Source organism: Capra hircus, chromosome 12 (genome assembly GCF_001704415.2).
Source record: "Capra hircus breed San Clemente chromosome 12, ASM170441v1, whole genome shotgun sequence".
NCBI lineage: Eukaryota > Metazoa > Chordata > Mammalia > Artiodactyla > Bovidae > Capra > Capra hircus.
In genome coordinates, this window is record NC_030819.1 from 7,496,524 (window position 1) to 8,403,100 (window position 906,577).

General features: G+C 41.4%; 2 protein-coding genes and 1 pseudogene across 4 annotated transcripts; 2 read left to right on the forward strand and 1 right to left on the reverse strand.

Moving 5' to 3' along the window:
* On the forward strand, positions 24,186–671,585 carry FGF14 (fibroblast growth factor 14). Of its 2 annotated transcripts, none has more exons than XM_005687730.3 (5): positions 24,186–24,811; positions 552,323–552,433; positions 559,306–559,409; positions 667,801–667,999; positions 669,507–671,585. In XM_005687730.3, exons 1-5 carry the CDS (start codon positions 24,604–24,606, stop codon positions 669,641–669,643), a joined length of 759 nt encoding a protein of 252 aa, XP_005687787.1. In that variant the 5' UTR covers positions 24,186–24,603; the 3' UTR covers positions 669,644–671,585. The 2 variants fall into 2 exon arrangements, with proteins under 2 accessions (XP_005687787.1, XP_017911872.1); XM_018056383.1 differs by lacking the exon at positions 24,186–24,811 and adding an exon at positions 506,508–506,948.
* ITGBL1 (integrin subunit beta like 1) lies at positions 671,160–902,570 on the reverse strand. Its single transcript, XM_018056382.1, has 11 exons — positions 902,222–902,570; positions 901,038–901,258; positions 806,728–806,874; positions 800,222–800,344; positions 795,089–795,229; positions 792,396–792,536; positions 784,015–784,161; positions 709,313–709,429; positions 683,807–683,953; positions 677,744–677,857; positions 671,160–676,735 (listed from the first exon to the last, which is right to left on the reverse strand). Exons 1-11 carry the CDS (start codon positions 902,320–902,322, stop codon positions 676,644–676,646), a joined length of 1,491 nt encoding a protein of 496 aa, XP_017911871.1. The 5' UTR covers positions 902,323–902,570; the 3' UTR covers positions 671,160–676,643.
* Positions 716,935–718,685, forward strand: LOC106502722 (annotated as a pseudogene). Its single transcript, XR_001918924.1, has one exon. The product of XR_001918924.1 is annotated as an elongation factor 1-alpha 1 pseudogene (transcript).

Consider the following 906,577-nt stretch of genomic DNA (forward strand, 5'->3'; position numbering starts at 1 on the left):
TGTGCCTTCGTGGGGGTCAGTGTAACCACTCCCCTCGCTGGTTGCTAAAGACTCGGCACGTTTAGGGTGCTGTATGAGAGGAACCATCGTACAATGTTTAGACCCCAAGCAGTAAAGGGCTCCTCCCATCATAGGAGCTCTAAGATCTTTAACACCCTCACAGCATGGAGAATATCTCTGCTGGACCAAAAGAGGGCAGAAAAGAGATCCCTGTTTTAAACCTTGAGTGTTCAGATACATGGGATATGTGCAATCCTGTCACAGGTGACACTCACGGAGGCAAAAAACCCCCAACAGAACAGATATCCTGGGGCAAGTCAACCTGGGAACAAGGAATGAACCAAGGAGGATACAGACTCGTTCAGCCCAGAGCTTGCTACCTCCATGTGTCATTATTAATTCAGAGTGAGTAATTAATATGCAGAGTACATGACATGCCATTCTTGACAGATCCTTGTGGCTTCTTAGCGAAATTCCTCCCTCCCATCAAAATGAGGGAGACCAGTCCCATCCCATCACCCGACCGTCAGGAGCTGACTGCCTGTGAGACTTCCTCTCCTGGATTACGCCCTCTCTCTTTCTGAGTCTTCAGCCTTTGCTCTATCTTAATCCCTTTCCCATCAGCCTTGAAACAGATCCCAGTCCCTTCCATCTTAAAAAAGCTTTCTATGACTCGCCCCCTAATCTCTGCATTCGGAGAGCAGCGCCCCTTATCTGTAGCTAGACACTGACCACTGCCTGCAGGAAAGGCTTTGCCCTGTCTCCTGCTTAAAACAACAACAAACCCTGCTATGACCTGAGTGGCTAACTGCAGTCAGTGAGGTGTGCATGCGCGCACAGTGGTGTCCAGTCCTTTGTGACCCCAGGGACTGTAGCCCGCCAGGCTCCTCTGTTCATGGGATTCTCCAGGCGAGAATGCTGGGGGGGTTGCCATTTCCTTCTGCAGGGGATCGCCTGGCCCAGGGATCTTCACCTGTGTCTTCTGCACTGGCAGGTGGGTTCCTTACCACTGAGCCACCAGGGAAGCCCCCCCATAACCTCATCTAAACCTGTCTATTTCCCAAAGGCTATGCCTCCATGCACCATCAGATTGGGGGTTAGGACTTCAACCTGAATTTTGGAAGGACACAAACATTTAACCCATAACATTCTGCTCCTGGCCCCCCAAATTCACATTCTCCTCTCATGTGAAATATATGAATTCCTTCCCAATAGCGCCAAAGTCTTAATCCCTTCCAGCACCAATTCTAAAGTCTAAAGCCCCAAGTCTAAATATGATCTCAGTCCGAAATGGGTGAGACTCGAAGAATGATTCATTCAGAGGAAAATTCCTCTCCAGCTGTGAACCTGTGAACCCAGGTAATTCATGTATTTCCTGGTGGGACAGGCATGGGACAGGCATGGGACGGATGTTCCCAATCGAAACAGGAGAAATAGGGCTGAGAAAAAAGGTGATGTGTCCCCAGCAAATACCATTTGCCAAATACCGTTAGCTCTTAAGGTTCAAGGAGAATCCGCTCTGGCTCAGTGTTCTGTTTTTCAGGCCCCCTGAGGCGGAGGTCCTGCCTCTGCTGCTCCGCAGGGCGAGCGTCATGTTCCCAAGGCCCCAGGTGACCGCCATCTTGGCTGTTGAAACCGAGATGATGGCCTCACTCTTTGAAGCAGAAGAGACAGCCCTGCTGACCTCTGAACTGCCTTCTGGGTCATTCTTGCCTTGTCTTGAAGAACAGGGTACACCTGCCCCTCAACAGATCGATACAAGATGGAAGAAGTGTGACGTCTTCCTTTCTTTGTCCCATCTTCCCCTCCATCCTCAAATGCTCTGGGTATTTTTATTTTTATTTTTGCCATTCTTCCCACTTGTGGCCTCTAACAGATGTCTGGCAGGTTTTTGAGGACATTGTTCCCGATTGGAGGCATTGTTTTTCTCTCTCTCACGCACCACAAGGTTCCAAGACACTTGGTGGGGTAGGCGTCCTCCTTAATTCTCATCACCCCTTCTGGATTATCAGCCTTTTTCGGTCTTTTCCACCTTCCCTCCCAGCCTCCCTCTTTCCTCCCCTTCTCTTCCCTCCTTCCTTCCTTCATTTTAAACTTCATGCTCACACCATTGGATCCTATCGTGGTATCAGAGATTCAGCAAGGAAACAGATGGCACCTCAGAGTAGGAAAATTCAAATAGGATCTTAAAAAAGGGAGCCTCTACAAAGATACAAATAGGGTGTAGAGAAACCACATGGAATAGCGCAGGAATGGGGCAGACACCGGGAGCTAGTAACCTTGGTTGCCTCAAGGGAGGCAGGAGGGAATTGTTATCAAAACCCAGGACAAGAGACTCACCTAGGGTTGGCTGCCTTGAGCTACCTTCAGCTGAGTGACCTTGAGTGACCTTCAGCTGAGGGGCACAGTCAGCCTGGTGCCCCCTGGGGGAGAAGTACTCAGGCCTCCCTGCCGCCAGTCTCCTGAGAGGGCTCTCCAATGGCGGAACCAGAAACCAGAGGGCAAGGGGGTCCTGGAAGGTTTTCCACACCGGAGTCTCAGGGTTACAAAGATGGCAGCTGCGTAGTCACTCTTTTCTCTCCCTCACTGCTTCATCCACTTCATCCACAGCCTCTGGGTTTCATTCCCCAAATCCTTCTGGCTCCAGCCTTCCCCTTCTCCCTGACTCACACCGTCCTTCCCAGGGATTTCACCATTCCGGGGCATGTCCCATCTGGGATGCCAGCCTCTCGGTTCCTTGGCCACTATTTCCACAACCATCCTCTCCTCCGCCCCCCCACCCCCTCAGCCTTCCACTCTCACAGTCCAACCTGAAACTTGTCATGTGGATAAACTGTACCATCTTTGAAATCTTCAATTTACCCCGGTTCTTTGACCATCCCCTTTCCTCTCATCAGTGACTTCTCTCCAGTTAACCTACCCCAGCACTTTCTCACCATCTCACACCCTTGCCCCCCAGACATACACACCTGTCCTCACTTTCTTCCTCGGGAAATGCAGAGTCCTTCTCATTATTTCATCATTGCCACTCTCCTGCCAGCTCCTTTACCTTCTCTTCTCTTCTGTCAGTTTTGCCGGGTCAAACCCCGGTCTGTGATGACTCAACCACCCGACCATGACTTCTGTGCTTACACACAGACAGATGAATGTTTCAGGAGGAGAGAAATGCAGACAGGCAACCTAACTTTCCTTTAAATAAATCACCTCAAACTCCAAGAGGGCACCCAGCCCTGCCTGACAACTCGATCGGATTTGTCTTATAAGTTTCTCACTCTCTATTTTTTGTCCCATTTCCGTTCTCCACAAACTACTCCATCCCCCTACTTTCATCCCTACTCCTAACTCTGAGTCTTCTTTCACTTAAACATTGAAGTCATCAGCTAAGAATTTCATCTGTTCACTTCCAAGTCTAGAAACCTACCAGCATCAAAACCCACGTATTCCTTCCCTCCAGAGGGAGGGAGAGCGTTTTCTAAAAATTCAACGTGTCCCAAACTTCATTAAGGTTCTGCATCATCTCTCTCTTTTTTTTAAAATTAATTTTTATTGGTGTACAGTTGCTTTACAATGTTGCATTAGTTTCTGCCGTAGAGCGCAGTAAATCAGTCATACACAAATATCCCCTCATTTTTCAGATTTCCTCCCCAGTTAGGTCACCACAGAGCACTCAATAGGATTCCCTGAGCATTCTCCTTAGTTGTCTGTTTTATGTGCATAGTAAGTTGTGTCCAACTCTTTGTGACCCTATGGACTGCAAACCACCAGGCTCCTTTGTCTGTGGGATTCTCCAGGCAAGAATACTGGAGTGGATCTCCATGCCCTCCTCCAGGGGATCTTCCAGACCCAGGGACTGAACCCGCCTTGCTTCCGTCTCCTGTGTTGGCAGGCAGGTTCTTTATCCCTAGTGCCACCTGGGAAGCGTAGTGTGTGTGTGTTAATCTTAATCTCTCGATGTATCCCACCACCTTCCTTTCTCCTCTTGGTGTCCATATGTTTGTTCACTGTCTGTGTCTCTACGTCTGTTTTGCAAATAAGCCCATCTATACCATTTTTCTAGATGTCACACTAATATACGGTTAATTATGGTTAATATACAGTTGACTCTTTTAGCTTTCTCACACTCTGTGCTGAATTCTCCACGCTCAGACTGTGCCCTCTCTCTTTTTCATCTGGACCTTTCCCCCAGGAACATGACCACTCAGCAGCGCCTCCCACGAGAGGGGACTGGAGTCACTCTTCTCCTTCCCTTCCTTCCACTGTCCCTTGCTTTCTCTATGAGCTTCTTTTGTCCTGTCTTGTTACACTCTGCCCGGTGACTTCCTTCTCCCTACTGGGCAGCTTTTCCTCCGGCCCCTCTCCTGCAACCTCCTCCAGCAAGCGAGTGCCTTAAAGGGCAGGAGAGCTGTTGCTTGTGGAGGGAGACAGCTGGGGCTGGGACTGGACATACTGGGAGCCACTCTGGGGCTGGTTTGCTTCTTTTCCTGGATCTGTGAGGTGGATGCAATATTGTGTACCTCATAATAATTCACAAAGCTGCATCAATCAAGTAAGTAGCATTAAAAACATATACAAAGTTGCTCATAATTTCCTCTTTCTCCCCTTTAAACACCTGCACCATCCATAGGGATAGCCCCTTTCTTCATGCCTAACAGACTGGTTCCAAATAGGAAAAGGAGTACGTCAAGGCTGTCTATTGTCACCCTGCTTATTTAACTTCTATGCAGAGTACATCATGAGAAACGCTGGACTGGAAGAAACACAAGCTGGAATCAAGATTACTGGGAGAAATATCAAGAACCTCAGATATGCAGATGACACCACCCTTATGGCAGAAAGTGAAGAAGAACTAAAAAGCCTCTTGATGAAAGTGAAAGAGGAGAGTGAAAAAGTTGACTTAAAGCTCAACATTCAGGAAACAAAGATCATGGCATCCGGTCCCAACACTTCATGGAAAAGAGATGGGGAAACAGTGGAAACAGTGTCAGACTTTTTTTTGCGGGGGCTCCAAAATCACTGCAGATGGTGATTGCAGCCATGAAATTAAAAGACGCTTACTCCTTGGAAGAAAAGTTATGACCAACCTAGATAGCATATTCAAAAGCAGAGACATTACTTTGCCGACTAAGGTCCGTCTAGTCAAGGCTATAGTTTTTCTAGCAGTCATGTATGGATGTGAGAGTTGGACTGTGAAGAAGGCTGAGCGCCCAAGAATTGATGCTTTTGAACTGTGGTGTTGGAGAAGACTCTTGAGAGTCCCTTGGACTGCAAGGAGATCCAACCAGTCCATTCTGAAGGAGATCAGCCCTGGGTGCTCTTTAGAAGGAATGATGCTGAAGCTGAAACTCCAGTACTTTGGCCACCTCATGTGAAGAGTTGACTCACTGGAAAAGACTCTGATGCTGGGAGGGATTGGGGGCAGGAGGAGAAGGGGATGACAGAGGATGAGATGGCTGGATGGCATCACGGACTCGATAGACGTGAGTCTGAGTGAACTCCGGGAGTTGGTGATAGACAGGGAGGCCTGGCGTGCTGTAATTCATGGGGTCACAAAGAGTCGGACAGGACTGAGCGACTGAACTGAACTGAACGTGTGTGTGAGTGTGTGTGTGTGTGTGTGTGAGTGTGTATGTGTGAGTGTATGTGTGAGAGTGTGAGTGTGAGTGTGTGTGTGAGTGTGTGTGAGAGAGTGTGTGAGTGTGTGTGTGAGTGTGTGTGTGAGTGTGTGAGTGTGTGTGTGAGTGTGTGAGTGTGAGTGTGTGTGTGAGAGTGTGAGTGTATATGTCAGTGTGTGTGTGTGCAAGTATGTGTGTGTGCTTTCCTCATATATTTTTTGGGGGAGGCAACTGCTATCAGTTTTGCAAGTTTTTCAAGGCTTTGTTGATCTTATTTTAATATTCATTTTTCCGATTTCATTTCTTTTTTTCCTTCCAATTATTTGGGCAATTTGCTGTTCTTTCACTAAATTTTTGTGGTTGACTCTTTGCTCAATAAAATTTCAGCCTTCCTTGTTTTCCAAGATAAATGTTATATCTAGTCTTCAATTACTATTAGCTGAAGTAAATTTTATTCCTTATATTTCTACTTTCTCATGGAGACACTCACTATGTTTTCCAGGTACTGACCACATTTGTTTTCTTGATGATCTGATTCTTATTTACTGTGATAAAATATTTCTAATTCATGTTTTGCTTTTTCCCAAGCTCCCCGAAAACTCAAATTCGAAACATAGGCACATTGATCAGATTGATCCTTGGTTGATTTTATACTTATTTTATAGTTCTATATTCTCGCAAGTATCTTGTAATAGGTTGATTTTGTTCCATACAATGGACAAAGAGACACAAATAACTCTCAAAAAACACAGGGCACACACAGAAATGGAGAGTCTATTTTATCACGGGGAGCAGGCTTCCAGATCACACAAATGAGTGGGGCATGTAAAATACAGCTCAGAAAATTTCACTGGTCCTTGATCATGTTACACATATTACTCAGTATCTTGTTTATTTGAATAACTCCCCAACTGCACCTGTTTCCTCATCATTTTTTAAGAGAAAATAAGAAAGTTTCTGATGATGCTTTCTTCGTCTTTATATTACCTAAAGAAATGACTCAGTAGTTTAAACAATTATTGCCCAACACTTCTATAATTCATTGTCTTATTTTATCCCTAAAGTTAGTTCAGTGCCAGCCTCTGTGTCCTCAGCTCTTTCCTTGGTTCCAATTGCTTTGTAAATGTCTAATTGCCTCTGTTGTTGTTCAATCGCTAAGTCACCTCTGACTCTTTACGACCCTGTGGACTGTAGCCCCACCAGGCTCCTCTATCCATGGGATTTCCCAGGCAAGAATACTGGAGTGGGTTGCCATTTCCTTCTCCACTAATTGCTTCTATTACATCCTTAATGTAATATACAGTGGTGTCTCCTTCCTGAATCAAACACTAACTGTGGCAATCTTTGTCTCCCGAGAGTTCAAACATACTCTTTACTTTTATGTTTATTTAAAAGCCATAATGGAAGTCTATTGTCTTCTCTGCCATGATCAGCACCATCCTATTTTATCCACGTTGTTTGAGTGGAGTGCTACCATGTTATTATACCCTCTGCATCCACGATCACTTTCAATTTGCCCAGAGGTGATCAACTGACTCAAGCTGCATTAATCAGAACATTTCCCTGGAATTTCTAAACATGGGTCTGGAGGACAAATTTCAAACCTTCACTGCTCCAGAAGGCTTGGGACTTCAGAATCATTTTTTTTTCCCTGAACTGGTAGAGGAAGCCCCTCTGATAGAATGAATCTTACCTGCTGAGAGAACAGAGACAACAGATGGAAAACTCATTTTCCTTTCAGCCTTGAGAATCAGTGAAATTTTTGCTCTTCTTTAACCTAATGGTATCAATAGTTAATGTTGTGTTCTTTCCCTTGCAACCAAAAAAGTCTTTAAAAAAATATTTCAGACCATGTGAAACTGCTCAGTTGTGATGGCTAGTCTGTAATCAGCCAATATTGATGCTAGGGTGTTAGGGAAAGTTTATAAAGTCATAGATTGCCAAAAATGGCCAGTAGAGAAGTAAGAACTATTATTTTCCATAGTAATCAGAAAAAAAAAGATTCAAACTCCTTAGTGCTTCCTCCATGTAATCTTTGTTGATAACCACTTATGATTAAAGTCAGTAATATTTAGATAGTTAATATATAAAAAAAGGTGAAAGCATTGATCAGTCATGTCCAGCTCTTTGTGACCCCATGGCCTTGTAGCCCACCAGGCTCCTCTGTTTATGGGATTCTCCAGGCAGGAATATTGGAGTGAGTTGTCATTCTGGTCTCCAGGGAATCTTCCCAGCCCAGAAAACGAACCTGTGTCTCCTGCACTGCAGGCAGATTCTTTACCGTCCGAAGTAAATTCACATTGTAAGTTACTCTTTCTGCTCCAATCACATGACAATGATGAATATGCTACAAAAACCAGAAGCCAAAGTTACATATCTGGGGTCAAAAATCAAGATTGCTATTTTCAAGAACCAGAACTTGAATAAAAATCTGAGGGTTTGGTTCTTGAGGGGTAATGGGATCTGGAGGCCAGGAGCTGGAATGGAACTCCCTGTCTTGTAAAGGACTCAAACATCATTGTTCTCGCTATTCCCCAGGGACGTGGGAAGTTATGAGCTTAGAGAAATAGATGATAAAGTTCAGGTGGCATGGTCAAGCACTCCCTTGGGAGCTGGATGCAGTGTCCTGAATACCGCTGGAGCTTGTGAACACCAGCAATGCCATCAATCCTGGTATGAACTGTGATCCTGAGAAGCGCAGGATGGAGGCAGCATTAGTGCAGAGTGAAGGGGAACAGGAAGGAGGAGAAAAAGAATATAGACAGAAATCTTCCTGCTCACCACCTGAAAGCCAAAATGCCAACACACATTTGAGTCATGTGCTAAGGGATGCCACTAAGAATATGAACCATTGGAATGCAAATTCGATCCATATTACATCTACTTTCTAGAACCATCGGACAGAGACTTTAATGCATGCTTAAGATGCTTGAGCAGAGAAATAAAAACACAACACATGTCAACCATGAGCCAGAAATCATGAACCCAAGACACGAAGGAACAGGAATCGATATTTCTGTGTTAGAATTCTTAGGAAAAGAGAAATGGAGAGGATGGCAAGGAATAAATATCTGAAGAGGTGATGATTGAGAATTTTGGACTCGAAGAGTCTCCACCATATAGAATGCAGGCTCAGGAAAAATAAATCCACTCATAAGCACACCATGGGAAAACTGCAGATCACCAAAGAGAAAGAGGAAAATCTCAAGAATTACCCAAGAATAAAAATTTACCATGTGTCAGGCCCTATGGAAGGCTCAACACACCATATTCTGAAAATACAACACTTCTAAATGAGAATAATTATAAAAAGAAAAGAATACAAGAATAAAAGAAGAGCAATTTAAAAGATAGAAATTACTGTAGATGTATAATTAAAAGACAGAACTTGTAAGTTAGTGTGAAGAATAGCTTAAAACGAAAATACACATTACGATTTCACAAATCAGTCCAATTTTAACTACACAAGTATTATATTGGGGAGTGAGAAGGGTTAAGGAAGTCTTCTGTTCATGGCTTGCTGGTTAACCTGCTCACTTTCCATAATTCCAGTGTGGATGGGGATGGTGGAGAGAAGGTAAGAGGAGGTGTTGGCCTTGGAAAAGTGATATAATGGCAAAATCCCATAGGATTTTACTCAGCCCAGTTTTATAGAAGTGGTCCAAACCTGGACCACGTGTTCAGGTCCCTAAAGCCAGTGTTTTTAAAGAAACACCCGCAAAAGCTCCCTTTGCAGGTAGCACCATATTTCTCTATTCTTTTTTAAACATGACAAAAATGAATGGTCAATTTAGGAAAAGTTAAGCTCACAGAGTTGTGTCTATGTGTGTGTTCATGCAAGTTTCATATTAGAGAGAGAGAGGGATAGGAGAGGGCAGAGAGAGACGGAGAGAGAAAATTAATGCTGATGGTCTGAACTTTCAAATTTTCAATGGCTGGTCTCACAGAGACAAAGCTGAAATTTTCTAGAGACTTAGACTTTTGAACACTCCTAGAACCTGGCCAAATTTCTCATGAATTGGCTGGCTAAATGCCAGCGTTAAAAATCAGTAAGCATGCATGGTATAGATTTGCAAATATTTTTTAAATAAATAGAACTAGTAATCCTCAAATACATTAGATTCAGGCCAGCAGTCCACTCTGCTTTTGGTTGAATACCTTTCTGACTTTTGTATGTTTGAGATAAATATTCATCAGCTGCAGAAATTGACATTTAATACGTTGGAGAAATGTGGTAGGGCTTCCCAGGTGGCATGGTGGTAAAGAATTTGCTTGCCAATGCAGGAGACACAAGGGATGCGAATTCCATCCCTGGGCTGGGAAGATTCCCATGGAGAAGGAAATGCAACCCACTCCAGTGTTCTTGCCTGAAAAATCCCACAGACAGAGGAGCCTCATGGGCTACAGTCCATGGGGTCACAAAACAGCTGGACATGATGGAACCACTATCACAGCAGGAGCAGAGAAGTGGTGAGAATGGACTCTGGTACAAAGATATTTGTTCAGTGCTCAGGTTTCAAGGAATGACAAATAATTTGTTTAGAATATCACCAGGCACATTATTCTCTGGGCACACCAATTAGAAAAAGGTAGAAAATAAGGCATAGTTTATCTGAATTTCATACTTTGGATTGAATTCAAAACTTACCATTTCTTCTGAATCTAAGTCTGTCTTCTTTGATTAGTTTTATGCGTCTATACCCTCCCTTCTCTAGAGGTGGGTCCCCCTGGTGTCATGGGTACTTAACAAGTGTCTCCTTGGTCTGGACGTTTGCAAGGAAGGCCAGGCTTTCTGAGATCTGTGCAAGTCAGAAAAAAAAAAAAGCCCCTTCTGTATGGACCAATCAGAAAAAAGGCACCCTTTAGGTTGACCAGTCAGAAAAAGAATACCCTCTGGCCTGACCAATTAGAAAAAGGCATCACCTTTGGAGGACAAATGAGAAAAAGGCAGCCTCTCAGAGTAAACCAATCAGAAGATGTCCTTGGCTGATGCCTTGAGTCCTGACTTGACAAATGGAACCCAGCTTGCCTTTTAGTCCTGACTCACAACTGCCTTGGTTAGCTGCCTTTGAGTTTCCAGTGTTCAAAAATTAAATGACAATGTTTTGCTGCAAGCAGTGGTCTTTTCCTCTGTGTTGTAGGAAATGAAATGAAAACATGATAGGATTTTTGTTGTTGTTGTTTTTTCTCCCAGATTTGACTTGAGATTTTGCTTCTTGACTTGAGATTTTGAACATTGTTGCTAATGTTCACACTGTTATAAAGATGTTATGACTATTATCAGAAAAACACATTCAGTAACTTGAAGTTTACTATAACACTATTTCATATGGCTCTGCATTCAATATCATACTTCCTGCCTTCTATTACCTAAGCATATTTGAAAATCCTACTTAAAAGTGTTGCCTTAATGGAATAATATCAGATTCAATTTACTAATGGAAATTTACACACTTCCAAACACTTGGGAATGCCTATTTAAAATGTAAATTAATTTAAAAAGTTAAAAACAAATGAACAAGAATATGCTAATGTGTAGCAGAGCTTGAGAAATATCTGCTAAGAGAAAGTGGTTGATATTGAAATTGCAATATGATTTGTGTATATTTTTATTCTGATTTTATCCTAATTGTAAATTCCTTAAATATAATCTGAAATACTGGCCATGATGTGCTTGACTAATTACTTACATACTGTTCATTACAATGTTTATTTAAAAAAACAAAGTCAATGTTAAGCAGTAATTATCTTGAGCCTTTATACACGTGTGTGCATTCTATTATTTATCTCATTCAAACAAGTAATAAAGTAAAATGCATTGTTGTCCAGAGACCAACAATACCTTAAATCATGTCAGTGTTCAAACACAGTATTTTAAACATTTTTCACACCTTCTTGGGCAGGAATTCAATTATGTGCACTTAAATTTACAATATTGTAAATGTTCATGAGGCTGTTGGTTGACATGAACAAAGAAATGGGACTTTTTCCCCCATAATCTTTAGAATCTAAGTTTACGTGGAAATTCAGGACACAAACTATTAGCTAGACACACATTAAAGATTATTAGGGTACCATATTAAGTGAGTTAAATAGCCTTAAGTTTTAACTTATGGAAATTTATGATCAAATAGACTTGTGCCATTTATTTTTTGGAATGTAAATTCTCTCTGAGTTGGCATTTTTCTTCATTGACTTTGTAACCAAAATGTTAGAATATATGACAAAATTTTTTTTTTTGGAATTGCATGAATGACACATGTTAATTTAATGACAGGAAATTTTTGTTTGTGGGCAAAATAATTCCATACACATAAGAAAATTCACATTTTCTTATATGAGCATCAGATTTAATTTTTTAAACCACTTTTTTGAGGAAATATGAGAGATAAGCCCAACCAAGTCATTTTCAAATATTCAATTCAGAGTAAAATGTGCTACAGAGTCAACTTGATTTTCTCTAAAAAGTAGCCTGTTGGGTTGGGTGCTCAGCAAACATTTATGGGAGGAAATATGTTTACATGTTTACGAGTGTGTAATAAAACACGTATATATTGGGTTGAAGGTTGTATTATAACACTGGATTTGGGGGTATTATTGTTTACCATCACAAGGTCTAAGGGAATTCTTTATCAATAAAGTACCAAGTTTCTGGAATCTATGGGCTTCCCTGGTGGCTCAGCGGTAAAGAATCTGTCTGCCAATGCAGGAGACTAGGGTTCAGTCCCTGGGTCAGGAAGATTCCTCTGGAGAAGGGAATGGCAACCCGCTCCAGTATTTTTGCTTGGGAAATCCCATGGACAGAAGAGCCTAGAGGTCTACAGTTCAACAAAATTTAGCAAGGAAAACTAAGCAAGAATAGCAACAACTGGAATCTAGGCAGAGAGAACAATGTGTCCATCTGAAGTCAGTCAGGAAAACTGAAGCCATCTGATGTATTCCACTTACAAAGTGTTTTCATGTGGGAACTGGGAACTTTAATGGAAAAGCTGAGAATGAGGCACTATCCTCTTCTCTTCAGGCTCATGTTCAATACTGTTAACCTTGTTCTGCAATTATTCTCACTTTATAAAGTGAACTATGGTAGAGGGCAAATAATATTCTAAATTTTGAAATATTACAGATCTCTGCCCAAATTGAGAAAGTTTAGTGGATAAATTTCTCCTACTAGTGTAAAATGATATCTTCAAAGTGGTCTTATTCAATGGTGATAGCGAGTAAGGGCCAGCTTCCAGGTGCAAGAAAGGTAGTTCCCCCTTGCATGCATGCTAAGTCACTCCAGCCATGTCAGACTCTTTGCAATCCTCAGTTCAGTCAGTCAGTTCAGTCGCTCAGTCGTGTCCGACTCTTTGTGACCCCATGAATCGCAGCACACCAGGCCTCCCTGTCTATCACCAACTCCCGGAGTTCACTCAGACTCACGTCCTTTTAGTCGCTGATGCCATCCAGCCATCTCATCCTCTGTCGTCCCCTTCTCCCTCCCTCCCAGCATCAGAGTCTTTTCCAATAAGTCAACTCTTCGCATGAGGTGGCCAAAGTACTGTAGTTTCAGCTTCAGCATTATTCCCTCCAAAGAAATCCCAGGGTTGATCTCCTTCAGAATGGACTGGTTGGATCTCCTTGCAGTCCAAGGGACTCTCAAGAGTCTTCTCCAACACCACAGTTCAAAAGCATCAATTCTTCGGCGCTCAGGCTTCTTCACAGTCCAACTCTCACATCCATACATGACTACTGGAAAAACTATAGCCTTGACTAGACAGACCTTTGTGGGCAAAGTAATATCTCTGCTTTTCAATATGCTATCTAGGTTGCTCATAACTTTTCTTCCAAGGAGTAAGTGTCTTTTAATTTCATGGCTGCAGCCACCATCTGCAGTGATTTTGGAGCCCAAAAAAATAAAGTCTGACACTGCTTTCACTGTTTCCCCATCTATTTGCCATGAAGTGATGGGACCAGATGCCATGATCTTCGTTTTCTGAATGTTGAGCTTTAAGCCAACTTTTTCACTCCCCACTTTCACTTTCATCAAGAGGCTTTTGAGTTCCTCTTCACTTTCTGCCATAAGGGTGGTGTCATCTGCATATCTGAGGTTATTGATATTTCTCCTGGCAATCTTGATTCCAGCTTGTGTTTCTTCCAGTCCAGCGTTTCTCATGATGTACTCTGCATAGAAGTTAAATAAGCAGGGTGACAATAGACAGACTTGACGGACTCCTTTTCCTATTTGGAGCCAGTCTGTTGTTCCATGTCCGGTTCCAACTGTTGCTTCCTGACCTCCATATAGGCTTTTCAAGAGACAATCCTCAGAACACCTCAAATCATGGATGACAATATCTTTCAACCGAGGCCATACTTTCACAGTATAAGGTGCAACAAAACTCGGGATTAATGGGAGAAAGTAGAGTGCTGTTTGAAATAGTTGTATAGTTACCATTGGTTTGATATAGTTTTAGTAATGATATTTAATTCACATTGAATTTAAATCACACTGTTGTTGTTAAGTGGCTAAGTCTTGTCTGTCTTTCCGACCCCATGGACTGCAGCACAGCAGGCTTCCCTGTCCTTCACTGTCTCCTGGAGTTTGCTCAAACTTATGTCCATTGAATCATCCAACCATCCAATCAACCAATCATCATGTCCGTTGATGCCATCCAACTGCCTCATCCTCTGTCACCCCCTTCTCCTCCTGGCCTCAATCTTTCCCAGTATCAGGGTCTTTTCCAATGAGTCAGTTCTTCACATCAGGTGACCAAATTATTGGAGCTTCAGCTTCAGCATCAGTCCTTCCAATGAATATTCAGGACCGATTTCCTTTAGGATTGACGGGTGTGAGTCCCTTGCAGTCCAAGGGACTCTCAAGAGTCTTCTCCAAACCATAGTTTGAAAGCATCAGTTCCTCAGCACTCAGACTTCTTTATGGCCCAACTCTCACATTAATACATGACTACAGGAAAAAACCATAGCTTTGACTATATGAACCTTGGTTGGCAAAGTGATGTCTCTGCTTTTTAACATATTGTCTAGCTTTGTCATTGGAGAAGGAAATGGCAACCCACTCCAGTATTCTTGCTTGGAAAATCCCATGGATGGAGGAGCCTGTAGGCTACAGTCCATGGGGCCGCAGAGTTGGACACGACTGAGTGACTTCACTTCACTTTTGTCATAAATCACATTAAAGAAGGTTTAACATGTGTATCGATGGAAAGCATGAGTTATGAATGTCCAGAGATCTTGATACAATGGGCCATGCTGTGCAGGTTCTCAGATTGTTTAGGGTCAATCCCACTTGTATAAGGTTAATTCCTATCTGCCTCAGAGGATGGGAAGAAGGGCCCTCTGGACTCTTCCTAAGCTGTACAGGACACTAGGGGTTTACTGTCGTGCATATCCCTGGTGGCTCAGATGGTAAAGAATCTGCCTGCAATGCAAGAGTCCTGGATTTGACCCCTGGGTCAGGAAGATACCCTTGAGAAGGGAATGGCAACCTACTCCAGTATCCTTGCATGGAGAATTCCAAGGACAGAGGCTACAGTCTATGGGTTTGCAGAGTCAGACAAGGCTGAGCGACTAACACACACACAACAACATATCTGTATGGTGGATATGAATTTGGGCAAACTCAGGGAGATAGAGGAGAACAGAGGAGCCTGGCGTGCTGCAGTCTACAGAGTCTCAAAGAGTTGGACACGACTTAGTGACTGAACAACAAATATATATATATATAGGCTGAGATAAAGTTCCTTTAGGTAAGAAATGAATCCTCATGGCATTTTGCCAAGAGAAGATTGCATTACTGAGGACTCAGAGGGTTTCACCTGCTTTGGCCTGTATCTCTTGGCAAGTTCTTCACTGTTTTATTATTAAAGTTGCCAACATAATAGGAATAAAGAGAAGGATTCTTTTTCTTGCATTATTTTCTAGTATGGAGGGCATCTTAAGACATGATAATTAATTCTTCCCTTCTCTCCACTTCAAAGTTCAGATTCAATATAGAAATATGGCCACATGAGTTAGAAAGATGGCTTTAGACATATTAGTTTTGATTGCTGATAAACATTTCATGCAAAGATAGGCTCGAAAAATGACAGAAATGGTATGGACCTAACAGAAGCAGAAGATATTAAGAAGAGGTGGCAAGAATACACGGAAGAACTGTACAAAAAAGATCTTCAAGACCAACATAATCACGATGGTGTGATCACTAATCTAGAGCCAGACATCCTGGAATGTGAAATCAAGTGGGCATTAGGAAGCATCAGTATGAACAAAGCTAGTGGAGGTGATGGAATTCCAGTTGAGCTATTTCAAATCCTGAAAGATGATGCTGTGAAAGTGCTGCACTCAATATGCCAGCAAATTTGGAGAACTCAGCAGTGGCCACAGGACTGGAAAAGGGCAGTTTTCATTCCAATTTCAAAGAAAGGCAATGCCAAAGAATGCTCAAAATACTGCACAATTCCACTCATCTCACATGCTAGTAAAGTAATACTCAAAATTCTCCAAGCCAGGCTTCAGCAATACGTGAACCGTGAACTTCCTGATGTTCAAGCTGGTTTTAGAAAAGGCAGAGGAACCAGAGATCAAATTGCCAACATCCGCTGGATCATGGAAAAAGCAAGAGAGTTCCAGAGAAACATCTATTTCTGCTTTATTGACTATGCCAAAGCCTTTGACTGTGTGGATCACAATAAACTGTGGAAAATTCTGAAAGAGATGGGAATACCAGACCACCTGACCTGCCTCTTGAGAAATCTGTATGCAGGTCAGGAAGCAACAGTTAGAACTGGACATGGAACCACAGACTGGTTCCAAATAGGAAAAGGAGTACGTCAAGGCTGTCTATTGTCACCCTGCTTATTTAACTTCTATGCAGAGTACATCATGAGAAACGCTGGACTGGAAGAAACACAAGCTGGAATCAAGATTGCCGGGAGAAATATCCATCACCTCAGATATGCAGATGACACCACCCTTATGGCAGAAAGTGAAGAGGAACTCAAAAGCCTCTTGATGAAAGTGAAAGTGGGGAGTGAAAAAGTTGGCTTAAAGCTCAACATTCAGAAAACGAAGATCATGGCATCTGGTCCCATCACTTCATGGCAAATAGATGAGGAAACAGTGGAAACAGTGTCAGACTTTATTTTTTTGGGCTCCAAAATCACTGTAGATGGTGACTGCAGGCATGAAATTAAAAGATGCTTACTCCCTGGAAGAAAAGTTACGAACAACCTAGATAGCATATTGAAAAGCAGAGATACTGCTTTGCCCACAAAGGTCTGTCTAGTCAAGGCTATAGTTTTTCCAGTAGTCATGTATGGATGTGAGAGTTGGACTGTGAAGAAGGCTGAGCACCAAAGAATTGATGCTTTTGAACTGTGGTGTTGGAGAAGACTCTTGAGAGTCCCTTGGACTGCAAGGAGATCCAACCAGTCCATTCTGAAGGAGATCAACCCTGGGATTTCTTTGGAGGGAATGATGCTAAAGCTGAAACTCCAGTACTTTGGCCACCTCATGCGAAGAGTTGACTCATTGGAAAAGACTGTGATGCTGGGAGGGATTGGGGGCAGGAGAAGAAGGGGACGACAGAGGATGAGATGGCTGGATGGCATCACTGACTCGATGGACGTGAGTCTGAGTGAACTCCGGGAGTTGGTGATGGACAGGGAGGCCTGGTGTGCTGCGATTCATGGGGTCACAAAGAGTCGGACACGACTGAATGACTGAACTGAACTGAACTGAAGGTTTGTGTTGGGGAATTGCATTTAACCTGGGGACAAGAGTTGGTTTCTCTAACTGCTTCCCCCACATCTGAGTGTTGCAGTGACCGCTCAAGGCAGAGTTTGGATCTGGAGAGTAGACACTTTCCCCCAGAAACCACGCCTTCCCTCTGCAAGCCTGTCATGGTTTGAGTTTCCACAGAGAATGAAGCTTCTAGTACAAGTAGTTTCTTTAGGTTACGAACGTATCAGATGAGGGACCGGTGGATCATGGCTCCATGGGGAAGGGGAGAAGGCCAATCGTCTGTTAAGCCAGGTATCCTGGTGGCAGACTGCGCCTTCCTCCCACAGGAAAACTCTGGGAAGGAAGCAAAAGCACATGCTTTATCATTATCCCTCCCAAGGGGTCAGGGAGCTGGGTGTTGAGTCGTGGAGAAACTCTCCTAGGGTATGCTACTTCTGTAATTGCCTAGGCAGAGGGGACTTCTGTGGTTTGGACAAAATTCCTTACGTTTAGAGATGGAGATGCTGGCAAATGAGAGCCATCTGGAGCACACTGATGTAGAAGGGTGAAAGGAGCCTGCTCCAAGTCCCCTTAAAGAGTTCAGAGAGAGATTGGTCTCCAGGCCCGCTTTTAGAAGATGGACTATGGGCTTCCAGACTGGTCCAGTGCTTCCTGAGTAGAGAAAGTGAAGCAGAGGGGTCTGAAAGCTTTCTGAAGGCCAGCAGATCCAAAGAGAGAGAGAGCAAGAGATGGGGACAGAGAACCCTGGGCTGCTCAAGTCACTCCATCTTCACTGAGAAGCTGGGAGGTGGCAGGGAGAGGGACTGCAGTTCCTTTTCCAGACTGTTTGCTCCAGGAGAGATGACCAGAGGTATCTATGCTATGAGTCGATGGAGGAACCTGGGGAAAAGAAGAAAGAGTTACTATGGAGTAGTTAGCTCAGTGATGTGAAGAAGAGAATTATTCCTTAAAAAGTGATAATAATTGTAAGAGAAAGAATGATTGAGAAATAATTTATAAGAGAAAGAATGAGTGTGCAAATCACAAAATGCATCACCCTTTCCAAAAAAAGGTTTGCAAAGTAAATATAGACACCAAGGACCTTGGCTACACACAGGTCTTCTTTTTCTGACCAACTCTTCTTCCAATCGCTTTGCTCTCTGTCTTTCTTCCCCTTTACTCTCATGGTCATAAGGTCTTAACTGTCATAGGTTGCATCTGATGGGCAGGGAGCAGGGCAGAGGAGGCAAGGGGAAGCAAGATCTGACAATAAGACGTTTGCACTGGTGGTGAGGGTAAGCAAGAGCGGCTTATAAGAAACAGCCAAGAGATATATGGGTGCTACAGTGATTGTAAAGAAGCGAGGCAGCCTGAATCAATCCATAGGTTATATGTGATGTACTTGTGCTCTTTGTCTTAAAAAAAATTTTGCTCCTGGGCTGTGCCATATGGCACGCAGAATCCTAGTTCCCTGACCAGGGATCAAACCCGGGTGCCTCCTGCATTGGAAGTAGCCAGGGAAGTCCCTATCCTTTTAATATAAGTTCAGTTCAGTCGCTCTGTCGTGTCCGACTCTTTGCGACCCCACAGACTGTAGCATGCCAGGCCTCCCTGTCCATCACCAACTCCCAGAGTTTACTCAAAGTCATGCCCATTGAGTTGGTGATGCCATCCAACCATCTCATCCTCTGTTGTCCCCTCCTCCTCCTGCCTTCTATCTTTCCCAGAATCAGGGTCTTTTCAAATGAGTCAGCTCTTCGCATCAGGTGGCCAAAGTATTGGAGTTTCAGCTTCAGCATCAGTCCTTCCAATGAATATTCGGGACTGATTTCCTTTAGGATGGACTGGTTGGATCTCCTTGCAGTCCAAGGGACTCTCGAGAGTCTTCTCCAACACCACAGTTCAAAAGCATCAATTCTTGGTGCTGAGCTTTAATATAAGTAAATAACCCAAATAGATAGGTGTATTGCTATTCATATCAGGCCAGCCCATAAGGAAATAGAGAGGATAAGCTGCTGGAACAAAGTCACACAAAAATACAGTGGCTCAAAAATAAAGGTTTCTTTTTCTGTCACTGATCCGAACAGGGGCAGGAGGGTAATTCTGGCAAAGTGTGGCTGCTCTATCCAAGGTCCTTCTATATTGTTATTTCATTCCTGGTGTGTGTTCCTGTCTGTGTTCTCAAAGATGCTCACACCATTGCTTTCTGCTCACAGGAAAGAAAAGAGAGACGTGGAAGACAAGCAACTTCCTTTGGTGAATGTGACTAGGAAGTTGAATGTGGCACTTTTGCTCACATCTCATTGGTCAGAATCTGGTCATATGACCTTGCCTAACTGCAACGGAGCTGGGAATTATATTCTCTATTTGAATACCCATGTGCCCTCCCCAAAGTGTGGTGGGGTTGGGGTTTTATAGCTAAAAGGAAGAATGAAGTAGAAGAGTAACTGGAACAATTAGAAAACGATAGTTACAGAGATTTTCGATAACTAATCTCATGAAAGTTTATAGAATCTATATTAAGATTAAAATATATATTTTATTGTGTTCTAGTCATTACACTTACTTTTAGGTTTGCTTACTATAATATGCTGAATGTGAAATTAATTCTTGAGTGAGCTTGATTATAAGAACTGGGTTTATTTTACTCGAGCCTTGTGATAACACAGTCTCTTTTTTTTTTTCTACTTGTATATACTACAGGTTTTCCTGCCAGTTTTACAGTTACCATGAAATTTTCCTTATTTTCTTTAGCTCTAAAGCTTACATTTACTTTCTAATAGCTATTATTTTTGTCATCTAATATTGATTTGACTGTAGCATGGCAAAGGGTAAGTAAATATTTTGATGTCTTCCAAAACAAAACTTAAATAAAGGTCTGAACTCAGGTGGGTGTGAGTATCTTTGGATCATCTCTAAGCTGGAGGCAAACCGCCCTTGGTTTTCTTTACTGCATAACTGGAAATCTGGTTTAGTTTCATGAATTAGCATGCACCATGGAGTCTTGAAAACAAAGAGGAACTAAAGAGCCTCTTGATTAAAGTGAAAGAGGAGAGCGAAAAAGCTAGCTTAAAACTCAGCATTCAAAAAACTAAGTCATGGCATCTGGTCCTACCATTTCATGGCAAATAGATGGGGAAACAATGGAAACAGTGACAGACTTTATTTTCTTGGGCTCCAAAACCACTGCAGATGGTGACTGCAGCCATGAAATTAAAAGATGCTTGCTTCTTGGAAGAAATGCTATGACCAACCAAGACAGCATATTAAAAAGCAGAGACATTACTTCACTGACAAAGGTCTGTATAGTCAAAGCTATGGTTTTTCTAGTAGTCATGTATGGATGTGAGAGTTGGACCATAAAGAAGGCTGAGTGCTGAAGAATTGATGCTTTAGAAATGTGGTGTTGGAGAAGACTCTTGAGAGTCCCTTGGACTGCAAGGAGATCCAACCAGTCCATCCTAAAGGAAATCAGTCCCGAATATTCATTGGAAGGATTGATGCTGAAGCTGAAGCTCCAATACTTTGGCCACCTGCTGCGAAGAACTGACTCATTTGAAAAGACCCTGATGCTGGGAAAGATTGAGGGCAGGAGGAGAAGGGGTTGACAGACGATGAGAGAGTTGGATGGCATCACCAACTTGATGGACATGAGTTTGAGCACGCTCTGGGAGTTGGTGATGGATAGGGAAGCCTGGCGTGCTGCAGTCCACGGGGCTGCAAAGAGTTGGACACGACTGAGTGACTGAACTGAACTGATGGATTCTTCTACAGTTACTTTCACAGTGTAAATGCTCAATAAATATTAGTTGACTAATTATATTGGGTTCCTCAAAGCTTGTTAGAAATTGCAACTCCCTTTGACCAAAGGCGACCTGAATTAGTGTTATGACATCTTTTTCAGGCAAAAGTAGGTGGTATTTTTTGGTTGTTAAATAATGAGATTGCATGTGTGTGTGCTCAGTTGTTTAAATCGTGTCAGACTCTCTATGACCCTGTGGCCCACAGCCCGCCAGGCTCCTCTGTCCATGGGATTCTCCAGGCAAGAATACTGGCGTGGGTTGCCATTTCCTTCTCCAGGGGATCCTTCTGACCCAGGGATCAAACCCGAGTCTCATGTGTCCTGCATTGGCAGGTGGGTTTCTTATGACTAGCGCCCTCTGGGAAGCCCTAATAATGTGATTAATAGCCTATACAATGTAAATGAATAATGTGTTGGTAAATACAGAAAAAAAAACTATAGACATTTCATTCAGTGTAAGAAAAGATTTCTCCTTGCTTTAAACAGCAAAATAAAAGAGAAGCAACCAACACAGTGCCTGGCATAATAGATTCTCAGTAAATAGTAGTCACAATTAATCACCTTTTATGTTGCTCCTTCGGTCACGGGACAAAGAATTACTACGTTTTCTACCAGTACAAAACAAACCATAACTTTCTGGCGGTCATTCAATCATTCTCTGTGTTAATAGGGATCAAGTTCTCTGTTACAATGCGTAGAAGAGATTCTGATTTGGAGAGGCAAGAAGAGCTGCTTTGAGAAACACTCTCTCTACACAAATAGCAAATGAAAAGATGCAAACACGTCCCCAGATTTTACTCTAGTTGTGAGATACCCCAGGGAACTCGGCAAGCTTTTACAGAAACTTTGAGCTGTGTGAGTTCAGAAGACCTTGATGAGGACTGTTTTTTATCCAGCTGTGCACCTTGGCCTATGTCCAGTGGTAATATATTGGGTTATTCTGGAACCCCTGACAGGACACATTATAAAAGCAGCATGTGCTGTGTGACCCTGATTGATTGATACCAAAAATTCTGTCCTAATTATTTGGCCATGCTGTCTCGTTTTCCCTCTTTCAAAAAAAAAAAAAAAAAAAAGAACTCCACTATTCAGGTTTTTTTCAGGCTGCTTATCAGTCATTTGGCATTATATTCATAGACTTTTATATATTCTCTCTTCCCTTGCTTTTTCCAACTTTATTTAAGCAATTTCTTTAAACTGTATGACATGATTCCTTAAGTATGTTGAGGACATCAGCATTTAACTTTCAAGCTTCTTAACTTAAATAAAATTGGCTGGAATTAAATTCCTCTTCTACCATGTTTAAAAATCAACTGACATTTTCCGAAAGGGTTAAGGATATTGGATACAAATTTGACACCTCAAAACTCTTCTTGCATATTAGAAAACACTAGCATGGAAAGTTGTTTATTATATTTTCATAGTTTAGTAACTGAAAAGTAAGCAGTTAAATTTCTTTAAAATCAGTTTCTATCAGTCTCCAACAACATAAATCTACATCTATTTGTTTATAAGATAGCTTGGTATCCCATGCAGAAGAGGTAGTAGTTTTAATCTTTTGAAATTAAGACAGAGCTTAATAAGCTGGCATAACTTTAAGTCCTTTGCCTAACAACAGTGGAAGTGGTGAATTTTACTTTTTTGAAAATGCTCAGCACACAAATATGAAATTTTAACATTTATTAATTCTGATTAGGAAGTACACTGGAATTTGTTATATGATTCTTAGTAACAGTTTGTATTATCTTGTATATATTTCCTCAAATGAGATAAAATAAATTAAAAAACACTGCCCTAAATCTTTTCATTTTTCTGGGAAATTAGGAAACTGGGTTACATCTTGATAAAAGAAAAAAATTTGCCCGTTTTGTTCAGTTAAATGGTGGTGGCAGGTGACAAGTTTGTAGACAAGCGTAGATAACAGAATAAGGATGAATTTAATGTTAGTTCAATTAATGAGTGCAGAAAAAGGCAATGAATTAGTGTGCGAATCAAGCAGAGTGCTTTCTGTACCAAAAAGAAGTATTTGAAGATCATGGGTTGTCTAGAAAAGGCAGAAATATTCCCATTTACATATGACTCTCCTCAACAAAGTATAGCTTGTCACCCTGATCTTAGTGATTGCTCTTTTAACAGGCAGTACCTGCAAGTACATACTTATCATATGCCTAGTTTATATTTTTCCAGCAGCTCTTCAAGTAGCATTCAAGTAAGAACTAAAGGAACTTGAGTTTTCCTTAAGGTTTTAGATGCTTTCCAGGCTGTTTTTGGAAAGTGTTAGGTGTAACTAATGTTGGCGGAGGAGTGGTCCTCAACTGCTGTTTCCGCTTAAACCCCTGCCTCCGGTCCATCCCATGTATTTTTGAAGGTTTGCTAATTATCATCAATTCTCCTTTTCAGAATTCACTTTGAAAGAGAAGGCTGTGTTAGCTGGCTTCGGAGGGCAAGCAGCAAGCCTCATCAGGCCGGGGAGAGGAGGGAGGGGGTCGAATGGTGGGTTGGGGCTGAGTGCTGGTGGTGCGGGGCGGGGGATACTTCGAGAGGGGAACCGGCGGGGAGACTGCAGTGATACTGCCCTCCCCGGGCGGGTGCAAGCATCTCACTGGTGACGGGTCTGAAAGCACGTGGCTACGTCATGGAAAGCCAGTCTTTTCAATGCAAACTTCAACTCCTCCTCCCTTTAATGCCTGTAACTCACATCCGAGGCTGGGCGAGGAATCCGGAGGGGAGATTTTCCCCATGCTCACCGTTGTTGGAAACTGGCGGAGCGCGAGCCAGGAGCCAGGGGGTCCGTGGCGCTGTCTACCTACTACGACCAGCCTGCCCAGGCACCTCAATTTGCATCTTTTCTTCGTGGTGATTGAGAACTGCAGGTTCTATCCGATCCCACTGAGCACCGGCGATTGATTATTTGAAAAAAAAAAAAAAAAAAAAAAACCGACACAGAGAAGGGAGGCTGTGTCTTCGGCTGTCAGACTCGGAGGTGGTATCGGGGTGTGTGTGTGCTGGTGGTGGTTTTTTCTTTTCAGTTTCCTTTCCTTTTTCTTTTTTTCTTTTTTCTTTCTTTCTTTCCTTTTTCCTTTTTTTTTTTTTTTAAATCTTCTCTCCTAGGGACAACACAATGGCAGTCTTCTCTCAGTGAGACGAATCCTGCTTAGCCTCCTGCAGACTCACTCATCCTCATAGCGATCAAGTAAAAAGGCTATGGTTTGCTCTTCGGGGATCTTTTGTGCATTCCTGCTCTCCTTGATTAACTCTGCTCTCAGTTGGGATTTCTTTGCTTTTTTGTTTGTCTTCACGCTGAAAAAGGATTTTTTGGCCAACCCTTTGGTAATAATCCAGTGGTGATCAAGGGGGATAAAATCGTTCACCCTGGCCGAAAAAAAACAATCACTGAGAAGTCTCAAAGAAATACACCACGTGAGGGGAAAAAACTGGGAGAAGATCCGGAATATCATCGTTTTTCCTATGGTAAAACCGGTGCCCCTCTTCAGGAGAACTGATTTCAAATTATTATTATGCAACCACAAGGATCTCTTCTTTCTCAGGGTGTCTAAGCTGCTGGATTGCTTTTCGCCCAAATCAATGTGGTTTCTTTGGAACATTTTCAGCAAAGGAACGCATATGCTGCAGTGTCTTTGTGGCAAGAGTCTTAAGAAAAACAAGAACCCAACTGGTAAGCAAAACATGCATCATGTTATGTTTTTCCTCCTAATAACCTGTCTGTTGCTCACTGAGCTAGATCTGCAGTTCTGCTATGCAGGAAGGCAGGGGAGACAGCAAAGGACCAGGACAGTATAGTGTATAGAGCTATTGCATGGATAAACAAGGAACAGCTGGATCCGCGTCTCTGAGCCCCCAAACCCGTGTCAGCATCCCTTGGCTGTGACACAATCCATCACTCGGAGGGAGGAGGAAACTTTTTTTTTCTTTTAAATTAATGTATCTGGTTGCCGATGTTTGGTGAAGTATTAAAGGGTTTATAGCTTAAGGTTTGGCCCGAGGCAGCCGAAGCTTCGCTCGTTGCCAGGAAAAAGAAGCCGAGAGCTCCGCCGACTTGTGCTGCAGGCTTCGGGGAGACCTAGCTCGGCTCCGAGAACCTGCTCGAGACTTTCTGATTAGCTTGCACAGTGTCCGCCACCCCATCACCTTTACCGAAGTAGAAGGGGCTCCCCTTCCCGCGCGGCCCCCGCCTCCCGCCCCCGTCTAGCTCGCCGCGCCGGAGTTTTAACTCCTTCTCCGGTTTTCTGCCTCCGACACCTCCTGTCACTGGGGACACCTGAGCGGGGCTCCTGTCGGGAGGGAACCCCACACCGAGCCGACGAGCCCGGTCTCTCCCTTTAATAAAGCAGTGTCCTCGCCCCGCATCTGGGTCCCCAGGGTGGGATGCGCCTGGCTCCGGGTCCCTGCTTCAGCCTCGCGGCGATCGTGCGCCCCCTTTCCAAAATGCTCCAACCGGGACGCTTGCAGTACGTTATATAAGAAATGCAAATGCAGGTGATTCGGGGGAGTCGGGTCCCCGGGGCTCACTTCCCGGGATTTCAGTCTGAGGCGTTTGGGGGCGGCCGCGGAGCTGTGGGCGAGTCGCCCTGGGGAGGCCATGCCGGAGGACTGCGTGGTGGTGGCGGCGGCTCGCGGGCGCGGCGGGTCCGAGAGCGCGAGCGCTGGAGGCGGTGGGGCGGGGGGGGCGGTGCGGTGTGCGGTGTCCCCCGGTTCGGCCCAGGCCGGGGAGGGACCCGGGGGCGGGAGGCCGGTGTTTGTGTCTGGGGGCGGTGTTGGGGGACGGGGGCGGGGCCCTGGCCGTCCTGCCGCGGCAGCCCGGGGCGCCCGGGGCTCCTGACGCCGGCACTGCGGTGTAGTAGATCATGGCTTCCCGCGGGCACCCTGACACTGCGAGCTCCGCCGGGGGCGCGCTGGCACCCGGAGCCCCGCCGGCCGGGCGGCAAGTGGCGGCCGCCTCCCTGCCTCCGGAGCTGGCTGATGCAGCGTAGCTGGGCGGCGCGAGAAGAGGGGGAGGGGGAGGAGGGGGGGAGGAGGGAGGGGAGGAGGGGTGGGGAGGGGGGAGGAAGGCTGGGTGGGCGGGGATGGAGGGGTGGATGCGGAGGCTGGGTCCCCCTTGTGGCCCCCTGTGCTGCTGGTCCAGAGGGCAGGTGCTTGGACGCAGGGAGGACGCCTGGCAGCTGCCTTCTGCCGGGACCTTTGGGTGGCAGTTGAGGGAAGCTCTGGGCGGCGGGGTGCTGCAGTGGCCCCCTGCTTCCGACCTGGAGTTCTCAGCTCCATGCTCGGTTTAGCTTGACCGGCTTTCTCTCCGTCCCCCTCTCCTCTTTGTCCACCACCCGCTCCATGCCCTGTCCTTCCACCCTCGTCTCTCTTAACTCCTCCGTATTTAGCAACTCTGAGATGGTACCACCACCCTGAGCATCACCCAAGGAGAAAGCAGTGTGGTCACCTCCCCAGCCGCATTTCCAATTGGGCGGTGAGCTGTGGGTACCCGGACCAAGCCGGCATCAGGCCCAACACTTGCTGATGGCCTGGTCATACCCAGATCTGCAACACTACCCTCTCCCAAGTTCACGCCAAGACCCCTGAGACAAGGGTTACTCCCTCACACAGTCAAATCAGTGGTCTAGTGAAGCCTTGTGTCCAGTGAAAAGATTTATCTCCCTCTGAGAAAGGAATACTGTAAAAGCATTTCTTTGGACTTGGCCGTTTGTTTTAGAGATCTAGAATCTCTCCCTCCATAGTGCTGAAAGTGGGCAGTAATTCAGCAGGGAACAGTAAGTTTCCTTACTGCCTTTTATAAATTTTTATTTTTGTTTTTGGTAAACAGTTTTACTGGAAACACTAATTTTCACCCATACACGATTCAAGGTCTTATTATTACACCTCCCCCATCCCACCCACTTTCATCTTTCTGGAATAAAGTAGATTTTTTTTTTTTTTTTTTTTGCTTCAGAGGCGTTTTGGAAGGTGTCAAACAAATGATGAGTTATTTTTAGAGCAATTTAATTTGCAGCTTATGAATGCTAAAGTACTTGGGTGTGAATTGATGGGTTAACTCAAACTGCGTCTAACAATGCCTCAACTACTTGAATAGGATGGTTTAAGTCTTAGAATGCCAGGGGTGAGAGTGCCAACCTGGGAGTTGCAGAATTTTGTAAATCGTTTTAAAAATGGGACTTTGATGTGTCACACTATTTGTCTCACCTTCTAAAGTTTTGCCTGCGACACTGAATCAAACCCATGCCTAGCCATCCACTTTCAGGACTGTAGCTGGTAAATTCTCTTCTCCTTCTGCTATTAACATGAGGCCTAAAATAATTCTGATCCCAAGATAGCAGTATAACTAAGAAGTTAATTGGGTAATTAAAATAAAACAAAGACTAAAATCTTCTTAACTGTTAAAACCAAAAAGAACAGATTGACTACTACCTATTATATTATCTTACATCTCAAATGAGGACAATTAACTGGTTTCAAACTAAGAAGCTTGGCAGAATACCTCCAAGTACCAGTACTAGGATCATGAATTTGCTGTAAAGACTTGTTATTAGAGGAATCTTTTTCTTTCTAATTTTTCCAAGTTATAAAATAATTTACTGCTTATTCCCAGTGTTTTATCAACAAATACAGAGTTTGCTCTGGGGTTCCTGAGAGAAATGTCAGAGTACTGCTATATAACTAGGTTGGTGTGGAAATAAGCAAATAATAGAGTCATAAACTTAAGGGCATTTTATTCACCTACCCCAAAGTCACTGATTAGTGTTTAAATAAGAAGTGATAATTAAATACGTTTTTATTGGTGGTTGTTTTTTTGTATAAAACTTAAATGGAAAAGAGCATGAAGAATGCATTTGTACAATATATGCTTTTTAAATTAAATTGTAATCGCTTAGAAATCTTGGATAGAAAGTAAATTTACTGTCTTCATAAAGATGTCCAATATCTCACAATACAGCTATTATCAGACACACACAGTCACACACACGTGGGTGCGCATGCCTCTGCTTAAATGTCCTACTTTCTCCTATCTTCCTAGTAGAGCAATAGCTATATGTTTAGAATAGATGTTACCTGCTTCAGCTTTCACTGCATGAGTCATGCAAAGTGACTGTATTTTAGGCAGATCATTAAGTAGGGAATACTGAGTCCAAGGCACTTATTTTGCCTGGAGGAGGGCTTAATCTGTTTGTTTAAACTCATACTGATAGTTTGGACTGACCAATGTGTATCCCAGGCCAGTTTCAGAAATAATCTAGGTCACTAAACTTTGACCGATGGCTGCTAAGGAAATAAATACAGTTGGAAAAAAGAAGTCTGCAATAAAGATAAATAGGAAGGTCATGTCATGGATGTCTATTCAGATACATACTGTCCACCAGGCAAAGGAAGCCACAGATGCGCAAATATAGTAAATCCCCTACATACGAATGACTTCCAAGAATTTGTTTGTAAGTCCAATTTGTTCGTAAGTCTGACGAGGTTAGCCTAGGTACTCCACAACACAATCAGCTATACAGTATTGTCCTGTAATAGGTTTATAGTACTTTTCACAGAAATAACATAAAAAACAAACACAAAGTACAGTACAACAGCTGGCATACAGGAGCTGGCATTGTGTGAACGAACAGGTAACAAGAGTCACTGATAAGAGAAGGGAGAGGAGGCGGGAGATGGTGGAACTGAAGGATTTTCAGCAATAGGAGACAGAGTGTACAGTGTGCGCATGTACGCTCAGTTGCTGAGTCGTTTCCAACTCTTTGCGACCCCAGAGAGGAGATGGAGGGCGAGCTGCGACTGCACAAACACTCGACAGGTTCTGGTTACTTGCTGGATTCAATTCTGCCTACCCTCTTAGAAAAATGATCCAGTGATGTCTGGGTACAACCCCGGCTTGAAATAAAAATACTGTACTATTGTACTCTGTACAGTACTGTATAGTAAAGTACACAAAATGCAAACAATTGTAGAGGGTGCGTGCACATGACTGTCTCCACCAGACACACGAACAAAAGTGACTGGACATGGGAATGCATCTTAGAAAGTTTGCAACATGAAGGGGACTTATGTATAGCTACACCCACACACAAATTTCCATGGCTTGATGGATTTTGGAAAGCACAGATTTTAAGAATTTGTAACCAGAGGTAATTTTATCAGGGACCAGTGCTAGCAGCAAGGAGGGTGTGAAGCAGGTGCCCTAGATTTAGTTCTGCAAAGCACATTTAGAAAATTGACAAACTTGTGGCCTTGAGTTTCTTCTTCAAAACTCACTCTCTCTCTGCTATGTAACTTTGAGATGAAACAAGCAGGGCTTGGTAGAAGTCATTGTCACTTTCTATTTCCTCCTTTTGAAAGGTGTCTTCCAGCTTTGCTTTTGCCATTTACTAAGCTGTTTTAGGTGCCAAAAACATCTGGTGTGCCACTGGTACTCATGTAAATATATGTTAGTCTTTTAAAGCTAATTGCTTTACATCTGGGGAGGTCATGCCTTTGGGAAGTGACAAAATAGAAAGAGGGAGAAGAAAAAAAGAGTAAGCATTTTTCACTTCTCCTCCGCCTGCCGACTCATCCTAGGTTCCTGTAGAGCTATTGCCCACTGATGGGCCATAACCTTTGCATTTCTAAGCACAGAGCAGATATAATATGGAGACAGCAGATTCAGACTGCATGGCTGGAACACCAAACAGATGTCAGACCCTTCTTCTTCTCATATGCTTGCCTTCAAAGTGGGATTCCATGGATTCAGTTGCCCAAAAATTTCATTCGTTTTTTTTTTTTTTTGTAGGATCTTATAGAAAAACTTCAAACTTTTTGGCCAACCCAATAACACCAGTTGACCTTGGACTCCATCCAGGAAGCTTTAGTTACTGAAGTAGCAAAATGAGTTTTGCAGGCAGTGGCACCTCATGAACCAACAATTCAATGTTTGTTAGGCTTCCAAGTATTGACCTGGGAGTGTCATGTTTTTGCTTTACGTTTGCTTTAATTTCTATCCAAGTTAACAAGTATGAAACCAAACACATGATCATCTGTACCTGGTTTTAACAATGGAGCTCACTTTAGCTGTACCCATGTCCAGCCTGTTCTCAACACAGGCAGCATCCATAACCAAGCACATTCGCTCAAAGGATGCACTGCTTTCAGAAGGTGCGAAAGCTGATTCTATATTTCACATTTCCCACGCGGAACCACTCCTTTAAAAATGTTCAAACCCAGTCTTCCATATTTTAGCAACACAAACATTGAGGACTTTTGTGAAGCATTTTTATAAATGTGGTAACAAGGACAATCACTGAAGTTTTTGCTCCTTTGTACATTCTGGCATCATAACTCACTCAATTGACTCATAAGCTTTCTATAAATATGTAGATGTCTCAAAATGGAAGCATTTATTCAAAATAGTTTCTTATGCCTTAAGGGGAAACAGTTGGGATGTTTAAACAGTATATTTGAAGCTTTATTAAGTTTTAAATGAGACATTGCATTGTGTCTATATTCTTAAAACCTTTGAACCCAACTTAGTACTACCTCCAGGAGGGACAGTGGGTCAGGGAAATACCTACTGACATGTCTAGCTGCCTAATGCCATAGTCTGTGCAGTGTTTCTTGGGGTTTTAGACTGTGTACCATGTGCTAGATTTAGTTATAAGAGTTGAATCTGAGGACAGAAAGCCAGGGAATTGCCTCAAGATTTCTCAGTTCCTTTGTATGCCTCCAGAGAGGCACTAACTTTTTTGCTATTCTGCTTTTGAAGACCAGGTATGTCTTGATGTTTTCCTTGTTTATTTCTGTAGTTGGTACAAACTCATTATTTTTTTTTCTTTTTTTTGCTTTGGCCAGAAGTGAAAGGAAGAATGATGAAGGGTAGAGAAGTTTAACAGAGGAATTCTTAGGGCCTTCCTAAACATGTAAGCAAAAAGGAGCTATACTGCAGACAAGTTTTACAGGGAATCTTGAAGTTTTTATCTAACCTACTAATACCATCTAAGAAAGTCACCTAACAACTGTCAAGCACTACTGCCTTTATCATTGTTCCCTGACAAAAACTCTGGTTGTGACAGATCACAGGTTTTCAATACATTTTAATTAAATGAATAGTGAAGAACAGGGTTCCTTGAGAAAAGTGAACTGTGGGACTGTAACTGCCAGTATCATACGATTTACTTGGTTAAGATCACTTGATGCTTACTCCTTTCCAACAGTGTCAACCAAGAATTTGGCCTCTAAATGATAACACAAAGAAGGAAAAAGCTATTAGCGGCTTTCTGACCCTTCATCCCAGGGCATCCTGAAACACGATCTGCAATATTCCCCAGTGCCCACATTTTCTCATGCCCTTATGCTAAATCTCAAAACTTCAGACCTTCCTTAAGCACATAAGCCCAAGAGCTAAGTCCTGAACATTCACTGGAAGGACTGATGCTGAAGCTGAAACTCCAATACTTTGGCCACCTGATGTGAAGAACTGACTCATCGGAAAAGACCCTGATGCTGGGAAAGATTGAGGGCAGGAGGAGAAGGGGACGACAGAGGATGGATGGTTGGATGGCATCACGGACTCAATGGACATGAGTTTGAGTAGACACCGGGAGCTGGTGATGGACAGGGTGGCCTGGCGTGCTGCAGTCCATGGGGTCGCAAAGAGTTGGACACGAACTGAACTGAACTGAGCCACTGAACTGAACTGACTGGCATACACCGGTTCTGGCCCGCTCAGCCTTTAAATAACAAGTGTTAGGGCACCCTTTGGTTCCTTCTGCAGAAGCCTGCTTCGTTTTCTTTTCTGAGCTTTAATATGCTCCTTAAAAAGCAAGCATTTGGCAAAACAGTTGAGTGAATTTGAATCATTTCATTTCTGAGCTTCCTCTGAAGACGGCACTCTCCCATGCGACACGTTTTTGTTCTTGAGGGGACAGCCCCTAAACCAGCAGCCTCGAGTTTCACTTGCTGGGAAAGGAGGCGCCCCTACCTGGTTTGCTCTTTCCCGTTTTTTAAGCGGTCATCTGCAAACTCCTGTTTTCCCCACAACCACACTCAGCTACTCGTCTTCCGCCCTCCGGAGCCACCATCAAAGGCACGACTGGGCCGAGCTCCCGCCTCCAGAGCAACGAGTGGACCCCAAGAGTTCTCTGCCACCGTCAACCCGGCCACCTCAGCCGTTCGGATCTGCCTCTAGGAGACGAGCCCCTCGGGTATCTGGCCGGACCGGAGCTCGGAGTCGGCCTCATGGAACCCTGGAGAGAGTGGGGGCGGCAGGCAGGCGACGCGCGGCCTTCATCCACCGCGACCCGCGGCCAGAACCCTGGAGGCCGGCCACAGCGCGCTCGCTTCCTCAGAGCGCCGGGGTCTCGGCTACGCAATGCGGTGAAAGCGGCCCGTTCGAGCCGCCGTACCGCCAGACGTTTCCGTTGCCACAGAGATGACCTCCGACCCTGGGGCGTCTCTGGGGGGAGGAGGGCTTGGCGGCCGGCGCAGCCGTTGCTATGGAAACCACGTGTCCGGAAGCGGCGGTGCGGGCGGTACTGGACTCGCGGGCCAGACCGGCCGCCTAACGCCGGCGCGTGTCTTTGCGGTGCATCCCGGGGCCGGCTAGGACGCGCGCGTCCCTGTGCGCCCCCGGAGCCGGAGGACGGCGGAGGCGTGTGGTCCCGGCGCACAGATGGCAGCCTTCACCCGAGGCGCCCGGGCGTTCAGAGGAAAAGTGGCTAGGCGGCAGGCAGGAGCTAACTTGCTGGCTGAGGCGCCCGAGTTCAGGACTGGGAGAGGATGAGCCCAGTCCCCACTCGACACGGGCAGACCCGCTGGCTCCTTTAGTTCTCCCGTCCTCAGTTTCCTCACCTGCAGTGTATGCTGTTGTTGAGTCGCTCAGTCGGGTCGACTCTTTGCGACCCCATGGACTGCAGCACATCAGGCTTCCCTGTCCTTCCTTCACCATCTCCCAGACTTTGCTGAAACTCTTGTCCATTGAGTCAGTGATGCTATCCAGCCATCTCATCCTCTGTCACGCCCCAACCTCCTCCTGCCTCTAATCTTTCCCAGCATCAGATCTTTTCCAGTGAGTTGGCTCTTCGCATCAGGTGGGCAAAGGATTGGTGCTTCAGGGTCAGTGCTTTCAATGAATATCCAATGAATATTGCCCCTGCAACCCATGGGCACTGATTAAAATAGTCTCAGGTCAGTTGCAGCTCTCACATGCCAAGCCTCTTGTCATTTTTCCACCCAGTCCGGATTCTGAATGAACTTTCCCCTCTTCCTCCTGTCTCTCCTGGTCTATGTTGAGTTTATTTTAAGCTGTAGTTTAAATTTGAGATCAGAGATGGAAGGCCACCTTCAGGCTCATGATTGACCTTTTAGAGGTGTGGCAGGTCCCTCATGGTGCAGAAGTGACTGTTGGAAGAGCCGGTTTTGCGTTGTAGAGATAGTACGTCTCCCAGCTTTGATCTTTGGAAGAAGAAAAACTTTGTATTTCACTGGTGACACCACCAAGAGCTCTTCATGCATCTTACAGCGTTGTGTGGTTGGTGCTCAAACAGATGGCATTCGTCTATATCTATTGTATTCCCCAGGTGTCTTTTCCTTCAGTCTCTAAACATTTTTTGGAGAGGACCTGGCCTACGTTGTCTTGTTTTTCCTTCTGTTATTCTGAACTATTGGGGAAAATCGCAAGGATTTTCAAATCTTAAAACACACACACACACACACACACACACACACACACACACAAAACTTCACTCTAAATTTAAAAGTTGAAAAAGACTATTTTGAGGGTATGATAAGGCAGGCTCCCTGCTTTATAAAAGAATGCTAGACCCAAATTATGTTTCTGGCAGATGGAGTAGGTTAAGGTTCCCTGCTCAGATGGCTTTACACTTTTAAAAGACATTTGTTGGCCTAGTTTCCAGTCTTTTAACCTTTTTTCTCCCATCTTATGATAATATCCTCCTTGAAGTTTGCTTTTCAAAGAATTGGTCATCAGTTCCTCAAGAAAACTGGTTAGACTATTTATATTTCAAGACACAGGGAAAGAATGTAAGATCCTTCAAGAAGGACTTTTGTTTCCTAAATCCAGGATTTTGTAATACCTACCAGTGTAGGGGAGACGTGGGGATAGCTAAAATGGATAGGTGGACTTTGAATTGCTTCATGGGCTGCATTTCTATTCCTTTAAGAACTCAATTTCTGAAACAAGGAATAGTTTTGAATTCCTCAAAGAATTGTGTTACAACTTTTATGACATCAAAGAGCTGATCACCCATCGGACTACGTTATCTTCTGTTTGCTACTTTGGAGGGGGGAGAAGCTCTTCAGCTAGCATGGAAATTAAAAGATTTCTGTGTACTAGACTTACAGCTGTCTGTTTCAGAAGATCTTTCTTTCCTTCTGGGTTCATAGTTTCACTTAGCTTAGGGGTAGTGGTAGTAGTAGCAGTAGTGTGTGTGTGTGCACGCGCGTGTGCATGCCCATGCTCAGTTATGTCCGACTTGGTGACTCCATGGACTGTAGCCCACCTGCCAGGCTCCTCTGTCCATGGAATCTTCCAGGCACAAATACTGGAGTGGGTTGCCATTTCCTCCTCCAAGTGATCTTCTGGACCCAGGGATCAAACCCACATCTCCTGAGTCTCCTGCATTGGCAGGCAGATTCTTTACCACTGAGCCACCTGGGAAGCCTAACTTGGGGGAGGAGTCCTTAAAAAAGTTCTTATTAGGCTCTGAATGTCAGATTTCAGTCTGGCCCACTTCTAACACTGTAGAGCTATTTTAAATTAAAAAAAGATTTTTTCTAATATCTTGTCAGGTTTCAGTTGAGACAAATGGTAAATATTCCTGGCAGTAATGAAAAACTTGTTGGATTCTAAGAAGTGTCCCCAAAGAATGTGCAAAAGCTCCCACCCTCCCAAGATCCAGAGCCACATCCAGAGACAACCAAAGAAAGGCTCAGCCAATCAGGACATTAACTGCACCTGGAGTGCAACCTACATTTCTGACCGGCCATGTTTTGAGGACCCTCAGTCTGATGGTTTCCAGGCCGAGTTCTCAGAACCTGAAATGAGACAAGAAGTCAGTAGCTGTTGCTGGAAGAGAAAGGATCAATAACCAGTGGGGCTTGGAAGGGAAGAAACTGTGAGATTTCCTCTTTCTTTCTCAACTGGGTGCTGAGATCCAGGAGAACTGAGTCTGGTAAGAATTCTTCGGCCGTCTTAACCAGTTTTGTCAGACTCCAGAGCAAGTGGGGTTTAAAGCAGAGTGTAAGGCTGCTATCTACGAATTTGTCGAGGTTGTTCATTAATGTTAACTTGAGTTTCCCACAGGCTGCTCAAGGGAATAACTAGTAGCGGTTTACTGGTTGCCTGGAGAATCCCTTGGAGTCCTGTTAGTTCTGAGAGGGGCCCATTTGGGGGCCATCCTTCAAGGGTATGTTTGGGGCATCTGTAAGGTCACTGATTTGTTTTGTTTATGTTTTTGTCGTTTCTTCAGAGTGGAGAGGCAATCAGATAGAGGATGGGTAGACGGTGAGGACTGCGGTGGAGGACAGAGGGGAGTAGAGGGTCTTACAGTCTTCTGTTTAAGGTACCTCTTGTGTCCTTAGTTTTTCATTAGCCATTTGCAGTGAATCTTTCAATTAAGCTATTTTGGACTCTTGATAATTTTGGAAATAGTGTGGAAAAATCTTTGTGTGGAGCTGGTTGAAGGTAAGAACTGCCAGACAGGAAGTGGTGAAGTCAAAAATAAGGCAGATACAGGGGCTGGCGAGGAAGTGGAGTCCATGTATCTCAGTGGCCAGTTTGAATTTGGGAAGGGAAAGGAGGGAGACATCTAGGATGTTCTGACCAAGATTTGAACGATTTGGACGATTCCTTTTGATTCTGAGCTACTGACCATTTGCCAATAAAACACCCCTGTCTCCTTGAAACACAGAGCAAAACTTGCCTCTCTCTAGACTGTTTACATTCAAGAGGCTGTGGTAACTTAATAGCAAGTAGGAAACTTTGACAAGTTTCCCCTTCTAGATCATAGTTTGAATAGGCAGTTCTTGGGAGAGTTGCTCTGGGTTAGAGAGTTCATTTTCTTGACTCCGAAGTCCATAGAGATGAAAAAAAAAAAAAAAGCCTTACAATAAAGGTAAGTCAAAGGTGTTTTTGTTTTTTCAAAGATGATATACAGTTCTTTGTTGATAGTAGATGCTTTTGTGCACAATACCATTTGGGGAGTCAAATAATAGTTAAAAGCCAATTTCCCAGAGTATTCAGGTCTGGCAAGAAAAAGGAAGTGTGAACTTTATTGAATATACATACGTAGGTTTGTGCACCTGCTTCTTGGATAGAAATGAATGTAGTTGTAATTAAAATGTCTTTTTTTTTTTTTTACCTCATAACATTTTGTTGTCTGCACAGAGTGGATCACTGAAGTGTGTGGTAGCCTCTACTGAAATGCTGCCTCTTTCTTAGATAAAGTGTAGTTTGAGAGGGATTGAAATCTCTGATTTTCCCACTTCCTGTGTGGAGCATGTGACAGACTTTAAAAAAAGAAGAAATGTGAGTGGATTCTTTACCCGCTGGGCCATCAGGGCAGCCCCGAAAATAAGGCTCCAAGGCTAAAACAATTGTAGGGTTTTTGTTTTTTTCTTAAATAGCCACTCATTTGAAAGTCTGAAACTCATCTTCCATGGTTGTGTTTCTGTTGTAATCCAGGTGTTACCATTTGAAAGCAAAGAAAGGGCTTTGTTTGCCCGAGGCCTGAGTCACTTTCTAAATTAAACACAGTAGTTACCTGGGGGCCGGGGGTGGGGGGGCTGGGGGGGCTGGGGGGGGCAGTGAAAACTGTGACCCAGTCTGCTCTTTCCTCCTTTATTATCCAATGACTTGTTTCCTAGGAATTCACTTTTTTCATCATCTTAATTATTTTTTTCTTTTACATTCAAACTTCCCACCCAAATGCCAGTTAAGTGACGCAAAATTCCTCATACATCACACGTGTAATAATAAATATAAAATATTGGAAATACTTAATAGAATGGCTTCTAAATGTTAGAAATACCTTCATGATAAAGCAACACATTCAAAAATAAAATTTAAAACAGAAATTTGCGGGATCATGATTGTTTACTTATTTTACCTTTCCTAATTATATTTCTTTTAAATTTTTATTTCTTTTTTATATTTGTTGATGCTGTTTATCAGTTTTTAGTTGGAATTATATTTCCTTCAAAAGTCTTGGGAATAATCTTGAACCACAGCGTGCAGAGGTGTTTCTGGCCCCCCGTGGCGCACGGCCGTTTGCCTGGGAATGGGAACCAGTGGGGATGTGCTGAAGGTGCTAACCGCGCTCTCCTCTGCAGGGCCGCGGCGCCCAGGCCACTCTGTCCCGGTCGCTTCAGTCAACTGCTTTTCCATCACCAAGGATCCTGCCCGTTTTCCCGGCATCTGTACTCTCATACCTGAGATTTTGTCCTCACATCTTTCCTTTAGTTGTGTCTTTCAAAAGGTTGGTCATCAATTTAACTCCTTAGGCAAGGTTGGGATTAGTATATTATACAACTGGCTTTTCAACTTTTATGTATGTTACCGTAAGGGGGAAAAAGGGCAAAAAATGCCAACAGTACAGTTGTCAGACGGTAAATGAGATACATCAGCCTGAACTCAAGATATTTATCCAAAGTAGCACTTGTTTGTGGAGAAGGCAATGGCACCCCACTCCACTACTCTTGCCTGGAAAATCCCATGGACGGAGGAGCCTGGTGGGCTGCAGTCTATGGGGTCGCTACCAGTCGGACATGACTGAGTGACTTCACTTTCACTTTTCACTTTCATGCATTGGAGAAGGAAATGGCAACCCACTCCAGTGTTCTTGCCTGGAGAATCCCAGGGACGGGGGAGCCTGGTGGGCTGCCGTCTATGGGATTGCACAGAGTTGGACACGATTGAAGCGACTTAGCAGCAGCAGCAGCAGCAGTACTCAGCTTGCAGTTGAAACCCAAGCAGTCTTTCTCCAGAGGCGTTGTCTTAAATCCCTATATTGCAGCTACCTATTAAAGGCAGGTTCAAAGGGTATACATGAGAATGGCCGGTATTGCCTCTGTGAATCATTCTATCCTGACACTAAAGGGGAATGCAACATATTCAGTGTTTGGATATTTAGAATTTGTAGTGCTTTTTTTTTTAATTGAGCATAATTTACATACATTAAAATGCACAGCTCTTTACAGTAGAGTTTGATGTCTTTGACTATTGTGTGCATTTTTGTGCCAACCACCCCACTGAAGATCTAGAGCGTTCTCATCACCCCAGAAACCTCATTCTCAGTTCCCACCCGTGCCTCCTGTGAGAGGCAGCCCCGATCTACTCTCTCTGACTTTACCTTAGCCTAGAGCCTCAGATGGCTTCCCTCGGTGGCTCAGTGGGTAAAGAACCTGCCTGCCGATGCAGGAGATATAAGAGATACGAGTTTGATCTCTGGGTTGGGAAGATTCCCTGGAGAAGGAAATGGCAACCCACTCCAGTATTCTTGCCTGGAAAATTCTATGGACAGAGGAGCCTGGTGGGCTACAGTCCATGGGGTCCCAAAGACTTGGAAACGATTGAGTGGGCATGCACACACACACACACACACATACACACACAGCCTCAGATGATCAAATCCTGAAATCCTCGTGCCCTTGAGTGTGTGCTTTTCACTTGTTGATTTTGAGATTTGCCTGTACCATCGCATGTGAGATGTGTAGACCTTGATGTGGTAACTTCTGTTTTCTTTTGTAAACTAAAAACTCCTAACTGAACACACTCACTTTGAGTTAACATCCAGAAGTTGTCCGAAACTACGAAGGGTTCTCGAGCTGACCCCACATGCAGGCTAACAAGCCCGTCCTCCTCTCCTGTTACAGGGATGCTGGTTGAGGACGGAGGCTCCTGGGTCAGAGATGAAGGACTGGATTACTCAGGACATGGGCTTCCCAGCTGGCTCAGTGGCAAAGGATCTGCCTGCCAATGCAGGAGATGTGGGTTCCATCCCTGAGTCAGGAAAATCCCCTGGAGAAGGAAATGGCAACCCACTCCAGTATCCTTGCCTGGAAAGTCCCACGGACAGAGGAGCCTGGTGGGCTACAGTCCATGGGGTCACAAAGCGTCAGACATGACTGAGCGACTAAACAACAGCAACAGCTTAGGGTCAGCAGCTTCAGGTCCTCATATCTGCCAGGGGCCAGTGCTGAGTGGCCAAGGCGGGCACCTGCACACAGTGGGTTAGTGTCAGAGCTGAGGACCTCTGAGTTTAGGAAATCTGCCTTCTTTTAAGGAGCTTCTTGAAAAAATGCCCAGTCTTTGCCCATCAGGGAACCATGGTTTTTATTATCCTGGGTGGAAAACAAAGCTGCCCTCTAGCCTGGAAGCTGAGCACCAAAGAATTGATGGTTTTGAACTGTGGTGCTGGAGAAGTCTCTTGAGAGTCCCTTGGACTGCAAATAGATCAAGCCAGTCAATCCTAAAGTAAATCAACCCTGAATGTTCACTGGAAGGACTGATGCTGAAGCTGAAGCTCCATTGCTTTGACAACCTGATGTGAAGAGCCAACTCATTGGAAAAGACCCTGATGATGAGAAACATTGAGGACAGAAGGGGAGGGGGTGACAGAGGATGAGATGGTTGGATGGCACCATGGAATCAGTGGACATGAGTTTGAGCAAACTCTGGGAGACAGTGAAGGGTGTGGAAGCGTGGCATGCTGAGGTCCATGGGGTCACAAAGAGCTGGACACAACTGAGCGACTGAACAGCAGCAACCTGGAAGCAGTCTTTAGATTCCAAGGTTGCTCTGCAATGCAAACATCCTCCTGAAGACAATCTAAGTCAAAAGCTCTCTTGGAGACAGGGCAGAAATCCCCTGGGTAAGTTGTCCTTTAAATCTGTTTCTACACAGCAACGTTGTCTTTCCTCTCTGGTGTCTTCAGGGCTGTCGTTCCGAAGATGCACTTAATGTAGAGAAACATCTTATTTGGAAATTATCGAAAAGATGATCCTGAGGTTTTGAGAAGACAGATACTATACAATCTATCTGGGTAAACCTATCAGCATTTATTTATTTAGTTTTTAAAAGTGACATTTGTTGCTGTAAAAAGTAATTTATGCCATTATTTATTTTGTATCCAAGAGACCTTTAGTTGCCATGGAGCAGAAATTTTTTAGCATCTTATTGAGCTATAATTTATATACAAAAAACCTTGAATGTCTAATGTGTATGATTTGATGAGTTTGGACATATGAATACACTTTGGTGTTCTCACCACAAAGATGAGATATTTATTACCTATCCATCACCTCCAGAATTTTCCTTGAGTCCCTGTCTCCCTTTCGGCATTTATACAATAACTGTATGGGGTAAGTTCCATGTTAGTTACTGGGAGAGATTTAAAACATTCTGTAAAGATTTGGTCTTTGGCCCCAAAGTACTGAAGCTCAACATATAGAGAACACTGGTAATGAGGTATGAAAGGCCTGCGGGAAGGCTGTAGGAGACCCATGGAAGGATGAGCCGGGAAGAAAGGGAAATCTCGTTGAGAAGTGTGACCCGAGCTGACTTTTAAATGCGTGTGTCTTTTGCCAGGAGAGACAAGTATATTCTTGGCAAGGCGAGTATAATGTGAGTGCAAGTCAGAGGCTGAGCAAAAGGTTCATGTTTGGGGACTTTGGGTAATGTTAAGGGACTCTTTTTACTTTGGAGGATGAGAAGAATCATAATTCGGATTCCAGAAGCCTGGCAGAGGAGCTAAAGTGGATGTGGTAACAGTTAGTGAACTAGAGAATGTTTCTGGGATGGGAAGACTGAACAACTTGGTTTGTAGTGCTTGAGGTCCATGGGGCAGCAGTGAACTTGCCAGCATGGTGATGTTTACCAGACTGAAAATGTCACAGGCTATTGAGCTACAGGGAACTTTTCAGCAACGTGAGCCACAACTTCTTGTACAAGAATCCTGATACACTGCTCTGGTTATGTGTTTGAGTAACCCCTGGTGACTGTTGCTTAGTGGAGAGATGCATTAAGGAAACAGTTTGCTAAAAGCACAAGTCTTGGAAATGTATTTTGTTTTTCTTCTCCCTTCTGTTATAAAATTTGAATTGTGTTTGGGGAGGGGGTCAATATCTATTTCTTGGTTATCTTAATGCTTCAGAATGTCACAAAATAAATATTTTAAGGGTGATCACTTGTTAAAACAAGAGCACAAATTTAGTTATTAATGACCATTTAAACTTTACAAATACATACCTAGTAATGCCTTATAAGAAGCAATTTCAATTTCTTTGATTTAGAACTAGCATCCTTCTTAGAGATCCTAGGTTATAAGTTTATAAAATGGATATTTACAGGTCCACAGCATAATTCATGTAAGAAGGGGAAGGGGTTCATTTTAAAAAGGTGGTGATAACAGTTGTAGACACATTGTGGTGGGAGCAAATTGGCAGCAAAAACCTGAATTCTGTCACTTCCGTGGGAAGTGAGTGAGCAAATGATTAAACTTTTGTGTTTTTTTGGTGCCAATTAGGGTAAAGGCAATAGACTGCTGTACAATGCAAAAAAAGGTCTGACTGGTGCAGAGTTAGGAAGGCTCTGAATGCTGTTGTATTAACATAGTATTGAGTAAAAAAATAAACTGCCGTATAAAGATGGCACAGTCCAGGTCACGTCCTAAGTAATGGCACAGTTATACTTGCACTTTCTTACCCAGTGTCTTTGCTGCCCATTACCATGTCTGTGAAAGTCTCGAGGGAAGGAAATGAGGGTCATCAGCTCTTTTTGTGAATCATAGTCTTGCTCTCTTACTTTCATTACCCAGAGCAGAAGCAGTTACCTCTGTGAATCTTAGTAACAGTTTTTGCTTGACTATGCTTTTCTTTCACTGTTACAGGTTTTTTTTTTTTCCAATTAAAAAAAAATTTATTGAGCATCTGCTATGGGCCAGGGTCTGTGTTAGCAGCTGAGGACACAGGTGAGCAAATGCCTGTCTCCCAGAACTGATAAGTCTGTGTGTGTGTTTGTCGCTCAGTTGTGTCTGAGTCTTTGCGACCCCATGGAATGTAGCCCTCCAGGCTCCTCTATCCATGGAACTCTCCAGGCAAGAATACTGGAGTGGGTTGCCATTTCCTCCTCCAGGGGATCTTCCTGACCCAGGGATCGAACCCAGGTCTCCTGCATTGCAGGCTCATTCTTTACCATCCTAGCCATCGAGGAAGCTTCCACTGTTACTACAGTTTTAACAGAAGATGGAACTTTGACCTTTTCTTTCTTGTATTCTATAAAATTTATAATTGGTAGAAATACTTTTAAATATTATTGTATGTTTTATGAGGAGCTCTTCTTTCTCTCTTCACTTTAGAATTACTAGAAAATTAAGGAAAATTATAGATGTTGGTGCTGCTAACAAGTATGGCAATACAGGTGCAGAGTACTTCAAACATTGCCCAAAAGTAATTTCAGGTAATATACATTATATTTATTTCCTAACTGTCATATTATTACATCTTGGCAAAATATCCATATTTTAAGCTGCTGAATAGTGAAATACTCTTTCAGCAAAATTTTGGTTTGGATTTTTCTAACTTGAGGGACAAACACTAAGCATGTTAAATGTATTTATGGACTTGGAAGTATGTTAGACATTTAGCTTATGACTAAATTCTGGATGCTTGTGGGCTCACCTAATCTATAGATGAACAGAATCTTTCATCTAAGACACCCACTGGGCAAGGGTTTGTGTTAACAGCAATTTGAAGACAAAAATGAGTAGCTTGGAGGTGGGATCAATGCAAAAATAATGAATAAGTTACATATTTGGGGTTTTTAAACTTGTGATTTTGAAATTAAAAACCAGAATATTTTATACCTACACCAGTCCATTTTATGGCTTTCAAATAGTTTTTGTTGAGATCATTTTTACTTAAAATTAGATGCCAATTGAAATTAGATTGCCAAAAGAATCTTGAGAAGAACAGCACAGTTGGAGGCAACATGCTTCCTGATTTCAAGCTATATTACAAAGCTGTAGCAATTAAAGCAGTATGGTATTGGCATAAATGTGTACATATAGGTCAATGGAACAGAATACAGGGCCCAGAAATGAACCCATGCCATATGGTCAATTAATTTATATCAAAGGAGCCAAGCATATGCAATGGGGAAAGGACAGTCTCTTCAATAAATGGGAAAATTGGACAGGCACATGCAAAAGAATGAAGCTGGACCGCTGTATTCTATCACACACTAGAAGTTAACTACAAATGGATTAAAGACTGGAATGTGAGACCTGAAACCTTTAAGCTCTTAGAAGAAAACACAGACAGTAAGCTTCCTGACATAGGTCTCAGTGATGATGTTTTGAGTCTGACACCAAAAGCAAAAGCAGTAAAAGCAAAAATAAACAAGTGTGAACACATCAAACTGAAAAGCTTCTGCTCAGCAATGTCTACTGAGTGGAAGAAAATCTTTGCAAATCATATATTTGATAAGGACTAATTCCCAAAGTATATAAAGAACGCATGCAACTCAGTAACATAAAACAAATGATCTGATTAAAAAATGAGCAGAGGATGTGAATATACCTATTCTCACATACCTATTGTCCGTAGGTATCTTGACATATCTTGACATACAGATGGACAATAGGTATGTGAGAAGATACTCAAAGTTACTAATTGTCAGAGAAATGTAAATCAGAATTGCAATAGGTTATCACCTCACACCTTTTATAATGTCTGTTATCAAAAAGATAAGAAATAACAAGCAGTAGGGACGATGTGGAGAAAAGGGAAACCTTGAGCCCTGTTGGTGGCATGTAAATTGGTGCAGCCACTCTGGAAATCAGTGGAGGTTCCTCAAAAAATTTAAACTAGAACTACCATCTGATCCAGCACTTCCATTTCTGGGTATCTATCTGAAGAAAGGAGAAGGCAATGGCACCCCACTCCAGTCCTCTTGCCTGGAAAATCCCATGGATGGAGGAGCCTGGTGGGCTGCAGTCCATGGGGTCGCTAAGAGTCGGACACGACTGAGCGACTTCCCTTTCACTTTTCACTTTCACGCATTGGAGAAGGAAATGGCAACCCACTCCAGTGTTCTTGCCTGGAGAATCCCAGGGATGGGGGAGCCTGCTGGGCTGCCGTCTGTGGGGTCACATAGAGTCGGACACGACTGAAGCGACTTAGTAGTAGTAGTATCTGAAGAAAATGCTAACTAGAGAAGACATTGCACCCTCATAATTATTGCAGCACTAGCCGAGATATGGGGCAGCCTAAATATCCATCAATAGTTGGATGGAGAAGGAAGATGTGGTATGTGCACATATACATAGGGAGTGGGAGAACTCAGTGAATTGTCTCTTTTTTATTACTTAGTAAAGTTAAAAGATTCTCTTTGGCACTACTGAGTGCTCAAGCTACTGTAGTCAAAGAACCCATAGACCTTCAGCTCATAGCTCAGCTGTCTCCATTTCACATCTGGTTTCTTGATGTATTACCCACTACCATCCAGGACTATCTGCTTTTCTTCTTCATTCATGCCAACATCCACCTGCTGTTCTGTTCCCCTGAAACTTCAGTCATTTTCCAGTCACTTGAACCGAAAGATATCCTACACGCATAAGGTCCATGTGTGTAGGTTATCACCATCACCACCAAAATAAGGAAATAACAGTAAATTAGAATGAGGACATCTACCACCAGTACATCCTTATTTTAAAGGTCCTGGCTCAATCCCACTGCAGGCTCATGAGCTGTGATGACCACTAAAAAACGATACGTTTCAACGTGTCTGCGATGGCGTCTACGTCTGAGCATCTACTTTGGAACAGTGCTCCACCTACCTGACCACACCAACCAGTGTTAAGTTTAACTAGCAGCATTCTTATTACAGTTCAGCTGAGACATGAAGAAACGGATACAAGGCAAAGTCCTTCAGGGTGGCTGGTTCATGGATCAAGAAATAATCCTGGGTACACATACAGATCCTATTGCTGTCTCTCCGGTCACAGCAGGGGCCTAGAAACTGTCCAAGGAAAGAAGTCTCTTCCTCTCTGTTAAGCACTGAGCCCCACGGGATCTACCAGGGAAACATTTCTGCTATGCTGGTTCCTCTTATCAAGTGATGTAAAACTTGGAAACTAGTCTCATTAAATGCCTTTAGAAGCAAGAAAACAAAGAGAAGTAAAATTAGGTGCTTAGGTGTGCAGCTTAGGATGGATAGGTTCAACAGGACATTGTAAAGTGTGTCTGCTTCCTGTATCAGGCTTATTAGGCAGGCAGGCACCTTGGCATTGGTAATTATGGACTGGTACAGTCTAGCTATGGGCCAGTGCAGGAGACGCGGGTTTGATCCCTGGATTGGGAAGATCCACTGGAGAAGGAAAGGGCAACTCACTCCAGTATTCTTGTCTGGAAGATCCCATGGACAGAGGAACCTGGCGGGCTGTAGTCCACAGGGTTGCAAGACTCAGACAGGACTAACTAAATGACCACCACCACAATCTAACTAGCACTTTAAACTTCCCTCAAATAAGTAGGTCACATTGGTAACTTAAAAGTTCATATTGTTACCTCCAAATTTCTGGTATCTTAGTCTTTATACAGGGAGAGGAGAAAACTGGAAGGGCAGATAAAGATGGAAGAGTTGCTGGGGATGGTCTGTCCTGAAGCTAAAGAAGCAATATTGACAGAGATGTCAACCCTATCATAAACTCATGCGTCTTCCTTCCCCTTTGCTCTCCCACTTCTTTTTCCCTTTACCACTGCCACTTAGGTCACGAGATTCTGCTTGTTGGACCAAATGAAGGATGGACTCGGATTGGAGTATTCCAAGCAGAATGGAGAGTCCACAGCTGTCCTTAGATAGCATTTCATGATACATTTGGTACATGTTCAAGTTGAAAAATGCAGTGAGAGTAGCAATAACTGTAAAATAGGTTATGACTGGAAACTGGTTTATTGCTCCACAAAACCGACTGGCAATGCCCTTGGGGTCTTTGTGCATTTTTTTTTTTTTTTTTGTACTTTTAAGTTTGTTTACTTGGCTATCATGGGCATGCTTATCTAATGCCTACCTTTACTGTAGTTTAGCTTATAAGCACTTAAAAAAATTAATACCCTTCTAAAACTTACAAGGACCTTAAGGAAATGAATACCATTGTGAAAATAAAACAGACTATTCATAGGTATATGGAAAGAGCAATTTTTATATATTTATCTCTGATTAAAATAGAGATCTTCTTATCTATGTTTATCTAAAATGTTCAAAGCATGGTCATTTCATTAATATACTGACAATAATAAAACTGTATTTATATTTACTTTGTCTACTTAGCTTTAATGTTAATGCCATGAGGCTCAGAATTCACTGAGATATAAATTATACTTTTGTTTAAATTTATTCTGATTTGCTTCTTAAATAATCTCAGTTCAGTTCAGTCATTCAGTCGTGTCTGACTCTTTTCGACCCCATGTACTGCAGCATGCCAGGCCTCCCTATCTATCACCAGCTCCTGGAGTTTACCCAAACTCATGTCCATTGAGTAGGTGATGCCATCCAACCATCTCATCCTCTGTTGTTTCCTTCTCCTCTTGCCCTCAATGTTTCCCAGCATCAGGATCTTTTCAAATGAGTCAGCTCTTCGTATCAGGTGGCCAAAGTATTGGAGTTTCAGCTTCAACATCAGAGTCAGCTCTTCGCATCAGGTGGCCAAAGTATTGGAGTTTCAGCTTCAACATCAGTCCTTCCAATGAACACCCAGGACTGATCTCCTTTAGGATGGACTGGTTGGATCTCCTTGCAGTTCAAGGGACTCTCAAGAGTCTTCTCCAACACCACAGTCCAAAAGCATCAATTCTTCAGCACTCAGCTTTCTTTACAGTCCACTTCTCATATCCTTACATGACTACTGGAAAAACCATAGTCTTGACTAGATGGAACTTTGTTGGCAAAGTAATATCTCTGCTTTTTAATATGCTGTCTAGATTGGTCATAGCTTTTCTTCCAAGGAGTAAGTGCCTTTTAATTTCATGGCTGGAGTCACCATCTGCAGTGATTTTGGAGCCCCCCAAAAAAGTCAGCCACTGTTTCCACTGTTTCCCCGTCTATTTGCCATGAAGTGATGGAAGTAGATGCCATGATCTTAGTTTTCTGAATGTTGAGCTTTAAGCCAACTTTTTCACTCTCCTCTTTCACTTTCATCAAGAGGCTCTTTAGTTCTTCACTTTCTGCCATAAGGGTGGTGTCATCTGCATATCTGAGGTTACTGGTATTTTTCCCAGCAAACTTGATTTCAGCCTGTGATTCATCCAGCCCAGTGTTTCTCATGATTTAACTCTACATATAAGTTAAATAAGCAGGGTGACAATATACAGCCTTGACGTACTCCTTTTCCTATTTGGAACCAGTCTGTTGTTCCACATCCAGTTCTAACTGTTGCTTCCTGACCTGCACACAGATTTTTCAAGAAATATCTCATGTAAAACTTAAATATTCCGTGAGAGGAATGTCATCTGAAGTTGTAAGAGAACAACCCCTCCTGTTATACCTTAATATATATTAAGGTATATTAAGCTTTGTTTAAAAAAAATCACCCTATTTTCCAGTTGGGTAAAGGTAATAAAGAATCTGCCTGCAATGCAGGAGACCTGGATTCGATCCCTGGGTTGGGAAGATCCCCTGGAGGAGGAAATGGCAACCCACTCCAGTATTCTTGCCTGCATAATCCCATGAACAGAGAAACCTGGAGAGCTAGAGTTCATGGGGCTGAAAAGAGACACGACTGAGGTACTAACACTTTCACTTTTCAAAGCCCTGTCACTATAAATGTGCAGAGGCTTTCCTAAAGCAGGTGGACAGTGTCAGGGCTAGTCATCTGTGGATGAGTTCAGACATGAACCTGAGCCCTGAGAGTGGGAGTTAACTACCTAGGAAAAGAAACATCATGCTCTCCCAACTTCTCCTGGGTTTGAGTATTAGGTTGCTAGATGTTAGAAGGTATTTTGGCAGGTTGGAGGCTGAGTAGGGAGCCATCCATGTACTGAACTGTAAGCTGAAAACAGCTAAACTCTATGCTAGACCGCCCAGTTCCATGACATTCTGTGTTGATTTCTTTGTGTTCTTTCCAAATATTGAATTCCCTTATACTTAAGTATTGCAGCCTTCCCTTGGCTGTGCACTGGGGAATTAAGAGAAGGCTTGAACCAGAGGAGTAAATTCAGAGCAGTGCCGCTATTCTCTGTCTTGCAGGCGTCACTAGTGGGACATGCACAGGGGAGGTGCATCCCAGGATACACAACCAAAGCTCCAAAAGGCCTGGGTTGAAAACTTTGAAAGATCATGGTTTTTATTTGCTTAAAAATAAAAGCTTTTTTTGTTTGTTTGTTTTTATGACATCAAAGATATTTTATTTGTAATTACATCGTCAGGGAAGAGTGCAGTTATGAGGTGATTTTTACTTCCCTTTTCTAACTTGTTTACTTGGGCCTCCAAGCCTTAAGAACCAGGTGTACATATATCCCCTCCCTTTTGGGCCTCCCTCCCATCTCCCTCCCCACCCGGGATATATGCACACCTATGGCTGATTCATGTTGAGGTTTGACAGAAAGCAGCAAAAGTCTGTAAAGCAATTATCCTTCAATTAAAAAATAATTAAAAAAAAAAAAAGAACAAGGTGGAGGGAGTTCCCTGGTGGTCTAGTAGTTCAGAATCTGCCTTATAATGCAGGGGATGTGGGTTCGATCACTGGGTTGGTCGGGGAACTAAGATCCCACATGCTGAGGGGCAGGTAAGCCCTCTCGCTGCAACTTGCGGAGCCCATTCTCTGCAACTAGAGAGTCTGTGTGCTGCAATGAAAGATCCTGCACGCCACAACTCAGACCCAGCACAGCCAAGTAAAATGCTGAAGGAAGGGAACAAGGTGGAATTACTAACAGCATGCTGGCATTCTTTTGCCTTAATCTGTGTGCACATTTAACATCCGGAAACATACAGTAAAGGCTTATCCATTGAATTCTGTACATATATGTATGTGTGCATATATATGTGTGTGTATCTAGCTCCACATTCCCTCAGTATACATGCGATACATGTGATATATACAAATGAATCAAACATAGGACTACATCTTGGCTATTTCCCTATGTCCAGTGAGAAACTTACTCCTTCCTGATGCCTGGTGGCTTTGCTGAATGAATGTGTTCAGAATAGGTTTGATTTACTTGAAAATAATATTTTTCTTAATGTTTTTAATTTTAGATATCTCCAATTTAAAACTGGGGAATCGAACTCTGAGTACAAATAACCACTTTCACAGAGGTTTTTGATGATATTCTTATCATGTTAAAAAATGAAACGTTTAAAAATCTGAATTTTGATTTGCGTATTTCCCTAAGTCCCTGGTGGCTCGGATGGTAAAGCGTCTGCCTGCAATGCGGGAGACCCGTGTTCAATCCCTGGGTCGGGAATATCCCCTGGAGAAGGAAATGGCAACCCACTCCAGTACTCTTGCTTGGAAAATCCCATGGACGGAAGAGCTTGGTGGGCTACAGTCCATGGGTCACAAAGAGTTGGACATGACTGAGCGAATTCACTTCACTTAATAGGAAGCATAGAAAACTGTCCATCTTTAATTTCCTCCTCCACATGAAGGATCTTCTCTATCTTCTTTTGATTGAGATGGCCAGTTCTATGACCCCTGTCTAAAGGCCACACAGAGCCTCTGTGTCCTTATTGTCTTCTTTGAAAACTGCTACTAATAGTTGTATATCTAAAAATCAATTTTGGTTGCTGTTATTTTATTTTATTTTTTTGCTGTGTGAACTTTGGGAGTTAAAGATTGGAATCCTACCTGTAATTCCTCTCTAGCTCAGAGTTGTTTCTGTTTATTGGGCGTATTTTGCTTTTGGTAGTAGAGAGAGCATACTTCCCTTGAATGTCTGTAGTGACTGAAGGAGAACATGGAAGTAAAGTGCCTGAGGAAACACCCAGCATGTGGACATTTATTTATCAGTCCCTTCCTTCACATTTCTTTTCCAGAAACAACTTTAGTTTTCTGACATTTTCTAGTGGGTGATCTATGCTAAAATTATTATTATCAATTGATATAATTTTAAAGCTTTACCTATAGTTAATACTTTCATTGTTGTTTAGTTGCTCAGTTGTGTCTGACTCTTTATGACCTCATGGACTGTAGCCTGCCAGGCTTCTCTGTCCATAGGATTCCCCAGGCAAGAACACTGGAGTGGGTAGCTGTTCCCTTCTCCAGCGGATCTTCCCAACCCAGGGATCGAACTGCGTCTCTCATGTCTTCTGCGTTGGCAGGTGGATTCTTTACTGCTGAGCCACCCGCAAAACCTTAAGAATGTACTTGTGTATCCTATAGCTGCTGCTGCTGCTGCTGAGTCGCCTCAGTTGTGACCGACTCTGTGCGACCCCATAGACGGCAGCCCACCAGGCTCCGCCATCCCTGGGATTCTCCAGGCAAGAACACTGGAGTGGGGTGCCATTTCCTTCTCCAATGCATGAAAGTGAAAAGGGAAAGTGAAGTCGCTCAGTCGTGCCTGACTCTTAGCGACCCCATGGACTGCAGCCCACCAGGCTCCTCCATCCATGGGATTTTCCAGGCAAGAGTACTGGAGTGGGGTGCCATTGCCTTCTCCGTGTGTATCCTATAGTATTAACTAAAATGCCCCAGTAAAAGCTGAATGGAGTCAGATTGAGAGGCCTGGTATTGGGTTGGACAAAAGGTTTTTTTGGGTTTTTCCATAAGATGTTACAGAAAAACCTAAAGGAACTTCTTGGCCAACCCCAATAGAAGCCATGTATTCCCTGAGTCTCCTGTTGTACTTTATGGGCCTAACCAGTTCTTTACTCACAAGCCTTCAGGGCCGAAGGAGACTGGAACATTTTGTGTTTTGCTTGAAGTGGGACTGGCTGCAAAGAGACAGTTTTGAAGTTCATATATTGTTTTGAAGCTAAAGAACATTGTCACACATACCTGCTAGAATGTTACAATATTATCTGCTTTTGCTGTATATCTTGTTGAGTTGAGCCTTCAGTTCAGTTCCGTTCAGTCACTTAGTCGTGTCCGACTCTTTGCGACCTCATGAATTGCAGCACGCCAGGCCTCTCTGTCCATCACCAACTCCCGGAGTTCGCTTAAACTCATGTCCATTGAGTCGGTGATGCCATCCAGCCATCTCATCCTCTGTTGTCCCCTTCTCCTCCTGCCCCCAATCCCTCCCAGCGTCAGAGTCTTTTCCAATGAGTCAACTCTTCACATGAGGTGGCCAAAGTACTGGAGTTTCAGCTTTAGCATCATTCCTTCCAAAGAAATCCCAGGGCTGATCTCCCTTAGAATGGACTGGTTGGATCTCCTTGCAGTCCAAGGGACTCTCAAGAGTCTTCTCCAACACCACAGTTCAGAAGCATCAATTCTTCAGCGCTCAGCTTTCTTCACAGTCCAACTTCCACATCCATACATGACCACTGGAAAAACCATAGCCTTGACTAGATGGACCTTTGTTGGCAAAGTAATGTCTCTGCTTTTGAGTATGCTATCTAGGTTGGTCATAACTTTCCTTCCAAGGAGTAAGCATCTTTTAATTTTATGGCTGCCGTCACCATCCGCAGTGATTTTGGAGCCCAAAAAAATAAAGTCTGACACCGTTTCCAGTGTTTCCCCATCTATTGAGCTTTAGTCATCTACATATGCCAAAGTGAATATTAAAAATATTTTATAGGATTTTCTGATTAGTATATTTTATGTTATTTTTATTATTATCTTCCTTGATTGCTAATATCTAATAATAATTACCTCACAATTTTGAGGTAAACTTTATAGGTTATTCTCACTGAGGATTTTTACCTTAGTTATAAATGAAGTTATAAACCAGTCAATCTTAAAGGAAATCAACCCTGAATATTCATTAGAAGGACTGATGATGAAGCTGAAGCTCCAATACTTTGGCCACCTGATGCAAAGAACTGACTCGATGGAAAAGACCCCGATGCTGGGAAAGATTGAAGGCAAAAGTAGAAAGCGGTGGCAGAGGGAGAGATGGCTATATAGCATCACTGACTCAAGAGACGTGAATGTGAGCCACTCTGGGAAATGGTGAAGGACAGGGAAGCCTGAAGTGCTGCAGTCCTTGGGGCTGCAGTGTCAGACACAATGTGCCAATTAAACAACAAGAACTTAAATGAAGAAAGCACATTTTAAAGCAAACTTTTGCTCATTCTTTGCCCAAATTATTATCTTTTTTTACTTCTTTGAATTTAAAAATCTCATTTGCAACTTTGAACTCTATTTTGCTCCTGGGCTTTTATTTCTTTTCCTTCCTTTCCAAACCCCATCTCCCCCCTCACACTGTGTATTTAAATCTGAGTTTTGCTACTGGCCTTGCTGCTTACACCCTGAAAACTCTAAATAGCTTATCCTGCCAATTTTGTATTATCTGTGAAAACTGTAGCCCATTTCTTTTTTTTCTACCTGGCTACTTCAGGCTCCATCATTCGTTTATTTTCTTCAGGAAAAAAAAGAACCTGATATTTAAAGTCTAGCTTGGATTTGCCTCTTTCAAGAGCCTTGTAGGACCTGCTAGGCTTATAAATGAGAATCTGGATTTTTTGGGAGGGAGCTTGGACCCCAAGAGCACACTTCCCACCCCAGGACCCAGGTGACTGGGGCTGTTTCTAACACCAGGCACCACTGGACTTGCGGTGATTACTTATTATCAATATGTGGGAGTGACCCTGAATAACTGACTCTCTTTTTCTTGACAGTACCACTGGACAACACATAATCTTCATGTGCTAGGAAAATATAGCTTAGGGAACCTAGCAAGCGACCCACTCCAGTATTCTTACCTGGAGTATCCCGTGGACAGAGGAGCCTAGTGGGCTACAGTGACTCTTTGGGACCCCACAGACTATAGCCCACCAGGCTCCTCTGTCCACAGGATTCTCCAGGCAAGAATACTGGAGTGGGTTGCCGTGCCCTCTTCCAGGGGCTCTTCCTGACCCCATGGAGTGAACCTGCATTGCCTGCAGTTCCTGAATTGCAGGCAAATTCTTTACTGCTGAGCCATCAGGGAAGCCCAGGTGAAGTTGACCTGATTCAAAATGTCAATCAACCAATCATTAAATTGATTTCCTACTGTATATTTAATATGACACCAGAAGCAATGAGGTTTCACTAAAAGTTACTTGATGTGTCATTTGATATATACTTTATTTAAATTATGTGGTAGTGGAAGTTCTTTCTGGAAGAGGCTGTGCAGGAGGAACATATATCTTTAAGAGCACTGTAGACTGTAGTTCCTCTGCCTCCTGGGGCAGAAAGACATGCTGGCACCATCAGTATGTGGCCAGTAAATGAAAACTTAGGAATGAATGAAGGACAGAGGAGAGAAGGCATGGAAGGAGAAGACAGCCTAGGACAGGGTCCTCATAGACTCCAATGCTTAATAAAATAATAAGTCAGCCAGGCATCTTTATTGAAAGCAGAATTAGCTGACTTACTCCTTAGAATCCGAAAATCAATGTAATAAATGGACTCTAGAATCTACAGCTTCTGAATTAATAGGTTTCTTTTTTCCTTTCAGTTAGCTTTGAACTCAATAAAGAAGGAAGATACATTAGGACACACTGTTCTTTTGGTTATGATGTTCTGTTTTATGTATACAGTTTTTTTATCTGTTGTTGATCTTTTTTAAGAAGTGGGATTGAAAAATTATATAAAAAAAGGAGGCAGAGGACTTTTATTGACACTTTATCTGCTGAGTTGAGGTTGGGTTTTCTTAAACTAAGCAGTGGTTTTCTTGTCTGGAAAGGAATTCAGGTGAGTGTTTTTCGTTTCTGAAATCTGGAGGACACAGTCTTAAGGTAGAAACTATAGTTCATGCTTCCAAATATAGCTTCTCATGTAAATAGTCTTAACATCCGAAGGTCAGGTCTTTATTTTATTTACAAGGTAGATTTTATATGATATGCTTGATTTTTAAAAAAACAATAGCTTAAACTTTACTAAGTCTTCTATATTGTTATGAAAGAATTATAATTTGTGCCAAAGAGCTGAGTTTCTAGTCATTAGTTTATTCCCAAGTCTTATCTCTTCAGCTAAAGCATTTTATTATCTGGATTGCACTGTCTGAGGGCTCGGATTCGAGCACAGCAGGGACTGCATACCCGGGGCTGAATCAGAGATACGGAACAAAGCTTCCTCCTGGCGACTGCCAGGCTCCTGCCTCTAGCTCGATCCTGCGCCTAGTGGTGAAGATTAACAAGACCACACATGAACGTGGATTTCGTTTTCGGGGTCTGACTGTGGCAGTGGGGGTGTTACTTTTTATTAGAGCAAGTGACCTTTCCTAACATCCTCTGCAGTTCCAGTTCTGTTAGTTGTAGTCAGCCAGAGACGACTGGCTAGTTTTTATGATAGATAGGGCTTCCCTGGTGGCTCAGATGGAGAGTTCACCTACAAGGCAGGAGCCCCAGGTTTGACCCCTGGGTCAGGAAGATCCCTTGGAGAAGGGAATGGCAACCCACTCCATTATTCTTGCCTGAAGAATCCCACGGACAGAGGAGCCTGGTGGGCTATAATCCACGGGGTCGCATAGAGTTGGACATGACAGAGCAACTAAGACACACACATGATAGATTTAGTCCACGTCTTGCTTTGACTCCAGCTCTGCCCAGCTTAATTCTTGTTTGTGGAAGTTTAGTGTTCTGAAATAGAATCCAGCGAATGTCGGCTAGCTGATGTTCTCTCATATCTGTTCTTTATGTCTCCGATAAGTCTGATTGTGGATATGATCCATGCTACAACATGGTATTAGATCATAGCATGGATCATATCCACAATCAGACTTTTTTTTTCCCTTGAATATTTATTTCATTTATTTATTTGGCTGCACCAGGTCTTGGTTGTGGCATCTAGTTCCGCGACCAGGGATTGAACCTGGGCCCCTGCATTGGGCGTACAGAGTCTTAGCCACTGGACCACCAGGGAAGTCCCTCAAGTATCCTTTCTTTTTTAAAATTTAATTTAATTTATCTACTTCTTTTTGGCTCTGCCGGGCCTTCTCTAGTTGTGGCGCACAGGCTTCTCACCATAGGGGCTTCTCTTGTCGCAGAGCATGGGCTCTCGGTGCTCAGGCTTCAGTAGTGACAGCACGTAGGTTCAGCAGTTGTGGCTCCTGGGTTCTAAGCACAGGCTCAGTAGTTGTGGCGCATGGGCTTGGTTGCTCCCCAGCATGTGGGGTTTTCCTGGATCAGGGATTGAACCTGTGTCTCTTGCATTGGCAGGTGGATTCTTTACACTGAGCCCCCAAGGAAGCCCTCAAGTATTCTTCATCCTGTGGGATCAGCATGGTTCACTAGCAAGGTGGCTGTTTTTAGGCAATTGTTTCAAGTTATTGGGAATTTGGTTAAATTGCATAAACCAACAATATATCTGTGTCACTCTAGAAAATTTCACTTTAGCCCTTGGTTGAAAAAAAAAATCTCTAGAAGGTTTTGCTTAATAAAATTTCTTCTGGTAGATGTTTAGGGAGGTATATGTGTGTGTTGGTATACCTAAAGGCTGATCTACAACTTTTACATTTTCCTTTGATGTATATTCTCCTTCAATAAAACATATAAGGTATGGATTTTGCACCATAGCTTAAGAAAATAAGATAACATACTTCTGCCTGCATCAGTCTTTTCTTCACCAGCTGGGTGTACTCTCTTAAATGAACTATCATGCACTTAAACTTCAAACTTATCACCTTAGTTTTGTATTGCAGCCATTCATGCCTGTTAAATTGTCACTCCTGTGAGATCTGAGATTCCAGTGAGACCAATAACTTGTTATTGAATGTTCAGTGCCCAGAGGAGTGTTTTGCAGATAGTCGATAGTAGATATTTCCTGATTGAATTGATTGAATTATTCACTTTTAGTATCTCTTCAATTGGTGATCTGCAGAAGATAGGATACTACAAGGAGGTGTAGGTAATAGTAGCAGCCTCTTTGTACTTGGAAGCTACACCCAGGAAACAATATCACTTCAACAATTTATTCTGAACTTACACATCCAGAGAAACTTAAGGTCTAATCTAGTATCATGTTGTAGCATGGATCATATCCACAATCAGACTTATCAGAGACATAAAGAACAGACTTTTGGACACAGTATGGGAAGGAAACGGTGGGATGATTTGAGAGAGAAGCATTTGAGACATATGCATTCAGTTCAGTTCAGTTCAGTTCAGTTCAGTCACTCAGTCGTGTCCGACTCTTTGTGACCCCATGAATCGCAGCACGCCAGGCCTCCCTGTCCATCATCAACTCCCGGAGTTCACCCAGATTCACGTCCATCGAGTCAGTGATGCCATCCAGCCATCTCATCCTCTGTCATCCCCTTCTCCTCCTGCCCCCAATCCCTCCCAGTATCACAGTCTTTTCCAATGAGTCAACTCTTTGCATGAGGTGGCCAAAGTACTGGAGTTTCAGCCTCAGCATCATTCCTTCCAAAGAAATCGCAGGGCTGATCTCCTTCAGAATGGACTGGTTGGATCTCCTTGCAGTCCAAGGGACTCTCAAGAGTCTTCTCCAACACCACAGTTCAAAAGCATCAATTCTTTGGCGCTCAGCCTTCTTCACAGTCCAACTCTCACATCCATATATGACTACTGGAAAAACCATAGCCTTGACTAGACGGACCTTAGTCAGCAAAGTAATGTCTCTGCTTTTGAATATGCTGTCTAGGTTGGTCATAACTTTCCTTCCAAGGAGTAAGCGTCTTTTAATTTCATGGCTGCAGTCACCATCTGCAGTGATTTTGGAGCCCCCCAAAATAAGGTCTGACACTGTTTCCACTGTTTCTGCATCTGTTTCCCATGAAGTGATGGGACCGGATGCCATGATCTTTGTTTTCTGAATGTTGAGCTTTAAGCCAACTTTTTTACTCTCCTCTTTCACTTTCATCAAGAGGCTTTTTAGTTCCTCTTCACTTTCTGCCATAAGGATGGTGTCATCTGCATATCTGAGGTTATTGATATTTCTCCCGGCAATCTTGATTCCAGCTTGTGTTTCTTCCAGTCCAGCATTTCTCATGATGTACTCTGCATAGAAGTTAAATAAGCAGGGTGACAATAGACAGCCTTGACGTACTCCTTTTCCTATTTGGAACCAGTCTGTTGTTCCATGTCCAGTTCTAACTGTCGCTTCCTGACCTGCATACAGGTTTCTCCAGACGCAGGTGAGATGGTCTGGTATTCCCATCTCTTTCAGAATTTTCCACAGTTTATTGTGATCCACACAGTCAAAGGCTTTGGCATAGTCAGTAAAGCAGAAGTAGATGTTTTTCTGGAACTCTCTTGCTTTTTCGATGATCCAGTGGACGTTGGCAATTTGATCTCTGGTTCTTCTGCCTTTTCTAAAACCAGTTTGAACATCAGGAAGTTCATGGTTCACGTATTGCTGAAGCCTGGCTTGGAGAATTTTGAGCATTACTTTACTAGCATGTGAGATGAGTGCAATTGTGCGGTAGTTGGAGCATTCTTTGGCATTGCCTTTCTTTGCAATTGGAATGAAAGCTGACCTTTTCCAGTCCTGTGGCCACTGCTGAGTTTTCCAAAATTGCTGGCATATTGAGTGCAGCGCTTTCACAGCATCATCTTTCAGGATTTGAAATAGCTCAACTAGAATTCCATCACCTCCACTAGCTTTGTTCATAGTGATGCTTTCTAAGGCCCACTTGACTTCACATTCCAAGATGTCTGGCTCTAGATTAGTGATCACACTATCATGATTATGTTGGTCTTGAAGATCTTTTTTGTACAGTTCTTCTGTGTATTCTTACCACCTCTTCTTAATATCTTCGGCTTCTGTTAGGTCCATACCATTTCTGTCCTTTATTGAGCCCATCTTTGCATGAAATGTTCCCTTGGTATCTCTAATTTTCTTGAAGAGATCTCTAGTCTTTCCCATTCTGTTGTTTTCCTCTATTTCTTTGCATTGATCACTGAAGAGGCTTTCTTATCTCTTCTTGCTGTTCTTTGGAACTCTGCATTCAGATGCTTATATCTTTCCTTTTCTCCTTTGCTTTTTGCTTCTCTTCTTTTCACAGCTATTTGTAAGGCCTCCCCAGACAGCCATTTTGCTTTTTTGCATTTCTTTCCATGGGGATGGTCTTGATCCCTGTCTCCTGTACAGTGTCATGAACCTCATTCCATAGTTCATCAGGCACTCTATCTATCAGAGCTAGGCCCTTAAATCTATTTCTCACTTCCACTGTACAATCAAAAGGGATTTGATTTAGGTCATACCTGAATGGTCTAGTGGTTTTCCCTACTTTCTTCAATTTGAGTCTGAATTTGGTAATAAGGAGTTCATGATCTGAGCCACAGTCAGCTCCTGGTCTTGTTTTTGTTGACTGTATAGAGCTTCTTCATCTTTGGCTGCAAAGAATATAATGTCTGATTTTGGTGTTGACCATCTGGTGATGTCCATGTGTAGATAGCCAGTGAGAATTTGCTGACTGATGCAGGGAGCTTAAACCCAGTGTTCTGTGACAACCTAGAGGGGTGGGATGCGAGTGGGAGGTGGAAGGGAGGTTCAAGAGGGAGGGAACCTACATATATATATACCTGTGGCTGATTTATGACAGAAACCAACACAACATTGTAATTATCCTCCAATTAAATAAAAAACAATTGGACTCTCAGGGTTGGAAGGGTCCTGAAATGGCACCTGTTTAAACCTTCCATCCAGTGCTCGAGTTCCTTCTGTGGCAGTGGTGTCCACCTTGGCCATCAATTTGAATGACTTGAGCTTCAAAAGCCCTGTAGTAAAAAAAACAAACCCGTTTTCATGCTTCATCTCACTCCAGCTTTATAAACATCTCTGTGGGTGGGACCTGGGCCTCCATCCTGGAAAAAACTCCTTGGGTGGTTGCAGTGTGCATTCTGGGTTCAGAACCAGGGTTCTAGAAACTCAGTATCTTCCCCATCTGATCGAACTCCTCTGGTGATGAGCGCCTCACTATCCAACTTAATCTTGTGTTTATTCCATTTACCCCAATAGTGACTTAATTATGAATGTTTAAATTATATACTATTTAAATTACATAACATAAATCAAGCGTCCCAATTTAATACTCAGCTGTTGATAAACAACACTGAAGAGAGAGTGAGATTTAAATTCAAGTTATCCTCTTTGAAGAGGTACTGCTGCACTTTTGAATGACTTCCAAAAGGCTGATCATAAAGAACCACTTTACTCATTTTCAAATTCTGTTTTAGCGGTAATCAAGTTACTTGGTGTGACTCAGATGAACAGTCTACTCTTAGAGTATTAGGATCATTTCACTTTCTTGTACCTGGAAAAACAGAGAAGAAACGGGCAGATTGCTTTTGTATTCACCTGCCTGCACCCGTTAAGGAGACCCTTTTGGAAATGTGCTGGTTTCTTAGGACTGCAACGTACCATCTAGGAAACTTGAGGTATACCGGAAGGGGAGCTTTTGTACAGCTCTTTGACTTGAGAGGAGAATTTTTAGAGAAAGCTGTATGTGACCACACTGAGACTGCTTATCTATATGTCAACTCACTTGAATACTTTTGCATTCCCTTTGAACCTTTAAAAGAATCTAGGTGCTAAAAGTCAGTATGTAACATCATTACTAAGTACTTATATAGCTTTGGAGTCAGACAAACCTGGATTTGAGCCTTATCTCCATGTCTCCTCATTGTTATTCTTATTCCATCGCTAAGTCATGTCTGATGCTTTGCCATGGACAGCAGCAAGTCAGAATTCCCTGTCCTTCACTCTCTCCTGGAGTTTGCTCCAACTCATGTTCATTGAGTTGGCAATACCATCCAACCATCTCATCCTCTGTCACCCTCTTCTCCTTTTGCCTTCAATCTGCCCCAGCATCAGGGTCTTTTCCAATGAGTCAGGTCTTCGCATCAGGTGGTCAAAGTATTGGAGCTTCAGCATCAGTCTTTCCAATGAATGTTCAAGGTTGATTTCCTTTAGGATTGGTTTGATCTCCTTGCAGTCCAAGGGACTCTGAAGAGTCTTCTCCAACACCACAGTTCAGAAGTATCCTAGGGCAAAAATTATCATTGTATCTCAGTCTCATATCTCTGTTTGTAAAGTAGAGATAATGACACATATCTTATAGGGGTGTGGTGAGGACTGATAGTAATAATGCATATAAAGTCTCACCTTAGCCCCTGGGTTTTAGGGGCTATTAACTTAAAATAGTTAAGTAGTTTGCACTGAAACCGGGGTTTTCAAGGATGAATAAAAGTTTGTTGGAAAAGAGGAGAGTTAAGGCCATTTTAAGGAGAGAGAGAAAAGAGAAAACCCTCCAACACACCAGCCTGTGGATCACCTGGCAGAACTATTTGTAAGAAGACACGGTGTGGGGAGTGCTCTGGACGCAGTGAACCCTGTGGAGCTGGTGATCAGGTTTAAGGACAGGCAAGAGCTGCAGTCCATGGGGTTGCAAAGAGTCGGACACAACTGAACGACTGAACTGAACTGAACTGAAGATGGGTCCATGGTGAGTGTTTTATATCTGGTTATGAGTTTTGATTTTATAAAGTTTTGAGTCAGTGAGACCCACTTGTGTTTTAGGAATGTACCTGGAATATAGAAATCCAGGTGGCCAGTTGTTGCAAGTTTATGTCCAGTAACTCAATGACATAGGAATAGAGTAATTATAGCAGGAGTTAAGAGATTTGAATGAGTTTTCTGGCTGGTTTTGCTTTTTGTATGAGGGAAGAGTTTTGAACATAAAAGACAGGGTTAAGGTGTGTGTGTGTGTGTGTGTGTGTGTGTGTGTGTGTGTGTGTGTGTGTGTGTGTGTATGATTTCCCCAGGGCCTAAAGGTCATTAGAGGCAGGGACCCACTTCTAACACTTGTTTGGTACCCACAGTGCATCAAACCATACTCAATAAATACTTAACTACATTTGAGTAAAAAACATAAAATTATAAGATCTGGGGTATTTGTATATGTATACTTTATTATTTTGATAAATCTATGGGATATTACAAGAATAATCCTGGATGCATAGTGGAAAATTCACTCTTCACCACCTTTGGTTAAATAAAATAATCCAGGTATCTGATAACATAGCGATCTCATTAAAATTAATCTTTGTATTTAATAATGTGTTCTCTCTTCTGATTATTACCATTTCCTTTAAAATTGTCTATAATCCTTTTAATTTTGGGTGTGTCAATAGAATTGTTCTTCCCATTTTGCAGTTGAAGAATTCTGCTAGGGCAGTTTGAGACAGACCAAATCCTGAACTTGGAATTCTCAGTGGTAATTCTGTAGCTCAAAGCTTCAGTCATAAATCCTGAGACCGGGAAACAACAAGCATTGACGCTATTAGAAAGGCTTTCATGTTCCAAGAAGTGTATTACTTTATACACAAAATAGTCAATGCATTATCTAAATATTATTACATGGGAATTTTTTATTTTCCTGGGTGACTTCCCCCCCCCCCTTTTTGAGGCTATCTAATGCTGTTGGATTGTAAACGTAGGTTCACGTGGGTGCATTCGGGGACACACACCAGTTGAGGAGGTCCTGAGCGAGGTTCTCACACACGCAGACTGTAGGGTGGCAACGCTTAACCTCGAACAGGTAAAGAGCCACTTCCGACTCCCATGGAGTCGGGAGAGAGTGTGACCTTATGATTCCCATTCGTAAGGTCTGCAGGAAGACCCTGTATCACCAGGACTCAGCACTACTCACCGATCAATTCTGCAGCCAGGGGAAGACACCGAGGAGGACAGCTGACCCGTCAGATGGCGGTTCGCGTGAGACACGGCACCTGCCTCCCCGTCAGCGCGTCTCAGGCCCTGTACCTCTGACGACGGAAGAAAGCAGGATGCTCCTGGGCGGTTTCCGGTCTGGCTTCCGCTGACGGGAGGGCGGGCAGCCGCTGCGTGCTGGGCTCCTTTCTCTGTGCTGCGGCACTGTGGTGGCCACCGCAGGGGCCTTCCAGGGAAAGACAGTGACAGAAGAAGACCGACGTGGCCGGAGCCTCCGTGAGGCTGAAAAACCACATTCTACTGACCCTGAGCTCCAGGGTCTGGCTGGGTGACCCGGATGTGTGACACGTGGGCCAGTGGTCCCAGGACTTAGGTCACAGAGACACGCGTGGTCGTTCCGTCAGCGAGGTGACTGATGAGTTGACCAGTCTGTTGACTGGGAGCTCACGGTACATCCTGATAAACTCTCTCGGGGACAAATCCTCTGAAATGGCGTCATGTCTGTGGTGATGACTGGATTCTCGTAAAGAAAAGCCTTCTCCTTATTGACTCTTCCTCCTATTCATTTAGGGGTCTTCCTCGGTGCCTCGGTAGTGAAGAATACGCCTGCAATACAGGAGTTGCAGGTTCATTCCCTGGGTGGGAAGATCCCCTGGAGGAGGGCGTGGCAACCCACTCCAGTATTCTTGCCTGGAGAATCTCACAGACACAGGAGCCTGGAGGGCTACAAACTATGGGTTCACAAAGAGTGGGACATGACTGAAGTGACTTGTCATGCACGCATACCGATTCATTTAGGTCCAGAGGATCCAATTATACCTTAGTTTTTTATGTTACCGAGTCAAAGGATGAGGCAGGTCTAGTTACTTCTTACATAGTTCTCTTGTTGGGACAAAGGCCCTGAAAGATGGCATCTGTGGGCCTTTAATATCAACATTAAACAGCAGGTAAATTGTATTTTCTTTACATGTAAGGAAATAATGACTTCTGTAGAGTAACTCTGAAATGCAGCCATTGCATTATTGTCAGGACTGATACATCTCTTAAACTGTTATCAATTCTGTCATGTACTTTATGTTTTAAGATGCTCCTAGATAGTTCTTGTCCCACAGAAACTGTGAGATGGTAAATATTTGCTGCTGTTTCAAGTTGATGTTGTGGGGTGATTTATTATGCAACAATAGAAGATAGCAATACATGGGAATTCTGTATTTTCCTGGATGGTGTTTTTCTTTCCCTTTGAGGCCATCTAATGCTATTGGATTACTTCCTTACTTTGTGTTTTTCCTTCAACTCTAGAATTCTTCTTGCTTATGATAGTGAGTTTTAAAACTAACAATTGTAAGGTGGTACTTTTCATAGTGATTGTCACACAATAGTGCGTAAGGAAATTGTAGTCACATCTAGTAGTTCTAAGCAAATTTGGTATAAAGGTCTGTACTAAAAAATGATATACTGTGCTTGTGCGGAAGAGAATTTTTGTAACCTATTTTCCAACAAATGTGTATTTTTCCTCTTTAAGATATTACCTGTTTGAGATTATTTTATGTTTTAAATCACATTGTGAAGTTCGGAGAAAGAACAAGCTTGGACATTTTTTATGAAGAGTTTATTGTAGGGAGGAAGACAGAATATAGAAGTAACTGCTGGCTTCTTGGCAGGGAGGGGTATTTTCAGTGTTTTAATCAGTGCTGTACTGCCCAGGCAAAATGTGGGCAGAGTTTATAAAAGGCAGAATCCTGCAGTGGAGGGCACACATGTGAGGCTTGTGTGACTGGCACCACCCATGAGCCAGAATGCTCACCAAATCCACACGTGGATCACAGATTCCATCACGTCCCTAATGACATGACTCATCACTTTCATGTGATAGTATGTCGTTGATACTTAGACTATTAATCAAGGAGCACATGATATTTATAAATCTAATTATTTTCAGAAATATGATAATCCAGAACACCAGTATGACATGGATTAATATCTAGTACCTTTATGTTTTTTAATCACTCATATTTTACTCTTGAAAGTTGTACAGTCTTTCAGAAATGGGCCTGTTAACTGGGGATCCTGGTGTTTCCTAGGGTTCCAGGGGAGGGAAGGTTAAGATGAGTCAGCTCTTACCAGAGACTGTGAAGACCCATAAGCCAACAGGATGCTATACTTCTGCATCACATCTTCCTAATATCTGTTTCAAAATCTTTGTTCTGTTGAATGAGAAGAAACGTTCTCAATGAAAGCTGATTCATTACCTATTTGTGCCCATTTCTCCCCACCTCCCCATCAGCAAATTATCTCTCTTTCTCTCTATGCTCTAAATTCTCTATCTTGGCTAACTTTGTGCCAGTGCAGAAATGATTAGTAAGAATATCATTTAGATCAAACAATAATTCATTTTGGAAACATGACTGTCTTATAGCAACAAAGCAAAGGCAGAGAGATAAATGAATACATATTGCATTCACATATAAAATTTTGTATGTTTACATACACAAATGTAGATATAGACGTTATATGTGTGTGTGTGTGTGTGTGTGTGCATGTGTGTGCATGCACGCGTGCATGCTTAATCAATCAGTGGTGTCTGACTCTTTGTGACCCCATGGACTGTAGCCCAGTAGGCTCCTCTCTCCATGGGATTCTCCAGGCAAGAATACTGGAGTGGGTTGCCATTTCTTTCTCCAGTTATATATGTATACTTATGTTTACTTACTCATATGTAACAATGCATATGTATAACAACTGGGAAGCAGAGACTGGGGTTCAGGCATAAGGACCTGACCAAGGTGAGTGAGTAGATGAGAGACAAAAACAAAGACTCAAAGATGCCTCCAAGGGTTCTAATTAAAAGACCTACTTTAACCTCATGCTGCTGCTGCTGCTAAGTTGCTTCAGTCGTGTCTGACTCTGTGCGACCCCACAGACGGCAGCCCACCAGGCTCCACCATCCCTGGGATTCTCCAGGCAAGAACACTGGAGTGGGTTGCCATAGAGATATATAATTACAAAACTTTGATTTTTATTGATAGAACCCAGAGGTGTGGTGATGGCAGGAATTACTATCCTGTGAATGAGAAAATAGAGACTTGAAGAATTTTAATTGACTTGCTTAAAGTCTTATAGTCAATAAGGAACAAAACTGAAAGTTGAACTGGGGGTTCTGTCTTCAGATCTGCTTAGAACTTTCCATTCCCAGAGATTCCTCAGTCCAGTCCTTGGATGGTTCTCTGGGTTTCTGTAAGGTGATAAAATGTATGCTTATGTGTAGTCTGAATTTCCTCACCAGGGGACTCAGACTTGGAGATTTGCAAAGGGGTCACGTCTCAAAAGAACTTAAGAACTTGGTTTCTCCTTGGTTACTGTCTGGCCCATGTGACTGAAAGGATGATGAAGTAGGAGGGGCAGCCCTGCCTAGTAACTGGATTGTGGAAAAGCCCTCTCCCAGAAGGGAGGTGCCTCATGGTGAGAAGACTCCTGCATGTGGGATCAACCTGGAGCCTGTTATACAGAATATGGAGTAAGTCAGGAAGAGGAAAATGAATACTGTATACTAACATGAAATCTAGAAAGATGGTATTGAGGAATCTATTTGCAGGGCAGGAATAGAAGCACAGACACAGAGAAAAGACTGTGGACACAGCGGGGGAAGGAGAGGGCGGGGCGAGTGGAGAGAGTAGCGTGGAAACGTGTGCATCACCATGCGTGAAGTAGACAGCCAGTGGGAATCTGCTATATGACACGGAGTAACCCAGCATTCTGGGGCAACCCAGAGGCATGCGAGGGAGGGGCAGTATGTATACCTACGGCTGATTCATGTTGATGCATGGCAGAAGCGAACGCAATACTGTAAAGCATTTATCTTCCAATTAAAAAGGGAGAGAAAAAAGCAAGACTGTGGAATTCAGTGGATTTTTAAAGGGAATTTTTTACCTGGGAAGGAGCTGGCTCTGGATCCCAGTTGGGGAAACAGGTTGGACTCAAGAGCTTAGGTCTCATAGATTTCGTGACTCTGTGAAGGGGTTAGAGCTCACCCGTATATGTGTGGGGTTTCTGGTCCCTCTGGCCTTCCTCCCACAGACAGTAGGTTCTTCACTCTGCTGTCGGCTGATGACCAACCGCAGAGGAACTGGGAGACTATGGTTTCTAACCACCATCAGCGGGGTGCTGTGGACAGTTCCAGTGAGGGTGGTGTGGGTGCCTTTTGGTGAAAACAAGCTTAAATTTTGTTATCAAGAGCCATTCTCTGCCATTTTATAATCTAACCTCCAATAGGTCTGTTGAAAAGGGGATGACAGAGGATGAGATGGCTGGATGGCATCACCGACTCAAAGGACGTGAGTCTGAGTGAACTCCAGGAGTTGGTGATGGACAGGGAGGCCTGGCATGCTGCGATTCATGGGGTCGCCAACAGTCGGACATGACTGAGCGACTGAACTGAACTGAACTGATACTCTGTGAGTGGAATACTTGTTAGTATCTACTTAATACTAGTTAAGTGGAAGTGGCTTTATATGAAAATGTCTATGGAGAAGTTCTCTAAATGCCACAGTTCTTTCCCCCTCACCCTCAGCAGTAGTAAACAGGAAACATTCTTTAGCAGAAAACAGGGAAGAACTAAAGTAGTGAGGCTGGAGTCTGAGACTGCGTGGACGAACATAGCCTGCAGACGAAGACCTTGGTAGGAGTTACTGTGGACACGCTAGCGACTTTCTGAAGTTGAACTGTGTCCGCTGTGAGGTTTTGGCTTTTATAAAAACTTGGAGACCATCAGAACAAATTGACATGAAAGTCGTGTCAGAGTAAAGCATTGCTGATGGCTCACAACCTCAAGCGTGGCCCCCGAAGCGTTTTGCAACACAACAGTTCTTGATCCTTTGAGTGTTTACCGAGGAGATCAATGTTGGCGTATCCGTATGAATGTGCACACTTGTGCTGTTGGCAACTGGTTTAAAAAGCTTAGAGCAAAGTCCTGTGGCACTCACAGCATCTTCTCTCTAGTAAAAAGGTACCAATAACAATTACCTTCAGACTCACCGCCATGAACCAGGGTATCCAAATGATCTTCAATGGTTTGGCTCATCCTCTTTCTCAGGTAGAGACCAGAAAGTTGAAAGTGTGTTTTGAGGCTAAGATATTTTTCAAGTGCAGTTAAATCACAGTTAAGACTTTTCTTCCAGACAAGATCGTATGAAAAATTCAAATGTCTCCCTGTTTAATGTTAAATATGAGGGTAAAGAATCTTGGCTATAAATTGGCAGGGATGGATAGAGGGAAACTCATTCAAGCTACTCAAAATGGCAATAAGACAAAGGGCTTCCCACAGCTGTCATAAAACAGTTGATAGAGACATCATTTTTAAAAAATAAAATGTTATTTATTTTCTTCAGTTCGAGGAAATGCCTTTTGTTTTTCCTTTCAGAATAACAATAAACATTCATCTTTATGGCAGTTTCATGCCCTGGGAAAAGGAGTCTTTTGTCACAGAATTTACTTGAAGTCTCTATGAGCACAGAGTGTTCTAATCCAGCTTGTACAGAACGTACATTTTTATAGTTCTTTACAGTTCACAAAGCTCTTTGAACATTTATTATCTCACTGAATAGGCTGGAGTCCTATTTCTGATTTCCCAGCTGATCTACCATGTGAAAAGCAGAAACTGCGAAACCTCTCCCAGATTCACTTTTTTTTTTTTTTTAAATGAGGAAATTAGTGCCATCCTAAATGACTGGGCTTTTTTTTCAAATAGATTAATAAGAGTGTGTTTTCTCTATAAATAAGCTAGCAACCACAATACCTGAAGATCACAATCAACTGATCTAAATGTTAAGTTGAATTAACTATTTAATTTGAGTTTTGGAGTGCATTAATTTTATAAATTAATGATTAGAAGAGCTTGGTGCAGAATTATACATCAGTATTACTGGTATTTCAATGTTTTTCTTTCATGTGTATACATCTCTTAAAATAATCAAGTTTTATTGTATTTCATGTGATAACTCACTCTTTAGTAGAATCAAAAGCTTATGCCTAAATGGTTTCAATTTGGTTCAGTCACTCAGTTGTGTCTGACTCTTTGCAATCCCATGAACTGCAGCACGCCAGGCCTCCCTGTCCATCACCAACTCCCGGAGTTCACCCAAACCCATGTCCATCGGGTCGGTGATGCCATCCAGCCATCTCATCCTCTGTCATACCCTTTTCCTCCTTCCCTCAATCTTTCCCAGCATCAGGGTCTTTTCCAATGAGTCAGCTCTTCGCATCAGGTGGCCAAAGTATTGGAGTTTCAGCTTCAACATCCGTCCTTCCAATGAACACCCAGGACTGATCTCCTTTAGGATGGATTGGTTGGATCTCCTTGCAGTCCAAGGGACTCTCAAGAGTCTTCTCCAACACCACAGTGCAAAAGCATCAATTCTTTGGCGCTCAACTTTCTTTATAGTCCAACTCTCACATCCATACATGACCACTGGAAAAACCATAGCCTTGACTAGATGGAACTTTGTTGGCAAAGTAATGTCTCTGCTTTTGAATATGCTGTCTAGGTTGGTCATAACTTTCCTTCCAAGGAGTAAGCGTCTTTTAGTTTCATGGCTGCAGTCACCATCTGCAGTGATTTGGGAGCCCCCAAAAATGAAATCTGACACTGTTTCTGCTGTTTCTTCATCTATTTGCCATGAAATGATGGGATCAGATGCCGTGATCTTAGTTTTCTGAATGTTGAGCTTTAAGCCAACTTTTTCACTCTCCTCTTTCACGTTCATCAAGAGGCTCTTTAGTTCTTCTTCACTTTCTGCCATAAGGGTGGTGTCATCTGCATATCTGAGGCTATTGGTATTTCTCCTGGCAATCTTGATTCCAGCTTGTGCTTCCTCCAGCCCAGCATTTCTCATGACGTACTCTGCATAGAAGTTAAATAAGCAGGGTGACAACATACAGCCTCGACGTACTCCTTTTCCTATTTGGAACCAGTCTGTGGTTCCATGTCCAGCTCTAACTGTTGCTTCCTGAGCTGCATAGGCTTTAATTATTTTTTTCCCACGGAAGGTAAATCTTTTTCCTTTTCAGTACCTCAAAAAGTAATCTTTTCCATTTGGATTTAGTTAGCATGTCTTTTTTATTCTTCATAATATGACTAAAGATAACTCAGTATTGTTTTAGTCAGGTTTTAAAATTTTTATGCTGCAATATGGTTATTTAAAGCTTGAATTCTTTTTCCTGTACTTGTATGGACTTCATAAATAAGTGTCAAAATGAAATCCTTCTTATTTGTTTTGGCAGTAAATGAAATAGTGGTATGGGTAGTGTTGGGGATGGGGAAATCTCCCCACCCACTCCTCTTGAGTTCTTATGCCTGAAATGGATGCAAGACAGATTAACAGAGGGAAAAGAAACAAGTTTAGGACCAAAAGGAAGCTAATGCAAGCAATTTTTATATTTTTTAGACAAAGAAACAATAAATTTGAGAGGAACTGACAGGACAAAGAAACTTAGGTTGGGTGCTTAATTATTAAGGAGTTTAGGCAAAGTTTGGGTAGTAATTTAATAAAGAAGTAGCAAGTTTTATTTACAGGCTTCTCAGGCCTGGAACTCTCTTTCTCCTTCTACCTTCACGTGCAGGGAGTGGTCCCTTCCCATGGGAGATTTATTTCCTGCTTTCAGAGAGACAAAGGAGGGTCAAAGTTTACCTCTTGAATTGGCTGTTTCTTAAGTAACCTTAATTCAAAATAATCAATATTCTATTGAAGCATATCTTGGAGTGGCCTCCCCTGGGCCCCCTTCCCCACAAACTCATAATTTGGCAGGGAAGAAAGATAAAAGTATATTTATTGACCATACAAGTACTAAATTAAGAAAGTAGTATTGTACATAGCTGTAGATCCTTTGATTTTGTCTGGAGGCGAGATTAAGTGCCCCCATAGCAGTCTGATCATACTATCATCCTGTTGATAATGTTTTATTCTAATGAGTAAAGTTTCCATTTCATCTGCTGAATATTTAACCACTTTGGGCAGAATCACTCATTTATGTCACTATCTCTAGTCCTTTACCTTGCTTTATGCTCATTAAATATTTATTGAGTTCATTTTGGTGGGCAGAAGAGCCCAGAAAGGAGATAGCACTTAGCGAATGAGATCACATGCAACGTGGGCCTTGAAGAGAGATGAGGCTGAGAAAGGACAGAGTAGAGGTGAGAAGGGGAGTTCCAGCCCAGCAAAAACCAGGAAGGAACAAGAGTTTGTGCAGTGTTTGGAAGATGGCAACAGAGTGTGAAGGCCTGGCTGGAAGTGCAGACGGAATGGTAAACCCAGGCCATGATTTGAAGGGCCTTGACTCCCATGGTAGTAAATTTAGAATCTTCTTGAGAACACTCAGATCCCATTGGTTTATGGGAATAATGAGGAAGCTGCCCAGAACCAATGACACTAGAAGGCCATGACGGCAGTCTAAGGAAGAGAAGATGGCGTCTTGAGCTAAGATGGCGGCCTTGAGAGTGGAGCGGAGGATGTGAATTCAAGAGACAAGCCTGTGGAGCCTTGGTTCCTGACGCCATGATACTGCTGTAAAGCCCTGGATTGGACTGCTACTTAAGAAATTAAAAAAATTCTGTCCTGGTTGAGCTAATGCTTCTCTCGGGCCATAGATAACTACGGGACGACAGCTGGGCATTTGAAGCGCTGTTGATGAGGATGTTTACGTTTTACTGTGAGACTGCTCTGACTTGACTGTCTTGAAATGAGGTGCTCTGAAAAGAGCGTATCAGTTAACACTGCACTATTTTACAGTTCACTCCTTAAATTTATTATCAAGACACTGAGATATTATTTGTTCCGGAATTTTGATGTGGAGGTCTTAACCCACCGCCTCCTTGTCTCCATTATAAATTCTGTGAATCAGAAAGTGATATCATCTGACTAGGAGATGTTGTAGAATTACCTTCAAACGAGGCAGCCATCTGCTGTCTTCTCTGCTTTGTAGTTTCTGCCCTGGGTGCGGAGACCCTACGTCCTGGCGTTCATGGCCTGTATTCTGCATCACTTATTCCACAGATAGGCTCTGCGCACCCTCAGAATGAGTGTATCTGCTGCTGATGCAGTTGTGTGTGTGTGTGGGTATTTTGCAACATTTAGGTTGAATGTACAGTGGTAACTGGCTTGGCTAAGGCAGGAGAACGTGAAGAATAGTGTTTCAAAGGAGAGCAAAGTCCACCTAAGGCAACTTGAGACAGGTGTGAATGATTAGCTAGGGGGAGTGGTCATTTTCCTCCCTGACATTGACTTCCAAAGATGATTGCCCTCTTATCTGCAATTTTTCTCAACTTACCATGGAGATACTACCTATGATTTACATAAACTTGAAGTGAGAACTTTTATTTTCATCTTGCATTACCTCTTGAGGTTTTAAGTTGATTAAATAACCAGCACTGTGTGGAATACCATTTTATCTTAAAATAATGTACCTAATTTTAAAGGATGAAGAAAAGCTCCATCGTTCCTTTTTAGCCTGTTCCATCTCGTTCATGACATTCAACATTTTCAATCAAGATATTTCCATCTAGGCTAAAATGCTTGGGCTTATTTGCCCCCAGAGAAGTGCAAGTCGTGTACATTTTGGGGCAAGTAGTTTAATTATTTTAATAGGTTAGTTTTCAAAACTGGAGGATTTCCTAATAAAGTCTTCTTATAATTGTATCCACATGTGGTTCATGAATTTGAAATCAAGAATATGATGTGCCATGGTTTTAAAAATCACCATAGACTGACAAAAGACATAATCTGGATCCACCTTCAAAGCAGGTTTCTATACCCAGGGCACGTTGGGTGTATGTTAAGATACTGCTTTTTGTGGTATTAATTATTGCCAAGTAAAAGCAAAGTTAGAATGGCTGAAGGTGAAAATGGATAATCAATTCATTCTTCAAAGGTTTTATAGTGGTTTCTAATCTTTATAGCTTTTCAGCTTTGTTTTAAAATCATCCTCATACTTTGGGTTGAAATAACATTTTTATTGAAAATCCAGTCTACTCACTCTATGTATATTCTGTATGCTATAACATTTTCTTTCATTGTATTTTAGGTACCAGAAAAAGTTGTAAATGTGGAAAAGTAAATCTTTCTCCCTGAGGATTGCTTGTTTTTTAACATAAAGTTAAAATTTTGTTAATTTCTTCTCTAAACCAGTATAGTAGTTTCCCAATGGAATTCTATTTAGAATTTCACAAAGTTAACACATAAAGGATGTGAGTATTTTTTTAACTTTATCTAATTCAAAAGTTTATTGTACAAGGAGAATTTTGCTGAGATATGAAGGGCTAAAAATGAAACTTTATTTGGAACAGCAGCTTGTACCTTTGCTTAAACCATTGTACATTTTCAGATGCACTAACTTCAAAATTCCTTGTATCCATTTTTCTTTAGGGAATTTGAGTGATAGAAGAGCTGCCTTTTAGTTAGTATTAGGCGAAAAGAGAAAACTAGCAAGCTGTATAGAATGCAGGAGTCCATGCTATTTGGATTAAATCATCAAAATGTGGAAAGACCTTTATATCTTAAAAGTGATGAGAATATGGAGAGGAATATTAAGGTGCAATAATAGTGGTTTTTTTTTTTTGCTCTTCTGCTGTATGTGAAAGCATGTTTTTGTATTATGCCTGGCATTTATTAGGTGGTTATAAATTTTATCTGAATTGATGAATGAAAATTTTTCCAGGGTTTAACTGGTATTCATTGTAGAATTGTATCTCAGATAAGCATTTACAACATTTGAAAAAGGAAAATTTGTCACCTGAGTCCTTCTTTTCCATGCCTTCATTGTGGAGCTCTAATTTATGTTAAGAAATGTATTTTTGTGGTGATGAAAGGAACGGATTTGTATCATGGAGGTAAAAACAGACATGAACCAAACATACCTCTCATGCTTTCAAGTAAAGAACACACATGAGCAAGCATGCACACACACAGATACCATGTTAACATGTAAATGCTCAAGGCATAAGCTGCACTAGGCTCTGACAACTCATGTGCTCTCTTGACTGCACCCCTGGAGCTTCTGATAGCATCAGACAATCAGGCCTCCTAACAAAACAGTATATGGTTAAAAGCCTGTCTGTAAGGAAATCCCATATATTCACTAGGATACCAACTTGATATTAGAAAATCCTTCTAGTTTTGGTGATGTCAGTGTCTACTGAGTATCAAAAAATGAATTTAAAACAAATCTCCATGAAGACCATAGACAATCATGATGGGAGGAATTCTTTGTTTCATATAATTGATGTATTACTGAACATGTATCAGTTGGATGTATTTTTGTTATTGATTCATATTTCAACTGTTTTTTAGAAAATCACTATTTAGAAGGAACCAAATGTTTTAAAAATTAAATGATCATTTTTCAAAGGCAAACAACTCTTATTGTATGAAGTTCAAGTTTTGCCCATTAGAAATAGGATTTTCCTGATGTGAGGTCTTCTATCAAAATGGAAATAATAGCGTTGCAGTTGGTGAAAATCTTTCCATTCTAATGTCCCTGCTTATACAATACTTTGGCTTGTAATCACTGAACTATTTATTTATGCCTGAAGATATGTACATCTAGCTCTAGAGAATAGTAAGTCAAATCTTGAGGGCTTATGCCTGATTCTGTCTGAACTTGACTAGTTGGAGACATTTATAAGGTGGGTACAATGAGTGAGCCCCATTTTTAATACCTTCTCTGCCACCTCCTTCTCCCACCATCACCCCTCCTTCTGACCACTTGTTAGTGTAGACACAACAAGAACACTATCTCCAAGTGACATCCATTGAATACATATTACGTTCATCTGAGGCACTGTTCTAAGCACTTTTTCTGCACTTAGTCACTTAAACATCATAATATCCCTATTAATACCCCTAATTTACAGATTGTGGAATAAGGCACAGAAAAGCAGTTTTCTGAGTTCCCCAGCTAATGACAGATGGGTTCAGGATTCAGTTTTAAGCAGTGTGTAGAGCAGGCTGTTTTAACTGCTACCTTGAGTTGCCTTCTTTAAAGGGAGGATAAACATTCCAGAATTCAACAGTGTACTCTTTTCTTTCTGGACCTTGACTTTGCTATCAGTGGCCTTCTCTGTATCATGTTGGCAGCTCCCTCATGCAGGCGATGGCCCTCTCGGCAACCTCTACACCCCCCACTTCAGAAAGGGCAGGGAGTGTGTGTGCAGGTGCCTTTCCACCCTTTGTGGAGGAGGTCTTCCAAGTACGCTGTGAACGACATGTCCACAGACACGACGCACATGGTGTGCTGTGGGCTGGAGGCCTTCATGGTGTGTGAGGAATCGACCCCGATGGAGGGCCGGGACACATTTAAAAATCTTTCTAGTGAGGTATAGTCGATTTACAAAATTGTGTTCATTTCAGGTGTACAGCAAAGTGACTCAGTTATGCACATATATCCACTCCTTTTAAGATTCTTTTCCATGTAGGTCATTACAGAGTATTGAGTAGAGTTTTCCATGCCATGTACTAGTTCCTTATTAGTTTTCTATTTTAAGGACACTTCTTTTTAAGAAAACATTATAATGAAAGTAGTCTATGTTGAAAAATATCCAAGCTTGTTAAAATGAAACAGCTCAGGTTTTATGATGTCAAAATGAATGTTGATTCTTGCTTTTTTTTGTCTTTCTTTTCTTTTCTTTTTTTACCATTTCAGAGGTAGTACCTTTTAACAATTTGAAATGAAACTTTCCAGATATTTAATAAGTACCCATAGAAATGAATCTACTTCTTTTTATGTATAGTTTATAATGAACATATACATATTTGCATTTTATAGAATAAAATTATAGTTTACATACATATTGTTCTGACTTTTTCTTTTTTTACTTAATAAATTCTTTCAATTTCAGAAATCCAAGTCAGCATATTGAGAATTGGCTTATCTTAAAAAATATTTGCTGAATGTCCCATTATATGGATCTATTTAGCACAAATAAAATGAATAGCATTAGTAAAATTATTTGTGTAACTAATGGAAATTGAGTTCTGTCCCAGCTGTGTGATTCAGTGAATCAGTTGACAGGGGGACATGGGTCATGAGGGTGAAGTGACCTGATCTTGCCTTCCTTTGTTGAGTATAGTGTGTTTCTTGCCTCTTGGATATTTATCCATCTAGCAGATTTACAAGGTTTCTCAATAATAATGACAGATTTTATGTGACACACAGCCCTGTGGAAGCTTAAGGAACTCTCCGTGTTTGACTGACTCATTAAGGCTCAGTGTCCTTTTGTCAGGCAAGACATAGGTATTAGCTTTCTGAATATTGTGTTTTTAAAGATCAGGCAAATATGAGGGTTTCAAACCTAAAGTTCTAGGTTTCTATCCAACTGCTTCTGTTATTCTTGTCCTGGAAGGAACTCCATTTCACTGAAAGCTGCAGGGTTGGGTCTAAAAAGGCTCCACTTGTAGTAAGGAGCAGAGTTGTATTAAGGAAGAGGTGTATTTCTGAGTCTGGTTTTACCTTCACCTGAGATGGAGGAGGTGTTTCAGTGGCTTCCCAGGAGGACTCCTTCAGAGTCTTCTTCCTCTGTTGAAATATTATTACTTTCTTCTCCCATTCTCTACTTAAAAATCTATTATGACCTCACTTCAGGCAGTAAGACTGTTTTGTGAAAAGTTCCAAAAATAGTTATCCTGAGCAAGTGATTTCTAACTGGCAATAAAGTTGATGTCCATGAGGGATGGGAACACTGCGCTAACTCAGCTGTTGCCTGTTCTCTCTGCAAAGTGGAATGAAATGGAATGAAAATCTTATGACTAAATTAGTCTTAGGACAATTTATTATTGTATTTGTTGAATTAGTATGAGAATTTTCTGTAATTTTTATAAAAATTAATTATAATGAAGAGTTATAAATATATTCACATCCATTTTATTTGAAATGTACTGCATAAGAATTTCAGATGCTGAAGGTGTAAATTACAATAGAGAATATACTGTCAATAAATAATTTTGTGACATTAGAGAGTAGAACTACTTAAAATTCTATTCCTTCTATATCACATGCAGGTTTGTCTAAATTTGGGAGGATGTGGAAATTGTGTTAATTCAGGTCCTAGGATTTCACACATTCACACTTTCTGTCTAACACAAGAGGGGCTCTTTAAATTTGCTTTAAGCAGATATTCCCACTGTATCAAAATTCTCAGTTTCAGCCAGTGGTGTATACAGTTGACCCTAGAACAACATGGGCTTGAACTGTGCAGGTCACTAACAGTTGGATTTTTTTCAACAGTAAATACTGAAGTAGGGCAGGTTCTGTGGTTGGTTGATTCTTAGGTTGGAGGTTCACTACTGGGAGTGATCCTGATATTTAGCTGGTTTTTGAGGCCATAGAAGTTGACAAGTCTACCAGGGAAAACACTTTAGAAGAGACGAAAAGGAATCTTAAGTAACACATTTATATATAAGTAACACATTTATATATATAAATGTGTAGCAAAAGCCACACATTTTCCTTAAGTAATCTTATTGAACACCTGGATAGGGAAGGAGCCAGCAAAGATCTTTAGAAAGAATACATGGAAAGACACAGAAAAAGCAGTAGTTTATTAGCAATGTAAATGTATTATTGCTCATGCTTTCGTGGGCTATGTCTGATATTTTTTCGCATGAGTTAAATATGCCTTCCTACTAGGTATACTGGTTTTATTTTTATTTGTTTTTTGGTTTCATGGCACAGCTTTTGGTATCTTAGTTCCCCAACTAGGGTTTGAACCTGCACCTGTGGCAATGAAAGCACTGAATCTTAGCCACTGGACCTCCGGGAAATTCTGCTTTTATTTTTAGATATTGTAGTTTTTGATTCCTTGTGAACTAGACATGGAACTACAATTATTTCCGACAGTACACTTTAGGATTTGGACCATCCTTTCATGCGGAGGAGGGCAAAAGTAAATCTAAACTCTTCTGGTCCAGCACACCTTTCTTCCAGGACAGGAGAGAGAGAAAAAGGCAGTGCGAATGAGATGGGAATTAGAGCAATCAAGTATAAGAGAGAATATTTTGAGAGGGAAACGTTTATCTCCTAAAAACACCATGTTCTTTTTCATAACTGTATCTTAAAAGATGACCTAGATTATGTGATCACTGATAGTTAACAATGGACTTGTCCTAATGTATGAGTAAATGTAGATCATTTTTATGAGCTATTAAAACAACTTGTTTCCTTAGTAGTTAAAATTGTCCCCATATTCTCATCTGTGAGTCATCCGTTATTTTCTATAGAACCCTATTGGTGTGCCATAGTTATTCTAATTGTCAAGTTAAATTATTGGACTAAAGTGTTGGAGATGTATGTGTATCCAATTTGACCCTTGAACAGCACAGGGATTGGGGTGCCAACTCTCCCTGCAATTGAAAATCAGAGTACAATTTATAGTCAGCCCTCTGTACCCCAGCTTCCACCATATTCTGGGCTCTTCATCCACACATTCAACCAACCACAGTGCCATTGAATTTACTGTTGAAAAAAATACCCACTGTTGTGGACCTGTGCAGTTCATACCTGTGTTATTCAAGGGTCAGCTGTATATAGATGTAGATAATCTGATTGCTTGAGTATTTTATATTGGCAAAAGCTATGAACTTGTAGCTTTCAACAAATTTGTCTCAATAACACATTGTAGTATTTGGCAACATCCTTAGCCATATTCACACATCATGGGGTGTGTCCTCCTTAGAGAAATCTCTGTTTTAAACGTAGGCTTGCATGTAGATTACAGCATGAGTTTTCCTCATGGAAATAACACTCTGAGTGGGCCTTGGTTTCAAGCCTTGCCCATTCAAGTACTTTGAAATGTGTCCAGAAATTCTTTGAAACTTCCTTGCAAATGTTGGAACCTAACCCCTCTCCCTTCAATGTGATCTGGTTTTAATGACTTACTCCTAAGGCACAGGAAAAAAAAATGGAAGTGACTGAGTGTTACTTCAGAGCCCAGGTTAGAAAAGGTAGCCTGATTTCTTTTTTTTTTCCTGGATTACTTGCTCTGAGGGAACCCAGTTGCCTTTAAATACCCAGGCAGCCTCTGCAAAGGCCCACATGGTGGGTCATTCCTCCACATGGTGAGGAATGGAGGCTTCCTGCTGATAGCCTCTGAGTGCGCCATCTTGGAAGTGGACCTCCCAGTTCCCATCAAGTCTTGAGAAGACAGAAGTCCTCCTTGTGGATAACCTGAGTGAAACTGAGAGGCCCTGAGCCGGGACCTCCTAGCTGAGCGGCTCCTGGACTCCTGACTCACAGAAACCGTCAGATAATGTTTGTTGTTTTTGGCCACTGAATTTTCTAATAATTTGTTACATATAACTAATAGACTCATCAAAATCTTTTTTTTTTAATAAGCTGAAATACTCTGAAGGTTTCCTGTGATACTTTATTTAAAAATATGATTTTTAAGCAAAGTAGACATTGCAGAATTGTATTAAGAATATAATTTGAATGACTTTGGTGGGGAGAAGCAAATCTAATTAGAGAAAAATGAGGAAAGAGTTGGGACATTTTTGCTTTAAGATTCTGAGGGGGAATTTTGGGGACTTCCAGCAGCTCTTTAAGAGTTTTAAATTGCATATAATTTTATTTTACTTAAGGGCTTCCCTCATGGCTCAGACAGTGAAGAATCTGCCTGCAATGCAGGAGACCTGGGTTTGATCCCTGGGTTGGAAAGATATCCTAGAGAAGAGAATGGCTACCCACTCTGGTATTATTGCCTGGAGAATTCTATGGATAGAGGAGCCTGGCAGGCTGCAGTCCATGGGTTTGCAAAGAGTTGGACATGACTGAGAAACTGCCACTTGTACTTACAGCTGTACTTTCCCAGAATTTTACTAATATCATGGGGTGTTTTGGACTTGCATAGTGAAGAATTATAATGAGAGGTTGAGAAGTGAGAGAAGAATGGTGTTCCTTGGGCAAGAGTTCGAAGAGGGGTGTTGAAGAGAACAATGAGAAAGAAGTGGGAGTCACATGGCAGAGAGTGAGAAGTGGAAGAATGGGAAACACAGGGAACATAAGTGTATTTGAACAAGAACAAGGTGATCCTGCTGCAGATGTACATGTGTGCTGAGTTGCTCAGTCATGTCCAACTCTTTGCGACCCCATGGAATGTGGCCTGCCAGACTCCTCTGTCCATGGGATTCTCCAGGCAGGGATACTAGAGTGGGTTGCCATGCCCTCCCCCAGGGCATCTTCCCAACCCAGGGATCAAACCCAGGTCTCCCGCATTGCAGGCAAATTCTTTACCATCTGAGCCGCCAAGAAAACCCAAGAATACTGGAGTGGATAGCCCATCCATCATCCAGGGGAACTTCCCGACCCAGGGATCTGAACCGGGGTCTCCTGCATTGCAGGCGGATTCTTTACCAGCTGAGCCACCAGGGAAGCATCGCTTCTGCAGTTACTTCCCCTCTAATACGAGGGGAACTTGCTGCTCCCTGAGACAAATTAAGCTGGACTGACCCTGAGTTTAAGGTGATGAGAGGGAGGCAGTGGCCACTGACCATTCGTATACAGAAACCTTGCTTATGAAATCTGGTGAATCTCCACCCCTCTGACTTCCATGCAAACTTCCTCATTCCCACCCGACTTCCTGTGAATTCCCATGTCATTGCTTTATACCTGAATACCTGGATTGTTGTCAGTGAATTCTTGTCAATTGGCTGACTCTCTGCTTGTGTCCTGTAGAAAGGCCAGCATGACTTTCGCCACATACAAGAGAGGCCTTTCTTTCCCAGTAAGTTCTGCAGTTTGCCAAGGCAGATGTGGAACTATGTGATACAGGAAATAGAACTTACTCAAAACGAGAGATGTCAGAATTTCTTCCCCAGGCTGGAAATGTGGAGAGAAGAATCTGTCTTGCTCCAAGTGAGGTCAAAGGATAATTTCTGTCATGCCCGTAGCTTCTTTCTTGAAGCCCTTTGGAGAAGTGCATTTTTTGTAGATGCTTCAAGTGGCATTTGGGGGCAGTCTCTGTGCCCAGATGGAAATAACTACTGGCAAGTTAATTTTCCTTCCACATGCTATCACACAGGGCTTTGGTACATACATATTAACTCATTGCTGATGAATATTTTTACAAGCATGAGTTTGTAACAGATCACCCATAGTCCATATTCATTCTGTTCCCTTTTCAGATTTGTGCTGGAAAACAGTGTGTCAGAGTTCAGAACACACATATCTCCCCAGAATTGCTTAGTAGTCACTCTGAAGGAGAAAACAGTCCATCACTTCTATGGACCTGATGATTAGTGGAAGCACTGTTTTTAAAATATTTTATAGGTTTACTACACTGAGATTTCTGATGGAGTACTCAGAATTTATCCTAATTTAACCTAAACCCATGGGTTCATAACACATTATATGGCAACCCACTCCAGTATTCCTGCCCGGGAAATCCCGTAGATAGAGGAGACTGGAGGGCTACTGTCCATGGGGTTGCAAAGAGTCGGACATGACTTAGCAACTGAACAACAACAAACAAGGAACCAAACATGTGCAGGGTTTTTAACTTTATGCCTAGAAAAAACATCAACTCTCAGCTTCTTGGCTTTGAAATTTCTGTTGATAAAAAGAAGAAAAAATGAAAACTGTTTCTGTAGATAGACGTTTTGTATTATCTTTGTGGAATGAAAATTCACAGATTTGTACGGCTCCCCACCAAGTGGCATCATGATGGAAACTATCTTTCTGTATTTATACAACATGTTCAAGTCAGGAAAGATGAAGTGCTGGAAACACAACTTCAATTCTCTGAGGATTTTTGAATGGTCGATTGAACATTGACATGGAGGGTGTAGCTGAGAGGGTTGTGTTACCTGAGAAAAGTCATATATGATTAAGATGAGGGAATGGAAGGCAGATCATGGAAAGGCTTGTGTCTAAAGGGAAAATTAACTATCAGCGGAACCATGATTTCACAAGTTGTCAGTTCAGTTCAGTCACTCAGTCATGTCCGACTCTATGCAATCCCATGGACTGCAGCACGCCAGGCTTCCCTGTCCATCACCAACTCCCAGAGCTTACTCAAACTCATGTTCATTGCATTGGTGATGCCATCCAACCATCTCATCCTCTCTCATCCCCTTCTCCTCCGGCCTTCAGTCTTTCCCAGCATCAGGGTCTTTTCCAATGAGGCTGTTCTAGTGGAACTAATTTGGGTTGAAGGAATGTAAGGGCCAATAGATGATGTTTGGTGTGAATTTAGTTCCCAGGGCAACTGATCAGCATCAGAGTTTCTCAACAGCAGCTCTAAGGACAATTATTTGCCAAGGGGAGCTGTTTTCTGTGTTGTAATGTGTTGAGCAGCACCCCTGGCCTTTGCCCAATAGATGATGGTAGTACCATTCCACTTCCCCAGTTTTGACAACCAAAATTGCCCCTCGCATTGCCATATATTCTCTGAGAAGCAACATGGCCCAAGTGGAGGACCACCGGTCTAGATAAACCCTGTGGGAAGATTTGAGTTAGGATAGCAACCTGTGTTCAAGGCATCAGTAAGAGGAGTTTGTTGAGGAAGGAGTACCTTTTCACTAAAGCGATGTCAAATGCCCTTTGACCAAAGAAGCCACCTGTAAACCCAGCTTCCCAGGTAACTCCCTGGTAACTATAGTACCTTCATAGCTATTAGCTTTCAGAGTAGTGGTTCCCGGATTTGAGTGTGCATGAGAATCACCTAGAGAATTTATTAAATCTCATATTTTTGGGCCCCTGGAGTTGCTAATTCAATAGATCCAAGGGCCCGAGAGAGATTTTACATTTCTAACGAGTTCCCAGATAACAGTATTGTATCACAGAGACCACATTTTGAGAACCAATTTCCTGTAATACACTACTGTGCCATTGTCTGGCGTTAGCTCTTTCTTGATTACCTTTATGATTTCCTTCATGCTCAGGCTTGCTACCTGCAGATTCTCTTGTTCACCATTTGCTCTTTCTAGTCTTTGCATTGTTTACTTCCCACGGTTCTTAATTCTGTCTTCCTTGATTCACATTCTGCACTGAAGGATGAAGGGAAAATGTCTCCTCTTTACTTCTCTCACTGGTCATGTTTTTCTCTTTGCTTCAAATCTGAACAAGACTCAGTTTCCCTTATGCTACCTCCTGTACCATCCCCAAGGTTGCCCATCTTTTGGGACATCTGTGCTGTAAGAATGTGTTACAAAGATACACCACAGTTGTCAAAAATCTGCAGTCACTCAGGATTTGATACGCTATTTCTACTGTAGTAACACATTTTAAGGAAATATCTGACTTTTAGATCCTTTTCTAAGCTGTAAGTGATTTCTTGGAACTCATCTTTCTACAAGGGACATTTGAATTATTTTGCATAAATGTATAATTTTACACCTACCCACATCAAAGCTCATCTGTGAATTCCCTGCCCACTCACACAGCCTCTTGAGATATCCCTATCAGATTGCATTTTATTACCCAGGAAAGATTACTTAGGGTCATATGCATTCTCAGAGATACCACCACATCCTGTCCTTCCTTAATCGTTAGAATGCTTTGTATGTTTTAATAGGTATAGATTGGCCCTCGGAAGCCCATCATTGTTTATATTTTGACAAATGCCTTCCCTTTCCTGCATGTTGATATCAAACTCACTGACCATGGGAAATAGCATCACACGATTCTGTAAGAGAGATTATAGAATGTCCCTCTTCCCTTCTGTGTGCTTACCTGAGACCCCTGTCATAAAAGAAACCAACAAGAGAACAACAAGCGATTGTATTTGCGTGTTATGCGTGAGATACCCAGGGAGAATGAATAACTCCCAGAAGTGGATCAGAATCCAGACTTAAAAACCATCTGAATAGGCAAAGGGGAGAAGGGATGTAGGCCTTTGAGGAGAGATTAAATGATTTATAAAGACAAGTGGGTCCTAGGAAGAATCTAGAGGAGCAAATGGCTGACAGTTTGGTTGAGTGTAGTGTTGACCTCTAGTCTTTGGTGGGAAGGGCCAGTCCGCTCTGGTTGGTGTAACTCTGGGGGGAGTTCCAAGCTCCTTTGGAAAAGTCTGTCTTGAAGCTGACTCAGATAAGGGGAGTTCAGAGAAAACGTCTCTGCGTTTGCTGCCTGTGAGTTGAAAATAGTCACCGAAGGCGGCATGTTCTGGGATGGCACATTCTGCTACTTTCACTCTTACTCCAGGCTGGGGTCAAGGTAGACTGTCTCCTCTAGCACCGCCTGCTGCCCTGGGCCTGGTTCTGCTTACTAGCTGGCCCCGGTGAGTCACCGTGAATGGATAGTCCCGTCTCTCTGGATCTTCCAGCGTGCTCGTTTTAGGTGAGCTTCATGGCAGGGGGCGCTCCTGAAGCGGCTCTGTGCGAAAGACTCTGCCCGCCCATGCAGGAGATGTAGGAGCTGGGGGTTCGATCCCTGGGTCGGGAAGATCCCCTGAAGTAGGCAATGGCAACCCACTGCAATATTCTCCCCTGGAAATCCCATGGACAGAGGAGCCTGGCGGGCTACAGTCCATGGGTTTGCAAAGAGTCGGACACGACTGAGCGTGACTGCACAAGCCTTTTCTGTACTACAGATTCTTTGCACACTCAGAACCTGACATACAGTGAGTGCTCAAACATTGTTCAAGCGGACTAAACTGACAGATTCTCTGTACCAAATAGGATATGAGAATAAATCCAAATCAATTTGTTAACAAATGCCCTTGGTCTATATTCTATTTAGAAAGAAATTTAGTTTGATTTCTGAAAATTCAGTTTTCAAATGATTACTCTATTAATAGCCACTATTTGTATTGTTACACATCAAATTAGTGTTTTGCCCAAGTGGACAAACCATGAGTACTTTTTATCCAGAAGCAGCATGTTATGTATCAATAGTTAATGGATTTAGTAAGGTTCTTTAAGGAAGCAGTTCTATTTTCATTTAGGTTCCCTAAGTGGTTGGAGAAATCTTTACCAAAAATTGCAGCATTTTGACAATATCTATCTTTTTAAAACATCCTGATATCCAAGTGATTTGATTAATTTACTTTTTAATAGGTATGAGGGAATTTTAAAATATTATAACCGCAGAATAATTTATTCATGGAGGATCATTTTGTATGTGATGAATCTCATTCCCCCTTTTCTGGCAGAAGTAGAAAAAGTGGATTGCAGCTGCTAACTTAATAATTTTCCTGATAACTAAGAATGAAACAGATCCCACTGTAAATTATATAATCAGCTTAAAAAGCACTCCATATTCATTCTGTGACAGAGTATGAAACACACAAGGCAGAGAATATGGTTATTGGAATTTCTTCCCTGCAAACTTAATGATGTTACGTTCAAGAGTACAGTCAGAGGAAGATCGGGTTAGAGTGCTCAGCCGCTCAAGGAATGTACCTTAATGTCAGCCTTAAGTAGCTTTTCTTTTTCCAGCTATGGAAATCTAACAGGATATTAAAAGTGTGTTTAGATTCTGCCCTGCTTCTTCAAGAGGCAATATGAGAAGATGAGAGCTATGTTTAGTAGAAGGTTTGACCCATAGAATTTGCAGAAAGGGGTCACTTAAATTTAGTTTGAAAGCCAACACTCTGGCATGTGACTCTGTCTAATATCACACCCCGCCAATCCATTCTTCACGCAGTTATCTTTCTAAAGGCACATCTTATTATGCTATTCGTCTGTTGCAAACCCTTTAGTGGGAAAATTTTTACACATTAGGTTGGCCAACTAGGTCCTCCGTAAGCGGGTCTCGAAAATAACTGCCCTTGAAATCCGTGCCTGAACTCTAAGAAGCAACTCCCAGTGTGCAGAATGCCTTAGACATTGACTACTTTTTTGTTTTTGATTATGCTACAGTCTCTGTCAGCCTGGAATGGACACTCTCTGTCCATTCCCCCAGGGGAATTGATCACCCCTATCTCTGCACCCTGGGCTTCCCAGGTGGTGCTAGTGGTAACTAGCCTGCCAACAGAGGAGACATGAAGAGACGCGGGTTTGATCCGGGGTTGGGAGGATCCCCTGGAGGAGGGCATGGCAACGCACTCCAGTATTCTTGCCTGGAGAATCCCATGGACAGAGGAGCCTGGCAGGAGTGGGGCCACAGTCTGTGGGTCACACAGAGTTGGACACGACTGAAGCGACTTAGCAGGCATGTGCACACTTTCGCACCCGTAAGTTACCTCCACACCCCTCTCCTTTCACCACTCTTAACATTCTGTGTATGCAATTACCCTTCTGTCTTAGACTCTAAGTTTTTATTATCTCTGCGTGGCCCTTGGTTGACTATATTTATGAATGGATTCACCCATACCTGAGCGTGCTTGCTCTCTCTTGAAAACAATATCCTTCGTGGGAGCTTTGCCAACAGTTTCAAAATAAATGGTCTCCAGCTTGGGGTGTTTTCCTGAGCTCTTATTATTATACTCACTGATTTTGTTTTCATGTTGTAGCTTAAAACATTGGAGATCAGTCGCTTTGGTTTATAATTTTGAATTATGTACTCAAATACCTAGACTCCTACAAGAAGAAATGCTTTAAGCTACGAAAACAAGAGTCAGCAAAATGCTCAATTTTGACCTTTTTTTTCCCCCAAGAAATGTATCTTCCAAAATCTGCCCATTGATCCATTTTGCCCTCCACTGGTGTTCCTGGATGGGTTTAGGATATTCTGGAGAGCAAACATGGGAAAGGCATCACCATTTTTAGCTAGATTCCTAAACATTTAGTGTGATTTCTATGTTATTTTGTTCCTTGAGCTGTCAGTAATCCTGGCTGCTGGATTGCTGTTATGTCTGAGTTATTTTAATTCTATAAAGTCAGAGATGATCATGTCGGGTATTATACACAGTTCTAGAATTAGTCGCTGCTGTTGTCTGCAGGCTTAAAAGTAAATTCTGAAGAAGACAACATCACTGTGTAGAGTAACAGAGCGTTGGGTTGATTTCGTTGGTCTTCTTTTATTTTTAAAGTGGAGAAGACTGAAGTCTAGAATCTGAAGTGATTATCTAGGATTTCATGGCAAATTCAGAGAAGCAATAAGCCCTATGCAAAGTATTTCCGAAATGCCTCCCCTGCGTATGGATCTGAACATCATCTCAGTGGCAGTGTCGGATAGAGAATACAGGAGGTAGCAGGGGTGCAGCTGGGAGTCACTCTGTAGCTTGCTTTCCAGTGATTTTTTTCACTGTCCCCTTGGAGAAGACTGCAACGTGAATAATTAGTCCTCAACATGTGGAGCACAAAGCTGCTTTGTCAGTACTGGCCTTATCAAAGTGGCTATGTACTTTTAGGTGATAACCTGCATGCTAAGTCACTTCAGTGTTGACTCTGTGACCCCATGGACTGTAGCCCGCCAGGCTTCTCTGTCCATCGGGTTCTCCAGGCAAGAATACTGGAGCAGATTGCCATGCCCTCTTCCAGGGGATCTTCCTGACCCAGGGATCGAACCCACATCTCCTGCATGGCAGGTGGATTCTTCACCACTGAGCTACTGAGGAAGTATCCAAAATGCTGATTTCCAAAATGTAGAACTTCCTTGGTGGTCTAGTGGTTAAGACTTTGCCCTTCAAATATAGGGGGCACAGGTTCAATCCCTGGTCATGGAACTAAGACACCATATGCTGCATGGTGCAGTCAAAAGAAAAAAGCTGATTTTCTACTTGAATTAGTCAACTGTGGTGACTGAAGATCTCAAATTATAGTTACTCCTCCTAACCACTGTACTTGTCACTTCCCTATGGCTTGCGAGACTCCATGTTGAGCAGGGTCAGTTCGGGCAGCTTCGTGAAGCTACAGGGAAGCTAATAAGAGAGGTGAGGAAGGGAGAACAGCCCCAGAGGAAAATGCATGCAGTCTGGGGAGTCCTTTATAAATACATCTCCACACCCTTCCCTGCCTGGCACCTGACCGGCATTCTTCCTTAATAGGTCAACTATTGTGGCTAGGTGGCTTTAATCATTTTGCAATTTCAAGTTAAAAACGAAAAGTAATGCCAGAGCGTTGTGTCAGCTTTCTGCCTTTTATTCATAGTAAGAGAACATAAAAAGTTCTTGACAAAATGCCCTGTCTTGGAAACCTTGCAGGAAGGTAGCCCTTTCAGTCATAAAAATATTTCAAATAGCAGCTTTGTCAGCCTTCTTGCTTTGAGCTGATAACAGGGACAGTGGGTGGGTTGGGGGAGGGGAAAGAACAGCCTTTAATTAAACATCAGGAACGCTTTAAAGGAAGGAACTCCATGTTGTCTGGTATCCTTTAAAGCCCACAGTTGTGCTAAACACACAGTCTGTACCTTAAGGAGGTCGCTGAAGAAGTAAATGGGTGTATTGGATGGATGATGGATGGGTAGATGGATACGGATATTTTACATCCACTTTGTGTCATTTTGAATGACATAGGAGCTCTAAAATATTAATAAATTTGTCTCCTCACAATGCAATACTTTTTCTTCCTGTTTAAATAAAAGAACCATCCTCTTATTTTCCTCTAGTCTCATATGGAAAAAAAGAGCCTTCTTTGTAAAGCTGTCCACTTTTGGGGGGATTATTTCCCATCTTACTTCCTTGGGGCCCAACCCCTTAATCATCTCTCTTGCTTTCCTAATGTCTGTACATTTGGAAGGCCTCAACTCCGCCACACCATTTCCTCTTGTCTAACACTCAGCTCTTTAAAGGGATGGTGGGTACCTGCTGCTTTCCCTCTCAGTTACTTCTTAATTCCTGTGTGTCTGAGTGCTAAGTCGCTCAGCTGTGACTCCACGGACAGTAGCCTGCCAGGCTCCTCTGTCCGTGAGATTCTCCAGGCAAGAACACTGGAGTGGGTTGCCCTGCTCTCCTCCAGGGGATCTTCCTGACCCAGGGATCGAACCTGAGTCTCTTATGTCTCAGGCATTGGCAGGGGTGTTCTTTAATACTGAGCCACCTGGGAAGCCCCTTAATTCCTGCAAGTGGGCTCAAACTCTTTGAGGATGAATATCCCCACATAGGCTTTCCAGCTTGCTCAGTGGTAAAGAATCTGCCTGCCAATGTAAGAGGCACAGGAGATGCAGGAGATGTGGGTTCTAGCCCTGCGTAGGGAAGATCCCCCTGAAGAAGGAACTAGCAATGCATTCCAGTATTCTTGCCCAGAAAATGCCCTGGACAAAGGAGCCTGGTGGGCTACAGTTCATGAGTTTACAAAAGAGTGGGACATGACTGAGTGACTGAGCGTGCACACACACATCCATCCCCACATATAAGACGGAAGCTGTAATGCTCCCTGACAAGGTGGTTTTTAATATTCGCTTACTGTGTGCTTGCTCATAATTGAGAAGTGGTTTCTCTAAGTATGATGGTTTGGGTGGACAATTCTCCCAAACAAAAGTCTTCTTTAGTCCCCGACTTGGAGAGGCTTTCTTCTCCTCTGTCCTTTTTTTCTTAATTTTTCCTCCAGGTTGGGAAGATCCCCTGGAGGAGGGCATGGCAACTCACTCCAGTATTTTTGCCTGGAGAATCCCCATGGATAGAGGAGCCTGGCGGGCTACAGCCCGTGGGGCCGCAGAGTCTGACATGACTGAGTGACTAAGCACAGCTCCAGCTGCACCTCCTCTGTCAAGCTTCTCATTGGTTATTCAACTTTACTCCTGTTTCTACTTGATGTTTATTTGCTTGTTTAGTTTTCTTACAACAATCACATAAGGCAAAGTAGTAGCTCATATTTTACTTAAAAAAAAAATCTCAATATCTAATTCAGTGCCAAGCACATATTAGGTAACTAATACACACTTGGAAATTGACTAAGTGATTACAGAAATATGAGGGAGCCGCTCTTTTGAGTAAATCTGGTTGCTAATTTATTAAGGACTCTAAATATCTACAAAAGTACATTCATCACAGTAATTTAATTGATTACCTTTTCCTCTTGCAGAAGCTTTAGCTATTATGGTAAGAATTTTCCTTGCATCTTTATTACTGTCTTCTAGATCCATATATTGATTTCAAGGTTGGTTTCTTGGATGCTTTACCGTATTTCTTTTCAACATAGTTGTGAGTTATTATTTCAGAATTAGGAGAGCATGATTGATAGACAAAAGGAATGACGAGATACCGGAGAATCTCTGATTGTAAACTAAAAGGACATCTTGGGATGCACAACAAAGAATTCATGGTAAAAGTCTTATCTATGTTGTGGACCATCTAGAACTGATTTACACTCTTCTTTGGAATGTGTGTGTGTTTTGCACCAGGGGCCTTCCCTGGTGGCTCAGTGGTAAAGAATCTGCCCGCAATTCAGGAGACATGGGTTTGATCCCTGGGTTGGGAAGATCCCCTGGAGAAGGGAATGGCAACCCATTCCAGTATTCTTGCCTGGAGAATCCCATGGACAGAGGAGCCTGGTGGGCTACATTCCATGGGGTCGCAAAGAGTCAGACATGACTGAGCTATTAACACTTACTTACTAAGGATGAGAGGGAAAGAACTGATAACAGTCCTAGATGTTAACTAGAAAGAGAATCAATGTTTTAACTTCTTGTTATTATTATGCTTCTTTCTTTTAGTTCTCTCAAAGAAAAGTACTTTTTGATGTGAAATACAATTGCTTCCAATTCCAAACTACATGATTCCCCTCTAAGAGATTTGCAAAATGGGGGAAAAAAAAAGGCAGAGGAAGGGGCAATTTTAATGTAAAAACAATACAACTGAAAAGAAATTCAGGGTCACACTTCATTGGGCAGAATTGCAATTGAACTGAATTTGGTTGATTTTTTTTGTAAGTCTGCCAAAAATATGAAGATATTAAGCATACTTTATTATTTTTTTAAGTTACTGAATTTATCAAAGTGCCTTTGAAAATCTATTAACCTTTTATCCAAACCCAAGTAGACAACTTCCTTATTCAGTGTGTTGTTAACCTCCACTCTCACCTCTGGTTCCTTCTACCAAACTAGGTAAAAATGAAAAATGACTTATGACAGATGCCCAGCACTTCATATGACGTATTCCTTCTTTATTCTTGTTTACTATGAGCTGTGTAGTTCATGCTATCATTTTGGAAATTTCTTTAACCTCTTTATGTGTGGGGCCTTCTCTCTCTCAAATCTCATATCGCTCCTGACTATGGTGATTCCTTGAGAAAGGAGGAACACGTGACCTGGCATGTTTATTAAAGACTTGTCTAAAAATGTTTTTATTTTATCCTCATGCCGAAGTGGTCGTTTTGCCAGGTTTAGACTTTTAGATGAAAATTACTTTTCATTAGAATTTTGAAGGCATTGTTCTCTTGTTTTCTAGATTCTAGTGTTAATAATGGGAATCTGATAACCACTTTTCCCTAATTCTCAGTATGTGACCTTCTCTCTCACTTCATTCCCTAGAATTTCTAATTATATGGGGTGGACCTTTATTGATTGGGCTAGACATTCTCAAGGACTTTTCCATTTGGACACCCACATCAGTCAGTTCTGAGAAATGCTCTTTTCTTTTTTTATAATTTCTCTATAGACTGATCTTTCCTGCTGAGATTTCTATCAGTTAGATTTTGGACCATGTGGATTTTCTAAACTAGTCCTTTTGTTGTTGTTTATTTCCCCTTCTTTGACATTTTGTTCCCCTTTGGGACTTAATTCCTTGCTTTCATCTTCCTATTCTTTTATTGGATTTAAAATTTTTTTACTTTCATACTTTTAATTTCAGAAAACTCTTTTTTTGGTATTTTTAATTATCTTTTGTATTACATTTTGTTCTTAATTCATGGATGCAGTGTCTTTTATCTATGATGCTATCCTGGTCAATTATTTGAAATTTTCATTTTTTCCCCCCTGTTTCATTCTCTATCTTACAGTTGGAGGCTTTTCTCAAAGATTTGGTAATTCTTGCTTTTCTACCCATCTTTATGCTGAAACACCAATGAGAAGCTTTGTGAGAAAGTTGGGTTCGTTCACTCTTCACTCTTCTGTGACCAGCCAGATCATTCTTGCCTTAGAATCCCTAGAAGTCAGTATAAATACACTTTTTTCCCCCATTTCTCTAGAGCAAGATCCTCCAGTCTCCTCTGAAGGAAGCATAAGCCTGGATGTTGATACCCTAGAGCTGGGTGGAAAAGAGAGATGGGTGTCTTGGTGTCTCCCCTCTCCCCACTCTCCATGATGTCCTTGAGTCTTGATATTATCAGGCTCAATTTCTCTGTAGAATACTTCTCAACACTCCTATGGGAATGAGGGATGATTAATCTCAAAATAAGTGCATTGGAGATGGGGATCCTGGAAAATTAGTAGTCTTTCTAGGCTTTCAAAATAGTCTCTTATTAATATTTTCAAGCTTCTTAGTCCAATATACTCCTCCCTTACATTCTACCTACTCCAACTCCTAAGCATCCTCAGATTCTGAAGGGTAAACTGAAGTGCATCTCACTGGTATCCTCCTTTGATAGCGCACCTTCCTATTTCTCCTAACGTTTTCGGCTCTATCTCATTTCTTGGTGGGAACTGGGTTTGGTGTATGTCTGCTAAAATTACTAAATCATAAAAAAAGGTTGGCCTTTTTGAGAGGACTTACATTATGCATGGAATAGATTGCTATATAGATATAGAGATGACTTAACGAAAAGTAATTTAGAAAGTCCGCAAGGTCCAAAATCTAATCAGCACAAATTTCAGCAGGAAGCATCCAACAAAGTAAGAATTGGGTGCTACCGTTGTGGTACCATAGTGTGTCTGTGATGATGCTCTCGGTCCTCCCTGCAGTTACTTCCTAGAGTGGGCTGTGTAAAACAGGCAGCCTAACTGGAAGTGCAGGTATATAAATTGAGAGAACTGAAATACTGATATGTGGTCATGAGTTATTTTCCTGTACTGAGATACGGGAAGGCCCCTGAAGGAATGGGTTGTGGATAAGCGTTGATGGAAAAGTAGGTTTAGAGGTGGAAGGGCCTGCAGAGGAGAAAAAGGACGCAGGTCTAACATTGTGGCTACTAGTCAGACAGGTAGCCTTGATGTCAGTATGAGCTGAAAACAGGGGCTTTCTTGGGCACAGAGGTGTCACCAACACAATTGCCAAAATGGCCCTAGATTCCAGAATTTTCCTTGTTAGCATAGTGGATTCATTTGGAAAATCCAGGGCAGCCTTCACATGACTACCTCAATGAGAACTGAAATGCATAGCACCTTTTAGAGTACAAAGAGCAAAATTCAAAATGTCTCAGGAAGCTAAATTATTTCCAATATGGTTTATAACATGTGAAACGTGGTTAGAATTCTAATCACGGAAACCTTATACTAATGCATTCTTTTCTCCCAACCGCATCTGTGTTGATTGGCGATTCTTCATAATAGATCATGAATCTTGGCGCAACAGGGCTGGGTTGAAGCGAGAGAGGACATCTCATTTGGTTTTATTTCACTGAGTGGAGCTACATGACTCTGCTGTTTCTGAAGAGTGGCCATCATCTGTATGCTTTGCTGCAGACAGCCTTTCTGGCTGCAGTCACCTAGGGGCATCTGAGAGCCGAGTTTGAAGGCGCAGTAACGCACCGTCAGGCAGACACTGAGGAGGATGCCCTCTGAGGCGGGTTTCATTTTGTAGGTTGTGTGCAGCACGCGTTTCTATCGATTCACTGGGTCTACCTGCCTACGTGTCTGGAAGATAGGACCGAGCCAGGGATGTTCAAATCAACTTAACATTCATTTAGGCCAATCGACTTAGAAACAACTGTATCAGCCCAAGTCCAGCAGAGTGGGTGGGCGGCTCCGACTGGGTCTTCTGGTTTACCTCGCGGTCCTCCAGAGCAGGGTGGGAGCGCACCCCTTTAGACATCCTCTTTCTGTGCGTGTTTGGAGAGGCTGGGACCTGAACAGATGGCCTCGATCTGGGCTCCCATGACTACCAGGCATGCCAAGCAGGCAGATGAGTGATCTGGCTTGTTCCTTCTCTCTTAAATCGCTGTCAGCCAGAGAGAAGTGGTGAAAATAAATCAATGGCTTCCTCCTCCAGACCCGGCATGTACCTTTCAGTCATCAAAAATGAGAAACATCCTGTGGTGGCTGTTGGGTGAATTTCTCTGATAGAAAGAGCCCTTCACACACTGGAGATGAACAAAACGAATGGCCAACTTGTGCCTCTGAAGGGAGTTTTTTTTTTTTTTTTTTTTTTTTGGTCAGAACCGAAAGTTGGCACCAAATGGGCAGCAGCAGGTTTGGAAGGAGCATTGTTTATTCACTCCCAGACGCTGTGCGTCCTTTGTGACCAGTATTTTTGGTAACTGGTTGGTAACTGTTTACATCTCCCATCCTCAGAACACAGGAAATCACAAACAGGAATCCTGCTGAATATCTCTGGCAGAGCCTTTGTGTTCCCAGTGTACTGAAGGCTGAGGGGCCTCATCTTGGGTCACATGTATATTTCTGACACCTCGCTGAGTCCCAAGGACAGTGTCTGGCAAGAGAGTCAGTTTAAGTAAGACCAGCGCCACGAGCTTTAACTCTAGTTTAGTCTTCACGCAAGTGGACCCTGAGCCAGCCAACATTTTGGAGTCATCTGTCACAGAAAAATTTGGCCCTGGATCAGGAGAGTGTAGAATCTTTATTTTTTAAGATTTAAAGTATGATTAAATTGCTAGTCATTAGTATATTAACAAGTTGACCTTGTATTAGACTGTGTTATGACCCAGTTTCCCTTTATTCGGAAAAGATACGCCCCCTCCCCCACCTTGCTTGTAAACCTATGAATCATATTCTCCCAAATGCAAACTGATTTTCTAGTTGTAAATCATGGACGTGGATGTGTTTTCAAACAATAAACATTTCACATATGCACATATGTGAGAGCTATGTTGGCTTAAGGTAGAAGGGAAGTTTTACTTTTGGGAATGAATCATACACATATATATGTGTGTATATATATATACACATATATATGAGGCTTTTCAATTTTGAAAGCTTCATCTGGCCTGTGGGTGGCATGTTGGATATCCCGACTTACTTAGTGTGGTATGATAATCTTGTTCCCAAGTTTTACATAGCTTGACACATAGAACTGGTAATGTTTCTAGAAATACCATAAATAGAAATAGCTTCATAAGGCCTTTACTTTGTGATCTGCTCTAAGTTGTGTCACTAGTTAGCTAGAGGCATTATGAGACAGGTCAGAGCATTAAAAGTAGGACTTCTGGTCTTCTTTCTGATTTCTTGAAAAATAGCACTTATCATGTCTCATCACTGATGCTTAAAATATATATATGCAAAATAAAGCTGTCCAACTTGCAAGGCTTTGGAGGGGGTTCCTTATAAATGTGAAGACAGATGTAAAAATTATTAATGACCGAAATACTTATAACTGTCAGGAAGGATGGCAACGTTTCAACCAGCCCTCTAGAGGAGACAGGTCTGCTGCGAGTTAGTCATCCTCTGTGGATGATGTATTTCAGGACAGGATGCAAAGCAGTTGAATTTTTTAAAAAAGATGTTGGTAAAGCTCTCTCTGGAGAAATCATGGATTGCAGCCTTAAATTCTGGGAAAATGGAATCTTCCCTCAGCTTTACAAATGTGGCAGAAGGGATCCTCATTATTTTGCATTTTTGGATTCTCTTTAATGTTTCACACACATGTAGAGTCAATAAAATCTGTGATAATTAAAAATTATATATTAAAGATATATTTCAAAATATTAACATATAACGGCATCTTATAATAATGACTGTTTTACTTCAATATGCATTTTCTCCAGGGAAGTGGGCAGTCAGCTATTGATTGGTTCATTCTTACCCTTGTGTTCAAATGTATAAAATAGAATGTTACCTTCAGGCCCCTGTGTTTCAGGGAAGCACCATGAGTCTTAGCACAAAAGCACTTCAAACTTAAATGCTTCTCTTCTTTTCCCTACCCTTCCCACTTACAGTCAACCACCTAACAAGCCCTTAGATTAGTGGAAACTATTGACTGTGATGTGAGTATGAAGTTGAGAAAAATGAGACCAAAGAGGTGAAGTAATTCATCTCTCTCGTAATTCAGAGCTTGCACAAAGATGTCTGGTGCTGGGTGCTGTGCTGGTTGCTATTTCTGTGCCCTTTCTCTTCTATGATGCTGCCTGCCTGTCTCTGCTCTGGGGGATTTGCTCAAGGGACATTCATTTTCTTTTCACAAGAAGCATTTTCTTACTGCCCATTCTGGTGCAGGACTGTCCAATTCCAAAGCCTTACTGTTAATCACTATGCTACGGTTCTCCCCAAACCACTCAATCATTGACCACTTTTTTTTTTTTTAATTGGCATATTACTCTTTTGGATGCCAGGAGAATGGAAAATAAAATAGACAATCCTGATCTCATGCAAATGTCATTCTTACAGGCAAGAAGGTAGGTGAAGAAATGGGTAAAATGTATAGGATGTCATACAGCAATGGCAGCTCTAGAGAACAATAAAGCAGAGAAAGGAGTAGGGAAACTTGAGCAAGGGTGCTGGGCTTGCAGCTTTGAGTAAGGTGGTCAGGGAGGCCTTTCTGAGAAGGTCACACTGGAACAAAGTCATGAGCAAAATGCATAATTGCAGTGAGATTGGAACATATCGGAAAGGGCTCAAGAGAAACTGGGAAGAGAGACAGGAGCTCGAGAGAGAAAGAATAAAGACAACTCTGAAGTCATGTTATCAAAAACTGGTCCTGGATCAGAGAGTATGGGATCTTTTAGTTTTTAAGGGTTTAAGGTTTCATTGCATGGTTATGTGCTAAATACTAAGGGTCCAGTGGAGAAGGAAAATTGATCGATGATGCATGAAAGAGACTTGAGAGTTGTACCAGAACATTCCAGAGCAGGTGAGATGGAGGTGACCCAGTGCAGGAGTGGAGGACTGGATCTTCTGGGCATGGAACCTGGTTAATAAAGGTAGAAGAGACGGCAGAGGAAGGTGAACAGTGCTGGGGGGTGAGGAGATGAACTTGTGGGAGTTGAGGGCGTCCTCTTCAGATTGCTCCTATTTTCTCATTGATAAAGCAAAATCAGATCTCAGACTGAAGGAACAGATGAAGGGAGGCTGTGTTGGAAATTGAGGAAGGAACAGCGCAGAATTTTCCACTGGAAGAGTAACAGAATGGCTGGAACATATCTGCACAGTTTCATGGTCTGCCAGCATTAAGGGTCCACTTGGGGTTAGTGGCCATGTGTTCAAACTGAGAATCCTCGATGTGACTGTGGGTTCTGTTTCTGAGGAGCGAGCATGCTTCCCAAACCAGGTCAGGATGTGCAGGGGAGGTGGAAAGGGTTTACAGAAGAGTGTGATGAGGAAATAATAACTGAAATTTAAACTGGGAAGGTAGGAAGTGAGGCCTTGGAGGTCGAGGAACATGGACACATGATCACGTGATGAGATCCATGGATATGAGCCCTGGAAGGGCCCAGGAGCAAGGGACTGAGGTGGAAACAGGGCCACAGGTCTGACAGTGCAGTGCTTGGTAATGAGCTCCTCTTGGTGGATGAAGTCTTCTTGGTTACAACCACAGGTCTGAGCAGCTGAGGAGGGGTGGAGGACTAGACCTTCAGAAGGAAGGGGCGGTACCTGAAAGATCACGGTTAACTGGAAAGGGAAACCACCAAGCATTGTTTCAGGGCTCTTCTAGAGATGGGTGATGAGCTGAAATGAACAAGCTCTGGCAGGGGAGCGGTCACGGCCAGAGGTCAGCAGTGGCTGCAGGAAGGAGGAGGTCATGGGTGGGTTTGAAGGGAGGAGAGCCTGATCAGAGTGAGCACTGCTTGCCAGTGGGACGGAGGGGCCGTGGGTCTTTCGGGAGCAGCACGGGCAGGGGGGATCTCCTGGCGAGGAGAAGGAGGACACCAACCTCGCATCACCCTGGTAGTGTGGAAGAGAAGGCAGCTTCCTCTCACAGGGCTGAGAAGCAGCTGATTCTCGGGGGAGAACCGTGTCTCAGCAAGAAGCTGGAGGAAGGAGTCAGAGGGGATGGGGCAAGGCAGACCTGCGCTGGTGATGCTGAGCTGCGGTGGACACGGTAAGAACTCGAAGCGTTGGGCACAGGGCACGGGGCCAGCAAAGAGGATGTCGGGAGCTGGACTGGACGGCAGACAGAGAGAGAAGGAATGAACCAGAATGTCTGGGCTACTTAAAAGGGCAAAATCACCTGAGCCCCGCTGGTAGCTGGGCAGAGAGTGGTGCTGAGACTGGAGAAGAGAAAGGGAGGTTGATCAAGAGCATACAGGAGGTCTTGGGATCCTCCTCTTCCTGCAAATGATGGTGTAGAGGGTAAGTTTCACGTTGAGCACCAGGATGTCTGGAAGGCTCTTCTGATTCTTAGAACGCGAGCAGTGTTAGGTACAGGCTTGTTTCCTACTAGACGTTTATGCTGAGGAACTCATTTTCTTCTTCATCTCTGAGAACACTCAGCCGTGGAACCGCAGATTTTCCCCCTTTAGCCATCTATGCCACTGCTCCTCCTGCATCCTGTTTCCAGAATGTGCCAGACACGGCTGTTTGTGCTTCAGGTGCGCGGGGAGGTGGGAGGTCCATGGATGGAGAGAGCCCTTTCTTTGAGGAGTTTGGACAAGTGTACTGACAGGTAGCAAGAGAAAACTAACATATATACGGGGAGACGGAGGAGATAGGGACATGTTTAAACGTCAGTTATCCTAGAAATGGGGACGACAGACCTTCTGTCTAGAGGACACATTTCACCCATTTTCATCAGATTATTAACCGAATTTTACAGTCCCCCTGCCAAGAACTTGATTTCTGGGAAGTTATGTAGTTCTTAAAGCACAATGTTTATGTATAGTATGTGCTCAAATATCTTTGATCAATAATTGAATGGGTAGATGGATAAATAATACATGCACTAATGGAGGACTTTAGCCTTCCAGATGATTGACTTGAATTAGTTGTAAGCATTGCTTGTTTATGTTAAAACTCAAGGACAAAGTGAAGCAGTTGGACTTCATTGCCTTGAAGCTCAGACAGGAGAATGGCGGCGAGGAGACCATCTGTGCTCTCACTGGAGACAATAGAAAAGCAAAAGCTCATGAAATGCAGCCCCCTCTCTTCCTATTTTCCCCAGGAAGGAGAAGAGGAGTCCTCCTGGGCCACAGATTCTCAGGCCACATTCTAGTATTTGCTCAAAGTCTTTTTTGTTGATCTTTCCATTTCCCTTAATGCTGTCTTTTGCTTATGAAGTTTTTTATTTCTTTTCTAAAAATGAGTCCAATCTGTATCTCTTCTGTTTTGAGGCTATTTATCTGTCTTCTGTCAGATAAAAGAGATTTACAGAAGTGATTTGGCCACCTGAACATATTTATTTGAATGAAAAGAATTATCTGGAGTTGTAGGCACCTTTCAGTCATTTAATGGCTACTTTGCTCTGCATCATAGATTGAGACAAGAGCTCATATGAGATAACCATAATTATCACTGGTGATTTTTAAGTGATTTCCTGTTGTTCTGTGCTGGTTCCCCTCCTCCCCTCCTGCTCCTCCCAAGTTGTCTGAACCTTTGGATCCTAACAGATGTATCACAGGGCAGCCAAACGTGAGGGACTGCATGTATGAATTTTTTAAAGTTATCATTAATGGTACTGAAAGCAAAGAAATAGGTATTGATGTAGTTCGTGCAATTTTGGAGGATCAGAGAGCCATTCCTAGGTGGATGTGATAACCTGACATTCTTCCACTTTATTTAGATGAAGAACCTGGAGATATAAGGGCAGTTGCTGGAAGCTAATAATTCATTTAACTTTTTTTTTTTTTTTTCAATTTGAGCCTCTGGATTTTTGCTGGGTTTCTCCTGTACTAGATTGAACTGTTATTCCGGTCTAACACATGAGCTGGACAGAGCCTTCTCTGTAAGTCTGCCTTCTGCAGAGGAATAACTGGGACTATTGCCTTGACTTTTTGTTCTGTTCATTTTCAGTCATTTATCTATTTTGGTCTTTTATGGACTTTCTTTTTCAGCCACGAGCTTCGGGACACTGAGATTCATTTCCTCACATGCCTTTTTGGGAGTCCTTTTGTCCCCCTTTTAAATTTATTTTAAAATGTAGGATTTAAGATATCAGATTACAAAAGGCTTTATAATCATTTTGAGCTGTCTTCTTGTATGCCCGCTCCTCCTGTCACCCCACCCTATTTCCTAAGCGACGTGATAATAGATGAGTACTTCTTTCTCCTGTGTGTTTTAAGGAAATGGTGCTAAATATGCTGTCCTTTGTCTGTTTACTAGGTATTAATTTGTCTCAAGAAAATAATTCACAAGGCTAAGGAAACTGTAAGAAGGGAATCAGCATTCTTCTTCTGGTTTTGATTTATTTAAATTGAACTTAGATTATAGGATAATTCTCTACTAAGTTTGGCCTGATTATTTCACCAGTTTGATTTGGCATTGTGCTGTTTGTGCCTTTTAGCATATTAAGCAACATTTTTGAAAAAAGAAATTGGCTGCCATGTCTTCAGCAGAGAAATTTATTTTCTCTAGTCATTTGCATTTGATATTTAGTGGTTGTAGGCTTTGGGGGCTTATTCTTTACATTTTGCGATTAGTTTGTTATTTGAGGTTATGATTTAAAACTTGAATTAACATCAGAATGATTGTGATTCATCTATCTGACATTTCAACTCCATAAATAATAGGGAGTATAAGTTTTCCTTTTCTCTCAAGAACACTCAGTCACATGCACAGGGCCTGATTTGTTTGTTTTATGGCAGCCCACTCCAGTGTTCTTTCCTAGAAAATCCCACGGACAGAGGAGCCTGGTGGGCTGCAGTCCATGGGGTCGCGAAGAGTCGGACATGACTGAGTGACTTCACTTTCACTTTTCACTTTCATGCACTGGAGAAGGAAATGGCAACCCGCTCCAGTGTTCTTGCCTGGAGAATCCCAGGGACGGGGGAGCCTGGTGGGCTGCCGTCTATGGGGTCGCACAGAGTTGGACACAACTGAGGCAACTTAGCAGCAGCAGCAGCATCAAAAACAAGCTGTGTCTATTGGATGGGCTTCCCAGGTGGCGCTAGTGGTAAAGAACCTGCCTGGCCATGCAGGAGATGCAAGAGACACGTGTTCGATCCCTGGGTGGGGAAGATCCCCTGGAGAAGGGCATCCAGTACTCTTGCCTGCAGAATCCCCATGAACAGAGGAGCCCCACGGGCTATAGTCCATGGGGTCTCAAAGAGTCGGACACGACTGAAACAACTTATTAGCATGCATGTATCCATCTGAACAAGTGTGAAAAAATATCACATTTTAAGTTTATTGAACAAATGCTTTTTCTTTGTTTATATTAGGCACTGTTTGTATACACTCAGGGTATATCAGTGAAAAGATGGATAAAAACAAAACAAAATCTGTGCCTTCACTGAGCTTATATATTCCATTGAAGAGGTAGAGGGTGACCAAGGGACTAGACAAAATAAAAAGCAAACATGGTGGTATATCGGGCAATAGAGAATGGTAGCATTATGAAAAAATGCTATCAGGTAGGTAGGATTAGGAATGCTGGGGTGGGGGTGAGGTTGCAAATTTGAATTTTAAATAGCAAGGTAAGGGCAGGTCTCTTCAAGGAGATGAGGGCGTTAACCATGATACTATCTGGAAAAACAGAGTTCCAGGAGGAGGGAAAAACCCGGGAATGTCTACTGCACGTTGACATCATACCAAGGTGGCCGGAAGGGCTGGGCGATGGGAACCTGATGGGATGTGAGGGAGACAAGACCGGAGGGAGGTACTCATCAGAGGGGACGGTCCTTCTGGGATGGCCCACAGTGCTGTCGGAAGGACCGTGGCTATTCTTTCTAGTAAACAAAAGAGAAAGATAATCTCATGGTAGCATTTTTCTAAAAGCTTCCTTTTCCTTTTGTTGATAGCCTTAATCTGATTGAATACTCTGCACTCCTTTTTAAAATTCTTTGGGAAAGAGAGTAATGCCGGGTCTAATTAAAAGACCAGTCCAATCTTTTCATCTTTCCTTTGCATCCTTTCTTCTTTGTTTCTGTAGGGTGATATTTGAGAGCTGTTTGTGGAAATCTTGCCCCATCTCTTTGGGCTCCTTTCATTTCCTTTGAGCATTTTCTCTTTGATGTACTATGATTTCAAAAATACCTTCCTTTTTAAAAAAAATATCTTATGACTGCACTGTGTGTGTTTATGATGTTGAATTAAGAATCACAGTAAAGTTTAAAAAAATTTGCCTTTAATGTTTCTAGAATTATTAGCAGAAATAACAGCAGATACCAGTTAATGGTTAGCAGAGAATGTGGGAAAAAAACTGTGAGTTTTAATGAACTACTTAAATGTGTTAATATTTGTAATGTGGCTTAGAACACAGAATTTCTCATATGAAAGTGTAATGTCTGTCTTTAATACAGGAAAGAAAGAACTGTAAATGGGCAAGAGACTTCACCTCATTTAACATCAGTATCCTCACAAGTAAAACAGGGTTCATAAGTGGTTTTTTTTTTGCAGTTGATTACATAACCATCAGTGCCTCACATGATATCTGGTGCCCAGTAATAACAAAAACCCTGTTATCCAACATTCAGTGTGGGTCGCTCTGTTGCGGTCTGAATGTAAAGGCTTTGCAGCCAGAGTCTTTGCACCCAGGCTGTGCACTTCCACAAGGGAAGACACCTCATCTGTATGGTTTGGCGTTTGTTGTAAATGGTGGAGCCGGACTTTGGCCCTGGGCCGAGCCCAAGCTCTCATGGACACCAGCAGGCTCTTGTAAGTGTGTGTATTGGGCAAGAGAGAGCTCACCTCTCCCTCCATTCTATTGAGTCTGCAGCCCCTCCTTTCCACTTTGATCATAGAATAGGATCACGTAATAGGCACACTGAGTTTCATAGCTGCGATTATTGTCCTTGGGTACAAAATTACTGTCATGTCTCGATGTCTTTCTGTCTTTCCTCCTATAACTTCAGCCAAGGTGAATATGGTAATGCCTCCAAACACATGCCTGTGCTCACAAACAGCTGCGCAGGCTCAGAACATACACACGTATGCTGCACACCGAGACCCTTGGAGCAGTCCTAGGCTTCATAACTCTTAAATTTCCTTGAGCATTACTTTAGCTGCAGTGAAATAATCACTGATCTGGACTAAATTTGTTTCCTTAATCGTTGTATGTAACAAACTGGAGAGCAGCAAATGAAACTCAGAACCTGGATTTAAATCCCCCGCCCTCCCCCCGCCCCGCCCACCCAGATAATATGATGCAGGGAAAGATTGAGGGCAAGAGGAGAAGGGGAAGACAGAGGCTGAGATGGTTGGATGGCATCACTGACTCAATGGACATGAGTTTGAGCAAACTCTGGGAGATAGGGGAGGACAGGGAAGCCTGGTGTGCTGCAGTCCATGGGGTTGCAAAAAGTCAGACATGACTTAGCAACCAAACAACAACGTCAACAGGTAATATATTTTATTGCTACTAGGAAGTTAATTTTACTCCAATCTTTTTTCCCTCGATGATTGATTATTGGTTATTGTAGGTCACATATCTTTTAAAATTGTCCAAGGACGAAGAGAATCGAGGGGAGTGTGGTAAGACTTTATAGCTTATATTCACAAAGGAGCCAGTAAAGGTTTTTAAAAGAAAACATTTTTGCTAAATTTAATCTGGATTGCTATATAAATAATGTGATTTCAATCTGACTCAGAGATAGGGTTTTGTTCTTACCAATGTCATAGCAATACCTTTTGAATATCATCAGGTTTTTGTGTATTTTTGTTAGATAGCTCAAAAGAAAATTATGAATCAGACTCTTTAATGGTACTCAGTTAGCTTGCTTCATTGATGATAAAGACAGGAAACAAAATAAAAAGGAGTAGGTTAATGAGCTACAGAAAAGGTGGTCTTATAAATCCATAGGTACATGTAATCCTGCCTTTGAAGACTCAGAATTCCAAGTATTCTTAGAGAAATTTGTGCCTAATGCAGCTTAAAAGTTCTCAAACTAACATGTAGCAATTTTTTCTCAGTATTTCTTATATACTGAAGTGTGTCAAATGCTGATGCAGTATTAATTACAATTACAATAACTCATAAATTGACATTGTGGGGACTTTTTTTAATCTTACACTTGGGCAGAAGAAGGAAAAAAAAATCATTGGAATCAATGCTAACCAAATTTATGTTATAAGCAGAAACCACAGACCTTCTATTTCTCCTTTGTGCTATTTGCCAGTTAAGAAATGCCGGCATAAGGATCAATTTTTGAGAAAAGCAAGGGCTGGAGAGGTCAAAATAGAACATTTCTCTAGTTTTTATTTTGTTGTTTTTAGTATCACATAGTAAATTTTATTTCCTTTCCTTCTTTTCTTTCTTTCTCTTTTTTTTTTGATTTGAAGATAAGCTGGGAAGAGGTAGAGATTAGACATAAAGGGAACAAATGTATATTTCTTAAAAGATGGGTGAGACTAGAACACGTTACATTATCTGTTTTAGGAATGATTTATACACATTTTAATATGAAACAATAAACAGAATGATCTTTTGAAATTTTAAAAATCCTATGTGGGCTTTTGTGTCACGTTATTTTGCAAAGCTAATAACTATGATTTGGGGAATTCCCTGGCGGTCCAGTGGCTAGGCCTCTGCACTCGGACTGCTGCGGGCCAGGTTCAATCCCTGGTCTGAGAACTAAGATCCCATAAGCTGTGTGCCACAGCTAAAAAAAAAAAAAAAAAAAAAAAAAGATAATTTTACCACAGGGAAACCATGTAGTAGGCAGGGAAGGAAATGTTGAACCAAATCTTTATTTATCAATATGGGAAGACTTAACATTCTAAGCAGAGTTGGGGATAATTTTTTTAAGAGTGTGTGCACTGCTCTAGAGAATCCAGTGGGTAGTTCTTGAAGTTCTCCATGTTCATCAGGGCCCACGACTCACCACCATTAAGTCAGGACAGTTATGGGATTCCCGAAGCCGCCGGGACCCATTGTGTATCGGCATCATGACAGACAGGCCTAATCGGTCTTCCCCACTTGTAATAAATATGTCCCTGTTCTCCACACCAGGGGATGTTTTATTGATTTCCTCCATTACCACGGTGAGGTCTCTGTCTTGGTGGTAAAGCTCGTTTCAGGAAATTGCAGTTTAAAGTTGCTAAGCTGCAAGCATTAAGCCATTCAGTTAACCACTCAAGGTGTTCACGGCAGGACTCTGTGCATCTGGCGAGATGTTTAGAAGCAATATGTAGGTGTGTTTAGGAAAGTAATGCTTCCTCTCTCCCTAGAAGGCATCTCTCCAGCCCATTAGCTTTTCATTCCCATGGACGCTGGAGGGGAAAGCGCTCGGTGAGCCCACCTGTGTCCAGAGCTCTGTCCTCTGTCTGGCCCTTGTGTTCCTGGGCTCAGTCTCACCTGAGCCAGGCTGTGTCTGAGTCAGACTACTCTTGGCCTGGGTCTGCCTGAGGGAATCTGGTCTGTTCTGATGTGGTCTGGGCTGAAAAGAGTTTTAGAAATTAAAGATCATTTTGAACTTCTGGGTTTGAAGACAGTTGAAATGTAAGGTGGGGAGAGGGGTGCAAATTAATCCAAATCAATTACTAAGGGGGAGCCATGATTTGCTTTATTAGTTATAGAATCAAAAGCTACTGGAATGTTACTGGTTATAAACCAGATGTGGGATCTAATTTTGTTGTATTTAGTGTGCCCTGTTCAAATTTAGAAAACATGCTGAGGCCCAAGCAAAATTAATGAAATACAAGCACATTTTGGCAGTAGTCCAAATGTTCAGTTGTCTTCACCTATAAAAATCTCACACACGCATATACTTGTAAAAATAAAGTATGGAAAAGTCTAATAACAAGAACTGACCAAAAATTTCCATTAATGAGCACGTCAACATTTACTACTAAATGAAAATGTGTGTTTATAATGACTCTGAGAGGTATTACATTTCAAATTCATTTAAAAATTATATTCTGTGTAGTTGTTAAATGCATTTTTTTTTTACACTATGGTTCCTTGAAAATTGAGAATTAATTATATGGCAACTCCTTGTTAACCAAAATATCATACCATGCATACCATCTCATTTATCTATATTATGGAAATTAAAATAATCACTATAATTTGATTTCTAGCTATATATATATATATATATATATACACACACATATATATATATATATATATATACACACAGACACACACACAGACTTCCCTGGTGGCTTGGTGGTAAAGAATCCACCTGCTAATGCAGGAGATACAGGTTCAATTCCTGGGTCAGGAAGATCCTCTGGAGACGGCAAAGTTGAAGGGGGCAGAAGAGGATGAGGTGGTTAGATAGCATCATCGACATGAGTTTGAGCAAACTGCAGGAGATAGTGAAGGACAGGGGAGCTTGGTGTGCTGCAGTCCATGGGGTCTCAAAGAGTTGGACACACACACACACACACACACACACACACACACACACACACACAGTCATTTTGCTGATGAGAAAATGCAATCCATAGGAACGAAGGAGTTTTTCCAAAACCATATAGTCATTTTGCTGATGAGAAAATGCAATCCATAGGAACGAAGGAGTTTTTCCAAAACCATGCAGCTGCTTGGCAGCCAAGGAGAGCTTGTAGTCTGATCATGTAACTTACAGATTGGTGTTTCTGCCTCTGCAGAATGTCAAGCAGACATTAGACAATTCAATGCTCTGTGAACAGCCTGACGTTTTTTCTGTTTGAACTGCACCAACCACCTAGGTTGGTTACAAGTTGAGCCTGTGTTCTCATTTCCGAGAACAGCCATACTGGCTCCACAGGGAGTCTTGTTTATATGTCGAGATGGCCAAGAGTTTAGTGGGGGGGAGCAAAGGGCACAGGAAATGAGGCCTCATTCCCCAAGGGGTTCATCATAAACACACACCACTGCCTCCTTGTATCTCATGTGGCCGTTTTCAAGGTTTCAGACCCATTCGAGAGGCCATGGTTCCGCAGGTGTGAGACACGTGGGTGACAAGATAGATGTGGTTGGCATGCTTCTTTGTGTTTCCAGCCTTGTCCTCACCCATCCCCTTTCAAAGAGCACCTGCTCCAAGTGGGGGCACCTCCTTGATTCAGCCTTTTGTTACAAATGAGCAGACCCTATTCTTTCCTTCTCAGATTGCATGAGGGGATTAGTCTCCAAAAGGAGGGAATGGGCATGGAAACACTAAGGATAAACATGGAGAGAAACGGCACAGTCACCATTGCCCCTGGATAACCCCAGTCCCACAGCAAAGGTCCAGGAGGAGATTACATGGCAGCTCTAGGCCAGCATCGACTGAATCCACGTGGGGAAGGGCCCCCCACATCTCCATCTAGACCGCAAGGTCGCCCAAAACTATCCCCACATGCTTCCTCCCTTCCCTTCCTCAACCTGCGAGGCTCGAGTGTTGTCCTTTTCGTGGTTCATAAGCCGCTTTCACATCAGCTCTTTCATTTCGTGCCCACAGATTGGTCAGTATAAATCGTTATTGCCCCTTTTCACCAGTGTCAAGACTGGAACCTAAGTTCTGGATTCCCGAATAACTCCCAAACTATTACTTTTTGCAGTACCTACAGCTGCTTTGGGAGGATACACACAGACACACACAGAGGCATATGTATGCATTTTGCATTAGAAACCATACAGATGTGTATCTGTCCACAATACACTTTTGTAGGTAGTCTCAGGAAAAGCAGCTACAATTCGCTTGGTAAACATGGAAGCTATTTGGGGATATTAGCAAAGTGGCTTTCATCAGTGTCTCTCTCTGTACACACACGCATGTACACACACACACACACACACACAGTGCTTAGCACATGTATATTTATATCTATATATCAATCACCATACTTAGCTGACATCTCCTGTTTCCATAGCACAGCAGCCATGGGCACCAGCCTGTAGAACCCACTGCTTCAGAGCTGATGGGAGGATACAGGCAATGTGTCACTCTGGCCTGAGTGTCTGGAAAGCTCCCGTGAACTCAGAAAGACTTTCCTGACAAGGCTCGCATTTAAGTAGCACATGCAGGTGATCTCTGACACCATCTTGGACTTCGGTCCCCGCCCTCCCCAGAACCCTGCCCTGGGGCACGTCCCAGAGACTGACGACACCGTGTATCCAGAGGTGGGAAGCTGGGCCCTCCAGGACCAGGTTCCCAGGTTTCCATTTCAGCATCCAGAGCCTGAATGGTCCTGTGAGGGGCATCCAAGCACCGGAGTGGAGAGTGGGACACTCTCCTGGGTCCGTGCTCATGATTTCCCACCTTCCGCAGCTGTTGATTAGACACATCATTGTGAATCTATATGTAGCCCACCATTTGTACATATAATTAATTAAACTATAGTTAGTTCTCCCTGGTCTCCTTTTCTTAAAAATCAAATCACTCAAAAACTCTTATCTGACACTAAAATCTTTTTTTAATATAAGTACCTATGATATTTGGAAGGCTAAGACTGCCTGCTATTTATAGCACTCCAACTTCAGAGCCTTGTATTGTGATCAGACAGCTCAGAGTGCCTCACTTTTTCAGGCAACAGTCTCAGAAACTTTTTCACAGCAGCAGCTTCTCTCCAGAGTGTACAGAGTTCAATAGGATCAGGAAAACCACATCACCCCAGACCAGATGAGTGACCCTCAGCAAGGGTTGTACACACACCCGTTCATTTATTTAGTCCTCGTGTTGAATGTGGACCTGCTGTGGCCCAGGTGCTGTGTCAGCTGATCCACAGATAGTGATCAATACCACCCCTGGGGTCACAGGTAGCACTGTATTCCCTTCAAATTCACAATGTTGATGCTTAATCCCACCCCGAGAACCCCAGGATGAGAAATTATGTGGAAACAGGGTCACTACAGCTGTAATTAGCTAAGATGAGGTCACACTGCAGTAGGGTGGGCCTTTAATCTACCAGGACTGGCGTCCTCATACAGAGGGGGACATTTGGACACAGACATGCCCACAGGCAGATGCCACATGAAAATGAAGGCATATATCAGAACGGGGTGATGCTACTAAAGCCAGGGAATGCCAAAGATGGCCAGTCACCCCCAGAAGCAAGAGGAGAAGCATGGAATAGAGTCTTCATAACCCACAGAAGGAACCAACCCTGCATCAGACACCTTGATCTTGGACTCTGGCCTCCAGACTGTGAGACAATACATTCCTGTTGGTGAAGCCCCCCTTCCCCCCAACCCCCCAGTTTATGATACATTTTTATGGCAGCCCCAGGAGCCTAATACAGCTGTGAACCCAGGTGGGGTTAGATAGGACATTCTGGGGCTTCCAAGGTGGCGCTAGTGGTAAAGAGCATGCCTGGCAATGCAGGAGATGCCAGAGGCTAAGGTTCAATCCCTGGCCTGGGCAGATCTCCTAGAGGGCATGGCAACCCACTCCAGGATTCTTCCCTGGAGAATCCCATGGACAGAGGAGCCTGGCGGGTCCATAATGTCGCAAAGAGTTGTACATGACTGAAGTGACTTAGCACTCAGGCAGGACATTCTGAGGTTTGGTCAGCTCCCACAGCATCTAGGGAGCTCCTTCTGTGTACAGAGTCTCAACTGAATCTTCCAGCAGTTAACATCTTCCTCACCTCTGTGCCTTGAATGTCCTATGGCCATGCTGACCTGTTTATCCTCTCAGTCTTCAAGGGGACTGGAGGGACCCAAGGTGGCTGGAGCCTCCAGTCACTCCGAGTTATGGAAAATGCCAAATGCTCTTATCAATTTTTATGTGTGGCACGAGGGGAAAATAATGGGTAAACCCTAACCTAAGCAACCCCGAAGAAGAAATAAAGTATGGCATTGGCATCAGTTTTGATTTCCAAGGATGTAGAGTGAAGGCCAATGTCCATACCAGCTTCAAGTTTTTGTAGGGGGCTAGATTGGGGCAGGGGAGGGTTTATCTGGGTTGAGCAAATATACTATAAATAGGACAATTTATTGGAGGGAGAAGGCAATGGCACCCCACTTCAGTGCTCTTGCCTGCAAAATCCCATGGACGGAGGAGCCTGGTAGGCTGCAGTCCATGGGGTTGCTAAGAGTCGGACACGACTGAGCTACTTCACTTTCACTTTTCACTTTCATGCATTGGAGAAGGAAATGGCACCCCACTCCAGTGTTCTTGCCTGGAGAATCCCAGGGACAGCGGAACCTGGTGGGCTGCCGTCTATGGGGTGGTACAGAGTCGGACACGACTGAAGCGACTTAGCAGCAAGAACTAAGCAAGGGTTTCCTCTTGATCAAACTGGTTTCCTCTTGATCAAACTCCACCAGCTGCCCCTCAGGCAGAGTGTGAGAGCCTGAGAGTGGGTCAGAGATCTGGGGCGGGCAGAGGGCCAGACAGACAGGTCCTGGTGTTCTGGGCTGGTCAGATGGGGCCAGATGCTTCCTCCCCAGTGGGGGGCGAGGAGGGAGGTCAAGCGAGGCTCTCATGCCTCCTGTGCTTGCTCCAGCTTCTGAGCACCCCGAGAATGTGGTCCTACATTTGGGGAAGTGTGTAAAACAAACGAGGTTTTGAAACCAGCACATCTCTAATCCAGAGAGCAATAAAGAGTCTCATTCCTATTGAGTAAAATACATCCTTACCACGGGTAGATAAACTGACCGTGGTGTCCTCTTTATACCACATGTTCAAAGATTTAAATGACTGCCTGAACTGAATGAATGAACGTGGTGCGACCCACAAAAGCAACAGAAAGCAGCCATACTGTTGTAGCTGCTGCTGCTGCTAAGTTGCTTCAGTCGTGTTCGACTCTGTGCGACTCCATAGATGGCAGTCCACCAGTCTCCCCCATCCCTGGGATTCTCCAGGCAAGAATACTGGAGTGGGTTGCCATTTCCTTCTCCAATGCATGAAAGTGAAAAGTGAAAGTGAAGTCTCTCAGTCATGTCCAACTCTTAGCGACCCCATGGACTGCAGCCTACCAGGCTCCTCTGTCCATGGGATTTTCCAGGCAGGAGTACTGGACTGGGGTGCCATTGCCTTCTCGGATACTGTTGCAGAGAAGAAGCCAATTCTGACACCCTGTTGTAACTGTTTCTTCAACTTGCATTTTGTTACTTTTGTTATTATAATCTACAGAATGGCCCACAGCAGAGAACCTTGTCCCTCTGCCTGATTTAAAGTAAAAGTGCCTTTGTTCAGAACCCTGTCCACCTGCTAATGGCAGGAAGGAAGTAATTTACACACCCCCTGCCTGAGGCTTGCCATTCTAGGAGATATCTGCAAGATTAATGGCCTTTTTACTTTGCTTCCTCAACTCCCCTTCTCCCCCTAATCCCTTATCTATAAAAGAGTCTGGTATCCAGACTCCAATAAGTGGTTATTTTATTTTAAGGCGCTAGCCTGCCATCTTCTCCGTCAGCCGGCTTCCCAAACCCTCATCTCTCGGATTTATTGGCCTGTCATGTGGCAAGCAGAATGAGCTTGGACTCAGTAACAGTACAACCTAAGGAAGTGTGATTCTGTGACCCACTGTGGGCAGCCACATGCCTGCCACACCTCAGCCATCCCCGAGGAAGTCGATGTCTAATGGTGATGATCACAAGGGATACTCTGAGTGAGGATTATATTATTTTTACTGTAATCTTTCATATGTCTCAGAGGTTTTAGGATCATCTTTATAAAAAAGCACTTAAAATTCTGATTCTTAAAGTGGTCTACTTGAGATATCTGAACAAAAAAAATCAAGTTCCATAATATGGCTGAGAAACAACAAGGTGTCAACTTTTGTAACATTTTATATGAAAACATACACATAGAGTTCAAGAGTGCTAGTTCATGCAATCTGTAAATACAGTTTAGATTTTCCTTAGTTCAGTTCAGTCACTCAGTTGTGTCCGACTGTTTGTGATCCCATGGACTGCAGCACACAATGCTTCCCTGTCCATCTCCGACTCCCAGAGCTTGCTCAAACTCATGTCCATCGAGTCAGTGATGCCCTACAACCATCTCATCCTCAGCCTTCCTCCGAGTGTTGTGTTCAACTTGCATGGCACACAGCCCTTTCTTTTGAATGTTCAGTCCTTGACGTGCTTGTGGATGTCTATTCCTCTCTCTCACACTCAAGAAAACCTACTGGGCATGCAGGTGACAGTAATGATGTTGGAGAGCTAATTCTGAGTCTGCTTTAATTTATTGAAAATGTGTTATTTTAAAATATAATATTTTAGCTATTACAGGTAGGATTACTTCTGACAGACCCACAACTGATTGTAACATAATAGATGTCATTGCAACTTGGTTGACTACTGTAGCTGAAAAGTCAGCAATTTAGGATTTAAGAATGTTACATTTTCTCCAGGCACAAAGCGCAACCTGCTTTCAATTTCTGGTGTATTGCACCCGCCCTGGGATTAATATAAGACTCCGTACAGTCTTCTGGTTTAGACCTTTGTGTCCTGGCAGGGCATACTTCCGCTTAATTAGATTGCACTGGCCAAATGCCTTATTCTTCCCTGAACAATGCAGCTATGGGACTACACAGTATGCGCTTACTATGCATCAAAGTAGCTATGTCCTACTTTCTACTCGTTCACAGTGCTGTTATATTCATGAAAGAGTGTAATGTAATATACAATTTTTTTTTAATATCCTGGGATATTGTAAAGGGGAGTAATTGGCTATAAAGGTAAGAAGAAGGAATTAAGGCTTTAATAAATCTGTGTTAGACTCAGTGCCTTGCTGTGTTTGAGGTCTTACCTAGTTTATTTCAGGCCTGGGTTTCTCCCTAAGGTACACAGGACTCAAGCTAATATATTTTAGAGGCATGCTATTTGGGACAGAAATTTCCAACTCTGATTTTTTGATATGATAGGGGATCCTCAGCGATTTCAGGGAGGATGACAAAATATCTCAAAAGGAAATGCATTTGGTATTTACTTTAGCAAACTGACATATGCCTTTGAGTCCACTTTCTTGAAGCTGTGGGGTCTGACCCGGACTGTGCTGAGTACCTGGTGTTTAAAGAAGAAAGGGTCACAGTGCCAGCCCTTAAGGAGCTTAGTCAAGTAGAACAGCCCTGCAAAGGAGGCGGTGACACGCTCCTGGTGCGGCTTGCAGGAGAGAGTGCATGGAGTCACCGTCCTTGAACAAGACTTTGGTTCTGGTCTTCTCTGCCCGGTCAGGATGGAGTCTGTGAGGCACCTTGGCAGTGGGCCTCACCTGTATGGAAGTGTGGCTGACTTTTAGAGCAATGTGTGTTTCTTTATGAAAAGGTAATGACATTTTGTAAAAGGAGAGAATAGCAGGCTTCATAATACTTTCTCTTTACCACTGATTTCTTTGACCTATTTATTAGGGAAAGCATGTGGGTATATGTATGTGTGTGTGTATATATATATATTTGTATGTTTATAAAAACACATATTATTTGGATATTATGTTATATTAACATAAGTATTATATATATATGGATAATTTTGAAGCTAAAGCAGATAGAAATGAGATAAATAACACATTCTACCTGGTTCCTAATAGAATGAACCCTCCTGACAGGTATGGTTAGGCGCTTGGTTTGGAGCTTAGTGGGAAATATCTAACAGTCAAAATACAGGAGAGGATTTCCTTTCTGAGAGAAGAAATGAACTTTCAGATTAAATGCTGCCACTCTTGTCTTGAACATTTTTGAAATCAATTCAGTTCAGTTGCTCAGTCATGTATGACTCTTTGTGACCCCATGAATCGCAGCATGCCAGGCCTCCCTGTCCATCACCATCTCCCGGAGTTCACTCAGACTCACGTCCATTGAGTCTGTGATGCCATCCAGCCATCTCATCCTCTGTCGTCCCCTTCTCCTCCTGCCCCCAATCCCTCCCAGCATCAGAGTCTTTTCCAATGAGTCAACTCTTTGCATGAAGTGGCCAAAGTACTGGAGTTTCAGCTTTAGCATCATTGCTTCCAAAGAAATCCCAGGGCTGATCTCCTTCAGAATGGACTTGTTGGATCTCCTTGCAGTCCAAGGGACTCTCAAGAGTCTTCTCCAACACCACAGTTCAAAAGCATCAATTCTTCGGCACTCAGCCTTCTTCACAGTCCAACTCTCACATCCATACATGACCACTGGAAAAACCATAGGCTTGACTAGACGGACCTTAGTCGGCAAAGTAATGTCTCTGCTTTTGAATATACTATCTAGGTTGGTCATAACTTTCCTTCCAAGGAGTAAGCGTCTCTTAATTTCATGGCTGCAGTCACCATCTGCAGTGATTTTGGAGCCCAGAAAAAATAGTCTTACACTGTTTCTACTGTTTCCCCATCTATTTCCCATGAAGTGATGGGACCAGATGCCATGATCTTCGTTTTCTGAATGTTGAGCTTTAAGCCAACTTTTTCACTCTCCTCTTTCACTTTTATCAAGAGGCTTTTTAGCTCCTCTTCACTTTCTGCCATAAGGGTGGTGTCATCTGCATATCTGAGGTTATTGATATTTCTCCCGGCAATCTTGATTCCAGCTTGTGTTTCTTCCAGTCCAGCATTTCTCATGATGTACTCTGCATAGAAGTTAAATAATCAGGGTGACAATAGACAGCCTTGACGTACTCCTTTTCCTATTTGGAACCAGTCTGTGGTTCCATGTCCAGTTCTAACTGTTGCTTCCTGACCTTCATACAGATTTCTCAAGAGGCAGGTTAGGTGGTCTGGTATTCCCATCTTTTTCAGAATTTTCCATTGTTTATTGTGATCCACACAGTCAAAGGCTTTGGCATAGTCAATAAAGCAGAAATAGATGTTTTTCTGGCACTCTCTTGCTTTTTCCATAATCCAGCAGATGTTGGCAATTTGATCTCTGGTTCCTCTGCCTTTTCTAAAACCAGCTTGAACATCAGGGAGTTCACAGTTCACATATTACTGAAGCCTGGCTTGGAGAATTTTGAGCATTACTTTACTAGCATGTGAGATGAGTGCAATTGTGCGGTAGTTGGAGCATTCTTTTGCATTTCCTTTCTTTGGGATTGGAATGAAAACTGACCTTTTCCAGTCCTGTGGCCACTGCTGAGTTTTCCAAATTAGCTGGCATATTGAGTGCAGCACTTTCACAGCATCATCTTTCAGGATTTGAAACAGCTCAACTGGAATTCCATCACCTCCACTAGCTTTGTTCGTAGTGATGCTTTCTAAGGCCCACTTGACTTCACATTCCAGGATGTCTGGGTCTAGATGAGTGATCACACCATCATGATTACCTGGGTGGTGAAGATCTTTTTTGTACAGTTCTTCTGTGTATTCTTGCCACCTCTTCTTAATATCTTCTGCTTCTGTTAGGTCCATACCATTTCTGTCCTTTATCGAGCCCATCTTTGCATGAAATGTTCCCTTGGTATCTCTAATTTTCTTGAAGAGATCTCTAGTCTTTCCCATTCTGTTGTTTTCCTCTATTTCTTTGCATTGATCACTGAAGAAGGCTTTCTTATCTCTTCTTGCTGTTCTTTGGAACTCTGTATTCAGATGCTTATATCTTTCCTTTTCTCCTTTGCTTTTCATGTCTCTTCTTTCCACAGCTATTTGTTAAGGCCTCCCCAGACAGCGATTTTGCTTTTTTGCATTTCTTTTCCATGGGGATGGTCTTGATCCCTGTCTCCTGTACAATGTCACGAACCTCATTCCATAGTTCATCAGGCACTCTATCTATCAGATCTAGGCCCTTAAATCTATTTCTCACTTCCACTGTATAATCATAAGGGATTTGATTTAGGTCATACCTGAATGGTCTAGCAGTTTTCCCTAATTTCTTCAATTTGAGTCTGAATTTGGTAATAAGGAGTTCATGATCTGAGCCACAGTCAGCTCCTGGTCTTGTTTTTGTTGACTGTATAGAGCTTCTCCATCTTTGGCTGCAAAGAATATAATCCATCTGAAATCGGTGTTGACCATCTGGTGATGTCCATGTGTAGAGTCTTCTCTTGTGTTGTTGGAAGAGGGTGTTTGCTATGACCAGTGCATTTTCTTGGCAAAACTCTATTAGTCTTTGCCCTTCTTCATCCCGCATTCCAAGGCCAAACACCTGTTACTCCAGGTGTTTCTTGACTTCCTACTTTTGCATTCCAGTCCCCTATAATGAAAAGGACATCTTTTTGGGGTGTTAGTTCTAAAAGTTCTTGTGGGTCTTCATAAAACTGTTCAACTTCAGCTTCTTCAGCATTACTCGTTGGGGCATAGACTTGGATTACTGTGATATTGAGTGGTTTGCCTTGGAAATGAACAGAGATCATTCTGTTGTTTTTGAGACTGCATCCAAGTACTGCATTTTGGACTCTTTTGTTGACCATGATGGCTACTCCATTTCTCCTGAGGGGATTCCTGCCCGCAGTAGTAGATATAATGGTCATCTGAGTTAAGTTCATCCATTCCAGTCCATTTTAGTTTGCTGATTCCTAGAATGTCGATGTTCACCCTTGCCATCTCTTGTTTGACCACTTCCAATTTGCCTTGATTCATGGACCTGACATTCCAGGTTCCTATGCAATATTGCTCTTTACAGCATCGGATCTTGCTTCTATCACCAGTCACATCCACAACTTGGTATTGTTTTTGCTTTGGCTCCATCCCTTCATTCTCTCTGGAGTTATTTCTCCACTGATCTCCAGTAGCATATTCAGAACCTAATGACCTGGGGAGTTCCTCTTTTGGTATCCTATCATTTTGCCTTTTCATACTGTTCATACTGTTTTTGAAATAGCAGTTGGCATTTCTTTACTTTCCTATCCACCTGTTTATTCGCCCCGTATTTCATGAATGCTTAGTTTGAATACTTGTTTTGTGAGTTACTGTGATGGTGAGATGAGACTGCCAACTCTCATGGGGGCGGGAATGCTTTCTTAGTAGTTGTTGAATCCTTGTACCTAGTACAATACCTGGAAAACTCAAGACATGCTTGGTTGGTTGAAGTGACCTGTACGAGAAAACTTATGGACTTGGCCCCTTCACTTCAGGAAGTGGATGTGGCACTTGAGGATCTAGTCATCAGAAACTAGTATGTTGTTGTTCAATTGTTCAGTTGTGTCCAACTCTTTGTGACACCGTGGACTGCAGCATGCCAGGCTTCCCTGTCCTTCATTATCTCCCAGGGAGTTTGCTCGAATTCAAGTCCATTGAGTCAGTGATGCCATCCAACTGTCTTATCCTCTGTTGCCCCCATCTCTTCCTTCCTTCTATCTTTCCCAGAATCAGGGTCTTTTCCAATGAGTTGGCTCATTGCAACAGGTGGCCAAAGTATTGGAGCTTCAGCATCAGTCCTTCCAATTAATATTTAGGTTGATTTCCTTTGGGATTGTTGGCTTAACCTCCTTGCCATCCAAGGGATTCTCAAGAGTCTTCTCCAACACCACTATTCAAAAACATCAGTTCTTCAGCACTCAGCCTTCTTTATGGTCCAACTGTCACATTCTAACATGACTACTGGAAAAACCATAGCTTTGACTACATGGACCCTTGTCAGTAAAAGTGATGTCTCTGCTTTTTAATATGCTGTCTAGGTTTACCATAGCTTTTCTTCCAAGGAGCAAGTGTCTTTTAATTTCATGACTGCAGTAACTGTCTGCAGTGATTTTGGAGCCCAATAAAATAAAATCTGTCAGTGTTTCCACTTTTCCCTCATCTATTTGCCATAAAGGGATGGGACTTCAGTAAAGGGTAAGTGCATATGAGAGCTGCTTTGGAAAATCTGTGGAAAGAACAATCATTCCATTTGAGTAAGACATGATGGTACCTACACTGGGATGTTGGTAACTTTATTGATAACTTCATTTTGTATGATCACCCTGTCAGGGAAACCACAATGCTGCTAATTGCTTTGGCACAAGATAGATTTTCTATTTTAACAAGCAGCAGAAAGAAATCTCACTCTTCCCCCACCCCCTCTGACATCTCAGCTTATGAGCCACCATTTCTTTTCAATATGTAATACCTCGTGACTGTGGCTTGTGTGGCACAAGGAGCATTTTCTTAACTACAGGGAACATCTTGGTGTGTGCGTATTGGCTGTGTCTTTCTGCCTCAAGCTGGCAGAGCTCTTACCTCATTGCTGCACTTCCTGTGATGATGAAAAACAGGTGTGGTGGTTTCAAAGTAGAGAATTGCTATTCAACAAGTCCTTGTTGTTTAATTATGGACTTTTAAAACTTTATTTCTTTGTCTTAAACAGCCATGCGTTATTTTGTGGAGGGATTTGTTATTTTGTTTTTGGGTCATATTATTACTCTCGAATTTCGACTGTTGAAATCATAAGGACTAATGATTAGAGGCAATTTTCCATAGAATTTAAGGTTGTGGTGAATATCTTCTTTAACTAAAAGAAAAAAAAATGTCTCGTTGGGTTGAGCTTTTCTGGTGGTTCAGATGGTAAAGAATCTGCCTGCAATGCAGGAGACCTGGGTTCGATCCCTGGGTTAGGAAGATCCCCTGGAGAAGGGAACGGCTACCCACTCCAGTGTTCTGGCCTGGAGAGTCCCATGAGCAGAGGAGCCTTCTGGGTCATGGGGTCGGAAAGAGTTGGACATGACTGAGTGACTTTCTTTTTTTTTTTTTTTTTTCTGAGTGACTTTCAGTTTCACTTGGGTTGAAGGTGGAAATATACCTTTCAAATATAATTATTTTATTAATCTAAAAATAAATTAGGACTTGGTCATCCAGCCCTGGTCGTCCAGTGTTTAAGACTCTATGCTTCCACTGCAGTGGACTTGGGTTCAATCTCTGATAGGGGAACTAAGACCCTCAAAAGGTTACTGTGTGGTGTGTCCAAAAAAAATAACGCCAAGAAATAAAAGTGTTTTGACTCCTCCTTCCCTCTGCCTTTTTGAGATAACTCCCAAAGAATCTCTTGTTTGGTCCACCGACAACAAAGCCCACACTAAACTTCCCACTATTTCCAGTAAAATCTAGGCTCTTCCCTGTGAGTGGCATACCCTTCCTGCAGCTCTGATGATAAACTCTTATTCCTCTTTCATGATTAAGCTCAAATGCTACCATCTATAATGTTCTGACACTCAGTCAATCCCATGGAGCCTAGCCCACCAGGCTCCTCTGTCCATGGGATTTCCTAGGCAATAATACTGGAGCAGGTTGCCATTTCCTTCTGCAGGGATCTTCCCAACCCAGGGATAGAACCTTCATCTCAGGCATTGCAGGCAGATTCTTTACCAGCTGAGCCTGCCCTATTACCTTCTAGCTCTCAGACAATTTGAGTTCTCTGATTCTGCTGCAATTTATAAAAAAGAACCAAGCACTTAGGTGAAATTTGACTATTTATACACCAGCCTTCACTGCCTGTGAGTTCTTTCAAATTCAAGACAGTCTTATGCTGAGTTGTACCTTCGAGGCAAAATACTCTGTTTACAGTTCAGGTTTCAGTTCAGTTCAGTTCAGTCTCTCAGTCTTGTCCGACTCTTTGAGACCCCATGAATCGCAGCACGCCAGGCCTCCCTGTCCATCACCAACTCCCGGAGTTCACTCAGACTCATGTCCATTGAGTCAGTAATGCCATCCAGCCATCTCATCCTCGGTCGTCCCCTTCTCCTCCTGCCCCCAATCCCTCCAAGCATCAGAGTCTTTTCCAATGAGTCAACCCTTCGCATGAGGTGGCCAAAGCACTGGAGTTTCAGCTTTAGCATCATTCCTTCCAAAGAAATCGCAGGGCTGATCTCCTTCAGAATGGACTGGTTGGATCTCCTTGCAGTCCAAGGGACTCTCAAGAGTCTTCTCCAACACCACAGTTCAAAAGCATCAATTCTTCGGTGTTCAGCCTTCTTCACAGTCCAACTCTCACATCCATACATGACCACAGGAAAAACCATAGGCCCTTGACTAGATGGACCTTAGTCGGCAAAGTAATGTCTCTGCTTTTGAATATGCTATCTAGGTTGGTCATAACTTTTCTTCCAAGGAGTAAGCGTCTTTTAATTTCATGGCTGCAGTCACCATCTGCAGTGGTTTTGGAGCCCCCCAAAATAAAGTCTGACACTGTTTCTACTGTTTCCCCATCTATTTCCCATGAAGTGATGGGACCGGATGCCATGATCTTTGTTTAATACGTCCTTAAACTTCCTGTTGCTTAGATCAGTAGGAACCTTGCTTAGGAACCTTGCTATGGAGCCTTGCTTGGAGCTTCCTGTACCCCTACAGCACTGTAACGCTCTCAATGTTCTAAGGGGGCTCCAGTGTCCTTGAACTAAATGTAAACTTGCTCCAGGGGCTATGGCCCAAGGAGAGGCAGGCGGGTGTGTGTGACATCATACAGAGTACACGTGCTCACGTCACACGGGCCTGCATCCCATGGAGGAGGACAGGGGAACTCCACCGTCCTTCTTGGGTTTGGTCTCCTCTCCCCACCTACTTCCTTCTCACACAGCCCCGGGGGAGCCGTGGCCGGAGGGTTGGTTCCTTTATTTTTCCCTCTCTCTGTGTCTGAGGACAGTGTTGGGACCAAAATAATCGGCAGTAGCTTTCTGCTGTAGGCAGCTTTCCGACTTGTGCCCTAAAAAAGGATAATACACCTCCTTCAAGTATAAACAGCCGCCGTGAGAGTGCTCCTCGGGCTGGCGCTGAGTGTCTTTATCAGTTCAAGGTTTCCAGGAAGTGGTTGGAACACCAAAACAGTACTGGGATGAAGAGGGAGATGACATGATCGTGGCAGCAAGTGTCTGTGCGAAACACGCCTTTTGGTGGATTTGATTGTGATGGAATATACAGACATTTCCAACCTTCTGGCCCAAATTCCATGTCATGCACGTCTTATGGACATAAGTAAGGTGTTTTTCACTGTCCTGGGATAACCCTTAAATTTCCCCATCCAATTCACCCATGAATGTGAGCTTCCAGGGTCTGTTGTGAGACTTGAATGAGACTATGTCCACGGAGCCCTTTTGGAAACAAAACAGCAGTCGTGTCCAGGTGTAGGTGCTACTGTCAGTTCTCTCCCACTTCAGACCTTTTGTTCCTCACTTTCATCAAAAGGAGCAAGTCAGACTTACCCTTCTCCTAGGCTTTGAACGTTGTTCATCATGTCACACGATGGAAATGCGAGGAGTGTTGATACGAAAAGGGACAATGGTAGTTCTCAAAGAGAATGGAGCCCTTTATTTAGCAGAGGAGGAACTGAAACTCAGAGTTTGTCAGGAAAAGCCAAACAGTCCTTGGCAGCACAGCTAAACTGAAACTCAGATCCCTTTGTTCTTAAATTCAAATTTACTGACCCATAAGTATGAAGTGTAGTACAGTGTAGTCAATCTCCCTCTCTCCTTTTTTTTTTTTTTCCCATGAAAGGTCCCCACCATGAGCTATAGTAAACAAGTGTTGGAAAATATGAGTCCCTAGTAATATTCAAATACTCGTTTCTGTCTGGTCTGGATATGAAAGAAACGTGCATCAGCACGTTTTCTACTTACATTCTTATGTTTTATTTGGTGGATACTGTAATACGTCTTCTGTGTTTCCAAGAAGTAGGAAGAGAAGGGGGCAACGTGATCTGTTCTCAAATGTGATCACAGATATCAGAGGTTGAAGAATAGCCTCTGCAGCTGTGCTTTAGAATAGCTCAGTTCTCTGTTCATTTTAAGTAGCCTGTGTTATACACCTTTACAAAAAATACTTTGCTTCATGCATGTGTGCTGAGTAGCATCAGTCACATCTGACTCTTTGTTACCCTGTTGACTGTAGTGTGCCAGACTACTCTGTCCATGGGATTCTCCAGGCAAGAATGCTGGAGTGGGTTTCCATGCCCTCCTCCAGGGGATCTTCCTGACCCAGGGATGGAACCCGTGTCTCTTGTGTCTCCTGCACTGGCAGGTGGGTTCTTTACTGCTGCACCACCTGGCGCTGACCCTTAATCTCCTCAACTTCCCCCTTCCCCCTCCTTGCTCCTTTCTCAGCTTTCTTTTTGGTTATTGTTAACATGACAGTACTTCTGAGTAGTGATGATAGTGTTTTTCCATACCTGCATCCTGTCCCCAATTCACAAGGTGACTTTTAAATCAGCCCAGTTCAGCTATGGGAAAGTCTGGATGCTTGCCAGCAGGAGCATTGGAGCTCAAATTAAAGACAGTCATCTTTTCTGGGGAAAATCATTGATAAAACTTAGTTTGCTTTGAAAGCTTCACATAGAAAACGATGTTTCTTCAGCACTGATCTGATAATTGTACCTGGTAGATCATAAAGCTCAACCCTCCAGGGCCCAGAAACCAGGGCAAGAGAGACTCCTAATGCAATGTGATCTGTTCATGACCTTCTTAGGAAAGAACAGCTCAGTTCTCCCTGAGGAACGCACTTTGAAATGCATCTCTCCTCACACCCTTCAGAAATAACCTCTTCCCCTGGACCACGCCGGGTGTAATGAATGGAAGGACACTGAATGTAGATGCAGTCAGAGCCTCGAGCCTATTTAAATGGCTGACCAGACCTTTCCGAAGTGTGTGTGTGTGTGTGTGTGTGTGTGAGTGTGTGTGTGTAAATGAACGGACGTGGGCCATATGGGACACAGCTGGAAATATCAGCAGAGGTAATGTTGGCACAGTAGAAGGACACGAGCTTGAATTAGGTCACGCCCTGGATGCAGTTCTGAGCTCCTGAAGATGAGACCCTGGCCGTCACTTCCCACCCCCAAGGGAGAACAATCTGGCCTGGCACCTGGCCCCAAATGATGGGTTAACTCTGGAGAGAAGGAAACTCAGAGCTGGCGGAGGCCAGGCTTCCCTCCCCTAGCGCTCAGGGCTTGTCACTCCACAGACACAGGAACAGGGCGTTGTACGGCAGCTGGAAAAAAAAAGAAATCAGAGAGGAGGTTTTGTTCCTTGCTTTCCTCTGTCCCCTATAGGCATGAATCCTGAGGACAGACACAACAGAGATACACATTCAACACATTCAAGAGAAAGGGCTCCATTCTCTTAATAGTTTAAAAAATTAACTCTCTTTTAATATTTATCAACTTCATTCATTCCATATACTCTTCAAGGTCATTTCTATTTTTTAAATTTTAGGATTCTGTCTGCCAGGATTCCTCACTTTAAGTAGTTAATAATGAAATAAAGAGTAGGGAAAAAAATCCCCCAAAGACTCTCAAGTAATAAAAGTGGGGAAGGGGCAGGATGTATGAGAGAGACAGACACAGAGAGTGTGTGTGTTTCACCTTAACAAGATTAAAGGGGGCAAGAATAAAGGGGCATTTCCCCTTCTCTCCATCATTTGGACTTGTTAAAGCCCTTCCAAGGTTTTCCCAATAAAAGCTGATGTCAGAATCATGGAGCTAGAAAAAAAGTCCTTATTTTTGAGGAAAACAAAATGAGCCCTAAATTAAATCATTTTCTAATTGGCAGTGAAGGGATGACTTAGGGTCACGTCGTGGGCAGTGAGCACCTTGACTATCTTTTAAGTGATACGCGTGGGTGGAAAATGAAAGGTCATGGAGACCTTATCAGTTGGTTTCCACCAACTATTAAAATCAAATTTAACTGGTTCAAGAGTAACCGAGATTCGCAGACTAAACCAACTGCATGATGACGACTGGAGAGGACCTGGCATCTTACCCGCAGCAGAGCAGGGAATTAAAAGGTTACCATTTAATTCTGTAGAATTTTTGTTCGCATCCCTTTAATGGATGACCATGGAGCATTTTTTGCAGTTTTGCGACAGACAACAGCCGTTTTGGCCTCCTATCTGCTGAACACTTCAGCGCCCTCCCTATTTCTGCCATTTACTCTTGAATTTACTTTGCTATGTTCGGTGCCCAAACTGGAAGATCCTTCCGAGCAAGAAAAGGCGCTCGCAGGCACCAAAAAGCAACTTTCTTCATCCTTTGATTCGTTCCCGGCAGCATCCGGGCAGAATATCCTTTCCTCCCCGGTACTGCAGAGTCGGGTGTAAAGCTGCCTTAACCAGGAAGCCAGAGTTCAGGCTTCTAGTCCTTTCCACTGGTTCAACGAGCGCCTTCACCTCGCCAGTACAAGCGTCCTAGTCTGGAAGAGATCCCGGACCTCCTTTGTGCTCGCAGGAAAGCGTGCGGCGTGCGCAGGCGCACTGCGCGTTCCGTGCCTTTGGTGCAGTGCAGCGAGGCTGGGTGAGAGCTCCGTGTTGACGCCTGCGCAGGCTCCGTGCTCCAGTGAGTGAGTGGGAAGCCTCCCTCACTGTGCGAGGGATTGAGTGTGCGTGTGCAGTATATGCATGTATGCATTTGTGTGGGCGCATGTTTACTTTTCTTTAGATCCCATTAACCAAGTGTCAAGTACATCTGCCATTACTTACTTAGCAAGGTTACTATTTCTGGTGTCCCAGTTTTATTCAAGTCTTGGAAAATTCAGTACATTTTTGCTGATACTTTGGAATGCTCTTTTCCCTGGGTCTTTATATATATATATATATATGTGTGTATGCATATATATATGCAATGTGTCACATGCGTGCTCAGGCATGTCCAATTCCTTTGCAACCCTATGGACAGTAACCCGCAAGTCCCCTACGTCCATGGGATTTTCTAGGCAAGAATAGCGGAGTTGGTTGCCATTTCCTCCTCCAGGGGATCTTCCTCATCCAGGAATGGAACCCACAGTTCCAGCGGCTCCTGAATTGGCAGGTGAATTCTTTACCACTGAGCCACCCAGGAAGCCATATATATATATAAAGTCTTCTTAATTCATGTATGAATGGCTCTGGGGTTTGGATATTTACCATCTTCTGTCCCTGATACCCCTCCATGTACCAAGCCCCACCTCAGTCCTGCTGTTTTGCACGTTGTCTGAATCTAAACATTCTAATTGTGCAAGGACAGATTTGCTGGTTTGTAGACCAATCTTTTTGTTTTAAAAATGAAGACATGGAAGTGGACAAATGAAATGACTTGTTCAAAGTCATTCGGGTAAGTCTGCTGACCTTTAGTCTAATTTATTTTTTCTGACATAGTGGTATTGAATTTTTCTAGATGATACAGAGGTTGAATTTCCCCCTCTGTGTCCTGTAACTTTCTTTAGTGCCATGGCTGTTATTCCACAGATCACTGAAGCTCTTTAAACTTCTCTTGAGAGTTATAAGTTCTAAATCAATATACTCAGGTAAATTATATGTAACTGGATGTTCCTTAATGATCATCATACTGATTTGCACATAGTTATTGTTCAGTTGCTCAGTCGTGTCTGACTCTTTGCCAACACATGGACTGCAACAACGCCAGGCTTCCCTGTCCTTCACTATCTCCCAGAGTTTGTTCAAGCTCATGTCCATTGAGTTGATGATGCCATCCAACCATCTCATCTTCTGTTGCCCCCTTCTCCTCCTGCCCTCCATCTTTCCCAGCATCAGAATCTTTTTCAGTGAGTCGGCTTGTCACATCAGATGGCCAAAGTATTGAAGCTTCAGCATCAGTCCTTCCAATGAATGTTCAGGACTGGTTTCCTTTAGGATTGACTGGTTTGATCTCCTTGAAGTCCAAGGGGCTCTCAAGAGTCTTCTCCAACACCACAATCAATTCTTTGGCGCTCAACCTTCTTTATGGTCCAACTCTCACATCCATACATGAATACTGGAAAAACCATAGCTTTGATTATATGGACCTTTGTTGGTATTCAGTAAATGTTGAATCAGTTTTGTAATCAGGATGAGATGATAAATGGGAAGGTGTCTAAAGCTTATTGTTGTTGTTGTTAAATACAAATATTACCAGTTGTTGACTTGGCATTGGTAAAATCCACCCTCTGCCAACAGAGAAGATCTCCAGTGTCCTTTGGGAGAGAGCTGGCATGATTCAAGCATTTGGAAAGCTTTTAACTAAAATGCTCCTCTGGCAACTGTCCAGGAGAAGACCTCCTCAAGTAGCTGTACATTTATGCTGCTGGCCCAGCCCAACTGGGCTTCTCTAGAACAGCTGAATGGGTAAGAGGGTCTGTTCTGGGGTCAGTTCCAACCTGAGCTGTGTGTTTGTTGTAAGACACTGAGTGAATTTCCAAGATCCCTTATATGTGAAATAGGTGCCCTGGGGCTGTTGTGTGCAAAAGCATGGAAGAGCTTGGCCTTGAACCTGGAACACTGTATGCTCCTAAGAAGTGCTTGTGTCTGTCAGAGTGCTGCTGTGGGGATTAAGTGGTTACTATCTGTGTGACCTTAGTACATTCCTTACATTCTTTGTATCTCAGTTACCTCATCTGTAAAATGGGGACAATACTGGAATTCCAGTCATAAAGTAGTTGTGAAGGTTAAATGAATCAACATGTGTAAAGTGCTCTGGACAATGCCTCTCACTGACTAACTTAAGGAAAAATCAGCAATTACTATTGCTATTATGTACAGCCATTGGGCTTCCCTGGTGGCTTAGAGGTTAAAGCATCTGCCTGCAATGTGGGAGACCTGGGTTCGATCCCTGGGTCGGGGGAAGATCCCCTGGAGAAGGAAATGGCAACCCACTCCAGTACTCTTGCCTGGAGAATCCCATGGACGGAGGAGCCTGGTGGGCTACAGTCCACGGGGTCGCAAAGAGTCGGACACGACTGAGCAACTTGACTTGACTTCACTTCACTTCATGTACAGCCATTAATGCAAAAACTATTCAGTGATGTTTACTCATTAAATAGTAGCCTTTCTTATTATTTACTCTTTCCTCCCTTTTAGAAGAAATGGTCCATAAAAATAAGTGGTATCACTCTGACAGCTTTTCTGGATCTTAAACAGTGGTCTTTTTCTTTTTGGCCAAGACATGCAGCATGTGGGATCTTAGTTCCCCAACCAGAGATGAAACCTGTGTGAGTCTGTGTGTCTGTGTGTGTGTGTGTACACTTAGTCACTCAGTCGTGTCTGACTCTTTGTGACATGATGGACTATAGCCCACCAAGCTCCTCTCTGTCCATGGAATTTCCCAGGCCAGAATACTGGAGTAGGTAACCATTTCCTTCTCCAGGGGATCTTCTCAACCCAGGGATCAAACCCTTGTCTCCTGCATTGGCAGGGGGATTTTATACCACTAGCACCACCTGGGAGGGGCTGCCCAGTGGTAAAGTGGGAAAGAACCTACCTGCCAGCACAGGAGATGCAAGAGATTTGGGTTCGATCCCTGGGTCAGGAAGATCTCCTTAAGGCGGGTATGGCAACCCACTCTAGTATCCTTGCCTAGAAGTCCCATGGACAGAGGAGGCTGGCAGGCTACAGTCCAGCGGGTCACAAAGAGTCAGATATGACTGAGCAACTAAATGCACACATAAACACAATCAAAACTTTAAGTTTTACAAAAAGATGCCCCTTATTTCATCTCTCATATTCCTCATGTATTTTGAATGTTGAGTTATATTTATATGCAATTCTTCTTGTTACAGGGCTCATGGCATTCTAGGTTTACTTTCCTTATAAATGGATTTTGAATGCACGTTTTCTTAGCCATCTTTGGCTGCATAACAAATTGCCCTAAATCTCAGTGGCTTCAAAGAAGAAGAAACATTTTATCTCTCATCCAGTTTGTCAAGGAGAGGAGTTGAGGGGTAGTTCTAGCTCAGGGTCTTTCACAGAGTTGCATTTAACATGTTGGCTGAGACTCAGTCATCTGAAGGCCGGCCAGCGTGGAGAATCCTCTTAGTTGGCTCACGTATGTGGATAGCAACTTGGTGCTGGCTGTTGGCTGGAGGCCTCAGTTCTGTCCTGCCTGTACTTCTTCCTGGGGCTGCTATAGTGTCCTCGAGGCACAATAGCTGACTTCCTCCTGAGCGAATGGGCCAAGAGTGCAAGGAAAACCCCACAAGACCTAGCCATATAGATCTTTCCTGTTCCATGTCGGAGGGGGCTATAAAAACTGTGAATGCCAGGAGGTGAGAAGCATCGGAGTCCTCGTGACAGCAGGCGATCACACACCTGTTCCTCTTTCTTTTTCCTTAAGCCTGTCTGGCTGTGTAACTGCTGATTCTGCATAATTAGAAAATATGATTTAAATTTACTTAAGCTTGACTGGGGCTTCCCAGGTGGCTCAGTAGGAGCCACAGGAGACTGTGTTCAATCCCTGGGTTGGGAAGATCTCCTGGAGGAGGGCATGGCAACCCACTCCAGTATTCTTGCCTGGAGAACGCCATGGACAGAGGAACCTGGGGGGCTCCAGTCCATGGAGTCTCAGAGTTGAACTCGACTGGAGTGACTGAACACGTGTGTATGCAGGCACAGGCTTGACTAGAGAACCCGTGTCTGGTAAGCCTCAGGAGCTAGAACATAAGGTAACAGTGTTGGAAATGGGAGGGCTGGATTCAGAATCAGTAGCCACAGGATTCTGGGTCAGGAAGACAGGTGCAGAGAAGAGAAGATGTCTAACCAAGCACATTTCAGGGCGGCTACCTCCGTTGATCGGGAGGATTTGTGGGGTTATGTAGGAAGACAGGACTCTGGAGAGTGGGTCCTAGAGAGCTGGACCAGAGGCACCCCTAGCTGTTTATCCTCAGAGAGGATGTTTCATCGAATGGGTTTTTCCGATTTGTGCCTGTGAGCATGCTGAGTTGGGTTCAGCAGCACCCTGGCAAGTAATCAAGTCTTGACAACCTGAACCTCAGCATCCACAGAGAGCAGGTAGCTTTGGGGAACAAAAGCTGAAGATATGAAAATTCCACACTTACAGTGGTAGTATCCATTTAGCAAGACAGTGACATTACACTGGATCTCTGCTGGAAAATGTTGCATCTAGAAATCTACATGGCTTTAACAAAAATTTGCCATTGTGGTTTATTACAGGATATTGAATATATTTCCCTGTGCTCCACGGTAGATTCTTGTTGTTTGTCTATTTTATAAACAGTACTTTGTATCTACTAGTCTCATCCTCCTAATTTAACCCTCCCACACCCCTTCCCCCTTTGGTTACCATGAATTTGTTTTTATGTAGCTTTGTGAATCTGTTAAGTTACCGTTTAGTATTGTACCTACTGTGTGTGGAGTTTAATTTTTTAATCACTAGCTGCTGACGTGTACTGAGTGCTCACTGCACACTAAGGTTACTCTCAAGGTTCATCCCAGCGACACAGCTGAGAGATGTGTGGAGTTGGCAGGAAAACAATGGACCGTGGAGAGAAGCAGCTAGCAGTATCAGCCTCAAGCCCACCGCCCGGTGGCCCTGGGAGGTGGGTGGGTTATCTGACTTCCCCCAGCTATAATTTCTTCATCTGTACAATTAGGGGTCAGCAAGAGCTCACCTCAGAGTCTGTTGTGAAGGTTTAGAAAGATAAAACGTGCAGAGCACTCAGTGCGCCTGATAGGGAGCACTCAGTAAATGTTATCTGAGTATTCATAGAAACGTCCCTTCTCCAATTGCAGTTAATTCCTTTATTCAACGATTACTGTCTGATTTCTTTTTATCTGCCAGGCATATTTTTGGGTTTTGGGAAACAGACTTGAATAAAGTGTCCAGGATCACTGTCCTCATGGTGTGGTATTGATAGTGATAAAGAAAGCCACGGAGCATAAAATGTGTAAGATGATGGTACGTAAAAACACGGAACAGAGAAGGATGAGAGCAAGTGCTGAGTTTTGGAGGGAGATGCTGTTTTATAGAGGATCATCAAGGAAATCCTCGAAGACATATGTGCAGGGAACTGGAAGAAGTGAAGGAAAGAGTCACAAAGGTACCTGGGAAGACGTTCTGGGCAAAGGGAACAGCAGGTGCAAAGGTCTTGAGGGGTGGCATGAGACCTTGTGAACTGTCCAAGGCTCCTCTGTCCATGGGGCTTCTCAGGCTATAAATACTGGAGTGGGCTGCCAGTTCCTCCTCCAGGGGATCTTCCCGACCCAGGGATCACACCCAGGTCTCCTGTGTTGGCAGCTGGATTCTTTACCACTGAGCCACCTGAGCAGCCTTGATGGCATACTTGGCATGCTGATAAATGCCAAGGAGTCCGCTTCAGGTGGAGCAGAGCGGGGAGGCAGTGGGTGTTCAGCTCATTTAGGGTTCTGAAGGTCATAGTGAAGAGTTTGCCTTTAACTACTAGAGAGGATAGAGAGGCACTGGAGAATTTCAAACAAAGGAGTAACATGATGTGACTTACATTTTATAGGGACCACTCTAGCTACTGTGTTGGAATTGACTGCTGGGGCAAGAGTTAAAAGAAACCCTGTTGAAACGATTCAGGAACAAAAGAGTGGCTGCTCAAACCTGGCAGACTTTGGTGGAGGGAAGAGGTCAGACTCTGGACAGACTCCAAATCAAAAGGAGACTTGACAGGAGTCAAGGAGAACTCCAGGATTTGGGGGCTGAGCACGTGGACAGATGGGGTTGCTTGTGGGGATGGGGAAGTTTGTGGGAGGATGTCTGGGAGCTGGGATCAGGAGTCTGGGTTCAGATGCGCTAAGTTTCAGAAGTTTCTTAGAGACACTTCAGTGGTGATGGTCAACAGAATTGGATCTCTAAGTCTGGAATTCCGGGGTTAGGGTGGGGACTGCAGACTTCCATTTGGCAGTTGTGGGTAATTGATTGAATCCACAGCTGAGGAAGCAGTGTAGATGGGGAAGAGGAGTGGTGTGATGATGGACTGAAGTCTGAAGAACACACAGGAACCCCTGATACGAAGGAGGGCTAGGAAAGCAGGCTTCCTGATACCATGTGAAAGAAAGAGAGATCAGTTATATTCATTGCTGCTGATACAGCAAATGAGATGAGGAAGAAGATTAACCAACAACATGGTGAACTAGGCGTTCCATTTGACCTTCCAGAGAAAACAGTGAAAAAAGCTGGATATTGTATTTTAAAACTTTTTTTTCGAATTCTCCACGAGCTGGCAAGGAAGCAAAGAATCCTTAGGGAGAGAACCTCTTGCCATGGCAGTGCTCTTAGACAGGCAGTGTGAGGAGGGTCTGCTCCCCAGGTGGAGGGGCTTTATATCAGAATCCAGACGTGTCAAGAAAAGCCGCAGGAAGGGACACAGCCTGCCTGGGGGCATGTGCAGGCGGTTGGAGGATCGTGAGGGGAACGTGTGGAAGCAGGGGAGAGTGCTGGAGTTTAGAAGAAAAAGGAAATATCGAATAATTTCCACAGGATATTGTAGGCTTGCCTTCCATTACAAACCACTCTGTAGAGATTAGCAGTCATGATTTCTTTAAAAAATATTTTTGGTTATTCATTTTTGGCTGTGCTGGGTCTTCATTGCTGTTCATGCTTTCTCTAGTTGTGGTGAACAGCGCTGCCCCCTAGTTGTGGTGTGTGGGGTGCTCCCTAGTTGTGTGAGGGGTGCTCCCTAGTTGTGGTGTGTGGGTGCTCCCTAGTTGTGTGAGGGGTGCTCCCTAGTTGTGGTGTGGAGGTGCTCCCTAGTTGTGATGTGGAGGGTGCTCCCTAGTTGTGGTGTGGGGGTGCTCCCTAGTTGTGATGTGGGGGGGTGCTCCCTAGTTGTGGTGTGGAGGTGCTCCCTAGTTGTGATGTGGGGGGGTGCTCCCTAGTTGTGGTGTGGAGGTGCTCCCTAGTTGTGGTGTGGGGGTGCTCCCTAGTTGTGGTGTGTAGGTGCTCCCTAGTTGTGGTGTGGGGGTGCTCCCTAGTTGTGGTGTGGAGATGCTCCCTAGTTGTGGTGTGGGGGTGCTCCCTAGTTGTGGTGTGGGGGGGTGCTCCCTAGTTGTGGCGTGGGGACCTCTCATCACAGGGCTTCTCTTCTTGCAGAGCCTGGGCTCCACGGCGCAGAGGCCTCAGTAGCCGTGACACGGGAGCTCAGTATTTGTGGCCGCCTAGGCTCCAGAGCGCAGGCTCTTAGCTATGGTGCAGGGGCTCAGCTGCTCGGCTGCGTGTGGGATCCTCCCAGATCAGGAATCGGACCCGGGTCTCCCGCACTGGCAGGCAGGTTCTTCCTCACTGAGCCACCAGGGAAGCCTAGCAGTTGTGACTCTAAGGAGAGTGCCAGGGAAGCTGGGTGGTTTTCTCCAGTCCTGTTCAGCTGCTTGGCGCAGTGTGGACCAGGGTTTGACTGGAAGGTCAAAGTGAGGAGGGTGGGGTGTGGGTGGTAGTTATGATGATGCCCTGTGGAATCCACATGGGTAAGGCAAGATGAGAGGGCAGAGGAGGGCGAGGGAAGCGTAGCAATCAGAGCCATCTGTATTTCCAGCTTGTCATTGATTATCAATAATTTGTCTCTATGTTCTCAGTTGCTTATAAGCCCGTGTCTCACTCTTTGATGTTCCCAACATGCTCTGTGGCAGTTTTTTTTTTCTCCCAGGTAGGAAATCCATAACTGTCACTTGGATTGTGCTTTCATATTTTTCTTAGTCATTATACATCAGTCGCATTATGTGAAATTTTATTGAAAACACTTTAAAAAAGTCAGCTCCAAGAAAAAGTCTTATAAATATGTATAAAGAACTATTCTGCTCCAAAATGCTACTTTTGATTATAGATGTATCAGAACAGATGAGGTAGACTGAGCTTTTGACGATATGGTCAATTTTGACAATTAAGTAGATGGAGAAAAAGAAATATTTCAGTAAAGTATTTGGCTTGAACTATTTGAATTGACCTGTGTACATTTAATCAAATTGACCTAAACTCTTGCCAATTTTCCATTTTATTTTGAGGAAAGTCTAGAAGATTAAAAAAAAAAGGCAACCATCTTTTTTTTTCTTTTGAAAATAATATTTTTGTAATGATTATCAATTTGAAATTTTATTAAAGCTAGGTAGAAGAGCTAGCCGTACCTAGCTTTAATAAAATTTTTTTTTTCATTAAGCCACATTGTGTGTGTGTGTGTGTGTGTGTGGGTGTTGATAGGGGGTTGATGGGGCCAGGAAGAGAACATGGAATAAAAAAAGTTAGGTCAGAGGTCAATGATTGGCAAAGGGTTTCTAAAAGTAATCCTCTTGTGTGTGCCTGCCTTATATTAAAGATGAGCAGCCACGAGTATAGTTTTGAGGTCTAGCAATGTATGACTTTCATCAACAAGTATGTTTTCTGTATCTTCTTGTGTGTGGTGCTGTGCTAGGTGTCGGGGCCACGGTAATTAAAACAGATAACCAGCAAGATAAGATTCTCACTATCATGAGGTTCAAAATCCCATGGGGCTATAAATTAGAATCCTTGTGGAGACAGAGTGGGAAAATTTGGATAACTGATGAAATGTGGGGGGGTTAGGAAGAGAGGGCTGTAGCCGATCACACGGAAGTTTGATCCTGAGCAGATGGTGGTGTAACTTATGTCGAGAAGACTGTAGTGTCTGGGAATGATGCTGACTCTGATGATGCAAGGTTAGCTAGAAGGTCCACACAGACTTGTGGATGGAAATGTCTGGTGGGAATTACATGAGAAGGCAGAACACACGCAAATGGGACTGCTGCGGTTTCTGGGTGGAGGGAAGGGAGGATATGAGAGATGGTGCAAGTGGTGAGTTCTGAGCCAGGCTGTGAAGAGAAGAATGCTGATAGTTCCTACCTCCATTAACGCAATCAGTGCTGGTATACTGTGTGTAATCTTACTTTTTGAATGTGAGGTTTGTATTTTTTCCACACAGTAGACTTGAAATCACATGGGAGTGTACCAGGAAATAGCAGTAGGTTCTAAAGGTAGAAGAGCTAGCCCTAATAATGTCAGTTAAGTCAAATTCCATTTTAAACACTGGAAAGATGAAATATATATACAAACAGAAGTTTGCCCAGGACTAAGATGAGCAAGCTTTCAAAGGGTCACTGCATTTCTGTATTTGGTTTATGTATTTGCTTTTCTCCCTGTCGTCCCTAAAATAGTACTGGGGGATACTCGCGTTTTGTTTGCCAAGTTGATGTACTCTCCAAATCTGACCTTGCTCAGACCTAGGGAATGTGTGCTGTGCAGCTCAGACCATCCTGTTTGCCTCTTTCCTTTTCATGTGGCGCTTTTCATGTCAAGGTTAATTCTTGTGGAAAGCATGCATGCGTGCCAAGTTGCTTCAGTCCTGTCCGACTCTTTGTGATCCTGTGGGCTGTAGCCCGCCAGGCTCCTCTGTCCACGAGATTCTCCAGGAGAGAATACTGGAGTGGGTTGCCGTGCCCTCCTCCAGGGGATCTTCCTGAACCAGGGATTGAACCCTTATCTCTCACGAATCCTGCATTGGCAGGCGGGTTCTTTACCACTAGCACCACCTGGGAAGCCTGTGGGAAGCATGGGAGGGGGAAAAAAGAGGAAGCTTTTCCTTCCGGAGACTGGTCCTGGACATCCCTATCTTCACTCACTCCCCACCTCTCTTTCTTTCTCACCTCCCACCCTCCATCGTCTCCTCCCCTGAGCTGGGGGAGATGGGGGTGTGTCTGAGGGATGCAGGTCATGGGTAGAAGCCCGCAGCCCCAACCATTCTCTCCCTGTTTGATTTTCCTCTTGGTCTCCTGCCTACTCACCAGCCAGTATTTCTGGTAATAGTTTGCTCATAATGGAACCGTCGTTAAGTCCATCCAAGCCTAAGTGCACGCTGCAAAGCCTCACCTTTAAACTTTCATCTTGCTTAATCCGAGGAAGCATGATTCTGGATCCTCTGTACTGCTTTATGTTCCCGACGGGTAGCTGATATCCATTTCAGCTCTCTCTGTTTGTCTCCCAAGTGTGTTTTTAATAAATGCCCTATTTAAAAAATTATTCCTCCAAAGCATATCCCAGACAAAAACCACACTAATTTTTCAAGGACTTTTTTTTTTTTTTTTGAGGGTGAACAGCTGAATTTGTAAATAACCATTTAATTCCATTTGTTGTATCCTTAGGGCATTTTGCTGTTCACTTTGCTTAGAAAATTCTAACTGTTACGGTTCAGCTTTGATCAGAGTGAGTTTCCTAGCAATGGAGAAAGAAATAGCTTTGTCACCATCACCAAGAAAGAGAGATTCTCTTGGGAAGGGTAAAGTATGTCTTCGTGATCTTGCTTGCATTGCGATTGAAGAAACAAATTCATATCCAGTGTCATTGTGGTGCAGAAGCACTGTGCATATATTCAGTTTCATCCTTTCTCCTACTTGCTGCTAAGACGCTTCATTCATGTCTGACTCTGTGCAACCCCATAGACGGCAGCCCACCAGGCTTCCCCATCCCTGGGATTCTCCAGGTAATAACGCTGGAGTGGGTTGCCATTTCCTTCTCCAATGCATGAAAGTGAAAAGTGAAAGTGAAGTCGCTCAGTCGTGTCTGACTCTTCGCGACCCCATGGACTGCAGCCTACCAGGCTCCTCCATCCATGGGATTTTCCAGGCAAGAGTACTGGAGTGGGGTGCCATTGCCTTCTCCTTCTCCTACTTAGAGTTCTTCAAAAAGAGACTCACTTCATTTTGAGGAAATGGTATTGTTTCCCCAGACACTGAATCTAAAACAGATAGACAAACATTTTTGAGTTCCTTTGTTCTGAGGGATTTCTCCTCCCCCTCTCACGGGATGCTTTACGTTGTTCATCTAAGAAGGAACCTTTTGCTCCTTAAGAATTTGAAAAGACGCGTTTATTTCTTATGAGCAGCACAGAACAATTAGGCAATCACTCTTGTATCTAGAGTCCACTGGTGGGAAAAGGTGACAGAATTGCATGGGGCACTCATTATAAAACAGTACAGAATAAAAACATGAATTTACCAGTAAAATGAAAAGCAGCCAAAAATGGACTATAAATTATTGCATGAAAAATGAAAATTAAAACCATCTTCAATAGATAGAATGCCTTGGTTAGTCATTTGTGATCAGTGGTAATTGGTTCATTGAAAAGATCAGTTAATGAAAAAGCAGTAAAGCAGGGATATTATTAAAAAGGATACACGTGTCTAAAACAGTTTATTTTATATTAAATATATAAATGCTCACTCAACAGTCCTTTGAGATAGCACCATGGTGTTTTCTTTGATTGTGGTTGAAATGACTTGGATTCCCGCAGAAATAACACTCACAATCTATGATTTCTAATTTTGGTGTCTTTAAGTAGAGCAAAATTTGAAGAATGTGAACAATCTGAGTACAGAACTCTTCCTGACTTTCATGACATTTTCTCCCAATCTTTTATGGTACAAAAACATACATCTTCAAAGGAGTATTTTTAGCTATTTGCCTTTATCAAGTTTTTTTTTCAAACCATTTAGTCTTTTTTTTCATAGAAATAACGACTCTTTTGCAATTATACTTGTGATTTCAAACTAATTAAGTTACATAATTAAAATAACATGTACGTCTGGTATAAACAAGATTGGGGGCATGTGTTAGTAGGAACAGAGCCCCACTGCAAGGATGGTCTATGAGGGCAGCCCAGCCATGTGGTCAGATTCCCGTGGGATCCATCATGTTCCTCTTCTGTAAAACGAAGAAATAAACAATGGTTGGTTAATTCAGTTATTTAGATCCATTGTTGTTGTTGTTGCTAAGTCATGTCAAACTCTTTGTGATCCCATGGATTGCAGCACGCCAGGCTTCCCAGTCCTTCACCATCTCCTGGAATTTGCTCACACTCAAGTCCATTGAGTTGGTGATACCATCCAACCATTTCATCCTCTGTTGTCCCCTTCTCCTCCTGCCCTCAATCTTGCCCAGCTTCAGGGTCTTTTCCAGTGAATTGGCTCTTTGCATCAGGTGGCCAAACTATTAGAGCTTCAGCTTTAGTGTCAGTTTTTCCAATGAATATTCAGGATTGATTTTCTTTAGGATTGACTGGTTTGATCTCCTTGCTGTTCAAAGGACTCTCAAGAGTCTTCTCCAACACCACAGTTCGAAAGCATCAATTCTTTGGCTCTCAGCCTTCTCTGTGGTCCAACTCTTACATCACACATGACTATTGGAAGAAGTATAGCTTTGACCGTACAAGCCTTTGAGGGCAAAGTGATGTCTCTGCTGTCTTTGGATCCATAGATATCAGTAAAATAAAAGGAATGAATTTTAAAAATGTAGTTTTAAAAATATATTGGCCTATTTTTTTTTATTTATTTTTATTTTATTTTTTACCTTCTGGCCTCACGGCATGTAGGATCTTAGTTCCTCGACCAGGAATCAGATCCACACCCTCTGCAGTGGAACCATGGACTGCCAGGGAAGTCTCAAATTTTTTTTTTATCTTTTATTTTTAAATAAAAACTTTTGTTTCAGAAGTTTTAGGTTTGCAGAAGAGTTTCAAAGATAGTAGTACATAGAGTTCTCATGTACCCTACACCCACTTTTCTCCTACTTAGCATCTTAGTGTGATACATTTGTTACAATTAATGAACTAATATTGATGCATTGTTATTAATGCAGATTTTCCAGGTGGCATTAGTGGTAAAGAACCACCTGCCAATGCAGGAGACAGAGGAGACAGTATTCGATCCATTAGTTGGGAAGATCCCCTGGAGGAGGTCATGGCAACCCAGTCCAGTCTTCTTGCCCTGAGAATCCCATGGACAGAGGAGCCTGGTGGGCTATAGTCCATAGGGTCGCAAAAATGCTGGACATGACTGAAGTGACTTGGCACTCATACGCAAGATTTCATTCAGTTCAGTTCAGTTGCTCAGGCGTGTCCGACTCTTTGCGACCCCATGAATCGCAGCACACCAGGCCTCCCTGTCCATCACCAACTCCCAGAGTTCACTCAGACTCACGTCCATCGAGTCAGTGATGCCATCCAGCCATCTCATCCTCTGTCGTCCCCTTCTCCTCCTGCCCCCAATCCCTCCCAGCATCAGAGCCTTTTCCAATGAGTCAGCTCTTCACATGAGGTGGCCAAAGTACTGGAGTTTCAGCCTCAGCATCATTCCTTCCAAAGAAATCCCAGGGTTGATCTCCTTCAGAATGGACTGGTTGGATCTCCTTGCAGTCCAAGGGACTCTCAAGAGTCTTCTCCAACACCACAGTTCAAAAGCATCAATTCTTCGGTGCTCAGCCTTCTTCACAGTCCAAGTTTCACATCCATACATGACCACAGGAAAAACCATAGCCTTGACTAGATGGACCTTAGTCGGCAAAGTAATGTCTCTGCTTTTGAATATGCTATCTAGGTTGGTCATAACTTTTCTTTCAAGGAGTAAGCGTCTTTTAATTTCATGGCTGCAGTCACCATCTGCAGTGATTTTGGAGCCCAAAAGAATAAAGTCTGACACTGTTTCCACTGTTTTCCCATCTATTTCCCATGAAGTGATGGGGCTTTTTACTTAATGTTGTTTTTCTGCCCGGGGTTTCGTTCAGGACACCTCATGACACTGAGTAGTCGTGTCTCCTTAGGCTTCCCTGGATGGTGACTGTTTCGCAAACTTTCCCTGTTTCTGATGGCCTTGACACCTTTGGGGAGCAGTGGTCAAGTGTTTTGTTCTTCAGTTTGGATTTGCCTGACCTTTTCCTCACATGTAGCTTGGGCTTACGGGTTTTTGTGGGGAGGATCCCAGAGGTGAAGTGCCCAGTCTCATCACTTCGTACACAGGGGGCACTTCTCAATACAATCAATCTGACTTATCACTGTTGACGCCGACCTTGATCCCCTGGCTCAGGTTGTGTCGTCAAGTATCTCCTTGGCTGCATTTGTGTGATTTTGATTCTCGCAAATTTTGATTTTGATTTTGTGTGATTTTGATTTTCGGTTTGCTACAGAGCCGTGGGAGGTGGTAAGTTCTTTCAACAGTGTTGTCTTCATGGCAGAATTAGATCGTGTGGCCTCTTTGCGAGGGTTTTGTGAATAGCTGAAAGAAATGCACTAAATGTCATCTTAGCCCTCTTACTGAACTCCAGTTTTGCTGTCTTGGCTCATGTTTCTTGAGCTCTAGTATCTGACTGAAGGAAACACAGTCTCCAGAGATTTTTTGGGGGGCAATGATTTGGAAAGGAAAGAGAACACTAAGGCTGTTCAGTTGTGCTTCTGCACTATGGTTCAGAGTTTCAAGAACCAGCGTGGCACTGTGAACACAGCTTTGGGAGGGAAATCCTGAGACCTGGGTTTTACAGTTTCCTCTGACTCTTCTAATTCTAGGATTTAAAAATCTTAACCTTTGACTCCGCGTTGCCTGGGAGAATTTGAGGGGACAGTTATAATTGCCTTCCTTATCTTTAGGAAGGTGGTTTTAGGGATTCCGTGCATGCTATTGTGCAAATACATTATAAACCACACAGTGCTGAAAAGTCACGGGGAAAGAAAGAATGGGACTCTGCTAAAGGGCAAGGGAAAGCCTACAGGAGCCCTTTCTGCCTACACCGCTGTTAGGAATCGCAGAGCAGGGTGTGGTGAAGATCCCTGCTGTTAAAAAAAAAAAAAAAAAGTGGACCCGAGGGACAGAGAAGATAGTGAATTTATCCACAGTGCTGAGAACATCTCCAGGCGTAAAGCTTGGATGACAACTATTCTTCAGCGGCATCAGAACTGTGAGACGTGCAGTTCGTTGTTGAACGAAAGTCTGATAATAATAATCATGGTGATTGAGAATCCACTACAGAAATGGAAGCTGGGCAACAGAGCTTGAAAGGGTTTTCTTGTTTGAAAATCCCATTGATGATGTGGCTGGATCTAGAGTCTGTCATACAGTGTGAAGTAAGACAGAAAGAGAAAAACAAATATCCTATATTAACACATATGTATGGAATTTAGAAAGATGGTGCAGATGAGGCTGTTTACAGGGCAGGGCTAGAGACGCAGACGTAGGGAACCAACTTGTGGACACAGAGCGGGAAGGGGAGGCAGGGAAGGACTGAATGTATACACGGCCACGTGTGCAACAGAGAGCTAGTGGGAACCTGCTGTGCAGCCCAGGGTGCTCAGCTCAGTGCTCTGTGATGGCGAAGGCGTGGACTGGGGAGTGTGGCAGGGAGTTTCCAAAGGGAGGGGATCTATGTCTACATATCGCTGGTTCACTTTGCTGTGCAACAGAAACTAACACAACATTGTAAAGCAGTTATACTAAGAAAAAAAGAAAGCATGGATGGCCAACTTGCAATAATCAAGCCAATGACTTGAGTTGGAGTAATCCATAGACCAATGGAGAAAACAAATAAAAATGAGTATTTTAAAATATTGTGAGTAATAGGCATTGTGAGTAAATAGCATCAGCTTTCAAGAGGAGCACATTCACAGAGAGCTCACTGTGTGCCAGGTATTGTTCCCATCACCACCCTCTCATTAGTGCTCCTGGCAACCTGATGAGATAGATGGGGAAAGAAGGCACGGAGAGAAGGGATGATCTGATGGAGGTCGTGTAGCTGGTTTTGGGGAGCCAGGACTTATACAGGGGCCACTGAACTACAAATACTAAAACTGAAATTGGAAAGCTGTCACTAATAGATTCAGGGGACAAAATAGTTCTTTTGGCAAATGGGAAAAGAAATTTAAAAAGGAAGAGGGGCTAACAAATTCAGAACCAGTATCTTCTCAAATGTTCAAAGACAAATGACAGTGTACAAGACAAGAGAATGCCTCAGTATGAAAGGAAACATCATGGAAATGAATGTTTGGAATGTATTTGCTTTGAAAGTTAATCTTAGATAATTGATGGCTAATATTGAAACATTTTTTAGATAAGGCCATTCTAAAGTTATCCTAATCACATTCAGGATATATATATATATATTTTTTTAGTCTGACTCTGAAGGACCAATGGGATACAAAGGTTAAATAGTGGAGGAAAGGGCTATTCTCTTAAGAAAATTAATTTTTAAATATTAATAGGAAAAGCATGTGATCATATTGGGTAAATAAACTTTCTCATTGGCTTTAGTACTTTAGTTGGACCAGATCATTCATAAATTTATCCTATAAGGTTTTGAATAATGAAACCAGTCATGTTACAACAACATAAGAATCATGTGTTCCGTTTGTCAGTAATGTTTTTTCCTGGTATGATAGGTGTTGTTCATTTGTTTATTTCGTACTTCAGGTTTCTACTTCTGCCTTTCCCTCCCTGAATGCTCACGAAAAACTACCACACCCGTGACAGGTTGTGTGATTATTCCCCCCCCACCCTGTGTGTGTTCAATTTGTGTATTATTGTATCATATGACATCTTGAATCAAGCACCGCTAGTACCAAGCTGTTATCAGCAGCTGATGCCAAAAATATTGATTTATAACACTTCTCAGCATGCAAGTGAGAGCCCTTCAAATCACAGCCGCCCAATTTCCAGTCATTGTTCTTTTTCTTCTTTGCATATTATACGGCAAAAAGAATGCAAAACCAGGGGAGATTTATTAGAAAATAATGCCTTGGGAAAATGTTGTAAAACATTCGAGTCCTTGTTCGTGAAGGTCGTGAGACTCTTGCTGCTTTAGAGACACTGTCTTGGAGGCCTGTTCTCCTTCCTTTCTTTTTCCCCCAACGGTTTTCAAGTGGCGTGTTTTTTTTTTTTTTTTTTGCAGTCTTTGATTACATTAAAGTGCAAACCATTTACATGTCTAGAAGTAAGCAAACACCCTCAGCAGAGAACCAGGAAGTGAGGTGTGGAGCCAGCCTTTGCCCGGGATGTGGCCCCTGTGTGTTAACACGTGGGGCAGGACCATCAGGGGGAACCAAGGCAATGGAGGAATCAGAAGGCTTTCTTCTCTAAAGAAGGGCCATTCAAAAACAAAATCGATAAATAAGGTTTGTCACTTCCTTGTATGGGGAGTGCTGAGCCTGCAGCTCTCAGCAAATTTCTTATATATGAATTCATTTTGCAAAGTGAATGCTGAGACTTGGTGGCCAAATGACAAGACGCCAGAGGCTGCCATGGTAGAGAAGAGAGGGCCTTCAGTGGCTTTCTGGACACCTGACCTCTGTCTGTCACCGTCTTCTGGAGGAAGCACCTCGGAGCCTACTGACTGGTAGGTGAAGGGGAGGTGGTTACCAGAGGTGGAAACGTGGGCTTGGCGAGGGGACAGCAATCTGTGGATGCTGTCTTCCTACTGCCTGAAAAACTGAGGGTTCATCACTTTCCCTCCCGTCTTCACTGACTCCAGAGAGACTGAGCAGAGGGCTGTGGAGGAGGATGAGGGGAGTTTTCATGTCATCTGGATGAATACATATCAAGTGCTCCCCAAATCCCTTTTTCCTGCAGTCTCCAGCAGAGCAGGCCCAGAGCCACCCCTGCCAGTGGAAGGAATCCAGGCCTGTTGCTGGGGTCTCCTGTGTTCAGAAGAGATGGCCAAACTGCCTCTTGGCTCTCACTGCTGTCTTCTGCTTTCCCTTCTCTGCTCTTCTTTCCATAGGTTGACTCCATACTTTTATTTTATTTTATTTTATTTATCTGGCTTCCCAGGGCTTTGCCGCAGCAAGCTGAATCTAATTCTCTGACCAGGGATCGAAGCTGGGAGCCTTAGCCACCGGACCACCTGGGAAGCTCCCTGACTCCGTATTTTTAAAAACATATTCATATAGAGATGCTTCATATTTTGTTGCATCTCAAGCTCAGTGTTTTCGGTGAAGTGATTTCTTCTGTCTGGTTTTGTTAACTTTTGGCTTGGAAATTACCAAGGCTTACCAAAGCCTTAAAGAAAAAGCTAAGAATTCATGTTTGCTGAGCATTTAGTAAGTGTCTGATAGAATAAATATTTTACATGTGAAAGCCCAGAACAAGCTGATGTGCTGTCTTAAAAAAAATAATAATAATAATCTCTTATCTGTGGAAACAGGTAAGAGGACTTCCCTGGTGGCTCAGATGGTAAAGAATCTGCCTGTAATGCAGGAGACCCAGGTTCAGTCCCTGAGTCTGGAAGATCCCCTGGAAAAGGGAATGGCAACCCACTCCAGTATTCTTGCGGATGATTCCATGGACAGAGGAGCCTGGCGGGCTACAGTCCCTGGGGTCGCAGAAAGTCGGACACAACTGAGCGACTAACACTTAACATCTGTGGAAACGGTGTAGGATACTGATTTCACGTTTTCCTATTGCATTTGAAATTCTGGCGGATAATAACGTGAAAGACTTACCCTCAAGAAGTGATACACTTGAATCTCCCACTTTGAAAATGCTCAGAAATTTCCATATTTATTTGCTCTGCAGTGTGTATATTATGAAATATTTGGCAGATAAGACTTGACTTCTGGTAAACCCTATGAGTTTTTGCCACTTCATTTAAATTTGTAAAAGCAGTCCTTTTATTAATAACTGTAACAAAGCCCCACAAAAGTTAGGCTTTCGTCAGTGGAATATGATCAAGCCATTTTCAAAAAACTCTCGGCACTCTTCAAGTTGTGACGGCAGACTTCCAAATGGGAAGGCTAGTTCAGGGTTGACCGCTGATTCACGTTAGAGGATTAAGTGCATGCCAGGGAAGGGATTTGCACCGGCTCTGGTTAGCTGGCCCTCCTGCAGCTGTTGCGATTGGGCCAAAGCGGACCCGGGGTCACCAGCCAGGCTGGCGCTAACTCAGGCAAGTGGAGAGTCAGCATCGGGGTGCTGACTCATTGCAGCGATGGGAGCCTTGCTCTCCTCTTGTGGGCACTTCCACATTGTGTGCGGAGAGAAGGCTGGATGGGCATCATATGGGCAAGCGAGAGGGGTGGCTTGGGGTCTTCCAGTCGTGTTTCTGGTGGTCAGAACCAGAGCAGGGGAGGCCACCTGTTGAATCCATCAAGGTGCACCGTGGCTGCTGGTTTCTGAGCTCTGTCTTCTTTGCTAGCCTCATTCTTAGGACCCCGCCTTATTCAGATTAAGTCCTTGACATTCTTGCTCAGTTTCTTGCCCAGGAGAAATTTCTGACATTCTTGCCCAAGAGTGCTTGAGTGCATGGGGGACCCTTTGCTCGATGGATAATTACTTGGTTCTAAAACGCTTGATTCCTCCATCTATTACATGTTTGTGAATTTATTTCCTTTGATGAATAGTTAAAAAATTCTTGATACAGGGAAGAAGTGAGCTCTGCCAGGCTTCTGTTAGTACCACCATGAAATCTTCCCCACTGTTTTTCCCTCCCAAGCCTTCTGAGCACACCAGCAAGTTCTCCTCTCTATGTTCCACTGAGGTCTCTAAATATAATTTCTCTGCTCTAAAGGTAAGGATCAAGTCCAATGTATAAGATGTCCAGGGTGGTATTTGAAATTTGTCAGTTTCAAAAGAAGAAAATGCTTAATTTTAACATTTAAATGATCATTTACATAGGAATGAAGATAATTCATAATGTTATTTTGCATTATTTGATAATTAAATTAAATTAGTCTTTTTAGCAAAAGCATCTTTTTAATGGGCTTCCCTGGTGGTTCAGATGGTAAAGAATCCACCTGCAATGCAGGAGGCTCAAGAGACACGGGTTCGATCCTTGACTTGGGAAGATCCCCTGGAGAAGGGCAATGGCAACTCACTCCAGTATTCTTGCCCGAAGAATCCCCATGGACAGAGGATCCTGGCGGGCTGCAGCCCATGGGGCTGCAGAGAGTTAGACGTGACTGAATGACTAAGCATGCATGCATGTTTTTAATACTTTCAGAGTCATGTACAGTAAAACATGCTGCTTACTAAAAAAATTACAATTGCTCAATATTAATGCGCTCTTTATTTTGATTATTACCTTTCTATGTGAAAGTGATACAAAGCAGAAAAGAATAATGTTATTTTTCAAAATGTGAGTGGTTATATAACTTTGATTTCTGCAACAATCTATGTTCTTCTGAGGGAAACTAATACACTTTATAGGTTTGCATGGGTGTGTAGAGCAGGTTTCACTATGATGAGGTGGTTCTCTGCTGCTGATTCGTCATCTCTAGGGCTCAGTGGCTCCAGCAAAGACTGGTGTTGACTGCGTAGGATGAAAACTATGTGATTTAAAGGTAGGGTGTGGAGGGACAAGGCAGACCGCCAGGCAAGGGAGACAGCGGCCTTAGACCCACTTAGGATTGTCCCCTATCGCTCACTCTAGAGAGGTGTTCAAGGCTACAGCCCAGTCTTGTGTGTGCAGAGAGACCCGATGCCACGCTGAGGCTGGGCTCAGGCACAGTACTGGAATTTAATGGAGAAATTGGTAGTTAGCACCAGCATGAAGTAGATTAAGTCCAAGAGCCTAAGAGAGGCGATTCCTCGGAACCTTGGGGGTTGGTGATTACTGCGTCAAGAGGGTGGCCTGGACGGGGAGCGGTTGTGACAGTTAGTAATGTTCTGGGTGGCTAATCACCGTTCCACTTACTTAGCCAAGCTTTATTTTGACAACTCAGTCAGTCCCTTTCTAAATATCTTCAACTTAATGGAAATTGATGCTTTCAAACTGTGGTGCTGGAGAAGACTCTTGAGAGTCCCTTGGACGGCAAGGAGATCAAAACAGTCCATCCTAAAGGAAATCAGTCCTGAATATTCACTGGAATATTGGAATATACTAGAGTATATTGGAATATACTAAAGCTGAAGCTCCAGTATTTTGGCCATCTGATGCAAAGAGCCAACTTGTTGGAAAAGACACTGATGCTGGGCAGGGTGACAAGGGGGGTGACAGAGGATGAGATGATTGGATGGCATCATAGAATCAATGGACATGAATTTGAGCAAACTCCAGGAGATAATAGAGGACAGGGAAGCCTTGCATGCTGCAGTCTATGGGGTCACAAAGAGTCAGACACGGCTTAGTGACTGAACAACAACAATGGAAATGACTTACCCTTGTAAGGTTCCCATATTTTGGCCTCACTAGAGTCTTCAGAGAGAGAGGGTAAAAAATGTTCCAACACATTCTCTCATCATAAATAAGTTAATCATTGTGTTGTGAGAACCATAAATTATTCAGCATTTAATAAGCATGTATTGAGTACCTACAACATCCAGAGAACTATGCAAGGCTTGAAGCTGTGTCTGCAAATAAAAGGGGTGCAGAATCGGTTCTTGTGGATCCTGTGGTCAAAGGCAGGGGTCAGCAAACTGTGAGCCATCCCTGACTGCTTTTGTAGGGAGAACAAGTTAAGACAAAAGAAAAATCGAAAGAAGCCTAATATTTTGTGCTCCACAAAACATTATATGAAATTTCAAATGTGGGGGTACAGATACAGCAATATTGTTCTATTGGAACATAGTCACACTCCTTCATTTTTGTTTTGCCAAATTATGTTGTCAGATTATGATGGCCAGCCTGAGCAATTAGAGAGCTTTTGGTCCATGAAGCCTAAGATATTTAGTATCTGACTCTTTGACAAAAAAACTTATTGTTGGGTTTTCTAGTGGGATAGACATTCATCAGATTATCACACCATCAAAATATGCATGGGGTCAGTGCTGGACAGGAAAGGTGTATAAACCTATGAACTTGTATAATGGACCTAGAGATGTAACCATAGTAAAGCAGACAAGCAGTGGCCTTAATACCTTCATTGTGTTTAATTCTTTGCAGGGCTCACAAGGGACCACACTCAAGGAGTGATAAACAAATTGTAATTGGTAAGATAATTCGAGTGATACTAAGCGTTTAGGGATTTCTGACTGAATCCCTTCCAATCTGGTACTGATGGTTTATAAGGCAAAAGGGCCAGAAATAAGGTTAATGTGTGTGCTCAGTTGCTTAGTCATGTCTGACTCTTTGCGGCCCCATGGACTGACTGTAGCCTGCCAGGCTCCTCTAACCATGGGATTTCCCAGGCAAGAATATATTGGAGTGGGTTGCCATTTCCTACTTCAAGGGAATCTTTGGACCCAGAGATTAAGCCTAAGTCTCTTGCATCTCCTGCATTGACAGCTGGATTCTTTACCGCTAGTGCCACCTGGGAAGCCCAATAAGTTTAATAACGGCCTCTAATTCTTAGGCCTTCATTTGTTACCTTGGCACTTACCAGTACTGCACCTGGAAAAGGAAACTGATAAATTCACAGTAGATTGAGAAAAATGAGGAAAGACAGACACTTATAAAAATGGGAAAAGACAGCACCTCTTCAGGTACATGAAACGGTAGAAATATATTGTTCTCTATAAATGAATGAAAGGTGCTTATCTTTGTGTTGCTGCTGGTTTAGTCGCTAAATTGTCCTGGACTCTTATAACTCCATGGACTTTAGCCCACCAGGCTCCCCTGTCCGTGGGATTTCCCAGGCAAGAATCCTGGAGTGGGCTAGCATTTCTTTTTCTAGTGGATCTTTCCAACCCAGGGATCGAACTCACGTCTCCTGCATTGCAGGTAGATTCTTTACTGACTGAGTGGGGTGACTATTTAAAGTTTATGAGAATAATGCTTTTCTTCTGAAGGATTCAAAGTACTTTTGTTTTAATTCCCTTAATAGTATTATGGAAGGCTAAACAACACAAACCTAAATAAATATCCCAGTCTGCATTTAGAATGAATACAAAGTGGAATCAATTTTAATTCAGTGTTGAACTTTGAATCAGTTTTCCTGTTATTTACTGAGAATTTGGGAACGTGTGAGAGTAAGGCGTTTCCTCCAATTTTGGCAGATGGTTTTCATGAGTCTGCAATAGGATTTGGTTTGCAGGCATCTTTGAACACAAACCACCTCATCAGTCTTTTCTGATCACAACGGAGAGAAATAAAGACTTGATAAAGTAAACTCATTGTTTCAAAGTGGTATTGATATAAAAAGAAATTGCCAGGGTAATGTAGAAAAGGTTTTGAATTATTAGATTCTTAGATTCAACTTCAAAGATTACTTTATTCTCTGAAGCAATTTTTTGTCATCCGTCTTCAAAAGATTTTATTTCATCTGTGTGGCTTTGAGAGATTCTCATTTATTCTTTAATCAAACAATTATCAAGTGCCCGCAGCATGCCAGGCATTGTGCCTGAAGTGCATGAAATAGCAGGGTGACTAAAGCAAGTTCAAAGGCTGCTCACATGGGGCAAAGACAAAGGTAAGAAGTGGAACTCCAGTGGCTGAGGGTTAATCCACCCAAAGATAAATTTTTGTAATGGGTGGGCTTCCCCAGTGGCTCAGTGGGTAAAGAATCCTTTGCAATCCTCCTGAAGTGAAGGAGACACAGTTTCGATCCCTGATTTGGGAAGATCCACTGGGGAAAGAAATGACAACCTGCTCCAGAATTCTTACCTGGACAAATCCATGGACAGAGGAGCCTGGTGAGCTACAGTCCATGGGGTCACAAAAAGTTGGACATGGCTGAGCAGCTAAGCACAAAGCATAGCACACAAGTGGTTTACTGGGGGAAGTGAAACGAATAATATTTTGCATACTAATAATTTTATGTCTATTATTTTAAAAATTCCATTGGATGTTGTTTCGTATGTCTTCTGGGCCATTTATGTTCAGTTCAGTTCAGTCACTCAGTCGTGTCCGACTCTTTGTGACCCCATGAATTGCAGCACTCCAGGCCTCCCTGTCCATCAGCAGCTCCCAGAGTTTACCTGAACTCATGTCCATCGAGTCAGTGATGCCATCCAGCCATCTCATCCTCTGTCGTCCCCTTCTCCTCCTGCCCCCAATCCCTCCCAGTATCAGCGTCTTTTCCAATGAGTCAACTCTTCGCATGAGGTGGCCAAAGTACTGGAGTTTCAGCTTTAGCATCATTCCCTCCAAAGAAATCCCAGGGCTGATCTTCAGAATGGACTGGTTGGATCTCCTTGCAGTCCAAGGGACTCTCAAGAGTCTTCTCCAACACCACAGTTCAAAAGCATCAATTCTTCGGTGCTCAGCCTTCTTCACAATCCAACTCTCACATCCATACATGACCACTGGAAAAACCATAGCCTTGAGTAGATGGACCTTTGTTGGCAAAGTAATGTCTCTGCTTTTGAATATGCTATCTAGGTTGGTCATAACTTTTTTTCCAAGGAGTAAGCGTCTTTAAATTTCATGGCTGCAGTCACCATCTGCAGTGATTTTGGAGCCCCCCAAAATAAGTCTGACACTGTTTCCACTGTTTCTCCATCTATTTCCCATGAAGTGATGGGACCGGATGCCATGATCTTCGTTTTCTGAATGTTGAGCTTTAAGCCAACTTTTTCACTCTCCTCTTTTACTTACATCAAGAGGCTCTTTAATTCTTCTTCACTTTCTGCCATAAGGGTGGTGTCATCTGCATATCTGAGGTTATTGATATTTCTCCTGGCAATCTTGATTCCAGCTTGTGTTTCTTCCAGTCCAGCGTTTCTCATGATGTACTCTGCGTAGAAGTTAAATAATCAGGGTGACAATATACAGCCTTGACGTAGTCCTTTTCCTATTTGGAACCAGTCTGTTGTTCCATGTCCAGTTCTAACTGTTGCTTCCTGACCTGCATACAGGTTTCTCAAGAGGCATGTCAAGTGGTCTGGGATTCCCATTTCTCTCAGAATTTTCCACAGTTTATTGTGATCCACACAGTCAAAGGCTTTGGCATAGTCAATAAAGCAGAAATAGATGTTTTTCTGGAACTCTCTTGCTTTTTCAATGATCCAGCGGATGTTGGCAATTTGATCTCTGGTTCCTCTGCCTTTTCTAAAACCAGCTTGAACATCAGGAGTTCACGGTTCACGTATTGCTGAAGCCTGGCTTGGAGAATTTTGAGCATTACTTTACTAGCATGTGAGATGAGTGCAATTGTGCGGTAGTTGGAGCATTCTTTGGCATTGCCTTTCTTTGCAATTGGAATGAAAACTGACCTTTTCCAGTCCTGTGGCCACTGCTGAGTTTTCCAAATTTGCTGGCATATTGAGTGCAGCGCTTTCACAGCATCATCTTTCAGGATTTGAAATAGCTCAACTGGAATTCCATCACCTCCACTAGCTTTGTTCGTAGTGATGCTTTCTAAGGCCCACTTGACTTCACGTTCCAGATATCTGGCTCTAGATGAGTGATCACACCATCGTGATTATCTTGGTCATGAAGCTCTTTTTTGTACAGTTCTTCTGTGTATTCTTGCCACCTCTTCTTAATATCTTCTGCTTCTGTTAGGTCCATACCATTTCTGTCCTTTATCGAGCCCATCTTTGCATGAAATATTCCATTGGTATCTCTAATTTTCTTGAAGAGATCTCTAGTCTTTCCCATTCTGTTGTTTTCCTCTATATTTGCATTGATGGCTAAGAGCCAGAAAATTTTAACAAACATTCAGTATTAGAAATTTAGTCAACTGAAATATTTTCTTGTTACAGAGGTAAAAGTTATATGATCTGCTCTACAGTTCTGGTCTGAAATTTAAATAAATACTAGTAGGAAACAATTGTGAGGGTGGGGCCATATATACATAAAAAAATTTCCACAAAAATTACTATAAAAGACTTGCATGTCTAACTTTTAAAATAGGCTTCCCTCTTGGCTTAGATGGTAAAGAATCTGCTTGCAATGCGGGAAACCTGGGTTCGATCCCTGGGTTGGGAAGATCCCCTGGAGGAGGGCATGGCAGCCCACTTCAGTATTCCTGCCTGGGAAATTCCATGGACAGAGGAGCCTGGTAGGCTACAGTCCATGGGGTCCCAAAGAGTCAGACACGACTGAGCGACTAAACACACACACCTTTTAAAATAGAGATGTTAATGGTTATTATGTCCCAGGTAATGTTGTAAACCAAGGATCCATCATATTTAACTTCACACTCTTAGCCTAACCCAGAGCACATACCCACGAGCTGTGTGCATATGCAACATTTTCACAAAGGCCCGAGCAAAAGCGAAATATATTTATGAGAGGAACTTGGTAGCCTTGAGTCAGAAGCCTTCTTCTTGATTGCTATCACTGTGAGAGCTCAAATTTCTCAACTGTGTTTCGAAAAGAAGGAGAACCCCTCAGGTCCAGAAGGTATGCCACGCATCCTCACTTGAAGGAAGGAAGAAAAGTGTGTGCCTTCTCTCGAAATGAATCCCAGAGGTTGTGTTCATAGTGTGGCTTTTATGGAATTACAGAAAGTACCTTAGGCACATATTATTAAATACCATTTATTTAAAAACAACTACTAGATTGTGTTCATAATCATTTTTTCATAACACTGCAAACGATTTCTGACTCAGTAGAGAAGTAATTAATCAATAAAGATTTATTGCGCACTTTTTATGGTCCACAAATGGGTGGCCTAGTGGAAGAAGTAGGCTAACACATAAATTATGATATTCATTAGCATCTTCATTGAACGAATGTCCATTAGGCATTTTGTACAAACAAATCACACCAAGGAGCATTATAAGTGATGAGAGAGAATTGATGCTACACCCCATGCTCTTTGGCTGCAGAGGTTAAGATGTTAGACAGAAAACCAAAATGTTTCGATGAATGGATGACTGATGACAGATACTGTGGCTCGTTAAGCCTTTAAAAGGAAAAGGCCGGGAAGAGGGGAAGCTTGACCAGCTCCCGTGTGATGGGGAAGCTTTGAGAGGCAGAACATTTCTTTCAAGAAAAGGCAGATGAGTAGTGGTAGGCAGAATGGCCTGAGCAAAGATGGTGCCAGGGAATCAGTGCTGATAATGACTTCAGGCGAGAGGATGTAGGCAAACCTGGTAAAGCGTCAGTGATTGCCTTGGATTCTGGGTCCCTTACATAAAACATCTACCGATTAGGTTACTTAACTCCATCTGTTAGGTCGGACCTGCCTTACACAATGAGACCAATTTTGCCCTCAGTGAGAGCGTGTTCTGAGAACCAAGGATTCAGGTCGCTTTTCCTTCCTTCTGCAGCTGTGTTGCTGTGAACCCTATCCCGGGATGAATATGCTCTCCCTGGTCCTTGTTACCGACCCCTGCCTTGTATCATAGTTCTGCTGCGGCTTGTCTGTTTGTCTTGAAGTGTCCGCATTGGCTTCATGCTATGTGCAACTGGCTGTCGTGACCCTGGGCAAACTGCTCACCCTTTCTTTTCCTCCATTTTATCATTTGTAAACTGGGATAAAAATAGTTGCTACCTCATTGGAACTTCTGCACTGAGAACATTTAGAACAGTGCCTGGAACTTACTAAGCACTCTAAAAGTACAGAAAACTATCCAAGTGTTACTTTGGCTTGTTTACAAAGATCTGGCTTGTCCATTCCCCGGCTAAATAGCCATCTAAAAGGGTGGAGGGTTTGTGAAGGAAGTCACCAGCAATGCTGGAATGTGGTGTACTCTCAAAGCATCTAGGAAGAAAACAGAGAAAGATTCAGGGCCAAGATCAGGTGGTGTTAATTCTTGGTGTACCTTCCAGGTTATTAGGAACCGGGTTTCTTTTTGATGTGATAAAAGTGTCGGCTAGCATTTGTCCCACCCATCCTTTGTTCATCCTCTTTCTAGAAATGTATGTAAATACATTTCTAGGTTACTCCAAGGAGGTTACTTTTCTAGACGTTTTGTCTTTAGAAAAGAGCTACCATGCATATATTTCATATAACACACAGAAACGCAGTGTGAAAGTTCTTAATGAAGCAGTGACACGCAGCCCCTGAAGCCGTGTTCATGACCAAAAGCGTAGTTTTAATCTGCGTGCCAAGGACATTTGTCAGGTCACCAGAGGGGTTATTATGGAGTTGTGAATCTTCTCCTTTGCTCTATGAAAAATTTCATCTGCCATCAGGAAGGTACAAGTCTGCAGTAATTTTTAAGTGAATAAAAAATGTTTAATTTTATGGTCCTGCAAGATTTCTTTTTTCTTTCTTTTATGCCTTTGGTGACTCTCATTGCCTTTTTGCAAAATATGTGATTTATACAGTTCAGACAGAGTGGTCACACACACATACATGCAGATAGCTAAAGACCTATAAACATTATTTGCGATAGAAACTATGGTTCTGTTAATTATTTAGGGTCTTCCACACTCAGCAGTTAGTAAGAAATATCGTTCAAAATTTTAAGTAGAATTGTTTGCATTTAAACTGTGAATAAGCACCTGGGTTTGAAATCTCGATCGAAAAGGCTCTAGCTTTGTGTTTCTGTTATTTTATAGTAGAATCACAAGCTCACACAGGGTCCTACACTTGTCATCAGTGCACAGATATGCATTTAATCTTAAAAACATCCACATTAAAATTAACATAGAAACTTAACTTCTTAGAATTTCAAAGCAGTCAAATACTTTTCAGTGCCTCTAGTCTAATTCCATTTTTAAAATAAGAAATTGTAGTGAGAGCTGGCTGCACTGTTTATTCCGATTGTTCATATTATAAAAGGTAAGAAGTTAGCCAAAGTATAGAATTGCTAAAGAGTTTTTTTCCCCCTTAGGATTTTGCCATATTTATCCTTAGTAAGTTCTTCCTTTATCTAGCAAACTTCAATCATTTCCTTAGACCACAAATTTTATGGAGAATTTGCATTCTATAGACTCCTTCAGGGAGGTGATGAGTAGATCAAAACGGTCTTAGAAAGTTTTGTGAGTGTTCTTTGTAAAAGAGTTAAGACTTGGTGGGCTACCAGAAATATACTTGTGTGTGCTCAAGAGCTATTACCTAGAGTTTGAGATGCTATAGGGGATCAGCTTGTGTCCAGGTACTGCTCTCTCACTGGGAAAGGAAAAAGCACAAATTGTCTACAGTGTTTCCTGAAGTGCCCATGCCAGGAATATTTCTGCAACACCTCTTTACCCTTCACAGTTTTTTGGTCATAGAAACAGAATATTAAAGATCATCTTGTTACACCCATTTTTAGCATGTAAAACTGTTCTGGTGTTCTATCTGCATTATTATTCTATGTAAACCATTTAAACAATACTGCAGTGTGCATTTATTATCTTCAATTTACAGTGGAAAAAAACTGAAACTTGAAAATGTTTACTGACCCACCCAAGGTGACACTGTCAGTGAGTGACAGTTTTGAAATTAAGGATTAGGTAATAAAAGTGATGACTTAATGTCACTTAATGTCTCCCTATGAACTTGCATATTAGAGAAAAATAATTCTGTTACATCTTTTCATTGTAGAATGGTTGAACTGAACAATGAGTTCTGAAAAATATTTCAATGTACATCTTTGAAAAATCTTTTATTTTATAAGAATGGCTAGAATATGGAAAAATAAGCTTATGGCAAGCTGCCGTTTTTCAGTGTGAACTTTTGGATAATGCCAGTAAACGTTTCCTTCTAGTTTGCTTAATATGTGTCCCCTGTAATTTCATTCATAGTCGTCAAGTCTCTCGTTCACATTGAGGAGAGTCTCTCGTCCCCACGTGGGTTTTATGGATGTTGTAGCAGAGATGACTAGTTCTTCTCGTCTCTCCACGCTCCTCCTCTTTTACAGCAATAGACATTCTAGCTAAGCACTTGGTCACATCTTTAAAGACTATCTCCGAGCCTCCCTTGCAGGTACTTGTGCTCATGTGATCAAGTCATTCCCAACAGGATAGGAGTGAAAATAGCGTGAACAATTTCCAGGGAATTTGCTTAAAATAGAAGATGTAGTGTGTTCACCTTTCTTTTCTCCATTAAATGGAATATGAATGTGAGAGCAGGAACTGGTGGAGTCATCTTAGGATGTGAAGCAGTGCCTGTTGAAGACCCCTGGGCAGCATTGTAGAAGGAGCCTGGCCCCTCTCATCTTGGAACCGCCAGATCTGCTTTGCACTGACTGCTTCTCTGGCTCAGAGAAAGAGACCAACTTCTATCTTGTTGCAGCCACTGTACATGTTTATATTGACAAATTGTCCCCTGACTTTTTCAGATATTATTAAGTATGACTTGAAAGAAATGTATCCAAAAACAAAAATTTACCCAAAGCTAGAAAGTGTTTTTCAGTTGTAGGACTTTTCAGAGCTCTTATTGGCTGAGTGTTAGGGGTGAATCTCTAAGAGGGGATAGGCGTCATTTCTAATTATGAAGATCATTTTTGAGTGGGGAATCCTATGGGCTTATGTATGTGGACTGCGTCTTGAGACCTGCAACTTTAGAAAGCTCTTAGTAGCTGAGCTTAAGATAAACATTGAAGGTGGTACGTTGAGAGTAGAAATAGGCGCAAGGAAGTTTTGGCTTGGGGAGCCATTCAGTTCAGCATACCACTAGGGAACATTAATTGTTGTGGAGAAAGAAACATTCTTTTAGAAAGAAAAAGAAGTAAGTTATTATAAGCACTCAGATAACTATGATGTTAAGACAGAATGAAATAATGTCTAAATAAGATGTGGCTGGTGTTGCTTATGTGATACCTATAAGGAGATAGGCTTATGAGCAGGAGCAAGACTGATATCCCTGATGTCCTCTGAATTTATATATGTGGAACTTATTGGCCATTATATGGCTAGGAAGAGTGCAGTGCTCACAGTGCAAATGCATGTTTCTGTGTAGTTGGGAGAGGTACCTGGTGGACAGAGGGTAAATCCTGGCAAGTAATCCCTTGTGGCCTCCACTTGTTGGGGCATACAGACAGTGAGATGCTTGGGGAGATATCTGGGTGGATGTGTGTGGCATGCTTTCAGGAGTAGAGGTTTAAGGCTGGAGATGAGAAGTCTTGGAGAAGTTGATTTGGGAGTCGTTTTCAGTGACAGTCGAAGCACAGAATGTATGTGGAATTAAAAGACAAAACCCAGGAGAGGATTTGGGAAACAGACCATTTAAGGCACTGGTGGAGGCAGGAGAGCAGTAGGATGACCGAGGAATTTGGATCAAAATAATAACGGGACAGTGTGCTAAAAAGCAGAGACATCACCTTGCAAACAAAGGTCTGTAAAGTCAAAACTGTGGCTTTTCCAGTAGTCATGATGAATGTGAGAGTTGGACCATAAAGAAAGCTGAGTGCCAAAGAATTGATGCTTTCCAATACGGTGCTGGAGAAGACTCTTGAGAGTCCCTTGCACTTCAAGGAGATCAAACCAGTCCACGCTAAAGGAAATCAATCCTGAATATTCATTGGAAGGACTAATGCTGAAGTTCCAATACTTTGGCCACCTGATGCAACAGCCAACTCACTGGAAAAGACCCTGATGCTGGTAAAGATTGAAGGCAGGAAGAGAAGGGGGAGGCAGGGGATGAGATGGTTTGACAGCATCACCGACTCAAAGAACATGAATCTGAGCAGACTCTGGGAGATCATGAGGGACAGGGGAGCCTGGTGCGCTGCACTGCATGGGCCACAGTCAGATAAGACTTAGCGACTGAACAACAATAATGGGCTGAATAGGAAAAACAGAACCAGGGATTCCAACGAGGGCAGATTGTTAGTCTGGATCATCAGGAGGTTGTCAGTGACCGTGGTAGGTTTGTTCTGGTGGGAGGGGTGGGGATTTGGTTGCTCTGCTTTGAGAAAAGAATGGCTGTGAGAGGAAGAGGAAGGGAGGCCAGAACGTGCTACAAGGTAGACAGGACACATGTTACTTTGCTGGTCTGCTGAACAGATTTTTCATTGCTTCCTCTTCACTGGACATTCTAGGTTCATAAAAGCTTCAAGGAACAGCGGCAGTACAGGCCATTGGGTGGCCTTCTTGTCTTCTGAGCACACTCAGAGCCTGCATCCAGGTAACTCGGTCCTGATGCCACTCGATAACCTGTAAAAGGAATGGCTTTTCATCAAAACAATGACTTGATTTCATTTAGAATGCATTTAAAATTATTTTTACTTACCTTTGTGAAAATATCACTCTTCACAGAGCTCAAGCGTTTGGAAAACAAATAGAAATCCGAAGCAGAAGCGGATGAAATCTGAACTCACTTCCCCAAGCACCTGGGAAAGCACTCGGGATTCTGTTCCTTTTGTGCCTGTTGACCAGAGGTTGCTTCTCTTCACAAATGGTACCCTGGTGTTAGGTTCCTTTGAAATTTAGAAAGGGTTGATTCAAACTCCCAAGTCCACTTTCTGCAGGAAGCTCAACAACCTCCTGACAATTTCTGTTATTTCCCTGGGGCTCACGTTCTTGTTTCCACCCCAGAGCTGTTTCTGTATTTCTGCTGACTCTAAATCTCACTTTTATCTCAGCTCCTGGAGCCACTCGTATTTCTCTGTCCACGTATTCTCAAAAGTGAAGCCAAACCCACCATTCAAGGAAGGGATTGGTGCGTAATGGCTTTACGGAAAGTTTGCAGTAATGAAGGCGGTTTACCTCAAAGAACCAGACTCTGACTTGGTTAACAACTCAATGCCTTGACTTCCCTGCCATTCGGAATTTTTTTAACCGACCTCCTTTTTTGCCTGATCAGATCTTCTGTTAAGTTACTGTCTCTTACCCTATTCATGGCTCAGCAGGTAAAAAAAAAATCTGCCTGCAGTGCGGGAGACACAGGAGACTAGGGTTTGACCCCTGGGTCAAGAAGATGCTCTGGAGAAGGGAATGGCTACCTACTCCAGTATTCTTGACTGAAAAATCCCATGGACAGAGGAGCCTGGCGGGCTACAGTCCCTGGGGTTGCAAAGAGTCGGACACGACTGAGCGACTAACACACACACACACACGCACGCACGCACGCACACATACACACACACACGCACACACACACGCACACACACACACACACACACACACACACACACACACATGCCCCCTTCACTCTCATTGATGACTGGTCTTGCCTCTCTAGATGTCTCCTCCACCCTCCAAATTCTGTTAACATTTCATGGAGCAGTCAGGCTATCACTTGCTTTTGCTGTTTTCACATAAAGCATTCCCCTTGGGTCACACTTGCCTGCTTAAAGCAGTCTGTCTAGGTATTTTTCCTAAGCAAAGACAGTTCCTTCCTTTAGGAGAACTCTGGTGCCAGCTGTTAAAATGACATTTTTTTTTAACCTGCTACATAATTTTAAAAAGATAAATATGTTATTTATTCTTCAGTGGCTGTGTCTGGATACCACTGAAATAATTGCCTATTTTCTCTGCAGCATGTCGTCTACGTAGGGACTGTTATTTGAATAGAGTGAATGAAAGTAATAATAATAATAATTTAATATGTACAGACCTGCATCCACAATATACTCAAATGATGCTGGTAATTGTTATTTGCCATCTGGAGAGCTTCCTCCCTGATATATTAAATCATTACTCTGGAGGCCTGGTCCCTGGGCTCTGTGTCTCCAAGTCACTCTGTTTCCAGTAAGATATAAACTCTGGAGATAGAAACTCCAGCAATCGGCATAAACTCAGGAGCAGACTCTGAAGGCACTCTATGCATTTAGTGGGAGAAAGGATGGCTGGATATTTTCCAGGGAAGAGTCTAAAGGATTTCCAACGGAGTTCCTAAAGGATCTTTATTCCGAAGAAGATGTTAATAGTTATATTATAAAAGCTTAGACTTTTAAGCTATGTTGTTTCCGAGAAGAGTTGTATTTTTATTTATGTGCTTTTTTAAAAAAACAAATGTAATTTATTTATTTTAATTGGAGGCTAATCACTTCACAGTATTGTGGTGGCTTTTGCCATAATGTCGCCATGAATTTTTTGAGGGAAGCCAGGCAGGGGAGAGAAAACAATGACATAATGCGTTCGCCTCGCCAGTGGCTGTGTGACGGTATTTGATTTCATCTTCACAGTAACTCTGCAAGAGAGGGTGTTAACATCCCTATTTTCAGATGAGAAAGGGGGCACTTAGGGAGGTGAGTACCTCTCCTATGGCTGCGTCTAGAAGGAAAGAGTGGGCTTAGGATTTGACTCAGGGCCAACTCACCACCATAGTTCGGTACATGGAAATCACAGTTCTCCACTTTTCACCTCTTGAACTCATGACTTTGTATTCCTATTCTTTCTCTCAAAAAATTATGAGCATGACACTGTGTAATTCTACAAGAGGAGGAGTGAGACACATGTCATCTGTGGGGAGGGTAGAGCTGTTTCAGCAAAGGAGTTGAGTCACTGGGTCCGCTTTCCTTTGTATGTTTTTTTTTTTTTTTCCTAAAACTGTTCCTTATCCAAATACATTAACATTCCTGTTTGAAAGTGCTGTTTTAAAAAATGGGGAAGATATGAAAATAACATGCTTAATAAACCCACGAACTTGTTCTTTAGGGAGGTAGTGTAACTGATACGATTCAGAGCCAGGCTCAAGAATTCTGGCTTTGAACGCTTGATCCACTCTGTGTCAGCCCTGTGGCCTTAGAGAGAAATTAGAGCATTTTCTCTGTGGCTTAGTTTCCTTTCCTCCTTAAAGATGATAAAATGTAAGAATGATCTTATAGTGCTGGTAAAGTTTAAGATGTGCAAATATATAGAAAGTCCTTAAAAGAGTGTTTGGTATATAGTAAGGGATCAGTAAGTTTGTTAGCACTGTAAGTTGATGAGGAATGATAAAGACATTCATGAGGGGCTTCCTAGGTGGGGCTTGTGGTAAAGAATCTGCCTGCCAATGCAGGAGACACCTTGGGAAGATCCCCTGGAGTCCGAACTGGCACCCCACTCCAGTATTCTTGCCTGGAGAATCCCACGGGCAGAGGAACCTGGAGGCCTCAGTCTGAAGGGCTTCAGAGAGTTGGACAGGACTGAGCGGCTGAGCACATGTGAAGTGAAGTGAAAGTCGCCCAGTCTTGTCTGATGCTTTGTGACCCCATGGATTTCTCCATGGGATTCTCCAGGCCAGAAGACTGAAGTGGGTAGCCTTTCCCTTCTCCAGGGGATCTTCTCAACCCAGGGATCGAACCCAGGTCTCCTGCATTGCAGGTGGATTCTTTACCAGCTGAGCCACACTGGAAGCCCTACGTAGCTCACAGTTATTAAGAAGAAAACTCTAACAACTGAATTCATTAAATATAACATGTACATTTTAAAATGTATTTATTTTTAATTGGAGGATAATTGCTTCACAATTTTGTGCTGGCCTCTGCCATATGTCAGCATGAGCCGGTCAAGAGTTTGCATGTGTCCCTTGCTCTTGAATCTCCCTCCCCTCCCCCACCTCTTCCTCTCTCCCAGGTGGTCACAGAGCCCCGGTTTGAGTTCCCTGCGTCATGCAGCAAGTTCCCATTGGTTGTCTGCTTTACATATGGTAGTGTCCATGCTTCCATATAACATGTACACTTTGTTAAGCTACTGCTAGTTGTACCGTTCTTTTAATAGCCCAAAGGTAGAAATAACCTGAACCTCCAACAATAGAGAAATAGTTAAACATATAAACTTATATATAATAAAGAAAGAAAGATAATGTAAGTTGTGCCCGACTTTGGCGCTCTATGGACTGTAGCCTGCCAGGCTCCTGTCCATGGGATCTTTCCAAGCAAGAATACTGGAGTGGGTTGCCATTTCCTTCTCCCAGGGACCTTCCCAACCCAGGAATTGAACCCAGGTCTCCAGCATTGCAGACAGGTTCTTTACCGACTGAGCTATGTGGGAATACAACAGTGGCAGCTACCAAAATATCATGCTTTCCACATAAATGTATTACATGGACAAAGGATTAAGACACTGTATTTAATTAATCTGCATCTATTTATCTGTCTGTCTACATACACATGTAAAGGACTGGGAGGAAATACAACGGTATGTGAGAAACAGTAATCTTTCAATAAGTGATTATAGGTGATTTCCCCTCTCCATTTCCTTCCACAAGTTCCCAATACTTTTGTAGTCATACAGTGCCACTGAAATAGAATAAAATAAAAATGAACCTAGGTGGTATATAAGCCACAAAATATATACTCTATATAAAGTATCATCAGAAAGCATCATCTTTCTTTCCTAGACACTTTGTCAAATCCCCTGAAGGAGGGTCTTCAGACCTGCCCTGTGTTTATCTGTGGCCTCGCAGTGGGCACTGTCATTATACCTGGAGCAGATGGGGCCAGACTGTCTGTGTTTGGTTAAACGTGATTGCCCCTTTCACAGTCATTCTCTTTCAGTCATTCAGCTTAAAAGTAAATGAATGAACATCATGAGAGCAGCGGGGAAGAATTTTGCAGAGTGGTTCCTACCTTGGAGCTTAATGAAAAATGTTTTTTGTACCCAAAATATATGTAGAGTGAAGCTTTTAGGGGTTCAGTTCAGTTCAGTCGCTCAGTCGTGTCTGACTCTTTGCGACCCCATGAATCGTAGCACGCCAGGCCTCCCTGTCCATCACCATCTCCCGGAGTTCACTCAGACTCTCGTCCATCGAGTCTGTGATGCCATCCAGCCATCTCATCCTCTGTTGTCCCCTTCTCCTTCTGCCCCCGATCCCTCCCAGCATGAGAGTCTTTTCCAATGAGTCAACTCTTCACATGAGGTGGCCAAAGTACTGGAGTTTCAGCTTTAGCATCATTCCCTCCAAAGAAATCCCAGGGTTGATCTCCTTCAGAATGGACTGGTTGGATCTCCTTGTAGTCCAAGGGACTCTCAAGAGTCTTCTCCAACACCAGTTCAAAAGCATCGATTCTTGGGTGCTCAGCCTTCTTCACAGTCCAACTCTCACATCCATACATGACCACTGGAAAAACCATAGCCTTGACTAGATGGACCTTAGTCAGCAAAGTAATGTCTCTGCTTTTGGATATACTATCTGGGTTGGTCATAACTTTTCTTCCAAGGAGTAAGCGTCTTTTAATTTCATGGCTGCAGTCACCATCTGCAGTGATTTTGGAGCCCCCCAAAATAAAGTCTGACACTGTTTCTACTGTTTCCCCATCTATTTCCCATGAAGTGATGGGACCAGATGCCATGATCTTCATCTTCTGAATGTTGAGCTTAAAGCCAACTTTTCCACTCTCCTCTTTCACTTTCAAGAGGCTTTTTAGTTCCTCTTCACTTTCTGCCATAAGGGTGGTGTCATCTGCATATCTGAGGTTATTGATATTTTTCCCGGCAATCTTGATTCCAGCTTGTGTTTCTTCCAGTCCAGTGTTTCCCATGATATACTCTGTATAGAAGTTAAATAAGCAGGGTGACAATATACAGCCTTGACATACTCCTTTTCCTATTTGGAATGAGTCTGTTGTTCCATGTCCAGTTCTAACTGTTGCTTCCTGACCTGCATACAGATTTCTCAAGAGGCAGGTTAGGTGGTCTGGTATTCCCATCTCTCTCAGAATTTTCTACAGTTTATTGTGATCCACACAGTCAAAGGCTTTGGCATAGTCAATAAAGCAGAAATAGATGTTTTTCTGGAGCTCTCTTGCTTTTTCCATGATCCAGCAGATGTTAGCAATTTGATCTCTGGTTCCTCTGCCTTTTCTAAAACCAGCTTGAACATCAGGGAGTTCACGGTTCACATATTGCTGAAGCCTGGCTTGGAGAATTTTGAGCATTACTTTACTAGCATGTGAGATGAGTGCAATTTAGGGGTTACGTGTCTAAAATCCTGCATTTGAGAGTATCTTGATTTCGTTTTCCAAAGAGTGATACATTTTGAACCTATGCTCAGCCACCCCGTTTCACCTACCTAGTCTGCTGATTAAATGCATTAGTTTATAAAAGAATGACTTTAGGAATGGCTCAGAGCTGATGTCAAAATATATTGCTATTTTGTTCACTCTTGTCTTAGAAGCTACCCTTCTAGAAATTTAAGTGTATCCACTGCTCATTCTCCAATGGGCACACTTTTGAGCCTCAGGAGATAGCTATAGTCAGCGCCATCTTTCTTTTCCAACCATCTCACCCTCCAAGACTCTGTTTCTTCATCTGTGAAAAAAGGGACTCTTTAGGGCTTCCGTGGTGGCTCAGAGGTTAAAGCGTCTGCCTGCAGCGTGGGAGACCTGGCTTCAATCCCTGGGTCGGGAAGATCCCCTGGAGAAGGAAATGGCAACCCACTCCAGTATTGTTGCCTAGAGAATCCCTTGGACGGAGGAGCCTGGTGGGCTACAGTCCACGGGGTCGCAGAGAGCTGGACACAATTGAGCGACTTCACTTTCACTTTCACTTTAGACCCTTAGCCTGTGACCAGGGAGCCTCTTTTAATGGGCTCAGATGTTAGTAGAATATCAAAGAGACTTAAGCAGCATTCGTGTTATTTCTCAGATGGGTGGGTTCCCACCTTGACTACAATTCTTAAAGAGGCTCTTCAAAAACCGAATACCCACCAGCAGTGGGAAAAGGGTGTTCAGCATTCGGCTCTCTCCCCCTTCCCCTTGGTGAGATCCAGTCTACACTGAGGATTTGCTCCTGCCCTGCATGCGATGAGGATAATGGAAGGAGACAGAGCCGAGCCTGGGGCTGGTCTCTGCCTGGACCGCTTCCCGCTCCTTCTCCCTGGGAGTGGAAGAGGAAGTCCACAGCTACAAGAGGACTGATGAGTTAGTTACCTTTACAAGGAATCTTCTAAATCATCCCAGTTTGCATGACAGGGAACCAACACAAAGAGTGTGTACTGGCTGGAGGGTCTCAAGGCCACAAGGCATTCTGCATAGGATGGGAACAGATTGATAGCGAAAGTTGATGCTGGGGCCATCTCTCCTAGAAGCCCGTGAGTGCGGCTTTTCTAAGTTCTGAAAATCAGCGTGAGCACAACTTGGGAATTAAACAGGAATGCATACATTTAAGGCAAAGAGACACCGCCGTTGTTTAAAATAGGAATATAAAGTCAATGATTTCTAAAATAGATTTTCTTGACAGTCATTCTAAAATAGAACTTCATCAACCACAAACCCTGTTGTCTAGCATCTGTTTAGAAATAAGGTTGATAAAATTGGCCATATTCTGGTAATGCGGCAGTTGATAAAATTAAAAGCTACAGAAATACCTGAACAGATAGTTATTAAAGTGAAGAAAAGAAAGTCAGGCAAAGTGTTAGCCCTTGCATCATATTTCTAGGTTGACATGCTTTAGCAAGCATCATGGCTTCATTATCTGTGCTTCTTGGCCTCCACTATTTGAAAAGGACGCTCACCAGCACAGCTACCCGAAACACGCTACCAAATTAGTCAAAGTCACGTTCTTCTATTATTAATGGCAGCTCTAAGACCTTGCCACCTCGAATTCTTTGCATCATTTACTGTCAACTTTAAAATGTCATGCTCACAACTAAGCACATCATTCGTGTGTTTACAGCTGCTTATGTAAGATACTGCCTGAATAAAAAAAATGTTCTCTAAAAACATTAAAGGTCAGACGCATACATCCCTTTGTAGTGTTTCGGAAAGAAGACTATGCTATGACAGTTCTGTGTTTTTTAGGCAACTTGAATACTGCACCCTAGGCCTTACAACTCTCCTTAAAAAGATGAAGAATTCTTTGAACTGGCGGTGAACAGTCTTTTCAGAGCTGCACAATTTTTGCTTCACGGCATGCAGCAAATATAATAAACTGTAAGAAAGACTCCATCATCTAAACATGCCTGTAGTTTGGAGAAGATTCTAAGTGATCTTTGCCTATGTGCTTCTGATATAGCGATGAAAAAATAATTATATATGGGATTATGTATGTATATGTTTCTAAACTGTGGTTTGCTTAGTTGCTCAGTCATGTCTGACTCTGTGACCCCATGGAGTGCAGCCCTCTGGGCTCCTCTGTCCATGGGATTCCACAGGCAAGAAGACTGGAGCCCAACCCAGGGCTCGAACCTAGGTCTTCTGTGTTGCAGGCGGATTCTATATCATCTGAGGCAGACAGAAATTTCCAGAAAACCCTAATTAGTCTAACTCAGTAGTTAAAGCTAAAAGCACGATTACTGAGACCTCAACCATGCAACGGTGTTAACTTCTATCATCCCATGCAGTCCTCCTCAGGACAATGTGTTACTAGTGAAAATCTCAGATTGAGTAATTTGCAGAAAACTGTTCCATCAGTGCCAAAACTCATGGTCATTTCATATCCCACAGTGCTTCTTAATAATAGTATGTGCATTCCACGTTCATATTGGTAAGTCATATGAATAGTAGTGATATTTGCACAGTAGTAAGATGCTCGCCCAAAAAATGTGTGATTCGTTTTGTTCATTTTACTGCTTATTGCTCTTAAATCCAGCTTGAGAAGGTGTTGCTTTCATGTGTGACCAATCAACCATCAGCCATCTCATCTGTCAACCTTCCTATCCCAGTCGAGGTCATTAATATCTGTGTTAGATTGCGATGGATACACACCAGGGATCCTGTCTGTCCAGTTCATTTTGCATAGTGAATTTTTGTCACTTGAAAGTTAATATGCAAAAATCACTTTAAACAATTGTTCCGTTTTTGTTAGTCTTGGGAAGATTTTAGAAGGTGTTGTGTCGGATGCAGAAGAGTTTATTGGGCTAATTAGGCAGAGGTGGACATTGGGGAGAGAAATCACCTTTGAGGGTCTGGAATTTGGACTCACGTCATGGGACAGGACTTCGGAAGTATCATATCTGTCCTGACTCTAGGAGTTCATCGGTCACAGAAGTCTGAGACCCGAATTCTAGGTTTGCTGTCTGCCGTTCTTTGCTAGGAGCCCTGTGAGGCACTGGGATGATGGCCTAGTTGTTTCCCAGGGGAGTGCCTGTCCATCTGAGAGCTCAGCTCATTAGTCTCAAATTCATTTTTACCTCCTTTACTTTCTGAACATTCCCAATGTTATTTTTAATCTGGGGATTAGTAGAGGGATCTCTCCAGTTTTAATGCAAAATTTTCACAGATTGTAAAACATGAGACAGTAATAACTCCTAGTCCAAACATTGTGATTTCAATTCTTCATTGGACAGTGTGCTTTTAATCTATTAAAAATACCATAGACAAATCGTTTGTAATTTTAGAGTGAAAAAAAGAGAGAGATGTCAAGGGCCAGAGGAGCTACTTGTGCGTGTGTTATAGAGAAGCCACATCACAGAGAAAGCAGTCAACCTCTGTCATTTAACGTGAAGGCAGAAGAACGTGCCTGCAAGCGCTTGGGAGAAAACGCTTCAAATATATGCTAAGATTCTCTTACAGGCAACATAAAATCTTGTTCACATAAAATCAGCATACATTTACTTCTTGTGGATTTCGCACATATTTATGAGTTGAATGCTGTCATTACCATTATGTGAATAATTTATTAAATAATGATGAGTGAAAATAAAATGTCTGCATTGGGCATAAAATATATAAGCATGTTTCCCGCACTCCATAGCTGAGGATCAAAGATTAGATACACCAAATCAGACAGAACCAGGATATGGTTTAAAGCAGTGGTTTCCCACATTTCCTCCACCTACAGCTCCTTTTCGTATGTGAGTGTGTGTGTGTGTGTGTGCATGTTGAAAAGGGTATTAAAGCTTGACTTGTACAAAAAGAAAGTTGAATATTTTTAAGATGAGTAAAGCATTTCCCATGAACTAGGAATATGGATTGACTGTATGCGAGCATTAAAAAATCACTATTTTTTGTGCATTAAATTTCAGGTGTTTTAAATCAGTACACGCAAAATATCTGTTACTAAAATGAAGAGATTAAGAATGAAGAATGTAACTTTTTTTTGTTACCCCATTCTTCTTATATCACAAAATTTACTTCTAGGCCAATGCAATGTTTCATTTCATCATGTGGTATAAATGACCAAATGCCTTCCATCATTCTGGTGGTTCAGTTCAGTTCAGTCGCTCAGTCGTGTCCAACTCTTTGTGACCCAAAGAATCGCAGCACGCCAGGCCTCCCTGTCCATCACCGTCTCCCGGAGTTCACTCAGACTCATGTCCATTGAGTCAGTGATGCCATCCAGCCATCTCATCCTCTGTTGTCCCCTTCTCCTCCTGCCCCCGGTCCCTCCCAGCATCAGAGTCTTTTCCCATGAGTCAACTCTTCGCATGAGGTGGCCAAAGTACTGGAGTTTCAGCTTTAGCATCATTCCTTCCAAAGAACACCCAGGGCTGATCTCCTTCAGAATGGACTGGTTGGATCTCCTTGCAGTCCAAGGGACTCTCGAGTCTTCTCCAACACCACAGTTCAAAAGCATCAATTCTTTGGCGCTCAGCTTTCTTCACAGTCCAACTCTCACATCCCTACAGGACTACTGGAAAAACCAGAGCCTTGACTAGATGGACATTTGTTGGCAAAGTAATGTCTCTGCTTTTGAGTATGCTATCTAAGTTGGTTATAACTTTTCTTCCAAGGAGTAAGCGTCTTTTAGTTTCATGGCTGCAGTCACCATCTGCAGTGATTCTGGTGGTAGGTCACTCTAAATCTCATGAAAGACACAGCTGAACAGGTGGTACATCTTCGGATTTCCTCTTGGTGAGGGCTGTGCACAGAGAAGGAAATTACCTGTTGTGGATTAATTCTGTCTCATGCTGCTATTTCTTTTTATCATGAATTCTATTTCCTAGGAACACCATTAGCTGATGGATCAGTGGTTTGCTATTATTAACCAGGTTAGGTGTATCTTTTAGTGTCCCTGTCCAAAAGTGCCTCAGCAGGGTTTGAACCACACCATATGTCCAGTGTTGCTGCTTTTTTGTCAAGAGAATTCAGTGCAGCTGGGACCCGTGTATTGCCCTCAGCTAAAGAGAGAGAAAATCTTTGCCTTTTTCTAAGGGTAGGCGTTGGGTTTAGCTCTCCTCTCACTGCTTTTTATTTATCTCCTGACAAGTCTTAACATACGATTTCAATCTGCTTTATTTTTAAAAGTGTTCTTCTTTCAACTCATCAGATATGGTTTTTAACTAATTCAAAATAGATTTAAAAAGGGGAGATAAAAATCTTTCTGACGATTTTGCCATCATTAGAACCTTGGGATTCTAGATAGGCACTGTTGTTGTTGTTCAGTTATTAAGTCATGTCTAACTCTTTGCAACCTCACGGGTTGCAGTGAGCCAGGCTTCCCTGTCCTTCACCATCTCCTGGAGTTTACTCAAACTCATGGCCATTGAGTCAGTGATGCCATCCAACCATCTCATCCTCTGTGGCCCCCTTCTCCTAGGTGGCAAAGTATAAAAAGGGCTTCCCTGGTGGCTCAGTTGGTAAAGAGTCTGCCTGCAGTGCGGGAGACCTGGGTTCAATCTCTGGGTCAGGAAGATCCCCTGCAGAAGGAAATGGCACCCACTCCAGTATTCTTGCCTGGAGAATCCCATGGACAGAGGAGCCTGGTGGGCTACAGTCCTTGGGGTTGCAAAGTGTAGGACACGACTGAGTGACTAGCACTTTCACTCTCTTTCAAGGTATAAAAGTCTAAACCTTATCTAACTGACATCTCTATCTTCTTGGTGACCTGTTGAACCCATCTTGTTATAGAAGCAATTAAACTGGATATGGTGTGTTTTTCCCTGTATATTTTAGTGACCTAACGGTTAATGCTAGAAATTTCCAGATGGCCTTGGTAATTTTTATTTCTTTTTAATCTAAATGGTTTAAATTATAAAATTAGCATGTTCATTATAAAAGGTTGATACAATGGGTCAGAAATGAAGACTGAATTTCTTCTCCTTTTTCCATTTTTCACCGCATTAAAACTTCTATTGAGATTTCACATACAGTTGTATTTATAATTTTAGGCATTTTTCTGTATAAATAACATTACATGCGTATATGATGTAGTATTACTTATCTTCCTTTTTTTTAAGACTTTTAATTTTTTGAACACTTATAGGCACAGCAAAATTAAGCTGCAGGTAGCGAGATTTCGCATATACTCCCTGCCCCTAGAAATGCATAACCTCCGCCATTATCAACATCCTCCACCGCAGTGGTACATATGTTATAATTGATGAGCCCACACTGACACCTCATAATCACTCAAAGTGCATAATTCACATTCTGCTTCCACTTGGTGTTGTACATTCTGTGGGTTTGGACAAGCTTGTGATGACATGGGTCCACCATTATATTATCCAATGGAATCATTGGCAGTGAAACTATATTACTTTTATTTATAATATCTACCTATCTTGTTTTCAGACAAATGAGATCTTTATTCTGTAGTGTTCTCGTTTCACTTAATCATGCAAATCTTCCCATTTGCCATTTTTCAATCTTCTTTTTTTTTTTTTTTTACTGTTTTTCACAGTTGCACATTATACCGTTGCATGGGTTGCTGTGAATTACTCCACCAGCCCTTGAGGAATGAGTCGTTAGTGTTGGCTCCTGCAGTGCCCTGACCTACATTGGCTGATGGGGCTTCAGTAAACAGCACAGACCAGACTTCTGTCCTCAGGGTGCACAGAGTTTGTGCTCATAGCGTGGACACTTACATCACTTTCAATTTTTCTTTATTGCAACATTTTTCTCCCTTTTCATTTAGTTAAATGGGAGGATATTGTTTTACAATGTTGTGTAGGTTTCTGCAATGTTTTTCTCTTTTAAAAATTGATTTTGTTCCATTTACATTTATTGTTTTCATGAGTTCCCTTCTGATCTATTTTCAGTTGACTGTATTCTTTTTCGTCCTTTTGGGTGAGTAAAAAATTCCAGTTGAACTAACTCCAGTCTCCTCTCAACTTTTCCCCATCCCACCCAGAAGGCTGATCTTGACCTTTGACCAATGGGGAGCATTAGCAAGCAACTAGCAGGAAGTGAGGTTGGGGACTTCTTCCTCATACTGTCATCTGAAGGGTCACTATGGGCTGGCTGTGTCTCTTGACCAAAGTTCACAGCTCCTGTGAGGGGGGTTTCTCTGGCTCCCAGGCTTGAATAATCACTTGCTGCTTACCCCTTTGGCTCAGGTGTGGTTGGAACCCCCTGACCCGCATCTTCAGTTCAGGGTCCTTTTGCTATCCCTTGCAGTTTCTATATGCCCTGCCCAGTCTCTTACATACAATTCCTCTATAAACCCACTTCTGAAACTATCCAGTTGAAGCCTTCTTCTTTCTGCTGAAAGCCTGAATGGTGCCATGGGAGCCCCTTGGACTCACTTGGCATATATAAGTATTTTTATAGTCTCTGGAATTCCCCTAGAACAAACACAGATGGCCTGGTGGCCATACAGCTCAATCGGCTGAAATGGGGAGGACATTTATTTTTGGCCAACTTTCATGCTTTAAATGGAAACCTACATAATATTACTTCACCAAGTTAGAGAACAGCAAGTATGCCTCAGTGTCATTAGTAGATACTAATTTTAGGGAAAGAGGGGAAAGGATGCAAACTGGGTTTTTTTGTTATTTTTTTAAATTTATTTTTAAATTGGAGGATAATTTCTTTACAGTGTTGTGTTGGTTTCTGCCGTAAATCAACATGAATCAGCCATAGGTATGCATATGTCTCACCCCTCTTGAACTTCCCCTCCACCTCCCACTCCATCCCACCCCTCTAGGTTATCACAGAGCACCGTGTGGAGCTCCCTGGTCATTTAACAAATTCCCACTGGCTATCTGTTTTACATATGGTAATGTATATGTTTCAATGCTACTTTCTCTTTTCTTCTCTTCCTCTCCCTCCCCTACTGTGTCCACAGGTCTCTTCTCTGTGTCTGCATCTCTATTGCTGCCCTGCAAATAAGTTCATCAGTACCATTTTTCTAGATTCCATACTTCACTCTATGTAACAGGCTCTCGGTTCATCTACCTCACTAGAACTGAAGCAAATTTATTGTTTCTTATGGCTGAGTACAAACCATTTTTGATCATGGATTTTTTTTTTTTTAAAGAGAAGATAGGCAGTCCTATCTTTATTTAATACAGATATATTCATTAAGTAAATAAATTTTCCTCTTTAAAAAAAAAGCCTTAGGTTATGAGCATGATGTGATATACTTCCACATCTATCAGAGGATAGTCCACTGAGCAGAAACACTATAACCACTTCCCTTTAATTTTTTTTTACAAATCATTGTTGTTGGAGTATAGTTGATTAACAATGTTGTTGTGTTAGTTTCAGATATACAGCAAAGTGAGTCAGTAATACGTATACATATGTCCACTCTGTGTTAGACCCTTTTCCCGTATATGTCATTACAGAGTATAGAGATGTTTCCTGTCCTCTGTAGTAGGTCCTCATTAGTTACCTATTCTCTATACAGTAGTGTGTGTATATCAGTCCCAATCTCCCAATGTATCCACCCCCCCACCCCAGGATGGATTTTGTGTTGGTGTCACTGCTCAACATCTCATTATCCTACGTAATCCAAGTAAGACTCTCCAAAGAAAGGTATCTTTTCCTCCCCTTTATAGATGAGTGTCATGAGGGTTCAGTTCAGTTCAGTTGCTCAGTTTTGTCTGACTCTTTGCGACCCCCTGAACTACAGCACGCCAGGTCTCCCTGTCCATCACCAACTCCCAGAGTTTACTCAAACTCATGTCCATTTAGTTGGTGATGCCACCCAACCATCTCATCCTCTGTCATCCCCTTCTCCTCCTGCCTTTAATCTTTCCCAGCATCAGGGTCTTTTCCAGTGAGTCATTTCTTCACATCAGGTGGCCAAAGTTTTGGAGTTTCAGCTTCAACATCAGTCCTTCCAAAGAATATTCAGGACTGATTTCCTTTAAGATGGACTGGTTGGATCTCCTTGCAGTCCAAGGGACTCTCAAGAGTCTTCTCCAACACCACAGTTCAAAAGCATCCATTCTTTGGTGCTGAGCTTTCTTTGCAGTCCAACTCTCACATCCGTATATGACCACTGGAAAAACAATAGCTTTGACTAGATGAACTTTTGTTGGCAAAGTAATATCTCTGCTTTTTAATATGCTGTCTAGGTTGCTCATAACTTTTCCTCCAAGGAGTAAGCGTCTTTTAATTTCATGGCTTCAGTCACCATCTTCAGTGATTTTGGAGCCCCCCAAAAATAAAGTCTGTCACTGTTTCCACTGTTTCCACTGTTTCCCCATCTATTTGCCATGAAGTGATGGGACCAGATGCCATGATCTTAGGTTTCTGAAAGATGAGTTTTAAGCCAGCTTTTTGACTCTCCTCTTTCACCTTCATCAAGAGGCTCTTTAGTTCTTCTTTGCTTTCTGCCAAAAGGGTGGTGTCATCTGCATATCTGAAGTTATTGATATTTTTTCCTGCAATCTTGATTCCAGCTTGTGCTTCATCCAGCCCAGCATTTCACATGATGTACTCTGCATATAAGTTAAATAAGCAGGGTGACAATATACAGCCTTGATGTACTCCTTTCCTGATTTAGAACCAGTCTGTTGTTCCATGTCCAGTTCTGACTGTTGCTTTGTGACCTGCATACAGATTTCTCAAGAGGCAGGTCAGGTGGTCTGGTATTCCCATCTCTTTAAGAATTTTCCACAGTTTGTTGTGAGCCACACAGTCAAAGGCTTTGGTATAGTCAATGAAGCAGAAGTAGATATTTTTTTGGAACTCTTTTTCTTTTTTGATGAGTCAACAGATGTTGGCAGTTTGATCTCTGAAGGTTAGACTGTCATGAAAGTTAGACTGTCTTAAATTGTCCAGTGTCCCAAGAATGGTAAATGGTAGAGCTATGATACAAACTCTATCTTACTCCATCAAACTTGTGTCCCCAAACCAGCTATACCTCAGAAGTACATAGGGAGCTCTTAAAAAAAAAATCCAGATTGCTGGGACTACCCCAGAGTAGCTGAAAAAATGTCTCTGTAGAAGGATGCCACCTGCAGATATCTTTTTATTAGCCCTGCCCATCCCCACCTAGTGATTCTGATCATGTCAGATTTGGAAATGCTGAGTTTAGGCTTCTGATGGGTTCTGGTCTTAATGGGCTTCCCAGGTGGTGGTAGTGGTAAAAAGTCCTTCTGCCAATGCAGGAGACCTGGGTTCGGATGCTGGGTAGGGAAGATCCCCTGGAGGAGGAAATGGCAACCCACCCCAGTATTTGTGCCTGGGAAATCCTGTGGACAAGAGGAACTCTTAATTGACCAAATTACCTTTTCTGATTCTTGGACTTTCTGCTATTACCTAAAACAGAGCCTTGTGCCAGAGTTTAAGTCATTACACTGTGTAAGAGTGTTTATTCTGACTTTCCTTCTAGGCTGCTTTTTTAAAAAATAAGATCTGAATTTTAATAATAGTTCATGAATTAAAGGCAACTTTATGTCCTGAAGTGCTGTGCTAGAAATATTTTTATATTTACTAATACTTAGTATCTAAAAACAGAATATTATTCCAGGGTCCATGAAAACATATTGGATCTAAACTATCAATACTGATAAAGTACAAAACAAGCTGTTAGGTATGTGATTTAATAAAAGTTGGCATAAAATGAGAGTATTGGCATTTATTAATCTCATAAACTCTAATATTCATGCACAACAGATATTATCTCCACTGTGAGTATTTCTGATGTTTTTTGAAGAGTGAAGAATACATGATAGTATATAAACCCTTAATACTTGGGATGGAATTTTTGTTATATTCTGAAATCCTAATACCATGTAATTTTTCACTGCCTATGTTACATTTCCTTATCTTTAAAATGAAAGGTCTTCCTTCCTTAACACCAAAAAAACATTTATCAAACCTCTTTTTTAAAAAATGAAGGATATGTAATGAAAATGTCAATTAAATACAGGTAAAAATGAACTATTTTGGAGGGGCCCCTAGAAAGTCTGAATACCATGTGAAAATGTGTTGCTTCTGTGTCTTCACTGCCTACCGTATGCCTACCTCTAAGTAAGTGCTAGGTTTTGGCTATGATTTGCTAAACTTTGGCTGTGATTGGCTATGTGTGCAACTCTATGGACTATAGTCCTTCAGGATCCTCTGTCCACGGGATTATCCCGGCAAGAACACTGGAGTGGGTCGCCATTTCCTTCTCCAATGCATGAAAGTGAAGTCGCTCAGTTGTGTCCGACTCTTAGCGACCCCATGGACTGCAGCCTACTAGGCTCCTCTGTCCATGGGATTTTCCACGCAAGAGTACTGGGGTAGGGTGCCATTGCCTTCTATGTTTATATAAAAAAATGGCCCAAGTACGCTTTGCTAGGAATTTTAGAAAGACCACCTTAAATAAACAACTGCCTATTTAGGAATAAGTAATGCTGAAAGAATCTCAGCAATGGGGATTGATTGTAGCACCATTTCCCCTAATTATAGCTCCTCACGGGGACAGAATGAACCTGGAATACAAAGTAAAACTTTTTGCCCTTCATTACTTGCAAGGGAGATTCAAGCAATAATTGGTAGAAAATAGCCATTTTGAAGTTTTGTTTCCACTTTAGATGGTAAGTTACTGCTTCTGAAAAGTTTTAGATCATTTAGCCTAAGTATTTCATTTAAAATGTTTATTTCTGATGTATGAACCTTAAAGTGTTTTGAGCATTTAAAGTATTAAAAACAGTGCAGGTTATTTATTGCACTATCCATGAAGGGCAGTTCTCCCCAACTACGTCATACTGAAGATCAGCCTCTGCTTTGTAATATTCAAATCCCTTTGTCCAGTGAAATTTACCCAGTCCTCAGCTGATAGTTGGAGAAGGCGATGGCACCCCACTCCAGTACTCTTGCCTGGAAAATCCCATGGATGGAGGAGCCTGGTAGGCTGCAGTCCATGGGGTCGCTCAGAGTCGGGCATGACTGAGCGACTTCACTTGCACTTTTCACTTTCATGCATTGGAGAAGGAAATGGCAACCCACTCCAGTGTGCTTGTCTGGAGAATCCCAGGGACGGCGGAGCCTGGTGGGCTGCCATCTAAGGGGTGGCACAGAGTCGGACATGACTGAAGCGACTTAGCAGCAGCAGCAACAGCTGGTACTGTGCTGATACTGCAGTACTGATCCTGGGCTTCCCAGGTGGTGCTAGTGGTAAAGAGTCTACCTGCCAATGCAGGAGAAGTAAGAGACATGTTTTTGATCCCTGGGTTGGGAATATTCCCTGGAGGAGGGCATGGCGGCTCACTTCAGTATTCTTGCCTGGAGAATCCCATGGACAGAGTTCATGTCATCTGTGAGTCATCTTGGATGATGAGATCTCAGAGACTATGAGCAGAAAGATTCCTCCATCTACCCAGCCCAGCCCAACCTGTTGGTTAGCCTCCATTTGTATGGTAATAATCTTCCCTTTATTTGAAATTCAAGCAAAGAAAATCATTTTATCTCTAAAGTGTTATGAAAATCCCTGAAATAGACTAAGGGTAATTCAAATTCTAGGAATACACTTTCAGATTTCTTTCTGCATGGTGTATTTATGGAAAATTTTGGACTTCCAAAGCTGATAGCCACCCTTGTTAGTTGGGAACCATTTAGTCATTATTTTCGACGCCTGCTGTCATCTTTACTTTCCCAGTTTGGAAGAAAGGGGGTAGGGTAACAGGTTATTTTGGAATATGCAAGACATACTCTGATGAGCTATAATTACATAGTGACATCTTGGGAACTGCTATTCGATTGCTGGTTCCAGCTAATTTATTATTCTCTAAAGATGCTACATTCATATTGGTTTTCATTTACTTTTGTTTTTTTCTCATTTCTTTATAACTGAGAGCACAGTGATTGGTTTACATATTGCAAAGATTTTTCTCTACAACCTGCAGCCAAGGCTGATTTAAAACTTGTTATACCAGCCAAGAAGCTAAGGGTAATGCTCCTTAAATGTTACTCAAAATCCTGTAATTGCCTCTTATAGAACTTCCGCTTTGTTCTTGGTGCTTAGTTGAAGTAGGACAGCCCTGACGGATCTTACCAGGTACCCTCAGCCCTTTCCGTTTTCCCTAGATGCTGGTCTAAGGGAGAGACTACTGGAGGGCGTAGCCATTTCTTTCTCCAGGGGATCTCCCTGACCCAGGAATCGAACCCTGGTCTCCTGAATTGCAGACACATTATTTATGGTCTGAGTCATCAGGGAAGCCCACACTAAAATTACATGCATTTTATTTCTAAAGCAGTCTAAATTATCCATTCCCCCGCCCCGCTCCAGATACTTTAAGTGTCTCCTATGAATGCTTCAGGGCAGTGTACTGGAGAGAGACAGGGAAACTTACAGGGAGCCCCAGGAGGGGCTGCTCTCTTCTCTGCAGGAGTTAGGAAGGGCTTCCTGGGGAAGTAACTTCTTTGCTGAGCCACGAGGTGAGAGAAGTGGCATTCAGACATGGGGCACAGGGCAGGGAACCCCGGAAGCAGAGGGGTCCCATGTCTAACCCCAGGAGATGAGAAAGGACAGGCTGGCCTTGGGACACTGCAAGGGGCTGTGTAGGATCCGACCTCTTTACAGAATGGCTGAGAAGATGGCCAGCTGTTTTCCTGTCAAGCCTGGCATCCATTCTATTTCTTGGCACTTTTGGGGCAATGGACACCCGTTCTGTGATGGAGGGGAAAACATGGTTATCTTCAGTATGTTGTGGTGAATTGGAGAAGAGAAGCGTCTGCAGGCTTGCAGAGGAAATGAATACAGAGCAGTACTCGGATCCTCCCCTTGGAGCTGTCCAGAAAGCAAATGCGCAGTAGCTCCAGACAGCCTGCAGACTGGCACGCGGCCACCACCGCACCCGCAGGGTATCGCTTTGCTCTTCGCTGGCTCAGGCTTCATTGGGTGTGAAAACAAACTTCCTGGTTTCCAGAAAGTGTGCTAGGGCTACCACAGTCATGGGGGACCCAGTGTATTTGAACTTGAGATTGAGTTTTTACTGACGATATAAACAGCTGAGGAGTTGAGTATCATTTACGTATACACAAGGTAATTAGGCTTCAACTGGTGTCTTTAAAAATTTTTGCTTAAAATTATTCTCACCTCCCCGTTCCTCTCCTCTCCTGATTCCTCCTCTGCCCTCCTCTCTTGTTCACTTCTTTCTGCTTCATCCGCCTTCTCTTTCTCCTCCCTTTTCTCTTTTTCCGCCTTCCCTCCCTCCCTCCCTTCTCGCTCTCTGCATTAAACGCGAAGGGCTTCTCTGGTGATGCCCTCCGTCTTACCAAATCTGCCAGTTACAGAGCCCTTGAAAAGCTTTCGGGCAGAGTTAACCTTGTGGGAAAGGTGGCGGGCAGCTCGCGCCACTCAGAACCACTATGAAGGCACCAGTTAGACTTCATACTTTGCAGAGAAAAAAGTGTTCCTGATGCTTTTTTGTTTGTTTGTTTCAGGGCAGACATAAAGCACTGGGGCGTGTGAGAAATACCACTGGCATCAGAAGGAGGCTCTTAGTCCTGGCCCCTGTCACAAACCAGCCGTCTGGAATCAGGCATTAACTGCTTTAGCTATAAAGTATACTACTCGCCTGCAGAAGATGTTCAGTGCTTTTCCTCTAGCCTTCTATCATCCAGGTTTCTTCCCTTCATCTGTTCATTCATAGAGCAAACATTTGTGGGAGAAGCTAGAAGGTCTGGGGAGCTGTTTTAGGGCTGAGGGTTATGAAGGCAGAAGAGTTTTACCTGCAAAGAGCTGTGTGGGGGGAGGGCTTCCCTGAGAGTGATGAACCTAGTGATGAACCCAGGGCTTCCCTGAGAGTGATGAACCCAAAGCAAATATACATTGATAAGGGGAGGGTATATATGCCGTGAGAGAGGTGTCTTTAAGTTGCAAAAAAAAAAAAGATGATTTTAGCTGATGGAGACTGGAGCTCTGGGGCTGTGGTCAGGGACATTTTTTTTTTAATAAAGGATCGGATGCTAGATTAGCCTGTGACTGCGTCTAGGTAGAGGTGGGAGATCTTGCTGACAAAGAGGAGGTCAGTGCCCTCAGGGGCTGCGGGCACTGTCTGCAGTGGCTGTGTGCGTTGATCAGGGCTGGGCTGAATCTGGACAGGCAGGTGAGACCAGACACTCATGTACTGGCTTTTTTTTTTTCTTGTGTGGCAGAAGTTTTAATACAGTGCAAAGGAACAGAGAAAGCTTCTGACAGAGACATCAGAAGGGGGTGGAGAGTGCCCACTCCCTAGTCTTTGGCAAGGAAATGATATACCTTTTAAGTTAGTTAGTTATTACAATACATCAAAAGAAGGTCTCAAGTTTGTGAAAATTTTACCAGACCCACACCTACAATTTACATTTTAGGATAACAGGATTAGAACTTAACAACAGAAGGATCCTACCAGACCCACTCCCATAATTTGCACTCTAAAATATCAGGATTAGTTAGAAGGTTTTCAGGAAGGAGAAACTGTCCTCAAGCAGGATACATTGTTGTTACATAATCCCTAGTGAAGTGACGTGAAGTCGTTCAGTCGTGTCCAACTCTTTGCAAACCTGTGGCCTGTAGCCCACCAAGCTCCTCCGTCCATGGGATTCTCCAGGCAAGAATACTGGAGTGGGTTGCCATTTCCTTCTCCAGGGGATCTTCCCAACCCAGGGATCGAACCCAGGTCTCCCACATTGCAGGCAGATGCTTTAACCTCTGAGCCACCAACTGAGTTGTTTATTGTGTGATCATCAGTTCCGGATTTAAAGAAAAAAACCATTTTATGTGACTAAGACTAGGGAGCGTAGAGAGAAAAAAAAGTGTCGGCTTTGGGTCTGTCATGCTTTCCATCTTACTTGGAGAGTGGTGGGTGGGGGAGGGGGCGCTAGAATGTTCTCAAGAATTCAGGATGATCTCTTTGTGCCTTGGAAGCAACATTTATAAAAGGAGCGGCTGAATGAAGAGACTGGTTTCTAACTTTTTCAGATCACGTTCTGTTTGGAGAACATTAAAATTGCCTGCAGAACAATGCATCCCCAGGTAGGTCTACATCTCTATAGTTACAGCAGGCACAGAGATCCCCCCTGAAGAACAACCGGGAGCAGAGTGGATAGCACTCTAACACTGTGTATTTGTTCTTATTAGCTTTACATCCTCGCGATTTGTCCCAAAGCTGTTTAACTAATCCTGAAATTTTCATGTCATCCTACATTCAGTTAACGAAACCAAGAGTACATCTCTCCCGTGTTCGAGTGGGGTCTCTCTGACGTGATCCGTGGCATCCGCTAGGCGGAATAAATAATTCACGGAGACAGCTGTCACTCAGAGCTTCCTGGAGTCATCAGAGTGCCACCATGCCCTGTCACATTCTCCGCATATGCTCCCAGTCCTCAGACTGAAGATATAGGAGGGCAGGAGATGGCCATTGAAACAGGGATTTGGCAAGTGATGGGCAAGCTGTTAGGGTCCGAAGTGGGCAGGCCAGTATTTAGACCTAAGAAGGGAGCAAAGTAACTGAGCTGTGTGAGGGCATGAAGAAAAAAGTCAGCAGACCAGGCAATCGGGTGGGGAGAAGCAAGTGGGATCCATGTCTGCCCTACTTCCGGCTGCCCCCCTGGGGCGGGTCCAGGAGCGATGGATTAGCACCCCTGCCCTGTGCAGGGGCCGAGGTCCCGGCTGCACCCCCAGCAGTAGGCAAAACTCTCTGAGGAGCTAGAGCAGGACTGTGCTGTGCCCTGGGCTTAGTCGTGTCTGACTCTTCAACCCCATGGAGTGTAGCCCGCCAGGCTCCTCTGTCTATGGGAGTTCTCCCAGCAAGAATACTGGAGTGGGTTGCTGTGCTCTTCTCCAGGGGATCTTCCCAACCCAGGGATTGAACTCAGGTCTCCTGCATTGCAGGTGGATTCTTTACTGACTGAGCCCCCAGGAAAGCCCAAGAATACCTGGGGTGGGTAACCTATCCCTCCTCCAGGGGATCTTCCCGACTGAGAAATCAAACGAGGGTCTCCTGCATTGCAGGTGGATTCTTTACCAGCTAAACTGTCGGGAAAGCCCAGGACAGGCCTCCTGTTAACTCAGCTTGAAGAGCTGGGCAGAAGGGAAGGAAGGAGACCAAAGTTGGTCTCCACAGAAACACTGTACACCGGCAACCTTGTCAGCATCCTTTATTTCTTGCTGCAGCTCGGGGGCTGGTGGAAGCAATTGTGAAAACTGAAAGTAGAGATGGAAAGAATACACATTTGTCACAAGATAAGTAGTCGTGGACTTTATTCATTAGAAATGTACATGTACATGAAAAGGAAGCAGAAAAAACCAGGATGCCATCCAAACCATCAGTAGACTGTAGAAATCAATCATCTGTGTCTAATAACTATCGAAAGAATCTACTTCCAGAAAAATATTATTCTGAAGGCTTATCCTTGGGTGTAATGAGTTTTCTTCTGGAGGTGGGTTTCTTTTTCTAATAAGTAAATTGTATATATTCACCACTATTTACTCTGATGCCACTGTCATCAGAAGAATGTCAGTTTAAGCCAGCCAACACTTAATTTTGCAATAATCTTACTGTTTCTATTATGCCAATTACTATGCAAGCCAGCCCTCCCTTTTCCTTATATACCAGGAAATGAATTTGAAACAAACCCACTCAGTTTAGGTAGAAAGATGTTCAGTTCAGTTCAGTCGCTCAGTTGTGTCCGACTCTTTGCGACCCCATGAATCGCAGCACGCCAAGCCTCCCTGTCCATCACCAGCTCCCGGAGTTCACTGAGACTCACATCCATTGAGCCAGTGATGCCATCCAGCCATCTCATCCTCGGTCGTCCCCTTCTCCTCCTGCTCCCAATCCCTCCCAGCATCAGAGTCTTTTCCAATGAGTCAGCTCTTCGCATGAGGTGGCCAAAGTACTGGAGCTTCAGCTTTAGCATCATTCCTTTTAATCCCATTTAAAAAGTGAAGACAAATGAATGTCTTCAGGGGAAATGTCACAGGGGAAAATACCATTTTTCTTTTCAACAAATTTTTGGTTCATTTTTACTGTTTTATTCCAAGCTACTGAAATTTAATTTATAGCACAAATTTAAAGTTAAACAATGTTCTGTGTAAACTGATTTTATTGTATTTTCAGCAGTGTCTTAATTTTAAATCAAGAAATGCCACCCACTTGGTAAGCTTACCCTATGCTTTAGCATGAGCAATTGTTAGTAGGTGATATATTAATTTAGACTACATCTTACGGAGAAAGTAAGTTTTGCTTAAGGTATGGAAAATTCTAGAAGATGTATTAACTCTTTAGAGTAATTCAATAGTTTCCAAGAAAAGTTTTGGAAACATTCCAACAAAATTTGATGAGTTTCTGGGTGCCCTGTCTCGTTTTTCCTGCTTTTACTCCTCAAAGACCTTGTGGATGTCTGTGATCATCTGGGTTCTCAATCTTCTCTTCATTTTTTTCCCCCTCTCTTATATCTACTATACTTTCCTTTTATATTCTCAGATTAAAATACCGCTCAGTAATAATTTGGAGTTTGGTTGGGTGCTGCACCCAAACTGAGTTCCCAGGTGGCAATCAAATGGTCTCAGAGTCTGATCCAATCGGCAGAAGTATTTTATTAACATTGTCAGCTTCAAATTTCATCTCCTAAAACCTACGTTCTCTACCAGAGTCTGTCCCACATCAAGTATGCCTTGTAGATGTCCTGACGTGGGAAAGCTTAGAGGAAGCTTGCGCTGATGTACTAAGAGCTAGATGAGTTTACGTAGTCACAAGATTAGCCCTTCAGAAGCTAGGTGGTAACAGTTGTTTTTCTCTCTGCAGACTTGTAGTTTTAACCCAAGTGGACACATTCTACAGCAAGCTGGTAATAGCCTTTGATATCCCAGTAGAAGTTTCTGAGACAGGAAAGGCTCTGTTTCTTTTTTTTCCCCTTTAATTGCCCACCAGAAGCAGAATTCCTTGATGAGATAATTACTTACTTACACCTTATCCAGGAAATTACATTACTTTGTAATCTTGCCTCATTTACAAGCCAGGGTAAATCTTCCATCACAGGCCTTTCTGATGATGGCTCTGTTGTGCCTGACAGTCTGTTTTCTTACCTGTTGTAGAATTCCAGTTTACTTCGTTAAATGGATTACCTTCTTTCCAACCCTGCTTTATTTCCTGTTCTTTCTTATGTGTGTGTACCTGTGTTGTGTTTAATTGACTGAATATAGCTCAGTAAAATTTCCCTATCACTGTATTTAATACCCCAAAATTGTTGTGCTATGCTTAGCTGCTCAGTCGTGTCCAATTCTTTGTGGCCACCAGGCTCCTCTGTCCATGGGGATTCTCCAGGCAAGAATACTGGAGTGGGTTGCCATGCCCTCCTCCAGGGGATCTTCTTAACCCGGGTATCGAACCCAGGTCTCCCACGTTGCAGGCAGATTCACTGTCTGAGCCGCCAAAGGTGGTTGAACATTCATATTTGCTCTCGGTCCTGGGTTTTTCATTCAGTCCCTTTAAAGCTCCAGTTTTGCTCAACTTTGATCAGAATAAATGGCCAGAGGAGTTACAGATTATAGGAGAATCATTTGCCTTCTCAGGAAGGCAGCAATGAAAGAGGAATTCTGAGGCGGCCTCCACTGTCTTTCTGATTGATGAGGAAAATGTGGTTCAGTTTTAATTGAGAGAAACAGCCCTGAGAACAAGGAACAGAACAAAAGGGGTTAGAATTTGAATTTTTCTTCCAAAGCAAGAACCATCGGGTAGATTTACATGGAACTATCTCAAATGATCAATGATTTTAGAGGTATCACCCAGTTATTTGCTGAAATAGTTAATCATGGATTGTAAAAGAAAGCAAGTTGGACAGTAGTGAGCAGTCTCTACTATATTTTCTCTGGGACTTCAGCTGCACCAGTGGTTCTCAGCTAGGAGTCATTTTGGTCTGCAGGGCACATTTGACAACGTTTGAGGCATTTTCAGTTGTCGTAATTGAGGGTGAGCGCTCCAGGCATCTATCTAGTGGGTAGCGGTCAGGGCGCTGATCCTGCTGTGCACAGGGAAGCGCCCCTGCCCCCGAGAATCATCTGGCCCCAGTATCAATAGTGCTGCATTGAGAAACCCTGAGCTTTGCCAACAGAACTATGAAGCAGATTAGATGCTTAGGTAAAGCCATGCTTACCAGACTTGAAGGAAACTGGTATGTGTTGACTGTACAATTCATTCCCCAAATTGAGACATTTTGAGAGTGAAATGAAGGTGGTTATTAAGTATTCCAGGACAGCAAACAAAAAATGGGAAGTATATATCACCCTCTGATGCTGAAGCTGAAGCCGATGGTTAGATAGCATCAGTGACTCAATGGACATGAGTTTGCTCAAACTCCAGGAGATGTGAAGGATAGGGGGGACTGGCATGCTGCAGTCCATGGGGTCGAAAAGAGTCGGACACGACTTAGCCACGGAACAACAACGACCATGGCTGGGTTGTTCTGGTGAGCAGTCGACAGCCAAGAGCCATCCGGGAGCCCGGCCAGAGTTGCCACATTAAAATAAAAGATGCTCCTGGTGCCTTTATCATTTGGAGCGTACAAGGCTTTTAGGAGCTCTGTGCAAAGAACTGGGGGCAGAGACCAACACATCTATTTTCTGTTATCTCCTGCCTGCTCTCACGCTCCTCAGTGCCACCTACCTGTGGCAAATGGCTGATTTATTTTTTTCTATTTGATTTTATATGTGCATAACACTTTCCCTGGTTCCCGTCTTTCCTTCCCAACACGATCCAGACAGATTGGATTAGCTTCATAGATATATATTTTGGGATATTTAGGGGTCTGGGGTCAGTAATGAGTGATGACTGGGCCAGTGCAGTATTAGGTTGACTTAGTTTTATCCATTTGTGGGTCTCAGCTTGTGTAGGCTGAGAGCAGAGGAACAAGGGGAATGAGTTTTGTGGGTGGGTATGTTTCAGTTCTAATTTATCAGTGATATTTCGAAAATGGTGCACCGTTACCAATAAAGGAAATCTTGTTTGGTGATTAAAAGAGGCTTGGCAGAAGGACAGAATTGGGCGGATTATTTGAAGGATGCTGGAAGAGAAAGCTCAAACGCCTGAAGGCGAGTGGCACCTCATGCAGGCTGAAGCACCAGGGCTGTGGGGGTGACCAGCCCTGCAGCCTATAGTGCCCCTGCCTGCAGGGTGCTCCTGGGCACTTTAGTCAAGGTACCTGCTCTGGTAGGGCAGGCCTGGGGGTGCATAGCTTGGCCGGCAAAGTCCCGCAGGCTCATAACTGCATGCCTGGCCCCCCCACTAGATTTTAGCCACGCTCACCCTTGGTCCTGTTTGCTTTGCACAAGTTGCTCACTGTAGGCAGCAGCCCTGAGGACTAAGGAAATACTGTTTCATCATGAAATCCCACCTCCTGACATTTTAAAAGATTGAATCCGGAAAAGAATAAAATAAAATCAACACTTCAACTGGTAAGGTTCTTGGGGGACCCGAAAAGAAAAGCTTTTTACAAAGGCCAGGCTCTTAGAGCTCTCACTCAGAGCCTGCCAACTATGACTGACAGCTGACAATGCATTGTAAGAGAGGCAACAGAAGGCAATTTACAACAGGCACCCAAGCCATCAAAAGTCACCATCCCGGGGGGAACCTGGTGCCCCCACCCATACAGTCTCCAAGGACCTAGACCCTCTACCCAATGAGTAATGACTCTATGTAACTTTCCTGTTTATAACAGCCACCCCGAGTAATAAGATGGCTAAATTGTTTTCGGAGGTTTTATTTTTAATAGCTTGACATTTTAAATGTTAAAATGTATAGGACTGAGCTCCAATTATCATGAAAATTCACTTATATAGGGTGATTAATTTCTCGATGAGGTTAGTTAGAGAACTGTGAAGTAAAGTACTGTAACAATTAGGTTGTCACGACGATTTGTAAATAAAGGAATAACATTGTACAGCTCATTCTTTAGAATGAGCCATTAAACAATGAGATATTCCAAAAAGATTTTGGAGGTAGAGATTCTGTAATATGCTAAATGTCTAGAATGATAATTTTAAAACTCTGTTCAATGAAATATTAGATTATGGGGATGTTAATCTGACTTCTCTGAAAAAAATACCCCTTGGATAAATACATTTGGGAAACATGAGGATTAATGAAGTAAACACACTTCTTCATTGCAGCATTTTTCAGGAGTTTCAACATGGTAAAGCACATTACTATAATATGCAACCTGCGTCACGCTTATGCATAAACTCATGACTAAAACTTACCTCCACTCTGCCTGCTGTTGGTTACACGTGGCGGGGGTGGGGTGGTCTCCTTGCCTGAGATGTGGATGATGTCATGATGTTTGATCGCTCTCAGGTGATAACGTTCCTTTTGCTATGAAAACAGACCATTTAAAAAGCATACACACAACATACTGGGGTAATTATGGCTCTAAACAGTTGCATTAGCTCACTGTTGGACTTCTCCCAGGTCAGGTGTGGTTCAGTTGGACGCTTGTGTCCCAGGAAGTGGTGACTGACACCTCCTTGCTTGGCTCCTCCCCTTGGCAGCTGCCACTTAAGTCCCTGGGCTTTCCTGGTGGCTCAGTAGTCGAGAATCCACCTGCCAAGCCAGAGGTGCGGGTTCTATCCCTGGGTCAGGAAGATGCCCTGGAGGAGGGTGTGGCAACCCACTCCAGGACTCTTGCCTGGAGAATCCCACGGACAGAGGAGCCTAGCGGGCTACCAGTCCATTGGGTCACACAGAGCTGGACATCACTGAGCAACAACTACTTAGTTCCCTGGCAGCGTGGAAATTCAGGGAAGGGGGTGCAGCAGGTGTGGCCCATCTCTGCCGGTTCTCCCTGGTCTCCTCCCTGGGTCACGCTCATCCTTCTCTCCAGGTGATGCTTTCGTAGGCTTCCCCTCCTGCAGTTACACTGGCACGGAGCACATGCCTCTTCCTGCCTGGAGGTGGTCTCCTCCCAGGCCCTGGACCACAATGGTCCCCACTTTGTTCTGCCGGAGTCTCCTCTTCTGCCAGGAGGCTTACAGGAACAGGCCAAGGCTGATTCTCCATCCTGCTTGGCGCCTACCTGGTCTGGAGCACTCACACATCCCTGCCTGGAGGCGCCTGGGAGCTCCAGTCACCCTGGGTCTGCCCTCAATGGCGAGGACAGCCAGTCCTTCTCCTAGCTCGTCCAGAGTCATGGGTCCTGGGATCCAATTCAGGTTTCTCACGAGGAAGAGCGGGGAGGTGTGCCACGGCGCTCCAACGCTGAAGAAATCCTCTTTGGATCTCTGTCTCTCCAAGGAGTTCAAGAGACACGGAAGAGCTTCCTCAACCATTCTCTTCCAAAATCCTGCTAAAGAACTGGGGGCCAGGGTGGGGGGCTCTCTCATTCTCTTCCTCCCTTGGCTGTGTGAACACCTCCAGCTTGGCAACTCGCTTAAAATGGACTCAGAGGAAGTCCTGTATAACACCTGATGTCATTCTTTTTTCAACCATGGAAGATACCCCTTAACACACACACACACACACACAGACACACAGATACACACACACAGACATAGACACACACACACACAGACACACACAGACAGACACACACAGATACACACACACAGACATAGACACACACACAGACACACACACACACTGTTCTCAGTACTGTTCTGTGCCTTTCTGAGTACTTGGTGATATTTCCCACTTGGCCTCCATTCTTTGCTCTCTGTCTTATGCTTGATCTTCAGCTCTTGTCACCATCATCCTGCAGAAATGCCATCTGCAAGATCACCACTTCGTTTCCGGCTGGGCAATCCATTTGTCTTGCTCCAGGTCCCATGCTCTTTGACTGGCTCAGAATTTTCTCATCCCATGAAGGAAATGGCAACTCACTCCGGTATTTTTGCCTAGAAAACCCCATGGACAAAAGAGCCTGATAGGCAACAGTGCATGGGGTTGCAAAGAGTGGGACACGACTGAGCGACTTCACTTTCTTTCTTTCTTTTATGCTAAATCGCAGTCTACTGTCCGGGTCCTCTTTACCTTTGTAAACACTTCTCCCCCACTGTCTCTTTTTCCCTTGCTCCCAAGGAAGGGATAACATGAGGACAAACTCTCAGTCCACTGCTGGTTCTTCCCCTTCTTGGAGATCTTACTTAGAGCATGCTCAGTCACTTCATCATATCCAACCCCGTGGGACCCCATGGACTGTAGCTGGTCAGGCTCCTCCGTCTATGGGATTCTCTAGGCAAGAATACTACAGTGGGTTGGTAGGCCCTCCTCCAGGGGATCTTCCCGACCCAGGGATCACACTCACTTCTCTTACGTCTCCTGCATTGGCAGGTGGGTTCTTTACCAGCAGCACCACCCGGGAAACCCACACACTCTAATCGATGCTCTAAAGTCTCCAGCTTCAGGCCTCCGTCTCCATGGCTCCAGCCCTCCATGTCCAGTGCAGAGGTGTGCTGGTCCTTGAGCTCTTCACCAGCGCTCAGCTCTTTCTCTCGGGATGCTCCCTCCTGGGATCCCTCGGGCTGTCCCTGTTGCAGCAATGTCACTGTTTCCTCTGCACCATCCAGGCTTCAAAGTTTGCTGTTTAGACGCCACCTGCTCCTTTGTTTTCTTTGTGATCAGCCACCAATCTCAACAGGTCTTTCCTTTAATGCTGCTTCCTCTTTTTTCCCCACTCCTCATCTTGTTTGGTCATTTTTTTTTTTTTTTGAATATCACGAGACACTGTTCTGCACATTTTTCTTCTAATTTTTATTTTTATTGGCAGGTAATTGCTTTACACTGCTGTGGCGGGCTCTGCCATACGTCAGTGAGAATCAGTCATGATTATATGTATGTCCCTTCCTTCTTTGACTTCTCTCCCCCCACCACTCCCACCCTCTACGTTGTTACAGAGCGGCAGACGGAGGTGCCTGTGCTACACAGCAGCTTCACGCTAGTAACCTATTTTACACGTGATAGTGTGTATATATCCGTCAATGCTACTTTCTCAGTATGTCCCACTCTCTCCTTCCCTCGCTACGTCCGCAAGTCCACTCTCTCTCTGGAAATAGATTCATCAGTACTATTTTTCTAGATTCCATACATATGCATTAATATATGACATTTGCTCTTCTCTTTCTGACTGACTTCACTCTGTGCTACAGGCTGTAGGTTCATCCCCCTTACTAAAACTGACTCAGATTCTTTCCTTCTTATGGCTGCGTAATATTCCATTGGGTATCTGTATCACAGCTTCTTTATCCATTCATCTGTCAATGGACATGTAGCTGCACAGTTTTCTCTGCTTCTGTTGTTTTTGCACACAATATGTTTTGCACGTTTCACCTGAAACCACTCTGAAACACAGCTTTGATTATATTAATTCTTGGTTCAAACTAAGCTCACAGTTTCCTGACAAATTAAGTTCAAATCTAATCTGGGATCCAAAGCTTTGTGTAGTCTGGCCTCAACCTTTCTCTGCCAATCTAGCCTCCACTTACTCCTCTACATAAGCCCTGGGTGTGAGTCACATTGGCCTGTATGTTTATTTACTTATTTAACTGAAGGTTAATTGCTTTACAGAGAAGGAAATGGCAGCCCACTCCAGTACTCTTGCCTGGAAAATCCCATGGACTGAGAAGCCTGGTAGGCTGCAGTCCATGGGGTCGCAAAGAGTAGGACATGACTGAGCGACTTCACTTTCACTTTCACTAATTGCTTTACAGAATTTTGTTGTTTTCTGGGAAACCGCAACATGCGTGATTTTATACTGAATTTATTGTCTGTTTCCCAACCCTCTCCTCTTGTTTGAGCCTTACAAAGAGTATATATGTTCCATAAACCTCTGTAACAACACGTATCTATGTTTTCTCATTTTTATCCGTTCCCTGATTTTACTTGAGTTGGTAAAGAAGTACATGTTAATAATTTCTAAGTGTCTAAAAGGCAGAGACTTCTACTTCTTTATAGATCCCATAATGCTGAAGCTCTAGTACTTTGGCTACTTGAGGTGAAGAGCTGACTCACTGGAAAAGACCCTGATGCTGGGAAAGATTGAGGGCAAGAGGAGAAGCGGGCGACAGAGGATGAGATGGTTGGGTGGCATCACTGACGCAGTGGACATGAGTTTGAACAAATTCCAGGAGATAGTGAAGGACAGGGAAGCCTGGAGTGCTGCAGTCCGTGGGGTCACAAAGAGTCAGACACAGCTGAGCGACTGAAAAACAGCAACCACAGTGCCAAATACAGTGTACCTGCAAAGGGAGTACGCAGAACTGAACACTGACTGATTGAAATGTAGGAGTGTCGGTCATAAATCGTCTAACAAACTTGCAAGTAACGGTTCCTCACTTTCCCCTAACTATAGCTGCGGTTTGTCTTTTTCTGTGTCCAGATTTGCTTCGGCTTCTCTGCCAGTGCCCACGCCGTCTCTTTCAAGTACCTTTGCACAGTGTGGATTAACATGTTTGCCAACTCATCCTGATTTTAAAAAGTTGACACAGTTACATTTGTGAGAGCATTGTTTGCTTTCCTTTGTTAGCTCAACATTTGAGGACTAATTGATGTTTGAAAATCTTAACAACGCTGCCGTGACTGCAGGCTAGTGTAACAGTTTTAACGTGGATGGTTCTTTGCCTTTTTCAAGGCTCACTTTTACTGTGATCATCATTAACTTTTTTTTGAGATGCCATGTAGCAAAAGTAGTAGTTTAGAGATTAAGGAGAGATGAATTCTGAAAATAAATCTCTCTTTAGCCTACTGGATATCTTGGCCAAGCTACCTCACCTTTCTGTGCTTCAATTCTTTTCTAAGACAAACAAAAGCGATACTGTCCATCTGTTACATAATTTGTTTTGAAAGAGAAAGGAATAAAACAAAATATTTATGTTTTACACACTATGTTCAATTGCATGTGAAATTTTTCAAGAAGTAGGAAAGATGATGACATACTGTTTCAATCGACTGTAAGCTGCTAAATTAATGTTTTCCTTCCTACACTTTTAAACTTTATACAGTAGATCTCTTGCACACATAGGTTTGTCCCTGAATATTAAACAGAAACCAAATTTGGACATCAAGTGACACTTTAAATCCATATCTCAAATCTCATATTTCTTCTCTGAGAATGAAAGAGGTCCCTAATCCTAACGCTAACACATGCATTTATATTTATTAAATGGGATAATGCTGTTAGGTGTTCGTATAGTCTAGTGAATAGGTTTTCAATAGGTTGTCAATAAACCTTAGCTATTACAATCATTTTATACAAATCAGTTTTCATGAGGGCCTTGCAGCAGTAGAAGCTGGAAAAATCTATATCAAAATATATATGTTAATGATAGTTGAGTTATGGGAATTTTTTTTCTAATTCTGTGATATTATTACTTACTTAATTCAGTTCTTCGTTTAGTAACCATTCTACTGAATGCCTACTATATGCCAGGCATTTTGCTGAATCCTTGCCATCCAATTATTGCTCAAACTGACATGATCCCTGCCCTGGTGAAACGAAGTCTACATTTTGTAAAGAATCACCTGAAATACGTTAAAGAAAGTTCCAATAATTGTTCTCTATGTTTTCTAACTGATTCTTTTTCAGATTTTTATTTTGTTGTGCCCTGAACATTAAACACATGATCTCCCCTCTTAATATATTTTTAAGTATAAAATACTTATTGTTGACTATGAGGACCGTGTTGTAGAGCAGATCTCTAGAGCTTATTCTTCTTGCTAATTAACAGGCATACAATGTCATGGAAGCAAGATGACTGTGTTCTAACGGATTATAAGAGAAGTGTCTACATTTACATATTGCTGTAAGGTTGACAAGACATACCTACTTGAGTCTTTTTGGAGCAATTCTTAGAGTAACCTTTAAGAGAGGCAGTTCAGGTAGCATTGTGTCTACTTTTAGACATGTGATTTAATAACTCCCCCAAGCTTAGGCAGCCAGTAGAAGGCATTAGTGATCATTTAGAGAAGAGATACACACACACACACGCACGCACGCACGCACGCACGCACGCACACACACGCGCGCGCGCGCATGCAAGGCTGATTTCTCTACTGGTTGGAATTTCCGCAGGGAAGATGAAATAAATATCTCTGCTGCCATTCACTAAGCAGGGGGCAACAGCTTTTCTTTTCTTTCCTTGACACTGATTAGAGACATTTGGTAGTTTCTACATTTTATATAATAGGAGCAGATTGGTGGGTCTTCTTCCACAATTTTGAAGGGCTATCATTGTGAAATTGTTTCATTGCCTGGTTCAGATACATTGAATCTTTTTTGCCTTGTGTACTTAAGTGTGTTCACAGAAACATATGAGTTTCTTCCTTGAAAAGAGTCCAGGGATATTCACAATAAGGGAATGGTACACTTGGAGAATAGACCCCTTCTCTGAGGCACATTTCATTGTTATTTTCAGTGCTCTTTATTTGAGAAGAAAATATATTTGCCTCACAGACCAGCTGAACCCAAGCAATCAATGCGTAATCACATGACACCCTAATCTGTAGCTGGTTTAAAGGATTCAGAGTGTTGCATGCCACAGCTTGAACAGCCTAAAGGACTCAGGATAATTCATATGGATTCATCTGATAGTTTTACACTCAGCCATCTCATCTGTAGTTTAGCATAAGGGTTCGATAATGTAATTTTATTGAAGGCTCAATTTTAAAGCTCACTAATGTAATTTTAAAGGAGAATTTTTGTTTCATTTGAAGTCCTATATTTGGGTTTCTCTCTTCTGTTTTTTAAGCCCACCCTATGGTGCATGTGAATTGGTCAAAGAGCAGAATTCTGAGAAACCAGAGAGGATGCAGGTGCTGCCTATAGAGAGCCATTGCCTCCCTCTTCCTGTGCGTTGGAAAGAAGGAAGTCACCTCACACCCATCCTGCAAGTCATGCTTTTTCAGTTAAAGAACAACTCAAGACCAAGTACAGAACCCAAAATGCAGACAAATTCTGAGCCAGTGCAGATCCGCAACGCTACACAAATTACATGGAAATTTTGTCTCCGCGTAATAAGTACCAGCTTAGATTTTACAGAATACATGAAGGATGCAAGCCTCCTTAGCAGTGCTCCTGTTAAACACTTAGAATTTAAAGAAAACTTTGCAGCACTTGTAGATAAAGGATTACCACCTCCTAAATGTAATGGTGTGGGGCTTCTAGAAGTAAGAAAATTTCTCAGTGCAGACAGTATGGGATGAGATCCAGGAGAGGCACTCCAGGGCATCAGCTGCGTCTAGACAATCCCAAAAGAGGAAAGAGAATGGATTTGAAAAAGGGCTAATCAGCATGGTTGTTGAAGAATTTTATTATTTCAGTGAGATGCACTGTTCTTTACAGCTTTGTATGTAAATATGCATGTTGATGCAAGGACTGCTGGTAGTAGCTACACTCTTGCTGCAGCTTACTATTTGCCATTTCCTGACTAGACATTGTAACATCACTTGCTGGATTGTCTTATCCCCATGTTACATGTATTTCATTACATTACATTACACTGAGACTCAGAGAAATTAACTAAGAGGCCTAGTATTTGTGGAGTCTTGTATTGAAACAATGGTCTGCCTGCTTTCTTTCCATTTGTCCACACTGGTACCCCCAACTTATGTCACAGAAATAATTAGAAGTTGGCCCTTTTCCCTCCTTAATTCCATGGACAGAGGAGTCTGGTGGGCTATAGTCACTAGGGTTGCAAAGAGTTGGACATGACTAAGCACAAACACACACACAACCTCCTTAATTAGTTTTAGTTAAATAATTCAATTAGTTGTTGTTATAACTGTCAGTCCCAGACAATTATTCTTCACCAGTGACTTGGGTTTATAAAACTTAGATCATGTACTTTGGACTTTAAAACTTTTTTGACTTGCTGGAAGTCCATACCAAAATGTAGTTACTGATGGAAAAAGTTAATGCAGAATTTGGTTGAACAATTGGTTTCTTTTTCATTTATTAAGGTAATGATTAAGCTGCTATGAAAAATAGCCCCCCCTTTTTTTTCTGTCAGTTAAAGAAGATAGATATTTATTTTTTCTTATGTAATAGCCTAACAAGTTCAATTTGATAGCTTAGCTTTGCTTTGAGCGGTCATTCAGAGACCCAGGTTCTTTCCACATTGTTGCTCTGTGTCCTCTGGGCTTTGTCCTCATCTTCGTGGCTGTAGCTGAGTCACTGTTAAATATATCCCTGTTCTAGCTTGTAAGAAATGGGAGAAAGAATGGTAGAGAGTATGACCAACTTCGATGACCAAGAATCCCTTCTGCAGACAGGAACTTAGTCACAACATGTCAAAGAGTGAAGGAGGCTGGGAAATATAGTCTCTAGCTGTATAACCCTCTACTCCAGGGCAAGAGTGAAAGTGAAAGTGAAGATCACTCAGTCGTGTCCAACTCTTTGCGACCCCATGGACTATACAGTCCATGGAATTCTCCAGGACAGAATACTGGAGTAGGTAGCCTTTCTCTTCTCCAGGGGATCTTCCCAAGCCAGGGATCAAACCCACGTCTCCCACATTGCAGACAGATTCTTTACCAGCTGAGCCACAGGGGAAGCCCAAGAATATTGGAGTGGGTAGCCTATCCCTTCTCCAGTGGATCTTCCCGACCTAGGAATCAAACTGGGGTCTCCTGTATTGCAGGCAGATTCTTTACCAACTGAGAAGTAATTTGGAGGGAAAGCCAACAGTCTGCCACACACTGGATGGAATTGTACTCTAAAGAGATAGGATTCGTTGAACGAATAGTTTCCAAGAAAATACTGAGAGAAGGACAAAGGTTAAATAGGCAGAGTGGATATTTACACCTCCCTGTCACTTCATGGTATGTCCAGGGCTTGGCTCTGCCTCCCCTCACCCCCGCCCAAATTATAGATTTACATATATTTAAATATTTAATACATTTTCCAGTAGTCATGTATGGATGTGAAAGTTGGACCATAGAGAAGGCTGAGTGCTGAATAATTGATGCTTTTGAACTGTGATGTTGAAGAAGACTCTTAAGAGCCCCTTGGATAGCAAGGAGATCTAACCAGTCCATCCTAAAGGAAATCAATCCTGAGTATTCATTGGAAGGACTGATGCTGAAGCTGAAGTTCCAATAACTTTAGCTGCCTGATGCAAAGGGCCGTCTCATTAGAAAAAACCCTGATGCTGGGAAAGATTGAAGGCAGAAGGAGAAGGGGATGACAGAGGATGAGATGGTTGGATGGCATCACTGACTCAAAGGACATGAGTTTAAGCAAACTCCAGGAGATTGTGAAGGACAGGGAAGCCTGGCATGCTGCAGTCCATGGGGTTGCAAAGAGCCAGACACTACTGAGAGACTGAACAGATTTAAATATAAAATTTAAGTATTTAACTTCCATGTAATTTTTTTTTTTCTATTTCCTGAGGAATACTAGAGAAAGAAGAGGTAGAGGGAGGACTGGTTAGGACCTCTGTGGGCTCAAAACTTATTTCTGCAGTTTACAAATCTGTGGGCTTATTTTATTTCAGTCTCCCAAACTAGGTTATTCTGATCATACCCATTGTACAAATGCTTTAGATTTGAGATTCAGGCCAGTCAATGGAAGGAGCAGGGGTTTGGTTTCCTGTCATCAGAAGCCAGCATATCTCTCATTTCCCCACTCTGGGGTCTTAGAACCTGAAGAGAGCATTTAGTTTATTTTCCATTTTCAGGCTGCCAGGAGCAAAGATTCTTTAAATCTTATATACAAAGCAAGCAAAACTTGCAGGGCTTGTAGAAAATCATTTCCTAACTAAAAATAAGACTTCCTGGCAGGAGCTGTTTGTTGGATCAGAGCTTTAGGGCTTCTCATTGGCAGAACCTTGTCTCCCGTGGTTCATCTAGCCTCATTGTGCTCTAAACAAATACTTTCCCTCTTCATTAAGTGGATTGTTCTGTAGGTAATGGGAGGACAGGTTGGCTGCTACTCATGGAAAGGATTTTTTTAATAATGGAAAAAATAGACTATCTCTATATTGAATTTCTCGAGCTGAAATTAGCAAAAGCAGGTGGACAAATGATATTTTCTCCATCATGTAACTCCAGCAGGAGTCTGAGCTGCCTTTGTTAGTTGTCCCAGTTCCTTTTGACGGATCCTCAACAAGGAAATCTGCATCTTTTGACTCGATTGTTGTTTCTTCTGAAGAGTCTTTTTTCATGGCGGAGAAAGAATCTGGCTGCCATGTTTGGCTGCATGGATGATATAGGGTGTGCTTCTCATGTGGCACTAGAATCTACCTGCCAATGCAGGAGATGCAAGAGACGCAGGTTCAATCCCTGGGTTGGGAAGATCCCCTGGAGTAGTAAATGGCAACCAGCTCCAGTACTCTTGCCTGGAAAATTCCATGGACAGAGGAGCCTGGCGGGCTATATTCCATGGGGTTACAAAGAGTTGGACACGACTGTGTGACTGAGCATGCACGCGTGGATGGTATAGGGTACAATCCCAGGAGAGCTCTGGGAGAGTGAGGAAGCACTGTATTACCTGAGAGATAGAGTCTTCCAGAAGGATGTGTAAGAGCATCCCTTCCTCTGCAACCCTCCAATCGCAGCCGTCCAACCACAGCTCTCCAACCACAGCGTTCCGACCACAGCCCTCCAATCAGAGCCCTCCAACCACAGCCCCCAACCACAGGCTATTACACAATCTGATGGGAAGCAGAGAATCCAATTATTTTAATTTATATTCTCCTGATGACTGGTGAGATTGAAAATCTTTCCTCATGTTCACTGGAACTTTGCATTTCCTTTTTCCCCTGGGAACAATCTTTTCAGAACCTGTGTCCGTTTTTATTGAAGAAGGAAATGGCAACTCACTCCAGTATTCTTTCCTGGAGAATCCCATGGACAGAGGAGCCTGGTGGGCTACGTTTCAGGAGGTCTTAGAGAGTCGGTCGCGACGTAACAACTGAGCACACATGTCTATTTTTATATGTTGCTCACCTTTCTGTTGATGATTTGTGGAAACGCTTTTCCTGTTATACACCTTGGCCATTTCACTGCTATGTATTTTGAGAAAATTTCCCCAGGAAAAGGGTAAAAGTCATTCTCGTGTGTGGTTTCTCCCAATGTTACTTTTTTTTTTTTTCCCATTGATGTTTGATTCTTCAGTCTTTCTGGAATTTACAGACATTATTCTGGGGTAGAGTTTACCTTCCTTCTTCTTCTGCTTCCTCCATAGCAACGCTCCAGAATGGTCCCTGCAGCAACACTTAAGAAGTGGTCCCTAGATGGGGAGAACTGGGGCTGCGGCTGCAGACTCGACCGTTGTGCGTTTTCCATGATGCCGCTCAGTGCAGGAAGGCGATAAGGGCAAAACACAGAAAATTGGCCTGTTATTTTTAAAAGAGGCAAATATCCACCCTCAACTTTGCTGAAAAAAACTGATTTTAGTTGCACACTGTGACAGGGAAGGTAGGAAGGGAGAGCGTGCTTTTCAAGTGAAGACAAGTCCTTCAAGTTATGTAACCTGTGAGCTGAGGAAGCATGATTTCATGGAGCAGGGAGAAGCAGAGATACCAGAATGCCTGCATTTGGTTGGCCATATGCTTTCTCTTCTGTCTTGGATTAAGATAGCTATACATAGAAATATTTTATCTGTTACCTCCGAGAGCTGGTTCGTAATCTTGCTGAGAGTTAGGCATGTTATCTGTAAGAGGGATTTTCTTCCTCACAATGCTGATAAAAAAAAAATAATAATAATGCAGGAGCAAGGGGACAACCAGCGTTTCTGGTAACATCCCTGAGACAGGCTGTGATGTGAAGTGAGAAATGGATGGTGTTAAAGTTCCACTGTGAAACAGCACAACTGGGAAGGGTTCTTTGGGTGGAAAGAGGCTTTGCCTGGAGTGAGATACTAATATGCCTTTTGCATTTTCCTGATAAAATTAAATTCTAGAGTTTTCAATCCTAATGCCGTGCTTTTGGAAGATTTTCTTGCTTCCACTGACATTTTAGGAGGCGTATTTTCTTATTTATTGGATTATTGTTGATTTACAAGAGTGTTAGTTTCAGGAATACAGCACAGTGACTGTTATAAGTCTATCTCTATTCTTTGTCAGATTCTTTCCCCTTAAAGTTTATTACAAAATGTCGCGTGTAGTTCCTGTTCTATACAGTAGGTTAAAGGTGTGTTGCCTTCAACTTTATGTTGGAGGAGAGGGGTTTCTTTTCCTCCAAGATAGCCTATTCTAAGTGGATGAAGAATCAAAACTAATTAAGAAAATGCTAAAGGGACTGCAATAAAGAAAAGTAAATCCTAAATTACAGAACATAGTAAAACTGTCTCCAGATTTTCTCGGTCACTGGGGCTCCCTTGGTTTGGAGGTGTTCCAGAAACCATAGAAACCCCTTTTCGATAAGAACCTTGTTTCATATCTTTACCTTTGTTTTCTTTTCAGCGGGTGGATGATCACTGTGTCTGATGGACAGCTAATGCTCTAAGTGTAAACACCCAATTTAGCAGTTCAGTCAACCTCATTCAAGCCCCAAAGCAGAAAACTGATCATAGCCTTCCCCGAGCCTTGCTGTTCTGTGTGGTCCTTGGACCAACAGCAGCAGCAGCACCCCGGAGCTTGCTAGGAGGGCCCCCACCCAGACCTTGTGAATCAGGACCTGCATTTTTTTAAAAAGGATATTAACGTTTGAGAATCACTGTTCTTTAGCACTGATCAACCAAGCATCACTTGGATCTTATTATCTTTAACTCTTTTGAAAAAATAGTACATCAGATATTTCTTTGAACAGAAGAAATAGCCCAGCTTGGCCAGAGTATGATGAGAAGGAAAAAAATCTACTGTAAAACGGGAAATGGAAATTTATTCAGTGCAATAGCTCCCTTAGGACTTTGCAGTCTGGCAGACCGGGGCTGGAATCCTGGTTTTGTGATTTACCAGTTTCCTTACCAGAAAATCATTTCACAATTTCTCTACTCTCAGCTGAAACGAAGCGTGCTGACCCTCAGTTCCACTGTACTTCGTGCTGTGGTTTCCACTATGTCAGGCTGATAAGCAAAATAGTTCAGGGGCCACATAATTATATTCAGCTAGGCCATTCTTTTCAGTGACTTAATTTCATTCTTTATGCCTCTCTAAAGGCAGAAACATAAACCATACACATAGACATATAAATGAATTAGAGGTAAGGGGACATCTGTATTTAAGTACTATTAGGTTCTTTTAATAGTTTAATTTACATTATTAAGTTTCCAATTAAATATTCTCCCAGTTTTCTATAAAAACGAATCAATGACCCTGACTGTCTCATCCTTGTCTCTTTCTAACCTGACTTCCTGGCTGTAACAATATGAGGAAATTTCTAATGAAGATATGATGCTCTGACTCACTGACAAATTTACACGTTTTACATTCGTAGGAGCTATGGCCATAAATATATCTTAAAGGCAAAGGGAGTTTCAGCTTCTCTCTGAAATACTGTCTAACTTAGATATGAGATATGGAAATGAATTTTCACTGAAAAAGATAGTGCCAGGCATGCTGATGGAATGTGTATCTTTTGTAATTTAGAAAAGTATGATAGAAAGAAAGTATCTCTATGACTTAAGTGGAGGTAAAAAGACAGGATATACAAGACAGTACTTCAGACGGAAAAGTTCATTATATTCTATACGTTTTTAATGGTCTCTAGAAAACCGCCTGCAACGTATTTTATCTTGCATTGTGGCATCCAATGAATCTTTGTCTCATTCTCTTAAACTGTCACCTTTTATTTTCTTGTTAAATAGTCTTTTCAGTATATTTCAGAATATTTTGACTTGGTGCAGTTTTCACAACACAAATATCTTATGTCCCAATTATTTCATTTAGTAAACATGTCAATTTAGTCAAGAGACAAATTTAATGATGAAAAAGAAAATTGCTCATTATGTGCAAGTTGAGCACATAAATGGTAATTAATGAGATTTGGGGGGGGGGGGTACAAAGAGCTGCATAATTAAAATTTAAGAAGATTTTAAAAACATAATTTTTCAGGTATATGTGTCCCTAATATCAGTTCAAAGTGGATGCCAACCTTGATTTCCCTAGATATCAAAACTCTGCATATGAATCTCCTATTATAAATTAACAACCAACAAAGGTCTGTCTAGTTAAACAAAGCTATGATTTTTCCAGTAGTGATGTATGGATGTGAGTTAGACTTAAAGAAAGCTGAGCACTGAAAAATTGATGCTTTTGAAATGTGGTGTTGGAGAAGACTCTTGAGAGTCCCTTGGACTGCAAGGAGATCCAACCAGTCCATCCTAAAGGAGATCAGTCCTGGGTGTTCATTGGAAGGACTGATGTTGAAACTGAAACTCCAGTACTTTGACCACCTGATGCGAAGAACTGACTCATTTTAAAAGACCCTGATGCTGGGGAAGATGGAAGGCGGGAGGAGAAGGGGACGACAGAGGATGAGATGGTTGGATGACATCACCAACTAGATGAACATGAGTTTGAGTAAGCTATGGGAGCTGGTGATGGACAGGGAGGCCCAGCGTGCTGCAGTCCATGGGGTCGCAAAGAGTTGGGCACGACTGAGTGACTGAACTGAACTGAACTGATTGTAAATCAAATCACTGTTATTGAATTCAACATTTTACCTTTGAGACATTTGTTATTTTAGATTTGTAATTATTGTTTGTTAATTTGCAGATTAGAGTTTTGTTAGTTCTTCCCTGTGAAATTTTTACTGTGAAAGCTTGAAGATAATGTTCAGATATATTTAATTTATGACTTAGGTGACTTGAACATTATTTATAATATTAAAAAAATATTTGTTTTGCTTGATTGGCATTGAGTTTAGAGTGCTTTCTTTCTATGGGGGAAAAGGTTCCCAGGTGGTTTAGAAGCCAAACACTGGTTCTGCTGAAATACAGTTTGTGCCAGCTTGTTGTCCCTCCCTTTTAAGTATTCGTCGTGACATTTACCAGTTCTTAGAGGTCGACGGAGCAGGGTGTCTGCTATAATAGCTGAGGACGGGTCACTATTCCCCTGACTGCTTCTCTTGCATGTCTCTCCAGGGCTTTTCCAGAGCTGGAGAAAGGCACGCGGGGTCTAAGCCCCTTGCAGGAACCTAGGCCTGCCTGTGTCGGGAGTTCATCCCATGTTTTTTTTTTTTTTTTCTTTTTTTCTGATGTGAACAGATAAAGAACAGAGTGAGTCTCTAGGGTTGCCGATTGTGGGGGAACAAGTGTGGAAAGGTCTCAGGGGAGCAAATGAGCATGGGATGAAGCTGGCAGAAAAGTTTCCATGTTCGTAATGGACAGAGCCCACGGCAGGAAGGGAGCAGCGGCAGCCCCCCTTTCTCCAGCCCTAGACTGGGAGGAGGTCTGCAGGCCAGGTCAGAAAGGAGATGCCCAGTCATGGAGCAAACCCAGGAGCCCGATTCCAGGCCCCAGGTCCCCGCTCCTGGCTCTACGGTACTCCCGGCCCTGTGTCCCGGTGCCCCTCCCCTGGCCCCGCATCCTTCCAGCGGTGGGACCCTCTGAGCGCTCGGCTCCCACCCACCAGCCCAGTCTCCTCTTGGTCTCTCTGATGGATTCGGGTCAGCAGAGAGGAGGGGGTCTCCATGGGCAGCTCCAGAGGGGAGCTGCACACACAGGCTCTGCAGCCTGTGGGTTTAGCTTCACTGACTTAATGGATGTGAGTTTGAGCAAACTCTGGGAGATAGTGAGGGCTTCCCCGATAGCTTAGTTGTTAAAGAATCCCCCTGCAATGCAGGAGACCTGGATTCCATTCCTGGGTCAAGAAGATCCCCTGGAGAAGGGATAGGCTACCCACTCCAGTATTCTTGGGCTTCCCTTGTGGCTCAGCTGGTAAAAAATCCACCTGCAATCCAGGAGACCTGGGTTTGATCCCTGGGTTGGGAATATCCCCTGGAGAAGGGAAAGGTTACCCATTCTAGTATTCTGGCCTGGAGAATTCCATAGTTGGGGTCTCAAAGAGTCGGATGTGCCTAGCAGCTCAACAACATTGATAGCTGAACAAGAAAATGCTCATAGCTTTTGTCTTTCCAATTTTTTGCTGAGCATACAACCTCTGAACCCAGGCACATTTTAAACTCTTATTCACAGCCTTTCTTGCTTAGAGGGTGAACAGCCCTGGGCTAAGGCCAGTGACATGGTTGTGGGGTACATGCTGATGGAGTGGGGTAGGCACTGTCCAGAAAAGAGGCTATTCTTTCCACCTCCTGGGATAGCTTTAAAGTTCTTTTACAAAAAATATTAATAAATTTATTTATTGTTAATTGGAGGGTAATTACTTTACAATATTGTGTTGGTTTTTGTCATACATTGACATGAATCAGCCACAGCTATACATATATGCCCTCCCTCTGGAAATTCCCTCCCCACTCCCTCTCTACCCCACCCCTCTAGGTTGTCACAGAGCACCAGGTTCGAGCTCCCCGAGTCATACAGCAAATTCCCATGATAGCTTTAAAGTTCTGAGCGTACTGGTAACATCCCAGGACCATGTACTTTGTTGTATTTTTGCCACAAATTGTTACTCTTTTTAACTAATAGGGTCAGGCTTTTATACACTCAATACAAGGATGGGCGAAGACATTGTTTACTGGGAGAGTTCTCGGTCTAACTGTTTGTTTGGTGAGCCAGCACCCGTGGGTTATTTACTGTGTGCAGAATTCTTTCCTGAGGCACTTGAAGATTTTCCTTTCTGGAGAAGCCTGTAATTTTCAGACTTCTATGACCTGGTGATCCCAAAGATTGAAGACAGGGATCCTCTATCAATATATCTCCCAAAGAGACACACTTTTCTCTAGAAAGTGTGTTTCACCAGCTAAGAACTAAGGGCTCAGGAGATCAGAAAAATAAATGAATGTTCTTCCTTGATTCAGATCCCTGATGATCCTAAATTTGGAAAGGAGACCAGTTGAAAAAAATTACTATATATCTTTATAGCTGTCCTTCTTAAAGGGCACACAAATCTTGAGTCATTTATATTAAACAAGGTTTGGGGGGAGGTTCTTAGATTCTTCACATCTGAGAATTTCTCCTGTGGATGCTGTTGGCCTATGGACCAAACTTTGGGTGACAATGACATGGAGAGTTTACAGTGAATAATTTTATTGGGTTATATTGCTAGCTCAGTGGAGATTAGATTTTTGAATTATTCATGGCTTTTAATTTATTCATTTGTAAAACTTTAATGACATGCTGGAATTCTAATGTAGTCTACATAATTAATAAATCTTATTATTTGGCATGATTAAACATTGCAGAAAAATATAAATAAATCCTCAAATATAATTTTCAAAGGAATAAATTCTGCCAAACGATTTTTTGTTTTTGGATTTCTGTTTCAGAAATTCACTGGAAATATATGCCATAGAATCGGTCAGTAAAGCAAATTTATGAATCAGATGATTATCAAAAGATAACACTGCCTTGACCAGATGAAAGAGCCTGCTCTCTGAAGACCTTTCAGTATGTATGTGGACGGTGTCTGCTATGAGTAATCTTAGCCAGAGATACACAGTAAACAGAATTCATGCTCCTCTGAGAAGCAAAAGTTTTGACTTCCCCCACTCAGTGTTTTAAAGCTTTCCTAACTGTTAGAGTCTTTTCTGCATACTGTTTGACTATAGTAAATGTAATTCCAAATCCCACTGTACACCACTGGGAAGATGTCAAACCTTTAACTTCTGTAAGCTCAGATACATTGTTTTTATTCAGTCCCTACGTCGTGTCTGACTCTTTGAGACCCCATGGACTGCAGCACGCTGGTCCTCCCTGTCCCTCACCATCTCCCAGAGTTTGCTCAAGTTCATGTCCATCGAGTCAGTGATGCCATCCAACCATCTCATCCTCTGTCGTCCCCTTCTCCTCCTGCCCTCAATCTTTCCCAGCATCAGGGTCTCTTCCAATGAGTGGGCTCTGCACATCAGATGGCCAAAGTATTGGAACTTCAGCTTTTGCATCAGATATAATTTATGAATAATATGCATTTATAATGTGTCTGACATACATATGTGTGTATATAGCAATAAAATATTTGTATATCTTCAGAGAATAATTGTGAACCTTTGAAGGTGATTAATATATGTAGCCATTTCAGAAGAAACAGTTGAATATCACCTAGTAATGTCTTCCTTTAATTCTTAGATTTTTAGTTGTGTTGAGCTACCCATAGCAAAAAATGTGCCGTCTGAGCCATTTCTATGTGTGGTGTCCCAGGATTAACCTCAGTCACACTGTGTGCATCCATCAATACCGCTATCCACTATCCATTTCCAGAACGCTTTCCATCTTGCAGACAGAAGCTCTGTCCTCATTAAACAAGCCCCCATTTCCCCTCCTGCTGGCCCCTGGTCACTGCTGTTCTACCTTCTGTCTCTGTGAATTTGATTCTTCCTGGTACCTAGCATAAGTGGAAAATTATCTACTATTTTCTAGTCAAATATGGAAGTACATAGTCTAATGGTTGCAGATGTTTAAAAACATAAACCAGGAAACCAGTCAGAAGCACATTGAAGTCAGAATGATGCAAAGGCAAGATTGAAAGAGCCCAGTTTCTCAAGGACTTCCTTCTTTTGTGTGGCTACACCATTGAGCATGAGTTTCTTAGGTGGTACTACTGGTAAAGAATCTGCCTGTAATGCAGGAGACCCGGGTTCAACCCCTGGATTGGGAGGATCCCTTGGAAAAGGGAATGGTAACCCACTCCAGTCTTCTTGCCTGGAGAATTCCATGAACGGAGGAGCCAGGTGGGCTGCTGTCTATGGGGTCACACAGAGTTGGATACGACTGAGCGACTTCACTTTCACTTTTCACTTTCCTGCATTGGAGAAGAAAATGGCAACCCACTCCAGTGTTCTTGCCTGGAGAATCCCAGGGACGGGGGAGCCTGGTGGGCTGCCGTCTATGGGGTAGCACAGAGTCGGACACGACTGAAGCGACTTAGCAGCAGACTTTCTACTAAATCATGGAAGCAGAATGAGATCAGAGAAGACTCTCACGTCTGACTGTCCTTTCAACTAAGAGGAACTCGGATATATTTCATCAACAGTCTTGGGGGCCTGAACCAGGGATGATCTTCCAAGTTCATCCTTTGTTCAGGAGTCTGAGCTCTTTCTTTGGCTGGCTTCTGTTGTAGTACTGTGAGTACAGCTGCAGAAAGAGGGTTCCTGCCTTGTGGAGCTTTCACTTGATCGGGGGAAACTAGACAAAAAAGTAAGCTCAATATGAAAATGATATTACATATTCAGCAGGGAGGAATGCTTTGTTAAAATATGAGGCAGGAAAGGAGATGGGAGGGTGTAAGGTAGGACCAGGGAAGGTAGAACTCAGAGGGAGGGAGACATGGGCTGTGTGTGTCTCCCACAGATGGGAAACCCAGTGTGGGAGTTGCCTGGTATGATTGAGGAACAGAAAGGATGGGGGTGCAGGCAGAGTTGGGAGTGAGGGGGAGACCGGGATGTGATGAGGCTGGAGAGCCAGCAGAAGACCAGAGCAGAGGAGAGCTTGTAGTCAATGATATGGACTTCGGTTATTGCTTGGAACGAGATGGGGGCCTCTAAAGGGCCTTAGCTGGAGCAGTGACTTGATATGACGTGTTTTAGAAGAGGCACTCTGACTGTGACGGGGTTGTGCGCAGAAGTAAAAGTGATGGTCAAGACAGCGTTGTGCAAATGCCGTTGATTTTTACTGAGCAGCTTGGACCAAGATGGTAGCAATCGAGGTGGTCAGCCATGGTCTGAAGGTGGAGACAACAGGATTTGCCTAAAGATGAGAAGGCTGAGTTTGCAGTGTTTGACCTGAGCACCTGGAAGGGTGGAGCTGTCACACTCTCAGGTGAGAAGCTTCGGGAGCGCTGACACAACAGGGGATTTGCAGAGTTTGTTTGAAATGGATGACCTCTTAGATGTCCAGGTAGAGATGAGGGGCTGGGAGTTGGTCCCGAGAATGAGTGTGGTGTCTTCAGGAGAGGAACCACTGTCATACTTACTGTTTGCAGATGGGTAAACAGAGCTAGGTGCTGCTTAGGTAATTTACCCAGCGACTTACAGCCAGAAGGAAATGGAGATCAGAATATGAATTCTATCTGTCCTCTTACCCTCCCTGGATGGAGGGTATCTCACTCTTCGCTTATTCTTTAATAGGTTCTCTTGAGTATGAAATAGCCATTGGACAGATCCTAGAGGGGGGAGAAGGAGCTTTCTTTGCTGGATTTTCAGTTAGTGAATACTTAAGAGACAGCATAACTCTAAAGCAGCATAATTAGGGTATCCAGCTTGTAAATTTTCAACATTGCATCTTACAGTTCTTTACCTCTGTCTATGGTGTTGCCTCCCCTACCAACCCCAACTCTGCCTTCTGCTCCGGCTTTAAATTCTTTCCTCTCATTTCTAAATATTTCTAGCTCATCCTTGTAACCAGCTCACCTCTTGACACTGCTGTTCGTGAAGGATATTTTTCTAGGTTCACGGTGGGCCAGAAAGGCAGGGAAGATTACTTTCAAAAGAAATAAACATAAAAATGCAAAGTAGGGTACTTACTTTATGTGCCCTTGATAAGCTGTTGATTTGCAATCTGCCACTTTCCCCCCATTGATTTACAATGGAAGACTTTTAAAGAATGACTCATATATTCCACAACATATTAAACTGGTTTCTGAGAGAGGGAGAAAAAAAAGTGCATTTGGTGGCAACTTGGTTCACCAGGTTGACAGACATCAAAATACACTATTTCAAAAAAAAAAGAAGGAGAATAATTTAGGGGAAAGAATATATTTTAGGTTAATATACTCAAGGTCAGATTCTAACCACTTAATTCCTCTAAGACCTTGAATAAGTCACTTTAACTCTTAAAGTCTCTTTCTTCACCAGGTAAAGAGGGATACCTTTTCACCCCCATGGGATTGGAATATTAGTGAGATATTTGTAAAGTTTGGCTTTATTCTGGCCATTAGCAACCACACATGTAGGTGTGGGAAGGGTAGGGTCTATTCTAATATACTGTGACCACATCTGAGAAGCCCTGAGTTTGGATAAACAGAGAGATTCCAGAAAAGGAGCCTGAGAAGGAACCGTTGGAGATAGAGGAGGAAAACTGGAGGAGTGGAGTCTTCCAAGCCGAGAGGGCACGGTGTTTGCAGGAAAAGAGAGTCGCAGTTCAGCAGATGGTGACTAATCGCAACTGGGCCATCTTTTGCATCCACCATTACCAGTAGCAAGAGGTAATGAGAGGAAAGCGTAGCAGGCATGAATACAAAGTACCACTTCTTGGCCTCTTTGCATCATCACTGGGCTCACTTCACCTGTGAAGTGGGGATGGGGTCCTCCCTAAGCCATTAGCTTATCCTGGGGATGAAGTTGTAAAAGTCAGGTGGGCTTCCCTTGTGGCTCAGCTGGTAAAGAATCCACCTGCAATGTGGGAGACCTGGGTTCCATCCCTGGGTTGAGAAGATTCCGCTGGAGAAGGGAAAGGCTCCCCACTCCAGTATTCTGGCCTGGAGAATTGCATGGACTGTGTAGTCCATGGGGTCGCAAAGAGTCAGACACGACTTTCACTTCGGACTTCCCTGCATGGAGCCCTGTGAATTGTCAGTGCTGAAGAAGCACTAGTTGCTAATACTGTTGGTGGTGGTGTGATCCACATGAAATTAGCAAAATATGACTAGATATCACTGTGTAAGGGTTTTTGTCTCTAGCAAAGAACCCCCCGGAAGTGAGAACATCCAAGAAGCACCTGCTCCTCAATCTTCCAGGCTGCAGGACTGGTCAGACTGGGCCAGCTCTCCCCTGGGCTGAACAACCATTCAAGGTGACCAAGAGGAGTCAGGGTGGGAAACAGGGGCTCGAGAAGGGAGTCAGCGAAGGAGAGATGTTCAAAGCCAGTAGTCTTGAGAGTATTATTTTAAAATCAACCCAAAATGTATGTTCTTAAAAAGACACTTAATGACCGAGGGGGCGGTTTTATATTTTAATATTCAGCTTGCAGACGACAGAGGTGTGCTATGTTTAGAAGGCAGCAAGTCGAGCTGTTAAGAGCACACTTTTGGAGTCAGTAAAACCCACGATAAGAATCCCAGCACTAGGACGTATTTACTGTGTGAGTGTTCTTTACTTGTCTAAACATCAGTTTTCTTATCTGTCAAATGGGAGACATAAGAGCTAACTCCCTGGGTTATTTAAGGATGAAATTGTATAATATTAGAAAAAAACTTTGCAGAGGGCCTGGGGCATGGGAAAGGATCAATAGGAAAAATAGCCAGATGTTGTAGGATGATAGAATGTGATAGATGGATAGATTAATAGATAGATAGACCCTGTTTTCAATCCTAGGAAAAATGGATATTAAGTATTAATTAGATATTAAGTATTAATTCTAATCTTAACATTCCTTAATCACATGAATTATTCAGTTAATACTCTGAGAAAGCTAAACCACCATTGATGTCAGAAAGGAAGATGTTGAGACTTTGAGTGGCTTAGAATTCTATTTATTTCATCTTCACCATTTCTTAAGTGGCATGCCCGCCACATGTTAATGAATCTTAATTTTTAGGCTCACCTACATTTGTGTTGGTAAAGAAGTAGAACTGCCCAACATTCCTGAGAATACATGTAATAGGATATAGGTAATGTCATTTTCGATGAAAAAAAATCTTGGGAATAGGAAACTCTGCCATGAGGAAGCAGCAAAGAAAGTATGTTTCCATTTAGTCATTTTACAGTTAATAAACATGAAGGAGAATGTTGGTCAACATCAGTTCTCAACAAGGAAAGCTGGCTCTTACTTAGTCAGCAATGGAGGGTGTCATATGTGAGCTTCCCTTTGTGAGCGTATTTCAAATAAATCTGGAAGTGTCTGTGAGTCAAAGATGTGGTGCGTGCATTATATGATGTAAAACAAAGACACGTGGTCTACGTAGCTCTGCAGACAAGTTGCCAGATGGTGTGTATGCTTGATTGAAAGGCACCCAAGACCAGGAAGCACCCACCTGTTACTCTCAGCACACCATGGGAATGAAGAGCCCTCGACTTTCACAGCCCTCTTATTGACGACTCCTTTTTTTTTCTTTTGATACTTAATGTCTCTCTGTTACTTGTATCTGTTATTCTAGGTGGTAGTAAGTCTTTCTGGGAAGGAAAAATCTAAATAATATAATTTAGTAAATAAACAAAGCTTAGTAAAACTTTTGAGTTAGAAGCAGATCTATGCCTGATATCAGATAGTTTTTATAAATAAATATATTTGAAAAGGTTTGAATTCTAACTAGTCAAACAAATGAAAGTGCTTAGTTGCTCAGTCGTGTCCGACTCTTTGCGACCCCATGGACTGTGGCCCACCAGACTGTTCATGGGATTGTCCAGGCAAAAATGCTGGTATGGGTTGCCATGCCCTCCTCCAGGGAATCTTCCTGACTCAGGGATCAAACCCAGGTCTCCCAGAGTGTAGACCAGTTCTTCACCATCTGAGCCACCAGGGAAGCCAATGAATGGCAGGATGTTATTTTCAAGGAAAACACTATTTACCTATTACATAAACATGAATTTCTTTAATGTGCCTCCAATAAGCAGTCTGGTTTGCAAAACAGCAAGAAAAAAACAAAGGAAAGATAGATTTTGCTGATCGGAAAGTAAAAACAAAAAATTATAAGCTTTTTGAATATTGTCCTTTAGTCTGTAATTTGCTCTTAGTATGGCCTCAGAGAGACTAAGATCATCTATTAGAGGTGATTGGAAAAGTGTCGAGTGAAAGGCAAGTCTAAATTAGTCAACAGTTGCACAGGTTTAGTAGGAGAAATAAAGCTCATATTTTGAACTGAAAGAGAAGTATGCAGTTTGCATTAATAGAAAACTGTCTCCTTTGGAGACTGTAAAATCAGTTCAGTCAGTTCAGTCACTCAGTCGTGTCCGACTCTTTGCAACCCCATGAATCGCAGCACGCCAGGCCTCCCTGTCCATCACCAGCTCCCGGAGTTCACTCAGACTCATGTCCGTCGAGTCTGTGATGCCATCCAGCCATCTCATCCTCTGTCGTCCCCTTCTCCTCCTGCCCCCAATCCTTCCCAGCATCACAGTCTTTTCCAATGAGTCAACTCTTCCCATGAGGTGGCCAAAGTACTGGAGCTTCAGCTTTAGCATCATTCCTTCCAAAGAAATCCCAGGGCTAATCTCCTTCAGAATGGACTTGTTGGATCTCCTTGCAGTCCAAGGGACTCTCAAGAGTCTTCTCCAACACCACAGTTCAAAAGCATCAATTCTTTGGCGCTCAGCTTTCTTCACAGTCCAACTCTCACATCCATACATGACCACAGGAAAAACCATAGCCTTGACTAGACGGACCTTAGTTGGCAAAGTAATGTCTCTGCTTTTGAATATGCTATCTAGGTTGGTCATAACTTTTCTTCCAAGGAGTAAGTGTCTTTTAATTTCATGGCTGCAGTCACCATCTGCAGTGATTTTGGAGCCCAAAAAAATAAAGTCTGACACTGTTTCCACTGTTTCCCCATCTATTTCCCATGAAGTGATGGGACCGAATGCCGTAATCTTTGTTTTCTGAATGTTGAGCTTTAAGCCAACTTTTTCAGTCTCCTCTTTCACTTTCAGCAAGAGGCTTTTTAGCTCCTCTTCACTTTCTGCCATAAGGGTGTAAAATAAAGGGCTGGACATTATGGGCTGGTCCAGCATGCCTGCACATCTGGTGTGGCCCAGGATGGAGGCATTAGTTACTAAGCTTAAGATTGTAACACTGAAGAGATGTATACTGTAGTCTTGGAACATCCAAGGAAGCCAGGGTTGCAGGAAGATGCTCTGGGATGGAGGGGCTTGTTCATGGGTTGAGGCAGGCTTTCGGAGTCAAGAAGGAAGGCAGGTTGAGAGAGTGCTAAGTGTGCTACCACTTTGGGAATTGGTTGGGGGGGTACTTTGGACTTGGGAGCTGGAAGAGATTTGGAACATTACTGTGCAGAGAGGAATCAATCAGAGTGAAATGTTTTTTATTGTTCAGCATGAAGTGCCAAGTTGCAGTTCTGAAGCACCAATGTCAACGAGAACGTGTTGAAATTTCTTTTTTCCTTTTCTTTGTGGACGCTGGGAGAAGAGAAAGCAATGGAAGCTATAAATGATTGATTATCAGTCACTGAAGACACAGAACTGCATTAAAATAGTCACTAGGAAATGGAGGACGTGCCAAAATTGAGCTAAAACCTTTCCTCTTCAAAGCATCATTTAGGATTGCGATAATCATTGATCATTAAGATTGTCCTTACTCAAAGGGATAAAACTTACGTTTGTGTCTGTGTAAGTTGAATCATGTCTTGTATTTGATAGATATGTTGCATATGTGTGTTTGTATGTTAGATGCTCAGTCATGTCTCACTCTTTGTGACCCCATGGACTATAGCCTGCTAGACTCCTCTGTCCATGGAGTTCTTTGGCCAAGAATACTGGAATGGGTAGCCATTCTCTTCTCCAGGCTAATAATTCTGGTCCCTCTCTGGATCTCCAGTAGCCATAAAAATTGTCACTCTGGCATTGATGGTCCCCTATCCCCATGCATTGCCCTCTGCCCTCAGCCGTATACCCACATCTGTATCTGGTCACTGATGTCTATGCTGAGTCACCAACCACACGTTCTAACAAAGGGTCTTGCCTGCACCCTTATTCGCCCTCATAGCGGATTTTGGTAAATGTGTGAATGTGTGTGGCTTTACCATTTTTCTAGGCTGATTTTTCTCTAGATAATTTGAAACCTATATTTGGAACTGTAGGAAATGAGGTTTTAAAGTGAACACTAGCATATTCTAGGATAGTTTAACTGACCCAGATAGGATTCCAATAGATGATGAAAGATGGCTAATGAAAGCTGAGTGCTAAGTAGCCCCCTCAAATATCCTTTAAATCTATTCCCTCCATTTTCTCCTGTGTAGGGTTTTAGGCTGCCTTAATGGAGAAATTGTGCCTAAATTGTGGTATTCAGTCGGTACCCCTAAGAGGGCTGTGTTCCTTTCCGATCTGTATTTCCAGAAGGGCATAGATTTGAGGGGTATTTGGGACAATGACCAAGATGTTCTTTGATGCAGAGATCACATACCGCAAGGACTACTCAAGGAAAATGGGACCCTTAACTTGACAAAGAAATGTCCTGAATGAAACAAACTTACTGACCTGTATTTCAAACGAACATCCTCTAGGCATAATAGAGCAAGCTATTCAGTCTTTCTCTCCATGAAGGGTTATAACCGTTAGGCAGGGGCCACACGGAGAGCGATTTCAGTTCAGATGAGAATTCTCTGACAACCAGGGCCGTTCCTCTCTGTAACAGCCAGAGTTGTCTCAGGCAGTCATGGCTACTAAAGGAATGCAGGCTGGGGCTAGCAAACCACTGGTCAGAATTTCTTGGCTGGGTGTGTGCGTGCTAAGTTGCTTCAGTCGTGTCTGATTCTGTGGGACCCTGTGGACTGTAACCTACCAGGCTCAAATCTCCAGGCAGGAATACTAGAATGGGTTGCCATGCCCTTCCCCAGGGGATCTTCCCTACCCAGCAATCGAACCTTCATCTCTTATCACGCCTGCATTGTCAGCTCTTGGAGGACAAGGATCTAGCCTTTTTCTTTGGGTTCTTCAGTGCTCAGAGCAGTGATAGGCAATAGGTTGAGAGTTCAGTCAGTCAGTCATTTAAGTTGCTCAGTCGTGTCTGACTCTTCGCTACCCCGTGGACTGCAGCACACCAGGCCTCCCTGTCCATCACCAACTCCCGGAGCCTGCTCATATTCATGTCCACTGAGTCGGTGATGCCATCCAACCATCTCATCCTCTGTCCTCCCCTTCTCCTCCTGCCTTCAGTCTTTCCCAGCATCAGGGTCTTTTCCAACGAGTCAGTTCTTCTCATCAGGTTTAGGGTTAGCGTCTTAAACTTCCTTGTTCTTTCACTCAGTTGCCTTGAGAGAGAGCTACATTTCCACGAGTTTAACATCCTTCCTTTACTTGTGGGTTTGGGTTCATTAGGGGATTGGCAGTTCTGATTTATTTCATAAAATTTCCATCTGATAAAAATCATTTTATCTCCAGATCTAATTCTCTTCTGATAATAATTGCCTCCATAACACAGTTTGATTAGAATCACATGCACACATTTGTAAAAACTCTGTTCTTTAATTTTTTGCAGTATTGGGGTATCTAGAGTTCATTGGACATGTTAGACATGAAAAAGGACTCAGGAAAAATTCTTTCTAGAAACCACTGTGCGTTTGTCCTCCCAGCATGGCGAATGTCGCTGTGGTCATAAGGCATTTACAGAGTGAACTGTCTTCACATTTACAGCTGTTAGCTCATCATGCATGCACAGCGCACTTCCTTATCTTTCAGAGAAAGAGAAGAACATTGGGGAGTTTAAGTGTTTGTCCATATGGCTTGAAGGAGGGCTGAGCTGAGATCAGCGCGCAAACTTCACCTCGGGGCTCTCTCTTCTTCCTTGCATAAACCATGCCGTTAACATGTATTGATAATCCTTATGCTGTGGAGTGTCCACATAGCGTGAATTCAGTAGGGAAACCCATTAGTCAAGGGTAGCTGTGAACATTGTGTGAAGTGCCTTTTAGTGCCAAGTCACAGCAACCTACGAAATGTGCTTTTGAAAAATGTATATTGTACCTTGAAAAATTCTGCTGTGTTTCAGAACAAGAAAAGGACCCAATGTTTTACTCTAGCGCATTAGGCAAGGATGGGTATATAGCAAAATATGAATCATCCCAAGCAGCCTGCGTTGTATCTTCCAAATATCATGAGGAAAAATTCATTTAACATCTTGAAACTTCTAGATATTTAGCTCTCTTCCTTAAATTTCTGCATTTGTTTTTAGTAATGACTAAAAAAAAAATCACATTTTGGATTTTATATGTAGATTAAAAGTTTTTCCTGCTGACAACCAAAGGTGAGATATATTCAGAGGTTTTTGTCCCTTTTATCCAATCAATCCAGTCAATCTGGATTCTGAATTGTTTGTGTAGCACTTTTATTTATCTTCTTAAATGACAAACATAGCCACATATTTTTGTAAGGAGAATTAATACTATTACTCCTTGGGTAAAAACATCTTTATGCAGTGCTGAGTCATTCAATCTTAGAAGTGTAGAACTCAAAAAGACCAAATGGAAAGAAGCTTTAGAAATTTGATTCTCATCCAAGTTTTACATTTTATACAATTAAAAAATTTTTAAATGCCAGAAATGTAAAGTCACTTGCCCAGAGCCATACATTTATAGTTTTCATATGATTATATTAGTTAACAACATTAAATTAAACTATATCCAAGCTATAAAGTATTAGTAGTGCCCTAGGCTTAGGTTTGGTGAATAAATATTTCTTGAGAAGCTCTGAACATGGCTCAAATTTAACTAAAAGGAAACCTTTTGCTTTTTAATTGCTATATTGACTCTTGTGCTAGAGACATTTCACAGGATCCAGAGCTGTAAGATGTGAGTTGGGGCTTGAGATACATAAATTGAGAGCATTTTAATACCAGTTTCAACAGCTCAACCCCATCCATCAAAATGTTAATCTAGCCTTCCAATTCTAGGAGGAAGTAAACATTATAAATTCTTCCCTGACGTATATTCCCTTTTTTTTTTTTGTAATGATTGAGAACACCCTGTTACACAAGTTCTAAACCAAACTTCACAATAAGTTCAGAAGGTTCAACTCTACAAGCAATTTTGACAAGGATTGAAATGGCGCATTCTCACTTGACAGTATAAACCCTGGAGGGCACAGTTTAATCAGGTCCTGCTGCGATTCATGGGGTCGCAAAGAGTCAGACATGACTGAGCAACTGAACTGAACTGAAGAATTCCTTTCTCTGCCTCTGGGGTGCCCACTGCACGGGGGAGTGGCCCTGGGGAGTTACCATGAGTGAGACTGCCTCCGTGTAAATTACAACGGGAACAGCCTAGAGGTGCTGGGGATAGGCAGGGTATACAGCATCACTTTACAACAAGTGCCGTAGAGAAAAATGGTCTTTGATCTAACCAGTCTAGCTCCTTCGAAGCAGGGAAGAATTTGAAAAAGAAGAGCAATGGGAATATTATGCAGACGTAACACATAATAAGTGAATCATCTGACTTTGCTCCTAATTGAAACGATCAGTTTATAATCTCAAGTTTGTAAAAGAAAAAATTCTGCGTGTCTGTATTTTACATACTCATGTACATACGTGCTGTGCTTAGTCATTCTGTCATGTCTGACTCCTTGCGACCCCGTGGACTGTAGCCCAGCAGGCTCCTCTGTTCACAGGGACTCTCCAGGCAAGAACACTGGAGTGGGTTGCCAGACCCTCCTCCAATGCATACTCATATACCTTAGCATATTGTCTTATCAGCAAGTATAAAAGTGTGGATGAAAACACACCAAGATACTCATTTGGGGTGTAACGAGGGGAGATTGTGGGAGGTGTGAGTCCAGAGGAAAGAGGAAGAGCCAGAGCCATTAGCGCTCTAGCTTAACTGCATGCCTTTTAACACAAAATGAACCTAAATTCTGAGGGATTTGATTTTTTTTCCCCCTTAATGTATAATATTTCCTTCACTTTAAAAATATTTTTTTGCACTTCCTAGAAGATTCTGAGCTCCTTATAATTCAGCTGGAGATTCTAGTTGTTCTAGTTGCAATTTCCAACTCAGAAAGTCCATGCTCGCTTCTGATCCCCATTTCCACTGCCAGATATTGCCTACCAAGCACTGCAGGTCAGGCTTAGGCCTGATGTCTCTCTTCTCACCTTGGTCAAGGGCCATCCAGATTTGATCAGGAATCTAAGCTCTCAGTCCTGTCTGCTGAACAAATAATGTGGAAAGAAAGTCTTGCTTTGCGGGCCATGCTTTTTATTCAGATAGAGCTCTGGCATTGAGGAGAAAAATGGGGATTTGATGAAAGCTCTTCAGGCTGGGCCTCTGGAAATCAATACTGCGTTTCCAGAGTTAGGCAAAGCTGGAGTTGACGAGGGTCCAAAGGCAGACTGTGCTCCTGAAACTGGAACACGTGAACAGTAGAGAGGACTCTCTTCTTGAAACAGGAGTAGAATTATGCCTCTGCAGAAAATTTTCCTAAGCCATTTTAAGTGCTAATGTGTTTTGTTTTCCTGCAACGTTGACCTGCTCTTGCAGTGGTGGTTGAGTTGAGCTGGGCCTAATCACCGTCTCCAGTCGTCCTGGCTTTCATTGCTGCCTCTGATGAGCTTGGCTCTCCATCCGTCCCCCACAGGCTCCACCAGTGCCCTTCATTTTTGGCTGTCCAAGCCTGCATGGCTCTGCCAGTAGGATGCTGAATTGGCTGCATGCTGCTTTTTCAGAGTAAGACAGGCTGGGAGGGGGGTGACTTTTGACTGATTGATGAATTACCTTTATTTTTCTGGGTCAATATTTTTGTTGCCCTGAATTTCACGGCTGCCACTGTTCTGGGAACTTAAATTATAATAACATACAGAGTGGGCTTTGATTTGATACCTGTTGATAAAATGAAATACTATTTCCTAAACATGAAATGTCTTACTTTTCTCACTTTTAGCAAATGACTTCTTAAGTCATACAAATTTATTTTAGGGAGCTAGTAATACATTCGGAGAAGGCAATGGCACTCCACTCCAGTACTCTTGTCTGGAAAATCCCATGGACGGAGGAGCCTGGTGGGCTGCAGTCCATGGGGTCGCTAGGAGTCGGACATGACTGAGCGACTTCACTTTCCCTTTTCACTTTCATGCACTGGAGAAGGAAATGGCAACCCACTCCAGTGTTCTTGCCTGGAGAATCCCAGGGATGGGGGAGCCTGGTGGGCTGCCATCTATGGGGTTGCACAGAGTTGGACACGACTGAAGCAACTTAGCAGTAATACATTGAGGAATTCTCTGCACAGTGGATGGTAACACTGATGTCGGACTGGAAATTTCTGTAAAAGATTCCTGTTTCCTTCAGAACAGAAATGTCTTGTGATGAAGGTTTTAAGAATGCCTTGTTTTTTGCTCTCCTGGAAGGAAATAGCAGGAAAGCAGGTTTTTTTTTTTTTTTTTTTCCCTCCTCCCAGTTTTATGTGTAGTTTCTGTGCTTTAAAGTCTCCCAAGAAAATCCGATGCTTTCTTCCCTGGAATTAGTGGTTAGCTGATGAAGTTTTAAGCGGAATAAGCATGCCTATAGTCCAGTTTTGCTTTTGCTGTTACTCATATGTTTTGTCTCCAGAAATTAGAGAACTGGGTGATGTTATGAGAAAGCGCTCACACAGCATTGGCCAATGTACCCGATTCATTGCGCGCATCACCTCAACCCTGATTTGCCATCGTGATGGTCTCCATCTTGAAGATGAGGACATGGAGTTTGGGGAGTTTTAAGTTACTTGTCTGAGGTCATCCGGCCAGCAGGGGGTGCAACCATTGACATCTGTTCTGTCTGGTCTGTTGGCTGCCGTTTTCCTCAGCTTTCTCCTGCCTTCCCTCCAAGCCGCACTGAGTCTAGGCTGAAGCGCACGATAGATCTGGGCTCCATACTGAGAGATCTTGGGGATCTCCATGCCGTGTGATCACTCCTGTTTCTCTTGCCCAACTTGCGTTGGTTTTTATGGTTTCTCTCCTTCCTAACACATTTCTTCACTCCTTTTGGTCTCTTGGCTCCTCTCTGTAAATGTTCCTCTGCTCAGCTCATCTGCTCTTGCCTTCAGTTCACATGTATGTCTCTATCTGGAACCTCAACCTTCGCCTCTGACTTTTACTTTTCTCTTTCCGACTGCTCTAAGAGCTTGAACAGTACAACATCAACTCAGACTCAACCATGAATAAGAACAGTGCTTTCAGAAGAGGAGGCATATGGTTAAAATAATGCACATAGCATCCCGACTCCCTTTCCACTCAGAAATAAAAATGATCAACTAACATGTGCTGAGTATTGTATATATAACCCTGTGCTGGAAAAAGCAGTTTGAGATGATTCAGAGACTCACAGTTTGCTTTTGAAAAGTTCATCATCTCAAGAAGGATGCAGAATGTTCTAATGGGAGCTGTATAAATAGCCTGAATATACAGACACACAAAGGGTAGCAGGAAGGTTCCTGGTCACAGAGAAGGGACTCAGGATGAAGATAAATGTGCGGTCGTTTAACCTGACCCTTGGGGCCAAAAATTGTGTCACTAGAAAGGCCTGGGACCTGGAGATGATTTTTATTTGAGAGCGCTGGCTGTCTAGGAGAGTTCTTTTTTACCTTGCCGGAGTTCTGAGCCAATGTGCCTGAAACATATGTTACATTTATATCTTATTTTTAAGAAGTACAAGGGGAAAAAAAATAATAAAGGAGTAAAAGCAGTGCCAATTTCTTCTTAAAAGGCTATTTTAAAAAGCTGGCATCGAACCAGCGAATGTTAAGTACATCTTGTATTAGCTGTCACTTTAATTCAACACTCAAAGGGTGCTGATGCACCCAGCTTCACGGAGCAGGCTGACCCTCTCGGATGCCTTTTTCCTGCTCTGTGATTCCTCCGCCTCAGCTCAGTGCAGTTGGACCAGAGGAGTGGGAGCAATTAACCTGTCAGCATCTCCCATTTTTAGAGCCTTGTAATTTGCATGTGAAGTGAAAAGAAGTAAATTGTGAACATTTCAACTTAATTTTCCTAGAAGAGTGAATAGTGATCTGCCTCTCCTTCACAGAATGTGGGTGGTGACATTCAGTTCCCACCAAAAAAGTATAGCTGTTTTTCCCCTCCTTTATTTATAGGTGAGTCATCGTTTCAGGGTTTATGGGAGTTCTTCAGGCTGAGGAGTAAAAAGAGGCTTTCCGTACCAAATATGCCTCGTGGCATACCAACAAGGCATGCAAGAGAGAGTATCTGGACCAGGCTTTTTCAGCCTTGACACTACAGACATTTGGGGCTTGATAATTCTTTGAGGCTGTTCTGGGCACTGTAAGATGTTGAGCAAGGTTCCTGGCCTTTACCTGCTGGAAGATGGTAGCTGTCCCCAAGTTGTGACAATTAGAGAGTCTCCAGCAGCAGCCAAATATGCCCTGGGGAACAGAGGGCAGAGACACTCCTAGTTGAGAACTCCCGATCTAGAATTATAGGGCTTCCCTGGTTTTGCAGTGGTAAAGAATCTGCCTACCAGGGCAGGAGACCCAGGTTCGATCCCTGGGTTGAGAACCCCTGGAGAGGGAGATGGCAACCCACTCCAGTATTCTTGCCTGGGGAATTCCATGGACAGAGGAGCCTGGTGGGCTACAGTCCATGGGGTCGCAAAGAGTCGGACACGACTTAGCAACTGAGTACGCACGCATGACTGGTCTAGAATTATACGTGACAAATGATGACCTGCGTAACGACTTAGTGGGAGCAGATTTTTCCAGATGCTTCCCAGACTTCTGTGAGGAGTGCTGAGGGTTCAGAGTGATATTCAGAGAGTGTGAATGGTGAACTGAGCACATTGTGAGTTTTAGTCATGTTTACAGGGTGATGACCAATGTGCTTTCCTAATTTCACTGAAGAATGTGGACCCACCTTGGAGCTATCCAAGATCCCTTGGAAAGAAAACCTCTCTCTCTCTTTAAAAAAAGTTTCTGCATCTTAAATTGTGGGCCAGATACTCATATTAAGAATAAAAGAGACAATGAAAGGACTCTCAGTCATGGCTTCAAAACAAACAGGACCTTTTCATGATTTGGTTGTAAATTATTGTTCAGTCACTCAGTCATGTCCACCTCTTTTCAAGCTCATGGACTGCAGCACACCAATTTTCCCTGTCCTTCCCCACCTCCTGGAGTTTGCTCAAACTCATGTCCATTGAATTGGTGATGTCATCCAACCATCTCATCCTCTGTCACCTCCTTCTCCTCCTGCCCTCAATCTTTCCCAGCATCAGAGTCTTTTCCAGTAAATCGGCTCTTCACATCAGGTGGCCAAAGTATTGGAGCTTCAGCTTCAGCATCAGTCCTTCCAGTGAACATTGGTTGTAAACAATGGCAAAAGAAAGGAATCAATGAGCAAGTGGAGAAAGTAGGAGGGTCTTCCCCAGGAGACCACGATGGGCAGTATTGTTAATCCTGCACAGTACAACTAAGTCAACATCCAGAAGTTAGACCGTGCAACTCGAGACTGGGAAGTCAAAGGTTAGGTCAGGGCTAAGGCATTCCAGTGTTAGACTCCCAGCTTGTTTCCTAGTTTGCCAATCATTTCAGGAGAGGGGCATCTTGTCTACAGGACCTGACTCTTGAATAATGATCCGAATTCTCACCTTCAGGCTATCTCAGATGAAAGGCAGCATGTCTTTCCTCTTTCCCGATGCTGGAGCATTCTAAACAAAGACTACTGGGACCTTACGAAGTACAGTAATGCCTTCTATTTACTGGAAACGGGTAGACTATGAGTCTGTCTTCATTAGCACCATCTAGAGAAGCTGGGCTACCTGCTCATTTATTTGGTGCCTGGAGCACAGAGGAGCATTCTCGAAGTCAGACTGGCCATCTGGCAGGCAGAAGCAGATACTGTTGAGGGTGCTTGTTGGGGAAAGGGAATAAAGAATAATTCTTTAGTTAAGTCTATTTCTTCTTACTCTTCAGTGCCACCCTTCTGATTTATTGTTTTTTTTTAATTAACTGTGACAGCAACAATAATGATTTAATATGTACAATAGGTCAAGGTTTCCAGAAAATTTCTTTTGGTTCTTGATTTATTGACAGTTACTCCAACAGATTCTTGACTTTAGTCACTTGATGAATCTGTTCATGGACCCCTAAAGATCAGCTTGACATATTTACTCCAGGATGTTTCTTTCACCTACCATTGGAAAAATATTCTGATCCTATGCCTAGCCCTGACACTAGCTGAAGTACAGTGAGATCCACAAGTGAAAGGAACATTCCAGGAGGATGTGGTTATTCTCTAAGCAAAGATTTCTAAACCCTTTCATTTGCATTTCCCCCCTAGTGTGAGTTACTGTATTAACATATAGTATTCTTTAATGGAAGAGAAGTAAAGCTCTGTTAATGTTTCTGATGTTTGTAAAAAAAAAAAAAAAAAAAAAGGTAATGATTGAATTCCCCGAGCACTGCATTTTCATTCAATGTACACTGATCCTTAAATCGCAAAGCAGGCTGGGAGAACCCTGGCTGCGGACATGGATTGCCTGCTTAGCGGGCTCTAAAGCTCTTTTCTAAGAAATCTCCATCTTTGTCACTCTTTTTTTCAAGGTGTTGAATAATTTTAAAAGTGGCGGTTGCAACAATATGTTACAAAAGCCGACAGCTGGCCCCATTCAGTATACTTTTCTGTCCTTTTAGTCGAAAGCTTGGAGTGTTTTGCCCCATTGAGGGGGATGTGGAACTGGAGTTTATTTGGATTTAATGGAAGCATGCTGCCTGGTTAGAAAGAAGACTCCTGCCTGAGCAAACCTTTCCACGAAGCTTGGATGCCAGGCCATCTTGCTTCCACTACACCAATATATCTTTGCTGTTCATTTTGAAGATGAAGATATTAGTAGTTTTTTCCTCCCCTTAATGGTCAGTCCTGGGTGTTCTTTGGAAGGAATGATGCTAAAGCTGAAACTCCGGTACTTTGGCCACCTCATGCAAAGAGTTGACTCATTGGAAAAGACTCTGATGCTGGGAGGGATTGGGGGCAGGAGGAGAAGGGGATGACAGAGGATGAGATGGCTGGATGGCATCACTGACTCGACGGTTCATGAGTTTGAGTGAACTCTGGGAGTTGGTGATGGACAGGGAGGCCTGGCGTGCTGCGATTCATGGGGTTACAAAGAGTCGGACATGACTGAGCAACTGAACTGAGTTGAACTGAATGGTCAGTATTGTAAGTAGTTCCTGTTAATTTGATAATAAAGTCAGAATCATAATTCCCTGTTTAATTCATTCAATGCATATTCTCATTGCTGTGCCTAGAATGAATCATTTGTAAATGGCAACCCACTCCAGTATTCTTGCCTGGAAAATCCCATGGACAGAGGAGACTGGCAGACTACAGTCCATGGGCTTGCAAGAGTCAGACACGACTGAAGCCACTAAGCAACCTATAAAGTAGTTGGAAATCAGTCCTGACTATTCATTGGAAGGACTGATGCTGACGCTTAAACTCCAATAATTTGGCCACCTGATGCAAAGAACTGACTCATTTGAAAAGACCCTGATGCTGGGAAAGATTGAAAGCAAGAGGAGAAGGGGATGACAGAGGATGAGACGGTTGGATGGCATGACCAACTTGATGGACATGAGTTTGAGTAAGCTCCAGGACTTGGTGATGGACAAGGAGACTTGGCATGCTGCAGTCCTTGGGGTCACAAAGAGTTGGACATGACTGAGCAACTGAACTGAAAGTAGTCAAGAGAAAGAGAAAAATGGAATAGTCTATGACCTCAAGAGGCTTAAAGGTCTGGTGGTAGAAGGCGGCATGTGATGGATTAACCCCAACGTGGATCAGATGGGGAGCACTGCTGAGTAAAGGTAGCGCCATGAGGGTTCTGAGCAGGGTCCAGGGGATTCAGGAGCAGTGGTGCTTTGAGCTCCTTTGGCAAGTTCTGGGCTATTACACTTAGACTTGACCATTCAAGGAATCTGTGTGTTGGTCTAGAGATGCTTTACAACTCTAATAGTCCAACTTTCTAGTCCAACTCTCAACTCTAGTCCGACTCTCTCACATCCATACATGACTACTGGAAAGACCATAGCTTTGACTATACAGATCTTTGTCGGCAAAGTGATGTCTCTGCTTTTTAATACGCTGTCTAGGTTTGTCATAGGACCATAAAGAAGGCTGAAAACCGAAGAATTGATGCTTTCAAATTGTGGTGCTTGAGAAGGCTCTTGAGAGTCCCTTGGACAGCAAGGAGATCAAGCCAATTAATCCTAAAGGAAATCAACCTTGAATACTCATTGGAAGGACTGATGATGAAGCTGAAGCGCCAATACTTTGGCCACCTGATGCAAAGAAATGACACATTGGAAAAGACCTTGAAGTTGGGAAAGAGAGAAAGCAAAAGGAGAAGAGGGCAGCAGAGGATGAGATGATTGGATACATCACCGATTCAGTGGACATAAACTGGGGCTGAGTGAAGGACCGGGAAGAGCCTGGCGTGCTGCAGTCCATGGGGTCTCAGGGAGTTGGACATGACTTAGCAACTGGACAACAACTAGAGACTCTCCCTCTCTTTGCTTCTGGCTTGGGAGACAGGTTGAACTGCCTTAGTGGTTTAAGAAAAATGCACGATATTAAATAAACAGCAACAACAAGAGTTTTGGGGGAACCCTGAAACTGCTGAGAAGAGAGTCAGCAGGAGCTGGTGTGGGCTCACAGCACAGAGGCTGCCTCTGGGGAGGCGCGTTGTGGAGCCAGTTAGGGGACTGGAATTGCGGCCATCTGATCACTTCCTGCTTGATTCTACTAAGAGAAACCCTGTCAATGAAGGGGCCCTAACTATTCTCTCAGAAAACATCCACACAATTGTGAAAGGAAAATTAAAGTGAAATCAGAGTGTTTGGTTGAACGGGAATTGAGGACTGAAATGGAAAAGCTAGGGCAAAATTACATGCTCATCAAAATGAACATGAAGCACTCATGACAAAAATAAGTCTCAAAATGGAAGCCCTTTTTAAGAAAATCAGTCCAAAATGCACCCTTGGCTGCCTGAGATACTTCCTTCCAGCCTCTGGGCTCTGCTGGGTAAACTGAACAAGAGTCCTGTGTAACATCACCAATCTTATAATTCTTGGTATTGGAGTTTAAAGGAGCAACCAAATTTCGCTGAAAAACTATTAAACAAAATTTCAATTTTAAAGGAGACTTGCAAAGGCAAGTCTGCAATTTATAACTGATGATGATCCAGTGGTTAAAACTTCGCTTTCCAATGCAGGGGGTTCTGGTTTGATCCCTGGTCAGGGAACTGAGGTCCCACGTGCCTCTTGGTCAAAACACCAAAATGTAAAACAGAAGCAATAATGTAAGGAATGCAGTAGGACTTTAAAAATGACCCACTTTTAAGAAAAGTCTGTAAAAAATAATCTAAAAAGTAGACTTGCAAGCCGTGCTTCCTCTGAGCCTAGCACGTACCTAGCACACGGGTCCAGCGTAGATTTATTGCATTTAAGTAGCAAAAGAGATGCTAAGCTTACATGTGTGTCTTTGTGTTTTTCTATTTCCACCTTCAAAAATTTTTGCAAGTGATGGAACCAAAAGTCTGATTAGTTTCAAGCGAAAATGGCAGACACCAAAATAACCTTGAAAGGTAATTCAGAGTGTGTTGTTTATTTACTCTTTTTTCGTATAAAGCTGTGTTGGCCCTTCTGTCTTTCATCTTGGCCAAATAATGAATAGTTTTTATGTTGCTTGTTTTTTCATTATAATCATAAACTTTCCTTTTTTTTTTTTTGCTGATATAGAAGTCTTGAGAGACAGAGAGAGAGGCAGAGAGAGGAAGGGAGGAAGAGAAGGAGGCAAAGCAGGAGGAGATGGAAGAAGAAGGAAAAGATGAAGGGAGTAAAGACAGTAAGAAAAAATAATCAAAGGCAGTGCTGAGGTGGCTGCATTTCCTCCTGGTGATATCACTTAGGGGTCTGGCCTCTGTCCCAAGACATTCTCCCCTTCCCAAGGCATGAGTTACCTATTGAAAAAAAAAAAATCGAACTAGGTTTCCAGTCTGTTTGACTCAATACAGGGTACCAATTTGGCCCTCAATTTCCCTCAGTTGAATTTTTCTCTCCCATGCAAAGCCTCATTATCCAGTGACAATCTCTCCTAGGTTGGTTTGGATGTGGTCACCTTTGCTGTGCTGAATAGGAAACTCTTAAAATGCTTCCTTGAAATTTAATGAAACATGTTTCTGTTGGTGGTTCTAAGGTGCTACAAGAGCAATAGTTTCAGCTCACAGTTTATAATTATGAGTAGTTAAGTGTTGGGAGAGACTTTCAAATATAGGCTCCTTAAACTCTCTTGCCTGCTTATTCTCACCCCTAGATAGCTTAGAAACTATCTGTTCCTTGTACATTTCATGATGAAGCCTAAATTTTACATCATTGTTGCAAAGTATGTGATTTTTAGTGTATTTTCAGTATTTTAAAAATCAAAGTATAACATCTCTCTTTCGAGTCACAGTCACATCTGGAAAGTACAATCATTTGTTAATCAGCGTTTTCCATTTTAGATTTTAATTTTTTAAGTTTCTCTTTTTAAAATATTCATTTATTTACTATTTGTCTGTGGTCGGATCTTTGTTGGATCATAGGGGATCTTTTTATTGTGGTGCCTGGGCTCAATAGTTGTGGCACTCAGGCTTAGTTGCCCCAAGACATGTGGGATCTTAGTTCCCTGACCAGGGATCACTGCATTGCAAGGTGGAGTCTTAACCACTGGTCCACCAGGAAAGTCCCTGCATTTTCCATTTTGAAAGTACATAAGCAAGCTCTTCTTTGATGTTTGGAAAAGTTCCATCATTTCCTTTCCTCCATGAACTTGTATTTTCACTTAAACTTCCCTTGCAGAACTTAAAGTAATAGGTTTATTCCTCACAACCGTTTGTTCATCATTCTTTCATATCTCTGTAATAAAAATATTTATATGACTTAAAAATATTATTTTCTAAGTTGAATTTTTATTAGGATCATTGTTCAAAGCAATGTAATTTATAATTTTATGCTTAATAAACATGAAAACTAAAATTATGTTAGAATGCATGCCACTGAGGTTTTCCCAGGTGGCACTAGTGGTAAAGAACCCGCCTGCCAATGCAGGAGACGTAAGAGACGTGGGTTCAGCCCCTGTGTTGGAAGATCCCCTGGAGGAGGGCACAGCATCACTGCAGTATTCTTGCCTGGAGAATCCCATGGATAGAGGAGACTGGAGTGCTACAGTCCGTAGGATCGTAAAGAGTCGAACATGACTGAAGTGACTTAGCATGCATGCATGCCAATGAAACGGAGGAAGCTTTAAAACAAATCTGCCAGATCTTGTATCTGGGGTGAGTATTATTTATTACTAGAATGAGAAAAGCTCCAGAGTCAACACTATTTTAATTTTTATAGCTTTAAGTGCTGAGAATACTTGTTCATATGAATAAGCTGGTAGAAAGATTTCTTCATCCTTCTCTTCCCCGTGCTGAATTTTTTGAAAGTTTTAATTCTTTCTTGTTTAGTAGATGCTTCTTTTTCATTGCCTAGGCACCCTTCCTGAGTATCTGAGGTCTTAAAAGTCCAAATCAAGGTTTCTATGGTTTGAAATCTGACTTGGAGGTGCTTCCTACAATGAAAAATCCCTTTTGAAGGCAATACTGTACTGTTCGTCCCAGATCCTTCAAATCAGAAGTGCCATTGGCAACATGGACCATCATGGCTTATGGTTCATGGGGAATTGCAGCTGCCAGGAACTGCCTGCCAAGCTACCACCAGTGACTGGCTGGTGCGGAGAGTGAACGTCAAAGTGTTAGTCGCTAGTTGTCTGACTCTTTGCCACTCATGGACTGGAGCCAGCCAGGCTCCTCTGTCTGTGGAATTCTTCAGGCAAGAATACTGGAGTGGGTAGCCCTTCCCTTCTCCAGGGAATCTTCCTGACCCAGAGATCAAACCCAGGTCTCCTGCACTGAAGGCAGATCCTTTACCACTGTGCCATCAGTGATACAGAGATACAGAGTCTGCTTTCAGCTGGGGACAGATCTTCAGGGTCATCCCAGCCCAGAGCCTCCTGAGGTTCCGAGGGCTCACTTTTTGTTCTGCTTGATCCTGCCTTTCTCGCATCGTTGGAGGTATATTCCTGGGAGCACCTCTCAAGCACCACTTGACTCTCGAGACTGTTCTCAGGAAACTCACTGTGAAACACCTATTCATTAACTTGCACTTCAAGAGTTTGGTTCTGTAGAAGACAGCTTAAAAATCACTCTGTTTTGGGTGGAAAGGATAGAGTGGGCTTATCCCACTTGTTGTGGTTATTTTTGATGCTATCTCTTTTTGGTGTTTCTCATACGAAATATTTGTATTCAACACGAGGACCTTTGCTGAAAATATGTTGTTGTGGTTGCTAAGTCTGTGCACGACTAAGACGGTGCTAGGTGGTGCACGACTTAGTTGCTAAATCGTGTCTGACTCTTGGCGGCTCCACGGACGGTAGCCCGCCAGGCTCCTCTGTCCATGGGGTTCTCCAGGGAAGAATGCTGGAGTGGGTTGCCATTTCCTCCTCCGGGGGATCTTCCCGACCCAGGGATTGAACCCAGGTCTCTCGTATTGCAGGTGGTCTCCTTCAGGCACATATGGTCCAGCCTTAATAAATACTCCCCTTGATGTTTTCCTAATGAGCCCCAGATATTTTGTCTTTCGGATTAGCTGTTTTCATTCTGGTTTGAGAGGTAGGATAAACTTGAGTGTGCAGGATACTCAAATTTAAGAATTTGATAACCCCCCAATTAAAATGCTTCCGTTAAGAACTATGTTGTTGTTAAAGACTTGGTTTCTAACAGAGCACATATAAATATGTACACATAGTCCTCAGTAGCATGGAGCCTGGGGAAAAGCTAACCACATAGCTTATGAATAATGCAAAGTTTTGTTGTTTATGCCATTTCCATCTGTTGTGTGCACGATATTTATGATAGTCACAAGATAAACTGATAGGAGTGTGTATGCTGCTAATATGTATATATTTAAAGAAGTCTTTACTTACTGTTTTTATGGAAGAATGGTGCCATGTACTCTAACTCCAAGGAGATGAGGATTGGGAAATAACGTTTCAACAACACAAACAACACAAACCACACAGACCCTTTGGAACATCCAGACATTTGTTTCCATGAGTGACATTTGATCTGCGTCTTATCACATTCCTGGGTCTCCTAGCACTGCCGGCACTGCTTCTGGTTGTGCCTTAGAGGCTCCAAAGGAGAATGGGTGTGAGCGCCACGATTCCGTCTTTTCCCTGCTGACTTGCCACTGGCACCGCTTCTCCATGGTTGCCTGTTGACTCAGCTGCACCAGGAGGGATGACTTTTGTGTGTTTTGAATGCTGTCTTAACCTCGAAACGTATCTTGGGTATGAATGTTTTAATGAAGCAAGAGTTCCTAGGGAAAGTAGCAGAAAAGCACATTTTCTTCTCCGTAAACCAAACGGCACAATCCCACCAAGGAAAGTTTTGTTAACTCTATAATCTGTGGATTTTTTGAGTTACTGCAGTTAGGTGGAAAGTCATCCTGGCAGAAGAACCAGCTCCTATCACTGGGTAAGAACAATGGCCAATTGACTGGGTGGCTACAGGCAGGCCAGTCAACCTCTCTGAACTTCACCATGGTGATTAGAAAAAGGCATGGTTTGGGCTACATGATTTCACACATTCTTTCAGCACAAACATTTTTACAAGTCTTTTATCAACTTGATTCTCACTGTCAAAATATTCATTATGGGTTCTAAGACCATAAACACTATTTAAGGTTTATAAAAATGGATTCTCCTTTCTTTCTTAACATATACAAAAATTGTTTAAATGCTTTGCTATTTTTCCCATCTAAATGCTTCTCAGACGTTTTGATTTCCCCCTCCCTTTCTCTCTGTTCCTCTCTCTCTTTTGTTGGAGGAGTTGTTAAAACAATTTGGAGCCTGCTTTCCACCATTTGGTGGATAATCCTGTTAGTCTGGAAAGAGGTCAGTCACTTACTTTCAAATATGGCTTTCTTTTATGACTGTCTTCTGACAGTTTTCCTGAGCTAGAGACTTAGAGGCATCAGAGGGCTTCTTAGAAGCATTCACGTTAACTGAATTGAGAAAATGTGAAATCTAAAGTGTTGGGGGAAGAGCTATGCCTGAGCGTTCTATCAGATACAGCTTGTCATGAATCTCTGACAGGTAGGTAGCCATGTGATTTAAGATAAGACAGTGGCCCAAATATTTCTTCCATATTTACCCAAATTATAGCAAATACTAACAACTCTTTAGACCTAGCAACATCCTTTTTGAAAAATGAAGCACCCTCTGTTCATGTGTAGGAGTGTGTGGGTGTTGACATTTTTCTGGGGTGAATTAGTTAAATGCTTTAGAGTTTCATTCCAACACCAAATATTTACACTGTGACCCTTATAGCAGCCACTGGTAGGTTCTCAGTTGCTTTCTGGTGGAAGCAAAGTCCAAGAGCAAGGTCCTTGTATGTCCAGTGGGACAGTTGGGTGGGTGATAATCCTCACTGCCTTGAACCTGAGTGTACTAGTCACTGCTGGCTGTGGACCCACTCCTCACTTCCCATCTCAGATGTTCTCCTTCAGCCTTTTGAAGATCCACTGAATTACAATAGAAATTTAGGCAGTTTCTTCCAGAAGGTTTCCCTTGGTCTCTCAACCCTGACTTGGGAGATGGTGATATGTTGCTATGTGTCTCTCCCTTTCTGGACATTTTGTACCCTTTCTAATTCAGGTCCCCAACTCTGGGGGACTCTTTCTTATGAAGCCCAGGGCACCAGTTTCTTCCTGTGCCAAAAATTTCTTCCCCTCTGACTTTGGAAGGCATCCTGAGATCAGAGGTCATGCAGTATCACCGAAAGTACAATGTGCTTTACATACACAATGTCTAAAGTCTGTGTGCCAAACGTCTAGTACTCTTCACTAACAACAGTGATAGTTACTATGGAGGGTTTTTATTTTTTGTGCCTTGCTTTCTATTAAGCATGTCACAGGCATCACCTCATTTATTCCTTCCATCAGTCCTGTAAGGTCACCCTGAGAAATCATCCCCATTCTACAGATGGAAACACCAAGGCTCATAGAGATTAAATAACTCACTTGAGTTAACGCACATGCATGTGTGTGCACACACATACACAAACACCAACGCCCCACGACAGAGCCCTTCTTCCCTCAGTTTCTGCTGCTTCATAAGCAGAAGGGAAGGAAGCCATCCTGTTACCATCTTCAGGATGGGGTTGGTGTGTCTGTCTGTGGAGAAGGCAATCTGATTTGCATCAGTCTTTTTCCCCAAAGGGCAAAATCAACCTACTCTATTCCTATGCTTTCCTGACCCGTGAAGTGAGGTGTGGTCCAGGGAGGTGGTAAGAGGGGAGAGTGTTCGCTTCATCCAGGCCAAATCTTACCTGAGATGTCCGAGAGGAGAGCGGAGGCACGAGGTGAGGGTGCGTGCCTCCTAGGGAGATGCAGCTAAGTGGGTTAAGAAAAAGCTGTTTGGGACAACCTTAAAGTCGTGAGATAAGCTGGGCAGAAGCAAGTCAGACTACCCGCCTCCCAACCTTTCCTAGCCCGATGCAACGTGATGGAATGTCTGACTCTTTTGGTTATTGTTGCTGCGGAATCAGTTTGCCCTGTTCTAACTGAAAGTTGTAATTGGAGCCACGGTGAAGTCCGTGTTCTGCCCGAGTGGAGACCTTACCCATTGACGGGACCTGGTTGCTAGTCTTTTCCACTGAGCGTAGTCAAGCTAGTTGTTCCAACAGTAGCCACTTTTCTAACAAAGTGAGAAGTGCACGGTAGGTAGGTAACAATTAAGCTTTAATTAGCAGTTGTTTCCAGTTGTACAGTCAACCTTTAATGGGAGAAGGGGCAAATGGGCTCATCGAGCTAAATTGTGTTTGTCCTCATGCAAATTGGTGTCAATACTTGTGTTAATTGGGGAGGAAAAATAAGGCATTGCAACCCAGTTCCACAAGAAAAAATTAGACGCCATGAAATATACTCAAAAGCAAAGCAGAAAAGTGTTTAAAATGAACTGTTCAATAGATTTTATTAAATTAATAAAATATCATAGTTTTGAGATTTTTAGATTTCAATTATAATACATTTGATTTAATTCCACTCCTGTCCTCTCATTGGTCTCATTTTTTATTAAAATCGGTGAATTATCTCATCTATTTTCAAAGAGATAATAGATACATACTGTTGATACTAAACTGTAAAAAGCATGTGGGAAGAGAGAGCCATCCAATGCTTCTCTCCAGAGGCAATGACCTAACTGCTTTATTTTCCTAGAGTTATTCAAGCCGAGTTTGCCCTCTCCAAGTTTTATTCTGAAAATTATGCCCCCAATTTGCACGTGCATCATCCGATTTGAGATTTGCAAACATGACTTTAAGAAGCAGATTCTCTTTCATCACCACCCTGTGCTTCTGGGGAGCTGCCTTATCTCATTAGTTGCTGATCCATACAACAATCATTTCGGGAAATGCAAACTGATTTGTGGTGGTATTTGTTTAAGCAGAACGTAACTCCATAAGCAAATATAGTGCTATCAGAACAAAGGGAAAACACAAGGCCTTTCACAATGTCAAAGTGAAGTAGGATTCGCCCCAGGCTCTGGATCACTTTGGTTGCAGGTCGTCATAACCATCTTGAAATGGGGCTCCGGCTCAGTCTTGCACACCTTTAAGGAGATGCTTAAGTTGTTAGTTATCCAGAGTGAGACTGAAGAGATTTCAGTGGGGGCCTGCCAAAATGTTTGGGTCAGTACTGCTCCCAAAGGTCTGATAAAGAGGCCCATTAACCCCTTTCCGCAGTCTCCACCTCTCAGAGGATTTGGGAAAGAGCTTGAAATAAAATGATCAGCTTTGCGGTATCCTGACTCTGAGCCCTTTTACGGCTTGTGGTCAGAGAAAAGCCACATGTTTAGAAATGCAAATTTGGCCAAACTGTCTACTGCTTAAGGCTCGCACTTCTCTGCAAATGTTTTGGAAGGTCTGTAATTACAAGTGGAAAACAATAACTCTAAAACACCACGGTCAGACCTTTTCTAAGCCGAGTTTGCCCTCTCCAAGAAGCCTGCAGCCGTACTGCTTGGATGAGAAAGTTTAATTCTGGGAAGGAGCTAAAAAGGACTTTTTCCCAACGCGGTAGAATATCGCCTGGTGTAAACGGTGGTTTTCAGGTCATATTGACTACAGACCAGTGGGTGCACGAACGCTTGCGATTTCTCCGTCTGCCTCCTGGTCGCCTCTCCCACTCATCACGTTCCCAGACTCTTCGGTGAAGCATCATAACCTAGCCTCTTGCGAATGAGACTCCTTTCCTTGTAGGTGAATGGAAACACATGCTATCAACTTCCTTCCCCTGCTGGTCAGTGTCGGCACGCTGACAGACTCTTTGGACCAGCTGTGTGTTATAGGGACCATGGTAACTTTTCCGGGTGCTTTGGCTTGGAGGAGCACAGCTGGTCATATTATGTGTCATCAGTGACGGACACAGCAAAGTGTTCCTCTCCAGTGACTCAAACCCCTTCTGCACTTTCTGTCTCTCACCATTCTCTACCGCTTCAGGATCACAACTGTGCCAGGTTAATATTTGTTCAAACACTTTCCCCACTGTCTTCTCCACTTTATTATAAGAATCCTGCTCAGTTGCTTATCACTGGAGCTCTGGACTATCCAAGATTGAGATTATCCGAGACTGAAGCTATCTGAGACGATCCGAGATTGGGAGTATCCAAACTATTGGAGACTATCCGAGATTGGACTATCCAAGATTGAGACTATCTGAGACTATCCGAGATTGAGAGTATCTAAACTCTTGCTAAAGAATCAGATGCGTGTGTTCAAGACCCTTCAATATCTGCCCTAGAAAGGATGTTCAGTGATACAAAAGAAAGAATGTAAGTGCCTGGTCTTACACCTCAGAGACTGTTTTGCATCTAAACCCTATTCTTAAGGAATAGGCTAAACCTTTTGAAGGGATATAAATCTTTTTGGGGGGATATGAAGAAGATGGTGGCTGCTCTGTGCGTGTCTGTGAGTATATTCCATTAGTCGTCGTCTCTTCTTTTCCTGTGAACTGTATATACTCACTAATACAGCTTCTTCGTCCATTAGGTATGTTTATTTATTCTCTCCCAGCCGTCTCCATATCCTCTATGCTTGTCCAGCTAGGGGATCTTCAAGTGAAGATGGATTCTAGGGTACCTGGTGAGTGGTACCATAGTAAAGGTACCATTTACTATGATGGAGAGATTACCTACTAGGTCAAAAGTTTTAGCATTTGCATTTTCAACTTTTCTGAGGAGACTTGTGATAAAGATGGCATTAGTCCTTTTTTTTTTTTCTTTTAACGTGCGGTCCTCTCGATGCTCTTGTTTGTATCTTCCCACATCTTCAAGTTGTCAGCAATGTTTGGAGTTGCAGTGACACCCTCCAAATGTAGCTGACACTCCACCCACTTGGTGCTATCTACAAACAGTGAGTACACTCTCTGGATGTCATTAGGAAAAATGAAGTCCAATTCATCAAGGAAAAAGCTGACAGAGCAGCTTGGTTGATAAAAGTCTCAAGTGAGAACCTGGAGATCTGCATTTATCCTGGAATAGTTGCCTGGCCACTGATATACCTCCCTAGTCTGCATGTTTTTCCAGGGGATAATATGGGAACAATGATTTTTCCCTAGTGGTCTTGAAAAATTCGTATTCAGGTGTTTTTGAGCATTATTTATTGTGTGTATCATTATGCTAGAACCTGAGAAGGATATCAACAAAAAAGATTGCTACCCTCTAGGAATCTAGTGTCTATCTTTATCTGTGTCTCTATGTCTATATCGATCCTTCTATTTACCAGTTAAGACACTGTAATGATTTTTTACCTCTTTAGAGCATTTTATAGTTTTCCAATCTATTATATTTGTGTACTAGATTTTATACATATAAATATATGTATAAAGTAAAAGTGTTAGTTGCTCAGCTCTGTGTCCAGCTCTTTGTGACCCCATGGACTGTAGTCTGCCAGGCTCCTCTGTCCACGAAATTCTCCAGGCAAGAATATTGGGGTGGGTAGCCATTCCCTTCCTCAGGGGATCTTCTTGACCTGGGTCTCCCATATTGCAGGCAGATTCTTTACCATCTGAGCCATCAGAGAAGGCATGTGTATATGTATACTCATGAAATATACGTCATGAAATTTTATTTATGTAGACAAATAGGCCTTCCCTGGTGGCTCAGACTATAAAGAATCACTTGAAATGCAGGAGACCTGGGCTTGGTTCCTGGGTGGGGATGGTCCCTTGGAGAAGGAAATGGCTATCCACTCCAGTATTCTGGCTTGGAGAATTCTGCAGACAGGGAAGCCTGGTGGGCTACATATATTTGTTTGTATTTCTACATACTTGTGTATGCATTTATAATTTCATTTCCTCCTTATAGCATTGTTAATGACTCCACATCATGAATGAAAACCCTAAGGCCACACGATATTAAGTAACCTTGTAAGTAAAACTTGAATTTCAGTATGGGCCTCTGGATTCTAAACCCTGTGGTGTTTCTACTGAAGCATAAATTCTTAAACTAGTGTAAGAACGAGTCCCCAGTGCATAATATAACTGGGAAAAGCTGCAGAAGGCTTGCTCGGAGAAAACAGAGCTGGAGGAGAGCCTTGGACCTGCAGAAGAAAAGGACGGGGAGAGTTTGGAATGTGACATATTGAGGGAGAAGGAGAAAGAACCTCAGTGTTTTTAAATGGAAATAGTTGGATCTCTTGTTCTGGTACTTGGGGTCTGAATGTGGAGGAGGTGTGAGATTGAATTTTTTTCTGAAGAGTTGGAGTGAACGCAGCACAGTGCAGGATGGAAAGCACTTACGGAAGTTTGAGGGGAGCTCTGCGTGGACTAGGTTACAGCCTGGAATCAGAGACATGAGTCAGAGGAATTCGGCAGCAATGGTGAAAGGCAAAAAATAAATAAGGTTGGATAGTAAGAACCCCTTTGAAGGATCTGGTAATCAGCTATGTGTGCGTGCTCCATCATGAAGTCTCAGTCATGTCTGACTCTTTGTGACCCCATGGACCTTAGCCCGCCAGGCTCCTCTGTCCCTGGAATTCTCCAGGCAAGAATACTGGGGTGGGTTGCCATTTCATCCTCCAGGGGATCTTCCCGACCCAGGGATCGAAACTGTGTCTCTGGCGTCTCCTGCCGTGGCCGGTGGATTTTTTTTTTACCACTGCACCCAGGAAGCCCAATGTATCAGCTAGTTTAGTGTTAAGGACTGGGATTCTAGCTTAACTGCTAACTGGCTTTGTGACCCAGACAAATGATAACAGCTCCTGCTTCATCTGGTGGTTTTGAGGATAGATGAACCAATCCACGTCAAGTTAATCCTAACCCAGTACCCAGCTTTTAGAACACACTATTTAAACATACATGAGATTTGTAGTTTAAACTATTATTGGAGGTAAAGTTGCAAGAGCTGAGATTTAAAAGGATGGCATATTATCCCAAGAATTTTAATTCCTGGAAGGAATAAAGCTCTATTAAACCAAGACACTGGAGCTTTCAAGAATCTGCCTGCCAGTCAGGAGATGTGGGTTCGATCCCTGGGTCGGGAAGCTCCCCTGGAGGAGGAATTGGCAACCCACTCCAGTATTCTTGCCTGGGAAATCCCATTGACAGAGGAGCCTGGTGGGCTACAGTCCATGGGGTCACAAAAGTCAGACACGACTAAGCGAATAAACAACAGCGACAAGAAATCAAGGCACTAGACCATTTTCACTAATAAGCAATCCATGCTTGCCTTCTCTGTGGACAAGATTTATTTTAATTTGGATGAAAAGTTTCTAGCTGATGCAATCTTAGTGACTCGACAAAGATGGTAAGAGAATCACCTACACGTCTCACAAATCTTAACAGGTATGAAGTTGTGGAATAATGACGTTTCATGTTACTGAGCCAGTTCCTGATATATTTCAGGACCTCTGTTGCGGTTGGGACATTTAGACGTAGGAGAGTAATTTAGGGGCTTCACTGAGGAGATGTGGCAAAGAGTGGGAACTAATGCCTCCCATTGCTCAGTGAGCTTAAACCTGAAGCGCTGGGGAGAGCCTCTGGAAGTCTGCTAGCTGTGTCAGAGGCTGCAAGGGGAAGGCGTCCAGAGAGGGCGGGCCAGCTCCTCTCATCCCCCAGAGCCAGTATTTTAGTGGTTCTTTGAAGCATTTGAATAATCGAATCACTTTGGCAGATTTTCCTCTCCATATTTAAGTAGCAGTCAATTTCGGGAACACTATTTTAAAAGTCCTAAAGGATATGGAATTTGTCAGGCAGAGCAGAAATCTTTTCTCTGGTCTTCAGAAGAAGGAACTAGAATGATCACATCCCCATTTCCCCACTCAGAAGGAGGCTGTGTTCAATTTCAGCATGAATTTCCTGGCTACGCTTTGCAGTTCTTTCTCCTATGGCTTCTTCCTAGAGGCGATTTGAGGAATCAGTTTGGTTCAGTTGCTCAGTCGTGTACAAATCTCTGCAACCCCATGGACTGCAGCACGCCAGGCTTCCCTGTCCATCACCGACTCCGGAGCTTGCTCAAACTCATGTCCATCAAGTTGGTGACACCATCCAACCATCTCATCCTCTGTCATCCCTTCTCCTCCTGCCTTCAATCTTTCCCACCATCAGGGTCTTTTCCAATGAGTCAGTTCTTCACATCAGCTGACCAAAGTATTGGAGTTTCAGTCTCAGCATCCATCCTTCCAATGAACATTCAGGACTAATTTCCTTTAGGATTGATTGGTTTGATCTCCTTGCAGTCTAAGGGACTCTCAAGAGTTTTCTCCAGCACCGCAGTTCAAAAGCATCAGTTCTTTGGTGCTCAACTGTCTTTATAGTCCAACTCTCACATCCATACATGACTACATGATTTGATGAATGGGCTCCTGCCAGTAGAATATAATGTTGGTGAAAGCAGAAAGGCCCATGTGCCTGAAATATCCACTCTTGGAATCACTAACAATGGCTGGACCATCTTCTCTAGAAGAAATTCATGTATTATACTTTATGCTGGTATGAATGGGTCCATCCTGGGGTTTTGTGCTTGGAAGACACCACTGTGGTCTAACTACCTCTTCCAGCCCTTCCTTAGCCTTGGAAGATGGTCTTCATCACTCTGACGCTTGCCTCTCACCGAGCCTTGCTTCTTGTTGGTGCCTAAAGAAAGCCCTGCGGTTTGCTGCCGCCGTTGCCATGGTCTACCTTGAATGGGCGAGTTTCAGAAAAACCTCACTGGAAGGGGGTGTGATTGAAAAGAAGATGCCAATTGTGAGTCAGGGTGTGTGGGTGGAGGAGAAAGCTGGGAGGAGCTGGTGCCGGTGAGGAGAGGACCACAGCGAGGAAGAGGAGCAATAAAAGTTGTTGACTTCGCTGTGAAGTCCGAGTGTCGGAGGCCCTTTCTCCCAACACAAAAGCTTCAGGGTGTAGGCTTCTAGCCGTTTAGAGGTTTCCCACTTATAAGGACCATCCTCGCTCAGGAGCGGGCTACTGTGAGCCCTGAGGCTTTTCTGTCTTCTGATTCTGAGACCTAAACTAATCTTATACTGACCTGAAAATACTTTGGAAGGGATGTCTGGAGACTGAAGATGCGCTTACTGTAATATCTGTTGGTTATGGAGTATAAATCTGTGTGTGCAGTACGCTATATAGGTATGCATGAATGCTAAGTCGCTTCAGTTGTATCTGACTCTTCTCTGTCCCTGGGATTTCCCAGGCAAGAATACTGGAGTGGATTGCCATGTCTTCCTCTAGGGGATCTTCCGGACCCAGGGATGGAACCCATATTTCTTATATCCCCTACGTTGGCAGGTGGGTTCTTTACCAGGAGCGCCACCTGGGAAGCCTGCTCTATATGTGTGATTACATATGGATGGAGATTATTTATTTTATTATATATAGACACATAATACATATTATTTTATTACCTATAAAATATGTTTATCGATAAATATATATTTACATATTATATATTCACTTATTTTAAAGGATGTGGGGCATTCACTGCATATGGGATGGGCACCTAAAATCACAGAATTTTAAAGGTACAAGTTTACTTTCGTCTTTTTACAGATAAAGAAACTGGGGGTTTGAGAGTAGAGTGACTTGGCCCAGGTCATAGGAAAAGACAGAACTATACCTAAAACTCACGTCACTCTTTCCAAACTGGGATGCCCATCCACACGCCCCTGAGTCTAGAGCAGGGGTTCCTGGTGCTGGTGGAGGGAGGGGCTGGGGGTCTTGGCTGTGTCCCCTAAGGGCTATTCTGAGATGTTCCTACTCTAACTCTGACTTGATATCCACTGAAGAAGGACCAAATTGAGACATGTTAAGAAGTAACTGGCCAGGCTTCCCTGGTGGCTCAGCAAGAAAGAATCTGCCTGCGTTGCAGGAAACACAGGAGTCATGGGTTCAATCCGTGGGTTGGGAAGACCTCCTGGAGAAGAGAAGAACAACCTATTCCAGTATTCTTGCCTGGGGAATCCCGTGGACAGAGGAGCCTTGTGGGCTACAGTCCATGGGGTCGAAAAGAGTCAGACACGACTGAGTATGTAGCTCACATACAACTGGCCTAGAGGGCATAAATAAAACTTCAATAGGAAAACTACACAAGGTTAATTTGCCTTCAAATACAAATGAAGGCATGGTCCTACATCACGGTGCTCCTGAGAAATCAGCCTAGAGGGCCCCACTCACAGGAGAAGGAGGGTCTCTCCCTTCTACTTTCTTTCCTGTTCATTGAGACCACTAGTTCCTGCCTGGGGCTTCCTTGGTGGCTCAGATGGTCAAGAAATCTGCCTGCAATGTGAGACCTGGGTTTGATCCCTGGCTGGGGAAGATCCCCTGGAGGAGGGCATGGCAACCTGCTCCAGTATTCTTGCCTGGAGAATCCCATGGACAGGGGAGCCTGGTAGGCTACAGTCCATGGGGTTGCCAAGAATTGGACATGACTGAGCGACTTGCATTTTCAGCCCCTGTTTGCTTTAAGCCTTGCTTCAAGGTTATGCTTGTAAGGGCAGGACAAACAGAGTCGATGCTCAGCTGTAGACTATTTTCAAAGATAAAGCCCTCGCTTTACCTAAGGCAGTTTATGGGATGTCTCCCACTGCCAGGCAATCTGAGGACCCTGCTGTTCGGATAACGTCGCTGTGCAAGAAGGATCTTTTTCCTTCCCTGAGTCTTTTTGCTTGAATCCAAATTGCTTCACTATTGACTCATTTCTTTCTCCCGCCCCTGCCCACTCCTGTTATCTGTTCTGGGAAAAACAGCAAATGAGTTTAACATTTGCAGCCAGTGGCTGGAGGCCACAAGACCAGGACACTTAATATAATGCAGTTAGCTTTGTTTCAAATTAAAACTGGAACCAGTAATGTCTTAATTCTCTTGTCTAGACAATTGTTACGGCTGTAAATTACCATCATAATGGCCACTGAATGGCTTATAAATGACCTTACCGAAACATTATTTGCCAATCCTATAAACTTTCTGAACATGCTGTTTAGTTTAGCCTAATTAATCTATTAGGAGATGGCGTATACATCCTGCTTGCTCTCTCCACAGTGACATTTGTGGATTCACTTCCTTTCTCTTGCTGATGCTACTCCATAAACTCACTACTGATCTAATTCTGCCTTCTGTCTGTCTGCAACAAATTTAATCAGAAAAATCATTATCCAGATGTGATGTTGTTCCTTCCATGTTTAAAACAGTGACTCCTCTGTAGATGCCTGGTCCAGTTCCTTCGTGATTAACAGCTGCTTACGTATATTTTGTTCAGAGTAGGGTTCGTAGTTCGTTGAATAGGTTACTAATAACAGCATACAAAAATTAGTTTAAATGAACTCCCTTCAAAGAAGAACCCATAAAAGTTCAAAATACTCAGGAGGTAGGTCTCTGTACCTAAAGGTTTGTCTGCAAGGAATATAAGCACAGCCTTCAAAACAATGTGAGAAACCAATACGCCTTAGAAGGTGTGGGTCAGCCAACTGTGTAGTTAGAAGCTCAGTTCATATCTAAATGGTGGCTTCCCTGGTGGCTCAGTGGAAAAGAATCTGCCTGCCAATGCAGGAGACACAGGTTCGATCTTTGGGTCAGGAAGATCCCCTGGAGAAGGAAATGGCAATCCACTCCAGTGGCAACCCACCCGCGGTAGCCTTGGAAATCCCTTGAACAACAAAAAAATTGACTTGAACAGAGAAGCCCGGCAGGCTACAGTCAGTGGGGTCGCAAAAGAGTTGGACAAGACTAAATTTCACTCTCAAATGTGTGTAGAGGGTACACAGGAAGTAAGGAGAGAGACGCTACAAGGCATCAAGAAAATGTCTAAAATCATGGTTGCAGGTTTTCCGTTACTCTAGTTATCTACAAAGGATATTCTTGTCCTTTTTTCCTGGGGAACATGGGGTCATCTTTTGTGTTGCTTCCCTTTCGACCAAAGCACTTGGCACACAGCTCTTTGTTACTAACTTCTTTTACTTGATGACTATTATTTCTCTACTTGTCTTTTTCTATAAGTAAAATGTGATCTCAAGAGCAGGGACATTATCACTGCCAGTGTCTAAAAGAATTAAAGGACCTGATTTTGAATTCTATTTTTGCCACTTTTTCTTTCTGTGTAACTTATAGCCTGTTTCCTTGTCTCCTTAAACTTGATTTTCTTCATCTGAAAATGGGATAAAACTAATACCTGTTTCATAGAATTTTTGTAAAAGTTAATAATCTTAGCTATCATCATCATTGTCATATTCATAGCCCTATTGTCATTATAAAGCACACAGTTTTTCAATATTTTTCAATTAAATAAAATTAATGTTTCTCTTCTTCTCAGCCTTTCATTTCTTCCCAATGTCTTTTTTTAAACTAAGTATAATTTATTACCATAAAATTCACCCTTTCAAAAGTGTATAGTTCAGTGGCAATTACTATATTCACAAAGTTGTGCAAACATCCTAATTGCAGAAAATTTTTATCATCCCCCCTTCAAAAAAAGCTTTCCCCATTAGCAGTCATTATTCCCTCATTCATTTCCCAGCCCCTGGCAACCGTGGATCAACTTTATTTCTGGATTTGCCTACAGTGGACGTTGCATAGAATGAAATCATGCAACATGTTATCTTTTTTGTGTGACTTCTTTCACTGAACATAATGTTTTCAAGGTTCATCCCTGTTGTAGCCTGTATAACCATTTCATTCTTTTTTATGGGTGAATAGTATTCCACCTGATGGGTATTCATTCATCAGTTGATGGACATTTGAGTTTCTTTTTATCGATTATGAATAATGCTGCTGTGAACAATTATTTATACATTTTTGTGAAGATGTGTTTTTAATCATCTTGGGTATAAATTTGGATTGTGATTGCTGAGTCATAGAGTCATAAACTCTATGTTAAAATTTTAGAGGAACTGCTAAACTGCTTTCTAAAGTAGCTGCCCCTTTTAATTTTCCCACTAGCAGTGTATGGGGATTTCTATTTTTCCACATCCTCACTAATAGTTGTTACTATCTGTGTTTTGATTATAGATATCCTAGTGGTATAAGTTTTTGTGTTTTTTTTTTTGTTTGTCATCCCCTAATGCCTAATGATTTGATTGTCTTTTCATGTGCTTGTTGATCATTTCTCTATATCTTCCTTGGGGAAATGTCTATTTAAATCACTTGCTGATTTTTTTTGTTTTTGGTACTTAGGTCATTTGTCTTTTTATTGTGAGTTGTAAGAGTTCTTCACATATTCTTGATATGAGATTATTAGATATGAAATTTACAAATATTTTCTCCTGTTCCATGGAAGAAATGTCATTTCACTTTTATTATTGTGTTCTTTGAAGCACAAAGATAGCTCTTAAACTTTAATGAAGTTCAGCTTATCAGTTTTTCCCTTGTTGCTAGTGCTTTGCTGTCATACTAAGAAACTATTGCCCAGTCTAAGGTCAAGAAGAATTGCCTCTGTATTTTCTTTTAATAGATTTATATTTTTAGCTCTGGCGTTTAGGTTTTTTCATGCATTGAATTACTTTTGTATGTGGTCTGAGGCAGAGGTCTAACTTCATCATTTTGCAGGTGGAAGTCAGTTGGCCAAGGAACATGTAATTGAAAAGAGTTCTTTTTCTCATGTATTGAAAATTCATCCTTTGTCTTGGTATGCTTGTCCAAAGTAATGGATTGTAAATGTTAGGATTTATTTGTACACTTTCAGTTCTGCTCCACTGGTCTTTATGTCTTTCCTTATGCCAGTAACACTCTGTCATGGTTATTTTAGCTTTGTCGTAAATTTTGAAATCTAGAAAGGTGAGTCTTCCTATTGTTTTCACCCTTTTCAAGATTGTTTTGACAATTTTGGGTCCTTTGCATTTCCATATGAATTTTAGGATCAGATTGTCAAACTCTACAAGGAAACCAAGGTGGAATTTTGATAGGGATTGTGTCAAGTCTGTAGATCAGTTTGGGAAATGTTGCAATCTTGATAATAATAGGTCTTCTGACTCTTGAAACTGAATGTCTTTCCTATATTTATGTCTTCTTTAATTTCAGCAATGATGCTTTATGAATTTTACTGAACATGTCTTTTCGTTAATTGTATTCATATAGTATTTCATTCTTTTTGTGCTATTGTAAATGAAATTCTATTGTTAAATTCCGTTTTTGTAATGTTCCTTGCTAGTGCATAGAAATGGATCTGACTTTTAATTTGTATTTTGTATCCTGTAACCTTGATGAACTTGTTTATCCATTTTGATAGATTATTTTAGTGGATTCCTTGAATACAGGATCATGTCATATCTGAATGTAAATCGTTTTACTTCTTCCTCTGCGACCTTTTTTCTTGCCTAATTGCACTCTCTGGAGCCTCCAGTACAGCGTTGAGTACCAGTGGTGAGAGTGGTTATACTTCTTGTCTTCCTTGTCTTACAGGAGGACTTTCCAGTGTTTCACCTAAACTATGATGTTGGTTGTGGGTTTTCATATTTTTTATTAGGTTGAGAAAGTTTCATTTATTTTATAATTTACCTTATAATGCATAAGGTATATGGTTGCAAATTTTTGAATGAGGAGGTCTTTCTTTGTTTTGTTATCAGTAACACTTGTCGTAAAGGATGAATGGGACATATTCTGTTCTAGTCTTCTTTTTTTTTTTTTTTAAATTTTGTGTGAAGGATTCATGTTCTTCTTAAAGATATGATGGAATTCACTGGGGAAACCATTTGAGCCTGGGATTCTCTGTGGAATTTTTTTGATTACTAGCACACTCTCCTTATTTGTTACAGGTCTATTGAGATTTTCTATGTCTTCTTGAGTCAGTTTCATTAGTTTGTATTTTTCGAGGATTTGCCTATTTCATCTGGATTAGCGTAATTTGTCAGCATACAATTGTTCAGAATGTTTCCTTATAATGTTTTTTATTTCTGTAAGGTCAGTAGTATTGCCCATTTTTTCACTAATGATTTTAATAATGCGGTCTTCTTTCTTCTTGGTCAGTCTAATGGTTTCTCAAAGAACCAACCTGATTTTTCTTGATTTTCTCTCTTTTTTTTCTGCTCTCTGTTTTATTTATTTCAAGCCTGACATTTATTTTTTCTGCATGGTTTAGATTTAGTTTGTTCTTCTTTTTCTAGATTCTAAGGTGGGAGGTTATGTTTTTTGATCTGCGAACTTTCTTCTTTTTAATGTAGGCATTTACAGGCATAAATTTCAATCTAAGCATTCATTTAGCTAACTCTCATAAGTTTTGGTATGTTTTGTTTTCATTTTCATTGTCTTAAATTATTTTCTAATGTCCCTTAAACTTTCTTAGATCCATTGGTTATTTAGTAATATGTTTTAAAATTTCTATATATTTGTGAATTTTTCATATTCCTGCTGTTATTAATTTCTAACTTCATTTCGTGTGGTCAGATAACACACTTCAGATGATTTTCATCTTTTTAAATTTATCAAGACTATTTTACCCTGGGGAATATTCCAGTGGTATTTTTTTTTTTTAAATTGCAGTCTGAGACACCTCCCTATGAATGACTCATTCACCAGATATTTCCCTTAAGTTTTTGGTCAGCTTCTTGTTTGCCCCAACTCTCTGAGGTAGCTCTGATGCTAAACAATTATCCCTGATTGATTTGGACAAAGGCCTTGAGGGAAGATTGTTTAAAATGAATGATCTCTGAGTCAGGCCAAATAAAGGCAACCCCTGGTTGCGGAGGTTTCCAGGAAGCTAGACAAGTAATATAATAACATCTACTAATGGTGCTTTGGGCAGAGCTCTGATCCTTTTCTGCTCTCTCCAGTGGTGGGTAGGTTGCTGGTTTTCACATTTGTTGTGAGTGCAAAGCTATTGTTTTTCAAGGCTACTGTGGAGCCAGGGAAAAGGAATGGGAATAGGGCAAGTTAAATAGGGCACTGTTCTTGTTGAGATTCAGCTGATCTTTTAAAAATAAACATTCCTTGGATTCCTCTGTTGGCTAATTTCCAGAGCTATCAAAAAGTTGATTTTGACATTATAGTTAGTTTCTTTGTTTTCTTATGAAAGAAAATACCTTTGGAGATCTTTACTACATTTCTGCAGTGTTCCCCCACCCAGTTAATTTTTAATGAGTATATTGTCAACTGAGAAAAAAAAATACACAGCCTTAAAGTTGAGAATTATTTATTTATTTTTGCTGTACCACATTGCTTGTGGGATCTTAGTTCCCAGACCAGAGGTTGAACCCTGGCCACAATAGTCAAAGCGCTGAGTCCCGACCACTGGACAGCCAGGGAATGCCTGAGAATTATGTTTTATTCAGCAGACTTGCTGAGCAGGTAAGCCCAGGAGGCAGCCTCTCAGATAGCTCTAAGGGACTATGTTAAAAAGGCAGGGAGGAACATAGTGAAGTTTTTGCATCAAAAACCAAACAGTGGAGCATCGAAAGATTGCTATCAATTGAAGAAAACCAGACATTTCAAGTTAATGAGGTTAGCACTTCCCTATGTAAGGGAACACGTAAGTCTGGGTTCCTTTAAATCATTCTTTTGATAGGCACCTTATCCATCGAGGTCCAGCATCCTGTTTTTCTCCATCCTGAATCCCCTCAGCATGCAGTCAGGGACAGTTGCCTTGCTGATGACTTGCCGGACGTAGCATCATTTGTTTACTGACACCAGGCAACATTTTCCTCCACATATGAATTAAATGTACTTTGCAGTTGTCTTTCTAACATTGATTTTACATTTCTCTGTGAATGTGAAATTGGTTTTGGAGCTAGTCCCACCCTCAGATTCAGAGGTAATCCCTGATGGTTCTAATCCAGTATTCTTGGCCTTGACATTGTTGACATTTTAGGCTCAATAATTGAGTTGTAGGGGGCTGTGCTATGCTTTGTAGGATATTTAACAACATCCCTTTATTCTACCCACTAGATGCCAGTAACACCCTTCCAGCTGTGACAACCACAAAATTGTCCAGACATTGCCAAATGTCTCCTGCAGGGAGAAATTGCCTCTGGTTGAGAACACTGTCCTAACCATATTAATAGAGTTTCATGCTATTAGGCACAAAAGTCAATTCAGGCGAACAAGGCTTAAAGTCCTAAAACACATGGAAATTCCATGATCACAGTGAGTGCTTCAAGAATGAAGGCGTAACCAATTCAAGAAAAGGGGATATGAGGGAAGGTTGCCAGAAACAACTGGAGGAAAAGTTTCCTTCTTTCTCCTTGGTTGGGCCTTGTGTGAGACTATAAAATCCACTAGGTATTCAGCTTTAACATGAAGCTAAAATGGTCTTATACACAATGGGGCCCTTGTACGTAATAGATATTTAGACTCTTAAGATACAAATTTGGCCCCATGGCATTTGCTTTCCTCATGAGAACTACTGAAGCTAAGATTCCTGAACTTAAAGATGTTGCAGAAAGTTTTAAGGGATGGTACCCACCATAGTCTCTCTCTCAAATCCAATCCCTCCTTTTCGTACCACTTCAACTCTTGAGTTTCCATGTTGTCTCTTAAATCTCAATTGATTAATTGAAACACTGTTCAAGAAATATCCTCTCTCTTCTTATGTTACCCCTTTCAGCTCATCCTATCATCCTTGGTTATCTTTTCAAAGCACACCTCTGATTTTATCGCCACCCGCTGTCCTGAGGTTTCCTTACTGTCTCCATGTTAAACCCAATATCTCAGCCTGTTTTTCAGCTTGACTAGACCAACTGTTCAAACCTATCAGCTTTCACTTTTCTTCTGAGATCTAAACTAATCAAATCAGAATGCTCACCACTCCCAGAGCTGGTTCTATATTCTCTGTCTTTGTGAAGACTCTTATGCTATGTTTGACGCTAGAATATTAAAAGTAATCGCTGATGAAAAATGACTGAAAAATGATTGAAAAAATGATGAAAATATGTAGCCTTTATTGACTCAGTTGAGCACTAACCCTGTGCCAGATACTGTATTTTATTACATTTAATTCTCCAAAACAAAACAGAAATGAAACAATCTATGACTGTTTCTATTTAAAGTCTTCTGACAAGTAAAAGGAAATTATAGCTTGGAGAGGTTAAATAATTTCCCAAGTTCACAAAGATATTAATTGAAAAAATTGCACCTTAAACTTGGATCTTTTCAAATTGGCCATATTCGTGTTCTTTACCACAAAACTATATTGTTTTATCTTTGACCCTTTTCATTATCCCTCTCCTTTCTCTAAGTTGCAGTTCTGATGTTTTCTAGTCTAAATTTATATGCCAGTTCATGCATAACACATGTTCCATTCTTTCAATTGAAAAACAATCTTTCCCCTCTCTAACCTCTTACTGAACCCAACACAATGCCTAGTACATCACCATAGATGGCCAATAGATATTCTGCAAAAAGGAGATGGATAAATAAAACCTGGAACATAAGTATCTTGGTCTTTTATTTTGTTATTGATGTAAAGAGAAAAATCAAAAGTGTGCAGTATTTTTCAGATAATAGACACAATAACTATTTGTTAAATAGAATGAATTCCTGAAAATTGAATATATCAGCTTTTGGGGGGTCTATTACTCTTTGTGCTTCCTTTATGCAGACTGTAGCTTTGTATATAAGAGCAAGTGCTTAAGGCATCTACCTCATATATGTGGACTGTCCATTAACTTCTACGTTTTTGTGCAGGTAACTAGGCCTGGAAATCTATTTGTTTTGCATTAACAAAGGGCTTCTGTGGTGGCTCAGATGGTAAAGAATCTGCCTGCAGTGCAGGAGACCCGGGTTTGATCCCTGAGTCAGGGAGATCCCCTGAAGGAGGGCATGGCAACCCACTCCAGTATTCTTGCCTGGGAAATCCCACGGACAGAGGAGCCTGGTGGGCTACAGTCCACGGGGTCGCAGAGGGTTAGACATGACTTGGTGACAAAACTACCAACAACAAAGGAAAAGGCCTCAGTCTTAAATATTTGCCAGGAGTTTGGAATTTCTAGCCCTGTAAACAACTGTAAGTGAGGCTTTCCTTCCGCAGAGAAGCTGTTTTATGGGTTTTCGAGATGAAAGCAAATCTGTTTCACTGGTATGTCTGTCTTACCTGTCCCCAGTAAGGGTGGTATTAAGAAGATCAAGGACAGGGCATGAAGGTGGAAAAGAGGAGAAAAGAAGGTAGGAAAGAGAAGAGGATAATGGATGAGAATGGAGACTAGACTAAATCAGACGCCAGAACGCCCAGCCCAGGAGAGTTGTTGCTGATGTTGTTGGCCTGAGTCAGCAACAAAATCAATTTGTCATATCTGGCTGGACCTGGCCCCCTGACAGTTCTATTCAAATCAGGAATTCTAGAATTCTATTTCATAAAAAAACTTTACAAAGTATTTAGACTTAATTCATGGTGGCTCAGACGATGAAGAATCCGCCTGCATGGTGGGAGACTTGAGTTCGATCCCTGGGTTGGGACGATCCCCTGAAGGAGGGCATGGCAACCCACTCCAGTATTCTGGCCTGGAGTATCCCATGGACAGAGGTGTGGCAGGCTACAGCCCATGGGGTCACAGAGAGTCGGACAGGACTGAGCAGCTAAGGACATGATGTAGATGCCAGAGTTTCTCAGACGGGGTTGTGTAAACCTTTTCCCAGTGTCTGTGTGTTCCTCAAGAAAATGATCAGTTTTGCAATTCTATTTTCATTGTTGCTGTTCAGTTGCTCAGTAATGTCTGACTCTTTGTGAGCCCATGGACTACAGCACGCCAGGCTTCCTTGTCCATCACCAACTCCTAGAGCTTGCTCAGACTCATGTCTGTTGGTCTAGAGAAAATAAGATAAGCGTGTTCCAGATTTTCTGGGGCTCCTTATGGTCCTACAGTTTCTGTCCCTATACTTTCTATTGGATTGATCATGATTAGCATGAGGGGTGCTGTTTATGTGTCCAAGATTTAATGGGAAAGACTCAAGTTGTCCTCCACACGCAGCCAGGCTTGTATCTGCGTGTGTTCCGTGTATACTGCATATATGACTGCAGTGTGTGCTGCATGTGATCTGTGTGCACACACACACAGACTGTTTCTGCCTGTGTGTGCACCACATGTATAACTTAGGCGTGCACCATACCAGTGTGGATTTCACAGAATTTTGAATAGAGAAAAACATTAAAAAAATTATGTTTCTGAACATGTCAGACTTCGCGCATGGGTACCATCACATTCATGCTGAGAGCTGTTGTTTCAGTGAACGATGTAGTCCTTCACATTCATCTTCCTATTTTTCATACTATTTTGGTTGTTTTCTTTGCTTGTAACTTATAATTAATTTTAGCTTCACAGTTGTAAACAAGCCATTAGGATACAGCAGGGAGATTATACATAGTTTTATATATTAAGACAATTTGCTAACATTTTACAGTTAATGAGAGGATCTTTAAAGAGGTTATTTACTTTACTTACAAGGCTTCCCTGGTAGTTCAGATGGGAAAGAATACACCTGCAGTACAAGAGACCTGGGTTCAGCCCCTGGGTCGGGAAGATCCTCTGGAGAAGGAAATGGCTACCCACTTCAGTATTCTTGCCTGGAGAATCCCACGGACAGAGGAGCCTGTTGGGCTAAATCCACAGGGTTGCAAAGAGCTGGACATGACTGAGCAGCTAACATACACTTTATACTTAAGTCTGCAAAACACTGTACCATTCTGTACTGAAGTGCATAGATGTCCTAACCTGTTGTCCCCAGTGAGTTGTTTAGGCAAAATAATGTTTATGTTACTCAGGGATATTTTAAGCTTATTAATGGCAATGTCCCATTTACTGTTATAGTAGCTGTGGTCTCTCTGTTTTGTAAACTATCAGCTGTACTTCCTGAATCACATTTTCTTTTACCTAGAAAAGAATTGCATGCTCAGTCGTGTACAGCTCTCTGCAACCCCGTGGACTGTAGCCTGCCAGGTTACTCTCTCCTCTATCCAAAGAATTTCCCAGGCAAGAATAGTGGAGTAGGTTGCCATTTCCTTCTTCAGGGGATCTTCTTGACCCAGGGATCAAACCTGCACCTCTGGCATCTTTTGCATGGTAGGTGGATTCTTTTCCACTGTGTCACCTCATGTTAAAACTGGTAAATTCTTGAGGCTGTATTCAACGTAATGTGTCCAGGCTAAGAGCTTTTCCAGAGTGGGTCAACCAAGTTTACTTTTAATCTTTTCTTCATTTGAAAAAATACAGCATGTTTATTGAGTGCAGAAACCCTGCTAAAGTTTTCCCCCTCCTTTATTGTGAAGGAATTAAAATAATAGCTTCACAACCTATATTCACTTCTATGTATATTGTCTCATATTGTCAGGATAAGATGCGGGACCATATCATTTTCATGCAAGAGCTGACAGGAGTGGAGTGACCTGTTCCTTTTATGAACATGGGGGATCCAGCTCTGATTGCAAGTGCTCTGCTTTCAGACCCCAAGTGCCTTTCACTAAATAAAATTTAGACTCATTTCTGGATAAAAATTGAATTATCTAGGAAAGATATTAATATATTAACTCATAAGGAAATCTTTAAATTTCTTACTCTACATGGATATGGTTTTTCATTATCAAAATCATTCTTATTATTGCTACATATACCTTTTTACTGAGATGTAATTGACATGACATTATATTAGATTCTGGTATATAACATTATGTTTATATATGAACATATTGTGAAATATTACAATACATCTAGCTAAATCATTATTATTGCTCCGGTTACTGGACTGTTATTATTTCATTTAAAAATATATATAATGTTATGGAATACTATTTAGCCATGAAAAAGAATGAAATAATGCCATTTGCAGTAACATGGTTGGACCTAGAGATTATCATACTAAGTAAAGTCAGAAAAAGATAAATATCACATGATGTCACTTATATGTAAAGTCTAAAAAATGATACAGATGAACGTATTTACAAAACATAAATAGACTCACAAACATAGAAAATATTTGATTACCAAAGGGGATAGCGGCAGAGGGAGGATAAATTAGAAAATTGGAGTTGACATATACACTCTGCTATATGTAAAATAGGTAAATAGCAAAGACCTACTGTATAGCGCAGGGGATGATATTCAAAATCTTGTCATAACCTATAATGGAAAGGAATCTGAACAAGTATATACACAGGGGAAGGACTGATGCTGAAGCACCTGATGCGAAGAGCCAACTCACTGGAAAAGACCCTGATGTTGGGAAAAATTGAGGGCAAGAGAAGAAGGGGGCGACAGAGGGTGAGATGTTAGATAGCATCACAGACTCAATGGACATGAACTTGAGCAAACTCCAGGAGGTAGTGAAGGACAGGGAGGCCTGGCATGCTGCAGTTCATGGGGTTGCAAAGAGACACGACTTAGCGACTGAAAAACAGCAATATATAACTGAATCTCTATATATGCCTGACATACATATCTATTAATACATATATAACTGAATATATATATTCCTGCTGACTACCAGAGAGGATTCAGATAAAACACAGTACTATTTACAATGGATCCTTTAACTCATGTTAAAATACAAAATTCAAGTAATAGAGAAAGAAGATAAGGAGAAAAAATTTTTGAAAAGTCTCTGCTGAAAATGTTAAAGGACCACAGTATAAAATTTTGTTCTTAACTTCTTGGAAGTTGAGAACAAACTTTTTATAGTCAAATGCAATGAAACTCCAAAGACTTTTATGGAGAGAAAATCTTTTCTGTCCCTAACTTCTAAAAAAATTTATTACAGGTGGAATGAGTTTAAGAAGCATCTTGAAAGTAAGCATAGCCTGGATGTATTCTAAAGCTTTAGTTCTGTTAAGTAACTATTCAGTTAAAATAGGCCTGCAAAATGAAAATGAAAAATGCCGCATTAAGAAGCATAGAGTTTGAAGAGAGGTTTAGAAAGTTTTCTTCTCCTAGAAATAGCTCCATCTTCAAGAAGTTGTTGCTACCTCTTAAATTCTCTCCTCACCATCTCATGACCTTTCTGAAATCAATTAATAAAATTACTTTTCCACTGAACATTTCAGAGGCATAAGGTCTCAGAATCATGAAAAGAAACAGAGGACCACTGTTCCCTTTTATGCTTTGTTTTCCTTATTATGGTAATTACTAGCTTTATGTCCTTTCTGAGCTTAAAGATAATGGGTGTGCACTTAGAAAATTTGGAAAAATAGAAGAATCAGGAAATGTGCATTTATAATTCCAGCAATAGTAATCTCAGTGTATTTTTTCTTAATAAAATCTTAGCTTTTGTGAGAACATATGCTTTCTTTAGCTGACATTTTTAATGTTATTAAATTTCCCCATGTTATTGAAAACCCTTCATTTTTAATGGCTGCAAAGTATTCCACCATATGGATATACCCTGTCTTTTTAAAACATCCTGTTAATGTTGAACAGTTGGGGGGCTTCCAATTTCTCACTATATTACTACACTTCTGTCCATCACTTTTTTTGTGGGCCTTTTGGCGTATCGTCTTTTATTAATAATTAACTACCTTATGAGAGTTTCTAAAGAGGGTTAATAAGTCAAAGATAGGTGCAGTCTAATTTTATAAATATCACCAAACGGCTTTTCAAACTCTTATCCCAATGTATGCTTCCGTCAGCGATACCTGAATGTGTCTCTTCACTGTGTCTTTAACTGCACCGAGAGTCTCCTTTTTAAGCCTCTGTTCCTTTGATAGGCAAACATTGCATCATATTGATTTAATTTGTGCTATTAACAGACGATGGGCCATTTGTTTTGCTCATATTTACTAGCCATTTATCATCTACTTTTGAAAACTGTCTAAAGCATCTTCTTACCTCGTTTATCATCTATCACCACTCTACCTCAAAAAAAACAAACCCAGAATCGTTTCGATCTTAGAGATTTAGAGCTGCGACCAGCATGGCCCAGCTGCTCCCTGCATGTGAGTCTAGATGGCTTGATGACAAGCTCTGGATAATTAGTGACACCTGTCTCTGTGCCCCCTGCCTGTCTTTATTGCCCCCTCTCCCTTTCACTTTTTCTCTTCTCTTCCACACCTTTTCTCACCATTTTATTCACCCCTCGATTTAAAGTTGTTGACATCTTGTACTAAACCGGGATTAGTAAGCTCTGTGGGCTTCTCTGGTGACTCAGCGGTAAAGAATTCACCTGCCAATATGAGAGGCTCCAGGTCAACCGCTGAGTTGGGAAGATCCCCTGGAGGAGGAAATGGCCGCCTGCTCCGGTGTATTCTTGTCTGGGAAATCCCATGGCCAGAGGAGCCTGGCGGGCCACAGTCCTCGGGGTCACAAAGAATGAGACGCGACTGAGCGACTGAACAACAGCCACGCCTTCGCCTTTGCCCCAGGTTGCCCGATGTCTCATGGTGTCCTCTTGCACGTCTCCATCATCCTGGGACAGTTCCCCCATGTGCATCTTCATGATGCCTACACGTGCAACTCGAGCTCCTTTACTGAGCTGCCTTTGGACAGAAGCCTCGCTGGTGAACAGGAGCCCTACAGAACTGTGCAAAGAACTGCTAAGCATTTGTGTGCCTTCTCAGCCCTCCCAGCAGCCCCCGAAGGGCAGCTGTGCTCGTGGTCTGGGATCTGAGCTCTAGAGAACAGGGACTATCTGTCATGCTATTTTCCCACCATCATGTAGCTACTGAGGGGAGTGGATTTGAACCTTCATCTGACGGATTCTGAAGGCCAAGCGTAACTTCTCTGCTCTGTTTCTTGGTCTCTCTGGTGGTGGGTGAGGGCACCCCTGCTTGTGCCAGCTCTCTGCTCAAGGGCACACACGCCAGCTCTTGTGGGGCGAGACTGAGTGGGGTGGGGTGCGGTGAGGAGGGAGGAAGAAAAAGTCAAAGCCACCTCCTATTCTGATGGCAAACCACTGAGCTCATTGAGGAGCAGGGGTAAGTCTGGGTTTTCTGTTCCCAGCACCTGGGAGACACTCAACACCTACTGGTGATTCTTGAATGAAAGATGCTTTTAAGTGACCATCTTCCCACAAATAAAAGCAGGGTTAACCAGTCTGTAGAGCAGGCACAACCTGCTAATGCTTACCCCCTTTCTTCCTGACTCAGCCCGTCTTCAGCAATCCATTTACATCTTCTTAACCATCAGCTCCTCAAAATGAGGCTACCAAGCTCCGAATGGTGTTAAGTTGGGTAAGTTTTGGTCTCTTTGAACAAATGACTAGCAAAGAAGAAGAGTGTTTTATTTAACTTTATTGGTGACCTAATTTGGAATTTCTGAATTCTGAAGAAATTCATAGAGGGATGGACTCTAAACATATTAATAGGTGAGTGTCATGTTTCAAATAGGAATATACTTGGACATTCCAGTCTTGGACATGCCCAGCAAACACGTGACATTGACTAAAGGCTACAACCCACCTGCTGGTAGGAATGGTGTGTTATCCATCTCTCTGGGACCAGAGGGCTTGCATATGCTTCTGGAAGTGGTCAGGACGTGCTTTTGTGGCAGGTTCTCTAACATCTCCTTCTGACTCTTGACTCACATGTTTGCTGTCCCAGACGCTCTATGGTGTCACATCCCCAAACTGCCCAAATGAATTTTAAAGTTGAGCAAATATAGTCATAGAGGGACTATTTTAAAATTCCTTTTGAGAGCTACAACTAGACAATAAATCTGCTTCTCTAATTTGAACCTCAATTAACTGTTTAATTAAGGTTCCAAACCTCAATAAACTATTCAACAAGAAATACTGAGAAATGAGAGATGTGCATTTTAAGTATAGACCTTTCTCAACTCACAGTGGAATTATGTCCTGATCAGCCTATCCTAAGTTGGAAATATTCTAGGTCAGAGATGCATCTGATACATCTAATGTGCTGACCATCATAGCTGGGCCTCTTAGGCATGCTCAGAACACCTACCTCAGCCCACAGTTAGACGAATCATCTAACTTAAAGCCTACTTTATAGGAAAGCATTCAATGTTTTGTGCGCTTGATTGGTCTGTTTGCTGAAAGAGAAAACCAGAATGGTTGTCTGTGTTCAGAATGACTAGAAGTGTATCAGTTCTGAGGCTAGTGATCATGTGAGTGCTGGGAACCCGGGGCTCACTGGCTCTGGTCCGCATCATGAGAGAGGATCCTACTGCCTGTCACTCACCCAGAGAAAGATCAAAATTCAAAATCAGAAATAGTTTCTATTGAATGTATATTGCTTTCATACCATCGCGAAGTCAAAAACTTGTAAGTCAAACCATCGTAAATCAGGACTGTCTGTATTTTCTTTTTGACAACCTTGAAACTTGCTAAAGCAAAACAAGGTATCAGTAAACTTTCTGAAGCTCCAGGCAGAGAACATTTAGGCTTTGTGATCCGAGATAAAAAAAAATCAGAGATATTATGTAGGTACAAGAGAAAAATAAGCAATTTTCATAAAATTTGGTGACATTTATATGATAACAATAATAATTATAACTGAGTACAACTTTATAGGTCTAGTATATTACTTTTCTATTGTGATTGTAGCAAATTATCATGAAGTTGGTGGCTTAAGCAATGTAAATTTTTTATCCTACTATTTTGGAGTTCAGAGATACATTACAGATCTCACTGGGCTAAAACCAAGGTGTGCCTTCTAGAGGCTCCACTGAAAAAGGAGCATCCCTTGTCTTTTCCAGTATAGAGGTTGCCTGTCTTCCTTGGGTTATGTCTACCTTCCTCTGTCTTCAAGGCCAGTAAATGACTTCTTTCTCATCCTGCTTCCAGCCTCACATTTTTTTTTTCTCTCATCACAACCCAGAGAGGCTGTTCACTTTGAAGGTTCCTTGTGTTTCTCTCTGGACCATTTGTATAATTCAGGATGACCTTTCATCTCAATGTCCATGAGTTAATTTCCTAGAGCTATGATAATGAATTATTGCAAGTGGGTGGCTTAACACAGCCAAAATTTATACTCTCACAGTTCTAGAGGCTCGAAGTCCCAAATCAGTGTGTCAGCAGGCCCATGTTCCCTCTGAGAGTCAAGGAAGAATCCTTCCTTGTCTCCCTCTGGCTTCTGGTGGTAGCCATCAACCCTTGGGGGGCTTCCCTGGTGGCTCAGTGGTAAAAAACTCACCTACCAGTGCAGGAGACAAGGGTTTGGTTCCTGGGTTGGGAAGATCCCCTGGAGAGAGAACGGCAACCCACTCCAGTATTCTTGTCTGGCCTAGCGGGCTACAGTCCATGGGATCACAAGGAGTTGGACTCGACTGAGCAACTAACACACACACACACACACACACACACACACACACACTATCACACACATACCTTTCTGGAGACATGATTCAAACAGTTCATAACCTTAATAACATCTGCCAAATCCCTTCTACCAAGTAAGGAAACATTTTCACAGGTTCTGGGAATGAGGGTGTGAACATCTTTGGGAACCATTATTCTGTCAACTACACTTACTAATAAGAACATTACATTTTTTGAGATAACATTTGGTTTAATTGGAATTCAAAATTAGCATTCCCTGTCATCAAGTTGATTGCAAATCTGGAAAAATCCCTCTGAGTGTGAGTCACACAGAAGCAGGTAGAGAGTTGGGTTTGGCCTACAGGCTGCACTTTGCTGACTCTTCCTTTAAACAAAATAGCATTTAAGTTAAAGGCTACTAGAGTGTTACTAAAGTACCATTTCAGTTCAGTTCAGTCACTCAGTCATGTCTGACTCTTTACAACCCCATGGACTGCAGCAAGCCAGGCTTCCCTGTCCATCATCAGCTCCTGGAGCTTGCTCAGACTCATGTCCATCGAGTTGGTGATGCCATCCAACCATCTCATTCTCTGTTGTCCCCTCCTCCTCTGCCTTCAATTTTTCTAGCATCAGAGTCTTTTCTAATGAGTCAGTTCTTCACAGTGTATTGGAGCTTCAACTTCAGCATCAGCATGGTACAAAACGTACCATTTAGTGTAATGATAAATATGATTTGAAAAATACATTTGAAATTATAGTCCTAGACAGTATGGAATATATATATATGGGAGTGACTCACATGATAAATGGACCTTTTGGGGTAGTTTGAACAAAGTTTTCAGGTTTAAGCTGCTTAATATTTATCACTGATTTATTTCAAAGGAATGCTAGTATCCTACTGCCTGTTCATATTTTTTTAGGCTACTAGATAGATAGATAGATATGGACCTATATCCCAGCAATGAATTTCATATACTACATGAATTCTTCTTGGACAGTTACTAATAAGCAGGATAATATGATCAGGCTTCTAATTTAGGAAAACACTAAACAATAAAGCATATTTCTTCTATAAAATGACTCATCTTAATTGTTATCAACAAGCTTCCATATTTGAGCAGAGATACAGCATGGAAATGATAGGAAATAGTCATAATGATTGACGTACATACTGTCAACAGAAAAGCATCATCAATTTCAAATGATTTATCTTTCAGATAAGGAAATTACATCTGTTGGCATTTGACTTGCTACCCCATGGTCCTGCCTTGGAGATCAATGCTAAATAACCTTTCTCTCAAAAGATTTCCATGAAAGTTTATAACTTTTTGCCAGAAACACACTTTTTTTTTTTTTTTTTTTGGTATCAGTAGTGAAATGTGAAGTTAAGGAGGTAATTTGGATGGGAAATGTTAAGTAGGGGGAGGAGTGATCATATTTATAAATCCAGTCAAGTTTCACTGACAGATCTATTTTAGAATTCATATGCTATTAAGAAATACACCAAGCATAAAGGTATTTTGAAAGGGGATATATGATCAATGGTCCATGCAAAGGGCTTTCTTAAGGAAAGAATTATATTGTTCACAATTTTAGTTATTTATTTGGACTCATTATTAAGTTTCACTCTTGAGAATTATCATAGAATAGAGATAAATAACATGGTCTCTGGAACCAGACAGTGTGGGTTTAAATTTCAGATGTACTCTGCCAAGTTGGTCACTTAACGTCTTTAAATTTTGATTTACTTCTCCATGAAATGGGTATAAAGCCGGTACCTAAGTATAACATGTTCAGGGGAGTTTCTGGCAAGAAATGAACATTATATTAGTGCTGTTTGTTTATTATTATTATCAATAGTGGTAGTAGTGTTGATGGTGGTGGTAGCAATAAGATTCCATGTACTAGTGAACATATCTGTTAAGCAATGTGGAAGCTGAGGACTAGTAGAAGATGCTGTCGTCCCCAAACCATTAAGCATAAACTTAGGTAGCTGAGAAATACTGGCTTACCCTGGAAACACTTGAAACAGGACTGAAGGAATCTACTGGTGAAGGAGATCAGACCCTCACTGCAGGGATCAACCCAGGGACCAGGAGCACGTGGGTAATAGAGACAGAGACGGGCCATTCTCTGCAGCTACTGGGATGGTGCTGATTCTTGGGGCAAACTGGGTATTTCTCAGTGCAGTGAGTGCTCAGTTGCTTCAGTCGTGTCCAGCTCTTTGCGACCCCATGGACTGTAGCCCCCCAGGCTCTTCTGTCCATGGGCATTCTTTGGGCAAGAATACTGGAGTGGGCTACCATGCTCTCCTCCAGGGAATCTTCCCGACCCAGGGATTGAACCTGAGTCTCTTATATCTCCTGCATTGGCAGGTGGGTTCTTACCACTAGTGCCAGCTCTGAGCTCCTTGCCCAGTAGACTTCCTTCAGTTCTGGTTCACATGTTTTGAGGATAAGCCAGGGTTTCTCAGCTACTTAATTTTATGCTTAATGGTATTTCTCAATAGTATTCCTATTTCTTTATCATTTGCCGCACAAAGTCCAAGAGAGAGTGGGGCCTTTATGTCACAAACCCACTTCCGTGCTGTGTGATCTGTGGTTACGCTATTGCTGCACACAGGTTATGTTACCAACTCCCATTCTGCAGGCTATGTTTGAGATTTCTTCTAACCTTCATTCTCTCTTTTTTTTAATGTCCTTTCCTAACATGGTTCCCTCTGTATCTCTTCCCCATGACTGCTTAGTGTCTCCACAATATCAAATTCCCGAGGGATACATATAGCTCCTTGAGTACAAAAGGTGAGACAGATAAAGTCTTTGCGTTTGGGTTTAAATTATAATGGTAGATACAACCTTAAAATTAAAGTTAAAATAGCTCATGGGTGAGTATGAAGTAGTTGTATTGGAAAGCTGGGGGAGTTGGAGTGAAATTGGTGGATTACATCCCCAAAGTTGGTTTTCAGTGGCCTTGGGAGCAATGGTTTACACAATGGGAGGATTATGACTCTGTTTTCAGAGTTTTGGTTTTCCAAGCTTCTATAATCCGCATTGGCAGGAGTTTTCCTTTCCTCAGGCCTCACTTTACTCCTGTCAAGCTACTGAAGGGCACTCACTGGGCTTTGGGCATTCTCAAAGTCAACACTCTGGACTTCCTAAGCAGATGGATCAGTCAAGATACCGGTGAAGCCAGGGAAGCTGATCATGGCAGCTTTGGCCCTGTACTTATGTGATGCAGGAGGATTGCATCCATGTGAGTTGTGATGAGTGCTGTGATCAGGGGAGGCCTAGGGCATGAGCTGGGTACTGAAAGTGATGGATCAGTATCACGGATGGTGATACTTTCATATATGCTTGTTGGGATGTGATTAAATGTTGTCTATTTTCTTTAATAACAGATGTAAAGGAGTATAGTGATATCAACTTTTATGTAAAAATTATGAAATGAAGGGCCTTTTTTTTTTTTTTTTGACATGGGATCTTTTTTCTTTATCATTTCCTCTGTGCTTGAATAGCTCTTGGGAATAGACTCCTCTTTGAGTGAAGGCAGGGTTTCAGTGAGCCATCAGATCCCCGAGAAAACACCCAAGCAGACCGAAGGTTTGGCTTTTTACTATGTGAAGAACTTGCTGATGAATCAGTTTAGGATATATTTGGCGCACAGACATTGGAAGATGCTGGATCAGAGAGGCCACACAGAAAAGAAGTGGCATCTCTGAAAAGCAGTAGTCACCGGGAACACATTAATTGAAAAAGTTAGTGATTTTCCTTGAGAAAAGCAAAAGATCACTACATATTGCTTCCCCTAAAATGAGGAGCCTGCAATTTAGAGAATGACCCACGTACCAAGAACCAGTAGAACAGACACTAAGACTGAAAACACTGACTTTATTTGAGTTTAGCTTGGTTCCTGTAAGACATGACATGACTTCCTGAGGGATCTACAATCTAGACTCAAGGTTTTCTCTGCTTTATGAATTAATGGAAAAAAACATATACTTTCTAGAAAATTTGAATCTTTCAAAGTGGCTAAATATTGAAATCGAAGCTCTGTAAAGACGAATTTCCCACTGGACCAATCTTTGGTACGAATCACTGGGTATGCTTTGGATTTGAGCTAAATCGATCCCATGCACACTTCACCGTGTGGGCATTAATTCATCAACTCATCATCCATTGCTGTTGTTATGAAGCAGAACGTGCTTTGCTCACAGGTCGCTTTTCTTGTCATAAGACTGGCAAAGAAACAACTGGAAAGCACTAAAAATGAGGGGACAATTAATATAAACATGTGCAAATATTCTAAAAGAGTCACGTACACACTCCTTCAAATAACATATGTTTTTATTCCCAGTTTTTGCTTATGTCTAAGCTCCCAAATGCTTTGGATTTGGTAGATCCAAGTACATAAATCATTGTCTAATGCTGGGATACGGCTGATATGCCCCGCTTTGACCGTCCTGGTATTTCACAGCCAGCAGAAGATCTGGCGGGTTTCCATGTCTCCTTGTTATTAAACATCATCTCCCATGCTTGGTTAACTAACTGACAAAAAGCTAAGAAATTACCTAATGATACTTCCAGATTACGTGCTAGGTTACCCGAATATTCCCTTGGGTTTCAGAGCCTCATAAATTTTGCCCCATATCACAAGATGACCTCTAGTTCTCGAGTGTATTGAAGAAGGAAGTGTCTATCTTGTGTTAACTGATGCACTTCATTTGTGGCTTAAACACATGGGAGAGAGGTATACAGAGAAGCTGAGCTGAGGGTGTTCTTAAGACAGGAGATAATTCAAGGGGAGAGTGTGTTCCAGGGACTAAGCAAAGAGATACTAGGAGGCTTCGGAACATATTTCCAGAAAGGCTGACCAGAGTTCTCTAGCTGATTCATGTTCAGGAGCCAGGGATTGTATGTGTATATCACCATATTATTGAACTGGATTCTAGGTCTCAAGCCTCCTGCCTTTCTCCATCAAAACACTCCAATTCTCTCTCTTAAATCCTGTCTCTTTGTTCTTGTGCCTACCCACTTCCCCTCCAACAACCTTCTGAGAATTTGTAATCCTAGAAACTCTGAAAAAACAGTTTCGAGGGAAGACCACTCCAAGCTACACTGGGGAGAGGCTGGGTTATCTGAGTAGAATAGATTTGTTTTAAACCATTGGTAAGAATTGATTTCATATTTACATTCTTTTCTTCCTGAAATTTGATGCAAGTATTTTATGGTAATATCTTAGAAACACAAATGTTTTCAGTTTAGAAAGTAAATAGTTCATGCTTTTTTTTTTTTTGCAAAATTTATTTTGAAATCTCTTTTAAAAATATATAGCGCAGGGAAAAGACAGAAAACTGCAAGATTTTGTGTTTTCATTTACTGAAGAATTGTTGGAGGTGGGCAGTGTCCACTCATCCAAATGTGGCAGTATCTTGTGGTGCTTCTTAAGAAAATAGCCACTCTTATAAAAACTGGCATTAAACATGTTTTCCTGACTGGCAACAAAAATCTTTTCCAGTGTGGATAGATTAAATTCAACAACACACATAATTATTTTTAGCAGACATGAAAGAACTTTCATTTGAAAAACTGCTTGTTGCTTACAATAATTTAAATCATTTTTTGCATAAATAATGATTTTCCAGCAAAATTAAGATGAGGAATAAAAGACATGAAGGTTTTTCGTTTTTATTTTCTTATGTTTATTCATATGCTAAAAATTAAGGTTAGGCTTTTAGCCTCTGGAAAGAGTTTCTAAAGTAAAACCTTAATTTGAAAGAAGAAACTTCCTTCCTGGCTATAAACCCAGATGAAGAGTCTGTTGTTAGAAGCTCCCTTATCACTTGTCAAGGACTTCTGATGAATCTAAGTGCTTCATTGTGTGAATTTCATGAAGAGACTGCTAGCAAAGCTCTTTCTTGAATGCTTCATTGTACAATCATTCATTCATCAGCTTGCTCACTGTTCCATCGGTGTTCTGGAAACTAGTGAGTGTCTTGCTCACAACTGATTCTTTCCTTGTAAAAACTGACACAGGAACAGCGCAGGTAGACACTCATCTGAAAATGAGGAGTCAGTTAATGCATAACAACTTTGTGCAAGGTTATTCAAAGTGTCCCTGTCCACATTATCTCAAATATTTTATATTTATATCCTGATGTGCTCAATTGCTCAGTCGTGGCCGACTCTTTGCAACCCCATGGACTGTAGTCCACCAGCCTCTTCTGTTGATCAAATTTTTCAGACAGGAACACTGGAGTGGATTGCCATTTCCTACTCCAATTTATATCTTCAGTTTATGCTTATTTTCAAGCTATAGCATGCTTTCAATTGCTATCATCCTGTAGTTTCATTTTTATTAAAATAACTTTAACAAAACTGATCACATTTAAAATTCTTGTTTGCATTTGAAAAAGTGCCATTGTTAATGATTTTAAAACAATGTGGTTTCTTTTTTTTTTTTTAATTCACAATGCTTTGTGAGTTATTCACATAAAGACTTTTGCAAGAAAAGGGGTTAAAATGAAGATGAAAGATTCCAGAAGTTATACCAAACAGGGACTAGCTCTGAAGAGCATAGTAGGAAAACAGTCCTCACTTCCTGATGGTACAAGGCTTACGTTGGGTTTGCAAGGTCTGGAAGAATATAATCCCAGGTAGCTAAATTTCACAGAAGGGTTTTTGTTTTGTTTTTTAAAATGATTGCTGAAGACCATCTTGGCCGGCCTATCATTTTAGGATAACGAAAGATGCCCTGTGTTCTTGGTTGCTGTAAATCTTTCCCTGAACTGCAGTGCTGATCTGATGATAAGATAAATGCTTTTATGATGGGGGATGTGTTTAGAAATATCACCCTGGCTGCCACTCCTGCATAAATGGCTTTCTCTGTCTGGTAGGCCAGGACAGCCATCTGCTTGGGTGCAAGACAGAGTGGTAACCTTGCTGGAAAAGGAGGAGGAGCAGAGAGAGGGGTGGGAGAAGGAGGAGAAAGAAGAGAAGGAAGGGAAGAAAGAAAAGAAGAGGGGAAAGACAACAGCAGGGAGAAGAAGAGGAAGAGAAAGAGAGCTGATATTTTCTACGTAGGATTTCTGTGTCTTCATCGACGTAATAGACATGAAAGCCGTAATTTATTAAAAGAGAAAATTACGATCTTAACACCCTTCCCTTCTCCTTTAACTGGGAGCTGACAGTCGACGGAGGAGGAGAAGCCAGAGAAGGAATGGGGAGCCCTCACCACCTACTTGCGGCCCAACCTCTATTCTAAGATGAATGTGGACACGGACCCCCTACCCTCCCATGACATGATGTCAGTCACATGCTCAAAGGGGCAGTTGTGTTCTATAGTTGAGGACTAGTGGGTTCTGAGTTAGCCGGTGATGTTTCCCTTTGGCAGCCACTAACCATATGTGGCTATACACATTTACATTTTAAACTAATTTTAAACATTCAGCTCTTCAGTCTCACTGGCCACCCTTCAAGTGCTCCATGGCCATGTGGGGCTGGTGGTCACCCTGTTGGACTGCGTGGCTCTGGAACATTCCTGCCATCACAGAAGATTCTACTGGACAGTACTGCTCTTCCTACGGGGAAGCTAGTTTCCTGAAAGAACTTCCTCCCATGGGCTGAGATAAAGTTTACCAGTTAGATGATTTTTGACTGGGGCTTTTAAGCAGAATTCGATCACCATAAAGAAAGCTGAGCACTGAAGAATCGATGCTTTCCAATTGCAGTGCTGGAGAAAACTCTTAAGAGTCCCTTGGACTACAAGGAGATCAAACCAGTCAATCTTAAAGGAAATCAGCACTGAATATTCATTGGAAGGACTGATGCTGAAACTGAAGCTCCAATACTTTGACCACCTGATACAAAGAGTTGACTCATTAAGAGCCCCTGATGCTGGGAAAGATTGAGGGCAGGAAGAGAAGGGAGAGAGAGAGGATGAGATGGTTGGATGGCATCACTGACTCAGTGGATGTGAGTTTGAGCAAACTCCGGGAGATAGTGACGGACAGGGAAGTCTGGTGTGCTGCAGTCCTTGGGGTCTCAAAGAGCTGGACACGGTTTAGTGACTGAACAATGAACAACAATAAATCAGTTTTTTAAAGGACACAAAAATATTATTTTTTATTTGAGCCTCTTGAGCAGCAGTGTGAATCTGCAAATTTGATCATATGACTCGAAAGAGTTGAACTGTTTCTTTTCTTGGCAGTGGGCTCCTGTTGTCAGTTTTGCTTTCTGGAATGTCTTATGGGCTGTTGCTTAGTGAGGGCTGAGTGCTCTCCTTTTGTAACTTTTCATTTGGGGTTTATGATTTCTGTTGCGCTTGGTACAGTTAAGTGTTAGTCTCTCAGCTGTGTCTGACCCTTTGCAATCCCACGGTCTGTAGCCAGCCAGGCTCCTCTGTCCATAGGATTCTCCAGGTGGAATGGGTTGCCATTCCCTTCTCCAGGGGATCTTTCTGACTCAGGGATCAAACCTGGTTCTCCTATGTTGCAGGTGGATCGTTTACGATCTGAGCAAAGAAACATGAACAATTTGATCTCATGGTCTGGTCCCAGTCCTGTACCTTGGGGGCTTGCAAGAAGCTGGCTGCCAAACCAAGGACAGGTGTCTCAGGGAGGCTTGGAGGGGTGACCAGGTGTTGGGTGGGAGGGGTGAGTGGGAGGCTGGAAACAGAGTAGGAAGTGAGAGCTCTTAGACTGAGGATGTCAGGGAAACGTGGGAAGCAAAACGGAGGGCAGAACAGTTCCACAGGAGAGGATGTGAAAGAGCCCAGGCTATGAATGGGAGCAGGCTCCCTGGCTTAAAGGCATAGACCCTTCCATGTCCTCAGGTTGTCTAAAGATGACGGATGATGCATGTGTAGTCACTTTAATCATGTCTGATCTTTGTGACCCTATGGACTGTAGCTCCCCAGGCTCCTCTGGCCTGGAATTCTCCAGGCAAGATTGCTGGAGTGGGTGGCCGTTTCGTCCTCCAGTGCACCTTCCCAACCCAGGGATCGAACCCCTGTCTCTTGCATCTCCTGCACTGGCAGGCGGGTTCTTAACCACCAGCACCGCCTACTCCTTCCTTGCATCCAGAGATAGGATCTGGGATGAACGGCACTGGAAACTGTGAGCGCGGAGTTTTCCTTCCCTCTCTCTGTGTTGTTGCAGATACAGCGTCACGTCTAACTGTCTTTAATGCTCCACCTGACTCTCGCAACTATATTCTAGTATCTTCAGCTCCAGAATCAGCAGCAGCTCACACTGTCATGGATCTTCCCTGGCACAGGGTCAGTCTTCAGCGTGTGTTTGTTGACAAACAGTTCAGGAAGGGAGCAGACCTTTGTCTGTCCCAGGAATCGCCTCGTGTCTTTCCCAAGGCTCTCGGCAGCCTGTTCAAGGGGCTTCACTGGTCTCTCTGTTCATGTAGAAGCCCGCTCTGCTGGCACAGCTGTGAGGAGCAACTGCCTTCAGCATGTTATGTGATCTTGCTGATGCCCTCGGCCTTTGTCAGAAGTCAAGAGAGGGTAAACAGAATCACAGGCTCAAGAGAAAAGGAGCTTACGATTTCCATCCTCTTCTCTGGGTTCTTTTATTTTAAAAATTGCTAGACTGACTCTCCTTCTGAGGAACATTGCTATGGTCTGGGAAAAATAGAGGATGATAAGATCCTGCCTCTGTGAATTTTAAGGCAGATTTTCCCAGCCATAAAATACTAATTTGTTTTTAAAGAAATGGTGTTTGTGCACCATTTATAAGGTAGATAAGGAGGTCACAGTAAAAAGTCCAGCTCTTATCATGCTGTGTGCATCGCATTGAAATAAGGCTTTCTCAAGGGCTTCCCACGTGGCTCAGTGGTAAAGAATCTGCCTGCCAATGCAGCTTCGATCCCTGGGTTGGAAAGATCCCCTGGAGAAGGAAATGGCAGCCCACTCCTCCAGTATTCCTGCCTAGGAAATCCCATGGACAGAGGGGCCTGGTGGGCTACAGTCCATGTGGTCATTAAAGGGTTGACATGACTTGGCGACTAAACAAGGCTTTCTCAAAGTAGATTTCAGTTCCTACAGGCTGTTTCACCACAGTGAGCAAGGGCAGCTCTAAAGCTCACTGTTTAACCTCCATCCCTGTCCTGATGTGGCCCCGAGAGAAGGATTCATTGCACTCATGCCATGCTTCCCCCCACACTTTGGAGGGCTGATCAAACATGTGCTCATTGCTTCTAAAAATAATGAAATGAAAGCAGTTTCTGGCTCCCTTTTACACAGTTTTCCTTCCCCCCGACCCCTTTTTGCTTTCGTTCTTTCTTTTATTTTAGCATGATAAAGAAGGCAGCTGCTTTTTTTTTTCCATGAAAGCAAATATATCTCGTGTTCCTTTCTCTCTGTCACTCATCCGGCCTGTCTTAGTTCAGCAGTAGGATGACAACCGTTTATTATTCAGGCTGATTTTCAGTTATGAGTGTTTCTGCAGCCAGAGGAAACAGTCAGATTCTCAGGATTTATTTTGTGCAAGTTCCCCTGGGTGCAGAGTCCTTCTTTGGCAGCCGTATTCCCCTGGGAGAAAACAATATTGACCATGAGGGTTGAAGCCTTTAATTCAACATTTAAAGGCACAGTTTCCACAAAAGGAAAAATCGTGTGCGGTAGCAAATTGGGTCACATTAAAAAAAGGAAAGAAACCGTATCTGTTCACAGCACATCCAAATTGTGTTCAAATTAGCAGTAATGTCAAAGGTAAGGACACTTGAATGGCAGTTTCCTGAGAACCAGGAATGAGGGGGAAGACAACCCCATAACCGTTGTCGTCAATGTGAGTGGCTGAGTTAGAGGTCAGTATTATTTTTATCGTAAATTACCAGATTCTATGCACTGGAAATGTGGCTTACATCGTGAACATCAGACCACTCCCAGAACAAGGGATGGGTAATTTTTCTTTTAAGTGTGATATAGAGAAGGCCCTTGGCATCTGAGGAATTGAATTTGTGACTACCATGCATTTTGATCGTGACCTCCAAATTCCAGGGCTTCCCTGGTGGTTCTGATGGTAAAGAATCTGCCTGCAAAGCAGGAGACCCAGGTTCAATCCCTGGGTCAGGAAAATCTGGAGAAGGGAATGGCTACCCACTCCAGTATTCCTGCCTGGAGGATCCCATGGACAGAGGAGCTTGGCAAGCTACAGTCCATGGGGTCACAAAGAGTCAGACGTGACTGAGTGACTAACATGTTCAACACTTCTCTAAGTTCCAGGATATACGGTGATCTGGGTCCTTGTTGAGACCTAAATTTGAATCTTGAGTCCTCCCAGCTTGGCACAGAGAAACAAGTCTCTTAGCTCTAAGTGATTACCATGTATCATCCTTTCAATTGGGCTTTACTGGTTCACTACACTAGATTGCTCAAGCCTCCCCAGAAATTAAAGACCACATTTTCTTTTCAGGGGAAAAAAAGGCAAGCTTCAGCTAGGAAACCTATTCTTGGATTCCAGAGATGGAAGCTACATTCAGAAAGTCAGGGCATTTTTGATAGTGGAGGTTCTACAAAATTCCCAGGAAACAGCTATTATAAATACGAATGTCCTCACACCTTCTTAAAGACCTGTACACATGCAAGCCCTGCTTTTAGAACTTTAAGTCTGATCATAAGAGGCGTGTGCTATCTTTCTGTGCCTTTCTGTTTATGCCCAGAGCTTAGGTGAGAGTGGCGGACCTTCAGCTTTAGAAAAGGCCTCATTCCTTGGTTCAGTGACCCGTTCACTCATCCAACAACTGTTTCCCTGAATGAGCACCTGCTGTGTGCAGACCCTGTGCTAGGTACCCAGAAGGCAGTGGTGGGCAAATAGCTCCCCGGACAGTCCACTAGGGAGAGAGTTGATAATTTAAAAGGTGCGCGACTATAGAATTTCATAGGGATCCCTTGATCCCAGGAAGGTGATCCCAGGGAGCTATGGGTGATCCCAGGGAGCTACGGATGACATGGTAATAGTCAACATGTGCTGGGTCAACATGGTGCTGGGTTTGGACACTGATATTGAAGAATGAGTACAACTTGATGAGACACTGGAGGTTTGAAATCTTCACCCCATGTCCCCCAAATGTACATGTTCTTCTTCATTCTCCAAAAATTGTTTAGATTGTTCTTGCTAAGTCCAGTCACTATGTCCAGTCTGACTCTTTGTGATCCCATGAACTGCAGCATGCCAGGCTTCCCTGTCCTTCACCATCTCCCAGAGTTTGCTCAAATTCATGTCCATTGAGTTGATGGTGCCATCCAACCATCTCATCCTCTGTTGCCTCCTTCTCTTCCTGCCACAATCTTTCCCAGTATCAGAGTCTTGTTTACATTGTAGGAGTGAATATTTTCTATCAATACTAGGATCAGCAACACTTCGCAAACATTATCTGTAATGTTTAATAACAAACAGTGGGGTTTTAAGGATAGACTCTTGGTGATTGGCTTCATATTTTAACTCATGGTCTCCTTGAAACAATTAAAAATTTTGGTTCAAGGTTTTTGAAGCTGCAACTTTATTGAAAGGAATTCAGTGGATACCTGCAGAAAATACGCTCAGTTGCTAAGTCCTGTCTGACTCTCTGCAACCCCATGGACCCCAGGCTCCTCTGTCCATGGGATTTCCCAGGCAAGAATACTGGAGTGGGTGCCATTTCCTCTTCCAGGGGATCTTCCCAACCCAAGGATCGAACCCACGTCTTCTGTGTCTCCTGCATTGTCAGGCAGATTCTTTATCACTGAGCCAGCAAGGAAGCTCACATATACTAAAAAACCACAACAAAAAGGCAAAATGGTTAAATAACAGATTTTGGAGGGGTACATAATAACCTGGCCCTTTTATTTTTTTAATTTTATTGATCTTTCATCTGAAGGATTACAATTCATGACCTTTTATTCTCTTGCAAATTGATTCCTCCCTGAAATATGTTCAGCATCCTCCAAACCATATTTTGAAAAAACAAAAACAAAAAAGATCTGGCATTTCAGTTTCTAACATTTTAATGAGGAACTCTAACAGATTTTTCAAAGTTCATGGCTTTTTCAACCAAAGTCTCACATGCACTTAGTTGTTAAATCAGTGGGCTCAATGTATCACTTATTTTTCAGACTTCCTATTTACTTTTTATTCAGATTGAGAAATAGGATAGAAACTAATCCAGGCTGACTGATTCACATAAAGACATAGAAATTAAAACTCCCAGATCCAGTGTTGTTATTTTTTTCTTCTTCTTCTTTTTCAGTTAAAAGGTAAATTATGAAAGGTATTGCGTGGATTTTCAATAATAGTAGATTAAAAAAAAAATCTGAGTATGCATGCTAAAAAATCCTTCCATTATGGATGGCTTCTTCTCAGTGATCCTGGTGGTGGTCCTTTAGCAGCTAAGTCATGTTTGACCCTTGCGACCCCATGGACTGTAGCCCTCCAGGCTCCTCTGTGCACAGGAGTCTCCAGGCAAGAATCCTGGAGTGGGTTGCCATTTCCTTCTCCAGGGGATCTTCCCAACCCAGGGATCAAATCTGGGCCTCCTGCATTGCAGGCAGATTCTTTACTGACTGAGTATGAGGGAAGCCCAAGCAAACCCTATATTTTAATTAAAGGAAACTTCTGGATTGGGGTGTGGTGCGCATTGTTTCAACAGGTACAGCCCGAAGCATCGTTAATGGGATCTGCTGCCTCTGTCATGTCTGCTTTGCAAGGCCTCCTCCCCACGGTTGCCTCTGCACAGGCACCGCAGCGATGTGCTGTCTCACTGCTTCCAACACTGCCTTAGGGAATCCTGTGCCATTGTGCCTAGGATGCAGGGCTAGGTTCCTGTGAGCCTCTGCTCACACCATTTGGACCAACTGATCAATTCAGAGCTTTGTTTTCTGTGCATTTCTGATTAGAGACATTATTTAATATGTACTCCTTAAAATTGCACTCCCAGGTGGCTCAGTGCTAAAGAATAAGCCTGCTAATCCAGGAGACACAGGTTCGATCCCTGGGTCAGGAAGACCCCCTGGAAGCAGGCATGGCCAACCACTCCAGTAGTCTTGTCTGGAAAAGTCCACGGGTGGCGGAGACTGGCGGGCTACAGTCCATAGCGTCACAAAGAGCTGGACACGACTGAGCACGCACGTTACTGCAACTCCCAGCTACCAGCACTCAACTCACGCCTGAGCAGGGCTTATCTCTCGGGCATATCGCAGCCCTCTTGCGCTTAGAGAAACCAGATAGCACTTCAACTGTACATCAGGAGGCCACTTAAATTCACCAACAAAAAGCACAAACACGTGGAAGACGTGGCACTCAGCAGACTGCAAAAAGGACCCTTACAGCATCAGCTGGAACCTCGGATGAGAGCCGGCACAGCCATCGGTGACTTAAATTTTTCTCCACTCGGCACAGCACATGTCTGTGAATGACTGTGAAGGCACAGACAATATTCATTTGAGGGGCTACGGGTATATTTTAGTGAGTGGGTGAACTTGCAAACACAGACTCTGCAAATGCTGAGAGTCCACTGTATTCCTATTTTCCCGTTTCTGCCATCACCACTCTGATCTAGGTCAGTGAATTCTGGGTGGCTACAAAACCCCTCAGTATTATTTTTCCCCAAGCCTTGTCTTTTTTCTTCTTTCTTGATTGATCTTTTCAATTTCTTTGTTATTGTTAACACCTTTCTCAAATTTTTAACTTTTCAAATGAAATAAAATATTGTCCGGGCATTCAAGGACTTTCTCACTTTATATATATTTTTTCATTTTCTATCTCACTTCTCCTAGACCAATATTGTCCAATACGATGTTCTTCAGTGATGAAAATGTTCTGTTGGGTCAGTTCAGTTCAGATCTGTCGCTCAGTCATGTCCGATTCTTTGCGACCCTATATCTGCACCAAATTTGCACCTGAGACCGCTGAGTGCTCAAAACACAGCTAACGTGACTGAGGAACTGCTAACGCATTCTTGCTAGTCGGACTCAGGCTCCAACCAATGTACTGGACAACACAGACAGCAGCTGCTTATTAAGAGTGGTCAGCTCGCTAGGTCCCAAAGGTGATTTACAGATTTCCTCTTTCTTGCTTTTGCCTGTATAACTTTTCCCTCTTCTTGTTTCCCAACCTGGTCTTTATCTCCTACCCTCTTCAGCTTTCCCTTTTCATCTTCCACCCTGATCCAGCCAGAGGGAAGAAGGGATTTCTGTGCTGTTTAACTTGCTAAAGATACTGTTTCATTTAATGTTATCTCTTCCAAGAACTTAACTACAAAGTCTCTGTGGGTGAAAGTTCAGTTCAGTTCAGTCGCTCAGTTGTGTCCGACTCTTTGCGACCCCATGGACTGCAGCACACCAGGCTTCCCTGTCCATCACCAAGTCTTGGACAGGTGGGTGAAAACTGGTTCATGAAAACAGAGTGTCTGTCATTCAAGCAGATGTCCCATAAATACCTATGGATCAATCATCAGCAGGGTTTGCCGCATAAGACAACAGAGACATAAAATGTATACTATTAGGACATTGTAGAAGTTAGGCTTCCACAAGGTTAGGCTTGAAACAAAAAGATGCCCAGATGTCTTTAGCCTATAGAGACAGAGGTGTGTTTCTCGCTTACATCCCATGTCCCTTGCAACTATGGCTCTATCCAGGGTCTCTTCTAACTGATCAGAATCTTAAAACTTCTGCTAGTTAGTAACCTGCGACATTCTATTGGCCAAAGCAAATCGCCTGGCTGCTGCTGGGGTCAATGGGAGGGCATGCATGACCCTTTAGCATGGAGGACATCAAGACAGTTGGTGAAAAGTCATGTCATCTACAACAGGGATCACATGTCTCAGTTAGGTTTCTGCCACTTGCCCTCTGTTTTTGGAATGGCTTTACCAACCTACTTCCTTCCATCTCTCCCTGCTGCAGACACTCCTTTAAGGAGCATCCACAATGTTTTCCAAGGTTGCAGATGTCATTTCATCACCCTGCGCAACAGCCTTCGAAGGCTTCTCATTTTGTTTATGAAAGTCCCCAGTGCCTACGCATGGTATTTGTGAATCTTCACAGTCTAGCCTCCTCTTGGTCACATTCTCATTATCTACCCTATGCTGTCGTGCCCCTGAATTGTTGTTCTTTGTAAGCAGCCAGATCACCTACTAGAAGATGTATCCCTGATGACCATCCTGTGGAGACCCAGCCCAAAACGACTTCTGAGAATCATCACCGGCAACCCTGCTGAGAGATTCACACCCTCACTGGTGTTTCTGTGAGACACAGGACACACCTCTGGTTAGACAGTATTTCCTAAACTGAAACGTCATGGGTTTACCAGTTGACCTCCCACTTGCACCAGAAGTCCCTTAATCATAGAGTCTTGATACTGCTTTACTCATATGTATAAACTTGATGCCTGGTATAGTGTCTGTCTATCACATTTATACAAGCAGGTGCTTAGTATAAATATCCTTCCTGTATGAGAACAAAAAAGTGAAAGTGTTAGTTGCTCAATTGTGTCCGACTCTTTTCAACCCCATGAACTGTAGCCTGCCAGGCTCCTCTGTCCATGGGATTCTCCAGACCAGAATACTGGAGTGGGTTGCCATGCCCTCCTCCAGCAGATCTTCCCAACCTAGGGATCGAACCCAGGTCTTCTGCATTACAAGCAGAGTCTTTACCATCTAAGCCAGAGACAGAGAACAAAATGCCTTATCTGGTTAAACATGGCATATTACGCAAGGTTCTGTACTTGATGTGAATATCTCCTTGCTAGAGGGTAATTTACGCAATTAAAGTAGAATGAGTTTAATACCCATAAACTACCCAGATGCTCTGATTTATCATCAAAGATAGAATTTATCTATGAGAAGTCATTTTGTGGAATTGGGCAGAGAACATTTCAAAGGATTTACATTTACTGCGAGTTGTGACTGTGTGTTTGGCACTTGATGAGCTTTTTATAAAAAGAAAAATGTTTCATATATGGGAGGAAATTTTATGAATCCATCCATATGAAATAGGTGGATGTATGTTGACAGCACAGATATTTATTTAGAAGCATTTTCAAAGTAGATATGTTCCTCATCCTTTATTTTATCCTTGTTGCCTTTACCACTAGCTTACATCTAAATGAGAGACACTGCCAATCATTCCCACTGACCAGAGGGAAATATTTATCCAGGCTTATACCATCCTCCCAAAAAAGTACCAACTGAGCATACAATAGCGAGAAGCTGGGCAGCTTCTTACACACAAGGCTGGAGCATGAACAGAGGTCATGCAAGGGCACGTTGTTAACGTGTTTTCTACCTACAAGGGAAACCTAGGAATCATAGCTGTGGCTCCCCAGGTAATTTAATGTCTCTATTAGCTCCATTTTTCAATCCAAGTTCACTCTCAGTTAACAGAGTTCCATGTTACATTGGGAGATGCTAGAAACTTTATGGATTATGTTCAAAGATCAGATCTTCTGCAGTATTACTAATACCACAAACTTGATCAACTCTTCTGGTTTAAGCCTTTGTGCTGATTTCAGTGATGCAAAGTGCTCGTTTGTAAGACAAGATGTTAATCTCCATCTCCTGGCATTTGATGTAAAGAGTTGATTTTAATGTGATGCTGGTTGATAATAATTGCTTTGGAAATTTGCTCTCTGGTTTCATAATGCCAAAGACCAGAATAGCTCAATGGCTGCTTTCGCCAAAAATCTGTTTTTCTAAAAGCTTTCTCTTCAATTGCTTTCCAGTAAATGTATTCCTGTGATCCATTCTTATAATTTATCACAATATGCCTAGAATAGCACGCTTTGTTTAACCCCTGACCAAGAGATTCTGCGTTTGCTGAAACTTCAGTTGCCATTTAAAACAGCACTTGTTGAAAAAGCTGAAATGTGCCAGCAACTAGCTTTCACATAGCTCCAGTCCAGGACACCTGCAACTGACTCTAGTTCCTTTTCTTAGTATTTCTTAAACACCAAGATATAGGGACTTTCCTGGTGGTCTAGTGGTTAAGACTTTGCCTTCCAATGCAGGGGATGCAGGTTCAATCCTTGGTCAGAGAGCTAAGATCCCACCTGTCTCATGGCCAAAAAGCCAAAATGTAAAACAGAAGAAATATTGTAACAAATTTAATAAAGACTTTAGAAATGGTCCATATAAAAAAAAATCTTAAAAAAAACTCCCAAACCAAGAGATAACATATCTAAAAATACTTGAAACTAAGATGTCTTACATGGTTCAGATTTTCATTGTTCTATTAGCTTTTACATTTAGATCCTAAGTTATAGCATCATATTAATAGGTCAGAAATTATTCCTATAGATTCTTAAACCACACTCCGCCATATGTTACCTTTAAGATATAGGACAAAGGCAATATTACTACTTTTCTTGATAAGGAGATGAAAATCAGTGTCCAGAATGAGCAATAACATTCATTCTTTCATTCATTCTCAAAACATTTTTAAATTATCTCCTAAGAGCACTATGCTGGGAATATAGTGATTAAAGGCCTCACAGAGCTTAGAGTCTGACTGAGGAGTTCTTTCTTTTCATATTGATTGATTTCTACAAATGACTTTTTAACAGCCTCAATGAGATATAATTCACATATGATAGAGTTCACTCACTTATAGTATAGAATTCAAAGAATTTTAGCATATTCATGCCGTTGTACAAACCAACGTACATTTTCGTCACCCTCAAAAGAAACTGCATCCATTAGTAGTCATTTCCAATTTCCCTTCAGCCTTGATTGAGGAATTCTTAAGTTTCTATTATCTGTATTATTTTTTCTTGGGATAATACGATTAGCAGACAGTTGGTGGCATTGAATATTGATATTTACAAGGAAAATATTATGAAATAAAAAGAGTTCCTAAGAAGCTGCCCTCAACTATTTCACTCCGTTTGCAAAGACAAGGTTATATCAACTGTTTAACTGTTGTCTGTCTTGAGTAAGCTTTGCTCCCCGGAAGGGTATACCTGCTGCTTTCCTGTCTCTTTAGCCAAATGGGCACCAAACCACAGTGGTGACGAGAAAGGCAGCATTACGTGAGCGGCGGTGGAGCAGCAGGCTTGATTTCCCATCGAGAATGGCAGGACTCCCTTGTTCAGAATAGGGAAACCACCGCAAGACGTAAACGTGGAGTTCTGGTTGCTGCCCTTCCTTTTCTCCTTTCTTCCTTCTTCATTTAGTTTTCTTTTACTCATTCATCCATTCCTTCAAAACATTTATGGAATGCCTAATAAGCCGTAGGAGACATTTGGACCTAGTTCTCCATTTGGGTTTCAGAGGAAGAGTTTTTCTTCTCCCTTCCTTCACCCTCTTCTTTCTCTTAGGAGCTACCCTCTGATGATTTCCCCCTCTTATTTTGCTCTATGTTGATCTTAACTACAGTATCTCTTTTCATATCTTCCAAGCAGAAACGCATACATGACTTGACATGGTTTTGCAGACTGTCCAACTGAAGCACTGATGTTTAGTTTTAAGTGTCTCTGCTGAGTTGTGATTCAGTGCCCTTTGGTTGGAAGAGGATCTTTACCTTATGGCCACTTTTCCCACTCAGTGTAGATTGCAATGCAGTGTTCACACACCCCAGATCACATCCTTGCCTACCCAGTGGTGAACATTTCAGGAATCTACCCTGCCTTTCAGCATCTAGGCTTCTTTTCCATCTAGGCTGTGTGTGTGTGCATGTGTGCACGCGCTCAGTAGCTCTGTCGAATCCAACTCTTTGTGACCCCCTGGACCGTAGCCCGCCAGGCTCCTGTGTGCATGGGATTTCCCAGGCAAGAATACTGGAGTGCATTGCCTTTTCCTACTCCAAGGGATCTTCCTGACCCAGGTATTGAACCCATGTCACCTGCATTGGCAGGAGAATTCTTTACCACTGAGCCACTAGGGAAGCTCCAGACTAAGTTTTAATGACCAGATATTCCGCCTAGCAGGAAAAGAGGATTTGAGGTAGCATATTAGTCATATTCGTTAGGAAAATATAAAACTGTTTCAAGGGTTTATCCACTGAGATGAGACACTTCAATAAACCGGTTTTAAGTAAATAGGTTCTAATTTTCTTAGTACCTGACAGAGAAAACTTTTAGTTGTAAAATCTGAAAGGAGAAATAAAGCCTTAATGGAAATTCAGTCAATATTGACTGGATGTTGCAACTGGTACTTAATCAAATGTGTGTTAAGCTGTACTGTGGTTCAGGCACCAGGCAGAGTGTTTGATGTACAGAGATAAAAAAGGGAGGATCTCATGGAGCAATAAGCGCATAATTCTGCTACAATTTGATGAGCTCTGTAACAGAGAAGTGAACAGTTAGCCACATCTCTGATTTCATTATTGATATGGCTTCTGAAGCTCTAAGATGTCGTTGTAGGCATGTTTTTCTGAAAATCCATTTGGTTTAATGGAGACTAAGGGAGAAGAGTTGTAATTTTCCTCTAGGAACTATTTAAGCTACAATTAGTGAAGAATTATACCATCCGTCCCTCAGTTCTTTACTGTCTACTGATGTCATATTCTTTCTGCTACCCCACTCTCCTCGTTTGAAGAAAGCCCACTTCTCTGAGGCCAGGCTAAAATGCCAAAATCGTGAAGCCTGCCTTGATGGTGTCAGATGCAATTCATCCCTGTGTTTTTCCTTTGCAGTATTTGCATCACTAGTTACTCCATTTGCCATAATCTATTATGGCTAGTCCTGCCTCTGTGCGTAAGAAACCATATTTGCAACTCCTTATATTTTGCTAATGGGAAACACTACCATTTTGATTGATATTCAGTGGCTTTCAGTGGTTTCCCCAGGCTAATGACTCTGACTCACGGTGTACAAGTTCTGAATCAATTTGGAAATCCCCAAATTCAACTGGGAATCCTTAAAGCAGAGTCAGTGTTTAATCTCAAAGGTTTAGCTATGTTTACATTCTTGTTGTTTCATGCATGCCATGTATCACAGGACCCAGAGCAGAGATGCTGAGGTTGTATGGATCCTGCCCTGCCTGTTACCTCTTTAGATATTCGTCTCATTTCCTCAGAACTAGAAGAGCGAGAAGAACAATGCCTACCTCAAAGGATTGTTGGGAGGACTGGGCAAGGCAGAGCTTATACCTTCTTAAAACAGTGCTGGGACATTGTAAGAGGTTATTAAGTAGTTGGTGTTGTTCAGTTGCTAAACCATGTCTGACTCCTTTGCAACCCCATGGACTGCAGCGCACCACTATCTTCCAGAGTTTGCTCAAACTCGGGTTCATTGAGTTGGTGATGCTATCTAACCATCTCCTCCTCTGTCATCCCCTTTTCCTTTTGCCTTCCATCTTTCCCAGCATCAGGATAGTAGTTTTTATAATTCCTTTTAATACTATATGATTCCTCCCCCTCTCTCAAACTCTGAGATTAGAAAGATTTCCAACTAAAGAACTAGATTCACGGGTGTGGAAACTTGTGTTCCTGCTCTTCCCCCTACATCCCCAGTGCCCTTGACGGAGAAGGAAAATGGAAGCCACTAGGGGGTTGCAAACCCTAACCTACAGAGAGATAACTGTGTTCCTTAAAGAACACTGACCACTCCTGGCATTCTATTCTGAAAACACGAGCTTCGTCAAATTTTAGCCTATACTGGGAGCTGGGCTAATACTTGAAATCTACCTGTATATGTTTAACACCTTAAGACCATTTATCTTCAAGAAAATGAGTAGAAAGCTGTAGAATATGCATTTGCCTTTTCCAGAAATACATAACGAACCAAAATTCTTCGTCAAAGGCTGACAGTTTACATTACCGTGTCTCATGCTGTGCTTCATTTGACCCATAGGAAACCTGTAAAACAGGCAGGGTTGAGATTGTTAACCACCGGTTGTACAGGAAAGGTCAACCTCCAAAAGATGGCAATTTGCCCAAAAGCATGCAAGAAACAAATGGAAGATTGGGGAATATAATCCGGACTTTATAACCCAAGGATCTACCTATGAAATTCTAGTTCTTTTTCATTCTCCACCCACAGGCCTGCCCTGGGCAGTTCCTGTCTCTCTGAGGCTCTTTTCCCCATTTCCAGCCTCTCTCAAAGTTTGAGAAAATGTCAGGTATGTTTAAAAAGGCTTTGTCTTATTTGAGATGATTCTAAATTCAGTTAATCACTTATTGTTTAGGAGAACCTCAGATTAATGGACCTGGAGACAAGGCCAGTAGGGACCTCTCTGCTCAGAGCAGCTCCTGCTGAAGCTGTGGACCACCTGATGTTGGCAGGGACCTGGGGCCGCCGCGGGGGAGGAAGGTGAATCATCTGGAATATCAAAAAGCGGTTTCCCCAGCAGCCCTAAACAGACCTCTTGAACAACCCCCTCACATCTTTTAAAATTAAATGTTCAGCAGAACTTGAAATATTAGTAGATTAACGTGTCAATACATTTTCCACATCACTGCACAAAGCTAAGCTCTAAGAATAAAATGCACTCTTTAGGTATATTTTAACAGGTGAAAAAAATTATAGGTGAAAGCAGAACCTCATAACTCTGAAAAGATCTATTTTGGAATTGAGTTTTAGCTTTTCATGGAACTCAGATCTGCGCTCTAAAACATTTCCTGACATCAGGGTTTGGGGCTGAGTTGCGTTGGCCCCAGTTCATATGTTGAGTTCCTAAATTCCAGTGTCTTAGAATACAATTGTATTTGGAGGAAATCTCCTTAGAAAGGAAATGAAGTTAAAATGAGGCCCTTAGGGTGGGCCCAGATTCAGTGCAAATGTTGTCTTTATTGAGCTCTCCAGGTTGCCTAAGCGGTAAAAATCCCACCTGCCAGTGCAGGAGAGGTAAGAGACCTGGGTTCGATCCCTGGATCAGGAAGATCCCCTGGAGGAGGGCATGGCAACCCACTCTGGTATTCTTGCCTGGAGAATCCCAAGGACAGAGGAGCCTGGTGGGCTACAGTCCATGGCATCGCCAAGAGTCGGACACAACTGAAGCGACTTAGTACCTGCATGCACGTTGTCATTATTAAGAGGAAGAGATGAAAGCAACACCCGGAGGGGAAAGAGTGTGAAGACAGAGGGAGAAGGTGGCCACCTACAAGCCAGGAGAGAGGCTCAGAGGAAAGCATCCCTGCTGACACCTTGATCTTGGCTTCCAGCCTCTTATTGGAAGAAAATAAACTTCTGTCTTTTAAGCCCATGGTCCTTCATATGGCAGTCCTAGCAAACTAAGATAACTAGTGAAAAGGGCTTAGGAGTTAGGCCACATCTTAAATTTTCAGTGAAGCGAAAGGCTATCAGCAGTAGCGCTAACCTCGCTTGGGTGAAGAAAACCACCCTTTTTATTTTTACGGGTAGAAATCCAGCATTTGTGTCCTGAAATGTGGAGTATCAGAGTGTATTGCAGTGGCTTCTCTCTCACGCTTTGTGTTGGGCGGCGTGAGAAAGAAGCCGCTGGGGAATCTGAATTTGCTTAAAGACCCCGTGAGCTGTGTGGACTTCCTGGATGTTTTCTCATTAGTAAAATGGGCTGATTAATGTGTCGTAAGATTGTTGTGAGAAATAAGTTAGCTAATGGCTGTGAAACTCTGCACCATGTAAAGGATAAGAGTTATATAAATGAAACTGTTACATAATAATGTGAGTCATTATTTCACATGGACCCTTGAGTTGAATGAAGAAGCTCAGTTCCTCTTCAGCATGTGATTAATCATTAGTATGGCTACTAAATTCCCTAATCTTTTCTTTGATTTTTTTTTTTTCTTAATGAGGTTTAAGAAGATGATGGAGGGAATTCCCAGGTGGGCCAGTGGTTAAGAATCTGCCTTCCAATGCAGGGGATCCAGGTTTGATCCCTGGTCGGGGGAGTAAGATCCTACATGCTGCGGGGCAACTAAGACCACGCACATTCCACACCTACTGAGCCTATATGCTGCAACTAAGACATGATGTAGCCAAATAAAAATAAATAGATAAATATGAAAATAAGATGATGAAAGGGTCCCCGCAAAGGTGAGATAAATGGGCTTTACAGCCTCACTCTGGATGAGCTGGGATCCCAGCATCAGCACGGCCTGCAGCGGTCACTTCTATTTGCATTCAGAGATTGATATATGAGTTTATAGCTCATTCCAGTGGCAAAGACTCAAAGAGCCTGGCAGTAGGCCTCATAGTGACCTGTCTGTTTGTGTTCTATCAAAATGAAGCCTCAAAAGTTACGGAGTTCTTCAATAGTGCTCCCTTCTCTTCCTCACCGCATGGTAGGGAAACATTTTAAAATAAGTTTATCAAAAAATATTTTAAAATGCAAAAGGACTCTACTTATACAAAAGTATGATCCCTGCAATTCCGTTACTTACCCTTTTAAGGTACCCTTGCCCTTAAATTCTTTAGCCCAAGAGTCTTTCTTGGGCTAAACTGAAAACTTCAGCTGGGCAGTTTCCCGCTCTCCGCACTCCTGATGTTTGGGGCTATACACTTGATTTGTTGGTGGCAGGGGGGCTGTCCCGTGCTTTGCAGGAGGTTTAGCAGTATCCCTAGCCTCTACCTACCAGGTGCCAACCGTGGCAAGTCCCCGCCCCGATGTGTGACAGCCAAAAATGTCTTCAGACATCACCAAATGTTCAGGGGAAAACAGTGCCTGTACCTGAGGACCTTTGGTCTAGATCAGGGGAATGATGCTGGCGGGGTCTCAGAGAAGAATGTGAGAAGGAGATGCACAGGCTGGGGCCAAGATGAGAGCCGAGTCCATCTGCCCTTCAGTCCCCCACCCTCAGTCACTGCTGTCAGTGTTCTTTATTGCCTTACTCCTGGACTCATCACATTAAGGAGGCAAGAAAAATGTGAAGCATGGATGACTATAGCATGGAGGGAGAGGGCCAACTTGGAAGAATTCTATGAGAATGGGGGCCCCCGTGGGGAAGCCCAGTGTCTTAGAGATGTAAGGGAACGATTTCCACCATGTTGTTAGTCTTTACATGAAATCCTTGGAGCACTTCTTCCAGGTGGGTATTAACCTTCCCCACTTCATAGCACAATATTTACTGCTGCTCTTTGAAAGGCAATCAAACCAAACATGCTCTGGAGAGCACAGACTATTGCTGTTGTTCAGTTGCTCAGTCGTGTCTGACTCTTTGTGACCCCATGCACTGCAGCACACCAGGCTTCCCTGTCCTTGACCATCTCCCAGAGCTTGCTCAGACTCATGTCCATTGAGTCGATGATGCAAGCCAAGCATCTCATCCTCTGTCGTCCCCTTCTCCTCCTGCCTTCAATCTTTCCCAGAATCAGGGTCTTTTTCTAATGAGCCAGCTCTTTGCATCAGGTGGCCAAAGTGTCAGAGCTTTAGCTTCAGCATCGGTGCTTCCAGTAAATATTCAGGGTTGATTTCCTTTAGGATCCGCTGGTTTGATCTTTCTGTCCAAGGGATTCTCAAGAGTCTTCTCCAACACCACAGTTTGAAAGCATAGACTATTCAGTTCTGTTCAGTTCAGTCGCTCAGTCGTGTCCGACTCTTTGCTACCCCATGAATCGTGGCACGCCAGGCCTCCCTGTCCATCACCAACTCCCGGTGTTCACTCAGACTCATGTCCATGTAGACTATTAGGACATCCTAAGACTATAGACCATCCAGCCACTTGCCTGCATTCACCAACAAGCCCTAGGAGGGTCTATGGGACTTGTTTCCAGGCACCCAGATGATTGAACTGGGACCAGAACAAATCTCTCCCTTCCCTGGTCAGTGCTCTTTCCAACATCATTTTCCCTCCAATTCAGAATACTGGGAGATACTCTAGTGCATACATCTTAATGAGGCTGCTTCTCTGTCATGTCTGCATATGAAGATTTTTGTATCTGATTTGGTTTTAAACTTCTCAGTGAAAAGTCCTACACTTGTATCAGGACTAAGTCGAGGCTGTAGGACAGGGGCGTGTGATTTTCTGTTATGCTCAGTGAAGGAAAGAAGACCAGGCTTATCAGACTGGGGCTCCCCTTGTTGTCCCATTGCTTGATGTGGCTGACAAGGTCTTCCCAGGTCTGACCGGGTCTGTTTTGCCATCTTGTCTCCATCTATCTTGGGCCTTTGTCCTTTTCATCCCCTCCAACTCCTTACCCCCTTCCCTCCATCAATCAAAGGAAAGACTCCTTTCAAACACATTTCATATCGAATCTGCCCCTGGAGTATGTCCTTCCCACCTGATACCGACATATTATTATATTTTGAGTTTCTGTATTCGCATTTCCCCAAGTGTGCTCTGTGGAACACCAGGTCAGAGAGACGCTCTCTGATGTAGTGTGTGCCTTGACGTGAGTGTGCATGTCTGTCTGCAGTCCCGCTCTCTCACAGAGTTCTATACGTGGTTGTGTAAATAAGGCTTTAAGCAGAGTTATGGCACAGAGATGACTTTGATTGCTTTAGCTTATCCTCTCTTAAACTTAAGTGCCATCCCTACTAGTCAGCGTTCTCCAGAGGAACAGAATCATTAGGGCATTATAGATGTATAAGAGGAGACATTATGGGAGTTGAATTAGGTGGATATGGTGGCTGAGAAATTCCACCATGTGTCGTCTGCAAGTCAGGGAACCAGGAAGTCTGGTGGTATCACTCAACATGAGTCTAAAGATCTAAGAACTAGGGGAGCCAACGGTGTGGGCCAAGGAGGGTAGGTGGGGTGGCTCCAGGTCTAAGTCCTGGAGTCTGAAGGTCTGAGAACCAAGAACTCATGTCTAGGAGAAGAAGGATGCCCCAACTCAATAAGAGAGAGAGAACTTTCCCTCGCTCTACCCTTTAGTTCTCTTCAAGGCCTCCAGTGGATTGGACAAGGCCCACGTTGGTCAGGAGGAAAGCAACACTTAGTCTATTGACTCCAATGCTAATCTTCCAGAAACATCCTGGCACATCCACCCAGCAATAAAGGTTTACCGGCTATCTGAGCATCTCCTAACCTAGTCCAGTTGACACATAATACTAACCAGCGCAAGATTTTTAAAACAATATAATACCTATTAGCATTGGAAAAAAAACTAGTGTTTCTTAAAATCTCCATGGGAAACATCATTTTATATCAATCAGTTCAGTTCAGTCACTCAGGCGTGTCTGACTCTTTGCGACTCCATGGACTGCAGCACACCAGGCCTCCCTGTCCATCACCAACTCCTGCAGTTTACTCAAACTGACTGAGTGGGTGATGCCATCCAACCATCTCATCCTCTGTCATCCCCTTCCCCTCCCGCCTTCAATCTTTCCCAGCATCAGGATCTCTTCTAATGAGTCAGTTCTTCCCATCAGGTGGCCGAAGTATTGGAATTTCAGCTTCAACATCAGTCCTTCCAATGAATATTCAGGACCGATTGCCTTTAGGATGAACTGGTTGGATCTCCTGGCAGTCCAAGGGACTCTCAAGAGTCTTCTCCAACACCACAGTTCAAAACACGAAGAATTGATTTTATATCAATACATGTTGTGAATACTTATTTGGGAATCACTTATTTTAATTAATGACATGCTGCTGTAGACATTTCTATTTTGACTAAATTGCATTCTTTTAAGTGGTAAGATAGTCCAAGTAAAGCCCTGAGCACATAGCCTGGCACATAATAGGTTCTCAATAAACGTGAGCTATTATTAGTTTTAAAAAAAAACACACCCACAGTTTTCTGTATCTCTATAATCCATTTTCTGCATCCTAAAATACATAAAACAGCATGAAGAGGGGACTGCCCTGCAGGACACCTGAGTATGGGACTTTAGAAAGCACCTGGGCAGAACAAAAATGAATATTTTACAGATAGTAAAACTTTAATTTTCCATGCAAGGACTGTTGACACATTATATATTAGAGCCTTGGAGGCACTATGCTTGGAAAACATTTTAATTCAAATTTATTTAATAAAAGTTTTGCTAAAAATTACATACCTCCTAGGTATGGGAGAATTGCTGCATTTTGGGCATTTGCCAAATTTTGAAGAGCACTTATTATTTACACTGTGTGTGTGCAGCAGTTCCCGAAAAACATGGCCTAGCATACAGGATGGACTAAAATGGCACATGTTTGTTCCTGAAAATTAACAAGAAAATCATTTTTGACTGGTGAAAGCTTCTCAGTGGAGCAAACACCAGATTGGTAACAGAAATGGAAATTAAGGGACGTTTGACTTGACTCCTTTCAGCCTCTTTCTATCCCCTCCCCTTTCAGAGAACCAGGCAGACCAGCCATCCTGGGCCCTAAGGACACTGGGTTTCTGTGCTGAAATATTTGCATTTTCAAAAGCTTAGATAGACAGACCAATGATTAGTATGAAAGAATGACGTTTTTGATGATGATATTTTTGACGTGTACAGGAGTGTGTGTGTTAGTCGCTCAGTCATGTCTGACTCTTCGCAACCCCCTGGATTATAGCCCTCCAGGTTCCTCTGTCCCTGGAATTCTCCAGACAAAAATACTAGACTGGGTAGCCATTCCCTTCTCCAGGGGATCTTCCTGACCCAGGGATTGAACCCAGGCTTCCTGCATTGTAGGCAGAGTCTTTACCATCTGAGCCACCAGGAGAGGCGGTATTTAAAAGATGCCCTTTGGGTAAGCTTGGAAAGCACTCCACTGCAGTGGTATTGACCACATATTGATGACTTGTCTGTGTACAGATGTGTCTCCCTTTGGGTCACGTAAGCTCTTTGAAAGTAGGCCCTGCCGATTCATCTTGATGTCATACCCCCTAACCAGTGTCTGGCACACAGAGATGCTGAATACCTGACTTGCAGTATAAACATATACACCGTGTATTCATAAGGCCTGACCCGCCATCCCAACAAAGCCGTGAATCTTAGCTGGTCAAACACAGGGCAGAAGAAAATGTGACCTAAAGTTCAGAAGACCCAGATTTGAATCCTATCAGTTATTTCCTGGCTCATTTTGGGTCAGTTGCTTCACTTTGAATCTCATTTTTCTCACCGGGCTAATACAGTGTCTTGCCTAGATATGAACAAGGTACTTTTCGATACATATGTATCTAAGTATTTTCAATAAATATTCGTCTGAGTGTGATCTAAAATAATTCAGCAACATACTTTATAGCCACTGAATCATACCATCATTCATTCATTTTAGGGGTTTGCTGGTGGGTACTATTTATTTATCAACTCAGATTTGGTCAGTGCTCATCACTGGTTAACTCTTTGTGTTGGAGTATATTTATTTAAACTTTTTATTGAAATATAGTTGATTTACAATGTGTTAGCTTCTGTTGTACAGAAAAGTGATTCAGTTATACATACATATATATCTTCCTTTAAAAATTCTTTTATTGAAGTATAGTTGATTTATAATGCGCTAATTTCTGCTGTATAGCAAAGTGATTTGGTTATATATATATACATATATATATATAGTTGTTTGTCTATTTTTATTCGTATCTGCCAGTCTCAAGCTCCTAACTTATCCCTGCCCCATGGTGTCAGAGTTTAAACCACAGCCTGCTGGCAGAAGCTGAAATGGAACCAAGGATTGGTCATTAAGTTCCCATCAGTTCTTTGAACTTTGTTCTTTTCTCCCTGGCTACTGTTACTTGATGTGATAGTCCCCCTTGCCTTTTAGACAATTCATTTTCATTATATTGAATGAAGAATATTTCATATTCTTCATAAGTGAGTCAGAAAATTAAGACTGGTTTGAAAGAATGTTTTATTCTCTGTATCTGAAGCTCATGCTTTTGCTTGGTGAAGTTGAACATAGGCAGTCATTTGGAGGATTATTATTGTCGTCCAGACAGCATGCTATGGCTCACGGAGCAGTGGCCTGGGAGGTAAGGCATTTAGAATTAAGTTACGATGCCGTCACTAAATAGATACACTGATGTAAATTGCATGACCTTATTGGGCCTCCATCTTTTCACTTATAAAGATCTTGGAAAAGAGTGTTTTCTACTGACAACACTTATTCCTCAATAATTGTGTCACAGAGGCAGTGTCTGGAGTAGCTGATGAATGAATTAGGGAGTTAATGAAATATTGCTGAATCTGGGTTCTCTAGCAAACCTCAAACATAGAAAAAGGGCCATCTTTCTTAATGTGCCAATGTGAAAATACTGTTATACCATGCTTATGGTTATGTTAGAGGTCATATGACTTTGGTGTTCATCTCATAAAATGCTTTTGCTAAGTCGCTTCAGTCGTATCCAACTCTGTGCGACCCCGTAGATGGCAGCCCACCAGGCTCCCCCGTCCCTGGGATTCTCCAGGCAAGAACACTGGAGTGGGTTGCCATTTCCTTCTCCAATGCATGAAAGTGAAAAGTGAAAAAGAAGTCGCTCAGTCATGTCTGACTTTTAGCGACCCCATGGACTGCAGCCCACCAGGCTCCTCCATCCATGGGATTTTCCAGGCAAGACTACTGGAGTGGGGTGCCATTGCCTTCTCCGATAAAATGCCTTAGGAACCACAAAAATCAACCCTCACTTTCATTATTCAGTTAATTCTTTAAGGCCCTACCCACAGCTACTAGAATCAATCTAAACCACCATGGTTTTAATGCATATATATTGAGCATTACACTGTAAAGGACTTCCCTGGTGGCTCAGACAGTAAAAGCATCTGTCTACAATGCGGGAGACCCGGGTTCAAGCCCTGGGTTGGGAAGATCCCCTGGAGAAGGAAATGGTAATCCACTCCAGTACTATTGCCTGGAAAATCCCATGGACAGAGGAGCCTGGTAGGCTATAGTCTACGGGATTGCAAAGAGTTGGTCATGACTGAGCGACTTCAATTACACTGTAAATGGTGAAAACATGAACAGGACAACACTCTTTTCCCCATTGGCATTGATGGTCAATATGAAGTAACTTTGGACAAGCAACCAGGAAGAGTTTTATGACTCACAGGAACAAGACTTGCAGGATAAAAAAAAGTCTTGAGTCATTGAATTCAGTAATGTGCTTTGCTTATCAGAGTGCTGGATTAGACTTGCTGTTTTATGCCATGCTCACCATTTTTTCCTTTGGCGTCTAAGTAGAACATTATTGAAAAATAAATAGGAGTTATTTTGTGCGGGTGTTTTCTGGTTTGTTTCTTTCACTATAAATGGATTTCATTTCTCTTGTACTCAAATAAAATAATGTTAATATACTTCTCTAAACACTCTCCATTTTGGCAGGATTTCCTGTTTGAAAAATGCATTAGGGCAACCAAGAATTTGATTAATGCACCAATAATTCCTGGGGTGGTTTGGGGGCTCTATGTAGCTCTATGGAGAAGGGTTATTACTTCAACTGTTCAAGAGTGTCTTGAACAGTCAGATTTTGGAGCATAAAGACATTCACAGCTATAACTGATCCACTGAAGGAAATTTCATATGTAGAAATTTGGGTCATAGGATTTAACATACTTTCAAAAGGAAACATTAGAATACCCAACTAAAATTGGCTTAAATGCAATTAAGAAGGCTGAAGGCAGGGAAGTTCTAGAGCTGGTTAATCCAGAAGTTTAATGACATTCATTTGGGATCCAGATTTTCATCCTTTCACCCTGCCACCATGGGTGGATTGACCTCTACCCCCATGACTGCAAGATGAGGGGCAGAGATTCAGAAGACGCCTGACAATGTCCGAAGCACACCCATCCCCAGCAGAACTTTGCACAGAGCTCCCCGGCCAGCACTGGGTCTCATGTTCATTCGTAGGTGAGTCACTGACAAGCAATGGTCCTGATTGCCTTCACTTAATCGGTATTCACATAGTAGCACTCGCGAGGGCTTCATCTCCTTCAGCAGCACGATTCATACTCCTACTCACAATACCTTGAGCAAAATTGAGGTTCTTTTAGAACTGCAAAAAAGGAGATAATGGCTGTTGACAACAAGATCATCTGTCATGCTTGTCAAATAACCGAACGAAATCCGGGAATGTTTATTTTTTGGAATTTTTGTGTCATACATTACTGGGAAATTACTTGGTTGTCATATGTTTTCTTGACTTAGATAGAGAGGCTCATTGTTAAAATGATTTAACTTTTCTGATTTAGATCGTATTTTTAGAATTCTTTTTCCTTTTGTGTTTGTGTGATGTTTGTTCAGATGAAAACTGAAGCACGTGTACTTTTGATGTTTGTTACCTGAGCATTGAGCTGCGTAATATCAAGAACAGAGAACAAAATGTGCTGGGTTGAGAATCTCACTCACTTACTGATGAATATGCCGAACTTCGGAATACACGTGCCTTAGCTAGGGTGCTTCGGCGGACAGAGTAGTGGAAATGGAAATTGGTCTCATTCAGTGTTGACTGTCCAGTGACCGTAAAAAGCAGTATTTATAATAATCTCACCTAGATGTTTTCCATGTGTGCTTCAAGAAATAATACAATTCTGAGGAGAGGCTTCTGAGATTCTGCTAACACTGTTTTTGAACTTAATTTCAAAGCGTATCTTTAAAATTCATTGAAAACTACGGTAATTATCACACAAATGTGTCATATGTACAGTTTTAATATGTTAAAGACCATCAACTTGTGCTGTCAGTTAAGTTATTTCAGGGGAAAAATCTTTTAGTAGAAGACTTCAAGCATAACAACACATAGTTGACTTTATTATAAGCTCTTATTAATGACAACAGTTGTAACTCTACACTAGCTCATTCTTTCTAATTTAGGCTTGCATATGTGCATAAAATGGCGCAATTGCTGCTACCATCTATGTTGTTGTTTTAGCCACTAAGTAGTGTCTTACCCTTTTGTGACCTCATGGACGTAGCCTGCCAGGCTCCTCTGTCCATGGGATTTTCCAGGCAAGAATACTGGAGTGGGGTGCCATTTCCTTCTCCAGGGGATCTTCCTGACCCAGGGATCGAACCTGTGTCTCCTGCATTGGCAGGGGAGTTCTTTACTACTGAGCCACCACAGTGCATGGAAGTCTGGCTTAACTGAATGCCAGCAAAGGCCTAGGCAGTGTGTGGCATAGCCTGTCCATGTGCCATTAAATTATTATAACGTAGGACTGGGGGCAGGGGGAGGAGGGGGTGACAAGGGATGAGATGGCTGGATGGCATCACGGACTCGATGGACTTGAGTCTGAGTGAACTCCGGGAGTCGGTGATGGACAGGGAGGCCTGGCGTGCTGCGATTCATGGGGTCGCAAAGAGTCGGACACTACTGAGCGACTGAACTGAACTGAACTGAGAGGGCTATGAGCATATTAAAGGTTTTGGGTATTTATCTTCTGGGTTTATGATGATGCATTTGCTTGCTAGGGCTTCTGTAAGAAAATAACATAGATATAATTGTGGCATACACGGGCTTCCCTGGTGGCCCTGTGGTAAAAAAAAAACCTGCCTGTGATGCAAGGAAGACCCAAGTTTGATTCCTGGGTCTGGAAGATCCCCTGGAGAAGGGAATGGCAGCCCACTCCAGTATTCTTGCTGGAGAATCCCATGGACAGAGGAACCTGGCGGGCTACAGTGGCTGGGATTGCAGAGAGTTGGACATGACTGACCGACTAACACACACTTAATGACGCAACTGAAAGAGGCTGTGTAGGGGGGCAGCAGTCCTTCTATGGGAGCAGCTGTGCCCCCCGCCCCATACCTCCAAAAACCATGACACGAAATCCCACAGGACAAAGCATCCAAAAGCATTTGGTGGAGGAAACCATCTTGGGGCTCAGATCTGGAGACAAGCTGCTTCAAAAAAAAAAAAAAAAAAAAAAAAGGATACTTACTCAGTGCTCCATGGACACCCATCAATGGAAGGATAAATGTGGGTGGTGTTGTAATTGCCATTTCCTGTGGACCCGTCCAGGTTATGGGGATGAACCATAGTGGAACCAGGAGGAAAGGAACAAAATCTGAAGCAAGACAGGAAACAGAAATTGAATACAAAAAACATTTTTGGAAGGTATCAGATTTGTAAAAATAGGCTTTTTTTTCAAGGAGCAGCATTAGAAAGGGCTAAGCTGAGCAATTCTGTGAAACTCTAGAACTCCTTGTTTATAACTTTTAAAATTTGTGTCGCAAGGAAATTTCAACAAAATGAAAGCAACCTGTATTTTAATACATTCTTGATGCTACCTGCAAAGTAGTGACTTGAAACATATGGGAGGAAAGATTAAGATATAAAAGGCATATCCAGTTCACAATGGTGCTTTCACTCATCACAAAATCAAATCAGTATGCCAACACCACCTGACTACTTTTCTTTACCTTCACAGCATAGCAGCAAACTTTGTTCTTGTTTTTATTTCTGGTATAAGCACTGATTCTAGAAAAGCCCTCTCCCTTATTAACAAACAAACCTGAAAACAAATCAAGGGAGACATCACACCTTGCCATAGTTAGCGGTACTTGTCAAGCATCCACAGTGACAAGATTAAGGAGTGTTTGCTTTTTCTGGAGAAGTTGGGTTATTTTTTTCTTTCTTTTTTCTTTAAGAGTAAAACAGCTGTTGAAGATGGAGAGATTCTGCAGGCATGACTCAAGCACATGCTTGTGTGAAGATAGCAACCAAATCATATCCTATTTTTACCCCAGTGCCTCATTAGCTAAGAAGAGATGCAATGTATATCTGATACTTGCAAGATTTAGGAGCGATGCAATGTATATCTGATAGTTACAAGATTTAGAATCAGTTTTAGGAACTGTATTGTGCCTGATGATTTCAGGAGAGAATTACTTCAAACATCCTAAATGTGGCTTGAAAGTGACCCCATGGACTATACAATCCGTGGAATTCTCCAGGCCAGAATACTGGAGTGGGTAACCTTTCCCTTCTCCAGGGGATCTTCCCAACCAGGGATCGAACCCAGGTTTCCCACATTGCAGGCGAATTCTTTACTGTCTGAGCCACTAGGGAAACTCAGGCGACTATGAATAATAGTTTTGCCAACTTGTGACGTTTTTACCATGTTGCTGTAGCAGTGTTTTTATGTTACCCTATTCTTTGATAGTCATTTAACTTCAATAGTTTTGCATATGTCTAAATTTTTATGAATCATTGATAGTTTGTATATTCCTTATAAATTCTTTTTTTTTTTTTTTTTTTGGAGAGAAAAAGATAGGGAGAAAACATAACAAAATGGTCCATGGCAAAATGTGAGTATGTTTTGATTTTTCTTCCTAGATTTAAGGAAAACATGCAATATCTACATATCTTAATTCAGTCTGATTCCAAATGTGCTGTTTTGTCATTTTCAAGACCTTTTTCTCCCCCTCAGAAAGTCTTATTTGTGCCCTCTAGTGGTAGATGCACACAGGTTTTTTTTGCAATAAGTCAGGGAAAACTGACTTATTTTTCTTTCTGTGTATAATGATTCAGCATCTGCATAACTAAGTAATAGCGATGATCCACACACAGAGAAAAATCTCATGTGACTGAGTTTGATATATTTTCAAAATACATCAAAGTTATATATGGGAAAAATAAATCCACCGTTTATCTAGCTAGAGAAAGTTCTTAGATCACAAAAGTCTATTTCCTCATGATTTTTATGGTCCATTTGTTCAGCAAATGCCGCGATTCTTGGAGAAGTAAGCACATTTTCCACAAATGCATTTTCTCTTTTTAGAATCCACTTTATGAAAACTCTTCTAAAATGCTGCATTAATCCATAACTGTTTCTTCTTCTTCTTTTATTTTATTGATGAGTATCCTTAAAGAGCTGCACAAAAAAGGAAACTGTCTTGTTTAATGTGGCAAGAATTAACCCTGTTAGAAAATACCCACCAAGAGCTAGATCCTGGCCTGATTAGCTCTATTGGACTTCTACTGGACGGATGCCTAGTTTTTCTTCCTCTTCCTGAAACTCCAATGCCTCCATTTGAAACATCCATTTTCTTATATGACCAAAGTTGATTGGTCCAGGAATGGACTCTTTACGCAAACCTAGCTGACTAGAATTTCCTCTCCTGGGTTTTTTGGCACCAGAACTTGAGAAAGAGGCTAAGTCTGTTTCTAGTATAGAAGGGCCTACCACATAGGGAAAATGTTGGTGACTGTGTTTATTGCTAGATTTCAGTACAGAAGATGAGTCAAAGACAGGAAAAAAAAAAGTCTTGCTGACATTTCTGCTCCTAGTTTCTACTTGTACTGAGATCCAGCCATCTGCCTTCCCCATAACTCTGCATGTTGTTGTATTGTTCTGTTTTTTTTTTTATGTTGTTTAATCCATCCTTGGATTTTTGTAATACAATCAACTCTTATTTCACTTAGGTAAATCTGATTTTAAGTTTAGTTTCTATCACTTTTCACCAGAGTAATACGATAATGCTATAGGGTATACTGTCAATTTTTGTGTTCAGATTTTCTTATAACCCAATTTATACAGGGGGCATTGAAAAGGAAATTGAGTTTCTGTGAAAGTGGCAGAAAATTGTGACCTTTTGCTTATTCACTATGGGGGTTTATCAAGTCTAGTTTCTACTCCATCACCCTTAATTAGAGGCAGGCTATCTCTTTTTAAAACACATACTTTATTCCTACTTTTTCACTCTCCCTTACCAAGACTACATAATGCTAAATTACAGGCAGACTAGAGTCTGTTCATAGCAAAGTGTTACCTCTTCCAGGTAATTTTTTAGCCTTTTATTTCTTAGATAAAGGAAAGATAAAGTTTGAAGTAATTTTTGAAAACACATTATGTAAAGTATGGAAACTCATTAGTGAGCTGAGGCCATACTGCTTGATTTTGAAATGACCCAACACCCAACTTTGTGTCTAGTACAGAGAAGAGCACTGATAAGTTTTGGTGAACTATAGAGCAGTATTTATTGAGTATCACTTGCCAGATGCTGGGCAATCATTTTATTTGTATTAAGCTTTAATTTTTACAGTAATATTTCCAGGTCTCCATTAATACCTCCACTATAAATGAGCAATGTTGGAGAGTTTTCCCAGCTCTGGTTCCAGATATTTCTACCCTGTTTTCCTCCAAAGCACCAAGTGTGGCTGAGTGATCAGTTTAGACGGGTCTTGGGGAGTTTGACCTAAAGCTGTCACAATAAAGTTGATGTTGCTTTAAGACAGGTATATAATAAGATTTCTGTGAAAATTTCACTCCACTAAGTTAAAATGAGACAGTTACAATAGAGTGAAACCATTATGTGAATTAGATATTCTTGAAAGATAAGCCATGCTTACCAGATTTGAAGGATACTGATATGTGATGACTGTACTATTCTGAAATCAAGACATTTTCAGAGTGAAATGAGGCTATTATTAACTATTCCAGGACAGTAAACAAAAAATGGGATGTATACAGAAGTGAAGTGTAAGTTGCTCAGTCGCGTCCAACTCTTTGCGACCCCATGGACTATAGAGTCCATGGAATTCTCCAGGCCAGGATACTGGAGTGGGTAGCCTTTCTCTTCTCCAGGGGATCTTCCCAACCCAGGGATGGAACCCAGGTCTCCCGCATTGCAGGTGGATTCTTTACTAGCTGAGCCACACATCACCCTACAAATTTGGGATGTTGACAGTCCATTACAAGTGGGGTTCACCAAACCTAAGTCCATTCATTCCCCCAAACTCATTTACTATTTAAAAATATTGGAGTCCAGTCTTATCCAGACACATCAAGCATATGTACATCAACTTTGGTAGCCTATTATTTTTTATGATGAAGCAATCCGCTATCTAGACAACTATATGGTATCTCCAGATTTTCTTGCTCAAATAATTTTTTTTGTTTATACAGAATATGTCTCTAGAGGATAAGACTGCAGATAATTCACAAAAGCAGAAAACACTATTTGGTCATTACTTTTGGAATTGGGCTTTCACTGGTGGCTCAGACAGTAAAGAATCTGCCTGCAATGCAGAAGACCCAAGTTCGATCCCTGAGTCTGGAAGATCCCCTGGAGAAGGAAATGGCAACCCACTCCAATATTCTTGCCTGGAGAATCCCATGGACAGAGGAGCCTGGCAGGCCACAGCCCATGGGGTTGCAAAGAGTTGGACATGACTGAGTGACTAATATTTTCATTTTTGGATTTTAGCCTTTGTCAATTGTCTTGATTTAATTGACAAGAGAGATAGATGCCTGAGAAGAAGCTGCTTCAACATAAATGCATGGTGTATGCTGGAAAAATCAAGTTTATTGAAGAGCCCCAGATAGAGAGCAGGTGTCCGAGGAATGATTGTGTAGCTGGGTAAGTGCACAGTGAACCAGGGACACCACAAGACCGCCCCAAACTTTGCAAGGTTTGGAACTGACCTCATTGCCATTTCTAAAATATAATGGGCAGAGTAGCCATTTATAACAGGCAGAGTGGCCTAGTTTCAGACTCTTATCCTTGTGGCAAATTTTCTGGCTGTTTGCCTGAGAAATCTTAACCTCTCAGCTTTTATCCTCACCTCGATCAAGTGTCTAGGGCTGGTCCCTTAGTCAAGTATGGGAGGCAAGAAGAGAGTGGTTTGGAAGCATTAATTTACTTTTATATGGAATAAGCCAAATGCAAATGAGTTAATTAACAACCATGGAGAAGGACATGTTACTCTTTTATTTTTTTTTACCCAGATTTTTCTATTTTGGCTAATAGGACAGAGCAAGTTTTCTTATTCGTATCGGTCATTGTTACCTTGGATTGTTTCATGTGGTCAAGCCTGTGGACTCACTTTGTCAGTCTGAGCTCTTTTTTTCTCAAACTTTATTTATTTCATCTGTGGGCTGCTTTATAGCTAGGCTTGCTGCCTATGTTGATCCTAGGAAAACTAATTCTTCCAGCAGGACCATTCTGGTTGCTATAGTGCTTTTTGCAATTAAAGCTTTTTGAATAAGACGACCCATTTTCAAAGCAAGGCTGTGGGTGTATTGGAGCTGATTATTTTCTACAGATTTTGTTGTTGTTAATATGGGTGGCAGATTAGTACAACAGCCACGAGCTCAAACTTGTAATGAAACTACCTGAGTTCAGCCTTCAGCTCTCAGTGTGACCTTGGACCTGTTATTTGAACTTTCTGTGCCTCAATTTTCTCATCTGTAAAGTAGGGCTAATAATGATAATAACTGGAGTGGGAAATGGCAACCCACGCCACTATTCTTGCATGGAAAATTCCATGGACAGAGGAACCTGGTGGGCTACAGTCCACAGAATTGTAAAGAGCTGGACATGACTGAGCGACTGAGCACAATAATGATAATAATAGTATCTACTTCCTAGGGTTGCTGGGAGCATTGCAGCTAAACCTAAAGCACATACAGTGATTAATATAGTATTTGAAGTCTGAGAAATACCAGTTACTAACATTTGCATTCCAGATATGAATAATATTTTTATTAGGATGCAAAATACTATAAAGTGTTTAAGTTTAAAACTATCTTTGGATAAAAAGTTCTGGGTCATATTATGATATATTTCACTTTTGAGATCTTGGTTCTTTTGGAGAACACAATTCTGCAAAGCAAATGCATTGTGAAATAAGAGAAAAGAATTACAGCCAAAGTCTTATTTAAAGACCCCCTGGAATTGAGGTTTGAAACCCACATGTAGGAAAGTACTATTTACAGGCAGTTTTCCAAATATCATAGACTCTGTTATAGAGCTGCCCTCCAGAATCCTAGTATTTTATTCATTTTTAAGTCTTTCATGGTACTTGTAATAAGAACAGCCAGTTAAAGGAATTCTAAAGAAAATTCAGAATATAGCTCAGAAAAAAGTTTCCATGTCATTGCTTTCTTGCAATGCAGTATTTGTCCATATAGCATGTGGAACAAAATGCTGTTGAGCTTTTTCACTGTGCAAGTGGACCTCATTTTATTTTACTTTTAAAACTTTTATTTATTTTTTCACCGCATCTTGAAGCATGCAGGATCTTAGTTCCCTGACCAGGGATTGAACACGTGCGCCTTGCAGTGAAAGCACAGTCTTAACCCCGGGGCTGCCAGGGAAGTCCCTGGACTTCCTGTTAGATATAACTTGACAGGAAATCTCAGTTGGGTCAGATGAAAGCAAAGATTCTAAGAAGAGACAACTGTCACATTTTTCTAGTGTGCATGGAAACAGTTTCTAGGAATTTTCTTCCGTGATTTTTGCATTCAGAGACACTTGACCTGAGGGTACACTGAAGAGGTTTGAGTTGAATTTAATATGTCCAGGAGACATTCGTGCCAACAGAAATTTTTTTCTTTCATTTAACGTTAAAATTCTTGACTCAAGCAACTTTGTAAAAAGATAGTACAAAGCATTAATTTTGAGTCCCTCCATCTCAGATGCCATTTCCATCATTAGGAAGGAGCATTCATGACTTCATGTTGCCGGGTTTCAGCATGGCGCCTCCAACAGCCACTATCGATTAGTCCAACTTGTCATCGGAGAGGAATCTTCTTTTCCGGGTTATGCTGTGACTGGGTTTCCACAACTGCTACACAAGTGATGAAGACTAGTAACTCTGACGTGTGCGAAGGCATAAGTCCTAAGACAGGTTAGATAATACTTGAGGCCCATAATTACTTTAATTATGGAGTTCCATGGGAGTATATTGGAGAAGGAAATGGCAACCCACTCCAGTATTCTTGCCAGGAGAATCCCAGGGACAGAGGAGCCTAGTGGGCTGCCGTCTCTGGGGTCGCACAGAGTCGGACATGACTGAAGTGACTTAGCAGTAGCATGGGAGTATATTGGAGAAGGAAATGGCAACCCACTCAGGTACTCTTGCCTGGAGAATCCCATGGACAGAGGAGCCCGGCGGGCTACAGTCTATGGGGTTGCAAAAAGTCGGACACGACTGAGCCATATACCCGTGCCAATGCGTGTGCGCTTAATCGCTCAGTCATGTCCAACTGTTTGTGACCCCCTGGACTGTACTCCGGCCAGGCTCTCCTGTCCGTGGGATTTTCCTAGCAAGAATACGTGAGTGGGTTGCCATTTCCTCCTCCAGAGCCTGTGCCTGTGAGATTTGCATCCACTGGACCTGATGACCGGAGGTGGCAGACACATGCTGTCACTCTCTGGGCATGCTCAGGAAAAGCTCGCAGCAGGACTTCTCGATAATGCAAAGCACCTGCAGTTTTTGGATGAGCTGTTTGTCTTCCTGCAGACTCTGCTGTGTTTTACTTGACTGTGTTTGATACTCAAGGTCTAGCCCGGTGCCTTGTTCAGGATCTACAGACAATACATGTGCTTAAATGTAATAAACACCACATCAGGAGAGGAAAGATGACAACATAAATGGAATTTTTGTTCAAACCAAAATTTTTGGTTTTGTTTTTTGACGCTTCAGACATTTGCTTACTACGTGTGTGTTTCAGAAAGAGATCAAGGAAAGCAGAGTGTATGTTTTCCCATAGTAGATAGTAAGGAAACATGTAAACAGTCCATTCCCCTGTATGTGGGCAAGGCTGGCTTATGCTCGTGATGTGGGTATGAACCTCCTCCTGCTGAAACCAGAGGCCGATGCTGCTATATGACAGAAGTTAAAAACATGCTTCTAATGAGTCCAAATGAGACTGTTAACTAATTAATCCTGCTGCGTTTATGTCAATTGTCAGCTAATAATTAGTAGATTAAAGATGGTGGGACTGTTTTAACTAGATTCTCAATCTAGAGAATCATGATATATAGATTAGCATGAATGTTCTTCTCCTTCTTTGCGAAATTCTATTTTCTCAATTCCTGTTTATATATAACTTTCTTGAGTGAGTGAAGTCGCTCAGTCGTGTCCGACTCTTAGTTTATATATTATTCTCTACGCTAGTCTTTTATTATATATTTAATCTTCTAGAGTATATGTGAGTACATATATATTCCCATAATATATATATTTCTATGAAACATGCACACAAGGATACATATATACAAATATTATAGAAATTTGATTGGCACGATCTAAATTATAGTCCCTTTAATAAGACTTTCATAAAAGTGATTATTATGCCTTAAAGTATAAACAACAATATATATGTACATATGCACACACATACATGTATATATTTCTATACAAATTTGTTTCATTAGGAGAAGCAATCCCAAACTGGTCATATTCTTCTAAATCTTGTATAGTAGCTATGAATAAGGAACTATTTGGAATGGTTTGTCAGATTAAAATCACTATAGACATAGAAGCAGAAATAAAACTAATTATTTTAAAATCACACTTCCATTGAAATATTATAGTGCTGCACTAGTGGGGAATTGTTGATGAAAAATAACTGTGTCGAGGGTATAAAATAATGGTTGGTGATTCATTTCAATGTAATTGTAGGAGATGGGATAGAAAGGCCTTCTGTGTTGATGGTTTTGACAGCAGATGCTTCAGAGCTCCCTGCTGGCTGTGTTTTCAGGGATAAATGCAGCTGCTCAAATGGAAATGTATTTAGGTCAACACCTGAAAGCCTTTTTAACAGTTCTCCCAAATGCTTCATTGGTCACTTTTAGATTTAAATAAAGGGTAAGTAATGTGATCTGTAGCCCAAAATAAACCTTCTTAGACAGGAAATTACTTATGACTTTTAAATAATGAACTCCTAGCATCTGTGCATTGACATCTGTCTGTCTGTCATCTGCCTCTTTAACTGGGACCTCGGATTGAAATAATCACGCCTTGACTTTTACATCCGTATGTGAAAAAACTGTCTTAGCAGGGTCCTTCCTCTGTCCATTTCTCTATCTATCTAATGTATCATCATCTATCACATGCATCTGTGTATCACCTGTCCAGTTTATCTAATCTGCTTACTGTTATTTTTCTCCTAGTATATACACTGCTAAGTCACTTCAGTCCTGTCCGACTCTGTGCGACCCCATAAAATGTCCTTAAACACACCAGTATGTAGTGTTTTGTGTGTTTATGTTTTAAATTACCAGAATAGTTATTGTCCGATAGATTTTTGGTTTTTGCGTGTTATGTGGTTTATGTCTTGCCATGTTGTGTCTCTCTTCTGAGTACTATTCTAAAAGGGACTTCCGGTATATTCTACTATTCAGCCCCTACTATTGTAATGATTTTGAGAATAGGACCCTGGGGGCGAATTCCAACTCCTCATTGTCAGATAAAAGGTCAGGGAAAGCATATTCATCTGTGTCCCTGATGGGATTTTTGAGAATATCTCTGGGATATATATTTAGGAGGGAGCTTGCTGTGTCTTAAGGCAAACAAATTCTTATTTCCACAAATCCTGCCAGTCTGAATCCTGAATGGCTACACCATGTTATGTCCACACATACATACGAGTTCTTGACTTCTGATAGCTTTACTAACAGTTGATAATATCAGTGTTTCCAAATTCGATCATTTTGATGGATCTCATGTGTTGTTTCATTATTTTCCATTGCTGTAAATTGTGTTTCTGTGATTATTAGTGAGCTTGTGAGTCTTCCCTGGTGGCTCAGATGGTAAAGTGTCTGCCTGCAATGAGGGAGACCCAGGTTCAGTCCCTGGGTTGGGAAGATCTCCTGGAGAAGGAAGCAGCAACCCACTCCAGAACTCTTGCCTGGAGAATCCCACGGGCAGAGGAGCCTGGTAGGCTACAGTCCATGGGGTCGCAAAGAGTCGGACATGACTGAGCGACTTCACTTCTCTTCACTGAGCATTTGTGGCTCAGACAATAAAGCGTCTGTCTACAATGCTGGAGACCCGGGTTTGAGCCCTGGGTTGGGAAGATCCCCTGGAGAAGGAAATGGCAATCCATTCCAGTACTGTTGCCTGGAAAATCCCATGGACAGAGGAGCCTGGTTGGCTACAGTCTATGGGGTCGCAAAGAGTCGGACACGACTGAGCGACTTCACTTTCACTCAGTACTGGGAGAAATACAAGATGTGGGATGTAATTTAACTGAGCTTACAAGATGTTTGAAGATCATAAACACAATGTAATAACAAAGTAGCGATTTATGGCCTTAAATACTATAGGACTTTGGAGAATGAGATTAATCTGTGTTGTAATGTTTGAGGCTAGATAGTGGGATCTAGAAAGTGGGATCTAGATATTGCAGTGGTTTTGAGATTACAGGCCAGGTGAGTGAGATCAAGTGGATGAAAGTGAGTTGAACATAAGTCTGGGAAGGTGAGGGAACCAGACCGGAACAGTGAAAATGAAACATCTCTTGCATTCCACTGAAATGCCTTCTTCTGATTAGTCAGGGGATTGCGATCCTGGCTAATAATGAAAGTTGGATAGAAATGTCCTAATTTTATTTATTAAACGCTTTGTGGGTGAAAAGACTCAGAGGAACAAAATCTCAGTCCATTCTCAAGGAGCTTCGGTCTTGGGAGGAGATGGTCTGGCAGACAGTAGTGGGGACAAGGCAGGCCGGAGGGGTCAGACCAGCCTTCCCAGAGGAAGGGTTGCCTAAATGCCTCGAGGAGGACAGCGAATTAGCAAAGTAAAGAGGACAGGGGGAGACAGGGTGTGACAAAAGAAAATGCTTGAGGCAGAAGTAACAGCAGAAACAAGAGCCTCCAATTCAGGGACTGACACTCGCGATGTAGCTAGAGCAGAAAGTTCAAGGTTTGTTCATTTAGCTTAGTTGCACCTTGTGTTCGACTCTTGCAACGCCATGGACTATAGCCTTCCAGGCTCCTCTGTCCATGGGATTTCCAAACCAAGAATACTGCAGTGAGTTGCCATTTCCTTCTCCAGAGGATCTACCCGAAGCAGGGATGGAATGCAGGTGCATTCTTTACCATCAGACCCACCTGGGAAGCCCAAAGTACAAGGTTCAGTCCTGTTCGACTCTTTGCTACCCCATGAATCACAGCACGCCAGGCCTCCCTGTTCATCACCATCTCCCAGAGTTCACTCAGACTCATGTCCATCGAGTCCGCGATGCCATCCAGCCATCTCATCCTCTGTCATCCCCTTCTCCTCCTGCCCCATTCCCTCCCAGCATCAGAGTTTTTTCCAATGAGTCAACTCTTTGCATGAGGTGGCCAAAGTACTGGAGTTTCAGCTTTAGCATCATTCCCTCCAAAGAAATCCCAGGGCTGATCTTCAGAATGGACTGGTTGGATCTCCTTGCAGTCCAAGGGACTCTCAAGAGTCTTCTCCAACACCACAGTTCAAAAGCATCAATTCTTCAGCGCTCAGCCTTCTTCACAGTCCAACTCTCACATCCATACATGACCACAGGAAAAACCATAGCCTTGACTGGATGGACCTTAGTCGACAAAGTAATGTCTCTGCTTTTGAATATGCTATCTAGGTTGGTCATAACTTTTCTTCCAAGGAGTAAGCGTCTTTTAATTTCATGGCTGCAGTCACCATCTGCAGTGATTCTGGAGCCCAGAAAAATAAAGTCTGACACTGTTTTCACTGTTTCCCCATTTATTTCCCCTGAAGTGATGGGACTGGAAGCCATGATCTTTGTTTTCTGAATGTTGAGCTTTAGGTCAACTTTTTCGCTCTCCTCTTTCACTTTCATCAAGAGGCTTTTTAGTTCCTCTTCACTTTCTGCCACAAGGGTGGTGTCATCTGCATATCTGAGGTTATTGATATTTCTCCTGGCAATCTTGATTCCAGCTTGTGTTTCTTCCAGTCCAGCGTTTCTCATGATGTACTCTGCATAGAAGTTAAATAAGCAGGGTGACAATATACAGCCTTGACGTACTCCTTTTCCTATTTGGAACCAGTCTGTTGTTCCATGTCCAATTCTAACTGTTGCTTCTTGACCTGCATACAGATTTCTCAATCTCTTTCTGAATTTTCCACAGTTTATTGTGATCCACACAGTCAAAGGCTTTGGCATAGTCAATAAAGCAGAAATAGATGTTTTTCTGGAACTCTCTTGCTTTTTTGATGATCCAGCAGATGTTGGCAATTTGATCTCTGGTTCCTCTGCCTTTTCTAAAACCAGCTTGAATGTCAGGGAGTTCAGGGTTCATGTATTGCTGAAGCCTGGCTTGGAGAATTTTGAGCATTACTTTACTAGCATGTGAGATGAGTGCAATTGTGCAGTAGTTTGAGCATTCTTTGGCATTGCCTTTCTTTGAAATTGGAATGAAAATTGCCCTTTTCCAGTCCTGTGGCCACTGCTGAGTTTTCCAAATTTGCTGACATATTGAGTGCAGCACTTTCACAGCATCATCTTTCAGGATTTGAAACAGCTCAACTGGAATTCCATCACCTCCACTAGCTTTGTTCATAGTGATGCTTTCTAAGGTCCACTTGACTTCACATTCCAAGATGTCTGGTTCTAGATTAGTGACCACATCATCATGACTATCTGGGTCGTGAAGATCTTTTTTGTATAGTTCTTCCATGTTTTCTTGATACCTCTTCTTAATATCTTCTGCTTCTGTTAGGTCCATACCATTTCTGTCCTTTTTCGAGCCCATCTTTGCATGAAATGTTCCCTTGGTATCTCTAATTTTCTTGAAGAGATCTCTAGTCTTTCCCATTCTGTTGTTTTCCTCTATTTCTTTGCATTGATCACTACAAGTACAAGGTTAGGGGGTGGAAAAAGGAAAGGGGTGGAAATGCCTGGGGATCAGGCAGTGAAAGGAATGCAGTAGCTCACTAAGGCGTTTGGAATTGATCTTCAACAGGGCAGTGAATGAAGAGGGAGTATCTAGCGGTAAGCCACAGGCATGTGACAGGAGTGGGGACAGGGTATAAAATCGGGTTCTAGAGACTTTACTGTAAAACATGAACGAGGGAGTCCAGCAACAGTGAGGAATCTTGTATGAGAGACAGTCGGGGCTGCAGCACAGAGCCCAGATATTCCCAGAGAGAAGAGTGGGTGTGATATAAAGATATGAAGTAGACACTTGAGACAGATGTGTCGGGATAAAAGAAAGGAAAGTGCATGTATCTGTTTCCCTAATTCAGTTAACACTCTTACAACTAATGCTTTGGATTCCTTGCTTCATTATTTATTGGTTTAGGGGTTTTTCTCTTGCTCTTCAACTGAGGCAGTTCCTCTGCCATTTCATTTTGCGCAACTTTGTAAGGCAAGTGCAGAGAAAAAGAGAGAGAGCCAGGCAGTCAGGGAAGAAAAGGAAATTTATTACAGGGAAAAGAGAGGCTGATTGGCCCTTAAGGAGAACCAGCATTCTCCCTTTCTGACAGAGTCCTTCTTATACCCTGCCAAAGAAAAATTCACTGGAGGGGTGGTCATGTAGCCCCAGGGTGGTCTTGCAGGTTTGAGAAGATAAGTGCCAGTGAGATAACAGGATGCCGTTTGGATAATTTGGTCAATCTCACAGATCACTGTGATTTTATTCTTTGTTTGCAAGGTCAACATAGCAAGCCACCTTATCAATGAGACCCCATGTGGGCCTTTTCAAACTTTATCTACCTTCCTGAGTTTAGGTAACAGGATTCCCTGTTGCAATCTTGAAGGTGTGTCCTTATACGGGAGCATTCCTCTGGAAACTACCTGTGCCCCATGTCTTTGCCTGAGGGCTGGATTTGATGCAGACCCAAGTCACATCTTTCTTAAGGATATGCTGGCCACTATCATCTTAGTAGGAGGTGGGGCTAGACAGAGGGTCTAGAACTGCAGCCAGTGTGAAGTGGGGTTTCCCCTCTCTCTGTTCAGGAGCCATCCCTGCTCTCCCGGGGCAGAGTCTGTCCCAAGTTGCTGGAGCAGAGGCCCGTAGGGTCAGGACTGAGCTGACCCCGTTCCTCTTCAGTTCAGTTCAGTTCAGTCGCTCAGTCATGTCCGACTCTTTGCGACCCCATGAATCACAGCATGCCAGGCCTCCCTGTCCATCACCATCCCCCGGAGTTCACTCAGACTCACGTCCATCGAGTCCGTGATGCCATCCAGCCATTTCATCCTCTGTCGTCCCCTTCTCCTCCTGCCCCCAATCCCTCCCAGCATGAGAGTCTTTTCCAATGAGTCAACTCTTCCCATGAGGTGGCCAAAGTATTGGAGCTTCAGCTTTAGCATCATTCCTTCCAAAGAAATCCCAGGGCTGATCTCCTTCCGAATGGACTGGTTGGATCTCCTTGCAGTCCAAGGGACTCTCAAGAGTCTTCTCCAACACCACAGTTCAAAAGCACCAATTCTTCAGTGCTCAGCCTTCTTCACAGTCCAACTCTCACATCCATACATGACCACTGGAAATACCATAGCCTTAACTGGATGGACCTTAGTCGGCAAAGTAATGTCTCTGCTTTTGAATATACTATCTATGTTGGTCATAACTTTTCTTCCAAGGAGTAAGCGTCTTTTAATTTCATGGCAGCAGTCACCATCTGCAGTGATTTTGGAGCCCCCCAAAATAAAGTCTGACACTGTTTCCACTGTTTCCCCATCTATTTCCCATGAAGTGATGGGACCAGGTGCCATGATATCCGTTTTCTGAATGTTGAGCTTTAAGCCAACTTTTTCACTCTCCTCTTTCACTTTCATCAAGACGCTTTTTAGCTCCTCTTCACTTTCTGCTATAAGGGTGGTGTCATCTGCATATCTGAGGGTATTGATATTTCTCCCGGCAATCTTGATTCCAGCTTCTGTTTCTTCCAGCCCAGCGTTTCTCATGATGTACTCTGCATAGAAGTTAAATAAGCAGGGTGACAATATACAGCCTTGACATACTCCTTTTCCTATTTGGAACCAGTCTGTTGTTCCACGTCCAGTTCTAACTGTTGCTTCCTGTCCTGCATACAGATTTCTCAAGAGGCAGGTCAGGTGGTCTGGTATTCCCATCTCTTTCAGAATTTTCCACAGTTTATTGTGATCCATACAGTCAAAGACTTTGGCATAGTCAATAAAGCAGAAATAGACGTGGCCGTTCCCCTGAAGTGCGTGCTTTCCCTGTCCCAGCACTGGGATGCTTCCCCCAGAGTGGGGGCGGGGGATGGTGGTGAAGCAAGGAGGGCCTTTGCTTGTGTCAGCTGCAGGCAGAGGTTTGAGCTGTCTCCTCCGCACTGCCTGTCAGGTGCCAGCAATCGTGACCCTCTCTCATGGGACACAGTCTCAGGTCCCAGTCTCCCTTGTCCCTCAGAGCTGGTCACTGCCCACCCCCCCCCGCCCCCCCGCAAGCCTCTGCGTCCTCTGCCTTGATGTGGAGCAGCTGGGGCCACGTAGACCCTCAGCTCGGTGGATGGTGTGGGCTGACTGCCGTCAGGGTTCTGGACTTCCCTGGTGTGCTCTTTGCGTGTCAGTGGTGGCCGCTTCTGCCCCACCCAGATGCCACTCCAGCTTTCCCCAGAACCCCTCGTAGTCCCAGCCACCCCCCAGCCAGCCTGGGGACTCATCTTCTCTGTAGGATCCCAGGACTGGGATACCCGAACTGCGGCTGGAACTACTTGCTCCCCAGGGTGGGTCTGTGCCCAGGTAACCTTCCTTTCCCTCTGATTCCTCTCCCAGGACCATAGATAGCGACCTGATGGATTTTCCTCCCCTCCTCCCTGACTACTTGTGGATCTTGTTTAAAGCCTCGGGTATTCAGGAATCTTTCTGCCAGTCTCCAGTTTCTTTTCAGTGAGAACAGCCCCACGTGCAGATATGTTTTTGATGTGCTCACAGAGGGGAGTGATTTCTGAGTTCTCCTACCGTGCCATCTTGATCAGTTTCCTAGAGGTTTTATATTAACCTGTTTCACCTTCCATGCTATGACATCAGGTTGCTGAAAAGGAAAATTAGACTATAAATATTTATTGAAATACTGTTACATGTATTAAACTATACTATACTATGTAAAATCTGTTCTACAAAGAAGCAGTTCAGATCCGTTTTATAATTTTCTGTCCTAGAAAGTAAGACTAAACAAGAAAATAGTCTTTCAAATGTTTATTGCCTGCACTGGGGCTTCCCAGACAGCAGGAGTGGTAAAGAATCTGCCTGCCAATGCAGGAGACTCAAGAGACGTGGGTTCGGTCCCTGTGTTGGGATAAACTCCTGGAGAAAGGCACGGCAACCCACTCTAGCATTCTGGCCTGAAAAATCCCACAGACAGGAGAGCCTGGGAGGCTACACCCGTGGGGTCTCAAAGAGTTGGACACAACTGAGAGTGCGCACGTCCGTGCAAGTGCGCGCGTGCACACACACACACACACACACACTCTCTCACACACACACACTGCCTTTATTGGGTAAAAGGGCCAGCTTTTTCGTCCTGACATCCAGCAGTCTTCTGGAGAGAAGACTCACAAAGCCGAAATGGCTAGTGTCCATTGTCTGATGGATACACACAGGTATCAACAGTTACCACACACCAGCATTTTCTTTCTTTCTTCCTACTAACTAGAGGACTAGTTTTCACACATCTGTAAATAAAGTGCTTTATTACTCTTTGGGATGTACTGCTATGATTATAAATATTAACGCATAGCAGAATGTTGACAATGACTATCTGTAGGTTGAGGAATTATGAATTTTTTTTTCCAAGTTTTCTAATATTTTTTACGAGGAGTATAAATTATTTTTGTAATTTAAATACACACATAATAAGAAAAGTCAATAAAGCTTTCCAATTAGGCAAAAAAAAAAAAAAAGCCCAATTGGCTAATCAATTGGAGAACTAATTTGACAACCTTAGCAAAATAAGTTATTATTAAGAGTAAAATTTCTAGGTTTCTGTTAGTAACAAGTGGAGATAGTTTGATCAAGTTTGCACATGAAATGATGATATCTGAGGGCTAAGTTTGCTGAAAGAAGGAGTCAATAGTTTAATTTTTTTAAAGTGATAAAACAGTAGAAATGTATGGCAAAACCAATACAGTATTGTAAAGTAAAATAAAGTAAAAATAAAATTAAAAAAACAGTACTAATATCTCATGGAAATACATGATTATTATATTCTATTTTGTATTATGGGAATTTCATGTAGTTTGCTGAACTTTATAAACTTAACCTGGAGAAACTGAAGCATGTTCTAAATACTGAAGTAATAAAATAGTCTTTCTAAGAGCAAAGGGTAAAAGAATGATTATTTTTGAGTATGAAGGAAAAAGAGGCTAAAAATAGCATTGTTATTTACCACCATAAGCTTTTAAAGCACTTTTAACTGGAGGATAACTGCTTTACAATATTGTGCTAGTTTCTGCCATTCATCAACATCACCACAGCTTCACATACATCCCCTCCCTCTTGAACTTCCCTGGGTTGCTGAAGAATTTTTGTTTTCTCTTAAAAACACAGAAAATGGAGCAAAAACAAATGGGCTTGAGAGAAAGTTAGTGATGGTAGAAAATGATAAAAAGAAAAATACTGGAAATCTCAAATTGGTAAAAGCAAGATATGAGCTAGCTCTCCAGCTCATGTAAGAGAAGAGAAAAAAAAAATCTGTCCAGAGAATTGAACAGATGACTGCTACAAAATGTTTCTAGATCTGATTCCCTGCTGGTGTATTCTAAACCTAAGAGGAATTCTGCTTTTCCTTTTGTTTTAAGTCTCTAACTTCAGCAAGTGCAAAAAAAAAAAAAAAAAAGCTATTGGTATACAAAGTTGGCCTTTTCTTCTCTAATTTAATAGCTAGATGTTCCATAATCTTACTTTTTCTGTAATACAACCGCAGTATGGCAACACTCAACATTCCTCCTTTCTTGAGAGTATAATTATCTCCATTTTGGTGGTCAAAATTAATGCCGGGAGAAATATCAATAACCTCAGATATGCAGATGACACCACCCTTATGGCAGAAAGTGAAGAGGAACTAAAAAGCGTCTTGATGAAAGTGAAAGAGGAGAGTGAAAAAGTTGGCTTAAAGCTCAACATTCAGAAAACGAAGATCATGGCATCCGGTCCCATCACTTTATGGGAAATAGATGGGGAAACAGTGGAAACAGTGTCAGACTTTATTTTTTGGGGCTCCAAAATCACTGCAGATGGTGACTGCAGCCATGAAATTAAAAGACGCTTACTCCTTGGAAGAAAAGTTATGACCAACCTAGATAGCATATTCAAAAGCAGAGACATTGCTTTGCCAACTAAGGTCCGTCTAGTCAAGGCTATGGTTTTTCCTGTGGTCATGAATGGATGTGAGAGTTGGACTGTGAGGAAGACTGAGCGCCGAAGAATTGATGCTTTTGAACTGTGGTGTTGGAGAAGACTCTTGAGAGTCCCTTGGACTGCAAGGAGATCCAACCAGTCCATCTGAAGGAGATCAGTCCTGGGATTTCTTTGGAACGAATGATGCTAAAGCTGAAGCTCCAGTACTTCGGCCACCTCATGGGAAGAGTTGACGCATTGGAGAAGACTCTGATGCTGGGAGGGAATGGGGCAGGAGGAGAAGGGGACGACAGAGGATGAGAAGGCTGGATGGCATCACGGACTCGATGGACGTGAGTCTGAGTGAACTCCGGGAGATGGTGATGGCCAGGGAGGCCTGGCGTGCTGCGATTCATGGGGTCGCAAAGAGTCAGACAGGACTGAGTGACTGAACTGAACTGGAAAACAAAACAAAACAAAACAAAACATTTTCCCTTCTATAAATTACATTTTCCTATACTATCTTTTGTCCCAGATCCACACTTCATAATCCACAGTCATTTTTCCAGATTTCTGCTAGCAACCTAGTTAGTGCTTTCAAATGGGACAGCTTTTTAATTTTTAGTGATTTTTAATTAATATTACTGCCTATTCTTCTGTCCCTTTATAAAGCATGCCGTGTTCCCTAGAACTTTTCTGAGGCCAAATAGTTCTATTTCTTGCCATTTTCATGTCGCCATTCTTTCTTATTCCTGCCCCAGTGCTCATCCTGGATTGTGCACAATATGGCTTGAGGGTGTCTTTTGTGTTAGTCACTCAATTGTGTCTGACTCTGGGAATCCATGGATCGCCAGGCTCCTCAGTCCATGGAATCCTCCAGGCACGAATGTACTGAAGTGGTTAGCCATTTCCTTCTCCAGGGGATCTTTCCCACCCAGGGATTAAGCCCAGGTCTCCTGCATTGCAGGCAGATTCTTTACCGTCTGAGCCACAAGGGAAGCCCAGAGTGCCTTTTATCAACATGTAAATCTGCATCTTACATTCTGGAGAAGGCTTGAATTTTCTTCTGTGGCAGTATTTTCATTAACTAAGTTCACTTGTTGTGTATTTCTAGGTCCAAAGCACTTCCACTTTAAAATATTTAATTCACACAACTTATTTTTATTTTTGTTTTATGCTTATTACATGTATAAGTTTGTAGGAATTTTTAAAAAATAAATCAAACACCGCAAGCCTCACCGTATGAAGAACTTAAAATATGGGCTGGTGGACTGAGACTTGGCCAAAATCCCTTAAAAACGGATGACATGAGCTACATATAATGCAAAAAGCAAAAAACAGAAAAAACACCTCTTTTAAAGATGTACAGCAGTATGAAAATAGAAAAGTAATGGGGATCATGGGCCCTGTCTAGGGACTTTGGAAGCTTCATATTACTTTAATTTGGAAAATCAAGCAAAGCTTTGATCATCTGGGTATTAAAATTTTAGTTTATTACCATATCTATTGTGTCCACCACTTGATGTTCTGAATGATAGCATCTCTTGAGAAAAATCAATTTTTATTTAATCTTTTCCCCTGGGCTAAGTTCCTATATAAGCAACATTCTTTGCATTTAAATTCATTGCGCTAATGCTCTTCCCCAATGTCTTATTCTTAGGCACAAGTTCGTTTTGTAGCTTCGTTCAATTATTGATTAGCTTTGCATTTTCCCTCCTACCACCTTTGTCATTTTACTCAGCAAAGTGCTTAAGAAAAAAGGTAGCTTCTTCTCAGTCTAGTTTGCAGACATGGTCGGCTGCATATGACCTAGAAAATTCTGTTGCAGAACCGGATTTTATGACCTTCAACAAGTTCTTTTTCTGCATTGGTTTCAGCATTACTACTGATAAGCTACTTGAAACAGAAGTGTCATCTTAATAAGTTCGTTCTCACCAGGCTCTGTCTATCTACTGCTATCCAGCTATCTATCATCTGTCTATGTAGCTGTCTATCATCTTTCCCTCCTCCTCCTCATTCTCCTCTTCCTTCTTCTGCATCATCATCTCTATATACAATTTTCTGTAAGTGCTATATTCCTTAGACCCAAATCACAACTAATTTGATTACTTGGGGCATGAGGCATTCTGGGTAAGTAATTTACCGGGTGATTCAGCATCATCTGATGAACGGGAGGATGAGCTTCACAGTCAGGCAGCCGAAGTTCAAACACACGCCACCTCTATGAACTTGAGCAATTTAAATTTTCTTCTTAGCTCCTGTGACATTGCAGTGACTCTCAGAGTTATTTGAGGGGTCAAATGCATTAATAAATATGAAACATTTAAAAGAGAACTTGGAACATTTAAGTCTTTAACCAATATTTGCCATTGTTATTGAAAATATTTATTTCAAAAATAATTTTAATAATCTTTCAAAAAAAAAAAAAAAGAAAAAATTTCACTTCCCTACCAGAGTATTTGCAATCTAGGGGATCTAACTAGATCTTTCTAGTTCATCAAAATGCTTATAAAAAGTTGTGTTTTGATTTTCAGCAATGTAAGGCAGTGTGCAGTGTGAGATTTGTCTCTCAATCCTGTCTACCTCTTTGAGACCCTTTCTTTGGACCGTTGCCCACCAGGCTCCTCTGTCCATGGGATTCTCCAGGCAAGAATACTGGAGCAGGTTGCCATTTCCTACTCCTGGGAATCTTCCTGACCCAGAGATTGAACCCAGGTCTCCTGCGTCTCCTGCATTGCAGGCAGATTCTTTACCCGCTGAGCCATCAGGGAAGCCCAGCAGTGTAAAATGCAACCAAATAATCAAGACTCATAAGGACTGAAAAATATCCACGAGTTTAGCGGTAAGGTGGAAACTAGAAATCTTATAGGGAAGTCTCTTAAGAGGTAAAGAGGACTTTTTCCAGTGGACATGTGGAAAGACATATATATGTCTTTCTCACATACATACACAGTGAGATACTCCTGTTATCATTGTTATCTGTAACAGAGGAAAAAGTGCATGAAGGCAAATGAGATTTAGGGGGTTGTTGTCAGGAAAGGGTGGGATGAAGGGTTAAGGTACAAGCTGAAAGTCTGAGGGTTGGGGCAGGGTTGGGATGTGATGAGTTTCAAGAAAATGAAGTTGGAAGAGCTATACTGGGGAGGAGGAGAGAATGGCAACTAAGACCAGAAGTCCTGCTACCAATATGTGGATTGGATATAAAAATAACAGCCTGACATACAACTGGGAAACTAGAAAATTCCAAAATATGTAGAAGTCATCAGTGTGTTGGATGACATTTTGCTTGGGTGAGCTTGTGAATAAACTAAGTTGCTTTTTAATCAGTTGCTTTTAAAAGCAAAAACAGCCCAGGAGAACAGAATTCATGACTCTAATACAGCCTGAGGATTGGTAGCAATTACAAACAATATTTCAGTCATTAATGACTTCTCATTTTGTTTTGGTCAATTTACATTTGATTATATTTGATTGAGACATGACTTTTAAATGCCAAAAAAGATTCCCTTGATGAAACGCAGTTTTATTAGACCCTCTAAGGCAAGCTAGGATAATTCTGTTTGTATTAGACATCAAGAATTTGATGTTTCAGTGCCTTTAAACTCAAAAAGATTGGAGCTTGATGATATTCACACGCTATTAGCTGTGTTCTGAACCCACCAGATAAAGCAAAAGTGGTTCCATTACATTCTCAGTCCGAATTCAAAGACATCCTCTCCAATCTTATGGAAGTATTTGAGTATGTACAGTTTATACACTGAAGATAATGTTCAGGGTAAAATACAAGGATGTATTAATTAAGATAAGTTTCTACCTGAATACTCAACACTCTATAGTTGTAGCAACAAAATATGATTACAAATGAAAACTGAATTTTAAAAGTGTTCTTGGGAAATAAGGTTCTGAGGATTAACATTTTTTCTGTACTTATTTACCATTATTAGTAGCAAACAATGAATCAAAATAGGGCCTTTTCTTGGAAAAAAAAAAAGGTGATTACTGGCAGAGAGAATTTTCTGGTAAATAGGAAAAAATTTGTGAGGTATTCATATCTTCCTGAGAAGGATTGTTGGGGGAGACTGGTGAAGGGATCGTGGAGCAAAAGGAGACTTCGCCAGCACCAGTATTTTGGATGGTCCCATGACCAGATTTTCCATCACTGGGCAACACGTCACAGTAACGTTCCAGGTCTGTGAAAGGTATGTTTTCTCTTCATGAAGTGGGTGAGGCGCATCTGTGGGAGGGGGTGGCGGACAAGCACATTAATGTGGGCGTGAGACCTCCCAGACAGGTGTCTGAGGCAGAAGAATTTTAGAAGAGAGTTCCCATGGAGGCTGAGGATTTGGAATCTGATTCCTTTAACCCATCAATGCCTGAATACCTTGGAAAGTGCTGACATTATGCTCTGGGGAACACATGCCCTAATTTATTTTTATTTTATTAAAAAAATTTATTGGTGTACAGTTGATTGACCCACATACCAATTCAGGAGACACAAGAGATGAGGGTTCAGTTCCTGGGTCGGAAAGATCCCCTGGAGAAGGAAATGGCAACCCCCTCCAGTATGCTTGCCTGGGGAATCCCCGTGGACAGAGGAGCCTGGCGGGCTACAGTCCACGGGGCCACAGAGAGTCTGACATGACCCAGCGACTGAAGACACACACATACATGGGTGACTGACAATGTTGTGTTACTTTCAGGTGTACAACAAAGTGGTTCACTCGTACGTATCCATGTGTCCCTTTTTCTCCCCCAAATTCCCTTCCTGATTAGATTGTAACATAATCTTGAGCAGGGTTCCATGTGCTATACAGTAGTCCTTGTGGGTTATCCACTTTAAATATGGCAGTGTGTACATGTCCATCCCACTCTCCCTAACCATCCCTCCCTTCACCTTTCTTCACTGGTAGCCAACAGTTTGTTCTCTAAATCTGTGAATCTGTTTCTGTCTTGTAAATTAAAAAATGATGCAAATACACCATTTTTATTCCCTTCAAGATCAATCTAACTTTCAATCCCAAATTGTGATTTATTTTTTTTTAGCTAGTTGATAGTTGAAGTTTCAGGGCTCTGTTTGGCATAGACCAGGTTTCTCTCTCAGGTCAAGGTGAAAGAGCCTAGAGCCAGCTATACAAAGTGAAGTGAGCACAACAAGAAAAACAAATGTTGCATATTAACACATATGTAGTGAAAAAGTTGGCTTAAAGCTCAGCATTCAGAAAACGAAGATTATAGCATCCGGTCCCATCACTTCATGGGAAATAGATGGGGAAACAGTGGAAACAGTGTCAGACTTTATTTTTTGGGCTCCAAAATCACTGCAGATGGTGATTGCAGCCATGAAATTAAAAGATGCTTACTTCTTGGAAGAAAAGTGATGACCAACCTAGATAGCATATTCAAAAGCAGAGACATTACTTTGCCAACTAAGGTCCATCTAGTCAAGGCTATGGTTTTTCCAGTGGTCATGTATGGATGTGAGAGTTGGACTGTGAAGAAAGCTGAGCACTGAAGAATTGATGCTTTTGAACTGTGGTGTTGGAGAAGACTCTTGAGAGTCCCTTGGACTGCAAGGAGATCCAACCAGTCCATTCTGAAGGAGATCAACCCTGGGATTTCTTTAGAAGGAATGATGCTAAAGCTGAAACTCCAATACTTTGGCCACCTCATGTGAAGAGTTGACTCATTGGAAAAGACTCTGATGCTGGGAGGGATTGGGGGCAGGAGGAGAAAGGGACGACAGAGGATGAGATGGCTGGATGGCATCACAGACTCGATGGACGTGAGTCTGAGTGAACTCCGGGAGATGGTGATGGCCAGGGAGGCCTGGCGTGCTGCGATTCATGGGGTCGCAAAGAGTCGGACACAACTGAGCAACTGAACTGACTGAACTGATGGAATCTAGAGAAATGGTACCGATGGACCTGTTTACAGGGCAGCAGCAGAGATGCAGACATGGAGAACAGACTTGTGGGCGTAGTGCGGGATGGAGAGGGTGGGACGAACGGAGAGAGTACTATTGAAATACATACATTACTCTGCGTAAAATAGAGGGTGCGAATTTGCTGTGCAACAGGGAGCTCAGAAGCGGTGCTCTGTGACCACCTAGCGGGTGATATGGGAAGGGAGATGGGAAGGAGGTTCAAGAAGGGGGGGACATACGCACCACCTATGACTGATTCAGGTTGATGTATGGCGGAAAGCAACACAACATTGTAAATAATTATCCTCCGATTAAAAAAAAAAAAAACAACAAAGCAGCTGTTCCCACAGGCAGGGGAACTGCAGCGTGGCAGCCGTGTTGTCAGGGACATTTCACGGTCTTTTCTTCAGGGTCTATTTCTTGCAGGAGGTAGCCTAGGAAGTAACCATTTCCCATCTTATTCTTTTTAGTGCTTATGCGTTTTGAAGACATTTGATCTAAAATAGTTTTCTTCTCTGTGACCTCGGCCTTAACTCTAACATCGTCATCTTCTGTGTCTGCCTCTGTGGAGATGGGGTGCGTGGGTCAAGACCCTTGCCTCCTGGTCTTGAGGCACTTCTGTCAGTAGCTCGCAAACATGGCTGCAAGCTGGTACTAGCCATTGGGTGTTTGCTTTGTTTTTTAATTGGAAGATAATTGCTTTACAGTGTTACAGTACAGGTGTCCATTGGCAGATGAATGGATTAGAAGTTATGGTACGCATACACAATGTAACATTACTTAGGTACTGGATTTTACCAAACAGTAAGACAATTGTGAATCAGTAGGGCTGGGAATGGATCTAGATATGCATATTCTGAAAAAGCTCCACAGGTAGTTCTGACTTATAACTTCAGGGAGACTCAGTGTAGACTAGTGATACATCCACAGTTGAATTCTAGTTATGATACTCTGGGTGGGGTGGGGGCTTCCCAGGTGGTGCCAGTGGTAAAGAACCTGCTTGCCAATGCTGGAGACATAAGAGACGCAGGTTCAATCCCTGGATTGGGAAGATGCCTTAGAGTAGGAAATGGCAACCCAGTCCAGTATCCTTGCCTGGGGAATCCCATGGACAGAAGAGCCTGGCAGGCTACAGTCCGTGGGGTCGCAAATAGTTGGACACGACTGAAGCAACTTAACACGCATGTTGGGCAGTAAATGATCTCCAGGGGTCTTTGTGACTTGAGGAGGGGTTCGTGTTCTTCTCTGCCTCTTCTAGGACAAAGCTGCCAGTGTCCTACCCCTGAAGCATGTTCCCATGCCACAGAGGGGCAAGTGAGGAGAGAGGGATGAAGAGAAACCCTGATATAGGTTCCTAATGAACACGGTACTCAGACCAGACAGGAACATCCTGTCTTCCATTTCCATTATACCAGCAAATCCAATTTTTACAATATATTGTCCAGCACTCAATGGAGAGGCATGGCTTGTAAATGTGACTTGGATTCTTGCAATTAGTAAATGAAAAATAGTTGTCTTTGGATCTGTTCATGCTGCTAATTGAACTTGTGCATGAAAGTCAACCAAAATAATTTTATGCCATGGAATGTCACGTGTGTGCATGCTCAAGTTGCTTCAGTAGTGTCTGACTCTTTGTGACTCCATGGGCTATTGCCTGTCAGGCTTCTCTGTCCATGGGATTCTCCAGGCAAGAATACTGGGCTGGGTTGCCATGCCTTCCTGCAGGGGATCTTCCCGACCTGGGGATCTTCCTGACCCAGGGATCGAACCAGCATCTCCTGCATTGTAGGCATATTCTTCACTGCTGAGCCACTGAGGAAGCCCATAGAATGTCACATCCTGCTCTAAATAGGTGTCAGTGAAGGTATAGCTAAATGTCTGATCTTTCCGTAACATTGTAATCTACTTTTGTAAGCCCATGAGAGCTACATCTTCTAGCAGCTTGTGTTCCAAGTCTCTGGAATTCTGGACTTGAACATGGAAGACCTCAGTGAGAGGACTATGCCCAAATTGCTCAAGTTAGATAAATCTGCTTTCTCATATAAAAGTGAGGAATACATCTACTTACTTGGTAGGTTTATAGGAGGGTCAGAAATGAAAGTAAAACACGTGGATACTACAAAGTGCTGACTGCATGGGTTTTAAAATAATTGAGCAAATTAATTCATTACCTTTATTATCAAGGTTGTTTTTTTTTAAAATAACCCAGAACCATGCCTATTTAATCATATCATTCCCAAAGATTATTTGAGCTGCTTCTTTCTTTATTCCACGTGCCTAAAGCAGAATGGACCACATGTTGATTGAATGAGTAGATGAGTGAATGTTTATTTCAAGACCTAGACTTTGAAATAGAGTAAACATACTTTTCAAATGACCTACTAATCTTCTGAACAAGGGGTCAGTAGAAAGCTTGCAGGTACTGTGTAGGAATTCCACTCATGAGATATGACTCCCAGCGGGCTTCCAGGTTTTTAACACTGAGCTGGCGGGACTAGCGGGTGGTAGGAGTGAGAAGGGAGACCCGCAGTTCCTCGCCACTGCCCCCACCACTTAGATTCACATCTACTAGTCTGCACTCAGGAGCCTGACTACTTGGCTTGAAACCTGGCCTCTTTACCAACTGTCTGGGTCAGTCCCTGTGAGTCACCTTCTGTGTCTCAGTTTCCTCATCTCTAAAAAGGGAATAATAATAGTAATACCTTCCCCCAGAGCTGTGGAGGATTAAATTAGACATTAAGGGCTCCTCTGTCGAAGGAATTCTCCAGGCAAGAATACTGGAGTGGGTTGCCACTTCCATCTCCAGGGGATCTTCCCGACCTACGGGTTAAAACTGGGTCTCCTGCATCGCAGGCAGATTCTTTAAAATCTAAGCCAGCAGGGAAGCCTATAAAGTACTAGAACAATATTAATTCACAATACGTGCTCAGTAAAGGGCAGCAATTCTTTCCACAAATGGGTTTGCCTCATATTAGATTTTGTTTGTGCAATGGGCTAAATGTATTGTCTAAACTACAGAACTGAGGATAACGTGAGAATCAGAGAACATACCAAAAAGTGTAGGGAATATTTCTAAAGAAATTTTTAGTGTTTGCTTGACACATGAGATAATAAGATGCAAAATCATTAAGAGTCAAGTCAGGCTGTGGTTATCTGTCTAATGACAGGGAGGGGGACTCACCTTTATCCTGTGCCAGGTACATTACATACGTGTGTCATTTCCTGCCCAGGGTGACTTATAAAATAGGAAATGGTCACCCTCAAATTAGGCAGGTACTTGAAAGAGAGCTTTGGAGAGGTTGACTATCTTCTGCGTAAGTAAAGAACAAATGTGAAACTTGGAAGCCTGTACTGCTTTTGCTATACCAAGTTCATTCTAGGTAATAAACGCAGAATCTAAAGTTATTTGGATTTTCATCTGAAAACTTTTTTCATGAATATGAGCATAAATTCCTCAAATGCACTATCATCTTTCTGAAATCCAAATATTTGGGGAACATGCCCAGCCATTGGTGGAAAGCAGAGAGAAAATTTACCATCAGTATCTTGAAAAGGGCTTCCCAGGTGGTGCTAGTGGTAAAGAATCTGCCTGCCAATACAGGAGATGGAAGAGACACGGGTTCAATCCCTGGGTAGGAAAGATCTCCTGGAGGAGGGCATGGCAACCCACTCCAGTATTCTTGCCTGGAGAATCCCCATGGACAGAGGAGCCTGGCAGGCTATAGTCCATAGGGTGGCAAAGAGTCAGACTCAACGGAAGCAGCTTAGCACATCTTGAAAAAGTATTAACACACTGAAAAATTCTAAGATCTTTACAATTGAATAAAACACAATTTCTTTCAAAATGCTTCTATATTCTATTTAAGTATGGGGTTTTAAATATACTGTATTTAATAGCAATCATTATATGGATTAACTACCCCTAGAATTCTTTATGCTTCTCAGGCATAAATTGTGGGAACAACCATACCTCTGCTTTGGTTCAGTTTATAACTCGATCTGGAAGAAAGATGTTACTCATTTGTTTGATACTAAACAGGATGGAAGAGGGGTAGGAATTGATTAGCCAGATAAACAATAGAAGCAGAAACTGAAATGTTATTAGTAGAACAAGGCAGAAAAGCACTTACTGCTGTACAAAGAAGAATTTCTGCTAGAAAATGTGGAGTTATTCGGTGGTAAAGAACCCGCCTGCCGATGCAAGAGAAGAAGATTCAGTCTACGGGTTGGAAGGATCCTCTGGAGAAGGAAATAGCAACCCACTCCAATATTCTTGCCTGGGAAATCCCAAGGACAGAGGAGCCTGGTGGGCAGGCTATAGTCCATGGGGTCACAAAAGGGTCAGACAAGACTTAGCGACTAAACAACAACAAAGTGACTAAACAACAACAATGGCAAAGATATTCAGTGGTTAAAAGCCAGAAAGGCACAAGAGAGCAAAAGTAGGCGGAGGAAGGAGTTTTGTTAGAAAGCAATCGAATATGTAATAAATATTTTCAAAGATAACTGCCGTCATGCTTTAAAAGTCTGCCATAAGACGGTGCTTCTAAAACGAGGTTATTGGAGTCTCTGCCTTGGTTGTGTAGCTTGAAATAAAGCAAGAGTTCCAGTCTGGAGGATATGCCTCCAACCTGCTCCTGTGACATTTGTTTAAGTGTGATGCACCAAGTGAAGATTCTGTATTTGCATAAAGATTATGTGGGGCTTTTTCACAATTTCAGCCTTACTCAATCCAAGCAATTTTAGACAACATTGAAGTATGACTGATTTGTGTTTTAATGTGTTCAGTGCAGACATGCTTAGAATTAGTTTTGAATTATATTTAAAAGATCCTCAGTTGCGCCCCACTCCAGTACCCTTGCCTGAAAAATCCCATGGGCGAAGGAGCCTGGTGGGCTGCAGTCCATAGAGTCGCTAAGAGTCGGACACGACTGAGCAACTTCACTTTCACTGTTCACTTTCATGCATTGGAGAAGGAAATGGCAACCCACTCCAGTGTTCTTGCCTGGAGAATCCCAGGGACGGGGGAACCTGGTGGGCTGCCGTCTCTGGAGTCGCACAGAGTCGGACACGACTGAAGCGACTTAGCAGCAGCAGCAGTTCAGTTCAGCTCAGTCGCTCAGTTGTGTCTGACTCTTTTCGACCCCATGGACTGCAGCATGCCATGCCTCCCTGTCCATCAGCAACTCCCAGAGTTTACTCAAACTCATGTCCATTGAATTGGTGATGCCATCCAACCATCTCATCCTCTGTTTTCCCCTTTTCTTCCTGCCTTCAATCTTTCCCAGTCTCAGGGTCTTTTCCAATGAGTCAGTTCTTCACATCAGCTAGCCAAAGTATTGGAGTTTCAGCTTCAGCATCAGTCCTTCCAATGAATATTCAGGACTGATTTCCTTTAGGATGGACTGGTTGGATCTCCTTGCATTCCAAGGGACTCTCAAGAGTCCTCACTATATCTAAAAGATCCTTAGTATATCTTAAAAAAGTATCTAAAAGTGACCAAGAATGTAGAACCTATATATATATATATCATATATATATAATATTCTAATATGTTATATTCCCACTAGAGAGTTTATAAATATTCTGAAAATAAGATCTATAGAAATGTTCCTAAGATAGGATCCAAGTTTAGACTATGGTTAAGTACTTTATCTGTTTAATACATTGTCATTTCAAGAGTTTTGGTGTATGTAGAGGTTATTGGGGAAGGGTGTCCTGACTAATGCAATTAGCAATTGAACAATCCCTTCTGGTTTTAGGAGTTATTAGAATCCTCACTCCCCTCCATTTCCACTAAGAATACTTTCTTCCACTTCATTTCTCCCAAATCCACGATCATCCCCCATTTCACTTCCTCCACCAAAATCTTTGCTAACTAAATGTATCTCACCCTGGTAACTCATTCTTTTTACTCAACACACAAAGCCCTAAGCATTTTGTGATTGGTGATATATTTCTTCAATTGGTTTCATTTTAACCTGTGGTTATTTTTATGTTCTAAAGGGTTTCCCTGATACCTCAGTTGGTAAAGAATCCACCTACAATGCAAGAGACCCCAGTTTGATTCCTAGGTTGGGAAGATCCTCTGAAGAAGGGATATATTACCCACTCCAGTATTCTTGGGTTTCCCTTGTGGCTCCTGCAATGCGGGAGACCTGGGTTCAATTCCTGGGTTGGGAGAAAGAAAAGGCAATCCCGGGAGAAAGGAAAGGCTACCCGCTGGAGAATTCCATGGACTGTATAGTCCACGGGGTTGCGAAGAGTCAGACATGACTAAGTGACTTTCACGCTCACTTTCTTATGTTCTAAATAAACTGACGGTAAGCTTCTGGAGGATTTTTGTTTGTTTCTCTTTTATTTTAATTATTTTCTGTTAGATTAATGAAACCCTTTAAACATGACAGAGTCTTGGTATATAATAAACATTCAGTAATTGTTACTATTATTGTTGTTATTCAGCACAAGTAAGAGTACATTTTACATCTCTGTGTGTGCTAAGTTGCTTCAGTTGTACCAGACTCTTTGCGACCCTATGGACTGTAGCCCACCAGGCTCCTCTGTCCATGGGGTTCTCCAGGCAAGAATACTGGAGTGGGTTGCCATGCCCTCCTCCAGGGGATCTTCCTGATCCAGGGATTGAACCCGCGTCTCCTGTGTCGACAGGGTGATTCTTTGCCACCAGTGCCACCTGGGAAGCCCACATTTTACAGGTACCTCTGCCCAAAGCACTGTGCTAAGTTTTGAGGTGTCAAAGGACTTGAGGCATGGTTCCTGCTCTGATGGATTTAAATCCAGAGAAGATAGAGAATCGGAACCCCCAAACCCAGCTCCAGAAATGAATGTGTGTGTGTCCAGTTCTACTATGTCAGGACCTGGTAGTAGCTGAGGGACATGGAGAAAACAGAGATTGCTGGAGAGTCAGAAGCTCATGAAAGGCCTTCTTAAATGTGGGAACTCACTGGGGAATGGACAGCAAGGGTAGGTAGGGCTTGGAAGATAAGAGAAATAAATGGGTAAAAGGTCAGAGGACTGCCTGTAAGAGGAGTTTATGAACCAAGGTCTGATTTGCTCGTTTGTCCAGTCTTCTACGTTGGGATAAAGATTCTAAAAGATTTTTTGAGGCTAAAGGAAACTTCATCAGTTTATAAGGGGAGTATCAGATAATGATGCACTTCCCTGGTTGCTCAGCAGTGCAAGAGTCTCCTGGAGTGACGTGGGTTCAATTCCTGGTCAGAAAGATCCCCTGGAGAAGGAAATGGCAACCCACTTCAGTATTCTTGCCTGGGAAATCCCAAATGGACAGAGAAGCATGGTGGGTTACAGTCTGTGGGGTAGCAAAAGAGTCAGACATGACTTAGCAATGAAACAACAACATCAGGTAATGGTATTTCAGGAAAGGTAAATTATTATTTTAATGAGGGAAGAAGTAGGATGGGCGTAGCAAAAACACAGACACTGTTGCAACAAATCCAAACCCGGGTGAAGAGGAACTGAGCTGGCGGTGAAGGGAGGAAGGCAGAGACCAGCACGGTTTCCTCACCAGGACACCGTGGCCACAGTGGGGACAAACTGAGGCTCAGAGTGACAAGGCTCCATGGCGGACGTTGAGGGGTCCGTGGATGCCTAGGTCAGGGATCGGTAAATTCAGCTGGAGGCCATATGGTCGCAATGCAACTACTCCCCTCTGCAGTTGAACCAGGAAAGCAGTCCTGGATAGTACTTGAAAACTAGTCCCATTTGTTTCTTGTCAAATCAGGCAGATTATAGGAAAAATGAAATTGTCCCTCTAAGAGTGGAAGACCACACATCTATGAACAAGAGCTATACAAGTAAATGTGCAAATTTCCTTGTATACATGTAAACTTACACACACATACACACACACACACACACACACACACACACACACCCTATTCACCTGTACATTTTCACCTATATATACATACTGGTTTAAATATATACCTAACACTGGGGGAAATGAAAACATAGAACCTGGCATTACAAATAGCTGATAAAATTTCTTAGCATTGTTAAGAGAGATCCAATTTGAGACCAGGTTTCACTTTTTGAACATTAACCTCTTCTTAGCAAATATTTCCAGTCCAGCAAATATTTCTAATCCTTTGCCACTGTCTACTGCTACATGGCTATATACCTTCCAGATACAGTGCCATATCGCCTGTTGTAATAAGGAGAAAAATTGGGATGGTTCACAGATACAAATAGTTACATATGTAACACAAATTTATGATGCGGAAAGAAAACTACTGCACTGATTTACTCCAAATTGATGCAATAGATGAAATTTAAAAATCAGTCTAGAGCACAAAAATATGATCATTTTCAGAGATGAAAAGCATCACATATGCTATGTAATTCATCTTTAATGAAGTCATATTTAATGAATATTTAATGATTACTATTTAATGTAATTCAATCTAATGCCATTATTTAGTCTAAATAATTTATAAATGTCCTGAATAAATGCTTTAAAATATATTTATATACTCCATTAAAGTCATTAAGAATATTTTATATGTACTGAATTCCCAAATGAGATTAGATGTCTTTCTGATAAACTGCACAAGGGAACTTGGTCTTTAGTTTTAAGAAAACAAACATTTCCCCCTTGCCCCACAGGCCTGTGATGCAAACTGTAAGACTGTTTTCTGATCATGTCTTATAATCGCTGCTGCATATGGGCCTTGCCTTAGGAAGCTCCATCTTCCTGAAATGCCATCATTTTCTTCTTCTACTTCTGAAATTAAGCTTCATCTTTAAAGTCTAAATGTCAGCTACTGTGCTAAGCTCTGCATTAAGATATAACTACTCTTTCTTGCATCAACTATTCACAAATGCACATTAACAATTATATCTCCCTTTATGCATTAAATCATAACAAGTGCTTAGAGGTGTCTAGGGCATAGTACATGCTCAAATGTAGCTCCTATTTTTATTCTCTTCCTCTGTGGCTAGCTGCTTTATTTTCCTCATCTTTGAACACCTCGAAGTACTGAAAATATGTATTGAATTGAGTTGAATTTTACTCACTCTAAAAGTGTCAAAGTTGGGCAAATCAAAACAAAATAAACTTTACAGATGTCTTTCCAGACCTGCCACTGCAATACATTTTTATCAGTTCTGACTTGAGCTTTAAATATTCTACCACTCACATTCCATGCCAATTTGCCAATAGTGTCATGGAACCCAGATCTCAAAGCGGTCAGCATATAGGGCAGTTTGCTAAATTTCTGTACCCACCTCTGTTTCATTTAGGAAAGTTATTCCTAAACTGTGTCTCTTACATAAAATACAACTACTCATCAAATTGAAGTTCACAAGTGGAGAAAACCTGCTAAAGTTTCCAAATGATGTGTTACAAGGTATTCTAGAGCCTAATTAAGAGAGAAAATCATCAGGACATAAATGTGTGTTGCTTAAATTCTGCAGCAGTCCACACTATAGATGAATTTCTTAAAATGTTTCTATGGACTTTTCAGAGTATCGCCACTACAGGTGTAGGCCACCTGTTTCATTTTCCTTACTCACTAGTCTTGGCTTTAATGAACATGATCTTTTAGTATAAAGATGAAATGAATATACAGATAACTATTCATTAACTCAGTGTCATAAGTATTGTCCCTGAATGTGAAAGTCGCTCAGTCATGTCCCACTGTTTGTGACCCCATGGACTATACAGTCCATGGAACTTTCCAGGCCGGAATGCTGGAGTGGGTAGCCTTTCCCTTCTACAGGGGCTCTTCCCAACCCAGGGATTGAACCCAGGTCTTCTGCACTGCAGGAGGATTCTTTACGAACTGAGCCACCAGGGAAGCCCAAGAATACTGGAGTGGGTAGCCAATCCCTTCTCCAGCAGATCTTCCTGACCCAGAAATTGAACCGGGGTCTCCTGCATTGCAGGTGGATTCTTTACCAACTGAGCTATCAGGAAAGCCCAAGAAATATTGTCCCTCTGATTTTAAAAAAAGCATGTAAACATATTTTCTCTTACATCAGCCCCGTGGGAAACATTGGAAGCTACTATAAACACAAATGGATATGTTTGCATACAACTGTTTACCTTGCATCATGTTCTTTGGCCTAAAGCTTTTTCAGTTATTAAGACTGATTTAACTTTGGATCCTTTATGCGAATGGGTTTGTGTATCTTGGCATGAATCACACAGCATTAAGTTAGCTTACTGAATATAGACATATTCAAGTTAAGTATTTTTTAGTAAAGTAAATCCTATTTCTCTGGAAAAAATTTTTGAACCTCATCCAAAAATTGGAGCTGCTTCTTTGTAGTAATCCTGTGATCCAGTGTCGAATCTGCTGACCTGTTTGAATATAAAATGCTATACATGGAGACCCTGTAATCAATGTATTTACTACTGTCTGGAATCTATCATCATCTTCAATAATTGTTTACTGAAGATGCAGACTATTGATTGTAGTGTGTGTCGGTATATACAGACACTTAAAATGATTAACAGATGATGACATTACCATTTAAAATTAAATACCTTCTGTACTGAATCTAGCATCTGTGATATTCTGACTACCTAAGTCATTTGGCTGAGTGCACTGAAATGCTATGAAAATTGGGTTTACAAAATGACAGGCAGTTCTCGTTTAATTTCTTCCACTTAAAAGACTACTGGTTCTGGATGACTAAATGTATTGCAAGAACCAGTATGTCAGTCAAGCCCTGTTGGAAAAACAAAATAAATGGAATAGGCTTCATGTCCCAGTTAGCTATATATAACATTGTAGTATTTCACACTTTTAGAAGTCTACTCTCCAATCATACATAAAAGTTCTGCATCAAAGCTACTGATTATCAGTGATAAAAATACCTGGAGATGTTTTAGAATTTCTAGCAATTAGGGATTCAAAAACAGTTACAATCAAACTAGATTTTTTTTTCACCATCTTGTCAAATATTGAGAGACATGAAAATGGAATAAAATAGGTCAGTGGTTCCTTACGAAAAAAAAATTTAATTGGCTCCAATAGAGGTCAACCATGGTCAATTAAATGATCAGGGGAAAATATCTCATTATTCCTCTAGACCTACTTAATACTGGCAGCAATTTTCTCCTTTTCTTTTGGAAAAAAAAAAAAACCACGCAGACTTTGCAAAATACTTCTTTTTCAGTTAAAATGTGGAATTCTAACCTCTAGACCTACTTAATACTGGCAGCAATTTTCTCCTTTTCTTTTGGGAAGAAAAAAAAAAACACGCAAAGACTTTGCCTGAAACAGTGGCAAAATACTTCTTTTTCAGTTAAAATGTGGAATTCTAACCTCCAGAAGCAGACCTTAATACATTGCCCTCAGGACACAATCATTAGTTTACTGACATTTTGAAATGAGCCAATCAGCCTCATTTTTCTAAGTTCTTCAGCAAATGTCCTTTTAATCAAAATAGCACAGCAACAGTTTGGTGAAACAGAATCTCCTTACATTAAAAAAAAAAAAAATCGATACTTTTGTTTGCATGAGATGCATCTTGCCACACACTCTTCACTTAGGCTTTGGATCCTTGCTGTAACCTAATTCGAATTCTGGAAATGTGTTTTACTCTTGATTGAATCACTAACGATCCCTTCACATTTGTAAATAGGACACTGATGCCGGGTTTGTGACTTCAGGGGCAAAAGAAGGCTCTCCCCGTCTGGCTGTTGACAGTTTACCTTTCTCTCTCTTGTTTTTTTTTTTTTTTTTTTTAATGTTTTATTGGAGTGTAGTTGCCTTACAATGGTGTGCATGTTTCTGCTGTACAGCAAAGTGAATCAGCTATATGTCTACACTTATCTCCCCTTTTTTGGATTTCCTTCCCATTCAGGTCATCACAGAACATTGAGTAGAGTTCCCTGGGCTATAAAGGAGATTCCTATTAGTTTTGTATTTTATACATAGTATCAGTAGTATATAGATGTCGATCCCAATCTCCCCATTCATCCTCCTCTCCCTTTCCCACTTGCTATTTCTACCTTTTCAGAGTCCAGGCTTGCTCTGCTCCTGGCACAATAAGTCGATGAATCTAAGATGAAGTGTTGGAAGGGACTTTTATCTGGGAGCCTGCTGATCAAGAATATGGCAGGCTAGCACCTCAAAATAACCTTCTTGGTGCAGCCTCCCAGGTTCTTTGTTGGATCAGAGCAGAGATGGGGGAAGGTGAGGAAACATAGTAAAAAGACTATTCAGTCCTTGCAAATGTCACCTAGAATGGCAAGCCTTAGGCAGGACTTCCTTACACTCCCTCCCAGGTGGGCGGCTCAGGTTATCTCCCCGAGAGGCAGGCCATCATGGGTGCCTACAGTAACAAAACAAGTTGCAGGATGAGGGTTAAAGTCACAGAAGCAGCTCCAGCATAAATTCAAAATTAACCCTTCCCGATTACAGCAGCCATACATACGTTCTCTACATCCATGTTTCTATTTCTGCTTTTGCACATAAGGTCATCTGTACCATTTTTCTGGGCTTCTCCTGTGGCTCAGCTGGTCGAGAATCTGCCTGCAGTGCGGGAGACCTGGCTTGGGAAGATCCCCTGGAGAAGGGAAGGGCTGCCCACTCCAGGATTCCGGCCTGGAGCAGTCCACGGACTGTACAGCCCACGGTACTCAGTTGCTTCAGTCATGTCTGACTCTTTGCAATCCCATGGACTGTATGTGGGGTCACAAACAGTCGGACACAACTGAGCGACTTTCACTCACTCATACCATTTTTCTAGATTTCAAATATATGCGTTAATATACCATATTTGTTTTTCTTTTCTTGACTTCACTATATGACAGTCCAACCATGTTTCTGCAAATGGTGGAATGTTTTTCCTTTTTATGGCTGAGTAATAATCCATTGTATCTAGGTACTACTCTTCATCCATTCCTCCCTTTATGGCCATTTAGTTTTCTTCCATGGCTTAGCTATTTTAAATAGTGCTGCAATGAACATTGGGGTGCATGCCTCTTTTTGAATTACGGTTTTCTCTGGGTATGTGCCCAGGAGTGGAATTGCTGGCTTATAAGGTAGTTCTAATTTAGTTTTTAAGGAACCTCCATACTGTTCTCCACAGTGGCCGTATCAATTTACATTCCTAACAACAGGAGAATTTCCTTCTCCAGGGGATCTTCCTGACCCAAGGATCGAACCTGGGTCTCCTGCATTATAGGCAATTTCTTTACCACTGAGCCACCAGGGAAGCTGTAAAAGCTTTCCATTTACTCCACATCCTCTCCAGCGTTTATTGTTTATTGCCTGCTCAGATTAAGGACCCTAAACAGTGCTTCTCCAACTTAAAGTACACATCAAACCCCTGGACACCTTGTTAAAATGCAGACCCTGTGAGCAGGTCTAAGTTGGAGTCTGAGGCTCCTCAGTGGGAGATGGAGGGAGCAACTTCCTTCTGTGACTTTCCCCTTCCTGATTTGCATTTCAGCAAGTTCCCAGGTGGTGTCGATGCTGTCTATGTGAGGACCACACTTTGAGTGGACTGGCCATGCCTCAGAACACTGACTTTTTTGTTATTGTTGTTTAAAGAAGCAAATCAAGTCTGGAAGGAGATAATGCTTTTACTCATACCCTGAGGCTCTTTGAACCTTTGGACAAAGAGCATGGATTCAATAGCAAAATCCGAGTAAAGACCTCACAGTGTATCTGAGTACCACTGCATCTTCATCTCCTGAAATTAGTCAAAATGCTCGAGTCCATCTCAGGTAAGCCTATTCCTTCTGCTCTGAAAGACTTGTGATCTAGAATCATGTGGCGATTTTACCCCGTGAGAAAGTGGATGTTCCTCTGCGTCTAGAGTTTTCCTTCTTTTCCAGAGCTGCTGCTGCTGCTGCTGCTAAGTGGCTTCAGTCGTGTCCGACTCTGTGCGACCCCATAGACGGCAGCCCACCAGGCTCCCCCGTCCCTGGGATTCTCCAGGCAAGACCACTGGAGTGGGTTGCCATTTCCTTCTCTAATGTATGAAAGGAAAAGTGAAAGTGAAGTCGCTCAGTCGTGTCCGACTCTTAGCGACCCCATGGACTGCAGCTCTCCAGGCTCCTCCGTCCATGGGGTTCTCCAGGCAAGAATACTGGAGTGGGTTGCCATTGCCTTCTCCTTTTTCCAGAACAGAGAGTTTTTTTTTTTTTTTTTTTGCAGTTCTTGAGCTGTGAGCTCATGCAATACCACTGGTATTCATTCTCTTGCTTGGGGTATTTACAGAGTTCAATCAGGGATCGTTACCTATTTCTCCTGTTAATCTCTTCTTATTTTTGCCATCTCCTACTCGGCAACTTTCATCAGATTTTTAAGGATGGCAAATAGACCTTCAATGCCACCTTTGGAAAGCTACCTTCTTGGAGAAACAATATTTTGCCAGGCAGGCTTCACAGTGGCTCCCTCGCAGTTTGGATCTTTTGCGGCAGTTCTTCTCTCCTTCGTCAGCACAGTAGGACGAGGGCTTGCAGGCTTGGGAGCTGGCCTGTGTCCCCAGTCCCTGAGGACACTGCAGGGAGAACGGTTGCTCTCTCTGAGATTGCCCAGAGCGGCTTTCCTGGGAGGAGCTCTAGATGGGGGCTGGGGAAGTAGGAGGAGACCTGGATATAAGGTACTTCTCTGCTAATCTGTGACTTTCCACGTATCAGCTACCCCATCAGCGATACAGGGTAAAAAATGCCTGTCTTACTTGCACCAGGGTTAGAAGGATTCCATGAAAAGTGCACACGAAGGCCTGTCATTAGCATGCGTACAAATTAATTATGAGTAGTATTTGTGCTGTCTGGAGATTCCATCCCTCACTGGCTTCTTTGAATTATTTTAAGACTCAGTGGCCCAGCAGAGTTCCATATGATCTTAACTGATCATCAAGAATGATGACATCAATGCAAAACAGGGCTCTTCTGCCCCTCAAGGTTTTCCATGATGCTTACAAGTTAGCACAGAGTTTTCCCAGTTTCAGCATCAAGGCAACGATAGTGCACAAAGAGAATGTTCATTAGCATTGCTTGTTAGAATTCCCCAAGTATTTTGTCAGGCCTGGACTCAACAGCCATCCAGAATGGTAAGGAATCTACTTCTAACCCTGTGAAATGTTTTGGTGGCTTTTTAGCAAGAAAATACCTTTCAGTGCTATTTCGTCTTACATTTTGTTCTTGCTACCTCTGGTTTGCTGCCGCTGCTGCTGCTATGTCGCTTCAGTTGTGTCCGACTCTGTGAAATCCTACAGATGGCAGCCCACCAGGCTCCCCTGTCCCTGGGGTTCTCAAGGCAAGAACACTGGAGTGGGTTGCCATTTTCTTCTCTAGTGCATGAAAGTGAAAAGTGAAAGTGAAGTCGTTAAGTCGTGTCCGACTCTTAGCGACCCCATGGACTGCAGCCTACCAGGCTCCTCCTTCCATGGGATTTTCTAGGCAAGAGTACTGGAGGGGGATGCCATTGCCTTCTTCGACTTCTGGTTTAGAGTTCCTTTAAAATGGTTTAACTGGGAGCACTGAGGAAATAGCTGATATTTAACATTATTTGCACAAAATAAATCGCTGATCCCCAAATTTATTAGATTAGTTTTTAGTAAGGTTTGTCTTCTGTCCCTTGAAAGGATATTCTGTAAAATGAAGATTTGGAGACTTTCTTCTCTTGGGGGTTGCCTGTCACACACACACACACACACACACACACACACACACACACACACAAAAGCATGGAAAGAATATGGACAGTTACTACTCCTAAGGCATGTAAGTTGTACACCTGAGTTTCATCCATCTACAAATTTTTATAGGCTCTGAAAATGCACTTTGCTTTAGAAAAAAACACAAAGTATATTTGAGATTAAGAATGGACATGCTCTATTGCCTTTTTAAAACATTTTTGAAGATATTCATTCATTGTAAATTTTATTTATTTATTTATTTATTTAATGGAGGCTAATTACTTTACAATATTGTAGTGGTTTTGCCATACATTGACATGAATCCGCCACAGGTGTACACATGTTCCCCATCCTGAACCCCCCTCCCACCTCCCTCCCCATCCCATCCCTCTGGGTCATCCCAGTGCACCAGCCCCAAGCATCCTGTACCCTGCATTGAACCTGGACTGGCGATTCATTTCACATATGATAATATACATGTTTCAATGCCATTCTCCCAAATCATCCCACTCTCTCTCTCCCACAGAGTCCAAAAGACTGTTCTTTACATCTGTGTCTCTTTTGCTGTCTCACATACAGCGTTATCATTACCTTCTTTCTAAATTCCATATATATGTGTTAGTATACTGTATTGGTGTTTTTCTTTCTGGCTTACTTCACTCTGTATAATAGGCTCCAGTTTCATCCACCTCGTTAGACCTGATTCAAATGCATTCTTTTTAATGGCTGAGTAATACTCCATTGTGTATATGGACCACAATGTTCTTATCCATTTGTCTGCTGATGAACGTCTAGGTTGCTTCCATGTCCTGGCTATTATAAACAGTGCTGCAATGAACATTGGGGTACACGTGTCTCTTTCAGTTCTGGTTTCCTTGGTGTGTATGCCCAGCAGTGGGATTGCTGGGTCATAAGGCAGTTCTATTTCCAGTTTTTTAAGGCCTTTTGAAGACTGTTCATACTTCTTATGTTTGACAAACAACTAAAAAATGACTTAAATTGTGAATTTAGGCCACTTTCCATTTTTTCAGGTATGTCTAGTAGGTGTCTGCTTATTTTACCTTTGGATTTCTCAGCATTCAGAGGAAATAGTTTACCCTATCATATTATATAAGTGTAGGGAAAGGACCAAATATAGTCCCAACAGCTGCTCAGTCATGTTCAACTCTTTGTGACCCCACAGACTGCAGCATGCCAGGCCTTCCTGTCCATCACCAACTCCCTGAATTTACTCAAACTTATGTCCATTGAGTCAGTGATGCAAGGAGATCCAACCAGTCCATTCTGAAGGAGATTAGTCCTGGGTGTTCTTTGGAAGGAATGATGCTAAAGCTGAAACTCCAGTACTTTGGCTACCTCATGCGAAGAGTTGACTCATTGCAAAAGACTCTGATGCTGCGAGGAGCTGGGGGCAGGAGGAGAAGGGGACGACAGAGGATGAGATAGCTGGATGGCATCACGGACTCGATGGGCATGTGTCTGAGTGAACTCCAGGAGTTGGTGATGGACAGGGAGGCCTGGCGTGCTGCGATTCATGGGGTCGCAAAGAGTCGGACACGACTGAGCAACTGAACTGAACTGAACTGATGTCCTCTGAGTCGGTGATGCCATCCAACCATCTCATCCTCTATTGTCCCCTTCTCCTGCCCTCAATCTTTCCCAGCATCAGTGTCTTTTCCAATGAGTCAGTTCTTCGCATCAGGTGGCCAAAATATTGGAGTTTCAGCTTCAGCATCAGTCCTTCCAGTGAATATTCAGGACTGATTTCCTGATTTATTTATCTTATCATGTTCGCAAATAACCCCTCTCTGGATAAAAGGGCATTGTTAGAAGGCCAGAGGCTAAGCAGAAGTGACATGAAAGATCTATTACCAAAGTAGACAGGTGAGCTCTGTGTCTTTGGGCCCTTACCTTTCTCAGCTGAGGGTTGTTCATCTTTAAGATACAGACTGTATATCTTAAAGGGGTGAGGGGCATGCCCAGAGCCCATAGATCTTGGGGTTCAGCTCATATCCTATGTCTGACTTCCTCTAGTCTTAGTCATTTTTAATAGCAGCAACATTTTTAACATCTCTTGCTTTCTGAGAATATTCTTGCTTGTTTCATGGTTCAGTGTCTAAATCTCATCAAGCTAATTATCATGCAGAGTGTATTTGTAGAAATATTTCAGTAGAATGTGGCAGTAGTACCTCACGACTTGCTATAAATGCCAAGTATCTCTGAGATCACCTAGTGCCTGGGCATCAAAACATGAACCTTATCTATAAATTGCTGAAAAAAAGCCCCCCCGCCCCAACACACACATAAATCTGCAGCATTTGCTCAGGAAAAGCCCATAGATGCCCTGTTTATAAGAAACAAATCTTAGAAGACAGTCTCGGTGTTATATCTGGGTATATCAGCCGTATGATCATTGTAAGTGTGAATATCCAGGGACATGCCTTTCTGGAAACAGATTATTAAACAGAAAAGCACATGGGCGACAGATTGTCCGCTGGTTTTCTGCACAGAGACTCAGGGTGCATGGGGTGGAAACGAAACCCTGTCTGTTACCAGTGAGGGTGCACAGAGCTAGGGCTGGGGCGGGGGTGGGGGGAGGTGTTAAGGCAATCGTATCGCATGTGCAGACTTAGGGCAGATTCACTTACAGAAGCTCAGGTGAAGCTGGAGATGGGCCAGCATCATGGGGGAGAGGGCAGCACATTGTAAGAGAAAGTGAGGTCCTGCTGCTCGCTGCTCAAAAGCCAGTCAAGAGGCCAGGTTGGTGGAAAATCTTGCTTTATTTTGAATGCTAGCAACTGGAGGGGCAGGGAGAGTGAATGTCTGTCCAAAAGCCAGCTCCTCCCCTGCACCCTCCACTGCACTGACAATCAGAGGCAAGAGCTTTTATAGACAGAGGGAGAGGGCTATAGCAGAAACAGCACAGTCAGCTCTGACAGTCAACTTGAAATTGGTCATCAGGGGGCTGACCAGCGTCATCCTTGTTTTTCAGTTAAATTTCCGTTCCAGGGTCGGTTTGTTTTCATTTTTTTGAGGCCAGTTCTTGGAATTGGGGCAGCTGATGTCATGTGGCTACAGTCCGGTCATTGTGTAGTTAACTTCTCCACCTGGTGGGGGTATCAATATCTACAAAACAGCTCACAGGATAGGGCTGGGAATATTACCTATAGCCCTTGAGAAGGAACTAAAGATCCATGACTATGCTTCATGATTACATTGTTATTATTTGGGCTCCAGCGACTGTTTTTCTTTGTTTCTGCATGTTCTCACCCCTCTGACTAAACTTCAGTTCAGTTCAGTCACTCAGTCATGTCCGACTCTTTGCGACCCCATGAATCGCAGCACGCCAGGCCTCCCTGTCCGTGACCAACTCCCGGAGTTCACTCAGACTCATGTGCATCAAGACAGTGATGCCATCCAGCCATCTCATCCTCTGTCATCCCCTTCTAATCCTGTCCCCAATCCCTCCCAGCATCAGAGTCTTTTCCAATGAGTCAACTCTTCGCATGAGGTGGCCAAAGTACTGGAGTTTCAGCTTCAGCATCATTCCTTCCAAAGAAATCCCAGGGCTGATCTCCTTCAGAATGGACTGGTTGGATCTCCTTGCAGTCCAAGGGACTCTCGAGAGTCTTCTCCAACACCACAGTTCAAAAGCATCAATTCTTCGGTGCTCAGCTTTCTTCACAGTCCAACTCTCACATCCATACATGACCACAGGAAAAACCATAGCCTTGACTAGATTACTTCGTTGGCAAAGTAATGTCTCTGCTTTTGAATATGCTGTCTAGGTTGGTCATCACTTTTCTGCTAAGGAATAAGCGTCTTTTAATTTCATGGCTGCAATCACCATCTGCAGTGATTTTGGAGCCCCCCAAAATAAAGTCTGACACTGTTTCCAGTTTCTCCATCTATTTCCCATGGAGTGATGGGACCAGATGTCATGACCTTCGTTTTCTGAATGTTGAGTTTTAAGCCAACTTTTTCACTCTCCACTTTCACTTTCCTCAAGAGGCTTTTTAGTTCCTCTTCACTTTCTGCCATAAGGGTGGTATCATCTGCATATCTGAGGTTACTGATATTTCTCCCGGCAATCTTGATTCCAGCTTGTGTTTCTTCCAGTCCAGCGTTTCTCATGATGTACTCTGCATATGAGTTAAATAAGCAGGGTGACAATATACAGCCTTGATGTACTCCTTTTCCTATTTGGAACCAGTCTGTTGTTCCATGTCCAGTTCTGAATGTTGCTTCCTGACCTGCATACAGGTTTCTCAAGAGGCAGGTCAGGTGGTCTGGTACTCCCATCTCTTTCAGAATTTTCCACAGTTTATTGTGATCCACATAGTCAAAGGCTTTGGTATAGTCAATAAAGCAGAAATAGATGTTTTCCTGGAACTCTTGCTTTTTCCGTGATCCAGTGGATGTTGGCAATTTGATCTCTGGTTCCTCTGCCTATTCTAAAACCAGCTTGAACATCAGGGAGTTCACGGTTCACGTATTGCTGAAGCCTGGCTTGGAGAATTTTGAGCATTACTTTACTAGCGTGTGAGATGAGTGCAATGGTGTGATAGTTTGAGCATTCTTTGGCATTGCCTTTCTTTGGGACTGGAATGAAAACTGCCCTTTTCCAGTCCTGTGGCCACTGCTGAGTTTTCCAAATCTGCTGGCATATTGAGTGCAGCACTTTCATAGCATCATCTTTCAGGATTTGAAATAGCTCAACTGGAATTTCATCACCTCCACTAGCTTTGTTCGTAGTGATGCTTTCTAAGGTTCACTTGACTTCACATTCCAAGATATCTGGCTCTAGGTGAGTGATCACACCATCGTGATTATCTTGATCATGAAGATCTTTTTGTACAGTTCTTCCGTGTATTCTTGCCACCTCTTCTTAATATCTTCTGCTTCTGTTAGGTCCATACCATTTCTGTTCTTTATCGAGCCCATCTTTGCATGAAATGTTCCCTTGGTGTCTCTAATTTTCTTGAAGAGATCTCTAGTCTTTCCCATTCTGTTCTTTTCCTCTATTTCTTTGCATTGATCACTGAGGAAGTCTTTCTCATCTCTTCTTGCTATTCTTAGGAACTCTGCATTCAGATGCTTATGTCTTTCCTTTCCTCCTTTGCTTTTCGCTTCTCTTCCTTTCACAGCTATTTGTTAAGCCCTCCCCAGACAGCCATTTTGCTTTTTTGCATTTCTTTTCCATGGGGATGGTCTTGATCCCTGTCTCCTGTGCAATGTCACGAACCTCCGCCCATAGTTCATTAGGCACTCTATCTATCAGATCTAGGCCCTTAAATCTATTTCTCACTTCCACTGTATAATCATAAGGGGTTTGATTTAGGTCATACCTGAATGGTCTAGTGGTTTTCCCTATTTTCTTCAATTTGAGTCTGAATTTGGTAATAAAGAGTTCATGATCTGAGCGAGAGTCAGCTCCTGGTCTTGTTTTTGTTGACTGTATAGAGCTTCTCCATCTTTGGCTGCAAAGAATATAATCCATCTGATTTCGGTGTTGACCATCTGGTGATGTCCATGTGTAGAGTCTTCTCTTGTGTTGTTGGAAGAGGGTGTTTGCTATGACCAGTGCATTTTCTTGACAAAACTCAATTAGTCTTTGCTCTGCTTCATTCTGCATTCCAAGGCCAAATATGCCTGTTACCCCAGGTGTTTCTTGACTTCCTACTTTTGCATTCCAGTCCCCTATAATGAAAAGCACATCTTTGTGGGTGTTAGTTCTAAAAGTTCTTGTATGTCTTCATAGAACCATTCAACTTCAGCTTCTTCAGCATTACTGGTTGGGGCATAGACTTGGATTACCGTGATATTGAATGGTTTGCCTTAGAAAAGAACAGAGATCATTCTGTCATTTTTGAGATTGCATCCAAGTACTGCATTTCAGACTCTTTTGTTGACCATGATGGCTACTCCATTTCTCCTGAGGGATTCCTGCCTGCAGTAGTAGATATAATGGTCATCTGAGTGAAATTCACCCATTCCAGTCCATTTTAGTTTGCTGATTCGTAGAATGTCAACGTTTATTCTTGCCATCTCCTGTTTGACCACTTCCAATTTGCCTTGATTCATGGACCTGACATTCCAGGTTCGTATGCAGTGTTGCTCTTTACAGCATCAGACCTTGCTTCTGTCACCAGTCACATCCACAACTGGGTATTTTTTTTGCTTTGGCTCCATCCCTTCATTCCTTCTGGAGTTATTTCTCCACTGATCTCCAGTAGCATATTGGACACCTACTGACCTGGGGAGTTCCCCTTTCAGTATCCTATCATTTTGCCTCTTCATACTATTCATGGGGTTCTCAAGGCAAGAATACTGAAGTGGCTTGCCATTCCCTTCTCCAGTGGACCACATGGTGTCAGACCTCTCCATCATGCCCGCCCATCTTGGGTGGCCCCACAGGGCATGGCTTAGTTTCATTGAGTTAGATAAGGCTGTGGTCCTAGTGTGATTAGATTTACTAGTTTTCTGTGATTATGGTTTCAGTGTGTCTGAAGGCAATGGCACCCCACTCCAGTACTCTTGCCTGGAAAATCCCATGGACGCAGGAGCCTGGTAGGCTCCAGCCCATGGGGTCGCTAAGAGTCAGGCACAACTGAGCGACTTTACCTTCACTTTTCACTTTCATGCATTGGAGAAGGAAATGGCAACCCATTCCAGTGTTCTTGCCTGGAGAATCCCAGGGACAGAGGAGCCTAGTGGGCTGCCGTCTATGGGGTCGCACAGAGTTGGACACAACTGAAGCGACTTAGCAGCAGCAGTAGCAGCAGCCCTCTTGCAACACCTACCATCTTACTTGGGTTTCTCTTACCTTGGACGTGGGATATCTCTTCACGGCTGCTCCAGCAAAGCACAGCCGCTGCTCCTTACCTTGGACGAGGGGTATCTCCTCACCACTGCCCATACTGACCTTGAACGTGGAATAGCTCCTCTAGGCCCTCCGGTGCCTGCGCAGCCACTGCTCCTTGGAAGCTGGGTTGCTACTCCTGGCCACCGCCCCTGGCCTTGGGCCGGGGTAGCTCCTCTCGGCTGCTCCTGAGCTGTTGCAGCCTGGCGTTCTCGACTGGCACCCCTGACCTTGGACGCGGCGTAGCTCCTCTAGGCTGCCGCCCCTGACCTCGGGCATGGGGTAGCTCCTCTCGGCCGCTGCCCCTCGGGCGTGGGGTCCTCCCGACTTCTGCCCCTGACCTCGGACTTGGGGTAGCTCCTCTCGGCCGCACTCTGCATGTTTTACTCTTTGGCTAAAGTTTTTCCAGAGACAAAGGCAGGCAGAGGCCATTGGGTGCGAGTGGGCAAGGACCATAGGGTTCTGCTCCAATTCGACATGACTCTAAAGATGCAATTCGGGCTACCCTGGGAGCTCCAGTGCCTTCCAGTAAGTGGCTGCTCCTCCAGACTGGGCCCTGGGGCTGTGGCTTTCCTTTGGTGGACTGCTTGTCATGATAAGTGGACGCAGGGCTCTGGGCTCACAGTTTGGACCCAGACCTCAGTTGGCTGTGAACTTTACACACAAGGCAGTTTTATTCTCCTGTTACCTCTGTTCCGTTCATACTGTGTGGCTTCAAACGCTCCTGGGAGTATTGTTTGGCAGATGCGGTATAGGACAAAAAACGTCCTCCCATGGTGGAGGAAAGGTGGGTAATTTGGGAAGATGGTAGACCCTGTCAGTCATTTTCCATCCCACAGAGAGTTTCTGATGTCAAGAGTTTGGCCTTCAGCTCCAAAGATGTCTCTGTACCTCTGTGTGCTGTTGAGTTGGTCTAAGACATCAGACTCTTGACAACTTGGGTCACGGAGAAGGTGGCAGGGTGTCAGCCCAGTCTCTTTTGCTGCTCCCCGAAAAAGGGTGTGATGAAGACATCTGAGTTAGCACTGTGCTCAAGTAGACAAAAGAATTTATTAAGGTCACTATTAATTTGTCGAGAAGCAAGTTGGGAAACTTGGTTGAATGGCATCACTGACTCAATGGACACGAGTTTGAGCAAGCTCCAGGAGTTGTCAATGGACAGGGAAGCCTGGTGTGCTGCGGTCCATGGGGTCGCAAAGAGCCAGATGTGACTGAACGACTGAACTCAATTGATGCTAGGAAGCTAGTCATCCTAGATGGATTCACCGGATGATAGCAGATTTCTGAACTGGCTCTGACCATCCAGAGAAACAGGAAAATGCTCCGTTCTGAATCTTTCTGTTCTAAAGGCCTTAGCCATTTTAGAATAAGTAGCACGTGGCTATATTTTGAAAGGAACACGCTGACCATCTACAGATTGAACATAGTCTGAATTGCAAAGTAGCAAATGTTTGTCTTAGGCATTTTGGGGGTAATTCTTCAGGATTTTGGAGTTCCACCTGGGAGGCATCTTTGTAAGAACACAGCTTTTTTGGTCTTATGACTGAATCCCACAATCAGTGAAAAGATTATGCCCTCCAATTGTTTGCTGAGGCAGACAGAGCTAGTTTATTATAAGTGTAGGGTTTGTATGAGAACAGACTCTATGCACTCATAGGCAACTACCTATAAAAAAGGGCAAGCGTAGGTGCTGGCAGTGGATGTAAATTAGTTCAGCTTCACAGACATCTTGTGGGTGATTTCTTCATTGGCAAAATTTCTTGTTGTTCAAACAAGGTCCTGGCTTGTGCCTAGTCTGGTTTCTTTCCTTCCTGGCTGTCCAAGAAGTCTGCGTTTCCTGGCTCGTTGTCTTCTGTACCTGCCCATCCTCCACTCAGAAAGAAGAGTCCAGGGAGGGGTGGTGAGTGGCATCAGGAATCCAAAGCTGTGGGTTCGAATTTGACCACTGACAGCTGGATGCTGCATGTCTTTGGAGAAGTCACAAACCTTCTCTGAGATGTGCCTCAGAGATGTCAGCAGTAAACCAGGAAATCAGCTCCTTGTGTGGCTGTTCTAATGGGTAAATAAACTCACAGATGGGAAAACGATGCTGATAGACTTGCTCAAGGGGCTTCCCTGGTGGCTCAGATGGTAGAGAATCTGCCTGCAATGTAGGAGACCTGGGGTTCGATCCCTGCGTTGGGAAGATCCCCTGGAGAAGGGAATGCCAGCCTACTCTAGTATTCTTGTCTGGAGAATTACATGGACAGAGAAGCCTGGTGGGCTGCAGTCCCTATGGTTGCATAGAGTCAGGCACGACTCAGCAACTATCACTTTCACTATCAGACTTGCTCAAGGCAGGGTTGCTATAAACTTTCAAGTTGTTGTGGGGAAGAAAGCAAGCAAAAAAAGCGCCCCCAAGCTCAATAACTGCAAAGCCTGATAAAGTGAAGAGCAACAAAATGAAGTATGCCTGTGTTGGCGTTTTTGATTCTCAATAGATGTAGCTTTTACTCCCAGAGGCATCTGGGAAGGTTCTGGGCAGCTCTGGGGCTGAGTGTTCGGAGTCAGCGTCTTTAGATGTCCAGCAATGCCTGACTGCCCTGCACGAGTCTTCTTCCACGTCTTCCATGACTGTATTTTACATAGAAACACAAAGCGTTATTTTTTTTTCACCATTTTAAGACATGTGCTGAATTTTCCAGAGATGAGATGGAAAAAAAATCAGAGGAGATGGCAGTTGGTTTTGCTCAGCATGTTGTAAAGCGTTGTTCACCATCTCTGAAGGCGGCATTATCAAAGGCACTGCTGCGCTGTGATCACCAGTATGTCAGCCTCGTGTCAGTCAGTATCCATAGCAATTGCATTTATGATCATTTTATGTGTATATAGAAACATGCCTGTAGTCCTTACTTTAAATGTTCAAATAAAAAAGAAACCACTTTAGCAGGCTTCAGTAGGTGTAGCAGTCAGTCTGGTCAGGAGAGAGAAATGTCAAGTTAGTCGAACAGAGAAATTTAAAGAATTCTTACAAATACGCTGTCAACTGGTAACTTAAAAGGTTAAGGTATCCTGGAAAAGGCAGCTTCAAGAAGGAGCTACCACCACTAGACTGATGTTGAAGCTGAAGCTCCAGTACTTTGGCTGCCTGATGCTTAGAGCGAAATCATTGGAAAAGACCTTGATGCTGGGAAAGATTGAAGGCAGGAGGAGAAGAGGGCGACAGAGGACGAGATGGTTGGATGGCATCACCGACTCGATGGCCATGAGTTTGAGCAAGCTCTGGGAGGTAATGAAGGACAGGGAAGCCTGGTGTGCTGCAAAGTGTCGGACATGACTAAGCAACTGACAACCACTGCCACCGCCGGGAGGGAACCAAGGGAAAAACACAGAAACTTGGAGGCTAGACCCCATGAAGCTCAAACTCAGATCTCTAGGGAGGAGGGCAGCTGGGCTGGGGTATCTGATTCAGAGGAAGGGGCCATGAAGGTGGGATCCAGACCACTGATGGGGGAATAAGGGCTGGCTGGCATCTGAGGGAAGTTGGGCCACGAGGCTGTGGATGGAACCACAAGCTGTGTTCAGGTGCCACCCAGGAAAGGCTCTGCAGTTGATGACAGATGGCAGGGTGAGGCTCCCAGGAGTCCTAGGCTGCCAAGAGGCTCCTCGGCTAGAGATGGAAGGAGCGACTTCTGTCTGCGACTTTCCCCTTCCTGCTCCAGCTGTGAAGGCTCCAGGGCCCCCAGAAGCAGAGCCTAATGGGGAGAAATTCGACAAAGCAGAAATGAGGTTTGGGGGTGCCATGCCCAGCCCTACAAAGTAGAACTGGGGAGCTGAGAAACAAATGAATTAGTAACTGATAAACTCGGTGATTGTCCTGTATCTGCTGAACCCAAACCTACTCATTCTAACCAGGTCATCTAGTATAGCTGGACCTAGGCACTTGAGTGGAAGAAGGCAATGGCACCCCACTCCAGTACTCTTGCCTGGAAAATCTCATGGATGGAGGAGCCTGGAAGGCTGCAGTCCATGGGGTTGCGACTGAGAGACTCCACTTTCACTTTTCACTTTCTTGCATTGGAGAAGGCAATGGCACCCCACTCCAGTACTCTTGCCTGGAGAATCCCAGGGATGAGCCTGGTGGGCTGCCATCTATGGGGTCGCACAGAGTCGGACACGACTGAAGCGACTTAGCAGCAGCAGCAGCAGGCACTTGAGTATGATACTACATTAAACAAATCTAGAGGCATCCTAGGTGGTGCTAGTGGTAAAGAATCCGCCTGCCAATACCGGATATGATCCAGGTCGATCCCTAGGTCAGGAAGATCCCTTCGAGGGGGGCATGGCAACCCATTCCAGTATTCTTGCCTGGAGAATCCCATAGACAGAGGATCCTGGTGGGCTATAGGGCTTCCAGAGGGTCTCAAAGAGTCAGACACCACTAAAGCGACCTAGCACGCACAAACATTGAAATAGAAATGCAGATATGCATGTTATAACATGCAGTAATGTAAAATATAAGTACATATAACGTATGTATTTGTTCCCTATTCTTTTCTATTACATAATCATATTACTTTGATTTAAATTGTGTTTGAAGGAAATAATTTCATTTTGGACTAGCCAACGAGACATTATAAAATATTTGTTATAAAAAGTGGGTATTGAAGCTCCTGTTATTAAGCTTCCCTGTCTGGGTTTAGATGGTATAATATCCATTTGGACTTTAGACTCTCAGCTTCTTGCCAGCTCAGAGTGCCTGTGCCATCTGCTCTCAGCTGCAAGGCTAATACATGGAAAAGGACCTCGTGTACTTTTAGGTTCTGACCACACTGAAAGCATCCTCTCAGAGTTGGCATCCATGGATGTCTTTTTGGAATGGGCATGCACGGATGGGGATGTGAGTTCCAGCCATCATTCTGGTTGTCCCCAGGTTTTTAAGGCCATTTTTAAAGGTTGGGAAGGACACGTGGGAAGTGGCATTCTCTAGTGCTGCCATCTTGATCAGTAGCAGAATTCTGACTGCCCGTTGTGGTCAAGGCTGGGCTTTATATGGAAGTTATATCCCAAAACAGTGGTTACAGTTGTTGAGTCTCTGGGGCAGTTGAGCACTCAGGTAGAGTGCTCAAACACAATCTATTGACCCACAGCAGTTTCTTAGTAGTAAATATTATATCCCCATTTTATGGATGTGGTAACTGAGGCAGAGACTGTGGGACTTACCTAAGACAACTCAGCTCCATTCTATATGTTTTCTACAACTTATAACTTCTTTTCACTCTGCTTCCCTGTAGCAGTTCATAACACAAACTCCTTTTTTGTGAGGGGTTGTTTTTGCAAACAGCACAGTTGGTCAACAGATAATTGACAGTAATTAACTGAAAGAATGAATAAACTCATAATATAAGTGCTTGATACAGGTAGAGCCTCATGAGTATCTGTGGAATTTATGGGAGTATATTGATAAAAATGTTTGTTGTAATGATAAAATTCAAGTTGGTCCATTTTGACCTCGGTAAGTACCCCATCTATCCAGTTTTTCTGAAAAGATCAAATGTACATAGGAAAGCTAATTACTAAATACTAGAAAATGATTTTTCTTTCAACAGAATCTCCTGTCATTTGTGCTACAGGCAAATGGAATTTCAAAACACAAGAGAAAGAGATGAAGCTCTAAGAATGGCAGCTATTCTCAAAGAGTTTTCAAATGTAAAACCATGGACCCCAAACAAAGGGTACTTTCATATCTGTATAGTGCAGAAAAGAATTGCTTAGAAGACAAAGCTAGCAATTAAAATGAGCTGAAGCAGTTATGTGATTCATGTATCACTTGTCTCAGCCACTCAGGAAATCAGACTTATCAAAACTACCGTCATTTTCTATTTCTCTGTCGTTTAAGTTTTGATGAAGCCGAATCATTTTTGAAGACTTCATATCATGGTGAACATTTTGCCCTTAGGCACCTTACATAATAACTGAACATAGTTGTAAATAGAGAGGACTTTTGTACCTGAATGCCAAATGTAAACTTCCTTGAAATTCAAGCTTGGGGAAAATGTGGACCCCTTAGGCAGTAACACTGACCAGAATCACACAGAATCACATTCTTCTGCTGGCTGATAAAATGAGCTAACTGCTAAAATACTAGCATTAGTTTTCAAAACATTTTACCCAGATGTGTTAACGCTCCTTCTCGTCGCATTGCAGGCCACGAAAGGAAGTGCAACTTGCTGAAATAGGCGTTTATTTTATTTGAGCTTGGCTTTCCTCTGACCAAAATATCAGACATTAGGTTGAATGTCTGCCACTGCCCTCTTCTGGATAAAATATATTTATAGAAATTGTCTCTCTTTTTGACATATGGGCCAATTTCTCTTTCAATTGAAAAGGGAAATAAATGATAATAGAATATAATTTGGTTTTGTTGTGAGCATAAAGGATATACTATATGGACTATACTCCAGTGAATATGAACAAATATTTAAAATCTGTTACCTTGGCACTCAATCTGTTTTCCCTACAGCCTTGAAAACATCACTCTAAAATTAAGATTGTGTTCCAAATTCTGTATCTATTTAGGTAGATAAACAGCTTTCACAAATATCTTCATTAGTTAGAGTTGAAAGAAGTGTGACCATTACCCTGTTATGGAGGCAAAATCTTGACATCATTGTGAAAGTAAAAGTCACTCAGTTGTTTCTGCCTCTTTGCAACCCCATGGACTATACACTCCATGGAATTCTCCAGGCCAGGATACTGGAGTGGGTAGCCATTCCCTTCTCCAGGGGATCTTCCCAAACCACGGATTGAACCCAGGTCTCCTGCATTGCCAGAGGATTCTTTACCAGCTGAGCCACCGGGAAAGCCCAAGAATACTGGAGCGGGTGGTCTATGCCTTTTCCAGCAGGTCTGCCTGACCCAGGAATTGAACCTGGCCTCCTGCATTGCAGTCAGATTCTTTACCAACTAAGCAACCAGGGAAGCTCTGACATCATTGTGACTTGGGTCCAAATTCTGGCTAGAGTTTCAATTTCCTAAACTGGAACTATAAATCAAAATATATACACATACACACTTCATTTGATAATTGTGGAAATTAAATGAGCTTATGCATAAAACACTTATCTTTGTAAGTTTTCAAGTATAAAACCATGGACCTATGGTATTCTCTACAATATCAGCTATGATAAGAGCTTTATGACAAAACAAGTGTCTTTTTTAATAAGTGTGTGTGTGCTCAGTTGCTCAGTCATGTCCTACTCTTGGCAACCCTATGGACTGTATCCCCCCAGGCTCCTCTGTCCATGGGATGTTTCAGGCATGAATACTGGGGTGAGTTGCCATTTAGTCTTTTAATATGAAATGTTCAAATTTGGACAATTTTGAAAAATTATTTTAATTAGGATATACTTCTAATTGTTAGATTATAGAATTTCAAATCTATACATTTCTAATGAAATATTTATATTTTCCAGTTGTCTATGTCAGATACCTTGTGGACTGACTTTGCTTTCTCAGGAAGAAAACATTTAGGTATGTTTACCAGAGGACTTGGAAATATGCCACATTTTACATCTAAATATTATTTCAGACTTTGAGGCATAAACAAATATTCCATTTGGTTTATTTAATTTCAGTACATTTCTAAGTTATGCAAATTGTACATTTTAACACCGACTTGATTTTGAATCCATGGTATAGGTATATTTGCCACACTTTGAGGTCCATTTTCATTAATAGGAAATAAAGAATTCTATCTGATTATCAAATTTACCACTTTATTGTTTCTCTTAATTTGGCAATTGTTGGACCCCAAACTTGACAAAACATCAGGAGAAACTTTCAGGTTGACAGTTAGGTCTAGCTGTTATATATATATATAGGGGTTGCAAAGAGTTGGACACGACTGAGCGACTGAGGATACATGTGCGCACTGTTAAGAAGCCCTTAAATTGCATAAATTCTTCTCTCCCTTTAATATTTCACCCATATGGGCCTGCATACTCTTTCTGGTTACACAGACTTTTCACAATGGAGGACCCACCAGTGTATATATGATTTCCAGAAATGTACCATGGTGTTTTCCACCTCCAGTCCCATCAGTTTGAACCAGTCTGGTGTCCTATTTCATGAGCCAATGAATCTGATGAAATAAATTATGGCAGGGCTGTTTTTGGAACGGTGTGCTTATCCTGACAGGTGACACGGTTACCTTCTAAAGTCTGGTTCCTTTGGCCTCAGATCCTGCAAGTCAGGCTCAGGGAGGAACTTGAAGATAACACAGAAGGTCAGCTGTGGGAGCCTTCGGGGAGTATCATGGTTTCTAACTCACCTCACCTCATGAGACCACCTGCTGTCTAAGCTGCCTTTTCTCCCCCTGTAAGCTCTGGAAAGTTTTGAAAGCTTAATGCCAACTTCATATGTGTTTACTCATCTTCAAAGGTATTTACAATTGCATGTGCTGAATTCAGTCAAACTAGGTAGATTATTTGAGCCTCGAATAAGAATGAGAGGAGAGGAAAAGTACCAATTTACTATCTAATATACAGATGGCACTACTGGTAAAGAACCCACCTACCAATACAAGAGAGGGAAGAGATGGGGCTTCAGTCTCTAGGTCAGGAAAATCCCCTGGAGGAGGGCATGGCAACCTATTCCAATATTCTTGCCTGGAGAATCCCACGGACAGAGGAGCCTAGCGGGCTACAGTCTAGGGGGTCTCAAAGAGTCGGACACGACTGCAGTGACTTAGCATGCATGCACAGACAGCCATCTTAGCACATGTGAATTCTGAGACTTAAAAAATACATATATACATTTCCTTGTGTTCTTCCTTTTTGTTGTTGATGATTTTTAATTTTCTTGAGAAAGTCACTTACATTCTCATGTGTAAAATGTAGAGATGAGATGAAATTAGGTCTGAGGTACCACTTCATTCTAAGAGTCTACATTTAATTTGAATTGAAATTAGCTAGCAAATTGCATTTAAAGTTGAGATCAACCACTGCCTATGAAAATTTGGTTTAAGAAAAGAATTGGCTTTAGTTTTTAATCAAGACTTATCATTCATCACAACTTTACATTCAGAGTCCTTCTAACTATTGATTGATCTCTATATTGATCAATGTTTCAAAATGGTAGCCTGCCCTTTTTCCTGCTTCAGGGACCTTGGATAGTAAATACACGAAAAGTTAAAAAAAGTGTTAGTTGCTCAGTCGTGTCCGACTCTTTGGACCCTATGGACTGTAGACTGCCGGGCTCCTCTGTCCATGGGATTTTCCAGGAAAGAATTCTGGTTTGGGTTGCCATTTCCTTCTCCAGCAGATCTTTCTGACCCAGGGATCAAACCCGGGCCCCTGACATTGCAGGCAGATTCTTTACTGTCTGAGCCACCAGGGAAGTAAATACATACAAAACAACAATTTATGTTTAGCTACAATTTAATAGAGCTGGGAAGTTTGATTGTCAAGGCAGCTACTAAAACAAAATTCTAAGAGTTGAAGCTAAAGATGGTTTCTTATCACTTTTTTTAAGCTTGTCTTCATCATTTCCTTTATGCATGAGGTAGAATGATTTTCCTTTTAATATTCTCAACTTGTGTGTGTATGTGTGTTCAGTCATTAAGTTGTGTTCTCCTCTGCAACTTACGAATACCTTAAGGTTCAGTTAAGGAAATTCTGTTTTAGCATGTCTGATCTTCCAATACCAAAGAAAAAGTAGGGTGATGGGTTTTCCTGCAGAGGTCTCTGGGTACCCAAGCTTTTCATCCTACCAGAGGACATTCATTCTCACCTGAATCAACATAAATTACTAATTCCCCAGGATTATATTATTCTCTGAGAAACCAGGGAACTCAGTTTTATTGTTCTGGATATCAAATCAGGAATTTGCTCTTATCTTTCATTTCTAAACTGTGTCGTAGTCACTGTTTATCACATCAGAGTTCTTCTGTTAATAATTAATCAGAAAATGGAGTGTCATCACTCCCATTGTTTCTAACAGGTAGTTTAGAAAAATAACATAAGATTGTTAAGTTGCCAAACTTAGATCAAATAATTTCTCCAGCACTTATCAGCTGAAGGATAATGGGCAAATTAACTTTCATTTAAGGATTATTGTCAGATTAAATGAATTGGGGTTAAGCATGGTGCTTGGTACATACAGGGAGGTTTATAAATCATTCTGCCTCACTGGAACATACACCACACATGAGAGACACACACACACTCCATACACACACACACACACACACACACACACACACACACGAGTGGGGGGAAAGAAAAAGAAAAAGAAACTTAGCTTTAATTAAAATAGAATTGTCTTGAGTAAAAAGTATATAGAAAGTACATGGCAGAGTATGCAGAGAAAAAATGAGAAGGGGGAAGGCCTGTTATACTAACTTCTAACTTCCTTTGTTTAACTTTGTTAGTTTGATCAGTGGTACTTCCTATGAGAATTTCAAGTACAGTGAATGGATAACTCTTGGGGATTTTGCAGGAACTCTCCACTTAAAGAATAAAGACCAGAAATGGTGATAGTAGGAGGCATAGGGAATCAATATTAATGAGTGTTTTGGGAGCCATTTCTGCCTCTGTAGCTCTTTGTGGTTGGCACTATCAACATCATTTCACTTAAAAAGCGATCCATCCAACATGTTAATGAGGAAATTCACACCTGGATGAGGAGGCGCCCCTCCTTGAAAATGTGTTTTCTCTTGTGCTGATTTTGATTGTAAGTTGTCTGGGGAATACATCTTCAAAGCCCTTGCTGTTGCCATTTTTCTAATATGATTGCTCCAAAAACTTCCTGCTTCCTTTGACTATATATAACTCATAGCATTATTATAATGATATCTGCCTCTATCAGAACCAGCCTTCATTCTATGCCTTATTTTGAAATTGTCAGCAAATAATACAAGTCACTTTAAATTACTGGTCTATGTATTTCCCTCTTTGAATGCCTGTTAGCAAATGAAAAGAAAGTATGTAACTAAAAATGATTTTTTTTTTAGTAGGAAAGTTAAGTGGAAGAAAGAGAAAGAAATGCTTATTCATTAATTTTTTTCCACAAACGTGTTTTTACTGAAGTAAAGATATACAATATTTCAGGGAGACAGCAAAGTGACTTGGTTATACACTTATGTAGCTATATCTTCTCTTTTTCAGATTCTTTTCCATGATGGGCTATTATTAATACAGGATGCTGATGATAGTTCCCTGTGCCATGCGGCAGGTCCCTGTTCTTTATCCATTTTACGTGTAGCAGTGTGTATCTGTTAATCACAAATCCCCAATTTGTCCCTCCCCGTTTCCCCTTCAGTAAGCAGAAGTTTGTTTTCTGTGTGTGTGAGACCGACAATGAATTCTCGATGCTCGGGATGTATCTGTGAATCAAAACAGACCAGAGCATCCTGTCGACATGGAGTTTGTACTGTAGTGGACCAAGAAGAATTGCATAAATGAGTATAGAGTGTGTTAAAAGACAGTGAGTGCAACGGAAAGAAATGTAGCCCAGGGATATAATGTGTGGGGATACTATAATTTTCAGTAGGGTCAGCCTCATGGGTTGGATGATATTTGGGTAAACATTTGGAGGTCATAAGCGAGTTCACTGTGTGGGCAGGAGGAAAGAGCATTCCAGCATGAAAGGATGCCCTGAGCAAAGGTTTCAAGTTGGGGCATGGATTTCATGAAACATAAGGCGAGTTACTGCAGGAGAGAGGGATGGAAAATCAGGGCCTGAGCTGAGAGGTAAGAGAGACTGATCTCAAGGTGTTAGAGGAACTGGCTTCTACGTGGACTGACATGAAAAGCTACTTCATCTATTTCGTGGCTTTGAACAAAGGAAATGACAGTCTTGATAACTGTTAAAAGGCTGCAGGATTGAGAATAGACTAACGGAGAACAGTTGGAAATAAGAAGCTTTTTTTTTAAGTAATCCAGATGAAAGATGACGGAAGTTTGGACCAGTGTGAGTGATGCCAAGTAGCCCTAACGTAAAAGGTAAAGATTAGACAACATTTGCTAATGAATTAGGTGTCGCGTTGAGAGATGGAAATGCCTCAAGGATGAATCCAAGTTTCTTCAACAGATGGAAGGTTACTGAAACTGAATAAAAGTACCAAGTCAAATGATTATATAGGAAAATGGGTTTATTTCAATTCTGGCACATGAAGTTGCTGTGGTATAGTCTAAGAAATTAATGAGAAATTTGAGTTTAGAAGATGTTACTTATTCAAGGCACCACGAATCTGTGCATCTATTTTCATATTGAATGTTGACCTTTTTTAAAAATGTTTTCCCATCGCTCTGAGTTTTGGATTGAACAGGGTCAAAGCCCATCATTTAAGTAGCCATTTAGCCATTTTTGTTGCTGTTGTTGGTTTTCTGGTCGTGACTCCAGTTCTTGAAATTAATGAGAACTTAGTCTTTGGGAAGATGGATTAAAGTCATTTGGCAAATGCCAGTTCTATTTCGTCTCTTATCATGGTTTTCTCTTCTATAAGGAACACAAGCTAACAAGAAGAGACATAGCTTCAGGTTTTAATTTAAATAAGACTGAGGAATAGCTCTGTAGGAAGGCTTGCTGAATTCTAACTGAGCTGAAGTATACTCTATGGCTTTTTCCTTTTAAGTACATTCTATGAGATAAAAGCATTTCACAATAATTTTTCCAATTTATTTGCATTGTGTTCTCTTCTGAATGCTGTTGACAAAATGTTATGGTCTTAATTTGGCTTTTTTGGAGTCACCCCTTAAATCTCTTTGTAATTTTAGTCACTGTATAGTTAGAATGGGTAAGTTGAGTATCTTGATATGGAATTTTTTATGGACTTCTCTGGTATTTCAGATGGTAAAGAATCTACCTGCAATGTGGGAGACCCAGGTTTGACCTCTGGGGATCTCCTGGAGACTGGAATGGCTACCTACTCCTGTATTCTTGCCTGGGAAATCCCATGGACAGAGGAGCCTAGTGGGCTAAAGTCCGTGGGGTTGCAAAGAGTCAGATATGACTGAGCAACTTTCACGTTCCATGTGATTTTTGGTTTCTCTATTTGTTTTGGTTGCTTAAACAGTTATAGCTAATTTAAAAAACAGTTGTTACTTTCAGGATTACAGTTGAAATAATATACTGCTGTATACATAAGATTCTATTTGTAGATACTAAAACTGAAACATTATAATTTTATACTTGGAAGCTCATTTTAGTTTCACGAGTGTTACCAATCATGTTTGCAGTTAATACTTAAGTCTTTATAACACTGTGTCAGAATTTTGGCACATTTTACCAGGTTATCCTTAGAAATAAGAAGTTTTTGATTTCACATAGAAGGCAAAGGCATGTATTCATAGCCATATAAATAACTAAAAAATCTATAAGATACTTATAGCTATGTGACAATGTCACGATCTTAAATATTGGAACATGCATATCTATTCAAAATAATAATTAGTTTACAATGAAGGAGCAAAAGGAGAAAAAGTTGCATTTGGTTGAAGATCATGAAAGAAGGTAGAAAATATTGCTGAGAATATTTCAACAAATATCAGTGAGATTCTTGGGATGAGCAATCAGATAGAGCTGAAAATGTGGAACTGAAATGAGCAAACCATCACATCCTCAGTGAAGGCAAACGTGTCCCCTCCAGTTCTTCCTCATTGATTGATGCCTAAACTCTGTCATCAGAGTTGTATTGCTTTACCCAAAGTCTTTGGTACATATACTTAAACATGCTAGGTCTCTACTAAGAGCTTCAAGGAATCTGTGGTCCTCTAAAGCAATGACCCCCAAACTTTTTGACACCAGGGACCAGTTTTTTGGAAGACAAATTTTCCACAGATGAGAGGATGGTTTGGGGATGATTCAAGGGCATTGCATTTATTGTGCACTTTATTTCTATCAGTATTACATCAGCTCCACCTCGGATCATCAGGCATTAGATCCTGGATGTTGGGGACTCCTGCTCTGAAGGTACTGGAAAGCAAGATGAAGCAATTTTATCTTTGCCTGGTTTAAGGCTGACACTTTGACCGAGTGATGGGAAAGAGAAGCAATGACTCGCCTTTCGCCAAATAGCTTGGGGTGCCTCTTTTATCCTCATAAACATTACTTCAGCTTTTAATGTTCTTTTACAAGAGCTGCCATTACCCTCCTGCTATTCAGTCATCTCTTTAAAATGTTTTTAATGGTCCTGGAAAATGAGGAGAAGGTTTCAGGCAGAAGGAATTCATCAGAGCATCCTCATCCAAAGAAATGGACCTTGGAGCCACAAGGACACTCAGGTCTCCTCTGATCTCGGTTGCCTAGTGATCTCCCCTGGGTACTCTCCTGGTGCTCTCAGCTTGCTTACAAGTCTGCTGAGAAGCAAGTCTTATTTGGTCTTCAAACTGATGGTACAACATGATGTATCTAGTAAATGAACTTTTAAAAATTGCAGGCAAATTAGATCATTACCTAAAGAATAAGATGAACTCTTCTGCAAGCCAGCTCATTCCCCATTCTGTTGTCTTTATATTGAGAATTAGTTCTGGAGGGAGGACAAGAGGCCAGGCAGACGCAATGCCAACATTTATGCTCTTAGTTCTTAATCATTTACAACACTTTAAAAAATAGCTGAGTCTTCCCAAACATTGTACACATTTGGAATGGAGATGGTTGATTTGGGGAAGGAGATGGGGTAGAGAATTAAGAGAGCGATGTGTACATTTTTCCAGTCTTGAAAGAGAAGAAACTGGCCCGTAGGGGCACCAGCAGTCAGAGGGTGAGGAGTCACGTTTAGAAGAACTGAGGATGGTTCCCACAGACTTGTCTACAAGGCTTGTCTCAGACGATGGCAGCGCCAACACTGGGCGTCATTCTGGGCTCTTCACTCTCACCTTTGTTTGGTTCTTGGTTCTTCTGGTGAAGTTCACGGATCCTTCATCAGATCATTTACCGATGTGTCTGTTTCTCAGCCCCTCCATTGTGAGAACTCCAACCCAAGCCGCAGGTGCCCAGCTCCATGAAGCTTCCCCAGAGTAACCTTCCACCCCATCTGGGACATCACATATGGATTGGACTTTGGGGTCCCTCTTATAGAGTTTGATCCACATCTTTTCTGTGAAGATTCCCCAGTGGCTGATGAAAAGGAAAAAAAAAAAATCATTTTCAGGCACTGGGGTAGAGAGTCCAAGTATTAATAACTACCTGAAAACCTACGTTCTACTCAAGGAATATGCATAGATTTTGATTTATACTTTATAATATATCTATTTTATATCTTAAATTAAAGTATCTTAATTTGTGTCTTTAAAGTATCTATTAAAATGTCTTAAATTATTTATATCTCAGGAAGTTCACACTCTGGGAAGTGGCCCCAAAGTTTATCTTCTGGTTTCCCCTGTGCCCGTCACTCTCTATTTGCTTTTAAAGCCCACATCTGGGCCAGTGCACCAGGACTAAGAGCGGGACCAAGAGCTAAGGAGTTCCCCCACCTCCTCTCCTGAGAGCTCACCAAGGCAAGCAGGCAGATTGCGCCTGACAAGGAGGTTCTCACCCCTCTGCAGCACTTCCAACTGTAGCATTCGTCACTTTCCAGATGCTTGAAAGTGGTTTTTCTTGGTCATTTTTTTCGACTCTGCAAGTTGTGTTAGGAAGTATCATCCATGGCCAAGGACAGATTTTAAAATGTGCAAGACTACTTAGAATTCTGGCATTCCATTATTATTATTTTTGAAAGTCCTTCAAAACAGTACATTTTTGTGGTGTTGATGTTACTGTCAGTAGAATAATTTTGGTTGAAGTAAATGTTAAAAATATACAGAACTGGGTTCATCCATGTTGTTACATATATTCCATTGCTTATGCACTTTCTCTTGTTACTAAGTGGTTTTTGATGGTGTTAATATATTATCATTAAAAAGGTTTGATGTTTTTTAATTTGGACTAGTTATATCATAATTAAGACTGCCGATTTAGTGATATTTAATTTACAGGCAGAGTAATGAACTTTATTACCTAGAACTTGGTGTTAAATACCAACTCTACCCATATTAGGTACTCAGTGAGTATTTACAAAGTGAATGAATGAATGAGCAAAAAGTCTAACCTACAAAAGAAAAATAGCCTATAATTATGGAATTTGGATATACTCATCATAGAATAAGAATACACAAAAAATGTAGAATAAAAACTTCCCAGCAAATCATGACTGAGAGATAACCATGATGGAGATTTTGGAGTATTTATTTATGTAATTTAAATCATGCTGTACATATAGATTTTTCCTCTTGGCATTTTATTATGAGAATTTTCCCACTATTCAACTATTTTTGAAAATATTTTGATGGCTATTTACTATTTTAATATATGGACTACCAAAATGAATTTAATTATTCTATTAATAAGTGATAGCTCTATAAACCAGGTATGAGACCACAATGAAAGTTTTGTTGACTACATGCATAGATACATAGACATAGATCTGATTATATCCTTAGTAGGAGTTCCTTAACGTGAAATTACTATACCAAAGCTATGAAAAAAACCTGAGACTCTTAGTGACTAGTTGCTTTCATAAAAATAATAATTTGCTCTTATCAGCAGAGTAGACACTGATCAAACTCCCTGCATACATACCAGAATAAGATATTAACATTTTTTAAAAAATCTGTCAATTTTCTAGGCAAAAACATTAAAAATAAAAAAGAGGCATTGTGCTGATGTTTAATTTGAGGTTTGAATTGGTGCATCTATGAATTTGTTTTTATGCCCTTTGCATGTTTTTCTATTGAGATAGGCATCTTATCAATTGTTCAAGATTTTACCTACAATGCTGGCAAAAATCTCCGTATCTGTAGTTTCGTCTATTGGTATTTTGGATCTCTCTCCTTTTCCCTTTGTTTACATTTGGAATGTGCAACATAGTCACACATATATTTAATGACACACCTTTTCTTCTTTCTTACTGACATTAATATTCACCTTTTTAATAATTTAGAATTTATGTTTTGCAAAAGTCTTGAGGAAAAGTCTCATCTTAACTTTCTTTTTCACCGGTGTCCTTTCAGAAAAAAGGCTCAAATGAAATGTGTTTCACACATCGACTGGTAATCAGAGTTTTGGATATTCAGAATGTATGAACAACTGTACCGTTAATTCCAATCAAGCTATTCTGAGAAAATGATGTATCTGCATTTCAAATGATGAGATTATAACTTTATTTCTTTTATTATCCTTTATGATGCATTGTTATAAATAAATTATTGAAAGATAATTTCTCATTTTAAGCTCACCCGTATCCATTGCCCAAATTTTAGAGTGATACTTAAAATTACCAACTGGATTATCTATAAAAACTACACATGTAGAAAATTTTGAACATAGACATTTTAAGACAGAAAATAATCCAGAATTTTACAAAATAGATATTTTGCTCTATTTTCTTAATTTTTAAAATTTTAATTTTATTGGAGTATAATTGATTTATAATGTGTTAGTTTCAGTGTACATCACAGTGATTTGGTTATATATTTACCTGGATTTATTCTTTTTAAAGATTCTCTTCTAGTATAGGTTATCCCAGAATATTTAGTAGGGTGCCCTGTGCTATACAGTAGGTCCTTGTTGGTCATCTCTCTTTTCTATTAATTTTTACTTAGTTTAAGTTCAACAGTTAATACGATTTTTTAACATAATTAATGCAAGTATAATCAGGCCTCTGATATAGAATTCTGTGCAGCAGAGATATCGTCTACTTGGTAGGTACTGCTCCTTCCTGATTAGCATAAAAGACTTCACCAATTATTGTAAAATTTAAGGAACCAGTTAAACATTGATTTTAAACGTATTGCAAAGATACCTCACAATGAAATTTTCAACAGTTTTTCTCTATGTAACTTTAGAAAGGGAGAATATGTTTTGCTGGGTAAATTTAGGTTTCTTGGCTCATTGTTTCAATCATGTACAAATGTTAGGCTCTATAAGTTAGCCCTGGAATAGAACAAAACCTGTGGTTATTTTTGCCAACATCAAAAGTGGTACTCAGTTCCTCAGGAGCTACCTGGTAAAGGATGTGGCATGATGCACGCCCAGTGGTGCAGTAAAGTGAGTGAGTTAGGCACAAACTCGGGTCACCCCTCAAGGTCAAGGTTGCTCGTGGCTTCACAATCTACCTGATGTCCAAGTTCGCACCTCTGTTGGGATGGGAACCCGTGAAGGGGAAATCTTAGTATGTTTTCACAGCAGAGGTCAAGCATCGCTGCCTCTCTGGGCTGGATGGAGGCAGTGGACATATTTTCAGCATTTGCATTTCAGTGGTGGATGGGGTGTGAATTTTTCAAGTTTGCCACAAATATCCCCACTTCTGTGGCTTTGCATCAACCAATTTGCATGTTTATATTACTAGTTTTCCTCTGGTAAGGCCTTTGCTTTTGAGACCTCAATTTACAACTTTACTTCGCTGTTGCCTAACTTCTTTGTCTCTATTTTTCTATCATTTGAGTGAGCTTTCAGGCAATTTTTTCTAGAAGTGTCAATGAGTGATATGTTGTCCAGGTCTTGCTTATCTGAAAATAGCTTTCTTGTTTCATCACACAGTGAAGTGAGTCAGCTGGAAATAAAATTAGTCATTTGTAAGAGCTTGGCCTCCAAACTCTGTACATATATCCCTCCATTGTTCCATATTCCTCGGTTGACAATGCTGGCAGGATTTCGGGAAGGGATTGTTATTAACTTCGTTTAAAACTTGTAAAGCCCTGAACACAAATGACTTTAAAATGTCCTTAAACTATTTTAGACCATTTTAAAGGTTGCACTCCATTTACAGAGACTACAGAATATTGGCTCTATTCTCCATGTTGTATATACGTCCTTGTAGCCTATCTTACACCAGTAGTTTGTATCCTCACCTCCCCACCCCTAATTTCTGCTCCCCCCACTGGCAACCATTAGTTTGTTCTCTTTGTGAGTCTGCTGCCTTTTTTTTTTTTTTTTTGTACAAGTTTTAAGCTAAGACAGTAATCTAGTTGATATATTATTTGCCTTCTTTTTACAAAATCATGAGTTTTTAAAAATTTAACATATAAATGATATTATACAGTATTTGTCTTTCTCTGCCTGACTTATTTCACTTAGCAAATGCTCTTCAAATTCATCCATGCTGCTGAAAGTGGCAAAATGTTTTCCTCCTTCTTATGATTGAGTATGGCACCCACTCCAGTACTCTTGCCTGGAGAATCCCGTGGATGGAGGAGCCTGGTGGGCTGCAGCCCATGGGGTCGCACAGAGTCGGACACGACTGAAGCGACTTAGCAGCAGCAGTATTCTATTGCATAGATTGAAAGATATCGCATCTTCTTTATCTATTCATCTCTTGATGATACTTGATAGCTCTTATGACCTGGCAATTCCATTCCTGGGTATATATCTGGAAAAAAAAAAAACCGAAACACAAGTTATTAATACTTTTGTTAGTTAGGAAACGTTTCTTTCATTGGGCTTTTAATTATTTCTTCTGCTCTTGATGATTCCTCAGGGATCCATCAATTCTGAGAAGCTATTTTGCCCTCCCGCCTTTATTTCTTGAGCCTCTTCTATCTTACTGTCTACACGTTGGTTTTTGTCTTCCTGTAATTTCTAGGAATTCTTCTGTGGGTTGTCCTTTCATCAGTGATTCAGTTTGGCCCCTGAATCAATGCTACTCTTTGCCACCTTTAGTGAGAATAGCAATTCTGGGTCCTGGAGTTCAACCCTCTCTTCACCATCTAGTGATAAGACGTTTTTTCACCACCTTTCCTGCACTATGGCCTTCTCTTTTTCTGTCACAAAGACTATATATTTGCATCCTTATGATACAGCTATTTCTGCTTTATTGACTATGCCAAAGCCTTTGACTGTGTGGATCACCACAAACTGTGTAAAATTCTGAAAGAGATGGGAATACCAGACCACCTGATCTGCCTCTTGAGAAATCTGTATGCAGGTCAGGAAGCAATAGAACTGGACGTGGAACAACAGATTGGTTCCAAATAGGAAAAGGAATACGTCAAGGCTGTATATTGTCACCCTGCTTATTTAACTTCTATGCAGAGTACATCATGAGAAACGCTGGACTGGAAGAAGCACAAGCTGGAGTCAAGATTGCAGGGGGAAATATCAATAACCTCAGATATGCAGATGACACTACCCTTATGGCAGAAAGTGAAGAGGACCTAAAAAGCCTCTTGATGAAAGGGAAAGAGGAGAGTGGAAAAGTTGGCTTAAAGCTCAACATTCAGAAAACGAAGATCATGGCATCTGGTCCCATTGCTCATGGCAAATAGATGGGAAAACAGTGGAAACAGTGTCAGACTTTATTTTTCTGGGCTCCAAAATCACTGCAGATGGTGACTGTAGCCATGAAATTAAAAGATGCTTAATCCTTGGAAGAAAAGTTATGACCAACCTAGACAGCATATTAAAAAGCAGAGACATTACTTTGCCGACTAAGGTCCATCTAGTCAACGCTATGGGTTTTTCTAGTGGTCATGTATAGATGCGAGAGTTGGACTCTAAAAAAAGCTGAGCACCAAAGAATTGATGCTTTTGAAGTGTGGTGTTGGAGAAAACTCTTGAGAGTCCCTTGGACTGCAAGGAGATCCAACCAGTCCATCCTAAAGGAGATCACTCCTGAATATTCATTGGAAGGACTGATGCTGAAGCTGAAACTCCAATACTTTGGCCACCTGATGCACAGAACTGACTCATTTGAAAAGACCCTGATGCTGGGAAAGATTGAAGGCAGGAGAAGGGGATGACAGAGGATGAGATGGTTGGATGGCATCAGCAGCTCAATGGACATGAGTTTGAGTAGATTCTGGGAGTTGCTGATGGACAGGGAGGCCTGGCGTGCTGCAGTCCATGGGGTCACAAAGAATCAGACACGACTGAGTGACTGAACTGAACTGAACTGAACTGATATGGCTCCGTCACAGAAGTGAGCTCTGCTCCTCTGTTTTCATGATTTTCTCTTATTTTGCATTAGTTTGCATGGAGACTATGGTATTATATTTCTCATTCCCATTTTGTGCATTCGTAGGGTATTCCTAGCCCATTTTTTTTCGTTGTTTGTTTTTGGATAGTGATTCTGTCTTCCATCAGCGGGACTTCCCAGGTGGTGCTTGTTGCTAAAGAATCAGCCTGCCAATGCCAGAGATGCAGGAGACTCTGGTTCGATCCCTGGGTCGGGAAGACCCTCTGGAGGTGGAAATGGGCGACCCACTCCAGTATTCTTGCCTGCGGAATTCTATGGGCCAAGGAACCTGGAAGATTACAGTCCATGGGGTTGCGAAAAGTTGGATGTGACTGAGCATGCATGTGGTAGCGAGTCTGTTTACAAGCATGCAGTGCCCACCCCACCCCCCTCCCCAAAGCAGGTCCTCACTTACATTTTATTTTAGGACTGTGATTGGACTTCCTCCTATCCCTATCACCTAGATCTCTTGCATTCAAGTTTCACTTCAGTGATAAAAATTGGAAACCGTTGCCACTATACTGTTTCCCAGTGGGTATCTTCCTAGGCAGACTAGACGAAGACTAGAGAAAGATTGGAGGTATCTATCAAGTTATCTACCATTTGTTTACAAAGATGGGATGCAGAAGTAGGGAAAATAAGTTGATCTCTTTCTGTTCCATTTGAGAGAATTGCTCATACATGTCTATTCAAGAAAGACAGTGACGAAGCTCAGTTCACTGTTGCATTTCTGGGGGTGGGTATTGTCCTGACGTGATGGCTATACAAGTTATTAAAGACGACGAAGGGAACATGGAACAAATAGCAAACAGAGGGAGACTGGTAGAAAGTAAAAAGAAGGCAAGTAATACATCAGCTAGATTACTGTCTTTAGTTTAAAACTAAACATTCCCTGAAGACAGCTGGAGTGTCAGACTGTCAACGCTGAACCTCCCTGACATGCACGTTTTACTATGATTTCCGTGGATATCACTGGCTGGGTAGTTTTCTCTCTGCCTATCTACAGAGACACTGTTTTTAAACTCCCCTCACAATCTTGATTCAGTTCTCTATCCCCCTGTTGTGTTGCCATCTACCATCGACACAGCAGAGCTCCCAAGGACAGGAAATAACTCGGGTTTGATTTCCTTTTCTCCCCCTGCGATGCTTACGTGTGATTGAGAGAGGAGCTAAGCCAACAGATTTGCTGGTAGTATAAGCTGTTACTTAAAGTTGTAAGTTACTTCATCACATTTGCTTTTTCCCTCAGGTTTGCATAGAAAAACTAATTCAATTTTTTTGTTGTTAATTGGAGGATAACTGCTTTATGATATTGTGTTGGTTTCTGCCATACATCAACATGAATCAGCCGTAGGTATACATACGTCCCCTCCCTCCTGAATCTCCTTTGCACCTGTCCAGGTTGTCACATAGCCCCGGGTTGAGCTCCTGTGTCACACAGCGAGTTCGCCCTGGCTATCTGTTTTACACATGGTCGTGTGTATGTTCTCTCAAATCATCCCACCCTCTCATTCCTCTACTGTGTCCATAAGTCTGTTCTCTACGGCTGAGTCTCCATTGCTGCCCTGCAAAAAGGTTCGTCTTTCCTGCCCAATAACGTTGCAGTCCTTCGAGAACCAGTCACCAAGGCAGTAAACATATGTATGTGGTTTGACTTCCTGGCATTATTCATGAAGACAGGATATGAAAATAGGTCTTTATATTATAGTCCACAGAGGAAAAATTAAATCTTGTTAAAAAAAATGTTTGATTTAAATAGGTATCTCACAGTTATCTCATAGACTGTAAAAAACTCACTGGTATAATTCAATTCCTTTGTCAAAAATTGATCATACAGTGTAAATGGAAGCACTTTCTATGTAATAGCTCAAAAATAGGAGTTGGTTTTTGAGAGAACAAGGTCTCAGCAATTTTTCAATGGACAATGAAAGCATGTCATTGCACCTTATTCATTCATCACCATTAGTGATGTTTCTAAATAATTTACATGATACTAAATAACCAAAGATGGTAGTTCCCTCGGAGGCAGAATTCCTGTTTTGATTTTTCAATATCCAGTTGGGTGGCTATACACAAGTCAAGTCATTATCTTTCACCACAACACAAGAGTCATGTTTATGAAATGAGAGGACCGAACGACATAATTTCAGACGGCCTTTTCAGCAGGTTAATATGATGATCTCGTGACTTGAAATAAGTCAAGCTTTCACGTACATGTTGCTTGTTCTGTGCACACTTCTATTGGAGGTCTTGGGAAACATGGGGCTTCTAAGTAAACCAATGTGTGCTCTGGAGGCATGGTTCCAAGGGGTGAAGTGGGAGACGGGAACTTTTTACTGAGAAACAGTGGGAGAAATGGTGAGTGAATAAGTTAATGTCAGACAGTGGAAAGTTTCGAGTATATATAAATATATATATATATATATATATATATTTTTTTTCTTCTCTGTAAGCCATGGGGTTCCATGCTTTTAAGACACATATTTCATGATACAACATGAACCAAGGATGGTATGGATGTGCTGTGTGTTCAGTGGTGTCCGACTCTTTGTGACCCCATGGACTGTAGCCCACGTCCATGGAATTTTCCAGGCAAGAATACTGGAGTGGGTTGCCATATCCTATTCCAGGGGTATGGATGGGGAGGAATAAAACTGAACTGGAGGTACCTGCAACAGTCTGGGTCCAAAGTGATAAACGCTTGGGCTAAGAGGCGGCAGGTATTCTGCAGATCCAAGAGAGATTTCATGGAGGCATGACAAGGATTCAACAATCATTAGGCCATAATTAGAGAAAGACACTTGGGACTTAGGACTCATAAGAATAAAGGGAAAAATGTGTGTGAAGAGAAATAGTTCCTTCTAGAAACTTTAGAAACATTGTTTGAATGTGTCATCTGGAATAATTTTGATGGGAGCTTTATAAACATGTCTTTAAAGAGCAAAATACGTTTGATGGTGAAAAACTCCGGCCTGTCATTGTCTTCACTGCTCACTGGTTTCGGTAAAATAGCACTGTTATTGATGATGTAATTTCACTGGTTCTTCTATTTTTGAGTGCCTAATTGATTTTCAGTTGAAAATTAAGAACCTGATGCAAATTAGATGTCAGAAAAAGTAATAGCTTTTTAAGATGTTCTCAAATCACGTGCTACAGTAACAATGATAAAGAAGTTTGTGCAAGTCGTAAGGTACTTTTTAGACATCGAACTAAGCTTGATTTTTTGAAAATAGAACTTACTATTATGAATTAGTTTCTCATTTAAAATTCTGGGCATTCTACTGTGATAATTAGTATGGATTCATAATACATTAATAATCCCCTGCTTAAAATCAGGGTATATTTTAAACCAAATGTTATTATTAATGTATTGCTTAAGTGTACCCTGGTGCGCTGGCATTCTTAATTACTTACATCTGAAATATGCTTAAATAGAGCCTAGAGCTACATTCCTCTGCTCAAAATGTATATCATGAAAATACCTTTTAATATGTTGAAAACAGAATTGTTTGAATACTCTTTTATTAGGTTCAGTTCAGTTCAGTCGCTCAGTCATGTCAACTCTTTGTGACCCCGTGAACTGCAGCACGCCAGGCCTCCCTGTCCATCACCAACTCCCAGAGCCTACCCAAACCCATGTCCATTGAGTCGGTGATGCCATCCAACCATTTCATCCTCTGTTGTCCCCTTCTCCTCCTGCCTTCAATCTTTCCCAGCATCAGGGTCTTTTCAAATGAGTCAGCTCTACACATCAGGTTTCCAAAGTATTGGAGTTTCAGCTTCAGCATTAGATAACCATATATAGTGATTAAAATGATCGATAGTTTATTTGTCATGAATTTGCTTGATGATTTGGTAAAATCCTCGTCAAATGATAGTTGCCTTTCTATTGTATATATTGTTTTTTCCAAGCATGTGTGTGTTTTTTTTAATTGCCCTTTCATGTATTTTAAAATAAGCAATGTTATCTTTCTTATACTTCCAGAACACATTTTCAAAATTGTAGAGAAGCTAATTTAAGAGCAATGTTTTGAAGGGGTGTTTTAAGCTTTGTTGCTACATATCCAGAACTCCTGAGCTTTGCTGTAAGTTATCAGCCAAGAAGCCAAGGGTACTAGGCTCCATTTGACCTTGATTCCTAGCAAAAGAGCCTAGTAGATCATATAGGAATGATTTACCTTGAGCCGCAAGTTAGAGGTTGTAAACATTTGCAGTGATTATATATATCCCTGAAGAAAGAGGTATTTCTATACTGAAAACTTCTACAAGGCCCATCTCCTTTCTCCTTCTTATGATGTTGATTCATCCTGACCAAATAGATGTTCATGAATCTGTAACATGAGCTGAAACTAATCAATTATTTCAATAATAATGATATTTAGTTAAACAATGTTAAAACTTTTGAAATTGTTTTTCATGGAAATATTTTAGTTTTGAAAAAGAGTGACATTATAATATCATTTATCTATAATAATGTAAATTAGCATTCAACCTTCTTTTTAAGCACTATAGCTTGTTAAAAGAAACAATTATACATATTTGAATTGTGTATTTATATAAATGCCTTGATTTTTAAAGCTACCTTTTATTTTCATTTTGTCTTTCCCCATAAATATAACATATGTTTAGATTAAGTTTTACATATACCAGTTTGGTTTTTGAAATTTTCCCAATAGAGGTGATGAAGTTTTCTTCTTTTGGACTGTTTAAAACTGTCTTGAAGAGGGTTGTCAATTTGTATTAAATATGATACAAGATTATGCAACATAAATGAGCATTGTGTGTTATCAAAATTCAGGTGTTCATGTATATGATGTTCTTGGAATTAACCTAAGCCGTACATAAGCTTTGAAATTTTGTTGTTGTTGTTCAATTGTTCAATTGTGTCCGACTCTTTGTGACTCTTTTCCTAAGAAACGTATAAACCACTTCTAAGTCCATGTATGAAACATGTCTTCAGCCTCCTGAAAGAAAGGGTGAAGCCAGTATTTCTCTAGACCATTATAAGTAGAGGCTCATTTTGCACTTTGTATCTCAAAAGCACAAACAATAATTTTTCAACCATGGTCGTGATCAGCTCAGTCTATTTTAAGCAGGAACTTATCTAAGTTTTTAGATATCTCAAAGCACTTTATTTTCACGCCTTCAGGTTTTACTCTGATAAGACATAGTGGTCTTCCATTAGCAAATCACGTCCTAGTTATATGCTTGGTGGTACCTTAGCAATTTTTTGAGACCATTCTCAAATGTCATTTCTTTCCGAAAACTAGCATTCATTCAAATACTATGATCCTTCAACACCTTCTGCTAGTCTGGTTATATGCTGTGCTTAGTTGCTCAATTGTGTCCGACTCTTTGCGACCCCGTGGACTGTAGCCCGCCAGGCTCCTCTGTCCATGGGATTCTCCAGGCAAGAATACTGGAGTGGGCTGCCATGCCCTCCTCCAGGGGATCTTCCCAATCCAGGGATCAAACCCAGGTCTCCCACATTGCAGTTGGATTCTTTACCATCTGAGCCACAAGGAAAGCTAGTCTGGGCTGCTGGGTAAATTAGATGTATTTGATGAAATAGTTAACACTAGAAAAGAGGAAAGACTTGTTGGAGAAAAGTGGTTTCCATTTTTAATAAGTAGTTAGATATGTTTGGGCATGTCATCGGGACATAGATCACATTTGAAGTTATAGCTTCGAAAAAGGCCATCTAGCCCATACAGTGAGAAATTATGGCATCAAGGAAGGACTCATAGACTCAACTACATTTAAAGTGTTGTTGGAAACAATAAAAGCCCAAATTAACATATTGTACCAATAAAAGTAAAATAAAAACATGATGATACTGATCATGTGTGCTCCTTTTAGAAAATGTGAGAAATGCAGAAAAGCATGAAGAATAAAATTAAAATCACTGAGAGCTTCATGAACTAGAGATGATCACTATTAATTTTTATTTCCTTTGATTTTTAAAATTGCATTTGGAAACCTAGTTACAGCAGCTATAGTTTTCTAATCTTTTTCTTTTGTTTTTACTTATATGAGAAAGTCTAAAGATTCTTCAAAATCACTGTTTCTAGCGACCATGATTCTTTTGGAATCAGGGATTTTTGCTGATTTTTCTTACTCATTTCCTTTTTCTTATTAATTTAAAGTGATAAAACTTCTTTTCTGGAGTAGATAATCTCTGTCAAAATACGTTAAGGCATTAGTGTTGCAACGCTGTTTAGACTAAGTGTCAGAATTTCTTTGTCTGTATTTGCCTGGTTCCATGCTCCCTGGATAACTTTTATTCCTTCAGCCTCCTTTTAGTGGTCTTGCTTCATTCTGTTATTCTGGCCTAGATCATCAGCTGGGTTGCTTAGGAGGCCTTTGTGGATGGTGTGTTTTCTGAGTCCTTGCTTTCCTCAAATGTTGTCTACACTCCGGTGCACCAACCAGGCTTTTGTGTAGCCTTTCAATCCCAATATTTTTCCTTCAGAGATTCCTGTCTTGCCCTCTGCTTGATGTGCACACTCATGGCAGGGGTCCTTAGTCTTCTAGAGTGACTAATGCACTCTAAAAGATACTGGTCTACAGAGGCAACACAGATGCCCAGCTGGGTGCCTCTACTATGCCGAGCACTGCCCCCATGTCTGACTCCCATTATGGAACCTCACTGTCTTCTATTGACCTCTTAGACATCTTAGGCTTTCAGAGGAAATTGCCTTCCTTCAATCCCATTCAATCCACCCTGTGTCTAGAAGACATTTGGTTCCAGCATGTAAAGTAGCATGCATCATTAAATTTCTAGACCATATAGAGCTGTCATCCTCATTTTGGGGTATCCTGTTGGTTATTTCATCAGGAATTTGGTGGTATAGAGTTATATACCTGTGGTCACATAGCTATCTATCTCCATGAACCTCTGCTTACTCCTGAGTTAAGAGATAAGAAATTTCTGGTCTCCCTGGCAACTCAATATCCTAAGAAATGTAACTAGGCCCAGTTGAAAAGCACTTAGGAGGCATTGCAGCTGGAAACAATGAGTGGTCCTGTATCAAATTCCAATTCAAACAAATCATCAGTAATAGAAATTTGGAGGCTAACTGAATATTTGAATAGGACTGGGTATTAGATGACATGAGAATTTATTTGAAAGGAGGTATAGATATCCTTAATTTTAAAAAATTCAAAATATATTATTGTATTATCTTACTTTGAAGAAATGCATACACATGTGTGTGCTTATTGGTAATGATACCCTGAGATGTGGTGGCAAACTCTTAATTGGAGAGGCGATTGTTTTATCTTCTGCCTTTCCTATGTGTCTGTGTCTGCTTTCTACAATGCATATGTGCTACTTTTAATTTATTATATCAATTTTTAAAATATTTTTTGATGTGGACTGTTTTTTAAGTCTTTATTGAATTTGTTACAATACTGCTTCCATTCCCTGTTTTGGTTTTTTGGCTCCAAGGCTTGTGTGATCTCAGCTCCCCGACAAGGGATCGAACCCTCACTGGAAGATGAAGACTTAACCCCTGAGTTGTCTGGGAAGTCCCCATGTGTCCTTTTTAAATAATAAGATACCAATTTTATTTTTTAAAAGAAAGAACTATAACCTTTCTTAACTTCATGGGCCAGTGTAAAATCCCTTGATAAAAAATGAAGCAGCTAATTTTCTTCTAAGAAGGAAGAAGGACATGCAGACTAGCTTTGGGTCTGTTATGTGATTAAAAAAATGAGTTAGTTAGAAAATCAATGCAGATGTCTTCTGAGAGGAGTGTGTCTAGATTTTATTATCATGTTATTCTGTTTTCAAATATGTGTCAAGGAGGTTCTTAGATAGCCTGGAACTTGCTATAAAATAGTCTCTTTTTTTCCTGCACTTGACTGAAGTCTCTGTGTTCATATCAATCAAACTCCCCGAAGCAGGATTGCTATTGCAGGGGCTGCAGCTGTCCGGGAACTGCAGCTTCTCTGTAGCAATGTTTGATTACAGGCTCATGTCCTTTAGAACAAGTAATAATAAAAATAATGAAAGCTTCACAGACTTCATGTCCATCTGCTTTGAACATGTTCTTGGCAAATGACATGTACTGAGCTGGTGGCCGAGACATAACAGTAATAGTTATAGGGTTCTCACCAGAGGAGTTTCATGGGCTTACACAAATAAATAAGGGAATTTCACTTGTGATGGAAGACAGCAACTCCAATATTCAGCATATGGAGAAACTAAGGTACTGAAAGAATTAACTCCAGATCAAAAATACTCCAGTAATTTAAATTCCCCAATGGCTCAGTGGGTAAAGAATCCACCTGCAATGCAGGAGGTGCAGATTTAATCCCTGGGTTGGGAAGATCCCCTGGAGGAGGAAATGGCAACCCAATGACAAGAACTGCAGTGTTCTTGTCTGGGAGATCTCTTGGCCAGAGGAGCCTGGTGGGCTACAGTCGATGGGGTTGCAAAAGAGTCGGACATGACTTAGTGACTGAACCCCATACTCCTTACAGGTGTTGAACTGGTTCAACCATTTATCCATTTATTTACTCCTTCCTTCATTCAAGAAGTAATTTTGAGTCCACACTGAATTATGCATTAAGAACTTGTTAACACCGAAGAGAACTTCCTGGCCATGGAAATTGCATTATTCATGCTATAAATAGGTACATACTCAATGAACATTTATTGTGTGCCTCCTATATTTCAAATAGTGTATTAGTTACTGTGAATACAATGTTAAAAGATACAATCCCTGTTCAAATGCAAATTACAGTCTACCTGGATGTGTCAGATATTAAACTAACAAATGAATTAAGAGATATTTGGTTGCCACAGAAGTTATGAGGAAGCAAGACAACTGGTGTGATAAGGAATCTGGGAAATCCGCTTACATTGTTGGTACCGAAAGCTGAGCTGACTTATCCTGGGGTCTGAACATCAGTCAAATCTGAACTCAGCAATCACTGTACCCACCATAGAGAGAACACAGGTGCAAATGTTCCTGAGGAGAGTGGCTAGGAGTGAGGCAGGAACCCAGGAAGCAGGGGCTAGACAGTGACCCCAGGAAACAGCCCCTGCCCCCAGCTGTAGGGCACAAGAAGGAGGGAAAATGGAGACCCACATGCCACAGTCTAAACCCCTAACCTCAGACGTCAAGCTCATTGGACTGCCTTGGCTGAATGGGACTATGTGCTCTCTCTTCTACCTTGACAAAGGAAGTGAAGTGTTAGTCGTCCAGTCATGTCTGATTCCTTATGAGCCCACTGACTATATAGCCTGCCAGTCTCCTCTGCCCATGGGATTTCCCAGGCAAGAATCTGGAGCGGGTTGCCATTCTCTTCTCCAGGGAATGTTCCCAACCCAGGGATCAAACCCTGGTCTCCCGCATTGCAGGCAGATTCTTTACTGTCTGAGCGACGGGGGAAGCAAATATGCCTTCATAAAGACAAGATTTTAAAATACCCATCAGACTATAAGATTTGCATGACTAAGTGTTAGCAAACAATGCAAGATGACAGAATTTCATTATTATTGCTTATTTTTGGATGTTCTGTAAATGGGCCAGTGATTTAGTATTCTTAAGAAACACATTTGTAATTTATAGAAACAATGATATCATTACTCCTTAGATTTTATTTTTCTTGCTTTCATTTTAGCAAAATCACTAATTAAGCTTAAATTTAAAAAAGGTCTGTAGCATATTTTATTGACAGCAATGTTCTAAAGGATTAAAAAAAAAACATGTAACTGTGTACAAAGTGTACAAAATTTAAATGTCACCCAAAATGCAAGTCAAGGAAAATTTTTAAAAAGTTGAAAACCATTTGCATATATTTTCTAAAATAATTATATTCAAAATTGCATATAATAAAACGGAAATATGAATTATAATACATGCATATAAATTTTATTTTTTAATTTTAATTATATCCACATAAATTTAAAATTATGTCCATTTTACTTTTATATATGTCTATATTTATTGCTGGTATTCAGTGCTGAATATTTCTGAGCATAGAGTTAGGCTCACATTTCATGCATTTTACCTCTCAGTTCAGTTCAGTTGAGTTCAGTCGCTCAGTTGTGTCCAACTCTGCAACCTCATGAACCACAGCACGCCAGGCCTCCCTGTCCATCACCAACTCCCGGAGTTCACCCAAACTCACGTCCATCGAGTCAGTGATGCCATCCAGCTATCTCATCCTCTGTCATCCCCTTCTCCTCCTGTCCCCAATCCCTCCCAGCATCAGAGTCTTTTCCAATGAGTCAACTTTTTGCATGAGGTAGCCAAAGTACTGGAGTTTCAGCTTTAGCATCATTCCCTCCAAAGAAATCCCAGGGCTGATCTCCTTCAGAATGGACTGGTTGGATCTCCTTGCAGTCCAAGGGACTCTCAAGAGTCTTCTCCAACACCACAGTTCAAAAGAATCAATTCTTCGGCACTCAGCTTTCTTCACAGTTCAACTCTCCATCCAAACATGACCACAGGAAAAACCATAGCCTTGACTAGATGGACCTTTGTTGGCAAAGTAGTGTCTCAGCTTTTCAATATGCTATCTAGGTTGGTCATAACTTTTCTTCCAAGGAGTAAGCATCTTTTAATTTCACGGCTGCAATCACCATCTGCAATGATTTTGGAGCCCAAAAAATAAAGTCTGACACTGTTTCCACTGTTTCCCCATCTATTTCCCATGAAGTGATGGGACCAGATGTCATGACCTTCGTTTTCTGAATGTTGAGTTTTAAGCCAACTTTTTCACTCTCCTTTTTCACTTATATCAAGAGGCTCTTTAGTTCTTCTTCACTTTCTGCCGTAAGGGTGGTGTCATCTGCGTATCTGAGGTTATTGATATTTCTCCTGGCAATCTTGATTCCAGCTTGTGCTTCTTCCAGCCCAGCATTTCCCAAATGTACTCTGCATATAAGTTAAATAAGCAGGGTGACAATATACAGCCTTGATGTACTCCTTTTCCTATTTGGAACCAATCTGTTGTTCCATGTCCAGTTCTAACTGTTGCTTCCTCACCTGCATATAGGTTTTTCAAGAGGCAGGTCAGGTGGTCTGGTATTCGCATCTCCCTCAGAATTTCCACAGTTTATTGTGATCCACACAGTCAAAGGCTTTGGCATAGTCAATAAAGCAGAAATAAATGTTTTTCTGGAACTCTCTTGCTTTTTCCATGATCCAGAGGATGTTGGCAATTTAATCTCTGGTTCTTCTGCCTTTTCTAAAACCAGCTTGAACATCAGGGAGTTCACGGTTCACATATTGCTGAAGCCTGGCTTGGAGAATTTTGAGCATTACTTTGCTAGCATGTGAGATGAGTGCAATTGTGAGGTAGTTTGAGCATTCTTTGGCACTTTCACAGCATCATCTTTCAGGATTTGGGATCGCTCAACTGGAATTCCATCAACTCCACTAGCTTTGTTGGTAGTGGCGCTTTCTAAGGCCCACTTGACTTCACATTCCAGGATGTCTGGCTCTAGGTGAGTGATCATACCATTGTGATTATCGTGGCTGTGAAGATCTTTTTGGTACATTCTTCTGTGTATTCTTGCCACCTCTTCTTAATATCTTCTTCTTCTGTTAGGTCCATACCATTTCTGTCCTTTATCGAGCCCATCTTTGCATGAAATGTTCCCTTGGTATCTCTGATTTTCTTGAAGAGATCTCTAGTCTTTTCCATTCTGTTCTTTTCCTCTATTTCTTTGCATTGATCACTGAGGAAGGGTTTCTTTTCTCTTCTTGCTATTCTTTGGAACTCTGATTCAGATGCTTATATCTTTCCTTTTCTCCTTTGCTTTTTGCTACTCTTCTTTTCACATCTATTTGTAAGCCCTCCTCAGACAGCCATTTTGCTTTTTTGCATTTCTTTTCCATGGGGATGGTCTTGATCCCTGTCTCCTGTACAATGTCACGAACCTCATTCCATAGTTCATCAGGCACTCTATCTATCAGATCTAGTCCCTTAAATCTATTTCTCACTTCCACTGTATAATCATAAGAGATTTGATTTAGGTCATACCTGAATGGTCTAGCAGTTTTCCCTACTTTCTTCAATTTGAGTCTGAATTTGGTAATAAGGAGTTCATGATCTGAGCCACAGTCAGCTCCTGGTCTTGTTTTTGTTGACTGTATAGAGCTTCTCCATCTTTGACTGCAAAGAATATAATCAGTCTGATTTCAGTGTTGACCATCTGGTGATGTCCATGTGTAGAGTCTTCTCTTGTGTTGTTGGAAGAGGGTGTTTATTATGATCAGTGCATTTTCTTGACAAAACTCTATTAGTCTTTGCCCTGCTTCATTCTGCATTCCAAGGCCAAATTTGCCTGTTACTCCAGGTGTTTCTTGACTTCCTACTTTTGAATTCCAGTCCCCTATAATGAAAAGGACATCTTTTTTGGGTGTTAGTTCTAAAAGGTCTTGTAGGTCTTCATAGAACTGTTCAACTTCAGCTTCTTCAGCGTTACTGGTTGGGGTGTAGACTTGGATTACAGTGATATTGAATGGTTTGCCTTGGAAATGAACAGAGATCATTCTGTCGTTTTTGAGATTGCATCCAAGTACTGCATTTCGGACTCTTTTGTTGACCATGATGGCTACTCCATTTCTCCTGAGGGATTCCTGCCCGCAGTAGTAGATATAATGGTCATCTGAGTTAAATTCACCCATTCCAGTCCATTTTAGTTTGCTGATTCCTAGAATGTCGACGTTCACTCTTGCCATCTCCTGTTTGACCACTTCCAATTTGACTTGATTCATGGACCTGACATTCCTGGTTCCTATGCAATATTGCTCTTTATAGCATCAGACCTTGTTTCTATCACCAGTCACATCCACAACTGGGTATTTTTTTTTTGCTTTGGCTCCATCCCTTCATTCTTTCTGGAGTTATTTCTCCACTGATCTCCGGTAGCATATTGGGCACCTACTGACCTGGGGAGTTCCTCTTTTGGTGTCCTATCATTTTGCCTTTTCATACTGTTCACGGGGTTCTCAAGGGAAGAACACTGAAGTGGCTTGCCATTCCCTTCTCCAGTGGACCATGTTCTGTCACCTCTAGATGAACTTAAATTTAAGACAAAAATGAATGTTTTACCATTACAAAATGTTTCTGAAATGCCATGTATGCTATCGCATATATTGTGATGAATTGTAAGTGTCTCTGGAACCACAAATAAGAATATGAAGAGAAGTAAGAAAATGGACACTTAGCATTTTGGGGAAATATTTTATTACATAGTGTCTACTACATCGATATTCTCTTAGAGGAGGGATATGACAGGATATATACAGGGTATAGCTAAATCACTCAGTCCCTCTCTTGCTCCCAAAGAAATGTCAGTCTTTTTGCTGTTTGTCTGCCGCATAACTAGGGGGATCTTAGCTTCCCGACCAGGAACTGAACTGGGGCCCCAGCAGAGAAAGCCTGGAATCTTAACCCCCAGGCCACCACCAAAGAACTCCCAGAAATGTCAGTCTTTGATACCGATGACACAACTTACAGACCTTTATATCACTGGGATGTAAAGTAGCCTTCATTTTGAGAAGAAAGGTAAACAGACCTTGGGAAATGCTTCTTTGGGCCTGAAGTAGGTGTTAACAGTGGCAGCAGCTCTGGGTTGCAGACTGTTTCAGGGACTGGTGAATTTTTCTGTAAAGTGCCAAACGTTTTTGACTTTTTGAGCCATACAGTTTGAAACAGTTAACCAGTGCTATGATTGTGGCACGAAAACAGCATTAGACAACACAGAAATGAATGGGTGTGGCTGTGTTCCAATAAAGCTTTATTAATAGCAACAGGCAGGCTGGATCTGGTCATTGAACTGAACGGTTTGCACCTTCTCCCTCTGACCCCCAGTAAAGTGCCATCACTGAACCCCAGATGAAAGTGGTAAGTGACAAAGGCACCCACGTGTTCATTAATAAATGAATCATGGGTGTGTTTTTGGAGAAGGCAATGGCACCCCACTCCAGTACTCTTGCCTGGAAAATCCCATGGATGGAGGAGCCTGGTAGGCTGCAGTCCGTGGGGTTGCTAAGAGTCGGACATGATTGAGCGACTGCACTTTCACTTTTCACTTTCATGCATTGGGGAAGGAAATGGCAACCCACTCCAGTGTTCTTGCCTAGAGAATCCCAGGGACAGCGGAGCCTGGTGGGCTGCCGTCTATGGGGTCGCACAGAGTCAGATACGACTGAAGCGACTTAGCAACAGCAGCAGCAGGGTGTGTAATTGGTGCGCTTAAGCCTGGGGCCCAGGAAGGAAGCCCACTGCTTAGTTCTAATGGGGCTGATTCAGGACAGGGTAAGGAGTTTATTTTCTTTTCAGGAAAAAAAAAAAATAGAGATTAGTCCTTGCAGAGGAAATCAATAAATGCTTCACAGAGCAGACGACACTGGATCTGGGTCGCAAAAGATGAGCTGGGTTTTGCCCGACATCAAGGCAGGGAAAGACTAATCAGGCACAGGGAGACGGTGTGTGCAAAAGCAGAGATGCACAAAGGACTCAGCATATACTGGAGATGATGGGAAAAGATCCCAGTGATGGGAAAAATATGTGCATGAGGCAGAGAGAGGACTGAAAAACTAGGTTGGATCCGTGTGTGCCGCAAATGGGGCACTGAACTGTGAGAGGCAAATACAGAACTGGCCAAATCTGAAGTGGATAAGGTCAGATTTTATTTTTGAGGAGAAAATGGGGACTGTGGTGTGGATATTGGACTGGAGTTGGGGGAACCTGTCACCTGCCCGTGCAGTAATCCAAGTAGAAGGTGATGAGAACCAAAAATGAAAGCTGGACTGTAGGGACAGGCAGGGAAATTGGTTTCAGAAGATACTCGGGAGTTAACACTGATGGGATTCAGTGACTGGCATTAGGTGGGGATAAGTTAAAAGGAGGGATGACTGTGATGATGACCTAGGGACTGTAGTAGGAGAGACACCTCATTTTGTGGTGGAAGGAAGGGTGGGAAAGGAGGGGAGAAACAGTGTCACTTATGGTTTGGACACAGAAGTAGAACCTGTTTCATTGCCGTTTAGTTGCTAAGTCATGTCTGACTCCTTTGTGACCCCAGGGACCATAACCCACCAGGCTCCTCCATCCATGGGATTTCCCAGGCAAGAATACTGGAGTGGGTTGCCATTTCCTTCTCCAGGGGATCCTCCCAACCCAGGGATCAAACCCTGGTATCCTGCTTTGGCAGGCTGGTTCTTTACAACTGAGCCACCCACCAAGGTAGCCCAAGGAGAAGCTGGGTTGGGACATTCCAGGACGAAGTCTAGCATGATGCTGAAGATGAGGGATGTTGAAATATTTGTGTGTCAGCAGAGGATCATAGCAGCTGATGCCATCAAAGAAGCTGAGAAAACCCAAGGGAAGGTCTGAAGACCAAGAAGACGACAAAGGATGTCTGATTAACCCTGACCTATAAGGGGAAGTGTAAGAGCAGGAGATTAAGGAAATGGACACTTTCTAATCCTGAAAGCAGTTCTGCAGCTCAGTATGCTCCGTCCATTTCTCTTACAGGGGAGCTGGTCACGCTAAAGTGTATGAATCCCTCCATCACCTTACAAAATGGCTTGTGTTCAGTTACCTGTCATTTAAACACAAAGTCTCTAGATGATGTCCACTATAAAAAGGGTGCTAAGCCATCAGGAGAGACAGTCTCTAAATACACCAATAAATCTCCTACCAGAAAGTAGTTTGAGAAGTTTCAGCCTTTTAATATCATGGTTAACTTTGATTTCTCAAAATCCAACCTTACCCTTTAAGTTTTATTTTTTTACGAGGAAACTTAGTATTCTCTTGCATAAGTGACAACAGATTAGCTTTTCCTTCTTTAAATCTAGTCCATTCTGTCTTGCCTTGTTCCCTAGGATGGTGCAGAAACCACGAGGAAATGCCTATTACTGTGGAGACACACATATCAGCCATTAGATAAATATTGCCCATGTACCTGCTATCTAAAGACCTTTGAGTACTGACAGCTTCATTCATTCATGTAAAACTTGTTGAGTGAGCTCTATCTGCCAGGACTGTGTAAAGTGTTGGGGAAAAAAAAGGTTGAGCCTTTGTTCTTCTATGACTGACAATCTAGTAAAAACAAAGGAGATGAAATGAAAAAAAAATAGAACTGAAATTCTATTTACTTTTGTATGAAATGATGTCATCACTGAAGTCACAGTTCAGAAGAATCTACAAAGTGGGGTGACTAAGGTCAGAGTTCCCAACTATTTTAAGTGGATCATTTCAGTCTTTTCCCCTGTAATATACTGACTGTTGTCTATAAGGAAAATTGATAGAAAGAGTATAACCTTTTTTTTAGAGTTTTTTTCCTCTTGATGTGAACCGTTTTTAAAGTCTTTATTGAATTTGTTACAATATTGTTTCTGTTTTATGTTTTGGGTTTTCGGCCACAAAGTACGGGGGAAACTTAGCTCCCCAACCAGGGATCAAACCTGCACCCCGCACTGGAAGACGAAGTCTTCACCGCTGGGCCGCAAGGGAAGTCCCTAGTATAAACTTTTAAGTCAGATATAGCAATCCGTTTTCAAGTCCCAACTTTGCAAATTGGAAGTTCCAGGCGATTTGTATGTATCACTCCTCTGAAGTTTTTCCTCTGGGAAATGAATATGATTTATGTCTCCTCCTGGGCTTGTATGAGAATTAAATGATGTAACATTTATAAAGCGCTGAGCATGCCTCTGACACTTAAGCAAGTGCTAGAATAGATATTGGTTCATCAGGGGAGAGAATTGGGGTGGGGAAGCTTGCACTAAGCCCTGCAGGGTCTTCATGGGTCTCTGGCCAACTTAGTTCAACCTAACACGCTATGTTTTGAATTGAAGACCATTATTTTCCAGGTTTATCTGCCTGAGAGGTAATGTCTTCTGATGTCCCAAGTGGGATTGTCTGGTTGAGGGGTGTTTTTAGGCCATCTCTTTCTCAGAGGGAAAGAATGACGCCTCCTTGGGTAAGGAATAGAAAAATGGAGGATCTGAGGTCTCTGATTTGGTAGTTAACTTTTGTAACAAATGTCACCAAAATCTGTGACATTCCTTATAGAATCGTTTTTCTTTTAGTTGGATGTATGTTTTCATTACAATTAGATTACAAACTGTTAATGAGTGAAGACTCTCTTATTTGTAAAATCTAGTACAAGATCGATATCTAATAAGAATTTGTTGATGGATTTCATTTATTGGTGTGAGGTAGAATGTATTAAGGGGCTTCTTAATGGTGGCTAAAACGGTAAAGAATCTGCCTGCAATGTGGGAGCTCAGGGTTCGATCCCTGGGTCGGGAAGATCCCCTGGAGAAGGAAATGGCAACCCACTCCAGTATTCTTGCCTGGAGAATCCCATGGACAGAAGAGCTTGGTGGGCTACAGTCCATGGGGTCACAAAGAGTTAGACACAACAGTGACTTTCACTTTGCCTTTTTTAGAATGTATTAGAAAAACATAAAATTCATAATTCCTTATCTAAATCCTTGAGACAGGAAGATATATTTCAAAATTAAAATTTAAACATTTCAGATATCTATGTTAATATTATATCTATAAATAGTATATACTGGACTATTGTGTATCACACACTGTCCATAACCCATGGGATCTGTGCAATGTACCAGCACTTTCATATCTGCAGGAAAACTGTGATTGCTCATACTAAGTGGGATAAGCAAGAGAAGCAAAGATCCTCACATCTGATCAGGTCGGATTTTACAACTAAACATGTTATAAACTTTTGGTTTTCAGACATTTTAGGGTTTTGATGGTCGATATGGGAATTTGAACCTTCTGGAAAGACGTAGGGTGATCTGTATCATTCCAGTGTTTGCTTATGTATGTATCACAAAAATTTTCAGCAAATATATGTTTCAAAAGCTATGTTTTTGTTTAGTTTTCTATTGTATAAAATCAAAGAGGTTAAGATTTCTAACACAAGACCAGAGGTTTTCCATCCAAATAATTTAATAGAAAGTTAAAAAAAAAATCAAAAGGCTAGAATTCCTTGAAAATATTGTCAATCAAAGTGAGAGAGGCTTGAAAATACTTTAGTTTCACAGGTTGTGGGGTGATCCATCATCTAAAATATCGCTGTGGAGACTACAATATAGGGCTTCATTTTCTGCTAACTAAATTTAGTTCTTAAATAATCAGGCACTTTTAAGAGAACTGGTGAAAAAAAAAAGTGAAAGTGTTAGTTGCTCAGTCATGTGACCCCGAAGATTGTAGTCCGCCAGGCTCCTCTGCCAATGTAATTCTCTAGGCAAAAATGCTGGAGTGGGTAGCCATTTCCTTGTCCAGGGGATCTTCCTAACCTAGGGATCAAACCCAGGTATCTTGCATTACAGGCAGATTCTTTACTGTCTGAGCCACCAGGGAAGCCCTATCTATTGATAAAGGATTTTAACGAGGTTTTGATTCTAAACGTTTGCAAATTACTCTGAAATGAACCTTTAGGAGGAGCATTTAGTATAATACGTTTTGGAAAAGATATTGTAATGGTACTTGGTTACAGATTTATTCATTTTCATTTAATTTCCCAATCAGTGTGTAATGCACTGGCTCTGAAAATGATGAATAGATAGAGATGCATTTATTGACTCATCTGATTTCCCAACCCCCAGTCAAAACATCAGCTTATTTGCTAAGACAGGTATGGGTATATATTGATGGCTGTCAGTTACTGAGTATCTATACTATGTGAGGCGTAGCTACAATTTCTGCAAGTTCTACAGTGATCTGTAAAAGTTAGTGGTTATTGTGACTGAGAATATAAAGACCATGAAGTGCGGTTCCTAAACCCCATGGTTTTGTTTCTTTGCTAATCAGATTTTTCTCTCAACTTCCAAGGTGGTCTGATGCGTAAGATCTAGAAAGTCTTTAGTTTGATGAATTTATTAAACTGCTGATGTACACTGGCTCCTGAAGCAAAAGAAGAATAGATATGGGTCAGGCGTTTCTCTTTTATTTTCCTCTTAATATCTTTACATCGTCCACACTTAGCCTTGAGAGGAAATAAACTCCCTGAGACTTCGCTTTGATATTTCCATTTATTGACATAGCTTTTAAAACTGGAAAACTGAACACCAAGTCTTTGGAGCCCATAGATGAGACAGCCTCAGTGTATTACTTTGCTAGGAGGACTGATGCAACACAGTAAAATGAGCTGGGGGCCTTAAACACTGGAAATCTATTGTCTCCCAGTTCCGGAGGTTGGGAGTTCAAGCTCAGAGAGAAGCTCTCCTGTGTCTCTCCCCTGCTGCTGATGGTTTGCTGTGCACCTTCAGTGTTTTCGTGATTCATCAATGCCTCTCTCCGCATCTCCTTTCAGGTTACAAGGCGTTTTTCTACGTGTTTATCTGTATGCAAATTTGTCTAGCTTCTGTAAGGACTTCAGTTATATTCGACCAGGAGCCCACCCTCCTCTGCATGACTTCATCTTAAATAACTCCACCAACAACTTGATTTCCACCTAAGGTCACCTTCTGAAGTAGTGTGGATTAGGACCATAACTTGCAAATCCTGGGGGTGGGAGGTTGGGGGGAGGACACAAGACACAATGCAAACCATAATACTCAGGCAGGCAAATAATGGATATGGTTTGGAACTAAAAAAAAAAATTTTGCATGTGCTAATGGGGCTTCCCTACTGGCTCAGATGGTAAAAAATCCCTGCAATGCAGGAGACCCAGGTTCAGTCTCTGGTTTGGGAAGATCTCCTTGAGAAAGGAGTGGCAACTCACTCCAGTATTCTTGCCTAGAAAATTCCATGGACTGGTGGCGGGGTAGCAAAGAGTTGGACACAACTGATTGACCAGTGCTTTCACTTTCACTAACTTTTTGCTTGGCATCTAACAAACTATCAGAAGACTCAGGACTATTAAACCCATCCCAAAGAGACAGAATGGTTCACGGTGAAGTGAGGTTTCCTGAAAGTGTGTTCAGCTTGGGTGCTCTGTCCTGCAACAGTGATTTTAGAGTCAATAAGAAATTGGATTTTCTCATTCATTTAGATGGAGAAAGAGCACATTTATTGATTCGTTCCACTCAAAAATGTGGAGGTAAAGGAAAGGGCATTGGATTGTGCAAGACGAAGTTTGTGCCTTTTATTATAAATTATATATGGCCTGTGAGGATTTTCCGGCATGTTCAAGATGAGCATGGTCTCAAATTTGTATGGATTTCATTTTTCTTCAAACTTTCTTCTTCCTGAGGTTGACTGGGCTTCCTTTGGCAGTTCTTTGTTGTTTTCTCAGGAGTGTTTCATTTTCTTTCATAATCTTTGCCTTTTCTTTGAATCCAACCTCTTCCCCATTTTCAGCTGAATGGCAGCAATGTCAAAGACTGCTGCTTTAGGGCAGGAAGTTATTTGGATTTAAATGATGAATGTGACAGTATCTGAAGAATTAGAGTTGAAATCCAGAGGACTGAATAAGAAAACCTGCTTCTCCTCCAGAGCCAATAAAGCAAAGACAAATTAATATTACAAATGTGCCTTCAGTCTAGACAACCTGGGTTCTACCTTTGAACCTGAGGTCTGGCTACTCTGGGCTTCCATGGCCGACATCACTCATTCCTGGCCATCTCTTCTTGTTGGATGAGCTGCCAAATGCCAGGGACACCCAGAGGCTCACCACACAGTGTTCCCTGACTGCCCCCTGCCTGGCACAGGTGACAAATCAGGGTAAGCATGCTCTGGATTTGGAATCAGACAACTTGCAGAGGAGTTCTGTGTGACAACAGGAAAGTCAACAAACCTCTAAGCTGTAGATGACTCAGCTGTGGCATGGAGACGGTAGCTGATCTCAGAGTGATGGTGTGAGTGTAAAACCTGGGAAAGCATTGGAAGACACAACCAAACAGTGGTCTTGCAGTCACCGTTCCCAAGTGGTGCAGTGGTAAAGAATCTGCCTGCTAGTGTAGGAGATGCAAGGAACATGGGTTGGACCCCTGGGTCAGGAAGATCCCCCGGAGGAGGAAATGGTAACACGCTCTAGTATTCTCGCCTGGAAAATTCCGTGGACAGAGGAGCCTGGTGGGCTGCAGTCCATGGGGTCGCAGAGCTGGACACGACTGAGCGCACATGGTGGAGGTGGTTTAGTCGCCAAGTCGTGTCCGACTCTCAACCCCTTACACACACACAATCTGGAGTGGAGCCACTGCTCTGCTAATTGTTTCACACACGCCTATTATCCCGCGAGATTTTCACAATAGCCGCTCAGCATAGATATTTATTATTCCTTCTTTAGTCAGAGGAGAAAAATGAGATAGAATATTTTCCCTAAGAAAACAACAGCTTGTAAGTGGCAAAGGCAGAGTATGGCATAACAGCTTCACTTTTCCCCACTCTTGCACCATTAAACGATGTGTACTGGGTCATTCTGCAGAAAAAAAGAAACAAAAATCTGATTATATGAGCCCAGAGTAAATCATTTCAGGGACCAGAAGCTCGCTTAATCCTTTATCTATAAACTGTGTTTAAAAAGAAAAACTCTGTACCAGCTGCTTTTACTTTTAACAGCAAAGATGATAAACCAGGCTTAAAAAAGCCCCACTTCAAAGGAATGTGCACTGGATCCACTAAAGAGACCCATTCTCTTTCTTAAATGAAAATATGTTTTTTGCTGACATATGTAAAGATGAAGATATTTAAAATATTTCAATCCTTATCCTATGCTTAACAGGCTAACAATTTTTTTTTTTTAATGAGCATCTCTAAATACCTCTCAAGAGATGAACTGATTATGATAAAGAATCTTTCAGGCTTGCATTGTCATCTGATTTATTCCTAAAATAAACCAAATATTTGAGATGCCAAGCAAGGTATATGCCTATGGCAGGAAGGGGAGGAGGGGGTGTATGAACTGATTAATTTTATTTAGTAAAGCAAAAATAAACTTTTGATGATCTTTTATGATATGTAGGTGTATTTTATTTCTAAAATTTCTCATTTCGGTATCTGGTCATTCTCTTCTTATTTAGGCTACAAACAAGAATATATAATATTTACTTGATTTGATGTGTGAGTTTTGCATTTTAAATATAGTTCTTTAATTCCTTTCTAGAGTTGTGTGTGTCTGGTTCTTTGAATGCTAAAAATAGCGCACTCTTAATAGTATTATGCTAATATTATTAGCATACAGACACCTCCCCAAAAGACATATCTGATGATTTTATGGCCCAATTAATATATTTTCAAAATTAAATATGTCAGTGGAGAGAACTAAACTAGGGGGGTGGCAATGTTTATTCTGAACTAACTTATGGATGTGTAAATCACACTTTCAGCCTAGCAAATCTATGCACTTATATTTTGTTTTTTGATTCTCACCTTCTGATTGTAGACATTTAGGCTTTTGGTCTATCAACATATTCTTGTGCTTTACAATAATGATTAGCTGAAGATGAGACAAAGTAATTTTAATAATCCTTTTCAAGTGGGTTGACTTTCTATTTGATATCAAAAACAGCACTTGCAATTTGTTCAATGTGCCATTTGTGGAAGGACCAAGGAAACCAGCATGGTAACTTGACACCACAGTGAGCCAGATTGTCTTATAAAACTAGGGGACTCAACCCTCGAATGTCAGTCTGAGCGCCTATGCTCACTGTCATCTTTGCTGTATTATCATATCCTGCTCTTTGTGGTTCTTCATGCTTGATTCATGTGGCTATAAAATAATAATAACATGTATGAGCTGTTATGCTAGTCTTCTTTATATTAATAAAACTCAAAAATATTTCCTGGAATATACACTAATTTTTTCCCAGGCACTCTGGGCAGATTTATAGTGACGTAGTTGTATGCGGGTACGTCTAAACCCCAACCATTTGTGTCAATAATTCTTTTATATCAAAGTATCTTCTTGCCCATTAATAATCTTATTCTGAATATCTTTCTGGAAATCATCTAGAGACTAGAGATAGGCTGTGGAAGACGGAGTTAGTAGTTGGATGACTGGACTACCAGAGTGTCTTGATTGGGGCAAGGATAAAAAACATCTCTCTCTTTTTTTTCCCTTATGAGTGGAGTGGGAGGTAGAGAAGTGACCTCGACAGGTGAGCAGGGACGCTTGGTGGGAAGGGAAGGCTGCGGTTAGTGGGTGATGACTTGGTGATCACTCTTGGGAGGGCACATTGGAGAGGGACTGCCACGTTCATCATCTTGCCCATCTCGCCCTTAAGACTGATTTTCAGACTCTAATTCCTTCTTCATGAATGACTCTCTTCATGCTACAGGAGCCTCTAGGTAGCCACCAGGAAAGCCAGCCTACAGTTCAAGAAGGGCTTTACAAACCAAATTAAGATGTTGGAGTCATGCAATTTTGCCAAGTTTAAAACACACACCACAATCAAGGCAGGGGTTGGGGGGGATATGTACCCATTACTCTCCTCTAAATTGCATCAGGGATCAGGATGAGAACTTTTCAGACACACAGCTTCACGGTTCCTTCTCTCAGGGGGTCCCTACAAATAATGTAATATGTTCTCCGTCCCCATCACCCTCTCTCTGCAGGCTCCTTTCCATCCCTTTCTAGATTGTTAAGAAAATTTCAAGACAGATATATCACAGCTCTGTGTAGAGCAACATCTGAAAACTGATTTGTGCCCATAGATTCTTTATATCTCAACCAAGTCCTCGTATCCCAGCCTGTTGTGCCATCCTGAAGATTTTCGTCACTCTTTACAGAATTCTAAAAACTCAGTGTTTATGGAAGAGATCAGGCATTCCTGTTTCCAGCATCCTGTGAGAACGGAAATTCCTGTGTGTATGGACATATATTTAGATCTGGTTTACAGCCTTTCTCTCCTCTGTACAGCTGTTTTCCCCTGAATCATTCCTCCAGGATGTCTATTTAGCTGTTGTTGTGACATCTTCCATCTACCTGTGCTCACTCAAGCACTTGACTGTGCACAGCTGAGATGCTTCTTGGACCTTCATCCTCCAGTGTCCATTGTGACAACACAAAGGATCATCAGAATTATCAGATGAGTGAAAGCCAACAGACAGCCTCAGACTCTGAGGACGGCTTAACCAACACAGATGTGCAAAGTCAGCGAGGGTTCAGCCACTTATGTTGGGGCCTCCTGCGGTTCTCTCCTGGAGCAAGCATGATGAGAGAAAGATGTCCTATTTGTAGGCCATGTTGGGGAGTCAGGGCACATAACTCACATTTCTCCAATGTGTGTGTTAGTTGCTTAATCATGTCCGACTCTTTGCAACCCCATAGCCCACCAGGCCCCTCCATCCATGGGATTCTCCAGGCAAGAACACTGGAGTGGGTTGCCATTTCCTTCTCCAAAAGGAACTATAGAAAGAAAGTCAGGTCACTCAGTCATGTCCAGCTCTTTGTGACCCCATGGACTGTAGCCTACCAGGCTCCTCCATCCATGGAATTTTCCGGGCAAGAGTACTGGAGTGGGTTGCCATTGCCTTCTCCAATGTTTCTCCAATAGATGGGGGATATTTTGTTTGACGTCTTTCATCAGTATTTTCATTCAGCTGTTCGTGGTCTGCAAATGTCTGATCAGATAACGTGTTTGGGTTTAGTGTTGGGTTGGAGAGAGGTGTAGGGTCTAACCTTTTATTTCCTTCCTCCTCTTGGATGATGGTGAGTCATCTGAGGTTACAATCTCCTCCTAAAAGTGCCTGTACCACCGTGACTTAGCTTTGACGGGTCATGGGTTTGGAAATGATTAATGCCATAGTCTTTTTAGGGCAGCTCTTTCCAAACTGGGTTTAACTCAATGCTTTAAAGCATCTCACGTCACCTGAAAGGGACACAAAATTGGATGCGTGTGCATTTTTTTAAAAGCAAGAGGAGTCTTTGCGTTCATTCCTTTCTCAATAGGACCACTGATCTGAAAAATAATTGCCACTGGATGATGAAGGTGTAGCCCAGGTTTTCATGAATTGTTATAAATTTACTGACATATTTCCTTCGTCCCTCCCAGATAAAGCACCCATCTAATTTACTTAACAAAGTAGCTTTCATAGTTTCGATCTTTACTGGCAGTTGGGAGGAAGAACGCAGAGAAATCTCCTGAATAATTAACAATTAGGGTAGAGTCGATCAGGAAGAGGAGGGTACCTCTGAAAGTGGAGAATCTGATTAGGAAGTTCCTTCAATTGCAGCTTCCTAAGAAGTGTTCTTACCTGGAGAATCCCAGGGACAGCGGAGCCTGGTGGGCTGCCATCTATGGGGTGGCACAGAGTTGGACACGACTGAAGCGACTTAGCAGCAGCAGCAGCAGCAGCAAGGAGTCACAGGGGATATCAGGGGGCCACCATGGTCCCAACCCAGGAAAAGCTCAGTGGGAGCACAACTGCTCTGCAGATAACTTCTGTGCAACTAGGTTTCAAGACCCATTAACACAAGCTGGCTGGAGCCCCCTCGGCCTTGAATTTAGACTCTCCCATCCCAGTGTTTTGTCTACACAATTCACTCACAGTACCCCAGGGTCAAAGCTTTACAGAACCTGAAACTGTAAACCTGGAGATCCTTCTGATTGACACGTATACCAGGACAACACAGCATCAGTGGCCAACAGCCTAGCAGCTGGGGGACATCTGGGAACTGCTGTGACATCACCAAAACACGTCAGTTAAGCTGCCCTTTGCGTCTCAGATAATCTGAAGTGAGACCCAAATGGATGAAACGAGATGCTCAAGGTCAACCATTCAAAAAGAACCTCTGGAAGTTAGGCTTTTGAGTTCCTCAACACACATTGGAGAAGGAAATGGCACCCCACTCCAGTACTCTTGCCTGGAAAACCCCATGGGCAGAGGAGCCTGGTGGGCTGCAGTCCATGGGTCCCAAAGAGTCGGACACCACTGAGCGACTTCACTTTCACTTTTCACTTTCCTGCATTGGAGAAAGAAATGGCAACCCACTCCAGTACTCTTGCCTGGAGAATCCCAGGGATGGAGCAGCCTGGTGGGCTGCCGTCTATGGGGTCGTACCGAGTCGGACACGACTGACGCGACTTAGCAGCAGCAGCAGCAGCAGACAGTGTCACACTTCGCATACGGGCCATTCTCGACTGGTCTTCACTTGTGTTCCTCTCTGGTCCTTTTTGGAGAAGCATCTCAGCGGGCATGTGCCAAAGTGCATGCGTGCATGCTCAGCCGCTCAGTCATGTCAGACTCTCTGCGACCCCATGGACTGCAGCCCACCAGGCTCCTCTGTCCTTGGGATTCTCCAGACAAGAATACTGGGGTGGCTTGCCATGCCCCCCTCCAGGGGATCATCCTGATCCAGGAATCGAAGCCTCATCTCCTGTGTCTCCTGCCCTGCAGGCAGACTTTTTACCTGGGAAGCCAAAGTGCATGCCTTCTCTTTTCAATATCTTCCCCAAACCTGCTTTAAACGTTATAAGACATTTCTCTTCACTCCTTTTGCGGAAAAAGAAACCTGCTGTTCAACTGACTTCAGACTAGGGGCTGCCTGTCCTCTGCCAGGGAGAGGTAGACCGGCCCTTGCAGGCCACACACAAGTATATTGATTGAAAAGTGTGCTGCCTGGGGAAGAAATAAAAAAATAAAACCTGTTGTTCGGAGTTTAAGCCTTGGCATTTAGCAAAGTGCCTAATACAATGGAATAAATTGGAATACACAGTGTCCACTTTATGTCAGACACTTTGTTAAATGAATCCATGAAATCTGTTGCTTGAATGTTGTTGAACAACTGTGATTTGATTTAGCCAGGTACAGACGGGAAGAACAAGTGACGTGAGTGGTTAGAATGGCTCAAACATAATAATCCTTGAGGGAAAGGCCTGAAAAGCACAGGAAGTGCTCCAGCTGACCTTCAGCCCATCACTTCCCTTATCTTGGGCTGCATTTTCATTTTATAAAAGAAGTAACTATCAACCCTATTTTCCCACAAGACTATTAGGATCATATGTGCATGAATGCATTTCATAAGAACGATATAAGTAGCAGGCATTTATTATTTCTTTTTATCAACACAAATCTCTTTACCAGAATGCAAAGAAACAGACAGCTCAGACTCTCTCATCCAGGACCTAAGGGATGTCGCTGCTTCCTTCCCTCTGTCTGGCAAGCCCATATTGTTTAGACCAGTGATCCTCTTCTGGGGGAACGTTTGGGACGCCTTCAGACACTTTGGGTTGTCACACTGGGGATTCGCTTCTGACATCTGCTGGGTAGAGATGAGGGGTAACAGTCAACCCTGGGCGATACATGACAGCCCCCTGTGACCAACAGTTACCCAGCCCGAAGTGCCAGCTGTGCTGAGGGTGGGGTACCTGCTTTTGTTTGAATAAAATTTTCATCAAGTGTCTCTTGAGCTACAAAGAATGTTAGGTCTCTCTGCTTTTGGTATTCTCCTAGGAATATACAAAACATGTGTTGGCAAGCATATCACTAACATTACGATTTAAACTCCCAATTGACTGAGTCCTGTGAGGGCAGACAAGTTGATTGATATGTATCAAAATGAAAAACATTCATATTCTTTTCCATTGTGGTTTATTATAGGATCTTGAATATAGTTCCCTGCGCTCTACAGTGGGACCTTATTGCTTGTCCACTTTATATATAGTCGCTTGTATCTGCTAATCCCAAACTCCTAATTTAATGCACTCCCCATCCCCGTTCCCCTTTGGTAGTCATAAGTCTGATCTCTGTGTCTGCGAGTCTGTCTCTGTTTTGCAAATGAGTTCGTTTGTACCATATTTTAGATTCCACATAGAAGTGATACTGTACGACATTGGTGTTTCTCTGTCTGACTTACTTCACTTAGTGTGATAATCTCTAGGTCTATCCATGCTGCTGCAGATGGCATCATTTCACCTTTTTATGACTAATACTCCAGTGTATATATGTGTTCCACATCTTCTTTATTCATTTAGCCGCCGATGAACATGTAGATTGCTTCCATGTCTTGACCACTGTGAGCAGTGCTGCTGTGAACACTGGGGTGAATGTGTCTTTTAGAGCTAGAGTTTTCTCCAAGCATATGCCCAGGAGTGGAACTGTAGGATCCTATGGTGACTCTAAGGTTAGTTTTTTAAGGAACCTCCATACTGACTGCACCATATTTACATCTTCCATAGAGACTGCACCAACTTTCATTCCCATCAACTGTGTAGGAAGGTTCCCTTTTCTCCATATGAGAGGATTTTTTAAAAATGTTTTTGTTTATCATAATACTTCACTTAAGAATAAGTATCAATAATAAATTATAATAAATATACTTTTCACCTAATCAGTTGGAGATATCATGTTAAAAATTTCACACTGGATTCAAATATGTTGCCTTTGCTTTATAAATGACATAAGAAGGCCTGTCTTTCAGTCTCTCCCATTCAAGGGCACAAAACTAGTACACACAGTAAATGTAATCAACTCAATATTAATAAGATAAAGAATAAATCAAATTATGAAGAAACCACTTGTATGCGGGGAACACACCAAGTCCCTACTCAGTCAATTTGTTGAATACAAATTATCTGTGATGAACGAAATGAAAATTTTTGGTTGACATTCTTGTATTCAGGAGTTTAAAACATCCAGGAAATTAGAGTATGGAAAGATGGCTAATACAACTGTTCTCAACTGCCCACAGGCAAACGCCCTTCACAGTGATTTTTCCAGTTTTGCGTGACCTAGGAGTAGGGCTTCAGTCAATCTGCTCCACTTTTGTATGGATAATTATAGTGTCGAGCAACTTAATGGCTTATTGAAATGGCTGTGCTTACTAAAACATATAATCTGAAGCAAATTGTGACCCTAAGTAATATTATTTATTTTCCATTTGGAATAAGAAAAGTTAAGAAACTTGCAATGGTGACTGACCCAGACCTATTGGTATTTGACTTCAGAACAAATTTTTGAACACACAGTTCAACACGGGCATTTCTGTACATGAGATATTACAACTTTTCTGGATTTTTTTTTGCAAAATTATGAAGGTGTAATGTGGATCTCCAGTCTGGAAGTTTTTAATTGGCTTCTTAGTCTTCTTCCTAGCTCTAAACTACGTTCTTCCATGCCCCACTCTTTTTAGGCTGCACGGTATAGAAAATCAGTTTTACTCATGTTTTTGCATAATTTGTACTTTCTTTTTTCCTGCTTGGCTGCCTGTTCAAACTACAAGTATAACATGGAAGAACAATAAATGCTTGATCTGAAAGTAGAGATCTTTATACGAGTTAGGGAGCTTCTTGTTCTTCAGTGGATGAAGATGAGGGTGAGTCAGACACTGAGGGCATGAATGCATTACTAAGCTCAGTTCATTGACTATCTGTAGGTAACGTGGCTGATGTGCAACTGACTTTCTTTAGTTAATTTTTATGTCTTTTGTTGGTTTTATGTAGCCATTTTGGAACAAACGCCATGTTGCTAAAAATGATATTATTTCATTTTATGACCAACATATCACTTGTATGTGGAATCTAAAAACATGATACAAACTAACTCATTTACAAAACAGAAATAGACTCCCTGACATAGAAAACAAACTTAGGGTTCTCAGTAGACACTGACTCAATGGACATGAATTCGAGCAAGTTTCAGAAGACAGTGAAGGACAGGGAAGCCTGGCATGCTACAGTCCATGGGGTTGCAAAGAGTCGGACATGACTGAGTGACTTCACTCACTCACTCACGCATATGTAAAACAGATAAACAAGACCCTCCTGTATAGCACAGGGAACTATATTCAATATCTTCTGATGACCTATAATGGAAAAGAATCTGAAAAAGAATATATATATATATATATATATATATTTATACATACACATATGTAACTGAATCGGTTTTCTGCTCACCTGAAACATACTTAAATTTAAAAAAAAAGAAAAAAGACTACTAAAAAAGAAAAGAATTTGTAGTTGGTACCATGGTCTTTCCTCGCTTCCAGTATTTTCTCCCTTTTCTTGGTGAACGGTCTTTCTTCACCTTCACCCTTCCTGTTTTTCATTTCAGGATAGATTTCTTTAGAAAGTCTGACTGTTTGGGGGTGGCATTTTAAAGCATTTTACTCTTATGTAACTAAACCTCTCGTCTGTCATGGTTCAGAGCCCATCTGAATAATAACATGCCTCCTTCACCTGCACAGACATCCATGTCCTAATCCCTGGAACCTGGGGGCCCCTGCACGTGTCACCTCTCGTGGCAGGAGTTTTGCAGACATAATTAAGTGAGGATCTTGTATAAAGAGAGATTATCCTGGATTATGTAGGTGGCTCAGTCTAATCACATGGGTCTTCACAAGCAGATAACCTTTCCTGCTTGAGGTCAGAGAGGGAGGCGTGACTTTGGAAGAAAGGCAAGGACAGATGCAATGCTTCTGGTTTTGAAGATGGGAGAAGACCTCTTGAAGGTCACAAGAGGTGGAGAGGACAAGAAATAGACTGTCTTCTCAAGTCTTTGGGCAGCAACCCAGCAGTGCCTACATCGAGTGAGACCTACCAGACTTTAGACTTAGAGAACTGTGAGATAATAAATTGTGTTAAGCCACTAAGTTTGTGGCAGTTTGTCACAGCAAAAAACAGGAAATTAATACAATAGATTTAAGACTGTAGTAAGACTGTAATACAATAGAGTAAGACTGTAATGTCTAATGCAGTAGACATTTCACTTAATGATGAAAACTGGTTAAGAGTTAAAGAGTCTGTTTTGATCTACAATAATAGCTAACCACCAATAAACTCTTAAGGGACTTCCCTGGTGGTCCAGTGGCTAAAACCTCACACTCCCAACCACCCACCAAGAGGTGGTTTTCCCCAAATGCTGCCGGATCTGCCTAGGCACCCACCCGAATGAAGAGTGTCTAGAATTCAGACATAGACTTTTCCGGGAATTCACTCTTCTGTGCATTTCACTCTGGTCTCTTTCTCATTTTGAGATTGGTAAGAGGTCAGGATGTCTCCTTTCCTTCCTCAGCCTTAGCTTTCCAATGTTGTGAAAACCGAAAAGCAAACATTAGCGTTCTTTTTTTCTTTTTCCACGTTAGTATTCTCCATGGCTCTCAAGATGTGCTCGTGACCTAGAATTCTGCATTTCTCAGAAGCTGAATAGAGCGGTCCCTAACTTTGATCCAAGACATGATGGGTTTTTATACTTGTTTTTGTTCAGTATGGAATCATGAGGACCTACTTTTCTCCCCCCTTTCTTTCCTCTCTTTGATCTACACTTTTAATTTCTTATTCTCTCATTAGCTCTCCAGGAATTTGTGATACCCTTGTGTAAGTTATCCTGCAGTATCAGACAGCTCCAGTTAAGCTGTCAGTTTCAAAGCTGCTGCTTCTCACACTGCCCAGCCCAGCCTGAGCCTGAGTGGTTTCCCTTCCCCCATCTTTAGGGGGAGAACCCTCAAGCAGTCAGAGGTGAAGTGTGTCCCACCATTTGGTTACAGAGTCACAGATCTGGGACAGACCCACAGCTCAGCATCTTAAAATCGTAAGGGCAGGAAGACTATCACGCCTCCCAAGGGACATGTGGAAATGGGTGTGCAAGCTGAAGATTAATCCTCATTTCCCAAGATCTCGTACGACACACTCACCTCCTCTTAGAGCTGCCTGCTTCCTCCGTCATTTTGGTGTTGACATGGGTCATTTAGCAGAAATATTTCTGAGAAGCATGGACATTCTGCTTTGCCCAGTTGTTCTCAAACGAGTGAGCATCTGAATCATCCAAAGGGCTTGCTGAAACACATCTATTGGGTCTATAATATCTAGAGGAGTCTCCCTCTCTCTATTTGCCTGCTCCCTGCACCTCGACCCTGGTTACAGCTTGGCAGCTGTTCCTCCTGTTAAAAATGAATCTTTCTGCTCTAGTCATAGAGGACGCTTTTGTGGACACAGTGGGGTTGGGGGGAGACGGTGGGATGAACTGAGAGAGGAACACTGACATATATACACTACCATGTGTGAAATAGAGAGCTGGTGGGAAGCTGCTCTACAAACCAGGGAGCCCAGCTTGGTGCTCCGTGATGACCAAAAAGGTGGGGTGGGGAGGGGTGGGAGGGAGACTCAAGAGGGAGGGGATATATATGTAGTTATGACTGACTTGCATTGTTGTATGGCGGAAACCATCACAGCATTGTAAAGCAACTAGCCTCCAATTAAAAAATAAGCTGCTGCTGCTGCTAAGTCACATCAGTCATGTCTGACTCTGTGCGACGCCATAGACGGCAGCCCACCAGGCTCCCCCGTCCCTGGGATTCTCCAGGCAAGAACACTGGAGTGGGTTGCCATTTCCTTCTCCAATGCATGAAAGTGGAAAGTGAAAGTGAAGTAGCTCAGTCATGTCTGACTCTTCGTGACCCCATGGACTTATAGCCTACCAGGCTCCTCCATCCATGGGATTTTCCAGGCAAGAGTACTGGAATGGGTGTCTGACTCTTCGTGACCCCATGGACTTATAGCCTACCAGGCTCCTCCATCCATGGGATTTTCCAGGCAAGAGTACTGGAATGGGTTGCCATTGTTTTCTAAAAAAAAAAAAAAAAAAAAAAAAGGAATCTTTCTTTATAAAATACGCAGTATTTTTCTCTGAACTTGATCTCCTCTCCTCCAGGCCATTCTTTCTGATTCAGCTCCCTTGTATATGCTCCAATTTCTGCTTCCACTCTCTTAGTCTTTAGTGACTCTTCCTAGACAACAGACACAGAACTAAGGGTGGCTCTCGATGATGCAAATTTCCACAAGTACAGCAACTGCCTTTACACCCATCTCACAGGTTGGGAGTGGGATATTCATTCTCTGACTCAACAGAAAGGTCCTGGAGTGAAAGAACCTAAATGATTATAGCATGCTAAAAAATGTGAAGAGGTTATTATAAAAATCTAGCTTTGTTTTCCATGAGACTGGGAGGGACTGAGACTAGCTCTGGCAGTGAGAAATGAAAGTCAGCAGGACAGCGCATGTGAAAACGTCAGGTGCGGATCCAGGGGGCGGTGATTGGGCTTACTGACCACCCTGAGTCAGCCAAGGGGGGCCCGGCACAGTGACCCCGAGAACACTGGCTGTGAAATCAGCAACCTGTGGGGCACCCGCACTCACACCTGCTCCAGGGCGGGGACGGCCGCTTCAGCCACATTCAGCCCAGAGCCCAAGACCAGTCTAGGAGAGACCTAGCCGGCAAGTTGCTGCTGGTTGTTAGAAAGTATTTCAGGACAGGACAGATGGGGCACGAAAGGGAGACATTTCCTGAAAGTTTCACGTATAAATAAAGCGACCTGGTTTCTTTGTCCAGACGCCTTTCAGCCAAAGAGAAACATGGATGTAAATAACCACAATTAAGGGAGCCGTACATTCACCTCCGCCTTCTCTTCCTGCGTCCAGGTCAGAGTTCACGCTACCGTCTCCTTCGATCCGTGATTCTGACCTGGATTTTTCTGATGTGGATTTTTCTGATAGCGTCGTCTCCTGGGATTTAGGGGTCTTTGAGGAGCATCCAGTTGGCTCACTCTCAACTCAGGCATCCGACAGCCCCTCCTGGCCTCTTCATATTACTTCAAGTATTTAGAATGCAGCAAAGAAGTTTGAGAACAGGTTTTATTTTTAATGGATAATAGCACCATGGGGGTAATAAGAACCCAGGAGACAGAGGTAGACACCCAGGGCTAAAGTCCTGGCCCAGACACTTGTGAGAACCTTATTTCCATCATCCGCACAATGGAAAAATGACGATGAACTCAGAAAGTTACAAGGATTAAATGGGATCCTGTCTCTAAAGAACCCAGTGGGTTCATGCGTGGATCTTAGTAGGCACTCAGGGGCAATAACAGCCTTTCTTTGTAGAGTTTTCCGCCGTATCCATCATGTAATGATCTCAACAGCTCTCTGAAGAGCAAAGCAGGGCTGTGAAAAGGCTCATGAGTTGTGTGGTTCAAAAGCAGGCTCCAGCCCTATTTTAGAAACTTCCCAAGTGGCGCTAGTGGTGAAGAACCTGCCTGCCAATGCAGGAGACCAGATTCGATCCCTGGGTTGGGACGATCCCCTGGAGGAGGACATGGCAACCCACTCCAGTGTTCTTGCCTGGAGACTCCCTTGGACAGAGGAGCCTGGAGGGCTACAGTCCATAGGGTCACAAAGAGTTGGACATGATTGAAGCGATTTAGCATGCAATCAATTTGAATTTTAAAAATGTGATATTTTCTTCATGAATATTTCTACATCACTTTTTATTTAGATATGTTGTATTGGAATATTATACTGATTCTGAATTTTGGGGCACAGCTTTAAAAATCTGTGCTCAAGGCTAATGTGTCCCTTGTGGCACCCTCATTGTGGTCAGGGGGTGGGGAAACGGGAAAGCAATGCTTTCCTTATTTTATAGATAGAAAGTCTTGGTGCAGTGACTTATGTGGCCACGAGCATCCTCTATTTGTCTGCACAGCCTGCATCACTAGGGAGTCATCTGTACAAATCCCCCGCCTCACAGCTATGCTTATAACTCTTTAAGAGCCTTCTCATCCATTGTTCCCTCCCCAGCAACCAGAAGACACCGCCACTCCTCCGGAGACTCCAGCCGACTTGTAATGTGATGGCTTGTCACGCTCCGTTGGGCCAGCTCCATCTCATTCTGTCGGACCCTGGAGTCGTGGGCTCCTGGAGGGTACAGTCTCCGGGGATGCTGAGTTGTAGACTCTGCATTAACGTCCTCTGCTTTTATACCTACTGCTTCATTGCACGAGCACCTCCTCCCCTGCTGCGAGAAATAAGAGTGCATCGATCCCAGAAAGAAGGGAGGAACAGCTGCTGGAATCAAGGCGAAAACAAAGCCCGCCTTTTCCTCCGGTGTGAGAGCCTTGCTGGTCTAGGCTTGTTCTCCTGAGATGCAGCATTTTGCTTTTCAGGTAGACGGGTGACGCTGACACCCTGTATCATACAGGCGCCACCTCCCCAGAGAGTACGTGCCCAGCGGGTGGGGCAAGGCCAGCTGATAGGCAGCGCTGGTTCGAGTTCATGGATTTACAATTGTGAAATTGATTCAGGGTCTGGTTTTGCTGAAACCAAATGATTCTTTGCATATAAACTTTCAAAGGGACATAAATACCTTAGAACCAGTGAGAGTTCTTGCTAAATAGACATTGCACTCTAATACAGTCTAGTTACAGGCCCTCCTCCCCTTTCTTGAGTGTCTATTTAAGCCCAAGTAGCTCAGATCTTGTCCTGAAAGGGGCTTTAAAAATCAAGGTGACACTGAGGTGACAAGCATAAGTATATAGCCCTTTAAGAGTGTGTATGCGTGTGTATCGGCTGAAATATTGATTGGGATGGGTTTGTCAAACCGAGTACTCTGTTATATATTGTTGCTGTTTAGTCGTTAGGTTGTGTCTGGCTTTTTGCAGCTCCTTGGACTGCAGCCCGCCAGGCTCCCCTGTCCATGTGAACGTCTTTCTCCCCGGATTCAGTCCAACCTGAACCTCCAAATCTTTTCTTGTTTGAGTCATTTCTTCATGCTGATCCTATCATAGAACTGTTTTATTTCATTTCATTTGTGTTGTTCTATGACCTTGCTTCTCTTTGGCACACTTTGTGGTTTTACACGGATTTACTATAATCAGATGCGATTCAAAGATTCAAAATGTTCTATAAATCAGAGCGTGCTTGAAAGACAATGAAAAAGTAACAAAGATCATGAAGATACCATGAAAACTAGCGTGAGTTTTCGTGGAAAGAAGTTCCAGTTTCTAAAGGTTATATCTAGAGTACTGAAGAATTATTTTTTTTAATTGCAAACCATTTTTCTAGCACATGAAATTCCAGGAAGCAAATACATAGCTGGGGTCAAGTCAGGTCTTGAGTATTGAAGAAATCGCATTAGGTTTATTCTTTTGGAGAGTCTTGGACCAAAGTTAGCCTCTGAGCGATCAGTCGCTGCTCTGTCTCAGGCAGATTTCCTAAAGGACACTTACAGGGAATAAAATCTGGACTGGTGAGCGAGGCAGGGGAAGGAGAGGGTGAGGAGGACATGCCTGGGATTACTGACATCTGCCCTTGGGACCCTCTCTCGTGGACCTCTGGCCCTGTGTGAGGCTGTCCTGTGGCAGTGCAGCTCTGGGACAGCCTGTTAGTACAGTGTCTCCCCAGCCCTGGCTCCGTCTCCCCCAACCTGTGCAACACTTACGCATTGGCAAGCCCAGGGCGCAGACCTAGAGAGTGTCAGCGTAAAAGAACACAGTGGAACAAACCACGTGTCACAGTAACTCAAGGTCTCTGCTGGAATATCTCAATAGCATGAAGGAGATAAATACCATCGTTTCTCAAAATATCTTAAGGTCTTACTAATTTTCTCTCCCATCCACTACCTTCAGGTACTGCGGCTCTCTCTCTCCTTTCTTCCAAGTTTTTTTTTTTTTTTTCTTCCCCCTGTAAAATTCCCTCAGTCCTCTGCCTTTGGCCTATCTTAGCATCGTCTTTTCCTTCCTATTTCTTTCTGATTGTTCATCACGGAGCTCGGCAACAGGCAGACAAAGCAGGATCCTCCTTAGAAGAGAGGGGAAGGAAGAGGCTGAATAAATTGAAGCAAATCGTATCTGGCAGGCAGGGATGAGAAGGGGAAGACAGTTGGCCTTCAGTCATTTTATTCCACCAGAAATAGAAGCTTCCAGTGGGCAGAGTCCTTGTGCTAGCAGCAGCTGATGTGAAGGGAACATGGAGCTGTGGATGAGCAGGAGGTCTGGAGCCAGGCATATATCATTTATTTAGAATATCAAGGGTAGCACATTTATAACCTCTACATTAATGGAATGAATTCAAGCCCTGCCCCCCACCCCCATCATTTTCATGATTCTGTTTCTAGGAAGCTACTTAATAGACTTGTGATTTTAGAAATGTACAAGTAGATATGATAATTTCATAGTTACCCTTAAAAAGCTTTGATAAGTAAGTGAATAGAAACCTTATCTTCATGATTCTCTAACGTTTCATTCTTTTACAAAATGTTCTCTTTACAGAGATTCAGCTATAGTTATTTTCATGGGCTGTATGTATATGCTCTTTCAGTCTCAAGGAAATAAATTTCCTAAGGTCATTTGAGACTCTTTAATGGACCAGAGCTGTTCAAAGTTCCAAGATAAAGAGTGGTCATATTGTTATACTTTTTTTTTTTTTTTTTTTTTACTATCCTACCTATACTTTCATTGTATCTTATGGGCTGTAGCCAAAATTCAATTAAATAAGAAAATAAAGATTTTCCAGTCTCTCATCTGGAGAGATATTTGCATTTCTAATTTCATAAAAAGAGTTGAATGGGCTTCATAGTAACTCAGATCTAAGTTCTAATCCTAGATCTGACTACAGAATTCCACAGACAGGGGAGCCTAGCGGGCTACAGTTCATGGGGTCTCAAAGAGTCAGACACGACTGAGAGGCTAACACACAATACATCGTTAAGTGCAATCCACATCTATCTCATGCTGCTGCTGCTGCTAAGTCGCTTCAGTTGTGTCCGACTCTGTGCGACCCCATAGACGGCAGCCCACCAGGCTCCGCCGTCCCTGGGAGTCTCCAGGCAAGAACACTGGAGTGGGTTGCCATTTCCTTCTCCAATGCATGAAAGTGAAAAGGGAAAGTGAAGTCGCTTAGTCGTGTCCAACTCTTCATAACCCCGTGGACTGCAGCCTACCCGGCTCCTCCGTCCATGGGATTTTCCAGGCACGAGTACATGAGTGGGGTGCCATCGCCTTCTCCAATCTCATGCTAATATAGCACAATTTAAATTTCATCTGTCACTACAGAAAACTTTCTAAACTTGGATCTTTTTCACAATGAAGCTCCAAGTTATAAAAGATGTAAATGGCTGTATAGAAGGAAAGAAATTAACCAGCTTATGTATTCTTTGTGGGTAGTTATATAATACAACAATGTACAAATGCTTGGTAAGCCATAAATGTAAAGCAAGAACATTTTTGCTACTTGTGATTTTTATGTAACTGTATGGGTGGCATGGAAACCAATTTTATTTTGACTTATGTTATAAAGCTGTTGCCAAACACCCCTTGCTTAAGTCATGCTTCACACGGAGATAGTATTGTCAAGCGCATTTCTGTGTAATGTGGATCTTAATTTTTCCCTGTGATATCAGAAATTGCAATGTGAGCCCACTGAAATTCACACTGAGAATTCACTTATATTTGCAATTGAGAATAACCTCAGGAGCCTGGGTAGTTATGATTACAAAGGCAAGACAGCTACTGCCTGGGAGGGGAGGGAAATGGATAGGAGACAGAGCCAGAGGGAATTCTATACCTGCTTCCGCACCTTGCCTTCAGGCTTTCCCTAAGGTCTGTCCAAGACTCAGACCGACCTGTGACACTGGCGAGATAGGAATCAACCAAAGTCATTAGTAAAGTTGGTTTCCTTGAAATGGACTCTTCCTGTTCAGTTTTTCTTTAAGGCAATGGCACCCCACTCCAGCACTCTTGCCTGGAAAATCCCATGGACGGAGGAGCCTGGTAGGCTGCAGTCCATGGGGTCGCTAAGAGTCTGGCACGACTGGGCAACTTCTCGTTCGCTTTTCACTTTCATGCATTGGAGAAGGAAATGGCAACCCACTCCAGTGTTCTTGCCTGGAGAATGCCAGGGACAGAGGAGCCTAGTGGGCTGCCGTCTATGGGGTCGCACAGAGTTGGACACGACTGAAGCGACTTAGCAGCAGCAGCAGCATAGTTGCTTTACAATGTTGTGTTAGTTTCGGCTGTACAGCAAAGTGAATCAGCTATTGTTGTTCAGTGGCTCAGTTGTGTCCAACTCTTTGCAACCCCATGGACTGCAGCACATCAGGCTCCCCTGTCCGTCACTATCTCCCTGAGTTTACTCAAGCTCATGCCCACTGAGTTGATGATGCCATCCAACCATCTCATCCTCTGTCGTCCTCTTCTCTTCCTGCCTTCCATTTTTCCCAGCATCAGGGTCTTTTCCAATGAGTTGGCTCTTTGTATCAGGTGGCCAACATATTAGAGCTTCAGTTCCAGCATCAGTCCTTCCAAGGAATATTCAGGGTTGGTTTTCCTTTAGGATGGACTGGTTGATCTCCTTGCAGTCCAAGGGACTCTCAAGAGTCTTCTCCAGCACCACAGTTTGAAAGCATCAGTTCTTCAGTGCTCAGCCTTCTTTATGGTCCAGCTCTCACATCTGTACATGACTACTGGGAAACAGCATCATTTATTTGTATACATATATCCTCTCCCTTTTGGACTTCCTTCTCATTCAATATTTTGCAAAGAAAAGGATCAGAGACTATCTTAAGGAACTTTCTGGTCTGAAACCACAAAGTTTAGGTTAGTATTTCCCCCTAACACATCCCATTCAGCCCCCTCTCACTACCCACTGACCTTCCCTAGCTAGCTGGTCCCCCTATGCCTTGACAGCTCTTGCTGTTGAAGATTTATTGATTGGTTTCAGCTATTTAACAGTGATCATGGTCAAGACCATGTCTACACAATCTATCTCCTTGGGCTCCTTGCTGCATTTTTGAAACCATGTGGGTGGCCTGTCCTCCCCAGAATCCTGGTCTCCTCAACCTGGGGCCTAGTGATTTGATAAGCCCATTAATTTTTACCTTCCAGGAGACTTTACAGAGTCAAGATGTCTATTTTTTTTTTCTTCTTGGCTTCTAAAAAGTTTGTCTGGAAACAAATCTATAGACAAAAATATATTCCTTTTATTAAATTATGTTATTTTTCATAGGGATTTTGGGGGACTCCATAAATAATGGTGGTATGGATAGAAATCTCCCATATAGTTGACCTAGTATTCCTGAAATTTATAATGTGTACTTGACACGTAATACCCCTTTTTCACCCTCCAACATGGAGCATTCATAATGTGTGTGCTTAGTAACTCACTTACTTTCTCTCTCCCACACAAGATCATAAGCTCTATGAAGACAGGAAATTCATTCCCCTTCTGTTTACTTCTATAAGCCTAAGACGTAATGGAGACTTAATATGTGGCAAGTAATCTAAAGAACTGAATAATCCTCTTCAGTATTAAATAGAAAGCGAAGTCGCTCAGTCGTGTCCAACTCTTTGCAACCCCATGGACTGTAGCCTACGAGGCTCCTCCATCCATGGGATTTTCCAGGCAATAGTCCTGGAGTGGCTTGCCATTTCCTTCTCCAGGGGATCTTCCCAACCCAGGGATTGAACCTGGATCTCCTGCATTGTAGACAGATGCTTTACTGTCTGAGCCACAAATAGTTGTCCTGATTCCCAGAGAACATGTTAGTTCTGTTTCTATTTTGGTTATTGTCCTCTATGGATAAATGATGGGAGTGAAGAGAAAAAAATAATTTTGTTTCATCAATCATGCCTTTCCAAAGATTTTCAATTTTTTTCTCTGGTAAAAATATCTAAGTCAAATATCTCTATAGCTTTCTACTCTGGATTAGGTTCTTTAAAATCATAAGCTGAAGAGCTACAATAGGCATTCATGATTTGGTTTAATTTGCTTGAGCTTTGGGTGTTTGTAATGACATAACCCATGTCAGTCAACGTACACAGTGGTACAGTGGCTCAAGTTACTTCATTTCTCAAATGCATTTACTTCAAGACATTTTGTTCACTTGATTAAATCTAGCACAAGATAAAACGGCATGTAACTATTTGATGAGTAAATAAAATTTCCTGCTTTTTGCATTGTTTCTTCTTCACTTTGAAGAATGAATAAAATAGAGAGTCTGTTTTTCCCCAGACATTCACAGTAATCTAAGATTGGATGAGGGATGAATGTTCTAAACTAACTGCCTCTTCCTACATCTCAGAGCTTTTTACAACGTAGTAACAAAGCTCTTTATCTGCTGGATCCAGACAGTGCTGGAATCAGCCGAGCTCTATCAGACCTCAGAATGAATCCTTGTGTCTCTTCACCAATTTAATCCCCAAAGGATTGAACACAGCCAGAGGGGCAGTTTATAGATATGGGATTTGCTTAATGAGGATGAGGTGGAGATTAGCATTCTAAGTTATACTATTATAAAAGGAAAGAGTCTGATATTATGCATAATAGCAGTGAATTTGCCAAATCAGCCTTTTTCAGACCTCAGAACATCTGCTCCAAATAGATCTGGGCGCTTGATTTTGAAGAAAGACACACATGGCAGGCAGCACGAGAGTCCTCTTCTGCCCTCCTCTTCAAAGGGCTCGTTAGCTGATTTTTGGATAATTTCCCAAGCCAGTGAAGCCAGCATGTGTACTGTGACAATCATGTCACCATTGTTTGTATATAAATCAGGCATGTTTGATTTCTGCACTGATGAGCTGTGGATTTTTCATGTGCCTGGGAAATGTATTCTGTGAGCCTCATCTCCAGCTGAGCGCTTCTTCCTCTGCGGGCGGAGACGGCTTCTTCCTGTTTTACAAAACCCAGAGCCAGCCATGAAAAGTGGGAGACTCACAAAGCCCGGGATACTGGGTGCAGAACTAATGGTCGGGTTGGGAGCGTTAGGTAATTCACTGGGTGAAACTGGCTAACACTTTCGAATTTCTCATCCTTCAATTTTCATTTATTCTGAAAGCAGAAGGGCCTCTGTTATTTAACGCTTTAAAATGGAAGCAAAGAAAGCTGCAGTGAAGACTCAAGGGCCAGCGCAGTGGTTAATTTTCTGCGTCCTCAGTGCGTGGAGCATTTGCTTTTACATAGTAAGCATTTCATAAGTGCCTGAGGAAGGAAGACAGAATAGGCATTGGTGCAGCTGCCTTTGGAAAGACACACTTCAGTTTTCTTCCTCCCTTTTCTTTGCCTTCCTTTCTCTTTGGGGGATGATTTCATAGTGACAGGTGGCAGAGCTGTGCTGTGCCTTAGAGAATAGGGAGGAGAGAAGTTTGGGTGTGCCTGGAGTCAGCTGATACCAAATCAAAACCCTGTGTGTTATTTTGCAAATAATGGGTGACGAATAATCAGAGAACAGAACTGCTTCTGTTAGGTTTCTCCACTGAAAGCAAAAATGTGCCTAAGATTGTTACCTGTAGTGACCCCAAAATGAAAATCACTGTGAGATGTTTGCGATAGAAATATCAATAGCCTGACCTATAATAAACGCATGTACATTTTGAGGGTGATGACCAATGGCTTAAGTCAGATACACACACACACACGCACACGCACACGCACACGCACACGCACACACAGCCCCGTGAATTCCAATTATCTATTTACATCTGGACTCTTCTTTAATCTTAAAGGGTATAGTTGGCAAATCGGATTGTACTAAGTCAAGCACAGGGTGGGTGGTTTAATAACTAAGATAGCCATATGCAAAATGTTTCTAAGCTTTTATAATAGAGTTGGCATTTTTCACAAATTTAGGAAAACACACCTGCCATTTTCTTTCTTTCTTCCTTTTTTTTTTTTTTTTGCTTTTCTTGTTTGTGTGTATACCATGGGAAAACTTGAGGAATTTCAAATAGTTGCAATCCTTGGAAAATGCTGAGTGTTTAAAGTATCATTAGGAACTTCCCTGGTTGTCCAGTGGTTAAGACTCTACCTTCCAATGCTGTGGATGCAGGTTCAATCCCTGCATGCCTGGTATCAGGGAGTGAAGATCCTGCATGCCTCACAGCCAAAAAATCAGAACATAGAGCAGAAGCAATATCGTAACAAATTCAGTAAAGACTTAAAATTGGTCCACATCGAAACCAAATCTTAAAAAAAAAATGCTCTCATTTAAAAAAGAAAGTATCATTAGAATTATCTTTCTTGTCAGCTATTTAAGGTGTTAACAGACAAATATTAGAGGAAATTTGATTAAATATCCCCTTTTGCCTGCTTTAATTTTTACTTTTTCTGAAAGAAGAGGAATATTTGTGATTTAAAGTGTTAAAGGGCAAATCTATTCCTCTGCTGAACCATAATGACCATCATAAATGTGTGTCATACTTACGCTGTTTATATTTGTGTGTGCTTCTGTGTGTATACTCAGTTCAGTCCAGTTCAGTTGCTCAGTCATGTCCGACTCTCTGCAACCCCAAGGACTGCAGCCTGCCAGTCCTCCCTGTTCATCACCAACTCCCAGAATTTATTCAAACTCATGTCCATTGTGTCGGTGATGCCATCCAACCATCTCATCCTCTGTCGTCCCCTTCTCCTCCTGCCTTCAATCTTTCCCAGCATCAGGGTCTTTTCCAATGAGTCAGTTCTTCACATCAGGTGGCCAAATTATTGGAGTTTCAGCTTCAACATCAGTCCTTCCAATGAACACCCAGGACTGTTCTCTTTTAGGATGGAGTGGTTGGATCTCCTTGCAGTCTGAGGGACTCTCAAGAGTCCTCTCCAACACCACAGTTCAAAAGCATCAAATATTTGGCACTCAGCTTTCTTTATAGTCCAACTCTCACATTCATATGTGACTACAGGGAAAACCATAGCCTTGACTAGATGGAACTTTGTTGGCAAAGTAATGTCTCTGCTTTTTAATATGTTGTCTAGGTTGGTCATAACTTTTCTTTCAATGAGTAATCTATATACGTATATATTTGTGTATTCTTTTTAGTTCTCAAGTTCAGTGAATTCTTCCTAATTAGGAAGTTGATTTACCAATTGCTCTTATTTAAAAGTCTGACTTTAGGTCCAATCTTGACTTGGGCATAGATGAGGGGAGAGGGGCAAAGATAAACCCTGAGTTGAACATTAAACACATGGATGGTTTATTGATGGTTTTGTTCTTCCCATTATTAAAAGCTAGGTTATTAGCACAGTGTGGTGAAAGGATTATTACATTCACTAGTACATTAAAAGTGCCTTCCAGATAGAAAAGACTCATTCTTCACATAGTGACTACTAAGGTAAAAAGATGAATGGTTAGTTGGTATAATTATTTAAAATCTTTCTCTAAAAACTTTTCCCACCAGTTTGAGCTATCCCACCTCTGAAATATCACTCTTGCTTTTACTGATAGTTGTCCACCCATCAGTTAAGCATTATCTGGTGATGTCAATCTGTTACTTGTTTTGTGTAGGAGTAAATACCTGTGTGTGTTTGAAAACATTTTACTACATAAACACAGTTTCCCTACTAGACTGTCAATCACTTTAGATCAGACGTCCTACCTTGTGCTCTTCCTTACTCACCAGGGAGCCCAGCGCAGGGCTTCACACAAGGTGAAGCCTTGTTCTGATTTGTTAATAGAGAAATTTGCTTAAATGTTGTGACGATGAAAACAGGTAATTTTGAGTGTCCTTTGTGAAAAGTGGTATGGAGCCTTACTATAGCACCTAAAACTGACATGCAAATCTTTATCCAAAGATTTCCCCTTTTTTCTAATTAAAAACGGAACTTAACATATATTTTATATGAGTATTATTTTAGTATGATCGACTTCTTAGCATTTTGTAGCACTTAAAATACAGTAAATGAAAAACCTCTTGGCTTTTGCTTGGATATTAAACCAAGTCAGGACAATATTATTGGCTATCTGAGGCTGTGATATCTATTTATCTTCTCCAAGTTCCTTCCCATTTATTTTTAATTTTCATGCCAATCCAGGAAGGTTTGGTTCCTCTGAGCAGATGGAGTCATGGGGAGGGGCAGGGGAAAAAAAAAAAAAAACAGTAACAAAAAAGAGAGGTTGATATTACTGTCTGTTTGGGAGAGGTTAATTCCTCATCTCATTTTGGAGGGGCTCCTTGCGCTGGATCTGAAGAGACCACCTATCTTTGTGGGCTTTTTAAAAAGGCTTATTAGAAAAACTCCCAGTCATTCTTACTTCCCTCCCCTTCCTCTGCTATTTGTTTTTTTTTTTTTTTTAATTATTTCTGGCACTAGAGAGATGTGGTGGTTGTTTCTCATTTTTTAGAATTCCAGAAGAGGCCACCCTCCATGTCCCCTAAATAATAGAGGAGGTTCCCTCTGTAATATGAAGCAAGCTCTATTTGATGGTGCAGCAAGACCGCTAAGTGAGGCAGGCCCCACCCAGTGGGACCCTGAATGTTTATGGGAAGGGACCCTGAGGTAGGATGGAATTTGGGGAGGGTAGTTGCCAAGATGGAAATCAAATAGACAGGGCCGGTCTGTCTCAGAATTCCCAGTAAATCATGGATGGTGTCTTTGTTCCCCGGAGTGGAAAAGGTCACTTGTTATTGTCTAGTCCATCATCAGTCATTTTGTAGGTGAGGAGTCTGGGGTTTGGGAAATGTAAGAGGTTGCTCAAGGTCTGGCAGTTAATAGAAAATGCAAAGATAGAAGTCACAGCTCCTGGCCCCTCCCTTGTGGAACGTAAAGAAAACACACTGCCTCCTGTCTCAGATGAATTCATTAGGCTCTGAGGATGTTGGGCTCTGGGAAGCAGTTTTGCATTTCTAGCAGCTAATAAGAATTGTCTCATTTGTGGATTCTTAGTCAAAGTAATTTCCTGGTAAATATCTCTTGAATTTAATGGATCAACAGTTTTCCCTGCGTGGTCCAAGGCAAACCAATTTTGCATCTATACCTTGATTGACCTTCCCTTAGCATCAGACTGACAGGATTCCTGGCATCCCTGTTTTGTGATTCAGGACTGCCGCTGAGTGAGAAATAGGAAAGGGCTACTCATATAAGACTGAGTTGGGAAAGGAGGGGCTTTAGAAACTCTGGGTCGCTATGCAGGTCTCTCAAGGGTCTCTTTCTCCCTCATCACATTTCCTCAGACTCACAGGGTGAGTCGATATTCAACTTGAACACCCCTGCCATCAGACCATTACTGTTTACCCTCTTTTAAAAACCTCTGCTCCTTCAAGGATGTTGCTATTTAAGTGCATCACTGTGTTCCCTTCCTATTTTCAGACCTACAGACTATTTTCAGCGTTCACTTATCCGAGACTTCGGCACCCAGCTAGTAGTCTTTCTCAACTCTAAAGCTTGTTTCATCTTTAATGATGTCAAATCCATCCTCCTGGGCCATTGACTGTTTGATTCCCTCATTTCCACTGTGTTTCTCCACTCAACTTAAGCCACACACACCCCCAAGTGTCATACCCTAAGCGTTGTGATCATTGAGGAGTGTTTATTTCCAGACCACTCATGTAAATATCATGTGTTCTGACCTTAATACTCTCCCTCCAGCTTTTGTCTGTCTCCTCCCACTGGGACCGTTCTTCAGCCTTGTTTGAACCCCTGTGTTCATGGGTGTGTGTGTGCCCAGTCATGTCTGATTCTTTGCAACCCTATGGACTGTAGACCACCAAGCTCCTCTGTCCATGGGATTCTCCAGGCAAGAATACTGGAGTGGGTTGCCATGTCCTTCTCTGGGGATCTTCCCGACCCAGGGACTAAACCTGGGTCTCCTGCAGCTCCTGCTCCGGCTCCTCTCTACCACTGAGCTACCGGGGAAGCCCCCTGTATTCTTAGACACGTCGATTTCCCATTTTCCTCCTGTTCACCATCTCACTGAACCTTATGCCCACATCCTAAACTCACTTGACTTTGAGAACCCCCTTTTCTTGTCAGGCCATGCTCCAACTCTGGAGTCCCCCAAATATCCTTGTTAAGTGTTCCTGCACTCGAGTTGCTAATTCTACTAAAAGAAGCTATGAACACTAGGGAAACAGAATTCACTGTGACTTACCTCTATTATGAGCTTCCCTTGTGGCTCAGCTGGTAAAGAATCTGCTGGCAATGTGGGAGACCTGAGTTTGATCCTTGGGTTGGGAAGGTTCCCCTGGACAAGGGAAAGGCTACTTACTCCAGATTATTCTGGCCTGGAGAATCCCATGGATTGTATAGTCCATGGGGTCGCAAAGAGTCGGACACAACTGAGTGACTTTCACTTTCTCCTCTATTATGCCCTCAGCACTTCCCCATGTCCTGATGTTTTTCTCTAGTCATCTTCCTTTTCTACTCTTGAAATACCTGACCTTTCTGCCATTTACTGTCATACGCTCCTTATTCCCAGAGAAAATTAAGAAAATAAAATAAAATGCCCTCAACTTTTCACTACAGAATCTACAAATCTAGCCATATCTGTACCTGATTCTACACCCCACCTCTAATAAGGCCATTCATACCATACTTCCTCCTGATTCCTCCCCTTTCTGGAAACACTGTTACACCACTAGCAGGTTCGATCCCTGGGTCAGGAAGTTCCCTGGAGAAGGAAATGGCTACCCAATCCAGTATTCTCACTTAAAAAGTCCCATGAACAGATGAACCTGGTGGGCTACAGTCCACGGGGTTGCAAAGAGTCGGACATGGCTGAGCGTGCCCACATACATGGTATCACTATGCTTACACTATCAACACCAACATCACCATCATCAGATGACACTTTCTCTAAGTTCTTCAGAAGATCAAGTATGTATGTTTTTCCTAAATATTTCTCTGTATAATGCGGCCTCTCCTGCTTTTGTTTGGATGCAAGCCAAGCAAGCCTGGCATGCTGCAGTCCATGGGGTCGCAAAGAACTGGGCACGACTGAGCAACTGAACTGAAGTACCTGACACAGATGAAACTTTTCTCTCTTTATTCAACTAAATTGAAGAGATCTGCAATGTTCACACCTGTGCTAAAATGGGATGACTGTCTTTGTGGGCGAGAATACAAGTTCAGCTCTTATCCTCCAATAGCAGGACAGTTCTGCTGCCCCAGGCTCTGACATTTAAAGTGTTTCAGTTCTTAGGTAAATAAACAAAAGAGCTGATCTGCCGTCAAAGGACAACGCAGAGAAAATTTAATTATGAATGTCCTAGGAGTCAGCGCCTGCCACAGGCTTGCTTAAAACACCTCATTCTTGAGAGAAATATTTAATCAGTATGCCATGAAGTAGAAAGAGTATGACCTTTAGAATCACAGACCTGAATTTGAATACCTGCTCCATCACTTACTACTTATGAGAATTTAAGCAGCTTATAACTTCCCCAAGAGAGACGCAGGGCCATCAGGGGAAAGTGGGGGTGTTTATCTGTTCTGGGACTCAGGGAAGGCACACACACAGATGGCACGGAGGACTCCAGGGAATGGAACCTGGTTCTCGAAGTCTTGACCAGTGGAGGAAGGCAGATGATTAGGCACGTGGGAGGCTGTGCTCATGCCTGGAGTGAGGGTCGGCAGAACCAGATGCTTCAGGTTCATAGAGCGGCAGAAATGACTCATAAACCCTACTCAGTGGCATTTCAGTTCAGTTCAGTCACTCAGTTGTGTCCGACTCTTTTTAACCCCATGGACTGCAGCACACCAGGCCTCCTTGTCCATCACCAACTCCTGCAGCTTGCTCAAACTCATGTCCATTGAGTCAGTGATGCCATCCAACCATCTCATCCTCTGTCATCCCCTTCTCCTCCTGCCCTCAATCTTCCCCAGCATCAAGGTCTTTTCAAGAGTCAGTTCTTCGCATCAAGGTGGCCAAAGTATCGGAGTTTTAGCTTCAGCATCAGTCCTTCCAGTGAACACCCAGGACTGGTCTCCTCTAGGAGGGACTGGGTGGTAGGACAAGAGTTTCTCAGATGTCCTCTTCTGAGGAAGGTTGTGTGCTCTCTAATTCAGTTGGCCTCACAATGAAGACCGGAGAGGGGCTAGAATCTGAGCAGAGGGTCTGACCCGCTAACCGTCTTCTTAACATTGCCTTCCCCATGTCAGGTGAGCCCCTCCCCAAGCCAAGCATATTTGAATGCCTTGCCAAAGGTCTTCGCTGAGTCATTTTCTTAACATCTTGCTTTTCTATTCGTTGTATTTTTATTGGATTGATACATAAGGAAGTGTTTTAAGTGTGGTAAATTTTTCCTCATTTCCACTTTGAGCATGAAATTCACTGTGGATATTTGTGAAATGTACACATTCAAGCCCCACACTTGGAGATGTTGATTAAGCAAATCCAGAATGTCACCTGGGAGTCTGTAATCCTGTCAATTCCACACATGATTCAGATGTACCACATTTTAAAAGAGCTACTGTATTTGAAAATAGTATTCACTGTTATCTGGCTTCAAAGGCTGTGCAGGGCAGCTCATGCTATATTTAATCCTATGGATCTGTATGGATGTTGATCCAACAATGAAAACTCCTAGCAAAATAATCTGTAAGCAATTAACTAATCTCAGTTTACCACATTGCTCCCTGTTTCTCCTAGGTGGCCTTTTCAATTTTGCTAATTTTAAAATGCACATTTTGCATTGTGTTAAAATGTTGAAACCTTTTCATATTATTCCAATAGCAAGCTAGCTAAAAGTTCTATATTTTAGAAACAGTGATAAACATTAGGATACGGAGAGAATTGAGAGTTTTCCTTACCTTCTTCCATTTCAATTGTTCTCAGTTGTGAAATGAAAACTATATACATTAAAATTGAATTACTTCATAGGATAATTTTCATGATTAATCATTCACTTAAAATACTTCAAATTATACTTTTACTTATATTGGTCACTCGAGTGCTAGTTGTTTTTCATGACAATAATGGATTTTATTTTCTTTTATTGAGAAAACATGTTATTTATACCAAAATCCAGATAACTCCCTTCCAAAGGGAAGTTTGGAATGAGAGACCAATAGTTCTATATTTCAACAGCTTGGCTTTGAGAACTAATGAAGTAACAAATATGAGAGAATATTTCCATTTGTTTTAGTATTTTTGAAAAGACAGTAAATTGCTTGCTGAGATTGCTATTGAAGTTGGAAAAATAAACTTCAACTGAAATTATTTTCAGAGTCTACGGGGAGGAAATGCAAATTGTGCTTCTTAGTCAAATTTGTTTACATTCAGGTAACAGCATGCATTGAACTTTTAATTTTGTTAAAGAATTCTGCGTCAGGTTCTTTGGAAAATAGCAGAGAAATAGGTGATGGTTCTCTTATCGAAACATCCACCCACACTTGGGTTTAATACAACCTTAAAATACCATTGAAAAAAAGAAGCACAACTACCCTACAAGAAGTTTGCATTTGGACATATATTGTATCCAGGATTGGAGTGTGCATAGAAATCTGTGATAATCAGTCTGCATATCATATCCAGGGACAAAACACTAGAATAATACTGATAACATTGCAAGAGACCAACTTAATACTTACAACGGGATTTTACATTTTAGTTGCATATTATGGTTTTCCAAGTGCCTTTGAATATATGTTGGATTTTGTTCCCTGAACAGCCCCTTGTGACCCTGTGGTCCCCATTTTATAAACCTTAACTCATGCTTGGAGGCGAATGTGGTGTATAGACGGGGGCACAGCTCCAGGCATTTGTAGTGGAACCCAGCACTTCCCAGCCCACAAAACATGTTTACAAAGAGCTTGCCTTGCCCCTGCCTATGACAGCCCCACTCTTTCCTGACCCCACTCTAAATCTATGTCAAAAAAAAATCAGAGAAGAAATAAGGAGAGTTTTGAGATTCCCCACGGTGTATTTAAATGTTCACTGTTGAATGTGCTCTCCTCTCCTCACAGCCTATGTTTAGGCCAGATGTGCAGTGATTCAGGGAGTTTGAATCCTGTTTCCACCATCTAGATTTAGATACATTTCTTAACCCCATGGTGTGCTGCAGCCAGAGGGGTGGCAAAGAGTCAGACATGACTTAGTAACTGAACATGTCTTCTCTACTAGGCCACATGTTCTTCACGTTTACAAAGTAGCTTTTATAGAGGCTTAATAAAATTGTTGTGGAGACTGAATTCATTAGGACATTGAAAGTGCCTGATACATAGAGATATTTTCTGTATTATCATTGATCTTAGCTATTGGTCTTCCTCTGTGTCCTTGCTGTTAGGAGACCACCTCTTCTCGAAACCTGATTAAGCTGTTAGGCTCCGAACAAGTCTGGTCTCATCTTGACTTGACATAGTTGTTCTAGGGACAAAATAGTCAATGAAATGGCATAAATGACAGTGCCTGGTATGTGGTTGGAGGCTATGAAACAAAGAGACATCAAAAATAAATTTTTGATATTTATTGTGTTTCATGCAATGCGATTAGGAGGGACATTGGCTAAATCTAAGAAATTGTTTTAGTGCATATCAGCTGTCAAATCATGTACTTGATGGGTTCTGTAATTCGAGAAGACATAATTCCTTTCAATTTAAGAAACTATTTGTTTATAAATTCATGCTTCAGTGGAAAATTTCAAGGGACCCCTTAGCAGGACAGCAGATAGGTTGTGAATATCTCAGAATTTGTGACCGAAACTTAAAATGCCATCTGAGAGTGTTTCCTTCCCTGGAAGATGACCGTTAGAAAAACTTATTCCTGTAGTCAGTAATATTTCCTGAAGTCTCTTTGTTCTTGAGATTTGTTCTAATGGCTTTATCAGTAATCCTTGTGGTTAGTCAATTAAAAAAAAAAAAATAAAGTTTAGCACACCTAAGGAGGAAATTCCAATATGAAAGGCTGATTATGGTTTTAATTTTGTCTTCTTCTCGTTCTCTTTCTTCCCACTTTCCTCCTCTTCCTTCTTCTCCCTGTTTATGATTTTTTAAGTTTTTATGAAGAACTTATGTTTTCTCAGGAGATGCTAGTAGAAAAGAATCTGCCTGTCAGTGCAGCAGATGCAAGAGATGCAAGTTCGATCCCCAGGTCAGGAAGATGCCCTCGAGTAGGCAGTGGCATCCCACTCAAGTATTCCTGCCTGGAGAATTCTACTGGGCAGCGGAGACTGGCAAGAGCCTGGCTGACTACAGTCCATGGGGCCACCAAGAGTCAGACATGACCAAGCAACTGAGCTTGCACATGTGACGAATTTATGTTTTCAGAGTAGTCTTTGTTTTACAGCAAAATTCAGCTGAAGGTACAGAAATTTCCCGTATACCTCCTGCCTCCACACATGCATAACCTCCCGGGTTATCCACATTCCCCACCATAGTGGTTCATTAGTTACAACTGAACACATGGGGATGCATCACGTTCACCCAAAGTCACAGCTTGCGTTAGGGCTCACTCCTGGTGCTGTGCATTCTGCAGCTTTGGAGAAATGTGCGATGACATGTATCCATCATTATGGTATCGCAGAGACTGCTTTCACTGCCCTAAAAACCCTCTGTGCTCTGTTTATTCATCCCTTCTTGCCTAGCCCCCGGCAACCACTGATCTTTTCACTATCTCCTTAGTTTTGTCTTTTCCAGCATGACATATAGTTAGAATCAAATAGTATGTAGCCTTTTCAGATTGATTTCTCTCACTTTCTTGTTGTTGTTCAGTTGTTGAGCTGTGTCTGACTCTTTGTGACCCCATGGACTGCAGCCCATCAGGCTTCCCTGTCCATCACCAACTCCTGGAGCCTACTCAAATTCATGCCCATTGAGTTAGGGATGCCATCCAACCATCTCATCCTCTGTCATCCCCTTCTTTTTCTGGCCTTCAATCTTTCCCAGCATCCTGGTCTTTTCTAACAAGTTGGCTCTTCTCATCATATGGCCAAAGTATTGGAGCTTCAGTTTCAGCATCAGTCCTTCCAATGAATATTCAGGACTGATTTCCTTTAGGATCGACTGGTTGGATCTCCTCGTGGTCCAAGGGTCTCTCTAGACTCTTCTCCAACACCACGGTTCAAAAGCATCAATTCTTCAGCGCTTAGTCTCCTTTCTTTCTCTCAATGATATACATTTAAGATTCCTCCATGTCTTTTCAGGGCTTGATAGCTCATTTACTTTTAGCACTGGATAAAATTCCATTGCTGGATCTTCCACAGTTCATGTACCCACTTGCCTTCTGAAGGACATCTTAGTGGCTTCCAGGTTTTTGAAGTTACGAATGTAGTTGCTATATATCCACACGCAGGTTTTTGTGTGGATATGACCTCAAGTGACTGTTTGAATATCTGTGTTCTTCTGAAAGGAATGATAAGATACTTTGAACCAGTGCTTCATCACACCATTATCACTCATTCATTCCTCCATTTGTATATAAAATCAGTAGTTAATAACTTGGCATCACTTTGAAAGAACAAGCAGAGAGGGCTTAATAAGGGGGATGGGGCACCCAGCAGAGGCGGAGCCAGAGCCCTTGATGGAGAGGCTGGCGACAGGGAGGAAGGTGGTACCACTGGTGAGCATCTCTGTCCTCACGAACTCCAGCTTGGGAGTGAGTGCTTCCTCTTCTTACTCTTACCATCTTGACTTTGTCAAGTTTTGAAAACCCAGGCTATTATGTTACCACGTGACTTTATTTTTAACCTGTTTAACTTGTTTTATTTCATTGCGCTATTTTATTTCACTGCAAACACCAATCTACTGTGAAACACCCTGAGGTTATGTCCTGCCTGTGTTTTATCAATCACTTTGGGCTTGTCCCGCGATTTCCTGCCAGGGACTACAGCCGCTTCTCCAGGTCACTAACTTTGGCAGAAGCATGGTTCTGAACCCTTCTCGTGCAGACAAAATAATCCGGAGAAAATTCCCCGGAGCAGGGAGCCCTGTGAAGGCATCTAAATTATTATGAGAGTACTTACTTTCACATTAGCATCAAAGACCTCATTTTTCTTTCCAAACCCAATTATGAAGAGTGAGATATAAGGTTATAGCCAAATTTTAACTTATGTAACATTCATGACACTATGTGGCTTAGGCCATGGTCTTTTCTATAATCCAGCATCCTTGTCTGCTATCTGGTTCCGCAGGGCATTGTTGAGTCACTAGACAAGCAAACTGATGAGTTCATTTACTTTAAAGAATTAGAGATTATTCAAGTGATACCTGTCCTGTGGCAGGATAAGGGATCATGACAGTTCTACTCCTGTTCCTGATTTGATCTCCAAGCTAAACCTAAAAAAAAAAAACACAAAAAACTCAAAACACAACATTTACATATCAAGAAAAATAAATAAATACATTGCCACAAATGTATTCATAAAGTTGTGAGTGACAGCTAAAGATAGATGATTTGCTTCATCCTTTTTTTTCCCTGTTTTTGGTGAGACAGTTCTCCATTTAACTCAGGTGCAGAAAAAAATATTTTCCTTGGCAGAGAAATGATCTGGAGATTGGATTTGCAGAATTAGTGTCCTCAGTAGTATGACGGCTGAGAGTGCTAGTAATCTGGGAAACCAAAGACTTTGCCTTTCTGTGGTCTTTCCAGAAACATTTCATATGGACTGCCGTTATCTGGATGAAGAAACATCATCAAAAACCATCCTGAAGTAGTGTTTGTCTGGGCTGTTCTTTAAGCTCTGTGACTCAGCTAAATACTTGTACAGCATAAGGAAAATACACCTAAGTCTTGCCTTCTTCCTGGGTATTGAGAATCTTGAAAGAGGGAAGAAGTGTGAATCATAGGTGAAGGTTTTTGTTTAATGTTTAGTGAACTTTACTGGAAATTCTTTGAGAAAAAGATCAAGGCATGTTACCATAGTAATTCTCTCCATATATTAGTAGTATTTAGGAGAATATAATACATGATTAAGCGATTAATCAAAAGTTTTATAATAATGCCATTTATGATTCTCAGTTGAATGCACTGTAAGAAAGACAATGTCTTCAAGTTTTTCAACCTTGTTCCCATGGAGATGGGCCTCTCAGCTTCTTGTAAAGGGTACATCACTAAAATAATGCACTAAAATGAACAATGGTATTATTAAAAGTAGAAAACCTAGTCTAAGTTATCTGCTTTTTAAATTTAGCATTATTTTAGTTCAGTCACCCAGTCGTGTCTGACTTTTTGTGACCCCATGGATTGCGTATTCTCATTTACTTATGCAATGTTAAGAGAATATAAGCCCACTTTGACTTTTTTCATGTTCTTTTCTCCACATCCTCCCATCCTTCATCTCTGCTGATTGATGATTGAAATTGAGCAAGCGGTTGTCACTTTGATAATGCCATCAATTCTGCCTTGTATCGGATGCATTATTTATAACACAGTCATCCTGAGAGTACTGTTATTATTATCATCTTTATATTGCAGAGGAGAAGGTTGAAAGTGAGCGAAGTTAACATAGGCGAGTATCATGATTGGTAAGCGGTAAAACGGAGTTTGGACGTAGGTCTCCTTGGTTTTAAAACCTAGACTTTTCCAGACACTGAGCTCAGGATCTCATTCTACACTGGCAACAGAAAAATGTTTAATAGGTGCTTTTCACGTAAATAGACACAAGCGTGAAACCCTGTCCTCAGAAAAGATAAACACATTTTTCTTTTCTCCTCTGTGTCTACACCTGAGAACAGGAAGTAGGTTGTGGACGGAGCTCTTGCTGCTTAGACCCACTTGTTAGCTCTGCAGAATATAGGCATCCCTTTCCTCTGAAATGGGGACCAAAATAGGTTGAAGTTGTCCTCAAGGCTTTTTCCTCCCTTTGCAGGAATGGCCACCACCTTCACGGCTGGTGCCCTCTGCTGCCATTTTAACTGTTTGTTTTAACGGCTTCACATCAATTTTATTTTCTGTCTCAAACCAGTTATATAACATAAACCCACTGTGAGAGAACGTTCTGTTTCTAAACTGAAGTGAGGAGCTATGCTCTTTCAACCATGTACTTAGTCAAGAGAGATAGTTCATTTAAAGTGTGAAAGTAGCTAAATAGGGCCGTAAGGAAGCAGCCGCACCACCTTCTTTTCCTTTACTTCTTAATTTTAGAACGACATGACTCTTTCCTCCATTTTAGTCTGGGTAGACTTTTTCATTATTCAGAATTCAAGGACTTTTGGAATTCCTTGGTCAACCTTGTGAGAGTTTCTGTAAAGAACTGGAAAGGATAGGGGCTCTTTGTATGCTCTCTGTTTGGCTTTGGGAAACTTGGCTAATAAGCTATATCTTAGCATAGCGTACTGGAAAAGAAGAGAATGAAAACAGAGGAGGCACTTGACTTCTTTACATTATTTCCTTTAAGAGTCTGGTAATACTTTGGCCGCCTGATGCGAAGAACTGACTCATTTGAAAAGACCCTGATGCTGGGAAAGGTTGAGGGCAGGAGGAGAAGGGGACAACAGAGGATGAGATGGTTGGATGGCATCACCAACTCAGTGGACATGGGTTTGAGTGAACTCCAGGAGTTGGTGATGGACAGGGAGGCCTGGCGTGCTGCAGTTCATGGGGTCGCAAAGAGTCGGACACAACTGAGTGACTGAACTGAACTGAATCAGTCTATAGTACACTTCATTATAAACAAGATGAATCTTTTATTAAGATTATTAATGTATTGGAATGTTAAAGAAAGACACAACTAGGTTTTTCAAGTTCGTTTCCTGATGGTAGATTAGTGTAAATTGGTGGAGACTTTTTGAAGGAAAAATTTGAAATCTCTATAAAAATATTTAAAAGAACATCTATTTTGATGCAAATTTTCTATTTCTAAAGTCATATCCTAAAGAAATAATTTGGAGCATATATACAGTTATAAACTCCAAGTTCGTTTATTACAAAGCCCAGTGAAACTACAAACTCATGAAAATCAAACTCATAAAGAATACATTTCAACTGATCAACAATAGGAAATTGGTTAGAAAAGTTACCAATAGGATATAATAGTATTTAACCAACAAAAATGATGTTGTAACTATCATCTCTCTATCTATCTACTTCTATCAAATCTATTTACATGGAAAGATACTTATATTTTTATAGAAGTATAGTTGACTTAAAGTGTTATGTTAGTTTCAGGTGTACAACAAAGTGATACACACACACACACACACACACACACACACACACATATGCCTTTCCATTATAAAGTGAAAGTCACTCAGTCGTGTCCAACTCTTTGCGACCCCATGGACTATACAGGCCATGGAATTCTCCAGGCCAGAACACTGGAGTGGGCAGCCTTTCCCTTCTCCAGGGGATCTTCCCAACCCAAGGATTGAAACCAGGTCTCCTGCCTTGGAGGCAGATTCTTTACCAGCTGAGCCACAAGGGAAGCCCATTATATTATAAAATAAATGGAAGTCTATTTTCCACTATATTATCGGCTATTACAAGATATTGAATATAGTTCCCTGTGCTATACAGTAGGTCTTTGTTTACGCATTATGGATAAAATATAGTATTATTTTTAGAACAATGTTACAAAATATATTCAGCATGATCTTATCCAAACTGACAAGTATATACAGAAAAGGGATGAAAGAATATACAAGATGTTAAAAATGTAATATACATGGAATTATGTTTTTCCTCATTAATCTACTTTTTCTATTTTTATTTCAAATAGCAAGTATGACTTTAACATTAAAGAGAACATTTTTGTAATTCCTTCTTCACAACTGACAAATATTCAAATTGACCTAAACTTTCAGTTACTTTTCTGCGAATCAAGGTGGAAATATTTGGTACTAATTGATGACATAACTTAAATACAGAATTTGGAAATTTAGATCCTAGAGCAGAGATAACTGACAAGTGACTGTCAGTCTTTCCCACCCCAAAACGGAATTAGGTTGTGATTGCAAATCAGTTTCACTGGTCTTAAATATCCCTATTGAAACTTGAAAATTGACTTAAACAGGTCAGCTTCTGTAACAAGTTTAAAATACTACCATTTACATCCACTTTTATACTTTCTTTGCTCAACAGCAATCAGATCATCACATGGAAAGAGCTGAGACATGGTATCAGTCATGTTGCTATTTATCGCCCTAGTGTGCAGTGAATTGTCCAAAGCTGTGACCTGAAGGCAGTGGAACACTTATTACTTGGTCGTGCATGCATGCCTAGTTGCGTGGTCATGTCAGCCTCTTTGCAACCCTTTGTACTGTAGCCTGCCAGACTCCTCTGTCCATGCGGCTTTTCAGGCAAGAATGCCAGAATGAGTTGCTATTTTCCTCCTCCAGGGGATCCTCCCGACCCAGGGATGGAACCTGCGTGTCCTGCATCTACTGCGTTGCAGACAGGTTCTTCACCCACTGAGTCATCCGGGAAGCTACTATTTGGTTAAGCATCAGCTTTGTTGTAGTTCCCGGTGTAAGATGCCGGGTCCCTCTACTACCTGCCCTACGATACACACTTTAAAATGGCAAGACATAGATAACTCCCAAATATGAAGATGCCTCAAGAAGCGCAGGAGAGAGCCATTCAGTACTGAGGTCTGTTCATCAAATGGGCGTTCGGACAGAACGATTTTAATAACTGTGTAGTGATTTGAAGAGGATTTCCCTTACTTTGTTGTTTTTTTTTTTCTTCAGTTCCTATTTTATTTTATTTTTTTAATTTAAATTTTATTTTTTTACGTTACTGTATTGGTTTTGCCATACATTGGATCCACGGCAGGAATAGAGACTCGGATGTAGAGAACAGACGTGTACACAGAGGGGGAAGGAGAGGGTGAGACAGAATTGGGAGATTAGGATTGACATAGATACATCACCATGTGTAAAATAGCTAGTGGGAACCTGCTGCAAAGCACAGGGAGCTCAGCTCAGTGCTCTGGGATGACCTGGAGGGCTGGGGCGGCTTGGAGGGAGGTATGAGAGACAGGGGATCTATGTATACGGATAGCTGATTCGCTTCATTGGACAGCAGAATTAACACAACAGTGTGAAGCAATTATACTCCAAATTAAAAAAAAAAAAACGAAGAAGAAATTTAGTAACTGTGGGTGATGAAGAAAGACTCAATATGTTTTCAAGGCAGGTAGATCAGTTTTCAGGTATGGAAGATCCATGCTGGATTCCCCGGAAGCTGGTGCCTGCCTAGCACATAGAAACCAATTAGATGGCAAGAGGTGATCTGATTTCTTTTCATTTTCTGTTGGTGGTCATAAAGGTGTTGTCTAATATGACGGAAGTGGAGGATGTCTAAGCTTCTAGAAAACTGACATTCAGTATTTCTGGGCTAATTTCTGCATAAATTACGAGTACAGACGCTGTGAGGTTGGGTGACTCACCTGTGACCTGCAGTCTAGTTGCCTCCCTACCTGGATCCTCAGTGGCATCTAAGGCTCATTATTTCTTACCCCAATTCCCTGATTTCTGTCTTCTTCTGCCTCTCCAGTTTATTCTCACAGATAATGAAATGTCTTAGAAGTAGAGTGGGACCTCGCTGTAGTTTTTTTTTTGTTTTCATTATTAGAATAACTCAAATGCATCACTGGGAAGGTCCTGTCTTTGGAATGTAACAGTATAGAGGAAAGCTCAGTAACCACCTGTGGTTGGGAGGCCCTTCTTAGCCTGTGCTCTCACAGACACGAGCTTTTTGGTATTTCACCACAGCATGATTCGATTGACAAGCTGAGACTGATGAACACAGCTTGGAGGATAAAGAATAGAGTCATTGAGTCACTGACTCTTCACTACCTGCTGGATGGAGTCGGAGCAGTGATGGAATTCACATCTCCCCGTCCACCCTTGAGAAGTGTCAGGCACTCACTATCAGTTCAGAAACACACTCACAGTTCTAGAGTGTGCCCACTTTTACTTTTACCCTGTTTCTCACATCTGCTCTGGATTGTAACAGTGCTCAGAGCACTTTGATCATTGGACACGTTCGCCTCTACACGAGAGCTGATAACACTGCCTCAGACTTATGTGAGCACCCCACCACCCACTGTTCGTGGCATCTCATTTAGACTGTCCTGTGATTCAGAGGGAGTGATCCCTGAGGCCCCCATTACTCATGAGAACCGACTTGCTTTCCTTTCCGTTTACCTTCTATCAAACAAATCCAGAGGGCTGCCTAGCTGAGATAACCACACTGGGAACCGCAGTTGAGAACTTTGGGTTTAATTGCCATTTCTGTTGTTTTCTAGGAAATTGATTTCTTTTTGACCTACTGGTGTTTGTCCCCCTTGTGGAAGTAAGAGTTTATGAGTCATATTTCAGACTGTGGCATTTTCCAAAGCTCTTGATTGTTTATTCAGGCTTATTTCAGGTAACAAAAGCCTGTGTATTAAAACATTCAGTTTGGCTACTTTTGGCTGGTTTTGTTCCTGTGCCCAGGTGGAATAAAGGAGAGCCACCTTTTATAAAAGGTGGAACTGTCTGTAGACTTTCTATGCTAACTTATGGTATCTGTAAAATCAGTTTTCTTTCAGAGTTTCACTGACAGAATTATAATGGGTTGAGAATATTTGGCCTCAAACAGTGAAGCTTTGAAACTTTTCTATAAATTTGAAATTACTCAAAAATTTTAAAAAATATGTTATTCTAAAATAAAAATCTACCACCACATGGCTGGATTGCCCTAAGATTCTTCAGGACTTACTGTTAATATAATTGGCTTAACAATTAAGCACAAGCACCTCTGTTAACCTTTCTCAGCTGTCTTTATGTCCTATCTTTTTATAATTGCATACAAATATATTTTATTTCCCCAATAAGATTTTTTAAAATTTTATTGAAATGTAGTTGATTTACAGTATTGTGTACAACAAAGTGATTCAGTTACACACATACACACACACGTATATATATATCAGATTTATTTCCCTTATACATTATTGCAAAATACTGAGTATAGTTCCCTGTGCTATACAGCAGGTCCTTGTTGTTTATTATATATATAGTAGTATGTACTGTTAATCTCAAACTGCTAATTTATCCCTCTCCCACTTTGCCCTTCAGTCAGTTCAGTTCAATTCAGTCACTCAGTCGTGTCCGACTTTTTGTGACCCCATGGACTGAAGCACACCAGGCCTCCCTGTCCATCACCAACTCCCAAAGTTCACTCAAACTCCTGTCCATTGAGTTGGTGATGCCATCCAACCATCTCATCCTCTGTCATCCCCTTGTCCTCCTGCCCCCAATCCCTCCCAGCATCAGAGTCTTTTCAAATGACTCAGCTCTTCACATCAGGTGGCCAAAGTATTGGAGGTTCATCTTCAACATCAGTCCTTCCAATGAATATTCAGGACTGATTTCCTTTAGGATTGACTGGTTTGATCTCCTTGCAGTCCAAGGGACTCTCAAGAGTCTTCTCCAACACCACAGTTCAAAAGCATCAATTCTTCAGCACTCAGCTTTCTTTATAGTTCAACTCTCACATCCATACATGACCACTGGAAAAACCATAGCTTTGATTAGATGAACCTTTATTGTCAAGGTAATGTCTCTGTTTTTTAGTATGTTGTCTAGATTGGTCATAACTTTTCTTCCAAGAAGTAAGCGTCTTAATTTCATGGCTGCAATCACCATCTGCAGTGATTTTGGAGCCTAAAAATATAAAGTCTGTCATTGTTTCCACTGTTTCCCCATCTATTTGCCATGAAGTGATGGGACCAGATGCCATGATCTTCATTTTCTGAATGTTGAGCTTTAAGCCAACTTTTTGACTCTCCTCTTTCATTTTCATCAAGAGGCTCTTTAGTTCTTCTTCACTTTCTGCCATAAGGGTGGTGTCATTTGCATATCTGAGGTTATCAATATTTCTCCCAACAGTCTTGATTCCAGCTTGTGCTTCATCCAACCCAGCATTTCTCATGATGTACCCTGAATATAAGTTAATTAAGCAGGGTGACAATATACAGCCTGACATACTCCTTTCCCTGTTTGGAACCAGTCTGTTGCTCCATTTCCAGTTCTAACTGTTGCTTTCTGACCTACATACAGGAGGCAGGTCAGGTGGTCTGGTATTCCCATCTCTTTCAGAATTTTCCAGTTTGTTGTCCACATAGTCAAAGGCTTTGGCATAGTCAATAAAGCAGAAATAGATGTTTTTGGGAAACTCTCTTGCTTTTTCGATGATCCAGTGGATGTTGGCAATTTGATCTCTGGCTCCTCTGCCTTTTCTAAATCCAACTTGAACATCTGTAACTTCATAGTTCATGTACTGTTGAAGCCTGGCTTGAAGAATTTTGAGCATTATTTTACTAGTGTGTGAGATGAGTGCAATTGTGCAGTAGTTTGAGCATTCTTTGGTGTTGCCTTTCTTAGGGATTGGAATGAACAGTGACTTTTTCCAGTCCTGTGGCCACTGCTGAGTTTTCCAAATTTGCTGGCATATTGAGTGCAGCACTTTCACAGCGGCATCTTTTTAGGATTTGAAATAGCTCAACTGGAATTCCATCACCTCCACAAGCTTTCCTCTTTGGTAACCATAAGCTTGTTTTCTGTGTCTGTGAGTCTATTTATGTTTTGTATATAAATTCCTTTGTATTGTTGTTTTTTAGATTCCACCTATTAGTGATATTATATGATTTTTGTCTACGTCTGGCTTGCTTCACCTAGTATGATAATGTCTAGGTCCATTCATGATGCTGTAAACGGCATTGTTTCATTCTTTTTATGGCTGAGTAATATTCCATTGTATATATGCTCCATGTCTTCTTTATCCACTCATCAGCCAGTGAACATTTAGGTCACTTCCATGTCTTGGCTGCTGTAAACTGGGCTGCAGTGGTCATTGGGGTGCATGTATCTTTCTGAATTATTGGTTTCTCCTGATATGCGCCCAGGAGTGGGATTGTAGGATCAGATGGTAGTTCTATTTTTAGATTTTTAAGGAACCTCCATACTGTTTTCCATTGGCTGCACCAATTTACATTTCCACCAGCAGTGTAGGAGGGTTCCCTTTTCCCAGTACAATTTTATAATAACCTTTTTTATTTTGGAAGAAGTTCAGACTTACAGAAAAGTGGCAAAGGCAGTAAAGAAAGGTTCTGTATATGCTTTCTCAGCTATCTCCATTTTACACAGTAAGAATTCTAAACTTTTTACTGACAAAGAACATGTCCCTTTTGTCTCTAAAGCCCTTCATAGCACTGAAAACCTTTCATGTACGTAGTACTTACTCACTGGATCTTAATACATTGAGAATAGATAGACAATTGCAAAAACACATTTTATCTGATTTATATCTTATATGTAAATAAGGGCAGTTGTTGTAATTACTAAATATACTATACAAACACCCAATGTAATTGCAAGTTCAGCACAAGCTGTCATTCGTTTGAAATTTTCTGTGTCTTTTCTATGGGATTATAATGGTGGCTTCAGTTCTGCAAATGTTGTACTTGAGACTTTGAGAGAGATAAGAGGTGGTCCATTTCTCTAAATTGATAGCAGGTCATCATAGGAATCATCTTTTAGGAAACACTGACATTTATTTCATTATGTTATACCTGAATGATGTATTATGTGAGCTAGTTTTATAAGATTAACTCACATCAACAGAAGCTCTTTCAAATTTGGTTAGTGATGAGAAGCCATCGAAAGAGGGGTATTACCCAACATCCTTTCTCAGCTGGCTTTGAAATTCTTAGTTAAGAATCGTCTTTATAAATATGGTAATTACCCAAGTCTTCTAGCTAGGTCCTGTCCTGAAGGTGTACTGCCCTTCAAAAACCAGTCAGAAGAGCACACAGAGCGTATTGGAAAGGCCTGCGGACTGATATTGTTCCTATGTGTAAAGATGAAAGCAATAAAATCTTGAAGCCAAGGCCACAGTAAAATATTTTGTCTGCCACTGGCATTGAGCAGAGAAAGCTCTGAGCAAGTTTAAAAGCTACTATTTGCATAGAGAATGCTATAATTCAAGAGCAAAATCAACATTTCTTGAGCTTATTTGCATCTGATTATGTATCTATGTGGGGATTTTTATAACAGCCTCACTAGATAGATATAAGAATGAAAAACAGCCTTGTCTGTGGAAAATAGATAGTAAAGCAAAACTCAAATAATTTGTATTAAATTTTGGATTGCTTCCTTAGAATAAATCCCAAGGATAAATTAAATCGTGACCAAGATGCCAAAACGTCATTCATTGCCTGACATTCCTAAAGCGGTCTCTTCTTTGGAAAGAAACTGATGCCACCCTATGTATCTTTGTTTCTCAAAGACAAATCAGCCAAGATCATTACTGATGGATGTGCTAACCTTGGGTCCAGTAGTTAATCAGGCTAAGCTCCACTGGGAGGGGCCATAACTCTAAATAGACAGGTGTCACGCAGGGAGAGCATCACTCAAGTTGACAGGTGTTCAGGTGGAGATTAAGGAATAGTTGGGTTGAAGGGTCCAAAATCAGGCTTCAGGTCACACTTCTGCTTCTGCCAGGACTTGGTTCCCGTCTGATCTGATGAAACATCTATTTTTCTACTCCTGTGTTGAATCACATAAGCATAGCCTTCTAAAGTGACTCATCTCTTTTCTCTCCCCAAGCATAACCAGGCTGATAGAAAATGTGTGGGATAATCTAGTCCCTTTTCAACTCTAAGCCTCTTAGAAATTCCCTTCCTCTCTGCTGAAGGCGCTGGATGCTTTATCTTCCAACGTGATGAGCAAAGACTGTTTGAATAATGCCAGTCCATGCAGAAGCCAGGGCTGCAAATTCCCCGATGAATTCTGAGACGTCGCAGCAGTTGATTCAGCTTGGCAGCTTTCCTGAAAGTGGGGATCACGCACGGTTAACTCTCTCAGGAGAGGAATGAGAAAGCAGAGGGGGTGCTTGGGATAACCACAGAAGCGCCAGGCAGTGCGCTGAAAGGTTGAGCTCTGTTTTCCACTTCATCTCTAACAGGATGATGACTTCAGTTCCTTTGTTACGTTGAATGTCTCTTTTGGCTCTACACATGAGCATTAAGAAACACTGAACAAATCCATTAGTCCGTGCTGGAGGCTGCCATTTTTGAAACCCGGGGAGAGCTGGCAAAGAAAAGGGACGTCTTACTCCCCCAGTCACGTCCTCTGGGAATTGCTCAGATGTCCACGTTAACAAAAGCCAGCCAACCCTTTGCAGCAAAAACTAGCCACTTGGTTTGACATCCTCGATGTACCTGGTGTAGCTTCCATGGTGGCTCACGGTCTCACAATGTGAACGTTCCCAGCTTACTTCATGTGTTTCCAAAGAGACAGGTACATGGTTCATGAGTCAGCTCATCCCCTAGACTCCCCTGCCCACCGTGATGCACACCAGCTCACATGTCCAATTGAGTTCAGTGACCCAGTCAGTTTGATTGTACCTGCTTTTCTCTTATTTTCCTAGACCATCCTTCCCTTTCTTCTTTATTCATCTGGTCAACTCATTCATTGGTTTTTAACTTAAATGTTGTTTTCATGGGACTCCGTGCCTGACCTACCCTACACTGAGTTAGGCTTCCCTTGTACGTGGTTCTGTAATCCCTTGTGATGTCCCCCAGCATGAGACGTTGGTTCCCGCAATGTCATAGTATATATATTTATTTGCATTCACTTCTCCAAAGTTTTTCTTATGGGTGTGGATACACCCATGTGTTTAGAAGGGATCAGATGTATGGGATAGTTGATCCCTCAGCCCCAGGACACTCAACAGAGTCGGGCAGTGGAGTGGGTCAAGTGCTGATACACAGAGTCTCAACTCTTTACTCCAGTACAGATGCTATCACTGTTTTCTCTGAGCCTGAGTGTGAAACTACTCGGGAATCACCACCATAATAGATCGTAAGGTCTTTGATGGTAGGACGCATGTCAGGTTATTTCATCACAGTCTCCTAGAATCAGGTACAGTGCCTGACAGACCCATGAGAGAAATCTGGTAAATATTTACTGAGTGAAAAAAAGTTCATTCTCGGAAGACTGAGTCTTTTCTGATTCATAGCATCACAAGCCTATCTCGCAGGCTGTGAGTAGGAATATAGAAAGTTGAAGAAACAATAGCTGAATGATCATAACCAGTTAATGACCAGTTGATATTCTGGGAATGCTTTCCCTGACTTTTGTTGTTATTCAGTTGCTCAATCATATCCGACTCTTTGCAACGCCGTGGACTACAGCACAGCAGTTTTCCCTGTCATTCACTGTCTCACAGAGTTTGCTCAAACTCATGTCCATTGAGTCAGTGATGTCATCCAGCCATCTCATCCTCTGATGTCCCCTTCTCCTCCTGCCTTCAATCTTCCAGCATCCGGATCTTTTCCAATGAGTTGGCTCTTTGCATCAGGTGGCCAAAGTACTCAAGCTTCAGCACCAGTCCTTCCAAAGAATAGTCAGGGTTGATTCCCTTTAGGATCGACTGGTTTGATATAAAATGAATTCATAGTTGCAGCCTACCTGTGTATGGAAAATGGACGTGAACTGCTATTTTATAAAGACAGCTTACAGGGTGATGGTTTGAAGCCTGACTGTGTGAAGACTCCAGGCTCTTCTGTTATTGATGCTGGGCTCCTGAGTGGGTTGTGATAACTTCCCCCCACCACAGTTTTTACAAATGAAGACAATAGCAGTGCCCACCTCTTACGGCTGTGTGAGAATTAAATGAGTCACTGTGTGCAAAATTTTTCAAGCAACACCTGACATCAGCACAGGTCTTTGTCACGGTGTTATGTAAAGGCTGCCTTTCAGGCACCTGTGATCCAGGTATTTTTTTTGTGGAAACTTAGATTTAGAACAATACCAGCCCAAGAGTCACCTTTGTATGAAAAAGTGAAAGTCGCTCAGTCGTGTCCGACTCTTAGTGACCCCATGGACTTTATAGTCCATGGAATTCTCCAGGCCAGAATACTGGAGTGGATAGCCTTTTCTTTCTCCAGGGGATCTTCCTAACCCAGGGATTGAACCCAGGTCTCCCACATTGCAGGCGGATTCTTTACCAGCTGAGCCACAAGGAAAGTCACCTTTGTATGCATGTCTTCAAGACACAGCTCCTCTCCGTGCACCAAATTATAGTATGATTGCAAAAGGAAAAAAAAAATCAATTAGCAATCTTAAATTCCTGAATTGTTTTAAATTCTAATTTCTTAAAAAATCATCTCAACCTTAATAGGAAAGAAAATGCTTTGACCATCTTCCATCATTAGCCATTCTATTATCATCAGGGTAAGCTATGAAAGGTGGAAGAAGGAGGGGAAAGGCAAAAACGGAAAAAGGTCAGGAACTTGCTGTGAGCTCAGCTGATCCAAAGGCTGGAAGAAGGTCATGGCTCATCATAAACAGTGACAGCTCATTACCATTTTGTGAGTAAATTTCAACCATTTGAAGCCTTTCCCTGGGGGCTTAGAGAGGAGCCGGTCATCTCTTGCCCCTGAGGCTGTTCTTTGCAAAGAAGTGTCTGGCATTAGCCTCTCCATGATCTAACATATGGCTTCCAGATGTCTCTCTGAGCAAAGGTGTGCTGGTTCTTCTGCCACAAGGCTCCCTTGATGAGTATCCATCACTGACAAATTTCTTTCCCTGATTTTATCTTTCCTCTGAGACCAGGTATTACGCTAAGGGTAATGTTCCTCATTTCTAATTATGAAAGAACACATGGAAATTTTTCAGTGTGCCATTTTCCCAGAATTGCTCTTCCGTGTTCTTAAATGATCAAAATAATGTTTTGGCTATCATTCATTTAAACTGTTTTCAGCTTATTCTTTAATTGTCCTGATTCTGTATGCTAAGTCACTTCGGTTGTGTCCGACTCTTTGTGACCCCATGAACTACACCCACCAGGCTCTTCTGTCCATGGGATTCTTCAGGCAAGGATACTGGAGTGGGTTGGCATGCCCTCCTCCAGGGGATCTTCCCAACCCAGGGGTCTAACTTGCATCTCTTATGTCTCCTGCATTGGCAGGTGGATTCTTTACCCCCCGATTCTGCGCCTACACATAAACAAGCAGCATTTCACACACTGATGTTTCTTCTCAGTTTCCATGATCTAACTTTTGACTGTGTTCTCTGTTTGTTCGCTGATGCCCTTCTTCATCCCGACCCCAGCTGTTGGCTCTCTCCCTACATTCCGGCCTTGAAGTGCCCTCTAAGACTTCCTTGGCTTCCATTCTCTTGGTTTTTGCTGTTCCTTGCAAGTAGATGACTCCTCAGCCTTCATCTCATCTTCTTTCTCACTTGTAGTTTCAGTTGAGTGTTCTAGTACTGAGGGATCATAAGTGAACATAACGGAGACCAGAGGTGCTGTCTGGGGCTGGACTGATGACTGAAATGAACATTTCTATTCAGAAACAGTGAGAGCAGTTATAAGGAGTCTTGGAGGAAAATTAAAGGAAAAGTGGAGTCAGGGCAAAAGGGAGAAAGCCAAAAACAGGGTCAGAAAAGGCTCAGATTGTTTACTTACTGAAATATTTACTTGCTGTCCAGCTCTTTTCTCTCTCTTTTATAGCTAGGAAAATAACATGTACTTTTGAGGAGCATATGGATATCAGAGTAAACTACACATTCACCAGCAATAGCAATACCTAGAGTTAGTGGTTGTTAATATCTTGGTGTATAACCTTTCATAACCTTCCTTTGACATTTATAAATACTCAAAAGTCATAAGACAATCACCTTTATAACCTGCTTTTTAAACAGTATGTGTGAATATCTCACATATTCACGTTTTGAAATATCTTAGAGTATGAATTTTATGGATACACTGTGGTTCAGCATATAGGTTTATATAATCTGTTTAGCATTCCCCTATTATTGGATGTCCAGGTCATTTAAGAGCAACTTTTAAAAACCCCAAGGACAAGACTTCCATGGTGGGCCAGTGGCTAAGATTCTGCACTCCTGATGCAAGGGGCCCAGGTTTGATCCCAGGTTGGGGAACTAGATCCCAAATGCTACAACTAAGACCCCACACAGTGAAATAAATAAATAGACATTAAAAAAAACCCAAGGACCCATTTGAGGGATTCATGGAGAAACCCCCTTTGGGTCCATCTTTAATGGCTAAAGGAGAGGAGAGGACGTGTAAGCCACTGGAAGGAGCATCGTTCTAGGAGCCAGGAATGGGTTTCTAGGCCATGACCACCTATGATCTATGTTTTACCATCTTTATGACTCTGGATAAGTTACTGCACACTTTGGGTGGCTGCTTTTCCTCATTTATATAATTGAGGTCTTGGGTTAGTTTAACCCTCAGGTCCTTTCAGCTCTGACATTTAAAAATTCTGCATGACTGAGGATAATGCATGAAGAATAGTCAATTGTGTAGCTTGGGATTCTGATGAAAGCCCAGAAGTGTGGAACTCGGGCCTAAGCTCCTGGAATGAGAATAAAATTTATCCTCTTTACAAGGTACCAATTTGTAATTACAGTTCATGCATTCATTAGTGAATTCCGTGGTCCTCCCAACCCCACGCCCCCATCTTTGGCAAGCAGGTGCTTCCACCAAGAAGATGCACTTGGAAAATTAGTTTGGAACTTTTAGAGAATCTGTGTGTTTAAGAGGGGAATGAAATAAAGAATCTACAAAAAACAGAAGCTGTAAGAAGCACTTAACTTCTGTTAAGTGACACTGGGTCACCCACTTACCACCCTTGGCTCCCTGGCCTCTAAATGAGTCTCTACACGTTGTCAGATTTTCTTTATTTCCTTTGAAACCTATCCAGAAACTCAGCTAATTATTTATTGATTCATGTTAGTGTTTCGCTCATCGCTTGTAAACTCATGTCACCTTTGATGAAGATTGTAAAAGTTACATTCTCCTTTAACAAAATGTCAAATATCACAGCTATTTATACAGCTAAGTTGAGGTTTTCTCATTTCTCATTACATTTTTGCATATGTAATTTCTAAATATGCATATCCCCCTCCAATCTACCTTTCCCTACCCCCACATCCTGTTCTCAGATAGTCTGAAAAGCACAGTCGAAATCACTTACAGGAGTTAATAAATTACATGAATCTTTTATTTATTTATTTTAAATTATTTTAGCTTACTTTATTTATTTATTTTTTTTAATTTTAAAATCTTTAATTCTTACATGTGTTCCCAAACATGAACCCCCCTCCCACCTCCCTCCCCATAACATCTCTCTGGGTCATCCCCATGCACCAGCCCCAAGCATGCTGTATCCTGCGTCAGACATAGACTGGCGATTCAATTCTTACTTGATAGTATACATGTTAGAATGCCATTCTCCCAAATCATCCCACCCTCTCCCTCTCCCTCTGAGTCCAAAAGTCCGTTATACACATCTGTGTCTTTTTTCCTGTCTTGCATACAGGGTCGTCATTGCCATCTTTCTAAATTCCATATATATGTGTTAGTATACTCTATTGGTGTTTTTCTTTCTGGCTTACTTCACTCTGTATAATCGGCTCCAGTTTCATCCATCTCATCAGAACTGATTCAAATGAATTCTTTTTAACGGCTGAGTAATACTCCATTGTGTATATGTACCACAGCTTTCTTATCCATTCATCTGCTGATGGACATCTAGGTTGTTTCCATGTCCTGGCTATTATAAACAGTGCTGCGATGAACATTGGGGTACATGTGTCTCTTTCAATTCTGGTTTCCTCAGTGTGTATGCCCAGCAGTGGGATTGCTGGGTCATAAGGTAGTTCTATTTGCAGTTTTTTAAGGAATCTCCACACTGTTCTCCATAGTGGCTGTACTAGTTTGCATTCCCACCAACAGTGTAGGAGGGTTCCCTTTTCTCCACACCCTCTCCAGCATTTATTGCTTGCAGATTTTTGGATCTCAGCCATTCTGACTGGTGTGAAGTGGTACCTCATTGTGGTTTTGATTTGCATTTCTCTAATAATGAGTGATGTTGAGCATCTTTTCATGTGTTTGTTAGCCATCCGTATGTCTTCTTTGGAGAAATGTCTATTTAGTTCTTTGGCCCATGTTTTGATTAGGTCGTTTATTTTTCTGGAATTGAGCTGCATAAGTTGCTTGTATATTTTTGAGATTAGTTGTTTGTCAGTGGCTTCATTTGCTATTATTTTCTCCCATTCAGAAGGCTGTCTTTTCACCTTGCTTATATTTTCCTTTGTTGTGCAGAAGCTTTTAATTTTAATTAGATCCCATTTGTTTATTTTTGCTTTTATTTCCAGAATTCTGGGAGGTGGATCATAGAGGATCCTGCTGTGATTTATGTCTGAGAGTGTTTTGCCTATGTTCTCCTCTAGGAGTTTTATAGTTTCTGGTCTTACATTTAGATCTTTAATCCATTTTGAGTTTATTTTTGTGTGCGGTGTTAGAAAGTGATCTAGTTTCATTCTTTTACAAGTGGTTGACCAGTTTTCCCAGCACCACTTGTTAAAGAGATTGTCTTTACTCCATTGTATATTCTTGCCTCCTTTGTCAAAGATAAGGTGTCCATATGTGTGTGGATTTATCTCTGGGCTTTCTATTTTGTTCCATTGATCTATATGTCTGTCTTTGTGCCAGTACCATACTGTCTTGATGACTGTGGCTTTGTAGTAGAGCCTGAAGTCAGGCAAGTTGATTCCTCCAGTTCCATTCTTCTTTCTCAAGATTGCTTTGGCTATTCGAGGTTTTTTGTATTTCCATACAAATCTTGAAATTATTTGTTCTAGTTCTGTGAAAAATGTGGCTGGTAGCTTGATAGGGATTGCATTGAATTTGTAAATTGCTTTGGGTAGTATACTCATTTTCACTATATTGATTCTTCCGATCCATGAACATGGTATATTTCTCCATCTATTAGTGTCCTCTTTGATTTCTTTCATCAGTGTTTTATAGTTTTCTATATATAGGTCTTTAGTTTCTTTAGATAGATATATTCCTAAGTATTTTATTCTTTTCGTTGCAATGGTGAATGGAATTGTTTCCTTAATTTCTTTTTCTACTTTCTCATTATTCGTGTATAGGAATGCAAGGGATTTCTGTGTGTTGATTTTATATCCTGCAACTTTACTATATTCATTGATTAGCTCTAGTAATTTTCTGGTGGAGTCTTTAGGGTTTTCCATGTAGAGGATCATGTCATCTGCAAACAGTGAGAGTTTTACTTCTTCTTTTCCAATTTGGATTCCTTTTATTTCTTTTTCTGCTCTGATTGCTGTGGCCAAAACTTCCAGAACTATGTTGAATAGTAGCGGTGAAAGTGGACACCCTTGTCTTGTTCCTGACTTTAGGGGAAATGTTTTCAATTTTTCACCATTGAGGATAATGTTTGCTGTGGGTTTGTCATAGATAGCTTTTATTATGTTGAGGTATGTTCCTTCTATTCCTGCTTTCCGGAGAGTTTTTATCATAAATGGATGTTGAATTTTGTCAAAGGCCTTCTCTGCATCTATTGAGATAATCTTATGGTTTTTATTTTTCAATTTGTTAATGTGGTGAATTACATTGATTGATTTGCGGATATTGAAGAATCCTTGCATCCCTGGGATAAAGCCCACTTGGTCATGGTGTATGATCTTTTTAATGTGTTGTTGGATTCTGATTGCTAGAATTTTGTTGAGGATTTTTGCATCTATGTTCATCAGTGATATTGGCCTGTAGTTTTCTTTTTTTGTGACATCTTTGTCAGGTTTTGGTATTAGGGTGATGGTGGCCTCATAGAATGAGTTTGGAAGTTTACCTTCCTCTGCAATTTTCTGGAAGAGTTTGAGGAGGATAGGTGTTAGCTCTTCTCGAAATTTTTGGTAGAATTCAGCTGTGACGCCGTCTGGACCTGGGCTTTTGTTTGCTGGAAGATTTCTGATTACAATTTCAATTTCTGTGCTTGAGATGGGTCTGTTAAGATTTTCTATTTCTTCCTGGTTCAGTTTTGGAAAATTGTACTTTTCTAAGAATTTGTCCATTTCTTCCACGTTGTCCATTTTATTGGCATACAACTGCTGATAGTAGTCTCTTATGATCCTTTGTATTTCTGTGTTGTCTGTTGTGATCTCTCCATTTTCATTTCTAATTTTATTGATTTGATTTTTCTCCCTTTGTTTCTTGATGAGTCTGGCTAATGGTTTGTCAATTTTATTTATCCTTTCCAAGAACCAGCTTTTGGCTTTGTTGATTTTTGCTATGGTCTCTTTTGTTTCTTTTGCATTTATTTCTGCCCTAATTTTTAAGATTTCTTTCCTTCTACTAACTCTGGGGTTCTCCAATTCTTCCTTTTCTAGTTGCTTTAGGTGTAGAGTTAGGTTATTTATTTGACTTTTTTCTTGTTTCTTGAGGTATGCCTGTATTGCTATGAACTTTCCTCTTAGCACTGCTTTTATAGTGTCCCACAGGTTTTGGGTTGTTGTGTTTTCATTTTCATTAGTTTCTATGCATATTTTGATTTCTTTTTTGGTTTCTTCTGTGATTTGTTGGTTATTCAGAAGTGTGTTGTTCATCCTCCATATGTTGGAATTTTTAATAGTTTTTCTCCTGTAATTGAGATCTAATCTTAATGCATTATGGTCAGAAAAGATGCTTGGAATGATTTCGATTTTTTTGAATTTATCAAGTTTAGATTTATGGCCCAGGATGTGATCTATCCTGGAGAAGGTTCCATGAGACTTGAAAAAAAGGTGAAATTCATTGTTTTGGGGTGAAATGTCCTATAGATATCAATTAGGTCTAACTGATCTAATGTATCATTTAAAGTTTGCGTTTCTTTGTTAATTTTCTGTTTAGTTGATCTGTCCATAGGTGTGAGTGGCGTATTAAAGTCTCCCACTATTATTGTGTTATTGTTGATTTCCCCTTTCATACTTGTTAGCATTTGTCTTACATATTGCGGTGCTCCTATATTGGGTGCATATATATTTATAATTGTTATATCTTCTTCTTGGATTGTTCCTTTGATCATTATGTAGTGGCCTTCTTTGTCTCTTTTCACAGCCTTTGTTTTAAAGTCTATTTTATCGGATATGAGTATTGCCACTCCTGCTTTCTTTTGGTCTCTATTTGCGTGGTATATCTTTTTCCAGCCCTTCCACTTTCAGTCTGTATGTGTCCCTTGTTTTGAGGTGGGTCTCTTGTAAGCAGCATATAGAGGGGTCTTGTTTTTGTATCCATTCGGCCAGTCTTTGTCTTTTGGTTGGGGCGTTCAACCCATTTACGTTTAAGGTAATTATTGATAAGTATGATCCCTTTACCATTTACTTTATTGTTTTGGGTTTGGGTTTATACACCCTTTTCATGTTTCCTGTCTAGAGAATATCCTTTAGAATTTGTTGGAGAGCTGGTTTGGTGGTGCTGAATTCTCTCAGCTTTTGCTTGTCTGTAAAGCTTTTGATTTCTCCTTCGTATTTGAATGAGATCCTTGCTGGGTACAGTAATCTGGGCTGTAGGTTATTGTCTTTCATCACTTTAAGTATGTCTTGCCATTCCCTCCTGGCCTGAAGAGTTTCTATTGAAAGATCAGCTGTTACCCTTATGGGAATCCCCTTGTGTGTTATTTGTTGTTTTTCCCTTGCTGCTTTTAATATTTGTTCTTTGTGTTTGATCTTTGTTAATTTGATTAATATGTGTCTTGGGGTGTTTCGCCTTGGGTTTATCCTATTTGGAACTCTCTGTGTTTCTTGGACTTGGGTGATTATTTCCTTCCCCATTTTAGGGAAGTTTTCAACTATTATCTCCTCAAGGATTTTCTCATGATCTTTCTTTCTGTCTTCTTCTTCTGGGACTCCTATAATTCGAATGTTGGAGCGTTTCATATTGTCCTGGAGGTCTCTGAGATTGTCCTCATTTCTTTTAATTCATTTTTCTTGTTTCCTCTCTGATTCATTTATTTCTACCATTCTATCTTCTATTTCACTAATCCTATCTTCTGCCTCCGTTATTCTACTATTTGTTGCCTCCAGAGTGTTTCTGATCTCATTTATTGTGTTATTCATTATATTTTGACTTTTTTATTTCTTCTAGGTCCTTGTTAAACCTTTCTTGCATCTTCTCAATCCTTGTCTCTAGGCTATTTATCTGTGATTCCATTTTGATTTCAAGATTTTGGATCATTTTCACTATCAATATTCGGAATTCCTTCTCCAGTAGATTCCCTACTTCTTCCTCTTTTGTTTGGTTTGGTGGGCAACTCTCCTGTTCCTTTACCTGCTGAGTATTCCTCTGTCTCTTCATCTTGGTTATATTGCTGCGTTTGGGGTGGCCTTTTTATATTCTGGTAATTTGTGGAGTTCTCTTTATTATGGAGCTTCCTCACTTTGGGTGGGGTTGTATCAGTGGCTTGTCAAGGTTTCCTGGTTAGGGAGGCTTGTGTTGGAGTTTTGGTGGGTGGAGCTGGGTTTCTTTTCTCTGGAGTGCAGTGGAGTGACCCGTAATGGGTTATGAGACATCAAAGGTTTGGGGATAATTTTGAGCTGCCTGTATATTGAAGCTCAGGGGAGTGTTCCTGTGTTGCTGGAGAATTTGTGTGGTATGTCTTGTTTTGGAACTTGTTGGCCCTTGGGTGGAGCTTGGTTTCGGTGTAGGTATGAAGGCATTTGATGAGCTCCTATTGCTTAATGTTCCCTGAATTCAAGAGTTCTCTAATGTTTTCAGGCTTTGGATTTAAGCCTCCTGCTTCTGGTTTTCAGTTTTATTTTTACAGTCGCCTCTAGACTTCTCCATATATACAGCACCGATGATAAAACATCTAGGTTAAAGATGAAAAGTTTCTCCACATTGAGGGACACTCGGAGAGGTTCACTGAGCTACAAGGAGAAGAGAAGATGGAGGGGTAGTTAGAGGTAACTGGAATGAGATGTGGTGAGATCAAAAGAGGAGAGAGCAAGCTAGCCAGTAGTCACTTCCTTATGTGCGCTCTATAGTCTGGACCGCTCAGAGGTATTTACAGAGTTATACGGGGAAGAGGAGAGGGAGGAAGTAGACAGAGGTGACCAGGAGGATAAGAGAGAGGAATGAGTAGGAGAGAGACAAATCTTGCCAGTAACCAGTTCCTTAGGTGTTCTCCACCGTCTGGAACACACAGAGATTCACAGAGTTGGATAGAGAAGAGATGGGGGAGAAAAGAGACAGAGGCCACCTGGTGGAGAAAAAGGAGAGTCCAGAGGAGGAGAGAGTGGTCAAGCCAGTAATCTTGCTCTCAGGTAAACTTGGGTAGTGAAGTTTGGGTTTTTAAATGTACAAAATTGACAACAAAAACCTAAGAGCAAAGATTAAAAATCTAGAGTAGAGGTTGGATTTTCAAAGATACAATATTAAAGAAAAGCAGAAGGAAAAAGGAAGAAAGAAAAAAAAAGTTATTAACAAACAAACAAAAAAAAAAACCACCAACAACCATCCAAAGACTATATATGGTGTTTGCCTTAAAAAAAGAAAAAAAAAAAGTCTTTTTTTTTTTAAATAGTAATAATAGGTTATAGAAATAAAAATTAGAGGAGAAATAGAAGACTTAACAATTCAAAGAAAGTTAGAAAAAAAAAGAAAAAAGAAAAAAAAAGCAAAAAAAAAAAAAATAAGGAATGATTTTAAAAATAGTAAAAATATATCTGGCCCTTCTCTGATGTTATGGGCCGTGTGGGATCACTTCCAAGGTGGTTCCCTCTGTTTAACTTTTCTGTTTGCTGGTTTTTTAGGGTCACTAGTTCAATCGCGCTGTGGGGAGGGGGGATGTTGCAAACAAATAGCACTGTCGTGTGCACACAGTATCTCAGCCCCGCTTGACCTGTCCTTTCTTGCGGCGCACAAACCGCTCTGGCTCTACGATGCTCAGCCAGGAACCGTCTGGGGCCGGCCCTAGGCTGCGTGCACTTCCCCGGTCCAAGCCGCTCAGGTTCGGCGCTCAGGCAGCCCTCAGAGGCACAAATTCGGCTGGAACTGCGCTTTGTGCCCTTCCCAGGTCCGAGTAGCTCAGGAGTTTGGTGAGCGCGATCGCCGGGGCTTGTCACCTTTTCTGCTGCTGCTGCTCAGCTTTCTGGGTGGACCGCTGGTGCACCCCGTGAGGCAGATTGTGACTGTCCAGCGCCCCCAGAAGTCTTAGCACAGGAGCCTGCTTGCAGTTAGGTATGTAAAGTCTCTCCGGGTCTGCAATTGCCCCTTTCCAGTCCTTACGGCTCTGGCTGCCTGTCCCCGGCAGGGGATGGTCTGCAGCCAGCTTTTTCTGTTCCGTCCTTTGTTCTGTGCTCGGTCCTGGCGGTGTCTTATGTTCGAGCTTTTCACGTGGTAGCTATCCCACAGTCTGGTTTGCTAGCCCAAGTTAGATCGTTCTGGTTGCACGTGGGGCGTTCCTGCCCAATTCTTACAAAGCTCTGCAGCCCGCGCCTCCCGCGCGTCCCTGCCCTGCCCCCACTTCCCAATGGCGGATGCAGGCGTCTGTGCTGCTTTTCCGCTGGGGGAGTTACTGTTGGGCTTGTAATCTATTGGTTTTAATTATTTATCTATTTTTCCTTCCTGTTATGTTGCCCTCTGTGTTTCCAAGGCTCGCCACAGACTCAACAGGGAGAGTGTTTCCTGGTGTTTGGAAACCTCTCTTCTTAAAATTCCCTTCCCGGGACGGGCTTCCCTTCCCCGGACGGAGCTCCCTCCCCACCTCCTTTGTCTCCTTTCTTGTCTTTTATATTTTTTCCTACCTGTTTTTGAAGACAATGGTCTGCTTTTCTGGTTGCCTGATGTCCTCTGCCAGCATTCAGAAGTTGTTTTGTGGAGTTTGCTCGGCGTTGAAATGTTCTTTTGAGGAATTTGTGAGGGAGAAAGTGGTCTTCCCGTCCTATTCCTCCGCCATCTTTCCACACCTACATGAATCTTTTAGAGTAGTAAGGTGAAATTTTTGTCTTGTGTACATTTTGGCAAAAAAGAAAAAAAAAATGAAGGTTTACTAAGCAGGGACTATACAGCGGGCCTTCTCTAGGTGGTTTGTGCTGTCTTCGTAGGTAATAGTGTGGGATAAGTATTACTGTTCCTCGCTTCTCCATAAGGGAACAGAGGTGCAGAGAGATCCAAGGCCACATAGCACAGCCAGACTGCAAACTCCATGTCACCCGACTCCAAAGCTCACCTGTCACTCCACGATCACAGGCACACACGGATGGGAATCTCCAGCCTACGTGCTCATCTGAAGGTCTGCAGCGCACCAGGGTGCTGGAGAGGCCTTTCTGAAGGCCTGGCAAGGCAACTGCAAATGATTTTCAGAAATCCTTAAGAATAAGGAAACAAAAAACAACCAATGGAGAACAAGCAAACGGATCCAATTTTCATTTAATACAATTTCCTCACTTCACAAGGATAACCGTAGTCTGCCCTGTGACATTCCCCTTTGATAGCTATTTGCACGACTGAGCGATGTCACTTTCACTTTTCACTTTCATGCATTGGAGAAGGAAATGGCACCCCACTCCAGTCTTCTTGCCTGAAGAATCCCAGGGATGGGGGAGCCTGGTGGGCTGCCATCTATGGGGTCGCACAGAGTCGGACACGACTGAAGTGACTTAGCAGCAGCAGCAGCAGCAGTGGCTCAGATGGTTAAGGATCTGCCTACAGTGCAGGAGGCCCAGGTTCAATCCCCTGGTGAAAGAAATGGCAACCCACTCCAGTCTTCTTGCCTGGAGAATTCAACGGACAGAGGAGCCTGGCGGGCTACAATCCACGGGGTCGCAAAGAGTTGGACACGACTGAGCAACTAATAAGATAAACTGGTGAAATTGACAGAAACCCTTGCTCTCTCGATGGCACCCCACTCCAGTACTCTTGCCTGGAAAATCCCATGGATGGAGGAGTCTGGTAGGCTGCCGTCCATGGGGTCTCGAAGAGTCGGACACGACTGAGTGACTTCCCTTTCACTTTTCACTTACATGCATTGGAGAAGGAAATGGCAACCCACTCCAGTGTTCTTGCCTGGAGAATCCCAGGGACGGGGGAGCCTGGTGGGCTGCCATCTATGGGGTCACACAGAGTTGGACACGACTGAAGTGACTTAGCATCTTGCTCTCTCAGCAGTGTCCTGCTGTGTGTAATAAATAATGTGATCCTTATATTTCTCTTGAATAATGAAGATAAATATGGTCTTAGGTCAGGAATCTATAAAAGCCAAGAGATCGCATTAAAGAGAAAGTCTCCAGGGTCTTATTGTGCATTTTTGCAACCACACACCCTCAACAGCCTATGGTGTGGTCCTCACAATGTCTTGACAGGAACTGGGAGTCATACAGTGCCCTCTCCTTGTAATAGTAGCTTTCACTGCTTCCTATTACATCTTCAACACTCTTTGACTGTGAAGTTAGTTCTTCTGAGCAGTGTAATACAAATGAATGAAACGGGGTGTAAAAATCTTAATCCAGTTAAGGAAGCAAAGAGGTTTTCTAGGTATTTTTAAAGTAGGTTAGGAAGCGAAAGCCTTGTAAACACAGGAGCAGGGATCTGTCCCCCCTGGGGACTCACTCTTCTGTCACCAAGACAGGGAAACGTCCCAGTTCCCTGACTCTGCAGCCTATTTCTGCTGTAATTATGTCATAATTGGAAAAACAGTGGTTCCCATAGTGTGGTCTCTGGGAAGTGATACCAGTTTAACGTGGGAGCTTACTGGACCCACCTCAAAGCTACTGAATCAGAATCTCTAGGACTGGGGCCAGCAACCCACTTCAGCAAGTGATTCAGAGGCATGCTTGGGCCCAAGAACAGCTGCTGTCCCAAGCCGCTGTCTAGTCAACTGTGAGTGAAATAGTAGTATTGCACATGTAAAAAAATTCATTTAAATTTAGTAAATAAGAAAAGACGTGTATATTAGCTGCTCAGTCATATCTGACTCTTTGTGACCCAATGGACTGTGGCCCTCCAGGTTCCTCTGTCCACGGGATTCTCCAGGAAAGAATGCTGGAGCGGGTTGCCATGCCCTTCTCCAGGGGATCTGCTAGACCCAGGGGTGGAACCTGGGTCTCCTGTATCACAGGAAAATTCTTTACTGTCTGAGCCACCAGGGAAGCCCAAGAAACAGCAAAATCACCTTTAAATGTAGTAAATAAGAAAGGGCATACTTGCCTTATGATACAGGCAGGTGATTGAGAATTTCACAGGTAGTAACTAATTATCTTGAGAATTCTTGAAGCTAGGATGTCTGACAGTTCTAAGGCCAAAATAAAAGTAACATTTATTCAGTCGACTTCTATTTAGGACCAGCTGCGTGATGGGAACTCTTCTAGAAGTTAAGGATACAGACGTCGGTGAGCAAAATCCCTACTCTCATGGAATTTTCTGTATTTTTCCAACTGGGAACAGACAAACAATAAACAAAGAGTAAACACATCCATTTTGAGTAGTCTGTCCTGTATGATTAGTGGGGAGAGGTGCTCTGAGGCGCTCTGAAGCTGATTGAAAGGATGGAGAGTGCTGAGGCATGCTGCTTATTCAGCTGCTGCAGAAGCCCTCTCATCATTTAAAGGGAGAGACTGGGAGAGCCATGCAGAAATCTGGTAGCTTCCTAGGCAGAGGGAGCTGTGGGTGGACGTGTCTTGAATCAAGAATGTGCTAAGCATCAGACAACACATTTACTATGAACGCATTGCCTCTAATTAGGACCTAGTGGGTTCTGCTGATCCATGTCCCGGAGGGATAAGAAATTGTTCCACGTAGTACTTTTGTAAACCAGTGTCCTTTCTCTCACTCATAAGTTTGGAAAGAACAAAAGAAACCTAAAGAGCAGATTGCCTGGTGTGTTAGGTGTACCTTTAATTTGTGGATCAGGAAGCTCAAACCTACTTGCAAACTAGATTTGGAGGGGAGTGGGAGGTTATGACAGATTCATAAAGCTCAGTTCTTTATTCTAAGGTCTGCTCCTTTCTTTGTTTCATTGCCGGGGCAAGATTTCAACTGAGTCAGAGACTTGGGTTATCTTTGATCTCATCTTTCTTCTTTATCCTCTTCTCTGCAGTCTAGTCTGAATCTGTCAACTGCATCTCCTGAAGGTTTCTGTGACTACCTCCATCAGTTTTCACCTGGATTATCCTCACAGCCCCTAACTAATATCCCTGGTTCCAATCTCTATTCACTCCAATTCATCATCCATAATTTTACGAATTACAAAAGCATGGGCATTAGTCACAACCTTCCTCAGAAATTTCCTCTACTGACACAGTGCTCAGGTCCAATCTATTCAGGCCCCAAATCAAGACCTTCCATAATCTGCCCCAAACTGCTTTTTCCCACTCTCACTTCCCATATACCCTCCTATTTATTACAGCTCAAAACCCGAAGAAGCTGGCGTTCTCTAATCGTTTTCAAAATCCCTTTTGCACTTCTAGATATAGTTTAAATGCCAGCTCCTGCAGGCAGGCTTCCCTGATTTTCCGACTAAAGAGGAATTGCTCCTCCGTGTGATGTGGCAAGTTACTTTTATTTCTACTTAGAACTTTGTCTTGTTTTACAGTTATGTGTTGACCTTTATCTCTCATTTGATTTTGATCTATTTTAGAGTGAGGTTTTAGTCATTTTTATTTTTCTCCAATTCTTAGGACAATGTTATAGATGTAATTACTTGCTAAATTGAATTCAATTAAGCATTCAACATAGGTAAGATATATATTATAAAATAAAAACATGACTTAGCTCTTCCTTAAGCAAAATATTTGACTTACTGTTACACTTCTGTTTTACCAAACCTAGAAAACAATTCTTTTTCCTTTTTCAAAACTATGTTTCCTTGATATTTCTGAATTTCTAGTTATTGAGAACTTTCTTCTTTCCCCTTAAAATGTGATCTTTTTTGGCTCAGGGCTGTGCTGTGTAGAGAAATTCCTCATTATATCCATCTTATATTGAGTAACACACACACAAAACACTAGCATGCATGTGTATTTGTTTCAAAAGATGATGAAAAAGCAAAACAGTAAGTGAAGCTTTCAATGAATTTTTAGAAAATTACTGCCCTTTGGATATTTTTATGATCATTCACACATGACAGTTGCTAACAGTCTTTATGATCCTTACTTTAACCAACAGATGTTCTCTTCACATTGCTATAATTATTTTTTATCTTGTGGTTAAGATACAGTACAAAGAATTTAAAGTAGAAAGACAGATGTTTATAAAGGTCTTGCAGTTTGATTAGCCATATGTTAACGTGTCATGCCTAATTGCATAACACAAGTCCTAATAGTGCTGTAACAGGTCTTTTAATCGTGGTGAGATCATGGTACAGAACGCAGGGCATATTTCAAATAACTAGGACATTGACTAAGGGGGAAACACATTTTTCCGTGTCATGCCTAATTGCATAACACAAGTCCTAATAGTGCTGTAACAGGTCTTTTAATCGTGGTGAGATCATGGTACAGAACGCAGGGCATATTTCAAATAACTAGGACATTGACTAAGGGGGAAACACATTTTTCCATAAGGAGTAGCATGCAATATCATTGTAAATCTAGCAAAATGTATATTGCTGCTGCTGCTAAGTCACTTCAGTCGTGTCCAACTCTGTGTGACCCCATAGATGGCAGCCCACCAGGCTCCTCTGTCCCTGGGATTCTCCAGGCAAGAGTACTGGAGTGGGCTGCCATTTCCTTCTCCAAAATGTGTATTAGTTCATTTTAAATTTCACATACTACTAATTTATTTCCTATAGTTCTTATAAACCTCAAATAACTTCTCATTACAAAATTGTGTTATATTACTTGGGAAATGAAATAAAAATTTCACAATTTGTGATTTATGGATTTAAATAACCAGTAGCTAATGATTTGGCAACCTCTTGTGGGCTTTGCCAACTAAGGTCCGTCTAGTCAAGGCTATGGTTTTTCCAGTAGTCATGTATGGATGTGAGAGTTGGACTGCGAAGAAGGCTGAGTGCCAAAGAATTGATGCTTTTGAACTGTGGTGTTGGAGAAGACTCTTGAGAGTCCCTTGGACTGCAAGGAGATCCAACCAGTCCATTCTGAAGGAGATCAGCCCTGGGATTTCTTTGGAAGCAATGATGCTGAAGCTGAAACGCCAGTACTTTGGCCACCTCATGCAAAGACTTGACTCATTGGAAATGACTTTGATGCTGGGAGGGATTGGGGGCAGGAGGAGAAGGGGACAACAGAGGATGAGATGGCTGGATGGCATCACTGACTTGATGGATGTGAGTCTGAGTGAACTCCTGGAGTTGGTGATGGCCAGGGAGGCCTGGCGTGCTGCGACTCATGGGGTCACAAAGAGTCGGACAAAACTGAGCAACTGAACTGAACTGAACTGTGGGCAAAACCAATGTCTTGGAAATAAGAATAAAAATGAGGGGGGTTCAGGACTGGGAACTCATGTACACCCATGGTGGATTCATGTTGATGTATGGCAAAACCAATACAGTATTGTAAAGTAAAATAAAGTAAAATTTAAAAAAAAGAATAAAAATGAACAGCATCATACACAAAGACTTTGTTATTTTTTTAATTTAAAGAACAGAAATCAGGAAGTTCATTGACAGTAAGGCTTCTGTCTTGAGATTCTTCAAGGACACCTTTCAAGTTAAATGAGGATTTTTATCAAGATCGTTTTGTTTCAGGGTGAGGACAATTTCATTTTCCTCACCCTCACTTTTTAAAATTATTTTCCATTATGGTTTGTCATAGGATATTGAATATAGTTCTGTGTGTTACATACTAGGATCTTTTATATCCATCCTATTTATAAAAGTGTATATCTACCAACCCCTACTTCTCATTCCATCCCTCCTCCAAAACCCTCCCCTGGAGTAACCACAAGTCTGTTGTATAGGTCTGTGATTCTGTTTCTGTTTCATGGGTCGGTCCATTTGTGTGACGTTTAGATTCCACACAGAAGTGGCATCATTTGGCATTTGTCTTTCTGACTTGCTCCACTTGGCCTGATAGTCTCTAGTTGCATCCGTGTTACTACAAATGACATCATGCCATCCTTTTTTATGACTGCATAGTATCCCGCTGTGTATACATATGTATTGCATCTTCTGACTCTGGGTCTCCGCTCCTGACGTGCTGTGATTCTCTGGGCCCACCTGTCTTTACAGTCTCAGGGGAGCAGTTTGCCTTGTGATCTCAGTTCTCAGACAGAACTAAGAGAAGTTATTGATGTTCAACTTGTCTAGGTTTCCTTGGTGTGAAGCTGGGAATGACAACTTTCAATCTTTTTATCAGATTAGAAACAGGAAGCCCATAGCTTTTCTGACACCAGTCAAGTTCCACACATGTCAATCGGTTGTTTTGTCCCTGTGGCCACCTGAATCTGGAAACCATTCAACTGAACTCAAACTTCTTTAAAACTGTCATTGCCAGTTGAATTATAGAAGCTGTACACGATCATTTTGTCAGACTGTTTCCCCATGGAGGGCGCATCCTTTGATGATGTTGTGTAGGAAATTCAAGAATATATTGGGTTTTGGGTAGTGATTGTTGCACAATTCTGTGAATTACTGCTGCTGCTAAGTTGCTTCAGTTGTGTCCGACTCTGCGACCCCATAGATGGCAGCCCCCCAGGCTCCCCTGTCCCTGGGATTCTCCAGGCAAGAACACTGGAGTGGGTTGCCATTTCCTTCTCCAATGCATGAAAGTGAAAAGTGAAAGGGAAGTCGCTCATTCGTGCCGAACTCCTAGCGACCCCATGGACTGCAGCCCACCAGGCCCCTCCGTCCATGGGATTTTCCAGGCAAGAGTCCTGGAGTGGGTTTCCATTGCCTTCTCTGCTGTGAATTACTAATAACCATTAATTTGTATACTTTAAGTGGGTAAATTTTATGGTATGTGGATTGTATCCCAAAGTTATTAAAAAATATATATATATATATATATATATATAGGGCATATGGTTAATCTTGAGAAATTAATCTCTTTAAAATATGCAATACAAAGTTTTTTATGCTGGGTTAAGGAAGGACATTGAGGGCTTTCCTGGTAGCTCAGTGGTAAAGAATCCATCTGTCAATGTAGGAGACCTGGGTGTTCTGAAGATCCCCTGGAGAAGGGAATGGCTACCCACTCCAGTATTCTGGCCTGGAACATCCCATGGACAGAGTAGCCTGGCGGGCTATAGTCGGTGGGGTCACAAAAGAGCTGGACATGACTGAGCAACTAACATTTCATTTTCAGTTCCTAAAGAGCTAAGATTGCTTGTAACTGTTTTCTCCGGTTATAATGTTATCTGTAGTTCATTTGTGATGCTGCCGCCCTCCCGTTCTTACCATCTTGATTGCTAAGTCAGTATCCCCACAGGCCAATGTGTAGCCGACCTGGTACAGTGCTCAGAGCCCACACTAATCCGGTACCAAGGGCAGTCACCCTTTCGTTCTCACGGTCACATCACCCTACAAGTACAATCACTCTTAGAAGTCGAATAACTTTTAGGAGGACAGTACAGTTGTAAGTACAGAATTGGTGTAGATGTGAATGGGCATTTAATTAAAACAGAAACTGGGGTAAACATGTAACAGCCTTGATAACCTCCATCCTAAATTATTGTTGAATATCCCATCCTTCCATAACCACTAAGCTCCGAATCAAGGTGCTAACTCAGAAACAGCAGGTAGGCATCAACTGAATATTTCTTGTTTGTGTTCTGACATAGTATTTCATGAACAAGAGCACCACAGCTCTTGTGATTTTGGAAAGTTATTTTCAAATAAAAAGGTGACAAAAAATATTTGGAAGAAACTGTGAGACAGAGATTTCTTAGGGGATAATTTGTTAGTCTCATAATAAATCTGCTTGTGTTGGAGTGAGTAATAGAGAGAACTTGGCAAGGATTTATGGTTAGATGTTTGCTGTGAAATAACTTTAGGATGATATCCAAAAAGATAAAATATAATAGGTATACTGAAATGTCTGATTAATACTTACAGGACCCTCCATCCTTGAAAACCCATTTAAAGCTGGTAATTATTATCGTGGGGAAAATTCTAAGGCTCGCTTACCTGTTTACCAAACAGTTTAAAGCATATTTATTAATTAAACACATTTGTTAATTTGTGTATGATATATTATCATATATATTATCACAGAGAATCACTAAATATTTAATAAATGTGCCAGAATCAGTTTATATATATATATATATATATACACATATACACACACACACACACAGATATAAAAATACATATGCCAGCATATATGACTTGGTCTCTGAAAGCTTTCTTTATTAATGCAATAGCTATAGAATTTCATCAATCAGTTAATTACCCCTGTGTGTGGATTTAGAAAATGGCCACTGTGAGTTTGACTAAGAATAGTCCATAATTTATGTAGTGGAAGAAAACATGTTTTGGTGTAGAAAATCAAATGTACATCATCTTCTTTACAATCTGTACAGAATTCCCTATAATCTGTCGTAAAAACAAAAACTAATGGATAATTGTTTTCTGGGTGAAAGATGAACATGGAAGATGAACACAGAAGTTTTGCGGCAGTTTTGTGAATTGGAGCTTTCAATAATTACAATCTAAAAATTTCAGCTTTTTATACATTTAATACACTGAGATTTACAAGTAATAGTATATTCCAGAGAGGGAAGAAAATTACCCATTATTTTAAAACTTATTAACCCTCTTAAGCAGATATAGCTCTTTGGAAAAGTTTTTTAAAGTGATTATCCAAAGATTCTTTTTAAATCCGTGTACTATCAGAGGAATCAAAGGGCTGAAGAAGACTGATAAGGTCATCTATGAGGCATTTCTCCAGCAATCAGTAAATGCAAGCAAGGTTTGCTTGACATTGGGAATTCAGATTCAACATGAAATGGTCAGATCAAATTTCCATCTCAGGGGACAAAGTCTTCAGGTGGAAGTTGTATCTGTGGATTAAAGCATTTATTTGGGTTGGATTGAACCCACTGGGAAATATGTTTATTGGGCACTATTCTTGGCATTATTTATTCTGTCTTCATTTCTTCTTTCTGAGCTCTTTTGACTGATTGGGCCATGAGCTCATGCCCAGCTTACTGACCTCTCCGTGTATCTATCTGACTGTGGTCACCATTCTAAGTGACCTTTGTCTTCTTAGTTATTTTGCTCATCATACTAAGAATAGTCCAGTATTTATGCAGTGGAACAAAACATGTTTTGATATAGAAAATCAAACGTATATCTCCTTCTTTATAATCTACACAGAATTCCCTATAGTCTCTCATAAAAATGAAAACGAATGGATAATTGCTTTGTGGGTAGAAGATGACATGGAAGACAGACATTCACAAGACAGTTTTGTGAACTGGAGCTTTTACTAAGTATAATCTAAAATTTTCAACTTTTTATGCATTTATTACACTGAGATTTACAAGTAACAGTATATTCCAGAGAGGGGAGAAAATTACTTGATTATTTTAAAACTCATTAACCCTCTTAAGCAGATTCAGCTCTTTGGAAAAGTTTCAGCAAAACACTAGGGCAAACTTCTGATGATTTGATCATCACCACTTGTTTGCATCTCTGCTACAACCACTTAAGACCCTTATTCATCATCTGTCTTTGCTAATGACTTAGAATCCTTCTCAGCTTCCCAAATCTGAATGTCTATATTTCCCAATCTAAATGCAAGTGTCCATAAGAAATTTACCTATGGCTTCTAATTCCCAAAATATTGTTTTGTATGCATTTCATTTATGGTTCAAGAGTGGGAATGAAAATAACACAGCTGTCCACTTAACATTTAACAAGTGTGCCATGATCGGTCACAGAAACTAGCAGTAGGTCAGCAAATGGGACACAGTCCATTCCTATTCTTATGGACTTTATGCTGCCACAGAAGGAGATGATCATTTAACCAGTGACTCAGGTAATGTCTACAGCAAACTTGCCTTAAAAATACTAAGGAAAATAGATTTAACAGCCTCTTCAATTCTTTAATATTATTTTTGTATTGGTCAAAGCAGCAAATATTTGTTGAATATCCACACGCAAGCATTGTTCTGGGTGCTGAAGATAACAGCAAGGACAAAAATGCAAGTGATACCACGCTCTCCTGGAGCTAAGATTCTGGTAGCAGGAAAAGGAAAATAATTAAGAAAAAGAGGAATCAATGCGTTTAAGCACTAAAAGCTGCTGTGAAAAAGAATCAAAGCAGGGAAAAGAGAAGAGAATGACACAGAGGGTTGAAATACATGGTGGTCAGGACTAGCCTCACCAACGAGGTGATTTTTAGGCAGAGACCTAAGGGAAGTGAGGGTGTGAGAGATGCAGGTATCCTGGGGAGGAACATTGCAAGAAGTGGCAGGTCCCTGGAGTAACAGCCTCCTGGGTGTGTTTGAGGAGGCAGGGAGACCAGTGTGCTGGGAGCAGAGGTGGGATTACGAAGCTATTAGGAGAAGAGATTGGGCTTCCCCGGTGGCTGAGATGGTGAAGAATCTGCCTCCAGTGCAGGAGACCCAGCTTTAACCCCTGAGTCAGGAAGATCCCCTAGAGAAGGAAATGGCAATCCACTCCAGTAGTCTTGCCTGGGAAATCCCATAGACAGAGGAGCCTGGCGGGCTACAGTCCATGGGGTCGCAAAACGTCAGACAGGACTGAGCTATTCATGAACACACACAGGAGAAGAGATCACAGTAGTGGTCAGGGCAAGATTGTGGCATTTTTACCTTCAGTGGGATGGGAAATTGTTGCAGGATTTTTCAGAGAGGAGTGATAGCATCTGAATTTTGTTTTCAAAGAAAGAAGATAGTCTGTGGAGGTCAGGTTGTAGCCTGGAGTTAGGGTCGTAGCTAGGGATTTTTATAGTAATCTGAGCCAAAGGTGATAATGCCTTGGACTGAGGCTGTAGCAGTTGAAGTGATGGAAAGTGATTAAGTCCTAGACATGTCATGAAGGTAAAGCCGATGATTTCCTAACAGATTGGAGGTGGGGGCAGAGACATGGCTGCAAAATTAATTTCTTAACCTTGAAATTGGATTTTTCTCTGCTCTGTCTGTCTCCTGTGTGCACACGGATCACACATGGATCAGTCATTAAAAACTCTGGATGTGACCCTGGGCTTCAGTTGAAGTTGAGAGTCTTCTGAATCCTTGCAGATTTTGCAGGAATGGTAAAAATGGCAGAGCTGAATAAATAGCTGTTTTGACAAAACTTTGGAGAAAATGGGAAGCTGGCATACTATTTTATCCTACTTTTAAATATGTAAGCGGCATCAAAGTCCCTGTGCTTTTTCAGCTTATATTTTGAGTAATTTTTTTATTATGAACTGAATAGCAATAACTTGTTTGAGAATCTATGCACAGCATCTTACAGGATGTCATTTGCAGCTGCAAAAAAAGAGGCCAGAGATAAAGATGAAAAACATGTATTTTCAGGTTTCTTTATCTGAGCCATGGATTTTTTTCAACAAAGAAAAGCTATTTCCCTGGTAGATATTCTCACACCATGAAGGACAGTGCTAATGCATTAGCAATATGTCATCTATGATTAATGCTGATGACTCAGTGAAACACAGCAAGATACTGAAATAATGGGATTTTTTGGCATTTTATAAATGCAATCATTGTAACACATGGTCCATGGGATATTTTTATGAGTGTGTTAATTTTTTTTTTATTTCCAGAAGTTATTTAACATGAGAATGGGTTCTGTAAAAAGAATACAGCACACAGATAACTATAACTCTTCTTTTTCTAAATACTAATCATATGCACACATGGGAATTTGATCAATGTCCTTAATTTAAAGCTAACTTTAAAATTGTTACTATTTTGGGACATCCCTCCATAGCTTAAGCATCCACTCAAGGTTGATCCTTTTAGAAGATAATAGAAGTAACCTGATGATCTGCTTATACAGAAACTAGAAAAACTCTTTTTAAAGCAAATATCTAAAATGATTTTGTGGTGCTGCAAACCTTGAATCTGTGATCAATTCTTCAATTCTGATATGCTCATGACAAGTAAAAAGATTTATTGATGCTGTTTTTTTTTTAAAATTTTATTTGCATTTCAAGTATTTGTCTTTCCCAATCTGTAAAATCAGATTTTAATCCGTAGGTCAACTGAGGCCTATAAAAATTTATATTTAAAAAATATTTTTGTACTTTTCTTATTATAGATTATCTAGATTTTATGATGCTGTCCTCATAGATGTAATATTTTCACAACTTGGGCATGTTTTTCCACACAATACAACCTTTCTTACATTTTTATGAACATGTCTCCTATGCAATTTAGTTGTCATAACTTATTTTAAAATTTCTATATGTATTTTTGGACAGTACAGATCTTGATGGCCTGCATAGGTCCCCTCTCATGAGAGTGCTACATTTTGTAGAAATTGGTGATTCTGGTAGACTTATAAGGTAGGTTAGGTTTAGCTAAATAATAATGAAATAACGTAGAATTAAATAAACCCTTTCTTTAACTACTCTTAAAAATTGCAGTTGGAAATGAGTTTTAGTAAAATCCATTTTATTCATTTTTGCCCCAGTGACTTTCAAAGAACAGTAATCCCATGAGATTTCTCCTTGTTACCAAAGACAGTAGAAATCATAAACTAGACAGATGAAAAAAAATTTAATTTAACTTGCTTTATCTCTATTTTTCAATGTTCATGGTGTCAACAGATGAGAGATTGAATTCAGCTTGGTTCTTAGAAAGGTTATGGCTGCAAAATGGCTTATAGATGCAATTTTCTTTGCACATTTTTGTGTGAAATACTTATGTGAAAGACACAAAGCGGGAAAGCATCACAAGGTCAAGCTTGGGATGTATTTCCCAGGCCTTCTATGATATCAATATACCGGGCAGCCGTAGTTTGGAGGGCCTGTTACTTTACATGCATCATCTTGATGAATTCCCGTGACATGGGGGTATGTTCCCATGAGGATGTATTATCTCTATTATATGGATGAATAGGCAGGCTAAAAGAGAAGCTGCATGATTTATCTGAGTTCATGGGAGGAAGAAGTGGCAATAATAAGTGAATTCAGGTGTCTCTGACTCCAGAGTGTAGACGACCCACTGTGACGAAGCAGCGAACCCAGATCATCAGGAAAGGCCATCTCCTCCATGGCCACCTGCCATCAAGCTCTCGTCTCATGGAGATCCCAGCTGGTGAGCCTTTGCATACCCCTGTGGGACAGGTGCACAGAGGCAAGGCTCAATTTTTATCCAAGCGCAAGTCTTGGTCTTATTTTTCAGGTAATTGATGTCTGCCCAGAAATGGCTTTAGCACATGTCTGGGTTTGAATCTTTTGAAATATTTCTCCTGTCAATTTTGCCTCAGGGACACTTGCAGACAACATGAGGGTCAGCCCCTTGGGTCCTCAAGATAATGTATTCCAGCAAATGAGGAATCTACTGGCAGAAAAACTATAAACTGACCACAGAAAAGGACAGTTAATTGGGCCTGCTATTTCTCTTTTATGGGATGGGTTCAGGGCTAACAATCAAAGACTCAAAAATGTTTTCTTACCCTTTTTTGGGGGGGTCGGTGGATTCACTACTGATTGTATTATCTCATCATTCCTAATAAAAATAATACTTAATTTAAAATATTTTTTTGTTTTTTAATACTTTAATTTTATTGGTGAAAGTGATTCAGTTATACATATACATGTATTAACTCTTTTTAGGTTCTTTTCTCATATAGCTTATCGCAGAATATTGGGTAGAGTTCTCTATGTTATACGTCCTTGTTGCTTATTTAGCCTATATATAGTGTTCATCCAAAACTCCTGATTTATCCCTCCTCCTCTCCACCCCATGTTTCCCCTTTGGTAACCAAGTTTGTTTTCATTATCTATAAATCTGCTTCTGTTTTGTAAATCAATTCATTTGTATCTTTTTTAAAAATTAGATTCCACATATGAGTGACAATCATATGGTATTTGTCTTCATTGGTCTACCTTACTTCACTCAGTATTACTATCTCTAGGTCTATCCATGTTGTTGCACATGGCATCACTTCATTCTTTTTCATGGCTGAGTAGTAGTCCACTGTATATATGTACCACAACTTCTTCATCCCTTCCTTGGTTGATGGATACGTAGGTTACTTCCATGTCTTGGCTATTTTAAATAGTGCTGCAGTGAGCATTGGAGTGCGTATATCCTTTTGAATTACGTTTTTCTCCAGATACATACCCAGCAGTAGAATTGCTGGATCATATGGTAGTCCTATTTTAAGGTTTTTAAGAAACCTCCATACCATTCTTTACAGTGAAGTGAAAGTTGCTCAGTCATGTCCGATTCTTTGCAACCCCATGGATTATACAGTCCATGGAATTCTCCAGGCCAGGATCTTCCCAAACGAGGGATCGAACCCAGGTTTCCCGCATGCAAGTGGATTCTTTACCAGCTGAGCTGCAAGGAATGCCCAGGAACACTGGAGTGGGTAACCTATCCCTTCTCCAGGAGATCTTTCCGACCCAGGAATTGAACCGGGGTCTCCTGCAATGCAGGCAGATTCTTTGCCAGCTGAGCTGTGAGGGAAGCCCACTGTTCTCCATACTTTTAAGTATTTCAATGTAGTTTTCAGTTAGTGTTTGAGAACTGGCCAGAGGCATGAATTACAATGACACATTATTGGAAATATTTTAGTTGTAAAATGATGTTGCAATGATAGTTCAGTATTGAGTAGAATCTTTTATAATTCTGGTATACGCATATTGAATTAACCCTGGTGCATAGGTTAATTCCTTTAATAGGAATACTAAATGATGGTGCTGGTCCAGAGGGATATGGGAATACCAATGATTCTGGGTAGAACATAGCTGCACAAAAGTTTATCTACATTCTAACAAGTTAGTTCTCAAAGATTCTTTATCTGGTCGTTTGTTTACAACTCCAAAGAGCCACTACACAGCAACCACTCGTATCAAATGTTAGCAGGACTCAGTTAATATGCTTTCATCTTTGCATCTAGATGGCTTCTATCCATAATTTTTAGGTTAGAAATTTCACATAGAAGTGTCTACGTAACATTATTGCATCTGAGCAAGTCAGGTATATCATGTCTCATGGGTAATATGAGTTTGGACAGGAAAACATTCTTTCTAGTTTGTTCCATCTGCTTGCTAGAAGACTGACTTTGGTAAAGTAGTTTAAGAGCCTTCTGCAGATTTACCCAAAATAGGATAGTTAAATCAGGCAATAAGAAAGGTTTAATTTTTCCAGTTTTTCTTTCTGTTCTCCGGGATAGAGCTGGCCAGCTATATTCATTTATATTCATAGTGTATCTCTAGTAACATGAGTAATAGGGCTTTTTGTCTCTCTAACACATTCCTTGGGTTTCTCTGAGATGTAGCATGTCTAGCTCCCAAATATGTTTAAAATGCAAATTTGCACTTTTAGATAATGTATGAATTGTTGTGATCTATTTTTTAGAGAACATTCTACAAGTTAGACATCCATATAAAAGGGGCTGCCTTTTGATTCATCACTTTGCAGGATAGCAAGATGTATACATTCTTATTTTAGCATATTGCAGTATTCAAAGCCTTGTTAGAAATTATTTTGTAATGCTATCTTACACTGTAGCACAATTTTGAAGATTTCATAGTGCCAAACCTTCCTTAATATTTTGAGGATGAATTTAGTTTTGAAAACAAATCCTTTTAGATTAAAACCTGTTGTGCAAAATGGAGATACAATTTGGAATCTGTGTATTAATTAGAAATATATATTTGGTGTCTTTTGTAACTAATAGAGTAAAATTATATCAAATAAGAATTTGAATTAGAATTGTTAGATTAATTTGTTTTTTTTTAACCACAATTATTGCCAGCAACACTTCTCACAAAGTTTCTCTCTGAATGTCAAACTTTATGCTCACCCTACTAATTGGTAAAATTAGAGAAATATGGTGTTTAGTACCCATCCTTTGGGCTTCCTAGGTGGTTCAGAGGCAAAGAGTCTGCCTGCCAATGCAGGAGACACAGGTTTGATACCTGAGTTGGGAAAATCCCCTGGAGAAGGAAATGGCAACCCGTTCCAGTATTCTTGCCAGGAGAATCATCTGGACAGAGGAGCCTGGTGGGTTACAGTCCATGAGGTCACAAAAGAGTTGGATACAACTTCACTCACACACACACACACACACACACACACACACACACACACACACACACACACACACACACACACACACTGGACACTAAGAAGGCTTGTCTATACCTGAGGCCATTCTGTCTCCTTCCCTTCTCTCCTGAGATTCCCCAAGTAACATGTAGAACTAACTATGGTAGCTAAGTCTTTGGAACTCAAGGTGGATTCCCCCAAAGGTTGGCATTACTAACTTGGCTTGATGCCTTTCACCAGCCCCCCTTTTGCTACTGTTGCTAATGGAAAGACCAATTTCTCTGTTCTTGGCCAAGAGTCAGAGGACTTTGTCATTCTTTTAGGGAGCTTCCTAATTTTCAATGGACCCCTAAACACCCTACCTTGAAATAACCTTAAGAATCAGTGGATCATATCTCCTCTTACCAACCTAGTATAACTTTGAGTTTATTTTTTTCATTGTATAACAGTGTTCTCTCCTATGGTTTTTATCTGATTTTTCTAAAGCCTACAGTCCTCACTTTACTAGAGCATTGATTAGACCCCAACTGAATTCTCCATCTCTGTCACTAGTCCTGAATAGGTTTGTTCCCAAAACGTTTTTGTCTACCTCGTTTCTTCTTAATCTTGTCCTGTGCCATGAAACTCAGATGTAGCATTAAGGTTTATGTGTTGATGCGTTTCACCCCACTGCTGGCAGGCTGGCGCTGATAGAGGAGGGGAGTTTTCTACACACAGTGACTTGATCCATTGCAGCAAATGTATTTGAATATTTTGGAATCCATAGGGATGTTTTTGAGAAAATAGTCACTTCTTCCAAAGCTCTAAAATTTCTAGACAAATCAAGTATGAATCCACATGTGGAAATTATTCTTTTACCCACTGCTTTCCAATAGCAATTTTATTAAAATCATGATGTTCCAGTTTAAATTTTATCATTTTCTCCATTTTTAATAGACTCCTTTTACATTTTACAGAAGCAGGGATTTTCAACAGGACTCCTATAATAGAAACCCTTTGCATGTCTTTGAGCTCTGGGGTTTTTTTTGTCATTTTTGTTCTAATGAGTAGTATAAAAATAACCCTTAAATTCACAGAAGTCAAAATAAATATAGTAGTCTTTATGTATATGTTTTCCTTAGGTAACTTGAATTATTAGAAACAATTACCTTGCCTTTTTGCAATTTTAGTTAATTAAACCAGACCTCATTGCACATTTATCTGTTTAGGAACAACAGGTTGTTTTTTGCCCCTGGAGAATGCCAGAAGTAATGAGCTGGCATTACTTGCAGATAATTAATCCTTTCATTCTTTATAAATAGTAGCAATAACACTGTGAGTCTTGGCGCTTCTATCTAACAAAAAGTCTATTGCTTGACTTAGGACTGACGGTGGGCAGCTGCTTTCTCTGCAGCCAACAATTAAATGTTGACTGATAGCTGAGATGGGAATATGGACGTCTCTATGCACCTTCCGATGCTTATTCTAGCTCCACTTTGCCCTCTGCTTGCAGGAAATGGCTCTGCATTGTCATCCGAGTGGGTTTCCGTATTGTTCTTGCTTCCTTTTCTCTTTTGGTTTCTCCTGTTCATCATTAGGGCTTCCCAAGTGGTGCTAGTGCTAAAGAACTCACCTGCAATGCAAATGGACATAAGAGACACGGGTTCAGTTCCCCAATCGGGAAGATCCCCTGGAGGAGGGCATGACAACCCTCCCCAGTATTCTTAACTGGGAGAATCCCATGGGCTGAGGAGCCTGGCAAGCTACAGTCCATGGGGTTGCACAGAATTGGACACGACTGACGTGACTGAGCTCACATGGAAGTTCATCACTAACCAGTTTTGTGTAAAGCTGTATTCTTTTTTATTCCACGGGATGCACTACCTTCAAATGTGACAATAGAAATGAGAGACCCTCCCCTTAGCCTTCAACCTATTTCATATTTGTCTTTATCTGTTTCCTTTTGTTTTCCCTCTTTCTATTGTCAATTTCAGGCATTCCCATCATACTCTAACCTTTAGCTTACAAGGTTGTGAGATGGGAAAAACACTTTTGATTTTGGATCCACGGAGAACTGGATGCAAATCACAGAGCATTGGGGATAATTACTTAAACTCTCTGTGCCTCATTTTTCTCTTCTGTAAGTAAGAGCTAATAATGCCTATTTTGAATTTTTTTTAAGGGAATCCAGGGAGATAGATGAGCTATAAGATCTGTCTTACTAAATAAATTCAATACAGTTTCACTCCTTCCCCTTTGTGGAATCAAGAAAAGAGTAAAATTGTAGTAAACAGTCTCCGTAAATGTTAGTCCTACTTTCTAATTAATTTCTTTACCAAATCCGTGTGGTGCTTAGTTAAGTGCTATAAGCACTTTATGCATATTCTTTTAATTCTCATAACCACCTCAAGAAATAGGTCTTGTTATTTTTCCCATTTTTATACTCGAGGAAACTGAACCACAGAGCAGTTACCCATCTCACTGAGGACCATACAGCTAGTCATTGTTCCCACAGGATTTGCATGGGGAGGCCTGACCAAGGGGCTGTGGTCGTGACCATTCCCCTAATTCCTGGCCATGCCTTCTCTTTATTCTCTGCTCAAACAATAGGGTTTATGGTGACCCCATGGATGAGTTGGCCCATGGTTGCTCCCATGGCTCCTGGTCCTCTTTACTCTCTGCTCTGCTGCTTCTGTATAGATCCCAGCACACACTGGCCATCCCTCCAGGAAGGTCTCTACCTGACTCTGTGGCAGGGGTGATACAATGTGTAGCTGGAGCTGGCCTTTGGGGAGCGAGGGGGAGTGAATTATCACCCTCAAGGGAGGACTCATCCATTAGGGGTACTGGCTCGCTTCTGGAACCACAGGGGCCCTTAGAGACCTGACAGAGGTAATTTATTCAACAGAGATCCTCTGAAAGTAGATCTGACATTTTATTAGAATCATCATTGCTTTTTGAAAATGCCTAATGAGTTCAGATGATGTTACCAGCCTAATAATTTAAGAGGTACATCCTAGTCAGGTTTTGTACTTCTCCTATATTAAGGCTTAAAGAGTCCATTTGGGCTTTCAGTTTTTTAAAATTTAATTAAAAAACATCCCTTTGTTTTTTTGCCACATATGCAAATGACCTCTTTTTTTTTTTTTTTTTTAAGAAAAATATAGTTTGCTTTTGCCTTTTAAAACATTGGGAAAATGTCTTTGATAGCAGTGTTTTCTGAATGATGTTTAGTGATACTTCTGGCTCCATGAATTCTGATTAAAATCAGAAACTAGGTTGGGACTTCAGTTCTACTATGCAGATGAGGCAGAGACAATTAAAGAGTGTGATTATAGTAGGATAGAAATGTCAAGAAAATGCCACATCAAATATCCTTGTTCTATACAGATTACAGGTAATGTAAGATTACCTGTAAGCAGGAACATCATTAGCAAGATAAGGACAGTGAGGGGATTTTGCTTTGAAAATACATGTCTATTAAAAGAGGAGATTTGTCTATTGAGAATGGAAAATTTCACCCAACAGACTAATGTAAACCCATGAGAAAGCACCCCCATTTTTGTTAACATGCTTGAGTCTCCTTTTGCAGGAGGAATGAGTGGAGGATTAGCGATGGAGCCCCAGAAATATAACATAATTATAGCAAAAACTGCCTTAGCCGATTGGTCTTTCAAATGGAGATTTTAGTTCGCTAGCATTTTCTTTTCTGTCAGGAAAATGAGATTCTAGTTTTTCCACATTGGGAACGGAGTTGTTTTACATGACTGAGGTTTCCAGCCAGCTGATATTTAGCTAATCTTATGATCTGATAAGTATATAAGTGGAAGAAAGCTCAAATTGGCTTATACAAAATTGGCATTTATTAGTTCACATAAAGTGCAGCTGTGACTCGGTGACCCTGTGGTGACCCTGTGCGACATTTACTGTTTTGTGATTTCCGTTTGTATGTTTTCTCCGATCTGCCTTCTGTCCCGAGGCTAATTCAGTTCACACCTGCGGGATTGATGTCAGCATTCCTGGGATCACCTACTTCCTTGTCCAGTTGAAACAGAGAAAGTGTCACATTGAAAAAAAGGAAAAGGAAAGGAGGTTTTAAAAAAAGGGAAGAAAGGAAGGAGGAAGAGAAGGAGGAAATAAAATCCGGGGACTTTTTTCTGATTGGATCACATTAGGTCACTTGCCCCCTTGGTCAGGAAATGCAGTGGGGTGGTTGCTTTTGATTCTGGTAAGAAGTTCATTACTGAGCCTTTGGGCCAACTCGGGCTCAGTCTTCAGAGCGACTTCACAGTGTGGGGGAGCTGGGAAAGATGGTGGAGAAGCAGCCATAAATACAATTCACTGAAACTCCAAAATGGCTCTGCTTCAGACGGGCGCTGTTCATACACAGGCGGATCCCACATATGGTTTCAGAGGAGCAGATAGTAATTACCTTTAGGGGCACAGGGGCAGTGACTGAAATGCAGCCTGAGGGGCTGAAATGGGCTATTGTTAATGTTCTTTTCTTTGATTTGGGTGGAGGTTACATGGGTCTGTTCACTTTACAGCTGTATAATCATAATTTATATACTTTTCTGTATTAAGCCCATTTTTATAAGTAGATTAAATGTAAACCTTAACTGGCAATAGGAAATACTATAAAATTATTTATGTCAAATATCTTACATGAAGTATACTGATGGTACTTGTTTCCCAAACTACGTACTGAGGCACTCTGGGGTGCCACTGCAAGTTCCCGGTGATGCTGTGTGCAATTTACAAATTTTCAATGAAACAGAAAAATACCCCACATCTTTTTAACATCATAAGCTACTAGCGTGGGGTCGTCAATAGCTTCTGTATTAGATCATGCTGTCTTCCTCTCAGTAATGTCCTATCTTTGAAAACCTGGTTTGTTAGCAAATGCTTTGACTAAAAGCAAATATCGCAAGAAAAATTAATAAGAAATAGGAAATAAGGGAGACATATCAGTAAAATAAGATTCTAAAGCATAAGCAGTTGGACGGTGCTTAATAAGAACCCATTCGTCATTGTGCCTACCTAAAGAATAAAATTAAAATAGGATTCTATTATTTTTTTCAGTTGGCTACTAAATTGCTAGGACATCGATGCTTACTAAATTGTTTTGACTTAATGACTTACTAAATGAAACTGTTCAGTTCAGTTGCTCAGTCGTGTCCAACTCTTTGCGACCCCATGAATCACAGCACGCCAGGCCTCCCTGTCCATCACCAACTCCCGGAGTTCACTCAGACTCACATCCATAGAGTCAGTGATGCCATCCAGCCATCTCATCCTTGGTCATCCCCTTCTTCTCCTGCCCCCAATCCCTCCCAGCATCAGAGTCTTTTCCAATGAGTCAACTCTTCGCATGAGGTGGCCAAAGTTCTGGAGTTTCAGCTTCAGCATCATTCCCTCCAAAGAAATCCCAGGGCTGATCTCCTTCAGAATGGACTGGTTGGATCTCCTTGCAGTCCAAGGGACTTTTAAGAGTCTTCTCCAACACCACAGTTCAAAAGCATCAATTTTTCAGCGTTCAGCCTTCTTCACAGTCCAACTCTGACATCCATACATGACCCCAGGAAAAACCATAGGCTTGACTAGACGGACCTTAGTCGGCAAAGTACTGTCTCTGCTTTTGAATATACTATCTATGTTGGTCATCACTTTTCTTCCAAGGAGTAAGCATCTTTTAATTTCATGGCTGCAGTCACCATCTGCAGTGATTTTCAAGCCCAAAAAATAAAGTCTGACACTGTTTCCACTGTTTCCCCATCTATTTCCCATGAAGTGATGGGACCGGATGCCATGATCTTCATTTTCTGAATGTTGAACTTTAAGCCAACTTTCTCACTCTCCTCTTTCACTTTCATCAAGAGGCTTTTTAGTTCCTCTTCACTTTCTGCCATAAGGATGCTGTCATCTGCATAGCTGAGATTATTGATATTTCTCCCGGCAATCTTGATTCCAGCTTGTGTTTCTTCCAGTCCAGCGTTTCTCATGATGTACACTGCATAGAAGTTAAATAAGCAGGGTGACAATATATAGCCTTGACGTACTCCTTTTCCTATTTGGGACCAGTCTGTTGTTCCATGTCCAATTCTAACTGCTGCTTCCTGACCTGCATACAGATTTCTCAAGAGGCAGGTCAGGTGGTCTGGTATTCCCATCTCTCTCAGAATTTTCCACAGTTTATTGTGATCCACACAGTCAAAGGCTTTGGCATAGTCAAGAAAGCAGAAATAGATGTTTTTCTGGAACTCTCTTGCTTTTTCCATGATCCAGTGGATGTTGGCAATTTGATCTCTGGTTCCTCTGCCTTTTCTAAAACTGGCTTGAACATCAGGAAGTTCACGGTTCACGTATTGCTGTAACCTGGCTTGGAGAATTTTGAGCATTACTTTACTAGCATGTGAGATGAGTGCAATTGTGCAGTAGTTTGAGCATTCTTTGGCATTGCCTTTCTTTGGAATTGGAATGAAAACCGACCTTTTCCAGTCCTGAGGCCACTGCTGAGTTTTCCAAATTTGTTGGCATATTGAGTGCAGCACTTTCACAGCATCATCTTTCAGGATTTGAAACAGCTCAACTGGAATTCCATCACCTCCACTAGCTTTCTTCGTAGCGATGCTTTCTAAGGCCCACTTGACTTCACATTCCAGGATGTCTGGCTCTAGATGAGTGATCACACCATCATGATTATCTGGGTCATGAAGGTCTTTTTTGTACAGTTCTTCTGTGTATTCCTGCCACCTCTTCTTAATATCTTCTGCTTCTGTTAGGTCCATACCATTTCTGTCCTTTATCAAGCCCATCTTTGCATGAAATGTTCCCTTGGTATCTCTAATTTTCTTGAAGAGATCACTAGTCTTTCCCATTCTGTTCTTTTCCTCTGTTTCTTTGCATTGATCACTGAAGAAGGCTTTCTTATCTCTTCTTGCTATTCTTTGGAACTCTGCATTCAGCTGCTTATACCTTTCCTTTTCTCCTTTGCTTTTTGCCTCTCTTCTTTTCACAGCTATTTGTAAGGCCTCCTCAGACAGCCATTTTGCTTTTTTGCATTTCTTTTCCATGGGGATGGTCTTGATCCCTGTCTCCTGTACAATGTCATGAACCTCATTCCATAGTTCATCAGGCACTCTATCTATCAGATCTAGGCCCTTAAATCTATTTCTCACTTCCACTGTATAATCATAAGGGATTTGATTTAGGTCATACCTGAATGGTCTAGTGGTTTTCCCTACTTTCTTCAATTTGAGTCTGAATTTGGCAATAAGGAGTTCATGATCTGAGCCACAGTCAGCTCCTGGTCTTGTTTTTGTTGACTGTATAGAGCTTCTCCATCTTTCGCTGCAGAGAATATAATCAATCTGATTTCAGTGTTGACCATCTGGTGATGTCAACGTGTAGAGTCTTCTTTTGTGTTGTTGGAAGAGTGTGTTTGCTATGACCAGTGCTTTTTCTTGGCAAAACTCTATTAGTCTTTGCCCTGCTTCATTCTGCATTCCAAGGTCAAATTTGTCTGTTACTCCAGGTGTTTCTTGACTTCCTGCTTTTGCATTCCAGTCCCCTATAATGAAAAGGACATCTTTTTTGGGTGTTAGTTCTAAAAGGTCTTGTAAGTCTTCATAAAACCGTTCAACTTCAGCTTCTTCAGTGTTACTGGTTGGGGCATAGACTTGGATTACTGTGATATTGAATGGTTTGCCTTAGAGACTAACAGATATCATTCTGTCGTTTTTGAGATTGCATCCAAGTACTGCATTTTGGACTCTTTTGTTGACCATGATGGCTACTCCATTTCTTCTGAGGTATCCTTTTGGCTTAGAGTGTAGTGAAAGGAAACTACTGAGACACCTTAGAGCATTATGAATTGAGAAAATTTGGGAATCATTGAATTATACAATTTTTGGATAATTGGCCAACTGACCTCTGCTGTTTGGTTTCTGTATAGTCAAGTGTGCAAATTAATGAACTAAGAAAAATCAGTGATGTGTTGTATAAGTTTCTGCCTTCTAAAGCAGAGCACATTTAGTAGGTGAAACATGTTTATAATAACCCAGGTTCATTGTTCTAAACACCAGAGATTGCTCTGAAATTTAATACAGGTTTCCATGTAATACATGTATGTGTATATATACATACATATATGTGTATATGTGTGTGTGTGTATATATATATATATATATTTAAATGGGCTAATATTAGCTGCTCTCTACTTCATCTAACTGGCTTTTGTTTCCCCATCAAAAGAACAGAATAGAATAGAAGGGTCACGGACTTCTGATGGACCTGTACAGGATTCTGGTTCTGACACTAACCTTTTGATTTCAGTAAGTTGCCCTTCTGAAGTGCAGCCTCCTTACTGTCAAAGAAGGCCAAGCAAGCCTATGCTTCAAAGAGAAAGACTCTGCCTGAAGCCTGGCACATGACAGTCATTTAAGATGCCATTAGTGCCGAATATTTGTAATACAGCTACCATGTGTGACCTCTGTTCAGTCTCATGGAGGCTAGAACCATGCTAAAGACAAAACTATGTCTTCCAGAGGCCAAAACATGTAATCATGGCAGCTGACACATGGTTCAGTAATTAAGGCCAAAAGTGGAGGATGGTGAGATAGAGGTTTTGAGCGCAGTGAGAACAGAAGAGAATGAATTCTGAATGGAGAACACTCCTTGGAGGGGAAGCTCTGCATGGTGGGAATCTGAGGCATGAGTGGATTTCACCAGGCGGAGGTGGAATCGATCCACTGTAGAAGCTGGGGAGAGAATTAGCTGGGCCCAAGGCTAAGGGCAGGACCACTGGCTGAAAGCAGCTGGTGTGAACAGAGAAGGCCAGGAGGGTGTTGGAAGGCAGAGAGGAGGGACTTGAAATGTGGCTGGGAACACAGCCGAAGTGAGATGGAGTGGGTGTTAAGGTCCCATTCATTAGCGCATTAGCTCCCTGATGCTCTGAGGTCTCCCTGTGTGGCTGAGGGTCTGAGGCAGAGCTGGGGAGCCTCCCCCCCCGCCTCTGGCTCTCACCACTGTCACCTGCTTTCGCCTGTTCTGTGTGTCAAGCTTGTTTCCTGACGCTTACCCTCTATCTCTCAGCTCTTACTCCAAGAAATTTGGCTTATTTATCCCCTGGCACAGGCTTCCCAGGTGGCACAGAGGTAAAGAATCTGCCTACCAGCGCAGGAGACCCAGGAGACCTGGGTTCTACCCCTGGTTGAGAAGATCCTCTGGAAGAGGAAATGCAACCCACTCCAGTATTCTTGTCTGGAGAATCCCATGGACAGAGGAGCCTGGCGGGCTACAGTCCATGGGGACATGATTGAGTGACTGAGCACACACCCATGCATGCATTGACACTCAGTGAGAAATCTCTTATTCCTCTTTTGGGCCTGGATGTACATTCACTCAACAGGAACATGTTAAATACTTTACGGTATATTGCTTGGGTTTCTGGCTTGTGTGCTGAGTCACTTCAGTCGTATCTAACTCTGTGCAGCCCCATGGACTGTAGCCCAACAGACTCCTCTGTGCATGGGATTCTCCAGGCAAGAATACTGGAGTGGCTTGCCATGGCCTCCTCCAGGGATCTTTCCTGACCTGGGGATGGAACCTGCACCTCTTATGTCTCCTGCGTTGGCAGGCAGATTCTTTACCACTAGTGCCACCTGGCTTGAGAATTATAAATGACAAATTGTGTTTGTGGTTTTATTTACTGGTTGTTGTTTTTTTTTTTTTTCACTACCCATGGGATTGTTATTTAACCACTAAGTCAGGAAGAGTTTATCATCAGGGCTGCCCTCGATGGCAGTTCAGGGTCTGAAATGCACGACTCCAGGAGGGGTTATTCTTATAGAAGATGATGGGAATTATGCCCCCCTCACAACTCAGTTGGTAAAAAATCCACCTGCAATGCAGAAGACCCTGGTTCAATTCCTGGGTCAGGAAGATCCGCTGGACAAGGGATAGGCTACCCACTCCAGTATTCTTGGGCTTCCCTGATAGCTCAGCTGGTAAAGAATCCACCTGCAGTGCAGGAAACCTGGGTTCCATCCCTGGGTTGGGAAGATCCCCTGGAGAAGGGAACAGCTACCGACTCCAGTATTCTGGCCAGAGAATAGCAAGAAGAGATAAGAAAGCCTTCTTCAGTGATCAATGCAAAGAAATAGAGGAAAACAACAGAATGGGAAAGACTAGAGATCTCTTCAAGAAAATTAGAGATACCAAGGGAACATTTCATGCAAAGATGGGCTCGATAAAGGACAGAAATGGTATGGACCTAACAGAAGCAGAAGATATTAAGAAGAGGTGGCTAGAATACACAGAACTGTACAAAAAAGATCTTCATGACCCAGATAATCATGATGGTGTGATCACTCATCTAGAGCCAGACATCCTGGAATGTGAAGTCAAGTGGGCCTTGGAAAGCATTGCTACGAAGAAAGCTAGTGGAGGTGATGGAATTCCAGTTGAGCTGTTTCAAATCCTGAAAGATGATGCTGTGAAAGTGCTGCACTCAATATGCCAACAAATTTGGAAAACTCAGCAGTGGCCTCAGGACTGGAAAAGGTCAGTTTTCATTCCAATCCCAAAGAAAGGCAATGCCAAAGAATGCTCAAACAACTGCACAATTGCACTCATCTCACATGCTAGTAAAGTAATGCTCAAAATTCTCCAAGCCAGTCTTCAGCAATACGTGAACTGTGAACTTCCTGATGTTCAAACTGGTTTTAGAAAAGGCAGAGGAACCAGAGATCAAATTGCCAACATCCGCTGGATCATGGAAAAAGCAAGAGAGTTCCAGAAAAACATCTGTTTCTGCTTTATTGACTATGCCAAAGCCTTTGACTGTGTGGATCACAATAAACTGTGGGAAATTCTGAGAGAGATGGGAATACCAGACCACCTAACCTGCCTCTTGAGAAATCTGTATGCAGGTCAGGAAGCAACAGTTAGAACTGGACATGGAACAACAGACTGGTTCCAAATAGGAAAAGGAGTACGTCAAGGCTGTATATTGTCACCCTGCTTATTTAACTTCTATGCAGTGTACATCATGAGAAACGCTGGACTGGAAGAAGCACAAGCTGGAATCAAGATTGCCGGGAGAAATATCAATAATCTCAGCTATGCAGATGACAGCATCCTTTTGGCAGAAAGTGAAGAGGAACTAAAAAGCCTCTTGATGAAAGTGAAAGAGGAGACTGAAAAAGTTGGCTTAAATCTCAACATTCAGAAAACGAAGATCATGGCATCCGGTCCCATCACTTCATGGGAAATAGATGGGGAAACAGTGGAAACAGTGTTAGACTTTATTTGGGGGGCTCCAAAATCACTGCAGATGGTGATTGCAGCCATGAAATTAAAAGATGCTTACTCCTTGGAAGAAAAGTTATGACCAACATAGATAGCATATTCAAAAGCAGAGACATTACTTTGCCGACTAAGGTCCATCTAGTCAAGGCTAAGGTTTTTCCTGTGGTCATGTATGGATGTGAGAGTTGGACTGTGAAGAAGGCTGAGCACTGAAAAATTGATGCTTTTGAACTGTGGTGTTGGAGAAGAGTCTTGAGAGTCCCTTGGACTGCAAGGAGATCCAACCAGTCCATTCTGAAGGAGATCAGCCCTGGGATTTCTTTGGAGGGAATGATGCTAAAGCTGAAACTCCAGTACTTTGGCCACCTCATGTGAAGAGTGGACTCATTGGAAAAGTCTCTGATGCTGGGAGGGATTGGGGGCAGGAGAAGAAGGGGATGAGCGAGGATGAGATGGCTGGATGGCACCACTGACTCGATAGATGTGAGTCTGAGTGAACTCCGGGAGTTGGTGATGGACAGGGAGGCCTGGCGTGCTGCGATTCATGGGGTCGCAACTGAACTGAACTGAACTGATATAGTTACATGGGGTCACAAAGAGTCGGACACGGATGAGCAACTTTCACTTTCAGTACACCCTGGAGCTGTGCCATGTTGCAACTCTGGTTCAGATAGCTAAGGGGTATCATTTTCTGGTAATGGAAAATTTAAAATATTGTTAGGCAGCACTGCAGTGTCTTATGTGGACTCCCCAGTCATTAAACCTATTTTATGTTCATGAACTTTAAATGACTGGTATGTTCAATTGCAATCTCATAGGAGAAGTATGCTGCCCTGGAAACTTTACAGTCAGATGTCTGTGGGGAGTTCTGGCTCTACCACTGGCTAGCTGTGTGACCTTAAGCAAGTTACTTCACCTTTCTGAGCCTCAAGAGCCTCATCATCAAGCTAGAGAAAAGAATACCTAACTCTAAAAAAAAAAAAAAAAAAAAAAAAACTTTGAAAAGGAATGTCTATCTCTGAAAGTTCTTGTGAAGATGAAGATCTATGAGTCCCAAGGGTGGGCCCAAAGAGTGAATGTTCAATTGGTAACTATTCCGCTACTCTGAAAACTGGACAGGCATTAACTTATTTATATCTATTCCCTGTGTCTAAGGACAGACGTTATTGTCTTGTGGCTAAATAGCAGAATCTACAACAAATCAAGATGGATTAATAAAACACATAATTTCTTAACCAGCCTGTAGGGTTGTCAATGATTGTAATAAATGATTCTGATTGACTTTTAAAAAATATTGATAAAAATAAAATTTCAGACCTTTAAGAGGATAGGTGAGAAAGTTAAGTGTGCAGTAATTAGCAAATGAATTGAATAGTGGCCACCACAAAATCAAGACTTCTGTATCAAGTATAAAAGAGAAAGTAAGATAACTACCATAGCAAAGGAGACCATCTCGATACCAGCCTGCATTATTTCATAGAGCAGTATCTTTGTAAACGATGTTAATGTTTCCTTTGAAAGAATGGCTATATTTTACTTAAAAGTATTAGAAGGTTTCCATGACTACGACCTCTGGAGGAAGAGGGTAACTTTTTTTAAACAGGCGTGTGTATTATTCAGTTCACATTATGTACCAAACCAGCTGGTCAAATGCTTTCTCAAGAACTTTAAAAACAGAAGTAAAGAAAGTAAAATTAAGTGCATGTTTTGGGATGTGTCCCATATCGTATGTCCATGAAAGGTGAAGATAGTTTTAAAGGAAGAGAAACTACAGTGCGAAAGGGTCATCTGCCCAACCCACCTAGCAAATCAACATTTCTGATCATATATATCAGATCTCCAGTTGACAGGTTTCTGTACCAAAGCTTATCCACCAAATCTGCTGTTTCTCCATACAGTTGCATATTTCCTCAAGCCAAAGAATCCCTATGCCATTATTCTTGCATTTGGTTTACTCCCCTCAAAGTAAAAAACTCCAAAAATCTTTGAAAGAAAGACTTTATCAAGTCTTTGATAAAGACTAAGTCTTTATTGTCAATGGACTTTACAATCAATGGACTTGATCGTCCATGGCAATCAAGTCTAAGATTGCAATGAGTGATGAGGGTGAAAGGAGAAATTCTTTTTCTTCTAGAAGTGTAGAAAAGAGAAAGCCAGATTAAATGACCTCTCAGAGCACTTTTACTCCTAAATATTTTGAATAGTGGCTCAGACAGTAAACAATCTTCCTGCAATACAGGAGGCCTTGGTTTGATCTCTGGGTGGGGAAGATCCCTGGAGGAGGGCATGGCAACCCACTCCAGTATTCTTGCCTGCAAAATTCCAGGGATGGAGAAGCCTGGTGGGCTATAGTCCTTGGGGTCACAAAGAGTCAGACAGGACTGAATGACTATCACTTTCCTTTTGAATTTAGAGAAGAATTTGAAGGGAGTCAATGCTATAGATAAAGAGAGTACGCTGTGGTTTCTGAGTTCTGCCTTTCTGCTAAAATATCGCAGCCTAGGGCAAAAAGAGCCCTGGAATTGGTCGTCTGTTTTCACATAACTAAATAGCAAGACCTCTGCATTTGTTTTAATATTTCCAGCTGCTCTAATAGTTCCGATGGCTTTGAAACAGACTATTCACTGTTTAGGGAGCCTCACCAATATCTACTCTTGAGTCAACAGGTTCCTTTGATGTTGGGAGAGCAGGTGGAAGAAAGACGGAAGAAATCTAGATGCTGTGCTCACAGACGAAACTCAGATCCCCATGGAAGGCAGGCTTTTATTGGAAGCATGTAATCTTATATTCACCTGTTATTGTGTTCAGTCTGATTCATCAGGGATTTATACTGGAAGCTTAAAATAACATTGATAGAGGAGAGCTCTTCTCTTCCCCATCCTATGGGTTACTCTGTATTAAATTCCCATTTGGGACCCCTAGCTCCATGGAAAATGTGAGGGCACGCCCTGTTACATAGAATGCACACTTGAGTGTATCTGATGCACTAAACAGTTTCAAATATATGTTAATATATCTGCTGCAGTATACCATCACTGACTTGGTTTCATAGGAGAAGCCACTTTATACCAGAAAATAACTTTCTCGTAGGACGACAGAGGATGAGATGGCTGGATGGCATCACTGACTCGATGGACGTGAGTTTGGGTGAACTCCGGGAGTTGGTGATGGACAGGGAGGCCTGGCGTGCTGCGATTCATGGGGTTGCAAAGAGTCGGACACGACTGAGCGACTGAACTGAAGTGAACTGAACTAGACCCTCTCAACAAAACATCACTCCTCCCAGCCTAAAAGTGCTGTGTAGCTTTAAAAACACTTGACTGAACTGAAATTTGACTTTGCCTAGAGAATTTCTGTGTGCCCCATTAAGTACCTGGAGACATCACTGAGAAAAGTATAAAATCATGGTACTGTGATTTTTCTCATCTAGGATCCTAGTATCTGCATATGTGTTTGATCCCCAGTCTTTAAATATCACTTGGAGGGTCCTCTTGGCAGATAAAGTCACAGGAATACCTCAAAAATGTCTTTGCATGAAGAGCCATATGCAAAGAGCAAGATGTAGGGTGTAAGGGGGGGGGGATTACTTTCAAAAATATCCTGGGAACATGTTGCCTTGATGAAATGTTTTCTGAATGTGCTGAAGATAGAAACAGAAAGAAAGCACTTGAGTTCAAGGTCTACGTCTCCCAAGCATGGTTCCTGTAAGAGCTGACAAATATGTGTCTTTTTTGGGAGCCTCCACTCATCTTGAAAATATTAGACCCAAATCTGGCCCCCCGAGGACTGATAGCCAGTGAAGCCAATTAGAAAAAGCTGTTATATGGTATTTATTTTGACTAGAAGAAAAGACAGTCGAGGGAGATTCAGAGATTGTCATGAGGCAAATAATAAAACCGGAAGAAAGAGCATCCCTAACAATGACTGTTTGTATTCATAACATGATGAATAATGAAAAAAAAGAATGTTCCGTCTTGGCCCTTTGAGGTCATTCTGTCGGGATGTGGGGTGTTTTGTGCTAGGACAAAGGAACAAGCTTCCTGGCAACACCCTGCTTCACCCTCAGTCATCACAACTCTCCACCTTTTTCTCCTCTTACCTAATTAGATGCTGCTTTGTTGCTCTGGGAAGAAAATCCTTCATATAAAAACTAACATAAAGCAAAATTTAAAATAGATGGACATATGCCAGTTTTGAGTTTAATTGAGGGTGAAAAAGAGTCATAAAAAGCCATGTGGACTTTGTGCAACGGCGTAAATAATGAAGAGGGGGTCCCACCAGCCGATTGCATAGGATCTCCAAAGGAGCCATCTGAACTCCTGTTCCTTTGCTGGCAAAGAATATTCACAAAGCGCCAGGGACCATCCAAGGCAGTGGACTGACCCGTGACTGCCCAAATGAGGGCAGCCAGAAACACTGAAGTTCCATTTCTTATCCTTCAGTCAGAGTCACAGGGTCAGATAAATTTGTTATCTATTAATTTACCAATACTTTATCAGTGCCACCTAGGAGCTGAGTATTGGATAAGATAGTTTAAAAAGGCCTGCATGGTCCATCTGTTTATGAAGGAGGATCCATGAATGTCCCCAAACATGGAGCCTATTGGCCAATTGCCCCCCATCCTCCCTTTTATCAACAGTTCTTACCCCGTCGGCTGATGAGTTCTACGATAACTGGGTATGTCCTCCTCTATTTTCTTGACCAAAGTTATCCTCAGTTTAAAGTATGGTGGGAAGCAACGTGCTGTTAGAAATCCATTTCCTGAAAGTGCCCCCTGCCACTGCTTTCAAATTCCCAGCTCTGTTCAGCTCAAACAATGCTCACATCATCAACAGTCTGCTAATGGTACGTATGAATAAAATAATGAATGAATGATTAAAGAATGAATGATATGAGAAGAAGGAGCAGGAGGAACTTTGTTTCCCAGCTCCATGCTCTGACTTTTTAACTTTGAAAAAGTGAAAGTAAAGTCGCTCAGTTGTGTCCGACTCTTTGCCACCCCATGGACTGTAGCCCACCAGGCTCCTCCATGGAATTTTCTAGGCAAGAGTACCGGAGTGGGTTGCCATTTCCTTCTCCAGGAGATCTTCCCAACCCAGGGATCGAACCCGGATCTCCCACATTGCAGGCAGATGCTTTACTGTCTGAGCCATCAGGGAAACTTTAGGGCATTTTTAAATATAAAGTACTAGACCTCTTACCCTATGGGGCCTTCATCAATATTTCCCTTGTAGATCTTTTTAAAAAAATGTGTGCAATAGCTCTTATAAGAAAACTGTATTTTGTACATCCAACAGTTAAAATGTTACATTCTAGTTTGGTAGGTTGGGAAAAATATTTGAAGAGATATTTTTCAGACTTCTTGTCAGATTTATGACGACACTCCTCATAAATTAGGCATAGCCATTACATCACAGCTTCACCTTTATTCACCTATAACTCATTTATCTTCATTTCTGAAGATAAGCAACATTTATCTATTTATTGCTGCACTTTCACTTATTTGAAATTGGTTGTAATATGTAATCAATTAGAGTTTTTCCTCCAAGTCATCAATCTTGGTTAGTAAAAGGTAGACAGTCGTTTTAAAAAATATCTTAACATGTTGGCACCGAGTCACAAACTCTTAGTCTGGCCATTGACCCAGTGAATCATCTACACTACAATCATAGTTGCTGTTCAGTTGCTCAGTCGTGTCTGACTCTTTGTAACCCCATGGACTGCAATACGCTAGGCTCCCCTGACCTTCACTATCTCCCAGAGTTTGCTCAAACTCATGTCCATTGAGGTGCTGATGCCATCCAACCATCTCATCCTCTAATCGTAGGTGAGCTCCAAATTCAGAAAAAAATGGTTCTTTCCCAATCACCAGTATACTCAGGCCTCACCCCATCTTATCCCAAGAGTATTAATTTATCAGCTTCTTCTTCTAGACAGGCTGCTGCTGCTGCTGCTAAGTCACTTCAGTCGTGTCCGACTCTGTGCGACCCCATAGATGGCAGCCCACCAGGAAACCCTTCTAAACAGGCAGCAGATATCTATTTGGCTCTTACTGTGTCTAAGGCATGTGATAGATTCTGTAGAGAATTCAAAAGCGCTACAAAGACGTCACCAGCAAGAAGTGGTATCGCCCCAAAAGTGGTATAAAGAGAAGCCGAAACACAGGTGCATAACAATTCCATGCCCAGGGTCTTTAAAGGAACAACCTTAATTTAGAAGAAGCTATGAAAGGAGAGCATCTAAAGAACAGATTTGCTTACTTAATGACTTCTAGCGTTTCCATTGTTTTCCTTGCTGTGTGCGTTATTCACAAGAAAAAGTAAGTTCCTCCCACACAACATAAAAGTTCGCATGACCTTGAAATAATGATGCTTTGCCTGTACTGCAGAAACTGATGCTGGCACACATTTAAACCTTAACATAGTCAGAGGGGAAGCATTGTGAAAACAGACAAGGAAAAAATAGAGCTGCTGCTGCTGCTAAGTCACTTCAGTCGTGTCCGACTCTGCGACCCCACAGACGGCAGCCCACCAGGCTCCCGTCCCTGGGATTCTCCAGGCAAGAACACTGGAGTGGGTTGCCATTTCCTTCTCCAGTGCATGCAAGTGGAAAGTGAAAGTGAAGTCGCTCAGTCATGTCCGAGGGACTCTCAAACGTGATGTGTTTGAGGTTTAACTGAGTAGTTAACAACCCCTTTGGGGCGTCCCTGGTAGTCCAGTGGTTAAGAATCTCCATGCCAATGCAGGGGACACAGGTTCGATCCTTAGCCAGGGAAGACCCCACGTGCTGTGGAGCAACTAAGCCCGTGCCCCTTGATTATTGAGCCTGTGCTCCCCAACAAAGAGAAACCCACGAGGGGTGGCCCCCCACTTACCGCGACTGAGGAAGACCTGGGCATGGCAGCAGGGACCAAGCACAGCCAAAAATAAATTTAAAATAAATTAATTAGTAATTTAGAATAAATAAATACAATGTTAATTAAAAAAATATGTATCCCTTTAGACATTCCAATGCAACAGAAGAGGCTGCTCCATCCTCAGATATTCTGGGTGATTCAGTAGGTGTGAGGTGAACATAGGAGACGTGAGCTCTAAGGTTTATGCTATGTGACTTTGACGCAGGAAACCCAGAGCCACACGCTGAGATGCTCTGTTAGAGAAAAAACCTAATGAATGTTATGTAAGTCTTAGATGTGTATTCCTTTCAAAGAACTAAGCATCATAGAGAGCACTGTGTTGATGCTTGGTGTTCTTAATTAGAGACTGGGTTAGTTAGCTATTAATTCGAGTTTAAGCAGACTAACCCAACTCTTACGTTTCTAGAAGTAATTTTCTCAAGCATTCCTTTAGGCTTCTTTTCTCTTTTATATTTTTTAAATTAAAAAAATTTTTATATGATTTCACGTTATATTTAATAAGTTTTCTCTTTCCAGCTTTATTATAAACACATAATAGGCATACAAGCTAATGATTTGGTGCGCATGTGTGTTACAAAATGATTACTACAATAAGGTTGGTTATTGCCACCCTCACCTCACATAATTGCCATTGTTTGTGTGTTGGGGGGTGGGGGGGTGGTAAGCTGTAAGATCCATTCTCCTGCTCCAGCAATTCCACTTCTGGGAATGTGTCCATAGGAAATGAAAGGATTCTCTCAAAGCAATGTCTATACTCCTACGTTCCCTGCAGCACTATTCACAACACTGGAGGTATAGAAACAACCCAAGACTGTGGATCGATAGATGGATAAAAATAGAGGGTCTGTATCCACAATGGAATATTATTCAGCATTATAAAGAAGGAACTCCTGCCACTTATGACAGCATGGATGGACCCGGAGGGCATTCTGCTAAGGGGCAGAAGCAGAAAGACAAATACTGCATGGGATCACTCATATGTGAAATCTAAAAAAAAAAAATCCTAAAAACAAAGGCAAAGTCATAGAAACAGAGAGTAGGAAAATAGTTGCCAAGGTCTGGAGTGGAGGGTGTTAAATATAGAAAGGTCGGCAAAGGGGTACAGACTTTCAGTGATTAAAAAGGAAAGAATAAGATCCAAGGACCTAATTTATAAATATGATGACTAGAGTAGATAACACCCACTCCAGTGTTCTTGCCTGGAGAATCCCAGGGACGGGAGAGCCTGGTGGGCTGCCGTCTATGGGGTCGCACAGAGTCGGACACGACTGAAGTGACTTAGCAGTAACAGGGTAGATAACACTGTACTATATAATTGAAATTTATTAGGAGAATAAAACTTAAATATTCTCACCAAAAAAAAAAAAAAAAAGGCAAATGTGAGGTGATGATTGTGTTTAATTAACTCAGTGAAGAGAAGTCCTTTCACAGTGTATCAGTTTAGTCAGTTCAGTTCAGTCCCTCAGTCGTGTCCGACTCTTTGCGACCCCATGGACTGAATCATGCCAGGCCTCCCTGTCCATCACCAACTCCCGGAGTTCACTCAAACTCATGTCCATCAAATTGGTGGTGCCATCCAACCATCTCATCCTCTGTCATCCCCTTCTCCTCCTGCCCTCAATCTTTCGCAGCATCGGGGTCTTTTCCAAGGAGTCAGTTCTTCACATCAGGTGGCCAAAGTATTGGAAGTTCAGCTTCAGTATCAGTCCTTCCAATGAATATTCACAGTGTATACATATGCCAAATCACTGAGTTGTAGGCTTTAAATATCTTACATTTTTTTTTCAAGATTTATTGATTTATGTTTGGTTCTGCTGGATCTTCGTTGCACTGCGTTTCTCTAGGTGCCGATAAGGGCTAGTCCTCATTGCGCTGCCCAAGGCTTTTCACTGCCCTGGCTGTGAAAAGGGACTTTTCACTCTGTCTCTTGCTGCGGAGCACAGGCTCTAGGCGTGCGGACCTCCATACTGTGTGCGCTGGCTCCGTAGTTGCGGCAGGGGCTTTGTAAGCTCCGCAGCGTGTGGGATCTTCCCAGACTAAGGATCTGCCGCCTTCATTGACAGGCAGATCCTTAACCACTGACCACCAGGGAAGCCGCGTATCTTAACAGTTTTAATGATCAATCACACCTCAATAAACCTCGGGGAAAGAAAAGGCCTACTTTCTTAACAGCTTCTGCTTCACCTCTTGCTTTCTTTGCCCAAAAGGATAACTAGTTATCCATTTACTTTTGTACCTCATTGACAAAAAGCAAACCTAATTTTGAAATGAGACAAACTAGACGCAGTATCCAGGGGATATTGATTCATAGCTCTTTTGGTAAGATTTTGTTTTGCATCACAACTCCATTTCTAAATGCAAATTTAAGTCCCTGGAAGGAAACACTGGGAAATGCGGGCCCTCCTTGGGGTTCAGTATCTTCTTTGTAGCTTGGAAACCATCTGCGCTCATGAAGCAGATTCTTGATTATATTCCTACATGTTATCTTGATTATCTTGACTATTTTGATTACATTTACTGTGGTCTCATTAGTCTCACAATTAAATGTGTCACTGTAGCAAGAGTTTAATTTTCAACATCTAAAATGAGATAATAAAATATATAAGAGAGAGAGAAGAGAAGGAAAGAGAAAAGGAACAAGGAACAAGACCATAAGAAAAATATTTTATCTCTTTTCTCCTTCACTGGGAGCATCTGAGCAGCTCTACCAATGACTGTTACTAGATTATGGACAACTTATTTTCTCATTCTTAATTTCCTTCATCTATGCAGTAGCATAATAATATACAGTTTGCATGCCTATTTTAAAGATAAAATGTTTAATGCATAAAATATCATCCCATGTTTAACATAGTAGGTACCTCATAAATGTTGATGGGATTTAATTAAATACAGTGTATCAAATTTATGAAGCACAAGCTATTGGACAAAGTGGAGCACTTTTATTAATATAATAAAACTGTAGTAGATGATATTTTGGTCATTGTCAAATATTTAATAGTTGATTCAAAGAAATTTAATATGACATGTTAATATTATTCTCTTTCTGGTGTTAATAAATGTAAAGAGGAACCAGAAAGGATGAGTATAGTCTGGATGATTAATGCTATTATTGATACCAATAATAATAAATGAATTGTGGTGATGTTATACCTTACTGCTGTAAGGGCAGGTCACATACTTAGCAGTTGAATTCCAAATTGAAATTCTCATTAAAATTTTTGTTTTTATTTGAGGATTGTCAAATTCTGCATTGGTGAAATCTGGAGGCTTGATATTGATGGGTTGGAAATCCAACAAGCTTGAGCATCCATAAGAAGATGATTAAATGCTGAAATTCATCTCTTTTAAACAAACAGGATATACTCATCTTCTTGGGCGATATAAATTGAGTCTGATTCTTCTCCTCCATTCCTTAATGTTTCCAGTTTCCTAGATCCTGTTGAATATATACAGGCAGTGATTTGCTTATCAACATAATTACTGATGCTGTTCAATTTAGAGATTATACTTGGGTACTAGGAAGACTGAGAAAATGGAATTAAATTTTTTTCTCTTCCTGTTTACACTACCGTAGTCTATACTTAGACATCCCTCAATCTCTTCTTAGGCCGGTCAAATGTCTTAACTTGTACTGTAATAATACCTCTTTACTAGTCTAACTATGTTCTGCAGTATGCATCTGATTATTAACATGATTATTTGGCCACAAACCTTGGACCGTTTTGCATTTTTTCTTAATGAAGAATAACGGTCTGAGCCTTAACTATAAAGTCTTCTGTAATATGATCTTAAACCTGATTAGCCTACTATGCTCTTTTCTTTGCATCACGTTTTCTTTCCTTTTTTTTTTCTTTTTGTCAAAAATCTATGCTGTTGCTCCAGCTATTCTCTTTAGATAGAATCTTCATTCTTCACTCTCACTTTAACTGCTATGTGCTTTGTGTTATTTTACTGAAGTGTAGTTGATTTACAATGTTGGGTTAGTTTCTGCCGTCCAGCAAAGTGGTTCGGTGGTTCAGTGCTGGATGCTATGGAAACTCGATTTTGAGTTTTTTGAGGAAACTCCATATTCATTTCTCCAAAGGGGCGACGCCAATCTACATTCCTGCCAACGGTGTCGGAGGGTTCTCCTCTCTCCACACCCTCTTGGGGATTTGTTCTGTGTATGCTTTTTAATGATGGCCATTCTGACCAAAGTAAGGAGGTACCTTATTGTAGTTTCGATTTGCGTTTCTCTAATAGTGATTTTGAACATTTTTTAAGGTGCCTGTGGACCATCTGTCTGTCTTGGATAGATGTGTTTTACATATTGAAAATTTGCTCAGCTTTCAAAGTGGAGCTCAACTCTGGCTCCTATGTAGCGTATGTGAACGTTCCAGTCAGGAATAACCCTTATCTTCCTGCTATCATGCCACGTAAGCCACCATTTTCTTTTTACTATGCAGATCTATTCTCCCATTAGATTAAAAACTCCTTACAGCAAGAACTACGTCTAGTTAACCTCATAATCGAACACTTTTTTAAGGTTGAATTGGACATTCAAAAACAAAACCTGCTGAGAACAAAGACATTGCTTAACTAGCTTTTCCTTTTGAACTACAAGGTATTTTGAGGTTGTGGCTGAATAAAGAGATATTACTAAGAGGCTGAGTCCTGTGATCCTAAGTTTCTTGACATTACTGGGTTGACAGTTATTCAAATTTTAATTGAGTATTTCTCAAGCACCTCACTCTAGGTGTAGTGTTTACAGATAAGACTTTAAAAATCAGTAAAGGACATGCTTTTGATCACTAAGAACTTCACTAACAGAGAAGATGAAAATGGCACAGATCAATACCAGTTACTACAATATTTCCTGTTCCTAGAGTTCGTAACTTAAGTTTCTCTAAGGACAGCTGCTGCTGCTGCTGCTGCTGCTAAGTCACTTCAGTCGTGTCCGACTCTGTGCGACCCCATAGATGGCAGCCCACCAGGCTCCCCCATCCCTGGGATTCTCCAGGCAAGAACACTGGAGTGGATTGACATTTCCTTCTCCATAAGGACAGCTAGATGACATTATAGTAATTATTATATAATATTTGGGGGTCCTTGGTGACTCTGTAGCAAAGAATCTGCCTGCCAATGCAGGAGACGCAGGTTCAATCCCTAGGTCGGGAAGATCCAACCCACTCCAGTATTCTTAACCAGGAAATCCTGTGGACAGAGGAGCCTGGCGGGCTACAGTCAGTGAGGTCACAAAAGAACTGAACAAGAATCAGTGACTAAACTACAATGTTATATTTATTGTTGTTTAGTCACTTGGTCGTGTCCAACTCTTTTGTGGCTTCATGGACTGAAACCCTCCAGGCTCCTCTGTCCATGGGATTCTCCAGGCCAGAATACTGGAGTGGGTTGCCATTTCCTTCTCCAGGGCATCTTCCCAATCCATGAATCGAACCTGGGTCTCCCGCAGTGCAGGCAGATTCTTTACCAACTAAGCTGCAAAGGGAAGCCCAGAGCTGCAGGAATCTCTGTCTTACACCAAAGCCCCAAAGAGAAAGGAAGGGGCCAGGCCAAATAGGTAGAAAAACACAAAAATCTGTCTTAGCACTTCTCCCATCAAACCCCTTCCTCCCCACCAGAAGACTTCCCTTTACAGCTCATGGGCCAGGAACTGGTCCCACAGTGGCACACTTCTCTAAGGAAATCTGGGGAAATGAGTTTCTAGAACACAGATGCAGAAACAGAGTCACAGACGTGGAGCACAAATGTGTGGACACCAAGTGGGGAACAGGGGCTTGGAATGAATTGAGAGATCGAGACTGACATATATACACTATTGATATACTATGTATAAAATAGGTAACTAATGAGAACCAACTATATGGTACAAGGAACTCTACTCAGTGCTCTGTGGAGACCAAAATGGGGAGGAAATCCAAAAAAGAGGGGACATGTGTGTATGTGGAGGTGACTCACTTTGCTGTACAGCAGAAACTAACACAACATTGGAAAGCAACTGTACAGCAATAAAAGTGAATTAAAAAAAAAAAGAAAAAGCAGGTGGTCTAGTCACAGTTGGTTCAGAGCAACTGTGATTCACTCCTTGGGGTGGAGCAGGTCACCATGGTGAAAATAGTCAGGATTTATTTGACAAAAATGGGTGGGATGCCATCTGGTGAGAACTTACTATTTCCCACACCAAGCAATTAAAAATCTTTTGCTAACTCTTCTCTAGGTTCTTTGAGATACTTAAACATCTTTCTGAGTGCAATTTTAGGCGTTTGGGGAATTGCATGAGCTTTTTAAAATCTCCGTGGCACAGTCACTAAAGGGCATGCATTTTTAAGCACCCGTGTGCCTTTACTGGGCCTCCTAGGTGGCGCTAGTGGTAAAGAGCCCTCCTGCCAATGCAGGAGCCGTGAGACATGGGATCAGTCCCTGGGCTGGAAAGATCGCTTGGAGGAGGGCATGGCAACCCCCTCTAGTGTTCTCGCCTGGAGAATCCTCATGGACAGAGGAGCCTGGTGTGCTAAGTCCATAGGGTTGCAAAGAGTCGGACCCTACTGAAGCAACTTAGCAGGCACTCATGTGCCTTTACTGAATTTCCTTTCTTTTTACTCTTTAGCACTCACCAAATTGAGTGTTTGAAAATAGCATTCACTCGCTAAATAGCACCAGTGGCCCCAAAGAGCTGCTAATGCCTACAGTCCCTCCAGTTTCTGCTGACCTGCAGTTGAGGAGCTGTGTGTGTGTGTGTGTGTGTGTGAGCTCAGTCATGTCTGACTCTTTGCCACCATGGATTGTAGCCTGCCAGGCTCCTCTGTCCATGGGGATTTTTCAGGTAAAAATACTGGAATGGGTAGCCATTTCCTCCTCATGGGGATCTTCCCAACCCAGGGATCAAACCCACGTCTCCTATACATTGCAGGCAGATTCTTTAGCACTGAGCCACTGGGGAACAGACTGGCATGGGGGAAGAGTAGCAAAGAAACTTTGCAGATAGATAGAGCTGCCAACTAGTACTCATTGAAGTGTATCATCACAGAAGTTCATACTGGGCAGTGATGACAGCAGGGAATAGCACAGAGATCTGGTTATGAGAAAAGTTTCCTGGAAGAGGAAAGTGTTGGGGCATCTTCTCAGTTATGGATAGAATTCAGTCTCAATATGATCCATGGGCCATTTCACAGAGGGGAAAGCTGAGGCACAGAAATAGTCATCTAAATGTAAGACAGTGAAACCACTGATGAGGTAGGAAAATGCCATTGTCTTGTGTCCTTCGGATAATGTATAATTCCTATAGCAGAACCCCCAAACCCCAAAACACACACAAAAGGAAAAGGAAATCTATCTTATCTCTTTCCTGTCTCTTCAAATTGTGCCAATTGAGACCATCCTAGTCACTTGAATTGGAAAGGAATAGAGTACTGAGTCAAAAAAAAAAAAAGAAAATTGCCTGTTGTAAAGTTGGAGGAAGGTTAAAAATTTCATGGCGGCACATTAGAACTGGTATATGTCCTATTCCAGAAATGTTTGATGACTGTTAATTTTAAGGACTTTTGCAGATGTGAAAATTGTGTCAAACTTCTCTCTTATTTCTACATTTTTTTAAAAAAAGAGAAAAACCCTCTAATTTTTCTTCTTTGTCACTAATGAGGCTTGTGCATTGGGAACTCATTTACTGTTATTACTAACGAGCTCATTTTATATATGTATTTGTGATTAAGCTGACATCATTAGAGAGGTCTAGAAGTCTGCCCTTTTGACAGTGAAAACCTTATGAAGTTCTATCAGCCACTTCCATTTTCTCTGTCTCTCTGTCTCTCTGTCTCTGTCTCTGTCTCTCTCTCTCTCTCTCTCTCTCTCACACACACACACACACACACACACAACATTCTTTCTCTTTCTCTGTCAATCCTATTGAATTGTTTAACAGCACTAATTTTCAGCATGTATTTGGTATTCTGTATATTGGGTAATGAAACCAACATGCTTTTAAATTTATTTTGATGACTAATAAGTACTATGATAAAAAGAAATTCCAATAGTAATGTATAATATGCACTCCAAAGATAAAAGTCCTTGCTTCCTATACATCATTGGCAAAGTTTAGCATATTTAAAAAGACCTTTTGAATACGACTCTCAAAGCTGACAGAAGATAAAATTGCATTGGAAATGCATATTCAAGGTCTATCTGGACATCACTGCCTCTCAACAAAGTTTCCCTCTCTTTAAAAGTGAAGCTTTATAGTTTGAATTAATATCCATTAATTACCCTGGAAGAATTGTCTTATTTCAGAAAGTCTATTTTCTACCATTAAACTGCCAAATTATTGCCTTTTACATAATACTTTTATTTGGGGGAAACAACACATTTTAAAGAAAGGTTTATTTCTAGGATTACTTTATTGGAAAATCTCAGCATTAAGTGATTAAAAACTATGGGAACTAAAGAATTCTTCCTCTAGATATAACATATCATAATCTCACTAGGTCAATACAGAACTTTATCTGTAAAAGCAAGCTCTCTAGATAATATGGTAGTATTTTGTTAATCATAAATGCCAACATTATGCTCTTTATGGAAAGTTATATATAGAATTGTGCTTCTGCTATGCAGGGGACCTGGGCTCAGTCCCTGGGTTGGGAAGATCCCCTTGAGGAGGAAACAGCTACCCACTCCAGTATTCTTGCCTAGAAAATTCCATGGACAGAGAAGCCTTGTGGGCTACAGTCCATGGGGTTGCAAAGAGTTGGCCACAACCAAGCACACACACACACACACATATAGGATAATTTTGTTCTTTTTTTAATCAGATCTCTCTTTCATAAGAGTACAGCCATGTTGACACTTATAGGTACATAAAGTCAAAGCTATGGTTTTCCAGTAGTCATGTATGGATGTGAGAGTTGGACCATACGGACAACTGAGTGCCAAAGAATCGATGGCCTTGAATTCTGCTGCTGGAAAAGACTCTTGAGAGTTCCTTGGACATCAAGGAGATCAAACCAGTTAATCTTAAAGGAAATCAACCCAGAATATTCCTTGGAAGGGCTGATACTGAAGCTCCGACACTTTGGCCCCCTGTTAGGAAGAGCCAACTCATTGGAAAAGACCCTGATGCTGGGAAAGATTGAAGGCAAAAGGAGAAGAGGGCAGCAGAGAGTGAGATGGTTAGTTGGCATCACCCACTCAATGGACATGCATTTTAGCAAACTCCGGGAGGTAGGGAAGGACTGGCGAGCTGGGTGTGGTGCAATTCATGGGGCTGCAAAGAGTTAGACATGACTTAGCAACTGAACAACAACAGTGTGTTGACACGATAGGATAGTAATTCCTAATAGCCACCATTCCTCCAACATTTCTAACACTGTACAAAATTTTGCTTTCTAGGACAATGAATGGAATTCAGAGTGAACATTTTGTGTGATACTTGTTACTTTTATTGAAAACATGTAACTTTAAAACACAAGAATTAAAATGTAAGCTAATTATCAAGACTGCATAGTCCAACCACCTCTAAAAGATTCATTCTAAGTGACCACTCTGAATTTAGGAGTCCCAAGGCTGATAGAATTCATCAGCAGTTGCCAGTTATTTTCACGCACTTTCTGTCTGGCACCTTCAGCAGGCTTAGAAAATCATCCAAATGCTTAAGTGGCAAAGAGGTAAGAACAAAAAATTAACCTCCCCAAGGGGTAGCTGTGATGTGGTTAAAAAGGTCATCCATTCATTTACTTACTAAATGTTGGCTGCACAACTAGTTTGTGTTTGCAAAGTTCTTGAGCGTTAAGGAACGCTTTCTCAAAGGGATACTGAGATTGAGTAAAGGGCCACTGGGGCTTGAAGAGGGAGAAGGGGAGGGGAGGGGATGGATCATGGATGTTAGGGATGGTTCCAGGGAGCCGTGGTGCCATCTTTGGGGGAGACTGGAACTATTGAAGTTCTGAAAGCAGCTTATTGGAGTAGAGCTTGCATTTCAGAAACTTTTTCAGTCTTATAGATGATGAGCTGGGGGCAGGAAGGATACATGGTCAATAAGAGAGGCAAGAGACCGGTTTTGAGTCCAGTTCATTAAGCATCCTTTAGACCAAAGTCAGCAAAAGTTTTGTGTAAAGGGCCAGAGTAAATATATTAAGCTTTGTGGTCCCTGTGGTCTCTTTATAACACTTCCACTCTGTGCTGCAGTGTGAAAGCAACCTTTGGCAATATATAAACAGATGGGCATGGCTGTGTTCCAAGAAAACTTTATTTATAAAAATAGACATCAGGCTAGATTTGGCATAAGGGTCACACTTTGTTAGTCCGTGATTTAGACTGTGAAATATGCATTTGATTGCCGTATTAAACCTTGCTGTTTACAACCATGCAGCATTTTTCATACTAGCCAAAAAAGTAGAAGAAACTCAAGCATCTACGGATAAACAAAATGGGATGTAAACATACAATGGAATATTATTCCATCTTGAAAAGGAAAGAAGTCCTGATACATGCTACAACATGGATGGAGTGGATGGCCCTTGAGGACTTCATGCTAAGCAAAATAAGCCAGTCACAAAAGAGCAAATACAGTATGGTTCCACTTACATGAGGTACCCAAGCGTAGTCAAGTTCATAGAGTGTAGAGTGGCGGTTGCCGGGATCTGAGAGGAGACAGAGATGGGAGTTATTGTTTAATAGGTACAGAGTTTCAGTGTTATAAGGTGAAAGTTTCTAGAAATGGTTGGTGTTGGTCTTTGGATTACAACATGAAAGTACATAATGCTAATAGGCTTAGATATGGTTTCAGTGGTAATTTTTATGTTATTCATATTTTACCACAATTTTAAAACAAACAAACAAAAATGAGCAAAAAGCTCTTCGCTATTGCTCTAGTCCAGTTCCACTTTACAATGGCTGTTAGACCCTGTTGTTGCAGTTGTTGTTTAGCCACTAAGTTGCATTTGCCTCTTTGCAACCCCATGGACTGCAGCCCGCCAGGCTCCTCTGTCCATGAAATTCTCCAGGCAAGAATACTGGAGTGGATTGCCATTTCCTTCTCCAGGGGATCTTCCCAACCCAGGGATTAAACCTGCATTTCTTACATCGGCAGGCAGATTCTTTACCACTGAGCCACCAGAGAAGCCCATTAGACTGGTTGCCCACATACAACTATTACAGGAGATGGAGTGAACCCTGTACCACGATGATGGTGTCAGGAGACTGTGACACAGAAGTGGGATCCCAGGCTCTACTTACAACCGTTTGAATGTGTTTTGACTGCAGGGAAAAGAAACTCTGCATCAAATTGGCTTAAGCAATAAGAAAATGTATTCTTACATATTGCAGTAAGTCCAAAGGGACTGCGGTTCACACGGCTGACTCATTTCAGCCATGACCTCCAGTTACATCATTCAGGACTGCCTGCGTCCCTATTCTGCAATCCCTGGGGTGGGTTTCCTCCTCAGGCTGGTAGCAAAGTGACTACAGCAGTTCCTGGCACCATAGACAAAATATATATATATATATATTTCCAGAGGAAAAATGAGATTGTCTCTGCCAGGGGCAACTTAGGAATGAAAACCTCTTTCTGCAAAGTTCCCCTGAATTTATTGGCCAGAACTAGGTCACATGGCTGATGCTAAATTTATCACTTGTGCAGTACACTGGATTGACCTTGGATCAGCTTAATGGAGTCTCATTTCTGAATTTGGAAGATGGGGTCATTTCCCAAGACGCTTGGCTGCCTGAGTTAAGGTAGACATCTGAACAAAACTGGATTTGCTTTGAGAAAGAAGGAATGTAGTTTGTGAGTGGGTTTTACATACTAGTCAGGCAAGAAATGATAAACATACTCTGAAGAGTGGAAAGAATCACTTTTAAGGATATGTTGTATGTTGCACAGTTTAAGAGGATCTTTGCATTACTTCATTTGCTTTGTCTCTTCAGTTGTGTCTGACTCTTTTCAAGCCTATGGACTGTAGCCCGCCAGGCTCCTCTGCCCGTGGGATTTTCCAGGCTGGGTTTGCCATTTCCTTCTCCAGGGGATCTTCCTGACCCAGAGATCGAACTGCGTCTCCTGCCTCTCCTGTACTGCAGGCAGATTCTTTTCCACTTAGCCACTGGGGAAGTCCCGAATATTGTCTGCCCCAAAGCAATTCACAGTCTAGTAGATGGCAGCAGACAAGGTAGAGAGCATCATATTGAGAGTCAGTGGAAAAGCTCCTGATGTTGGGAAAGACTGAAGGCAAAAGGGGAAGAGGGTGGCAGAAGAGGCGATGGTTAGATCACAGCACTGACTCAATGGACACGAATCTGAGTAAGCTCCAGGAAATAGTGAAGAACAGGGAGTCCTGCGTGCTGCCGTCCATGGGGTCACAAAGAGTCACACACGACTGAGCATGCATGCACCCATAGGCTATTTATTAATTCTCTGTGCTTCAGTTTCCTCATCGATAAAATGGGAATGATAATCACACCTACTTGGCACAGAGTAAACACCCTGATTGGGGCAAGTTGTTCTCCTCTGCTAGGCAAAGGAGAAAGTAGAGAGTAAGAGGCTTTCTATTTTGAGCCCACTGCGGAAAGGCTTATTTCCATTAGCCTTGAAGGTGGATCTGTTATGCTTGCCCTGAGGGCTGGAGCTTATGTTTCTGGCCTCGTCACAGAAGGAATAGCTGTTTTATAAGGGTAGCTTTTGGATGGAGATTAAATAAACACCTTACCTGATTACACAAGCATTGCAAAGGCTTTTTGCTCTCGTCTGTCCTGAAGGAGTCCTAGAAATACAAACATCAGAGTAGGCATTTTTGGTGATTTGTGAATTTAGGTAGCTCCTTTCCAGACAGATAACAAAGATCAGAGAAGCTGATGGTTGGTCTAGAGGAGCAGAGCTGCTTTGTGGGAAGCCAGGGCTGGAAGCAGGGAACCTTCCAAAGAGTTTTGTGTGTTTCTCACACTGATTTGCAACATCGTTCTGGAGACTGATCTTTTGTAGATGCATAGATAGGATATACTTAAACCTGATGATGACTGGTTAATCTGCAGCTACTAGATAAGTTCCATAAATTAATAACACAAAATCATATGAGAACAATCTAAAATGTAAATATTTATTTCTTAATAATCTTTGTGTTTCTAAGAGTACCACTGTTTTTTTTTCCAAAATAGAAAATTTATTACTTTTCCAGAAGAATTGCCAATTGACTATTCAAGGGAATATAGAGCAAGCATTTCCTGAGATATTGAGCAGGCTTTTTCCCTAGTCCCTGTGTGATGATAACTAGAGTAACAGTGTCCACTGCTGGCAAATCAGATAATTGCACCGTATTTTTTCATAGAGCTACTCTATGTGAGGAATAACATGGAACCTTGACAAGGATGCATTTTCAAACAAGAGTTTTAAGGTATATACCTGCATGGATACTGCTGTAGCTTGAAAAAAATGTTAGTTTTCTACTAGGCCAAAAATCAATTAATGATTGCCCTCTATCAATCTAAGGATATAAAAATTTGCCTAAGTCTAAGACTATCACCTAGTAATAGATCCTTTTTCTTTTAAAGAAAGACTTAATATATTAAAAGAGTAGGAAATATAACTTTCACAAAGAAAATTGTACTTAGTGATATCAAGTAAAGTCATCTTTTGCTAGTGATGCAACTGAATTTTCTTGATAATTTCAAGCAATAATTCATGAGTGATTTGCCTGTTTATTGTCTTCTGGACATTCTTCATAGGTTTGGAAGAGGACTCATAGAAGATTATTGGAATGAGAGGGGGTTTTTTAAATTTATTCAAAATATTCAAAGACAACTCAGTTTGTTAAACCTTTGAAATGCAACATGTAATCTAAGAATTTAATTTCTTTAACTAGACAGTTGGATAAAAGCCTGACTAGAAATGGTCTCTTTTCCAAGTTTTCTGTGCACTTTGGAAAGGCTTCTTGGATTTCAATGCCAAAAGCAGGCAGCAGAGGGCCCAGTGAATTGTAACCCTGAGATCTGTTGAAACCGAAGACAGGCTTTTTTTGCTTTTCTTTTGTATTTCTCCTTAAAATTTGTATTAGTATAGGGTCAAAGTGAGATTTATTTATTTATTTTTGCTACAAGGAAAAAAGCATTAAAATGCATGGATAAAATGGTCTTATCATTTTGGTGGAATTTATGGAAATCAATACATAGCAATTTATTCTAATGGAAGAAATTTAGCTTGGGTAGTAAAGAGCTAGTAGAATTTCAATGTTTATTAGCTTTGAGATCAGATGACCACAGCCATCACAGGGAGAATATACGCTTCGAGACAACTCTACATACTGATGAAAATGTTAAATTATATGGAAATGCTGCAGTCCTTTCCCCTGCTTTGTGATGAGTCTGGTTTTCGAGATTTGAAGCTGTAGGCCTCTGTGCATCAGGACTGATAACCTGGTAGGCCGATATCAGGTAGGCTGATAACCTCCATCTCCCCACGCTTTTGCTGCTTCCAGTTCCCAAGGTCATTTCTCGTGACCCTCCAGGTCTCACTCGACCTGCAGGATCAAGTCTGTCCCTTTCTGAGTCTTTTGGGTGGCCTCTCCCGGGGGTCTTATCTTCCCAAGGATGTAAACTATTCTTCCCATGTTCTGTCTCCATTCTCTGTTTCCCAGATTCTCCCACGTGCAAATTTTATCCACAGTATTTCATGTGCATTGATTCATTGCTTCTTTCAACAAATCATTTTTGAGCTTGACCCTGGTGTCAGGTGGAACAGAGCAGTAATGAACAAGACCTACGAGGGCTCTGCTCCCGAGGAGGGAAGCACGTCTCAAGCGCATAAAGACAAAAATCAAGACGACCTGCGACATTGAGAAAAATAAAGTCTCTGTAGATGAAACTGGATGAGATCTAAAGAACGCAGGTCGTACTTGAGAGGGGCAGTTACTGTAGACTGGGCGAGCAGAAAGCTCTCTGCGCAGGTGATACAGGGGTGAAAACCCAGATGACAAGAAAGGTCAGGCCCTACCAAGGATTTCAGGTAGAAAAAGGCACTTGATTCCATAGCCTCAAGCTTTGTGCGCTGGGAGAACAGAAAGTAGGCCACTCACTCTCCCTCCGCTGCTTCCCAGTTCCCCTTGAAGAGGACAGGGGAGCACAGAGGAGGCTTCTCACTCATCTACCCCGGAAGAATCACGGCTCCCTGAGTGCCTGTGCCTCCCTCCACTCTCCCAGAGGAAGAGGGGACTGGGCTCCCCCCTCCCAATCACACTTTCACATCGCTTTTCTGCACTTTAAATGCTGTATGTTAAAGACTGCTTATCTAAGCATGCTAATTGTTGAATTCCTTGCTAGCCAGCCCACCCAAGGCACAGATAGAGCCAGATATTTACTGCTCCAAAGGACTTGAACAGAGATCATTCAAAGATGGTAGGGGCTGAAGACTCTGATGCTAGGAGGGATTGGGGGCAGGAGGAGAAGGGGACAACAGAGGATGAGATGGCTGGATGGCATCACTGACTCAATGGACGTGAGTCTGAGTGAACTCCGGGAGTTGGTGATGGACAGGGAGGCCTGGTGTGCTGCGATTCATGGGGTCGCAAAGAGTCGGACACAACTGAGTGACTGAACTGAACTGAAGCTCCGACACTTTGGCCCCCTGATGAGAAGAGCTGACTCACTGAAAAGGACCCTGATGTTGGGAAAGAGTGATGGCAGGAAGAGAAGGGGGCAACAGAGGATGAGACAGTTGGATGGCAAGACCAGATCAATGGATGTGAGTCTGAGCAAGCTCAGGGAGATAATGAAGGACAGGGAAGCCTGGCAGCCTGGCGTGCTGCAGCCCATGGGGTCGCAAACAGTTGGACATAACTTAGTGACTGAGCCCCAGCACACTCACAGAGGGAGAGGAGACCTGGTTTAACCCCCCCAATCATCCTTCTACCTCACTCTTGTGCACTTTAAACCCTGCATGTGAACCCTGTTTATCTAGGTGTGCTGATTGTTGGCTTTCTTTCTAGCTTAGCCCACCCAAAGCACTGCTGCTGCTGCTGCTGCTAAGTTGCTTCAGTTGTGTCCGACTCTGTGCGACCCATAGACGGCAGCCCACCAGGCTCTGCTGTCCCTGGGATTCTCCAGGCAAGAACACTGGAGTAGGTTGCCATTTCCTTCTCCAATGCATGCAAGTGAAAAGTGAAAGTGAAGTCACTCAGTCGTGTCTGACTCTTTACGACCCCATGGACTGCAGCCCACCAGGCTCCTCCGTCCATTGGATTTTCCAGGCGAGAGTATTGGAGTGGGGTGCCATCGCCTTCTCCGACCCAAGGCACAGATGGAGCTAGGCATTTACTGCCTCCAAGGACCTGAACTGAGATCATTCAAAGTTAAGTCCTCTGTTCTGTAGTTCCATGGAGACCGAGTGACTTGGACAAGGCCATTTGGACAATTTAAGGAGGAAAAGAACCCAGGCGTTCTGCCTCACCTTCCAGAGCTCTCTGAGTTTGCTTGTTCTGTCTGGTGTCTATAATGTTCTGCTTGCCCCCTCCCGCCTACTTTCACCCCCTCCTCTTGGATCTCATGATTCTTTTGCTTTCTGACTCTTCCCTTCATACTATTTCTTTCCAAAGCATGCCAGTTCTTGGCCCCATTGCCTTTTAACAGGAGCATTTGGTAGCCTTTGGACCCAATAGCTTTTCCCCCATTTAAATATAGTGAACACAAACAGTAAGGCTCTCCGTGCTTTGAATTCTCTTCCCACTCAGGCTACTTAAGGTGGACAGTGCCATTATAGAAGAATGACTGGCATTTGAGTCTATAAATCCAAAATAAAGATGGAAGGCTGATCAGCACATGGGGAGGTTTTTACAAAGCTTTGTTACTCAATATGCAAAGCCAGCCAGGGCCAGCGGTGTATTATATTTAAGTGTCTGAGTTACTCCTGGGGGCCTTCCTGGCTGAATTCTATCTGCTTCACTCAACCATCCTAAAGGTCAGAGCTGGGCTTACAGTATAGGATAATGTATAGAAGGGATATCTTTTCACTCCTAGGATCATGGAAGATCAGACAAAAATAAAGGAGGGGAGGGACTGAGAGGGCTGTGGAAGCTGGCTACAGCTTCGAGACTTTACTAATCATCATTCAGTGAGCGTGTGAACTGGTGCCGTTAATAACCCTAAAGCTTTTCCCAGAAGGGCTGGAGAACAACGCACAGAGAGAAGTCAAGGTCAGAGGAATATGAATTGCACAGAATTGTACTGAGCAATTATGTCGCTGGAACTAGAAAGTATTACTTGGAAAAGTTAGAGATGGATGGAGAATCTGAAACTCACCAAACTTTGTTAATTCATCAATGGTCAATGTTCAATCACAGTCTTACCTGGCTCTCCTAATTCTTGCAAATATACCAGCTCTGAGGCAGGCTTGCTCAACCTTGGCTCTATTTACATTTTTGGCAGATAACTTGTCTCTGTGGGAAGTCATAAGCATGCTTAGCAGCACTCCAGACATCTGCCCACTAGATGCTCGAAGTCCCATCACTCCTAGTTTTGACAACTAAAAATGTCTCTAAGTTTTGCCATATAAAACGTGGGGGGCAAAATATTCCTAGTGGAGAATCACTGGCTCCTGGATAAAGGCATTCCTTTTTCTCCAAAGGATGATTCTTACTAATTATTCATGTCCTGTTTAATTCTAGAGAAGGATTTGAATAAATTTATGGGAAAAAAACCATAGATTGGTGTATTTGTTAATTTAATGGCTGAAAGTAAAATGTGGGAGAAAAGTTATTCCAGAAATCTAGGCTGAAGATAGCAACAATATTTAAAGAATATATTTAGCTTTGAGGTTCCAAGGGGATGAATTCTTATTGACAGATGAAAGAAAAAAATAAATACTAGTTTTATTTGAATGAGGTTTTCTTTTGGCCTGGATATTATTAGAAGTATAACATGTTAGTTGTTGTTATTCAGTCACTAAATTGTATCCGACTCTTTGTGACCCTATGGTCTGCAGCGTGCCAAGCTTCCCTGTCCATCACCACCTCCTGGAGTTTTCTCAAACTCCTGTCCATTGACTCAATGATACCATCCAAACATTTCATCCTCTGTGACTCCCTTCTCCTCCTGCCCTTCATCTTTCCCAGCATCAGGGTCTTTTCCAATGAGTCAGTTCTTCCCATCAGGTGGCCAAAATATTGGAGCTTCAGCTTCAGCATCAGTCCTTCCAATGAATATTCAGGGTTGATTTCCTTTAGGATTGACAGGTTTGATCTCCTTGGAATCCAAGAGAATCTCAAGAGTCTTCTCCAACACCACAAATCAACAACATCAATTCTTCGGTGCTCCATCTTCTTTATGGTCCAACTCTGTTATTTTAGTACCTACTTTTATTAGGAATTAAATGAATATTATTCCCATGTTCACATTTAATACTAACCCAAGAGGTAAGAGCAGAGGGAATAATTGTAAACATTAATTTCATGAAGACATTCTTCACCAGATGTTCATCATAACTAATTTTAACAGTGCTTAATTAAAGGAAGTCATTCCTGGTGCATATGCACAGTGGCCTCTCTCTGGGCCAGTGAATTTCTTGGCTACGCATTCAGCAAGTGGCTGAAAGTGATCGGTCTCTGTTCATGAGAAGATGGTGACCTTCCAGTCACCTTGAAGTTCTTTTCATTCCTTTACATGTAAATTTCATAACCTTCATGGTGTGGATACTAAGGAGCTGCTTTGAGCTGGTCTTGGGAGACTCAGGCACTATCATCCTGCAGCATACTCGTTTTGCCAACTGGGGCATGGGAGCGAGGGTCTCTCCTTGGTCAGGACGTCTCAGGATTAAGAGATAATGTATGTTAAGGGCCTGCTACTAAGCCTGATGGGCTGTCAGGGTGGCTCAGTGGTAAAGAACCTGCCTGCCGATGCAGGAGACATGGCTTCAGTCCCGAGGTAGGGAAGATCCCCTGGAGAAGGAAATGGCAACCGACTCCAGTAGTCTTGCCTGGAACATACCATGGACAAGAGGAGCCTGGTGGGCCACAGTCCATAGGGTCGCAAACAGTCAGACATGGCTTAGCGACTCAAAAACAACAACTAAGGCTGGCACTCAATAAACGTTCATTTAGGCAGGACATTTGAGATACTGAGAGACCTTCCACCACCACCGTCCAGCCTTCAGCATCTTCCCTTCACTGACCTGCTACAGGAAGAATAAGTGCCTTATTCTTCTGAGATGACACAGCATGGTTTAAAATCTTTTCATAAGAATTCAAGCTTCTTACCTGAGCAGGAAAATTAACGCATTGAATGATTTTTAAGACTGATTGGTGACAATAGCTGGATGACAACTTAGAAGCCAGGTGGGGAAGAGAGAATCTTCTGGTCATCTGTGTGTCTTTGGGGTTTTGTGTAGATATGGGGCGGTGGCGGGGGGCGGGGCATTGTGGTTGGGGGCAGCTTGGATATCAGGACCAGGAAGCACTGAGAAGGTGTTTTGATAGAGTCGCCTGGTTAGTAAGTATTCATTAGAGGGTAGGTGGGTTCTCTGATGGCACAGACAGTGAAGAATCTGCCTGCATTGCAGGAGACCTGGGTTCTGTCCCTGGGTGAAGAAGATCCCTTGGAGAGGGGAATGGCAACCCACTCCAGTATTCTTGCCTGGAGAATTCCATGGGCAGAAGTCCATGGGGTCCCAAAGTGTCGGGCATGACTGCGAGACTAACGCTCATTTTCACTTTTGTTAGAGGGTATCTGGGGACCAAGTGGCTGCTTGAAGTGACTCTGAAGGGGTGGAAAGAAAGATGCTGGTCTCATATCAGTTGAGTCACAATTTGCCTAAATCTAATTTTATGCAGTGATGGGCTGTGAACTTCCCATGATCATTTCAACTTTAGTAGGAAATGTTTTATTAAAATGTACTTTGGGAATAAGTGCCTTTTCTCTTCTCCTCGTTGACTTCAGTGAAGTGTGTCTGTATCTCCCTGAGCCTATCACAAAAGCTGGAGCTAGATTTCCTTCGTCGCGGTTTGGACCGCGGGACGGCCCACCCACCAGACAGCCTGCTGCGGGAGGACCTGGCCTTCCAGTCTCCACCCACTGCCACAGGCTCTTTCATGGAGCGAACAGAGAACGGCAGAGAGGGTGGGCAGGGCAGCCTTCCAGACACTCTCCATCAGCTGCGGTTCGCAGAGCCGCCACTAGGCTTCCTTGTGTGTAAGTGGCTTCAAGGTCATGCCCCACTCTGCGACCCCAGGGACTGTAGCCCCGCCAGGCTCCTCTGTCCTTGGGATTCTCCGGGGAGAATACTGGAGTGGGTTGCCTGACCTCCTCCAGGGGACCTTTCCCGACCCAGAGATAGAACACGCTTCTCTTATGTCCCCTGCGTTGGCGGGCGGGTTCTTTATCACTAGCATCACACGCGAAGCCCCAGACTCCTTTGAGCAGCGGTTTTTGCTGTTGTTAGTTTTATTCTAACCGAATTTCATTGAAGTATTACACACACAAAGTAACTGCAGACGTTTCAGCTCAGTGAATTTGGGCAAAGGTACACATCCCTACAGTCATTACTCAGATCAAGGCAAAGAGCATCTCAATCGCCGCAGAAAGTCCCTCTTTCCTTTCCAGTCAACCCCTCACCACAGAGACTCTTCAGATGTCTAGATATGACGTTTTCTACTTTTTAAATGGAGTCACAATTGTACTTGTTTGTGTCTGGCTTCTTTCACTGTTCAGTATTGTGTTGTTGAGCTTTCTTTGTAACTGTGCGCGCCGGTGACTTGAGGTTCTTTGCGACTGGGAAGGAGTCCTGCAGGGTGTGTGTGAATAAACCGCCCGCGGTTTGTTGGCCGTTCTCCTGTTGCTGGGCGTTTGCGTTGTCTCCTTCTGCCGTGTGTTGGCGAATCAGCCGCCGTCACGGTCCACTGCGGAGTGGAAGCTGCTTTCTGCTGCTGCATTTATTTATCAAGTCAAGGCTTCCGTCTTTGAAGTGAATCACTGATTTATTCAAGGTCTACTTCCTTGCCTTGGTGATGAAGCAAATTAAAAGTTTGAAACCAGCAAGCACTTAAAATTCTTCTCCTCCCTTTTGCAACTAGAAAAATTATCACTTGGAAATATTGACCAAGTTGGATATGGACGTTTATAGCTTCATGCTCTACCAAGAAGTAGAATCCAAAGTATATTACTTGTGAAATTAAAATATATTCTCTACTCTGAGTCATAGTTGTAAAAAACAAAAGAAAAAGTGTGTATGTTGTATGCCGGAGAGTTGACTCATTGGAAAAGACTTTGATGCTGGGAGGGATTGGGGGCAGGAGAAGAAGGGGATGACCGAGGATGTGATGGCTGGATGGCATCACTGGCTCGATGAACGCGAGTCTGAGTGAACTCCGGTATTTGGTGATGGACAGGGAGGCCTGGCGTGCTGCGCTTCATGGGGTCGCAGAGTCGGACACGACTGAGCGACTAAACTGAACTGAACTGATGCATACTTATGTACATAAAAGCCATAATAATACATAGACTAGTATTCAGTTACTTAAATTGCAAAGATTAGAATAATGTGTGAAACTACAACCACAAGCTAATTAGGTAAATACACCAATGTAAAATTAGTAACATTAGTTCAATTAGTTCAATCAACAAACATATTTGCCAGGCAATCTGAAAATCTTATATTAGTCAATTTCTGATTTAGTGCTATTAAAGCATTTGCTGTATTCACCATGGGAGGTTAGAGGTGTGCAGAGAGTGAGTTCTGACCACAAACACATACAAACCATGTTTTAAGGAAAAGGAGTAGTTTGGGTTAGTTTTGGTTAGTTTTAATGTATCTGTTTGAACATGTTTTGAGAAATAGAAATGACTCAGCTTTTAGAATAAAAATAAGAAAATATGTAAAATATCACCAATATTATTCATGGTCATTTATTTTCCTTAATTAAGAAAGATGGAGGTGGATACAGTGAAAAGTTAAGGCTGAAAAGAACTTGAAAAAAAGGGAAAGAGAAACAGAAGAGGGAAACCAGGACTTCAGGGTGTCACGAGAGGTAGTTAGCTGTCCCATCTTTCCTCTACTTCTCTCTCTTCCTCCTCGGCAACACTGACCCCAACATCTTTTGATTGCAGTTTTTTCTTCCTTCTAAATTTGTTCCCTATGTTAAACACTGAAGAAAAATGTTTCAACTAGAATTTTAGGATCTGATTCTTGCCCTTAGAATTCTTAGGTGATTTTTCAAATTTATTGTATTGTAATTAAAAAAGAAGAAGCAGCAGCAGCTTAACAAAAATGTCTAAGGGCAACTTATTGACTAATTTCAATTACAGAAACAACAACACAAATAACTCTTTCATTTTAGAAAACTTGCCTGTAGCTTGCTTTAACTCAGCTGGTAGTTACTAGAGATCCAAAAACCAAATTTTGCTCTGGGATGATATGGCTTATTTATGTATTTATGATTTCCTTTTTAAAAGTCATGGAAAGAACAACTGCCTCTTTTCCAATGGGCTCAAAATAAAGGCTAGACTGTCGTCCATTAAAGGACTTTTTTTCCCCATACAGTAAGAGAAAAATTGCAAGCAAGGTTATAAGTTGACACATGACACAAATAATATGCTTCCAGAAAAATCTTTGAAAAGATATACTATTAATTGTAAAGGACTGTTCTGATCATTTATGTAATACCGTATTTGTAGTGGATTTTGGAGAGCTTTAGCAACAGTTCTTGTACTTAGGACTTACCCCTACCCCCCCGAGATTTTTTTTTTTTAAGTTTCCTCTGTGATTTCATGAACAGCAACTATGGAGATCCACTGGGCTAAAATAGCAATCTAATTTATATAGGAAATAACATGAAGAAGACATAGGGTCTATAGGGAAAGGCAGGCCAGATCAACCTGTTCTTCTGACCCTCCGCTCAGCGAAGGTTGCATGTGTGCATGCTAAGTCACTTCACTCGTGTCCGACTCTTTGCAACCCTATGGACTTAGCCCGCCAGGCTCCTCTGTCTATGGGGTTCTCCAGGCAAGAATACTGGAGGGGGTTGCCATGCCTTCCTCCAGGGGATATTGTTAATCCAGGGATCAAACCCTGGTCTCTTATGTCTCCTGCACTTGCGGGCAGGTTCTTTACCACTAGTGCCACATGGGAACCCCCCAGTGAAGGACACAGACCCTGAGATCTGGGCTCCACATGTCTCTACAGTGTGCATTTCTGATCCAAAGGTTTAACATGGCCATTAGCACGCTGTCCAGCTTACTCAGAGCAAATTTATCTTCCAAAGTTATGGGACGACTCGTCCCTGAATCCCTTCTGGCCAAGCATGATGGCAGGCTCTGGGAGCATCGGGCATGAGCAGTGGGCAAGGCAGACAAGGTCCCTGACTCAGTGAAGCTGGAAAAATCTCCCTCATTGTTCGCACACGGTGGAGGAGTGGAGAGGTGAGCAGACAGTCCAAAGGATTTTAGAGATTGTAGATAAATGCAACTTCGTTTAGAAGTCTCAGTTTGCAACTAAAGAGAACATCAAAACCTATTCTCAGAAGAACTGCCAAGGACAGTTGAGTGTTCATTACTAACTGAATTGCCAATGGAAGGCGAAGAGAAAACATGGGTGTCAAGACTTGACATTGAAACAACTTGGATATAGGACTTAGGGAGCCACGGGCGAGAAGCAGAGATGTCAAGAGTGGAAGGGTTCACTTGAGTTCCAGAAGCAAGCAGCAAAAGTCAACAAATGAGCAGAAAAAACCCTGCAAGTTTTGTGTGACCTTGGCGACAGCTGTCATGGGTGGGTCATTGTCATTAAAAGCTTGAGAACTAGAGGGACAGAAATGAACTGTGAGGGCCTGCGTTGTAATAAAATACTTAAAGAGGGTCATGGGGAAGAGGGAAACATATTTCATTCCAGTGAGCTGTACCCAGTCAGGCTTCAGGCCCAATACTGGGAAAGACCTTCTAAATTTCAAGCCACCTGCAAAGGAGAGGGTGACTCTGGGTCGGTTGGGTCCTCAGCCCCTGGAGGATGCCCATGGAAACCAGGTATCCTCTGGGCAGCGTTGTTAGAATAAAACAGGACTAGGTTATTTAAAGCCTCTTTATGGGAATTCTGAGCAGAAGGGCGGTGGCTCAGTGGTAAAGAGTCCACCTGCCACGCAGGAGAGCAGGAAATGCAGGTTCGATCCCTGGGTCTGGAAGATCCCCTGCAGGAAGGCATGGCAACTCACTCTAGTACTCTTGCCTGGAGAAGCCTGTAGACAGAGCAGCGTCCCTAGGGTCACAAAGAGTCAGAAACGGCAGAAGTCCTGAGCATACTTGCACACGATACCCTGTAAGGGAAAAAGACAATGACTGAATGGTTGTGGCACAATACAGAGAGAGCATCGTGAGAACTGGATATGCCGATGACCAAGTTGCATTTCTGTGTTTATCAGCACAGCATTAATCCTGGAATACGCGGACATAAGTGTGTTGTAATTAAAATTGGACCTGTTTATCTAGGAGCCAAGGCAAGGTCATAAAAAGACCAATACTTTAAATTAATTTTGCCCTTTATGACGTCAGACCTGGTAAACAGTCTCAACCCTGAATTATATTATTCATACCCCAAAAATCTATAGTGGAGGTTGTCGTAAAGATTGCCACTTGATTTTTCAAGGAAAAATATGTTACTCTTTTCATAGTTTTGTTTGTGTTCTTAGAGTGATCGTGAGAACAGAAAAATTTTATAACAAAGAAGAAAGGGAAAGATGTTGATGTTTAAGAATTCTGAACACAAGCCTTTTGCTACATATAAATAGAATATGCTCTCACCTTAAAAGGAGTAATAAGATTAATTGCAATTTAGAAGGAAGAACAATCTAATCAGCTAATGACATTCACAGCTAGGATAATGATATCCTCAGCTAAACGTGAAGACTTTCTTTCCCCTTTGTATATGTGTTGTCCTCCTGTTCCTTCTAAAGCCAACATCTCTGTTTTTTTTTTAAAAAGGCAGCCTTTTATGGTTATGAAGTTAGCACATGTTCCTTGTGAAATATTGGGGGGAAAGTACAAAGAATAAAATATAAAAGTGTACCCCACTGATAAACAGTTACTATTGCCCTTCAGTTTATATATATATAATTCTTCCTAGATGGTTCAGTGATAAAGAATCCACCTGCCAATGCAGGAGATGAGGGTTCGATCCTTGGGTTGGGAAGATTCTTTGAAGAAGGAAATGGTAACTTGCTCCAGTATTCCTCTGGAGAACCCCATGGACAGAGGAGCCTGTCTGGCTACAGTCCATGGAGTCACAAAGAGGTGGACGCGGCTTAGTGGCTGAACAGCAGCAGCAACATGTGTGTGTGTGTGTGTGTGTGTGTGTGTGTCTGTGTGTGTGTATATATATGTTTAATGACATACATCACACATATCCTATTTTGTATACAGTTTAATTCCAATCACCCTGGCTTTCAGGTTAATAGAGAAGTGTGGATAAAGAGCAGTTGAGCATTGTGAGATGACATGCAAATACTCAGGTAAGCGAGTGGTTCATATTGCAAACATACATGGAAAGACAATACTCCATGAATCATTACATATTGTTCATATGCTCAGCCGATTCTAAAGCTGGTGCAAATTTCCCCAAATGACCCCTAACGTGATCACCAGCCAAGATTCTTCGTACTGTTGCCACCGACACAGATTGGGCACGTTTGGTGCACGAAACCATTTTCACTGAATTCACATGTTAAGCTGTGTCTTAACTTGGGGTTTCTCTCCTTTGACACTTCCTCACTGGAGTCCCCAAACCCCTCTCATGTACCTGGTGGAACACCTGCTTTTAAATCTCAGCTTGCCACATGGCTGTTTCCAGGAGACACTTCCTGACCCACACCAGCTAGACTCACTCTCTTTCCACCCTCCTTGCACAAGCTTTGCACTCTGAATCTATAGCACTCATTCCCACTTATGTATGTGCCATCTTCCCCTATAGTCTGAGCTGCTTGAGGGTAAAATTGGTTTTTATTAATATCTAAATACTGGGTCAAGCTTAGTGGTGGAGAGTTAGTGCTCAGTAGATATGTTTATTGAGTGGATGAATGAATGATGGCTGATTATATAAATGAAGACATATGCCTTTATGTCTAAAAAAATTTTTTTTAATGAAAATCTTAACTGAAGGGGGCTGACTTTGCCAATATCAGATGAAGTAATTCATAGACAACTCAGATTATTTAAGTAATAGCACTGTTGTTGTTGGTTCAGTTGCTGAGTCATATTCGACTCTCTGGACCCCATAGACTATAGCATCCCAAGCTTCCCTGTCCTTCACCATCTCCTGGAATTTGCTCAAATTCATGTACATTGAGTCAGTGTAGTGTGTATGTCTTCAAAACAACAACAACAACAAAAAGTGTCGACATGTGTCAGGCTCTTGGAAGGCAAGGCCCTGAGGTCCGGAGCCCTGCACTGGGGTGGTTGGGTGCTTGGGAGGCAAAGAGACCATCCCCAGAAGCTGAGTCAGTGGGAGTGAATTTGCAGAGGTGGAGGGTACAGTGCCCCCGCAGGAGGCAGGGGGAGAAGTTACAGCAAAGTTCTTGGAGTAGGACACCTGCGTTATCATTGTCTCGGCGACATGCAAAGCGGAAAGCAGGACTTGAGTGTCAGCTTTCACTCCTGTAGCAGGGCATCAAGGGCTAAAACGGAAACCCCATAGTGTAAAGTCACGTCAAATTGCTGTCTCCAGTTTATACTCAAAAATCCCCGGGATGAACAAATCTGAGACTTGTCCTGCTAGAACTAAACCTCTGGAGAGGCCCACTAAGCCCATTTTATGGGCTTCCCAGGTGACGCTCAACATTCAGAAAACTAAGATCATGGCATCTGGTCCCATCACTTCATGGCAAATAGATGGGGAAACAATGGAAACAGTGACAGACTTTATCTTTGGGGGCTCCAAAATCACTGCAGATGGTGACTGCAGCCATGAAATTAAAAGACACTTGCTCCTTGGAAGAAAAGTTATGAGCAACCTAGACAACATATTAAAAAGCTGAGACATTATTTTGCTTTGACGGACCAACAAACATCTGTCTAGTCAAGGCTATGGTTTTTCCAGTGGTCATGTATGGATGTAGGAGTTGGACTATAAAGAAAGCTGAGCGCCGAAGAATTGATGCTTTTGAACTGTGGTGTTGGAGAAGACTCTTGAGAGTCCCTTGCTCTGCAAGGAGATCCAACCAGTCCATTCTGAAAGAGATCAGTCCTGGGTGTTCATTGGAAGGACTGATGCTGAAGCTGAAACTCCAATATTTTGGCCACCTGATGTGAAGAATTGACTGGTTAGAAAAGACCCTGATGCTGGGAAAGATTGAAGGTGGGAGGAGAAGGGTTAGTTGCCAGGGTCCAGCCCCGGTGGATTCAGGATGATTCGAAGGTGGGGACGGAATCAGCGTCCTGGAAAAAACTTATTTAATTACAGATATAGAGAGAGATTAGAAACGGATAGTGTAGTAGGAAAATTAGTGGAGAAAAAGAGGCTGAATAACTGTTTACATGGAATACCCATCACCACCTACATAGGCCACAGGCGTCTTTCCATTCTCCCGAAGGAGAGGAGGCACTGAGGCCTCCCCAGTCCGATCTCAGAAGCCCAGGCAGAATTAGCAGGCTTGGTGAGTACCCACATTTCAGATGGGAATTCAGCCAGGAAAGCGGGGAGCAAGAAAGAAATGACACGGGAGAATCAGTCTTTCCAGAAACTGATCCAATTTCTTTATTTTTCACGTTTGTTTATATACCTTTTTGTTATACATAGGGATGAATACAGAGTCACGTGGGTGTCAGCAGACTTGACCCTTGTCACAATCAGGTGCTTCATATACAATTATACAAAGGTCTTATGGGTTTTTACATCATCTTCTAGCCATGAGGTCTGCTGACATTTTATGGCTCTTTCTGATACCAGTCAGTTAACCAGAAAACTTCTTTTTCCAGGGGTGATTTTTTTCTTAAATCAGGCGCCACCCTCCAAATAAAGTTGCATTCCTATAGGGTGAGGGTGTAGTGAGTTACAATCAAGAAAGGAATTTACTTAACCTAAGGTTTAACATGATTAATCTTAAAGGTTAATACTTATTTCTCCTATATGCTAGTTATATTCATTATAAGGGCAGGAATATGGAGATTTAGCAGCAAATATTGGCTCAACAAATGTAAACCCTTCACCAATGTTCCCCTTAAGATCTATTTTGTCTTAAGATAGTGATAAAGTTACATTTTTACATAGCATAGTGATTTATAGTGATTTATAAAAAAGTACGGTGATCTATAACAAAAGAGAAAATTCATCAATTCAAAAAGTCTAGTATTGCTAACATCAAAAAACTACTATATTTCCTTTTCTATATTCCAAATACATTGATTAAGATATTCCCAGGTGCCTAAGGATATGGAGGCCTGATGGCAATCATTGACTCATCAATGAAAAAAGCCCTATGCTAATACTCCAAACTCTCTGTGCTGTTTATGGTTGAGAGGTTGTCACACAAGCTAGTCTGTCAGCAGAGAGGTTTGACCTGAGACATCCTTGTCACACCCAGGGCAGGGAATTAGCAGTAATTATTGGCACGACAAATGAAGAAAAAACCCTTCACCAATATAATTCCTAATCGACCCACTATACTATACTAATGATCTTCTAACTTCTCAAAAGAGTCTGTATTTAGAAAGTTTTAAAACATCCCGTGCCTCTCACAGTTGGGAGGCTGTAAACAATCACATGCAGCCGAACGAGCCTGATCAGGCAGGCCAGAGAACCTTCAGAGTTCATAAGTTGAAACACTCTTGTCACGCCCAGGAATTTTTATTAACTGGAGCTGCAAGTTAACTCCTTCTCTGAGAGAAATGGTTATGGGGGAGAGCTCCCCGTAAAGTACTCTGGTTTTGGGGGTAGATGCTCGGGAACAGGGGGTTTCCTGAGGCTTGATCACATCTTTGCATGTGCCAAGCTTCCTTCCTCATGACCTTTGCCATGGGCGGAGTTCCTCACGCTGGCTCCCAACAGACGACAGAGGATGAGATGGTTGGATGGCATCACCAACTCAATGGACATGAGTTTGAGTAAGCTCTGGGAGTTGGTGATGGACAGGGAGGCCTGGCGTGCTGCAGTCCCTGGGGTTGCAAATAGTGGGACATGACTGAGCTGAACTGAACAAGCGGCGCTAGTGGTAAAGAACCCGCCTGTCAGTGCAGGAGACATAAGAGACATGGGTTCGATCCCTGAGTTGGGAAGATCCCCTGGAGGAGAGCATGGCAACCCATTCCAGTATTCTTGCCTGGAGAATCTCATGGACAGAGGAATCTGGTGGGCTGCAGTTCATAGGGTCACAAAGAGTAGAACAAAACTGAGTGACTTAGCACAGGGGGAGATGCACAGAGGACTGTGAGCACGGCTAGAGTTCTCTCCTCTTTAGCCCAAGTGGCTGCACTAGTTAAGCATCTGGGGAAGGCATAATTCTGCCTGGACCCTTTATCTCTGTTCATTGGGAAGAGATCCATGTGTTGATATGTGTCAGTGTTTCAAAATTATATATATTTGTCTGCAAAGTAGAATGGCCACTATTCCAGACTGACAGCTAAAGAATTCTTGCAAGCGTTGGGTCCTCTCATCTTCAGAAACTAGCTTCAAGTCTCTGTAGGGACTCAGAGGAAAATAAAGTGAGTGACAATATAAAAAGCGGGGAAAGGGCACAAGATTGAGCTAAGAGGCATTTAGAGAATAAGAGAACAGAATTTGTCAGTTTAAAACTCTCCATGATGTTCTGCCTGAAGTTACTCTTTTTCTCTGAAATGCCTTCCTCTGTGCATATCAAACTCACTGAAAAATTTCTGAGTTCCTTTAAAAATCTTTGACTTGAATGATACCCTTCATTTGCAGTCAGTGTCAAATCCCCAGAGAACGCAAATTCTTACCTAAGGAGCTAGTCTAAATTTCTAAAAGGAAATAGCAATTATCTACTACCCCTACAGCTAAATGAAAATGAAAATGGAATGGGGAAAAGGAAAAAAAAAAAGATTTTCTGAATCTATTTCCTTCACTTGATGATAGCCTCAGGCCCTAAATCTCATCTTGCACTGCATCACATGTCTAGCTTTAGTTTTATTCAGCTCCTTTCTATGGTCCTAAATCTCAATGAAAGGCATGTTGTAAACTCAAGAAATTTAATTCTTCATGGATTTATGTGGGACTCGGAAAATGCATCCTCACAACCCACAGGGGAACAAAATGGCTGTGTTTCTGCAACATCTGAGAATTGCTATGCTTTTTTTTTTTTTTCCTGAGAGATGCAATAATTAAAGCCATAAGACATTCAGGTAAGCAGGTGGTATCAGAGAAGCCCAGCGAATAACAAGACATCATTCTGAACAGGGACTAAAGCAACAGGGCTGCAGGAGCCAGCGCTAGTCAGATTCAATCAAGTAAACAGCTGGTGTTTTTTAAAAAAAATTTATTTGTAGGAAACAGCGCTCTCATTTAAAAACTGGCATTCTGGAGCAGCTATCTTGTCCATAGCTGTGAGGTTGGGGTGTGATTATCAAATGGTAGGCAGGGCTCTGTTTCCATGTGCTTTAGATGGAGTGTAGGCATGGTGACATGATGTGAAGAGCCAACATATTGGAAAAGACCCAAATGCTGGGAGAAGTTGAAGGCAAAAGGAGAAAGGGGCAGCAGAGGATGAGATGGTTAGACAGCATCAGCGACTCAATGGACATGAGTTTGAGCAAACTCCAGATGATAGTGAAGGACAGAGGCGCCTGCTGTCGATAGAGTCACAGAGTCAGACATCACTTAGCGACTAAACGACTACAACAAGGCATGCTGGGCTGAATAATACACTCCCCAAAGATGTCTGAGTCCTTATCGCTAGTCGTCTAACTGTGAATGTGTTTACATGGTAAAAGAGACTTAGCAGATATGATTCAGTTAAAGATGTTGAAATGGGCGATGATCCCGGGTTATCTGGGTAAGCCTGAGGTCATCACTAGAGCACGACTGAGTGACTGAACTGAACTGATCTCTTGAGTTTAAAGAGTTTCTAGAGACATGTGGATATACTTGTTTCTGATGGACTTCCAGGTCATGTAGTGAAAGTGTATGAACTTTGATACACTGGCTTTTGCATCGGTTGCATCTTCTCAGTCACTAAACTGTGGCAAAAAAAATGAAAGCAAATTTTGCTATAAAATGATTTTTTTTTAACCAGAAGAAATACACCCACCTTTTCATGTCAAGATTCAGTTCAGTTCAGTTCAGTCGCTCAGTCGTGTCCGACTCTTTGCGACCCCATGAATCGCAGCACGCCAGGCCTCCCTGTCCATCACCAACTCCCGGATTTCACTCAGACTCGCGTCCATCGAGTCAGTGATGCCATCCAGCCATTGATTAGAGGTGATTTTATTTATCCTTTATTTTTATATTCCAATTTTTAATGAGTACGTATTACTTTTATAGTCAGCAATGTAGCATTGGATCCTGTGTGCTCCTTCCTTCTCCGTCTCCCTCTACAGCTGTGATTTTTATTCCTGCTTTGGTTGCAGGTCATTTTGAGAACTGGATGAATTCTGTGCGTCTGTGAACCCAGGTTCCATAAAAATGCACATGGGTATGCTTAGTCACTCAATCATGTCTGACCCTTTGCGACCCCATGGACCCCATGGGGTGCACCAGGCTCCTCTGTCCATGGAATTCTCCAGACAAGAAAACTGGAGTGGGTTGCCGTGCCCTCCTCCAGGGGATCTTCCCCACCCAGGGATCAAATCCAGGTCTCCCACATCCCAGATGGATTCTTTACCCCCTGAGTCACCTGGGAAGCCACTCCCAAAATGTATATGGCCACCATTCTTTTACCTTTAGGACAAAATTCATGGGGAATCACAGATAATCTAAATCCAAGGTAGCTTGTTAGGAAAAGGATATACTTAAGATCTGTTTCTTTCTTTCTAGAACTGTAAACATAACAGTCATTTAACATCTGTGAGGCTTAATATTTCCCCTAAACAGAGATCATGACACCCACTTTAGTACATGTAAAGGTTCTTCACAGACTATTACACAAATATTACTTGAGTGTTTTATAAATTGAGAGAGACATACTCTCAATCTGTGTTCAAAGAATTATGACCTAAACCTACATTCTAATTTATTCTTAATTTCCATTTAACTGTTATTGAAAAAAAATTTCAAAACTGAAATTACATAGATATGGTCTACACTCTTGGGGTGGTGATAAAAATAGTGTTTTGAGATTCTTAAACTGGGAGTTCGCAAGTCACTTGTGTTCAGAAATCCCTGATGCTTTCTGATGATCTTTACCAGCATCAGGAGTTCAGACACGTGTGTGGGCCCATGCATGTGTAGGCATGCGTGCGCACGTGTGTACAGGTGCACATGTTCATGTTTGTGTTTAGCCCATATATCACTAAACACAAATATAAACATGTGCATCTGTGCACATATATTACTGGGCTTCCCTGGTGGATCAGCTGGTAAAGAATCCGCCTGCAATGCAGGAGACCTGGGTTCAATCACTGGGTTAGGGAGATCCCCTGGAAAAGAGAACAGCTACCCACTCCACTATTCTGGCCTGGAGAATTCCATGGACTATATAGTCCATGGGATCACAAAAAGTCAGACATAACTGAATGACTTTTACTCACGTTTATTACTACATACAAAGAACATAATTAACCTAGAAGCTTTCACAGCAATGGAAGAGACCATTGTAGTAATCATTGAATAGAAATTGGTTACAATGTAATACTCTGATAAGGTTATATCATATGTGCACACAGACTCTCTGCACTGACGATATAAATTCAAGTTCATTTCTCATTTTTTAAAACTAAATAATATTTTTTTCTGTTGAAATATTTAATAGTCTTTTCAAAAACCCAGTTCACTGGTTAATGGTTAAATTGATGTTATTAGAGTGAGGAAGCATAAGCCAATACTTTCAGTTCTGAAATGAATGCTATGTATGTTTCAGGTTCATTTTAATATAGGAGACTGGAAACCACTGAGACTATTTTTACAGCGTATTAGTCAGATTTAAAAAATACATTAGATTTATAAAGCTAAGCCATCTGCTCATATCAATCTGGTATTGCTTCTATAGTGAAGAATGTTCAAAAGTTTTCAGTACCAATAGTTTCCACTTTTTCTTTATTGAGTCAAAATATTAAGCAATAATAAACTGCCTTCCAGGTTTTTTTTAACTGATGGAAATCTGTTCCCTACTAGAAATAAATATATCCAGCAAAATTAATCAAGGAGGCTATTATAACATTAATGTAATCAATTACTCCTTTAAATCTAATTTAAAACACTTTAACATTCATTTAGATTATTTTTTAAATCTAAAATAAAGATCAATAATACTATCACAGAAAAAATAAGACTTTGAACTTGAACTGTAACGAATGGATACACACCATTCTTAATTAACTACCTGAAATTGTGTCCCAAGTGCATCTTAACATTACTTTTTGATGTTCTTCCAAATGAGTGAAAACCAAAAAGGGTCATTAGTGTTGACTAAATTCTCAGAATTATCTCACACATTTTCAAATAGAACCTATTTAATCCAGAATAAAGAATAAAAACATAAATGCCGATATATTCTTTATGACCTACCCAAGCTCACCTCAAATTAATTCATGATAATTTATTTGTGAAACAGTGTTGGGCCCTCGTATTTTATCCTTAACTTTAAATGGTTCACAAGTGATTGACATTCAAAGCAAACCATGTGAAAAAATGGAGTGAGTCAGTTATTGTGTGGAGATGATCAAATAAGTAAGCAGAGAATATCTGAGGAATATTTGTTTCTACCCTAACCAGCCTTCCAATTCAGACCCACTGGGAGATAAGGGAATTAAGACAACAATGACAAGAATTATAGATCAATGGAACAAAATAGAAAGCCCAGAGATAAATCCACACACATATGGACACCTTATCTTTGACAAAGGAGGCAAGAATATACAATGGAGTAAAGACAATCTCTTTAACAAGTGGTGCTGGGAAAACTGGTCAACCACTTGTAAAAAAATGAAACTAGATCACTTTCTAACAACGCACTCAAAAATAAACTCAAAATGGATTAAAGATCTAAATGTAAGACCAGAAACTATAAAACTCCTAGAGGAGAACATAGGCAAAACACTCTCAGACATAAATCACAGCAGGATCCTCTATGATCCACCTCCCAGAATTCTGGAAATAAAAGCAAAAATAAACAAATGGGATCTAATTAAAATTAAAAGCTTCTGCACAACAAAGGAAAATATAAGCAAGGTGAAAAGACAGCCTTCTGAATGGGAGAAAATAATAGCAAATGAAGCAACTGACAAACAACTAATCTCAAAAATATACAAGCAACTTATGCAGCTCAATTCCAGAAAAATAAACGACCCAATCAAAACATGGGCCAAAGAACTAAATAGACATTTCTCCAAAGAAGACATACGGATGGCTAACAAACACATGAAAAGATGCTCAACATCACTCATTATTAGAGAAATGCAAATCAAAACCACAATGAGGTACCACTTCACACCAGTCAGAATGGCTGCGATCCAAAAATCTGCAAGCAATAAATGCTGGAGAGGGTGTGGAGAAAAAGGAACCCTCCTACACTGTTGGTGGGAATGCAAACTAGTACAGCCACTATGGAGAACAGTGTGGAGATTCCTTAAAAAATTGCAAATAGAACTACCTTATGACCCAGCAATCCCACTGCTGGGCATACACACCGAGGAAACCAGAATTGAAAGAGACACATGTACCCCAATGTTCATCGCAGCACTGTTTATAATAGCCAGGACATGGAAACAACCTAGATGTCCATCAGCAGATGAATGGATAAGAAAGCTGTGGTACATATACACAATGGAGTATTACTAAGCCATTAAAAAGAATTCATTTGAATCAGTTCTGATGAGGTGGATGAAACTGGAGCCGATTATACAGAGTGAAGTAAGCCAGAAAGAAAAACACCAATAGAGTATACTAACACATATATATGGAATTTAGAAAGATGGCAATGACGACCCTGTATGCAAGACAGGAAAAAAGACACAGATGTGTATAACGGACTTTTGGACTCAGAGGGAGAGGGAGAGGGTGGGATGATTTGGGAGAATGGCATTCTAACATGTATACTATCATGTAAGAATTGAAAAAAAAAATTCCAATGATATTTTATCCATTCATTTATAAATTTTGATTCTTGAAAAAAAAAAGTGACAAGAATGAAACTAAGCTGAACACAGGTTCCCTGAAGCACTTAAAATCTTTTTTAATCCAAAGTTATAAGATGTTTCTAAGCAAAATACAGAGCATGACACAGTTAATAAGGGTAGAACTCCCATTCGTAGACTTACATAGTGCCATTATATCCTATTTCATTGATTCCACCATGCAAATATTTTTTGTATAAACATCTCTGAAATTGATATACACCTTGCGATTTATGACATGATATGGTTTAATGAAATTTATTTTCTTTGGTACTTAAATGATGCTTCTTAAAGTCAATAATTTCTTAGATCTGGTGAATTTGGTCACATAGAAATGATGTCTGTGGCTGTGGCATGTATGAATAAAACATAGGCAGACTATCAGTTAGTGAAAATAAGAAGGGTTTGCATTTAATAGTGACATCAGTATCACAAAATATATTTTTAGACTTTTTTGTTTATTTGAAGTTGAGATAATGTACTTGTTTTTCGTAAACCATACAAAAACATATATTTAAACAACTTAGTCAACAAAATAACCTAGAATATAACAAAAACTCTGAAGGCAAGGGGGGAAAGGCTCTTTTAATAATGAAATCAGTGTCAATAAGGCTGTTCTTTTTTATATACTCTCCTCCCTTAGACTTTATTTAGTTTTATATTTATAGATGATTCAAACCTATATTTCCTCTAGCTTCCAATGACTGATTTGATGTAACAAGTTTGAAAATGGGGGATATTGTCAATTGGCAAACGGAACGCAGGACTTCCCAGGTGACTCGGTAGTAAAGAGCCCGCCTACCAAGCAGAAGGTTCGGGTTCCATCCCTGGGTCTGGAAGATCCCCTGGAGAAGGAAATTACAACCTACTCCAGTGTTCTTGCCTGGGAAATCCCATGGATTGAGGCGTCTGGCGGCTTCCTGAAGCTGGGTTGCGAAGACTCAGGTGACATGGCAATGAAAGGACAAGCTGAAAGGAGCAGCCAGGGTGTTGGCGGGGATGAGTCACAGAGATCAGTAGTGTTGTCCTCTCCAATCCCAGCGGAATCTGCCTCACACCCTACAGTAAGCCCTGGGAATCACGGCTGGAATTTAGAACTCAAACTACGTGTCACGTTAAGTGAAGCCTAAGTGATACAGAAAATGTGAAGACCTCTCTGTGTATCCTATTTATGAGGTTGAGGTTGGATATATTCCAAATGGAATTTTACATTTCTTGGTGCTTAAACAGATCAAACATCCTGGGGTAATTTATTCTTGACAGATTGGCTAAGCGAGATTTTCTGTTCCTCTTATTTGGTATTAACTGTTCGGCTGTCTATGTATCCAACTTCTTAATTCTTTAAGCACCTACTTTGCCTTGTGCCATTTTAAGCAGTGGACATGTGGCAGTTGACAAATGAGGCACAAAATACATTCCCTCTTATATTTGTGTTTGAAGACAGCAAGATAGTCCAAATAAATAAGATACATATTAAAATACATATATAAAAATGCATAGAATTTTTTAAAGTTGTAAGTGCTCTGTAGAAGGAAGAAGGGATTGACTGTGTGGCAGTTGCTATTGTAGCTAGATTTGTAAGAGAAGATCTCAACTGGGATGATAATCAGTGAGCAAAATTTTGAAGGGGGTGAGTGAATCAAATGGAAGAGCCTGCATGGAAACCCTTCCATAGCAGCATGCCAGGTGGGTTGAGGAACAGCCACTGGTGAACGAAGAGAGAAGCAGAGATGACAGCAGATAGCAAATGAAGGTAGATGAGGGATACAAATCATCTGGAGCGTTGTAGACGCTGTGATGACTTTGGTTTCACAAAGTGTAGGTGTAGGATTGTGAATTGAGGCATCAAATAATAGGATTAATACCTTTAACACTTTGGCCACAGTGTTGAGGGCATATTAAAGATCAAGGGTGAATCCTAAGGGACCAGTCAGGTCGCTACTGTACCAGTTCAATAGATGATGGTGACGGGTAGCAACATAGACAGTGGGAAGTGATCATATTGTAGATCTATTTTGATGATAGGGTGAATGCATTTTGCTGAGGAATTGCATAAAGGTCCTGAAGACAGAAATGAGCTTAGTACAATGCCCAAGTTTTGGGCCAGAAGAACAAGCAGAAGGCAGATGTCATTGCAGAGATGGGGACATTGTAAAGCAGGTTAGAGAAAGGAAAGTGAGAGTGTAGTCTTGGCCAAGTTAAGCCTGAGATGCCTATCAGACATCTTCATAGAAATTTCAAGGTAGGACTTGGTCATTGAGGAAATGAAGACCCGAGTAATGAGGATTTAAGGAATTACCGAGAGCTATCAGGCACTGAATTTGGGAAGATCTCCTGGAGAAGGAAATGGCAACCCACTCCAGTATTCTTTCCTGAAGAATCCCATGGACAGAGGAGCCTGGTGGGCTACGTTCCATGGGGTCACAAAGAGTCAGACACGACTGAGCAGGTGAGCACATTGAGTTTGCACTGTTGTGTTTTATACACGTTCTCCTTTAATCCTCATAGTGACCTTATTGCATTATTATGACTATTTTACAGCAAAGGAGACTGAAACTTAGGTTTAGCTGAATCGCTCAAGGGTGCAGAGTAGAGTCTTCGTTTGCTTTACTCCAATTGTGATTTTAGCTACTGTTTTATATTGCCAAGGGGAATGTGGGCAAGAGGCAATAAAAATGTTCCAGGCAGAAGGAACAACATGTGCAAAGTAGAAGGGCCAAAGGGAACCTGGCATCTTCTGGAGACTTGTGAGCACAGGGAAGTACTTGGTAATCAGCTTCCAATGAACTAATGCTTGTGTGATACTTTGCAGTGTTGGAATTGTTTTCTCGCAGGCACACGAGTTGCTCTCTGTGAGGCAGGGAAATGTTTTTATTATCACTATTCAATGAATGGGGAAAGAGGCTTACTGAGCTAAGTTCATAGATTTGGTCAATTGTGAACTAAGGTTTGACCTTGAACTTCTTTTCCCAAAACTTAGAATAATTTTTACATTTCTGAGTACTTAAATCATTTTCTGTGTACCTATTTAGGAGGTGGAGAAATATACACGAGGTTACATATATTTTGACACCAAAAAGCCATGGAAATTGGAACAGAATTTCCAAGATAGAAATAAGTGATCTGAAAGACAATGCAAATAATAGCTGTCATTTTTAAGCACTGAGGATGTTACCAGACACTGGACAAGGATCTTTACAATTGTTTATTAATTTTAATCTCACAAGAACTGAAAAGGAGATTTCATTATCATCTCAGTTTTAGAGATAAGGAAACTGAGGCTGAAGGAGAATAAAGTAACTCACTGGAGATCTTTTTACAGGCAGGATGGAGCAGAGGCAAGAAATGAACGCAGCTGTCTGAAATCAGAGTTCAGACTCCTGACAGGTTGGTCAGGAGGCATTGCTGTCTCGGCAGTACTTTATTGTTTGCCTTTGTAAAGTCAAATGTGAAATTAGTGACACCAAGGAGGTCCTCATGAGTGTGAAATTATTTTCTGAATCACAGCAAGGTATGGATTTGTGTTCACCTGTCCTGAACGGTTTTCACCCTGGTTTTTTTTTTTTTTTTTTTTTTTTTTGCACATGCTTTTATCACAGTTTAAGACAGCAGATGGCTCTCTTGCGTTTTTTTTTTTTTTTTTTTCCATTACCTCCATCTGTAAACAACTAAACAGTGTTTTGGGGAGGTGAAAAGGAAAGCGCATGGATTAAGCGAAAAGACGGGGATTCTCCCAATGCTGCCCCCAACCCATGCTCCGCTAAGACAGGAAACCACACAAGATAGAAATGTCTCCGTTTAAGGCTTGTGAAATCCACAATCCTGCGTAGATGCCCTGAGACTGAGGAGTCCGCTGCGCCAGGGGTCGGAATGCATCAGGAAAAAAAGAGTATTTCTCGGTTATCAAAAAGCTGAAAGGCTTTGTGCTCCAAGGTGGGTTATTAATGCCAGTGGAAGCAGTGAGGATTAATTTCCTTCCCGCCTTGGGTGGCGCGGGGTGGGGAGTGGAAAGCTGCTTTTAAGGTAGAGCATCAGAGGCGCTCCCACGCTCAGGGAACTTGCTTCCTGGCTCAGCGCTAAGGCTGGGCAGAATCTCTGTCCGCGGTGCTGAATCGCACCCTTGTCTGGAGGTGGCTGGCGTTGAGGGGTAGGGGTCTAAAGAAACCAAAACACCAACCTTCCCTTGGATTATACAATCCAGAGACTTGTAGAGAAGACTGAATTATAAGAAAAAGCCTGGAAAGAAAATAATTAACACAACTCTAATAATAAGAAGCTTTTCTGTTCAAGTTATTATACGAGACACATTTATTACAAGGATTTAAAAAAAGCTTTCAAAGCGAACTGGGTTATGTTGTTTGGGGCAATTGTACTATATTTAAAAGGTTACTATACTTAACATTTTGCTTCTTTGAAAAACTCATTGCTATAAGTAAATATGTTTGCTTTAATTGTAAAGTCACTAGGAAATTGCAATCTGTAACGTCTGAAATGTCCAAATAGCCACTCTTCAATAATGGAAGGCAGGAGAAGCTACTTCTTCTGTTCAGTATGACTTATTTCAGTGCATTTTTAATAGCTTTTTATTAGGTGTATCCATCTCTGCCAATGACCTTTCCTTTTTCAGCAGGAGCATGGCAACACTAAATACATAGTGTAAAAAGATGAGAACAAAGACATGTAACACAGGGAGGAAAAGGTAGGCAGAGAGTAAAATAGCCAACACACCCTTTTCCTTTACTTTTCCTATCTCATAGCTGGTTAAGGATTGCAAATCTCTGGAAGAATTCCCCATGCATATTCCTTTTAATAATCATGGCTATTAGATAGATTTCATATGTGCATAAAACACAATAAGGTAGGGAAAGTCAGCTTACAGAATATGCTCTTTAATGTTAAACATTAGTACATTATCCTAAAACCAATTTGATCTGCATTGGACAGAAATCTACATACTCCTTTTAGATTAAATTCTCTTCCTCTGAAGAGACTTGTTAGTAAATATGTTGTAAATACAACGAGAAACAGCTGAGCAGTAATTGCTTCCGTGGTGAGACTGTGGGTAAGTTCTTCCGTAGAACAGAAGGTGTCTAGCCTCCTTGTCATCAGCCCTTGTCTGAACTTCTCCCACTTGCCTGGTTGCAGGTCTGCCTATTCCTGAGACAAAGTGTGTGTTGGTTCAGAACTGCTCCCAGGCTGCTTGCTGTCCTCTTCGCGGCTCTAAAAGCAGCCACCAGAGAAGCGATTGTTACAAGCAGCAATTACCAAATGAGTTTTCTTTCCTCATTCTTCACACCCGATTGTGAGACGTCTAGTTTTCCCATTTCTTTTCTTTGCCTTCCCGGAATGACAGGCAGCCTAAAGGAAGGAGGGAAAGGTGAGAAACCACAGGAGCACAAGCTACTCCTAGTTCTGACGCTCCGAGTGTATCCTAGAAACCATGGATCTGCGTTCACCCAGGCGTGAATGGTTTCTCTCCCAACCTCCTTTTCTGGGACGCCGTCCACTTGCTCCCCTCCTCCTGGGCCTTCATATTTCGCTCGTCCAACACGGAACTGCTGTTGGGACACAGACAGGAAATCAGGGAGACTAGAATGTCAGACACAGTTCATCCGCTTTGCTCCCTGGCTCTCTACTCAGGGACACCAGCTCTAATTGGAGTGTCCCTCGGTCTGGCTGCTTTCTCTTGTTACTGGAATACTGTGTCACTCTCCCCGCCCTTAATACTCTGTACTGACTTCTTCAATGTTCCGTCCCCGCTGCTGTTCTGTAGCAGCTACAGCTGCAGCCATCTCTTCCTCCGAGTGCTACAGAGTAAATTTGAGAAGGGGGTGGGGGTGGTGAGGTGGGGTCTTCTCCCCTCCCCTCCTCCCTCCTTCTTGCTCTGCTACGGTTTCAGGAGGGCAAGCCTACTTCTCCCGGCAGCTAGCCGAAGGGAGAGTCCGGCGAGTCTGGGTGGATTAGGTCGGGAGTGGAGACGCCTCCCTTCTCAGGACACATTCGCCTCCCTCCCAAGCTCCCTCCTCCCCTCTCCTCCTTCCCGGGGTGGAGAGGCTCCGGAGCTGGAGGGATTAGCCAGGAGGGCGGAAACCACCTCGCGTTCCAGCCGCTCCCGCGAGTTTCCGTGGACCAGGAGGCACGTTAAGATCCAGAAACCCTCGCTAAGCCCGGGGAGCCTCGGACACCTGCGAGTTTTCATCCAAGAAAAAGCGCGCTGATCATTCCTTCAATTCCACCTGCTTTGGTTCAGCCTCTTAGGACCCCACCCCCCAGCCACCTATTTTGGGCTTTCTTTTATATGATTATTAATATTTTTAAAGTCATCCTTGTATCTCCCCTTCCCCCCCTTTTTTTTCTGAAGACTGACCTAGGAGGGGAGGGGGGGACGGGAGGGGAGTGGAGTGGGGTGGGAACGAAGCGCTCTGATTAGAGATCTCCTGGGAGAAGATTGCTCTCTCCAGATGCTGATTTCCAAAGCACTTGACAATCACCGGCAGAATCCGCGAGCGGGCAGCGGCGGCGGCACCGGCCGGGGGGCAGCTCGAGTCAGGCGCTGAATCCTGCCCGGCGCGCCCTGGACGCACCGACGCGGAGACCCTGCGGGCGCCGCTCCTCCACTCCTTGCCCTGGAAGAAGGCGGCCAGCTCGCCCTCGCGCCCGGGAGGCGGGACGGACAGCGAGGCCGCGCGAGTGGCGGCGGCTGCCCGTCGGAGAGAGGGCTCGGGCTGCACGCGGGGTGACCGGCGGCGCCCGCAGCCCCGAGCCCCACTCCCGGCTCCGACGCGGCCGCCACCTCGGGCTCCCGCCGCGCCCCGGGCGCATTTGCGCGCCGGGCCCCGCACTCCGCGGAGAGAGCGATGGGTCCTAGTGGGGACTGAGCGCCCCTGCGCCCTGTCCCCAGCCCTCCTCTCCGCCTCCCCGAGGGCGAGCCGCCGTCTGCGTCTCCCCGCCCCTCTCCGGGGTCCCTCGGCTCCCTTCCCTCCGTGCCTCCCTCCTCCGGACCCGGGCCGGGGCCACCATGGCCGCGGCCATCGCCAGCGGCTTGATCCGCCAGAAGCGGCAGGCGCGGGAGCAGCACTGGGACCGGCCGTCCGCCAGCAGGAGGCGGAGCAGCCCCAGCAAGAACCGCGGGCTCTGCAACGGTAACCTGGTGGACATCTTCTCCAAAGTTCGCATCTTCGGCCTCAAGAAGCGCAGATTGCGGCGCCAAGGTCTGTGCAGGGGGTCCTTGTCGGGAGGCGCACCCTCGGCCTTCTCCCATCTCCCCGCCTGTGTGGGGCCTTTTTGGGCTCCCCTCCCGCCCTCGATCTCTCATCTCACCCCCGCACCCCGCCCTCCTCTCCCCTCCCAGGCGAGTCTCCCTTGCGAGCGCTCCGAGCGCCTTCCGCCCCCGGGAGCTGGGAACCGGCTCTCTGGCAACCTGTAGCCACTGAAAACTCCACCGGCCAGGAGCCCGCAGGGTGGCCCATTCCCACCGCTGCCTCTAGCTGTGCAGGCGGATGTGGGCTGACCCCCAGGGAGAATCTCTGCTCTCTCTGGTCTTCTTCCCACTCGGGGCGCAGAGTCTGACTCCGGAATGTTGGGGCGGTGGACGGGGGATGGGGGGAGGAACCTCCCCTGACACCTCGGGGTCCCGCCGGCTGCTTCCAGTCCACTTGGAGATGCCGGAAATTTCTGGGTCTGGCCTCTCTGGGTTTCCAGGGCTCTTGGAAACCCGCTGGGCTCTCAGACCTTGGCGGAGGGTGGTGATCTCCGCCAGGCGCTCGGCGGGGGCTGGTGCGAGAGAAGTGAGTGGGGGTGTGTTTGCGTTGGGAGCCAGCTGGGTTGAGATTTACCAGAAAGCTGCTTAGCGGGCAGCAGTGGTCACTCTGAGGTCTAGGGATCGCCTCTTGGGACGAGGAGAGGGGCGCAGAGAAGGAGGAACGCATCGGAGTAGGGGGGTTGGCAGACAACCCCATACGTGGTAGTCTTGATGCAAGGACTCAAGAATTACACGAGGCAAAAGAAGCAGTTACTATAGACAGATGACGAGAATAGTTGCCTCATTGGACGTATTTTTCTGGAAATAACTAGTGCCCAGCAAAACCTTCTGGTGCTGCCTTTAAAATGACCAGAGTCTCAGAAGGCGACTCACCCCTGAGCTGGAGCCCATAGGCTTTTGTTCCTTCTGCCAGTCGGCTGGGCATCCAGTTGCTAGGGGAGGTTGTTTGGCGAGCATGTGGGATGTTTCCGTGGGAGAAATGGGGATGGCTTGCTTTTCATCACTAAGTGGGCTCGGCAGGAAACACTGAAGAATGTATTTACGTTAATAGGAGTATATGTTTGCCCAGCACATTATATTCCCGGTGCCCAGCTGTATTTATTTTAAGTTCCCTGTTGTTCCAAAGATGGGTAAGAGAAGCATATGTTTTAGGTGTGTATCTATGTGAGGGTGTGTGTATCCCACACATTTGCAGATTTATGACCAAAAGTTTCAATGCTTCTTTAAACAAAAGCTAGAACTGTATTTTTTTTAAGCCACTCCTTGTCGCAGATAGAAATTGGAGTTACCAGCTCTTAGAATCAAGAAGGCAAATATCTGAGCAGGATCAGAATGGAAGTTCTAAGGTAGATAAATTATAGAGCTATAAGAGAAGAGACTTCCTGATGAGGAGTTTGGGGACAGTGATGTTTTCAGACCAGTGTTGAAGCTGTTTAAGAAAATGGACTTTAATTTTCCGCTTTAGCCTAGAGCCCTGTCCAGAAAACCTGGATATTACAAGACCAATTGGATTGTTTTAAACGTTGTTGTTCCATGGAAGGTCATGTTATCGTGACTTAACCTGTTTGCTTCTCCCCTAATTTCATCTGAATATCTTTTAGAACCCAATTTTCACCAGCTAGAGCTCCAATTCTGCCATCTATTTGAGTAAATAAGCACATTTCTTCTAGATAGAATTATTTTAATATGAAGGATGATGAAAACTTAGTGTGTTTTCTTTAAAGGTAAACCAGTGGATTATTTTATAAATATGAACAATAAATGTTCTGAATCATATGAGTCATGAAGAAAGGTTTGCTTTACACTTTTGAATGTTAGGATGAGGGTAAACTTTTTACCAGTGAAAAAGACATCTGAGCTGTCTATTTCAATATTTGTAACCCTGGCTACTCCCTTGACATTTGTGAGTTTCCGGTGATATGCAAGTCTCAATGATCTGCAAGAAAAATATATTTGAGGGTACTTTTGCTACCTTATTTTTGATGGAAGAATGGAAAAGAAATAAAATAGAAGGAAGTTTCATCAGGACCTTTTCTTTTATCCTTCTAATATATTTTCTATATAAAGATATATATTCTTTAGTGAAGAAAATATAGATAAACCCTTTGAGTATTAGAAAGGAATTATTTTTAATTTAAGCAAAATAAATGTTGAAACTATATTGTGTAAATTGTATATTAATATATAATTACATGGTTATATATTACTAAATATAGCTATACACAATTCTTATTTAATTAAATATTTCCTTAGGAAATATTTTTAAGCATGCTTGCCTTTTCCTCCTGTACTCATTCTTTGCGTAGGAACTGACCCAAGGAAATTTTAAAATTCTGATTTCTTGATTTAAAGGTATAACTTTCATGTGTGACAATTTATCATTTTATTTGAAAATTCTTAATTTGGCACATAGTCATTGAATCCTTATAATGTGTCAAGTCCTGTTCTAGGACTTGTGCAGTGTTGAAAAGAGCAGATGATTCTTCTTGCATCACAGAGCTTACAGACGTGAGACAAAAAGTCACTGCAGGTAGCAAGGAACAAATTAATAAGAAATTAAAAAACTCCAGGGTCCTGAAGTGCACAAAGAAGGCTGAAGCAGAGAACCACGGGGCAAGGGTGGTGGGAAGGGGGACCTAGTCAGAGCCAATAGACAGGGTGGGAGACACCGAGAGCTACAGGCTGAAGGCTGCCATCTGAGAAAGGGTGCAGAGGTCTGAAGAACAATGTGTGTGAAGCCCCTGAAGTGGGGATACTCTTAGCCTGTTGGGAGAAGGAGAGAAGGTGTAGAAACTTCAGGTATACTGCCATTTCTTATTACATCTGTTTTGACTGCAGTTTGTTTTTTGACACAGAAATGCAAATACATTTGACATGTTTGCCAACAAAATAAAGAATGGCTTGATATTTTGTCTTTTGGGGAAAAGTAATATACATATCTTAGATGTAGGGTTTTATTTTTAACCCTCCTTTAAGTAGTAATTTATTTAATATAAAAAGTATGACACGTTTATTTATCTGCTTTGGGTCAAGCCTTACCCCCCAACTCTGTTCACCTCCTGACCCCATAGAAGGTGGTTTTTGCACCAGTTGAGTTACTCCTGTAAAGGATGGTAATTTGCTAGATGGCTTAGTGGTCATGGTGGGCACCGCACTCTATCTTACCTTCCAGACTCATCTCCCTCCACCCTTGCAATAACTCTTTGGATTCCAAACATCATTCATGGTTCAACCACACGGCTTCAAATCTCTGCACTTTAGTATGTGCTTCACTCGGCACGTAACCTCTCCCTTCACCTGTTGAAATGATGCCTGTTTCTTAAAGCTTGGAAAAAAATGCCAGCTTCTCTGAGATGTCTTCCCTCATTGCTGAGAAGTAAGAAGAACTCATTTTATACCTCACGATTGTTGTTTACGCCCAATAATAATTAATCCAGCACACATATTCAGTAGCTTGTGGTAGGGAGCAGTGTCTCTGTTTTCTGTATCCCTGGGCTTTCAAATCTTGGCAGTGTGTCTGCCATGCCCTGGGTACTTGTCACTGCCCTCAAATTGAATTGAAATAAGGAATGTCAATGTGTCCAAAGCTGAAAAAGTGTTTTTGGACCACGGTGCTCTAACTAGACTATTTTAGAAGTAAATATACTTTTCAAAATTGTATATCTTTTTTTTTTTTTTTTTACTTTCCCTAAGAGTACACATATAATCTATCCTTTTTTAAGGAATTGGAGTGTGATTACATATTTGCAAGTTATTCTCAAGAATGCAAGAATATAACCAACCTCACTTTAAGGCTTAATTAGTTTATGAAAATAGATACTTAGAATATCTGTTGACAGCTAAAAAAAGAAGGCACAAGGAAACCAACAATTTGCATCTAGTTTTATTATTTGGAATCTCAACAACAAAAAAAGGAAAACTGAAACAGAACCTACCTGTGATGATATATATGAACATTATATTCTAAAAGTGTTACATTTTTGTTATTAGTTTTTAAACCAAAGAAGAACTTTCATTTTTGTAGGATAATAACTTTTCAAAATCTTTGATATAGCTAATGCAATTGTGTTTTGAAATCTATATTTCATTTTTTGGCTGTTTTCATAGGAGCAATGATATCATGTGTAATGTATTTATAGGTTTAATCAGTAATTATGTGGGTTTCTCACTAACACATTTTACCCAGCATAAATTATAGGATGTCATAAGAAACAAGGGATGAAAAATGAGCTACTGAAAATTTGTTTTCAACTTATTCTGTCATATATATACACACCTATATAGACATTTCTTTGCGACACTGTGATAAAGAAACCCATCAGCTATCCTAATAAAAGAGAAGTGGTCTTCCTTCTTACACGGTACTGTGTAAGGAAAGCCAAGCACACCCTTTCAGAAAATAATCAACAGCAAAGAGTTGTTTCAGCAAAAGCCCACCATCTTGTCTTACTGCTTCTGAGCCATCACCATTGAAAAGAAAAAGACAGCCTACTTATTTGGGCTCTTTAGGTCAAAATAAGGAAGGAGTATTTTTCTCCCAAAAGATCATCCTGTTTTACTTTTGGAAGTATATTTTTTTTACTTTTCTAGAATGATGTCTGTGGGACTCTTCCTACCTATCTTTTGATAATACCTGTTGACTAATTTTGATAAGCAGAGTTTTATTACTTGTTAGTTTTATTAAGGCTAGACAAAAATTGTACATTTTCTATCTTGAAATGTCTCATTCTTTAATGAGGGCTATTCTGTCAAATGCAAGCTTTCTAAGTGAGAGATATTATGGGCGTATTACTGAATTGGTACATAAAACAATTTGAAAGACTTTTTTTTAATTGACCTTGCTTCCTTATGTATATTTTCTGTGGCTTGTTATGATTTCAGACATTCTACATTTGCTGAAAGCTTCTGAAAAGAGATTAATACCACTATGGTGCAATAAATTAGTGTTGTAATATATAAAGTGTAAGATAGCAGAGTAGGTCAGGTAAGATGCAAGTTAGGTTAAATAAGTAAGATGGTTTCCTTTGGGTTAGGTTAGATTCGTTGCTTGAGTTGAGTTTACATATATTGAGAAAATAGTACTATTAACTGGTAAAGAAATCCTCTGACATGTCTTCAAATACAGGATTTCAGAAGTACCAATTCTCCTCCACTCCCCTGACTAGGTTACCATTATCAGCTACAGATTAAACTTTATATTTCAAATTAGTAGAATCATTAGTGCAGCTGTTCTACATTTAGCTCCTAAATTCTGTTTTTTCTGTTAGTGATTTTAGTCCATACAGTGTTCCTATAAGAAAGTCATTTTAAAATAGACATGAACCTCCCCCTCTTCAGTGTAAAAAGGATATCTTCTAAATTTTATATACTTAATTTTAAATAATGGCAGACATTGAAAGGGAGTAGTAAATGAATTCTGTTTCAATCTGATTTATCACTTTGTTCTGAAATCTAGGTTTCTTTCTAGATAGAGTTTATATTAATTTCTCTCCAAATGGTCAGAAATTTTAGCCAAAAAGAACTATGATATTTAGATAGTACAGATTGTATATGATATTTTAAATATAGTCATTTTAGCACTCAAAGGCTAAAAACATAATAATGGTAGACTCAAAAATATAAGAGACCATTTTAGGGGGTTGATGCAATTTAAAGTCAACTGTACTATGTTGACATGACTAGAAAATTAATTTAGTCATTTTAAATACAATGGTTCCAACGTTCAATTTAAGAAATTGCTATAATTTAATAATTTTATTTAAATGAATATGGTACCATTCACTGTCTCCTAGGGCTGAAAGGCTAGCTGTAAGGCGTGGTAGTAGGCATCTAGACACCTTATATAAAAATCAATTTCTGTTACCACTTTGTCGTTCAGGAAAAAAGATTCTTTTCATTAAGCTATATTGTGTAAAATACTTTTTATGGAATATGGGTTTCACCCTATGCTTTTATGCTTCTTTGATATCAGGTTTAATAGGGACCCGTATGGTATGATGACAGGCAGCAACCATTTAAAAGTCAGTGTCTCACCAGTGCCTGACATATAGCTAACAAGCCACAGCATTTAACGAATGAATGAAAAATCCTGTATTTCTCAGAATTTATGAGTAGCAGTGGCACAGAGGGGCCGTTGAGATCAGTGAGCACATGGCAATGGCTGTAATTGACTGGAAACTTATTAATGTGTCACCAACCACCTATATGACACTCACAATGTCAGGCACCGCCCCTGAGTACCCTCTATCCTCACAGCAAGCAGATGCATAGGTACGCTATATTATCCATTATTTGATGATACACTAAAATATTACCCAACCACCCATTTTACAAATAAGGTATCTGAAACCAAAGAAAAGAATGAGTAAATTGTCCAGGTTCACATAATGTTAAGATATGGAGCTTGGATTAAAACCTAGGTTCCAGGGTGGCTCCACGGTCCCCTGTATTAACCAGTGCCCAACATCAGGTGTCACATATTTGATTTCATTACTTCAATTAGTTGAGATTCATCACCATCTCAAAGGAAACCAAGGCTCAAAGAATCTGTGTTTTGCCAAAAGATTTGCACATAGCAAGTGACACAACCAAAATTCAAAAGCAAATTTGTCCTTCGATATCCTGTCCTTCTCACTGCTTTCCACTCTTTCAGTTCTTTACGGCGTTAGCACTAACCACAGACGTTATTGCAGGGCCCATGGTAGAGGCGCAGCATGTGTATCTGTTGATTGGATGCATGTAAAGTGAAGGGAAGTGAAAGTCACTCAGTCGTGTCCAACTCTTTGCGACCCCAAGGACTATACAGTCCATGGAATTCTCCAGGCCAGAATACTGGAGTGGGTGGCTTTTCCCTTCTCCATGAGATCTTTCCAACCCAGGGATTGAACCCAGGTCTCCCACATTGCAGGCAGATTCTTGACCAGCTGAGCCAGGAGGGAAGCCCTGAATACATATAATAATGTGTTATTAACTTTTTAAAACTGATGGTGCAGTAAAGTGTGCCTGGAAGCAGAGATTTATTTGTGGGATTTGGGGAAAGAGACAAAAAAAAAAAAATGAAAGCCATATTTTACCAAGCCATTTTTGATATAGGAATGCAGCTTTGGTTTCTCCAGCAAGTGTTTGGAAGTGACATAAGGTGATGTTATCTTCTTAATGAATTGCCACATTGACCTGAAATTCTGAAAAGGATTCATTAGGAGGGCTTTCACTAGCATGTAATGACTTTAATGTGAGGTCTTTCATTAAGTTTTCATTAATTGTCTCAGATAATATATTTTTTAATATTTCTTGTGTCTGTTAAGTTATATTCCATGATAAACTGAAGCAAACCAGCAAGGTTATAGAGTCACAAATTAATCATGAAAATTTCAGACTGTTAGTAACATTGGTTCATTGTCCTTTTCTAATGAGTTCTTAGATCTTCTTCCTAATACCAATACCAGAAAAATGTAATGGAGTCAAGGCTAAAAATTGTTTGTAAATTGTATTATGTGCTTTATAACGATTGCACACATGTGAATATTTAAATCTGGTACAGCTTTGCAAGTCTCCCTGGAGAAGGAAATGGAAGCCCACTCCAGTATTCTTGCCTGGAGAATCCCATGGACAGAGGCGCTTGGCGGGCTACGATCTATGGAGTTGCAAGAAACAGACACGACTTAGTGACTAAACCACCACCACAGCCTTCACAAGTCTAGTTATGTGTTATTTAGGTATTTTTATTGACATATTATCTGACTCTTCTTCTCTTGTTATCTTGCTTATTACATGGCAAAACTACATGGTTAACCCAACTGCCCACCTTCTCTGTACCTGCGCCTACACGTCTGATTGTGGCTGACGAGAAACACGCATATGCATGGATTGGTTCTTCTTTCAGTTCATAGTCAGTAATACCAAGTGGGCTCTTGGTACATTTTTAAAAATATATTTACACTTGAATAGATTATATTTCTTATCTTCTTTCCAAACATCTTAGACCTCCTCTCCTATCCTCTCCATCAACTGTGTTCTTGCTTGTATTTTTCTGAGAAAATAGAAATAATCGAAAATAAATTTCCATATACTCCACAACTGCTTTTACAGATATATCTGCTGATCTACCCACTTCCCCCTTTTCCTACTGAACTTGGGAATGAACTCTTAGTGTTCCTATTTAAGGTCAAAACCTCCACAAATCGAGGGACAGAACCTTTCCCCTACTTAGGGGCGAAAATCCAATATTTTCCTCTCTCTTCTGCATCATATAATTTCTGTATCCTACTGTATGATTCTCATCAGCATATAAATATACTACAATGTAGTTCATCTTAGAATTTAATCTCCTGTTGATTATACATTCCTCTCTTGCTGTTAAACCAACTATCTTTTATTGGCAAAACTTAAGGTAACTTTTTTTACATTTGTGTTTTTGAATTTTTAAAATATCCTATTAGTATGACAAAGGGCTTCTAAGATAGGGGAAATGGTAAAAGTTTTATCTATTAAGAATTCAGGAATAAATTTATAGAGTTCTCATCTCTTCTGGTTAGTTTCTCCAAGGGCTATGTAACCACTGAGTTCAGTGGCTATGTGAATATAGTATATTTTCTCAGGAGACTCTTGAATGTTTGATGGACAGTTGTTTTCTTCAGAATCCAACAATTTTCTCCCTTTTGAAAGGAGAAAATAGAATCTCTTGAAAATAGAATCTCATTGCTTAATGTCTTTTTATTCCAGCACATGCTTCATGGTAGCTCTTTAGATTTCTGTAAATAATTCCTGCCTAGCCTGGGCTACATTATGCCCTTTAAATATTTGTTCACGGCTTTTTATCCTCCTTACCATTTGGCCAGCTTACAATTGTTTAACTCTGTTAATCTTTCTGCATAAGTAAATGCCACCAGCAGCTTAATCGTTTCTGTAGCTTCAATTGTTCACTGATTACCTCATCCTTATTCCAGCAAATCATATCACTGCTGTTTGCATGAAGAAAATTTCATGCTGAGGCCAACCTTGCCATAGAGAGCACTGAACACATCTGCTGGCTCCCTTCTCTCTGGGGCTGGGGTCGGACTTGGGTGGAGGGATAGAGAGACTGAACAGATCTATGCAAGGTAGAAGGATCTGTCTTGGCTTCCTACTGGGCACATTAAAGGAAAACATAGGGAAACTAATCAAACCTCTGAACCTGCTGGAAGTAGGGGTGTTGTACATCCCATCTCTTACTTCTCCCAACCTCAGGATATAAGGAACATTATTTTTATCTTCATGGATGAGAGAAAGTGAGGTAATTTTTCCAGGGACTTCTACTTGGCAGAAGGAGTAACATCTTATGGGGGGGAAAAAAACCCGAATAAGCTTTTTGGACAACCCAGATATTTGGATGCTGATCTGATTGATACAAGGTGTTTATTTTTAGAAGGAACTCAGTTCAGTTCAGTTCAGTTGCTCAGTCGTGTCCGACTCTTTGTGATGCAACCCCATGAATCGCAGCACGCCAGGCCTCCCTGTTCATCACCAACCCCCAGAGTTCACTCAGACCCACATCCATCAAGTCAGTGATGCCATCCAGCCATCTCATCCTCTGTTGTTCCCTTCTCCTCCTGCCCCCAATCCCTCCCAGCATCAGAGTCTTTTTCAATGAGTCAACTCTTCGCATGAGGTGGCCAAAGTACTGGAGCTTCAGCTTTAGCATCATTCCCTCCAAAGAAATCCCAGGGCTGATCTCCTTCAGAATGGACTGGTTGGATCTCCTTGCAGTCCAAGGGACTCTCAAGAGTCTTCTCCAACACCACAGTTCAAAAGCATCAATTCTTTGGCGCTCAGCCTTCTTCACAGTCCAACTCTCACATCCATACATGACCACTGGAAAAACCATCTAGCCTTGACTAGACGGACCTTTGTTGGCAAAGTAATGTCTCTGCTTTTGAATATGCTATCTAGGTTGGACATAACTTTTCTTCCAAGGAGAAACATTGGATCCCAAATAATCGTAGAATCTTCACTATATTCCAGTATCTTACTAGATTCATCCTCGGGCTGAGCTAGAGCGTCGAGCACAAGGTTCACTTCGCTCTTACTGGTTCTCCGTGTTCTCTCCTGGGCGCTCCAGCCGCCGCTGCAACCAACACTGTTGCACGCAGGGTAACCCTTCACTCAGAAGTGTGTCCCCAGCTCTGAGTCCATGTTTCCGTCCAATGCTTGGGACACTGGGCACCAAGCTGAACAGAAAGGCAGAGCCTGGATGGGTTCATTCCGTCATCCTTTAGACTTCCTTTTTAGAGGCAGCCATTCCCTGGCAGTTCAGATGGTAAAGAATCTGCCTGCAGTGCAGGAGACCCAGGTTCGATCCCTGGGTCAGGAAGAGCCCCTGGAGAAGGGAATGGCTACCCACTCCAGAATGCTTTCCTGGAAAATCCCACAGACAGAGGAGCCTGGCAAGCTAGAGTTCGTGAAGTCTCAAAGAGTTGGAGAGGACTGAATGACCTAACGCACACACCTCCTAGCTAGTGTGGTGATGGAAACGTTTTCCTGGAAGGTTTGGAGCATTTTACATATGTCAGGCTTTTATATACTTCATCCCCAGAACTTCGCAGTTTGGAAAGTTATAAAAGTGATAAAAGTTGTTGAAGTGTCAAGAATATGTGGTTAATAAGCAAACATTTCCTCTTCTCCTGCTACTGCTGCTGGGCTGATGCAATTTGTATCGTGAGAAATGTCCCTTGTACCTAAATTCTCCCATGACTATAACCATTTTACTTTCTGGATCATTCGTGGTTGTAGGGTGAAATGAAACTGAGACTTTGAGGACAATAGTAAGAGCTTTTTGGCAACATCTTTATACCAACTTAGTCTAGAGGTCCACCTTGATGGCTCAGATGGTGAAGAATCTGCCTGCAGTATGGGAGACCCAGGTTTGATCCCTGGGTCGGGAAGATCCCCTGGAGAAGGGAATAGCAACCCACTCCAGTATTCTTGCCTGGAGAAACCCCTGGACAGAGGAGCCTGGTGGGCTATAGTCCATGGGGTCAGAAAGAGTTGGACATGGGTGAGCAACGGACACTCACTTTTTTTTTCACTTAAACTTCCCATATCTGCATGGTTTTTTCTTTTGCCCCATAAGCAGCCGGGGATTGTACCACCAGCCATGAAGATGAAGGTGATGTCGCTCAGTCGTGTCTGACTCTTTGCGACCCCATGGACTGTAGCCTACCAGGCTCCTCCGTCCATGGGATTCTCCAGGCAAGAATATTGGAGTGGGGTGCCATTTCCTTCTCCAGGGGATCTTCCTGATCCGGGGATCGAACCCAGGTCTCCCGCATTGGAGGCAGACGCTTTAACCTCTGAGCCACCAGGGAAGCCATACTCCACACATCACACTGCCCTCCATGGTATGGTTGGTGACGGGGAGTGTGTAGACTCAGACCCTGGGCCTTGGGGCTTCACTATACGTCTTCGGGCTGAGCAAACTCTGTCTATATACAGAGACCTCTATGCGAGGAGCAGGCCTGGCAAGTTGATTTGGAAGAATACCTTTTATTGGAATATAGTTGATTTGCAATGTGGTGTTACTTTCTGTTGTACAGCAAAGTGAATCAGTCTATACTCTTTTTTTAGATTCTTTTCCCATATAGTGGAGAAGGAAATGGGAATCCACTCCAGTATTCTTGCCTGGAGAATTCCGTGGACAAGGGAGCCTGGTGGGCTACAGTCTATGGGGTCACAGAGAGTGCGACATGACTAAGTGACTTTCACTTTCGCTTTTCCCATACAGGCCATTATCGAGTATTTAGTAGACTTCTCTGTGCTATTGTTCTTCAGCCAAAAAGTTGTGTCCGATTCTTTGCAGCCCCATGGACTATAGCACACAAGGCTTCCCCGTCTCTCACCGTCTCCTGGAGTTCACCCATGTTCCTGTCCATTGAATTGGTGATCTCTGTGCTATACAGCAGTTTCTTATTAGTTATCTATTTTATATATAGTAGTGTGTATATGTCTGTCTCCATCTCCCAATGTATCCCCCTTATCCCCTAGTAACCATAATTTTTTTCTGCATCCATGAATCTATTTCTGTTTTGTAAATAAGTTCATTTGTATCCTGCTTTGTTTTTGATTCTGCATATAGGTTGTATCATTTGCTATTTGACTTTCTGTGTCTGACTTACTTTCCTCAGTATGACAATCTCTTAGTCCATCCACGTAGCTGCAAATAGCATTATTTGGTTCTTTTCTATGGCTGAGTAATATTCCATTGCATATATGCACCACAACTTCTTTATCCATCCTTTTGTTGATGGACGTTTAGGTTGCTTCCATAGCCTGGCTATTGTAAATAGTGCTGCTATGAACTTTAGAGTACGTGGATACCTTTTTTTTTTTTTTATTGAAAGCTTCTTTTACATATACATGTATCTGTTATTTTCCACATTCTTGTCCTGTTTGGGTTATTCCAGAACATTGAGCAGAGTCCCCTGTGCTATACAGTAGGTCCTTGTTGGTTGCTGCTGCTACTGCTGCTAAGTCGCTTCAGTCGTGTCTGACTCTGTGTCATCTATTTTAAATATGACAGTGTGTGCATGTCCATCCCAAACTCCCACTATCCCTCCCCTGACTCTTCCCCATATTTGTCTTTGGAAGAGTACCTTTTAGCTTCAAGTTTGAGACAAGTTGTAGCTAAGGGTGCTTTCATCAGTTCCTCCTTCCCTTTCTCTTTGTGCCCAATTGTGAAAGACAGAGAAAATAAGCATTATGTATGAGTGTGTTTATGTGTAAATTAAAAGATTAATGTGAAGCTTGTTATGTGATGCAGATATCACATGAGGTATAAAAACAAAGTGCTAAGTGTGTTCAATTCCATATATATATATATGTATATATACACACACACTTAAATTCGATGTGCTTACACTTATGAATACGGAGACAAAATAAAAGAGAAATCTGCTTAAGTCTCTACTAAAAGTTAGTTTAATGCCCCCCAGTACTTCTAGGACTCAATTTTTCAAACATCTTTTTCCTTAGCCAACCTCATTATGTTTTTCTGGGACTGACATTTGCATAGAATTTTTTTTTAATTCAAAGTTTGATAAGACCTAGTAGGTACTAAGGCAAAATCCATTTGAAAGGAATAAAGTTCCAGTGAAGAAATCTGGAAGCAGTGACAAGCCTGTAAGTGATACATGTTACTGAAATGAATTCACACACACACACACACCCATCTCACAACCATGTTCTGCAACTTAAATGGATTGTTATGGTGCCCATAGGGAATTTCAATCTTCAGTTTTAAGTCCATTATATAAAATTGCACACATTTGTCAAGAGCAGCATACCTGGCCCCTAAATAGCAACTGTGAGAGAGCGAGAAAAGGCAAACAAAATTGGAAAAAGTAATCTACGTGGCAACGTTGGTTTGGATAGAAAAAAGTAAGACCACTGGATTGTAGCCAGTTGGAATTGACTGCAGCACCTCTTTCTTTGGAGGAGAGGGAGAAACACTAAATCAATTTTAAGAAGCTGAATTAGTCAAACATAGGACTAAAGCTAATGGATTTATAGCAAAAGTGCTGGTTTTGAAAGTAGCATAGACTCATGCATTTCTGATTAGCAATCAGCCAGGGAAACTTCAAGATTCTTAAAAACCGTGACAGAGTTTGGAAAAGGATAAACAGTCTTTGGTAAAAATCTCAGTAAATAGTAATTTTCCTAGTGAAGAAAGTAATTATAAGTCAAGAGGATTCCTTTGTGCTTCAGGGAGTTGGTTATTAGAGCTTGTATCCAAGGTGATTCCATTTAAAGAGTGCTTTATCCACGAGTGGCTTGATTAAACACACTGGTTTAATAGCTTCTGTATCAATATTGGATGCAACATCCTGTTTCATGCATATCCTGCTATTGGATTTCAAGTTGCAGCTAAGGAGCTACGTAATACAGAAAGGAATTAGTAATACTTGTCTGCTGGGTGTATGGTTGAGAAATATGTAAGTTCCATTAATTCAAAATATGCCTGTATACGATAAAGAAAGTCTTAAATGTAAGCATTTACCATCAGAAAGCTAAAAGTGAGGACAGAACGAAAAAGGACAGAAAAGATAATAGAGAGAGAAAAGCCTCTAAATATAGAAGATACAATCATCAAGCAGTCTTTAAGGCTGAGAACTTGTATGCACTTATATGTATTCTCCTGGCAAAGTGGCTGTTTGTGTCTGCTCCTCTTTAAGCATTTGTTGCCTTGAGTAATTTAAGGGTGTTGCTGAAATAATAAATCTGAGATATCCCAATTGTTGCAAGAAAGTATAAGGCAACCAGTATCTCAACTTACCAAACTTTACCATTATCTACCTTAAAATCACAGAAACTCTTCAGACCACATTATGTCTAATTTTAAGTTAAAAAATGGAAATTTATGGATATTAGTCATTTTTCCTGGGTTATATAGTCTATACTATAGGAATAGTAGGATTAAAACCCTATAGTTTTGGATTTCTACTGTAAGCTCTGCTCTTTTATCATATAGCTATCTTTTCCCCCAAAGTTTCTTGTTAATGATTAAGAAAAATGTACACAGGACATTCTTCCCAATTAGGGAATACTTGCAAGTTTCACAGCATTCTTCCTAACCAGGGTTCAAGTTACCCACTGGGAAGTGAACAGGGGATGCTAAGAATTACGGCTTTACTTCATCTTCTCCCATCTTTTCTTTCTCTTCCATGCTTCTATTTAATTATGGGTAATTCCAGCTCCATTTGTTTTTTCAGAAAGATTTTCTTTCATTGCTTCATAAATTTTGCAAGACAATAAAATTCAGGTGACAATCCAACCGAATAAATGCTGTTCCCCAACTTTTGGGAAATATCGTGCCTTGTGCTTTTGTCCACCTTAAGCTTTTGTTTTTTCAAAAAGGCATTTATTTTCCTATTGATTAAGAAATCCCCTCAGTATTTCTCATATAACAGTAGAGTAGAAGACATTAAAAATTCCTAAACACTTCCAAAGGCTTAGTAAATGAACTTTAGATTGAAATGTATGTCATCTAATTCTATTTTATAAATTTTATGGCAGTTTTTACAGTTAAAGCATATCTCAACTTTAGAATCAGTATTTTATTAAAGTATAATACACACATTGAAAAGTACACAAATAGCATACAACTTAATGAATTTTCACAAGATGAATACTCTTGTATAAAGATCACTTGAATTAAGAATAAAGCAATGCCCTTGAAATTCCACGCACATGCCTTTCCAGTTAGTAAACCCTAAACATAGGCACTGTGTTGACTTCTAACACAGTGTAATAGCTTTCCCTGTTTCAAAACATAAAAATACAAACAGCACGTGCTTTTTGTGTCTGCCTCGTTTTCTTTCATGTGTTTTTTTGGAGATTTATTGTTATAATCCCTGGGAGTCATTTATAACATCTGTAGCAATGTCTCCCTCTGTTGTGATAAGGATAGTTTGTGCCTTTTCTCCTTTTTCTCAAATACATATGACTTGCACATACAAAATACCCATTTTATTTATATGTACTATATTTTATTGGTCTTTTTAAAAGAAGACACTTTGAAAAAAAAAGAAGACACTTTGGGATTAGTTGATTTTTTTTTAATATCGTGTATTTTTTGTTTCAATAGCTTCTGTTCTTAACCTTATTTCCTTCTGTTTTCTAAAGATTAAATTTGCTGTTTTAACTTCTTGAGAGTATAAAGTAGAAGTTCATTCATTTAAGTCATTAAGGAATTTAAACACATTTAAGTTATACATTTATCTGAAAACACGGGCTTGTGAGCATTTACCTTTGGGTATGTCACACAAGTTATGCTGTGTTATATATTCATTTTCCTTTCAGTAAAACATTTTCTAATTCCCATTGTAATTTCTTCTTTTACCTGTGGTTATTTAGAGGTGCCTGTTTGATTTTCAAATATTTAGGGATTATCCAGTTTTTAAATAATTATTTGCCAAATTTCTAGGTCAAATCCACTGTAATCAGAAAACAAATGAAAGATGCAGATTGAAAGCAAAATATTTATATTTTTTGGTTGGCAAGTAGAACATTTTATCTGCATCAATTACATCAAGTTGGTTAATTATATAGTTCAAACTTTTTCTGTTAAGAATTGACTTTTTTCTTTACTTTTGTCAGTTACAGAGACAGCTATGTTAAAAATCTCCCATATATGACTGTAGATTTTTCTGTATTCCTTTAGCTCCATCAGATTTTGCCTTTATTCTTTATAGGTTAATACAAAATTATTATATCTTACTGGTAGATATATACTTTTATCATAATATCATTTTTTTTCTTGCCTTAATATATATTTTGTTGGCTATTAGAATAACTATGCCAGCTTTCTTTGCTCTAGTATTTCCATGGTGATTATTCTTCATATTTTTAACTTTTATATATCCTTATAGTTAACCATGACATTTTATAACGTAAGTTTATTTTGTTTTATTTTAGTTTTTATTTTAAATACACTGTAAATCTCTGACTTTTAATGGGAATATATTTGGTCTATTTGCATTTAATGAAATTACTAATATAGTTTAATTTAATTGCACCATATTAACATTTGTTTTCTCTTTGTCCAACCTATTCAATATTCCTTTTATTATTATTTCCTTGTATTCTTTTAATGTGTTAAGAATATTTTCTATTCCATTTCCCTCCATTATTAGCCTGAGGTTTATACATCCATTACAAATATTTTAGTGATTGTCTTGGATAATAGCACATTTAATGTTAATAGATTTTAATATATAAATTTGAATCCTTTCCACCTTTAATATAGTATTAGAACTTTATTATACTTTACCACATAATCTCTAGTTTTTTTCTTTACTATTGTCATGCTTTTATTTCTATGTATGAATAAAACTTACAAGAAATTGTTTTTATTGTTTGGTGCACTCAATATTTGTTTAGATAATTGTGTTTTTCCTTGCTCTTTATTGCTTCCTACATTTTTGTGTTTCCATCTGGGAATTTCTTTTTTCCTTTTGCCTAAACAACTTTTTAGTAGTAGTGCCATTTTAGTGTAGTCTATTGGTTATGAATGCTCTCAGTTTTCTTTGTGTGCAAATTTATTTTGCCTTTTATTTTAGATAGTGTTTTTACTGATCATCAGTTCAGTTCAGTTCAGTCGCTCAGTCGTGTCCAACTCTTTGCAACCCCATGAATCGCAGCACGCCAGGCCTCCCTGTCTATCACCAACTCCCGGAGTTCACTCAGACTAGAGTCCATCGAGTCCGTGATGCCATCCAGCCGTCTCATCCTTTGTCGTCCCCTTCTCCTCCTGCCCCCAATCCCTCCCAGCATCAGAGGCTTTTCCAATGAGTCAACTCTTTGCATGAGGTGGCCAAAATATTGGAGTTTCAGCCTCAGCATCATTCCCTCCAAAGAAATCCCAGGGCTGATCTCCAGAATGGACTGGTTGGATCTTCTTACACTCCAAGGGACTCTGAAGAGTCTTTTCCAATAGTTCAAAAGCATCAGTTCTTCGGCGCTCAGCCTTCTTCACAGTCCAACTCTCACATCCATACATGACCACTGGAGAAACCATAGCCTTGAGTAGACGGACCTTTGTTGGCAAAGTAATAATGTCTCTGCTTTTGAATATGCTATCTAGGTTGGTCATAACTTTTCTTCCAAGGAGTAAGCGTCTTTTAATTTCATGGCTGCAATCACCATCTGCAGTGATTTTGGAGCCCCCCAAAATAAAATCTGACACTGTTTCCACTGTTTCCCCATCTATTTCCCATGAATGATGGGACTGGATGCCATGATCTTCGTTTTCTGAATGTTGAGCTTTAAGCCAACTTTTTCACTCTCCACTTTCACTTTCATCAAGAGGCTTTTTAGTTCCTCTTCACTTTCTGCCATAAGGGTGGTGTCATCTGCATATCTGATTTGAAGATATTTTTGTTTGTTTTCTTGGTGGATTTGTTTTGTTTTATTTATTTGTGTTTATTTGTGTTTATTCTTTGGATGTGGACCCTTTTAAAATTCTTTCTTGAATTTGTTACAATATTGCTTCTGTTTTGCTTTATGTTTTGGTTTTGGCTGCGAGGCATGTAGGATCTTAGCTCTCTGACCAGGGATCAAACTTGCACACCTTGCATCAGAAGGCAAAGTCTTAACCACTGGACCCCCAAGGAAGTCCCTGGAAGTTATTTTCTATCATCACTTTAATAAGGGCATTGTATTGTCTTCCAGTTTCCATTATTTCCTCTTGAAAATTCAAGTGTCACCTAATGGTCACTCATTAGAAAAGAATATACATTCATTTTTCTCAAGCTTTTCAAAAAGATTTTTTCTTGCCTTTTATCCCCCTTCTCTTTTATTTCAGCAAGTTTATCATACCTAGGTATAGTGTTATTTGTATTTCTCTTGCATGAGGTTTGCAGCACATTTTGAACCTGGCTGGAGTATAAGGTTTTAGGTGAGCTTCAGAATTTTTAAAAATTTTATTCAAATATAACCATTCTCTCACTCTCATCTTTCTAGGACTTCAGTTACCTCTATGTTATTGCTTTTCATTGTGTCTTACACGTTCTTACTCCTTTTTCCAGATTTTGTACATTTTTATGCTCTCTTCTTTAGTTTGCAAATTTTCAAGAGTTCTTTTCCAGTTATTTAATCATCTCTTTCTGCTAAACAAAAATCTATTGATCTTTTTCTTTCCATTACTATATATTTTTCAATTTTAGAAATTTCATTGATTATTTCAGTTCTCTGGTTAGATGATCATTTCTTCTCTTTTCTTAAACATATCAGTCACAGTTATTTTAAAGTCTGTGTCTGTTGACTCTAATATCTGGAACACCTAAAAATCTGTGTTTATTTTCTGTTTCTCTCTTGTATTTTGTCATATTTTCTTTGATACTTTGGCAATTTTTACTGAGCTTTGAACATTTTCAGTAGAAAACCTTACAGACTGCCTATGATTTTATCTTCCTTGGAGAGGATATATATATTTTTTCTTTTTGCAGGTAATTAGAGTAAGGACTGCCAGTGCAGGAGATGCAAGAGACTCGGGTTCGATCTGTGGGTCAGGAAGGTCCCCTGGAGAAGGAGATGGCAACCCACTCCAGTATTCTTGCCTGGAGAATCCCATGGACGGAGGAGCCTGGTGGGCTACAGTCCGTGGGGTCTGGAGAGTTGGACAGGCCTGAGGGGCTGAGCGTACACGCATGCACAGAGTAAGGGCAGAAAACCCCTAATTATTCTAGTGAGAATTGCATTCAAAGCTGGTTTTCAACTGTGTGTGTGTGTGTGTGTGTGTGTTAGCTTGTCTGTTTGTAGATGGTATTTTGGCAAAAGAGAACTTTCTAGGGGTTCCAGCTGAAAGCCTGCATGTTTACCAAGGCCGCTACTCCTTAGCCAGCCCTGAGCTCCAGTTTCTTTCTCTTTAGTCTTGTGGACTACCGGGAGCTCTGCTCTGATTTTCAGTCCTTTTCCTTCCTCTGCTTCTGAACAGCAGGTTCTGAGAGAGCAAATGAAGGGCAGGACCATGCTGGTCTCCATGTTCCCTTCTGGGATGTTGGCCCCTCCAGTTCTGGTTGCCTGGGACGCTCTCCAGGACCTTCAGACAAATTTCTTTTCTTTTCTTCTTTCTCTTCTTTTCTTTACTTTTTAGAAGTATCTGGCTTTCATACAGGATACATTTGGTCTTGTGCTATTTACTTAGTTGTAACAAGCAGTGGAATTGGTTTCCTCTTCTTAATCCTAACTCACAGAGAAACTGGCAATTAGGAAATACTATTTTGCTTTCTTGGCTTCCCTGGTGGCTCAGCAGCAGTAAAGAATCCACCTGCCAATGCAGGAGATATGGATTCCATCACTAGATTGGATAGATCCCCTGGAGAAGGAAATGACAACCCCCCCCCACCCCCCGCCCAGTATTCTTGCCTAGGAAATTCCATGGGCAGAGGGGCCTGGTGGACTACAGTCCATGGGGTCACAAAAGAGTTGGACATGACTTAGCAGCTAAACAACAAAAATAAATTTTGCTTTCTGGTCCCCAGTTCCTGAATATAGAAAGAATATCAATATCTTGATGAAAGTTGACTGTTGTTGGGATACATAGGTATGATCAACAGTTCAGTTACAAGTTTTCTTATAAGTCAATTGGTTTTGTTGTAAGACAAATTCTTGACAATCTTTTTTGTTTATTTCCTTTTTTGGAACATTACCTACTGGCTAAACTTATTTTCGGTTCTAATTTCTAGTAAAATCTGGAGCAATGATTATTTTTGTCAATAACTGTTTCTGGATGTAAATCTTTTGTATATTACTTGTCATGCTATTATATTGTGTGTATTGCCAGCTGCAAGTATTTTAAGGCTTTTTGTTCTATTATAAAAATTGTTTTTTTTTTTTTTTTTCATTTTCCAAATCCATTCGCTGGCAGTTGCTAACAGTGACAAAGATGTAGATTATCAAACTGGCTTCCAGAATGTTATAAATTTCTGGACTTGCAAAGAGTAATATAAAATTTTGCATGTGTTCTAATTTTGCCTGAGTCCTTAAAGTTTACAAGAAAGATGAAATGGCATATCCCATGCTCCAGGTTGCTATAACTCCGGGAAACAGTTTTATTCTTATTTACCATCAACTTTAAAAGACTGGAGTCCACTTGACAAGAAGTCCGAATATTCCGGCTTGAATCCTATGGCGCGCTACAATGCTCATGCTAGCTTGGACCCCACCCTGAACTGCCTTGATTTTGCAGAGCTGTGTCAGATTAAGGCAGTGTATTTTTGAATCATTGATTCAGTTGCTCTAATATTCAGTATTTTTATTTGTGAATTAAGTTATTATAATATCTATTTTGCTTATCTGATAAGTAAGACTCAAATGAGATAATACATGTGAAAGTGCTTTGTAAACTCCCAAACTCTATATGCATACAATGGGGGGCCAGCCCTGGGCCTGGATAAAACCGTTCAGAACAACTATTGATCAGGTCACTCCTCCTTTAATACATAACAACATATCTCCCAGCACATCCTGTCTTTAATTTCACTCCCAGGAATATTAACATAAATTCTTTTTGGAAATCTAGACTGGGAGGAAAACGTAAAGTTACTGATCACCAACTTTCGCATTTCTTATCTTTTTTTGGGCCGTAGTGTATTTTCCTACATCTTTCCTTTGTCATGCTCAGTTGCTCAGTCGTTTCCAACTCTTTGCAACCCCATGGACTGTAATCTGCCAGGCTCCTCTGTCCATGGGATTTTCCCAGGCAAAAATACTAAAGTGGGTTGCCATTTCCTACTCCAAGGGATCTTCCCAGCTCAGGGGTCAAACCTGCGTCTCTTGCATCGGCAGGCGGATTCTTTACCACTGTGCCATTTGGGAAGCCCATGTCTTTCCTAGAAGGAATTTAGAAAACCTTCCAGTTTAATCATCTCATTGTGTAGATAAGGTAACTTACAAATATAAAGCCCAAATACATAGGTTTTCCTATGATGGTCTCATGGTTAGGCACTGCCAGAGCCAGATAAGAAATGGTTCTCTTGGTTTGTTTTCTTGGTGTGCTGAGTATGACACAGCATTTCGCCATTTCAGATACACACAGATACACACGTCTGTGTACGTGCACACAGATACACAGAGAAAGAAAAATAACTTTCCATAGGCTTGTGGAAGGATCTGACTTCATTGCACACCTCTTCCTTCATTCCAAAGTGGTTTCCTTTCCATTCAGATACCCCTGTTTCCAGGCATTCGTTGTTCCTCTTGGAATCTTTCACTGCCTCTCAACCGGCTTTTTTCCTACCTTGGAATCACACTGTGAGAACATCTGACTATTAGAGCCCAAAGTCTGTGAACAGAACCCATAAAATTATTGAAGAACAGTGTGATGGCTGGAGATTTATGCAGAAGTAAAAAAAAAAAAAGTGATTTATGCAGAAGTAAAATCCTCACAGGAGGGTGAAAGTGGAGAAGGAGGCTCTGGAATGTAGTCAAGGAGAGAAAGAAAAGACACAACGCCTTAGTGTGTGTCAGAGCTTTACATGTTGTCCTCCAGGCTGTGGGGAAGATCGATTTGAAAATAAAAGGCAAAATATTTAGCTGAGATCGACTTGGTGGCATAACACTCAAGGACTGTTGTTGATCTGCCTCGATAGCAGGCAAAGTGTTTTCTGCTCACCACCATGCTTTGCAAAGGGGTGTGGATACTCTTGGGGAACAGAGCAGTACCGGGGGGTAAGAGAGCCCAGAGGTGTATCTTTGTGCAGCATCGATTTTACTTAGTGATTAAGAATAATTGGGGCTTCCCTGGTGGCTCAGTGGTAAAGAATCTGCCTGCCAATGCAGGAAATGGGTTGAGAAGATTCCCTGGAGGAGGAAATGCCAACCCACTCCAGTGTTCTTGCCTGGAGAATCTCATGGACAGAAGAGTCATCTGGCAGGCTATAGTCCACAGGGTCACAAAAAGTCAGACACATCTGAGCGACTGAGCCTGTAGCATAATTTTAGTGAAGCATTTAAAAATATTTATATCAACCAAAGCCAGATTATAGAGTGGAATACATATTTCAAAATTTTCAGTAGAATACATGATTCCAAAGAAACTCCTGCTTACTGGGTACTATTTGAGGGTTCTTTCCTCAGACCCCCCAGTAAATATGACAACTTACTTTGCTCTGCTCTTAAAAGTGCTTAAGTAAAATGTTTGAGAAGCACTGGAGCATGTGTGTTGAATACCTAGTCACTTTTTATAGTTCTCACAAATCTTTCCTTTCACTTTCAGACCTTCTGAATGCCAAGTATCAGATGTTGTTGCTCTTTTTTAGTCTCTCAGTCATGTTAAATTCTTTGCGACCCCATGGACTACAGCATGCCAAGCTTTGCTGTCCTTCACCATGCCCCAGAGCTTGCTCAAACTCATGCCCATTGAGAGTTGGTGATGCCATCCAACCATCTTGTTCATCCTCTGTCGTCCCCTTCTCCTTCTGCCTTCAATCTTTCCCACCATCAGGGTCTTTTCCAATGAGTCAGTTCTTTGCATCAGGTGGCCAAAGTACTGGAGCTTCAGCTTCAGCATCAGTCCTTCCAATGAATATTCAGGGTTGATTTCCTTTAGGATGGACTGGTTGGATCTCCTTGCAATCCAGGGGACTGTCAAGAGTCTTCTCCAACAGTGCAGTTCAAAAGCATCAGTTCTTTAGCACTCAGCCTTCTCTATGGTTCAACTCTCATGTGCATGCATGATTACTGAAACACCCATATCTTTGACTGTATGGACCTTTGTTGGCAGAATAATATCAGATGCTGCCCTTTCTAGTAATAATTCCTAGTGCAAAGTATAGATGGTTGATTCTTTTCAAATTGATGCAATTGTCCGCCTACATTTTAATTTGCCAAACTTCCTCTCTTGGGCAGCTGTGTTTGTACCTCATGGCCCTTCTAATGAGAGTAATTATTTTTCATCTGGCTTTCAAAGATTTCACAAATTTGCCTAACATGAAAGAACATGTGATATTCACATCCAGGATAAAAAGGAAGCATTTTTACTGTGTAAAACCAACTTTGAATGAACACATGGGGGAGGAAATAAAGGAAGCAATGGAGAAGAAATGCATAAAGTGACTCACCTGATAGAATTCTGCACTGAAATTGATGCCTGCACTTTGTAAAGGACTCAAAGCATTTGAAAGGATGTTAAATTATCAGACTTCAAAAATTGTTGAAAATCTAATGGCTTCTTTAAAAATATGTACTTTGGAGAAAGTAAAAAGATCCTTCTCAAGTAGTCATTAGATTAATGGCTTGTAAGATCTCTGAGTCCCATGCCCACACTAAAATTATGACAAAAGGAATATATTTAGACCTGAATTTAAGGAAACTCAGAGAGATGTTAATATTAACTGTGACTCCTCAGTTCAGTTCAGTCGCTCAGTCATGTCCCACTCTTTGCAACTCTATGAACTGCAGCGTGCCCGGCCTCCCTGTCCAATACCAACTCCCAAAAGTTACTCAGACTCATGTCCATTGAGTCGGTGATGCCATCCAACCATCTCATTCTCTGTCGTCCCCTACTCCTCCTGCCTTCAGTTATTTCCCACCATCAGGGTCTTTTCAAATGAATCAGTTCTTCCCATCCGGTGGCCAGAGTATTGAAGTTTCAGTTTCAGTATCAATCCTTCCAATGAATATTCAGGACTGATCTCCTTTAGGATGGACTGGTTGAATCTCCTTGCAGTCCAAAGGATTCTGAAGGGTCTTCTCCAATACCACAGTTCAAAAGCATCAGTTCTTCAGTGCTCAGCTTTCTTTATACTCCAACTCTTATATCCATACATGACTACTGGAAAAACCATAGCTTGGACTAGATGGACCTTTGTTGGCAAAGTAATGTCTCTGCTTTTTAATATGTTGTCTAGGTTGGTCATAGCTTTTCTTCCAAGGAGCAACTGTCTTTTAATTTCATGGCTACAGTCACCATCTGCAGTGACTTTGGAGCCCAAAAAAATAAAGTCTGTCACTGTTTCCACTGTTTCCCCATCTATTTGCCGTGAAGTGATGGGACCAGATGCCATGATCTTTTCTGAATGTTGAGCTTTAAGCCAACTTTTTCACTCTCCTCTTTCATGTTTTCAACAGGCTCTTTAGTTCTTCACTTTCTGCCGTGAGGATAGTGTCGTCTGCATATCTGAGGTTATTGATATTTCTCCCAGCAATCTTGATTCCAGCTTGTGCTTCATCCAGCCCAGCATTTCTCATGATGTACTCTGCATAGAAGTTAAATAAGCAGGGTGACAATATACAGCCTTGACGTACTCCTTTCCCTGTTTGGAACCAGTCTTTTTTCCATGTCTAGTTCTAACTGTTGCTTCCTGTGAAAGTGAAATGCTTTTGGTAGGAGAGCTACAGGCCAGAATACTAGAGTGGGTAGCCTTTCCCTTCTCCAGGGGATCTTCCCAACCCAGGCATCAAACCCAGGTCTATGGGATTGCAAAGAGCCAGACACAACTGGGCAACTCACACACACACACACACACACACGCATCATATGTATCTGACAATCAGTCCAGTGACCAGAGCAATCCTTTATTTATTCTTTAAAGGTTTTTTAATGTGACCATTTTAGAGTCTTTATCAAATTTGTTACAATTTTGCTTCTGTTTTATGTTTTGGTGTTTTGGCTTTGAGGCATGCGGGATCCTAGCTCCCTGACCAGGGATTGAACCTTTATCCCCTGCATCGAAAGGTAAAGTCTTAGCCACCGGACTGTCAGGAAAGTCCTGGAGAACCATCCTTTAAATATCTCCGCAGGATTTTGTCACTTGCCTGCTTTCATTTCCTGACTTGCCATTAGTCAGTTCAGTCACCCAGTCGTGTCCAGTTCTTTGTGACCCCATGGACTGCAGCACGCCAGGCTTCCCTGTCCATCACCAACTCCCAGAGCTTGCTCAAGCTTATGTCCATTGAATCAGTGATGCCATCCAACCATCTCATCCTCTGAATATGACCTGCCATATTCTCAGGCTAAAATTCATTTTTTACACAATTAATCAGAACTCCCAAGATCTGAACACTTACCTATCATTTCTTGATATTTCTCTTCACTGCTTTAAGATAAGGCTTCCCTGATGGCTTGGTTGGTAAAGAATCTGCCTGCAATGCAGGAGACACAGATTTGATCCCTGGGTTGGGAAGATGCCCTGGAGAAGGAACTGGCAACCCACTCCAGTATGCTTGCCTGGGAAATCCCATGGACAGAAGAGCCTGGCAGGCTACAGTCCATGGGGTCCCAAAAGAGTCAGACATGATTTAGTGACTAAACCACCAATTTAAGATGCTGTCTGAGGTTCTTATAGCATCTTCTGACATTGGTTGGCCAAGAGTTTTTATATGCACTATCTGGAGAGATTTGGGAGGCTGTGGTTTAATTCAAACCACACAGCTAGTAAGTGCCTGACCCGCCTCACCCCCACTGTCCAAGTGTACAATCTGCTCCTAGAGGGCTCAAGTATTCAGAGACAAATCGCCTCACTATTTTCTGCAAATTTGTTTCCACTTAAACCAGATAATACTAGGCCTGGGGTATTTTGGGGGCATGGTAGTGAGTCATAGCAAGTTTAATTCCTTTCACTTTACGTGTCAATGGCCCACATAATTGCAAAGTATAGACACTTCCTCTCTGCTGTTAAGAGAATTATCAAGTTAAGAAAGTCTTGATTCTAATTAGCTTTTCTGATGCCCAAATAATATATGTGGCTAAATGGTAAACAATTAGGCTGAGGATAATTTTGTTTTGTTCCTACAACACTTTGTTTTAAAGAATATGTAAAGAGAACTCATATGGAAATCTTCATATTAAAATCCTTTATGTAATAGTGTGGACTGACCTAAAAGTTCTTTCAGGTTTTTCTGTAACATCTTACAGAAATCTCAGATGAGCTTTCTGGCCAAAGCATTCTCTGGCGCTTTTCTTTAGGGGAAAATTATGAGTTTGAATAAGGGACAGCTTTTTAAAAACAGTGAGTACATGTAGAAAAGAAAGTATTTCTTTTGCATCTTTGTAGTGACTGTGAGTTGTTTATTTCCTTATTTTCTTTTCCCTACTGTGCAAAGTCTAAATACTTTACAAGTTAGCCACTGATATTATTAACCATTATACTGTACATGCATGCACACTCAGTCATGTCTGACTCTTTGTGACCCCATGGACTGCAGCAGAAGAGGAGGACCATTGTCTCTATGAAACAGAGGTGAGGAGAAAGAAGGATGCATTCTGGCATTTCTAGGCATGTGGATGCTTTTGGAAAGGAGGCTGCTACGAAATATTCCCCTGGGCTGCTCCCATCTGAACACTGGGAGTCAAGGGGCTCCATCTGGAATTGGGTTATTTTCTATACAGCTGGAGAGAGGGGTGGGTGAGGGCATTGTGAGAGTCTAGGCGTCTGGGGTGTGTGACTGGAGAGGCTCTTGTGAAAGAAGAGGCTCAGAGGAAAGGGCAGAGTGTTTCCCCATCTTGCTGCATTACTGTTTCTAGTTTCACCAAATCTGTCAGAGACGTCACTTTGCTGACAAAGATCCGTATAGTCAAAACTATGGTTTTTCCAGTAGTCTCATACAGATGTGAGGGTGTAACTGTAAAGAAGGCTGAGAGATGAAGAACTGATGCTTTTGAACTGTGGTGCTGGAGAAGACTCTTGAGAGTCCCTTGACTGCAAGGAGAAAACTAGTCAATCCTAAAGGAAATCAGTACTGAATATTCATTGGAAGGACAGATGCTGAAGCTGAAGCTCCAATACTCTGGTCACCTGATGCAAAGAGCCAACTAACTCATTGGGAAAGACCTTGATGCTGGAAAAGATTGAAGGCAAAAGGAGAAGGGGGTGACAGAGGGTGAGATGGTTGGATGGCATCAGTGACTCACTCAAAGGACATAAGCAAATTCTGAGAGATAGTGGATGACAGGGAAGCCTGTTGAGTTGTCCATGGGGTTGCACAGAGTCGGACACAATTTACTAACTGAGCAACAACTACAAAAAGCAGAGATTGGGGATTCTAATTTAATTCTAATGAAAGGAGCAGAAGAAATAAATAGTGGAAGGGAAGGAAAATTTAACCTCTGCCTGGCCTCTCCTGAGCGCCAGATTTACATCTGATCTCATTGGTGGCCTCACCTTGGTGGTTTGACATTATTCCACGTGTGTTCTTATGGATGAGAAAACACTCTGGAAGTGTTTTACCCTGCTCGCCAATCAGATGAGGTCCCCGTGGATAGGTCTGTGGTCTTTAATGTGCAGAATAGGAAACTCTTCTCTGGGAAACATTTTGTGCCAGCCTGTATACAGTTTGTGTGGGTGTAGAGCTTTGTTGTTACAAGTCATATTGTTATAACTTATAGTATGCTGTCCTCTCAGATATTTGAGGGTTTGGGGTTTTTTTAGTTTCAGTTGTATTTAAAGCTTTGCCTTTCTGCGATGACCTTCTGAACTATGGATCCCCTTTTAGTTGAGGGGCTTAAATGAGCAATGGCCACCAAATGATTCTCCCTGGCACAGAGCAGAGCAAACCAGATGGAAAGGTTTCATACAGGAGCCCTGGAAATCAGCACTCATCCATTTTACAAGGTCAGTGTTTTCTCAGGCGTGCCAGGAAATGCTTTTTTGAATGGAAGATACTAATATCCCACAGATGTGGGGTGATGAGGATAGAAAGAAGCCGTCATACAAGAATGCCCCACACCCTCTGCCCAGAAAAGCTCCGAAACCCACTTATCAGCACTTGCTTTGTGTTATCTAAATAAATTGAGCATTAAAACGTAAGAAGCGACTATATTTAAAATATCAGCAGATCACCAACAAAGACCTTCTGTACAGCACAGGGAACTCTGCTCAATATTCTATAATAACCTAAATGGGAAAATAATTTGAAATAGAACAGATACATGTATATGTGTAACTGAATCGCTTAGCTGTATTCCTGAAACTAACACAGCTTTGTTAATCAACTATACTCCAATATAAAATAAAAATTAAAAAAAAAACTCAACAAAGATGATTTAGTAAAATATGCAAATCAAGGAAACAAAGACTGTTTCCCCACAGAGAGAGTAAGAGAGCATTTTAGAAACAGGGGGATGTTTCTAAGCATCAAGGCCTTGCCTTGATGGGCAGTGTTTTGACAGGTGTGGAAGAAGAGGAAGTAGTTTGGATAAAGATGTAGATGATAAATACCTGTATATGTAACTGAAGTGGCGACAGAAGATAAAGACATTTTCAGATCCCAAAATGTTTTAGGATTTAGAATCAACTTCATCTCTCACCAGCTGGGCAAGAGTAGGCAAATGCTGTGTGTTCACAGATTCAAGTTTTCTTTGTGTATTATACGGGTGAGGCTAAAGATTTAATTAGATAATATGCGCTAAAGTTTCTAGGTCAAGTGTGCACATGTGCGTGCATGCCAAATCACTTCAGTTGTGTCCAACTCTTTGCGACCCCATGGACTGTAGCCCGCCAGGCTCCTCTGTCCATGAGATTCTCCAGGCAAGAATGCTGGAGTGGGTTGCTATATCCTCCTCCGCTGTTCATGACAGTTAAACTTTATTTTTTATTTGATATTCTCTGTGAGGCTTTCCCATTATTGTACATAAGTGAGTAGAAATACATGTCTTAAGATGTGTTTTTTGGCTGTTTTCCATGCAAAAGTAATATCCAAAAGAAAACATGGCATTTTAAAGTTGTCTGCCTTTGAATTGACCAGGGAGATACTAATATATTTAGCTTATTTATATTAACACATTTCAGAAAAATATTGATAAGGATTTAGACATTTTTTATTAATGATTTTATTACATTTCCCTCCTTCATGAAACAACAGAGTAAGCTTGCCTAAAATATTATTTAAATGAATCCCGTGTGAAATGTCAGTAGGAATGATCTTGAGTGACCTAAAGTCACAGCATTTAAAAAGACGTACTGTATATAGTACAGGGAACTTTGCTCAATGTCATGTGGCAGCCTGGATGGGAGGGGAGTTTGGGGGAGAATGGATACACGTATATGTATGGCTGAGTCCTTTTGCTGCCCACCTGAAACTATCACAACATTGTTAATTGGCTTTGCTCCAACACAAAATAAAAAGTTTAAAAAAAGTCTTCCATTACTAGACTACAACAGCCTTTAAATTTCATTACACATACACGCACACAGCTAACTTGCTAACATGTGCTACAGCAAAGCTTAGAATTTTGTATTCAGTTCAGTTGCTCAGCTGTGTCCAACTCTTTCCAACCCCATGGACTGCAGCACGCCATGCTTCCCTGTCGATCATCAACTCCTGGAGCTTGCTCAAACTCATGTCCATCGAATTGGTGATGCCATCCAACCATCTCATCCTCTATTGTCCCCTTCTCCTCCCGCCTTCAATCTTTCCCAGCATCAGGGTCTTTTCCAAGGAGTCAGTTCTTTGGATCAGGTGGCCAAAGTACTGGAGTTTCAGCTTCAGCATCAGTCCTTGAAATGAATATTTAGGACTGATTTCCTTTAGGATCTAGAAACACAGCCAATTAATTTCTCAGATTAATTTTTTTTAAATTCATTTCCCCAAGCTTTCATTGTGCATGGAGTAAAAGTCTGCAGTTGATAGCATTCTCTAAAATGTTACAACATCAGATCACTTTTCAACTAAGAAAAAACAAAACAAATAACAAAAACAAAACCCAGAGCATGCTGACTCTCTCCACTGATGAATGTGCCTGCTGCCCACCTTGAGTTTTCTGGATGCCCAAAGATGCCTGCAGACTGCAACCAGCCTTACCTACCACCGGCCCTACATCCCCCAAACCCAGCCTGTCAGTCAAAAGGTCTTCACAAACTTGTACCATCATGACCTTCTCCTGACTTGAGAAGCCCAGGTCTCTTTCCATCCCGACATCCTGTCCATCTCTGATTAGCGCACTCCTCACTTTCTCTCTGAAGTCTTCCACTAACCACATGGATTTAGAAGGACAGCTCTTAGTGGGCAGTATGCATTTCTCCATCCCACATTCTTCAGCTAGTCAATCAAGAATGGCCATCTTCTTTGTCCAGTGGCTTTCATAAATGACTATTAAGTCTTTTATTATTGTTGAGATGTTTGCTGTCTAATCTCTGGAAAAGGAAAAGTCAACCACTCCAGTGTTCTGGCCTGGAGAATTCCAAGGACTGTGTGTTCTGGCCTGGAGAATTCCAAGGATTGTGTAGTCTCTAGGGTCGCCGAGAGTTAGACATGACTGAGCAAATTTTACTTCACTTTTGCTGTCTAATCTACCTTGAAATCCACATAATGCTGTAAATTCTTTCAGGAAGAAGTGCCTTAAACTCCCTAGCAAATTTGGGTTCTCATATTGTCTTTCACACAGAGTTGGAATGGAATGAAGAGTTTTCTGTTTGTTTCCATATCGGTGGGCTGAAGGACTGAAGCCGGGTTTTAAAACTGGTAAAGATGTTGGAATTTCTAGGCTGCATGAAATGATCTTATAAAAGGAAAAACAAACAAACAAACAAATGTGTGTTGTATTTCTGAATGTAGTGATTTCAAGCTCGACTTCCCGTTTTGGTTGTGGTGTTCTTTGTCACCTCTGACCAGGATCGCTAAGCGGTGACTGCAGACTGTCTGGATCATGTTTTCCTTTGTGGCTTCAGGCTCCTCGACTTGTCTGGTTCTTCTCCAGGACACTGTGCTTTTTTTTTTTTTTCCCCAGGGGGTGGAGCAAATCAGTTACAGGTCAGAAATGCTTTGGGGTGAAGAACTTTGTGTCTTGAAGAAAGCAAAAGAGTGGATGTGAGAGGACAGAACCAGTGGGGACGGGTGAGAAGCAGTTCTCTATCCCATCTCTAAAGGACTTGTGCCAAAATGCACTGAGTAATGCCTTTCCCAGTGGGTTTTTTTTTTTCACTTCTTTTTTTTAGAAATTAAAAGTATGAATCTGATGCCAAAGCCACAAACCACAAATCCAATTTAAGCAGAGGAAATCAGGACTTAAGACTCAAGCGTGCATTTGGAAGGGTGGGGGAGGGCGGAAGGAGGCTGACTCTCAACCAACTCCTCACAGACTTCTCTTCCTCCTGCCCACTCGGCGCCCCGAAACATGTCCAAACTGCGAGATTGCTTATTAAATTAGCACACTATGACTCTATAACTCTGTGAAGTTGAACAAAAAGAAAATGGAAATACAAAAAAAAAAAAAAGAATAAAAGGCGTAAGTCAGTGCAAATTTGCTCTCAGACTTGAGTGGACTAAACTCCCTTTATTTTTTTTTTTTTAATTTTTAATTTTTATTTTTTTAAACTCCCTTTAAAATGTGCCTGGCTTGATAAACAACAGGGACCTACTATAGGACTTCCCTTGTGGCTCAGCTGCTAAAGAATCTGCCTGAAATGCGAGAGACCTGGGTTCGATTCCTGGATTGCAAAGATCCCCTGGAGATGGGAAAGGCTACCCACTCCAGTATTTTGGCCAGGGAGAATTCCATGGACTATACAGTGGCAACGAATTGAACACGACTGAGTGACTTTCACTTGCACTATAGAGCACAGCACATATTTAATAACTTGTAATAACCTATAATGAAAAAGAACCTCGTGTATATATATATATACACACACACACACATATATTGTTGTTCAGTTGCTGTCGTGTCTGACTCTTTGTGACCCTATGAACTGCAGCACGCCAGGCTTCCCTGTCCTTCACCATCTCCCAGAGCTTGCTCAAACTCATGTCCATTGAGTCAGTGATGCCATCCAACCCATCTCATCCTCTGTCATCCCCTTCTCCTCCTGCCTTCAATCTTTCCCAGCATCAGGGGCTTTTCTAACGAGTCAGCTCTTTGCATCAGGTGGCCAAAGTATTGAAGCTTCATCTGCAGCATCAGTCTTTTCAATGAATATTCAGGATTGATTTCCTTTAGGATTGACGAGGGATTCCCTGGTGGCTCAGAGGTTAAAGTGTCTGCCTCCAATGTGGGAGACCTGGGTTCGATCCCTGGGTTGGGAAGATCCCCTGGAGAAGGAAACAGTAACCCACTCCAGTATTCTTACCTGGAGAATCCCATGGATGGAGAAGCCTGGTAGCCTAGTTTGTTCTTGCTATCCAAGTGACTCTCAAGAGTCTTCTCCATCTCCACAGTTCAGAAGCATCAATTCTTTAGCCTCATCCTCCTTTATGGTCCAACTCTCACATGCTTTTTAATATGCTGTCTTGGTTTGTCATACTTTTCTTCCAAGGAACAATAATTTTATATATATACACACACACACATATATATATATAGGTAACTGAATCACTTTGCTGTACACCTGAAACTATCAAAACATTGTGAATTAACTACACTTTAATTTAAAAAAAAAATACACCTGGGTTGTCTACAGCTAAACTCTAAATTCAAGACCAAATTCTACATCATTGTTCATGGAACTTCCACCTTGATTTCTCAGAGACTGTGTCTGTGTGTTTTAATTTATTTTCATAACCACTGGCTTCAGTGTTTTCCCTCTCTAGTTAAAGGTGACAATGTGACTTTACATGATGAATAAGTACCCCGAATGCCTTCTCCTTCCTGCCTGTGACCCTGCTGCTCTGGAGTTTCCAGGAGGACTGACATTGTTAACAAAAGGGTTTTTACAGCTTTGCTCTCCACTGAGAAAGTAGCTGGGAGACGAAGTCTGAAACAGAAATTTTAGAAGGAAGCAGACCTCAGCTATTTGCATCTTCCTTAAATAGAAGTAAACCAAGTATTTACTGGTACCATTTTCATCTATTCTTACAACTCTGCCCATTAGATAGAGTTACCTCTGTAGTTCTAGGTATAAACAGGCAAAGTGGGTTTTAAATATCTGCTCTGAAACACTATTCTAAAGTGTGAACCTCGACTCTGGAGAATGTATTGATCAGTCCTTGTTACCTACAGTTACTTTTTAAAACTTTCCCCCTGTCCTGATTATTTTCTTGGCATAAAACATTTAGGGAAATGCTTCCTGGCTGTAAAGCACATGTGTGCTAAAAAATGGAAAACACCATTTTTTTTTTCATGCGAAATTCCCAGTTTACTGCTCTATGCCTTCTCATAAGAAAGCTAATAAAGCTATACTTCTGCCCTAATTCCTGTATTCATAGTTCATATGAATATGACACACCCTAATCCAATATAGCTTTCACAAAAGGCTTTGCATGCTGAATTGTATTAAACAATATATGCTATGTCTGACTCTGTGACCCCCTGGACTGTAGCCCACCAGGCTCTCCATGGGATATTCCAGGCAAGAATACTGGAGTGGGTTGCCATTTCCTTCTCCAGGGGATCTTCTCAAATCAGGGTCAAACCAGCGTCTCCTGCGTCTCCCGCGTTGGCAGGCAGGTCTCTGCCACTGAGCAACCTGGGAAGACTCTATTAAACAAGAGTGCGCTTTAATTTCAACAGATGCCCTTGGATTCTTTAATATCTTCCTTTTAGTTATACTAATTCTCAACTTCTGATAATGTAATGATGGCTGGAGCGCAAATTTGTATGGCCTGCTATAAAAAGTCTTTGAGTGAGTCAAACAGTCGTTGCTTTTCAGATTTCTTAAATTTAGAGAATCCCATTCCTAGTTTCTGAAAGAAGTGAATCATACTTTCTAGTGATTAACTGAATGTGTTAAATTTAACACATAATACTCTAAGCCTTAGGGTTTGTTTTTTTTTTTTTCCTACTTTTTCTCTCTTTTTGAGAATACAGTTGAAATTTCTGACTTTCAAATTAGATTTTTCTATTTCTCCCTCAAATCCTATTGGTTTCTACTTCATGTATTTGAAACTCTTGTCAGTAGATGCAGAAACATTCAAGACTGTTATGCCTTCTTCCTAAACTGACTTATTTATCATTAGGAAATGATTCTTCCTTATGTATTGTCAGAGTCTTTGCCTTGAAATCTATTTTGTCCTTGATTAATATTGTCTGATTATTCCCAGCATGACATACTGCTACTTTGATTGTTAATAACTCTGCTAAGGTATAATGGTCATAAAAATCATCTCTATTTAAAAATGTATAATTTTATAAGTTTTAACATATGATGTCATCCTCATACTCAAGGTTATAAATATGTCTGTCACCATAGAGGTTTCCTTATGCCCCTTTGTACTCCTGACCCCCGATCCTCCCGGTCTCTTCACCAGTCTCCAAGTAGTCACAGATCTTGGGGAAAGAAGCAATGAGCTCTTTATCACTGGTTTTAAGTACTTTCAATACGATGTGTCTTTGTATCGTTTTCCTCATGTTTCCTGTCTTTGGAATGTGTTAAGCAGTTTGGATTTTTGGCTTTATTGTTTTCATCAGTGTGGAAATTTCCAGCCATTATTTCTTCAAATATCTTTCTTTCTTGCCCTCTTGGTACTTTTCCCTGGAATCTCCAATTAGACTTATCTCCAATCATTTAAGGTTATCTGACAGCTCTGTTAATTTCTTTTTAGAATTCTGTTTTCTCTGTGGGTTTCATTTGCAATCATTTCTATTACTATGTCTCCAAGTTCACCCCTGTTTCTGCGATTAGTCTAATCTGCCATTAATGCCATTCCACATATTTTTTTCTTCATTTCATGAAATGTAGCTTTCACCCATCAAAGTTTGTTCTGGGCTGTACTTAACTTTTGGGAGGTGTGGAAGGTCTAGAGTAGTAAAGACTGTTTGCATATCCCTGTCTGATATTCCGACATCTGGGGCAGCTTTGGGTCAGTTTTGATTTACTGATTCTCCCTTTTGCTATGGGTCAGATCCCCGTGCTTCTTTGCATGCCTAATTGCATTTTCTTATTGGATTCCAAATACTTTTAATTTTGCTTCCCTGAAAGTTAGATATTTTTGTATTCCTACAAATGTTCTTGAACTTATTCTGGGATGCAGTTAAGTTACGCAGAAACAGTATGCTCTTGCTTTCAGAATTTGTTAGGGGAGACTGAAGCATTGCTCAGACTAAGCTAATTCCCCTCCTACAGAGGCAAGCCTCTTATTTATACTCTGCTCAATGCCCCATGAATTATAAGTTTTTCCAGTCTGGCTAGCGGGAATAGGCATTGTTCCCAGTTTTGTGTGTGTCTGAGGCACTGTTGCCTTTATTCCTCTCGGATGATTTTTCCCAGCTTTGAGTGGTCTCCTCATATGCAGTTGTCCATGAGTACTCAGCTGAAGACCTAAGGAGACCCTGTGTAGATCCCAGAAATTCTATCCCTCTGCGGCCCTCTCCTTTCCCTGGACTCAACTTCATCTCAACTTAGAGAGTCCGCCGGGCTCCCCTTCCTTCACCAGGTCCTGGAACATCTCTAAGCCTTTAAATACGGGAAGAAAAGAGTTCACCTTATTTCTTTTCCATCTCCTGGAATCCTCTGTCCTTCATTTCCTGGTATCCAGTGTCTTGCAAAATTCAATTTGTCCTTTTTTGTTGTTTCATATTAGAGAGTACGTCTGGTCCTCATTATTCTTTCTTGGTCAGAAATAGAAGTCATTTTGACTTTTAAAGAAATTCTGCATAATTATTAAGCTCTCTCAGATTGTGGTATATAGCTCATATAGCATTCACATTCTTTTTCAGTCACATTTCCAGCATTGAAATTTGCTCATTATGGTGTTTGACTACAAAATATTAGCAAATGCTAATAATACTCTTGGGCCTTTGTTCCTTAAGCCATTCAGTTACATTTGATTAGTCTCAAACTTTATGAAGAACACAGTAAGAGGCTTGATTAATAATATGCAATTATATTTTGTATTATAATAAGCATAAAATGGCTTTTGTGTTGAGCAGTAGAAAGTGAAAGGATTGTCCATTAAAAATAATGAGATTTTGGCCACATATATGGCGAAGTGAAAACTTCTTCACTCTATGCTATTTGGGATGTGTGTGTGTGTGTGTGTGTGTGTTTATTGTGCCAAAGTATCATAAGTTAAACACAAAACTTGGGAGTGTTTCAAGATGCTGTAGTTTGCTTTCAGAATCCATCATTCCGAAGGAGGTTTGCAGCAGTTTTTCCCATGGTGGTTTTCTTAATTGAAAATAATCCTGTCATAAAGAAATAGAAAAGAGGTTGTTAGTAAATATTTAGGGACTGGCTGAGTAAACATGGAATGTTCTAGTAACAATATATTTAGTAATATGTTCTTACTGAAATTATATTGCTAAGATATTGAATGGCACTGGAATGGGGTGCTTTTCTGACTGAGCTTCAAAGATGTGCTTCCTTCTAGAACTTGTAGACCCTGAATATTTGAAAAGTTCAACATTGTACCAGGAAGCCCTAGATACCTAGGTCTGCTCAAGGTCTGTCTGATCCTCAGAGCTTAGGGTCAAATATTAAGCAGGATCTTTACTGCTTGCCTTCCTTTTAATGATCTTCTCAGACATTTCTCCAAGAAAGGCTTTACCTACTATTGTTTTTTTACTATATTTTACCTAGAGGGAATTTTGGGGCCAAAATAATTTTTGGGAAAAAATAAGTGCTTAAAATTTTAAGAACCCACATTTACTTTTACCTTTATCTCAAGTATACTCTACTACTCCAAGTCTTAAATAAGATATAGAAACATGCATTTTGTCTTGAATTCCATTTAGAAATTATTGATCTGAAAAAAACCAACAGAAAATAAATTCAGTTCAATATATATTTGTTGAGCAGCTGTTCTGTTCAAAGCATAGTGACAGGCTACTTTGAATAATACATGATGCAAATTATTAAAAGATGTATAATGTATTTGCTGGGCAGACAGACATGTAAATCCAATAATTTAATGCATGATTAATTGGTGTAAATTTGTATTATGAGTTCGCCTCTTCTTTCAATAGACAGCAAGCTCTCTGAGCCCGAAAACTGTATTTTCAGGCAAGATTGTATCCCTAATACCATCAGGCAAAGGATCCTGGTAGACAGAGGTGAAGAAGACACTGTAGACTGTAGAATCAGCAGTTAAAATTCAGCAGACATGATAATGCATTGGGTTGGGGTGGTGGGTTGAGCAGCAACTCTGAAATAGCTGAAATAAGGTTCCCAGGAGAGTGGGGCTCTGAAGGTGGTATTTCCTCAGTTCCAAGAGGAAAGTGAGTACCATTCTCAGAAATTAACAGAAAGATATAGCAGATTTTCCCACCTTTAGTTTTCTTTATCATTTTCCTTAATGCTCTCACCTTTTTTTTTTTTTTTCCCCAGCCCTTTGGAAGAGTTCCTGGGCATATTTTATTTTTATGATTGGACTATATGATAATTTATGGATTTGGATAAATTATACACAATACTATTTTCTGCTGCTAGGAGTGCCAAAATCTAATTAGATCTACCACAAAAATATATATTCCCAAAATTGCCTTTTACCCTGTTTAAAAAAAATGTGATTTTCCATAGCTATAGAGGAGTGATGCTGAAGAACCTATGTTGATAACTAGTACCAAGGTTTATGAGTAAATAAATGTAGTACATGTGTATATACATTTATATATTTGCCATATAAAAATCCATGCCATATTGTACATTTATTAGTTTAAATGATTTAAAATGTATGCATCATCTTAAGTTATTCTGATTTCTCTTTTGTCAGTCAGAACATTTTGTGAAAATAATTTGTGACAGTGATTTATTCAGATGAACCCACTTCTGAGAAAATGATTGTTTTAATTAAAAATGTTGGATATTTTTTCTTTGCACCTAAAGGCAGTTGGACTGACTTGTGTTTCTTTCAGTTCTAAGTGTTGAGGCTAATATATTATGAAATATCTTTTTTTCCTCTGCATATACATGTGTATTAGTTTTCATTATTTCTATTTTAATTAATATCAGAGAACATAGTTAGTCTAGAGTTTCACACAAAGAGTATCCTCCAGACATTGTCAGTGAAATGGCCAGGCACAGCAAATAGAAGAGGCAGAACAAAAAACATAATTAATAACGGCTAAGTTTTCCTATTATCTTGAGCAGAATAAGATGCTCTGGATGCATAAGTATTTTATTTTATTTTATTTATTTTTTTTTTGCATAAGTATTTTAAAAGAGAATAAAGATCCCTAACAGTTTTTTGAGATGGAAAATATTTTGCATTTTTATACGGCTAACTAAAATATAGGTGTAGGACTTCAGATACTGATTCATCCTTCAGTTATTAATTGAGAGTCCAAGTTATAGGAGTTTGGGCTATATCATTATTGAAAACAAAATAACTATTTTTTTGTACTTTATCATCAAATCTTCTTGTCCCATTAGTTTAATGAAAAAAGTGGGCATGCATCTCAATATAAGTTTATTTCATACAAGCAATACTTCCACTCTTTTATGTCTCAAGTCATGACAATTATTTAGGGTGACACTCCATTTTTATTATAGTAGATGTATTTTACATCGTCTTCTAAACACCTTTAAAATCCTTTGGCTGAGCTCTTGTGAGATCTGAATAGATCACATTGTTTTAATTTCTTATTTTCATGCTTGCTTTTAACCACATAATCCACATAGAATATACATCATCTTCCTTATTTTCTTGATGTTAAGCTTTAGCTTGTTTTTCTTATTTTTTAATTTCACCTCTGGCCCATACTATCTCTGGGATTTTTTTCCCTTCAACTATCCTAATTTTATTTAAACTAGATAATATAATTTATAAGCCGCTTAACCAGGAACATGTGGATTTCCACCTATGGCAAAGCATTCATTGGGAACAGTGGCTGAGAGGCAGGGTCACTGGGCCAACCCCTCAGTAATATGGGATGGCCCACCTGTCCCACATACTTCAAGGATCTAATGTAGCATGTGACATGTGACTTTAAAGATACCAATGTCAATCGATGCTTGAGCTCTTTGCCATTTTTGCAGGTAATAACAGCAGTAAGTTCTACTACTGGGTCTTCTTCACACATGGCCGTTTGCTATCTTGCAAACCTCTGCATAGGGAGAAGCACCCCCCACACACACACTTTGGATGCTGTTTGCTTTAAATGTTTGCAAAGTCTGGATCCTGGCCATTCCTGCAGTTATGTGGGATTTTTGTGTTTCTTTTTTTGTTAACTGTTCTCTCAAAGAGTCAAGATGGGTTCAGCACGTATTATTATAGATGGAAGCTGAGACTTGTACTGGAAGTAAAGTAAGAAAATGAAGGGTTAGAGCCTTCTTGCATAGAGTTCTAGAAGGTTGGTCATACCTTTGTCTGACTGCACATACTGATGTCGTGGTTTTCTCAGTAAAATTGTTGTTTTGTTTGTTTTTGCTGTGATTTTTGGTTGCATATTTTCACTCTAGGCTTAGGGAGAAAGGGTTTGTTTTAATTATTTGAAAGACTGACTTTAAGCTGTACAGGGCTACATTGAACAATTGTATAAATGAGTATCACAGGAAAGCTTTTATGAACATATGATTATGTACGATGAGAAAATACTAAGTGGAATTCTTGAAAATTTGGGGCAACCAGTTAATCTACAGCAGTAATAGGTGTCCAGTTTATTTGCATATACATATGTGATCTTCCTTGCAAGTAGGTACAAAATGCTATTTTAACTCATTCTTTCTCAAAGGCATTCATAGATTTATTATAGTTTCTGCATTAACATTATGAAGTTAACATGCCATCATGATTGGACATTTTTACAAATAATTAATATTGAAAAATAAATATTCTGATAACCATCAAAATACAGTTACATTTAACATTTGGCATATTGTCTCTCATTTTTCCTATGAATAATATTTTTACATAGTCATGCTCAAGTCATACACATAAGTTATTACACAAAACTGTAAAACACTAAGTACTTATTTTTAACTTGGAATTCTAAAAAGTCAAATTACCTAGTCAAAAATTGTGGAGATTTTTAAGGCTTTACTATGATTGCTGTTTTGGTTTTCATGTGGTTCCAGTTTTCACTCTTACCTGCAATATGAAATTACTGGAAAAATTACATCTTTGTCAATATTTATTCACAAAAGATATAGTGCATAGCTCTCATTTATCTAGACCCAGGAGGTGCCATAGTGAGCAATACTGTACATTTCACTTTTCCTCATGAAACTCATAGTCCAGAGTTTCACATCTCTACGCAAGTGGGCGTATTTGAGACAGGTAAGCAGGGACATTGCCAACAAAGGTCCGTCTAGTCAAGGCTATGGTTTTTCAAGTAGTCATGTATGGATGTGAGAGTTGGACTGTGAAGAAAGCTGAGAGCTGAAGAATTGATGCTTTTGAACTGTGGTGTTGGAGAAGACTCTTGAGAGTCCCTTGGACTACAAGGAGATCCAACCAGTCCATTCTGAAAGAGATCAGTCCTGGGTGTTCTTTGGAAGGACTGATGCTAAAGCTGAAACTCCAGTACTTTGGCCACCTCATGCGAAGAGCTGACTCATTGGAAAAGACTCTGATGCTGGGAGGGATTGGGGGCAGGAGGAGAAGGGCACGACAGAGGATGAGATGGCTGGATGGCATCACCAACTCGATGGACATGAGTTTGAGTGAACTCCAGGAGTTGGTGATGGACAGGGAGGCCTGAAGTGCTGTGATTCATGGGTTCGCAAAGAGTCGGACACAACTGAGCGACTGAACTGAACTGAACTGAACTGAAGGTTACGGGAACGGAATCAATGTGGGAGATTATGGGATGTTTATAGGCAGCCCACAGTGTGCTGTAGTCCATGGGATTGCAAAGAGTCAGAACAACCCAGTGACCCAGGTTGGGCTACATGCTGAAGATGGCAGGGGAACAGTAGAAACCAAGGTCCAGCAGGTAAGGTGGGCCCCTCCTGCTGCAGAGTGAGACATTTGGTGGGTGTTGGAGAGTTGCTGCTTATTTCCTGGTCTGATGGACAAGAACAGCACTCTGCATGGCCTGGAAGAGGCCATGAGGGGTTGAATGCTTGCTGGCAGTGAAAATAGAGAAAGGGAAAATAGTAAGAGAGATTTTGAAGACAGTGTCTGTAGGAACTGGGCAACTCATTGGATGGAATATAAAAGGCAAGCATGGTGTTAATCTGAGGGGGTTAACAGTTAACATTAGTGATCAAGTCAGAGTGGATCTTTGACTGAAGTTGATGGAGATGGAGGAATTGAAGTGAAAATGATACTGTAGGAAGTTTAAACTTAAACAGTATTAAATTTATGATTTTTTATGAGGATTTCATGCATGGAGATTTATTGGAAATGTGGTCAATGGCAAAGTGGGACAGATCTTAGAAAAGATTTCCAGGAAATTTGGTCATCTCTAACTTTGTCTTATGGCTTTACATTATAGATTCAGCTCCAAGTATGCAGGATTAGAGGGCTTAGACACAGCCCAAGATAACCTTTGAGAATCTAGTTTTAAAGAATAGATGTTTGCATTTCATTTTAAGTTGTTTAAGATAGTTTAGTCTGATTGTTCAGTTTTTACAGGCTACATAATTTAGTGGTTAAGCGGGCAGGATCATGTCAATCCAGCTTTGCACTTCTTAGTTACTTAGTCTGTTTGTCAAATTATCTCATTGTGCTGTGTCTTTACTTTCTCACTATCCAAATGGGCTTCCCATTTTGTAAGTAAACTGTGATGAAAATTCAGTGAGTTAATTGTGGCACCTGAGAAGAACAGTAATACTGGCTGTTACTCAATATTACTATGGTTTCTAAAAAAAAAGAAAAAAAAGAAGAAACAAATACTGTAAAAGTAGATAAATAGAAATCAGTTTGGTTTCTTTTCTTGAAATTAAATAAGAACTAAAAATACAATTTTGTATTTTATTTGTAATTTCTTAGCAGGCATGAGGTGTGGTTAGAAGTTAGGTCTTTAGGCTAGTGTCCTCCAGGTTCAGTCCTGTTATCACAAATAGCAGGATGTCCTTTTTTGTGTCTGAATAATATTCCACTGTGATTCTACACCACGTATTTCTGTGTCCATTCATCTGCTGATGGACACTTGGATTGTCTCCACGTCTTGGTTGTGTTGAAAGATGCTGCAGGGAACACGGGGCAGCAGATAGCTCTTTGAGATCCTGATTCCATTTCCTTTGGATATATCCCCGTAAGTGGGATCTCTGGAGCCTATGGCTCAGTTTTCAGGATGGTCAGTTTCACTTATCAGCATGAGTAACCTCCATGCTGTTTCCCACAGGGACTGCACCCATTTACACCCCCACCAACCATGCACAAGGGTTCACTTTTCTCCAGTTTCTCTCCAGTGCTTGTTCTGTTTTTAATAAAAGAAACAAAAGAGAAGGGGGCTCTCTCTGTAAGAGTGAAGGGACTTGTGAGGGTCACGTGTCTTCTTACTTTCTTGCCTGGTATAATTAATTCAAGTCCAGAAGATATCATAGCTAAAATATAGGATTACTAAAAGTAAGTGATCCAGAACATAAAGCTTTTGCAGAAAAAATTTTCTGTCTCTGAAAATCTCTGTATGTTTTCATGGCAACTAGGAATTCCCGCCCCATCCCACCTTTTCACTTTTGATCCCTTCTTTTTCTGTGCTACCTATTTTCAGTGACAAGCGTAAATATAATACAGCAAAACTAGGAAAAAAAATCCTGAGGTTTTAAAGGTTCAGTAGGACTTACTGGGTGATGAGCAGAGTGAGGTTCACTAAGGCACATAGGATTATGTGATTTTTTAAGTTATATACTGCAGAGTAAGGAACATACGGGGCTTCCCATGTGGCATTAGTGGTAAAGAACCCACCTGCCAGTGCAGATAGACCTAAGAGACATGGGTTCGATCCCTGGCTCAGGAAGATACCCTGGAAAAGGACATGGCAACTCACTCAAGTATCCCTGCCTGGAGAATCCCATAGACAGAGCATTCTGCTGAGCTACAGTCCATAGGGTCAGGTACAACTGGAGCAACTGAACACACACACCCAAGGAACATGCATGACACAATTGTAACAGTCACTTTTAGTGTGAGTGTTAGTCACCTAGGCATGTCCGACTCTTTGTGACCCCATGACCTGTCCATGGGATTCTCCATATTCTCCAGGCAAGAATATTGGAGTTGATTGCCATTCTCTTCTTCAGGGGATCTTCCCAACCCACGGATGGAACCCAGGTCTCCTGCATTGCAGGCAGATTCTTTACCACTTAACAATCTCTTCGATGTTTCTTTCTAAAATCTTACTCCTCCAAAAACTCTAACATGCTTGATTACACGAATGCTGTCATGCTGTGGTTTTCATGCATTATTTTCCAGATTCTTCAATATCACAATATCTTTGAAGAAAATCTGTGCCGTGGGGCCATTTCTCAAATGATCAGTTACATCAGATGTACATAGAAACAGATGCTGTCATTCTTTTTAATTTCTTGAGAACTAAACAAAAGGCTGAGGATATTCTGTTTTGAACAGCTTTTTTGGTTTGTTTTTGCACATTTTTTTGTGTGTGTTCACCTGTTTGCCATCCATCATTTTTTGATCAATTACAACATGCTCGGTTTCATCATTCTGTAACAACTGCCTGTTTTGACAGCATGATCACATTTGCATATCTCATTCAGGGGTTGTAGAGACATGCTAGTTGCCATGGGGAGGATTCTGATGTCTCCCATCAAATCTAGTCATGAGATGGTGGTGACCTTTGAAAAGCCACATGCAAATATTTATTTTCGAAGGTACAGTTGGCTGTTTGTGAAGCACCAGATCACTAGACTGGCTATCTCTCCGATGAATCATCTAATGAGAAGTCTGTTACTGCGTAATTTCCCTTTTGACTGTAATAAACTTCCACTGTCCTTGAGCTTAAGCTATTTGAGACAAGAATAAAAATCCATAGAGTATAATTTTACTATCCCTGTGGTTATATAAATTATATAGGATTATCTGTCTAATTCATCTACTTGGTCTGGATTATGGCCAGAGATGATTGGAGATTCAGCTGGAGCTGAATGCAGTGTTGAATGCAATACAGCTCCAGTACTTTGTCCACCTGATGCGAAGAGCTGACTCACTGGAAAAGACCCTGATGCTGGGAAAGACTGAGGGCAGGAAGAGAAGAGGATGACAGAGGATGAGGTGGCATCAGAGGATGAGGTTGGATGGCATCACCGACTCAATGGACATGAGTTTGAGTAAACTCTGGGAGTTGGTGATGGACAGGGAAGCCTGGCGTGCTGCAGTCCACGGGGTTGCAAAGAGTCGGACACAACTGAGTGACTGAACTGACTGACTGACGGCCAGAGAGCTTAGGTTTTACTGTGTCTCCCCTGGAGTCCAGAAGCTGATTTTCACATTTTACTGGGCATCACATTAGTGTACACAATACTTCTGTGCAAGTTAGGGTGACTGTTTAAACGTCAAGGAAACACCCTCCGTATCAGGGCTTTTTCTGAGAATGTGTACCAAATGTTAGCATGGCTTTTTTTTTTTTTAATAAATGTTTTTCACATTTAGGGATTACTTGTCAAATTAAGTGGAAAAAAAATTCCTTTAAAAAACCTTTGATATGGTTTCTTAAAGCCAGGAGTTTGCAAAATTCTTGTCCAACCATCCTGAATGATATTAGTTTAAACTATTAAGCTAGTTAGTTTAGGACTTAGCTAATAGCTAAATAGATTAAGTAGTTTAATCATTTTAACTAATTATTTAAATACATACATGTCAGGTTTTTTTTTTAACGACCTGTTATCTAAAGTTTATGGCTTTACGACTTTACGTAAAATAAGTTTATGATGGCATTTTCTTCACCTCCTGTGATCAGCATCTTCCAGGTTTGAGAAATGCAGAGACATTTTTGGGAAACATAAAATAAAAGGTGCTTCTATAAAATGTTTCTATAAAATACCCTCTTCTGAAAAAGAAAGAAAAGAAACAGGGAAGAAAAAAGAAATTCTATTGCTATGCATTGTGAGGCTTATGACCTCTGTGTTTGCCTTTCAGATCCCCAGCTCAAGGGTATAGTGACCAGGTTATATTGCAGGCAAGGCTACTACTTGCAAATGCACCCCGATGGAGCTCTCGACGGGACCAAGGACGACAGCACTAATTCTAGTAAGTGACCACCCCAGGCCACCGGTTCACACAATTGGTAGAAGAGATGCCGCTGCTTAAATGACTTTACAAACACATTTGCAAATATTGGGTTACGAGCGTTCATTTTTACAAATGTTATACCCTGGAGTGCCATTGACAATTCTCCTTGGACCACCTGGATGGAAATATTCATAGAACCACAAAAGACACCTGTCATTTTAAGATAATTATTCATCTTTACAGTTTCTTCCCCAAGCAGTTGTCATATCCAGTGTTATTGTTACTTGAATCTCGTTATCATCAAAGTAACTGCACTAATGCATTCAGATGAAAGTTGATTACCTGTTAACTTTGAAAGTATTATCTTTGTGAGACTTGTAGCTTCTTCTTTATTTTTGTAAATTATTTATTTTAATTGGAGGCTAATTACTTTACAATATTGTAGTGGCTTTTGCCATACATTCACATGAATCAGCCATGGGTGTACATCTGTGTAGCTTCTTAATGATAACTGTGTACATTCAAGAACAATAAGGATTAGTTGTTTAAAATAATAGAAGTGTTATTTTTCAAATTCTTTGTGTTCAACAAGATAATATTTTCTTTATAGAGGGAACATGAAGGCTGTGTACTTTTTAAAGCATTGTATGAATTATTTAGTTATAAAATTGGATCTGTGCTGTTGTTTTAAATTAAAAAACCTACCCACCTTCCATTGTTTTCATGTCTGTCTTCGTTTTACTATTTCTTTACGTATAACTTTTCTTTGTATTTTTACTCTGGCTCTCCTTCTCTTCAACTTTCTGTGTTTCTATTTCCTATTTTCTGTGCATACTGGCCTCTGATTCCCTTTAATTTAGCACATCAGTTCGAAAGCAGACACTTTTCATTGCTCAGGAGAATGAGTGAAAAGCAAAAATCAATTTTATTGGAAATATTTAATCACAAGTTACTAGTGGATATGAATCTTTTCATCGGTTTAGCATTGATCCTTCACATACCAGAACATTATTCCATGGGAAGAAGGAGGCTTTGAATACATATAACCAAATTATAGACAGCTCCTGTTTTAAAGTCTAGTCATCAACTGTTCAGATACACTGATTCTGAGAGAAGCTAATAATATAAAGTAGGCTATTTTTATATTTGGTGTTGCTAAGTGAAATATCATTATTTTCCCAAACATTGTTTTTGTATTTTAGACTTTGGACATTACTTCATTTAAAAATTTTTTTTCTTTATCTATATTTTCCTCCTATTCAATTTTTAACCTTGTCGTCTCCTTGTTTCTATTATGTAGTCCTTTTGAACTTTAGATTTTTCTCTGTCATATTTGTTCATTGATTTTTGTTTGCTTTATTTCCTCTTGATTTAGAAAAAGGGAAGGTAAAGCAATTCAGACACAGGAAAGAAAGAGAAGACATTTTTATTCATAAGATTGGCACCAAACATTGTTTACCTGTTGGGATTCTGATATTAGGTTGAACTCTCAAAATCATCAGCACTTAACTATCTCTGACCTGCAGAAGATGTTAGTTTCTTCTGATTCATGTTAATATATATATATTATATATATATATGTATGAATATATATATCTGCTAATTTTCCTTCCCCTACTTTAAACTCCTCACCCACTCTTTGACAAAAGGCATTCTCTTTTTCTTGTGTGTTAGAGTCGTGAGGGTCATGGACTTTAGATTCCTAACTTCTCATGTCTTCAGTGTCTCTGATTTTCTTTGGCCAGAGTCTAGTAGAACATGAAAGCAAGTTTTCTGTAAGTCTGATCACTATAAGAGCTATGATACTCTGATTTATCAGACTAGAGGCTGGTGTCCTCCATCAAAGAAAAATTTTCAAAAAAAGAAAGAAAAATTATAGCTATACGAAAATGCTGCTTAGCTGGACTTCTTGAAAAAATAGTTTCCTTCAAGCAAATGTTTTATGAGTTTTTTCCCTACCTTCTCCTTTTGTTTTTGTAGTGTCAAAAAAGGTTTTTATTCATGATGGAATAAATATCAAGTTAAGAAGTATCAGTAGACACTTTTTTTTAAAGCGTATTGCATCACAGTTGAATAAACAGCACGATATTTTCTAAATTATGAAAGTGCAGGTGTAGAAATTATACACACACATGATTATATCTGGTTATCTGCATAGTATTAAACACTGGACTGGGAAGCTGAGATACTAAAAGATACTGGACCTTCTGTTCAGTAAATGTATGAGGCTTTTTCCCCAGAAGAGAATCTTTGTATGGCTCTTGAAATCCTTTCTAATCCCCCTCAGTGCTAGTGAGGAACAGTTCTGGGAACCAGGCAGGAATGAGAACCCCAATGGACAAGCAAATCAGAACCAAATCATAGTGACTGGCCTGCAAGAGCTTCCATTCCTATGCAAAGATCTAGCCCACAGCTTCTTTTCTTACAAGTTACCACGGTGTTTTCTGTGCCCTTTAAGTCAGTTAGGTTAGTCTCCTTACTGTTTTAACATTTGCAAAGACAAAGCAGAACAGAATAAAACAGGTTGAGTTAGATGTTCCCTCCTCAAAAGGTTATGAAAACTGCTTGACTGCAAAATTTATAAAACATTGCAGGATTATAGCAGCTTTGTAAAAGCAATGGGAATTACTAATTAACTCAACTTTTTCATACTATCACCATCTTAACTGAAAAGCACAAGTTTTTAGGATGAATTTTAAGATACCTTCTTTTCTCTGGTTCATCACAGTAGTCTTATACATTCTGGGAAAATCATTAGCCCTGAAAAGTGATCTTTAGAAATGAAGGTGAGAGCGTCAGAGATGCTGACAGACAGGTCCTCAGTAGAGCACTGCCCTCTTTGCTTGAGCTAAGTCACTCAGTCATGTCCAACTCTTTGTAACTCCAAAGACTGTAGCTCACTAGGCTCCTCTGTTCATGGGATTCTCCAGGCAAGAATACTGGAGTGGGTTGCCATTTCCTTCTCCATTTTGCTTCAGAGTGTGATGTAATTTTTCACAAACATTCCAGTTTTTTGCTATTTCTCTGAATATGAAACAGAGGTTAGTCATCCATTGGCAGGAAAAATAAAGAGAAAAAACCTAAAAGTCACCCTGAATGCATCCCGGAAGTCACCAAATGAGAGAACTGAGGCTTGAACCTGCATGACTGGAGCTCATTGCTAGCCCACTGGTAAATATGAGATTACTTAGATCTAGGAAAGGGCTTCCCTGGTGTCTCAGCTGGTAAAGAATCCACCTGCAATGCGGGAGACCTGAATTCGATCCCTGGGTTAGGACGGAGATGCAGTCCTGAGGAGGGCCTGGCAACTCGCTCCAGTATTCTTGCCTGGAGAATCCCATGGACCAAGGACCTTGGCAGGCTACAGTCCACGGGGTCACAAAGAGTCGGACGTGACTCTGACTGAGCAACTAAGCACAGCACAGCACAGAACTAGGCAAAGTCAGAACCACCCTGCTAAGCTTTCTTGGTCAAAAGATTTAAATGCCTTGAAAGGGAGAAAGGGCAGCAGGCAAACCTAATGCCCTGACGCTGGTGCCCTCCCAGGATCACCAGCTGAGATCTACAACTTTCTGGGCAAGAAAATGGGAAAGGGTGGATAATTGGTCCTAACTGAGAGATTCTGAAGCAACTTACCTGCTTACCCAGGCTTCCAGTGCCCTGGAAACATCTTTCACAAACGGAAGTGAAATCCCAGGATACTTTATCATCACACTCATTTTATAGAGTGCGTTGCTTTGAAATTCTTAGAGCTTCCCTTTTATGCACCAAAGATAAGCATTACCATGATTAGAGAATCAAATCTAATTATTTGATTACAGAATGATTTTTTTCTTCAGTTTACTTTTGGCAAGTGGCCAAAAGCTTGGGATTTTCCTGTGCTCTTAAAAGCCACTGTTCTCACTAACAGATACTGAGAGCAGAAGAGGGCTATAGAAATATTCATGTGTCAGTCTTTATTGCTAGATTAAAGCCCCACCCAAACTAATCCCTCTTACCTTAGAGATTCCCAACCTGGTAACCTGATGTATAAAACCAGCTGTTCCCTCACAATGCCCACTATTCGACAGGCCTCAGGAAAGTGGTTCTCACCTTGTCTGTAGGCTAGGATCATTTGAGGAGCCTTTTTTAAAAAAAAAAAAAAAAAAGTTCCTGATGCCCTAAACCCACTCCCAGAGACTGATTTAATTTCATTGCCCTGGAGTTGGGCATAGCCATCCTGTCTTATAAGGCTTCTCTGGTGACTCAGACAGTAAAGTGTCTGCCTGCGATGCTGGAGACCCAGGTTCGATCCCTGGGTCAGGAAGATCCCCTGGAGAAGGAAATGGCAACCCACTCCAATATTCTTGCCTGGAAAATCCCATGGACAGAGGAGCCTGGCGGGCTACAGTCCATGGAGTTGCAAAGAGTCGGACACGACTGAGTGAGTTTGCTTTTACTTTTCACTTCTTTTTCATCCTGTCTATGTGAATACAGCTAGTTTAAAACCCATAATAATGTTTCAATTAATGTGAGTATCTGTTGTTATCATGTTATCATGGAGTGGGCTTCCGCATTGCAGTGATTCTGTGGATTCACTTTCTGTTTTCCTCCTATAAATGATAAGAACTATTGTTTTATAATTCAGGTCTCAGTCAAAACCCTGTCGCAAAGAGTCAGACATGACTGAGCACACACACAGGACCATCGGACATATATGAAGGTTAGAATAAATACATTTGAATAGGTTCAGATAGAATAGTTTGCATGGGCAGATGCATAATTATGGTTTTCCCTAAAAACTTTTGCAAGTAAATCAGGAATTATCCTATGGTACCAATCCTTTCAAAATATTAGCAAGATGGGACAGTTCAGGTGATATAGAAGAGAGTGAAAACATCCCATGACTTTCTTCCATGAGGAAGGAATACTGAGCAGACTTCCCTGGTGGTCCAGTGGTTAAGACTCTGCACTTCCAATTCAGAGGGTTTGAGTTCAACCCCTGGTTGGGTGACTGACATCCCACCTGCTGCAGAGCGCAGCCAAAAATTTACAAAAGAAGAAATGCTGAAAGTTGCCATGCCGCAAATATTCAATAACTCCACACTCATGTTTAACATTAAATAGTATAATAGAAATAAGCAAACATACGCCTTATTCCTCTGTAAGGGTATTATAAGCCCCTAGAGTCCTACAGAAGGCAGTTCAGTGCTAGTTTGCCTCCTGAAAGTGAATATCCACAAAACCTGATGCCCCTGAATGTTCTTGTAGGGATAATTCTCAAGGGTCACAGCTAGCCATTCTCATTTCATCATCTGAGTAGTACAGACATCTTGAGATCCCAAGATCAGTAACATATAGTAATTGGAAGAGAGGGTGTAATCTCCCCCGACTCGATCAGAGAAAACATGTGCCTCCGAATTAAATAGAACACAATGTAGAAAGTCCATTTAAAATTATGTACTGAGTAGCCCCACAGATTTAAGTCAAAATTGCCCACGTTTCCAATTATTTGTTCTTCATGGAATACAAGCAAGAGCCTAAACCTAAGATATTTTCCTTGTACGTTTACTTCAACACTTTAGTGCTTTCATTGCCTCTTCTGGGCTAGTTCTCTTACTTAATTCTAGACTTGAATTAAGAATGCAAATAGGAGCAGATTACCTCTCATAATTAATGATAATCTTATAAATGTGTCTATAATAAAATCTCCAAGCAGTCATCACCAAGAATGATGCTAGACCCTTCCTAGGAGATTCAGTGGTTAAGACTCTTGCATTTAATTGCAAGGGATGAGGGTTCAATCCCTGATCTGGCCAAAGGGGAAAAATAAGAATGATGCTAAAATGCTCACTACACAGTCATATATAACCCTGGCAAGGAAATGCATTATTAAGGATGTTAATTAGGACTTAAAAAAAATCAATGATAACATTGCTATCTGCAGTGTGAAACTTACATACGAATACATTTTTGGTCAATAAAGGAAGAAGTAAAACATGGAAACATTCTTATCTCTTCAGGGGGTAAAATTGAACACTTTTCCTTCTTTGTTTTGGTGTTCACTCATAATTTTATGAAATATTAATGAAGAAAATTCCCTCTCTGAAATTCGTATGCTATTCGGTGTGATTAGTTCTTTCTAAATTTAGCACGTGGGCAGGTGCACATCTTTTCTGGGCTCTGCTGGCATGTCATGTTGGTTCTGCAAGGGTAATTTAGCTTTGGAATTACCTTTTAAACTTCTTGCCTATATTACATTGCTGTAATGAAGCAAACTTTCCACCTAAAAGACCAGAACAAACACTCAACTTGGGCTTTTAAAATTCTCCTCTTTTAGGGTACCTCCCTGGTGGTCCAGTGGTTAAGACTTAACTTTCCAATTCAGGGAGTATGGATTTGATCGCTGGTCGGTCAGGAAGCTAAGATTCCACACGCCTTGTGAGAGAAAAACCCAAACATAAAACAGAAACCATATTGTAACAAATTCAATAAAGACTTTAAAAACGGTCCACATTAAAAAACAAAAAACAAAAAACAAAAAACACAAATCTTTAAAATAAAATTCGGCTCTTTGAGAGTCTTCCTAGCTGATTTTTTCTGGTATCAAATGGTATCGGAGACTGTGGTGCTGGAGTCGTGATTACAGGCTTGATTCTGTTTATTGTCCCACCGTTCTTCAGAATGCTATAGGGAGCCTGCTAAGGTCTACAAATCAGAGCTCACGTGCTATCTTTACTCATAACAGAATCTTCTTAAATAGAGAGATAGAAGGAAATGGAGTGGACCCTCTCAGAAGGTTATAACAGACATAATGTCTCTCAAATCGGACGAAAGAAACAGCAAAGTGATGGGGGTAGGTACTCTGCTTCCCCCTGCCCGTTGGTGACAGACCATCTTTCTCTTTGCAGCCCTGTTCAACCTCATACCAGTGGGACTGCGCGTCGTTGCAATCCAGGGAGTGAAGACAGGGTTGTACGTAGCCATGAATGGAGAAGGTTACCTCTACCCATCAGTAAGTAACACATCCAAGGTATTGGCCATCCATCTAAGGCCTGCAGAACAGCCATAGCAGCCACCACAAGAAGGAGAATGCTTTCAGTTTCGCTTTAGTGTCTGACCTTTCTGACAGCGCCTAGGAGCTGTTAACTCCTGATTCAGCAGGATTTGAAAATGCGTCAGTGTATCAAGCAGAAGAGGAACATTACCTCTTAACGTCGTGTGTTTGCATTTTTTTATATGTCCCAGTTCATTGAAAATTGAGAAATTTTGAAGGAATTGACTTTTTTTTTAAGAGATCTTATCCACTTCATTCAAATATTCCAATTTTTAACTTTGCTGTTAGGTGGGTGATGTTATATAAGCAGATCATTTTCTTTCCTTCTTTTTAAATGTAAGGCAAAGAACACAATAGGCTGATACTTTACAGGCTAAGAAAAGTACAGTAATATCTGTCCACTTTTAAACCCAAACGAAATTTTATTACCTAATTGCTATTAGAAAGGGTTGATATTAATGTAATTTTTTCCTATTACTATTTAGAAATGTACTTTTGTTAGGGAGTTTCTTGTAAAAGATTATTTTACAAAAAGAAATAGAATAAATGTAATTCTAGAAGAGAAGATTTAGAAGAGAGTAGTTCTTTTAAAAAATAAGAAATGAGATTGAGTGAGTGTTTTACTGGGAAAATATTTCTAATATCAAAATGTATATCGCATTTAAATGTAAGCAAGTCTTGGTTTTGTATTAATGTGTATTAGCATCTGAGCCGCTTTCCATTCTTTTCTGTAATATTTACTGTTTACGAGTGATTCGCATTCAGATGTGCTGTGTACATATATTATAATGCAGTTAGAATTCGTATCTGCCACAGGTCCAAGCAATAGAGACTTAAGATGGAAATACTTCTTTGCATTATCCCTTGAGCAAAAACTGACAGATTAAAGTCATGGAGCCTCAGAGGAGATTCTCTTATTTGGGTTTGCCTGTCATCTTACTATGAATTCTTTAAAACTCTGTTGTTAAATATTGTCATTAAGAAATGTATACGTACATACATTTTACGCACACACATACACACTGCTAAAACTTAAGCAGAGCAGAAGGGTGCTCTGGGGACTCCCATGAAATGTGATATATTTTCTTCAGCAAAATCTGGGAAAATCCCGTCAAGGAAAATAAAATGTGAGGCGTGGATTCCCTTCCTGTTGAGCTGAGACAGGCTCTAGTCTTTCTGAAAACTTCTTTTCTCATTCCCTGAAGGCCATTTCTACTTGCAAACCTGGGTCCTGCATTATGCAAATTGCATTCAGTTGCCCAAGATGAATATTCAACATATTGGGAGCCAGAGAAAGCTGGAATTCCCTACCTCCCCTTTAGAAAAGCTCTACTCAGATAAAGATCATTTCCTAGAAATGCCTTATCTCAAATGAAGTCAGTTTCATTGATTTGACGTGTGTGCTCTTATTTTTGTTTCTTCGTCTCCCCCGTCATCTCTGAGATGCCTGAAAGTGATCAGATGCAGTTTCTGCCATCGCCTCTAGTTCTGATCCTGCGGATGATTTTATCATGCCTTCCTGCTAGTGTAGGCATTGATGTCAGGGGGAGTATGAATGTTTGTTTGATCTCTTTTGCTTCTGAGATGCTGTTTCCTTGTGATGAGGTTGCACCTGGATGGCATTTTTTTTAAAGGTAGAGAATATCAGAGTGAGTCTGTGTCTTAGCTTAAAATCCAAGTGCTGGTTACGTTCGGTGCAGTATAAGTGGTGGGACAAGAATAGGTTGAGGACAGAGCCAGCTGCCTGGTTCAGTCCTCAACACCTTAAATAAGGTCTTTCTCCCCAAGAAGCACATCTCGGGGCGGGGGGGCGGGGGGGGGGGGCGGGCAGGCAGCACGCGCCAGGATTTGTCCTGGGAAAGAGAGGCAGGCTTTTCATCCGACCTGCTGTTTTCTCCCGTCACCTCCCAGGTTCTCCAGTTATTTGGTTTTGGGCCTTCCAGTTGAGGTCATTGAGTTTCTGATTTGCAGGACTTGGGTTTTCTCTTATTCTCATATTTGACTGTCTGCTCTGAACCCAGGACTTAGGAAGGAGCACTCTATTCACCCAGCTTACCCCTGCCCAGGCCAGGCCCTTAGAATCCTCAGCATCTTATAGAAAAAGGATTTAGACCCAAATCGAGTGTGATTTTCAGTTTTTCTAATATTCTCTAGAGAAAGTGCTCTGTTTATTTCAAGGTAATGGAATTTGAACTTCAAATACTTCAGGAGAAAGGAATGTTTTCCCACATTCAGTCCTTTATTCCATAATTGGTTTCTGAGAACCTAGTAAAATAAGAATCTAGCAAAAGATAATATCACAGTTACTATAATATATAATGATAATAATGGTTAATATTTACCTAGTACTCTCCCTAGTACTGTTCTAAGTGTATTGCAGTCTTAGCTCATTTAATCCTCCCAACCAATTAAGCAAATACCATTAAAATTATCTTAGGGATACACAGAGAGCCTAAAGAGTCATCAGTCACCAGTAAAAAGAGAAGATAGGATTTGACCCTTATTAGTCAGACTCATTAGATCACTTTTAACTGTTGCACCATAAGGCGTTTACGCACCAGACATTTTTCATAATATGGTCTGGCACCTATTCTAGCAAGAAGTTATAAACACAAGATGATGTCATAAAAATATTTAGAGAATTGTTACCTAGGGATTTATTAATTTAAAACATTAAGAAGTATCATTTGAAACATAATCTGTTTCTTTTGGGGAATTTCAAGTAAAAGAAAATCAGAAAATATTTGTCGGGGGGAGATTTGGATATCATATGTATGCGCGCTCATTCAGTCATGTCTGACTCTTTCGGACCCCATAGACTATAGCCTACATGGCTCCTCTGTCATTGGACCTTTCCAGGCAAGAATGGTGGAGTGGCTAGCCATTTCCTCCTCCAGGGGATCTTCAGGACCCAGGGACTGAACCAGAATCTCATGCTTCTCCAGCATTGGCAGGTGGATTCTTTACCGCTGAGCCACCTGGGAAGTATGTATTGATATTAACACCACCTGGGAAGTACATATTGCTATTATATACTGGGTGTTTAATATTCTTAAAATGTATTCCATGTAACATTTGAGCTTAAACTTTGAAGCTAACATGGGTTAACCTAACCTAGAAGTTTTGAACTAAGCTGAGAACTTTTTTAAAAGGAAAACTCCACTCAAGCTACGATTTAAAGAAAAAATTTGATATACAGATTGAAGTCTGAGAAATGAAGGAGTCTGTTTTGTGCCCACTTTTAAAAGATCAAATTAGACTAATGTCTTACATGAGGTCAGTTTTATTGAGGATCTATAGATTTGGAATGTAGGCAATGAAATACTGAGATCTCTCAAAGTAAGTTCCATTAAATGAAAGTAGCTCTTGGAATCTGACTTGAAACTCTCATAATCCCTTGCCATCCAAATAAAGATATTTCATTTGTCAGATAATTTCACCTTAGGGGGATGAAAGAAGGAATCTTGACTGAGATGTAAGCAATCACATTTCTGATGCTGAAGGCACTTGCTCCCTGTGGAATCTTTTCATCAACATGACAATAGTCATTTCTTTTGTGGTCATAATGGATCTAATATGTTACTTGATGAGGCCTCCCAAGAGATTTGATGTCAGATGCAGTTTGCTTGAAGGTAGAACAGAGGCTGTAAGGTCACAGAACAGAAACTGACAAGGAAATAGTTTTAAAAAGAATTAGTTTAAAATAATGTTTAGGAAACAAAATGCATGTTGACCAACTCCAAACTATTTATAGTGCTGTGAGGAACAGTCAAGGGGGGGTTTCTTTTTGTTTCTTTGTTTGTTTGCTTGTTTTTTCCCTTCCAAACAACCTACAACTTTGAAAGACTAAGTTAATCCTCCATAGAAAGTTAAGGTTCGAATGTAAATTCCAAACACTCAAGAAAACTTGGGATGAAAGAAAAATAACATTCATCAGTTGGGCAGAAATAGAGAATATTTGAAGCCAAAGGGTGTTTCTGATATAAGAAAGTGAGGGGTTGTGGGGGAAGGAAAGAAAGGAGACTGATGATAAAATGGATAAAACCCAGGATCTTGAATCTAAGGCGGGAAAACATGTTCCTTGGATGCTTTAAGATAATTGGGGGTGTTAAAATTCTGGTTTCAATCTGGTTGACTTTTCTTGATGATGAGGTAAAAGAAATGTACATAAAATGTATAAAGATTCATTTTCATTGTCTTATCACAGGCTGACATTTATGTGAATATTGTTTTCCAAAGTGGGGCCGTAAATGTTTCTGTTACCCCAATGCAGGCATTTGGAGAAACAGTGAGCCCTGGTGTTCTCCTGAAATCTGTGTTTCATCTGAGTCTCTTAACCAAGTAATGCAAGTGGAGAGGAAGACAATTCCTTTCCATGTAGATTTTAAAATCAAACCAAGAAAAAGCATTGTAGATATCAGGACTCGTAAGAGTCACATGGACAAATGGGAAAAATAAGGATTCCTTGGGTGAACCTCTAGATATTTCAATCCAATACGTCTGGGGGAAGGCCCAGGAATCCACAGTTTAATAAGAATCCTTCCTTCACTGGTGGGTGATTCTAAAGCTGGTAGCCCAACGACCAACCTCCACACAACAAGCATTGTTTCCATGGCTGGTGGGGGCGATGATGGTAGCTTTAGACCAAAATGGTGAGAGTAGATTTGGTGGAAATTGGTAGGCAGACGACCCAGGCCCAGAAACTAACACTGGGTGGAATAAAATATTTGATTTCCCTAACTTCATCTGCCACTAAGTTGGACTTTGTAGAAATTTGAAGCAGTGCTGCACGCTTCTTCGCTCAGGCCCTGGGGTATCTGGACGCTGAAACTATACTTGCACACTGATTGTGTGTGTTGGCATGGGGCAGCGGGGTACTGAAATAGTCTGTAATTAAGGAGGAGGAAAGCTAAATGCTATGTATTCTGAAGAAAAGTATTTTCAGGGACCTCAAAGTCTTATCTAGTTGGCCTGAGATGGTTTTTCTGATTCTATAGTTGTCTCTTTCAGAAACAGTTTCATGACCCCTCTCTACAAAGGGGGCCCCCGCTGTCCCTGCTCTGTGCTGGCAGGCATCTCTCACTTACGCTTCTTTATGTGTGTTGTTGTCTGTCCTCCACTTAATAAGAACACCCAGACAGGCAAGTCTCGCACCTCCCGGCCGCCTCCCACCATCAGCGCTACATCCTTCCGCCCAGTCCTCAGCTCTAGCGAAACAAGATGGAACAGCGTTCATTCCTTCTTGACGTTTGGCCCTCTGTTCATGGCTCAGGTTTGGGCATAAAGATGGAACCGCTTTGTTATGTCGCAGTGCGGTATCTAACTCCCTCCAACGCTTTGTCTTCTTGCCTGGAAGTTTCTTGTCCACAGGCATACATGATCCCTCCCCTGTATTTCTGTGCCCATGAACTCTTGTGTGAGTTCTTGCGTGAGAGAAGATACCCGTCTTGTCTCTGAATGACATCTCTGGACACCCATCCTCAGGAAGTTCAGTTCAGTCACTCAGTCATGTCTGACTCTTTGCGACCCCATGAATCGCAGCACACCAGGCCTCCTTGTCCATCACCATCTCCCAGAGTTCACTCAGACTCACGTCCATCAAGTCAGTGATGCCATCCAGCCATCTCATCCTCTGTCGTGCCCTTTTCCTCCTGCCCCCAATCCCTCCCAGCGTCAGAGTCTTTTCCTATGAGTCAACTCTTCACATGAGGTGGTCAAAGTACTGGAGCTTCAGCTTTAGCATCATTCCTTCCAAAGAAATCCCAGGGCTGATCTCCTTCAGAATGGACTGGTTGGATCTCCTTGCAGTCCAAGGGACTCTCAAGAGTCTTCTCCAACACCACAGTTCAAACACATCAATTCTTCAGCGCTCAGCCTTCTTCACAGTCCAACTCTCACATCCATACATGACCACAGGAAAAACCATAGCCTTGACAAAGTAATGTCTCTGCTTTCAAAGATACTATCTAGGTTGGTCATAACTTTTCTTCCAAGGAGTAAGTGTCTTTTAATTTCATGGCTGCAGTCACCATCTGCAGTGATTTTGGAGCCCCCAAAAATAAAGTCTGACACTGTTTCCACTGTTTCCCCATCTATTTCCCATGAAATGATGAGATCGGATGCCATGATCTTCATTTTCTGAATGTTGAGCTTTAAGCCAACTTTTTCACTCTCTGCTTTCACTTTCGTCAAGAGGCTTTTTAGCTCCTCTTCACTTTCTGCCATAAGGGTGGTGTCATCTGCATATCTGAGGTCATTGATATTTCTCCCGGCAATCTTGATTCCAGCTTGTGTCTCTTCCAGCCCAGCGTTTCTCATGATGTACTCTGCATAGAAGTTAAATAAGCAGGGTGACAATATACAGCCTTGACGTACTCCTCAGGAAACTGCTTGCTATTTACCCCAGTGCTGGTGGGATGCCCACCCATGCCTCCCACTTCCTGTTTTGCTGTATGTGCCAGGCAGTGGATGAGATGAATCCTGTAATCTGAGCTTCAGTGTGGCCACAGTGACAACAGCTCCTTGACTGAATACAGGAAGACACGCCGCACACAGTAACTTTGTTTCTAGACACATGTTAGCTTTGTTTCTGGGCCAAGAGACACTGGTGTTGGCAATTTGGGAATTAAGGGACTGGAAAGGGTGGAGAGATATTTGAAGATGGTTCTTGAGCAGTTATGGAGGGCTTCCCCGGTGGCTCAGTGGTAAAGCCTCTGCCTGCCACTGTAGGAGACACAGGTTCAATCCCTGATCTGGGAAGACCCCCACATGAAGTGGAGCCACTAAGCCCGTGTGCCAAACTGTTAAGCCTGTGCTCTAGAACCCTGGAGCCACAGCTAATGAGCCCAGATGCCACAACTACTGAAGCCCTTAAGCCCTAGGGTCCATGCCCCACCACAAGAGAAGCTACCATGATGAGAAACCTGCGTACCACAACTAGAGTAGCCATGCTCTTTGAAACTAGAGGAAAGCCCCTGCAGCAATGAAGACCCAGCACAGCCAAAACTACATAAATAGAAAGCAGTTATGGAAAGAAGTCTGTGGTTGCCTGGATATGGGAGGCAACAAAATCATGGCTCACTCTGATATGAGTAAATCAGAACCTGGTGAGCTGTGATGCTTCCCTTGAAGAAAACAAAACCCAGAAGGAGGAGGGAGCTGGGGTGGATGAAGACGCTGCCTTCAGCTGGACCAGGATATCCAGAGGGGTTAATAACCCCACTAAACGACGACTGGGTGATGCTGAAGGTCATGTGTCCTGGAAGACTCCATCTAAGGTTGTCTTAAGAATGGTTAGCAGGTGGAGAAAGAATTGTTCTGTGATGGATGATGGTGTTTTCCTTTCCCTCCAGAATATCAGACAGAGCTGAAGAAGTTGGGTCTATACATCTGCATGAGGGAAGTTAGATGTTAGGAAGAACCTTATTAAATAGCATGACTTCTTCAGAAAGCTTTCTAATACATTTTGCCTGATTTGTAAATATACAGAATCAATGGGAGCAATTTGGGACACCAGGTAATAAAGCAGAGGACTTGCTGAGTACATTCATATCTTGTACCTTTATAAAAACGATGCTAGTAACATGGGGACAATATATCAGACCTTTGGATATTCTTGCAAAAAGTCTCAATCCTCATTATACATATGACTTCCTCAGATAGCATTGTAAATATCCAGACTCCAGGACATTCACCTAAAAGGTTAATTAAACCTCAATTCAGAATTTTGAAGATGCATTTCTAACGCACGTGGCTGAAGGAGCACCCTTGATAAATAAGGGTCTGCATCACTACATCATTATATAAAATATAAATGATTTTATATTTACCATTTCTTTATTATTATCATTGTTGCTGTTATTTACAAATTCATAGACCACTTCAAGCCCCCATGGAGTAAGCAGAGGGTGTTGTGTGGTTCAGCCTCTCAGTCATGTCCCACTCTTTCATGAACCCATGGACTGTAGCCTGCCAGGCTCCTCTGTCCATGGGATTTCCCAGGCAAGAATACTGGAGTGGGTTGCCATTTCTTTCTCCAGGGGCCTTCCCAACTGAGGGATCAAACTTGCATCTCCTGCATTGGGAGGCGGATTCTTTACCACTGAGCCACTGGGCAAGCCTGATGAAGTAAGCAGAATGACATGACCGGTAAAAATGCTCACCTTTCCCACTGACTAGATGGGTTGGCCTTTGAGGAAGTGCACGGAGATAAGTCCCAGCTGCAATCACTCCGTTCAGTCTGGAAAGAACAGACAAGATATGTGACCTGGAATATCAAGATTAAATAGGGAAAGACAGAAATCTTGCTAAAACTTAAGAAAATAAAGTAAGAGAAACAGAAAGAAAGACATTGAATGTTCAACTAATAACAGCTGGTTTTCAATCCTGGAAGAGAGACGTCTCCTTCCTATAAAGCTCAAGGGTTCTCCCTGAGATGATGGGCCTGGGGCCACTGGGCACCTCCTGGCCTGAAGGGTGGTTTAGAACAAGCACATCCTGTAAAGAGCAGGTTTCCAGTGACAACGAATGTGGATTGCTCCAGAAGTGAACTCTTTTGAGATTTTTTTTTTATTACTAATGAAATAAATATATCTGTCTGTTGTTTATTTTTTCCTAAGCTTGTGCTTCCTCTGAGACTAGTTTGGTTTTCTCTCGGCAGGACCCTCCTACCCAAGTCCCATTCCTGAAACAAAGGAGGTTCCCTCCTGCCTTAGTTGGTCTGCAGGTTCCTGGGGTTTTGAGCATCTTTTCTGGGTCCTGAGTAGAGAGTGGATTGATTCCATGTGGGCCCATCATTTTATACACACACGCACACACACACACACACACACACACACACACACACACACACATATGTATATTTTAACTATACCAAAGACTCACAAAAATTAAACACATGTCTGATATCAAAAGAGTGTGTAAGAAATATATAGAAGATTATTACTGCTCAGTATAATTACTCAACATTTAAATGTAGGCTGAAGAGCCAAGAACTCTGCAGAGATGTGTATAATCATAAATTTAGTTATTTGCTCATTCAGATCAACCCACATTTTCCCATGCCTCCTATTGACAGCGGTTGTGTGTTGTACGCACTGGGGCTTCAAAGATGTGTGAAAAAATCCTGATTTAAAAGCAAACAAACCCTCTAAAGTGAAATAGATAGGAGGAAGCCATTCAGAGGACATCTTGACTAGATGAATAATTCTAAGACTCTTTTCTCCTATCTTTTCGCCGAATCTGTAATTCTGTGATTATATTTGTACATTTCTTATCATTCCTTCGATAGCGATGGATACATAGGAAGTCTTCAGCCTGTAGTTCTTGATTGCTCATTGTTCAGGTGGAATCAGTTCCACCAGCAGATTTTATTAATCTGCTCCTTGAGTGCCTTCCTTGTGCATGGTATTTATTATGCATGCCACTTATCATTTCCCCACGAAAAACATTAAACATCAGCAGAGAGGAGATGAGTCTGTTTATTTCTTGAGCTGGAATTGCAGAAAAGCAGTTATTTACACATTTCCTTTCCTGAAAGAGCATGATAATTCCACAGAGGCAGAACTCAGATATGCAGTGTCTGCCTCTAACATGCTCATATTTGCATTAACAAGTTGAGTGGTGATGCTGCCTTCCCCTGAAAAAAGAGGAATCTCAAGCAAAAAAGTAAGCCTTGACCTCTAGTAAATGTCGCTACCACTTAAACTTGAACAATTTAAAGCAAGAGCATGAATAATGGTAATTAGAATAACGATGCAGAAAGGATTTTATTATTTCCATATGTTCGTAAATGATATAGTGAGAAAGAAAAAAATCATCACAGTTTGCAATTGTATCCTATTTTACTCTAGAGTGAAAAATATCAATATAAAGTACTGTAGATAGAAATAAAATTTAAGTTATATCTAAATGTTTCAATTTTTTAAAAAATCTGTATTTGTAAAAGATGGATGGATGGTAAATGGTGAAAGGAATTTTATATGTAAGAAATTTTGAAGACTACCTGAAAAATTGATTCCTAAATCAAAAGATAATATTTGAGAATGAACTATATCTCTGTTTTCACTCTCCACACCATGAAAAAAACTGCAAAAAATTCCATAAATGCTAAGAAGGTTGATATTCCATATTCATGCACAGTCACTCAGTCATTTCCGGCTCTTTGTGAGCCCATGTATGTAGCCCTCTAGGCTCCTTGGTCCATGGAATTTTCCCAGCAAGAATACCGAAGTGGTGCCATTTCCCTTTCCAGATATACTATAGAAGGCGTGATAAATCAGTTCTAACATTGAAGCATAACTAATATTACTAAAATTGGGGGGAAATTATGATCTTTAAAAGTTGTTTGTGTATGTGGGAGGCCTCCTTACTGAAATTGCATTCACCATCCATTCAAGTAAAATCGAAGGTTTTTGTTTCTGATTCCATATTTTACTTTTAGATAATTCTTTTTATTTCTAGGAATGAGGTTGTATGTAAGCTACTCTGAGAACCTAAGAACTATGAGTTCATGGTGGGCTCTGAATAGAAGTTGGGTATTTCTCTAAGTTTCCTCAGTTCAACTCGTTTGTTAGTAACTTATATTCCATTTCTTAGTTACTTGGGAATTAACAAGAAAAATAATTTATAAAATAGATCATAAAAATATGACTTTTTTCTTCAGAAAAACTACTATAGCAACCATTTTTGAAAAACCAAATTGGCTGTTTTATATCACGTTATTTACTAAAATTGGCATAGCTGTTCCTTTTATGATAATTTTCCTTGTTTCTTCTTCTTTATGCTATTTTTTCCCACTGATTTTAGAGCTATGGTATTATTGAAAGAATAATGACTGTTTACTCATCTAAAATTATTGGTCCCATCTTCTTTCTAACATTACCTGTCAATCAATATTGATTCAACACATGCTAGAACCTGGAGAAATAACAATGAAAAAGACAGACATGGCCCCTGGCCTCATGGAACTTATTGTTGCCATATATGTGAACTCCATACACAGTAAATTTTAACTTTAAACTATTTCTCTGTGTTATAGAAGGGTGTTTTATGCTCTGAGCTACATATGGTTTCACTCTGGTTATTTGTCTTAAGGAAATGCATTCAATTTGGATTGCAAGTTCATGAAAAGGTACATAATGTTCTTCTGAGTAAAGACAGCGGAGATCTCTTGAGAGTTTTATTTAGAGTTAGACAGTGGTTTTAAGATCTGACAACTATATAAAGTGAGGAGATGAGTCACTTGTTAATAGGTACATCTCAGTGCATGCCGAGGAATCCTAATTGGTAGTTATTTGCTGTCCCAGTAAAGATAGACACCGAATGGGAGCAAGACATTTTTATGAGGCTTTAGAACTGCTGCATCTCTGACAAGATGGAGATTTTTATTTGGTTATTAATCCAGGTCACCATTTAGCAGAAATAGTTACGCAGACAAAGAGGAAATATCACTCTACTGTACTCTTATGCTGATACAAATAGCACCTAAAGTCTGACAAATGGAGAAGCTTTTACCAATGTCATGGAAGAAATTATCTGTGAATGCCCTTCGCAAGGGCATAATGACAAAGGGTTGACCTTCACTGACTCCCCATTTGTGTTAACTTTTCTAGTTAAAGCTTACCTGGTGACTCAGATGGTAAAGAATCTGCCTGCAATGTGGGAGACCTGGATTTGATCCCTGGGTTGGGGACGATCCCCTAGAGAAGGAAACAGCAACCCACTCCAGTATTCTGGCCTGGAGAATTCCATGGACAGAGGAACCTGGTGGGCTACAGTCCATGGAGTTGCAAAGAATCAGACACGACTGGGCATCTACTGCATTGTTAATTATTTAAATATTGCCATTTATCATTTTGCTTTCTATCCTGCAATCATCAACTAATGTTATCAATAGAAGCAATGAGAAAATGTTTCGTATTAAGAATTTGCAGTGTAGGAGACATCTCTGGTGGTTTAACGGTTAAGACTTTGCACTCCCAATGCAGGGGGCCTGGGGTTGATCCTGGATGAGGGAACTAAGATCCCACACTCTGCTATATTTAAAATGGATAACCAACCAGAACCTACTGTATAGCCTAGGGAACTATGCTCGATATTATGTGGAAGTCTGGATGGGAGGCGGGTTTTGGGGAGAATGGGCTGAGTGTATGTGTGGCTGAGTCCCTTTGCTATCTACCTGAAACATCACAACACTGCTAATCGGCTGTTGTTGTTCAGCCACTAAGTTGTGTCTGACTCTTTGCGACCCCAAGGACTGCAGCACACCAGGCTTCCCTGTCCTTCACTATCTCCCAGAGTTTGATCAAATTCATGTCTGTTGAGTCAGTGATGCTACCTAACCATCTCATCTTCTGCCGACCTCTTCTCCTTTTGCCTTCAATCTTTCCCACATTAGAGTCTTTTTCCAGTGAGTCAGCTCTTCGCATCAGGTGGCCAAAGTATTGGAGCTTCAGGATCAGTCCTTCCAATGAATATTCAGGGTTGATTTCCTTTAGGATTGACTGTTTTGACCTCCTTGCAGTGCAAGGGACTCTCAAAGTCTTCTACAGCACCACAGTTCAAAGACACCAGTCCTGTGCTCAACCTTCTTTATTATCTAACTCTCACATCCATACATCCTGGGAAAACCATAGCTTTGACTATGCGGACTTTTGTCGACAAAGTGACGTCTCTGTTTTTTAATACACTGTCTAAGTTTGTCATAGCTTTCCTTCAAAGGAGTAGGCATTTTTTAATGCCCCAATACACAAAAAAGTTACATTAAAAAAAAGAGTTTGCGGTATAGGTAACTACCTACCACATACCTAACAGAGTTGTATATTTATTGTGGTATTAGAAATAATTGCTTTTATTAGAAGGCATGTTAAATGTTCACAAATTTCAATCATAAATCTGTATTCCTAGAAATATTAATAACAGAAAAAACAACTGTCAAACTATTCAAAATTCTCTAGGCACCTTTTATCTAGAGGTGAGGTAAGAGGCATTTTCTTAATATCCAAGGAGAAATAAATTGTAACATGAAATATCATATTAAAATAAAGAAGGAAATTATTAAGAAATTGTTCCACAGGTACCATAAATGGGTTAACTACTTATCTAATGCAGTTTCAGTCCTTTAAAAGGTTGTTTTTATAGACTTAGCAAGGCCAAATGTATACCCAGGAGAAATAGCAGTGAGCGTTTATTTAATTTAACATTACATTTCATGAGAGTGCTTGTACGTTGAAATGGGTAGACAGAAGAAATGCCTTGGGCAATAGTTCCCCTGTGTTTATCTAAAAAAAAAAAATCAACACCTTGTAGGAATTTTATTGCAGACAAGGTTTTTATTAATTTTTATGCATCATTTATACAATAACAATAACCAAAAGAGGAGAAAGAAACCATATCAGCAATATGCGATTGTTTAAGCCAAAGTCTGACTTTGCTTCTCTGAGTCCTGAAAACCAGTCCTGATTTTATCATTTTATTCCTGATGGCCCATCTTTGGGACCAATTAGAAATTCCTCAGACTTGTCAAAATGTTAACTACCAGTACTAAAATATCATATTGTTTAAATTTTTAATGAATAATAGCTTCATTAGACATTATGTTCCTAATACGACTATGGAAAACTATGAAATATGGTACACCATTGCACTTAATTTCATTTATTCAATATTCAAATCATTTGCTTAATGAGAGAGTCGCCCAAGGGTCTGCTGAAACACTGAATATCTGGCAAATTACTGTGTACTAATTGATTCAATAATAGCATGTTAAAATTACCTTAACCATTCTGCTCAATACTTAATTGCATTTCCTATTGATGTCAGTGTTCTACCAACAAGCCCTTCATGCTTTAAAATAATTTTTCACTTTGAAAAACAGTGGTAGAACTGCATTGTCGATTACCTGATGTGATTTTACGTTTGAAATGTCGATGGTGAGAATAGCAAGATAAGGATGTAGAAATATCATACCCAAGTCCTAGAAATATAGAGACTTCAGAGTCCCAGAGTATTATGTATTCATGAACTAATCTTGTTAACTCCACTTCAAAGTGAGTTTTTAAAGGATAACTCAGTAATCTTCAGGGGTTACTGTGATGTGTGTGTGTGTTTGTGTTTAGGTGTTCTATAATCATAAACCACCATCAAGAAGACATCTCTTTTCTTACACAATGAAAAGAGTATACACATAGAAATTAGGATTCTGATATGTAAATGTAGGCGTTTTCTCTTCATACTTATCTAGACGTTCTTCTGAATACATACCATGAAGTGTTTGGGATAGTGTATAGGATTTATAAGGCTTCCCTCGTGGCTCAGCAGTAAAGAAATCTACCTGCCAATGCAGGAGATGCAGGTTCGATCCCTGGGTCAGGAAGATCCCCTAGAGAAGGAAACAGAAATTCACTCCAGCATTCTTGCCTGGAGAATCCCATGGACAGAGGAGCCTGGTGGGCTACAATCCATGGTGTCGCAAAAGAGCCAGATGTGACTTAGCAACTAAACAGCAACAACAACGTAAGATTTTTAATTAACAAATCTCTTTGGAGAATTCATTCTTCTACAACTCATTTCTTAGATGAACTATAGAGTGGGATTGGTAGGTGGACTTGTATCATAGGAGGAGAAAACAGCTAGCTCAAAAGACTCACCAAAGCAGGCGAGGCCACCAGCATGAGCTAAAGCATTTGGGCCCTTTGCGTGACCTCAAGAATTCTGAATGACTTTTTATAACATGATGATGGCATTTGAAATGCTTTCCAAGAGATGGATGGAACACCCAATCATGTTTTCTTTGATCTTCAGATCTTGGGATTATGTTCTGGCTGAATGATGGCAACTCATTACATAAGGTCAGCAAGCACCGCCAAGCCGATCACAGACACGTCATGAACAAGTCAGAACTTCCCCAGCTGTGCGGTCAGCCTGGTGGGCACGGTGCCAACAGCAGGTCCTCTCTCTGGCACGTCCTCCGTGCCGGGAGATTCCAGAGTGGAAACACCGGGTTGGCAGGGGCCCTCTTCCTCTCCTCCTCTCATCTGCCCCAGCATCTCGCTTCAGATTTTTAAAAAGACTAAAGTTATGATTATCCACAAAGGACATTTATATTTATCCTTCAGTGTCTTTACATACTTGTCATCTCAAGTAAAGATCACACTTAGGTACTGTTCTTCAGATTAGCACTCACACACTGTCCATGCTTGTAAGAGATCTGCAAACGTAATGCCTTTCTAAGTTTCATAAAGTCTAATGAGTTTCAGAGACAAAGGAAATAACCGTTCTGAGATCCTTTTCCAATTATGAAGGCAATAAGTTCATAGGAAAAAAAATCTGGAGCTTTGGGGTAAAAAATATCTTCTATTCTGTCTTTTAAGCTTTACAATTCAGTTCACTTCATTGGTAGACCTCAGGGTTTCTTTCTCATGCCTACAGCTGTCATTACTATCTTTTCTTAATGTCACATTGCTTTCACTCTTTCATTGAAATGACCTAGAAACAATCCCATGAAAGTTGATCCCATAAAAGAACATTTCTGTGGCATCTTTTGATGTCCTGAAACCAGACAAAAATCAATATAGTATAAATAAATATATTATCAAAAAGTTTATGCATGATTCTAAAGGGGAACGTTTACTGCTTTTTAAATTGATTTCCATGAAAACTAAATTCATTCATTCTGTGGGTTTTATGGTTCTTAAACACAGAATGTAATTTCATTTTGGTCATTATTTTAAAATGAAATTTTTGTTTCAACTTGCAGTAATATGTATCCTATGTCATATCCTTAAGAGGGCCATTTGTCACCTTATTTGGAAAAAGCACTTCATGGAAAGCCACCTGTATTTTTATCACATTGGTGATTTTGAAAATATAATTTATTTAATTGTGATGCATTTCTGGGCCTCCTAAGAGTCCCCTAACTGAGTTTCCTAACTGTTAAAAATGTAATCATACTTCTATTCAAATTTGTATCAGAGAAATCACCCCATTGCAAGGAAAAGACTAGCATGCAAGGTTCTGATGTGTATATTAGGAGAAAAGTATTTCATCCATATTTAGGTTTTGGTTTATTTTCCATTTAGCATTTGTTATCCTGCCATATTGAAGAAGTATATGATTATTTTATTTAATGTATATGTAACAACCAGGGAAATTTCTGGGTATCCAAATTGCCAGGATGAAATGCTCATGTTTTCCTTGTAAAGGATACTTAAAAGAGGAAGAAGACATCCTTAGTTCAGCCTTTCTCCTTCCGAGTTTAAAGGGAGGGTCCCTGGACAATGGGGCTTCCCTAGTGCTTCAGTGGCATAGAATCCGCCTGCCAGTGCAGAAGATGCAAGTTTGATCCCTGGGTTGGGAAGAACCCCTGGAGAAGGACATGGCAGCCCACTCCAGTATCCTTGCTTGGGAAATCTCATGAGCAAAGGAGCCTGCGGGGCTACAGTTCACGGGGTTGCAAAAGTATCAGACACAACTTAGCAATGAAACAACAACAACCCAGATAATAGTATTTCAGTTCATTTTCCTTCCTGCTAGGACCCTTGATGAGGTTGCCGGTCAGACACTTAGTCTGTGCAGACTTCTACTTTTGTATGCTTCATGATTGATTTTCCAAATGCTGATACATTTAAAAAATAGTTTTTAATATTCATAGGTGAAATAAGGCATTACTTTGGATTATATATGCTTATATCTTTCTTCTTGGACCATATATTTTATTTTTAGTATCCTTTTTTTTTTAATCTTTTACTTGGGTATTAATAGCACCAGTCGGAGAAGGCAATGGCACCCCACTCCAGTACTCTTGCCTGGAAAATCCCATGGACGGAGGAGCCTGGTGGGCTGCAGTCCATGAGGTCGCTAAGAGTCGGACACGACTGAGCGACTTCGCTTTCACTTTTCACTTTCATGCATTGGAGAAGGACATGGCAACCCACTCCAGTGTTCTTGTCCGGAGAATCCCGGGGACAGGGGAGCCTGGTAGGAGGCCGTCTATGGGGTCGCACAGCGTCGGACACAACTGAAGCAACTTAGCAGCAGCAGCAGCAGCAGTAATGAACTGTGTACACCTGGCAAATAAATCAGACACAGCTCCTACTAGATCAAGCTGCTGTCAACAGGATTACGGCGGTGCAGCACAGAGCACTATAGAGAAGCGGTGGAAAGATGCTCGTGGTCGCCCGGTGACCAGATTTTTGGCACGCTGACCAGATACGTCCATCATCGATGCTGGTGTGTGATTATGCACTGACCTCTGCCGCACGAGGGACAGCCAGGACTCTCCGCCCTGGAGCTCAAAGCTTTCTGCCAACCTCGAATCTAAAGCCTTTCTGGTCCATTGCCTCTACCCTCAGCACATTCCCAAAGAAGAAGACACCTTCTCTCTTCTTGAAACACTCACGGTGTGTTGCTCGTGCTCCACTAATGGCTCTGATCCCATTTTTGTTTTGCTTGGAGAAAAAGGTTTTCTCAAGTTACCTTTTTGAAAAGTCACTTTCTTTCTCCTCCTGGCTTCTTCTCTGTCTCTCTCAGCACGCCTGCAATGTCGTTTCTCTGTTTCCCTGTCTCACCTTGTGATCTTTGCCACTTCCCCCAGATCATACTTAGTTTCTGCCACTGGATAGTTTCAAAGTAATCATTCACCTTCGGATGTGTCTTTGTAAATGACCGCTTTAGAGTCTGTTCTTTTCCGTGCCAGCAGCAGTTCTCCCCACTTAGCTGCTATAATTAGAGGAGTCTCTGCTCAAGTTTTCTTATCAGATTAGAGCTATTGTTTGCTGTTTTATAAGTTATGGGCATATCAAGACTTATTAAGCAGATCACTTAGGTTAGAGGTGCTTTCAGCATGCAAGAGTTTGTGAAAGCTGTTGTGATGACTGTTGAAAAAATCCAGCACATATCTAAATTTCCACTGATATTACACTTTTAAAGTCATTCTGCTTTTACCAATTAAGGTTGTGTTACAGGTTCCACAGCAATTTTTCTTATCCCAGACATTTAACAAAAATCACTAAACCCTAAAATATCATATTTACTGCTGCATAAGGAATTTATGCCTTTTTTTTTTTTGTCTTCTGCATTGCTCCCAAATCATAACATTTACAAAGGACCAACAGATGTATGTGATGAGGACCTCAGAAGACAAGTCCTTCCGGGCTGGGAGTTCCCATTTTAACCAGATAATGTGGATTTTCCCATCTTTCTACCAGTCCTAGAGAGAATCAGCCCAAAGCAAAGATTTTCTTGATCTGAATTCATACATGTATATTTGTACATATCACAGGAAGTGGGAATGTTGGTCTCTGGCACTTGCCATACAGTCTTTCAGATTTCCAACATCATAACTCTGTCCTCTGAGTTAATTGTTATGGGTTCACCAAGGTATATTCAAGAATGCACATGTACCTCCATGGAAGTATCTTGCAAGCAAATAGCTGCACATGATTTAGGGAAAGTATATGTGTGTGTGTGTGTACTTAGTCACTCAGTTGTGTCTGACTCTTTGTGATCCCATGGACTGTAGGCTGCCAGGCTCCTCTGTCCAGTATATTCTTCCTAAAATAAAAGTCAATAAGGATGTGCACTGAGAATTAGGTAATGACTAGAATTTAATGCTTCCTGTTTGAGAATTATTAAAGGGGAGAAGCATAATAGTGCTACCTATGCTAAGCCCAAAGTACCATGTTTTATATAAACTGAGCAATTCAGTTCAGCCACAGAGCAAAGAATAGAACAAGAAGATAACTCAGCTATATGGTAAGAGATACGAACTGTGATATATGTTGAATAAAAGGGTTAGAGCCTACAAATTTGTAGTTATAATGATAAATGAGCTTGAAGTATATGTCTTTTACTCACCAGAGCCCCAAAGCCGAATGGTTTATTTGGAAGGTGATGTTTTTGTGCGTGGTCTTCAAGCCAATTTCAAGGAATGATGTCTTTTAGTGAGGACAGGAGTGAAGCGAACAGGACATTTAGGGACAGTGAGTCTATGTAGGGGTGACATAATGGCAGAATTCACCAGTGACAGTAGTCTTGCTGTGTATCTGGTGTTCCTAGTTTCAACGAATGTCCATAATTGGCAGCAATGCAGGGATCTTCTTTCTATGACTCATCTGTCATGGTTTTAAAAAGTTCTATTTTAATGGCTTCCATTTGTCACCTGATGTTTGTGATTTCACGAGAAGAGACGCAATTTGTTTGAGTTTAATACGATGGGATTTTGCATTGTGTATGCTTTAAAGCAAATAGCATGTGTGCTCAATAATAAATTATGTTGGAAAACAAACCTCTGAGCTAAAACCTAACCTAAAAGAGACTAACTCATAATTCCTTTTGGAGAAGGAAACGGCAGCCCACTCCAGTACTCTTGCCTGGAGAATCCCTTGGACAGAGGAGCCTGGTGGGCTACAGTCATTGGGGTCGCAGAGTCAGACACGACTGAGCAATTGACACACACACATAATTCCTTTGACTTGGAAGGCAATTTTTACTATGGGAAAAAAGAATCCACACATATTCTTGGATTCTCAAAACTAGTTGGAGAGTATATGGGATTATACTAGTTCAGTACATGCCCCTTGGAGCATTTCCTGGTGGACCACTATCCCCTTGGGCCGTCCCCACACTATTCTGAGTGGATGGCATCCTGAAAATGGACAAAACAGGAAAATAGCAAATTAGTAACATAGTAAAATAAGCAATGCTACTGTCATTTTAATTATTATCAGTCTTATAAGATGGCTTTAAAAATCCAAGGGTAATTGTTTCTAATGGAAAAGATACAAAATATCAATGGATTGCAATGTCTCTACATATTCCTTGGGCTCCTTGAGTTGATAGTGTCTGTCCTGGAAGATATAATTTAACCATGATATTTATCCTGTAGAACTTTCCTGATTGAGGTCCACACTTGAAATCACAAACAGCCCCTCACTTGAAGTTATAAACTCCTTCTTACATGGAAATCCATATGATAGTTGCTCTGTTAATAATATCAATTATATCAATGGTTGTATCAATCCATTTTTTATCTACAGATAAACATTTAAAACTACTGAACTATGGTTAGACTACTTATTAAAGCATAAAAGCACACAACTTTGATTGTCTTTAGTATAGATAGGTCTGAAGAGTTAAAGTTATGGTAATAAAATTGTAGAAGACATTTTAGAGAAAATTGTTGTGTAACTATGTAATTACCTGGGTATTGTTGTTTTTTTTTTTTTTTTGAAACTTTTATTTTGTATTGGTTACCTGTATGTTTTTAAGCCAGTGTATATTTGGTTGCTATACACGTACAAAACAGCGCATTTGCTACTTTGCATGAAAGGCTTAAGTTGCAAATTCTTTGACTTAAATCTCTGACTCTTTTTTTAGTATTATTTCAATAATATCCATCTCTGGTGGCTCAAGCACTAAAGAAGCTGCCTGTTTGCAAGAGAACATGGTTTGATCTTTGGGTCAGGAAGATCCCCTGGAGATGGGAATGGCAATCCACTCCAGTATGCTTGCCTAGAAAATTTCATGGACAGAGGAGCCTGGAGGGCTCCATGGGGGTTGCAAAGAGTCTGACACAACTGAGCAATTAACACCACACATCTTTTAGCCATCAGTTTGTGAACGTGTATTCTCATTTACATGATAGTCTGTCAACTTACTAGAAAATGTATCATTATATTAGTGGATTAAGAGAGTTGTTGCATCTTACTGAAAAGACATTCATAATTATTTGTAAATTGTGAGGGAAATTAAATAATTGATACTTATGATGCATATTTTAAGTAGCTGAGAAATAAAGGAAAGAATATGTATAATTTAAAACACATTATGGAGATGAAGTTCTTCATCTGTTACATCTTATTGTATAGTTTGAAGGCATACATGCATGTAGCCTGGCAGGGTACAGTCCTTAAGAGTCGCAAAGAACTGGACACGACTGAAATGACTTAGCACACATGCACGCCTTCAAAAAATATAATAAGGTGTAAGAAATTAAGAATTTCTTCTCCATAATGTGTTTTAAATTATACATGCATATTTATGTATATGTAATACATGTGTAGTATGTGATGACTGCATTAATTTTTGTGAATTGAGAATAGACTAGAGCACCTGTAAATCATTTCACAATTTTAAAAACAAATTTATAATCCTTTTTAAATAGAGACAGTCAATATTTCTTCTTAAAATCAGATTCAAAATGTCAGCTAGAATCCAAATCTCATTTGCCAAGAAGAGATTGAGGTGTTTTTTTTTTCCGTCAATAACGTCTTCATTGGACTTTGAATCACAAGCATTTATAAAACTACCAGTGTTGAGGGGACACAAAAACATATTAGCTGAATAATTGATTTCATTTGTTCCCAACTCTGTCCAGGAGGGTAGGTTCTTGTCCTATTTATTTAGACAGAACATCTCTAGAGCTAGGAAGAACTATCTGTTTGGTTTCACAAGCTTAGAGCAAACTTTTCTTTTTTTTTTTTTCCATTTTGAGTCTGTACACGTGGAGTGATATTCTAAATCATGTGTCATTTACCAGAGCTTTCTTTAATATTCCATGAACTGTAATTCAGTTTAAACAAAAGAGGGCAGTCAGAAAAACACATTCGACAAAACTTATTCAAATTATGCTTACTGAGACTATTCTGAATCATCTGTCAGTTTGTTGTGGCCTTTATTTAGCTGGAAGTGCTGAAAGTTGAGTTTTCCTTTAAGTTTACCTTTATTATGACTCATAATTTTACATTTCTCTTTACTTCTAAATATTCTTTTCTCATGTTGAATTTTTAATTTCTTTAAATTCAAAAGCCAAGGCTCTTCTCAAGATTGCATTTGTACAATATAGGCTACAAATTAAAGCCAAAGAGAACCTAACTTTGCATTTAATTTAAAATTCATATAATGCTTTTGCAATACTAAATTAAAATTGTAGATTTCATCAGACACTACACAGTGCGGAGCAACAGAGAAGTGTTAATTTTTAGGTCCTATTTGTTACTAGATGTGCACCATTATTAGCATTAACATATCTTTCATAATATGAAAAGATATGATATCCACTAAAGCAGTGGATTTTAGCCTTGGCTACACATTGGAAACTTTAAAAAATATTAATGACTGGCTGCACTATCCTAGAGTGCAGACATCATTGGTCTGGGAAGGGGTATATGCATTTGAGTTGATCATTTTGAAAGCTTCCTAAATAATTTTAATAGATATCTCAGGTTTCACCTGCCGATGGCTGTAATAATAGCCAAGCCAAAAAAGCAGACAACAACAACAGAAAAAAACAAAGCAAAACAAAACAAAAAAAAAAACAAGCAAAATCCTTTGAGAGCAATTGGAAGATGTAAATTCTTGCCCCACTGATAATCTACATCCCTTGAACTTTTTGCTGGGATATCCTTTACTTATCAGCTTTCTCCTTAGTTGGGAGTGGTCATTAGGTATTATTAAAAGTCATTTGTAGTATCTGCAACCTCTCTTTCTGAATAACTGTGTTTTTACTGAGTTGCTTGCTTAGTTTACAGCTCATGTTATGCAAAAGTGCATTTACGAGAGCAGCTTACTTTTGGTCTACTTTGCACAGCACCACGACTTCTTGCCTATTTACTTTATATCCTTATAAAAGCAGAATGTTTGAAAGTACTTCTACCTTCGAAATGTTCTTTTGAAAGTCACCTGATTACCGAGCAACCAAAATTCTTTGCATATGCACGCCCTAGTCTTACCAGCATTTCTCTTTCAAATATAAATTTTAATCTCTGAGAGTTGTGATTTTCATGCATATTTTGGCTTCAGGCTTCAGGATGAATCACTGTGCTTGTAGCAAAATCTTTGTCAGAAATGGAGGTGAGCACCCAAAGGAGCAAACAGGAGTTACCAGGGAGCTCTCTGGTTCCCGGTCTCCTCTTTGAAGAAGTAGAACATCATTGAACACAACTCCCCAGAGCTGTAGAAAGTTGCAGGCTCACAGAGTTGACTGTTTTTATTTGAAATATGAGCAGGGTTAAGATGAAATTCCTACTGAGGACAATTAAAATATATTTCAGAATATATCAGTATAATTTTATATAAATTTTCTCATCTTTGTTCAAAACAAAGACACTTAAATACCAGTTTAGAGTTAATCTGTGAGGGAAACAATGCCTAAAAAAGATACTCTGTTAATCCTACCACTGGACATACAATATTCTGATTTCATTGCTCTGCTTGCAGCCTGGGCTTTAGGATTTTTAACAATAATCCAGGTAATTCTCACATACAGCAAAATTTAGGAAAACATTGCTTTAAATCTTCTGATTGAATCCAAGCCTCCAGATGTATGTAGGATCTTGTAGTTTGCATTGTAAGAAGCACTTTAGATGATACTATATACACATTAAAATTTAATAACCACTGGTTTTACTATGTGCTGTTTTCTCCCAAGAATTTTTGAGTCTATTATTTGATGATTTTGTCCTTGCTTCCATGATTTGTGTTTTAGGTGTAAATAGTTATGACATTATTTTTTTTTCTTGGACTTTCCTAGTGGCTCAGTGGTTAAAAATAAAAATCCACCTATGATGCAAGAGCCACAGAAAAGCTGGGGGATCCTTGGGTGGGAAGATCCCCTTGAGGAGAAAATGGCAACCCACTGCAGTATTCTTGCTGGAAAATGCCACGGACAGAGGAGCCTTGTGGACTGTCTGTGGGGTTGCAAAGAGTCAGACAGGACTGAGCACGCATGCATTGTTTTTTTCCCTGTTCAAACACCATCTATGGTTATTTTCTTTGTGTAGGTTCAAGCACATACTAGGCATTCTTGTTTCCACTGACTTCTCCATTAGGACAGAGATAGTATAATAGAGCAGAAATGGTTTGTGTGTTTACAGATGCTACAAAATTGCTTGGCAGTGTTTAATCAACTACTGAGGTGTAGGGGTAAGCTTCTTAGACTCTTATCTCAGAATGTTTCACATTCTGACAATTACTCTCTGTCTAGCCTTGGGTAGGCTTCTCAATTGAGCTTTCTGCACATGAGAAATGGTAGTTTTTAATATCTGTCTCTTAGATGTGTGATTTGCATAAGGTAATAATACATGTTGCTGTTGCTGCTGTTGCTGCTGCTGCTGCTAAGTCGCTTCAGTTTTGTCCGACTCTATGCAACCCCATAGACGGCAGCCCATCGGGCTCCCCCTGTCCCTGGGATTCTCCAGGCAAGAACACTAGAGTGGGTTGCCATTTCCTTCTCCAATGCGTGAAAGTGAAGTCACTCAGTCATGTCCGACTCTTAGCGACCCCATTAGTACTGTGTAATTTGTAAAGTGCTATGCCTTTTTTTTTTTTTTTTTGGTGGGGAGGGGGCATTCCCTGGTGGCTCAGCTGGTAAAGAATCCACCTGCAAGGTGGGAGACCTAGGTTCGATCCCTGGATTGGGAAGCTGCCCTGGAGAAACAGGGGAGCTAAAAAATTAGCGACTTCCACTTCATTTCACTTCATTATCTTTCCAAATGGTTGCTTAGACATGAAACATTCATTTGAACATAGTTTTAAAAAACAGTTTCAGTAACTATATACAAAAAAGAAAGCCATAAAACTTTCAGATATCTTCCATGTTACAGGGAGTTAAGCAAGTGAGGATAAGTTCTTGTCTTTTTTATTTAGTCAACAGCAATGATACATGTATTTCTGAAGATCAAAAGGTGCAATCTGCACGTTCAGATTTTTTACTTTATGCAGAGAAATGTGTTCCTTCATTCACTCACCAAATATTTATTTATATTTTAGGTATTTATTAAATTATTAGACTATGTGTCAGGCACTCTTCATAGTGTTGAGGTTACAGTTGTGGCCAAAATAGGCTTATGTCACTGTCCTTATGACCCTTAGGTACTACCAGAGAGGGGTATCAATACGTGCACATTGAGGGAAGGGGAGATACCAACCCAAAGGGGAGATCCGAACTGAAGTTATAAGGTTTATCACCAACACAGCTGGTTTATGACATGCTGCGTGACTGTTGTACATTTCTTTTTGTCATCTTCATAGTTTTTGTCCAATTATATCTTTTTTTAAAAAAAATGTGCTTAGAAATACACAAGAATACTGGAGCGAGTTGCCTTGCCCTCCTCCAGGGGATCTTTCCGACCCAGGGATTGAAGTGAAGTGAAGTGAAGTCGCTCAGTCATGTCCGACTCTTTGCGACCCCAGGGACTGTAGCCTACCAGGCTCCTCCCTCCATGGGATTCTCCAGGCAAGGGTACTGGAGTGGGCTGCCGTTTTATTCTTGCCTGGAGAATCTCATGGACAGAGGAGCCTTGCAGGCTGCAGTCCATAGGCCTGCACAGAGTTAGACCCAACTGAAGCGACTTAGCATGCATGCACGCATGACTTATCAAAGAAAGATGCGGTTCAAGAATTGAGTACTTTAAAATCTTTGTTCTCAAAGGAATAACCACATCGGATTTAATTCTTTCTTTACATTACAGACAACTCAAGACAAACAGGACTGGAAACGAATTGTAGAAAGCAGTTAGCTGCTTACAGCCTCCTAGAGGTCAAGACGATAAGACACAAACAAATGTATAAGAATCAAAAATCAAAGCTCATGATTTGACCAGCTTAAGAGTCACATATGAGAAATGAGTTAGGGACCTAAATATGCTGTTTAAGATATGCTGGTACCATAACTTTCTTGCAAAATCGGAGAGACTGTATACTCAATAAAGATGTGCTAACAGAGTTTTCTAGGAACACTTTAGTATTACAGTTCAAGTTCTAAAATTTTATTAACACATCTTTCTAACTAGGTCATATACTCACTTGGAGGTAATTATTTGATCACTAGGGAAATATATTTTATTGGTTTGAGAAATAAAGTAGCCACAGTGTTAACTTTTGAATAACATCATGTATGAATTAGAAATATGATCTTGTTTGGATAGAATATCCCATTAAATTTATTGAATTTATGTCAGGATATAACAAAGCACATTCATCAACTTAGGTGGTTTGCATTCAGCATAAGTTTGGTTTCCTCAAGTCTACAATTAAGCAATAAGACACAACAGCCTTTGAATTTTAATGGCAATTGGCAGGGTGCTGAATTGTAATTAAACCAGTGGAGATGATGAATTACTTACAGATTTAAACTGTGTACAGACTAGCCAACATAAAGCAAATAGTCTGTGGTTTTCTCTATTGATGTACATTTATCAGCAGTCCTGCACATGCTGTATAGACCATCTTAAAATGCAAGTGTCTTATGTAATTAGACAACTTTCTGAAGACTGTCTTTTGGCCTTCTAGCTAAAAATTAACTAAATTTACAGGCCATATGTTTTTTTCCTGGAGACCAAGAACTCTGCTTTCTCATTTCTATATCCCATTTATGCCCACAGAAGCTATTCAGCCAGTACAGTTGAGAATGTTTCTTATATGGGAATCCTTCTTTTCCCTCCCAAGTTAAAAAGAAAAGTATATATAAAAGAACAGACTTGCTAAATCGTCTGTTTTTATGGGCGCTCAACACACAAATGCTCCCCATTCTGAAAAGTACTTCTCTATGCAAATAGTTTAGATTCAAGATTGCATTTATATTTTTAAAACAAATAAGCTTTTAATGCCATGCCTATTAGGGACATTACTTTGCCAACGAAGGGATCCTGATCCAGGGATCAGACCTACCTCTCCGGCATTGGCAGGCAGATTCTTTGCCACTGAGCCACCCGGGGCACCCCAAACAAAGGAGAACCCTATGATAATACCTTGTCATATTACATAGAATTGATTTCACACAGATTCAGTCAAAATTGATATCTCTCTACTGTTTGACACTGGTCTTTTTAAAGCTTAATTTAATTTTTTTATTTTATTTATTTTATTGAAGTATAATTGCTTTATAAAGTTGTGTTAATTTCTGCTGTACAACAAAGTATACTTATATCACCTCCCTCTTGAGTTCCCTCCCATCCCACTATCCCACCCCCATAGGTCATCACATTTTTAAAGGTGATTCACTTACAGGGATGTATAATAACCAGGGTGGCTCTTTTTCCAACATAACCGATTTGTGCTTCCTATAAAGAGTATAGGATGGAAATAATATTATTCCTTTATTAAAATGAAAAGATGCTTGCTCCTTGGAAGAAAAGCCAAGACCAACCTAGACAGCATATCATAAAGCAGAGACGTCACTTTGCCCACAAAGGTCCGTCTAGTCAAAGCTATGGTTTTTCCAGTAGTCATGCATGGATGTGAGAGTTGGATGATAAAGAAAGCTGAGCACCGCAGAATTGATGCTTTTGAACTGTGATGTTGGAGAAGACTGTTGAGAGTCCCTTGGATTGCAAGGAGATCCAACCAGTCAGTCGTAAAGGAAATCAGTCCTAAATATTCATTGGAAGGACTGATGCTGAAGCTAAAACTCCAATACTTTGGCCACCTGATATGAAGAACTGACTCCTTGGAAAAAACCCTGATGCTGGGAAAGATTGAAGGTAGGAGGAGAAGGGGACAACAGAGGATGAGATGGTTGGATGGCATCACTGACTGGATGAACATGAGTTTGAGCAAGCTCCAGGAGTTGGTGATGGACAAAGAAGCCTGGCGTGCTGCGGTCCATGGGGTCGCAAAACGTCGGACACAACTAACCTACTGAACTGAACTGAATATTATTCCTTAATTCCTTTTTATCATTTTTCTTCTTGATGTCGGTGCACACCTGCACACCCAGTCTCTGCCCAGGGGTAGATAGCAAACAATTGAACTTGAAAGCCCCAGGAACACAACAATTCAGATCTTGAAGGATAAGGGCCACAAATGAGCTTCTTTGACCCTGACTTAGGTGGCATCAGAAGTTTCTATTGCCTAGTGCGACTCTGGTAATGATTTTCTACTGAGAAGTCAGGAAGGTATGAGAGAACTGGGGTGGGGCTTCCCTCTTAGACTTCCCTTCCTAAGGGTGTATGTAGAATGAAATGCAACAAAAATCAAATCAGTAGAGATTTCTTTAAAATGTGTTATTTCTTTTTTTAAGCCAGAGATATTTTTATCTCAACCTAGCAAGCGTAATTGGAATAAAATTAGCATGTAAGGAATTGAATTGATCCATGGATTAAACCCATCCGCTCAGGATAGCACGGTTATTGTGGATCTAATCTAAAAACCAGTGTTGGCTGTGTGGCTGTATAGAGATTGGACTCTGTGCTGAATAAGGATACTGGGCCTCTTTGCAGTCCTCAGTTTGGAAATCTCATGATAACACTGATTACCCAGTAAACTAAGAAGCAGTTATTACGAGGCATGCTTGCTCTCATCTCCTTGCCAAAAAAATAAAGGTCTGTTTTATTTTTAAAGTCTTTGAAGTAGCTTTAGGAATTGTTCAACAGTTAATGAGTATCACACAGTGACAACAGTTACCAAGGATGAATATGTTCCTTTTAAATGGCTTGGAGGATCTAGTGGGGATATTCAATTATGGAAGTGATTTACTGTGCTGTGTTTGAATCAGTCACAGAGAAGCAAAACAGGTCACATTTTGGACCTGCTGAAGTTCATAAATTGACCCAAGAAGATAGTGCAACTACTATATTACAATAATTGCAGATCATCTCGTCATGGCTTTAATCTTTTTAAAATATTCATAATATTATACATATATGAGATATATATATATGTGTAAGACATGGAAAGACCTGAAGGAACATTTTGGCCAACCCAATACATAGTGTTTCGTTTGTCATGTACAAATGATTTATCTAAATGAGTTACACTTGGGACCGGAGAATAAGGAGTAGATTTCGTAATAATTCAGACATGACACTGAGTGAAGTCTCTATTTTTTACTTTCCTGGGGTGAGCCTACCACAGTGCCTCTTTTTTTGTAAGTAAAGAGTCAAATTTGCAGGTGATTTGTTTAAATTCACCTATGTGTCTCTGAACACTTAAGGGTGCTACTTTCTCCACTTATATGGGAAAAAATATGACATTACTGCATTTTGATAACTTTGGTACGGCACACAAAGTGTTTTTTTCAAAATTCAAATTCAGATTTTCTTCTAACATGTTAGCTAAACTATGATTTTCCTATGATATCTCAACTCTGAAGCATAAACTGGACATGAAGTTTTCACCCACTCCTTGATATATTAATTTTGGTCATATTTCACAATTTCACTTATATTATTAAGCAACGCTTACTTTATTTTCCTTAATTTTTAATGGCAAAAATATTAAACCATTATTGGTCATCTGTTGGTCATCGCTGCTGTGCACAAAGAAACCATATTGTTTTAAACAGTCTATCTGCTGAAAAGTGGTGCTGGTTTTTTCTTATATACTCTCATTACAGATCATGTCTTTTATTGACATAATGTGTTTTCCCAAGTATCAGGAGCATCTGTCCACTGATATATTGCAGCTGCTGCTTCTCTGAAATTTTATATCCTTTGGGGTCAATGAGCATCTCCCACTGGCATGTCCCTTGGTGGCTTTATATCGGTGTAATTAATTCTCAGTTTAAATCTTTTCACCTGCTGTCAGCCAAGAACCAGTTATAGAAAGCTCAATTGTCAAAGTTCGTCGATCTTAGACAACAAAAGTGATGAGTGTACACTTGAGTCTCAAACACTTTCCTTTTTTTCTAATTATACACCTGCACACTGGCGTAGCTGTCAGTCACACACATCAGCAGGGTCCCCACATTTGAGGGAGAGATGCATGTCTGTAAGGCAAGGATTTCAAGTCCTAGGATGGAAGACGTAAAGGCATGTTTTCACTATGACTGTGGTTGATCTATTATGTATGAAAAAATGTAAAAAAAAATGTAAAATGTAAAATTTTTACATTTACAAAAAATGTAAAAATCCAATTTACAATAGTTTGGGGCTTGAAAGAGGGGCAGTGCTACAAAAGATGTAGATGCCTGAATCATGTCAAATGTGGGATTTAAAATTAAGCAGATCACTAGGTTTGCAGTTTACCTGAAAAATTCAATTTCACATTCTTCCCTACAGCACCAGAATTACATGCTTTCCTATCTGTCTGCAACATAGGTTAACTTTGAAGTTACTGATAGCTAACTATAATGATAGGAGGATTTCCTTACTAAACCATAGATTTCTCTCCTTTTTACCCCAAGTCCTTGGACCCAGTTTTCATGTAAGGCTTCTCTCCGCTGCACACAGCTCTCACAGTGGACCTCTGAACTCTTCCATGTTACCTTCTAGGTCTTTCAATTGCTCCATTTGATTTTTTCTTAAGAAAAATAACTGCCTGTAAAGGAGAGATCTTGGTTGTTTTCCTACCACCTCTCCCTTCTCAACAATTTAATTTGTTGCCAATTAATTTAACAGCTCGATTAATGGAAGAGCTCTGAGGTACTGGATGAGTTTCTTAAACCCTGAGCTTTCCTTTCCTTTCCTCTCAGTTTGAGATAAGTACCTCTGCCTTAGAGGCTTATTATGGGGAATGAAAGAAAGTAGTGTAAAGTGCTTAAATGGGTACAAAGCATTTGGCAGGAGGTACGTGCACAACAAATGGTCTCTATCATGGTTTTGTTGTGTTTTTATTGATGTTTACTCAAGACGAAGGAGTTTCCCAGGTGTCTCAGTGGTAAAGGATCCACCTGTAGTGCAGGAGACACAAGAGATGTGAGTTCGATCCCTGGGTTGGGAAGATCCCCTGGAGAAGGAAATGGCAACCCACTCCAGTATTCTTGCCTGGGAAATCCCATGGACACAGGAGCCTGGCGGGCTCCAGTCCATGGGATCGCAAAGAGTCAGACACAGCTGAGCAACCAGACAACAGCAACAACTCAAGATGACCTGGAAAACAGGCCTCACAGGAAGTGACTGAAGAAAGGATAAAGAGGTTACCCATTTCTGTAACTTGGAGTAACAGATGGGCAATGCCTAGACAAGCCGAGATTGGGACAGATAGTTAGAGTGGAAATCTTTTAAGTAAAAACAAATCAGGTAGGCTTAGCTCTACACGAAGATAATTATATTTTGCAGGTTTATGTTATGCTTTCTTTGGTAAAATAGATGTTTGTTCTTCAAATTAAGTTGTGTTATTCTGTTTTAGCTTATAAGCTATTCTAGAATGGCTAGAAATATAGTTTGTTGGGAAATCTTATTGGTACATTGCAATTCTGCCTAAGATATCTCTTCACAAATTCTGATAAAACTCTCCCTACCATCCAAACACTTAAGAGTACAGCTTTGATCCTCAAAAGAAGATAAGAGGATTTCAACGGATGTTGTGGCTATGACAGGGACTCCCCCATCATGACAGTCTTGCTTGAGTTGACACATGACATACATATATATCTTTTTCACCATTATAAGAAAGCTGGAGGATTAACCCAAAAAACGAGGGTGGAGTGTATTATCCAAAATACCTTGTACAGCAGACGGAGGAGCTGCTTGGGCAGGCATCCAAGCTCAATTCCTTTGGAGGCTCCAGAGCTGATGGGGAAATACATAGTTTGCTTGGGAATGATTTCTTTTTCACAATTGCAGCATTTGGGTTTGGTCCAGAAAATATTTCCATCTAAAGAAGTTTTAAGAAAATAACAAAAGAGGCAAAAACTAATCTTTCACTGCTGACAGTCTGACACAGAATATTCTTAGTGGATTCAGGCTTCGTTGAGCTTTTGAAGGTTTCATATGTCAGTGGATATTTTTTCCTAAGACAAAGGCTTTGGTCAGAAGCTGAAAACGAGAGCATCTTGAAGTCAGGGTTCACGTCTTAGTCACCTTGATTTTCTGAGAGCCTTCAGTTCCTAATGGGTAATAGGCACTCAGTAAATGCATCTTGGCCGAGGGATTGAATGGGCAAGTGAGTAAAGAATGATGAGGATGGTCTGCTCTTTGCTTGGATTAGCTGTGTCCTATACCTTTGTGCATAGTCACTACCATTTCTTACAGTCCCTGGTTTTTTCCTTTGTGTTGTTTTGATCACCAAGACCATAGCTGGCAGTCCTCTATGAGACCAAAGAGTAAAGATGTTTCTCAGATTATTACGTTTGCTAACAGCCCTCTGGGCTTCTGAGGTGGCACTCGTGGTAAAGAACCTGCCATCCAATGCAGGAGACATAAGAGACATGAATTCAATCCCTAGGTAGGAAAGGATCCCCTGGAGAAGGGCATGGCAACCCACTCCAGTATTCTTGCCTGGAGAATCCCGTGGACAGAGGAGCCTTGCAGGCTACAGTCCATGGAGTTGCAAAGAGTCAGACAAGACTGAAGCAACTTAGCAAGCACACACACAACAGTCCTCTATGAGACCAGAGAGTAAAGACATTTCTCAGACTATATGTCCACTGGTAAATTTTACTATTTTCTCCATTTTACATCAACTCATGCTGATGCAACAGCTGGATCCTGATGGCATCCAGGGTCCTGGTTAAGTTTATAGGAAGAAAGGCAGGGGATGTAACTCAATAGAGCATCTTTCTCAGAACTTCAGAGGGCAAACTTAACCTCTTATTTCTTCAGTTCCTTGCTAGTAAGAGGGGGATAAAATAAATTCAAATGAAAAATAAGAGATTAAGTGTTTCTTCAAAGAAGACACTGCCAAACCAAATAATAGCATTCGTAATGAGGAAATTGTGTGCCTGAGGCCATAATGGACAGAAGGAAAGAGCATATCTTGTCTCTGCCTTACTCTTCTGAATAATGTATCATTTTTTAAGCATAGAAAAGTCCCAAAGAATTAATCAGTGTTTACACTTTGGAGAAAATTTTGTATTTCAGGTTTATTTATTTATTTATTTTTAAATTTATGTGTCAGACACTTCAAAGCTTCTTTTGCTAATTCCATTAATTGAAAGAAAAACTTCACATCCACTGATTAAAGGATGGAACCAGAAAGATGAAGTGAGGGGGAGAGAGGGGGTAAAAACGTGATTATTAAATAAAGTGAATGTGGCCTGAACATTGCCAGAACTCCAGATGCCCATTGAGAAAAAAAGGCCTGTGATCTTGAGATTATAACCGTAGCTTAATTCATGTACCTGTTTGGAAATAGCCACTTGAGTTCTTAGAATAATTGAGCAAGAAAGCTCTGTTCTTCCTCTTACAAAATTCTTTAAAGATGAGAAAAAAGAGCAGGTGCAGCAATGTGACCTTAAACATGTTTCTTTGAAAGAAACTAAAATTATTTTACACAGTTTTTGAAACCTGTCCATTGAGTCAGAATTGATAAAGAAATTGAGTTTAGCAAAATAACAATTATACTTCACATAGCAATAAAGAAAAATTTCCCACTGTTAGCAGTGATTATCTTTACATTGCAGAAATAAAGATAATTTTAGGGCATACTTTCTATATGTGAATGTATGAGTTTTACTTTCTGAGGAAAATAAATATTATAAATAGTATGTAGGATTTCTCTGTTTTAACCTAAAGAGTTTTGTCATGAGACATCTGTACAATAGAATAGAACATACGCTTGAGGGCATAAGAAGGTTAATCAAGTACAAAAATAGCATATTTTTCTCTATTAAAATATGTAAAAATCATGCTGAGATACACTGAATTTTTAATCCAGGCAAACTAAACTATCATCTGTGCTCAGTAATTATTTTGAATCTCTGTAGCTATAGCATTTTATATAATTTTGCCTTTATTTATGACATATCAAAATGGTGACCCAGGTAATTATAAAGGAATAAGTTGATATTGTGTTATTTGTTAGACAATTGTATTCATATCACTTACAGGTAGATTTTTAATCCCTTTCTTTTGTTATGCTACGTACAAGTGTGAGAGCAAGAAGTTCCAAAAGTCAAAGACGTTAAATATTGAACAAAACTTTTAAACCTAAAAAGCTAAGAGAGCTCATCCCTGCTCTTGCTAATAACCCCTCACCCAGCTGTCCATGTTCCTCTCCTTATTCCCCTCTCAAACCATCCTTGATTTCTGCATACTCAGGTACGTGAAAACTTTTCATCCCATCATGACTCAGATAAAGTAAAGAATCCCCTGGCAATGCGGGAGACCCAGGTTTGATCCCTGGGTCGGGAAGATCCCCTGGAGAAAGGAATGGCAAGCCATTCCAGTATTCTTGCCTGGAGAATTCCATGGACAGACAAGCCTGGCGGGCTACAATCCATGGGGTTGCAAGAGTCAGACACGAGTGAGTGACTAGCACTTCATATCTAGCTCACACCTAGTTTTTCTTGGAAAAATGCTTTGGGGAAATCTACATAAGGGAATGTTACCCCAGTGGTTACATCGTCCTCTTCCTCCAGCTTCCATGCATAGTATCTTGGGTGAGCTGCCTGCAGACAAACACAGCATTTTTAAGTCAGTTGTGGGGGGAGGGCGGAATTAACAATGCGATGGCCCTCATTTGGTTTCATTCATCTGCTTTTGCCAAAGTGTCTCTCTTCCCTTGTCTCGAGTGCTTCTTAAAATGTAAGGTTAAGGGCAGCCTCACAGCCCTGGTAGCTGCAGCATCACAAAAGAATTCCAGGTGGGCGTCCAGGAGCTGATGGACCTTGTCTGTGATTAGCCCTCTGGGTGCCATTTGTTCAGTCAGTGAGCCTTCTTTAAAGGTCTGAGACTTGGACACACTTCATAAACCAACCTTTCATCTTAAAATGAACTCCTGAGTACCTTTCCTCGACTGCCTTTCACAAACCTCTGCCGTGTGTTTCTCACACTTAACAATTTACTGTCCCCTGTCCCCTTCTTGCCACAACAATGCTATTACTGGACTTTCCCATAAATATCGTTACTTGATGTAGGCTCCCACTTTTGCCTACTTTCCACCAGCTCAAATTCAGTATTGAGAGCTAGTAGGGAAGTCAGTCTTCCTCTAGTTTACAGCATCTCCATTCTTTCCTCCACTTGACATCCTGGGCTCTCTCCCCAACATTCAGAAATGCCCACTTTGTTGGTACAAATGGTTATTGTACGAATAACTGTCTAGGAGACTAATAAATTTGCTTACTTCTTTTTTTACTTGCTCATTACTTACACATCATATTGTTGACAGTTATCAAAACTATTTTGGAGACACGAAGACTTATCTGCAAAGATTTATTGCATGATTATTCAGCATAAGTCCAAAATTGGAAAAAAAACAAAACAAATATCTAGCAACTGGTAAATGGATGAACAGAGAACTATGCATCCAGACAAGGGAATGTTATTCAACAATAAAGAGAAGCATAATACTTATTCCCTTAGGTCAATCTCAAAAACGTCATGCTAAGTGAAAGAAGTCAGACCAAAAAATCCCCTAAATAACATATGGCTGCATTTATATGAGATTTTTCTAAAGATAAAACCATAGCCTCCCACAGCAGATAAATAGTTTTCTAGGAGCAAAGGTGAAAGAAAGGATAGGTTGTAAAAGACCTGAGGAACTTACAAGGATGCTGGAAATGTTTCAAATCTTCAGTCATGGTTATGAATGCATGATTGTTTACATTTACAAAAATTCACTGAATTGCCCTCTTAATGGGTAAATTTTAGGGCATATAAATTCTGGCGGCTCAGTGGTAAAGAATCCACCTGCCAATGCAGGAGATGCAGGCTCGATCCCTGGGTCTGGAAGAGGGAATGGCAACCCGCCCCAGTATTCCCATGGAAAGAGGAGCCTGGCAGGCTACAGTCCATGGGGTTGCAAAGAGTCGGATACAGCTTAGCAACTAAATAGCAAAAAATTTAAATTCTGCTTTAATATGTAAAAAATGATGGAGATATATTTTTTAAAATCCTCAAAACTACGCTTTTCTATAGGTTCATTTTACACATTTTTCAGCTTCCCCTTCTTTGGACAGTGTTTCTTAAACTTTAATGTGCACACAACTCACCCGGGGATCTTGCTAAAATGCAATTCTAGGTCATGGTTGGGACCAGAGTTTCTGCATTTACCAGCTCCCAGGTGATGCCTGTGTTTCTGGTCTGGACCCTGCTTTTAGAGGAAGTGTTTAGCTGTCTCTTCACTATTTTGGCTTGTAAGGGTTGCTTGACTTCTATTACAAATAAGCAGAAATGCTCATCCTATCATCCAATGATTTATGATATGGAAAAGACCTGTGTGATGATTAAATTCTGTAGCTGTGTTGGGTGTTTAGGTCCTTTGACCTTTAAAATGTAGGTTGTTGCCTGGTACTGCTCTCAGAGGCTATTTAAATTAAACCCAACCATCATCTTAGTTCCTCTGATTCTTCATCAAAGCCCAGTTGTTAAGATTGTTTTAGGAACAAGCAAGCATGTCTGAGGATAGTGTTCTAAAGGAGCTGCTTACCTGTGTATACTCTCCATTAGAGGTAATGTAACTCAAATACATGAAACTTTTAATTTTATTTATTTTTCATTGATAAATAAAATTTTTATCAGTAAAAATTTTCATTTATGTACCAATAAAATTTTTAAAAATTTTATTGAAACATAGATGACTTACAATGTTGTATTAACTCCGGCTCTACAGCAACCTGACTCAGTTATACCTATATATGCATTCTTTTCTATATTCTTTCCTATTTTAATTTTGAATCTATCAGTTTCTAGAAGACTTTATACAGAGTCAATCTGAATTTTCTTTTTTCTTTTTCTGACCAAATAGTTTTAAGGTTCAGAAATCAAGGACATGGTAATGGTGACTTAGAGGGAAGGCATGGGTTGGGGGATGAACACAAATCTGACATCCAGGAGATCCAGGTGTGGGTGGAGGTCTGGCTGCTGCCTGTGAGTACTATGGTGAGGTTGGTATTGCATCTTTCTTCACCTGCAAACTAGAAATGTTTTCCCATGGACTTCTCCCCTTTGGCAGTCTGTTCAGTCCTTTGGGCCTCTTCTAAGAAAAGCATTTTGAAATGCACAAACTGATGCCTAAGGAAAGCAATTACATTGAAATGCACTTTTTCAAAATATAAAAAAATGATATAATGATGTAGATTTTAATTAACATATTAAGTAAGATCTGGTGGCAAATCTAAATAGTGATGAGCGTAAATATTTTGAGGTCTCTGCAACTAATTATAAAATGAAAATACCTCTACTTTCTATAAATGACAAAATGTTAAGTATTGAGAATACCATTGTGGCTTGCTGCTTATGTGCACAGTGGAAGAAAATGTGAAAGTTCAGTAAAAGACTCATGAAAATAAAGGTATATGCTTGCCTATTTTAGTTTGCAAAGCTTCACTCACTTCTTAGGAGTAAAAGCATCTTCCCTAGGAACTCTCCAAGATCTAAAACTTACCAATTAACTGATGATGATTTGAGTAATAGTATATAGAGTTTCCAATCATGTAACACTGTTAAATAATTCTATTATGTACTTTCCAGAGAGCAATCCAACTGGGGAAGTCAAGTATTTTTCAATCGCTTTTATTGTAGATGAGGGAACTTCAGTAGAATTGAAGTGGTTTAGCAGTCATGTAACCAGTTGGTGATAAATCCCTTGGTACCAGATCTAATAACATGCTCTGGGACCCTTTTTCCTATCATCTCTCAATTTAGGAAATTAAGTAACAAGTTTATTTGTTCATCTTTCACCGGATAATTCAAACAGTAACAGAATTACTTCTTAGAAACCTTCAAACTTTAGACCTAAAAGATAAGCTTAAATATTTAGGCCAATCCTTTCATTTTAGGGGTGCAAAAGGGAGGCTTATAGAAGTTGTGTCATGCCCAAAATCACACTGAGATGGTCCAGGCTCTTCCAAATTTGCCCTTTGGTACCTCATCATAAAAAATACAAGATTCAGAGATTTCTCTGAAAAACAAAAACAAAAAGAAACAAGATATTTTGGAAACTATAAAATAAGCATCTTTGTCTGTATGAATGGACTGTGAACCAGCCTGAAAAAAAGAGCCCCCTTAGGTGTTGGTTAGTGATAACCATAATGCTGGAGGAGTTATGTGAGTGGAATGTGAGGAGGAAGCTGTAAACAGAGATGAATAGAGCCAGGATGATGGAGGGCTGAAGTCCTGTGGCCGCCCGCTAAGGAGACAAGGGTCTGGCCTGGGTGAGTAAGAGATTCGTGGTACCGCAGGAGTGATGCTGTCATTCGGGTATTAGGTAGGCCAGGAAGCCTGCTCTACCTGATGCTAGGAACTGCATTTATTACGGCATTATTATTATTCACTTTAATGCATGTAAAGTGAATTATGGTGTTGTTCACTTGCAATGCATTTTGGGAAGGACAGAGCTGTGATTATTATAATATGTACATTAGGAAAGTGATAATGAAGTGGGATTTTAAAAATCATGTCCTGGTACAGTTGTGTATACACACCATGCATGTGTGCCTGCTAAGCTGCTTCAGTCGTATCTGACTCTGTGCGACCCTATGGGCCGTAGCCCACCAGGCTCCTCTGTCCATGGGATTCTCCAGGCAAGAATAGTCGAGTGGGTTGCCATTCCCTCCTCCAGAGGATGCACCCAACCCAGGGATCCTACCCACATCTCTTGTCTCCAGCACTGGTGGGTGGGTTCTTTACCACTAGCACCACCTGGAAAGCCCAGAAATACCGTGAACGTGAACATAAAGTTGCTCAGTTGTGTCCGACTCTTTGTGACCCCAAAGACTGTAGCCCACCAGGCTCCTCCATCCATGGGATTTTCCAGGCAAGAGTACTGAAGTGGGTTGCCATTTCCTTCTCCAAGGGATCTTCCTGACCCGGGGATCGAACCCTGGCCTCCACAATTGTAGGCAGACATTTTACCATCTGAGCTACCAGGGAAGTTCATAGGGAATACCAAAATGATTGCGATGTAGATGCACTTTTCAAGAAGCTTGCAATCTAAATAGCTCAGAGGTCAGACTCCTGATTCAAATACAGACTCTGCCAAGTCACTAGCTAGTTGTGTTGCCTTAGGGAGTTTCTTCCTCTACAAAGCATGGCTCATAATGGAAACATCTTAATAGGATTGCTGTGAGGAGTGAATGTGTTTATTAGATAGCTGGCCCTGTTTGTAAGATCATCAACTAACACCATGACCCATTTAGCCAAGAGTTAATCTCAGTTAGTTCAAGAGTCTTAGGATTCAGGATGAGCTTTTCATTCTCTGTTGTATTAAAATCCTTTAGTCTATCATGCATCTTGAATGAAATTTTTACCCTGGATCCAGAGAGCAAAATTGTTTTCAGCTGTCACTGCTTTGCTGTGAGTCCCCTTTCCTGTTGGACTTTGCTAGTTGAGGTCGTCACCAGAGATGTCACCAGTCATCTCAGCTGGTGACAGCCCACTGCACTCATTTGTAGCGTAACTGATCAATTGTGAACTAGAGAAGAAATATGAAGTCCTTTCTTTACTATCATGAGTTTTTACTATTTTTAGATTTTATGATAAGCTCTTCAGAGCCTGCACCTGGGACAGCCAGGTGCGTGTATGGTGACAATCACAGACATGACATGAAGCTAATGACTGCTGTGGTGGTTAGGGGTCATGGTAAAAAGCTAGATGGTTAAGTATTTTTAATCATGTTTTCTGAAAACAGAAATAAAATTTGGAACCTAAACTGAGCTCTTTTTTCTAGGTAAAGTATTTTTCTATGCACACTTTCATTAATTCATTGTGACATATTGTTTCACTGTACAACATATACAATAAGTGAAAAGATTTGCCTGGATTTTGAAAATATAGGTATCACTGTCACACTTTTAATATAGGACATATAGGCACATGACATAGCACTGTATCAATTCTTCAATCTATCAGAAGTCAGGGACTCCAGAGGGCTTTAAAGCTTACTCTCAAATTTTGTCTACTTTCTGGTAATTAATTAGAATGGAAGAGCATAAGATGAATTCATAGAATTCTTATCTGAGAATTGTAGTAAGGACCAAAATATAGTTTTCACATAGTATAGGAAAAGAAGAAATTGTAAATTATATCATGCACTAAATTTCTATATTTTATGAGCATGTTTTCCTTACATTAATTGTAAAGTATTGAAAAATAACATAAGCTTTGGATTTTTCTATTTGATATCCAGACATCACTACCTTCATCCAGTATACGTTCAAAGCGTTTACCTGGAAAAAATTTCTAAAAAGACAAGTTAGCTTAATATCTTATCTATTTGGAGACCACTCTACCAGTAGGTATTTCCAGATAATAAAAGATGTTTGGTGTTGTAATGCCTCTCAACAAGAGAGTGAGGTGAAACTGCAGCCTCCAACCATATGTATTACTAATAGCTTGTTCTGGTTCTCCTAGCAAAAGCTGATTTCTCATACTCTAGATTTGGGATAGAAGCATAATTTTTTATATTTTATTAAGGAATATTAACTAAATTTCTTATTGCAGTGTTTAAGATATAGAAAGTATTAAATTAACAGCTTTGTAATATTAAATATGTCATTACAAATTTTATTAAGTTAAAAAAGTCATTTTATTGCTAAATAATGACTAATTAATAGATAAATGTTATAAGAAGCACAGAAAGAGAAAAATGTGGAAGAAAAGAAAAAAGAGAAAAAGAAGAAAGGGAATAGGTATGAGAGATAAAGACAGAAAGATATTCAGTAGATTCAGATATGTGTATGTTACAGTAAATGGTGTTCTCATGTAATTACTTATATGGGAAATCATTTGATTTTGGAGCCCAGGAAAATAAAGTCTGTCATTGTGTCCATTGTTTCCCCATCTATTTGCCATGAAGTGATGGGATTGGATGTCATGACTTAGTTTTTTTGAATGTTGGGTTTCAAGCCAGCTTTTTCACTCTCCTCTTTCACCCTCATCAAGAGGCTGTTTAGTTCCCCTTTGCCTTCTGCCCTTTAAGTGGTATCAGCTGCATGTCTGAGGTTGCTGATCTCCCAGTGATCTTGATTCCAGCTTATGACCCACGTGCATGCCTCTGTAACTGTTATCATGTCATTCCTGCCAGAACTTCCGTGAAATTGTTCCAGTTAACAATACTGAAGACCAATTTTAGCTGTCCTCTTCTCTTTGAATTATTCTAAGCATTTTCATGAAGTCTTTCTTGTCTAATCTTTTACTATAGCCCTGTCCTCTTGTCTTTCTCCTTGCTTTGGGTCGTCTTCCTAATATCCTAAGAATAGTTCACTTTGGGAAGGGAATGATGGGAAGTGATCTTCCAGGTGGAATAGAAACAAAATTCTGAATTTGAAATGGTGAGAAAAAGTAATGACTATTGCAAAGTAATACCACTCCGTCTATTTATTCAATCCCACTCCCCCCACCACCGCCCCCCCCCACGCTCCATTTGACTTCTCAGTGTTTCTGTCAGTACCATACATTATTCAAATTGATGTAAAGCCATGTTTCTCGGCTCTAAATCTTTTTTTCTAGCACCAAACTATGAAAAGAGATCTTTCACTGGAGCAAATCCCCTCTGCACTGCAAAAGCAGTGCTTTTGCCCTTACGGCTCGCAGGCACCCCTCTGCTTATCAAGAGAACAACAGCTGAGTTTGGGCAGGAGTGAAGGAGGCTTAGGAGACATGGCATCAATGTCACACCCAGGCATTGATGTGACTGTTCTATCCTCTGGGCTCATGGAGCCTAAGAAACTTCAGATTTGAAAGACAAAAGGGATATCAGCGGTAACAGCTTTGAATGTGAAATGAGAAAGATCAGACAGGGGAAAAAAAAAAGTATCTTCAACCTTCCATCCCCAAATGGACTTGAGTTACAGGAAAAAGTCAAGTAACACTGAGATTCGAGTAGATATGCATGAATTCTGTACACCCGCGATGCATTAAAAATTCACCAGAAATCTTTCATATGAAGCAACTATTTTATGTTTACTGTGTCTGTATGAGGTAGTCTTTGCTTCAGACCAGCTCATCGCCAAGTGATTAATGCTTTTAATTAAACATACCTCTGCCTAATACTAGAATCCAATAACTACTAATAGTTTTAGGAAATAATAGTTCAAAATTGAAGTGACCTCAAAATTTTACGAATGTCGTGCCAAGGTCATTGGTTATCCTGATTTTCTCATTACTTACTCCAACCCACACAATCATAAGTCCAACACACACGCACACACACACACACACACACACACACGCTCACACGTCTCTACCTAATCCCATAGTTCAGTCGTTTATACAGGCAATTGTTTATCTGAACAGCCCTCCAAGGGACACAGGAAAACACAACTCATCTTCCCACACAAAATGTAAAGTGACAACTCACAAGATGTATATGATTTAAAATTTGTGTTAGTCTATTAATTGCAAAATTTTTCATTGACCCACAGGCATATATATATATGTATTTTAAAGAATGAGTTTTTTAAGCAAATATATCATAAAATAAAAATAGACTAACATACACTTTAGGCATTTCTGTTAAGAAGAAATTTTTATTTTAATCCCAAAGATCTCTATCCCATTGCTCAGTCATCTGTCTTGGTGAAATTTTACTCACTGCTATTTAGACAACTACCATTGTCAGTGAATGAATGGGAATGAGTTCTGTCCTTAATGGAATGTAATACTTAGAGAATGTGATCAAGGCTATGTTTTGAGTTTTAAAGTCTATAAATGTCTCTGGGATTCACATATAATGCCATTTGAATTTAGTTTCCCATGGTTAAAACATAAACAGTTTAATATTTCATGAATTTTTTCATTTTTTCCATTATATTTGATAATATAACATTGAAAAACACATCTGCTATGTTTTTGTAGGCCAAATATATGATACTTAACTTTAAGTTTTTACAGATCAAAGTATTAAACTACATGATGTAATGTTCATGTCTAGTATGGTAGCTTAATTTACCAAAATGTAATCTTTAGGAATGGTTTTAAATCTATCAATGAAAAATTTAAAAAAAAAGTTTAAAGAGAAAAAAGAAAGATGTATAAGATATATATTCCTGTGTCCATATAAGAGTGCCATGACTTCTTATAAGAAACTTTAATAAGAAATGCTTTGTTACTTTTTTTTTCTATTTTATCTCAAGGTTCTTTTAGTATAAGAATGTGAGAAGTCTTTTGTATTTCTGATTTGTTTTGAAGCGTAATTGTGAGGACCTAGATGAGAGAAAAACAGTTATGTCTTTGAAAAAAAATTAAGACGTCATAATTTCTCATCAGTTGATCAAGGCATATTCAATTTTAATCACCATTTCCTCCCCCAAAGACCAATTAGACATCTGAGATGTGGAATAGTATTGTTCAAACTTCAGTCTATATTTCTTTTTCTTACCGATTATTTTCTGGACAATTTGACATACGAGTTACAATTTCAATAAAATCAGCTGCCTATGAATCAACATAATAATTATTCTAAGGTCAAATTATTTTATCATAGCATATTTTTCAGATCAGAGGCTGAGATAAAAACCAGAAAGTTACCCCAAGCTTTTCTAGAACATTCATCCTTAATTTAAAAACTAATCCTTCCCTCCTTATTTGTTGGATTTGCATCACAGCAAAGTATTTGTGTGGAATTAAATGATCTACTACATGCTCTTAATATATTTTATCTTTATTAGTATTGTAGGGGAAATATGTAAGATATATGGAGATCAGATTTGTTTATTTTCTTCCACTAGAAACAAACAAACACTTGAGTTAAGTTTTGTTTTGGACCAGCGTGTATCTAAGGACAGAAAATGCCTTTAGCAAATACTTCCATAATTTAAAAAAAAATCTTACTGTCTACTGATTTTTTGTTGTTTAGTCACTAAGTTGTACCCAACTCCTTTGCAACCCCATGTACTATAGCCTGCCAGGCTCCTCTGTCCATGGGATTCTCCAGGCAAGAATACTGGAGTGGGTTGCCATTTTCCTTCTCCAGGGGATCTTCCCGACCCAGGAATTGAACCCATGTCTCCTGTGTTGACAGATGGACTCTTTACCACTGAGCCACCAGGGAAGCTCTACCATCTACTGATAACCATGTGCATTTTCTTAATCCATGCTTTCCTTATAGTTTTCTGTCTCTGAATTAAAAAAAAAACTGACTTTTTGAAATAACTTTAAGATAATGAAAGAGTAGGTAATATTGCTTTTATAAAGACTGTACTAAGCATCCATGTTTTTATTGAGTTGGAACACACAAGTCAGAGCAATTCATAACAGTTGTTTTAGTGTATCCCTAAGGTTGATAACTTTCATTTTCTTTCAGGTCATAAATTTTAAAATTGAAGAAATAGAGTATAATTTATTTTCAAAGCAGTGAGTATGTGTGCACACTCAGTCATGTCTAACTCTTTGTAACTCCATAAACTGTAGCCCACCAGGCTCCTGTGTCCACAGAGTTTCCCAGGCAAGAATATTGGAGTGAGTTGCCATTTCCTTCTCCAGGGGATCTTTATGACCCAGGAATCTAACATTGCAGGGAGTTTCTTTACCATCTGAACCACTAGGGAAGCCCCTTTTCAAGAGAAGGCTAGAAATCTCAATTTTATATAAGTCCTCCTGATTTTTAAATGTGGGTTCAATTGGTTAAGGAAAGAGAGAAATGAAAGGGGAAAAAAAATATGTATGCACATATTTTGTTTGATTTATGGTGTTTGATTTATGACTAACAGCAAGCCTGATTTTTGATAGCCCTTTTGCAGTGGCAGTCTGGGGCAGAAAGCAATAATATTTTCTTTTAATTTTTTTTTCCTTCACAAAAATGACCTTGGTCTTAGTTCTCCTCATGAAATAAGACTTCACTGTGCTGTTCAGAGTTTTCAGGTGTGCTGGAAACTTCCAAGGTGCCTATCTTTATGATAGGCAGTGATGAGTTGTGACATGTGTCCTGTACATCAATTGTCAACCCAAGTGACACTAAAGTGAAAAGCTGTCATTTGATACCAGAAACCGCTTTGCTTTCCTTCCTATTATTTCTGCGATCCAAAGGGTGTCTAGGTTTGAATCGGGGCTCTTTACCTCTGATCTAAGGGTTTCATCAGACATAAGAAAATAGCTTATGGTTCATTGTAAATGGTCATCTTTTTATCACCTTCCATAATTCTGTGTGTCTTCTCTTTTCACTTTTTCTACCTGAATTCTTCTTAGACTCTGTATTATTAGTAAGATGACTTCTGGTTTAATATTCCCTGTGAGAATTACAGATCTTTTTACTGTACCTATTTTGATTTGCAGTTTGCTTTCTCATTTGTCACAAATAAAGGCTAAATGAGGCTTCAATAATATCTTCTATTTACCTTTATCAGGTGCTATAATTCATTATACTCATACTCTTGGAAAAGGTAATACTGTGTTCATTTTGATTTTAAATGCCAATATATATAACATGTCTAGCTTCTCATTTGACATCCAGAGAACTTTACTTTCCAAATGGATGAACTGGACTCAGTGGCCTCATACCCTTAATGTTCATAAATCCTAAATCTGTAGGACCTTTTTATACTGTAGGTTTCAGTGAACATTTATAAACTTTACTTGAAATTGACCATGAAAGTGTTCATTTTAATACTAATAGATCAAGCAAGAGGGTGGTATTCATTGGAAGGACTGATACTAAAGCTGAAGCTCCAACACTTTGACCACCTGATGCGACAAACTGACTCATTGGAAAAGACCCTGATGCTGGGAAAGATTGAAGGCAAGAGGAGAAGGGAGTGACAGAGAATGAGATGGTTGGATGACATCACCAACTCGATGGACATGAGTTTGAGCAAGCTCTGGGAGTTGGTGATAGACAGGGAAGGCTGGCGTGCTGCAGTCCATGTGGTCACCAAAAGTCAGACACTACTGAACTAAAGATGCTAGTAAGGTAACTCTTGAGTAGAGACTGGCTTCTAGAAATCTACTCTTCTACTGTCTTTGAGCTACTGCAGAAGCTCTTGATGGACATACCAATAAAAATCCTCTTTCTGGTGAAAGAAAGGAGTTGAAGATATAATAATATTAGCAAGAAGATAATTACTGAAGAGTAGATGGGCTTGTAAATATCACTCACTTGAAACATTTATTGAACCACTGTTCTCTGCAGACCATTAAATATCATACAGTTCCCAAGGAGTAATATGAGATTCCTGAACTTACAAAAATTATAATTTACAGGTGGTGGGGGTAGGGGTTGTAGGAAAACAGGAGAGTAAAATTGTCAGCTCCCGTACTCTTGCCTGGAAAATTCCATGGACGGAGGAGCCTGGTAGGCTACAGTCCATTGACTGCAAAGAGTTGGACATGACAGAGCAACTTCACTTAAGGCCAAAGGGTCTCATATACTGTATTAAATCTTACAATGCTTCTCATTCCAAAATATGAATGTCAAATGTGTGTTTCCTGCTCATAGAACTTTGTATCACCTTCTCACTTAATGCTCACAGCAATCCTTTGAAGTGAAGGGATGACATGCCCATATTATACTCATAGGGGAAGCAAGATTTGAGAAATGTATTCATCAAAGACCACCCAGATAGAAAGCGAAAGGGCCAAAGATGGAGCCCAGGAGTTGCTTGTACACATGGGGCTCCTTCATAGCCACCCTCAGGAAGAGCTACCTGCATACCTGTCCCAGCAAATGTTTTCGATCAACACTGTCCATCCTTCCCTTCATTTGGCTTATTGTCTGAGCAGGAGAAAAAATAGCAAGTGTTTTCAAATGTAAAGAGTCCTCTGGCACAAATATCAGTATCGAACTCACATTCTAGTTGTTATAATGAAAACAGATACAACAAAGTACTGATACTCTGAAGATGTACAATTAACTGCTGTCCTCTGATCTTTTTTCTAAGTTTATCATAACACTATCCAACGTGAAGTTACCGCAAAACCACTTTGGGATCCTTATTTAAGAAATTTATTCCTGACCATAAGCCTCCAAACTATTTAACCAATATCTCGATGGTGTATAGGACCCAGGAGGAAGCCTTTAAACACTTTCCCAAAAGTAAGGCACACTGAAATCCAGGAAATACAGCTAACTTATGGAGCTTAGGCATTTCGTATCTTACAGGTGAATTTCCACCTAATTTTGGAGTGAATAAAGGTATGTATTTAAATAGAACAAACTTGGCCAATAACACTACCCATATTCCAGTTTCCCTCACTCTACTGTAGTTGAAGATACTTTCCAGGAATTAGAAGCAGATTGGTTCCCATACGATTATGGTGGTAATAGCTGTCGGTTATTATCAGTAAAAGAAGTAAACTCCTGGATTGCAAATTGAGAAAAAGAGAGGTAGAGTAGTTAGAAGTCAGTGAAGGAAAATTATTGTAAAATTGATAAATAAGCAAAGCTCTGTAAAAATGAGATTTGGAGAAAATTAAAGAAAAACAAAATGGCAACCACTCCAGGATTTTTGCCTGCAAAATCCCATGAACAGAGAAGCCCGACAGGCTACAGTCGATGGGGCTGAAAACAGTCAGACATGACTGAGCAACTGAGTATACACACAAAGAACAAAAGGAAAATGTTAGAATTAGACCTTTATTTAGAGAGGAAACTAAGACAGTAAAAAGAGTAAGCAGAGCTCAGGAAACAGAATGTAAGATTCATAAATAAAGAATGACATTTCACATCTGGCTGAAGGCCAAAAGCAGTGGAGGGCAGCCTCAAAAGATGTTTTGTTTGTAATAAAACTAACATAGTAATGTAGTTCACTGAAGCATTGAGATAGGAAGCTTCTAAAAATTATCTGATGATCAAAGATGATAACACTTTAAAGTTTTGTCATTATTTTGATATGTATAATTTACATTTTCTTCATTTAATGTAGTTTCTCTTTGTCAATCCTAGGAAGCTATTGATCTCCAAAAGGACTTTCATATGTTCATTCCAAACATTAGTCCTTCACCATAGTTTTATATAATATTTTCATTTCAGTTCAGTTCAGTCGCTAAGTCATGTCCGACTCATTGCGACCCCATGAATCGCAGCACGCCAGGCCTCCCTGTCTATCACCAACTCCTGGAGTTCACTCAGACTCGCATTCATCAAGTCAGTGATGCCATCCAGCCATCTCATCCTCGGTCGTCCCCTTCTCCTCCTGCCCCCAATCTCTCCAAGCATCAGAGATTTTTCCAATGAGTCAACTCTTCACATGAGGTGGCCAAAGTACTGGAGTTTCAGCTTTAGCATCATTCCTTCCAAAGAAATCCCAAGGCTGATCTCCTTCAGAATGGACTGGTTGGATCTCCTTGCAGTCCAAGGGACTCTCAAGAGTCTTCTCCAACACCACAGTTCAAAAGCATCAATTCTTCGGCGCTCAGCCTTCTTCACAGTCCAACTCTCACATCCATACATGACTACTGGAAAAACCATAGCCTTGACTAGACGGGCCTTAGTCGGCAAAGTAACGTCTCTGCTTTTGAATATGCTATCTAGGTTGGTCATAACTTTTCTTCCAAGGAGTAAGTGTCTTTTAATTTCATGGCTGCAGTCACCATCTGCAGTGATTTTGGAGCCCTCAAAAATAAAGTCTGACACTGTTTCCACTGTTTCCCCATCTATTTCCCATGAAGTGATGGGACCAGATGCCATGATCTTCGTTTTCTGAATGTTGATCTTTAAGCCAACTTTCTCACTTTCCACTTTCACTTTCATCAAGAGGCTTTTTAGTTCCTCTTCACTTTCTGCCATAAGGGTGGTGCCATCTGCATATCTGAGGTTATTGATATTTCTCCCAGCAATCTTGATTCCAGCTTGTGTTTCTTCCAGTCCAGCGTTTCTCATGATGTACTCTGCATAGAAGTTAAATAAGCAGGGTGACAATATACAGCCTTGACGTACTCCTTTTCCTATTTGGAACCAGTCTGTTGTTCCATGTCCAGTTCTAACTATTGCTTCCTGACCTCCATACAGATTTCTCAAGAGGCAGGTCAGGTGGTCTGGTATTCGCATCTCTTTCAGAGCCCATTTTGCATGAAATGTTCCCTTGGTATCTCTAATTTTCTTGAAGAGATCTCTAGTCTTTCCCATTCTGTTGTTTTCCTCTATTTCTTTGCATTGATCGCTAAAGAAGGCTTTCTTATCTCTTCTTGCTATTCTTTGGAACTCTGCATTCAGATGCTTATATCTTTCCTTTTCTCCTTTCCTTTTCACCTCTCTTCTTTTCACAGCTATTTGTAAGGCGTCCCAGGACAGCCATTTTGCTTTTTTTGCATTTCTTTTCCATGGGGATGGTCTTGATCCCTGTCTCCTGTACAGTGTCACGAACCTCATTCCATAGTTCATCAGGCACTCTATCTATCAGATCTAGGCCCTTAAATCTATTTCTCACTTCCACTGTATAATCATAAGGGATTTGATTTAGGTCATACCTGAATGGTCTAGCAGTTTTCCCTAATTTCTTCAATTTGAGTCTGAATTTGGCAATAAGGAGTTCATGATCTGAGCCACAGTCAGCTCCTGGTCTTGTTTTTGTTGACTGTATAGAGCTTCTCCATCTTTGGCTGTAAAGAATATCATCCATCTGATTTCGGTGTTGACCATCTGGTGATGTCCATGTGTAGAGTCTTCTCTTGTGTTGTTGGAAGAGGGTGTTTGCTATGACCAGTGCATTTTCTTGGCAAAATTCTGTTAGTCTTAGCCCTGCTTCATTCCACATTCCAAGGCCAAATTTGCCTGTTACTCCAGGTTTTTCTTGACTCCCTACTTTTACATTCCAGTCCCCTATAATGAAAAGGATATCTTTTTGGGGTGTTAGTTCCAAAAGGTCTTGTAGATCTTCATAGAACCATTCAACTTCAGCTTCTTCAGCGTTACCGGCTGGGGCCTAGACTTGGATTACCATGATATTGAATGGTTTGCCTTGGAGATGAACAGAGATCATTCTGTCATTTTTGAGATTGCATCCAAGTACTGCGTTTCAGACTCTTTTGTTGACCATGGTGGCTTCTCCATTTCTTCTGAGGGATTCCTGCTCGCAGTAGTAGATATTATGGTCATCTAAGTTCTTGCAAATCTTAGAATTTTATAGAGATCTTCTATAACTAGGGAACACATGAGTCTCAAGGAAATGGTAGTTTGTGCTTTAAATTCTGAAGTGAGCCTAATGAGGAGAAGTTTGGAATATGAACTAACCTCCTTATGGTTGAGGAATCTGAAAGATTTGAGGAAGAGAAGATTTCACTGATGCACAGTAAAGAGCTTGGTTTTCTAGGTGACCCCCCAATTATGATTTGGACTGGGAAAGGAAGATGAAGTCTTACAAGATGTGGAGATCAGAGAAGGGACATGACAATATATGTGAAACTTTTTAAAACTAATAATGTTGGAAATTAAAAAAAAAAAATTTAGTACTTGGTGCCCTTTGAGGGTGTGGAGCAAGGTAGGAAGAAAGAACTTCCAGTAGATTCAAGCCTGGAGACATAGAAGGGCAATGTGAATAAGGGGAAGCATAAAAATTAGAAGAAGTATTTTCTTAGGAAAGAGAGTTTCATTTCAGACACACGTCATTCTAGCTACTGAGATATTAGAATGGAAAAAGTCTTGGACCTGTTCAACTAAAGCACAGTGGAAGAAAAGAAGGGAGGTGTGAAGTCAGAGACATTTCTAAGTCATGGTGATGTTCAAGCTGGTCAAGTTCAATGTGGTGGCAACTGAACTCCTAAAAGGAGGGTGTGTATGGAGGGAATGTTAGGGAAAATCATGGGTCCTTTGCTAGGAGGGAAGAAGAAGTCATAGGGAAGATAATCCAAAAGGCACAAAGAACAATGAAGGAGATGTTGGTGTTCAGTCGCTCAGTCGTGTCCGACTCTTTGTGACGCTGTGGACTGCAGCATGCCAGGCTCCCCTGTCCTTTGCTATTTCCCAGAGTTTGCTCCAGTTATGTCCATTGTGTCAATTGTGCTGTCCAACCATCTCATCCTCTGTTGCCCTCCTTCTCCTCCTGCCTTCAGTCTTTCCCAGCATCAGGGTCTTTTCCAATGAGTTGGCTTTTCATATCAGGTGGCCAAAGTATTGGAGCTTCAGCATCAGGCCTTCCAAAGAGTATTCAGTATTCCTTTAGGATTGACTGATTTCATCTCCTTGCAGTCCAAGGGACTCTCAAGAGTCCTCTCCAGCACCACAGTTCAGAAGCGTCAATTCTTCAGTGTTCAGTCTTCTTTACGATCCAACTTTCTCATCTGTACATGACTGAAAAAGCCATGGCTTTGACTATACGGACCTTTGTTGGCAAAGAGATGTCTCTGCCTTTCAAATACGCTGTCTAGGTTTGTCACAGCTTTCATTCCAAGGAGCAAGCATCTTTTAATTTCATGGCTGCAGTCACCTGTCCACAGTGATTCTGGAGTAGGATTTCTCTTAAATCAGGAAGCATCCTGGAGGAAAAAAAAAAAAAGTGAAGAAATATTCTAAACAGGTAAGGCTAAAACGTAAAGCAAATCTTTCTGGCTGATATGACAAACACAAAATAGGGAAGTATGTGGAAAATGTCCTCTGAAGAATCCAATCATTGTCTCCGTCTCCTCCCCCTTGTATTTGTTTTTTAATTTGATCACATTCAATGTAAGAAAGGAAGGCATGCTTGTGATGTCCCAGTCACGTTAAAAGAATTGATTGGGTCTCTAATAACTACAGGCTTTGGGTTCGTAATCAGTTAATTTAGCCAAGCCCTCCGTCTCAAGACTGCTGCTTTTTGTTATACTAGCAGATATTTCAGAACATCCCTCAGTGCTCACGCACGTGTGTCGGTTTCCTGGAGGGAGGAAGATGATTACGTCCCCCGAATTAATTTTCTCATTCAGGCTCCTAATTAGCAGTTAATTGCTCTAATCTGATGGCTGTGACCTGGACAAGGAAATCAGAAGGCAGCCTTGAATTAGCTGGGTGGTTTTCCCAAATCATAGAGGCACTCAACAGTGGTGTGCCTGCTCTGCTCATGTTCTGCATGCCAATGGAACCGCTCTGGTGATTTTAGAGAGAAAAAAGAACGAGGTAATTGGATACGGTCAGGTGTTTCTATTTGAGTCAATGTGCTCAGTGGGCAGAAGCGAGCAATGGGTGAAAACAAACACCAAACTCAACTACGATCCCACACACGCTGGGGTGACTGTTTAAGACTGTTGGAAGTGGGCCTCCCACAGCCGACGGACGGAGGCTGTGCGCCGTCTGGAGAGGAGGAAGCAAAGAAGACAGGCTGCGAGCTCCCCAGAATGAAAATCAGGCTGATGTGTCCTGGGAGATGCAGTCAGTAAGCAGAGGGCGGGAGAGCTTCCACTGAAAACCGTGCAAGGTTATGCCTTGAAGAAGCAGAGCTGCTTGCAAACGAGATCCTTTACTTGAGGGGTTTATACTCCAGTGGGAAAAGAGATGAATACCTGTGCAATTAAAATACCATCTAATGAATACTGTAATAAAGGTAAGTGGGGAGCATTGTGGGAATAAACGGGAGACCCAACTAAGAGAGCCTGAGGTATGGAAACAGTGGAGCCTCCATTCACTCATACAATAATGATCCAAAAATGGATAACAACAGCTATCCATAGGTCATGCTGTGCTATGCTAAGTCACTTCAGCCGAGTTTCTGAGACTGTGGCCCGCCAGGCTCCTCTCTCCAGACAAGAATACTGGAGTGGGTTGCCATACCCTCCCCTAGGGGATCTTCCTAGCCCAGGGACTGAACCCGTGTCTCTTACGTCTCCTGCATTGGCAGGCAGGTTCTTTACTACTGAGCCATCTGGGAAGCCCGGTAAGTTACACAGTGCCTTATGGCTTTCAAAGGACATTCAATATAGACTCTCACTGTCTTTGTTAGAACAGTACAGAATGGAAAAGTATTATTGGCTTAGCTTTACAATATACTCTTGAACAAAGTATTAAAGAATACGCCATTAATTAGTATCATGGGTGGTATCATATTTTCTAATTTATAGTCCATGGTTTTTCCACATTGTTTATTTTGTGTCTTGAATATTCACTTGGAGATGAAAAGGCAGAATTAGCCTTGGATTCTGACTTGCAGATAGTACATAACATAGTGCATTTGGGAAGACAAAACATTGCATATTTGCAGGTGGGACAGGATTAACTAGCAACATGACTCGAGCTATTAGTGTTGACCTTCCTGCATGTCTATCCATCATTGAGACAGTTGATTTCTTTTTAAGTTTCTTAAAAGGCACACCATAGACTTTCTAGCAGGCTACATAAATGGGATTTAATAGTCAGCAACCATGGAAGGAAACCCAAGAATCAGACAAAATGGAAAAAGAAAAGTGTTATGGGCTGGACTGTGTGCCATTACAATTAAAACGTTGAAGTCTTGACTCCCCTATTACCTCAAAATGTGGTTTATCTGGAAATCGGGCCTTCAAAGAAGTAATTCATTTAAAATGAGAGAGACCATTAAATCGAGTCCTAATCTCACAAGGCTGGTGCTCTTCTAAGAGGACACGCGCAGTGGTAAAGATTCCACCTGCAACGCAGGAGATGCAGGTTCAGTCCCCGAGTCCCGAACATCTCCTGGAGAAGGGACTGGCAGCCCACTCCAGTATTCTTGCCTGGAGAATCCCATGGACAGAGGAGCCTAGAGGGCTACAGTCCATAGGGTCACAAAGACTTGGACACGCCTGAGTGACTAAACAACAACAAAGGACACAGTGACTCAGAAGGAAAGACCAGGTGAGACGGCAGCCATCCATAAGCCGAGGACAGAGGCTTCAGACGGACCAGCCCTGCCAGCACCTTGATTTCAGACTTCAGGCCCCGAGAATCTTGAGGAACTCAATTCCATTGTATAAGCCACTAGTCTCTGGTCTATGTTATTGCAGCCGCAGCAATCGAATACAAAAGCATTTTCTTTTCATGGTGACAATCAATAGAACTCTATATGCAAATAGTTAAGTGTTTGCCTACATAATAAAAATCCCTGTTCTTGTAGTGAAAGTGAAAGACGCTCAGTCATGTCCAGCTGTTTGTGACGCCGTGGACTGTACAGTCCATGGAATTCTCCAGGCCAGAATACTGGAGTGGGGAGCTGTTCCCTTCTCCAGGGGATCGTCCCAATCCAGGGGTCAAACCCAGGTCTCTTGCATTGCAGGCAGATTTTTTACCAGCTGAGCCACCAGGAAAGCCCAAGAATACTGGAGTGGATGGCCTTTCCCTTCTCCAGTGGATCTTCCCAACCCAGGGATTGAATCGGCATCTCTTGCATTGCAGGCAGATTCTCTACCAGCTGAGATACCAGGAAAGAGAAATGGGTAACACAAACAGGAATAGGCAGTTTTTGATGCTTAATGAACACTGGTACTCTCATAATTCTGTGAAAGGGAATAAAATACATGGTCTGAGCCAGGAGCCAGTGCCTTGGGCTGGGATATCAGGGCAGTGATGAGCTGGTTGATGGGAGTTATTAGCAGCCAGTCTGGTCCAGCTGGTGTAGAGTCAGGGTGACATCCAGTGCCTGCTGTGCCAGCCGGCCTCCTGGACAGGGACTCAGATAGCAGTGAAGGGGCTTTCACATCAACGGCCAGTTTTAAGTCCAATACAGTTCTATGATAAGTAATCATGAAACAAGAAAATAATTTTTTTTGATTAGTTGTGTTCTCGAGTTTGGGCAGTCATGCTCTCACTGTGTTATCAGGACATCAGGAACATGCTGATAACTTTTTTAAAAGCCCAAACAAAGCAACAACCAAAAAATGACAATAAATTAACTTAATTTTTAACACTGAGTTCTTTCTACCACCTAGAAAAGACTCGAAACAATTTGTTAATAGAGGAAAAAGTCCTCTAACTCAAATTACTGTCAAGTCAAGAACCTTGATGATGGAGTAGGGTATGAAATAAAGTAGCAATATATGTGCTCAGTTCAGTTCAGTTCAGTCGCTCAGTCGTGTCCAACTCTTTGCAACCCCATGAACTGCAGCACACCAGGCCTCCTTGTCCATCACCAACTCCCGGAGTTCACTCAGACTCAGGTTCATTGAGTCAGTGATGCCATACAGCCATCTCATCCTCTGTCGTCCCCTTCTGCTCCTGCCCCCAATCCCTCCCAGCATAGAGGCTTTTCCAATGAGTCAACTCTTTGCATGAGGTGGCCAAAGTACTGGAGTTTCAGTTTTAGCATCAGTCCTTCCAAAGAACATCTAGGACTGATCTCCTTTAGAATGGACTGGTTGGATCTCCTTGCAGCTGTGTCCAATTCTTTGAGATCCTTTCGACTATGATCCACCAGGCTACTCTGTTCATGAGATTTTTCAGGCAAGAATACCAGAGTGGGTTGCCATTTTCCTCTCCAGGGGATCTTCCCAACCCAGGGGTCAAACCCTCATCTTCTCTGTCTCCTGCATTGCAGGCAGATTCTTTACCCCTTGAGACACCTGGGAACCAAGCAATATATAATGCATTTTAATTTAAAGATAGGTATGTTTAATTGCAGAGTCTGGTCATTAAACTACTGTCAAGCATGGCTTAAAATGGTGTTTAAATTTGCAAAAACCTATAGGTCAAATTGCCCAGCACTCAAAAATAGTATCATTTTGCTTTACATTAGCCTTGTTTTTTGTTTTTTGTTTTTGTTTTTAAATTGATTTTTCCCTCTTCCTTTTAGCTTGTGAGTGAAGCTGACCTTTGAGACTGTGAGTATATGAGTGGAGGCGGTTGTCATCCACTAAAACTGCTGACCCCCTATTGTGAATGTGACGTCCAAGCAGAGAAGAGCTATGCTCTCTGCCTTTGAGTAGTTTCCACATCTAATATGTAATTCAAAAACAATGAAAACTCCAGACATGTCAATGACATATCTGTGTGCACACTGTGTGTGTCTATGGGGGAGAGGTGTGGTTTCACGTGGAGGAGTAGTGATTCCACTTCTCATCTCGTTCAAAGAGAGAGGCATGCTGAGACAGTGGGAGGAAGTGGACATGTTTCAGCAGAAGTGGTATCCACCCTCCCCCCTTTGCAAATGAAGCTAGAGATGATAGCGAGGGCTGTTTATGACATAGATGGCTGGGGCCCAGCCTACACCTTTCACCACTCCACCAGCCTACTGCTCAGCCCCACCAGCATCCAGTAGCTGCCCCCAGAGCACTTGGTCCTGTGGCTTGCATGCACTGATGGGCCACATGTGAAGGACACATACCTCGGTCTGATGTGTTAACCACTCCATATTCATTGCCTCGAACAATCCAAGATGAACAGCAGGTGTTTAATAAACACACGCTGACTCCCAAAGCCAAAAGAGAAATTGACCCAAGAGGGAAATTGACAAGCAGTACCAGGGTAGGGTGAGACAGGAGTGAGCAAATAGATGGGGAACAGGAAGATTATATTCAGGATATGGAGCAATTCAAGCATTAGAATGATTAAAGCATCCTCAGAAGGGCATCCATTAAGCATCACATAAGATTTAAAAAGGAAGAAAGACTAGTGTCCAAGACTAAAAAGGAAACACACTCCCCAGAGCACAAGCCTGTCCATGGTGTCTCCTGGACTTGAGACAATGTGGCAACTCAGTCAAGAAAGGCTTCCTGAGGGTAGGTCATGAGCTGAGCCTCCAGGAATTTGAATAAAAGGGAGAAGGGGCTGCATTCCAAGAAATGGGAGGCTGTGGAAGAGTCCTAAGGACAGAATTGAGTAGGGTATATATTTAACAGAGTTCTGTGAACAGGAGGGGCTTCCCTGGTGGCTCAGAGGGCAAAGCTTCTGCCTACAATGCAGGAGATGCGGGTTCAGTTCCTGGGTCGGGAAGATCCCCTGGAGAAAGAGGATATTAAGGAATAGTAGGAGCTAGCATGATAAGAAGTAATGGGACCACATTATAGATCGCTCCTTGCCAGTGACACAGTGCAAACTCTAAACTGTAGGCAGTAAATTTTTGAGAAACTGTGATACTAATGTGTAGTGATGTATAGGATGAATTCTAATAGGGAGAACATGGAAAATAGATCAATTAAGAGGCCATCTAATAACTGAGGTGGTTTCACACAGATTTGAGATATGGTATTGCCAGTGAAAGTGATGAAAATGAGATAGACACAAGTCATATACGTGATTTAAATAAGAACTAATGAAATATAACTCCTTTTTGGTTAAGTAGTTAAATATGGTGACTCCTTCATGACTGGACTATGATGTCAGTGGTAGAGAAAATTCAGGACAAAGAGCCAGTTGGTTCTAGAGGAATATTGACTTTGCTTAGGGACAGGATGCCTAGATTTCAATATGATAGCATTCACTAGGTATTAGGAGATAGGATTGAAGTTCAAGCACAAGTTCGGTCTTAGAAATGCAAAATTAAGTTGCAAAGCCATAAAAAAGAATGAATTTGCTGAAGGACAAACTATGGATCGAAAAGAACACATACTGAGTTTTAAAGAGACACCCATAATCAAGGGAAATTAGAAAGACAGCGAGCCAGAGAAGAATGAGAAATAATTAGGTTTTATTAATTCACATGGTGGTTTGATTCTCTGCTTATATAAAGATTTATTTAATTATATTTCTCATCCCAGCTTCTGAGTCAGAGTTCCCTTATAATCATGAGCGCTTTCCTAAGAATTTGACAAAGTCTTTTTAAGTTCTTAAAAGTTCTATAAGTTTTATTTCACATCTGTGTCATGATGAAATTAACAAATTTGGAGGCTAAAAACCAGGTCTCAAGGTCTGGCAGTCTCTTGCTGAGTATATGCCCTTGGGCAAATTCCTTAAATTGTAAAATCTGAGGCTTCAGCTATTAAGTGAAGGTGGCAGATACTCTACAATGTTATTAGACAGACAGATAAGTAAACATGCTGATAAAGAGGCTATGCCAGGCAACTAAATATTAGTTCCCAACTCTTCACTATTTCCTTAACAATGTAATGCAGCCTTAGAAAGCCACCATAGGGACTTCCCTGGCAGTCTAGTGGTTAAGAAAGACTTCCCCTTCCAGTGCGGGGGTTGTGGGTTTGATCCCTGGTCAGGGAGTGAAGATCCCACATGCCTCACAGCCCCCAAAAACAAAGCATAAAACAAAAGAAGTATCGTAACAAATTCAATAAGGAGTTTAAATTTTTTTAAAGGCCCCTATTCAGTGTTCAAAGAGCTGACTCATTGGAAAAGACTTTGATGCTGGGAGGGATTGGGGGCAGGAGGAGAAGGGGACGACCGAGGATGAGATGGCTCGATGGCATCACTGACTCGATGGACGTGAATCTGAGTGAACTCCGGGAGTTGGTGATGGACAGGGAGGCCTGGCGTGCTGCGATTCATGGGGTCGCAAAGAGTCAGACACGACTGAGCGACTGAACTGAACTGAACTGATTCAGTGTTCATGCATGACACTCATTCATTCATTTAAACTTGAAGTTTCTATCATGATTACTATATGCTGAGGGTACATCAAAGACCGTGACCAAGTTTTGTCTTCTTGGGGTTCACAGACCAATGAAAGAAAGAGAAATAAACAGGCCAGCTGAAAATGCATGTAATTTCAGGCAGTGAAAAACTCTTTGAAAGTAAAATAAAGCAGCAGAAGAGAATGACAAGATTTATGTGGGAGTAGCTGCATTTTCCATGGGACACTCGAGGGACACAAGGCTTCCATGAAATGAGAGAGAGGAGGAGAGAGAGACAGCACACGGGAGAGTGAGCGTCCGCATGGGGAGGTTGCTGGAGAGAGATCGCCGGGGCCCGGGACAGCAAGCTCGAGGTCCACACAGTGACCCTGAGTGGACAATGGGAGGAACAGGGAGAAGACAGCTGTTGTGCCTGGTGTGGCATGGGTAAGGGTCAGAGGTCAGGACTGCAGGCAAAGATACGATCACATAGGTCCTCTGAAGTAGAATAAGGAATTTCCTTTTTTTTTTTTTTTTCCTCCTATGAGGAATGAGATGTCATTGGTGATTTTAGAGCAAGGCAGTAACATCATCTGCTTAGGAGGAAAATTCCAGTTCCTCAATTCAATTAGAAAAATGCCTGTTAAACCTTGTGCCTCTCTTAATACTCTCCTTTTCTCCCCCAGACCATGGCTTGTATGTCAACGCTGTACTTTTGAGTCCTGTTCATGATGAACTGCAGCAAAGATCCTTCCAAGTCCGAAGGGAGGTGGGGCAGGGGGGAATGCAAAGTTTTACAGGGTTTAGGAAGATTTGAATTAAGAAAAGAAAAGAAATGATGAAACCAATTTCTGGGGCACCACTCTTTTCCTCTACCCTACTTCACACAAAGGAAAGGAAGTCTCAGTGTCTCTCATTATACATGATTTCACTATTTAGACAAAGACCAGTTGTTACAAGTTAATGATGGGGACTTTGACTTCATGTTTAAGTACAAAAGTAGCAAAGACTTTAAGTTGTAGATTGGCATGCCCGTAATGAATGCTTTTATTCAGAAATGTTGCAAGGATTTCTTAGGAAAAAAAATTAGAACATATGCTGCCTCACAAGTGGCTGCTGGAAAACCATAAAGTCGGCAGCAGTATTTCTGGCAATTTTATGACAACTGCTTCCAAAAGATGGAGGGTAACAAAGAAACCCAGGATGGCTTTATAACAACACAGAGTTTGTAGTATTTTGTAGCTCGGGTCTTAGCGATGGTAATTCTCTCACCAAATGACTGGGACAAATTATTAGTAATGAGTTATTTCAGCTTCATCTTAACTTTGCATAGGAAGTTTTGAACCAACACCACTCAGTCCATTCCAGATAACAAAGCCAGTGCTCCAGGGTAGTAAAGGAATAGCCCAGTGCCACTCAGTTAATAAGAAGTTGTACGAACACTTGAACTCAAGTCCATTGGCTTTCAATGTCTGTGTCCTTAATATTTTATCACAGGACAGCAGTGGGAGGTCCTTCAGGGCATACACTTATTGGAAACAAAAAGATACTATGTTATTTCCTGAAAAATGTTTTATTAGTGAAATACATAGCTCATATAATTTATCTTATTCTTCCTCCAGAACATAATCCTCTGACAGAAAAGATGATGTCAGTTTTCCTTTTTGTAAATATAATCAGTTCAGTTCAGTCGCTCAGTCGTGTCCGACTCTTTGCGACCACATAAATCGCAGCAGGCCTCCCTGACGGACAGGCCTCCCTGTCCATCACCAACTCCCGGAGTTCACTCTGACTCACGTCCATTGAGTCGGTGATGCCATCCAGCCATCTCATCCTCGGTCGTCCCCTCCTCCTCCTGCCCCCAATCCCTCCCAGCATCAGAGTCTTTTCCAATGAGTCAACTCTTCGCATGAGGTGGCCAAAGTACTGGAGCTTCAGCTTTAGCATCATTCCTTCCAAAGAAATCCCAGGGTTGAACTCCTTCAGAATGGACTGGTTGGATCTCCTTGCAGTCCAAGGGACTCTCAAGAGTCTTAAGCATCAATTCTTCGGTGCTCAGCTTTCTTTATAGTCCAACTCTCACATCCATACATGACCACTGGAAAAACCATAGCCTTGACTAGACGGGCCTTAGTCGGCAAAGTAACGTCTCTGCTTTTGAATATGCTATCTAGGTTGGTCATCACTTTTCTTCCAAGGAGTAAGCGTCTTTTAATTTCATGGCTGCAGTCACCATCTCTAGTGATTTTGGAGCCCCCCAAAATAAAGTCTGACACTGTTTCCACTGTTTCCACTGTTTCCCCATTTATTTCCCATAAAGTGATGGGACCGGATGCATGATCTTCATTTTCTGCATGTTGAGCTTTAAGCCAACTCTTTCACTCTCCACTTTCACTTTCATCAAGAGGCTTTTTAGCTCCTCTTCACTTTCTGCCACAAGGGTGGTGTCATCTGCATATCTGAGGTTATTGATATTTCTCCTGGGAATCTTGATTCCAGCTTGTGTTTCTTCCAATCCAGCGTTTCTCATGATGTACTCTGCATAGAAGTTAAATAAGCAGGGTGACAATATACAGCCTTGACGTACTCCTTTTCCTATTTGGAACCAGTCTGTTGTTCCATATCCAGTTCTAACTGTTGCTTCCTGACCTGCTTACAGATTTCTCAAGAGGCAGGTCAGGTGGTCTGGTATTCCCATCTCTTTCAGAATTTTCCACAGTTTATTGTAATCCACACATTCAAAGGCTTTGGCATAGTCAATAAAGCAGAAATAGATATTTTTCTGGAACTCTCTTGCTTTTTTCATGATCCAGCAGATGTTAGCAATTTGATCTCTGGTTCCTCTGCCTTTTCTAAAACTGGCTTGAACATCAGGGAGTTCACGGTTCACATATTGCCGAAGCCTGGCTTAGAGAATTTTGAGCATTACTTTACTAGCATGTGAGATGAGTGCAATTGTGCAGTAGTTTGAGCATTCTTTGGCATTGCCTTTCTTTGGAATTGGAATGAAAACTGACCTTTTCCAGTCCTGTGGCCACTGCTGAGTTTTCCAAATTTGCTGGCATATTGAGTGCAGCACTTTCACAGCATCATCTTTCAGGATTTGAAATAGCTCAGCTGGAATTCCATCACCTCCACTAGCTTTGTTCGTAGTGATGCTTTCTAAGGCCCTCTTGACTTCACATTCCAAGATGTCTGGCTCTAGATTAGTGATTACATCATCATGATTATCTGGGTCGTGAAGATCTTTTTTGTACAGTTCTTCCGTGTATTCTTGCCACCTCTTCTTAATATCTTCTCCTTCTGTTGGGTCCATACCATTTCTGTCCTTTATCAAGCCCATCTTTGCATGAAATGTTCCCTTGGTACCTCTAATTTTCTTGAAGAGATCTCTAGTCTTTCCCATTCTGTTCCTTTCCTCTATTTCTTTGCATTGATCGCTGAAGAAGGCTTTCTTATCTCTTCTTGCTATTCTTTGGAACTCTGCATTCAGATGCTTATATCTTTCCTTTTCTCCTTTGCTTTTTGCCTCTCTTCTTTTCACAGCTATTTTCAAATCAAATTACCATTCAGTTCAGTTCAGTTCAGTTGCTCAGTTGTGTCCGACTCTTTGCAACCCCATGAACTGCAGCACGCCAGGCCTCCCTGTCCATCACCAACTCCCGGAGTCCAACCGACTCCATGTCCATTGAATCGGTGATGCTATCCAACCATCTTATCCTCTGTCGTCCCCTTCTCCTCCTGCCCTCATTCTTTCCCAGCATCAGAGTCTTTTCCAATGAGTCAGCTCTTCACATCAGGTGGCCAAAGTATTGGAGTTTCAGCTTCAACAGCAGTCCTTCCAATGAACACCCAGGACTGATCTCCTTTAGGTGGATCATTGGAGCACCTTAAATAAGCCAAATTATCATTTGACATAAAATTAGCACATTAAGACAACAATAATGATTATGAGGGCTTCCCTGGTGGCTCAGTGGTAAAGAATCTGCCCGTCAAGCAGGAGATATGAATTTGATCCCTCAGTGGGGAAGATCTCCTGAAGAAGGAACTGGCAACCCACTCCAGTATTCTTGCCTGAGAAATCCTATGGACAGCAGCAACTGGGCTACAGTCCTGGGTTCACAAAGAGTCAGACACAACTTAGTGACTAAACAACAACAATGATTACAAGTGTTTTTGTGGAATATTCAGGTCAACAGTCCAAACCTGAAATATTTATAACTTCTTTTTAGAAGCTTGCAAATTCCTTAATTCGTATGCTTTTTATGTTCAGCATTTTTTACATTTATGAAACATACTTGAAACATATTTCAAATGGAATTATCAATTTAAGCCCATTTTTTTTCTGAAAATATTGTTGAGGCACATTTTCCCCTGAATTGTTATTTATTTGAAAGTTTTATTAGTTCCTGAAAAAAGATGATACAGATGAAGTTCTCTAAGTCTTTGAGTATTGGGTATGCTATTCTTTCTTTGTAGTGAAGCCATGTCCTGATTTCTAAGTTAGGAAGGAACTTTTATTATTATTAATATGTACAAATGACATTGTTGTCTGCCTGACTTTGGGCCCCAACTGCTGTCTCTGGCCCTTTCAAATGGTTCTTTAATAATATATAAAGATAATGGGATGAGTAGTACCCTCATAGCTCAGTTGGTAAATCATCTGCCTGCCAATGCAGGAGACCTGGGTTTGATTCCTGGGTTGGGAAGATCCCCTGGAGAAGGAAATGGAAACCCACTCCAGTATTCTTGCCTGGAAAATCCCATGGACAGAGGAGCCTGACAGGCTACAGTCCACGGGATTGCAAGAGTCGGAAATGACTCTTAGTGACTAAACCACCAAACCACCAACCTCCAGTGAAAATGAAAGTGAAAGTTGCTCAGTCGTGTACGACTGTTTGTGACCCCATGGCCTATACAGTCCATGGAACTCTCCAGGCCAGAACACTGGAGTGGGGAACCTTTCCCTTCTCCAGGGGATCTTCCCAATCCAGGGATTGAACCCAGGTCTCCAGCATTGCAGGTGGATTCTTTGCTAGCTAAGCCACAAAGATGCTCTAGCAGAGCGTAAGTAGATGCCAAGACAAGTCAATGAGTGTATCATCAGTTAAGGTCAGTGATCAGCAAAGAGGTCGGCCTGCCTGTTGGAAGAGGCTACCTGTAGGAGTGGCGTGGAAGAGCATTGGCTGCTAGCTTAGGCCACTTGCTGATGGCTTAGGCTTTCTGACTGGGGAGTCGTTCACACAAGGAGAACCATGGTGAAGTGGGGCTGTAATATTCACATGATGTGGGTAGTGCTGGTAAGAAGTGGAGGAAAGGTTGGCTTAGCTAATAGCAATGGAGAGTTTTAACTCAAGAAAACACAATCGAGATTGTAAAGGACCAACCCAATTTAACTCTATCTGATGGTTCTGTCAGTGTGGGCAGGCAGTTGCTCTTAGGTAGAATAACATCTTACAACCACTTCTGAAGTCAATCATTTGGCCGCCTGAACTTTCTTTCCTGATTTATGGAAGTAAGCATCATAGCCATTTGATTTATCAGCTACTCTCACCAAGCAGCTCAAGGGTACAGTTCCCTTCTCATGTCTAATCACAGTTTCATTACAGAATGCATATAGATTTTTCCCCTCTGGGGTTCCAAAGAGCATCTGGGGTTGAGAGGAAGTCTGAAACCTCTCTCTCTAACCTTGAGACTAAATTAATGTTATTTTAGACTCAAAACTTCCTCCTGCACATAGTAGATCATGAATGTAATTGAAAGGGATTTGAATCCCAGATGTTTACGCACTTGCAATATCCCAAAGTTTTCCCTCAGGGAGTCATTCTCCTTTGCAGTTAGAGACACAATGGAAAAGCAGCCTCAAAGCAAGCGAACAGTGTCAGCTAAATTCAGATGTCAGCCTGGCTCCTTGGTGACAGCCCCGGAGTGTAACATGGTTAGGCTGGTCTCACATCAGTTTCTGAATCTTGCCAATTATGATATTACGACGACTGTCTAACCGAGACTGGCATTTGAGCAAATGACCCCTCTTAATGACTATGCTTCCTTCATTCACTAGGGCGGAACAAATCCTTTTTGTAACAAAGCAGGTTTCCAAAGGCTCTCATCTAGAGAAATCTCAGTGGAAGAGGGATTGTCAACAGTGATGCTCTGGTCTGGGAAGCTGCAAGTTAGATGAAGAGATAAGATAAAGAATATGAGGCAAAAAAGAGCAATGCTGGGTTTCCAAGTGTGAGATGGATGGGGTTTGCGGTCAGTACTCTCTTTTCAGAGAGAAGGCTGTTTGCCTTGTTCTACTGTAGACCATGGAGTCATCTCTCTAGCTTATTGATTTAAAGTAATTGTGGAAGTTTGGTGACTCATAGACCAACACATTTGTTGTTCAGTCATTCAGTCATGTCCAACTCTTTGCAACTCCTTGGACTGCAGCACCCCAAGCTTTCCTGTCCTTCACCATCTCCTGAAATTTGCTCAGACTCATGTTCATTGAGTTGGTGATACCATGCAACCAACTCATTCTCTCTTGCCCACTTCTCCTCTTGCCCTCAATCTTTCTCAGCATCAGGGTCTTTTCCAATGAGTCTGTTCTTTTCATCAGGTGGCCCAAGTATTGGAGCTTCAGCTTTAACATCAGTCCTTCCGATGAATATTCAGGGTTGATTTCCTAGAGGATTGACTGGTTTGATCTCCTTGCTGTCCAAGGGACTCTCAAGAGTCTTCTCCAGCACCGCAGTTTAAAGGCATTGAGTTTTCAGTGCTGAGCCTATTTTATTGTCCAATTCTTACGTCCGTGCTTGACTACTAGAAAGATCATAGCTTTGACCATATGGATCTTTGTTGGCAGAGTGATGTCTCTGAACCAACATATTTTTTTCTTTTTATCACTTTTTTCTTCCAAGCATGTCTGCCTCTCGGTGACAGTCTGTAGATAGGAAGGGCCATGTCCATTCTCTCACACTTCCTCTGGCAGCATTTGGACTCATGAGAACGATCTGAGATATTTGCAATGACCTGGCCATTGGGCTGATTGGGGAAGAAGTTGGAACCTGCTGTTTAGTCACTGGCCTTGTTCTTTGGCATCTAATTCCAGGTACTTCAGGCGGAGAAGTATTGCAGGTCTTGAGGCTGGTAGAGCAGAGGAGCTACCAGGAGGGCACCCAGATACATAGCTTTAGGACATGTTGCCTTGGCCATAACTTGACACAAGGATGTGCTTTGAAGAAGCGCAGGGTTTGTTCAGGGACTGGGCTCTCCTTCAGCTCTTCTCGGCTTTCAGAGTCTGTAACTGCAGCTGTGGCCTTCTGCACATATGGAAGAGGTTAGCTTGAAAGTTGCCCTTTTGCCAGCTGAGATCAGACACTGATTTGTAGAAATTGGGAGGGGATTTACTGTAATATCTCTGAACTGAAAATGAAATCCCTGAATGGCAAGCTTCAGGAGAAAATAAACTCTGATGATGACCTGTGGGCTCCCCGGATTCTGCCCTTGAGAAAGCATCCTAATAATTATGGCTTCGAGCGAAGACGGCCAGAATAACACCAAGCAATTTTCATTTTGGTGTTTCACAGAACAACTGTGTTTCTCGAGCACAGTCCTAAACTGTAATATCTTCAGGTTCTGACTGATTAACCGACAAATGCAGGTAAATAACTGGCTTTCACTCAGAGAGAGAAATGATGCAGAAAGAAAACTGCCTTCTGATATTCCCACTGATAGTGATGGAAAGCATTGAGGTCTGAGATGTCCCTTCTGGATTCCCGGGCGTAATTTTCATCTATATTGATGGAAGTGCCAAATGTGTCTTGCCAATAGGAAAATAGAAGTTCAGGAGGCAGTCCCTGTTGATTGGACCGGTTTTTCATTTGGGGGAGTTATATAATGCTTTCATGAACTTTCCAGCATCCTGGAAAAATATTGCCATGCCATGTATGTTACAATTATCCTTAGAATACAGTGTTTCTACTTGAGAAGCTTGTGTATGTGACCTGAGCATTCTAGCTCCTGTGCTTAAGTTGGTGGCAAGGAGTCATTGCAAAAGGTAAAGATGCTTTTCTCCCACAGCTCAGAGACTATTAATATCAAACGAAAGCACATACTAGCATCCAGGGGAACACAGCCTCTATGCCTCTCCAATTTCATTTTACATTACCTGACGACTTCCATGAAATCCTTTAGGCATAAATTGTACATTTTTCTAGGATCTTTGTCCTCCCTTAAGACTTCTGTCCTTGCTGTACTAATCTACACAGAGGCAAGGAAACATGTCTCAGTGCCTCTCTCTTATTTCCCCCTAAGAACAACAAGCTTAAATGTAAGAGAAACTCCTTGGCAACTCCACATCCCTCCTTCCCTCCCCCAAGCCTCCCAGAATTTCTCAGCTCCTCACAAGTGTGTTTTCTCCTTATGGAGAAGTTGATTTGGTTCCATTTATAAAAATAGCAGCTATTTAAATGGGAAAAGCTTTCCCTTATATCGTCTTTCGGCCAAATGTTTTTCTGAAAACACACTTTTTTTTTTTTTTTTCTTTTTCTAGTGGAGAAGACAGATTCTAAGTGGTTTCACAGTTCATCAATTCGCTAAGAGTTTTCTGGGGGTTAATGTGCTTGAACACTAAGTTCACATACGTGCCAAGATGAAATATATGAATTAGATAATGGGCCTATATAACGGTATTATATGTATGTGTGGTTTGCATATATGTATATTATATATATAAACTGTCATGTTTATATATTGATATAACATTATATTTATCTCATATAGAATTTTATATAGTGATTTTTTTTTCTTGGAAGGTGGGATGTGTAGCCAATATAAATCTTTGTTTAAATTTTATTTTCTCTGTCACAGGGAAGCAAAGAGAGGATTCTGTAGCCCTTTCCTCCAGTCCTTTTTAAGCTCTTGCATGCATCACCAAATTAAAACTTTTTAGTTTCTCCAACTAAAAATATACTCCAGTTTTTAGTATATCCAGGAACAACTGGATGTGACCTTGGAGTTCAAAAGTGCGCTCTCCTGCCCAGTGTATGAATCATCCATGTTAGCCTCTGTTTGAACATTTCCACTGATGGTAGTGTCAGAGAGTGGCCAGAGATAGGAGTGGACAAGGCTTCAGAACCAACAGAATCTTCTTCAGCCCCTTTGGCCACAATGCTGCTGCTAAGTCGCTTCAGTCGTGTCCGACTCTGTGCGACCCCATAGATGGCAGCCCATTAGGTTCCTCTGTCCCTGGGATTCTCCAGGCAAGAATACTGGAGTGGGTTGCCATTTCCTTCTCCAATTTATTGGCCACAATAAATGTGTGCAAAAGCCAAGAAAAACACTGTGCTTAGGTGATGAATTGGGCGTGCTTCAGCATGGGTCTCCTGCAATCTCCTATCCCAGTCTACCACCAGGTTGCTCTATTCTTTAAGACACTCCACCCCTTTTAAGAATATTAACCATTTAGATTTTGTTTGCTTTCGTTTACCTGTGGCTGTGCTGGGCTGTTGTTGCTGCTCACAGCCTTGCTCTAGTTGTAACAAGCAGAGGCTATTCTTCAGTTGCAGGGTTCCGGCTTCTCATTGCAGGGGCTTCTCTTGGTTCCAGGGCATTCAAGCTATGGTAGGTGCCACTCACAGGCTCCAGAGCACAGGCTCAGTAGCTGTGGCACGTGGGCTTAGCTGTACCGCAGCATGTGGGGTCTTCCTGGACCAGGGATCGAACCTGAGTCTCCTGAGTTGCAGGTGGATTCTTTACCACTGAGCCACCTAGGAAGCCCTTTTAATATTTATTAATTATTTGGAGGCAGCAATACCATTTCACTAACCTTGAGTTTTCCAGGCTAAATTTTTTGCTTCTTTAAGCATCGTTGGCAGCATGTATCAAAGCAGTCAATCCTAAAGGAAATCAGTCCAACATTCATTGGAAGGACTGATGCTGAAGCTGAAACTCCAATACTTTGGCCACCTGATGCAAGGGACTGACTTATTGGGAAAGACCCTGATGCTGGGAAAGATTGAGGGCGGGAGAAGAAGGGGACGACAGAGGATGAGATGGTTGGATGGCATCACTGACTCAATGGACCTGAGTTTGAGTAAGTGTTAGGAGTTGCTGATGGACAGGGAAGCCTGGCATGCTGCAGTTCATGGAGTCGCAAAGAGTCAGACACAACTAGGCCACTGAACTGAACTGATCAATGGTAGTAGTAACCGCTGATTTATTTATAGCACTCTGGAGCTTCTAAAACACTTCCACATGTTCTCTTATTTTACGTGCACAGCAACAACTGTAGATTCTTCATTTTACAAGTGAGGAAACCAAGGCTCAGAAAGAAGTCACAAACCTTAACAATCGACTCCACAAGTATTTATTGAATCTCTACTATATGCGAAGCACAGTAGAAAATCCTGGGATACATGAGAGAATAAAATAAATATGGGGCCACTTCTGTACGTCTTATAATCTAGTGGGGATGGCATACATTTAAAAAAATCACTCCAGATGGCTCTCAGATAAAAGTCACATTTGGGGCAGAGTTAGGACTTTCGCACAAGTCTTCTGCCTCCAAACGAATGCGGTAGGACTACTGCCTTCACTGGAGTGGACGTTCGTTTGTATTAATGACGTTCAATTAACTTAGTCTGTCTGACCACCAGTCTTTTTGGCATGAACTCTTCTTGAGATTGATGCTCTCCTTTCGATAACTGTAGAACTGAGTGGGATCTGCACAGCTATGACCAATTTAAAGGAGAACTTTGCATTGATTTTCTACTAAATCTTATTTTTCTTTTTTTTTCTCATCACTCTAAGTTGCCAGCATACTTTTGAACTTTTATTTGTTCTTCTCCAACATATTAGTTCTTCCTCTCTGCTTCTGTTTACCTGCAGGTTTTATGAAATTGTGTTTACCTGTATCACTGGCAAAAAAAAAAAAAATGTCCACAAATGCTTGTGTGGAAGAGTGTACATTTGTCATTAGTTGCAAATTAGATTTCCTATCAGCCAAGTGACCTTGGGCAAATAGCATCCTCTCTGAGAACATCTGATTACTCATCTGTGAAATGAAGAAACTGGGCCACAGAGTGTGAAAGGATTTCCCTGTATTAAACGTTTTATGATCCAATATGTTTGAAAGCATTATTCTGAGTTTTAAATCCTTTCCTTCTGGTGTGAAAAAAGGGAAATGCAGAACATGCAGTGATAAAAACGGAAGGATATCACTCCCCTCTTCACCAATGGAAGGGAGTAAACCAGTAAATACTGGCCCCAAAGCAATACAAAAATGACCAAAGTGTAATACTTGTCAAACCTTGCCTTAATCTAAGACAGTCGCTTCATGAAGCCCCAAATAATCTCTTTTGGTGTCTATTTTTTAAAATATTTAGAAACCAACAATGAATAGACATTATAAAAACTAATAATTATTTAAGGATAGTCTGTGGGCTTCCCTCATTGCTTAGTCAGTAAAGACTATGCCTGCAATGCAGGAGACCTGGGTTCGATCCCTGGGTCGGGAAGGTCCCCTGGAGAAGCAAATGGCAACCCACTCCAGTATTCTTGCCTGGAGAATCCCATGGACAGAGGAGTCTGTTGGGCTACAGTCCCTGGGGGTCGCAAGAGTTGGGCATGACTTAGCAACAGAAGCACCACCACCGCAAGAATAGTCTGTAATTTGAGGTCTTCAGCGAGGCCCCTTTTTCTCCTCTATGTAGGAAAATTATCCTCGATTCTACAAGCAATACCCTTCTTTCCAAAATCTGTCTAATAAAAGGAAATTCCTGTTTTCTAACTTTAATGCTCCAATGAATTTGTGTCTCTGAACCTGAGTAATTTGTGGATTCTTTTGCCTTAATATTGCTTCATTAAGTCACGTAGTGTACCTGTTTTACATCAGCCCTACTTGGGTTGCAGTGTGTGTGACAATTTAGTCCTGTCATTATCTTAAACTTGTTAATTAGAGAGAATTAAAAGTTAACGAATAGAAAGTTTCACAACGTTCAACCAAGGATAAATGGGAAGTACTTACAGAAGCCAAAACCTCTCTATCCTGAGAGGAGAGAAAATGAAGAGGGCACCCACCCCAAAATGTAATGAGTGGTCTCTCCAAAGTAGAAAGTTCTGTCCTGGTATCATGGTTTAAAGACAGACTATTCGAAATTTCTTTGGTGGCTCAGCAGCAAAGAATCCATCTGCCAATGCAGGAGACCCGGGTTCAATCCCTGGGTCAAGAAGATCGCCTGGAGAAGGAAATAGCAACCCACTCCAATATTCTTGCCTGGGAAATCCCACGGACAGAAGGAGCTTGGTGGGCTACAGTCCATGGAGTCGCTAAAGAGTCGGACCCAACTTAGCAACTAAACGATAACAATTCCAAATGTGCAGCTATGTCAAGCAATATGAGATATGTTCTCTTTATCCTCTGAAAGATTACTCTGTGTTAATTCTATCAAACCTTGGAGGACTAATTAACCAATAACAATGAATTGGCTGCTAGATTGTGCAGCTAAAAATTTCTTCCACTCTTCAGTGACTTAGTTCCTTGAAGGCTTCTCATAATGTATCCAGGCTGTTTCTGGTCTAGAGAGCTTCCCCACGGTCCTTGTCAATCCAATAATCCCTGCTCTATTCCAATAATGTCTGTCCTTCCTTGGGACTGTCGATGCGACTGCATTCAAATGTAGTAGTTCTTACTTACTACATTTTTATGGAAATGTCTCAAAGGCAAGCATCAAATTCTATCTGTATGATAGCATTAATTTTTAATCAATGTAGGTACAAAGTCAAGGTGGTACAAGTACTTACCTTGTATGTAAGAGTGTGTTTTGTTTTTTAAGCTGGTTCCCTTTAAATTATGTATATTCTTAGTTTGAAAACTATTAAAATGTCTTGAAAACAGAAGTTAAAATCAAATATGTAGAATCCCTAGTTTCATCAAACTCAAGTTGAAGATTTTGAGTGTTTTACATGAAAATGTTCTGTCAGCCCATTCCTTAAGTTCACATTTCAGAGAATCGGGCTGTTATATGTTGTCTGGCTCTTTGCAACCCCATGGACTGTAGCCCTCAGGCTCCTCTGTGCATGGAATTCTCCAGGCAAGAGTACTGGATTGAGTTGCCATTTCCTTCTCCAGGGGATCTTCCTGACCCAACGATCGAACCTATTTCTCCTGCATTGCAGGCTGCTGCTTTAGTGTCTGAGCTAGTTGTATGTTGGGGACCAAATAAATATTCAGTACTACAACAGCTCTGATTGAGTAAAAAGCAAGATGTTTATTTGTCTAAAGTCCAAAATTCTCAGTCAACATAATTTCAAATAACTTGTCTGTGTCATGTTCAAAGTTTTCATTTTAGTAGCATGAATAGGCTTACATAGATGATAATTATCTACTCATGCTTTTATGTTGATTTTTAGCCTAACCATCTTGGGGAGAAATCTTTTTTTTCTGGTCAGTACTTGGAAAAAAGGGCCATCTATCACATCAAATAATTAAAGCCTTGTAACTTGTTAAATTAACCTTTCATCATGTGTCTTATTAACTTCAGTGTATTTTCTGAGGCTTTCTTGAGGTGCATTGTGTCTGTAGAGATAGAATGCTAATGTACTATTAATATATATGCAAATGAAATATACTACCTGTGGAAGTTAAGCCTTTGGAGGCTTGAGTCTTTCAATATGAAGAGTCATGTTGATTTACACTAAAACATCCTTTTTCACTATAGGTATATTGAGATGTTTATGAACTTCTAAGCATCTTCTAAAATTCCATGTGTGTGTACATGTGTGCGTGTGTGTGTGTGTGTGTGTGTGTGTGTGCTCAGTCATGTCCAACTCTTTGCAACCCCACGGACTGTTGCCCGCCAGGCTCCTCCGTCCATAGAATTCTCCAGGCAAGAATACTGGAGTGGGTTGCCATTTCCTTCTCCAGGGGATCTTCCTGACCCAGGGATCAAACCCACATCTCTTTACATCTCCTGAACTGGCAGGCAGGTTCTTTACCACTGTGCCACCTGGGAAGCCCCCTTAACATCCATAGACTCAACGAATACCATATCAGCAGCTTGAAAATACTTTTGATGTACTGTTTAATTTTCAAGTAGTTTTAAATCTGTGTCTGTTTCCTCCTTTGTGTTGTTTATTTTCTCCATAAGTTCCTTTATAGTTGGTTCTTTATAATTATTTGATTCTAAATAATGTTTCTGGCACACTGGACTGTATCTTTTGATACTATTGATTTGGTTGTTTTAAAATGTAGTATATTCTATCTGGGTTCTCCAGATCAGGAAAAAAAAGTTTTAAAGCAGGTTACTATCTAACCATTACACTGAGTCACTTCAGTATTTTTAAGCTTCTCTTACTTGGTATTTTTGACTGCAATTCCAAAGTTATCATTTATCCATATGCAACTACATTTCTTTCTTGTAGTTACAGAAATTTCATCCAAAAAATAATTAGAGGGAGATGTTTTATATCATTAATAATTTAACTACTCACAACTCTGAGGTAAGGAATAGGAGTAAATTCAGTATTTCAGGCTAATATTTTAATGTGATAGTTATTTTATTAGTAACTGGATAAAATTTAAACTTTCATGTATTGTTCAAATATTTGCTTAAGTCCCATTGATAAACACTAGCTAATATTCTAGTTAAAATATTTGAGTATCTTTGTGGCATTTTAATAACATATACTGTGATTAGATAGAGATATGAATATATAGCAAAGATGGGAAAATTACTAATATCACTTATTTTGAACATCAACATCAATTAGTCTTGAGCAAATGGTTTGGACACAATGTATGGTCAGACTCAACCATTTCTAAGTTATTCTGCCATCGTGAATTTTGGAAAATTCAGAGAAGTTACACACTTCGATACATATACATCTTCGACAACCTTTTCTTCCTAATAGTTCCTATGGTTATTTAGCACATATTTAATGCTTGATTCACTCTTTTTGGAGTAAAAAGTTTTTAGGATGTATGATTTTAAAAACAACAGACACTTTATGTTTTGTGCAGCGAGAGATTTCTCTGCTCACACCAAAATGTCTACAGGTTGTTAACTTTTACGGCTTCCTCTGATGTCTGTTTTAGAAACGACAGCGTGTGCTAAGTGGCTTCAGTCGTGTCTGACCCTTTGTGACCCCGTGGACTGTAGCCCGCCAGGCTCCTCTGTCCACGGGATTCTCAGGCAAGAATACTGGAGGGGGTTGCCATGCCCTCCTCCAGGGGATCTTCCCCACCCAGGGACTGAACCTGTGTCTCTTACATCTCCTGTATTGGCAAGTGGGTTCTTTACCACTAGCGCCACCTGAGAAGCCCCAGAAACAGCAGTGCGTTCCTCAAAATTGTAAAAACACTAAAATATAAATGGGGGCATCGCAGAGGAAAATGAGAAAGGTATTTTAGGCTGTCATTTTTGTATTCAATTTTCTATTCTCAATTTTGTATTCAAAAGTATCCCATCGTGTAAATAAGACACTTAAATTTTAAATCCACACTTAAAAATATAAAAAGGCAATATAGTCATTTCTAGAACACATTTGGTAACAAAAGTGACCGTTTTTCTCTTCTGTGTAATTAATGGCTTACTCTGGAGAGGTTTGTCCCAAAAGGCTAGCATGGCCGTAACAGTTATTACTGCTTTTAAATTTTCATCTCTTATTTCTGCATCTCTGGGAGGACTACTTTACCCCCACCTGTGCCCAGATTAATAATATTGCTATCTCTCTGGCTCAGGTCACATGCCTTTTTTTAAAACTTTCCCCAGTTTCTATGAAGATCGTATTGGGATAAAATATTACATGAGTAATATTTTATTACTCATGTGTAACAGAGATTTAGTAAAACATGAACACACATGTAGAGCTTATTCTTGGATTTTATTTGTCCTTTCAATTTAGTTCCATCAGATAGTCATTTAATATACTTTGCTGCAAAGTATCAGCTTCTATCTAGGAAACCCTTGCTTTGTATTTTCAACCCAGGCTGCCTTTTTGAAACTCTGGGGAGCCCTAAGAAAAAAAAAAAAAGTATGACCTAGTATCACACCAGACTAATTAAATCAGGATCTCCAAGGATTCACCTTCTAGCATCGGTATTTAAAACAGCTCCCTAGTGGATTCTCAAATGTAATGATGGTGGATAACCATAGCTCCATACAATATGACCAGCTGCTTCCTTAGACATACGAGTCATAGTCTATATTAGTTTGTCATCGCACAGGTGCTAGGACAAATTTTGGAAAAAAAGGGAGAAGTAAAGGCCTGCAATAGTTTAGGCTACTTGAGGCGAGCTCTTATATTAGTTATCTTCTGTCGATATAAATTGAGGACAAACAGACAAGAATTCTGGGACAGTGATAAATTGTGTCACTAGTTTAATAAAGTAAGGACTGCCATGTAAAATGTAGGAAAATTCTCCCTTTTATTTGGAAGACTTTGCTGCTGCTAAGTCGCTTCAGTTGTGCCCCACTCTGTGCGACCCCATAGACGACAGCCCACCAGGCTCCCCCGTTGGCTATGGGATTCCAAATAGCAAAGTACTGGAAAGGGAAAGGAGAGGGAGAGGTCATCTTGGTCCCTGTATTAGTGTCCTTGCTGTTTAGTGGCTCAGTTGTGTCCAGCTCTTTGTGACACCATGGACTGTAGCCCACCACGCTCCTCTGTCCGTGGAATTTCCTGGCAAGAAGGCTGGAATGGGTTGCCATTTCCTTCTCCAGGGGATCTTTCCGATCTAACGATGGAATCCGTGTCTCCTTCACTGGTATGGGCAGGCAGACTCTTTATCACTGAGGCACTGGGAGACCCGTGTTATTCTCGCTCAGTTGCTGTAAAATATGACCACAGACGGGGTGGCTTTAAACAACAGGACTGTGTTCCCTCGCTGTTCTGGAGGCAGACACATTAAATCTCATGTGTCACGTGGTGGCTCTTTCCGGAGCTCCTGAGGACACACCTGAGCCCTGACGCCTGCTGTCTTCAGCTGGTGGCCTGCAATCCTTCGTCGTCTGTGGCTTGTGCATCCGCACCCCCGTCTCCACCTCCAGCTTCATCCGGCCTCCTCTCCTCTGTCCGTGCTTATGTCTTCACGCGCCTTTTTACATAAGGACATCAGTCATTGTATTTAGGGCTCACCCTAATCTAGGGTGACCTAAATTTCACTTCACTCCTTACATCTGCCAAGACCCTGCCTCCAAGTCAAATCACAACAAGAAGTTCCAGGTGGACGTGAATCTGGGGAGGACACCACTGAGCCCAGTATAATCCTTGTTGCTACTGGACTTCTCTGCAGCTCTGGCTGTCACTCAGCGCTCTTGCTAAACTGCCCCAGCCCGCAGCCCAGGTCTTCTACGTATACTTGGCATCTTTTGCTTACTTCTGTCGTAAATGTCTCTAACACCATATTGCAAACGTCTGTCGCACTCCTGTCTCTCCCACGGTCTGTGACATCCTGGGGGGCAGGGGGAGTGCTTTGTTCAGGCCTGTTTGTGAGCACCTCATACGGGTCCGCAGGCGGCGCAGCAGTGAAGCATCCGCCTGCCAGTGCAGCGGGCGCTGGAGACGCGGGTTTGATCCCTGGAGCAGGAGATGGCCACCCACTCCAGTATTCCTGCCTGGAGAATCCCATGGACAGAGGAGCCTGGAGGGCTGCAGTCATGCGGTTGCAAAGAGTTGGACATGACTGAGCAAGTAAGGACACACACACACACCCACTTGTACCCCAATGTCAGCACTGTTTACAACAGGCAAGACGTGGAGGCAACCTAAGTGTCCATCAACAGATGAAGGGGTAAAGATGATGTAGGACGTATAGACGATGGAATATTAGCCGCGAGAAAGAACGAAATAATGCCATTTGCTGCAACAGGGATGGACCTAAGATTATCACACTGAGTGAATCAAGTCAGAACAAATGTTGTATCATACTGCTTATATGTGGGATCTAAGAAGATGATATGAATGAACTTATCTACAAAATAAACACAGGCTCACAGACAGAAAACTGATTTGTGGTTACCAAAGAGGAAAAAGGGAGGGAAAGAGAAATAAGCTTGAGATTAGCAGATACAAACTACTGTATGTAAAATAGGCAACAAGGACCTACTGTGTAGCACAGGGAACTATATTGCCAATCTTGTAATAAACCGTGATGGAAAAGAGCCTGGAGTATGTATGTAGACACTCTTGCTACCGCTCACATACACAGGTTATAGCATGGAGGAACCAATCCGAAATGGAACAAGAAGAGCTGTTGGCTCACAAAATGCCAATTATGTACTGTGTGCATGAAGCATCACTTTATAGCAGATACATGGAGAATTCAGATGCAGGAAGTAACTGTCTGTAAGGGATTATACTGAACCCAGTGGTATCACTGAGTTGATTATTACCATTATCCTAATCTGTGGCAGAGGTCCCCAGACTGACACTGTCAGCTGCTGGGTCCTGCCCTTTAGAGACTTCATGGATTTACAACTTTGACCAAGTAAGTCTGCACTTAATTGACAACAGAGAGTGTTTTTAATTATTTCTGTTTTTCTTTTTGTAAGATTAATTCAGCTTTCATTAACTCAGATTTCCTACAACTGAAATATGAAGCAAGGAAGGAAAATAATAGACTTGAGAGAAGAGGGCGTAAGCCTCAGAAGCAGAGTAATATCCTGTAGTCTACTGTTTAATCGTATCGACCAAAGACACTCTTGCTACCGCTCACATACACAGGTTATAGCATGGAGGAACCAATTCGAAATGGAACAAGAAGAGCTGTTGGCTCACAAAATGCCAATTATATCCTGTGTTCATGAAGCGTCACTTTATAGCAGATACATGGAGAACCCAGATGCAGGAAGTAACTGTCTGTGAGGGATTATATTGAACCCAGTGGCCTCACTCTCACTTTGTGGTTTATTAAAATGCTAATTCTCATTCGAGTTCCAGTTAACCACCATATAACCAGTTTAAAATGCAGAACAGGTTATCTTAGAAAGGTAAATTTGAAGATATGTGAAAATAATTAAATACTTTGGAAATTTGCTGGATTCCTTCCCTCACGACCTCCACCTTGTGCCCATTTTGCTTCTAAATCATGACATTCCTTCAGAGCAGTTAGTTACCCAGGGTGACTTTGCCCCTCCTCCCAGGCACTGTTTGGAAATACTTCTGTTTGTCACAGTTTGAGGAGACGGTGCTGATGGCATCTCTTGGGAAGTCAGGGAGGCTGGTAAACATCTTGCATCACAGAGGACAGCATCTCCCCCGCCCACCTAAAGCAAATAATTATCTGGTGGAAACGTCAGTAGTTCCCATGTTGAAAGACTTTGCTTTAGAATAAACAAGGAGAGGGAAGAGGAAGACGTTGGCTCTCAAGCTAGTCAATCTCATTTCATGGTTACGCACCGGTTGGTTGGAGGACCCTTCTACACCAGAGCAAAGATGGGGTTAGGTGATCACCAGGGAGGTTTAATTACTCAGCACATTCGCTGTGCTCCACGCCTCAGGATCATCCAAGAGCTTAACTCTTGGAATTTGCTTGACAATTACACAACACTCTCACCCATTATCACATGTGATATTCACAATTCTGTGAGGTAGTGGGGGCAAGTCCTGAAATTGTCACATGAAGATCAGAAAACTGAAGCTGAGAGCACAGAGACCCATGGATGGGAGGAGGCGCAGCTCATGGGAGAGGTCCCTGGGTTCCAGCAATGTGGCATTGTCTATAGAGAATCAATAAACAGCTTATTGACCGGAGACATATGAATACGTCTTTTCTTATCCAAACATATTTCAGTATTCACTTACATAACAAATAGCTAACCATAGGGATTTAGGGCTTCCCTGGGGGCTCAGAAGTTAGTGTCTGCCTGCAATGCGGGAGACCTGGGTTCGATCCCGGGGTTGGGAAGATCCCCTGGAGAAGGCAATGGCAACCCACTCCAGTACTCTTGCCTGGAAAATTCTATGGATGGAGGAGCCTGGTAGGCTACAGCCCCTGGGGTCGCAGAGTCAGACATGACTGATCGACTTCACTCACTTTGTAGCTCAGTCAGTAAAGAATCTGCCTGCAATGCAGGAGACGTGGGTTCAACTCCTGGGTTGGGAGGATCCCCTGGAGAAGAAAATGGCAACCCACTCCGGTATTTTTGCCTGGAGAATCCCCATGGATAGAGGAGCCTGGTGGGCAACAGGCCATGGGGTCGCAAGATTTGGACACGACTTAGCAACTAAACCACACCACCACCAGCCATAGGTATTAGATTCTGTAAAGACCCCCCAGGCAGTAATGTGAACTAATAATGCCAAGACCCACTGAAATTGACTGCTCTGCTTTGTCCTTCTAAACTCTGGCAGTGATGAACATTATTTCCCATGAGACAGACCTCGCCCAGCCCTGCCATCCTAGTCTTCCACTGCTCTGGGAAACTGAGTGCCTTTATCCCAAATTAAAATCAGAGGAAACACGAGTGCATAGGTATGATATCGAATCCCAAAACTCCGGTCTCTATACATGTGGCTCCGTCACCATCCCAATCCAAATACTGTAACTGAAGTTTTATAACTTTCAAGGGAAAGAAGAAGTAGGCCCTGAAAATACCATTAAATCCAAATAGTTTGGGCAGATTCCATATCAATACTGGTGAATTGGGTCCAGCTAAAGAACTCCACTTCTTATACAAATCAGTGATCTAGAAGGCTCCGCCTGCCTTTCTCCGGGGCTTACCACTGCTGGGGACAACTGGCCAGGGAATTTTATGTCTTTTACTTTGCACAAATGAAATAATCTGGTATGCCTGTAATCACGGGCCCTTGTGCTGTGTAATTTTCTCTCAAATTTCAAATCTGCCAAACTCCCCAGACCAAAGGCTCTTCCTTCTGCGCCTCTGAAAACTTCCAGCACACTCACTGCCCTACATTTGACTTTCTTTTTGATGAAAGGGAAACTGACAGTTGGTCATCTGAAAGATAGCCCCTGACCTGTTCGCCTTGGACTGGAAGGCTGCAGGCTGGAGTTGGGGTGTGTGTTTGGTGCAACACTCAAAGATGTTTCCCCCCGGCTGTGTCAGCAGCCTGACTAAATACAACTCCTTGGCTAGCATGAAAATGTTTCTTGGGGCAAGAAGGAGATCATGACAAGGGAGGGAAGATTTGACTTGATACAGATTCGGGAAGATGAAACGTGACAATTGCTAATACCTCACAGTTCAATGAAAGCTGGCACTTTTCGGGTTCCCAGCAGGTACTTCAGCATATGGAAAGAGTGTATGTATTGAAGTGTAAAGAAAAGTGTGAAAATTGTGTTGACTGCACTGTGGTTCTCTCCACCTATTAATACCCAAGGGACCCTTCCAACAGTGCCTGCTGGACCGGCTCTTTTGGTTTTGTCATTTGTAAACTTCTTTACCCACATTGCATAATTGCCCAGCTCTACATTAGCAGGCAGATTCTTTACCGTCTGAGCCACCTAGGAAGCCCCAGATGAACAAAAGCTGTCTGGATTGGTATTTGTTATTGTTGTTGAGTTGCTCAGTTGTGTCCGACTCTTTGACCCCATGGACTGCAGCACACCAGGCTTCCCTGTCCTTCACCATCACCCAGAGTTTGCTCAAACTCAGGTCCATTGAGTCAGTGATGCCATCTAACCATCTCATCCTCTGTCACCCCCTTCTCCTCCTGCCTGCAATCTTTCCCAGCATCAGGGTCTTTTCCATTGAGTTGGCTCTTCGCATCAGGTGGCCAATGCATTGGAGCTTCAACTTCAGCCTCAGTCCTTCCAATAAATATTCGGGGTTTATTCCCTTTTGGATTGACTGGTTTGATCATACTGTCCAAAGTACTCTCAAGAGTCTTCTTCAGCACCACAGTTCAGAAGCATCAATTCCTTGGTGCTCAGCCTTCTTTATGGTCCAACTCTCACATCCCTATGTGACTACTGAAAGAACCATAGCTTTGACTATGGTTAAACCATAGCTTTAACCATAGATTTTGACATAGATGGACTTTGTCAGCAAAGTGACATTTCTGCTGGATTGGTATTCTATTTATATTTCTTTAATTTTTATTTTATATTGGAGCATAGTTGATTAACAATGCTGTGTTAGTTTCAGATGTACAGCAACGTGATTCAGTGATTTCTGCATCTATTCTTTTTGAAGTTCTTTTCCCATTTAAGTTATTACAGAATATTGAGCAGAGTTCCCTGTGCCATACAGTAGGCATGAATTGGCATTAAATTTATGTGTTACTTAAGGTTATATTTCTTCTTAATCTCTCAATGGCTAGCTTAATGCACAGAGTGAAAAGGTGTCATGCTCCCAACAAAAGCCATTTGGTATAATAAATTAGTGAGTTTCTTGGACAAAATCTCAAATTCAGTCTGAAAGTCTGGCTTTTCCAAAATGGAGTTAGAAGAGTTCATTGAAAAGTTTACCCAGCTAAAGGCAAATATCATCAATTTCATAGTAGGGCATGCTGTTTCAAAATATTGCATTGCTGCATGAGATTTAATGCAGCCATCTGTGATTGAACACTCTTCAAGTAAGCACATATCTCTATAAGCCCTTTCCAGCATGTCAAAGAGTGCAGTTAGGAATTAGACAAAATGACCCTGCCGTCAGGGTTTTGGGCTTCATCAGCTTTATTCAAGCCTTCTCACTATACAGCAACCTACAGTGCAATACAGTACCTGATGCTTTGTCTCACATGGATCATCAGTACATCCTGTTCGTGCTCAAAATGTCAACTCAAACTAGCAGACGTGAAAGGACTGGACTTAGCTAGTTTCTCCCCAGTTCTAGCTCCTTGCCAGTTTCTCCCTCTGGGAGTCTCTTGTTAGCTTATTTCCCCAGAGATGGGAGCCTTTCATTATGATTTTAAGCCTTTGGATTGTGAACTGAGTATTTACTCATCCTTTTGCTGTCAGCAAGGAATAGAGGGCTTTTTCATGGCTGTGAACCTACCCAAGACACCTAAGTGAGCATGTGTCTGCCAGTGGCCTTCCTGCCGGGCCCTGAAGCTAAAAGGACTCTTGATGGAGGGAACTTATGGTCAGATGGGTTCCATGCTTAAATCTCTCCCTGGGCTGGCCAAGTGACAGACACTAGCCATTCCGGACTTTCAAATACCCCACAGGACAACTGACGTTATGATATGAGGTTTTCTTAGAGTTTTTCAACTAGCTAAAATATATCTTCATGTGTCATTATCTTATGTTTCCTCATTTTTAAGCATTATGTAAATTACAGTGGGGAGGTTGTCTTATGGTTTCCCCTACACAATCTGTGATTTATTTGGAGATTCACAAAGTTTATTATTTGAGTCAGAAATTATGGTTAATGTATATTGAATACAGAATCACACAGCATCATTTTGTTTTCATATAATGAATGTCCCTAATTTAAGGCCTTTGCCTTTTAACTTTTGTTAATAAATAGCACTGGAAAAGGAATGTACCTAATTTATATTTTGATCTGAAAAGCAAGATTTCTGTATTAGAATTTTATCTAAGATCTGAATTCTTAATAAGGGGTTTCAGTGAATACTTTTTTTTTTATCTTTCAAGATGGTAATTCATTATACAAAGTATCAAGCATGATGACTTTGAAATTAAAAAAAAAACTTTTTAATTTATTCTCAAAATCCACCTTGAATGCTTATTTTATGGTAATGGACTGTTCTTGGTGCCTGGGATTCCAGTGAATACATCCAAGTCACTGCTCTCTTGAAGTTTACATTTTAGTGGAAGGAGACAGTTAATAAACAAAAAGCACGGTGGGTATTGGCAAGAGAAAGATAGAGCAATGTGAGCAAGACAGGGCATGTCCAATGTGAGGAAAGTGATCTGCTTTATAAGAGCTGGTTCTGAGTGTGTCTCTAATCAGGGGGTGTTTAGGCAGAGACATGAAGACACTGAGGAAGAAATGGGGTCTTGTGGATATGAAGGGAAGAGCATTCCTGGTCAAAAAAAGAGCAAATGCAGAAACCCTGCAGTGGGCGTCTGTGGAATGGATGGAGAAGCACTAAGCGGCCTGTGGGCTCAGTTCCTGTTGCGTGCGTGCTCAGCCGCTCAGCCATGTCCAGCTCTTTTGTGACTGCATAGACTGCAGCCCACCAGGCTCCTCCGCCCATGGGATTTCCCAGGCAAGGATACTGGAGTGGGTTGCTGTTTCCTCCTCCAGAGCATCTTCCCAATCCAAAGATCAAACCCACATCTCCTCCATTGGGAGGTGGATTCTTTACCACTGAGCCACCAGGGAGGCCCATATTTGTTTTGTTATAGTCATCTGTTTATTTTCTGAATTCCACGTATAAGTGGTAATGCAGAGTATTTGTCTTTCTCTGTCTGACATTTCACAGTACTCTTTGGGTCCATCCATGGTGCTGCAAATGGCAGACTTTCATTCTCTTTATGGTTTAGCAGTATTCCATCAGGTCTACATAACATATCTTCTGTGTCCATTGGTCTGTTGATGGGCACTTTGGTTGCTTCCATATCTTGATGGCTTTTAATCAAGGGTTGACTCATTGGAAAAGACCCTGATGCTGAGAGGGGCTGGGGGCAGGAGGAGAAGTGGACGGCAGAGGATGAGATGGCTGGATGGCATCATCAACTCGATGGACATTGGTTTGGATGGACTCCGGGAGTTGGTGATGGACAGGGAGGCCTGGCATGCTGCAATTCAGGGGGTCGCAAAGAGTCGGACACCACTGAGCGACTGAACTGAACTGAACTGAATCAAGGGAACCGAGTGAGTGCTTTGAGCACCTGAATCATTGGAAGGCCATTTTATTATTTTTATTTTTCATTTATGCAACAAGTATTAGTATTTATTGAACACTTGCTGTGTTGAGACCTGGGGCAGGTACCATGTAAGGTTTATTTTTCCCTATATAGTTTCTGTAGTCCAGAAGTTAATCTATCCTTTCTACCTTACAAGTGCCATCAGCCAGCCTATATCTACTTCCTTCCTCCCTTTCTTCCTTCTCTTTTTCCTTCTTTCCATTCATACACCCACCCATTCATGCATCTTAGGCTTTGTTTCAAAAAGGAACTCAGGAGGCTACAAGAACTCTTGAAAGGCCATAGTAAAAGTGCACTTTTGCATATTTTTACAGATTTTGTTACCACATTAATTCTCCCTGTGACAGTCTTTGTGACTCTGAAAATTATATGAATAGGCAGCATTTGACAAGAGGTGTTGATAGGATAAACATTAAGTCACCTGACAACCTAGGTCTTTCTAAACAAAGGCTGTTTTACAATAGGGTACATGCTAGACAAGAAGTACTGGGCATACAGTAAACTCCAAATAGATACATTCTATTTCTGAGACTCTAGGAGCTAAAAGGTTCCAGGGAATATAGTTGGAAGAGTTTTGCCTTTCATTCTGAGATGCTGGTTCATATTTCACTCAGATGTATCTCTCTCAAAAGTAGTTTCATCTAAGGGCATTTTGTTTACTTACTTTAACTAAAAAAGTAGATTTTCCTTTAGTTGCTGATGCTCTAGTCTGTATGAAAAGAACCATCAGAATTGCCCCTATTTTTGGTAGGCTCAGGTGTTGGTATTAGATAAAAAGATGTGAGATTTCCCTGGCAGGTGGGAAGTCCTGTTTGTTCTTCATAGTTTATGAGGTTATTTAGCTGCCGCTAAGCTTAACTTGGAGAAGGCAGTGGCACCCCACTCCAGTGCTCTCGCCTGGAAAATCCCACGGACGGAGGAGCCTGGTAGGCTGCAGCCCATGGGGTCGTGAAGAGTCGGGCACGACTGAGCGACTTCACTTTCACTTTCATGCATTGGAGAAGGAAATGGCAACCCACTCCGCTGTTCTTGCCTGGAGAATCCCAGGGAGGGGGGAGCCTGGTGGGCTGCCGTCTATGGGGTCGCACAGAGTCGGACACGACTGAAGCGACTTAGCAGTAGCAGTAGCAGCAAGCTTAACTTCTAAAAAGAAATGGGAGTGGCCTCTGAAGATTCCAGACTGATTCTCTCATTTATCTGAACTCCATTTCTACTTCTGCAGAAAAGAGCCAGGTGATAAATCTGGTCCTCTTTCCTCTATGAGAGTAGCTCCCTCTCAAGGGCATCTATTCTAAATCTCAGTGGGTGAAATCATGAGGACTGGGAAGTGCCTTAGAGATCAAAGATTATTTCCCCCCCCCGCCCAAATAACGTGGGTAGAAAGAGCCTATGTAAGATTGAAATAGGTGATGTGGACCTGCCTTTCCAATGTAGAGGTCAGAGGTTCAGAATTATAGAAATGTATGCTTCCCTGGGGACTCAGATGGTAGAGAATCTGCCTGCCCAGCAGGAGACTTGGATTCAGTATCTGGGTTAGAAGATGCCCGGGAGGAGGAAATGGTAGCCCACTCCAGTATTCTTGCCTGGGAAATCCCATAGACAGAGAAGCCTGGTGGGCTACACTCCATGGGGTCGCAAAGAGAAAGACATGACTTAGTGACTAACACATGACTTAACAGTCAGCAGTGAAGTGGGAGTGGGCACCCAGAGAATCTATGAAGATGTTGGATAACCAATCTTTGATTGGAACTGAGAGTAGCTCAGTCCAGGCCAAAGCCATCTGCATAAGATGTATAACTGGTAGCATTTCCACCACCCTATGAGGTCCTTATGGTCCTTAGCGGCCCCCACCACATCCTCTGATTCACCACCACAATCCCCACTTCACCAGGCTCCCTAACACATTGAGGACCTGCCTCCCTCCCTGTAGATTCAGATTCCCACCTGGAACATCTGACTGGCCACTTTGGATCCTATGTGGTACCCTAGTGGCTCACAGGCTGGGATGGGAAGTAGAGGAGGGGAGGCAGGTGGGTCCCTGCCTCTTGCCCCTGTTGATTCTCCCCAGGTCTGGAGGAGTCAAATAACCGATGCCCTGCACAGATCTGCATAGTTTTGCATACAGATCTGTTTCACACTTGAGTCCTACAGCAATCACAGGGTCTGGGTAAGTTATGGTCAGGCAACTTGAACTGGGATGTGGCTCAAAATTTCTGTCCTTGCAGAAAAGGCATATTTGTGGTTATTGTTATTGTTACTATTTTTCTCACATCAGAAAACAACCAGACATCTCTTAAGCCTGTGAGCCAGAGTTTCTCAAAGCAAGTTGGAATACTGCCTGCATCAGAACTATCTGGGTTCTTAAAGCAGATACCCTATCCCAACCCAAAACTGCTGGACCCCAATCCATGGGGCCCAGATAAGGGTGCACACTGAATTCTAATTTAAGTCATACCTGAATGGTCTAGCGGTTTTCCCTATTTTCCTCAATTTGAGTCTGAATTTGGTAATAAGGAGTTCATGATCTGAGCACAGTCAGCTCCTGGTCTTATTTCTGTTGACTGTATAGAGCTCCATCTTTGGCTGCAAAGAATATAATCAATCTGATTTCAGTGTTGACCATCTGGTGATGTCCATGTGTAGAGTCTTCTCTTGTGTTGTTGGAAGAGGGTGTTTGCTATGACCAGTGCATTTTCTTGGCAAAACTCTATTAGTCTTTGCCCTGCTTCATCCCGCATTCCAAGGCCAAATTTGCCTGTTACTCCAAGTGTTTCTTGACTTCCTACTTTTGCATTCCAGTCCCCTATAATGAAAAGGACATCTTTTTGGGTGTTAGTTCCAAAAGGTCTTGTAGGTCTTCTCAAAGCCATTCAGCGGAAGTGAGAAATAGATTTAAGGGCCTACATCTGATAGATAGAGTGCCTGATGAACTATGGGCGGAGGTTCGTGACATTGTACAGGAGACAGGGATCAAGACCATCCCCATGGAAAAGAAATGCAAAAAAGCAAAATGGCTGCCTGGGGAGGCCTTACAAATAGCTGTGAAAAGAAGAGAGGCAAAAAGCAAAGGAGAAAAGGAAAGATATAAGCATCTGAATGCAGAGTTCCAAAGAATAGCAAGAAGAGATAAGAAAGCCTTCTTCAGCGATCAATGCAAAGAAATAGAGGAAAAGAACAGAATGGGAAAGACTAGAGATCTCTTCAAGAAAATTAGAGATACCAAGGGAACATTTCATGCAAAGATGGGCTCGATAAAGAACAGAAATGGTCTGGACCTAACAGAAGCAGAAGATATTAAGAAGAGGTGGCAAGAATACACGGAAGAACTGTACAAAAAAGATCTTCACGACCCAGATAATCATGATGATGTGATCACTAATCTAGAGCCAGACATCTTGGAATGTGAAGTCAAGTGGGTCTTAGAAAGCATCACTACGAACAAAGCTAGTGGAGGTGATGGAATTCCAGCTGAACTATTTCAAATCCTGAAAGATGATGCTGTGAAAGTGCTGCACTCAATTTGCCAGCAAATTTGGAAAACTCAGCAGTGGCCACAGGACTGGAAAAGGTCAGTTTTCATTCCAATTCCAAAGAAAGGCAATGCCAAAGAATGCTCAAACTACCTCACAATTGCACTCATCTCACATTCTAGCAAAGTAATGCTCAAAATTCTCCAAGCCAGTCTTCAGCAATACGTGAACCGTGAACTCCCTGATGTTCAAGCCAGTTTTAGAAAAGGCAGAGGAACCAGAGACCAAATTGCTAACATCTGCTGGATCATGGAAAAAGCAAGAGAGTTCCAGAAAAACATCTATTTCTGCTTTATTGACTATGCCAAAGCCTTTGACTATGTGGATCACAACAAACTGTGGAAAATTCTGAAAGAGATGGGAATACCAGACCACCTAACCTGCCTCTTGAGAAATCTGTAAGAAGGTCAGGAAGCAACAGTTAGAACTGGACATGGAACAACAGACTGGTTCCAAATAGGAAAAGGAGTACGTCAAGGCTGTCTATTGTCACCCTGCTTATTTAACTTCTATGCAGAGTACATCATGAGAAATGCTGGGCTGGAAGAAACACAAGCTAGAATCAAGATTCCCAGGAGAAATATCAATAACCTCAGATATGCAGATGACACCACCCTTATGGCAGAAAGTGAAGAGGAACTAAAAAGCCTCTTGATGAAAGTGAAAGAGGAGAGTGAAAAAGTTGGCTTAAAGCTCAACATTCAGAAAACGACGATCATGGCATCTGGTCCCATCACTTCATGGGAAATAGATGGGGAAACAGTGGAAACAGTGTCAGACTTTATTTTGGGGGGCTCCAAAATCACTGCAGATGGTGACTGCAGCCATGAAATTAAAAGATGCTTACTCCTTGGAAGAAAAGTTATGACCAACCTAGATAGTATATTCAAAAGCAGAGACATTACTTTGCCAACAAAGGCCCGTCTAGTCAAGGCTATGGTTTTTCCAGTGGTCATGTATGGATGTGAGAGTTGGACTGTGAAGAAGGCTGCGCACTGAAAAATTGATGCTTTTGAACTGTGGTGTTGGAGAAGACTCTTGAGAGTCCCTTGGACTGCAAGGAGATCCAACCAGTCCATTCTGAAGGAGATCAACCCTGGGATTTCTTTGGAAGGAATGATGCTAAAGCCGAAGCTCCAGTACTTTGGCCACCTCAAGCGAAGAGTTGACTCATTGGAAAAGACTCTGATGTTGGGAGGGATTGGGGGCAGGAGGAGAAGGGGGCGACCAAGAATGAGATGGCTGGATGGCATCACGGACTCAATGGACGTGAGTCTGAGTGAACTCCGGGAGATGGTGATGGACAGGGAGGCCTGGCGTGCTGCGATTCATGGGGTTGCAAAGAGTCGGAGACGACTGAGCGACTGAACTGAACTGAACTGAACTGAACTGAATTCTGAAGGCCGTTGATCTACACTAAGGGTCAAATATTTGTGTTCCTGTAGGGCATTACATTCTTTTGCTCACTTTCCTGACTTTTTGCCAATCACATAAAGAACTAGAAAGTTCTACAAGTAGATCCAGAAGTGGGGGAAAGTGTTCAAGGCCCCTGAAATGATTTAGTTACTGTCTTTACGGTTACTATGTCTCTATAGTTCCTGTGTCTTTATGCTCTGCAAGGGCAGAAAGCTGAAATGCATTAAGCTCCTACTTAATGTTAAAAGGTGTTTTAACACAGTGAAGTGATTTTCAGAGTGGTCCCCAGGCAAGAAGCATCAGTATCACCTGGGAACTTCTTAGAAATGCAGAATCTCTCCCAATCTATCCCCAGAATGATGTATAAACTCCTTGCTGGATAATTCTGATGCATGCTGAAGTTTGAGGACTGCTGATCCAAGCTTTCTTGCCTGTGATATACAAATAATAATTCATGCCTCATAGTTATCCTTCCTGTTATTTTGGATTATAGTTCTTAAACTAAGTGAATGCATACAAACACACCTGGCCCTGGGAAAGTGTTGATGTATAGTGAAGAATGTCATTGAGTCTATATTTAATTTTTTCAAACTGTTCCTGTTTTCTCATTGCTAATGTCCTAGTGAATCCACTGGTTGCTGATAATGTAAGCAGTCATATTACAAGTTAGATGTGATAGTTATAGAAGGGATCCAGATATTGCAAAATTGTGGTACTGAACGGAAATTCAGGGTTTTTTTTTTTAATTCCTCATTTTAAAAGTAAGGACAAGACTATTTTTCCATCATCACTGTAAGCCATGTTAAGACATATTCACAGGTGAGTTTAACATGGCATTAATAGGCTTAGCGGGACTTTCTGTTTCTTAATCTCAGAAGGAGGCCATTTTCTTTGGGCAAAGTACAATAATCTTCACCTCTTCATCCCTGACACACAAATAAAAATGTCTGAATCTGGGCTTGCACTTGATTTCCAAATGGAATCAGTTTGCAACTTAAACGCATGGTGAGTGACACATCTCCTCCAACAATGAGGACTGAGATTGAAATATGTGTCAACCCCGCTAGAGAGTGACCTTTATCTTGGGTCAGGGTGCAGATAAAGCAAGGGCATCTTCCGTGGCCATCTTGAGATTAGGTTGTGCTGTTATTTGTTTGGGGATTCCTGGTGGTTCAGAAGGTGAAGAATCTGCCTGCAGTGTGGAAGACCTGGGTTTGATTCCTGGGTCAGGAAGATCCCCTGGAGAAGGGAATGGCTAGGTCAAAGGCACCACTTCAGGCTGGACTCAGACCTGAATAACCACCTATTTCTAAATGATCTAGTGACTACCAGGTACGTTTAAACTGAGCTGTTGCATATTCTCAGTTTTTATTTTAGGGTAAATTTCCTTCTTAATAAGTGCAAGTCTGAATTTTAAAATTTTTTATCTGTTTCAATTTTGCTTCTTAAATGTCCACCCCACCAAAAAAGAAAAAGAAGTCAATTGAAAATACAACAAACAGAACTCTGTTTCATTAAAAAAAAAAAAACCAAAGCCAATGGGATTTTGTTATAAGTTCCATTTGATGATTTTAAAATAAGACAAACAGATTTTCTAGATACCACAGAATAAGAGCTCAACAGAGATATTCAGACTGTGATCAAAGAGTCAGTTTAGATCAAACCCTAAGAAATTAGTATTGAACACCAGATTTGATTTCCCATTCATAGTTTAGATTTAAGAACTAAAATATGTGTAAATATTAGAAAGTGCTGTGCTTAGTCATTCAGTCGTATCTGACTCTTGGCGACCCCATGGACTGCAGCACGCCAGGCCTCCCTGTCCATCACCAACTCCCTGAGTTTACTCAAACTCATGTCCATTGAGTCAGTGATGCTATCCAACCGTCTCATCCTCTGTTGTCCCCTTCAATCTTTCCCAGCATCAGGGTCTTTTCAAATGAGTCACCTCTTCGCATCAGGTGGCCAAAGTACCAGAGTTTCAGCTTCAACATCAGTCCTTCCAATGAACACCCAGGACTGATCTCCTTTAGGATGGACTGGTTGGATCTCCTTGCAGTCCAAGGGACTTTCAAGAATCTTCTCCAAGCACAGTTCAAAAGCATCAATTCTTCAGCACCCAGCTTTCTTTATGGTCCAACCCTTGCATCCATACATGACTACTGGATCCATACATGATGACATATAATAGTCCTCGGGGATTAATAACCACGAAAAATCTTTCAATTAAACATCAGCATTCAGGGTTATTTGAAAAGTCATCTTAGTAAATATCTTTTTGTTGCATTTAAAGTAAACTCAACTTTTTGCAACACAGAATTCAAGTAACATTTATGTATTCTGACTGTTTTACATACTAATTTAATTTTAAATAATTTTTACCAGAAAAGAAAAGCTTAGCATAGCATAATGCCAATTCTATTAAAATATGTAGATTTTACTGATATTTGCTTCTTTTCTCAAACTATTCTAAAGAATGTTTCTAGAGCCCAGGATAGCTATCCTACCAATGAAATTAATTAATCTCATGCAGAAGACCACAGTAATTAAACATGGGTTCAGACATACAAATGATTTTAATTTTTGTACACTTCTATAAACCGGAAAAACACTGCCTTATAAAATTAAAAGGATTAAAACACAAAGAAAGGGTTTTATGTGGCATGAGTTCATCTGAGTCAGTTTTTATCTTGTATCTAAGTTCATGAGAAGAGATTGTTCTGGAAGAAGTGTTTCCTTGAAGGAGGGGTGGGTTTTTTTTTTTTTAATCATTTTTTATCCTCTCCAAAGAAGAGAACACAGCCTGAAGCGAAATCTTTCTTCTCTGAAAAATAAGCCTGCTGTGACTTCGTACTAAAACAGTGTCTCTCTGTTAATTGCATATGTTTTTATATACAATTGGTAAGAACTACTCTGCTCTTGTAATTCTCAGGCATTGCAAGTTCATGCATAATTTTATGTTTAAAATCAGGCATCCTATGTTTAAAATTAGGTATTTCTCCATGAAATAAACAACTCCCACTTGAAAACTATAGAAGGCGTTCTTGAAAATTCTGTGGAGTGTTGTGTAAACATACACTCTTATCACCACCAAAGCCTAAAGATGATGGACCTAAACTCTCATTTGCAAATTGGAGTTGGAGGAAGCACACACGATTTAATCACCTCATGGTGGTGCCTCTCAGACTTGCCTTCCAGTCGTAACTATGACTAAATGATATGACTAGTTTGCCTATGTGTCTATCCCTGTTAAGATTTAACAGCTCCTGTGCATATAAGAGCAACTCATCAGGCAGCCTTCAATTCTCGCCCCAGTTTAAGATTAGATTGGCCAAGTTTGTCTGAATTCCTTGAAAGTTGAAGACTTCGTGTATTTATTTTTAGCTAACCATTTTGATTCTTCCTATTTAACGTAAATTTTAAGAGGCCATAGACGGACATAAAGAAAGCTAGCTAGAAGGAAATATACGAGGGTATTTCTTTGGAAGGAATGATGCTAAAGCCGAAACTCCAGTACTTTGGCCACCTCATGCGAAGAGTTGACTCATTGGAAAAGGCTCTGATGCTGGGAGGGATTGGGGGCAGGAGGAGAAGGGGACGACAAAGGATGAGATGGCTGGATAGCATCACTGACTCGATGGACGTGAGTCTGAGTGAACTCCGGGAGTTGGTGATGGACAGGGAGGCCTGGCGTGCTGTGATTCATGGGGTCGCAAAGAGTCGGACATGACTGAGTGACTGAACTGAACTGAACTGAAGAGGGTGGGTAGTGTGGAGTTTTATCTTTTTGTCTTATTATACAGTTCATGAGGTTCTTGAGGCAAGCATACTGGGGTGGTTTGCCACTCCCTCCTCAAAAGGATCTTCCCAGCCCAGGGATCGAACCTGTGTCTCTGATGTCTCCTGCATTGGCAGGCAAGTCCTTTACCACTAGCTCCACCTAGGAATGGCGGAGCCTGGTGGGCTGCCGTCTATGGGGTTGCACAGAGTCGGACACGACTGAAGCTACTTAGCAGCAGCAGCAGCCACCTAGGAAGCCCCAGTTATATGGTATAAAAGCATTAAAATCATTGAAACAGAGAGGGCAGCAGGGAAAACTATACCCTCTGGGCAGAACTCTTGACAACAAAGAAGGTTCTTCTGGACACATTGTTTTACCTGATCCATAGTTACCTTGAGGCGGGAGGAGGCAGAGTATTCAGATGGCCCTTGAGTCACCAACCATTTCGCCAGCCGTCTGCCCTGAGATGCTGATTCTTCAGAAAGCAGCATTCTGGACCAGCCCCTGCCTGCCGGGAGCCTAAGTGATGACCTGGGTTCTTAGACCCTGCAGCTCAGGGATGCAGACAAACAGCCTAAGAGACATACGACTCATCTCTAAGGTGGAATGACCATAGCATTCAGCCTCAAAATGAGACTTTTAAAAAATGAAGTACAGTTGATTTACAATGTTGTGCTAGTTTCTGATGCACAGCAAAGTGATCCTGTGATACATGTACTGACTCTTTGTGACCGCATCGACTGTAGCCTGCTAGGCTCCTCAGCCCACGGGATTTCCCAGGCAAGAAGACTGGAGTGGGTTGCCATTTCCTCCTCCAGGGGATCTTCCCAACAGGGACTGAAACTGTATCTCTTATACTGGCAGACAGATTCTTTACCACTGAGCTATGGTTGTGACCTCATGGAAAAACCGATTTATATTTTCTGTTCATATTCCTTTCCGTTACCTATGGGATATGAAGTATTGTTCCCTGTGCCATAGTATAGAGTAGGACCTTGTTGTTTATCTCTTTTGTACATAGTAGCTTGTATCTGCCAATCCCCGACTCCTAATTTATCCCTCCTCACCTTCCCCTTCGGTAGCCATGAGTTTGTTGGCTGGAAAACTTTCTCCAGAATCATATCTCCAAATCTCAGATATTCTCAGAGGGATCTGTCAGCAAATGGATTTTTTTCTTTTTCTGAGAAGGTTCTTGTATCTCAATATGATTTCTTCTGAAATGAGGGAATCCCATGAAGGCCATACAGATTCAGCCAGTCCCAATACGAATCTAACACAGGGGCTGGCAAACTTATTCTGTAAAGGGCCAGATGAGTGTTTTAGGTTTGTGAGTCATACTGTCTCATTTGCTGCAGATCAGCTACTAAGCTCAATAATAGTCAAGGCAATAAGTAAATTAGTGGATTTGGCTGTGTGCTAATAAAACTTTGCCTGGGGACTAGTTTGCCCATCACTGATCTAGAGATTTCATTTTTGCTTCTTCAATCTGGATATTCAACCACTGCCCTTGAGAACTGTTAATATAGCATCCTCAATGCATAATTCTAAGTGATTCCTAATGTGGAATTCATTAAGACATTAAAGGGAGAACCTATTTAGAACCTGTAAATCTCTGCCCCTGGACTAAAACCCTCCTCCACTCTGAGTTATCTTTCTTTTTAAGGAGTTTTAGGTTTATAGAAAAAGTAAGCAGAAAGTAGAGTTCCAAGTTACCCCCACCCCTAAAAAGTTTCCCTTATTATTAGCATCTAAGATTACTATAGTACATATTTTATAATTGATGAACTGATATTGGTATACTACTATAAACTAAGGGCTTCCCAGGTGACTCAGTGGTAAAGAATCTGCCTGTCAATGCAGGAGATACAGGATTCCACAATGTTTTATTTAAATCAGTTACCTTAGGTACTAAGGACTTGTTTGTAGGTGTGTCACAGTGTGTGTTTTCAAAGGTTTCACTTTCATATTAGTGATTCCTGGGTTGGGAAGATCCCCTGGACGAGGAAATGGCAACCTGCTCCGGCATTCTTGCCTGGAAAATCCCATGGACAGAGGAGCCTCGTGGGCTACACTCAATGCGGCCGCAAAAGAGTTGGACACAACTGAACAACTGAGAATGCAAGCATATAAGCATTATGAGTTAAAGTCCATAGTTTACATTGGAATTTACTCTTTGTGTTGTACATTCTATGGATATTGGTAAATATAGGACATATACAATGTCATCTAGATAATGTATCATTATCAGATCGATAATTTCACTGCCAGTGATCTTTTTACTCTCTCCATAATTTCGCCTCTTCAGGAATGTCATTGAGTTGGAATCATACACTAAGCATCCTTTGCAGATTGGATTCTTTCACTTACTAGTAGGCATTTAAGATACCCCAAGACTTGATCATTTCTTTCTATTGCTGAATAATATTCCATTGTGTGTGTTGACTAAAAAAGATGTACCCCGTGAAAGTTGTAAGTTCAGTTTTACTTGGGGGCAAAATGAGGACTGCTGCCCAGGAGACAGCATCTCACACGGTTCTGAGGAACTGCTCCAAAGAGGCAAGAGGGAGGGACATATTTATATGTGATTTAGGTGAAGGGGCAGTTCATGCAATCAAGCACTTATCTTATAAAAAGGTTTTCTGCTAGTTTTGAGGAGCTGATGTCACCATGAAGGCATTTAGTGTTCCTCTAAATATGCGAAAATGCAAGGATTGGGCTCATGAAATCAGTTCCTGAAAATATGTAACTATCTAAAGACCTATTCCACCAGTTTTCCTGGAACACAAAGAGCCTCATTCTCCACAATGAACTCCCTTCAGGACAAGTTGAAGGTCAGCAGCTGCAGCATCTCAGGATTCAGCCTCCGCAGAGGCAGATGGCAAATGCTCTTGGCAAGCGCCCATGTGGAGTTGGCATATGGATTTACCACAGTTTGCTTATACATCCACCTATGGAAAGCCACCTTGGTTGCTCCCCATATTTGGGAATTACAAATAAAGTCTCTATAAACATCTTATGCAGGTCTCCGCGAGGATGCAAATTTCAGCTCATCTGGGTAAGATAGCAAGGAACATAGTTGCTGGATCACACGGTCAGTTATCTTTTGAAAACACATTCTCAGGACATCATCTGTTTTCTTGGACATCTCTGGAGCTCATCTTTGCTTATTAGAAAGTCTCAATCCCACGGCATGGCCAATATGATTTTCTGTCTTCCAGCTTCACTTCTCCACACAGAGCTTAGCTTCCAACCACTCTCATCCAGGACCCCTACCTCAAAGAGCTTCTTATAATTTCTAAAATACAGTTCTTTTCCTTCCAAATTGGCTGTTTTTATCTTTCTTCTTCACTTTTACAAACTCTGACTCAGCTTTCAAAATCTAGCTAAATAGCATAACATTAAAAAAGCTTATCCCCTTCTTTGAGGCAGGATTGGCTATTGCATCGGCCATGGGGCTGCAAAGATTGAAGCCAAGAGAGAAGGGGCCAAAGAGGATGAGATGGTTGGATGGCATCACCGACTCAATGGGCATGGGTTTGAGCAAGCTCTGGGAGATAGTGAAGGACAGGGAAGCCTGGCGTGCTGCAATCCATGGGGTTGCAAAGTGTCGGACACGACTTAGCGACTAAATAGCAACAGCAATAGGGTTACAAATGACTGAACAACTGCAAATGACATGCACGCTTCTAGACTCTGCCTCTCAGGCATTCAGCACAACACAGGAAGCTCTGTTTTGTGAAGGCTAATGTAGCTTCTATGCAGAGTACATCATGAGAAACGCTGGGCTGGAAGAAGCACAAGGAATCAAGATGGCTGGGGGAAATATCAATAACCTCAGACATGCAGATGACACCACCCTTATGGCAGAAAGTGAAGAGGAACTAAAAAGCCTCTTGATGAAAGTGAAAGAGGAGAGTGAAAAACTTGGCTTAAAGCTCAACATTCAGAAAATGAAGATCATGGCATCTGGTCCCATCACTTCATGGGAAATAGATGGGGAAACAGTGGAAACAGTGTCAGACTTTATTTTTTTGGGCTCCAAAATCACTGCAGATGGTGACTGCAGCCATGAAATTAAAAGACACTTACTCCTTGGAAGGAAAGTTATGACCAGCCTACATAGCATATTGAAAAGTAGAGACATTACTTTGCCAACAAAGGTCCATCTAGTCAAGGCTATAATTTTTCCTGCGGTCATGTATGGATGTGAGAGTTGGACTGTGAAGAAAGCTGAGCGCCGAAGAATTGATGCTTTTGAACTGTGGTGTTGGAGAAGACTCTTGAGAGTCACCTGGACTGCAAGGAGATCCAACCAGTCCATTCTGAAGAAGATCAGCCCTGGGATTTCTTTGGAAGGAATGATGCTGAAGCTGAAGCTCCAGTACTTTGGCCACCTCATATGAAGAGTTGACTCATTGGAAAAGACCCTGATGCTGGGAGGGATTAGGTTCAGGAGGAGAAGGGGATGACAGAGAATGAGATGACTGGATGGCATCACTGACTCAATGGACTGTGAGTTTAAGTGAACTCCAGGAGTTGGTGATGGACAGGGAGGCCTGGTGTGCTGCGATTCATGGGATCGCAGAGTTGGACACGACCGAGCAACTGAACTGAACTGAACTGAACTGAATGTAATATTGATCCTCTCTACTAATATGAAACTGAAACTCTTGAAAACACATACTGTGGCATACCTACAAACAAGTCCTTAGTACCTAAGGTAACTGATTTAAATAAAACATTGTGGAAAGTTACTCTCTAAATAGTTGAAATAATATCCTATAAAAGGACAGAAAGCACCATGCAAACTTACGTTATACACAGAAGCTTTATTTTGCCCAAGAACTACAGTATTTGACCTTTCAAAAACAGCAGTGAACACACACCAAATGTCATCCAGTTCCATAAGCAAAAAACCTACATGTTGTGCTTGACATTCTTTCTCCCTTAGCCACCATGTACAGTCACAGGGTCCTGACCATTTGACCTCCTAAATATTTCCCCAAACTGCCCTTTTCTCTCTGTCTCCACTGTTGACATCCACGCCTGGTACTGAAGTGAACAGCCAGCATCCTTGAATCCAAACTGGCTCTCTTCTCCATTCTTCACAGTTTTGCCAGAGTGGTCTTTCCAAATGCCTACCTGCCTTTGACATGCTCCAGCATAAAAACTTTTAATGTTCTTCCATTGCTTTTAGGGAAAGCCCCACACTCTTCATGGGACTACCCAGTCTGGCACATGTTTAGTACCCAGAGCCCAGCTCTTACTCCTGTCTTTTTCACACTCTGCATTCCAATTTCAGTTTTATTTTTGTCCTCTAAAATCTGCATCTGCTCCTGCCCCAGGCCCTTTGCACGTGATTGTCACCCTTACCAGAAATGTACTTTTGAAGTTTTTACTTTTAATGTCCGTTTTTAAAGTCGTTATTGAATTTTTTACAATATTACTACTGTTTTATGGTTTGGTTTTCTGGCCACGAGGCATGTGTGATCTCAGCTCCCCAACCAGGGATTGAACTTTCATTCCCTGCATTGGAAGGTGAGGTCTTAACCACTGGACCACCAGCGAAGTCCCTCCAGGAATATTCTTCATCCTGCTTTGTTGTTGTTTAGTCATTAAGTCATAGCCCACTCTTGCAACCCCATGGACTGTAGCCCTCAAGGCTCCTCTGTCCATGGGATTTCCCAGACAAGAATACTGAAGTGGGTTGCTATTTCCTTCTCCAGGGGATCTTCCCCACCCAGGGACTGAACCCAAGTCTCCTGAATGCAGGCAGATTCTTTCCTGCTGAAGCCCTTATCCTGCTCTAAGCCTAGCTAACTCACTTAACTTGGAGTTCAATGTTTTTTCCTTACCCATTCAGGCTAGGTCAAGCTTGTTTATTATGTGTTCTCACAGAAATAACTCCTTTTCTTGTAAGAATTTCTTATTTGTGATGATATGATCAATAGTGTAACTGTTTCCTCTACTAGACCATCATGCCTTAAGACTACCGATTATATCATTTTTGCTCATAGTTGTATCTCTAGGTCAAGAACAGTGACTGGCCAGAATATAATGCCTAAATTTCGTGCATTTTATCCAGTTAACAATGGATTTAGACATTATTAAGTGCAGAATAATGGAAACTTGTTGCCATGTGTGTTCACAGTATTTAAATTTTCAAATTTATTATGTAATATTCAGGAAAGAAAGTTTAGCATTTGTACAAAGAGTTGGACATGACTGAGTGACTAACCCTTTCATTTTTCATATGTGTGTGTGTATATGTATATATACATTTTGATCAATTTTAAATAATATCAGTTCAGTTCAGTTCAGTCATATCTGACTCTTTGTGACCCCATGAATTGCAGCACGCCAGGCCTCCTGTCCATCACCAACTCCCGGAGTTCACCCAAACTCACGTCCATCAAGTCCGTGATGCCATCCAGCCATCTCATCCTCGGTCATCCCCTTCTCCTCCTGAACCCAATCCCTCCCAGCATCAGAGTCTTTTCCAATGAGTCAAATTTTCGCATGAGGTAGCCACAGTACTGGAGCTTCAGCTTTAGCGTCATTCCTTCCAAAGAAATCCCAGGACTGATCTCCTTCAGAATGGACTGGTTGGATCTCCTTGCAGTCCAAAGGACTCTCAAGAGTCTTCTCCAACACGACAGTTCAAAAGCATCAATTCTTCGGCGCTCAGCTTTCTTCACAGTCCAACTCTCACATCCATACATGACCGCAGGAAAAACCATAGCCTTGACTAGACGGACCTTTGTAGGCAAAGTAATGTCTCTGCTTTTGGATATGCTATCTAGGTTGGTCATAACTTTCCTTCCAAGGAGTAAGTGTCTTTTAATTTCATGGCTGCAGTCACCATCTGCAGTGATTTTGGAGCCCAAAAAAATAAAGTCTGACACTGTTTCCACTGTTTCCCCATCTATTTCCCATGAAGTGATGGGACCAGATGCCATGATCGTCGTTTTCTGAATGTTGAGCTTTAAGCCAACTTTTTCACTCTCCTCTTTCACTTTCATCAAGAGGCTTTTTAGTTCCTCTTCACTTTCTGCCATAAGGGCGGTGTCATCTGCATATCTGAGGTTATTGATATTTCTCCTGGGAATCTTGATTCTAGCTTGTGCTTCTTCCAGCCCAGCATTTCTCATGATGTACTCTGCATAGAAGTTAAATAAGCAGGGTGACAATATACAGCCTTGATGTACTCCTTTTCCTATTTGGAACCAGTCTGTTGTTCCATGTCCAGTTCTAACTGCTGCTTCCTGACCTGCATACAGGTTTCTCAAGAGGCAGATCAGGTGGTCTGGTATTTCCATCTCTTTCAGAATTTTCCACAGTTTATTGTGATCCACACAGTCAAAGGCTTTGGCATAGTCAATAAAGCAGAAATAGATATTTTTCTGGAACTCTCTTGCTTTTTTGATGATCCAGCAGATGTTCGCAATTTGATCTCTGGTTCCTCTGCCTTTCCTAAAACCAGCTTGAACATCAGGGAGTTCACGGTTCACATATTGCTGAAGCCTGGCTTGGAGAATTTGGAGCATTACTTTACTAGCGTGTGAGATGAGTGCAATTGTGCGGTAGTTTGAGCATTCTTTGGCATTGCCTTTCTTTGGGATTGGAATGAAACCTGACCTTTTCCATTATTCCCATTTCCTAGTGTCATACTCTCAATCAACAACCTGGAAAGTAAAACAATTTACTTTTGCCTGTAAAATTCATCATATAACATGAAAATAACTCAGTGCTAATTATATAATTAAACCCACAGCAGGATTGAGCTTCGTGGTGTTGCCTTCATCTGGGTAAAGTCGTTTAGCCAATAGGCTGACATTTTCCCCTCGCTGGTCACTCTTCTTCTCACAAAGTGTGGCTCTTTTCTCACCTCTTTTCTGACTCTCCTGACCCTTCTCTTCAGTGGTGTTTATCTGCCCTTTTGTGTATCCTTTGGAATTATCAACCAACTTGCAACCAGAATCTGGGGACTCATGGCCAGTGTGTTTCCAGCTAATAGTATAAAAGCAAAGGAAAACAATCTTTGGGTTTTCATTTCAGCACCACGTGAGCTCCCTCTGTATTCCACAGATTCATGTTGTAATGATTCTTTTTCCTTTTTGTTAGTGTTGGTAGTTTTTTATTACTGACCTCTTTTATTCCAGTAAAATGATTTATTTGATATTCTGGGTGAGGGGGAAACCCCTTACCTTTGGCTCATATTTTCAACGTTGTTGTTTTTAATAAATATTGCTCAGTAGCAGCAGTATGTACACAAATCATCATACAAATAGACATGAAATCATCTTAATCCATTGCTTATGAGGACCTAAGCCCTCAGAGTCATAAAATCATCACCTCTGACATGGGATCATGCTATTCTTCTTCTCAAAGCATTTTTAACTGTACTGTTGAATCAAAATATATGTGAGTGGGCTCTAAAAATCATAAAGCTCAATATAGGTTAATATTTTTCAACAAATATGACATCTTAGGAGTATTTCAGAACCTACTTCTAGTTTTTTCTATGGAAGCTTGTATTTTATAGGTTGGATAAATGATACTTTTGATTATTTGTGTGGTTTGGTTGTTATTTATGCGAGCGGTTTTTGACTGAGCATTTTTATTAGGAAAAACCCACAATGCAAACACACACAAAAAGTTTTATGGGAAGGTCTAACTTAAAGTGGAGCTTAAAGGAAAGAAAGTAGAAAAAGCTTGTAGAGGCATGTACAAATGTTTTTTCAATCATTCGGTGGCTGGGGAAGGTGTATATGCCTTGGGTGAAGAGGAGAAGAGATTCATTTTAAGTATTCCCATGTATTTTGTTCTTCTTGTTGTTGTTGTTGTTGTTTTTAACTCTTTTATTCTACTGTTTCCCCTCTTAACAATTATATCCTAAGACATGTGACTCTTCTGCCAAAGTGATAGCATATATCAGTATTAGTATTTTCCGTTTATATTTGTTTTCACCCGTAGTTAGATGTAGATAAAGAGTAGCTGTATAAGGTACATTTTAAAAAATAATCTTGCCTGTTTGGTTTTGACTGTGCTTGATCTTCATTGCCCTGCGGGTCTTCCTCTAGTTGCGTTGAGCGGGGACTGCTCTCTGGTTGTGGTGTCTGGGCTTCTCGTTTCGGTGGCTACTCTTGAGGAGTATGGGCTCTAGGGTGCTTGGGCTTCAGTAGTTGTGGTCCTGGCCTCGAAAACACCGGCTCAACACCGCAACACTGGCACCATTGCGGTGCACAGACTTAGTTGCTCCGAGGCATGTGGGATCTTCCTGGACCGGGGATCGAACCCATGTCTCCTGCATTGGCAGGTGAATTCTTTACCACTGAGCCACCAAGAAAGCCCTAAGGTATATATTTCCTGTGTTCTCACTGAGTAAATAACGATCTGTATGGGTTATCAGTTCCTTAATGATACCAGGTAGCCACCAATGGCCGCGGAAGTAGGATAGAACAATTAAATGTGCAATTAAATGTAATGCCTGTGCATCCAGAGTCTCATGGAGCTGGGCTAGATGGGTCTGTCGATGTTGGTAGCACCTGATCACTTGTCTGGAAACAAGCTACTTTAAGTTGGGCAACTTGGCTATCGTCCACGTGTCCCTCCTCCAGCAGGCAAGCCCAGAGTGCTCTCGGCACAGTGGAGAGACTGAGAGGGCAAACCCAACTGAACACGCGCCTGACAAGCCTCTGCCCTCTCCCCCTTAGCTCACAGTGAGAAGACAAGTCAAATGACATGCTGAAGACCTTTGATTCAGGGGAGGGTGAAGAATTCAGCCCATTTTTGCAACTGATCACATTGATGTATGGCAAAGACCATCACACTATTGTAAAGTAATTATCCTACAATTAAAAGCAAACTATAAATTTAAAAAAACTAAATTAAAAAAATGATTAAACTTGTAAATAAAGTACCTCTCTTCAGTTGAATGATAAATGGATAGGAATAGCTAAATTAGTCATCTTGATGAAAATAAATGTACTTGGGCAAATTGCTTAACCCCTCTGGGCTCCGTTTCTTCATTTCTAAAATGAGGGTACTAATAGTACCAATCTCATAGATTATAGTGTGGGTTACTTGATTAGGTGAGTGTATAGAAGAGTCCTTGGTACAGAATTATACACAAGTTAAGTGTTATCTGTAATTATGTATACTCTGTCTCTCAGTCATGTCCAACTGTTTGTGACCCTGTGGACTATAGCCCACCAGGCTCCTCTGTCCTTGGAATTCTCCAGGCAAGAATACTGGACTGAGTTGCTATTTCCTTCTCCAGGGGCTCTTCCTGACCCAGGGATCAAACCTGTGTCTCCTGCATTGGCGGGCAGATTCTTTACCACTAGCACCAACTAGGAAGCCCTGTGTTATTAACACAATAATGACATTGTTAGTAGTATTATTAGGCATCCATTTTTAAGCCATAACAAATTGTGAGAATGGTATATGGTTGGGTTAATACTTCTTTAAGCATATTTATTTTGTGGTAGTTTTGCTAATATTTATAGCACTGATACCATCTGTTCATGTTGCAAGCATTATTATTTTAGGAATTTATTCATGTCTATATTATGGAGAAAACAGATTTAACATTATAGAACCAGTTCCCACATATTTTAATTACAATCTTAAAGCTTCTTATTTAAAGATACACTGTAAATATATTTGTTTCCATTTTCTTGCTTTAATAAATTTTTATTCTAATCATAAAAATAATAGCAAGCTTATGAATAATGCCAATTTAAAGATTGAGGGCAGGAGGAGAAGGGGACAACAGAGGATGAGATGGTTGGATGGCATCACCAACTCAATGGGCATGGGTTTGGGTGGACTCCAGGAGCTGGTTATGGACAGGGCGGCCTGGCGTGCTGCAGTTCATGGGGTCGCAAAGAGTCAGTCATGACTGAGTGACTGAACTGACTGAACTGAATCAATATTTACTAAAATTTCATGATCATTTATTAATTTGTTCTGTATAATAACAGGAGGGCTTCCCTGGTGGCTCAGTGGTAAAAAAATTTGGCTGCCAATGCAGGAGACTGAGATTTGATCCCTGGGTCGGGAAGATCCCCAGGAGGAGGAAATAGCAACCCATTCTTACTTGGTGAATCCCATGGACAGAGGAGCCTGGTGGGCTACAGTCCACAGAGTTGGAAAGAGTCAGACACGACTTAGTGACTAAGCAACGAAACAACAGTTTTTAATATAGTCAGAGATAAAAACAAAAGAGAGGCAGGAACTCAATGGATTGCGGACTATGACATAGCCAAGCACTTTCACAGGAAGCCCGGACCCAAAATGTACCATAAAGGCTTTTCCAGGGCTGAAACACTGATGAAAATACTGATTCAAATGGTCTGCATTTGTATATATGAAAGTAAGTGCAATCCAGACTTCATTTCAAAATATTCACAACTAGCTTAATGACCCCTCCCTCAATTCCCTAGTTTGGAAAGTCCTCGAAATTTACCTTTAGATGAGAGTTGGCAAAATTTTTTAGCCAAGGACCATTCAGTAAATACTGCAGTTTCTGCAGGTCATGCAATCTCAACTCTCCTCTGAACTTTGTAGCACTAATTTGGCCCATGGACTGTAGTTTGCCAACCACTGAGTCAGATTCTCAAGGTTACTGTTAGCTATTAGGTTATGATTATGCTGAGTTATCTGGGTTTATTGCTTATTCATTGGTTACAAATTGTGGAGCCTGGGTCCTCTATTTCCCCCCACCCCTTTCTCTCATACTGATGGGAGAAGCCTGGCTTGCTGCATGCAAATGGCCCATCACGGTATTTTCCTAAACAAAGACGTTTCCCTCCAAAGAGGAATTCTGCTGCTACTGTTAAGATAATAAGTACACCACAGATGGTGCTTTCCTTTCAAAACAAGCACAACAGAAAAGGAGATATGAAATTTTGTTTCATTGTTGTGTTTTTTCTCTTCTGTGATTCGATGATTTCGTTTGGCAAAGTTACAGATTAATATTTAAGCTTCTGCTGGGACTCTATCGCTGTTGATTTTTGCTGTGGCAGTGTTGGTGGCTCTAAATATAGTCTGGAAGGAGGAGAAAAAGACATACCAAACTCCTTATCTATTTCATTTTGGCAGTTTCAAAGAGTTTATAGCTGAGCTTAGACTTAAATACGTCTTCTCATATTATCATTGCCAGCTGTAGAATGTCTCACTGGCACAATCTTGGTATTGCTCAATCGTTTAAAAACCATCCATCAGGTTAGGGCTGTATTGACAAGCCTCCTGGGGTTCCTTCCTTCCTGAGCTCTTCTTTTGCCGGTCCGCACTGGGGGTCTCAAATTGATGTGTTCAGGGGGCATCTCAGATCCTTGATACACACTATACTGAAAACCAAAGCAGGAACAAACAAACAGTTGCCAACATACACAGGAGATTTTTATCTAGAAATCCAGGGTTTTTTATTCCTTGAAAACCAGATCACTAAAGATCTAAGGCTTTTGTTTTCCAATGAGAACTGTCATCTTTCCTGCCACTCCGTCTGTCTGCTCAACTCCGAGACTAAGGGAGGGGCATTTATCCTCACATGTGCTCTGCTGGGCTGGACCCAGCAGGCCTGCAAGTATTGTTGGTCAGCTTCAAAATCTAAGAAAGAGTCCAGAGTCAGCAATGGTGTTGCTCAGTTCCTCCAACCATCCTGTTATTCTGTGATTATTTATTTAGTTATTTATTATTTATTTTTGGCTGTGCTGGGTCTTCATTGCTACTTGCTCTAGTTACTGCGAGTGAGGGCTACTCTTTGTTGCGGGCGCGTGGGCTCCTGATTGAGGTGGCTTCTGTTGTTCTGGAGCTCAGGCTTTAGCTGCTTGAGCTGCAGTAATTGTGGTGCAGAGGCTTAGTTGCTCTACGCCATGTGGGATCTTCCTGGACCGGGGATAGAACCTGTGTCCCCTGCACTGGCAGGTGGATCCTTAATCACTGGACCACCTGGGAAGTTCCTTATCCTATGATTTTTGTACCCATTTTAGAGATGAGAATACTGAAGCCCAGAGATTGCGTAACTTTCCCAAGGACACCCAGCAAGGAAGGAGTAGGGTCAGGGTTGATGCCAGGCGGTCTGGATCCGCAGATGTTGTTCACCGTTATTCTGTCTTCCATTTGCAAATTAAAAGTATATTTGTCCCTTATGAGTAGTTACCAATCTCAGTTTCCATTAATCCTACCAGTTCTCCTGAGAATGAGGGGGGTTGTTTTCAACTCCAGTATTTCATGAGCAGATTAACTTCTCTGAAAGTCTAGCAAAGAGCATTAGACAATAGTAGCCTTAAATGTAGTGTGTGTGTGCATGTGAGTATGTGTATACACAGTAATTATTTAACCAAGAATAAAGAAGGGTGGAAAAGTACCAACCAGTCTCTACCAGCACAACTGCCTGAAAGCTTTGGCTCTAATGTGGAAGACTGAATCACCTCCCTGTGAAGTCACTGCCACAGCTTGCAGAAGGGATGTATTATTGACTTCCTCGGAGTCCTAAGATGCAAACATTGTATCTAAAAAGACTTAGTGTCAGAGGTATGCTAAGGTGCGTGCTAAGTCACTTTAATCGTGTCTGACTCTGTGTGACCCTATGGACTGTAGCCCACCAGGCTCCTCTGTCCATGGGATTCCCCAGGCAAGAATACTAGAGTAGGCTGTGACGCCCTCCTCCAGGGGATCTTCCCAACCTAGGAGTTGAACCCATGTCTCCTGTGTCTCCTGCATTGGCAGGCGGGTTCTTTACCACTAGCACCACCATACTGAGGTACACTCTGAGAATAAACATCTTCACTATCTTTCATATTCAACTTCGTCAATTTAGAGTAGAAACCATACATTTCTAACTGCCATTGCAAGGCAAGCAGCATCCTCCATCTTTCATACATCACAGCAGTAGGGATCGGATCCATGTAAGGGAGGGTTGACTACTCTGTGGACCTGCATTTCGAAAGCTGGAGGTCAGTATTCCTGGAGATTAAGATCAGTCTTCTATAATCGTCTTAATAAGGAAAGACTCTGGGTAGACACCCAGTATCTTAGCCAGCAGGTGCCAGCTCCTCTCCCTGCCTGAATGATCAACTTGGTCAGCCTTTACCAAACACACTCCCAGTCGATTCTAAGACAGATTTTTAACAATAAAACCTGCTTTAGGTTTTATTTTTATGCTTGGACGCCATGAAAGTGAAGTGAAAGAGTTAGTCACTCAGTCGTGTCCAGCTCTTTGCAACTCCATGGACTGTAGTCCACCTGACTTCTGTGTCCATGGAATTCTCCAGGCAAGAATACTGGAGTGGGTTACCCTTCCCTTCTCCAGGCAATCTTCCTGACCCAGGGATTGAAACTGGGTCTCCTGCATTGCAGGTAGATTCTTTACCCTCTGAGTCACCAGGGAAGCCCTTTGGATGCCTTGGCTTGTCTCAATAAAATGACAAAGGACATGCCAAATTCTAATCTGTTTGTCCCAGAAGATCCATGTTCAACCAATATTATATTTATTAATATTTTGAGGATAAGCCAGATTTAGAACATTCCATTTTATTTTCCTTACCTCACCACAAATGTGTGAACTTGAACCCTTTTATCAGTCTTTCTTCTGTTCAGGGCCTGGAGATTGACTTGCCAAGGTTATCACTTACTAGTGAGAGAACTAATAGGAAATTTGGAGAAATAAAACTTAGTGGAAGACCAGAACATTTATTCAGATGGTACCTTATTCAAATGGGGGCTACATAAATTCCTTTGGGAGGGGCTAAACCTATCTTTCTGCTATTTTAATCTCATCAAATTAATCACTGGAGCTGTCATCTTTGTCATGAGAAGCATCTGCCATTAACAAAACCTGTTCCCCTTGGAAAACAATTTAACTTTCATTGAATTAAAGTTATGGCGCACTCTGGATAAATTGTTTCCTGCAAGAGACACCACTTGATAATTAACACTCTCATGGGAAATACTTAAATACCATTTCTACAGGAAACAATGTCATACCCCTTATTATGGTTAGCATAATTTTAGCTCTTAAAGGTTTTATTTTTTTAGATCCTAAATGATGTGTTTTTCTGAATGTGTATAGAAAATAACTTCTTTAAAAGAAAACAAAGTTACCATTTTTCAGCAGTCATAAAAATCTACTAAGGTGAAAAAAAATTTAAATATGTGATATTTTCAAAAAGATAATGACAATAAAGGTCTACTTTGCATCTGTATTTCATAAATATGGAATAGCACAGTGTTGAGCCTATATAAAATAGCCACAAAAGCTAGTTAAGTGACTTCCATGATATGCATCTAGGAAGGTGGAATTTTAAAATTATTTTTCAAAGAAGTCTATCAGAAATGCTTTTGTAGGTTAACTTCTAGAAGTATGTAAAACTCATCTATGAATATTTGTAATATTAATAATTTTAAAGTAGCAACTGTGTGTTATTCATCAGTTGATGCAGATCTTGGTGTTGAAAGTCATGTTAACTCATTGTGCTGTTTCAAAATAGGTGGGGTGGAATTTAGTCATAACAGCTATTGATGGTTCTCTTGAAGAGTTCCAGGGGGGCTCCAGACCGTGACCCCTGGCCTCAGCTTCAGGGGCTAGTTTGTGTGCCAACTGATTGTCAGGGGTTTAGTTTTAGGTGTCAGTTTCCCTCTTTGTAGGTAAAACATGTCATCCTGTAATAGAGGTGATCCAGTGAACAACTGGAAACTGTTAGATTATCATGTAATAATAATTCCTACAGAAATATTGAAAATAGGTTAGCAAATACCTTCAATAAATCTTTTAGAAGTTTGGCCAAACAGTTCGTTTGGGTTTTTCCATAAGATGTTACAGAAAAACCTAAAGTAACCTCTTGACCAACCCAATATTCTTATTATTTTTTAAATGTATTGTGAATACAGGGTGCTGGACTTCCCAGGTGGCACTAGTGGTTAAAAAAAAAAACCCGCCTGAAAATGCAGGAGACAAAGGAGATACGGGTTTGCCCCCTGGTGGTCTGGAAGACCACCTGGAGGAAGGCATGGCAACCCACTCCAGTACTCTTGCCTGGAGAATCCCAGGGACAGAGGAGCCTGGCGGGCTGCAGTCCACGGGGCCCCACATAGTTGGACTCGACTGAAGGACTTAGCACAAAGGCATGTACAGGGTGGCACTTGATCGTGCTGTTCCTGGTCATACCCTGCTTGAATTGCATCCTGTTCGACCCAATACTATTGCTCCTGTCTTCCATTGTCTAATTAGAAGACATCCATAATTTTGCCTATATACATACATACGTACATGAATGTGTGCTAAGTCAGTTCAGTTGTGTCCAACTCTTTGCAACCCTATGGACTGTAGCCACCCAGGCTCCTCTGTCCATAGGATTCTCTTGGAAAGAATCCTGGAGTGGGTTGCCATTTCCTTCTCTATGGGATCTTCCCAACCCAGGGATCGAACCTACGTTTCTTACTTCTCCTCCATTGGCGTTGGCAGGCCGGATTTCCACCACTAACGCCACCTGCGAAGCCCCATACCTACGTACATGTATATATATTTATTTTTCCCCAAAGCAGCAGCTTCTTCTCGACACATTGTATGTTGATAAAAGTTAACACCTACTGGAAGAGGAACATCTGGTCATCCGTGCCCGAGTGCTGCCTGGCTGGCTATCCTAGACGAGTTTCTGCAAGAAGGAAGAGGAAACACAAGGAAGCTCCCACCCCTTCCTCTAACCTTCATTTCTTCCTTTTCTCTCAACAGGAACTTTTTACCCCTGAGTGCAAGTTTAAAGAATCTGTTTTTGAAAACTATTATGTAATCTACTCATCTATGCTGTACAGACAACAGGAATCTGGCAGAGCCTGGTTTTTGGGATTGAATAAAGAAGGGCAAGTTATGAAAGGAAACAGAGTAAAGAAAACCAAACCAGCAGCTCATTTTCTACCCAAGCCATTGGAAGGTGAGTGTCATGTGCACATTATCCTGATCAGATGTATTACATGTTTATCTCCCACATCCATGACTCTGCCATGGCCACAAGGGAACCTCGTGGAAGGCTGGAAATATCTCTCACCTTGCTCTGGGTGGTGGCCCCACAGGTGTCTACTTATATTGTGCATTTAAGATTTGTATATGTTACTGTATATAAGTGTATGTGTGTACATATGCATATGGTGATTCATCCTAATGAAACATAAGGTATCTTCATAAAACATCAGATTTCAAAACCCTAAAAGCAGGTTGGGCAGCTCTAATTCACTTGTGTTTCTGATGGCAGAAGATTTTAAGTCAGTTCGTTCTCCCTAAGCACCAGTCAGTCTGAAAGTTCCTTTCCCAGGATTCCCTAGGTTCCTTTTCTAACAAAACCACACGAACTATTGGAATCAGTAATGTCACCAGATACTACTCAATTCCTTGGAGCCTCCTGGGATGTCAGTCCCAGTGATCCTCTTACCATTCGGCACATCTACCTTGCTGCTACTGCTGCTGCTAAGTCGCTTTAGTTGTGTCTGACGCTGTGCGACCCCATAGATGGCAACCCACCAGGCTCCCCCATCCCTGGGATTCTCCAGGCAAGAACACTGGAGTGGGTTGCCATTTCCTTCTCCAATGCATGAAAGTGAAAAGTGAAAGAGAAGTCCCTCAGTCATATTCGACTCTTAGTGACCCCATGGACTGCAGCCTACCAGGCTCCTCTGTCCATGGGATTTTCCAGGCAAGAGTACTTGAGTAGGGTGCATTGCCTTCTCCGACATCTGCCTTATAGGATATTAATTACAGATATTCAGTATTACATTTGAAAGTGAGGCATAAAAATATAAAGCGTCTCACACTTACCTTCAGTTATTTAAGGGGTCTGTGCTTGACTGGCAGGAGAGAAAATCTAAACAATGAGCTCCAGAAGGTTCTGGTTTGCCTGTTGCTTTGTATGGCTTTGAAGCTGACATAGCATGATCATGTTGCTTTTTAATCACTTGAGAGTTTGAATTTAATGACCTAAAGACCTAGACTGGAGAAGATGAATGTCCATGTGTTGACAGCATGTAGGGTCGACATGACTGAAGTGACTTAGCAGCAGCAGCAGTGGGAGGAAGGTCTGAGTTTTTCTCGCTGAACAAAGAGAACTGGATTAAATGCTTGCCATTCTCATATACTTTCTGTGGCGTGTGTGTGTGTGTGTGTGTGTGTGTGTGTGTGTGTCTATGGCCCCCATTTAAACCTTCTCTCCTCGACAAAAATCCAGGCACACCGACGTGCACGGTTTGGAGACACAAAACTGGAAAATGCAAAAGGAAGTCATGCTTTCTGTTCAGGGGCTGGTTTTTACTGCTTTAAAACAGGAATTCCCTCTAGATGGGGTTACTCGACTTCCGGGAAAAAAGACTGGGCCTCCAGCAGAGGTCTGTGCGTGAACCTAACCAGGTAACATCTCCTTTTCTGCCCTCCTCCCCCGTCCCCATCACTAGTTGCCATGTACCGAGAACCATCTTTGCATGACGTCGGAGAAACAGTCCCGAAGGCCGGGGTGACGCCGAGTAAAAGCACGAGCGCGTCGGCCATCATGAATGGAGGCAAACCAGTCAACAAAAGTAAGACGACATAGCCAGACCCTCACAGGTGTTGTGACTGACTCGCCCCCGAGCGCCGTTGAGCCATTTATCCCGGCCAGACCCTCCCGCTTCCTCCGGGGGCCCAGGAGCCGCTGGGGGTAGGCTGCTCCCCACTGGCCCGAACTCCTTGGTTGCAAGTGGATAAATCTCAACGCGTCGCGCCCCCGACAAGAAGACACCTGGACAACCAGCTCAACTCAGACCATGGAATGCCCTACCAGATATGGAATGCCTTTTTAATATCTTTTCTGTGACTGTGACACTTCATGTGAATGACCTCCTTCACGAGTCCACTCGACACCTTGCCTGCTGACAGCTACCCATATTCCTTTTTGAGTCCCGTTTCGGCGAAATCCATGTGTTTCAGTTCGATTTTTGTAGCACACAGATACTCTTGAGTAAATTTCTAGTTAGATGCTGTAAACCTGTGCTATTCTGGAGTTCTCTTCTTCCCGTTTATTTTTTCCAGGGCTGCTGGCTCTACTGTCTGTGACCTTTTGTAGGGATGGTGTTCCTCTCAATCTTAACTGTCGCAGTTGGCTTAGTTGGGAGAGCGATCAGGGAAACAGAAAGGCTTCTAAACCTATTATGACAAATTGCATCTATAAAGATTAGGACTGTGGTCTCCGGCTCACACTACTGATGAAACACACATATACGCCCCGTCCAGTAGCAGATACTGTGCTCCCGAGGCCCGCGCGGCCGGGCTGAGAAACGGGGTCAAACACGGTCATGGGAAGCGCTCTATGATCTGGGTTTGACGTCCCCTTTAGTCTCTTTGTGTGTGTGTGTGTGTGTTTTATACATATCACAAGCTTACTGGTAATGGTAACATTTGCCTTGCCCAGCGAGCAAGACCCACTGGTTTTTGAGAAAGTGGGTCAAAAGAACTCTGTAGGCCTTGTAGGCCTGATTAAGGTTCATTTTTCATCTATGAATCCTCATTATTTGGGAAAAAAAAAAAGGAAAAAAAAATCAATGATTAACAACCAACAAGAATTGCGCTACCTAAATCCATTTCAGATAAAGAATCCTTCCTGTTTTTAATGAACCAAACTTAACACCATCCCCAATTTGGGCTGCGTTCCACTCACACTCGGCAGAGCATGGGCAAGGCGGCTGTTGTGTACTTTCCTGCAGCAGCAATGCAAATGTTAGTTATAAATTAGACTTTAATATTTTTGGTGTTTAATGACAAGTTTTTAAACCGGACACATTAGAAAAAAAAAAAAAGTATTTTTTTCAGCTCAGCATGCTGAGTCAGGTACTGTGTTTTTCACCGGTCCATACCTCTGACTCAGCTTCTGGGGTCCATGTGGCCCTGTAGCTGAATTAGAGGTGCCTTGCCATGATCTCAGAATGCAGTCTGTTGAATTATTCTAGATTAAAAATAAAGGCAAACCAACACTTTCAAATATCAGGTTTTCAGTCCATCTGATATATATATATATTTTTTTTTTCTTGCCTTTGTTTGATTTTGCTTTCTTAACTTCCTTTGGGATTTCCAACTGCTGAATCCTGAGCTTAGGGAAGACAGCAACTGAGAAAGTCCAGGAACAGTTGACTCCACAGTGAAGAAACCATGCAAAATGTTCACCATTGGCTCTAAAGAGTTTCAAAATGTTTGATACTAAACTGTTTGGAAATATATTTGTTAACTGTGTATACTTAATAAATTTCAATGTTTTTCTCCTCTGAACAGTTAATTGAGACCAAACTGAACCTCATTTATAGAAAACTATATGTGGTATCCATGTACTGGCCTCTTGTTATTTTCCATGTGGAAGGATGACCCAGTCGCCATTTTCTCCCATCTGCACTGTATTTACTGGGAAATTATTTTGTCACTGCTTTCCTAAGTCTCCATGACAGCCTTTGCCCAGCCTTTAACAATTTTGGCCTGCTTAGCTGATTAAAGATTTACTATCAATTTAACTGTTTATGCTTATTTCATTTTCATATTGAATTCCACTTTAATAAATAAAAAGTTAGCATAACATCTGAGTAGATTTATTGTTGATAATGCTAAAGTACAAATACAACAAAATGATTCTTTTGACCTCTCTTGATTTCTTATTACACCATTTCAAAGCCTATTATTTTTAATAGGCTAAGTTAAAATACATTAGATGAATTAATCAATTTTTAGGGAAGACATATACTCCATAGTATGTGACAAACTGTGAATAACAACTTGAAATTCCAGTTAGATGGACTGACCCTACCATGCACGTGCGTGCAGGTGCACGTGCACACACACACACACACACACACACATCAAAAAACCCCACCTATATGTTTTTGGTAATCAGCCCTACTTGCTGGTTTCTTTTTCTCTCCTGCAAGCTTGTTTATTGGTTAAAATTATGACAAGATTTATTTTTGTAAATGAATGAGATTTCAGTAAATGTGTACCTCTGTTTTGTTTTTTACATGAGTTATCTATAAGGGCATTTATCCCTATGAATGGATGTCAAAATACTTTCTTCTAATATATGTTTAGACGTACTGCAGAGGGGTCCTTGTTATTTGTGATTTAGTTAGATCATTTCCTCTGTGTCTGGTCTGACCTGTTGCATGGAACGAGGACAGCACTGATGAACTGCATGTTGTAGGACCTGTGTTTCAAGAGCCACTGGTGTGTATTACTCAATCTACATACAAAGAGTCTGTCTGCATTGTGCAGTTTCTGTGTTTAATATCATTTGTTGTATTCATAAATACAACACATTGAATAAAATATTTATATGAAGGCATATTCCAAAACATTGAACAACTTTATGTAACAAAATGGCATTGCATCACCCACAGATATAGAGAAGTGTCATGTAAATAAGTTTGGTAAACTCAGTCTCCCCCTTTACCATGCCAAAGAAGATTTTAGCTCTTTGATGATACCTCTTTTGCTATTTTTCCAGGATAAGACTCCACCATTTTTCTCCCCTCAAAAACTAAGTTTGCTGTTTTAAGTGCAATCTGTCGCCATTGATACTCTGTACAGTAAATCTGATGGAATTCGTTTGTATTTGGAGACCACCATGTGATCTGTACCTACATGTACGTATGTTGATTTTATCGAGTCTTTCCAGTATCGCATGCCTTTTGCATTCATGTCTGGTGTGGAAGGGTTATGTCTGCTGATCTGTTATGGTAGCTGTTGCTTCACTCATTCCTCAACAATGCTCTGGAATGTTTATTGTTTTAATATTTCAAGTGATATCATTTTATTTTCTTATGTTTGCTAAAATATTTCACTACAACTTAACCTGAAAAAATTAGAGAAGAGAGGCAAATGGTCCAACCTATATAAAGAGTACAATGGAATTGAGCATCATTCCATTACAAATCTTGGAGAATGTAGAGGTTCTTGCTCCAAATGTTCCTTTGCCCTGAGTGTTTTGGGTTAAGGACTGGCTTCAAAAGTGCCATGATGAACCCATAAGACTCCTGCCGTGGTCCAGTTATTTGCCTCTTGGAGTGCAAGAGGAGTTTCTTTATCATACCTGGCCAGTTGCTTAATGAATGCTTAAAGCACTAAAACAGCTGTTTTCAGGATGACCAATATCAGACTTGGCTCTTTTTTAAAAAACAAGAAAAAAATACTTCTCGACTTAAAAGTTAGACATGTACCACTTCATTGAAAGTTCTCTCCCTAATATTAGAGGGAGTACGAACATTTTAGAAGGAGTCTATATCCAGGGATAGCTGTTGAGCTAAACACAGGCATCTCAGACTCCAGATGTGAATTGTGTTACTCTGGAGTAAAATACATTTTTTAGAGTAGCTTTGTTTGCTTACAAAGTGGCCTGTTGACTCAATACTGAATGGGGTTTCAAAAGCTTTGATAGTGAGTCTGCAAACAAAGGTTGAATTATGTCTTGTTTTTGTTTTCTCTTGGTTTTCTCTCTCATTTGGTCTAATCCCCATGTTGTATTCACATTCGAAGTGGTGGAGGCCATTCCTTCCAATGCATGGTGAGAATCCAGATTAGCTCAGAGTCCAGGGTGATTCTCTTAGGTCTCAGGATGTTTGTAGACTCTTATTCAAAAGTCCTTTATGGAGGAATTCCTTAGTGATGGTTTGCCAAGCAAACTGGGTTGGTGCTAACACCATTGGCAAACATGTATCCTTCCCCAATTGACGTATTTCCACCATTACTACTGACCAACTTGAATGAGCCAATAAAATTTCCCTCCAACTGTTATAAGTTTATTCTTGCCCTGCCTTTTTTTTTTTTTTTGAAGAGGGAGTTTCTATCTAAGCAATGGAATCAAAAGTCAAAGTACAAAATCACATCTAAGAAGGGTAGAAATTTATGTCTTTGTACGTAACTATGTTTATTTTTCTCCAAGTTAAACATGTAAGTTAAATCACGTCTTCATAGATCTATTGATGTCTGCATTGCTAGAGACCCAAAATCATACATAAACACACACAAGAACTGCTGCAGCAGACAGAAAGTGGTAAAATGAAAATATTTTTGTTTTAGAAGAAAAATATTCATTAGCGTGTAGGTACCATGTGAATTAATGCCGTAATTTCCTTTTGGCTCAATAATTCCGAGCTAAATAAACCCCAGAATAGAGCTGAATTATATTTTCAGCTTTGTCAAAAAATTTGGACCAATCACATTTTGAACTTTATAATACACTAATTTCTCCATATTTTAACTTTTTCTTAAAAAAGAAAACATGAATGCTAAGGACATTTTGTTAAATGAAAACAGAAAAAGAACAGCATTTTTGTTGTAGGTGCTGTTAATGAAAAGGGTTAACAGATACAGAGAATGATAAGAAAAAGAAGACACACCAAGGGTTATGTGATAAGAGAGGAAGCTAAGAGCAGTTTCAGTAGAGCAGAGGCTGGCAAACTCCTGCTTGGGTACAAGCCAAATCCATCTCCCAATGTTTCTTACAGTCCAGGAGCTCAGAATGAATTTGTTTTTTCAGCTTTAAAATATTAAATGAAAACAAACAAGAATTTGTAACAGAGATGTATATGACCCACAAAGTCTAAACTATTTACCATCTGGTCCTTTATAGAAAGGAAAGTTCTACAAGAAAGGAACATGAAGGTCTTTTGTGCAAATTATGATGGCTGGATAAGGTACTGAAGTTCAGTGTCTGTGCAGCATCACATAAGGCATCAGAACTGCAGCTGAACAATAACAGCTTTGTTTGAGGGTTAAAGGGTTTAGAGAGAGAAGAGGAAAGAGTATAATCTGTATTGTTCCTTCACAGCTTCTATTTCCCTCATTTACAAAAACTGATATATTGATTGATATGCTTGAGACTAGAGATACAATCACATGGTTGCGCTCCTTAATCTCAGGATAGAAATGACAATTTTATAAATCTCTTAAAGTACAAGAACACTATTAGTACTATCAAAATCAGCATCAGTTAAATTTTATCTTAAATAATTTTCAATATTAAAATTTTCAGTAACTCAGCAGATGCATATTTTCCTTATTTTTGGTGATGTGACTTAGAAAAGTCCAAGCCACAACTCTAGAATATTTACATCATCAAGGAAAATTTCCAAGTAAAACTTTTCATCTTAATGTGGAAATGATTTTGTTATATTATTCTAGGATTTTACAAGATAGAAGTCACCTTTAGGAAAAAAAAGTGGGGTTTTTATTAGCTCTAAATAATTAAGGGTTGCCTAACTAATGTGTATAAGTAGATTTAACTGTAAATATGTAAGGGAAGTCTGAATTATTGTACATTTTCATAATTCAATGTGGATTTCATACAGAGCAGAATTTCACCATTAAGAAAATAAACATTTTGTTCTTATTATTGACTGAATACTTGTAATTTCTATTTCAGGCATTTCTGGATTTTTTTTTTAAACCCTCTGAGCTTTTGAGACTTTTAATCTTAATATAATTTCTTGATTTCTTTGCATGAGCCTACTTTTCCAATAAGTAATGTATCCTTACAAATAAGAGTTTTTAAGGGAGGTGAATGTATATTTCAGGCCCATCATACATCTAACTATATGCTGTCTTTTTAAAAGGCAAGTTACCATGGAGTAGTTTAAATAGTAAAAAAATTAGAATTCTTATACATGTAACCCCTGCCCAATATTAAAAAATGTTCTAGAAATAGAAAATAGATACCCCTGAATAAAAATTCATTTTGGGAAGTTAATCCTCAGTAGGTAAATATATACTGACACAGAATATAAGCAAGTTATGTCACTATTTATTTAAAATGTTGACTGGTACATTTTTCATAATATCTTCCTTCATTTTAAGAGAGTCTTTTTTGTGTGTGAGTCTAAAGGGGGATAAGACAAATGACTTAATGGCTAAAATGACCAGGTTTATTTCTTTTTTTCAAAAGCACTGATGATGTAGTTTCTGCCCCATGTCCTATGTGTGTCTGGATACCTTACGTCTCCATGGAAATGATGAGTGATATGGAATCCTGGCAAAATATGATCAATGGATTTATGTGAGGCTGTATTTTTTCCTTAGGCACAAATATGGTCTTTCTTGTACAGGGTTGTACATTTCTAACAACCATGTAATTCAATGTTTCTCAGCTCAGGCACCCTTGACATGTGAAGTCAGGTCAGTCTTTGCTGTGGGGGGACTGTCCTGTACCCCAGAGGACGTTCACAGCATCCCTGGTGCCCACCCACTGGATATCCACCCCTAACACGCCTTCCACGCCTCCCAGGGTGACCATCAAAATTACCTGTAAACATTACTGTCAAGCGTTTTCTGGGTGGTAAAGTTTGCCCTTGTTGAGAACCACTGATGTAAATGAAGGTAGGAAAAGTTTTTTCTGATGCTATTTTCATCAGAATTGCTTAACTCATTTTTAATGGGTACCCAGATTTCATTCAGGCATTCAGAAAGAGAAAAACATACATAGTCTTGTTGACCTGTCGTAGTGGTGATTATACATGGTTTCCTCTGCATTTATACGTTCTGAGGGCCGAGAAGAAAGAAGAACCCGGTTCCCTGCCATGTAATCGTTAAGGGTATTCCGTGCCGAGCCAGATTTCACAGGCATTTCCGTTCCATCCGTCCCAGCATTCACAGTTTCCACAGCTACAGATTCCATTCCCTGCAGCAGAGTACACAGGGCCGTCATCATCATGATAGAAAGGCACCACGTTATAAAATACGTCATTCCAACCGTGGCTGTTCATCAGCAAGACCATTTCATTCATCCTCTGCAGATTTTCTGATTCTATTCTGGAACCATCTTATCTCATTTAGCAGCTATGGGAAATCTAATTTTTCACACAATTAATGGCTGCTGCTTGATGCCACCCTGTGGGTAGCATCTAAGAATGACCATCCTATATCACTCCAGGTGGCTTCCAAGTCATAATTTCGTTTTCCTGTAGACAGCAAGTTATGTCTGACTTATGAATAAATGTGGAAAACTACCAAGTCCCTTGGCATAGAATGAGGTAAGCTGGGGAATCAGAAGAGGAGCCTTGTTTCATAGGGGTGGACTGAAAGTGAAGGTCTTCACTGAAAGTGAAGCTTAATGACACGGAAGCTTTCATCTTTTACCTGCCACTGGAAATAAGGAGAGCAGATATATATGTCTCTTTTCCCTGTAACTTATTCAAGGGGATGTATTTTATTGACATAACTGATTATCAGGATTCAATAACTCGAGAAAGCAATAGCTATTACACTGCTAAGTTTTTTCATCGCTCCCATCCCCTCAACACACACCCCATTCATTGCAAACAACCAACACATCATCCAATGGTCTTTGGAAGAGGCACCTGGGACCTGTTTAAAGTAACATTCCATTGCCTACATCTGGCTCAAAGTAAAATGGTTGTCAAGACCATTGTTTTCTCTTTTCTGCATAAATAGGGGAGAGGGGTTACTTTGTGGAAGTTTCCCAACAGCCATGTAATTTGGCTTTATTCTTGTGTATTCCTCTGGATTTGGGAATCAATGCCCCTCCCCTCCTGTAGTGACTTTCAATGAACAGTAGGTCTTGATTGCAAGGACGCTCTCCTGCCCTGCCTTCTGCAGCAGGGCACTGCGAGTGTGGTCTCCACTGCCGACTATGACAAAGAACGATTAGGTTAGGTTGATACGGCACCTGTGCAAATGAGCCCATCATGTTTGTCGCAGTCCCTGTCATCACAGTCGCAGAATTCTCCTGAAATGTACCATTCTTCAGCAGAACAAAGGCACTTTCCACAGTGGCAGGAGCCTGAAATCAGAAAGGGCACTACTTGCCGTCATCACTTAACTAAAGGTTTCGGTTGAGAACAGAATATCATCAATGCAACGACAGTGGACGTCTAATAACCTATCAAAGGGGAAAGTTTATTGACTAGCCAGTCACTCAGAGGGGAGCCTGACTTACTGTAATTCATAAAGGTTATCCAGGAAAGGCTTCATTATGGATCTAGACAGTCGCAATTAGCCTTGAGCAAATGTTCCATGGCCTCGCCTGGTTGAAATGTCAATGAGGGCAGAATGTGGCTGATTCTTATGGATGGCCTTCCAAAAAGGTGTTCAAAAATAGATGTTCCTTTTTTTCTTTTTTCTTTCTGAATTCAATTGTGCCTTAAAGGTGCTGTGTTATTTTATTTTTTTTAGGAATTGAATAGCAAGTTCTATTAGGTAGGGATGCATTTTATAATGAAAGGAACTACTAAACTATCGTGCTTACAATTCTGGATTTTCGTTTACGCGATTTTCTTTAAATAGGGACATGCCTGCATATTGGGTAGCTCTTTAAAGTGCCAAAAATACACAGATAGTAACTCATGTATATTTGACATATCAGATCTCATTCTTAGAATTTGTTGCCATAATCAAGAAAGGCTCTAATCCACTCAAAATGTTGATCTTTTGAGGGTCTTGGTCAAACTACCTTTTGCGTTATTCATGTCTCCTCTTTTTAATTAATTATTTAATTAATGTTATTAATTAAAAACTTCCTCTTTGGTTATTAAGAACATTTTGGTTTGCCCAGAGATAATTTTATTAGTTACTTAAATATATTTAAAAGAAAAGAAAATGTATGAGTTAAATGGTGTCACAAAAGGAGGTTCTTTCAGTCTAAATGTTTTCACCTGATGGGCTATGAGACCCTCATGTGGCAAAATTTCAGCTACAAGAGTAAAGACAACTTTAAAATTTAAAGAAAACACTTAAGAAGGATTTACCCTTCCTTTTATTTCCTTGGATGGATTATTTTTTCCAAACGTGTTTTTCCTTTTACTAAAAGATGCTTATCACTAAATTGTTCTCGTCAAAAATCACCTTAAGAGATGGTGAAGTAAGTAGAAAAAAATATATTGGAAGATGAGCAGCAATCAATCATTAGTGCTTCTAGGAAACACAGTGCTTGAAAAATGAATTAAGAAACTGAGTGAGCCAAGTGGTTGAGAGAGAGGGATTTCCTAACATCACAGAATCCGGAAGGGATCCGTATAAACACATCTCATGCATTAAGCACTATGTGGTATTTCATATCATGGAAATGGCTATCTGTATTTTAGCTGCAAAAGTCCCCAAGAACCAAGTTAAATTTTCCACATTCCTTGTCATGCTCCTAAAGACGAAGGTAAGGGAGTAGTCAGAACCAGTTATAAGTTGAGAGCTAGGTCTACATTTGTGAAGTCTTGGCTTAACCATAGCATAATTTCATATAGTCTTGTCTTACTTTCCTGAGGGTCTCATTGATTTGCATTTCTTTGAGCAAATTTTAGACAACTTTCAGTTCTGATGAGTGACTGACAGCCTGGTGGTTGCTTAGGAACCAATGAGCAGGGCCCTCCTGGCTCAAGTCTGTGAAGGATCCTGGCTTCTTCTTGGTCTCATTCAGGTACGGTGTTACCTTATTTTAGAAATGTATTTGTCATATTTTTAAAAACTTTCTTTCAAATTTCTAGGCATGGAAGTGTTTATCATAAGCTCACTTAGTAAATGGTCAGCGATCTGAGTGCAAACAAAAACGACTTGGGGCATTTCATTAACTTTTCATGGTAACTGCTTCAGAAAATACCATTATTTCATTCTTTAATTCCATGATTATTGGAAGAATCTGGTTGTTTTCAGTTGTTTGTAAAATAATTATCCCCTTTACATTCCAAAATTATTTCTACAAAGCAGCAGAAGTAAATGACTTTCTATGTTCATGATATTCACAATTATGCCTAGGATATCTCTTTTTGTCACAACTCATGAAAAGATCTCACGTTTCATTTTTAAACTTACCCCCTAGCCCTGAAACTATTGTAATTACTGCTCTTGCTTCTGGAATGTTTAGCTTCAGGCTATAACAAAGTATTTTCCTAAAACTGGTGAAGCTCAGCTAGAGTTAATATGGTATCTTGGATGGACCGTTTGACAAGTAAACTCCAGTTCCAAAAGTCTACTAGAAGTGAAAAATGGGGATTGATTTTTGTATGTGAGATGAAAAAGTAGCTTTTCTCAGTCAGCGTTTTCCCCAGCTGCGTTGTTCTTTCTATTCGTGCCTCTCAGAGGTAGGAACTTTTTCTGCTTGTAAAATTAGGACTAGCATAGCGTGTAATACTAACACAGTGTTACCGGTATCAGGACCTCTTAGAGCCACGCCTTTGTTGTAGAGTGCTCTGACTTGTTTTTATCAGTAGTCAGGGCTCAAACTGCACATGTGTAGAAAAGGAAACACTTAGGCAAAGGATTCTCAGACAGACACAAACACAGACCACAGGACTGCCAAGAGGGGACCAGCTGTCCAGCTCCACCGGTCGGGCCCCACTCACACTCATGAGACCCAGTCCAGTCGAAGGAGGCAGCTGGCCCATCTTGGCAGGATCTCTGGGGCAGTAAGTTCGTAACCACATCACCTAACTCCTTTCTTGTCTGTCTTAGTGTAAGGACCCTAAAGAGTGCTCTGATCTTCCTTCTGTGCTGCTTGCTGGCTTCCATTCCTGAGCAATCAACCACCTTTTCTCATTTATCTTCAGAGCATCCTTAGGACATAAGAAAGGGAAAGAAATGAAATTCTTCTGCCTTCAAAGATGAGAAAATGGAAGTACATCAGTTAACCTAAGATTCCAATCTGATTCAGTCTACTCTTGGGTCTATCTGTGATGCTTCTCCCATGGGTGGGGGGAGGGGGACTTCCGTGCAGTTTCAAAAATGATTTGTGCACCCCATAGATTCTGCCCAGACAGCTGCTGAGTGAGGCAACCAGAACACAGAGCAAAGCGTGGCTTCTGAAACATGATTTTTCACCCTTTCTCTTTTCCAGGCCTGAAGAACAGGCTGGGTTGGGCCACGGATGAGGGCTGGGTGGTGGGGGTACAGCGGACTTAATCTGGATGACAAGTATCAATGTAAGAGTGTCAGGGGTCATTGAATGACACACAATTAAGAAGTGTCACACAACAGCATCGTTAAGGATATTAGAGGGCATGACCTATACCGAGGTGGAAGTTACAAGGCCAAGAAGGTTATTGTGTGTTCTTGGATCCAGAGGAATAAATCCCCTAACATCCTATGAATTGTATCACGCATCCATCAAAGGTAGCTAAGCTTAGGGGAGACCTGGCCCTGCGTTCATCTCCAGTTATTTACAAAAACCCATCGTGTGTCAGGGCAAGGCATCTCTGTTCGCTGCCCCACTGACAGAGTCGGACTTTCTTCTTCATCCATCAAGCCTGACAAAATGCTGCAACCCGACATCCCAGCAGGCAGACTTCACTACTGTCCTAACTCCTCCATCTGTTATGAAGGTCACAACAATGTATCTTGTTTTAAATTTTTCTATGGAGTGATTTATTGTCTTGGCTATCAATTTGTAAAGAAATAAAACGCTATTTCTTCATCGTCTCCTGAGGTGGCGGCTTTATTCGCAGCTCCAGGGAAGCCCATGTTGCAGGTTCGTTTTTCTGCTGGAAACACTCAGCTGGGTCTGGGATGCTAAACTGCTGTGCCCTGGGGATCTCAGGACACTCTGCTCACACCTGCCCTATCACAGGAGAAAGAAAAAGACTGATTTCCTTTGTGAAAGCCAGGGTGAGGGGTTTTCATGTACAAATTTGAGGGTAAAGTACGTGGCAAAATGCAAGTCCATGAGATGTATCCAGAAATAGATGGCCCCCGTTTAAATAACATAGAAGGGGGTGTCTCTTCTCAGCTACCATGTTGAAGCTCTTTAATCTGTTTCATGATTCTTTTCTTGTGGTTCTTGGGGTGCAGGTTCCTCCATGCTGACAAGGATAATATCTGCATCCCTGCTGTTCACTGAAAGAATACAATTCCATGATCTCATCTGTAACACTTTTTTTGCTCTACAATTCAGCAAGGATTCTTCCAGAACAGGAAGAAACAAAGGAGTCCACAGCCAACCACTGCCAACTAGACATGCCAGCCTCATCACTAACACTGACCTCAAAATGAACATCTTTGAGGCTATAAGAGGTCCTGATACTGGTCACACTTTTACATTCCTTCCAAGTTTAAAACTCTCTACCCATTGAAGGGTAAACAAATAGTTTAGACAAATATGCTTTCCACTCTTCACTGATACCTGCTGGATAGATTTCCACCACCCAAAGCAAACAATTTGAAAAGGCATTAACTAGAGAGATTTTCTCATGCTGTTTCATTTTAAGGAAATTCCTTTGGGCTAATGTTTAGTCAGTCTATTTTTTATACATATTTTCTACATTTATGATGCTTAAAAAATGAGTCTCTCTCTTCAGAATGTAATGACTCTAATCAGAATATTTATTCTACTTCTGAGGAAGTACTCCCTGGCTATTAGGCAATTCTCTTTCTTCACTGTGTCTTCTTCAGAAAGGTATTTACCTGCTAATCCTGTCCCAGGGTAGGTGTCTGAGGGTAAATGCAGCTTCAGCTTCAGCTCCACGTTGGGAAGTGGGGATCATCTGTTCTGAAAGGAGCCTAGTGAGCTGGGAAGCCCCCAGGCATCTAGTCCCATGCAGAGCAGCTCTTGAACCTTCAGTGAGAACACACACACTTCCAGAATTTCCAGGTGTTTTCCAGCCACTCAGTGCTTAATCGCTCCATCCTGTCTGACTCTGCGACATCATGGACCCACCAGGCTCCTCTGTCCATAGGATTCTTCAGGCAAGAATACTGGAGTGGGTTGCCATTCCCCCCTCCAGGGGATCTTCTGAATTCAGGGATCGAACCCAGGTCTCCTGAACTGCAGGCAAATTCTTTACAGTCTGAGCCAATAGCAAAGAGGAACGTGACAGCCTTTAAATGGGCCCATATGCACGGAGAGAGCAGGATTTTAAAGTCTCTTCGAAAATTTATACAAAAACATCAATATCAAGCTACCTAAAATTCAGGACTTCCCTGGCAGTCCAGTGCTTAGGGCTGGACGCTTTCAAATGTATGGGTTCAATTCCTTGTCAGGGAACTAAGATCTTACATGCCATGTGTGGCCAAAAACAATAAAAATTAAAAATAATCAATTAAAAAAAACCCTCACTTTGCAAAAAAAAATATCTAAAACTCAGTCTATTAATTAGTATTCTTTCTCTACTCAGAAAAAACAAAAGTGCCCTTTGGGGGTGGGGGAGGGGCACTGGGTGGGGTTGCTTTTCTTCTTGAGTTCATTTGTGGTAAATGTTTGATTGGGTTATTTGTTTCTATTCCATCAACTTGAAGACTGTAACCACTTTGAAGGCTTCATTTTTTTTTTTTTTGATATTAGGTTACACATGTCTAGTTGGCACTAGTGGTAAAGAACCCATCTGCCAATGCAAGAGACACAGGAGACGTGGGATTGATCCCTGGGTTGGGAAGATCCCCTGGAGGGGGGCATAGCAACGCACTCCAGTATTCTTGCCCGGACAATCCCCTGGACAGAGGAGCCTGGCAGGCTACAGTCCATAGGTTTGCGAAGAGTTGGACACGACTGAAGCCACTTAGCACACACATGTTTCTATCGCTAATTCATTTACAACTAAAGAAAGCAGCATACAGGTAAATTTGAGACTTTCCTTCTGATAAAACTTTCCATGATCCTGTGAATGGGAGAAATTCAAGCTCAAAGTCTGGTCGGAGCAGAGGACAGCATGGTTTCCATTCAGCCCGGAGAAGCCGGTTGTACGGACCGTACTGCTGTACAATACAAACCACACGTAAGAACAGGGAACCCGTCCAAGCTCCAGCAGATACTCACCCTTTCCCGAGCACAATATGCCATCTGCCGATTCACACAGACTATTGCTCTGTTCCTCTGTCAGGTTACACTTCCTCGGATGCTGGCAGAGCGTCCCGAACCATCCTTTCTCACAAACACAGCGACCGCAGGAACATGCCCCATGGCCTGCGAGGCAGTCATGGGGTGGGGAGAGAGGAGGAGACGGGTACACAGGCAGTGAGTCACACTCTTTAAAGGAGACATATGTAAACCAGGGAAATCTCGCCTCCTATCGAGCAAACACACTCTCCTTAGCCACAGTAGATCTGGTGTGTGAGTGTTTAAGAGAACTTCACACCCGAGTTCTAGCTGAACACAGTCCTCTTGAATGTCGCATCAGAGACGGGCCTCCGGAGAGAAAGAAAGCTTGGAACAAATTAAAATGGAAGGTGGCCATCCTTTCTGGATACACAATAGGGCCCGTTTGCATCGTCACCAGGATGGAGTCCCCCGGCTTGTCCTCACTGTGCACACCCTGACACCCAGACTGATCCACTGCCTGCCCACATTTCCTGATCCCTCTCTTACTTCCAAATAAAAACCAAAGGTTAACTTCCATACAAATGGCATCCAGTATTATATGCCTCTCTCCCCGTGCCCCTCTGTTAGCTAATAACAACAGATGTAAGTGTAAGTAATGGTGTCTCCCTATTATTGAGTAGAACTTAAAAACAGCACCAGGCTTAGACTCATTTTTTTTCCCCTTTTGTTTGTGTCACTGGTTCCTGGTTCGGGGATGTTTATCTGTGGTGTAGATGCAACAAGATATCTGTGACAGTTGCATATACGTCGGGCCAATTGCTGGCCACCAACACCCCATGTGATTGCATCATCTTCCATGTTCATTTCTCTTTTTTCCAATCAATGACTCTCAATTCATTTTACCTCTATGTGCATTATCTGATGGCCAGATCTCTCCAAAGAAACAAACAAAACAGCTATTTGTTTGGCAAATTCTTCCTAATGATTATATACAGAGCATTTCTCTAGCACCAGGGAATGCAAAATCAAATGTGAAAATGCAAAAAAAAAAAATTCAAATGAAAAATCATGGTGACCTCTGCCCTACATTCCAGGGACATATCAAATCATCATCCAAACTGGTCAGGCCCTCTGATCTCTTGAGACCATTCTGCCTTGACCATTTGCTCTGGCAGGATCTTCAAGAGTAAACATATTCCATCTGTCTCCTCCTACACTCAGGTCTGCCCAAAGAGGTGGTGGCCAATATTTAATTGCTTGCAATTCATTATTAAGACTTATAGAACCTAACTACCCATGAATGCAGGTGATGGCTCCCCATAACACATGACCATCTGGAAGTGAATCAAAAGCAACTGGGAGGAAAATTTAAGAGACACCTAGATTAACAGGCCTATTTCTTGACTATATGCTAATTTATTGAATTGCATCTCACCATAGCCCATTGAATCAAGCATTATCACCATTTTATAGTCAAGAACCTAAGGCTTAGAGAGATTAAATAGTTCAGTTCAGTTCACTCACTCAGTCATGTCCAACTTTTTGCAACCCCATGGACTGCAACATGCCAAGCCTCCCTGTCCATCACCAACTGCTAGAGTTTACTCAAACTCATGTCCATTGAGTCGATGATGCCATCCAGCCATCTCATCCTCTGTCATCCCCTTCTCCTTCTGCCTTCAATCTTTCCCAGCATTTGGGAAGGGTCTTTTGAAAAGGGTCTGTTCAAATGAGTCAGCTCTTTGTATCAGGTGGCCAAAGTATCGGAGTTTCAGCTTCAACATCAGTCCTTCCAATGAACACCCAGGATTGATCTCCTTTAGGATGGACTGGTTGGATCTCTTGCAGTCCAAGGGACTCTCAAGAGTCTTCTCCAACACCACAATTCAAAAGCATCAATTCTTCAGCGCTCAGCTTTCTTTATAGTCCAACTCTCGTATCCATACATGATTAAATAATTCTGCCTCAAATCACAAAACCATACAAGATTAGAACCTGACTCCAGTTTTCCCTAATTTCAGTGTTTCCTCATTTTCCACATGTCACAATGCCTATACCTTTCATTATGGAAAATAAACCACGACTACTAGACTTCCCTGGTGGTCCAGGGGTTAAGAATCTGCCTGCCAATGCAGGGGACATGGGTTCTATCCCTGATCCGGGAAGATTCGACATGCGCCTAAGGCTGAGCACTGCAACTACTAAGCCTGTGCTCGAGAGTCCAAGCTCAGCAACAAGAGGAGTCAGCACAGAGAGAAGCTGGTACAGTCTAACCCGAGCCTAGCCCCGACTGGTCACAACTAGAGAAAGCCTGAGCAGCAACAAAGACCCAGCATAGCCACTAAGGAAATAAAGATTAAAAAAAAAATAGAGTGTAACTCTTAAAAAGCCAACAGACAATGACTATCAATTTGAGACATGTAATCCCTGTCTTTTTAAATAGCTGCATAGTGTAAGGGATGCATTTGACACTCATGGGTACTTTCCTTTTAAAAAGTCTCTCCTGAGTTGGTTTTCATGACATTGAACTTGCCTTATCCTTTCAACTCCTCCTTTGTCTATTTATTCCTCTACTTTTTGCCTGACCGGATCAGTGTAGGAATCCCCTGACTGTCCAGCCTTAATCATCTTCTTTCGTCTATCATCTCTCTCTTGAAAAATTCATCAAATCATAGGACTTTAGCTAACCACAGTGATCCAGCCCTTAAATCTCTCCTAAGTTCCGTGCTTGTGATTTCATACATTATGTTCTACTAGCATCCAAAAGCTACCTGGAGCCCTGTATACATAATTTTCTTTCTAAGAGCTACTTTTCTGTGTAGCCCACCCCTTCAAGCAGCCCAGCTCTTCTTCTGGTCAACCAGTTCAAAATGTTTTGGATCATATTTCAATCTCTCTCACTCTCCTCATCTAAGAAGCTGCCAGGTTCTGTTGAAACAACTCCCGAAATCTGCACTCCTATCACTATCAGAGGGCTTCCCAGGGGGCACTTGTGGTAAAGAACCCGTCTGCCAATGCAGGTGACGTAAGAGATGCAGGTTCGATCCCTGGGTCAGGAAGATCCCCTGGAGGAGGGCAGGACAACCCACTCTGGTACTCTTGCCTGGAGAATCCCCATGGACAGAGGAGCCTGGCGGGCTATAGTCCCTACGGGTGCAAAGAGACGGATATGACTGAGCAACTTAGCAGGTACACGCATCACCATCAGAAACCTTCGAGAAACCTTCGATCATGTCTTTCTCCAGTGTTCTGGCTCATGACATAGCTTTGAGATCGGGGAATATGTGACTCCCTAATGCTAATTGGAAGAAGTTCACCCACTCTAACCTTCTGTGTCTTAGGTTCCTAAAATAGAGCCCCAGCTGCTTCTCCAACCTTACTTCCTGTCCCCTCCATACACTTCCTGATCCACTCATCCTTCCCTATGTAGCTCTGGGGTTTTCCTGACTTTATGACTTTGCTGAAACAGGAATCTACTCTATGCAACCAGATCCTGCTGAATTTTCAAAGCACAGGGGCAATGACTGCCTCTGGAAGATTTTTCTAATATCCCCAAGTGAAATTCATCTTCTCCTCTGAATTTCTACACCAACTTATTTTTCAGCTTTATGGTGTAACTTTTTTTCTTCCACCTTGCGATATGCAGTTATGTATCAGATAAACCTGTTACCTGACAGAACTCTTTGACAGTAGGAATCACTTCTGATAAATCATTGTAGTCTTCAGAGTACCAAGTACTCTGCCTTATACACAGGGGATCCTCCAAAAACACTTGTGGAGTGAGGTTTTTTCCTACAAAATTCTCTTATCTTTTTCCCACAAATTCCAACTGACAATCATAAACTGAATCCAGGACATGTTTGCAGGTCATCTGGTTAATAACTGGTGGTTCAAAGTCAACAGACAGCTCTTAGATGGCTCTGTTTTATCCACGTCCTGTAGAGTGGAATGAAGTTAGCAAATCTGCGCAAGAGTTACATACTCAAGTAACAGTTATGGAACCAATTCCATCTTGATTTCCCCAATAAAACAAAAGTCTACTTAAAGTGAAGTCTACTTTAGAAGTTCAGAACAAGTTATCCACCTTTAATGTGTATGTATGTGAAAGCTGCTCAGTTGTGTCTGATTCCTTGTGACCCCATGGACTGTAGCCTGCCAGGCTCCTCCATCCATGGGATTCTCCAGGCCAGAATAGTGGAGTGGGTTACCATTTCCTTCTCCAGGGGAATCTTCCCGACCCAGGGATGGAACCCGGGTCTTTCGAATTGCAGGCAGACTCTTTATGATCTGAGCCACCAGGGAAGCACCTTTGGAGGCAGATAATGTGTGGTGAGAAGAAGGAGGAGGAGGAGGAGGAGGACGAGAAAGAGCTTTTAGTACCAATCTCATGAAGTGATGGACTTTTCAAATGTTTATGTTTCTTACTAACTCTGGGCTAGTAAGCATTACCATCATTTGACATAAATTGAATAATTTAATCTCTATGGCAGAGAAAGACACTCTGCTTTTGATTTAGGATATCATTGAGAATGAATAAATGGTTGCTCACCACAAGTAATTTAATATATAATTTACATGCAAGGAAATAGGAGATCGTTTTTCATTTATTAGCTTATTTATCATACCCTTCCATATAGTCAGGTTGGCATCTTGCCCAGACAATGGTCAAAATGCATTGGGATTTAAAAGTGAAAGTCGCTCAGTCATGTCCGACTCTTTGTGATCCCATGGACTATACAGTCCATGGAATTCTCCAGGCCAGAATACTGGAATGGGTAGCCTTTCCCTTCTCCAAAGGATCTTCCCCTCCCAGGGATCAAACCCAGATCTCCCACATTGCGGGCGGATTCTTTACCAACTGAGCTACAAGGGAAGCCCAACAGTATTTAAACGTTTTGCCATTTACATGACTTCTCTTCACTCAAAAAAAAATTAAAGCTTTTAATACTATCTTCTTTATAAACTAATAATTTAGGCATCCATTCAAAAACTTTTTTATTATGCACCAGGTATTATATCAGCTCCACTCTTAAGGGCTTCCAGTCTACTGGGAAGAAAACAAATAACAACGTGGGAACAAATACACTTGAGCTAGGAAGCATTAAAGAGGGTGGTGGCATATTTGGCAGAGAGAGCATTATTAACTGGAGGAATCAGCTCTCCGACACCCATGGGCTGAGAAGGAGCTAGACAGTCAATGTTCTGGAAAAATGAAAATTCTCAGAATAAGAAAGAGCTGGCATATTATAGGCAGTGGGGGGAAAAAAGTCAGTGTATTTGAAGAATAATGAGGAAGAAAAAATAGAAAAAAAAACCAATAAAGTTGGAGAAATATTTAGGAATCAGAACATAGCAAATTATTCATCCTTGGTAAGGCATTTAGATTTCATTCTAAGAGGAAGAGGAAATCATAGACAGGTGTTATGCAAGAGGGTGATGTGTTGTAATTTACAGTTTGCAAATACATTTTGGCAACTGGGTGGGAAAGATTCTGGTGTGTTGGGAAGCAGTGAGGATGGGGAAAGTGAGAGGGTGTTGCAGAGCCCAGGCGAAGGGTGATGTAGGCTTCAACAAGGCTGGTGCCAATGCCGACAGGGAGAGCTGGCTGAGATCTCCTTTGGTGGGGGTGCCTATGGTACTTGCTGGACTGTATGTGGCAGGTGAGGGAAAGCAAGGCTGAGTTTTCTAACAATGCAGCCTAATAGACAATGGAACTGCAGGAGGGAGAGCTGAGAGCAGAACATCAGCTCCATTTTGAACCTTGTGTGTCTGAGATGCTCTTAAGACAACCAAGGAGAGGCCAAGAAGCAGCTGACACAGACCTGGCATTTGACAGGTTGGCGCTAGGGCTGTCCATGCTGGAGTCTCCCAAAGGAGATGGCATTTAAAGCTTTGGAAGTCAATGAGCCCACTTAGGAAGAAGTAAATCTTGAGAAAATCTGATATTTATGGTAGGGTAGAAGGTGGAAGCCAGACAAGTAGGATTATCCAGGAAAGAAGGAGAAAAATATGATGATTATGTTGTCTTGTAAAATAACAAGGAGAATATTTCATAAAGGAGACCTACTGAGTGGAATAATACTGAAAGTCAGAGTTTAAAAAAAAAAAAAAAAGATGATAAAAACCACCAGAGTAGTTTCAGTCAACTTTTGCCAGATCTGCCCTATTCTGTTGACTCAGGCCAATGAAACACCCAGGCGTGGCAGAACTGGGAGAATAATCTATTCACATTCAGGGAGAATGGCATCTCTCCTTGGGGGTAGAATTCACAGTGCTGTTATCTTTGACGTGTACATGTTTGCTCAGTTGCTCAGTCATGTCTGACTCTTTGCAACCCCAGGCACTGCAGCCCACCAGGTTCCTCTGTTCATGGGATTTCCCAGGCAAGAATACCATAGTGTGTACCTTTTCCTACTCCAGGGGTTCTCCTGACCCAGGGATTGAACCTGTATCTCCTGTACTGGCAGGTGGGTTCTTTAACCACTGAGGCACCAGGAAAGCCCTATCTATGTAATAAGAATGTAACAGATCATTCTAGAACCTGTAGGGAGAACCAGCCTAATGAAACATTTGAAGTCTACTAAATCTGCCTTCGGCTGCGGGCGGCTGTGACGGTGCACAGAGCGTGGCTGAGAGGAGCTTCCCCACGTCCAAGGTCAAGGGAAGAAGCCTGGAGGACCCCATGCCCGAGGGGTGGCGGCCAAGTGGAGTTACCCCACGTCCAAGGAGCTGTGGCTGCGCGGGCGCAGGAGGGCCTAGAGGTGGTGGTGAAGAGATACCCTTCATCCAAGGTAAGGAGCAGCAGCTGCACTTTGCTGGAGCAGCCGTGAAGAGATACCCCACGTCTAAGGTAAGAGAAACCCAAGTAAGACGGTAGGCATTGCAAGAGGGCATCAGAGGGCAGACGCACTGAAACCATAATCATAGAAAACTAGTCAATCTAATCACATGGACCACACCCTTGTCTAACTCAATGAAACTAACCCCTGCCCAGTGGGGCCACCCAAATGGGCAGGTCATGGTGGAGAGGTCTGACAGAATGTGGTCCACTGGAGAAGGGAATGGCAAGGCACCTCAGTATTCTTGCCTTGAGAACCCCATGAACAGTATGAAAAGGCAAAATGATAGGATACTGAAAGAGGAACTCCCCAGATCAGTACGTGCCCAATATGCTACTGGAGATCAGTGGAGAAATAACTCTAGAAAGAATGAAGGGATGGAGCCAAAGCAAAAACAATAACCAGCTGTGGATGTGACTGGTGATAGAAGTCCGATGCTGTAAAGAGCAATATTGCATAGGAACCTGGAACGTCAGGTCCATGAATCAAGGCAAATTGGAGGTGGTCAGACAAGAGATGGCAAGAGTGAACGTGGACATTCTAGGAATCAGCAAACTAAAATGGACTGGAATGGGTGAATTTAACTCAGATGAACATTATATCTACTACTGCGGTCAGGAATCCCTCAGAAGAAATGGAGTAGCCATCATGGTCAACAAGAGTCCAAAATGCAGTACTTGGATGCAATCTCAAAAATGACAGCATGATCTCTGTTCGTTTCCAAAGCAAACCATTCAATATCTCAGTTATCCAAGTCTATGCCCCAACCAGTAACACTGAAGAAGCTGAAGTTGAACAGTTGTATGAAGACCTACAAGACTTTTTAGAACTAATACCCAAAAAAGATGTCCTTTTCATTATAGGGGACTGGAATGCAAAAGTAGGAAGTCAAGAAACACCTGGAGTAACAGGCAAATTTGGCCTTGGAATATGGAATGAAGCAGGGCAAAGACTAATAGAGTTTTGCCAAGAAAATGCACTGGTCATAGCAAACACCCTCTTCCAACAACACAAGAGAAGACTCTACACATGGACATCACCAGATGGTCAACACTGAAATCAGATTGATTATATTCTTTGCAGCCAAAGATGGACAAGCTCTATACAGTCAACAAAAACAAGACCAGGAGCTGACTGTGGCTCAGATCATGAACTCCTTATTACCAAATTCAGACTCAAATTGAAGAAAGTAGGGAAAACCGCTAGACCATTCAGGTATGACCTAAATCAAATCCCTTATGATTATACAGTGGAAGTGAGAAATAGATTTAAGGGCCTAGATATGATAGATAGAGTGCCTGATGAACTATGGAATGAGGTTCATGACATTATACAGGAGACAGGGATCAAGACCATCCCCATGGAAAAGAAATGCAAAAAACAAAATGGCTGTCTGGGGAGTCCTTATAAATAGCTGTGAAAAGAAGAGAAGCAAAAAGCAAAGGAGAAAAGGAAAGATATAAGCATCTGAATGCAGAGTTCCAAAGAATAACAAGAAAAGATAAGAAAGCCTTCTTCAGTGATCAATGCAAAGAAATAGAGGAAAACAACAGAATGGGAAAGACTAGCGATCTCTTCAAGAAAATTAGAGATACCAAGGGAATATTTCATGCAAAGATGGGCTCGATAAAGGACAGAAATGGTATGGACCTAACAAAAGCAGAAGATATTAAGAAGAGCTGGCAGGAATACACAGAAAAACTGTACAAAAAAAGATCTTCACGACCAAGATAATCATGATGGTGTGATCATTCACCTAGAGCCAGACATCCTGGAATGTGAAGTCAAGTGGGCCTTAGAAAGCATCACTACAAACAAAGTTAGTGGAGGTGATGGAATTCCAGTTGAGCTGTTTCAAATCCTGAAAGATGATGCTGTGAAAGTGCTGCACTCAATATGCCAACAAATTTGGAAAACTCAGCAGTGGCCACAGGACTGGAAAAGATCAGTTTTCATTCCAATCCCAAAGAAAGGCAATGCCAAAGAATGCTCAAACTACCGCACAACTGCACTCATCTCACATTTTGAGTAACACTCAAAATTCTCCAAGCCAGGCTTCAGCAATACGTGAACCGTGAACTTCCTGATGTTCAAACTGGTTTTAGAAAAGGCAGAGGAACCAGAGACCAAATTGCCAACATCCGCTGGATCGTGAAAAAAGCAAGAGAGTTCAGAAAAACATCTATTTCTGCTTTCTTGACTATGCCAAAGCCTTTGACGGTGTGGATCACAAGAAACTGTGGAAAATTCTGAAAGAGATGAGAATACCAGACCACCTGACCTGCCTCTTGAGAAACCTGTATGCAGGTCAGGAAGCAACAGTTAGAACTGGACATGGAATAACAGACTGGTTCCAAATAGGAAAAGGAGTACGTCAAGGCTGTATATTGTCACCCTGCTTATTTAACTTCTATCATGAGAAATGCTGGACTGGAAGAAACACAAGCTGGAATCAAGATTGCTGGGAGAAATATCAATAACCTCAGATATGCAGATGACACCACCCTTATGGCAGAAAATGAAGAGGAACTAAAAAGCCTCTTGATGAAAGTGAAAGAGGAGAGTGAAAAAGTTGGCCTAAAGCTCAACATTCAGCAAACTAAGATCATGACATCTGGTCCCATCACTTCATGGGAAATAGATGGGGAAACAGTGGAAACAGTGTAAGAGTTTATTTTGGGGGGCTCCAAAATCACTGCAGATGGTGATTGCAGTCATGAAATTAAAAGCCACTTACTCCTTGGAAGGAAAGTTATGACCAACCTAGACAGCATATTGAAAAGCAGAGACATTACTTTGCCAACAAAGGTCCATCTAGTCAAGGCTATGGTTTTTCCAGTGGTCGTGTATGGATGTGAGAGTTGGACTGTGAAGAAAGCTCAGCACTGAAGAATTGATGCTTTTGAACTGTAGTGTTGGAGAAGACTCTTGAGAGTCCCTTGGACTGCAAGGAGATCCAACCAGTCCATTCTGAAGATCAGCCCTGGGTGTTCTTTGGAAGGAATGATGCTAAAGCTGAAACTCCAGTACTTTGGCCACCTCATGTGAAGAGTTGACTCATTGGAAAAGACTCTGATGCTGGGAGGGATTGGGGCCAGGAGGAGAAGGGGACGACCGAGGATGAGATGGCTGGATGGCATCACGGGCTCGATGGATGTGAGTCTGAGTGAACTCTGGGAGTTGGTGATGGACAGGGAGGCCAGGCATGCTGCGACTCATGGGGTCTCAAAGAGTCAGACACGACTGAGCAACTGAACTGAACTGAATTGAACTGAAATCTGCCTTCACTTGGCTTCCCAAGTCTTCATACAGGTAAGCAATTTTCCATTTGATTTTCATTTCCAAGGCCATTCATCCTCTCCTGGCATCTGGCCACCCTCCGCCACCCCACAACCATGATTTTTCTTTCTATTCTCTTTCCTTCCCCTACACCAAAATATTCACCAAGAATGCTGTGGATGTGTGTGGTCCAATGTAGTGATCACTAATCAGCGTGACTATTTATTAAAGTTCAGTGAAATTTACAATTCAGTTTCTTAGCCACGCTAGTCACATTTCAAGTGTTTAACAGCCACACATGGCCAGCCGGCTACTGTGTTGAAAAAGGCAGATATGGAACATTCCCATTATCTTTGAAAATACTCTTGAGTGGTGATGTTCTAAGCAATGACATTTCCAATGAATCCATTGGCTCTGAGACACACTTTCTTAATACACTGTAATGATGGTGCTCAATTAAGTAACTCACCCACATGAATGGATCTAATTGCATCAGCTACTATTAATACATACTGTCTGCCCAATACTCTTTTCACGTTGTTAATAATAGGAGGACCCTCATTTTTTTCATAGAGATGCTGATATGTTCATCTGGAAAATATTTGATTACTCAGGCTCCTTTTGACCTAGAGTTGCCCTTAGGACTTAACTCTATTAAGTGAGATAAAAAAGAAAATCTCTTGGGGTAAAGTTTCCAGGAAAGCTATTGTCATCCAAAGAAAATGAGACAGACTCAGCTAGCGCATATCTTTTGCCCCTTTGTCCTATTCTTTCCCTTCTTCTTTCCTACAAGATGGGCACAACAGGAGGTTTTCAATGGGCATGAAAGGGCAGAGTGGGAGGGAAGAGAAGTGTGTGGGACATTGATGGCTCTCAGGCAATCACGCTGCCATCCACCCAACCCTGAAGTGACAACCTGCAGGCTTATTTTTGTCATTATTTTTCACTGAACACAGTCCTAACTGGCTGTATAGTCAGGCCATTCAAGATGGCTGTTCCCTTGTTCTCTGCACATTCCCTGCTCAACCAGTCTCTGCTCTACTCATATGACCATCCAATCCTCTTCATTATACACTTAATCAGTAACAGTTTATGTGCTTGCCTCTTGCCCCAGCCACTGGTCTCTCTGGTAACGATGAGCCAGCGTGATCTCAATTTCCCCTGTAAATGCTAAGCTCTTCCTCCCCGGAGTACCAAAGATTGCTGCCATGTCCTGCCACCTGCCATATGATGGGTGGGGTGTCACTCCAGAAACTCTTGTTGTGGACTTGCAAGATTCTCTTGTCCAGGAGCTACCCTGATGGTCCAGGGGTTAAGAATCCACCTTGTAATGCGGGAGACTCAGGTTTGATCCCTGACTGAGGAACTAAGATTCCACATGATGCCCTGACTCCCTGTCCAATAATCCACTGATGTCTCTGCCTCTGTCTCCAGGCTGGGCAACTACAAGGCCTGCAGGCTGGCAGGGTGCCTCCCAACACTGGTACATGTACAAGCTCAGGAAAGGGGTTTGCAGTTTTAAGATGTAATTCAGAGACAAGGAGACAATCACGATGCCACTCAGATTGTCCAGCTAAGAAAGGCGTGGCCTGAGTCAGTGGTCTGGACCTTCCTCAACATAAGTCCAGCAGTGCCTGGGGGGCGGAGGTGTCACTGCAGTCATACTCTCAGGCTGCCTGATCATCTTCAAATTGCAGCTGCGAACCAAAGAATTCCTAGAAGAAATGTGAACTGATTGTGTAATTAAGAGGTGGCTCTTCATTATCCTTTCTTGTTTCTTAAATTGAACTCATGGGCTCATTCCAGGAGCTGAGAGGAAAAAGGAAAGCAGTAAGCAGTCCACTTCTTCTTCTCATCCTGGATATATGGAGTACAAGAGGGAGGTCTCTGGTTAAGCTTGAAAGTGAAAGTGTGAGTCGCTCAGTCGTGTCTGACTCTTTGCAACCCCATGGACAGTAGCCCACCAGTCTCCTCGGTCCATGGAATTCTCCAGGCAAGAATACTGGAGTGGGTAGCCATTCCCTTCTCCAGGGGATCTTGCTGACCCAGGGATCGAACCCGGGGCTCCCGCATTACAGGCAGATTCTTTACTGTCTAAGCCACCAGGAACAATTAAACATATAAGAGCCAACACATAGATACATTTCTTTATGAAATGTTAAAGTCAAGTGTCACTAACACACAAATATATCCCAGGGACTATCACTCCAGCCAAAGGTTTTTTCTCAGTAGGGAGATCTGATTAAAAAAAAAAATTCATGCATGTGTAGATCATGTAATATTTTTGTTATTAATAGAGAATTGGGAAGGTCCACATGCAGTCTACGATCACTGAACATTGCTTGATGTTGTTCAGTCACTAAGTCATGTGCAACTCTTTTGGGACTCCATGGACTATATAGCTCGCCAGGCTCCTCTGTCCGTGGGATTTTCCAGGCAAGAACACTGGAGTGGGTTGCCATTTCCTTCTCCAGGGGATCTTCCTGACTCAGGGATCAAATTTGGCAGGCGGATTCTTTACCACTGAACCATCACTTTGCTCACCAGTTTCAGCTGATTAAGTGAGGCATAGTCTTCCTACTGACTCTCTCTGTGGCAGTCACTCTCATGACTCCCATTTTCAGGTTGCAATTTTGGTGTAATCAAAACTGAACTGCTTAAAATTATGCAATTGCTTACCTTCACCTTCAGGAATGCTTGCTAACTGATCCCAGCCTACCAGAATTTGTTTAATCACTTTCAGCGTTATTGTTGGTACTTGTTGGTGCTTAGTCATTCAGTTGTGTCTGACTCTTTGTGACTCATTTGACCACAGCCTGCAAGGCTCCTCTGTCCATGGGATTTCCCAGGGAAGAACACTGGAGTGGGTTGCCATTTCTTTCGCCAGGGGATCTTCCCAACCCAGGGATCGAACCCACATTTCCCATGTCTCCTGCATTGCAGGCAGATTCTTGCCCTGCTGGGCCATCGGGGAAGTCCTATTTTTGTTGGAAAGGTGGATGGACATCATTGCCTATTAGTTCTCATGTGCCTGCTGACTAAGTAAGTTTACATTATTTGGGGTTTTACTTGTTTGCGGAAATGCTCAGGAAGTCCCAGCTTTGGAGTCAGGGATCCGAATTTTGATCTCTGGCCACACGTTAGATATGTGGGCTTCTTGTCAGGCCCTCCAAGTGCAAGGTCAGAGATACTATGACTCAGGGTCTGGCAGTGAACCGAGAAAATTACCCAGATGAGCGATGTCAATTTTGCTTTTTGAAGCAGCGCCCGAGGGATGATGCTAGTGAGCTTCACGCATGCCTCACAGTAGGATTTGTTCTCCACGGGCTGCCGCGTGATGTTGTTGTTCTTCAGTCGCTAAGGCGCGTGTGACTCTTTGCGACCCTATGGACTGTAGCATGCCACGCTCCCCGTCCTTCAGTATCTCTTGGAATTTGTTCACACCCACGTCCACTGAGTGGGTGATGCCATCTAACCATCTCATCCTCTGTTGTCCCCTTCTCCTCCAGCCCTCAATCTTTCCCAGCAACAGGGTCTTTTCCAATGAATCAGCTCTTCACATCAGGTGGCCCAAGTATTGGAACTTCAGCTTCAGCATCAGTCCTTCCAGTGGATAGCCACGGTTGATTTCCTTTAGGACTGGCCACAGGATGTGGAAACTAAATTCTTTGAACAAAGTAACTGCTACTCTTTCCTCAAGGCGCAGAATTGCTGGTTTATATGACATAAACTTCCTAAACATTCTGTAGTTGGTGCTTCAAGAAATATAAAACAGAGATATTTGGGACTTCCTTGGTGGTCTAATGGCTAAGACTCTATACTCCCAATGCCCTCTGTGAAGAAAGCATTCTTTTTTTTCAATAAATGGAGACAATGATACAAAAAAAACATAGTCTCCTCCACCCATCTGACTGCTCAAACCAGAAACTTGTGACTCACCCCACAAGTCACCCTGGCCCTCACTCATGTCTTTCAATCATAAATATCCATAAATGGGAATTTTACTCCCAGGGTGGGATGGGGGGCACTCTTCTCAGGTTCAGCTAAACATTTAGATCGACAATTGACACTGGTCTCCTTGGAGGGATGTGGGATGGGACAGGAACCACATCCTGTCAGCTTTCCTCTCCATGGGTGTCCTTACAGCAGTTCATGAGGATAACAGCTTTATACCGCAGTCTGGGGATAACCTTTTCTCCAGGTAATGCAGTTCAGATACCTGGAGATGAACTCTGCATTGCACAGATGTTGAGGCTTCTCTGGCTTAGAAGTCTTATGCCCCATAGGAGCCCAAAATCTCTTCCAATGATTCCTTAAGCATAGCTTCCAGAAAATCCTCAAGAGACATGCCTATTGGCTGAGACAAGACACTCACGGAAAAATATGGGCTTCCCATAAGACTTTCACAGTTTATTCTTAATCCCTCCCAATCTAGTTGAAAACTATCAGCCATAGGTCACATTGCCATGAGCCACGTGGCGTGGTTGGCATCCACCATACTCATCTGTTTCCGGGGAGCTGGAGGAGGGGTCTAACAGAGGGCCGCATCCCCTGCTGCAGGTCGAAGGATTTCGGGAGCCTGTCGTCATGTCTCTAGTATGTTATCCAATACATCACAGTTTTCCCATCCTTACTGTCCTCTGTCTAGCTAACTTGCCTGCATCTCTCTCCAGTACGCATCTCCTAAAATCACATTTACCCAGCAACTCTACAAACACACACTCCTCCCAGCAATCCAGAGCTCGCCTAGCAGCCAGGGGTACTTTGGAAACAGAGTCATCTTGCTATTGTCTTGTTTAAACGCTTCTATGGTTTCCGATCAGTCTTTCAGTGAGAGTGAAAGTTGCTCAGTCATGTCTGACTCTTTGTGACCCCCTGGACTATTTTCTCCAGGCCAGAATACTGGAGTGGGTAGCCTTTCCCTTCTCCAGGGGGGTCTTCCCAACCCAGGGATCAAACCCAGGTCTCCTGCATTGCAGGCAGATTCTTTACCAGCTGAGCCACAGTAAAGGCTTTCAAATCAGGAACATGTTTACAAATCTACCATATTCTGTCCTCTTTGCTATCTTATCATCTATCACACAGAGCTTCTCTTTGGTTCTCAAAAATCCCTTGACCACGTCATCCTCACTTTCTGCCACACGCCTGAGCACACTTTGTTCTGTGACTCCTGGGTCAATCCACCTCCCCTCATCCAGCTAAATATTATGATCTGATTACCAAATGTGGTGGTCACAATGTTTAGCTGATTAATACATTTCAAGCACATATTAGTTCCCCTCCCTGGAGGCTCAGACTGTAAAGAATCTGCCTGCAATGCAGGAGACCCCAGTTAAATCTCTGGGTTGGGAAGATCCCTGGAAAGGGAATGGCTACTCCCTCCAGTATTCTTGCCTAGAGAATTCCACGGACAGAGGAGGCTGGCAGGTACAGTCCATGGGGTCACAAAGAGTACACAAGCACATATTAGGCATCGTATAGTTTTGACCAGATATGAAGGCATTCACAAAGCTTCTGTAGCCTCCAGTCTATGTCAAATCCCCTATCATGTATGTTTTCATTGAATTAGTGCTTCTCCTTTCAGACCATCCACCTCACTGTCCTTTCTTTCTCAATGTCGCCCTTCAAGTGTGACCATCAACTCTAATAGATTCATCGTGAAATCTCCAGTGCTGGCTAACAGTGGAGGCTCAATCATACTTCCTGAATTAAACAAGAAATAAACGATTATGTCCATTTTGACCATGCAGAATATGGAGGAATTTCCATATTGGAAATAAATAATTTGAATTTCAAGAGTATGAAGCCAGGAGGGAATGATGCTAAGAAATCATCTTGGGAGACACTGACCTTAAGAGAAAACAGGAAAAGCTGAGGTTATGCAAGAGCGGCAAACAGTCAGCAGAAAAGACATCCAAAGGCAATTTATAGGGAAATGCTAAGATTTATTGGCAGGCTCTGAGAGCTTCCCCCCGGTGGCTGATAAAGAATCTGCCTGCCAAGCAGGAGATGTGGGTTTGATCCCTGGGTTGGGAAGATCCCCTGGAGAAGGGAATGGCAACTCACCCCAGTATTCTCGCCTGGGAAATCCCATGGACACAGGAGCCTGGCGGGCTACCATCCATGGGGTCACAGAAGAATTGGACATTACTTAGCAACTGAACAAAAACAACTGCTTCCTTCTGCCTCTGAGAGATAAGATAAAGTGATTACGAGAGAAGAGAGAGAAGAAACGGGGTAAGGTGCTTCTGAGGCCCAGGGAGAAGAGCATGTCAAGAGGAACTGAAAGCAGAGTAACCACAACCCTATGCTAAAAAGTGGCCAGGCAGAACGAGAACTGAATGGCACCTCAGATTTGGGCAACTGGGAACTATGAATAATCCCAGAGAGTCAGTTAGGCAGAATGGAGGGAGACAGAGCAAGTTTCCATGGGTTAAAGATTAAACCAAGATGGGACTTCCCTGGTGGTCCAGTGGTTAAGAATCCACCTTGCATGCAGGGGACACAGGTTCAATCCCTGGTCGGGGAACCAAGATCCCACATACCATGGAATAACCGAGCCTGCGGGCTACAGCTACCGAAGCCCATGCGCTCTGGAGAGCAGGCGCCAAACTAGGGGGCCTGTGTGCCTCCAGGAAAGATCCCACACGTCACAACCCCGTCCTGCTGCAGCCAAATAAATAAATGTACGTATTAAAAAGTAAACTAAGTGTTCTGCTTAAAAGTCTGCTTCAAACAAAAATGTTTTGAAAAAAAAGACTGAACCAAGAGGAATGCAACCAGACAGGTCAGAGGTAAAGGTGAAATTACAGGCATGCTTGTGTTTGAGAGGCAGTGATGGTCATTACATGGAACAAGTATGCAATGAGTATTTGCTGACTTAATTATGTGCTATATACATGATGGGATAATATGAAATAAGATAATATTGTCTTGTGATAATGGGTATTTTCAGGAATACAGAAACTGGCGATGCATGCGGTGGTTCGAACCTTAAGGGCCAGTGTCATCTTCTTTGTGTTACTTCACGCTTGCAAACCCATGAGATGCTACCCCCTAGGTACCCTGCTGAGTAAGAGCCATTAAAAACACTCCTGAGATGCATGTGGCCACTTTGACTTCATAGCTCAATGTCAAGTGTGAGGATAAAGACGGCTTTATGCAAAGAAAAAAGCAGACAGTGATCATTCTGAATAAACTGTTATAAAATGGAATTAATCAGCAAACATGAGTTCTGGTCTATATCCCATAGTTTACTGTAACCCACAGCATAAACTCCAACTGTACTGGTTCTGTCTTTCATCCTTTATATATGTATATAACACTAATGATGGCTTCCCAGGTGGCGCTCATGGTAAAGAATCAGCCTGCCAATGCAGGAGACAGAAGAGATGTGGGTTCATCCCTGGGCCAGGAAGATCCCCGGAGAAGGGCATGGCAACCCACTCTAGTGCTCTTGCCTACAGCATCTCATGGACAGAGGAGCCTGGTGGGCTTCAGTCCATAGGGTCGCAAAGAGTCAGACGCGACTAAGGTGACTTAGCGCACACACACAACACTAATGACAATAATATTTATATCTACATATGACACGTGCTGGATACAACCCTGAGTACTTTATATGCATTAACTCATTCAATCTCACAATAACCCTACAGGAGACATATAATCAATCATCTTTTATAGGTGAGAGAAGTGGGATATGTAAATTGCCTCAGGATATATTGGGAATAAGTGGCTGGCCAAGGTTGGAACCAAGGGAGCCTCATGTCTGTGGACTTAACAGACATTATAATTTGCCATTTATATTTCTATATAGCAAGTTACATTTACATAAATGTTTGTGAAGGGAACTTGTGGTCTCCTTATCAATGGGTCTAGCATGCCATATATTTTATACTGGAATTACTGTATGTTCAAACTCGTTAATTAACAGCATGTCTCTTGTAATTTTCTTTCCAGAGAACAGCAGAGAAAAAAAAAATGAAATTCAAGGGACTTCCCTGGTGGTCCAGTGGTTAAGACTCCATGCTTCAAAGCAGGAGGACATGGGTTCGATCCCTGGTCAGGGAGCTAAGATTCCCACATGCTGCCAGATGCAGCCAAATAAATAAATTAATTAAATTCAAGATTATAATAGTCAGTGTTACTCATTCAGTCGCATCTGACTTTTTGCGGTCCCATAGACTATAGGCTGCCAGGCTTCTCTGTCCATGGGATTCTCCAGGCAAGAATACTGGAGTGGGTTGCCATTTCCTTCTCCAGGGGATCTTCCTGACCCAGGGGTCGAACCCAGGTCTCCTGCATTATAGGCAGATTCTTTACCATCTGAGCCACCAGGGAAGCCCAAAGCCTACAGCACTCGACATTCCCAGGCAGTCTTCCATCCAAGTCCTAGTCAGGCCGACCTTGCTTAGCTTCCAAGATCAGATGAGATCAGATGCATTCAGGGTGGTATTGCCATCGCTGAGCTACCAGGGAACCCCTATAACAGTCAAGGCTCAAACAATTCCTTCCACAACTGTCTTAACGAAATCATAATTTGAGGCCAAGTGCAAAACTCATGTGGGAGGTGATGTTTCCAGTGACAATATGAATTACACTTGATCCTCATTATTTGAAGATTCCATATTTGAGAACTTGCCTACTCCCTAAAATTTATTTGTATTCCTGAAATCAACACTCGAGAAGCTTTCCAGGGCATTTGAGAACACAGGGCAAATGGTGAAAAATGGAGGTGTGCAAGGTTCACACTCCCAGCGGAGGTCAAAGAAGGTCACGCTCTGCCTTCTTGGCTCAGTTCTTACACTGAAGACCAGTGTTCTTTTCCCAGTACCGGTGGTGCTGGACTCTTCGCATTTTTGCACCTTCCGTTGGTGATCTTGATGTTTTTGATGGCTCCCAAGTACAGTGCTGAAGTGCTAGCCAGTGTTCCTAAGTGCAAAAAGGCTGTGATGTGTGTTACGGAGAAACCTGTGAGCCAAATCATCTTTGTTCAGGCATGAGTTACAGGGCTGCTGGCCATGAGCTCAACATCAGTGAATCAACTATATGTGACACGGTATGTCTTCACGTAGAAACACACATGAAACAAGGTGACGTACTGATCGGTTTTTGAAAATGCCAGGAGCAGAGGTGGGATCCTAGCTAGCCCCGTACTTCCCTCAAGAGTCAGTATTTGCCAACTCCCTGTTCATGGCACCTTTATAAGCCATGTGTGTGTTAGCTGCTCAGTCATTCTGATTCTTTGCGATCCCCTGGACTATAGCCCACCAGCCTCCTCTATCTATGGAATTCTCCGGGCAAGCATACTGCAGCGGGTTGCCATTCCCTTCTCTAGGGAATCTTCATGACCCAGGGATCGAACCTGGGTCTCCTTCATTGCAGGCAGATCCTTTACCATCTGAGCCACTAAGGAAGCCCCTTTATAGACCATAGCCACCAGGAATACCAAGACTGGACTTACCTTGTTGAGGAACGCTTCCAGAGCGTCAGTGTGGATTGGAAATGATGTGCGGCATTTCTAGCGAGAAGTCACTATGGATACCCATGAGCTGACCACTGATGCGGACGTCTCCCCCTCTCCTGGAACTAACCTCCTCCAAGCAGTAGGATTGAGCCACCATCATAGTAAAGATTCACAAGTGAATGAAAAGGAAAGCAAAAACACTACACGCTGGAATGTGTACAGATGTGTGCACAGGCTCCAGCGCAAAATCTGTGCCAGAATGTAAGGATTCCTGCTGTCACCTGGGGTTCAGAGCTCACAGAAAGCAGGAGAAGGTAAGTGAAATTGATCATTGTTATCCACAGACACCTTTTAAATTAACGGTATCATCCTAACTCCAAATCTCTCAAGGACATTATTCGAATATCAAAGTGAAATTTAAGAACAACCACATGGGGACTTCCCTGGGAGTCCAGTGGTCAAGAATCCACCTTCCAATGTGGGGGACGTGGGTTCGATCCCTGGTCCGGGAACTAATATCTCACATGTCATGAGGCAACTAAGCCTGCAGGTCACAACTACGGAGCCTGCATGCTCTGGAGCCCACGTGCTATAAATAGAAAGCCCATGTGCCACAGCTAAGACCTGATATAGCCAAATAAATAAATATTTTTTAACAACAACATAAAACATTTTCAAGGGAAATTTCCAAGGTGTGTTTCCTTTACATACTTGAAAAGTGTTCTGAGATCCTTTGGTCAATAAAACATGAAATTAAATGCACAAGTGATTTTGTAGAGCCGGTTGCTACCATTTAAGAAAAAGCACTGATAGAATCCATCCAGTTATACAGGTCAAAGATGCTATGCTGATCTGATTCGTGCGTGTCAGGTGCTAGCAGACACACCCAGTGGTATAGAATCCGCCTGCCAATGTAGGAGATGTAAGGGACTCAGGTTCGATCCCTGAGTTGGGAAGATCCCCTGGAGGAGGAAATGGCAACCCACTTCAGTATTTTTGCCTGAAAACTCCCATGGATGGAGGAGCCTGGTGGGTACAGGCCATGGGGTCACAAAAGAGTCAGACACGACTGAGTGAGTGCACACGCGTCAGGGCACACAGAGGCAGCAGCAGCGTTTTCTCCAACCTTAAAACACATTCATCCTCGGTAATTAGGTTCCAATATTGTCTATATTGGGGAAGATCACGCACCTAGGAATTAATCTCTAAATATGAGAGGAAGGATCTTGAAAATCGTAGCCAAGGCTCTACCAGGAGAATAAGGATTATCAACAGATCAACACGTCTCCAGCTACTGCCTAATCTACTGTGCTTCAGTCTGCATCCAACCAGATAGAGGCAGATTGGATGATCAGCAACATGTAGACGATGCCAAAGAACAAGAATCTGCACTTCCAGAAAGGACAGGCCACCTGGCAGGAGAGTTGGGGCCCTTCTGCGGCGATGGCCCAGCAGCGCCATCCTTCCCGTTACGATGACTTTCACTCAGCACCCCTTGAGGTTCTCTGCCCAGAGGTTTACTCCAGTCACGGAAGCATGCTCTGAGCAGGTAACTGTGGGACAGGCTGGATGTGGCCTGGGAATTAACGCCTCCTAGAAGCCATCCTCAACCCATGACTGATGATAGAAGAATTGTGTGCTTTACTCGGAGAAGTGAAAAGCAAAGGAGAAAAGGAAAGATATAAGCATCTGAATGCAGAATTCCAAAGAATAGCAAGAAGAGATAAGAAAGCCTTCCTCAGTGATCAATGCAAAGAAATAGAGGAAAAGAACAGAATGGGAAAGACAAGAGATCTCTTCAAGAAAATTAGAGATACCAAGGGAACATTTCATGCAAAGATGGGCTCGATAAAGGACAGAAATGGTATGGACCTAACAAAAGCAGAAGATATTAAGAAGAGCTGGCAAGAATACACGGAAGAACTGTACAAAAAGTATCTTCATGACCCAGATAATCACGATGGTGTGATCACTCATCTAGAGCCAGACATCCTGGAATGTGAAGTCAAGTGGGCCTTAGAAAGCATCACTACAAACAAAGCTAGTGGAGGTGATGGAATTCCAGTTGAGCTATTTCAAATCCTGAAAGATGATGCTCTGAAAGTGCTGCACTCAATATGCCAACAAATTTGGAAAACTCAGCAGTGGCCACAGGACTGGAAAAGGTCAGCTTTCATTCCAATCCCAAAGAAAGGCAATGCCAAAGAATGCTCAAACTACTGCACAATTGCACTCATCTCACATGCTAGTAAAGTAATGCTCAAAATTCTCCAAGCCAGTCTTCAGCAATATGTGAACCGTGAACTTCCTGATGTTCAAGCTGGTTTTAGGAAAGGCAGAGGAACCAGAGATCAAATTGTCAACATCTGTTGGATCATGGAAAAAGTAAGAGAGTTCCAGAAAAACATCTATTTCTGCTTTCTTGACTATGCCAAAGCCTTTGACTGTGTGGATCACAAGAAACTGTGGAAAATTCTTCAAGAGATGGGAATACCAGACCACCTGACCTGCCTCTTGAGAAATCTGTATGTAGGTCAGGAAGCAACAGTTAGAACTGGACATCGAACAACAGACTGGTTCCAAATCAGAAAAGGAGTACATCAAGGCTGTATACTGTCACCCTGCTTATTTAACTTATATGCAGAGTACATCATGAGAAACGCTGGGCTGGAAGAAGCACAAGCTGGAATCAAGATTGCTGGGAGAAATATCAATAACCTCAGATATGCAGATGACACCACCCTTATGGCAGAAAGTGAAGAGGAACTAAAAAGCCTCTTGATGAAAGTGAAAGAGGAGAGTGAAAATGTTGGCTTAAAGCTCAACATTCAGAAAACGAAGATCATGGCATCTGGTCCCATCACTTCATAGGAAATAGATGGGGAAACAGTGGAAACAGTGTCAGACTTTATTTTGGGGGGCTCCAAAATCACTGCAGATGGTGATTGCAGCCATAAAATCAAAAGACACTTACTCCTTGGAAGAAAAGTTATGACCAACCTAGAGAGCATATTCAAAAGCAGAGACATTACTTTGCCAACAAAGGTCTGTCTAGTCAAGACTATGGTTTTTCCAGTGGTCATGTATGGATGTGAGAGTTGGATTGTGAAGAAGGCTGAGCGCCAAAGAATTGATGGTTTTGAACTGCGGTGTTGGAGAAGACTCTTGAGAGTCCCTTGGACTGCAAGGAGATCCAACCAGTCCATTCTGAAGGAGATCAACCCTGGGATTTCTTTGGAAGGAATGATGCTAAAGCTGAAACTCCAGTACTTTGGCCACCTCATGCAAAGAGTTGACTCACTGGAAAAGACTCTGATGGTGGGAGGGATTGGGGAACAGGAGGAGAAGGGGACGACCGAGGATGAGATGGCTGGATGGCATCACTGACCCGATGGAGGTGAGTCTGAGTGAACTCTGGGAGTTGGTGATGGACAGGGAGGCCTGGCGTGCTGCGATTCATGGGGTCACAAAGAGTCAGACACGACTGAGCAACTGAACTGAACTGAACTAGAGTTTCCTCCTCTGGACTGGGATGAAGCTCCCTTGACCGCAGCAGTAATGGGGTTGATAGTACGGTCTTCATCGGCTTCCCCTTCTCCACTGTCACATCTTCCCACTTTCCTACCAGTAACTCATTCTTTTTTCCAATAAACTCTCTTGCTCACACGTGCTCAGGCATGTCTAACTCTTGTGACCCCATGGACTGCAGCCTGCCAGGCTCCTCTGTCCCTTGGATTTTCCTGGCAAGAATACTGGAGCAGGTTGCTATTTCTTCCTCCAGGGGATCTTCCCAACCCAGTGATCGAACCCATATCTCCTGTGCCTCCTGCATTGGCAGGCAGATTCTTTACCATTCAGCCATCTGGGAATCCCCTTCCAATAAATGACTTTCATCCAAATTTTAATCTCAGATTCTGACTTCTCATACATTTTTTACAAAAATTCTAGTCTCGAGGGCAATTACATTTCTGACTGTATAGCATCAAGTAATTGATGTTTAGTTTGTACATTTACTGGTTTGGCTAATGGGAGTCAGTAGCCCCCACCCCTCCCCTAGGGCACAGACAACTCTGGGTAGATCGACAAAGTGGAGACATGGAGAATCAAAAAGTAAAAAAAAACTATCACTGTGAGATGTTTTCTCATTTACCTAGCAAATATTTGATCTCATCTAACAAGATATATAGGTTCACTTTATCTTGATTTCCTCCCCAAAGCTGGAGACAAAGAGAGATTCCCTGGGCGGGAGAGGGATTCATTATTTTATGGGTATGCACATACAACAGGTCTGTACTATGTCAGGTACTTACTGACAACAATAAAAGGGACTATAGTCTGTTTAGATATTTCTGATGACTACTAGAAGTAAAGGGAAAATCTAAACTAAAAGTAATATTGACATAAAGTACAAACAGTTGTATGTCACTCTGGGGAAAACTGTGGTTTAGCAAGAGATCTGTGAACTAAACTCCACACTCCTGCCGTGGGTCTGGCACTTTGCAGAGATGGGACATTAACGCCTCAAACCTCACCCACTTTTCCATTTGTGAGACTAGAGTAGGAGGAACAGTCTCTGAGGATGGCTGTCATGGGAACCAGGAGAGAGAAAACACGTGGCCCAACAGTTATTAAAAAGGGCCTTTTCCCTTGGCTCACAGAAAAATGAAAGAGGAAAATACTTTTGGTGAAATTCCAAGTGGTTTATAGTTGGTTAGAGAGAGAGTTGCTAGACAGCCATACGTGGCGGTCAGAGAGATGACAGAGATGGATGGTCAGCTCTCTCCAGTTATATGTGCCTTTGGGGGCTTTTCCCCCAATAACAATACCCAATTCATTATGGTAATTATCTTAAAGAGATTGAGTTATATTCTGTTTGTGTGATTCCATGTCCAGTCCACCTCGATTGTCCTAGAAACCTGGGAGGGGCCATAATCAGCATGCACCTTCTACAATACAGATCTCTGCAAGACTGAAATGGAACCACGGTGACCCTCATCCCCTCCCCTGGATGAAGCTCAGGTGGACACTGGCAACATTCTATCCCCGCGACTCTCCTTTTTGCAGTATTACCTTCGTTACGACCCTCTATCTGCCTCATTCTTCCTTTATGTTGCTTCTCCCTGATGGCTCAGACGGTAAGAAATCTGCCTGCAACGCGGGAGATGCGGGTTTGATCCCTGGGTCAGAAGATCTCCTGGAGAAGGGAATGGCAACCCACCGCAGTATTCTTGCCTGGAGAATCCCATGAACAGAGGAGTCCATGGGGTTGCAAAGAGCTGGACATGACTGAGCAACTAAGAGTAACAAGCTTGTGTCTGGGTCTCAGATTCACTATGAAAACAGAGTGTGTATCTTTTGTTACTGTGTAATTAACTTGGAGTGTATCTTACTGTTTTTTATTCTTTTTTCAAGTCTCAGGTGATACTTCTTGGATCAATTTTTATCAGTAGAGTAATAAAAACTGGAAACTGCTTGGTTGAAGCAAACCCTTTCCCTGTCTTCAGAGAATCTGGTTTAGCGTCTGTCTTCTTTTACTGATAGGATGCTGTGTCTTTTCACATACATACACATGGACTAAATTCAGAGTTCAAGGTCATTACCAACCCAATTGTATATGACTAAATGTACAGGTCTAATTGTATATGTATATGCTAATTGTGGGGAAGGAAATGGCAACCCACTCTAGTATTCTTGCCTGGAGAATCCCATGGACGGAGGAGCCTGGTGGGCTATAGTCCATGGGGTTGCAAGAGTCGGACACGACTTAGCAACTAAACCACCACCATCACCACTACCATATGCTAATTGTATATGGCTTTTTGTATATCTTCTTTTTAACAGAATTTTTTTAAAAGGAGAAGAATAAGAAAAGCAGAGAACGCAGGTTGCAGGCAGAGAGCTATGAGAATCGCTCACCTCCACAGACCACGCCATCCAAATCTTCACAGCGCCGATCGTCACATTCACACGTCTTGCCGTACACCCTGCTGTCTCCCGGCGGGTAGCAAGTGCACTTGCCACATTCACACTTACCTGCAAAACACACAGGGAAAACACACCCATTAGGAGACTCATGGAATCAGGAAGACTTTTCAGGAAAACAAGCATCTCATTAGACCCAGACCTCCTGGGTCAGTATCTAGTCTGTGTCTGCTAACAATTCAGCAAATACCTTCTCCTACATCCCTAAGGTCAAGCTGAAGGTCAAGCATTAATGCCAGGGAGGTCGAGCTGGAGCTGAAGGGACAACTCCTGGCTCATAGGTGATTGCTGGTTTCTACTTTCCACGTTCTGTTTCATCCATTTTTGAAGACTCATTCAATGATGAAACTCCCTGGATGTTTCATATTCCACTATGAGGAGACCATTTAACATGACTGAATCAATTGTATTTATTCTGACACAATTTGAACTAATATGGTCATTTAAAAATATTTTTAATTTGGGTCTGTCTGCCACATAAGAAAAAAAAAAATCTCATGGGTACATTTCAACCTGATGTTTTAGTGGTGATTTGGTGTCAGTTTTTGAGTTTACAGAATTCATCTTAACATGGGATGTGGGTCAGAGTTCATGTCCTAAATATCCTTATTAACCTTGACTTAAAGTTTAAAAATAGAAACTTGTTTTGGAACTGAGTTTGGTTCACAGTTTGGGACTTTCTTAATTATTTTCCTTATGACTTTTGCCATTATTTCCTGAGCTGCCACTATGCCTCAAACCCTATAACTTCTTCAATTCCATCCTTTTGTATTCATGATACCGCACATGCACTAACATTATCACTATCATTTTACTAAACAGGAGATGGAGACATATTGAGGCCAAGTAACTTTCTCTGCTGAACCAGCTCTCAAGGGATAGATTCCAAATTTATATCTATTCTCATCATGCTTAAAGTTTGTGCATCTAAACATTTGGCCATATTGTATCTTAATATATCATAACGGAGCTCCAGGAGGCTGTATGAGAAAGCACAGTTCTTTTTTTTCTGAGGAATTGGGACTGGTTTGCCAGAAATTCAGCCGAGTGACTACTCCAAGACATCTGTTAACTCCCTGTCATTATCCCAACCATCATAATTACACACCCACTGAAATGATCGTAAGATGCTTCAGGGCTGACCCTGCCATGTTGTTAGTCATTCTGTTACTGCTTTTGTATCATGCTAAAGAAATTCTGAGCTGGGATACGATAGGAAAAAGAAAAATTAGTATTTAGAATCATATCACTTCAGAGCTGTAATTAAAGATAATCTAACGCAGTGATTCATAATCTTTTCTGGCAGAAGTGGCAGGGTCATGGTCCCTTTAAGAATCTGATGAAAGATACAGCAATAGATAGTGTTGTTCTGGCTGCCCTTCAACCCATCTTTCTACTTGGAGGCAGAGCTGAGTTCAGCAGGAGACAAAGCCCTCCCCCTCCTGCAATGATATCCCCTCTTCCAGGGAACTGGCGGACCGAGCAGGGACACCCCAGACGCCCTTGGCCAGGGCTCAGATTCTCGAGGGTGAGAGCAAGGCACGGGGACTGCGGCAGAGGGGCAAGTGTAACAGCACAGCGGTGAGCCACCAGGGGCAGGGAGGCGGACGCTCCAAAGCGAAGGCTGGTTCGTGGCACTGCCTTGCTTCCCTGGCTTGTTGTGTGAACGAACTGTCCAAGCTTGCGCCCTGAGCCTAAGCCCTTGGAGTAAAACATTTTTTCATCTCAGTGAATGAAGTTGGTGACCGTTATCAGCAATCAAGAACTCTAACTGGTAGACCCGGGATCTGTCCCTGGAAAAATATAGACTAGCATGCATTCATTTTTTTGTAAAATGTCATGAGGATCCATGAGTGTCTACAATTTATTTAAGAGATGAGGAAACTCAAGTACACTGAGGCTAAATGACTTGCCGAAGGTTAGCAAAGTAGACATTGGCCATGTAGCCATGCTGGTGTGAGAACCCAGATTTTCTGAGCTGTGCATAATATTGCCGGCTATGCCTGAACACACTGGCCCTCTCATGGGTAGATGTGTGAATGACATCTATGATCAAGAGTGGGGACAGAGGCAAACTGCATACAGCAGCAGTGAGTATGGTTGACTAGTCCATGGTGGACAGACATGGGAAACACCAATCACACCATTCCTGAGACATAATCCACTCCCAGTTAACAGGGCAACATCAGTTCTTGAGTTTGAGGGTACATGTGTTTATGGCGACCATTTAATTAACATTTTGAAGCATATAATAAGTTTCCTGACTATGTATTATTGGTTTCTTTGACAAGCATGAACTAACTACTGGCATATGTGTTTATTTTATTTTTCACTTGAGGAAGAATTAATTAATTTACTCAATATCTATTACTTAGTCATAGTTCAAAAGATTAAACACAAATATCTATCAGATCCAGACTCATTAATAAAATTATGGTATATAAACAAAACAGAATATTATAGCATGTGAGGTTTTAAAAACTTTTTTTGGATGCTCCTCACAGCACGTGGGATTTTAGTTCCCCAACCAGGGACTGAACCTGGGCCCTTGGCAGTGAGAGCTCAGAGTCCTAACCGTGGAACCATCAGGGAACTCCCCATAGAGGTTTAAATTTCTACATTTCACTGGCCGTATATTCTACAACTTTCTCTATAAAATTCAACCTAGTGTTCAATAGCCTATTTAAATTTAATCTCTCCATAAACCCTCCCTCGTCCTCTGATTAGTTTAGTCACCTGTCAGAATGCAGTCTTCTCTCTAATCCCACAGTACTTAGTTCACACCATTAGTAGATCAGTGAATGCAAACTTTTTACTAAATACACGCCTGAACCCTACTATAAGTAGTGATCTCTTTGTTTCAGGCTGTGGGTGGGTTCATGCAGTGACAGACTTTATTTTCTTGGGCTCCAAAATCACCGTAGATGGTGACTGCAGCCATGAAATTAGAAGGTGCCTGCTTCTTGGAAGAAAAGCTATAACCAATCTAGACAGCATATTAAAAAGCAGAGACATCACTTTGCTGAATAAGGTCTGCATAGTCAAAGCTGCGGTTTTTCCAGGAGTCATGTACAGACATTGGAGTTGGACCATAAAGAAGGCTGAAAGCTGAAGAATTGATGCTTCAGATTGTGGTGCTGGAGAAGACTCTTGAGAGTACCTTGGACAGCAAGAAGATCAAAGCAGTTAATCCTAAAGGAAATCAACTCTGAATATTGGAAGGACTGATGCTGAAGGTGAAGCTCCAGCACTCTGGCCACTTGATGCGAAGAGCAGACTCCTTGGAAAAGACCCTGATGCTGGGAAAGATTGAAGGTAGAGGGAGAAGGGGATGACAAAAATGATATAGTTGGGTGGCATCACTCACTCCATGAGGTCGAAAAGAGTCAGACACGACTAAGCAACCGAACTGAACTGTAGGTGGGATCTGTAACTGTAAAGTATCTGTGATAGATACTATCATTTACATATTAATAATTTAAAAACATGTTGTGAAGCTGTAATTTCAGTAACTCACATAAAATCCATTTCTTTCTATTTCTCAAAAAAAAATTAACTATATTTTCTGATCCAGAATGAGATTATTTAAGAAGAGCAACATATCATCAAAGGCACCTGCCAGCCTGGTAACAGCAGTTACACTCTCTACAACCTTATTTTCTTCTACTTTTTAAAACCACAAAAACCACACTTGCATACAGGCTCAACAGTGGGAGAGTAATTAGGGGCTCACATAAAACAGAAAAGAGATTAGCACTTCGCTAACACAGTCGTCCTTTGCCTAAAATAATAGGTTTCCCATAGCAACCTGATTGCACCAGGAAAAGCTCTTGCCAAATGCATCTGAAGTTCCCTTGAAATTTCCACAAGGAGGAATTAAACACTTGAGAACTATAATATTCTGTACCATTTCATCTAAGTACAAATATTTTGTGTGTGAGAATAAAGTCATCTTCCATCAGACAAATTTAAAGGGAAGAGGCATCTTCACCTATTGCTTCAAAGTGAGCAGCAAGATGTCTTATAATCCAAGCCACTCTGACACTACTTCAATTAGTCAAGGAAGAGATGCTGGTGACTTTTTAAAAACGAGGATAAATGTCAATCCTTCCATTCATGTTTTCTTAGTATACAAGGATTGAAGTAATCAATCACAGACCTTTGTGCAGAAGGTAAAGAATCTGCTTGCCAATGCAGGAGACTCAAGAATTGAGGGTTCGATCCGTGGGTCTGGAAGATCACATGGAGGAGAAAATGGCAAGCTGCTCCAGTATTCTTGTCCGGGAAGTTCCATGGACAAAGGAGTCTGGTGGGCTACCGTCCATGGGGGTCTCAAAGAGTTGGACACAACTTAGTGACTGCGCATGCATGCAAGGCATTTAAACAAATGACACACTGATATCACTTTCTGTTGTCTGTCTAGAGTGTCTAAAATTGAAATTGCAATATGGGAGCAGCAAAGTTCACTTTTCTGTAAAGCTTTCCCAAGGTCTTGTGGAGAATATCACAGAGGAAGTCTCTTAGACCTTGAAGTAAGATGATCTCATTATTTCACCCTTAAGATTAGTTTCTATAACAACTAAAATTACTCAATTCACTTATTTCTAACAAAAATTTTATAAATTAGGTAGCCATATCACACTGATTTACCAGTATAACTCAGAAACTAAACAATAATTTCAAGGTTAAAACAACAACAGCAGAGAATGAATGGGTTTGGAAATGTGGAGCTTAAGTAATCAATGTGGTCAATCCCGAATGAGGCAATATAAAGGAGAAAAGGAATCTCCTTCTTCCTAGCTGGTAAATCTACTGGCCAGACAGTGGGTGGCACCTTGCTTCACAAAGTTTAGGGATTCCACAAACAAAAGTCATCCATAAGAAGAAAGAAAAACTCACTCAGTTATAGTGAGGTTGGATGAACCTAGAGTCTGTCATACGGAGTGAAGTAAATTAGAAAGGGAAAAGCAAGTATCACATATTAACACCTACATACGGAATCTAGAAAAATGGTGCTGATGAACCCATTTGCAGGACAGGGATAGTGACACAGATGTACAGAATAGACTTGTGGACTCAAGGTAGGGAAGGAGAGGGTGGGACGAATTGAGAGAGTAGCGCTGACGTTCATACACCACCATGCGTAAAACAGTTGGCTAGTGGGAAGCTGCTGTGTAACGCAGGGAGCTCAGCCTGGTGCTCTGTGATGACCTGGGGAGGTGGGGGGATGGGATGGTGGGTGGGAGGTTCAAGAGGAAGGGGATATATGTATACTTATAGCTGGTTCATGTTGTCCTGTAGCAGAAACCAACACAACATTGTAAAGCAATCATCCTCCAATTAAAAATTATAAACAATCCTATTACATCCAGGCATATACTTGTTTGGTATTGAATTAATGAATTCATTCTAGGTCATAAGCACAAGCAATTGTAATTCACCATGAAATACTCTGTATGATAAATGTCAAAGGATAGACAAAGGCAACAAATGCTATTTACCAGTGAAAGAGCTGATGCAATCAGAGAAACATTTCTATAGAAAGTTTCTTGAAGATAAACTATATTTGGGCAAAAAGGGAAAAGGTGGAATCAAGCCCTCATCGCTTTCAAATTCTTGCTTGGTTTTGTCACTTTAAAAAATTCAACGGTGTGAGTGAATATATCACTTCCTTAATAGTTCAAGAGTGCTAATTAAATTGATTTGAAACAAGTGTGGACTCTCTTTCCACACCAGAGATAATTAGAAAATTTATTTTACAAAATGAATAATGAAACCCATCTAACAATAAACAATACGTTTCTATCAATGAGCTAATATTTTACAATGAAGAAAAAATAAACTATAAAGCAATATTTTCTAACTTATTTTTTTTATTCTTTATTTCTGAATCTGCCAATATTAATTTCTCCAAATGATAAACATTAGAAAGAACATTGAGTATATATATAAGAGTATCCATATATGAGGATATATGTGTATATGTACATTTAAATTTGAAGCTATTGTTAACGCCATGTGAGCAACTTATCCTCAAACTGTTCTTGCAAAAAAAAAAAAAAGAAAGACACTTTGTACGATTAAGTCTTCTAACATCAAAAGTATTTCAAAATAAAAATATTTTAAATTTAAAAAATATACAAGTAAAATCCTAAACATAATTTATCTATATAGCTAAATGTTTCGTAAAAAAATAAAGCCCTATCAATAATTATGTGTACTTTTAGCCATACATTTTACATTCACTTTTGGAAAACATACTTTAGCATCATATTCAGGTCCTAAGTCATTTTTTCTCAATAAAGCAGTGTCAAATATATGCAGAGCCTGGGAATTACACAGCCAAAAATGTCAGAAACTCAATAACCTTAAAATTTAAGGATATAGCAAACTTGCTTTAACTTTGCCATTTTACAGCACAGTTGACATAATCAGAATTAATGGGTAAGAGTTACAGGGAAACAGTTTAATAGACTGTAATAAATAGTATTACACATATCAGAGTAGTTCACTCTGATGGAACGTACTGCCATGGTAAGGAGTAAGCTTTCATCACTAAAGGAACTGAAGTCAATAAGGCAGTCTCTGATAAGAGTTAAGAATTTGTGCTCTGGGTTCAGAAAGACCTAAGGTAGAATTTAATATCTATCACTTACACGCTCTATAATCTTAGGAAATAAATAAACCTTTTCATTTAAAATTTACTAAATTGGGAATGTCTACTTAATTAGGCAATCCATTGGAGGAGGAAATGGCAACCCACTCCAGCATTCTTGCCTGAAAAATCCCATGGAAGAAGAAGCCTGATGGGCTACTGCGTCCATGAGGTCGCAAAGAATCAGAACACAACTCAGCGACTGGGCATGAGTGCACTTAATATGTAACTTTACAGGGACAAAAACAGAAATATATATTTTTTTAAATATTGCCTTTTGGATTTTCTAAGCACCACTGTGATTTGCTTGTGGCACAGTGTTTAAACTTTTGAAAAAAAAAAAAAAGTATAGCCTATAGAGTAAAAGGGTTCCACAATTAGAATCACAGAATTATCAATCTGGGCTTCCTTGGCGACTCAGTGGTAAAGAATCTGCCTGCGATGCAGGAGACAAGGGTTTGATCCCTGGGTCGAGAAGATCCCCTGGAGAAGGAAATGGCCACCCACTTAGTATTCTTGCCTGGGATATCCCTGTGGACAGAGAACCATTGTGGGCCTTAGTCCATGGGGTGCCAAAGAGTCAGACAAGACTTAGTCACTAAACAACAGCAATTATTGATATAATTTTATATAATGGAAAGTAATATATTATGTTTTCACAGCTAATCCATTTTTCTGTTATATGAATGTCCACTTCCTTTTTTATTTTTACCAACAACATAGTTCAGATAACTTACGGTTTCTAGACTAAATATGCTACTTCTTTAAAAGGTATTTTATTCTGATGTTATTTTTCAACAAACTCCTATGACACCTGAAAGTCCTATTTCCGTTTTGTCTCTAGCCCCAGAAACAATTTTTAACTAGCAAGAAGTCAATATACAAGATTAAGTCAGCTTCTTTTTTGCAACGGGTTTGCTGCCAGGACACAGGTGTCGTGAAAACCACCGTTAAACCTAAGGCAAAATGGGAAAGGAGAAGACCCACATCAACATCGTTGTCATTGGGCACGTAGATTCAGGGAAGTCTACCACGACTGGCCATCTGATCTACAAATGTGGCGGGATCGACAAGAGAACAATTGAAAAGTTCGAGAAGGAGGCTGCCGAGATGGGAAAGGGCTCCTTCAAATATGCCTGGGTCTTGGACAAACTGAAAGCTGAACGTGAGCGTGGTATTACCATTGATATCTCCCTGTGGAAATTAGAGACCAGCAAGTACTATGTTACCATCATTGATGCCCCAGGACACAGAGACTTCATCAAAAACATGATTACAGGCACATCCCAGGCTGACTGCGCTGTCCTGATTGTTGCTGCTGGTGTTGGTGAATTTGAAGCCAGTATCTCCAAGAATGGGCAGACCCGTGAGCATGCCCTTCTGGCTTACACCCTGGGTGTGAAACAACTAATTGTTGGCGTTAACAAAATGGATTCTACTGAGCCACCCTATAGCCAGAAGAGATACGAGGAAATTGTTAAGGAAGTCAGCACCTACATTAAGAAAATTGGCTACAACCCCGACACAGTAGCATTTGTGCCAATTTCTGGCTGGAATGGTGACAACATGCTGGAGCCAAGTGCTAATATGCCATGGTTCAAGGGATGGAAAGTCACCCGTAAGGACGGCAATGACAGTGGAACCACCCTGCTTGAAGCTCTGGATTGCATCCTGCCACCAACTCGCCCAACTGACAAACCCTTGCGTTTGCCTCTCCAGGATGTCTATAAAATTGGTGGTATTGGTACTGTCCCTGTGGGTCGTGTGGAGACTGGTGTTCTCAGACCTGGCATGGTGGTCACCTTTGCTCCAGTCAAGGTAACAACTGAGGTGTAGTCTGTAGAAATGCACCATGAAGCACTGAGTGAAGCCCTTCCTGGGGACACTGTGGGCTTCAATGTCAAGAACGTGTCTGTCAAAGATGTCCGTCATGGCAATGTGGCTGGTGACAGCAAAAATGATCCACCCATGGAAGCTGCTGGCTTCACAGCTCAGGTGATTATTTTGAACCATCCAGGCCAAATCAGTGCTGGATACGCACCTGTTGCTGGATTGTCACACAGCTCACATTGCTTGCAAGTTTGCTGAGCTGAAGGAGAAGATTGATCGTTGTTCTGGGAAAAAGCTGGAAGATGGCCCTAAAGTCTTGAAATCTGGTGACGCTGCCATCGTTGATATGGTTCCTGGCAAGCCTATGTGTGTCGAGAGCTTTTCTGATTATCCTCCCCTGGGCCATTTTGCTGTGCGTGACATGAGACAGACAGTCGCTGTGGGTGTCATCAAAGCAGTGGACAAGAAGGCAGCTGGAGCTGGCAAGGTCACCAAGTCTGCCCAGAAAGCTCAGAAGGCTAAATGAATATCATCCCCAATACCTGCCACCCCAGTCTTAATCAGTGGTGGAAGAACGGTCTCAGAACTGTTTGTCTCAATTGGCCATTTAAGTTTAATAGTAAAAGACTGGTTAATGATAAAAATGCATCGTAAAACCTTCAGAAGGAAAGGAGAATGTTTTTGTGGACCATATGTTTTGTGTGTGGCAGTTTAAGTTATTAGTTTTTAAAATCAGTACTTTTTAATGAAAACAACTTGACCAAAAATCTGTCACAGAATTTGAGACCCATTAAAAAAAGTTTAATGAGAAAAAAAAAAAAAGATTAAGTCAAAGCCTCCTAAGGCAGCCTGGACTTAAGTGGCCAAGATTCTAGAGAAAATGGAACCATAGGGTAGTGAGTTCTCCCTAATACACAAATAATCCCCTTCATACATTTGTCAAGCCTGAACTTTTTAGGGCAAGAGGATAAAGCATTAAGCAGGAAGCAACATCTAAAAGATGAATAAACTAGATGGAGATTTTGGCTTTTTCATCTGGCTGGCAAGATAGTACTTGGAACTCAAGGACCTTTGAGAAGGAGGGCATTGATGAACAGAACATAAACATTACAGGTTTTTACTTTAGAAGTCATGCTAATGCCTGATTGGGTTGAAGTTATCTGCCTTTGTACATATGTCTGCCAGACAAAAAGTAAATTATCTCTTCAAGGAAGATGACATCATTCACAAAATTCTACCAATTTTATTAAACGATATTGATACTCAATGTAAAAAAGAACAGGTGTTTCAAGAGACAGGACAGAATGACTATTTCAATACAATGAAATACTTAAGAGCAGAGAGCATCGAGATTTCCACGGCTAATCTTGTTCAGTCGCCAAGTCGCTCTCGACCCCATGGACTACAGTACGCCAGGCCTCCCTGTCCCGCACCGTCTCCCGGAGTTCAAGTTTACTGTGTAAAAAGGCAAATGACTAATCTTAGCTACCTAGAAAAACTGAACAAGGACCGAACAGATGAGGCATCCCCTGTTCCTTGGACACTACCTGATAAGAGCAAACATTTCATAAGAATATTGACTTTGATAAGAATATTAAATATTCTTTGATAAGATAAAGAATATTCTTTGATAAGAATATTAAAACTAGCATAGAGATGGAGGAGGTGAGGTGAGGTGAAGTCGCCCAGTCGTGTCCTACTGTTTGGGACCCCGTGGACTGTAACCTACTAGGCTTCTCCGTCCATGGGATTCTCCAAGCAAGAACACTGGAGTGGATTGCCATTATAGAGATGGAGGAAGAAAGAGAAATATGCTTCTTAATAAGGGGAAGAGAAAAAGAAGGATGATGTTGCAAGAGAAAGAACTCTTAAACACATGTGATTAGCTGCTTGTACTGGTAATGGAAAAACTGTCAGAAAATAAACATATCTGAAATGCAAGCCCTTCATGCAAGCCTGTGTATCTCCCTGACTACAGGAAAATATCCCCTGGAGAAGGGAATGACTACCCACTCCAGTATTCTTGCTTGGAGAATTCCATGGACAGAGGAACCTGTCGGGCTACAGACCATGGAGTTGCAATGAGTTGGACAAGACTGAGTGACTTACACTTTCATTCATAGGTTAAATAGTCGTTTGTTTGGAATAAAACCTAATTTTACTCTGGGTCCCTTCATACTATGAGTTAAACTGTGCTTATGTGTCTCTTACTCAAGTCTTGGATAAAATCAAAGTGAATACAAAATAATGAAAAACAAATAACATATAATTGCTAATTGTCAAAAACACTTGTGCCACTGTTTGAAAAGCAATGTATTCTTTGAAGGAACAGGAAATTGCAATATCAGTTCTTCAGGGAAATGACTTCTGCTCTCACCTAATCTAGCCAAAGAGGAAGGCTAGTCAATCAGTTTTAGCAATAATAGTCAACATCGCTGCTGCAAAAGCTGTTCAGCCAATGAAATTAGTAATAAAAGAAAACAAAGAACGGATAAGAGATTAGATGCTTGAAACACTGATAAAGTTTGCATCACACAAAAAGCAGTATCAGAGGAATCCTGGTTAATTAGGACCTCCCTGGTGGCTCAGACGGTAAAGCGTCTTGCTTACAATGCGGGAGACCTGGCTTTGATCCCTGGGTCGGGAAGATCCTCTGGAGAAGGAAATGGCAACCCACTCCAGTACTCTTGCCTGGAAAATCCCATGGACAGGGGAGCATGGTGGGCTACAGTCCACAGGGTCGCAAAGAGTCAGACACGACTAAGCGACTTCACTTTGACTTTTGAGACATCTTTGGCTTAAATACATCTGATTGCCTGAGAGTCCAAAGGATTGACTGCTTGCCCATGAAAGTGAAAGTGAAGTCGCTCAGTCGTGTCCAACTCTTTGGGACCCAGTGGACTGCAGCCCACCAGGCTCCTCTGTCCATGGGATTTTTCAGGCAAGAGTACTGGAGTGGGTTGCCATTTCCTTCTCCAGAGGATCCTCCCAACCCAGGGATCAAACCCAGGTCTCCCGCATTGTAAGAAAGATACATTACCAAAATGATAATTGCTTTATGGAAAGTATAATTAATGAACATTCTAAATGTATTCTCTTCCAAATATAAGTCTCTTGTTTATCCCCTACTTTTTTTTTTTTTTTGGTGTGGAGATGTGATTTTAAATCAGTTCTTATTAATTTTCACTTTTTGAAGTAGTGTTACAAAAGATATATTACAATGAAGTACATAGTATGTGGGCGTTAGCTTCTGGTAATAAGAAGAATAGAAATATCCTGGATTTACAGTGTTTATTCCATGGCTGTGCTTATGGGAAGTCATGTAATTCTTCAAGAAACTCAAAACGAAAACTGTGAGCTGCAATAAGAGCAATTAGCATCAGCTCATATGAAAGAGGTCCTGAGAATCAAAGCCCACCGCAGCACTTCACGCAACAAAAGCAGAGAAGGTGAGTCTGGGATTCCTTGAGTAAACAGGAAAGAAAGCTAAAGAGATCCAAGATCAGTCATGTCCTTGGGAGAATCTAACACAAAACCTTGATGAAACAAGTATCCTGAAATTAGCCTTCAAAATGTTCCAGAGCTTAGAATAAACCATGTATAAGGCTTCCCTGTTGACTCAATCTGCCTGCAATGAGGGAGACCCAGGTTCGATCCCTTGGTCAGGAAGATCCCCTGGAGGAGCGCAGGGCAACCCACTCCAGTATTCTTACCTGGAAAATCCCACGGATGGAGGAGTCCAGTGGGCTACAATCTATGGGGTCACAGAAAGTCGGACATGACTGAGCAGTTAACACACACACACAAGCTCCCAATTGAAGACCAATAAATGAATGCATAAACCACCATGAGTGACAGTCAGTAAAGAGAATATTATTTTTTACTGGATATGACTGAGCGACTAAGCACACATGGACTGGATACTGTCTAAATACCTGTCTTGCCATCTTTTTTTAAAATATATTTGCTACAGACTGGTTCCAAATAGGAAAAGGAGTACGTCAAGGCTGTATATTGTCACCCTGTTTATTTAACTTCTATGCAGAGTATGTCATGAGAAACACTGGGCTGGAAGAAGCACAAGCTGGAATCAAGATTGTCGGCAGAATTATCAATAACCTCAGATATGCAGATGACACCACCCTTATGGCAGAAAGTGAAGAAGAACTAGAGCCTCTTGATGAAAGTGAAAGAGGAGAGTGAAAAAGTTGGCCTAAAGCTCAACATTCAGAAAACAAAGATCATGGCATCTGGTCCCATCACTTCATGGCAAATAGATGGGGAAACAGTGGAAAGAGTGGCCGACTTTATTTTTCTGGGCTCCAAAATCACTGCAGATGGTGACTGTAGCCATGAAATTAAAAGACGCTTACTCCTTGGAAGGAAAGTTATGACCAACCTAGATAGCATATTGAAAAGCAGAGACGTTACTTTGTCAACAAAGGTCCGTCTAGTCAAGGCTATGGTTTTTCCAGTGGTCATGTATGGATGTGAGAGTTGGACTGTGAAGAAAGCTGAGCACCGAAGAATGGATGCTTTTGAACTGTGGTGTTGGAGAAGACTCTTGAGAGTCCCTTGGACTGCAAGGAGATTCAACCAGTCCATCTTAAAGGAGACCAGTCTTGAGTTTTCATTGGAAGGACTGATTCTGAAGCTGAAACTCTAATACTTTGGCCAGCCTGATGTGAACAGCGGACTCATTTGAAAAGACCCTGATGCTGGGAAAGATTGAGGGCAGGAGGAAAAGGGGATGACAGAGGATGAGATGGTTAGATGGCATTACCGACTCAATGGACATGGCTTTGGGTGGACTCCCGGAGTTGGTGATGGACAGGGAGGCCTGGCATGCTGTGGTTCATGGGGTTGTAAAGAGTCAGACATGACTGAGCAACTGAACTGAACGATATTTATTACCTGATAATACCAATAACCGGGTCATTTACACATCTGTTTCTATAGTTTGTTGTGGTCTTCTTGGTCCTATTTGTTATTTCTCTGACTGTCAGAAATTGCGTATGGAAAGAGTATAGGGTCTCTGGATTACAGTCCCTTAACCATAAATAATTCACTTTTTTTTTTCTTTTGCTGCACAGCACGTGGGATCTAAGTTCCTGGACCAGGGATTGAACCCCTGCCCTGTGCATTGGGAGCAGGGTCTTCACCACTGGACCACCAGGGAAGTCCTGGACTTATAAGCAGAGACAGCAGTGACTCTCATCCTGGGGAAATTGTGCTCCCCAGGGGCATTTGGTAATGTCTGGAGATATTTGTGAGTGTAATGATGGGTTGGAGGCTTCCCTGGTACCTAGTAACAAACAGAAACACTGCTGAACACCCTGCAAAGCACAGGACAGCCCCACAACAAAGAATAGCTAGCTGAAAATATTAATTGTGCTGCTATTGAGAAACTCTAAGACACGTGAGGGAAGATCAACTTAATTCAAATAAAGAAAAGCTCACCTGAGGCTGAGGTGCATTTATTCCTTGTTTTCCTCTCCTTCTCAAGAGGTCCAAATACAGAGGCCTCTGCACTCACGCACGCACACACACACACACACAAACACATACACACACACGTGCACGTATACATGCTCACATGAAAATTAGCTCATCAAGTCTACACTTCCTCCTTTAAGAGTGACCCCTGTCACGTCCTTTAAGAAGTGGTCTGCCATCTCTTCAGCCCCCACGCACAACCACCACTGAAGGCTTGATTAGATATCACTATGATGTTGAAAACAGAACCTTGCCGGTATTCTAGCCTGATACTGCTGGATACTGATCGATCTAAAATGTGCTCCATGATGCTGAAGTCTGTTTGATACCTTTTAATCTAGGCTGCTCATTTGAATCTTGTATTCAGTGTTTATGCAGGACATTAAAACTTCATGCCATTACCTAAGACATGCACTTACTATATTTTTTAATGTATATCCCCATAACCCCTGTTAAAAATCACGGTCCTAATTGCAAGTAGATTTTAAAATATTACATACACGGAAACACACATGCATGAAAATACTAAGTGCCTTTTGCATTTAAAACTATGATTTGGCTGATTTAAATGTATTATTTTCAAAGTAATTCATGACCATAAATCAACACAGGATCAATGTAAATAAAAATAAAATACATACATACAAGGCAGTAAATTCCCCATTACACTCAGCTCCAGGGAAAATTACTGTTAACTTTGTAATGAATTCTAGCCTTTTATCTACACCTATTTCTACGTACATGAGTAAACAAAGCAATATAATTTCATCTCAAGTTGTAACATAAATATTCTAGCTAAGAGCACTTTGAAAGGATTCACTTTAATTAAGATCATTCTTCCAGTAGCCTTTCTCATGACCTAACCTGTAGCTGCATTTCATCCCACACTATGCTATTGTATTTTCTAAAGAGCAGATACATCTGGTACCAGCCAAAACCTCTGCTGCACACATTCGGGCTGTGCTTGCTGTCAGGATTTCAGGTGTAGATTAATTTACTTAAAGCCTGACTAATTGGCCATTCACTCTAAGTGGAGACAGAATGCTAATTTATTCACTTAAATCAGTATGTAGGTCATCTCTGGGAGAAGAAATTCATCTTTCAACACTACTCTTTTGAAACTGTTCATGAACTCTTACAAATGAGCTTCTTTATCATGAGTGCCACCCACGAGATAAGAAGAGACAGGAAACTCAGGGAAGTCTTTCCTTTGTTCCCTCCATTCAGGATTACTCTGCAGATTAATCAACAGAGAACTGTTCATTCTCTGCTTCATAATCTGTAGAGACGATCATTAATATTCCACCATGTAGACAGCATTCCAGGTGCTATACAGAACTCAGAGAGAGAGTGTCTAAAACCTAAATCAAACAGATGAGACTATTAAGATTGATGGTCTCAAGGAAGAAAATGTTACCCTCCAATATGAATTCCAATCTCCAGAGAATGAAAACTGACCTCAACATATTTTGTAACTATAAAGAAAACCACTATTGTGCTTTAGGCAGGTTTAGCTAATAGGTAAGGGGACTCATACAAAATAAAGTAAGTCAAAATGAAAGAAAGTGGCCCATAGTAACATGCAAAATGGCGCTAAAAATGCATCACAAGATGCATTTTTTTAAGTTTTATATTAACGTGTGATGGGCAGGTGAGGAGGAAGTTAAAATTATATCACTGGGGCTTGTTTGCAATTTGGTGTATGTGTTAGATTAGACCATTGACCATGATCAGCATATCATCAGAGAGGTGGCATGTTTGATTAAGACTTAAAATAATGAATTAAAAGAAATGTTCAAAGAAATAATTTATTTAAACAGTGATCAATTTTATGCAAGCTGAATTAAAAACAAAGTATACTGGGCTAAGCGTAACTTTAAAGCTCACTGAACTTAAATGCTAACAAATATATTTGTATTCAAATCTTAAACCCTCACACACCATATCAGCTTCATTATGTTTAAGGCTAAGTCAAGGTACTTTCCTTTCTGCCTTTGGACTAGTTTTCTATCAGAAGCAATACTGGGAACATAGTTTAATCAACTTAATCAACACTATTTGAGCAAAAGAGGACCCTGAATATATATCTAAGATGTATTTTATTGACCAAAAAACTGGCAGGCAGAGATGCCAGTTCGATCCCTGCATTGGGAAGATCCCCGGAGAAGGAAATGGCAACCCACTCCAGTGTTCTTGCCTGGGGAATCCCATGGGCAGAGCAGTATGGTGGGCTACCATCCATGGGGTCACAAAGAGTGAGACAGGACCTGATGACTAAACAATGACAATAACAATGCATGGAGCTTCGAAAAAAATTACTAAACTACTCCCCAGAAACATATTTACTAAGGATGCCTTTTAATAATCTGCAAAGAAAAGGAAAGTGTAGCTAACTATTACAAACAAGTTAAAATGCGAGTGCATTTTGAAGACAGAGTAGTATGTTGATGACATAAGTTCCTCTGTGAATATACATCATATTATCTGGATATGAAGGCTTCCTGTTGCTTCAGTTCAGTTCAGTTCAATTCAGTCGCTCAGTCGTGTCCGACTCTTTGTGACCCCATGAATCGCAGCACACCAGGCCTCCCTGTCCATCACCAACTCCCGGAGTTCACTCAGACTCACATCCATCGAGTCAGTGATGCCATCCAGCCATCTCATCCTCTGTCGTCCCCTTCTCCTCCTGCCCCCAATCCCTCCCAACATCAGAGTGTTTTCCAATGAGTCAACTATTCACATGAGGTGGCCAAAGTACTGGAGTTTCAGCTTTAGCATCATTCCTTCCAAAGAAATCTCAGGGCTGATTTCCTTCAGAATGGACTGGTTGGATCTCCTTGCAGTCCAAGGGACTCTCAAAAGTCTTCTCCAACACCACAGTTCAAAAGCATCAATTCTTCGGCGCTCTGCTTTCTTCACAGTCCAATTCTCACATCCATACATGACCACTGGAAAAACCATAGCCTTGACTAGATGGACCTTCTCTGAAGAGCAATTATCAATGGCAGCAATCGATGGGGAAAGGTATGGCCACTGTTACAAGAACTGCCAACAACCAGTCAGCTCATGCGCCTGAACATGGCATGTCAGTCGGAGGTTGTAACAGAGAAGCAAATTAATTTTAGAGGTAATAGTGGATGTTTGCTTTAAATGTAGGCAAAGAGATAAGACTGATAGATTAGCATCATAGAAAGGGGAAGCAAAAACTGAGTTTACAGATTTAGAAGTTCTAATTAAGAAACAAAGGAGAAGGACTTCCCTGACCGCCCACTGGTTAGGACTTTGACTTACAATGCAAGTTCGATCCCCAGTGGGGGAGTTAAGATCTCACATGCCTTGTGGCAGAAAAACCAAAATGTATAACAGAAAAGATACTGTAACAAATTAAATAAAGACTTTTAAAAAAACAGTCCACACAAAAAAATCTTTAAAAACAAAGAAGCAGAGAAAAAACTCAAAATAACATTGTCAACACAACATTATATACACCAAGTTGCTTCTTCACTCATACACCAAGATGATCTCAAGTTCTGCAGCCTCCCTGCACTAAGAATGCTTTAATTACATGCAGGAAGAGAACTACAACAGGGATTTGCATTTTCTGAGGATAAATTATTAGTGCATTAATTTGACTAAATATATCTCATCTACCACTTCTCTTCCTACATGTAAATATGCATGTCTAACAACGGCTTTTTGCAACACGTCCACTTTCCCCCACACACGACAACAGAGAAGATAAACCAAACACCTATCCTATGCCATCAATCAAACTGGTAATTCTGCAGTGTCCATTTCCTTCTCCTGCATTCTATGTGTTCCTGAACATTCTCCCACTTTTTCCCATCTAGAAGTTGATACGTTTAAATAATTATAACAAAGCACTTGCGGCGCATCAGACATTCACTGAGACCTTCATTGTCTTCAGGCCATGAATTTGGATTTTCCACATCTTGGTTGGTCTTGGGACTGGGATCTCTGACAATGTTCTAAGGCTACATGTCAGCAAGAAAACAGTCCTACCCTGAGACAGTGGGCTGACTGTGGCCATGCAGCTCAGCTCCTGGTGTTGTACTAAACACTCCCTGTTTACTGTTTGATTTCTTTTCCACCATGACCCCTTGGAAGAAGGTCCTGATTTAACCCCTGTTTTGCAGACAAGGCCCATGGATTTACAGGGTTTAAGTACTTAAGTGAAAGTCACACAGTCAGTGAATAGTGGGGCCAAGATTCAATCCAGTATCTACTAACTCATAAATATAAATTTAAATAACTAAGTTATACCTATTCTTAATTTTGGACAAATGCTACAAGTAATTAATTAACACCAATGGCACCCCACTCCCGTACTCTTGCCTGGAAAATCCCATGGATGGAGGAGCCTGGTGGGCTGCGGTCTATGGGGTCGCACAGAGTCGGACACAACTGAGCGACTTCACTTTCACTTTTCACTTTCATGCATTGGAGAAGGAAATGGCAACCCACTCCAGTGTTCTTCCCTGGAGAATCCCAAGGATGGGGGAGCCTGGTGGGTTGCCGTCTATGGGGTCACACAGAGTTGGACACGACTGAAGCGACTTAGCATCAGAATAAAGCATAATATACTTCTTGCTTTTCAGAATGAAGTAAGGATCATGATATAAAAATTCTCTGAATGCAAGAGGAAGTCCTGGATAAATGTCTAATGGAAACATCTAAGTATCTAATAATCTCAAGCATAGAGGGAAAAGATGGTTGGATGGCATCACTGACTCAACAGACATGAATTTGAGCAAACTTCCTGAAATGGTGAAGGACAGGAAGGCTGGCGTGCTGCAGTGTATGGGACTGCATAGAGTCTGACATGATTTAGTGACTGAACAACAACAACAATGTGGTTTAATCGCTAAGTCGTGTCCGACTCTTGTGAAACCATGGACTGTAGCCTGCTAGGCGCCTCTGTCCATGGGATTCTCCAGGCAAGTATACTGGAGTGGGTTGCCATTTCCTTCCCCAGGGGATCTTCCTGATCCAGAGATTGAACCCACGTCTCCTGCACTGCAGGCAGATTCTGAACCAACTGAGCTATGAGGGAAGAAGTCAACAAGAACGCCACCAACAGAGGGAAGAAAACATGCACCATCTCCTAACAGAACACATTTGCAAACCAGTTTGTTCATTTTGAAAACAAACTAACTTAATTTTCCTTCTTAAAAGAAAGAAAATAAGGCACATCTTCTAATGCTGTTAGTATATATCTGACAAAATATAAAACCATGGTATGGGTCATCAATTATATTTACCTTATTCAAAAATCTTTGGGGCATTAAAACTGAGATTCAATAGCACTGTGAACTTGAGAGCCATGCATTTTTAGGAAAACAACCAACTCTGTCTCTCAGTCTCTGTCTCTCCCTTTCTCTCATTCTGGCTCTTATCACTCCTTCAGTTCCATTCAGCAGCTCGGTCGTGTCCGACTCTTTGCGACCACATGAATCGCAGCACACCAGGCCTCCCTGTCTATCACCAACTCCCAGAGTTCACTTAGACTCATGTCCATCGAGTCAGTGATGCCATCCAGCCATCTCATCCTCTGTTGTCCCCTTCTCTTCCTGCCCCCATCCCTTCCAGCATCAGAGTCTTTTCCAATGAGTCAACTCTTCGCATGAGGTGGCCAAAGTATTGGAGTTTCAGCTTCAAAATCAGTCCTACCAATGAACACCCAGGACTGATCTCCTTTAGGATGGACTGGCTGGATTTCCTTCCAGTCCAAGGGACTCTCAAGAGTCTTCTCCAACACCACAGTTCAAAAGCATCCATTCTTCGGTGCTCAGCTTTCTTCAGAGTCCAACTCTCACATCTATACATGACCACAGGAAAAACCATAGCCTTGACTAGATGGACCTTTGTTGGCAAAGTAATATCTCTGCTTTTCAATATGCTCTCTAGGTTGGTCATAACTTTTCTTCCAAGGAATAAGTGTCTTTTAATTTCATGGCTGCAGTCACCATCTGCAGTGATTTTGGAGCCCAAAAAAATAAAGTCTGACACTGTTTCCACTGTTTCCCCATCTGTTTGCCATGAAGTGATGGGACCAGATGCCATGATCTTCGTTTTCTGAATGTTGAGCTTTAAACCAACCTTTTCACTCTCCTCTTGCACTTTCATTTAGTGGCTTTTTAGTTCCTCTTCACTTTCTGCCATAAGGGTGGTGTCATCTGCATATCTGAGGTTATTGATATTTCTCCTGGCAATCTTGATTCCAGCTTGTGCTTCTTCCAGCCCAGCGTTTCTCATGATGCACTCTGCATAGAAGTTAAATAAGCAGGGCGACAATATACAGCCTTGACGTATTCCTTTTCCTATTTGGAACCAGTCTGTTGTTCCATGTCCAGTTCTAACTGTTGCTTCCTGACCTGCATACAGGTTTCTCAAGAGGCAGGTCAGGTGGTCTGGTGTTCCCATATCTTTCAGAATTTTCCACAGCTTATTGTGATCCACATTACTCCTTAGGCATCTAATATTTTATTGAACATCAGACGAAGATGCCTATACGTTAAAGCACAGTGCACTAAGAATGTGATCAAAGTAGCTGGGACCTCCCTGGGGGTCCGTGGCTAAGATTCCAAACTCCCAATGCAGGGGGTCTGGGTTTGATCCCTAGCCGGGGAACTAGATCCCACAAGCTGCAATTAAGAGTTCACATGGCACAAGGTAACTTAGTAACTAGATCCCACGTGCTGCAACTTAGAAAAGACCCTATTTGCCGCAGCTAAGACCTGGTGCAGCCAAATGAATAAATACGTTTTTATAAAAAGTAGCTGGGGGAACACGGACATCCAGGCAGCTTCTCAGAAACAGTAACACGTGATTGAGATCTAGTTAGCCCAAGTGGATGTGGAAGAAGAAAGGAGTCTGGGCTCTTCCTAAAGGTTTAAAATGCATTAAGCTTGACAGCTGCTAAGTTGTGTCCAGCTCTTTTATGACCCCATGGACTGTAGCCCACCAGGCTCCTCTGTCCATGGGGTTTCCCAGGCAAGAATACTGGAGTGGTTTCTCCAGAGGATCTTCCCGGCACAGGGATAGAACTCATGTCTCCTGCTTAGCAGGCAAATTCTTTATCACTGAGACACCCCTTAAGCTGGAAAATTAGAAAATCCAATTTGGATTTTAGATAGATCACCCTGACAGCAGTATGGAGAAAACCTGAAGGAGAGTGCACAAGACACATGATGGAAAAGTCAGCTGAGAGGCCCTGGAGCCAATGACCTGGGCGACGGGTTGGCAGAGGTGTGCGGAGCATCTGACATCACTGCATTTGACTGAAAAGGAAAGCATCTTCACACTCATAAAATTCCCATGAGAAATACCCACAGGGCCAATATCTTAAAAATATTTAAAATACTTTAAAAAATCTATTTCTAATTCAAAAGATAACCTAGCTATTCATGTTTTCATTTTTTTTTCAATCATTTACTTAGGTACCCTACTCACACGGGTCTTAAAATACTCTAATTGAAAACAACTGAAATATCCAAGTAAAAACGTAAATATTTAACATGAATTATCATGTAAACAAAGTGGCAAGGCAAGTTGATGATTTTAGGACTTTATTGGCTATTTCTTCCCCATAAATAATATGAAGACACATCTCTTGCACGCTGAATAATTTCCTGGGTTCACAATAATTGTCTCATTTCAGAATTTACCATAAAAATATGAATCAGAGAAACAGATGTGTTTTCAGGTCTACATTTCAATAAAAATTTAAGACCTGTGAAGAATGAAAGTGAACAGATGCTCGAAAGTCAACAAGATTCTAAAACTAAAATTATGTGTTTCTTGATTCATATGTATACTCTTCTTTACGAAGAGGAAAAATGTGTTAATCATAACTTTAATTGTGGCCCTTCTTTTCAATATTTAAAATCTTATGTAGGTGTCTCATACTTTAGTGTATTAATTTTTAAGTCATTTTATGTAAATGTACAGAAAATTGCCCAGTCATGGACCTATGACTTAATTAATTTTCATAAAGTGAACAGACTCATGCAAAACACAAATGGAGACATACACCATTATCTGAACCTCCAGATGGTCCTCTTTTGTCCCCCTCAACAATCCCTAGATAAATCTATCAATCTACCTTTTATCACTATTAGACCTATTTTTTTTTGAAATTTATGTAAATGGAATCACATAGAATATACTCTGGTGCGTCTAGCATTGTTGCTGGGATAAAGTTATAAAACTTGTATTTTCTTAGATTCTTGCTTTCTAGGAATTTTTGAAATATTATTACTTTTAATGGTTAGCCTGAAATTCTTTTGACTATCTAGATAAGCAGATATTCATGTCATTGGGGAATAATGATGGTTCTATTCCTTTTCATTTCTTATAACTTTTTATAATTTTATTGTCTTTAGGTACTGACTAGGTTCACTAAATTTGTGCTAAACTGTTTGACACCCTTATCTTGCTCCTAATCTCAGGTTCTTTTCTTAAAATACAGGTCATATATATCTATTCCAGGAGCATCTCTGGATCTGTTTCTGTTGTCTGTTTTCCAAATGGTCCTAGTTGGTTGTTTTTTGGTTTGGTTTGCTTTGACACATTTTAATTAACTGCAGGACACTGAAGAAACTCTTGTGAAATACTTCTCCTGAGATCATTTGTCTTATTTTCTAGCAGATGCCCAAATCAGGCCTGGCTCTCCCTAGTCCAATCAAGGGCTGAGCTGACTTATGTTGCAGCCTTTGTAAGGTCTGATTTCTCTCTAGTTCTCCAACACCTCTGTATATGTTTACAATCCATGCTCTCAGTGGGCCCTGAAATTCAGTGTTTGTTTCCTGAACACCACACAACTCTCTGAAGTGCTGATTAGTTTGTTGGTCATTTTGTTGTTGGCTTCTGGGTCTTTAATCTTTCACTGCTCATGAATGAGCAAATGCCTTGGAGTGACAGGGGATCTTAATGGACTTAGGGGTCAAACTCAAGTGTCCCACATTGCAGGCAGATTCTTCCACCAGGGAAGCCCCTGGAGAGAAATTAGGGTGTAGTATTGATTTCCTTTTCTGCACCTCTGTGATCTCTAAGATCACGATCCTACAAGTCCTGGCAGTCTTGGCAGCTTCACCATTGTTTAGTCTCCATTCCTTAAAGATTCTAGAAAGTTCAAATGTCTTCTCTCCTTATATCCAAGCCCTCTGTTGGCTTCTCCCCCTCTTTTCCTGCACAAGGTGAAAATTAGCAACTAATCTGAGGGGAAAGCACTGCATAGGATAGCAGGTTCACAGCAGATTTCTTCTGTTTTCTATGAGATCTTGGCTTCTCAAGCCCTGGCTATTTTATTCCAACTCCTTCAAATTGATATTTTTAAACTGATGCAGCTTTTTGCTTTCTCTTTGGCCACTGCATTGGTCTATTAAAACTATTTAGGGGTTTTCCTGATGGTCCAGTGGCTAAGATTCTGTGCTCTCAGTGCAGGTTCTGTACTCTGCTATGCTCCGCTGCTCCGCTGTGTCTGACTCTTTGCAACTCCATGGACTGCAGCCCACCAGGCCCCTCTGTCCTTAGGGATTCTCCAGGCAAGAATACTGGAGTGGGTTGCCATGCCCTCCTCCAGGCAATGCAGGTGGCCCAGGTTTAATCCCTGGTCCGGGAACTAGATCCCAAACACTGCAACTAAACTTGGCACGCCAAAACTAAAGACCCTTCATCAAGTGAGTGTGTTAGTGCTCAGTTATATTTGACTTTTAGTGACTTCATGAACAGTAGCCCTGCTCAGGCTCCTCTGTCCATGGAATTCTCCAGGCAAGAATACTGGAGTGGGTTGCCAGTTCCTTTTCCAGGGGATCTTCTTGACCCAGGGATTGAACCCAGATTTCCTACATTACAGGCAAATTCTTTACCATCAAAGCTCCTCATGTTACAACAATGACCCAATGCAGCTAAATGAATAAATATTTTTTTAAAAACTATTTAATCATAGTGAAAGAAAAAATAATTTAGTAATTTATAAAATGTTTATAGTGAACTTTTGCCACACAAAATTTTGTATTTTATTACAAATTAATTACAGACAAATTTATTTTTCATGACAGAGGATTTTGAAAATAGAAAATGTTAATGTAGGTAACTATTTCTATTACTACTAAGCTACCTGCTTAACATGATTGATTTCTATATTTTGGCAAAAATAGTTTTGGAAAATAGAAATCTAAAAGACTCTTCTTATAATCCTGTGGTAATTTGTTTATCATTTGTCCTAGAAACAGCCTTCTAAATAGTTCAGTGTATATAATAAACATGCTAAATGTAAATATTATTCTTGTGCTCAGTCGTGTCCAACTCTTTGAGACCCTATGGATCATAGCCCATCAGGCTACTCTGTCTATGGAATTTTCCAGGCAAGAATACTGAAAGGGGTTGCCATTTCCTCCTCCAGGGGATCTTCCTGAACCAGGAATCGAACTCGAATCTCCTATGTCTCCTGCACTGGAGGCAGATTCTCTACCACTGACCCACCAGGGAAACTGTTAATAAGCATGCTAAGCAAGATACAATAATAAGCATACTAACCAAGGTGCTTTTGGTGGTGGTGGTGGAAAAGACTCTTGAGAGTCCATTGGACATCAAGGAGATCCAACCAGTCAATCCTAAAGACAATCAACCCTGTATATTCACTGGAAGGACTGATGCTGAAGCTCTAATACTTCGGCCACTTGATTCGAAGAGCTATCTCATTGGCAAAGACCATGATGCTGGGAAAGATTGAAGGCAGAAGGGAATGACAGAGGATGGGATGGTTGGATGGCATCACTGATTCAATGGATATGAATTTGAGCAATCCTGGGAGATAGTGAAGGATGACAGGGAAGCCTAGTGTGCTATAGTCCATAGGGTCGCAAAGATTCGGACACAACAGCGACTGAACAACAACAAAAACCAAGGTATTTCATCACATTTTAGTGACTGAATGAATATAAATGCATAAAATAAAAAAAATAATAATGTATATGTCTATCACTCAGAGTTTGCCACTTATACATTTTTGGCTTATTTGTTTCTATTTTTTAAAGAGATTATATACAATACATATAATATAAAACTTGAGGGGTGTGTGTGAGTTAGGTATGTCAGTCGCTAAGTCGTGTCCAACTCTTTTTGATCCCATGGACTGTAAGCCTGCCAGGCTCCTCTGTCCATGAGATTTTCCAGGCAAGAATACTGGAGTGGATTACCATTCCCTTCTCAAGGGGATTTTCCCAACCCAGAGATCAAACCCTGGTCTCCTGCACTGCAGGCAGATTCTTTACCATTTGAGCTACTTGTGGATATATTTTAAATCCAGTTTATTCTACGTATATCATGAACACTGTCCATATCTTTCATTTATCCTTTGAATACTTTTACTTTTTAGTGTGGCCTCTTCATTCTTCTACATTTAATCATGTAATTCTATTATTAGATATTTAAATTGTCTTCCTTTTCCCACTATTGGAATAAAATTGTGAAGTATTTTTATATAAAGAAATCTTTGCATCTCTGTGGTTTTTGCTTAAGTAAATTCTTTGAAATAAAAGTATTGGGTCAGGAATATAAATTTTTGAGGCTCTCATAATTTACACTTGTAAATTACCCTAAGAAACTAAGTCAAAGCTGGTTACTTATAGCGAATCCTTATCTCAACACGGAATTGCATGAAGAAAATCCTTCCAATTTACAAACAAGTTTAAATTTCCATTTCAAAGGAACTTTTAGGTATACATTTGTCATTATTTTATTTCCTTTGAGAAAGCTGTTTAAATCCTGTGATGATTCTTTTTAGCATATTTGTATTTTTCCTATAACATTTAGGCTTTTTCATACTAGAAATAATCTTTTTCACTACTGAACTCCAACTAGAGAAAGTAATTATACCAGCTCATAGCAGTGTTTTATTCATTGAGAAATTTAGTGGAGTGGCAGAATATACCCTAAATTAGTGCCAAACAACAAACGTTTTTTTCTCCAGAATGGTGCTTAAAGTTCACACCTTTGTGGATGGTTAAAATAAAAAAAGGAAGATTAAGCCAATGGAAACACTTCGATCTAGAGGACAGTTGAGAACAACATCCAGAAGTTCTGTTCTTCCCACTGAGCACACACTCACTCATTGGCATTCATCATTATTAGCTGCTTTCATTAGGCAGAGAGCAACACTGCAGTGCTCCTGCAGCTGTCAGGGATCTGGGTCAGTGGCACCACAACTGCTTTTTTAAGAGTTTCTAGAAATCTAGATGTCAGTTCTATTGTAGAAATGGAGCAAACACCCTGGGGGCGAATCTAAAGGCTCAGTAGGTAACAACCCAGGAAGAGGAGAAAAAACTTGATACTGATTAAGAAGTTATAGCGCTTTTCACCGTAAAACCAAAACACGAAACAGAAGCAATACTATAACAAATTCAGCAATACTACAAACAAAGTCTTTACTATGAAAATGGTCCACATCAAAAACATATAAATGTATTTTTTTTAAAAGAAAATGCATTGACTAATACCAAAGTCCATGGTAATATCCTTCAGTGACTATTTCAATTTCAATACCTTTAGCCATAGATGCCACGTATGGAAAGTATTCCCTAGCAAAATGTGTACTCCTACTAAATAAACTGAATATTCATTGGAAGGACTGATGCGTGAAGCTGAAATTCCAATCCTTTGGCCACCTACTGCGAAGAACTGACTCATTGGAAAAGACCCTGATGATGGGAAAGATTGAAGGCAGGAGGAGAAGGGGACGACAGAGGATGAGATGGTTGGATGGCATCACCGACTCAACAGACATGAGTTTGAGCAAACTCCAGGAGATGATGGACAGGGAAGCCTGGCATGGGGTCACAAAGAGCTGGACATGATTGAGCAACTGAACAACAACAACTAAATAAGTAATGGATTTTTAAAATTCATTTAGCCAGTGAGTCAGTTATCAGCTATTCATTGGGACATCACAACACCATAGTTCTTGATGTGTCATTGCTCGTCTAGATCTAAATAAGAAACATGTGCTCGCTTCTTTAGTTTCTATTCTAATGGCTAAAATCGACTTTTAGAAGTAAGCAAAAATATATATATATATATATATATATATATATATATATATATGCTTTCAGGTAATAAAAAGTGCAATGAAAAAAAATACATATCAGGGTAAAGGATAAACAGTGAGAGGGCTTGGTTTGATTTAGATTAAACTGAAGGCCCAGTGGTTAAGAATCCACCTGCCAACGCAGGGGACACAGGTTTGAGCCCTGCTCTGGGAAGATCCTACGAGCTGCGGGGCAAGTAAGCCTGGGTGCTACAGCTACTGAGCCCACGTGCCCATCTATGGAGCCCAAAAGCCTGGAGCCTGTGCTCTGTGACAAGAGAAGCCGACAAAATGAGAAGCCTGTGCTCCCGGGAGCCCCTGCTCGCCACAACTAGAGAAAGCCTTCGTATGGCAACCAAGACCCAGTACAGCTAAAAATAAATTAGTTAACTACAAAAATAAATTGATGGGTCACGATGTTATACATTTTTCCATACACAGAAATAATATTTTCTACCATACAGACTTCCATATGGATTCATATTTGGATTTAAATCCATATAGATTTAAATCTTAGAACATCTACATATAAGTAAATCAAGTGTTATCACAAATAGACTTCTTATATTCTATTTAAATGGCAACAAAGTAACACATTTAATACATTAAATCCTTAAATGCTGAATGCTTTGTTCTCTGAGATAAAAACTTCTGCAAAAGAAAAGAGGGCACTGATTTTCATGGGGTTCTTGCCTCTCTGAAAGTTGATTTAAAAATTAGTGTGTAAAGTTCCTGCTTTTAAGTATAATCATTTTTACTTGTGAATATGAGTAGGAAAGATTATAAGCTGTCAAGAATTTCCAGAGTTCCTGCCCATGACAGAATGACGGGTCCACATGCTGTATTTAAAACCCAGCTGAATGGATAAAAATAGTATTTAACTCTCATAGTCATTATGAGCTGAAGCAATTTGTTGAACCCTTCAATCAGGAAAGGAGACAAAAGACGGGAAATGGGTGAATGATTCATTTCTTCATGTGTTGTCTACATAGTGCTATTCTAATAATTGGATGATCTGAAGTTTAAATGAAGCTGCGTTAATGCATTTTAGAGAGGAGGCAAGTGCAAAATATTTCAAAAACAACAACAACAAAAAAAGATGCTGGGAAAAGTTGAAAGCATCCAATGAAATGATGTAGTTAGAAAGGCATGAAGACAGTGCATGAAATGCAGAATAATAATGTAAACTTAAGTAAAATGAAAACGAAAAAGTCAGGAAGAATAAGCCTTCTTTACGACTAAAAACTCAAATTGAAATCTGTACCTATTCACTGTTCTGAAACAGTTTGTTTTAGAAAACATATTAAAAGTAACTCTTTAATTTCTTCCAAAAAGAATAACACTTTCAGGAATATCTATAGGCTATATTTTAAATAATTGACTTGATCATATTTCATATGAAGCAATTTGAAGATGAGTCACCTAACTCCCAGTGACAAGGAAATATGAGTATTTGTGCTTCTTGTGAAACAGTCATCAGTATCTTCAAATATCACTTGTTCAAGCAATTTCATCCCATGTATCTCAGAACAAAAGAAAATTCTATCATGGGGGAATACTCCAAAACTCCAAAAGAAATTACTGTGAAAGATTTCCAGTTCTATCTCATTTTTCATTTCATAATTACGCAAAATGAATGCAACGCCTGATTTTTTTGAGTAAGAAAATTAAAGAATATCAGATGCCAAATGCTAATTCGTTTTATTCTCAACTCATACACGTGACACCATATTCTCTTCCCTTTGTTCTTCAAATGCTATCCCTTAAGGGCATCAGCAGTTTCTAATATACACACTATGTAGCAATGACAAATATGATGTTTTTACTTTCATATGGCATTAAAGTACATTTTGCTTCTTGGTTTTTTTGCTAAGATCAACTGTAGTATGGAGGCTTCCTAAGTGGCACAGAGGTAAAGAATCTGCCTGTTGATAAAGGAGACAAAAGACACACAGGTTCAATCCCTGGGTCTGGAAGATCCCCTGGAGCAGGAATTTTTGCCATGGACAAAATTCCATGGACAGAGAGGCCTGTTGGCCTGTAGTCCATGGGGTCACAAAGAGTTGGACACGACTGAGCTACTGAGCGTGCAAAGTACATTTCATTCCTACCAAATTGTCTACACAATAACGTTACTGACTTTCTTTGAAAAGGGGAGTTTAGCTTTACCTCTCAACACACCCTAAATTTATGTCCAATGAATGACAAGTAAAAACATTGTTTGATATATTTTTTCATTATAGATCCTTCGTTTCTTCTATCCTTACATTGCTGTTGTTCAGTTGTTAAGTCATGTCCGACTCTTTGTGACCCCATGGACTGCAGCATGCCAGGCTTCCCTGTCCTTCACCACTTCCTGGAGCTTTCTCAAGCTCATGTTCATTGAGTCGGTGATGGCCTCTAACCATCTCATCCTCTGTCATCCCCTTCTCCTGCCTTCAATCTTTCCCAGCATCAGGGTCTTTTCCAGTGAGTCGGATCTTCGCATTAGGTGGCCAAAGCATTGGAGCTTCAGCTTCAGCGTCAGTCCTTCCAATGAATATTCAGGGTTGATTTCCTTTAGGACTGATTGATTTGGCCTCCTTGCTGTCCAAGGGACTCTCAAGAGTCTTCTCCAACACCACAGTTCAAAAGTGTCAATTCTTTGGTGCTTAGTCTTCTTTTTGGTTCAACTCTCACATCCATACATGACTAATGGAAAAACCATGACTTTGACTATATGGACCTTACATTAATATTTGGTAATATAATTTATGGGGCCTCCCTGGTGGCTCATTGGTAAAGAAGCCACCTGCAATGGAGACACCAGTTTAAATATTTTTAAATATTTTTATTTGAAAATACTATATAAGTCACTGAAAAGGCCAACATGTACTGAAAATTCAGTTTCAGCAAAGCCTGCTCTAAACAACTTCTGATGTACGTTCCCATTTTGTCACTTTGGTGATCAAAACATAAAACTCTTTACGACTATGAAAAGAAAAAATTTTAACTGGTACCCATGCAAGTGTCTAGATTTAGTAGATTCAAATATCAGCCTCCAAGAACAGTTAATTTCAGAATGAAGTTGGATGTGATTATTTAATTATATCACATATAAAATGACTCTAATTAAATTTCTTCATAAAGCATATTTGATGGTATCAGCTAGAACAAAATTTCACAAGGCAGCAGCCTGAATCTTTGGCACCCAAACAAACACCATGAACGCTGTTATAGCACAAGATGTGGCAATATCAATTCGGAAACGCTGGAACACACTGAGGTATCAAAAATCATGACCAGTTTATTACACAGAGGATGTGAGGAATCATGATGTGCTATAACTTCTCCTTCCCATCTCTGCAGAGCACGCACTGAAGCTATTTTTAAGTGATTCAAGGCACGTAAAAATACCCTGCTTACCTAGTGCGAGAACTCAGTGTCTCTAAAGAAAGTCAAAGAAAAGGTTACAATAAATTTTTAAATTGGTGAAAATATAAGTATGATATTTACAAGCCTATAATCTACAAATGTTTGAACAGAGTTCCAATCAAATAGGGAGAATCTGTATTTATGGGGAGCCCTACATTCTCCCCAGTATCCCTTCGTTAAACAAGAGGTCGTGCAGGTTTCTGACTCACTCAGCTTGGAAATGAATCATAAGATTAAATGACAGTAAACTAATGTAACTTTTGCCCTAAGCAGACACATGGTTGATGATTAGAAGCGCAGGTGCACTTGGCACTGCCTAATGAGAGAGTCACCTTTCTCCCTGACAAAAAAGCCTCTGTAAAGGTTTCTGATTCCCCAAAGTATATTTCTAGATTTAAATGCTCTAATCTGAATTGCCACTGGGAATCAATTGGCTAACATTAGGAGCAAACTGAAAAGGAAACACATTCTGCATTTTTCAATGTATCACATAGAACAGTAAAATGGAAGGGAAAGTATCAAAATGTGGTCTCTGGCTGCTGCTGCCAAGTCGCTTCAGTTGGGTCTGACTCTGTGACCCCATAGACGGCAGCCCACCAGGCTCCCCCGTCCCTGGGATTCTCCAGGCAAGAACATTGGAGTGGGTTGCCATTTCCTTCTCCAATGCATGAAAGTGAAAAGGGAAAGTGAAGTCGCTCAGTCGTGTCCGACTCTGTGGGACCCCATGGACTGCAGCCCACCAGGCTCCTCCATCCATGGGATTTTCCAGACAAGATTACTGGAGTGGGTCTCTTACCCACTGGGAAAAACACAATCTCATCACTGAGTAAACTGTTATTAGTAATTCTTAGAGTCCTATAGGCTCTGTATTTTGTAATAGTTCATTGGAAACTATGTCACTTAAAGTAGATATATGGTTTGGGTGTTGATGGTTAGACAAACAGTAATGGTTTCCTCCACTTTTTATTTAGATACTAGTCAAACTAGGCCAAAATTAAACTATGATGAATATAGACATTGAAGCATTTTTAGGATGGATTTTCTACAGATTCTCATATGAAAGTAAAAAATCAACACAGTGAGTGTTAGAATACTAGAAAAGGCTTGATACGCCCATCTTTATTCATCGCTGTTCAGTCGCTCAGTCATGTCCAGCTCTTTGTGACCCCATGGACTGCAGCATGCCAGGCTTCCCTGTCCTTCACTATCTCCAGGAGTTTACTCAAACTCATGTCCATTGAGTGAGTGATGCCATCCAACCATCTCATCCTTTGTCGTCCCCATTACCTCCCACCTTCAGTCTTTCCCAGCATCAGGGTCTTTTCCACTGAGTTGGCTCTTTGCATCGGAGGGCCAAAGGACTGGAGCTTCAGCTTCAGTATCAGTCCTTCCAGTGAATATTCAGGGTTGATTTCCTTTAGGATTGACTGTTTTGATCTCCTTTGAGTCCAAGGGACTCTCAAGAGTCTTTTCACAGTGATTTTAGATCTTTCAGTTCAGTTCAGTTCAGTTGCTCAGTCGTGTCCGACTCTTTGCGACCCCATGAATCGCAGCACGCCAGGCCTCCCTGTCTATCACCATCTCCCGGAATTCACTCAGACTCATGTCCATCGAGTCAGTGATGCCATCCAGCCATCTCATCCTCGGTCGTCCCCTTCTCCTCCTGCCCTCAATCCCTCCCAGCATCAGAGTCTTTTCCAACGAGTCAACTCTTCGCATGAGGTGGCCAAAGTACTGGAGCTTCAGCTTTAGCATCATTCCTTCCACAGAAATCCCAAGGGGTGATTTCCTTCAGAATGGACTGGTTGGATCTCCTTGCAGTCCAAGGGACTCTCAAGAGTCTTCTCCAACACCACAGTTCAAAAGCATCAATTCTTCGGGGCTCAGCTTTCTTTACAGTCCAACTCTCACATCCATACATGACCACAGGAAAAACCATAGCCTTGACTAGAGGGGCATTTATTCATATATAATCACTAACTTGTATATACTGTTTGGGTTTATATTATTGGAGCTAATCCAAATATATAAGAAGCTATGGATTTAATCTTCTCTACTTGAGTGCATTCAGATTAAGAGATGTTTTTCCTGTCCCCACCATCTATACTAATAAAGTATTTATACAACAGCAAGAATTGAAATGGAGCCACATTTTAAGTATTTCTAACCTCTGAATATATAACACAATCATGTTTTTCAGTCGCTACATCGTGTCCAACTCTTTGCAACCCCATGGACTGCAGCCTTCCAGGCTCCTCTGCCCATGGGATTCCTGAGGCAAGAATACTGGAGTTGGTTGCCATTTCCTTCTCCAGGGGATCTCTCCAGCTCAGAGACTGAACCCGTGTCTCCTGCATTGGCAGGCGATTCTTTACCACTGAGCTACCAGGGAAGACGAACATAATTATACTCTCTTTAGAATAAACTTTGAGAGTTGTTTTTTTTTTTTTTTACTGCATATAACTATATGACATGAAATAATGTGGTAATTAACATAAGTAATTTGCTTATGATTAAAGTGGAGTTTATCTCAAAGAGATAATATTTCTATTCATTCTATTAAAATATATATTATTTTGGTTTCTTTTATTTGGTTTATTTATCCAGATATTTAACATGTGTCTAATTTTCTTTGGTTTGAGGTTTTGGGGAAGGGGGGGTCAGGGGTGGGAATAGGCCACTGACTAAATCTTTTGCTTCATAGAATATTTTGTGCTACAAAAGCTTGAGAAACTCTTATTTGCTGAGGTTGCACAAATCATTTAGGCAACCAAAATTATATTTTTTTAAAGTACGCATGAATGATAGGAAATTCCCAGATAATTGTGCATTCTCATTTTCTTTTTGACTATATAATATGTAATTTACATGTTCCCAATACAGCTGTTACAGTTAAGACATGCCCATGAAGCTACAAAAGACAAATAAAAATAGAAATTGAGCCTACTGGCCTGTAAGATGAATTCTTTAAAAGGAGCCCAGCATTGGAAACACACACACACACCCTTATTTTCAGAAGGATCTATGTATTTTTTCTAAATGTGGGAATCACTGGCCTTGGTGACATCACAGAACATGAGAACCTCACTGCTGCCTTAAAGTGCTTTCCCTCACTGGGGTGCTAGGATCACGCTTCCTTCCAGCCTTTCCCCAGCTGATTTCTTAGTTCATTCACTTGTTGTTGTTATGGTTCAGTTGCTAACTCCTGAGAACTGTTAGTGACCCCATGGACGACAGCCCACCAGGCTCTCCTGTCCTCTGCTATCTCCCAGAGTTTGCTCTAGCTCATGTCCATTGAGTCGGTGATGCCATCCCACCATCTCATCCTCTGCCGCCCCCTTCGCCTTTTGCCCTTAACCTCTCCCAGCACCAGGGTCTTTTCCAATCAGTCGGCCTTCACATCAGGTGGCCAAAGTATTTGAGCTCAGCTTAAGCAACCAATGAATATTCAGGGTGAATTTCCTTCAGGATTGTCTCAACTGATCCCCTTCCAATCCAAGCGACTCTCAAGTTCATTCAGAGCGCAGCTCAAACACCAGGTTTTCATCCATGGCCTTTTCTGCTGATCCCTTCTTCCCCCTTCCTGCAAATACCACTCGCTCCCAACAGTCACACTCAGTCCTCTCTTCTCAGTCTCTTCACTGTATTTAGGATTTCAGAAGATGGTCCCTTCTGTTGGTTTGTTTCTCCCACTGGAATGTAAGAGATTTGTGAGAGCAGATTTATTTCCTGTTTACTGCATACGACCCACACTGAGAACACTTGGCAGAGAGCAGATGCACTATAAACACTTATTTTAAAAATAAAACTTTTGAGAAAGCTAGTCCCAAATGCCTTGCCCAATAGATGCGCTAATCTTTTCTCATAAAACATCTGTATTGGAATCTTCCCCATCTTAATGGGAAAGTACTTCACCTTGAATATCCCAAGTTTACTCATCAACACAGACCTCCTAAGCACAAACCTTGGATTCCAGACCTTTTACCGTCTTTCCTTTGAATTCCTCATTTACTGCCTCACTAACAATCAAACCTTCAATTATCTGTCAAGTTTATCATGTTTATTTACTCAACTAAAAGCTTCTAAACTCGGCTAATAATGTTTCCCCATTCATTCATCTTACTGGGATCTAGTTTCAACTTTCAAACATCAAAATCCTAGCCTATTTACTCCAAAAAAATCCCAAGTAAATAATACTCAGAGTTTTCAAGAGTGAACATTTTTAACTGGAGGTTTTTGCACTGAGTGGTAAAATTTTATTTTATTAACTTTTAATGGAAACAACAGTTCTGGTAGAGAAGGTTTTATTTTCTGTAGTTGCCCATTGGTTAAGACACTGGGATTTGCTAAGTCTTTTCAGTCGTGTCCAACTCTTTGCAACCCCATGGACTGTAACCTGCCAGGCTCCTCTGTCCATGGGATTCTCCAAGCAAGAATACTGGAGTAGGTTGCCATTCTGTCCTCCAGGGGATCTTCCTGACCCTGGGATTGAACCCGCTTCTCTTATGTCTCCTGCGTGGCTGGCAGGTTCTTTATCAATAGCGCCACCTGGGAAGCCCAGGTTCAACTAACATCTGTTGCTGTTCAGTTGCTAACTCACGTCCAGCTCTTTGTGATCACCATGTACTACAGCTCACCAGGCTTCCCTGTTCTTCACCATCTCCTGGAGTTTGCTCCAATTCATATTCATTGAGTCAGTGATGCCATCCAACCATCTCATCATCTGTTGCCCCCTTCTCCTCCTGCCCTCAATCTTTCCCAGCATCGGGGTCTTTTCTAATGAGTGGGCTCTTTTGACAATATTTCTTGATAAACTTGATCGTCTTCCCACATAATCTTATTTATTTACAGCTTAACATTTTATGTATTACCACACTGTGGTATAATTGAAAGAAATCTCTTACCAGAATTAATGTGGTTAACTCTGTAAATCTTATTTTCTCCCCTATAATTTGAAGGAAAAATATCTAACTAACAGGATTATTGTGGTAACTAAAAGCAAAGTAATATACATAATCAGCCTAGTCCACTATCTGGCATAAACTACGAGGTATGGGATATTTCAATAATTTTCTCTAGATTTTGCTGCAATAACAGCCGCCAAATTTCACTGACATAGAAAACCAAATGTTTCTTTCTTGGTCAGGTTACATGTGGGCTGCAACTCTTCTGCACATATTTTTCTCATTCTGGTCAATGGAATGGCCACTCTCTGTGAAATACCACTCTTAACGGCAGAGGAGAAAAACAATTGAGAAAGCAAAGGAGGGCTTTTAGAGCTGCTCCTTAGAACTGTATATCCTACTCACTTATCACTGCCAAGACAAGTCACATGACTAAGCTTGTTGTCCAATGAGTAAATATCCTTTCCCTTTCCCCACCCCAGACAGCCCTATGAGTCACAAGGAAGCACACATGGAAAGGACTGGACACAGTAATAAAATCTACCACACCTTCCCACCGCTTTAAATAAATCAGTGACACGGCTAAATAACAGCTCACAATTGCTTCTTCAGAGGCCAGGTGGATATGGAAACAGAAAATTTTGCCCAGAAGTAGATATTCATTACGAGTATGTCTTATAGTGGTTCACCAGAACCCAAATAAAGGTCAGATCACTGATCTACCTTGAAATTCAAGACTCAGCAGCTGCTCCCACCATACTCTGATATTCATGCACTCGTTGAAATACAAACTGGACAGTTAATTGTTTTTCTGAGCTCTTCAACCAGTACCAAGAAAGCCCATTATCCAACAGTATTCCTCTGTTCTGGACCAGAGGTATTCCTCTGGGAACTTGTCAGAAATGAAAAATTTCAGGCTCCTGCCCAGATCTGCCGATCTGAAACTCCTGGAGATTCTGATGTACGTTAAAGTTTGAGAACCACTGCTTTGTCTTTGACAGCAATTATCAGAGATAAAAACAGTATTATCAGATGAAATTAAACTGATGGCTGAACTTAGTCTGTGACTTAGAAGTTGCCCTTTTCTGAATCAATATTTTAGAAGAGCAGCATTTTTATTTCCAAAATTGAAAACCTGACCATCTGTTTTCAAAAAAACTAAGGTCAAGACAGAAAAGAATGCATTTTTCTCCACAAATTATTTTTTGAATGAGGATAAAAGTTGTATAAATAGATCCATATTATTGTGTATATCATCCAGAGAACCCATGTGATTATGTGTAGTGTGTATTACTTTTTATTGTTGAGAAATATTTCATTTTATGAATCGTCACCATTTACTTATCCATTAGTTTTGTTTTGTTTTGTTTTGCAGACATTCAGTACTTACCTTGGGTTAACACCTAAGTGGCACAGAGTATATTTTTTCCAAATTATAGGTGTTCCATTTTATACTCCTCAGAATTCTGGGCTTCACATCTTCACCAGCATCTGGTGTTTTTAGTCTCTTTGATTTCATCCATCTAATGGTTATACAGGAGTAGATAACTGACTGAGATTTTCATGAATAGTTTCCTGATAATGATGCTGAATACTTTCCCATATGGTTTTGCCAAGCATCTGTCTTCTTTTGTGAAGTCTAATCAAGTCTTTTCCCCATGTAATTGAGTTGTTTATCTTTTATTACTGAGTAGTAAAAGTTGCTTATACATTTTAAGTACAAGTAAGTAATTGTTAGACATATGTATTGAGAATAAGCTATCCTATGTGTGATTTTCTTTTTCATTTTATTAACAGCACCTAGACCTTAGTTCAGTTGCTCAGTCATGTCTGACTCTTTGTAACCCCATGAATCACAGCAGGCCAGGCCTCCCTGTCCATTACCAACTCCCGGAGTTTACCCAAACTCATGTCCATTGAGTCTGCAATGCCATCCAACCATCTCATCCTCTGTCGTCCCCTTCTCCTCCTGCCCTCAATCTTTCCCAGCATCAGGATTTTTTCAAATGAGTCAGCTCTTCACATCAGGTGGCCAAAGTATTGGAGTTTTAGCTTCAACATCAGTCCTTCTAATGAACACCCAGGACTGATCTCCTCTAGGACGGACTAGTTGGATCTCCTTGCAGTCCAAGGGACTCTCAGCATATTAAAAAGCAGAGACATTACTTTGCCAACAAAGCCCCATCTAGTCAAGGCTATGGTTTTTCCAGTAGTCATGTATGGATGTGAGAGTTGTAGTATAAAGAAAGGTGAGCGCCAAAGAATTGATGCTTTTGAACTGTGGTGTTGGAGATGACTCTTGAGAGTCCCTTGGACTGCAAGGAGATCCAACCAGTCCATCCTAAAGGAGACCAGTCCTGAGTGTTCATTGGAAAGACTGATGTTGAAGCTGAAACTCCAATACTTTGTCCACCTGATGTGAAGAACTGACTCATCTGAAAAGACCCTGTTGCTGGGAAAGATTGAAGGCGGGAAGAGAAGGAGATGACAGAGGATGAGTTGGTTGGATGGCATCACCAACTCAATGGACATCAGTTTGGGTAAACTCTGGGAGTTGGTGATGGACAGGGAGGCCAGGCGTGCTGCAGTCCATGGGGTTGCAAAGAGTCAGACATGACTGAATGACTGAACTGAACTGACTGAACCAGTATCTTTTGATAACTAGAAGCTGACTTTTTATTATGAGGCAGTTCAATTTATCAATTTTTTGTGTGTGTTCTTTCATTCCCTACAAAAATCTCCACCTAACCCATGGTCGCTAAAATATTGTCTCATGTTTTCTTCTAGAAACTGGTAATTTTAGCTTTGACATTCGGTTATTTATGGCATCCATTCATTATTTCTCATACATTTATTTCATCATTTCAACATCATTTTTAAAAATTTCTAATCATTACTTAAAAAAAAATTTATTGGAGTATAGTTGCTTCACAATGTGATATTAGTTTCTGTTGTAGCACAGTGAATCAGCTATATACATATATCCCCTCTTTTTTGGATTTCCTTCCCATTTAGGTCCCCACAGAGCACTGAGTAGACTTCCCTGTGCTGCACAGTAGGTTCTCATTAGTTGTCTATTTTATACATAGTGCAGATGTTCAAGCTGGATTTAGAAAAGGCAGAGGAACCAGAGATCAAATTGCCAACATCCATTGGATCATAGAAAAAGCAACAGAGTTCCATAAAAACATCTACTTCTGCTTTATTGACTATGCCAAATCCTTTGACTGTGTGGATCACAACAAATTGTGGAAAGTACTTAAAGAGATGAGAATACCAGACCACCTGACCTGCCTCCTGAGAAATCTGTATTTAGGTCAAGAAGCAACAATTAGAACTGGACATGGAACAACAGACTGGTTCCATATCGGGAAAGGACTACATCAAGGCTGTACATTGTCACCCTGCTTATTTAACTTATATGCAGAGTACATCATGTGAAATGCCAGGGTGGATGAAGCACAAGCTGGAATCAAGATTGCTGGGGGAAATATCAATAGCCTCAGATATGCAGATGACACCACCCTTACAACAGAAAATGAAGAACTAAAGAGCCTCTTGATGAAAGTGAAAGAAGAGAAGTAAAAAAGTTGGCTGAAAACTCAACATTCAGAAAACCAAGATCATGGCGTGTGGTCCCATCACTTCATGGCAAATAGATGGGGAAACAATGGAAACAGTGAGAGATTTTATTTTTCGGGTTCCAAAATCACTGCAGATGGTGACTGTAGCCATGAAACTAAAAGATGCTTGTTCCGTGGAAGAAAAGCTATGACCAACCTAGACAGCATATTAAAAAGCAGAGACATTACTTTGCCAACAAAGGTCCATCTTGTCCAAGCTATGGTTTTACCAGTAGTCACATATGTATGTGAGAGTTGTACTATAAAGAAACCTGAGCACCAAAGAATTGATGCTTTTGAACTGTGGTGTTGGAGAAGACTCTTGAGAGTCCCTTGGACTACAAGGAGATCCAGTTGATCCTAAAGGAAATCAGTCCTGAATATTCATCAGAAAGACTGATGCTGAAGCTGAAGCTCCAATACTTTGGCCACTTGATGCGAAGAACTGACTCATTTCAAAAGACCCTGATACTGGGAAAGATCGAAGGTGGGAGTAGAAAGGGATGACAAAAGATGAGATGGTTGGATGGCATCACCAACTGGATGGACCTGAGTTTGAGCAAGCTCCAGAAGTTGGTAATGGACAGGGAAGCCTGGCATGCTACAGTCCTCGGGGTCGCAGAGTCGGACACGACTAAGTGACTGAACTGAACTATAAGCAACATTTGTTAAAAGGCTTGTCTTGATGACCAACTATACCTATGGGAACTCTCTTCATTTTTGTTTTTTTATAGTTTTGTATAAACATCTTTTCATATTCTATCATATTCTGTCACTGTAAAATAATGGAGCATAATTTTTTGATACCCAAAAAGTGAGGTACAATGTTCCCCCCCCAACACACAAAGTTCTTCAATTGGCACATTTAGGCAAAAACACAAGTTCCCTTGCTGCAATTAGTTACTTTGGCATCTTTTAGCACTCTTGCAATGTTTCAGTGTAATGTAGGATAGTATGACGTGTGTGATAAATGTTTGCAATTTCTTCTGCAGTGTCTCTATGTGGGTGTCTAAAATGTATCCATAAAAGCCTCATTAAATGATTTTCCTCATCTGAAGAATTATTATACATACATACATATATATATATATATATACACTGAACATCTACATATTACTTTTACAAAACAAGGAAAAACACTGGGAAACTCTTCACTATTTCTTCTCATTTGTAAAGAAGCTCTATCTAAATATATAAGCATAGCAAATTGGCTTTAAAGTGAAAATGAATACTAGCGGATAATTACAGCAGCCAAAGGATTTCTCATAATATTTACAGCTTATAAAATGATATATCTTTAGCCATTTGTGGTCAAATATAATTCCATGGAACATAGGCTCTGTGAGATGTTTTGTGAACTTTTTGGAGAAAAGCTCTAGGATAGGGGGCTTCCCTGGTGGTCCAGTGGTTAAGAATCCACCTTCCAGTGCAAAGGACACAGGTTCAGTCTCTGGCTGGGGAACTAAGATCCCACATGACGCAGGTCAACTAAGCACACAGTCCACAGCCAGAGTGAAGCTCCCGCACTGCAATGAAACATTTCTTGTGTTGCAACTAAGAGCAGATGCAGCCAAATAAATAAGTAAATATTTTTGTAAATGTTCTAGGATCAATTAAAATTTTCAAACATATTGGGTTGGAGACAGTTCAGGAATGTCCTTACTGTAGGAGGTACCTTTGCCTTCAGCAAACTGATGGGTCGCTGTGTATTTCTAAAGAGAATAGAGTAAACCACCCAGAGACGGCAAGAACTACAGACCAAGCATAGTGACAAGTCAAATTCAGAAAGACACATGCTTCTAAAAACTTCTTTAGCCCTGCAAGATCTTTTCTTCCTTTCTTGATCGCAATAAGAGATATAGCTTCAGTGAAAAAAAAAGTCATGCCGGAGAGCTATTTGAGATAGGAGAGCGGGGTGAGACGGGGAGAAGAGCACAGAAAGCCAAGCACATTTGTAACATTAAAGTCTCTAAGGAGAGAAAAAGAAAGGGCAGACTCACAAGGGGGCAGAAATCAGTCTCATCAGTGATTTGGAATAAAAATGACAATAATTTGAAAAATGCAGAAGAAATGAACAAAGACAAAATTATTGGCAGATGATGCTGGCTGTAGGTCTATCCGATCTACAAGTCACGGGTCTTCCTAGGAAGAATCAAGCATAACAGTACAAAAATGACACTGAAAAATCATTGACAAAGGCATCTTGAACCCAAAATCAGGTCTACGAATCCTGAAATTTTGAAATTTGAATCCTATTTGAAATCCTGAACCCAAAATCAAGCTACAAATGATTTACCATGCTCCAGGGAAAGAATGCAATTGGAAGAGATTCACATAATGATAGAAATTAAATATACAGATGGCAAATAAATGTGGATCACCTACAAAGGATCGGATTTATTATAATTAAAATACCAAAAGGAAATGGAACATTTAGATAAAATGTTATCACTCAAAATTAAGATTTCTAAAGGGAACGTGATGTTAAGGTTTGGAGGAAACAGAAAAATAATTTTAGACATTCAAGGTAAACTACACAGAGAAAAATCCTTTAAGAACAGAGAAATGTGAATAAAAGGTATCAAAAGCACAGGAAAAGTGGGAAACAGGACCAATTATAAGCACTGTAATCATTACTTATAGTAGTTGGGTTTAATAACTATTATAAATAGGGTTAAACAGTTCAATGAAAATGTCAAAAATACTATTTGAAACAGGAGCACTATGAAATAGTCATAATTTAATTTTATTTAGTGAATTCTAAAAATCTAAAGTTATAATAATAATTTCCAGTGAGTAAAGATGAGAGGAAAATGGAATGAAGATAATCTTTCATGAAGACAAATGACACCGTTCAACTGAAGACCTTGATAATTACAAAAATTTATACTGACAATGTTTTTAAAATATTATAAGATAATCAGAGACATAAAAAGAGATATATTTATTTGCAAAGCATTGGAGATTAAAACCTATACAATGCATTTCATACTGGCATTGAAACAAAATTCCAAAAATAAAAAATGGCATGAAAAAGGATAAGAGAAGTTGGCAGGAGTAAAACCAAATATATCAGGATAATAAACTCAAATAGTTTAATCCTCACCCTCTTAAAAGATTCACAGATTCAATAAAAATTTTTAAAAATCAAATATTCAAATATGTGATGCCCGTAAAAGATAAATCTGACTCAAGAAAATGAATAAAAGTAAAACTGTTGGTGAAGATTTATCAAGCATATAGTATGAAGAAACAGTAGCATAAATTTCAGACCTAGCAGAATTTAATATAAAAAAACTAAACAAACAATGTCATATGATTCTGTTCTTTTATAATTTGAATGTTAATCAATACATAACGTCATTAATTTTTTGTCCATGTCATGTCTCATCAATACATATGATATAAAAAACTACTAGAAACAAAATGAGAAATTGATTATTGTTATGGGAAACTTAGTACTCTCCTTTCTACCATCTAGGGAAGGGAATGGCAACCAATTCCACCATTCTTACCTGGAGAATCCCCTGGACAGAGGAGCCTGGCAGGCTATAGACTACGTGGTCACAAAGAGTCGGACACCACTGAGTGATCAACACTTTTCCACCCTGGATAGATAAAATCTAAACAGGATCATTTAGGATCTGGACAAAATCATTACTAGGGCTAATTTCTTTAAACTACCCAAAGGAGTTCCCTGATAGCTCAGTTGTTAAAGAATCCGCCTACAATGCAGGAGGACCTCAGTTCGATTTTCGGGTGGGGAAAATACCCTGGAGAGAGGATAGGCTACCCACTCCAGTGTTCTTGAGCTTCCCTTGTGGTGCAGCTGATAAAGAATTCGCGTGCAATTCAGAAGACCTGGGTTCAGTCCCTGAGTTGGGAAGATCCCCTGGAGAAGGGAAGGCTACCCATCCCAGTATTCTGGCTTGGAGAATTCCATGGACTATATAGTGCATGGGTTCGCAAAGAGTCGGATGTGACTTTCACTTTCACCCATAGAACATTTACCAAAATTGACTTTATACATCACATGTGTGTGCTTGATCATGTCCGATCCCTTGAGACCCCATGATCTAGAGCCCACCAGGCTCCCCTGTCCATGGAATTATCTAGGCAAGAATACTGGAGTGGATTGCCATTTCCTCTTGCAGAGGATCTTCCGACCCAGGGATTGAACCCAGGTTTCCTGACTGTATCTCCTACAGTGGCAGGCAGATTCTTTACCACGTGAGCCACCTGGGAAGCCTCCACATGATATACTAGATCACATAAAAATCACTCAAATATTCTAAAACATGATTTCTTTATTTATGTTATATGATCACAAAGCCATAAAGCTAGAAAGAAAGAAAATCCCCAGGAAAAAAAGGTAAGTGAAAGTGAAATTCTTCAACGCAGAATACACTTCGAAAAACAGTGAAAATGAAAGTAAACCATAAAACCTATTACAGAAATTAGTGAAACAGAAAACTGCACAATTAATCCTCATTTAATCCTAACAAGAGTCTTATCTTTACTTGCAGACAAGATAAAGGAGAATCAGAAAGGTTACATGACCTCTGGTTATGTAACAGCATGAAAGTGTCCAAACCAGGACTTCAATTCAGATTTTGTCTTCTATTTCAGGTAAATTTTCAAGATACCCCGTTGACTCTCTGTTGAGTAAACTAAGATCATAATCAAAAAGTATTTAATTAGCCAATCTCTTGGTTCTAAGACTTTTTCAGTTTTTTGAAACTAGGATGAATCTTGAAATGATTTCTTTTAAAAATGATGTACTTTCATTGCCTGAGGAGAGGCAAATTAACAACACAAGAAAATATCTGATTAGCTTTTCTCCACAATTGAATTAACTTTAATAAGAATGTGTGCAGCTGGGTTTTAATTTAAATTCAAATCCTTCATTTGTATTTTTAAAAACCTGTACAAAGCACTGAAATACAAGAAAGCCATTGTGTGTGCAATAAAAAGAAACTTCCACAAGAAAAGCAAAAATCAAGGCATTTAGAAATTGCTAGGTTTCCTGAAGTAGATGGTACTTTTAAAGACTAGGTGAAAGAGATGTGACTGATTTTTTAGAAGGCCCATCATTCATGTACAAAGGCCAATCAGTGACTAACATTTAAGGTCAGCTGCTTGTCTTGATGAAAGTTGTTATTCACTTACAATTCCTTTTTAAAACATTGAAATGCCCACAAATCTGTTATTCTTTTTGCACCATGAAATTACTGTGCCATTTTCAAAATGCTTCACAGATCAAGGATTATGGGAAAGGCTCTGAACATTTACGGGTTATAATGATGCCTATTTTAAAATAGCAAAAGAAATTATGAAGAATTTGCAGGCACTATTTATGAAAAAGACTTAGATTTGTTATGGATAATAAAATTAATAAATATTTGCTAATTTTAATTTTTTCTCAATGTGGGCATTTTATATAATATTTCTACTCCCAACACTGTTATTTACTTACTGCCAATCATTGGTCTGTGGGATCGCAAATAGTCAAACACATCTTGGCGACTGAACAACAGCAACAAAATCATTGGTCTGCTTCATCACTGAATGCCTTAAATCTAGGAAAAAGGCTATGCTAGTTATATCAGGATGTAAGCACTTTTTTCTAGACCCATCATTATCCCTTTCTACAGAGCTGTCAAGAAAAAAGAAATCGACATTCATCCACTGCTACCTGTTTCTGAAGTTTCAATTTGTGGTTATTTCACTGAACACACCAACTCAAATTTATTCTATTAGGATAGGGAGATTAAAGCTGACAGAAGCTTTAATCATCACAGAGCCTGAAATATCAGTTTCATTTCTACTGAGTGTTCAAATAAAGTTAACAACAAATATAATATTATGAAAAATGATGAAAATAATTAGGCTTCTCTTTCAGGAGGTGCGTACATCACTTTCAGTTTCCGATTTTTAAATGTTACTTCTAGAGTCTGTTCAAAATACTGAATTGAAATACTACCCCATGAAGAAAAACCAATTAAAGTATATTTCCTGGCCTCCTCAATAATTAACACAATCTTTCAAAATAAAAAAAGGAACTTCCTTCTTAAATCTTAATTTGTCAAATGCTTAAATATCAACCTTCCTTTGTTGCATGTTGAGAAAGCATTTCCGACTGTAAAGGTTAAGTACATTACTAGAGTATTTAAGTTACAGATTTCAATTTCCTCTACAAATTTACCATCCAGCTTGGAAGGGGCCTAGCACACCTTAGTCGTTAATTTGTCTCCATCAGGGCAGAAAGGCAGGCCCTCATAATAACCCGATAAATGTGTTTCCAGTGGGCAGAAGTACAGTGCCAAGACATGAAGTAGAATGATCCAGAATTAAAAGATGTGGTGCTAGGAGAGGAAAGAATTTTAAAAACATGCTTGGATCCCTCAATAAGTCTTTCTGAATTTATTATCATTATTTTCTTTTAGGATTTCATAGGGATATTTCCCAGGGCACTCTTTTGCCCATCGTCATTGAAACCAGAAGAATCATTTTCCCATTGTGCTAAGAGAAAAGTCTCAACATTGAGACACTGCTATAATTTTTCACAAGTTCTCCAAAGCAGGCATCATCACTCACTCTGACACCCTCTCTAAACCCTTCCTCTCCTAAACAGAAGCAAAACAGGTTGGCAGACCTGTAACAAAGGAACAGTGCAGCTCTTATTAATCCTGCTGGTGAATATCAGTCACCCAGGGATAGTGTTAACAGTGCAGATTCTGATTAAGTAGGTCTGGGGTGGGGTCTGAAATTCTGCCTTTCTGATGAGTTCCCAGATGATGTGATGCTGCTACTGTGGATACAAGGACCACACTTTGAACAGTAAAGGCACCTTGTACCTTGCTTGAGACTGGGCATTGGCATTCAACTCAACTGAGTCAAATCCCCCCATTATTCAGCTATGAGATCCTTCACAAGTCATCGCCCTGAGTGCAATTTCTTTCTGGGTACAGTGAGAACACCTACTGAGTATTTCTTAAAACATTATACGATTCATGATAAATTTATGTGATGCCCTTAGAACAGAAGCAAATGCTCAGTAAAAGTTAATGATTACTATGATAGGATATGGACTTCCCAGGTGGTGCCTGTTGTAAAAAGCAACAACAAACTCACCTGTCAATGCAGGAGACCTAAGAGATGAGGGTTGGATCCCTGGGTCCAGAAATTTCCCTGGAGGAGGGCACGGCAACCCACTCCAGTATTTTTGCCTGGGGAATCCCATGGACAGAGGAGTCCGGAGGACTAACAATCCATCCATAGGGTCACAAAGAGTCAGACATGATTGAGCATACGTGATAGAATACAAATACAATACAGAGTGGGGCCAGATGAACTTTTTTTGGTTTCGTACAAGATAAAAAGCTTTAGTTGCAAATATTCTATTCCTTTGTGAAGCTCGCTCAGTCGTGTCCAACTCTTTGCGACCCCATGGACTGTAGCCTACCATGCTCCTCCATCCGTGGGATTCTCCAGGCAAGAATACTGGAGTGGGTTGCCATTTCCTTCTCCAGGAGATCTTCCCAACCCAGGGATCGAACCCTGGTTCCCACATTGTAGGCAGACGCTTTACCAAAACTATACAAAGAAAAGGATTTTGATGAAATAGGATAAAAATCACAGGAGGCAAAGGTAACTTCTCATAAAATCAAGGAAAACTGGTGATGCTCAGAAAATAAAAACCAGTTATTAACAGTTACAAAAGGATCAAGGCAAACAGTCTGCAAGGGAACAAACCACATCAAATTTCTCTTGAACCATATACCAAGTGGCTTCCGTCCCGTAAGTTAATAGTCAGCTCAGACATTTCAAGTTGGGCAGAATATTATTTCTGTCCACTTCACACAATGATGAAGTCCTTTATTTAATAAATACAAGATCAGAGAAAGGGACCGTCTCCATTCAAAGAACACAGTTATAGAGCCATCTAGCCCTACAGGTAACCCTCAAGCTATAGATAAAACAGTCATCCCTGAAATCAAATGAAATCTGTCATCTCAGAGGTCACTTCCCAGCTGAATTTTCATCGTTAAAGCAAAGAGAGATGAAGTGTTAACTGGTAGGGACAGAACTAATTTAGAATTTGAGAAGATGCATAAGCCAACAATCTACCCATTTATAAAGAAGCGGTTTTCCCAATCCTGCACCAGGACTGTGTCCTAAAGCAGTCTGCACACGGCAGGTTATTGTCACCTTCTGTCACTTTGTGACATCAGCCCTCCATCAGACATGATGATTAAAATCTACAACCTTTCATTTGGTAAAACAGGAAAGGTAATCACGGGAGCCGCAATTGTGTCACCGAAAAAACATCTCTGGCTTCAAAAAATAAGTAGGCTGCCTCAGCCTCTCCATTTATCTCTCTGCAGGGGGCCATTATGGGTGACAACGTTCTGTCCCGGAAGCATTATCTCTGAATAATTACCTGCCTCTACTCTCTTTGCACTGATGTAGCAGCAGCTCTTTTAATCTGGTATATGGCAGGATTCACAGATTGCACCTTATTACAATAAAAAATGCCTTTGCCACCCTCTACAAAAAAACGAGAGTAACTGTTAGCCATGCCATGAACCAGGCTGCAGTTCAGTTCACTTGCAGCCTGCCGATGGGGAGGGTTCCTCGTCTCTTCCTGAGTCACTTATCAACAAAAGAATCTGCGGGTGGCTCCAGCTGATTGCAGCGCCCAGGATTTGAAGGGAAATCAAATCCTTGATGCTGGACCCTCCTGTCTAACTCTCAGGAAAGTCACAGATTTAAGAGAAATAAAATGCAGAGCGGCTCAAGCCCCATGGCAGCACTGGACACAGTTATTCCTTTGATTTTATTCTGCCTCAGCATTTGGGTTTCAGTCTGTGACCAACCCTAGGTGTGTCTACAGTCCTGAGCTCTCCATCCACAGACGCTTATTTTTCCTTTTGGAGTGACAGTTTATTTTTACATCATTTCAGGTGAACACTTAAAGGCTCTGAGCAGGGAAAATGAAATGCACTGTAGTTATTAGAGCATAGAATGTAAATGTTTGCCTAAACTGGAGATAAATTCAGGAAGAAATGGTGTTTGCTTTCACTAAAGCAAAGGTTTTCACGTTTGAACAGGAATAGCAACAAGAAACCAGCAGAAACATTTTTTTCCAAATGAAATTATTAATAGATCCTTACTAAATAATACATATGTAAGTGAAATTTACCTGGAAGAAGCAAGAGATAGGGGTATTGGAAAAGCAACAAATCCAGATTTTTCTCTCTCCAAAGTAACCTTTCTAGGATCCCTCCAGGATATCTCCAGAATACCTCTAGGAACCCCGGGGGGCTCTGGGTCACCCTGTACCCATGACTGCTCTGAATGAATACAAGGCCCTGTATATATTGCTATTTTCAATAGACTGCAGAGGGACATGTTTAATCAGCCTAATGGAATATTTATTAAATTGGTTACTTTAATTGTTTTATTTAATAAGGTATTTTGAATGAGATTTAAAACAGACTCAAAAGGCTATCGCATATATGCAAAAAAGTAAGCTTTCATTCCTTTAAGATGTTCTACATTCTGAAGCTGGAGCAGCTGCTATGGAAAACAGTATGGTGGTTCCTCAAAGAATTAAAAATAGAATTACCATGTGCTGGGCTGTGCTGCGCTAAGTTGCTTCAGCCACATCTGACTCTTTGTGACCTTATGGACTGTAGCCTGCAGGCTCCTCTGTCCATGGGATTCACAGACAAGGATATTGGAGTGGGTTGCCATGCCCTCCTCCAGGGGACCTTCCCGACTAAGGAATCAAACTCTCATCTCTTACATTTCCTGCATTGGAAGGCTGATTCTTTACCACTAGCGCCATCTGGGAAGCCCAGAATTACCAGTGAGCCACGAATCCCACTCCTGGGCACATATCCAGAGAAAACAATAATTCAAAACGATACAAGCACCCTTATGGTCATAACAGCACTATTTACAAGAGCCAAGACATGGAAGCAACCTAAATGTCCATCAACAGATAATGGATAAAGAAGATGTGGTATACATGCACAGTTACTACTCAGCCATAAAAAAGAATAAAACAATGCCATCTGCAGCAACATGGATGGAAGCAGAGATAATCATATTAAGTGAAGCCAGTCAGAAAGAGAAAGACAAATACTCTATGATATCATTTACATGTGGAAGCTAAAATAGGTCACAAATGAACCTATCTATGAAACAGAAACAGATTCACAGACAAAGAGAACAGACTTATGGTTGCTAAGGGAAAGGGGAGGCAAAGGGCATGGAGTAGGAGGTTGGGGTTAGAAGACGTAAGCCGTTATACATAGAATGGATAAACATCAGTTCTGACTGTATAGCACAGGGAACTATATTCAGTACCCTCTGATACACCATAATGGAAGAAAATATTTTAAAAGAAAAAATATATATATATAAATTGTGTTAATATATATTATATATATATAACAATCATTTTGCTGTATAGCAGGAATCAACACAACATTGTAAATCAACTATTCCTCAATAAAAATAAAAATAATAAGTAAAATGTTCTACATGCAGATTATTCAGTAGACTACCCTGATGATCTCCTCCAACATGAAGGAGAAAGTTCTCACGTCAATTGTCCATTTTACAATCTCGTCTTGCCTTGGATCCAGGCAATGCGAAGTTTACGTGTGATTGCAATGATTTTCTTTACAGCTTTGGAACTGCAATGACTCAAAGCTAAACTCATTACCCATCCTCGGATAAAAATCAACAGGAGACCTGAGTTTTATAATTTTATAGGATCATCTAGGCAGGAATCTATATGGAAACCATATAGAAAAGAGCAACTAAATGCATTTACATCCCTTTTTAAAAATAATGACAGTGTTTCTGCATGTGGGATGAGAAATAAAATAGAATTCTGCGTTAGGTATTTGGACAGAAATAAGAAAACAATTTCAGTACAAGAAAATATGAGATAATTCATTTAACAAACTTTTTAGACTTTTGGAAAGAAACAGTAGGTATTCATTATCCTAGAAGAAGATTTCTTAAGAGGTAATCCCTAAAAATTTCTTACAGATTGTTGATCACACACTAAATATTAGATCACTCTGTCACAGGGTCAAGTTAAATGAATAAACCACAGATTACATTATTGTATCAATTTTTATAGTTTTCTTCAAATTTATGATGAGTTATTTTTAATAGAAAAGATCAAAATGTACAAGCTAAATGCAGAATAAAATCCATATTAATAATGTTAATCACAACGACAGAAATTACCTATTATTAATGAATTCACATTTTGTTCATCTGTCTGCAAAACAGAATCTACTCTGTTAGAGAAAAGAGCATAAATAATGGAAAATTCCCATATTATTGCTAATTAACTTTAGAATTAAGTCACAGGTACAGGAAAATATATACACACACACCCAGCGTCACTCTAGATTCAATTTTTCTTTTTCCTTTTAGATCAATGTCAGGAATATAGAACTAAATCCATGGAAGAAGGCCCTGTATTCACTGAAATAAAGATTTTCCACTCATATCCACCCTGTCTTCAATCCATTAAAACATTTCCTCCCATTTTTTCTTGTTCTATCTCTTTGCTCCAACCAGCCCAGGCCCTTGACCTGAGGGTGCCCATCTTCAGTTAAATCTGCGCTGCCTCTGGCTGATTTCCTTGTCTGATCCAGGCTTTAGGGATAATCCGCCAAACTTTCCCACTTCCTGATTTCAATGATCCCTTCCATCCCTAATTTGTCATGGCCAACAGTTTTAGATAAAATCTGCTTTTTTAACCCCAGAGAAGTCGTTGAGGGTAAAAAAGTTTTGAAAAAAGCTTTCTTTTTGTATTATCTTCACATCAACACGTTAAGACTCTGAAAATCTCCAGTCTCCAAAGTCTTGTGAAGAGATGGACAAGAGCATTTTAAAGGTAGAATAAAGGCTCTAGAGTGTGGGAACATTTTTCAACGAGTGGGCACAGCTCATTTTAGGCTTAGCTTCAATCTGGGCTCGATCAGCTTCCTTATCTCTTTTCAAGTGAGGTGAAATATAGTCAGAAGGGTTGTAACTCTGAATTTCTATTACCTAAAAATCTAGCTTTTTGTGCACTGTGAAACCAAGACTCCAGGTCACAATTATATTTTGCTGGAAGATCTTGAGGTCTATAAGGGGTTCAGGTGAGAAATGGCAAGCTGAATGAAAAATAAACAAAAAATGGCAATATTGAGCCTTCAGGCCAGAGATCAAGTCATAACAGTGAACGTATTCCGTAAGGCCCAACCCTCATTTGCAAATTTTGGAAAGTTGGGAAGAAACAAATCTTGATGTATATATACAGAGTCATTTATAGCCAAATCATAAAAATTGTAATTCTATCGTACTCTGGATTTTGTGATGTTTGTGGTGTCTGTCTGCTTTAAAAAAGTATGTTGGACTTCCCTGGTGATGCAATGGTTAAGAATATACCTGCCAGTGCTGAGGACACGGGTTCAATCCCTGGTCTAGGAAGATCTCACAAGCCCGGGGGCAACTGGGCCTGTGTGCCACAACCACTGAAGCCTGGACGCCTTGAGCCTGTGCTCCGCAATAAGAGAAGCCACAACAATGAGAAGCCGGTGCGCTGGGGCTAGAGTGGACCCTGCTTGTCACAATCAGAGAAAGCCTGCACGCAGCAACGAAAAGCCAGCACAGCCAAAAGTAGATGCAATCGGTAAGATGAAAACAAGTATGTTGATTTCCCTTTTCATCCTAACTAGAAATTCATCTTAACTAATTTTGTCCCTGTAATTTTTAATTCATTTTAGTAAAAGAGACTCCCAAAATGTGGGCCCAGGAAAACTTAGATCTACTTACTTACTCCAGGTAATGATGCACATCCAGTATTAAAATGTCAAAACCAGAAAAAAATTCAGACCATGATATGAAAGTCATATAATTGTGTTCATGGGCCATTTAAGTAGAAAAATGGATTAAATGAGGAAACAAAGATGAATGTTACATGTGGTCAAAATCTCTTAATACAGTATACAGCCATTAAAAACAACATATCCAGACTACATTACAAAGTGGGATAAACTGCAAGATCTCATATAATTGCAAAAAGCAGCATATAAAGTTGTGTTTAAAAACTAATTCATGTCAATGTATGGCAAAACCAATACAGTATTGTAAAGTAAAATAAAGTAAAAAAAAAGAAAAGAAAAGAAAAGAAAAAAAAACTAATTTCCATTATTTTAAAATGATGCAAAGGAAAGTCAACATGGAAATGATACACTAGTCAGCTTTTTAGGTTTATGCTGGTAGGTGAAGTACTAGCAGTAAAAGAAATACCTTCTAAGTATTATTCTTTTACAGACTGTAAAAGTCTAAAAAAATTCATGGGCCTACATAAGCTACTCAGAAAAAGATTCTGATTTATTGATTTATATCCTTGTGACTATGTCAAAGAATATTTCCCTGTGACACTGTACTAGTTTTCTCTCTTTCTTTCTTTTAAGATTTTTTTGATGTCTACCACTTCCCTGGTGGCTCAGATTGGTAAAGAATCTGCCTGTAATGCAAGAGACCTGGCTTCAATCCCTGAGTTGGGAGTTTACCCTAGAGAAGGAAATGGCAACACATTCCAGTGTTCTTGCCTGGAGAATTCCACGACAGAGGAGCCTGGCGGGCTACAGTCCGTGGAGGCTCAAAGAGTCGGACACAACTGAGTGACTAACACAACACCATTTTAAAACTCTTTACTGAATTTGTTACAGTATTGCTTCTGCTGTTTATGTTCTACGTTTTGGCCACCAGGCATGTGGGATTTTAGCTCCCTGAGGACCAGGGATTGAGCCCACACCCCTGAATTGGGAGTATGAAGTCTTAACCGTTGGGCCCACCAGGGAGGTCCCTGTACTAATCTTCTTTTGCTGCTAAAACAAATTTCCACAAACTCTGTGGCTAAACATGACACAAAATGTCCTACCTTATAGTTCCAGGGATCAGAAGTCTAAATGGACTTCACTAGGCGAAAATAAAGATGTCATCAGAACGGAGTCCTCTGGGAACTCTACAGTCAAATAATCCCTTGCCTTTTCAAATTTTGGGAGGCCCACCACATTCCTTGGCTCCGGTCCCATTCCTCCACGGTCCAAGTCAACAACGAAAAGTCAACCCCCATGTCACCTCCTTCTGATTCTAAGTCTTCTGTCTCCTCTTCCCCTTGTGAGAACCCTTGTAATTAACACTGGGCCAACCCAGATGATTCACTACACTCTCTTGACTGTAGCCCACCAGGCTCCTCTGTCCATGGGATTTCCCAGACAAGAATCCTTCAGTGGGCTGCCATTTCCTTCTCCAGAGTATCTTCCTGACCCAGGGATCAAACCTGGGTCTCTTGCAACTCCTGCTTTGGCAAGAGGGTTCTTCACCACTGCACCACCTGAGAAGCCCCGTTAGCAATCTTAATTTCATGTGCCACTTTTTCCTCCTTCCCACATAATCTGGAATAATCACAGGTCCTAGGGATCAGGACCTGACTATCTCTGGGGACTATTATTCTCCTACCACAGTTATTCATGGATTGCCTAATCAGGTCACGGTGTCCTTATACTGTGACTCTGAAATATATGCTACATATCAATATTGCTATGGGAAGATGGCGCTACATGTAATCAAAGATTCTCAAGATCAATATAACTTGAAATGCTGTTGTAGCCAGTAAACATTGTTTCATTTGCCCAGAAGGGCTATTTGAAATCTTTTTTTTTTTTTTTTTTTTTTTTATCACACCATGGGGCCTGTGGGGTTTTAGTTCCCCAACCAGGAATGGAACCCTCGGAGTCTTAGCTACTAGACTGTCAGGGAAATCCTTCTTTGAAGTCTTAAACTGTTACTTATCACCACCCCAGCACTGCTCCTGGGGTGAGCCGAGTTCAATACTCCATCAGTTCTCTCTTTGGACGTACGTGTATGCTCAGCCAAATCCAATTCTTTACAACCCCAGGGACTTGTAGCCCATCAGGCTCCTCTGTGCATGGAATTTTCCAGGCAAGAATACTGGAGTGGATTGCCATTTCCTACTCTGAGGGATCTTTCTGACCCAGGGATGGAACCCTCGTCTCTGTGTCTCCTGCACTGGCCGGTGGATTCGTTATCACTGGCACCAGGTGGGAAGCTCTTGGACATAAGAACTGGTTCAAAATTGATCATGGTTCCAAGTTAAGGTGACGCACCAGCTATTGTTTCTGCCTTGAGCTACAGGGGCGTTTTCTCCACGCCCTCGTTTTCCTTTGTGAGGGCACAGAAAAATATAACCTTAGGTGATGCTAGAACCCATGACCCTTCTGCATGGAGGATAATTCATCTATAGCAGGCAAGATTAAGATCAACCACAGCAGAAATGTATGTGCTGGGGGCAGCTTCGTGTGTTCATGTGCCTGCATCCATGTATGTAAGTGTGTGTGTTTGTGTGTGTGTGTGTGTGTGCACACGTGCCTGCATATAAGAAAGAGAGAGACACATGTAAAGGTTTTTCCACTAGTTCTAAAGCTCATCTTCACCCCTGTCCTTCCAGGTTATGTAAGCACATAACTCCTTTGTTTCTGGTTGAACTAGGATTCTACCATCTATGTCCAAAAGACTCAGTTAACATGGATGTTATGTAATATTGCTATATCCTTAGCACTGTAACTAATGGCAAAGGAATGAAATACATAATCAAGAAAGCTAGACATTTTCAGCACATAAAATCCAAACAACTTGTAATATGTCCCAAACTGGGGATTGCTCTTCAATGTGATCCAGCAGCAGTAATGTCATACCTTTTTGTTACTGAGAGTCTGTGATCTAGAGTAAGCATCAACCATGGTCTTAGGAACACTTCTGCATATTCATTGCCTACACTGAACAAATAAAAGCCATTACTCTCACTCACAGCATTCCTCTCAGTCCAGTTTATGCCGTGGTGTCATTTCTATGATTCTGGACTGAACCAGAATCTAGCAGCAACATCAAAGTTCAAATAACAGCCACGCAAATCATTCCATTAAGATAATCATTAAGAAGAGTCTACTTGTCACTTTATATTGCCAATGGAATTAATTGCATTGAACAAAGAAACGAATCCATGAATGGATACATGTATGATAAACAGTTTCAAGCCCAGGAAGGTAGAGCTTGGTTCATTCAAGATTAATAATCACAGAAGTTATTGCTGCTTCATGACCTATTTGTCTATCTACTTTACTGTTTCTTCAGGTTATGTGCTCTGTCACACTGCTTGGAATTTTCTTTGATGATTTATCCCTGTCCCTCATAATTCCAGGACTCATATGGACAATAACTAGCTAAAGTTAAAACAATAATAACATGACTGAATGTTGATTGGAAAGAAGTTTATAGACTATCTAAACCTTAGTTTGGAGCCACCGAGGAATTGCAAAACACCAATTATATTTCTTTATTAAATTTTTATATATATTAATAAAATTCAAAAAGAACTTTATTAGCATACAAGTTAAATTTCCTTCTGTTCTTGTTCCTATACTCCTGTTATTTCTAGAATGGCAGGTTACACTCTTCTGAGCATTCAGGACTGCAACATGTATTAATCAGAATGGACACCTGTCATGAGTAGAGAATAAAACCCAGAGCATTATAGAAGAAATGTCACTCTGTTCAAAGAGAAACACAGGAATGGAATTTTTCCCCCCTCCTTGAAATTTTATGTTTCAAATTATTCTAATAAGAAACTTCAATGATAAATTCTCATGCCTCAGAAGAAAATGATTTTGAGTTTGGTCTGTCATTTCATTCCAAACTCAAATCTTGTGAACACATTAAAAAAAAAAAGAAAAGGCCAAGACAACCTACTAAATGGGAGAAAATATTTGTAAATGATAAGACCAATAAGGGGTTAATATCCCCTTACATCCTCATACATCAACTCAACAACAACTCAACATCAAAAAGCAAACAATCCAGTTAAAAAAAGGACAGATCTAAATAGACAGTTTCCCAGAGAATACTTACAGATGGTCAACAAGCACAGAAAAAGGTATTCCATATCATTAATCATTAATCGTCAGAGAAACACAAGCAAAAACCACACTTAGATATCACCTCACATCAGTCAGAAGAGCTATCACTGAAAAGGACCACAAACATTGGCAGGAAAGCAAAGAGAACCGTCATACACTGTCGGTGGGAATGTAACTTTGTACAGTGACCATGGAAAATAGTCTTGAGGTTTCTCAAAAAACTGAAAATAGAACTATCATACGACCTAGCAATTCCACTGCTGGGTATTTAATCCTAAGGAAAGCAAAAACACTAATTCAAAGAGATTCATGAACCCGATTTTCACAGCAGCATTATTTACAGTTGCCGAGAAATGGATGCTACCTAAGACTCCATCAACAGATGAACAGTTGAAGAGGTAGGTATGTGTGTGTGTTTATGGGCGTGTGTGTGTGTGTGTGTGTATGCATATATACATATATACATACATAGAATAGAATACTACTCAGCCATCAAATTAAAAAAATGAAATTTTGACATTTGCAACAACAAGGATGGACTTGGACAATATTATTCTAAGTGAAATAAGTTAGACAGAGAAAGACAAATACTATTAATGTATGTTATTTATATGTGGAACCTAAAGCCAAAACTAACTAGTGAGTATAACAAAAAAGAAACAGACTCACAGATATAGCGTACAAACCAGAGGTTACCAGCAGGGATAGGGGAGGAGGGAGGAACAAGATGGGGTGGGAGATTAAGAGGTAAACTATAAACTATAAAATAAACAAGCCACAAGGACACACAGTACAACACAGGGAATATAGCCAACATTTTACAATAACTATACCTGGAATATAACATTTAAAAATGATAAATCACTATGTTGTACGCCTGAAACTTACACAAATAATGCACATCAACTATACTTCAGTAAAGAGAAAAAGAAGTCACATCATAAGTTACAAACACAACTGGATATCACCAAGTATTTCTACATTTGATTACTATTTGGATAATTGACTAGTTCAACTATTAAACCATACAATGTAGAGTTAAGGCACATCTAACGCAAAGTGTGTTTCTTAATAAGCTGCTCTGACCTCTCTGTAAAAGTGTTTTGGTTTTACACAGTGGTTTTAATATCACACCTTTTGTTGATATCTTGCAGTTCTTTGAGAACCCAGTAAAAGAAACCATAGGCCCCATCTTTATAAAAATATAAAAAGGTATGTACAGTTAATTTCCACTATTATATGAGTTACTTATTGCCCTGACACCCAACCATAAACTGCCAGAATTGTGTGAATTTCAGGTTAAGAATCCTGGGATATAGAAGTCTAAGAATCTTTCATTATAATATAAATTAATTTTGGTTGGAAAAACACATCACAGATTAGTTCTCAGAAAGCAACCCGTGAAGGCTGAAAGTCAGACTAAGGGCTCCGGGCAACTGAGGACCAGGGAAGCATAATATTGTGAAAGAGGTTCAACCTCAGCATTCACACCCAAAAGCTTCATAATTACACTGGATCCATTCTAAAATACAGATTCTTACTGCTACCTCAGATATACAAAAACTTGGATGGAGCAATTCTCTGAACAAATATAGCATACTCTTTTATATTTCTGTACCTCCTGAGGGGGCTTCCTGTTTTGAAAATTCTTTATCCTTTTCACCAAGAGCATAATTTTTCCCATGCCCCCACCCCCCACTGCTTCACTGCTTTTCCACCTTTTCAACAGAGCATCCGGCAAAGACCCCACAGGACACTCATTTTTCTGCAACTCTTAAGCACTCCCAAAGGCCCATTTGCTCTGTGGGAAGTAGGACAAAAAAAAAGTGTCCGTCCTTCTGTGGCAGGACTCTGCCCATTACACAACTCTGCAGAGCAGTGATTCTAACTGTGGCCACACAGTGAAGTCACCAGCGAGCTTTTAAAATCCCTGATGCCCAGGCCATCTAGCAGATCGATTAAGTCAGGTGGGAGCTCAGGTTGGTATTTTTAAAATACTTCTTCAACAAATTCTAAGTCTCCTCTCTGGATTCTCAGAGAACAAAGCCCATGCAACTTTGATCTTTTCCAGAAAACCTTCATTACTTGAATCTGAAGTATGGTATAAATTTTTTTTTTTTTTTTTTGGTCTGTTTTCTGACCATCTTCCCTCATCTGGCCCCTTTTCAACACTTAGATCTGGCCAAGAAGAAATCCTTAGGGAGTGTCCCTGACTCCCTTATCTGAAGCTGGCCGCATATCCCACCTTGGCCGTTTTATCTTGACTTCCTTCTCCTAATGCCAAGAGAACTTATTTGTTTTCTTCGTTAGACTGCCCTGGTGGCTCAGATGGTAAAAGTGTCTGCCTACAATGTGGGAGACCTGGGTTTGATCCCCGGGTCAGGAAGATTCCCCTGGAGAGGGAAATGGCAACCCACTCCATTTTCTATCGCCTGGAAAATCCCATGGATGGATAGAGGAGCCTGGTAGGCTCCATGGGGTCGCAAAGAGTCGGACACAATTAAGCAACTTCACTTCACTTCACTTTTCCAACCAAACTGACCACAAGCTCTCTGAGAGCCCTGATACTAGCTGCCTATTTATTCTTTTATCTTAGGCACCTAGACCTGTTCTAGGCACACAGTAGGGCCCCAATAAATATAGGTCAAATGTGTGAATAAATTAAAGAATGAGGTGAATGAATACTGATCTTATTTTCTCTCTAACATTCTATGGCCTTGAGTTCACCTGTTGCGTCGTCTACTTAAACCGCAGCAATTCCTCACAACTGCAGGCTGGTTTTCCAGTTAACAAAACAATTTCCTACGTGCCATCTTACCTGTCCCTCACAGCATTTTAGAGGAAGCAGCAATTATAATACAGAGATAAAACTGACAGTCTGTAAAGTAAAATGAAACTTCCCAGGGCCACACAAACAATGAACAGGATAAGCACAAGCACGCTGTGAGGTTTTCGTAGGCCATGTGGCCATGTCTCGAATTCCTGGCCCTGCAGAGGCACATGGCCCCAGGATTGGAAAGTGGCTGGCAGGATGAGGTTACAGATGCTGAGAGGAAGCACAGCACTGTAGCGCCGTGTGTGAGCATCTCAATCCAAACACGAGGTCAATGCCTGTCAAGGCTTTGCCCAGGGATCACATGAGTAATGGGAGGAACACTTGGGAGAGGGTTAAATAATGTCAGTACGTTCCAGCCCTGTCACGCTTTTGTGCAGCCACAAGACTTTAGGCCTCCGACCACACCCAGGACTCTCTTCCACTATAGTCCTTCCGGGTTTCTCTCTCTATGCAACAGAATCATCCAGAATAGTGGATTTAGAGTCATGCATGAATTACACTCCTTGGGTTTTGCCTCTTTATAATTATAGTAAACTATACTCAAGTGCGTAAGTTTTGCCATCATCTCGCTATCATGACAATGATCCTGAAAGAGTCAGTCGCTCAGTCGTGTCCAACTCTGTGACTCACGGACAGTAGCCTGTCATCAGGCTCCTCTGTCCATGGACTTCTCCAGACAAGAATATTGAAGTGGGTAGCCATTTCCTTTTCCAGGGGATCTTCCCGATCCAGGAATCGAACCAGGGTCTCCTGCAACGCAGGCAGATCCTTTACCATCCGAGCCACCATCTGGGACAGCCAGATTGTACCTGTACAGTCTATACCATCTGGGACAGCCCACTGGGACTATCACTTCCATCCAGTTGCTCAGTCATGTCTGACTCTTTGCGACTCCATGGACTGCAGCACACCAGGCTTCTCCATTCATTACCAACTCCTAGAGTTTACTTAAACTCATATCCATCGGGTCAGTGACGTCATCCAACCATCTCATCCTCTGTCACCCCCTTCTCCTCCTGCCCTCAATCTTTCCCAGCATCAGGGTCTTTTCAAATGAGTCAGCTCTTCGCATCAGGTGGCCAAAGCATTGGAGTTTCAGCTTCAGCATCAGTTCTTCTAAAGAATATTCAGGGTCAATTTCCTTTAGGATTGATTGCAGTCTTTGAAGTCCAAGGGACTCTCAAGAGTCTTCTCCAACACCACAGTTCAAAAGCATTAATTCCTTAAGGCTAAGCTTTCTTTATAGTCCCACTCTCACATCCACACATGACTACTGGAAAAACCATAGCTTTGACTGTACTGACTTTTGTCGGTAAAGTAATGTCCCTGCTTTTTAATGTGTTGTTTAGGTTTGTCATAGCTTTTCTTTCAAGGAGCAAGTGTCTTTTAATTTCATGGCTGCAGTCAGCATCTGCAATGATCTTGGACCCTAAGAAAATAAAGTCTCTCACTGTTTCCATTGTTTCTCCAACTATTTGCCATGAAGTGATGGAACCGGATACCATGATCTTAGTTTTTTGAAAGTTGAGTTTTACCAGCTTTTTCATTTTCCTCTTTCACTTTCATCAAGAGGTTCTTTAGTTCCTCTTCGATTTCTGCCATAAGGATACTGTCATCTTCCTATCTGAGATTATTGATATTTCTCCAGACAATCTTGATTCCAGCTTGCGCTTCATCCGGTCCAGCATTTCACATGATGTACTCTGTATATAAGTTAAATAAGCAAGGTGACAATGTACAGCCTTGACGTACACCTTTCTAAATTTGGAACCAGTCCCTTGTTCCATGTCTGGTTTTAACTGTTGCTTCTTGATCTGCATACAGATTTCTCAGGAGACAGGTAGGGTAGTCTTCTGGTATTCCCATCTTTCTAAGAAGTTTCCATAGCTTGTTTTGATCTACACAGTTAAAGGCTTTGGTGTAGTCAATGAAGCAGAGGTAGATGTTTTTCTGGAATTCTCTTGCTTTTTCTATGCTAAAACGGATGTTGGCAATTTGATCTCTGGTTCCTCTGCCTTTTCTAAATCCAGAGTTAACATCTGGAAGTTCTTGATTCATGTACTGTTGAAGCCTAGCTTGGGAATTTTCAACATTACTTTGCTAGTACGTGAGATAAGTGCAATTGTGCAGTAGTTTGAACATTCTTTGGCATTGCCATACTTTGGGATTGGAATGAAAACTGACCTTTTCCAGTCCTGTGGCCAATGCTTTTTCCGAATTTGCTGGCATATTGTGGCTATAGCTCAATACAATTCATGATATGCAGACTTCTAGCAAATTCATCAAGTGAAGCTGTGTAAGAGAACTTTCTAGTCACTGTAGACTCTATTATCGTCTGACAATTTTTTTTTTTTGCATTTCTTTTAAGCTCCTTCAGTGAACTATTGTGCAATATAGGGCCACAGGAAAAACTCCAGAAAAAGAAATGCTGGAAAATGATTTCATGTCCTTGTAAAGAACGTTACATATGACCGCAAATATATGCAGTTTCATTCCTGGGACCATTCAGACTTTAAACAGCTCATGACAGTGCTATGCCAGACCATTTGGTACTATTTACAACATCCACCTGGCATGGATATTTTGAGCAGCAAAGAGGCCAAGACTTAGAAACTTAAATAGGAAGCCAAAGAATCTTCTTTCTTCCTTTATCCAAATTAAAGGCATCACATGAGAAATAAATATTTATGAAGAACCAAAATCTCATCCATCTTAACTGTTACAGTCCAAATGAGAGGATGTCTTAACTGAAGACTATAAGAGTCTGTACCAAAGCAGTCACTTGGGAGAAAGCAGAGTCTAGAAAACAGCACAGCGAGTCACCTGATTCTTCTGAAGAGTACTCAGCTGTCAGGTTAGTGATGCAAAACCAGAGAAAGTCTGTGAGGAAGGTGAGTCATAAATGAAACCCATGGGACCCATGAGAGCAAGTAGAATCTGAGGATCCAAATGAGTCAGAATACAGACTCAAGTGCACTTGCTGCAGAGGTGAGGAGAGGAAAAGCAGCCTGAAGCAGCGAAGTTCAAAGCCACCAGTAAGGTAGCCCCAGTGAGAACCCAGATTCAGTCTAGAGTCTTTCGGCCCAAACACATAGCCCCACTTCCTTGCCTCACTGCAATTACTGTGTCCTTTTGCCATTTAAAACAGGCAGGTATATGTACATATACCCAGTATAGATAATGGGGCCCTCAAAATACCAATCCAACCACTAAACTGTTGTTATTTCACTGCTTGGCTAATATGAATGACTCTTAATAAAACAGTCACTGTAGAATTGTGTCTTCTCCTATTCCATTAGATAAGTAAACATGATTGGAGGCAAAGGAAAGAGGAAGAAAACCACATGAAAGGATGCTAACATACTTGCCTCAGGAATAAGGTTATATCTCGGTCACTTTAGTTACATTAAACTTAGTATTTTAGCAAGGATGCATTGCAGTAGGCACTGAGCAAGGTTAAGCTGGCATTTCTATGGCAACATTTAAGTGTGTGTGTGCTCAGTCATGTCCGACTCTTTGCGACCTCATGGACTATAACCCACCAGCTGCTCTGACTATGGGATTCTCCAGGCAAGAATACTGGAGTGGGTTGCCATTTCCTCCTTCAGGGGATCATCCCTACCTGAGGATCAAACCTGCATCTCCTTCACTGCAGGTGATTCTTTACCCCTGAGCCATCAGGGGTGGGGGTGGGGGGGAAGCCCTATACCTGGTAAAATGATCAGTAAATATTAGATTTATTAAATTTGATAAGCAACATCGCGAATGAAAATATGATACATAAGATGTCAATATGTTCTAGTATGATTATACATTGAACATACTACTTTCTTTTGAATATAATATTTGCATGTGAAGAGACAACATATTGGAAAACACCCTGATGCTGGGAAAGATTGAAGGCAGGAGGAGAAGAGGACGAGATGGTTGGATGGCATCAATGACTCAATGGACATGAGTTTGAAAGCCCCAGGAGATGGTGAAGAACAGGGAAACCTGGTGTGCTGCAGTCCATGGGGCTGCAAAGAGTCACGCAACTGAGTGACTGAACAATGTAATATTTGCATATATATCTATCATGGAAATTTAACATAATGACAAGCCATATAATTTTTAATGACATCTTAGACTTTAAAGACATCTTAGACTTTAATGTATCCAAGAAAGGAATTATAGAGTTTTGATCATCTACATGACCCTAAAATCTAGACTACTCTGACTCATCGATTTTTCTATTAAAAAGAAAGTGAATAGAATGTGTAGTTCTGTGAAAATTACTGCTGATCATCAGAAGAGACTGTTCCCCACTAAATGTATCTGGTTTGCTTGTTTATATTGAATAAAAGCAGGTAAATAACCACTAGAGCCCCCATACTATATCCTACACAGCAGGCTTAATGTTTTAATAGAAATAAATAATTATAGTAACAAAATTGTCATAGTTGTCACACATTTCATTTTAAGGTCACTTAAAGAAATCGGGATTGAATTCATGCCCAATATTCTATTTTCATTTCAAATAGATTTTGACAATATTTGTTGCAGTCTTTACTAGGAACTTTTCTTAGCCAGAAAATTTTGCCAGTTTTCAATTTACTGCATAAAAGTTATGCAAAATGTAATAAAAATTGTCCATTTATTTGGATTGATTTCTATCTTTGACACAAAATGTTCTGTTGCCGGAGACAAACCATTTAAGCAAGATCGCTGACTGGAACACACACACAAAATATTCACTCTGTCTGGGGAGTGATACAGTTTTCTGGACTATGGATCAGAAAATCCTCAGGTTATCAAAAAAAAAAATACTACATTTATTATTTTCCACTGAATTACTTTGTACCATCTTTTTTAAAAGATTAGACAAAATTATTAAATCCAGCTTTTGAATTTCTTTTCCTTTCTGCTCTGCTGAATATTAAAATAGCAAGAGGAAAGGCATGATGAAATAAAGAAGAGGAAAAGAGATAATTATTTGCCTGCTGGAAAGGAGAATTCCTACCGAGTCACCTTACATGAGATCTTCTTTTCTTGGCTTGCTTCCATTATATTTAGCAATTTCCTTCAATGTACACAAATTATGCCTGTAGTTTAGTAAACGCTGCTTCTTCATAGGATCGAGAGATTGATATCAGATTTAATATGGACTGTCCAGAGAAACACCAGTCTGCAGCTGCACAAGGCGCCTGCACCTTGGTCCCTCATGAAGGCAGAAAATGTCCCAACACATCATGAAACCACAAAGAACGGTGGAGGCACTATATTTAGTTTTCCCACGATCCAAGTCTTTTTCTCTCCATATTATTTTTTAAATAAGTTGTGTGTGTGTGCATGTGAATACAGTCAGATCCAACTCTTTGTGACCCCCCTGGACTGCAGCCCACCAGGCTTCTCTGTCCATGGGATTTCCCAGGCAAGAATACTGGGGTGGGTTGCCATTTCCTTGTCCAGAGGATCTTCCCGATCCAGGGATTGTACCCGTGTCTCTTGCGTCTCCTGCATGGGCAGGTGGATTCTTTACCACTGTGCCAGCCTGGAAGCCCTAACTAAGGCATAATACAGAGCATTCACATTGTTGAGGCTTTGTGGAATGTGGAACACATATACAGTTTCAGACATCCTAATAAGTATTTTCTGAGTACAAAGGAAGCAAATAACAAAGAGGCTTTTTCTCTTCCTAGATACTATTTTTCTACTCTGGGTCATTCCATGATTTTAGAGCACACATAAAAGCCGTAAAAGAGACACTGAAAATTTAAGGTGTGCTCAGAGATCTGTGGGAGACACCCTGGGGATCCAAAGACTGATGTCTCATCATTTAATGTCTATAATACGATAAAATATAGACTTCTGCTTCTGGCATGATTTCCCAATTCACTGATATTATCCTCATTTGGTGCATCACTGAAAGTAGGATGATTCCTTCTGGAAAAGGAAGAGTAAAGAAGCTTATTTTACAGGATCATTTCTGCATCTTCTTTGGCTGGGGTGCTCAGCAACTATGTCTGAAAGGTCATAATTCAGTGTATGACTGTTCCAGAGTTCTCAAGCTCTGACAGACGCAGGGGATCGATCAAACTGAATACTTAGTAAAGAGTAAATCTGAATCCCACTCTCCTTCTCAAACTTGTGCTGTTGTTAAGTCCCTAAGTCATGTCTAGCTCTTTTCAGCCCCATGGACTGCAGCACACCAGGATCCCCTGTCCTCCACTAACTTCCAGAGTTTGCTCAAATTCAAACCCATTGCATTGGTGATGCTATCTAACCATCTCCTCTGACCCAAACAATCACCCTGAGGTGGGGATCAGACCCCCGCTTCAGTGCCCCCACCTGCTGAGGGCAGATCCGGTCCTACTAACACTCCTGTGTCCCTCCTAGTTCCTTCGTCCTACCGAGTTTTGCATGGCTCCATATAGCCTGGTGGGCTGCCGTCTATGGGGTCGCACAGAGTCGGACACGACTGAAGTGACTGAGCAGCAGCAGCAGCGTCTATTCCTTTCCAGTGGTCAGGTACTCCCGCCCACTCTCAGCGGGCGTTCTGAGAGCACTTCTGTGTCTGAAGGTGTATCCCTGACGTACTTGTAGAGAGAGATGTCCTCCACGTCCACCTACTCCTCTGCCATCATGTTCCTCTCTAACCATCTCATTCCTGCTGCCCCCTTTTCCTTTTGCCTTCAGTCTTTCCTAGAATCAGGGCCTTTTTCAGTAAGTCGGCTCTTTGCATCAGGTGACCAAAGTATTGGAGTTTCAGCTTCAGCATCAGTCCTTCCAATGAATATTCAGAGTTGATTTCCTTTAGGATTGATTGGGTAACAGTCCTTGTTATCCAAGGGACTCACAAGAGTCTTCTCCAGCACCACAACTTGGAAGCATTGGTTTTTCGGCCCTCAGCCTTCTTTATAATCCAACTCTCACATCCATACATAAATACTGGAAAAACCATAGCTTTGACTCTACAGACCTTTGTCGACAAAGTGTACTCAAAGTACTACTCAAAGGAAATACGGGGTTCTCTTGTCTATACATTTCCCACTTCACTTACAATAAGATATCTAATTAAGCCTCTAGGAATTTTAAAAATACAATCAAAATCACACTAGGTGGTGCAGTACTTAAAATGTTTGGAGAGCTATCCTCTTAACAATTTTTTTCAGTTCACAAAACCACACAAAAAAGTTAAAATTGTTAGCTATCCACTCTACACTGTATAGGAGATCTCCAGACCTTATTTACCTTATATAAATAAAACTTATAGCCACTGAAAAAAAACTCCCCCATTTCCTCCTCCCCACTCCACTGGCGACCACCATTCTATTTTCTGCTTCTGTTAGTTTGACTATGTTAGACGGTCAATGTTTGCTTGTGCTAAGCGTTACTACATACACACACACACAGGAAAAGGATACACAGATATTTAATGGATATGTTTATCACCCTGACTGTGCTGATGGTGTCACAGGTCTATGCATACATCCAAATTAATCAAATTATATACATTAAATATGTGCAATTTTTTGTTTCTTATATCAATGTCTCAATAAAGCTGATAAAAATTTTATTAAAAAATTAAAAGACCCTCCTACCCACAAAAATTGACAATAATTTTTTAGAGGACTTAAAACAAAAATTTTTTTCTATTTCAAATAACAATTGTATCGCTCTATATATAAATAAGAAAAATGACAGTTATAAAATAATTATGTAGAGCGAAAAAACACAGGTTAAAAAAAAATGCATGCATCACAAAAAGCTTCTCCAGTTGATCAAAGAGAGAAAAGGTATGCTTTGCCAATAAAAAGAAGAGATAAATGATAGCTTAAATTGAAAAATCTCCAGATGGTGCAAATTTGGCATGCTATCCTTTCAAATTATGTTCCTAGGTGAGGAAACTGAAGCAACTTGCTTAATTCATTAATTAAGGCATACTAATTGATACAAATGAGGACATGGTTCCTATTTTCTAGAAGCTACGATGTTCAATATTTAGCTTCCATTTGTCATTCTCCTCCCACCTCACGCCTCCCCTTGTGGGGGTGTATGGGTATGTGTGTTGAAGGTCCAAAACACATGCAATTTCTCTTAGAACAAGTCTGATGAAAGAAACCCAAAGGGCACAGAGGACAGACAACAAAAGCACGTGGGACTGCGGCACCAAACGAGACGATGACTTAGACACAAGGACGAAAGGCAACCAAAGAAGGCAAATGCTGCAAACACAAGCTTCTGAATACTAAGCCTGCAGATAAATCGTTTGTTTTGATGATGACAGAAGTCAATAAAAGAAGTTTGATAAATGGTAAAAGTTTAAACACAAACAAAAAATACCCCAAGGAAAGCTAACTAATTATTTAAATTGTCACTACTGGTAGGCGGAGGGAAACCCTCATCCACCCCTGATACAATTATTCTAGAGAATATAAATTGTTTGGGAACGTTTATTAAAGAAGTTATACTTTTATTCATTTAAATGTTTTCAATCCACGTCCACTACTTCATGGATCACAGCCTTGTCATGACAAAGCGGCCTGTGTAACTCAAGGAATCTATGAGCCACGCCATGCAGGGTCACCCAGGATGGACCGGTCATAGTGACGAGTTCTGCGGTCCACTGGAGGATGAAATGGAACCCACTCCAGTATTCCTGCCTCAAGAATCCCATGAACAGTATGAAAAGGCAAAAGATATGACACCAGAAGTTAAGCCCCCCAGGTCAGAAGGTGTCCAATATGCTACTGTGGAAGAGCAGAAGGCAATACTAGCTCCAGAAAGAAGGAGGAGGCTGGGCGAAAGCAGAACCAACACTCAGGTGTGTATATGCTTGGTGGTGAAAGTAAAGTTCTAATCTACGAAGAATGATATTGCCTAAGAATCTGGAATGTTAGGTCGATTAATCACGGTAAATCGGATGCGATCAAGCAGGAGATGGCAAGATTGAAGATGGACACCTTAGGAATCAGCGAGCTAAAATGGACAGGAATGGGCAAATTTGATTCAGATGACCATGATATTTACTACTGTGGGCAAGAATCCCTTAGAAGAAATGGAGTAGTTCTTATAGCCAACAATCTGAAATGCAGTACCTGAATGCAATTTCAAAAATGACAGAATGATCTTGGTTTGTTTCAAAAGATGTACTTTGCATCATAGGGGATTGGAATGCAAAAGTAGGAAGTCAAGAGATACTCAGAATAACAGGCGAGTTTGGGCCTTAGAGTACAAAATGAAGCAGGGCAAAGGCTAACACAGTTCTGTCAAGAGTACAGGGTGGTCATGACAAACATCTTTTTCCAACAACCCAGGAGATGACTCTACACATGGACATCAGCAGATGGGTGATATGAAAATCAGACTGATTGCATTCTTTGCAGTTGAAGAGGGAGAAGTTCTATACATTCAGCAAAAACAAGACCTAGAGTTGACTGTGGCTCCAATCATGAGCTCCTTATTGCAAAATTCAGGCTTAAATTGAAAAACGTAGGAAAAATCACTAGACCATTCAGGCATGACCTAAATCAAATACCTTATGATTAAAAAGTGGAAGTGATGAATAGATTCAAGAGATCAGATCTGATAGAGTGCCGAAGAACTATGGACAGAGATCTATAACACTGTACAGGAGTCAGTGACCAAAACCACCCCCAAGAAAAAGAAATGCAAGAAGGCAAAGTGGTTGTCTGAGGAGGGCTTACAAAAAGATGAGGAAGAAGGGGGGCAAAAGGCTAGGCAAAAAGGGAAAGATACACCCAAGTGAGTTCCAGAGAATAGGAAGGAGAGATAAGAAGGCCATCTTAAAAGAACAGTGCAAAGAAATAGAGGAAAACAATAGAATGGGAAAGACTAGAGATCTCTTCAAGAAAACTGGATGTTTCAAGGGTATATTTCATGCAAGAATGGGCATGATAAGGTCAGAAATGATAAGGACCTAACAGAAAAAAGTGAAAATGAAAGTTGCTCAGTCATGTCCAACTCTTTGCAACCCCACGGACTGTATAGTCTGTGGAATTCTCCAAGCCAGAACACTGGAGTGGGTAGCTGTTTCCTTCTCCAGGGGATCTTCCCAACCCAGGGATCAAACCCAGGTCTCCTACATTACAGGTGGATTCTTTACCAGCTGAACCACAAGGGAAGCAAGCAGAAGAGATTAAGAAGAGGTGGCAAGAATACACAGAAGAACTATACAAAAAAGGTCTTAATGACCTGGAATCACAATGGTATGGCTACTCACCTAAAGTCAGACATCCTGGAGTGTGAAGTCAAGGGGGCCTGACTATGACTTTGTTCATAGCCTTACTATGAACAAAGCTAGTGCAGGTGACTGAACTCCAGCTGAGTTATTTTAAATCCTAAAAGATGATGCTGTTAAAGTGTTGCACTCAATATGTCAGCAAATTTGGAAAACTCAGCAGCAGTCACAGGACTGGAAAAGGTCAGTATTCATTCCAATCTCAAATAAGGGCAATACCAAGGAATGTTCAAGCTACCATACAATTGCACTCATTTCACATGCTAGCAAGGTTATGCTCAAAATCCTTCAAGCTAAGCTTCAGTAGTACTGTGAACCAAGAATTTCCAGATGTACAAGCCAGCTTTTAAAAAGGCAGCAGAATCAGAAATCAAATTGCCAGCACTTCTTGGAACATGGAGAAAGCAAGAAAATTCTAGAAAAACATCTACTACTTTACTATGCTAAAGCCTTTGACTGTGTTGATCACAACAAACTGTGGAAAATTCTTAAAGATATGGGAATACCAGACCACCTTACCTGTCTCCTGAGAAAACTGTGGATGTGGATCAAGAAGCAACAGGTAGAACCAGACATGGAACAATGGACTGGTTCCATATCAGGAAAGGAGTAAGACAAGACTGTAAATTGTCACCCTGCTTATTTAACTTATATACAAAGAACATCATGAAAAAAGCTGAGCTAGATGAATCACAAGCTGGAATCAAGACTGCTGAGAGAAATATCAACAACCTCAGACATGCAGATGATACCACTCTAATGGCAGAAAGTGAAGAGGAACTAAAGAGTCCCTTGAAGAAGGTGAAAGAGGAGAGTGAAAAGCTGGCCTGAAACTCGACATTTGAAAAACAAAATTTAGTCCCATCACTTCCTGTCAAATAGAAGGGAAAAAAGCAGAATCAGTGACCTATTTTATTTTCCTGGGCTCCAAAACCACTGCGGACAGTGCCTGCAGCCATGAAGTTAAAAGATCCCTGCTGCTTGGAAGGAAAGCTGTGACAAACCTAGACGGCGTATTAAAAAGAAGAGGAATCACTTTGCTGGCATAGGTCCATATAGTCAAAGCTATGGTTTTTGGATGTGAGAGTTGGACCTAAAGAAGGCTGAGAGCCAAAGAACTGATGTTTTTCAACTGTGATGCTGGAGAAGACTCTCAAGTGTCCCTTGGACAGCAAGATCTAACCAGTTAATTCTAAAGGAAATCAACTCTGAATATACATTGAAAAGAATGATGCTGAAGCTGAAACTCCAATAGTTTGGCCACATAATGTGAAGAGCTGACTTACTGGAAAAGACCCTGGATCTGGGAAAGATCGAAGGCAAAAGGAGAAGGGGGCAGCAGAGGATGAGATGGTTAGACAGCATCATGGACTCAAAGGATATGAGTTTGAGCAAGCTCTGGGAGACAGTAAGGGACAGAGGAGCCTGGCCTGCTGCTGTCCATGGGGTTGCAAAGAGCGAGACATAACTGAGCCACTGAACAACAACAACAACAAATCCACAGCTAAGAATAATACTTAGGATTTATGCAAATACTCCGCTATAAGAGTATAAAGTATGATATTTGTCACTTGAATAAAATAAGAGACAATTTAGATTTCTAAAAAAAGAGGGTTGATTAAATTATTTTGCTATGGATACAACCATATGATGGAATGCTATGCAGCCATATCAATAATTTTACAGAATACTTATAACAAGAAAATATACATTCACTGCAAGTTGTTCAGAAAATTGTTATAAGAACACATTAACAAGTTAGAATGTCAGTAAATTATCTTACATGACATGGAGGGCCTAGATTTAAATTTCTATGAAAACTTGTACCTCCTGCACCTACCAGGTAAGATGACAGATTGTTCCAGTTTCTTCTTTTATGAAAAGTAGAAGAATTACATTTCTTCCTACCTCATTGTGTTTGGGAATATTAAAAAAGGTAATGCATTCAATGCTCTTAGCATTTTATTGTGCCCATAAATGCTATAGATATTAACAGAATAATATAAATGTATCACTTATAAAGTATACATATATTTACGTTTGATTTTGCCACACCATGGAGCATATGGGGTCTTAGTTCCCCAAACAGAGATTGAACCCATGTCCCTTGCAGAGGAAGCATGGATTTCTAACCACTGGACTGCCAGTGAAGTCCCTATTTATGCTGATTTAGATACTCATTCTGATATGATATATTCAAAATAAACCTCAATTTTTTTATACTTATCTCTTCGGCTTTACATGCCGTTTTTGTTGCACTGCTAGCTTGGTTGTGTTGCTTTGGCTGTGTTCCGTAATTCTGCATGCAGAAGAGAGTATGATCAGTTCTGCGGCCGTAACAAAGAACACCGATGTCTCAGGCATTTGAAACAATGAAGGTTTATTTCTCACTTGTGTTACAGACCTTTGGTGGGTCAGCAGACATCTCCTTATTTAGAGACCCAGACTAATGACCAGCCACCATCTCAAACACTGCAAATCTCCATGCCAGGGAGCGCGGCAGCATGACAGTCTCTCACGGCCTCTGCCTCCTCTGCTCAGAAGTGATAACATCCCTTGTGCTCATATTTTCTGGCCAAAGCCAGGCACATACCCAGGAGAACCTCAATAACAATAAAAGTGTGTTTTTAACCAAGAAGAGTTGAAAACTGATGTGTAGACATCACCTGTGTCTGTGTGCTCAGCCATGTCCGACTCTTTTGCATTTGGAGCGGAACACTGATAGGAAAATAGAGAAAGGTGCATCCGCCCCCCAACCCCAGGAGCAGAAATTAGGATGAACCACTGGGTATCCACACTGGCTCCAGGAGAATCATCTAACTAAATGAAGGAACAGAAATCAAGGAATCACAGGATTAACCAAGAATTTAAGACATCCTCTAAATTATTCCTCTGCCTTTAAGAAATAATGATCACACATAGTCATCACCAGCACAAGCAAGTAATCTAATTTAATTCTACCAGGAGAATTGCCTTTTTTTTTTTTCCCTTGGCCCCAGCTGGCGAGCTGCTGAGGCTCTCCGGCTGGAGAACCGATGGGCCTTGTAATTGCTTTCTTCACTCATGTAACCACAGCTGCAGTTGTCATTCATAAACTGCAGAACTAATCCTTTGGAAGTTTTCATCTTGGCCATTTGCTTTAAAACCTCCAGTGCCCATGAGTTTGTAGATGTAGCCCTATAAAAAACGAAGTCTCTGACCACTGGTCCGAGCCCTGGCCTGCCTGTCATAAATCCTTGGTCTTCATTCTCAAAATTCTTACATTTTGTTATAGTTTTTTGGAAAACCACTTCACTCATCAATATCTCTGTTTCCTTGTGAGGAAACTAGAGAAGCTTACAATTGGTAAAGAGCATCAAAAGGCTTGAATGAATTTTAGAAAAAATTAAAAATATAATTCTCTACATATTAACACCTTTTTGGTACAATAAACTTTAAATATACTCTAGTCCTGAAATATAGGAACTAACTAAAGATTCTTCAGAAAGGTAGGAGACAAATATGTTTATCAGAGTTTATTAAACATTGATATATGAAGTCCATAAATAATTCTCTTGCACTAACATCATATAAAAATTCAAGACAAATGGAAAACTTTGGCAGATAAATACACACACACACATATACACACACTTAAAGTCATTTTATATGTTTAAGACATTTTATATGCTTTTCTTATTTTTCTATTATATAGCTTGCTATTCTTAGCAATAAATAAATAACAATAGTCCAAGAAAAACTGATTTTTTAGTCTTTGTTATTTTAAGAGCATAATAGGCTTGCTGAAGCACTAGAATCACAATATTTTACTAATACTGGTATAACAGTGGTTCCTGTCTGGGGTTATTAGTGAAGGATGGGGCAAATCAGAAATGCTTCTGAAATTAAAAATTCCTTCCACTCATATTTTATCCTCTTTCTTGTAAACATTAGAGATAAATACCAGAGTACAGGAAAACAGTATGTTACAAATAATCTTGGAGACTTGGGAGGGTTTTCTACCCACCGCTCAAAAAAGTAATAATAGAGAAAAGATGAAATATGATAATAAATAATGGTGGGGATGTGGAGAAATTGGAACCTTCATACACTTCTGAAGGAAAACTAAAACAGTGTAGTCACTTTAAAGCCAGTGTTACGGTATGTCAAGAACCTAAATGTAGAACTCCACGTGATACAGCAATTCCACTCATGGGCAGATAGCCAAGAGAAATGAAAAAAAAAAAATTCTCTGCACAAAACTTGTATATAAATATTCATAGACAAGTATTCACAATGGCCAAAAAGGATAAACAACTCAGATGTTGATTGACAGATGAGGGGATGAACAAATGTGGTATATCCATACAGATGAATATTATGCAGCCATAAAATGGGATACCGACACATTACAATGTTGAAAACATTAAACTAAGGGAGAAGAACCAGAAACAAAAGAACACATTTCATGTTTAGAATGCAACATCCAGATCAGGCAAAAGTACAGAGACAGGAAGAAGATTAATGGTTTCCAGGGGCTGAGTGGAGAGAATACAGGAGAGTGATTGGAAGGGTTATCAAGTTTCTTTTTGCGGTGATGAAAATGTTCTGGAACAAGTCAGTGGTGAAGGTCAGATAATTCTATGAATACAGTAAAAAAAAAAAACAAAACCTCTAAGTTGTATACTTTATAAGCATAAATTTTATGACACTTGAATTCTATCTCAAAAATTCATTTTTCAAAAAAAAGCCCTGCAACATAAAATTAATTTTTAAAATTTATTTAATTGGAGGCTAACTACTTTACAATATTGTGGTGGTTCTGATCTAACATTCACATAAGGGAAATCTTTCTCCTTTTCCTCTTTCATGAATAAAATTTGTAATAACTTCAATTACCAGTTCCTCCAAAAGCATATTTCACATTAACGTTGACATTTTCACATGAGAGGTGAAATTGTATTTCTTATTTTGAGAAATCAAAAACAATGAAACCAGCTTTCCCTTAGATGAATCCTTCCTTCTCCTCCAATGTGTACTGATCTGGTACCAAGAACACACCTGAGGCTACATGCCACCCAAGAGGAGGAAAGCTTATTCCAAGCTGTCTGTTTATACGGTGCTTTCTCAAAAGCCAACAGTACAATTCAATAGGATGTTATTAAGTTTCAGAAATGTCAGTGGACAATTAGATGGTTTTATTGATAAAGCTCTGAGCAAATATCCAAACTTTTTTTTTTCTTCTTTCAATGCAGCATTGAACTAGATGGAAATTGAACAAATCTCAGAGCTAAAGTAGACTGAGTGAGTGAGTGTGGGTGTGGGTGGGTGCGACGGGAAGAAAGAGAGAGATTGTAGTTCTCCGTATTTTCACTCGTGGATACTGGAGTCATTATTCTGAAAAGGCAAATTTTTCCTCATTCAGGAATCTCAGCTACCTTTTAAATAAGATACGTGTGAACTGAATTCACTCGACTCACGGGGTGAGAGGTGGTGGGTGGCAAGGCCTGAGACCCTCACTTACCCCTTCCCGAGCATGGCAGAGTGGCACTTCCCTGGCACTTTCTGATGCTCTCCTCCGTTGACAGCGGGCAGGAACGTGGGTGTTCACACTTCTTCCCATACCAGCCTACTTTGCAGTCACATCTTCCACAGTTACACTGCCCGTGACCTTCACAATGAGAGTAAGTATATATGTATATTAGTGTATGTAAAAATGTATTATATATATATACACATACACATGTATATGAGAAAAATATACTGAAGTCAGAATCAGTCTCCAAACAGTCACAAAGAAGTCAGGATCTCCATCAGCACCACAGAAAACATTAAGGCAAAAGTCCATTTTTCAACAACGTTCTTAAATACCCAAGCTGTATTGATTGATCATGAAGGGTAAAGAAAAGCAACAACCCCAGATCAGATAAACAGGTTCGGAGGGCTATCAACTTGAATCTTTCAAAATCCAAGTGCATGAGACTGAATTAGCCTGCTGGGGCCCAAATGGAGGGTTTAATGGATCTGGCGATTAATCCACATGGAGGAGAGCCACAGGAAATGGAAAGCGATTTGTTTTTGAAACAGGGTCTCAGCTCCTGGAGTCTCCCAGACTTTATTTTCATGACCTTTTTACTCCCCACAACCCTTGAAGACTAATTTCATACACACAAAAGAGGTCAGGAAAGAAATTAATTTCTTTACACATGGACACACAGCCTGCAAAAAACTGTGATAAGTGGTGATATGGTATAACAGAAAATAGACCAGGTTATCAATCATATAAGTAGGTTCAAATCCTGACCCTGCTCCCTACTGAATACAGCTGGTCAAATGACAGCCTCTTTGACATTGAGGTTCTTCATTTTAAACCACATTATCTATCCACATTTATCAAGAAGTATATACTGTATCTTAAAATGCTACATAAAAATGAGCTATTGTTATTTTTGTTCATTTGAGCCCACACATCTAACCAAGTAGGAACAGGAAGGAATGAATAACTTAGCTGAGTTTTGCTAACTCTTCGTAACCGTTCTGAACTCATTATTACAAACACAAAGTAAAGCAGATTTCAATAATTCCTCCAAAAATGCATGAAGGATTTTAAAGGAAGTAGAATTACACTTTCCTTAAGTAAATCAAGTATGTTGGTATTGGATGAAAAATCCATGCTATTTTGCATTTTGCATTCAGTTCAGTGCAGTCGCTCAGTCGTGTCTGACTTTTTGTGACTCCATAGATTGCAGCAGGCCAGGCTTCCATTTCCATCACCAACTCCCAGAGCTTACTCAAACTCATGTCCATCGATATTAATATACATCACAGAGTATGAAAACTGGCCTTCAGTGAAGACTGGCCTGTTTTATCAGTATCTCATGAGGTCTGTGGGCAGATGTCCATCTGTCAAGTTTGAAGCATCTGTCCATCAGGAAGCTTTTCATTATAAACCAGCTTCTTCATGGAATAAATCATAAAATCATAGTCAAAGTAGGATGAGCTATTAGGGACTACGGAACCCAAATCTCTCATTTACACTAAATCACATTCAACAAGTTTATTGAGCACCTGCTATGTAACAGAATCTATGGAACAAATTGCTGTTGCTACTAACACTTTGTCTTAGAGCTCATAATTTTAAAGGAAAATTTTTTGATTACTAATAGATACATACGACATGTGACTATGATCATTTAGACCTTCAAACACAAGAATTTTTATTATAAAAATTTAACTTACTAACACTTATAGCTCTGAGGTTATTGGGTTCCCTAGCTTCTAGCCATTTATCCTAGCTTACAAAGTTCCTCCCCATCTTCCCTGTCCTGATATAATTTTTAGGGCAAAATTTGCAAACAGAGTTGTATTGCAAATGCATAGATAAAAAACAGGTTTTAAAACAAAATCTTTAACATTTAAAGTACAGTCAGTTCTGTTGTTCTATGAGAGCCGGTGACTTTGAAATTCTGGGAGACAAGCAGCATCATTTGTAGGGCACTTGAATGTGCCAGGAGGATGCTGGACAAAGTACAGAACATGCTGCCATTTGTGGAAGACGAGCTGATACTTCAACAATAAAACTGAAAAACACAGATTGAAAGGGGGGAAAAAGGCTTTTCTCTTGAAAGTTTAAAATAGCTGTGGAAGTTAGAACAAAGCATCCAGTAGGTGAGGAGGCCAGGGAATTCCTAAGTACTCAGGAGAAGGCCACCTCCTACTGCAGGTGCTTGGAATTCACAGGCAGTGACAGTCCTGATCCCTTGGCATGTGGCATAAAGTCAGAGTCTGTGTGGACAAAGATGGGGACTGATGGGAGGATATTCTGAAGTGCTATAGTTGGCTTAAGAGCAGCCATTACAGGGACTTCCCTGGTGGTCCAGTGGCTAAGACTCCACACTCCCCATGCAATGACCCAGGTTGGATTCCTGATCTGGGAACTAGATCCCACATGGTGCAACTAAAGATCCTAGAGCATGCCACTGCGAAGATCCTATGCATCGCAAATAAGACCCAGGGAATTCAAATAAATGATAAATTAATAAATCAATAAATTAATAACAAGTAATTTAAAAATAAGTAACCATTTTCTAAAACAGAATAGCCATTACTTTCTGTCTGAGGTTCATTCACATGTCAACATTAAAAAAAAACATTGCAGTGGCAAAAAACAAATTTGTGAAGATGGTCAGATACTATTAATAGAGATTCTTGAAATTAAAATCTGGTCATTATCTTCAGAAGTCAGATTAATTGTGGGTGCTTTAACAAATGCTTAAAAAATGTGCAGATGCAAGTCTTTCCCCTTGTTGCCCTCATATCCACTCTCTTCTCTTTTCGTTCTATTTACCTCACTTAGTTCTTACTCTCTGTGCTTTTGCCCCTAACGTTATGTGGCTTCACTTTCCTGGCCCTCTGCTATTTCTGAGCACTTCTACAAGTTCTAGGGGAAACGTGGTCCATAAGGTCTTCACCTCTATTTCCTGTGCATTTCATGCAGCATCACGGACCTTCTCAAGGATTACTACTCCGAGTTTATGCGTCATCCTAGGCATCACCAACTCCAAACAAAAACGGGAAGAAGATATAAAATGTGCCCTCACTTTCACCATATGTGTGATGACCCTTAAGCTTCTGTGTCTTGGGCTCAGCCTTGGACCCCAGCCCCTGCCTCATCTGAGCAAAAGGCACTCTCAGAAACAGCTGCGGTCGATTGTGTACACACTGGAAAGAACTGATGGGATATTGTCATTGCTGCAACTGGCCTGGCCTGAAAGGTCTGGCCTCTAAATAGAAAGGATCAAAGTGGGAGAACACTGCCTAGTTCAGGATGGCCCCTGTGCCTCGTCAAATCATCCACGTCTATGCCCTCTACACTTTGCCACCAGAAGCCAACATCCAGTGAATACGTTCAAGCTGGGGAATGAAGGGTTATGAAAAAAATGAATGACTTGAGTAAAACATTCACAGTGAAAGTAATTCCCGAGAGTCAGTAAGTATATGGCAACCAGTTTAAATGGTGAAATAGTGGCATATAGAATGTTTTTGAAGGTTTCTTTGTTTGGGGAAAAGTAGGTATACCTAAATCCAATACTCTGATGAATATCACAGAAGAAGCAAATGCAAAAGTAATAGAGAAAAGGCTTAAATGTAACTCTAGTCTAGAATGGTGAAAAAATAGTATCGACAGTGGTATTGCTAATCTAAATGTTGACCAGAGATTAACCTGACAAGTGAAAACATAAACAAAACTATGCTTTCACAGTTGTAAAAATTACATTTTTATTATAAAATTATATTCAATAACTTAAAGTCACATGCTGCCAAAAATAAGTTATGGATTCCAATCTAAATGAAACTGTACCTTTTTCTACTAAAATTCTTTATGGTATTTCATGAGTGGGTTTAGGAACCCACTTAGAAATGTAAGGTATCAATACCAGGTTCTGAAGCAGGTATTTAGCTTTTCAGAAAAGACAGGAAATCAAAACTTGAAATTGCAATTTCTCTTCTGAGGTTACTAGTTTCTCAATTTTAGAGAGATAAAATGAAGATGATGAAAATGCTTGTTTTTGATTCATAAGTTTAGAAATGATAAGATCTATTTATCATGAAAATCCTTTAGACTGCCATAACATACTATATCAGAGTCTTTCATAAACAAATAGAGAAAAAAGCAAAAATGAAGAAGTTAGGAGATCCGTGTCCTCCACCTAAATGAGTCAATGGTTCACCTTTCCGGGCTCCATTTCACTTTATCTTTAAAGTGAGAGACCTAGAAGAAGTGAATTCTCCCACCCTGATCTGAAACATCACGTTTCAGTGCTAATGTGTCAAATCTAGGTGTGTATGTATCCACATATATTTGGCCTTCAGGAGTTCACTTCATTGATTCTAACAAAGATTTTTTTAAACTCTGTAGACAAGGGAATCAACAAAATAGAGAGGAAAGATATAGAATGTTCTTGTTTTATAGCAGATATTAAATACATTAGAGAACTGCTTTCAAAGGCCTATGAACACTCCTTAGACACACACACACATTCATGACAAGGGAAAAACAACAGTGTCTAGTGTTGGCGTGTAAATAGGATCACAGCCAGAACTGCATCACAAGAGTGGGGAGCTGGCAGCAAGGGACATCAAAGGCATCACGGCCACGCTGAGCGTTAGGGGCTTCCCATTAGGGCTCAGCGGTGAAGAATCCACCTGCCAGCGCAAGAGACACGTGTTCGATCCCTGGTCCAGGAAGACCCATAAGCTCTGGGGCAACTAAGCTCCAGAGCCTGGGAATCGCAGCTAGTGAATCCCATGCATCCTAGGGTCCAGAGGCTGCAATGCCTGGGGCCATGCGCCACAACCGCTGAAGTCTGCGCGCCCTAGAGCGCATGCTCGGACACAAGAGAAGACCTCGCGATGACAAGCCCACGCACCGCAAAGGGAGAGAAGTCCCCGCTCAGCAACAAAGACCCAGCACCGCCGAAACCTTCTTTAAAAAAAAAAAAGAAAACTCACTTAATAAACAAAACACTGAGCTTTAAAGGCTCTCAAGAAATTATAGAAGAGGTTGCTGACACCAAAGCTGTTTTGTGTGTGTGATCATTGCACTTTTTTGTGTTAAGCTATCTAACCTCTGAAACATCAACCCAGGACATATGTAGTTCCATCCACTCCAGAATGCTCTTCTTCCACAGAGGCTATTTCTCTCCTTGAAAATGAACAAAAAATGCTCATGAACTGGAATCTGGTATTTACAAGTTGCTTCTCACAAGGAAATATGAAGACCACGGAGAGAAAAAATTGGGGGAAATGAATTCAATCTAACACTTGTCATTTTTAAAAAAATCCACTTGATATATTATTTTTCCCTTTCAAGACAATGTCAACTGAATGTATGTAATGATTTCCTTCCATTTCTTCCCTTAACTCTTTGTTAATCCACAAAGACAAATTTCCTCCTATAATATGGTTCTACCAAATGAGTCTACTTTCCACACTAAGGGAACTCCAGGCCAGGACTAACCTTATATTTTCATCATTTTGCTAGGCAGGAGCAAGCTGAAAAAGTGGAAAGTCACACTGCAGCATATTTTTTCCTATTTGGGAATTTGGCAAAATGGATCAGACTGGTAAGCAGTCATCAGGAAGAAGGAGTTATTTCAGAATCAGAAAGTCAGTTCAGGGGAGCAGTTCATAGAACTGGAATAACAGAGCAGCTGATATACTTCAGGATGGCTGGTCATGCCGTCATTTCAGTCACACTCAAAACTTGTCTAGAGTATCCTCTTTGAGGCATGTACATGCGTGTGTATCTTTGTGGATATATGAGTCATATTTGTATATGGATGAATTCATGTATCAGTGAATAGGAGTGAAAGAAGTATGAAAGAAGTGATAAATACACTTTAGGAGTGAAAGAACAAATAAATACAACTAATTTATTTGGGAGCAGGGATCATATTTTAAAATTTGTATCACATCTCCTGTACCCATGATGGATCAGGCACAAAATATTTACACGGAAGTGCATTACTGAATACATGAATGGAAAGAGTGGGAATGAATAAGTAAAATTAGAAGGTCAATTAAATGAACCAACTATAATCCAATGGGAGATTTCTCTTGGACTTAAATAAGCTCAACACTCTCAGGGTGGCTGGAATGAGAGCTAAAAATAAAGCTTCATTTTATCTGAGTCTTATTACACTCCAGCCTGGCATAAATCACTAGAGAATATCCACATCCTTGGGGTACTTCTATCTCATAACACTAAGGTATTACCACACTCAATAGTCAATTGCATGGCTCTCTTCTCATGGTGCAACTCTGGGCAATTGGGAAAATTGTGAAGACTAATAATTCACTAAGCATTGCATATAGAATTCTGAAGATTTACTAAGCATGAAGAAATACTCCAGAGATTGACACCCACCCCAGATCAAAACAATGTTCAGAGAAGCCTAGTTTTATAAGAATTTTAAGCATTCAAAGGACATCCCTTCCTTACCGAAATAAAGGAAAATTGAAGCATCCTCTGTGCATCATTTGGAGATTAAACGACATGAGCACTTCAGCTCAAGTTGTTTTCAGGTGACACTTAAGGGCGCTGTGAACTTTGTCAAGTCGCTAATTTTCTTTGAACATTCCCTCTTACACGTAGATAATAATGTATCCCTGTCTGAGTCCGTGCGAACATAAAATGGAATGAGGTGTGTGAACGAACTTGACAGGTGTCTCTCAGCACAAGATCTCTGTTAATGAGTTTCCCCTTGCTTAAATTTCTCATGTTAGGTGTGGGAGGCAGACTGTGGAGAACTGGCCACATTCAGCTCACTTCAACAAAGGAATAATAAAATCACAATCACAGCCTGATGTCTTATTGTTCAAATCACAGCCTACAACCCCATCACCTCTGTGAGCCTATTCAGAAAATTCTCCCAAGCCCAAGGGATCATCAGAACAGGGCGATTCTTCTGCAGGGGGAAGCTGCAGGAGCCAGCTCCCCTTGGCCAGGCCAGAAAAGTCTTTGCAGTTGCATCATCGTAATTAAAAACGGCAGCTCTTTTATCTGCCTTTGCTGGCAAACTTTTTCTGGAGACAGAGCTCCCTATATATTTCCTTACACCAACCAAGCAATCAAGCATGAACATTTGTCTACGCCTCCTGGATCATCCCATGTAATAAAATCTATTACTTCATTTTTGTTGAGTGACATTTTTTAAGATAAAATAGACTGCTTATTGTTTTCCTTTGCACTATTAGAAATTCTGGCAGGGTGGTTTTTTTTTTTTCCTTTTCATTTAGATTGTGTGTGCTTAGTCGCTCAGTCATGTCTGACTCTTTGCGACCGCATGGACTGTAGCCCGCCAGGCTCCTCTGTCCACGGGGATTCTCCAGGCAAGAATACTGGAGTGGGTTGCCATGACCTTCTCCAGGGGATCTTCCCAACCCAGGGTTCAAACTCAGGTCTCCCACATTGCAGGCGGATACTTTACCAGCTGAGCCACCAGGGAAGCCCAAGAATACTGGTCTGGGTAGCCCATCCCTTCTCCAGGGGATCTTCCCAATCCAGGAATGGAACCAGGGTCTCCCACAATGCAGGTGGATTCTCTACCAGCTGAGCTGCCAGGGAAGCCCCTTGCGTTTAGATTACAGGCTCCCTGTCAAGGATTATGTTTGTCTCCTCATTGCTGGAACCAGTGACCCAGATGCAGCAAAGATGCTGGCAAAGAGTAGCTGGTCCATATAGAATTTTGGAATCCACTAATTGATATTCAATTGTAGACTTAATGCAGGACAACTTTTAGTATATAAATTATACCAAAAAAGCAATGCAATAAACTGCCTACAAGAGCCACACTGTCTTTAGTTTTGTACTGTGTTAGTAACAGCTGCCTTAAGGGTGCCTCTCCTGTTCGGGGTCAAGTCTGCTAGCTTTGTGTTCTCACTGCTGAGGATTAGATACGTGGAGGTAATAGTTCTTTTTGGTGAAAGATTAGACTGCTTTTCAGAGAGTGGGTGTGTTTTCATCTCAAATCTTTGCCCAATGTGGGGAAGTCTCTAAAGGGTTTTCAGGTTGATATTAGGAGTCTTATGGGTCTCAAATTCTTCAGAAGGCACATTCAGTTCTTTCACGGTTTCTGGGAGAAGCAGAATAAATCTTGAAAAGAGGGAAATGAACATTTTCTTATTTAAAAACAGGAATTAGGGACTTCCCTGCTGGTCCAGTGGTGAAGACTCTGGGTTCCCAGTGCAGGGGGCTCAGGTTTGATCCCTGATCAGGGAAGTAGATCCTATACACCACAACTAAGATCCAGCACCGTCAAATAAAAGAAATAAATAAATCTTTTTAAAAAAGAATAATAACAATAATAATAAAATAAAAACAGGAGTTAGGAAAGCACTTACCGGAACAGAAGTCATCAGAATATCTGTCATAGACAGCCCGGCAGTCCCTCTCATCACACTCACAGGTGTCCCCATGAATATCCCCCCAGTCTCCAGTGGGGTCCACATCGTGGCAAGAACATTCACCGCACACACAAATCCCTAGAGGGGAAAAATAATTTTGTATGGGTCGAAGGAAGAAAAATCATGAAAGAAAGCATCTTACCCATTGCTCTTTCTTCTGTTGCTCACTTTATATTTGGAAAATATACATGTTCAGGAATTATAGTCTATAGAGGAAAACACCATCTAGAGTGGCCAGTAGAGAGCCTTCATAAACAAAAGTTATTATCCATGCCGATACTTCTGTGGGATTGCAGCATGTGTCAGGAGCACCGTGCTGGTAGGACTCAAAGATAACACCAACACAATTAACATAAAATGTCACCCTTGCTCTCAAGAGGTTTACAATTTATTTGACCCCCCCCCCAAAAAAAAAGCGAATAAAAAAACTAGCACGGAAGCACTAACATTTACTAGGACGTAAATACTCTAAAAGTTGGGAAAGTGGAAGTCAGTGTGAGCAGAAGTAATTAAGGTAGATGGTCTGGACAAGAAGAGAGAAGGGGAAATGTTTTAGGAGCTTTGGAGGTAGAACAATTCAAGGGAGGTCAAGAAAGCGAGAGTGAGCCAAGGAAGGTGGGGATGGACATGGGATCCTAAGCAGACCTGACCCACTGGAGCAGAAGGAGCGTATCCAGAAAGACTGAAAAGCGGGCACGGCTCGATCAGACGAGCCCAGGCTATAGAGGACACTGACGCAGGCGGAGAGCTAGAACTCTGGCTTTTTGGAGATTCGTATAGAGAAGTGTTAAGTTGTAAATCATATAACGTTGTGTGAACTATTAATAATCATCTTTAGGGCAATGATCTTTAGATCATTTGTGAAAGGAACAAAATTAAATCCCTTTCTTACCTCTTACATCAAAGTCAATTCCAGCTGGACTAAAGATTTAAGGATATAAAACCATAAAATGTAAAATAAAATCCATTTTTATTCAAAAACATCAAAGCAAATTATTTAAAGAAAAAATAAAAGAATTAACAACATAAGAATCTAAAATTTTGGCTGAGGGCAAGGCACCAAAAACAAACTAAAAGATAAAAACAGCCGAAACATGTAGTCATATGTATTTAAAAGACGAAGCTACTTTCATAGACATAAGCAATTGTTAAGAATGAATTATCTAAGGACAAATATGCCTACAGAAAAATAGACAAAGGACACTAATTGGAAGTTTTGTAGAGAGAAATAATGACAATAGATCAATGTAAAAATGCTTACAACTCAACCTGTAATGAGTAAGGGTTAAGAGAACTTTAAACAACAGTGAGTTAGAATTATTTCAGACATCAGATAGACAGAAATAAAAAAGATTGTTTTAGGATCAAGAGTTGGTGCAGGTACAGAGTATAAAATGTACAACTTTCTGGATGGCAGTTTCACAACATAGACTCTTTAGATGTATGTTACTTATAACATAAAAGCTCACTTCAATTAATGTATGTAGAGGAAAGGAAAAGAACTGAAAAGTACATGTATAGGAACATTAAATATGGTGGCATCATGTCATTGAAAAACCACTAGTGATCTAAATGTCCATCAGTAGGGTTCCTACATAGCTTGTATAATAAATGAAAACATAAGTGAGTTAGTATGATAAATAATCAGACCTGCCCTGCACAAATTAAAGAGAGGACTTTTCTTTATATTTTTTGTCCCAAGTTCAGGCCTTTTGCTTTCCTTTCTCTGTGTACAGAAACTGGGCATATTTTACTTTTCTGTGTCAACCTTTAAAAAGATAAAACTGGTGGTGTGTTCAGGCTTTCCATGCAAGCGTTACCTATTAAAATGTATCATTCATTTATAGAAATGCAAAAAAATAATTTTCTAGCTTTCTAGATTTTAACTTTTTTATTGAAGGAAACTGACCACTTACTGATAACTTCAAGTAGTCAGAAAAGCCCAACATGGCTATTTATCTACCAGGACAGCCAACAAAGGGAAAAAGAACATGTATTTTCAAGAATTTTCTTCCAAGTGTTTAATACTAGTTGATTTGATATCAACACTTAGTTAACTCACTTTAAATTACATGATAGCAATACTAATATATTTTTGAAATTCCTGCCTAAGGTCAATCTCAATTTCACATGGCTATATTTTATTCACTATCTCATTTTTATTATTGTGTATCAAAGCTAAATGACTCCTATCAATTCAGTATTGTAACCAAGCCTTTGATTGACTCAATTAAGACAAGTGTTTTCTGGAATGCTCTCTGAATAATTAGATGTTCATGCTGTAGCTGGTTCTGTTAGTCAAGAGACATTTAACAGAAGTATCTACAAGAATCGCCTTTTCACTCTACCATGTCATTTCGGGAGGGCTGCCAAAGAAATTACAGTCCCTGAGTTAACTATTTGTTCAGTGAAGCTGAAAGTATGACAGCAACTTTCTTATCTTTCTGCGTTCTGCCCAGTAAAAAAATAAGAAAGGGATGCTTGTTGGTATAGGAAATATTGATTTACATCAAAGTCAAATCCTATAAAAGATGACTTCCACATGGAAGGAAATACACAGAAAAGGTGAGGTAATAATTAAGAGCTTTGTTTTTTCCCCAATTACGTAGTAATGAGTATGAAAGACACACCTCTGTTGCTGCAGACTTTGCCATCTGGAGATGTACATCTTCGCTTGCTCTCCCAGGGGGTGATGTCACACTGGAATTCGCATTTATCTCCATGCCAACCAGCCTGGCAGTAACAGTTTCCACAGTAACACTTTCCGTGGCCTTTACCCAAAATGAATTTTATACAGTGAGGAAAAAAAGCAGCTTTCAAAAGCAGAATTAACTTTCTACCTCTTGGTGATCACTTCTGCCTTTGGAAATAATCAACCTGCTCCACAGTTCTTGCTTAAAATAATCAAATTATGTAGTTTGCCACCGAAACATCATAGGTGTGCCCATATCTACATCATCACACACATAAAGCAAGTCAAGGTGTCCTCTAATTTGTCCTAGCCAGTTGGCTGATGAAAATGACAGAATGTTCAAGAAACTGCATGAAAGACAGAGAAAGCCTACCAGGCCTCCAGTCACAAATGTGTACATCAAACTCAAATGTATATAAGCATTCACTCTGATAGCATTCCTTGAGTCATTTGAAATCAACCATGAGATACCAATGGTGCATACTTCTTTGGATGCACAGTATTAATGACTGAGCCATTTCTTTAGTCAGAGGAAACATTTCATCTTTTCATTCAACAGTATCCGACAAGCTATTGCGTTTTTACCACGTGGCAGAGGGTTTCAGCTAAATCAACTTTTAGTAGTTACTTAAACTACTAACTGTAAATAAAATAGCATGGATCCTTGGTATTAACGTCAAATCCCCTTCCTATCTGTCAAGAGGATACAAGTGCTAGGTAAGGGCAGCCCATCGTTTCGTCTTCAGCTGCACCCCCACACCATTGTAGCTCCTATTGCTCCACAAACTATTACTCTGCTTGTTCATACTTATGTCCATGCAATTTGTAATGATGTCACCTCATCACTTTCTGTGCCCATGTCCAGCAACCCTACAAATTCCCAAAAGATGACAAGTCTTTTTCACCCCAAATCTCCTTGTATATCCTCTTTTTTTCTGTAGTTATGTCAACAACCATGAACGTGTATTCTTGCACCTATGATGAAAAACAGCACCGTTTTGGTTTTTAGTCTATTCTTTCTGCTTTGCATGAATTTATCCTTTATCAGTCTATGGCTAAAGGCTTTGCTCTTGCCTCTCTCTTCTCCATCAGCCATCATCCCAGAGAGGGGCTATTTTTCTTTCTAAACACTCTGGCATTTCTGGCCAACAGCAGGAGTGTCAGTAGGGCCTGGTACACACACATATGAAGGGAAAATACAATAAAATATGCTGGTCTCAGGCTATTTTTGCCTTTCAGATGAGACTTCCTTCATGCAGATACATATCAGAGAGACAGAGAGAGTCAGAGATGAAGAGAAAGTGCTAGAGTGAAATACAGAGAAAGAGACAAGGACTCACTGTATAATGTCATGTTTTCTGTCTAAATGAGCTGCAATTGGAGTATTTACAGAAAACCTCTTCTTAAGCTGGAGATGGGGCTTCCCTGGTGGCTCAGATGGTAAAGAAGCCAGCTGCAATGCAGGAGACCTGGGTTCTATCCCTGGGTTAGTAAGATCCCCTGGAGAAGGGAATGGCTACCCACTCCAGTATTCTTGCCTGGAGAATCCCATAGACAGAGGAGCCTGGCGGGCTACAGTCCATGGGGCCGCAGAGAGTAGGACACGATTGAGTGACTCAGCACACAAGCTAATTGAGAAGGGTCATTTCTACAGCAAATTTTAACTTTTTCACTTAAGCTGACATAAAGACCATCAAATGATTTCATCAATAGTAAAATATAAAAGCTATACATTTTATTCATGGACTTAAAACTATCTCTACATGTATGTATACAAAAATATCACGAGCCAGTGTTATATCACAAGCCTCAGGAACCTGAGGGTTACACTGAAAGGAAACAAGACAATTGCTTACTAAAAGCTTTTCCTAGAAGTCAGGTTTTTGTTTTTTTTTTAAGACTTGATTAACTTCTTAAAGTAGAATTTCCTTTAAGTAGATTATACTTAAAGTAGTATAATCTCAGAAATCTTCAAAGTTTTATTTCCTCTGTCATTATAAGAAATTTATGTAACATGCAGCAGTTTGTTAATCTCATGGAAGGCTTACCATGAGATTAACAAATGATCATAAATCTTCATTCCTCATACCCAAATTCTTTGTATGTTTATAAAATTCAGTACTGACAAGGTTATACTAAAAAATCATTGAGATAGAGGTGAACAGGATTATTAGGATAAATCATGTAAAGCTATACCATATGCAGATATGGAAAATTAAGCAGATATCTTCATAATTCAAGTGAAAATACTATAATAAGACATAGCTGGATAACCGAGATAAAATATAAGCCTTAGGACAATACACAGCCCAGACAACGAACATCATTCTTGGCTTTGTGCAAACTGATGGAGTAAGAAAATCTCTTTTTGAATTGCTTCCCTATTGGGCTGTAAAATCACCTCTCAACAGACTGTTTTCTTGTGAATGATACATGGAAAATCTAGAATCCTACACAGTGCCATCGCCATAGGATTTTATGGGAATGTTGGTTGTCTGTGGTCAGAGAGTTTGCACCATGAAATTGCTTTAGCCTCAAACCAACAGAAATAATGAGTGGAAAGGTTGAGCATTAAACATTTCCTGTTCTTTCCAGGTCAATATTTATATTTACACACGCAAACAGACTTTGCTTTGGCAGTGTGTATCAGAAAACACTGGCTCCACACATGTTCCCTTCCTCTTTTTTGATCTGTGATAACTGCAAATGAAATATCAGGAAGACAAACACATCACATGTGTGGGCAGCTTTATCTAATTTCTAATCATTTTGGAACAAGCCCTTTAGCAGAACTGTCTGAGCAGCATCGAGCTTAGGTCACTGGGTGGAAAAAATGAAGGTTCTTCTCTTTGTTTGTTTTATCCTGGTTGGTGGTACAGCAAGAACACCAGAGAGACAGATCCGAGCTGACCTAAAACAAGAGCATCTGGATGACCACAGGAATTGAAGCCTCAATTTGTTTTGTAAACAAAGCGGCAGCTTAGTGACACTTTATGGCCTTCTGGTTCCTCCCCACCCCGCTGGCTCCTGATCCTTTCAGGGAAAATACTCCTCTGAAATCACCCATTTGGTATGCAGGATAGGATTCTGTGGATGGAGTCTCTTCAGATTTCAATGAAAGAATTAATTACTTATGGATAGAGAGATTAGGCCAGAGGTAAGAAGGATAAAATGTTTCATAACAGCAGCGAAGAGTGCTCCCAAACAAGTGATTCTCACTGCTGTTTACTTTCCTGCCCTGTGCTAGTCTTGGTTGAAACCCTGGGCACAGAGTTGCAGACAGGGAAGCAGAAGAGAAGGGAACTATTAATATAGTACAAGTGGTAAGAAGGGCTTTCCTTGTGGAGCTCCAAACTCCAGGGCAGGTCTCTCTGGGGAGCAATCAATCGCACAGTCTTTGGCATCAGACAGCACGTGTGGGTGTGCAGAATCACTCAGTCATGTCTGGCTCTTTGAAACCCTTTGGGCTGCAGTCTTCCAGGCTCCTCTGTCCATGGGATTTTTCAGGCAAGAATACTGGAGTGGGTTGCCATTTTCTGCTCTAGGGGATCTTTCCAACACAGGGATCGAACCTATGTCTCCTGCACTGAGGCAGGTTCTTTACCCACTTGAGCCAGCAGGGTAGCCAGGCATGAGACAGACAGGAGTCTAAATTCCATTTAACCCTGGCAAGTCATTTCAGATCCTGGTAAATTATCTATTGAATAAGAAGTACTCATTGCTGCTCTTGACATTAGCAAGCCTGCAGTAATTGATACAACAGCAAAATGGATTGAGTAATGGTTGTCTATAGAAACAATCATGAAAATAGTTATCTAAGTGTGTGGGGAGGGATAGATTCCAGGCTAATAATCCAATTGGTCTTCAACGTCCCCAGTAGCACATGAGAGTATTTACAGGGTTATGGTTCAAAACAGGAAAGAAAATGAAATTAAAACATGCAATAGAGAGACTGGGAGAAAAGAGGCGAAATAAAAGCTGAGCAAAGAAGACAGATTCCACTAGGAATACTTCAGAACCATGCAATTGGCCTGTTGCCCTTATGATCTGGCTCTTCTCTGGGAACAATCTGATTCTGCATTTTTTTTTCTTTCTTTTTTTTTAATTTTTTTAAATTTTTATTTTTACTTTATTTTATATACAATACTGTATTGGTTTTGCCATACACTGACATGAATCCATCACGGGTGTACATGCATTTAAAGTACCAGAAAACAACAACAAAATTCTGTAAAGCAATTATCCTTCAATTAAAAAAATAATAAAAAATTAAAGGGAAAAACAAAAAATACTAGTCTGCTCTAAATATCATATGATATCACTTGTAAGTGGAATCTTAAAAAACGATACAAATGAATTTATTTACAAAACAGAAATAGATGCACAAACATACAAAACACACCCTGTTACCAAAGGGGATACCAGGGATAAATTTGGAGTTTAGGATTAACAGATACACACTACTCTATATAAAATAAACAACAAGGACCCACTGCATAAGACAGGAAACGATATTCAATATCTTATAATAACCTATGATGGAAAAGAATCTGAAAAAGAATATATATATGCACAAATATATCATTTGAATCACTATGCTGTACGCTTGAAACTAACACAACACTGTAAATAATACTTCCATAAAATAGTTACAAAATAAAAATTATAAACAATTTTTCACTGGAAAAGACCCTGATGCCTGGAAAGATTCAAGGCAGGAGGAGAAGGGGACGGCGGAGGATGAGATGGTTGGATGACATCACCGACTCAATGGACACGAGTTTGAGCAAACTCCGGGAGCTGGTGAAGGACAGGGAGGCCTGGCGTGCTACAGTCCACAGGGTCGCAGAGAGTCAGACACAACTGGGTGACTGAACAACAGCAACAAAGCTTTATTAATCTGCTCTGAATGCCTTAGTCTATATTTCCTTATATGAAGTATTTTCCAAATAAACACAGGTTCAGCTTAAATGAGTAAACCTAGTACATAAACTCAGAGAGATAAAAGTTCAATGAAACAAGTGACAAAATCAAGTACTTATATTGTTTTTTGCAAAGTTAACATACATACCTCCACAGATTTCTTCTGTTTCATCATCTATGCATTCTCTGTCATCACACTCACAAAATTTACCATAAACAAGTCCATTTCCATCTGAATTATCACATTTACACCTGCCACAGTGACATGTACCTAGACCATTTAAAACAAAGCAAAAATGATTTGTTAAATGCACATAAATGATAATTAATGAATTTTAACCTCTTTTTCATGGATAAAGACAATTTCAATCAAATTTATATTCCCATTAGGTTTTACTGTGGGTATGATGAGATGGATAATGACATTCTTTTTTGAGATTATTGTAGCCCATTAGTTACATTTTACAGCACACAGCTATTATGATTGACCTCTAATAGTTCCATGAATGTAAATCTGAACTCCCTAAGAGCAGAGTTACATTATAAATGTCCATCCAATCAATGCATGAATGAATATCTTCTGATTACACCTGGGTCTGAGTGAACTAAAGCAGAAAATGCTAAGCTTTGTGAGAAAAGTAACCTTGCTTATCTTCCTCACCAGTTATTTATTCAATGCTTTGTGCAATATTTGAGCTTATTATTTATATAATAAATGTTTGTGGCATTCACTATTAAATTTAAATAAATGAAAAAACTCAAATGTTCCTAAAACCTTCATAGCTGTAGTGTTAAAGTGATACCCAGGTCCCTACGACAAAGGGCCCAGAGTGGGTTTTCCTTATGCCTGGAGTCCTAGAGCCTCACCAGACTCTCAGGACAGCTCAGGGTGAAACAGAGGCACCAGAGCCATTTGCTCTACCGCTCTCCACATACCCAGTCAAGTGTAAAAGGATTTGACTACAACCCCTGAGAGTGAGTTCACTGACAATAAAACAGCGTTCAAAAGATACTGAGAAGTAGCATGTCCACTTGAGTAGCTTCCTTTTTAATGCTTATGTTTTAATCTTTAATTGATATCACATCCGTCACCACAGAGTAACTGAGACTTTGTCATTCACTAGAGCTCATCCTAATCTCTGGAAATGCAACAGGTGATCGATTTAGCCATAACCTCCTCTTAAAGCTTTATATGAGTAAAAACTAAAGTGACAAAATAAATGGAGAAGTGCAGAGTGTTGCAGAAACTCACAGTAAGGGGATTTATCTGAGACCTGGTGGTCAAAGGGTCCCTGGGAAATGGCTCTTAAACTGAGAACTGAAAGCCAAGAAAAAATAACAGCTAAGAGAAGTGAGATGGTGAAGAAGCCCACTTCCAGCAAGAGACAAAAGCAATAGCTCTGCATTAAAAGAGGAAATAACAGGGGAGAAAAAGACAGCTGGTGTATAGTGGAAAATAAAGCAGAGGGTGTCGTGAAAGGAAAAAAAGGCCACTAATGGTGAGGCTTATGGAAATCTAAAAGGCTGAGCACTGAAGAATTGATGCTTTCAAATTGTGGTGTTGGAGAAGACTCTTGAGAGTCCCTTGGACCGCAAGGAGATCAAATCAGTCAATCCTAAAGGAAATCAACCCTGACTATTCATTGGAAGGACTGATACTGAAGCTCCAATACTTTGGCCACCTGATGGCCAAAGAGCCGACTCATTGGAAAAGACCCTGATACTGGGAAAGATTGAAAGCAAAAGGAGAAGGCAGGTGGCAGAGGATGAGATGGTTAGATAGTATCACCAACTCAATGGACACGAATTTGAGCCAACTCCAGGAGATAGCAAAGGACAGGGGAGCCTAGTGTGCTGCAGTCCATGGGGTTGCAAGGAGTCAGACAAGATTTAGCAACTGAACAACAACAAAGAGGTCACATTAAAGATTTCCAACTTTCATCCAAGAATAATGAGAAACCATTGAAATATTTCAACAAGGGAGTCACGTGATCATGACTCATTTTCACCAGGTTATTCTGGTTGTCACATGGCGAATGCGTTGAAATGAGGCAAAATGGATTTGAAGGGATGTTGGTCCATCAGTCTGCAGGAAAGAAGATAGAGGCTGACCCAGGTTATGGTCATGAGTTTAGAAAAAAGGAAATACACATGGGGATATTTTCAGGAGAAAGAAAAGATGACTCGGTGACTGGTTTTGAGAGGTAAAGGATGGAAAGGAACTAAAGATATTGAAATTTGAATTGAGCTACTGAATATTGGAAATTCTCTATGCGTTGAACCAGAAGGAACATGGATTTAGGACTAAGGAAGATCTGAAGCTAAATCCAGGTCTTAATCCCCTCTAGCTATACACTTTTGAGGTCATTATTTTTATTCCTAACTCTCAAATTCCTTATCTGCAAATAATGTCTACTTCCTAGAGCTACTTTGAAGAACAAGTGATAAATATATCAGCCTGTCATCTTTCTAAAAACTCTATTGTGTCTAGCACATTGTAGACTTCCAGAAAATGCTGGGTTCTTTGTCTTCTCCCATTAAGACTTCGAGTACATTAGTCATATTCCCAAATATTTTCTCCAGACACATTTTATATTTATACACCCCACTGTTTCCTGGTTTTCAACCCTCTGTGTGATTCTGTTACACGGGTCACTTCTTTCTCTCACAGTCACAAATAAATGGTAATTTCACAGAACCTGAGCTTGTTATTTTTCTTCCTTGAGAATGCCTGTGTGAATTTTACTTTTATTACATTTCATTTGCTTGGGTTTTTTTTCCCCTGAAAACTATTTTGATTTATAAAAGTTCATTTCGAATCTAATGCTACAATTCAAGGGACTGTCTCATCTCTTTTTTTTCTAATTATCACCCTTCTTTTTCATTTTCACATTTATTCATGTTGTCTTTCAACCATTCACATCTCTATTCATTACATTTTCTCATTTCTTATAACACTGGTGAAGTTGTAGGTGCTATAGGAGATAATAAGAGGAATAAAATTAAAATCAAGTAAATCATAGATCAGGAAGAATGTGCTGGAGATGATTGATACTTATCACACAATGGATATATGAAACCAGATGACTCAAAGGCATTTGCAACAGATCTGTGACAAATGCTGTGAAGATAGCATGGACCTCAGGCTGGCTCCGTGAAGGAGGAAAGGCACAGCAAGGGAGTAAGTTTTGAGTTGGCACTTGGTATACAGATAGAATTTCAAGAAGAGGAGATGGAGAAAAGCCTTGCGATGCTGAAGAAAGAGTCTGAGCTAAGGAATAGGATGAAGAATTAAACAACAGTGAAGACTCCGACTTGAGTTTGGAGAAAAGTGTCTGCTGCGGGCAGAAAGTATGGGATCCAGAATATTGGTCAAGGATTTTAGAATGTAACTGTTGGAATACCAGGAGCACTTCCCGGCTGGGGAGAGAGGTGCACCATCATGAGGGTTACGATGCCGTCATTGTTTTCAGGGAAGATGAGAAGGCATAGTCTCTGCTTTGAATTCTACAAATCCTCCCTGACGTCCCCCACAGGCTGGCTCCCTGCAATCCACACATCTGAACCATCCCTGGGTGACGCAGGAAGTTTACAACAGTTCAGAGCCTTCCTGTCTTACTCATCAAGTGGAATTCACAACTGAGCCTCCAAGAAACGGCATATGGAAGCCCCGGCAGACGCGCCAGACTCGTGCGCTCACGCTGTGTCAAACCGTGGCTCTTTCTTGATTGCCAATTAGCTCAGTCTCTAGAATTGGTCTTCTGTCTCATGCTAGATTATTTTAGTTCTGACTTTTCATTTTGCCTAATATAGCTGGCTCTTTCTAGGATGACTCCCTGTCTTGAACACCAGCCTATATCCCTGATGCGATGGTGCGGGAGACTCGTTCTGCTCTGGCTCGGCTCTGCAGACTATGCCTTGCCATTCTGCGCCCCTCTGGAGCCTCCTTCTGGGACTCCTTTGGTCCCCAGCTCCATCTCCCTCTCCCCCTGCCCTTCGGTCTTCTTCCGCACTCCATACAGCTCCTCTTCCCTTTCTGCTCCAAGCTGCTTCCTGAAAATCACACTGCAGTATGAGGGGGAAAGATCAGTAATAGCAACTCAGTTGTTGCTGTTGTCTGTTGCTAAGTCGTATCCGACTCTTAGTAACATCTTCAGTTCAGTTCAGTCACTCAGTTGTACCCAACTCTTTGCAACCCCAATGGACGGTAGCCCGCCACGGACTGTAGCATGCCAGGCTCCTCTGTCCTTCACTATTTCCCAACATTTACTCAAATTCAAGTCCATTGAGTCAGTGATGCCATCCAACCATCTCATCCTCTGCTGCTCCCTTCTCCTTTTGCCTTTAACCTTTCCCAGCATCAGGGTCTTTTCCAGCGAGTTAGCTCTTCCTATCAGGTGGCCAAAGTATTAGAGCTTCAGCTTCAGCATCATTCCTTCCAATGAATATTCAGGGTTTATTTCCTCTAGGATTGACTTGTTTGATCTCCTCATTATCCAAGGGACTCAGACTAACACAACTTGTGGGCAGTGGGCCTGAACTAGGCTGGTAGAAGTAGGCATTAAAGAAAGACATGTGAGGACAAGATCCCCAAAGTAAGCTTGAAAGGCAAAGAAACTGAGAGGAGAGTATGAGAGTAAAAAAGATTGTGTTGTCTGTGAAAATTGTCTAAAGACACATTAAAGGAGTCTGAAGATTTATGACAACCAGACGTGACACTGCCCCTAGACTGGAACAGAGGTGGGGGCGATGCTATACAAGGCATTGCTGGGTCAGTTGACGAAACTGGAATATGCACAGTAGATTACATAAAAATACTATATCCATGTTAAAAAATAGAGGTAAGAATATCTTAGAAATGCATTTTATACCTTATCCTACGTGTTTCATCATAAAGCAGTTCTGTAAATTTTCTCCTTTTGGATTGTTGAGATGATGATGTAGTGAATCACATGTTTAGATTCCATGATAGTCGAACATTTTTACTATTAAATAGCTAAATAATTCTTAGTTAAAAGAAACAGTTAAACTAATTCTTAGGTGGCTAAAATGTATTATTAAATTTTTAATAATTATTAAATGTATTATTATTTAAAAAAAAACACTGGATTTGAAAATCAATCAATCCAAAATAGACTGCAAAAAAAACAAAACTGAAATTGATTTCAAAACTTATTACTGAAAGAAGTTTAGAAAGCATGAAGTTGAGAGAGAGGGAGAGAGAGAGAGAGAGAGAGAGAGAGAGAGAGAGTGTGTGTGTGTGTGTGTGTGTGTGTGTGCGCGCGCGCGCGCGCACAGGTGTGTGTGTTTGGAGGGTGGGTATTGTGAACCAGAAGTAAAAACATTTTACTAAGAAGAAAGAAAAGAAGGAAGTGCTGGAGAGAAGCCAGGAGAGTGACAGCTAACACCTGACTGTCAGGACTTCCGTCCTGGTTCCTGGCTGCACCAGTCACAACTTCCCTTGGAAATAGCCCTGATTACTATTAACAAAACAGCCTACTGCCCTGAATCTACACAGAGCAATTCCTCTCAAAGACTGTGAAAAGGTCCCAGCTGTGATTGCAAAAGGAGTCCCCCAATCACAGGAACTTCAGGAGGGCAGGTATTCACGTGTCGTCAAACCCTGGCCTGGAGCACACAAAGCAAGAACTCATACCCCCAGATCTACTTAAGAAGGGGTGCCCAACCTCCGGGATCTAATGCCTGATGATCTGAGACGGAGCTGATGTAATAATAATAGAAATAAAATGCACAATAAATGCAATGCCCTTGAATCATCCCTAAACCATCCATCCCACTGTCAGTCCTTGGAAAAAGTGAAACTGGTCCCTGGTGACAAAAAGGCTGGGGACCACTGTGCTGAAGAACTACCCAGAGAACTTTAAAAACCCACTACAGTTCATAGCAGATGCCAAAGCAATGAAGTCAGAGCCTCCAGTGAGGACAGGAGCATTCCCAGTTTCAACCAGGGTTGAGAATATAAACTGACTTTGAGCTTTTATGTGCTCAACTGTCAAAAAAATATTTAAGTATAGTAATATTGGCTACACATCATTAAAACACAAACCATAGTTGTTGAGTTTTATATGATTTGGGTAATTAATTTTAACAGCTCCTCTGTACATTTCTAAAAAAAATAGTTTGAAATGACATCTACAAGATAGAAAAATACTTCAGTTAAATAAAACTCTTGCTGTAACTATCTTCTTCGATGGGTTTCACATCCAGGACACCTGAAACCTCCATCAAATTTGAAAAGTTTAGTTCTATCTGATGGTAACATATGAATTCAAAGCCCCCTTGATCTGTAACAGAGAACAATTAATTCAGTTTATACAAATCCTTTTTAAAAGAATTAATCCAGCATTTGAAAATATGGCTCACAGTTGACATAAAATGCTGTCAGGGGTTTTTATTCCAGAAAATATCCTGCTTGAAGGAGGCATGCGGAACAGCTGGAGAGCATCAGACTTGCCAGTCTCAGCAAGATGACATTTTTCCCAATTGATTTATCTGAATTTCATTTCAAAAAAAAAAATACACTCAAAAGCAGTCTCACTCCAAGGTTCAACATTTCTCGACGCCTACATGTTTCCATTAAGAACCCAACTTTGATGATTTCATGTGAGGATGCTCTGGGGACAGAATGCTTACCTGCATTAGAGCAGATGATGTCTTGAGAATTCTTGCACATCTGGTTACTCTTTTTCTTGGTCAGGTCACAGTTGGTTGGGTACTGGCAAGCGTCACCAAACCATCCTTCATCACACTTGCATCTGCCACAGTCACACTTACCGTGGCCTGAGAATTTAACAACATCCAGTTAGACTTAGATTGTTCTCCAAAGAATCTCAAGAGTGATGCTGGCTCAGGAATGAACCGTAATAAATTCAAACACAAGTATATGACAGCAGCTGGCAGGGGAGAGGGGGCATGGAACACTATTTATACTCCATACAATGGACTATGTGGGCTTTATTTCCAAAATCAACTTTGATAACTCATTCTAAAAACATTAACTCATAGAGACATTAGGCTAGATAATTAACCAGAGGTCTAAAAAACACATGATCAGAAAATTTAGCACCAAAAAAGTCCACCAGGCACTTGCACATTTAAGACACAAAAACCCAATAAAAATTGTTTCCATTTAGCTGAATTTTATAACACACAAAACCACAAACTCTAAGTAAGGAATCTTAGATAAAATTCTACTAAACATTGGCCTTATGTTTATTTGAATTTCATATGCAATAAAATTGTTTATCTTCCCTGGCGGCTCAGAGGTTAAAGCGTCTGCCTCCAATGCAGGAGACCCGGGTTCAATCCCTGGGTCAGGAAGATCCCCTGGAGAAGGAAATGGTAACCCACTTCAGTACTCTTGCCTGGAGAATCCCATGGACGGAGAAGCCTGGTAGGCTACAGTCTATGGGGTCGCAGAGTCGGACACGACTGAGCGACTTCATAGTAAATATATATCTCTATATATTTATAATTTTCCCACTTTGGGATAAGATTAACAAGAAAAATAAGTACAAATTTTGTTTCCTGATGGAAAATTTGGTTCAGGAGTCAAAAGGATAAGAGTCATAGCCATCCACCTTCACAAAAGTCTCTCAACCTTTCATTCTCTCAAATCAACATTTTGCTTTTTTTATTTTTGCGGTCATTAATTTTATCGAGACTTGTTTGAAGAAGCCAGCTAATGTTTTTATTGACTGCATATTAGACAGAAGTGCAAAACACATACAATCCTTGGTCTTTGTCCTCAAGGGATTTACAAACTGCAAAGTCAAGGTTAATATGTAAAGAGGATTGTGTTATGTTCAGCCAGAACTGTTTGTTGTATGAAGTTGAAGGATGTACTCTATGACCTACAGAAGAGGAGAAAGACTTTCTGGACTTCTTTGACCTTTAACTGGGCTTTGAAAGGTGAGCAGAGTTTGAATGGGTTGTAGGGAGAATGAAGAAGAAGGTGCTAGTCACTCAGTCTTGTCTGACTCTTTGTGACCACATGGACTGTAGCCCACCAGGCTCTTCTGTCCATGGAATTCTTCAGGCAAGAATGCTGGATTTCCTTCTCCAGGGGATCTTCCTGACCCAGGGATCGAACCCTGGTCTCTGGCACTGCAGGCAGACTCTACCATCTGAGCCAGAGAGAGGGTATTTGTATATTATTCAAGATGACAGTGCTATGTCTTCGTGCCTATTTCAGGTACTATGAATTTCTCATAGGCCACAGTGAAACGGAATCATAGATCTGAGGCCAACAGTCATTCGAGGTGGCGGCCAAAACCCACATGATGAGGTCCAGATGGTCAGTCAGCGTGGATGGCTCAAAGGCATGCCATGTGGGCATGTCGGGCAGAGCCTGGGTCTCTGATCGGCTCTGACTTTAAAACTCCTCTGCATGTGGCCCAGTCCATGTAAGGGTTTCTATTCCTGTTGCATTTTTCAAATTAATTATTCTGTTTTACAAACAACACCTTGCCTGCACCTTAACTGCAATTCATTTTATCCAGTGCATGTTACTTTGTCAAACTGATTGTATCATCTTGCATCCCTGTCTGCTCCTACACGATAATGTCAATCTCAGCCAACTTGGTATCACTGACAAGCATAAGTGATCTCTCCCCCCAACCATCCAGTCTATTTATGAACGTATTGAGCCAAATTCTTAAAGTGGCTAAACCTCGTTTGGTGAATTAAGAATCTCGGTCACTGTAACGATTCTTTAATAATATTGGTGTATTAGGTTAAACAATGTGAAATGGCACTTTTAAAATAAATTTATTTATTTTTAATTGAAGGATAAGTGGTTTACAATATTGTGTTGCTTTCTGCCATACACCAACATGGATCACTCATAGGTACACATAGGTCCCCCCTCTCTAGAATCTCCCTCTCACCCCATCCCACCCCTCTAGGTTGTCACAGAGCAACAAGTTTGAACTACCTGTTTCATACAGCAAAGAAAACAGCCACTTCTATGTAAATGTCAGCTATTTTTTTATGGTTCATCCCAATAACGAAAGCCCCATAGCAACTATGAAGAAAATAAGAATGATTTAGAAGAAAAGGAAGTATCTAGAAAAAGAATACATCTTTTATATTGGATGGAAGATGTTAAACTCCAAACTAGGTATATATGACAGAGGTGAGTAACGGTTTGTGAGTCAAAAGCTACAGACTTTTTAAAATGGAGGAGACTTGGAAAAATAGAGGAAAAATTAGGAAAATGTACAGATGATACTAAAAGGCTCATTCATATCACAATGACTCCATAAAGCATCAGTAGAAGCTATATTTTAGGTGCTTATACCCCAAAGTTATTAGTACATGGAGGTGCAGTTTCAGAAACTTCTTCCATAAAAGGCTCTATGATAAAATAAACATGGAAAGAGACATGCTATATTCTTCTCTTAGAGTCTCATGATATATACCAGCACACCGAAGCCCATCAGAGGTGTTTTCAAGCTATTTAACTTTATTTAGATTACACAATTTTTTTATTAGGGGGCCCCTTTTCCTCACATCTTATGTTAACATCTTAAGCACACACTGCCAGCTGATGTGTTTTCACCTTTTCCTTAAGGATCTGACTACAGGCAAAGATGACAGCCAAGGTCAGCTGTTTTTATGTTTTATCTAAACTTCATGCCCGGTAGGGTCTTCTTGATTCGCTTTCCTCCATTTAGGAAAGTGCGTGGGAGTAGACTTTTTTTTTCTTTTTTTACTGTCAAAAATTACCAAGGAATAGCCTATATAACTTTATCAGGAGATAAGTGCACAATGTTTTTAGAAAGAAAAGAATCTTTAAATAAGTCTTACTCTTTGAAAGGGAAAGTGTCACTCAGTCATGTCCGACTCTTTGCGACCCCTTGGACTGTAGCCCAGTAGGCTCTCTGTCCCTGGAATTCTCCAGGCAAGAATACTGGAGTGGGTAACCATTTCCTTCTCCAGGGATCTTCCCAACCTGGGTCTCCTGTGTTGCAGGCAGATTCTTCACTGTGAGCCACCAGGGAAGATCCTCTTTAAACAAGGTTAAAAAGAACTTTGGCCAACCTCAGGGAATGAGGCTGCTGTAGTATCAAAGCAAGGTAATCTCCATTGTAGTGTCAACAACGTGGCTTCGCCGAACATCCCATTTGGCAAAACACCTGATCCACTGTGTACTAGTTTGCTGCAGCTGTCATCCAAAGTACCATAAACTGAAAGGCTTAAAACAACAAAAATTTCCTCACTCTAGCACCCGCAAACTGACATGAAGGTGCCAATGGCCTGATTCCTTCTAGAGGCTCTGCCAGAGACATGCTCCCGTTCCCGTCTCCCACCTACTGGCTCCTGTTCCCGTCTCCCACCTACTGGTGGCTGCCTGCAGTCCTGGTGCTCCTTGTCTGAGCAAGCTTTCCTTGCTCCGCTTCTCTCTTCATGTGGTTTTTCCTCTGCGTGTCTGTGTCTTCAAATCTTTCTCCTTATAAGTGCATGGGTCACTGGATTTAGAGTCCATCAGACTTCTGGAGGACCTCATCTTAATTACATCTTCAAAGACTGTCTTCCCAAATGTCACATTCAAGTCACCAGGTGGGGGGATTTCACCCATCCTTTACTGGGGCATAATTTAATCCTCAAGAGTTGCAAGTAATAGATCCTGATTACCCTCTTTCCTACCTAGATGGAATATTTAAAAGCAGAGACATCACTTTGCCAATAAAGGTCCATCGAGTTAAAGCTATGGTTTCTGTAACAGTCACATAAGGATGTGAGAGTAGGACCATAAAGAAGGCTGGGTGCAGAAGAATTTATCTTTCAAACTGTGATGCTGGAGAAGACTCTTGAGAGTCCCTTGGACGGCAAGGAGATCAAACCATCAATCCGAAAGGAAATTAACCCTGAATATTCATTGGAAGAACTGGTGCTGAAGCTGAAGCTCCAATACTTTGGCCACCTGACGCAAAGAACCGACTCATTGGAAAAGACCCTGGTACTGGGAAAGACTGAAGACACAAGAAGGGGACGACAGAGAAGGAGATGGTTAAATGGCATCACTGACTCAATGGATATGAGTTTGAGCAAAATCCAGGAGATGGTAAAGAACAGGGAAGCCTGGCATGGTGCAGTCCATGGGGTCACAAAGAGTCAGACATGAATTAGCCACTGAACTGAACTACATATTCACATATAAGATGTGGTCTTTTTATTCCCTCTTAGATATGAAAATAAATGGCTAGAGCCGAGAGCAGCTGCCCCCTCCCCATTTCTATGCTATACTAGGAGGGCCTGAGAATCCCCACCGGCAGCCCGGCCCAGGTCCACATGTGCTTCCACGGCTCTGCTAGCCCCTCTTTTCCCCGACTCCTCCCACAATCGAAGTCTCTGATCACCCCAGTCCCAGGACATCTGCACCACCCCAGACTAGGGGCAAAGCCACAGCAAGCTCTGGAAGACATGTGGAGATCTTCGTGGTAGAAGGTCCTGGTCCCAGTCTCCCTGGGCTAGGGGAACAGAGGTGGAATGGACTACTACTCAGCCATGAGAAAGAAGGTGATCCTGGCATTTGGAACAACATGAAGGCAAAATGCAAAGTGAAATAAGTCAGATGGAGAAAGAGAAATAGTGCATAATTTCACTTACACATGGAATCTGAAAATAACAAGCCAAGCAAACAAGCCAAAAACCAAACTCATAAAAAAAAAAAGAGGTTTGTATTTAACAGGGTGGGGACAGAGAATTGGATGAAGGTACAGACTTCCAGTAGTATGATGAATAAGTACCAGTCTGTCATGTACAACACAATGACCATAGTTAACATACATTGGGCTTCCCTGGTGGCTCAGATGCTAAAGAATCTGCCTCCAGTGCAGGAGACCCAGGTTCAGTCCCTGGGTTGGGAAGATCCCCTGGAGAAGGGAAACAGAAACCCCCTCCAGTATTCTTGCCTAGAGAATCCCCATGGACAGAGGAGCCTGGTGGCTACAGTCCATGGGATTGCAGAGAGTCAGACACGACTGAGTGACTAAGTGCTCGTGTGCGTGTGCACACACACACACCCACACACACGCACACACAATGAAGCAGTGGTCCTCAACCTTTTTGGCACTAGGTACCAATTTTGTGGAAGATAATTTTTCCACTGACCAGGGCAGGGAATGTTTTCAGGATAATTCAAGCTCATTACATTTATTGTGCACTTTATTTCTATTATTATTACATCAGGTCAACTTTAGATTATCAAGAATTAAATTCTGGAGGTTGGGGACCCTCCTGTATAGTATATTCAAAAGTTAAGGAAGTCAATCCTAAGTGTTCTCATGACAAAGAGAAAACAACATTCCCTTCTTTCTTTGTATTTCTATGAGATGACAGATGTTAACCAAAGTTATTGTGGCTATTATTTATATGTAAATTATTATGCTGCACACCTTAAGCTTACACAATGCCATGTCAACTGTATCTTAATAAAGCTGGAAATAAATCTTGCTTATTAATTACTATACCATCATTACTACTGAAAATAATTCTTCATCTATAGGAGGATAGATGTTAAAAAATTATTCTCTATGCATGTCAGATACACTGCTAGAGCCACACAGTAACCTTGAAATAGACTGTTTTAATCTGAGAACTCAGTTGGCCCTGCAAATCTAACTTCTTGTTGCTTAGTTGCCAAGTTGTGTCTGGCTCTTTGCAACCTCATCAACCGTAGCCCACTAGGTTCCTCTGTCCATGGGATTTCCCAGGCAAGAATGCCGAAGTAGGTTGCCATTTCCTTCTTCAGGAGATATTCTCGACCCAGGGATCGACCCCTCATCTCCTGCATTGGCAGGCAGATTCTTTACACTGAGCCACCTGGAAAGCCCACAGATCTACTTGCTTTGGTCAAACAGGTAAACTTCCAAGACCAGCATTGTATCCTAATGTCCAGTGGATTCAAACAAGCTCATTTAATAATAGACACACTCAATTTTTCTCCTGTTCTTTCTAAGCCACTATAGCTCTTCCAGCCTCTCTGCCACCTCTAAATTCTAAGAAAAGGATCCCTTGGCTAATGTTACAATTATTTCATGGTTTGTAATAGAAATGACTATTTTCAAGACAGGGGCACCAGTCCCTCCCTGTTTCTTTATTTTAAAAAAAAAAGACTTCTTAGATAGTTATTGCCCACTTCTATGTGAAGAATGGAAGGATTCTGCATAGAAGGGAACTTTGCCCCAGCAATGGAAAGATCTGCTCTCTAGTCTTGCCTGGACACTAATCCACACATGACCTGGATTAGGAAAGTGGAAAAGAGGAGAGGAAAGGAAAACTAATAAGTACTGGTTTCCGGGTAGAGTGATAAGTACTTTATGCAGGCTAGTCTCTTTGGCTTCCATAAGGAGCCAGTGAGATAGATTTTGTTTCCTTGTTTTACAAATAAGAGGAACAAAGTATAATTAGCTCACTTAGCTGAAAAGTTGTGTTTTTCCTATTACAATCAACATTATCCATCTAATTGCAATGCAGTAAACATGAGAGGTCAAACCAGTCCATCCTAAAGGAAATCAACTCTGATTACTCACTGGAAGGACTGGTGCTGAAGCTGAAACTCCAAGACTTTGGCCACCTGATGTGAAGAACTGACTCATTGGAAAAGACCCTGATGCTGGGAAAGACTGAGGGCGAGAAGAGAACGGGGCTCAGAGGATGAGGTGGTTGCATGGCATCACTGACTCACTGGACAGGAGTTTGAGCAAACGCAGGGAGACAGTGAAGGACAGGGAAGCCTGGCGCGCTGCAGTTCATGGGGTCACAGTCAGACATGATTGAGCAACTGAGCAACAACATGGAAGCAGCTTTTTGCTCCAGGAACAGTGGTGTCAGTGAGGACCGGCGGCTTGATGACACCAGTTTAGTCTCTGATGTTTCCTTTCCTAACTCACATGCTCAGAACTGCATTCCTCAATACTTGTTGAAAGAATCCTAACAGCAAAATCATCAGACTTTACTACTGAAAATTAAACAATGCTAAGGCTGGCAGATTAAAGAATTCAGGAGTCTAGTTATCTGATTTCTCTAGACCTCACTGTGCTGATCCGCAAAGTTAAGAGATTGGACTGAATCACCCCCAAGATTCCTTTCACCTTGAAAACTCCATACTACAGCCTCAGTTATCTTTTTTTTGTTACAATAAACCAAGTTAGTCCCTTCAAACAGTGCATTCAACATATTAAATCAGGGGAGTGGTGGTGGATATTGTTACTGAATCTGTTTGCTACTGACAATATCATGAAACAAAATCCTACTTGTTACTCAAAGCACCCACTAAAATACTGTACATTATCCTGATAAGTTTATTTTTAAAGTGGGTTTGGGTTGAATACTGCTAAAATTCAGGGATTTAACATTAGAATTCTGGTAACCTGAAATAATTATACATTGTAAAACAGAAAATATAAACTATAGCAAACAATACACAATATTTTGGCAGAATCGTGGGTAGTAAATTCACAAACATATAATTATACATCATATTCAAGAATTATACAAGACACTCAGACACAAGCACTAGCTTGGAAATTCGGGAAACCTAGGTGCTCATATACGTTCTGCCATAGTTGGTCTTCTGATCTTCACCAGGTGAGTTAATATTCTAACATCTTAGGACTCATTTGTTCTTTGTGGTCTGGTAACTTAAACATGTATATAAATACAGTATTTCTCAAGGGATGCAGGGTATGTGTCTTTAAAGTGAAAGTCGCTCAGTCCAGTCATGTCCGAGTCTTTGCGACCCCATGGACAATACAGTCCATGGAATTCTCCAGGCCAGAATACTGGAGTGGGTAGTTGTTCCCTTCTCCAGGGGATCTTCCCAACCCAGGGATCAAATCCAGGTCTCCCGCATTGCAGGTGGATTCCTTATGAGCTGAGCCACCAGGGAAGCCCCAAAATACTGGAGTGGGTAGCCTATCCCTTCTCCAGGGAATCTTCCCAACCCAGGAATCGAACCAGGGTCTCCTGCATTGCAGGAAGTTTCTTTATCAGTTGAGCCAACAGGGAAGCCCAAGTGTCTCTAGTGGGGGGTTATTAGAATTGTCTTCCCTGCTCTGTTTTACCCACGTTTATCAAGAAGCTGCTGTTTCCACCCTACCCCATCATTAGAGGATGTACTATATTTCTCAGGTGTCTTGAGAAGGGAAAGAGAAAGAAAGATTACTGGACCAGATGATAGAAACTTTCAGTTCTCTATTCCTCTAGCTCCAGTTCTAAGAGCTTTTTCATCAGAAATCTTTACCAAGATTCCCTCATTTTCTTCTGTAATTAAAAAAAAATAAAATGTACCCTCAGTTCCTTTAGTTTCTTCCTTGGCTTGTTGCTCTGTGTAGGGGTATTTTATTCAAGAGCGACTCTTCACCTCAAGAAGCCACTCAAGTCTTGTGAAAGTCGCCCAGTCGGATCCGGCTCTTTGCAACCCCATGGACTGTAGCCTGCCAGGCTCCTCTGTCCGTGGAATTTTCCAGGCAAGAATACCGGAGTGGGTTGCCATTTCTCACTATCCACCAACAGTATTTCTTAGTTGATGGAAATGAACTTAGTCAAACTGGAATCTAAGAATCTCAGAACACTGTAACCAGACTAGGAAACTGGGAATGAGTGACATCTCCCCAGTTTTACTAGGAACAAAATGAAGCTCGATGCTCACCATCACCCACCTCCTTCTCATTTAGATAGAGATATGTGTCAAGGAATCGGGCCAATGGAGATATGTATATATGGATCTCAATGGAGATACTTATATGTATATATGTATACATAGGTGAAACAGCTGTGAACGGGCAAGCACACGATACAGGCCACATATATGGACATACATACATGTTTATATATGTCCATATTATATACTCTTGGGTAGCTCACTCATGTATAACTGATTCACTTTGCTGTACAGCAGAAACCAATGCACTGTTGTAAATCAACTGCATGCCAACAAAAATAAATCTTAAAAAGTCAATAGGAAAAAAATTCAATAGAAATCCCCCATATAACAAAGCACACTGCCTGGGCAGTCACTGGGAAACAGATAAAATGATTCTCCATGACTTATCTTTCTAATCATTCTGCCTAGGATGCCTCCATTCCCCAAACCCTATTTTCTAGAAAATAAAACCACTTTATTTGTTTGAAAAAATACCGAGCCTTTCCCGTTGGCCCTGTTGCAACTCCTAAATTCCAGCGGGCTGTGGGAAGGTTCCCCCATACAGAGCTTCTAAAATATGCCCAGAAGTGGACACTACCAGAAACATGGACTTTTAATAATCTATCTTTTTAAAAAATCTATTTTTTAAAAAAGATCTCTCCTATTGCTCCTTAAAGAAGTCTGTGCAATGGCTAAAACAAAGCTATGATCACCTCAAGGTCTTCAAGCATTATGATCAAGAGATTCTTGAGGTTATTTTATCCTCAATAACTAAAAAGAAGCAGATGGTAGCAATTTATTATTTTATTTCCTTCTCACTTACTTCAAAAATTAATAAACATTTATATGTTCAGTCCAACTTTAATGTAAATCTTCTAATAGCAAGGACTTTTCTATTAATTCAATAACCCCCTAGCATATCTCTCCTCTAAGCTGTTCATAAAAGCGGGTACAGAATAAAAATTGTTGACAGTTTGGTTCATTTGATTGGAAAAAAAATGAAACTACTCTCTTGAAAGCAAGTAAAGCACTTTAAGTCAAGACATTTTCTACAATACAAAGATCAGTCAGCAGAAAAAAATACTTCTCAGTAGTTGGCATGGAGACTAAATTGAGCTCACTACTATTCATTTTTAAAACTTTTTAGGAACTTAAGAAGTCATTTAGAAAATTGGAAAAAAGTAACTCATGGACAAGGTAAAATGTTTTCAAATGTGTTGTCACCATTGGCTCCCTTTTAAAAAAATTAAAATCTAGATCAGCAGACAGAAAAATTAAATTGGAAATAAAACCAGAGGGCAAAGGTGCTTTTAGGATATAACACTCTGTTACACTGTTCTGACATCCCTACTCATTTTAGGAGGAGTAAAAACTAGACACAGTTCATTCACAAGTAGCTCTTATAGAAACCATATATATTGGAAGAGGAGAGACAAACTTAACTGAGCAGGATGTTTAGAGGATGGAGAGGAAAGGACATTGGCTTGGACACACAACTCACTTGGCCTATGGGATGCTAGTAGATGTTTATGCAGAGGCTTGAAATATGCTTTGCACAGCTGGGCTTGACTTCTTCTCTTTTATCATCAATTGACAAGACTTGTGGAGCAGATCTGAACCAAACGTGTGACTAGTTCATGTCAACCAACTCCCACCCAAAGGTTTCCCAGGTGGCTCAGTGGTGAAGAATTCATCTGCTGATACAGGCATTGCAGGAGACGCAGGTTCACCCCCTGTATGGGGAAAGATCCCCTGGAGAAGGGAATAGCAATCCGCTCTAGTATTCTGCCTAGCAAATTCCATGGACCAACCAAGAACCTGGTGGGCTACAGTCCATGGGGTCGCAAAGAGTCAAGCACAACTGAGCACACCCTCCCACCCAAACCATGGACACATGAGCACAAATAAACTATCGCTATTTGAAGTTAAAAGAAAAAACAGAAAGAAAGGAAAGATTGCCATAATAGCGTGCTCGCTTGTTTTGAAGCCATTAAAATCAAGGTGTTTTGAGAATGGGAAAAGAGTATGACAACAGTGGTATTAGCCTGAGCTCCAAAGAGAAGGAATATCTTTGCATGAAAATATAAACAGTTTGGGAGCTTCCTTGTGGCTCCGTGGTAAAGAATCCTCCAGCCAAGGCAGGAGACGTGGGTTTGATCCCTGATCTGGGAAGATCCCACCTGGCTTGGAGCAATTAAGCCCGTGTGCTACAAATATTGGGCCTGGTGCTCAAGAGCCCGGGAGTTATAGTTATCATCATAATCCATGATAGATAAGTTTCACCTACCATTCAGTTTCAAAATATCCCTTTTTAATCATTCTAGATAATGTATCTTGCATTCCTTTTCACATTGGTATAGAGGTATTTACTCTGGAAAATAGCTTTACCAAACCATACTAGAACACCTAAAAAAAAATTTATTAAAATTCTGAATTACAAATCACTTTAATTCGTATTATTTGGTTATCAAAATGACACGAAAAAACAGAAAACCAGTATTACCATCCTCACCTACTGAAGCGAAAATTCTCAGTTAATGCCTTTAAACAATTCCTCTAAACTTTCAACCAAGCTCTCAAGTCTCCCACTCAGCTTGGGTACCCACAAGGGTGATCAGGAATGAAATCCCCCAGCTTTCTATCCTTTCTCCCTCTTAAGGAACCCTCATCCACTCTGCCTCCTTCCTGCAGCCTCAGAGGCTGTGTCGAGGTCCATTCCTTTCAGGGAGTCTCAATTTCTTTGCCATCTGGTTCTTTGGAACCCCTGCTTTCTCTCTCTCCTCTGACTCAACCTCAGCTTCGTTGTTAGCACCTTCCTCTTATACCGTGAAATTCATCAAGCGTCTCCTGGTCTCTACTAAAGGTAATCAACACTCCCTGTATTAAACCCAAGTCCCTATTCTTAGTCTCCATTCCAAATCAATGCTCCGTTCCTTATTTAAAGCTCCAGGTAGGCAGTGTTCCGCTGCCAGTCTCACCTTCTATCTACAATCCGATTTCAGTCCCACCATTCTACTGACATTAGAAAATTGAATATGCTTTTTATTCCTTAATTCAATTGACATTTAAGTCCTTATCAGTTGTTTCTCAACCCTTTGGCACCTTCCCCTCATTCTCCCACCCTGCCACTTGTCCTTCTCTGCCTTCTCACCCTCCTCCATCCTGCCTGAACACACAGCATCAGTAAAAATCCATATTTCCCAGTGTATCTTAGACAATCTAAGCAAAGTAAGAGGAATAAAAAGAGACTGGAATATTTATTCTGAAGAGAGTTAATTAAACCTAAGCTCATCATTACACCACTGAATCACACTAAGTTTTAAGCAAGCGTGAACTAAGTCATGTTTAATTATTTTACTTTTTTTCACTGGCATTCAGTGAGCAGTTGGAAAATAAGAGGAAAACTCATGTAACGAGTATCAGAGAAAATTTGAAAAGGAATTAAAAGCAGTATTTCCTTTGCTTAGCCAAATATGCAAGCTTCAAGTTAAAGTTAAATCTTCACATATACTCACTTATCAGTTTTCTTAAAATTAGCAACAGACTTTGTTCTTAGCTTTGATGTTATTTTTCTACCTAAAATATATCTTGGAGAGATTCTGTAAAGAACTGTGAAGGCGTATATTAACGCATATCTGTGGAATCTAGACAAACAGTATAGATGATCTTGTTTGCAAAGCAGAAATAGAGACATGGAGAACAAACATATGGGTACCAAAGGGGAAGGAGGGTGGGAAGAACTGGAACTGATATATATATATATATCAGTGTGTGTGTGTATATATATATGTGTGTGTTCTCAGTGTGTGTGTATATATATATGTGTGTGTATATATATGTGTGTGTGTGTATGTGTGTATATATATATATACACACACACACTACCGATACTATGTATAAAATAATTATACCTACTGTATGGCACAGGGAACGCTATTCAGTGCTCTAAATAGGAAGGAAGTCCAAAAAAGAGGGGATATATCTGATTAACTTTGCTGCACAGCAGAAACTACCACAGCATTGTAAAACAACTATACTCCAATAAAAGTTCATAATTTAAAAAAAAAAACAAAACGGTTTCACAAAAAGACTAGTTACAGGTGCAGGAGCACTTCTGACACAACCACCACATGTATTTTTAAAAATAATTAATTTTAATTGGAGGCTAATTACTTTACCATATGTATTTATACTCCAGTTCTGTTTCTGAAAACACTAGCTTTCAAACTGAACACCATTCTTCGTCTTACTGTTAACAAGTAGAGAAGTCATAAAGAAAGTAATACCTTTGCTTCTATGAACACAAAATGGATATACCTAAAAATGGAAGATAATCACCTATGCTTTCAATATTTGTTCAACAAAAAGCATGTCTAATTTCAAGACACTGTAATATTAAATATTCTGTATGGTTATAACATGACAATTAAAGAAAAATTGCAAAGAAGGGGCTGAGATCTGATTTTCCTCTATTTGAAACTGCTGCTGCTACTGCTGCTAAGTCACTTCAGTCATGTCCGACTCTGTGCGACCCCATAGACGGCAGCCCACCAGGTTCCCCCGTCTCTGGGATTCTCCAGGCAAAAACACTGGAGTGGGTTGCCATTTCCTTCCCCAATGCATGAAAGTGAAAAGTGAAAGTGAAGTCGCTCAGTCGTATCTCACTCTTAGCGACCCCATGGACTGCAGCCTACCAGGCTCCTCCATCCATAGGATTTTCCAGGCAAGAGTACTGGAGCCTGCACCATTTCATGGACTCTGGCAGAAGACATGAGACTGGGTTCAGAGTCTAAGGACTGTATTACTCACATCAATAGCAGTAACTGAAATCTCGATTTCCGTCAGTTACCCAAGCTCCAGTCCCCACAGGACAACACAAGGAGGAGCGGGTGATTCCTACACATGTGGCAGGTTTACGGGAGAGAAACCTCCTGGGTGGGGATCCTGATTCTTATAACATACGTGGAATAAGCATGCCTGTTCAGAGTCCCCAGGACTGCAAGGCGATCCAACCAATCTATCCTAGAGGAAATCAACCCTAATTATTCACTGGAAGGACTGATGCTGAAGCTGAAGCCCCAGTACTTTGGCCACTTGATGTGAAGAGCCAGCTCATTGGAAAAGATGCTAATGCTGGGAAAGACTGAAGTTAAAAGCAGAAGAGGGCAGCAAAGGATGAGATGGCTGGGTAGCATCACCGACTCAATGGACACGAATCTGTGAGCAAACTCCGGGAGGTAGTGGAGGACAGGAAAGGCTGCCATGCTATAGTCCATGGGGTCACAAGGAATCAGACACATCTGAGCGACTGAACAATAAAAAAGCATGCCAGAATCTATGCCAAAGAAGGGCACTGTTTTATTACACTAGGTTATAAACAAACCCTCTTTGCTTCAGAAAGAGACACTGGCTGTGTCTTGCAAGACTCTCTGTACAAATATACATGAAAGGCTATCCTGGAACGAAAGCAATCAGTGCCTGTGATGAAAAAAAAAAAGTACAGAAACATAAGAAACCCACAGAGAATTGTCTCCCAACCCCTATTCACGTCAACATCTTAGCCTACAGAGATCTGCTTTACTCATTCTAACAGAGGCATAATATTCCCCTGTATATACACCACAACCATGTAGCCATCCCTTTTTAATGATTTCACTTAACTAGTTTTAATCATTTACCACTGCAAACAATGTTGTCATAGGGTTCTTCCTTGAACAGGCATCTTCAAGCAGAAGTGTGAAAAGATCTGTGGGATAAATTATTACAAGGGAAGTTTAGGGATAAAAGGGCATGCATATCATTAAAAGATTTGTCTCCAAAATGATACTAAATACACTCCCACCAACAATGTGTGAGGATTCACTTGCCAACACATAACATGGAATATTACCAAGTAACCTGAGTTGATCTGAGCATCAAAAATTACACTGGAGAATTTTGTTGACATGTGTTAACTATGTATGAGGTTCAACATGGTTTCTTTGGTTTATAAATCATTTTTATTTTATAAACAAAATCATTCTTTGTCTCATTTTCTTACAATTTTCTGCTTATATATTTTGCCAACTTTTCTATTGGTTTTTGAACATTTTCATGATTTTTATGAGTAGTGGATTTTATAAGTTAAAGAATTTAGTCTCTCTTCTGTCATATTGCAAATTTTTATGACATTAAATTTGGTAAGCTGCAGTTTCAGTTTATTTTCTTTTTGCAAGAGTTTTAAGAGGATTTTTTTTTAAATTTATAAGTATCCTCACTATATATCTTTGCTGTGTGAACTTCAGCAAGTTATTTAATCTTTCTATATATCCCAGGATTCGTGTCTGTAAAATGGGAACAACAGTAGTATTCGTATTATAGTTATTATAAGGATTAAGTCAGACGACAATTGTAAGTGCTTAAGATAGTGACTGTCACATAATAACCGTTATGTAAGTATTTATTAAATCCTTAAACTTTTTTCTGTCTTCCATAATTTTCTCCTTGACTACTCGCATCTTCTCTTTGAGTTCATTGCTGAGAAGCAATTTATCCATTAAAAATAATCCTTTCTTTTTAATTTCATAACATAAGTCATTCATAATTTATCTTTAGCTTCACAGTACAGTCTTTCAGATGTTGACTTATTATCTGAGTTTTAGTTATTACTTATGTTCTGTATTTCTTATATTATTTTTACAGGGCTCATATTAATTTTTTATTTATTATCCATCACTGAAGAGAGGGATTTTTTCCTGGGATAATTATTTTTGAAAGGATAATGTGGAAAGGAATCAGATAAGTGAACTTCTCCATAAATACTGGTTTGCCCATACATGCAAATAGTTTATTATTAATTTCTGAAGGTAAAGTTGATGAATTAAATGTTATATGAATATGTAAGTTTAACAGATATGCCCATAATGTTTTCTAAAATGGCTGTAAATGACTTTCATTTCCACCGAGGACTGTAAGTCAGTTCATTGTTAATGCTTTCTCTTCTTCTTGAAATGCCCTCCCACATTCAACTGGAAAAGAAATCTTTTCCAGGCTCCATAATACCATGTACATATCTATTACTTCCCTAACCCATAATTATCTCTTGATATGGCTTTCTGCCCTACTAAACAGTTACCTTCTTTAGGCTATGTGCCATCTTAATTTTATATCCTTGGTTCCTATCCAATTTTCCGGCACACAGTAATTACCAAAAAAAAAAAAATTTGATAAATATATAGATGATGAAGAAGGCATAAAATTATTGTCCAGGGGCATACTACTGGTAAATAACAAAAGTAGTGATGAATCCAGCATTTTCTTCCTGCAAATCATATTTTTCATACATTTGTATAAGTTTCCACATTTACATGAATATAAATTAAAGGACTCAAGCCTAGGTCAAAAACCTGTTTTATATATTTGAAATTATAATTATCCTTCAACTGACTTGCAAATGACTCTTATTCATTCTAATACTGGCAAAATTATGGTGTATGGCTTGCACATACATTAATAATAAGCTTTAATTCATATGATATTTTAAAGCTTGGTTCAAATATAGTTTCCATCTATGTAACCAAAGTTTGACATGGGATTAATAAACCCTCATTGCATAATTCTTTTTTTGATTAAGCTGCAACTAACCAACTACAGATAATTGTGATTAAAACTCTACTGCTTCTAATGCAAATACTCTTAGAGAATCCCTTCTTTTTCAGATAAGATATAGACAACATTTAGAGTCCATTCTAAGGTGAAAATACTTGGGAGTTGATTATAGTAATTTAATAGGTTGTGATCCATAAGACAACTTTAATTAGCTAGCTAGGAGAGGAGAGGAACATTTTTGTTTTATGTGAAAAATGTGTATGTTTTTAAATGAATAATTTTATTTAATTAGGATTCTTAAATCTAGGAAATTCAGTGAGATTACCATTGTGCTGTATGTTAATAAAATAAATTGCCCAGTTGTCAAAATTTATACTTTCAACTTAACTTTTGCCAAAGCAACACCACAGGCAACAGCATCCTCAAACTGCCACATATTTTCAGTCTGAATGGTTGAACTCAAAGCCCTTCTTCGGGGACTTCCCTGCTGGCCCAGTGGTGAAGATTTTGCCTTCCAATGCAAGGGATGTGAGTTCGATCCTTGGTCAGGGAACTAAGATCCCACATGACTCAAAGCCAAAAAAAAGAACATAAACAAAAAACAGAAAATATTGTAACAAATTCAATAAAGGCTTTAAAAATGGTCCTCATCACAAAAAAAAAAAAAACCTTTGGGACAAAAAAGGCTTTCTTTGAAATGTTCTGTATCTCTAAAGACTAAATTGTATATGAAATTATATTCAGCTAATTTATTTTACTCATTTAAGATATATATCCTATTTTAAATATTGTCTAAATCACTAGGCTAAAACTTGTTTTAGTTCTTGGTAGTCATCCAAAAACAGAGAGAGAGAGAGAGAAGGTCCTGGAGATCCAATCCTCTGATTACCAAGATGTACTTTCCGGCAGTCAGAGCTGATATAATTTTTCTGTAGTCAGGGCTGTAATAATCAACTTGATTAAAATATTATGAATTCACGTATCTGAATAGACTCATCATGGAATGCAGCAGGACGTATCACTTTAATATGGTCGCCTCTATACGCTCACGGTTCTTATAAAATGTGTGATCACAATCAGGGAGAGGAACACTGGATGCCAGAAGAGGTCTAGGAAATAATTTATTGACAATGTAGATCATGTTCACCATAGGGGAAAAAAAAAAAGGGTCTACTTCAATACAGAGATAAGCAAAGAAAGACTATGTATTAAACGTTTATTAAATGTCATTGGCTTCAGTACCTAAAACCATTGGTTTCTTGAATATACACAAGTATCATTGGCCCGCAGTATTTTCCAGGGACCAATTATTAACATGTGATTAAAATAAGTTAATCTGACCAGAAATCATCCTCTGTGATAAGGCAATATTTGCTATTGAGGTGATCACAGGATAATTAATAGAGGTCTTCCACCAACTGACTCAAAATTTTCATAAGATAAAGTAAAAATGAGAGTAAGAAATGAATAAATTAACTTTCATTGAGTACTTACTATATGTCAGATCCTATGCTGGGTACTCTATGTTCATTAGCACTAGGTTATTGACCAAACCCTTATGAGTTTAGAATCAGAAAGTCAACATGTAGGCCCAGGGAAAGCAACTGGCTTGTCTCAAATCATAAAATCTGATTCAAATCCAGTACCCATGAACTTGTGTTTCCCACCACACTTCTCAGTTTCAACACTCACTCTCAATTTTTCCTCCTTCCAACATAACTTTCAGAAACACATCTGCCTCCATGGTTCAGTATTTCAGAATAATGACTTAAGAAAGCATGTTATATAATCTTATTTAGATTGATTATGCTAGAGAAAGTGGATGCTGTTCTATGTATTTTTCTCTTCTGGAAACTAAACGCTTCTAGAAATTAAAAAAAAAAAATGAAACATTGTTCTAGCAGTAAGCCTGATTTGGGGGAGAGAAAGGCAGTTAATTTTGCTCTTAGAAGAAATAAATATAGCCTGGTCTTCAGATTGATGCTTTTGAACTGTGGTGTTGGAGAAGACTCTTGAGAGTCCCTTGACTGCAAGGAGATCCAACCAGTCCATTCTGAAGGAGGTCAGTCCTGGGTGTTCTTTGGAAGGAATGATGCTAAAGCTGAAACTCCAGTACTTTGGCCACCTCATGCGAAGACTTGACTCATTGGAGAAGACCCTGTTGCTGGGAGGGATTGGGAGTAGGAGGAGAAGGGGACGACAGAGGATGAGATGGCTGGATGGCATCACAGACTCGATGGATGTGAGTCTGAGTGAACTCCAGTAGTTAGTGATGGACAGGGAGGCCTGGCGTGCTGTGATTCATGGGGTCGCAAAGAGTCGGACACAACTGAGCAACTGAACTGAACTGAACTGTCTCCTGATTATTTGCCAGGCAGAGTCCTTTTAACTAAAGGAACACCAACCTTCCCCAAGCACCCATATTTAAGAACAAGAAAATAAACTTAAGGACCAAATACAAAATGTATGTCAAGAAGCTAAACTAGAGAGCCACACGAAATATACTTTATAAACTTCTTCACAACAGAAATTAAGCTTGTTGTCAATGTTTGATACAGTTCCTCAGGGTAACATGAGAAATGTTCAGCTGGAACTTTCAGTAGAAAATGATGACGAATAAAGTCTTTGAATTGGCAGATCTTGCAAGGAAAATGTTTTGGTAACTCTCTCCATGAAAGTTTTCAGGAATGAAATTTTCTTCTAAGAGCTTAAAGACAGCTTGGGACATTTTTTGTTGTTGTTTGTGAAAATAATGACAATTTGTGTCAACTTGTTTTCACTTCTAGATTGATCTCAGATTCTTGGGCAAACCCTCAACTTATCGTTAAGAAATGACTCTGGACCAAAAGCTTACCTTTCCACAAAAACATGCATGGAGGCAGTCTAGATTCCAGCATATCAGAGGAAGGTTAGAGAAATTTCTCCATTCATGATTTTCAGAGAGATTCAAAGATATTTTGAATGAAAATAATAAAAGTTCCAACTGGGTTAGTCTAGCCATCATGTCTTTTGAAATTTGACCACAAAACATTTCAATGATAAAATTAATAAGCATGAAATAAGCAGTTAATCTTCAGATGTATTCTTGTCATTCTGGAAGTTTGCTCTAGTTGATGGTATTCAGCACTGGCTTAAATTCAGTTGAATGTTGATATTAACATTCAGCCATCGGGAAGAAGGTACCTCAATTATCTATTGTTAATATTGCTTAAACAGGATTTTTAAATTTTTCTATTTTAAATAATCTTCAGTTAGTTTAATTACATGCCTTTAAATAACCATGCAATAAAAATTGGACCTAATGTTAAGAGTTAGGACCTAATGCTTCTAGGCGTTTACTGATAACTATAATCATCTTTATGATAGTGAAAGGCTATTATTTAGACTCATTATTTTGATCAATCTTTTTTACTTTATCACACTAGTGTTATGGAAAACAAAACATTTTGCAAGGTAACAGTTTAAAGTTATTATGCATTTGTACATTCTCACTTTATAATTTCATATTCAGAGAATAATTTCATATTTCAATAGCTTTCCTTCCCTCATCTTAATCTTAAGTGCTAGGAAGTGAAGAGAACTTTATCAGCTGACACAGTGCTTAGAAAATCTACAATAAAAATACTGTTTATAATCTATGGAGCTTAGGTTTTGACAGAAAGACCGATTAACATGCAACTGACATCTAAATACACTGATACTGAATTCTAAAAATATAGTCACTTATATTTTGACTCTGCTAAAATATATTTAAGCATCTACTAAGCAGAACAATTGGGAACTTGATTTTTTTTTTTATCCCATCCCTTTTGAAACTCCCTCCCATCTCCCTCCCCATCCCACCCCTCTAGGTTGATACAGAGCCCCTGTTTGAGTTTCCTGAGCCATACAGCAAATTCCCATTGGCTATCTATTTTACATATGGTAATGTAACTTTCCATGTTATTCCCTCCATACATCTCACCCTCTCCTCCCCTCTCCCCTTGTCCATAAGTCTGTTCTCTATGTCTGTTTATCCACTGTTGCCCTATGAACTTGACTTTTAATTTGGGATGAACAACCACACTACTTGTTAGAGAATGTACTGAATATTGATCCTCTCTCTGTATGCTCTTAAAATGGAAATTAGCTTCTTAGATAAGTAGAGAAATACTGCAAATGATTTTAGTGCATATTTGCTTTTTGTTTTTTAAAACACACTTAATAGTACCCAAATCATTTTTTTTTAAATTAACATCTCTTCAAATAAACAGTTTCCTTCTAAGGAATCATTTGGAAAGATTAGTTCTTTAAATAGGTGTATGATTTAATTTAAGATGTACACATTTGTCTTGACTCCTAGAGAGCACATTAAAAAGTATGAAGCCTTCAAGAAAAGCACAAAATCACCAATAAATTACCTAAATTACTTAATAGGTAAGGTAGATTCTCACCAAAACCAGGAAGCAAGTGGACATGACATCTTTCCAGCATCTGTCACTCTTTCAAATTCATGAAAACCCTCCCAATGAACTTGACTTCATAAACCATTGTATTTTTGCTTTTTAAAGCGTATGCCAATGTTCTTTGCAGCACCATCCACAAGAGCCAAAGGGCAGAAACAATGTCCATCAACAGATGAATGGACAAACAAAATGTTGTATACACGCACAATAAAATAAGAATCAAGAAAAGGAGTGAACACAGATAACACATACCACGCACATTTCATAGGCACATTTCATAGACTGATATGAAAACATTATGCTAAATGAACTACACACAAAAGGAGAACTATTTTTTCTCCACTTATATGAAATATATAATTGCTAAATTTTATCCCTTTAATGGCTAGTTTTATTCCTTTTATTGCTTTAAAACAGCATGATATCTAACCCAGGGAAAATAGTAGTACTTGAATTAATACTTCACACCTGAATAAGTGAATAAATACTAATGATAACAAAAAGCTTGAAGAGAAATTTGAAGCTACAAGAAGGCATTTCAGTGCAGTGGTGGTGGAACCGTGAGAGTCCTACCATCTGACCTTGTAAGGAACTCAGTGATTCTTACTAATACTTAGTGACTTTTTAGTCACATTTTAATTTCATGAAATAATACTGAAGACCTCTGATTTGAAACAACTAGCATAACAGTTTCAAAAATCAACAAGTAAAGCTCAATTTATAGTTTAAATACTTTGGTTGAACTTCACGAACTCAGCCATCATTTAAAGTTTATCTCACACACCTCCAAAGATTTTCAAAGTCAATAGGATTGTCTTGTAAACTATCTTCCTAAAATGAATTGGAACAGTTCTAACAGTCCTACTACTTCAAAAAAAAAAAAAAAAAGGCTCAAGGTACTTTAAGACTGAGACAGCATATTAAAAAGTAAAGACATCACGTTGCCAACAAAGGTCCATATAGTCAAGGCTATGGTTTTTCCAGTAATCATGTATGGATGTGAGAGTTGGACCATAAAGCAGATGCACTGCCATAAGAATGGATGCTTTTGATCTGTGCTGTTGGAGAAGACTCTTGAGAGTCCCTTGGACTGCAAGGAGATCAAACAAGTCCATCCTAAAGGAGATCAGTCCTGAATACTCATTGGAAGGACGGATGCTGAAGCTGAAGCTCCAATACTTTGGCTACCTAATGCTCAGAACCAACTCATTAGAAGAAACCCTGATGCTGGGAAAGACTGAAGGTGGGAGGAGAACAGGACAACAGAGAAAGAGATGGCATCACTGATTCAATGAACATGAGTTTGAGCAAACTCTAGGAGATGTTGAAGGACAGGGAAGCCTGGCATACTGCCGTCCATGGGGTCGCAAAAAGTCAGACATGACTTTGTGACTGAACAACAACTTTTAAACATGTAAACATGTAACTTATATGGAACTTTACTTCCTCTTTGATAGAAGTATTCAAAAAATTTTAGACAACCCCCTTAAACAGAAACTGCACAAAACACTAGTTATAGGTAGTTCATGCACTCAGTCTTTATATCAACAAACATTCAAGCTAGAGCTGATTGACTCTGGGTCATGGTCCATACTGGTTCTCTGCGGGGAGCAGTGAGCCCACACATTGAGCCTCTGCCTCCATACACCTTAGACTCTAGCGCAGGAGACAGCTCAGATAATCACACAAACACGTGTAAAATCACATCTAAGCTATCAACCTAATGACCATCTAAATCCTTCCCAAACTCAGATGGCTTCACTTTCTTTCTTTTTTTTTTTTAATATCCCCTACTTTAGAAATCAAGTGTCATATTTTAACTTTTGATTTATGAATAATGGCAAAAAGAATGAATGAGAAAAGATTGAGTTTTCTGATCTTTCACTAATAAAAGCACTGAACTATTTCCTCTATAAAATAAACCACAACCTGGACAATGTGAGCAGGTTATATATACTCTGAAGTGTATTACTGACCATATTCATTGTTCTTGGTTTTCAAAGACAGGCTATCATAAGAGATAAACGATAAGAGAATAGACTCTGTATGATTTCAATACCTTTAGACCATGAAATTTTTGCACCTGGTCTTATGTCCCTGGATATGTTCCAGTATCTACTGGTTTAGAGTCTATGAGAACTTGAATAGAATTTGTATCCTACTGTTATGCGAAAACTATATAAATCTTAATTACATCAATTTGGTTCATAGCGTTTTTCATAGGTCTATTACATCTTTCTATTTCTCTGTATATTCATTCTATTAATTTTTGAGTTTGATATTGAAACTCCAACTAAAAATCTTCACTTATCTACTTAAAAATGATTGTATAATACATAATGGAACTATATGTAACTTTGTTCTGTATTTTCCAAGTTTCCTCTAAGTATGTTATCATATTTTCAGAATTTAAAAAAATAAAAAAGAGAAAAAAGAAATAAAGACAGGCTATAATTGGGCTTCGCTGGTGGCTCAGATGGTAAAGAATCTGCCTGCAATGTGGGAGACCTGGGTTCAATCCCTGGGTCAGGAAGATCCTCTGGAGGAGGGCATGGCTAATGCTGTTGCCTGGAGAATTCCATGGACAGAGGAGCTTGGTGGGCTACAGTCCACGGGGTCACAAAGAGTCGGACACGACTGAGCGACTAACACTTTCATGCTTTTAATTGGGAGAATTTCCAGCAAGGTAGAAATTGTTCCCTGCTATTCACTTGTGTAGAATACTTAAACTTGCAGTGTACAGGAGAGGTGGTGAAAAAAGAAAGAAAATACTGTTTTTTTCCTTTTAATTGCATTAGGAAGACAAAGATTGATCACACTTAACTGCAGTAAAAAAGGGTTCTGTCATCTTCTCTTTCTCGCCCACGTTAGACCAGAGGGTGACAACTCAGTTGGCCACAATCCATAATTCTCAGCCATCACGTTTCACCCCTACCACAACAGATGTGGTCTGAGGAATAAAGCTCTGGGGCAAGTCATCATGGTCCACGCAGCGACTGCCCATGGCAGTGTGGAGTGGCTGTCCCTCCCACAAGCTGGCCCTGAATCACTGGAAGTGACACACGCTGATTCTGGAAGGACTGCAGATTACTAGGATGGAGCCAGCCAGGAGCACATGGGTTTATTTTTTTTACAGCCACATACACGCCATCAAGGGTCCGATGCACTTCCAGATTTTATGATCAAAGTGTTATCAAGAGAAAAACAAGATGCGACCCTGAATTTGAACAACGCATGCTCCTCGAGTGAACAAGCAAAGTGTTCAGGCTTTGACATTTCGGAAGTCACCTGCATTCATCACAACTCAATGTGTGTCTGACACGAGAAACAAGCAGTCTTAGATGAGCATGAATCCAAAGCAGAAGGCGCCCTGTCAATAAAGGTACATGGTGTTTTTGTCAAAATATTCTGTCTCACGAGTAAAGTTTCATCTATTTGACATTCAGTTAGCAAAAACACTTCCAGTTTCCAATACGCTGAGTGGTAAGCTACACACTCCAGAACGTATTCTAAGCCAACTCTGCTGGCCGGAAAGGTAGAGTGTTGGGTTCTCACAAAGAGGCTTGAAGGGGAAATTGTTTGAAGAATGGAAGGCAACTGTTTGCACCCAGCCCCGCTCTTCTTGTCAACAGTGAATGTAGGGTCATTCACAGATTGCTGAAACACTTCCAGCAATCAATTTATTTTCTAAGAAATCTTGGATCTGGCACCATATTTATTTCATCTAGGATAGGCAATCATTTTTGTCCGACAGAACAGATAAGCTCCAGGAAAGGGAGCTAAAGAGTGGTGGTTCACATGGTAAAGAATCTGCCTGGAATGCAGGAAACTTGGGTTTGATCCCTGGCTCGGGAAGAGCCCCTGGAGAAAGGAACAGCTACCCACTCCAGAATTCTTGCCTGGAGAATCCCATGGACAGAGAAGCCTGGCAGACTACAAACCGTAGGGTCACAGAGAGTCAGACACAACTGAGCAACTAACGCTGAATTTTCAAAAGGAGCATTATTTCCATTTAGTTTACATTTTGAATTTACACAAAAGGAAAGAAATTCCTGCACGACCTGAGATGAGGTCTTTGGCTGAGCAATGAATGTGTATTCAGTCCATCAGCACTATTTTGCCTGCAGCTGGATCAACTAGTCTCTTTTCCCCTGAAGACATGGCTTCATCTTCCTAACTCTAAGGCTGCATGCAATTGCTACTCTTCGCTTGTGTTCTTTGCCTTTTTTCTGCCTGGATTAATAAAATGTGTTCCTGTGTCTGGGTTTGTGCTAAATCGCTTTAGTCATGCCCAGCTCTTTGTGACCGCATGAACAATTAACCTGACCAAGTTGCTTTGTCTATGGGATTTTCCAGGCAAGAATATTGGACTGGGTTGCCATTTCCTTCTCCAGTGTCTGGTTTAAGGCTCCTCAAATCTGACTTTTCTTTATTTTCATTGAAGGTAAATATCATGAGTGCGAGGAGCCCTGACTTATTCTATGCTCACTCAGTCGTGTCCAACTCTTTGCGACCCTATGGACTGTGGCCCACCAGCCTCCTCTGTCCACGGGATTCTCCAGGCACGAATACCGCAGCGGGTTGTCATTCCCTTCTCCAGGGGATCTTCCCAACCCAGGAATGGAACTCATGTTTCTTGCGTCTCCTTCAGTGGCAGGCAGATTCTTTACCACTAAAGAATTCTGGGAAGCTTCTGGGAAGCCCAGAACCCTATACATGGGACATTTTAGGACACAGTAGATGCTCAATAAACCCTGCTGAGTGGATGAACCTCCCTCAGCATCCCACTTATGAACCTCACCACATTTTTCTTCCATCAGTGGAAAAGCTGGTCAACTGGTCTCTCACTCCTAACCTCCATGCCTCCCACGAGGCAGTCATCCATATCATTCTTCGAAAACCATGCTTCTAGGGAAGTTTTATCTCTTTTCAATATTTTTTAATTGGAATAAGAGTTGCTTTACAAAGTTGTATTAGTTTCTACTGTACAACAATGTGAATCAGCTGTAAGATGTATCACCTCCCTCCTGAGCCTTGTTCCCACTTTCCCATTGAAACCCTCTGGGTCCTCATAAAGGACTGAGCTGAGATCCCTGTGCTCCACAGATGCTTCCCACTAGCTATTTTACACACGTGTGTGTGTGTGTGTGTGTGTGTGTGTGCTGTTTCTTCAGTCATGTCTGACTCTGCAACCCCATGGACTGTAGCCCACCAGGCCCCTCCGTCCATGGGATTCTCCAGGCAAGAATACCGGATTGCGTTGTTGTGCTCTCCTCCAGGGAATCTTCCTGTCCCACGGATTGAACCCATGTCTCATGTCTCCTTGGCAGGCAGGTTCTTTACCACTGAGCCACAGTGGAAGCCCATTTTTCACATCGTAGTGTATATATGTCACTTTTGAGAACACTTTATTGACGTCTCCAGTTGGACTCAGATTCCTCCACAATATGCCGTATCAGTCACAGAAATCATAAGCTCCAGGGCTAGGACAATGGAAGTAAAAACTGGATGGAATAGTAGGAGTCTCACCTTTTACATTTTTTTAGTGTAGTTTTCCAGATGAAAAATAACTTGTCTAGAGGGACAGACGTAATCAGCACAGTTTTGATCACGATTTTACTTGAGCTCATTGTGGATGAATAACCTGTCAGGAAAAGGGGCCAGGAAGCCCTTCAGCATCCCTGAGGGCATGAAGACCTTGTCGATGTCTTCGAGCTCCTCTGGTGGCTCAGAGGGAAAGAATCCGCCTGCAACTCGGGAGACCTGGGTTCAATTCCTAGGTTGGGAAGATCCCCTGGAGAAGAGAATGGCCACCTCCTCCAGTCTTCTGGCCTAGAGAATCCCCATAGACAGAGGGGCCAAGAAGGCTACAGGCCATGGGGTTGCAAAGAGTCGGACATGACTGAGCAACATCACTTTCACTTTCTTTCATAGTTGGCGGCGCCCTCATCCCAGGTCCAGGTCTCTGCTGTGTCTCCATCAGACTCTACCGTGTCCCTGGCCCCACCCACTGCTCCTCCGACAACTCCAGCCCCTGCCCCTCATTCCCTGCAACCCAGCCACACTGCCTCCTTCTTATCCTTGAATACAAAGGAAAGTCGTTGGCAACTGTCCTCCCTGGCCATCCTATGTAACACCATGGTCCTCCTCAGCCCAACAATTCCTAATCCCCCTGCCTGTTCAGTTTTCTGTAGCATTTATCACCATCTAACGTACTTTATTTTTGCTTCTTTTCTAGCTTACGGTCTATTTCCCATATTACGATGAAAACTAAAAATGAGCAGATACCCGGTTTTATTTTCTGCTAGGTCTCCCACTTCTACCACAGTGCCTGAAAAATGAGTAAGTGCAAGAACAAATGAACTAATGAGTTGACGAGCTTTTTTCTTTTTAGTACTCTGAGATCACATGAGTGTGCGCTCCGTCGTGTCCAACTCTTTGCAATCTTACAGACAGTGACCCACCAAGCTCCTCTGTTCATAGACTTTCCCAGGCAAGAATACTGGAGGGGGTTGTGATTTCCTCCCCGGGGGATCTTCCAGACCCAGGGACTGAACCCACGTCTCCTGCATCTCCTGTGCTCTACCCGTTGAGCCACCACGGAAGCCTTGAATGAACCAATGAGTATGGGACAACTTTCCAATATGACCCCAAGCCATATGTCACCAAACACGGCTCCCATATTAGCAAAGGTCTGTTGGTCTGGGTCCACCCAGAGTTTGTAAATATTCTTTCACTGCAGAATTTCTTATCATTCCTTCATTTGGTAGTCGTTTCTTCTTTGATTTCTGCTCAAATCCTATCTCTCGAGTGGCATTTTTATTTAAGACAGGAGTCAGATCCAAAAGGACTGTACCAGAGCAGACAGAAGGCAGTGAGTTGGCCACTTCATCAGCCTGCCTGTTGTTCGTTTCCACCTCCTTCTCAAACCCGAGACACCAACCTGTTTGCCTGGAAGCCTGTCTTGGCTGCTGGTATCCTGTATTTCTTCTCTAGCCCCACAGACGAGTGATGTGCTCAGCAATGCTCTGGTTCCACTCTTCTTGCTTTGGAATCTCACTCAGCTTAAACTTGCTCTCCTTTCCTGCCATGTGCTAAGTCCCTTGGTTGCAGTGAGTCAGCCTTGCAGTGTCTCCAGCATCCTGCCAGCAGCCCCATGGAGTCAGCGGGACGCCCTGAACAGAGTGATGATTATCTTTTGGGAGTGTGACTTGATGCCATCTCCTCCATGGAGCTTTGACACAGTGGAGGGTGGAAGTTGATTCATGACTTGGCATGCATCCTGGCCAAGAGATAACTTCTTTAGTTTATGTTCCCTAAACAATACCGGGTTTCCTCTATCACACGCCACTTCTGCACTCGTTTCTGGGGCTTGGGCTGAAACTTTCTAACTGCAGATGACACAAAACAAATGCTGCCCTCTTAAAAGGACTGCTAATGGTCTGGTTTAAAAAAAAAAAAAAACAGAGCAGACTACTGAAAAATCAATTTCTGGAATTTTGATCATGCTAAATCACTGATTCTGGTATGTTATTGTTTTCTTTCATCTCGGGAAATTTTAATGAAGCCCCACATTTATAATTGGAGTCTTTTATTTATTTTTAGGATGCCATACAATAGTGCAGAAAGAAAAGCAAATGAAAACAGAAGATGGGAATTTGAGTACAAGTTCTTTGAAATCTGTAGCAAACCTTTCTCTCACCAGTTTTCATGTTACCACTAGTGCAAACATGCAGGCATGCTAGGTCACTTCCGTCATGCCCAACTCTTTACGACCCTGTGGACAGTAGCTGGCCAGGCTCCTATGTCCGTGGGATTCTCCAGGCAAGAATACTGCAGTAGGTTGCCATTCTCTTCTCCAGGGGGTCTTGCCAACCCGGGGATTGAACCTGCATCTCCTATGTCTCCTGCATAGCGGTTGGATTCTTTACCATTGCACCACAGGAAAGTAGGACCATCACCAGGATCAAATCACCATGAACAGATGACGTATAGCAGTAACTCTGCAGGATCATCCCATTAATCCTAAAAATAACCATACACGTAGGTGCTACTATTTACTTGCATTTAGAAAGGGAAAACTCAGTTATTTACTCAGATTATTATTATTAGGAATTAACCTTTGTCTGATGCCAAAGCTTGTGTTTATTTGCTTTATTCAACAAAAAGAGGAAAAGGAAGAAAAATCATAAGAAAAAAGAAAAGAAGAGAAGAAGAAAAGATGGGACTTTCCTGGTGGTCCAGCAGTTAAGACTCCAAGGTTCCATTGCAGGAGACTTGGGTTCCATCCTCCTGCAATAGAGGTTGGGGAACTCAGATTCCAAATGCAGAGCAGCCAACAGAAAAGAAAAGGGGCAAAGAGGCTACCATGCTGGTCAGTGCAGAGAAAGAAGGCTCCATCAAGCTTCCTGTTCCATCAGGCAGCTCTGGGTTAGAGCAAGGTCCCCTAACCACTGTCCCCCATATCAGACACAGGTATCAAGACACTTTCTGTGGAAGTCTCAATAGTACCGATCACATTACCTTCAAAGGGTTTATTTCCAAAACATTTCCAAGCTTCTCCTGAAATTCTATTATGAATTTGAACATATTTAATTTTTAGAACCTGATGCGAAGAGCTGACTCACTGGAAAAGACCCTGATACTGGGAAAGATTGAAGGCAGGAAGAGAAGGTGGAGACAGAGGATGAGATGGTTGGATGACATCACCAACTCAATGGACATGAATTTGAACAAACTCTGGGAAACAGTGTAAGACAGAGAAAACTGCTGCGCTGCAGTCCGTGGGGTCACAAAGAGTTGGACACACGCACACACATGCATATGTGTACAATAACATTTCAAACATCAAGAACTGCCTTAATTTGTATGTCTAATAGTTAAGAGTGTTCAGCAGGTCCTAACTGTGATTAACACGCTGAGTAAACCTGGACAAGTGTTTTGAGCAGTTTCCTCATCTGACAGTAAAATGGAGACTGTCAGACTAAACAAGACAATCTTTATAAGGTAGGAACATGGTGTCTGGTACATAACAGGCCCATGATTAGTGGATATTGTGGTTACAACAACAGAAACATAAATGCTATGCATATTTAACTTGGACTTTGTAAGGGGGAATCATATTTTCTGAAGGCCAAGGGCTTATGCAGAACTGAGTTAGACAAGCTGAGGTGTACTCAGTAAAGATACTAATTAAGAAACTGTCAATAAATCAGCTTCAAACATTCTCTAAAATGAAGTAATTCATCCACATCAATAATTAGGGAGAATTTCTAAAGGACAAGAGAGGAAGCACCAATGGTATTAAAACAAGTCTGGCTGATCCCATGGAGGTGGCACCAGTTGATACAATTTTAAAGGTGATTCATACTGTGTAGACAAATGACGAAACTACCTGAGGAACCAGAGACAATTAGATGTGTCTAGCAAAAAACGTGGAGTTGAACTTTGATAGTAACATACTTTTCAATGATAATTCTTAATCAAACAATTCCATGCAAAAAAACTGCTTCAAGACAAGAGGCATCCTTTTATGGTTTCTTTTAAACTAAAAAGGAATGTACAGCTTTTGTCTAAAGAAAAAGAGGAGACTCTGGTTTTGCTGACCAGAAGCTCCAGTTTAATTCTGGTTCCTTTCTTAATATTTTCATTCAATCTCTCTCTCATTCTGTCTGAAACAGCAAACCTCGTGGGAGCCATTTTCCAAGTGTGGAGAAGATGCGGAAGAGAAAATGTTGGATGGGGCTTCAGGGCAGACTCGGCCAGTTCACCTCAATGCCTCACACAACACCCGGCGTGGGAGAAACAAACAGCCCTTCACGTGGGATGGAGCAAGGCGGAGGGGCAGTCCTGGGGAGACGCGGTGGAACACAGACCCATTGCTGGACAAATGCACTGGTGTCCTTTTGGCTAAGGCCAGCGCAAGGGGTTAAGAAGCAGCCTGGACCAGCACCCTCTCCAGCTAGTTTCAATTCCCTTGAAACTCACTTGCAATCCTAGGGAAAGCAAGAAACCTAAATTAGTGAAGATCAACTCTCCCCCACAGTGGCCGAATTACACAGGTTGGAGTGTGCAACTTGTTATTAAAATTAAATCAGGTATAAGAAACACCTTGCATTTCCAGAACATCTAGACCTGTAGCCTAGGGTCCTCATCTGCTACACATATCAAGATGGATGACATCACTTGGGGATGTGGGTTTATGAGACAGCGACTCCTGAACTTGACTCCATACTGTAGGTACCTAGGAGGTTCAAAAAACTGGATACCTGGTTCCAACCGCAGACTTGTTGATCAGCTGGTCTATGATGCAGCCTGAGCATTAGGAATTAAAAAGCATTCCCAGTCAAGACTGGGAACCAGAATTCTAAAATAAATGTTTGTATTTTATGTTAAAGGTACCCTAAATCCAGGGATAAACATGATCGACATCAACAGCTCCAGCACACAAGGCATCTAGGTACTATCAGAGGCTTTAGGAAGAGGGACTTCACAAACATTTTAAGAAAAAGCCAGGCAATGTTAAGTTCTCCCCCTGATTATCGTCTCTCTGTGCTGGGAATTCAGTTTTTTATTTTATTTTATTTTACTTTTTTTGGTCTTTTGCTGAAATGTAAATATCGAGGATTGCTTGGGGCAGAAAAAGCCAAATCAAAATCAAGGCTGGCATATCCTGAAGTTGTTCCTTTTTTCTCACACCCGGAATGAGTGAAGAGAAAAGCCACAGTTCTCCCTGGTGACCAGCCAGGTTTAATGTCACCTCGGCAGCAGGAATATTGGCCACAGAAACCTTTGCAAATAAATGTCAGCAGAAGCTTTGGAGCCAAAGTTCATTTCATGCCAATTTGATTTCACGGAGTCTAGAGAGGGACACACTTTCTTTTCCAAATGGTAAATACATACATCTGGAGCAGCATCAAAACATACTGGATTTCAGAACTGTAGTCATGATTCAGGAAAGGCAGGAACCAATCGCTTTATGTAAAACTGCTTGGCTATGTTAATGAAAACATTTCCAGGCATTTTCATTTCTAAATAAGAGGAACTTAGAAATGGTAGGACAATGAGCAGACTTTCCTAAGCAAAATCTATCTCACTAAAAAGATTGTCCTTCATTTTTAATTCAAAGGCTTCCACAGGGAATATAAAACATAAGAGAATTTTAATAATTTGTGGGCTCGGGCGATATACAGTTGCTATCAATCTTTTTTATCTTTTCTTTTGCTGACACATATTTTGAGCTAGAGATAAACAATGGTTTAAAATGTGGTTAATTATCACTTGCAACAGTTTGGGTTTCCTTGAGCAAAAGTGGCACCAAACACAAGCCAGTGAATCACCGGGCTGAGCAGCTCTAGGTTTGCTACTACCTGGTTGTACCATAACTAACTCTACCTGAACTTCCAGACTAAATTTTACCCTCTGATCATTTCTCAAGCACCTTTCAAGGAGATGTGGTAATCTAAGCCTAAGGACTGTGGTTTTTTCAATCACCAATATCGTATGGAGAGGGCTTCCCTGGGGGCTCAGCCAGTAAAGAATCCACCTGCAATGCAGGAGACCTGGGTTCAATCCCTGTGTTCGGAAGATCCCGTGAAGAAGCGAAAGGCTACCTATTCCAGTATTCTGGCCTAGAGAATTCCATGGACTGTATAGTCCATGGGGTCACAAAGAGTCAGGTAAGACTGAGCAACTTTCACTTTTCCTTTTATCTTATGGACAGACGGGAACCATTGGAACAGACGAGCCTTCAGAAAAAGCATGCATCAAGAAATGTCATTTCAAAAGCACAGATTAAAACAGAATTCATAATGCTGCTTTAAAACTATTTTGATAAGTACAAGATAAAACAAAATTAGCTCTATTTTAAAATTATCTTTCTCTAGAGAAAACACAAAATAATCCTTAGGCCAGAGGAACATAATAGATAAAAGGGGGAACAGATTGTTTTATTTTCTTCTGTAACACAATATTGCAGTCTCACAGTCGAAAAGACGGCATGGAGGTGTGGGTGTATAATTGAGCTTCCAGGCCCTCCATGTTGTTATTCTCCTTGATGCACATTTAAGTGCAGAAATAATAACTGATGTATTCGAGAAAAAAGTAATTGAAAGAGGTAGAATAGTTAGATCACATTTCCAGTGACTGATGATAAATTGAAGTTTAAAAACATCGCAGAGAAGATCAATCTAGAGACCCATTTGAAGCGTTTCACCTGAATTCAAAGAGTTTCTTTACATTCTTTTTTTCAAAGTTTGTTTTCCTGTGAATTACAACATTTCCTTTAAATGCTAACCCTACTGTCCACCTCATGGCAGAAATGTGCCTGCAAACATAAACTCTGGGGACAGTGCCTGGATTGTCAGAGGCAGACAAATGATCGCAAAAAAAAAAAAAAAAAAAAATAGGGGACGTCCCTGGTGGTCCAGTGGTTAAGACTCTGGGCTTTCAGTGCAGGAAGGGGTGGGTTCTATCCCTGGTCGGGTAACTAAGATTCCACAGGCTTTGTGAGTGCCAAGTTGCTTCAGTCCTGTCCGACTCTTTGCGACCCCAGGGAGTGTAGCCCGCCAGGCTCCTCTGTCCATGGGATTCTCCAGGCAAGAATACTGGAGTGGGCTGCACTTCCTCCTCCAGGGGATCTTCCCGACCCAGGGATCGAACCTGAGTCTCCTATGTCTCCTGCATTGGCAGGCGGGTTCTTTACCACTTGTGCCACCTGGGAAGTCCAACGGCCCAAAAATTAAATCAAAAATTCATAATAAATAAATTAAATCTCAGTTTAAAGAAAATAGGAGAATGACAAATGCATTAGCTGCTTTTTAGAAACCCTTAGAGTTACCTGGCAAAGTCTCAGCCCCAGGGACTGGTTTTCAGTTAACACAGAAAGAACCAGAGGAAAGAGCCACAAAGAAAGCAACCCCTTCCCTCCTCTCCAGTTGAAACTTACATCACTTGTGACATTATTCCTCTTACCACAACGACTGCCCAAAGAAATCCCACCCTTGCATGAAATACCAAAAGCTAGGCTAACAAAAATACCTGGAGTTTCATTTCAGGATATTCTACAAGCCTACTTATACTGTACTCCAATAACTAGAATCATATTCTATATCATCTATAAGCATATAATGGTTTCATGCACGTATTAGCTAATGTCAATATTTTTTTCGATGGAGTTACTGAGTACTGTCTCTAGAATTGTCACTCTGTTCCATGGTCTCCAAAAACAAAAACAAAACCAACCACACAAAGTCATCGCTTTGCTTTCATGAAAATGTGAATTTCTCAAGTCTGTTCCTTAAAGTCATTTTGTAAAAGAACACAGTGAGTTTGGAACATTTTCCTCCCAAAGGTAACTTTATCATAAATACTACAGCACTTCTTGTTTGATGGCGAATTTTACGAGCTGTTGCACTTTGTATTTTTATACTAGGATGAAAGGAATAGGGGAGCCCTCTGGCGGCCAGTGTTAAAGCGCCTGTTAATATGAGTTCAGTCTCCCCTAGCCCAGGGGCATCAGAGGCAAAGATGGAAGAAACTAAAGTCACCCAAGTTCAGGTACGTGAAGCTGTGCACACGCCACACCCACATATCTTCAAGTTCTTGAGTTTTTAAGGCAATGTTTTCAGTGGTTGTTTCAGATTCAAGGTTACACTTTCACATAAAAGATATAAAAGGAACTGAAATTCAGATATTAAATGCAAATGATTTTGAACAGCTGGAAGGAAAATTAAAATTTCATAATATTAACAGATGTAAGTATTACTAGAGATAAGTAATCTGTTTTAACATTTATCATCAGTTATAAATATATTCCTCTCACTACACAAATGATATAAAAAGGAGAAATGAGACACTTTTAGAAAATGAACTCCTAAAAATGATTCCTAACTAAAAAAATTAAACTAATTAGATAGGATTCATGGAATAGCACCTTGCTGACCTCGAAGAATTAATTTTCTTTGAGTGATTTATTTTTTCTAAGGGATACTTTTATTTTATTTACTGAAGGATATAAAGTCATAATAATTCCAATGATGAAAATTAGCAGGTTTTTAACAGAGGCCAACATCTTGACCACTTTTATCTTTAATCCAGCAATAAATACATATTTAGTTATAAAGTTTCCATAAACCAATCAATATACTTTATACCATGCAAAAAGATGGGGATGCACAGAATGGAATATTTACATATAAGCTGTTTTGTGTTTGCTATTTCAGAATGTGTCCTCACTTACCCATCATCACATGGAAACAAAAAACGTATGTTAAACATGAGATATGTTTAAAATCTCATGACACAAAATAATGGTTAGCAATGCAGAAGGTATTACAATTTAGGGTACTAATTACATACAAATAAATTCAAGTATTAGGCACATGAATGCTGTGTATGTATTTCTATACACACTCAGGGCAGCACCTCATTCCCAGTTATTGCAAGAATATAAAATTTACTCTATATTATTCATCACTGAGTTGTGTCTTGAGATCAGGAAGTATTGCATGTAAGGTATTTTCCAAGATCAACTTAATCTAGAATATCGTTAGTCCAAAATAATTACCGCAGATATGAATAATACATCCTTATCAAGAATTCATTACTGGTAAGTCAATTTCAGAACTTGATTTCACTGGGTCAATGGTTCTCAATTAATCTCAAGTATAATTATGAAAGACCATATTAAAAGCTTCAGACTTACAAGTATGAGAGAATTACAAAGGCACAGGAATTCTAAGCTTAAAACAGATACTAATTTTTTGATTAATGAAAATAATTTTAAAGAGCATATGGTTTCTCTTTTAAAATTATAATACTCTCTTCTTTTAAAATTATAATACTCTCTTAAAGACATAACAAGAAATTGGGAAATTTTCTGGTGTCACATCTTATTTTATCATCATCATAACAATAATGTTATTTTGTCACCAAGTAATAATTTTATGAAACTTTCTTCTGCACAAGAATCACACGCGAGTCTTTTTTGTATCTCAAGCTCCAAAGCCAAAAATGCTCATTTTTAGTATGGCTAACCAAGTACCGACCTTATGCCACAGCAGATGTGTACCCACCAAACACCAATGTCACCTTCCCAGTAGATCTCACACTTATTATATCTGGGAGGAGAAAGGCAACTCTTATTCATCTTTAAACTCCCCACAGCCCTCCGTAAACTGCCTGGAAAAACATAATTAGTCACTAAATATTTGTTAAGAAAAATAATGCAAGATTTTTAGTAAAGAAAGACAACCCAGGCAAAATGAATTCACCAGCACAAATAAAAGTATTTCCTGCCCCACAAATGGGCAGGACACCAAGCCACTGCTATGTCCTGGTACAGGAAACACCCAAGCAATTCTTATAATGTCTATTATAATATATTCCGAGTCCCAGATTTGGAGGATGAAGCACAGATGCAAGAACTAGAGGAGACCTTGGTACACAGAGGGACTGAAGGGAAGGTAATCAGAGAGGAGAAACAGACTCCAGAAGGAAGACTGTCTTATCGGTTCAGGCTGCTGTAACAGAAAACTACAGATTGAGTGGCTTACAAAGAATAAACATTTATTTCCTATAGTTCTGTCAGTTGGATATTCCAAGATCATGAGGTTGACAGATTTGGATGCTTGCTTTTTGGAAGTAAAGCTGTGATAAACCTAGACAGCATCTTAAAAAGCAGAAACATCACTTTGCCGACAAAGGTCCATCTAGTCAAACCTATGTTTTTCCAGTAGTCATGTACAGATGTGAGAGGTGGACCATAAAGAAGGCTGAGCAGCAAAGAATTGATGCTTTTGAACTGTGGTGCTGGAGAAGACTCTTGAGAGTCCCTTGGACTCCAAGGAGATCCAACCAGTCCATCCTAAAGGAAATCAATCCTGAATATTCATTGGAAGGACTGATGCTGAGGCTGAAGCTCTAACACCTTAGCTACCTGATGTGAAGAGCCAACTCACTGGGAAAAGACCCTGTTGTCAGGAAAGACTGAAGGCAAAAGGAGAAGAGTGCAGCAGAGAATGAGATGGCTAGGTAGCATCACTGAGTCAAAGAACGTGAGTTTAAGCAAACCCTGGGAGTTAGTAAAGGACAGGGAAGCCTGGCATGGGGTCACAAGGAGTTGAACACGACTCAGCGACTGAACAACAACAATATGCGGTGGGAGGAGCAGGTTTGCTCTAGGGCCTCCTTTATATGCAGGTTAGGAAGCAACAGTTCGAACTGGACATGGAACAACAGCCTGGTTCCAAATAGGAAAAGGAGTACGTCAAGGCTGTATATTGTCACCCTGCTTATTTAACTTCTATGCAGAGTACATCATGAGAAACGCTGGACTGGAAGAAGCACAAGCTGGAATCAAGATTGCCGGGAGAAATATCAATAACCTCAGATATGCAGATGACACCACCCTTATGGCAGAAAGTGAAGAGGAGCTAAAAAGCCTCTTGATGAAAGTGAAAGAGGAGAGTGAAAAAGTTGGCTTAAAGCTCAACATTCAGAAAATGAAGATCATGGCATCTGGTCCCATCACTTCATGGGAAATAGATGGGGAAACAGTGGAAACAGGGTCAGACTTTATTTTTGAGGGCTCCAAAATCACTGCAGATGGTGACTGCAGCCATGAAATTAAGACGCTTACTCCTTGGAAGAAAAGTTATGACCAACCTAGATAGCATATTCAAAAGCAGAGACATTACTTTGCCGACTAAGGTCCATCTAGTCAAGGCTATGGTTTTTCCAGTGGTCATGTATGGATGTGAGAGTTGGACTGTGAAGAAGGCTGAGCGCCAAAGAATTGATGCTTTTGAACTGTGGTGTTGGAGAAGACCTTGAGAGTCTCTTGGACTGAAAGGAGATCCAACTAGTCCATTCTGAAGGAGATCAGCCCTGGGATTTCTTTGGAGGGAATGAGGCTAAAGCTGAAACTCCAGTACTTTGGCCACCTCATGTGAAGAGTTGACTCATTGGAAAAGACCCTGATGCTGGGAGGGATTGGGGGCAGGAGAAGAAGGGGATGACAGAGGATGAGATGGCTGGATGGCATCACGGACTCGATGGACGCGAGTCTGAGTGAACTCTGGGAGTTGGTGATGGATAGGGAGGCCTGGCATGCTGCGACTCATGGGGTCGCAAAGAATTGGACACGACTGAGCGACTGAACTGAACTGAACTGAATCCTATTCATGAGGGGGCTACCCTCATGATCTATCACCTCCAAAGGCACCACCTCCTAATACTATCACCTGGGGGATTAGGATTTCAAAATGTGAATCTGTGCTAAGGGGGACACAAATATTTAATCTATAGCAGATGTCCTCTGGTCAAAGAAAAACCAAGTTCCCCTGTGATGCTTCTGATTCCAAAGGACCATACCTATACTGGGAATGGTCTTTGTGCTCACTTACAATCTGTAATTCACTGTCCACAATCCTAGAGCTCAGGTGAGATGCTCATATGTGATCTCCCATCCAGTGATGATGAGAAAACCTGTTCTCACTCAAAGCTGCAGATCGATTTGTTCACTTTTTGAAGAGAGTAAACACAAAACTTGAATCCCACAAAGGAACAGGCCTAAGCTCCACATATCTAAATTTGAAACTTGCCAAGCAGAAAATGAAATTCTACAGTGGAGGAAAATTTTAAAAGGAGACAGAAATTTCTCGAATGCTGAGTGGCATGGGGAAGATGCAACGAGGCAGGGTTAAGAGTGAACCCAGAATGGGAATGGAAAGAGGATATAAACTGAAATAAGCACCCTGAGCATGTAGACTTGAAGGGGAAACTCAGCATCATCCAGCAAAGACAAGGGACAAATAATAAGGGGAAAAGGAGATCAGGTCGCCAAACACCATGACAACCAGAAAGGGTGAGTCCCCTTGAGCTCAGATGCAAAATGGCTTAAATGAGAATAGACAAAAAGTAGAAGAGTAGTAGAATCGTAAAGTTCAAAACTCAGAGAAATAAGTACAACTATTAGTCAGAGGGGGTATTCTTTCAAGAATAATCCCTTTGATATCTTTATCAGCCTCTCTTAATAAAAATTGTCCACAGGAGAGCTATCTAAGAGACTGTTGTCCAGGCTTAAGCCTTCAGTAACTTCCATCAAACAAAACATAATCCTCAAAAAAAAAAAAAAAAGTGATCACAAGGAAAGAAATAGAAGGAGTATCAGACCAGACGATTCTTCAGACATGAGCATAATTTCAAATTAGAACAACACTATTCACATTAATCTACAAACGGAGAGTGAAAGGAACCGCCCATCTTGTGTCAGAGAAGCGAATTCTCCCTGCCTTAGCTGATGCCATCCCGGGGATTGCTTGTTTTAATTATCTCTGACAGCACAACAAATGACCACGAACTGAAAGGCCTAAAACACCACCAATTCCTTATCTCACAGCTTCTGCAGATCAGAATTCTGGATGCAGCTTAGCTAGGCTTTCTGATCAGAGCTTCAGAAGGCTGTCCTGAAGGTATAGGTTTGGCTGTTTCTCATCTGGTGGCTCAAATAGGGAAAGTTCCACCTGCCAGCTCCCTCTGGTTATTGGTGAAATTCCTTTCCTGGTGGCTGTAAGATTTATGACATCCTGCTTCTTCAAAGCCACGGGGGGTGTTGGGGGGTGGGGAAGATCTGATGCTTCGACTATCTAACTTCAGAGAAGGCCTGAATCTTCCTTTCAAGGACTTGACAAGGTCTTAGTATAATCTCCCTTTTCCAGTAACCCATAAGAAACAGTGTTCAGTCATTCAGATACGTCCAGCTCTTTGCAGCCCCGTGCACTGTGGCCTGGCAGGCTCCTCTGTCCATAAGATTCATCACTCTTTCCATATTCTACTGGTTACAGGCAACTCACAGGTTCCACTCAATAGGGAACGGACTATCCAAGGATGTGACCTTAGGGTTTTGTCTGCCACACAATCGGAGGCTCAATTACTTTTTCTGCACGCTCAATTCTGAACTTCCTTTCACAGTTCTCATGTATAATACCTAAACAGATAAACCCATAGTTTCTGCAAATTAAAATAATCTTCTATTCTATTCCTGGAGTTCTTTTTTTTTTTTTTTCCAAAACAGAGAAGAGAATAACTATTCCAAGAAAAGCCAATAAATTAGGAAAACTAAGAAATCAGCATAGGGCATATTTAATTGCTCTAATATTCTTCATTCTTTCAAGGTCACTGCATAATCTATGCCTCAGCAGGCACATTGTTAAATTAAATTAAATCAATTATTATAGTAACTATTCACAGTTATAAAATGTTGGTGATTTTAATTTCAACCTGAAGGCAGCAACAGGAAATTGGAGAACACTGTTTTTCAAAGAGATTCGTCTAAGGGTTTCAGCTGATATGTTAGCACTTAAAGGACTCAAAAGAGGGCCTATTATTTCCATTCACTCTAGAGTCAAGCATTGAGGATGACTGGCATCCCGTATGGCTAAAATCAAATTCCTCCCCCCAGTTCATCCTCACTTATTGGAAGCCACTGTGATCAGTTTCAAGGACGCAGTTAGGTCCATGTTCCAACCTCACCCTTAAATAACAATAATACTATCCAACAAATTGATACTGAGGCAATCACAACATTGTGCTAAGCAAACCAGGTTTGATGGCATTATTCCACTTAGAGCATGAACACTATAATAATTTATGCTTGCAAATACAGTTAAAATTGGGGGGGGGGGTAGTGTTCAAATGTGATTTTCAGACTTGATCAATACTGGTACAAGAACAGACAAATACATAAGATATAAAAACATTTTAGTTTTATGGTCTTTCCTTTTTGTCTGTGTTCTGTTTAGTTTCTGTTTAGTTTTTTTATTTCCTACTAATATAAGCCAGTTTCAAATTTGATAAAGAAGATAATTTTAAAAGCCCCTAAAATATAATTCATGAATATAAATTTGATACAGAAAGTATCTCAAAGAACTGAAATATTGAAAACATCAAAGAATTAAAGACTGAATATTCTTCTGCTGTCTGGATAAAACTTTCTTTCAATAAAAGAAGTCACAAAGGAAAGAATCAATGGCTTTGACTACATAGGCGTTGAAAACTTCTAGCATAAAACAAAACAACATAAATTTTGTTTTAAAAAATATGACCAAGAATGAATATTCATAATATTCTAAAACTTGAAAAATGTTTATAATTTAAAAAAAAAAAACCTCTACACTTCAATGGGAAAAAAAATTAGCAAGGATTTAAACATGAAAATATTCAGTTCCAGAGGTGATGAGATAAGATGGAAGCTTTCACATATTGCTGGCAGGAAACTGAACTGGAACAGTATTCTTATAAAACAGTTCTGCAGATGCAAAATGTTCCCAACCTAATTATCCAAGAGCTCATCTTCTCTTAAACCAAGAAAACTGCCAGAAATGTAGACAGTTTTGTGCAAAGATGCCCATTTCTGCAGTTCTTAAGGTGGTAAGCTGGAAAAAGTCTAAAGTTACAATCTTGGTGAATCCATCAGAAACAAACGTGGATAAAATATGTAAAGTCCTGGCCAAATGCTAGGTCCTGCAGATACAGTACAGGATAAAACAACGTTCCTGCCCTCCTGGAGCTTATATTCTAGGGGATTAGACAGTCAAGAGACACAGTAATTATAGGCGGTTAGAAACACTACAGAGGAAATGAACTGCATGGTGGGTTTTACTCAGAAAGGGCCATGTGGGGGTCACTGGGTGGGTGAAGTTTCTCTGCAGAGGTGACTTTTGAATTGCAACTTAAAATATGTCAATGGATCACTTTTGTGAACAGCAGCAAGAAAAGCATTCTAGACAAAGGAAATAAAATTACAAGAAATAATACACAAAATAAGTCTGGTGTTAAACTCCATTTCCCAGACTCCCTTGCAAGCAATGCCTCCATAAGCTCTAAGTTTCATAAAGCAGATGTGGAAAGAAAATAGGATCAATGGGCTAGTATTTCCAAAAGCTTAGTTGCGTCGTGGTTCTATGAGCTTGCTATATCCGTGTTTCCTTAAAACACAAGTTAGAGTTAATTATCGGAATGATGCTATAGTTAACTTCAGCTATATAAAAACACACAAGATGACTAGAAGATTGTAAAAGAACTAATGGCTTCCCACAGCAGATGAAATTGTGCTTTCCCTGCCCCACATTTTTCTCTATTTTAAAAACATTAAGGAAATTATATTTTTTTATCATAAGAGAAAAAATTAAAACCACATATGCTAGAAATAGCATTTGAAGTGGGATGAAAAATAAGGAAAAAATCATTTATCTGTCAATACAATCATAAAAATAATAATTTATTTCTAAATAAATAAGTCATTTGTTCAGTAAGTACTGGAGCACTCTGTACCAAGCGCTTGTCCTTGCTGTTGGAGCTGAAGCCAAGAACAGAAAAGGCTGTCCTTTTTCCCTTATGGAACTTCTGGTGGAAAATGCAGAAAACAAACAGATCTGACTTCACCACAGACAAATGGGGGCTTTCCTGGTGGTTCAACAGTACAGAATCCACCTGCCAGTGCAGAAGATACAGGAGACTCGGGTTCCACCCCCGGATTGGGAAGATCCCCTGGAGGAGGGCATGGCAACCCACTCCAGTATTCCCGCCTGGAGAATCCCATGGACAGAGGAGCTGGCGGGCTACACTCCATGCAGTCGCAAAGCGATGGAGCGCGCACACACACAGCGCGGACTCATGAGAAAGCAATGTCTTCAGAAATTTTTGCACGAGGTTAGAAGGAAAAGGGTTTACACTGCATACAGCTGTCACTGCATATCTGCAGGGGATTGGTTCCAGAAGACCCCACAGATACCGTAATCTGCCAGTGCTCAAGTAATTATTATCAAATGGTGCAGGGCTGCGGCACTCCGTATCTGCGGGTTCTGAATTCGTGGGTGCAGAACCAGTGGATGTGAAGGGCTGCTGTATTATTGTGGGATGCCTACTGGAGCATCTGTTGTTTAGTCCCTCAGTCGTGTCCGACTCTTTGCGATTCCATGGACTGCAGCCCAGCAGGCAACTCTGTCCACAGAATTCTCCAGGCAGGAATACTGGAGTGGGTTGCCATTTCCTCTCCAGGGGATCTTCCTGACCCAGGAGTTGAACCCATGTCTCTTGCACTGGCAGGCAGATTCTTTACCACTGAGCCACCAAGGACGCCCCCTACTGGGACTCAGAGAGGAAATATTCTTCAGATACACCCTTTAGCTACCAGATTTCCTTTACTTCCTCTTCCCCAATCCCAGCAACCGCCCCCTCCCCCAGATCTTCCCCAGTGTCTCTATATTTTCTTTCCTTGTACAAAAAGCCTTAGTTCTCCCAATTAGACCTTCAAGACCACCATCTCTACTGAACAAACAAATGCCTGTCTTTAAAATCCACAATCCTTAGAAAGTGGAAGCCTTTCATGTTTTCAATGTCACCCTGGGTAATCGGTTCAGAGTCAAGAGAGAGATCTCAGGAGACAAGACTCTGACATGTCACACAAGTCAAAGGAAATCAGAAATCACATGCAAATCAGAGCCCACAACAAAGGAGACACGAAACCTGAAGACGATTTTGTCTCCGTTAATGAGTCTCTTGTGTTTCCTGTTGAGTTGGGAACCCCTCCAGGTCTGCAGCCACGGGGTGAAGGCAGAGGGTGGGCAGAAGGCATGAAGACAGAGCCACTCCATGCCCAGCACTGCCGACAAGCCCTCCCTGCTTCCCCTTTTATGCACCTGTTACTTCACCTGGCTCATCTCTAAAGTATCTTAACAACCTGATAACATGCTCTTTACGGTTGCTAGGGACAACGATGAAAGTGAAAGTTGCTCAGTCGTGTCCGACGATTTGCGACCCCATGGACTGACTATACAGTCCATGGAATTCTCCAGGCCAGAATCCTGGAGTGGGTAGCCTTTCCCTTCTCCAGGGGATCTTCCCGAACCCGGGTCTCCCACATTGCAGGCGGATTCTTTACCAGCTGAACCACCCAAGGGAAGCCCAGTGCCTCTCATCAAAACACCATTGCTCTCCTGACGCATGACACAGGAAGTGCATCCCGAAAGAAACTAGATGAAGAAACTACAGCATTGGAGTTTTGTCTTTCACAATCACAAAGTGCAGCATGTCTTCTATCTGCAATGTCACAGATGCCACATAAAAGTAGAAAGTTATGTCCCCTGGTAATTCGTCCTGAATCAAACTGAAGAGGAAAGCACACCCCATCGGGAACGTCTTATTTTGCTCAGCAGGACATGATCACAGTTTAGGATATCTGAAGTTCACTCAAATGTCCTCGGGTTAGTTCACTGCACGTCGCAGTTGGCCCACCACCAAAAGAATATTCACTTGGTAGGAAAACCCACCTTTCAAAAGTAGCGGAGCCTCTGGGCAAAGCACCCCTCTAATGCCACTACTGCACTGCCACCCAGGACTGACACACAGCCAAAAAAGAGAACAGAGGAGGGTGTTCAGCTGCCCAGACAACTCTCAAATCTACACACCCACATCAGCAAGTCCAGTTTCTTTTCTGTTGTTAGCTTGATAAGTTTATGAAGACCTGGAAAGCTGCCACCCCAAGCTGCCCTTGTTCAGCGCTTGGGTAAAGCTATGGTATAATTGCTTCTGTGGGTGTTAGCAAGCAGAAAGAGGACGAGAAAGTCGGTTACGGATAGTCCTTCAGGTTGAGACAAAGCCCTGAGATAGGACCTCTTGTCCAAATCACGGAAGGTCACAGGAGGCGACAGGGAATTACAAATACAGTTGACCAGAAAGAGATACACATGCTTAGAGAACAAAGTTAGGGTTGCTAGGGGGAAAGATGGGAGGAAGGGATAGCTAGGGCGTGTGGGATGGACAGGTACGCACTGCTCTATTTGAAATGGATCACCAGCAAGGACCTACCATACAGCACAAGGAACTCTGCTCCATGTCAGGTGGCAGCCTGGATGGGAGGCGAGCTTGGGGGAGAATGGATGCATGTATATGTCTGGCTGAGTCCCTTCGCTGTTCACCTGAAACTATCACAACACTGTTAATCAGCTATACCCCAATAGGAAATAAAAAGTTTAAGACCTATTTTTTAATTAAAAAAATAAATAAGTCTCTTTTTTAAAAAAATACAGTTTAGTATTGTCACTGAAGGGACAGGGAGACGCTCATTTTTTTGTTTTTTTTCTTTATATTCTACTGCATTCCTACTTTATAAGAATGATCTATTAGTGTTGTAGGGCGCTCTAGGTGGTGCAGTGGTAAAGAATCTGACTCCCAGTACAGGAGACTCGGGCTCGATCCCTGAGTCGGGAAGATCCCCCAGGGCAGGAAATGGCAACCCCAGTATTCGTGCCTGGAGAACCCCACGGACGGAGGAGCCTGGCGGGCTACAGTCCACAGGGTCACAAAGAGTCAGACACAGCTGAGTACACAGGCACGCATTAGTGTTGCAATTTTTAAAATATAAGAATAAAAATAGTTCATGCATCATATTTTTTCAATGTATTATTATACTCTTTTTTTTATCATCTTTTAATGAGAATCAGTAAAGTGCAAAGAAGCAGGTCATTTCCCTGATCACAAATGTCAACTCCTCACAGCAAAGAGCAGGAGAGAAATGTCATCGTAGGTACTCGAAGGTTTAAATTTCTCTGTTTGAGTACATAAGTGTCTGCCATGTACTCCATACACCCCTTACGACCTACTATACACACTATAAGAAATCAGTATACGGTGAGATCCACAGTGTTAAGCAATTATGAGTTAAAGGCAAAAGTATGGAAAACAAGCACTGAATTTAGAAAGAATTAAAAAGAATAACACAAAGCCTTAATAATGGCAGAGGAAGAATACATAAATATACAGTAAATAAAGTGATAAAAATTAGTAAAATTGATCAAGAAGTTATTTGAATTCTATTAGGTATTTAAAATGCAACAAAAGGAAAGGGAAAGCTCAGATATTTATCAAGAAAAAAAATCTAAGGTTACATATGAAATGAGAAAATTCTTGTTGGAAATAAAAAGTAAATAGAGATTAAAACATTTTTCACTGGGTTTCCCTGGCTGCTCAGTGGTAAAGAATTCAACTGCCAATGCAGCAGACAGGGGTTCGATCCCTGGTCCGGGAAGTTTCCACATGCCGCAGAGCAACTAAGCCCGTTCATCACAACTACTGAGCCTGTGCTCTAGAGCCCGGGAGCCACAGCTACTGAGCCCGTGGGCCCCAGAGCCCATCCTCCACAACAAGGGAGAAGCCGAGCACTGCAGTGAGGGGTGGCCCCAGCTCGCCACACCTAGACAAAAGCCCACACGGCAACAAAGACCCAGCCCAGCTATAAACAAATAAATAAAAGTTAAAATTTTTTTCCACTAATAATACAGTTATAACTGTCATTATCATTGTAATGATAAATGGTAATACAAATATAAATGGTAATACATTTGAAAATTTGAATGTATTAATAATAAGTAATTTTGAGACAAAGTATAGATTAGTAAGATTCACTCAAGAAGCAGAAACTATAAATTCACTATTGTGTACATGGTGTTCATCTGGACCACCACTGCAATTTCGCATAAGATTTGGAGAGCAAGAAGAACTGATATGAACATGAAATTTACACTGTCTGTCCTGATATGAGCAACAAATAAAGTCCTTTGTCTCTGAACCAGGATTTTTTGTCTGCTGGTACCATCCATGACATTACCAGGCTAACCTGTTAGCTTGCAAAGAGAGTAAAGGTCTCAGATCCTTTCTGTTTTGACACCGTTCTGTTTTGTTACCAGTGTATTCCCAGTACCAAATACAGCATTTCTAGTTATTAATTTATTTACATCTTCTGCTAGACTCTGAGTCCTTCAAAGACATACACATCAAGTACATAGTAGCGGCTTCGTTGCTAAGTCATGTACAACCCTTGTGACCTCATGGACTGTAGCCTGCCAGGCTCCTCTCTCTGTCCATGAGATTTTCCAGTCAAGAATACTGGAGTGGGTTGCTAGTTCCTTCGCCAGAGGATCTTCCCAACACAGAATTTGAACCCTGGTATCCTGCATTGCAGGCAGATTCTTTACCAACTGAGCTACCAGAGAAGTCTCAGTACATAGTAGGCACTCAAAAAGTATTCATGGAATTGGTAAAAATTCAGACAAAAAAATGCCACTTATGTGCATACTCCTGGTACAGGGACTCTACATGCTCTTGATTGTCAAAGTCAAACAATTTAGAGAAAAGCACAAACACCCTTTGAGACAACCCCACTGACAATCCCTCTAACAGCAGAGACGCCTCATTCAAATACATTTTCTTTGTGTGAATGCACTCATTGTTAATTTTGCCCTTTTGTGAAGGTCTCTGCTTTTAATGTTTATAATAAATAAGTAGGCAAGCTTGAGAGTTGGTTAAGAGCTTAAAACACAGCATGGACACCCAGAATGTCTCCGTATTAACACTGCATGGAGAGATGACCTGCTGACCACTCTATTCTGCCCTCATCGGCTTCCACTTACATAGAATTATCCCTAATTGTACAAATAGGTTGCGGGATGCTGTTTTTTCTCTGACATGATGTGAAGATGTCGTTTTCTCCAAGCACAGTGGAATGCACAGTAGAGAAATGTGCCAGGTAAAATGTTCCCCTTAATCACAGTCAAGATAGGAGCAGCAGCTACCAGAGCAAGTTAAAGCAAGGAATCAGCCAGCTGGCAGTCATCTGGCTCGGGCTACTGTGGTTTCTTTCAACTATTTTCCTCCAAAATAGGTGCCAAGGTGAAAGGTTCACGCAACATTTCTGCATTGAGTTATTTATTTTTTAATATCTCCTCTCATAGAAAGTGTATACACGGGATATATTTAGATTTGCATATCTAGAATGAATTTGTCAGAATGGTGATTGCAATGTAAGGATGGTGGCATTTTTATGTTCTCAATGATTACTTAGAAAGAGATATTTAGAGACATACACAGAACATTTGCTTTAGTAGTGGCATTTTGGTTGCATATATTGTTACAAAGCACTCATTATTTTATTTAACCTTCAAAACAAATCTCAAATGTAGTATAAATAGCAACTAAGTTCCTTGGCGTGGCAGTCATATTGTCATGTCCAAATTCTCACTGGATTGACTTTATCAGAGGACTCAGTTCCCTTCCGTCTACTTTTGTATCCACCTGGAAACCAACTGCTTGATGGAGACATCAACTACTAAGGAATGAGCAATCTTATAACAAAAATATTTCAATTTTCTAAAATGGATCTATCCTAACTGTGGGACTTTTGACAGCTCCCCTGGGAATACATCTTCATAAACTCTTCACAAATGCAAAATATTTTTACTAATTATTTCAACATTCAGAAAAAAATGTTTACTCTTAAAATCAGGTGTTTTTTTAATTGTCTTTTGTCTTTGCAGATTGAAAGATATGCCCATTTTTCAGCTACACTCTGAGTTTTTCACAGAATCCTCACTTTGTTGTTGTTCACTCCCTAAGTCATGTCTGACTCTTTCTGACCCCATGGATGGGGGAGCACATCAGGATTCCTTGTCCTTCACTATCTCCCAGAGTTTGCTCAAACTTATGTCTGTTGAGTTGGTGATGCCATCCAACCATCTCATCCTCTGTCACCCTCTTCTCCTCCTGCCCTCAGTCTTTCCCAGCAGCAGGGTCTTTTCCAGTGAGTCGGCTCTTCCTTAGCAAGTCACATTAGCCTAAGATGACCATCAAGGTTAGAGTAGTAACTTCGGGATTTATGGACACCCAGTCTCGAATACTCCTGCTCTTCAACATGACCATTCACCACGGTACAAGATGTGCTGCTTGTGTAGTTACTGTTTGCTCGGATGTCCTGATGTCCCAAAGCTCGACTCTGTCATCTTTAGCAGCAAAAGAGGGCAGTCTCAGTTCTCAGCACTGGTACTTGTTACCTCCCCACGGTTTTACGTAGCGAGGCCAAGGGGGAAATGAACCCCCCCAGGAATGAAACCCCCCAAAGAAGATCAGTTCTTTCAATTTCTGTGGTTCCTTGCTTTTTTGAAAAATTTCAAGGGCATCCTCCAGGGGCCGTATGGGAGGTCATTTCAGAGCCGCCCAGCAGTGTCACATGCAAAGGCATGTTCTCTGCTAATCATGAACAAAGACGCTGCATCCATGCAGCGAAGGGGTGAATTCCGGACTCTCCTGGAGCTCCTTCCTTGATCCTAGCCCCCATGGAAGGAGCGTGCTGTGTTTTCCTTCATTATTTCAGAATACTTCCCATTCTCTAAGGCTTGATGATCAGTTCAAACTCCTGTCACCATTTCCTCATAGGTCCAGCAGTTCCTTCTGGGGAGTGAAACCCTATGATATCCCACTGTCACGCCCCTGAGAACCTCACCCCGATCCTGACTAAAAGTAGCCTTAAAAGAGTGGGTTCACATATTTAGAAAAATGTAGATGCAGGTAAGCAGCTGTGTGTGTGCTTGTTAAGTCACTTCAATTGTGTCCAACTCTTCTGCAACGCTATGGACTGTAGCTTACCAGGCTTGTCTGTCCATGGGATTCTTCAGGCAAGAGTACTGGAGGGGGTAGCCATCCCCTCCTCCAGGAGAATCTTCCCAATCCAGGGATTGAGCCCCCATCTCTTATATCTCCTGCGTAGGCAGGCAGTTCTTTACCACTGGCCCCACTTGGGAAGCCCCACGAGTAAGCACACAACTTTCTTTCTTCTCATGTTCTAGATCCTTCTGCCTGAATCCTGACTTTGTTCCTTCCCTAAATTTCACAATATACCAAGGCCCAGGAGATTGTAACATAGATTATCCCACGTTTCTTTTACCAGATACAACATCTGGCAGGTAGGAAATAGCACTTGCTCCCAGTTTTGTGCCAGTTTGAACAAACCACTATCAGACTAATCCTGTTTTATTGAGTCTACATAAAACATGTTCCCAGGAGCATTGCATTTAAATCAGAGGAAGGAAACTGTTAGAGGATGGAACCTGTAGATGAAGAGATAAATGGGGAAAGAGAATTCATTTCGCCTCGTTCTCTCTTCTCTCCCAGGAAAAGACTGGTGGAGAAAACAAACATTCTAAATGCATTTTTCTCTTTCCTCCCATCTCAAAAACTATAACCAGGCATATGAGTATTTAGAGGGAAAAAGTCACTGACATTTTGACTACTAATATTTCCTTTGAGATATATCTGCTGCTCTTACAGTGTAAGTCCTATAGAAACAAACAAAATTGTGACTTAATCATATCTGTCTCTCTCATCATTACCAACAAGGTGCTGAATCTTAAATTCTGTGTGTGTGCTCAGTCTTGCCTGAATTTTTGCAAGCCCATGAACTGTAGCTGGTCAGACTCCTCTGTCCATGGGATTCTCCAGGCAAGAACACTAGAGTGGGTTGCCATGCCCTTCTCCAGGGATCCTCCCAACCCAGGGATCAAACCACGTCTGATCAGGAGAATCGGGTTTATTTAGAACTATGTCTTGGATATCTAAAATGTCATTCATGTCAAATAGTGAATAAATGACTAAAGGACCCGGCACCCGGTCAATGGTTACTTTTGAAGGCAGAGAGTCAGGTCAAACTTGGGATGGGACACGTGGCTCCTGGTGTGACTGCAGATTTCAATTACTTGTCCTGAGAATTCAACTGTCTAATGTTTTGTTAAGCTATGCATGGTTGTGTGTGGTTTTCTTCATCTGTGTTTTATTTAACAACACCCTTTTTAAATTGGAGAATAAAAATACCAATTTACATAAAAATTAAAGACTGTTAAGTGCTTAATGTGTTTCTCTCACTCTCAGAAGGGCACCTATTTAAGAGAATCCGTTTTGGTGTTCTAAGTGTGCACTTATGCCTATGAGATCCCCTCCGCCTTTAAATGAGGGTATTTCCCTTGGGCAGTGTAAATTCTCACTTTGTTTGGCCTGCATCCCTTTGCTTCCGCGAATGGGGTTAACCTAACCCATCCGTTGGAGGGCAGGTACATCCCTGGAGCCCGTGGGGAGAAGGACCGCAGAGGCAGCAGGATGCAGCTGGCTTACACTGCATCCTCCGGTCCTCACATCCTCCATCTTTGTGATGAGGGATTCCCAAACGTTAGATCATAAGGGACTTCAGCAAGCACGTTAGGCAGTGTGTGTGCGCCACCTCAAACCCCAGACTGTAGTTTGCTCATCACTCATCCAAAAGTGTATCCATGGGACACATCTTGGAGAAAACTTGGCTTCATGGGAGTCCAACAATAAGCAATACAAGGAGAGACTGACCCCACTGAAGGGTAGAGCTTAAGGTCACACAGCATGTACAGATCTTTCAATCACATATCCTAAGTGGGGAGTGAATTTAAGGGTTACTGGAGGGCGTTCTGATTCTCTGGAACACTCTGCTTTCCTTGCTGGATAATATCTAAGAGTCACTTGCCTTTTCATAGGATTTCTTGCTGGTCTCTTGCAATCAATGTATTTTTCTAAAGATATTTTTTTTTATGTGGACCATTTTTAAAGTCTTTCTTGAATCTGTTACCATATTGCTTCTGTTTTATGTTTTGGATTTTGGGCTACAAGGCAGGTGGGATCTTCGCTCCCTGACCAGGGATCACACCAGTCCATGCTAAAGGAAATCAACCCTGAATATACACTGGAAGGACTGATGCTGAAGCTGAAGCTCCAATACTTTGGCCACCTGATGCACAGAACTGATTCACTGGAAAAGACCCTGATGCTGGGAAAGGTTGAAAGCAGGAGGAGAAGCGGGTGACAGAGGGTGAGATGGTTGGATGGCATCACCCACTCAGTGGACATGAGTTTGAGCAAACTCCAGGAGACAGAGAAGGACAGGAAACAGGGACAGTCCATGGGGCTGCAAAGAGTAGGACACGATGGAGCGACTGAACAACAACAGGGGTTGAACCTGAACCCCTTGTGTTGGAAGCTGAAGTCTTAACCACCAGACCACCAGGGAACTCCCCCAATCGATGTATTTCAAGTGAGGATACCAGTGTCAGATAGCTGGACCCTCTATGGGAAAGCTCTTCCTTGCTTTTGCCTGGAAACTGAACCACTACAAGAGCGACAAGGCCCATGCACACAAGGACCACATCCCATCAAGACTCTGAGAATGAGAGGATGGGCTGGCGGCACCTGCTGCTGATGGCTGGAACCTCAGACAGCTCCCGGTGCCAGGGTCAACCATGGCTGCGAGTGTCCAGTAAAGGAGTATAACTCAGACGTTTCCAGGAGGTTGGGCTGTCACAGAAAGACTGGAATTAGGAAAGGACTTCCTAACACCTTCCTGCCTATCCCTTTTTCCTCCTAAGGATCAGATCCAAGCCACTTGAGCTCTTCCTACAACAGATTCCAGAACCTACAATACAGGCCAGTCAACACAAGCCAAAGTCATCAAGGCAAACAGCAAGAGCCAAGAGGTGAGTCTCAGTCAAGCCAAACACCGTCTCCACCACAAAACCGAACAGGAGGTGCACAATAATACTAACAATCAGAGTCACAGCTATTGAGATCTATATCACTTTCCTGTTTAAAAATAACTGTAAAAATGTTTATTAAACTATAGTTGATTTATAGCACTGTGTTAGTTGCAGGAGCACAGCTTCAGATTCTTTTCCATTCTAGGTTATTGCAAGATATTGAATATGGTTCCACATACTATATCTACAGCAAAGCCTTGTTGTTTATCTATTTTATACATTGTGTGTGTGTGCATGCCCATAGTCATATCTGAGTCTTTCTGACCCCATGGACTGTGCCCACCAGGCTCCTCTGTCCATGGAATTCCCCAGGCAAGAATACTGGAGTGGGTTGCCATTTTCTCCTCCAGGGGATCTTCCCTACCCAGGGATTGAACCTGCGTCTCTTGTGTCTCCTTTATGGGCAGGCGGATTCTTCAACCACTGCATGACCTGGGAAGTCCCAAAACATAGCGGTGGGTATCTGTTAATCCCATACTCCTGATTTATCCCGCCTCCTCCCCTTTCCCATTTGGTAAGCATAAGTTTGCTTCCTATGTCTAAAACAAATAACTTTTCATTATTATTCTATTTACTGCCAAGAGGAAGGAGCAAGAACAACTAGATTTAAATAAACTGTGAGTGATTTCAACTGGTAACAAACTAGGTAGGATTCCAAGTTTTACTTGCTTTTGTCCTGGAAAAGTCCAAGGCACTTCCAGACTGGATATTGGAGTTGATTCAAATCCCTCTGCGAGACACAGGGTTCCCAGAAGATTTACACATGTGTCCAATTTTTATTCTCTTTTGTTTTAAAGAAGCTGTTTGAAAGGCTACAAAATGTCATTTCCCAGAAGAATGCACTTCTCCATCTAGGGCTCATTTACATGGAAAGGAAGGATGGGAGATGCAATAATCAGCCCAGCTTCGGAGAGGAGGAGGCTCCTGACTGTTTGAATTCGCCCTACTTTGGAGAAATTCAAAAGGATTAATTAGTAAATAATTTTGAAATTTTATGTCATTAGGAAAAATAATAATCTCACAAGAATTTTGTAGCAGTTGTTTAACATTCAGCGAGAATATTAAGCTCCTTAGAAGAAAGAAATTGTACGAATATAATAATATAGCATAATGAACCTCACTGACAAAGAACTGCATGACATTTTAAACTTGATAGTGTTTTAATTTCATCCTTGTAAATGAAACTTTCATTTCCAAGATCGGTCAGCAGGAATATCACTCTATTAAGCTCATTGCTATAACGAGGAACCCAGTGAGCTCTGTTCATAACTGTTTTTTGTTTCAGTTCAGTTCAGTCACTCAGTCATGTCCGACTCTTTGTGACCCCATGAACCGCAGCATGCCAGGCCTCCCTGTCCATCACCAACTCCCGGAGTCCACCCAAACTCATGTCCATTGAGTCCGTGATGCTATCCAACCATCTCATCCTCTGTCGTCCCCTTCTCCACCTGCCCTCAATCTTTCCCAGCATCAGGGTCTTTCCCAATGAGTCAGCTCTTCTCCTCAGGTGGCCAAAGTATTGGAGTTTCAGCTTCAACATCTGTCTTACCAATGAACACCCAGGACTGATCTCCTTCAGAATGGACTGGTTGGATCTCCATGCAGTCCAAGGAACTCTCAAGAGTCTTCTCCAACACCACAGTTCAAGAGCATCAATTCTTTGGCATTCTGCTTTCTTTTTAGACCAACTCTCACATCCATACATGACTACTGGAAAAAACCATAGTCTTGACTAGATGGACCTTTGTTGACAAAGTCTCTGCTTTTTAATATGCTGTCATAACTTTCCTTCCAAGGAGTAAGCGTCTTTTAATTTCATGGCTGCAATCACCATCTACAGTGATTTTGGAGCCCAGAAAAATAAAGTCAGCCACTGTTTTCCCATCTATTTGCCATGAAGCGATGGGACCAGATGCCATGATCTTAGTTTTTGGAATGTTGACCTTTGAGCCAACTTTTTCACTCTCCTCTTTCACTTTCATGAAGAGGCTCTTTAGTTCTTATTTTGTTTAAATTTAAAAAAAATTTTTTTTATTGTGCAGGCTTTTCTCTCGTTGCAGCGAGTGGGGACTACTCCTCATTGTAGTGCTTGGCTTTCCCATCGTGGTGACTTCTCTTGCCACGGGGCACGGACCCCAGGCACACAGGCTCAGTGGTTGTAGTACAAGGACTTAGTTGCTCTGCAGCATGTGGGATCTTCCCAGACCAGGGATCAAACCTGTGTCCCCTGCATTGGCTGGTGGGTTCTTTATCACTGGGCCACCAGGGAAGTCCTGTTCATACCTCTTAAAGAAAACAATTTATAAAGAGACACTGCATGATACATTTTATTGGACTCTCTGCTAGTGTGTTGAAGCTTGCAGGCAATGATCAAAGACGATTCTAATCATGATCAACCAAATAAAAGTGATTTTTAATTCAGTCTTCATCCTGATGGCTTTATCCTGAGAGCACCTAAAATGGGAGTACCTAGGGGACTACATTTGGTAGGTGGGATGGCATGGTGGGAGACACCTGTGCCCCACAGGGGCAGCAGGAGATGGCCTCAGGGGATGGAGCAGGGTCAGGGAGACCAAGGTCAGCCCATGGCCACAAGGAAAGCCAAGCTGAGCCAGCAGCAGAAGGCAAGAATGTGTTTCAGGCACAGAGTTCCATCTGAGAAGCAAACTAGGACACAGAGACCCCCAAGCCCTGAGTCACATCCCATTTCTTCTCTTTTTCCCCAATTACTGTAATGAAAGCATGTCAAACACATAGAAATTTCTTCCTTTTTCAAGGCCATCCATTAATGATCCCTCTGGGGGCAGCTGATTACAAAAAGTAAAATCAATTGCTAAAGTCTATTTATAGGCAATTCACATTAACAGGACGGAAGCAACATGCGAAATTTCTTGTCCAAGCCAGAAGCGGCAGCTTTTGACAACTGTCCTTGTTCTTGCTGATCTAATTTCAAAACTGAGGGAGGGCATTTTACAGTGAAAGTCGAAGAGAAAATATGAACACAAAGAACATAAAGAAAAGAACATTTTCTTGTGAGAAAACAGTCTGCTTTCTTTCTCCAGATAAATCCATTAAAATCTGTATAACCTTCCATGGTAAAGCAAATTACTGCAGCCTTCTACACTGCTGACTCAACAAATTTTGTGACAAGTACCTCTGTGTAATTCTACTTGCAAAGATCTGAGGTAGGAGTTGATAGAGTTAATAGGAATCAAAGTAAGAACCAATATGTCATGTAGAAGTCATACAGTATAACAAAAGGATATGGAGCAAACACAGATGAAGTCTGAAATTCTTTGTTGCAAATAACCAGGATATGACTAGTATGTGATTAAAGTCACAATGCAAAAACAAAGCAAGGCTGTTGTGCCCAACTCTTTGCAACTCCATGGACTGCAGCCCACTAGGATCCTCTGTCCATGGGATTTTCCAGGCAAGGATACTGGAGTGGGTTGCCATTGCCTTCTCCAGAGGATCTTCCCAACCCAGGGACTGAATCTGGGTGTTCTGCACTGTGGGCAGATTCTTTACCAACTGAGCTATGAGGGAAGCGCTTTTCTTTCTTTTCTCAGTATGTGATTAAAGACACAATGCAAAAACAAAGCAAGACTGTACTGATAATGAACATTTGGGAACCAGGAGGCCATTTATACCAGTAGGCTGGAGGCGGCCCCATTGGCAGTTTAATCAGCTGACATGTATACCACAACCGTGCATGCAAATATCCATCTGAACAAATGATTGAGACCATCTGTATATATTTTAAATTCAAAGACATTTCACATCTTGTAAACTAATCCCTTTTTTCAACTGCAGTAACATTTGTTTATAACATTTGATACATTTCAAGTGTACAACATTATAATTCAATTTCTGTATACACTGCAGTGTGATCATCACCAAAACTCTAGTTTTCAGCCATCATAACTTTTTGTTTTATTGAAGCAGGGTTGATTTACAATGTTTTGCCAATCCCTGCTGACAGCAAAGTGACTCAGTTTTACACAACTATATTTATATATATATATTCTTTTCCATTATGGTTTATCCCAGGATATTGGATATAGCTGCCTGTGCTATACAGTAGGACCTTGTTGTTCACCCATTATATATACTAGTTGGTATCTACCAAGCCTAAATTACCAGTTCAACCCTCTCCCTGTCCCCATCACCCTTGGCAACCACAAGTCAGCTCTCTATGACTGTAAGTCTGCTTCTGTTTTGCAGATAAGTTCATTTGTGCCCTATTTTAGATTTCACATGTCAGTGATATCACACAGCGTTTGCCTTTCTCTTTCTAATTTACTTAGTATGATAATCTCTGGCTGCACCCATGCTGCTGCAAATGGCATTATTTTGTTGTTTTTATGGCTGAGTAGTATTCCATTGTATATACATACCGTATCTTCTTTATCTGTTCATCTGCCAATGGACATTTAGGTTGCTTCCTTGTCATAGTTATTGAAAATAGTGCTGCTATGAACATAGGGGTGATGCATCCTTTTGAATTCGAGTTTCGTCTGGTTATATGCCCAGGAGTGAGACTGCTGGATCATATGGTAGTTCTATTTTTAGTTTTCTTGAGGATCCTCCATACTGATGTCCATAGTGGCTGCACCAACTTATAGTCCCACCAACAGTGTCAGAGGGGACCCTTTTCTCCACACTCTCTCCAGCATCTGTTATTTGGAGACTTTTAATGATGCCCATTCTGACAGGTATGAGGTGGGACCTCACTGTAGTTTCAATTTCCGTGTTTCTAATAATTTGTGATGTTGAGTATATTTTCATGTGCTCACTGGCCATCTGGGTGTCTTCTTTGGAGAAAGGTCTATTAAGGCCTTCAGCTCATTTTTCACTTGGGTTGTTTTGTTTTCTGGTTGTTGAGTGGTATGAGCTGTTTCTGCATTTTGGAGATTAAGCCCTTGTTCGTGGCATCATCTGCAAATAATTTCTCCCATTCCACAGGTTGTCTTTTCATTTTTTTATATTTACTTTGAAGTGCAAAAGCTTATGAGTTTGATTAGGTCCCATTTATTTATTTTCATTTTTATTTCCATTAACTGGAGAGACTGACCTAAGAGAATGTTTCACCTATGCTTTCTTCTAGGAGTTTTACGATCACTATAACTCCTTTATTTTTGTAAAATCCTAAAGCCTTGATGAGTCAAAATTGCTTGATTCTTTTATTTCTGTAAAACCCTAATGAATCTCACTAAACATCTCACTGTAGATCTCTAGACATAAGTCAATGCAAACACCAGCCCTTCCCAAATGACCTGGGGAAGCATATCAATTCATAAAGGTATTTCACAGGTATAAAATGGCATAAAAAAGGATGATTATAATATATAGCTCTATAGAAATGTATACCTCATATTTCCACCCTTGGCCACACCACTACAGATTATTTCAAGTCTTGATTTTGTGTCATATTTGAGAAGTTAAAAGAAAAAAAGCACTCAGATCTGCAAAGGAAATATGATGACCAGGCCTCACACAAGAGCCTTCCCAGCTGCACATGTGGAAACTAAGGCCAGCCAGTGGAATTTAAAAGGAAATGGAAGTTGAAAGTGGAGACAGCTCCCAGTGAAAGTCATATGAGGTCTCACATAGAGAACCCTTCTTTTTTTTTTTTTTTGGCTATTGAATTAAAAGGAAAAAAAGCACGACAAAAATGTTCAGTGACAGGTCATCTATACTAGATGAGAACGTAAATACCAGAAGCACCAAATCATATGACTGAGCGGAAAACTTGACTAACTGAAATCCTACCACAGAACCACATGCTAGTATTGGAAAAACATTCCAATCAGAGATTGGCATCAAAATCTCCCCCACCTCTGCTGGAACTGTCCAAGTATTAAATCCTACATAAGGAACACTCATCTTTGAGCAGCATGGAATTTTGTACCTGCCTAAAAAAAAAATATCTATCAGCTGAATTACTCTGAAACAAGAGACAGATGCTATTTCTCTCAAGGACTCCTTAGCATCAGAATCAATTTCCGGATAATTTCTCTAGAGACCACTTGGCTGTCGTCCAAAGAAACAGCCCTTCAGAGGTGCTACAGGGCCACACGAGGCTAGGGATGTGGTGCGCTTTCAGCTTAGGAAGAGAAGTACCAGGCTGCTTGGGTCAAGAGCATCTTTGCTTAGGACTTCCATATGGCCAATTTCAATTAGAAGATACCAAAGGGAATCAAAGTTTTTCTTTCCTTTTCAGCTTCACTTTATGACTAGCTTGCTCAATGACATAGAATTTTCAGAGTCTTGATGCCTTCCTGGTTTAAGTGTCTGGGTCCATCTCAACAGGAAAAAACAGATACAGCAGTTACATGCTTTGGGGATGTCATGTCAGGTAAGCAGAAGGGGAAAGCAAATGTCTTCTCCTCATCCCTTAAACAGACATTCCAGAAGCTGGCTCCAGCAGCCGCTACCCATGTGACTGAAGCCAAGCTTCCCCAAATTGCTATGCTTTAGACTCCTGACCCATGATTTATCCAATGCAGGGGTGTGGGTTCCATCCCTGGTCTGGGAACTAAGCTTCCACATGCCTTGTAGCCAAAAACCCAAAAGATAAAACAGAAACGACACTGTAATAAATTCAATAAAGACTTATCAATGGTCTGTATCAAAAATAATAATAATAAAGATAAATAAAGAAAAATTAAAAAAAAACAACGTACCTAAAAGGGATAATGCGAGGAATAAAATAACCCTCTTATAGTACTTACCATAGTGCCTTTCACATTCATGTAGTGTTAGTCACTCAGCTGTGTCCGACTCTTTGTGACCCAATGGACTGTAGCCTGCCAGGTTCCTTTGTCCATGGGGATTCTCCAGGCAGGAATATTGGATTGGGTTGTCATTTTTTTCTCCAGGGGATCTTCCCCACCCAGGAATCGAACCCAGGTCTTCTGCACCTCAGGCAGATCCTTAACCATCTGAGCCACTAGGGAAATCCATTCACAGTGGTCAATTAATATTAGTTATAATAATGAATATGATGTTTATCAGGTAAAGTTAACTTACAGAGCCTAGAAGACCACTTTATCAGACAGCCTCCATTCTAGCTCCCTGCATCCTGTAATGCCAAGTCACCCTCTTTCTTCTCACCAAAGCAGACCCCCACCATCTGGGAAGGTGGGCTCCAGGGTCTTTCCCATGGTGGGTGTTGCCCTCTGCCATGTTCCTTCAGCGTGCCCTGGTTCTCCAGACCCTACCCAAGGTGATTGAGCAGCTCAATAATTCAACACCCTAGACTGTTAACTCTTGTAGCATAGACCCTGTTTCTTAATTCCTCCATGCTCATCTCTAGGTTTTTAACCTTCGTTCAGGATAGGCAAGAAGCTGCCAACAAAGGATCTTCCCTGGATGAGAGGGAATGACAGAGGAAAGAAACACGGTATCACAGAATTACAACAGGAAGCAACTAGTGATTTGGGAAATAATATCCAGCTTAATAGTCTTTGGGCTCCCCAAGTGGCACTGGTGGTAAAGAACCTGCCTGTAATGCAGGAGACCTGGGTTAGATCAGGAAGATCTCCTGGAGAAGGAAATGGCAACCCACTCCAGAATTCTTGCCTAAAAAATTCCATGGACAGAGGAGACTAATGGGCTACAGTCCATGAGGTCGGAAAGAGCTGGACATGACTGAGTGACTGAGGACACATTGTAATAGTCTTTAACATATGTGTCCACAGCCACTATGATGAAAACAACGGAGAGAAGAGGTCGAGGATGGCAATAATAAAAGGATGCAGGGTTCCCAGGGAAAATCAAATGCCACTGATACTAACTACCGATACTGGAAAACCCAATAAAATGAGAAGAGGAAAGACTTAAAAATGGATGTGTTTTCTTTAAGTTATAACTAATGAGAGCCATTCATTGTGAGCCATTTATCATTCATGCCTAATTCTCATGCAGCAAAAGGACAACTATGCATTTCATTAAATATTAAAATCAGGGAAGAGAACCAGAATTTTTTAAGCCTGAAGAAGATCTGCAGATTAAGTAGGTCAAGCCACCCCCTGGTGTGAAGTGGGAGAAGTTAAATGATTTACATGATCACAGAGCTGTGCGCAGACAGAAGGTAGCTCAGCCCTGGTTTCCTGGTTCCCAGCCTTGGACTTGATCCCTGCTGGCCCCTGGCCTCCCTGGGAGCTTATCTACCTTTGGAGTAAGTGGAATTTGATTACAGTGAGAAATTCGATACTGAGTACTATCTGTTGTCTTGCAACAGAAAACGATTTTGAACCTTGGCTTTGATATGTTAATTTTCAGATATCAGTAAATCACTCAAGTAGAAATATTCTATGAAAAAATAGTGACCTTGGAGTAATACAGATGGGAAATATAGATTGAAGGGAAGGGTATCAGCACGTAAACAAGCTGCGGGAACAGGCTGGTGGGGAAATTAAAGAGTATTAAGAAAATCAACATAAGACAATAAAACTTTTGAAAATACCCCATCCTTTCTTAATGGCAGAAAGTGAAAAGCAACTAAAGAGCCTCTTGATGAAAGTGAAAGAGGAGAGTGAAAAAGCTGGCTTAAAACTCAACAATCAAAACACAAAGATCACGGCATCCGGTCCCATCACATCATGGCAAATAGATGGGGAAACGATGGGAACAGGGATAGGCTTTATTTCCTTGGGCTCCAAAATCACTGTGGATGGTGACTGCAGCCATGAAATTAAAAGATGCTTGCTCCTTGGAAGAAAATATATGACCAACCTAGACAGCATATTAAAAAGAGAGATATCACTTTGCTGACAAAGGTCTGTATAGTCAAACCTATGGTTTTTCCAGTAGTCATGTAGGGATGTGAGAGTTGTACCATAAAGAAGGCTGAACGCCAAAGAATTGATGCTTTGGAACTGTGGTGCTGGAGAAGACTCTTGAGATTTCCTTGGACTGCAAGGAAATCAAACTAGTCAATCATAAAGGAAAACAACCTTGAATATTCATTGGACTGAAGTTCCAATACTTTGGCTACCTGATGTGAAGAGCCAACTCATTGGAGAAGACCCTGATGCAGGAAAGATTGAGGACAGGAGGAGAAGGGAACTGCAGAGGATGAGATGGTTGGATGGCATCACCGACTCAATGGATGTGAGTTTGAGCAAACTCCGAGAGATAGTGAAGGACAGAGAAGCCTGGCGTGCTGCAGTCCATGGGGTTGCAAAGAGTCAAACTAAACAACAACAAATTATGAAATACACACTGTAAGCTATAAGATATTAACTTTTAGCTCAACAAATCCTTTTACTGGAATCCTCGTCTCAAGATAAAGGGAAGCTATGCTGGTTATGTGAACCATGTAAGTTTACACCCCCCACCAGCCCCCTACCTTAAACAGAAAATCTTCTTCCTAATTATGTCCCAGACGTGCTAACATGTTAAGTTGCCTTACTCATGTCTGACTGTTTGTGACCCCAAGGATCATAGCCTACTAGGCTCCTCTGTCCATGGGATTCTCCAGGCAAGAACACTGGTGTGGGTTGTCATGCCCTTTTCCAGAGGATCTTCCCGACACAGGGATTGAACCTGAGTCTCCTGTGGCTCCTGCATCGAAGGTCGATTCTTTACCTCTGAGCCACTGGGGAATGTCCCAGACAGATGCCGGGACACCCCATACATCTCCCCAGTAGCTCCAAGTCAAGACCTTTTCAATCCTCTTCTGCCTCCCTGACTTGGACTCACCCTGCGTGAGTGAGGCCCCTCCTACAGTCTGGTTTGAGAAGCACCAAACACTATTAGCTCGAAAAAACAATTTTCCCTCTGTTAGTTACGTCTTTCTGCTCCCAGAAGACCCCTATACACAGCACCGTGGAGGGAGCAGCGCCCCAAAAGCAGACTAAGTCCTGAGCATCCTTGAGAGGATGGCAGGTGGACGAGAGACTCTGGGATGGGAAAAGAAAATCAAGCCTGGGGAAGAGGGATCCACGCTCATGCCTGTTGGAAGAGAGACGGGGCACCGTCCTTGTGGCGGCTGGAAACAAAGATGGGCTATTTCAAGGTTATGCCAAGAGCAAGCTCAGTCCCTAATATCCTCACCACTTCGGTATCACACGTTTCTAAAGAATGGACACCAGGCATTTGGGGCCCAGTCTTCATTCCTGCTACTTACATATTTTGGAGACTTCTGAAGCCAATGGTCTTTCTAAAATATTAATTTATTGGGAATATAGGATTGGGAATTGGAAATAACCAGCACCTTTCATATGGTCTTATTCAATTTATGGTTCGCAAGGCCCACCTGAGGATCCGAAACCCTCCCTGCCAACGGGAATATCTGTCATTTTTACACACGGCGTTCAGTGCTTGTCACTGGCACTGCCAGCCTTTTCACCTAGTGTGTTTCCGTTTCCTGACGTAACGTACCCCACGATCGTAATCACGCTGTGTGAACCAATATGAAACTACAGAAGAATTTTAAAGCAAAGAAAAAAAAAGCAGTGACAATCACACCAACACCAGTTGGTTTTCACAGAATTTTGCATATTTGTCAGTATGCGTACGTCCCTTTCCCACAACTGATAGCAGAGGAGACGGAACAATAGTAGTCGTGGTTTTTCAAATCTGATTTTACAACCCACGCCCACAAACAAAATCGTCGTACTTAGCATTCCAATGACTGCAAATTATCACGTTAATTTACTGTGCTATAATGCATTTTCTACTGTTGGATAAACAATCTGCCGATGACTTTTTGCTTGTACAGGCATCAGTGCATAATGCATCTTCATGCATATAGCATATTCCTTCCTCTCCTTATTTCCTTAGCACATGTTTCCTTAAAAAAGCTCTACGATTAGAACTTTGTATGCGAGGAAGTGAATATGAGGCATATGTAACATAATGAAAGAAAACCCAGCATAGACTATTAATATAATTATCATATTTATTTGTATAGAAGTGTGTGTATACATATGTGCTGTGCATAGTCGATCAACTGTGTCTGATGCTTTGCGACCCCATGGACCGTAGTCCGCCAGGCTCCTCTGTCCATGGGATTCTCCAGGCCAGAATCCTGGAGTAGGTTGCCATGCCCTCCTCCAGGGCATCTTCCCAACCCAGGGATTGAACCCAGGTCTGCCGCATTGCAGGCAGATCCTTTACCACCTGAACCACTAGGGAAGCCCATATATGTGTGTATATATATAGAGAAAGAGCTGTATAGTTGCATATTCTGACTGAGGCTTCTACTTTTTAGCCCCTTTCAAATTTTTACTAGAAAATAATATTTATACCTTAAAAAACAGTCATTTCTTAGTTAAGAAATCTAAGAACACTGAGGAATAATAAGCAAACAGTCACCAAAAGTTCAGTGCTATCATCTGTTTAAAAGCCAAAGGCAAATTTCACCTGAAACATGAGCTAATTTTGAGACTTTGACAGGAAGCCACATAAGCTCTCTGGGTTTCAGTTTTCTCAATTAAAACAAAACAGGAATCTCCAAATCCCCTGCTTGCTTTTTTGGCTCTCCATTCACATGCATTATTATTTTATGACTATCCAGAATACACACGCTGCCGCTGAAGATGACATCTTATCACAGATAAACACTATGTCAAAAAAGCCAAAAACAGGCTGAATCGTGGGATATTTAGATAAATGGCACAGATAGGACAAACCTTAATATTTGCTCTTGGGTTAAGTACGAGGACGTATAATTAGTTAAAGGGTCTGTGTGAATCTAACGTGGCACATCTCTTAAATGGCTCTGAGGTTAGAAACCAGCAACAGATGGCAACAGGCTTTGCACAAAGCCAATTTCTCTGTAACCTTGAAACTCTGAAAGGTCCCCAAAGAAGAAAAATCAGATCGGCTCTTAGCCGGGTTTGTCCTCAAGACAGATGAAGCTAATGGACTCATGTCAAAGAAACAAGAGATCGATGTTTCCCCAGCCTCGGTCCCTCAGGTGCAAGGACATTTTGCCGTCAGGCAAGCAAAATAAATCTCGGGGCGACTGGGAGGACAGATGTGGAAAATATATTGGCAGACTGAACAGGTGACGAAGGCCCAGCTCACAGATCACTCGGGAGAACAGTTGTCGGGTGGTTGAAGCCTGTCCGGAACGCAGATGTCATTTCACACCCAAAGAAAGGAGTCACTCTGGTCCCCATACCTGAATGCGGAATGTACATTTCAATCAAGGACATTCAGGACACAATTTGCTGCAACACTGAGAATCATAATAAAGAGGACAGGACATCGGGCATATTAAAGTGATTTAATGGGAAATATTGCAGCCTCATGTTGGTTTGTTTGTTTTTCAAAAAGTCAGTGAAACTTGCTGTCTTGTTAAAGAATCCCTTCATCAGGATCATCATCCTTCAGTATCCTCCCAATCCTTCACGGGGAGGGAGGGTAAAAGGTCAAAAGGCAAGAGTGCCGTTTTGCTAAGGAAGGAAGCCAGAAAATTAAAACAGCCTTTTACTTACGAACTACTAGAGACTTTCTTGGCTTTCCTCATGGCTCAGCAGTAAAGAATCCACCTGCCAATGCAGGAGACGTGGGTTCGATCCCTGGGTCGGGAAGATCCCCTGGAGAAGGAAATGGCAACCCACCCCAGTATTCTTGCCTGGAGAATGCCATGGACAGAGGAGCCTGGTGGGCTACAGTCCATGGGGTTGAGAAGAGTGGGACACAACTAAGGGACTGAACAAGAGGCTTTCTTAGCTCTAGACGGCACCTCCAAGGAGCCAAATTTTGAAGACGCTTAGGAAGACATGAAATCTGCTCATTCAACAAAATCTGTCATTTCCATCTCCCTGCCACCCATTCACCTACTTTGTTCAGTTGCTCAGTCGTGTCTGACTCTTTGCAACCCCATGAATCGCGGCACGCCAGGCCTCCCTGTCCATCACCAACTCCCAGAGTTCACTCAAACTCATGTCCATCGAGTCAGTGATGCCATCCAGCCATCTCATCCTCTGTCGTCCCCTTCTCCTCCTGCCCCCAATCCCTCCCAGCATCAGAGTCTTTTCCAGAGTCTTTTCCTCGCCTGAGGTGGCCAAAGTCCTGGAGCTTCAGCTACTTATTTATTTACTTCTTTGTGCATCTACTATGGGCTAAGTAATCTCGGAAACCTTGGGATTCACTCCTAGCAAATGCCTACCTAGAGAGATTGTTGTTAAATAATGCTGTTCAATGCATTTATACCCTAGGCAGCTTGACCCATCTCCATTTGACTTTGGAAGATGAAGGGGAGGTGGGGAATTTAAGAATTTTTAGAAAAGCAATGCAATGAGAAAGAAAGAATTATCATTAGGCTTCTGAAATTCAAAAGAGGATTGTACCACAAGACAATACACTCAAAAGCCAGGCTCTTTGAAGAGATTTTCCAAATTCCTTTGGTGGCTACATTTGAACCTATCACCCTCTCGGGCTGCTGAATTAAATCCCGGTGCTTTACAAAATGGATTTCCCAGGAGCACAGAAGGGGAAGGAAAGGAAAAGCTCATCAAGCTCTAAGGGATTCTGGGGAAAGAAAGGCAAAGAACGGAGGGACCAGAGAAAAGAAAGCAGAGGAGAGAGATCTGCAGCGGCAATTCTGGCTACCCCAGTCTCCTTTCCGACTAACAGACGTGGCCTTAGGAAATCTAAGCAGGGAATCGGTTTCTACTGAGAATTAGAAAGAGGCCCTAAAACCTGCAATGAAGTGTGTCAGCTCCATTGAGCCAAATGGATTTCTGGACTCAAAAAGCAACCCCATTTATTTCCATTTCCCTCATCTCCCAAAATAGCAAAATCACCTCCTAACTGAATAACAGTCGAGCATGACCACAAATACAGCTCAGTATCTGAAGCCGTTGCACTTGACAAAGAAGGTGCTGTTCACAATCCAGATTCTCACGTAAGAAAACGTTCATCCAGGGGACTCAAGACTTCACCATCCTCTAATTCAGCTGAAAACCAAGAGAAATATTTAAAATCCTCAAAGGGATGTGCGGCAGAAGAAAACGGCCGCACAGATGATGGAGAAAAAGTTGTCAGAATCTGTCTGGAGACATGAACCCTCTGCCACCTGATCTCACAATCCCTTCCAACAGTAACAAACCAAATTCAACTGCACAGCTTATCCCTGTTTATATAAACCTTCTCTTGATGAGAAATCCCCAAAGTGGGTTAATGTGGAAGCTGTGAGCTTTTTAAGACAAATGGTTGCCGTGGCAGGGATGCAAAGATGATTTAAGAGGGTGGTCAGAAGGAGACCTTGGCCCCAACCAGCTCTGCCATCTGCTGACCTGGGAGAGGAGAAAACTGCTGAAAAGGAGCCCACACACTTGATTCCTCCATCCTTCATCAGAGACAGAGAACCAGGCCATCTCCTTAATGACAAAATTCAGACACACTTAACTCACTGTGATTTCCAGAATGAGAATTTGGAGGTACAGAAGCATTTGAAAGAGTAGAAAAGTCATCAGACCTTCAAAAACTCACTTTATAGAATTTTCAGGCAAATGGTTTGCCCAGAAGCAGAGAGATCTCAGGTGTGCAACACTCCAGTATACCACTTATTAACATGGGAGCCAGCAAGAAGAAATCTGAGAGATTTAGTAGAGACTAAAAGTCAGTAAATGTTTCTGGCTTTGGGGCAACTCTGATGCTGGGAATACTAAGGGGCTCCTAGCTCATCAACAGAAAAGTGCATCCTTCAGTGATGATTTCTCTAATGACCAAGAAACTCTGCTCCCTCTCTCTGCAAATCTGTCAGACTAAACTCTGAAGTGAGAAGATGAACAGAGCCAAGGCTGCCGCTTTTGACTTGGCCTCCATTTGTCAGACTTGGCATATTTTGTCAACACATTGATTTGCAGTTCAGCCTCTTCTCTGCGCTCATTTGCGATGAATGTCTCACCTCTCTGATGCTATCATACCCCAAGGATACAAATCCCTTTCCTTCTTCCAGGCTCCATTCAAAGGGTACCTCCCAAGTGACAATCCCAGGCAGAATTCAAGGCTTCTCACACTGTGTTTACATTATTTTAACCAGTCTTGGTTTCACTGGTTTCAGGGTTGGACTATTCGTTTCTGCTTAAGAGAACCCTATGCTTAAGTAATAGCTGCCCATTAAGAGTGTCTTAGCGCAGGTGGCTATAACACAACACCATATACAAGGAGGCTCAAACGACATTGATTTCTCACAGTTCTGGAGGCTGGGGAATCCAAGATCAAGGTAGAGAGGGCCAAGAGCTCTGCTGTCTCTTCCTTTTCTTATAAGAGCACTAATACTATCATGGGGGAACTTGCCATGACCTCATCTAAACCCATGTTGTTGTTGTTCAGACGCTAAGTCATGTCCGACTCTTTGCAACACCATGGACCGCAGCATGACAGGCTCCCCTGTCCTTCACTATCTCCCAGAGTTTGCTCAAATTCATGTTCATTGAGTCGGTGATGCCATCCAACCATCTCACCCTCCACTGTTCCCCTCTCCTGCCTGCAATCTTTCCCAGTATCAGGGTCTTTTCCCATCAGTCAGCTCTTTGCATCAGGTGGCCAAAGTGTTGGAGTTTCAGCTTCAGCATCAGTCCTTTCAATGAATATTCAGGGTTGATTTCCTTTAGGGTTAACTGGTTTGATCTCTTTGGTGTCCAAGGGACTTTCAAGAGTCTTCTCCAGCACCATAACTAGAAAACATCAGTTCTTTGGCACTCTGCCTTCTTTATGGTCGAACGGTCCCATTGGTACATGACTACTGGAAAAAACTGAATCAATTCCCAAAGGTCCTACTTCCTAATAATACACATCATATGAGAGGCAGGGAGGGCTTCAACATATGACGGGGGGGTGCACACAAAATTTCAGTCCATCACAAAGTTCTGTTTACCCTTATTGAATGTTTCCATCGCTGCAAGTAAGCTCTTGAAACAAAGTCTAAGATGAAGAGCATTTTGTTTTTCACTTATTCTGAAAGCTAGCAATCCTCACACCGAGACCTTTAGTCCACCTCTCAATGGTTTCTATTTTTTCACCAGTGAGTCAGACAAACTGAATGCTATTTTATCAGCATGCATCAGTACTCAGGTGTCCTTTGATGTCAGCGACCTCATCTCTGGCAGTATATTTAGGCTTTTTCCTCTGGTGCAAAAGAGAATACAAGTTTACTAACTCTTTCTTCAGAAGCGATCTTACCAAATGTTACTCTAACATTATTTACATTCACAGTTTTCAGACACGAATCATCCTGTTATTAGATTTGATGGTGTTGACTTGCATTTATAAAGAATTATTCTGCAAACTCTCATTCAACCGTGACATTTCATTTAAATGTGATCCAATTTTTGTCAATCCCTGCGATAGGTCATCTTCCATTGTCTCATTTAAGCTTCATAAGAGAGATGATTCTCACTCTTCCAATGAAATAGACTCAGAAGAAGTGAAATAACCTGTTAGGTGTCACACAGCCAATTCAAGACAGACAAGATTCTATATGGCCAATATTTTTAACCCTGAATTCCATATATATTCGTCTATATTATCTGGTTTTTCAAAGCATAGATGGGAAACTAGAATATATTGCTGTGTTAAGTTGCTTCGATCATGTCCAGCTCTCTGTGAGCCTATGGCCTGCAGCCCACCAGGCTCCTCTGTCCACGGGATTCTCCAGGCAAGAACAGTGGAGTGGGTACCATGCCCTATTCCAGGCGATCTCCCCGACCCAGGGATTGAACCCACATCTCTTATGTCTCCAGAACTGGCAGGCAGGTTCTCGACTTCTGGTGCCACCTATTTACACCCCTTATATGCCATGTGCAAACGGATGAGGAGGGGTTCCATAAAAATTTAATGGGTGGGAGTTGTCGGGGGGCAGAAACTATCTTCCAAAGCTGTATATAGTTTATGTCTCAAAAGAAACAGAGTTTTATCCCTACTTTGGAATATGACTTTTGCTTGTTTAATGTCTCTAACCTCACTGATTACCCTCTCACAATCCTGTAAGGCAGATTAATAGTTACTGCTGTTGTCAGAACACAACAGTGCTATTCTCACAAAGCTGAATTGAGAATCCCATGAACAATATATAGGGTACCTAGCAAGCGCCTGGGCACACAGTTCATGCTGAGTAAGTAGTGCTCTCTATCAAGCTGTCCTATCCTTCAGGTCACAGCCAAGAAAGTTATTGGACAGGTTTAGCAGCTTTCACATCCTGACACAGCTCACACAAGGCAGAGTTAAGAGTCAGCTCAAGAACTCCAGGTTCTAAAGCCTGTGACCTGGAATCTCCTCCCATGTTCATTCCTAAAGCCATCCATCCCAGTTCTACAATCAGTGGTGGAGGGGCGGGGGAAACGAAGCAGTCATATGTCCTTTACCTACTTATAAGTAAAGGAATGAACTCTGAAATGTCACTCTTTCAAGTCAAGATATAGACTCAATTAAATGCATATGTCAAGCTAAAAAAAGACCCTGATGGTGAAAAGATTGAAGACAAGAGGAAAAGGGGTCGGCAGAGGTTGAGAGGTTAGATAGCATCATTGACTCAATGGACATGAATCTGAGCAAACTCCGGGAGATAGTGAGGGACAAGGAAGCCTGCTGTGCTGCAGTCCTTGGGGCTGCAAAGAGTCGGACATGACTGAGCGATTGAACAACAACAACATAAACAACACTACCTTTAAAAAGAAAATAAAGGATGAGCAGATTGTTCTGAAAAGACCACATCTTCCCATTAGAAAAGCTGCTGTGCGTGTGTCTACAGCCTTATACTCCCCTGGATGCCCGTGCAAGGGCTGCTTCCTTGGGTTGAGAGGCAAGACTTGCTTCATCTAAACATCTTTTGGGAAACACAGACATCATTATTCCACTTACTGGGGCCCCAATTCCTCCTCTGTGACCCCTTTCCCATCACAGCGAAGGCTCCCTTGGTCTCCTCCTTTGAATCCCAGGATTTCTTTCATCACCATCTCCGAGGCGCCAACCTTTCTGCATGGCTCTGTGCTCCTCTCCTTCTGTGCCAACCACACACGGAACACACACCTGGTTAACCTTTCACCTGTCTTCCTAGGCACCAGGTGAGTGAGGGAGGTTAAACCTTCTTTCTGACACTGAATGATCAGCAACAAAATAAAATTCACAAGCTGAGACTGGATACATGTCTACGACCTCCCCGTATTCATTTTCTTGAAAAGTAAATGAAACTCTTACTTTAGGCCAGCACTGCCGGGAGCCACCATGGGAGATCCCACCCATGACAAAGTCATGTGGAAGAGAACTGTTAAGCAAGGCTTCAGAACTCAACGGGCTCCCTAGGCTTTCTCGAGCATCTACCCCCCAAACCAGAATCTGTCTGTTTTACTACTTCATGACTTTCACTAACTCCTCTGACATTAACAGGGGGCTAAACCTGATCACCTTTTTCTGGAGAAAATCAACTTAGGACTATAGCTAATGTCTCCTGGACATGAGAAAAATATTTCCAATCAAAACCCCTCTGTTAGCATTTTAGCTTGTTTGGCAGATATATCCAGACTCTTACAGCTACACATGTGATTATTTATATCCTCCCAACTGTAAGAGGCACAGAAAGCCTAAAACATACAGCCTTTCAAAGAGTTAAAAGTTATTAGAGTAGTGTTAATGTAGGATTTCATTATTGGGCCAATGCTTGTTGCTAAGTTCCCATATCTCTTATCCACTGTGCACCTGGGAGTGCATTAGTTAACATAGTTGGAATGTAAGAAAAACAAGTGTAGCCTTGAATTTAACCACATCAGACTTTTGAGATATTTGGTTCTTTCTTGTAACTCACTGCACCTTTACTCCGTGAGAATGTAACTCTGTTTAATACTTTTTGAGGCTGACATAGATTAGAAATATAAGAAAAAACATTTCAAGGGAAAATAAGTTTTTTGGTTGAACAGCCTTTATCAAAAGAGGGTCATAAAATGTTCACAGGCCTCCAAGGCCAAAAGATAATGTACACAATATTGTTTATGGGAAAGGTTTGCAGAAAAAATCCTGGTTTTGATAAAGACAAAACAGATGTAATGTTTGGGCTGACTCTGTATGACTTTGCATCTTTCATTTCCCTCTATCTACAAGTAAAGGTGTAAAAGACCCTTTTGAAAATAAAAACAATGGGCCTCGCTTGAAGAAGCTTGGTCACCCCATGTTTTCCTTTTTTCTCTTTTTTTCTCTCTTACTTTCTTTTTTCAGGCTGATCTCTTGGAGCATAGAGGCTCCCTGCATTCACTTATCTGCCCGGGTTTCTAAGACCTAAACGGGAAGGCGTTCTGCGTCTTCGCTCCCTTGGGAGACCGGGAAGGCACCTGTGGCCTCCGTGAACAGGGCAAACTTCTTGTCTCGAAGTTTTATTGGCTTTCTATGTAAACCAAGGAATATCAGCCTCTGTCTCTCCTCTATTTTCTTATCTACAATATTCTTTCCTTATCTCTCTCTAAATCATCCACCGACGCCATTTTTCCTTCAGGTTCCCCTGGATCCTGCGGGGGCTGGACCCCGGCACAGCGCTTTGCCAATATATATGAGCTTGACAATTACCCAGGGCACTGATTAAAGACACACACCTAGAAAATGCATTTCCCTAGAAGACAGCCTTAGGAAGCCAATGATAGAAAACGTCACAGCTAATTCTGCAGATGGTGGCTGCAGCCATGAAATTAAAAGATGCTTGCTTCTTAGAAGAAAGGCTATGACCAACCAAGACAACATATTAAAAAACAGAGACATTACTTTGCTGGCAAAGGTCCACCTAAGTCAAAGCTATGGCTTTTCCAGTAGTCTTGAATGGATGTGAGAGTTGGACCATAAAGAAAGTTGAGTGCTGAAGAACTGATGCTTTTGAACTGTGGTGTTGGAGAAGACTCTTGAGAATCCCTTGGACTGCAAGGAGATCCAACCAGTCCATCCTAAAGGAAATCAGTCATGAATATACATTGGAAGGACTGATGCTGGTGCTAAATCTCCAATATTTTGGCCACCTGATGCAAAGAACTGACTCACTGGAAAAACCCTGATGCTGGGAAAGATTGAAGGCAGGAGGAGAAGGGGATGACAGAGGATGAGATTGTCAGATAGCATCACCAACTTGATGGACATGAGTTTGAGCAAGCTCTGAGAGCTGGTGATGGACAGGGAAGCCTGGCATGCTGCAGTCCATGGGGTCGCAGAGTCAAGCACAACTAAGCAACTGAACTGAACTGAATTCTTATGGTTACCAAGCTGCGAAAACACAACCAAAGTAATTTAACTATACAGCAAATATATTTATTTTAAAAATAATGTTTTTCTGCCATCACAATTAAAATTGCCAATTTTATCCATATTTTCACTACTAAACTTTCAATAATTACAACCATATTTTTAGAATTGTCCTAATTTTCTTTTCTCAGTGATATTGGTGTAAACCTCCAACACATGCATGCATGCCAAGTCATTTCAGTCATGTCCAACTCTTTGGGACCCTGTGGATCATAGCCCGCCAGGCTCCTCTGTCCATGGGACTCTCCAGGCAAGAATACTGGAGTGGGTTGCTATTACCACGCCCAGGGAATCTTCCTCACCCAGGGACTGAACCCGAGTCCCTTGTGTCTCCTGCATTGGCAGGTGGGTTCTTTACCGCCAGCGCCACCTGGGGAGCTTCAAACCTCCAATGCAGGCCTTCTGTTTTAACTGGAGCATTGGTAATGTGACAGGTTAGGTATTATCTTAGGTCACAGTACAAGGACACGTTGTTATCAACAGGCTCCCTATAATTTCCTGTGCCGCTCTTACGTCTCCCAGCAACCTCCCTGACATGACTCGAAATTAGCGTGAGCAATTTGACAGGATCACAACACCTGCCTTGCAGCTGTAACTACACATTTCTCTTGTGAAATTTAATGCACTTGAGTAATATGCTAAATCTGATTTGTTCTCATCTAAGGAAGACATACAAACAAAAAATAAGACAGATCATCAACATCACTGGAAAAACCTTGAAGCCATAAAACAAACTCAAGGTTTATGAAGAAATATTATAAAGAAAATTTTATTATAAAGTATCGACCCTAAGAATGTATTTTAGTAGTTTTTTACCTATTTTTGGATTTTGTTTTACCATTTGGTTGACGCAATTTAGAAAATATTTTTTAAAAAGCTTGACACTTGACAGGTACAGTATAGTCATATTTTTGTGTAAAACTAACCTAAGTAAAGTGAGCAATACTGGCTGTGTGTTTACTGCCTTCCTAGTGCTAAACATGCATTGACTGAATAAATGAATAGTAATGTAGCCACTGAGAATAGCAATAGCATGAATGATTAAAATTATCATTATTTTACAATATTAAACATGACACTTGAATAGCTTATGAAGTTTTAAAGCTGCAAGGGGTCTAGACTTCTAAAATATGAACCCCATGTTGCAGATTTATATTATTTACCATTTCCTCCGATTCCTCAAATAGCCTTCATATCCCCAGTCAGCTCATCTCCTGTTGTTTCTCCAGTAGCTCATCTTTTCGTCTTTATTGCAGTCATATTTTCTCCCTCTGAATCTCTTCTTCTAAAGAGACTTACATAAAGGAAAACCATATTGCATATGTTGATGCATACAGTTTCCATTTCTAGTTCTCTTCATTCTTCAGGTTTCCGCCTGGTACTGAAGACTGTGAAGGCAAAATCATTTCTCTTGTCCACTGGATGACATGCTATGAAGACTGGTATCTTAAGCTGCCACTGGCTACCATGTGAAGCTTGGAGATGGGGCTGTCCCTGGGGTCCACAACCCCCATTTAGGAACTGGTACGATCCCTTGAGCAAGAAATTGAGTTGCGCCTGAAGACAGATTCCATCCTGGAACACTGGCTTTCAAATTTTACTATGTTATCAGGCAACATGATGATCTTTTTTAAGCAGATGGCTAAGTCCCACGGTGAGAGCTTTTGAGCAGGTAAATCTGGGGTGGGGCCTCAGAATCTGCGCTTCTAACAAGTTCCCAGTTGAACCGCACTTTGGGAACCATTTCCTAAATATTTCAATTAAATAGGCCAGCAAACTTTTTCTTTTTTCTTAAGCATATTTGAGTTGGGTTTTCTATTATTTGGAACCAAGAAAATTGTCCAATCTGATAAACCCATGAGTATCTGAATGACAGGCTTCCCAGGTGGCGCTAGTGGTAAAGAATCCACCTGTCGATTCAGGTGATGCAGGAGACCAGGGTTTGATCCCTGGGTCGGGAAGATCCTCTGCAGAAGGGAATGGAAATCCACTCCAGTATTCTTGCTTGGAGAATTCTATGCACAGAAGAGCCTGCTGCTGCTGCTGCTGCTGCTGCTGCTGCTGCTGCTGCCAAGTCACTTCAGTCGTGTCCGACTCTATACAACCCCATAGACGGCAGCCCACCAGGCTCCTCTGTCCCTGGGATTCTCCAGGCAAGAACACTGGAGTGGGTTGCCATTTCCTTCTCCAATGCATGAAAGTGAAAAGTGAAAGTGAAGTCTCTCAGTCGTGTCCAACTCTGTGTGACTCCAGGGACTGTGGCCCACCAGGCTCCTCCATCCATGGGATTTTCCAGGCAAAAGTACTGGAGTTGGGTGCCATTGCCTTCTCCACAGAAGAGCCTGGCGGGCTACAATCCATGGGATCCCAAAGAGTCAGACACAACAGCACATCTGAAAGACATCCCCCTCACTCCATACAAGCCTGAATTATTTAAGTATTCATACACTGAAAAGTATATGAAAGGAAGTCATGAAGAAATTATTATACAGAATAACACCGATTTCATAGTATATTCACGGTTTATTCCTACGTCATACTATGCTACAATTAAATTTCATCACATCTTATAATCAAATATTGGAGGTACACTCAAAAATTATTTACTACTTAGATTTCTTTTTTTTTAAATAGGAAATTCATGATATTTTCATGTGGAGTATTATTTTTGATTAACTTAAATGGAAATTATGTGTACATAAGGAATATAACGAAAAAGAAGATCTTATTTTACTTTGAATATAGTAAAAATAACAAGATTTATAACTAGCATTTGTTTAACATACAACCTATCATTTTATTTCTCATTCATTTTTCACAATCCTAATGAAATGGTAACCTGTATTTAAAGAGTCCAGGTGTGCTAGATAAACATAAATCAAACTACATGTTTCAATAACTAGAAGCTTCTCTGGATGCAATACTGTAGAGAAAATGAGTTGAGCTCAAGAGTATAACTGTTCAGTCTTCTGGCTCCTAACAAATATCCATCAGATAATAAACTGGCAATCCAGAAAAACATCCAATTCTGCTTCATTGACTACACTAAAGCCTTTGACTGTGTGGATCATAACAAACTGTAGAAAATTCTTAAAGAGATGAGAATACCAGACCACCTTACCTACCTCCTGAGAAACCTGTATGCAGGTCAAGAAGCAATAGAACCAGACATGGAACAAGGGACTGGTTCAAAATTGGGAAAGGAGTAAGTCAAGTCTGTATACTATCACCTTGCTGATTTAACTTTTATGCAGAGTATGTCATGAGAAATGCTGGGCTGGAAGAAGCACAAGCTGGAATCAAGATTGCCAGGAGAAATATCAATAGCCTCAGATATGGAGATGGCACCACCCTTATGGCAGAAAGTGAAAACGAGCTAAAGAGCCTCTTGATGAAGGTGAAAAAGGAAAGTGGAAAAGCTGGCTTAAAACTCAATATTCAAAAAACGAAGATCATGGCATCTGGTCCTGTCACTTCATGGCAAAGAGATGGGGAAACAATGGAAACAGTGACAGATTTTATTTTCTTGGGCTTCAAAATCACTGCAGATGGTGGCTGCAGCCATGAAATTAAAAGACACTTGCTCCTTGGAAGAAAACCTATGACAAACCTAGACAACACATTAAAAAGCAGAGACATTACTTTGCCAACAAAGGTCTATCTAATCAAACCTATGGTTTTTCCAGTGGTCATGTACGGAGGTGAGAGTTGGACCATAAAAAAGTTGAGTGCCAAAGAATTGACACTTTTGAACTATGGTGTTGGAGAAGACTCTTGAGATTCCCTTGGATGGCAAGGAGATCAAACCAGTCAATCATAAAGGAGATCAGTTCTGAATATTCATCGGAAGGACTGATGCTGAAGCTGAAGCTCCAATACTTTGGCCACCTGATGCAAAGAACCAATTCATTGGAAAAGACCCTGATGCTGGGGAAAATTGAAGGCAGGAAGAGAAGGGGATGACAGAGGACAAGATGGTTGGATGGCATCACCGACTCAATGGACATGAGTTTGAGCAAACTCCAGGAGTTAGTGAAGGATAAGGAAGCCTGGCATGCTGCATTCCATGGGGTCACAAACAGTTGGACATGACTGAGGGGCTGAAAAACAACAACCCCAACTAACCACATAGTAGTTTCTCCATAAATAGCTGGTAACTGAACCAGTAAATGGCATAGAGATTACACACATAGGACACACTGATCTGTATCTCTAATTTTATATCTGTATATAAGTCTTTAAATATGAAAAGTGAGTGAAGTCACTCAGTCATGTCCGACTCTTTGTGACCCCATGGACTATAGTCTGCCAGGCTCCTCCATCCGTGGGATTTTCCAGGCAAGAATACTGGAGTGGGTTGCCATTGCCTTCTCCTTTTTAAATATGAAAAAGTGGTCCATTTTCAGTTTCAGCTCTTAATGTTGGTGACTAATGTATACCAACTAACTTATTAGAAATACTAATTACACACATTTTTGTCAAAAATATTTATACTGACTTCCAATAAAACTGTAAGTATTTTGCATTTCAGAATCAATCAAACTTCATGGAGAAATTAGTCCCTAAAGGACCTACAGTTCTTCACTAGAAACAAGAAATATATTCTGCATTAAATTAATGAGCTACATAGATAACAATGCTGCCAATTACTTTACAATGGTTCACTGGCCAACCACCGGTGGTACTGACATCTCACACAATTTAAAACTGTTTACACTCTCTCTTCCTCTTAAACAAATTGAGCTCCATTGTTTAAAATCTGAAGAACAGAAATCTGGATAATACCAAATACACAGACTTATTCCAATGCTTTTTTGAAGTTCTCAGGACATAAAAGAAAGTCCCAAAATAAGCTTATCCAAAAACCAAACACATCGTGCTACATAAAATACTCTTCTAAGGCAGAACAGATGTGAAAATTAAAGGCGGTAATTTAATTAAAAAGTAGATAAATGGCTTACTGAACATGCACATGGAAACAGACAGCCACTGAACCTATTTGCTTACGTGGTGACATGGGTCAACAGTTTGGTTTTCATTAAATTGCTGTATTTTACGGTATTAGGGGGCTTCCCTGGTGGCTCAGTGGTAAAGAATTCAGCTGCAATGCAGGAGATGAGGGTTTGATCCCTAGGATGGGAAGGTCCCCTGGAGAAGGAAATGGCAACCCACTCCAGTACTCTTGCTTGGGAAATCCTGTGGACAGAGGAGCCTGGCGGGCTACAGTCCATGGGTCACAAGGTTCAGACTCGACTTAGCGACTAAACCACCACCACCACTACCACCACGGCCTCTGGAGCATGTATTTATACAGAGATCAGCTGGAAGATGCCGTAAAAAGACCGATTTGGTGTATTTAAGTACAGTGGAAAGGAACTCTTCCCCTCTGACACACCGAACATTATGTTTATAATTAAGGAATTCCTTTTTATGAGAATGATACGAATTCCTTCATTGACTATTAGTTTCTAGATACATTTTTGCTTTTCCTTTAAAATTTTCTCATCCCTTCATAAAATCCTTAAGATGCTAGTATAATCTTCCATGTAATTAATTTAACACAGTTACTCTTCAAAAGGAAACATAATGACCCCCGCAAATTAGATCTAAATATCAGACTGTCACAATCGCATCAATGCATTAATGCCACTGAGGAACCACTATATTCACATATTTATGTTAAATCCTATGGCTGAGAAAATTATTGCCCTCAGCTCCTCAACTCCCATCTACCTACCCACCTCGCAAACCAGAAAGAGCAGAGTGACCTCTCTAGACATTCTTGTGGAGATATTTAATAAATGCTTGTTAAACGTAATTCCACTGAGGCTCAGAGAAGTTAAGTGACTTTCACAAGGACACACACTGAACAACAATGTTGGAGAACGAACAAGCAGCTTGCTTTGCTTTTTAATTCCAATTTCCAGGCATTTTCTAGAGCACTCTGCCTCTGCCTTTCCTTCCTGTCCAAACATTCTCACTCAGCTCTCCTGAAGGACAGATTATTAAATTCAATGAAGGCTTTATTGGGATTCCCAGGTGGCACAGTGGTAAAGAATCCTCTTACCAATGCAGGAGACTCAGGAGACTCGGGTTCAATCCTTGGGTCAGGAAGATCCCATGGAAAAGGAAATGGCACCCCATTCCAGTATTCTTGCCTGGGAAACCCCATGGACAGAGGAATCTGGTGGGCAAAGAGTCACACGTAACTGAGCACGCATGTATATGCATGCACAGAAAGGCTTTATGAATAACAAATCAGTGCACTATCCCTCGAAAGCCTTAAAATTCTTCATCTAGCATACAAGCAGAGCTGGCTGAGATAGAAGCATTCAGGAATGTCACATGCCAGGCAGGTTGATGAGTGATAGATGTAGCCTGTCCCCAGAACCCGCATATCAGGATGCAAAGGTTGACATGCCCACCTTCAGGGCACAAAGGAAATGCTCATGATGACCTAATCGAAATTGTTCAGTTTTCTCTGCACACTTCTCTTCTGGTGCATTGCCGTCAATTCACATCTCTTTGTTCTAAAAAACACCATACATATATTTTAAAATGCATATATTTGAACTTCTGGATTTCATATTATAAACACCTTAATTTTATAAGAGCAAAAATAATATCTAAGTTGACTCATTCATACTATCCAAAATGGGTAATACACAAAATAATACTAGTTCATGTCCGTGAAAATAAAAAATATGTATTCAACTCTCCTACCTATGTTTTCTTTTGACTTTATCGAAAAGGAAAACCAAAGGTTGTGGATGAGTTTCCCCTATTGCTGACTCTAGTGAGTCCTTAGTTAGCGCTAATCGCAACCACTCTAAGAATTTCAATTACAGCTGAGAGAAAAGCTCTTTGTTGGTATGAGTAATTTAGTCTCAGTGATTTCTGTTACCTGGACTTCTTTTGATGCTAAACGAATGAGGTGTTCTTTCTCCTGCCCAATATTTGAGCTTTTATGTGCTCTATCTCTGACATAAGACAGAAAGGAGAGGCACAGTCTGCTTCTCCACAAAAAAGGAAAAAAATCAAGATATATTTTCAATGGAAAAATGAGGCTCCTGAATAATGAGGTTCTCATTTCAAGACTCTAAACTCACGAAAATATTTCCCCTAAATATTAGACCATAAAGAAGGCTGAGTGTCCAAGAATTGATATTTTTGAACTGTGGTGCTAGAGAAGAAATGAGAGTCCCTTGGACTGCAAGGAGATCCAACCAGTCAGTCCATCCTAAAGGAGATCAGTCCTGGGTGTTCATAGGAAGGACTGATGTTGAAGCTGAAACTCTAATACTTTGGCCACCTGATGCGAAGAGCTGACTCATTTGAAAAGACCCTGATGCTGGGAAAGATTGAGGGCAGGAAGAGAAGGGGACGACAGAGGATGAGACGGTTGGATGGCATCACCGACTCAATGGACATGAGTTTGAGCAAGCTCTGGGAGCTGGTAATGGACAGGGAGGCCTGGAGCGCTGCAGTCCATGGGGCTGCAAAGACTTGGACAAGACTCAGCAACTGAACAATTTCCCCTAAATATGTTGTCTCAGGACAACATTAATATGTTTGAAGAGAAGCTACCTATTGATTTGGGGGACGCATTTCTTCTTGGGTTACTCAGTATGATGGATAGAGAATCTTATATATATATATCCCTTTTTGACTGTGCAGTGTTGCATGTGGGATGTTAGCTCCTCGGTCAGGGATTGAACCTGTACCCCCTGCATTGGAAGCACAGAGTCTTAACCACTGGACCACCAGGGAAGTCCTTGAACAATAGTAATTTTGATCACCCCTTTCAAGTTATAGAAGAAGTGAATGAATTCATTGTTGTTCAGTCTTTCAGTCATGACTGACTCTGAGACCCCATGGACTGTAGCAATCTAGGCTTCCCTGTCCTTCACTATCTCCCAAAGTTAGCTCAAATTCATGTCCATTGAGCCAGTGATGCCATCCAACCATCTCACCCTCTGTCACCCCCTTCTCCTCCTATCCTCAATCTTCCCCAGCATTAGGGTCTTTTCAAATGAGTCAGCTCTTCACATCAGGTGGCCAAAGTATTGGAGCTTCAGTTTCAGCATCAGTCCTTCCAATGAATATTCAGGGTTGATCTCCTTTAGGATGGACTGATTTTATCTCCTTGCAGTCCAAGGGACTCTGAAGAGTTTTCTCCAGCACCACAATTCAAAAGCATCAATTTTTCAGCACTCAGCATTCTTTATGGTCCAACTCTCACATCTGCACATGACTACTGGAAAAAACCATAGCTTTGACTATACGGACTTTTGTCAGCAAAGTGAATGAATTCATACATATGAAAATATTTTCCATCAAAGCATGCTCAAGAGTAAGTAGATATTTTTCTATTATTCTTTTGTATTACCAACACAACACTAATTTTGGGGCTCAAATCTACTCAAGGAAGAAATCAAAAGAAGTCTATCTAGTACACAGCTAACAAATCAATTATTTGCTTTCTTTCTCAAAAAAATATTTTCTTAGTTTCTTAAAAATGTCCTTTCTTTCTTAAAGATGAGTTATTTTCACATCAATACTGCTTTTAGAACTTATATAAGCAATGATGTTGATCAAGAAAGAAAAAAACAGTTTATAACTTGTCTTCTGTATTTTGGAGAAGAAAAGGTTTAATTAAATGGCCATGTCATTTTGTTTAGAGAAATAACTAGTTTTGTCTAACTGTTGTGCACAGCAGAAAATGACAGCTTTGAAAGAGCAGTAATGACCAATTAGGAAATACGTTGACCGTGCTTTTTGATTTCTTCATTTTGGCTCCTTATTCTCATTGGCTAAATCACAAATTTACGTTCATGCATTGCTGTAAGAGAAGCTTCTAAGCAATACCTAACTCACTGGCCCCTTTTAAGAAAAAAATTTAGCCCGCCTTTTCCTAGGAAATATCCAGATAAAATAATAAATCGGGAAACTGGAGTGGGTCACTATTGACTTGGAACAATTTGATGTTCGAACAAGTGATCACGTACAATTAGGATGACAGGCACTTTGGCATAGAAGCCTGTCCCACCACATAAATTAAGACTGAGGTGACAGAAGGTCAGACCAGTGAGCACTCTTATCAAGGTCTTACTTTTCTTTTCCCTTTACAAAGCCATCATTCTAGCCAGCCTTAAATAAGATGACTTAGAGTAGACAGAAGAATGAGTTCTATTACCAAATAGAGTTTCTTATTTGCCAGGAAATGTGATCCTTGAAAAGACAAAGCACTCTTTTCCAAAGAAAATGAGATTTGCAACCTTCTTGCAGCTCTCAATCTTTATCAATTTAAGAGTTAATGGGAAATAGCTTGAGAATTTACCCATGTGGGGCTCTGAAAATGCCCTGGCCCATCTCCCATGGTCCTCTCTGCCCAGCAGTACTATTCTCCTCCTCCTCAGATGTGACTCACGACCTTGAATCCCAGATCAGGCTTGGAATCAAAATTTCCCAAAGGACAAAAGCTTCAGATCTCCCGGTTCCACCCTGTTTGAAGTTTCCCTTTGCCAAGATTCTCAACACAGGAAGACACTTTTATTCACACTTCTGTTGCCTGGAGACACCCTCTCAAGTGTCTCAGAACCCAACTCACTCTAGTGTGTACTTGCTTGTGCAAGAGCCAGAGTGCTAGAGAGCTGTGTGTATGAGTGTGAGTATGTGTGAGCAATTTTAAATCGAATGCTCTTTCAAGTCTCTATATCAAAAAACACAAAAATAACAAAAACTTCAAACCAGAGTGTTCTCTAATAGGCAGACAGTCTAATGAAGTAATACATTCATACCTCAACACATCATATACTTGTGAAAATTCTTAATATATGTATAAAATTCTTAATATATGTATAAAATGCTTATATATGTATAAACTAGACTGAGGGCCATGATCTATTATTAAAGAAAATAAGCAAGAAAAAATGAATGGAAACAACCTATCTATATGTGTTTATAACATATTATATAATCATGGGAAAATAGGGATGTTTACACCTTAAATTTAATATTAACAAGAGGCTGTAATTAACAATAAGACTGAAGGGGAGACACAGCACATACATATTTAACTTACTTGAATTTCATCCTATGTGCTGAGGCACTTAAGGTATATATGGCAATAAAAGGAGGTGGTGAGTGAGTGCAACTCACTCAGTTGTGTCCGAGTCTTTGCAACCCCACGGACTTTACAGTCCATAGCCTTTCCCTTCTCCAGAGGATCTTCCCAACCCAGGTCCCCCACATTGCAGGAGGATTCTTTACCACAGGGGAAGCCCAAGAATACTGGAGTGGGTAGCCTGTCCCTTCTCCAGCTGATCTTCCCGACCCAGGAATTGAACTGGGTCTCCTGCATTGCAGGTGGATTCTTTACCAACTGAGCTATAACGGAAGCCCAAAGGAGGTGGAATAATATATAAATATACACACACAGCATAAAATATCTGCTATAAAAAGGAATGAAATAATGCCCTTTGCAGCAAGGTGAATGGACCTAGAGATTATCCTACTGAGTGAAGTAAGTCAGACAGAGAAAGACAAATATTACATCTCACTTACATGTGCAAACTAAAAATAACACAAACAAACTTATTTACAAGACAGAAATAGATCCACAGACATAGAAAACAAAGTTATGGTTACCAAAAGGGAAAGATAAAACAGGAATATGGGATTAACAGATAAAGACTGCTGCTGCTGTTGCTGCTGCTAAGTCGCTTCAGTCGTGTCCGACCCTGTGCGACCCGATAGACGGAAGCCCACCAGGCTCCCCCATCCCAGGCAAGAACACTGGAATGGGTTGCCATTTCCTTCTCCAATGCATGAAAGTGAAAAGTGAAAGCGAAGTCGCTCAATCTTGTCCGACTCATAGCGACCCCATGGACTGCAGCCCACCAGGCTCCTCTGTCCGTGGGATTTTCCAGGCAAGAATACTGGAGTGGGGTGCCATTGCCTTCTCCAAGATACAGATTCAGTTCAGTTCAGTTCAGTCATGTCCAACTCTTTGCAACCCCATGAATCGCAGCACGCCAGGCCTCCCTGTCCATCACCAACTCCCGGAGTTCACTCAGACTCACGTCCACCGAGTCAGTGATGCCATCCAGCCATCTCATCCTCTGTCGTCCCCTTCTCCTCCTGCCCCCAATCCCTCCCAGCATCAGAGTCTTTACCAATGAGTCAACTCTTCACATGAGGTGGCCAAAGTACTGGAGTTTCAGCTTCAGCATCATTCCCTCCAAAGAAATCCCAGGGCTGATCTCCTTCGGAATGGACTGGTTGGATCTCCTTGCAGTCCAGGTGACTCTCAAGAGTCTTCTCCAGCACCACAGTTCAAAAGCATCAATTCTTCGGTGCTCAGCCTTCTTCACAGTCCAACTCTCACATCCATACATGACCACTGGAAAAACCATAGCCTTGACTAGACGGACCTTTGTTGGCAAAGTAATGTCTCTGCTTTTGAATATGCTATCTAGGTTGGTCATAACTTTCCTTCCAAGGAGTAAGCGTCTTTTAATTTCATGGCTGCAGTCACCATCTGCAGTGATTTTGGAGCCCCCCAAAATAAAGTCTGACACTGTTTCCACTGTTTCCCCATCTATTTCCCATGAAGTGATGGGACCAGATGCCATGTTCTTCGTTTTCTGAATGTTGAGCTTTAAGCCAACTTTCTGACTCTCCTCTTTCACTTTCATCAAGAGGATTTTTAGTTCCTCTTCACTTTCTTCCATAAGGGTGGTGTCATCTGCATATCTAAGGTTATTGATATTTCTCCCAGCAGTCTTGATTCCAGCTTGTGCTTCTTCCAGCCCAGCGTTTCTCATGATGTACTCTGCATAGAAGTTAAATAAGCAGGGTGACAATATACAGCCTTGACGTACTCCTTTTCCTATTTGGAACCAGTCTGTTGTTCCATGTCCAGTTCTAACTGTTGCTTCCTGACCTGCATATAGGTTTCTTAAGAGGCAGGTCAGGTGGTCTCGTATTCCCATCTCTTTCAGAATTTTCCGCAGTTTATTGTGTCCACACAGTCAAAGGCTTTCACATAGTCAAGATACAGACTACTATATATCAAATAAAGAGCAAGGTCCTACTGTACAAAACAGGGAAGTATATTCAATAACTTAGAATAACCTATCATGGAAAAGAACAGGAAAAAAACATACACTCACACGTGCACACACACACACACACACACATTTACATCTGAAAGCCACTGTGCTGCATGCCTGAAATGAACACAATGTCATAAATCAACTAAACTTCAGTTTTAAAGAAAGGCTTCTGTAACTTCACATGCCTTCTAGGCAGGAAGAAAGGTAGAAAGCTAAACCAAATTCCTCCTACAATTAGCTCCCTTTCAGTCCCCCACCACACCTCCACCTGCTTCTTCTGTCCCCTAATCCAGCTGTCTTCTCCTGAAGTTCTTGCCTGTGCTCAGTCATGTCTGACTCTTTGCGACCCCTGTAGCCCACCAGGCTCCTCTGTCCATGGGATTTCCCAGGCAGGAATACTGGAGAGTGTTGCCATTTCCTCCTCCAGGGGATCTTCCCAACCCAGGGACTGAACCCACATCTCCTGTGTCTCCTGTTACAGGTAGGTTCTTTACTGTTGAGCCATCTAGGAAGCCTAGTCCAGTTAGACATAAAAGTTGATTTATCTTATTTTATTTATTTCCTTTTTTCTCCCTGCTGAGGTATGATTAGAAAATTCAGATGAACTAAGCAGGAAATCAAATTTCTGTAATAGTAGAAATTTATTGTTATAGGCAAAACCAGACAAGAAGATATTATTGCCTTGAGGATAGAGAAAATTTATGATTTGGTTTATAGTTTTATGACTGCGGGCTATAAGAAGAATCCTCAGGGATTTTGTATCTAACCCTGGATTCAAGGCTTCAGCATAGAACAGGGGGCCTTAAGGAATTTTCAAATTCTCCATAAAACGTATGCAGAATAAAAATATGTTAGTGACAAAAGCAGTACTATTTTTCACTTAAAAAGTAGAAAAGGTTTAAAATGTTTTATTTTTTATTTTTATTTTTTAAATTTTAAAATCTTTAATTCTTACATGTGTTCCCAAACATGAACCCCCCTCCCACCTCCCTCCCCATAACATCTCTCTGGGTCATCCCCATGCACCAGCTCCAAGCATGCTGTATCCTGCATCAGACATAGACTGGCGATTCAATTCTTACATGATAGTATACATGTTAGAATGTCATTCTCCCAAATCATCCCACCCTCTCCCTCTCCCTCTGAGTCCAAAAAAAATAAAAAATAAAAAATAAAAATAAAAATGCTGATTGAATAAATGAAAAAAAAAAGTAGAAAAGGGAGTCATTTTTTCATTCCTGTCTATGAACAAAGTTTTAGTATTAGAATTAGAGAACTTCTTTACCAAATATGGGGCTTCTCCGGTGGCTCCATCAATAAAGAATCTGCCTGCAATGCAGGAGACCCAGGTTCAATCCCTGGGTTGGGAAGATCCTCTGGAAAAGAGAAAGGCAACCCACTCCAGTACTCTCGCCTGGAGAATCCCATGGTCAGATGAGCCTGGTGGGCTATAGTCCATGAGGTCACAAAGACTCAGACACTACTGAGCAACTTTCATCCATTCATCCTTCCCAAATATGAATCGTAGTTCAAATGTGACTCCAGCAGCCTAACTGACTGAACAGTGAAAAGGAGAACCAAATTAGGAGCCAACCAAGTAACTTCTCACTGTCTTCATGAGACGTTTTGAAGAGGCAGTCACCCAAAGTATGCCCCAATAAGCTATTGGTTTGTAGTAGGTCTACAAATGTGATAACAACCCAAGGTGCCTTTTCTATCAGAAGTATTAGCATTGCAAAGATTTGAAAATGGAATGGACTCCCCTCTGCAGACAGCAGTCTTTCAGAAAGAGGGGTTACATGTGTGTGTCTTTGCGGTACCTTTAGATGCACACACATATGTAAACACACATAGGTAAATGCAATTGTGCATACACTCATATATTAACACCCACATACATGCCATAAACACATACACATGCAAACATATGTTTGACGACATATTGATGTATTCAGATGTATATAACATATGTGTATAAATTTAAGGGAGCAAATATATATTTGAATACACATATATATGCTTTAACCAGCAACCAGAATATATATGCATGAAGAGAACTTCCTCAGGCCTTGGTATTTATATTATTCATAAGTACATATACATTATAAAGCAAGATTTGAAAAAAGTGAATATATATATATAACATTAATACCTAAAGACATCAACTCTTTGAATAGACACCAAGACTTCAAAGACTGTGGATGACCAAGAAACAAGATAATAGAAATAATAGCTGAACTCCTTGCCCCAAACGAACAGAATTTAGAAATGAAATAAACATGATGAATAGTGAGAGAAAAAAAAAGTTTGGAGAGCAGGGAGAGGACTGAAGTACGGGACTGGAAATTGGAGAGTTTCAAGAACTAGAATGATTATTATTCAGTCTTAAGTTGGTTTACATTCCTGTGATTAAACAACCCAACCCCTGATGACTCTAGGACGCGGAGTAATGTTTCAATAAATCAGTTGACCTTTGAACTGCACAGCACCACTTACAATGTGGATGTTTTACAATAAACATGTACCCCAGTCCTCCATGATCCAGGATAGGTTGGATCTTTGGATACAGAACTGCATCTAAGGGGGGTGGGGGGGCAAGGTGGAAAACAGAAGACCACTAAGAAAGAAACACTGAAGAGTGATTCCACAAAACAGGCTTGGAGCCAGTTATTCAATTATCTAAGAAAATGCAGCCATAATTCCAAAGACACATGTACCCCAGTGTTCATCGCAGCATTCTTTACAGTAGCCAGGACATGAAAGCAACTTAAACGTCCGTCAGCAGAGGAGTGGATAAAGCTATGGTGCATATATACACCTGAATATTATTCAGCCATAAAAAGGAACACAATTGGGTCATTTGTAGAGATGCGGATAAATCTAGAGTCTGTCATACGCAGTGAAGTAGGTCAGAAAGAGAAAAAGAAAGGCCGTATATTAATGCATGTGTGTGGAATCTAGAAAAATGGTCCTGATGAACCTATCTTCAGGGCAGAGATCGAGACGCAGGCGTGGAGAATGGGCCTGTGAACATGGGGTGGGGCCATGTGAGATGAGTGAAATGAGCTGAGAAAGTAGCACGAACATATATATACTACCACACGTTAGACAGATAGCTAGGAGGAAGCTGCTGTATGACACAGAGAGCTCACCTCGGCACTCTGTGATGGCCTGGAGGGGTGAGATGGGAGGATGAAGAGAGGCCCAAGAGGGAGGGGATATACGCACACACAGCTAATTCACAGTGCTGTACAGTAGAAACAGTGTAAGACAACTACACTCCAATTTTGAAAAAAAAAAATTTGAGTAAAATGCAACTGTGAAGAGCAAGTAGGTCCAACACTTCTAGGACAGACTATAAGGATTCAGAAAATCCAGCTCTCATGAATAATCATATACAGCTCTCATACTACTTAACAGTGTAGACATCAGAAATAGCTGCCAGAAAAAAATTACTAATACTTCCATATTAGGGGTATTTCCATGTATTTGAAGTATTTTCATACATGTGTTTAAACCAATGCTTATAAGGATGTTTCATAGTCTGAATAAATTAAATCTATTAATTAATCTTTTGGGGGCTCCAAAATCACTGCAAATGGTGATTGCAGCCATGAAATTAAAAGATGCTTGCTCCTTGGAAAGAAAGTTATGATCAACCTAGACAGCATTTTAAAAAACAGGAACATTACTTTACCAACAAAGTCAAGTCAAGGCTATGGTTTTTCCAGTGGTCATGTATGGATGTGAGAGTTGGACTGTAAAGAAAGCTGAGTACCAAAGAATTGATGCTTTTGAACTGTGGTGTTGGAGAAGACTCTTGAGAGTCCCTTGGACTGCAAGGAGATCCAACCAGTCCATTCTAAAGGAGATCAGTCCTGGGTGTTCTTGGAAGGAATGATGCTAAAGCTAAAACTCCAGTACTTTGGCCACCTCATGTGAAGAGTTGACTCATTGGTAAAGACTCTGATGCTGGGAGGGATTGGGGGCAGGAGGAGAAGGGGACGACAGAGGATGAGATGGCTGGATGGCATCACGGACTCAATGGACATGAGTCTGGGTAAACCTCAGGAGTTGGTGATGGACAGGGAGGCCTGGAGTGCTGTGGTCCATGGGGTTGCAAAGAGTCAGACATGACTCAGCAACTGAACTGAACTGAATAAATTAATTTTTAAATTATATAGATATTAAATGTATTTATACATAAAGATTAAAAATTATTCTGAATAATATCCTGCAGAATGTCAAGTTCTTTATATCCATAAAGATGCTCCAGAAAAAGAAACTAACTTTCAGAGAAATCAAATGACTGTCTCAGGGATGAATGACAGAAACAAGTTAACTCGAGTTAACAATTCAGACGAGATTCCAATCTAACCCCAGAAGTGCCATAAAGTCCAGACTCATTCTATAAGCAATCATTCTTTGTTTCACAGCAATTCCAGATAAAAATAAGTGTTTTTAATTTAGCAGGGCCTTTTCACCATTGATGAGTTTTCTGACTCTTTCTCCTGACTTTCTTCCATCAGTTCTATCACTGATACCATCTTACTCATCCCTGAGTACTAAAGCATATGATTCTATCTTCCAGCAGTCTTTAAAATGCCTCATAATTCTATCCTTATTCTCTCCCCTGGGAACTAGTATTTAAACACGATCTAACCTGAGTTCCTCCCCATCAAGTGCCTAGCCCAACCTGCTGGGCCCCCAGGCACCATATTACTTTCCATGAATCAAAGCATTGATCATCAATCATGTTCAAACTCCCGTGTTCAAACTGCTTCCTGGTTCCTATATACTGTTTAACTGAGCACAGGCTTCACATTCAGCTTGCTTCCCTTGTAGCTCAGCTGGTAAAGAATCTGCCTGCAATTCTTCTGCAGGAGACCTGGGTTCGATCCCTGGGTTGGGAAGATCCCTTGGAGAAGGGAAGGGCTACCCACTCCAGCATTCTGGCCTGGAGAATTCCATGGACTATGTAATCCATGGGGTCGCAAAAGAGTCGGACACGACTGAGCATTTAACTTTCACCTTCAGGTTCAGAGCTCTCTGCCAGCTGTCCAGCTGCAGCTCTCAATATATCTTCTACCAGGCTTCCCACAGCACTAACTTCCAGTGAAGCCAGCCCCAGAACCTTCTACTCTTCTCCAAACACATCCACATGTTTTTCTGCCTCTAAACCATTTCTTCAATTTTTATTCATTCAGAATTCCAATTGTCCACCCTTTGGAATAAAAACCTCCTTATACTAAAAGATTTATGTCAAATGCTACATTTTTTCCAGAATTTACACCACAATATATAATTCCTACCTTAATGGAACCCTCATAGAAATACATAGAAATTACATTCTTCCTTGCCTTATAGGCATTTGGTATTTCTCCTCAGTGGGAACCTGTCATGTATTCCTCATCTTTTGTAGCACTTTTATTTTTTTAGGAGTTAACTGACATTCATTTTATTATTTTTTAACTTTTCCTTTTATATGGGAATACAGTTGATGAACAATGTCCCATTCGTTTCAGGTATACAGCAAAGTGACTCAGTTATACATACGCATGTATTTACAACATCTTATGGGGCTTCCCTGGTGGCGCAGTGGTAAAGAATCCACCCGCCAATGCAGGAGACACAGGTTTAATCCCTGAGTCAGAAAGATCCTCCGGAAAATGAAATGGCAATCCATTCCAGTATTCTTGCCTGGGAAATCCCATGGACGGAGGAGCCTGGTAAACTACAGTCCATGGGGTTGCAAAGAGTCAGACATGACTAAGCGACTACACAACAACATCTCTAATAGTAAACAGGGAGTCTAGCAAACATACAGCACTTTGTGTGTGCAAGTGTGAGTGCTTAGTCTCTCAGTTTGTCCAACTCTTTGCAGCCCTTTGGATTGTAACCCTCCAGGCTTCTCTGTCCATGTGATTCATGGGTTTGATCCCTGGATCTTCTTCATCTCTCGCACTGAAGGCATATTCTTTACCCACTGAGCCATCAGGGAAGGCCATATAGCAGAGAGAGAGAAAGAGAGAGAGAGAGTGTGTGTGTGTGTGTGTGTGTGTGTGTGTGTGTGTGTGTTAGTTGCTCAGTCGTGTCCGACTCTTTGTGACCCCATGGACTGTAGCCTGCCAAGTTCCTCTGTCCATGGAATTCTCCAGGCAAGAACATTGGGAGTGGGTTACCATTCCCTTCTCTAATAGCACTTTAGAGAACTGGCTATAATGGATTCAGTTAGCTTTCCCAAGTTCCAAAAAATGAAACTCTTTTAAGTGATGTATTTCAAAAAGCGATTGGAAAAATGTTTAAGAAACCAGTACTTTAAGTGTAATCACAGGTACCCAGGGGGGGTTATTCAGGATACCCTGAATTCCAAACCAAAAGTTTGTTTTTATAGAATCAAACATTTGACTGTTCTTAAAGAAATATTTCACCAAGATGAGTTTACTCCTCATTAGACCATCACACCCACACGAATAATCGCTGGGTCAGATCTTTATGCTATAGAATTTGGAGGAAGATCATGTGCCAGGTGCCAGTGGAGACTGGGAGAGAGAGACCACTTGTGATCGTGTGTAAACGTCATCACCCTCAACCAGCTCATCTAAAGTAAGTACGTCTCCTATGAGTCACGGTGTAAGAATCCCAGTGGACTTAACTTGAAAAGAGCACAGTGTATCTCCTACAGCTGCTCTCGGCTTGAGCCAAAATTGCTGTCCTTGCTTGACCTTTTGAACTTTGGATCAATAACAGGTGCCCCCCACCCCCAAGACATTAATGAAACTAAACTGCTTTCACAGGATCAACTGACTAACAAACACAAAGCCAGGCTCTTTATCTATTCATCTCTTTCTATCCATTCATCCTAGCTCACCTTTTGTGCATCCCAAAATAATGTTATATAGACACATACAAGCATATTCATGTCTGAGTGCTGACTTCATGCAAAAGTCTCCTGCATCTGTTAGACCTCACAACAATCCCATAAGATAGCTACTTTATTATTCCCATTTTTCAGATGAAGAAATCAAGGCTCAGGAATGTTAAGTAACTGCCCAAGTTCAGACAGATGTTAAGTGTGGGATTCAAATCCTGGAAAACTTCTCCCAGAGCCCACAGTCTTAACCACTCTATGATACCCTGCCAGCGCAGAACTGTGTTTTCTTCACAGAGGTGGGGCAAGTCTCTGGAAGTTACTCTATTTCTGAAAATCACCTACAGGGGCTCATCACAGAGACCAAGACCCAGAAGCACATAAAACATAAAAGACAACCTGCTGTTTCTATCTCGAGTGAGTGCTCAGTCATGTTCGACTCTTTGCGACCCCATGGCCTATAGCCCAGGAGGCTCCTCTGTCCAGGAGATTTCCCAGGCAAGAATACTGGAGTGGGTTGCCATTTCCTTCTCCAGGGGCTCTTCCTGACCCAGGGATCGAACCCACGTCTCCTGTGTCTCCTGAATTGCAGGCAGATTCTTTTTACTGCTGAGCCACTGGGGAAGCCCATGTTTCCACCTTACTGGCGATAATATAGGCATTATTTCTTGCAGACAGAATGGAGTAGCTAAACTTGAAGCACAGAACAAGAGGGCAAGCTGGCAAGATAACCAGATAGACTGTGTGTAAGGCTGTCCTCACTGACCTGGCACATGTAGCCAGTGAATTTGCAGGGGCAGATTCTACACCAGGCCCAGCGAGCCGGCATCAATGGGCAACAGCGTGAAAGATGAGGACTGGAAACAAACATCGTTCTTTCATTCAGTCTTAAATATAGAGAAGCAGGAATGCACACACAAGCAAACAAAACCATGCATGACTCAGGGCTGCATTTTGCACCAGGATGGAAGGAATGTAGTGACAAAGATGGCAGGACCAAAAAAAAATCATTTTCCATGGGAGATAAACAAGAGTATATATACATACCACAGCTACCCTTTAACTAACAGAAAGGAAACCGACCAGCTTCTTTAAAGGGGGAGTTCAAGCTACTGGTAACCAGAACTAGCTTACTGGCTGAAAAACTGCATTCTGCTTCTTATGCTTCCAATGAAAGAACAATGCAAAATGCCCTGAAAAATGTGTCCAGAACTCACAATATTGAGGAGGCCTTGCCAGAGGCAATTAAAGACAGAGAAGCCAGGTAACAGTTGAATTTGGAGAGAAATATTAGACAATACTTAGCTTTCATTCCAAAGGGCTGCCCTTAATAGCACTGTAGCATGTGGGACTGACAAGCTAAAATAAGTTGTGGCATTCAATACTTTTAAAGGGTTGAACCGCAGCCTCCAAGGCTACACAAACACACAGAAGCACCTGTGGCCCTCCAAATTACTTACATGACTTTTTTTTTTTTTTCATTGTCAAACAGCCCGCATATTACGTACCCTCCTTGCGCTTCTAGGCCCAAATGCCACAGCAGAAAAAAAAAACAAAACCATTTTGCTATAAACTCATGCTTGATCTCTCTGTTAGTGTTGGACTCTTATTCTCAGCTACACTGTGGGTAAAATAAGTGGATTTTTTTTTTCCTACAAGTCTGCCAAACACTGGTGGGAATGCACTGTGTGTATTCCCACAAAAGTGCACTGAGAATGCACTTTTACTGACCGAGGGCCTGGATCATTCACAATGACCTGATTGAGGTTCTTGGCTCGAAGCAAATGGCGCAGTTATGTGAAACTGGTTATAGACATGAGGGGTGTTCTCTTCGAAGAAATAGCTTGACCCCTTCCAGTATGAGAACCCAAATCACTCCTTTAAAATGTGCAAAGGAAATGAATTTATTTTCACTCCACCCTTACAAAACACCAAGCTGCACTGAAGCCAAAAAATGCGAGCAGCGAAAACAATACCAAAGCTATTGCTTCCAAGAAAATACGGGCCTGCTCGTTTTGGCGTACGATTTTCTGATACAGGCCACTACGTGTCAACTAAATGCTACCTCTGAGAGGGCAAATCCACATTCAAAAACACAGTGGGCTTCCCTGGAATTTAGGAAAATCAGATTCTCCGGTGCTTCCTTGGTAAAGAAAGAAAACAGGGGTGAGAAAGTGACGCCACACTGTCGATCAGCTACCCTTCAATTAAGAAATAAAACAAATAGGGGCTTCCACTCTGCAAATATTATGATTAACATGCGTGATCAGGGTGGAGAGCCCAGCGAAATAACTCCATTTACGGGGAAGTGGGGAGGTTTGGTCTGTAATGAGGAAGCAACAGTAGAAGCTGAGATTTGTAATCGAGCGAGTGAACCTTAGCAAATATTATTTCCACTGAAGTCTGGGCCCTCGAGCAAGAGGTCGGGGTTAAGAGGCGTGATTCCAGAACCGACTGGCGGAAGGCAGGGCCCACCCCTCCCTGTGGTGGCTTCTAGGATGCAGACGGGATGGTCCCCAGCCTCCCCTTGCCCCAAGGGGCCGAAGCCCCCCGGGGAGCGCATACGGAGGGCCCGGCGTCGCGCCCCCTTACCTGCACAGGTGCTGCCGTCGTAGGCCTCGCACACCCACTCGTGGCACTCGCACAGGGGCCCGAAGTACACGCCGGGCTCGCTCACGTGACAGATGCACACCCCGCAGTCGCAGCGGCCGCGGCCGTGGCACAGAGCGCCCCCTGGGGGCTGCCCGGGCGCGCGGCACCGGCGCTCCGACTCGGCCCGGGACAGCCTGCACGCGGCGGCGCCCGGGCCGCTCCTGCAGGGGCGACAGACCACAGCGGAGGCCACGGTCACGTCCAGGCACTTCCCCTTCTGCTCCGAGCACCACCCCCTCAACGCGGCCCGCCGCCGCGGCCTCCCAGGATCCACCCAGATCCCGAACCGGAGACCGACCGCCAACCCCCTGGGGATCATTAGCCTGGGCACCCCCCCACCCCCACCCCCACCCCCACGTTTCTCTGAGGACCAAGCTGATGCCATCCACTGGTCATCACCGGAGAAACGACCACAGGTGTCTAAGTGGTGACCTGCCCCACCGAAGAAGAGGACTGTCTTCCAGGTGAACTGGAGTATCCGGGCCTGCCCCTTGGAGGTCCGCCACGGAACCTTACACAGCGCATTTAGATTAAATGCAAATTAATCCAAAGTCTGACTCTTGGCTGACTTTTCAGTTCTGTTTCAAAAGTCCTGTTGCTAGCTGATGGTCAGGGGCAGTTGTTTTATGAAAAAGGAGAGATGATTATATAGAAAGAACTATACAGGTTATGATAGCAGAGGACATAAGGCTTTTTCAAGTTGCAATAAGCGATACTTACAAACTATGCTTTTAAAGCATACAAGTTTAGTTATCGCGATGTGCCTCCAATCCTCTGAAAATGTCATGCAAAATGTTAATGCCAGCCCCATGCTCTGCCTTCTAGGTGGTGAAAGCACAAAGGTACACCTGGCATGGCAGAAAATTCCTCCTGATACGCACTGGAGCAGGAGGAAATGATAAATGTATTCAATGACTGTATTCTTCCCAAGGAAGGGCAAATGAACAGGGGTAAGGCAATGCACAGTGTAGATGGAAGGAGAATCGGAACAGGTTGAAAAACAGTTGATCTGGCGTCCAACTTCCTAACTGCTCTTGGCTTGGGGCAGCCATCCCGGAGCTTTGAGTCCCGCCGCCACGCAAGGCAGGGCAGGTCTGTCTTCAAGAAAAACAAACCAGACTTACCTCAGAGACGGCGAAAAGCTTTGCGGAACAGCTGACAGCCCCCCTGGCAGGAGAAGGGAGGACACCAGCAGCAAGACGCTCCCCAAGCCTGCGGGACGCATGCTGAGTTTCCAGGCTGCAGAAGCAAGGAGCGTGGCTGCGAGGTGGGGCTCCAAGGGGCGGGGGGCGGGGAGACCGAGGGGGGAGAGGTGCCCCCAGCAGACGGCCGGGCAGAGGGACCCACAAACACCCAGGCGTACAGGACCCGGGCTCTACCCGGAGCTGCGAGGGCGTGGACGAGCTGCCTGCGAGGGTTTGGGCGGCAGCGCTCTGGGCGGGGTGCTGGTACCAAACCCCTCAAGTGGAGAGTCTAGGCAGGGAAGTAATTAGAAACAGTTGTACAAGCAGATGGTTTATTTTGACATAAAAAAAGAGAGAGAGAGAAAGAAAAATGTCCTGTTCACAGATTTGAGAGAATCGTTCAAGTACAGGCCCCAGAAATATTTGACAAGAGGCTATTTGGGCTGGCTGACATTAAAGGGACAGATAAGATAATCCCCAGAGATGAGGAGAGGAAGGGGGGAGTTAGGTGATGTCAGGAGGGAATTCCTTTTCACCCCTTGCTCTTCAAGAAGGTGCGCTCTTGGACTGTCTGTGGTGTGAGTTGTGAGGGGCAAGCGAAATGAGTTAAGGGCCGCTTTTTTGCACTTGTGATCCTGCGTTTTAAATTATGGATCTCTCGTTTCCTTAAGCCTTTTTAAAAGTGTGTCATGCTTCTAGTTGTTCGGGCCAGTAGTTTATCACACCACATTTTTTTCTTGACTTGGACTGTTCAGACTGTAGTTGTTCCAAGTTCACCCCGTTCTCCCCACGGATTGAGTATGAGAAGATACAACGTGTGATTCCAGTGTCAATGGCACTGAAAAATCATGAATGTCACTTGCGAAGCACCTACTCGGTGCCAGTCACTTAGGAAATTCTCTCTGCAATTCTGACAATAGCCACACATTCGTTTCCTCATTTAGCAAACACAGGTTGAGCATCTATGAGGCGTCAGGCTGTGTGCCAGTAAAGACGCAGCAGACAATTAAGGGGACATGATCCCTGCTCTAGGAATCCACTGGGCTAGCAGACATAGAATGAAATCAGGAGCATAAAAGGAGGAACCGTTGCCAGTTACTCCCATCTTAGCTCCAAGCGTCTGATCTAGTTACTATGCTCCAATATAAAAAAGTATCAAATTGACACGTTGTCCATGTGGAATTCACACAATATTATGTCAAATATATTTCAATAAAAATTTTCTCAATGGGAAAAAAAAATGATGGCATTTGAGATAAAGGCCAAAGGATGAGGATAAGTTGGCTGGAAACAGGGAAGATGTGGCAGAGAGTGGGGTAGTATTCCCATTATAAAGATCAAGAAACTGGGACCAAAGCATGCCTTCCTGCTCAAAAGTGATGGACTTACTCAAATTCACACAGGAAGTTGGACTTCAGCTGAAAGCTACGAGCCCTCAAAGCCCACGCTGTTCCCTACGTGGCGCGGTCACCGGGGAAAGGTGTGGACCCTTCTATGGAAGGGAAGAAAAATTCTCCCATTGTTCTAAGAAGACCTTTAGAGGCAGTAGATTCTCATGAAACAGAACCACCCAAACTGTGCCCTGCCCTTAAAATCAGAGAAAACATTTCCGGATGGAATCTCTTCCTGTCATTTACGTGAACAGATGTAAGACCATGCCCAGGGATCGGTCCTCAAACCTTGCCTTCCAATGCAGGGCGGGTTTGGATTCGATCCCTGGTTGGGGAGCTGAGATAGCAGCCAAAAAACCAAACCGTGAGAACAGAAGCAATATTGTTACAAATTCAATAAGGACTTTAAAGATGGCCCACATCAAAAAATCTTGAGAAGGAACTTAGGATTGGTAGGAGGAAGCATATGGAGAAGGGATAGTTAGGGAGTGTGGGATGGACTGGTACACGCTGCTGTATTTAGAATGGATCACCAGCAAGGACCTACTATAGAGCATGGGGAACTCGTCTCAGAGTTATGTGGCAGCCTGGGTGGGAGGGGAATTTGGAGAATAGATATACGTGTGTGTGTGCCTGAGTCCCTTTGCTGTTCACCCGAAACTATCACAACATTATTCATCAATCGGTTATAGTGCAATACAAAATAAAAAGGTTTGTTTTTTTTTTTTAAAAAGACCACCTCCACCATTTACCTGCTGGGGCAAAAAGGCAAATGGAGGTCCCTGAACCGAGGGCCACCAGCTTCTCTCTCTTTTCTCCAAAGGCTGATCCCTTGCCAACCCTCACTGAACCACGCACGCACACACTGGTGGTGGCATCGCCAGTGGAAGGACAGACGGGGGACATGTGTGTACACAGCAGCGAGTTGTCTGGGCGGGAAATTCCGGAGTCCTGGGTAGCCACAGTGTGGTTTAGAAGGAGCCGCCAAGTCCCGTGTTACTGGATGCCCTGGATCACGTGATCATCCTGTGTGGGCGGGGCATATCTGGAGGAGAGATGGAGGGAATCCCTAAACCAGTCATTTCCTGAACCGGCATCCTCAGCACCTGCGGACTCGTTACAAATGCAAGTTCTCAGCACCCTCGCCCCAGACCTATGGAATCATTGGCTACACTTCAACAGTATTGCTGAGAATTCTATTTGCACAGCGCCCAGGACTGGGGTCATGGATGCCTGGATGGAAGAATGACACCCACCCTCACTACTAGTTCAAATCCAGGCACCCTGTTCCTTCCTGGCCACGTGTAACTCTGTGAGGACATCGTAGGAACAGACTCTCCTGCCAACATCCAAAAACCTTGGTGACTCACAGAATATGGGAATCGTAGAAGAGAAGCATCAATTCCAAAGCCTGACTAGGAATTTGCAATGAAAACATGGAACTTTTAACAAATGAGTCATGTATTGCTTTTTGCGTATTTTCTGAGGGAAAAAGAGACTTGTGGAATAGGGAACTGGTGTTTGAACACTTCTTTCAGGAATTAAAACATTTCTTTTATTCTGTGGTATTTTCATACAGGGCAGCATGTAATGATGAATATTACCATGAGGACCATGTGCAGCTGTGAAGCAAAGATGGTATGTTCTAGGTTCCTGAAAGCATTGAAATGTTCAAATCATTATATCACTGCGACTCAGAAACAGTATTCCCAGGAAGCTGAAATAGTTATATTGCGGCTGAGTTGGTGACTCAGTAGAAGGTCTTGCATCCACACAAACTCTGTCAAAATAAAAGAAAATAACTTTTTCTCTTTTTAGCAAACTTTGATATACTTTTTTTTTTCCCCTGCCAAAGTACTAATGCCTGGAACGACCTGCTTTCTTCCTTCTCCCAGTTTGCAGAAAACACAAGGACAAGCACCACTTGAGAGCAGAGGTAGGAAGCACCCAGTTGCTGTGTGGAAGGTTCTGAGCTTCTCACTGACCCCAAAGACCCCCTGACAGCTCTGAGAGAAAGGCCTAGTCTCTCTAGTGCCTGAAACCAAACTTAAAGGGACTGAAAAGCATCTTAGTCCTTAAACATAGTTCTGAGTCATCAGGTCACAAAATCATAGAATCTGGGGTTCAAGAAATATTTTATAAACACTGAAGCTGAAGCTCCAATAATTTGGCCCCCTGAGGTGAAGAGCTGACCCATTGGAAAAGACTCTGTTGCTGGGAAAGATTGAGGGTGGGAGGAGAAGGAGGCGACAGAGGATGAGATGGTTGGATGACATCACCGACTCAATGGACATGAGTTTGAGCAAGCTCCAGGAGATGGTGAAGGACAGGGAAGCCTGGCTTCTGCAGTCCGTGGGGTTGCAAAGAGTCAGACAGGACTTAGCGTCTGAACAACAACAATTAATTACATCACTTTACTGACTTCAATAGCCGCTATTCTGAGAGCTATCTTTGATTCCTCTCTACAATTTATCTGGATTGTCCAGTAAGTCACTGAATCAAGTTGATTCCACCTTTTAGTAATCCAGCCTCCCTCTTCAGCATCTTTTACTTCTATTTTGTCCACCATTGCCACAGCCTCCAAACTGGCCTCACTGCATCCAGCCTCTGACTTTTATCTCTGTCCTTATCCTGCTCCCGGGGAGTTCTTTCTAACCTATGGTTTTCAGCACATTCACTCCCTATTGTAGCTCTATATACTGTTGATTGCATAAAGCTCAAATACTGTGTCATTTCATAGAAGACACTTTATGTTGGTCTCCATGGTGGGTGCTCATCCAGATCCCCTCATCAAGGCTCCTGTAGCCATCCCCTGGCTGATGGCCAATGGCTCACAGCTACATCCCTTGCTGGACATTGCCCTGTACCTTGGGAACAGCCTTTCCCAGGGCTGACCGCTCAGATC

Coding starts and splice junctions, on each gene's coding strand:
- FGF14 (XM_005687730.3), top strand. CDS start 24,604: ATGGTAAAACCGGTGCCCCTCTTCAGGAGAACTGATTTCAAATTATTA. Junction 559,410..667,800: donor AAGGTTACCTCTACCCATCA/GTAAGTAACACA, acceptor TTCTCTCAACAG/GAACTTTTTACCCCTGAGTG. Junction 668,000..669,506: donor TCTACCCAAGCCATTGGAAG/GTGAGTGTCATG, acceptor CCCCATCACTAG/TTGCCATGTACCGAGAACCA.
- ITGBL1 (XM_018056382.1), bottom strand. CDS start 902,322: ATGCGTCCCGCAGGCTTGGGGAGCGTCTTGCTGCTGGTGTCCTCCCTT. Junction 901,259..902,221: donor AGCTTTTCGCCGTCTCTGAG/GTAAGTCTGGTT, acceptor TCGCCCCTGCAG/GAGCGGCCCGGGCGCCGCCG. Junction 792,537..795,088: donor CAAAGTCTGCAGCAACAGAG/GTGTGTCTTTCA, acceptor TTTCCCCTCTAG/GGATTTGTGTGTGCGGTGAA.